This window comes from Oenanthe melanoleuca, chromosome 4 (genome assembly GCF_029582105.1).
Source record: "Oenanthe melanoleuca isolate GR-GAL-2019-014 chromosome 4, OMel1.0, whole genome shotgun sequence".
In the NCBI taxonomy this organism is placed as follows: domain Eukaryota; kingdom Metazoa; phylum Chordata; class Aves; order Passeriformes; family Muscicapidae; genus Oenanthe; species Oenanthe melanoleuca.
This window is the reverse complement of record NC_079337.1, coordinates 42,885,350-44,038,782: the sequence shown is the minus strand read 5'-3', so window position 1 is coordinate 44,038,782 and position 1,153,433 is coordinate 42,885,350. Positions and strand designations below refer to the sequence as shown.

Below are 1,153,433 nucleotides of genomic sequence, written 5' to 3'. Positions count from 1 at the left end.
TCACAAGTGCTGTCTTGCTGTCATCCCCCAGCCAAAACAGGGAAGCCATGGTCTCTTTGTGGTCACCCTGTCTCACCAGTAAGGCCAGTGAAGTAGATGTGACCTTGTTATTTTCTTCTGCTCTTGCCATCGTGGAAAATAATCATAGCAGAATTGTGGCCACACTGAACCACTCCTCATTTCTGATTTCTCTTCTCTGAGCAGATAAGAATGACCTAGGGCCTCTTAGTGTGTTTTACATCAAAGACTGATGAAGAGTCCTGACAGCCTTGATGTCACTGCTGTAAATAAACCATTAATCACATTGCCATTCCAGGGAACAGCCTTCTCCCAGAGGGCATGAACCTCCTTCAGGTCACTAATATAAACCACATCTCCACTAATCCTGTGGGGTGGAGGTAATGTCAGGGCTTTCAAGGTGGGCTGGCTCTGTGTCAGGGGGACACTCCATTACTCTCCCTGTAGTGCATAGGTCATTGTTATGGTTCCAGTGAATTATAAGTGGTCAATGGATGGAGGAAAAGCTACAATTAATTGAATAAAGTGCACTGCAGAAGGAGTTACAGTAAGAAAGAACAGAAGGCTGAATGTACTGTTAAAACTTCTGCTTTGGAGTTGAATACTGCATAAAAACTCAATATAGAGGTGCAAGAGAAACAATAGGGCCAGTGATCTAGCAGACAACCAGGGCAGTGTGGTTCTAGTACATACTGCAGAGCCTAATATCATGAATAACAGAAATTATCAAAAATTGGCCACTCTCTTGCCAGCACTATTCTTCAGTAAGATTGTCAGTGAAAATAGCATATTTTATACATATAAACAAGCATTAAATGTATATAAAATGCATGTTATTATATCTAAGATTTTATAGGTATATATATTTACACACACACACGCATATATATCAAAATAGCATATTAGTGAGGTTTAAAAATAAACTAAAACCAAAGTCAGTCAAACCTGACTCTGCAGCTGAATTGTTCAGCCATCATGGGTGAACTGCAAACCTTTGGCATTCTGACAGTAGCTTTTGCAATGGGAACTGCCTCGTTAAGCATGTCCCAGTGAAAAAGCAGCATTAAAATAATGATATAACAGAGCTGATTGCTGCCTCCCTGCTTTAGAGACTCCTGAGGGCAGCCTGTGATTCCTCGAAGTTATTCAAAGTAGCCCTAAATCAGAGAGCTCAGGGCTACCCTAAACTACACTCATACATTTTTCATACAATAAATTATATTTCTAAAAGTGGTCCCAAGGGCATGTGAGCCAGATAGCACTGGCCACTTTCACACACTCCCTCCACACCACAGCCTGGCACAAAGACTGCTAACACAGCTTTCTGTGGCCAGAAGAAACCCCCACACTTTCCCTCTGGAGGCTGACCCAAGCTTTAGGGCTGTGCACTGTGGTTTACATGTTCAGTCCAGACAGCACAGTTTTGAAGCCACACTCAGAAACCCTCTGCAGAGCAGTGGTGGCAGTGAGTGGCTGCAGGAAGCTCGGGCACATCCCTCCCCTCCTCTTGAAGGAGCTCTGTGGTACAGCAAACAGGGGTTCACTCCATCCCCCAGACCTCCCCAAGCTCCACCAGCTGTGCTGGCTTTAGGACTCCCAAATGAAATGCAATATCTCACAACTTGACTTCTCTAAATACTTTCAAACCTGACACTTGCTAACCCAGGTGGACATAAAGCTGGATCTTCACAACCCAGGCTACTCTCCAAAGGCAGATTCCTTACAAGAAAACCCCACTGGTCTGCTCTGCATGGCAGATGAGGTGCAACAAAGCCCAAGCTCTCATCAGCACCACAAATACAGCTAATAAACTATTAACACCTCAGATAACCAAATCACAACTCTGCTGGGCTCCATCTATCTAAAACACAGTCAGTGCCAGGACTAAAACTGTGAACTTCCCCTGCTAAAATCTGGGTGACCCTCACTTGCCTTGTAACAAAACAAACCAGGATGTGTAGGGGTGTCTGTGTTAGCACAAGCCTGACTGCAAAAGCCTGACTTCCTTGCTTGATGCCTTAACCAGGACCAGAAGGTGAGATTGCTGACTTGGAATGGAGTTTCTTAAGAGAAAAATGAACTGAAGAAATGTTTTACTCTGCTGAAGCACAGATTGTCTTTGGAGTCCAAAACACTGCTATTTAAAAATGCCTTTGCAAAGCAAGGGTCATGAGCTTCCTGTCAGAAGAATCCCTGTCATTCTAACCACACATAGGTCAGGATCCAGCACTGTCCAACACTGAGATTCCTGGGCTGGGCCTCCCACAAGCACCCTTGGGGAGCTGAGCACAAGGTAAATCTCCTTCCACTTCTGTCCACAGAAGCTCAGCTGTGTTCTCCTCAGCCCCACGTCACAGTCTTCAATACAATATTCATTTCACTTTGAACTTGTACATTTCTTTACATACCTATTTTGAGTCTTCTCCATGCACCTCCAGCATAATCTTCTGCATTTAGGTTACAGGCCTGAATCCCTCTTCAGCAACAATTTTGTTTTAAGCAACAACAGCAAAATGAAGGTATGAAATTTTGAATTTTACCTTTTTGTATTTTCTTAAAGAATATTTTTATGAAGAATACAGTTTATAAAATAAGGAATGAAAATATGTGTTTAAACCATGTTTCATCTATTTAAGGAGACTAATTAAGGAGAAGTCAATTTGTTAAAAATAGAAACACCTGGCTGATCTGCCCAATACATAGATTTAAAGCTATTCTGACAGCCTGGGACAATAAAAGAGTATTAGCTTTATTACCACCTAGATTTGACTGAAATAAGGTTTCAGATTGTACCAGTGAGCTGGACAGAAGACACCCATGAAGTCCTGAGATGCAGAGATAAGCACATATTAGTGTTTCTTCTGACAGACTGATGACTGTGTGTGCATTTCTGGAGCTGCCAATGAGCACCTTGGTAAAAATGAACCCAGAAAATACACACATGGTCCATACACAAAAGTCCTCAATCCCTGCCTGGAGTGAGACCCTCTGTGTCTCACCACATCTGTCAGTGCAGTGGGCAAAAAATGGTCTGCAGCTAAGGGGAGGCTGGGTTTGCTGCACATCCCTCCCTATTGCTGGGCCCAGACACAAGTCACTGCTCCCCTTTTACCTCTTCCCTTTCCTGAAGAAAACACAACAGGTCAGCATGGGAAAAACAGCAGCAGGAGCTACTGGTGACCCTGAGCTGCTGCCAGCAGCCTGATGCTCTCTACAGCCTGGCTGACCTTGCGTGGTGCCCAAACTGGTCCCAGCACACTTGGCTTTCCTCTCCAAGCTATCAAATACAGTTTACAGCCCTGAAGTAGCCTGAGATTTAAGAAGCTGTTTCAGATGATGATCCATGGTCACCAAGAAGGCTCCACAGTTCCCTTCAAGCCCAGGGAAGAACAATTTCTTTTAAACAAATGAATAATGTTTAACATCAAGAAAGAATGCCTCAGTCGATGTGTATTCTACAGTGTATCAGCAAAGATTTTTCTTCTAAACAAAAGGGAAACTAGGTATAACCAATAAATTTCAATACCTTTAAAATGTAACACTGCTTCATGATGGCTAAAGGCACAGTCAGCATTAGAGATGAACATTTCCTTATGAACAGGATTTCTTATGTGATATGCAAGGAAACATATATTTCTCAAAATTATAATTTACTTCCAATCTGCATTCTGCATAATGTAGGAAAATGCTGCATTTAAGGCATAGGGGTAAGGGGAAACCCTCTGTGGAAGTACGCAGGACTGAAGCCTAAGTGCAAAATTTCAGACACAAAAGCAGCACATATTGACTTCTTTTTTTTCTGATGTTTGCAAGTGTAATAGATCTTGAGCTTTACTGATGAGCAAAGCTGTATACAGACACTTGAAACTGTTTCAGAATTATTGTTAATTACAAAGCCCTTGAAAATGCCAGTGAGCAAATCAGGTCCTTTTATTTATTTTGCTTTTGTCATACAATGTATGTTATCAGTAATTGTTCCCCCAAAAGAGAATTTCTGCTAGTTGAAATACACAGCCTCCCTTTCCAACCTACAATTTGTATTAAAGAATGGACATATTTAAAATCAATCAGGCCACTTCTTGCATCTATTTCTGTAAGTGCTGCTGGCTATTGCATTGCTGTAACACATCATCAAGGAAATGGCCAGTGGGAACAAGAGTTCTGCAGATTGACAAGACAAGCAACATTTATTAAATGCAAACTGTCAGCTTTTGTACTTTAGATAAACACTTTGATTTAGGAGGGTCAGAGACAGGCAGGAGGTGTCAGCAGACAGATTGGAGGGTCTCTGGGACTTTTCAAGAGATTTATAAGTTGACTTTTGTTTAACTGCTTGGTTTTTAAGCATTTTGGTTTCTTTGAGGTATGCAAACCCAAGCTGACATACATCCTAATTTTGCTGTGTGCTGACTATGAAAGTTTAATAAAAGCACTGCAAATTTTCACTGTTCTCAGTGATTTAGCAGGAAATCTCAATAATCTTATAGGTAAAATGACCTAGAAATAACCTTTGATCTGCAGCCTATGTATGCATCATAAAAACACAGAAACACAGTCAGCACAAAATGCTGCAACAAAGATCTGGGGGTTTTTGAGTCAGCAGGCTGCAGTACATTTTGTGTGTGATGAAATGGTCACTGCTTTCCACATCAATAAAGCACTTGGATCAAACTTATCCTCAGCTGTGGGTAGGGGGAGAGGCTGCTGCTCTCTACTCAAACACATTTACACTGCCAGCCCCAGAACAGGTTCTAGCTCTAGGGAGAGCCTGTGGCAGCAAAGCAGTGTCACTGTCACTCGTGTGAGAGATGTGGGGAACCCACAGCTGCTGAGGGAAGGGCAGACACATGGGGTGCAGAAACATCTCTGCCTGTCCACACTCAGTTTTCCTCATCCTTCCTCCTGGACAGGGCTCATCCTGAGGCAGGGAAGGTCATCTCTCCTTGTGTTGCCCAGAAGCCTCAGGGCAGTGTGGGGACACTGCTGCCAAACAGCCTCTTACAAACAGGGGCCAGGCTCCAGCCTTTCCTGCATTTCATGGAGGATCTGCTGGGAAGGAAGGAGCCTGTTCCCAAGGGCACCATCAGCACCTCTGCTCTGGGCTCTGTGCATGTCCCCAGCACTGCTGTTAGACCACTTGTGATGGAAGAGTCAAGGTGGAACTTTCTCTTGAAAGCTCACTTTTAAAAACAGCAGCATGGAAAGTAGTTCTTTGCCTTGACTTATTATGGAAAACACATATGAGTAGAAGGTAGTGGGACCCACCTCCTAGGATATCATGCCCAGTGCAATATCCTATCCTTTGCTGTTGGAAGTCATTTAAAAGAACATTTTCAACTTTTCCAAACTGCTAGCCAGCTTAAAAAGGAGGTTGCTGGTGGTGTTATAATAGCTGCTCACTTTTATTCATGATATCTGCCTTGCTGTATGTGTTTTCCTCCTGTTTTTGCAGAAGAGGTTATTTCCTTGACCTTCACATGGTTTGGGAAAAAGGCTTGCATTTTAGATTTTCATTTTAATTTTGTTCTAGTGTTTAAAGAACAAAAATGAGATTGTAAGCTCCCTGGAGGATGTTCAAGGTACAAGCTGTGAGCCAGATGCAAGCTGTAAAACTCCTGTTGAGACTCCTTGCAGGCAGCTGTAGTCACCTATCTTTGGAGAATTATTCAGGTTCCAGGCATTGAAGCCAAGCCCCTGGGATCAAGGGAGAATATTTAATGCTCTGACCCAGGACCTCCTTGGTGGTCATTCTTATCTTAAAAGCACTGACTGTTATCCATTTAATTTTTATGCAAGTTAATTTTTCCCTCCAGAACTCCTGGCCAGAGAAGACTTTCATGAGATACCATAGACTTCTACAAATAAAATAATTATGATCAATTCTTTCTTCAAATAAAAGCAGCAAAGACATGAATATGCAGATTTACTAATATTGTTGCTTTCCATCTTGCACAGACTGCAAGATGGTCTTTTATGCTCTTTTACAGCATTAATCCCATGATCTATGAAAGAGATAAACCTGCTGCAATATTGCTGGAAAATTCCCAGCCATCCCAATATATCCAAACCACAGACAAATCCAGCAAGATCTCCATTGCAAAGTTAACACTGCTGGGTAAATTGTACCCAACCCTGCCTCAGGAACAGCAAACAAATTGGCCCAAAATGCAAATCTTCACTGGGCTCACACATATCATTAACTGTGCAACACACACACTAGAAGAATTATGATCTTGGTGTGCTCACTACTGTGAACCAGCTTGACTGAGAGCCTGAGTTACAAACAGCCACATCCAGAGCTCTCAATGTGCAAGAATTCATCCCCACCCCAATCAAAGGTGAGTTACACATCTCACATCTGCCCAGGAATGTATGAGAAGCACGATGGGGCCCTGATATGTTTTGTGTGAGGGTAGGTGTTTAAGAAAACAAGAAAAAGAAGCAGCAGGAAATGTAAAGAGGAACACAAAAAGAGACAGGAGACTCTCAGATCCAAAAAAGCATTGATAGGACAGTCCTTGAGTTTTGGGTCAGCTGCTGGGTCAACATAGTTTGGGCTGTTTCATCCCATGTGTGTCTGCAGGACTTTTGTGAATGCTTTGGAAATCAAAAGGATTGTGATTAAGACATCCATGTCCACCATCACCACCATCACAGTTTTGGTTACTGAGATTGAAAGTAACTCCATGGCAAGACAAAAAGTTAATTTATGATGGGTCCTTGTCATAGTTCCAGAAGTCTGCAATAACTGCTAGCTACATTAAAAAATTATTTCTTCATTCAGGATCCTTTTGTACATGTTATAGTGTGTAACTTAAGTGTTACAAGGAGTCATGACTTGCATTTTAAATTGAAGCATGGAAGTTATCTCAGCTCACAATTATTTTCAAAGATTATTGGAATAAAATAACATCTTCAGTTAGTCCATAGGTCATTTCAAAGCACTGTGCTGTATAGAAATAGAAATGTGTGGGCTTTGGATGTCTAATTCATTTCAATGCTTTTCTTGCAAATCTGTTGGTTTTAGTCCTGTTGGGCCTATTGCTGAGGAAGAATTATCTGTGTTCATTTAAATATTGAGAGGCTCAGTGCTGAAAACTGCTTAACTGCATTAGACAGATGATACCAATTAGAATTTATACATCAATCAGAGGCACAGTTAAATTCAAAAGTTAACAGATTTTGTTTAGATGGCTGGGACCATGTTTCTGCTTACTACAAAAAGAGGGTATTTGTCCTTATATAATTTTATTTGTTTGTACTGGCACAATGTGCTCAGCACAGGATCTATCACTATGTCCAAGTCATCTGTTAACTTCATCCACTTTTTCAGATGTTTATAGTTCCCCATCCTATACTGAGTGAAAAATGGACACCAAAGCCACATGTTGACCTGAGCAGACCTGATATTTGATTGCCTCCATCCCAATTAGTGGGTGAGAGCTGGTGTTGACTTCCAAAGTTTTATGTGCAGCTTGTAATTGATTTCCATTTGACCTGCTGTGTTTAATTTTGTTCATCAATGAGTTTCTGGATCATCTTTTTTGTTTGTTTGTGAAGGGGTGAGGTCAGTGCACCATATGCAGACCTGGGTCCACAGTAGATCACTGGCAACTGTCACCTACTGAGGGACCACCAAGGTCCATTTTAGATGCAGAAACAGCCCTTTCATCTATGAGCACTGGGAAAAATCACAAAATTGAGAAGATACCAAAATGAAAAAAAAAAATCCTAATAAAAACTAACAAATTTGTCTTCACTAATTTATTTGACAAGTATTTTTCAACATGCAGAGACTTTGGTTTTCAGAGAGAAATTTGGGAAGACATCATGCTGGTGATATAGCAGCTCTGGTGTCCATATGTGTCCTTAAATAATGGCAGAAACATAGTGTTATCAACAGATATGATTATGCCTTTAGTAAGTACCCCAGGAATAAAAGATTTATGAGCAAGAACAACAGTGTGTTCCCAGGAGCCTGTTCTATCACCTACATTGTCCTCCCCTGCACATAACATTCATAAGGGCAAGGTAATTAATATCAAGGTGAAATTATCTCAATCCATCAAGGCAAAACAAAGGTATGACAATATCAGTAAGTCAAAGAAATTCCCTACACTCCACTTCAGAACTCACCTTTGTGTATGTGTGTGTGTGCAAACATGGCCATCTCATATGTTGTTTAATCCTGTTAATAGAAGAAATACTTCTATTTCCAAACAAGTATTTCAAAGCTGGTTGCATCCTGCAGGAAGATGTAGTTACTGGATGCTGTGGAGCATCACCCTTATTTACATGAAAGTGCTTCCTGTTAGCATGGTATCCTCCATTCCCTGGCCTCATATTTTGTCTGGTGCATGTGGCTAATCACTCTATAAACAGGAAGGACACTTGAAAGATCATCTAAATAAACCCTGGTGTGTATAATTCTCTGGTAGGTTAATGAGGAAGAAGTTGGCCAAAAAAAAGAAAATTGTTATATGCAAGACAGCATTTCTTATGAAAGTAAAAATGTCTTTGCATATGAGGCCTCCATGCTGACTAAAACCACTCTATAAGTAAACTTAAACTTGGCTGTTATGTGTGTTTTCTCACAAGTAAAGGCACACAGACATGTTCAGTCCCATGTGGCCCCAGGTGAAGCCAGAGGAGCTACACAGAGGGATTATCTTGCAATCCATTTGCAGTTAAGTGCTGTGCCACCTCTGCTCCCTTGTCAGCTGGTTTTATATCTCCTTCTGTGAGCTTTGCACCTCCAAGATGCCCAAGGCAGGCAGTGGGGTCTGGCACTGGGCACATTTAACATTAGCAAATGTTAAAAAACTACCTAGTTTAAATGGACAGTAAAGCTGCTGAAAACTCTGCACCATTTGTCAATTTTTGTCCCTCTTCCAAAAACTCCCAGAGACTCTTGTTCTTCATATTAACTTCTATTTTCTAACATTGAAATTGTTCAAATAAGCAATGCTATTTTACTTTAGTTCTCAGATTGGTCTTTATTCCATCCAGATGTTACTGCTCACACTCCTGTCTTCATTTAGAGCAACACTTTGTAGAATACCTAATCTTTAAGTCACTTTTACTTTAATTCACCACTATATTTTTTAAATGACTGTGTTTGACATAAACCACTGGCTGGTTTCACAACTGTGGTGTCTCCAACTTTGGCAAACTGTTCACTTGGTTGTTCCATCCACCTTTAATGGAATTGCTGGAACCACTTAAAATCCACTAATATACTACAAATTACAAGCACAAATCATATCTGGTGAATTAGTGCAGTTGAGAAGACTGAATAACTTCTACTCATAAGAAATTAAGTCTATTGCAAATGTGTAACTACAGTTTCTAAAAATGTTAAAGATTTTCCACAAATATTCAGAATTAAATCCATATTTTGAACTATTTATCCACTTTTGAGTCTTCTTTTCTTTTTAGTTTTCATTTGCTAGCACATTCTATGGCCTTTATGCATTGAATTTGTTGTCACTAACTCTCAGCTACAAATGCATCTTTACACACTGTATTAAGAAATTATATTGCTTTTTTGAGTACACTTGTATATGTATTATTCCCATCCATTCCACATAATAAAACATTCCTCAGGCACTAGATTGTCTGCTTGCCCCTTATTGAATTCCATGTTGATGTGCCAGACAAGAACCATTTCTTGGCTTTAGCCAGCCAAAGAAAAATTAACATCACCTCACAGCCAACACCAAAAGTCCAGCTGTTCAAAATAAAACTCACTTGGAACAACCTCAAAGTTTTCAGTCAGTGTCCTCAAGTGCATTTTTTTTTCACAACTTAAAGGATTTAAGAATGTAAATTCCTGAATTAGACTAAGTCAATAAATTTAAGTAGTGAGGAAGGTTTGGACTAAAATGCTTTGGAAGCCAATCTTAAATCTATAGAAATCGTAATCTTATCATGAAAACACATCATAATTTTCAAAAATAACACAAGCACTTAAAGAGAAGGTAAATAGTTGGTACCCCTGCTTATGGAGCCAAGTCATGGTGGGGTTTTATCCACGCTAAGCAAGGGCTGCCCTGGTGTGGCATTAAATGAGCTGCAGCAGTCTCTTAATGCACTCCACAGCTCTGGCCAAAATCTGACCCTGATTATACTAGGAGGGCTGTTCTGGAGTTTCTCCCAAGTAGACAAGACAGAAATTTATTCTGGTGTATTCAGTTCTCTCAGTTTTGTTGTTGGTTTTGGAGGAGGTGAAGGAAAAAGCAGTATGATCTGCCTCAATCATATAACCACCCTGCATCACTGAGACTTTCCATCCCATCCCAACACCCTCAACACATTTGCACATCTTCCACTCATCCTTTGTTCCCAATGCTGAAACCAAATATGACAGCTGTTGCTACCTCAAAAATACACTCTGCCTTGAATGTTCCATTTCTTTCCTCCTCCCAAAACACAGACTGCAGAGAATTTTGCTATTGAAACACTTTGTACTTGTATTATCTTTGCTCATTTTCTCCTCCATTTTCCCTTTCTCTTGTGCCTCTTTCCTAGGAGAAAGTTACTTGCTGGAAAGATGAATGTCTTTGGACTTGTGCTGGAAAGAAGTCAACTGCTGCAGGTGGCCAAACTTGCCAGAACCTGACACTTCCTTACAGGCCAGGGTGGGGAAGGAGTTTCATATTTCACCTTTTCTGCTATTGCAATGCACTCATGCAAATGGTGTCTGTTTGCAACACAGAAAGGATCCAGAGAACTCCCAGCATCTCTTGCTACTCTTTGGTTTGTGCTAAGAAGCTTCAGACTCCTTGAATCAGCTGCAGCATAAATAGAGAGTAATACTATGACTTTCCTCCCTCCAGAAGCACAAACTCCTTCCTGGAGCTTGCTCCCTGCTCCTCTCAGCCATCACTGCAGAGCCACACCATGCAACTCTCACGTCCCAAGCCATAAAAAGTCCATGCAGATCTTATCCTGTTCCAATTAATTCTACTGCTCAGGCTCTCAATCAGTCTTTGAGACTTTTTCTTTCTTTGGAGACTTATGGGACTAGAAAGAAGCCAAATATTCAGACCTCAGGGCTCCCCTAAGAAGGATCCAGTTTCCAGAGAGGAATATTGATTACAAGCAGCACTTAGGCAACAATGTGTTTTAGGTGTGTGCTCTCAGGCCAGCATGGAATAGAAACAACAGCCCCAGCTTTGTCTCAGCAGCTTTATAGCATCTTGGCTTCTCCAGTGAGCTTTCCTGACTGATGCTGACATGAAAGAGAGAGAGGAGAAAAAGAGAGATATGTACAGGGTTTTGTAGTTGACACAGCCAAGAAGCAAGAACTAAGAAATCTTTCAAAAATCTTCAAAATGCAGCATAAGACTGAGTAAGGGATTTGATGGCACTGATTTACTGTCAGGGAAAGAGACAAGTATGCACCAGTAGAAACATCTATTTTCACTGCTGTTCTGATAGGCAAGATTCAGTTTCAATGATTGGCCCAGACCTTCAACAGTTCTGGTTTGTCCCATGTCATGTTCAGCTCATCTGTCAGAGGGTGGCAGGCAGTTTTGTCTTTATCAAAAGAAAGAAAAATCACACCAAGAATTCAAACTGAAAGATGTGATCTGCCATAATAAGAAAACAATTAATTTTTTTCCTCTGACTTTTCCCAAAAATGTGAAAGCTGTGCTGTCTCCAAATAAAAAAGATAAATGAGACTCAAATCTGCATTATGTTAGCAGAAACCACCTGGAGTTAATTACAACTAGATAAAGGGATGACTTGTCTTTTTGTCCAAATCTTCTGTCTTTGAGGCCCATGTCTGTTGCAAACCACACAAAAGAAAGATTTCAGCACTGATTTATTCTGTGATAGGCAATGGAGGGCACTCGTGCCCCTTCCACTCCTCCTGTGTGTTCCCATAGCTGCAGCCCTTGGCACTACATGATTTGCCTTGCCTTCAGGATTTAATGGATTTTGGTGAGGGTGAACTGCACGACTTAATTGAAATATTTCCAGCAACAAATTGTGTGTGCATGCTCAGGTATCCATTTGTACTTGTTTTCATTCTTCAAGGCCTTCTTTTCTGTAGGAAATATTTTTTTTTAAATCAAAATCAAAAACACACTTTTCCCCTTGGCACCTAGTGTCAGTATTAGTTGCATATTAAAGTTTTATAGGAGTCCAGAAATTATGTTTTTTCTATATCAAACTCATCCTTGGAGATCTTGCCTTTCAGACAAATCTACTGCTCTGATTCATGTTAGAGTTGGGACAACACGAAGAATGATCTGACAGCACATTTTGAAAGGAAATTACTTTTTTAGGGTGGCAGAAATCTTTGGGGTTTTATATCTGATGTACCCTGGTTTGTTGGCAAATTTTGTGTGCACACCAGGCCTGATGGCATTACTTGCCAGAAACATGTTACCCAACTAAAGCAAAGTGTATCAGATGGATTGTGCACTATCTCCTAATGGTTTCTAAGCAGTGACTTCATCAAGGCTCTGACACACAGTTAGCGGTTCATGCAGACTAAATAACATTGTGCAGAACTTCCTTTGTTCTAAAGCCTGTTTTTCATGTAGAGAAGGGATCCAAGGCTTATCCCAGACTAGGTCCCTTTGATTAAACACAATGTAATTCTATTTTTCTGCTGTGTGCCAACAACAATCACCGTATCTATCAGTTCAGCCACATAGCTGTCAAATTTCGATGCTGCATTTACTTTTCTAAAGCCATTATCAACGGGATTTGTTCACCTAATTTCAGTGTGGTTACAAGGCAGGGCCATACTATGGACTTCTTGTGCTACTGTCACATCTAATTTAATCATTTTCTGCTAAGTTAAAGTCTAACCTGCCAGACTTTTGACAAATCAGAAAACCATTCCACTCTTTCTTTAACATCTCATCTCACACAAGGGTTTGTGAACAGACAGGTTCTCTGAGTGATCCACTCCATTACTGCTGTAACAGAGGGGGGAAAAATATGAGCCAGACAGCAGTGTGAGAGCTGTGACCACATGCAAAGAGCCAAAAAACTGAATCCAAATGCTACCAAACCATGTAAGTATTTGAACAGGCTGGTTTTACTCATAATCAAGTCCTTCCCTTTTCACTGGTGCGTCTCCACAGCCTGAGGCAGAGAGCTGCCAGGAAGTTTTCCTGGGGGGCATAGCACCCCACAGAAGAGCTTTGTTGCCAAGAACAGTTTCTTTACTTTACTGTTTAAGTGTTGCTTAACAGTTTTGTGCTAACGTGCCTGAAAGTCTGAAACTGGCATGTACCCAGCCATGTAGCCATAGACTTTGTTCACTTTAGCTCTCCAAAGCTCTGTTCTCCCTGTTTGCCATTATTTGTCTCTTGCTCCTACATCCCTTTGCTGCAGTTTCCTGGCCAGTGCAGCAGTAAGGTCATGGTATGGCTCCAGGGTCCCAGCAACCACAATAAAGAGAGGCAGAACAGCATCCCTGTAGCATGTGCTGGCAATCCACTGCTGCTCCAAAGAGCATGGGGAGCCAAGCAAAGATAGGGGGAGGTGGTAGCTGGGAAAACGCTCTGAGCATCAACCCTGAGTGAACATGAAACCCAGCAATCTTCACAGCTTGATGAATATCTGCCATTTTGACAGGAAATGCCAAATACCTTGAATTAATTATGTCTCCAACCTTTTCCTGCTGAAGAGAGTGCATTGGCCCATTTGAAATAATGAAGCCTGGACAAACAAACAAGAACTGAAAAGGGTAAAGTCATTACTGTTAATCAATCTTTGGTGAAATTAATGGATATTTCCACTCCTTCTTCCCCTTTACCCCTGTTCCAGTTTACTTCCACAGAGCAGAGCCCATATTTCAAATAATTTTGCAGCAGCCTCACCACATATAAGCCTCAGAAAATAAAATAAATAGGAATTCAGCAGCAATAGTCAATACTGCTGAATATTGTGAAGAGGTAGATTTAAGGTGCCTTAGAAAGCTGCACCAGATAAGGAAGCAAGCTGCTGCTGGGGAAGTGCTGTCAAAGTGGACAAGCAAATCATAGTTATAATCCCAAAGTGGCCTCTAAGGGGCAGTAATGTTGGAGTGAATCAGAGCAGCCAAATGGAAAATTAATAAATAAATATGTTTTTAGGTAGAGAGAGGCTTACATGGGAATGCCATGAAAGCCCAGGAAAAGCACAGAAGAAAACTAGTAGCAAAAGTCCAAATGATTCGTTGCCATTCAGAAAGACTGGGAAAAAGTCATCAGAAATTATTGTCCTCAGGTTCCCTGAAGGGAAAGAATATCTAGATTAGACATGGTTCATGTAGGAATTATCACATGAACCTTCAAATCAAGTGCTGATATGTTCTTTACAGGCAGAACCACCAGTGCACAGACTGAGCATTGGCTCTTTTATAGACAGCAGGGAGAAAATAGCATTGCTGAAACCCTCAACTATTATTTAGAAAAACAGCTTAGCAGTGCAGAATGATCAGGAAAGCTTGAAAAGATTTAGAAATTTAGTGAGAGAATGAACTAATGCCAAGTCCACTGAGAGATACTACTCCCTCCCAAATTACAGCTGATTTATAGAAGTTTGTTATAAGAAGTAGTTTTGTCTGAGACAAAGTACCTACCACTATGCTACTGGGCAAACTAGAAGAGTTTTAAAGGATTACCCTTTGAAAATCCATCCAAATATAAATCAAATTCTAAACTGAATAAATCTTTTGTTGAGGTAGTTATCTGAAGCACAGTTTTGACTGTGTTCTTGATAACTGTATTTTCGTTTTTTTCAATTATTTTTCTTTTTTTTCAGAATCCTTTTCAAAGTTTGGCTTGGACTAAGTTTAGTATTTAAAAGCCTGTTTACATGAATACAAGTAAATATACAGAATGTTTTACATTTAACAGTTATTTGCAGAGAGCCATAAATTCCAGGGCAAGACTGCTCTTCATTTAAGTAAGGATATATATTCCCAGATTTAAATTTCTTTGCAAGCTTTCAGTCAATATTCACTTCTCCAGCAAACTGGAAAAGTGACATTGAATAAAGGACCAACTGGTAAATCCCCCTTTCTTTTATATGTCCCCAGCTTCACAGGAGAATCTGAGGAAATTGTATTCACACTGGGACCTGTTGGGGCAGTGAAGAAAAGTAGAGTGATGCCTGCCTGTGCTGAAAATTACTTTGTGATATAGGAAAGCTTCCTGTGATGTTTCCCAGAAAAATCTAACCCGAATTGCTCTTCTGAAAGATGCTTTCAGCACACAAACTGACATTTGGGCAAAGCTGGGCTTTGCCCAGGAGACTCTCTGTCCCCATTCTATCAAAATAGCAGGTAGGTTTTCAAAACCTATATTGTAGAAGCACAGACATATGTTTAAACATGCTTAGTTTATTTATTCATCTGTATCCACAGATGTCACCAGCCAGGCAACCACTGGTGGTTATGTCAGTGTTGCTGCCTGATTTAAAAGCACTGATCACCAACTTGCACAGGACACAAGCACACTGAGACAGGTCCACAGTATGGACTTCATTTTGATATCTGACAAGGATGCTAATGCTCGTTAATTAATGCCAGAGTTCAGAAGAAAAGTTATTCAGTGCAGATATTTACTTTTAGGTTGTTTCCTAAAACTATATATCAGAGCAGAAGGAAGGTGAAAAGTCCAAAGTGAATAAAAAAAGTTCAAGTTACTTTTTCCCAGGAAAAAAAACTAATCATGTCTTTGGGATATTGAACAGTTGTTTGTGCAATCAGTGAAGAAATAGCTATCAATATTGACATCATTAGAGATCTGGTCTAACACTCTTAAACAAGCAGATTTCCAGAGTTCAGAGAATCCTTTGTGGGTGACATTCATTCACAGGCTCAAGATTTGTTTTGCAATTAGATTTATACTTCTGCTTTGGAGAAAGAAAGCTGGGATCTTTCAGAAACAGAGGGCTGACAAACTGTATTAATTATTGAGTCTCTCAGATCAAGCCCTGCCAAAGGCCAGTAAGTGGGTAAAATACTCCAGAAGCATAAAATAACATTTTCTGCAGCAAATCACTGCCCTTTCATCATAAATCTCAAAGATCTTTTGACCTTTGGGATATATTACTTCCACAAAAAATAGGAATAAAGTTGCTTACTTCTCAGACAATGAAGAGTGAGTATGGAGACAATTTTTTCCAAGAACTTCATGCAAAATATTTTATGGATTATTTTTCCTAATTCCTATTCCTAAACTATTGCAAATGCAGCAGCCTGTCAATTGTAATTACTGAGAGTGAGAGATGACCAGTAGGTCACTGTTCCCAGATATCCTAAACATGTCAGCTTTCATTATTGTATCATAATATCATCCCTTCTCCAACTGCTATTTGCCTTCTACCACACACTGGAGCCTGTTGCTTTTTGGGTGAAATTCCTAGTTATTGAGAAGGACTAATTTATAGCCAGGCAGGAAAGCACATTCTTGAAAGCAGTAGGGTGACTGGTAAAAGTTATTGTTTGGGTTAAAGCATAATTGAATGTCTGAGCTATATTGGATTTGTCCCTTATTTCTCAAAGCCTTGATCTCCCCAGTCCCCCTCAGCACTCCCATGATTTGGGATCCAGTGCCAAAGCCTGATGTTACATTGCTGAGTTGTCACAAGCTGGTACAGAAAGCAGAAGTACTTTGGCCCCTGATTTTGGTCAAGTTTCCACAAAGAGATTATTCTTTCAGGAAGTGTGAATCCATGTGCCCAGTGCTGACCTCTCAGTGCAGCTGCCGTGTGTCTGAGGGAGAAGAGGAGTCAAACAAGGCAAACTCCTGTCCCAGCTCCTTCTCCCTGCCTTGGCAGTCTGCCAGGATCCACAGCTCAGGTCAGAGAGGGAGAGCAACTGAGGTCCAAGGTCAGGCTGCAGGGCTAGTGGGAGATGTTTGCTGGGGCCTGGAGGGGAGAGGAGATGGGGAATGTAATGAGCTCAGAGAAGGGGGATCTTGACAGAAAAATGCACTGAGGGCAAGGAGATGAATGTACATGGGTGCTCAAAGAGCAGGGGAGTTTTCTTTTTTCTGCAGAAGCCAGACCCATTTCTCTATCAAGCTATGCAAACATATGCTAGAAGTAGAATGAAAATACATTTACTGAGTGTAAGTAATTGTATTGGAGAATACAATGGAAATTAATTCACTGGCAGCTGTCCTAAAATCACCAGAAGTCAGTTTATCTTTGCCACAGGCCATCACATGGGAAAAACTTCCTGTTTGGTTTCTAAAATGTTGTACTATGGGGGAAAAAAAAAAAAAGATTAATCCACTGGGTTTTTGTAGTTTCTGATGTTTTATACCAGACAAGCTGTGACTACACCCAGAGTCTGCATTTCCCATTAGCCAGCTTTGAGGGAATGCAGGTAAGTTGTTCCTTTCCTACCTCAGGATGGGAAAGCTGGCCAAATCAGGCTCTGAACTGGGGAGAAAACTTCAGATATCTTCTGTGGCAGGAAAAGCATCATGCTAGCATGGGTAGGAGCTATTGCTAATAAAAAATGTACCAGGAAGCGTAAACAGAAAGGTCCTTTGGATTACTGCAAGACTTTAATTGATAACACAGTTAACAAAGAGACAGCTCCACAGGGATGCTCAGATGCAGTCAAGATGGGCTTCTCACAAAGTTAAGTCAACATGGCACAGCAAAAAGCAGTCCCCAAGCCCTGGGGCCGAGGCCATTCCAGGCCACCGCACTCTCCACAGGGAATCTCCTTGCAGTGGCATTTTGCCATGTGTCAGCCCTTTGTTCCACCACCTTCCAGCAGCCCCTGTGCTCCTCAGTTGCTCTGGACATCTACCTACAGCAGTGCTTGCAAAGCAAAGGTCAATGGTGAGAATGGCAGCCACGATGTGGGCAGGGAGAAAAGAGAAAGTGTGGATGCAGGGAAAGAGGCTGGGAGCTAAGGGAGGTGCTGTGGTCAAAAACCAGAGAAACCAAAGGAAAGGCAGGCTCACTGCAAGAAAAAACTTGAGATAAGGTGGCATCTTTAAATGGGACCTGACCAGAAGAAAAAAAGACTGAAGGACAGGAGGCAGGGAAGGGGACATGTGAGCACAAGACTCAGCAGCACACACTGGCAAGGCATCACCTCTACACCTGCACTAATTACTAATAAATTACTAATAAATTAATATTTTAATAATTTGATATTTAAATAAATATTTAAATAAAATAATAAAATAAATTGAGGTAGCTGCTTACCCTTGGCCAGAGTGGGGTGCAGGGCACTACTGCATGCAGTGTCCCAGGACACAGCTTGGTGGCCACCTGCACCTGGATTGCCTGAGGGAGCCAAGAGGGGAGAACTGCACCCTAGACACCTTTCTGGGAAGTGCATTTGCTGTTATGAAATATAGCAGTTCTTTTAGGAGAGCAGTATAATCCCCTGTTTTCTACAAGGCATGAGAGGCACTGTGCTTAGCACCACTCCCTGCTTAGCTTTGAGATAACAGTGAAAAAGAAAGAATTCTCAAAAAGCAGCTCTGAATCCTGCTTTTATTCCACCTCTGGCCCCATATGGAGCAGTTCTGCATGTGCTGGGCAGTTGCAAGTGTGCCCTTCATTTGCACAGCTGTGAGCCCTGCAGTTTAGTGCTCCCACAGAAAGATTTGCCTCACACAAACAAACAACATACCTTTGGTGTGTTATTAAGGAAGAAAGGCACTTCTGTTTGGTATACAGAAGTGAGTCAGGTTTCTTTACTACTTTCTTCTTATGTGATTAGATAGACAAGTTGATAAAAATAATTTTCCAGCAAAAAAAAAATCCCAGTTTCTCCAATTGTTTTGCAATTATTTTCTTTCAGGCAATCTCTCCCGTATTAACAGTTTCCCTTTTGTGTCTACAGCTGCTGCCCCCAGCCCACACCTCTCCCTCTTTGAGTTTTGTAATGACTCAACCCCAGGAGGTGGCTCAGGCATGACCATAAGCTCAGTTGATATCTGAGCCGTGTTACTGAAAGCTGCTCCAGAAAGAGGAGGCTCAGAGGAGCAGATCCTCTGAGCCCTTACGTCACAGGGGAAATTACACATTCTGCTCTCCTAAAAGCACAGGGGAGATGAGACTCTCAGATGTGTCAAAACAACCAGCCTAGCCATCAGTCTTTTCCTGCAAGGCTTGTACAACAGCCCGTTTGCCACACATCCCTAAAGTGTGACTCTCCTGGAATTGTAAAACCATCTGAGCTAAAATAAGGGAAAGCCAGACAAAATGCTACAGATAACAACATCTCTTATTTTTTGCAAAATGAAAATGTTTTTGGATGTGGATATTTTACAGTGGTACAAGGGAAGCTGCAACTCACCATCTGCACTAGGCACTTGGAGCTTCTGGAATGCTTTCCCAGGAAAAGCAAGTTAATAACACACTATGAAGGACAATACTGTGGTTGAGTAAGAAAATACTTTGAATTTGGAATTAAATGAAACCTGAGGCAAAACCAGCATTCAAGACACATCCTGAACCATTCACTCTGCTGTCTTTATGACTGAGGAGACCAGCAGAAAGCCAGCCCCATGAGTGGCTTCACCAGGTCCTTTGGTACAGCCCACATGCACAAGGCCAGCTCTGTTGCTCAGTGTTGGGGGAGGTTATAGCCCCCCTGCCTGTTCCTGCAGAGGTCCTGGTGTTGTTCTTAGCTAAGACCTTCCAGGAGGCTGTTAGTCTGTTCAGCCTTTTTGCCTGAGCCTATAAACTCCTTGTGTTTTCTTTTCCCTGTATAATACTGCCTTACTGCATCTGAACTGGGCTGGCTCCCTGGCAAGTCTCCTCTCCAGATACACACCATAGGCATTTCAGTAAACCTCTGTGCACTGATAGCTCCTTTCCTTTGATATACTGAGCTTTACAATATCAAAAAGCACAGCACAGAACTTCCTGCACTGCGTAAACAGTCACATGGACAAATTTGGGCAGAGGAGGGAAAATGCAAACAGCAAAAACCTGTCCCAGTTTAACGAAGAGAGCACCATGATTCTATTTTGTACATGCAGGAAGTGCAAATGGTAGCACAGGTCCTTGTCTGCAGCTCTGCACCCCTCCTAGTGCAAAATCACCTGGAAAACTCTGTGAGCCTAAGAACTGACAAAGCCTGAAGGAATGGGAAGAGGAATGCCCTCCATCAGGTGTTCTGGTTGGTGCTTGCACAGTGGAAAACTCAGAGGTGGAAAATATCCATTCACACCACATGGGACTGATCCAGGACTAACAAATCCCAGCCCAAGCATGTCTGCTCTCCCCTGCTGGCCGCTTTGGGGTCTGGTTCACCAGTGCACCCCTGACCAGGCCTTGTACCCATGGATGAAGGCTCTTTGAGAGCCCAGTGCAGTGAGGCCCCTGCACACAAGCAGGTCCTGCACATGCCCTGGGACTGCAGCAGGGAAGGGGACTGGGGTACATCTATTCCCCACTGCACCTTCCATGTCCCACAGCACCTCCACACCACACTGGACTCTTCCTTTGGAAAAGGGATGTCATTGTAATGTTAACTCTTACAAGATGGTGCAGAATTTGGTATTTGCCAAAACCAACTACAGCAGTCTTATTTGTCCTATTTCTTTGCTTGCACCCCAGGACACACCAGACACATCCCTTTGGTGCATCATCCTGCAGGTGAGAACACCCCAAAATAACAGTTGTCCCTGCTGTGGGATTTGCTGGCATGTGTGAGGGCTAGCCCCAGATTGGCACAGGGAATGCATGCAGGAAACAGAGCAGCCCTAGGACTGTGGGGGGAAAACAGGGCCTGTGTTTAACAGGATGCAGAGAAGCATGACAAATCACTGAGTGTGGTTTTATGGGCTTGTGTGCTTTATTGTGCTGTTTTTCCCTAAGCTCCTGTCTGATGTTGGCAGCAGGTGACAAGCTCTCTAGCCAGCTATAGAGAGACAACTGTGTGAGCACCACCATGCAGGGTGAAACTAACCTCTTGCTCATCTTTAAACTGAAATGACAAGGAAGCTGAGATAAGGGGCAGAAAGCTCCAGGGTGGAAGGGCCAACATAAGAAATAAGAAATGGCAGTGGTTCAGTGGAGGATGCTAACAATTTGGAGTGTTTTCCTTTGGAAGCAGTGAAATGAAGAAGTGATGACAAACAGAGATAAGGGTAACCTATCAGCATTCCTTGTAAAGCACATGGCCCTGTAAATGAGAGTTCACTGCCTGATAGCATCCATTATTGTACATTCTGTATGCTGTGGGACTTTTCAGCAGATGAAGCTGAATCTGCCTCTCCTGCTCTGTGTTTTATTATATGGATTACAGCCTTCAAAGTTGTGAGCTGGCTTTCTTTAGATTTAAAAAAAAAAAAAAAAAGAAAAAAAGAAATAAAAAGTGATTGTCTGAGCTGTTTTCGAGTTGACTTATAACTAGCGTGACCCTGAGATCTTCAGACAAAGCATCCTGCCATTTATTTACTTCTGAACTTCTCCCCAGGTTTAAGACCAAACAAGTAGGGAAAAACTGAAAAAGCACTACAGCGGAAATCAACATCATGATAGTTTGAAACCTGTGCAACATTTCCAGAAAATTCCTTTGCTATTAGCCATGGTTTGCTGGAAAATGCACAGCAAAGCCTGGCAGGGGCTGGGGGTCTCCATCTCACAGAGTCCTTTCCCCAGAGTTTTCTGGCTGTTGACACTAAATTTAAAGCCAAGTCTCTGGAGACCTATTTGTCAGATGGGGTGGGTGTTGCTGGGAGATGTGGCTGGTAACTGGTGTGTTGGACCCATGCACAGCATCATGGAGTGTCCTGAAAAGGGACAGCAGCCATGTACCCATTTATTTACACAGCAGCTCATGGAGATTTAAATGAGGAAAGAAAGCTTTGGGAGCCCAGAGCACAATGCCACCAAAAGTGTTCTGGTGCCAAAAATGACTGAGTAGCTAAGCCTGTCAGATTCTGGATTTCTGTGTGCAGGTCAGCTAAAAGTGTTTCTTTTTTTCCAGTTTTTAACGTAGGCATCTGTTCTAGCTTTGTTATTATTTTTCACTTGATTTACCAGCAAGCTACCCAAGTGTCAAAGCCTACACAAAACAGTAGCCAGCAGTTTGACAAGGCCACCTTCAACATGCAAGGTGTCACTTTCAAAATAAATACCATAGTTCTGAAGCAAAACCGAGTTTCCTGGGTGTAAGTCACATTTCCCAGCCATCTCTTGCTCTTCCCAGGAGGTAGCAATTGAGGTTTAGAGCAGCCATGCCCTGCTGGGGCTGAGATGCAGCCAGTCAGAGGGGAAGGACTGGGGAGAAAGGACAGGCAGAAGGGGTCCAGGAGGAATCCATCTCCCCAAATCAGCTCTAGTAGGTATGGCTTACAGCAGCACACACCATCACTGAGGGGAGGGAAATGCATCCCATTTCAGATGAAGATTTGCTTCTTCCTTGGAGGACCTAGCTCATTAAATTAACCAGGCTGTTTTCTGCAATTTATTTCTAGTCTGCTATAGAACATATCTCCATCATGTTACAGCCTGCTTAAGATATACAACAAAATTTTGAGGCCTTAATTAGAGAAAATCAAATTAGCTTGCTTCTAGGAACTTTTGAAAATGAGCATATTAAGAATTCACCACTATTTTTTTACAAGGCTGAAGCGTTTTCCTTTCTAGGAAAGACTTGCTTTTGCAACCTCTGCATACTCTGTGCTTGCTAAAGTAAGACTTTTTCTCTTAACATACATATGGTTTCCCAAGTTGTACTTCTCTGTCTCTGATCAGTAGAAGAGTCTGCAAAACACTTAAAATCAAGGTAACAATACTCCCCAAGTTATTCGAAAACATTTTGAAAGTGCCATCAAAAAATGTGTGATGTTATGATGAAAAGACTGAATGAAATATAAAATATGCAGAAAAAATCCCATTGAAGTAACAAGAAATCTGAAATTGCTAACTTTTTAAATAAGGTGATTAAATTAGCTCTCCATTGAATCATTAGCTTTTTGTTTAAGTGAAATGTTTCTTTAAGAAGAGCAAGAAACCAAGCTGGGTGGAAGATCTGTTTTCCCTCTTTAATTAATCCCTGTCTCAAACTCTGAAGACCTTTCTGCCCACTGTTTTAAAGCAACATAATTTATCTTGAGTACTAGGGATCCATTTAGTGGTGTCCACAGTCATTCAACTCTTTCTACAAAGTCAGTATCCCCCCACCCTTGATAAGACTGGCAGATTTCAGTCCAAACTATCACTGCTAAATGTCTTCACAAACATCAGTCTGGCCTTGAGTGAAGGGAAAGCTGTAGGAAATTTTGGGTAGGACAGCATGGAGCTTAAGGAAATACTGGAGGCAGATTTACACACTGCTTTGTTTCTATCATCTTGCAGGGCAGAATTTGCAAAGCTGTTGCAATGCTGCAATTGCTTTGTCATCTCAGATGAATTATCAAAAGCACTTGGCTCCTCCTAAGGCATAAAAATGATTCTCTGCAAAGTTGTCAGATGCAAGCTTGTAAGAAAGTTATCTATTTATTTCAGTAGGGAAAAAAAAAACTGACTGAAGTCATAAAACTGGTGAAGCAGTTAATCATGGTATTAAATCTCAAGTGAGAACGTGTTTCATAAAAGAAAACATATTCCAAATACAGCAAAATGGACAGTTTAGAAGGAGTACTGTATCATTTAGAAGCCCTCTTAGTAAGGCCATTTTCCCATTAAATGAATGATTTTGATTGGAAAACCAAGCACACAAAGCTTGACTTTACAAGGTATGGCACAAATTAAATGGAGCATTTAACACTGAACATGCAATTTTTATTACAGTGGTGCCCAGAAAGTCACATTTCATATATACAGGATTGTTAGAACTACCTTGGAAAAGTGACACTTCATAAGATATTTGCTTCTAGCTTTCCACAGTAATTAACAATTAACAGCTCAATAGCTGCTGTTAAAACATCTTTTCCTTGGATTTACACCACAACTGGATTAATCCCAGCTGACCTGACTCAGAAAGTGAGGGTTAAAGAGATTTTTATTTTTACCCAGAATAATGAAGTTTTACTGGTGACTAAAACTGATGAGAAAAAATATAATCAAAGCCAATCTTTGCTGAATATTTCATAGATATCATGAAAGACATATCTCCCACTGTGTTTTAAAGGACTTATTTCAGAAGTAGCATTTCAGTGCTTTATCAAAAACAGTTGGATGTTTCATTAGTTTTGATTTCATTTTTTTCAACTGGGTGCTGAATGCCAACACTTTCTACTCTGTTTTTTCCTAGCATTTGTATTAAATTGATACAAAGCAGAAAACTACAGATAAACCCTCAGTTCAATGTAATTTAACACCGGTTTCTCTCTGGTTTTAGCCTGATGCTTTTACATTGCAACAAACTGGCCAAAACCTACAATGGACAAGAGAGGGAGCTCTTCTGCTGCATCTTCTCTGCAGAAGTGAGCTTGCTTTCCTTAAAATTCAAAACTGTTTCCAGGATTTCATAACACAGGAAACAGAAGTTATTTGTTCTGCAGAAGATTAAATATTGAGCAACGCTGTTAAAAAAAAATAATAAAAAAGTCAAATAAAAAATCCTCACAACAACCAAAACCTAAACAAAAGCAAACAAGCAAGTTCCATTTGCCTTCGCTTCCAAACATTTGCTCTTTTTAAAAGTAATTTTTTCATATTGAGTTGGAGGTCCTTCCCTCCCCGTTTCTAAAGTGTGGAGACTCGGGGAAAAAAAATAATCTTTTTTAAGGCTTCATTACAAAAAAACAAGAAACCTGGAGGCTCTTCTTTCCCCTGAACGTCCCTGGATCTCCCAGCTGAAAGGTTAGCATGTTTGACTACAGCTGCCAAGCTTTACCTTGCCTGGTCTCAGAGCAGCAGCTCTGCTGCCCCAGTAAAGATCAAATTGCAAGCAGAGCAGCTTGATGTGCCCGAGCCCAGGTGCTTCAGCAGCTCTGTCACAGGGGACTCAGATGCTCCACGTGCTCCCTAAGGCAGCCACGTCAGCACATCCCTGCTCAGACAGCCAGCCTGGATCACAGCTCAGGCATCCACAGCATCCCACGGGGATAGGGCGAGCTCAGGCTGCTCAGCATCACTGCTGTGCCAGACCTTGGTACTTCTGGCAAGTGTTGCTGCTGCCTGCCTTGGGGAGGGCACAACACCACTGCTGGGACCCAAGAGAGGGGGAGCAGGAGCAGGGATACCCCACACCTCCTCCCAGTGCCTCTTCAGCTCTGGGAATGATGTTAATAGATGTAAAGAATACAACAAACAAAGGACAGGCAAGGGCTGGAGAGCAAGTAGAGAGTTGGGAAGGGTCAGAGGGATGGCACACTGGGCTTTCCAAAACCCTGCCAAATCATCCAATAGCAAACACAGAATCCCCTCCCTCCCAGCAAGATTTCAGGATGGATTGGAGTGAGGAAAGGACCAGGCTCTTGAAGAGACACATGCAAAGCCAGCATTTTGCTGATGTTCAGTACAGCCAGCAGGCCATTTGAACATGAACCTCATGCTAGGTTTTGAGATGTGCTTGCCTAACAGAGACAGGACAGCAAACCCCAAGTTCTGAGGGTGGATAGGAATTTTAAAAACATCATTCTGCAGCAGTTTCCTCACTCATGTCTGTGCTACTTGAGCTCCCTCCTCCAAAACAACCCCACCCAGAGATGGCTGCTATCCCGGGAAGTGTTTTACCTCAGCACAGCTTGTATTTTGAAGAGGCAGACTGCAAGCTGTACTCGCATTTTCTGGTTTTCTGTTTCTCCTTTCTTTCCTAAGGGTACTCTTTGACTCAAAACCAAGAGACACCTATTCCCTAGGAATGAAAAACATGGGGCTGTGCTGTAAACAAACTAGATCTTTGCTGGACTCTAACCATGCCTCTTTTACGCCTATGCAGCACAAGTGGACTGGTGACCATACTCTACTCTGTTTTTCTTCCTGTGACATAAATAATGCTCAGATCCCATAAATACTGATCTCTCTCCACTCTCTGACTAGAACTTGATAGTTCTATTCCTGTGGAGCAAAGTCAGAGCCAGAAGAGCCCTGAGCAGCTCATGCTTGCAGGGTTACAGTGTTCACCTGGGGACTGCTCCACGGCCCAGCCTCAGGCTCACTCTTCTGGGGAATCTCTGCAGCAACAAGAGATGGAGAGAGAGAGCAGCACTTAGCTTAGCATTTAACCACCCTTTTGCATCAGGATTCTTGCAGGGTGGCAAGGGGCAAGAAAGTAGATGTTTCCTCAGTAAGCAGACCACAGGATGAAGAATTAAGAAGAAGGCAGTACAATAAAAGCAAGTCTTCCAAGGTGTTGGAATACTGAAGCTGTTGTTTTCACCTAATCAAGATGCAATGGATACATTCACCATGGTCCTGATCTGCCCAGTACCAGAGCTTCAGTTCCAGCAATTTGTAGGACGTGTGTAATGCTATTTGGACATAGCAAGCACACGGGAACATCCAAAATTCGCTGCTCAGGAAAGAAAGCCTCTCCCAAAGAGCTGCTTTGGGCAAAATAGAAGAAAATTCCAGAGGCCTGGCAAAACCACATATGTGTCCAGAGAGGTGAGCCCAAACCAAACAACCAGGGATCATGAGCACCAATACAAAGGATATGTATCTCATCACTGCTATTCCCAAAGAGAGATTTTCCTGTTCCTATTCGAGGTCAGTATGCTCACAAAAACAAACTGACAGATGTAACCAATTACAACAAACACAAGGGAAGGGTGTGGGCAGCTACCAAAAGCCAAGAAGTGTAGTATGTCACAAGCAAATGTACAGCCTGGTGGGCCCACAGTGCTCTTCCAGGCAGAGGTAAAAACTTTCCTGTGCAGAGACAATGGTAATCTTGGACCCTTCCTTAATGTTAGTCAAAGAACTTGGCATTGCATGAAACAAGTGAAGTTCCTGCTCCCACAGGCTGAACTCCTGAGTCCTGTGACATGTTTAGGAGGTCAATACAATACAACACAGATTGGCTATTTATCCAGAATTCCACGACTAGCTAGGAGCAAAGCTAAATGCAGAGCTGAATCCAATAAAATTCTTGACTGACTGCAGACTTGGCCCAACTGACTTTGTTATGCAGATTTTAATCACAGTAGTGCAAAGTGTTCCATTCAGATGCAAACAGCACTGTCCTTGGGATGGGGGAATAGGAGGTGAGGGACCATGGGCACTTGAGGCTGAGGACATATCTGGACAAATTCTCTGATCATTAGATCTGTACATAACAACTGCCACCTCTTCCTCAGGCTCGTTCTCAAAGACAAATGACTAGGTGGACAGGATTCATACACTGAACACAGAAAAGGAATTTTGAATTCTTGCCTCTTCTGGCAATTCCTCCCATCACCATTTTTTGCCACTTCTTATTCCCAGCTGTTTTATTTTAAGCTAAGTCATTCTTGTTCTCCACAAGGACAAACCCTAAGAAATGACAAAGCATTTGAATCCCAAGAAATGCATAGGTTGGTAATGAACACATTATCCTCCCTTTGTACCATCAGTTGGTGCAAGGCAAAGCAGGTCAAAGGACAAGGCTTTTTCCACCTCCTTCTTGGACTACTACTCTGTGTAAGGGACCATCTTCCACTGCCATGGAGGGAGGAAGATGAAAAAGAGACCCAGTCCTGTATGTTGCTGTCTGTACAGCTCCTGTTCAGTACAGGACACAGAACATTCTTCAAGATGTTTGGAGTCTGTAGGTGCTTTATTTTTAATTATTTTTATCAACATTGAAACCAAAAGTCTGGTATATTTACTTGTGCTTTGTGACTAGTTAAAGCTTATTTAATTCTTGTATTCTTTACAAATTCTTTCTGCATAGATTTTCTGATGCCTAAAAACTAGTGCTGCAGTCAGAGCACTTAGAGAAAATAGTCCTTTTCCTCTTCCACTAACCTATTTTGGTGAAACTTCAAAAACATTGTTCTCTTCAAGATCCCTGTGTCTGTCAGGTACATGAGGAGCTGGTAAATGGCCCAAAACACAGAGAGGCAGACTCAGGCAGAGGCTACTCTGCATCTCCCTGAAAGGACTACAAGAGCACGACACATCTTTGTAAAGAAAAACATTTCATAAAAACCGCTTCTCCCATCTCTGTTTCTCTCTGTGTCTTCAAAATCAGTTGCAACAAAGGCACTCACTATTGCCCATGAGGTTTCTCATAATCAGGTTTCTGTCTCTGGAAGGCATCACTTTTCCACAGAGCACTGGATGAAATCCAAAGCACAAATTATGAGATCCATATGAGCGAAACAGATGTTTCCAGGCAATGTTTATGGGGAACAGCAAATCTTTGGGGAGACATTGAATTACATTTTCTTTAAAGCAAATACTTAAACTGTACAATAAATATCCAAAATGTAAAGCATAAGAATAGGGAGATAGACATAGAGGTGTAGGTATCTTTGTAAGAAAAAATAAATAAATAAATAAATAAAAAGGGCTTGCATAAATCATGTGCACTTAGTGACTCAATACATTGGACACGTGGAGCTCAGGAAGGCTCTTTGGTCAGAGAGACTGCAGTGGGAACCACAGAGTCTTCAGCCCTCCTGGAGTTGCACTAGGCTGCCCCAAGCTGATCACACAGACCTCACCATCTCATCCTTTCAGTCACTGACCAGTGATTCCAAGGCCAGAAGGGAAGAAACCTCTTACAAGCAGAGCAGCTTATTACCATTTCAGGGAAGGATTTCTTTCTTTGCAGCACTGGTTTGGTGCAGTCACAAGCTACATCTCAGACAGCCTTTGAAAAACCATCAGGCAGGGTATATCCTGAAATCCATCAGGATGGCTTTTTTTCTTGCAGTGCAATGCCTGAGGATAGGAACTGAGCCAAGTGAAAGAAAGACTTCCTTGGACGGTTTTGTAGTTCCCATTATTCTTCTCGTTGTTTAAAAATCAAACTTCATCACATCAGTATTTTCTGCCAGGGAAGAAATTAACTGCATGGGAAGAACATCCAGCTTCTGAAACACAGTCAACATTTGCCAGCTGAGTAGCAGATGGATGGCACCCATTTGCACAGTAGCCCTGTAGACTCATTTGAGAGGTCATGTTGGCTTATGAAGCCATTTCTGCCTTGGAGAACCTACTCTTGTATGTAGATACTGGGCCCACACTTCAAATCCTGTATTCATCCTTCTCCACTCAAAAAGATCATGTGAAGCACTGGCACAGCTTAATGGAAGCAAAGTCTTTGATGTGTTGCACTTGAGTCTTCATTTTCTACACTATTAACTGAATGCTACTGTACTGGCCTCAGTCTCCTCCTAAGCCTTCTCAAAATAAATAGATGTCATTGCAGACTTGGTTAACTTCACAAATGATAGAGAAGAAATGACTCAGAAATTATCAACTTTTCTGCTCCACATGCTGGAAAATATCTGTATCATATGGGTATTGGAAAGGGACTCAAAGCTGCCAGCTGACTACACAGGACACTCTGGTCCATGCAGGCTTAGAAGCCCAAAAGCAGGGTTGCTCATGCTGGGCATGTGTTGATCTCTGGCACAATGGCTTCAGTGTCTCACTATCATTTCCTTCTGTGCAAAGAGATGTGATAATGCCTGAGGCTGGCTCTGAGGCAACTGTGTCCAAACCAGGCACAAGAGTGAACCCACAACCTGGATGAAATGCTGACAGTCACATCTATGCTGAGTGGTTCTTAAATAAAGTGAGAGAATGACACACCTTCAAACTGGTTTGCTTTTTCCTAGACTCAAAATGCTTCTTTTAGTAATTGGTGTGCTCCAAAATCATTCATAGCTGCTCCAAAATGAAAGTGCAGAGGTGTTTATGGCATCTCAGATGGAAGACTAGTTAATAGGTCAGTGTGTCAGGTAATGTATTACATGTTAATAAGTCAAGACTGCCAAAATCAGGCAAACTGTTAATCAGAGTTATTCAGAATTCAAACAACCCAGATACTCTCAGAGACTATGGTAAAAATCTTTCACAGAATAATCACTTCTCTCTTCTTTAAGCCCAGGTCAGAAATCTTATTGCCAGAAATTTGTAATGAAGCAGGATCTTTCTTGACCAGTGTATTTAGCATTATTTCAAGCTCTTTCTTAAAACTGATATTATATATAATCTTTCTACTCTGGTTTAGGAGAGCTTCACCAATGCCTCATGAGATTTTGCTGGTGAAATATTCTGATATTGTCCAGTGTCAGCACATTCTTTGCAAGTAGTTTTTATATTAGTGTTGCTTAAGGCTCAGCTGACACAGGAAGGTAGTACCTGCTATTTTGTACAGAGAGCTGTAAATGAAAGGGAGTATAAGGCATGAAAGAAACTGAACTTATCTTGTAATGTACTATTTTACTGTACAAAACAGCTATCTTTATTGTACTTAGGGCTAGAAGTATTTTCAAAAGAGTGTACAAATTCTGCTGATTTGTTTGACAGATTCTGAAAGAGGAAGATGTAACCCACTGCCTTTTCACTTGCTTTCCTCACCCACCACTGCTCCATCTGCCTTTACACACAGCATTAGGAAGCAATCAATCTGTTCCTTGCATTATAAAAAGCAAATAATCTTTTCCCTACCATCACAGAAGTCACCTGTTAACTCAGACTCCTATGTCTTTCCATTCCTTATTGGTATGTCTTCCTTAACCCTCTAAACCCTGCTAGGATAGCAGCACCTCTACACCCCCTTCCTCCTTTGCTTCACTTCACTGTTCCCTAGAGTGCCACCAATTTGCTTTTAAAATTATTCAGAAGGATTTACCTTTGGATGTCCAGGCCTAGATTCTTACTCTGGGCACCATCTCAAAGGAGTGCTGTGGAATTTAATTTAACATCACACCTGCAAAGCTGCAGCACACAGACACAGAATCAACTAAAACTTCTGGGCTACAATTGCATTTTATATTCTTCTAGAAATCAGCTACCAGGGAAGCTGCTGTAAACCCATGCTATCCCAGTAAATACTGTGTTTCTTAGTAAGCATAGTTCCTGGTTAAGAATAATTATAAAATTAAAGTTTTATATGGCTTTTTTGGTAATTTTTTTTTTTTTTTTTTTTTTTAGAGAATTTTTTTTTTTTTTTTTTTTTTATTTTTTTTTTTTTTTTTTAGTTCTCACATGTTAGGGATTCCCTTTAACCTAAAAAAAAAAAATTCCAATTTTCATGGGGAACTTCTAGTCTTCTTGGATGCCAAGATATTTATATTAGAGACCAAGATATTTATATTAGATTAAAATATTTATATTAAATATTTAATATATATACTAATATATTTATATTAAAAATATAAATCAGGACAGCTGAGATTCAGTGAATATCATCTACAAGAGATGATATCCTTTGCCCTGAGGACTAGAAAAGGGTCTGATATTTTTAAACCAGTTTTTAGATAAATTCGCTCCAACTGGTACTTTTGAGAACAGTAAAAAATATGCAACATTTTTATCTTTGGCTCCCTGTGATGTTTAGGGAGGGTTTTCAGTGAGGTCCAACAGCAAGAACAAGTGGGCCAAGGCAAAGAGAAGAGATTCACAAACAGAAGTCCACTGAACAAAAATGAACTGCAGAGTCATTAACTGAGAAACGAACACAAAGGTGCGGCAAGAAATAGGTTGTTATTCGTGGAGTGGAACTGGAAGCTACGGGGGGAGATGGAGTTAACCAGCTGCCATTCACAAGTGGGCATCACCCTTTTCTCCAGGCCCCTGGTAGCAGCAAAGGATTATTTCCACCATCAGCAAATCCTTCCTTTGAACAAAAGTTGGTTTTCAGGCGCCGAGAGAGGTCGGAAAGGACGCGTGTGAGTTGAGGTGCATTGCAGCTCACACCCAAATCTGCTCAGCAGCATCCGAGAGCAGCAGGACAGGCTGCCCCGAAAGCTGCTGCAGCAATGCTCCAGCTTGCAGAGAGCTGGAACAGGGTCCCCAGCAGGGATGACACACAGGGACACGGCAGGAGCTGGGAGCGGCTGACAGTCACTGTGCCCTGCTCCCGGCTCTGCCTGCAGAGCGTTTGCCTCCTGCTAGACTGCTGTAAACCCATCCTGCTCAAGGACATCTTGCTTGTGTTAATCCTGCCGATTAAGCACGCAGCTTTGCAGTTGCGGCTTTGTGGCTATTGTTACCAGTAAAGCCCTTACAAGGCTTGTGGGCCAAGGCACATTAACTTCAGGGCTGTCACTGAGATAGCCCGAGCAAGGAAGAGCCCCCAAGAACCGTGAGAGCTGACTCTCACACCAAATACTGTGCTTCACAGACAAAGTTTGGAAGAGGATCTCCTCCTGTGATCTCTGCGTTGAAGGGTCTCAGCTGCTACGGGCAATAGGAGACGCCAAAGCCGCCGAGCTTGTGCTAGTGCAGTGACCCAGCACACCCTGCAAGAGCAGCTCAGCCTCCAGGGACCCTGAGCCGAGCCTGTTGCTCGGGCTCACAGAACACTCCAAATGGGCTGGTCACACCGGCTGAGGCAGAAAAGTCAGGATTCCCAATAGCATAGGCATTATTGCACAATCTCCCCTCCTGCACTTGGCTCGGTCACGCCAGCTCTTGGACAAGCTTGCATTTGTACATTAAGTCATCACTCAAGCACCAGGCAGTTGTTGGCTTGCTGTTAATTGTGAATGGTGTTACCTGTAAGACATTCACAGAAAGTGAATGTTTTCTACTCACTACCAGGTGGGTAGAAAAGCATAAATAACTATATATTAAAGGCTAATTTTATTTTTACAAATATACAGGAAATTAAGAGCAGCTGGACCATAAAATACTTCTTTGTGTAGAGTGTTTTTAATATGAGTTCCACCAAATCCCTGGACTTCTCTGGTACTGAGGCTTTGCTGAACAAAGAACTGACTTTTAGGTGGTGTTTTCTTGGAATCAAAGCTAGCTAAAGCATTCAACAAGGTTTTTGCAGGCTTTGCTCATTTTACTTTTCTTAGGTAATTCACCTTACAAATTGTGTGTTACATTTTCAAAAGAGCAATAAACCATGCAGCAGATACATGCAGGAACTTGATTTTTATCCTTAATGTTTATCCTGTAGCTTGGGCTTTTGTTGAACAAGATGCAGAAGGGTCTCACTTTAAATACAGCTAGTCTCAGGCTAACAAATAGAACCTGGAATTGTGTTAGCTCAGAACCTCACATTTACTGATCTCAGAGGAAATGTGAGCATCTTTAACATGTCAGAGCACCCTGCCAGCTGGATGCACCTTTAGCAAACACTGCACAGAAACATGCAAAATGATCAAGCATTGTGTCTGGTGCAAAGGGGCTTGCTTCAGTTATGGCACTGGGGCATTGCAGTTTCAGCAAGATCACATTGTGCCCTTGGAGAGAACTTCCTTTGTGTGTTTCAGATTAAAGAGACTCCTGCAAATATTTCTGGACTTTAAGACAGTGAAGTCCATGTTTTCCTCACAGAAAAAGACAAACTTCGCCTAAAGAGGACTTAATAGTACAGATGCCATTCAAACAGAATCTTCAAACCAAGATCTGGCCACACTCCAAAAATTTTTTGGGAAAAAAAATGCTTGGATGCCATCAACCCAGAAATGTTTTGGATTGTGCTAGTATTTCCCAGCAGAAAGTGGCCAGGTTTGGCTCCTGGTGACTAATGAAGCTGTCATACACCATTCCTTCCTGCTGTTTAATAATGCTTTCAAAAAAGCTCTTTATGGAGATGAATAGTATAGCAGTGCTGCAGCTGAGAATCTGGCGTGCTGTCAAAGAAAACAGAGGCCAGTTTACTATGCATGGCACTGTATTTTTCATTATACTTCACAAAGACTTGTTATTAACTGAAAATGAATTCATCATTAGGGAATAGATATTATTTAGTACATAGTTCAGTATAATTTTGAGACTTGATTCCAACAGTCAGATTTCATTGTACCAGCAAAATTACCAGTTACTCTAAATGTTGATAAAATAGTCACTGTTTTTTAGATCCTGAATTTCAGGGGGTAATATCAATCCTACCAGAAAAATTAATTGCAATGAAATGCAGTTCATTCTTTCCACTTTCTCCTCAGTAACGTGCACATGCACACAAGCTGCATATCACATACACTTAATAAAGGTGGCAATCCAGCCACGTCAGTGGTGTAACTAACACTGACATGACAGTTCCTACATTGAGATCCAGATCTCAGCTTCTGCTCTGTTGGTGGAGTGATATAATCAAGACACACATGGGATTTTTATACTCTAATTGACTTGTCAGTCACCTCAGGTAATTTTGGGGCACAGCAGTATTACTGCTGTGCAGAACACTCATCTGAAACGTGAGTCCCAACCTGTAAAAACCTACACAAATCCACAATATTTCTACCTCAGTGCTGTGTCCAGGGCTGTCTCACCTATTTATGGCCTCTTGGGGGCCTTTGGCAGCAGAGCTGAGAAGGTGTGAAACACCTCTACACCCTTTGACTCTTGCAGTGAAGCACCAGGGAAAATCAAATGCTCTTCATAGCCATGCAAGCACTCCTTACCACATGTTTCTTTCAGATGTAAAGCAGGGAGGCAAGAGACTGACATATCTTATCAATTCTCCACACAGAGCTCCATCAACATCAGCCAGATGAGCTCAAACTGATTTGCAGTGCCTTTGTTTGGACACAGTTGGCTTTCAGAAGCTGCAATCAGAGATCACAAACCTTATCTGCACAGGGAATTTAGATAAATAGTACAGTCAGCTAGCTATAAAGAACCTTGGGTTTGAAAAAATCTAATTTAACTATTTTGAACGTTTGCAAGTATCTGCAATAGATAGATAGTACTGCATAGATCTAGCTTGTCCTTTATTCTGATGGAGGAAAACACCTCTGACCACTTTCAATCAGTAAAACCCACGGATTTGGAGAGTTAATTATGGAGAAATACAGAGAATAAACCCCTCCTACACAAAGCTTCACTGGACAACCTTTCTCATGCATTCCCTTGTCTGTATTAAAAGTGCAGAGTTAAAGGACTAAAGTCAGTTAGAAGGCCCATTATTCTCTTGCAACATACTCATTTTGTCAGTGCTGTTTTTAAACTCCTGGCTTCAATGTCCCAGTGTCAGGCACCAGACAGCTGCATGTATTTGGAGTCACACAGGCAGATAAATTTGGCCTGGCATCTTCATACTTCTTTTGATGCTGAAACCAGTGAATTGCAGAGAACTGAAATCAGTCAGTTACTTCTGTGAAGCATCTTTCCAGCAACTTCACTCAACAAAGTGTTATTTCTGGCTTCCATCAAATGGCAAATGGCAATTTAGATAGTGGCAATTTAAACGACCTGGCCAACCATTCAAAAAACTGTAGAGTGCTCACACTAGAACTAACACATTAAAAAACCTTCAAAGGCTACACCTCTTCTTCCAAAAAGCAGAAACCTGAAGCCAGGCATAAGGGATCTCTGAACCTGCTAGAAAGGGCCAGGTCTGTGTTTTCCTCTTTAAAGTGGGCTTGAATCAAAACACAGGACAATTTTGCAACTTGCAGCATGTGCTGCAGTCTTCATGATTTACAAAAGCCCAGAAAACAGAAAAATACAAATGTATTGTTTATTGTAAGAAGGCAAAATGCATTGTGCATTAGGGAAAACATTGGCAGAAGTAGCATTTTTAATCAAGAGGGCATTTGAGAAGTTCTGTAACTGGGTGGATCATAAAACTCAGTGAGAACCAGTAACAGCAAACACCAATGGCCAAACAACACAATCTAGATATTATTCACCACCATTCCTGCACTACAGTCCATTTAGCCCAGTTTATAATATGGCTACTCCCCAACATTACATATTGTATAAACACCATCTCCATTAAGAAAACCTGTTTTATAGAATTCTCACATCCCATTTGCACATCTCTATTTATGCATGGTCCCAGTAGATAGCTTTGGCAACCAGAACCATGTCTTACACGGATAAGCAATATTTGGAAGGCATCTGTAAATTTTCAATTGCTTCTAATACAACTAACATCTGGAAATATGCAGAGGAGCCAGCTCAAGAGAGACCACCAGCAAGTGCTGCCCACCAGAATTCCAGGGCTGTTGACACAATGATCTCAGCCCCCACAAACTGAACAGACTGCTGCAGGCTTGTGGGCACTGCCAAACACCACATTTCCCTAAATGAGCATCATTCCCCTGGTACTAGCACCAAGACACCCAATATAATGCCTTATGGCACTGCTGTTGAAGGTGCTGCCTTTGGACTGAAAATAACCCTTTGGTTGCTGGAGGCTGTGATTCTCCAGTCCTTAGGGCACTGAGCTAGGTTCTGTTCTGGCTGAATTTCAATTTCAATAATATGATTTAAAGGGAAAATTTTATGTTAGCAGTATCACAACTGCTCATGCAATATTCTGATGCACTGCAGAAAGCTCTATTCTGTAACAAACCTTCACAGCAGGTGAAGCCAATAATTTTTATCTCAGTTTTCTCTTATGGCTGTCATACCCAACTGATACCAAAATATTTGAATTTCACCTAGGGAAAGCACACTGAGGAATCACAGCATTGCACGTGTTTTAAGGGGATAGACTAGAAAACATAATGGATAAAAGAAAATTTGTTCTAATGAAGCTTGGCTAAGATATTTGAAACAAGATCCATGAACTTTAGAGCATTTGGATTTTTCAGTTCCTCCAAGAGCTTGATAGAAGAAAATGGAAAGAAGCACTCAAAAAAGGTGAATTTCAACTTCACATTTGAGCCAATTTAGGGCAGAATTACAAGCAGAGTTCAAAAGTTATCTGAGCAATGGGAGGAGGCAATAAATCCCTTGCTTCAGGAGGAACAAGTCACTACCCCCTTTCCTATCCAAGAATGGGTAATGCTGTCTTTCAGTCTCTCATCAAATGAGGATCTAGTGAGCAAGGGCAGCCTGGTACAGTGCTATTAGAAAGCCCAGCCCATGCCAGACCCACATTTTCAGTAGGCCATGGACTGTGCCTTGAGGTGCAGCATGGAAGCCCAGAGGGTGCCCCAAGGGTGACTCATTCAGCACAAGGGCGCAGTGTGCACAGCCACACTCAGCCATGCACGCCTTCTGCTAAGAGGATGCTTGTTATGTTTTCCTACAAGATCATTGCTTTCAACTTTAGACCTTCCTAATCCCCTGACAGATGCTTTAACCACAAGTTTGCTTTCATGCCTCAAGACATGCAAGTGACCACCAAATTCAGTTTCATCCCCAGAGTTTACATTATGGGCTGTTTGCCCATGTTGGAAAGAGTGCCTGACATCAGGATTAAATCAACTTCAAGGACTTCAGTAGCTGGCAAGTCAGCTATGCTTCCTTTCTCCACAGTTTTTCAGATCTGGCTGATATCCATCCCTCTTCCCCCTAGGAATCATATCCTGCGCACAGGTGTGCTTACAAGGTGTTTGTGTTTATTTTTTAAATCTTGAGTACCAGTTAGTTTAATATCAAGATAGTTCTTAATTTCCAAAGGACAGAACTGTGTTCCCACTGAACAGCCCCAGGGCTAACAGCATTGCTTTACTGATTTCAGGTACCACAAACTAAATCTTACAACAGCACTGAACACCACCCTACACATCACACTTAGAGAAGAGCAATAAATGGATAAAAGTGCAAGCATCAAAGAGCTGATAAAAGAATAAACACTGAGGAGCAGTTCATCACATGGTTTCCATCCCAGTGATCCAAGATTACTTAAAGCAACAGTTTAGCCATGTACAGACCTAAGAATGCAGCTGTTATGCTGCAGCTCTGGAGATAAACTGGATTCACATATAACTTTCCAAAGGTTACCAGCCCAAGGGATAATGCAGCTTCAGTGCAAAAGAATGTAGTTAGATTTAGAGAGAAACATAAAAGCTAGATGGACAGGGATGTGTAAATATGTTTTTCAAATAAATTGTAATTTCTTCACTTAGAAGTCGTGTTTGTGCCTGTGAGTTAAAACTAAAGTAGGAAAACTGCTTTTTTAATGAAAATATTTACTTTGGAAGAAATTTTGTAGTCAGGATTAGCCACTTAACACCCATAAGTAAAGGACTGATTCCATGGAACATCAATTCTAGAATGGCTAAATTCAGAGTATTGAGCCTTTCTAAAAAATACCTCCCCATAACTTATTGTCTAGACATATTAAAGCATTAAGCATTAAGCTAATTAGCCCCCCTAAGCCCCTTTTTAAGCTCCTCCTACTTCACTTGGGTGCTTCAGGCCAATGCTGGCACAAGAAATATGTCACAGCACAGAGTGCTCAAAGCCACTGTGGGCATTGGCATTAACTTCCATTGCAGACTAAAAAAGATGAATTCTCCCAGGGGTGGCTGAGGATGTTCAGCCTCACAGAGGAGAGACCAAAAACTTCAGCAAGACACTAAGTCAAATGTCACCCAGAAAACTCAACACCTCATTGATATGCTCTTTAGTTTAAATCCCAGGTTGACAAGATGACTGGGACAGATGAAAATCCAGAATCCAGAAGGGATCACTGTTCATCACTGCTTGCAGATTAAAGTTTGTGGGAATATTCAGCTGTATTGAAACAGCTATTCTTCCATACAATCCTCCATACATAACTCCTTAGAAGTGTTTTGATTGCAAACTACTGCACAAGAATTTCTCTGCAGCAGATAATCTTTACATTTGTTCCCAAAAAATCCATCCTGATTCTACATAAACTACATCATCAACTAAGAACAGTTACTTGAATCAAATTAGGAAACTGTAAGAAATGGGTCTGGGGAAAAGCAAATGCTGTCTGCCATATTACCTCCTTTTTCAGTGGAGCTGACAGGACAGCTGCCTGTTATTACAGTGCACCCCAGGAAATGTTTAGCTGCCAAAAATGTCCAGAGCCAGCAAGGGATTAGCAGACAAACAGAATTCATGCACCTGGAAGTCATGCAGCTAGATATGCCATCTTTGTAAGATGCACTTCAATCTCATTTGCAAAGAACCAAGAACAAACAGAAATTATTAATGTCATCATAATTATGATAAATCTAAGAATTAATATACAGTTTTGTGACTAGATTAAATTGCAGTAGTTTTCATTTAACTGCAGTAATCTGTTGAAGGATTTATATAACTGTCATAAATACAATGCTCTCCATTTTATATTTAAGCTATTCCTTATTAATGCAGCATTAATACCTTGTTAAGTGACCAGAACCCTGATGGCTCTAGGGATGAATAATGCAGATGGTGCATAGGACTTAATGATGTCATGTAACCTGTGTAAAAAAAACTTTCATTTCCTTCACTAATATCTTTCTAACAGCAGAAGTTCTGCTAGACAGCCCTTTCCTCCTCCCACCACTGCATTTGTCCTTCACAGGCATGCTCTCACAAGCTGCTGGATCTGTGTGCTGGGTCAGGTAATGCCTAGGGTCACCCATGTGCCCAGCCTGTGTGGGAAGGACTGCACAGCAGCTGCCACATGAGGCTGAGCTGTGCTCCAAGCACCTCCTTCACTGCACTCCCATGGACCCTCATGCTCACTGCCATAAGTTTTGAGTGGAATCAGCTTGTATCCTTACCTCCACAAAAACAAGAGCAGCAATACTGACAGCCTAAAGTGTCTTTTCTGGCATCAAGATGGGTAACACATATCCAGCTCAGTGTCAATGAACTTCTAGCAAAGCTGCTGCATAATACTTGTATAATACTGAGAAGTATTATACAAGCCTCAGTGTGCACTGGGGGTCAGACAGCTCAGGACAGCTCAGATGGGGACTGTTCCTTATAGTTATGCACATACTTATCATGCCAACAGAAACAAGTCAGTAGAACAGTCACTGAAATATTTATTTAAGTAGTCAATAAATTAATTCTGCCCTTATTTTAGAAATACCTTCAAGTGAGAAATGCTTTAAGAAGTTTCAGGAATCAAAATTCAGAAGAGCTGGATGGTTTTGAGAACAGTGTCTGTGCAACCACAGTAATAGCTCAAGGTCTGGAAATGGAAGTTAACGAAAAACTCCTCTATTTTTCTGTAAGTATAAGTTAGCTTTAAAAGTCCTCTTGTATAATTTCAAGCTTGTTGTTATAAACTGAGAACTGGATGTACTGGATCTGAGAGGGAACTAACTCCCTCTCAGATGGGGGTGGGAGACCCTGAGGTCATATGTGCAGAAGGGGTAACAGCAGTGGAGAGCTGCAGCCGATTAACAGTGCATTCACATCTATTGACCTTCCCTGGAAGCTCAAACAAGTAAAATGAGTGATAGCAATTCACAAACTTCATCAGTCCCATGAGGATGTTACAAGCAGCCTCTTCTCTTCATGAATCCCTAGTGTTCAATTTGTTTCCAGCTTTCTTGCCCAGACAAAATGTTGAAAAAACAGAAAACTTGAGTCTAAAAATAACTTTCCCAGTTCCTTAATTCCACTAAGCAATCTCCCAACTGCAGCTTCCTCTTCCTTATGCAGTAGCATGACTAATGTAAATGCACTCCAATCTTCACAGAAAAAAAAACCAACCCCTAGCTTTATTCCTAAACCAAACTTAGTTTTGATGTAATATAGTTGCAATAAACTTTCTCAAGGTGCCTATTGCTACACTCTTTGAAACCAGAAATGACCACAAATCAGTGAAAATAATACTTGCCTGAATGTTCCATATTAACAATTTTTTTCCTAGCAAAATAATACCAAAAAGTCAAAGTTGATGACTGTTCTGGATGCAGACCATGTAACACAATCACTATATCAGCTTTTCTTGTCACCATTTTCCAAGTATAATCACAAGCAATACCATTAATCAGTAGATAAAAGCCCTCACACATGTGGGCTTTTGGTGGTGATTTCTGCCCTGCCCTCCTCCCTCGGTTTCACTTTGTAAAGTCTCTCTCTGGAAACCTTGTAGAAGCAGAAGATTGACAAAAACACATCAGAAATCAGCTCAAACAGTGATTACAGGGTCTGATCTGCCCACTAGCTTTCTACTCATTTTTCCATTTCCAGCAACCAGCCTCCTGCATGATGCCTGCAGGAAAGAGTTCCAGACTGCATCAGTCACTCTGTTTGCATACAGAGTGCTGATGAAGCAAAGATGTACCTCTTCTGAACCCATCACTCCTCTGCACTATTCTGACATAGAAATAATCTGGAGTAAAAACCCTTTCTGTGACAAAAAAAAAAAAAAAAAAAAAAAAAAAGCTACATAGGCTTCTTTGTTAGGCAGTAAACCCAATGGTAAACAAAAGATCATCTTCCTCAAATGGTTCATGTAACAAAATACAGAAGTAGTCATAAAAGTAGGCATGAAACATAAGCCTTTTGACATTCCAGGACAAATGTATGGCTCCATATCTTGTTGCCTCATGTACTTTACCCATATTGCCTGAGGAACTCAGAATTATTGTAAAATGTTGTCAAGTGAATACACAGGGGTGGTGTATAGACAGGCATCTGTAGCACTCTCTGTGCAATTGGAATACCCCAATTTCAACCTGTACTATACATACAAGGTTTCAGCCTCGGCTTCCAGACCTTATTCTAGCTTGTAAAATGAAATTGGAAAACTGGGATATTAACAGCAGTCCAGAAGAAACAAAAGTGGCCCCAGGAGAAAAAAAGTAATCTACAAAGGGGAGCCATTATCCACAAGAAAAACATGTAGCCACAGAAGAGGCCACAGCTGCCTTGCATTTTGGAGAAACAGGAGGCCTTTGCTATATTTGCATACACACCCCCACCCCCTTATCTTCTTTTATTGTTTCTGTGGCCATAAAATGCCTTGGTCTGGATTTTCGAGGGCTCTCAGCATGCCTGGGATCAGGGAGAGACATGAAGGCAGCCTACAGTAACTTCACCTGGGTCCTGGCAGCTGATAAACCACCCCAACTCAGCATCCCTGAGCCCAAGCCACCAGCTGGGCACCCCGAGGGACTGACACTGAGACCAAAACCTCCACGTTCTCAGTCACTCATTGCTGATTCCTGACCTAGCAATCCTGCTCTCCCTCCCACATTCTGCTTTTTGCAATTGCATCTACAGGGGATGCTGGCCCCCTCCCCTAAAGCTGCTGAAAATCCAAATCTTTAGTCCTGAAGCTGCTTGGAGAGAATATCATAGCAACTGCAATCCTGGATGTCTGTCCAACACACTAACTCACTTCATGCTACTAGGCAGGAAACATCTGTTTCTCTTTGCTCAACCAAGTTTTCCTTATAAAGTGGTCCTGAATGTGCAATTCTGGGTCAGTTTGGACATATACTAGCAGATGAGATATTTTTACTCTATTATATAAGTTGGAAGTGAATTATACTGGAATAGCTTTAGGAGGTCCACCTAGAAATGGTAGAACACACATGGAAGCAATTTATTTCAAAAATAGGAGAGGCTGAGTAAATTTACACAGTTCATAGGGTTTTTTTGAAAGGCCTTTTTCTGCACTATTCCCAAGTAGGCATTTACCTAAAAATTACTTGGTAGACTGATGCACACTGTGCTTGAGAGTACATCTACTGATGTTTTGGTATTGCCCTTTAATTCCCTTTTCTCCCCAGTAGTGAATTTGCATGTGTCTGGAGAAAGAGAACCTTTTACTTCAAGCAGAGTGATTCACACAGATGCATGGACAGTAGGTGACAAGTTGTGCTAGATATCCTTATGAATTTACTTTACCCCGTGCGTATAGGTAAGACTAATATATAATCATTACTTTTTCATAATATTGACACTCATTAGGTAAAGTTTCAGCTTTACACTTCAACTAGTGTAGAACTCAACTGTTGAAGCATAGTTTGAAAAGTAACTTTTAAGACCCTAAAGTAGCTGGAATTTTTAAAAATAATCAAATACAAGGGAAATTTGGGCACTAAATTATGCTGTGACCTAGATTTTTTACATATCTATAAAAAGAAAATTCAATTTTTTTGCACGAAATTATACACATAAATTACCAAGTTACTTTTAAATTACCTAGAATTTAAAGTAATTTTTCATAGATTTATTTCACAGAACACACCCATTCATCTTCTGTAGAATTCCTTTTCCTTTATCTGTTAAAATATCCCAAAGCAGCAAGCTCACAGACAGAGACAAAGACACTACCAGATTATGCTCCCAGCTACTGCAGGGATCAAAGAACACCATGAGGGATGTGGAAAACACACCATCCTATAACCAGACAGTATATAATTGTTTTTTCCCCTCAAATAATACAGGGTAAGGCACCTGCCCAAAATGCTAGTCAGGCCATCTCTAGATCAATATTAAAAAATCACGTAATTGCTATCATTTCCAGAAATGCTTAAGCTTACACAAGCATGGTTCCTGGAAAACCTTCCAGTACAAAAATGAACCAATGAATCAGTGCAAAAAATATCAGGAGTTCAATATCAATTTTGTGTTCTATTGTGAAAAGACAACAAAATTGCACAGTCAAAAGTCACAAGTAAAGGATCTGCAGAGAGTATTCCTTTCTAAGACCATTAAAATACATGCATTGAAAATTGATAATAATAATTTCAAGTCAATAGAGGTACTTAAGATAAATTACATGCACAAACATGCATTTTACCCTTCTGTTTTCCAAGGCAGACAAATCAATACACAGAGCTATTAAGAGGGGGAAAAGAGATCACAAGGCAAAAGACTTAGGAATTTTAAAAGAAAAAAAATCCCACCTTCTCTCATCAAAATTTCTCATTAAACTCACTGCACTTCTCTATCAGGGTTTATTTCTCAAACTGGTAGACTCAGCAGTCAGATGATTCTGTTGTGATATTTAAACTCATGCACACCTTCATCCTGTCAGTGCCATAAAAACTGAGTATTTCAGTTAACACACAAAAGGGGCAAGCAGGTCTTCAATGCACCTTTCTGCCTTCCTCTGGGCCTTTGCATTTGTGACTGAGAATGGCATATCAGTTTTCTCCAAAACCATCCATGGTAACTCTTTATTTTAGCATTCAACCTCAAACTATTTCTCAGGGCAAGTTTCCCTTAGAGTTAACACCAACAATAAAACATGCCTTTTTTTTTCTTCTTTTTTTAATAATGAGGACAGAAAAAAGCCAGAACTGAAATCACAAAGGTACACAGGTAATCCTCCCTGTGTTAGACAGTGAGCCAAGGGAGGGAGGATGGCTCTTCATGGTTCTCCCACTTCCCAGCCCCAAGGCAGGCAGACACCAGGCTGTACCTATTTTGTCAGTTCCACTGGCAGGCAGGTCTAATAGCACTGTGACTGCACTGTGTGACCCCCCAAAAGCTCTGACTGTGGCTCTTTCACTGTGACATCCCTGGCCACTAGACTTCAAAAGTGAAAGACTCAGAGGATGTCTTTCATGTCTCATCCCTTGTCCCAGCTAAGATTTCTTCTGAGCAAGGATACAGAGGCATACAGCAGATCTGCCCATACTCTAAATCAGCAGAGCACAAGCCATTTCTAATACAGAATCATTTAGCAGCTTTAATCTTCCTGCTGCAGTCAATCTACATTTGCAATCTTTATTTTTAATCCACAGGACCCTGCCCTTCCTGTAGTGCATGGGATGCACTTTCTAGCAGTGCCACAGAATCCCATGGTAAAACAGCTCTTAGAAGCAAGGTAAGTGCAAGAGAAAAGATGGTCATACAGTTAAAGTTACTGAATGTTTCTGAGAAGAGCAGATTTTTTTCTCTAAAGTTCTGACATGAAACAAGATTTTATGCTATACAGACTAAAGTATTTTTCAGAGTGTACTGAGCAAGGATGAAGAAAAAAAAAATAAACAGTATGTAAGAATAAATCACTAGAGAGCACCAGAACAAGTACACACTTAGAAGCCTAATTATGCAATTTTAGGTCAATCTTTGGATTGCTTGGTATTGCACTTTTGATGTAATTTTTTCTGTGTATTTTATGCAACTTAAACCACACAGTATATATTGATAATCAGAGAGCAATTTCCCCAGTGTTATTCAGGTAAAGTTTGATTGCTTCTTCTGTTTCCAGATGGTGACCACAAGCCTGCTTAAACACTTGCAAGTAAACCTGCTGAAGAAACATGGCATGTGTGTCTGATTATAGGTTAGCATATGCACCTCACAATAAAGCCTTAACCTGTACCTTTTCTGTTGCAGATGTGATGAATCCTTTCCTGCTTTGTGAAAAATCTTGCTTAGGACCAAAGCACTTTCACATCATCAGTGAGGGGCTCCTTGCTTTGCCAGTAGATATCAGTGTACAAGGTCAGAAACTAAGCACAAGGGAAAAAGAAAAACCACACCAGCCACTTTAAACCTCACCCCATCCCTGAAGCAGCTGTGGAAATGCTGGCAATTACCTCAGAAACAAGAAGCAGCTGGGTTCAGTTCCTGATCTTAACAAAGCAAACAAGGAGAGGGAGGGTCTTACATAATGAAATGGGGTGGGAGTGGTGGGAGAACAAGTGATACTTGGGGAAAGTGTAGGGTTAGCAGCCTGGTAGTGTACAGTTGGACAAGCTGTCTAAAGCTTGTGGTTAGTTACTGATAGTGTTGGGGAGAGTATAGCCTCAATTTAAAAAAAAAAAAAAAGTGTGTTATCCAAGTAGAGATACTGAATGTGGATGTGTGGGTTAATCACGGTTTCTTTGGGAAACAGCAGTAAGAGCCTGGTAGTAGTAATGACTGAGGAAAGACAGTCTGGAGGTAGATCTGAATATTTTGTTTATTTTCATCTGCTTCTTCTAGGGTACTGTGCAGATGGAGGGAAAAAAAGATCAGAGGAATTTTTTTTTACCTGCCCTTTATCTTCCTAGCACACGGTCATATATCTCTAGTTGCCATGTGTATGGCTAAAAATGGAGCTTTGAAAAAAAGAAAGGGGTTAAGATGAAAAGAATAATTTAGCAAAGTATTATCTATGTTCATTTTGTGTTTCTTTGTTATTTGCAGGGACTGAGCTTGCCTGTATAATGATATATTTGCAAGTTTGTCACTGGAAATACAGTTTGTACAGAGAACACCTACATTTACATGAGTAGGGTGGAAACCAGGTAGCTGTAAAACCACTGTGAGCTCTCAGCACTGTGAGAGATTCAGGACCACATGATACATGCAGGTAGATGGGATTCCCCTTTAAAAAGTGAGAGGCATTTTTACCTTTGTTTCAAATATGACTATTCTGCATGATCCTTATTCTCTGTGAATGGTAACTGTGAATTCAGCATCTATACATCCTACACTTTCATGAGGAGAATTGTGGCAAGCTGGGGTGCATCAGGAAGAACATTGCCAGCAGGTCAGTTCCTTGTAGGAGCTCAGATGCTCTAGAGGTAACTCTATCCTTTCTGGTATACATTAGTTTCACAACAGGTAAGCAGGAAGCAATGTAACACTCCTCATTGCTGGATGGGCTACATGGTCTTGACTTGAATAAAAATATTCTACCCCTCTGTCCTAAATTTTTTATAAAATGTTGTAAATGTACACTTGCAAGAGGTTAAGAAGACAACTGCATAATGAGTTTCAAACAGCTTGTAGTAGTACTTCCTAAGAATAGAATGCTAAAGATTTTGTGAGTTGTTGTGGGTAGTTTCCCCATTTTTTTATTTCTATAGAGCATTCCTCATTTCCACTAGGCAAGTTTAAAATATTTATCTGCTAATACATGCTGCAGATTCACACCACAGTTGATGCTCTTTAACTATAATCAGCTGCATAGCACATTTTAGAAAGAAACAGGGATTGTATAGGCAAATAAAAACACCAAGAGTCTTCATTTAAAATAACACTGTCAACCCCAGGTCATTTGGTCTTTTATTGAAGAAGAGGAACTTGGGAGATCTATTTTCCATTCTCTGGCTTGATACAGCTGTTAGTGCTGTGGCTAAAAGCTGGCATTCATCTTTGGAGATAAGCTGCCCACATGTGTCTCTGGGGTTAGCCAGATGGAGGGAGCATGCTGCTGGTGCACAACTGCACTGCTAGCACAGCCTGAGTGGAACTAATGGGCAGGAGCGTGGGTGGCATGCTCAATGACTTAAACATTTGTTTCTTTTGCCTCCTTTAGATGATACTGGTGGTCCATGCAGCCTAGCAAACCTTAGCTTCACTTAAAGTTGGAGGTGTAGGTTTCACACTTCTTTCTACAGAGGCAAGCTCTCTGTACTCACACATCACCATCAGATATGCTGTACTCTCAACTACCTAAAGCACATGTAAATTTACATTTTGTACTTCATACAAACATAAAACAGGGCTAAGACTTCTCATACATTTAATGTTTTTAATACACCCTTTAGATAGTACATATGCAAAATGTCATTTAGCAAGGATATACTGAATATTTATCAAAACAGCCCTGCATTTAAAAATTAAAATCTATATTTTTTATCTTATTGGTTAGCTTGGCACTGCAGTTAGACAAGAACCCTGCACTGCACACTACAAAATTGATGTGATTTTTTCTGCAATTGGTGCTTCACTGCTTTTATCTAAACCATGTTATGGCATTTAAGGATGCTACCAAAACTCTGAGACAGTAATAGGAAGGAGAACAAGAAATCTCCCAGGAGGACAAGAGCATAGAAACCCAGAACTGAAGTAAGCAAACAAGAGCCCAAACAATCTGGTGGCTTTCTGTTGGAAGATGACTAAAATTGACTTCTGAAGAAAACAAACCACACCTTTCTGTTCCTCCAGCATTCTGCCTCATCTATCCAGAATCTGCTCACATTACACAAAGCCTCTTGAAGAGAAAGAAAGTTTTCTTAATCACCAAAGTCCATTAATTCTAGGGAAAAAACCTTTCCTTCTGGGTGTTGTTTAGACTTCTATAAATCACTTTTTTAAGCACTTTACAACTTAGCACTTCAAGATGGCATCCTACAAACTATCAGCTTAAATACAGGAATACTTACTTAGGAGGTACTTCACAATCATTCAGATTTCATCTATTATACTAAAAATTAACCTATAACTGAAATCATATGCCCTTCACTTTGCTAGATATTTTATATTTTTCCACAATTTCCCTTTTCAAAACTAAGAAAACATGAAAAGAGTTAGAACTGTTTCTTAGGAAAATGAACTGTCTACAGTCACAGCAGATCTACATCAGCCTGAACCACAAAACTTACATTCTTCATTGTCACTCATAACTTTCAGCTTATGTTTTCCAGAGTCAAATTCCTGAGTTAGACACCATAGTCCCAGCAGAAAATAATGTAATACATTGTAAAGGCAGAATTAGGAGTACCTGAATGAGATTTGTAACTTTGAGCAGACTGACTGGAGAGAAGCTGAACACAACACCCTGGGAACACCAGAGAGAGAAGTGTGGCTGTAATTCAGCCATCTCTGAGACAGACTCTTCCTTGCAGCTTGAGTTAATCTCCTCTCTCTGAGGCTGTTTCACAACCTAGAAATTCTTCCCAAGACACTGGTCCCTGGGCAACATTTCTCATTTCAAGTTTGGCAGAAGGAGAGCAGTGGGTTGTGGTTCTTCTTTCCTCCCCAAGGACACAGATACAGTCTCATGGCTTAAGCCGATTTCTGAAAAGTATTTTTCTACTTTGATTCTACTCTTTCAGCATACATGCCTGCCTCCTGCATACAAAACCTGCTTTATCACATCTGAGACTATCTCCTAGACCTCCTTTTGCCTTCCCACTACCCAAATACATGGGGAACAGAATGAACACATTTGCCTTGGCTACTTTTTCTTTTCTAGGGCCCAAAAAGAAACCCCATAAGGTGTGTTGTCACCTTTGACTACTGCAGCAATGGCAGCATTTATTTCTGTACTCTCCATAAGTAAATCTCCAGAACTGTTAGTCTTCTATCCTCACACTCTTTTATTAAACATGAAGAATGGGGCAAAAGCCTGTCATATTTACATGAGCTGCAATAACTTTTTACTCTTTGTTTTTCTATCACAGACAAAATATCTTCCAAACCATTCCTAACATTGACAGGAGGAGGAAAGTAAGTCATTAAACATTCAAAGCCCAGTATTCTTCTAAAGTTTCCAGTTTCAGTTAAATAGCATGGAAATGCTTGGTATATATCAAAGCAATCAAAAACCACAAAGACCATCAGTTTTGAAAACAAAAATTGTCTGTATGATATGTTTTTGTCTTAGTTTGGATAATGAAAAATTTCCCCAAGCCATTGCAGGGAAGCACTGATTTTTCAAATTCTCTGTAGGCTGCCAATATGGTAGAATACAGAAATCAAGGTGTCACCATAAATCAGGAATCCATCTGCCCCTGCCTCCTCCTGGTAGAAAGTTTTTCAATGACAATGAAGGGTGGCAGGCCTGCTCCTGAAGGTGATGGCCTCAGAAGATATAGACCCTGTAGAGAGTAAAAAATCTGAGATACAGCAGTAGCTTTTTACATAGTTTCATACTATACTAGATATCAGTAGAATTTTCCAAGTTTTCTTCTAAAACTTTCAGCAAACTCATCCTTCTGGAGTCACGCTGATGTCAGAGCTTAGAGTCATACAGCTAGGTTAGAGCCTTACTCATAATTACATCTGTAACCAACAGTGATTGGTTGTTACATGAGACTTATTTGTAGTCTGTTAAAACAAGCAAAATCTGATGCCTATAAAGACCAACCAACATTATATGATGTTTCCAAGATGGGTAATTTATGATAAACAGCAGCTGTGAAAGTGAAGTCCCTCCAAGTAAATGCAGAAGGCATCTTTCTTGGCAATTTGTCAGACAGGACTCTGGAGTCAGCAGAGGCTTGAATGCAAATGATGAACTGCACAGCAGCCCACTGTGTGTCTGTAGCCTCGGGAAGGGCAGGCACAGCCCTGACTTTTAAACAAGGACACATAAACAGAGCCAAAATGCTGAAAGCCATCATTATAAAGCCTGAGACAAAATGTAACAACAACAACAAACAGTTGGGTAACCTTTTTGAAGTGGATATACTCCTCTTTCTGTGTTTTCTGAATCTCCTTAAATTTTGATTGGCTTTAGATTTGAAAGCAGTTGGCAGACAGTCAAAATTTTAAATTGATGAAGTACAATTGGTCTGTTCATGGGATGCTTGGAAAAAAAAATAATGATCTTTCAGACAAAAATGTTCTGAGGAAGCTAAGCCTCCATGTCAACAGATAAGAAAGCAAACAGTGGTATTGGAATGACTGGAACAAACAGTATTTAAAAGAAGGTTTTGTCCTGGAAGAATTATAGCAAATTCAGAGGGCTCTGTACTTGGTGATCTTTAGGATATTCTTTAATGCTTCCAGGACATGCTGGCAGTATAAAAAAGTCCAAGGGTCATACTTAATTTGTATAAATTGCATTAGTCCAGAGGGGAAACCTGAAAATCTGCAGCTCATTGCATAGAAGAATGATACACCCTGTATTGATCCAAAAATTTTTAATGTCAGACCTAATTAGTACAGTCTTTTAGACCTCAAAAAGGAAAAAGACCCAACACTGAAACACCAAAAGCCACCAAACCATTGTTGAGGTGGCTTTGACTTGTGGACAAACTCAAGAAGGCATATAAAATAGAGGTAAGTTAGCCTCCCCTTGGCAAGATGTGGGGCAGTGCTGAATCACTGTGTGCCTATTACTTACTCTCCTCCCTGAATGAAAAGCTGTGAACTTAATGGGATGGCTGCTGGGTTCTGGCTCAGCAAAGTGCTTGGCTTCCTAATCTCCCCTGGGTCCTTGAGATGCTAAGAGATTGAAGAAGCTCATAGCTTCTGCAGTACTGGGGCTTGAATTTGTAGATCAGATTCGATCTCCTTTTGCATCTTGATGACATGTCATTGTTGATGTTAGAGCAAAGTGTCAGAGAAAAACTAGACGTGTGTAACAACGCCATTCAAACTCTCAGCTACCTGAGGATTCAGAAGATTTGTCCTGTCTTCAATAAGAAGGCCAACAAGATTTGGTGATCAGTGGGACCAGTGTGAAAGAAGGTAAATATAAGGAAGAATTTGTTTTGTGAGAGTGGTGAGACCCTGGAACACGTTGCCCAAAGAAACTCTGAATGCTCCATCATTGGAACTGTGCAATGTCATTTCACAGGGCTTTGAGCAATCTGATCTAGTGAAATATGTTCCTACCCATCCTGTAGAAGGGATGGATTTTTGAAGGTCCATTACAACCTAAACCATTCTGTGATTTTTCTGTGCTGGAGGATGAACTCTGTGGTACCTTATGGTGAAGGATTTGTGACATGGTATTACACCTCTTCAGCAAATCCAGACCACTTATTGGCATCTGTCAGACAGCAAAGGAGTAGTTCTTAGAGTAAAAATGGCAATAATAGCTTCCTTTCCCTTTCCTGACAATACATGATATTAAAAAAAAGGACTTCAATTTATAAGCCTAGTCCAGGTGAATCAATGTCCCTTTTGATCAGCCAAGTTAACAGCTCGCAGGGGCACCAGCCAGTATGCTGAGCCAAAGGCTGGCTTTTCTTCAGCAGGAATGGAGGAGCAGGGACAGGATTAAGTGAAGGATCTATTCTTATGGGTTTAGTGGTTGTCTGCTGGAGTCATTTGAACAGGTTGGGGCAGTAAAGGGAGGGCAGCAGGCAGTGTGTGTAGTGTGTAGGGAGCTGGGGAGTGGATGGAAAATCTGTAATTAATAGGCATCTTTTCATCTTTCTCACTCTGTTTTCTTTCCAGATAGGGGACAAATCTTCCCATAAACAGTAATCCTTTAGAAAGTGCTCAAGTATGGCTGTTACTTAACTTCCTGATTAGTAGCAATCACCACCTGCTACTTCTGCTCCACATTGTCCAGCATAATGGAAGTGTTCATTTCCCCGGCTGTGAAAAAGTAACAGGAGGGGAGTCCCTCTTCCCTGTTTAGGAAAAAAGAGCAACAGTCCCTCCTTTTCTTCTGTAACTAATCCCAAACCACATTTATCCAAGAAAATAAAATTTTATTTCTGATGACAAATAGCTAGATAAGACAGATTATGATCACTTAAGAAAAAAAACCCAAACAAACCAAAACCAAAACAACAAAAAAACTAAATCACAAAAACAATAATTTCTTTGAACTAATTAAGGGTTCCTGCTGCAGGGCTTTTTATTGCCTATAGCTTTGAGATCCCAGAAAGCACCAAACAACGAAAATATATTTAATATTTTTGACAATTCAAAGATGCAAAAACTTTGCAAATACTTCTGACTTCTGATTCTTCTAAACCTACAAGCTGAAGCTGCCAATAGAGTTGCACATGTTGCCTTGAAACACAGCTGTTAAAACAGTCTCCTTTGATCAAAATTCTTCCATGTTTATAGCTAGAGCAAGAGAAAGTATTATAGGATTTTCTTAGCACAGACTGAAAATCATAAAAAGAATGCAAACCTGAAAAGTGCATTTGTCATGAGCGGGCATAACTTTTGAAATGTCAGTTAAAAGGAGACAACCCATGAATAGACTATGAGGATTTTCAGACTTTCTATTTCCCTAAAGTCCTCCTTTGTTTTACACTGGGAGTGGTGGTGTCCCTTCCTAGAGAAGCACAGGCAGGCAGTAGATTAGTCCTTATTTAGATGGTAAGTTCCAGCCTATTTGAATTGTATTAAGCATTCTCCTTACTTCTGTGGGATTTGTCATAAATCTTGAGTAAATATACTTAGCACAATCTCAAAGAACCAAAGTTTTGATTTCTCAGAGGGCTCAAATCTTTCAGCCTTAAAACTTCTCTTGTTTAAGAGAGATAAAGCAAAAGAATCTACTTGTCAAAACAAACACGGGGTAAAAAACCCTCAGTACAACCCTAGACTTTATCTCAATGGGAAGTGGCACTCATTCGGGGCTATTCCATAGCATTCTTTGCCCAGGAGTGAAATCTATTATAGGAATTAGTACTGCCCCTTAAAATGGTAGCATCACTAAGAAGCAAATGAATCCTACTCTCTTTCCCTCTCTTTTGCTATCCATTCTCCTCCTTCTAAACAGTATTCAAAGGTTTGTTCAAAGGTCTTCATCCTATCTTTGTTGCCATGGTCTCTCACAGAGTTGAAACAACATTTTCAAAACTAATGCCTGCTCTAAATGCATTGTTGTTGGGATGCTGAGTCAGTTCTCTGCTGGCTAGGGTGAAAGAAAGAGAATCTTTGAAAATCAGTTTTAACATTCAACTAACCTGAATGGGGAAAAGCAAGATATCTATATGCTACTAGACAGAAGCAAAATTTTTCAGGGGTGAGATACTTTGTATTTTGGAAAGAAACCTAAACTGTCTCTAGGGTTTTTTTTGTGTCAGCTATGCTGATTTTACTTTCTTTTTATTCATACCAGACCTGAGAAAGACAATTGCTCCTCAGAAGAGAAAAAACCCCCAAAAACATTGAAGAATCTTGTTGGTTAACACACACCTCCCCCCCAACTAAATCCTTGCTGTGGGGGTGACAGAGGATGCCTGGTATGCAGTTGTGACAGACAGGGCTAGTTTTGGCATGGCTGAAATGAGTAGGGGGAATGATGAAGAAGCACCATTATTTCTAAGGGAACTAACAAGATATTTTGCTTGTATTCAGCTTCTCTGTTTGCCTCTCTTGTTTAACTACTTGCACATTCTTTGAAATAAGGTCCACGTCTAGCACACATATTTGTACAGCACAAAGGGAAACAAGCTTACTTTTCTAATTCACTTTTAAGCTTTATGATATAAATAACATCTATTTGCTATGTAAATTAAGGCACTGCACATTCTGTACACATATTTCAAAGAAAGACAATCTTTGTCACAGACTTGCTTACATCAACTTTAAATTGTTTTTATATGCCTGGCTTCAATTTTCTGGAGATCTTTTGAACATCTGTCCTTAGCCCATGGTCTGGCATGGCATGCTAAATTCTGTATATTTGTTCATTATTCCCAGGAGAGGAATTTACATGAAAATTCTGTTGGTCTAATTATATGCCTCAGCTAGAAATACTATTCATCTGTCCACAGCAAATTTCACCTTTATGAAACAGATGATGACTTTGCCAGAAACTTTCTGGACATTGTAACAACTGGAAGTTTTACAGCCTACATTTGTAGTATGGGTCATAAACTGAATTGAAGTGGAAAAAAAAACCCTTAGATCATTACAATGCTTCTGAAAACAACCCTTCATCCTCAGGAAAAAAAAAAATAAAAAAAAAAATCACAGTTTAAAGGATAAAGATATTTGCAGCAGCATATTAGGGGTAAAATGTAGCCTCCCCTGCTACTTGTATCTCCTGGAGCCAGGGAAAAGCTCTGCAAAGATCTGAAAACAGCATGTTGTGGGTCTCAGTCTCTGAGATACATGTGGGACTGAATACTGTAAGTGTTTCAGGGTGACAGTATGCAGAAAGAATAAATGGGGTGAGAGTTCTTCCTTAAGAAAATTAAAAAATGAGTGGGAAAGTGCATTCACAAAATGGGAATGGTAAAGATCTTCCCAATTTTTCAACCTAGGATGAAGATGGATACACCAAAGAAGAGCTGGAGATCATGGGGTTTGCAGTTTTCAAAGCTGTCCACACTTTGGAAGGTTTAAAGGTATTTCTAAAGAGATGAACACAGACTGTGCATTGTGTGTACACTTCTTATGCTCCTTTCCCCCCACTTTTCTCTGTGACCACGCCACTTTTTCCCCCACTATTTTAATTCACATAACTCTCCCCTTGTCACTCCCAAAATCTGGACTTTCAAATTTATTCTTTTTCTTTCTGTGCTCCTGGCTCATAATTTTCTAATTTTCACTAAACTTTGCTTTTCCATGTTCTCCCAAATTCCATACCTCCAAAAGTTTCACATTCCCTTTTCTAGTCTGTTCTTGGCTTTACAGTCTTTTAAAACACTGTTTATATACTGTTGCTGGGGTTTCCATTGCCTTTTTAAGGCTTCCTCTATATATTTACATTCTCCAATCTGCCGTATCAATCCATCAATCCTGTAGTCTATCACACACTCTTCTTCCTAATCAGTATCGTGACTTGAAATCCATTTCACCAACTAATTTTCCTTTTGGATACCAGTGCTACACAACTGCATTAATCTTTTCACTTTCCATGGCTTCCCAATAAGCTCCTCTTCTAATGAATACATTCTCTGAGCTCCTCAGTATGTATTTCATCATCCTTATCTTCTTCCTAAATGGACTGCTCTTTTTATTTCCCCCCTAACTTAACTAAAATATGCCCCCTTTTAGTACCCATCAGAGTGGCATCAGAGAGCCTAAAGACACGAATGAACGAGAGAGCACTCTCTGCTTTGCCAGCCTGGGCTTCCCCTGCCATGTTATCTCCTCATGGCTTGGGACTTTCCATAGAAATTGTATTTTCCCTAGCGATGCATCAGTGGGATTCACAGAGCCACAGGCAGAGGGAACAGTGCCTCTTGCACCGCCTGCTCAATGCGCCTCAGCTGCAGGCTTTCACTCCTGATGGGCTGCACCAGAAGAGTTATCCTCCTCCTCATCCTTACAGCACAGCTGGATCTCTCCTCTTCCTCAGGCAGATTCACTGACTGCCGCGGCACAACCTGTGGCAAAAAGCGAGGCAGGATTTGGCCCCAAACCAAAGATCTCACCAATGTGTCATAGGAGTTAGGATGAGTGTCTGTCTGTGCTGGGGAAGGGCTAAGAGCTAGAATAGCAGGGGTATTTCAGGTCAGGCCTGAGGCGAATTAGCAGACAAGTTGTGAAGCTTACACAACATGTGGCCACATTATGTGTGGCTCCAGTCAGCGCTAATAGCCTGTCATTGAGCTCCACGTTTAAACAATTTGAGCAAACAGCAAACACAGAGGATGGGAGGAGGGAAAAAGACCTTCGAGGAATAAGAAAGATCAGGCTACTTAGTATACTTGACAAGCCAATATTGCAGCGGTGAGGACCACGGAGTATCTATTAGGTAGAGACCCGACCCAGTTCCTACCATGCAAAAATAACACGACACAAAACCAAAAATATGCCATTTGCCCAGTTTTAAAATTCACTTGGCCAGCAGTTTTTCAAGCTACATTAGAAACCATTTCTTGGTATGTGATCACGCGCATTATGAGAAAAAAAATAAAACATCTACGGTTTTGGTTTAGCAGTAAGGAAACCAAAAAAAGGGGAGAACAGAAGGAAAAAGCAAAAAAAACAAACAAACAAAAAAAAAAAAAAAACCAAAAAACAAAAACAAACAGTTTTAGTAACAACGAAGGGTAAAGTTCAACCACATCCATATAAATAACATCGATATTAGTGCTGGGAAGTAAATATAAAGCATTTTATAATAGAATTTAGAAACCATACTGCACTGTTTAATATGAAAATAATAGCCTTTCTAGCCAGTACTGTTAGAGTACTTATTTAATCCAGGGCAGAATTGGCTAAGAAACCATCCACTCTACCATGGGAATGCTTAGCTCAGTATCTGGTAGGTTGCCAGCCATTTAAAATGTTTTTGTGTTGGTTTAATGATTGTTCCCATGAGCACTGACAGTAAGGGTTGACATTAATTAAAATACTAAGTCATCAGAGTTTGCATTGTGAGGAGAGAAAGAATGGGCTGGATCCAATTGTCTTCAAGGTTTCTTCAGCCTTCCACGTTTTTCTCTTAGCTGGCATCATACATGCCAAGTATCCTTTTAGCTGAGGTGTAACAATGTAAACAGGCTGTCTCCACATATACAATCTTTTCAAGTTTTTCACATACTTCCATTTAACTGATTAGAGGATAGTCATTAAAATCAGCTAATCATGTAGTGTGGCTGTGTTCTGAATGCTAAACAAAATGCCTAAATTAAAGAGGATTTTAAAACAGTGTCTGCTTCTCAATTTATTTCGTCTATATACTCAATGGCACATAATACAGTATGAATTCTGGGCTTTATCCTCATTAACCTCAAAACTCACTATCTCATATAAAAACAGGCTATCTCCATAGAGTGTGTTGCAAAAGCTATGAAAAAAAACAAACTAGAGATATATTCTGGCATTCTGGAAACATGATTAAGTATTTCACTTAGAACTGTGAAATTAAACCAGAATGACATAAAATCCTAAGACCCACTGCTAAAATTATTTTTGCATCATTCAGGTAGAATAGCTATCCTTATTAATTCCTCTCATTTTATTAAACAATTACTCAAGTTCCAGATCTTCAAAGGTACACAAACAGGAAGTCACTTAACACCTGGAGTCCTCAAAAGGTCCCCTCAAAAATAAGTAAAGAGGCTGAGTTCTACTCCCATCCATTCAGCAAGCCTCTGTTTCCAACCTCCTAGCAGGGGCTTAATACTGCAAAGAGCAAAAATGCAAGACAAAGTTTATTCTACATATAACATGATCAATACACTAAGGAAATAGACTTCTGGCTTGACCAATATAAAGAAGCAAGCTGAGCCTACACAAATGCAATGGGATATTTTCACAATAAGCAAAATATATCATAAAGGAGACTGGCTGGTCCTGATGCAAAAGATGGAGCAACCCTTTCTATATATGAACCACTTCTGCTCCTCTTGATCAGAAGTCATGTGAATCTGCAACTTTGGGTCACCTCTATCTTGGCAAAGACTTAAATCTAAATGAGGTGCCTGAAACCAGTTACCACCCCAGCTCATTCACCAGCACACAGCTCACACCATTACAGCAGCGGGCTGCGTGAGAGAAATCCTCATCTCTGAATATGTGCAACCACCACTGTGCTTTGCACAAACTCTGCTCCTTCACCTTCTTCGTGGACAGACGGACCTGCTCTGCCGTCCTGACATCAAACAGGAGCAGGGGTTTTAGACCACCCCAGGCAGATTTCTCTGACGGCAAACCCTGGAATATGGGAATGCTCCTTAGCTTTTTGGTGTACATGTTCTCCGAATAATCTCGTATAAATAAACTACCTGTACTTTGAGTCACTTAGGAGCTTATCTATGTAATGTAGAAGAGCCAGAGAAGGCAGTGGAGGTCCTTGTTGTTGTATGTGAGTGCAGGAGGTTTACGTCCTCCTGAGACTTGCCTTCAGCCATTTGTGGACACAAGGTTAAAAGATTTTGGATGGTTTAAAATTAATCTTTTTATTCAAATTCTTGGACTTAGTTGGGGGGTTTTAAGATTTGTTTTTCTGGCGGAGTTGCTTTTTCAGGGTGGTGGTGTTTCTCTGTTTGTTTCCTTTTGAAGGACAGGCAGGCTCGCAGGGATGTGGCAGTGCCCGGAGAGCCCCACCGGCCCCTCGCTAAGGGCGCCACAAAGGCAGAGTGCCCGAGTGCAGACTCAGCTCGGCCTGGCCGCGGCGGTGCATCGCTAAACCGGGTCCCGCTGCTCCTCGGTGCTCCCTCCGAGAGCCGGGGCACCGCGCCCGGGGTGCGGCCCGGAGGGCACGGGGAAGACGGGCGGCGAGGAATCGCTGCGGAGGTTTGGGCGCGCTGCTGCAGCTCCCCGGAGCTCGCTGTCCCGCCGGCGCCCCGCGGCCCGGGGAGCCGGGAGGGGCCCGCCGTGCCCGGGCGGCGGGCGGTCGGAAGCGCTCGGTAATCCCGGGGCCGGGGCGCGGCGAGTGGGTGGTCCGGGCGGCCGGAGGCGCGGGCTGTCCCCCTGCCCCGGCGCCGGGCGCGGCCCGCTCCCGCTCCCGCAGCTGGGCCGGAGGCGGCCCGCAGACCGCTCTCGGCACATTTCTTCATTTCTCACTTGAGTGCCCTTCTTTAGTTCCTTTTCAACTGCCCACTTTATATCGGCTTCATTACACCACCGCTCCATTTGTGATGTAAATCGGGAAACTCAGGGAAGTTTTTCTTTTGGCCTTGTCTACGGAAGAATACCGAGAGGTATTCAAAACGTATTAACACAAATCAATGGCACCAATAAAAGCAAAATCTCCTTAGCAACATAATCTTGATTGCAAAAGGAGAACTGAGAGCATTTAGCAGAACAGTGGCCCACATGGAATACGCATTTGTCTAGAAGAATGCAGCACAAAGCCTAAAAGAGAGATGCTGAAAAAATCCAAAATTAACTCACACTGAACAGTTACTCTTTTTTTCAAAAGTACACAATTGGCTACATTAAATCTATCGTGCGCTTTTCTGCTCAGCAACATTGTATCTACCGCTTTCCAAGCCCACATTACAACACCCGGAATGCTTCACAGCGCCGGGCAGCAGCACCCCTCCCCACCCGCACGTCGGGACATGAGCATGTCTAACACACCCTCTCATATATGTTAGAGACATTATGCACATGCACATTAAAAAGAGCCTGTGAAGGCTTCTACACTAGAGTAACCAAAGAGCTTAAACTGTTTCACGCAAGGAAAAGCTGCCTGTTGATGAGAACCAAGGCCATCCTCGGCATGGCAGAGAACGCAGGCTTAGTTTTTGTTCATAAGGTTCAGGTTAACCAGCATTTCATATCGATTGGTCTGAAAAACACGTGAATTGCATGGATGGGAATGATTCCCTTCTGAATAGGTGGTGTCTGCTTTAACTAGATGGAAACCCTATCTTGTTTGAGAGCACACATGAATAAAACATAAAAGCGTAGACACAGCTTCAAAATCACCATTCAACCATAATGATAGTACATTTAATAAATCCTACTGTCATTAGGGCTTGAAAAGCAAAGAACTCCAAATGTGGACATAATGAAAAACCAGTTTGAAACACTTAAGGCAAGCAATGCCTGTAATTTGGTAACTCCAGTCCTAGAGTCGCCTAAATTATGTAAAATAATTTTCTCTCCCCTCTCAGCCATGCCCCCCATTTAGACTAAAAGTATCAACTGGAAGCAAGATGTGACCATTGCACAATACAGCAGTTTCTCAAGTTTTTCCTTTTCTTCCTCTCCCTACCACCCCCTCCCCCAACACAGATGGAAAACGGTAAGGCTCAGAAGATAGGTTAACCATTATTTTATTAGTTTATAGTACATACAACTTAAGAAATGCTTTTAAAAAAGTTTATTGGAGTCCATTCCAATTCTGGGTCAGGTCAGGAAAAAAATAATGTCGATGTATTAAATAATATTTTATAATTCAACAATAGCTTAGCCTCAGTAATTTAGCACACATGGTTAAATATTCTTAAATATGCGTATATACAATTGTGCAGCCTTTAAAAAGTCCTTTGATTCCTATCGTCTCCTCCCAAAGCTGTGCACCCTGTAAACACAGAACCGGCTTCTAAGCTTTGAGTCTCTCACCCAAACTTAGGATACTTGAAGAGGAATGTTAAAATAGTGGAAATCACAGCAGCCCTAGCTTTCTAAACTCTCTGAGAGAGGAGAGATGTCCAATAGGCAAAATTAACATCAAGTCTATCTATAAGTAGCAGCTTCTTTAATTTCCAGTTTTAGGTTAATTTATTGCTTACACATTTTCTGCTTGAAATGGATTTTAACATACTTCTGGGTTTTAAGGATTCCCTCTTGATGGCAACATCTTTTCATCTTATTTACCATTACTGCTTCATACATTTAAGGTCTTTCCTAAGCACACACAGTCCCATGCAATTCTCTGCAAATTCTTTTAAAGCAACGTGAGTTACACAAGTCTAATTTAGCACACAATATTTAGGCACTGTTTTGTAGTTTACTATTCTCTTCCAAATTTATGTTTGGAATGAGTTCATATTCTGATTGCCATACTCTATCCTTTATGAAAACAAAAATCTGGATTACACTTTTCAAATCAGGACCTACTTTGCATTCCTTGTTATCTCACTGAACCAAACTGTTCATTGACAATATTAACCAGTAGGTACCCCACATATTCCAACAACTTAGAAAGCCTATTGCCAGCATAAAAGGATCAGAGATAAACATTTGGAGTGGATGAGTTAGATATTTATATCAGCACAATGAAACCAGTTTAAACATATAGCTACTAAAAGTATCATTTACATTGCATCAGGATGACTTTTTGAAACATTTCTAAACATAACTTAAACAATGTATTCATAAACCTAAAATACTGTAACAAAAAAAAGTCTTCAGCTGACTACTAAGTCTAGTTTTCAACACGAGGCAAAATAACTTTCTATTATTAAGCTATAAATGAGGAGCAAAAAACAACAAAAAAGCACGTTTCAATAAACATTATAAAAATCTATTTGTTCTCTAAAAATGAGCACTTGTCAACAGTTCCCTTCTCCGTAAAAAACTACAATTAACTACAAAAGTCTTACTTACCTGAACTTAAATTGTACTAACCAGATCCTACTTGTGGGCCTTAGATATACTGTCACATGACAGGAGATGTCTGGACAGGTCAAGAATTTTCTTTGGAAACAATTAGCCATGCATTACAGGCTCCAGCTTAGGAAAAGACTGTTCTGCACTTAGTGCAGGTCTCATCAGCAATTCCATTTTGGTCTGGCTATTTTAAATGAAGAGATGCTGAGTTTAGAAGAAAGCTTACCTTCTGCATTATTATTCTGCATGACAGCAGAATTGTCTATCCACTAGAGCATAACCAAAATAAATTAGTAACACAGCAAAATAAAAAAGTGAACAGAAGTTAACACATAATTACATAATTACTGAAATGGACTGCTAGCTTTTGCTGGACTTGCATCATTCAATACCATTTCATTAAGTTCAAAACTATTTTCTGTCATACTCACAGAACTCTAAACCTAATCCCCAAATCCAATCTTTTGAGTGTTGTTTCCCTTAACTCCTATGTTTTATCTTTTGCCTCACTAAATTGTTCCTACTGGTCTGTTGAATTTTGAGGAGCCAAGCATTTATGAATCCTTTTTCAATAAAATTAATCCTAATGACATATTAATGAGCTGAACAAACCAGAAGACTTTTTTTAAAGGACAACTTTCATGAAACCAGTAAGATGCAGTTTTATAAAAGATGTATATTACCCAGTGTTATGTGGTAGGGATACATACATGCACCAGCACAAGTGTCAACATAGGAAGTTTCATGCAAGGAAATCAGGGGGTTTTCATTTTTCAAACATGGTTTCTAATTAGCCTACACTGACTGAAATATCAATGTGCAGAAAGATGAAAGTTCAAAAATGAATGAAATGCAAAATACTGTTACCAACAAAACAATACAATGGATATCTAATGAAGAATAAATGCATGTTTCAGTAGTGAACCTTTTTCACTTCTGGAGTACTTCTCCCCTTGAAATTATTCTACTTCCTTAAAAAGAATGATACTGTTTTTTTAGTACACCAGTATCCCCTGATTCACCCAGCCTACAGAGAGAACTTTACAAAGAATAAACACAGGAATTAAGAAGGTAGCACCATTAGAAATAATCACTCCATCCAAGTCAGAAAAAACCCCCTTCATTTATCCTTATCCAACATACTTTGACATTCAGCAGCCTAGTAATACAGGGTAAAAGAAGCTCTCTTAACTTTATATTGGTAACATTCATAATGGTCATGCATATTACAATCAAGTTTCTAGGGTGACCTTTGCAAAGTAAGCCTTCATGCAGATAGGCATTCAACTGTTTAATTCCATGTTCGTATTTCCTATTAGTCCCTGAGAAGTTAATACTTCTACCTACAATATGGCTATTAAAGGCAATATAATGATCATACACTTAGCTGTTTGTCATGGAAATGCAATGTGGCTATAGGGAGAAGCACAGAAATTACAGCAAATTAGCAGTGATGAATACAGATTTCTGAAATGCTTTCTTTTCATAAGCAAGGTTGCAGAAGAGCAACATAAATTATTTTAGTCACAGATACAAAACTAGCCAGCAGCACTTACCCTTAATAAGTCACTACTATGAATCCAAGACATTTGAGGCTCTGAGACCTCTCTAATTGAGTGTTTCCTTTACACAAAATCATATGGATTTTGACCTAATGTAGGGTCATCATGATCCTTCTTTTAATTACTCAACAGCAGTGCTGGGAGAACTTAAAAGAGTCATGGATTTTCTCTGCTTAACAAGTCTTTCACTTCTTCAATTAAAGTGATCCCTTTAAACTGTTCAGAATTCAAATGGGGTTATTGGTGGACAATTTGCATTATTGCCAGCTGCTCAAAACCCATAAACTAGGGCTCCAAAACAAGGGGATCAATTTAAAATTAAGACTTCGGGATGGAGGGGTGGAGGGAAGGGAATAAAGACAAGTTCTTTTTCCTTGGCTCCTGGCTTCTAAGCAGTTACAGATTGTGTTTAAAGCTCTTCCTACAACCTTTGGGGATAAATGATGACTTTCAGAAAAAAATAAAAAAATTAAAACTGACTTTTAAGTAAGCCTGCATCTGAGAGATAGCATATTAGACTTAAACATCGTGGTCTTGAGATTACAAAAACATATCATTTAACAAATTCATTTAGAGATTATAATTTACCTGTAAGTACTGTAAAAAGTTTTTATAAATTATTCTACTTGGGTATTGTGGGAAATTTTGGAATTGCATAAATAGTTTATTAAAATTACTCTTACTGACCTATTACAAAAATTTACTGACTCCCTGTAACCTATCTCCATAAATATTTTCATTTCTGGTGAAGTTTGTCATCCCAATATAAACTTCAAGTCACAGCTATTTAACAACAGATGAGCTCTTCAGAATTCTTCATGTAGGGTCAGAGAAAAAGTCCTTCTCCCTCAGAACTTACTTCCACCTATAACTAAAAAATTTAAAAGAATTTGTTTCTACTATATTACAGTAAGAAAGAAATCTTTATTCACTAGTTAAAGGTGACTATATCTAAAAATAATAATTAGCTCACACAGGGATTCATTGATGCCTTCACCATTAGTTTAGCAGGCTAAATATGAACAGGCATAATTAGTATCACTTGCTAAATGATTAATATCAACTTGATACCTAACTGTTCAAGGAAATTTGAAATAGATAAGATAATTTGTAGGAATTGCTGAGTTGAAAGAAGTTAAGCAAGTTAGTATAATGTAATAGTTACTTTAGCAAAGAGAAGGCTGTATCCTGGAAGTCCTACTATAGCTTCTGGTCTGCTCAAACTACGATTTCATTCTTTGCCAAGTGACAAAAAAGGTAATATGTCTTCTTACTAGCAATCAAAATAAATAGATTTAGTATTTCAGAAGCAACATCAAAAGAAAATCCTGACAACTGCTGCAGGCATTGAACAGTTGATTAAAGCTCCTGCCATCTTCAATTTCCACCATTGCAATTAATGAATTGAAAGGGATTGTACGAAAATGTTTTGTAACATTCTTACCAGGTGAGTATACTACTACTTCAGGAAAGTGCCACTTCTGAGATAAAACTCATCTCTATATAGAGACAGTTTCTCAAGGTTCTTGATTATATTCTACGCCAGAGATATTGTTTTAATAAAATATCCGAAATACCTTTTGAGAGAGCAAGTCGGGCCTCCTTAGAAAGGGATTTAACTTTTTAATTGCTCAGAGCTCTACGTTGGATGTCAATACTATTTCTTAAAGAAAAAGTCACAGCTAAAATACAGAAATGCCTGCTAACCAAGCCTATGACTGCTGATGCACCTAGAAGTAGACAAGTTCTCAAGCATCACTACCATTAATGTGGAAGTTTGGCTAAAGGGATATTCTGTAAGCCACACTCTGCTCTGCTCTGGTCTCAGCACACATCACACCCAAAGCACCTCTACTGTCACTGGGTTTGGGTGCTGCTGGCAAGGTAGCTGTGAACGTGGACAGAACATCCTATAGGAAGTTTGAGTAGTAAACTAAGGCAAATAGCTCCTATGAACATATCACAAGCCATATCCTCCACTAGAGTGGAGGGATGAGTTTCCACGAGTGGAAAACTGAATCCATGACACAAATTATCTCTATAGTCAAATGAAAATTTTTATAAAATCTAGGCCTCATATGATCCAATATTCATTTTATTGAAAACTGACACTTAAAGAAATCAATATATATTTCTGGTCATAAGTATTTATCACCAGTTATCACTTCTGTTCAATTCCAACCTCCCCAGTTTCCACTGCCATCAGTGTTAGATTTCTGTCCTTCTGCAGGCTGAAACTAGTACGAGGTTATAATTAATACTTCTGGGTGAGAGGAGTGCAACAGACCCATATTTGTACTGAAGAAGAGATTGAAATTGATTTCTAGAAAATTATAAACAGTTACTTCGTAGAGAAACCAAGGGTGGCACTCAGAAGACCAAGGCCAGCACAAAACTGGGATTTGTTAATTAAAAATCATACTCTGTTAAGTCAAAGAAACACCCTTGTAGGCTTGTATGAAAAGCATAGCTGAGCTATTTTCTAAGTGAACAGTAGTAATCCACAGATGAATGCTGAGCAAAGGATGAATTTTGGGAACAGATACAGAAGGCTTAGATTTAAGAAAACTTAAAACTTTCTAGACCACTCCCACAATGAACAGTTTAGGAATATAATACTCACTAAGGAATATTTTACAGAGAATAAATATTTTGAAGACATAGAAAAATAGTTCACAGCATCAAGGTACCTGTAATACATTACCTTGAAATAAAACTTGTATTTAAAAGATTAAAAAGAGAAGACTATTCTTGTAGTGGTATCAACTTTTCATTCATACAAATATTAAGCAGAGTATATCTGGTTTTTTTTATATATTCACATTATTGCTTGCTAACATAACTGTACAAAGAACATGTTCTTAACTTACATCAATTTCATGTAATTTCAGTAACTGTAGATACCTAAAGCAAATTTTACAATATGAGAGTTGCAATTAAAAAAAACCCCCAAAAGCTATGTGTGAAGATATGTACAACTAAAGTATTACCAGAAGAAATGAAATATAACTGGCCTGACCCAAACATACATCATAAATCCAGTTTAAAAAAAGTCTTATACTTGTGCAGAAAATAACCTTTGTAAACCGAAATGAGCAGAAGAAAGGGTGCAATAAATAACTGCCTAACACATCTAAATTTACACTGTTGCCCAGTATACCCTGCTTTGATGACTTTTAATACATGGCATTTGCATCTGGAACTACACTGTTAAAGAACTCTTCAATAACTTCTTTCTGCTTATGTGGCTTTAAAATAAACAAAAAAACCCCATGAAAGGTCCTCTTGGGCAATTAAGTTTTAGTAAAACAAGTCCTTCTGCACCCCTGTGTACAGGATCTGGTAAACAGTATGAATAAAGCTGGCACAAGGCAACTGACTGAATTAAAACAGCTACATTATAAAATGTAATAATAATATACTTCTGTGATCTTGAGTTCTACTAACCAGATGCATGCAATGCTCTCAGTGATTCTTCTAGTCTGAGTAAAATAATTCCACTTGGCTGCCTTTTTTTTTTTTTTTTTTTTTTTTAATTTTTTAAAGCCAAATTTTTTCAGAACCAGTTGACAAGACTTCTTCGTGAAAAGCATGGAGATTTCTACTAACAACATCCAGGTTCCAAAAATCACAGTTTCAGAAAGAATTTTGTCTCCTCCTTTTGCTGGAAGGGATAGTCAATATCCCAAAAGAAATAAAAGTATTTACAATTGACTAGTCACTGACAGAAGTTTCCAAACATCTTAGAAGGAACTTCAGCATGAAGTTCAAATGAATGACTAAAGGGATTTACACAAAGTACATCAATCAGTTGTATCATGTTAGGATAAAAAAATACCTGTTCACTTGTATATAATTTTCAGCTGTGTATTTATAGTAATATATATATGTACACACGCGCGCACACACATATAAAAGACTCTTTTGAAAATCAAGATACATTAATAAACAGAAGTAGCAAAAGTAAAAATAACTTAAGTAGTAATTAACATTTGTGTGAAATTACTTTGCAGATTTTGACCAAATGCACTTAGAACATACTCTTATTTAAAAAAAAAAAACAAAAAAAACCAACAAAAGCACAAAAAATAACTAACCAACCAAATATAAACCAAAACAAACAAAAAAAACCAAAACAAACAAAAAACAAATGAAACCACCACAAGATTCTGTAGAACCAATGTTATGTCACTACCAGGAGAGCACCAAGCAAGGCACCATTGGAAAGACAACATACTTGAATAAGTCTCTATAAATAAATCAAATGCTAATCTGGTCGAAAAATCGGTGTCTTTGGTAAAAATTCTATAAGGATGACCTGTATAAAAAGAAAACAAATATGTATTAAAGATGGTAGCAATCCTATTATCTATCACAATGATAATTCACATGGTTTAAGCTTTGGTGGTTTTTTTTTTAGTATATCAAGTGATGAAAAGCAGAAATCATGGCATATGTCTCAGGTAGGAGACATTAGAAAAGTCATGTATGATAATTGGTTTGGGATTGAAGACCAATACTCAAAGAATCAAATTCACCTGGAAAAGTTTGCCTACTGACATGAAACACATAAACAAACTGAAGTAAGCTAATTATGTTAAAGAATTAATATGCAGTAATTTATTTATTGGGAAAAAATTATGAAAGAGATAAATGCATTCATTAAAAAAATAAACAAACCTCCTGAATGCACAATGCATGAAAAGTTAATTTTCAATTACAATTTCACTTACTTCAGAATTGTTGCCACTTAATACAGGATTCTAAATCATGTTTATAGTTCAATACCTGTATAAAAAAGTGTATCAACTTTTGCAAAGCTCCCATATCTACAAGTGATCAAGTAGTTAACAAGAACTTCACTAATGGTTTTCCATGATTATTCTTATGGTCTCAATTCAAATTTAAACTATGTTTTTCTGAGCTAAGTACACTATGGGGTCCACTCCAGAACACAATCCAAGTATTCATCCTCTTCAAAAAGGAAGCTTAAAGAAAATGTTGACTTGTGCATGTTCTTTCTTTAGAGATAGTCATAGCACAGCAGCACGATATGATTTATAAACAAATAAATGCATCTGGTAACACAAATAAGGATTTTATTTACTTGTAAGGGAAACTTGCATTTTTAAGAAGTTAAAAATTATTTCTCAATGTTTTTGATTGTAAAGCAGAATACAACTTAGAGAATAAAGACTTCTATCTCTGCAAGCATACCAATCCTCAGAAAATAAAAGTAAGTCTCCAATTTTATTTTTAAGGCAAGTACTTTTGGATTAAAAAACACTGAAATCAAGCATACATGTTTATTGCTTGAGATATTCTGAAGTGACTTATTTTCAGAAGTGATACAAACTTCTCAAACTCCACTGAACACTGACCTGAGTCAACCACTGGACTCTGTAGAGATACCAGGGCTTCTGATATTCAGGCAAATTTTCAAAAAGGGAGCAAGAAGTAAAGCTGGAGCACTGTGTTTATGCCAAAGGTATAAGATTATGTTGTCTTTATTTATTTATTTATTTATTTAACATCTATTACAGTAAATTTCAAATCTCAATTTCATGAAGCAACAAGTTTTGGGTACAGGAATCTTATTTAACACATCTCTTTTGTGAAAAGTTGAGGACAGGTGTTCATTATTTAAAATTAAATCACAATAATATTAGGGGCAGATTTTAAAGACACTAGTAAATCAGTTCACTGAAAGTGACAAAATGTCACAGTCAGGTACTGTAAAACTTTTCTTATTAAGTATACCCAAAGACAGTATCAGATGTTTCACTCATTGAAAATAACATCTTTGAGCTTTATCCTATAAAATTATATGCACATGAATATATTATCATAGTAAGCAGGTCAACTGATTTCAAATTATATTTAACAGAATGAATATTCATCTGTAAATGTTGCTGGGCCATAGTATTTACAAACTCACATTATGTTTCTTACAATTTAATCTGCAGAACATTGAGTTTGACAATATTTCCTGCAGAAAAAGTTTTCAGCAAAATATAAATGCTTTACTTAGGCAAAGCTTAAGTCTACTTTTTGAAATTTGATTTATTCCATTCTCAGTCATATCCATATATCTAACCTAAAAAATTTAGCAGGATAAATTTTACAAAAAAGTACTTATTCAGTGAACTGAACAGAGACATTCTGTAAAAAGTGCTTTTTGAAAACCTTTCATTTCAGGCAAGAGATAAGATCTAGTGGAGGGACAGGGAAAAGGAGAAGACTAAAAGATAAAGATCATTTAAATATAATTTTATTTTGTTGAATCACATTTAAAATTTTCATATGCATTTTAGCTTTGTTATTTTAAAGAACATAGTGCTGCATAATGAAAGATCACAAGTAAGTTAGAACTAATGCAGTAGGTATTTCTCCAAAGCTAATCTTTATTTTTAAAAAGTTAACCTTCCTACAGCCTACTTACTAAAGCATTAGAAAAAATTATGGAAATTCTAATGTTTCTTACATTTTACTAGCTTAATTTCTTCCCATCCCATGGACTTCCATATTGAAAATGGAAATAAGAACAGCACTAAAAAAGAACAAGTTGCAAGCTAAACAAACTGAAATCCTACACAGGACATCATTAATTTTAAACCACACATAACTTCTCACTGTAGGGTTTATGGAATCTCAGCCAAAGACTGAAGTAGATTAAAACTCCAGAGACTGACTTAAAAATATTTTAGTGAAACCAATTGGAGATAAAGATACTTTAAAGATAGTTGAGGAAAGGGGCAGTTAAAATCTAAAAAGGCTAAAGGTTTCTTAAGCTCCAACAGCTTAGTTGAAAGGTCTTCTTCCATACTTTTGGACTTGATTAGCATTATATAAAATAGCCATATCTGACTTGCTGCGTAACCAAAGTTGTGGTTATTCTTTATACAGCATCTAAAATTTCACACTCCATCAGCACATGTTCAACCTATTTTATCTTGGCAATTAATTTATTATTTTTCAGAACACAGTGAAGCCTTGTTTTCAAGTCATTCATAACTTTATAAATCAGTCCTGCACATGAAACCATGCATCTGTGAACCGTAGAAAATCCTTGCACTCAGGCGATTAAGCTCCTGACACCTTTACTGATTAATAATCATGAAAAGAATAAGATCAGAAGCAAAATAAATGATCATTTAATAGAGAAACTCACAAAACAGCCCTTTAACTTACATATTCCATCATGTTATTCGTTTCACATTTCCTTTTGCTTAGTCTCCAATGCAAGCACAGCTAGACAAGGAGGAAAGAAAAAGAAGAAAAATGAGCTGTATTTTATTGCAGCACACAGACTAGCCCATTTGTTCACCTTTCATATTTTTCGTTCAACAAAAGCATCTGTTTCCATACTGTGCAATTCAAACTCCAACAGTACGAAGCTGCTCCCTGCGGCACTCACCTTGTGGTATAACCTATTGTTTTCCCATTCTAATAACTTCTCAATCGATCTTCGTGTCTGGAAGACAAATGAGAAAGAATTTTACTCTTGACTGGTTTTAGAAAAACTTTGTTTTGCAGCTGCTTTAGTGTGAAAAGGAGAGAGGTACAGGACAGTGACTGAGTACAAGGTGGTCTGCAGTACTATCAAAACTTGTCTGGTATTAAATAGTATCTAGAACAGAAACAACTTTTTATGATAGCCAAGTAAGTACTTCCAACCACTTTGGAACAAAAACTGTTGATATGTGTGCTGTCTCATTCTTAGGGCAGTTTTAAGTTTAAAAATCACAGAAATTTCAACACGATCTAAGTATAAAAAGCAGGAACACTGGCCCCCCAGGATCAGTGATCTAAATGTACTGCTTCTAAGGTCAACGTATAAATTCACAAATGTTGCAAACTATTTTTCTATGCTGTAGGTCAAGTGCAAATACACAATAGTCTAAATTAATGAGGAGATATATCCAGATTTTAGAGAGTGAAAAAGAAAATGCAGAAAGTTACAGTAAATTCCCCAAATAAGCATTACTAGTTTGTGATCTGTATAGAGAGCAAACCCAATATTTAGGATTCTAAAGGAAAGGTGTACTGCCTGTGTCATCCACCCTTGACATTTCAGATAGAGAATCCTGAAAGCTGTTCTGCACAACTTTAAGATTATGCATGCTAAAATCAAAGAACATTCTGTGCTGCAAAGTTTCACTGCTTTTTGAATATAATTATTCAGTTATATTTACATTTGAGAAATACATACTGACATTTATGGTCATTTGACTGCCAGAATATATATTGCTTAGCCCTAAATGGGATTTGCTACAGACAGTGAATAAAAAGAGGATAATTCATGGTGCCAGGTGTTAAGATGAGACCAACAGAGCTGCAGGTGCAAAAGGACGGAGCAATGACAAGGATCAAATACAACTTAGTGCAGCTGCAGCTTCCTTACAAGGCAGAGAGGGGTGAGGGGAAAGGATGAGAAAGCATTACTACAAAATACTAACAAAATACTAATACTGTAAATGAACCTTAACAAACCAAACTAAATGCTGCCATGAGAAACAAAAATGTCTGAGTAAAATAAAAATTAGACAACAAATTATTCATTTCCCCCAAATATTAACATCTTAGTTTTCAAAAATCCTCTAGTTTAATACTGAAGCAGTTGTGGGGAAACACAGCTAAGCATGTACTGTGGTCACATGATTAAAAATTAGATCACTGCTACCTATCAGTATTCATTACAACAAATTTTTATTATGTTTTATTTTAAAATTGCAAGCCAAGGAATTATCAAAAAGTGGACATACCAGTGACTAATTTATCACATCAATTAGAAATTGAGTATTTTTGGGGTTATTCTTATTATTATGTTTTTAAAGACAGTGCCCTTTAACAATAATCAGTAGACCTCACTTGTTTCTTTGTAAAGATAGCCTTTTAGAGTCTGCTCTCCTTTTAAATGAAAATAGGGCAGCAGTTATGGTCACACTTTTGTTAATTTAGTTGCCAGTCAGCCCCAAATCAAAAGAAAATAAGGCTGCAGAGTGTAATTAACATTCAGTTCAGTCGTTTTGTCCCTTGTCTAGCCCCCAAGCTTTGTTAAAATTGCCATCTGAATGCTGAAGGCTGTAGGGAAATCGATTTGATTCTAATCGCACCATGAAAAGAACATGATCTAACTGCTTTCAGCCCTCCGTAAATCTGTACTAGGTCTTTAGCACAATGCAACTTCCAATTTAAAAAGCACTGAATGTCTCGTCAATGACTTTGTGAAGAAAAAAGAACAAGGAGCAGACATAAAAATTCCAATAGTTGTTTAAGCATTAAAGTTCATTTGCATCACAGCAAACCTGAAAAGGGCTGACCTCTCAAACCGCCTCTCAGGTCTATGAAGTTGTAGCCTTGACAAGCTCACATTGACAGAGCTCATTGACTCTGAAAGGCTACTCTATCAATGGTGAAAAATGGCAATAGGTTCTACTCTGAGCAGGCATCTGCCTGCCCACCCGCTGCTAAACCAATGGCAAAACTGATTCAAAACCTGAATCTACCTTGTAATCTTCCTTTCCAGGACCTTTTAATAATAGATTAAGATCACTATACAATTTAATTTCATTGTTTGCCCCAAAGACTGTGAAAATCATCCAAGCTTTTCAAATTCCAATAAAATTACATCTATATTACGATATATAAATATAAATAAGAAATTGATAGGTACTATTAATTGGTTTATTCAAACAAGAGGACAGTTTAAAATCATTTGATTAGCATGAGATAAAAATACATGCAGCCTCGAGACCATGATTCTTTATCTTCCCAGAGTCTTAAACTACCCACCCTTCCCATGGTATAATCTGGAATAGCCATAGCTCTCAAGCACACCATATTATTAATATAGAAATGTTAATGAAAATTAGACTGTAAAATATTTCTGCAAACCTCAGAGCTTGGAATAAAAAGAAATTAATTAAACAGCATCACACAATTCACTATAGTAAGTTTTCTTCCTACTTGACAGGTGAAAAAAAGCACTTGCACGTGCAGCTTAATTAATCACTGCTCTTGACATCTCAATGATTTACAGTGAGGAGCAGGTGAGGATATACAAAACCAGAAAGGAACACTTGATTTGAGTGTAGCATTTCCAGCACACTAGGATGACAAGCTTGTATATTCTATCAATGGTGTACAGAAAAACCCATACAGCAAATTATTTGTTAGCCACAACAAAAGCACAAATTAAGTGGAAGAGAGACTTGCTTATTAGGAAGATTTAATACTATCCAGCTTTTAATTTTTTTTTTCTTAAAAAACCCAGTCCAATATTTGAGCAAAGAAAAAAAAACCCAGCAATTTGAGTACAATTTTCAGCATACCAATGATAAAAAAGTATGTTTTGTAACATATTTCATGAAAAAAAGCAAATAGCCTTCAACACCATCCACAGAATTTTGTTGAAATAGACCTGTTCAACTGTCTAGATGCAATGCTTAATGAAACGTTTCTGTAAAATAATTGATTCTTTAAAGATATTAATGCCTAACAGTGTCTTTTGAAAAATCAGACTCAAAAACCCCAGCGCAGAATACATTCACACTAATCTTACCACTCCTGATTCAGTAAAATAAAGTTTTTCCCTCAAACATGGAAGAAAAAAAAAATCTAAGCCTAAATATGAACTTTGCAAGCAGAAAGAAGGATAGTTCTGAATATACTACCAACTGCAAGACATTCCTGCTACATCTTTGCAGTGTCTATCCAGTTAGCTTCAGATGGAATTATGATCTGGACAGGAAGGCTGTGCAGTAACAGGGCCCCTCTGGCAGTGCATGACCAGGAACACACACGCTGCACTAAACTGCACTAGCAAAAGGGCCAAGTCCCCACCAAGTCCTGCTGCAAATCAGTGAATCACTGGTACAGTATTAAACAAAAGGGTCCTATATGACTCCCAAAATGGTGCTAATTTGACTACCTCCCTTTGTCTTTATTATGTGGGGAAACAACATGGATAGCCCTTCACTAACAATTGCATTCGTAGTTGTTTGGGAAAAATCAAAGAATCTCCTACTATGTGCATTTGATCATAGACTTCTCATCTGAAAACATACGTATACCTAGTGCACTATTAGTCCAATAAATAGCATGAGATTTTCAAATTCCTTCATACAAAACTTTACCACAATCAATTGGTTTTGAATATTGCCCTAATTTATCCTTAAATTTCAAAATACAAAGAGACAATGCTACACAGACTTTTGTTAGTTTCTCACATGGCCAGAATTTATATTATACAGCACAGAAAAAAGTCAAAGGATCCTGCCAGAGGTCAGAACTATGGTATCTCTGCTCACTCAAAGAGAGAAGCGACAGAAGCAGGAATTTCTATTCATTCTGACTACAAAATTTATACCCAAGTAATTTAGCTATCAGCACAAATGATGAAATAGTTAGAAGATAACTGAGTCACATAATGCTCACTTTCAACACGCCAGAATATCCCTCAAGCCAATTTTGAGGCCCATACTGGTACCACAAAAATGCCAAAGCTGTACTCAAAACACACATAACTGAATGATGTACATCTGTGCTGAGAATATTCTCATCTTGAACACTATTCCTTCAAGTAAACCAGCATCAGCTGCAAATTGGCAAGTTTCCCCTCTTGCTACGGAATTCTCCATTTGTGAAGGGAGAAGGTCACAAGGGTGAAACCTGAGTTGATTTCAGATCCTGACATCCTGGACTATCTGCTTTACTGCACAGTAGTTTGAAAAGAGATCTGTCCTACTACATAGGTAACATGGAGATCTTGCATACATTAGTAGCTAGGATATTTCTTATTTTAGACCATGGTAAGGATGCTCATCCCAGAAGCCACTTCAGCATCCATGCAAGAAAGTAAGTGAAATCTATACTAAACAGAATGAAGAATATCTGGAAATAAATGCAGCAGTCTCGTGCTTTTTATATGACCTTGAAATAACTGCCTTGTCCAACAAGATTGTTATTGCTGCACCTGGCCTAACTATATCGACTACTTTGTGTAGAAAGTGAGTCCAGCCTAAAGCACAAGATCACAGCTGAGATCACACAGAAAGAAATACAATCAACAGAATTCTGAAGCAGGAGAACTGATGACATCAAGTTGACTTCCCATTCTGGAAGACAGCCCTGAGGATATTGGCTCACACAATCTATAAACTTAACCTCATTTGTACAGGTCTCAACCCTGGGTTGGTACACCGCAAAGACATGAATTTAAAGCTTAGTGAATCCAATCACACCAATTACTTTCTGGTAAGGTCTCTTCCACCAACTATTTGCTGATATAAAGAGAAGCTCAGTGTCAAATGACACTACTGCATGTAACACTTTCTAATATCTAAACTCAAGATGATTCCTCAGTTACTCCAATTGCCTTGACTGTCAAATTCCTAGAGTATTTAAGAAAGCAGTAAAGCCATTAAACATGAGCAGGATAGAGAACATGTATAGAAACATAGACCCCATGTATATAATCTAAGAGTAAAATGGAGGGATGTGGTATTATCACCAATGGACTGATTGACAGACACCGAATGAGTATTTTCCAAAGGCACTTTGGTCAGCAGTAGAGACACTTAACAGAGAGAGAAACTATCAAAGAAAGTTCCTAGAAGTTGATTAAAGTCTTCTGTAAGTTTCCTCTCAAATATACAAAATCCAAAAGATTCAAGATGCTAACTGATGCTTTAGCCACTGGATATTTTAGCTGTCTTGTATGAGCTAAGTCACCAACTAAGTGTTGCTAGCTACTTTCTATAAAGAGGTATCACTGACTAGAGGCAACCATCTGTGAAAATTTCACACTATGGAGAAACCATGTAGTGGAAATAGTCTTGACCACAGCAAAATTAACACACTTCCCTTAAGAAGGCCTTGAAATGTGGTCAAAAACATATTTTGCAGGCAGACAGGTGTTGAACTGATTCATGAAGCATCATGACTACACTTAATGTTGTTACTTGAACTTTTAAATAAGGATTTGTAACTCATTCATCCTAGGATTAAATTCTAGCTCTGATTCTGTCATCATATGGAAACAAAACCCATAAAGCTCTGATCCCTCCAAGCAAATGATTCAAATCTAGCCATGACAATCTAAAGCATCCACCTCCTGCTGAAGGACACTCTCACAGAAAAGGACACAGAAAATGAACACATAAAATGGAATTGATTGTAACACGGATGGAAATAGGATCAAATCTCCACCAAAATACTCATTTGGTGTCCTTCTCTGTGGGAAATTTTACACTGGACATGAATGAAAATTCCATCCCCTCTTTTAAGGTTACAGAGATGTTAATTTTGGTCATTGTCATTTATTTCCAAAATATCCCAGGAGTATGCTATGGAAAATAGTTCAGGGCCAATGTAGGTTGAGAAGCTAAGAGATCTCTGGTTACATCTCTATTAAGAAATGAAACCGTGCCCAGAAACCTTCCCATTCATTTCAAGCCAGCTGGCAGGGGACAGCTTACATCTCTATCAGTAAATTTTCATAACCTCCAAACCACTCATAGTGCCTGAAGCATTCTGATAATGCCTAAGAATTGTTACACAATACAGACCCAGAGCCTGCCAGGGAGCTTTCTAAAAGTACAAATTATAAAGCACCAATTCCTAGGAACACTCCCAGGTTTAGTTTATCACTACATAAGAATGCTTTGACTCCAGCTGTAGGAGTGTCCAAGGGCAGTGGCCAAGAACAGGAGAGAAGCTACGTGGCCAGAAAGACTGAAAGGCAGCACAACTTGACAAAACTCCATAAAAGACTGTAAAATCCATCACTTCATTAGTCTGCATGCTGAAGAGAATAATCCCTCTCAAAGGGACAGCCTCTACAGTCCCTTGTACATCTGAGACCTGTATCAGAAAAACACTGGTTGATCCTGCAGCTACTTTACAAATTTGGAAAAAATAAATCTGGCAACTTAGCATTTCCCACCATTGTTCCAGATCGAGTAATTTATTCCAAAATTCAGCAATAAATATTTTTATGAACTACAAAATTAGAAGTACCTGGCTACTTCATATTTTACATGTGTTTGGTATGGTACAACTTTTATTAACTCCTTCACTCTTCTCTTTTTTAGAACTCCCCCCTCATCCTCCCAACTGTTTTGTCAGCAGGAATGGTTCTTAAACTAGTTTTTTCTTCATTAAATAACTTTCTTTATATATACTGCTTGAGTTACTAAGAATGCTACACTCCAGCAGAATATTTTACTGTAATTTCTTTTAATAAAGTGGAAAAGTGAATACTTTCCAGATCTAGGGTACTTTAAAAAAATCAAGAGAAGAGGCACAGAAGTGTGTCACTGCTTCACACTTGCCAGAACTTCATTCTGGTTTTCTGTTTTACAGTAACAGTCTAACAAGCTATTGTTCACTCAAGCGCTTCCTACTTAGTTTAATTTTATCATATAAATTTCAGGTAATTTTGCCTTCTAATTCCTTCCTCAACAGTGTTTGCATATGTTCCTTATTTGGGATTATCTTTAAATTGCTAAAGACAGAATCTTAAAAATGTTCCTTTCTAAACCAATTTCCAAATCTGACAACTAACTAGACAATTTTTAGCATGCTCTTTCAAAATAGCTCTATGCAAATTTCACCCAACTCACACTTGTAAGTTTCAGGAACACATCAACCTGGACAGGAAGAGCAATATAAAAAGCAACACTAAACCCAAACCACTGAATAATCCCTTTACATACCTTAGCCATCACAATGTAAATGAGGCAGTAACATGGAAATGTTAATTCTACCCAGATTGTTTTGATTAATATGAAAATGTTCAGAGACATAATTCTAGTTACAAATACATTCAATTTTTAAATAGCAGTTAGAATATTCACTATACAGCCCAGAGATACACTAAACTTAGGATTTACATAAAAATCAAGAAAAAATAAATCACGAACTTAACTTCAGAATACATATTTTGGAAGTACTAAAGGGTTTGCATTTGATCTATAAAGAAACAAACTAGTATTCTGTGATCTACTTTTATCTCTAAGTATTCTTCATGTCAATCGTATTGCCCTGTCCTCCACCAAGCAAGTGTGCAACTTAAAAGACATGGTAAAACTAGCTGCTCTCACACCCAAAAACAGTGTGAGTTGTGCACCAACTCACTACTATAACCTTTTAGGAAAGCACATGAAAACCTGGTAAGCTTTTGTAGGTTGCTGTGAAGGAAATGAAATCTGATTTCAGATACAGGGAAAAAACAAAAACAACAAAACACATGATGATTTCACATTTATTAGTTCTACAAGCTTAGGTACTTGAGTATATGGACAACTTAGTGACTCTTCTGAGTTATATATTATAGTGAACAATATCTAAAGCAAAATATACCAGGCCTGAATATTTTGACTTTTTAAAAAGTTTCATTTCATAGTTAATATTAAATTTTAAAAAAACCCCTCTGAACACATTTGAAAACAATGGTCATAAATGCATATTTGATACATACAGGTTCTGCTTCAGAAAAAGTTATACTAAGTTGACTAGAGCCAACATAGAGATATGTGGTCTGATTGGGATAACCATAATAAATACATTACAATTTCAAAGATTATTCCAAACGGAAGTACAATGTAAACTGTCATAACAGACACTTCAAAAACAAGGCACCTTTGGTCTTAAGTAATTGCCTTGTGGAACTCCTCAGAAAAGCATCATGCTTTTATAAGTACCTCCAGTGCAAAGTCCCTAGCAAATGGGCATAGGAGAAAAACATACATTTTCTTCAGTTTTGAAAATAAATGTAATGTATTCATAAATTCAATCAACTGATCTAATATATTTTAATATTAGTATCATCCACTGACAAACAACACTATTGAATTTAAGAAAATTCATTCCAGTTTCTCCACCATATATTTAATTTATACTTTGGAAGTTTTAATTAGCTATGTTTATACAGCACTCTGAAGATGTGAACTGCTATGAAAGTGACAACTAATGATGAGGCATAAGCAGCATTCATCAGCTTTGTGTGAATTCACAAACAAACAAATCACTCTTGACAGTATTAGTACAGATCACACTGTTAAATATCTAATTCTATTCATTTTAAGAGATTGCCCATGAAGCATTTGAAACATGCAATTTACTTGTACAATACCAGCTTTTAAAAAATCTAGCAGTACTGCAATTCTATCATAGCTTTCATTGTTACTGTTTCCGTTGAAATTATATATCCTATTTACCCATCAGGAACTACAGCATTTAGTTAATACTGAAAATGAGTGCCAATTTATTTGAAAAAGTCGTTTCAAATGGGCACCTCAGCCTGCAGTGCTTTTTGAATTATAATTCACTATGCCATTCTTTCTATTTGAAGAACAACAGCTTAAAGACCTAATGTTCATTTGTACAGCCTGGAATTTGTCCCAGAAAAGATGGTGCATTCCATTAATAAAACTGTTCAAGATCATTTATGATCTAGATCTGCAAATGAGGGGTTGTACTTCCCGCAACCTTCTTGCGGCTTTTATTCATTAAAATCGAATCAAGACCATATGAAAGGAGAGAAGCAATAAGATACTGAATCAAATAAAACACTTATTTTACTGCTGAGAGTAGCAGGCTTTTTCCAAATATCTCAGTGTAAAATAAGAAAGGAAACAACACTATACAAAGAATCCAAAACCAGCACTGAAAAGAAAAATTCAGTGAAGGGAAAGCTTTCACTGCATGGAAACACTAAAATTACATAATTAACAGTTAAACTTACAAACACCTGTGACTTAATAAATTCCTAGTTTGAAGCACCTGCTGATTTAAGGAGACAAACCATTACCTTAATTTTCACTCCATAAAAAGAAGTGTGTATTCCAATTATATACAAACTTTCAATAATTGTAATTTCAGAAATTGTACTTACATTTGTGATAACTTTCCTGAGTAATAATTTAAAAAGTCAATGAAAGGCAGTAAGAATACAGAATGTAGAGATCCACTAAGAAAATTATTCTAACTCTGAAGCAGCAATTGACATTTTGTCTGTATGAACCATTAAAAAAAAAAAAAAAAAAAAAAAAAAAAAAAAAATCTTTCTCTGGAAAAAAAAGAGTTGCAAACTATACCAGCAATTCAAGACCAGGGTAGAATGATTCAGACTCATTAAAACAAATAGTTCTTAATTGGTCATTCTGAGAAAAATTCCTCTTCTACATTAAAAATAAGCAATTCTGTAGTTGAAACTTGTTTCATTCAAGAAAATCCTTGAGAAATCCTCCCACTTGTTAGCTTACTATATCTGTAGTTCAACAAAACAAAATGTTAGTCTTTCATTTCAGTAGAAAAGGGCAAATATGAAGACTTGTATACTTTTTTTCTGCAATTAAAACATGATCTGCACAAATTTCAGGATGGGAACACTCCCATCATGCTTTCAGAAATCAAACTCTCTCATTATAAAGTCTTGGGAGTCTTTTGTAATCACTGCAGCAAAAGATATAATACATGTCAGTTCCAAGTAACTGTCCTATCACTGGCAATCACTTAGAACAGGGCTGAGCTAGCAAAGCTCTCTGGGTAACACTTCTCAGACAAGTGTAAATAATGTAAAAGAAGCAACCTTTTATTTATTGATCATTTGTTCTACAGTATGAGTACAAGTGGGAAATAATTCATTGTATCTCAAAATCAAAGGGAAGAAACAAGCATATATCATCATGGACCCCCATTTCCTCAAGAATCCTGGCTGTTGTGTCTATACTTATAGCTGAGTACAGCCAGGGAAAGAATAGCTCAAGAAGTCAAAGCACAGAAGATAATTTGATCAACACAACCCTCTTCCAAGACACAGGTAAAGTCAAACACAAACAGTTTAAGAGTTCAAATATGAGTAGTTCACACTGAATACCTCAGCCTTATGTATCAGCAAAACCATGGCACCAGCAGCAAATCAAGAGAGTAATGAATTATTTTTTTTTTTTTTTAATGGGAGAATACAAAGTTGCTTCTTGCCACAGTTCTATTGTAATCTACAGAATAAATAACAGACTGGAACCTAGATGAACCAGGTATTATTTACAACTGCTGCTTTTGCTGAGCAGCTCCCAATGCACTGTCCCTTACATCCCACACTTCTAGGAAAGTACATACTGTTAGTTTCCTGCACTTGTCACAGCACTTTGACACAAACTGATGGAAAGTCCTAAGATTCTTCTTTTATGCAGAAGCTTGTGGATACAATTCAGTACTGAGATCTTACAGAGTTCAAGCCCCGTAATTCCACGTAACAGGGATTTAAGGGATTTATATCACTTCATATTTTCCTGCTCTGGGTCTACCAAGACAAAGTTAAATCCACCCATATCTATAAAAGCAACCCAAGTGGCAGTAACTTTTCACCATTTTTCTGTAAGTAAAAGTAGTAGCCCTGACTAGAATGATTAAAAATTCTTGTGCTTGTTTCCTACACTAGAATTTCCAAACATGTCCTTGAAAAATATGTCACAGCTTTACCCTTTAACTCCTCTACCAAAGAAAAATATTCTTTCCCAGCTATTTCCAGGATTAAGAGTTCAGAGTCTGGGAAAGCAGTCTCTTCCCTTTCACTCTGTCTTTAAGAACACAAGTTAATTCATTTTCTATATATACTCTCCAGATGCCCAACAGACACCAAATTCTGAGTTTTCTGTCTGACAAACAACCCTGTAAGCACACTTTCTTTTGGTGAGCTGCTGACATGGACAAGTGGTGCTGATCTGAAATCTCCAGAATGATTTAAATTACTTTTACTCTGGAAGAATAATGAAACTGTCATCAGTGTCTAGTGCCATTGTGCCATCGATGGTGGCACGAGATACTTTGTTTAGGCAGCTGAGTCCTAAGTTGCACTAATGCTGGACATCCAAGTGCAGAAAAAGATGCAAAGGTCTATAAATGTCTTCTGAAACCAACTTTAACAGGAAAAATGCAACATTTACTGATATTCTGGGCCACACACTAGGATGGCTTACACAAGTTCAGTCACAAATCTGTGTCCACATTCCTGCTGTTCATACTCTTTCCAGAACTCTTCTCTCCACACACATTCCATATTACGGCAACAACGGCACCACAATCCTCTCTCCAGCCTCCTCTAAACAAAGTATCTGTGGTTGGGTTGTTTTTTTTTTCCAGATTTATCCTTTTGGAAGGAGCTTACCTTTTTACCTCATCCCACACAACTCCTCTAACTGTTGCTTCACCAGGTTCCCACACAGAATCTCTCTTCTCAGCTTTGAACTATTTTCTGACCCCAGATGCTGGAAGCCCTTGTATTTTTTTCTGACACTGTTTAACAATGCATAAGAACTTGATTAGAGGGCTCTGTCTAGAAGATGAGAGCTTTTGACATCAGCCCCTACCAAGTTACATCCTGTTATCATTTCCTGCTATAACACATTATGTGAGAAAACTGGGTCAAACTTCATAACACCAGAAGCATTCTCATTTAGAAGCTAAACATGCACAGTAACAATGGACACTTCCCTTGTGCTAGTCACCTACAGTGTTAGGACTTGAACAGTAAAGGTCTTCTCTGCAAGCTAGTTAAGTCACCTGCTTATCTGTTGAAGCAATCACTGGATTCTAATTTCTGCTAGCAGATTTTTGGGCTATGGATATACAATCATGCTGCAGGACACTTACTAGTTTGCAACAGCTTGAAGACAAAAAACTTAGAGGTTGATATAATTCACACTGACACCAATATTTTTGTTTTGGTTAGTTTCTCCACAAACTCCAACATTATCAGGAAGCTTTTCTACTTGATTTTGTATACAATTAAAACTACCCTTAAGTAATCCATTAAAGGAGCTAAGCATTAAGATCTTAACACAGATAGTTAGATAATACAAAAATGCATACAGGTTTTGTTAAATTCAATGCTCATCCTATAAATATTTTTTTAGAATTCCTTTATTTATTAACACTAAAAAATGAGGATTTTGATAAAATCATGATAATGTTCAGTGTACTGAATTGCATACAAGTTGTAGCATTAAGAGGTATTACATGAGAGAACATATACAAGGCACGACATGAAATGGAAAGATGAACAATACTAAACAGTGAGAAGATGATGAGGAGGCACAGAGACTTCTTGCAAAGTAGTGAAATAGAACTAGTCAAATACAATTTTGACACACACACAGAAACATAATAGGTGGTAGGGTAGCCTAATTAACCACACTGAAAGAAAGGAAGTGAAAACCAGGCTCATGCAATGAGCTTCTGTTGTGAACAATGCTCTAAGTGCAAAGTGTACATAGACAAAAGGCTACTTTCAAGTTCTTCATTTTAAAAAAAGCATCTTACTCATCTACAGCTTGGAAGAAAAATTCAAAAACAAAAATCAATTATTCTTTTTAAAAACTGCCTTTCTAACAAAAAACATGTGTTTGCCTGGGGCCACAGTGTAATGAGAAGCTCCTCAAAAACAAACTGCCACTCATTCACTGCCAAATTCTGATAATCTCAAGTAGTGTATCACAGAAAAGATGCAACTATTAAAGAGTATGTTGAAAGTTGGTTCAACAACAATAATGGTTTACAATACCATTCAGCTATACTACCTCTCATTGAGTTACAAGCTCGAAGTCCTGACCGGTGTCTCCTGTAACTTTAACCAGTATAGCTGGCAACTGATACCAAAATGTACAAAATAAAAGTGATTTAAGTAAGTTTTAGCAACAGTTTTTTTATGATGAAGGAGGGAGAAAAAAGAAAAAATACCAAACCAAAATGAGAACAAAACCAGTACAATTCTAACTCTCAAAAATTCTATTAATAATTCAACTTACTCTTTTACTGAGGCAGATAACTGGCCACATACTACAACCTAAAGTGCAGCAGCAGCAAAGGCATCCACATAGTAGCCATCGTACATTAACTGGAAGATTCTTCTTAAGACAACTGTTAACTCTACTGATGCTGGCTTTGAATTCTTCAGGTGCAACCTACATGGGAAACGAAAAAAGAAGAAACAAACTAATACTACAGCAGCACAATTTATTACTTTTACAATACTCTATACTTGGAACACCTGTTTTTGTAATAAAACCTGAACTCCAATTCCAACTTCAGACATACTCACCTTTCCAGTTAAAGATGAAGGAAATTCTGCTTCAAATTTGTTGCTTAGTCCAAACCTGCAAAAACAAAGTTTAGATTGTACCAAAATTATAAATAACCCTAGTCCATGCCATAAATTACAAGCATCTCATAATACTCTCAGGGTCTGTATCAGTAACAGCATTAATTTCAGGAAAACACTACTTGTTATTAAGAGTAAGTCTTAAAATTATACTAACAAACAAAAATACACCATTGCATAGATTGAAAACCATCAAGCCCATAGTCTCTTTTCACAGTTCTCTTGATACTATTGACTCTTCCCCAAAGTCAGCAAAACCTATAAGCAATAGTGGCAAGTGAGGTAAGTGAAGTACTTAAGGGGAAAGGGAAGCAACTTAAGGCCACACTTTGAACTACCTCTCTCCTGCACCAGTACAGATGTATCTTGAAGAAAAGCTCATCCAGTGCTAAATAATGTTCTAAGCATAAAAATGGAATAAACACTAGCTTAATTTTCAGCATTTTGTGTTTTGAAACCTATTATGTAAGTAACAAAATATGACTTAAACAATAACCAATTCTACACGTAAAGTTGTGAAACAATTTGAAATGAACTAGAGTTATTGAATCTACTGGGTTTCACAAGATCTAAAGATCTGAAGAGCGTCAGATTATCTATTAAAAACAGGCTTACTACCTTACAGTTGTTTGGTTGGGTTCATGACCAGATGAACCTCAAAGAGAATCTGAATATTATCTGGAATCTGGGCTGTGCAATAACTTTTAGTAGAGACTATACAGACTATAAAATCATTAATAACACTACATAACTGGCTACTAATTTGGTATACAGCAGTAGGTAAAATTTAAGCAGTAATTAAAAAAATTCTAAATATAAACCAGAGCAGTCTGTCAGATACTACAAACAAAAATCAGAAACTAAACTGCTCAAGATTATATTGGCAGCAACACCTATCACACATTGCTGAGTTGTATGCAGAAATGTTTACCTGAGCCTTGAGAGGCTGAAGATTTTAAACACATAATCTGCTTTTGCAATATGCTCTTGAGCAGCTAGGTACTCCCCAGAGTTTCGGTGTTTCATTTTTTTTTTTTTTTCCTTACTGAACTGAATGATCTGCATGCCAATAGAGAACTTTGTCCAAGTAATCAAATAGGCAGTTACCTGTAAAGCTACTGTGAAAACCTCATAAAACCCAGTGAACAAAGCAGCAGATGAGTTTCTTTGTAGATAAGTAAAAGGTGGTGAATTTTGGGATTCCTCAACTATTCTGATGTGACAGTCAACTAAAGTTTGACAGGTACAACTCACAGGACAGATCTTTTAATCACCACTCATGATTCTCTTAAACATCAGCTCAGTGCAAGTAGCAGCTACCAGAAAGTGCAATAAAATACTGGGCACCACTGGAAAAGTGATTATCATCATTTTAACTATGGATAAAACCCTCACACACCCACATATTCAGTACTGGGTGCAGCTCTGGCATCCACATTTCATGAGTTAGAAAAAGACAGAAAGAAGGAAGGCTAGTATAATAAAGGGAATAAAGCAGCTGCCTCAATAGATTAAGGCTGGCATTAAGCTGGAAAAAAAGAAGGCTGAGGGGGACATGATTAAAGTGCAAAGTTTCAGGAAGGGTAAGGGGAGTGTTCATCACCACAGACAGCACTGACTGAAACTAGACAGAAATTGGTTTAAAACAGTCAAAAGAAAGTGCAACTAAAAATAAGGTGCAAGTAGCTAACTTCTGGGTCTGTTTCCACTTGACTTTACTGATGCCAACAGATTCAAAGCAAGATGACACAAGGTCCCTGACAAACATACTACAGCAAAGACAGTGCTGAAGTTTACATTACTCACATAGCTGCAGATGCCAGAGAGTACAAGAAGAATGGACACCAGGAACAGCCAGACTTACATGGAATCCACACGAAGCAATGCCTGTTGCCAAAGTTTGCAGCACACACTGGGCTACTTAGTTTAAGGCTGTAGGTGACTTTTTCTTTGGGTCTTAAGGCAGAATAAGCAGGTAATTTTCCTATCATTGCTTACAAGCAGTAGAATCATAAAATTATTTGGGTTGGAAAGAACCAAAAGCCATCTAATCTGATCTTCCTGTCACTAGATCAGGTTGCTCAAAGCTGCATCCAACCAACACTTTCAATGAGCCAAGCATTCCATTGAACACGTCCAATGACAGTGCATCCACACCTCCTCTGAACAGCCTGCTCCAGTGTCTCATCACCTTCATCCTTATATCCAAACTAAACTTATGCTCTTTCTGTTTAAAACTATTCCCCACAGTCCTGTCACTATAGGCCCAAGCAAAAAGTCTTACTCCACCTCTCTTATAAACTTCCTTTGTACTTTGAAAAGCTGCAATAAGATCTTACAGGGGATCTTATTGACACAGATATTATCTATCATATTTCAGTATTTGTAACTAGAATAGTAGCACTGCAAGATTAAGTCTCTCAAAACTGGTGAAATAAATGAGAACTGTTACACAGAAACACATATGACAAGTTTACTACTTCAACACAGAACAAAGGAAACAACTTACTGGAAACATGCTACCATTAAAAATCCTGCTGAATATTTCATGACAGGAGGACCATCCACCCTTTCTTCAAACTGCTGAGTGAAACTAAGTGCTGAGGCAAAAGTTATGTAAACATCAGAATCATGCCCAATCACTTAAGTGTCATGCCCTACTTAAAATTGCCAGTAAGTTCAAGTGGAAACCAAAGTTTGAAAGAACCCCTTGGATTCACATACATTTTAGAAGCAGCCAAGCTTGGAGAATGACTCCAAGCTCAAGAGACACAGCTGCCATCTCAAGTCTCAAAACTAAAAGGTAACACCACTTAACTACATAATTAGTTTATTAAATCAGTATTTGTGAAGTATTCAAATGTTGACAGCTCCAACAAATACAAACAAATATTCATAAAACACAAAAAAAAGCAACCCCCACTGGAAAAGCTCTACAGCTATCTGAAATTACAAACACTGAGGCAGTGTGAGGCACAGAAACTTCTAACAATGCAGTTACACTCGGTTGAAGTTATAAGCAAAGAGACTGAGAGCCTGTACTCAAGGTTTGTGATAATGTTTAATACATGGTGGGGTAGCGAAGTTGAAGCTAACTCAAACAGCTACCAGCATAATTTTGAGCTTGACACATCAGTGTTGTCACCATATGCAGGTAGTAAAAAAGGGTGACTCCACATATTAAAAGCATACCATACATTGCAAGTAATTATGTGATCACAGAATTGTCACTCTCGACTGCAAGCTGAAATTTGGAAATTCAAGAAACTTCACAGAACATTACTACATGTTCAATGTAAATACATAACTGCTCTGGCCAAAAAAAACCAAACAAAAAAATCCCAAAAAAACCCCCCAAAAAAAGGCTTAAAATAAAACATTGGGAATCAATATTTTGGAGATGCATTTCCTCAGACAGCTGTCCTACTATAGCACTAGATTTCTTTAGTACAACACTGCATCCCCAGTGACACAGACCCTTCTCTGCTTGCTCTATGCCTTTACCACTTTGATCACATTTTCAACAGATCCATGCTCACCTCACGCATGAGTACATTCTTTACCCTTCCTGGACCTGAACAAGTATTTCTGGAACATAACTCCATTTGAAAGGTACAGATAAATTTCTGCCCTTGTGTACAGTGGAGAAAGAAATGGAGAGAGGTGGTAACTTTAAAATACAGAAGTTCGCAGTACAGGACACAGACAATTTGGAACCTTTCCCAGTATGCAAGTCAGATCATCCTAACACAAAAAATTGACACATGCTATCCTCTTCCCCTTTATCTTCTCTTATGGGGACTCTAAACCATTTTGTCACTGCCCTTAACCCTACTCTTTAGGTCCACATGTTCCCAACCCTTAAAAAATAAATATATATTTCACAAATCTTAACATGCTCCATGATTCTCACACAGCCCTGTTTTCACTCATATGTCTTTGATGCGGAGTAAGGTTGAATAACATATTAGAAGACTTCAGTTTAATAAGAAAGAAAGTTTCTTGGGCAAATACATCTTTTGTAAGCTGTTTTCACCCCTACAAAAAGTTATCTTGCATTAAAATATAAAGTGCTGTAACAACAGCACAGAAAAGCATTCATCAGCACATCCCAATGGCTCTCCATCATTCCAGTACTGCAAGAATCAATCCAGTATTACTAGTTAATACAGTCTGCTATATATATATGGTACATGTCTCAACTAGTCTAGGAACAGGAAAACAATCACTGGAAAACACTTCCAGACACGTATCATAAATATTCTCTTCATGATTTCAAACACATCATGTACCTCCATTCCCACCATAATGATTTTAGAAACAAGTATGAAACACCTTGGACTTTCAGTTCAGTTTTAAGTAAGGATCTATTTTCACATCGCTTTCAAGTTTTTCACCATTACAAGAGAACCCCAAATTTTCAGCAACCAGGTGATATTACTCCTGTTACCAAACTATCAAAACTCTGCTGTGTGAAAACAGTTTAATTGAATATTTAAAAAACAATGTTAAAAATGTTAGCATTGCCTGCAGCATGCTTCAAACAGTGATTTTAAGGAGAAAACTTAGTGTTAACCAAAAGCTCCACATCCTCAAAAGGCAAAGACTTAATATGTTTTATTTGGATAATATTTAACTGCTTTCCTTTAATTGTTTTTAATTACTCAGCTTAGAAGACTCACACACTTCCATTATCTGTTGGATGAAATCAAGTACTGGTAAACATCTCTCTGATGCTAATATGTAGTCATGGAATTGACATATTTCAAATTCCAGATTATGACTTCTATGTAAGATCAGGATATGACAACAGACTATGAAAAGAGAGCTTCTGTTTAAATATACACACAGCAGGAGCAGTCAGCAACTCTTTAAACTGCAGAGCCAGGGACAGATCAATCCAGTATTTGCTTAACTGCTGATCATTTTTGTCAGACCTTCAAAATGCACACATGCTTTTATACTGGCAAGACTAATTTATCACGTACACAGGACTTGACCTACTCCTTACATCCACCAAATGAATGTTCTAAAAGGGATCTATCTAACTTTTAATAATAAGCTTCTGGATCCATGACAAGAAAAGTTATAGGCTGTACAAAGGTATAAGTGGCTGATGCTATGTAGTTAACTGTTAACACCTAGCACAATAAAGAATGTAGATGAAGATCAACTGCCTAATTTTGGAGACACACATTGGTATTTCATTGCTCATTCAAAACCTAAAGAACAAGTACTTTAAGGAAGATCTTAAAGTAATAATGAGCTAGTAACTATTAATGAACAATTAACAAGGCAGCCATCCTTCAACCACAAGGCCCTTACTAGTCACAGCCAATGCTTCACAAGCTTCCCCAACATTCCACTAACGGGCCTTCATCTTGTCTTGCATAACCTACCTTCAAGTATTGGAGGAGAAACCAGTGTTTGCCTCTGTTTCAGTTATTTGTACTTTTCATCTGCTAATATGAAAACTACCTAATTGTGGTTTTTCTCCGCTCTTCATAAACAGACTAAAGCTACTGGCTTATTTTCAGTGAATCACTGGTACAGCCTCAGTTCACAATAAACAGTCATAAGTTGAACACACTGACTACATGCTTCTATTCTTTCACAGGGCCTCCCTGACCTCTGGCCCCATCTATGTCCTTCTAAGTTTCCAAATCTCTCTCGGCCTATCCATACCTTACTTCCTGTTTTTAACTGGACACCTAACTGCACTGCCCAGCTATTAGTATTTGTGTCAACCAGATGATACAGCAGCAATGTACTCAAGTGCCAAAAAACTTGTCAGGTCAGTATCTGAAAATCAGTAGAGTTTATGAGACCCAGAGCAACAGACCACAGTATCTTCAGCTTTTATGTACTACAAACCTAGTTCTGCTGAACACTGAATACAAAAACCCAAAAGTCTGTACTACTGTCTCTTGTCTCCAGGTTTGTATTTCAGCTTTTGACACTATACATTGTAACTGACAACTACCACACTTCAACAGAGTGAGCCTGACAGAACTGATGGAAGGAATGATACCCTCATCTCTTACATTACTGAGAGTACTACACAAGCTCCTAGTCACTTGCTGCTAGATACCAAACACACAAAACAAAGCTGCTTCTATGTCAAACACAGTGAAACAACACACACCAATCACAACATAATTTTACACGTAGCTATCTGACTAACTGATGCCTTTTCTTTGTTAAAGTCCTCAGAGCTATATTAGCAGCCACGAGTTAAATGGGAGTGGGTAACAGGAACATAAACAACCTTGTTCAATAGTCCAGCCGGTCATGTGCTGGCACATACCTGTTATACAAAGGGACACAGGCACCTTACTTCCTGACAGCTCATCATTTTGGACGAATACTTCACATTCCTCTGCCAGTCACAGCCCAAGCCAGTCTTGTTTCCTCAGCACCTAGCTGGAGGCTCGCACCCGCCTGCGAGTTTCCCCAGGTGCCCGGTGGGGCCGAGAAGAGCCCTCTCGCAGCCCCACAGACGCAGGGGAAGGGCAGCAGTCCCGGCCCGGAGCTCCCCACGCCCACCCCGACTTGCCCCAAGTTGCAGCCAGGGCTCGGCGCCGCCGGCCGCCCCCGTCCCGCCGCCCGGCCTCCTCACCGCCCGCCCGGCCGCGCAGGCCCCGCCGCGGCCCTTACACGGTGACATGGCCGGAGCCGCGCACCACCACCGGGTCGGGCGAGTACTTCAGCAGCTGCTCCTCCAGCGCCCGTTCCTCGTCCTCCTCCTCCTCGTAGATCTCATCGAAGTCCGCCATGGCCGGGCCGGGGCGTCCGATGAGCCAGAGGAGCCGGGGCGACGCGACGGGAGCCGGCCAGGGAGGCAGGCGGGAGGGGGCCGGCGGGGCGCCCCGGGGCCGGGCCGGGCCGGGCGGCAGCGGGGCCGCGGCGGCGGCAGCGGCTGGAGCGGCGGCGGCGGCTCCGGGCGGGGAAGCGCCCGTCACCCTCCGCGGGGGGAGGGGGCGAGGGCGGGGCAGGAACAACAACAACAACATCCGGCCCCGGCCCCGCCCCGCCCCGGACCGCCCGGAGCGGCGCGGGCCGAGCCGGGGCGTGAGGGGCCGTGGGGGGCCCGGAGACACGGAGCGGGCCGCGCTGGGAGCGGGCGCAGCGCTCATCCCGTCCTGCTCATTCCCAGAGCACACGGCACAGCGCTGTGTCCAGGCGGCTCCTGAGTGTCTCCAGTGAAGGACACTCCACGCCCCTCTGGACAGTCTGTTCTGGAGTGTGGTCACCTGCACAGTAAAGTTCTTCCTCACACTGCAGTGGAACTTCTGTGCACCCGTTTCTCCCCATTTTCCCTTTTGTTATTGCTTGCCACCCCGAGAAGAGCCTGGCTCCATCCTCTGACATCCTCCCGGCAGATTCTGATAGATATTCATAGGTCCCCTCTCAGACATCTCAATGCTGAACAGGCCCAGCTCCCTCAACCTTTCTTCATAAGAGAGCTGCTCCAATCCCTTTCTCATCTCTGTTGCCCTGCACTGGACCTGCTCCAGGAGCTCCATGTCTCTCTTGTCCCGAGGAGCCCAGAACTGGACACAGCACTCCTGATGTGGCCCCACCAGGGCTGAGCACAGATCACCTCCCCCAGCCTGCTGGCAATGCTCTTCCCAATTGAGAAGAGGGGTTGCCCACTGGACCCTCTGCCTTCATGCAGTGAGATGTGGGGAAGGTGGCCTCTGGCCAAGGCTGACTTGCTCACATGAAGGCTGAGACCAGGTGTCTGCATGTCCCTTGCTGCTGTCAGTTTCTGGATCTGCCATCAACCTTGAATCCTCCATGGAAAGCATCATGTTAAGGCCACTGTTTGCAGAACAGATGAACTATGAATTTGCAGAGGAACAGCCCCTTTAGGACTACATTCATGAATGCTCAGCAGAAAACCCTAAAAATGGCAGGGATTCTTCTTCTCTCTTGGCAGTTTTGCTATTTGTCATAACCAAAACTTAAAGACTGGAAAGTGCCAGTGTGAGCATAATGGCCTTAACAACAGGTAGACTGTCAGCTGTTGTGATGACAGTGGAAGGTAGTGTAACATAGGATGAGATAAAGCAGCAGGATGACATCTTAAAAGTGCGAGAAGACCTTTTTTTATTTGACAGAGTGGACTGGTGGATTATGTACTTGCAGCAGTATCTTATATAAATTTCAGAGGGTTCAGCCTGAAACAGTAAAAAAAATTTAAAAAAAAGACAAATCTGCTTTATCATAGAATCATAGAATGCCTTGGGTTAGACAGGACATTAAAGATTATCAAGTTCAACCCTGCCCTGCTGTGGGCAGAGACTCCTTCCACTAGACCAGGTTGCTCAAGGCCTTATCCAACCTGACCTTGGACACTTCCAAGGATGACATTTCCACAGCTACTCCAGGCAACCTGTTCCAACGTCTCACCCCCACAGTAAATGTGAAAAAATGTGTCTTTACCCTCAGAGTAAATAATTTTTTGCTAATGTCTAATACATGTCCTTGTAGAAAGTCCCTCTTCATCTTTCTTGTAAGTTCTCCTTCAAGTACTACAAGGTCTCACTCAGTTCACCTGAAAGCTTTCACTTCTCCAGGATGAACAGCCCCAGTTCTCACAGAATCTCCTCCTAGCAAAGACTCTCCACCCAGCCAATCCACTTGGTGGCTCTTGTCTGGACTCATTCCAGCAGGTCCATGTCCTTCCTGTGTTGGGTTCCCCAGAGCTTGATGCAGTGTTCCAGCTGGAGTCTCACCAGAGAGAGGGGCAGAATCCCCTCCCTCCCCTGCTGCCCACACTGCTTTGGATGCAGCCCAGGACACATTTGGCTTTCTGGGCTGTGAATGCACATGGCTGGGTCATGTCCAGCTTCTTACAGCACCCCCAAGTCCTTCTTGGCAGGGCTGCTCTGGATCTGTTCATCCCTAGCCTGAGTTGATGCTGGGGATTGCTCCAACCCAGGTGCAGCACCTTGTACTTAGTCTTGTTAAACCTCAGGAGATTCCCATGTGCCCACTTCTCGTGCTTGTCCAAGTCCCTCTGGATGGCATCCCATCTTCCAGGTGTGTTGACCACACTTCTCAGTTTAGTGTCATCTGCAAATTCACTGAAGGTGCACTAGATCCCTTTGTCTCAGTCACTAACGAGGGCATTAAGTAGTGCTGGTCCCAGTATGGACCCTTGATATCATTTACCACTGATGTCCATCGGGAGCTGTTGCCCTCTACCCTCTGGATGCAACAATCTAACCACTTTCTTACCCATCTCACAGCCCACCCTGTAAATCCATCTCTCTCCAGTTAAGAGAAAAGAATGTTGTGGGCTTTTGCAGGCTTTACAGAAGTCCAGATAAATGGCATCTGTAACACTGCCCTTGTCCACTTTCATGAGTGTGAAGGGATTTCTGCATTCCCCTTTACTTTCCTAGTACTTTATGTATCTTATTTACAATAGCCTCCTTTTCACATTAGATATTTTTTCCTTTGAAACCTGCAGTTCTTTTTTCCTGGCTTGTTTCAGTATATCACGGAATCATAGAGTGGTTGAGTCAAAAGGGACCTTAAAGATCATCCAATTCTCCTGCCATGTGCAGGGAACCTTCCACTAGACCAGATCACTCACAGACTCATCCAAACTGCCCTTGAACAAAGAGAGTATCCACAACTTCCCGAGGCAACACATTCCAGTACTTCATCACCCTCACAGGTAAGAATTTCTCCCTGACATCTAATTTAAACCTATCATCTAATATAAACCTTCAACTGGAGGCAATTTCCCCTTCTCCTATCACTACAGGCCCTGTAAAAACTTCCTCTCCAGCCTTTTGCAGGCTCCCTTTAGGTATTGGAAAGCTGCTGTAAGATCTCCATAGGCCTTCTACAGGCTGAACAACCTGAGCTCTTCCAACCTATTTTCAATGGAGAGGTGCTCCATCCCTCCAGTCATTTTTGTGGCCCTCCCCTGGACTTGTTATACCAATCTGTTTATTTTCTGAAAGAATACGTTGCCACTTATTCTCAATTCCTCATGAAGATCCTCATGGTGTATTTCTCAGGTGTAGAGTGTATAAAAAAAAGTGATGATGCTGACTGCTCTGTGTAAAATCAGGGTAGAAACTGGGGTTGTGAGAAAGTCCGTGACACTGTCTTTGCTGCAAAGGATAAAGCAGCATTTTGTGCTGTCACACTAGATGACAAGTATGACAGTATTTCTATCATGAGCTACTTGTAACAGGTTTCATTTCCTAAATAACAGAATTCTACAGAATAACACCAAATTTGCCTGAGTAATAATGTACTTTCATACTGGTATACTTAACTCATGGGGTTTTTACTTTGTTACTCTACTTACATGACTCACAGAGAAATCAGGTTGAGCAGGGTTGATGGTTCATTAGTCCTGTCTAACAGTCCTGAAATTGAGAAGATGGACTAAATGTAATACTGGCAAAAGCAAAAGAAAACCCAGTGGTTTCAGTGAAGCTGTGCCTCCGTGTTCTACCTCACTCAACAGTTTGTTTTCAAATACCTGTTTCACAGTAGCTGATGGGTAATCAGGATTAATGCTGTGCAGCACAGCACCATGCTGGAAGTCTTTGAAATGACATTGAAGGGATGGGCTAGCCTACATCACACTTAAGCCCTTGGAGTAGTGCTGCAGGGACCAGCAAATGTTTGAGGTCCAAGATCCCTGTGCTGTGTGGCATGACAGGCTTGGTGGATTTGAGACAAGACAAAAAGAAGGAAAGTCTCAAGCCTGTTGATCAGTTCATCACTTTAGGTGTACATTACTTGCCTAACAAATGCCAGTTCCACAGTCCACAGTTTCCAGGTGATGAAGAGCTGTGGCAGGTATGATGTGAAGTTCTAAGTTTCTAGGCTGAGGTGCCCATGATGCTTCAGCATGTGTTCACAGCACCTGGTGTGCTCAAAGCCTTCAGCACTGGACTCGGCAGTACTAGACTGCCCTCAGAGGCTGCAAGGAAACTACTCATTTTGTGCAGGTTGTTCTACCACACACACTGAAAAAGGCAGACCTCTCCTTTGTTTCAAGAACTATCAGTGAGTTGTCACTTCTTCTCCACAGGTGTCCCTGCTATGTGCCACCAGCCACGAATTTCCAAGTCCATGCCTTTACATCACAGAGTTTGCTTGTAACTGTTCTGGTGTCTACTCTGTTCCAACATTGTGGAACTCCCATTTACAGTCCATTGTCCTTTCTCTGGGAGCAGTGAGAGTAATGCCAGGCTGGTACTGATTGCATTTTAAACAACTTAACTCTCATTATATCTAAATAAAGATGGTAGGCTTAAAGTCCAAATTGAGAGGCATTGTGCTGTTTCTCCAGGTAGAAATAACCTCCCTTCCCAGTGACTTTCCTTACTGCACTAGGGGAGAACTGATACCATGTACAGATCTCTCTAACAGAGGTACTAACTGTCCTTAGAGCTGCTTTATAAGAATTGCATACTGTAATCTAGAGGAGACTTTAAATAATTTCTTTCTATGAAAATCTCTATTCCAGTTCCCTTTGTCGTTTGATTTCTGCTTTTTTTTTTTTACTTTCCTCCTCTCTTTTATTGTTTTTCCCTCTCCTTTTTTCTGTGTTTCTATCCCAGTTCCCCCTTTGTAACTGCTTCTTTCCCCTGCTTTCCTCTGACATCTTCTCAGTTGTTACTCACCTCATTCCTCCCACAGTCTTTGTCTTGTTTCTCCCTGTCTTTTCCTTTGTTAATTAGTACATTGTTGGAACTTCTGAAGGAAATCGTTTCACGCAACAGGGCATCAAAGAACAAGCAGCAGGTGCAGGCATAACCTTGTTCTTTGAACTCCTACCACTACTCAATAGCAAAGCAAAGCTGGCAGGAACAGCTTCTCTTTCCCTGATTAATTAAGAGAAGAGAGGTAGCAGAAGGAAAACAAAAGTGGATGGTGATCACAAGGGAAGGGGGCAAGAAGGGATGGTACAGAAGCCAGAGAAGAGAAGATAGAAATAAGATACACTGCAGAGGGAGTTTAACAAAGCTGCAGAACTGTAGCAAACCTCCAAGGGCATTCACATCAGGCTGTGCTTTTCTTGGTCTGCTCTGAGACTTGATCATCAGTCCCTTCCCTTGACACAGAGCTCTTCACCTCTGGGTTGGCTCCTCTGTCCTACTTAAATGTCCCATTGCTCTTGACAAATCTGGATAAAGTGTATCTGATGTACACATTTCTGCTAATGGCATCTGTGGCCACCATGCCCTGAGGTTTAACAAAATTAAATTAAATGAAAAAAAAAATTATTTACCTATTGCAGAAACATGGAAAGGCAAAGTAAGGAACAGGTACATAGCTAAAAATAGTTACTGTTAGAACTTACTGTAGAATTTACTGTTAGCCACAGCATTGTATTTGTTTGTCTGACCAATTTCATTATGTCATTTCATGCTGATTGACTGATTATTTTTCAAAATCCCTGTAAACCCCAAATAAATTAACGAAGATTTTCTATGCAAAAATCAAAGGGAATTCTTGACACTAAACCATTATGATAAGTCATATTTCTGTTTCTGACTTTATGATGCAGGATTAAGTGAGCTCTTAGAGTAAAAAAGTATGTTGAATAGCTCCACTTTATGTCCATTTTTATTAGTCTTTTTCCCTTCTGTCAAGCAATTTATTTTTTTTTTGGTTCAGCTTCCTATATTGCATGAGGTTAATGAGACGAGTTCAAAAGATACCTCTATGTAGAATTTAGTATTTCTGTAAGAGACTCTTTAAAAGTCATAAATAAAGTACAGAAAACATAGACTACATGTAAAGAGAAAAGCAGATGCTTCCTTTCCAGAATTCCCTTAACATATAACAAAATGAAGAGGAGAGTCCTTGTAGTACCACGTCTGTAAAAACTGTAGATGGGTGGAGTTGCATACTCTGGATCTTTCAAGGACCAAATGACTACACATTACTGAAGGCAGAATCTCCTAATCCATAAAGAATTTGTGATATGCTTAACTTAAAGATCTACTTGTGTTTCACATAACCTACAGACAGAATAAACTCTTGTCTGGTTTTAGGCATTACACTGAGTTTTGTTTTCTTCTTGTAGGACTCATTGACATGAAATATACATGGCAACTTGCTTCTTCTCTTCCTATCAATATTATAATCTAATACAACATGCTGCTTAGCTTTTCAGTTGTGTTGCTTTTTTTTTTTTTTTTTTTTTTTACTATAATCACATCAATTAAACAGAAACAGACAAACTGCTTTAAATTTTATGTAAGATTAATTAAGCATTGAAACTAATGGGGTTTTATTCAGTGCTGGGAGACCAAAAGCATAAAGTCCACTAAAGCAAAATGTGAACAAAACTATATAAACATAAAAATGGAACAACAAGTTCTGTGTTTTAAAGACATTCTTAAAATAGCAGATGTACAATATCAATCCTTTCTTCAGAAAGTCAACTTTAAGAACAGTATCTGCTGGAGGTGCTGAAAACAAGTATAGAGGAGTAATGTGGGCTAAGTCCTCTGCTGTATATATTAGAGATACAGATACTGTAACTTGGGTAAAGCTGTGGTCAACTTCTGTTCTAAAAAAAATGAACCAAGACATTCCCATACTAGTATGCTCAATGACAAATGCAGGCCTCCTCCAGCTGCTACTGGAGTGAACAATTCCACCTCCCTGAATACCAGCACAGATTTTAAATTAATGTCTTTATTTTTTCTTGTTTCTTTGTTTTTCCATCCTTACAATGCCTTTTTGTAGCTTATATTTATTCTGAGGACAGCTATTCCCCTCTTAGTAAATGTGACTGAATGACTACATTTTTTACTCACTGTCTTAAAGAAATAGTGGGTGACTACTTAACCACTGCAACAGAACTATAAATCTCAAAGTCACTGTTAAAAGAAGTAGCTTTTATATGATGAAATTGTTAAAATAAGATTTACTAATCTGTATTAAGGTGAAATGCCTTCATGTAGCATATTTTAGAGAATTAGACTATGCCTTTGTCCATTTTTGCTTGAGAATAGAAAGTGCAAAAGTTTTTATCCTGCTTAAAGACAAATACCCTCTGCTATGCCACCCACATGTACCCAATCTGTTGGAAAGCTAGAACTATGTAGTCCTTTAGGATTGAGAACATAATTCTTTCCCTGTCAGATTATTCTGACAAATTACATTATAATTACTTCCTCATTAGTTACTGTGACAAATGTTGATCTTAAGAGAACGGGGAAGGATGTCTTTCATATAAAATCATTAAAACATGAACAACTGAGATTTCCTCTGAATACTTTCAAGTTCATTACTATTTGGGAATGCTAACACGCTCATTCCTATTGCATATAAGCAAAGAGAGATTTCTAGCACCAATTTCTTTCAAAAATGTCAACTTTTATTTCCTTTTGAATATCTTTAAAATAACATCCTTTCTGCTTCCAAGTAGATATTTTTTCTCTCTGATAGTAATGGGCACGATCCTTAAATAATGAAAAAATATATTTTCTTATTATGAGTTTTTTAAATTTTGAAAAATTGATGTATAGTGGAATATTACATTTCTAGAGCATGATTTCCTCAAGGAAGGTAGAGAAAAAATAACAATTCCAGCCTCTGGTAAAGCATGAGAGAAGAGAATAATTTTCAAACTCAAAATAAACTTATTTTTCTTTCAAACCAAGAGAGACATTGGAAAAGAATTGCCTTTCTGCAGGATCATTTATTCAAGTTCATCTTTGACTGCTAGCAGTCTCACCCTAAGCATCACCTGAGGCAGCTCAGTGAAAATCTCTGCTTTATCCCATCACTATGAGAGTGTGACAGTGTCTTGATGAGCATGTGAAGAAGCAGCAGAGGAAAAAGTTGCACATCTGATTCAAGAGCACTTTGTGACCAGATACACTGCAGTTCCTTTAAGACATTGGAGCAGAGTTTTGCTCCCCTCAAAAGGTGTCAATTCCAGCCTGCAGCAGATAATTAAATCAGTGACACCTGGGTAACTGCTCTGTTTGGCCAGCTTGTACCAGAATGTTCTTGCAAGGAGAATAAACTATGTAATTTCTTACCCACAAAGGAATGGGAAAGCTGCACTAGGCTTCCTCTGCCCAATGAGTTATTAAAGTGCAATCAGTTTCAGCAGACTCTCTGCAATTCTTCAAAGTGCCTTATGAAGCACTGAGAAATACTTCAAGATGCTGAAAAACAGGAGATTTTGTGTCAAATCTCAGTTCTGCAACTGTCTTGCTCTGGCACCTTGGACACCTCTCACACAATGGGTGAATTACTGGCAGGGCTCTATTAATTGGGATGCTCCCAGAGGTTTTTCCACTAGGTAATATCTTAACATACAAGTGTTGTTTCTATGTATGCATCTAGGAAGTGTGATCATGGCTTTTATTTTTATTTCTTTGGTATCCTTGAAAGACCTTTTGTAGCTCTGGAGAATGACCTGACCTCTTTTGTTCCACTAGCCTGAAAAAGGTCATATTTTGTTTAACTAACCTTTGAAAACACCAGGCCAAATTCTACTCCCACTGCACCATTCAGAATAGTTGCAGAGTTATTCTGTCTTACAGCTCTGAACTGAGAGTAGTATTTAACCCAAAGCTTTCCATCTTCTGACCTAAACTAGTCTGTTTTAGTATGTCTGAGAGTGCAGACAGCCACACCTCTGTAGTGTTACTTGTATTCTATTAAAACGTACATGTTTTAATAAGAATATTCGTTCCTTGGCTCAGCTGAAGTGTAAGAGAGAGAACACAGACTACTAATGTGGACATAGTCTGAGCTCTTCTTAAAACTTTGGACTCCTTTTTGGCTGTTTCTTTTTTCATCTGGTCAATGTATCATAGTAATTTTTTTGCACAATAAATTTGTTACTTATACCTTCACAGTTACATCTTCTACCAGTTTAGATTCCAATGCTTCTTCCTTCTTCAGAGAGCTTCATACTGTTTTAGATTTGGTTGGTTTTGGGGGAGTTTCTTCCATTTTAATGTATTTTTTTTTCCTAGAAGAGTGGTCTGAACTTTATAAAATTATTTTCAAGAACTTCTATCATTCTCTTTACATTATATTTTGACATAGCTTCAATATCATAGCATATAAAATAAGCTTTGAACTAATATACTTACACAAGTAAGCTTCAAGTACTTATAAGCAAAATTGAAGAATACATGATGGCATGCTATAGGTCATTATATTACATTATATTACATGTTATGTCACATTATATTACATTATATTACATCATATATAGTAGCTCCTTCAAGGTATGTTTCCTGTTGTAAGATCTCAGAAATATAAGCAAGTTCCACAGAATTTAAAAAAAAACAAAACTAAAAAGTTAAATGATGCTTTGCCTTTTGTTCTTGTGACACTTTTCTATACTTTACTCTCATTTTTTGCACAATAAAACATGTGAAATTATATTGTTTCCATGATTTTTCAAACCAAAAGCTTCAAATACAAACTTGGACAATGTTTTCATGAGAAATAAGAGGCAGCAGATTATGCAAAACTTTTTTTAATATTTTTTAAATAAAAACTTTCATTTTGGTTTCCTTTTGATGTGCTCATACTGTGTCCTTCTTCAATATGTTGCTTTCTTCATAGGAAAGCAGAAGCAGGATGCCTCTAGCCTGTATTTCACTCAGACTCTGTTTCCTGAAACTTCTGGTTTTGTTCCTATGTTTTAAATTGATGATTTAAAATTGATTTTAAATACATGTAAAAAGATGAATGTGATAGAGGGCTGCTTCCAGCAGGCCTTAGATATTTATTTTCACATAACAGCTGCTCAGGCAATGCTAAGACTATATTGTGAAAATGGAACCAAAGAAGCAAGAGGATTGGTTTATTTCTTGTAGAGTTTTACAGATTGTATCAAAATCAGATCAAAGTTTATTCTGACAGATGAAAAAAACCTGACCATTTTGGTACATACTGTTTTTGTTACACACCATAACAGCAAATGTACAAACAGGGAAAACCCAAACAAAAGCAACAGCTCCTGTTGGAGCAGAGGCAGATCACTAAATAGGCAATGAACAGGGATGGTATAGGGTAGAGAACAGGACGGATGCAGCAGAGCACTACTTCCACACTTGCTCTAGGTGTTCTGTGGACCTTACATTTTAGGAGTACAAATCCAGATTATTTTTAAGACAACACATTCCCTAAAGTAATCAACAACTAAAAATTAAGTCAGTATTGTTTCAAAGTGGATGTTAAGCAGAGTTTGTATGTGTCTTCAGAAAAAAAATCCCATAACATCAGGGACTGTTACATAACAGTCAGTAATGTGTCAAGTTTTCTCTTAAAACTACTTATATTTCATAGTCCTATTGGTAAATCCCACAATGTGTTCCAGAACCTTATTTTGCTCAAAGTTAGAAGGGGTTTTTTGCTTTTCTTCCATGCTAAATTTCTACATAGCCGGAGTATATCCACCTGTTTTTATGATGATATTCTTCTTTAGATGGAGTAGCTCTTTTGTGGATATTTATCTCACTGGTATAAACAAAATAATGTCTCTTCTCTCTGAGTCTTCTCTTCTCATGGGGCTCCATGTTCCTCTGATACTATGTTTCTAAAGCTGTTCACTGGATGTGCTGTGATTTAATTTTTTCTGAGATGGACATGGAAAACTGTCTGCCATCACTGATGAGGTTTCTCCGCACACAGGTTCATGGGCTTTGACCATCTCCATGGGTTTCTCCATGTGTGATTGGTGTGCTCCAGAGTCCACATGCACAGTATTTCTGTCACCTTAGTGCAATGGCCTTGCCTGTTCTGTTCTGCCATGCCTCACCTCAGCCATGCTTTGTAAACACAGATTAATGTGTGCACAGGTACCCACTTCACCTATTTCCTGTGAATAGTGAAGTCCTATTGGCTGTGACAAGAAAACAAAATTGAACAAAGTAGTTCAACTGCTTCTGAGACTTATCCTTGAGGAGCTCAATCATAACTGTACTCCTCTGTGCTTTCTGAATTTGGAAGAGTGGTATCATCTCTCCATAGGTAATTCCTTCATCATTCTGCAGCTCTTAATATCCCAAATCCATACTTTCATTACAGGAAAAAGGAAGGAATTATAACCATTTTATTTGTTTAAGTTGTGTGAATTGAACTCAAAATTTAGTTTTCTGACTGGGAAATAGCTCCTACAATATTATATGTTTGATGACGTCTTCATTTTTCTCACAAACAGCATTGAATGTTAATTAAATGTTGAATTGAATGTTAATTGAATGTTAACTTGACATAAAATGTGGTATTTCCTCTGGTTGAAAATTCAGAAGACTGCTTCTTGGTCACCATTAGGCAAAATGCTTCAACCTAACCGTGACACCTAAGGATCAAACTTCATGACGTCTGAATTTCAAGGAGAGAAATGGAGTGGGATGTTTAGTGTTACACAGAATCTCATGTTCTTTTTTGGATTAGGGCTGTATCACTACAACGAATCACTCTTGTGTTGATTTGTGGTACATCCCTGTAAAATCAAAACAGATTGTGATTGGTGTGTTCTAGAGCTCACAGCACCATTTTGAATCCTTGTTCTGATTCACATGACCTCAATTCACATCTCCATCTCCCAACATAAAACTTCACTGAGGCTGCTGCAGGGGTTTAACTTCATTCCCTTTAAAGAGAGACCATCACAGCTTTCTCTCACACATATCATGTGTAACAGCCAGCAATTTTAGCTGTTAGAGCTGTAAACAACAGCCAGTAATGAAACTAGAGCCCAGACTGCCTGTTGTGTCTGGCCTGATGCTGCCCCATACCTGAAGAGTGCTAGAAAAATGGCAGACTCAGAGAAATACCAGACAAGACTGTGATCTCACTGGGCATTTTCTTATCCAGTCTTCTTCACACAATCTCTTATAGAAGGCTGCTATGGTGAGGAGACATAGGCAAAAGATTTTTGCTTCCAGACACTGAAGGGAACCCATCAAAGTGCTAACACTTTTTAAGAGGGTTGGAGAGGGAGAGAATTAAGGCAAGTATATGAGCAGACCTCACTGACTTAGGAAGACCCTTGCAAATTTCACACTCCAAATAAAATATATAACAGAATTAAGCCTTCTGGCTGCTCTTTGCATGAAAGTTGTCACTGTAGACCTGCAGGTGAAAGCAAAAGGACTGAACTGGGCTGTGAAAGGAGAGAGCCGATGAAAGCTGCTACTGGAGCTCTTTGGAAGCACTCACGTAGAAATTTGCTGCCAATCGTGTGAATGAGTAACTTTGTGCATAGCACCAACAACGTGGAGTAGCATCCTCTCTCCAAAGGCTGGAAGGGGTTGAAAGAGGTAGCAGGTTTCTCCCTATAGCGAGGTGGCCGCCCCCGCTCCAGCTGGAGCTCCGTGTCCCTCCATCCGCCACCATCCCCACTCCACGAGGTGCGAGAGGGCAAGAGGGGCTCATCCCGGGCAGGGCAGCCGGGGCCTGTCCTTCCTGAGCGCAGGAGTGCCACTTATTCCCTCGGAAACGGCCCCGTTCCCTGGAGGGGTAATTTATGACCGGGGATGGGGACTAAGGAAATCTCTCACGGAAGGGAAGGGCACCGGGGGTCTGCATTGCGGGGAAAGGGGAGAAGCTGCCTTCCCTCTCCTCGGTCCGCGGTCAGCCCGCAAACCCGTGGGTGAGCCCGCTGGCCGCTGCCTGGCTGCCAGCCGCCCTCGGTAAGAGCTTCGCGCCCCTGCCTCGGGGGCCGAGCAGGGAAAGGCGGATGCCCGAGGATGGGCAGAGTTCGAGGAGTGCTGGGGTCTCGGCCTCCACTCTGCCCTGTTCCCCCAGGCAGCGAGGAGCTGTGCAGGCAGCACGGAGCGCTCACATCCCCGGGGCACGGTTCCCGTTCCCGGCTTGGCCGCCTCCGGCCCCTGACCTTAATGAGATTCTTTGAAATCCAAAAAAGCGAGATTTAATGTTACATCCTTATCTTTGGAGGAGCGCGGTTTTCTTGCCGCGGCGACGTCACTTGTTAAACAATCCGCGGCTGAGCCCCTGAAAAGAGAGGCATTGCACCCTTCGTGCTGAATACGCTTCTCAGTGCACATAACGCCAGGGCCTTTTGATGTCTCACAATGCGTGTTACGCCCAAAGATTGTCTCTTTGGACAGATCTACAACGCTTGGCTTCATGTTTGGAAGTTAAATGGACAGCGAGGTTGTAGAAACTCCCACGCTTGAAGCTGGCGCAGACACTCAGTACTTTCGCCTGTTACTTTCCATGAGTGAAAGCGGCAGGGGTGGAGGGAAGGGGCTGCTGGTTTAATCCGTGCTCTGAGGCAAAGGGAGGGGGGAAAGCAATCCAGACTTTTCCTCTCTTTTCTTTTCTTCAGTTTATTCTTTGGCAGCCTTAAAATAAGAGCTATGTGCAAAGCGTGCGCCCTGCCTAGGTAGCTTGTGTCTGGAAGTCGCTGGCAATGTTGCTGCTCCATGAAATCAAAATTTATGATTATTCAAATGTTGGGGACTGTGAAAAGAGAGGAAGAAAGAGAGAAAATTAATATTGCAGCTGTTCTTCTGATTAATGAGAGATAATTGCTCATGAAAAGTCACCCCTGTGGCATTTTGTTGTCTCCTGGATCTTTGTTCTTTTCCACTATTATTGAGGACTTTCTTGAAGACTAAGCGGTTCTTTTCAATTTTTGGTATTCAGAAAGTGTTGCTTGGTTACAGATAATGGAGAAATCTCGGGCTATATTGGGTAAGATGTGCCACAGACAGCAATATCACAATGCCACTTTCAGAAAAGGATGGATACAAGTTAACGATGCGCTTTCAATAAAACATTAATAGACTTGTTCACGCTTTTATAATGACCTCCTTAATGGGAGCTGGGGGCAAGTCCTGTCTTTAGATTGCGTTCACTTCAGAAAGGCCAGCTTCGGGATTGCTGATCACTTTGGAAACTAATAGGAAATCGATGTTAGAGTAGCGAATAAATGCGATTATAGCGCAGGAACCCGCGGCCCCTCGCTTACCCACGCACGGCTTTGTTTTGAGCGGGACTTTCCCGCAGGGGAACTGCCCCAGCCCGGGGCGCAGGCTGCCCAGCGCCACCGCATGTCACCCCGGTGTCATGTTTGCGACCACGGCTGCTCCTCAGGTGTTGTTTGGGGTTGTTTCGGTTTTGGATGTTTATTTGGAGTTTTTTTGTTGGTTTGTTTGGTTGTTGGGTTTTTTTCTGCTCGAAACGTGTCCCCGGGCTGCGGCGCTTTCCGCTGGGGCAGCTCCTCCCGTGAACTCGGCGGAGATGCGCGCTTGAAAGCCGGCGCTTTCTCCGGGCGGGCAGGGCTTTTTCTTCTGCCGGGAGCTGCCGGGGTTGGGGGAGGGAAGGGAAAGAGTTGCTTTTGTCATTTAAGCCGTGAATCTCTTCTACATAAAGGTGTTAGAGACATCTGGAAGAAAAGAGGGACCAGCACCCAGTCCTGCGCTCGGCGGACCAGGGGAGCGGCTCTGATGTTCTTTTTGAACTGCTCCACTTTCAAAAGGGGGCAATTTCGTTACATTCTCATTTGTTACACTGTCTTGAACTAAAGGCAGACAAAGCTATACTCTGTCACCCCGAGCAGAATGAAGGGAATCAAAGGATTTTCCCTTAAAAGGACTAATTTTCTCCTTGAATTATGAAAGTAATGGCTAGGTAACAGCCTGTGCTCTGTACCCAACTGCTTAATACCTTCTAAATCCTTCCACGTGGCTCTCCCAGTCGTAGCAATTAGAGCTCATTATAGGCTCATAAGAGCTCTCATTTTGGGGATTACTTAATGGACAATGAAATTTTATCGGACAGAATTATTGAAAAATAAAATTGTAACGAGGCCGATGTGATGTGGGCGCACGCCTTGCATCATTCCGCCTGGTTTGGGATGTCTTTGCTTTCAAATGACTTCTTTTCTTGCTCTGGCTTTCAGGGGTAGGTTTTTCTTAGTGATTTTTTTCTCTCTCTCTCTTTTATCACTGCATTTGGTTTATTATAACAATTACAAATTGCAATTTTGATCCGACTCTTGTTCTGTCTGCCTTCCCTTACGACAGCCCCCTCCCCAGATCCACTCTATCACTGCAGACAGCTTTTGCCACTGAGGTTTGGGGCTGTGTTATATTTTCATCTTCCAGAATAACCCCTCTTAAAGGGGAAAAAAAAATAAAAATTAGAATAAAATGCAGATACTAGTTCAAATATTCTCCAGATGTACTTTGCTTTAAACGGGGAGAGCCGAACCAGAAAACACCACGCTTGTGCACGGCGAGCGCGACTAGAATCTCACGGGCCGCACCGGAGCTGAGGAGGCGAAGCCCCCGGGGATCCCCGGGGCCGCGGCGGCTGCGGGGCCTCGGCTGAGCCCTGGGCAGCACTTTGGGGAAAAGTAGGTGAGGTTGGAGCCGACCCGCCTAAACCCCGCGAGCCCCTAATTGTTGTCACAAGACGCGGGATTAGCGCATTGCTGGAATAGCTGTCTGTTTACACTCAGGAGCCCCCGCCGGCCGGTAAACACTTTCTAATTGAATTCTAATCACATTCAAATAGCCACATAACAGGCCTCAGCTGCAATTCATAAAACTTTAATTGCTATCCATAAATCCTCAGATCACCGAGCGCGGAGTGTCCCTAAAAACGCTCTTGTATCGTGCCTGCCCGGGGAGGTGTGGGGGAAAAAGGGGAGCAGGGCTAGGGGACAGCCGGCCCCTGCACAGGGAAACTGTACAGCGGCACTGCCCGCGGCAGCTGAGGATGGGGACCAGGACGGGACAGCACAGCCGGCCGCGACCTGGCCCCAACTCTTGCTCGAGTTATACCGCCGAGCCTTGCTGGTGCCAGGGGTGAGGAAATGCCGGCTCCATCAGAAGGCGGTTTTATTTTGCTGGGTTTAACAGCGGGAGACTCTGTGTGCGGGACGGATGGTAGAATGTCCGCGGCCCGGTCCTTGCGCATGATAACCGCTTCTAAACACGTTTCGGCTATTGCTGCACTCCCGAATCTGTTCAGCCTCTGGTAATCAGGCGTAGTCTGTGTTTTCTGCTTTAAAGCACAATTGTCACTTCCCTTTCCCAGTGTCAAGTGGGATGGGATCCGCAGTCTGTTTTAAACGCCGCTTCGCATCTGCTAAACAAGAACGCGATAGCCCTTCTATTAACGATAAGTCTCTTCTTAAACTCCCATAAAACAGGTCATTGGAAAATCGCGTAATATGCTGCGAATACCTTGGCTTTGTAATGCACTCTGAAATGCTTCGGAGCCACCGACCGTATTTAGCTGTTTATCCAATTTTACTTTGAATGATTGCTTCAGCAAATTTGGTGGAGATCAAAGAATCCCTCCCTGACATGTTCGCTTTTCATTAGCACTGCGGTCCTGGAGCGGCCGGGGAAGTTCGCTTGGAAGTTTTCCGTTTTGATACCGTTTGGCTGAGAAGTGTCCAGATATTTGAAGGCTTTGTCCGTTGCAGTAATTGCCAATTTGGCAAGATTCACTTGAGGTGAAAAGGGCGAGGAGAAAAAAAAAGGCACCCAACCCACCCTACGTGCATATGTATGCGCAGACGCACAAACACGCTCCATCCCTAACTTTATATCCCTGTCTGCATCTGTGTACCTGGCTCCTCTGATGCAGAAAGTGCCTCCTGAAGGAATCCTGAGTGCAGGGAGTGGACCAGATTGGGGAAAGGTGTTGGCCGCAGGCTTCCGTGGGATCTACGGCCCTTTGGATGTTCTTTTACTAGGGGTGAGGGGGGCGGAGTTGAACCGCTTGTTTCAGGGCATTACCTGCTCTCACCTCTCGTTCCCTCCCGGCGAGGGAAAGGAGCGCTCTCCTCGGGGAAAACCCCCGAGCAGAAACTCCTTCCGATTAATTTCACCCCCTGCATCCCGGGTGTGTTGACAGAGGGACATGCCTGCGAGCGCGACGTGTGACGGGGCCGCGGGGCAGCTGCCCCCTCCCTGCTTTCTCTGCTCCTATAATTTATTTGAGGCGGAGGCAAAGGAGTGAAGTCATCGGGCAACGAGCAAGCACGCACACTTTGCCCCCCTCCCCTGCCCCGCTTTGGTCCCCCCCGGCAGCCTCTCCTGCCGGCCTGGGAAGCCGGGGAGATTTAGATCTGCGAGGCTTTCAGCCATCACGTGTTTAAATACTTGATATAAAACCCCGGCGCAGGGGATCCAGGCGGGGGGACTTTAAGACCAGCCCTCTCCAGGGACCCTTTTGTTCAGCTCTCAAACATAAGCACCTTCTCGACTCGCCAGGACTTCAGTGGCAACTTGGCCAAGCAGGAAAAACACGACTCGGGACAGCCGCCCCCGGCCTCGCAACCCTCCGCAATGTCACGCTCCTTCTATGTCGACTCTTTAATCATCAAAGACTCCTCGAGGCCGGCTCCGTCCCTTCCTGAGCATCATCACGGCCAGGACTTCTTCATCCCTCTCAGCATGCCTTCCCCCCTCGTCATGTCGGTGTCGGGCCCGGGCTGCCCGTCCCGAAAGAGCGGCGCCTTCTGCGTCTGCCCGCTCTGTGTCACCTCGCACCTGCACTCGTCCCGCGGCGGCGGCGCCGGCGGGGCCATCCCTCTGCTCAAGAGCCAGTTCCCCAGCGCCGCGGGCGAGGCCCAGTGCTGCCCGCGGACCGGCCACGCTCACCATCCTCCGCAGCACCCGCCGCCCGCCGCCTCGGTGCCCGCGGCCGCCGCCCTGGGACACCCAGCGCATCACCCACCTGCCTGCGCCGCCACCACCTACAGCGTCAGCGACCCCCGGAGGTTCCACTGCCTCGGCATGGGTAGGAGCCCTGCGGCCGCGGGGGAAGGGGGGCAGCTGGAAAGGGGGTGCCCCCAAGGGAGAGCGGCTGTCCCGGGTCGGAAAGCTGCTGGGCAATGTCTTCTCTCTCTTTCTGCCTGCCTGTCTGTCTGTCTCTAGCCACCCTCCCCAACTTTCCTCTATCCCGCTGAAGTTCGCATTTCTCTCCCTCCAGGAGGGTCCGAATCCAGCCAAATTCAAAACGGGAAACGGATGAGGACTGCATTTACTAGCACCCAGCTCTTGGAGCTGGAGAGGGAATTCTCCTCCAACATGTACCTGTCCCGGCTGCGGAGGATCGAGATAGCCACGTACCTGAACCTGTCCGAGAAGCAAGTGAAAATCTGGTTCCAAAACAGGAGGGTGAAGCACAAGAAAGAAGGCAAAGGCACCCAGCGAAACTCGCACGGCGGCTGTAAGTGCAGCACCAGCCAGGGGCATTACCCCCGGTCGGAGGATGAAGAGTCTCTATCCCCCTCATCGGCTACCGAGGATAAAGAGATCTCCCCGTTATGAGCGCGGCTCGGAGCTCCGCTCCTGCCGGCGGGTGCCAGCCCGGAGCGAGGTGGCGGCACGGCAGCTCACCTGGCACCGCTGCCCACCGACGGCAGCCCGCTAACCTGCAGCGGGCTGGCCCTCGCCGCCGAGGAGGTTTAATTGTCATCCATTCGCAGTAATAGAAAGATATATATATATATAAAAATATATTTTCGGAATGTAAATGTTTCCGAAACGTTATTTATGTAACCCCAGGAAAGGGCACCTGCTTTTTCTAAAATGTAACATGGGACAAGGCTCGCATGGCCCAGGGTGCCTGCCTCTGTATCCCCACAGACAATTTAAAGGAAAATAAAGAAACGTATTTGAAACCGAAAGGCGAGGCATAAACTCCCATAAACAAACCTGAAAAGCAAATTAAAACCTTAGAGAACCTTCTGGACGGACTTCTTAACAAATATAAGAAAAGACATAAAGATCGCCCGTTTGGGTTTGGGACGGCTGTTTGTCTGTGAATAGTTTTATATAAAAATTATATTTATATTTATTTAAATAAATGAGATCAGACAAGAATTTAATTTTTTTCTTCTTATCCCCCTCCCCCCGACCCTTCCTCGCATCAAGTGCCAGCCCAGTCGCAGCAGCGAGGGTGGACTGGCTGGGCAAGGTGCAGTCCTTGTCCTTCGGTGAAAGCATCGCTGTGTATGTGTCAGATCTGCGTAAAGAGTGAAAATAAAAGCCATCGGCTACTAACACGAACATGTTTTCTGTTCCCCTGTGACTCGGGACGGCTGGGGGGCGGAGGAGGGGGGGACTCCGCTCCGGCCGGAGCGCAAATACAGCCGGTCCTCTGAGCCCAGCAGCCTTGTGTTTCTTCCCAGCCGGAGCCAGCACACGCCCTCCTGGCGACTGACAGCTTTCTCCCGTCTGCTGGCCCGGCCACACCGCATTGGGGACACGCGGCTGCCGCTGGCCCAGGGCCGCTGGTCACGGCACGGGGCCGGAGCGAAGGGATGCTGCACATCCCCCGCCTTACCGGCCTGGCAGCCGCGGCTCTTCCCCCACCGAGGGGGCTGGCTGCACACCTCGGCCCCTCACCAGGCTGAAACTCCTCTTTAAGCTTTTATACGGGACGATGTTAAGCAGAGATCAGCGGATTTTTTTTTTTTTTTTTTTTTTTTTTTCCCCAACCCCTCAGGCGGCAGAACAGCATTAGCTCTTTTCGATGTTGATTTTATTAGGAGCCCTGGCCAGGCTTAGGGAGATCTGAGTGCAAACCCGTTAGGCTGAGACATGGCTGAAGTTCTTCACAATCTGTGTCGGCCAGTGCCCAGCCACGGGTCCCATCCTGCCTCTGCTTTGGGCAGCCCATCCTCAGCTCCTTGCAGGGGTGTTACAGGTGGCTGGTGGGAGTGGGATGGATCCCGAATGAGCCCCTTTATAACTTTTTTCCTAGCTCCTGCAGTACTGGCAGACAGCAAGTCTATATACAGCAAGAAATATAAGCAAATTAGAGGTGCCTTTTACACATTATGCTATTTCTCTCATCTTTTCCTTGGATGGCCTTTCCACAAATCCGATTTACACTTTTGACTTCAACCTCCGAAACTGCGCCAAAACATTTTTCATAAATAACTCCCTCAACAATCCCTATACCTATCGTGTTTGATCCGTAACTTCAGAGCTACTACCTGAGCTGACTACAGAGGCCAGCAGCCCACATGCCAGCTGAGTGCCTGGGGATGTTGGTTACCCCCGTGGCTGTTCTCTCACTTGCCAGGCTGGGGAGACCAAAGAGCCAAAGGCTTGAGGTCCTTGGACTCCTTCCCAGGGGGACTTCATGAAGGGTGTGGCTGAGGTGGTTGGCCCCTCTTCCCCAAAAATCTGCTGATGTGGAATCTGGAAACTGTTGATTCTCTGCTTCAGTTCATCTGTGTCTAATTTGCTTCTATAATCACAGTGGGTCTTTTCCAACCTTGAAGCTCTGTGAGGAGGCATTAGTTTGAGAGAAAGTACTGCCCATCCTCTCAGCAATGTCATCCCATACTGTTACAGGAGGGATCAACAGGCCTGCAGCAGCCTGGGAAAGCAGAACTTTGCTGGGTGAGAAAAAGCACCTGTCTCTGAAATATAAAACTGCAAAACTCAAAGGTATTTTAAAATTGGAAAGATTCACTTGATAGAGTGTATATGTTCTCAGTGGAACTCTGTGGAAACATGCACCTCAGTGAATAAATTGGTATTTCCCTCTGTTTCTGGAGATAAACAGTGATACTTCTCTTCATTTCAGTATTTAGCAATTTCTTAATAATAACAGGAAAATGAAGTTAGTTGATCTTGTAGTAATCAATGCTTGCATGTATTTTTCAAGGTTTGGGGTGTAATTGTGGTATATCATCATCATCATCATCACCATCATCATCATCACATACAATTGTCATTGGGTCAGTTGAGACAACATTTTATTTCAAAGTAAATATTTAATGTAAAAAATTTGGAAAAGAGGAATGATGCAATGGTTTTCCCTGAGACATCTCAGAAGGCTGACAAAACCAGCTTGACCTGAACCTGGCAGCGTGAGTGAAGCACCACTGGAAGTTGAATATACCATAATTTGTAGGAAATGTTTTGTAAATTTCCCACATCCAGCATTCAATATTTTGAAATGTAGGCAAATTCACATTAAAATGTGTTGGGTTTTTCCTTCTTCACCCCATCCTCCCTTCTTTCTACCCTTTTTTTCCCTCCCACAAAGTGTGAAGTGTGACTTTTCCCCTCACTCATCCAGTGCAGAAGACAGGCAGTGTTCAGCTCCTGACATAACTCGATGTCAGAGGGGTTGCCTGTGTCCTGTGTAGATTTCAAGTGTGGAACAGTCCCTAATGGCCCTCTGGGTCACTTGGCCCCCCAGCTGCTGCACTGGACCCCCTACAAGCAAGGACCCACAAGGGGAATATCACACAGCTAAAGCCTGATTGTTTGCACAAGAGATGCAAGTCGTGTTTGTGTGAGTGACCTGCTACTGGCCTTCTGTGACCTGTTGGGTTGGCATCCCTCCAGAGCTTTCCCCTTGAGATATTTATTTTCTAACTGTAATTCTACTTAAATAAATGAAAAAAAAAAAAAAAAAAAAAAAAATCGGAAGAAGAAAACATCCATCTTGAGGAGTTTCCTTGACCTTGGTCTGCATGGTTGAGGTCAGACTCATGACACTGGCTTCTCTGGTTGTGGATCCCCTGGTTGAACCCCCTCCCATGTCCTGATCAGATGTGTTAGCCCACAGGCAGCAGTGCCCGTGGGCTGCTGGAACATTGCAGTACCAAAGGCACTGTGCTCCCTCGGCTGCTCTTTCGAGCCTTGTCTTGAAGTCTCCGTAAGTGCTGCTGAAACCTTTCCCCGTTGTCTGAGCTCTTGCCACAATACCCACTGCCAGCATCTTGCACCTCTACCCCAGTCTCGGGGAGTGGAGGCCCTTGGGTCAGCTCCTTGCTTCCATCCGCGGTGTAGCTGGGATGCAGTGGCAGGTACCCTCCAGAGACTCCCAGACCGAAGAGCTCAGTGTTCTGGCTGGAGAACAGAGCCCCTCCCTGGGGTGTATGGGGCAGGCTCGGCCTCATCAGTGAAACCCCAAGCACTCACAGAGAGGAGGGCTCACAGTGCAGGGATCCGGGCCAGGGGACTGCGGGAAACTCTACTTCTTCAGGTTGGAGTTGGGGCAGAGAGGGGACAATCTACCTAATCCCGCTGCATTCACCTCTAGTTTGTCCTAATTTCCTGCTCCCGCGCCTCCCACTGACCGAACCCCCGTGGGACACGGCCTCGGGTGCGGCTCCCCGGTGCATCTGCTGCCCTTGCGGGCAGGAGCAGCCCAATCGGCGGCTCAGCTCCTGCCCGGGGCTCCTTTTCCCTCTTGCGTGATTCAGTCTACGGCACAGCCGCAGGACGAGGCCACGGCCAGAAAGGATCACTCGGGAGTTTCTGTGGTGCCCATGGGGATAAATAAGATGGTCGGGAAGGAGCAAGTCCTGTAACCATCGCCCGGGGACCACAGCGAGCGTCCTGACACAAGCTCGGTGGGTAGGGGGGTAGCACTCCCATCCTGGATCCGGAGCCGAAGGAAACCGGGCCAAAAAAGTATTTCTGTTTTGTGGGTGGCTTTGTTTTTCCTCTCTTTTCCTTTTTTTTTTTTTTTTTTTTTTTTTTTTTTTTTTTCATTTTTCTTTTCCCGCTGTTGCTGTTGCACACGATTTCGCGGCTGCTCGAAAAGCGCGTTAAGTACGGGAGTTGGAAGCGCATCCCGCAGCCTCCGCGCACCTCCGTCGGCCGAACCGGGTTTCGGTCAGGGCGAGAGAGCCCGGGCAGGGTCGGCAGCCGGGCCGGGGGGTCCTGGGTGGGACCCCTGCCCTGGGAAGGCTCCCTCGCTCCGCCGGGGCCCCGCCCGTGGCGGAGAGCCGTGCCGGGCAGCTGCCGGGGAGTCCCGCATGACAGCGGAATAACAAACAGCCCGAGCCCACTGTGCCACTCGGAAAAGCTCGGGGCGTGTGTCCGCGCTGCAGCGCGCTCAGCCTCGCCGTGAAAGGGCCGATTTCACGCAGGTTCTGCTCCGCGCCCCTCTCCGCCCCCCTGCGCGCTTCCCAGCCGGCCCCGCTCAGGGCTGTGCGCCCCCTCCGCGCCTCCCCCTGCCCGACCCCGGCCGCCGTGTCCGGGGGGATTTCACATCTTGGAAGCGAACGAAAAAAGATCGGAAGCGTGTGCTGTGTGCTCTGGAAAAATAACTAGTTTCAGATTAATGAAGGAGTGACAATTTCAAGGCTAACGTTGGCACTGCCCAAGCCAGAGCGTGGGGAGCTCGCCAGGCTTTGCTTTATATTGTCTGCTTTTCTGAAGAGCAGACAAAGATGGATAGAGAGACATTGAAAAGCAGGAGGCGTATTTCAAACAGTTCAATAAAGAGGGTTGTCACTTAAAGACAAGAACCATAGTGCTTTGATGACTTTGTATTAGCCTTACCGTTTCAAATAAGTGACTCTACTCTCTTTGCGGAATTCACCGAGTTTTAGTAGATGACACTTCAGTGAAGCCGCTTTAGACAGAAATGAGAGCTCGTAACTGCGGGGCAAATCTTCTCTTCGGGAGGGTTTTACATAGAATACTGCCGAACCGGTGCCTTTTTCTTCCCGTCCTTAAATTAAGGAACCTCGGTAAAACCGAAGTTTACAATTTACGTGGGACCGCTGTATGAAATAGGGAAAAACGCTCCGCCTCCGTGTGAATGTAAAGAAAGCGAAAGGGACGGCGAGAAACGCTGCCTCCCGGCAGAGCCCAGCAGCACAGGGGCGGTCTTTCCAAACCACTTTCTACACCCTCGGAGGAAGCACTGACACAGGGTGCTGGAAATAGAGTTGTGTGGAGTTCCCCAGGCAGCCCAGGCGTGTTCCCCGGCACGCCGGGACACGGTCCCGCGTGGGCCCACAGTGTCCCCACGGCCGTGTCCCCTCAGCTTTTCCTGCCGAGCTCTGGTGGGACGATCCCTCCCCTCTGCCCCGGGCAGCCGGGGTGCCGCAGCCCCCGGAGTGCGAGCCGTGCGAAGGAAGAGATGTCGCAGCCCTGCCGGGGGAGATTTTGCTGCCAAACCCGATAATTATTTTATATATACATATATATATATGTATGTAAAATCTTTTTTAAGATGAGGACCCCCGACCGCTGCAGCCCCCCAGGCTTTGAAGGCACAGCGAAAGGGCTTCACTGTGGGTTTGAGAGAACCATTTAGTCACTGTTTCATTAGGCACTATTTGAACCTTGCAACATGTGGTAATTTCTGGGGCAAGCTGAAAAGGGGGGATTATGTAGGAGGGACACAAGGAAATTAGCTAACGGTTAATTTAACTCGTTTTCTGGTAGAATTTTCGATACATTCCTAATTGACTGAGGAGGCAGGTGAAGTCTTCAGTTCCAGGCAGACTCATTCACGGTGAGAATAAATGGCTCTTTTTCAACTCTCACTGCTCACAATATATCATCAGGGAAAAGACATGCAATGAATATGTTGATTTAGGGTTTTTTTTATCATTATTATTAATGGAATTACACCCTGCTACGCAGGTGTGAGGGTAAAACCTGTACTGCGATGAAATCAGATTAACAATGAAATGAGAATTTTATTAGCTTTCTATGTCATATAGACCTGGATTTAAACTGTCAAAACAAGAAACAAGAGGGGGGGAAAGATAAGTCTGAAGAAAACAATGTCAATCAATGGGCAGAAATAGTAGCTTGGGTTCCAAATGGTAATTAGCTATAATTCACGGTGAATATTGACACTCCGCACTCTACACCATCTATATCAAATAGAGAATATATGATTAGCCCATAATGGCAATTGTTTTTTGGGTCCGGGGTTTGCCAATTAATCCTCACCACACCAATTTACTACGAAACCGGAACACTTGGTTGTAAGGTCCGAGTTTCAATAAAAGGTCGTGTTGAAAATAAACTGTCTGACATTCTCGCCGTGTTTGCAAAGGAAAAGGGATCCGGCCGGATCGTCCCAGGATGGTTTGGGAGCAGCGGAAAAGCAGCTGTGATCCTGCACCGGGCAGCTTCGGACAGCGGTGGGCTGGAGGTGACCCTGTGCTGGGGGCGGTGGGCTGGAGGTGACCCTGTGCTGGGGGCAGTGGGCTGGAGGTGACTCTGTTCTGGGGGTGGTGGGCTGGAGGTGACCCTGTTCTGGGGGTGGTGGGCTGGAGGTGACCCTGTGCTGGGGGCTGTGGGTTGGAGGTGACTCTGTTCTGGGGGCTGTGGGTTGGAGGTGACCCTGTTCTGGGGGTGGTGGGCTGGAGGTGACCCTGTTCTGGGGGTGGTGGGCTGGAGGTGACCCTGTTCTGGGGGCTGTGGGCTGGAGGTGACCCTGTTCTGGGGGCTGTGGGCTGGAGGTGACCCTGTTCTGGGGGTGGTGGGTTGGAGGTGACCCTGTGCTGGGGGCGGTGGGCTCGAGGGGACCCTGTTCTGGGGGTATGGGCTGGAGGTGGCCCTGCGCCGGGGGTGGTGGCGGAGGCGCTACCTGCGCGGTGTGCGGAGGTGTTGGGCGCAGCCAGGCAGGACCCGCCGTCGCCAGAGGAGCCCGCCACGTCTGCCAAGGGCCCCTTTGTAACCTGCTATAGAAAATGGAGGTATTCTGCATGACAAAGCCCAATTAAGCTCGCTATTCAGGACTTCTGCAGCTGGTAGCCCATTGGGAGAGTGGGAGGAAACGCGAATATATTCATTATGCGAAGGGGCGGTGAAAAGTACCAACAACGGCGGGTCTGGGTTGGGTGTTGGGTATGTTTGTTTGGTGTTTTATGTGTCATTCCCGTTATCTATATATGTAATTTGGTAGGAGGAGGGGCGGGGTGGGCGCTGCCGGGGGGCACAAGTCCCGGCGCACGGAGTTCCCGGCGGGCCGGGTCTCGCTCACAGCTGAAGGAGCATTCTCTTGCGAAGGGAGCAAGGAAAGCTGCCTGCCAGGCTGCAGGACAGCGCTGGGAAACTGTCCATTAATATACTAGCAAAGCTGTGGGTTTTCTGTAAGAATACTCTCTTTCTTAATTGTCACTCAACAGGGGTCAGCTGTGAACTGCCAAGGGGCTTTTACAGGCTGAGGGGCATGAAACCCCAGGGTGGACTGAAGGCCATCCAGACAAAATATTGGAGACCTAATACTAAGATTGACCCAGATAGTTAATTTATTCGTTTGCTTTCCAGTTCTACCTTCCTGAGCCAACAGGCCATAATATATGCATAGCTGTAGTTGGTATGTAAAACACAATTTCCCAAAGTGTCTGAGAAATAGCTGACATATTGTAGTCATCTTACCCTAAATAATCTGACTCCTATAATAGCAGAGGATTTTTAGCTCAGGCCTATGTGCCACTGCACACAGAACTGTGTTTGGGACCGCAGAGTCTTCAGCACTGACCACCAATGCATACATGTGAGCACAGATCATTCCCTTTTCTTCTGTAGAAGTATAACATGACAGAGAAAATTCCATTTCTATGTGCTCCCAGTCTTCTCAAAATGCCATGAAGTTTAAGCCAGAATGTGGTCAACCACACATGCAGAAGATGAAAATAGCATTAAGCCAAGGAGCATAAGACATGTAAAATGCATTTGAGCAAAATTTGGTATTCCATTTTTTCTCCAGTATGTTTATATTTTAACTAACCTACCACCCTTGTTGTATTCTTCTAGAACAGTTTTTAGAGTAGTCATGGCCTCATATCCTCAGTGCTGCTACAGAAAAGAAAGTAGACTTCTCCAGTTTAGGTACTGTGAAGGAAGGAGACTTTTGTTTGTTTGTTTGTTTTTGGTTTTTTTGTTGGTTTTTTTTTTTTTTTTTTGTTTCCATTCCCTTGAAAGACCAGTCTTGGCTTTTGATACATCTTCTGGAGTGGATAGACAGGGATCCCATGACAACTTGGTTTGAACTAGTGATCATAAACAGACTACATTGCGTCTTAGACATTTTTCACAATTAGACGTGATTCCCTCAACCAAATATGGGAGAACAGTGTAGGTGAGTCAATCTTGCTTGTCGAAAATCTGTAAGAACCCTGAGGGGAGCTAGAAGAGTAACAGAAAAAAATTGCTGCTTGATGCCATTAAGATCAATTTTGATTTTGCTGTCATCATTTTCATCTACTTTCATAGTTTTGTTTTGAAATTGCACTTTTTGACAGTCAAATGAAAAGCCATAAGGAGGGATGGTTTTCTGTTTGCTTGTGGTGGTGTTTTTCAGTATGACCTGCCAATTTCATGTTGCCAGTTTAAAATCTTTATGGAAATGCTGCTGCCATTAAGAGAAGGTCACAAGAGTTTTTGGGCGTTTTGGTATTGCCTATTTTCTCTTGCTAAAACATTTTTCAAGATCTGGTTTGTCTTTTGTAATTAATGCAGGACAGAGTGGGTTTAGGCAAAGTACAATTTAATAGATTGTGGCAGTTCAATGCACTGAATTTTTAGAAAAAGTTGTCAAATTGCAGTAAAGCTGTCAAATTTTTTCTCTTTTCCAATTTCTATTAAATATGAGCAAGTGGTTGTATGCACAGAAAGTAGATCTCAAGCTTTTTTATTTTTTTCTTTCTTAGGCAAAGGTAAAATTTATTGAGTTCCAAATGCATGCTACACCCCACTAGTCTGCCTCAGCAATGGATTACTTCTTGAGACAGTCTCCCTGTCTGTGAGAAAATGAGCAGACCTTTTTATCTTCAGAACTAATTATTGGAAAGAGTTTAAGCTAGAAATTTGATTTAGGAATGAAATTCAGAACTGTACAGGTGAGCTGCCATTGTAGAGGAGCCTGAGAAGAAACCCCCAGCTAAAAATCTTTTCCAAAACAGGCACTGAGTCCTTCAAACACCTTGATTTGGAACTTGATGCTTTTGGAAACACTCAGGAACAGGACTGAGATCATCACCTTTATACCTGGAGGGTTTCTTTATTGTCTGTACCATCAGCACTGGTAATAGGGACAGCAGTTACTGGAGGTCTCCATGGGGTGGGAGGACGTGTCCCCTGCCATGGTCCTGGCCTGAACCACTTGATGCTGCTGAGATTGGAGCAGCAGGGCTGGAGCTCACCATCCTGGGGGTACAGGCATTGTGCCCATCAGACAAGCAGAGCGGGTAATGCTGCTTTTTGCATTGAGGGAAACCCTGCACAAGTAAATGAAAGGGAATCCTGAGAAGTGCAGGCTGCCAGAATGATGTGTGTCAGCCTTGTTTATGCTGGAATCTCATGACAGAGGACAGTGTTGTTGCTGATAAAGATGGCCTTTGCCTCTGGTCATTCACAGTTCTCTGGACTGTCCCATGTTTTGCTCTTTTTTCTTTTCTATGGAAACTTCTGCCCTTGCCTTCATTCCATTTCTTGAGAAATATACAAAATCAGAGGATGTGATCAGGTCATCCTGTTTACAGCCCTGCACCTACATGGGAGGAGAGAGCATCAGTACATCTCTATGACTTCTACACTTTTCTAATTGACATTGGCCAATAGATACCAAAATTACAGGGGAGCTGAGTGGGTGGGACAAGCTTGAGAAACACACAGATGAAGGTTCAGACAGATTGCTATCATAATTTTACTCTTTTTAGAATATGAGACTTGCAGTATCATCTGCTGGCAGAACCTTCACTCCCATAGCTGCTAGGTCAAAGTTGAGATGGTTTAAATAAAACCTTCAGTGTAAATGCAGGCTTTGAAAGAGTTTGTCCAGAGGAAGACCTCTGCTGTGCTTGAGATATAGGAATGTCAGCAGGAACCACTGTCTGCCTGAAGCCATAAAGATGACATACTTTGGTGATCCTTTGCCTATAAGAACTAGGGTGTTTTGACTTAAAAAGAAAAGACTTGCATAAAATTACAGGAAGAGGAGAGAGTAAACATAGTGCATATTTAGAGCAAAGGACAGCACTGATCTGTTGTTGTTTTCATAACTGTTTTTTACCCCTTGCTAGTCTTGTGTTTAATTCTTCCCATACTCTAAAGAGAAATGGAAGAGATTCACTATTTTTTTCCTTATGTTTGTGTTCTCCCTGATGCCCTTTCCAAGGCAAACTCTTGGGCATTTGAAGAAATTTGACATTTGAAATTAAAGACTATTTTTTGTGTAAAAGGTAAACAGGAGATATAGATGTTTGAAAACTATTTCTGTCTTACCCTAATTTAGGAGGGCCAGCTTCAACTTCCCCAGCCTGTGCAGCAAGCTGCAGTCCTCAGACAGCATGCATCTTCACCTTGGCTTTTCCATTTCATCTTATTCAGGTTTCAGCTTATCTTGAGGGAACCTGTGAATCTTCTAGGTCACATTTTGCAGTAATAATTAAAAAAAATATGTATAGGAAAGCAGGGTATATTATACCCCAGCCTGTCTATGATATAATGCTGTCTTTCACAGAAGTAACAACACAGAAACAACTGGTTTTCTTTTTTGGAGGCTATTTAGGGATGAGATAAGGAAATATTTCTCTTTCACCTTTTAAGATGTATACTCTTTGGAAACAAGGGGAATAATGTTGGGCAATGGTTTATTGTTCTTTTGTTGGTTTTATACACATATGTTCTATTACACATATGCATGCACAGTTCTTTCTACACACTGAAAGGAACTAGAGAAACTAACAGAAAATTTTGTATTTGAAAAGATTATTTACTAATCGAAATGGTATACATTTGCAAAGACATTTTTTGGCAGGGGACGCTGGAAAACCTAGAGAATTAACAGCTCTACAGATGGGCAACATCCAGGTGTGAAACAAAGAGTGAAAGAAGTGGTCCAGCCAACTTGGAGAGGGACTTTAATGGGAAACTGCGCTTGGACCGATTTGCTCCGAGATAGAATTTGAACTAATGCCACCTAATGGAGAGCGGGAATCACTGCGGCAGGAGAAAAGGTTGAAGTTTAGGGTCGGTTCAGGGGAGCTGCGTGGTGGTTCCCCCCTGGGCTCTCTTTGGAAGGTATGGAGAAAGCAAAAGGTGAAAGTTGAAAAAAAAAAAAAAAGTGGAGAACAAAAGTTTTCCCTAAGAAAAGGAGTATTTTGATTCATTGGTGATTTTACTGTTCAGGCTGCCAGACTGTATAAAAGAGGGAACAGGAATGACCATCAAATCAAAGAGGGGATGGGGATTTGAAAACTTCATTGTTATTGTAGCTGGAAGAGAAAATGGCACAACATGAATCCATTCTAGGGGCAATGATTGTAAATGAGAAAGGGAATGGCACAAAGGTAACCCTTTCCAGTCCTAACAAGGTACACTTGTGTGGTCCTAACACCCTTTGGCTCTCTATTTTGTGTAATTTGCTGGTTTCTTTGCTAGAATGACTGCATGCTTGTAGCCCTGGAGCAGTGAATTAACAAATATATTTTCATCTTTGGAAAACAGAATTTTCCATCATAATTACATTAATGCTAACCAATAAATACATTTTAACTTTTCTATAGCATCATGAAAGAGATTTTAGAGTGACTAAAGCAATTCCATCCACTCAGAGCACTCCAATGTTTTTGCTAAGATGAACTGTATTCTCAGCAAAAAAGGTCAAGGAGAAAACATTTCAAACCCTGTGCCTGGCTCAGATATGTGCAAACACAACTGGAGGTACAAACAAACCTTGAAGTGTCCATGCAAACATAAGTTTGCAGAAGCAAAGCAGGATGTACATGAAAATGGGAGTTTGCTCACACACACTAACTAGCTGGAGCAGAAAGTAGCAGGAGAGTTTTACCTTAATTATTTTAGAAAGTGAAGCAGGATGGTGATATTTGCCTGGGCCACTTCACACTGTTGGTCATTTCCCACCCTCCTGGGAAAATGCTGAGAGGGCTTTGCTGGTTTGTAGGCACAGCTTGGTGGGTTTGTATACAGCTACAAGAAAAGTGGGGCAGGAATTCAGAGTGAATTACAGCAAGGGTCAAACAGATCCTCGTGGAAAACCTCCTGGGGACTGTAAGAGAGCTGTTGACTGTTAGAGAGCTGCTAAATCTTAAAGCCAGATTTGGAGTAGGGCTGCAGCAGGACTGAGAGTTAAGTGTGGGCCTAGGTGAAAGCCAAGTCTAGGTGATTCTCTAACTCTTATGTATATTTTTTGTAGACCATTTGAATTTGTTAACAGAATTTGTTAAAAACTGATTAAAAGATTTTGTGAGTACTACGGTTATCTATGTATCTCTCAATATATCCCTCTACATGGAATATTGTCAGAAAGCTCAGAAATCCCAGCATTATACATCTTTTAGAAAATAAATGACAATTTTAAGGGCTATTTAAGGGGGAAATATACCTAGGTTAAGTTTATAATATAAATTACATTTTTAAAAAACGATACGTACTACAGATAAGGAGATGGGATGGGTGATGACTTCACTTTTAGGCCTCAATTAGGTCTTCCATTAACACCAAAATTATTCTTATACTTTTGTTTTAATGATCCGTGCCAGAGGAATTAGCTATTTTTCCCAATTCCCATTTTTCAACAGTTTCTGCTACTTAATAATCCAAAAATGCTCCTTTTTTTTTAGGACCCTATTGCCCTTCTGCTATTGTGGTATTTGGAACTTACCCACCATGTATGTTAAATTTATTATCAATATTCTGAGTCAAAGGAATAAGTTTAGAAGCACAAGAGAAGACTGGAAGTACTGTGCACTGAAATAAGTGCAAGTCTTTATTTGAATGGATCACAGATGCGTTTTTGCATCTCAGCAACATGAGGGAAAATAATTTCCCAGATATGTAGATTATGAAATAGCAGGAGGTGCCAATGTGTTGTCTAAATGAAATGTGTTCTCTCTGAAGGTTTATATTCAAATGCCAACCTGAAGAGACTGATGCTTGTATTGTAGGTATCCACAGGAAAAAGAGCTAATGCTTTTATGCAGCAATGGCATCATCAACAACTCTGTGGGCAAGCCAGAAATAACAGCAGAGCAGGAGAATTTCTATCAGCTTTCTTTTTCTACTCTTCTAAGATTTCATTAGTTCAATATTAAGCCTCAAGGAACCAAACCACTTTGCTGCATTTGCTATACAGAGCAAACTGTCCCTTCATTCAAAAAAGATCTCTGCTAAAATCAAATGGAAAACTGTCACTGTTTTTACACTGCTGTAGCTGATTTTATTTATTTATTTAGGTTTCTCAGTTTCTTGCAGAAAGTATTGTTTGCTGGGGCTTCCCCTGCTCTGTTTCTTAGAGAACAGCTACTGATTAGAGAACAACTACTGATATTTCTTGTCTTATATTGAGTGAGGAGGATGAAAGTAATGCACCACCAAGGACAAATGTGAGAGACAAGACCAAACACCAAATTTTGCAAATGCTGCTCTCTGTGTTACTCACCACTCAAGATCAGCCCAGTATGAAGGAGTGCTGGTGAATTGCTGATGCATTTGTTTGTACCCTGGAGCCACCTGCCCTTTTTTACCCATTCAACAGATTGTTATTCTAGTATTCTATGTCTTCCTATAGGTTGCCTAAAACTTTTGGAGTAAGGAAGTGTTTCACTTTGAGGAAAGCCTACTCTTTAGAGTATGTTCCTCTGAAATCAGTGACAAAGTACTCTTGGATTCCATTGTCTGCAGGGTCAGTTTCCAAGATAATATTGACTGATGTAAGAACTTTGAGAACTTTGAGCATTCCAACCCTAGATTGTAATGTCACACAGGACAGCTATTCCTATGATATTCTTGTATGCATTGTCAGGCATTACTCCTGATACACCTACATTTTCAAACAACAACAAAAACAAAAAAGAATGTGCCTTACTAAATGCTCAGGGAGATAATATTATTGTGCACCCTAGATTTTACTATTATTTTGTTGGCAACAAACTGTTGGCTTTGAGATCCAGGTATCCTACTAAAGCTTTACTGCAAATTTTGGGAGATATATGTATTTCTGGCATTCAGTGTGAAAACTTGCAGCCTTTGCTCTGAAAATGGTGAGGCACTATAAGAAGTGCCCATCCATTCAAACAAACCCCAAAAAAATTTACATTCAGTATGGCATCTTTGGTGGAAATACAATTTTTTTCTGGTCTTGTTTTTTCCTTTCAAGTAGAAATGTGTACACAGGTTATTTTCTATTAATACTGAATGGCAACAAGTACACGCATGAGAATAATTTTATTTTAAGCACAACAACCCAAGAAAAAATAAAGTAACATGTAAAAAGCACAGTTTTGGCCCATTTCAGCATACCTATTTTCCTTCATGGACTGTATTCAATAATTCAAGTCTGCTTGAATAAACTCTTGGACTGGATGCCCGAAGTGAGACAAAATGAACTCTGACTGGCAGGAAGGAAAAACCAAAGTACAAGGATTGGTGATGCTATATATTTTACAGGGTGTCAGAGCTGCCAATTATTCTGCTTTTCCCCAGACTGCAAAAATGTGAGAACTGTCAAAACCAAGACAACTACCCACTCTCTGCTGTAAGTAATGATCATAAAATGTTTTAAGTATGCATTTGCACACATGATTCCTTTTTTTTTTTTTTTTTTTTTAATGGACTAGAGTATACAACATTGCCAAGGGAATATTTTTACTTCTAATGTGCCTTAAATATTCAGCAGTGTGCTCAAATTCTTTGGAAAACAGTCATTACTGCATAGAGGATTTCAGCTTGAAATACTCAAAGAGCATCAGAGAGTGAGACACACACTTTACTGTAAGCAAACATTTAATTTGCTTTGAACACAAAAGCTGTCTTGTTTATAGTGTTTCAAGTGAACCATTTTAGAGGTACTGCAGTGGATTTACAAGATGAGTTGACAGTGTTGTTGTTAATCCCACTCATCAGTGTAAGTGCACAGGGATTTCCCCTTGGGAACCAAGTCCAACAGGCCTTTGAATCAGAAGACTTTCTTATTTGATTTCTTTACTGACCTGGTCCTGCTTCTACTTCTGCAGTAGGTCAGCTGAAGGCATGGGCTCTAAAGAGAAATCTTGAGAGCAGTTTCTAACTAGAGGGAGCAGGGGATGGATGCTCTCAGTATTTCGTGTCCATTGCATTTGTCATCACTATGGCTTTACACTGGAAATGCTCCCTTTTAATTAGAGAATTCAGTATTGTCTGAGCACACTTCAGAGGTTAAGTATGTGATTAAGTGCTTTCCTGAATCACTCTCTGGAGACACCTCTCTCTTTCCATGAATCCAGAGGCAGCCAGCTCAGCTTGAGTACCTTCATATGGAAGGCTGGATAGAGCTGGCTACTCTAAGTTCCTCCTTGGTGGCTATGACTGCAAAAGGATGCTAGACAATTTTTCATTTCCAGATTACATATATCAAGCTGCATTAGCTAGTGTCTTCCTCTCAAGGTCTGTCTGGCAGTATAAAAACCTCATTCAAACTGGCTTTACAGTCTCTTGGGCAAATTCTGCTGCTCATTATGCTGTAGCTCTGAAGGCTGCAGCAGTGGATGTCTTCTACTCACAAGTTTGTCTGACAGTCCCACTGACTTTCTTACTACTAAATATTAACCCTTAATGTTTGGGAGAAAAGTATTTGTGGATGTGTTCCCTGCCAGCTCCTAAATTGTTATGAGATTTTCCTACATTTTCCCATTTTTTTGTGAGCACAAGGGAGTGATGTAGAAAGAACTGGGAGGATTTTTCAGGTGTGGATAATTTTTATGTGGGTGGTAGGTCTATTTTCCTGCCCTGACCACATTCCATATATTCATCTTCACCTCTGTGAACTTTTTCTGGATTTTCTGGGGAAAGGTTGCTCCTCAGAGAGAGTAGTAGCATCTCAAAGGGGTTTTGTTTTGGATCAGGTGATCTACCAGAAGAAATATGGAATAAATTGACTTAGGAATAGCAGTGATGGCTAGATGCATAGTCAGTCTGGTGTATAATTAGACATGAGTCATTTGGTAAGCAAGAAATTAAACCCACTGGCCAGAAAATGTGGAGGAAGTGAGGTCAAGCCCCGTGCTCCTCCCTATTCCTCCATCCCCATCCAACCTGTACAATGACTGTCAGAGTGTGGGGTGGCTTCACAGTGAACTCCTCACAGCAGCTCACACTTGGTTGCTCTATGGCATGTATGTCAGGAAATAATAGGAGTTGGGATTTTCTGCTCTCACTGCCATGAAGTCAAGAGCTATTGAGTGAACACTGCTCATGCAGGGTTGGCAAGATGGGACAAAGATTGGGCAAAAGCCTAAGAGGCCTGGCTGGTATCTACTGTGCTATTTTGACAACTTTATGAGAAAAAAAAGAGAGGATAGTACCATATTTATCTAATACATTAACTTCTGTGAAGATTTAGTTAGAAGCACCTTTGCACATGAAGTAGATTAGTTATAGATGGAGAAAGCATGTACAGGATAAAATATTGCATACAATTTTATTAATGACATTGCTTCTTCATTTTGATGTTGACCTCACTTTCAGATCATCTTTATAAGTTTCTGTATTGGGCCCCAGATTTACAGTGCATGTATATTGTCCAAACTGGGAGGATTTCTTGGTATTCCTTTCTTCCTTTTCTTTAACACTGCTAATTAATGAAGCACTTCTACAGTACCACAAATCTGGGAAACTCATGCTGTACACCAGTAATTGGATCTGGCATGTTGAAAGAAACTTTCTTGTGATGGGCAATAAAGAATGACACCTTTTTAATGGAAAAGAATCTATATTTTAAAATGCAAACACACACATATGAATATTTCTTTTTCAACTACACATAATACAGATGAATAACAATTTTAACAGGTGCTTAGTTTGACAAGTCTCAAGTGATTTCCTGGAGTAGTTTATATCAAATGGCAGGTAACATACAACAACCTGTTTATTCTCTTAACTGATTCTCCTTTTGTATATCTGGGGTGCAGAGATGGTGTTAATTCAGTGGGATTCATCCTGATTTGGACCATGTAGGCAAGAGTGGGATCTCTTCATGCTGAGTTGATGAACATTTTGTTACACTGCTCAGGAAAATATTTTGACTGATGAGAGAAAATGCCTGTAATACGGCACTCAATGTGTTTAGATGGAGTTGTTGTCATTTAAAATAGTGGGCTGAGTTTTGACAACATAAATGTTTGTCATCTTTACCCAGGAAACAAAAAATCTTTATTTATTTCAGTGGTGCAAAAACTGGCTTATCAAGAAAGCATTGTAATTTCCAGAGGACTTAGAGGATGTTCAGATTTGTGGGGCTAAGTCCCTTACAGATGGATTTAAAATACAGTTATAATAAGCTGTGTGAAGGTTTCAAATGATGCATTAGAGCAATATTGCTTTTTGCAGTAAAATGACCAACAGTTATTTCCATTCCTCTAGAGTTCATAAGAGTTATAGCCTCTTCCTGGAATTTAGAAAACACTGTGATTCACTCCACTTTAAAAGCAACATTAAAGCATGGTGGGAAAATATTGCATGCCACAACTCTTTTGAGCAAAATTGCCACTGCTGCCTTTTTGATATTTAGAAAGTGCAGTTCTAGTGAGAAACTTGCAGTCATAGACTTTCTTCTTGCACAGAAACTGAACCAACAGCCTCAAGAAGGAATAAGACTTGACAAAAGCAAAGCTGGGGAAAATATTACCCACCCATATTGGTGTTGGTGTGTTTAGGATGACAGGGATTTCTGCTTAGAAACCCATAGCAGATGGAGCAATATCATTCTCCATTTACACTTGCCTTCTCTCCTGTAAGAGCTGAAATGTGACAAAAAAAGTCAGTAAAGGATTTTTCCAATTTTATTTGTAATTGCTCTACTAGCATTTGATGTTTTTTGTCAACATGAAGTTGAATCCCAAATTCCTGACTGCAAGCTGAGCTACAGCTTTGCTTAAGAACAAAACAGTTCTACCAGTGTAGAAGGCTGCAAGCATTGCCTGGGGTAAGATATTTAGGACTTGGAGCACTGTTTTTAAGGGAGAAAAAGACACAGACACTTTTAGATGACAGACCAAGGCAACATTTCTGGGGTAAACTCCTTGGTGGCAGCTGGGTGACAGATGTTCTGACACAGCTGTTTGTCATTACACTCCCAGCAGCTCCACACCACTTGTATCTGCCCATGGAGCACCTCCCATAAAGCCATTCTTTGTTTTTATTTTTATTTTTTTTTTAATAGTCAACATAGATGAACCATGTTAACTTAATTGCCTTAACAAGGTGATTTTGGCTGACCTGAGCCATTTTAGGAGAAATACATCAGCAATCCTAAGAGCAGGTGTGTGGATAGGGCAGAATTGGTGGAGTTTCCATGTGGGGATGGATGCAAGGAGCAGAGGGGCTGGGAAGCTCCAAAACCCAAGCTGCTGTGATGTTAACAAACTATGTTGCTCAGCAGGTCTTATTAGCCTGGGCATGGTGCCATGCAGCTGAGGGGACAATGTGCAGCCAGCAGTGGCTCTGGGGTCTCTGCAGAGTGCCCTGCTGTGCAGTGTAGACATCTACTTTGTGTTCTCTCCAGACCATTCATGCTACAGCTGTTTTTAAGAGGTTAAAAAGGCCTCAGACTTGACAAGATGCATGCAGTTGAAGCTCAAAATGAAATTATTAGTTTGTCTAATGTGGGCTCACATATATCTCAGGTTATTAAATTTCACCTACTTCTTTTTCGGAGTCTGGAACTGATCCAAAGCCAACTGCAGCCTCTGGAATTACTCCAGAAAGTTCAATGGGTTGTGATTCAGGCTTTGAGTCAAGCCTTAACTTTATACATTTTTGATTATTGAAAGGACTCTAATCCCCTTCTGCCTCCATGTGTGCTGACACAGAGACCTCATTTTCCACTGGTTAATGCTGGAATTTGTCACTTTTTTTTTAGGAAACATGCAGCATTTTTATCCAATGCAGTCAAACAATGTATTTTTCTGATAGATTTTGTGGGAATGTTAATGGAGTTGTGGCACAGACTTAGGATGTGGCTGACACAAATTATTTCTAAAACTCAGTGAGTTGTGAGCATAGAAACAGAAGTATTGTCTTTCAGCTTCAAATTACAGCTTTCTGTCCCTGAGTTGCAGGTGCTGTCCCCAGAGGTGAAGGGTGAGCCACACCCACAGAGGTATACCAGCATCCCTGCTCAGGTAAGTATTCCCAAAGCTTTGAGGAAAAAAAAAATCTAGCTGGTCGGTAGAGTAATGAAAAGCAGGCATTTGACTCACACCAGCCACAAAAATAGCAAGTGGAATGCAGAAAATATTTTTGCTTCTGGAAGCAGGAGAGAAGAAGGGGAGATAGAGAAATGACAAGGAAACTCACAAAGCAAGGTTGGCATTTACCAAGTGAGCCTGAGCAAGCAGAACAAAAGATTTCTCTCCACCTTGGGAAAATCTTTGTTTTCTGTCTGTCAGCAGCAAAGAGGCAACAAGTGTATGCAAATGAGAAGAGTTTGGGACAGCACCAGCCCATATATAAAATTATTTGAAGAAACTTAGATGCTGAGTGCTGAAAAGGAGAGAGAAATCCCTGAGACCACACTGATAGACCACACAGTTACTTAAGAAATACCCGCAAACTTAATTCCCTTTATCATTTCACAAAGATAGAATGGAGTGTTGTAAGAAGAGTGCAAGAGCTGATTGTTTTACAGATATAAATAACATGAGGTCCAGGCCATTCTGCAAATATGACTTGTGTTGTAATTCAGCACTAACTCTCAGCATGAACAAATATCTGCCTTTTCTTAGAGCTCTGGAAAGTCAGAATGCAGTTACTAAGAGGACAAAATGGAAGCAGTTTATTTATCATCCTAAATACATGCATCATCGATATTTATTACACTACTGATATTTAATTTACTGATATATTTTAGCCCTTTTTTCTTCTTTTGCTTTTTTTTTTTAATTTTTTTAAAGGGTTTTCTCCCTTCTGATATTCATTCTGTTGATAAATTTCCAAGACATTTATATTTCTTCAGTGTTCAGTTTGACAGACTGAGGTAGCCAGGCTCTCCAGGTGTCCTCCCACTTTCAAGGTAGCTCTTCTCCTGTTCCTAGGATTTCCTTCTCATGGGTATTCTTGAATACAGCTGAACAAGGTCAATCCAGTGCCTTGTAGAATGGCATTTGCTATTCCATCTCTCTGGTGTTAATTTCCATCCTCATATATCCTGTTATCTGTTTGATTTTTAAATTCATTTATTTTGACCATTGTGTCTGTAGGAGATCAAAGTTATCCCATCAGTCTACAAGTCTTTGTTATATCCACAGCAAGAACTGTTGACATCCCATTGGGAGATGATCTTGCACTTTCTCACACCAGATTTCATCTTACTTCTCTTGCTTCAGTAATTAACTTAATTTTTCCCACTGTCCTGGTCCTTTTGCCTACCAATGACTTCCCAGCTTGATGCCAATAGACCATGTTATCAGACTCTTCCTTGCTCTAGAAAGGTTCTTGAAGAGCAGCTGTGCCCTTTGCAGTCCTTTGGCATCCTGGAAGAGTCACCATAGATAATGTATGTTGTTACTGGCTGCTCAGCAAATCCAGTTTCATCACAGACTTTGCAGCATATATACATCTGGAACTGGAAACTTAGTGCACTGTGAATTCTGACTTTTTCATCTACAAGATGGCCTGATGGTTCTTAAAGGAAGTGACCAACTTCAGTGCAGACACCTTTCCATATTTCAGATGATAAATATAAATGAAAGGAATTCACCTAGCTTCTTAGCAGCTATTTCTATTTTAGGTTTTTCCTTATGACCCAGAAAATGCCATATTCTTTCTTTAAGATCTTCTTTCTGATACAGGTAAAAAATACTTTGCTGTTTGCTTCCAACTTTTTTGTGCTTCTCTTTATGTAATGTATTTGAACCTTTCTATTAATTTTCTGCCTAATATTTGCTGGCTGCAATTTATCTGATTTCATGTTTTGATTTTGAGTCTTTCCAACCCTGCCAAATCCTGTACTGTTGTGTGGTACTCATCTCTCCTGAGCCTCTAATGATGCTTCTCTCCAAGGAACTCCTTGATGCTGGATGTGCAGGGGCTAAGAATCTGCTAGGCTAAAAAGTACAACTGGAAAAATTAATGGACATTGGAAATTATTAAACATAAAATATTAAATGTCTCCTTCTGCATTTGCCTCTATTTCTGTGTTACTACTGATTACAATATTAAATTGCTTCTGTATATGGTTTATTCATATGGTTCCCTATGTTATATTTTTCCAGTTCTTTACTCTAGACAGCAATGAAGCTGTTTTTAGCAGTTTCTGTATTAGAATATGAAATAATAGATTATTGTAACCTTACTCTGGAAGAGGTGATTTATGAATTTATCTACATTGATCCAGAAATGGTGCAATATCCGTCTCTTCTGAAAATTACAGATCTGTGCTAAGAGATGAAAGCACAGGAGAAGAATTGCACAACTTTGCTAGTTTATGGGAATATGTCAAGTCATGTAAATAAAACAGCATTCTTGAAATCAAAAAGTAAGGTAACACTACCAACTTGAAATTATGCCCATGTCTTCATATTGGGTAACTATCAAAGTGGCAAGTAATATGCAATATACTCAGCAAACTTGGCATATCTTTTTCTCTTATGAGGGAGCTATTAATTTTTTTTTATAAAAGGTTCCTTGTGAAAATATAAAACTCAAAGATTAGAAAAACAAACTAGTATGAGCAAATAATGTGACAAAAATATTTCAAAGGAATTTCAGAAGAGATGCTTGAGATAGCATTTCAAAACTGTGCTAGTGGGACTTGATTTTTTCAAAGGGTTTCTCCAATAAGAATCATAACAACCCAATAGTGATCAAAGTTTGTAATGAAGCAAATTTAATGCCATGATATAACCTTTTGATCTATGTCACCACACCCTTCAAAAAATATGAGTGACCTTTGCACCTTAAAATCCTTTTAATATGAGTATAGGAAATGAAAAAAATCTTTCTAAAATGCTAATTTCTGTTCAAAGCAGTTGTCAAATAATGCAAAAATTAGGCTGAATTTTATATGCAGTCATATTCTCCTAATTTTTCTTGTATTAATATTATCTGCATTGCTGAAAGTGCTGCATATCTCATTTTCATGAGGCAGCATACAACTTATCAATATTTTCATAAAACTATGTATTTTTTCAAAATTTCCTGTCTTTTAGGATTGCAATTATCACCCTTCCTGTTCAAGCCATAGTGAGCCACAGCAGATGATACTGGAGGCAGAAGAGTCTGGAAAAGAACTGTGTGCATTTTTTTGATCCTGTTCTTATTTTACACCACTGTCTGTTCTCAAAATTGTTTAGAGAAGCCTAGCATGCCCAGGTTGGCCAAATCCATCAGAATCTCCATCCCTCTCAGGTATCTGCCTGCTGACTGAGTCCAGAGCTGCAGCAAGCATCTCCTCTGCCACAGGCACAGCTGAAAGCCTTGGGGCTGGCTTTGCCACCAAGGAGCGAGCACCGACCTGTCTTTCTCTTGACCCAGTTTTTCTCTGTCCCTGGTGCAATAAACGGGAATGTGCTACAGCCTGAAGACAGACAGATGGAGGAAGAGTCTCAGGATGTGACTGTTGCAACAGCTTGAATGTGAGCCAGCACAACTTCATCATTGCACAAAGGAGTAAACAAGCTCAACTGGAGTATGGAGTTGAGATAACCCCAATGCTCAGTGTCAGCTTAAGCTGGGGAGAGTCACCATGCCACAGGGATGTTTCCCATTCTTGTCTCTCTCTCTCTTTTTTTTTTTCCTATATTCTTTGAGGAAGATAAAAAGAAAAAAATAAACTCTAAGAAATGTGGAAGATCGAAACCTAGTAGTGTTTTAAATGGGTTTCCCCCCCCACAGTTTGGATCTTCTTAATTTTGTCTAAAAGGAAGAGATTTCTTGGAGAAAAAGAGAAAACTTCCACAAGAGTCTGTTAAAAATTTTCAGCAAAAGCAGTGATCTGTTTTGGCTTATTGAAGCTTTTTAATTTATGTTAACAACTGCCAGAAGCCCATTTGAAGCAGTAATTTTTGCAAGAGAGGGAGATGGGATGGGAGATATCCTGTTTGATGTTAGGACAAGCTACATTCAGTGTCCTGAGTTTCTTCCATAGTGATGCTGAAAAAGAACCCCTGACATAAGGAGATGTACATATTGGTATAGCTTGTGCTTTTTAACCACCTTACAGTGAATTTTAAGAATCCTGATCTTAACTCAGGCTGCAGGTAGTATGGTCAAGCAAAAAGACTTTTTAAATACAAAAGTATGGGTTTTGTCCAAGTGCTTATGGAGTCCCTGATTAATTTTTATGTAGTTAATACAAAAATTATTTTTTTATATTCGGGAAAGAGCGGTGCTTGCAAAAATATTCTGTTGTATCTAATTAATTATATTTCAAGATGAAAAGCTACTATACTACCTCTGAGTAATGTTGCTCACCACTTAAATCCCTTGGCAACTTCAGCAAATATTTAGTAAAATATTTAGTAAGCTACAGCACATTTTTTATTTTTTTTTTTTTAACCAGAGTGGGCACTACTAGGTGAGAGGAGAGGGAAGCAGGAGGGCGATGGTTTACCAGTCTATAGCAGGCACAGGCATCCCTACAAATTTAAGACTCTTATTGACCCTGTTGTCCTCTAAATTTTAATAGCTGTCTGGTGGCTACAGAAGCCTCTTTATCTGCATCCTTCCTCTACATGATAGCAGCAATTGCAGTGACTCCACCAGATGCAGTGCACAGCCTCTTTGAAGAGTGTCAGATGTTGCTAGCACGATGCACTTCAAACTCAGAGAGCATCAGCCCAGCTGATCTGCAGGGAGTGAAAGACTGGCTTGGTAATATCTGCCAGTTCAGAATCCAGAGCCAGAGAATTTCTGCACATTTTTGGGAGTATGTCTGCAAAGCAAGTAGGATGCCTGCTGCCTGTGAGCAGAAAGTAGAATGATGAAAGATACTATAAAGAGGAAGGAAAGAAGCAAAATCTGAAGGCAGCCCTTACAGGGCTATGGAAGGATTTCATAAAGCTCTGGGTGTACTCTGTGGAATCTTCTCCCCTGTAGGGTTGTGAGCTGTTAGTCTGGCTTCAGGCAGGAATGGATCTCCTGGCCCCATCACTCCATGCACTGCCACCAAGGGGGCTTGGGGCAGTTCTGTCCCACCAGCTCTGCACACACTGCAATCCCCTTGTGTTGCTTCCAGAGGTGCCTGTGGATCTCCAGGGGCAGGAGTCAGTTGTGGATGGCAAGCAAGGGCACTTGAATGCCTGCCTAGAGCCTGCTCCTCTGCTGAGAGAGCCTCAGGAATTTAAGTGAACGGTCAACTTGTTGAGATTTAGGAAACAGTCTGGTATTTAGGCTAGAGTAAAAACAAATGTTGCCTGCAAGAGCAGATGAGGATGCTGTGTCTCACTTCCTGGAATTTAGAGCTGGCAAAGGCAAAATCCTTTTAATTCATATCATATCAAGGTCTTCTGCACATTCTTTCTGAATGGGAGATGCTGGAAGTGGAAAGTTGGCTCTGGTTTTTATTGTTTCCAAAACAAAGTCCTTTTGGTGGTATTCCTAACAGAAACACTAAAAACTTTTCTTAGAACTCCACCTTCAGTATACTGATTTTTCTGAGAGACATCTAACAGATCCCTGTAGGTACAGCTTGTTCATATAATGTTGTCCTTACAGATTTTCTGATTTACCATTTCAGTTTTCTAAAAGTGAAAACCATCATGGATGATCACTATGAGTTCAAAGAAAAAAGACATCCTCTTGGTCCAGTTCTTTGCTCACTGTAACTTTGTGGATTTCAACCATTATCCCTCATTTACATTAGTGAAGTTACTGTAATCATTGTGAAATGATTGGTCTTTCTCCCTGTACAATTAGCACTAAATATGAGTTGATCCATTTCATTTACTTGGTTGAACCCAGTCTCCTGGACCATAACTCCAAAGGGTATTTAATGTGTTGGTAAAGACGGGCCCAAAGTTTTCCAAGCTAATATGAACAGAAATAGTAGGTGATCTGAACTTTCACCTTGCAGCCTTGTAGCTGCTTTAGGGAATGCTAAGTGCATAATTAACATGAATGCCAGCATGAGGGCACAGGCCTCTGCCTATGCTTTCTCCACAGGCTCAGCTGCTCTGTCTACCCTGGGCTTTCCTTGCCAAACTTGCACCCCTAATGTGGACCTGATCATATAATCATCAGCAAAACCACTCTCCATCCAAAGGGAGGGTTTGAGGACTAGCACCAATGTGCTAGCACCATTTAAATGTGCCTGGAGATCTGTCACCATCACCTTAGAGATGCAAAAGGACGCTGCCTGCACCCTCTGCATGTGGCATTTCTTGCACTGTGGTCCTGCTCTGATTCCAGGTCTCAGCATAGTCCCTGACCTCAGGAGACAGCAGACTGCATCCAGGTCTTTTCCAACAGAAAGCCTGTCCTCCAGTGTGTTACTCTCCTGTCCCTCTGGCCATATCTATGGGCTCAGATGTGCTGGGACTGATCCTTGGGCATCCCCAGGAGGTGGTAGAGACACAAGTCCACAAGAGTTAGTCATTACATTGCCATACCAATGTGACACATTCAAACTGACATCAGGATGGTATCATATTTCTCAGCACTGACTCCTTACCAAAGCCACAGTGCTGCTGTATTTTGGATTCATTACTTGCTCTCATAATGAAAGGGTTATTTTTTTACCAGAATGGATTAAAAACCATCACCCCTGACACTTTTTAACCTCTGTAGAGATCTGAAATCTTTTCTCCCTGAAGGGCATCTCAGCACAGACTACTTTGGGTCTGACTTTTGTGGTGTCTTTCTGGCTTCTGGAGATGCTGCAGAAGTTGCAGAGCTGGAGAAGCCATGGAGTTGGGTGGAGGGAGCCCATGGTGCCTGTGCTCATAGACTATGCTCTTTTTATTTTTGTTTCTGGGTGGGAAGCTAGCAGTTGGTTTTAATCCCAATTTGAATGTGTCTTTCTCAGAGTCTGGCTCTCTTCTTGAGTAACACTGTGACGCTGAGATATTCTGGGACACTTTTACTAACCATGGCAGAGATGCATTCCTGGAGACTGGAGCGAGGGTGTTTGTCAGTGCAGGGCCACATGTTTGAGTGATTCCAGCTGGGAAACCCACTCTCTCTGGTGGTCTGATGGAGCTGAGGTTTGCTGACCTTCATAAAACTGTGCCACCCACTGCAGTAGGACTGCCTCCCCCGTCACACACATTCCCCTCACACTGCATATCCCTGTGACCTGGGGCTTCACCCTTGCTTCTCCTGGGTATGGGCAGGCTGAGCAGCTTGGAAACAATGATGGCAGAGAGAAGGGAGGAAACAAAGCTACCCAAGAATGACAGCAGGCTTTACTCAGGCTCCAGTGGATGCCTAGAGGGATCCAACATGGTTTTTTGAAAGACAGTTTGTTACATCCTTAATTCCAAATAATCCTCACTGCTGAAATGGGAGGCAAACATCCTCCACTGTGATCCTGCTTCTCTCTGGCTCTTCAAAATAATTGAGGAGTGATACATACACAAGGTGACTGCCTACTCTAGCTCTTCTAGTCCCTTTATCTTCATTCAGATGCTAATGATGGTTTAAACCAATGTTTGTGATTCACAGGCCTAAAGCAAAGCCAGGCAGAAGGTCTGAAGACAGTAGGGGAGCCAGTTATTTTTAACTCTCCTCCTTTCCTAAGTCAATATTAGGATAAGCAGCAATGAAAAAGGCCAGCATACGGAGAAGGAATTTGAAGCCAGGAGAGCTGCAGAAGCCGTCAGAACAAGCAGCCTGACAGGGCAAAGGGCAGCAGAGAGACACTGGCAGGTGCTAAGTGGGCTGGGGACCATTTGTCTCCCACAAAAAAAGCTAGACTCCTCAGATATTTACAATGGCTTCTGTCCATTCAAACTGTCTAACTACCCATATATTTTAACCTCCCCTAAAAAGAGCTGTGTGCCTCCAACATCCCTGTTTATGGCAGAGGCTATGGTTATACTTCTGAGCCCTGTTTTGATCAGCCCCCAGCTGTACAGCTGCTATTGTTTCTGGAGCAAAGCATTTCCTCAACCCTTCATCTTGTCAAGTTGACTAAATCCTGCAATGTTTTGGAAAAGGATAATCTGAGCAGGCTTCACAGATTCATTCAGACTACCAGAGATTCTGCTTGCAGCTTGCTTAGCAAGAGATTCCCAACAGTTTCATAGAGGTGTGGATTTCAATAACACCTTTTTCCTACAGTAGTATATAGTGCATTGGGAAAAAAAATAACTAAGGAAAGAAAAATATAAGTTTAGTGATGAAAATGATGGATAGGAATTGCAAGAATTTATTTGGATTTATGTTGGCTTTACAAATGTTTTCTCCCATTGCACAGAGAGGGAAAGAATATTCTCTACTCTCTTGACAATTAGGAAAGAACACTTGTATTTCCTTTGACTATGGATTAAAAACCAGAAATTAAGTGACCTGTGCCTATTCCTTCTCGGAGGTGTTCATGACTGATGGACAAAGAGAACAGTTCTGAATTGGGCATTTTTTGGTATCCTTACTGTTATTCCTTCAGCACTTAGCCTGTTAATGAGGGACAAAGGAAGCAAAACATGGATGAGAATAGGGGCCAGGTTGGTGAGGGATTACACCACAGGACCCTTTCTCTGAAAGAAATCTCAAATGTGTAAAATCAGAATGGGCTCCATCGTCCTGGCTCTTGCAGTACATCTTCTTTCAAAGCTGCAGTCTGGGTTCTCCTCCCATGTTTGCTTCCTGCAACCTCCCAAGGCACTCATACAGAACAGAAAAAGGGTGGTGGATAAGCTCATTGCAACAGAAGGGGGTGTGATGTGTGTTGTGGTGCTTCCTAATTCTACAAACCTGTTCAACAGAGAGATTAAAAGGTTGCTCTGTGAAAGCTTCACCATGGTGTCTTTGTTCACTGATTCAGCAAGGAGTCCTCTACCAAAAAAAGGCTGACAAGACTTGATACTCATGTACTTTTGGAACAACAAAATAGATTTGACTCCTCCTTCATACCAACCCCACTTAAAAAGAGCAAAATATATTTTCCAAATACATATTCTTCATACACCACAAGAAATCAAAGATAAATTGCTCTTTACCCTTCACCTCTTCTTCTCCTATACACCCTAAAGAGAGATCTGACTATTCCATTGTTAAAATCTGGGGCTAGCCAAGAGAATGTCCTTGTGATTTCATTGGGGCTGAAAGCCAGACCTAACAAAAATTGATCAGCATCTTCTCACCAATTGCAATCAAATTATGGTAACACATTTTCTATGATGGGCATGGGCCTAACAAATACAGTGATAGTGGACACAGAAACTGTTAAATGACATTCCATTTTCTTATAGAAAACTGTGTAGTAATTTATAGTATTTCAGTGTTCCTCTAGGAATTCACTGCAGAGATACTTTCTGGGGATAATAAGGAACTTGACAATTGCTCCTTCTCCATGTGTTGAGTTTAGCAGTCAGGTAAAAAAGTTTGCACCATGAAAAAAGCCCATGTTGAATAAAGTATAAATTCAAAATTATTTCAGTGCTTGTGTTGTGGCCAGAGCAGTGAAATTTGTGATTTCACCAGCAAGCAGAAGCTTACAAAAGGAATTTGTTTTTTGTTTGGACAATGTCCTGCAAAATTACAAGTTTCTGTACATAACATTTTAAGCACAGTTGGTTGTCAAGGGTTAACTTGGTTAGTGGAACCTAAGTGAAAGTTTTAAAATACTGTTGTCATAGAGAACAAATGCCTTCAAAGCTTCTATAGCATATGTTATTTGAAAGAGCACTGAAATAAAGTCCTGGTTCTAATTATTTTTCTTTGCAGAACTTCTCTAACTTTATTGCCAAAGAAAAGACTTCCAGAGCCAATTTTTAATCTTAATTATACCAGATTCAATCTGGAATATTTCCCTTGAAGTCAGAGTTACACCAGGTTTACACAAAGCAGAATCTGGCCCAGTCTCCACATTAGACTCTTTCTCAAAAGATAATTTAAATTAAAAAGCAAAATATCTAACTAAAAAAAAAAAGCCAGCAGTCTAAGGATCATAATGTAAGTAAGTGCTGCTGTATCCTCTGGTCTTGAGCCACATCAGAGCTTTCCTATCAAAGCCTGAATTGTAGCTTCACATACACGGCTACAGGAACCTTTACCTGCATTTTCCTCTCACCTCACTCTCTCATTTATCTCTCCTCAACCACTTTGCTCAAGAGGAGTGCATATAACTGAGCTCTCTAAAGGATTGTCAACAACAAGCAGGCAAATGGCCATGTAACTGAGGGAGAAAGTGCTCTCTGCAGAATTAGATGAGGTGCAGGCTAAAACAAGGTGATCTCAGAGAAAAAGGCCAAATAGTCTTTTGAAGATGTAACAAAAGAAGAGAGAAACAGTTTTCCCTGACAATTCAGGGTTTCAGTCTCTCCTGTCTCTGGACCAAAGAAAGAAAAGTGAGGACAGGGGCATTCCTTGGAATGGCTTGAGGTGTGATTGGCACCACTTGATTTCTTCCATCACTGATTAGGGCCATAGAACCTTGAGTACAGGAGACACACAGTGCTGCAAGAAGGATGACAACATGAGTAATGCTTCCTGCTGACATACCTCCAGCATAATCTTGGTAAATATGAGTAAAACGAGTGAGCAAATCCAATGACTAAGAGGAATGGCTACAATCATTTCCAAGTCTGGAGCTTTTTGCTGACTGTGACAACGTGGATGCTGATTCTTGAAACTCCTAGTGGTGGCTCTGCACAAAACCAATTCTGCAAGCTCTTAGGAAGCATTTATGGCTTTCCATCTTCTTAATCCTTAGGATGGGGCAGATCCATGTTCAGAAGCAGTCCATGCCGAGAAACAGAGGGTCAGTGTTTTGTTCGTGTGGGTATTTTGGAGCAAAGATCCAGTGAGGAGAGGGATCCTTTTAGAAACCTAATTACAGTTCATAAACCTTGGCTGTAGCTCCAGCGTTTCCAGAGCAAATCACCCAAAATGTATGTGTTAATTACTAAGCGTCAGAAGAAAACTTCTTGCGGGATGAAGTAGGAAAATGACATTTCTTGCCTGGAGCATGGGTACTCTGGATATGTTTCTCCTGAGCCTGACATTTTATGATGCTCAGCCCATCTTGGCTCTTCTGTGCCCCTGGTAGGAATGTACAGTGGATGTGATCAGCCCAGGCATATGTGGGGACCGACACTGACACAGATGTTGGCACATGCCCACCGTGTCACGGTGACCACGGCATCCAGGGTGGCCTCCACACCATCCAGCTCCCCCGTGCAGAAATCAGGGCTGGGCTCCCAAGCACAGTAGCCCGAGGGGAGCAAAGCTGGTACTAATAGCAAATAGCTGCAGAACGAAAGCAGGCTTGGTCTGGCTGTGGTTTTGTCCTGCTGTAATCCATTAATTGCTGCAGCTCGAAAGAACAAAGGCAGAGATAATGGTCTCGGGAGTTATGAACCCAAGTCAAACCTGGGCTGAATCAGCAGAGGATCCTTTGATTTCAGAGGGAAAACTTTTCATTTGTGGCACGGGAGGAATTTGTCTTTGCTTTACTTGCAACATGCTGCATTCCCCAGGCTGGACCTGGGGGGGCTGGAGCCATTGGATTCCCGGGACGGCCCCTCTTCTCCGTATTCCCCGGGGCCGGTCGGTCGCTAGCGGAGCGGTGCCCTGCGGGCTCTGCGGCCGCTCCCGCGGGCTCCGCTGCCCTCTAGTGTCGCACCGGGCGGCGGTGGCACCGCTCGGCCGGCGGGGAAGGCTCCAGCAGCCGCCCCGGGGGCGCTGCCCGCCCGTCCGTCGGTGCGGGGCGCGGAGCCGGGGGGAACAACCCCTTTTCCCCTTGCTTCGCCTCGCCCCTAAGCTCCTTCAGCCTGCTGCTGGACCAGGGCTGGCTGCTTGTTCTGTCGCAGTCAAAAAAGTCATAAGGAAAAACAAAGTCTGTTTTTCAAAGAATGAGGCTTCCACGGCTGTTTTGGCGCCTTTTAATGTCAAGAGCCAAGCGCAACAATGGAAGCAAAACAGCTCGACGTCGTGGCAGCAGAGGTCTCGGTGGGGAAGGAAAACGACGGGTGCGGGGAACTACCTCAAAGAGCCTTGTGAGGAATAAAAATAAAAAAATAAAAATAAAGGCTAGGGAGGGCAGGCTGGGCAAAGTTAATTTCTTTTGTCTGGCTCCCTGTCCTCGCAGTGACACGGGATCCCTGCCATTCAGAGCCAAATTCTGTTGAACAAACAAAATGAGGGAATCTGTACTTGTGGAAAGATTGAAAGAAAAAAAAAAAAACCCTAAAAATCTGGTAGGACAGTAAATGTACACAAGACCCTCCTGCAGCCAGAACACATTTCCCGGAGGGGCTCGGGCCCCCGGTGGTCTCCTGCTTAGCTCTCCATCCTAGGCGAGGCAGCCCTCACCGCTGTGTTCTCCTCCCTGGGCTACAGAAGTGCACACAGACGGGAGGCCCCTCTGCTTTCTCCCTCTCTCAGGGTTTGAGGGGTCTCTGCTCCAGGCTGTAGCTGCTCTTCACGCAGGGGCTCCCGCTCTGAAAGGTAAAAAGGGTGACTGCTGCTCCCTGCATCGCTAATCAAACCCAGACACGCCTTCCCATCCAGTGCAAAGGCTGCGGCCCCTCAGCGGGGGTTCCCGGGGAGCCCGGATCGGGGCATCCCCTCTATCCTGGCCAGTCCCGACGGTGGCCACGCTAGCCACCTCTTGGGCTGTTCCATGGGCTTATCCAGTTAACCGCTCCGGCTCACCCTCGGGAGAGAGCCGCAGGAAAGGATTTATTACTTGAAACAAATTGTGGTTTCCCCAGGGAGGGGGATGCTGAGCGGGGGAGGGGGAAAGGGGCCTCGAAGGCTCCCTGGAAGCGTCCGAGAGTGGAGAGAGCCGCCCCGCAATAACCCGAGCCGTCGGTGCTCCCGCTGCCCGGACTCGGCGCCGCGGGCCCGGGGAGGGGACACAGACACACACCCCCGCACATCCCGGGGGGCAGCTCGGGAGTGTAAACAGGCCAGCGCGGCTCCAGCCCGGCCGCCGCACTTTCTTTGAGACGTGCAGCTTCCATCTGTTACCGCATAAACACACGCTAACGGGATGCTTTATGCTCCAGCCCTTCAGCGAAGGGGAAGGCGGGAGGACAGGGGAGAGGGAGAGGTAAAAAATCCCCCCACCCCCAGCCTGTCCTCTCTCTAACCCCACGTCCCCCTCGCCTCCCTGGACGGGACCCCCTGCACCACACGGGGCGGGAGGCAGAGCTCAGCAGCCGTCCTGGAGGGTTTATTTTTTTTTTATTTTTTAACTACCACCTCTCTGCGGGGGCCAATCCATAGGCACGGCCGGCACTGCGGAGCGGGATCGGCCCAGGGGCAGAGCCCGGCTCCCGCCTGCTCGGTGCTGCTCGGGGGGCACGGCACGGCCGGGCCCTTACTGTGGGGAAGGGAAAGCTACGTCGGGGAAAGTGCCACTGTCCCCCAGAATGGTCCCTGGGAGACGGAACACTTCTGTCCCTGTCTGCACAGAGCCGTCGGGCCCCCACCCGAGGAGCCAGACTGGCCTAGCAGGCAGCCTTGCCAGTCCCTCAGTTTACAATTTTTATTTTCGCTGGGTCTTGTGAGATCCCACGTGGAAGCCGTTAACGACCTCTCGATAATGATCATGACAAAAGCATTATTCAAATGAGGCAGGTAATTGCAACCAGAAGGCGCCTCCTCCTCTTTCCTTTTGCCCCTTTCTTTTCGAAAGAGTAACTCTCGCATTACATCCCATATTTCACCAGAAATCACCCCGCACGTTAAACCAGGTACTCTCACGCCGGTACATCGTCGCCCGAGCCCTGCAGGATCGCCCCGGCGCATAGGCAATTGACACTCATCTTCGAGGGACTTAAATTTGCGAGAGCCCGCAGCTCTGATCCAAGTCATGATAAAGCATTTCCCTCCACAAATTAAGGGGTTCAGGATGCTGAGTGCTCTCACCCTCCCAGATGGAGAGTTCCAGGGTGCGGTGTGGTTTTTTCCTCCTGTGTTGTTTGTTTGTTTGGCTTTTTTTTTTTTTTTTTTTTTTTTTTTCTCCTTCGTTCTTTTTTGACTCATTGGGAGCCTGTTGTTTATTCACAAGCATTACGGTATCCTGTTAGCATTCCGACCAGGGGCTGCTCATAGATCTGACTCCGATGATTTCCTGCAGGAACATGTGGAAGCAATAGCGGGGTTGTGCACTCACCCGAGCCGAGGATGCACTAGTGGAGGGCGTGCAAAGAGCCGGGAGCGCTGCCGGGAGCCCTGAGAGCCAGACAGGGGTACCTCAGCCCGAGAGCGCATCCTTGGGAGTTGGTTCTCCTTTCTGCCTCTGCTCTCCTCGGGGCATCTTCATTTCAGAGACATAACTCTCCCTCGCTTAGGAAGGAGAAAAAACACTGGCTCTTGACTTCGAGAACAAACTTTTGTTTATAACAATAAATGGGTGAAAGAGGTGCGAGCGGTGGTGGTGCTGGACTGGGGAGGGAAGAAAAGGAGAGAAGCCCGGGCCCCAGCTGTGGGCCGGTGCCGTGCCCAGAAGGGAGCAGGGACCCGCTCCGCTCCGTTCCTGGGGCTGCACTGCCCCCTCTCCGCGGCCGCCGCATCGCCGCGCCCCGCTCGCCGCGCTCCGCACGAAGCCTGCAGCGAAAGGGCGGCGGGGGCAGCTCCCCGGCAGCTCCCCCGGCCACCCTTTATCGCCAGCGATAGCGACGGCCAACAGAGCAGAGATACCCAGCGCTGGCTCCCCGGCGGGGATCAAAGCTCCGTCTGGAGCTGTTCAAACAGGACGGGCTCGGACGTGCGCTGCCCGCGCCTCCGCCGGCACCTCCGGCCCTTGCTGTCCCTGGCTGGTTATTACTGGGGGCTGTTTGCGCCGGGCAAAGCGAAGGCAGAGACGAAAAGCAGAGTGTTCTTCGTCCCGTCGGAGCTGCGGGCTTTGGGGGGGCTGGCTCCTGGCGAAGGTTACCTTTCGTTGTGTCTTTCATTCATAAATGTTAGTGATTCGTCTCTCCCCCCGTCTCTCTGCGCCTCCCGGTCCTGGCTGGCTCACGGCCGTCCATCCAGCTTTCTAGCCCAAACCCGAGCGCAGCGGTGTACAAAGCACACGAGGAAGCCGCGAATTCGTTTCCAAATCAAACTCCCCATCCATAAACTCCACTGTAAGCGTGGACATCGAGCCCGGCGCCCGTCCTAGAGGGTCTGAGGAGGGAAGGCTCATTCATGAAATTTGGGAGCACTCTGAGTTTTCATGAAAGTTTTTTGGGTCTCTCTTTCTTTTTTTTTTTTTTTTTTTTTTTTTACATTTTCTCCCCCTGCAGTGCAAAACTCCCCGCTTCCCCCCTTTCCTCCCCCTCGCCCCTGCCATATGGCCAACCTCCCCCTCCCCTGCAAGGCTGCTGAAATCTGGAGGCAGAGACTGGCCCCCCTGCCTGCGTAAGAGCCTCCCGCCGGCGCGCCCGCCTCCGGCCGCGGGGCTGGGGGCGCCGGGCGAGCCAGCCCGCTCTTATTCTGAAGGGGCCTGAGGGGGGCTTCATTTCCTGACAGCTATTTACTTAAAGCAAATGATTAGTTTTGGAAGGATGGTCTATAACATTGAATCAATTACGGGACGCGGTTTGTGAGACCATTACAGTCGGATCGGGAGGGAGGGCGAGCGGGAGGGAAAGAGCGCGGCTGAGCAGGGAAAGTCACAAAAGACGTGGACATATTTTGGATGTTTTACAATCTGCAGGATTGGGGCTGCGGGTTGTAAAGGAGAAGGTAAGAGGTGCGGGGCATTTTCCTCACCTTTTTCTTTTTTTTACACCTTTTCTCCCGCGTTTTTTCCCTCGTTTATTTTATTAGTTTTTATTTATTTATTTGTTGAGGATTTTCTTCTATTTGGTTTTTTTTTTTCTTTTTCCTTTTATTTTTTTTTTCCTTCTGCCCCGATGCTCTGAGCAGAGCGGAGGGCTTCTTTCCGCGGGGCGCAGGCGGCGGGCGCTGGCGACCCCTCGTTGGGGAGTGGGGGTGCAGCGCTGCGCCGCACCGGCCGTCGGGGTGCGGCGGCGAGCAGCGCGGGCAGCGCTAATGACAAACACATTGGGACGGCGGGGCCACCGCGCCGCATTCCTGCCGCGGGGGCGGGAGCGACCCGCCGGGGCTCCGCGGGCAGCGGCGGTGCCCGCCCCAGGGGGGACAGCGGGGACGCGCACCCACCAAGTAAGCGGCTCCCTCTCTTCTCGCATCCCTCGCTCCCTTCGCCCCGCTGCTCTCCCGTCCCTTCCCCCACCCTTTGTTTTTCACCACCTTCCCTCCTTTAGATCCCCTTTCTCACCTCGCTCCCCCTGACCCGGTAGCCTAAAATGCCCCGAGATTCCGAGCGGAGGCACGCACACAACCCCCGAAATGAGACCCGATCCATCTCCATCCCTGCGCGCCCCGTCTTGTTTTAAAAGTGTCTCGGTGAAAGGGAAGATGCTGAATTTAGACAGGGCTGGTACCTGGAGCCTTTCCAGCCTGCAGCCCCTCTCTCAACGGGAATGCCAGCCTTGCCGTATGCCCTGCCGGACTGTTGGACCCTACTGCTTCCTACCCCGGGAATGGCAAAGTCTTCGCGGCCACCTTTTGGATTTTGTCAAACGCGCAGTTGCGAACTGGCCAGCCTCCGCCGGGCTGGAGTCCCCTGGAGAAGTCCTAGGAGCAAGTAGGAAATGGCTTTTTGGCTGTCCGCGGCATTGCTCAACATTTTTGGACGCGGATCCCGTAGCTCAGGAACCGTTCCAGAGAACAGGACTTGGACAGCTTTTTCTGGAGCCAGCAGCGACAGATCTAGCAAGGCAGCAGCGGTCCCAGGGCACAGCCGCCAGCCCCCGGGGCCCGTCCGCACCCCGTCGGGGAGGCGGCTGCGGACCAGAGGCGGGAGCGATGCCCTGGCCCCGCCAGTGCCGAGGGCACGTTTCCAGCGCCCCTCGACGGTATTTTCGGCGCGTCTTTTGCCAGTGCTCGAGCTCCCTAGGGCTCCTTCGGGGCCTAAGTCTGCACGCCCCGAGAGGGCAGCGCATCTCCTCGGCCCTTATGGCATCCTACGAACCCGTTCCCGGGGCTGCGGGCGCATCGCTCCCTCTTGGTCCCGCAGCTCCCAGGCGGGCACGATCTCTGTCCCCCGCCGGGACTGCTGCCCCTCTCCAGACCCCGAGCCCTGGGGCTTCGTGCTTTGCCTGACGGAGAGGGCTGGAGAAGCGTCGACAGTAGGGAAACACGTCTGTGCTCTGCTCCCCTCCGTCTCCCCTACCCCGCTTTTTCTTTTTCTCGGCTACCTCGCATTAAGGAAAAAAAAAAAAAAAAAAAAAAAAGTCGTCTCTCCAGCTTGGCAAAGGCTTTCCTATTGTTTCCCAGACAAACAGCGAAGTGGCTGGGAGCTGCCATCTCTGCTAGGTTTGCTCGGCGTCCCGGGCAGCCTTTGATCTGCGGCGGCCGCAGCCGTCGGGCTGCGCCGAGGGCGGGCGTGCGAGGGGGAGCCGCTGTGCCGCTCCCCGGGGCTGCGGCCGGGCTCCCCACGGGCCCAGGGTCTGTCAGGAGCCTGCAGCCTGATGGGGGCTGGAGAGTGTGAACGGAACTTCCCAACACCATCCACACCCCACGGGCTGCAGGCGGCCGCTGTCTCCCCGACGGGACGCACCGGGGGAAGCGGGATGGCTTGTTGTGCTTCGGCATCTCCCAGGGCTGGAGTCCCAGCTGGAGTCCCAGCTCGGCTGACTAAGCTCTGTGTCCTTAGACGGGACAAGACACAGGATCAAAGCAAGGAGACAGGCATCAAAGATTCCTCTGTCATCGTCTCACCAAAATCTGAGCGGTGGAGATCCGACTTTTAACTCTGTGTGTCGAAACGCTAGGGGAAGATCTCCCAGCAAGGGACTTCGGGTTTGGCTTCTAGTTAACAATGAGTATTTTAGAACGGCCCTCAGCGAAACAGTGGTTTAGCCAACCTCAAAGCTTGGGGGAAAAAAGTTTGCAGAAAAATGAGACCTCACAAAACACTGGGATTTCGGAGTCCACAAGCAAACCAGCTCTCTCAGCCTGCAGGCACTCTCCTGCTGCTTTTAAGTGAGATCCCTTGTTCTGGTACTCCTCTCCAGGCACTGAGGGGCAGGAGGTGTGCTAGCCCAGCTGCCATGGGGCACTGGGGCCATTTTTGCTGTTACTAGTTTTTTGATGTATGGGAAATCTTCATGTGGCTCTGAGCATAATATATAGGTATTAGGTTTCAAGAAAGCAGGAAGTAATAAATATTTTAATAAAATACCTCTCTTCTGTACTATTGGGCTAGAATTGAAGGAAAGTATACATAGAGAGAAAAATCTTGCATAGCCCAGACCTCTCAGATTATCTCCAGCTATACCAGTTGGTCTAAAAAGGAGGCTGAAATGTATAGCTTTATAAGCCATGACTTGCTTGCTTCTTTATTTCATCATGACTACAATAGTACCTACTTTTGCATGAGAACTCTAAAATTTTTAATGGAAGAGGTTTCCTTTTTTTTTACTTTTGAAGACTTAAAGACAAAGGAATGGCTTCTGAGAGGTGATTTTTCCTGATGGTGGTGAGAATTGCTGATAATTAAAAAAAAAACAAGCAAGAAAGCAAGCGATCCTTTCTCTCCCTCTTGCCTTGCTCCCCTGCTTGACTCATTGCTTCCAAGCCTATAAAGCTTTGCTTGGGCACCCAGGGGAAAAGTTTGCAATAGCTAGGCTTCCTAGCTCTTGTGGTCAAGAGAGATGGATATTTTTTTTCTGCACAATGTTTCTCAGCATTTGAGTTGGGATCTGAAGTGTTCTTTGATTTGATTCTGAGAACCTAAGGAAGATGTGTTACTTGGAAATGCCAGCTGGATTTTTTTTTCTCTTTTCTCCCCTGTTTTCTGGGACAGTCTGGAAAACCCGCCTTGGGTCAAGTTGGACAATTTAGGCTTTGCAATTCGCCCACCACCTTTAGCTCCTAGACTGAAGGACTCTGTCCTGAAGAATTGGGACTAGAAGGCCCGTTGGGAGGCAGCCTTACTGTGTGTCCAGAAGAGCCCAAAGTACTCAGCAGGAGCCCAGCACTGGGCTATCCTTGATGCATGGTTTTCCTTGGGCTCTTCTTGATGCACAGTTTTTCTATTCAAGTATTTGTAAAGGGACATGGAACACGCCTCATTTTGGGAGAATATTTATGCCAGTCTTTTTCATTGAAGAGCTTTGAGCCTTTCCCCAGCAAAACCCTCAGACCCACATGTTAGTGCTGCAGGGCAGCTCTCCTCTTGTGGAGAGTTGAGTTTGCAGTTTGGGAACTGAGAACCAAGAAACGTTTAAAGAGATCCTGTCCGAACATTTACATTCAGCTGGTGACATATACCACAAGAAAGAAATGTCTTTAATGTCTTTTCTTGGGCTGGCCTTAGCTCTTCCTGGAAAAGATCAGCTTTCCCAGAAGGACAGAGTGCCACTCTGACAAAATCACGACTGAAATTACCCAGCCCTCTCATAACAAGGATAATCATATCATTACGTGCCAAGATTTACAATCCAAATACTGTCCTATCACTTATGTAAATACAGAGAAAATGGGACCAGGGTTGGTGTGTTATTGGTTGGGATTTTTTTGTTGTTGTTTCTGGGGGTATTTTTGTTGTTTTTTTGGGGTTGCTTTTTGTTTATTTGTTTGTTTGAGGTTTTCCTAGGGGTTTTGGTTGGCTTTGTTTATTTTTGTTTATTTTTTGTTTTGTTTTGCTTTGTTTTTTTTTTTTTTTTTTTTTTTTTAATCACCTGAAATTAAAAATGTAGGAATTGTGACTTTTAAGCTGATCCATTTTAGGACCCAGTTTAGGCTGCTGTGCTGCAGACCCAGTTTAGGCTGCTGTGCTGGAGACCACCGCTGCCTTTTGCAGGACAGAGCTGTGGCTCGTTAACACGGATCAACATTGCCATCCCGTGGCGGCGAGTACGAGCTGCAGTGCCTGGCAGGAACTCAGCCCAGCAGCCTCCAGGGTTAGGGAGATGGGCTGGTTTTCTGTCTTGAAAAAGCTCTTTGGTTGATTCCCAGCGGTATGAAAATGACTTATACCCTTGGCGCTTCTCTGTTCCCCTCGGGTCTTTCTCTTTAGGTCACTTAGAGCACTCACCTAGGAATATCATAATTTTCTAAACATATATTTCCATTGAGTTTCTGAACTCGATGATTTTAACTTGTCTTTTGTGGCACGGTCAATGAAACCCTTGGTTGGTGTTTGGAAAGTTGACTCCTGACTGATAACAGTTCTTCAGAACAGTTTTCTGATTTTATTTTTTTTAACTACTAAAACGCACAAGAGAGGTACCAGGATTTCAGTCTGAACCTTTCATAATCTATGTAAATTCAATGACTGTTCAACCCTGGGAAAATCCCTGCAAAGAGTCTGGCCAATCTCCTAGAGCATTACCTAGCTTTTACTATACACACCCATGTTTCTATTTTAGCTAGCAATATCCTAAGAGTGCAAGAAATTAAGGTTTGCTCAAACTCGCATTGTATGTGTCATGTTAATACTGGGTGTCAGCTTGCATAAACCTACTGGCTTCTGCAAGGCTACACCAAGTTATGGATTGATAGACCAGGGTTAGGAACTGAATCTGATGTATTTATCCAGGGCTGAGATTTGGATAGTTGGGGACCAAGACAACTGATCTGCCATAAGGAAGGTAAAGGAGCTAAAAAGGTGCATACAAAGGTGTATGTGACTGTAAATAAAGAAAACCAGGATAGGTGTACCTGCTTGGCGTTGGGGGAATGAGAAAACTCTCTTCCCCATAAGTGTGAAATTGTGCCTGTGTTAAACCTTGAGTCTGGTATGGGTGTGTAAGGACATGCTGGTGATGGCACCAACATTCATAAGTCAGATGTGTGATGCAACTAAATTCAGTTCAAATAAGTTTTGAACAGGAGTGATGGTAAATCCTTAGTACATTATTCTGTCTTTCACAGTGAAGAAGTGTTGCTTTGGGTCTTGATGAGATTAACGGGTCATTGAGGAAAGATCAAAGCTCTGGGTTGTGAAAGAAGAGCCAGATGGAGAAAGCAAATTTAGTTAAGTCCTTGTGTTTTTTGACTGCAATGCTATGTTGAGACACTCCTTGATTTCAGTGTCAGCCCAACCAAGACAGCAAGTTTAAAGTGGCACTTTGGAAATGCCATCATCTGTATTTACATCATTGGGCTTCAGTCTTCAATTACACACACAGCTCTGCAATAACCCAAGCCCACTGCAGCAGAGCTTCTGGTGTGCAAGAGATGAGCTAGCTCTGTGTTTTCTCGTCCTGTGGTGCATCACTTGCCCTGGGTAGTCGGGCAGAACAACACAAGATGGGGAGAGCTGCACTTTTAGTCAGAAAAAGGAGGAAACTTGGCAGAAGTGGGGTGACATTGTCATGTGTATCTTTGGAGATTAGGAGTCAGATCAATAACATAGACCAGGGTAAATCTTTAAAGAGTTACAGAGGGTTACTTTATAGAAAACAATGCAGGGTCTAAATGTGATTAAAAATGAGTAAAGAGCTTGAAACTGAGGGAGCAATTTGATATCCAAGAGTCTGTTGTCCATGGGAGACAGATACATAAACACATGGCAATTATTGCTAATTGAAGAATCAGGCAAGATGTCTTGTCTCTGCTGGAGCGCTGTTAGCTGAATTTCTGAAGGTGTTTGTACGTGTTTTTGAGGCAGGTAATCTTCTAATCCTTCTTCTGAGACCTTTATGTTTGAATATGAAATTCTTCTGCTCTTGCAAATTGGTGCTGTCTGCTCCACCCATTGCAGGAGGAAAGCAGGACTGGATCAGAAACACTCTTTGGCATGTTGTAAGCATTTAGTTCCCTTATGGCACTGCCACAGTTGTAATAACTTGACACCCCTACGTGCTTTCATATCTCAGCATTAGAAACTGAATAGCAGAGAATTAATAGAAACTCTCCAGAACTTTGAAAAGTAGTCCCTGTCTTGGCACATCATCCTTTTTTTACTCCTTGGTCAGTGTTTCAAATTAGGGGCTCTTCTGCGCAGTGTTTTTTAAATCTCTATTGGATTTAGGCCAAATTCAGTTGCTATTAGAAGTCACCAACACAGCATCTGTTGGTTTCAATAGGAGCAGGGATTGCAGGATCTTCTCCTTTAGAAATTACCTAGCATGCTACTTGAGGGTTTTATGTACAAATGTCATTACATGGCACAAAAATTACATAGAAACTGATTACTATTGTTGCCTCTACAAGACAAATGCTTTAGGATTATATGCTTGAAAGCTGAAATAATTGCATGTGATCTATGACTCTCTGCACTGTTGGGGAGAATAGATGCTCTATGAATGGCACTGCTGGCCTACAGTCTGTCATGGATTTATTTCATTAGAAAATTTCAGCATGTGTTTTAAATAGCATGTCTCTCGATCAAGGGAATTCTTGCTCAATAAGCAATAAGCACTATTGTATTACATTGTATTCTGTAAACTATATATACACATATGTACAATGGCAGAACAAAAATATCACTCAGGGTTGTACTATTTGTAAGAAGAGTAGCTTCAAAATGTACTTTTTCTCCCATAAAAGCTGCTTGCAGCTGAAAGGTCAGAACTTACTGTGTTGAAGATGTTGCATCTTTGATGCTTGTGAGGGTGCTGCCTCTGTGCAGGGGCATTTCTGTAGGCTCAGTCCCAGAGGCTACAGTGGGAGCAGAGCTGCCTGCAGGCTGTTGGAGAGGGGATGCACCAGGACTTGGTTCCTAAGACCAGGACCTGGCTCCTTATGTTGCCAGTGGAGACAAGGTACCACAGTGTCTTCTCTGCCTGTGACCTGCCTGTGGCCACATGAGCCTTGTGGCATGAGTCTTCTTGGGCTGTGCCTGTGAATTGGGGTCCTTGGGCCGTGATGGGAAGCTGCACTTGGGCACTGTAGAAGAGGGGTCCTCCTAAGTCTTATACAGTTGCCAGTCCATTAACCATCTCTTGTCTTCTCCTTTCTATTTCAGTTGTTGGTAGCTATGGGTACTTCCCCATGGACGTTCCTGATTCTGGGATGTTTTCTCTCAGGTAATGTTCCTCAGTCCTCTAAGCCTCTCCACCCCTAATTCTTCATAAATCTGTATTTAAACTGGCTTTCATTCTGCTCACAATAACAAACGACACATGGTTGCCAGCTGGTCACAGACCTGGTTTTTCTACTTTTCCCTCTGGCAGGCTGTGACCAGCCCTACTGAGAGGGCAGCACTTTTGCTGGCCCATATGGGCCACTTTGGCTCTCCTGTGCTGCTATAAGCTCCCACCCACCTTGTGTGAGCGTGCAGGGAGGGTGATCTGCCCAGCCCCAGCTGTGCCAGGGCAGAGCAGTGCGGGTCAGGCTGCCTGTGTGGGCTCCCCCATCCTCCCACGCCGCACCGCGCTCACCGGGGCTCCCAACATCTGCTCAGCTAATTCATGCTGATGGGAGGGCAGGGCAGGCTGTGCCACAGGCTGCCTGATATAGAAAGGGCCCATAGACCAAGGTAACTCTGGGCAGGAGTGGAAAATTATTTCAAAGACAGTCTGGATTCCTGGTGCCGGTTTATTGCAGAGTGCCAATTTCACTCAGTGGCCTAGGTGCTTGTTTATTGTACAGGTCATGTGGTAGGCTGAAACCACAAACATATTTCCTTGGTGAGCTCCTCATTTTATAGGGTTTGGATCCTCTAATTTTCTGTCTGAGAGCTGGACCTGCACCAACCCACCTGCAAACTACCTAGACTTGCAGATCTGTAACTGGAGATTGCATCTGAAAACCAGTGCCATCTACAACATCTCGCTCAGTGAATTGCAGTTATACTTGGCTAGAGGTAGACGTGATGTACAAGCTCCTGCTCTGGCCCTTTGCAGAAATTGAAGTCAGATGTAAAATGCAAGTTTTAGTCTTGGGAAGTGGTTTCCAAATTTCAGCTGTAAACTTACTTGAAGGCTGACAAGGCTGCTGGTTTCCTGACCATGGCTGTAAGAAGTTGTGAGATGTCTGTGACCCAGCAGCCAGGGTGTGGAATTCAGTGGTCTGCAGTAGAGCTGTGTTTGCCTTTGGGGCTGGAAAGCTGTGGTGTGGATTGGGAGCTATCTCTAACTTCACCTCTGTCTGTCTTTCACCTCTTGATTTGACAAACAGAAGTCAGCAAGCAAACACTTAACATTTCAAAGGAAAGCCATTTGCTATTCCTCAGGCAAAGCTTTGGCTTTTAACAAGGGCAAATTTCCTGGGACATCAGCAGGTCTGAAATAGAAAAGAAAGCTGCTCTGGATCCTCTCTGCTTCCTCTCCCATCCCAGTGCTGAGGCTGTTTTGTGTATTCACATGCTATTTATTTGTGTCTTTTTGCAGGACCATTCCTAACATTTTGCCAGCTTCCTCTGCCAACTATTGTTCCCAATAGGAACGAAATGGTGGTCCAGCTCTATTCCAATTTCACACTCAAATGCTCTGGGGACAGTGAAGTGAGCTGGCAGTACCCAGTGACCGAGGGAAACCACAGGATAGACATTAGACATGAGGAAAACAACAGTGGCCTCTTCGTGACAGTGCTCGAAGTCGGAAACGCCTCTGCTGCTCATACGGGCTTGTATGTTTGCTACTATAACCACACACAGGTGGAGGATGGGGAAGTGGAAGGGAAGGACATCTACATCTATGTGCCTGGTGAGTGGGGCATGCCTCCATGCCTGGAGCTTTGGGTGGGAGAGGTGAACCATGGATGTTCAGAAGAGGTGTGTTGCTGGTGGCAATTTACTGTCCAAGGAGGAGAAATAACCCCAGGGCCATTTCCTCATGTGTAAATCAAGACCAACCCCTGTAAATCTACGGATATGCTTTCCCTTCTTCCTATTGGTGTTCACATTTGGTAAGAGTTCTAGTTCTCAAGAAGAGTGAGGAACTCAGAACTTCAGAGATGAGGTCTACCAGGGGCTGGAGAGCAGACCTTGGTGGCCAGGTCAGCTCATCTGTGGAAGGTTTGCCTGGCTCCCAGGTGGGGATGAACAGAAATGCCAGTCTTCTCAGGGGGCACTTGGGGGGATATTCTGGGATGTGTACCACCAAACCAGTGCTGTGTATGATACTAAAGTTTCTGTTGATGAGGAAGGCAATATCTTGTTCTTAACCTGAATTAGGCTTGAATTGAGGACTGGAAAGAGCTCATGTGTGAACAGGGCCTGGGAAGTGTGAAGCAGTGGAGATGTCTTGGGAGTGGCTCTGAGGAGAGGAAAGAAGTGTTCCTGCTGGCCAGTCCGACACAAGATTAAACACATGGTGCTACTGTGCAGTGCCCTGTAATTTTCAAGGCAAACACAGACTTCCCAGGCCTTGTGTTGCATTTCTCTTTAGTGGTGGAAAACTGTTGGACTCAGAAAAAATGACATCCCTTCTTTTTGGAAGTACCTATTTACAGCTTTGCCCTCCCATCCCCTTGTTCTGACTGGAAATCTGCTTAAAGGCTTTCCCCAATCTCTATGGGATGAAAATCTTTATTGTCATAGCTGAGATAGGCACCAAAGGCTGAGCCACGACTGACTGCTTCTGTAAAGCCCTGTCTGGATATTTCCTCAGCTTTGGCTGGGCTTCAGGGTATGAGGGTCACAACTGCAGGGCCAGAAGAGATCAAGCCACTGGATTTGCAGTAAATATTTTGAACAGGGAGCAAAAGAGAGAAGAAGAGATTGCAAATCATCCTGCAAAAACTGCAGCATGTTCTGAAGGAGATGATGCCTGCAATGGCAAGGAAGATTCTGGAAGGGCAAAAAGCCAGGAAGCAATAACAGGATGTGTTTTTTAAGGCTATTTTGCAGCTGCATTAAGTTTTTGCTGTTGACAGTGTGTGATTCAAGGACAGTGATTCTTCTCAGACTTTCTCTCCATGTGCCACAACAAATGCGAAGTGTTTGCGTTCGTTCTTGAAGCAAGATGTTTCAGCAGAGGCTGCCAGCTTTGGCACATACATCTCAATATCCAGGCAGCTCTAACCAAATTACCAGAAGATGTTTATGTTAAGCAGTCTTGCAACTCACTCAGGAGAGGAATATAAAGGCAAGAGATGGAAGATTTCTTCAAGAGGACTTTTTGGTTTGGTTTTCGAAATTCTCTAGACATCAGCCTACCAGATTTGCAGGGCAGAGACACCCTGTAATTTTTTCCACTTGTTAACCATCAAGATGTCATAAATGCAGAAATATATCCTTTCCTCCAAATTATAGAGAATGTCTCTGTTTCCACTATAAACTTTGTCTTTACAATTGTTTTTCCTGCAATGAATTAGGAGGGCAATGGGTGGCAGCAACCCACTTTAGCCAGGGAGGATTACTTTGGGATTTTATACAATATCCTATTTTCACTAACAGTACATAGAAAACCAAACTAGGTGAATCTTGTTTCTGCTTTAAATTACAGTGGGAAAATGAATACATGGAGTTGGCAGCATTTTTGGGATGGAGTGCTGTGTTTGGAATATTGCTACAAAGAGCCTGCCAGTGCAGCAGAAAGTCTATTGTTGGAGGGATTTGGATTGCTATTTATTAAATTTTATTATAAAGCTTTGCACAGAAGCTTCAGGCTAGCAGGGATTATTTGTTTATTCTGAATGGCCAAATGGAGACGATTTGAGGGCTATGTTTTTATGTGTAATGTTATGCAATTATGTTTTAAACTCAGACTTTGGATTGGCTGGGGAGGAAAGTTGGCATGTATTTTGTTGACTTTAAAAGAAATAAAACTACTAGGTCCTTGTTTGCTTTTTTTCCTAGTTGAATACCATATTTTGAAAACCACATGCAGTGACCATAATTAACTATGTCTCATAACTGTTATGTTGGACATGTTAGAAATACATGAAGATAAGTACCTTGAACTATTTTTGATGAAATGTGGCTTTAGTGGTGTTCAACATAAACAACATGAAACTGACTTCTGCTTTTTTTTCTTACTTGGAAAGTGTTTGGATTTTTTTTATATTTTTACTTCCCTCCCTGCTTATGTGCTGGTTAGGAGACAGCTACTGATAAAAAAAAGGGAAAAACATGTAACTTGAAATCATGTGAGTTGTGATTAATAACATAACATTTTGGGGGGAGGATCTTTTGTCTTTATTATTTTGCACTCTGAATTGTCACAAAGGAACCTAAGCTCTTTCCTGTTTTGTGCTTAGATGTCACATCAAATAGCTAAAATGAGATACCACATGAAATTAGCAAACCATACCTGCAATATCTGAAACACTGGGGGAATGAACATAAGTTTCACTTATGACCTATAAGTGATCATTGAGATGCAATTCTTGTGCATGGACTTGCTACAAACCAGACAGTGTAAGATTACCTCTTGTTTTTTTACAGACCCAGACCTGCCTTTTGTTCCTTCCATACCAGAAGACCAGTTCATCCTAGTAGAAGAAGGTGACCCTGCAGTTATCCCTTGTCGGACAAGTGACCCAGATGCTCAAGTGACTTTAGTGAACAGTTTAGACAAGTCTGTGCATGCTTTATATGACACCAAGCAAGGCTTCATAGGCAATTTTCCTGCTGGCTCATACACATGCAAAACAATGGTTAAAGGCGTGGAGTTCAAGTCTGATGAGTTCCTCATCTATATTATAAGAGGTATTTATTTCTGTTCATTTAAAAAAGCAGAAAAAGTGATTGTGTTCTTTCTTCACACTGTGAGAGCACCAGCATCACAGGTTTATATCAGATATTTCTCCAATGATGAGCTCCTTGCTCCTCTGGCAGTACTGCCAGTTACTTAGTTGTAAGTTTACTTACAAATATGATGAGAATAATGTGTCCCTAACTTTGTCCTCTCTCCAAAATTATTGCAAGAAAAAGGTTTTGTAGTCCATGTATTTTCATCCTATTTGCTGAAACACAAATTAAAAGGCTGGTGTTTCCCAGTAGCTTTGAGCTGACAAACTCATGATAGTCTGAAAACATAATGATTTAATTATTTTGAAAACATTTTTCCTGGCCATCAAGGAATTCTCAAACACAGTCACTGATCAGCAATGGCTTTTTTACCCAATGCCTTTACCTAGAAGGATTTGAGATAGGAGCCTGGAATTAAAATTTTATTTGTGGATCATTTCTTTGTGGAATTGAACTCAATGCCTGTGCATTCATGCTTTAAATACAAATTGTTTATATTAGTATAGATCAGCAGTACTTTTAATGAATTTTCAAGGTGATTCCCCAGTGAAGGAAATGAAATGGAAATCTTCCTCTGAAACTGCACCATGTGAAAATTGTAATCTTTTAAAAGCTAAATGAGATCTCTCTCTCTCTTCTCTTAGCTACTTCACAGCTGCCTGTTGAAATTGAGGCTCTTAAAACCGTCTACAAAACTGGCGAGACCATTGTAGTAACTTGTGTGGTCTTTGACAATGAGGTGGTTAATTTACAGTGGAATTATCCTGGCAAAGTGGTAAATATCTCTCTCTTTTTTCTTTTTTTTCCACAATGTTTGTAGTTACTCATTAGGCAAGCAAGTGGGGCTGTAAAATATTATTCTCTTATCTGAATGAAGACAACTGAGGAGAGAAAACCAAGTAAGTTCTTTTAATTTTAGGTTATCATAAAAGAAAGTCAGCCACAAAAGGTAAATTTGCTGTTAGTGACTAAGCAAAGCATGGGAAGAAGGTGAGATATGACTGAGGAAGGAATGCTGTATCTCAGGTCTTGTGCTTGTGCAAAAAAATAAATGTGAAAATAGAAAGATGTATGTTGGACATCTGAGTAGAGCTCTACTGCTGAAGGCTCTTTCAAATCCAGGTTCTTGGGGATAATAAAGAACAACGAAGAATCAAGTCTGTAATCTTAAGTGTTCTTAATTATGCAGATATAAATGGAAATTATTCTTACAGTCTCTGAATTTACTAATGAGAAACATCTAGTAAGAAAATTTAAAAAGTTTTGTAGAACACTGAATATTTTAATTTTTTTTTTTTTTTTTTTTTTTTGGCTGGTTAAGTAACACTGGTTTAACATCCTTTGGCAGTGAAAACTTTTATTCAGTGAAACTTGGCTAGGGCCAGTCTCAGGCAATTTCAGAGTATCCCATGCAAAAAGTCTGGTTGCTGAAGGAATGATATAATTGAGGTGTACCTAGTTGTTACTCCAAATACCCTCTTTTATTTAAGTAACTTAAGATCCTAAGAGGAAAAATTATTTGAGCAAGTTTTGGTTTGTTTTCCATCTTACTCATCAGTATAGTTTCTGCTATATGCTACCTTTCAAAACTAGCCCTAGATATTTTTGTTCCAGCCCCTCATGATAACATGGTCTGTCATTTTCACCATCCTTTGACTCTCAGGAGTTTTGTCCTTGTCAATAAATTATTCTTGTTTTGAGGCAGAACATAGCATCTATTAACTGGTTACTTTTTGTCTGGTGAAGGGGATAAAAGTTCATCTTACTTCATGGACATTGAACAAAGGGGACTCAAGTGGCTTTTACATCTGAGGAAAAGCTAGTGCATAAAGAGTGAATTGCTCTGTAAAGTTGCTTATCCAAATTTTCAAAGGTATTTGTTTCTTGTGAGCAAAATAAGAACTTTCAACCTCAACCTTCTATGCCTGCCTCCAAAAGGGTGTATTTTTATAGGCACAGCTTTTCTGTTGTGGCTGAAAGAGGCATTCTTAACTGAATAAACAAGTCTTCTGCCATACAGGATTTAGATGTTTGCTCTCACTTCAGGGGTATCAGAGATCCTCAATGATGTGCTTTCGGCTCAGTTACTTAAGCAAGGTTTTTTTTTCCTTCTCCAAACTACAGAAAGAAAAAGGTCTGATAAAACTTGATGATATCAAAGTCCCATCACAGAAGCTGGTTTACACCTTGACCATCCCTGAGGCATCAGTGAAAGACACAGGGGATTATGAATGCACTGCTCGCCATGCAACCAAGGAGGTTAAGGAAAATAAGAAAGTAGTCATTACAGTTCATGGTACAGTCTGATTTTAGTGTCCAAAATTATTAACACATTGGAAAACAACATTCTTGAAAAATGTTGCATAGTGTTGTTTACACACGGCTTTTTCATTTACAGACAAGGGCTTTGTTCACCTGGAGCCTCAGTTTAGCCCTCTGGAAGCTGTCAACCTGCATGAAGTCAAGAACTTTGTTGTTGATGTGCAGGCTTACCCAGCACCAAAAATGTACTGGTTGAAGGATAATGTGACTCTGATTGAAAATCTTACAGAGATTGTTACTACTTCAGGAAGAGTCCAGGAAACGAGGTAAAAAACCTTTTGACCATTACTTTGCTGTGCTGACCTGAGTTCCTCCCCCAGAAACCTGGGCACTGCTCACTCTTTATACCTCAGTTGCTTCTTCCTCAGTGGGATTTAAAAATAATTGGTTTGTTTTCTATTCTAAACGGCAACCTATTGTCTTCATAACATCAACCTCTTCAAGGTTCTTGAGCAAGAAACACCTCTGCTCCCTTTAACATGTTTCCACACCAATAATTTCCAGCTCTTTCCAGTAAAATCAGGCTTTGTCAGGTCCTTGCAGAAAGTAGCTAAGGCCACTTCTTTCTCAGTTGTATGTTGATAGTTATTTACCACTTCAAGGCATGCTAGAAATGCTGAATGTCACTATGTTATAACTGCAGCATACCCAGATTACATGTTTCACCAAAATGATCTTTTTATGCCTGCTTTAAAAATACAAACAAAAACTTGCATTTCTGCAGGTTTCAGAGCATTTTAAAATTGATACGGGCCAAGGAGGAAGACAGTGGATACTATACCTTGGTTGCTGAAAATGAAGATGAGATTAAAAGATACACCTTCTCATTGCTTATACAAGGTAAGCAGCCCCAAAGCCTTGCCCACCAGAACTCATGGCACGCAGCAAAGGCTTGATCCAGTTACACTGCATTGCCTGGAGCAGGGATTCATGAAAGGCACAAGCAGGGTGAGCAGAGGAGTGCGTGCGTGTTAGTCTCTGGAGCTTTCCTAGCCTCATCCTGGCTTTCACTTCTGCACTGGCCTTCAGCCAAAAAGAAACTTTATCCACCCAGCTAAATCATTCCAGCTGACAGTAGGATGATAGCTCATTTAGCATGACATGAAGACGTGGCACAACTGAGCACTTCCTTCTCATTGCTCTAGCCTAGGATCCACTCTGTGCTCAGGAGACAAGCACCTCCTCGTTGGGTCTGCTCTGTAGCTCTAAGGTGTTGGCCAAACAACACCTGCCCTTCTTTGAAATTTGAAGCTGTTTTTTTTGTAGGCACTGACAAGTATTTTAACAACCTCCTGACTCCTTCCCAGTTCCAGCTCTGATCTCAGCCCTCGTGGATGATCACCATGGCTCTGCAGGTGGGCAGACAGTGAGATGCTTGGCAGAGGGGACCCCACTTCCTGATGTGGAATGGCTGGTTTGCAAGGACATTAAAAAGTAAGAGGAGTGGGTGGCTTCTTACCTGAAATATGACTTGTGTCCTCAATTATCTTAACATAATTAGTTACTCTACTATGTTTTCCTCAAGAGCCAGTAAGTTTCAGATAATTCTTACTTCTTTTCAGAGGCATGTTGCTTATATTTCAAGAGAGGTTGTCAGTGCCCTTCTTTTTACATCCTACAGGACATAAAACAATGCATCAATTCAGGTTTCTCTCATAAAAGCTTTCTGTTCAGTAAGCCAATACCAAGGATTTCACAGTCCAGGTTTGAGTAAGGATTTTGAGAAGTAGCTATCCCTCCATTCAGGGATTATTTTTATCTTGAAGGAAGAAAGGTGCAGGTTTTTCAGAGATGCAATCTAAAGACCCTTCTGGCCCTTAAATGTGTTGTTGTCAGAAGAAATTTGCAGAAAAAGGTAACTCTTGTTCTGTTCACTCTTATTTATCCATACCTACACCCAACGCCCATTTCCCCCATTATTCTTCTCTGCAGGTGCAGCAATGACACCTCATGGACCCTTTTGACTAACAATATCTCTGATATACACATGGAAGCCCACCTGGATGAGAAAAACATGGTGGAAAGCCAGGTGACCTTCCAGAAGGTAGAGGAAACCCTGGCTGTGCGATGTGTGGCAAGGAATGACCTTGGTGCTGTTACTCGAGAGCTGAAGCTTGTGGCTCCCAGTGAGTTTGCTCTGTCCTTCTATGCAATTACAACAGCCAGTTTGACCCTGCTCTAACTCACTCCAGTTGAGTCCTAATGGATAAAAATATGAATTGTTGTAGATAATTAATTAAAGTGGATTTTTTTCCACCCTGGTATTTCTGAGGATGAGGCAATTTACAGGTCTTTATGATGCATCTGCTTTTTGCTCATGATGTGGTTCCATAATTCATTTTACCATGCTAGTAGTGGCTATGGGACATTCTTCTAGACAATCTGCATTTGGTTTGGAAACAAGATGGCGGAGCAGCTCTGGGCTTGGAAAGACTTTATAGTCACCAGCCTCAGGAGCTGCTCCTGCCGCTTCTGCAGGACACAGGAACTGCAGAGGTGGATGTGTGGGGAGGTGGGTGTCTTCTGTGTGGGATGCTCCTCATGGCTCATGAGGAAAATAATGTCTATCTTTTTGCTCCACAGCCTTGAGATCCGAGCTAACAGTGGCTGCTGCTGTCCTAGTGCTGTTAGTGATTGTGATAATCTCCCTGATTGTCCTGGTCATCATATGGAAACAGGTATGTAGAAAAGTGTTTCAGTTTGGGTGCTGAGCCCCGCTGGGTTTTGATCTGCTCTAAAGTCAGGTCCAGGACTAATGCTTGGTTTTGCATTCAATGTGCTCTGCAGAAGCCAAGGTATGAGATTAGATGGAGAGTCATTGAGTCTATCAGCCCTGATGGCCACGAGTACATTTATGTGGACCCAATGCAACTGCCTTACGACTCCAGATGGGAGTTCCCTCGAGATGGGTTAGTGCTTGGTAAGTTTTCTGTAAGGGACTAGCCTCTCCCTTCTTTGGGGAGAAAGATATTCAGTGACCATTCTGAGGTCTCTGAAGGATTTGCAATGGAAGTTATGGCCACAAAGTCCAGAGTCCTGCTGTGTCTGTCTGTTCTCCTCAGTTCTCCTTCCTGATCCTCTTCTACAGTGGCATCAGCCCTGAGGTCCTTGTATTAGTGTCTCCTGTGCCTCTGTTCCAGTTCTCCTCCACATGCCCTGTGTGCGGTGTCCAACCCTATGAGGCTTAAACACCCTTTTAAACCCTCACTTCTGCTAAGGCATCCATAAGAAGGATGTCAGTACTTTTAATCTGCAAGACATTTATATACTTATGTGCAGATGCCAAGAAAATCTGCAACTAGTTATGTAGTTTTATTAAAAATATTTTTAAAATTATTAATCCATGCCATGCACGTATCAGTGCTGAGTAACTGCATATTTTTGTGGCTACTGTCCTTCTTTCTTTTTCCTTCCCCTTCTGCTTTCTTGCTTTGCTATTCCTCATTGGAATTCACACAGAACTCAGTCATAATTAATTCCTCAAGGCTGGCCCAATCTCTCATTTTTATCATTGAAAGTGTAATGACTATAGAAAATTTTAATGTTCCATCCAGTTAGTGGTTAAACATACAAGGCTTCCCTCTCTTGGAGATATCTGTGCACCAAACTGTATTGCAAAACACAGGAGAAGAAGAAGAAATGTGTCTTTTGTTTGATATATTTCTAGAAATATACTCCCCTGGTATAATTCTTCACCATCACAGAGAAAGAGTTAATTCTTGAAAGAAGCAGGAGAAAAATTTCCGGTTCAGGAACAATATCCTTTAATTAAATTCATGTTGCTAATTGAAGACTAGAGGAAGATGAATGTTTTATGGAATTATTTTATTACAACCCAGACTTTAATTATATGCTTAAACAGGATTTGTCAGATCTGAGTTGTTGAAGACCACCATTGTGACTTTGTCTCCCTCTGACTCATGAGCACCAGCCTGCTTCAACGCCTTCTTGTTTGCAAGTGTATGCAGAATAGTCAGTAACTTTAAACCCAGTGCCCCAAATCCTTTTGGCAATCTGGATTGCACAACTGCTTTACTTGACATGCTTACCCACCAGCACTTTTGCCATATTAAATGCTCAATGGTGAGGGGGGGCCCCTCTTGTGTTTCTGGGGCTGACAATTCTGGTTTGTGTGGATTGTCTCTTATCTAAGTGGGAGATGACAGCAAAGCAATTACACCTTTAGTTCAGGGAGCCTCTGAAGCAGGTTACAAACCCATTTTGGCTCTGCCAGATGAGTGTTTCCCATCCTAGCTGTGGAAGCCAGCTGGCATTTATTTGTTTTTTTTCTAGCCAGTAGTGCCTGGAGTGCAGTGTTGTGTTAAACACCAACTCTGAATGCTGGCTGGATTGACAAATTTGGGCTACACTACAAATTTCCTTTTGCAATCACTGATCCACAGTGTGTGCAGTGCACTGCTGTTTAAAGGGCTCATGAACCAGTGCAAATCCAGGAGATGTGTAGCAGAAGGAACAGCACATAATGCCATGAGCTGTTTGAACACCACTGCCTTCTGCTGGCTCTGCTGAGAATTAGTGAGGTCCCAGCAGGACCTGGACCTCCTCATCTGGCTGACAGAGCTGAGAGCAGCACCTTTTGAGGGATGGGGTCAGAGTGCTGCTGCTCAGGATACCAGGGTGGCTGTACAGACAGCAGAATTGCTCTCATCACTTCCCAGCAAGGCATTTATTTGTCCTGGTGACCTTAATAAAATGAAATGGTGGTCTGACACAGAATCTGACCTGTGCCCATTTGAATAAGACAAGTTAAGATTCAAGTCACACAACAGTCAGAGACACTGATCAGTGGTACCTCATTTCATGAGTCTTGAAACTGGGTGTAGATTATAAAGCTTGACACTTTTTTGGCTTTTAATATAGACTAAGAGACTTATGGTTTCATTTGGGGTAGGTTAATTACCCCAGGCCAATTTTAGCAGAAGAAACATCCACCTGAGATGGTTGCATCTGGAACAAATTCACACACTTCACCCTTGTGTCCTCTGAGCAGAAAAGCAGCACCTCTCTGGCAGGCACAGCAAATAAGCTCTGTGGATGGGTCCAGAGGCTGAATTAGCTGCTGTTCCTCCACTAGTTTGAGGGGTCTTGAGCTGCTGCTGTGTCTGCACTGTCCCTCTGTGGTGGTGAAGCAGCACTGCTCCCTCAGCGAGCAGATCTCAGCAGTGCCTCTGTACTGAAAAATAAACTCACACTATAATTCTGAGCTTCAATGAAACTCTTATCAAGAACATAATGGTATTACAGATGCTTCCAGTTCTTGGGCAGTTAGCTCCCACCTGGCTCCAAATTGCAAATGCAAAAGACATGGGGCTTTGGGCTACATCTGCAGAGAGGGTTGAAAAGGGGAAATAGCAATGATGGCTCCCTGCCATTCTGGAAGTGCTCTCACTGTCTCCACATGCACCCCAGCCCAGCAGAGGTGATAGAGAGGGAGATGTGTGCCTCTTGCTCAGCTGACAATATGGTTTTGGGGAGGAATTGGCTTGTGAAGACAAGAAGATCAAGGAGCATCAGCAAATGCCATCACATTCTGAAGGGCTGCATCCTGCCATATGGCTCCCAGACCTTCAGTCTGAAAAGTTTCAGGGGCCAAATTTCAAACTCAGGTTGTTTGAATTAGTCTGAAATTTAGTGTGAAGCTTTCTCACATCCTGATTGGGAAGGGTAACCTTTGGAGCACGGGAATCTTGAAAAGAAATCACACAGTTTCTGTGGGCATGACAAACTATGCTGTCATAATCTTGGAGAGGTTCACCAGTGTTAACCTAGCTAAGCATTCTTTAACCATTTCTTGTGCTTGTTAATGATGTAGATATTGTTTGGCTGGAAATTTTCTTTCAAAAGCATGTGTGCAATAAAAGTGGGGGCAGTAGCTAGAGGATAACAGAAACATATGGCATTGCATGCCAGATAACACCTTCAGAAGTGTAAGAGGTGACAAGTTCAAACTGCAAACGAACGTCAAAGGCAAAATGCTGTATATCTCCATAGTGAAATCCACTACTTATTTTTTTCTGTGCTTAAAAAATAACATAAAATCAAAGTGACAGCTTGTCAGGCATGTGATTACATTCTGGCATCTGGACATCCTATACAGGTTTGTTCACTAAGTGCTCCCTCAATGGACTTGGTTTTCAATGCAGAAGCTATGAAATACAGTATTTTGGAGTATGTTTGAGCAGTTCATGTTTCTCTAAAATCTCCCTCAATCTGTACAAAATTCTTCTGGAGACTGTATCCAAATTAGAAGACAGGATATATTAATCCCAAACTTTTTCTAAATTGATTGTGGGAAGAGTAAAGGGTCTATAAACATTAGCTGTTTCATTACAGCACTTGGAAATTTGCAATACAATTTCTTCCAGCAGATGAAACACACTTGTACATTAAACTTCAGAGAAGTTTCCCCTCATATGTGATCAACATGTATTTCAGCTTCTTGCAGATCTGAAATGCTGCTGCCTGTCTACTTCTGTATGTGCTATTGATGTGCTTTAGTCCATTTTACTGTTGGACGTATCCAGCTTTATATAATAGACCAAAACTACAGCTGAGGGACCCAATTCAGTTTTGTAAGTCAGGAACACACCTGTATTGTAATCAGGTGATGGCTCAGGCAAGGAGGTCAGCTCAAACCTAGGACAATCCATGATGTGAGAGGATAAAGTGAAGATGGCAGAGCACAGGAAGGGATGAATTTGAAAGAGCTGAGCTTCCAGGTGCAGGTGTGCTCTTGATGTTTGCTTGCACCTTTTTAAGAATTATACTTAATGACAGCATTTCACATCTGCTTTTTCTGCCTTAAAAACAGCAATAATAGCAATAATACTGGTAGTCTGTCTAAGGGAATGTGTCCTTTCCACACAAGGATCAACTTGGAGACAGGAAAGGAGCTGAATTGTTGTCACCTTCTGAAACTAATAATGCTCTCCCTTGTGTTCAGGTCGGATCCTTGGTTCAGGTGCATTTGGAAAAGTAGTTGAAGGGACTGCATATGGATTGAGTCGCTCTCAGCCAGTGATGAAAGTGGCTGTGAAAATGCTGAAACGTAAGTTGTCATGGTTCCATTTCCCAAGCTAGCTAGAAATCAATTCTTCGTATCTAAAGTAAAAAATGAATGGTGAAATGACAGGATTAAAAAAATTACATGTTAGATTGCTTTATGGCATTTCAAGCCCGAAGGTACCCAGGCTTTTGGAAACATCCAATGTTTAGGTTTAGCTGAACAGCTACAATAACTCAACAAATATTGGGAAAGATAAAGTAACCATGAGTGCCTGTGAAAAAATAAGGGCTATGCCACAAGGAAAATAGGCAGGTCATGCAAAAGAGCCTTAAGTTCACTGAAGATTTCTGGTTCATGAGAACTGAGAATCTGAGGCAGTGAGTCTATAGGAACCATGGGGAGCTTGCTTGTGTTGAATGAGCAGCTTGTAGAGTGCTTCTGTGCCACATGGGCAATCCACTACATCCCTGGAGAGGGACAAACACACTGGGTCAGCTACTGAGCTGCATCAAGTGAGTCCTTTATTAATCATTTGTGGTTCTTCTCTAAGGCTTAAGAAAGACATGTATCAAGTAAAGGATATGGTGGCAGCAATGCTCCAATGAGGCAAGCAAGGAGAAATCTTTTGTTCATATGAAAATGGTGACTTCTCCCTCTGAGTCTCTAATGTGTTTCTTCTACAGCTACAGCTAGATCCAGTGAAAAACAGGCACTCATGTCTGAACTGAAGATAATGACACATCTTGGCCCCCACCTGAATATTGTGAATCTGCTTGGAGCATGTACAAAATCAGGTGAGTTTGGCTGACAAAGTAAAGGACTGCTATGGGGTCATCATTCAGAATTTAACAAGCACATTGATGCCTAAAGATTTTTAGCTTTTTATGTAATCTTAATATATTTGTAGCTTTGTAGACTGTTAAATGCCTAGATATAACTTCTAGTACTTTTCCAGCTTTCTTTCCCACAGTGAACAAATGCTTATTGATGCCTTCCTTAAATTTTATCTAGTCTTGCCTGTTAGTTTACTAAGGATTTTTATTTTGCACCATGTAACTATAGACACAATAAAGGTAGGATAGGACATCAGAGGGAGAGCTCCAATGGGACAGAACCTGGGGGGAGATTATCTCATCAACTGCTCCTCTAATTGGACAATATTGACTAGATATTCTAATTGTCCTATTTTATAAAACTATACTATTTGAATTTGGGACACACTTTTTTTTTTTTTCTTTTTCCATATTGTGTACCTGAAGGTTTTTATATTACCATTCTAACTTTGTTTGGAAAAGTTTGTGTTATATTTCCAGGCATCAACACAGGTTTCAAGTAGAGGATTTACCAATAAATATAAACAAATATAAGTTTCACAAAACCTCTTGATATTTTATAGTAATTGCAGTCATAACTTAGTAGATAGAAATGTGTTAACTCACTATTCTATTTTCTACTAGTTTTGGAGTATTTTTGTATTTGTTTCTGTTTTTCAAAAACTGCACTCATCAATGCATAATTTTGCTTTATTTTAACAGGTCCTATTTACATCATCACTGAATACTGTTTTTATGGTGATTTGGTGAACTACCTGCATAAGAATAGGGATAATTTCCTGAACCGACACCCAGAAAAGCCTAAAAAAGATTTGGATATCTTTGGGATGAACCCTGCTGATGAAAGCACAAGAAGGTGGGAGAAAAATGAAAAAAAAAAGAAATACATGATCTGCAACTTAATGACTTAAGTCCTTATTAACCCTTGTTGCATTCATAGGTTCAAACTCCTCCCTACATTTTCTTGTTAGACTTTTATTTGTCAGATTTCGTAGGTCTGGGAAGATTTCAACAGTTTTTATTCAATCTCTCTGACATGTATCCTAGATTTGTGTTGCCTGCATGTAGACATGCCTGCAGTCTGAGGACCCCTGTGGTTTCTCCACAGATATCCTTATGTCCCAAAGACTTAATAATAAATCACAGCCCAGTGTTTCTTCTTCTTCTTCTTCTTTAAAACAACAACAACACCAACCAAACAAAAAAACAACAACAAAAATATCCTTTTGGCTCTACATGCCAAAAACTTTTAAAAGTAAAGTGCATCTACCTGTCTCCTTGTTACCATGCTTGGGGAATTTCCACTGTCTAAAATTCTCTTCCTTCAACAACCTGGCAGAACTTGTTCTCCAATCTCAAGTATTCTTCTTTATCCACCAACGGCTTAACCAGTCTCAACAGTGTCCTAATGGTTAATGTCCATCCCAGAACTTTTTCCAGATGATGGTTGAGGAAATTTGTCATGGTACATTCAGCAATAATGTAATGCCATAAAATGAGCCAGGATTTAAAAGGTGAACAGAGATTCATTCAAAAAATCACTTAGACAAATAGATTAACTGACTTGGTAGCTGAATAAAGCCAGTGTAATTTATCTGGGAGTAGGTTTGCTCAGCAGGACTGGATTTGGTGCAAACTGTCTGGGTGAAAAAATTACACCTATCATTTGGAATACCTTGGGCTAAAAGCCCTAGGTAGTGATGCTTGAGTTCAGTGGGATTTTTGGAAATAGGGCATGGTTACATACCTGACTATTGGCAAAAGCCTAAGTTTGAAACCCTTGTATCTGACTACAGTAATACATATGATATGTGGTAATGATCTTTATATATATAGATAGATATATTCCCTAACAAGAAGCCTGCTGTTGAATTTCCCACCAGTACAATGCATTCACCTTAAGTGAATGGTTAGATATGCATATGCTGCAACAGGGAAGCCACTAGCTGACACACTTGTATTTTTTTTCCAATTTCAGTTATGTGATACTATCATTTGAAAACACTGGAGAATACATGGACATGAAACAAGCTGATACCACTCAGTATGTGCCAATGCTGGAAAGGAAGGAGGGCTCTAAATATTCTGATATTCAGAGATCTGTGTATGATCGGCCAGCTTCATATAAGAAGAAATCCCTGTCAGGTAATGTAGAACTGTCCCTTCTGCATGTATATCATTAATACAAATTACTCTGGTGTAAACACATACCTTATTTTTGTCCTCTAAATGCACACAAACTGCTGCACAAGCTGTGTTCAGCAAGAGTGTGAGCATAAGCTGTAAGCTAAAAGCTTGTGGTTGTGTTCTTCCTTTCTGCTCCTTTCTGCTTCCTTCCTGGGGTGGGAATGCATGTTGCTGGTGCAGAAGGGGTCCTGTTGTGTATTTATTTCTGTGCTGAAGCACTGTGTTGTTCTGCTCTGCAATGGAGCTGTAGGCACTCTTTGGAGGCAGTGATTTTATCAGTCTTGTAGTTTGAAGGATTTTGAGCAATAGCAACGACCAATAATAATAATAGTTTAAATTGCACTATTTCCACTTACATTTTGCATTAAGTGACACTTACCAAATGCAGAACACTCCCAAATACTTTCCTGGATTATGTAATGAAGATAATGCATACATCCTATTCCCTGTTCCTGTTCTCAGAAACCAGATATGCTTTTCTTTAAAAACAGACACCATCACTTCTGCCCCCAGGCCTCAGAAACTGAACCATATCCAGTCCCAGATTTACATGGCAGACTTATGTACTCATGCTCTAGGACTGTCACAGAAAATGAATCACTGAATTCTGACTGGCTTTTTTCTGGCATTTTTCATAAAAGAAACAAGAACTGTTGCCATAGACTTACTGACCCTTTTTGCTGGTATTGGATTAGTCCCAGTGGATACTTCCTGGGAAACAACAGTGTTCAGCAAAAGTAAAAGGATAAGAATGTACATGCATGCAAAAAACCCTAATGAAGGCATCACCTCTAAACAAATATTTTTGCACCACACACTGAGTAAACAACCTGTGTGACAGTCCAGTAATGTCCATTAACACTCTTTTTTCACTTTGCTTTTTCCTACACTTCTCAGGGAGAAAAATTACAGACAGGAGAAAACTCAAACCTGCTATTTAATACTGGCTGTTTTTAAAAACCCAGTATGTGCCAGTGGCTGATGCAGACATTAGAAGTGGTAATAGTTACTATGAAAAGACTGTTTTGGTCATGGTTCTCTGCTAAAATTACCAGCTCAGAATCATGGTAGGTAGAGGAAGATGGATTCTACTTTCACATTCTACAGCAAAACCACATTTTTCTTCTTTTTTCAATAGAATCAGAAGTCAAAAACCTTCTTTCAGATGACAGTTCAGAGGGTCTCAGCCTGCTGGATTTGCTGAGCTTCACCTACCAGGTTGCAAGGGGAATGGAATTCTTGGCTTCTAAAAATGTAAGTAAATAAAAAAGTAATCAAAATGGAATAAGGTGTAAAAATGTCTTCTGCAGCTATGGTTTTAAATTTAGATTTTGAACATATGAGACAACATAGTATTCTTTTTTGAGACATAGACAGCTTTTTCACTAACCTGGAAATAGAGTGGGATTTGATTTTTTCCATGGTGGGGGGAAAATCAAAGCAGCAGTCACTTGTCTTTCCCTGCTGCATCCTGTGACATTGCTGGAGTCAGGGTGCCAGAGGTGGTGGAAGATCAAAGCAGGGTCTGGGTGATGGGTCCATGTAGTCACTAACCAGCATGGTCAGAAGCACAGACATAGCATTAGTACATGATGGGTAGAATGGAAAGGGTGACCTCACTTTTGCCTCCTCCCTCCTAAAATGCATTTGTGTGAGACCTCACTGGTCCTGGAGCCTGCTGCCTCCCTGCCCCTGTTAGCAGGTGCTTGTTTAGTAGAAGGTCTTGTTAGTTCTGTGCCTAGAAAGTCAAGCCTTTTGTAAGGGCAGAGGCCCTCATGGAAGAAGCATGTCCTTGAACAACTTCATTTGTCTCCATACAGTGTGTGCACCGTGACCTGGCTGCTCGTAATGTCCTCCTGGCTCAAGGAAAAATCGTAAAGATCTGTGACTTTGGGCTGGCTAGAGACATCATGCATGATTCCAACTATGTCTCCAAGGGCAGTGTATGTACTTAATCTCTGGAGCTCTGCTTTAACTGAAATGAAAACTGTCAGTTTTAAATGCTATTTCATGTTCTTGCCATTCAGGGTTGGTTTCAGTAATTGACCATTGGGATGAATGTGTTTCAGAACAATTTATTTTCAGATCATTAATTCCTGTAACTTTTCTAACTCTGTTTTAAAGCCAAAAAATACACATTTAGGACTTCACAGTCTGATATTTTTAACTGGCAGGTTTTGTGACTGGATAAATTATTAGGGAACTGTCAAACAATGACATATCAGACCTAGTTCACCACTGCCAGATTTTGCATCATGCATTCAATCATTTGCTACCTGGTCATTTGGTAGTAATGAAATGAATACTCTTATGGTTTAACTAGTTTTTATGCAGGGCAACAAGTAGCATTGCTTATAACCCTGATACCTCTGTATTAAATTGAATTAAAAACAAACACTACCAAGGTTAACATTATTTTTCTTATAGAGAGATGTTATTCCTGGCTATCAAACAACAATTGCAGTGGTAAGCATTTATTTAATGACTAATCTCTTGTGTTTGGGCTTTATTTATTTTTATTACAGACTTTTCTCCCAGTAAAATGGATGGCACCTGAAAGTATTTTTGACAACCTGTACACAACATTGAGTGATGTCTGGTCTTATGGCATTCTGCTGTGGGAAATATTTTCTCTTGGTATGTACTGTGAATATTTTCCTATGTGTAGTGATTAAGTTGTTTCAATTCAAACTGTTCTACATATGTATTTCAAATTCTGCATATAAAAATATGTGTGTGAAATCCATTGTTAGTTGTTCTTCTACTGTTCTAAGATTTCAGATTCCAGTGTTAGGTGTGAAGTGAAATGTCCATACTTTCCCAAAGTTCTCTTTAGTTTTGATATGGATTTTTTTGTTTGTTTGTTTGGGGGTTTTGTTTTTCATTTATCTGTTTGATTGTTTTAGCAATATACTTTTTTTCTGTAAAACTAAAGGAACTGAGTGAAAATCTTTTGTGGAAAAGTATTGGTGTGCCACAACAGGATTGATTTTCTGTCTAATATGAGAAGGAACATATTTCTCCCTTGCAATGGGATGCCTGGGGCTGCAGCCCAGCTCAGCAGCTGCTTTGGAACAGCCTCTTCATACAGATTTCAAAAGAGCCTGTCTTAGTCCCATTACAGAATGAAAATAAATGTCAATCTTCTGGGACACCGATTTCTCATTTCCAGGTCAACACTGTTCACACAGTTGGTTTATGGCAGTGTAAAGTGGTTATGACAGTATATAGCAGTTGCAGACAATGTACAGCTCCCAGCTGGGAACAGCCTGGCTCTCTCCTCAGCCTCATTAATTAGCCTCCTGGATGGGTGGATGGCCAGCTTCAGCGAGCATGCATTGCCCAGATTTACTGCCAGCAGGATTACTCATGCCTGTGTGGCATCTACTGCTGCCCCACGGCAGCCCCCAGCCTAATGTTATTTGCTAGAATAAGTTGTCACATAACTGCTTCTCAGAAAACAACAGTTGCACCACTATTTATGGTATTGATTCCTGTAAACTCTGGGCATCATAGGATCCTGTAAATAGCCATTTCCCCATATCCCTGGGAGGCATTGGTCAGTGCAGGAACTGAGGCACTGCACTTTACTGCTCCACCTGTAATGGAGGTTCTGGAGCTCAGTTTCAGGTGAAAATCCTGCTTTTGAAAGGGCAGAGGTTTCTGAAGTAATATCATAGCATGGCTCCTCCATCTGAGAAAACAGTTGCTTTTTGGAAAGCAAAACATATCCTCAGCAGTGCTTGTTAAGAAGGCAAATTTTTGCATCTTGCTACCATGTGACTTCAGCTAGTGACCTCAGCCATGCCAAATGCAGACTGATGACCTGATCCAGGTATCACCCAGTCTCTGTCCCCAATGCATTCTATAAACACTGTAAAGGTTTTTTTTCCTAACTAACACCTACTTCAATCTTTACTAGCCAGCGTTTCACGTTAGGGCTTAATGTCACCAAGACAAAAGCTCTGATGTGAAACACTGTCTAGGAAAGAATCGTTCTGATGTCATGTTTAATTATAGTGTTAACAGCTCATGGCATGGACAGGAAGACAGTATTTGGGAATTCTTCATGGATGGTCAAGTACAGAGTAGCACTTTTGCTTCTCTTTTATCTGCAGGTGGCACACCATATCCTGGCATGATGGTTGATTCTACTTTCTACAATAAGATCAAGAGTGGATATCGAATGGCCAAACCTGACCATGCTACCAATGAAGTGTATGTGTGCATTTGGCTTTTTCACACCTGCCCAGCCTCCAGAGAATTTTGGCTTTTGTTTCTGTTTGATCAGTTATGTTCCTCTACCAGCTGGTTGAACTGGTTTCCTTCTTATCTGCAGGTATGAGATAATGGTGAAGTGCTGGAACAGTGAACCAGAGAAAAGACCTTCTTTCTACCATTTGAGTGAAATTGTGGAGAGCTTGTTGCCTGGAGAATACAAAAAGGTTTGCTCCTTGTAATTTTATCTGTGTTTTCTGTATACTGCTTTGGAGGGAATTATAAGCATTGTTCCAGCCATGAGAGCCATGAGCACTGAGCTGGCACATTCTAACCTATCTGAATGATGTGATTGGCACAGGGATTCATGTTCAGTTTCTTCATTCTCTCTTGCTGAGAGAAACCATTCTGCAGTATTAACTGGGAAGCAGAACTCTTCATGTCTAATTAAATCCTAACAATTCATTTTTTTTCTACTGGAGACCTAGTTCTATATATTTTCATGGGATTTTGTAGGTTGTGAAATAGTTCTATAAAAGGGACTTCTTGCCTCATGTGTATAATCTCCCTGCTTCCCTCTTTGGACCCTGAAACCAGCAAGTTTTCCCCTCACACTTCTGACAGCTCTGAACAAGTTGTGCTTGCCCCATCACTCAGTGTTTCATTTTTCCCACCTACCTTAACTCCCTTCTCCCTACCCTTCCTTCACATCTATTTGTCTGCTTTGTGCTGCCACAAAACTTTGCTCCTGCATAATCTAAAACTTATGTGTCACTTCTCACTTCAAAGCAATTGAAGATTCCGGACTTCTCTATCCAGTGTTGCTGGCTCATAGGGCAGATTATTTGCTAGGCTAATGAATCACAGCTGCCCGTCTGAAGGAAGGCAGCCTTACTGAATAGCACCTAATGAGGGGGTTGAAATTAACATTTTCAGAGCTACGAGAAGATCCATCTGGACTTCCTGAAAAGTGATCACCCAGCTGTCACACGCATGAGAGGGGACTGTGACAATGCTTACATTGGTGTGACCTACAAGAATGAAGACAAGCTAAAGGACAGGGAGAGTGGATTTGATGAGCAGAGGCTGAGTGCTGACAGTGGATACATCATTCCCCTGCCTGACATTGACCCTGTTTCTGAAGATGAGCTTGGCAAAAGAAACAGACACAGGTAGGTGCAGTTTACAGACAGATCCCTTAGCCCACAGTCACCATTTGGGGTCATTTGGCAATGTCCATTTACACTTCCCAGCATCATACTCTGCAAATGGTTTCCTTAGCTCTGTTGAAACTACTTATTGGGGGAGCCACATATAAATATGGTAGTATGACTGGCCACAGTGTATTCAATGGGAAAAATTCTATTTTGCCTGTTTTGTGGTTGCCAAAGTAATGAGACAGCCGGTAGGGTGCTTCTGTGCATTTTTGGGATTCCTTTAACAGCTTGGTCAAGTCACAGTGGTTGTCTGGTGGATCTGTGGGCACATTTTGCAACATATCTTGCCTCCTTGGAGCTTCATATGAGACCTCAAAGGATTCATTTGTTTATATGAGACAAGTTCCAAAATCTGGGAGAAGTTGTTGATAATATGGTATAGTTTTCTATGAAAGCAGGGTGTCCAGAACTTTCATTTTTACTTCTCTCTTGTCAATTTGCATGACCAATGCCACTACAGCACAACAGCACAGCACAGCACAACACAACACAACACAACACAACACAACACAACACAACACAACACAACACAACACAACACAACACTGTGTGACCCTAACTGTGAATGGTGCAGAATTAATTCAGCACTTAATTCATCATATATAGATTCAGCAACCTAAAATGTCTTTTTTTTTTTTTGTTTTGTTTGTATATTTCTGTGCTTTATTCAAGGGAGGAAATAAAGAAGTCCCTAAAAGTACTATCAAAATTAAGACACAATCTTGTTATCCTTATCTTACTGTTGGTATTGCTATCTTATTTTCACCTGACCTCTTTAGATTTATCTAAGTGACCTATTGTCACAGTAGTGTCATAAAAGTATTTCTCCAACAAGTGTCTGGCTAAGAGTGCTTGGAGGAACATAAGAACAGCATGCTCCTTTGAATTTCAAGGTGGTTTATTACTTTTGATTTACAAGATTTGTCATGTCCTAGGAAACCTAAGGGTGCACCATGGGTCAGAAAGCATCTGGGGAGGTAGCATTCAGCTCTGCTAGAGACTGGAGTATTTACCCAGCCACAGGATCTCTGAGATATTTGTCTCTTCCAGTTCACAGACATCTGAAGAAAGTGCCATTGAGACAGGTTCCAGTAGCTCCACCTTCATCAAGAGAGAGGACGAGACCATTGAGGACATTGACATGATGGACGACATTGGGATCGACCCCTCAGACCTGGTGGAGGACAGCTTCCTGTAGCCCCACTGGCAGCTGCCAGCTCTGCACACAGGGAAGCTCCCCGTGCTGCCCACAGACTCCTGCTCCAAGAGAAAACCACTTTATTGCAACGTCGAGGGTGTGAAGAAAAGGCGGATTTGTAGAAAGGAACTCCCAGAAATGGGCACAGGAATCAACCTGAGTGTAAATGAAAGAGACATGTTGAAGATGGATTTTTTTAGTGTTGCTTCTTGCAGTACTTCAGTAGCATCTCAGTGTTGTTTGCCATTCCAGCTGGTAGGAGGATGAAGGGAAAAGCCACAAACCGACCAGTTTTGTGTTTCAAGGGCATTCATATGACTTTGATGGATCAATTTTCCACTGCAGCAATACTTCACCATTGTAATTATGTAAATAACTGTCTGCTCAAGGATCTTTTGAGGTGCACATTGAACGTATGCCATGGATTTTAGAAGAGGTCATTCATGAATTCTGTGTACTTCCTCCCTCAATCTCAATGTCAGCTGCTGTTGAACTATCATGTGAATTGAAGAACATGCAAAAACCACTTTTGGACCAAAAAAGGTCTAAAACCACAAGGGACTGACTGGTACTATAAAACATGTTACTTTCTACCATTAATGCAATTAAAGGGGAATAATAATGATAATAATAATGATAATTAAAAGTCAGTCTATAATAGGTGTTAGAAACCTAGTAAGTCTTTATTAACTATAGAAGGTAGCTGTTTTCAAAATAATACTACTACTGTTTTCAGTAACACTAAATGTATATTTTACAATCCATTGTCCTTCAGTAAAAGCACAGCATCAAAACACTTTTTTAAGTGCAGGGGAGAAATTTCCACCCCCAAAAATTTTTTTGAAATTTTTTTTTTTTATCTACACAGAATGCTAATTGTTCTGGTTAGCTAAAACTACTTTAACATGGAGAAAAAATTTACGATTTTTTCTTTCATGATCTGAGTAGCTTTTCTAGTCAGATATACTAGAAGAAATTCATTTTCCTCTTTTAAGTGAGGTTCTAAAAATTTAAATTAAAAAAAATTTTATGCCAAATTTCTAAGATGCTGGAGGATGGAAGATTATGATAAACCACCAGCAATACCCCATTATTAGTGTTTCATGAATACTCAAAACAAATCTTATCCTGATGTTAGCTGTGAAAAATTGATTTGATATTTGAACTGTTCAAGGAATAAAGACATTTCTCCTAGCCTGAAATGAAAGTTCAAATAAGCAGAAATAAATAAACAGAAAATATTCTTGTCTTAGTTTTCAAGTTTAAGCAGGAGCAGAAAACTCTACTATCTTTGCAGACTGTAACTACAGAAGGTAAATGCTTCTAGGAGTGTTGTTTGAAAGAAGGTGCATGAAAATGAATCTGCTCTCAGCCTGCAATTGTTGGTTTTTACACCACTTATACAAACAAAGTATTATGATTACTGCTATCACTGTACAATGTCTAATTGAGATATGATGCTTTGGAAGACTTACATGTGAAAAAAAGTACATCATTGCCAAGGGCCCCATCCTTTCTGGTACTCAACTTTCAAACTTTGCCTTAATTCAGTGCAATGAGCACCTGGTAGGATATGGCCAGCCTCTGTTATGACACAACCAATGCAAACGAAGTGTAAACTCGTTCCTGTGTTGCAGTATTATCCTAGGAAGTGTGAAAGAGTGACTGACAGAACATGCTGCCATGTTAAACTACAGTTTACCTTCAAATGGCCCTACAAAAAGCTTCCTAAGTCCCCTTGACTTCACTTGTGGACAGTTACAGATCAAATAAAAGCAAACGTTGGCAGTGTCACAGCGTGGGATGCTGCACAGGCAAATAATTCTGGGTCTGGGTTTCCAGCTGTCACCTGGCTGAGGCCACACACAAGATCACAGCAAATGTGAAAACAGGACCTGAAGTGAGGAGCCCCCACATTTTCAACCCTGATGGAAGCTGACAATCAGAAGGAATGGTGAATGATGGTGCATCTCTACTTGTACTCGACAGATCAAGAACAAGTGTCTTCCTGGGACCATGCTTTTGCCAAACATGTCACTGAGCTTTGTATGGGAACAACTGTGAAACACAGACTCTTGATATAGCCAGGACAGATGAGATGGTGTGAAATCTCCCTCCAGTTATGAACTATGAATTGAGGAAACACAAATTATCTATGGATATCCCAGATATCTGAATGGCCACTTGAGATGACACGTGCTTGAATTTGCATGTGTAGTCTTTACAACTACACATTCAAATTAGGCAAGCAATTTCACCTGCATTTTTGCACATGGCCTAGTGTTCTTCAGGGTTTGAAAATCAGCCCCAGCATGTTTTATTATATCGGTTACTGGAATCTAAAGACATTTTCATGCAGATTTGCCTTCCCCTTACCAGCCTTGTTCTATATCTCACAGTGCATCTCAGGCTAGACTCAAATGGTGGATCAGATCTGGCTCACTTTCTGGTACACAGTAATGTAAATTCTCCATCTTGTCATGAGTATTGTGCAGATCAATTGTATCTGTGGCAGGGGTCTAGCCAAACCCAGCTCTCTGCAGGCTTGGAATCAGACAAGCTGGCCTGGAAACTGGAATGAGGAGAGGAAGAGAGAGGATTTACTAGAGAGAGAAGTGTGAGAGGATGAATTGTTTAGTTTCACAATATTATCAGTATTACAGACTTTTTTTTTTTTTTTTATGGCTTACTTTTTGAGAAGCCACTGGAAGAGATATTCCCAAACCTTTTGCTACAGTAATTGTATAATGACAATCAGTGTTATCCTACAAAATGCAGCTTTTGATTTGGAATGGCCAACCAATTCCTTACAGCGTGGTCTGCAACTTGTACAAAATGGTCCTATTACATGATGAAGGACGTGAGATATGATGATGTTATACATCAATATGTATATAAGTATTTTTATATAGACTTCTAGAATACTGCCAAAACATTTATGACAGCTATATCACTGCCTTTGTTTATATTTTTTTTACTGTGATATATTCCACAGGCACGGTAACTGTTGCACTTTGAATGTCCAAAAGTTATATTTTAGAATAATAAAAAAGGAAGTGTTTCCAAAATGATGGCTGTTGTGAAATGTTTGAAGAAGGGCAAACTGGCCTGAGTGATGGTAGGCACAAAATGTATTTCAAAAATGCCCCTGTTGATATTTTGTCTTTGAAAAAAATCTTGTAAATTAAGATCTCTATATTTCAATAAATGATATATAATTTAAGGATATGTGAGGGGTCTATACTCACTTATTGAAAGATGGTTATAAAGAATCAGTCTTGCTCAGGGATTTTTTGCCTCAAGAGGTCTTTGAGTTCTCTGCACAGCCATCAGGCAGTAATGCACATCTCCGAGCCCTTCCAGTGGGCATAGTGAGGAAGTGCTGGCAGCAAATGACCAGGATACCAAGTGACAGCTGTGGGGAGTCACATTATCTCCCAAAACAGAGCAGGTGAGGTGCTCCAGCAGTGGGTGGGTGGGCACTGGGGTCTCTGCACAAGATGAAGCCCTTGACCTTGGCACTGTGTGTGCTGGGGGTTGATGCCTGCTGATCTGCACACACTCAGGAGAGGCCCCTGGCCACAGGGTTTTTAGAACTTGTGCTGAACTCATCTCCTTTGTGAATCAAACCAGATTTTTAATGTGGTTCTGTGCTCCCACAGTAGTCATTTTTACACAGTGTATGTAACTGAATGTGAATTAGAGGAGACTTGCAAGATTTCAGCCTGAAATCAGAGCTAAACTTGACAGCTGCTCTTCCTGCACAAAAGCCTGTCTTGGTTCCCAGTGGGAATGCCCTGTGAATGGCTAGGTTAGCAACTTTCTGTCCTTGGGTGATCACTCTTCTTGCTGGGAACTCGCTGGGAGATGAACTCTCCATCTACCCTCTCCCCCTCCTTATTGAGATGGGGTGCAGCATCCTGGGCTCTCGCCTCAGATACGAGAGACAGGAGGTTGTCTCTTCTTTGTGTGTCCTTGCTGAAAGGAGCCTTTATCCTGTAACCCTGCACAGACACACAACACTTCCTGTCATCAGGGGGACAGGAAAGAGCCCTGGAAGTGCTTGTGCCCTCACATCCTGCTCAGCTGTGCACCTGCTCTCTGGAAGCTCAGCAGCTGTGTGAGACATAAGGACTAATGGGCTCCTTATTTCTCTCTGTGGGGAGAAGGGTGGGGGTACCAAAATCTCTCTCTATGCAAGAGCCTGGGTGCAGAGCATTCTCCCAAGCACAGGGCATGGCTGTGTGTGCCTGTGAGCATATCTGTCCATGCTGGGCAGCGTGGACAGTGAGTTTCTCACCTTCTGGCTGAGGTAGACCCATTTTGGGCAAAGTTCTAGCCCCTTGCTACACCAGACTCGGGGAGTTGGGCATGAGCTCCACACATCATCTGCTCCCTGTCTCAAGGCCTCAGCAAGGACTTGTCTGGAAATGTGCTGAGGGCATGCAATGGCACATGGCAGAGGCAGTCTGCCCAGGAAACAGGAGCTGTGGGAGAGCAGCACTGTGCCAGGACCAGGAAAGGGCAGGCTTCTGGCCAGGAGGATAGGAAGAGAATGGCTTTAGGTTATGCAGGTAAAAAGATTTTTGGCTAAGCTTCTGTATTGCTATGGGTGGTGCAAAAAGCAGCAGGTTCACAAGCCAGAAAGAAGTTATCCAGCACCTTGAGATGCTCCCCATGGCTCTAGAAACCTGGGGCATGGTGCCTTTGTCTCAGCAAGATTGCTGTGTCCCATCAACTTATTCCCATTGTGAGAGGTTGTGTGGTATGGGAGCTGTGTGCTGGCATAATCCCCAGGAAAAATGAAAGGGAAATGGAGAAAAGGTCTTTGTAGGCTCAAAAACAAAGAAGAGGGAAAGTCACCTCCTGGATCTGGGCTAGCTCATGAAGCCAGCAGCTGAAGCAGAGTCTGTACTCTGTCAGAGTCCCATCACTGCTGCCTACAGCAAGGTGAGGGCTTGGGATCAGCACTCATGGGCTTGTCCTCCTGACCCCATCTCTGTCCTGCACCTCTTGGCCCAGCAGCTCACATGAGACCAAAACAGATTGTGTGCAGAGGAGGCACCAGAGCCACCAGCCTCTTGCTCTTCCAGCATTGATGTTCAACGCTTTTCAAAGGGGAAACCTAACTTCCAACCCCAATTCATTCCCATCCAAACAACTAGAGGTAAGGATTAGAACCACTCCTAAAAATTCCAGCATTTCCTTTGTTTGTTAATAATAACTTTACTGAAATAAAGACCCAATTTTTTCTTTTCCAAGTTGGCCACAAGATGGAAGCAACAGACAAAAATATGTGAAATGGTTTTTTTCCTCATCCTTTCTCTGGTTTTGCTTGTGCAGCAACAGAGATGTACTGCCAGTGCAGAGGCAGAGCAGCTGGAGCTCTTAAAGCAATAGGAAGGACACACAGTGTCCACCAGCTCCAGCTGTTTTGTTTGGAAGAACGTTGAACCTGTTGTGATAACCGTAGTGTTTTACAGGATGAGACTGGCAACTGCCTTGCTACCCCTGAAAGTGCTGAAGGGTGCTCTGCCTTTTGCCTCAAAAAACTTGTCTCTTGTGGAGAGAGAAGGAGGGACTTTAAATAAAATATGATTTAAAATAAGGCAAGAAGTGAGACCTTAGATATCAGCTGAGATGATGTCTGTTTCTCTGCACTCATTGTTTTGTCACTTTAGTGTTGTGCTGGTGCTAGATGGGAGCTAAAAGCACTCCTGAGCTGAGGGCCAGGTTCATGTGCCTTCATGAGATTCAAAAAAATAGTTGGGACCAGCCCACTGTATGTACCAAGATCCCCAAAATATAGCCCCCAGAAGGCATGGGGGTTGGAGGTTAGCTTGAGTTTGCAAGCTATTCCCTGCAGCAATCTGGTGTATCAGATTTCGCTGTATCCACCCTGCCACTAGCTCTGCTGTGCTCTGCCATCATCTGCTTCATCATTTCTCCACAAAAGTGATGCAAGCTTTGAAAGAAGGAGGATGTAATTTATTAGACCACCTGATAAATCTGAAAAAAATGAGAAGAATCTCACATCAGGTACTCAGGCTCTTGAGATAGGGCTTGGGTTGTGTTTTCTAGCTCTGCTAATTGGCCTCATAAAAGCTGTCTTTTGCATATTACTCCTGGGTGGCTGAGACAACAGCCCTTGTGCTGCCAGCAGAAGCATGTGCCAGCTGATACCCAAGTCTAAGAAAAGCCTATTTAAAGGCAGCTCTAAGCTTTGAAACTGCAGCCACCTTGTCTAAGGTAAGCCAAGCATGTGTGGATTCCCAGAGACAGCTCCAAGAGTGGCTCCTGCCAGCAAGCACATTTAGGTGTGATTGTATTTGTACCAAGTGCATTTGTGATCTCGTTGATTGAGTACTTTTAAAGGTAGAGTTCTACTTTTTTCACAATCTATCCAACATGCAAAATGATGGGTGCTTTGGTAGGTAAAAATGCTACTATATTGATGTGGGAACTGTGTCAATGCTCTAAAGCTAATCTTCAATTATACAGAAAATAGAGTCAATTCTAGTCATTTAACCTGGCATGCTGTATGATACAAACCAGAGGGTTTTCCCAAATTAATTCCCATTTGAACCAGAGCCTGCCATCTAGGAAAAAAAAAAGCAGGCTTTTCTCATCTCTGTGAATCCTTGTGTAAATATCAGGTTTTGCAGCTGCTTACATATGAGACAAGTGTTATTAGTTCAGCACTCTGGGCATGCACCAAACCAAGACTTATATTTTCACACTGTTTGCTCAGAGGAGCTCAGTAACCCCATCATTTCTAGTCTGATGGGCTGGATGAGCAGGGAAGTGGGATCTCATCAGCATATTTTAATTGTTTTTAGTGTGTTTCCTGGTGTTCACCTGTGGCAGTTCTGGTTATGTGTGTGCAACACTCTCATGCTCTGTACGTGAGGCAGGAACTCCTTTGGCCAGAAGTTAGTGGAGGTGGACTGGCCTGAAGGAGAAAAGATGCCTGTAGGAAAAAAAAAAAAAAGGCATAACACTTCTATTCAGTAAAAACATGCAGGTGAATTTAGTTAAATGTGTTTTCCCACTCTGTCACAAGACCTTCCCATGCTTCTTTGGGCTGTGTCTCCCTGTTGGTTGGCCCAGAGAGATTGCTCTGTGAAGAGCAGGAGGAGCATCACTGCCAACCCCTCCTGGGCTGGGTCAGAGCTGCTTGCACTTGGTTTTTATGTATGCAAAAGCAGGAGTGTATAGAGGAGCCTCCATAGCATTTCCAACTACAGTGCAATGGAGCACCATGGAGGCTTTGACACTGCCTTTGGCTGCAAGTATAGGTGTTCTCTTACATCTGTGGGCAGGTCAGGAGATGCTCTCTCCTGACTGCAAGGCTTGCCACAAGTAGTGAGACAATGCTGGGGCATGGCACAGTCTGTTTTTTCTGCTGTCTTGCAAAGACTGCAGCATTTGATCAAAGGTGCATTTGACTTGGCTCTTTTCTCCTGTGCTTATCCTTTCCAGCTTCCTCCCAGAGGTGGCCTGGGAGCTCTGCTGCATCTCTGGCCTGCTTCAAACTTGGACAGCACCAGCTGCTGCCAGGGACCAGAGCTGAAGGGGTCCAGTGCCACTTGAAGCTGCTATTGAGAGCTGGCATAGCTAATGCATTTCCACAGCTCCTCCCTGGATCCTTGGCTGTTCCCTGGCAGTGAGAAGCCCTGAGAATTAAATACCGTGAAAAAGCGTTGTTGAAAATGTTCAAGAGAAACTGCATTTCCAGAGAAAATGCATTTGAAAATGTCAGCATACTGCAGAAGAAGACGAAAAAAATGGTGCGAATATATGTTGCTTTACTGTCAAAAACTGAGCAGCCCAAATCTGTCCTGAGCTGCCAGAAATTAAAAACTTTATTTTTTGGCTTGAATATTTTGGTTTTCAGTTTTTTTCCTGAAAATTCAATTTTTGCTATCAAGCTATTGGGTTTTTTGACCCGGTGAAATCCACTTTTACCTCCTCCCTCCTGAGGTTCCAAATAAATGCTGGGAGAGGATGGGGCACTGGGTTTGCCAACCATGTGGTCAGGGCTCGTAAAAGACATTGCCAACCTGCCACATATTAATCCTGAGACCATCTCAGCCAGGGCAGACCTGCTGTGCCAGCACTGAATTTTGTCACAATACTGCTCAGGTTATCTTCTCCCTCACCAGGGAGTGAGCAGGAGGCTTGTGAGAGTACTGAGTCAGTAGAAAAGAAGAATTTTCTTAGATGACTGCTGAGCAGAGGTGATGGAGCTCATGGCAAACCTGCCTTCCTGTCCTCTCCTCTCTCCAATACTGTATATCTGATTCCAGCAGCCTGTCTGTCATGCTGTCCCCTGGCTCCTGATGAGGTCCCTCAGCCACACAGATACTGCTGTCCCTACTGCTGACACCTGGCTGACTCTGTGGGGGGAACAGTAGCTCTGTTCCAGGAGACCTCTCCAATAACAGGATCTGCTCTGGTGAGGAAGGTAGAAGGACCCCTGTACAGTTGTACGTGGCAGGAGAGGGAGTCATACCATGTAAGCACTAGACAGGTTAAATATCAATGGCACTTATCAGTGGCACTTGCTAGAGTGCTAGCAGGGATTAAACTCTGTCACCTTGCCCAGAGTGACACTCTGTTCTCACTCCCACAGGAGCATTGGGCAAGACTCGGTCAAGACCAGTAAGTCAAAAGTGTGACAGTCCTGCATCACCAGGAGGGACAATTAAGGATTTAGCCTTGAGGTTATCACCAGGACACCTTCACAAAAACTTCAGAAGAAGCTACTGCAGTGAAGGAGGCTCCTTTATGACTCAGAGGATGTTGTGATTCTGGCTTGAAGTTTCTTATTTCTAGATGTACTTTCCAACACTCGAGACATCCTCACCAGGTTTTGTGCATTGACACCTCTCTTCTGGGGAGTAGTCTGAGAGCTGTTTTGGCCCTGTCTAGAGAACAGAGGGATGAGTAACCTAAAACAAGGGTAGTAGGCCAGTGTCTCATTTTACTGCAGTCAAACAGCTGCCAGAAGGTAATGGCAGTGATAGTTCCATTACTACCCCTACTGCTGTTGGCAGCCTGGGCTAGATTTGAGCAGCTGACAACTGATCACAGAATCACAGAATCACTAGGCTGGAAGAGACCTTCAAGATCATCTAGTCCAACCCATACCCTAACACCTCAACTAAACCATGGCCCCCAGTGCCACATCCAGTCTTTCTTTAAACACATCCAGGGATGGTGACTGCACCACCTCCCTGGGAAGACCATTCCAGTGCTTTTAAGCTGTTGACCACTGCCACCAGGTCCCTTTCTGCCTGGTCCAGCTACACTGTCCCCAGCCTGTGACACTGCAGGGTTATTGTGGCCAAAACTGCGGACTCAGCACTTGGATTTATTAAACTTCATCCCATTGGACTCTGCCCATCCATCCAACTGTTCCAGGTCCCTCTGCAGAGCCCTCCTTCCTTCCAACAGATCAACACACACTCCCAGCTTAGTGACATCTGCAAATTTACTAATGAATGACTCAACACCCTCATCCATGTCATCAATGAAAATATTGAACAGCACAGGCCCCCAAGGGACACCACTGGTGACTCCTGTCAACTTCCCAAATCACTCATTCTTCATTTTACCTAGAGTTTTAAATCAAGTAGTCATGCAGCAGATAAAATACTGTCAGATTATTATTTTTATATCATTTTATTGTTGAACCTGATGTGATGTAATGAGATTGGATTGTCTATATATATTCAATTGTACCTTCTCTCTTTTTTAATAGACAAGTACTCCAAATATTGGAAATGTTTGCAAGCTCCTAATTTTTTAATGAATCTGGAAAAAAAGAAGATAGTAAAAAAGAAAAAAAAGTTAAAAATATATAAACAATTCTAAAATAGCAATAAATAAAATAAATAATTAAATAAATTATTTTCTATCTCACATGACCCACAGCCTTGGCTGATATCAGATCTTTTTAGTACAGCAGGCACATCTTGAAGACATACCATTTTTGCTAACTATCTGAATTCTTCTGGCTTTAGTAGCTCTGTGATTGGAAGCACTCAAAGTCTAGACACAAGTACTAATACTTCAGAACAAAAGTGACTATTCATTTATTACAGAAATTGTACATCTTTCAAACTTCTCATTACATTGTCATGACTACATAAAAATTGGTTTGTTGAAATGCAGTTTTAGCTTATCAACCTTTGCATGTGATCTTATTTGTCAGTAATTCTGTACAATAAATTCTGCACAATAAATTCTGCTAAATATGTGAATGTACATCTATATATCTACTTAAAAGGGCCACAGTTTCTCAGCAGAGAACATTTTGCATGAAAATGCAGTTATTGTTTTGGACAGAGTAATGAAAGCAAAGGATGTTAGGTAATGAGAAGGTCCTGGAGGAGCTGGAGAAGCAGGGGCTACCTGGGCAGTGACTGGGCTTGCCCATGTCCTGTCTCATTATAATGTCCTCACTTTAGGTTTCAGTAAGCCCTTTTAGTAAAGAAATTGGCAGAAATATTCCTTAGCACACAACAAGCACAAAGTGGCAACTGATAAATACTTGTCTTTCCTGCTTCCCTCCCTCCCTCCTAAGTCTGCAAACATATAATTATGGAAGTCACAAACTAACAACACTGTTGTCCTTTCCTGTCTCTCCTTTCCCTTAAGGCCACCATCACCCCCATGATATGTCCAGGGTCAGTACTTTGGAAAATCAGTTTGACTCCTTCTTGCCTCCCTGCAGGTGCTGTGAGTCATTTGCCTGAGCATTGCTCTGGAGGACGCAAATGCTTTGCTCAGCGCTCACTGAGGTACTTTGCTCCATGCTCACTGCAATACTTTGAATCACATATTGGCCTTGGGTTTAAAACCTACAGATTTTGAAGTATATGTGAGTAACTGTGCAGGAACTCAGTGGGATTGTATCTTTAAAAATATGTACTTTGATGCAAGATGTGCTAATTGGAGAAGAGACAAACAAAGCAGAGAAATAGCAGATAAAAGGAAAATATGCAACAGTGTCCCAATATCCTCCCCGGTTCCTTAATTCATTACTCCAATCCTTTGCAAATGAAGGCACATTTTCATCTCTGCTTCCAAAATATTATCAAAGGGTTATTAAAAGAATCCTCATATGCTGCTTTATCCCTATTCATCTTCTAGTACAAGTCTGGAAATATTTCTACTGGCATAGAAAGATTTTCACTCAAAGTCTGTCTTGCTTACATAGTGGGCAATCTGCTTCTTGCTGGCTGACCTTATTAACCCTGTTGGTGCCTAGGAGGCAAGATGATTATGGTGCTCAGGAGAAAACCTGAAGCACTGCTGTACTAAATAACAGGAGTCACAAGCTGATCCTCCAAGGCAAGATTTAAAATCAAGACAGAACATGATGGGTTCTTTCAGTTCCACTTGATGGACTTTCAAGTTTGTGCTTGTTTCACATGATGTTGTTTATCTTTAATGATGAGCGTTAGCAATGCACAAATGAAAGTGAACAATCTTTGATTCCAGTAGCTGGGACTTCAGCATCCATCACAAAGACAAGGCAAAGGAATCTGCTACAGCCCATCACCAGTCCTACTCTCCTGCCAGAAGTCCACAGGAACTCACAGATTACAGGGTTTCTCCAGAAATTCACTCTGTGGGAAAACCACCAGCATCCAGCTGATTGAGTAGAGCTCTGTACTCGGTTACAGGCTTTGGCAGGGAAAAAAAAAATCCTTTCTCTTGTCTTTTTCAATTTGCAGATAACTGTTAAAAAATAAGAATCCCAGAATCTGTTACTAAATAGTTCTAGAATTTGCCTGTTGAGCTTTAATGACTAGCAGCAATCTGAATAAAACTGAAATGAAGTTCAGGAGCTATACAGAATACGATATCCAGGCACTGCCTTCAGTCTCAGATATTCACACCCATAAAGCAGAACTTCAAGAAAGCCATGAATTATTTCAATTTATCTCTCCCCCTTCCAAAAAGTCAGGTTTATACTCTGCCCTATGTGCAGTCATCAGCATGTAATAACATAAATAGCTATATTCCCTTATCAAATTGAGTTGTTCATCTGCTTTTCATCCTTGCAGGTTAGCTGGCTGTGTGTACACAGTCACAGGTGTACGTGCAGGGTCTGGGTTGGATTTGACACTTCCTCTTTCATCTCGCCCATTCCCAGCGCGGCAGTGATGAGCGTTCTGTATCTCTGAAGTCCATTTCCTTTGGCTGCTCCTTGTCATTTCCTAGCAGGATTTGTCTGTGTATGTGAAGGCACAGCTGGAGAGGGGTGATGTTTGTCCTTTTTTCCCCTGCAGCTGCTCTGTGTGTGTGTTGAAGCTGTTGAGGAGGTTTCTTGGTCACAGTGAGGAGCAGTAGAGAACGGTGACCTTGGAGCCTCCTCAGGACACAAATCAGCTCCCTGGTTTTAATTTGGTACTTCCTGGGGTTTTCGATGTATAATTATTTTCACTTTTTCCTTCTTGGAAAATAAATTAATGAGAAATGGGGAACTGAGAAGAAAAGCTGAGTGTCTTGGGCTAATGAGAAGAGGCATGAAAAGAGCAGAGACAAGTCCACAGCTAGGGAAGGTGCTAGAGATTAAATGAATCAAAGTTTAACCTGGCTCAAAGTTTGCAGCAAAGGAGCAGCTATAGATGAGGAAAGGCCAATATCAGAGGCAAAGGTGGTGTTTATACAGAGGCTGTGAAACCAAGGGCAGGTACTAATAGACTTCCTTCAATATATATCACACCATAGCTGTCATTGAAAAACAACATTAAAAGGCACTGAAAGCTGAATTTAAAATGTCTTTTCCTAGACTGATTTCACAAAAACTCACATCCCAGCTATGACTGGCAGTCAATTTACCAACAGAGAGGGCTAGGTCCTCTATGAAGAGCACATCTTACCACGTAAATGTCTACCTTTATTTGTTAAAAGCGTGCTGTCAAAATGATACCTGCGCATTTCCTAAAACGAGCTAAATGTAGCTTGAGGATTACACCTGTCTTTGCCAATTTCTATCATTAAACAATTTCCTGTCTCCAGTTTTGTGCTTTATTTCCTGCTGATGTCTAAAGGATGCACACTGACAGCTGAAGAAGGCGGCTGTTGTGAAACACTGGCGCTGCCTGTGGGGCCGTGATCCGCGGCGAGGCTGACTGGTGAGCCTGGCTGAGATGTTTGCTTTTGTTTTGATCCATCGTTTAGCGTGAGAAAAACGTGGCTTTGGCAGATCTGGCACTATTCACTAATTGGGCTGAATGTACAGATTGACTAAAGCACATGCTTATGGTTTGGGTGATCCAAGTTCAACTCTGCCATCTGCTTCAAGCCTCGTCTTCCTGCAGCCCTTGCTGAGCAGGCTCTGGGCTGAGCAGAGCTGGCAGGTGCAGAGTCTCTCTCAATGAAGCTGTTACACTTTGCATGCAAAGATTAAATATTTATTAGTGCTGATGGCCCTCTGTGTCCCAGCTCCCACCTGGCTGCCCCAGTCACTGCACTGTAATGCTCCCTCTGGAGCAATTCATGTTCAATGTAATGTGCAAAGTGAGACCACACCAAGGGGAGAGGGGCTAAAGCCTTCCAGTGCTGTGTAACAAGGATAAGACAGCCTCCTGGGGAAGGGATGCAGCCATGAATCTTCCTGCACAGAGGAAAGCAGGGCAGAATTGGGTTTTCCTTCACTCTGAATACATGCCAAGCCTGAGGCTCTGTGGAGTTCCCCTTTGGGTGTGGAAACTTCTTGTCTCTGAGCTGTGCAAAGGATCATGAAAAGTGCCTGAGCCTGCAGGGGACATTTTAAATCCTTTGTACTAGCATCCTCACCTGGCAACTTTGGGCAAATTCAGTTAATCAGAAGAGCTGGAAACAAGTGGAGAGATGCTGGGGTAATGGGCTGCTGTCCACTCTGTAGAAGAATTAAAACTAAGACTAACTGCATTCTTCTTTGGCTTTTATCAGTTCAGGTGAGATGCATTCAAGTATTTTTGAGGGCTAAAGATTGCCCAATCAACAACACAACTGCAGAACTGATTCTTTCCTTCAAAATTTCACAGGCCATTATAGGTAAATATAGTTCAGACACAAATATGTTTTTAGACGAAGAGTGTTCTTTTAAATCTTTTCCTTTCTCTTCTGAGAGTGCCAAGTAGCACCAGTTTGGAAGTAATTTCTGAAATATGGACATCTGTCTTCTAGGATCTGCACTGAAAACACCATCTTTTTTCATATGGCTTACCAAACAAGTCATTCATTAGTAACTAGTTTCAATTTTAATGACTTTGGGTCTGATTATTGATTGCAACTTGAACTTCATGCCACTGTCAGTGGGGTTTGCTTGAGCATACATCTGAGTGCAGAATTGAATCTGTTCCCCTTTCTGGTCAGAGTGGTTATTTCCATGTGACATTTCATAGGTCTTCATTGATCCCCAGAGCACTTCTAACGTCTGAGAAAAAAAAAGTGTCAGGAGAACAAATATGCAATAAAATTACTCTAAAAGTAACAGTGAATCTAGTATTCGAGATGTTAATTTATAGAAGGAAATGCTTTGGAATATACCCTGAATCTTGTAATTAAGTGACTGGCTTTTTTCTTGAGGTGCTTAAGCAATCTTCTTAGCTGAGCAAGTACATGTTATACACTCAGACCTTTGTGCAGTAGTTGAAAGGTATTTCACATGTAAGAAAAAGTATTTCATCAGTCTGAAGTGAGGTATAAACAACCTCAGGAAGTTTGGAATATGTTATTAAAACTGTTCTCTAGTATCCTTGTTACAGGGTGTTTTGGCATCTCATCCTTTAATGTAAACTTATTATGTAAGTCCCTTGTTGGCTCACCTCTGGTCTGTCCCATGATGGGGAGGAGAGTGGGTGGCTGCAGTGGCCAGGAGGGAGGGCAGCAGCCTGCAGCACTGTGGCAAGTGGAGAAAGCCTGAGATGAGCTTGCAGAGGGAGAGAATACACAGCAGCTGCTTACCTAGTCTGTCTTCATGGCAAGCTGAAGCCCATCAGTAAAGCTGCTATGGTTGTTATACACTATAGTTATGATATAAAACAATAGCTACACACTACTGTCCCTCAGGAATTAATAATGTGTTAATGATACCTTATCTATTAATAAGTAATAATAATAATAAGTGCTATAATTTAGGTACATTTTACTCTACATTTTACTCCTCCTGAAAAAGGCAGGTCTGTATCTACTTATTTGCCTATCTGAATTGCTTTTGCTGCTTTTGCTACCACAGCTATAAATTTCCTAGGAAACCACCCTGCAAAGCCACGGTAGGAATTCAAAATTTCTTCAAGGTCACTCATATCAGAGGTGTTGTTCAAAGCTTTTAAAATAGCTAGCCTGGTGCTGAGTCAAACATATTTTTCTTGACTTGGTTTGTGTTAAAGGCCTGAGCTACAAACTTTACTCAGGCAAAACTTTATTTTAACCAGGGCTTTGGCTCCTGTTGCATCCTGGCTTTGCTTGCTTTAGTAGAAATCAACTTGCATGACACCCTGTTCCTACATATAGAGTTTGACACTAATATTCTTTGACCAAGGCATCCTTGCTCATCCTGTGCAGGCAGATATGGTTATCACAACAGATAAGGATGTAATAGAGAGGGAGGGTTTGGACAAACCACTGGGACACAGCCATTTCCTGAACCTCAGGCACAGCTGGGTAAGGTCATGGTGAAGACCAGTCCATTCTTCTGGGACAGCAATCAGATCTTTGCAAAATATCCCCCCTCAACTCCAGCACCACTATCCAGCTACCTTGATGCTAATAAATCTTTCAAGGCTCCAATTTTTTCTCACTAGAGGAGAAATAGACTTACTAGCTTGAAATGTTATTTTAGGGAGCAGGAGAGTGAGGTGAGGCAGTAGTAACTGAGCAGAAAATGAAGGCGGCCCGTTCATGCAGCACAGATGTTCCCAGGAGGTCCACTAGCTCCTGGAACTGCTCTGGCCGTGGGGCTGGGCTCTGTGACTGCATGGAAAGAGCTGAGTATCTGGCTTGACTCTCACATTGGTGTTTACAAGGCAGGCAGAGGAAAAATGGATGTTTTACTTGAAATGTTATGGAAATTGTTCAGAAATAATGCCTGCAGAAGGCAGTTCTCAGAGTCTATTTCTGTTCGTGAAAGGCGTGCACCAGAATCAAAAATTCTGCAAATCCATTTCCTTTTGTTTTATCACTGCTAAGTTCATGAACTAAAAGAGGAGTCTGAGCAATTTGACTCAGTTTCCAAGGGGAATTATTAGGTTTAACTTTTTAAAATATAGATATACTCAAACCTATTGTTTTTTTTAAGATAAGCTCAGATTTTTCCCTCTTTATAACAATAGTTAAATCTGATACTCAGTTGCTTGGCTAAGAGACTGATAGGATTAAAACCTAAAAATACAAAAGATAGAAACCAGATTGTGTTATCTAAAATATACATCCTCTTCTGTCGTGCTGGTAACTTAAGTTCACACAGTGTAAACAGAGAACTAACAAGCTCTGGTATTGTCATTTGGGCTAGGGATTTTTTTTTTAACATAAGCTAGCTCCAAGCAGCTCACAGAGCTCTCTGAGAGAGCAGGTACATAGGTTTCAATGTGTCTTCAGTCCACAAGTGTTTGATTGATATAGTACAGGACTCCTGTTCATATAAATATTTGAAGTTTGAAAAACCTTCTGGTTTTAATTCTGCTAGAAAAACCCAACAGTTTAAGCTAATTTCCCATGGCAGAACAGTACTTTCATACACACACACACATATCTGTGCAGCTCTGTTTCTTGTGTGTAGATCCCCCCCAAGAATGAAGGGTTTCTTGGCCCTCCTTGTTTCTTACAAACCAACAGGTACCAGGGGCCTGATCCAAAGCCAGCTGATTTTTCATATTCCTCACTGACTTTGGAGAACACTGGATTAAACAGTGTTGTATCACTACTTGCTTTCTGGGTTTCACATGTTTCTAGGGATTCCAGTTGTTCTCCTGACCCCTTGTGCAGTCCCAGCAGAGCAGTTGCAGAGGTAACTGTCCTCACAATAAAAGGCTTGGAGACCTCATGGAATCTGCTGGTCTGGATCTTCAAATGATGTGGAAGCCTTTGTGTTGCACTCACGGCTTTCTGAAAATATAATGCTACATTTTAATCTTGCTGTTATGAGAAAAAATGTTGCCAACTAGATAGATCCCTCATAAATGAGTATCTGAGAGAAGGGAAATGAGAGCACTGCAGATTCTTGTCGTCCTGGGGCATGGGCAAAAGCAGTGAGTAAGGAAACCCAGAAGAGAATGGTCAACAAAGAAGAAATTGCAACTGACATTAAAAAAGATTTCTGAGATGCTTTGCTTGACAAGTTCAGAACTGGAAACCATGTGTGAGAAGCCTCAAAAAAGGAAAATAACAGCTAAATGTCAGAAAAATCAACAGGCTGATTCCATAATCAATGAAGGCAAAAGACACAGCAAAGTCAGAGGCACAAGACAAAACCAGACTCCTGCGCTCTGGGATTTGCCTGTTCTCAAGTTTTTATTTTCTTTTCTTCTAGCTTCTCAGTTTCTCTACTAGGACTTCTCCTTGCCTACAGTCTAACTCTGAAAATGCCACTCTCCTGGATCCAGTGTGGATCAGGGTACTGATGAGCTCAGTTATCACAGATGGGGAGGAGATGTCTGACACACTCCACTTCCAGCCTTGGAAGGACTTTCAATCCAACACTAATAAACCCCAGCTCCAGCAGAAGTCAGAAGCAATCTTTCAGATGCTGCTCATGTGTGGCTGGTGTCTGCAGCAGCTGGTGACAAGTGTGATTCACTGAGCACAGTGCTGCTCCCAGCACAGCAGGGGAAGGCTCAGAGGTGCCTCCATCACGTGAGGCACATCCTCCAGATTCTGCCAAGTGTGCTGGGAGACACAGTTTGGCTCCCAGGGAGGAGGGAGCTTTGCCACTTCACTAGCCTAGTTCCCCCATGTCTTGGTGTGGCTTTGTCCATAGTTTTTTCAGGGAATTAGAGATTGCATTGCAATGGCAGTTTTTTTAGTTTTAGGTGAGATTGTTAACTTTTTTTGCACTATCTACCCACCTGGGAAGCAGGAGCCTCCAAGCACAGACAAAATATTGAGAGCCATCTGCACTGGTTTCATTGTCAGGGGGCCTTTGTCCTTCATCTTGCATAGAATCATGGAATAGTTTGGTTTGGAAGGGACCATAAATCACCTAGTCCAACTCCCTGCTGTGGACAGGAACACCTTCCACAAGAGCAGGTTGCTCAAAGCCCCATTCAGCCTGGCCTTGAACACTTACAGGGATAGGGCATCCACAATTTTTCTGGGCAATTTACTCCAGTGTCCCACTACCCTCATTGCCAAATTTTCTTCCTTACATCCAATCAAAACTTACCCTCTTTTTGTTTAAAACTGTTGTCCCTTGTCCTGTGACTACAGACTCTGGCAAAAAGTTTTTCTCTGCCTCCTTATCTGCATGTGCCTACACAAAGTGTGTGATGTGTGGAGTAGATAACAAATGTGTGTTAGCAGGGGAAGAGGTAAAACCACCTCTTGTGAACACTGGGGTGAAGCAAGGTCACTTGTAGTGTTTATTCAAAGCTGCCCAGACCAGGACAGCTCTATATTCCTGCATGCTGCTTCCCTAGAGCAGCTGCCTGGTAACCTGCAATTAGCAGCTTCCCTCAGCCCTGTACCCTTGTGAGAGACACCACTTTTCCAGGAAAACTTATTTCAGACTCAGGAAGCCTGTGGAAGGAATAAAAGGCTGCCTCTAGTAAGGTGTGAGCTCAAAAGCCTATACAGTGTATTGTCTTGTGCTGGCTGATTTAACTTCACCTTTGTAACTACTTTTAATTTCTTTGCTTTTTTTTTTATTTTATTTTTTTTTTTTTAATTCTGGCTTATACAGGTGGAGCCAATCTATGCATTAGCTTGTTCCTGTCTTCCTGTGGCTTAGCCATGTATTTTAAGACTGTTTTCCTTTACAGGAAATGGGAAGCTGTGGAATGCAAAGTATCATTTTAGTAAAAATAATACTGCCTAACAAACCCCAAATGATTTAGTGTATGCAAAAAAGCCAGATATACCAGAGACTCACTTGGAAAGTGTATTTGGTGTTTAACTTTTTTTCCAGACTGCACTTTTTAAAGTTAGTTGGATACATCTAGAGAGGCTGACTTGAGTAGGTGGTTTGTTATTCGTCACTTATTTTTCAACCATTTCTCTGAGCACACACAAAATACAAACATTCATTCTGCACCAGTGTCCCCAGCAACACTTCTGCCTCTAACACAGTCAATCTGAAGCCAGTATCCTATGCAATACAGAATTGTCACTGACAACATGAAGTCCAAGGAAAGTGGGCAGCTAGTTATCCTTTGGGATGAGTTACTGGTTAAGAAGCAAATATGAATGTATCAAAGATTCCTTTTTCACTGGTGAAAAATCTTCTTAAAATAATGGAATGCTACTACTTTTAGTGTTATACTGAGACTGAGAACTTAATCAAAAAGGTGACAGTGAGTGTTTCTAATTACCTAGAAGACAGATTAGTGCTGAGGTGGTCAGTGGCCTGCAGTAAATGACTGTGGTCTGCAAGTGCAGAGCCTTGCAGGGACAAATTTGCTTCCAATAATTTCACCTCCTCAGTGGTCTGGCTGCCATTCCTTTCCTCCCTGTCTCCCCACACGTGCACAGGTGAGGCAGATCAAGTAGAAGATGAGCCAATTTGTGAATCTTTTCCATGGGCAGAGGTGAAAACTGGGACAGTCCCTTCAGTTTGACCTTGGGTGTGGGACACAGGTATAGCCCCTGATCCTTTGCACTTGCAGGTGCTGAAGGTTCATGATTGTGATTGCAGTTTGCCATTTGCAGCTTTCACACTGCAGGCAGCACAGCTGAGGTGCTGGTAGCTTGGCAGAGCTGGTGGGTGTTGGAAGGGGTCTGTGGCTTAGCTGCCCTCCAGGCAAGACATGTCCAGCAAATCCTTGTGGGCCAGGATGTCTTCAAGAAAAGCAGGGAATCTGTTTGCAAGCTATTAATTTATTTAATAGCAAATGGAATTTGTTGCACACATTAGATTTATTTGCACAGAATAATTCCATCCTCACCAGTGAACAGTTAGTTTTGTTTGTGGACAGTCTGCAGGAATGAACAAACACTTTTCAGTGTCTGTAACTCAGTTTTGACCATGAGAACATTTGAAGAAAATATATTAAATAAAGTATCTTTAGCTTGCATGTTGCAGAGGCTTCCCTTGGCAGATCCAATTACTTTCAAATGAAGTGATAGGGTGGCATTGCTCTGGCAGAAACTCTCCACAGCAATGTTATCAGAACAACCTTCAGCCAGCACACATGGACAAGAAAGTCAGCCCAGGTTCCATGGAACTGGGACCATCCCTAAGAGCCCTAAGGCTCTGTTTTGCTTGCCAGGGAAATGAGAGAGGATGTGCATGGTGCCACAGCAGAAAACAAATTAAAAAGAAGCTGTGAATCCACTGACAAGCAAGGTAACCATACCAAGCATATCTCTGCCATGCAGCTGTGTCAATTTGGTTAAAATATTTACATTTTATACATGTCAAAAATACAGAGCATGCTACTGTGTCTTTCTTAGAAAAAGATAGTAAGTTTATTAGTGTAAGTAAGAGAGACAAGCCTTATTTTATCAAAAATTTTGCTACAGGAATTTTTCTTCTTTTATGTGACTGCTTATGATAAAACATCAGTGGGAAAACATAAGCCATTGCTACAGCAGGTTATCCTTCATGCTGACCACAGCATCAGGCAAGAACAGCTTCCTGAGGCACCATTTGGCACCATGAGTTGGTTTCTCCTGGACATCATCCTTTTGTTTTGAATGAGGAGAGAAGAAAACAACATTCACCTGCTGTTGTCTCATGGATGCCTCATGCCTATTCATTTCATTTAGTTGTTTTTCATATTCCAAAGTAAACACATTCTTCCTCACAGTGTTTGGTGTTTGCCATGTGCTGGAAAATAGATTACTGCTGTCTGGTACCTTCTCTTCTGTTGAAAAGGAGTCCACCTGTGAGTAATACTTAATCAAATAAATGGGACACTGTATAGAAATTACTAACCTGAGCAAAGATTGAAAAGTCAGTTTTGGTCTTATGAAAACACTCCTGAACATGAAGAGAAAAAGGCAGAAATGCAAGCTGAGAGAAGGAAAATAAACAATAGCAACAAAAAAAGCAAAAACCTGAAGGCCAGATTTTCAAGTCCTAGAATACACCTTCTGCACAGTATTTGCAGGTAAAAAAGCTGCAGGCAAAAACATTATGTCCACAGTTAAGTATTAGGGAGTTAATTCCATTTAGGTCCTTCATTGCTTGATATGTGGGTACCACCAGGTGATTGATGGTTACTTATATCAATCACACCTGGTCAAAAATACTGGCTGTGAAAATTATAGCTCAGTGCTTAAAATCACCAAAGCAAATCAGGTGCTAACATCAGGGCAGCCCAAATAACATGCCTCCTTTCTTTCAAAGAATTACAAGTGAGAAAAACCCCATCAGTGCCAGTGTTTCTTGCTTGTAGTGGATTTGGGTCAAATCATCACCAAAAAGAGTAAACGCTGTAAATGGAACCATCCCTATGTGAACTGGAGTTTTAGAGAGGTATCTGCTGCCAAAAACATCACATAAAGCCTGACACTTCCCCTGTGATGTGGTTAAAACTCACACCCAGGTCACTGAGGGAAGGATCAGGTCCAAAAAATGTGGTCACAGGTAGTGATGGCAATTTGAATGTTGGAAAGAGTGAGCTCTTAGATCTCAGGATGCTCTCCAAATCCTCCAAGTGCCCTCACTCCCAGCTGAGAGCATTGCCCTTGTTTGGGAAGGCTGGCTCTGATTACCAGGGAAGCTTTGCTCATCTGCTGGGCTAGCTCTGTTTTTATGAGACTGCTTGTACAATACTAGTTTGAATTACTGCCTTTTCATTTTACTCACAAACAAAATGAGGCTTTGTAAAAACAAGAACCTCAGGAGTAGATATAGGCTTTCCAGTAGACTGTATCAGCACTACCAAACTATTCAGATTTGATTCCCATCGTTCTGCAATGTCTTTTTGGTTATTAAATGCAAAATCTTTGTTTAAGAAAAAATGAGAAAAACAAAAATTAGCTTTTGCCCTTTTGTTCTTCAGCTATTAGGCCATGGTACCATTTCAGTGGTTCAGTGTGTTGGAAATAGGTGAAGATAAGGCCATTTAGTAAATCTGGGCTCCTCACACCCTGTCAACTCATTGTGAAATTGGTGAAAGTTTTTTTACTAAGTTGGTGTAGGTCCAGCAGTAAGATGTATTTCTGAGTTGTGCTGCTGGGCCTAGCTGTCTCCAGAACAGAGAAATGGGGAATGCTTTTTGTTAGCTGGAAAAGCCCTTCAATAGACATTTTATTCGGTGCAGGTCAGTCTAGCTTTGATATCCCAACTTTCAGTGTACTTTTATCATGATGTTTTTTCTTTTGTAATAATGTCACACTTGCAATTGGTCTTATTTATTCTTACTCTTGAAGGGACAAGTTTTCTGCTTTATTTGTGCAGTTCAGTTGTAACAATATAATACTAAGATTATAGTGCAAAGGGACAGGATTTTTCTTTCTATGTGTTCAGTTTCACTTCTTGAAGTCTCTATATCTAATATGTATGTATGAAAAGTGCTGCTATGGAAAATTCAATTTGTTGAGAAGCATAGCCATTGATTTGTGACTCTTCTGCTGTAGTCTCATCTATTGCATTGATGCTAATAGAATCACTTTCTTTGTGAAACAATAGCTTTTATATACGTGTACAGCATTTTTATTACAGCTCCAGGTCACAAAAGGTATAGATTTACCTTAAAAATTCAACTTCTAGGCTTCTGCAATTTTTGTTTTTGTTTTTAACTTTAATTTTTATTTTTATTTTTTAGTAATGAAGAGTTAGCCCCAAATAAATATTTTTTCAGACCATGCTAGTTATGCCTGAATAGTACTTAAGTTGCTTAAGTGTTAGGTATTAGAAAAATTCAGTCCATGAGAACCCTTTTGCCAGTACTGGTCCAGGTCTCCATTATTGCAATACTCTAAGGAAAGATGTCAGTGTATGAGCTTGTGTTTGTGCTGGGTGCTGCTCAAAAGAGACTTGTTTCTCCATCTTCGTGGAAGTCTAAAATTTGGAAGCCTTTGTTTTCAGAAAATATCCTTTGCACTATTTAATGACTGCCAGCCTCTGAATGGCTTTTCTTCAGCCTGACTCCAAAGTTTCCATGACACCGGATTAGGGAACCATAAGAAGCATGCCTTACAGATTCAATTACAGCCTGAGAGAAGAAAGGTGAATAAGATGGAAACTTGCAGCCAGAGCAGAAAGCTTCTCTCTAAAGAGAATCCAGAGTAATACACTTAGGAAAGGAGGGGGTTTACCTTAAATACTGTGAAAAAATGGAACAGCAGATTCCTGGAAATAAAATGAGGCTGATGTGTATTCTCTTGTGTGTGTCATTCTTGTAAAGTGTATCCTTTTCACAAGCTGGTTGGAGTTGAGATGATAATTTGCATGTCAAGCAAACTGTCTTAATTTCCTTGTTCTAGCTTCCCTCCTAGGATGACACTGCCTGATATGTGTTCTAACAAACATGTTTGTCAATGAAGAAATCACAGCAAATGCACAAGTTAATGACAGTGTTAGCTGCTAGTCTGGCATCCCTCTCTGATTTCATTGTCAAATCTTTGGTAAAGATAGCCAGCAACACACTCAGGTACACACAGACCGGCTCAGGGAATCTGTACAATACATTATAGTCCAATATTTCTCCTCACAGTCAAATTAACTTAGAATTTAAAGTGTTTTAGCAGTTATTTTGGGGCTCTGTACCTGCATACACTCCTGGTCTGAAATGCATAAAAAGCCCAGTCATACAGCTCTAATTCAAATTAACTTTATCCTTTGTAGCATTAGCATTAATTCTGTGAAACTAAATGCACTGTAATTACAATAAATCCGTTGGGTTTTCTAGTCCATTAAAAACACAAATGAGAAAAAAGTTCCTCCCTTTTTTCCCTCCCCAGAAGGCAGCAGTTTTGAACCTGGAGACAAACAGATATTTCAGGAAGTCCAGGTGTTAATGTGAATGACTTTATCATTTCTGCTTCAAAGCATCCTATTGTGGCAATTGTAAAAAATATGAATGCAGACATTTAAAATCAATAATTCCACATGGATAAGGAAATACCTTTGTCAAGTATGGTGTTAATTACTGGCACAATGATATTACTAAAATGAGAAAAAACCTTGGGGGGAGAAAAGGAAAAAGAAAAAGAAATTAAAAAGAAAAGGGAAAGTGTTATAAGAGAAAGCCATGCTACCATCTCAGAAAGAGATTGTAAACTAGGTAATATCTTCTCATTTCAGGGTTCACTGGAGTTAATAATCTTGAATGTTCTGCTCATTCCTGAATCTTCATGGTCAAGTAGCAAATATCTAGCCAAGGCTCTTTGATGTGAAGCAATATTAGAATGCATTCTACGCACCAATAATAATAATAATAATAATTCCACCTCTCACTTATGGCCAGGGAGTCTTGGTCACGTTTTCACACTGGACACTGCAATAAGAGCCTTTGTCTACGCTGGCTGAACTGCTGCACTCTTTCAGCACAAAGCTCCTGCCTTGTCAGAAGATAATCTTTACAGTTCAGCTTTTGTGTTAAGCAAAACAAATGAAACATTTGTGACTTTTGAGTGCTTGTCTTGACAAAGTCACTGTTCTGATATACCTCTTTATTAACATTGCTCAGATTTGAAAAAGTAGCAAGGCTGAGTGTATGCTCTTGGAGTACAGGAGGCACTTTGTGTTCACTTCCACTCAGCCTAGAGGTGTATTGCAGCAGGCTTATTTCAGACAAAAACGTGGAGGTTTTTTGTTTGTTTGTTTGTTTGTTTTTATTTGTTTTTGGTGTTATTGTTGTTGTGGCTTTTCAGTTCCAGAAACTAGCACTGGCATTTACAGCAAACACTCCTGCTATTGGGTTGCTGAGCTGCTTCTCTGCATCTCATCCAACTGCATCTACTCTTTCCACAGCAGGTTCTGCCTAACCTGGTGTAGTCAGCAGTGTGATCCAAGAAGAGCTGGTGGTGCCCACATCTCTGCAGCAGGGGGTCTCTCTGCTCAGCCAAAAACCTCCCTCCTGTGTCCCTGGGCAGGACACACAGCAGGTCCCTGCAGAGGGTGGGAGGCCAGGACCTTGCCCTCTTGGCAGGGCTGGGGAGGCTGGCTACCAGCAGCTGTGTATCCTCTCCTTTCTGAGCTACACCAGAAAGCACCTCTTTGCAGGGATGCACCACAGGGCACGAGCTACCATCAAACTGTGCACAGTAACAGCTCTGGTGGTTCATGCAGCATTCACCTCCTGGCAAAGCTTTCCCTTTGTGAGCAGAAGCCAAAGGATTTTGGATGTCGTGTCATGTTGCACGTGGCAAACACTCAATGTGAGTGTTGATGCTACTTCACAGGATCCTAGCCTCAGCAGGCATCCACTAGAATACACCACGTCCTGGATGAATAGTCAATGCCACTGAAAAGAGAGGTGTACCTTGAGTACACCTTTTGAGGAAGAGCTTGAAAAGGCCACACTTACATAGGAAAACAGTAAAGGCTGGTTGTCACTGTCAGACTAGGAATAATGCAGCAACACACACAACTTCAAAGCAGCAGGAAGAAGCAATTTATTGAAAAGCCATGGCATTTATATAAGGTAGATGGTACAAAACAAAACAGAAAAGACTCATTGGTCCAAGAAGGCAACACCTCTTTGAAAACATGCTTTCTGCAAAACATCCCAAGACACTCACACGGCTCTGTGGTCAACACCAGGTGTTAATCTGTGTTACTCACTCTCCCTTCTCTTGTTTGTCTCTGAGAAAAGTCCCCAGCCTGGGAAAGATCCGGGCTGGATTTTTCCATGAGCCTTCAGCAATGTCCACAGCTGGCATTCATGTATAGATGGCCTACACACTTAGTTTAAAATCATTCCTGCACTGGTAAAACTAACTCCTGCTTCCATGAAAACCACCCAGCTTAACTAAGCATCCAGGTCTACAGACAGCATACAGACAGGGCTTCTCAAAAATGAAAGGCATTAAAGGAATCAATTAGAGAGGAAAATGATATATACATATAGTACTGAGTGCTAAGCAAATCAGCTATGTTTTTTATTTACTTAAAATAGGAAGATCCTATGTTCCTGAGATTGATAATATTTTATCACACACACTTTAGGTAAAATTGAAATACTCTGATTGAAAGTCTCTTTATTGAAAATTCACCTTCCAAGAGAGTATCAGTGGCTTTTCATGGCGTCAGAATGCAATTTTGTAATTTTATAATCCCAACAGTTACCTATTAAAAAAAACTTGTCCTGCAGACAGTCACCACCAAAATCTTAATATTCTATACATCTGTGTTAGTGAAAAGGTACCTTAGCAATTACAGTCATTTGCAGATGTGCGTTTTATAGTGTGTTGCAAAGATTTTTTTTTCCTGAGCATCCTTTTGCTCTGCAGCATGTGTCAACTGCACTGAATGAATTTCTCAGCGTTTTACTGGGCTCAGCCATTGAGAGCAAAGGCTCTTCCTCTGTCTCCGCTGATGCTTGTGCATTGAGCATTGTTGCTGCATTTCTATCGTTCACAGATGGATTGCTAGGAAATGTGTGAAACTGCCTTGGGCACCAAGAAAGCAGGGGCATCAAGCCAGGACGTTAAAAGACTATTTCCAACAACTGCAGCTGCAGTGTGCCTTACTCCACACTGAGCTCCACTCTCCTACCCTGGCTGGTTGGCTTCCTCTTTATGTAAAATGAGGGCATGTTTCAAGTGCAAGCAAGTTGGGGAATTGCATTAAAAAATGAAAAGAAAATCTCCTTTAAAGCATGTGTAAATTCCTTCTTTGGGCCTCTAAACCTACACATTCCCACACATGAGATGAGTTATGAAAGTGCTTAGACCTGAGCATCTTTGATCAGACCCCTCCCTGTTTGTGCAAAAGTGCAGAGAATGCAAAGAGCACCACATAAACACCAACAATTAAACAGTGATGTGATTTAAAAAATTTATTTTAAACCCTATTTTTTTCACTTTTTATTCATTTCATTTCATTTGATGAGAGCGATGGTCCCCAAAACAATTTGAGAGGAGAAACTGGGAGCAGGAGGGAAGATGAGCCGGCTTAGCATCAAGCTGTAAGGAAAAGATAGGAATTACTGTGCCATCTGAGTGCCCAGCAGACCTGAGGCACATTGCAAGCAGAAGAAAGCAGCTCAAATTCGCCTGTAAATTAGAAGTGTGGGAGGCTGCAAAATCAGCTAGTAACAGGCTCTAAGAAGTGTACCTGTCCCTGGAGAAAAACAGAACTCAGGGACAAAAGAAATCTTGCAAAAATTTGGCTAAGTGACAAAATTGCAGACACTACTCAAGCTTTTAAGAAGTGTCTAAGAAAAAAAAAAAAAAAAAAAGAGAGGAAAAGAAAGGATATATTTGATAGCAATAAAAAAGATATAAATGTAATCTACATCAGTATAAATTATACTATAGCAAGCCCAGGGCATCATTTGTCTGTCTCACAATATCATCATAAGTGTATTCTCTGCATATTGCAGTTCATTTCATCATTCTGCATCTGGAATGCAAAAAACCCAAGGATACCAAACTGAAAATAGATGGCATTCCCTCCACCTAGATTAGTATTTCCATTTCTAGACATTTAATCTCAAAGACACACCAGAAATGGAAGGGACATAGGAAAGTGGAAAAAATGAGAAGAGTAGAGGGAAAACTTCCCAGTAGAGAGAGCTAGACTGTAGAGGAAGGGGGAAAAAAAAAAGACAATAAACTGGTAAATCCTGTTTCATGTTACAAGGACAAGAGAGGGAGCCAATGGAACTGGAAATCAGTAATCAGAAAGCTAATTAAATCACCACGTTTTGTCTTTACACAATGCATAATTAATCTATGTCACAGATGTTCTAGAGTCAGGAGAGATTAGATGATTGTATACATAATATGAACATCTGCAACTATGTGATATAGGATGTGCAGTACAACCCAGCAGAACCCAGGTACTTACTGATGGAGTTTTGGTTTAAATTTTTCTTACTAACAGGCTGTTTTCTAGCTCCTCTGCACTGGGCTTGCATTATATTTAAAGCAAATGGTAAGAGAGCTGATACACTGAGTTCCTGATGTGTTAAACTATCTGGCCTTTTCTAACCTGTGTCATTTATCCCACTTTGAATTAAAGACAAATATGTCTGTCTATCTATCTATCTATCTATCTATCTATCTATCTATCTATCTATCCATCTATCTATCTCAATCTCACATAATAAAAGTCTCTCCAGAAAGAAAAACAAATACAACTTATTTCTTCACGTCTTAAAGCAAAGATTGCATCTTAGACACTTTGATTATAAAAATATATATGAATTCTGCATATATTATACAGAATTAATCATATGGATGCAGATCTCTTCCATCAGAAGGCTGGCTGCCTTTAAGCAGCTTTTCCCTTTGAAAGCCCTGAACTCTGGATGTGACAAAATCATTAGTATTTAAAAGGAATTACAATGAATGCTAAAGAGAGACCCCCACTTCCCACATACAAACTTTCTGGCAATAAAGAGTCTTTTCACACTGTATAATCCTATTTACTGTTCTTAATTGGAGAACTGTGTTTGTCAAAAAGTACAGAAGTCTTCAGTTGTTTGGAAGTGAGTCTGGCTCATCAGCTCCTAAGGGAAGAAAAGAACTATTTATTTTAACTGTTAAGCCTAAATGCAAACCACACAATAAATTTGTCTATCCAAACACTGACCTATTTCATGTAATGTCAGGATGAGGCTGGCCTTGCTCTATGAGGCTATTGTGGCACATAAAAAAAAAAAAGCAAACCCCATTACTGAGTCCTGGAACCAGCTTCTAGAAGGTGGCAGGGTGAATGCCTGCCAACCCCACTGCCTCCCCCAGCTCCCCCAGCCTGCCAGGAGGCTGGGAATGAACCTCAATTCCCCAGCTCCATCTAGTGTTTGGGAAACAGATTACTCCCTGAAACCCTGCCCTGTGCCACTGGGTTTCCTAGGGAAGGAAGGGTTCTGCAGAGCGGGCAGAGTGGCAGGGCTATGATGGATAGGGGTGCTCACATATGGAATATCATGGCCAGAACCACCATGCTCCTGTGCCCAGGAGCTTATTTTATAGCAGAGGGTCTTGCTGGGATCTGTGAGCTGCAGGGTATTGGTAAATCCTTCTAACATGAGCAGGCAAAAGAACAAACTCTACCGGGTATGCATGGGATCTGAATTTCCCCAAGAAGATTTACCAGAAAACCACTGTTCCACATCCAAAAGTGGTGGCCAGGAGGAGATGGCTTGGAAGCTCCTCAGAAGTGCACCAAGGTGTGGCATTCAGAAGGAAAATGCCTCTGGATTTCTAGACAGAAGCAAAAGCATCCAAGCCAAACTTACCTCCCTAGATTGCCCTAACAAAGGCAAGCCTGTAGAAAGCAGAACCCAAAGAAATTGCAAGAGAAAAGGTTGTCTTTGGGCCTTCCAAAGATCTCCTTTTTGAAACTGCTGACAATTGCCCTCTGCTCACTTTCTCTGGCTCACAGGTGACTTCTCTTTTGCAACCACTAACAGAGCTCCTAGAAAACATGCAACAGCTCAGCTGCCAGTCACATTTCTCAAGTCTGACATGTTTCAACTATATTTCCTTAAGAAGGAAATAAATTTACAGCTCTGGAAATAGGAAACCATGGCACTTTGCTTCCAGTACTTCAGTCTGAGCATTTTGAATAGTGCTGAGATAGAGCAGTTTAAATAAACAACATGACAGTGTTTTCAAGACTGAACCCACTGTAAGGACTTTCCAGGAAATACTTGTAAAATTTCATTAAAGATCTCCATTTAAAGCCAGCTGGTTTTCTTTCTGGTCAGCTCAGAATCAAAGTTAATAATTTTATGTAGTTTGATTGGCAATGCACTCTAGCCAAATTTCCTGGGTGATTCACAGTTTTGTCCAGCAGAATGGGGACCATTCCTGCTCTGGCTCTGCAGATCAGAAAGCTATCAAGCTGCTTCTTCTGGACAGGCTGAATTATAGGCTTCAATCAAGCCTTGCCCTCATACTGCAATGGAGTGGCTTCACTGAACGTGGAGAAGGCTCTTTTCCTGAGTGGTAACAATAGCTGTAACTCCACAGCAGCAGTGATGTACTCTCTGCTTCAGGGTATCTGATTTGCATAATAACTAGAGAGATGGTTATTGTGGAAAAACATGGGCCAGATGCAAATTCTTATGCTGTGGGAGGATGGCAGCCTTGGGAACCAGTTACAGAGAAGAGATTTGAGTAACTCCTTCACATCTGTTTTTGTAGGGGTGTGTTATTTTGAGGTGGTGCAGCTAGAGGCCACCAATTCCCCAGCCCTCTGCTGCTTCACAGGCTGCCTTGCTGGCCCTAGCCCCCAGTGTTTAGGGAACACCAGGGAATCTCAGACTGCTCCCCAAGGCACAGCTGGCTCTTGCACTAGGTGAGCCTGGGAGTCTCCTTGCCCCATGGAAATGTCTCAGCTGCAATCCCCAAACCCAAGCAGTGCCAATGCCCAGCCCCACCTCCAGCTCTCCACACAGCACTGCAGCATTATTAATGCACAAGCCTTTTGCCACAGCAATGTGTTGCTCAGCCCTCCTGCAGCACGACTGGATCTGCAGCACCTCCTCCCCTACCTCATTCCAGCCCCTGTTGCCTCCTTCTCTACAGTCTGCTTTAATCAGCCTGAAGCTAATCCCATCCATGACTAAATAAATGAAAGGTAGTATAAGCTTCTTAGATTTACTTAATGACCCATACCTCCTCCTCCCAGCTTCCTTCAGACTCTCTGAGCTAAAATATAATTCTCTTCACAGTAATCCATAAAACAAAGCACATTTGCAGTTCTTTAGCAGCCCATTTTACTGATTTCCAGAGTGAACACTTTGAAGAGTGACAATCAAAAGTGAACACACTTTAAAAACCATAATTTTGCACTCCTTTTCTGCTTCTCTCTAGGACTAAAGCAGCAGACAATATTTGTTCTGATTAGAAAGTAGCATGGGACATTTTATACAGAATTTTTTTGGGGCAGAGAATGCTGAACAAATTGCACATATTGGTGACTGGACTTGAATTCAGCTTTAAACTGACCTGCAATAAGCTTAAGCAATGCAGAACTGAAGAACAGTCAGCATTGCTAATACTTTCTACTATTATATCTTTCTGCAGACATTAGCATCTGTATATTGCTTTATCTAGTGAGTTACTGTAGATACCATGAGACCTATTGACTCATGATTATTAGTAAAGTCATAAACCCACAGTTACATTTATCTACAGTAAAACATTTTGCCATCAATGCTATCAAAATAGAGCAGAAGTCAAAAGAAAAAATGTAATTCTTTATCAGGATTTAAAATGTTTTGGAGTAATTACAGCTCAGTGAAATCCACATTGGAAAACAGCTCACACATCCTTAGGGTTTTGGGATTTAATTTGCTTACACAGAAGACATCAGTGCATCATTTTAACATGGCATCTGATAATTTTTGAGAATAAGTTTTCTTGAGGACAAGTTTCTGCAAATTTGTAAATCACACCAAAAAACTAAATGAAGGAATAAATCTGAACCACTGATGAGAATGTACCCAGAACAAGTTCACCTTTCACTGTCCTCACACTGCCATTTTCTCATTTCTACACTTCTTGGGAAGAGAAGTGGGTTTTTTGGTAATTTGCTCAGAACAGACAGGAAGTATCAGAATTCTAGATTTTAACAAAAATAATAGTCTGAATATACGAGATTTCCAGACAGATTTGTCAAGCTCAAAGTTTCAGATGTGTGTGGCTAACCTTAAGATAAATATTTCAGCTTATCTTAAAACTTCCCTACCTGTACCCTTTAAAATTTAAGGAAGTGTTTTGGTGTTCTGGATTGGATTCTAGACTGGAAAAAAATCTCTTTGTTGTATAAATAATCATGAAGGGGACATTTGTTGCTATTATACAAATATTTCCTAAGATCTCTGCTTTTTCATAGAAGAATGTTGAAATAATTAAATTAGTTTAAAATGAAATGTTTGAACAGAGCATAATATTCTCCTGTTAATGAGAGAAGTAAGATCACATTGTGGCTGCTGAGGTGTCAGCTGGTCTCCTGGGGGGCTGCTGATCCCACCTGTCCCTGTGAGCCCCCAAGGCAGAGGCACAGCATCCCTGCTGAAACAGGGGCAGCTGCCCCAGCCCCAGACTACCCAACACCTCAAGCACAGATCTCAAAGTACAGCAGCTTTTGCAACATTTAAAAGAAAACTGAGGTGTTTCTAGACACCCTGAGGGGCTTAGTCACACTCCCAGAATCCTTCAGGGAAATCCTTCCAATTCTGGCATATGGCACCATTTCCCAGGGTATTTCTTTAAGCAGAGAGGAGGGGAGTGCTCTGCTCTTCTTTTCTCCTTGGCAGGATTGGTCATAGCTAGAGATGAGGAAAAGCATCTCCAAACCATGGGAAACAGAACTGCAGTAACATCTGGAGAGCATGGCCATAAAGGAAAGAGCAATTGAAATCATGCAAGAAGTAGGGGCAGCCACTGAATAACATTTCACTTCTGACACCTAAAAGCTCTGGCTGCAGGTCTGATTACTGACATCCTCTGGGTGGGTACCAGAAGCACCTGATGGGGTGAAGTTTTCTGCCATGCCAGTGAGAAGGATCAGCAGTTGATGCCAAAAAGCAGGAAGAGAGGTTAGCACATTCCCAGAGGGCTCAGCCCAGACCTTGTGGTGTTGCACTCTCCCTCTCCTAGCATGCTGTTCCCCTGGCTACTCTAGGAAATTATTGAAGCAGCATGTGGTGTGGAAATCAACGAATGCTGTGCTGGCATCATCCAGCAGCAAAAGCACTGCAGTTTTAGCTACCACCACTCCTAAGCTCTGTCAGAACAAAACCCTTCAGTGGAATTTGTGGGTGGTCTCTGTGTTTTCACATTGCCAGCAAGTCTAGGAGATACTTGGCACAGTACAGACTTTCCAATACAAGACTGATTTCCACTAGACTGGCTGAATTGCACTGGCCAGGAGAGGATGTTTTTCTGTAAGCAATAATTTCAACCTATGCAAGGCTCCTGTAATTTCTCCTCATATGCAGATGGCAAAGGGTCAAAATAAACCCCTGTGCACTTGAGGATCAACAGAAGTTTTCCACTGTAGTGTTGTACCATGTTCATTTTGTCCTGGTTCTTCATACCCACACTGAGATGCTGAATGAAACACTTGAGAACATCCAGAGCAGCAGCAGAATATGACTTTGAGAAGCTACAAGGAAATTGGAGGAGTCTGCTCCATGACTAATGTGTCATTATAATATCTGCCTGCTGAATTTTGCATAATACATGGGAGAGAACTACAGAAAAGGAAGTCAATAAGCTTGGACCACTTTGCATGCAAACATCTCAGTGATCTGCTGTGCTGAACTCAGAATTGGTCAAGATCAGGGAGCTGGGCTGGTTCTCTGCAAGTGTTTTCAGATCAGTGCTGGGAAACTGGAAATAGATGAGTGAAATTGAGGTTATATTTGGTTTAAATGTAATTATATGTTGCTGGCTTGATCTGTACTTTACAAATGTGCGTTTATGAATTTTTTCTCATGATTAGCAATTTCTGTTTGAAAGGGTGAGGAAGTGCTTGGAAGAGTGAATTACTGCTCACCGCTGCTGCCAAGTCTCATGTTTTAATTTCAAGATTTTGATGCATTTCTTAAAACTTAACATTCTTGGAATAAAGATTCTATAACATTTCCAGCTTTTTTAAAATGTAAAACTTGAAGAGATTTTACCTAGGAGATCAGATCTAAAAGGCAAATAGAAAGAATCCAAAATGTGTTACTTTAAGCATGCTTCATGATGTTAGGTTAATCTGGTGGGACCTGGGAGGCCTGATTCCTGAGGGTTTAAGCAAATTCAATGTTTTATTTCTGTGAAAAATAATATGTCAATGATACAATTATATTTTTTCAAAATCAGTTGCAATAGCCAAATGAAGAGAAACACTTGCATGTACAATGGAGATGTTGTTTGTTTCACGTTTTCATACAGTCCATTCCAGTTAGCTCTCAGTTTTTCTTCTCTTTAATATGGTAACTATCAGAAGAAAAGGACATGAGATTTTCAGAGAGCAGCAGCTCAAAAAGTATACAGTTCTGTACTTGAGGTGTCCTTACACTTGAGGTGTAAGACCTGTTGAGAGAAGTTTTGTTTTCCATTTAAAATACCTTTGGTATTCCGGAATTTTTGATTCTGGAAGCCTTTCTTAGCTGGTTCCCTCTATTCCATCTCAAGCTTTGTGCACTTGCAAAAGTGGCTTATTCAGAGAAATACCTTTGATCTGAGCTCAGGTTCATCCTGTCAGTGCATAGACAGAAATCAGGCTTTTATATTTTCCTGGGATTTGAGATTTCTATTCTCCTCCTGCCACAGATCCAATTTGCCTCCTCCAACCAAGTCTATTTGTCAGTGATTACTACAATGCATCAGCCGTTACCATGAAACTGAGGAAATTAATGCAGATTAAAGAGTACATTGCCATAGGAATATTCCATTCAGTCCTGGAAAGACTAAAACAGTGTAACTAAAACAGCATCTTTAGGCCAGTCCCAGTTTCTTGCAGCTTTCTTTCCCATTTCATTAAAGCTGGAAGCTCATTTAATGTGGAATATGCAAGAGTGCTAGAGAGGTTTGCAAAAAACAGGATGAAAGGAATGAATTAAAAGGAAGAAGCAGGATGGGGGAGACTGCTCTTATCTGGGCTGATTTTGTGAACACAGCATGGTGCGTTGTAAGAGTCAAATGACTGTAAGTGTTGCAAATTTCTGCATGGCGTGTCAGATCGAGGTCAAATCCTCGCCTTCTAGCAGATGGTTTACTCTTGATCAGCATTGATTCTTCATGCAAACCAGCTCAGATTTTTTTTTCCTATTCATAAAGGTCAAACATAGATTCTGTAAGCTTTGCTTCCCTTTGTCCTTAGCACAAAAAGAGGCTCTTCTGAACTTCTCCCCTGCCATATCTGTTTCAGTGATCTTTTCCTCTGACTTCACAACATTTTTTTCCATAGCAATACTGTGCTAGCCCTCAGCTGGATGCAGTACAAACATGTGATCTAACAGGATTCTTGTTCCCAAGAGACTTACAGTGGAGGTAAAGCAGAATTATGATACAAGAAATACACTTGGAGAGCAGTTATAAAAAGCAAAATTCAAGTCCTCCTTCAGCGAGGTATGACTGAAGTGAAAAGAACACTATGTGGACAGATTTGGCCCCTGAAATACATCTGTCCCTTTTTTGCTGTCTCTCTTCTCAGAAGAGAGGTCACTCATTAGTAACTGGTCTCTATTTTGTCATGTGGCTGGGCATGTCCTGGAGGCTGCAGCTTTAAAGCTTTTCTTATGAAACCTTTCTGACCTTTGAAATTTAGGACCTGAAAGAAAGGAGATATGGGTGCAATAAGGAAATTATGGTGAAATACTGTAAATGTTTGGATTAGGACATGTAAGGTTCAAGATCACACAAGAAGATGATTCCACTTGAATTTGGTGCAATGGTTTCTGCCCTGTTTATAGTGAGAAACAGGGCAGAAAACCAAATCATGGCTCTTATCTTGGAAAAAAATGTCCTCAATTCTACTCTTATTTAAAGATCTGTGTCATGAAAGCAGTAGGGAGATTAAAACAAACAGATTTTAAGATCATTAGCTTCTAACCTCCTTTTGAACTCTGTTAAATTATGAGGCTCTGTATTTTCCTTTCTTTAAAGTTTCTTTTCAGCTGCCTTTTCTCTTCTGTGAAAGTCCCACACAGAGCAACTGGGGAAAACATGCTAGATAAGGGATATACAAATAACACTATCTGATGCACAGACATAAAAAATTATCTTTGGTATCATTTCTCAGAATAACCTAAGCTTCATGCAGCAGAATGAGGTTTCTTAGAGGTCCCAGGAGGTGCTTTGAAGGCAGCCAGAGGAGTAGAGCTGCTTCTCCTCTTGTCCTCTTGCCATCAGAGTAGGAAAGAGGATGTTTGAGCTCCCAAATCCTTCCCCTAATTTCTCAGCTCCAGCAGCAACAGAACAATGACAGGCAAAGGAAAGGGCCATAATGTGGTTTGATGGTCTCAATAGACAGCTTTTACAGCCAGTGAGAAAACATATCATGAGCAGAGGAATAAAAAGAAATTAAAGCTTCACACCTGTCTCTTTGAACACTATATTCTGTGACCTTGGGCTGCTGCTTTTTTCATTCCCAGCATAACTTTCCAGACTATAACTTACCCTGTTAAGTGTATAATTACTACAGTGACCACAAATAAAATTTTTTGATGCATTTAATCTGGAACTGAGGACCTTCTTTTTCATCTTTGGTGGCTATGTGTGCTGGGGTATGAATTGAGCTTTTGAGGCAGGGAAGGGAGATCACAGTTCCTACATAGCAGGATTGTCTGTCATGTTTACACTGATATTCTTGTCTGCAGTTTGCTTTACTCTGGGGTGCAATAGCAACAGTTAAATTTAAAGGTCACTCTGCCCAAAAAAAAAAGAGAAATACAACAGAAAAAAATCAACTCTACTTGAGAATCCTGGGGTCCAAATGCACAAGAGAATTGGGAGGAAGAAAGCATCCTTGTTACTCATGACATATGCAAATATTTCTGAAGAATGCATTTTTAAATCAGTGAAATGTCTGAACATTTTCTTGTTCTAAGATATATTGGACCCATATTTTGCAAAATGGTTGGAAATGTAGGTGTTTCTCCTCTCAGTCTCTCTTGATCAATGTATCAATGGAGTGGCACATTAAGTAAAAGTGGTTTTCATAAGGTAGCAATGCTCAGAGTAGCTTAAATAAATCTCCAGGTGAGCATTTGGAGTAGGTCAGCTTGTCCCACCAGCATTTTGATGTCTACCAACTCTGAGTGTATTTCTCCCATGGCTGTTGATATTTACAGTATTAATATTTTACTGGCCTGGGCAAAGTTCACCTTGTTTGGTCTAAACTGCACTTGCAAGCTGTCAATAATGTGAAAAAAAATTCCTATCCTAACTTAGGAATATTGCTGAAAACGCTACAGTACATATAAGTCCACATTAAAGCAGTTATTTTGCTAGTGCAGTTTATTTTAATTGGCAAAATAGTATGACCTAGACTGATAAAAAGACTGTTCTTGGAACATAAGCTGACCTACAGCAAGGAAGATGTCCTGCTTTTATAAAACAAAATTAAACATTTTCTAACATAAACTTGCTCTGGAGGGCAAATGCATGAAGATGTCCAGGTACTCAACTCCACAGAAATTAGGTGGGAAAATTGTTTAGCTGAGTTTCTATCTGCAATCTGAAGAAGGCATGCCAAAGGTTATTTCTCCAGCCAGAAACTACTGGTAAAATAAAAATTGCAGCACACATACAAGTTTAAGGACATTCATTAGACCTTAAATCTTCTAGCAACATCTATTCTTTAAACTTGCAATATGCTTGCAGGATCCATGTGTGTTTCTTTGCACCCTATTAAAGCATCACAGACTGAGCCTGCCTGATGGAAATAATATTGTGGGTATCTGTGTAATCCTACTATAGCCCTATTGTTTTCTCTGCCTGTTCCTGTTCCTGCCCTAAGAAACATTTACCCTTCTCTGTAGCTGCAAGTCATGCCTCCTTCAGGGATGGATTTCAGGCAAAAACCCCCACAATGAGGGGTCCAAAGCAGCACAAACCAGCACACAGGGTAAGAAGAGGCAGTGCTTGCATCCTTTAAGTCCAGCTCCACAAGGATTAGTGGGCTGAGTGGAAGTGCCACATCTGCTGATTTCTGAATGCAGACCAGCATTTCCTCAGACTGGGCTCCTGCAGCCGCCTCTGATTTGTCAGCTGCTTCACCAAAATTGCCTGGACACCTCAAGAGACAATAAACTCTAAGCTGAGCAGGAAGGACTGAAGCAGAGAAATGAGAGTAATCACACTGTGGCTAGGAAATCCTGGCTGAAGTTAGAGCTGAGTTTATCTGATGACTCTCTGTTTTCAGTGCTCCAATGTGATTTAAATGGGGAAATGCAGGTACCTAAACATAATGCTTTTGGAGATGGCAGGAGCTGCTGGAGTCATGTAATGTGTTGGCAGCTTTGACACAGGATTTATGGCAGGATTTTTGCCCTGCTGGAGCAGCAGCTGCAAGCCAGACGGGCTTCTTGGAGCATCTAAAATGACATTAGACAGCTCTTCTTATATTTAGGCACCTGAATCTCTTTAAATGTTCCCTTCTTGGAAGTAAGTGTTTTAGCATCCATTCAATGCTACCTCTAAATTACAGGAATGGTACAGTTGTGTAATCAAATACAGAGCAGAAAATTACTGAAAGAAGGGGCCTCAGGCAGTCTCAACATGTCTTCTTGCAAGTACACATCTTGACAGAGTCTGTAGGATATTGGATTTTTTTTTTTCTGTAAAACCCACATTGCATTCAGTTTTTGGAAGGTCAATACTTATGCAAAACTTTCCACCTTTTAATTACTGTGTACCTTTCAGACTCCGAAGTGAATATGAAATTATTAATTTCCTCATGGCAAACTATTAATGAATACTAATGAATACAACTTTACAGTGCCTTTCCCTGAAGAAAAAATTACCTCAATTCCCAATTTACTGTGGTAGAAATTATGTCAAAATGTTAAAGTGAGAAAGGGGACAGGCAGTGTGGGTGAAACACCTCGATGCTCCACCTGTGTTGTGTCCACATGGGTCTCACTCAGAGTACTATGAACTGGGGTTCATAGATCAATACAAGGCTTGCCCAGTTAACATGATTCACAGTTGTATGCCACATGCTGTTACAACCTAACAGTGGTTTCAAAAGGTGTGTTTTGTCACCTTATCCTAGAGAGGGGTACTGGTGAGAGGGGATGATAAAGCCCAAGTCATTACATTTACACTTGAGGTAAGCAAATTAGGAGTGAGGAGACAAAATAGTGGGATGTAAGAGTAAAGAGGGGGATAAGTGATTCAGATGAGAGAAGGTAGGTAGGGAAAGGGGAGGACAGCAGATGAATTGCTGAGGGAATGCTTACTGCCCATCTCTGCAGCCTGGGCACAGTGCAGGACTTTGTGGTGAACACACTGATATGGGACAGAGAGAATATTCTTAAGTGTAGAACAGTGCTCTGTTTAACCTCTGATTGGAATCTCTGTTTCCAATATTAAAATGATTAGTCCTAAAAGCCTAGCCTTAGGTCCAAAATGTGAGCTACACTTAATAGGCAGGATGAGCCCCAGGGAAACTGGAGATGTTGAGCTGCTATCTCACAGCAATGAATCAGCAGAGAGGGAACCTCAAGTGCCCACTCCTGGCCAAACAGGAAATCCTGCCTAGGATGGATGTTCCTGTGTTGTCCTTGCTGCCACCAGCATGAGGTTGGAGATGTTCTGCAAGGCCCTGGGTGAACCCCAAGACTCCCCAAACACAGAGTCCAAGGACAACAGACAAGCTTAGTACACACAGGTCTTAAATCCTTTGTAGACTCAGTCCCTGTCCTCTAGGGTCATATTCAAGTGCCTCAACTCTAAGCCTGTCCTATTTGCCTCTAAACCACTGTCTCCTTCATATTACATCTTTACAGTATCTTTAGAGAATGAAATGGGCCCCAAGGGATTAAAAGAAAGTGTTAAAGAGAGTGAGCAATAAAATATGTGTGTAAAGGAAATCAAATGAAGGCTGAACAGGAACTCTTAATTTTCCCATTTCCTAATTTCTTCACTTTTTTCATTATGCGGTATTTGAAAGAAAAAAAATCCATCTCCTACTGTCACTCAAAAACAAATCCAGACAAACCACAGCAAAAAAAAAAAAAAATCCATGACATGACTCAGGCTTTACTCTTACCAGTGTGGTTGGGACATTTTTAGGGCCATAGCAAGTCCTCTTCTGATTTCACATTAGGGTAAAGGGTTTTGTCTGCCATCTGCACACCTCAGAGGCAGGAGGGCTGGAGGCTTTGCAAGGTGTCAGGGCCATTTACACCACCTGTAACTGTGCAGACAGAGAGGTCACAAATTGATCCTGGGAATGCTCGTGCTGCTTCCTGCTTTTCAAAAAGGGCAGTGCTGGAGATGTATTTCCTGATGGCTTTTATCAGACTCCTCTTTAGAAGCTCAAAGAGCAAACGAGTTCTTTAAAGGCACTGTGCAGTGTTTGACACCTGCCTTAGCAATTCTTCCCTTGGCCACGTACTCCAGTGATTGCTGAGCACCTCCAGGGCTACTGCCAAGAGGACCTAGGAGCTAAACCACCTCCCAGTGCTTGCCTCAGCATCACAGAGTACATGAAATGATAGCTGCAGCTGCAAGGCTTGGCACACACACCCCTGAGCAGTTGTGGGAACCCTTGATGCTAGGACCTGAGCCAGCTTCCCCAGCAGAGGCTGCAGCCTCACCATGGGGCTGCTGCACATCCCTCTGTACCAAATCTCAGTCCTTCTGGTGGAGGGGGCTGAGCAAAGCCTGCTCCAGCCACCTCTGCTCATGGTTAGTGTGGACAGGGGGATGTACATTTCTCACCCAAAACAGGAGAGGGGGGTCTGAAAACAGACCCACTGACCCATGGTGCAAATAAAACTCCATTCCTTGCTGTCAGTTATGGATCAATTAAATCTAAAAGACAAGGTAGGAGAGGATCTGTAGAAACTTTGTTTGGGCCTTTCCTGTGAACTAGGGTTATAGGCAGTTTCTGGAAATTTATACATCACCACTGGGAAATTTTGCACTGGCAAAAGCTGAATGTGGCTTTTGACATTTAATGTAGTAGATAAATAGGTAACTGGTAAATCTCAAAATGTGTAAATTTTTAAAGGTGAAACTGATTAATCACTAGAAAACCTTGTCAGAGGGTTGGTGAAACTAAGCATAAGATTTTTAATTTCATTCTTAGTCAAGACTACCTGTTTTCTGAGAGAGATCCTCTAGTTCAAACTAAAAAATACTTGAAAAAATCTGGTAGTTTGCTCTGGTAGGTTCCACAGGACACCAAATCAGGTGATCAGAACTGATCTTTGTTACCCTATGATTATTTCAGCAATGTACACTTCATACTTTAAAATCTCTGGTAGGTTACAGACTAGCTGTTCTTTGCACCTTAAATGTTTTTGTGTGAACTCAGAGAGTGATTTGAATATAAGTATGCAAAACTGTGCTTGTATTTTCCTGGAAATTCTTTAGCACTTCCTTTTGAATGTCCTTCCCTTACGGCAAAAGGCTATCAGCTGTCACCTATTACCTGTAAATTCCATTCAGTTCTTGATATTCAAAGTCCATCTCAATAAATGACAATATACAAGAATTACTTCCTCTAAAAGAAAGTCACAAAAACTAATACTGGAGAGCTCATGACTTCAGGTAAAAAAAATCTGAGCAGACAGATTTCTAAATCTGATATGTTCCCCAACTTTGTAATTCTTCCTTAGATTGCAAAACTGAAATATCTCTGAGAGCAAAGATGAATGTGTAATAGCTGAATTTGCTACAGATCAACTGATCAGACATCCATGTGTCATCATGTGAACCCATGAGGAATTTCCTGAGTATGAAAGATACCATATCAGCCCACATTTATTATTTTGGTGAAATATAAGTGTGATATATTTAGATACAATTTTTTTTTTCCAGTAATGTAGTCCTGAAGTTTGTTATATGAAATGTCATTTTTATTTGCAAGTGAACAGATAAATTTTTATTTTCCTTTTCTCCTTCAGTTCAACTAATGGGTTACTGCACATGCACAATCTCTGCTACTTAACAAAATTGTACTGTATAATATTTGTAGTTCCATCTATAAAATTAAAGCAAAACCCCATAACTTTGTGAGATATTTTTCATATCACTTATTAACAGCTGCACCATACCTGTTAATATGTTAAATTCCCCAGACCACACCTTGTCTCACATTAGAAACTGTCCTACTTATTTTCAGTCAGCCAGGTTTTCTTATCTACCTCCAGTACAGTTCCAGCCCATGTCATAATTTCCATAGAGGTCTGTGCAACATCTTTTTTTTTGTAGGACTGCTGTTTACCCGAACCAAATGGTTAAACCCCAAATTCTAGCACATATTAAAGCACAGTTTAGGACACAGATGCTATCCACTGACCCCCTGGCTAATAGGTGGCCATCATGGCTTATTCCCAGCAGGCAGTACTAGCACAATCAGCTGATCACACTGGTTCTATCTGCTGCTGATGTACACCCCAATGCAGGGCACACAGTAGAAAGGAATGTCTGAACCATTTGATCAGTTTTCCTGCAATCACAAAATTGTATTCAGAAATGTACAAAGTTCCATCTTAAAAATTTTCTCTTTCATATCAACTGAGTTACTGGTAGAGGCTGTTGGAGAACTTGTCTCTGCCAATGATCAGCTTTCCTCAGTTCCTTTAGCATCTCCATGGGCCAGGTTTGCCTTAGTGGCTTGGTCTGAATACTCTGATTGTTCCCATCAACTTTGTGTCACTTTGGTTCCTCAAAGGAACCAAAGCATGAGGAGGAAGTGATACCTGAGAAGGAACTTGAAGGACAAACTCTATTACAAATGTATTGCAACACACATCATTGGTCCAAGGTGCAAATATGAATACACAGCCCCATGACATCCTCTAGGAGGTAAGTCTTTGCAGATTCCTGTGACAGCAGACACCCCAAGGACCAGCAGCCACAGGCAGTCTGCATGCTGCTGACAGCCAGACATCAACTGGGCTCTCTCCTCACATTCCAAACAAACATTGCACCCAAGACAATGCCTATTCTGCACCAAGTCACATTGCTCTGTGGGGCAAAATGGCACATAGGCATATTTTAAATCAACAAATTCCACCTGGTTGTCCAGTAATGGGGCAGGCTGTTGTGCAAGGTGAGATGTTGTTACCATTCCCAGCAACACAGCATGGGTGAGATGCACAGCAGGTACTAGAGGGATGCCCCTGCTGTGTTCAGACTCCATCCACTTCACTGCAGCAGGAGAAGCAACAGGAGATTCTTGACTTCTTTGTAAGTGCAAAAGAAAAGGATCAATATTGCCAAGGAGCATCTCTCTATCCTCCCTATGTAGCCTCAGATCTCCCCTTTCCTTCCTTACCTGACAACCCTGAACAACCCTTCCTTCCACATTGCACCCTGAATTCCCTGCCAAGCAGAAGAGCTTGCAGAACACAGTTTTGTCATCATTATACAGAAAGAGTGTACAATTCCTAGAGAATTGCCCTCTTTACAGCTGGACTTTTCCCCACTCTTGACAAAAAGATATTTTCCTAGTAATCCTACAGAAAACTCTGACCACCTGGAGATATAAAGGGGGTGGCCACTGGCAAAGACATCACACAGGGACAGGGCTGCTGAGTTTGCCTGTCTGTCCTCTATGATGAAGAGCAGGCTGCAAAACCTCTTCTGCCCCTCTGTGCCCCATCCTGCAGCAGGCATGATGCAGCTACATCAGAAGTCCATCCTGGAGGGAGCACTGCTGGAGTGAGAGGTGTTTTAGAGCAGGAGAAGCTAGAGGAGAGAGGCTAGGGAAATGGGGTGGGAAAGAATCCTGTTTCTGTAGCTGATGGCACCTCCTGCCTGCCTGTGACAGACCAGGCAAAGCCTGGAGAGGAGGTGCAAGGAGCAGCTCTTCCCCTGCTTCTCAGTTTATAGCCTATGCTGCCCTCTCAAATTGTCTCCCTGACCTCAGGAGCTACAGTGGTGCCCAGGATATTGAGTTTTTCTATTTAAGCATTCATGAATGTAATGGAAATTGGATGAGAAGGCCTCTCTCACTTCTTGACAGTCTTCTGTTTTTGCATGTGGGATGAGTGCACAGATAGTGTTCTAGTCAATTTTGGGACGACAGTTCTTGATGTTTACTGTTATAGTTTTCTTCCATACATGTTCCTCTTTCTTTCATGCAGCTAGGAAATCTTCTGCTGTGTCTTTTAATATCCTTTGCAAGTCTGACTCAGCTTAACTTTTGGCAATATTCTTTTATTGAACACAGATTTCTTTGCTGATCAAATGCTTTTGCAATACTTCTGAGCTCTCTGCTACCCTTAATGTGACTTCTCAGATGCTGACTCAGTTTGCTTAGTCTGGAGACCTTTCTGACAGATTTTCTGCTTCTGCTTGGGATATAAGTTGAAGATACTATGGCACTTTTGGCTTTAATTCATTTATTTCTGTTCCTGTCTTCTATTCCTTCAGCTGTTGGAATTCATTTCATTACACAAAATTGCTCTTTAGAAATTGAAAAATTTTAAAGTCTTCCAGTGAATTTAAGCAGAACCAGGTCGTAATAACAAACACTTTCCTAACCAGAGAATACAGAGGATCCTCTTTTTTTTTTTTTTTTCTGAGAGATTCTGTATTATGTAAGTACCTTTTCTGAGAAAAATACTCCACAGTCCCTTTCCTTCCTTCCTTGTGCCATTGCAAGTGATCCAGGCTCCCCTGCGTTTCACTCCCCAAGGATGTCCCTGATTCTTTGCTTTCCACAGAAAATCCTGCCCCAACACTTGATCACAAATCCTGTTTAAAAACACAGCTGTCCTTCCCCTGGCTGTAAACTGAGATCTCTCATCTGTATGATGTCTCTTCACAGCACATTTCCCAGTTGCAAGCACCAGCTGCAATCCATACTTGCCTGCAGACCTGAGCCCCTTGGTCCTGGAGCACTGAGCTACAGGAACTGCCTTGCTCCTCCCTGCAGGTCTCCAACCCAAGCTTACCCTTACCCTGGCTTTTTCTGCTTGTTTACTGTGGTCCAGTCCAGTATGGCTAGGTACAGCTCTGAGGCAGGACTGGAGCCAGGGCTGGAAAGAATTGAGGACAAGCACTCCAGCTGCAAGACAATGCTGGGGCTCAGGACATTTTTATCTTATTTCCTGATGCATTCGCTAAGTCCTGATGGATGATTGTGATTCTGAGGATGATGTCTCATCATTAGCAAATTAGATGCTGTAATCTGCTTCTAAATGAATCTTCTTAGGGGGTATTACTCAGGGTCAGATTAAAATTAAGTGAGAGAAAGGCTGATTAAAATGTAAGGTGAGCTTCCGTTTTCTGCTTCTGGCGGGTGCAACACGAAACGCTTGAAAGGGCAGAAGTATTCTTAAACCATTTTTTTTTTTTTTTTTTCTGGTGGCCTACCCTGGAACTGTCTCTAAATCCTGATGGCTCACAGATCTCCTGAATGGGTGCCAGACCAGGTCTGTAGGAGGCCAGGTCTTCACTGCTGAATGGGTACTTTAACAGCTGCAGTGAACACTTGTCCTGGGGGTGCAGTCAGCAGGAGGAGTCCTTCCCATACCTGTCTAGCCCCTCTAGCATGCAGGGTTGTGGCAACTTGGGCTAGCAAAGGGGTGTGGCTACACAAAATACAGGATCCTGAGTTATCTGCTAAGGAGGAATAGCTCCAAATGTCTTCTTGCCCTAGTTGCTCATTTGTTCAGTCCAGCTCTGGTTTCTGACCAAAGCCAGCAAACAAGAGTCTGCAAGAGATCAGTTGCACTTTACCAGGGACCCAGATTATCTGGTGGTGTTTCATGGCCATTTTTTTGCTCTTTGGTTACATCAACCTTTATTTACCTTTTGTCATCTCAGGTTAATTCTGTCCAGATTCAGATGTCATGCTGATGCCACTAGGGTAATATGGAGATCTGCAAATGGGCCAATATAATGTCTTTGGTTTTAATTTTTACTGAAATAAATGACTTAGCAAGCTACTATATATCAAAGCTTTGCTATGGCAGATCAAAACTGTCCTGTTAATTAGCTGCCATGTTAATTAATTGGACGTGTGTGAGCTGATGTTAGGTGCAGTCAAATAGCAGCATATTTATTTTTTTATGGTGTATAAATGGCATCAGCATTTCTAGTTTCTTGTTTCTCAGAACTGCTGCCTAATTTAATGACTGAACATGAAGGCTGTTTATGATGAATAGTGCTTTAAACTTTTCTGACATGCTCTCCTTTCTTCTTGTTTTCCATCCAGTGGCACCAGGTGCATGGGCTTCTTCTGCTCCATGTCCACTGCCTGCCTGGATGCTCTCACTGAGTGTACCAAAGGAGAGCATCTCCAAAAGCCTGAATGCAGCTCCTTTTCCCAAGGCACTGACTCCCACCAGTGAACAGCTTCATGTCCTGTGTTCCAGCTGCTAAAGCTCATTGTAGTCTTGGTAACCACAGGGGACATTGCCTTTGCTCACTGGTCTGCACTGGGCTCTCCCAGCTGGTTAACACTGTCTTATTCAAAGCCCTCCTAATCTAATTAGGTGTCTCTTGCTAACATACTAACAACAAAGGCCACACATCCACTACTATTATTTGATGCACAGAACAAAGTCCATTTGGCAATTTTTTTGTCAGGGCTTCTAATAGCCAAGCTCCATGTTTACTGCATAATATATTTTAGGTTTTCATGCATGAGCCAATTCCTACTGGCATCCAGAAAAAGGCCCCTGCTGACATTTGGCTGGGGCTCAAGACCTATATCTCTATCAGAAGGCTTTGTTGTCTGCCAGCATTTTTGAGCCTAATGCATAAATACAGCCAAAAGCAGGGACAGCTGTGAGAACCATGCTAGTGAATCCAGACAGGTACATCCATAACCCAGCTTCAGTCTGTTTACCTGAATATCTGACACAACAGATTTTAGCCTTTTCTTTGAAATAGCTGAAAAACAGATTTAAAATCTGAGCAATTTTCTAGATATCATGACAAAACTATCATTTATTTTCAGGCCAGAGACTAATGTTGTTGCACTTAAGACAAATTCTTAAAAAACTTGTGTGTTGTCACTTGGTCTGAAGTGAGCTGTTAGAAAACAAAAGCAAGATCTTGCCAAGAAATGGTGATAGCTATTCAGGATGCAGTGTTTTCTTCTCAGTTTGGTGGAAGTATTTATCCCCCTGGGAAGTGCCAAACAGCTTCTGACATTTCTGTTGCCTTTATTTTTGAATGATATTAAAAGTTTACTGTATCATAATCATGCACACATATACATAAAGTGCCCATAAGATGGGATCAAATATGAAACTAGCAGATGTAGGGTATGTGTGTGTAAGGGTGTGCTAGTGTGGGCTGGACATCAGTCTCTCTACAGCTTATTCTGAACTAAGAAAAAACACACCACAGGGATATCAACTATCAGGGTAGGATGAGAACAGTTTCAAATGAACCTGCCCATGAAAGCTCACAGTAAATGGAGAGGGACAAGAGGCTGAACTCAAAAAGGAGGAAAGTAGCACTTGTTATATAATTTTAAACACACAAAGACCACTAAAAGCATAGCCACCAAACAAGTAGCTAGATAATAAGGGTCCCATCTATTGTTAAAAGGTAGATAAAGAGGAAAGATAAAAACTACTAGGCAGACACATTCAAAATCTCAAGAGACAGTAGGAAATAAAGACTTTTGAAGGACACACTTTATGAGAGCAGCAAATTAAATCCAGAGTGGGCAGTTATGTCCTGCCAGCTCTATGCAAAATGAATGTAGCTTTGATAAAAGCTTGTTTCAGGTATTTTTTTTAATCCTAAATTTTTGTGAGTATATTGAATGAGGCATTTGAAGAAAACATGCATGAAGCTTTCATGATCAGGTAATAAATGGTCCAGGATGAATTAATGCTGGTGAATGACTGGAAGAAGTTATGGATTAGCTCATCTCTGATTTCCACTGTTACAAAGTAAGAGTTACTGCACAAATGTCAGCGGGATACATTAGTGAGAAAGGGAGAATTAACACCTCAAAAATGTTTTTCAGTTCCAGCATCCTACTACATTTCAGCAGTACTTTGGGATCCAGTGAGATAAAACGTGCTGTACAAATGTAGATGTGTCTTATTAAGTGTCTGCTAATTTTATTCAGGGAAATAACCCTTGCTGCTCTGAGTTCAGCAGAGATTTGCATAATCTCAGGTAAGTGAATCAAAAATGTCTTTTAAAAAGGAGGCTCAACCCTAAAGAATTTAAAACTAGAAAGGACATTTTTCAAACTCATCTGAATTTTTAGGTGATTTTCTTTATATTTTATCTTTCCAGGGACATCTAAATCTAGCTGAAGGAAATGGAGGGGTGGGGAAGGTAAAAGACATAAACAAAACCCTGAACATTTGAAGGAGAAGTAGCATAAATGAAGATTGAAGAACTACAAAGTAAAAAAACACCTACAAGAAAAAGCATTGCTCAGTGAGGGTTTTAGTCTGTCACAGGGAAATCACATTTACAGTGTCACGGATAGATGGAAAATTTTTTTTTAGAGGCTAAAAATACAATCCTTGAGCTCCATTCTAATGTCATCATTTTTGCTTTGGAATGTTTTACATTTTTTAGAGCATAAAATATGCCTTGACCATCCTTCCAGGTTGTGTCTCCTTCTCTGAAGTGCGTTGATTAACAACAAGCATGAACGCATAAAAGTCAGAACACTGGGAAAAAATCTTGAAATCAAGGATAGTACTCACCTTCACTGAAGCCAAGATTTCATCCAGAGTGTAAGATTCTTCAACACAGCACAATCCTTCATGCACCCTAAGTGTTTCTGCCATCAACTAATAGTTTTGTATTGGCTTTTGCAAATTTTACAAATGACAAATATGAGCCATGAGAAGCCAGAAAAGAACTGTCTGGCTTCACGTTTTTCTTCAATGGTCTTTGAGCCACAAAAACCTCCAGAATAAGGTAAAGAAAGGTGTCCCTGTCTTGATGCTCTTTTGGGTTAGTTTTTCCATCATTAACAAAGATCTTCTTGTCAACAAAATTTTGAGCTTTCCTTTTGACCATATCATTTTAAAAGCAAATGCAGGATACACTGGGAAGATGACTACTGTCAGTCACAACAAGTTAATTTTAAAAACTTTAGCCAATTTGCTTCCTTACTCCAATCAGATAGGGCATTGGAGGATGAGAACTTACTTTGAATTCCCATTCCATGTTATTCATTGTCACTTTCCTCCCATTTGTCCTTGTGGCAGTGTTGTCATCCTACTTAAATAACTTTTAATTCTTTAATGACTACCTGGTGATTAGCCATTTAACAGATACATACAGAGTGATCATAACTCTGTGCTCTAGTCTAAACCACCCACGCTTTTCTTCTTCTGTTCTTGAGAAATGAAAGCTCCTCTTCTCCTTTCTTTTCAGTGACCCTTTTTTGCCCTTCTTCCACCTGAAATCCACATTTTTGAGTATGAGCTTGTACAGAGCAGATGGGATTCCAACAGTCCCTTTACAATGGCATGCCCACACCTCCCAACTACAGGAAGAACCAAGATGATGTACCTCACAATCATGTCTTTATTTTCATGACTGCATTACAGTGATTGATTGATTTCATCCTGTGACTGCCTAAATACCCAGGACCTTTCTTCTCAGTCTCTTTACCCTGAAAGTTGTGTTTTTCCATGCCCAGCCATTTAATCAGGAATGACAGGAGGTGTAACACAGTGAGTTAGATCCTTTCACACACATCACCTGCCAAGTCTTGAGAGTTGAACCCAGCCTCAGAAGAAGCTCACCATGGAATATGGTGCTTCCATATTGTGGCTTCATCTCTCACAAAGATCAAACTCAGCTCCCTTTCCTGAAGCTGTACATGGAGGAATCATACAACAGAAGAAAGTTTCTATGATGGTTACTCCAATTCTTCTTCCAGCAAGTGCAGTGGTGTCTCCTGATGCTTTTTTTTTTTATTGTTCAGCAAGTGTTGTCTGGGGGGCTTCTCTGCAAGTGTTCCTTGATTATTTTGGTCCCTACTGTGCTAGAAATGTAGCTCAGAAGAACATCCATCTCCTGCACTTGCAAGCATCCTGCCCCAGTGAAAACCTCCTGTCCATCTAGCTTTGAGTAGCCTTGTTCCTCACCTGTGTTTGTGGCTTTGGGTCCTAATGTAACTCCAAGAGGAATTTCTTTTTATGACTGAAAAATACCTGTTATGGGAAACTGTAGAGGTCAACCAGGTTTCACTTAACTTTCTCAAGGGGAATTGCAAACTCCTGGGAAGAACCAGAATGCCTTTACTCAGAATGTCAAGCCACATGTACCTAGACAGGTTTCAACACAAGCCCATGAAGAACTGAACAGGGTGTAATATCAGGGTCTGCTGGTTATTTTGTGGAAGCTTGTGGGGGACTTTTGGGATGAATTCCATCCTTAGACTAAGAAATAGGAGGAGGTTCTTGACTGTAAGACACTAGCAAGGATGACACTGTTCATATGGATATCTCTATATCTATAAAAACAACCTGCTGCCTGTTCATAGAGGTTGATCAAGTGCCTCATTTACTTTGGGAGTGTTCACATTGTTTAAAAAACCCCATGCATGCAATGCCTGCATGCTGTGCCTGTTAAAATCCCATGGCAATGCCCCTGGGGCTGCAAGTGATAGATACTTGGTTGCTCAAATATGTTTGAGAAGATTTCCTGTTATCATCCTCCCTTGCTCCTGCTGTTTTGCTACCATGTTCTCAAGACACAAGAGGTTTCAGTTCTTAAAAAATTAAGGAAACCGTTATTAAACTTTGGAAAATGTCCAGCATTGCTCCTATGAATGTTATTTAGAGCCTCAGGAATCCAGTCCAATCCTAGTGTAAGTCAAGGGAAAGCCAGATCTAGCTGATGTACCAATGCAAAAACATGACAGTTACTTGTAGTTCACAGCACACATGGTGAAGGTTGCAAAACACTGATGAACAAGATAAGCTCGAGTTTCTTTAGCATAAATCTCAGTAAATGACAACCTAAGCATCTACAGTCCAAAGCACAGATCTCAAAGGAATAGCTGCTGTTTTTTATAATGTATTTTATTTATCCAGCCATTATATGGACAGTAATGACACAACAGAAATGACAATGCCTTCCACCTGAAGCAATGCCAAGCACGAGTTAATGATAATGAATTTGATGGGAAGGCCATTTTGAAAACACCTAGAAGGCATCTAGAGTAACTTTGATGCCTGGAGAGGCTACCTAGAGCAGAGGCTAGGCAGTGTTAAAGGAATAGAGTGTGTTTTTATTAAAAGGCTTTCAAAGGATACACCTCAAGCAGCACAAGAGCCTGGCCATGGTTGCACCCAAGATGGACGGTGTGTCACAAGTTTTCACACTTTTATAAGTTTTGGTCCTTTTACATATTGATGTTAATTGTCCAGTTACAGCTTCAGGTCATGAAGTCCCATCTTCCCAGGTTGCTCTCCTCAATTTGCTGTTGTTTACACTTTTTGGGGCTCAAAGCTGCAGCGGTGTCCTTGGTTCTCAGGCTGGAAAAGGATTGTTTTGCCTAACTAAACTGTGAAGAGGACTTGCTAACACTTTATATGAAGTTCAGAGTTATATACTAAAGCAGTACAGAATCTGGAAAATATGAAGGCTAAAACTTAAGGCATCACCTTCCAGAAATGAGTGTGGGTTTTATGTGATCAGATGTAGCTGGCTACAATGAAAACACCTATGGCTGAGCTGGTTTTTGGAAGAAAATAATCACTTTGGGTATATTATTTTTTTAATATTTTAGCAGATGTATTCAATGATTCTGATTACTCACTCCTAAAAATACCTGGTTCTCCTAGTCAACTCTTGGGGGTTCCTGAACTGGTGGCCAGAAGGAACAAACACATCTGTACTGTAGATATAAAGATACATGAGATCAGCTCACCCTGGTGCCTGCAGCTCAATAAATAGAATAGTTATTGCTGTTCTACAGGTAATCTGCACTGTCTGCTTAGTGAATAGTGTGACCATAGGTTGTGTGCCAGCTCCTTCCCTGTTTCTGCTTCTCCTGCCAAGGGACTGATGAGCCACAAGCCATCAGATACCATGACCTAATTTACTAGTGCATTGCATCCAACACATCTTTCCATCACTCATTAAGACAGTAATGTAAATTTTGCATTGGGGCAAAAGCAACAGACAATATGGGAAAGGCAAAAAGGAGTTTAAGCTGCTTGAAATTAAACCAGATCAACAGGATTTTGCATTTAAGATGTGCATTTTTTCAAAGGATCTCATGCTTTTTGAAACAGCATATTAGGTGTAATTTAATTTAAGGAAACTGAGGTTAAAGATGTGATTCCACAGTGTACCAGGTTGAGTACTGCATGGAGAGGAAGGGCTGCACTGGGGTCACAGAAGAATGCTCCTGGGTTGTGGTGTAAGTGCAAATTAGCCATAAAACTTGCAGGGAAAGATCAAGTTACTGTCCTGCAGCAGAAATCACAGAAATAGTTATATTCTTCTGCAGGCCACAGTCAATGTTACATTGAAGTCCAAGAACACAGGTATCACAGGTATTGCAACTGCCTGGAATTTGTAGTGCCTCTCTCCATAAAGGAGCAGAGGGAAAAGAACACACTTGTCCTACCAAAAGCAATTTCATTAAGTGCTAATGGGAAAAGCAATTCACCCCAAGAGAAATCCATTCCAAAAAAATACTACAGCTAAACAAGGGTGCAAATGGCACCTACAGGGTAAAGGAAGCTACTATACTGTAAATAAACCTAGGAGAAAACAAAACATTTTTGTTTCTCATTTGTTGCAGACACAGCAAGTAATGAAAGATACTTGTCTTTGAGCATGTTGTTTCCTTCTTGTCCCTCATTTTCCTTCTTCCCTGGATTTCCACCACAGTTCAGGGTATATTTCTTCAAAACATAGCAATACTGGAGAAGTGCCCCTTGAAACTTTAAGCATAGAAAGAGAAGTGGGATTTTTTGTACAGGTGGGATGGCACCATTTGAAAGTCAGACCATCAGTTAGAAAAGAGATGCTGCCCTTGCAAGAACAACATTGTGGGGGAGTCTTGGCAAAACTCACTTCAGATGGTGAACAAACAGGTCTCCTATCAGCTTAACACCACTCACTTACTTGTCAGGAATGGACCAGCAGCAGAAGTAGGTGCTTGCATATAGTAAGCTTGCATATAGTAAATCTTACCACAAAAAAAAAAAAAAGGAAAAAAAAAAAGGAAAAAATTATAAAAACCCATATACTGAGAGAAAAAACAGTTGTTATAAAGAAAAAGAAGAGATACTGAGAGGATGCTATCTTTGAGTCCCCAGTACCAGCCAAGTACTGCCATGTTTTTGACCAGTGGTGTGCTAGGTTACAAACATTACCTATTTATTCCCAAGTGCAAAGGAGACATGAGGACCAAACTGACTCCACCAGACTTTGCCCCAGAAGGGGTTCACTCAGCCCATAGGCAGGACTGAGGCCCCACCAGGGGTACTTCTCCAGTTGTTCCATCAACTCCAGAAGGTGAGAATGGCCTCATTTTCTGTGCTGGATGTGCTGAGGAAGCGACCCCCAAATTGAGGGATCACAAATAATCAGCTAAAATATGACAAGCAAACACTGATCTACCAGGAGCTATAAAATTAGGGCTCCTGTTTGTTATCCTCTTCTTTTCTACTCTTTGAGGATTACTGTATATGCACAGCCCATATTGAGCTTTTATCTACAGCCATTAGGATTGGAACTTTTCTTTTTTAATGAATGCTGAGATTCTCACATAATGACAAGAGCTGTGCAAAGCATCAAATATCATGAGACATGTGAAAAACATCTTAAGTTGGCAGTGCTGCACATAAAAAGAAATAGCTCTTGTTTTACAGAGCTATAGTCTAAACACAAGACAAAGAGTAGTAGAAAGTAGCACTACCACAATTTTACAGATACAGCAACATTAAGGAAAAATGTGTCAAAGGGGAAACAAGAAAAATCTGATATGGCTGTTTTTAGAGCCCTAGTTATAGGGATACATTTCTTCTTCAACATACAGCTTTAATTTTCATGGAGAAAATAAAATATTTTGCATGTTGCCAGAGGATTATGTTTTCCTTCCTAAAACAGGCAAATTAGGCTATTGTTGTGACAAATCATACTAACATATTGCTTCAGCAGGCTATAAGCTTTGCAAATAGAATTTGCTGTGCTATGGCAAATTTGTATTTTTCATTGAAATGAATGAAAACAATGTTATGGCACCCAGAGAAAGCAATTTTGAAATATATTCAGTGAGGATTTCTCAGATTATTTGTGCAAGTGTATGTATGTGTGCAAAAGCAAAAATCCCATCCCCTGCAACTGCTCAAAGCATCAGGAAAGTGACAGACTGTGACACCTCTCCTTGCATTGCTCTGCAGAATATTATCACAGCACTGACCACAGAATTTCATATGGTAAACAAATTTTACCCATCAGTGTGACAGCATCAGTTTTACTGCAGGGTTAATTTGCTTCTGTTTGACAGATTATTTTAATCAGAAACCTAGCCAGTTCTCAGTTGTAGCTTATTTTGACAGTCCATGCCAACAGAGTGTTCCTTCAAGTTGTGGGCACATTGATTATGGTGGTTATGAGATGAGCTAAAGCTATATACACTTGTTCTCTATTATTTAATGAGTCATTGAAATTAATAACTGCCATCTTCTTATCTTGCATTACAGTTGAGAAACACACTGCTTGTAGCCAAAAATAAGTTGAAAAACTGGTTGTTTTGTTAATGGATCTGCTGTACTTGTGCACTGTGTAGCTGTCACTCATTTCCCAGAATTTTACCATCTTTGTGTTCTTTAAAAATTTCCCAGTATCCAGAGGCTATTTCATAAGTACTAGATCATACCTTGTTTCAAGTTAATGGAAGTGTATGCATCTGTGCTAGTATTAACATAATTCAATTAATCATATTTAAATCTATTTGCTGGTATTTGCATGAAATAATGAATTGATTAACATGGCACTGTATGCCTTATTCCTAAATTATTGACTTAAAAAATAAAACCAAAACTGACATGAGACTTAGAAGCTTTAATTCAGTAAAAATGTCTGAGCATTTTATTGAACAATGATCTTACAATAAAACTATTGAATAAAATACAACTTAACACCAATCATGTAGCCCATCATGGCACTTATCATTCTGGCTTTTGTTGCATTCTGACCCTCTTCCACTTAAGCTTTTATTTTAAACATCAAATGATGAGTGTGTGAACTAAAACTCCATAATTACTTTGTGCTGCTTACCTTGTTCACATTGAAAAATTGCCTCTTAGAGTATGGGGTGACTGTGTCAGAGCCTGTGCTGTGGTGTATGAAATGCAGGAAATCTCCACTCCACCAGAAGCTTGGCCTGGGTGACACTAAGTCTGCTTTGATGGCTTAATTCAGGGGAATTTGATATTTTGAAACAGTCCACTGCCATATCTTTCCTTCAAGCACTATCCTGCATGAGCAGGACTCATGGCTCCACTCTAGAGTCTCTGATAAAAGCATTCAAAGACTTTCAAAAAGGATGGAGCACTTTTAAGTCCTTACTGAAGCTGGCTTTGTCTTTCTTTTTTATATTTACTGGGTAAGTACTTCTGAAAATTGTCTCCTCAGTTGCCATTGAAAAGTACCGTAAAAAATGCCCCACAGGTAAAGATAAGTTCATACCAGTGTTCACTTGCCTCCCAATTTGTGCAGCCCATAGCTATTCCCTCCTCCCTGTCCCCTGTACACACAGCAATACTCTGCTCAGCCAGAAAATCTCATTGCTACAAGTAGGCCAAAGAACTCACTTCCCTCAAGTTATCAAACTGATTGATTTTCCTTTCAGTGTCTACTGGTAAACCTTGAAGAACATTGCTCAAGTTGCCTCAACAAGCAAAGATGTAAGAGACAAGTAATAACAGTCCTCAGATAAGAGAGAAGTAGGTGGGAAGAGGGGAGAGCAAACTCTCCCTCTCCTCCCAGGTGGACAGAGCAAGAGTCTAGGGCTTAAATAGAAACAACAGTGATTCATGTTGGGCAGTAGGAAAACTATTCTCAGTGATGAAGCATTAGAATACATTGCTGAAGGAGGCAAGGGATCCCTAAAAATTCACTTGGACAAACTCCGCTGGTAAATTGTTCAGGGAATAAGCGTCTCAGGACAGAAGAATGCTATAAATGACCTTTCAGCTTTTTTCCAAGCACTGGTGTCAAGTGGAAGACAGATTTCATTCTTAGACTTTCCTGAGGTTGCACTACAAGTCAATGTCAAAATCGACACGACTTACCTTCATCAGCTGCAATGAAATTAATTTTGCTGAGGTGCCACTACTGATGGTTACAGCAAGCAGCAGCACTGGTGGCAGTCAGAGAGCATGACATGGGCAAGGAGGTGACTGCAAAAATTTTTACAGGCCTTCAGGTTCTCCTTTCCTGCAGACAACCTGCTCCTTCCACAACAGCTCTGCACTCTATCCCACCTCCTGCACACCCAAGGGCAGGATCATGACCACTGCCCTTGCTCTAGACCTTCAATGCAGCCACTCTGCCTCCCATTTTGGTGGGCACTCTGGTACTTTGTCACTGTCTTGGCTTGCAAAGCAGGATGTAACCAAAAGTATGTAATCTATCACCATCTGTTAAAACCAGGTGGGACAGTGTTCTTTATCTTTTCCACAACCCATCCTTCCTCCAGAAGATATCTTCTGTTAATGGGCCATTGAGTCCCACTGCATGACTGATAAAATTACATCACCCCATTGGGAGATGCTCCACCCAGAGGGAGGAGCCAAACATTTCCTACCTAGATAAAAACTGAGATTTGGAACACCAAAACAGCCTTTTTCCACTGGATTCCAGAGGAAAAATAACTTTTCCACATCATCTCTGGACTTTTGGAGGAAGGCTGCACCCTTCTACAGGAGCACTGCTTCAGCTGAACCACATCTGCCAGTGCAGGAGGATGCAGCCACCATTTAATGGGACTGCTACCAACACTAACTGACTGACAGGGTGTCAGGTTGTATTCTGACTCTCTCAGTGCTTTGGGTTTGTTTTTTTTTATTACTGTATTTTTAATTTTTTTCCTAGTAAAGAACTGTTATTCCTATTCCCATATCTTTGCCTGAGAGCTCCTTAATTTCAAAATTATAATAATTTGGAGGCAGGGGGTTTACCCTGCCCATTTCAAAAGAGGCTTCTGCCTTTCTTAAGAAATACCTGTCTTTCAAACTGAGACAAATTTTGAATTCCATAGACACTGGACAAGGAATCTAGTGGACATCATTACGTCTGTGGTCTGGAAGACAGAGAAATGTTGCTTTCTGCAGTGGACCATCCCAGTCCTCTGAGGCAGCATGTATGGCACCAGAACTCACTCTGAATTTTTCGCTCCACTTTACAGCTGGGGAGACCTCAGCACTTCTGCAGCTGATGGCATTGGCACAGCCTCATGGACAACATCAGCTGGCAGCCAGGCACCCTCTCCTTCTCTGACTGAGTGCAGTACTTCCCCACACCTGCAGCATCTATGCTAACATTTTTCATGTTAGACTGCAGGTTGGATGTTTTCATCTTCAAAGCGTCCTGGTTCTGGCAGTGAAAGCAGCTGAGGCTGGGCTGGTGTAGTGGCTGTTGTCAGATGTCTCCACGCTGTGTGCTGAAATGACATCTCGTCATCACAGGCAGACAGGAAGCAGCAAGCAGGCGAGAAAGAAAACACAACAGAAAGTATTTCTCTGCCTGCCAAGGGAACAGTCCATGCACAAAATCCTGGCTGCTGAAAAGGTAGACAGCAGTGTCAGTAAATGATAGGTTTGGATTTTTAGTGCCATCTTCTTACCTGAATTTTTATTCCATATCTATTAACTAATTAACTAATAATAATTAGTTAATAATATTATTAACTAATAATAATGTCATTGAATGCAAATGTCACATGAATATTTTTATATCAGTTATATATGAGTAGTTATGAATAGTTTTAGATGTTTGTTTTTCTAAACATTGTAATATTTCTCCTTCTATTTGTGCATCTAAGTTTTAGTTACCTCTATCACACTGGAAGTGCATCATAGCTTTTCTCTGTTTTTCAACAGATATATTTTTTAAAAAATAGGTACATTAAAATTACTCCTTTTTTACTTTACAAGTGAAATAAAAATTCTCCTTCATTTTTGTTTCACCCCTGGATCTAAATTCACACATTCCTCTTTTGCTCTTAAAAAACCCATAAATTTATTTTGTGGCAGTTGTAGTAAACTGTAGCACTTTAGAGAAGCCCTTCTGTGTTTTCTTTTAACATGGATCTTGTTCCCAGTAAGATTTATGCAGAGGCTAAAAAGAAAATCACACTAGTTTTTACAGTTAAAATTTCCCTCAGATTTTAAGCACTAAAGTGTTCATAGCCTGGAAACTTCTGAAAAATGAAAATCTCATGAGTTTTATCCAATTTACAGCCTTCCAAAAAATGTTGGCATTTTTTTAAAGCAGCTACTTTCAGAACAAAAAAAAAAAATCTACATAAAACTCCATTTTCCTGATGAGAAAGACTTGGAAGTTATGTTTTCACATGCTTACCAAGCTCCTCAGGCACATTAGAAAATTATTCCCTTTAGAGAGAAACACTGAGGGTTTGGGACAGGAATAAGCAATCCCATTGTAGAACACACTTAATGTGCTGGGGCTCAAGACTTTTCTCTGAGGAACATTTTGTGGTGTTATGTTGCTGTCTTCTCTATCTTCTCTGTATCTCCCTCATTTTATTTCAAGATTTATTTGAAGAGGATGTTTTAGTCCCAAATAGATTTAATTAGATTTTTTTTCTTTTTTCTTTTGGTAATGTGAGCATGCATCTCTTTCAGTTCCAGCTGGAAAACAGAAAATGCCATTTTGTTTAACACAGAGACATTCAGACATTATGTACACCCTAAGCTGCTGTTTGGCCAGGGAGTGTATCTGCAGCAGCAGCTGGGCAGCCCAGCAAGAGTGAGCTGCAAAGCAAATCAGTTCTGGTGCAGGGGACCTGATGTTTGTGATATGCAAGTTTTTGAAGGTTCTACTTCAGGCTAGCTGCATCCTTTTGTGGATGGAACAGCATTCCTGATCTGCAGTGCCCGGTTTAGGTTAATCCCAGAAGAACCTAGTTTGTGTTTTCCAGCAGTGCTTTACAAAGCATGCAGTTGAAAAGAACACTCCTGATCCAAACAGAAACAGTAGTGACGATCCATCCTGTGCTGCCCTGGGTTACACCTCAATGCAGAACCACTGGGAACACCAGAGGAGTCATTTGAGTGATCCTGGAAAAAAGCACTTTCCCTTCCAAATTAAGCTGTGCCTCTCTTCCTGGAGTTCATTAATACACATGTCCTGGATGTACAGCTCTGTTAGTGGCCACTTTCTTATGTAAGGAAAGACCCTCAGCAAACAGTGGTTTGTCTCCATCTCCAATCTCCAGGGATACCCATGGGAAGCTGATATGAGGCAGGTGCCCAAGTACCCTTGTAGATCTCAGACATACACCCTTTGGCTGGTGTTAGGTGGTAGCAGGCAGTGGTTAGAGAACTAGAGATGTAACCACCCTAAACCTGGGATTTTCAGACCCATGAAAACTAAAATAAACTTCACATCTCCCACCTTCATGGTGGCTACTCTGAGTCAAGGAGCAGTGACTTTTTAGACTGTGATTACTTGATCCTTTGTGTTCATTTGACTGTGGTTGTATTTCATGGAGTCATCCACAACAGGAAAAAAAGGTATCAGCTAGTAAAAACTCTCAGCTGAGACTGAGGGGTGATTGCTACACCCACCAGTGAATTAAGTACAAATGCAATAATACCAATAATTTCATTCCACATGGGAAAGTCTATACAGGATGAACTAGAATTCATCTACTTCTCTCAATTTACAGGTCTAGTGAGTTTGGATCAATGTAAACCCAACATCTCTGTGAATGCATGCACAAGGCTTTCTCCAACCCTCTTCAGTGAGAGTGTGTTCATGCTAATTTCCTCTGCTTTCTCTGGCAGTGGGGAAATGCAGCCATTCTGCCACAAATTAAATGAATCCTTCACAGAGAAGATAGTCATTGCAGCTTCCTGCACAGAGCCCAAAATTTTCATCCTGTTTAATAATCAGACACTGTAAAATGGCATTTTAAATGTATTCACAGCTTTCAAACATCTGGTGCCTACTGCTGGTGTGCAGCAGACAACTAACTTGTATTTATTTTGGAGCATAATGCTATGGACTATTTAAGAGAGAATATATGAGAAAAACATCCCAAAGAAAGGCTTGTTGGTGAACTTACCTGCCACTGCCCTTTGCCAATTTGTTGGAACAGTATTTGTATATTTGCATGACTTGAGCTGCTCAGCAGCAATCAAAGCCATCACTATCCTGCTATCATTAGTTTTTGCATCATTTATGCAAATATCCACTTGCATGTGTGAGCAATATGGGTCTTACCTTTTCCTGTGTTTCAAAATTATTAGCAGAGGACAGAAGGTTTTGTCAAAAGTGTTTAGTCTTTTTGGAACCCTTTCTATAGGTTTTGGCTAAGCATTTTGAATATTTCTTTAAGTTTTAGTCTCAATCTAAACATGAAATTTCTGATGATGTAGAGTTTCTGCAAAAGTAGTAGTACCATGTCATCTCCCTTTACTTTAATAACTTGTCTCCAGCAATGGTCAGTCTCATTACAAAAATGTATTTTAGTTTGACAAGGTTTGTTTTCCATAAACCAATTTTGATTTGAAACAGCTTTCTTTCTATCCTTAAAATCAAGTCCTAAACTCACAATTCAACATTTTGTTTTGCTTCCAAATAGTTCTGATACACTTGTAATATCCAAGGTTCCTTCTATGGGTTTTTAAAATACTGACAATGTCATTGGCTTTCTTCCAGTCTTCTGGACACTGCTGGAAGTTTTCCAGTATGCTGAAAATCACCATGTTTGCTTCTTGGTTGGTTATCTTAAAAATCACAGGTGCAGGTTATCCATACCTGCTGATTTAATGTTTAATCTTTGTAGCTGCTGTTTAACATCATCTAGATCCATGCTTGGAATGACAGTCTACAGAGGGAGCTGTGATATAATCAGACTTTAAGTAGCACAGATTTGCACACACACTGGCCCAAAGGGCTTTACCAGAGGCAGCCCAGTTTCAGGAAAAAAGGCTTAGTGGTATTTCTGAAAGCTTAGACTGGGCTAGTACACTAACTTACAGAATACATATATATATATATATATATATATATACATCTCAAAATCTAGCTGGCCTTTAATTTTTATAAATAAGTAAGGTTTCACTGTAACAGCTGAAAAAAAAATACTGTGAACATGAAATGGTTGTGTGCTTGAAGATAAAGGAAGACTTGGACAACTACTTGAAGAAGCCAGAGATATTCTTCTGTCATAAAATGTGAACTATGATGGTGAGGGACACTAATCTTTATCTCAGCATGTATAATGAACTTGCTTTGGAAGAGGAAAGCCTACTTGACTTCTGTCAGAGTATTATTAAGAACTTTCTTGGCAGTACTTTCCATGAAGAAGGAAAGAGTTATGTCCCCATGTAAGAGTTATGTCACAAAGCCCTGTCTCCCCTGGCACATTCTCCAGCTGCCTACCAGCCAAGCAGTGACTTTGAGCAGGCAGAGCTGAACAATTTCAAATGTCTTGATTTGGAGAGGATACCTCACTGTCATAAGCTATATTTGATGGTGGTCTGTTTTCACCCTCTCTTCCCGAATGCCTTGGCAGGTTGTCCTAATTCTGGCCAGGACAGTGCTAATTTTTGCAGTATGTAGGAGGTTATTCTATATTACCTCACTCATTTTTCTGGGGACAGGGGATGGGGGAGCCTGGTGGAAGGAGCAGTCAGTTATTGTGGGAGGTGAGAACTCACGTGCAAACCGTTCATTTCTTCTACGCTCTTCTATTAGTATTTATTTTCTTATCTCATTGCCATTTCCAGCAAAATTTTCTTATCTCAATGCAAGACCTTTATCTTTTGTGCCTCCAATTCCCCTTTTCATCCCAGCACAGGAGGCAGGGAGAAGGGAGTGAGTGAGCAGAGCACGGTTTGGAGTGTGTCAGTGGGAACACTAAACTGGGGAGTGCCATCCCTAAATCAGGATGCAGGTATATTTACCTACATGAGAATGTAGAAAATAGCACATGGCTGTCTTTGCCTCTCCAGGGGCCAACATAACACGAGAATTGGCACATGACAAGACACATCCAGGTTTCTGGACTGAGATAAACACACTGACAATCCAGCATGACAACAGCAAATACCCGATCTCCATCACACACACACACACAGAATTTTATTTGCAAGCAAATACAGGGAGTTTTGTAAGTTTATGGGTTTAAACTACTCTAGACAGTCAAGACTTTGATGACACCACAGTTTATGGTAAGAAAAAAAGATGGCCCTGGGTCACAGCTCTGGCAGTGCTAGATCTTACATACTGTGGATGCTTTTCTAGTTTAATGTGGTTTACCTCAAATATTTAATGCTGGGCATTATGTGCTGTGTAAAACTCCCCCCCAGAATGAGTCCTTTTAGCATTTGAGACAAGACATCTGACTTAGAAACTTCCCAGCATGCAGGTCTTTGGCACAGTGTTTGCCTTTGAAGGGAAAGAAAACTGCAGCTGAAAGGGAATGCTTTGATGATACAGTTTCTCATGAGAAAATGTGGATTCATAAACATGGAAAATTTTCATGGAAACATATGAGGCAAGAAGATAGCTTAGAGTGAGGATACATTCTGGGGTACAGGGAGACTCCCACAATGGTTGCAGTGTTGACTGGGATGGGAGGGAAGAGTGATGTTCAGGTAGTACTCTCTAGTGTATCTCAGGCAGTAAACACACCCAGGCAGAGCCAGTGCAGTCAAGTGTTCATTCAGTGCTTGAAAATGGTAGTTAAAGCACCAGAAGGAAAGTTTTTCAGCACAGAATTGGCTTTAGGTGCTGCTGATCAGCAGTGGATAAATTTGTGGGTCTCAGAGCTGAAATCTAGTGAGGGTATTATTGAGCATTTCCCATGGATAAGTTGTTCCCATGCTGTCTAGAGAAATTTGCCACGTCAAGGAATGTTTGTCACCTGCAACAAAGCAGCAATGCATTTCTTGTCCATGTTTGCAAGTCATTCCATCACACACCATATCAAAAAGGCTGCATATTATGGAACTGAAGACCATCAACCAGAATCAGTGGAGCATGATTAAGGTGTTCATGGAAAGACCTACAAATTAACAGCACTAAAGATGTTGTGGAAAGCAAGGTGGTAAGAAGTGTCTTTGGATTTTGTCTTGCCCATTTTGTCCTCCAGCCAGGCTACTGCCATACATGCTGGCTCAGCCCATGAGCTCTTACTTGTAGCCATAGAGGTGACAGCCCCAGAGGCACAGCCAGGACTGCACCAGAACAAATTAGACTATTTGAAAGTCTAGCAGAAAGCTGAATGACCTCTCTAGCTGAGTTTGGTTCTGTCCTGCCAGCCCTGGGTGCAGACACAGCTAATGTGTGACTGCCCTCAGCAAGCTGGCAAGCCCACAGGCATCTGTGTGATGAGATCCCTCTGATAAATGCTAGAGCCATTGAAAAGTCCATCTGCAAAGCTCTCCTCCAAGCCTTGCTATCAATGACAGTCAAAATAGGAAGCACCCAAGGCTGCACATTTGTGGAATCTTGGTTAGAACAATTCTTAGACTTCATAAAACAGGCATGAAGCATGTTGGTAATTTTTCTCATGATTAGCTTTTATTCACATGAGATCTCACTGCTGAACAAACTTCAAACAGGGGTAATAATAAATGTCTGTCCACATTTGAAAATCCATTGGTCACGGCAAACTCTAATTTCCTGAGACATGTCTATTCCCTGAGATGTTCCTGAGCAACATCCCTAATCTAAGCAGCCTGAGCTGGCTCACAGTGAGGTTCCAGGTGGGCAGAAGGGGTGAGTGCAGCTTCATGTCCAGCCCCACCAAACTTGTCTTATATCTTAATGATGGGCTCTCAGATAAGCTTAAAAAACTGAGCTGCTTCTGGAGGTCAAAAAGGCAGTCCCCAGACTCAGGAAGAGGTGACCCTTTTGGTCTCTGGGCCTTACAATCCAAGGGCAAAAGTCTTGTCCTCCTGACAGCTTCCTTTCCGCTTTTTTTTTCTAAGAAGATGCTTGTTTAAGAACACAAGTTGTTTTCTTGCTTCCCAAGACAAGGCAATTAGCCCTCTCTAGGTAAAGCCTCTTTAGCTGGAAGCAGTTAATGCCAATCATTGTAATTCTGTTAGAAGCCTCCTTGCCTTTATACTGGGAATGTCTGTCCTGTTACAGCCTGTCCCAGACTGCAGTGCTCACAGTCCATATAACCTCTTGCCTTACTTATTTACTACATAATAATTCTGAAAACATTTCAAAAATGAGGAATATCCCTTTTATTTGCTTAAGTTGTGACTACTGTGCTGCAATGTATCACTGCCCAAAATAATGACACCTGAAAATACATATCTAATTTGACATATGCTCATACTAAAGTGTATTTAACTGCAAAGATATATATGACTGAGGTATACTTGCTACTGGAAGAACATCTGAGCCTTACTGCCACAGGCTCTAGAAATGCAGAAAATTATCAACAGTCCAGTGACATAATATTGATTAATAATACCTTCATTTCTAAAGTACCTTTAACATATTTCAAAAGGGGTTGCTGCAAAGGCCCTTCCTTTGAAAATTAGGGCTCCTCTTCCATTATGCAGGCTGGAATAGAGGGGAGCATGTCTAAACACGTGGCACCCTATGCATAAAACATATTTATTTATGTATACTAAATATAAATGGTATAAAAAATAATTCTATGCAATTAAAACAGGATCAAGCAAAGGAATCTGATGTAGCAGATTTTGAAGCAACAAGGAAAATTGATGAAAAAAAAGCTGTGTATCTGTCAGAGAGCTGACACTCCAAATAACAGAATCCTGGCAAGCCTAGAACTCCCAAGGGGTCAGGCAATATTGATCTGGCCAAATTTCATCATATAAGAAACTTTACTGTGCTGTATGTCTTGAACAGTTACATAGACTATAATATTTTCTAAGAAGACTTGAGTTCTCATGTCTGGACCACAGCTCTATGAACAAAGATTTACTGTGTTTTGGAAAGTTTTTCCCATGGAGGAGGAAAGGCTTTTTGGTTGTGAAAACTTTATAGATGTCCAGTTTGGTTATGCTTAAGGCTCACATTTTTCAAATTGCACAGCAATTTTTATGGCCAAGCTATTATAAATTAATTTTAAGAGCAAGGCTTTTCAAGGCACTGTATCAAATGTTGTTGCTGGTTTTAATTTAAATTACCCCTACCATGTTTTTTTCAGCTGCTAATTTATCAAAAGAATTAAGAGCCAACAAAGAAAAGCTATCAGGTTTCTCAAGTAAGATTTGATCTTTATGAGAAAATGCATGCACAAGTTTCATTCTTATTAAACACTTGTGAGCATCCAAAGATAATGAAAATTAGGCTCTGTCTTCCTGATTTCAAATGTGTAACTCAGAGGCAAAAGGCCCTTTGAGGCTGCACCACAGAGAGCCCAGATCTGTGAGCTTGACATTAATCGTATTTTTCATGTCATGCTTCACGCCTGCTCTATTGCTACATTATTTGCATTATGCAGTAAGCCTCAGTCACAAACAAATATATCTGAAAATCTGCATTGTGAAGGTTCAAAAACTGCTTGAAGACATAGTTCATACTGCAACACTCAGTACATTCAAAACTGCTGGTAATTGCAGGAAACGTTTCACTTCCCCCTCCTTTATCTTGATAATCCCTTCTCTTGGATTGAAACTTAATATTTTAAAAGTGCCTGCAAGAAGCATTCTGCAAAACTGTATTATAAAGTTTTCCTACCAAACTAGGTTTGCAGGAGACATGCCACATATGCAGAGGGAAAGTTAAATTACAATCTGAATCCAAACACAACAGATAGTGCCTGAAGAAGCTGGGAATGCCAGCAGGGTCTCCCCCAGCACGTTATGATGCTGGACATGCTTGAATCAGTAGTTCAGTGCCTTTTCCACTCCAGTGGAGGAGAAAAGTAACTTTAAGTTGCTTTAGGAATATTTCTGGAGGAATTAGATGCTGCAGAATCAAGCTGCCCCAGATGTATGTCAGGATTGCCTTAATTGGCAGAAAAATACAGGAATTGGGAAGCCAACCAAGCTTTTTCTCAGGTCCTGTGTAATGCTGGACTTGGGCTTGCTACCTTGCTGACAAGACCCAGGGAGCCAGAGGTCAGCCCTGAACAGCATCACATGCATCTGCCACAGCTGAAGCTCCAAGGGCTTTTGGAGAGTCCCTCCTCACTTTTTTTCTGTCTAGGAATTATGAAAAGTCTTTCAAAACATGGCCTTTTTTTTGGTGCAGGAGTTATTAGAAAAATGAGGGAAGACCCCACATGGTTCAAATGTACAAAGTATTGCCAGATTCCCATAAATGCATCTCTATCACCAGCAGCAGCCACTGGCCCATCTCGTTAAAGAGACCATAAAACTTAAATCAATTTGAGCAATGGACGTGCAAGCAAAGTGCCTGCCCACAGGCTCCACCAGCACATCTGGAGAGAAAGATGCAATTATTAGCTTCCTTTATTCCAACCTTTCACCAGGGGTATCAAAGGCCAGGACAAATGACAAGCAAGTCATCTACAGGCAGTGCTGCTTTCCAAGCTCCAGTGAGCTCCTTGCAGGGTCACCAAACCTGGCAGAAACTCAGCTGTTTATGCTGATATTTGGGGTTGCAGCAGGATTCCCACGGGGAAGCTCCCTCTGCTCTGTCATATGATAGTAACAATGAAACAAAAGCTGCTGTGGTGCATCAGCAAGAATGGCAGCTGCTAGAATAGTGATTTCTATAATCTGACATCAGTTTTAGTAAACTTTGTCTGTCTAATGTGCCCAGTGGGATTTGACAGGGGTTATACCCTTCTCACACAGAACTACAGCCTTGGGTTTTGCTTGCAATTAAAAAAAAAAAAAAAATGGGACTAATGTAATATTTTTCTAATCAACAGCCTTGTGAGCAGAAATTGCAGATACAGGTCTGTATTAGTATGACTTTAATTTATACTATGTTAATAAATTTGTTTTGGTTCCTTTCATCCAATTTTTGTGTTAGCATATTTAAAATGTGTGTTATTAGTATGCAACTTAATCTTTAGCACATTATCCATAAGATTTAAACACAATGCATGCTCTCTTAAGTTGGGCTATATCTTCTGTGACATTTACATTTACTTTCCCTTTTTCCTATGCTGATAAGTTAAAGATGCCCTCAAGCATTTTCAGTTTATATCTGTGTATTTGTTTCCATGGAATTACACATTTCATGTTGCACAGAAATATGCTTATCTGGAGACTGGGTTTTGTTTCTTTTTATCTTGCAGATATCAATAAAACCAAACCTCTCCGTCTCTTTTCTGGGTTAATAAAAAAAAAAGTAATTCTCTTCCTGTTAATGAACATTATTAGTGATGTTTTCAGTTTCCCAATTTAATAGTCACCTCCTGTGTTGACAACTCTTTCTTTCTTCACAGAACAAGGGCACAAAGCATCTCATATAGGGAGAGCCTGTGACAGATTGCCCCTTCACTAATGGGGGCTCCAGATATATGACTGAAACATTTACATCAGAAATGGATTGCCTAGACCTAAGTTTTTCCCACTTCAAAGCCTGAGGGTGACCAGATCAGCTCACAAATACATCTTTCTTCTTTCATTTCCTTACTGTGTCATCATCATGTGAAAGTCCTAAAGGGTTAGATCAGAAATAATTAGGAAATTTTTATTTATAATGGAGTATAGAAGCCAAAGGAAAAAAAAAAAAAAAAAAAAAAAAAAAAAGAAAAGGAAAGATGAAAGAGACTAAAAGGAAACTGGGGGAAGTTCCAGTAAGTCCACTTAATAGATAGGAAACAGGTCAAACAAAGAAGGCAATTTGTGTGTGTCTGGGAGAGATTTCCTAGGGTTAGCAGAGATGCAGATTTCCTTGGCATATTAGAAAAAGTGGGATTTACTTTCTCCTACTTGGATGTTCATAGTCTGGATGGGGACCAGTATTTCACATTCAGCTCAGTGGAGCATCCCATCCTGAACACCTGCAGAGACGTTCCTAATTACCAAAAGTTGAAATAACTACTCACCACTTTCAGCTTTCAAAAGTCATTACTGTCAGTGAGGCAGTGTGACAGGAGAAGGGGCTGGAGAGGTGGATGGGAGGGTAGGAATAAGAAAGGATAGGCTGGAAACAAAAAAAAAAATCACGATAACATGAGGCAGTGGGTGAAGGAGGGGAATTCTTAGCTCCTAATCATCAGCGATATGAAAGTCATGCCCCACCATGGAGCATCATCTCTCCATGATGTGGGAAAAGACATCTTCCTGCAGCAGGAGCTGTGGAGACCCAGTGCAATGCAAGAGAGAGCTGAATGACCTTGTGAGTCTCCCCATGAGTCATGAAGAGCACTAAAGGTAGAGATCTAAGACTGCAGTTTTAGGCTTTGAATATTTTACACTTTCTACAGCTAACCAAGCACACTCTCATACCTCTCATTTAGCTCAAAGCCAAACTTTAATCAACACTGACATCAAAGTTCCAGAAACTACAGCCTTCCCCTCGGTCACAGGTAATGCTCCAGTTCTTTATTACCATCTGGGAGAGGAATTTTACACTTATTCTTCTTGGACACTGAGGACTAAGTATCATTCTGAAGACAGTACATCTCTAGGGGCTGCAATTCTGTCCTGAGCCATCAGTGGCTAAGAAATCTGCACAATTTCTTGAGGACTTCAGCTCAGACTAACCTTTCTGTGCCAGCTGAGTGTAAAAACTGCAGTGCTGGTGACAGCAAGAGCCACTGGTCATACACTATTTCTATGTCTAGAAAACAAAAAAAAATTTGCTTTTAAAACCTTCATATTTTGCCATGGGCTTTATTCTCAGAGAACAAAGATACGTTTGAAGAAATGGCAAAGGTATATGTGTATATATATATATATAAATATATATATGCAGTGTGTGTCTCTTTAAAAGTACACTGCAATGGAATTTAGGCCCAGGACATAGTTGGAGCTTTTACAAACTATGGTCTATTTACAAACTTTATATTCTATAAGGAACAAATACTTGTTGCATATTTTCTGCATACTGTTTCCATGTGTAAAACTGAATGCCACTTCTGTGCTAATTCTCTTAGTTCATACTCCTGATCACAGCATTAGCTGTGATTTTTGCTGAAACAGTGATGTCAAGGGGGAGTCAACATTACACAGCTCTCAGAAACACAGTTGTGCTTGCAAATGCTGCCGGGACAGCAAAATTGTTTTTGGTATTGCTGCTTCTGTTCAGAAAACTGGAATGAGCTCTGGTGGGAAATCACTTTATTTTGGTCCAAGTAGTGATTCTTCATGAGGGCTTGCCAGGATTTCTTTAGAAATAAAAGTCCTCTTCTAGAGTAGACAAAGACTTTGCAGATGATTTTTTTTCTTTTTTGGCAGAAATGTCTTACAATTCCACGTTGTATTTGCATGTCTTGACTCTAATGCCATTCCAGTTAAAAGTAAAAAACATTTCTTGTTGCCTGGTTTGATTTAGCACAGAAATTAGATACAGTTTGTTTTAAAATGAACTTTTAATTGTAGCTCAAAATAGAGTGAAATGGCATAAAAACTGATGTCACGGTCCAAAAATACCATTCTATTTTGAACATCTAAGTGATGTCTGGTCTTATAAATGTTCAGATTATCATAAAAGTAAAAGAGAATCAGAAGAAAACTGAAAGTGCTCTTTTATAGATCGGGCAAAATCTATGATTTGTGTAACAAAAAGATGCCCTCTAAAGATATGCTTGCTGTCAAAACTAAGATACTGTTGCATGCTTGTCTAAAAAGGAGTTAGCAAATATTTTCCTTTTTATCCAGCTGCAGTCAATCAAACAGGGCAATGAGGCTAGGAATGAATATGAACTAAAGTTGTTTGTGGGAAATGTAACATGTAAGTTGAGCATTTTCAGAAACATTATACACGAGAATGTACTCAGGTCTACCAGCAACTTGTGCACAAATAGTTTGTTTCCATGGTCCTTTCAACACAGATATACATCTGCCAATGCTTTTAGTGTAGTGGCATCAGTGATACAACATTTATGTCACAAACTGGGGGTATCAGCTTTCTGGTAGCACCTCTTGCAAAGGGGATCATATGGACAAGACACAAGTAGCCCAAATCCTCTGCTCCCAGTGAGCTGATACAGGTGACAGAGCTTTAAGCCTGAGCTAGAGTGCACACAAGAGCTAGAGCCAGGAGGAAATCCCTTTTTGAGATGTAATAGTGCAGAGCTTCCCAAGTTCAGACCCTTGTTGCCACTGCAGGAAAGGTAATCCCACACTGTCTCTGACTGCTTGGGGAGCATCTCCATCCCTCACCTTCTCTTGCCCCTAAGTGCATACTGCTTGATGAGGCTCCACAGCTGCACAGCAGGTTCAGTGCAGATAAACTTAGAAGGGCACTCCTTGTCTGCTCTTTAGTTTGTCTGTGAAAAAGGAGCTGCAATTTATCTCATTTTCTGTAGAAGGAAATCAAATCTATATGAAACCACAGCCTAGCTAAAGGAACTGAAAACAGAGGCAGTGGCCAGGATTTGCCAGAGCCAGGAAACAACAAAGACCTAGAATACAACTGCTGGGGCTGCAGTTCACAGTGTTCCTCACTGACAGTGATGCAAATTTAATCAACCCTGTTCTCTACCTCCCTTTGTGTATTACAGCAATACTTCAGCTCAGCCAGTTCCCTGCCTAGATCCACAGTGTGGCCCTATAGAGCTCTGCCCAGCACAATGGAGGGGACACAGCCAAGTAAGTCACAGAAGGTAGCAGCAGCCTACTGACACCCAGCTACACCCTGTCTCAGTGAGTTACAAACACCCCTTGAGAACTCTGGCAGTGTGCACCAGGGGAGGAATTTACCTTCAAATAGTTTCTAGGCTTGCTGCCTCCATCAGGACATTCTATGCAATCCACACCACTGTTAATGGAACTGCTCTGACAAGGTACTTTGGGAAGTACAGTGGGATGTTTCAGCGGGAGAGGGCACCTGCATCCCAGAGTCTTTGTGCTAGGTTGGTTTTGATGCACAGCAAGCAGAGCAGCTTCAGAGAGCAGTATTTCACTGGAAATGAATGTAGCACACTGGAGATGCTCAAAAACTGTTCTGGGAGGCTAACACCTAGCTCTACACTGCCCTCAGTAACCACAGAACACAAAGGTCAGTACACTTATAGCTGGACACAGAGTGGCACACAGAAACTTCACCAAATTTCTCCAGTGGGGTAGGGCAAGTGGGGTCCAAAATCCCACTGTCATGTGGCAGTTGCAGGTTCCTTTTTTTTTTTCCTACTGAGAAGGAGACTTGTAGACCTCTTTAAGACTGTGCTGGTCACAGCTGAAAACAGCAAAGGGGTATGAAACATAGCTGGTGGTGATAAAGATGTGCACAGATCTGGACTTGCAACTGAGTCTCCATATCCAAATATTTGGTTAGTTTTGTTTTGGATTTATTTACAGGGAAAATTCATTTACTGTATTTGTCCACCTTATTGTTTTTTATACACTTAAAGGAAATGCCTATTAACCTTTGAGACTAAACAGCATATGCAACTTTCACATAATTTCAGCCACCTAAAAGTGAGATATCTGTTTAAACCAGTTGTCTGCATTCCCTTTGAGAAGGAAAAAGACATCTCCAGAGGACAGGTCATCCCACCTGCAACAGGTTGGGTGACTGTCACTCCAGAGGTGCCTGCATTCCTGCACTAGATATAGACAGCAACTAGCTGTCTAGCTTAGACACAGGTGAATCTTACCCTCAGCTGGCTCATTTCAATAGAGATCCTGCCTTCATTAAGTAACTAAGAGAAGCAATATTCAATGAGCTTTCAATCAATAACATTTTATCCACTATAGCTGACCACAAAGCAATATGACATGAATACAAAACTAATGTGATGCCAAATTGATTTTTGCCTTTTTTCTTTTATATATTTTCTATATTCTTTACACATATCTGTAGCTCTGTAGCCTATCATAGTATTCACAGCTAGTATTTTACCTGTTCTATTAGACAGAAAGACAAGACAAATTCCCCAGTGGCTCCAAGCTGGGGGTCCAAGGTTAGATTCTCAGGGAAGCCAAGGTTGAAACTAGCTCTCTGAGACTGAGATTAGCTCCTATCTAAGAGGGGGAATGCAAAGAGGGATGAACTGGGGAGAATTCTCTCACCACTTATATCTCTAATTGGAGATTTTTGTCAGATACACTAATGTGCTAAATATAAAAATTGATATGCATTAATGCTACGGGTGAATCTTTGGCATTTTCCATCTGGTGAGCTGTGCACTGAAGGATGCTTATAAAGCCCTTTCTATCACCAAATTGTGTCTGGCACATGATTTTAGGACCAGAAAAAAGGCATCAAATGGAGAGTTGATTTGCTGATGTGGGACCCTGTTATTGCTTTGAACATATGCTGCAGTTTTCTCTTGTATCAGTGACTGATAGTATAATTTTGGTTAGTTACCCAAACTAACCCAAGGACTCTGATGTGTTGCTAGTTCTGGATAAACCCAGAACCCTGTTTGTTTGCAGGATTTCTGAAGTGATTGAAAAGGAACTTGACATGCTCATACTCTTCCATGCTTTTAAGGGTCAAAATGACACATTCTTGATCATATGATTATGTTAAACTGCAAATCATCTGTTAAAGAAGATGAAAGAAAACTTCTAAACATTGTTTACATTTTGTGCGTGTTTCTGCTTATCAGCTGAACAGTGGCTGTGCAGTGAGGATTATTAACATGGCATCAAAGTTCTATAGATAAAAATGCCCCAAGACTTAACCACAGGTTGAGACTCTGACTCAGATTCAGCTAACAGCACCTCCTAAATTTGCCTTTGAAAGGAGCTACCCTACCGTGTTATTCTGATTTCTTGTCACTGTCATAAATCCAGTGCATGTTGTCATAGATTATTGAGTGGACATTTGCCACAGCCACATCCTAATTGCTATACTAATTTCACCTCCAAAGCCCCAAACCAAATGATCCACTTCTTACACAGGAACTTGGGCAAAATCTGGGAGGGAATTGCTGCCTGCTCTCTGAGGCGTAGCAAGAAAAGCAAGCTGTTCCTGGGCTGACATCTGTGTTAACAATGGGCCATATGCAGGCTGTACAGAGAGCTGGTAACACACCCAAGATCATGCATCTCACAGATTGCACCTATTGCTGACATCTTGTATAACATTTAATAAAAGGACAAACAGGGGCAGCAGCCACTCGGACTGGGCACAAAACCATCAGCCAGCCAAGCAGAGGCAAGGGAAACAGCTGCAAGATCACCAAAATAACCACTCCTAGGAGGAGCTGACTGCTGCCTTCCATTGTTTCAGCCATCCTGGCTACTGAGGTGTGCACCTACAATGGGGAAATCACCTGCAAGTACCTTCACACCTGGCTTCAGATAGAGGCATTATGGCATCTACTCTGGTATTATGGCTCCTGGAGAAAAAAGGGTTTGCTTTTATGAGATGCTGCCTTTAGCACCAAGCCAGTGTAATTTCCTTCTTACTGCTTTTCCTCCCTCAGTTTGGCAGTAGACCTGCTCACAAAGCCACACAGTAAACCAGATCACAAACTAGATTAGAGTGAAAAGTAGCCTTTTCTGTGGTTCCTCAAAACGTCTGTGACAGCAAATAAAAGAGCTAGCAAGTTAAAGTGCCTCAAAAGGGGACAGAAATAGGGCAAGGAGGTCAGGAACTTTCTAACCCTATTTCATGGCCAGTGTCCCACAAACCAATGTAGCAAACACAGGCCTGAATGACACAGGAGCAGCTTGGGATGGACACAGACACAGAAACCATGCTACCAGCTGTGAAAACCCAGTCCCAGTGGATGCACCTCCCCTCAGCAAGAAAGGCCCAGAGGGGTAATGGGCTCACAGGATGCAAAGCTGACATTTACATTTGTATTATTTCCAACAAGGAGCAGATGGCAAAGGGATGCTCTGTAATTTCCATCTGAACCCTAAAGAATCCACAGTCTCCATTTCAGTTGGGCACTTCTGGGTCCTAAATCAGTGCTGTGTGCTGCCAGGTGACAATAGCTCCCTCCTCAAAGCAGCTGCCTTTCAGCAGGGGATGGCTGTGCAGGCAGTTAAATGGGGACCCTGACTTGTCTGGGAGATTATAACAGGCAAAAGCAAAAAGTGGCTTTTCCACAGCAGGTACAAAAAGCTGGTGAGCTCTGAAAATGCAGCTTGGTACAGATGCTGGAGGTCACCTCCTACCAGCTGAGTGTGGGAACCTGCACACAATTTGTAGCCTGGCATGGAGTTCTCAGCTGGGATCAGGGGTTTTCCAGCAGTGCTCTCAAATTCAGAAGCAGAAACAACACACAAGAAGCAACCAACTTAGCATACCATGACAAAAACAGATACGGTCTTTAGAACTTTTTTTACACAAATGCAGTTGTTTATATTGCTTATCAGATAGATTTGTAGGGAAAAATGTTTAGAAACATCTAGATAGATTGCACACCTAAGTAATCATCATTTTTATATCAACTCCCTAAAAGAACTGAGATAAAATAGGAAAAGCATCACAGAACACATATCCTGAAACTGTTTTGTCTGAATTTGAGCATACTGAATTGATATGATCCTAGTAAATACCCTTAAACTCAGAAGAGGAGGAGAAAAAGTGATGAGTAGCCATCTTACTTAATAGATTATCCAAATTCACAAGTCTTCTAAATCTAAATTATTTCATTAGTACCAGCAGGCTTTACAATACCTGTCTCACAGGGACAAGTACTATTTTTAATGTTGAGCGTTTTCACTAATGTTTTTTTTCCCCTTCTGGTTATCCAGACAAACTAAGTCATCAAAATGCAAATATAACAAGGTGCAGTCCCTTGGTGCAGATCTTTCCAGGTGCTGGGCAGCAAGCATTCATTGTGGAGGAAAATATCTGCAAAAGCTCACTTATGCTATGCAATGGACTGCTGACTGAAATTTCCATCTCATTGCACCATCCCATTTTGAAAACTCTTAAAAGGACTACAGGACTACCTTCTACAGGTTAAAAAAGAGAGGACTGGATGATAAATGTGATGGGCATGACCTTCTTAATGAGGAGGCATTTTTGACAACCCTCAACTCTTCCACTGTTGTGTATGTCTACCAACACTGTGGGCATGGGGTTTTTAATATATACTGCATTCACAAATACACAGAGTTGGGAAAAAAAAAGTACCTTAAAGCGTCTGGCACTACAAGATAGCTGTAGGAAAATGGAATAAGACTGATAGCAAAATAATCTCTTAGAAACTTTTGGTTACCAAGAACTGTGAAGCCAGATAGTAATGAAAGCCTAAGTACACACATACCTGCTGTGTGGTCCCCTAAGGCACCCCAGCACTACCTTGGAGAGGTCACTTACTCCAGAGAGAAGGGCAACAACATTTACAGCATTTAATTTACCAGGATTACTCAAAGAGATTGCAGGGGCAAGAAGCAGAGACAAAGTTAGCTCTGTGGACACTTCATCCATCTGTAGCAAGTTGCAAGGCTAGCTTTCCCAGTGATGGGAGTTGCCCTCTCACACTAATAAGGTCTTCTCTCTAATTAGTTCAGCTGCCCGTGGTCATCCCGGGAGCAGGAACTGAGACAAGCTTTGTGGAGAGGCAGCCAAGAAGACCAGGCTTCTGTGTCTTTCTATGAGAAATAGTAAATGGGTCATGTGCAGTCTGTTTACTATTCCAAGAACTGTGTTCTCTCAAAGAAATACCGGCTGCTTTTAAGGCAAAACACTGAAATCCTTGTTCCAGACAAGGTGGCAGCGTTGTGACAAATCTCCCTTGCCTTGTGCAAGGAGACAGGCAGAGCAGGCACTGCAGATGGGACAAGGATAGAGCAGGAGGTTCATATGATGCTCTTCTGACAAAGGCTGAAGGCTCCACAACAGGCATGTGAGAGCAGCACTAACAGAGGGAGACAAACAGGCTGCTTGCCCATAAAGTACAACCCAAGTTAGTGGCAAACTTTAAAGCAGAATATGGGGGAGCTGACACAATTCATCAAACTACAGAAAGCTATAAACAAAATGGTACCAAAAGAGCTTTGAAGGTACCTTGCAAAGCTAAAATGGAACTGAGCAATTTATGATACATTTAAAGAATGCTAAATTAAAAGAGGTTAAAGAAAAGATACTTTGAGAGGCAAGGTGACAAAACATGACAAAAAAATCCAAGTTTTTTTAGTTCAACTACTCAAGGGACACAGGCAAGAGAGACACCCTCTTCTCCACATCATGCTTTAATATATATTATCTCAAGGCAACTTCTTTGCTTTTGTTTTAGTTTTCTTCTTATTTGACCCCCAGATTTATAAGCAAAATAGTGCAATTTAGCAAATATGTCAACTGGATCTCATGTGGCTTTAATCAACTCAGAGAAAAACGCCTGACAAGCCCCTCTCTAGCCCTTTATTTAGACTGCAGATATGGCAAAACACTGTAAGAAAACACAGAAGGACTCTTTGTAAACAGCAAAGCAAAGTTAGTTCTTGTCACAAGATTCAGAGCCTGGATATGGTTTCAGCAACTGAGGCATTAATATCCAGTGGGGAGCAGGCAGTGAGGGCAAGGACAAGGCTCTCTGGGTCTGCAGCCCAAAGCTGCTGGATATGTGAAAGCCAGGGAAGAATGGATAGGGCAGCAAGCTGGGAAAGGAGAATGCATTTGAGAAAGCCACATTAGATGTTTCTCCACAATTATTCTTATATGCTCAGCTCAGGAAAAAAATCCCAACAATAACCCAGCAACAAAATTAAGTAAGATAAAACAACACTTGAAAAGCCCTAGGTTGCTGCATGGAGTCAATTCTCAACAGTGGCCTGTGCAAATAAAGCTGCAAGAGATAAAGGCATGAACTACACTTGGCAGTTCATAAAGACAAATCTCTTCTCTTAGCAAGATTGCAGGCTATAAACTAACAAAAATGCTATCAAGAAGATTAGAGCCTTTATTTTCCACTTAAGCTTAGACTGATAAAACAGTTTTTACAATAGTGTGCTATGCATGTGATAATACAAGATGTCTTCAAAACCAAGCTTCAGTGACGACTGTATCTAGGCTCTTGACATTCAGTGCTGGAAAAATCTTTAATTAACTAGGATGGCAATGCTGGTTTAAGATCACAGGCACAATGGGATTATTGAGTATTCTCCTCAATTGGATTAAAAGGGAATAAGACACCTCTCACTTTAGTAATACTGAATGGATTCAGTTTGAAGATTCATGTTCCAGGGGGAATGAGATAAAGGTGTCCACTTTATCTGAATTTATTTTAGTGTCATCCCTCTAAAAATAGCAGATGCATCAGTTAAACTGCATGAAGACATAATAACTCTGCCATCTACAGATGAAGTCTTAAGACACATGCCTATCAAATGCTACCAGTTTTCTCCACTTACCCACCCTAACAGGTCAGCATGAAAAGCAGAAGACTAGAGACTAATAAAAAAAAATGCAATGGGACATCCCAAAATCTCAAGGTTTCTAGAAAACAGGTCTAGCTGGATTATACCTTCCTGTACCAATAGTTTAGACCAGCAGACTTCACACTTCTTTCCCCCCTGGTTTTTTTTTTTTAATTAATAAAAGAAGAGGCTGAGAAAATTTACAGCTAGAGTTTTGTCGATTAGGATGAAGATACAGCAGAGTGCTGAGTATATATTTTTGCATAGTGGTCATATGACATTCCTAACAGCCACTCTTCAGAAATGCATTTTAGATGAATGCAAAAGGCAGAAATTTAACTACTTTTTACTTTTAAAAAGCTTAACAAACTTTTATGCTTGTAATGAGACAGCTTTTACAGCAACATTGGTAAATCAATATGTGTTTCAAACTCTCATAATTTCTCAAAGGCTTCAGGAATCACAGAGAAGTTAATTCTGGAGCTGTCTGGCTTGCTGGGGCTGCCAGTTAATATGAAAAAGCCATGCTCCAGCCTAAAGTCTGCCAATCTGCAACTTAGAAAAAAGAAAGTACAACCTTATAGAAGAAGTTGTTATCGTGGGTTATCAGGAAGGATTCTAGCCAGCATTGATTGGCTGTATCAGAAGAGTATTTTCCTCTCTTCTCAACAGATATATTTCGTCACAGATAAAATAGATTCTAAGATTATTTATGCTGTAAAAAAGGTTTTCATGGCTCTGACAAATAAATTATTTGAAACCGTCAAACTTGTTAATTTCCAAATGCATTTCCATTCAGACACAAAATGACAAGTCCTTTATTAGAGCACCAGTTTTTTGATGACATTAGCTTAATCTTACCAATATTATTGATCTATTCAATGTTTACTTCAGCAAGCAGTCCTATGCATGTCTAAAAGCAATCTTTTGAATTGACTTTTCAAAGGAGCTTGTCCACTAATTTTAAATCACTTTCGAGCTGAAGTGAACTTTTCAAATATAATTTCACTTATTTTTCCAAGCTTAACATTCTTATCTCCAATCTGTATCGTGTTCAAAGTCTGTAGATCTCTCATCTCTCTCTTCATTCCACACTCCCCCAAATGTCAACCCACTGCAAGTTGTCTCCAGCAGATGATGAGGAGAGATGGCATTACCTGTCCTGACATACAGCCACAGCACCACGGCGACAGCTGAAGAGAGGAACACGTGAGGCTGGCTGCAAAGCCAAAGAAGAACCTTTCTGGTTTATGCTCACATATTTTAGACAAAGGTAGGTGAAAGACCTAAGAGAAACCCCCACTGCCTAAGAAACTTCCTTTTGCTTCTATAACACAAACAGAATTTAGACAAGAGAACTTAAAGCATTTAGTGCAACACACTGGAAAGGGCAACTGCGTTTATCATTATAATTATTAAACATAAATGAAGGGGAAAGGTTAAAAGCAATTCACCTTTGTTTCCCACTTACTGTTGCTATTTATAGTCAGTCGAAGCACGTGGAGAATACTGTTGCCACTTTGATTTTGAGATCTAACATTGAGCTAATGCTCGTGAAAACGAGGCATATGATGCAGAGCCACGCGGAGCTGGGCTGCATGTGATCAGGGATGTGCAGGACCTAAAGGCAGGCCACTAACTGAAAGAGCACTAATCAAGGAGAACAGGGAAAAACCTGCCACAATAACAACGTCACATGTTCCTTGATAATGCTTTAGTGAAAACCTCTTAGAGTATACTGTGCCCTGCCTTTGCGTCTTTAAGAAATTAAACATTCCAAGTGTTTACATAAAAAAATTTCAGCTCACTTTTTTTCTCCTATAGAAAAAAAATTCAGAGACACCTGAGAAATGGGGGGGACACTAATAAATGAAGTATTTCAGTTATTTTTTTCCTTCCTAGGATTAATTTGATGAAAATATGATTTTAAAATATTATTTGATTTTGAAATTGTTGGTGTGCTAACAAAAAAAGTGTTCCATTTTGCAGCAGAGGAAGGATTCACCTATCAAAAGATACTGGCTGTCAGAGATGAAAGAGTAAAGAAATGGAGAGAGCCATTTTAAACATATAAGACAAGACTTTCATCTCATGCTGGACCATGTGGGACAGCGCTATTAACCTTGGGGAAAAATCTGACAGGAGTGAAAAAGAAAGGAAGATGCAGGAAAAAAAGGGAATATTTTACCTTCAATAATTTTTCTGATCTCTACTGGCACATTTCAAGAAGTCTACATTTATGCTTTTCTAGGGGTGAAGGTTTTGCCGTATATCCTCTATATCTTTCTGTACATCCAGAAGTGTTGTTATGGGTGTGCTGACAGTCTGTGTGTCCTTTGCTCATCTGCCTGTTCAGGTGCTGCCTGTGGATACCTTGTGCAGAGAGCGTGGCTGGTGAGTGCATGCATGACTCCTTTGCCTGGGCCACCTGTGTACCTTTCTTCCTTACCTCAGCAGTGTGTGACACTGACTGCCCAAGCAGTGTTAACGCTAGACATTCGTGTGGTTTGTGTTATTTCTGCCTGCAGAGCAGCCCCACTCCAGTTCTGCACCTACAGAAGCCAGTGCTCCCAGATCCTCGTCAGTGGTCTCATCGGCGCTTAAAAAACTCCCTCCGTGGGATTCCACAACCCCTTCTCACAATGCATTTGTACTCTAAAACCTCCTTGCTCTTTGTAATTGCCTTCCTTACATTTAAGCGATTTTTTCCCCTCCTGATAACTAAATGGACAACTTTTTATCTTGCTCTTGAGGGACATGAAAAACAATTGCTCACAGTCCCTTTCTTAAGGACCCTTTCCACGTTTAAGCTCCTGTCGGTTTTCTCTTTTCCATACAAAACCAACCACTTCTTTCAAGTCTTCGCTTTGTGCCACAGCACACACTTTCAAGTCTCACTCGAGGTGCTCTGGCCCTTATTGGGTGGTGGCCCACAGCGGGCTCAGCCGATCTCAGCAGGGCGAGCCAGGGAGGAGGCGATACCTTTGGCACCTCCAGAATCTGCTGTGACACCTCCAGGAGCGATCAGCGAGGATTTCAAAGCTAGGCAAATGGCTTTGTAGCTGCCCTTTAAGGGATGCTCTCTGCGTTTCCAGCTCCCGTGCCCAGCCCCGCCGCTCCCTCCCCACCTCTCTCCGCTCCGCGCTGCGCTCGGGCTCACGCAGCCCCGATCCCTGGGGTGCCCGTGAGGAGGGCGAGCTCGCCCCCACGACAGCACCGTGCGCACATTCCGCCACCGAGCTCTGTCTTTTTCCCGTTTAGGGCTGGAGGAGCCCGGCGGTCCCGCGGGGCGCTGCCCTCCCGGGGGCGGGGGAGCTGCTCACCTGCGCCCATCCCCGCGGCGGGGCGGGGGCGCGGGGCGGGGCCGGCTCTACTCCGCTCCGCTCCCTCCCGCGGGGCTCGGGCATCTCCGCGCCGGGCGCTGCTCAGCGAGCGGCACCGCGCCGGGATGGAGGGCGCGATCCCCGCCCGGGACCTGGCGCACCCCGCGCTGCCGCCGCCGCTGCTGCTGCCGCTGCTGCTGCTGCTGAGCCTCTTCCCCGCAGGTGGGAGCCGCGGGCGGGCGCGGAGCCCCGCGGGGCCGGGGTGGGCGCGGGCGGCGGCGGGGAAAACTTCGGCGCTGGCGGCTCTTTGCACGGGGTCGGGCGGCATCGCCCGCGCTGTGCCCGGCATCGCCCCGCGCTGCCCTTGCGGGACGCCCCGCCGGGGAAATAAAGTCCTTTGTTTGCCGTGCGCGGCTCTCCGGGGCTGGGAGAGGGGCCGGCAGGGATCCCCGCCACCCGCCTCCACCTCCTCGGCCGGGCTGTTTTGACAATAAACTATGCGGGGATCGGTACAAAATGTCCCCGCGGTTCAGTGCTCACTGAACAATGGGCAGGAACGAGCGGCCGGCGGCAGGTGTGCAGCGCTGTGCGGCGGGGGGCAGGGGGCTCGGGGGGCTCGGTGCCCCGGGTGCGGGCTCGCCGCGGGACAGGGCAGCAGGGCTGGGCTGCTCCCGCACCTTCGCGGTGAAGGGCAGGGCGGTGGGTGCCTTTCAGGCCCTCGGGGGGTCAGCTGGTGCTAAAACTTTGGGGTGTTGTAGGTTCCTTTCCACCCCTTTCTAAAAAGGGGGTTTACTTGCTTGACCTCGCAGCCCTGGAGTGCGGGTCTAATGTTTTTAAATACCGCATCTGGCTGCGGAGCTGGGTAACTTCGCACATGGCTTTCGGAGCCGCCGTGCATCTCCTTGCGTGGTTCGTGCTTACGAGGCGTTTGGCGGTGTCCGGGGAAGGTGCTGGAAGGAGGTCGCTGCTAGACCTGGGGAAGAATTTGGCCCTGGGCACGGAAGTCTGAAAGGAGATAACGTGAAAGGTTCTTTCGGTGCTTATCTGAGGAGCCGAGGATCCAGGGAAGCGATGCACAGCGATAGGTGTTGAACGTCTGCTGCCACCTCCAGAGAGCAGCCTGGCAGAGCACTCTGAGTGACACGGACGGGGAGGGCTCTGCCAGCACCTGCCCATGGGAGCAAACACCCCTAAAACACCAGAAACCAGCAACAGTGACAGTTTACACTTCTTCATTGTAAAACACTTCACTTTAAGACTCGTTTATGGTTTGTTTAGGTAACTTGCTGCCTTTGTTTACTGGTAATCTGAGTAAGCACGGTGTCTGGCGATTTGGGCTTTCCTATTTAGAAGTACTCTCATAAGGCTGGAAAATGCTGTGGCCACAAGACTGAGAAAGTCTCCTACCAATGAGTTACTCCTAGAAAGAAATTATAAAATGATGAAATGATTAATAGCTGCCAGCTTTCTTTACTTTGTGTATTTCTTGCCTGCACTTTTAGGCTATCCTTCATCATTGTTGTAGTTGTCCTTAAGGAAAGCTTGGGACTCAGGTCACACTGGCAGCATGTTCTGGAAGACAGAGGTGCAGTTTCCAGAGTGCTGGAGAAGCAAGGAGGGAGCCTTTCTCATGATCCTTCTTCTCCGTCTGGGTTTTTACACTTACTTGTGGGAGACTTCAGGGACACATCAGACAAAAACTTGTGTGAACAAAAACCACGCCGTGTTGTAAGAAATAACTTGCTGCTGCAGAAGACAGCTGTCCTTGGGTATGCATGTGCATCATCTGTGTATGACACAGATGTAGGAGTATTCTGGGCTAGTTTTGTGCTGCTGGGGGAGGTATCAGCGTGACGGTTCGAGTCCTGGCAGCAGCACAGGAACATCCGAAGTGACAGGCAGGACAGAGCTGACGTGCTGCTCTGGATTGCTCCGGAGCTGGTTTGGAGCTGTGCTACTTTTGGTTTTGCCTCTGTGTAGACACTTGGCTGGGATGATCTCCCACAGTCCCTGTTGAGACCTATCCTGTTTATCAGTATACAGATTTATAATAAGTATCTTTTTTTGGCTGTTGTCAAGAGCTTCTTCCTTTGGTTGCATCCAGGGAAGGAGGATGTAGAAAACAGCTTATTGTAGCTTCTCAAAGGGTAAACCATTCATCTTTTCTGTCCGTAGTCTCTTCCTACTTTTTGTTTTCCTTGCAAACTAACATGCTTGCATACTTCCTTCCATTTGGAACTTGCCTTGTCCTCAATTTGATGCCGTATTCTGGAACGACCTTTTCTCTCTGCTTCTCCTCTCCTCCCTCAAGGCTTGCTTTTGTCCCCTATCAGCCAGTACTCTGCCAGAGTCTCTTGCATTTCCATCCTGTGGTCATGGAAGACTGGACATGGTTCCTTTCAGCATCCATCCATCAATACAAGCTCTTTTTTCCCCCCAGTCAGCTGCAGAGTAATGGGAGACTCTCCCTGTGCCTAGAGGGAAGAATGTCTGTTTTCATGATGCTCCCTGCTACCTGTCAGCCATGAGGGAGGAAGCTTGAAGGAGGAAGATTGAATTTGATGAGGGTTCTGATTGCTGTCATTCAGTCACTGCCTTGACCCCCCTCAAGCCATCTGAGTATCCTGCCCTCCCTACTCCCATTTCCATCTCTGCTCTTTCCTTCTCCTTTTCCTCCCTCCCCTGTGGCAGTGCAGAGTCTCCTGTGCAGAAATGTGCCCTAAGGCCACTGCCAGAAGCAGAATGGAAATGTCAAAGATTGCTCAGTATTCAGCTCTTTTCCTCATGCTGCCACTGGGAACCCTCTCCCTGCAAGTGCGTAAGTGATTTTTGTTCGGGCTTTGTAATAAAGAATGTGACAAATTTGGCAAGAAGTGAGACTCCCATTTACATCCTGTTTAAATGCCATTCATAGAGACTGAAGGCATTTCCATGTGCTTATTTTGCCAGAGAGAGCCTCTTGTCAACAGATGACTGCAGCTGTAGTGCTGTTGGGTTGTATTGGCTCTCTGTGGGTTTTCCATCTCTTCAGCTCACCCAGTGATTGTCCAAACAGCTTCTTCGCAGGTGCCTGAATTAAGCTAAGGGTCCTGAGTCACCTCCAGAAGGGACATGCTGCACCAGGATACAGGTGGAATTGGAAGGGATATGTCTTTAGCACATGTAAACATGTGCTAGGACAGGTCTTGGGAGACACATCTGAGTCATAGTCCAGTCAGTAGGAGGTTCTCCTAGTGAACCTTGTCCTTTTCACTCTCTGGTCTCTTCTGAGAGACTAATGATATCTCTATGGTATTTGGATTTCTGTCTGAACTATAATTTGTTACTGCAAGCTATTAGAATGATTTCTAAGGCATATGTGGAGCTGCAAAACTAAATACCAAATAATAGGCATTTGTAGTTTGAAGGAAAACTGCTTTCTTATCTGAACAGTAAACAGTCTGGTGGAATCTGAAGGTAAGGAGCAACAAATTCTGGATAAAACAAGAACCACACAGCATCAAAGAGTTTCAACAACATATATGTTTATCTACAATACACAATGACTGATATAATCTGATATCAGTCTTGTAGAAGAGAGGCAGTAATTGCTCAAGGTTAAGCCACTTTTCAGCATTTTTTTCTGTCCAGCAAGATGAATGCCATTGCAGAGATCAAGTGTTACACATTGTCTTGCTCTATGGATGTGACACATAATTTTACAGATGTTGTTTTCTTTTTCATCTAGTACAAACATCTTCCAGGATTTTGACTCATTTCCTTAAGTCTCTTTCAGCTGTTCAGAGAATGGCTGGAGGAAATGAGGTCTGATATCCTAATGCATTGCATTTACTGTAAGTACCCTCTCACTTTAAGTACAAAAGTTTACCTTTTTAAAATTTCTAAATGCCTTTCTGACTGTTCCCGTGCACAAGAAACAATTTGCAGATGTTTCTGTTCCTTAGAAACTCAGCTTCCCTAGCTGGGGTTTCTCAGCTGTAGCAAGAGTTCATTGTAACTTTAGGCTGGAGAGAGGAGCTGATGCTGCTGCATCAAAGGAGAGTGTGTCACACCTTTTGGTCATTTATTTGTAAAAATCTGAAGAGGATGCACACAGAAATTAGGAGAATTTGGCATAAAATGAATTTTAAGATTACTAAGATTCTTCTATATTAGTGTGTTCTGTAGCACTGTGCTTGGCTTTTTCAGTGACTTTTAGGAAACCAGAAATTTTGTTTTTTTCCCCCAATAAGACCCTGTTTGACAATGAATCCTGCAAACAGTCATAAATGAATGTAATTTTACGTGTGTGAGCAGCCTCCTTGGCTGGCTGCCAGAGCTGATGACAACTGAAGTGTGTTGTTTGTCCACTGGCCAAGATTGCTGCCGTTGGTGATAAAAGCATAAGGAGAGTGTAAACATCTGTGTTTGAGGGGAGAATGTGACTCCTGTTTTCTAGGGGATACCAATTAGAAAGCTCAGTAAATGTTATTCTCCCAGTGGATTTCCTCTTGGGCATTATATTGATTTATTCTGAAAACACAGGTTTTCAGATTTAATGGATTTTTAATGATATTTTCATGTTGCAATTTTTTTTTATTTTTTTTTTTTACAGCATGTAAGGCTCTTGACTTTAACAGAAAAGAGGCATTTAAATAACACAAAAGTTTCTAATGTTGCTGCCATGCTATGCAGCTTCTGGGCTGCTCCATAGGGATCATTTCTGGAAATGGAGCTAAAATGAGGCATCACTGGGTAACATTAGGAGCTACAGGGTTTTTTGTCACTGGGGGGGCTGAGTGCATTAAATGTCTGTAATTTTAAATGTCATCTTGGCAGTTGAATCTCTCATCACGTAACACAGTCAAATATCTGATACAGAGAATTCTCTGGTCAGCTAGGCACTGGCAGTTGTAAATCTAAGTGATAAAGAGGATGCATGGGCTGATTTATGTTAAGAAGAGATGAAAACTGTGGCAGGCAAATGTGAAAATCAGAGAGCTGCATCTCTTACAGGTTCTTTGGAGGCATGACAAATGCCAGGTTAGTCCTGCATCTCCTGTCTTTATCTACCAGTTGTTGTGTGAAGCTGGGCAGTGCTCCTCAGGAGGGACCAGAGGGCTGGAGCAAGTTTGATGTGAAGACAGGCTGAGAGAGCTGGGATTATTCAGTCTGGAGAAGAGAAGGCTGGAGTGGATTTGTTTTACAGAAAGGTGTTGTGCAAAAGCCACACAGAAAAAAGAAATCAAGCTTGTTGGTTATAACCTGTCATTCAGAGCCTGCATGCTTTGAAGGGGTGGAAAATCCCAGTGAGCTGTGTAATAGAAATGTTTTGGGTGTTCACACACCTAGGCCATTCAGAACTAACTAGATTCCTGCTGACAGGTTTGAGATTTAAAGCTTGCACTTGGCTCTCTCACTTAATCTGGTCTTTGTTCAGGAGTTAATGGCTGCACTGGATGTCACATGTTGAAGGTTTTGTCTGCAGCCTCAGGACTGGAAACTTCATCCTGTATGAAATCTGACTTTCTTATGTATTCATCTTCTTCCTGCAGCTGGGTTTCTAAGAGACACAGCAACTTTTAGGAAGCTCCCATAGAACTCTAAGGCTGGAGGAGACCTGCAGAGACCTGGTCTGTCCCCAGCTCTTCCTAGTCAGATGGAGCAGATCTCCCTACACAGACTTTTGTTCTAACCTGCTCTAAGGCAGATTTGTGCTGCAGTCTTACCACCTGTTTTTTTCCTGTAAATAGTTATTAAAGGTCAAAAGCTTCTTCTGATACCTAATCTCCCTTGCTGGTTGCTTAATTCCATCCTTTTATTCTCCTGGTCTTTTGGGTATAATGAACTACTATACTACAACATCACCATCCCTTTTATAATCATATTTTACATGTTGGCAATAGAAACCCTTCAGCTTCTCTTTTCTATGATAAAGCTTTTCCAACGCTTCCTTTTGGAGTGTCTTCTGTAACTCCTTCTCCTCCTGCTCTTCTCAGCCCTCTCAGTCTTGTTTGCATTTCCTCCAGATATGATGTGTAAAATTGATGTCTGACTGCAGATGAGAAATGCAGGTTCAATAAAATGGTTACCTCCCCCTGTACTGTGTGCTTCAATTTGATTCAAAGCATTGTAAATCTGATTTTAATCACGATTTAAATCAGCCAACAGTAAGCCTCATTTTAACTGTTTTGCATTTGTACTTAATCATTTTGCAAAGAAAGGTTTAACCTCTTTTATTACCATTGAGATAGAGTTTTAATTAAATATAGCCTTTGCAGTTAATGTTATACTTACTTTGATTAATCACTGTGCCTGTATTTAAGCAATTATGTACCTTGTTATATATACACTGATCCTGATTCTTCATGTGTATGTTTTAGTATGAAAATAGAAAATGTTGACACTTCTAGTATTAGATAATTGATTTTTACTGATGATTTACATCGATTACAATGAAGGAAACAAGAATTCTGAAATGTTCTTCCGTTAGATAAAAAATAGCACCACATAGAAGCCAGCCAATTCAGAAGAAAAAACTCATTGAGAAATGTTTTGAAATAAAGAATTAATGCCTGAAAGGCCTATCTGTAGTCAAAACTGATGGCTTCTAATCACTGTGCTGCAAAAATTTTAGTGTTAGTCCATGTCATTCTCTCCTTATTCTTGGAATAGTTTATTCTTGGAATAGCAATGGAAAGAAACATTTATGGGTTTTTTTTCAGCTCCAGATCAGTAGTTCTTCTTTGAATGGACTAGTTGCTTAATTGAGTTGTACTGAATGAGCAGAAATAAAGAAAATATTTTCTCTGCACCTGCTAGAAAACTCCAGATGCCAAAGGCTGGTTTATTGCTGCAGCACAACATGCCTAAAGGTGCTCAGGCACTGACTTTGATGGATCCAGTAGTTATCTTCAAAATGTTGACAGCAGATGTACAGCTTGAATAAATTTTTGCTTTTATTTTTTTAATGATTAGAGGATCTGTAAGTTTAAATTTACATTGTTGTATTCTCAAAATCACTGTTGAGTATTTTTACCCTTTAAAAGGAAAATGTGCATTATAAAAATGCCGTGGTTTTACTTTCCATGTAATATTAAATTAAATATACAGCTTAATGGGGCATTTTTACCTGAAATGGTTCTGTTTATATGCCTTATATACAATTCTGTGCTAGAACCTGATCCTGAGGCATTCATTTTCTGCTGCTCAGTAGCTGGCTGATTCTCTTCTGCACTTCTGATGCTTGTTTGGTGTTGTCAATATCATGGAAGTGCTTTCTGGATGAGCATAACTTTTGTACTTTGAAAAGAAATCATGTTATCTTCCACAAAATAAAAGCTTCCTCCCAGTAGTGTTCATTTTAACTCAAGCTGTTAAAAAGTTTCCTATTCCATAGCATGGTCTGACTTCCAGGTATTATACATAAAGTTGCTGACTTTGCAGTAGTGTTAATGTTATCATACCTAGGATTTGAGGTATGCAGCACAATAAAAGAGGTCACATGGAAGGAGCAGAAGTAAGCCCTGTGTTTCTGGTCTCCTCCTGTAAGCTAAATATATTCAGAAGAGATGCTGAAATGGGATTCCCTGTTTAAGCAGGCACTCACATTAAGTAGTCCTCTGTGTCTCTCTCCTGGAGCAGGAGAGAGGACTACTTGCCTATATATATGCAATTTTTGATAAGGCTTATAAGTAAACTAGAAAACAAAGTACAATTTAAAAGCAATAACTACAAGCAAAGATGAAGTTCAACAGCCATTATTTATTGGCAGAAGACTGAGGAAATGAAGCTGAATTGTCAGAAATAAATTTAAGTCTCTGTATTCAAAGCTCTTCTATCTAAGACATCTGTGACAGATGTTGGTGTGACTGTCTGAGGTGACATTTTGCACCTGAGTGTGTTCTGAAAAATGTCCCAATGACTCCCCCAGAAACTGTCCTAGTCATAGTTTAAGCAGGCATATGCAAAGATACTTACCTAAAACACTGGCTACCTCACTAAAAAGCAACTTACTAGATTTGGTATTGTGTGTAAAACAATGATTGTGCAAGAATTTTTTGCCAACATCTTAATAGAAAAGTTGAAGTGTTAGGAAATCTAACTTCTTCCAGGCTTATCAAAAATCTCTGCATAGATACACTTAATTTATATGAACAAATGTGGAAATATTCTAAAACCTGCCTCTTAAATGGATCCTGTGCCATGTGCCTGCATGACATGATGCAATGACTTGTATTTTGGTAACACAGCTATATAAATACTCTATCTTATTACTAAACCCAGAATTTTTCTCATTAATCTGTCAGTTCTTTCTGTGAAGGAAAAGAGAACACAAAGTATTATGGACATAAAAGATAGCTGTGTCTTTTCTGCAAAATTTGGTGAACATGTTAATCTGAAAGTCTTGTTTATTGCTATAATCTTCTAGGAAAATGTACTGAACTAAATATCTAGAGAAAGTAAAAAGCACTGTTCCTCTTTGTGGTATTTAATGTGGTCCATCATACGAGCAGTGATAACATAATTATGCAATTATTGGTATATTTTCCCCTCTGGAGGCCTTATGTAGATGATTACCAGTGCACCTTTTAATGAAATTGCTACTATTTGATAAAATTACTGCCAAGACTTGAAATAATTAGAATTTGCATTGCCAAAAGTCTTACATCTCCTTCCTCAGCTGAGCCTTTTCCAAATAGGCATTAATTCAGATTGCAAAACGATTCACTGTTCTCCAGTTTTCTCATTTCTCTTCATTAAAATTACCTTTTCACTGAATTTCAGAAAACATGCTTTCAAGCCTGTGTTGCTCATTACAAGGAACATCCGTTCAGAATGGAAGTTGAAAGACACTGCACCTTTTAATGTAAATGTCAGCAAAGAGAAGTGAGAAGAAAGAGCCATTAAAGGAATAGATGGGGCACATGACAGCTGAATATGAATACACTATGCATTAGTGTGCTTTTTCATTCCTTCAGATCATTCTCCATACTTACTTCATATTTTGTTTATTTATGTGTCTTACAGCTGACAAAACTAACTATGGGGACAGCTGCTTAATAACTAATTTTGGAAATTAGAGGGAAGGAGGCAATAAATCAGTCTAAATGTATAAATCCCAATACTGACAAGTGCTGTGGCATACAGTTGCTCTTTTTTTTTTTTTTTTTTTAAATCTACTTGTCTGTGTACATAAATACATATTTAGCTGTACTCTGTATTTCTCTTTGAGTAAGAATTACCAGGTAGTTGTAAGCACAGGCCATTCTTCAAAAAAAAAACCCAACAAACCAACAGCCTGGCAGGTCAGTCATGCACTGTGTTTGGTTTTATTCATTAATACATTGCCTGTAGGTTCCTCCCGTGGTGGGAAGTATAGGAAGTTTAGGTGTAAGAAACCATGGTGCATCAATGTAATATAATGAAATGAATGAATCACCTCGTGTAGGCTGTCACACATAGTGCTTCAGGATAAGTGACTGGGCTACTGTAGTGCACATTGTACTCCTTCTAAAAAACAAACCTGAAACAACAGGTAAAAGCCCCAAAGCTGTGACTTCTCAAAAAAGGAGGATTCAGGGAGGTATGGTACTCGGTCTTGGAAGGAAACATGGTGTTTGATCCTGCTGTAGCCAATTAGTATGTGTGCTAAACTAGAATTCTATAAAGCTGCATGTCTGCCTTTGACAAATGGCTCTTTTTGCAGAGTGAGGGATGCCTGTCAGAAGGGGCAGGCTGCTCAGCAGGAGCAGCAGCCTGTGTGCACGGCTGGGTTTTCCTCACCCCAGCAAGGGAAGTGAAGCCAGTGGGGCAGGGGAAGGGCTGTCTGTCTCTGCATTGCTGCCCCCAGCCCCTGGCCTTGAGGGATGTTGCTCTGGTGTGTACAGGGCAGCTCTCACGTGTTTGTGGAGGTGATGTGAGGAATCTGCTCTGCTGAGCTGCTCTGGGGCACTGAAGCACAGTGCTGTTCGCTGCATCACTAATAGGTGTGACCAGACTGCTGCAGGGGGATCTGCTGCCTTCCACCCACGAGGCAGGATTGTCCCAGGTGCTCATGGTTATCCTGCCTGAAGGTTCTGTCAATGTTTCTCTTGGCCAGTGGGATATACAGGGTCTGTAGAGCTGGCTGGATTTGTCTTCGTGCTACCTGTCTCTGATTCTGGCTCTTCCTTATTCACCTGATTTGCTCTGAGGGGTGCACAACCTCTCTCCAGGTGTAGCTGGGTGTCCCCTCAGTCTCCTGAGCTCTTTTCTCTGCAGTGGTAAGCACCAAGTGCCTCTTACTTGTTCTGTGCCAGGCTGGTGTGGGTGCAGCCCCAGACTGTGGAGCTGAAAGGTTCCCATGGGGCCTGGCTGCAAAGGGGGTGCCTCACAGCCACAGCCTCTGTAGTTCCCCATGCCTCCACAGATGATAAAGACAACCTTTGTTCCAACCTCCTGCCACTTCCTCTCTTGGGTTTGCCATGAGTGGGAATCAGCTGGCTGGTTCCACACTTGCTCTTTGTGTGGGAGATCTTCGTTCCTCCTCGATGCTGCTGGCAGATGGAGTCTGTGCCCCTGCGTGCTGTGCTGGTGAGCTCCTGCCCTCCTGCTCTCACAGTGCCCTTCCTCTGCCCCTTCCCTTTGGGCTGGAGACAGGGGCTGCCCTCGTGCAGCTGGGTAAAAGTCAAAGCCCTCTTTAATCCTCTGCACTGAGTAACATATAGATTCCAAGAATCCAAAACTCCAGAGCGAGCACGAGCTCGTGAGCTCTTTGTTTTCTCTCTCTCTGGCATTGAGGAGTCTGTTGGTCAGCAGATAGCACCGACCCCAGGAGATGGGTTAGGAGCAAACTGCTAAGTTCTGCAGGGGAGCTAATCTGCCCTGACTTAAGTTTGTGTCCAGTGACAGATAATTTTTCAGTCTCTGAAAAGATATTGGGGCAGAGGAGAGGGGCCAGCAAGGATTTGTGTCATTCAGATATGCTGAGAGTCCATGACACTTGAAAGGACAATCATGTCCTGGGTATTTTTTGGTCTGTGTCTTTGAGGAAGACACTAGTGTGGGTGTTGGTGTGGATGGTTTCTTCTGTAGCCACCTTCTCCCAAACAGCCTGGCTGAAATAGGATCTCATGTAGGCTTTCAGATCAAATAATTTAAAACTGACATTTGCCATTGCTATACTTTTCATCTAGCATAAGGGAGAGTGTCTGTTTAGTGAAGTGGAACAAAACAAGTTAGCATATGATAGCATCTCTCCTTTTAAAAATCTGGGAGATCTTACACATCAGAGTAAATTCAAGTTGTTTCAATGCAATTAACATGCAAGTTTGACACTTTATATTCTTCCTTGGGGCATGAAATGGCAGGACAAAGAAAATGTAATTGAAAGGATCTTACATTCTTGTCCATCATAGCATATGTCAACTGTCATAGTGGATTTAAAAAATAAGAGACAGAGTTGGAAAGGTGATATTCCTCAATTAGACCTGTGTGTAAATACTCTAGAGAGGATTGAGCAGGCTTCTGGCTAGGACCTCTGCACTTGTGTGAAAGAAATGGTTTTGTTTCTGCTCTTCTTTCAGACCTGCAGGGGACTTGTGTGTCTGAAAACATGTTCCTTTTTTCCAGCAGCGCTGGGTTTGCTGCAAGAGGATATTATTTCCCTGCAAGCCATGTCTTGCTGATATCCCTGGACCATGACATCTACAGCAGTGCCACTACTTTAACTGATAAAGCATATCTCTTGTTTCTGCTCTGTTATGTTGTTATAGATGAAAAACCACGGTGAGTGAGGTCTGTGTGATAGCCCTTGAAATGAAGCCAGTGCCCAGAATGCACAGGCACTGGAAAAAAATAGTCTCTCCAATTGTACCCAATCACCACAGTCTTACTCAAAAGTTGTGGACATTCTGTCACTTGAAGTTTAGCTCCTCTGTGCATTAATGACAGAAAAACGTTAACTGCTTTGGGAATCATGGTCAGGATCAGGTCGTGGTCAGGTCGCTGTTTTCGTTGTGCAGTGTTTGTACAGCGTAAATGGTGATGACTAGGAAGGTTATGGACAGCTGCAAGGGGAAAAGCAGAAGCTCAGAGGAGGCTGCTGTGCCCTTCCAATGTGTCCCAGCCCTTGGGGAGGCAGGATGAGGATTTACCCCTGCTAAGCAGCAGTGAGCCTGTTGGCAGGGCAGTCCTGGCAGAGGCTGGTACTGGGTGTGAGCAGGTTGTGACTGTGCTGTGAAGCCACACTCTGCCTCTGCCCTGGGAGATGCTTTTCACAGCCTGAAAGTGGAAGGGCGTGGGATAAGGCACAGGGGGTTTTTTTTGTTTTTTTTTGTTTTGTTTTGTTTTGTTTTGTTTTTTTTTTGGAAGCAATCTGCTGTGTTATAGAGCTGCCACAAACTTCTTGTTCCTTTTAATGTTTAGATAAGAGTTGAAAGAGGAAGCGGCCAGAGAGAGACTAACCTGTTGGCCTAAGGTTGTGCAGGAAATCTGTGGCAGAGCTGGGACTAAAATCCACAGTGTTTGACTCTTCATCTTATTCCATGGCAGCCCCACATCCTTTGTTTTCTTGGCTGCTGGAGATGGTTTCTATTTGCTTGCAAGCTTGATGTGGACTTGCACCTGATGTGCTCTTCCGTGCTACAGCAGTGTTGTGCTGAGGCTGAAAAGCTCCAGTATTAACTGTATTTTTTTTTTGATGGTTCACTCCTTAGCCAGAGCTTTTGTTGTTTGCACATCCCTTAATTGTTGCAGGAACATTCTGCTGTCCTTAATCATATCCCTGCAATTTGACCTGCATTTCCTATCAGTATTATCTACAGCTGTTTGATTTTCTAATTCCTCCAGCTTTGTTTTCCAGATGTTCCTTCTGCATGCAGAATTCACAACTGCTGTACTCCTCCTCTTTCCTCCCTTTCCCTTCATTTTAATATATTCATATATTCTTCTTTCACTTCAAGTGATCCCAGCATTGTAGTTTTTAACTGAAGTTTGTTATATTACATGGAGAAGTTAGGGTTGTGGAAGTGAAGCTCTTCAGCTGTAGGACTCAAATTTAGTACATCCAAAATATAACCTGGACTGTCCAACTCTGAGCTTACTTGTTTATTTTAGTTTTTTTAAAATGTGACATATTTGCCATTATAAGTGTACTTTTGTTAGCATGCAGTAACTACACCCTCTAGTTGCCCTTGAGGACAACTCTGGAGAGTCATCCAGAATCCCAGTGTGGTACTCTGGGTGTGCAGTGTGTGGGGAATGTTGAATTTGTCATGGTGGGATGCACAGTTTGTGATCAACAGTGGGATCATCTGCCCCACTGGAGACCACAGGACTCTTCCTGTCCTGAGTTGTTCCTGTGGTCAGGTGGGCCTTGCTGAGATGGGGACACTCACCTGAATATTGAAGTAGTCCTCCACCTCCTTTTCAAAAGTGTGAAGAAGTGGAGAGAGGGTGGAGGCGTGCCCAGGTGTGGGGTAGGTAACAAAGTGAGGATGCATACCCACATCTGGAAAACCTCAGTGGGGAGACAACAGTGGGTTCCTCCATCCCATTGCTCAGACAGTTTACAGTCCTGCTAGTGACTGGTAAAGCCATGATCCACCTGGGCTGAACACAGAGCTCTGTAGGAGACATCAGACACTGTATTCCGTGGGGTTTGGCACTTGGAGATCCCTTGCTATCTCCAGCATATACACTGCCAACACAACTGATTCCTGAATTATGAGTCTTGGTGTCATGGCTGTGATTACATGATTGATGTTGCTGGAGCCCCCCAAAAGCAGCAGGGGGCTGGAAAGAGCCCCATCACTGGGGTGCCATACAAAGGCAGCAGTCTCAGACACGAGTCTGAGAAAAGATGAGGAGAGAGCAGATGGACACATGCTGTGGGGATTAGTGCACCAGATTACAAGTTGTTAGTTAAACTCTCAGATTTCTGTCACTTAATTATTCCTCCAAAAATAAGATACAAATTCATTCTCATCTTGCTAAACACCATCTTAATTCTCTTTTTAAAGACAGATGATATTTTGGTGCATAATGTGAAGCAAATCTAATAGTCATTGTGTTTACAACCGGTTGTCCCTACACTGTCATAGTTTTTCTGAAGAGACATTATTTTCCGAAGGCAAGAGAGAAAAAAAAAAAACCCTTTACACTCTGGGAATCCTTTGCACAAGGCATTATTGCATTTGTAAATTGGTTTGCTGAAAATTCATAGATGGCGTAAAAGGAACCACAGCAAAATAATCTCAAAATGAGTGATACTTCACCACATTGTGCTAGTTTCCTCATTTTTTTTTCCCAAGCTTTGCTACATAATGTATTTCTTGTGCCTCTGAGCAGGTCAGGCTCTGCTGTGTTGTTTACTACCTTTAAAAACTTTCCAATAACTTGCTAGATAGTCCTGCTGGTGTTACAAGAACTTGAACCCCTAATTGGAATGGATAGGACAAGACCTAGGGGAAGGAGTTGGTAAGAGTCATAAACGTTCCGTAAAAATATGAAATGATGTGTTCCTAATCTTTCTGGCAATTATTTTTGTGGGATACTTTTTAATCAGTCCTGAGTTTATGCAGTGGATTAGCGGAACTCATGGAAAATTTCTGGCGGTGCTGGAAAAACAGGCACTGGTGGACTTGTCTATTGGGTTTAGCAGGGATAAATCTTCATGAGGGGGAGATGGGGACAGAGCAAGGGCTTCCTCCAAAACCCAGACCACAAAGTAATTAGTCTCTGCAGGTGGTCTGACCATCCTTTGCTTCCTACTCTGGATTTATCAGGAAGAGGAGCAGTTACCTGACTTGGTCTTAATCTACTCTATACCTTAAGAAGAACTAAAGCTGTGAGATGAGTGAATTAAGTCTGGAGTGTATAACCTCATCCCAAGTAATTATCCAATTGTTTTTCCTGAACGTCTGTTGTTCTCTGTGTGGGTAGGGAAGTTCAGCCCCTGAATGGAGCTGCAGAATGTGTTTTTGCATGCAGGTGGTGCTGGGTTTGGAGAAGTGCTCCCCCCATCTCAGGCATGGCTGTTACACATCCAGTCCAGCTGTAAAAAGCTGTGCTGTGCCTCAGACATGGGGTATTTGTAGGACTATTGGGATGGCCTTCATAAGGGGGAGGGTTTGTTACTGCAGAACCTGTCAGCATTTACACACAACACAGTGATATGTATGGTTTGACAAATCCTTCCTCAGGTAGAAAGTCAATTGTGACATTAATCTTTACACTGCTGCCTCTAATAGGTCCCTTTTCCTCTGCACATCTGTTGGTGACACCCTATACTTGACCTTCCCCACCCCAGTGCCCTGGGGTTGGCTGCTGAGGTGGCTTTGGGAAGGAGGAGAAGCCTGGTGCCTGTGCCCAGGACTGCACAGGCTGGTTTTATCTGGGCACCTTGGAGCCTTCACTTACCTGTGTGTCATTATTGGTAAATACCCAGGGGGGAAGTGGAGGGAGCAGCTCAGCCAGCCAGGCTGGCTTGGCATTTCCTCAGGGACAAATAAATGGGTTTGTTCTCCCTGTAGCTCCGGACACTGGGAGTGAAGCACCTCCTGGTGCAGCTGGGGCTGCTGCCAAAGAGGGGGAGCAGAGCTGGGGCAGCAGGCTGGTGTGCTCACCCATCCCTGTGCCTGCATCCTGCCAGGCTGGGAGCTGAGGCCAGGCCATGCCTTTACCCTGCTCTCAGGCACCTCTTAGCCCAGGGCAAATAATTTTTCCAGCTTTTCTGTTTACCATGCCACTGCTGGCCAGGACTTCTTCTGAGACCTTGGACTTTCACTCTTCTTGTTTGTGCAGACACTCACCTGCCCTTTGAGGTAGCAGATTTGAAATTAACAGTTGTTTTTTTCTGCCTTTTTCTGGCAGTTTTTATTTCTAGGATGGTTGTCTATGCATTCTGTCATGGAAGCATATATGCAGGATTAGTGGATCTCATGTGGAAAATTGCGTGGTGACAGTGGAAGAATGAGTGCCAGTTGAGTTTAACACTGATAAATTATAATTCCAAGGAGGGCTCCTTTTAGACTGCAAACAAACAAAGTAATTAGTCTCTGCAGGTGGTCTGACCATCCTTTGCTTCCTACTCTGTGGTGGATTTATCAGGAAGAGGAGCAGTTACCTGACCTGGTCTTAATCTACTCTATACCTTAAGAAGAACTAAAGCTGTGAGATGAGTGAATTAAGTCTGGAGTGTATAACCTCATCCCAAGTAATTATCCAATTGTTTTTCCTGAACGTCTGTTGTTCTCTGTGTGGGTAGGGAAGTTCAGCCTCTGAATGGAGCTGCAGAGTGTGTTTTTGCATGCAAGTAGTATTTTCTCTGCCATGACTCTGCTACTACATGAATGTTGTACAGTCCTGTACACTCTGTTACATGAGCAAGCAGCACAGTTATTGTAAGCTAGGGATTACTGGTAGCACTGAAGAGCCGCTCTGAAAGGGGAAGGGTTTGTTACTGCAGAATCACCTCAATATTTGCATATGTGCAAGTAGGTCCTAAACAGTGAGAGTTTCTCTGGGTTTTTGACTCTGAACTCCATTTTTGCAGGCTCACTAAGGTTTTCAAATCATGGTATGCTAACTCAGCAACCAACCCCCAATTTGCTTGCCCTAAGACTAGAGCCTGAATGTGAGTCTTTCTCTGTGTAGACAGTTGGAAAGTGGTTGGGAGCTGTGAACTGGAGCTGCTAATTTTACAGAGGAAATATTTTGTGAGATTGTGTTAGGGCATGTTCCTTGACAAAGAAGCTAAATGATCAATTAGAGCAGCTTTGGGGACTGGGAGATTGGTGCCTCAGTGAAACTGATTTGGTAGCATTGGAATAGAAACTTGAATATTTTGCATGTTTTGTTTAGTTTTGTTTTTTTAATGTAAGAAATGTTGAATTGGCACTTCAGGTTAACAAACAAGCAAGTATGGAAAGTGTGTACTGATGCCTTCCTTTAACTGGACACTTCTAATTCAAGAGTATGACTGGAGCATCTGAATACATGAAAGAGCAGTTATAAAAAGATAACTGAGCAAGGAAACTTTAGTTCTTGGCAACATACTGAGTAAATGACAAAGAATGATTAAAAGTGCTGCCATGTAGGATCAGACTCATATGTTCTTGAATTTAATTTTTAAATAGCTTGGGTCTGTTCCCATTCAAAATCCAAAACATAACAGAAAGTGTTGCATCTGAAACCTTAGTTTCAAAAGGTTTTTTACAGACCAGTTTCCACCTGCACTGGTTATTTTCTCTGTGTGCCAAAGGTATTACAAGCCTAAAGGTGTCTGTAGAATTGCACACTGCCATTGCAGCTTAGTATTTTAAAGAAATAATTCCCAAAATAGGAGTTGCACATATACAGCTATAAAATAATAATTTTTCTGCAGAAAAAAAAGAGTGTGTTGTATTGACAGACATTCTAATTTGTGCTTTTTTTTTTTTCCAGGTGGTGCCCTGTCCCATGAAGAGTCTTTGTGGGTTTTGAATAAAGGGGAGGAATTAAGGCTGACGTGTGATGAGGAGGGACCTGTGACTTGGAACTTCCAGAACTCGGACCCATCAGCAAAAGCAAGGAGTTCCAGTGAGAAAGAGTGGTACACCAAAAATGCAACAGTCAAAGATATAGGCAGATACACATGCAGGAGCAAAGGGAGTATTGTCTCCTCTTACTATGTTTATGTTAAAGGTAAATATCAATTAAGACATTATTTTGGTTTCCCACCTCTCCCCTTCCCCCTACCCACCTCCCATCTCCACTCCCAAAATAATAGAGCAGTAAAGTTGGAGGACAGAATGAGTTTGAAGTACAGTGGGAGAATACAGTCTGGTAGAAGAAATCTTCTTTCCTGTCCAGTAGAAAGAAACTTCATTCTCTTCTTTGCTTGCAATGACCTTTGTCAGCAGCACAAAATTCTGGATGAGTTCCTCTTTACATCCCCATTAATTTTGTGGTGAAGTTTATTTGAGCTCCGTTTCTAGATGGGAGACTTTTCTAACTAAGTGACCAGATTCTGTTGTATGAGTCAGTTACACAGTGAAGAAGCAAGAAATATGTAGAAATGTCTTTTTAATTCTATGCCATCCATCAGTATGGAGTCATGTAAAGTTTGGTCCCAAGCTTTTAATTTACTGAGGCAGTCAGCCTAAAGGATTTGGTGTTTTGAGACTGTGCTCCCAGGCCTAAGCCAGCAAACAGCAATGATTCCTCTGCTTTTGGCTTCTGATCTACCTTAATGACTGATCAGAAATGGCTCAGACTGGAAAAAAAGTGCTTCTGCTCTGACACATTTCTCAATCCTTTATTACTCTTCTTTGTGCAGTGTTTTCTGCAGATTTCTTCTCTGCTGATGTATGTCTACGTCAGCTGCCCCCAAGCTCACAGTTTACCATGCCTGGCATTCCATTTATTTTCCAAGGAAAATGGTTATTTTGCTTCTCCTTCACATAGCTCTGGTGGTCTTCCTGACCTGTTGATTGAAAAAAGTCCTATGGCATCAACTTTCTTAAGAAAGCATTCCTTGACCAGCAGGGGTTGTCCCAAAGACCCCCATTGGAACCCTGCTTAATCCTTTGAGAATTACTGCAAGGCTGTTCTCCAGGACAGGGAGATAAAAGCACAGCACAGCAGCAAAGATTATTTTCTGGAGGGAAGGTATCTGGCATAGTAACCACACAATTTAAAGAGTGCCCCTTTAACTGCTCCTGAGTTCTCCAAATAGCCATGCAGCTGCCATGGATAAGTTTTCTTGACTTTCTGCTTTTCCCTGCGACTATGGCTAAAGGAAATCTGGCATGTGTTTTACCTATATGTGGTAAACAATCTTGACTTCACCTACCATGATGTTTTTCCTGAAGGTCATGGTGATTATCCCAGGCAGCTGTGATCATAGAGATATTTTGCCTTCCATTACATGAGTGACTCCTCCACTTCAGGATAGCAGGCAGCTCTCCTGACCATGCTTAGCAAAGCATCAGGGAAGTTGTGTGGCCTCATGCAACACTTTATTATCTTTTTTGTCTCAGTTGTGTGAAAAATGGGCAGCCTTAACTTTGACAAGTTCCTGGCAGTGAAATGTTTGTGAGGTTGACCATCATTTTGCATCAGGTGTGGTTTAATGACATCTTACATCACCTGTAAGGTGCTGCCATGTGCTCTGCTGCTTGTGGGGTTGCCACAAACATGCCATTATACTTTTCTCCTTCTAAAGGTGGGAGTGAAGAGAGAACAGGACCAAGAAACTTGATCCTGCATAGTGACACTAGAATGGTGGCTTCTGTTGAGATCTTGTGTTCTTCTGAACCTACTAAATCCAAATTTCTTCTGTTTCTGTGACCATGAATGACACAGTGTTGACAAACTGTGGATGTGTACCTGTTTCACCTTTCCTTTTTGGCAGAAAGTACCTGTGTTGTATCTATAAAAGCATTTTTCCCTGATCCAAGCAGGCCTAGTTCAGACTCTGCATAAGAGAGAAAAATCTCTTGATTTTGATATCAAGTCTTCTCAGATGGAAGCACTGATAAGCACTACAGTATCTTGTGTTGGAAACCTGCATTAGCCCAAAAGGCAAGTGCAATGCAAGATTCCCATGGGGCAGAATGCCATGAGAGGAGGAGCATGGCCATGAGCAGCCTTGTTTGTGTCTGGATTCTCTATAGGAAGTTCTTTCATGTCTTCTCACTGTGCTGCTTTCCAGACAGGGATTGAAGATGCAGGGGGAGCACCTCAGCAATTCTGCTTGCTCCAGTCAAGGCCTTACCTGCAATTTCAGCTGTTAGTGAAACAGGTCTTTGTTCCTGCTGTTTTCTTTTTTTTCTGTTGCAGGGAGCCCTATCTTCTGCCTAATGAAGATATCTTGGTTCTGTCCATACTGGAGAAAGGGGGACTGAGTGGAAAGCAATCAGTTATGTCTGTTAGCAGGGACATTTAGATGAGCACTTTTAATCCATCCTCTTCCTGCTCAGAAATAACAGCTAGTCATAGCATTTCTTTTAAGATCTCTGTGTGCAAAATACCACATTTTGGTTTTGTTCAGAAATTATTTACTTTTTGTTCTTAGTAATCTACATCCTTTTTAATTCTAGACTGATGCTTCAAAACCTGTAGTTTGTGGGGGCTTCTTGGGTGGTAATATCAAATTCAGCTAAAGCTGCACCTTCACTCTAAGCTAGAAACCAGCCAGTAACCTCTCTGTTCAGTGATGAGGAGCCCCTGATGTAGTGACTTGCTTACATAAACATCCCAGGCTTCGTTTTCAGCCTGGTACTTACTGTCTTAAACCAAATGCACATTGTCCATCATCTTAAATTCTCTCAGTCTTCCTTGGTAAGCCATGGTTTGTTGCTCTCTAATCATTCAAGTTGTAAACATGTTTGCAAAAAAGATGCTTGTTTGTTTTTCTAATACATTCTACTCTGTAGAGAGTGCAGATGGAATATGAAATAAACCTTTACAGAGGGTTTGTCATCACACATTCTTTTATTTTTGTGTTTGCCAGCTTCTTAGCATTTCAAGGTCATGACATATCATGGGCTTCAACTTTGGTTGTAGAAGTGTTTGAAGTACTATATGTTTGTGTGCTGTTGGTTGGCTGAGATGAAATGCTGTAGGAAAGTTACCTTGTGAAAGATTACATGATTATTTTTCAATCAGATATGCTGTTTGTGTGCCCAGTTTTTCTTCTAAGAAGCCTAAAAATAATCTCTGCTTTCAGGGAGCAGAGAGAAAGAGAGAAGTTGTTTGCTGCTTCCTCTGGTAGCAATGTGTGTTCATTTAGATTATGTATTTTACAGAAGTGAAAACCATAATTTAGGTGCTTTTCAACTTCCATTTGCTCATAAATTTCTTTCAAATCTTCCCGTGGGCATGAAACCTTACAGCCCTGCCACTAGCTAAAAGCAAATTACTTCTAGTGGTCTGTGAAAATCTGTTTACTGCTGTGGGGATATTTTGGACCTAAACAGGGAAAAAAGTGCCCTCCATCTCCAAGTAAAAAAAGCAGTAAGATTTTTTTTTAGTGCACATGATTCTTTAGTGTATCTGATATTGAATGCTCCTGCACGTCTCCTATCATGCTGCTCTTTTAGGAGAAAATGTAATGTCTCTTGGTAAACATGAATTAGACAATACTTAGTTTTACTGGGTGAAAGTAAAATTTTATTGACAAGTGCCCAATTGTAGAGTTGGGTAATCAGAAGTTCCCATGCCAGCTTGTCTGACAGATCCTTGTGTTCCTTCACAGATCCAAATGTGCTCTTCCTTGTTGATTCTCTGATCTATGGGAAAGAAGACACTGACATCCTGCTAGTGTGCCCACTAACAGATCCAAATGTTACAAATTTCACGCTGAAGAGATGCGATGGCAAACGTCTCCCCAGAAACATGACGTTCATTCCCAATCCCCAGAAAGGCATTGTGATAAAGAACGTGCAGAGGTCCTTCAGGGGCTGCTACCAGTGCTTGGCCAAGCACAATGGAGTTGAGAAGATATCAGAGAAGATTTTCCTGAATGTGAGACCAGGTAACAGAGGATTTTTGCCTTCTTGTAGAGAACCTGAATGCCAGGAGGTGTAGAGAAGGGCTGTGAAGCCTCCCTGCTGTCCAGAGGAAGGTGGTGAGCTTAGAGAGCTTTTTTGGGGCAGGTTGTGTCAGGGCACAGATTGATCTCATATGACACGCAGCTGTGTCAGGCTGTGCTCAGAAGGTTTGGCCATGATGAGTTTAATTTTCTGTTCCTGGTGATTTCCAGGCATTTTTTTCATCATTATAAGAAATGTGGGTTATGCTGTTAAATTCTGAGGGCAGACAAGCACTCAGGTTTGTACAGGTTCGTGCAGGCAAAATTATTTCAGTACCTGACTGCTGTGTCTGTTACCCACAAGTGACAGTAGAAGGAGCTGACTGATAGCATTGAAGAAGAGGGATTTGCTGGAGAGGCAGAGCTTGTGGAAGGAGAAGGTCTTTGTCTTCATTACTGAGTGAAGATGGTCACAACAGCAGCTGTGTGCACAGATGAGGATGGGGAATGCATTGGTGGCTGAGCTGCTACATGCAGCACTGCTCTTGGCAAGCCTGTTGGTGCCACCCTACCCTTGACCTTCCCCACCCCAGTGCCCTGGGGTTGGCTGCTGAGGTGGCTTTGGGAAGGAGGAGAAGCCTGGTATCTGTGCCCAGGACTGCACAGGCTGGTTTTGTCTGGGCACCTTGGAGCCTTCACTTACCTGTGTGTCATTATTGGTAAATACCCAGGGGGGAAGTGGAGGGAGCAGCTCAGCCAGCCAGGCTGGCTTGGCATTTCCTCAGGGACAAATAAATGGGTTTGTTCTCCCTGTAGCTCTGGACACTGGGAGTGAAGCACCTCCTGGTGCAGCTGGGGCTGCTGCCAAAGAGGGGGAGCAGAGCTGGGGCAGCAGGCTGGTGTGCTCACCCATCCCTGTGCCTGCATCCTGCCAGGGCTGGGAGCTGAGGCCAGGCATGGCAGCACCTTTCACCTTGTGCTGGGGTGGGGACACACACTGGGGTTTGCTTGTTCTGTGACCTGCCCTTTCTCCTTGGAGATGGGCCAAGATGTTGAGGAGTGAGGACCACCTCAAGTGTGGGGTTTGCTGTGGCAAGTCTTCTTTTCCTGATGATTTGGAAATTCAGCATTGTCAGTACTCTCAGTACTGTAATTACTATGCTCTGATGTTCAGTTCACCAGGTAAAACTCCCACTTTCTCCTTGGCTCAACATTTAAATGTGTTGGAGATGCTTTGATGGGTAATGTTTTTGTAGTTATAACCATGGCACTCAGATGTGAGCTTCTGGTGTAGAAAGACTGAAGAGGCATCTGTGAAATGGAGCTGTGCAGGAGTACTCAGGCACACAACAGCTATGATAGCACAGGGAGTGTTTATGTACAGCCCTTCTCAATACAATGAAGGGCTTTATGGACTTAGGGCTTTTTTTGGATGTCCAGAGATGTTTCTGGCAGATGAGAACACAGAATGCCTTCTGCACTGGCATCCTCCTGTCACTTGGGAAATGCTGAACGCTGAGGGGGATTTTTGTGTGAGCCTTTATGTCTGAAGAGAGCAAACATGTTTCTTTGTTCTCCTCTGTAGCTTCTTACATGAGGAAAAGATTATTGTTAAAGTATGAATGGCTGAGAAGCATGGGGTTTTCCTAAGTTTTGTACAATTTACCTAAGATAACTACAAAGGTCATGTCAGAGACAGAAAGAGAGTCTGGAAGACCTTATCTAATACATGCTGTGTTCACAGTGTGTCTTCCTGTGTAAAAGCCCTAGTGGGAAGTTAACTGGAGTATTATACAAGAGGAAAACTTGAAGAAAGGATGAAGAAAATAGAAAAAAAACCCACACAGGGAGCAGAGGAAGAGCTGAAGAGCTTTGCAGAGGCAGGAGACGCACAGTCCTCAGATACACCTGGCTGTTGACAAAAGACATGCTGAAGCAGAACAGGGTACAGCTGCCCCGCATCTGCAGGTCACCCCCTGCATCCAGGGTGACAAGCTGTGAGCCACCACAGTAAGCAGAGGTTGTGGTGCTTCAGGCACAGGTGTGCACAAGTCCTTGAGCTGTACCTGTCCTTCCTAGGCTGTCCATCAGAAGCTTTTCAGGGACCTGCAGACAGTACTTTCTGTTGGCTATAATGTTTTGTAATTAAAATCTGCAGTTAGTGCTGGGCTGCTGTTCTTCAGTGACTGATCTTTACTGTGTTTTCAGTTCCAGAGTGTTCCTTTTTAATCACTGTCACAAAGTTAATCATCTCATTCATGGTTCAACACTATTCAGATTTCTTCATGCAAGTTTCTATGCTCTAACAAGTATTATCTAACTTTTAAGTGTAATTTGAAGCAAGGTTGAAGCAGAAGTGTGCTTGTTGTAAAGGAACAACTGTGTAATATATTAAAAAATTTGAATATATCTCAGAGCCTTGATTTTATTGGAAAGTTAATTAATGACTGTTGATTTTTATCCCCCCCAGAAGAGCGGAGACTAATGAAAAGTAATAAACTTCTAAATTGTTTTCCAGTCCACAAAACTCTTCCTGTCATCACCTTATCAAAAAGCTATGAGCTCCTCAAAGAAGGGGAAGAGTTTGAAGTTACATGCATAATCACAGATGTGGATAGCAGTGTAGAATCTAGTTGGATTTCTCACGAAAAGGGGGTAAGTTCCTTTAACAGTATCATGTGTGCTGGGGCACAGTACACAAACTCTCTGCAGACATTCACATGCTTGTCTTGGGTACCTGATGCTGTTTTGATTTGGATTTGTTGCATTTACAAAGATTCAGTGTTCAGACTGGTGGAAAAGCATCTGCATGGGCTTCTCTTCCCAAAAAGAAACTAAAGTTAGGCTCTTCAATGTGAAGTTTAGGTGACCTCTGTTGGGCTTCCTAAATACGGAAGCGTGGAGTGCCTACACATCACACTGCAATCAATGGGAGCTGCAAATATCAACACATGGACTGCAAATTACATATTCTAGTTGTTATCATTAACAGTAAAATACCTGCTAATTAGCATGGGGCTGTGTGTGACAGGAATAGTAGTAAGCATTCGCAGGAATGATTAATTCATTTAAATTACATGGTGTGCCTCACTAACTGGAAAAGCTCTGAAAAATGAACCAGTGAACTGGCTTCTGTCTGCCAGTGATAGATGAAGTTTCTGACTGGCATCACCAAATTAAATTATTGAGAGGCTCAGTGCTCCAGGAGTTTGATGCTGGCAGCACAACTGTTCTGCAGAAAAGGGGCAGAGAGATCCCCCTTCCCTGGCAAGCCATGTGCTGCCAGCTGTGTCTTTGAAATGAGCAGCAGACACTGGGCTGTTTTTGAGAATGCTTCTTGATCTTCTGGGTATACCCCGAAGTTTAAATTAATTAAAAGCCCTTGAGAAGATCTTTTAGTAACTCCTACCATATACTCTCCCATGCTAATTGACTGATCTTTTACTGCTAATGGTGGTGACCAGAATACGTAATTCTCAGCCCATGTATATGGAAGATATTTGGATAAATCGCATCTCCTCGGGCACATAACAAACAGGAATCCTGTTCCCTGGGGCTGGGCATGCTGTGCTTAGCTAATCCACCAGCTCTGGCAAGGCTGCTCTTGCTAAGTGCTTGCTGCTCCAGAAATCCCACCCCACAGCTCTGAACGGGGAGAAAGTCTAAGTGACATGAAGGTGGCTTGGGACACGCAGATCTGCTTTTGTTCCTGTGCAGGACGTGCAACTGAGAATTTAATTTCTTCTCTCATTCCTCTCCCTTTCCTGTGTTACAGATTGATGAAATTGATGCCTTCCCTTCATTTTTTTTGTGCTTTATGACTTTTTATTTAATGTATAAAGGCCACAAGGAAAGTATTTTCCCAATAACGTTGGCTTTTGTGTCCTTTCTAGCAAATAGTAGGAGCTGCTGTCTTTGAAATTATGACTATCAAATTAAATTTTGTATTGAAAGAGAGCACGTAAACTTCATATTTAAGTATATTCAGAATTATATTTTGTCCTGAATAGATGAGAGAAAAAAAATCAAAATGCTTTTTCCACATATGACTGAAGTTATCACCACTTTTGAAAATTAGGAGACTGGCTATTAGCAAGCACATCCATACTAAATATATTTTTCCTGTGATTATCATAAGCCAGGAGGAATCAAAACTGCATTGAGAAGCTTTAATTTGTCTAGAAGCTCTTGGAAGATGCAAGAATTGCAATAATTCAATTAGAAAATCATAACAAGTCCAGGTCTGCATTTGGTTTAATCAGTGTAAATTCTGTCAGTCTTTCCAGCCACACTGAGCATTCTCACAGAGACTAAAGTCAGCATCTCAAAGCATTTATTTTTTTCTATGCATATGTATAGAATCATGACATATTTAAGAGAATGAAGTTTCCAGTTTCCTTTAAGATTAATAAATTGAGATTGCTATGGACTCAGAATCAGAGTGGGTACCAGAGGGAGGATGCTGTGTATAGCTGCTGCCAGCAGGGCTCTCTGCAGCATGCCTGCAAGCAGGAGATGCTGTGGCCTTGGAAAAAATAGAGCAGCACAACCCCAGGACCTTAAATTCTCTCTTGTCAATCACTGGAAAGCATTGCAACCATTAGAGAGTTGCTGAACTTCAGGCACCATTTGAGGACTGAACCACACTTCTGAGATGCAATGACTTCAAGCTTCAACTTCTGAGCATTAGGAAGGTCAGGACCCAGTGGTCATTTTGCATCAAGCCCTGCAGTTGGAAGTGTTTCTTGTGCAAATAAAACCTCCAGTTGGTTACTCACCCTCTCACCAATGCTCACCTTAGTATTGGAAAGCTAGTCAGAATGAGCTGGGTCTGACCTTGGGCACAACAGCCTTGTCATCAGGTAATGGGAACATTTGAAGAAGCTAGAGGTCTAGTTCTTTTGGCTTGAGCTGGTCTCCTCCATTTGGTTCTCTTGGGGCAGGTGAGCACAACCCTAAATTCACCCCATCCTCACCCCATGACCCTCCACATTCTTGCCTTAGAAGGGAGCTTGAGGAGGCAAAAAAAAAAAAAAAAAAAGAAAGGGAGGGGATAGAACTTAGGAGAGGACATTGTCTCCCAAAGGCAGCTGATCACACACTTGTTTTGCACGGAGAGATTCTAGTGATAGGTTTGTCTTGCTGGCTTACTATTCCGGTTTAAAGTTATGAATATTAATATGGCAAAGTTATAATTACTTCTATTTTTAATTTATCTAGGAAAGATGATGCATACACAGTGTTTTAGATGTTAATTGTTTTTTACCGACAGACTGTTACAAGCAAAAGCAGAAATTTGCGTGATTATGGATACGAAAGGAAATTAACATTGAACATCCGTTCAGTGGGAGTTAATGATTCTGGAGAATTCACATGCCAAGCAGAAAACCCTTTTGGAAAAACCAATGCCACAGTAACCTTGAAAGCTCTAGGTAAATACTTCTTGTAGAAATCTTAACATTTTTAAGAGCAGGAGATGAAAAGTGAGAACACTGGGGAGTCTTCCCTTCCTTCTCTCTCCTTTTCCCCAAACCTGGGTGAGTAAGGTTGGTTTTCTGTAAAGGTTGTTGCTGACTGGTGCCATATGGGATGGCTCGGGAAGTTGTGGTGTGTATGACTGCATTCATTTCTATAACCTCTTGCTTGTTATTGGAAAGTGATACTAGAACAACCACCAAACAGTTTTTTCTGTCCCTCTGGTTTGTCTCATCCTTCCTGGTTTAATCTAAAATTTAACAAAGCAACTAATTTACCTTCACTTGGTACTGTCCCAATGCTTAAGTAATTTGGCAGCCCAAGTGCAAAGCACATCTTCAATACTTGCCTTGCAAGCATGGGAAATTTCAGTGACAGTGTGTCAATGTTTTTTACATAGAAGCTGTATTTGTACCTCTATTTAAAATAATGCTGTGAGCAGCATCGTGGTGCACATAGACAGCATGAACTTGTTCCAGTGGTCACCCCCTTGTTAAACCCACTATCCATCACTTCTACATGTTTTGGATCGTGTCACTAAACAGTGAGCAAACTCCCTTCCTCCTCTTGTTTAATAACAGATGTGTTTAGAGTCTGCTATATATTAACTTGGGTGACACACAGTGCCTTTTGAATTTTAAAGCTGCTGAAACCTGCTTATTTGAAGAATTGAGTACAATTAAGGACATGTTGGTATAGTTAATAAGATCATTCTGGTCTGTGTGGTTGCTACAACCGTTTCAGTTCCATTCAGGGGTGTAGTAACTGAGGGAAGTGTAGCTCTGGATTCTTTTTTTCCTTTTCAAATCCGTTTTTCTGTAGCACAGACACGCACTCCAGCCACACTGCTTGTTTGGCTTTCCTTGGTAACGTAAAGAAAACAGAAGTGTTTGACCTGTCTGGGTCAGATCTGCAGCTAACAGGCAGAGGTTTGAGTGCCCTTGACCTTACTGTGCTGGTCGAGGGGGTAGGGCTTGAAATGACAGGGATGTTTTCCTCATTTTTTACAGCAGAGACTACATTCATATGTAAAAGAGTGAGACAGTGTGAAGCATGAAAGAAAATCTTTTCCCCAAGGGGATCAGTGTGAAAGCTTTTATTATAAGAGGAGGGAAGTTCTTCACTACAGAAATTCTTAGGACTACTACATATGCAAATGTAGCTTTAAAAAGGATTGACTTTGGAAAGTCTGGGGTTTAAAATAAAGCATGGCATTATAAAAAGTAGGAAATAAAATTTTTGTTTAGTAAAATACAAAGTTTATATTCATATAAAAATACCAGAGAAAAGATGGAATCTTTCCTTTCTGAGATAATTTTCTCTCTCCACCCTCTCAAATTTGACTCAAATAAGCTCCAGCTGTTGGATACCTTTCACCATTTGTTGTCAAACTGACTAGATTTACCTGAACTGTGCCAGCTCCCAGGGTTCTGGGAAGTGGTGTATGGTATGTCCATAGAGGGAGATCTGGGGTTGCAATAGATACTGAATCACTGTGACTTTGACATTAGCCAAAAGTTGTACAAGAAATAATGTGTATTTTTTGTAAAATTCCTAATTACTTTTTCTATCAGTTAATTTATCTAACTGTAGAAGGTACTAGAAATGCATTACAGGGACTGATAGCATTATAATAAATTTTATTTTAAGGGAATTGGGTATGATTTTGGATATAGCTTGCCTAGGGAATCCTGTGTTTATACATAAAACCGAAAAAAGCGCTGCAAAGGAACTGCAAACCTTCAGTTTCCAGATTTGAAATATTTTCCTCTTTCCTAATGATGGGGACCACTTTAGAGAACACCTGCGTGCTGTGAATTTACTTCATCCTTTCTTCTTCAAAGCATCTGTCAAGTGCTCTGGCAGATCCATATGCTTTCACCAAGCCCCACTGGCTCTGGCTTTCCCAAGCTCGGGTGCCCAGCTGGCCACAGCAGTTTGATTACTGAAAAGTTGGAAGAAGCAGGGATCTGAGATTGACTTTAGGTCTAAATTCAAGCTCTCAGTAAATGTGTTCCCTTGTAATTGCAATCTGCCTGTCAAACTGATAATTCCCTCGTGAATTTCTGTAATAGGACTGAAAAACTTGTCTTTTTAAAGTGAATCCTCAGTCTGATGAGTTTATTAATGAAATTAAAGTACTACAGCAAGGATGTTGTTAGACATGATATTTTGGAACGGAACTGCGCAGTGATAAATGGAATCTGCCAAATGAAGGATTAAGACCCAGCAGCAGATGTACAGAAATGCCTTAGTTTAAGATGATTGGTATCCAGGCCTGTGGACTTAGCACATTTTTTGTCTAATTACAGCTTTTAATAGCTTCATTTGTAATGTTGTTCTTAATTACTCTTGACAAAAACCCTTTAATGCTCTAGTATGCTGTAATAAATGATTTTAGTTTGCTTTTTTCCTAATGTTTCTTTCACGCCAGACAGTTAGCAAGTTGAATTTTTGGAAAAATAGAAATACTTGAGCAGAATCAAACACATGCTTGCATTTTTCCAAAAGCATATAGAAGGTATTTGTCACCAGAAGATGGATTATTTATGCTAAGGCACTCAAGGCTGCTTTGAGTCCTGTGCCTCATGCTATATGTAGCTAGTAGCTTGGTTTTGTCAGGTGAGGGTTTAAGTTCTGCTTTGCAGATAAGGTTTCCTGTTTCACAGCTGGATGTTTGGTCACTGGTCTTGAAGTTGTCTGAGTGTGGTTAGGATACTCACAATCTTCTAAATGGCCCTGACATTGTTTTTCTTCCCCTCCTACGACCATCAGCTAAAGGATTTGTCCGTTTGTTTGCAACAATGAATACCACAATAGATATAAATGCAGGACAAAATGGGAACTTAACAGTTGAATATGAGGCATATCCAAAACCAAAGGAGGAAGTCTGGATGTACATGAACGAAACATTACAGAATTCCTCAGACCATGACGTCAAGTTCAAGACTGTGGGCAATAACAGGTAATATGCATGGCTGTAGGTGTTGATTTCACTTTGGAACAGCAGGTTAGAATCTGCTCTGGATGGTGGAAAGTGGGGATGGTGAGAAGAATTGCCTATAAAAGAGGTAGTACGTGTGGCTTGCCACAGTAAGTGGTGTAAGGTCTGCCGACCTACATTTGGAATAGCGTCCAGCTAACCACACCATGTGAGCACAGCGTGCTGTTTACTCCCCACTCAGCTCCATTCCTGTCCTCTAAGCAAAAAAGAGAATTTAGGTTGGTTGTGTGCAGGAACTCCCTTCACTGCCACAGCAGTGCTCTGGATAAAAGCTTATGCTTTTATTTCTGCTGAGCGCTGTTTTCTGCCGATTCCTTGTCCTCCAAAAATCCAGGGAAGCACCTGGAACATGTGGCCTGGGTTGTGAATCTGGGTTCCTTCCTCAGTGAGAAGAGGAGCAGGTGGTGATGTGTGCACGGTCTGAGCTTGATGCTCAGCTGCCACCCAGGCACACATCTGGGTGTTAGAAATGGCAAAACTTCTGGATGTTGGAAGTGCAATGGCAGTCATAGTGTAAGATGAGAGTGTTTGCATGGATGATGTCTTCAGAAAATTCCCTCCTTGTTTTCCATGCAGCAACTGCCTGTTCAGAGCAAGTTGTGTGTCTTAGTAATGCTTAAATTTTTTTTTACAGTTACACAAGTGAACTTCACCTTACACGATTAAAAGGAACAGAAGGAGGCATTTACACATTTTTTGTGTCCAACTCTGATGCCAGCTCCTCTGTAACATTTAATGTCTATGTGAAAAGTAAGTAAAGTGATCTGTGTGAAAAATAAGTGAAGTGAACAGTCTGAAATATTTCATTATCACAGTCATTGTATTTTATACAACATAATGTATGCACAAGATGCCACAGCGTGGTTCAGCATATGAGAGGCTTTCTGAAGTGAAGCACATGCTGGAAAACTAAATGTCAAGATATAAAAGTGCAGAGTACTCACACAAATCCACCTACTATCCACCATGACCTTATATTCTAGCAAATGTATTCCAGAGATTACCAGAGAGCAGCTAGGTTGTTTATACAGAAAAAAACCTGTAGCACCTGGAAACATGATCTCAGAAATAAGTATGTATCATAAACCTTTTATAATTTGAGGTGGAGCAGGATACACAGGGATTATAATTTGCATTTTTGGCAACCACGTTAAGCTTTTAATTGTCCTTAATTTGTTTAAGTTGATGCAGAGTTTGAAAGCTTGTCAGGAGAATTACTCACATTTAGATGCCTTTTGGCATCTAAATACTTCTGTATAATAGTATAAATCACCATTGTTTCAAAGAAATCTGCATAGCTTTACAAATGTGTGTGTTGTCATCTTTGGGACATGCTTGTTAAGAAAGAGGCCTGGCCTCAGTTCCAAATAGCATTCTTCATGACAAAAGCTTCAAAATTAGTTTAATGAAACCTTCAGAAAACCCTGTCCTTAGCAGAGCCGTCCTCTTAGAGCATTTCATGCACTCAGCTGACAAATATTGGCTGCTGCTAAAGGCCAGGCTTAAGGAAATTAAACCAAGAGGGACTTTGAGCCCAGCAGGAGGAACCATCTCGAAAGTAAATGTGCTGCAAATGCAGTTTTGTGTTGCTGTTAGTTTAGCAGCAGTGTGTCCTTTTTCAGGCATAGTTCTATCCAGAGGACTGTCAGGACTTCCACAAATGCATCCAAGTCCTTGCTGTTAATTTCTGAAATCTTCTCAATTATCAGTGAAGATAAACATTTTTACCATCTCTATTAGCAATGACATAGTTTGGATCTAGAAATGTCACTTGGGCTCCTTTCAGAACAGGGTATTTCTTCCTTTGTCTGTGAAAGCTGACACTTGCATGTGCCTTCTGTGTTTCCTAGCTCTGATTTCTGAGATAAGGGTGCTGGTGATCTCAGATATCCTTCTTCTCAGTAAGTGAGCATGGGTCACAGTCATGAGGGATAATTCTAGTGTTTAAAAGATTAATGGGGCAAAATGTTGAACCAGAAGTTTAATTTCTTTGAAGGAATGGGAGAAATTACAGGTTGCCTGTAGTCTGGGCGCAAGAATTAAAAAACCGCTATCCCACAATTTTGGCATCATCAGGTGTCAGTTCCCAATGCAGATCTCCATGTTGCTGCTTTTGAGGCATGTGCTGCTTAATAAAAGCTGAAAATCCCTGTGGATCATGGTTAGGAAACCAGATCAGGAAGAGAACAGAGAAGCAGAATGGACAAGGCAAGAGGGAGCATTGACCCTTTTGTTCTTCTTAATGGTTTGTCCATACAACCAGCAGCATTCAAGTCTGTCTCCTTCTTTCTTCAACTAGTGGTCTTGTAAGTAGCAAGATCAGTCTTGGGATGCTGTGAGGACACTTAAGCAGACTCATAGAGCTCAGGTTATCATTCACTGTGGCCCTGGGTGGATTGCAGCCATTGCTAAAGCAATTGGATTTGATGCACTTGACTCAAAAAGTTTCTTTTGGCATTTTGGCTAAGATGCTGTAAATATTTTTTCTCTTTGAAAAAAAGAGACAAATAGATTGGCATTTCTAGGGGCTGTTTTTAACAAAAGCAACCCCTAGAAAAGGGGTTTTCACTGGCTTGTAAAATGTTCATCATTACCTGTGGAACATAAACTGCATGACACCACACCATATTATCCACCACAGCAGAGTACATGCCACAGGTGAGTCATGTGTGGGTGGGTCAGATCCTGATCTAATGGTGTGTCCTCACCTGACGTTGTCAGGGACTTTGCATAAATTGCTTAGATGTAGCTCCTGATGTTTATACGTCTGGCTTGGGCATGTAATCAGCAGAAAATAACCAAACAGGTAAAACAGGGTTCATAATCAGGAGAATGTCTTCATGTAAACAAATATCACATTGATTCATTTGCTGAAAGACATGAAAAACCCAGTGCACAAATACTTGCCTTGGATTTATACATATTTAGCAATTGCATATGCTAATTTGAAACAATACTAAATTGCTTTTCAAATAGTGTAGTAATTCATAATAAATGTGTAGAGGTAAGCAGCTCTAAAATTAGGAGCCAAAAAGAAAATTACAGCTTGACAAGCAGCATACTGTACTCAGTTACAATTAAGAAACTGTAGAAATCTCCAGAGTGGCAAGGTATGGTGTATCTAGCAATTATCAGAGGAATCTTCCAACTAGTAACTGAATTTAGTGCAAAATAATATCTCAGCTTAATTATAGTTACCAAAATATTATCTATGCAGTTGGGGCTCCTGCTGCAAAGAGAAAACTGGTGTTATAGATCCCATGAAGCCAAGCTCAGCTGTTTTCCTGTCATTGGACTATGCAGTGAACAATGAGGAATCACCATGATATTGTAAAAAGATCTGTTCCAATCCAGAAAATGTAGCTCCAGCAGGAAAAACTCTCTCTTTGTCTAGGATGACTGACAATACCTATTAAGTGTTGCTTTTTAGACATTTACTTCGTTAACAATGAAGAAAAGGAAACTGGCAATAGAAAGCAATTAAACACAGAATTTCATTATACAGAACATTGAATTAAAATAGGAGTGACCTCTTAAAAGTCATCTTTGATATATTCAGAATCAACATGAATAAAAGCTGAAAAGCAATTAATAAACTTAGTGAAATTAGACGTTTAAGACATTTAATGCCTGATTACAGAAGGTGGTATGTATATATGCTGAGCAATGCAATAAAATGTTAAATATTTAAGGGGTTAAAGTCAGAACAGTTAGCAACATCTAGTCATTAGGAGTCTGATGGCAGGAGGGGTAATTAGGCAGTGCAAGTCATAAAATCTAGCACAGTAAAACCCCTTTGTAAAAGAAGATGCACAGTGACAGCTTGGCATCTGTTTGTGGAAGCCAGTCCATCTTTGCTCCAGCATCCCCCTGAAGTACCCACACTGGTGGCTGGGGAAGGTGCTCTGGCTGCCAGGAAGGGGTGCAGGTGCTGAGAGGCATGCATGGCCTGAGCTGGCAGAGGAGCAGCAGTGGGGATTGCAGTAGCAGCTGTCTCAGTCCCCTGGGTACTGGCATGGGGGCTCTTTGCTGCCTCAAGGGAAATGCATCCCTTAATATCACTGGGCCAGGGGGGCTTGGGAGCCCTCAGTGCTGGTGGGGAGAGGCTGATGGTGCTAATTGCTAATCAAAGTGCTTCACCAGGCACAGGGCAGGCAGAGATGCTCTTAGGTCAGCACTTCTCAGAGGCTGCAGCAGCTCAGCTTCCCTTGGCACCATGGCTGGACCATTCTCAGAGGCTGCTGCAGCTCAGCTTCCCTTGGCACTGAGCTGGACCCTTCTCAGAGGCTGCAGCAGCTCAGCTTCCCTTGGCACCAAGGCTGGACCATTCTCAGAGGCTGCTGCAGCTCAGCTTCCCTTGGCACCAAGGCTGGACCATTCTCAGAGGCTGCTGCAGCTCAGCTTCCCTTGGCACCAAGGCTGGACCATTGTCAGAGGCTGCAGCAGCTCAGCTTCCCTTGGCACCAAGGCTGGACCATTGTCAGAGGCTGCAGCAGCTCAGCTTCCCCTGGCACCAAGGCTGGACCATTGTCAGAGGCTGCAGCAGCTCAGCTTCCCCTGGCACCAAGGCTGGACCATTGTCAGAGGCTGCTGCAGCTCAGCTTCCCTTGGCACCAAGGCTGGACCATTCTCAGAGGCTGCAGCAGCTCAGCTTCCCTGGGCACCAAGGCTGGACCACTCCTGGGCTGCATAGCCTGTCATCTCCTTCCACTCCTGCAGGATGAGTCCATGTGGGCTCGTGGCCACGTAGACAGGGTTTTGTTGCACTAGGTTTTTACAGTGGAAAGAGCCTAACTAATATGGGCATTTTGGTTTCCTTCACTCAGCTTTAGATGTTATGTGCAGACCAGCTCTGGCACAGTATATTTTCCAAGGCATAATGTACAGATGCCTCTTATATGTGACTTCTCAGTTCTCTTACTTCTCAAGCTACATTGTGCTGTGATGTTGCCTAAAACACAGCATATACCTAAACAAAAAGCACATGGGTTGTAGTTTAGCTAATTACAATTTCACAATCCAGCCATTTTGATTGGAATTTCAGAAATGTGAATTACATGTATTCTGTGAGTATCGAGGCTGGGTGAGATGCTGTGTGCTCTCAGAAAGTTCCTCACCATGTGAGTAATGCTCAAAATCAGTCTCAACATTTTGCAACAATGTTTGGTTCTTGGTGTTTTGCATAAAACACAACATGAGGATTTAGAAATGAAAGAACATTTGGTTCCTGTAACATGAGTCACGAGGAGGTGGTATGTGATTGAGGATATACGTGTGCTTTGTTGACTCTAATTTAATCAGTGAGTAGAATATTCATTATTAACTAACCCTGTGCAGTCTTTGTACATGGGTTTTATCTGAAATAAATCTATGTTTTCCCACTGCAGTCTATACAGCTTTATTACTTTCTAGAAGTAGGAGTTCCTCTTATATTTCTGTAAAGCTGTATTAGCTGATAATGGGCTCTTGTATCTATGGGGTGACAGCATCATTGCAATACAGTCTTTCATAGTTTCTTTCATTAGCTTCTGTTTAGGTGATTTTGCAAGGAAGCTAAGGTTGTTAAGGGAAATAAGGTCACTAATTCCAGTTTCATCAGGAAAAAGCCTTGCTGTGTTTGTGGTAGTCTTGGCTGAAGCCTGTGACATTGGAATAATGACTCTGAAATCCACCTGACTGCACTGGTGTCCTGCCCTACTTGAAACAGGGCCTCCTAAACCAACTCCAGGACTAGCTCCTGTGCAGGACCTGACAGAAAGCATTGGCTGGATGAATTGCTTTCTAAACTACCAGAGCAATCCCAAATTCTCATTTACATTCAGCCAAGTGTTGGCTTCCTCTACCAGCAGTGTTTCAGAGCATCAGGCATCTGGGCAGTTCAGTATCTTAGAGGGATGTATGTCCTCTGTCAGGAGGTCTGCACTGGTTGCCCTTCACTGTAGTTTCTTTCCTGGCTGCAGTGGTAATATTGAATACACAGGGCAGATGTAGGAGGGATATGGTTTGACGGATTTTAACTGGGAAGAAACTGTCCTTTTTGCAGATAGGTAAAGCCATGGTGTGCAGGAATGGGAACTTCACTGTTGTTCCAAGCACATGCTTCTTTGGGTTGTTTAAGCTCTTAGCTTTGCTGGTTTAGGATCTTTAATCAAATCAAATACTTTGGGGAGATGAGGTATTCTTCTAACATTCAGCACAAGCATTCAGTGTAGAACTAATATTTTCACAGATGTTCAGTTTCTGGAGGATACCAGTTCAGATGCAGACATCCTTGAGCACAAGGTCTTGCTCACCTGAGTGATTCCATGGATTATGAGGCACTCAGGTGTGAAGAGCAAGTAGTGTAAATTCAGTGTTCCCCTAATGGATGACTATTGCTTTTCTTTATTGCAGCAAAACCTGAGATACTCACTCTGGATATACTTAGCAATGGTGTTCTCCAGTGCGTAGCAGCTGGATTCCCAGCCCCTACCATATACTGGTACTTTTGCCCAGGAACTGAGCAGAGGTAAGTTCAGTAAACAGGAGTCTCCAAAGGTTATTTTAGGTGCAGCACATTAAATTGCTAATTATAAATTAAGAACATGAAATGACTTGGTAATAGTTACATTCAAATGTTGCATCATGGTTTTCGTCCTTTTTGGCATTTCATTATTTGCAGTAGTTTGTGAGAAGGCAGGGATACATTTCATTTTTCTCCCTTGTATCCTGTCCTTGAAAGGGGAATAACCAACACTTTCTGCTGTGTAAAAGACAGAATTTCTGCAGCAAGCTAGCTATGGCTTTTATCAGCTTACAAATGACAGATGTTCTATATGCAGTTTCACAGAATGGCAATCACAGAATCACTTGCAAATATGGCTGTTATAATTTGTTTTATTGTGTAATTAAGTAATTTTTCCAGACATAATGTAATTAGATTTCTGTTCACATGAAACATATGACAAGTAAACAAGTCCAGTGTTGTTGTGAATAAAGCCGAATGTTTTTAAAACTAGGTGTTTATAAGAAGATTGTTGAGTTCCACTGTGAAGTGAGTGAGCATTTGTGAAGCAAATTTTAAGGTTTTGCTTTGCTTCCCCCATGGTTATAGATATCATAGTAGCAGTAATGGATCCATAGTAATGGATCTCCTCCCCACTGCTATAATTTGTTATATGTCTAAAATAATTGTTATTTCCTTAATGGTTTTAAATAGTACCTTTTTAAAAATCTTAAGTGTGTGCTCATGTAGTAAATATGTGGCAGATGAAGGACAAGCAATATATTGAGAGAAAAGAACTGGCTATTTTCTGACTGCATATAAGTTTCATGGTGTTTCTGTATATAATGGACTTCTTTTGTGTTGTACTGTGATGGAGCTTGGGGAACATTTTCAAAAGTGGGTAGTAGACCACAACTGCTTGACAATGAAATTGAAAATTCTTGTTGAATGGTATAAAACCCATAGAGACCTGTAGGTATGTCTAATGAAAAGCAAATGCAAAGACATCATGGTCTCCAGCTGGGCCATGCTAGGTGCAGCTATCCATTTCTCCCCCTGCATACAAGACCATGAGACACCATGAGCAGGGTGTTCAGGGCTAGGATCTTCCTGAGCTGAATCCCTTTGTAGACCAGAGCTGTTCAGTTCTCTGTGTGTCTGTCACTTCAGGCAGCAGTCCATTGCAGGTGACTCAGTATTGTTTCTCCAGGTGTTTTGATTCACCAACAATATCCCCCATGGATGTCAAAATTGGTTACACAAATTCATCAGCGCCGTCATTTGAACGAATCCTGGTTGAAAGCACCATTAATGCCAGCATGTTCAGGAGCACTGGCACTGTGTGCTGTGAGGCCTCCAGCAATGGGGACAGGAGCTCTGCTTTCTTCAACTTTGCTATTAAAGGTAACATCCTCAAAGCATGGGTGGTGTTTGGCTCTTTCTGGAAAAGGATTTTAAGGGGTTTTGCTGTGAGAACGTTTAGGCTGCTGTGGCTGAGCACATGATAACATACTGCATGTTCTGCCTGTCAGTCTTGCTTTAATTTTTCATTGACTGTTGTGGTACTATCTTTTTTTGGCACCTGTTCTACAGTGCAGTGGGTAGGTGGGTTTCTTCTGTCTGTGCAGCACGGAGGAAAACCACCTACAGCATTACCCTGGCTTTCCCCCTCTCTCTCCCTTTTGTTTTCCTGTCATTGTCTGTTTTGACTATTTAGACCATCACTTCTTTTTTCAAAGAAAGATTGCATTTTAATATAGGTTTTTACAATGTCTCAGGAAAAATGCAGTCCCCAGCTTGCCTGGAGCCTAAGCAGTCCTACTGCTATAAAAGAAGTAACAACCCACTGCAAAATGGCTTATGAGTATTTGTAGTTTTGTGGGGGAGAAGAAAAACCCACTAGAACATAGATGGTTTGAAATGTGTTTGTGAAGCTGTGCTCTTCTCTGCAAAACCAAATGTTCTGCTTCTTTTTTTTTCCTGTTACACCCAGATATAACATACAAACAAATACGCCAGATTTGGGGCAGATGGGAGTAGAATGGTATTTGTTCACAATGGGATTTGGCACAACCTCTCCTTGTGAAGACTGTGCTGTAGTGATCACACTTAGGTGGGGGGCAAAGGGGAAGAGAAGAAATTGGGACTTCAGATAAAAGCTTCTTTCTTTAACCTAACTTGACTGAGATCATGCAAACCCCTTGCATTAACTGTTCTTAGTGCCAAACCTCCTGAATTAATGAAGCTGAGACTCTGAAGGCATCAAACTGCATGGTTTCTGTGCCAGCTCCATCTCCCAGAGCTCATTCAGGAAATACATTCTGATACACATGAAGCACATCTGGGAAAGTCAAAATCCCAAACTGTATTTCACAAAGAACCAAGGAAAAGTTTTCACCTGCATCTTTTTCATTTAGTTTTTCTTGTTCAATATTTTTAGGAGAATTTTCTGTTTCTTTCTAGAGCAAATCCGTACACATACCCTTTTCACCCCTTTACTAACTGCATTTGGAGTTGCTGCAGGACTGATGTGCATCATAGTCATGATCCTGGTGTACATATATTTGCAGGTAAAATCAGAAGCCCCTCTGCCTGAATTTAAAATGTGTGTGAGCTACTTGTGGAATCCTCAGTAGTAACAGCTGTTCTCTTTCTTTTCCAGAAACCCAAGTATGAAGTTCAGTGGAAAGTTGTTGAAGAAATAAATGGAAACAACTATGTTTACATAGATCCAACACAACTTCCTTATGATCACAAATGGGAATTTCCTAGAAACCGTTTGAGTTTTGGTTAGTTTAGATTTATTTAACTTCATCTGCAAGGTGGAGCCTCCAGGTCTCATATGAGACTTTGGTCAAACACAGCAGGGTTTTGTCACAAAGATGTGCAGTATTGCAGATAGTGAATATTGCTCATTCTTTCCTTGGGACAAAAGACAAGCAGGCGTGTCTGAAATAGTTTCCTTGATATAATAAAATAAAATGTTGAGCCCTTCTGGAGGAAGTACTCAAAGTCATTACAGAGTATTTTGTTTTCTTTATTAGGTAAGACCCTTGGCGCTGGAGCTTTTGGGAAAGTTGTCGAAGCCACTGCTTATGGTTTATTTAAGTCTGATGCTGCTATGACAGTAGCAGTAAAGATGTTGAAAAGTAAGTTGCAGTAGTGTACTATACAGTGTTTTCTCCCTTCCATCTGGTTGGTGTGTTGTGTACTGAGGGCTGTGCTTTGCCTTGCAGCAAGTGCCCATTTAACGGAGAGAGAAGCCTTGATGTCAGAGCTTAAAGTGCTGAGTTACCTTGGAAACCACATTAATATTGTGAATCTGCTTGGAGCTTGCACTATTGGAGGTGGGATTATCTGCAGATTATTGATTATTTCTGTTCTTTTGTTTATTGCCAGGAGGATGAACTTTGTGAAGAAGAATCCAGGGCACAGCTCTAAGTGTAGAAATCAGAAATTTCATCTTAAAATCTTACATTTCGTGCTTAGACAGGTTGCAGATCATCATGATTATCACCTGTGATCTACTGAATCTAGATTTTAGGCTCATTGTAAAAGCAGTAAGACCACTGTAGCTGCAGCTAAGCAGGAAGGCTGCTTTTATTCTGTTTCATGTGTATGGTATAAATTTTTACCTCCACCACACTGTTCCTCATTAATGAGAACTGGTTCCTTGTTGGTATCCAAGGTGAAGTCAACAAGCTTGTCTTGTCTAGTCTTCCAGCCTTCTGTTCAGACTGAAAATGCATCTGTTAAGGGAGCACTAAAGGTACAAATTCTAAACAGCAGGAAGTTGAAAAAAGTAATTCTCCAAACAAAGTATCGCACAACACTAATGTTTCACATTTAGCATTAACTTCATAAGTTTGTTTTCTTACATAATAAAAGCTACAAAATCTTCTGAAGTATCAATAGAGAGTGATAGAATCCTGTATTTTTTATTTGTATGCATTTTAATATGAAAGATGGTATTTCTTCTTACACATTTTTCAAAGAAAAGGAGCTTGTAAAAATTCGTAGTTTTAGACAAAGGCAAAACATGTCTCACAAGTAATGATTTAAAAATAGGATGAAACAATTTTGTTCAAGCAGCCAACTAAGTCGACTCATTGGCCCAAGTGCATGTCTCTCTCAGTAGAAGAGAGAGAAGTTTCTGTGAGAAAATCACACCACAAACAATTCTTTTGCTGTTGTGAAAGCTGTAATTTTTAACTGCAGAGAAATGGAAGTAAACCAGTGAGGTTAGGAAATGATGGTACAGAGTAAACTTGGAGATGAAATAACACACAGTGTTATTTCAAGGTCCATAGCTGGAGTCATTCACTCAAAAGACATATATTTGTTCTATAAACATCCATGCTGAAGATGATTTGATTCCCTTTTCTGATTTCATTTTAATATTCTAAGATGTTGTGCAGTGTAGTTTTGTGTCGCAGCAGGCTGTTCTGTTTGAATGATTTTTGCTATTATACTGCAGAATATAACACTCTACATCATTTCCAAAACATTACTGAAGGAGTGTGAAGCTCTACTGTAAACAGAAGTGAATCAAAAGGATTAATGTTTGAAGCTTGGGTTACTCTTAACGTTTGGAACAAATAACTTCCTTCAGGAAGTGAGCAAAATCAAACAGATGTGTCTGGCCAAAAACATTATCACATGAAGAAAGAAAAAAAGACTTATTTGTTTAATTTTTATACAATGCAATGCTATTGAGGGGCATAACATTAATTGGGACACAGCTTTAGCTGGACCATAGTTGTTCATCTGTGAAAGGGAAGATGCTGGGTTACTTTTCTGTAATTTTTCAAGTCTAGACAGTGCTAGTCAGTGTGATTTTTTTAATAGTCCAGCCTGTGTGCTTCACTGAATGCTAGCTTTATGTAGGCTTTTCTGCTTTAAAAACAATACTCACCAGCTTTCTAAACCTTACATGCATCCACAGGTCCCACTCTGGTCATTACAGAATATTGCTGTTATGGTGATCTTTTAAATTTTCTGAGACGGAAACGAGATTCATTTATTTGTCCAAAACATGAAGAACATGCAGATGCAGCTGTTTATGAGAACCTTTTGCATCAGTCAGAGCCCTCAGCGTAAGTATGACCTGCTGAAATGTACTTGTGTTTTTAGAAGGCTGGGAAGGAGGAGAAATCAAAGTTTATTAGGGATAAGAGGTGTGGAGGAACATTTAATGCAGCAGGCTTTGAAGATTCTCTGCTGCACAAGAAAACAATTTAATTAAGAGGCTGTTTGTTCAGGGGGTGGTTTATTCTAACAGTGTCATTATATACAGAGTAGATTGTATGCACTCTGTTTTACTTCTTTATCAAATTTTCTGCAGTTATTTCATGCACCTCCTTGGCTCCAATCTTTGTATATATTTGTGTTTATTGTTATTAAACTTTGGTCGTGCTTTTTTAGCAGCTTGAATGACAATTTCTCCCAAATTCCTGCCTTCAGAAATGACTTTTTACAAAATCAAACCAGTGTCTTAAAATGTCAGCAGCAGGCTGCCACTTACAGCTCACTGCATTTTGTGGTGAAACAACCTGTGTCATGACTCTGAAATTGCTCTTTTACTTAATTCATACATGTATTTTTAACTGCTGTGTTTTAAATATCATCCTGGAGTTCTTTCCAAGGGCGTTTCCAAGCAGATTTCCTTCCATTTGCAAAGTGAGAGACAGCTTACCAAAACCTAGGGGCTGTTACAATACCTGCTCATTCTAAATTCTAGTCTTTTTATTGCCCCAGCGGGCCCGTTACTTTGTGTTGGCAGTCAGGAAAGAAGCAGGCAGACCCAAGGAGTGGGAAAAGTTCTTTATCCCAGCAAGGCATAGTACTGGTGAAGCTGTTTGTGCCATGGCAATAAATGGGCAGCTGGTGATGCCCCAGAGAGGTTGGGACCACTGGGGTGATGAACATAAGGCTGTGATTTGCCATTGGAGGTGTGCCCTCTGTTCAGTGAAGGGATCTTGCTGTTTAAGCATGTTGAGTTACTGTAAATGGAGTTTACAAATTGCAAATTGAGTTATAAAGCAGAGTATTTGCAACATTCTCATGTTAGTATTTACTGCTGCTGCTGTGTCAGATGTGTTTTTGGTGGTAACTAAAGCTCTTGGTGATTTCATTGCTCCTTCCCATGTTATCTCTGTGGCTGCATTTATTGTTCTTAAACTAAGCAGATGTTTCAGGCTAAGGAAGTATATGAATTCTAATGGCAATGAAGTGAAAAATGCCAAAGTACATCCATCATTTCTAAAGGTGTCTAACTGTATATTTATAAACCAGATAGTATGAAAATCTGTACATTTGAATTATATATAGCAATAAGAAAATTTAAACTTAAAAGAATGTAGCAGATGGCTGTCCCAAGCCTCGGCTGATTTTTTGAAATACATCTGAATCCCCTGTGGAACTTGAGAATTTTTGAATTTAACATTTTTTACCATTTGTCTTCTGCATTTCAATTGCCAGTTGAGCTGCTGAAATATTCTGGTAGAAGTTGGCCTAAGCAGAAAAAGGAAGCACTAGCAGATCCTGTGAAACATCTGGCTGTTAATTTATAGAGAATGAAGTCTGTATAAACAGTATTCATGTGAATGGTTTTGTTTGGTCACCTGAGCCAAACTCCAAACTTTGAGCTGTACCATTAACTGTACCAACAAACCTCTCTTTCTGTACAGGCATTTCCTCATTTTTTTCACATACTCATGAATTTCCAATCAACTGATCATTTGTAAAGCAATTATTCAGAAGGTTGACCTGATGATGGCCTTTTGTTTGAGTAGCTTTTGAGACCTTTTTCACTAAACTGTTTCTTTTGTTCTGCTGCCTCTACAGTGATGTTGCCAATGAGTACATGGACATGAAACCAGGAGTGTCATATGCAGTCCCACCAAAGGCTGACAAAAAACGACCTGTGAAGTCTGGTGAGTTCAGTGACAAGGAATTCTGTTTGCTGATGGGAGTGCAGGAATATGGGCTTCACAGATTTGTTCAGTTTTAGCATATTTGTCTTTTGGGAATGGGGATACTTAAAACTCAGTAATTGATGTGAGAAGACTTGAAAAAGAACAATATGCTAAATGAGTGTCTTGTATTTCTTCACACTTAAATGGAGTATCAGGATTATTTTTTACTTTTTGGTGATGGGCTATTTATGTAATTCTAGACTGGTGCTTACTAAAATTACTGTTTTGTTTAATGTCAAAACAACTCTACATGATTTCTACATGATTGTACTTGCTTAACTCCAAAGCTGTTGTTGTTTATATTGTGTAGGATCCTACACTGATCAGGATGTTACCCTTTCCATGCCAGAGGATGATGAACTGGCTTTAGATGTGGAAGATCTGCTAAGCTTTTCTTACCAGGTGGCAAAGGGCATGAGCTTCCTTGCCTCCAAAAATGTAAGTTCAAAAATTTTCAGAGATTAACAGAATCAGTAGATTTTTTTTGTCACTTTCAGTGTTTTAATATGATCCATGTGATTAAATGCTGAATATTTCTATGTTCTGTTCAACAAGCACTACAAGCTGATAGGCTCCCTCTCATACCTGAAACTTTATCTGATGTTGGAGTTGTGTACTGTGCTTATTGGCCAAAAGTGATGTTTTATATCCTCTAAAACAGAAGTCAGTGCAAAGCAGTGCTATTGTGTATCCACTGTTGAGGATAGTAGAATCAGTGCAAAGGTATCTATTTGCATGAGTTCTAAACAACTTGCTCCTTCTTTCATGCAGAATAGTGCCTTAAGTGGGGGAGATACCACATTGTGTGCTGTTTCTTGTAAGCATGGCTTAATTCACAGGAGATGTCTTGATTTTTAATTTTCTGGAAAGATAAAATCAGCTGAGAGACCCACAAAAAAATCTGCATTGTCTACACTGAACATAATAGACATTCCTCTGGGTTTCATAGGCAATCTCTGGGTTTCAGGAGAGGTACTGCAAAACAGAAGGGGATTTATTTAAGTCTTAAGCACAGCATCTTCCTGTGGTTATTCTTATATTTCATTACAAAAATGCCATTTAACATATAAATATATAACTAAAGTAACACTACAGGTGCACCTTAAATAAAGTGCAAAACCAAACTTAGGCAATTCAAGGAAAGGAAGACAATCCTGGAGTCCTGTATTACTATTGGGAAATGTGTCTCAAACTCTGCTCTGAGGAAAGTGCACATTAAAACTTGCTTTTGCACTTGTTTGTTTTCTTCCACTGTTCCTTCTTCCAAACCAAACCGTAATTTTTTTCCCCTTCAGTTTATTTTTCATGTATCAACACATCCAAAACAGGCCTGACATGCAAACATATCATATTACAGATGATACACAGATTCACCACACTGCTGCATCCTTCTCTGTTGAGGACATCCAGTGCTTAGTACACTCATTCTGTATTTCTCTGTTTTCCTTAAGATTATCTCCCGGATCCACTGTGTATTATTCCTGGTGACTGTTTTTTTGTACTCCTTCCATTTTTGCAGACACAGTGGCATTAAATAGCAGTGAAGAATGTAGGATGGGAGGTAATGTGCAGTATTGCTTTGGCAGTGCCAGGTTAACACTTATATCACAGAATTAAATTGCAGTGCACTGATGTGTTACTGGTCCTCTTCAGTTGTTGTGTGTTGTTGTGTACTTACATTCTTTTGGCTCTGTCACAAGACAGAGCTTCCTCCCTTGGACAAAGTCTCTATTCAATGCAAAATGCACTAATTCTGGAGGAACAAGGCAGAGCATACTGACTCTTGGCTGTTCCTTTGCCTTATTGCTTCAGTGTTCTATGTCAGCTCTACATACACAATGCATCCTGCACTTTGCAAACAGAGGTGAATGACAGTCTGCCAGAACAGTGGAACTATTAAAAATCATTCCTTGTTCAAGCATGCTAAAGGGACAGAGATTAGGTTACTTGTGCAATCTGCAGTCACTTTCTCAGCTTGATTTTCATAATTTTTGATATAAAAGTTCTGTATTTCAAGAAAAAAGAAAAATTGAACTGTCTTCAGTTATTTTTTAGACAGCTATGGCCCACATGCTAAATACCATAGATAAAGCTGAAGCATAATACTCTCCTTTCGAGGTGAAAAAAAGAAATAATTTTGTGGGAGAGTCACCTCCATTCTCTAGCAAACGCACATGGGCTCCACAGTTTTATGTAAACAGCTGCTGGGAAATTCAGGCACCCTTCTGGAGCTGCAGTTACCAGCACATGACCACTTCTAAAGTAAAAACTGGAATATAAGGTGGTTAGGTCACTGTTGAAAGATACAGGCATGTGAGAATTTCCACTGCTTAAAAATACTTAAGTTCTCATAGGTACTTAATAATTCAGCTTTTCCAGAGGAGTATTTCTGGTATGGGATTCAGTTTCTGTGTTTGTGTGCTTTGAAGTTGTTATCATAATTTCCTCTATTTTCAGATTTTCAGCACTTTTCTATCAATGCCAATAGTTGCTTAATAGAATATTGGGAATATTTTGTAAACAAACCTGATTTTTCTTCTATTGGTCCTATATTAGAAAACAAGTGATAATTCTGATAAATCAGAAAAAAGTAATTAAATTTCAACTGAGAATATGAAATACTGGAAAATTCAATGACTGTGACTGGTATTTTCTAAAATAGATGCACAGACAACCTTATCAATGTGGATTGATGTAATTATTGTAAAGCTACAGCATCAGAATATTTATTCATCTGAGTAAGCTTATTAGCACATGGCTTCATTGTGATTTACAGCTTGCCTTAAAATGCATAGTACAGTAAGTTACATAGCTAAGTAAACATGTAACCAAGCAATAGCCTATTAGGGATATTATAAACTGGTTTTGTTTGTTTGTCTGTTATTTAGTGCATTCATAGGGATCTGGCTGCAAGAAATATTCTTCTAACTCATGGTCGAATTACAAAAATCTGTGACTTTGGCCTGGCAAGAGATATAAGGAATGACTCAAATTATGTGGTCAAAGGAAATGTAAGTATATATGATACTTTATACATCTGTTTTTAAAGTTAAGCAAGTTCCTATTGCCTTGATATACAAAGAAAAGTCTTTCTTAGTTAGGTGAAAATCTGGATTTTCCAGTTTGGGTGCATATATATCTATGTTGGCTAGGAGGGGAAATTTCTGGCATAGATGTGTGTGCTGACAAAATCCTTGGTTTATAATTTTTACACTGGAAAATATGTGCTCATACCTGAATGTATGTTGTAGTAGAAGAGATGTTTTTGCTGCACTAATATAATGTCCAGTCTTCTTCTTATACAATGAATGTACTCAAAGTTACTGCTCTGTAAGTAATTGCTAGTTTTGCTATGGAAATACTCTGGTATCCCAGTCCTAAATTTTGGAATTGCTTCTAAACTTTTTTCCTGGGCATTGCACTATTTGTCCATTATTTAAATAGTTTATTTTAAAAATATGTAAATAATCAGGGGTTTGCAGTTTATCCTTTCTGTAAGGGACCATTCAGACAATGAAAACTGAAGTGTGAATTTACTGATTAGAGCATCAATGGGAGGCAAAAACATGTTGGTTTTCTCTGATTCCATACAGGCATCCTAACCTCGTATGTGTAACAAACAGTTTTAGCTTGCAGCTATAATTCAAACCCTATATTTTGATAAGAAAAGTTTCAAACCTCCCATGTAGAAGAGCACCAATCTCAGGAGTACCTATTAAACCTCTGGAGGGGTACAAAGGAGCTTTGAAGTGGAGCAGATTACCTTGGCAGCACTTGCAGTGCTCTTTAAAGTGCCAGTGCAGTAAAAAGAGCCCTACTACAAAAGGAAATCGAATTTCTCTGTGGTTAAGCTGGAGAAATGTTTATGAAGCCTAGATGTTTTGCATCTCAAACTGATTAATGCTGCCTGGCTTAGTGTTTTAAGTCTGTGTCAGATAGGTGCAGCCAGGTGCTGCCTTCACAGTGTGTATGCTTGCACTCATGCTGTTTTTCAAAGGAGAAGGTCCCTGTTCAGCAAGGCAGCCCTTGTCCCCAGTTCAGCTGAGGGCTCCATGATCTTAGTGATGAGGGGCTGGTCATTACTAGGGCTTGCCAACACATGAACTGAAGCTTACCTCTCCTGGCTTTGGCATGATAAAGAGAGAAAATGCCACACCTGAGCATCTCTCACCAAAGGGGTTTGCCATTCAGTTTGTTCAGTATCTGACATAACTCTGCTGCTGTGCTGTCACTCAGCAGGCCTTGATGTCTCAGGTACTTACAGCATCCTTATTTTAGGCTGTGGGACAGACAGGTTTATTGGTTTTCTTCAAAACAATGTCAGTACCAGGCACTGTTGCCTAGAAGTTGAGGTTAGGGAGCAATAGGAGCTGAAATAATTCATGAATGGCTGCTTGACAAAACACTGAGTAGCGTTTAGTGTAACCAAACTGCTTTGAGACTCAGGGTCAGATCAAGATTGCCTGATCATAAAGGGTCCTAGGAGTAGGAAGTTTAGACCAGCAGCTTCCAAAGGGAAGTGTGCAACTGATTTTTTTTTCCCTGAGTTCACAGAATCCTAGAATGGTTTGGGTTGGAAGGGACCTTCTAAGATCAGCTAGTCCAACCCCCCTGCCACAGGCAAGGACATCTTTCATTAGATAGGTTGCTTAGAGTATTCAACCTAACCTTGAACATATCCAGTGATGGAAATGTTGCCCAGATGGAGTATCCACAACTTCTCTGGACTACCTGTTCCAGTGTCTCACCATCCTCATCATATTTTTTTAAATTTGTTTCCAGCCTAAATCCATGCCCTTTCAGTTTAAAACCACTGCTCCTTGTTCAGCCATCACAGGCCCCTGTAGAAGTCTCTTCCCATCTTTGTTATAAGTCCTCTTCATGTATTGAAAGGCCTCAATGAGGTGTCCCTTCTCCAAACAGAATAACTCCAGCTGTCACAAACTTTTTTTACATGAGACGTGTTCAAGCCCTCTGATCATTGGAAGAAAGAGGTCTGGTTTCTTCCAAAGCAGAACACAAGTTTGGGACATAGGCTTAACTGGCTCCTGCAATCAGACATGGAAAGGGCAAACCAGGGAGAGGAAGGTGGCAGCAAATGCAAAGGCTTCCTGTGTCCTTTCTTCTGCTCCAGTTAGCATTCATAAGGAATGTTTCTGTTCCCACACAAACTTATGAAAAATCACAGAATCATAGAGTTGTTCAGGTAGTAAAAGATCTTTGAGATCATTCACTCCAACTGCTAACCCAGCACTACCAAGTCCCCTAAACCATTGCTCTAAGCCATGCATCTACAGGTCTTTTAAATATGTCCAGGGATGGTGACTCCATCACTTCCCCAGGCAGCCTGTTCCAATGCTTGACAACCCTTTTGGTGAAGAATTTTTCGTAATATCCAATCCACATCTCCCCTGTCACAATTTAAGGCCATTTTCTGTGGTCCTATCACTGGATACTTCTTCATTTTAAAAGTATATAATGCACATAAAAAAGAGAACAAGTTGATTTTACCTTGTCAATTCTGTATGCCTTATGTCCACTGTCTTAATTCATTGCCTCCTTCCTGGAAAGGCTCGTCTTCCTGTGAAGTGGATGGCACCTGAAAGTATTTTCAATTGTGTCTACACCTTTGAGAGTGATGTCTGGTCTTATGGGATACTGCTTTGGGAGCTCTTTTCTTTAGGTAAGCTCCTTCAAGGTCTGTACTTCATATCTGTTTTGTTTTGGGGCTTACTGTAGATGCAGAAATCATGCTGCTTACCTGCTCTCTCGACAGGAAGCAGCCCTTATCCAGGGATACCCGTGGACTCAAAGTTCTATAAAATGATCAAAGAGGGATACAGGATGTTCAGCCCTGAGTGTGCACCACCTGAAATGTAAGTGAGCAGCCAGCACCTCCAATTATCCAAACATCAGTAAAGATCCAAAGGAAGGGAGTTTGTATTCTTGCACTAAGGCTCATTGCACTGCCCCATTGTCATTTTTTAAAGCTCTTTTCATGTTTTAAATAATTCATGTACTCTGACTAGCAGAATACACGCCTGTGTTGTTACAAGCAATGAAATACTCTCATGCCTTGTGCCATCTGATCACTTTGTCATGGCACCTGCTCTCTGTCAATAAATTATTGACAGATCACAGAACATAATTAAACATTTTTACTTCAGATAAAGAAGTCAGTGAGATGTATCACCAGACTGTAGAGCATCTGCATTTGTGCTGTACTTCTTGACAGCAAGAGGATTGGTTGCTGATCTTCTTTATGAGACATTCCTAATTCACTGTTTTGTAAATGGATTGGCATTTAACAAGCTGTCAAAGAATACTGTGTCCAGAGCCTTCTATTAGTAGTGAGTTCTCTGTTGTCACAAACACAGGTGTTAGCAGCACCATTCCTGTTCTTAAAGTGAATTAAAGAAGATGCAACACTTCCGTTTTCAAATAATAATGCAGGAGAGATAATAACTCTAAGGATTTCTTTATGAGCAGTACTTAATTTTGGTATCTTTACAGGTATGACATAATGAAGAGTTGCTGGGATGCTGATCCTTTACAGAGACCCACATTTAAACAAATTGTACAAATGATAGAGCAGCAGCTTTCAGATAATGCCCCCCGGGTAAGTCGTGGGTTAAGCAGTTTCAAGCAAGATGTTGCACTAGAGCAGTGAGATGCAAAGAGCCCAGGCACTGCATTTCTGGTATTACTGATGTAGCTTTGCAGCATCAGTCTGGGTAGTAGGAAAGATGTTTGGGCTATTCCATTAGACAGTGGTTATCTAAACCCATACCCAAAATTTACTAGCTCAAGAACATTTTTTGCATTACTGATGTTTCTCGCTCACAGTAGACCTGTCACAACTATTTTGGTGTTACCAAATGCAATGGTACTGCACAAAATTCATCTTATCCTAAACTATGAAAAATTCTGTTAACCAGGGAAACATTTCAGAAAGTAGGTATAATTAAATTTTATTAGGAAAGCTATTGGATGAAGGGGTAGAACCTTTGGTGCTCTTCTGTATCTTCTCACTTGCCTCTTCTAATACCATTTACATCACCTTGGAGTGTGTTGTGACAAATTGTATGTGCTGCTCTTTCAGTCATTCCATAGTGAAAGTTCATTCTGAGCAGGCAACTGGACAAAACAATCCAAAGGAAAACTGGAGGCACTTCCTAAACTTGGATTTTCTCTGTCTATAACTTTGTGTGTTACTAGGGTTTACAAAAATACGTTTAAACCTGATTTAAAAATAAAGCTTCCTTTTACATTCTGGGTGCCTTGTTTGGGCAGGGAGTACATGGCTTCCTGACAATTTGAGAAAAGAGGAAACTGAAAGCTGCTGGTGTTCAATTGCATCCTGTAGCATATTTTTGGCAGGTGCAGGCATTACTAAAACAAAAGCAAGAATCTGAAGGAATTATTAGTGAGGTTTCTGGGGGAGCTTAGTAATAACCTGAGCTATATGTATTTTTTTTTAGCTCAGCTGAAATTTTGCATGCATTTGGAAGCTACAGTGTTTTTAGTAACTGAGACTGAGCTTCATGGTTCTTTAGAATAGCAGTTAAGCCCAAGACCTTTTGAAACTGTTTTGATTTGCAAAGAAGCTCCTGAGCTGGAACCCTTCCACAGCAGTGTAGTACTCAGTGGGAAAAGGCTAAGAAAGGAATGCTCTCCAAGAATGTGTGAAGGGAGCAGTCTGCAAAGTACTGACACCAGTCTTTGGCTCCTGCAGGTTTATGCCAACTTCTCAAGCCCACCTTCCAGTCAAGGCAATGCTCCAGATCACTCGGTGAGGATCAACTCCGTGGGCAGCAGTGCTTCATCTACTCAGCCTCTCCTGGTACGCGAAGATGTTTGAGTGGCTTGTGGAGAAGAGATCACATGTGTTAGCTGTTTGTATTGTGCAGGGGCTGAGAGAGGGACCACTTCAATAATTTCTCTTTCTTTTACTCACTACTACCCACTGTGTAGCTGAAACGTTGTTGTAATACTGTCCTTTACCATGCACTGTTATACATAAACTTAATCTGCTGAGCACGGTTACAGGCATCATTGCAGTGTTAATTGAAGCTGTATATATTTTGCTATATTGTGTGTATTTGCAGTAGAGAGCCAGATGTGAAGGAAAAAAAAAGAAAACAACCGACAAAAGAAATCCTAAGCCAGGGTGTGGAATTAGATGACTGTAGATCAAACCAAATCTGCAGTGATTCTTCTCTGGATCTGTGCCTGGAATGCATACAGTCATTTTCTAGTTAATCTTGTTTTTCTGAATTTAGAAAGTAAGTATAAAGTTAATGGTTTTGTAAAGCCCTTTCCACATCCAGGCAAGCCTGAGTGGCTTTCCCAGGTTGGAAGCCAATGAGGGTCTGTATTTACCTGGGAAAAAGAGGTGAAGGAACCAAGACCCTTCCAAAGTTTCTCTGCACAGCTGGAAACCCTCCTGAGAGCTCTGGGGTTTAAACCAGAGAAGAAGGGAGGAAGAGCATGGATTTTCATTGTTATTTCCCACCTGTGCTGTCACCCTTGCAGAGCAGTTGCACGGTTTCCATGGATATATGCACTGCTTCTTCCCACCTGTGCATTCCCTGACAGGATGAAGCTGCCCATTGCTGGGTCTCACTCCAAAGCCTCTGACTTTGACATTTGTTTTGCTAATAGTTGCATCTAAAGGTGTTCACCAGAGATAGGTGGGCCCTGCCAAGCTGGTCAAAAAAGAGGAGGAAAGCTGCTTCCAGCAAACTGTGTCTGGAGAAGAGGCCGTTTAACAAGTCATCTTATCTAAGGGAGAGCAGAGAAAAATAATGCTCTTCTGGGGGCCCTTTCTTTATCTTGTCCTACCCAAGTGAATCTTTCCCACAGGCAGTCTTGGATAGTGCTAACTGGAAAGGGCTATTTTCCTTCACCCAAGTTGTTTCTGTGACAACAAAGAAGAGTCTAACTGAGAAGTGCCAAATTTATAAATGGCATAAAAGAAAGAATCCTTTCATTCTTCTTTGACAGATGTGAAGCTTTGGGGTCAGCATCTGTTGAGCCCAGGGTTGTGCTTAAAAGTGTTTTCTAACCCCTTTTCTTCCCACCAGGAGCACTGCTGGTTCTTTTCTTCCTTTGTTTCTGACCCCTAAAAATAAGTCAAGGCATTGAAAGAAGCATTTCTCAGAGGCAGAGTACTACTTGAGTACCTATTTATTTACAATGCACTTAAGCACTCTGTAACTTTTACTTCACCGGCATTTTGGTTGAGTTTACATGCAATTCAAATGTGTAACTAACTGCCCAAATACAAGGTAACTGTAAATACACACACTGGTAGTACATTTTGGGTTACATTGAATACCATGCTCCTTCCGTGACTGTGCATTTGGTTTATTGCTACAGGACTCCGCCTTTCAGAGTTAAATAAAAAATTAGCCATTTGCACTGAACTTACTTAGGCTGTTGCACCTTTCCAAAGTTAGCCATTTGTTTGGATGCACTCTAATGCATACTAGTTGTTGAGCATTTTCAGTTTAATGCTATAAAAGCTCTTTTGTAACGTGTTGGCTTTTGGAGCAACTGTAGACAAACTAGTTGTTATAGATGTCTCGGTACTTTACAGACACTTAGCTGAAAGAGGTTTGGGTTTTTTCGTTCTTGAAATTTATATTTTTATAATTTGGGGGGGGGTTGAAACTTATTTTGCCATGGCTTGGTGTTTTGAATGGGTTTATGCATTTGTTTTTGTAAATATGGAAATGTAGCAATAATGTCCTTTTGACTATTCTCAGTCCTTGAGTCTCAAAAATATTTTTTTATATATATATATGCAAAAACTATATGTATAAATATGTAAGTGTTTGAAAGTTTATGAAACACTTATGGATATGTTGCTCAGTTGTAGAATTGCAGTTAAGAAAAGTTCAAATAAATCTGTAAATATATATTCAAATGCTACCAATGTGTATTACATTAAGACAGAATATTTTAATGTAAGTTTCATTAATTTTATTAATTTCATGAATAGATTCCGTGGTGGAAGCAAAATCTCAGAGTCTGGCCACACACAGGTCAAGTCTGGCATCCTGAAACACTTCTGAAAATTCATGCTAAAAAATTCTATTTGCTGTTTAAGTTCTTTACCTGTGAATATGTGGAACAAAGACTGGAAAATTTCAGTGCAGCTTTGTTCTGGGAGAAAATTACAGTTAGAAGATAGATTTTGTAGACTGCTTGTGCAGTCTGTATGTCATGAATAGTATTTAAAATGAGGATGTCTCGGTATTGCTAAGGAAATGGTTGCAGAGGCAGTTGGAGCCACTCAAAGCTGCAGTGATGGTGAATATTCTCCCATCCTAAAAAAAATGTATGTGCTCTTGGCCCCTCTTTCAGGCTGGCACAGGAGCTTCTGATGGACTGGAGGAGTGCAGCCCTGCTGGGAGGCAGCAGCAGATACCTGGGGCTGCTGCATGGCAGGGGGGTCATGAAAGGAAAGCTGCCCTTGCTTGAGCAGAACTCTGTGTCTTAGTGGGACACCCTCTGATGTAGTTACTCCAGGTTTGAAATCTCTGACTCCCCTGCTCACTCTTGTTCTGTGCTGCCTAAGAGTTTGCCTGGTTGGTATGATTAAATGGTAGTTATAGAGCCTTATAAGTCTCTAGAATTACCCTACTAAAACCCCTACTAAATTCCAAGAGAGACAGACTCAACTGTTTTAGTCCTTAAACATTGCTGTTCTCTCAGCAGACCACCTTGAAAAGCTCCCCTCCTTCAGCTCCCTTTGTAAGACAGCTTCCTTTTTTTTGCTTTTTTCAAACACAGGTCTTCGGTTTGCCAGTTAAAACTAATTAAGGAAATTATAATCTAGTTTTGTCAGGAGCCACGAGGAACAAGCTTTGTTACAACTGGCCTTGTTACTGTTTTTAATAATACTTCAGAGGATACCAAGATGGTGTCTGACATTAAACCATTTTTTTCCTATCTTGTCCACCCCCACATTCAAGCAGAGTAGAGTTCATACTGAGGGATTTCTGCAGCTGAATTGTACAAATAATTTGATATCCTTATTTAGCATAGCCAAAGGAGCTATTTTATGTATTTATTTAGTTAGCACATCATTAATTTTATTTTCCTGAAGTGTTTCCCATTCTCAAACACCCTAGGATATTGCATCTCTGTTTTCTGGAAAAAATCTTGCTCCTATTCTCTTAGTACAAGGCTTGCAGTGATAACCACCTCCATTCCTGCCCATGGTCAAACAGCCCATTTCCTTCTGAATTATTTTATTGTGTCAGTTCTAAGCATTAGCTTTCATGGAAAAGAGCATATTGACATTTAATGTCTGTTTTGTCTGCCCTTCAAAGCATTATTGTATGCAGCTATAAAGAGCAACCAGCACCATGTTAGCAGCATGGACCAGCTGGTCTGTGGATCATCATGGACCAAGTTCTGAAGGGAGAGTGCAGAAGAGTGGCTCAGGCTCTTCACACTGGTGTCCAGTGTCAGGACCAGAGGCACTGGGCACAAATGGAAATATGTAACACCTTTTTTTATTGTAAGGGTGGCTAAACACTGGATTGTCCCAGAGATTGTGAGGTCTCTGTGCTTGGAGATAATCGAAACCCATGTGGACATGGCCTGGACAATGGGCTTTAGGGTCCCTCCTTAAGCAGGGGAGTTGGGCCTCATGACCTGCCCTCCAGCCTCAAACCTTCTGTGATTTTGCAGTCAGCCAAGGGCACTTTGGAGAATCTGAGCTGTAACAGGCACTTGGCCAGAAGCAGAAAAGAAAATCCCCTACCTTATGCTGAACATTAGAGTGACTTATCCTCTGTTCCCTTTACTAGCTAGAAATGAAAATACAGGCTCTGTGGGAGGGAAGAGATCATGGAAACACTAAGGGTATACATGGAGTTAGTGATCAGTATCATATGCATCACCACCACTTCTTTTTTTTTTTGTTTTGTTTTGTTTTGTTTTGTTTTGTTTTGTTTCTGGTTCTTTACATCTCTCCAAGGTCTTTGGGAAGGCAAATGGAGACACAGTGTTCCTGGGCCAAGTCACCAGGAAATGGGAATGACCATTCACACCCTGGACCAAAATGTTCACACTGATCATTGGAGAAGCTGGACAGCATCATCCTTAATTCTGGTGTGTTGTAGGCTGAAACCCAGAGAGTGAAATGTTTCCCTCTTCCTCTGTATGGATTAGGGAACTTCTATTTGTCCTGTAGGGAGGTCTGAGTCTCAATAGAGGAGAAGGAACAGTTGCACAGACTTTCTAGCTTCTGGTTTAGAATCTAAGTTGTAACAAAAATGTGATAATCTACTCTGTAGATTATCTGTGGCTTCCAGAAACTTCTGTAACTATGAGTAAAGGTTAAATATGACCTTCAATTGCCAAGTTTCCTGCACACTAATTTCTTAGAAGATTATGCTGTAACTAGTAATTTTGTGTCCAGAAATTGCTCTGAAGCTATGTTTCCTGAAAGATTGTCCATATTTCTTAAATTGATTATCATTCACTCTTCTGGTGAGGATCATTATCTGTCAGTTGCCAGCCAGGCAGCAGAGATTATTTACTAGCAGCAGTAGCTCCAGTCACTCAATTTTTCTGTCTGTGCCCAGAAATCATTCTAGCTAGGTTGTGACAGGCAGCAGAAGCCAGTGCACCCCAAAGGACCCCTGGCTCTGAGTGAGCTCCCCACTGAGCACTGTCAGCAATCAGATAGGGCTTTGCATGGCACATTTAGCCTTATCCACCCATCAGGTCCCCACATGGGAGGCACAGCATGTAGCTTCCCTTACAGACCAGCAAACACCAGTGTGTAGCACAAGTTACCACCAGGATTTTCTCCAGCTGCACAAAGTGCAAAATGTGTATGTTTTGAGATGTAGGAGTGCCAGTGGCTGGCTGCTCTTCTGTGAATTATACTGCACGTGTTTTTGACTGGGCAGGGGCCTTGCTCTTAATGTGTGGCTATGAGTGGAGCTGGTATTGCTAAGCTGGTGACCATCAGAATCCTTCTCTGTGGCCTAAAGGGTGCCAGCTCAGAGGGAGATGCTCTGCTCCCCTCCAGGGGTTACCCAGCAACAGAGCCTTCTGTGCATGTGCTGTCCCTGCCAAGGCATGTGTGCTTATGGTGCTTTTCCATTCCAGAATCAAATAGCAGATTCATAACCCACAGTTCAAGAAATGAAACTAAACAATGTTGAAGCATTAATAATTTAAAATTAAATCAGTTCCTCACAGCAGTGCAATAAAAAAGGGCAATTTCAACCTCACAGATGCTGTTTTTGGCATTTTCTCTTTTGAGTTAAAATAGCAAAGCTGATTCAAACTTATGAAATGGAAGCGTATTTGTATTTTCCCCTTTGGCCATTTTTCATTCAAAAGCTGTTTGCATTTTTCTTCTTTTGCTAGGACTGAACACTAGCTAGTTACTTCCAGAAATTAGCACTATTTGAGATTTCCCACATTCTTGTGTAACTTATTTTGGGTTTTAAGTCACTCTGGTCAATAGGATGTCTCTGAGCCAAAGGACCCAGGGAAGGACTTGGACTAGAAACAACAGATCAAAAGTGGCAAATGCTGTATCAAAAGCATTAAGTAGTTGTACAGTCCCTGCTGTCTGAGGTCAGCCTGGAGTTGCTGCATTGCTAAGAGAAGCAGAATCCTGTCAAGCCTCTTGGGCTGGGTACCAGCACATGGGCAAGCCTGGCTGCAGAGGAAGAAATATTGGCTTTATCCCTTCAGAAGTCAGCCTGGAAAGGTTTCCTCTCTAATCGTGGTGTTTGCAAAGCTTCTTTTTTGAGGGAAGAGGGAGAAATTCCTTGTGTAATACATTTCAGCTGTTTAATCTGAAAACACACATTAAAAAGGTAGTGGTGGGGAATTAAGTGTATTTCACAATACCTTCTCTTTTAATAATGAAAATAAATGTTTGTAGAACATGTTTGTCAGCATCCTTCGAACTATATTGATGAAATAAATTAAGCAGGATAAAATCAGCTAGCTTCACTACAAGTACTTATCTAAATTTTCAAGTTTTATTTTTTCCTTTCAGAGCTTCTAGCATTTTGGGGCATGGAGAAAATATTAAAATACAGGCAGTACTGATAACCCCTCCTTCTCCAGGAAATTAATAGAAAACAAGGACTATAATTACCTTTCAGAAATTTATTGTTAAACTGGAGACTTCAGAGGCCTGGGGCAATACCAGGGAGTACCTGAGCCTGGTGATGGGGAGTTGCCATTCAGAGCACTGGGTTACAGGGAGGCTCCTGCAGGAGCCAGAGGCCATGGCTGAGCAGTGCCTTGCTGCATCCCCTCCAGCCATTGACTGCCAGCTCCTGAGAGATTTCCTAGCATTCCTCACACCCCTTGGAATGGCAGCAGCTGCTTTGAGTTTCACATGTAAGGTTGCGGGAAAAAGAACCAAGCTGATTTGATTTTGGTCATTTGAGTGACCGAAAAAACAAAGCAATTTTTTTTAATCAAAAAAACATTCTTTCAAGGTTCCTCCACTGACTGCAAGTAGTGTTGCACTGCCTGCAGTCTGCTGTGTGGCTCCTTCTGGGAGGCACCAGCAGGACCAAGGCAGCAAGAGCAGTGGGGTTCCAAGGGGATGAGCATCCCCACCAGCACTCACCAGACAGCTTCTCTGTGGAGCCACATATGGCACCTCTAGGGTCAAGAACAACATCTGCACTGCATCTCATTTGGTGGCAAAGAAGCCACCAGCACTTGACAGGGGGCAGGAATTTCTCTGGCACTGAGAGGAGTTAACCCAGAGGATTTGCATCCCAGGTAGTCTCTGCTACTCTGTCAGTTAATCCCAGCAGGAAGCATATTATCTACTTCTTTACAGCCTCTGCACCAAAGAGCTGGAATGACAAAAACATATTTTAGGATCTCTTATCCTTATTTGGTTTTGGTGGTTTTCTTTGGTTTTGCTTGTTAGTTTGGGGGTTTTGTTGTTTTTCCTTTTGGTTGGTTGGTTGGTTGGTTGGTTTGGTTTGGCTTTTTATTGCTTCTTTATAAAGTTGTGTTGCCACCCTCAGCTCTTGCTGGGTTCAGTAGTTTTGATTTTTCTGTGAAGGAGTACAGTACTGGAGAAGACCCTGGGTTTAGGCAAGCTGCTCAAGGCCTCCCTGTAGCAGGAGGAGGCTGAGCCCTGTCTTTGGGATGTGTGAGCTGTGTGGGGCTGTGGCTGCAGGAGCACTGTCCCGTGGGCACATGCAGACAGCACTGCTTGACCCCAGCCCCTTGGCCTCTTCTTCAAATGACTTAGGAACAAATATCCTTTTAATCATCTTTGCAAGCTGTTGCAATCACGTGGGATCCTGAGGCTGTGTGATGGTCATGTGTGCTGATCAGCAGCCCTGCCCTTTCCCAATCACAAGCAATAGATTGATCCACCCCCTGGGACCAGAGCGGCGCTGCCAGCTCTGCCCCGAGCCACCGTGTGACTGACTGTGGTCTGGACCTGCTCTTGCCAATTGTTCAAAGCAAAGAGCATTCCCCTCTGAATGGAAGGAGGGGAGGGAAGGGAGGGCTGAAGAAGAACCATGTTTTATCATGTTTTTCATGGTAATAAAATAATTCAGATTGAAAACATACCTGCTTCGTTACACTTTGCCCTTAGTTCAGAGTTAGAGAAAGATGAGGACCTTGATAGAGGGTCAAAGTATTTTGCATTATACATTACAGGATCGTTAGTAATGTAGTTACAAATGATGAAGAAAATACCTGTTAACCAGTGGGAAAGTAAGAATTTCAATGCTTTCATTTACCACCTAGAACTGGACAGTCCAAGGACAGTCCACTTATAAGACAAGATAAATATTTTCAGAAATAAAACCAAGGATATTTTCTGGCCTGATGCCCACACATCTTGTAGAACAACACACACAGCTGGTGTTGCCAGCCCAGAGAGCACGTGCAGATTCATCATCTTTTCAAGATTTTTTCTTCTGATATCAAAAGCCTGTCGGAAGCAGAGCCTGATTTATGCCCAAGCCCATGGATAGGCACAAATTAAAACTGTGGGCAAGTACAGCACACCTTGCCTGCCTACCCAGGCCTTCTCCTTCCAGTCAAGAACAGATAGGAAGAAATTGCAGTTTTATACTTGTGTGCAGCCAGTTCTAGAGCAAAGATGGACCCCATTTGTGCTATGTTACGAGATCGTTACAGTCATATGATGAGCTATCTAGATTGTTTGGCACCCAAATTGTAATCTGTGGTTACATACAAGCCTAACCTCAACAATACCTACAAATATGGTTAAAGCTGATCTACAGCATATCAGCTGGGGAAGGAAATGTATCTGCTCCTTTGCACAAGGAACTTGAACAAAAAACTGGTTTGTTTTTCCTCCATGACAAAAAAAAAACAGCCTCTGGGGCTCAGTGGAAGTTTTAGAAAACAGGCTAAAACCAGCTTTCCTCCACTGAAGCATTATTATCCTCTGGGATGTCTTTTCCTCCAGTAAAAACTAAAGAGCTCAACCATCAAGTAAACAGTTATTTTAAATTAAAAAGATTAATTTTTCTGCTGGCAGATTAAATGTAAATTGCACACTAACATGCATTTTTCTAGGTTCAAATTGATATCAAAATATGAATTTGCTCAAAGCATCAAAAGGTGGGAAGGAGAAGAGGCAGAGAAGCCAAGCTTTGTGATGTCAGAGCTGACTGGCTGGGCTGGGCTGAGCTCTCAGGGGGCAGCTGAAATCCAGTGCAGCTGGAGGTCATTCCTTCAGTGGGGAAGCCAGGACAGACTTTCTGCAAACTCACATGAAATGGACAGGCAAGACAGCAGCAGTTTCCAGGAGGGAAGGAGCCCTGCAATAAGGCTGAGTTGGAAGAGCCATACTGAGAATGTGATGTCAAACACTAAACAATGACCCCAAACATGGGGAGATCCAACCTCAAAGCTGATCATCTACAGAGACTTCATTTGTTTCCCTGGAGAGTGAAGTCTTGGACAACAGCCCCATCAGCTGCTTCAGATGAGGCTGGAAACACATGGTACATCACCTGCACCTCGGGAACAGCTGCCTATGGCAGGGATGTATCTTCTCAGCCCAAAGCAGTGACCAGTATTTGGTACTCTGCACCACAAGGCTGGATATTTCTTCTAATTTTCCATCCTGCCCAGTGCCATGGTGAATATTTGTGATAATTAAATTCTCTTCCACTAAATTTCTTTTTTTAAGAGCCCAAGAGTAAGGAAAGCCTCCTTCAAAAGAAAATGAGTCTAATATTTTCCCTGAGCAGCGTTGTGCAGACTTGATGCAGTTGGTAATGAGGTTCCAGGTCATTTCTTATTTTGGGTACCATCTGCTGCAAAGGGAAATAACAACCAAGTGTATTTTATAAACACCATATGAATACAGTTACTTTTTTCTAATAGTGTCTAAAACCTCTCTCCTAAGTATATGCTGAACTCAAAAAGACCATTCCTGAACATCCGTAAAGATTCAGGAAGTCTGTCACTTCCAAGCAGACAGACTCAATATAATTCCTTCGAAATAGATGTTAGCATTTTACCCCAAGTGTAGAAAGTGGGCTCCACAGGGCTGCTGTGACAGCCAGCTCTACATCTATGCATCATGACTTATGCATATTATGCATATTATGACATGACTAACCATGGAGACTTTATAAGAAGAAGAAATACTTTGGAATTTGCATTATTATTTCACCTATCCTTTGTGCAGCATTTTTAGTCTTGCTGTCAAGAGGCCTTTTGTCGTTAAAAAAAGAAATAATCTGATTATTATCAACAAGTCTGTCAAGAAAACTGTTTCACCAAGTGCCTGCAGATGCAAGTGGCTAAACTAACTGTTTGCTTCTGAGGACACTTACTGTTACTAGGATAGCTCCTGCCAAAGCACATTCTTCATTTTGTCCTTACCAGTGCTTTCCAGCACCCACCTGCAGTCCTTGTGCAGCTGCTCTTCTCCTCCTTTCTGTGCCTGCCACAGAAGTCTGTGGGCAGAAGAACACAGAAAGGATAAAAGTAGATAGGCTGAATGTGTGGAAGGCATGGCTTCTGTGCTATTTTGTCCAAGCAATCTGAGCAGGCTCCTGAGTCAGTCTGGCACAGGCACCACTGTCAGACACAGCTCCCTTGGGAGGCACTCCACAGGGTTGATGGCACCCAGCTCCACTGCCTGCAGGAGTTGCTCCCAGGACAGGGAGAGAGAGCAATTTGGGGTAATTGCACTGGTAATTTTGGCTGGAAGGAAAAAAATTCTTCCTGCCAGAGAAATAGTTTAACTACTGGCAGCAGCATAGTATGTACCTTCCAGTTTTGTTTGTTCTTCAACTGTAATTAATTTACTCCTTTGTAAAATTCTACATCATGAATTATGAAATATATTAAATAAGCCCAGGTCTGACACTGATGCTTGTGCCATTCCATTAAGGGCTCTATTGAAACAGAGGTAGTTCCCACTGTGTTTTGTTTAAAGAAGGTTTCAGTTCATGCTTAGGCACCACGCACACCCAGCATCTGGTGCTTGAGCAGGTAGGATTTTGGTTTGCATGGCATGAAGAGACAGCTGAAATGAAGAAGTATCATAGCTCTTGCCACCCAGTTTGCTCCTTAATCTGCCTGTTGTTCAGGGAGCAGCGACCTGTGGCTGTGATTGGAGGCAGAGCACTCAAGGAAAATTTTTAACCATATTGATTGTATTCTAAGATTCAAAATCAGATAGATAATGACTGCAAAATTACCCCTTAAATGAGGTGGTTAATAACCACATAGATTGCCTCTACTTTTTTCTTTTATTTAAGTTTATCTCCCAAGCTTTAGCATTTTTATTGCAATCTTTGCCATGTCCTCAGTGGACTGGGCAGAGGCAGCAGAAGGAGGAGATGCCACCAGGCTGGGACAGATGGGAGTGTCTCCCCTTTGCTTGCTTCCCAGGTGAAATGTATGGAGTCATTTCTGAGCACTGACCTCTTCCACACTGAGCACAGATTCTCTTTTTGTTGCTCTTATCTTTAGTCTGCATGCCATGACCAGCCATACCTTATGGGACGTTTTCTTCTGCTTTTCCAGCCCAAGTTCCTGTTTAGAAGCAGATCTTGAGTAGTCTATCACTAACCAGATTGGCCACTTCTTTCTTCTACTTTCCCCTTCAGTGCATTTATTTCAATGTCTTATTTACAAAACTAACCATGGAAAAGATCATTCTCCCTCTTTTAGTCTCAGACATTACTTCATCTAATTGCAGCACCCTGAACAAGGGTCTGATATGCGGGATTGAGTAGCAGGGAGTCCATTTACAATCCTGGCTACATCTGGTCACAGCTTGCTTCCCAATTGCCTCCTACCTCAGGCCTGGCCATGGTGAAAATGTGAACAAGGGGGAAGACAAGGTACCCACATCTGTGTGAAAAATCACAGAGTCACAGATCCTCTGGGTTGGAAGAGACCTTCAAGGTCATTGAGTCCAACCCATGCCCTAACACCTCAATTGAACCATGTCACCCAGTGCCACATCCAATCCTTTTTTTAAACACATCCAGGGATGGTGACTCCACCATGTCCCTGCGCAGACCATTCCAATACTTTATCACTCTTTTGGTAAAAAACCTTTTCCTAATATCCAGCCTGCAATTCCCTTGGCACAGCTTAAGACTGTGTCCTCTGGTTCTGTCAGTTGCTGCCTGGAGAGAGACCAAACCCCACCTGACCACAACCACCTTTCAGGGAGTTGTAGAGAGTGAAATAAAGCAGTTTGATGTTTAACAAAAAATAGCTGGCACGACCAAGAACAGGAATTTTCAGAATTCAATAAAAAAATCAGCAGTCATGGTGAGATCTGATTTCCAAACAGCCTCCTCCTTGTGGCAGCAATGCCAGTAGTGGGAGGCTGAGCTTCACCAGGTGACACACACATGCTGTTGTCCCTTGGCAGAGAGAGGATGCTCTCTGTGTTCAGGCTTTGCCCACCAGCAGCATGCTCTCCTTGACTCTCTTGCTGCATGGCACCACAGCAGAGGTGGGAAAGCTCCTTCTGCAGAGAGCTTTGCTCTTGAATTTGAAGAGTAAAAGGATACCTATGCACTTAGTAAGAAAGCTGGTCTGCACAGACCGGTGAACTGGGACCTTCATGAAGCCTTCGTCATACTGGTACTGACAAAGGGCAACAAATTGTGAGAAACAATGCTCACCTTTTAAAATTTAAAAAGGTTTATTTATTAAATATTAAACCTTAATGAAATACAACAGAAAGACTGAATAAGGAAAGATTACAGCACTGGGAGTCCCCACGACTGGCAGCCACATGCTCACTACAAAATGGATGCTCTTGGCCCCTCCCAAAGTCTTGTCAGTCAACTCCTTTGTTGTCCATGGATGGAGATAACTTTCTTACAACTTGGTTGGAGGTCAGGTGTTGCCATGCCATGCCTCCTAGTAACAATCCTGCCCTTCCCTGAAGTGCCCCAACCACCAAAGCTGCCCAGTGGCAACAGTAGGAGGGGAAGGGGAAAGAGGACTATGGGGAGAACAAATCACAATAAAGTAACTCTACATCAATAAAACTTCTCTTAGCATATACATATTCATCCCTTAACTGTGAAAGCCAACCATCACATTTATAACAAAACCAAGATGGAAAAGTTAATAGGTTGAGATAAAGGATGACAAATTACCAAATGGGCAAAGAGGACTCGATGTGGAGATGTGGTTTAGTGGTGATCTTGACAGTGCTGGCTTAATGGTTGGACTAGATAGTCTTGAAGGTCTTTTTCCATCTAAGTTACTCTATGAGTCTAGGAAGTTTCATTTCTTCATAAGTTTTGTTGGTTTAGTATTTTTTTTACCATTTTGTGTCCCTAGATGCATTCTGGAGGGTGGGTTTTGCATAGTCTGTTACTGTCCAAAGCATTACCCACCCAAACAGGTTTTCAAATGGTTTTCTAGCCAAGATCACAGCTTTTATTTATTAATTTTTATTTAGTTATATATTCACTTATGTGTATTTATTTTCCTTTATATATACATTTATTTGTCTATCTTTATTTATTTAATGAAATAGATACCTACTTTAAAAACTTATATAAAATACTGTTATGTTGGGGCATAAAAGCAGAATCAGCACTTTAAAACCAGGTTTGAAAGACAGCACATGTTTGTGCATGTGTGCATGTGTGAATGAGTGCTCTCTGGATGTATATTTCGTCTGGTTTGGAAGGCTGTGATGCTAATTGCAGTGTGCTGAGTTCTTTGAACATGGGCTTTGTGTGTGGATTTCCCCCTCCTGAGTATAAGACTATTTAGGCTGCATGCATTTTTAAAGTAAAATTAGATATCTGTGGAAAGTTTACAGTAATTCACTTTCAATTTAGGGCTGTTTTTTGAACCAGAACAAACAGCTGAGCATCTGTTACCCTGAAAATGTTACAAAATGCAGTCACCAGGCAAAAATCAAGCATCTCTGAAAATGATTATTTTGGCTACATAATCAAGCAAGCAATTACTGCATTATCTACAAAGTATGATCATACATTATTAATACATTTTCAGAGAAAAAGGTTTCAGTAAATGCTGTTTTTCTGGCTTTTATGATACTCAAGACCCAGACGTAATTCTAGCTGATTGAAAATACTTCATGGCTTTTTCATTTCCCAGTTTAAGGTGCAGTGTGAGAGCCAGTAAGGAGGGAGCAGGAAGAACAGAAGGATATGGACATTCGTGTAAGTGATTACAGACATCCTTCCTATGTGTCATGCACATCCAAAGCCAGAGAGCCAATTTTCCAGTGGAAAAGGACTCAATAAATGCAAACAGTATAGTGTGCTGTGCTATATACAGGACTTTGTATTTACATGTTCAGATATACAACCGGGAAGGCATTTTTCACTGAGCACCAGAGTCTCATGTGATACAGAGAGAACATTTCCAGAGCTGGGAGAAGATCCCAAGAGAAATGCTCGCTGACCTCTGATGTTCTAGGCTGCCATGACTTTCCAAACTAATTCCCATCTTCAAAAGCATCTTAAGGCAGGATTAATTTCAGTTAATTTTGGCTGTCTGAATGATAGGCATCCTAGCCAAGCTCCCGCCCCAGTTTATTTCTGCAGCCAGCAGAGAGACTGTTTCACCTGTCTTGGATGCTTAGCCTGTGACAGGATGAATCACTCAGGCTTACAAAGAAAGCATTTATACTGCTGAGGCTGTGGGAGGTGAATTCGTTAAACATTAACAGTTTCAGTCAGTTTGTAAATGACTTTTGGAAATGGAAATTAGTTTTCCAATTGACTTGGGGGAGCGAGTGTTACCTCAGCCCTGACGTGACCGAGCAGTGCTTTCTTCTTGTTGAGCTGCTTGCCATAACCTAATGTCACCAGCTAGAACAGAAAGATTCACAACCTGGTTTTGGACAGATTCTCTCTGGATCCTGCTCTAGTTCCTTTTCTAAAAGATGGCTGAAAGTATATCCTAAAATGTCACCAGGAAATACGTTTGCCTTAGGGACAAATAGCCCAGGTTGCTTGGGAACTCGTTGCCAAGACTGCTTTAAAGATAAAACATAAGTGAGACCTAGCTGGGAAAGATCTGCTCAGAACTTGTGCTAGTGCCAAGAAGTCTTCTAGAAGGAAGTTGGTATAGTGGGGGGTGTGTGTGTTTGTGTATGTGTGAGAGAGAGAAAACATTGGCAGGCAGGCATCACAATAATTAGTTATACAAATTACCACTAATGGGTGGCAGCACCAAACTCCATGGGATAAATTTATCCTTGGCATGAAGAGGAGTAATTAATCCTAAATGCACCCTTGTGATATAGGTAAGTATTATTATTACCCCAGTTTGACAGACACAGAGGTGATGTTTGCCCTTGGCAATTCAGCTTTCCAGAAGACTAAGATAATTTATGGTGGAGGATTACGTTATGCTCTTTAGATGATATTCCCTGTAAGACTGCAGCACTATCCCATAAAGAAATGCACGGGGTAGGCAGAGATTTTGGAAGCTGATTTACAGCCAGAAAATTCAGCAAGCAGGTTCATGTTGGGGTGATCTGGAAAACCTCTAAATACACAACACGGCAGTGTTTATGCTGGCACACATGCGTCAGCCAGGAAAACTCGCTTTTCAGCAATGGAAACTTTCTGAGTGTCTTTTTTCCTTTGAAAATTCACACTTTCGTTGTGTAAACAGCAGCTCTTGCTCAGCTTTTGAGGTTTTCTATAAAACAGTCCCTGATTGGGCTGTAGGCTTTTCCCTGCAGCACGTAAATCATCCTAATGCAGTGCCTCAGCCTCTTCCCCTGCCCAGTTTATTTGCTGGAAAAGACTCGATGGCCACCAGCTCAGAGAGTTCTGCTGCACATTGGGAAGTCTCCCAAGCAAAGGAACATTTTAAAGTCACGCCTTCAAAGATGTGCTATCCATAGCATGAGGAGACTTAAACTGTGTACCATATGTTTAGCATATAAAGGTTTCAACACGTAGCAAGTTACAGCTGGACAGACAGATTGCATGCTGAATTTCCTCCATACTGATCTGTTAAAGCCCACGAGCCATTTGCATTTCTTGTATGTTTTCATTCAGTGCAAATAATTTTGACAATAAAAATCAAAATCTACTAGGACACAGAAATCTAGCTTTCTTGACTGAGAATGAAGCTTTGGAACAAACAACAGCAAGCAATCTAGATTGGCTGGAATATAAGCAATACTTTTGGTGTCTGTTTCTAATGCTAGGATGCTGGGGAAAAGAAAAGCATCTTATTACAAGACAAAAGCACAATCAGACTGAATTATGGCTTCATTACAAAGGAAAAAATTGAAAACATCTGTATTTCTTATGCCTAGTTCAGCTTTTAATGGTTCTGAGTCAATGAGCTTATCCCTTAAGTTTTGCACTTCCTTAATTTTTTTTTAAAAAGTAAAATGTTAAAGATAGAAGTTTCTGGTCTGTTTTCTCAGAGAATTGCTGCTTGGGACCATTCTGAAACTCTCATAGGAAAATAGTATTCGAACGCCTTCTTAATTTTGAAACTCCAGATACAGGACACCAGTTTTCTGAACTAATGTGCATTAGCAGAAAATGTCTTACCAAAAATTATTTGAGACACCCCAAGAGACAGCTCATCTAACACTCTCATGAGCACATTCCCTCCTGTGAAGTATATGATCACCTCCATGTACAATGCTGGGAATGAGGCTTTATGTGCCAGGAATGAACACCTGACAGAAGGCAGCCAGGCTTTCCCCATCTCCAGCTGGGGTGTCACTGCCAGCTGCTTTCCAGGGCAAGGGAAAAGAGAGCCTGAGCACAAAAAGGTATCCCAGCTTTGGCTTCTGTGATGTCCTCTCTGAGCTCCTCTAAATCACCTGGAATGGAGCCATTAGAGTGCCATTTCTGTCCCTTTCTGAGTCTCTGTGGTCTGTATGCGGGACATTTTGCAGCCTGCAATATCGAAGACTCCAAAAATGTTGGGTTTTCATCCATGCTCAGAAAAAGCCAGGATGCAAATCACTCAAATGTCTTCAGAAGCACTTGGGAGCAAAATGATACAGTTCTTGCTTCTCTCATGGAGGCAGTGGTTGCCACTCTGGTTAAAGTTTGAGCTGTGCTGTGCAGTGAGGAAACAATAAAGGTCTAAAATGTCTGGCTAAGAGAGTTATAAAAGAGTTCAAACTGAGAAAAACAGTGTAGAAATCGGGCTGTCTCTTCTCAAAATTTGATCCCACCACTGGGAAGATCACCGCCGCGCTCCTTGGAGCGTATTTGCGCACACACACACACGTGTACACAAGGAGAGAGGAAGAAGAGAAACCCCCCGGAGCAGGCGGTTTCAGTTTAGCCCCGTTGCAAAACGTAGGTGGTTGCTTGTATTTTTGTCCGGGTGGGAAGGAAGCGAACGGCCCCGGCTGGGCAGGCGGCGGGGCCGCGTGTGCGGCGGCCGCAGATGCTCAGGAAGCCGGAGCGGCTCTGCATAGGAAGCGCTGCCCTGCCCCAGCCCCAGCCCAGCCCCAGCCCAGCAGCCCCCCAGCCCCAGAGCTTATCTAAGGTACGGCCGCTTCCTCGCAGCCCCGGCTGTGTGGCAACCTGCCGCTGGGTGTTGCATAACGCGGCCGTTGCACAAGGGGATCTTAGGAAAGGATCAAACAATCAACAGCGAGTAACTGCCGCGGGGGTTCTGACCCTCCGAGCCCGGACAGTAGTTGGGGGGCAAAATAAAGCAGCGGGAGGGAACTGTTTCCTGGAACGGGGCACGGCTGATTTAAATCCAATGTCACTTTTTCCAGCTAAAGACTCAGCGTTAATTAGTCCAGACCAAGCCAGCTGGGGCTTAATCATTAGTCTATTTATCTAATGCTGGTCATCTTTCACAAGCCTAAGGGAAAACACAGATCCTTGCCCTTGTGAGCTCTTGCACATCCTCTGGGTTCTAGCCCAGCACCCTGATGTGTCCCAGTGTCATCCCTCACCACAGGACCAAAGTGATGCTTAGTTGGTCCACTGTGAATTATTGCACTAAAGGCACCCGACCGTGACTTGGTCAAGTACAACTTTCTACGAAGAAAGAGACACAGAAACTTGCCCAGAGATGGGATAAATGGCATCAGGAGGGTCTTCTCCCCCTGAAGTAGCTGCAGACAAGAGCTCCCCTGTAGCTGCCAAGAGCATGTATGAACACTGGGGATGTTTTGAAGAAAACCTGACTTAGCAGGGTGGATGAGCAAGCAAAGATTCTCTGGGAGTCTCCACCCAGATGACAGAACTGGAGACAATTTGTTTTATTTTGTTCGCTGCTGTATCACCATATCCTAAGAGAGAGAGAATAATATCCCCAAACTTTGTGAAATTAGGTAGGTGAACATGCAGGCAGTTACACAGCAGTTAGAAATTCTAGAATAGATGACAAGTTGGAAATAAGATACCTCATACATGGGCATTTGTAAGGGCTTGTTCATACCATGTTACAGCAACTTCTATTTGCAAACTGAAAAAAGATTTCTCATTGAAGAAAGTGGTCTAATTTATTGGAGTTACAGCTTTAGGTCACAGCTCCTGATGATCACTGCCAGATTACAGCACAAAGGGGAAACACTGTTTTCTGTGATGAATTCCAAGTCTTTGAATGAGATCTATAGATAGGAACCTGAAATGGCACTACCTGGGAATTCATGTATTAGTCAAGAGTCTCCTGCATCACCCATAACATTTATCACCTGAAGCTCTGGCAGAGGGTAAACACAGATTTGGGAACCTTCTTCAGCCTTTTGGCAAGGGTAGGAAGAACTCTATCAAAAACTAATGCAGGATACTGCCCTTGTCTCAGTGCAAAGTGGCAGACGTGTGCCAAGGTGCTGGGCAGGATGAGTATTCCTTCCTTGGTATCCTAAGGCAGTGCTCAGGCATATAAAGAAAGTTGTCTGTTATTATTCATCATCCATAATAAAATGGTATTAAGTCAGAATCTGCTATTAACTCTTCAGTGACTGGACTTCCAGCATGAGTTACACACTAATGCAAAATGCATTATGCTTTTATGGTAAAATCCCACTAACTGCACCAAGAGGTTAATTAAACTGGAGAGAAGAAAATAAAGAGGCTTTTAGAATGAATTATTCAGAAGGTCATTAAGAATCAGGCACACATGAGAGGCATGATACTTAGAAATCCTAAATGTAAACACACATTCCTGGATTAATGTGAGATTAAGAAGATAAAGAGAAGTTGTGCTGCTACTAAGTATTGTTAAACAGCAGAGTTAGCCTGCCTGCCATAAGAACCACTTAACTGAGAACATTTTGGTGCAGAGGACTAAGGAGGGTGAGATGAATGCTTTAGGGGGAGCAGTATCAGACCTCAGAAAGCTCCCTCATTCTGTGCTGGCCACTTGGGGCTCATTTTGTCATGGACCTCCTCATCCCTGCTTCAGGTAGCAGGAACAGAACCTTCAGGTTGGGAACAGTGACTGCAAATCCATCCTAACTCTAGTGACAGCAAATCCCCAAGTGCCATGATCCCTGCACCACCTGGCAGAGCTGTTGTGGGGTGTGAGGGGTGTAAGCAGTCACTGCCTGCCTTTGCTGATCTCTGACCCCCTGGATGTGCAGACTCAATGGCACTGGCTGCTCCTCAGTGGAGGAAATCAAAACACACAGAGCCCAGGTTTGCAAAAAACCTGGCAGTAGCCTTCCTGCTGCCTTGGCCCCAGCCAAGTGGGAGTCACTCTAACAAGGGGGCCATTCTTCTTTCTTCCCACTCATGTCTCTGCTCTCAGAGCTGATTTTGACCAAAGCTGGCCACCTTAACTCCACACCAGCCCCCATCCCACAGTGTGTGAGTCACCTCCTGAGCTGTCAGATGTATGAGAGGTCTCAAACACAGATGCTTTTTCTCTGAGAGGGCTTTGCTTGATGAATGCTGTGGTGATCAGCAGATTCACCAAGACAGGCCCTTGTGGTATTTTCTGAACTCTGAATGCTTTATTTGTCTCCCATTATGAAGCTACAGTGCAGCCACTGGTATTTTCAGCTACACAACTGCCATTTTACACTTTGAAGAAACAACAAATGCATGAATAAATGTGAGCTTTCTGGGCCTAAATCTCATAGTTAGCAAGTCTCCCCTGGGGCAATTAAAGGTGAGGTTATAGAATATATAAATTATACTTATGCTTTATTTGTTGTCTCTTTATACAGTCAGAAAGATATCAAAAAGTAAATGAACATAGGCTCCCAGTCTAGATTACATCTATTTAAGTCAAGGAGATCAAAGGAGTCTGCAGTGACAAAACATGATGCTTATCTCTGGCTCTGTGAGACCCTTTGTCTCAAGCTGTCTTGAGGTGCAGTCTGCAGATGATTTTAAGAGCTGTAATAGAGGGGGAATAGGAATAATGCTGTGTTACCATCCCTGCCTAGAGCTGTGCTCTGTTACTCTTCCCTCTCTATGCTTAATAGAAGGATTTGATAATGCAAACTCTTGAATGCAATTTCTTTTCATTGTTAACCAGCTGAAAACAATTTATTCCTTTACCTTCAAACTGACTCCCTTGTATTTCCATTGTGAAATAGCTACTGTGGAGATGAAAAGATCCTGCTTTCCCCAAGCAAGCCGAAATATTTGAAAATAAATACTGCAAAAAATTCTCTTGAATTCTTCTGAGCAATCTGGATTTCAGATTGAAGAGCAAATAGAGAACAAGCCTTGGAGATGCCATGTCCCAATGTGGTCATTCAAAACAACAAATATTTTGCAAGTTCAAGGATGTATGTCAGGTCTCAGCCACAGTGAAGGGGTGTTCTTGTAAGGTCAGCTGCTGTCATGAGATGTTTGCTGTGACCCTCCCTCTTAAATGGATTGACATGGACACCTCTTCAGCCTGGATTTTACCAGGATAAAGGGCCAGAAGGATAAATTTCTAGGGGAATCTTGAACCCTGTGTTTCATGATGTTCCACAAAATAAATATTCCACAGAAGAATAATTTCCTACAACAGAGAGACACCCTCTTCTCCATCAAGACAGAGACACGACCTTTAAATTTTGAGAAGCCTTTCTTTCTGATCACCTCTTCTGGTTTCATTTTTAACTTGCAAGATGAATGTTGTGTTTGAAGCTAGCTAATTCACAGCCCCTGATACCATAACCAACATTGTGACCTGAGAAGCAAACCACTGAGTGCCAAATAACAACCTTGGTACACAGGCTCCTTGCTGCTGAGCCTACTTTGCTAATGGTGCCCAGAGTGGCTGGGCAGCTGCTGCTCTGGAGCTGACAGGTCCTGCACAGGGCTGAGCATCCTGCACAGGGTCCAGCCACCACAGAAGCCAGCTGGGCAGGCTGAGCTGCACTGGGGGGTGTGCACGGGCATGCAGGGTGATGGGGGGTTTGCAGGAGGCATTTCAGTGCCTGCTGACTGGGCTTCTCCCAGGTGAGCTGGAGGAGGGGCAACAGGGCACTGCCAAGCACTTTCTAGATGTGCAAGAGAAAATGGTGGATGAGGCAAAAGGGGACTGAGGTGTGGGTGAGCTCCCCTAAAGCTACGACACCAGCCCACACTTTGCATGAACAACCCACCTGCACCTCAGAGCTATTTCTGAAAAGGAGCCTGTCTCCTCTGCCAGCCTCCCTGTGTGCTGCCCAACCACTCCTCCATCAGCTCTTGCTGCCTCCCACCTCTCCCCACAGATTGCCAAGTGCATCCCACTTTTACAGAGTTCCCCCCTCAAATTCTCTGGCAGGAAGAACTGCTGATTCACACACACCACCCTGGTCCTCAAAAGCATTTCCTCCATGCCATGAACAGCCAGGAAACTCATACAGCCAATTTTAGGAGCATTCAGACATCCCAGGTACCACTGGCTTTTACTCATCTTAATTTAGAAATCTTTTCCTAGTGTGGTGGACACCTTTAATCTGTGCTATGCTTCTGCCTTAATCCTTGTGATCATAGTCTTAAAACTTCATGGTCTAGTAAGGGCAGGGCACAAAGCCCTGGCACATGAAAATGTGTCTCAGGATTCATTTTTCTGAAGAGCAGAGTCAATTACATACCCTGCTATTGTGGCTTTAAGTGCAGATGTCTCACAAATGTGCAGAATTTTTTCACTCTTCCTCCAAAAGGAAAAAAAGAAAGTGACACGACATGTGCTGTGTGCCAGGGTTTGTTTTACAGGAGAGGATAGGATATGTGCCAGGACAAGGTGTCACCATTTAACTTACTTTCCTGAATATTCAGATGAAGCTGGTGGCACATCAGCTCCCTGCTTGCTCTTGGCATGGAGCTGTCCTGCTCGGGAGCTCCCATGTTCTGTAGTTGGCTGCCGAGTCGTTCTAAGCTCATTTGTCCCCTCAAGACGGTGTGAGCCACACTCTCACTGTTTTTTCTGTTGAGATGTGAAATCTTAAAATGAGATCTTAATAGAGTTAAAAAACCTGCTAGCTATTCTTTTTCACTTGTATCTACTGCTAGCATGGCACAGTAGTTACACTGAGGCTTCTATGCCTCTTTACACCACCAGCTATCTCAGTGGCTGTGGGGATGATGAGTGTGATGGAAGAAGTGCTGAAATTCAGCTCCTGAAGGAGAGTTTTGGTTGTTCTTATGGGAAGAGAATCAGTCCAGCTTGCAGCAAAGTGAGATGGACTTACCTCACTCTTCCAAAGTGATGAGCCAGTCATGTCATGCAGAGAGTGGATGCTGAATGCACTTGACCAGCTGAGTGTGGTGTAAGTGTCTCTGACTGTTTGGGTGTGCCACACAACAGCCACAGCTGCACAGGTGATGAAGGTGAAAGTTAATCAGGGAGAGGTGGAAGTGTTGGGTGAGTGTTGATCTGCTGGAGGGCAGGAATGATTTGCAGAGGGATCTGGGCAGGCTGGATTGATGGACTGAGGATAATGGTGTGAGGTTCAACAAGGCCAAATGTTGGGTCAGTCTTGGGGCAGAGTGGCTGGAAAGTGCCCATCAAAAAAGTACCTGTGGGTGCTGGTCCATGGAGGCTGAACATGAACCAGGTGGCCAGGAAGGCTCTTCTACACTCATATGGGATCTGCAATTCCTAATCTTTTTCTGGGAGATATTTTCTAATCTGTCCTTAAAATGCTCCAGGGTGGCATTTCCACAGCCTCCCACATTGATACTACAGTACTTCACTGCATGGGTAGAAAGTGAAGAAAAAACTTTCCTGTGTCCTTTGCTACTGTTTCTTGTTCTAACCACAAGGCATCTGGAAAATAGTAGTTTTTTGGTACCTTTTGCAATGATCCTTTATTTGGCTTTTTTTCTATTTAGCTCAGCAAAAAGCCCTCTGTGAAGGAACACAGTTAAAACCAGTGTGCACATGCAGTCCTCACAAGCTGGAGGCAGGGGGCTTGCAGCTTTTCAAAATCTGAGCTCTGGCTCTGAGTGAGGTTCCTGCCATTCCTGCATTAACTTGTCTGCTTTGGGTTTGCTTGCAGACTGGTGATCAGTCTGAGACTGCCCTTGGAGGAAAAAAACAGGCATGTGACCACTGAACCCCTCCTGTGCAGCAGCAATTCTTGCTCAGCTGACAGGTTGGTGGTGTGTTGGGAGTGCAGAGGAAGGGGAAAAAATCTGGCCACTGGTTGCAGCGCCTGTTCCTCGTCTAAAGAAGAAAATTGTGGAGAGCACACGAGGCAAAGAACCTCTGAAGATTTCAGGATGCCTTGAAGGAGCCTGTAGCCAAGGCTTGTCTCTCCCCAAACTATGACCAGTGTGAATCTAGAATAATTTTGAAAGACATTTTACTTACTTTGCTATGATCCAGGTCTTAAAATACTGAATGTCCTTATTGTTGTTAAATTGACATCTGTGATTTCACAATAAATGGGACACATGAAGATCTAATACTACTGTATATTCATAAGAATAATGAAAAGGGATGTCCAGTGCATTGCAGAAGAAAAGACAGAAGCTTCTCTTCCTCTATTCCTGTATTTATCACTAAATCAGATGTATTAGAGTCATGTGAAAGCAACTTGCTGGGCAAGATTTAGCATCTACAGAGAAATAGCACATGATCCTGTACATGGGGTCAACATCAAAACACACAAAGAACACCCCCAGAATATATGTTGATATAATTCTGGCATTTCTGACCTTTCACATGAGTGGCATGAGGTATGAGATTGTCATCTTTATAATGCCATTTAAACATGGCAGGGTTATGTGTGTGAAAGTAAGCTGTCATTTCAAAGCATGGGGGCAATAGGTTTTATTGAAGGACATCATCTTTTTGCAGTAAGGAAAGCAAACACTTCCTCTCTTCCTCCAGGCTGTTCAGGGAAAGTGACTCCCACATTGGAAAATAACATTCCCGAACTCATTGAAATTCTTTAAAGCTACTGAAAACAGATATTAAATATACAGTTCTTGAGTAGCCCCAGTAAAAGCTTGTGCTATGGGCTAAAATGAATTTAAAGACTAAAATCATGACTTTAAATTTTGGAAGAGTGGAAAAAAATCACCCTGAAAAATAAGTATTATGTTAATTGGTAATTATGGCATGAAGTCAATGTAGGTGGAACTGGAAAACATAAAAATGCACTAGTTAGTGAATTCACTAATGAGTTTCTTTTTCCCAGGAACTCCAACTCCAAGGGAAAAAAGTAACTAATGTACTAGGAGATTCACAATAAAGTTGGTGGGTTTTTTTTTACATTACTTATGAGTGGATATCTGCACTTTAGACTCCACTACACACTGGAGTAAATTGATTTTTAATAACCATCTCCTGTTTACCCCCCATTCCTTATGTACCCATGTGACAGGAGCATTAAAACAGCAATATCTTGTTCTATTCCAACCTCACACTCTGCTGAAGCAGAGCTTGCAGTTGTAGCTGTTTGGGAAGTGCTGCACAAAATTAAGCCTCTGGGCTGTTTGTTGTACCCAAGCCTCCCAAAGCTGATACAATAGTTCCAGGCTTGAGAGAGGGAGCCAAGAGGGATATGCAGTGTCTTAATAAATATTTCAGTTCATGTTTACATAGTATACAACCTTGCAAATTACACATAAAACATTTTTGAAAAATCTTTGAAATAGAAACCTTCAGATATTATGCACTGATGTTTTCTTCACGCCAACCTCCTCCTCCTTCTCCTCCCCTCTGCAGAGATCACTGATGTCAAATACAAGCTCTTAATACACTATTTACTTTCTTGTTTTTTTAGCACAGAAACACAGATTTTCCAGGCACTTTTCCTTAGCTTCCTGAGTCAGACAACCTGAACAAGAATCCTGTCCATGTCCTGGAGGACACTCTTCTATCCAGGGGCTGCAGGGCAGGACGTTCCAGGGGAGTTTTTGCTGGAGACTTGAGAATGCTGAATGAGCCAACAGCACAGGTGTCTGCATTGGAATTTTGCTAGGACAATTTAACTCCTTTGGGCCTTTTTTGAATTCCTGAAAGAAAGGAAAGAGAAAAAGTGAAAAGTTACTGTCTTGGCCCATCATCTGAACAACCACATTCAGGTTCATGTATGCCACAAGACTGGGTGAAGATCTATTAATGAGGTAGAAATACAGAAAAATCTGCTCTCAACCCTTCTGATCATGCGTAAGAAATTTAAATTGAAACCACACAGAAGTCCTGAGCCCTGTCCTGCATATTTCCACAGATTTTTTTCTGATGTGTAGATGCTATTATCTAAAAGAGGAGAAGGCACATTATAAGAGTAAGAAAAGGTCTGTTCTACTTGGGTTTGGGCATGTAGCAGAGATGGTGAATAAGCTGTGTACTACAAGAGAACTACTGAGCATTTTTGATTCCTGCTTTTCCTCTTCAGAGCATGCCTTGTATTTGGCTATCTTTATAAGACCCTGTTTTAAAAATAGCTGGTTTCCTTCCTGACCAGGACACATAAATGACATTTATTGGCAATCCTGTATGCTTTACATTTTGTTTCTCTAGTCACGTTATCATCAAGTAGATGTGTCTGTATAGGGTGGAAGGACAGTCACTTCCAGAGAGAGCATGTTTGTGTTTCTGAAAACCCATTTGTTCAGGTGTCAATACATTCACTTCTCTGTTAACAATACCTACTCACAAATAAAAGACTGTCCACAAATATCTATACAAACAGCTGCCTTAAGGTAGATGAAAAGAATGTAAGCATGGCTGATTGAATTGTGAATCCCTGGGAAAACAGTTTTCCATCAATTACCCAATTCTATCCACTCAGTACTTTGAGAAGCATGTAGCAATGGGCATGGCAGTGCTGCACAACTCACCCTCCTGTCACAGGCTGCAGTATCAGCACCTCTGACCACCATTCTCCAGCCTGGTTTAGCAGTATCCATGCAGCAGGCTATGAGCAAGCTCCAGCACAACCCTTCACCAGGTGTTAGCACCCACTGACCTTGTCCAGGACCATCCAGACCCATTTCATGGTCACAGGAGGATGCACTCACTGTGCCACTTACAGCATGGTGCTCAGCTTCACAGGGCAGGTTTGAAATAGGGGCTGCTCTCTGGTATGCCAGCTCCCTGTGGCACAACTCCATGTATCTGCTCAGGGTCACCAAAGCATTCAAGGTTTGATGCCTCTGTGCAGAACTGGAGCCATCCTTTCAGCATGGTACCAGCACCACCAGCTCTGGACCCAATGGGAACTCCTGCAGGGAGCTCCTGACTGTCCTGTTAGCAAGCTCTGTGTTTTCTCTAGACTGGAATTCTTGTTCAGTCTGAGCACATTTCAACCCCATTATTTCAGTTTCCCATACACTGGTCTCAGTCAGAGGTGATTATTAAAACCACTCATCTTGATTCTTCGTCACTGTGGTTACTTTGCACGTTTTGACCCTCAAATGAGGTGTGCACAGTATGCTTGTGTTCCTACCCAGCTGTTAGTTGTTGTATTACTTCAGGGATGGTAAGATGAGAAGGAGGATGAGCTGAATGATAGCATCAAGGTCGGTAGTGAGGTGGCACTTTGGTTTTGATTAACTTGCAGAGCAACAAAAGCTTGGTGCCCTGACCAATTCAAGTTCAGCCCAGACACAAACCGTGCTTAAAATTTGAGAGAAGGGGAAACAAAGCTTAGCTGTTCCTTAAACTTGTGTATGTACCTTTGACAGTTTCTAAAGTAAAATTACCATCACAGAATAGACTCTCTCTATCTGTGAAAAAGCAGCATCTACCCTTGGCAGAGCAGTGCAAATCTGCTCCATTCCAGGATCAGATTTCTCATTAAAAATCTGACACATACCAAGAAATTTAAGCAGCCACAATGGATATTGTTTACTTGTTTGTAGCATTTTAGGAGCAACAGGGAATTGTGATGGATTCAGTACAATTTGAATTAGAAAGCTAGATGAAGCCTCACAGGCCTTTCAGACTGATAGCTAATCCCTGTGAAAAGGGCTGTGAAATGAAATGATAGTTTCAGGGCTAGTTCCATTTGCTTACTTAGCCCAAAAACCTTGTTAATGCCTATTAAAATTAAATCCAGTGAACAACAGCCTCGCATGTTTATGGGCTGTCAAGTTAATTTCCATAGAGCTGCACTGTCTTCATTGTCATTGTTGACCAAGGGTTAATTCACTGCAGGAAAAAGTGCAGCAAAATGCATCTCTGTAATCCCTTTCTTCTTCAAAGATGAAGCAGTAGGAAAGGAAAAGTAACAACTGGGAAAACGTTAAGATCCGGAATTTTTTATATAAACTTGTCAGCCATTCCTGACGTCGTCTGTAATAAACACTCGACAATAAACAGTGAGGACTTTTCTTAAATCTCCATAACATAACAACTTTCAGAGGAAAAAAAAACCTGTTCAAAGACTTCTTCTGAATGCATTTGCATTTCCAGGCTTTGTTGTGTTATCTACGTAAAATGAAGCAGTGGCTCTTTCACCATTAACTCTTTACAGAATACTCCTCAGCACCAAAGCAGAATCCTGTGTGAATACCACAGTTCCCAAATTCTGGTGTGTTCAGAGTGCTGAGTGTATCAGAATGTGGAAACTGTGGTATGTAGACTGGTAAAATCCTGACTTTTTGGAAGATTTGTACCACTATCATCCCAAACTTTGAGAGTTTGGATTTTATTCATTTCTTTCACTCCTGCAGTCTTTTTCTCCAACATTCCTGTGCTTTTTACTGACCTAAAGCTCTCCATAAATCAGTATTTGCAAAACTCCTGGCATTCCTTATCCATTCCACAGTCCTAGCGTTACACACCCAGCCATCCTCCCCCATAACCAATCCCATCATACACCATATACCTCAGCCACTGAGTGTTTCTGTTTTCCAAGTCAATTTCCTACCAAATAAAAGGCAAAGAACCTCTACACCAACATTTACTTTTTTCTATTATTATCTGAGACAGGCTGCTAATGCTTGCCCAGCCTTTGCACCAAATAAACCAAATGAATGAACCAAACCTTCAGAGACACAGATGTTTTCAGAATAAGATGGGGCACTTGGTTCACACAATTGTTCTGCCTTTTTTCAATTTTTTTCTGTTTTCCTGCATGGTTGTTTCCTGTGGAGTGTAGGATATATTAACTTGCAGCCACAGAGTGCTTGAAACACATCTACTGGATCAGCCTAGTGCATCAGTGAGAGATGGCCAACAGTCTTCCTTTTCCTGTGCAGCTGTTGTTTGCAGAAAGGGATAATTTTTAAGTTGATTTATTTACCTTAGCCTTTTTCCCCCCACTTCTTTTCTTAATCAGTGATGATCAGCACGCTAATTGTTACTAGTAGCTTTGAAACAATGAGTAAACCTCATTGATACAATTAGGAATTCAGTAGAAAAACATCCTTGACATGCAGGTGGAAAGCTAAGGACTTTGTCTTCAGAAATGTTGATATCACAGAGTTCCCAGTTTAAAATAACAAAAAAAAAAAACCAAACAAACAAACAAAAAAAACCCCAACAACAAAAAACCCCCCAAAAAAACATAACAAAAACCAAAAAATAAACAAAGGTCCATATTTCAGTTAGAAAGAAAAAATCCTAGAAGTCCTCATTTTGGTCTTTTAATATAATGGACAAAATTTATGTATGGTTTTCATGGTTTTAGTAAATCCCTATTTGTTGTACATTCTTCCTGCTCTGATTTAACAGTTCTCTGTGCTAGGACAGAGTGGTCTCCAGCTGCAAGGTCCCTTGTTTTGCACAAGGTGGGCTCAGGAATCCTCTGAGGGGTTCAGAGAGGGCACAGGAACCATCAGGACAGGTACCACTGCTCTGGTCCTCAGAACCAGCAGCTGCAAAGGCAATGCTGTCATTTCACACCAGATAAAACTTTTTGCTTTCACAGGCAGGAATGCCTAACCTTGTATGTGAAACACCTCCCTCAAGTGCTGCACACAAAGCTCAGGGAGGTCAGGCACAGCCCCACATCCCTCCTCTATGGTCCCTATTTTCCATTTGCTGATGCTTCCTGCTTTCACATTCAATACTTTGGGTTTTAGGGTTGTTTTTTTTTTTTTTCTCTTTCTGTCTTACTGGTGGAGGCTGCCTCTCTGTGGCAAGAGCTTGCATGGAAGGTGGTTCTGCAAAATCCCCCTGGCTGTAGCTTGTGAAACATGCAAGGACATCAGTGCATTCTTGGGACAGTTTTCATGAGCTCCCAAAAAACCACTGAAAAGCACCTAGGAAACTCCTCATTGTGATTTGTGGAGCTGAGGGCTTGCACATTTCCTGGGTATTAACTGGACTGCCTTGCAGTGTCATAGAAGTCAGAGAATCAGAGAAAGTATCAGCTTGGAAGGGACCTTAAAGATCACTCAGTTCCAACCCTCGTACCATGGGGAATCTAAAATGTAAAAAAGGTTTTTTGGCAGCCTGAGATCACAAAACACATTTGTGCTCTGAGAAGGGATAGGGCCTCATTTCTTCACCCACACATGCTCATTTCACTAGCAGAAAATTTCAGAAGAAGTAGACCACCAAAGGCTCAACATTTTGTTATTCAATAGAAACCTTCTCCTCCAACTAAAGCATTTTTGGCTTTTAACATACATCTGCCTTACAGGATTGAATTTGGCTTTAAACAGATATGAACCAACTTTCCACTGAAGTGTCTTGCATGAGAAAGTGCCCAGACATCAAGATGAAAGGGCTTCTGAGGAAAGGCACGTGTTCTGACATCTTACTGTCTCAGTGCCACCCCACTTCTTCACCACTGGCCTCAGGGGATTCAGGGGAGAGCAGGGTACCATGACCCATGGCTCCCAGCCAGGCCATGCACTCTGTCTCTAGAGCACTAATTATCAAACTACAGACACTGATAATTATCAGAGGAGGGGGAGAGAGAAGGCTCAGACTAGAAAATTGTACTACTGCTGCTGATTTTTAATGCTGCTGCTTGACCATTATTGTCACAACACAACAACCAGAGTGTCAGCTTCTCCCACAACCCAGTTTTTATCATTCCAAAAGGAAAAATTAAATCGGAAAATAAGTTGATTCTCTTCTAATAATGAGTGACCACTGCTCTGTGGTACATCAAAGGCAGGGCTATCTGCAGCACAGCAGGCACAAGGACTTGGCAGGGGCCACCAGAGCCCTTTATCTGTTTTCCCCTTTCAGAAGAAGGAAAGCTGCTGTTTTTCCTTTTCCTGTTCCTTTGCTTGGGGGAATCTGTTACTTCCCTCAAGATTTACATCCTGGCCTATGTAAATCTTTGAACTGCTCTCTTTAGCATTTCCCTTAGGGAGGCTCCTTGCTGAGAAACAAGGCTTCAGGAGCATGGGACAGCATTATTTATACATCTGACATTAGTAACCTGTGAGGCAGTGTTCATCACAGAATTGCTTAGCTTTGTCTGTGCTACAGTCACACAGTGTTGCTCACAATGTGGGGTGATTTTCCTTAATTAAATCTCTTGCTACTCTTTAGAACAATAGCCTAAATATGCTAATGTCTGTCTGATTCCACTTGATTTTTAAAATAGGATTCATCCAGAATTGAATATTGGTTTGGGCATACTTCTCACTTAGACTTTTAGTAAGTGCAAGGAAGAGTGAGCTTCAATTAGTAAGGAATGAAGATTCCTAATCCTAATCAGTAAGCAGCGGATAAATAATCTCTTCCTGGAAATATTTTGCTTTGGCACTGTTTTGATTATTTCTAATAGCATCTTCTTAATTACTCTTGTAGCAGTTGTACCTGGTCATCTCGAGGAAGCATTAGCTATCTGGACCACATTAATCTTGGCCAACATTAGCCATCCACCACAGAATTGTTGCACTTAATGTCGAGGTGCCCATCCTGCCAGAGATTTTGTCAGCTGAGATGTCGTAATCCATCTGGGAAAGTCTAGTCAAGTACTTCAGGCAAGAGTAATTGCTTTCTACATTTCATTAACTCTGGTGACTCTAAAGGGTGCTTAGCTGCCAAGCTGGAATGTAGATGTGACTCAGAGGCACCTAAAGTCAGGACAAACCATCTCTTACTATGCCAGTGTATACAACAACCACATGATTGCTGACCCAAGCATTTTAAAATCTGAGCCTCTATTCTGCTGTATTTACTGAAGTTCATTTAAATGCTTGAGGATTGTTTGTTTGCTTAAAAAGTGCTGAAGGGCAGGGTAAAATTCACCAAACATCTCAAGCTTGCAGTGTAGGAGAGGCAGTGGTGTGCAGAGTGGAGGCAGAGTGCCTCACTGCCAGCTGCAGCAGTTCTATTTTAGATCTACAAAATATGCTGCAGCGTGGAGGAAGGCTGAGAGTCTCCTAGGGCTCTCAAGGTTTATCACCTTGCTGCAGAGTGGCAGCTGAAAAGCTCCAGAAGAATGGCAGAGAAACACACTTCCAATAATTCTTTATTAGTTCAGAGAGAATGGGGGTTCTGGTTACCCATGCTTATTCAGAAACAATCAGTTCAGTGTTTTGGTAGAAGGGAACTCTGTGTGGGGTTGTTGGCATTGCTTGAAAGACAAAAGACAGTGTTTCCCATGTGCTGGGCTTTTTACTAAAGATGAGCAATGATCTCTCACCATGTCCTCTCTCTTGCTATCAACCCTGCACCCTGCAGAGAACAAGGGCACAAGACTATAGCCCACCCATTGTTTCCTTTCCATGGGAAACAGGACTTTTCCATCAGCCAAACAGCATTTGAACATCTCACATGACCTGATCAGACTCCTTTGCATCATGTGGCTGTGATCCAACCTTCAGGTGCAGAGAAAAGAGAGCAATCTGTAGTTCAGGAACACATCCAGAGGAGCAAATTACCATCCTGCTTACACCAGCTCAGGTCTCTTTGCAGGGATGAATGACTCTGGAATGAAAATGTGCCTCTGTGAGAAGAGATGAAGAGAGATCACTCACTGCCACTAGTGGCTCTCTAAAGACCTCAAATGGACCAAACAGATTTTGCCTGCAAACCAAATGTGATTCCCAGGAAACTCTGGCACCCACCACAATGAGACCAGGCTCTTAGTGCCTGGTAGTAGCACAGACAGATCAAACACAACCTGACCTTTTGCAGAGGTAGGAGCTTGGCCCCAGATAGAGTGAATGGTGGTTATATTACCACTGTAATCTCAGTGTCTTCTTCCAGATACTGCTTGTTTTTACAGGTATCTTTACTACTAATTCCTGAAAAAATGTCAATAATTTCTTAATCTAAGCAGTGTTGCTGAAAAGAAAAATATTACACATGCCTCTTTACTGCACATGAATTGATGGGTTAGTCCAGCCAGAAATGGCAGTAAGACTCCTTAGTGCTCCCTGCCTCTCTTTTATAGACAAATCCTGTCCTTGTGTCAGGCTGTGATCCTGATGCAGATTTTTTGTGATGAATCAGCTCCTGTTTATGACCAAAGGTGCTAGTAATTACTGAGGAATATCCTAGATGAAAAAACCTGTTTTTTACAGGAGGGCTGGTGACTGGTACTGGCCTGGTCTGAATACAGGCATTTTACCCTCCTAAGATCTGCCACTTGGTAGGAGGTATTTGTGGAATAGCAGAGAAAGAAGTAGATATTTTATATACTGGAGAGGATCTAGTATCTTCCACTCACCAGCAATAATAAGTGTAACTCATACTCTATGAGTAAGAGCTCCCCTTTCCAGTGTCACCATCTGTTTCACACTTCCACTTTTCCCCTGGGACATCCCATTTTCTCCTAGCAGCTGCACACAATAGAGCCCCTAAAGACAGCAGGCAGTGCTCTGCTGTGCCTGGGTCTGCAGGGTGTGTGCATGTATTTATTTACATTCTGCTCTGTATCTACTCACTGGTAGTCCAAACTGTACCAAGAACAGCTGACTTCACTGGATGGCTTGTCTCTCTCCAGAGATCCTCATTCAGGTCTCTTTCCCTCTCCCAATGACTGATTTTCACAGAGCATACATAAATTTCATATCCTTAGACTCCCAGTCTTCCATCTAACCTGCCTAGCAGGTTCAGAAATTACTAGAGGGAGACTAGGATTGCTGGTGATTACTGGGTAGCAGCTTGTCTGCCATTTATTTCTTCATCACTTCCAAAGTAGACCACTGAAATCTGCTCTAGCTGGAGTTGAGTACAAAGGGCATCCCTTTGAGGTCCTGCCTTGTGTGGGATACAGCAGCCTATCTTTTGTGGGTCATATTGGGTCACATATACCACCACAAATACAAATGAAACACAGAATCAGTAGCCAAATCCTATACAGTCAAACCTAATTTTGAAATAAGGAAACTTTCTGGCCCCAAAGCTGTTGATTAATGGACCCAGAACAGACATCTACATTTTCTGCTGACTTAGAGAAATATTTTGGTCAAAAAGTAAAATAGTGCCTATGTACAGCAGACTTGTTCTTCAGCTAATCTGGCAAATTACAGTTTTATTCCACCTCTAAAATAGTCATTGTCTTGTACCCAGTGATCTGAAACTTTTAGTAGAAAATGTGCATATTTCTACACAGTTTACATGCACTACTCCTCCTGACCCAGAGGGCCACCTGTGTTCATAAGCAAATGGAACTGAAGATAATATTTCCCAACAAATCCTCTAGTTCTCTTCTTCTCAGCAGCCTGCACTCAGATGTCCCTTTCCTTGCTGTGCCCTGGGTTGTCTGCAGCCCTTCAGGCTGACTCTGCCCTGCCTGAGGTGGCCACCCAAGCCCAGCACCAGGTTTATCCTTTGTATGGCTCAGGCATCCCCTGTGCTGCCCTAGTGCTGCACTAACAGAGCCTTGCTGAAGCAGAATCCACTACTGCCACATCTCTGGGAGAAGGGGTAAGACAGGGAGACAGGTCAGGAGGAAGCAAGGAAGCATGGCAGAGAGGTCCCACAAACATCCCCAGACAGGAAAGTGTGAGAAAGACACTTGCTTTGCACAGAGGAAAAGCAGAAGAGGAAGCACACCCACCAACAGGCAAATGATACAACAAAGACAGCACTGGTCAAGTGTCTCCTTTTTTTTTTTTTTCTAACAAAGGACAAAAACAAGCCACCTAAACTTGCAAAAAACAGATTAAACCTAGACTTGAGAGCAAACTTCCCTAGTGAAAAGGGGAAAGGCTGGCCAGAGGATATGAAATTCCTGCCTTTGGAATAGGGATGTTCTGGATGTTTTTAGGGATGGGACAGACAAACATCTGCTAGGGCTAACTAAGTCACAATTAACCCTTAAGTATTGCAGAGGATTCAATAAAAGAATCTTTGGTGAGATCCATCCCTATATTCCCTTGGTTTGTGTTCCTTCATCTTTTCTATCCTAGGGAAGAAACAAATACAGAAAGTTGGATGTGCCATAATTTGTGTACACAGTTCTTTCATGCCAAATTTCTAAAGAATTAAAACAGAAGAGAAGAGATGAGAGGAGAAGAGAAGAGAAGAGAAGAGAAGAGAAGAGAAGAGAAGAGAAGAGAAGAGAAGAGAAGAGAAGAGAAGAGAAGAGAAGAGAAGAGAAGAGAAGAGAAGTAGATAATACAGAGAACAAAAAAAAAACCTCTGAGAAACAGTGATAAAATCTTTAAGATATGGAATGGACAATACATTCAAGGAATTAAGAGTAAATGGGAAGAAATTATGTTTGTGGTAACCTTGTTCTTCCAACACTAGATGGCTCTGCAGCCCCAAGGAAAGCTTGCCTTGCTGAGTAGCCCTCCTTTTACTTCTGAAAGTGAAGCAGCAAAGGGAAGCAAATATAACCCCTTTATAATAAACCAAATATAAACCCTTTATAATAAAGGGGAACTACATGGCAACTGCAGATCTTCCAGATTAAGGAGTTCAATTATGCCAATCTGTTTTTACTGTATATGCTTTGAGCTTCATGACAGCCTTTAAAATACTTTATTTAATGTTTTTAGATGCAGTGTGTAAAAGTATCCATGGCATTGCTGCATGAGCAATGTAAGATTGGATTATGTAAGATATGTGAGAAAACAGGGTTTCACTTCTTGGGCTCCTGACATAAGAAATCCTAGAGGAGGCCACAAAGACAAATAGAGAACAGGAGCTCCCCTCTGTTAAGGCAGGCTGAGAGAGTTGGGGTTATTCATCCTGGAGAGGACAAGACTCCAAAAACACCCAGTATCAGCCTTCCAGTGCTTAAAGGGAACCTGCAAGAAAAATGGAGAGGGACATTTGACAAGAACATGTAGGAATAAGACAAGGGGTAGTGGCTTCAAATAGAAAGAAGATAAACTTAGATTAGATATTGGAAAGAAATTCACTGTGAGGATGGTGATTCACTGGCATAGGTTGCCCTGAGAAGATGTGGATGCTGTATGGAACTGGAAGTGTTCAAGGTCAGGGCAGCCTGATCTAGAGGAAAATGTCTCTTCTCACAGCAAGGGAGTTGGAACCAGATGATTTTTAAAGTCCCTTCTAGTCCAAACAATTCTGTGATTCTGTGATTTTATAACCATTTGGATCTTATAGCAGGGTTCATTAAAGTACTGTCACATTGAAATATTTTAGTAAGAATCAGTAATTTAATATCAGGTATGGCAAATTTTACAGAAGGACAGTGAGGGAGCAGTGAGTAGTACAAGAACACCAGAAGATCTGAAAGCAGTTTGGGTTTAGGGAACTTAACAACCTGTCTTTGACACAAAACTTTTAAACAAAAACCAATGAGAAATAAACATCTTAATTACAAAAAATATATGCTTTTTTTAAAGTAAGCTTTTTACTTGTATCAAAGCTATAGAAGAAGATCCACTGAAGCCAGAGTTTCCTATAATATGCTATAAAGCATCAGTACTCAGAAAAAGCATTAGCAGGAAGGTAATTTAGTTTATAAGGATTTGGTTTCACTTGGCACAGAGTCTGTCCTTATTTTAGCATGCTAAAAATTCCTTAGATTTTTGTCACTTTGCACTTATCTTTCTGTATTTTTGTTGGTCTTCTAGCAGGGAACCTCTACTTTTATCAATCCATCCAAACCACTGTTTCTAGAGAAGGTCACCTCTCTTTTCCTCTATTCTTCCTTTATCACTTCCTCTGAAAGCTGCCACTGGCTTCCTGTCAATTGGTACATCATATAAATTCTTCATTTTCTAATTTCTAGGGGCTTATCTACTGTTTTCTCTATGCATCCAAGTTATGAAGAGAAATTACACAACCTTACATAAATGGCTTATTTTTTAGAAATTTATTAATGCAAATATTCGCTAATAATGAATTACACTCATGAGTGGCACCTGATTTTTTTTTACATTGTGATTTATGAATCAGAATTGTTTCATTGTACTCCTTAGACATCTGATTGAGAGAAACATTTCTTCAGACTGTGAGGTTTGAAATCTCTATGATAACCATATCCAAGTGGAGTTAATTTTAGTTTTATCCCCATTACCTGTTGAATTCTGCAATATCTGCAGCAACCCCAGAGGTTTAGTGTGAAGTCTGAAGGCATGTGCAAGGGAGAAGCAGCAGAGACCATCTTTTCCTGTTCAAGGCAGAGATGAGAGTAATGTACACATTTTTACATTTTATGAGAGATTGCAGTTCATGAGAAAAGTGCAGAAGAGGGAAGCAGTAAAAGAGGGAGAAGAAAAATGAAAGGTGGTTTGGTTATTCTGAATTTGCCTTGACATGGGAAAAAATGAAGGTCAGAGACAGAGCAAGTGCTGGCAGATGGAAGCCAAAGCCATACATGTCTGATCTCAGTTCTTGATCAAGAGCAATTCCCAGGTGAATTCTCCACCTTTTGACTTCATATGAGTGCTAGAGCTCTTCCAGAAACTGCTGAGGCAGAAGCACTCTCGATAGAAGAAACGGTCATGCAGAAAGAGTGGAGGTGAACATGCTTCATGACACATCCTTGTTTGCCATATCTCAACCTCACTCTGGTCATCCCCTGACTCCATCCAAACACCACCCAGTGAAACCTGAGGTTCCCATGCATGTATGGAATCATTATAGTGAAATAATTACCCTCTCTGGCTGAGTAGTAAAGCCAGGCTGTAACAAAAGGCTTGTGGAAGGTCCTTGAGGTGTGGTAGCCCCTGCCTCCCACACAGCAGGCAGGAGAGCCAGCTGGAAGGAGGTTTCCTGCCTGGCCAAGGGGCTGATCAGGTGTGTGTGGTGGTGGCTGGCCATCTCCAGGCTGCTGGCACAGTGCTCAGCTCCTCACTCCGAGTGGGAAGGAGCCTGCAGCCTAATGGGAATGGGAGCCTCTCCCACAGCCTGGTCTAGCTAGTCTAAAATTTCCTTTTGAGTATCTAGCAGCTGTTACTAACTGGGTTTTACCTCCTCTTGGGGTCTTTTTGGATAAAAACTCTGCAGCAGCTCTGCATTTGAGAGCTGAGCCAGCTGCAGGTCCAGCTGAAGGCAAACAGGGACAAACCTCATTCTGTGCTGAGCTGGGGGAAAAGAAACGCAGCAGGTTTGTTCTGAGTCAGGCTGTTCAAATAAAGCTGCATGAACTTTCACACTTTATACTATTTGTTGTGATGTTTTGCAAAATGAACCACAGATGTTTTACTTTGTTGAGTTTTTTTATCCTTGGTTGAGTCACCTATTTTCCAGGCCACATCTGGGCAGCTCAAACAGGAGTCTCAACCAAAAAGTCTCAGAAGGAAAGTCAATATTTTATTTGATTTTTAGATAATCCTCTGCACATACCTAGAAACGTAATGAAATAAACATAATTTCTACTAATGACATGGTGTAAAATGTTGGGAAACAATGGATCCTATTCAAACTGCTCGTGTTTCCCATCACTTAAATTGAATCAATGAGGATGAGTTAGGATTAAATTTTGTCTATAGCTTGGAGCTTGTCTTTAAATATCCTGCTCTGATTACAACATAGCAGTAGAGGAAATTGAAATGTTTCTGACAAACCTTAGATCTTAACTGTATATCTTCAGCCCTCTTGAGCAAATGGGATCCAATGGAGCATCAAACTGGAAATATTATGTAAAATGTTGATATGTTGGTAAATGGCCAAGGACATCTTCTGAAAAATGCCAAATGTCCCAGCAGGGCATGGAAAAAGACCTTACTTCTGCTTTTGGAAAAAAAAAAAATCATAATTTCACTAAAAAAATATGTCAACAGGTTGGCAATATCCTTTGAGGTTGATACTGATGTGCAGGAAAAAAAGACAAATTAGCCGGCAAGAATTAATGTAAATCTCAGTCAGTATTCTGCTGAGTCCTTCCTAGAAAGGAGAACAGAGACCTGGCTATAGAGAACAGTTTGGGAGTAGTAGATATCAGTCCATCCAACCATATCCCTGTGATTTTTTACTGAGTGCTTCATTTGGTTCATTGTTTTCAAAGAGTTGTGTAATAATACATTCATATCCTCAAAATACATGTTATAGTTTTAGCAGAGCATTGTCCTTGGAAAGTTTTCAAAGTGGTTCTGTATATTTGCAATATCTGTAGTTAGCACACTCAAGTCAGAGTGATTCATTTCCTGCACAGTGGCCACTTGTAGTTTCATGCTTCTTTTTTTTTTTTTTTTTTTTTTTTTTGGCTGTATTTTTACAAATATAATGGAAAAATCACTACTTGCAGATAATGAAAGTGAATAAATTAAAATTTAAGACATCCAGACAGAGAGAATGTCAGCCACAGAAACTCATTTGCAAAAGCCAGTGCAGACCAGTATTTTGCATTAAATAGCTGTGGTTAAATGCCTACTTGTTTGCAGTTAAAGAGTCAGTAATTTGAAATCTGCTAGAGCCTCGAGTTACTTCTATAGTATAAGTTCCTGAGGGGTGAAAAGAAAAAAAAATAAAAAAAAAAATTCAATTTTATTGCTTAATAATTGACATTTCAGTGTACTTTTGTTTGGAGTGAGTCTGTGTTAATCACGACCCTGAGAGCAGCTCAGTTGATTATGGTGCTAATAACACTGAGACCATAGGTTTGGTCATGGTACAAGGAGCTGGACTTGATGATCCCTGTGGGTCCCTTCCAGCTCTGAATATTCTGTGATTAATGCTTGGTATCTCCACTCATCAGTAACTCTTCTTAGAAGGTGCAGCCTCTCTAGAGATTTTCAGGTATTATTCAAGTAGGTGAGGTCTGAGGAAAAGAGCTTTACTTGTGTCATCTTTGGTGGATCACCAAATACAGAGTCTGCCAAAACCACGTCCATAATAATGAAGTAAACCTTATTATATATTGGATTACTTCCCTAAATTTGGTCTATTTTTACTGAAGAAAAATATAAAGAAGCATTCAACTCTTCTAGTCAGTCAGGTCAAAGCAGCTGCTGGCAAAAGAGGATTCCACAGAAGGCTTTAATGAAAGTATTTGTGTATTTCTATGGCTCACATCTTATGTTTGCCCTAGGAAGTGACCTTGCAATGCCAAGGGCATTGGGAGAAAAGGAGCAGAAAGGCAAGAGGTACTAATTAATACTAAAGATGCTCTAGCAGTAAACAGTGAAGTGTCACTGCCCTCAGAAGGAGCTGACTGGAAGAGTCATATACTTGTGGAAGGACTTTTGGGCACAAAATCTGATCTCTTTTCTGTTTGAATTCAGGAAAATCCAGAAAAAAGAGGCATTGTATCCCTGAGTGAATTCAGCATTATATCTGATCCCTGATTCTATGCCCTGATTTTATCTTCTTGGGAAGATCTGATCTTCAAATAGCATGAGCTAGTGTCAGGAACTATGTCTGGTTTAATGTGGAAAGAGAACTTTGTGATCCTCCTGAAACATAAATGAACAGATAGCAGAGGTTCTCACATATCTTAAATTTGGTTCATGATGCATGAATTTAAAAAATCTGCTTAGCACAGTTTCAAACAGAATTTAAGGCTTCACAAAAATAGCATATGAAAGGAATTTTGCCTGGCATGCATTTTTTTAAAGCAAGAATAAATCAACAACTCCTAGAGGAATGGGAAGTCCACCTTGCAGCTACTCACAGCTTGGGAAAACAAGGACAACAGCCTGCCTGACATGGGCTAGAAGTATGGAGGCACTAGGGAGCCCCTGCCCAACCTGGCTCTTGCTAGCAGAAAGCAGCTCCTACAAGAGCTCAAGAAACAAACACAAATATTTCCCAAAAGAAAACAGACACTTTGCAGGATATTGTTGAAGTCATCCACAACAATAACAGGTCAGATCAGTTTTTTTATCATTATGACTGATTTTTAATCTGTTTCTAACCATGGAAAGGGGAGAGACTGAATCATCCAGCTTCAGATACTGCAAAGACCAGAGAATCACAGGATGGGCAAGGCTGGCAGGAGCCTCTGGAGATCACCCAGTCTAACTCCTCTGCTCAGGCTGTTTTGTTCACAGCCATGCCCACTCAGGTTTTGAATATCTCCAAAGATGGAGACCCCCCAGCTTCTGAGGGCAACCTGTGCAAGTGCTCAGTCACTTCACAATAAAAAAAGTGTTTCCAGTGTTTCAGTTTGTGTTTTCTCCCCACTGGGTACCACTGAGAAATATCTGACTCCCTCTTCTTTACTCCTTCCCCTCAGGTATGTACACACATAGCCAAGATCCCCCAAGACTTCTCTTCTCCAGGCTGAATGAAGACTCTCAGCTCTCTCAGCCTTTCCTCATTTGAGAGATGTTCTAGTTCCCTAATTGTCTTTGTAGCCCTTTGGCAGACTCACTCCAGTATGTCCATGTGCTTTTTGAACTGGTGAGCCCAGAACTGGACCCAGCACACTACATCTGCCTCACCAATGCTGAGTAGAAGGTGGGGTTACTCTTCACAAAGTGAAGGGCTCTGCATTTTGCCTTGTTGAACTTTATGGAGATCCTGCCAGTCCATCCTTCTGGCCTGTCCAGGTCCCACTGCATGGCACAGTGATCTGGTGTATCAACCACTACTGGTTAGCACTGCCTTCCAGCTTGCTGAGTGTCCCATGATCCAGGTCATTACTGAAGTGGTTAAACCTCATATTCCCTATTCATTGTCTCTGGGAGATGAACAGAAGTAGCAGTGCCTGGTCTGCCCAGGGAGATGGTGCAGTCACCATCCCTGGATGTGTTTAGAAAAAGTCTGGATGTGGCACTGGGTGCATAGTTGAGATGTTAGGGCATGGGTTGGACTTGATGATCTTGAAGGTCTCTTCTAACCTCATCGTTATGTGAATTCTGTCAATTCCCTCACATGAATGGTGCTTCCCCCACGGTGTCACAGAACAGTCTGAGCCACCTGGATTGTGGACAGACCATCAGTGAATGGCTTGGAGACAGCCAGCAGCATGAACAGCCCAGGGAAACAGCTGAGAGTGAAGACAAAGGCGTGGGGGCTTAGGGCTGGGAGGGAAATGGATGAGCACCTGAGCTGCTGGAGGACCACCAAAGTCACGTATTCAAAGCGGATAAGAAAGCTACCAAGGATTTCCAGGATAAACTGGCAATGGACCAGCTCACAGGTCTTTCAGCTGGTCTTCAGTTTGTGGTCCAAGGTCAGTGGAGGGGTGCCAGATGACTGTGAGTGGCTCTGGAGTTTGCCATATTACTTACATTTTTTGTGTAGTAGTGCATCAGAAGGGGAAGCAGGTGCTAGCAAGGGAGATGGCTGCAGGTCACTGTGAGCCTAATGACTCCAGCTCAGTGTCCTGCTGAAAGCCAGAGCTCTGGTGTGACTCATGGCAAAGCAAGAAGGACCAGAAAACAATTTAACTCAGGTTGCAATGGCAGCAATTCTGTTTCAAAACTGTTGAAATGGTCAGACAGAAGAGGATGGAGCAACACAAATGCAGATCACTCTCTGAAGTGGACACTGAGGAAGCATCTGAGTGTATGAAATTCAGTTTTATGGTTATGAATGGGTGCATGAATAACACTTTCAGGCTTTTCAATATTGAGTACACATTGCATAAGATCAGCAAACAGTGTAGTCACAAGACAAAACTTTGACGATTTTCTGGAGACTGAGGATTCTGACTGGAGCTGAAAACCAGACATCTCATTCCTCAGTCAAGAGGTAAACTCAAACATCTATTTGGACACCATTACAGCTTCTGAATTTGCAGTAAAGAACTGGAGTAGTATAACACACGGGCAAATCTAAACATGCTTGTTTTTAAAAGTGGTCTGTCCAAAATTTGGGCATTTTCCAGCAGAAGCAGTTAACAGCTTTCAGGAAGTTACAGGATCCTCTCACTGAGAAAGGCACATTGCAAAGCAAAATCAGGGAACTATCAAGCTGCATCCTGACTCCAGCATCTTGACTGGCTTTACTGACTGAAGTTCTTGTCAAATTAAAACAAGAAATGTGATTTTCTCATAGATATTTGCTATCCAGCAAAGACAATCAGCTCCATCGCTGGATTTCCCTCCTAATTTGCAGGACCCCACGTGTTCTCTGACCATCTACATGAGCTCCTGCAGTACACATAGCTATGTAAATACATGCTTCTCCTTACTCCCCTGGCACCTCCAGACTGTGCTGCAGGTGCCAGAGATTGTGTCAAGCCTGCAGGAGTCTTACCTCACCCTCTGCCTGTTGCAGCAGACTGGACAAGAATTTGAAAAGGATGTTCTTGCTGTATTACAAGTTTCACCACCAGAGCAAATCTGGGCTGTGTTTACTCTGCTTTTTGCTGTGTGAAAAAAACATTGTTTATCACTGATCTCAGTTGGAGCCATTTGATGGTTCCTTTTTGAGCTCACTTTGCTTTCCAGTTCAATAAGAACTAAAAATAATAACATGGATAATCTAATTGCAGATCAGTAGATATCCTGGCTGCTCTCAGTCTCAGAACATGTATCCCACGTACACTGGATGCACACACAGTGCACGAGCTTTCTTCCACCTAGGACAAGGGTGACATTTGTGAACCATAAAGCCTATCAATGTTACCCTGCCCAGTTGATATAGTGCAGAGGTTTTCTTAAAATAAATAACAAATGTTGATGTCTCTCTGTGATTGCATACCACAGCCAAAGGGAGAAAAAAAATGTTTAAGCCCTTGAATTTCATACGCTCTGAAGAAATCTCAGATGAAAAAAAACAGGAAATCATTTGTAATATTAAAAATAGATTGCTTCCTGGAAGTAATAACCATGATGTTCTTGTTGATTTTTTTTTCATGTTAAATGCCACATACAAAAGTAGAGCCAGTCAGGTCCTACTTTTATTTAAAATTTTCCTGAAATACAAAATTTGTCTGGTAATTTTTAAACTTTGTTTTGATTCTTTTATATTAATTTTTATACAACACTTTTTTATTTAAAATATGTTATTATAGGCCATGATATGAAAGACTGACTTCAGAGCCCCCAGAGAAGCATCTTAACCTTAAATGTCATAAGAAAGTAGAATGAATATTCTGGACTGTAACCTCAGTTTTTGTAGGTGTTATTGTGGGTGAAAACTAAATAAGAGCAAAATAAATTGTCATAAATATTCTGAATAACATTAAGGATTCTACTGAAACCTTTGTCATAGGCATTCTGAATTTCAGTGGCCACTTGAAGCACAATGTACCTTGCTGCCCTGTTGATCCCTGAAATACAAACTAATTCCCCATGAAATTAACTGTTTATACACACTTCAGTTGTGTCCCTGTGTTTTGCCCTGGATAAACAATGGCCAAAGTGGTTTCTATGCTATGGTTGTTTTCCTTCTGAAAGGTGACTCCTAAAACAACTTCAATCAAAAGACATGCAAAGATGAATGATGATTTTCTTCTTCCAAGGCTTTCAACCCTTGTTTAAGGTGCTTTTCTTCAGTCAGGCTCAGGTTTACTATGACTGAGCCCCTGGTTTCTTACCATTAACTGCAATTTTTTATTCATCAAGCATCCTTGTTTTACTGTGCAAAAATCACACCTTAAGATTAGGTCATTGCCAGTCATCTTGTTAACCAAATAAACACAATGCCTTCTTTTAAAAGCCTGCAGCCAGGACAGATGAGTGTTGCTGACATCCAAACAATGACAGTAAAATTAGTCTATCTATGTGCAGCCCTTATCCTATAAGTGCTTGGGCATGGCTTGGTGTTAAAACCTTGTCCCTCCAAGCACATCTCACTTGGCTTGTCCCTGCTGGTTAGGATGTAGAGCCCTGACCAGCCAGAGTGAGCTCCATCGTGGCCACACTTCTCAGATAATTTGCTAAAAGTGCTATGTGGAAAAAGATAATAAAGGCAAAAGAAATTGAGGCTTCCAACCACCCAAACTGTCTGGAACAACAGAGGGTGAGAAGACACCCTCTTATACTTTTAATCTTTTCCCAGTCCTGATCTCTTCCCAAAATTTGACTATAACATGCAGCTTGGCCAACTCAACAAGTCATCCTTCACACCACTTATGTTTCACTCATTTTTGTTGCACTCCTCCAGTGTCTCTGGGTAGCAGGGCCAGTTGGGTAGAAACATATCTGCTACCCTGCCTAGTCATCTTTGCCTGTTCTCACTTCATTCAGGAGGTGAAGGACATCATTTTACCAGGCCAGTTGTCTTCATCCCTGAGCCCACAGCTGATGGCTTCTCATCTTACTCACCAGGGAGAGAAAAGGGAATGTTCAAGCACTAATTCAAACTCCATTATCTCCCTGCAAATGTGGGTTGGGTTTTTGCAAAACTTCTATCTTATGCTCCTTTGTAAAATCTTGAAACCTTCATCAAAATAAATTAAAATTACCACTAAGAGTAAAAACACAACAGGAACTTGACTTAGAAAAATAGAAACAAAATCAGATGATCAGATAAATGCAAGCTAATAAGAGCAGAAGGAGAAGAAATTGTGTTTTACCTAATGAGGAATGCAGTGTTTGGGGATACCTTAAACTGCCTACAAAGCACATCATTCCCTTTAAGAGTGGATTAATGGAACATCAATTGCTGATGTAAAAAGATTCTCTTTCTTTGGACAAACTCACCAAATGGTTTGAAAAGGGGCTGTAGCAGAGCCTCTAAACCATGAAGCAGAAAAGGACACAGGATGCCTTGGTTCTTTGTGGAAGGTTCCTGCTAGCTCTTTCCTCCACATCTCAGGATCTTGCTTGAGATGGCCTGGAATGGTATGACCTTCCACAGCACTTCTGTCCAACACATCCCTCCATCATAGAATGAATTCCCTGTCACACAACTATGTTTGAATGTACTGGTGAATTATGTGCCCTGTGATTATTTTTGGGAATCCAGAAATCAGGATGTCTTCCCAAAGTCAAAGCAGAGAAAAGTACTTATCATTAGAACAGAGGCCATCATTATTCAAGGTGATGGTGCTGCTAGGTGCCCCTCTGTCTCTTTTTGAAATGGTAGCTTTTTATGTTTTAGGACTGATTTAAGCTCATAATCCTAACTTTTTTTTTTTTTTTTTTTTTTTTTAAAGGAGGGAAATGCTATGTCTTTCAGCACAATTAGCTTGATACGATGCTGGTGAAATGACAACATTTCTGTTAATTTTTCTGTTAATTTTATTATCCTTGTTTGCTTTCAAATGATACACTACCTAAAGGATGAGCAGGAGGTTATAGAAAAGTAAGCAGGAGGAGTAATGGTTGTAATGGTAGCAATCAGAAGCCAATAAAACACATCAGATCCCGACCTCAATTAACACCAACATGCTCTCTCATTTTAGTAGTAATATCAGTAGTTAAAACCCAGAGCTCTGTTTTCAAGGGATGCTGGTGACAGTTCTGTTTTCAAAACAAACAATTAGAGGCCACAAATCAGGATACCAAGTTGAAACGAGGTCTCCTGAGGATCTCATGATCCTGAGCTTGAGCTGTCAGATAAACACAGTACTGCTACAGAGAGAGTCACATTGCTTTTCTCATTCCAGATGATAAACAGGTGTAACCTGCAATTTTAAAATCCTGACAGCAGTGGAGCAAACATCTACAGCTGGGATACACAGGCATTCTCCCAGTTTATAAAGGCAGATAATATGAGATACTCTCTGAGCAGCAGGCTTAACCTTTGAGGTTAGAAAGTTCAAACCAATTTGTTGAGAAAAGCTAAAGGCTTATATTAACAAGTTATGGGAAAGGTCTGGACAAGGAGAGGACCCTGAACTAACAGTGATATGGAAACTCCTAGAATCAAGACCAGTATTCAGGTGTACTGACTTTCTGTTCTTTTCTGAAGGAACATTTTGTGGGCAAATCCTCCACTCCTGCTCATAGCTGAATTCCTTGATACCATTATACCATGTGTAAACCAGGATCCCTTCAGATTATGCCAGACAAGAGGGTGAGATTGAGAAACACAACTGACATTTCCCAGCCACTTAAGGGCATTCAGGCTCCAAGTCAGATCAGAAATTATTCAAAGAAACCTCCTCTCCCCACACACAGTTTGTCACTGAGTCCTTGGCACCAGCTCATGAATCATGCTACAGAGTTCCACTGGTGCTAATGCTGATGGAGTTTTACAGACAATTCCTGTTGGCTGACAAATCCAAGAGTATCTATTTACAAGAAATTACCCAGGTACAATGGCAAAAAAAGAAGATATATTCTCCAGGATGACAAAAGGCTCAACCACCTTCCAATAGATTAAATTTGAGCCTGCACCTTTTTTATGCCTCACCAGAATTTGCAAGGGAGGATATTCCCCACACAACACAATTTTTGCTAACATGCCTATCCTTCCTAGGATAATATCTCACATGGCTGGAAAAAGGCTCCCAGAAAAATCTTGAGCCAAATAAACTGTGCATGCCTTTTCTATGGATCATAACTGCATGTGGAAGCCCTAGCACTTCTGAGGATCCAGACACATTTTCTGAACTTTCCAAAGAGCCACATGTGAAATTACATGTACTGGTCTCCTCCCAGTACCTGAAAGGCAATAGGGCCTGTGTAATGGGGTAATGTATGTGAGATGTGGCTCTGGCTGGAGTGGCTGCTGCTTTCTACACTGACTGCAGCAGAAAGCTCACAAAAGTTGGTGCAGAGTCCAAACTTTCCAGGCAGAAAATCCAAGAATGAAGAATCATTAGTGAGAGTGAGTGATGAATAATCCAGCATTAATTGCTAAAATGTTCCAGTCATCTATGGATGGAAAGAGCAGTTTGCCCCCAGGCCCCTGGTGTGACTCTTTGGGGTGGTTCTGCACATGGCCAGAGTCTGGACTCAGTGATCCTTGTGAATCAACTCAGCATATTCTGAGATTCTGTGATAGAGACATTTTACATTTGTGAATAGCTGTGCACCTCCTTCCCGAGGACATCCCACTTATTTCCTTATTCCTTATTTCCTTTATTCCTGCTGTAGCTATTCAGGCATATGTAAGCATATTTCCTGTTGTGTGGATTGAGGTATCTAGCTCTTTTTTAGGTTTTAGTATTGATATACTCTCTAAATGAAAGGATCATCTCTTTGACTCAACATATCACCTGGACAGGAGCAACAGAAACTTAAAGAGTCAGGTGTCATTTATAGATTGATCCTTTAAGATTGCTGTTTGACATCTATTAATAATAGCTAGAGCCTTTATTTCTCATCTAGTATCATATAGACATATTGAATAGAAAATAGACCAGAGCCCTGTGGTAGCCCCCAGATGATCTCACAGGGCTGAGGACAAACTACCTCAAAATATTTTCTTGGCTTTCTGGGGTTAAAGGATTGAAGTGCCTCTCCAGAAGTTGATCTTTGAAAAGTCAGTGAAACTGGGAGATGCCTCTCTCTAGTGACTGGAGAAAAGCAAATGTTACAAACACGGTCAAAAAGACCAAAAACAACAATCCAGGGCACTGCAGACAGTCAGTCTTGCTTTGAGCCCTGGGAAGATTTTGAAACAAGTACTCTTGGAAGACATTTTTTGGCACATAAGGAAATGAAGGGATTGGATTTAAGAGTGGTAAGTCATACCTGATCAACCTTATTTTCTCCTGTGATAAAATAACTGGCTTTGCAGGTGCCTTTGGTGAGGCTTTTGAGGCTGCCACTTACAATGATTTTGTATCTCATTTTAGAGTTCTCCAGTCTGGATGAGTGAATAGCTAGAGGGCTGAAAAATTGGTTGGATAATCTGACTTTAAGGGTTAATGTGTCATCCTTCACCCAGAAGCTGGTAACAAGTGGGGTACCACAGGTGTCCTTGCAAACTCTTGTGTTTGACATCTTTATCAATGTCTCAAAGAGGGTGGTGATGTCCACTTTCATCTAATGTCAGAGCTGGCCATGCTTCAGCAGGAGGTAGAGGAGACACCTTCTGTAGTCCCTTCAAACCTCAGTTATCCAAGATCCTGTGAGAAGGCTCTAAATGCAATTCATGCTGTTCTTTCAGAGACTATTAACATTTGAAATGTAGCATGCATCAGCATTCTTTGCACTTCAGCACAATGTCTGCAATTTCCCTTTCTGTTTTCCCATGTCGTGGGTATGTCCATCACAGAAGACCATGATGGGTCAAATGGTTTTGTTGCTTGCAGCTCAGATGCTGAAGCTGTGGTTTGGTTTTCTCTCAGTGAATTTCAGCATTTGGTTCTCACTTCACATATTCTAACTGTCACAATGGTTTCAAATCAGTACACTTAAAGAGTTAAAAAGAGAAGCAATATCCCAGCACTAATGAGTCAAATGCTATAGCTGAAAAGGGCTGTGTGTCCTGAAATAGATTGGAGAGGATCAGTGCTGGAACCAAGTTTCCGTGTGAACCTCTGACTTTTATAAATACCAGAGACTCTTTCCTTTCAGATCCCAAGTTTACCTTCCTCATCTGGCTTGTTGCTTCCTTTAGCTGCCCTGGGAGGGGACTGCTGTTTTGTAGGGAGAAGCCTGGGTTATTGTTGTCTAATTGGCCTTGTTTTTTTCCACAGACACTGTCCCATGGGCTTCAGAAACTATGAGGCCAGTGAAAGGTGATTTTTCTATGTACAATTCTTGCCAAGACAGCAACACTTATAATATTGGCTGGTTTAAAATCCAAGGTGAAACACTTTTGGGTTTCAATGAGGACAAAGTTTCACACAGTTCTTTCTGCAAGATGATGTTCCTCACAGGGAGGAGATTTATATGAGGGCAAAAATCCTGTGAGCTTCAGAGAAAACTGGTTCCCTGCACTCTCTAAAAATGTATTTTGTCATTGTGGTATAATATGTATGGCATTTAACTTTTTGCATAACATCACTCTGATGGTTCTTGCAGACCCTGGGCAGGAAATCACTCTAACAGGATCACACTGTCTGCCTGTCCTCCCTTCCCGCCCCCTGCAGTAACTTTTCAGTCAACTAACTACTTGAATCTATTAATTTTCCATTTTATTATTTTATATACTGTCTAGTGCTGGGGAAATGCTTCAGGTGGAGTTTGTGACAATAGGCACTACAAAATCTGACAATGAGAGCAGGAGCCACAGCTAGTTCAGCTTCCCTGATTCTAAGTTTAGAGGGTACACCTGTCTGCTTTCCCCTTTTATTTCAGTCTCAGGTAATATCAGTATATTTTTCCTCTAATGAGTTTTATTTTAGCATGCCCTTGTCTGCAGAGAGCTGAGTTGGGAGAAAACCAGGCATAACTTGAGTTTTCCCCACTGCTTTCCTAGCAGAACAGCAAATGTTTGCTCCCAGGGGCTGATCAGCTCCTGCTTTGACTGACAATACCAATCACATCCTTGCTTGCATCTCCATCTATTCCCAGCAAAAACTAAGGAAAGCTATGCCAGGTTTCTAGAGTCTTGCTCCAAAGAGAGCTGGGAGGATGACTGAAAGGTTAAGGTGTCAGAGTGTATGTGGAACATGGGAATAAGGAAGAAAAACCTATTTGAATAGTTAACACCTAGGGTCTAGTCCTAGAATTTTAAGGTAGAGTATTTTTAAGGGAGAGTAAAGTTATCTGTGTCTGAAATTTCCTGTGGCTCCACCCCACATTCACAGTGATATTTGCAAAAAACTTGTTTACAATCTCAAAACTCTCTCATGGGAGAAGACTTAGAGTGAGCCAGTGACTTGCTGGAAAATGACACAGATAGTAGTGAGGTGTCAGCTGAAACAGGGAGCTGGGTTTCCCAGAGGGCAGCTTTATCAGGCTGTCTATTCTGTTTCTTGCCTTCCTTCCCTTCCTCAGCCCTATGGGAAAGGCTTGGAAGAAGCCAGGCAGGATACCTGCTGTGTTACAGCCTCCTGAAGGCCCCTTACCTGTCCTGCATGGCATGGTTTGCACAACCCCTGGATCAGATCTCTCACATACCTGCAGTGCATGGGCTGGAGCTGCACTGCCAGACACTTGGTGCTTGCCTGCACCAAACACCAAGCTGCAAATCTGACAGGGTGTTTCTGCCCAGGGTCATATGCAGGGCAGTTATTGATTTGTTTGCAGAGAGGCTGTGGGTGCACGAGTCCCACCAGCTGTGGCACACAGCTCAGTGTATCTAGCTGTGTTTTGTCACCGAGGATTTTCCCAAGGGCAGAATATTGGCTGTCTCTTAAAGGCTGATGCCACAGGGCAACATCCAAGACACCAAAGTAAACAGCCTTTACATGTCATGGGTTTTTAGCAGCTGTTTAGAATTTCCATGCTTTAGCCTCGAGGAAATTTTTCCTTGTAAAATTACTGACTGCACAGGCATCCCAATGGTGTCACTGAGCTTCCCCTCTCTGTGCATTGCTGAGCATGGTCTTGTGTTGTGTTCAGTGAACTTTGAGCTAGAAGCATGGAGTGATAAGAAAAATGTCATTTAGTTTTTCCTTTATGAATTACCAATTTACATTCACCTTTTGTTTTTTTCCATCTTGAAAAAAAAATGGTAAACAGGTTGACTTCTTTACCAAGATTGTGTGGAAATACAGGATATATATATTTAGCCCCAGTCAATCTGTTCAGAATGAGTAGGAAACCCATCAGTTCCTGAGGCTGTAATAGATTTCCTCTGCACAACATGTCAGCAGCTTGATGGAGCTGAGGATATTCTGCCTGTGTACTTGAAATGTCAGGAATGCAGTGTTTATTTGCAGCAAAAAGGCTGAAAATCAGGGCCTAAAGTCTCTCACCCAGAGGTTGCATCTCTTCAACAAGCTGCTGAGAGAGACACAAGTACTTGGTGAAGCATCTCTGAAATCAAACTGCAGGCTGCAGCCACCCATGAGAGGTGCTGTGACAGTGTCTGGTCCACTGCCCTTCACCCTCTCTTTGGAGACACACACATTTTCCAAGGGCTTGGAAACACCTAGAGCAATTTTAGCAGAATTTATTTTACCAATGTATACAGTGCTCTTTGCAGAGCACTTCAGGTGTGTGTTGGAAAACACACATTTATCATCTTTTATGTGCAGCCCAAAAACTGTAACTCTTGCACAGAATTAGTGTCCAAGACAATGTTTTAGTTAACAACAAGAGCTTACAAGTTCACTCACAAAAGCTTCAGGGGGTCATATCACAATGCACAAAAGCACCCTACCAGGAGCTTGAGCAGTCAATAGTGGAAGCCAAAGTAACAGTAAAACAGCAGAATAAGCACACAGAAAACTTCTCCCAACACCCTGTCTCAGTTTCCCATGATTTGCAGCTCAGAGATTTCCTGAACTTGTGATATGATTTATGTATTTAGTACCTCTGAATGCTTTCTTCTTCCATTAATTTGCTTAACAGTTTGCTTAACTGATGACAATTTTTATAACCTGGAGAAAAGAATTTCACAAGTTTACTGAGCACAGATGAAAGCTATATTAATGTATTTGCAGCTGATGCTCACTAGTTCTTGTGCTGGAAGAGACAGAAGAACAGTTTTTCCCTACAACTCTATTTCTGTAAGACACAACCAATGTGAGGAGTGAGCAAAGTATTATCTATTCTCTGTAACACAAGTTAAAGGAATGAAGAGATCTCTTGATGAAGACTTTAACACATCTGAAGGAATATCTCCAAGTTTACTTGAAGTTCCTTCAGCTACTGAAGAAAAAACAAGAACATAGTGGACAGAGGAAAATGTCTTCCTTGCCATATCAGAAAATGCCCCAGATGGGAGCAGTGGGTGACTCTGCCCCATTTGCAGCTCACAGCCACATAGACACACTGTGCCACATCTGAAAAAGGTTGCAGTGGTTTTTTTTTTAGTTTCACAAGCAGTGTTAGCTGGAAGAAGGACTGAAGCTGTGTCTCTTGATTGCTGCCAGCATCCACAGCTTTCCCTCCTGCAGCTGCCACATTCCTTTTTATAGCTGTGATGCTCAGTAAGCCATATCCTGGGAGCTGAGTTCAAAACAACCTGAGAAAACCAACCAACCAACCAACCAACAAACCAACAAACCAACCAACCAACCAACCAACCAACCAACCAACCAACCAACCAACCAACCAACCAACCAACCAAATAACCCCACCCCAATTTTTTTTTCAGTCAGCTCAGTCCTTTGCTGGCATAAAAAACCCTACAGAACAGTGGTAAAGGTTAAGCCCAAGAGTCCTAAGCCAAAGTGAGGGAGTTTCTTTTGGTGAAGGAACTGCCCAGCTCTGGCACTTTATGTTAGAGTAAGTGTCAGAGAAATGCTGGGCTGAGCTATACTGAAAGTATATATATTGCAAGTACAGCTTGCCTGAGATATACCTTGAGTTTTTTTACCATGATATTTAAGCTCTGGTGAACTGTAATATGCCCAAACAGGAATATGCTCTTAAAAAGTAAAATGAATAATAATAAATAATGAAAAATAAAAAACACTTCATCAATTCACATAAGAAAGTCACAGACACTTATGTAGTAAAGAGTTCTCCACCTTTGGCTAGTGAATTTTTGGAGTAACTGACAAACGTTTATGGCATGGTGATTTGAATAAACATATTTATATGGATACATTTCTTTCCTTGAAAGCTATGTAGTGGTCAGGAATTGTAATGATGTTTAGGAGTCAGAAGGGGGAAATTTTTTTTAGACATACAGCAATGATTTTCTACAGTCTACTTGTAAAACTGTTAATTGAATGCAAAGATTTAAGACTGGGCACAGATTTTGCAACCTTTTCTTCAATGTCTAAGACATCTATCTCATCATGCAAAGCCCAGTTTCAGCAGAATTATAAAGATTCTTCCTTATTTGATTTCAAGGCTGGCCCCACAACAGACTCAACAAACTATAGCTATTAAGGGACTCTACATGATACAATATTGATTTCTCTAATAGCTATATAATTATACTGAGAAGCAAATTGCTAATAAAACTCAATAATCCTCTTGAAAAATTAGCAACATTAGCCCAGGAGCAGGCTTGAAATTACTAAAGCCATTGTTCTGATAGCATTACCAAACAGACATTAATAATTGTATTGCTTTAGCTGCACACTCCCTGCTGTTTTAGTACTTAACTATACTGAAAAGCTAAATAGTTGTTGCCAGTTTAAGAAGTTTATCAGACAATATAAAGATGTCTTTGTGATTGCAATACAAAACTACACATAAGTGCACCAAAAAAGTTCTGCTGGTGAAGTTATCTCCTAAGAGCTCCGTTTATGGGTATTACTCAGAGTTTAAATAGAGCTTTTATACCCCTGAGTCTTAGCTCAGTAAGCAACTGATAAGATAGGCCTGGCTTTCCCCCTGCTTGGCTGGCTCATGGTGGTAAATGGTGCTCCTGTTTGTGCTGCACTTCAGCCACCCAGCCCCTGCCTCCTGCCTCTTATCCCTCCCTGCAGCCAGCCAGGAGCCAGCACAAACAGCCTGGGAGCAGGGTGACACTGCACACAGGAGACATGTCCAGCCCCTGGAAACCTTTCACCAAAGCTTTCCAAAAATAGCAGTGTTGAGGAGATGCCAGCAAAGTGGGGTCTTGACCTTGAGTGATGGCGGGCAGCGGCGCGCTGCGTCCGTCACCAACGCTCTGTGACTGCCACAGCTCCTTCCTCCCCACGGAAGGGAAGGGGATCTCATGGAGACCTCCCTGGGAACCCTGCCAGGCAGATGTCACCTCCTCACCAACAGGCCCTGGTCACAGCTTTGGGGAGATGCAGACAGGAATACTCTGATTGAAAGGGAAACACTGGGGGATAGCTGGCTGTAAAACACGATGAAAGTGAGTAGGGAAAACTTGATCAATGTGCTGGAAAACAGCCATCAAATGGAAATCAGCATGCAAACAGCTCATGCTGTGGGATGTTGCAGATGTTAAGGGTTACGCACAAGTTCAAGAAGTGGAAAATCCAGCAAAGGATATTGAACATAAGGGTCCATTGCTGGTTCAGGTGCCTTGCCCAACTGATCAGCCCTTAAACCATAGCCTTAACATGGTGAACAAATCTACAAGTCTACAAGTGAAACCCTAGAAAACTTCAGGGATTATCCTTCCCAGGAATAAAGGGGCTCTACTTCTGCATGAAGTATGCACTATAAAGTGGCCTCTATATAACTAGCAGCAGGCAGTGCTGGTCTTCCAATCAAACAGTGCAACCTGAAGGTCTCTAACAAGCAAAACCCCTTTGTTCTTCCTTGTTCCTGGTGTTAAAGCACAGCTCTCCAGGATCTATGCATATTTGAAAAGGATGTACACAATTATTAAAACTTCCTTTCAGTCTTTGGCTCCTCTCTCCCGCTCCGTGCATTGCAGCACTGCCAAGTCTAGGCAGAGTGTCAGTCCCAAAACCAAGGCCACTGCTGCCTGCTGCAGAGTTAACCAGGGTCTGGTACAGTGGGAAAATGCAGCGGAAAACAACCTTCAGCCTCAAATGAGTCTGACAGAGGTGAAACATGACAGAGAACCCTTGCTGCTGCAGTATATGACACAACAGGGGAGTGGAATACACCAAGAAGTTCAAGAAACTCCAGCAACCACACAAGACTGGTTATTCCCAAATGTGGAGATGCTGCAGCTGAAGGTGTGACTTCAGCACATGCAGAGGTTACCCTGAGGCTGCCTTCCTGCTAGTGAGCCTGGTGCCAGCAGCACAGCCTTTCTGTGTGCCCCACTGTCATGGGGCATCACTGCAATGGGCAAGGCTGGGCCAAGCAGAGTCCAGGCTGCCAAACCCTCACTGGTGCTGCTGCTTATCTGGGCAGGATGAGTGAAAACTACCTCATAAACTACCTCATGTCTCTTAACAATGAGTAGCAGTCATGCTTCTGACTGTAGTGTGAAAACAGACCAAGAGAAATAGAACTAAACTCTCCTTGTGAAACCATTGCTAATCATGCCCCTTAACATGACTTTACTGAAAGAGCAGCATTGAGCCCAGGGAAACAGCTTTGTAGGGTGTTGAGCAGATTCAGCTCTCCTTGGAAAAGATAATTGAACTTAATTTCATATGTTCCACCTTTTTGAGAAAGTAATTTTTTTTTACCAGAACCTAGGAAAGCACATAGCACTGCCATTTTACCTGGCACCAGAGGCTGTGTCTGACATTACAGCTGGGTCTGGAAATTGAATCCATTTTCCCGCCTACTCCACCCCAAAACTTACAGAGCAGTCATCATTCACCATAACATGTCATCCTAACAAGCTGCAGGGCAGAGATACTTCACATCTGAACCAACTGGAGGCAGCCAGTGAACAATGTCTAGGTAACCAGAACACCCTTCATCATGAATCTGATATGTTTAACAGCTAATTAAACCTGTGTAGGGATTAGGCCTTACATTGTACAGTTTTATGGCAACAAAACCTGAGCTTCCTAAGATTACGTTGAGCAGCTCCTTATCTCTGATGCAGAGATGTTTATCAGCACCATATGTTACAAGCTCCTACTATGTTTCCCAATGACCTTCTGGGATTTAATCAGCCTGGATGTCAGGGGTTGAGGAGCTGAGGACATATATTACAACACAGAATGCAACACTCAGCCAGGCAGAATAAAAATACAGGGCTGGAGTCCAAAGAAAAGGTCTTTGTTGGTTAACTTCTGTCCCTAATAAATTTGTCAATTAGAAAGAACAAACGTTAACCTTGTTTTCCTTGCCCTTGCTGTTGCTCTGTGAGGTCCCATGCTGCGAGGTAACACAGGGTGTGTGCTCAAGTATCAGTGATGAGGGGAAACCTCAGATGATTCATGGTTTGGGAATGTTTCACATAAAAATAGCAAATTCCAGCTTTCTATCTGGAGGCTATCCATGCTACCCAGTTATGTTTTCCAGCCTTGGAACCATAAAAAAAAGGTGCCATGAAGAGGAAATTTTTGTCCCCAATGTCAGCAGCTCTGTGGTTGTAGTGATTTTAGTCACACACTGCTTTTAGAATTAATAAGCACTCTGTCCCAAAAGTATCCAGGCATGTTCCTTCAGGATGACCACATCAGAAGACATGCAGTATCATCCTAACACTTTTATTCTCGTGTGAAATGCACTTGTTTGCAACTGGAGGTGCATTAATAAGAACAGCTTAGGCAAGGACTGGATTTGCCAAGACATTTCCATGCAAATAATGAGATAAATTTTACAGTATGTCTTGCAGGAAGAAGGACCTATCTATCATTCTTGAACACCCCTGCATTCTCCAAGTGGGCTGTGTTTACATTGATAAGCGCTGACATCAGCCATCTCCAAGCCCTGAAACTGCTGATTTATGGCATGGCTGTGCTTGATTCCCCACATCCCAACCCACCAGCAATTACTGTTCCCTCTGTCTGCTCCTCTGAACAAGACCAGTCAATCCCATCACTGCTCCTCCTCACTCCAACCCAGCTGCTCACACTGATATGTTTGGATTCATAATTTCATAGGTGTCCCTTCTATTTATTGTAGCTCACTGGGCTCAGATCCAGGCTGAATTTCATGGATAAGGATGCTGATCCAAACGTTGACACTTTGCTTCATGGCTGCAGGATAGAGATAAAGCTGGGATTGGTTTGCAAGGCATTTGCAAATCTGTGCATTATGTCTGTTGTTTCACTGCAAATATAATTTCTGGAATTTAAATTATTTCAAAGACAGATGTGGCATGAACTAGGGTTTAGCTGAATGTGCTCTATTCAGAATATAACAAAAAGTCCAGGTGTTTTAAAGGCCATGGTTTAAGAAAAGAATTGTATTACTGGATGCCAAATATATGAACACATTTATAGAACCTTTGCTTGCTTCTGACAGTGAATATATGGTTTGGGTTGATTTTTTTTTAGAAACTAATTTCCTCTCCTAAAGCAGGTGTGTGCTAGCTGCCACTTTTTCCAGGCATATTTAAAACTATTTGGACCCAGAAGAGTGTTTAATTGGCTGACAAGGATTGTAAGTGTGAACTTAGTAACTGACATGGCCATGTCTTGAAACTTCCTTAGGCTGCATTGTTGTGGGAGACTGTTCTAGAGGCACTGTGAGCACACAGGGAAGCATCTGACTGTGTGTATGTGGCATATCATGTGTTACACCAAGCTGGAGAGGGAGAAAAACTACAACAGGAGATGTCTGAACTGAACATCCCACACCCGGAGGAAAGGAGGTCTAGGGCAGATGGATATCAATGACATCTCCATCTCCACCTCAGTGTCATGGCTCTCCAACATATGGCTCTTCAAGGTCCTGTCAGTATCAGTATTTCATGTCCTTTGTGTAACAAGATATAGAAGAGCACATTCATTAAAAAACTGAAAAATATTGCAGAAGGGGGATGTTAAAGGATGTAGCAATCTGTTGAGCACACTCTGCTGGCTTGATTCTTGCCTGGGAAGCAAGACAAATGTCAAATATATAAGTGAAAACAAAAGTCCTTCCTAGAAGCCCTTACCCATGATCTAGGAAGTCTCTCCCTTTTTTTTCTACCTGATCTCCCTGCTCCTGATTCCCTGGCTGTAAAATGCTTTAGATTTAGAGGGAGTCAAAAATTGGACAACAGAGTGAAAAGGTAGGAGCTTTAAGTACAGATTTAAAATAAAGGAAGTCTTCACTGCACAAGAGCAAGGACAACATTTAGTCTGTGAGAAGTGAGCTAGGAGAAGCAAAATTGGGATAAGATGAATAAGATTTTAAGGGAAAATGCCACTCCCCAGGCAAAAGCCACAATACAATTAGATCAACCATCCCCAAATGAGCATAATAAACTCTTCCAGAGGAGATTCAGCTAGTGCAAGCAGTCTCTTCCTCTGGCCATTTCTCTAAAGGTATTTATTGCCAACTGCTAAAAATCACTGAAGTTTCTTTACTACACATGCCTACTACACAGATTTGTAGACTTGAAACAAGTAGTATTTTAGAATCTTCCCTGTCAACAGAAAGGATGTAACAGAAGAGAAACCTGCTTGTAGTCCCCAGCTTCAAATTTCCAGTCCCTTTTAATAAAGTGAAAAATTTTAGCTATTAAAAAATGTTGTCACCTTTGCAATGCTACAGAACACTGATACAAAATGTGAATAGCAAAACATCTGTCATATAATATATATTTATATTTTAATATATTACATTTATTTCTACATAAAGAGGCTATAAATACTGTATATGCCTTATATTCATGGTTCCCAGCATTTGACATTATAGTAAGTACAAAAAAAAAATACTTATAAAAATACAAAAAGAACTCAGTAGAAATAGCTTTACATTTTAAAATCTTGTAGTCCTCATTGTGTCTATCAATAGAGTTCTGGGGCTACAAGAGCACAGGTAAGAAGTTGTCCAACAGTTAGGCACAATTTCATCACTCGGAGAAGATCGGAGCTGCCATGAAACCAGTCACGGATTCCCAAGGCTACACAAACTGAGATCTCTGCCACTGCAAACAGACTTTGAGTTCTCAAAGTGAAAGGGTCAGACCTAATCTGAGGGAGGGGGAATGAGATGAGAAGGCAAGGTATCCTCAGGATGCCCCACCTGAACCACAGTGCCTCCTGTGGTCCTAGAGAAATGGCATTGCCTTTTCTACCTGTTGCAGGGGCTGCCCAAGTGGGGATCTGGGGAGAGGGGAGTATTTTCTGCAGCAGTTTCAGGCAGCTCAGAGGCAGGTAGGCATCTGGCATGAGTGAGGGTGCTGGGGATGGAAGGGGAGCAGAGCCATCCTCAGAGGCCAGGCATGGCCCTGCTATTAGAGTCCCACCACTCGGCTCAATGCTCTGCCTTCTCCCTGCTAACCAACTTCACTGAGAAAATGCAACTCATGAGAACTTTTACAGCAGCCTTTTTCCTCTGCCAAGGACAGAGACCATCACCCACACCTATATTTAGCCCAGCCTATGTTTAGTCTCAGGCCATCAGAGTGCCAGAGCCTTGAGCTGGAGGTTCCTCTTTTTGTTTGTGAAGGTACAAGCAAGGAAAAACTCTGAGAAACAAGAAGCCAGTGTCATGCTGTTTCCTTCCTGGAGCCCAGCCATAAGGGGAAAAACAAACAAAAAAAACACAAAAACCAAACCCCACAAAAGCAGGGATCTGCCATTATTTCGTACAAGTAGAAACAGTTCAGTGGAACGCCGTGATGCTGCCTACATCAGACAGATGCTCGGCATCCCCAGGCTCAGCCTCTGCCACGGGCTGGCACAACCCACACAGGGCCAGCACTCTGCCCCCTCTGCAGCAAAGAAGCCCAGCCTGGCACGGCGCAGTGCTGCCTCAGGAAAAGCCGATGTGTTTTCTCAGTGCCCCTCAGCGCTCCGAGGCCCCGGCCGGCAGAGGCGGGCGGTGCAGCTCCGGGAGCCCTAGCGCGGCGCGGGGCTCTCGCGGGGCAGCCCGCGGGCGCGGCGCAGCAGCTCCGTCTCCTCGCTGCAGCACACCGCCGCGTCCGTGTCGTCTGAGTGGTATCCCGACTGGTACCCGCTCGTCTGGTTGGAGGCCTCCGACATGACGGATTCGTTGCTCTTGCTGGGCACCAGCGTGCTGCGAGAAACACAAACGGGGCTGAGAGAGCGGCTTCTGCAGGGCGGGCGGGCGGCTCCGCCTGGCAGCTGCTTTCCATCACAGCAGCAACCAAAGCAAAAGGCTGGACTTAAACCTGGCTTCCAGCCCTTTTACACATGCATTTGGTTATAAGGAGAGACCTTTTCACATGCTCTAACTTCACTAATGCATGAAAAAGATGTTTAATTCTATGAAGATCCAAGGAGTTAGATTGCGACCGCAGATGAAATGGAGAGAAAGCTTTTAGAGGCTTTACTTCAGCTGTGGTGCAGTTGGAACTGCATATATCTTCATCTGCACTGAAGTTGTCCAGAAAATAAATAATTCCTGAGAAGCTCTCAGAAAGCCTACGTGAGGTTTCTGCTCTGTGAATGCCACAGTGCCTCCTGTGATCTGCACAATGAAACCCCTGTACAATGCTCTGAAAATACACCCAGGTACCTCTTGAAAAACTGTCAGCTATTGAAAAAAAAAAAAAAGAAGAGAGAAAGAAAGAGAGAAAGAGAGAAAGAGAGAAAGAGAGAAAGAGAGAAAGAAAGAGAGAAAGAAAGAGAGAGAGAAAGAGAGAAAGAAAGAGAGAGAGAGAGAGAAAAAGAGAGAGAGAGAGAAAGAGAGAAAGAAAGAGAGAGAGAAAGAGAGAGAAAGAGAGAGAAAGAGAGAGAAAGAGAAAGAAAGAAAAGAAAGGAAAGAAAGGAAAGAAAGGAAGAAAGGAACCAAGAGCTGCTCATTGGTTCAGACAGGTTCTCATGTGCTCAGCTGTGTGCACCAGCTCAGTACCTTAGAGGGGTGGTTGATGCTATTGCAGCTGATAAGTACAAGTCCTTTCTGAGTGCTGACTGAGGCTTCCAAAAGCTGCAACACCTCCGCTTTCCTAATACCAATTGCAAATGACCAGGCACACCTGGCACAATTTTGCTTTCTGTTTTTGAAAATACTTTAAGCAAAGATTTTGTCTTCCAAACAATTTTACAGACCAATCAGTCTTCTTAAATATTGCAGTGAAAGGTCATATTCAGTCATATGGGCAACCCAAGCCTTACCTGAAGGGTATTTTCACTTGTTTTTCACTCTCTTCCAAAGCCTTCAGCTCTTCAGATGCAAGAACCATCCCACTATCTGTCTGGTTTTCCTGCAAAGGTGTTGGAAATGCATTACATGAAAAAATATAAATATCACCAAAAAAAACCAGTATCAACAGAAGGAAAGTATGTATAAACAGACCAACTCACCTCCTGAACAACTTTTACAGTGGTTACCAATGGGACATCTTCAAATGTTTTCACACTTGCAGGGCGGCTTTTTCTCTTGCTACCTTGTCGGTACTGACTGCAAAGAAAACAAAACAAAAAAATTTCATGTCCACCATCCACAGCTTGGCTGCAAACAGCACAATGATATCAGAATCCTTTTATCTCTCTTCAGAGAAATTAATCCTTTTGTAAAAACATATTATGCAAACTCCAAAATATCTATTTATTGAAGGGGATGAACAGCCTAGAAAGTGGCATGTTTCTGACCTTTTGCTCCTGACAATATTGATCTCTGAGTAAATTCTAAGAACTGGCTTTGAGAAAACAGCTTCTTTCCTCAGTTACACTGGAGGGCTTCACTTCCTGCAAGCTTTGCTTAGAACTATAATAAACAGAGAAGCCTGGAGCACAGACATGTGCCTCTTCCTTTGGACTGCACTTCTGAGACCCCTGGCTGGACCTAGGACAACAACAGCAGACTCAGCACACTGCTGCCCTTGAGCTGTGGGGATCAGGACAGGGAGTGCTAAATCTCTCTTGAAGGCTCTTCTCCAAAAGAAGCCCTCTGGTTCAGGATGACATCCACAAAAAATATTGGACAAAAAAATAAAATTGACTTTCATGGAGATACTAATACAGCAAACAAAGCAGCACCCTCAGCTTTCTGCCTAAGTGAATATGGAATTAAATGGATGGTGTCCCAGTTAAACAGGGCAAATTTATGTCCTTAACAGCTAATGAAGGAAAAGCCATGGAGTTAGTGGAGTAACCTGCATCCACTTGAAGTGCAAAGCTGGAGACTATTAAGAGCATCATTCACCCCTTTTCCCAGCTTTGAGTCTAGCTATGCTGCATCCTGCTTATCTCCAATAGACATTTATTTAAATTGGTGGAGATTTTACAAGTTCCTTGAGTAGCCTGCTCAGGTGCTCAATCACACTTTAGAATGTTTTTCAAATATTAAACCCAAGTATTTGCTCAAATAAAACTTGTCCTAATGCTGGGGACACAGAACATTTAACACCCTCTTTGGAGCAAATTTTCATATACTGAAAATTGTTACTATGTTCCCTCTCCATTTTCTCCTCCTAAACTTAACAAAATCATTCATTTCAAGTTCTCTGCACTGGCCACGTCTTCTGCTCCTCTGCAGTGGTATCTAATCTATTTCCCATCCAACACTTCCAGGACCAAAAACATCAAATGGGCAATCTAGTCCATGCATCCTCCTGGACAACCTGATCTTATACAACTAGAAGCTCATCCACAACCTGCTTCAATGTTTGGAAGCTCTCTGTCTGCCTGCATTAAACATCCATATAGGCACAGAACTGCATGGCCAGGGCTACAGTTTTCCAGGGTGGAGAGGGCTGAGAAGCCCAGCCTCTTGATCTGAGTGATCTCCCGAGTATGGGAGACCTGCCTCTGCTCAGCCCAGACAAGAGCCAGCCTACAAGGGCTGCTGTAGATGCATCAAAATGCATCTTCTCTGCCATCATCCAGGTCAATTATTCTCCCTAAAAATTAAACTTTCTATGCCTCACCTGACTGTTCTTAATGACAATCTTTCAAGGATCAGAAATCACATAACTATTTCCTAAGCCAAATATGGCAGATGTTAGGATGTCTTGCTGATTTTAATTTATATCAGCAATCTAAACATTTTTTAATATTCTCCATGTTTTTCTGTGCCTGATATCCTCCTCCAGCTTTGATTTGGAGATTATATTTTTTCATAGTTAGTACATTTGTGAAGATTGAACAAGACATCTCTGAACAGATCAATCTTTTCCACTACCTTTATAGCAAGATCCATGCCTACAAAATAATTTTCAGCTACCAGAACACAAATTTAAAACCCTTAAGCATGACTTAAGCTCCTCACTCTGTCTCTCCTAGCATGGTTGCCACAAGGGCTTTCACTTCACAATCCTATCACAATGTAAGATGAGAGAAAAGATATTCAAAGTCTCCTTAAAATGTTAACAGAATGCTTTTACTTCTGTTCATAACAGGAAATGGGACCAAGAAAAACCATATAGGAAGTATTAAAAGTGGAAAAAAAGTGTGATGTTTTCAGTGCTAAGTCATGCTTTTTAGTCTTTTAAACATGTATAGTCTGAATTGCCCCACTAGTAAAACATGAGGTTGAGAGTTCAGCTGCAGGACCATAAGTTCAACTGAGGTGTGAAATGCATTGTGCCAATGTAGTCTTTTCTAGGACCAGATAAAAATGTTATCCTGCTCTACCCCAAATCACTGAGACTCTGTCTGTGGTGGTTATGACACAAGCAGTGAGGCAGAGGGCTCTGCTTCATGGAAACCACATGAAAAGAGTGTCTCCACCCTGATGGCTGCACCCATCTCTTTCTACTCCTTCTCCTGAGACTGCATTGAACAATCCAGGGCTCCAGCATCTCTGTGAGATGAGAAAATGCCTTTCTCCCTTACATCCCATGCCAGAGGTCCTCAAAGGGTCCAACATAAGCCCCTGAAGTGCATTAGTACAAACTCCTGAGTGGAAAGTCACCTCTGCCATGATACAACACCATCTACCATTGTGGATGCCCTAAGAGCCCACCAGAAGCAAGCAGTGGACAAAAAACTGTGACTATTTATTAACACTATTTATGACATGTTCCTCCTGGCTATCAATTCATGAGCTATTTTACAATGTTTCACCTCAGGAGGAGAAATACCAGAGAAGTTATCTAGATAACTTCTAGATAGATCTATCATCATTAATATTCTTGGCAGTTGCAACACAAGAGAACACTGTGAACACAACTGAATTGGACCAGTAAAATCTTCTACGTGTTCTGGTTCTTAAAAAACAAACAACAGGTATTTTCATGGGTTTTGCTTTTTTTGTTTGTTTTTGAATGAGAATACCAAGTCTTGAAAGGGTAGCAACATTAAAAATAAATAAGAAAATCTAATTGGGAAGGTAAGAAACTAGCTTTTGCCTACAAAAGTTTTACAAATTCCTTCTTATCCCTATGGAGAAGGTTAAATATGGACCAGGCAGCTGAAGCCTCTTCCTTTCATTTTCCCTTCCCCCAGCATGAACAAAACCTTCCCAGAGGCCCCAGTAGGATGTCCACCATATAAAATACCTAATTCCTGCTGTGTTGTCATAATGGAATTTAGGATCACAGACTTCCTCTTCCTCCCTACAGGAAGCAGGTGAAGTTGGGAGAGAGAGACCTGAATCCTCTTCCATGTTCAATGATACTGACAAAGGAAGGACAACGTAGTCTTTACCATCCTGTAGAATGCAGTGAAAAAACACAAAAATTAAATAGGTTACAGAGACACACAGACATAAACAGATACATGCACATACATGGAGAATGCATCAACCCAACAGTGTGGCTGTTTTATTAAACTATGAACAACATACCACCTTTGAAGGAGCAGCTACATTAAAAGAAGAAAGATTAATAAGAACCACTTCCAAGTAGTTTCAAAATTATTTAAAATAGATTTTTATAAGATATACTGTAACATAATGTACAAACTGGACTTTTTATTGGTGTAGATTTTATTAATGTTTGAATCCCCATGCCACAAACAAAATGAACCTGGTAGTTTAGGTGGGTTAGTGTAATTCCCATCATGACCAAGAGGTTAGAAAGGGAAGAGTCTGTCTAATAGGGAGCTCACAGCCAAATCCATCCTCCTTCATTCAGTGGGCTCACAGCTATGGCCCTGGCCTTGCCCACTTCCATAGTAACTGAAGAGGAAGCCTCAAGATGGGGAGCTTGGAAGGGAGGCCCATGTCCCCAGCTGGTCACAGTGCAGTGCCTGCACTCAGCCATGCCCTAATGCATTCATCTGCATGGAGCTCTTGTATCCTTGTTTTCCAGGATAGCCATTGAAAGCACTGCAGCCCACCCCCTCCCTTACACTAAGATAACCATCTTTGGCACAGTAAGGTCAACAGGAGCTACCTGCTGGAATGCATCTGCAGCGTGCAGAGGAAGCAGCAGAGAGCAGGGAGCTGAGCCCCTGCCAACAGCTCCCCAGCACAGACAGAGCAGTGCCACGGGGAGCTCTGCTGGCAGGGCAGAGGGGCTTTGGGTCACCACCACACAACCTCTGGGATCTTTACACCACCAGTCACTCTGCTGGCCAGAGACCCAGCTGCTGTCAGTCATGGGCCAGCAGCAGAAGCCCAGGCTCCCTGACACTCCAGCAGACAGTACCCAGCTCTGGAATGCTGTGATGGCTGGCAGCACAGGGCACTTCAGCCAGTGTCCTGGTTTTTTTCAGTGTCTGGTTTTAGCAACCAGAGAACACAGGTCACGTACCTGACGGACATTGGCTTGCAGTAAGTTCCCCAGGTGCTCCACCAGCTCTGAAAAGGTTGGTCTCTGCTTAGGATCTCCATGCCAGCAATCCAACATTGTTTGGTACCTGGAATGACAAAACCAATTAAAATACCAGCATCAAGCAAACAGCACTTATTGCTTGCTCCTGCATCTGCTGGTGCTGTGGGGTAAATTGTGGGCAGATGGAAGAACAGTTTCTCACATTTCTGGTGTTGTATAGTCTGGTGCTCTCATTCTTGTTCCTTCCTTCAGTCTTCTGCAAAATTCCTCATCAATTTTCACTCCAGGGTACGGTGATGCACCTAAAATGAAAGCAACAGTAATTTTAATGCATTAGACTCTTACATTTTGGGATTAATTTTCAAGTAAATAACTTGCTATGGTTTGTGTTAATAAGACAATTTGGTATATTTGGATGTGTAAACAATTTATATTTATGATGGAAACAGCAACCAACTGAGTAAATGAGGCACATCATCACATACTGAAATTGTATGAAGAAGCATTTCAAGCCTATGTTCCTACATTTGCATTTTAAAGAAAATTTGAGTATTTTATTTTGATGGAGAAGATTTACAGGAATTTTTCAAGAAGTAAAAAGAAATTCTACAAAGGATCCAAGAACACTTTGTTTTCTTCAGACTTTTTTGCTTAGAGATGGCTCAGTAAAATAAAAGTGACTCACCTAATGAAAATATTTCCCACAGCAGCACTCCAAAGGACCATACATCACTCTGAATGGTATATACTCTATCAAAAATGGTTTCTGGTGCCATCCACTTCAGGGGTAGTCTGGCCTAAAAGCATTTTCACAAACAAAATATTATCACAGTTTAGCAAAACACTAAGTTTCCAAAAATCTCTTTATGAGAAAAAAAGAGAAAAGAAGTTCTGGTTTCATATCAATTCTCTATCAAACAGATAATCTGAAACTTACATCTCCTTTCCTGACGTAATCTGGGTCTTTGTAGATGTCTCGAGCCAAGCCAAAATCACAGATTTTGACCACGTTATTGTCTGACAAGAGGATATTACGAGCAGCCAGGTCCCTGTGGATGCACTGCAAAAAGAAGTAAACAACTTCATATGCTGCCTGTCGTCACAGCTCTGTCCACAGGGCTGATCTCTTTCACATATGTGCTCTCCTACCCTCAAAGGCCAGATAATTCTTAAAACCTTTTAAGAAAAAGAAACCTCAGCATCAACAGTTGCTGATTTTAAGTGTTTTTTTGATGGTCACAACTGATTTGGCTCACAGAGACTTGTGTTCCCAAGTCCAAACATACATCTGTTTATCCACTGTGCAGAGAGGGCCTTTGAAGTTAGCTAATTAATTATCCTAAGAAGCTGACACAAAACAGGTTCAGATCTGATTACCTTTAGATTTACTTAGGTTCACTCAAATCTGTGTACTCCAGTATTTCTCTGAAAAACACCACACTAAAATGCTGACTTGATTCCAACACAAATTAATCTTTACTACAGAGAAAGAAGGCCATATCTCTACCTATGCAGAGCAGTTAACAACCCAAGCACTTCAAAACTCAAGCCTCAATAGCCTGAAGTAAAAAAATCAGGCTCCGAAAGTGGCTACAGAACTGCTTCTACTATGGGTTGAAACTGCAGATTCTGGAAGCAGGTATTTTTACACATCAATTGGGATGTATATGAAAGGCAGACAAAAGTGTGTTTTTAGAAAAAGACTCTGAAGTCTGCCCTTGAACACCTAGTCTGCACTCTTGAGCAGTGTTGTTCTAATAGTGCTTCTATATTTTCCTCCATTTCTAAGTAGTTTTTGTTTCTATACAGCTGCAGACAATTCCTTGCTCTTGCTGGAATTGTCATCCTTTGAAACACATGCTCTACATATTTAGGCTCAAACTACAGAAAAATACTTCTAGAAGGCCAAAATGTGGGTGAGGTGCTGTTGACTGCCAGGGTGTCCTCAGCAAGAGATTCTCCAAGGAGTCATCCATGAAGTTTCATAGCTGAGTACTTCTCACATTGCCCTTCCAATCCCAGTGCACAAGGTGCAAGCAATCTCCTCAGAGCAAAATCCTTCACCCTTGTTTAGCTCCTGTTACCAGGGATTTGTCCCCAATTCCTTTAATTGTTCTTATAAGTCATTCCCCCCCTCCAACCACTCAACTGATGGCCCACAAACCCTACACAGATCACTAACATTTGTGTCAATAAATGCACGGGCTGTTTCCCTCTGTGGTATTAATGATTTGGGAATGTCTTAGAGCAAAAAGAAAATGTTGTGGATGACTGGCAGTCCAAAGATGAACATGCTGTTTCCTTCTATAGACCTACAGCACGACTTCCTGCAGTCAAATAAATAACATGCCACTCTTCCTGAGGAGTTCCTTACTTTGCGTGAAGCCAAGAACTCCATTCCCCTGGCCACCTGGAAGCTGTAACAGATGAGGTCCTCCATGGTCAAAGGGTTCTTGCAAAGGTCTTCAGGACCAGCTGCAAGGAATCAGACCACAGTCAAACATGCCCTTTGTCACTGATTTCACCAATAACTGCTTGCTGGTAAAAGGCCATCTGAACCTTATGCCACACTGGACTGGAAGAACAAATCAAGCATTTTTTTTAGCTATATAATTTTCACTAACAACCCATTTTACATCAAACTAGTCTTATGCAAAACAAACTTTGAGGCGATGGGTAATACCCTAGGCCTCCTTGCTTATTTCCAGAGGAAAGATCTGTGAAACAATCCCAAAAGAAAAACAACTGAAGCTAAATTCACAAGTTCCTAGGACAGTAAAGCTTTCTGTGGTTTCAGCAGATGAATTTAGAAACCAAGGACAGGGGAGGGCCCACCTCATCTTTATGAGGAAAGAATATGCCATAGGAAGAAAGACTTTGATTTGGCAAAAAGCCTGCTAATTTAATGTAGAAGAACCCTAACCTCATTGTCTAGTGACCTGGAGGAGCAATGCACTCAAATATGAAAAGACACCTAGGCATTTAGTTCCTGCTGAAATAAATAACTCCATGACTTTGCTCAGCTTTTGGTTTTAGGGAGACATCTACCAAGAACCACAATACTGGTGGCTAAAACCTTCACTGTAAGGGCTGCTCCAGGTCTACATACTTGTAACATCCCAGCTCAGAGGGTCAATGTTTACACCAGGGAGGGAAAAGGACCAATACCAGAAAGATGGTGTGCAAATGCATGAAGTGCATGTGTGGCATTACCTATTAGATCACACTGAAACTGCAAGATCATACTCCTGTTCACATTCTGATGTTTTCTCTGCACAAAATGAGTTTTAGTAGTAGTAGAGGTACAGGCAGCAGAGCTATGGCTTTCCTCCCAACTAGTCTGATCCCACCCATAGGTGAAATTAGCAGCCTCTGAAATGGCAGCACTAAACATTTTGTGCTGCATCTGCCAAAGGAGAACATGGCAAATGCATCAGTGAAACCACTGCAGAGGATATGTGCATCCTGGGGAGGCTTTGAATAAGTGGATAATTCAGGCTTCCTGTTCCTGACAGACCACCTGGGCAGAGGGAAGGCAAAACAAGCTCTCTGCTAATAACCAGTGAATCAAACAGCATTTCACAGTATTTAACTTCTGGTAAACATTAAGGAAATTTTGTTAGCATGCTGGTGCATCCCTCTCTGCAGTGCATTCAGAGTTTGTACTCTGCAGCTTTCCCTGAAAATATTGGGATGTTAAACAGATACACCTCGAAAACCTTCACATTAAACCAGACCCTTTTCATCCAGGACATTATCTGGGAGTGGGCTGAGGGGTTTGGGATGCTGATCTAGGTAACCCATAGCTCAGGAACTTTGGTCATCCAGAGAGTACCCTGCACACAGTTTGAGGAGCTTTGGAAATCACACATCCCCAGTGTCCCTCATCAGCCCCACCAATGACACATGCCCCAGCACCAGAAGATGTATCCTACCATCCTCCTCTTCCACATCACTCAGGGACCGCTCCTCCACAAAGCCAGAGCTTGCTGAGCTCTGGCTGCTGGTGATGCTGTCCAGCCGCCGCTTCAGGTCAGAAGAGACATCTCCAACGTAGTTCTCCTTCCCCTGCCGAAATCTGGCACATTTGCTCTAGGAATATGAGGGCAGGGTGAGAAAAGTCAGAAGCTGGAAGCATGCCATAAGCAAGGCAGTGATGCTCCCTATGGAGTGTGCTGAGGTCACCAGGGAAGGCAGGGAGAGCAGCCCAGGAAAGGTGTGATCAGCTGCTCTGCTCCAAGCCAGCTCTGGCTGGGGCACTGGGCTGGCGCACTGACAGCACCAGCAGAACCCAACCCATGGCCATGCAGGTTCACCCTCTGCCACTGCTTTCCCAACCTCCCAGCCAAACTCCAGCAACATCTCCACATGCTGGGGACTAAATGCACACTGTGGAGCTGGGGTCCTCAGCCCCTGGTGCTCCCCACTTGTGAAACACACGTGGATGGATGCTGCCAAATCCTCTCATACACTCCAGCCTCTCTGTGCTGCTATGGCTTCACCTCCTGCTGCTGCAAAGGCCCTTCTGCTAAACCTCTTCCCTGCCAAAAACCCTAACAGCCATCAAAATCTGACTTATTTCCTTCTTCCCCTAAGCCACTGCATGCCTCTAGGGAGGAATCCATCCCCACAGGTGTCCTCAAAAATATTTCCCTTTTCTCCTGCTTTGGTTTGGTGATTTCTTCCCTGGCAGGGTTGTTTTTTAACACAGCCAAATCCCATTCCCACTGCTTATATAAGCAAGGGTCAGCACTCTCATGAAACCCTGTCTCTTCCTTCAAGGCCTCTTAGATATTTGTTTATCCTTTTACCTCACAAGAAGATGCAGCAAGTTGCCTTTGCCAATATAAAATAGTAAATAACGTCTCCAAGGATAAAGAAAAATAACCCCCTGGAGAACCAAGCTCTCATCTAAACACAGCAGCTGCAGGAAGACTCAAGTCTACCAGCATGGCAGATTAGAGCCCAGGAGTCTCCCTCTTGGCTGTGGGTGGAAAAAGGTAGGGTCCCCAGGGTGACCCTGAGTGCTGGGTACACACAGCCAAGCTCTTCATACAGCAATCTGACCCTCAGAGGGCATGGATCCTCCAGATGGATGCTCTCCACAAATAAGACCCCTCTCAGATGTGCCCAGAAATGAGTTTGAAAATGCCAGTCCCCATCTTCCCACTTCTTTCAAATCAGGGTGCAGAAGGGGTGCTGTGATGGAGGCCCCTTTTGCAAAGGACTCAGGAGATGGAAAGCTGAATGCAAACTCATGAGCTACATCTATTATACAAAACTATTAAGAGCAGAAGAAATGTGTAGCCTCGTTCAGCAATGAGCCAAGGGGACAGTAGAACAGATAACCATGTGACAGCAGATGCCTATGGATATCTGACGGATATACACACTAAGCAAGGAGTGCAGTTATTTAAGGTGGTCTGGAGCTTAACTAAGAAAGGAAAAAATTCAGGCTGATAATCAGAAAAAACTTCCTGAAAGATACAGCCAAGTGTAGAATAGTCTGCCAAAGGAAATAGTGGAAGCCCAGTTCCTTTGCACATTTTAAGCTAACAATAACAAAACAGCTACATTGCAGGGGCCAGGGGAAAGACTAAATGACCTCTGATGTCTTTGCCATCTCTCATTCCCATGGGAAGTACTAAAACATTCAGTGTCCCCAGGGATTGCTGCTTCAGTCTGCACTAGAAAAAGAAATATTGTGTGTGGAAAAAAACCACCAAACCAAACATTTCACTGTTAACCTTGACTCCTTACCTTGTACGGGACAAATTCACTCCTCTTGCTCCGTAGGTAAGCTGACAGATTTCCAAATTTGCAATATTCCACAATCACCATGAGTGGGCCTGCACAACACATCAAGCAATTCATTAGACCATTTATATCCCACCTTATCTCACAGCATAAATTCTGGCTAGAAATACATACAGTTCAAAGAGCATTCCAATAGCCAAAGGCTTTTAAAAATATCAGTAACAAAAAGCACTGAAATTGCTCATTTTTCTGCTGTTTAAAGGGAGAAAACAAAGCATATAATTTTGAAAATCACGGACTTCATTTCATATGTCAAAAAGTATATTAGTGTGCTTATAGTTGAAGTGCCAATAACAGCCAAATTAATTGACATTGCAAGGATGCAATGTAAATATTTGAAAGAACTTCAGAGCAATTGACCTCTGCAATAAAATACACATGTGATTATCCATGAATTTTTCTACAGGTGATTAAAATACTAAAACGTTAAAACAGGAAACTTGGTTTCAAACATAGATGCCTTAATGTACAATCTAAATATGGTATTTCATCTTCAAATTTACTTCATTATAGGCATATGCTATGGTGATAAATTTTCATCCTAGGTTCCACATACTGGCCATCTCTATTTTATTATGGAATAAACAAGGAAACAAATATTTATGGATTATGTTTCCTTCGACTACTGACTTCTGCCATGGAACTTTACAAATTAAATTTTCATCCCACAGTAAGCCAACAAGTCAGCTTCCCTGAAAAATTATTACTGAGTTACTTTACATTGAATTTCTTCCAAATTAGTTTGTAGTGCTGGATTGCTAAACAAAACATCTGTCTCTGATTATAAAGTGAAATAGATTTATCCACCCAGAGCTGGACTCCAAATTGCAATCTCCCCTCCTACACACATACACATAGGCACCAACAGCCCATCCACAGACACAGAGGGGAAGTCCCAACTTGCTGTCACCCTGTAGCTGGTGACAAGAGTAAGACTAGCTTGTTAAATCCGGTATTAGACTCAGATCAGAAATCTGTTACATGTAGGCTGTCCACTATAAAGGTGGACCTCAAGTACAGAAAAGCAAAGTAATAAAACAACTAAGGGATGGAGCTGCAAGGCCCTTTTTCCACCTTTACTTCAGCTTTATTCCCCCTCTGGAAATGCTCGCTCCTATCAAACTTTTGTGTGTGTGTGTGTGTGTATTAGAAAGAACTACTCTTTCCTATCCTTAATTTTGAATTTCAATTGTCTATGCAGCAGAAATGGAAGAAATAGGGTTTTCATTAGCACCTTCTCACCCAATAAGAAGTTACTCACCTCCTGGCTTTGTGCAGGCTCCAAGTAAGTTGACAACGTTGAGATGATGGCCAATATGAATGAGTATCTTCAGCTCTGACATAAGTGCTCTGTGCTCACTGTGGGTTGCCCCTTCTGCAGATGCAAAGCAACACAGGTCAGGAGCATCACAGACAGAAAGGTTCTGCCCTCCTCCCCATTCTCTTCTGGTATTTATCCAGCCCATCAAGTGAGGAGCCTTGTTGGCTGGTAGGCTGTGTCAGCTATGCCAGTACAGCACAGGGTGGAATACAACCCCAGCTGCTGGCAGCCCCATTTTGCTGCCCCATTGCATCTTCTGTAGAAATAACGTGTCTGGGAACCACACATTTCAACCTTCCTGTGGCAAATGTGAGGCAGTATAATATGATTTAAAGTGAGGAGAAAGCTATTCCAAACTACAATTCAGTTTGGAGTGTGCCTCAGCCATTGTCTTGAGACTTGCAGAAAGCTTCCAATGAGGATGCATAAGGCAAATTGATTGCAGGAGCAACTTTACAGTTAAACTTCAGTAGAATTATAAAGCAGTGGCTAGGAAACCACAGCTGCATTGCTCCAATTGTCAATGAAGGAAAGGCATGTATTTTCTCTCATCACTGCTTCATGACAAGCCATTAAACTGAACTTTTACAACAATGGGTACAATGGTTATAGTGTTGACAAATATCCCTGCATTGAATATTCATGTTGAAGTTCTAGTCATTATTTTTACCTTTAAGCATTTTCACTGCCACTGTTTTGCAGGTAGCAGTTTTGTCAATCCCAAACGCATCTGCTTCTATGACCTGGCCAAAAGCTCCACGTCCAAGAGGTTTACCTTGAAGGGAGAACACAAACATGTGCTTGGCACAGCAGGCAAAAGTTGTAGAATGAACAAGCTACTCCAAAATGAGTTCATGAAGCAGAAATTAACAGAGGACTTAAAATGCAGACAGGATGCATCCTATCCCATGGGAACACAGAGCCCACCCAGGGATCATGCAGCAGAGCAGTTCTGTGGTAAGCAAGGACACAAAACACCCTCCAGCATCACTAAATGGCTCATGCAATGAAAACTCACCTAGCTTTAGCCGGTCCCTGGGAAACTCCCACTTGCTGGCATCATATGGGAGCCGCTCACAGTGCTCATCTATAGGGACTTCATCAGGATCCATGATGATTGACAAGTAGCCAGTCTTCATGTCCCCTCCATTGGCCTGGAAAATGGTATTAGTTGCAGTTGCACAGTTTTCTGCTGGCAACGTGCAGGCAAAATGCCATTTTCTCACTTTGGGGCATTTCATTAGTTCCCAGAAATGCCAAGCTACCATTTTGCTACACTGTGTCATCATGAGTGCGATCATTGTTAATTACTTGCACTTTTCTTTTCTCCCTGTCTCTTTTTTTCTTTTCTTTTTTTCTTTTCTTTTTTTTTTTTTTTTTTTTTTTTTTTTTAATAAACAGAACCAGAGGAAACATTTTTCTCTTGCAAGGGCACGTTCAATTAAAAACAAATTTCTGCACCCTCGGTTCCAGGCAAGAATGTTATGGCATGGAGAGAAAAAATGTGTCTGTTGATTTAAGAACAATGGAAAGAAGCAACACAAAAGGCCTCAAGTCAGCTCTCATTTGTCATGCAAGACCAGTGCTGATAGGACAGTATGAGAATTTTTTCATTACCCGCTTAACGGTCCGGAGGATGATTACAAGAAGCAACCAGAAGAACATGGCAATCACTGCAGTGCCAACGAGGATAATGAGCTCCAGATTTGTTTTCTCTTCAGCGCCTGGGAAGAAATAAATGAATATTTGAGTGATAGTTGGAAGCATATTTGTTTTGTTCATTCATTAAAGTAAAGAATGGAGGTCCTTGTTCTGAAGGTTCGTTTTAAAGTGCAACATGGAGCAAGGAAACGAAAGCAAAACAAAACAAAAAGCTTGGGGTTTATGTTGGAATATTACAGTTTCATGCTGTTTTACACACCATCCCAGCTTTGTTCCAACGACAGTGTCTGGACCTTTGGCAAATATAAAAAATTAAAATTCAAATTTTGGAAAGAAAGAATTGTTTCAGAATACCAAAAACTAATTACTCTTCCTTTAGAAACCAAAAAAACACCCCCATCATATAGAAAATAAAGAGCTGTGAGAATGACCCAGAGAACAATCTCTCTCTTGTCTCTTGACATCATTCAGCTGGGGCATGAAAAATGTGGTTCTACAAGAACACATGATAATAAGGTCTTATTTAGAGTGTTCCCCTTCCCGTAAAATAGTGGCCAGCAGATACCATCTGAACACCTTTTAGTTCACAGATGCAGCTCTCTTCTTCAGCCCCTGTTTGCCAGATCATGCTCTTGTGTTTCATCCCTTGCACCACAGAGGTTTTCCTACACAGCAGCACACTCCATTGCATGACCCCCATGAGCTGCACCATAAATTCCTTGGAGTGAAGTAGTGTGTCCTACACAGATTTCAAACTTCTACAGATGTGCCCCAGCCATATTTACCACATCAGCTGAAATCTACACCAATGCCATCTGCAGATAATTTCCACCCCATGTGAACATCTTGCCTGACATCTAAATACCCTAAAGGGACCTATAAGAATAAATTATATTGGTTTGATTACCTTAATGGCATGGATCAGACAACCACTCTGACTGTAAAGACAGAGATCTGCAAAGAGTTGAGTGACTAAAATATAAAAATGTACTAATATCAAGAGCAAGGAGATTTTAGTTTGAGGCTTCTTGTTGCAACCCTTTGGAAATGGAAATGGAAAGTCCCACACTGCAGACTAACCTCTTGCTACCATTTATTGTTTGCCATTGCAACTTGTATTTTGGTGTGCCACAATAGGACTGTAACAAGTGAGAGACAGTCTCATAAATGCTTCTTTCAGTGTGGCAGATCAAGGCTGGAGTCCTCTAACTTAAAATCACTACCTGTTTCACTGAAATGGGACAGCAATCACTCCAGACTGCAAAAAGTCATCACCATGTTTCCCTTAGATGCTGTGAAAGCAATGGCATAATTTAAAAAGTTCCATGTACTATGCTAAAAACATAGTATGACAATTATGTTACCTAGACAACAGAGATGCCCCAGAATATCTGCATGTTTACATAGCTCTGTTGTATGGGTTTGCACATAATACAGGTTGGCAGAGTTTTCTTTGCAACCACAACTAAGATAGATGCAGTTTTTGTTAAAAAGCTCTAAGCAGCATAGTGGAGAAGAAAGCATCAACCTCAACAGCTGGGGTATGGAGCTATGACAGCACCCACTTAGAGCTTGATAGGAATGGTCAGGACTTTTCACAAATTTCATAGTATGTTTTACATCTCCCATCAGTATAGCCAGTAGATCTTCCTTCTAGTTATTCTGAGGATTTTATGCCCAATCTGGAAAGAAGCTAACACCAACCTTCCACTGAAAAAAAAGCCATTGCTTTGCTGCACCCAAGGACATTGCATGCGAGGCAGGTGTACAGCCCTCCATCTTCTTTCCTCACTCGACGGATGGTCAGAGTTTTGTTCCTGTCTTTCAAAACAATACCTGGGGAAAAAATTACAATTCTTAGTTTTGCTATTTTTATGCCACTTTTTGTTAAAAATTCAAAATTAAACTTTTCACGGTGAAAATCAGCAGGCAGTCCTATGAAAGAAAGCCTTTTAATGATAATAGCAAATGAGCAATCCTCACCTGAATCTTCCACAAGTGTCTCATTGTTTTTAAACCACATGATGCTTGGAGGAGGAATGCCATTCACTGCACATGACACTTCTATAGTTTCACCGATATTTGTTGTTTGATTTTCCAGATTTCCAACAAGTGTGGGTGCCATGGGCTCTGTTGGTTTGAAAATACAGTAAAATTACTGACTATTGAAAAAAAGATCAATTTTCTTCAGTAGTAGAAATTCATGTCCCAGTAACAAAGTCTCAAATCCTTTTATCACACCAAGAGCCAGTGTTCATGTCAAGATTATAGTTCAACTTCCATTTGACATGGAAAACTTATAACAGCCAAGAAAATTTCAACAGTATTGAAATAACCTGCTTTAGCTGATTTAATTCGTAACTGCTCAGGGTGTTGAGGGAAGAGGGTGTAGTTGAGAAATTGTTTCCCTAGATTTCTGTGTCCACAGTCCTTATGAGGAGTTTGACACTCTTAGTCCATTAAATGTCCATTCAGGATAGGCTGAGAACATGCATAAGTGTTTTCCTGAATCTGCCTAATCAACCTAGAAATCTAGGTCCCAAAGCAAAGTCATCACTATTTGTGTGAAAAGTTAACTGATTATCAGCTTGCATTGCCTGTGCCTGAATACCAGCATCACTCATGGCAGTTTTAAATTATAGGCACTGCTCCAAACTCGAGAGTCAGCCACACAAAGTGACAGCATTAATGCTATGAATACACACGTGCACATACAGCTACAGAGAAAAGTGTGTTCTGACAAGTAAAGTTGAGAAGTTACTGAGCTAAAGACATTACTTTAGCAGAAGCCAAACACATCTCTTTGCTCAGTACAGTGGCTCAGTCAGTGTTCCCTTACTGATATTAATGAAACAGTCCCTGCTGCCTGGACAAGCCCCAGAAGTGTGTGTCACAACAACTGGTTTAAATCTATTTAACAGACTGAGCACACCATTAACCAAACACATGCAAAGCCTAACGTACCAAAACCTGCCACTACTGCAATTGCTTCATGCACAGCCACCCATTTTGCTTCAGAGTAGGAGATGTGTACCTTGCACAGTGAGGTGCTTCACCAGGCAGTGCTGTGTTTTAGCCTTTTTGTCCTGAGCAATGCAAACATAGTCCCCTCCATCCTGGAGGGAGATGTTGCGAAGGATGAGCTCCAGGGTGACGTTTTCAGCGTTGGTGTTTGGAACTGTCTCGTTGAGCTTCTGCAGAGCATTGAGGTTCTTGCACACAGGCATGGGCAGCCCTCCGAAGGGAGTCTGCGAAACCTGAGCGCTGAGCTTGTACCAGGACAGCTTCTCAAAGGTGAATTTGTCTGCTGTGCAGAGCAAGGACATGTTATCCTTCTCTGTCAGCTGGCTCTGAGGCTGGAGACTAATTTCAAGACCCTCTGAAAGTTAAAAAAATAAAAGAAATTCCTATTTGATTGTGCATTTTGTGGCTAACATTAACTTGAAAAAGTCATTTTGGAGACATGGATTTTGTCATCCTATCTGGTTGCAAATAAGGAAAAGAAACACTGAAAGAGATCGTTAAAATCAATCAGCCAGTCAACTAATCAATTATCTAAGGAGTACAATCTCATTAAAAGCAATACATTTCAAATGGAGGACAGTGTAATAAATACACTTATTTTTCCTGTAGAAACTTACAGCAACCCAAGATGATTCTTAGCACTATCTTATAGTTCATTTTTAGATTTGGATTAAAACAAAATTTGGGCATGTGAATATGGGGACTGATCATTAAGGAGACAAGCCCTTTGCCACTGGTTTTGATCATTTTACCCTTAGCTCTTACAGTATGTCTTTACTCATTTTGTGACAGTACCATAATTTCTCTGTTGCTCTTTTAAGTGACTGCAAAAGCTCAACAGTGGTCACTCTTGGGACAACAAATGCCCATCTTGCATCACTTTCACTGGCCTGCCACTCCACTGATGCAAGCAGAACTAATCACTTGGCTGAAATTAGTGGCAACTTTAAAAACTGCCTAAAGAAAACCTTAAGTAAACCTAATATCAGAAAAATATAAAGGATTTCATAAACGACAGGAATCAGGCAACATCACTGAAGTGCCCTTCATTAGCAAACAAACAAAATAACATCAATTTAACATGGCTGTCCTTGGCAGGGTGCACTTACTGGTCACATGGAAGGAGATCACTCTCTCACTTGACCCAGCCTTGTTGGCAGCCATACATTTGTACAAAGCAGACACATTTGCTGCTTGAATCACGAGGGTGCTCACAGTCTACAAAAGAACAATCAAGCAATTTCGTACCACATCAGTGCTAAAGTAATGCCAAACCACCTCAGCTGCTCAGCAAAGGGATCAGCAGATACCTGCACAACCAAAAATCCCTGCAAAGCACAAATCCATGGCATGGCAGGAGCACAGTCCCTCTCTAATGTTTACATTTTTGTCCCTAAGTGTGTAAAAATATGTAAAAGGAAATGGGAAGAAGCAGAAGGTGGACTTTGATATATGTGTTTAAAAATGCTGCACCCACAATTTTTTCTGCCTTTCGGGTTTCCAACTTCTATTACAGTTAATTGGCAATATTAACTCACCGAACTTTAGACCACTAAAAGGTAATTATTGAAATCTAAGTCAGTTTTATTCCTCAATGGAGATTCACTTTGGATCTATTTTCAAAGGACCTGCAAGTATGTATCTCTATATCTAGGCTTCAGCAGGAGCTTGCCTGCCTAGCTGAGAGTAGATCCCTGTGTTCAACAACAGCTGAAAAGAGTCTCATCTCTAGTGATGTATCTCCAGACAGTGGAACTGCTGGACAGGGTTATCATCCCCAGCCAAGAGAAGAGAAAATGTGCTCACCTTTGTTTTCCCAGCAATAGTAACGACCCGGTGCTTAATTTCAACCTGATTCCCACCCTTTCTCTCCGAGATCGCTTTCCATTTCTTGCATGCATACGGATTGGCTCCTGAGCGAACCTTCCTGAAATGTAATAGAGACATATGCAGTAGGTAAGAGGGATATTTGCCCTTCAAGAGAGACATTTTGGGTTCTCCTTATGCAGATCTTTGTAAGCTATCACTGGCCACAGCTTGCATCTGTGAGGGAAGCCTATGCTTCTGGAATATGTCTATTAAATTTCACCCTATAACCTCCTGAGACCTTCAAGTTCTTTAAAGTAAAGGACCCCCAAGCCTAAAGGTGAATTTCCTAATTAATCTGCCTGTGTCAGCTTAGTTGGGATGGTTGGAGGAAAGCAGCTATTCTGGGAACAAACCTCCATTCATAAATGGATGATTCAAGTAGATTTAGTTCAAAGGAAGACAGAGAGACATAAAAATCACTGAACTCCCTACAAGAATTTCTTGAGGACAGTAGCCATTGTGCAGGAAGCAACCAGGCACCAAAGGAAGAAACTAGTGGAATCATTTTAAAAACAACAACAGGAAAGAAGAATGCCTTTTTTTTTTTTTTTTTACCCTGGCCTTTTTTTCTTTAAAGGAAATCTGGGCTTATGGCAGGCCCAGATAAGGGAAGCTGCGTGAATCTCAGTCAGGCACTCTCTCTATCATTCCCCAACATCAATCAGTGCACTTCCTCTGAGATACACTTTCACACAGATAAAGAGCACCATCACACTCAGCACTTGAGCACAAGAAAAAAAACACCACAAGGACGCACAATTAGCATAAACAGCAAATTTCCTCTGTTTGGGATGGAGTTTTGGGCCTGCAGCCCAAACAACTGGGGGAATCTGAGGGAAGGGCATGCAAACAGCTGCATTTGAGACCCCTGTGCAAGGGGAGATGCCCTTCAGGAGAGCATGACAGCAACATGCCAGCACTGCTGGATCCTCTCTGCGGGTGGCCCTCGCTCTGCCAACAACAATGACCTTTGCAGAGCCTGCCTGCAGCAATCTGCAAATTAACCACAACCATCGTTTCCTTCGCTGGCCATTGGGCTCGCACTCACGGACGAGGGAGGCACCGAACGAAGCCCGGCCCAGCACAGATACCCCTCCGGAGGAACCCAGGGCGCAGCAGACGGGAGCAGTCACTCACTGGGGGCTGAAGGTGCACTCCTCCTCGAGCTGCCACTGCCACTGCACGGTGCTGGGCGGCGGCACGGCGTACACGGTGCAGGTCAGGGCCTGCGCCGAGCCGAACGCGTACGAGTCCACGGCGGCCAGCAGCGCGTTCTCGCCGATCTGCGGGGGCACTGCGGGACACAGGCAGCTCTCAGCCCTGCCCCAGCCCCAGAGCCGCCTCAGCAACCCACACCATGCAGCACAGAGCAGCTCTCAGCCCTGCCCCAGCCCCAGAGCCGCCCTCAGCAACCCACACCATGCAGCACAGAGCAGCTCTCAGCCCTGCCCCAGCCCCAGAGCCACCTCACCAACCCACACCATGCAGCACAGAGCAGCTCTCACCCCTGCTCCAGCCCCAGAGCCACCCTCACCAACCCACACCATGCAGCACAGAGCAGCTCACACCCCTGCTCCAGAGCCACCCTCACCAACCCACACCATGCAGCACAGGCAGCTCTCAGCCCTGCTCCAGCCCCAGAGCCACCCTCACCAACCCACACCATGCAGCACAGAGCAGCTCTCACCCCTGCTCCAGCGCCACCCTCACCAACCCACACCATGCAGCACAGAGCAGCTCTCACCCCTGCTCCAGAGCCACCCTCACCAACCCACACCATGCAGCACAGAGCAGCTCACACCCCTGCCCCAGCCCCAGAGCCGCCCTCACCAACCCACACCATGCAGCACAGAGCAGCTCTCATCCCTGCTCCAGAGCCACCCTCAGCAACCCACACCATGCAGCACTGAGCAGCTCTCAGCCCTGCCCCAGCCCCAGAGCTACCCTGAGCAACCCACACCATGCAGCACAGGCAGCTCACACCCCTGCTCCAGAGCCACCCTCACCAACCCACACCATGCAGCACAGAGCAGCTCTCAGCCCTGCTCCAGAGCCACCCTCACCAACCCACACCATGCAGCACAGAGCAGCTCTCAGCCCTGCCCCAGCCCCAGAGCCACCCTCACCAACCCACACCATGCAGCACAGAGCAGCTCTCACCCCTGCTCCAGCCCCAGAGCCGCCCTCACCAACCCACACCATGCAGCACAGAGCAGCTCTCACCCCTGCTCCAGCCCCAGAGCCACCCTCACCAACCCACACCATGCCCAGCATGCAGCACAGAGCATCTCCAAGGATCTCATATGGGCAAGCATGAACCCGCCAACACTTTGAGGATCAGGATACTCAGCATCTCCTACAAAAATCCCCCCATGGTTTAAAATGCAGCTCCTGGACTCTCACCACCTTTCCCAACCATTAAATGCACATCATTCCCCAGCCCTGACCCCACTGCACGTAGCCTTGCTGCCCTTTCCAAGACCTGCTGTCTTCAAAGCATAGGCTGTTTCCTGGGGAGCAGAAAGGAGGAGGCAGGGGAGGAGGAGGAGGGTTGCAGAGGGCAGGGCAGAAGAGGAGGGATAGCCTGTGTGGGGCAGGAAGGATGGGAGAGGCGGGACAGGGCCAGGATGGAGCAGGGTGGAGGAGGGCTCCAGCAGCACAGCCAGCAAGAAGGGCAGGAAAAGAGCAGGACACAGAGGCAAAGAACAATATACAGAAAAAACCCAAAACAAAACAAAAAACCCCACCCCACACAAAGTATCATCACAGCAGAGTCTGCAGCCTCTTGACTGACACATCCTGGAGCCAGGAGACACCAGACACCTCTGCCCTCCTAGGGCAAGGCTCAAGGACTGTTCTTCCTCAGTAGTTAAATTTTCATAGGTATGGGGTGAATTAAGCCTGAGGATGGCAATAAACCACATCTATACATGATGTTACCCCACTTACCATTTACCAGCAGGGTAAATGTGTGTCTTTTCTGCATCTTGTTAATGGGGTTTGTAAGGACAACTGTGTAATTCCCTGCATCCTTCTCAGTTGCTTCAGTGATCACTAATGTGTAGCCAAGTTTAACTGTATGATTTGCGTTGATGGCTTTTCCATTTTTATACCTGAAGAAAATACAGAATGCTTTGAATATTTAATGATTTGCTTTAACTAAGGATAGCTCATTTTTTTCAAACACATTATATCCCCATTCTTACCATTTAGCCTCTGGTGGAGGATAGCCTTTAAACTTAACAGGAATTTTGACTGTGTCACCCAGCTTTGTCTCAACGACATTCTCCATTTTCTCCAGGTGAATAAAAGGACTTTCTGGGGGGGGAAAAAAAAGGAAATAAACTAAATGGTCTTTTCTCATGGACCAAAGCAAAAGTGCTTTCCATTTGGGTTAGCACCCAACAAGATGACAAATAGAAGTTAGTGACAGGACTCTGGGTGATTGGTAAAGTACAGCTGGCTCCCAACTGGGCTCTGGAGAGATGCCACCAGAAAACCTAGTCCTTTCCTTCACACAGAGGAACAGACCAGTTCCCTCACCAAGGAGCTCTTGGAAAGCAGAGACAAGGCTCACTCAGGACAGTGTCAGACCTGTATATACATATATATATACATATCATAAAACTGTCTCAATATACTCATTCCAGGAAATTAGACTATTCAAAACTACAGTGTGATAAAGTTAAAAACCCTCAGACTATTCTCAAGTATGTATTTGAACCACTCAAGTTACAGAGTACTTTGAAATTATTTACATCACTTGTTATAAGTTATAAATTTGCATTCAGACATAAGACAGTGATTAGCCTTTTCACTAAATTAGCCTTTTTGACTAAGATTTAGGGTGGTTTAGACTTAGTATCTGCTATATTCAGTATAGCACATGATCTCATTTTGGCTCTTGAAGAGCAGAACAGAAAGAACCCCAGGAGAAAATTCAGTATATCTCAAATCACTATGCCTATAATAAGTGTGAAAGTTTTTTATTTTATTTTAAAAGTGCCATTAATATTCTGGCCCCTGAAATCAAACCTCAGGAAAATCAACCTCCTCCAAAATATAAACCTCTTTGTCTGACTCATTGATTAAAAATGAGCCGTTCTCATGCTGGTAATTTTTTTCTATAAGTAAGTTAGTGGAGCTGGGGCTGTGCCCAAGAGGAGGTTGAGAAAAGGCTGTAGGATGTGGCCTCGTACTTATCCATTCACTTAGCCAAAGCTGTTTCCCTTGCATCATTTCCGTACCAAAACTCCATTTGATTCATCCACTCCTACTGTGAAAGCTGAAAGTTTTATTTCCTTAGTTTCATTCATTCTGACCCAGACTCTTGTGTCACACAGCCACCAAGATCCAGCCTAAGTTCACCAAGAGTGAGAACAGGCAGCCCTTGTACAAAGCCACCTACACAAATTGAGTTTTACAGGACCTTGAGGGGGTCAATGCAGAAGAGGGTCAGAGGCTTAGATCAGTTTATTTTACTGCCCACTTTCTGGTGGGATTCTACAGCTTTCAGTAAAACACAACATCCATTAAAATCTTATTACTAACTAAGGCTGTGGTATGAAAATAATCCCACACTAGTTGCAAGAGAAATACTGTAGCTGCAGTTTGGTTCATTTCTGTCATTTGATTCATCACCGAGGTGCCTTCTGCATCCCAGTAATTAATCCCAAATCTGAAACAACCAACAAAACCAAAGTGGAAAATGTCATACCATGGATAACAAAGTAACTGCTGTTTTTCATGTTCATACGACCACTGGATGCTGCACAAGTATATCGACCTTTGTCACTTAAGGACACACTGTCAATGGTCAGGGTGCTCACAAACTTCTTTATTTCTCCTGCAGTGGTTTTTACATCCCTAATAGTGGCACGTTTTTCCTGTAATGGACAAAAGACAGAGATGTTTGGAAATGTTATTCCTTTTGTCACCCTTTGCACACTTGTATATACCAGAAACTTCATTGTGTATTATCATCTTCTTTCTCAATGTTTAAAGGGGGAAGTGATATTATACTTGAATAAATCAAATTGCTTTGTGATGGAGGCACCTGTAAGTCAGTACAACTTTACCTTGATGGAAGGATAGTCCCATTTGAAATCGATTCCCACATTCAGCTCTGTCCTCACAGTGCAATTGAGAACAAGTTTTTCTCCCACTGCCAGCTCTACTTCATCATGTGGGTTCATTGTTAGGTCATAAATTCGGTACCCTAGAGAAAGACAAATGCACACACAAAACATGGGAGTAAGAAGAGGTTTCTTTACAGCACCCAGTCCCAAATTTCCCAGGTGAATTCAGCAAGACTCCCACCAAAATCCCAGCTACAAAAAAGCCCCTTGATGCCCCAGTGCAGCACGATATGGGCGTACAAAGGAGCCTGGAGAGAAGTGATGTGCCTTTCCTGAGCACTTCCCAGCTGAGACCCATCAGACAGTGACACAGCAGGATGTGTGCATCTGATCAGAGCCCTTCCAGTGGTGGGGGCAAGCAAGAGACACTGACTCACACAGTTCCTCTGCCTTAGACACCTTCTTCTTATCCTTATGAGACCTTAAACTTACAGCAGTAAGCAGGAACTGTATCGAGAGTAATGGTGAGACATTACTAAATTATCCAAGTTTACTTTGTCGAGTAAAATATTTCAAAACAGAATATTCTGAATGCAATTCTTCAGATATTCTGAAATTCCTCCAAATCAGAGTGAGGACTTGTGACTTTGCTGGAGAAGTAAAAGCTCCCTGCAGAGTAAAGAGAGAAAGGCTGCTATGCCTTCATGGCAAGACAGGAGAGACTGCCTTGGTGCCATTTAGATACTTGAAATGGTCACTGTGTCCTCAGCTGAAAGAGAAAAAAACTTCAGCTCAGGCTTAACCCTCTATAGAATTATCACATTATTTGTGGGGTTTGATGAACAGCTGACAAAATACACCAGGAAAGCATAAAAACCTGTGAGAGTCAAGACATCTTGGGTCTTTAGGGAGACAAGACAACCCAGCTCATAGTGAGACCTTCAGATCCACCCTTCCCTTGGTACCCTCTCAGAGCAATTTCTTTTCATCTGCTGCTGATGGATGCTTGCCTCTCATTTCCTTCAACTGTGACTGATGTGGATTTTATGGAAAAGGTTTGCATTGTCAGAAGAAAAAAAATTTAAATCCTGGCATCAATGTAAAACACTAAAAATAGAAGCACTTATCCCAAAGATTAACCAGAAGGAACACAATACAATGCATTTAAAAGAAAAGTGATATAAATCTCAACATCCATTTTGCATTAGCTGCATTGTCAGTATTGAATAACCTAGTGTCCAACCAAATGTAATTGGTTCAGTATGATGTAGAAAGCAAAAGAACATCAGTTACAGAGAAATAAAAACCTTTGGCTTACCTACAACTGCAACTATGTATATCACAGACTGGTAGCTTTCATCATCTATTTTAGTTTCACAGAAGACCATGCCTGCATAGTTGATTAAATGACTGGGTATAGTGAAGCCTTTTTTATTATTCCACGAAATGGATTTACCATCAGGAACAAATATCTTCTCTGGATATTTCTGTTTGGAATATTGATAAAACACATAGTCAGATTTCAAAAATCAAACAACCCTGAATTGTCACCTCCTGCATCTTCCACAACTGCAGGGCCCCATTTTAACATCCTAGCTCTGGGAGTTAGCACATGCTTTGGGAGTGCAGTGCCATAGATGAGTACAGGTACAGCACTCATCTTTTAATCACAGGCTATAAAACTCACAAGGATGGAAAGGAGTTTTTAAGAAATGTATTTATACTTCAAACACATATTTATGCCACAGTGATTTCAACTAACTCTCAAAAAAAAAAAAATAGCAGGCTTTTTCCTTACCGCATGTAGAGATACATTGAGATTTGATACAGTTCCAAGGCACGGCACTACCACAGTTTTGTTCTTGGTGATGTATACAATGCCAAGCTGATCACCAACTGAAGTCACAAATGGTGATCTGTAATCTAGAATAATTCAGTTGATAATGGGTATTATTCATTACATGATTATGGAGAAAACTTTCGCAGTTTACTTCTTTCTCTATTTTTTCACAAGTCAGTTTTATTGTTTTCCATGTCATAAAGCACTGAAATAATGAGATTAAATAGGGAAGATACATATTTTTGTAGACATCCCACCTCCCAGATTTAGAATATCATTATTCTCAAAACAGTTAGCAGCAGCAGAGTGCTGCTTTGGAGAATGGCTTCCTGCTACAGCAGTCCTTTTGCTGACAAAAAACTAATTTACCCTAGTGTGACTTTCCTTGCATAAGTATTACAGGAAATACCAGTTAAAAGTTGTGACATGTTGCACTGACTCCCTTGATGGCAGCATCCTTTTCAAAGTCAGACCAAAATACCAAAAAAATAGATCCATGATATTATAAAACAAGCTAAGTCATGTACTTAATTACATCTCATTTCTCAAAATGGTAACTATAAGTTAACAATAAAGAGGAAACAGGATGCATATGGAAACAAGGGTGAAGCCATCAGTGCAAAAAGGCAGAGGCCTCAATGAATGCACTTATTGAAGCTGAGTGTATAACTGGAGACTTTGGAGTGTCTGTGACACCCAGCTGAAAACTGAGCTCTTACAGCCTACATAGATTTTACCACCAGAGTTAGCAAACGTACGGAAGATTACGTTTTGAGATTTGGGTGGTTTTTTGGATTTTTGTAATGGTATCAGTACAAATCATACATGGGATCAGACCTGTAATTTTTAACAAATATAAAATCTCTGTAATCCATATGAAACTCCTGCTGAGGTCAGTAATAGCTCTGCATTCATGAGGACAGGCTCAGAGCTCAGCAGAGATGTGTATGTTAAATTCTGGGTGGAGAACAGCAGACCATGTACTGCTTATGGCAGGTCAGTTCAGAATTATAGGTACAAAGGCTTTTGTGTTGATGGCAACTAGAATACCTAAATTTAATTACTCAACATGAAAAAAAAATTCATAGGATCAAAAATTCTAGGATTAATAAATTTTAGCATCAAAACCGTTTTGAGACACTTGATTTTCCTTTTTTCTCTTGACACTAGGGAAAGAGACACCTGAGATCTGTGTGGGCACTTACCTTGAACGTAAACATAAATGGTTGTAGCTGCCTGGCTGTCCCTGTAAAGGCACTTGTAGTCCCCTGTGTCATTGCCAATGACTTTGGTGAGAGTGAGTGTCTTGCAGTAGGGGCCATCACTGCAGTCTGTCACGGAGAAACGCCTCCCAGCATTGCTCTGCTTGCTGGGCCACGACCACTCCAGTGGTCTCTGACCGCTGGGAAAGCAAATGTTAGAGGAGCAGAACCTCTGATAGGAACCCCAGCCCCACCAGCCTCTGTGGCTATGGAGAGGGATGGGCTTCACCCCCTTACACAGAGAGAGTGCCAAACCATACAGGACAAATTCACATACACAGTCTACTGTTCACAGCTACAAGGAAGCTGCTTGAGATTTACTTCTGCTGAATCTAAGTGAGAAAGCACCCCAAAGAGAGCCTGCAGAGCACAGCTCACCAGCAGGATCCACAAGGGCACAGCCGACGCTTCCTCCTCCCAGCCACCCAACATTCCCCAGCCCTCTCTTGCTGCAACACTCCTACATAATTTTTGAAACTTTTCAGGGAAAAGTGAGGCAAAAGGCACAAAGGGAGTGGAGAGAAAACAGGAGGCATGACAGGAGAGAGATTACATCCCATGTGATTCTGTACAAAAGCTCACTACATAAATTATCAATCATCAAAATCATGCTGAACAGACTTGTCCTTACCTGCAAGTAATGTTTAGTGTGTTGTTTGCCATTATTGTGAGGACATCTTTTTGGATGCTAAGGGTTGGCTGATCCAGAGAAATAAATAAACCTGCAAAAACATGTACGAAACCCCTCAAATAAACCAAACAAACACTACTCAATCAGAAAAGTATTATATACAGGAATATGCAGCAGGTTTTAAGTCACTTTCACATCACCTATTTAGCAGCGAAGGGTAAATCACGATTTTTCACACATCCCAAAAAGTTCAAAAATTCTGTCATAACAGGAAGCAAAGGCAGATGGTCAGGAGCTAGCTGCAGAGCACTACAATTCAGCCAGCCAGGGTGGAGTTCCTGTTTTCTTGCATTGCCAACTTCAAGGTCTAACAAGAGGATGTGGGACATTGAAACGGAGTGAACCTTCATCTGATGATCTCACTCCCTTGGGGATTACCAACTTTTCTTATAATAAATTGAATATACTACTTTGAGACTACCAATCAATGAATTACGCAAAGAAACTATTTTGAGTTTGTCACAGATTTGAGATCCCATAAATTTATTTTACGCCATGATTTTTTAAGTTTATTTCTTTCTCTCTAAGCGGCTAGGCAAGGCTGTATTAGTCCCGGGTACGGGCACAGCGGCTCGCATCGCACCATGGGCGCTTGTGAGCGCTGCGCTCTGGGTGCCAGCGCTTGCTCTGGGGCACCAGCCCAGCTTCTGCCACGTTTGGGAGCGCCACAGGGAGAGATTTTCAGTCTTCCCTCGCTGCTGCCATCACCTTCAGGATCCCTCCTCAGCCCCAGCCGCGACGGCTCGGCCGGCTTCAATGGGCAACAGGACAGCGCTGCCAGACCGGGACATTCCCAGTGTCGCTAGCATTTCCCCGTGCTCTGATCACTTGGATTCCGAGCAGGCTCTCCGCTGATGACAGGTTTCCCGCGCTTGGCTCCAGGGACATTCTGCTCTCGGAAACGACAGCTGACGGAGCCAAGGAGCGAGCAGGACACCGTGCCACGGCAGGTCGGACAGGAGCGCCCGGGAGCGCCGGACAGGCGGGGCCAGCAGCGCTCCGTCCCGCCGGGGCTCGCACTGCCCCAGCCGCGCCAGCAGCCCCGGCAAACCCCCATCGCGGCACCGGGCACCCCCGCGCCCCCTCCCCGGGCCCCGCCGAGCCCCCGCACACCGCACCGGCTGCCGAGCGCTTACCGGGAGCCAGGCACAGCAGCACCGCCAGCAGCCGCGCCGCGCCGAGCTCCATCCCGCGGCCGCCGGGGCTGCGGGGCTGCGGGGCGAGCCCTCTGCCCGAAGGCACCGCGCCGGGTCCAGCCGAGCCGAGCCGGGCCGAGCCGAGCCGAGCCGAGCCGAGCCGAGCCGAGCCGAGCCCAGCCGAGCCGAGCCGAGCCGAGCCGAGTCCAGTCGCTCCGCACAGCCCGCACTGCCCGGCGGGGATGCGGGACCCCGGCGAGCGGCGCCGCCCCTCTTGTGCCCGGGGCGGGGCTCGGCACCGATCCCCCGCCCTCCCGGCACCATCCCCCGCCCTCCCGGCACCATCCCCGTCCCCCTCCCAGCACCGTCCCGTCCCCCATCCCGGCCCCATCCCGCCGGGATGCTCCCCTTCGGTCGGGCACCAGGAGCTGTCCCTCTTCCCTGCTCGGCGGCAGAAGAGCCTCAGCAGTAAAATTCAGCGTCGTTTGGCGCTTCATCGTGCTTTTTTGGGGTTTCTTAAAATCCCGAAGGCCAGCCATATGAGGCGCTGCCAGTGAGACGCAGCCACGCTCCTGCTGGCAGCGGCTGTGCCTGAAGTGTCTGGCAGCATCAATGCTGAGTTTACAAGGTGGAGTCCCCTAATTCTGCAGCATGAACCCAACCATCCCAACTGGCCACACTGATGGGATCCAATGCAAGTGCCTGCCCTTCCCACCCGCCAGCATTCACACCCTGCTCTCCGTGGGATGCTCCCCATGGCAGTAGCCATTGCCCTCTCACACCGGGTGCTGGATTTTTTCAACAAAAATGAGTCCCATCCCCAACCAGAACTATATATTTTAACCCAAATTATTGACTACTGACTGCTAAAGAGAAGGTTGTGAGGTAGTCCTTTGGGAAGAATAAGCACACTGTGGTCATTAATGCGTTATCCACACACACAACGTGCAGCCTCTGGGGAGACAGATCAGCAAAGAGAGGTGTGTAGATAAACAGGCAGATAATCAGATAGAAACACACAGCTCTGTACAAAACTCTGCATGCACATACATATGTGTACCTCTACATGCTACCTTTTCCTCTTTCCCTGCAAATCTGCATGGGAGCTTGTCCACAAATGACTAAGTTAATGAAGCAGTGATTTTATTTTGCATGCAATGCAATTCCAGCTGTTTTACTGTACTGGGGAAAGAGCGTAATTTCCTTTGAAATTACACCCCTGTTGCTCAGAGAAAGATAGAGGGAATGAGAGAAGCCAAAGTTTTCCTAGATATCAAATAAAATCCATGAAAAGTCAAATAAGACTCCTGTGATTCAAGTGGCAGCAAGTCAGCACCATTCAAATAAAAACTGCACTTGTTATTCTTATGAGCTCCTAAACCAGAATATTGGCAGCCCTCATTAATACCCCACCTCCATCATACTGAGGGTCAGGTCATCGGTATTGCTGAGTGATTTGGGGAGCTCTGTCAGTGAGTTCAACTACTGACCTTGCTGAAACTAGGCTGCATGGAAGGTTTCTGTGCCAGTGACAGATGCTTAGTGAAAACCAAAGGTACCTACTGCTAAAAAAGCCATTTGGCAACTTTATTTGTGGTGATGCTGGTTTTGTTGGGTTTGAATACAAAGTGAAAAAATTTGATACAGGTGAGATGACCTGCAAGAAGTTTGCCTCAAAAGCAATTTAGGTAGTTCAACAAAGGAAATTAAATTAGAGGGGTAAGTTAAAAACTATTTACATGAAATTGTTACAGGATCCATAGAAAACAGTAAAATCACTAGCAGCTCACTTTAGTGTCTTCTGCATTCCTACTTGAGCTTCCAAAATCCAGTTGTAGAAAATATGCCCCTATATTGATTTTAACAAGTGACTTTTCTGAAGTTTAGTCAATGATGTGCAGCTCCAGCTCACTGCAATACCACTTGGGCTCAGTTTTCATGTACAGTCATTGCTATTAAGTGTGTGGTTTGGAAGGGGGGGGGCTGCTATCATTGTTGAAAATTATTGTGGTGCCTGAGCTTTATGGAAATAAACACCTACTGTTTGCCCTAAGCACACCTAAGCCAGGAGAGATGAATGCTAGCCCTCTGCAGGCCCTTTGTCACTTGCCATGTCCCCTGCCTCCTTCTCCCTGAGACAGGGAATTCAAGAGAGGGGCTGACCCTTCAAACACAAACCTGGTGAGTGCACACATCAGACTGAGCAGCTGGCAGCAAGGAGCTTGCATGTTGTGGCTGTAGTTCATCCACAGGGAACTCTACATTTCAAATGCACAAATTGGTTTTATCTCCCTGAGTGATCCCAGTGAGGTCTCAGTTTTTACACTGTGCTTCCTAAATGGGGCACATCCTTCAGCACTTTGTCTGGCTCATAATCTTGGTAACTAGAATAATTCTGCAGGAACTGCTGCTTCAGTGCAGGAATTGCCATCCCTGTAGTACCAAGGACATTTGTGGCACCTATGAGAACAAGAAGGTGACTTCTTTGAATGGAGCCCTAACCCTGTAAACATTTAAGCACAAAAGTGACTTTATTCAACAAGAGCCATCCAGCAGATGCAGGACTTTTCATCCAATTCAAATTACTTCTATGGTGTTGGTGAGACTAATCCTTCAGGAAGATCAAATAAAAACTAGAGCCAAGTGTCACCAAAAATGGTAGATGTTTGGGGAAAGTGGGAATTGAAAAAGATGTGAGGTGACTTTACATGATGTATGATGTCATATGTATTTTGCTAAACTGATTTTTCTATTTTGAGCTTCAGTGGGGCTTTTGCAAGTGGATTTTCACTGGAAGATGCCATGTGGAATCTCTGAGAGAAAACTCAACCAGAGCACAGAAGAAAGACAGTCACCTAAAATCCAAATGAAAGATTCACATAAATATATTGCTGCTGTGATACCTATGGGACACAGATATCTGATTACAAAATCAAAACCCCTGTGGCTTAAGAGATGGCAGCTTTTTCATCCAGCCTTATAGTCTGTGATCTCTGCACAGCCTTTGTGGCATGTAGAGTATGTAGTGTAGCCCCAGCTGCACCAGAGTATCTATGCTGAGCCACAGGGATCTGGTGAGAGAAGCCAAACATATTAATGTAGTTCAGTGAGTACAGGATGGGATTTCCTCCCTCTCCAGAGGCAGTGTGAATATGGAAAACTTCCTGGGATCCAAATCCAGCCTTCAATGGCTTCAAAAGATACTCTACCCTCTGTCTCAGTATTCTCACCTGCCTAGAATAATAGAAAAACCCATCAAGACTTTTAAAATCTTGTTTTACTTCAAAAAAGTGCCTCTGCCTTGGCCAGAAAATAACAGCACAGAAACGTGGAGGTCCGTGAAACTTCAGCCATCCTGCCACAAGGAGCAGATCTCAGCAGAGCAGGAGACCAGCCCAGGGAGCTGTGGCAGAGCTGTGGCAGAGCTGGTGGCTGACAGACAGCATGCAGTCAAACCCTGTGCACCACTCCATGCTTCAACAGATTCGCTCCCAGTTCACACAGCATCTCCCTGAGCCCCTGGGAGAGCAGCTTCCCTTCTGAAATCGGTGTGTTCCCAGTCCCTGGCTCATCCTCCTCCTTCCCTGCAGCCCCTTAGAGTTGCAGCCCGTGAGTTCCTGTCCATGAGCGGTGCCTGGGAATGGTCTGAGCAGTGGGAGAGGCACCAAGCCTTGCCTTGGCCAAACAGGGCCGGCCAGCCTTGGCTTGTGATCTGCTCCTCTGGTCAGCAGCACTCATGGAAAACAAGGCACACAGAAGCAGCAGAGGAACCGGACAAGCCCCTCCCGTCTCCTCCCGGACCTGTCACGACTCCCCCAGGCTCACGGCTCTGCCAGCCCTGCCGAGCAGTCGGGAACAGCAGCAGCCAAGGGCCCTTTGTTTGCTTAATTATTCAAATAACAGCCTGGGGGGAGATAAGGGCTTATGTGCTTTCCTGCTCCTGTAGCTCAACAAGTTTGCAAGGGGCCAGCATCCCGTGCAGAACACATCTGGGATGCGGCAGCCAGCAGCTGTATCCCCTCCCGGCACACCTTGAGCATCCAATGCACGAGTGGGTGCTCCCTTCAGCTCTGTCTACACTGCACCACTGCAGCAGCCCTCAGCCTTGGCCCCAGTGTGGCTCCCACCAGGAATGCATCCCCAGCACACTGATAAACTCTGATGAAGCAGCCAGGGAAGTGCATGCGAGATGCTGCTTCAAAAAATGAGGTGGAATTCATGTAAATGGTATACAAGATCAGAAATACGTTTAGCACAACATATTCTTCGTGTGTAGACCCCACAAAACATGTTGGTTTGCTAGGGGCATTGCAAAGGACAAAATCTAACCTTCCAGCTAGGAATGAAATCATCATTGTCTCAGGTGAGAACGGATGTGGAAGTAGGAATGAGATGGCATAAACCCACTAATTTTCAGACAGAGTTGCCTAAAGGTAGAGATTTGAATGCTTCTATTTTCAGAGTATGCCAAAAACTTGGATACCTTTGCTGTCATCTAGGAATATGTCCATCTGCAAACAGGAGATGTGAGCTTGGTGTTCATGGACATCCCCAAAGCAGGTTTATTCTATATTGGCTGGATGCTGATGGTAACAAAATGGGAGGAGCAGGTTCATTGCAGTCAAGCCCCAAACTAGTCTAAAGTGGCTTGGATATGTCTCTTGACTCCTAGGCACATAATTACAGTTTGAGGCATTTTGAATTTTAGGGATACACCTTTGAAAAACTAATTTTATTTCATTGTTTATTTGCTTGTCCCTATTATGTCCTAAGCTCTGCATAATTACTCCTGCCAGGACAACAGAGTCCTACACACCCTTCATTCAAGGACTTGTTCATTTTTTTTTATCCTATCTAGCTGTTTTTTCCCACCAAACTTTTTGCAAGGCAAGGGTTTTGTGGAGAAGGGACAAATGCCTTTGTTGTTTATGTGGCTGAAGTCTATGGATCCTCTGTTGCTTGCAGCAGGAAGCAGTTCTGAAGCATCACTTTCTGAGCAGGAAGCAGAGGGTGTCTGGGGCCCCTGGTCAGTTTGGCTAATGGATGGGCAACTGGTGACAGGGATAAGCTACAGATTCTTACACAGAAGTGGCATGTAATAGTTTTTTCCTTGTTGTTTTGGGTTTTTTCATTCTTTTTTTCCCTTGACTTTTCTTTTTCCTTTTCGGGGCTCAAAGTTGAAAGTCTCTGAAAAAAGTCTCAAAGCCTAGGTTGAAAAACTGCTGGAGAAGGACAAAATATTTTTTCTATTAGTTGCCTGCTGCAGCATGTTTTCACTGCATCCCTTCCTGTGAAGAGATCTGCATTCACAAGAATATCCTCACCTCCATGCTGCAGGAATGGAAAGCAGCATCCTTAGGCACTTTGTCCAAATGGCTGTGTTTTTATGTGAATTCCCTTAATATTCACTGAAGGGAAACAAGGGAGCAAGTGTCACACTACTCACAGAGAAGGTCCTGGAGCAAAGACCTGGATTCTGCAGATATGGAAGGAGTTTGTTTGATGTGGAACAGCACCATCAGGAAACCTGAAATGGCCACCTGTCATGGCATGGTGTCTGAGGCTTTCTTGTGACACAAAGCCAGGCCTCCCACTGCTGAATTTCCATGGTAGCAGAAGTCTAACTTTGGGAAACAATCTCCCACAGATATATCTTACTGGTTTTTTTTTATGAAATAGGGAAAAATTATGAGTGTATCTGGCAGGGAACCAGCCAATCCAACATATTCCTACAATTCATTATTGTGTTGGGGTAAAAGCAATGCACCCCAGCTCCCAGGGTGTTTGTGTGTCACATCCTGCACAAGGAAAAATCTGAAAGGTTTTGTGTTGTTTGTAGCACTTTTCTGTTATGGAGATGCCTCAGTGTCTGCTAAGGATTTTGTCATGTTGCAGTCTATCAGTATCTCTCTAATCAGATGTCTCTCCTACACCTCAGCACTTCTTAAATGAAATAAATATGAACCTAATATCTTGGAGACATTTAACCACTGTCACATCTGCTTGAAACTGGCAGAAGTTAAAAAATTATGAGTCAAGTGGATAGAAAAAGTAAACAGACAGACATCAAATGTGATTAGTAAGTCCTATTTCCCTGGTGAACCAGCCTAAAATTTACTGGTCACAACAACTAGAAAAAACTGCCAGCACTTCATAGGACAGCATTAAGAGCTGAAACTGGAGGAAACTCAAAGGAGAGCAAAAGGCTGTCAGGAACTGTGGAAATTCAGCCTACAAGGAAAGGCTGACAGATCTGAAGCTGTTCAATCTTAAAGAAGAGGAGACCAGACAGACAGGGGTGATAACAACCTTCCAGTGGGGACAGGCTGGAGCTCCCTGATCAATTATCCTTGTAGTCACCAGAGGTGAAAGAGGAAATAATCAGTCTCATTTTCTGGACAGAGGGTTTATCTCAGATAATAGGGCACATTTTCTGATTTTCAGGGCAGTTAAGCACTGAGTAAGGTGGTCTGGAGAGTCTGGACTGACATCAATAGAGGTATTTCAGATCAGGTCTGTCAGGTCTTTGTAAGGGATGAAATTTTATTCTAATTTACAATTGAAGACGTTATTAAAGAGTCTTCTCAGGTTTATTCAAGTCACATGTATTCATAATTAATAGGAATACAATTTGTGGTTTCCCATTCTTTAATAAAACAGCCCAAAATTGAGTACTTCTTTATTGGGTCAAGTGTAATATTTCATCCAGGCTACAAAAATGTATCAGCATTCCTTTTCAGCTAGAAGAACTAATGTGAACAGTTTGAGTTGATACCTTTTCTACACCTTTTTCTTGGAAGGTATCTTGAAATGACTGGATTTCCTGTCATTTTTTGTGTGTTTGACAGGTCAACTGAAAAAAATCCAAACCCACCCAACCTCCAAACCATTATTGACATCGCCCCTCTTCTAGCTAAGAACTCCTGGGAGATGTCTGAGGGCAAAAATTGGTGAGGACTTTTGAAATGTGTCAACAGTTGCCAAAGTTTAAACAGAGTTTTATAGTTATGGCTCAAAATTACATCAAACGACCTTCCCAAATCAGAGCCAATGGCACAGAGCATTTCCCAACTAATATTCACTAGAACACTTAAACTACATTTGGGAAAACTTCCAAAAAAAACTGGCTCCTTCTAGATAGTTATTTTTCTTCCCAAATATTTTCACAGCCAGGATAACTAAATAGTAATTGTATTATGGGATATAATGTAGGGACTTTAGAACTCAAAGGACTTTGAGAACCACAAAAGACACAGCAAGGGCTCCTGCAGATATAGGAGGGATCTCCATCCCTCTACCATTCTTCTAGAGACTTTTTTGGGTACTAGCACACCTGGCTCTCACAGTCCCTCTGAAGAAAGGACTATTTTTATCTCAACATTGAGGAACCCTTGTTTTTACTGTCAAAATTTGCTTGCACAGCAGATATCTTAAATGTGATTAAACCCTTTAAAGTTGTAATACAGGAGTTGATTTTTAACCCCAATGTCTCAAAATACTTTTCTTACATGGTGTAAAAGTTCATCACAACTAATTGTCTTTTCCTGTTAGTATTTTTGTTTTACTTCATACTCATTTTCATGAGATAGTGGCCATCATTTGTTCCAGAGAAAAGATCTGTTCCACTAAGGGCAAGTTCAGCTTCTGTTCAGGCTTCCCTTCCAGGACACAAATCAGTCAGGTTTGAAAGGAATAGGGAGAATATCCCAGCTTCTTTGCTGATCAAACTACTCTCTTTACAGGGGTACAAATCATGTTTCAACAGTCTGGGGAAGCAGATTACCTCAATTCTCACAATTAAATTTTTTACTCCAAAGCTAGAAAACCTAACCTAGAGCTCTGTTTTCTATGTATTTTACCTTTGTGAACAGGTTGGCTGATTGATTACACTATTTTTAATCATCTGACTATTTTCTCACATCTCTCATCCAAGAAGAAAAATCATAGCAAATATTGTAGACCTCACTGTTTTCTGCTGTGGCTATAGCAAAATGAATCCTCTGAACATTTAGTAGCTGATGTGTGACAATATGGGACCAGAAGAAAAGCATCAACAGGAAAGGAAAGGAAGTGACCAGGCACTGACTGTATTCTTCACTGAGTTTGTTTCACCAAAGGTTGTCACCAACCAAAGGTTAAAAAATACATTCCACATTGTTTTCTGGAGGGGGGGACGCCCAAACCAGCCATGCACAAAATTCATAGCATAATCATTTAGGACAAAAGGAAATATTAGGACATGTAGTCTGACCTTTGAAATCCACAGGCAGTAAAGGAGCCCACTGGGACTCAATGCTTCATTATTGAAGTACAAATTCTACTAGAAGAGTAGAGGAATATTTATGAGAAGCTTGAGCCTGGCTGAAGTTAGAGCCAGACAATTAATAGCATTTGAAGGGCTTAGAGCCTGCATGTTATTCAGGAGGATTTTAAGATCATGTATAATAATATATAAAATATAATAAAATAAATAACAACCTTATCATTGTGTTGAGATTATTCTAAAAAGACAAACTATATAATCATATATATGGGGGCTATCATATATATGTGGGGGATATATATATATATATATATATATATATATATATATATATATATATATCTGTACTTTGTGAGAGGTCAGGAATATTTCTGGAATTCTACTAGCATTAAATTTATTAATTACACAGTAAACATAGCTGATAAGCATTCTGAAATGATTTCATTTCACTGAATTGCTGATTCAGTACTTGTAAAACATTACCATTCCCACCCTTTCAGCTGTGGGAGTCACCAAGGTGACCCTTCCTTGTAACACTCATAGCAAGCAATGAGGACACTTATTCCCTCCTGCCCAGACTCAGAAGGAGCTGATTAAGGCTAACAGTGCCAAGGAAACAATAAGGAAAGCACAGAATCTTGGGAGGGGCTGAAGGGTTTCCTAGAGAACCATGCTGCAGCTGAGGGAGCAGCCAGGGAAGGAGCCCAGCTGTGTTCCTTTCCACAGTCAGCATCACATTTTCCAGGCAAGCCCTGGATACAGAGCACTACACACTGGGAAAACTGACCCACAGGAGACTGCATGGTGGAGGCTGCCAGGCTGCCCTAGGGCTCTGCTTTCTCTGCAGAAGTTATAATTCAGTGGTAGCATTTTCAGCTGAGGCCAGCAGTGAAACCCTGGGCAAAGGAGAAGAGGTGAGCTGGGGATTGTGAGCCCAAGAACGACATGGTGTAAACTCCACAGGTGCTGATGTAGGCAGGGATGCCAGAGCTCCAGGCTTAAACTGGTGGGAAGGCTTTTTTCCTGCAGCCACAACTATCAGCATTAGAAATGAGTGGTGAGAGCAACCATTTGGGTGAAAAGAGTGAAAACCTTATGGCTGTGACATGGACCTCAGATTATCTGGTTTTGGACTTTTGTCCATAAAATAACACAGGATGTGAGTCAGCAGGAATTCTCCATAAGCCTGAAATTAGACCTTTATTGCAGGAAATACTATGCCAACATTGAAGTGTTGGCACCACACACAACACACCTCCTTATTCTTTGACATCTGCAGACTGTCATGTGCCAAGAAAAAGGTAACTGAGCAGTTCAAGGAAGGAAGACATTGAAATCAGGGTCACTGATATCACTTACTTTATGTCAGACTTAGAATTACAGGAATATTTGATTTATAAAGGGTGAGAATGTAAGCATAAAATTATCATTTCTAAATTCTTTTAAATCACAATTTTTTTAACCCAAGAAATATAGCAACAGGTGCCAGCAAAGAACAAATCTATCTGATGTCCACAGATGCATGAACAATCACTACATAGAATAAGCCTCTGTCTCTTCATTCCTTTCCCTCTGCCTTATTTATAATGTTATTTACTGTATTCACACAGTTGAACTGTGAATTTGCTATCCTCTTGTTATCATTTCAGTCACTAGATTTTTGTGTGTGTGTGTGTGTGTGTGTGAACCTGTGAAAATATTTTGATTGAAATGGTGCAAAAATATTTCAGGCAAATCCAAGGTATGGATGTCAAAACATGCTAAGAGAATAACACACCTACTGGTATGGAATAACATTATCCAGTTATTAAAGGAAACAAGTGGGAAAATATAGGTGTATGGTTTCTAGCTAGCAGGAAAAAAAAAAAAAAAAAGAAAAAAAAAAGAAAAATACAGATCTTGATTAAAAGTTGTGAAATGACTTTGAATGCTGCTTCCCTTCCTTAATCCACTGTGGCCCACAAAGCATGGCCCAGCTGGCCAGGGGAACACACAGAAGTGGGCAGCTTCACACTGGGGCAGTCAGTGAAAGTGTGTTTCTGCAGGCTCCAGCCTCCCCTTGGGTGTGAGTGTCACCAGGAAAGCCGAGTGCAGCTCCCCACTTTCTCTTCCTCCCCTTCAGCTCCACATGTTTCCTGACCCTTGGCTCCTCTGCTGCCACCTGCACCCGGCTCTGCAGCACAACCACATCCTGTGCCTTCCCAGGCCAGGGCTCGTGGTGCTCATCAGCCCAGAGGAGAGCTCTGTGATGGGAGTGACTGCACTTGGGTTCAAGCTGCCCTCCTGGATGGAACAAACCAGTGCTTCCATTGCAGCAGGGAGAGATGAGTGGGAAAAAGGATCCAAGACTGTGCAGCATCAGGCTGGTTGCCTCTGTGTAGGGTGGTGAATGCCTCGTGGGGATGGGGACCTGTGCCTGAGCAGGTTACAGCACAAAAAGCTGAGCTCTCTTCCTCCAAATATGTTTGCACTTTCTCCTATATTCCCAATCACATTCCTCCCCCCATTTTTTTTGCCTGGGAATCTTCCCAGGATAAGAATCTCTCCGTATGAGATGCTGTTTCTGAGGAAACAAGAGAATAGCCACATCTGGAGGGTGAGCAGGAGACATAATTTTCTTCAAAGTGAACATCAACACACAGTGATAGACAATGGAATTCCAACACAGAGAAAAAACATGTGTTAAGTTTTGGAGATGGTATTTAGGGACAGCCTTAACCTGGAAGAAACTTACTTTGGGAGATAACAACAAATCAGACTCTCCTCACTTTATCCATCACTTATCCTTTAACCACTGAAGGGTTTGTACATTGTCCTTTTCCAGATGTGAATGAAATTATCTCTTCTTTGGATCAACTTTAGTAATAGCCATATAACACTTTGGAATTGCAGCCTTTATGCCCTGGAGGACTAGTTATGGACTGGATAAGGAAAAACTTCCATTTGATATCAAATGCCAGGAAAGGCTCTGCAAAATGAACTTTTTTGAAGGCTGAAAGTGTCTGGGTTTGGTCTGTTTTGTGATAGAAAAATGCTTTAAGAGTGGAGGCTATAGTGGAAAAATAACACAGTATCTGAAGAGACCATCTTCTGAACATGTAAGTCAGGGGAGTATCTCAATAGCTCTCACCTAATTGATAAAGGCACAGAAATTTTTCCTTCTATGAAATGCTTCTCAAAACAACCACTGTCAGTCCTGAGGTCACAGTAAGTATTTAGGTTTTTCTTAGATTTTGTTAGGGCCTGACAGTCTTAATCCAGTGTTAGCAACTACAGTTTTGAGTCACCATTAACAAGAAAGAGCACAAACCCCAAGCCATCCATCCTTGGCTGTGCAAGTTGACTGCTTGTTGTATAACAAATGGGCTACCATGGTGGACTTTCCTAAAATAAAGGCCCTTTAGTCATATCATAGCCCAGTGGAGCCAGCACAGGAACAGAGGCCAGTTTGCCTAGTTCCTGAATCACAGTGGAGGAGAGGGAGCTGCTGCAGCCAGCATCACCCTGGCTATGGAGGAACACAACAAGCAGATAAATTTCCTGGCCCAACAGGAGCATCCAGCTCAGATGCTAGACTGGAATGGTCAATCGATGGAAGTACTTTAAATCTTTGGATGGAGAGTCCATGTAAATCCTGTTTGAGGTGAGTAAGTCCTTTTTGTGCTCCTGGCCCTTTGATGCACAAAGGATTTAAAGAGCAGCAGTGTATTTATTTTACAGCACATTCAGCGTGTATACTTCTGAATGATAAGATGGTTTATCTGTTGTTTGCTTAATCTTTTCCTGTCATTCATGGAGATTAAGCACCATTTTCATTGTAAACATTCTCTCTGCTCCCCTCATAATTCCCTAAGGATGCACTACTTCAGATATCCCTTCAAATAATGAACAGGCAAGGACTAATAAATATTTCACACATAAAAGGAATCCTGTAGCAAAAGGCTCTAGTAGCCACCTTCATTATGAGGGATATTTCCATCTGATTTTTACTCATTGAATCTTTTCTTATAACTCAGACACAAACATGGATTTCCAGTGAAAGTGGCAAGCACACCCAGATCTAGATAAAATGAAATAAAACGATGGAAAATGAACTGTCAGGAAGCAGAGCACTTATTTTGTGTGCCCATCCCACTTCCTATAATGCATTTTAAAGCAGGGGCTGTTCTATATCCCAGCCCAGTGAAGTTTACTATACATTTTTCCATCATCATCTAAAGCACACTGTGCTTTTAAGGCTAAAGATAAAGTAAGGGGAAATTGGAAACATGGAGAAGTTTCTGTACTTATCAAGTCCAAGGAAAAAAAAAGTAAAAAAAGAAAAATACCAGAAGGCTCATATAGTTTTCCCTCAGCTGGTTTTTAAGTTAGAGTTGGCAGTCTATTCCATTTCTAGTCATCAGAGAGTAATTAATTAGGTATTTTATTTCAATGGTTCTAATAAATCCCCAGTGCCCAGTCTGGGCAGAAATCATGCCATCTTTGGTGTTTTTCACACATCTTGAAGGTATTGCTTCCTTCATTTTTTTTTACTGCCCACTCACTCTCTGAGAAAACAACCCCAAACAACAAAACAGTAGAGGAAGCTGTGTGTGTCTAAACATCTAATTCCCTTTTACCAAGAATCAGTAACTTCACTTGGGGGAAGTAAGTCCACAGACCCCAAATTTTATGCATAGTTTCTTGTTTTAAAATAAATGTAAATGATTATGAAAACAGAAATTGTGGCTTTTCTTTGAAAAATGTCTGATTTATGAGCTGGAAAATCTCATGGTAATTTCTGTCACCCATTTCTCAGAAGCTGTTACTTTTGCTGTAGGACATCTCATTGGCCTCTGTGAATCCATGGGGTTTGCAATCCAGCAAAATCCCAGAATGAGTGCCTATTTTGTGAAAAGATTATAAGGTGCAACGGGTCAATAAGGGCAATATCCTTTAGGAAAGAAGAAGACTGAAGAGATAGGGGCCTGGACACCTAAATCTATCACATCTGCCAGGTATGTATCCTGCTCTCAGGTCTTCCACAACATGGACTGAGCTGGCCATGCAATACTCTGCCAGTCCCATGACACTTGCATCCAGACACCTCTGAAGGAAGGTGATGATTGAGCATCACTGAACACAAAAATGGCTTTGGAGCTTCCCCTTCCACTTTCTTACCAAGTCATGCCTACCATCTGCTAACCAGAAACACCCAGCAATCCATCACTGCCAACAGAGCTGTGCTGTTGGTGCCATGGCTTGAGCCCTCATCTTCCTTTCACTGGTGCTACTGTTCTCCCTGCCATGGTAAATGAAACCACGAGTAGGAAATTATCTCTTCTGGTGGCTAAATATGTTTTTGATCACATAGTTGTAGCAATAGCCAAATCTGCTGGATTTCAAAATCTTGAGCTTCAAACATTCACCATGACACATGTACTGATGTTAGTGAAAAACTTTAGGACTTCAGTTTTACTAGTAGTATTCATCTCAACCAGAGACAGAAAATTGAACTTGCACTACCCATAAACACAGCAGGTTTAGGCCCTGATGTTGTGCTTCACATCTGGGCTGAGCTGAGACTACTTCTGAGAAAGATGGTCCCAGCCTCTTGCCCAGACATCCCTGTGGATTTCTTAGGGTCAGCATTAGTGCTACAGTCCTAGAGAAAGCACAGATCCTTCCCACCTTCAACAGAGTGCTGGTTTTAGGGCTAATCTGAGTATTGCTGGCCATCTGGTGCCTCAGATATGGCATCTGAAAATGAAGCTGAATATTTCACCTTTTCCAGCCTGATCCAGGGGCGCTGGAAGGGATCCCATGCTACACCTCCAGGCATAAGTTGTCTCTTCTCTCTTTTGACATAATCATACAGCTACAGTGAGTTGGTCAATTGAGTTCATCTGGCAGAAGACAGACCCAATTCCAAGAAACAGCTTTCCATCAGGTCTGATTTGGTAAATCATGAAATTCCACCAGAATGCTGCTCCCTCACTGAGTCTAGTGGATCATGTTCCCTGCAAAGCTTCCTGTTTTCCAAAAAATCATCTTCAGGACTGGCATAAGCAGCAGTGTCACTTGCCTTTGCACACTGAATTCTCGATTCCCTCTTTGTATTCTCCTGTTCCTTTCTGAGGGCACAGAGTCTGGATGATTTCCCTGGAGTTTTCACTACCCTCAACTTCATACAAATATTGCTTTTATTTCTCCCTTTTGGAAGCTGTTGACTGAAAAAAGCTGATACCTACTAAAAAGGAAAGTCCTGATCTGATACAGTCACATTTCAGGACTGTTCTGAGAACTTGTGAGCACCTTGCTGCAGTGACCTTGTTCAGAATGCCAGCAGGCTTTCAAACACATGGAAACCTTCCCAGCAGGCTCTCAGCGAGGTGTGCAGGGAAAGCAAGAGCAGATGGGCAAAGAAACAGCTCTGGGGCTCTGGCCTGTTTGATGGAAATGAAAAAACATCAGCAAATTTGTAAGAGCTGACTTAGGCCTTTTTCAAAGAAGCACAACAGCTGCAGGGCTGACTTTGAGGCTGTCATCCTGTGCTGTGCAGTGCACTTTGACCACAATCTCACAAACACCATCTTCCAGTTGCAGGCAGGCTCAGGCACTTTGCTGGAAAAAAATGTGGGGTGGAGTGATACACCAGCACTGCAAGACATATAGCAGTGAGCAGCAAGCAGATCCACAGTAAGGGTAAAAACAATGAGGTTGTTCATAATTAATAAAAGCAGCAGCATCACAGCTCAGGGGAAGAGGTGGGAGGAGGCATAAAATTGAAAAAGGTTCATTGACAAAACCCTATTTTTCAATATGCATATTTCTTTGCTAGAGAAGGTAATTTGATTTGGACATCACCTCTGACAACACTTGTGATTTAACTTCACATAGGTTCTGTTGCTTATGGCTTGTTTTAGTTCAATCTTGCAAGGTCCTGCCCTTGCCATTCCTGAAGAGATTTCAGCTTGTGTCCTCAGTTTTAAGCATACATGTGTCTCCCATGGCTTTCACAAACAGGAAGAGTGTTTTGAGGCTGACATGCACTGTGGGACTGCAGCTTGGACACTCATCTGCAGCAAGCTGTGAGATCAAGCTTTGCACGATTTAAAGCTGTGACTCAGCATGTTGTCCTTTAATATGCTCTCACTGGGCTCGAGGAGCTGACCCTAGGCTGTGTCATTTGGAGAAAAGTGACTTTTGCAGTGAGAGCAGGAATGTGTCTTAAGGTGAGTCATTTTGCTGCGTGCTGCAGTTTCCACCACAGTGCTTTACTTCAAGTGCTGCTCCTTGCCTCAGGGAATATTTTCCCACTCTCTGGTGTTTATAATAATGAAAAGGCAGGTCTTGATTTGGAAAGAGCAATGTGTGCAGATAAGATAAAATTGCTGCTGAGGAACTGAGAGCAGTCCTTTCTTCGCGTTACCGTTTGCCGAACGTCTCATAGCCAGCCTCCCTCTATCTCAGGAGCAAGCAGCAGAGCCCAGGGCTGTATCTGCTGTTCAGCCAGCTTCCCAGACACCAGGAAATGAACGTTTTGACAACTTAGCCAAAATAACAAAATAGCCAGAGTTAACAGGATAGCAGCTGTGAGGACTTATTTCTCACATGGGGCTTACCGACAACTGTTATTGCATGCTGAGGTGGAAGGACAGGACACCCAACTCCCCCCTAATTTTACATATTTATTAATAGAAATAGCTTTTGTAGCAGTGGATAGGCTCACACTCTTAAAGTTCGAGGTTTGAAGCCCTCTGATTGCTAACAGAGAAAAAACACAGGCAGTTCTCTGTTGCTACACTAGCATTTTCTGCCATGAATATGCCCAGTGAGCACATTCAGAAAAGGAAGATTAAATTTTGCTACAGTTTTGAGTCATACCTAAGTCTAAAGGTTTTAGCAACAGGTTTTTTATTTGCTGTTGGATTAGGTTTCTTGAGGAGAGGGGACAAACAGGAAACAGGGATCTCTCCTGCACGAAGCCGTGCTCCTGCTGAGCTGTTCCACCCCAGTGCACCAGGCAGGAGCAGCACTCCCCATTCCCACCTCCCTGTGGCAGCAGGATGAGTGATGAGGTCTCAAGGCTGTGGCTCAAAAAGCAGAGACCAGGAAAATCCTGCACCCCTGTGAATCATGAAGACAAGATAGGAGTGAAAAGGCTTTTGTTGAAGGGCTGGGAAAGTTGCTGTACATCAGGACTGTCTACACTAACACAGGACACCTGGTCTCCCAGCCTTACACAAAATGGGCCAACATGGTCTCTTACTAGGGCAGGAATCATAGCAGGATTTGTGGCCATCCATGCTGCTGCAACAGAAAGCAGATCCATGAACACATGGCATCACCATGAGTGACCATCATTCCCACACAGAAAAGCTGGAGAATGAACCAGTGGAGCAATGAGTTTTGCCCAGGAGTAGAAATTTAAATTGCTGGGAAACTGTGCAAGTGTTAGAGCTCTGGAATTAGGAGCCACAGTGGCAATTAGGGAGGACTCAGCTTCCTGAGGCTGTAAACTGGGAATATGCTGCAAAATGCCCCATGTTACCTCCAGATGAGCAGGACTGCATGCTCTGCCACTGGAGTCCTTCTAGCAGGAATCAAGGCATTCTCATTCCCAGGCTGGTCACACCTAGCCTGAGTATTTCTGTACTGGGCTCCAGAGCACAGCAAGCTCCTATAAGATTTTATGTCTGTCATAAAAAAATGAACACAGGTGCCTTCCTGAGGTAATAGTCTTACAAAGGGACAAGTTTTCACTTATAATGGAGGAAAAGAAGTGTCATGGGGTAAAGCTGGAGCTGGTATAAACTGGTGTTATTTATTCAAAGTCACTGAAACCATCTTCATTTATACCAACTGATTCAGCCTTTGGGGAGTGAGAGAAGAATTTAGCTGGTGGGCAGCTCAGTGAGAAGAACTGACAAGTGGAAGGCAGAGTATGAAGCTGTTTATGGGATGGCCTTTATGAAATTCTCCCAGCAATTCTCAGACTCTAATGAGAAACATATCATGAGGTGACAGTGTTGACAATTATTATCCTTGGTCCTGGTTATGCTATAATGCAGAGAGCAGAAGCAAAGGCAGTGTTTGTGATGCCACAGGGCTTTTGTAAAGCAAGAAGCATTTATGAAAGGTATGGCTTGTTCATTCCAGACTTGCAGAAGCTCTCACTGAGGTTTTGTGAGTATTTGGCATTGATAACCCTGGTTCTTTATGTGCCTTGTACCTCAGGCTTTCCATAATGTCCTTAAGACTAACTACAGCCTCCCTCAGATCAAGTTGTTGTTCTGGTAATTTTTTGTACCAGCTCCAGCAAAGAAAGTTGGATTTAATTCTGTGAAGAAATAGCTGCTGTGTGGCATGATCCTGCATCAAGAGAAGAAAAATCCCTGGAAAAGCTTTTTACAAACAGAGGGCTTTTATCACCATGGTGTGCCCTTTCCTTTAACTTGGTGTAAGGATGGAATTGTATCTCAAACATCTCAGAACTGTTCTGCTGAGACCCAGCCCATACTGACTGGGGGTGGAGATGGGGTGCAGAATTTTAGGAGTGATGGAGAAGGTGAAGAGACCTCAGGGCTGGGGGAGCACAGCCCCCCTGAGCCAGTGGGGTTTTGCTGCTGAGCAGGAAAATGGAATTGGCTGAGAGGGGTAGAGGTGCCACAAGCATGGGGCCAGGTCAGGAGCAAGACCAGCACTCTGGCATCATTTTAAGGACCAAGGAGGGACACCCATTCTTTCTTGATCATAAAATCTTTAAACAACTTCTATTGCTTTTTCTCTTACACACGCTCAAATTAACTTTGACTGGGCTTCTGGGGAACTAATCTTGTCCTTAAAGTTAAACACAGGTATAAGTGTCTTTTCTGGAGCAGACACAGTGTACAAAACCCCTGGCAGGATCAGCCATATACTACAAAGAATCTGCAGAATCCTTTTATATACTCAAGAATCTGCAGAAAATAAACATGCCTTTTATACTCACAAGAATTTCTACAAGAAACCTGATTCTAGGAGTTATATTCATGTAGCTAAGAGTGCAGAAATTTCTTATGTAGCCTAAAGCAAATAATCTCAAATGTCCAATATTAATTGCAAACTATTTGCAAATGGTCTGCAGCCAAAACTCATGTGCAGAAATTACACAGCTACAAATTTATGACAAATAAATCTGTTTACCAGTCATTTCTCTGGGAAATAATGGGCCAAGTCCAACAAATCTTTCAAATTATTTAATATAATTTTATTTCTAAACAAAGGTGCTTGCTGTCATGTTGAGAATGTCAGAGCAATGCCCAAACCAGGTGTGCAAACAGGACTATAAGCAGAAGCATGGGCTGGGCCAGAAGGAGATCCTCAGAATGTGAGGCAAGATTTATTCATAATTAAAATCACCAAGAACTGAGAAAAGTCATAATGAAAAGGCAACACTTGGATAATTAAAATAAATTTGGGTTTTCTTATTTTAACTACCCATCTTTTGTGGTTCCAAAATGTATTTTATTTAATTGATCTTGACTGATGTAACTGTATTTATTCTAGTTGGGCTCTTAGTCTAATGCATACTCTACTAATATCCTCTCTAGCAGTGCACAAACACAGGTTTGCCCAAATTCACCTCTGGCTACCCTTGAGAAACAAGTCACACCATAGCCCATAGGTCCTTTCCTTCTTGTGTCAGCTGAGCCTGCTGTGTGCTCCAGGCTTGCTTTATGAACTAGAGACAGGATGCTGCTGCCTGTCCCACGGTAACAGCCATAGCGCTCCTGCCTGGAGAGGCCTTCAAGAGCCAGCTGGGGCCCATCAGGCGTTTTACAGGACTGGATTCTCTGCTTGTGGTCCTAGAGAAACTTGTACTCATTTTACTGGTGAATGCAGCTGGTGCTTTCGCACTCATGATGCAGCTCATCTCTGGGAGGGTGACCATCAGTGAAGCCAGGGATGAGGATGTGGCTGAGAGGATGGCATGAGGAGGTGAACTGATGGCCAAGGAAGGGTCTGGATGAGCCACTTTTCTCCAGGAGTTCCCACAGCCTATGCAGAAGGCAACAGTTGTTTTTCCTGAACATAATTTGAAATGCAGGTGTGATGCAGCTGCCTGAGAGGCTTGGACCATATGGAAGCACATTTTATTGCCAAATAACCTTGACACACTTTACCAGCAGTTACTGTCTGGTGTTGGCCTATTAGACACCGTTCCCTTCTTGGAATATGGCAAGAAGTGCTAATGAAGAGTGCTAATTTCACCATCTTTGTCAGCAGCCATGCTAACTCCAGTGCATGGCCAGTGCAGATAGCCCTGCTCACTGTCTGCCTATTGAGTGCCTGTTTAGTCATCACTTTGCTGATACTTACAGGAAAGAGCCATTGTTCCTGGGCTTCCTTGTCGATAGCACAAGTTCCTGAATTCCTACTTGTAACTTAAAGAAAACACTTCTGAAGAAAGCCTTGGGTCTGATTCGTAACTGTCAACATTTTCTACTATAATCTGCATTAATTGGTTTGATTTTTTAATTCATGGCCTCTGAAACAGCAAGGGGAATTTAAGCAAACTTCTTTGGGCAAGATTATGGTGCAATTCATAAGAATTAAAATGCCAAAACAAAAGCAACCAGCAAACCTATGTGACTGCCTGGAGAATCCTTGAGTTTTGAAAGGTGCTCAGCCCTGCACAGCTGTTTGGAAGAGGAAAGCAAGGTGCTCTTCAAGGAGTATTTTCAATGTAGCCAACATGTTTATCAGGTTAGATCACAGGAAAAGAATATGGGCAAAAAGAAATCTTTTTAATTAATTGAGTTGATAAGCATAATAGCTGCCTGGTTCAACATAATAAGGGACACAAATTATTCAGTCATTTGCCAGTGCCCATCTGGTACATTTGACTGGTTTATAATGTTAGCATTGCTGTTTTTAGCTAGGAAAGGAAAGAAATTGCATCTTCTGGAAATTAGGAAGAAGAGAAACAAAGCATAGAAAATAGAAAGTTGGGGAGGCATCAATGTATCTTAAGAAAAAATCGCTAGGATAGATGGGAATCTAAAAAAGTTGGGTTAGGATGAGACTTTTTTTAATAAAGCAGAGACCCATATGGTACATTGCTTTTTCTGTAGGCTGTGTCCTGAATATGCAGTAGCCTTCTTTATCTAGCTAACATTGTAAGGAGATATGGAATTTACCTAGTTAAATGTGCTTAGGTAATAAGTTTTTCATGTAAGTGCTGCTCTGTAATAGACATGGCCTTCGCTGAGATAGTGAGTGATTTAGATAAAAGATGGGCATACTGTATCAACTTTGAAGATGTAATCTTCACTAGGAAATCCTGAAAAATGAAACTAAATTAGCATTCTAGTAATTGTACATGTCCAGGGACATTTCAGTAGATAAGTGCAACAACAGCAGCTGAAAGCTGTTAAACTCTTTGGCTGCTAAAAATGTGATGTACGTGACATTTACATAAATTACAGACTCATATCACTCATGCCAAGCAGAAAAAAAATCAAAAACCAAAACCAGTAATATTGTAAAACATTTTGACATTGCTTTGGGTGTTTGCATTAGTAAAGGTTAAGAGGTAAGTCTTTTATAGACTCCAGTCATGGTTCTGACTGTGTTTTCCTCTTAGACAGACACAATTGCATCTGTGCAGCCCAGATGAATGGCACAGCATGGGCACAGTAAGGCTGGTACATACAGTGTGATTTATCTCTAGGTGTGCAATAAACCCTTTTCCTGCCTCTGGAAGAGTGGGAGTGCAAAAATACAGGAAAAGATATATCCCACGTGCTTGCCATGGTGCATGGGAACTGGCCAGGAGTACAGGAAATCCTATGCAATGTGAGCAGTGCAGCAGCCCTGGCAGTCCCTAACATGCCTTGGGAGCTTGTCTGCAGGGAAGGGGGTGGCTGAAATTGGGTTGCAAACCCCCTGAGATCATACTTTGGGGTGGTACAGTCTCTGCCAGCTCGGGGTCCAGCTGCACCAGCACCTAAGCATCCTTCTCATGGAGCCAGCAGCTCACTCTGCTGCTCTCACTGACTTGAAGGAAGCTTCTCATATGCCAAAAATTAGTCCTGGAGCAGGGCCAGACTTCTCAGCACATTATGGGACAGAACTGTTGACAGATGATCTTAACTCTCTCACTTGTGAGAAGTTGCACACACGCTCAGAGGAGCTGCAGGACCAAGGTCTTGGCCTCACATTCTTGCTGAAAAGCCCATGGTGCTTGTCATGAGAATTAGAACACCAGGATCATCAGATGCTGATGCCAGGAAAACCCTCCTGCCCTATCCTCCCTGGGTATCTGTAAACATCTGTGGTGAACCAGTCTGCCAAACCTCAGCCCCAAGCAGTGAGACTTTGAAACATTTTGGTATTAGTTTGACTTTAATACTGAAAAGAAAGGAAATACTCAGAGGCTGATATTCCTGACTGCTATTTGTGTGCACGTGTTCTGTGTTTGTACAGAGACAGATCAGGGAGTACAGCTGAGGAATTCACAAAAAGCAAGGTGTTTCTGTGGTGGGATTATGCCAGCAAGCAAGCAGATGAGTAGAAAAGTTAAACTGGAGTAATATTTCATTGGGTTGCTTGGCAGATTTTTCTGCTGCTACTAGTTTGGGCAGAATAATCTGGTGAGGATGCTCTGCTCAAGAAAGAAGACCAAGGGAAGGAAGACAAAATGCTTGGCCCCAACAGGACAGCAGACTTTTGTCTTGCTAACCTGTATAAATGAGGCTGTCTGAACTAGCAGTATGGAGCATGTTACATTCCCTGGGCATCTTTTTTTCTTTATCTTACTTGGGTTTTTGATCTATGGATGAGTGAGCCAGGAAGTGGGCTGAAAACACCCCTTTAGCCTCATGCATGGAAATTTTGTAATTATAGGGCTACATCTACAGGCTCCCACTCCTGTCATGACACTTGGCATGGTTTATGTGGTTTAAACAAGAGAGGGAGAGAACTCACCTCCCCAAACCAGTGAAATAATGAGGAACAAAATGCACTCTTTTATCTTTTTGTCAAGTGAGGGAAGTCTATTATCTGCCCAAGCCTGTCTGCCCAGAGCAGCATTTTACAGGCTGATTAGTGTATAGCTTCCTGCAGTAAACTGCCTGCAGGGACCAGAGCACAGGAGGGGAAAGAGAAATTCAGGGATGAGATTTAAGCTCCAGCCTTAGTTTTTGTTGCCTATTCTGTCTGTTGACATCTTCTATGTCAATACATATTTAACTGATAATTCATGGATATTATATGACATGCAGGTACAAACAAGCATGTAAGAACAAAATAGCCTACATCAACCCCAGGAGTCACTGCTGACTCTGAGCCCTGGACAATGCCAAATCAGGAAGGAGTGAACCATCTGACTTTGGAAAAAGGCACCCCTGGAGCAGTAATGGTAGTTGGTAGTAATGTCAGACAAGTTTATAGTGCTGGAGTTCTGTAGAGCCATGGCCTCCAGATTTGAAAAGACCCAGAGTCAATGCAGATAAAGAGTTTCTGCTACACTAAAAAACTATTAGCTCTTCATATTTTATATTCTTGGAAAGTAACTACCCCATGTTGAATTTGTAAAGGATTTCCTTGCATAATCTTGTTATTATTCTGTTAGAGATGTCTGTTAAAAATGGCTAATTGTATAAATACTACCAGATAAATGTATTTGTGACAACAGGAAGAACCAACCACTCGTTAAGTGTCTAATTTGTATGGCAAAGTAGTGATATAACAGCAAGTTTCTTACACCTCCAAACTGCTAATGCTTTATTTCACTGTGTACAGCAGGACAAAGCTGGAAAGTCAACAGGATCTGTTGGTTTCAGTGACTAAGAATCTTTGAAAGACTTGGAAGCAGTATCTGCTGTCAGAGTATATGACTGTATGGAGCCACAAGCACTTTAACAGAAGAGCTGATACCAATGTTAAGCAAGAAAGTGGCATTATTCTTAAAAAAGCTTTCTGAAGGTGTCTCAGCCATGGAAAGAAGTGAATTGAAGGCCAACTGGGAGCTTGTAGCATGTTTCTTTGCATGAGCAATGCACAGCCCACTGAAATCAGCCCTGGCTCTGTGGAGCAGCTGCAGTGCAGGGTCAGCAGGAGGAGTTTCTCTTTGCTGAAACCAGAAAGATAATCAGCTTTTAGATCCTGAATGTGATTTGGTTAGGTGCATTGATCTTGATTTGGAGACACACTTCAAATGAGCCTTTGTAATAGAATTTGAAGAGCCCTGCTGCCTTCTATTTATTTATTATTAGCAACATTATGCACTTTATTTGCTTAGATGTAAATATTTATTCCAGGTAAATGGGATAACCTTAGAAAACCACAGTGATGGTACTGTGTGTATGAACTTTGTGCATTGTTCAAATCTGATTTACCTCAAATATGTCTGTATCATCTTTGCTGAGATTGTCACAAAAATTAACTGCTTTGGTTTCCTGGATGAAGGTGAGTTAACATAACTCAGTTACTCACATAACTCACCCACTATCCAGATAAATCCAGTGGGCTACCAGGATTACAGAGCAGACAGCTTGGGTTCAGCCCCTGATCTCAGCTCCCTGGGAGGTGTTGAGAGGTGCTGCCTCACAAAACAGAGATAAATGAAAAAAGAACAGAAAGATAATGAGAAAGACAAAATTGCACAAACCTTCTCCTTCACCCTCTCAAGAAGCTTTAACATCCAGTGAACTTGAGCTAGTCAGGCATGCAAACCTTTCACACATCCAGAAAAGATTTATAGACCATACAATCAGCAGTTGTGAGGAAGAGAAGCTGTCCTAGATCAACCATTCCAGGTGTTTCCACAAGGAAGAACTGTTGCAGATATTGCAGCTCTGGCAGGTGGCTGGACTGGGCATTCCCTTCCTGTTCAGTCATTTGGAACCAATCTTAAATTGCCATTAGCGTTTTCCACAAAGACCAAATTATTTTTAAGTCTATAATTTTCACCAGTAGATTTTCCCAATCCAGAAAATTCTCTAGACATCAGACTATTGTCAGAACCATACTGAGGGATTTGCACACTCCCAAGCAAGGTGTGATACAAAGAAAGCAAATTTAACTTTAGAAGTTTGCCAAGCCAGGGTTCTGATGTACCTCACCAGAGGATTGTGTTCTCTCCCAATGTCAGCTCTAAATGCTCCCTGCTCACTGCAGAGGCATAGCATGAGTGTCAGCAGCTCCTGCAGAGCAGCCAGCACGCTGCTCTCTTTGAGATAACCTGCCCTCACTCATCTTAAACCAGACAGAGCACACACAAGGAGAACAGTACTTTGTTTTTTTTTTTTTGCTTTTCATTTCCCCAAAGCAGGGTGAGGTAGCTTACAGCAGGATGGGGCAGCATGAGCAGTCAGGGCACAGGACTGCAGCCCAGGGATGTCACCTCCATCCATGCTTGGACGCACAATCACACAATCACATTCCCTAGGAACCATGGTGCTCACCCAGCTCTGTGAAAAAGGACCTTCAGACCTACACACCTGAATGGCAGCAGAAGTGCTGTGAGCTATTTCATAATTTTAACTTTTCTTACTTCAATATGAGATGAGATTATTAAAAAAAAAAACAAACTGCTGAGCAAGTACAGAAGCTGATGTGCAAAATCACAAAGATCCCTTCAACACATGAAGTGCCAGCTGAGATGAGAGGCGGATGATACACTTGGCACAGGTTGGTGGCAGTAGAAAGCACTCCTAAGAATTCCTAAAAGTTGTCAGCTCAGAAGGGGATAAAAGCCCAATTTTATTAGGGCAGAGGAGAAGGAAGAAACTGTAGAGAAGGGAATGTGTGAGAATCACAAGATGACAAAATCCAGCCCAACAAAAGACTCATGAATCCCAATGAATAGAAAATGGAAAACACTACTTTTTTATCCTCTCTCACATATGAAACACAACAGGAAAGAAGTTAAATATTAGACATATCAGTTTTAAAACATAACTTAATTTGCAAGCTCAATATATGAACTGAAAACTGCATCTGTTGTTCCTTTTTTCCAATGGACTGAAAAAATTATTTGTGATTTGACTGACAGTGAAATGGAGACTTTCAGAAAATGAAGAAAGTCTTTATCACTCATCAATCATGCACTTGCTACAGTACAGGACTAGAAAAAAGCATGTGGACAAAAGCTTGTCAGAAGCCATCAGAATGTGATGCTAAGAATCCAAAAAGACAACTGATGATGAGATTTTCCTTACCTAGCTCCTCCTAAACTGAAATGAGGTGGCAGCAAAGCTAGAAAGAGTTCCTTCAATTCACAAAGCCTCTCTGTGTCTTAACTGTACCTCAGATTTAAGGCATAGCATGGCATTGGGTGGGAGAAGACAGAAGTAGCAGGAAGCTTTGTTCAGTTAGATTCATTCATCATGGATCTGGTAAAATGAAGAGTCCATAGGATATAAATCAGTTTATATCTGCACATGAAAAAGGTCAGCACTCGCTGTGATAAGTTGTAATGGATAGTTACATTCTTAAATGAAGGCTTTATGACATTTTTCTTTGGGGAACAATTTACAGACATAACTAACTGGTTCGATACTTACTGTAGAGATCAGAAGAACATGCTTTTTGTTTTGTGACCTCCTGGTGCCAGAGCCCAGTGATGGGGGAGTATCCCATGAGGGCCACTGAGCCCACCACAGTAGCTGAGGCTGTGCCAGACCCCACACCTCAGCACAGGACTGGCAGCACTGAGTCTCAGACAGTGCTATATGATGAATAACAAAACAAACAAACAAGCAAGACCAACCCAAACCCTACCCAAATAATGAGAAGAATTAAAAAGTAAGGAGAGTTCTTGTTTCCCCTGGTTCCTGCAATTGCAACCCATCATCTTCCTCCCTCAATCTCCACTTGCTGGTTGCTCCTGAGGCTCTGTGAAGAGCTGTGTGCCTGCCAGCATTTTGCAGCTTGCAAAATATAGTTTGATGTCAAATCCACATTCAGAAATGCCTATTTTTTTCTACTCAGGTGCTTACATTGGCAACCTGGAAGGCTGCCTGCTTAACAATACAGCTTAATCTGTGTGATACTCAATTTGAATTAGAAACTGACAATGTTATCTCAAGAAAATGCTTCAACCTCCTTTGGGATTTCTGGTCTTCTGCATTTTCTGTAAACTGCACTTATGCTTGGATCTGGTGATGGGAAGTGTACAGGATCCTTCTCTTTTTAAAACTAAATTAATTTAAACCCAGCAGGAAGAGCTTAACTATGGAAGAGTCTATATTTAGATTATTTTCCTTTTGTGTACAGCTGAGTGTATTTCCAGATCCCTTGAGTGTCTGTCATGCTGTGGACAGCTACAAAACATATTCTACCCTTGTAAGTTATTCCAAAGGCAGAAGGAAAACGAGGAAGAATAACAAGCTGCAATGATCACAAAACTTAGGAAGAAGTCTCTTCCATCCTCAGAACACAAATTTATCTAGTTTGACAGCACCATTGTTGAACTATGCTCAATAGTTTGTCACAAGTGTTAAAACTCACCCACAAAAGCACAAAACAATTGAATAATTTAAGTTCAGAAGGATCTCTGGAGATCATCTCGTTCCCACTCAGAGCAGCTCATGGATTAGACCTAACATAAAATTGAGATCAGGTTCTCAGGGCCTTTTCTAGGCCAGTTTTTAATATCTTGGAGAACAGAAATTACATGGCCTTTCTGAACAGCTTATTCAAGTGCCTGGTTATCCACATAGTGAAAAATTGCTTGAAAAAAGTCTAACAAAGAAGGACTGATTTAAACACAAATAAACTATTTGGTGCTGTGTGAATACTAAGAGTCTTTAACTCCTCAAGAATGTATCAATTCCAAAGGTCTCAAATAGGAAATTTAGCATTGTCAGCAGCAGAGCCATAACTTTTGTAAATAATAAAAAAGTTAATTCAGCACATGCTTATGTTTCTGTTCCTGCTTACTGCTCTTTCTTTTAATCTAGTCAAGTACTTCTAGAGAACCAAATTTACAGTTTCCAGTAGCAACATTTCAGCATTTTTAGTAATATTTTAGTAATAATTTAGTGGCCGAAAGCACACACATTAACTTCCATAACATCTCCCTCTCTTAAACAGAAGAGAGCTTTAGGATATGACACTCCCAAAAGAAACCTCAAACCAAAACCAGTTTTTTGCTAAATGGAAATTAGTTTGGCTTTGATTTCTGATTTTCATTCTAGTTTTTGTGGGTTTAGTTTTTAGGTGGATTTTCCTTATATTTGTTGTATTATCACAATAATTTATTACAAATTGAAAATGTATTAATGTATTACAAAAATGTATTATTACAATATTTATCAGTGTTGTATTGAATAATACAAACTATATTTGCTTGTGCAACAAAAGACACAGCAGAATAAATTGAATCTTTAGACAGACTTTCAAAATTTTTCAAAATCTGTCAAGCATAGAGAAAGATAGTCAAAAAGGTGTGAAAATGTGAAATTTTGAGGTAAAAACAATCATGTACTGTATTTAGATGGGTCATGAATAGCCTCATTTAGAAACTCAAACAATCTTACAGTGGAGGTGATGTAAAATATGATTTCATATCTACTTCAAAGTGGCCTCATTGAGAGGTTAAACATCATCTTTCACACAATTTTATAGTTGAACTAGTGCTCCCTATTACTGTTTCGTGGTTATTTTTATTTGCACTTGCATAACACTCTGGTTTTCATATATCACATCAAAAGTTTGACCCTCAAGTTGCTTACAATCTTTGGAGACTTGCAGAAGAGAGCTTGCTGCTTCCTTTCCAAGAAGATGTGGATCATGGTACAGCTGAACAGGATCACAGAATCTTATCTCCATTGTTATGACAAAATAAACAGTCATTACTAGCTGCAAAGAAAATAAGCTCTTCTGTAAGCAGAGCAGATCCCTAGCCTACCAGTTCACAAATATAAAAACAATGCTTTGTGAAGGAAAAGTGTCACAAAAACCAGTTGGGCATTAATTGCTGAAGAAAGAAAAATCTTCACGTTGCAGAGAGATGCTGAAGGCTCTTGGTGGACCACTGGCACTGTTCATCAAAGGCAGTTTTGACTTGTTTCTAGAGCTCAGGATTTCAAGCAAACACTGGTGCTTGCTGTGCATGTGTAGGGGACACTGGCAACCACAGGTGATGTGCCTGCAGCTGTCAGAGGTGAACACAAAGCCCCATGCTTTGTGCCCACTGGGGTATACACTGCTGGGTGGAAAAGCAGTTTGACCTTGGCATTGCCACAGTTTTATCAGAAAGTCCACGTGCTAATCACACACTTAATGGTTGTAGCTAATAAGACTCAACAATGTCTGACAATTTGCACAAACAAGAACAAACTCAGGCTGAGTAAGCAACTGAAGCACTGCTCCGAGTAAGTGATAGTGCATAAAGGGTCCAAGCAGGGATTAAATCCTCCTTCAGCTAGGTACTGTGCAAACAAATAGCAGAAAGAGAATCCCCCACCCGAGTTCACCACCTTAAGCAGTGCACTGCCAACAGCAGTATCACTTACAGCTGAGACTTGGCCACGTTTTCTGAGCTAACAAGCAGGGAAGCAGTATTTGGTATTAGATGGATTCTCTGTGAAATCTGGAAGCTGGCACTTAAGAGGAAAGTACTGGCAAGCAAAATGCAAAGAAACATAATTCAGAATACAGCCATCACTTAAAAAGAAAAAATCATACAGTTAATTGTATGATGATCCAGGGAGAGCAAGTAATGCAAGAATAATCATGGAGTGACGAACAGTGTGGTATTCATGTAATCAAAAAAAAAATACTTGAGACAGGGTGTTTCTTTCAGAACAAAGACAGTATAATTAGTTTTTTCTTCCATTAAACCCTTAGATATTGCTGCAGAAAGGAGTGACAAGAGGAGGAAAAATACAGAAGTCTTTTCAGGACACACCTGCCTGTGCAGAGGGAGAGAAAAGAAAGGAGTCCAGTAGCACCCAGCCCTCCCAGCATGGCAGGGGCTTTCTCCTTGCTCATCCCTGCTCACTCCTCACCCTGCTGACTCCCCAGGCACCACAGGTGTTCCCCTTCTCCTCAGGACATGGCTCCATGCTGGTGAGTCCCTTTGCCTGAACTAGAGCTGCTGGAGCATCCTCCAGAGGAAACAACTATGCAACTATAGCTGGTACTGCTCCACCTGTGTCGTAGGTGATGCCACGCCGTGAGTGAAAAGCTGCAGAGGGGCTAGAACAAAGCTGGAGAATTAAACTTCAAATAAATGCCAATGCAATTACTTTGTTCTCTTGTCATTCTGTTACCCCTGTCCAGACCTTGTGCTCCACCAACTCCACCTCATTTTAAAGAGGCTACTGGACAGATCCCAATGTCAGTACTGCCAACCCCTAAAGTAGCTTTTCCTTTGGACCTGTGTGACTTGTGCTGCTTGGATCCCCAGCATCACAGAGAGCTGTCCTGGCCATTGAACCCAGCTCCATGCTCCATGTTCAGTATAGTATTTGCTGCCAGATGTCTTAGCATTACTGCAATTAAGTCATAAAGCAGATTCCAGTAAAAGTGAGCTGGGGTACTGGCACTTAAGTTCAATCAGAAAAGGGATGTGAGGGATCTCTCTCTTAATCCTGGTAAATAATATAAGTAAAGCCTCATGAAATCAGGGCATTTGAGATGCATCTTTATCCTAAACAGCAGATTTGCTCATTCTTGTAGTTCTACACCACATTCACTCTTCACTCATTATTTAACATTTCACTAAATATCTCCTGCTATGCAACCACACAAACACAGGCAGAGCATTATCCTCTAGCACCACAAACCCTTCAGCTAAACCCTTCATGAGATCCACGGAGCAGAGGCTCCATTAAGTGTCACAGGTTGTCTGGAGAGTGATTTTTGCACTTCTCAGCTTAATGGCAAGCAAAGGCTCTTAGATGCACTCCAGAAATTCTGCCTGCTCCTTGCGGGTCCCCACCGCGTGCGCGGACACGCGCCGAGGACTCGCCTGCTGAAATCCTGCCCTTCTGGGAAGGTGGAATCAATTAGCACGTAGGATGTGTGCTTAGGGCAATGAGCCTGGCTGGGAACACCCCACAAGAGGTATCAGCCAGGCTGTTTGCTCACATGGAGCCTGTTAGTTACACAAACACAAGGAAAGAAGATAGTATTACAGGTGAAATCCTGCAGTTCTCCTAATGAAAGTGAATTTGTTTCTCTTCCTGTTTTTCTGACTTATCCTTACTATTTGACCATTATTAGAGTGTGGCTTGTATGCTTGGTTGAATGACAGTTTTCTTCCTCCCATTCAACATTTTCTATCTCTCTCATCTCAAAGAAACTGCAAAAGAAGCACCTAGACTTTTCTTGGGAGCAACACCAAGGAAGTTGTCACTGATCCAGAAGGCTGTTTCAAAATACAGCTGGGAAAAATAAACCCTGAGAAACAGACCAAAAGTGGCAATTTCAGAAAAAAAAAAAGAATGCTTTTTCAATTTTTATGTTCCAATGATCTTTGACCTTCCCATTTACATTAATCTTCTTCAGTTGAAGAAGGAAGCAGTGCAACCAGTATGAAAAAGTAAAGCCCCAAGAACAGTAACATCTGGGGAGGGATGACTTGCATTATCAGAAACAGCATAGCCTGTACACTGATCACTCATTGCAAAGCTGAGGGATTAAATTCTCTTTTCTACTACTACTACTTTTCAAAAGATTCGTAAATTGGAAAAAAAAAAAAAAAAACCAGACTTTTTTCAGGACCAACACACAAATTTAATTCTTTATATTAAAAGTGATAGTTTTCCAAACAAACCCCACAATTTTAAGACTGGAAAGTAAATTATTATAATGATGATGAACATGATGATGATGATTATTATTATTACTATTATTGAAACAGACTACCAGCATGGGCAATATCAATTCAAAGGGCTGACATCTGCAACAAGAAATAACATTAATTAACAAATAGTAACATTAATAATAGCCATTACTACCAAGCAAATATTACTGTATTCTTCTTACTCTTAGAAGTCTGGGAGCAAGTAGGGTGAAGAATCCTGAAATGCTTCTCTCACCATAGAAATACAAAAACTAGTAATTTTCTTGCATCTTTTTATTCTGCAAAACTAGGCAAAGCCTGTCATTAAGCTGAAAAATCCAATGGATTTTTTTTCTTTGAGTTATCAGCATAAGTGGCATTGACCTCAATATCAATTCACATAAGCTTCAATTTTCAGGCAGCAAGAGGGAAGAGTGGGAGTGTCTTGAACAGAAAGCAAGAATTGAAAAATTCAGTGCAAAATATGAATACAATGAAGAACACATTAAATAGGGAATTATAACACAAGCTTTTTTCATTCCTTCAGCTCTGTAACACACAGATACACTGAGACTTGGGCAAAATCAAACTGAAGATGGGTGGCATAAGATGCACTCTCTTTAAATTTACAGAGTAAATTTATAAAACATTTTGGCTCTTGAAGAAACAAGATGGGTTAAAATAAGAAATTAGCTTTTTAAAAATAGGAGTTACCTATAAGGATTGGGCTTGAGCTCTGTGGTTACAGAGTCAGACCAAGAGCCGAAAAGAAGCAGAAAATGCTGAGATATTTTTATTCTGATTTGTTTGGGACAGTAGTGATGAGCTGCTTATGGTTAAATGGTAATTTTTAAAAAGTGATAGAAAGGAAGGACAGACTGAAAACACAACACAGAGTCAGGAGAGGTATCATTAATTATATATCATATTTTTCCCTGTAACTATGAGCATCTTCTGCCAATCTGAAAGCTCTTGTTGCTCTGCAGGATATGGACCTGAAAGAAAGGTCCATGGTAATTGGGCTTTTTATTTACTTTCCTGTAAAAAAATTTCAACTAATTACTTTATTATAAACATATTTGCTTTTTTTTCCGCATATTTGCAGATCACAGCTTTTGAAAAGTTTGGAAGAGACTTCCCTTCTTCCCAGAGCGCTGAATTTGTATTGTCCATTTGATGAAAATATGAAGTCATGTTCTTCATATGACAATACAGGAGGAAAAAAAAAAAGGAAATGAAAAAAATATTATCAACTCAGCACCATAATTTCAGAACATTTTGGCGTATTTTATTGTTTCCTCTTTACCACCCCCTCCTTCTTATCTCATGTACAGGCCCATCTACAGTAATGTTTTAAATGAAAAGCCTTTTACTGAGCCAACTACACCTTTCTCTAGGGAGTTCCCACTGAAATTCCTGATAACACCAAACAATGGAACTTTTTTCCAAGAGTTACAAAGCTCAATGAAAATGACATAAATTATAATTTAGAAATTTCATCCCTTTGAATACATTTTTCCTTCATTGTTCAGAGCATTTTTTCTAGAAAAAACAAGCCATGATAAATCTTTCCAGAGAGTAACTTAATGAAGCCAGAATATTAGCAGCAAGAGTGGGCTCTCTCAATTATTACCAGTCTGTATTTCTATTTTAGAATGCTTTTTATAAAACAAGCAGTTAGAGAGCTGGGGAGCTCAGGAGCCAAAGCTTTCCAAATATTTACAGCAACCAGTTAAAACCAAAGCAGAGGGGACACAGCTTAGTATATTGCAGGCTTACATATCTATTGCATTTAGATAGATTTGGATTTATGCATTCATGAAAATGTATGTCAATAACAAATTGACCTCCAGAAAAAAGAAATCCTAAGCCTCATTCATGCAGCTACATCAATGTGTTGAACAAACGTGCTACATTGAGGTAGATAAGTACATAGGAGTTGGAGAAGTGTAGTTGCTTCAGCCTGTTTCTAGTGTTCCCTCAAAGCCATGCTGCCAGGGATGAGAATGGAAGTCCAGGAGAAGGGGGTCACCTACACAGATCAGGGGACTCTGTGTGGAACACCCTCACCTGGTGGAAAAGACAGAGTCATTTCATGTTTTAGCTAATGAGCCAGTTTAGGTGGCTAATTTACCTACCTGCTGGTAGAGTTAAGTTCTCCAAATGTGGATAGTTACTTCAATTGTACATAGGAAGAAGAGGGTGAGTTAGCCCTCTGAAAGAAAGCTCTTCAATACTACAGAGCTGTCTCTGACAATCCACAGCAGCAGATCCCACCCAGCAAACTGGACTTTTCCCCCCATGGGGAGAGCATGCCTGCCCAAAGGGTGATCTGCTCGGGCCAGGTTTGGTGTTTGTGCCTCTCCTGGGTGCCCCTAAGAGGGGAAGGATGCCCCAGGGGATACCCCTGCCTGGAGGAAGGACATCCAGCCTTGAAGGGCAGCTGCAGGCTGCATTTGCCACAGCTGCTCAGCAAGTGGGTGGATGGAAGTTTATCCAGTTGAATGCATGTAGAGGGGCTCCTTCAGACTGGGACTCTGTTTTGGGGGGGATTACTAGCAATCTGATTATTGCCTAAAAGTGTGGGTGTGGGTTGCTAACACTGTGCTTATAATTCTGGCATCAGTAGAGAGATTAGCCAGTCCAGGAAAGTAGGATCAATGTGGGGTTTAGGCAGACTAATTCCTATCCTGGGTTTTATGCTACTTCAATTTCTTTAGTCTTCTGCCAGGCCAATACACAGATCTGCAGGAATCCCTCTTCTTTCAGCTTCACACAGGCTTACAAATGCCAAAATTAACAAATCAAGATTGCATTTAATTCCAGATGAGCACATCTGAATTTCTCCATCTTAAGATAATATTTTGCATTTTACCCAGAAGAAATGCTTACATACTTAAACAACTAAGCAAAACATTTCAAAAACCAACTTTTAGCTCACATCTCTGCTCCTGAGTCCGAGACTATGTATGAGTCTTCTCACTCTTCCCAGTCAGTGTTGTCTGGTGCAAGGGAGAATTAAGGAATTGGGCTCCAGCAGTGTCAGGCAATGAAAGGGAACAATTGCAGACCCCTTGTGGGTGAGACACAGCATCATGGCACTGCCAGGACTGTCCAGACACTTCCAGCTGTGGAAGCCAGTTTCCAGCTGTGGGAACTGGTGGAAGTGCAGGGGTGGAAGCAGGGGCTGGGGCTGGTGATCCCATCAAGCCATAGCATGCCCTGTCATTTACAAACTGCAGCCCAGGGGCCTGGCCACAGCTGCACGTGCAGCAGGGAAGTTTATTGCACATGCAGAGCCTGTGCTCAAGGAAAATTTCCTAACCACTGTACCTTCCTTTATTGTTTTCAGTTCTTCTTCAGCATGCAGATGTTTTATTTGCAGAGGCAGGTGCAGAATGGCAGGGTCTCCCTAGGGGTAACACGGGAAACTCCTGCTGGTGGTCAGACCTGACCTGCACTGGCTCTAAAATATTTCAGGTGAATCTGAGAAGAAGACTTGGCAATGATTCAAGAGGTTTGAGTTCTGGGTTGTGTAGTCTATAGAGCCACTCCTGAACATTTTGTTTAAACATCTGTTGCCCACACCAGCCTTCTCTTTCCAACCATTACAAAGCAATAGCAAAGCCTAAACTGCAGAATTTCTTAAAAATACTTCTCTTGTGTAGGAGACTGTGACAAATACTAGGCAAATCACCAAGAAATGGAGACCTAAATCCTTAAGACCTTATACATATGGATTAAAAAGAATGGTTTGAATGTCAAAATAAATAAATATAAATCTGATTTTACTCTACAGGATTATGCTTGGGAGGGAAGGTTTTCCTCCTGTCTTACACAACCAAACTTCAAAAGAAAACTCCCTGCTAAACACTACTGGGTTTCTGCAGTCATGTGGATGACTTGGTTGGGGAGGACAAAGCTTTTTTTTTGTTTGAGGGAAAAGCTCCATTTGGAAGGTTTGGAAGCAATTTCTGCTCTCAGTTTGCAAAGTGCAAATCAGGACAGTTTGTAACAACACAGAGCTATTGAGATGCAGGGAACTATTTACATAAGTAAGGTAAGCAGGATTTGACCCAGCTCCATGAGCTCTGCAGATAGCATTGTCCTGTCAATTTTCACTCCCTACAGCAATGAAGCCAGATAAATGGCTTCCTGCCATATGGCATCACCTTTTTACAAGAGATCATGAGGGCAATGCCATCAGATAGATGCTTTGGAAGGAAAATCCCATTTTGCTGCACACAACAATTTCCAGAATGTTTTCCAGATCTGACATGTACAATGAGTTCTGTGCTGAAATATATAAAGATGTCCTGGGTAATGGTACCAGGAAAAATTAGACTTATGTGTGCTACCTATGAGGTTTGATGTCTTCAGCCTTCACCACCTGGCAGGTTGGAGATCTGCCTGTGAATTTATGTGATCACTCAGGGTCACTATTGTCTGTTTTTGTTAGACATGATTCTGTATGATCCCCCCACGGGCCATTCTCGTAAGTGTTGGACTCCATGACCCATGTGGTCCCTTCCAACTCAGAATACTCTGTGATTCTATATTTTTATCCATTTCTGATGCCTTCAGGGAAAGCAGATACCAGCCTGAGTTTTGAACACAGCCTTTCAAAAGAAAGCTTAGACTGTCACATGAATGAAGTTTAATAGAAAAGTTTAGCCTGTTAGTTAGAGATCTTCCTCAGTATTTCCAGGCTGTGCTTTATCCATAGATGATGCCTCTCATCCTCTACCACTGTCAGCTATAGATTAGCTAGTTGTGATGTGTCTCATGATTGTGTTACATCACGGAAAATTAGAGAAAATATATTATGTTATTCAAATCTGACTTCAGAACAGAGCAAATCTCTCAGGAAAGCACTCCTCCGCTCTTATTTATGATATAAAACTCCAGAGTTCCACACCTCAGCAAGGAATTTCTTTATACTCTCACTCTATGTAAAACTTAGCCTGCCAAGAAGCAGCTGATAAACTCAAATCTCTTCTCACAGCATGAGTTTCTTAATGCCTCTGCCTCATTTGTTCATCAGCACTTTATGAGAAAATAAACAAAAACACTGTCTGTTTGCCCATTGTCATCAAGGGCATCTGAACACTTCCTGCCGGGAGAGGTGGTTGTACCACCCTTGGAGCAGAGGGGATCACATCTTTCTTCTGCCTCTGCATTTACAATGGCCCATCTACAAAGCTGGAATCCCAGGGAGCTTAATCAAAAGCCTGAAGACACCGCAGGGAACATGTTATTGTCTAATAAGAGCAAGCAGTGCACACTGTTAGCACCAGCATCAGGCTGGTGTCAGCATCTCTGCACACTTGGATATCCCTTGGAGGAATCCTACTGCTCTTATGGAGCAGAAATTTTGTTACACGTCTAAAAAGCACACCATGGCAGTCATACAATGATTTTCTATAAGGTAAAAAATCAAAATAGATCCTTGGTGTTCCCCTCTAGAAAGAGTTTTCTTTCCCACATCAGTTTGGAAGGGACATTTCTGGGTTTTTTTCAGTTCATCCTATCAGCTACCATTGTAAAGCAGTGCAGCAGTGGTCCAAAATATCCCAGAATCAAAGGTTTGTGTTAAAACCCACACGTCATCACAAGTTCACTGGCCAACATTTTCATGTTTTCTAAGGGGCAGTTCTGTGAGAAGCCCAATGCAGTTCTTAGCATCCATCCTTCAAGTTAGGCAGCAGTAAATGTGTAATTTCTAAATTATTTTTCTCCAAGAGAATTTTTTCTTCTTGTCAGCTTTTTGCAACCATTTCCCACAAATCCATTTCCCCCCCTCCCTTCTAAGAGTATTTTTCTTCCTTGTTTTTAGCTTAGCTGGATAGACATGATTATTTGATCCCACTTCTGCACCCCCACGTGCTGCTGCCAGAGGTGAGGGGCAGCAGATGTGCAGTTGGCAGAGTTGTTCATGCAGGCTTTGCTCAGCCAGCATCTCTCTGAAGAGAGAGAGGAACCTGGTTTGTATGAAAGACAACATTTGCCTCCAACCCTCATGTGAGGTGCAGCATGGAAAAGGTGCTGGGGAGGGCATTCACAGTCTACAGGGAGGCTCCTGTGCCCCAAGACACTGTACCCTGAAAGTGAGAGAGAGGCTGTGCATGTGCTATAATGAGGAAGGAATACTCTGTTAAATCCTAATTATACCGTTCTTAGGCAATTTTTGAAGAGTTTTGCAGTCTGCATCAGTGGGGAACTGGGACTCCCAGGCAGATTTCAAATGTCTCGCTTTTGAAGTTTTTATAATCTGCTAGCAAGTCTTTTTTACATGGGATTTTTGCATTTTAACATTACAATATTGCATAAATATACATAGAGACATACATACACACAAAGAAAGAAATATATAAAAAAGTAAAACAAAGTAGAACACTAAGAAAAGTAACCAAAGCCAGGAATTTCTCAACAATTCTCACTGATTTGGTTTCTTGTAGTGCCAGAGATCATTTTAAAAGTCAAATTCTCATCAGATATTGGGGAGGGAGGGAGGAAGGGGAAGGAAATTCATGACAGATTGTGCTGTGAATTCCTTAGCCTGGAGTTTTGTTTGTGATTTATCATTGCTAAGCCTTATCAAGCACTGATTGAGTCTTTCCTCTCTCAGCCCTTGAGGGTGCAGTCTGTGGTCTCCTGTGGCTCCCTCCCAGATGACCAGCTTCTCTAAATGCTAATCAGATGATACGGACCCTTCTGTGATCTTGTGAAGGGCTCTATCAGCAGTTTGGTAGAAACACCGTCATGTAAAAATGATACTCTCCTGTCATCTCTGAGAGGTGTCTGCCAGGAAGCAGGAACACAACATCAAATGGTTTGTGTATTGTCAGCTCCTGCAGTTCGCCCTCTGATGTGTGGAATTGTGGACAAACACTTACCTGACATGGCTTCTTACAGAACTTGGGCTTTTGTGTAGAAAATAGATGTTTTGTAACTCATTCATTTTGTTTCTTCATTTGCTAAGCTGCATTAAAATCAAACAGAAAACTACACTGTTCCAGATAGAATAAACTTGGGGCCAAGATCCTAGCAATTTTAGTTATTTCTCATGGAATATATCACGAACAGCTACAGGCAACAAGGCCAGGAATCTCCTAACACATAAGCAAACAATGAAGTAGTATCTCCTAACATAAGTAAGAAGGCAACTATGCCATCAAACCACTGCCATGCTAAGGGCAGGAGGAATTCTGCTTTTCCTCTTTGAGGGATCTGGCTGGTACAACGTGTATGTGATCCTTCCACTTGAATCAGAGGGGGGAAGAGCTGCCCCAGGAACTGTGTCTGCCCAGCACCTCCATTTGGTACATCCACCAAGGGCCACTCTGTGGTGTGTTATAGACTGGGATGCAGGCTCTCCAAGGACTTCTGCAGAGCTTGTGGGGTACTCCTCAGGTGCTTCCTTAAGCTCACAGGGTTGCAGGTCCAGGTCATGGGCAAAGTGCCCACCCAACCATATCAATGTAGCCCCATTTAACCAATAACCAAAATTTAACATAATATATACACTAATAAAAATGCTGGTTACCGCCTACCCTTCCCTTTCAGATGCCTTTCCCTATCCCACCAGGTGTCCAACCTAAGCAGAAAGGACAATGGTCTACTCCTCTCCTACCTCAGAGGAATATCTGGATTGCTCTCTGTGGACAATTGGGTTCCTGGGATGGTCCAGGGAGAGAGGAAGGCACCTTTTCAGGACGGGATTTCCCTCCAGGAACATTCAGAGGTTCCCACACAGAATTTGGCTAAGGACTACAAGGGAAATCCACTTCAGCTGTGCAACATTATTCCACTATCCAAATACAAAAACCATGCAAAATTCAATTAATTCCTTTTATCTAGTACCATTCAGGTTAAAGCTAACTCAGCTTCTGCCATTGAATATGCCTAAAAGTTTTAGCCTGGGACCAGTCCACAATCACTAATTGATTTCAGTTTGCTCAGAAGCAAAAAAAACTACCCCACCCTACACCCAAAAGTACCACAACAGCCTCTAAGGAAAAAGCCAACCACCTGAGTCACAATATGTTAGAAATCCTCTTCAATCAAGCCTATTGAATTTAAGCAATTCATAGAGACACTATGGCTAATAAAATGTGTCTTGGGAACACAGTGGCATCCCCAAACCAAAGGCCATGAGGAACTCATTTCCCAGCCCAAGAATTGCTTATGTGACAATTCTGGGAGCAGATCTGCTACCTGGCTCTCACACACCACCCACCCACAGACCATGCACAGGCCATTTCTTCTCTTGCAGCTCTCTGCCCCTGCAGCTACAGTCTCCAGGTGAGAAAAACCAGTGGGGTTCCAGGGGCAGCACCATGCCCCCAAGCTACCCACAACCACCACACATTATTGGACTGGGGGGGTAAACTCACTCCAGGGCTGTTTGGCTCAATTAGTGGCAAAGCAGTTTCAGATATTAATTACAGCTGGCACTGCAGGGCCAAGTTCAGTTCCCCAAGCTTTATCCAGAAGTGTAGGAGACTATGGAGATACAACCTGATATGTTTATCTTTGTGAAGCACGCTCTCTGCCTCAGTCGTGTGCCAGATGTAGCCACAGCTGCAGGAAGTTGTTTATCTGCCCTCCTGACCTTGCAGAAGTGTCGGGTGATGGTAAAATCATGTTTTTATTGAGCATCTCTTCTCTTCAACTGGAAATTCTTCACCATCAGTTAAAATGTTTTTTAAATTCTATAAGGAAGCCAAGCACTGATATGCAGAGCTCTGTAATCCAAATATATCCTTTACTGTGTGCTCACTAAAAGAGTTTATTTTGGTGAGCTAGCTTGAATATGTTCACCTTAGGGAAAAAAAAAAAAATTTGCCATGTTTGAACACCTGTGGTAGCTACTGTTATTAGCAGCCTTTCTAAATCTCATAAATCTGTATATTTATTGCTCTTTACATATCCACATTTTCTAGAAACTTCATCTATCCCATTAGTTTTACTGTGACATTATTCTGGAGCATAAGGAAGATGCTACGAACCTTTGGCTGCATTGTCCAGGACTACTGGGGTACACAGGCACTTGGTACCCCTAGGAATTCCCTTAGAGTTGGAAACCAAATCAAACTAAGGTGCCTCTGAAAATTTTATTCTTTACAGTTCTCCAAAGGAGAAAAAGGATACCTTGCGTCAGATAATTCTGTCAAAATAAATTCACAGCTGCAAACGACAGAGCAAGAGCATTTGTCTGTAGAGCTAGATACTAATATACATTGATTGATCAACACTATGGTGTAAGTGATAGTCCTGAGCATGGGAGAAAAAGGATTAAGCAAAATACAAATGGTATGTATCCATCAACCTTATCACTCAGGAGAAAAAATAACAGTGTCATTAGCTAAGTTTCCAAAATAGCCCAGTTTCCTGCTTGAAAGTCAATCCTTCAGAAACAGGTTAAGCCTTCATTTTGTTATGACATGCTGGTAAAGTCACAAGGGTGCCTTTGGTCTTTTTCTGTCAACATTAACGAGCTAAGTGAAAATAATTGTTGCAATGGAAAATACTCACTTGGCGCATAATACATTATAATTATCAATATTTCTTTTTAGTTCAACAGAAAGATCTTGTTTACCAAAAAAAGTGAGTAAAAGGATTTGGTAATGTTTTGTTTTCATTTTTCCCTCTACCTTTAATCCCTTCATTTCAGTCAAATTAATATAGTAATTTTAGTAATTCTTTACCTTTTTCATTTTCAGAATAAGCAATGCAATTGATAGTAACATAGTCACTTGAATATTAAATCTTCCACATAACATTAAAATCAAGGCACATTCATTATGCCTGCTGGTGCTGTATTCAATTAGCTGCTTCTGCCTCCACTGGTAACTTCCAGACATTCACAGTAGCTATGTTTAGACACATTTACTATGTGCTCATGACAAAACCAGAGCCAAGGATGCTTTAAAGCTTGGAGTAGATCCCCATAAAGACGAGGCTGCTCTTGAAGGTTTGCATTGACTGGAGGTCAAATTTGAGAATTACATAATTCTTTGCTGCAATCTCATTTGTTAGGGCTCAGAGATAATCTGTTTACATTTGGATACAGACCTGATTTTTTTTAAAGTTAATTTAGTGTTCTTGAAAGAGCTGGGAGAAATATCTTATTTAGCCATAGGGAATGACAACTTGGCTAGGAGCAGCATAAATTCCCCACCTGTTCCTGATGAGGTGCCTCATTACTTTTTCTGATAAACATCCTGTTGGGGATGAATGGGTAGGTCTGTCTCTGCAGTCATTTTGGCCCTGGAACACTCAGTCCTTGGTAAATCTGCCTGCTAAGAACAGCCATGGTGGCAGTAGCATGGTGTGGCTACTTGTAGTTATAAGAACCAATAGTTCCTTTCACATGGGACACCCAGTAACCATTAAAGACCAGTAACTCACACTGGTGACATGAGGACAGACTAAACCACAAGTAAGTTCCTCATCCCAGATCATCAAGCTTCACAGTGGAAAGTAAATCTTAATTTATTTATCTGGGCAATTAGATGCTGAAATATATAAACTTAGAGCAACCATTTTTTTCATAATGCTAGCTTGGCTCTGTGTATTATATTAATCTCTACTTTCTATAACCTCCTTTTCCAAAGGCAAAAAGATCCACTCTAAGCAAAATAACCCTCAAAGTGGACTTAGAACATCATATAGTTATATGTGAACACAGTAGAAACCTGCTGACTTCACAAAATTATCCTCATGCATTTTCAGTGCCATAAGATTTTGACATGCAAAATCTTTGAGGTTTCAAACCTCAAAATTGGCAGACCAAATGACCACACTGTTATTCAAACTAAACTGTATTCAGGTATTTATGAAGTACTGATTGAACTCCTCTTGCAGTAGGATGCCCTGTGCAATTCTTGGTGATACAATATATACTGAGTAGGAAGGTTAGATTTCTTCATGTGTCATGGATTAAATTGCTGCCAGAGCAGGGGGATCCATTCTGGGGCTTGCAATCAAGGAGTGACCCTGCTCAACTGAAAGAGATTCAAAGAACAGCCATACAGGACATATGTCTTTCAAGGACAGATAACAGTGGTAGTTCTTATTAAAATTAACAAATCAGAAAAGAGATCATTTGATCACAGGTGCACTTGTTTTGAGCCTACAAGACGGATATTTTAATCTGTAGGAGACCAAGATATAATAAGTCCATAGAGTGAGAAATCAAAGCCACACAAATTCAGTTCAGAGATAAAAGTGCAAGCTCTTTGGCTGTAAGGACAACTAACCACTGGAAACATTTATCAAAATTTGTGGGAATTTTCCACCACTGAATATTTGTAAATCACGAGCAATTTTTTTTTTTTTCTTTTTTTTTCTTTTTTTTGGCTAAAAGGTGTTCTAGATCAAACTTTCATGGAAGTCTCATGTCTTTGCTGGGGAGGAAGACTTCCTATACGTCCACAGAGGCTTTGGAGTTTATGGCACTGTCAAAACTGAAGTCACAAAGACTCATTTTGATTAGAATTATTTAAATTGCCACATACAGGAAAAAATAAAAATAAAAACTAAATTAAATATCATGGCAATATACACATTTTCAGAAAACAGTCTATGAGAAATTAATCAAAAAAGTGCTCTTAAATGTACCATTGGGAAATTTTGGACAGTTCTTGTTTCAAAATACCCCATTAGCTCTGTCTGTGCCCGCTGGTGCTTTTTCTGTAAAATCCTCAAGTTGAGAGCAATACAGACTATGGTGCTATGAGAAACTCAGGGCTGCACTCTATAGGCAATTTCAACTCAGGCATAAAACAATAGAGGTGATATTTCATATCTGGCAGCAGTAATGTTCAACAGCTTCCTTAAACATAAACATTTTAAAAATTAGTGTTCTAATCTTCTCTGTTATTCTGTTTCATTAAGAGTTCTAAAAGAGTTCTAAAAGCTGAACAAACTCATTTATGTCTCCTCCAGAGATTTATCTTTTCATGTCTCTAGTGTCTATATTCCTTTTTCCTTCTGTTCAGACCATAAATCAAGGTTCCAAGTCAGATATTTGTAATAAGTCTATAAAGAAAACAGAAAGAGGTGTGGTGAGTTTATCAGCCTGAGCCACACATTTAAGTTTCTGGTATACATAAAAATTCCAGACTTAAGTCTCTTGACTCTCCCTTCCAAAACATTTCCTGTATAGTTAGGAGAAAAAAAAAAAATAAGAAAAAAGAAGGAAAAAAGAGGAAAAAGGAGACAGAGAGAGTGAAAGAGAGAGAGGGAGATTTCTGGAAGGACACAAAAAAAAAAAAACTATAGTAGCAAATTTTATTAGATCCTGAGCAGCAGCATGGCATGTTCAGACCACTGCAAGGTGCTCCCATGTAGGCCAGCCTGGCTGCAGAGCTCACCAACCACATTTGATTTCCAAAGCAGAGAATGGAGGTAAGAAGCAGTGCCATTACTTCCTGAGATGTAGCCTGTTCTTCATTTCCATCACAAAATGAAGAAAGAATCCTCTTTCGTGTTTGTGGGAGCGCACAAGAGCTTTGGTACAGGCCAGACTGGAGCTCCTGCAAGGTGGGAGCCAGCCCCCTCCATGGGCAAGGGCTGCAGGCTGCTGGTGGACAGCAGCAGGACAGCTCCATGTCAGCCCCAGAAACAGGAATCCAAAACCCCAGGCTGGAAACTTCGTGCTGCACAGAAATCCCTTTGTTTTTCCTTCCCTGGCATCTCAAAAATCCTGTACAATAACAGCTTAGTACTAGTCACAGAAAGGCTTGAGGAAGCAACAGAGCTGCATAGATTTACTTTCATTTCCTCCTAAGTAGTGTCTTCTAATTAATCAGATCACTTCCAAGTCTCTTTAGACCTAATTGGAAACAAATGCTGCATGCAAAAGAAAGGAACTGAGCAGAGAAAACCATCCACTGTCATTGCCTTTTCAGGTGTGACAAACAATGAAACTGCCTCTCCAGTACATCGCTCCAGCACGGGTCACTGGGAATTAATCTATGCTTTTCCTCAAGCCAGAAGGAAGCTGTTGATTCAATTTAGAGGTGAACTAGGGAATTTAACAGGCTAAAACTGTCAGTATTGGGGTGAAATGAAAAACTATGTTTCCGCAGCCAGGATGAATTTTCAAGGAACTTATGAGCAGATAAGGAGTTGAATTCAACCACAGGCAACCTTGGTAGTAAGTGCTCAGTCCAAACATTTCCAACAGACCCTCTGATCACTAAGAACTGGGAGGCAGTGAGACTCTGTTAAAACTGATATTTGCGGACGTGAGGAGGAAGCAAATGCTGCCATCTCCAGACACCTGGTCAGGCAGGGGCTGAGGGCAAGCAGAGGGACTCTGCATGACTGCTGCACTGGTGGTCCCAACAAAATGCAGGAGTGACAGGCTGGCCATTCAGTGGGCATTCACTGTTCTTATATACACTGCTCATGACAGTCAGACCTCTGACTACTGTGCTAATCAATATTAGGAAGGTCCTGAGCTTTACCCTATCCCTGTTCAGCAAAGCCACTGAAGTTGTGTTTAACCCCTTGCTGAACAGGGAGGGACTCCTGAACTAAAACCTAAGTCAGCTGCAAGTTGACTGAATTTAAAGGAAACAGGAAGAGTCTCTCTTGGCCAGCAGCATTTACTCACTTTCTCAGGCTAGCCCATCAAGGCTAGAGCCACCATTCAGGATGCCCAGTGCTTACATCCCTACATTCCTGCCAATGACAGGGCCACTCATAACCACTCATAACCCTCTGACATGGTGTAAATGAGTTAAGGAGAGGTGTTTATCACTTACTGTCCTGTCTATGCTGAGCAATGGCTCAGACAAGCCAGCCCAGAAGGTTTAATGATCTGGCTGTATTTCTCCTCACACCCATGGGCTGCACAGTTGGAAAGGAAAATCTAAATTGTTTACATAGTGGTACAAATTGCTGCGGTTTTTCACCTCTCTCTCTCTCTTCCTTGTTTAACTGCTTCAGGAATGATTTCAGCAGGAATAGTATTCTCTATGTAAAGCTCAGCAGAGCTATGGGTAAAGCACATTTCTCTGAGCTCCTGGCACATTGCTGTGTTCCTGGCACAAAGACCAGAAGCACATGCAAAGAATACCTCCCTATTGCTCTGACAGTCATCTTGTTGCTCTCAGTCCAAGGGGTTTGAAACCTGTCAGGATAAGATTTCATTAAACAGCCAAGAAAACAGCAGTCTGGAGAGCACAGCCTGCATCTCCCCCTAGGTAATGGTGCCAGCCCCGTGTGACCTCAGCTTTGTTTTGAATTGGGGCAATAAGAATGTTTATGAACTGCTGTCTCGGCTGCTGAATCACACAGTGAATCTGGCAAGCAAGTCGTGATGTTGGCCAAAGCTGCTTGCAGCATCTGAGCACAGGGCTGGGATTATGCAGGGCCAGAGACCCCCCATCCTCAATCATATCTACCCCCTCATAACTGTTTATTTTTCCAGCCCTTAGTTCAGAGAGCAGCAGAGCAGCATGTGTCAGTGCAAATACACAGGTAAGGCACTACAACTAATTAACTTGTGGATGACCTTACATTTGCTTTAACACTTCCAGGGTTATTTTTAATTTTTTTTTTTTTTTTCCAGCCATATACACAGATACCAATGAAGTGGACACAAACATGCTTGACTAGATGTATCACAAAAAGCCACTCTGGCTTCTCACATATCAAATCCAGCAGAATGTTTTCACTGGGAGAAGAGGCAGCATATTTTCAAAAGTGCTATAAAACCAATGCAAGCCCTCAGCTCTTCTGGTTTGCTGCTCTCATTTTAAATGATTTGCCTCTTAATTCTGTGCCCCCAGATCAGAAGCTAATCCTGTACCATCAAGTGTATGAGAGACCAGGTAGGTAAGGAAATCCCAGCTTTCCTACCTAAAAATCACCAGATATTTGTCACTGATTGGCTGCATCTGAATGTGCTTGCAGCATGCAGTGCTCTTCAGGCACTGCTTCTCCCTCAGCTGAAGCCAGTATTTATCACAATTCTACTGGCATTTGTAGTGTTAAGTTTCTAATAAACATTTATTGAGAAAATTACTAACATACCACTTTCTTGATAAATATTTACTAGAGATTTTCAGTCAGTACGCACATCAAGGAAAAAAAAATCCTTTAGAAATCTGTTACTGCAAAAAATGAATTAGAAAAGGAAGACAAGATAAAAATGAATCAAACAGCTGGCAAAAAGGAGTACAAAACTTAAGCACATGCCAGCAAGGGAAGAAGTACACAACCAAGGATTTGAGAGAGTAAAAGAAGATGTGTGAGATAAAATAGAACTGATTCAGCTTCTCACTCCAGATTTCATTCAGAATTAGACTGGGATTTGGAACAAGAACTACAGATAAAATTTATTTCCTTTGAATAAAATCCCATTCTCTTGCATCTTCACTTGAAAATACTGCAAAGCCAGCATTAGTTTGTCTCATTTATCACATTAGACTGAAAGGTTGAGCTTGGATGTATTTAGAATCAAGTCCTGCTAAGGTAACTCAGCAGTTTGAAGTACAAACCATATACTGTTGGCACAGACCTTGCATCTTTTTTGCCCTTTGTAGCAATGTGACAGTAATAAGAAAGCAAAGATCTTAAAATGTCTTTCCAATATTACACTAAATTAGTTAATCAGGAAGAGTTAATTTGCCCAGATTATATTTACACAATAAGGATAAATGAAAAAAATCTTTGAATATTCATCAACAGCTTTCATTTCCCTTGTGACATGTTTACCTTTAACAACACAAATTATTTTCTACAGCTGTTTTTACAGCTGTTAACTGTACTTAGCAGTTGAAAATCTGAATTTCTTTCTAGTCACAGGTCACAGACAGTAAGGGTTCATTGAGTGTCTGCATCTTTCCCAAGGCAGGATCACCAGTGAGTATGAGCACATGCATCAATTTAGCCTATGACTTCATGTTATGGCAGACCACTGATAACATAGGGAAAATTATACATCTGCATTCTGGAACAGGGCAGTAGCCTGGTATTTTCAAACCTAATGTTTGCCTTTTTACAGCAGGTGGCACCTCTGGGACACAGGCACTTTCTTTAGCTCCCATACAAAGGGAGAGGTACCACTCTAGATACTGCCCAGTTGAGAAGGTGCTTCTACAATTCAGTAAAATCATTCCCATAGTCCATGACAAATGCAGGTCCTGCTCCTGTCTATGATTTCATGTACAGACTGGAACATCAGCCACCCCAGAGAACAGAACCTATGTCCTAAAATTCCTTCTGAGATTATTTTTATTAATCAGGTACCAGCACTAAAATACTTATTATTCACAGTGCAGGAAAAGCCCACTAATGTCATCCATTTCCACGGAATGTATAAAGCAGCATAGAAATGATCTGTGCTTCCTTGAGGGAATTTTGATTCTTCCCAATTGTGAGCTATAAATGTTGCTATTACCTTTCTCATTGCCTGCCAAGCCTATTTAGAGCTTTCCCTCTTCAGCTAATATCCCTGAGAAAGTTAACTGCCCTCTATTACTTTTATCAGCCTTGGTCTTTCTCCTTTCGCAGGCAGTTAGTGCCCCCAAACTCTCAAATTTTGTGTTTGAGTCTGAAAGTTTCAAAAACAATCTCAGGCAGAAATGTTACTTTTGAACCCATGCCTGAATGCAATCTGTCTATTCCAGAAAACATCCCGATCATTTTGCAACCAAATATGTTATGGCAGATTTATAAATTTAAAAAAAAAATACTGAAGACAGAGACAGGTATGTCCTTTGAGGAGTTTTGTACCGAGTCAGACAATTATTTGCTACTCTTAGGGCCCGAATTTTGCCCTGTGGTTGTAGCATGGACCAGTGCCCTTTGACAAAGAAACTATTAAGGATTCATTCCTGAAAATTTTAAGTTATCTTCCCTGCTCTCATTTTAACCTTAACTCACTTATAATCTTAAGTAAAGGTGTATTTACTTTTCATTAAGATATATTGAAAATCAAAATAATTCAAGTGATAATTATGATAATTCAAGCTTTAGGTAGTTTTCTCCCTCACAAACTTCCTTAGATAATGATAGTTTCTCAAAAATCCAAATGCCAGTTCATAAAGCAAACAACAGCTTGCCCAGACCTAGCCTTTATAGCACATTATCAATCTGAGATCAATACCATATCATACAAACTGAATAATGCTGCTTTTATTCCCAGGGTGAAACTCCAAACTGTCTCAAATTCCAAGATGACTGTGTTGGCAGCATACTGGCTAGCTGTGCTTGGTGAAAACTCAGCAAATAAAGCAGCTGAATGGTGAATAAATCATGTATCTTAGTATCATGGCTCTAAGATGTGTAGAAGTCACACCTTGAAGTCTATGGACTCCTGTGCATAAATTATGAATGAAGATCTATGCAAATGTAACAGTGTTTATCCCAGGAGCACAGCACCAATCCTGAACAGGAGCTCTCATCTTATCAGAGACTGATTCCTGCTTTACATCAGCTAGTGAAAACACTCACATTTTATAACTTGAAAGCCAAGGGCACATAGGCCACATTCCCTTGAATGGTGGGAAGTGTGTTTCAGTGTAAGTTTCTCACATCTCTAAGTGTGGTTTTCTTGTGCTCTGCAATTTATGTTTTCTGGGCCACAGCATCTCAGTATATTCTGCCAGTGATCAAAACCAGCAGAGCACAGGCTAGCATTTTAGACTTCAAGATGCAGCAATCTGATGGCTTTCTTGGTTTGCTTGCCCACAAATTGCAGAAATGTATGACTTTACCCCATTGTGTTAATTAGTTTAATCAAAGAATGTTTTGACAACTAAGGTTTCCAGACCCAGTAGTACCAACCAACTAAACACAGATCATTACATCCTATAAACAAGTCTAGATTTTAAAACCCTCAGCCATCCTGGCTTTAAGCATTTTGACACCAGTCTGAAAGACTGTGGCCTCTAATTCTACTTTCATATTGTCTTTGTGCTAAATTCACATTGAATCCTGTCTCAGAGATTAATAAAAAACCTAACTGTAGCTATTTTGCTCACAAAGTTTTTGGGTTTCATTAGCAAAAAAAAAATATTTGTTGGAAAGAAAAGTCTGAACAAAGCAACCAGCAAAAAGTATCTGAGTTACTGAATCACTTCCCTGTTCTCCGTTATAAATGGAAAAAACAACCAACAGCAACAACAGCAAAAAAGCCCCAACAAAATCACTATATAATATAGGTGGGTAAGTCTATTAAGTCTAGAGTTGCAGTGAAATCTGCTGTGGGCTGGCCAGTAAATGATGCTGATTTTTGTCCCTCATGCAGACAAATTCCTTTGAATAATATGATGGCCTGAGTTGAAAACCTCCAAAGCAAAGCTTTCCTGTCCCACACCCTACAAGCATTTCATGAAGCTCTATCAGACATTATGGTCCACAGTGGCCCACACAAACCTAGCTTTGTGACACAGAAATTTGAGCTCTTGTCTGACCTCTCCTGCTTTTCCTGTATGCTTCAGCCAAGCCTTGATCCTCCTCTGCTTTTGCACACCATCTTTCCAGGCTCTGTCTCCATTCTCCATATACTAAAACCTAATAAGTTTTGTTATAAGTGATGTCTCATAGAAACCTATAAACTGTCTGGGTAGGTCTCCTTTAACAGGCAGGAAACACAATGCAGTTACATTTACAGATAACTCTCTTGCATGATCCAGGCTTTTGTGGAAAAATATTTTAGATTAGTGAAAACCTCTTCACATGACACTCATCAAACCAACACTAGATCCAGAAGCATAAACCCACTTTTATTCTGGATTCTCTAAGATTCTCTTTCTCTCAAGTATATCTTCAGCAGGGAGGACAATGCAGCTCAACAGCTGAGACATCTATGCTCAGGAAGAAAAAAAATTGGCACTCTGGAGATACCTGTCTCTATCAGTTATATCAGGAATCCTCACAGACAGTTTCATCTATTTACCTAATTTTCAGATGTTTAAAGTTAGGCTAAGTTGAACTCCACCCCTCAAGATGGAATAAGTGTCAAGAGCTGAGAACAAGTATTTGCCACAGAAAGCCAACAAGCAAGCACAAACGTCTGCAATTGTCAAAGTTCAAAGCCCATAAATGCAAAAATCAGCTGCTCCAGACAGGTGAGGCAGGGAGAGGCTGTGACGTGGGAGGATGCTAGAGGATGCTGGAGGATGCTGGAAGGATGTTGGGAGGATGCTGGAGGATGCTGGAAGATGCTGGAAGGATGCTGGAAGGATGCTGGAAGGACACTGGAGGACGCTGGAGGATCCTAGAGGACGCTGGGAGGATGCTGGAGGATTCTGGAGGATGCTGGAGGAATTCTCGGGGCACTCCCGGACAGCAGGAGCCGGAGCCCAGTGCAGGGCGGGCGGGTTTTGGGAAACCGAAGAGTGCTGGTGCCACCTAGAGGGAATTACTCGCCTGAAAAAGCAGATAAATCGTCACCGCACATGGCGTCACATAATTCACAATTGTATAGCACTGGGGAAAAAATCCTAGAAAGAAGGGCTCTCTTCTACTGCTGTGCAAACTATTTACACAATATGGGCAGTAGCAGTGTAAAACTTGCCTCTGCATCTCATTTTAACTTGAAATTATAAATGCAGACATAAATATGTAATTCAAGACAACCAACTACTGATTCCTCTTCCCTTGAAACAATTTCCCAACCACACAGCTGTACTCCTTCCCTTCTTCCTCCAATTATCTGAACTCAGAGGAAATAGCCAACAAGCTGATCACAGTGGGGGCTGGATCCTGCTTTCCTGTAGCAATAGCCATGGCTGGAGCCAGCTGGAGTGGAGGGTCCAGGAAGCACTGACTATGTGGTCAAGAAAGCCTCCGGGATGCAACTTCACAGCCCTCTGCAGACCACCAGCTTTTCCAAATGATCCATCTGGAGTCTAGCATCTTCCTGCGTAACTTAAATCTGCTCTGCTTTATAGCAGGAAAAGGGCCAGCATCCCCAAGCAAAGGAAGGATTCAAGCATAAACATAAATCATTGTAATTCCTTTATCATTAAATCTGCCACCTACAACCTGTAGGTTTTACCATGACAACAGCAGTGACAGTAACTTGTGAGGACACTATGGAGCTTAGGGAAGTGTTGCTGACAGGTAGACTCTGTGACCCTTTCATAGTAGGTTAAAGTAATTTCTGAGTAAATGTTGACCAAAACATTATGCACCACAGCACTTTCCTTTAATCTCCTGCACATGATCACTGCCATGGGTTGGTCCATGGGCACAGCATTCATGCTGTGGCTCTTATTTGCCCCGTAGGAAATCCCACATGGCAGCCATGCTGAAGCTGACTGTTAAGATATTAAGAGAGATCTGTTCTACCTGTTACAGCTGCAGTTTTCTCAAACACTAATTCTCTCCTTTCCCACCTTTGTGTCTGGTAGATTGCAGTACAAGTGTTAGGCCATGCCTACTAAATCCCTCTTTGCCAGACTTTGCTGCTAGTAACACTGCAGTCAACACATCACAGCTGCCAACACAGCTTGCCATGTAGAATTAGTGCCTCATACACTCGTACCCACACATAGAAGATTCCTGGTCTTCATTTCTTAAAGCTTAGTTCATGAAAGAGCTATCTGATATTAAATATTTGGTAGATCACTGATCTGTGAGAGCTGTACCTCTAAGAAGCTGGGTTAGATAAATTTGGAAGATCATTGAAGTGCCAAAAAGTTGAATATCTGTCACCCTAAACAAGAACATGGCAAGATGCACTGCATGTCTTTGGATATGTGGGACTGTCCTGCTGGAGTCCTGTTGTCATACACACATATGAATGCATACAGATGTATTGCCCAGCAGCACACCTGTAGTAGGCATTCTGACCTTCACTGTCTCATGGGCACTATAACAGCCACATTCCTTATCCTTCACTTTGCAAACATCCCCAAAGCCCAAACTCTACAGAAAAATGTGTCTTGAGTGCTGTGGAGCCAAGGATCCACTCAGACTGTTGCAGAGCCATGCCTACACCCAGCCAGGAGTCTTTAGACCATGACTTCATGAAAATGGCAACTGCACTGGCCACCAAAACTGCTAAGAAAAGCTGCTCCAAGTTTTAGAAGGTTGCTGCTCAGACAAAGGAAGGACTTACTTTATAGGCCAGGCCACTGTTGTCCCTTGTCTTCTGTCTTGTGGAAGCTGTAAAAGGAGCACACTGCAGAGACAAGGCTGCAAGACATCTCCTTTTTGTTTCAGAAAGGAGATAAAGCTGAAAAGAAAGAGGTACATCTGCTGTGTTTCAGAGAGACACACTGCAAGAGCAGACAACGTCCAGCTGAGGGGGATGTGCAGCACAAGAGGACAGGGTGCCTCAAGTCAGGACCTGCAGAAGCACATTGCAGCTGTCACCTGCAGGCTGTCACAGGCAGCTCCTGTGCCATCACTGCTTGCAAAGCAGGCATGGCTGCTCCCTGCTTACATGTGCCCTGCTCTGCCAGAGCCAGTCATCAGAGCAGCACTTTGGAAATGTGGCCGTGTGGAGCACAGAGATAAGCACAGCAAGGCAGCTGCTGAAGGAGCTCCCCAGCTGCCGGGCTGGGAAGCAGGGATGGTGACACCCCTACCTCCTGCCCAGCACAGCCTGGACATGTTCTCATGTTTCCTGGACAGCTCCTTCCTCTCACTCCCCAAAGATTTACACCCACCTGCCTGATGTATTCATCTCCTGCTAATTACCAGAACCATTTGGCCATGAAATCCTTGAACCAGATTTAGGTTTCAGTTATACAGAATTGACAAAAGAATTAGACTGAGTGCCAAGCATTGACATAAATGGTATTGAATTAAATGTATTTATTATAACCTGTCATGAAGATAGAACCAGAGTGCTGCCAGCACATTCTAGCAGGAAATGTGAACTTCAATGATTTTTTCCCCAAGCAATGTTGTTGCCATCATGAGTGCTTCAGCAGTGCATGTGCTGCTTTGAAGGATTCGCTGATGGGATTGATTAATGCAGCCATACCTCCAAATAATCTAGGCAGGGTTTATACCTCTGCTTAGTAAAGTACATTGGTAAAATACAAAATTTGCACCAAATGTCCTTCTTCTAGTAAGGGGCCCAGAACTGGACACAGCATTCAAGGTTTCACCAGTGCTGAGTGCAGGGGGACAATCCCTGCCCTGCTCCTGCTGGCCACACTATTGCAGACACAGGCCAGGGTGCCATTGGCCTTCTTGGCCTCCTGGGCACACTCTGGCTCATGCTCAGCTGCTGCTGACCAGCATCCCCAGGCTCTTTTCTGCTGGGCAGCTTTCAGCCACTCTTCTTCCAGACTGAAGTGCTGCAGGGGGTTCTTGTGACCCAAGTGCTGCACCCAGCCCTTGGTTTTGTTGAATCTCACGCTACTGGTCTTAGCCCATGTCCTAGGTTACAATGTAAAGATGTGCCCAAAAGTATGTGTTCTATCACCATCTGCTGAAACCAGGTGGGGCAGTGATTCTTACCTCTGTGGGAGATACCCTCTGCTAATGGGCCATCTGTTAAAAACCAGGTAGGGCAAGTTCTTTATCTTTCCCACGACCCACTCTCCCTCCAGGGAGATATCTTCTGTTAATGGGACATTGAGTCCCACTGCATGACTGATAAAATTGCATCATCCCATTGGGAGATGCTCCACACAGAGGGAGGAGTCAAACATTTCCTACCCAGATAAAAACTGAGATTTGAAACACCGAGGCAGCCCACTGGTTTTCAGAAGACAAGAGCTACTAGACCTTTCTACAGGATGACTACTTCAACAAAACCACTTCATCTAGACTGCTACCACCACCCTAACTAGTGGGGTGTCAGGTTGTATTCTGACTGTCAGTGGCTTTTCTTTTGTACTGTTGCATGTATTTTATTTTTCTTTTTTTTTCCTATTAAATTGTGTTTCTGACTTGGAGTCTCTCACTGATTTTGCTTTCAAACCAGTACAGCCCATGATCCAGCCAGTCCAGATCCCTCTGCAGAGCCTTCCTGCCTTCCAGCAGATCAACTCTTATCACCCACTTATTGTTATCCAAGAATTTACTGAGGGTACACTCGACTCTCTCATAGAGATCAACAGTAATGCTATTAAACGGGAGAGCACCTTACACTCATCCCTGGGGAACACCACTGGAGACCAGCTGCCAGCTGTATGCAGCACCATTCACCACCCCTTCCAGGGCCCGGCCACCCAGCCAGCTCTAAACCCAGCGAAGGATTGTGAAAAATGCATGTGTGATTTGTGTTTTGAGACAATAGTAAAAGTAAAACCACGAGAATGTTGTGTGATGAGTGAAGTAAGTGCTTGGGATGATTATAAAAATCAATTTTAAGAAAGTCAAATAAGGCGTGGAACAAAAGATAAATTGTAATTATGCTTTCTTAAGAGAAATGCTTGCTTGAGGAAGACGATGAGCCTTCATCCAAAAGGCCACCGAAAGAGGGCAAACGATGCCCTAGCAACAGCCAATGCCTGCGCAGAAGGCAACCATCGATGTGGAAGCAAGGAAACGAAAGAAGGCGGGGATACCGGGAAATCGAAACTCAGACTGAATAAAAAAGTGGAAATAATGCTGAGCAGCCTGAGCTGGAGCGGTGACTCCACGGCGCACCCAGCGCTGTTTGCTTGCTGCTTTTCCTATTGATAAATAATCATTGGAGAGATCATAATTTATAACAGGCTACATCTGTCCAAGCCGTAGGCTGCCAGATTCTCCAGGAGACTACTGAGGAAAGCGGGGAAGGCTCTGTGCAAGCCCGGGCAGAGAGCCTCTCCGGGAGAACGCTCTGTGCAGCCCGGGCAGACAGCCTCTCCGGGAGATCACCGAGGAGCGCGGGGAAGGCTCAGTGCAGCCCGGGCATACAATACAGCCTCTCCGGGAGATCACCGAGGAGCGCGGGGAAGGCTCAGTACAGCCCGGGCATACAATACAGCCTCTCCGGGAGATCACCGAGGAGCGCGGGGAAGGCTCAGTGCAGCCCGGGCATACAATACAGCCTCTCCGGGAGATCGCCGAGGAGCGCGGGGAAGGCTCAGTGCAGCCCGGGCAGACAGCATCTCCGGGAGATCGCCGAGGAGCGCGGGGAAGGCTCAGTGCAGCCCGGGCTGCCAGCACCGCCCGGCGCTCTCCGCCGCGGCTCCCGGGAGCGGGAAGCGGAAGGGACAGCGCCGGGGCGGAGCGGGTCGGAGCGGGTCGGAGCGGAGTGCGGCCGGGGCGATGTCCTGGTTCTTGGTGGAGGCTGCCTGGTCTCTGCTGGCCACCGCCTGGTCCCTGCTGGCCGCTGTCTGGTCGCTGCTGCTTGCCGTCTGGTCCCTGGTGGCCACGGCCTGGTCCCTGCTGGTCACCGCCTGGTCCCTGCTGGCCGCGACCTGGTCGGTGCTGGCCACGGCGTGGTCGCTGCTGGCCTCCGCCTTCCTGGGGGCGCTGGCGCTGCTGCAGCGGGGCCCTGAGACGCGGCGCGGCGGCGCCGACCTGGAGATCGCCGACCTGCTCCAGGACCTCCTGCGCTACGGGAAGACGAAGCGCAGGACCGAGCGGCTGCCGGCCTGGCTGCAGGTGCCCAAGAGGTGAGGGGCGGTGCTGCCGGGCCGGCCGCGCTTGTCCCGGTACCGCGGGTGAGGGGCGGTGCTGCGGGGCAGGCCGCGCGTGTCCCGGTACCGCGGGTGAGGGGCGGTGCTGCCGGGCAGGCCGCGCGTGTCCCGGTACCGCGGGTGAGGGCGGTGCTGCCGGGCCGGCCGCGCGTGTCCCGGTACCGCGGGTGAGGGGCGGTGCTGCGGGGCCGGCCGCGCGTGTCCCGGTACCGCGGGTGAGGGGCGGTGCTGCGGGGCCGGCCGCGCGTGTCCCGGTACCGCGGGTGAGGGGCGGTGCTGCCGGGCAGGCCGCGCGTGTCCCGGTACCGCGGGTGAGGGGCGGTGCTGCGGGGCAGGCCGCGCGTGTCCCGGTACCGCAGCCGGGCTGGGGGGCGGTGCTGCCGGGCAGGCCGCGCGTGTCCCGGTACCGCAGGGTACCGCAGCCGGGCTGGGGGGCGGTGCTGCGGGGCAGGCCGCGCGTGTCCCGGTACCGCAGCCGGGCTGGGGGGCGGTGCTGCGGGGCAGGCCCCGCGTGTCCCGGTACCGCGGGTGAGGGGCGGTGCTGCGGGGCCGGCCGCGCGTGTCCCGGTACCGCAGCCGGGGTGAGGGGCGGTGCTGCGGGGCCGGCCGCGCGTGTCCCGGTACCGCAGGTGAGGGGCGGTGCTGCCGGGCAGGCCCCGCGTGTCCCGGTACCGCGGGTGAGGGGCGGTGCTGCGGGGCAGGCCCCGCGTGTCCCGGTACCGCGGGTGAGGGCGGTGCTGCCGGGCAAGGCCGCGCGTGTCCCGGTACCGCGGGTGAGGGGCGGTGCTGCGGGGCAGGCCCCGCGTGTCGCGGTACCAAAGCCGGGGTCGCGGCAGCGAGCAGAGAGCACGGCAGGGTTTTATGGAGCTGGGCTCAGCTTGGCTGCAAACTGTTACCTGCAGATGGAAACGTACAGACTGCAGATCACACAGAACCCGTGTGTTCCAGATCGGAACAAAAGCCTAATCCCCTGAATCTCAGTCCTCCAGAACGAACCTCCCCGCAAGGCTCAGGCCAGGCACCTGGGAACGTGGAATCCTGAGTAACTGTGACAGCAGACATGCTGCAGCTTGTCTTACACCAATTCTCAGTTCTTGCTTTCTCCCTTCAAAGTTTCTTTTTGAAATGTGGCCAATAACAGCATGGGAACACAGCAGTCTAGGCATTGCATGAACAGACTCTGATCAGGCAAAAGAACAACTGTGTTATCCAAATCCATCTTAAAAGATGCTTAATGAAACAAAATTAAATATACGTATATGTTTAGGTGTTTAATGAAATGAAATAATGAAATTAAATAGATGGTTAGTGAAATCAAGAAAGGAGGCCGGTCTCTGCTCCCTTCCCCCCCACTCCCCTCACGTTTACAGCTTTTTATATGTTTCTTGTTCTGTATACTATGGGTTTTCTTATTTTTTAATCAGCTGAGATTCATGATCAGAACTAGTCTTTGACTTGAACATAGGCCAGACAGGATCTTGCAAGGCTGGCAGGACATGACTGGGAGGCCTAAAGATCTGATCTCCCCTATTGCAACAATCTCTGACACATTTTTAAATGTTTAAAAAGCTTTTTAAAAAAATGTTTTGTGACACAGTATGTTATTAATGCAAAAGTTGTAATGTAGTATCTTGGTTATCAGACCTCTTGATACAGAAGATACCCAGGGATGTGTTTAAAATGTGCAGTACCCTGAGTGAAAATAAGGATTCATAAAGGCTTTGTCTTAGTCACTGTGTACTGCAGGTTCTAGTCTGAGTTGAACTTTCTCCAACAGAAGTTTCCCAACACCCCTTCTTAGGGAGATTGGTGTCTGAAGAATGTACTTTTTCAGGGAATTGGTCTCAAGGTCTCAACATCTACAGAGCAATTCTGTTACTTAATCAGTGAATCCATAACACTTCTACCTGAAGGAATAGAGAGATCTTTCCTGAAGGTAGCTACTGAGGTGTTTTCTATTCTTTTCATCTGTTTCTTGTTTCCAGACAAGCATTGTATTTTCACTAGCCTGGACTTGTTTTTAACTTTGCTATTCTGTCTTGTAAAGTGCTGTGTTGCATTTCAGGTCGATTTGGGAAATAGTGAAAATTCCTCTTGTTGAGGAGGGATGCCACGTGCACTCACTGCAGTGCTGGTTTGATCTGTAGGTCAGATATATCCCCAGTGTAATTGGGATTGCTGAAAGCTCCAAGGGTGTGTCTCTTTTAAATTGCCAGGGCTTGTTTGTGTGCTGATAGCAAAAATCAGTGTGTGGAGAAAGTTCCCTGGCAAGTGACAAGATAGGAGTCAACTGACTAGCAGGACTGTAGGGAAAGAGCTTGAAACTTGGAGGTAATGGTGAGTTTTTATCAATACACAAATTCTGTTTGTCTTAATAACAGAAGGTGAGGGAGAGGGGTTAGTTCTGTTGGTGCAAATCAGCAGATGGAATGTTGCAGTTTCTGCTTGGTAGAAGAAGTCATAATCTATAGGAGAAGAAAGCTGCTAATGGGCAAGGTGCTCTGGAGCATGCAGGGATGCTTGGTACTGCTGTGATTCTGACTTGATCTCTTTTGGGCCCTTGAGAGATAGCTGAGCTGCTCTGGGAGGAGTCACTTCCATTGGTTTCACTAAGCAAGGGTGTTGTACCCCTTCACTGCCCCAAGAGAAGAGTTTGCATGTTCAACAGAAATATGGTCATCCCTTGACTGTACAGTTATATCCTAAGTTTTGTACTTACAGTTACCTTGTCAAATCAAGGTCATCAGCATCTTCCCATGGGATATATTTTATCTCTTTGCAGATGTTTCCAGAAGTCCTGATTTTTCTTCACTGCCAGAAGGACTTTTAATTCTAAAAACAAACGGAAATACTGGATCATCTCGTTTGGGCTGGATATTGTAAACAGCTGTAGGCTGTTTAACTCGGCCCAGTTACTTGCCTTGACTGTTATGTCTTGCATTTTGGTAATGCACAGTGTGCTTTTATAAGTGTATTACGGGGCTGGGAGATTCTTGTTATGTTATGTACATCACGATTATTCTTATGATGTTATGTACATCACGATTATTTGTAAGCCTTGAGGAATACTTTTGCAATGTGTGGATTACACTGTCTCCTCTTTAGTACAGTATGGTTAGAAGGTAAGCTAAATTAGAGGTTATTCCAGGCAGCATTTCACTGGGGTAAAATGCGTTAAGGTTATTCCTGCTTGGTACCACTGAAGTCCTGAATTCTTTACTTGGACATTTGATGTGGGCATCAAAATTGAATGTACTCACCATCAGACAAGCATGTCCTGCAGCTACATTTCCAAGGAATGATTAGAACATTAATGAAAACCTTTTTTTGTTCCCACAGGTGGTTTACTCACTTTTATGTGGTTTCTGTGCTCTGGAATGGTTTTCTGCTGATCTGTCTTTTCCGAGCTGAGTTCCTTGGAGAGTCACTCCCATCATGGATTCAGAACATGCACCATGCTCTTGGCAGAGATTCTCAGAGGAAGGACACAGGCAAGTATTCCAGATATTATAATGTAGCCATATAAATATTTTAAAATTGTATTACCAACACCGTGCTGAATTTGTATCCAAGTGCTATTTCATTGCTTGCTTTTCAACTACGTTCCAAATTACTTTCCTGGTACACCAAGTGCCTTTGTCATTATTGAAAATACAATACTTCTAATTTATGGATATGATGGCTTTCAGCAGCCCTTTTAACAGAAAAGGCTGTTAGCACCTTCTGGAAGAAATCTCAGCAGTGTCTCTCCTGTACAAATGTTTTTCACACTTAATTTAAAATGAGGGTAAAATTCTGTTGTGGGAAGAGGGAACAACAGTCTTTTTGAAGCAGTGTCAGGGTTAAATTGTTCCTGTCTGTTTCAAAGTTGCTGTTTTTTATCTGTAAGCAGATCGAGAGCACTTCTCTGCGCTCCTGGTTCTCTTGCTCCTTTGGCTGCATAGCTGTCGAAGACTTGCAGAATGCCTCTGGACCAGTGTGTTTTCCAGTGGTGTCATTCATATCGTGCAGTATTGCTTTGGACTTGGTTACTACATTGCTGTTGGTACAACTGTGCTGTGTCAAGTGCCTACTAATGGCAGGAATGGTAAGAGCCTGCTTAGTTATCATCAAAGATGCAGTTTTGCTCTCATTTGTTTCCATTGTGGCAAATGGTTTCGTAGAGGGCTGCTTGTTGGAGAAGTGTGTTAACTGATGAGACATAAAAGTACTTTCTGGCCTAGTTCAAAGTAATTACATTTCAGGATATCATACAATCAGCCAGCGTTATACACAGACAGGGACACACTTTCATGTTAACCATCACAGTTATTTGCTGAAAGGATACAGATCATATGCTTTGTGAAGGGCAGTAATAGGTACCAGTTCTCAAACTGAAGAGGAGGTTTTTTTGTTGTAAGCTTTCCTGGAGGCTGAGTCTGCGAGGCTGTCTTGGCCACCTCCTTTTTCTTCCATGGAGAACTTCCCATCGCTTTGCCTTGACTCAGGCAGTATCTTCTTTCCCTTGGTACTGTAATGTTTCTATTATTACATGAGAAATTTGTATTATATGACTTGTTTCTGCCAACACATTCCATTCAGTCTCACAACTGAGCTGCTAAATCCCCTGCATAGATGAACCATCAGCTGGCTGTAGCACTCCTCCACTGATTAACTTTTGTGAGGCAGTCAGTACCAAGTTTGGTGAAGTTTTTAAGCACTTTGAACCATGTCAGGCAGGGGATGGTGTGTAGGTGTGTGCATGTATGTGTATCACTGTGAGGAAGACAACTGTGTGCTTGCATGTTGACCTGAGCCATGACAACATGTTTAATTAGGATAATAATAGTTACAAACACTGTTGAATATTGAGGTCTTAGACTACCAACTATGTATCATTGTACATCACACTGTATTTCAAGCTGCTGGATTAATAATTAGGTATAGAGCAGTCAAGGGAAATCAGCTACTAGCTGGGCACTTCAATGATATAGTGATTTAAAAGCATCTTTCAAGGAATTAGAGGCTCCCTACTAGACTTTTGTAAGACAGTGACATTTGAAAAAATGTATGTAGTGTTTTGGGATGATGCTTGGGAAATTAATTCCTGGCCGTATACTAATAAAACATGTTTCATTCAGGAAAAAAGCTTTCTGTGCAGATCTGCTGGTATCACATTATAGGAGTTATGATGTACATTTGGGCCTCTCTTCACCAGCACAGATGCCTTGCAATTCTAGCTAATCTTAGGAAAAGCAGATCAGGTAAGACACTTCATTTCTGTCAACTGTTTACTTGCATTTTTTTTTTCTTGTTGTTTTGATAGGCTTTTATGGCTTCCAATACCTGAAATGTTTCTCACTTCCTATAGTGTGCAGATTAAACAAGGCTGCTTGGATGGCTAAATTGGGGAGAGAGGGTGTGGCATGTCTGTATCCATAGTTCTGTCAAACTTAAAATGAAGCTCTATCTTGTAACATCTTAAGGATAGACACGGTTTCTGCACTCTGTGTTTGCACAGCCAGAGGTGGCATCTTGTTTCATTAAGTGCAAAGCTGCCAGATCAGATGGAGGTGGAGATGATGATTAATAAGCACATTGTTCTGTAATTGTGAGAAGAAAAGTGTGTTTTAATGCATCTTCCCAATTAATTTCTTTCTGTTTGCTTGCAGGAAAGGTCGTAAGTCTGAGCCACAGTGTTCCTTTTGGAGACTGGTTCGAGAGCGTTTCTTGCCCTCATTATTTTGCAGAGCTCCTCATATATATTTCTATGGCCATCACACTTGGAATTCACAATGTCACATGGTGGTGTGTAGTGATGTATGTTCTTTTTAACCAGGCACTGGCTGCTGTTTTGTGTCATGAGTTTTATCAGAAAAACTTCAGCTCCTACCCAAAGCATCGAAAAGCATTTATACCACTCATTTTTTAGAGAAGTTTTTCTGAAGTATCTTCATGCAAACTGGGAATATAAGAGATTATTGGTTTATTAAAAACAAGGTAAGGTTGCACATTTTCTCTAATTCTAACTCAAAGCCTCCTAATTTTAATTATAATTTCTTCTATGTTACCAATTTGTGAGGAAATGTAAGGTCTCTGCATATCATGCAGGCTAAAAAAGGTTTACTGAAGACCTTAATTCAAAGTGGAGAGATGCTAATTGTGTCTTTTCTCTTTTATAATTATATCTTGTGCATAAAACACTTGCAGCAAGTCCAAATTCATATATGTGAAGGCTATTGAAAGGAGGGAATCATTTGAACTACTGAATTTCATGCCTTGACTAATATTTAAGCATATTTATTTCCAAGTCTGTTTCCTTTGAATCACTTCAGAGAGAGGCAAACTGTGCATCTTTCTGTGCTTTCCTGGTGACGATGAAAACCAGCCACTGCTTTACAATTGTAAGCACAAAAAGTGATGGAGAAAGCTGCGGTGGAGGAGTGACTCATGCTCAGCAGTGGAGATAAACAGACCCACTCGCTGCATTATCTCTTCTGCACCAAAGTGTTTTTGTTCATTGATGAGGACTGGGAAAACTGTGGAAGGTTCTCTGACTAAAAAGACAGTAGAAGAAAATTAGCAGAACATTCATGTTCTTTGTTGTGGTTCTATTGTCTTTATAGTGGGTTATTGGAGTCCCTCTGTGTTAGAGGGGACAGATGAGCAAGATGACCATGACCACGAGTACACTGGTTTTTGAACAGGTATAATGAACTGCCAAGGCAGAGCACACACAGAAAACAGTACCTGACAAGCATTGAAAAGAAATTCTTTACTTGAGAAAAGATGATGTCACTCAGCTCAGGCACTTTTTTTGCACTTAACTATTGAATATTTGAGTATTTCTCATTATACTTGTGTAAATGATCAGTTTATGTGATATTGATGATTGAGAGAGAGACAGGGACTACTGATTTGTGATCAGAATCTGAATTTTACTGTGAGCTACATGTGCTTATATACCATTACTAGCCTTCAGGAAGGGTAGTAATTTTTTACTACATTCATTGGGTTAAACATCACACAGATAAACTTCACATTTCTACTTAGCTAAATCTTCTTTCCTGTCAGCCAGTCTTGATCCAGTCTTCTTGTAATCTTCAAAGCTCTGTTTGCTCTTGCCAAGGCATCTTGATTATCAAACTGCATATGCTAATTAAATCTACAGTGCTATCAGTCTCAGTTACCACAGTGTGATGAAGTTACATAGGTACTGGTGTTTCAGCATGTTGTCTACTTACATGCATGTATTATTTTGTATATAAGAAATTTTTTTATATACTGTATAATTCATATCTTATTAATTGCCTAATTAAAAGCTTGTTACACTGTTTCCTTTTTGTATGGTTTTTCAAGATTGAGCTTAAGTATTTGAAAACCTGAGCAATCACTTTATACAAAATAATGTGCCTCTCTCCATCAACACTCCAGTTTCAGTTCACCATGGAACATCAGCAACCATGTCTTGGAACTGCATCGATCTGTGTAACTTTTTTAAGTGGTTCTCGAGAGGCTCCTTGAGCCTGTGTCCAAATGTCTTCTGTTTAAATGGTGTTCTTGTCCTGTTTCCTAAAGTGCTCCTCAGGAAGCACATTCCTGTCCTTGCTCTGGGGAGACCATCATGGCACACGGCTCTCCTGGGGTCCCCAGAGAGAGCTTCATCTGGAGTGCTGTGTCAGGTTCTGGGCTCCTCAGTACAGGAGAGACATGGAGCTCCTGGAGCAGGTCCAGCAAGGACAACAGAGATGATTATGGGACTGGAGCATCTCTTACACAAGAGAGGGGGGAGGGAGCTGGGCCTGTTCAGCCTCAAGAAGAGACTGAGAGGGAAACTGCTCAATTTCTTCAAGTATCTAAAGGAGGGTGATGCCAAGAGGATGGATTCAGGCTCTCCTTGGTGGTGTCAGCCAACGGGACAAGAGGCAATGGGCAGAAACTGGTGCACAGGAAGTTCCACCTGAACATGAGGAAGAACTTCTTTACTGTGTGTGTCTGAGCACTAGAACAGATTGTGCAGAGGGGTGTGTAGTGTCCCTCACCGGAGACACTCGGGAGCGGCCGGACACAGCGCTGTGCCCTGTGCTCTGGGATTGAGCCGGGGCTGGACGGGATGAGCGCTGCGCCCGCTCCCGGCCCGCTGCGGTTCTGTGCTCGGGATGAGCGCTGCACTCGCTCCCGGCCCGCTGCGGTTCGGTGCTCGGGATGAGCGCTGCGCCCGCTCCCGGCCCGGCCCGCTGCGGTTCTGTGATCGGGATGAGCGCTGCCCTCGCTCCCGGCCCGGCCCGCTGCGGTTCTGTGCTCGGGATGAGCGCTGCGCCCGCTCCCGGCCCGGCCCGCTGCGGTTCTGTGCTCGGGATGAGCGCTGCCCTCGCTCCCGGCCCGGCCCGCTGCGGTTCGGTGCTCGGGATGAGCGCTGCGCCCGCTCCCGGCCCGCTGCGGTTCGGTACTCGGGATGAGCGCTGCCCTCGCTCCCGGCCCGGCCCGCTGCGGTTCTGTGCTCGGGATGAGCGCTGCGCCCGCTCCCGGCCCGGCCCGCTGCGGTTCGGTGCTCGGGCGCCCGCTCCCGGCCCGGCCCGCTGCGGTTCTGTGCTCGGGATGAGCGCTGCGCCCGCTCCCGGCCCGGCCCGCTGCGGTTCGGTGCTCGGGATGAGCGCTGCCCTCGCTCCCGGCCCGGCCCGCTGCGGTTCGGTGCTCGGGGCGCACGCACACACCAAGCGCTGCTGCGCACTCGGTGCAACCAACCCGAGACGTGTCCGGGCCGTTCCTACGCGGATTTTTGCCGCCTTACGCAGCCGCTCCCCGTCCCTTCCGCTGCGCCCTTCCCCTGCCCGTCAGCAGCTCCGAACGGGGAAGGGACGCGCTTGGAGCCGGCCGCTCGCCGGGAAGGCCGCACAGCCACCGTCGGGAGCCGGGGCCCGGCGGGGCGGGGCGGGGCGTGCGCGGCAGGAAGCGGCGCGGGGCGGGGCGGGCGGCGGGGCCGCGCGCGGGCGGTGACGCGGCGGCCTGGAGCGGGGCTCGCGCCGCCCCCCAGCTCCGCGCCGGCCGCCATGGGGTCCGCGCCGCTGCCGCCGCCGCTCCCGCGGGCCGCCGCGCTGCTGCTGGCGGCCGCGCTGCTGCTGGCGGCCCCGGCGCGGCTCCGCGCCGCTCCCGAGGAAGAGCCCGGCAGGAAGAAGGAGCCGCCGCCGCCGCCGGCGGCGCAGGGAGCGGAGCCGCGGGCTGAGGTGAGGCGGGGACGGGCCGCGCCGTGCCCCGCGGCAGCGCTCCCGGCGCCGCGCCGCGCCTCCGGAGGCAGTCGGGCTCCGCAATTCCCCGCTTTTAGCTGAGAAAAGGAGGGCTGCAGGGCCGCCACATCCTCCCCTTTTTCTGCTCAAAGGGGGACATCCATGTCCGACATGGGAAAGCGGTCAGTGCTCTTTCCCCCGCAGAAGCAGCTGAAAGCAGGCTTTGTTGCTTTTCCGGAGGTGCCAGGTTTTGTTGCTTTTCTTTTCTCTCAACAGTTAGTATCAATTCCTTTGCGTTAAAACTTATTGAACAGTGTTTTCGGTGAGGGGATGCTAGTTCCACTGATCACACAGAAGGGTGGAGAAATTGCCGACATGTGGCTTGGTGTAGCACATGGGGCCAGGTGTCACATACCCGAACCAGAAAATATTAGAGTGCTGCGAAAGGTGCAGGAGCTCTGGGAAGTCGCAGTGTGTCTCACAGAGCCTGAGAGCTAAATATCAACCCCGGAAAACTTGGAGCCCTGCTGGAAGTGGAATGCTGGGAAGCCATCGTGTCAAAACACGCTGCGGGCTGTCTCTGCCGGCGGATGTGCTGGGACAGGCTCTGTCAGCCATCCCTGCTCAGGGAGCTGAACATCGGCATACAGACCTCGGGCCTTGCTTTTGATCATAGATACCTTACTGTGTGTAGGAGTGAGCACTGCGGTGGGTGAGTGGGAACTGGAGTGTGCTGGTCTGGTTTCACCAAGGGAGAGTCCTGAAGTTAGTTTCAACAAACACAGTGCAAGTGCAGAAGAAGCTGATGAAAACTGGCACAAAATTTGGCTTGGGCTCAAATGGAAAGAGGAGAAATATAGGCTAGATATTAAGAAGAAATTCTTTTACATGACAGGGCTTAGGCACTGGTACTGGTTGCCCAGAGAAATGGTGGGTGCCCCAACCCTGGAAGTCTTCAAGGTTGGATGGAGCTCTGAACAATCTGGTCTAGTGAAAAATGTTCCTGCTCATTGCAGAGGTCTTAAAATTAGATGAGTGCTACGGTCCTGTCCAACCCAACCCATTCTATGAATCTATAAAACTTAAATGTGTCTGAGATGCAAAGATTTTGCAAGGAAAGAAAATTATCCTGACCATTTTTGAATGGGCTGCTTCTTTTCCCCTAAGGTGTTACAGTTGCTCAGTTTTATTTTGAAGCACTTATTTATATCAGAAAACTGTTCAAGGTTAAGGTCATAAAATAGGTAGGGATTTTAAAGATGGCAGTATTAGATCTGAGCTGCCCGTGGTTTTTTGTAATGGTGGTTCTCATGTTCTGGTGATAGCGTGCAAGGTGAAGTAATGTTTTAATAATCAGCAAGATCTGATCCTCTCACAAGTCCCTAACTGGCAATTTGAGGTAGGTGGCAGCCAGGAACTGGTTAATAATCATTAATGAGCATGAGAGTTGTATCTGTTTAAAGTGTCACTCTACACAGGATGGTATGACAGGAGGAGTACAAGGCTTTGTATTTCTGTGTACTAATTCAAGCCTAATTGACGAGTGTTTAGGATTTGTTTTGTCTTTTTTTCTCCCCGTTTCTTGCAGAAAGGCTCCTCCCTAGTTGCTCCAGTCCACATTGTCAGTGAAGAGTCAGCTGACAAGACTAACCTGGGCTTTATTCATGCCTTTGTGGCTGCTATATCGGTCATCATCGTGTCGGAGCTGGGGGACAAGACCTTCTTCATCGCGGCCATCATGGCCATGCGCTACAACCGCCTGACGGTGCTGGCTGGGGCCATGCTCGCCCTGGGGCTGATGACGTGTTTGTCCGGTTAGCACTCTGCCTTTTTCTGTTCTGTTTTACCTCTTAAGTAGTGATTGCTGTGTGTTTATCAAAAAACCTTATGGGAATGCAGGTAGTACATCTATGCGGTTTGCTGTTTTGAGGAGAGTGTGAAGCTTTTCCTGCAAAGCATGGAATCTCAAATCAAGTATTTAGGCTCTTTCCTCCAATGAAGTCTTTGTGTTCCCTAGACTTGGACTGGAGTTTGAAGAAGGGGAATGAGATAGAGAGCCTAAGCACTTCCTTTGATTGTTTGGCTAATTTACTTTTTTTTTTTCTCCTATTAAATTAGTGTGCCTAAAGGGAATGTGGGAGTGGCTTCTGTTTTTCCTCCTAAGGCAAAAGATTCTTTGTATGATGACACATTTTCCTCATCTTATGTGTATTCCTCCACACATAAGCTGTTTGGACTTGTGCTGGGAGCTGTCTAAGTGGAAGATGGAGGGGAGGGAGCAGGAAGTAAGGTGTCAGGTGGCACCTGAGGAACCTGTGGCCGTGGGCACTTAGGTAGCTGTGATTGTGAAATGGAGCAGCCTTCAGGTACATCAGATGCAGCACAGAGTTTGTCTCCGTGCTCATTTCTAACCATGCCCGTTTCAGAAATACTTGAAATAGTGGTGCTTGGTTCATACATGCTGGAGAGAGCCAGTTCACTGGCACAGGCTGCTTGGCAAGTGTTTCTGTGAATGGTTTTTGGGTGTGTAGCTGTTACTGTGTACACTGCTGCAATTATTGCAGTTTAAGTTAGAGCAGTTTCCACTTGCATTGTGTGTAATTTCTCCTGCCCGTTATGGCTCTCTTTTTCTAGACAAATTCTTTCTTCAATTTTTTTTTTTTTTTAATGCTTTCTCATAAAAACTTCCTTTTCTGCTTTTATCCCCCAGTTTAGAGGTTCCCAATTATATCTTCCCTTTTCAGAAAGGAATTTGTTTTGTTGTTGGGTTCTTCCTCCTCCACACCCTTTCCTTCTCCTATCTCTTGCCCTTGTTTTATACAGTTTGACTTTGGAATTTCCTGGGGGGTTTCCCCACCTTGATTTCATGAAGACATGCTCACTTAAACTCATTAGTTCCAAGTAATGTACTTGGGATATTTTTTCAAGCTGTCTTACTTGACAATATAAGCTGTCTTATTTCACTGTGCCTATGCTTATATATGTAAGAAATGCTAAGAAAAAGATAGCTTTTCTTGTCTAGCTTTCTTGCATTGTTTTACTGCAGTATTTTCAGTCTTTTTAAAGATCCTTTGTTTAACTCCTGGTTTATTTAGCTTTGCAAATAGTACTGCTATTTGTGTATGTATGTGCTGTGTTTATGAGTAATAAGGCTGATTAATTCTGGTCTCATTCTTCTGGTAGTGGCAGTGCAGAATTATTTCTAGATCATGTAGTAACTTCTTAGTGCATTTTTCAACTATAAAGGTGTGTACAAAAAAAGCACACATGGTAATATGCTTCCTTTTAGCTAATTGATTGTGGAATAGAGTAGCAGAAACACTTGTATGGTCCAAGCAACCTTACATATAATGTGTAGATTTTTTTTTTTCTTCCCATTTATATAGGCCTTTTTCTGTCAAAAAATGCTAAGTGGTCTTACTTTATGAAAACTAAGTACTTTGTCCTGGATACACTTCTTATTTAAGAACTAGTTTTGGCTTAGTTTGATCAACTTCAGTAACTCTAAAAGATGCACTGTGAAGGTTGCTTTTCAGTCTGTAAGTGGGAACTGTCTTTGAGGAGGATCAAAGTTGGTCACATTGTGTGTATGTGGGGAATATGGGGGACAAGGGAATAGTAATGTGCACTTGGCAAAAGGAAGACAGGCATGGATTCACCCAGCTGGATGATTTGTAGATCTGCCTGGTAGATTTACCTAATTGAAAATCTTATTCTGACTTTATCTGATAAATGGAATTATTGGAAGAAGATGCTATCCACCATGTAAATGGAATTAACTGGGTACACTATGACTAATCTAACACAATTACAGATGGTAGTTTCATGGTGTGCATGGAGAAGGGCAGGACTTGCCTTTAGATAGACCTTGATGGGAAAGATAATATTGTTTGGACTGGCTCTCAGGAGCAGCACACCATGACATTAGCTGGAGTGCATTGTCTGTGTCACAGTGGACTTCAGTCTCTGGTATGACCAGTAATTCTTGGAGTTTCTAGGGTGTTATCTTCCAAAATTTAGAAAATTATACAAAACTAACAAAAGATGCAATATTTATTTATCAGTAGATCAGTAAATATTTGGATTGCAGACTTCGCTAGCAAGCATTTCTTAGAAGTGGGAAAAACAATTATGATCCTCATGCTTATTTTTTGAAATGGCACATTTGTTTTCTTTTCAGTTCTGTTTGGCTATGCCACCACAGTTATTCCTCGTGTGTACACATACTATGTGTCAACAGCACTGTTTGCAATCTTTGGCATCCGAATGCTTCGGGAAGGCTTGAAAATGAGTCCAGATGAGGGGCAGGAAGAGCTGGAGGAAGTTCAAGCAGAAATTAAAAAAAAAGATGAGGAAGTAAGTCATAAAATTGTTGTTAGTTACAGCTGATGGAAGAATTAAAGCTGTGAAGCTGCAGAGCAGCACTGTCATTCATGTTTGGGGTGATCAGCAGTGTCTGTGACTGAGAAACTGACACAGAAAATGTGTGGTAGATGGGATAGAAATGGCCCCTGGAGGCTCTTCCAGCAGGTGATTCCAGTCCTGTGGCAAGCCTGGCTTCTTAGGAGAGAACAGACCTGCTTAGTGTGGGTGTTTTTGACGTGTTTTTAATGCATTACTTGCAGAGAGGACACCAACAGTTTATTCTTGGCTCTGCTTTTATTTCTTTTTATGGTCAGACACTTTATTTGTAAGCAGTACAAGATGGATGATGATCAGAGGTTAGAGCTGATGACAGCTTTATATATGTGTGTATACTTCTAGACACATACATGTGTGCATATACTTAGCTATATTTTTGTAAGGGTGACTGTATAAATATGCTGATAATGTAGCAGGCAGTGGCTAATGACATTCTAGAAACTGATTGTCCAGCTTTATTGTTAGATGTTTCATTTGGGTTGTTTAGATGACATTTTTAATTTTATGGTTATTTCTTGTGGTTTTTTTCCCTTGTCCTCCACAGCTTCAGAGAACTAAACTGTTAAATGGACCAGGAGATGTGGAATCTGGGCCAGGCACCACTATACCTCAGAAGAAGTGGCTACACTTTATTTCACCAATCTTTGTTCAAGCTTTTACGTTAACATTTTTAGCAGAATGGGGCGATCGTTCCCAATTAACAACCATAGTCTTGGCTGCCAGAGAGGTGAGTGTTGCAGAATCCCTGCTGTTCTTTTGCCTTCTTTGGGTTGCTCATAGAGAGGTAAGAGACAAAATACTCTTATAGGAGTGCTTTGATGTGCCTTATGTAGGCACAAGACCTGACAGTAAATGCACTGAAGCTCTCTCTGGTATTAAAACTGCTGTTACATGATTGGAACTGCACTGGCATTTCTGGAAATGGCTGCTTTTTGTCATGCAGCTGAAATCAATTGGGTTTTGTTACAGTGTTGAGAGATGTTACAGAAGAGATGTTTCTTTGCTCTTTGTGGTAGTTCAGTTTTAACTGGGTAACTTAAAAAGATACTTCCATTCCATCAAGCTTTAAACTGTTAGAAAGATACCTCCTCAGATACCTCTTGTTAAAATATGAGTTAATATGGTAGGGTGTATAGAAGTACAATAAACTCTAAAGTGCTGGGCACTAAGTAATGCTGTAAATTAAATTATATGCATTGTGGTGATTAGAGTATATATAACTGTATTATACTTAAAGGGAAATGAAGGCTTGTAGTTAAGCTTTTAATAAACATAAGTAGCTTGCCTGTGCTCTTTCATGCATTGAGATAATTTACATTTTTTTCCCTAGGACTCATGCTTCTTTCAGGTGCACTTTCAGACGTTCCCTAGGGATAAATCAGGGCTGTTTAATGAAGGAGGCTGTAACCTGCAGGAACCTCTTATCTCTGTTACAGTGTAGGGAAGATGTTTAGAGCTAACAGCAGGAGAGGATGATCTCATTGTTCTTGGAAAAAAGGAAGCACTACAGCCTCTGCCCAATTTGCTAGGCAAGTTGCTTAAGCCCATCTTTTTATGGGGGATTGTTGACTTCTGGTTTGCATTTCCTAAGTGTCCCCTTAGGAAGTGTCTGTCAGACTCTTTAATCTTGTTTGTGAAGTGCTGAGCACTGTATTTAAAACCTGTGGGCTGTACCTGTAGAATATGAAATGTTCATAAGAGTGCTACCAAACAAAAAATGAATTGAAGGTATCAAAATCAATGAATAATTATGATGGAATGGGGGATGAGATCCACCTTCTGGCAGTGAGGGCTGTATAGGTAATTGCTGGCTGTAGGGATATCCAGGGACTCTGGGTCCTTATGCTGGGGGCCTGTTTGTTCTGCTGGCCCAGCCCTGCTTCTTCCTGCACTTCTAGGTGCTTTCCAGCCTGCCAACTGCTTAGTGCTCACCACCTTTTCTCACTGGCTGTGGTTTTGGTTCTTTTGGGCCAGTAAGCGTTGTCTTCAAACCACAGAATTTCTTAGACAGTTTTGCTGTTTGGCTTTTGAGATTTCATGCATTTCTTAAGTGATGGAAGAAGCTTTTTTTTTTTCCTCTTGGAACTAGAAGTGTCACATAGAGATGAGCAGGGAAGATATGCTGTCCTTAACTGTGTAATTTCTAAGGAGATCTGAGAAACCGCTTTTATGTGGTGCAGTTGTTCACACACTGAGGAGCTGCTTGTTATTCAATGATGTGAAAAGCTGTTGTTGACAGTAAATTATAAAATAATTTATTATCCTCTGGACTTCAGGTCTTTCACACTTCCATCTTTGAATGATAGAGCAGGGCAGAGTGTAGAGCACAAGTGGGTGAAGCAGGGCAAAAAACTTGGAATGTTGTAGCTGCTGAAAGCTTTCAATTGCCATTCAAGGGCTTTATAGATAGGTTAATGCTCTTCCAGGTGATGCATATTGTGTTTCTTGACAGCTGCCACCTTCCCTCTAGAGGTTGCTTATTGGTTTAACTACAGTGGAGCAATTTCTGGATCTATAATTATAAACTTAAAGATGCTGCTTGGCTGAAGCATGCTATATGCTCCTATCAGGCTGGATTTAAGTCTGTCTCTTCAGATGATGTTCACTATTGCTTGTCTTTAAGACAGTGTTGAACAGCAGAGCAGAGGAATCACCAGACAGTATCACACAGACTGTGCTTTGCAGTCTGCAAACAGGGAATTAAAGCACTGCTCTGAGGTTGTTGTAGGACTAGAGGGTTTTCAACAGTGATTTACCCCTTTGTGCTTTTTTTTTCCCCTTAGGACCCCTATGGTGTGGCAGTAGGAGGAACAGTGGGACATTGCCTATGCACTGGTTTAGCAGTTATTGGAGGAAGAATGATAGCACAAAAAATTTCTGTTAGGACTGGTAAGTGAAAACTCGCTCCAACCAAAAAAAACATAATGCTGGTGTAAAGAGCTGCATGCTCTTTGAGGAACAGTGTTTCTCAAAACTTTTGGAAAACCCATAAAAACTGGTGGTTTGTTTTGGATTATTTCGGGATTTTTTTTTGAGTCTGTCTTACATCCCACCTCGTTTTGCTTTACTATTAGCTACTCCTTTTAGGAGACCAGAGGAAGGAAATACACTATTTTAAATGGTCAGTATTTATTGTTTGACAGTGGATAATAGAAATTCTGTTGCAAATCTGAATCTGGTCAGGTGAGCAAGAGAACTACATCTTAATAACTTACACCAGCCATTTAAAAGCCATAAAAGCTACTCTGTGTGGCATAAATTATTTTTTATCATACCTGCTAACTGCAACAGGCAGGACCAGTGAGGTTACATTAGGTTGTTTGTTTTACCTTAGCTTAGGTTGCAGCTTGCTTCCACTGTCAGTCCTATGATGTGGTGAGATTTCTTCTTCCAAGAATAATCCTGTGAAGCTGTTTCCTATATATGTTCATTCAGAATATTTGTTCTTTAGCTGCAGTGGTAGTGAAAAACCAACTTTACTGCCAAAAGTGAAACATGCACTCTGTTGTGTTTTTTGCTGAGGAAATTTGAGACAAAATGCTAATTTGACAATGGTTTCATATGCTGCAAGCACAGTGTGGATCTTGAGCCACAGGAGTAGCCTTATATTAAACTAGAGGTCCTTCTAGCACATTAGTTTGTTTAAAGAGTTGGGGAACATAGTGATGCTTTCCCAGAATTCTGTCCCAGCCTCTAGCAGACTGTGGCCATTGTAAGCAGTTAATGTTTTTGATACTTTTTCTTCCAATACAGTTGCCTAAAATGTGCAAAAACCACTAATTGTATGTCAGTCCCAATTGATGGCTTGCTCTGGAATGAGAATATTCTATCCTATTTTCTGCTATAAAGTCAAATACTCAACAGCAGGTGTTAGCCTAGTTTTATACTGGCTCAAGTAGTGAGTAAAACAAAGCTTCTTTCAGTGTGCCAGAATATATTCTTGGAGATGCAGTTAGACAGTGGGTTGGCATATGGACATCCCAATACTGAGCTAGAAGCAACATCCACTGCTTGTAGCATGAATTTTTAAGTAAAGCTATTTGGAAATCAGACATTTTTAAAAAAAAAATTAAGTCTTTAATGTATCATGGAAGATAATTACTTTTTGTATCTAATTTCTTCTTGTTTTGTTTTCAGTGACAATCATAGGAGGAATTGTCTTCTTAGCATTTGCATTTTCTGCACTATTTATAAGTCCAGACTCTGGTTTTTAAAATTTTTCAGTGCTGTAAAAGAACAAGGATTGGAAGCATCAAGCAGTTATCCTTGTGCATTTTTGTATATAATGTACAGAATTAGTAGTTAAACAAGTGCTGGAGATGAGACACTGAACTTTTTATAGCAGATGATTCATGGGACTGATGCATTTATGGACAGCTTCTGCAGTGGAGATCTGCTTATTGTCTGGCTTGTTTGTGCTGTGGTGCCTGCTCCCATGGTGGGATTTGAGTGGTTTTCTCACTTGCTGGACCTGGCTCAGCTGAGTTCAAGGATCTACTCTCCGAAGTATTGAGAATTCCTCTTTTCTTCCTCTGATACACACAACCACATTTCTGTTTTTTCAAGAGCTGATTCTTCAGGCCTCTTGAAGCAGACTGTGTTAAGGAGAAAACTGCTGGCTCCCACCTCCAAAGATGGTTCCATGGTGCACCTGAGGCTGGATAATATAAGCAACAAGAAACCTGGGAGCAGTCCCTATGCCATCCAGTGGCTGAGCCAAGCAAGAGAATGTTATAAACTTAATTTAGAGGGAAAACTTCTTAATCAGGGATTTTTATCAGGAAACTAATGTGGGGTGATTAACAGCCTACTGTGTTCAATATGCAATCTGGCTGGAGCTAGTATTACCTGACCTTTTTTTTTTTTTTTTTTTTTTTAATATTAAGGTATACAGAAAGTAATGAAGTGGTCCAACTTAACCATGTTCTATTCCCAGGACTGAGCAGTAATGAAATTCTTAGGTTTAGATGTATTCCTGATTTTTCTTTTTAGGAATAGAAATGTAATCTGGAAGAGTATTAATAAAACATAGTGTCTCCATTTGTGTTATTTTCAGTTTGTTTTTGATGGTTGTTATGTTTGTTTGTTTTTGTGTTCTTTTGAACCAAACTTCATAGCCAAAACCTGTACCCTCTTCTTTCCCACAGTCTGAGGACCCACACTGTCCATGATGAGTTTCAGCTCCTGTAGGGAGTGCATTTGTAGCAGAGGTCATGTGAAAACAGGGCAGGAACAGGGATCTGCAGGGAGGAGCCTAAACTTCTAACTGTTCATGGGACAACTGCTCCTGTTAATCAGAAGTGGTGCTGCTGACATTCATACAGATCCATCCCAGGCAGGGTAACTGTGGTGCCACCTGATTTTTCTTCTTAGGAGTAGAAATGTAATCGGGAGGAGGCACAGAATTTTTTTCTCAAAATCCAGAAAGCCAACCCAGTTTGCCATGCTGTAATTGTAGAAGATTCCCAAAGTTTGTCTGCTGCTTAATGCTATTTTTGATACAAAAAGTTAGGATCACAGGATCAACAGAAGGAAGCTCTTCAAGAGTTGTTTGTAGAGGTGAGTGTTAAGATGCAGAACAACTCTCTGCAGCTTCCACATCTATATTTTACTATTACAAACTTACAGAGATACCAAATGCTGCTTTTGCCCAGTCATAGCAATGCATTTGGCTGCTCCTAAAGACCAGCTAGGCAGGTTGGTTTGAATAGTGCTGTTGAAGCAGCTTTTTGATTTTTTTTTTAAGCACAAACATTGACTTGTTGGAAGTTAGCATGAAATTACATAGTTCATGAAATTTTAGTAAAAGCTTTGAAAGGTGCTTTAGTAGTTGCTACTAGTTAGTGATTGTTGTTGAGTGCCTGTTGGAGTTCATGGTTGATGGGATTTTTTATCAGACTTGTTGTCATTGTAGCACATTGCCAGTGGAGAGGGATGTGCTGCTGTTCTGTCTGAGAATACCTGGATACTTGAGACACAGGCAATATAGAGTGTATGAACATTTGTATATAAGGTAACCAGCTGAAGCCTTGATTGCCACAATCCTGTGCACTTCCTTGTTCTTTTGTAGCTAGAGAATGTGAAATGCAGTGAATGAGAGCCCAAGTGTTGAAGGGAAGGCCATGCAAACCATTGTGTCTGCAACATGGGAAATGGGCAGCTGTCACCACAGGTCACCATCCATCCTGCAGCTCTCCCTGCTGGGGTGAGATGCAGCTGATTTCAGCTGCTGCCAAAGAACCCTGAAAGCAGAGTCTAAAGCAGGAATTTACAGCTCTGACTGCACAAAGCAGAGGTTTGCAAGTGCACACTGCCAGCAATTCCTCACTTCCAGGCAACAGAAGTAAAATGGAGATGACAGTCAGTTCTACTGGGATGGAAAATTCTTACATCAGCTTGTGATTGTTATTTTCAAAGATGCCTATTCCCAATCCTTGGGTAGAGCCTGTCATTACTCTGTATGTGGCAAAGCACAGTAAGCCAAGGCTGAGGCAAACTAATCTTCCATCCTGCCAGGACAAAGTTTTTCAAAGGAAACCTGTTGAAGTACAGGACCAGGTCACCAGCAAGCCTGATCTTCCTAGGGCAGTGCCAGCAGGTGTGTGTGTGCTGGGCTGGTGCCTGGGCTTGCTGTTGTGAGACCTATGAGTCAGACACCAAGTCTGAAAACCTGGAAGTGAGAGAGGGGCTGTGTTCCCTGCTGCCATGCAGGCTGTCCCTCACCTCAGCCACCCAGCTCAGGCTGGCTCTGGAATGCTGCCACCAGATTCACATGAACAGCTTTGTTTCTAGAAAGAGCTTGGTAGCTCAGTGTACTTCCATGTTTGTCCCAGATACTGTGTATTTAAAAAACAAAATCAGATCTAGAAGCAAGAGGATCAGACTGTTCCATCCTAATATAATCTGAGTTATCCTCTCTTTCCAGAGCCATGGAAATAATGATGTAATGGCACTTGCTGTACTGACATGGCATTTTTCTAGAGATGGCCTTGTATGGCCCCTGAAGTCAGCACTCTTGGCAAGTTACAGCTGCAGGCTTCTGCTAATGGAGATGCAGGGTCCATTTCTGTAGCTTTTCCCACTAACCTGGGCACGTAGGATAGCTGTGCTTTTCTTGGGCATTACTTCCATTACTTCCCAGGGGAGAATGCATTTGCCACGGTCTGACAGTGATAACCGTGCCACAAAGAATGCCAGTAAGCCTCTTGCTCTTGTATGTTACTCCCAAAAAGCTGAAATCTGGAATTTATATCACTAATGCCAGAGAGTCAGAAGTGCATCTAACCTTTGGATAACTAATCTTTACAAGTACTTAACAGCTTCATTCTCATATAAACATGAGTTTTGCTTTCAAGCTTGCATGGCAGCAAAATGCCATTTAACACAATTGCTTCAGGTGTGGCAGCAGTTGTAATTACCACTCTTCTTCATGATAAGTTTATGGAAAAATATACTGCTATTTCCAAAGTTCAATTGTAAGAAAACTGACAGTCTTGCTTACTCCATGCTTTCAGTCTTATGGGTGGTGACAGTTCTTAATTACAGCTACAGCACTTCTGCAGCTGATTGTTTCACTCCTGGGCCACAGGGGCCTCATGGCATATAGAAGTAATATACAACTTAGACAAGTATTAAATTCTCAAAGGCAAGAGATCAGTATCCTCCTCTGGGCATCCAGTGTGATATTACAGAAAAAAAAAAGTACTTCAGACTGTAAAAATGGCTAAGTGTATTTATCGTTTTCTCCAGGCATTCAGTTTCAATTACACAATTTTCTTCCCACCCTCCTTTCCCTGAACATTTAATTCATTTGGAATTATTAATGTTTACACTTTGATCAGTGAAAAGAGGGTCAGACCACCCTGACAGGTTACATATTATCACGCAGCTCTTCCAGGCAGGAGCTACAAGCTCTCAACAAGTTGTGCTTGCAGCTAAATGCAAGTCTCTGCTTCCTTGCTCAGTGGCACAGCCAGTATTTCAGACCATCTCTACTCCTTCAAAAATACTATTCTTTGACATTTCACCAGCAGAAGAAATACCCAGGGAGGGGAGTGGCACCAGTTTGAAGAGAGGGGTGTTTTTCCATGACAAAAAGCGAGGAAGGGCTCTGCCCATCCAAACCTGCTGCAGTGCTGCTCCATCCTTTGCCAAGAACAGGGACTGCAGACATGAAGGTACGAAAGCAGTTTTAAATTGTGCACACTCAATCTGCTGTGTGAGTAAATTCCAAGGCAGTAATGTAAATACACAAATCAGAGGTCTCTAGCCTTTAGAGTGGGGCATCAGTTTATAAAGAGATACAGAGAGAAGACAAGGAAAAAATACAGTATGCATTTTTACTGAAATCTCACAAGTCATTTGTCTGGGTAGGGGAGAGAAGAGAAAAGTGACATCAAGCAACTTCTCACAAGTCAGTTCTGTGGGTGGGGGAGAGAGAGTGCCTTTGGTACAGTCGTGGGAAGGGTAAGAGCGCTTCACTGTGAAACTTGGATAAAACTGACATCAAGCAACTCAGAAAAAAACTTCTAGAACCTTAGAAGCTACAGAAAACAAAATTTTAAACGAGTTACATTTATTCAGTTAAAAAATTGACAGTTAGTAATGGTCACATGAACACCAGGGAACTGTATCTACATTTCCTGACGTCAATATGAACGGCACTAGGGTTTTTGTTTGTTTTCTTTTACGTATATAAATCTAATGCCAGTTAAAAAAATACAAAACAAAACTGAAACCCAAGACACTGTGAAATCAACACTGCTTAAAAACTCAAAATTCAATCTGATATATTTGAAAATAAATATTTTTTACCTTTCTTGTTAGAAAAAGACAACTCACCAACTGCTTTCAAAGCAGTTACATCTTTAAGACCATTCCCAAAAGTGTTTCATAAATAATTACCCATTGATTGATTGTCTATTAATGCAGCATCTCTCAGTCATAGCTGGGGTCTCTGTTATTAGGCCATAAAGTATTTTTTTCAGACACAGTGTTTTGTTCCCCCCCCTTCCTTTTTATTTTAGATACACTTTCTTTGAATATAGCATATCATGCTGGCAAAATTCATGCAGATGGCATAGCATGAAGTATCACAGAGTTTAAAATCACCTGTTTAAAATAGACAAAAAAAGAAAAAGACAAGGAATGTAGTGTTAAAAATCATGGTAGTGAAAAAGCAACTACCCAGTCTCATAGACGACCAAGACGATTTCAAATATTCTCTCACAGTTGTCTCATCTACTCTGATTTGTTTAAATATGTCTTTTTTAATCCAAATTCATTTCATTCTCTTCAATTTTTTTTCCACCAGGGATAAGTAAAAAAATAAAAGGTTAATTATTAAAACTAGTCTCTTTTCCCTTTTAATCAAAATAACCATTTTCCAGCCCTCTGACTGTACATCTAATTTCAATAGTTATTTCAAATAGAGAAGCTTATGAATCTGACACGTTTGACATCTCCTGATGCCTTGACATTTAAAACACTCATAACAATACCTGGGTTAAATCTCTGAAAATATAAATGATTTTTGAATCAACTTTAACATTTGAAAAAGGCCACATCTTTAAACCTTCAGAATATTTTCACAAAATTTATAATCCTAAGGGACACTTAGAATTTTTGAGCAGGCAAATGAGCCTCCAGATGATTCTCTCTCATAGGCAACTGTGCAACTTAAAAAGCCTCCTTCCAAGGAAGCCCTCATCACTAATCTCTTCCCCTGGCCATATAAAACACAAAGGCAACCGGTTTTAGAAGCCTTTTTAATCCTGCACTTTAAACCTCAAAGGATCACCATAATAAAGAAACATTTTCCAGAAATGTCTCTCTTGACAGTTTTATGTGTTATTCCTTGATGTGCCCCCTTTTTAACAGTTTCACCGACTAAAGAAATAAACTGTTTTTCAAATAGTCTTTTCAGTAAAGTGCTTGTTATTACTCAAAAAAAAAAACCAAAAAAAAAACCAAAAAGAGAAAGTGCTATTTAAGTCTTAAGATAATTTCTTTTTCCTGTGAAAAAACTGTCTGATAAATCTTTACTTTATTTATTTTTACATAAAGCTGAAATGAAACCTATTTCTTGTAAGGATGCTTGGTTACTAATTTTGGTGTTTGGCAGTAGGCAAGATGCCCACAGAAGGTGGTGACACACTGGAACCGTAGTGCAGAAGGTAAACCTTCTAGATGAAGTGGAAGGCATATGGAGAGCTCCTACTAGAATCCTTTCATATTTATATACAAATATAATATATATTAAATATAATATAAAAATAACTATATTCTTTTTTCTCTCTGAAGTTATCCCAGACACTTTTCTTCAAAGCCTCACCCACTGCAGACATGTCTGTCTCCTAAACTCCGTGCAAATGCTGTCCTTTTCACTCCATTATGTATCACCAGCCCATTTCTTCACAAATACAATCCTCCCCTTAACAGACTCCTTCCCTTCTGTCAGAGTCATTCTGCAACATTTCTGCTCCAGAAGCTGCAGCATCTCAGCATTCACTGTCATTCTATTTATCAGGATGTTGCAAGTAAGCCTGTAGTAAATGAGTCAGGCAGAAGTAAAAGGCTGATTAAGAAAGAGGCAACAGCCTGGTCCTCTTCTCACTAAAACTCAAGGACAGTTCAGCAATTGATTCAGCAACAGGGGAAGCTGCAGACCTGTTAAATACACACTTTTTAGTCACTCCTTGTGAACAAAGCATCTCCATACTTGCACACAATCTGGACCAAGTTCTACACATTTGCCTTGGTAAACTCTCCCTGATTCAGGACAGGAATTCTTCAAATGTGTGCTGTATTTTTTCCAGTTCCTTAGAATTTCCCCATCTTCTATCCTTTCTCTACTGGCTGGTAGTTCTGTAATTGAATGACCTCTCTCTAAGGCTACAAAAAGCTTCTTGATCAAAGCATACACTTCTATATTTTCTTTCAGCAGCCACACTATGCCATCATCTAATTTCTCTCTCCTTGTTTAGCCTTTTTACTGACAGACCTATAGCAGCACACCAGAGTATATGGGGAGAGGAGAATGGGAAGTTGAAATGAAGCTTCATATAAAAAAGCTGCATTATTAACTGTCTGGCTGGTACCTCTAATTTCTATAATTGGCAGTATAATAGTTTAATACACCTATTTTACCAGTATTCAGTAGTTCTAACAGCACTATTAAAGCTCTCCCAGTTTTCTTTATTAGTGCTATATTTTTATTGTAATTGGTTAAAGAAATTTGTGTCTAACCTATTTTCCATTAGGCAAAGAAGTGATAGCACAGACCTCTAGTCAATGCAGCTTCATATGGAAACAGGTGGAATGGAGTGGTAAGGATAGCAGAGCAAGGCAGGATTGCTTTACATAGAACTTTACAGAAACAGGTCTCTGACAATTATCCCAGTCTGAAGAATGCCAGAAATCCCTTTAAAGAAGGGAAAGTGTTTCTTGCTATGTTTGGTATTGGCATCTGTTCCTTGCTCCAGGCTGCAATAGGCTTCTTGGAGCAGAGAGCAATCTCATTCTCTTTGGTACTGTGTTTCTCACACTCTCCTTCCTTGTTCACTGCTTGGCTTTTTGGTGCCAAACATTTGCTTTATGACAGGGGAATAACAAAGGTCTAATGCTGGGACACGTGCAGAGGCAAAGGCTTGCCCCAAAATGTAACCAACAGCATCCAAGGCTTGGCTAAACCGGTATTATCTCCTGCGGGTTTGGTTCATCCAGTAATACAATCAAACTGTTCCATAGTACAAAATAGACCATCACCATTTGGTTACATTCATTCAACTCCTCCTCAGTATTCAAGATTAATCCAGCTTTCTCTCCCTAGCACTAGTTTTAACTGCTTTTGCTGTTTTTTGTTTTTAATTAATTATCAGATCTACCAGCATTTATTAGTTTTCCTCTGAAGTTCTGGTTTCCACAAACTAGTACCATAAAAACCTACCAACCTTTACTTAAATAGCACATATCTGTTGGAACTTTTTATTTTCTTTATAAAGTGATGTTGCCTTCTGAAGTCTTAGTTCAGTGATAGCTCTTAAATCAATACCTGGTAGTGTTAAATGCAATCATGATCTCCCCCAAAACACACTTTAAATGCTTCCAAAAATGATTAAAAAAAAAAGATCAGCTTATTATTCTTCCTTCTGCAAAAGGAGTCCTGTCTTTTAAGGTTTGCTTTTTTTTTTTAATCTTTTTTTTTTTTTTTTTTGCTTTTTTTTTTGTTTTTTTTTTTTTTTTTTTTTTTGTTTAAGAATATTACCTTAAAGATCTGAGATTTTTGAGACTCCTGTATTTCTGGATACTGTCTGAGGGGGAGTACCAGTCAAAAATATTAATGGTCTCAATTCAGACCATTGTTAAAATTAACACAATACAGAAATATCTATGAAGTAGATACACAAGTTTGGTTGACAATGTGCTAAGACTTCAAAATTGAAAATGGTTACAGATTCAAGACATTGTAATTCAAGATGTTCAACATTATCACCTGAATTAAAATCAAGGCACTATGGGTTTTGTTGTTGTTGTTAAAATGACCCTGAATTAGTTCTGACTAATTTTTGAAGGAGAATAAAAAGATTCCAACATGGTTTAACAAGTTACAATTCTCACCACAGAGAAAGTGGTTAAAAAGTGCCCAAAAGGTTATTAAATGTAAATATATTTTTGTGCAAATTACTCCTATAACTGAAACATTCTTGAAAATTACTGTCATTTTTTTTAAACCTTTTACATAAATATTTCCAACTATGAACTATATCAAAAGATAGCTTTGGGGAATAAAATTCCAAACCATCCGCAAGAAAGCAGTGCAAATTCCTATTTTTCAAATAAAATGATGAATTAATTATGAAATGATGAGTGATATTTATGAATCTGAATGTCCTGAACCCTGATGCATGATCACCAGTTCAAACAGCTTCATCAATAATTTAACTTCAAGCAGTCAACTAACCAACACACTATACCTTACCGAACGAACCCTGACATCACGGACAAAGCACAAACAAGAGACTTGTGCCCACATTAAGGGTGAAAATAATGATGCATCATGTTGTAAACAAAAGGGTAGAACAGAGGAAAACATTAGTCTGAGTATGGCGTGAGAATTTAGGGAAACATATTCAAACCTACAAATAACAGATTACATTTTCATGCATCATATAAAATATTTTGCTCTTTCTCCTTTTATGCAGACATATACACAATATTTTACAGCATCTGTACAACAGAGAACTGGATTTCACACAACATTTTCAAAATATTTACTGTCCTGTAATCATCTGAAAAAAAATTAGATGGTTTTTGGACTATATTTCTGGCATTTTTTCCTGCTAATTCAAAACAATTGCTCCATGTCCGTTTTAATACTTTAAAAATGTACAGGATTGATAAAAATACCAATATTTTCAGCATCACTCTCATTTCAGTCACATTTGGAGATTTCACCTGGACAAATTACAACATGGCAGCAAATCCTTTAAAACACAGAAACTGGGGCAACTCTCAAAGTTGGCCATGTCCCCATCATCATCTTGTGGCTTTTCTTAACAAATTCCAGAAGTTAGAAGCAGATCTCAACACCATGGGGCTAGAAAGCCTTCGTACTGTTACCTCTGTAGCTTCAGTGCAACTGTTTGTGGGGCAGCCCCTGCTGGCAGTTTGCTTCAAAAGGAGGCAGCACCCACACTACTGTGGCTGAACTTTGGAAGGATCAGTCATCTTGTCAGTTCTGTGTCGTGACAGCTGCTGCTGCTGAGACTGATGCTGCTGGTGGTGGGACTGAGTGAAAGTGCTTTGTTGTAGTGGGAAAGCAGCAGAGAGAATAAGCTGAGCCGACTGATTTCCATGAAGTAACCTGGATGTCTAAAACACGAAAATAGAAAAAAAATTATTTTTCCTGATGCACTGAGAAACACGGGCCTAGCTGCTTTTTAAATTTTCCTAAGGGTTCTGTCAAACTAAACTTGGGATTTGGCCAGTGAAACTGAGCAAACAATGCAAAGATTTGTTCATACTAATACATTTAAGCAGTGCATCTGATCTATTAATAAAGCAGCTGTAATTGCTCTTTGTAATTTCTGTGGTAATAGGTAGGAACACATGGCAATTTGTCTTCACTTCAAACCACTAAAGCCTAGCAGGGCATAAGAAATCCATTTGAGTAAGTGTAGGTAACTGTCATTGCAGTCAAATGAAAAAATAGTGCATGATTTGGCACAGATCACATTCCCCCACAGATAAAATGCACAGTCAAGGAAAATGGTGCATTTGAGACCTAAACATCCCCTTTGAAGGAGATGTACTACTGGAAATGGTACTTAAACAGAATTCTTCTTAGAACAACAAAAAAAAAAGATTACTGAAGAAAAACAATGAAAGATGGGTACAAATGCACTAGGACATCTCAATCTTGAAATGTTCTGCAGCAGAGAGTAAAGCACATCAACTGCTCTACCTACAGAATCAGACTGTAAGATGCCCCAGTAAACAGAAGCAGAAAAAGCACTTTTGTCATTTTTAAAGAGAATTTGCTTCACTTCAAATTCTAGCACTTTAATAGTTTGTATTAAAAATACTAGACTTTTGCCTAAAATGAAATTCTAGAGTAGGAACAGACTTTTTGAGATCTTATTTCACATGTCTGTTTCACCAGAATTAAGTCAAAATTGTATCAACTTTTAAATTTAGAAACAGAGATACAGACACTACCAACCTACTAAACAGCCTCTCTAATATTTTAGCCACTACTACATCTCCTTCACCAACTCCAGATGCTGGACGACCCATGTACCAGTAATTAATTGGAATCAACAAATGGCAACAGATTTCCCCATCAATTCCTTTTATTTTCAGTTTTTTCTAGAGATTTCCTACTTCTAAACTCCTTGTGTTTTGTCTTCCTTCTCTTTTGACCCAAGCTCTCTTCTTTCTCCACTAAAACAAGGTTCTTCCCTACTCTCTGCTTACAAAGTTACTCGCTGCTCAGCCTCTGCTGTACCTAGACAGAATTTCATGCCTTGAAATGAACGCCTCCTATGTTATTGGGACATGTCTTGCTTTGGGCTGTGTGCTGCTTTCCAGACCAACCATCATCTCTCATACCTTACTGTATTAACATGTAAAGTTAATGAAAGAATATGTAAATGGTTTTAAAGGAAACATCTGGTTTTTGATTCCACAGTCAATTCAGAGCAGCAATTCAAAGGGAGAAAGATGTAAGATAGGACAATGCATGGAGTAACACTACAGGAAAGACTGCTTCTCCTTTAATTAGAAAACAGCTACAGAATAAACTTACCTCATGCATCGGGCTTATTCATAGGTTACTATTTAAAGTGTTTTGTTTTCAGGTAAAGCACCCCTGGATTACAGAGCAATGCTGAAAGAGCCAGGACTTGGAAAGATTTGTAGACAGCTCAACATTCATTACCTGTAGGAACTGCTGGGGGTGCTGGGTCAGCTGTGACTGAGCTGGTTGTTGCACTGTGGTGAGCTGCTGCTGATGGTCCTGCTGACTTTGCTGCTGCTGCTGTTGCTGCTGCTGTTGCTGTTGTTGCTGTGTTATTGACAAAGTCTGTGTCTGCTGCTGTTGAGCAGCAAAAGTGGGATAAGCTGTCACCACCTGTCCCATAAACATAGTACTTGGTACCATTACTGCTCCACACGCTACTGGGGCCGTGACAAGTTTTGTTACAAGCTGCTGACCTTGAGAAAATCTGTTAATAGAAAAAGACATTTAGAGTCCCTTCAGGAAAAAAAAATAAATATATGAAGCATCACATACATTTGAAAAAGGCAAATCTCTCAAAGTCATATTTTGCTATAGCAACATGGGTTTTGATAAGCCTGCAAATTTGTTACTTTGGGCAGTTTAGTTTCAAGGGTTGTATCCATACAGTTGAAACATAAAGCACATGATCTTTTAAATGCTACTTTAGTTCCCTTTGGATATGATGCAGCTGCATAAGCATACCATTATAAAAAGTCATCTAAATACAGGTCTTGAAGATTTACCTGATTTGTCTGTCCTGTGTAAAAGTGGTTACTGCAGCAGAATTCTGGCTGTTGTTCTGTGGTAAACTAGAGGGAACCTGCACCACATTTCCTGCTGTTGGCTGAGAAATCACCATAGTGTTGTACAAAGGTGCCGAGACTGTGTTCTGTGACTGACTGGCAAGAGAAGACTGTTGATTATGTCCACTAAGTACATTTTGTTGATTATGCTGAAAAGAAATTTTGAGATAGTAAGTTGAAGATAGCCAGATATTACAGCTGTTCTCCTCACTGTCATTGCCCACACTTCAAAACTGCCAGTGTTTCTTTTCTATTCAAATGAATTCTTAATTCAAAGTACACAGGTATTTCTACTGACTGCAGATTTAGAGGTGGGACTGCACCTTGGACATCTGAGTCTCTTACATTAACTTCTTTTCCTGTTCAGGTTATTTTTTTCCTTTAATTTTTCAGCTACTTGCATATTGTTTGTTCAAAATCATCTTTTTACTCCTTTAGCATCTCTGTGCCCAACTTAAGACTAAAATATGCACATAATGTCAAGAATTTCTTACTTGAAAGTTTGGAACTAGCCTACTGCTGAGATGGTAAAATGCATCACTAGTCTGCCTCTCCACAAAGTATGGAATGTGGAAAAAGGGTACAGAGAAGGATGACCACAGAGATCAGATGTGTACAGAGTCTCCATACACAAAATGGTCAAACCCACAGAAGTGTTCAGCATGAAGAACGAGGTTCTGTGGGGATACATGCTGTTGAATGTTATTCCTCTGCTAAATTGTTAAGGTTAAGTTTATAGTGTTAAGTTAAGAGCTGTTTCTTTGTTACATTATAAGGTTTAATGTGTAATTTGAGTGCTGTTAAGCTTTTAGGCCATGTTCCTTTTTATTTTTGCCCTTGCTGTCTTTTTTTCACATGCACTGAAACACAGACACTCCCCTAGATAGTTCTCAGTTCACTTCTGTTTTGATTGCCTGAATTTTGCTTGGTTTTGTTGTTGCTTGTTTTTTTTTGTTTTGTTTGTGCTTTAACTGTTCTGTAAGTAGTAGAGTGAATCTTGCCAACAAACTTTGTTGTGCTGCCACTTAATATTAAATGAGGCTTTTGCTGATGCCCTTGCTGATGATTTTTTAAGCAATCTCAAATACTCGTTCATAACAGGGGAATGTCAGGGAAGCTGTTGTATTTCAGTTGGGTATTTGAGCAAATATTCTGTCCAGCAAAATCAGCAATAGAATTTTACCTGTGTTGCAGTACTCTGCAAAGGCTGCTGCTGTATCATGTGTGGAGTACTTATGTGGCCTGTATTCATCCCACTTGGAGTCTGATTAGTCTGAACAACTTGACCTTGCATGTTTATTGGCGTAAGCTGCTGAACAGTTGAAGAATTTCCAGAAGGAAGCTGCACAGAACCAAAGTTGAGTCCAGAAGCTGACTGCTGCAAGAACATCTTAAAAAATTCCACAAGTTATAGGGTCAGTATTCAGAGACTCAGTTCTAACTGGTAAGAATCAGAATCCTGATTTCTAGACTTCTAAACATTAACATTCAACATTTTTTCTTAAAGAAAAAAGAGACTAACCAGTAATGCAGTCTACAGCAGTCTAAAGACAAAGCTTATTTGAGATGACACTTCTATTTGTAGGACCTTCCACAGTAACACTAAATCAGATGAAGAAAATCTCTGAATTAGTAGATCCCAGGAATAGCATTAAGAATGTAATCTTCCCTGACAATAAGGAAATCATGATGTTTATACTGAACTTTCCAATGTAATAAACAGAACTCAGCACAAAAATTATTAGGTTCTTTAGAAAAGGTTAGGCCCAAGCCTACAACAAGGCAGAATGTGGAGCACGGAAGTATTTTCTCTAGTTTTCACATTTCTGAACAAGGTCCCTCTGCACTACATGGGAAGGAGAGCTGTGAATCTCTCCTTTTGAGACATGAATAAGGCAAGTGCCTTATACTGCTGGCATGTTTACACTACACATCACACAACACTGAAAATGGCACACGCCAGAAACTCCTACTCTTCCAGCAGAACTTAAGCAACATACTCAATACTTCTAGGAAGTATTTTTCTACTCTCTAGTCACAGTGCAGAGGATCCAGTAACTCCTTCAAGTTTATCATGCAAAGTAGAGCCATTCAGCCTCATAGGACAGTTTAAGAAACAAAGAAACATGGACTTCAGAGCTAAAAGAGAAAAACAGATGTTCATCTTGCAGATTTTGGATTAATATTCTAGTGGCTGCAAAACTTTGCAAGAATTAACAACGAATCCATCCTTTTAACATTTAATTAGGTTAAGTCGTAAGCTAGGCTTGGCCTACTCAACACTGCGGCATTTCCAGATACATTCAGAAGCAGATCATCAAGTACCTCTGGAACAGCAGCTTCAGATACTATGGATTTTAGACATGTTAGGCCCAAATGGCAGCTGACAAGGAATATGGAGGATCATGTTGTGGAATTAGGTGCCCCAGACACATTTCAGATGCCTAAATTCTCTACAGATGAAACCTGTAAGCAATACACTAACTCACCTGGAGTCCTTGACCATGAACAATTTGAAGCTGCTCTTGAATCTTACGCAACTCTTCCTGCTGCCGATGAATATTGGCCTCTATCATGCGTGTTCTTTGCTCCAGCTGGTCCTTTAGATGTTGCATAGCTCCTAATTGAGCTGAAAACTGAAACACAGGCTGTAGTGCAATGAATAAATTAAAAGCTGTGCAAAAATGACATTTTATTTACAAGAGATAAGTACAGTCCTCTACAGAAGCAAAGAAATCAAGCACTGCTCTTTAAATTACTAATAAACCATAATCTGAGGAACAATTAATGAGTATGAAAATATCACAGAATCAACATTTAATTAATGCATGAGAAATGGTGAACTAAAAGATTTCACTGCACAAGAAATTGACTGGTGTCCAAATCACACATATAAATGTGTGTGTGGTGTGTGTAGCCTTAGTAATACACAGTACTGTGGATGTTAAAGCTCTCTCATATTAAAAATTAGAATCGTGCCAGTTTAGAAAAAGATTCACTCAGAACTAAAACATACAAATAACTTGGGAATACCCTCAGTCACAAAAAGCTGAAGGCTGAGCCCATAGAGAAACTATTTGCCAATTCTGTTCTTCCTCAGACATTTGTTACAGGCCCCAAGTCAGTATGACCTTCTGATACTTATATCCCATTCTTATTACACAGAAGCATTTCACAGACCAAGCCTTGTGTTAAGCATATGCCTGAAAGCTACTAGCAGAGTTGATGTATTTTTAAATTCATGCCCTAAAATATCTTAGCTTTAACTGGTTTTTAAATCTATGTTGCTAATGCACAAGCCTGAAAACTATATCCACACAAATAACAGGAAGAAAGAAATAAAGGAAAAGTGTCAAATGAGAGAATTTGCTTATTTCAAGAGAATAAATAATCTGGCACCAAGGACTCAATTTCTAAAAGAAAAATTAACATTATATTCAGAATATAGAAGCAGAGAATTGCTTAAGATGGAAAAGACATTTAAAATCATCAAGTATAACCACTAACCTAGCACTGCCAAGTCCAACACTAAACCATGTCCCTAAATGCCACATCTACACGACTTTTAAATAGCCTCAGGGATAGTGACTCCACCAACTCCCTGGTCAGCCTCTACCCAAATTTTTCCTAATATACAATCTAAGCCTTCCCTGCAGCAACTCAAGACCATTTCCTCTCACTCTGTCCCTGTTACCTGAGAGAAGAGACTGACACTCTCCTTGCTATAACCTCCTTGCAGGGGGTCTCCCCCGAGCCTTTTCTCCAGGCTAAAAGACCCTAGCTCCCTCAGTCACTCCTTGTCTGATGCACATTCCAGACCCTTCACCACTCCATAGCCCCTCTCTGGACTTGCTCCAGCACCTCAGTGTCTTTCTTGCAGTGAGGGGTTTAAAACTGGACACAGCACTTGAGGTGTGGCCTCCCCAGTGCTGAGCACAGGGGACAATCCCTGCCCTGCTCCTGCTGGCCACACTATTGCTGGTACAGGCCAGGTGCCATTGGCCTTCTTGGCCACCTGGGCACACCCTGGCTCATGCTCAGCTGCTGCTGACCAGAACCCCCAGGTCCTTTCCTGCTGGTGCAACTTTCCAGCCACTCTTCCCCAGCCTGAAATGCTGCAGGGGGCTGTTGTGACCCAAGAGCAGGACCTGACACTTGGCCTTGTTGAACCTTGGCCCATCAATCCAACCTGTCCAGATCCCTCTGCAGAGCTTTCCTCCCCTCTAGGACATCAACACTCTCACTCAACTGGTGTCATCTGCAAACTCATTGATGGGGACCTCGATCCCTTTGTCATCAGTATCAATAATGTATCATCAACAAACATACTAAACAGGACTGGCCCCAGTACTGAGCCCTGTGGAACCCCACCAGTGACCAGCTGCCAACTGGATGTAACTCGAATCACCATCACTCTCTGGGCCTGGCCATCCAAACTGTTTTTCACTCAGTGAACAGTGCATCCATCCAAGCCACAGGCAACCCATTACTCCAGGAGAATGCTGCTCTCTAGGAGAACAAAACTGTTTAAAAAATAATACACAATAAATTGAGTCAATCCATACCTGTGTCATTCCAGACTGGAGCTGTAGAGTTGCAGGTTGAGATATTGCTGGCTGTGTTACTGGTTGTCCAAGAGACTGTGAGCTTAAAGACTAGGACGAAAAAAATTATTCCATACTCATAAGAGAATGAACTTCATAGTTGATATGAAGTATTTCTTTAAAGTGTCAAATCCAAAATAGCATCATATTAATATATCATAGAAACTTGTAAATTGTTTCCTGAAATATCTAACCCTAATTATTAGAGAATTAAGAAAACAAGAGCAACTGATTATCTACATAATATATACATGACTTTTCCACTGCTAAAAATATATACAGGCAGTAGGTATAAAACAGAAATTACAACTACAAGTATTTTAGAAGTCTTAATTGTACTAGGGAAAAGAATTTTTCAACAAGTTTTGAAGTTGACACCTTTAATTTATTCTTAAACTAACGATTTTTAGAAATACGTATTTTAATAAGCATTCTGTTTATGAAGTGAATGTATTGGTTCAACAGGAAAATAAGCACCAAGTATATGAAACATGACAATTTCTCATACTACCAAGATTTTAGAAAGTATATGGAAGTATTCACTAATATTCTTAAGTCATAAACTTGTATGAGTTCTTTAGAGGGACACATACAGCAATACATTGGCAATTTTACATATATCTAGATAGGTGAGTGTATGTGTGTATTAAAAATCCAGAACTACAGAAAGAAGTACTGTGTAAGTGAAAGCAGACATTCATTCACATTCTTGCAAATCCTGACAAAACCTAAAGGCATATATGATTAATTATTGTATTCCTTTAAAATCTCCTATACCAAAGTTGCATACTGATGATGCAATTCTAAGAGACATATTCCAAGAGAAACTCTTACAGTTTAAATTCTGTCCTTAGAAGAAATAAAACAAAGCTTATATGGATTTAATAATAGCTTTTAAAGGTGAACTCCACTGTTTAAATACAACAGTTTTCTCTAGAGTTACCTGACTGCTCAGAGATGATCTTCTTTGTGCAGTCTTTTCATGACCTGGTAAGCCTTGCCTTGGAGGAGTGCTAGTGTCCACCGTCATTTTAGTTGGTGTTGCTGACAATGTGGAGAGTTAGAACAGAAAGAAACATGTTAATTGTTGTCTCAATTCTGTAATGCAATAATCTAATTACAGGAAGCTTTTAATGAATAAAAAAGCTGTTAAGGCTTGGACTCTTTTTTTCCCTCTATCCACCAATGTGATTGGTGATAGAGTGCAATCTGATGAATTGAAATAGGGTGTACCAGTGCTGATATCGTACTCCTAAAATTAAGTCTTTTTCAGAGTACTCTGCAGATCTCTGAACCATTGAAAAGGGTATTTTCACTTGCACACTTCTCATAAAACGATTATTAACTGCCACTTATGTATTTAATTAAATTAAGTAGGGAAAGCCTTCATTAGGAAGGCAATTCTATTTTCAACAGTTGGTGCTTACATGAATGATCCGATACTGCAGTATGTGAAGATTTTCTTGAACTCCTAGAGGAAGCAGAAGGTGTGGGACTGGTATCAAACCTTTCCAGTGCTTCTTTGAGACTCACTGTGTTTATGTGATTGTCAGACCCAGAGTCCTGACTCTGAAGAAACACACAAACAACAATTATTTATCTAATCCAGCACACAATGTCTATTTGTTAGAAAATATCTCAGACCTTTTTGTTTCTGATCAACCCCCTTACACAGGTAACCAGGCAGAAGTAGTGAGTGGCCTGTTTGATGGCTGTAAGCTGTTTCCATTTGAGGCTTTTATCCTTGGAAATTAAAGCTATGTAAGCCTAGAAACCAAAATGCATGCAGACTTAGGGCACACACTGACTACTGAGCTGCCCTCCTTTTGTAACCACTCAATTCACTCTGAACTATGTAATGAGTGAACTGCTTATTTTTTTGAGAAAAGAGGAGTTTATTCCACTAGGAACACCGACAGATGAAACTTGTGAAACTGCCAAAGGAAAACTTTTCTGAACTGTCAGACTAAAATATGACAGTTCATCTCCACAAGCTGATAAGACTCATTGAGCTTCTAAGGACATTAATTCAAAATGAATTTTGTATACTTTTAAGAAGTGGGACAGAGTCACACAATTAAACAGCTCCTACTTTCCTATTGTTAATTCCTTCTTGGTGTGTTGACTTTGGTTTTTCAGATTATGGGTACTTCCAGTAAGGGAGATCATTTATTTAGGAATCTAATGCTGCAGAAATCATATTAATAAAAATTTATGGGTGCTACCATGTTATAACTACTTGCACATTAATTCCTGAAAAGAGAAGGGTGTTATACGCAGAGTACAGTTAAACACTATCTAGACTTCTTTGATAATTTTCAATAGTCACATTATTTAGAGATCAAATAATTACCTTATTTGGGGATAAATGGGACAGAACACTTTTGCTGCTGTGTATTTGCTTGCGTATTATATTTAGTATGTGAAGATGTAAAATAAAATTATATAAAACACTCACTTTATCTGCTGTTATCTCTGGAAGAGATTCCTCAATACCAAGTTCTCGTCGTCTTTCTGCTCTAACTTCTGCATAACTAGAAGAACAAACCAAGGATGACTACTATATCACAGGATGATTTAAAAAGTAAACCTCAAAGACTAAACTCCTCAAACCCACCTTGCCTACAAACTATCCCAGAAGTTTGCCAGTGATTCTTCAACTGCTATAATTTCTCTACCTCCAAAATATCATCAAGACAGCTCCCATACCAGTAGGACCACTTTAAAAAGTAACCTACCTTACAACAGTGTGCGTACAGACAATAAACTCTGGCCTGGAATTCCACTGGTGATACGTGATATAGTAATGAGTTTGCAGCCAAATCCACTGTTGTCCCTTTGTAAGGAATCTGTAGTAACATGACTTCCCTTTCCCATATTGCATTACTATAAAGATGAAGAATGAAGTTCACTGCCTTGCCAGGTTGTAAAAACTTCAATCACATAGAAAGAACATTATTTCCCAGGTTCATATAGCCCAAACCCACGTCTAAATACAGTATTAAGTCAATGACCAAGAACAGGTTTGAAGATTTTCCAATTTTTGCACTTATTAAACATTATAAAGACTTTTACACGCCGTTGGGAGAACTGGAAAAGTATTAGTCATAGAATTATGCACTCCAATTTACCACAATGAAAGCCCAGAACTTTAAGTTAAGACTTTAAGATATAGATATATAATTTTAAGATAAAGTTATCTGTTTTGTAGTTTTGTATCAAAAGAAAAAAAATATATGGAACAGCAGTATAATAATGTCAAATGAATATGAGTAGACAATTCACTCAATATCACAAAATTTCACCAAAATGGTTGTACAATTAAACAAACATGCCAGTTTTAGTGATTTAGTTGTACTCACAATGCTCGTGACATTTTGCCAGATTATCCAGATCATCCACATGATAATAATCATAGCCTGATGTTCCCAAAACTTCAAATGGAAGATAACCTATTATCGGAGGTGCCCTAATTAATAAAAAAACCAATGTCATTTTATTTTCACACACATGAAAGAATCTCAAACAAACCAGAATTAATTATTTAAGCTTTCTTGTTTACAGTATGTGCTCCCCAAAAAATTAAAAAAAACTAAACCAAACACAAGCTATGAGTAGTTAATGCAGATTAGCGAACTCCAAATCCTACAGCCACCACTGTGATTCAGCTGCTATTGCTAACTACACAGAAGGAACTGCACCTGTGATCCAAGAATAGGAACTTCCATTCTAAGCTGTGCCTAGATGTGAACTCTTCGTTGGGTTCTTCAACAGTGCACATTTCCTAAAAAGGAAAAAATAAAAACCTCTTAAAACTGCTCTATTCTAGTACCTAAACTCTTTCAACCTAAAGTTAGTAGACAATTCCACAATAGTTATAATGTTATTTTTAAACAGCTTCATTGGTTTTGCTTGTACAATACTGACGTAGAATCTAATCTCAACTGTGCCAAGCCGATGCTCAGTTGATTTAAATGGACTAACCATGTCATGAGATTAAACTTAAACTCAGTATCTACAGACACAGTAGCACAAGCAGAAATCCATAGTTCCTGCAGTTATGCTTTTAAATTGTAACACACAAAAGAAGGGGTGAAACATTCCCACCAGATGGTCTCATTATAGTCTGTGTTTATAATGGTCAACATTAGTAAGATGGTCACTTGTTTAATCTGAGTTTAGGAATATGATTCTTCCCTTTAGTGAATACAAGCATTCTAAACCTCTTTTAGTGCACAGACACATATTGCAAATAACACACTATTCTTATGTTTAGAACACATGAAAAGTAAGAGAATGGCTGGATTTCCATTGCAACAAAACCTTAAGGTATTCTGCTCATAATTCTAAATGTATTCCACTCAAGTGTGTTCAGAGCATATCAGTCAACTTCTACTGTCCCCTTTGAGAAAGGTAGAGATGCCCCACTGAGTATTGTGCCTTGTGGAGAGACAGCCACAACACCACACACCCCAAATCAGCCAATTCTTTTGCAAACTCCTCCAGTACTGTCTTACAGGAAGGAAGATGGATGATGGAATACATGCATACAAATACACCCCTCAGAAAATTGCATTAAAATTAGAGATAAGTACAACTTTCTTTTTTGGACACCTACACACATTTGTCCTTTGCAGGAACTTGCAATGGTATTCCCACTTCCAGGAACACACCGGAATCTACTGCTGATCAGGTACAAGAGTTTCCTAAAGACTGCAGTGTAGAAGCTGCTGCAACACCAGCAGAATACTCATAACAAGTGTGGACAGACGAGCACACTGCTGCCCTGCAAACATCTGTAACTAAAGTAGTCCTGCAGAAAAATACAGTAGAAGACCAACAGAGGGACTGACCACCTTTCTTTTAATTTTTTCAGATTATAATCCAAAGAGTTTAACTGCATACTTTACAGTTTTTAAAACAGATCTAAGTTTTCCTTCTATGAAAGGAAAAAGTGACCATACCTAGGCAATGTTTTTTGTTCACCTTCATCACTGTAAAATCTAAAGACAATGACTTAGAAAATGATCAAATGATGGAAGAATCAGATGGAGGCAATGAACTAAACAACCCTGGGAACAAATTTATGACTCTTGATGTCAACTCCACTCAGTAAGACTTAAGTTTCAAACCCAAAACTACCCCTAGAACCCAAAGCTCATCTATTTTTCTAAAATTACACTATTTAATAAAGCACCACTCAAAGTAAGAGAAATGACAGAGCAAGAGTATATCCTTGAGATATACTTTTGGTTTGTTCTTTCTTTTGATCTAATCATTTTGGGACAAGTCAAAATGAAAGTAAAAATCACTGAACTGTAGGCAGTAAAATCACAGTAAATACTTCACAGCGAGAGAGGAAATGGCAGCAGTTAGTATCCAATTACTCAATGCACTTATATTAATGATTTGCAGATATTCCACTATAAAATACCCCTGGGCAGAAGCCAGCTTATTCAACAAGGTGTCTTGTTGAAGTTGTCAACAAAGCATCTAGAAAAGAAAGGACTTTCATTTGCAACAAAAAAGTATTCTGATAGAATCCTTTTGGTTGGATTGATCCTGCCTTCTTGATAGGATGCAATTATCCACTAGCCAAAATACAGGACAAATGTCTAAAATAAAAGAATGTGTACCAAATGTAATATAATTACAGAATGTAAAGAGCAGTATCTGTGTCATGCTTTGTTGTAAAAGTGGTAGGGTCATATGCATAAAATAAAACCATGAACATTAAAGGTGCAAAAAGCATTGCATATCCTGAGAAATTACATTTGAGGACAAAAAAAAAAAAAGAATCTGCAACTGTGTATCAACTGAAAGAGTTTAAGTGACAGATGAGCAGGAAGAGTCTACCTTAAATAAGGGAAGTACTAAAATACACATCTCCTTCTTTACTGGCTGCATCACACATTTGTTAGTGAAGTTACTGGGATGGTAAAATTCTTGACATACAATCATTTGCTGAAGTCTAGTCCATGCTACCCTCAATAACAAGAGAGCGTATTACAAGTATAAACATGTATTGCCAGATTAAGTCTTTACTATAATGTAACCTTCTTCAAAAGATTTCCCAAATAAATAGCATCAGTCAAAAGTCTTGGGAAGATCTTAAAATTTCTGTAACATGGAAGCTTCTGTGGGAGGAGGAGGAGTGAAATGCTGGCCTGAGTATAATCTGTAAGGCTTTGGCCTGCAGGAGACTGAGGCACCTGAAGATCATAAATAGATGTCTCTCAGCTTCCAGAAGTAGAAAACATAGAAGTTTTACCATGAACTGTCAGACTTTAAAAGACAAAAGCAATTGCAAATGTCAGGTTGGTCTTTTTTCCACAGTTATTTCAGGAAGCAAAAATCCCACATATAACATCTCTACCAACTGTAGGCACAACAGGAAGAATATTTTTTGGACTTGCATTGGAAGAAAAGTGTCAGATAAAAGCTTCGGAAAAAATAAACCTTCTCTGGCATGAAGTCTGGAGAGACAAAATTCCCATTCAGGCTGACAGAACTGAAGAAGTTTATGTGATTTCTCCACAGGCTCCCTATTATGCTTTTGAAGTAAAAAGTATATAAACCACATCTTCAGATACTACCACTAACAGTCTTCAGCTTAAGACATCAGTGCTTTAAACTTAAGAGGCAAAATGTTTACATGTTCAGAGTTCTTGTATTACAGACAACAGCTTAACATCGGGCCATATACATCTCATGGCATTACTTTACAGCTGAATTGCAAAAACAAATGTTAAACAGCAGACTATCCTGAACCTTGATTCATATATTTGTGTGAAATACATAATCAGAATCACAATCACGGACTATACTGTACTGTATCCTGAGAATTTATTTTGACTGGTTTTGGTGAAAAGGAAGATTATACTTGCTGAACTACGAGTAAAATATGCATTCAATTCTAAACTTGGAAAGGCACCTTTACATTGTACCTTAGCAGGTAAGCAAAATGTTAGATTTAAACCACTGAGTTCCTGAATAACTGCATTGAAACAGATTTCTATTACCTCAAACCCAACTCTTCATTACTGACAAGTCATGTAAACTTTCATTAAGCCCTCCAAGATTTACTTCTGTATCAAACTGAAGACCACCAGCACCAAAAAATTCGCATCCAAGTTTCAACTAGAATCAGTAACTTTTCCAGTGAAAGTAGAATTTCAATGTAATCCTTCATACTGTTTAACTTCATCATACTAAATTATACTCCTGTGGACTTCTTCAAAATTTATTACTTGCATATTTCTCCTTTATATTACTATTTTAAATTAGTGTTCACCATAACTTTGATACTTTGCATGAAACAGCCCATTTAAAGTATGAAACAGACACTTTCAGTTCAGTATCATAGAATTCCTTATGGTTTTCATTAATTTTTTAAATGTGTGCATTTTCTCTGAAGTCTTCCCATTCAAAGTCCATTTAAGAATGATATAAAAGTGATTTCATTTATACATACCTTGATAAATTGAGGTGTAGCTAATCTAACTGTGGCTACAAAGCAAATTTTCTCTTCATATGAAGGCCGGTGTGATCTCTGAATAGTTCCTTCAAAACCATTGTGCGCTGAGTTGGGAACTGAGGGCAGACAGAGGAGATGACAACACAGATGACAATATAAGCGTGGAGAAAAACTGCAGTAATATCAGAAGACAAGTAGCCCAATATTTATCTGTTGTTTGCTTGTAACTTAACAGGTATTAAGAAAAATGTTACATATCTACACTTACATGTGCAAAAATAGTACCACAGTAGTAGGAGTAGTTATACAGTACTTATGGGAACACAACCATCAAACAACTTTCTTAAAGAACTAAAACTACAGTTAATATATTATTACTGACAAAGCATTTTAAAAAAACTAGTAACAGTTCCAATCCTTGCTAACTGGTAAAAATGACTACATTGCACTTTATTCAAAAGTATCTTTAAATTTTATCTTTTGTATCAGGTTTTAGTAACTTTTTCTTTTAAACGCTGAGTTAAGTATTTACTTTCTAGACTTCCATCACATTTAAGCAACACACACTGAAGACATACAGAGTAACAGAAGAATCAAAGGCACAATTATGGAAGTGAAAGAATCAGGATACTGAGCTGAGAACAAATTCCACTTATTGAATCACAGAGATGGAATCAAAAGGAGGCAAAGGATGGACTAGACCTCAAAACAGATTAACTTTATCTTTCATTTCCAGCAGTTACCAAATGTAGTTTATATTTAGTAAGGTCAAGAGATGGTGATTTCAAAACACTTTGAGGCTTTCTGAAGCCTGACTGGTTTTAATTCAGCTCTAGATTAGAACTCCTACTGAAGTTTCTTCATGCAATTTCATCTTACAGCTCCTGGCTCTTTCCATCAGAAAGAAAACTGGCAGTTTCTTTTATTTTCATCTTAGCTCTTGTCCTTTGTTCTTCAAAGTTTATCTTACCTTGTAAGTTAGATTTATAAACTACTCATGCTTTTGTTGCTCTACTCTGAACTCTCCAAGTTCTCTACTTCTGACAAATAACTATCAAAAACTGGATGAGGACATGCAAGTACTACTAAGAAGTGCAGCAGTACTATTTCATGTGATTTAGACTAATTTTAGAAAGGCTTTTACATTTTTACCAGCTTGGTGGCTGGTCAAGGTGATTCGGTCTTGTTCAGTTTACACTCCACAGTAATTCCTTTTCCTAAAGGACTGCTATGTAGCTGGCTGTAACCATCCTTGTTCATATAGTTTAATATTCCTAAATGCAGTAGCTTACATTTTTTTTTCTTAGTCCTTTTTTCTGGGTTTTTAGCCTAAAATAACTTATTTTCTAAACTTGGGGATGAATTCTTCTCTTGTTTCTAGTGGATTATTTTATAACTGCAACCCATGTTCCATTGTTCATAACATTAATGAAAACACGGATCAAATCCAGAAGTTGTCCATTAAAATTGCACATTGATGGTCAACACTGATAAGCCTTCCAGTCAGTTTCTGCAGCTACTCTCCAGCAATTTCAATTAACATGTGCTTCCCCTACATGTTGGTGAGAACAGAATATGGTAACAAAAACATCTTTTAGAAGTCCGTAATTTATTTGTTGTTTATCCTCTTATCCACACAGTGTGTTACTTTTTGGTAGAGGAAGCTGAACTGATCTGATGCTATCTCTACCTGAAAAATCCACAATGCTCGCCATTCAATTCCCTGCTAGCTTTCTGAAGTTCATATATAGTTTAATTATCTGTTCCAGAGTATTTCCAAATATTGAATTGCAACCAGTAGGTTTGCAGTTTCCCAACTCCTCATTCCAAGACTAGAATGATATTTGACCTTTCCAGGACTGTATAGTGTCTTTCCTACAATATTACATCACAGCATTTGCGTTAAGACTCAACCTCTTCCCATTTTGAGAGCAATACTGATACCAGATAAAAAACCCACAATTTATTTACAACATACTGGATTTTTCATAACATTTTTGGCTGAGCTTTCTAAGAATCTACTACTGATCAAACTGCAGAACCCACTTGGACAAATAAACAGGTTTCTCAAGTAAATAGCACAGCCTGGTCAAACAGATTAGACATGCAGTACAGATGAAGAATATTACACATAACTAATAAAAATAATTTCAACAGAAGGGAGTAGGAATTCAGTGTGGAAAACTGTAAAGTCCCCACTCACCTGAGTGGTAACTCCTGTGAACTCCAGTAAAAGCACAAAACTGAAATGGGGGGGAAACCTACATTTTCCTTCCCAGTTGCGTGTGTAATGAGTATTGCAGGTACTCAATACCACTAATCTTCAAGTTAGTCACCTGCTTAAATATGGCTTATGCTGAACTAAATTCAAACTCTCTATTTTAAAGCATTCGCTTACATTTCTCTTACATTCTTTTAAACAATGTTTTACAATATACTAGTTGCAAAACTACTAGTTTAAAATAAAATACTAGTTTTCTTTAATTGAAAGCATAAAGCAAAATTACTACATTTTGCATTCAAATACACAGACATGCAATACCTGATGCTACATTTTCTTTTCCATTACACTAATATAGAAGTGATAAAACTGCTTCAAAATCTTCTTTTGAAAGCCTGATTTTAGTTCACCTACATTTTGCACCATGGTCCCAAGCCAGTTTAGCTGTGGAGCTGCCTACTTGTTCCATTCCAACACTGCTGAAATTACTTACCGTGATTCAAACACTTGAAATTTCCTATAAATTTTACGTATTCATACGTAGGTTGCTCTTTTGGATCTATTGTTCCTCGTAGCATATGGCAACAGAATTCTAGCTGATTTTTTGCTAGGAAAAAAAAATAAACAAAATAATATGCTATATGCTTGATGAAGTACACAGGTAACATGAAATGGAAAGCAAGTATAATGAAGCTGAATACATATTGAGGTACTGTAAGTGTAGTGATTACACTTGGCTAGTGATGCCATGGAGTGGCTACCTAGAACACAGGCTAGACAAGATCAAGAGAATAAACAAAGCATTTATTAAAGGCCTTCAAACAAGTACACAGTGGGCATTCAAAAGCCTTCCACCCGAGATGGACGATGGTCACAAGTTTTTCAGACAGATATGGTTGGTCCATTCACATATCAGGGGTTAATCCTCCAATTACAGCTTTGGGTAATGAAATCATATACCCCCAGTTTGCTTCCCCCCTGCCCCTCCATCCCAATTCACTTTTGTTTATACTTTTCAGGGCCTGATGCTGTAGGGTGTCCTGGAATCTCCTAGGCCTGCTAGGGGAATTGTTTTGTCTGACCAAAACGTGAAGACAGTTAACTAACACTTTAGATGGAGTTTAGAATTATGTACTAATGCAGTACAGGATTTGAAAAATATAAAGGTTAAAATCTTAAGGCATCAATAGCATCTGCTTTTAACCACCATGACCATAACTAACCCAAGAAATGCCTTTAGATTTTGTGCACAAAGGCTTGAATATCAGTGACACAAAAACCTCTGAGAACTAGAGTTGTGTTAAAGAAAATGCCCTGAACTTAAATTCACTAAAGCACATGCTCCCAAACTCCATTGGGCTGCTATGTATTTATACTTGCCAACTGCTAAAACTGTCTAAATAGAAGCTCTATAAACAATATGAACATTTCTAATACACAGGAAAGTTATAGACTGAAAGGCAATGTAACTTTGAAAACTCTACTCTAGAGAACGGTTAACACAAAGTAACACTTTCATTCTTCAGGGCTGAAGTATATGTGTCTGTTTAAATAATACTGGAAAAACTGATCATGTACAATTCCAAGTAGATAGTTTTAACACAACTACTGTACTGATTTTATCTGGGATAGGGCAATTTTCTCCACAGCAGGTCACATGGTGCTCTGTTTTGGATTTTGACTAGAACAGTGCTGCTAACACAGGGATGTGTCCATTATTGCTCAGCAGCACTTGCACAGCACAAAGGTCTTCTCTTTATCTCACTCTGCTCTGCTGGTGGGAAGGCTGGGGGTGCACAGGCAGCTGGGAGGGGGCATGGCAGGGAGAGCTGAACTAAGGGATATCCCATACTGTATGGCACTGTGCTCAGCAATAAAAGCTGGGGAAAGGAAGAACAGGGAGACATCTGGGTTAATGGAATTTGTCCTCCCAAGCAATCATCATACGTGACACAGCCCTACTTTCCTAGAGATGGTTGAATAACTGCCTACCAACCAGACAGAGCAAACTAATTCTTTATTTTACTTGTGCAGACAGCTTTTGATTTCACCTGTTAATCTGCCTTTATCACAACCCACAAGTTTGCTTACTTTTACTCTTCTGAGTCTTTGCCCATCCAGCTAAGAGGAGTGAGTGGCTGTGTGGGGCTGAGCTGCCTACAGGGGTTAGCCCAAAATAACTACTTACATTTTAAGTATTCAGGTGTCAAGGAATCACTTTCCAGCAGATGAGAAGACAATATTTTATAAATTTCTGAATGTTCCCCCTCTGGGATAAAATTAAATACACTCTGATCCACAAGATCAGACTGAAAGAAAAAGATTTAATAAGCATTAATTCAAGATGTACAATGTCACAAAGCCTACTATTTTAATGCAAAGCAATTCCACAGTTCATTACTGACTCAACAAAGCCACCTGCTGGAATATATATTAATATTTTGCAAGAAAAAAGTCTCACTCTGATATGCCTGCCCCACGGGGAGTGGTAAATGAATTCCTGGCTTTGATTCGCCTGCATACACGGCTTTTGCTTTACCTATCAAACTGTCCTTATCTCAACCCATGAGTTTTCTCACTTTCACCCTTTCAATTGCCTCCCCCATCCCACTGAGGGGTGATGAGGAAGCTGCTGGGTGAGGATGAGTTGCCAGTTACCATATTTTGTAATCAGTTCCATAGCTGTGTACACAAAACTGTGAACAACAGAAATGGATGCAGCAAAACTGAACAAGTGTTTATATGCATACATGCATTTGGTTAAGTATTCAATAAAGAGGAATCATAAAATATATGCTTAGAATTCATCAATCACACCTAAAAGCCAAGAACAAATGTGGCTCTGAGAACCTGGCAAATTCTACTAAAACAAAAAATAAAAAACCACAATTACCTGCACCTTTTTAAAAATTCTCAGACTGTTACCATGCATATCTTAAGAGAATTGATTTTGTCTCTTACCACAGTAAGACAACTAGCCTTTAAAGAGAATTTGTCCTTCTCTTCAAGAAAAGCACTCAATTTAACTCATCAATTGTTCACAGTAATTAATTTGCCTCACTTCAGAATAATATTATTCAAAGGCAACTTTAAAACCTAGATTTACATGTATCAGTGAGCAATGTCACCCAGATTAAAGATAAGTGAATATGATAAACCCAAAAATGTATACTGAGCTTCAAAAGCAGAACTAGCAGCAATGTATTTATCAGAATGCTTTGTCAAGAAAGAAGTAAAAAAGTAGTTTAAAAAATTTCAATTATTTAGATCTTTTTCTGACTCATGTAGAGGCTGTAACCTCTAAAGGGTCTCCTGCAAATAACTGTGTTGCTTCAGTTACATTGAAACTGATGCTAGGCACTTCATAATCCTTTCTAACAGTGCGCTGACTGCATTCTGCATTTCCAAAGGAAATGTTTAATATAGAAGACAGACCAGTAGGAAGCAGTTGTGCTGAAGAAAAAACAGAAACATTAAAACAAAGCATACATCTGCCCTACAATGTCAAAAGGCCAACAATTAATTAGGACTCATATCAGAACACCCATCAACCACAAACAAACCAATACGTTATTGAAAGCAAATTCATCACTTACTGGCAAATGTTCAAGTAAGGGAGTTATACTTTCAGACACATATATTATATTTCCATCTGTCATAATTGCTAAAAAAAAACCATCAAGAGCCTGAAATTAAACATAATGGGCAGTTAAATAAAAAAGAAACAGAGAATACTAAAAATGTTAAGCTATATTCAATACAGAAAATAATACAGACATATCTTAGTTAAGTGCATTATAGAAAAATCCTTAATCTTATTTTTACACTAGAAGCATTACAATTTCCATAGTGTTATGCTGTTAAATAATCTGTGGTTTCAGAAGAAAGTACATATATAGACAGTCACTGTTTTCTCCAACTCCCACTCTGCCTGCCTGTTATTTTTAATTCCGTCACCATTTTAGATGTCAGAAAGCTCATAAAAATGAGCCAGAGACAAAAGCAAGAAGATGTGGGAAAACTATGAGAAGAACAAGTAAAAGAGCCAGCAAAATCAATAAATTTCAGGCTTTAAAAATATCAGTATTCCCAGTCTCAAAGAAAGAAGCTTGCAGCCAGATTTTATTGAGACTTGAAACTTGTGAGATACAGTTCTGCCTGCCTTATCTTCTACTGATCTCAAATTTCTTTCCACTGAATACAACACAACGTTTCAGGTAAAAGCTACCAACAAAAGCATGACAGAACTTATTTCTAAATAGGAAATCTTAAAGCTCACATGTTCAAAAAAAGTCTTGTATCAGAGGATTTTTTAAGAAAAATTTTTAAATACCAAAACCTGAACTTTTTTTTGTATCTGTGCAACAAAGCAAAGGTTGAACTATGGAATGAAAATAAAAAAGTGTTTGATAATTTGTAATATTTTTCATTTAACTATTATTAAAAATTGTTTCAATAACAAGATATATATGACTCATGCTCATTTTCAATGAAATATCTTAAAGTTTCTTTCTGGAATTTTTGCAACTATTCATGTAATCTTCAGCAAAGTAATGCTCTCACACCAGTTTTGGAAAGCATAGCAAGTAAAGAAATTGAACACTTACTTATTGTTTACATGGATATGTAAGTTACATGGATATGTTATGCCTTTTTTATAGTTAGGATTTTAATTTACATATAATAATTCTTTCTAGCACCTTATATTGATAATTTAAAATATCCACTTGGGCAGTTTGGGCAGTAAATACATTAATTTACAGACTTGGTCTGTTACTAAGTTTATTTAATTGAAAATGTAGTTCAAAGAAAATCTGCTTTTCTGAAACAAAATTCTGAATACATAGGCTTTTTCATGGTTTATCTTCATGAAAACATAATAGCTACAACCCAAATATGAGAATAAAAGGTTATGTCAAACTGAAAAATTTCATAATAAATGAGAACTTATTCTACTCCCAGAAAAACAGAAATAATATACCTCTAACATTAACTGTGTGAACTCTTCATTACTAAGGAATGTCGGTTTCCAGTCCTGTCGAATTTCACTGGCATCTGATTGTGCAGTAATTTCTATAATTAAACACATACACAGTAAAAGGATTAATACTCCATTTTTTCCCCTAAGCTACATATACACAGTTAAGAAAAGCAGAAAGCTCTTCAGTCTCTTCTGTTGTTCATTCATTACCTATAGATATTGCTCCTTAAAAAGAAAATAACTGTCTTCTCCCGTCTCATAATTAAATTTATCTTCTCTTTCCTTCAACCAGTTTATGCTACAGTCCTGCCAGACTTCAAGGTAATACTGAAGTAATGGACTTTGATAATGAAAAAATACTACACTTTCCTCTGAGATTATAAAAAATGTTTCATGAAGAGTATTGTTTACAAAGATTTAGAAAGTCAAAATTCCTGATCTGTTTATGTCATTAAAATGGCTAACGCTCAAGTATCTTGGAAAATCCCTGTCATTCTAACCCTTGCAGAAAACATTGTCATTGTCCTTTTCCCTCTTCCTGCTCTCTTTTGGTTACACTTTAAAAAGAGTAATTTTTTAACAAAGATTGTTAAGTGCTGTATGACAGACTCCACTCTAGAATTCCTGCCTGTTACAAACACACAGATTAATTTGGACATAGATGATTCTTAAGTAGAGATTCCTGCAGGAGTTGAGAAATACATAGATTAACTTCCATACAGAGGTGAGAGAATCAACAGCTGCTAAGCAAAGCCTGACCTTGGGTTCTGAAAGTGGTGCTTCCTTATCAGCTGATAACTGAAACAAGTGAGACCTCATAGTGCCCCAGTTTTGATGAATAACACAGGTATGACAGAAGTGCTGGTTTTAAATATTTAGAGTATTTAGACAAATCAAAAGAACCAAACCAATTCTTTAAGGTTTTTGATTTTTAAAGGACATAACTGTACAAAGACCATAAGCTAGAGTCTTAGTTCAGATGGCTTAAAGAGCCAGAAAACCTGGAATTGAGTTAAATATGCAATGGGCTGGAGCAGTTTGCAATTTTGTTTACCACATTGAAGGGGGAAAACTTTACAAAAAAAGCTTTAGACTTAACTAAAAGAACAGCAAACAACAGCAACGTCATGCAAGAAACTGGCCAAAAGTGGAAAGCTGCAAGAAGAGGTGAAAAAAAAAAATCAACAAATAAGACTTTCCAATTGTCAGATCTCACAAAACATATAAATCCATCAGGCTCTTCCAATATGTTTCAGAATGATAGCACAAAGCAGAAAAGAGTGGGCTGGAGAATAAAGAAAACTGAAGTATAACCCAAATGTAGCTTTTCAGTCAGCAAAAAGATACTGAACACTGAGAGGCCAAGTCAAAGGAAAATGAAAAGCTCTGCCACCAAAGTGGAGGCAAAATTCCAGGAACTTAGTGCATTCATTCCACAGAACACAGATAATCTTCACTTTAAACTGGAAAAGTCCGATTCAGTGGCTCATTCTGGCCCTTATAACCATCCTACTTCAGAACTCAAAAGACTGTCTTTTTCCTTAGAATGGATTTATGCTAAATAAAAGCTGAAATTCATGCCTTTAACAAACCACACTGAAATACCACAAGCACAGGTGTTCTTTTACATTTTCCATCATTAGAGCAACTATGATAGAGGGAAACAGCCAAAGTAAGAGAAAGAACCTGTTTCACTTGGTACCTTCAGAAAATGCCTAGAAGGTTGCACTCATAGATAAATGGCAGTAAAGTAACATTTCTGGGCTAGTTAAAAGAAAGAGGAGCATAACCAAACTTTCACATTAAACTTCAGTCTTCAAGTTCTGTATCTGAAGTAACTACACCAGCACTGAGAATTCTCAAAAGAAATTGCTAGCCAAGCCAAGATCTGCATCATTTCTCTGTGGGTTGCTGGAGTACCTGCAATTATTCTACCCGCAGCTAAATTCCTCAGTATTTACTAATTCAAAAAAATTTCTTGTTTACAAATTCAAAGAAAGATGACAGTATTAGTCAAGGAGAAGTTCCCAGTGATACAATTCCAGTGTGTTTAGCCTCCTGTATTTTCCCAGTGAGAAACAGAATCCACACTGGCCAATAACCAACTCAGACAGTTCATCTGGAGCTGATGACAGAGTAACAAACTCAGATGATGTGGAAACAGTCCAGAAAAAAACAGAAGCAACACAGTTAAATTCTGGTGGCTGAACACAGTAGGATTTTAACAATAAAGCAGCTACTCAGTGCTGAACAATCCATTTATTGCTAGGTCATTCTGCTTTATTGTAACATATTCAAGCACTTCAGGAAATAAAATATTTTTCTGACTTTGCCAACATTTTGTCCAAAAGCATTTTAGTGTAAAACACTGCACAGCAATACTAGTAAGCACTGGCAGCCAGAGCTTTAGGGAACTTAATATGGTATGTGCAGTCACACAGATCTGCATACTGTCACACCAAGTGAAGGACAAAAGTGCCATGCCCTAAAAGGAAACCATCTCCAGAGCTATTTTTTGCCCCTTTGTTTAAAAAAAAAAAAAAAAAAAAAATCATCTCAGAAAGTACTTTGAAGAAAAAAATACAACCGGTTCTGCTGGCTGGCTGACAACATTTGTTCTGCATTCTATATTTTATGTCAGGAATCACCAATAAAAGATAAAACAATTTTGAAACAGAACCAATTTTCAAAGGCCTTATAACCTAAAGAACTGAATTTTACAGAAGAGGGGCCTTCATACTGCTTTTCTTTTTGTTATGAGACACATGTATCTCAGAAAATTAGAACAGCATAATCATTATTTAATTTGAAAGAAAACCCCCAAACCTATGAATTCTCATATGAATTATACCCCCCTCCTTTTTCATTTAAGTTATGCTTAAAATTTTAACAGCAAAAATTAGAACATATTTGGTGTTACTGGAAACATTAACACTCATGGAAGAGATGTGTTGGGCATAGAAAAGCATTTCTCATACCTTAAATCAACACACATATTGTTAATAATTACATAACTATTCATCCACTTAATAGCTTTACTTATTTTATAACTTTACAGCTACTTCTTTTGACCCTATTGCTCTCTAGTTAGTATGTATTCCAAGAAACCACCCAAGGAAATTATTTAATTAGCAAAAGAATCCATTTTCTTCAATTTTCATCTTATTTTTGGCAGTGCGAACCACAAGGTGCCAGATTAAGAACAAGTGTAGGAGCAGGAATAGGGATTTTTTTTTTTATATATATAATATCTAACAGCAGTAAACAAGCATACACTTGGTGGAAGAATTTTTTTCATGATGGAAGTGACAAACTGTAACAAACTTCAGTACAACATATCTGGGTATATCCCACCATCAGCTGTTGCAAACAGCCAAAGCATAGCAACAATGTTCAAGAATATTGACCATTCTGACATTTCACATGACTTTTAAAGAACAACACACACACATACATTCAATGGATTATATATCCATGGGTACATTTTAAAACTTTAATAGTTTAGCTGAAAGAATTTATAGATTTTTCTAGCTTCTTTTTCCACCAGTTAAAAGGAACAAAAGAAAAGGAAGCCAAATTGCCCTTACTCCTCGTCTCTAAGTCCCTGTACTTCACTTTCTCTAGTCAAGCAACCAGCCCAGAAACATTGCTGGAAACCACAATGCCCTATTGCCTTATTACTTTTGTTTAAGCAACCAGTTGTGTAGGCACTTGACATGACAAGAAGGAGCACTAACTTCTCTTGGACTAGTTTTTCAGTGATTTATCTTGCTTCATGTAGAACCCAGAGAGACAGATCAACTGTTCAATCAAGGCTTATCTAAATAACCAAGTAACTATTTCCAGCAAGTACTTTCACTGAAACGGATCAGCAGTTTTTCTATGAAGCAAAACTTTAACAACTTGCAACAATGTGTCCAGAACAAAAAACTTTGAGGTTATTTCAAAAACAGATTTTGTGTTTGTGAAACAGATTTCATTGACAACTATGGGACAAAAGAAATTCTACTGGCTTTTATTAAGTATTAGCAGAAACACAGTTACATCTCTGCTATCTAGATGATCTTAAGAATATCTTTCTCCAGGAGTGCTTCACATTTTTTTGACAAATTCCTTAAAGAAGCTGCAAAATTTATAATATTTTATGTAATAATTGAGGTACCACTTAAAAAACTAAGAATTCATAAATTATGTTTATTGTTACCTTTGTGCTTCCGTAAAAAGTCAATGCTCTTCTGCAGCACAGTGGATTTATCCATCTTCCGAGCATTACCTGGAAGCATGGAACCCAACTCTTTGATAAGTACATTAAACTGATCTCGACGCTTCTTTTCGGACTTGTTTCTGGACACCCTGAAAAGCAAATCAGAAAATATTTTATAAAAACTAGGAGACTGTCTTATAAGCTGCATATTACTGCCAGGTTCCCAATGCAAACAATCCCTTAAGAATTTCTGCTGTGATAATTATCACAAAAACACCTCCTCAGTATCTCAGACATTATTTTTGAAGAATGGCTTCCTCCTCGAGGAAGAGTGCAGCAAAGCCTTAGGAATAAAGTACCCTTTTCCAAAACACAAATAACTGAACCACAATTATAAATATACAATATATCTGAAAAATCACAGTAGAAGAAATGCTGTCAAGTAATATGCTTATTTGTAAGAGTTACCATTTTATTGTTTACAAATCCCACTAGTAATTTAAAGTGTACAAGTATAGGATATTTCTTAGCTTTAAATAACTTTGAAATTTACCTTTTTGCTTTATCTTTGTCATCTTCTTCCACCAGCCCATCAAAAATGCTTCCATCATTTCTGAAAGAAACAAAAAGAAATAAATGCTGGAGTGGAAATTCCTCTGCTCTGAAGTCCAATCACAAAAAAAGGAGGAAGGGGAAAGAGCTGACTATTCATCATCATCATCTCCATTACATCAAGAAAGCAAGGAATTGTTTATTGTGATGTCTCATGAGGATCATCAGTACCCTGAAGTTGTCTTGTGTGTTCTGCTTGCATTTACTAAAGAAAAAGCAAAAAAACCTTATACTTCTGACACAACTCAAAGGATTCTCAGACTGTTTCTCAAAAGAACTTACAGCCCTATACAAACACTTAATTGAACAATGCTTAAATTTGGTTTTCTATCTTCTTGATTACTTACATTACCATTCCCTTTTCAAAACATGGGTAAGGACATATGCAATTTATTTTTACTTACTGGCAATTTCTATTCCAACCACTGAAAAAGTACTTTTCATAAACTCTGAAATATTATTAGTGGAAGAGACCTAAGGAACACACTATACTTCATCCACACATGTAATTTCATAAATACACAATTATTATTAACGTTAAACAGTAACTATTCATTATATTTGCTTCCTCGGTAAGTATCACATAACTTTCTTAGCTTGACAACTGTCCATCTACTGCAAAAGAAGTGTTAAAATACCAAAATAAGAATGTGTCTTCCTTTGAAGACCCCTCAGTATCCATCATACAATTCCTTTGTTTCACTTCCTTTTGCTTTGAAAGTCAAATCAAAATTGTTCTGTTTTCCAAAACTGCTGTATAATGGACTTTCACATGTTATTTCTCTAACTTCTTCCCGATTTTAGTCTATTTAGTGTTGCCCACACTGACCTCTGAGTGTCTATTGTGGAATTCCTTATCCTAATGTTTCCTTCCCTTAAGCCAAATAACCTTTCTAAAATGCTTACCTCATTTCTCTGATTTATAAACCATCAGGCAATTGTACTGCACATTATTTTAAGCAGCGATGTTAGGGAGTTACTATTTTGTATGCTACTACATAAGCATCAAGCTTTTAGAAACAATTCATGTATTTAAAAGGCTGAAGCTTCAGCGAGATGCCACAAAATTTCACTAGGAGAACTGACAAGTCAGACAAGCATTACAGAAGTTTTACCCTTTGCTTTTATTCTTATATTTTTCAATTGTGTTTAACTTGACATAAATTAGATGGAAGTTTAATTTCCCCAAGTCTCAAAAATGGTAATATACAGGATATTAAGTACAGATCTTCACCTAAGCTGCTAAAAGAGTGCAGCTGAAGGAATCAAGTAGAAAACATACCTCAGCTATTACTTTTCCCTTGAAATAGGTTAGCAGGTCACTTTACTATCATCTACAGCAACACTAATCATTTAAGTGTATTTGCTTTTCTTAATCAAAAACTGAAGTACTAAAAAATTAAAAGTTCAAGTAAACATTAAAAACCAGCTCAACTCACACAGATGTTTTTCCACGGCTGAAAACAAGTAATGCATTTTAAGATTAACCTCAAGCAATTGAAATCACTATTTCCAGTGACTACAAAATGACACATCTAACAACTACCAAACTAACTTCGTCTAAAATAACCAAAATTCCACTCTAATTTTTGTATAAGTTAACATCTGAATGTATTCACTATAAAAAAAGGAACTATTTAAGAAAACTGAACAGTAATTATCCCCAAACTCTCCATGTCTATTGACATACCTGTCTGCAATGGAGCTCATTTTATGGGTGCTTATGGTAAAAAACATAACATATCACACTTTAGTCTTGTGGTAGACATTTGTACGCTTGCCTGTAAGAGAAGAAAAAATATCAAAACGCGACTGAGGGAAAAAAATATTCTTCATTAGAGCATACTGACATTTTCATTTACTCCTAATCCTCCTCTCTCTTCCAACCTTCTCTAAAGCAGTCTCCATTACCAGCATAACCTGGGCCTTAGTATCTCATTTTACACAACAGAGTTCAAGACAACATTATTAAACGCTACAGTAAATAAGTCTCTACTAAACCAATACAAACCTTTTTATTACTCTGAGTTCAGATATAGCTTTTAATTTTTATTTTCACTTTTTCATACAGAACCCTCTTAAGTTTGAAGGTTGAACAGATGTTAAATACACTTAGCAGTACATTCTATTTAGAAACAGTGCAAACAGAAAGCATTTGGGATATAGTACTTTACAACTCTAATTTATCACAGACATGTGAAAAGATACCTGTACTCTGTACTGTGAGAAATTTAATCTTCCAGATGTGCATTTTGACTTTGAGTTAAGAACGTGAACAAAATATTAACAGTGAGAAAAGGAATATAACACAGGTTAGGAAAAGGCTAAATTCAAACACAAAACAACAGAATTAAGCTTGTTTCTTTCATATGAAAAAGTCAGTTATCAGAGGACAGCATCATGGAGCAGCAAGATTGTAACACTGGCAGTAATTACGGAACAACTGCATGCAGCAAGTTTTATATGAGCTGAACTTGCCGACCTTCAAGAATTTTTAGTAGGCTACAAACTAATAGTAAAAAAGCTATTTGTTTCAAAGAAGATTATCTTAGTCCATGAAGTGACTCAGTATTTTCTGAGAAATATTTGTTTGTTTCTGAAAGTATTAAAACCAGTAGAACTTGCAGTGTCAATACCAGAATAATTATGGCAGCAAATGCCTGATGAGGAAACTGAGGAAGAAAGCTTGTGATTCAACCAAACTGTCTCTGCATCTACAACAGCCCCATACTGTGTGGATTTCCTTCACAAGAATAGCATTTTTCACCACAAAGTTTCATAACTTGAGTGCAACAGGAAAGTAGCTGGGAGAGCTACACTGCAGCAGAACCTCTTTCAAGGCACATCACAAAGTGTGCTGGTGTTTCTGTCGAAACACCCCACTTCTTCAATTAGTACAGACCACCTTTGTCTTGCCTTCACCCTCCAAAATCTAATGCTATGAAGACACTGGCAGCAACCACTTCTTCCTTCAAAATAACAACTGCACTGGACATAGTGGCAAAGTACATTCCCCAAATTAGTAGGCAAGTAACAGAGTTGTGCCATCTGAAAATCAGCCATAAATGGTACAAGAAAATTAAATTATGAAGAAATGTCTGATTTTTTGTCAAACATGGGCAACAAGAGACAGGCTGCTCAGCAGTAAAAGCTAACTATCATGACTGGCATGGAACGAAGTTAAAATCAAGACAAGAGCTATAAACTTGTTTATTTAGCTTACACGGTAAGCACTAATACAGCTATAAACTAATTACACTTCTAGCCCTATGTTAATTCTTATATATAAAAATGGTACCTAAAATTATAGGGACTGAGAGCAATATGAAATTCTATAAGATAAATTATACACTTACCCTAATCTGTAAAAGAAAAACACCTGTACAGCTAAATACAGAAAACTTTTATTTGTGACATAACTGACGTATTCATTATGCAGAATTCGAATTTAAAAGTATTTTTCACTTTAACAGAGCACTCAATTCCCAGAATTCAACAAAATCATTCACTACAATTTACAGATCCTACATCAGAACCAGCAACCTAGACCTGGTATCCAAGACAAATAGTTTAAAGTACTGAAAAGTACAGGAAATGCACCTCTGGCATACTGGTTTTTCATCTTTCAAGGTCTGACCCTTCTGTCTTTGCATCCAAATTTGCAAGACACTGAATACTCTCAGTGCTTATACATGCCAAGGATAAGACTGCAGAGATAATGGCACTAAAACCATTCAAGTTGAAAGTAAACACTAGGTAAATAAAGGACTATGTCTATTTCTAAGACTCAAATTCAGTCCTGTTCTGGAGAACAAAAGACACTACTTAACACTGCTACTCAGCCCGTCAGTGCTGATAACTGATAGCCAAGGGAACCTTATTAATTATAAGAACACAGTTTTACCTTTTACACTTTGGGACTTGTTAAAGTATGAGGTTTAGGGATGAAATCTGCTTCGAAATCTGAAGATCAGTGTGGAGTTAGACGTATCCTCTTCTGAAGAAAACAAATTCTGAAAAAACAACAATGGACAGCTTTAAAATCAGTGAGTTTAAAATTTATCTACTTTTTTAATAAAGAAAACAAAGCAATTTTAATAAAGAAACAAACCAATTGTTTAAATGAGAGTAATATCTAAATGCAATATTCTACTTATGAAAAATATCTCAAGTATTTCACTATCTGAATTAACATTGCTTTAAAGTTCTTCTTGATAAGCAGGATATTCTGACATAGTTTTACATTGGCTTTAAGCTATCACTTTATGCCTATCTTTAGTCTTGATGTCCTTTTCACTTTTGAATTTGATATCACTCATAACATCTACATCTTCACATCCACTTACTACCCAAAGTGTATTTACACAGCATTATTTAAACATCTTTTCACTCAAGTTGTTATTAGGGTCTCTTCTGGCTTTCTCCATTCCATCTTCTCCTCCAGCACACGTAGAATGCTGCTGCTGACAAATAGCAAAGTTGCCCCCATCTATTATTGCTTCTCCCTCAAACACAGCCATTAACATTTAGTTTCAAAACCTACTTTAAAATCAATTCCTAGAATGTATCACAAGCTTCACAAATGCACTTCTTCCAAATAAAAACTCAGCACTGAGTTCACATAAGTGATCACCTACTTCCAGTTTCTTTATACCATTCATTTCTAGTTTTTTCCCCTGAACTATGCTGCTTTCCAAATTTTTAAGCTACATGAAATCGTGTTTTTTTCCCTCATATCTGTTTCCATCTATCTTGTTTACTGGTCTTAAAATAAAACAAATTCACTGCAATATGTACTTCCATTGATGAAAAATTTTATTTTAAAGTATATGAAATTCTAAAAAGGAAGCTGGAGTCTATAAACTAAGGTTATGCTACTTATAAATTCATTGATGATTGTTATGGAAAACACCAGAATTATCACTTATTTGATTTGAAAAGTTAAGTGCCTTCTGCACCTAACAGAGGCTCTCAAGGGGTTAAAATACAGATGCAAATATTAACATCAGAAGTTAAAGCACTGCAGAACAATCTGCCAACAGGAGAGAAATAATTACAGCATGATTCAATGAAGCCACTTGCTCTTGTCTGGCCAAATAACCTGCTGGCCCATTGACCTACTTTTTTAGGTGCTTACAGCCTCCTCTCCTACTCTGTTTTGTTCCATTTGACAAGTGCAAACATTAATAGTGACAAAGAGTCCCATGGAAGTCTGCAACATGAAACCAGTGTTTTTGAACTGCTTGTAGTGCAACAACTCTGCCAGCTCTCACCCAGTGCCTAACAGAGTTCTAATGATGAAAATCTGAGACCACCTCTCTGCAGTATGTAGAGGTGCATTTCTTTTAAATCGCAATTACACACCTAAGATAAACATCACAGGTCTTAATCACAGAGCCATCCTCTATAATGTCAAAAAAGGGAGCTCTTCACATTTCAAAAAGGGATTTTAAGAAGAGCAGGAAAGGAATATGCTTTTATCATAAATGAACACAAGCAAGCTTAAGTCAGACCAAAAGAGAAGCTAATCACAGTGGAAACACTTTTGTTGCCAAAACCACATAGATCTCTAACTCAGCAGAAATGGCATGTGTGTGAAAGCCAGCAGAAAGGTTAAAACGCCTACATCCCAGCACTGGCAGCCACAAGTGTCCAAAGGTCATCATTCTGTCTCCACAACTCATTAATTTAAAAAAAAAAAAAAAATTATGCGTGTCTGTCACTCAATCCTGTGTGTTTTGAACACATTTAGACATGTTTTCCAACTTTTCTGTAACCAAGGCAGCTAGAAACTTACTATCTTAAAGGAAGCTGAGGTCCTTAATCAAAAATCAGCTGCTGCCATGGATGTGCAAACCATTACTGCACAAAATTGCTCAATCTGTAGAAAAATTGCAAAAACTAGCAATACTGTGAATTCTGCACTATGCTGACTTGCCACTCATGGAGAGGCAATAAGTTATTGGGTCCCAAGTCATTGCTTGGCCAAATAAAAAATGTTCTGAGCAAGTTACAAGGTAAAAAGCCATAATCCAACCTAAGGTAATAAAGTCCACACCATCTGATAAAAAATTCCATTTTTTAGACTGAAAGAATTTCAATGCCTTCAGTCCAATTTTATAATCAATATTAGAATGCACATTGATAATATTAAATATTGGAAACATATTCAAAGATTGGAAAAACTATGAAATTACAGTACAATCTTGCTAATGACAGATGTTCTGTCAGGACTGGACTGAAAAACGAGTGGAACAATGGTAAATGCATTGCCTGTATTTCATTTTGTGTAGAGCCAGTAACTGAAATCCCTACATCTTCAGCACTTCACTTTTTGAAGAAGTACTACCCTTATACTGTAAAAAATATTTTTACAAAAAAAGCCTTGATTTATGTCATGGCATACAAATAATACTTGCATGATTTTGCAGATTACAGCCCTCAGAAATAATGTGAGGTGGCTTGTATTATTACAGGAAATAATTTCACACCAGGAATATTACACAAAAAACATTTGAAGCAACAGAGTTTTCCAACCCTACAGTCTCTTCGAACAGAAAGATATAAACTTCTTTAATATAACCTGATTTCTGTGCTATAATCCAATTTTGCCAGGGGAGCAAACAAGTTATTAAAATCATCGAGGATTGGCTGTTTAAAGAACCAAAGCCACAGCACCCAGTGCCCTGCAGAGCTCTAACATTAGTCACCCACCACGGTAAGAAAGAGCAAGAGCAGAAACATCACATTGAGCAAACAGATGAGCAGAACCTGACCTCCAATATAAGCACAGCATCAGAAGCCCTGTTCACTATAGCAGTGCTGAAGATAATTACAAACCTTCCTGATACTTCTTTTCATGACCTTCTGATCATTTGGATTATGAATTTCTGAGGTTTTACTCTACTAGGACATTATACCATAATGAGGGCAAGCAGAGATCAAGCCATTATCTCCTGCCCAGAATAGCCCATCACTATCACTCATATTTTCCACTTTGCTGTTTGCTTCACTGGATTACCTCCAGCCCAGCCATTTTTCTCTTTACCTTTCTCTTTTTTGGTGGTGGGGTAGAGGGGAGGAGAATAGGAAGAATTTGCTCTGATTTATTTTCTCTCCAGGAATCACAGTATTTTGTAGAGCAAGAGATTTTTAGACAGGTAAACCATAACCACCTGCTCTCTCTAGTAACATATAGTTTGGTCTAATAGAAAAAGCAAGCAGGTTTCAAGGTAGTTGCTCCTTTACTCACAATGGTATATACACCAACAGAAAGCAAGTTAAGGTAACAACTGATTAATCTTTTCTTGTTAATCAAAGGCTGTCTGTGAAAATACTGTGTTTTTGAAACTGACATGTCTCCATTTTTACCTCAAAAAAAAAAAAAAAAAAAACCAAAAAAAAAAAAAAGGGCAATTGGAAAAAAAAATAATCAAAAGATAGGGCCAAAAGGAACTTCAAGGAACATGCTCAAACTTTGCAGCTGAACCGGTTATTCCAGCAGCTGGGAATAGTCACATATTGCAAGCTCTTCTCTACCACACCAACAAATCAGTTTTTGGTCTGTGCTTGTGCAGAAGCGATGACACATCCTAGAAATGTCATTTCCTGAGATAAAACACGCTATAGCAGCAGGTGTTCATCTTCCAGTGCTCCACAGGACAACCGATGAGAGGGCTGCTTCTAGCGTGGATGTATCCCAGATGGCTTTCAACAGGAAAATTTGTGAGTGGCCATGAGTAGTCTGCTGTGGATGAGCAGCTTCCTTAGGTTTATCACCCTTTCAGGGAGTACTCTAGGATATATAATGGAAAAAGTGCAGTAGAACAGAAGACTGGTGGTGTGAGTTGCCAGTACCTGAATGGCAGTCTCCTATCTGCTACTGAAGGACTTCTGGGAAGAGGGTAAGTCCAAGCAGTCTACAGGAGAGGTTAAATGCCTGTCAGAAGGCCTGTTATAGTAGTAGTTAGTGATATCACCAATTCAGCGGAGTTATAATGACATTCGAAAGAGTGCACACTATTTGTGTACCATCATACACAGTCCACAGCAGCTAGAAGAGGCTACAGATCACCCCGAGTAGCAGAAAACATGACAACAGAGGTAAAGAGAGGTTAAGTTCTTAGAAATGGTTTGTCACACAGATGTGCCCTGGTCTATTTACTCCCTGACAAGGTAATGGGCCTAAACAAGCTTCTCAAACAAATTTGCTCAAAAGACTGCAAATAATATCTTCATAGAAACATGAATTATGAGGAAAAAGGACTTCTGTCTTTCATGTTTCATGTATTAAACTGTTCCATCATCAGGAGAGAAATTTCTCTAGGACTTGGGACTGATGACAGTTTTGACTGACATTTGTAATTTCCATCTCATTAGCTCACAGAAAAAGAAAACTCCTTTGATCCAGATCATTTGGGCTGATCTCTGCTAGACCAGCTGCTCCGCAGCCACTCTTCCACCCTTCTCTGCAGTCTGTATCTCTTTCCCCTTACCCAACACAGAGATGGCCCCATAGCTCCCTCGCTGATACAGTCCATCTCCCTAGGCTTCGTCCAGACTGCAGTGAAGATGCAAGCAAGAAAGCTCTAATAAGCCTCAGACCTTCACCTGGGCCACAGTGACTACTGGTGGAGCTTGCAGTCCTGAAGGATGTGAAGTTAGGCCTCTGGAGCTAGCCAACATGAACCCCAGGGAAACTGACCTCAGGCACAAGGGAGAGCAACAGAGCTGGCAGATCTGTAAGGATGTCCTCCATAAAGCACAAGAGCTAATAATCTCCAGGCACAAGAAACTGGGAGCAAGAGTCTAGCAAGGATAAGAAGGCACTGCTGGTCAAACTAAAGGGCAAGACATAAATTCATCCCTCCACTCTGCCCCAGGACAGGTACCCTGGGAAGAGTAGAGGAATGCCGTCCAGTTGTGAAGGAATGGGATGATGAAGGCCATGGCGAAGATGGAACTGAACTTGACAAGGGATGCAAAGAAAAACAAGATCAACTTTTATAAGTATATTAATCAGAAAAGGAAGGTCAAAGAGGGTGACACCCACTAAACAAGGTTGGTAAACTAGTAACAACAGATGAGGAGAAGGCTAAGCTAACTCAACTTTTTTGCTTTGGTCTGTGTTGGAGTCTGTAAGTCAAGAGTCTCTCTGAATTAAGACCTACAGGTCTTAGCTTGCAACCTCTTCCCACACTTCTTGAATGGGTGGACTGCAGGACAGGAACTAGAGAAAAAGGTTCCTTCCACTGTAAGGGAAGATCAAATCCATGATCATCTGAGGAACCTGACAGCACTTAAGTCTATGACACCTGATAAGATGCATCCTGGAGTCCTGAGGAAATTGGCTGATGTATTTGCACAGCCATTCTCCATAATATTTGAAAAGTCGTGGCAATGAAGCTAAGTTCCAGCTGACTGGAAAAAGAGAAACATTGAAACCAGATGCTCTTTATGGTGCTTTCCAACCTAAACTATTTTATGATACATTCAAACATAGCCCACACTTGTCCATGTACCCCAATGATCTGGTCTCTGACTCACCAAACTGGCTTCTCAAAACATCCTCAGACCTGCCACCTCACCAGGAATTCGTGAGCAATCTGGGCTCTTTGCCTGAGCCTGGCTTCCCTCCAGTTCCCTGGGGGTGACCAGGAAAGCTCTCAGCAGGTTGCCAGGTGTCTAATAATTGGTCCTTGGCTGGCATGTGCTGAAGCACTTACCAGGCTTTTTCCCCTCCATCCCTTTCCAGGCTGCCTGTATCATCTTTGCCTTCCAAGATTCCAAGTAACTACACTTTTAAACACCTGAGGTGCTGCTTATGAGCCTCCATCAAATAACTAACAAAGATACTAAAAGAAAGTTATACAATACAAATTTTGGAGCCATCAGTGAACAAGCACCCCAAATCAGAAAAACAAAAAGGACAATAAAAATAGTACAAACCCAAGTTTATAAGATAAATTTGAAAGGCAGCATTTAATAATCTAGCTATAAGAAACAGCTGCTATTCTTCTGTAGTCTCATCTAAAATATCTTCTCCATTATTTGTATACACAGTTCCTTACAAGAGATTCCCTTCCTCCAGTAACAAAGCTGTAAGAATAAGTGGCAGAAATAATGTCTGCAGCTCATGTGCAAATAGTGTACAAAAAAGACAGTGGCTACATGTTATGATCCCACTTGTTCCCATTTTTTAAGGCTCCACCCTTCCTTGGCTTTCACTGGAAGTGCACACCCCTTTATCTCTGGCCACACACTGAAGCAGATTGTGAAATTATGTGTTTAAAAGAACGCACATATCACACAGTAATTTTAATAAGAATAATAAAGATTGTATTTTAAAAGTGTGGCTCCATTTACCTTTGAAAATTGGCACAGCTAAGAAACAGTACCCTCTGTACTGTTATCTAAATCTCTCAGCCACCTCTCCCACTCCTGGTTCTATAACAGGGTACCCTGGGTTAGACTTGAGTATGTGTTGTATTTGCACATCTAAAATACAATATATCTTTCATAATCAAGTCTGGCTTAAAAGTATACCTACTGTTTCTTTAAATGGTGCTTAAAAAAAAACCAGTACTTCACAACAGGAGTTCAGATCAAGAGAAGCTAATTACTAACCTGTTAGTCTTACACTCCAAAACTGAAAGCTTTCACATCCCTGTGTAAATCTCCATTTCCTTTAATGGAATTCTGGGAGATACAACCTGCAGTCAGCCAGCCAGCTGAAGAACAGATCCTAAATTAAAGTTCAGTGTGCTGAGGAAAAAAGTGCTATAGATGGTATAAAATCCACAGTCCGCTATTCTGTAGGACAAATGTAGGACTCACCTATATTTGGTACATTTTACAATGAACAAATAAAAACCAAGCTTCCTCCTTCCAGCCTCTTAGATATAACTGAGCAGGTAGATAACTGGCACTTTTTTTCAGGAGTTCAAAAGGTGAAAAAATTCCACATGCACATTCTAAAGTTTAAATTCCCAGTGAATATTAAAACTATCCCATGAAATTATTTACTACACACAAATCAATTTTTTTCTACAGAATAAAGTTACCAGACAATAAAAAAATCCTCACTTAATGATTTCTCAATATGAATAGAAATTCAAAGAAAAAAACTTTAAAATACAGTACCCAGATATCTATCCTAGAGTTAAAAACACTTGGAAATAATTAATCCAATTAAAAATCTACATATTTATGAAACTGAGCATTATAAATTTTAATGTTTTGTATCAGACACAAGCATTAGTTTAACAATAAGTTTTTCTAAAATTGTCACATTTTCATCAAAGCAAAAATACTACAAAGAATCCTAATAAATCAAACCAAAGAAGAAAAGTTTACTAAACATTTAATTCCTATATTGGAAAATAAACATGATAATTCATCAAGAAATGAGACAGATCAAGGAGTCAAACATTGGTTTTCCTCTGCCTTAATAATAAAAGGGAAGAATGACTAAATACAGAAAGTCAACTATTTTTTGCAAACTGTCCTGGAGAAAATTAATTATCAATTTCAACAGACATAATTATTACACATTCAAAGCAAGATAACACCAAGGACATTCTTCTTCTATTCCATGCAAAATTTCTGTCTGGTGTTGATATAAACAGGCAGGCTTAAGTTTAGAAAATGAGACTTTATCATAGTTTTTATTACTGCAACAACGTTCAGCTATCCACCTCAATTACTCTTCCTGAAATAACCTACAAACCTACACATGACGTGAGCACATCAATTGCCAGACTTCTAGTAGAGATATGTCTTAAAAGGTGGGAAAGGATGCTAAGAGATGATGAAATTCACACAAATGAATCTTCCTAAAATTCCATTCAGAAAAAAAACACCCAATGAAGATTTATTAGCTTTCACATTCAAATGAACACTTATACTTTCTACATAAAAAACTGACTAATCAAGAGAAAACTTCCGTCAAAATTTCCTGCTCTGTTCTCATTATACAATTCTAAAACTTTCCAAAATCAAGAAAGCCAACAGCTGGCCAAGAGGGTCTGCAAGAAATTACACAAATTATTTCTGCACCCAATGCCTTTATCACTGAATCACGGAATGGGTCAGGCTGGGAGGGACCAGAGTGGGTCATCCCATCCAACCTCCCTGCTCAAGCAGGGTCATCCTAAAGCAAAGGGCACAGGGTTATGTCCAGGCAGTTCCTGAGTATCTCCAGTGAAGGAGACTCTCTGGAAACCTGTTCCTGTGCCCATTCACCTGCACAGTAAAGAAGTTCTTCCTCTTCAGGTGGAACTTCCTGCACATCAGTATCTGCTCACTGCCTCTTGTGCTACTGCTAGGCAACACTGAGAAGAGCACGGATTCATCCTCTCAGCACTCTCCCTGCAGATATTTACATACATTTGTAAGATCCTCTCTTAGCTGTCCCTTCTCCAGGCCCAGTTCCCTCAGCCTTCCCATGTAAGAGAGCTGTTCCAATCCCTTTCTCATCTCTGTTGCCCTGCACTGGACCTGCTCCAGGAGCTCCATGTCTCTCTTGTCCCGAGGAGCCCAGAACTGGACACAGCACTCCTGATGTGGCCCCACCAGGGCTGAGCAGAGATCACCTCCCCCAGCCTGCTGGCACTGCTCTTCCCAATGCACCCCAGGACACCACTGCCCTTCTCATCCACATGGGCACATGGCTGGCTCATGGATGGCTGGCTCATGGACAGTTTGGTGTCCACCACAGCCCTGAGGTCCTTCCCTGTACAGCTGCTGTCCAGCAGGTCAGTCCCCAGCCTGTGCTGGTGCAGGGGGTTATTCCATCCCAGCTGTAGGACCTGCACCTGTTGCCTTCATTGAATTTCCTTTCTGTCCATCTCTGCAGCCTGCTGAGCCCCTTCTGAAGGGCTGCACAGGACTCCGGAGTACTGGCTGCTCCTCCAGCTTTGTGTCATCAGTGAACCTGATGAGGACGTCAATGCCCCTTCATCCAAGTCATAAATGAATAAGTTAAACAATTCCCAATATTCCCATCCACTCATCCAGACCACACTTCCTGAGTCTGCCTACAAGGATGTTGTGAGAGACTGTGCTCAAAGTCTTGCTGAAGTTGGGTTTAAACAACATCCTCTGCTTCCCCTCATTCCTCCAGGTAGTTGTTTCAACATAAAAGGCAATCAGGTTGGCCAAGGATGATTTGCCCTTAGTGAATCCATGCTCCTGATCACCTTCTTGTCACCCACATGGACAGAGATGGGCTCCAGAATGAGACATTCTATCACCTTTTCAGAGATTGGGATGAGGTTGGTGGACCAGTAGTTCTCTGGGTTCTCCTTTTTGCCATTTCTGAACACCAGTATGATATTTGCTTTTTTCCAGTCCTCGGGTACTTCTCCTGATTGCCCTGAATTCTCATAAGCAGCCTCATTACGGTGTCCACCAGCTCTCTCAGCACTTACTGATGCAATCCATCAGGGCTTATGGACTTGTGCATGTTCAGTTTACCAGGTGTTCTCTAACCCAATCCCCCTTGAAGGAAAGTCTTCCATCCAACATTCCTTTACCTTGGTCTCCCAAGTCAGATATTCAGGAGAGCTGGTCTTGTCAGTGAAGTCCAATGCAAAGAAGGCATTAAGTGTCTCCACCTTCTCTGCATCCTCTGTCATCAGGGTCCCCTTCCATTTAGTAAGAGGCTCTCATTATCTTAGGTTTTTGTTTTGTTATTTATGAATTTGAAGAAGCCCTTCTTGTTGTCCTTAACACTCTCAATCAGATTTAATTCCAGGTGGGTCTTGGTCTCTCCTGTCTTGTTTCTGTTTTGACAAGCACTCTACAGTGATTCCAAGCAATCTGCCCCTGCTTCCTCCTGTGTATTTCCTGGTTATACTTTAAAAATGACACCAGTTTTTTATTCATTCATGCAGGTCTCCTGCTCCCCCTTTGCCCAACTTCTTGCTCATTGTTCTTAAGCCTTGAGGGAGTCATGCTTGAATATCAACCAGCTCTCTGGGACTCCTGTTCCCACGGGATTTTTTTCAAGATCCCCGAGAGGCAAAATTAGCTCTCCTGAAGTCCATGGCTATAATCTTACTTGCTGCCCTACTTCATGCTCACCCTTTACAGTCCATAAAGGGTATAGCTTATGAGTCTCATCAATTTTAAGGGACATGAAATTATTTTATGTCATCAACTTACTCCTTTAAGTTACAATTATCTAGCACGTCCAGAAACATCTTACTGCTTCTCACTTATGCCCACATGAAAAAGTCGGAGAGGTCAGAGGGGAACGTGCCAGACAACTAAAAAAAAATGAACTCAAGGGATTTTTGTAGGTGGTTTTGTTTAGCTGGGGTTTTTTTTTGCTTATTTTGTTTCGCTCTTTTTCCTTGGGTTGGTTGGTTTTCTCAAAATAGAAGACAAAGACTTATTCCTAACTCGTGGTAAGCATATTTACCTAGAATGTGGGAGATTAAGACTAAGTACTTCCTCTGAATCTGTCCACAGATGAAGAATTACCACATGAAAGACAGCAAGAGCAATACACAGACCACACAGGTAACTACATGGCTACAGAGACCAGGCACTTGACACCCTAACAGCTACTTATGTTTGTAAGCACTTTTACCGATCTCCTTGATAAGCCAAAAGTTTGCATAATGTTAGCCTTAAATCATTACCCTGACCACTCATTTCCATGGCTACATGAAATTCCCTCTTTTCAGCCAGCATTAATATGTGATCAATCAACATAGCCAAAAACTGGTCAAGTCCCCAACTAACCCAAATGTTGTTTCATCCAGCTAAATCAACTACATTTCTTTCACCATATTACTGCTCAAAAGCTGTGCTGGCACAGGGAAAGAGGAAGCAGTAAATCACCAGGTTAGACATCTTTCGGCAACAGTGGCATTTCATGCTGACCTACGCCATTTGTTAAATCATAATCAGGGAGCAAAATTAGGAAAAACAAGATTCAAATTTGTGCTCAAAGAAATGAGCACTGTAGTTACTATTTGAGAAGCCTCCATCATATTTAAACGAAACATCTTTAATCTCTCATGTGCTGTTGCCTCTCACATGACAATCCATGACAAATTAAACTTCTGGGCAGAACATGATTCATTCTTACACACTGATCCAGACTCATGGATCCGGTTATGAAAACAAACTCAGAACTCAGAGTCAATGGGAATCTCAAGCAAAATGTAAATCTATACACCTGATGTGTTGCTTAGTTGTCAACCTATTTATCAAACAGCATATTAATTAGCATCAAGTTGGATGGTTTTAGGATGATCCTCAGTAAAGATACTTATACAAGGATATTCCTCTAAATTAGTAATCTGAAACTAAGAAAATCTGATGAATGTTTTACACCAACAGCAGCTACTTGTAACACTTACAATTGTACACGTATACCAAATGGACATAATTTTTAAAAAATTACAACAGTTGCTAACAGCAACATCCAAGAACATATGACAGGTGTTTCGCAAACCTATATTTCATTTGAAACTTAATTATCTCTATCACATACATGCATACGTGTAAATAAAACACTTCCAGAAATATTTAGTGCTACTCACTACTTTATTTTTTACAAGTTGATTGCACAATCCATGATTTGTGCAGCTGTAGAAGTGCTTCTGGTGCCTAAATTTCCCAGCATGGGTGACTCATGCACAGCTAAATTATTCTGTAAAGCTTTTGTGAAGAATGGACTGTTTGCCTGCCTGAAAAACGGAGTAGGCAGTGTACTTCACTGGAAAGCATCTTCAAAAAGAAAAAAGTGAGACTTCACATTTCCATAAAATGAGGAGCTGGAAAATTTTAAGCTACAACACTGAAGTGCAGTCCAAGGCAAAAATTACCAAACAAGCAGCTCCTCCTTCCTACCTCCACCTACCACTTTCCCCAGAACTCCTGCGTATCATTTTGAAGACCACAAAGTGGTAATGAAAGAAAAATGAATGAGGTAGCTGAAAAAAGAACAAAACATGGAAAGCACTAGGGGATGGTCAATTCATTGTTTTTCAACTGTAAGACAAGAGCAAGTTTGGAACCACTTGATGAACAGCCACAAGTCTATGGGGCTGACGAGATGATGTTGCCATGCCACTCTTTACTGTATTTGAAAAGCCATGGCAGTGAGACGAAAACCCCGTTGACTGGAAAAACAGAATAATCAGTCCTATTTTTTAAAAAAAGGAGAAATGAACATCCAGGCAACCTCAGAACAACGAACCTCACCTCTGTGTCTGAGAAGATCATGGAAGCAATTTTAAGGCACATACAGCCAGCACAGCTTTCCTACGTGTCTGACCAATCTGGTGGCCTTCAATGATGAAACTGACAAGGTTAAGAACAATCGAAGTCATCTAACTAGACTTCTGTAAGGCTTTTTATATTGTCCACGCAACATCCTTTTGACCAAATTGGAGAGACATATGTTTAAATGGTGGACTATGGGAGGGAAAACTAACTGGATGGATGGACACAGCTAGAAGACTTTGTAGTCAATGACTCTATGTCCAGATGAAGGCCAGTGACAAGAGGTGACGGCATCCAGCTCTCAGATCCTCAACACAAGAAAGACACAGACCTGTTAGAGCGGCCCAGGGGAGGCCACAAAGATGATCAGAAGACTGGAGCGCCTCTTCTATTGAAAACAGGCTGAGAGAGCTGAGGTGCTTCAGCCGAAGCAGAGAAGGCTCCACAGAAACTACACTGCAGCCTTCCCGTACTTGAAGGGGTCTTTAAAAAAGATGGAGAGAACTTTTTACACAAGCAGATAATTATAGAGCAAGGAGGAACAGTTTAAAAGAGCAAAGATTTAGATTAGATGTTAGGAAGAAACTCTCTATTCAGAGGGTGCTGAGGCACTGGAACAGGTTTTCCAGAGAAGTTGTGGATAGTCCATTCCTGGAAGTGTTTGAAGCCAGGTTGGATGTGACCCTGAGCAACCTGATCTAGTGAATGGCATTCCCTACTCATGGGGGAGGAGGATTAGAACTAGATGATCTTTAAGTTCTCTTCCAAACTAAGCCTATGATTCTATCAAAAAAATACGTGACAAAACACACCTCTGTATTAGCATGTTTACTATCATATTCCTATGGTTAACAAGTTTTAACAGAAGAACTTAATTTTCTAGAATTCTAGTGTCTGCCAGGTCCTTCAGCTTACCCCTCAATACAACTACTCTTATTAAAAAAACAAGCTTATACTCTAAACAAAAACTCAACACTATACTTAGAGAATTCCAGACTTTAATTTCACTAAAGCAAATATTGGAATTACTCTTCTGTCAGAACTTTCAACAGAAGAATCTGGGCTCAAGTGGAATTACAGTGATTGCAAGACTTGAGATAAAGGACAAGTACTTCATATTACAAAGGCAAGAAGTGCCTTAACAGGGAAAGGGGACATCCACCCCCCCCCCCTCCCCCCCGCAAAGGACAAATAAACAAACAAATCCAACAAACTAAACCAAAAAAGAAACCTCCCAAAATGCAACAAACCAGAAGAGTTTTGCAACCGACACAGAGAGGAAATAACTCTTGGCTAAAGAATGAATAATACTAAGACAAAACAAGTTCAGTTTTACTGTCCCTAGAAACTTTTGGCAAAACACTCAGTAACCACTTGGGGTATAGATGCTAAGTATCCTTTTGTCACCCTGCTACAAGAAGAATCTAAAGGAAATGGAATCATCCAGCATTTAGTCAGTCATTGAACTTGTTCAGGGAGAAAAGATGACACATTATTGTAACAGAAGAGATAGTGCTGCAAGAACTAAACAGAAACAGCAATGCAGCAATAGGAAAAAGTATATAAAGCCAACACCAAATTTAATTTAATTTTACTGTAGTCACTCTGCATATACTCTTACACAGAAATAAGAGTATCTTTACTTAATTCAAACATTAGAGCACTGAACACAAAAATTTCTGAATGTTCACGAAACAAAGCTCAAAGAAAAATTGTAGTTTAAAGTAACACTGTAACATTTAACATTTTCTTAACATTTTGTGCTTCTAAAACATCTATTTATGAAGACAACAAATTTTTTCACTTTTTCTTTATTCTCCTGTGCAGCAGAAGCATGCACTCCCTCCTCTGAAAGTTTCAGAGCTTGCGCTAAGCCCAGAAAACCTACTGAAATCACCTTTTTTGGGTCACCAGAGAAACAGCTAAAGACAAACAACAAATTCCTTCTTCTCATATACTAGCATCATCTTCAAAATATTGGCTCTAGTCAATTTAATTGTAAATTAAGTTGATTAATTATGATGAGAATATTACTCTTCATGCACTGGGAATTTTTATAATGAAGGCTTTCAATACCTTGCAGACTAATTCAATGCTCATAGTTAAATTCTATCATGTGTCTCCCATTCTTTCAAAAATATTCTAAGAGCATGATATTGACTGAAAGACAACACATAGCATGAAATTCCACACCAAGCTCTTATAAACTTTGCAGCTACATTATTTAAGACAATAATTTTCAAGATTAGATTAAGGGTAGGGAAAAGGTCACAAATTCAGCTCCTTTGTGTATTTTGGTAATTCAGATTCTATCCTGACATCCCATTTAAACCCTACAATGTTTCAAATTAGTCCTCAAAGTCATTTCTGTGAGAACTATTAGTCCTTTTTCTATCTGTAATACACAGCAAAAAATCATATCAACTACTTAGTACCACACTTGCTACATTTGCGTGACTTTAAACTCCCTTCCTCAGTTTTAAAATTTTTATCTTCTACAGTTCTCAAGCTTTCTTTTCACAGAACAACCAGACCACATTATTTCTATGTAATAAGACAGATGTTTCTGAGTGCTTATTTTCTGCTCCTCGAAGTCTTACCTGCACTCTTGAGATCCCAACGTTAAGGAAAGTTTCCTGTCTATCCGGTCACTCCCACCATCAGAGACTTTCACTGCTGGGACCAAGGCCCCTTCACAGTGAGTGCTTCTATCCCTCATAGGGCTCTTTTACCACTTAATTAACAAAATCTGACTTAGATCATCTAAGTGCCCAAAAGCAACACTAAAAATACTTATAGAAGTATTACAGCTATTTCCTTTCACAATTAATGCATGAGTTACCAAAAAACAGAATTACATCAGGTTTTATTTCATTCTCTTCTGCTCACCACATTGTGAGACTGGTTTCAAAGACCTAGGATCTTGCTAGTAGGCTATGAATCAATCGTATTGAGGAATGGGATACCAAAAGTTATCAATACTTACAGGAAATCCTGAAACTAACATAAATGTTACATTCAGGCCATATGCTAACAGGGTAATGAAAACAGCTGTATTGTATTTAAGCACACATTAAAGCTTGAAACAGTTTACTTACAGCAAACACATTAAAAAATAGCAATAAAATATTCTTAAGCCAAGAGTACTTAAAATAATGAGGAGTCTTCAGAACTTACTGGCTTACAACATTCATTTTGACTCTCAATATTTTTCTACATTTGAAATTGAGGCTTCTATCTCAATTTTGAAGAAATTAAATACTGCAAATAACTTTGTTATTTTGTTGTTTTTATTAAAGTCAATGATTTTTTTCAAACAGTTTCAAAATGCTGTTGCTGCTTATCCTGTTGCAAGCTTAATAGTTTCAGGTGGATTTTAATGATTATATTGAAAGACGGTAGGTTTGAACATTCCTGTCAACAGAAATCTTAACTGAATGTTGGAAATCTTTTGGAAAATATGCTGAAAGCCAAGGTCAAGTTTCTGTAAAGATCTAACAAACAAGAAACATAGCTGAATTTAGTCCTAATTACTGGCTTAGATATGTGGGATATTATACTGCAGTTAAGCAAGCAAAATTCTTGGGAAACTTGGAACTTTAAATTAAACAGGGCAGATGGAGAGTACTCTTTCAACTGCTATTTCAAGACAAAATGATTTAACACCAGCACCTAAATATTACTTAGATTTTCAACACCTTAACAACTGAGGAATTCATTCCAGACAGGGAAAAAAAAAAAAAAAAAAAAAAAAAAAAATCTGTTATGATTCATGACAGCTAAGGCAAGAAAAAGGGTAATAACTGCAAAAATCTGCAAAGACCATCTCTTTTTCATTTTTTGCCTTGCTCTTACTTAATGACTGCCATAAAACACTGGCCTTGGGGTTTTATCAAGCAGATAAGCAGCTCAAGCAAAACATTTAGAGTGGGAAGTATATGTATTTTCAAACTCTATACTAAAATTAAAAAATGAAAGAAATTAGAAAGAAATCCTCTCTTTAACAATTTAAAAATATAATCATGGAAAAAACCCAAACTAATTCATCAGAATTACAAAAGGCAGTTACTATTTAGCTGTTTAAACCACTGTCATTTAGAGTATTTATGTGCTTCATTGACAGTTTATATTACCAAAATTGGAAAAAAGTATTCCTGGCACTTCAACATTTTTCAAAATCAGCACCCAAACTTATGACTGGACATAGCATAGATATATATCTTAGAGGTTCACTGCCCTCATCTACTGACCTATAACCAAAGCAAACAACTATGGCTCTGTCCCCATTAGAAAGTAATCTGACACCGCAGAATTGGATCAGTGGACCAAAGCAGCTGGTGCTGACACTCCTATGCTAGCTCAAGAGGGTTTATTTTGGATCACATTTCATCTGGTATCCAGAAGCAAACATCACTATCACATGGACCATTCAAATTTTTCCAGGAATTTCATGATTGATGCAGAACTCCATGTCCCCAGCAGAGACAGAAGAGCACTCTACACCTGCAGCAGAACTCACAGACTAGTTTTCTGAAAAAGGAATGTAGTTCCAACACACTGAGCCAAGCAAGTGGTAAGGGGAGACAACAGTGAGATTTTTTCCAAAGTAGTTTTACTCATCCAAATCACAATTGTAATGCATACATCGGAGTTATACCCTACCTTTTCAAATCAGACTAATCAACAGAGATGTCATGTCACAAACAGAATACTTGATGGTACTGAAAGACTTAAAAAAAAAATCCTGTAAGCCTTGTTTATAATGCCTCACAATTGAGAAACAAAATCATGATAAAAGACCATCTACTGGCTTCCACAAAAGAAATAATTTCCTCTGTGCCAGAATTCAGCAGAAGACATAAATCTAGATATCCCTATTCCTAGGCTTCATTTCTCTTTTCTTTACTTATTTACTTCATCTTTTATGACCTGTTTTCTCACTTCAAATATTTTACTTCTTGTTTCTACCTTATTTCTTTCAGCCTTTCATTAATTTATTTATTGATTTCCTTCTATTACCTGTGCTATTAAAAACAGTAAGGGAAAATATTCTTGCATTTCTGAACTTTCAGAGGTGTTAGTACTGTTTTTTTCCCTGGAAATTCAGATAGTATAGTCTGAGACAGGTTTTTAAGCACTATTACTGTGATTAAACTTGCCCTAAATCAAACAAAATTTAAAAGGGGTAAAGATGATCAAAGATGGGTTTACTGCAATGACTCAAATCAATCTCTAAATCCCTAACCAACTGTGGGAATTGAGAAAAATCAGATTAATCACACAGGACATATCAGTCTACTGTAAAACTGAAATTAGCTTGGTTAAAAACATCATCTCAGAGAACAGCCACAGGAACAAAGAAATACTAAGGGAAGCTAATCAAGCAATTTATGGAATGCAAGAACTTCATTAAAGAAACACAAGATATTTGGTATATACACAGCATTTTACCTTAGATGTAAACCCAAGAACATATTGCTTAATCTCTGCTCTTTTTTTTCTAGGCTATGTAATTTATATAACAATTTAATCCTCTAGATTTTAGGTTATATGCCAAGTTTCTTCTAGAACTGTAAATTACAAATAGGATTTTTTAATTTTATTTTTTTTACATCCAATTAATTTGTAAGTTGCTTAAAACAACCAAACTATTCAGATTCACCTAGTTTCACTGACGTTCAGTATACAATATCCAAATAAACTTCCAGAAGATTTTGCAAATGAAAGAATGGGATTCTCTCTACATTTGCAAAATTTAGATAAAAACAAAAAAAAAAAAACAAAAAAAAAAAAAACAAAAAAAAATCAGATCTCTTTAGAGCAATTCCTAAAGAAAAATTGTCTTTTAAGAAAAATAACATTATACAAATTTTCACATGTACATAATTTGAAAATTTTAAGTATACTGCCTTTTCATTTCAGAAGAAGTATGGTCTTCATGTTCTAAAAATGTTACTTGAAAAGCAACATCAAAGATGCACAATACACAGAGGTTTTTAGGAGGCTCAAAAAGAAATATTTCATAACTTTTAATGACACACAGTCTGCAGAGTCCAAAAAGATCAATTTTATTACGATCTCTTGTGAACATTACAGTACCAATAAAGAAAAAAAGCAAAGAACAGAGAAAAATTGAAAGAAAAATGGAAAGAAAAATTCTTCTAAAGTAGAATTTGAAGGATCAAATCAACAGTAGATAGGTGATAAAGCTAAGGAAAAGCACAAAGAGTACAGAAGAAAATCTTCTTACTCAGTGCTTGTACCTGACACTACAATGGAGTCGAGGAGATTAGACCTGTTTACTTCTCATAGTCCAGCTAGAACATGCTCAGTAGCTCTGTCTGCTTATGACTAAAAGGATTTGGAAAATATCTACCTCATTTGATTTGGGCAGATGAAATGGATTTAGGAAATTCATTGAACTGGTACAAAACATATTTTCAGAAATCTATCATGCTGCCTAATGTAAGTGGGATAGCAGAGAAAAATACTGCATCTTAACAATTTGTTTCTCCTAAAACTTTGAGTGCTTGCTCCAGCATATGCAGGTGCTTTATTTTTCCAGTGCAAGATTTTCATTGCATTCTGCATCAAGAAAACAGTATGTTCCTCCCTCTCAACTCATTCTCAGACACAGGGTGATGTGTGGTCAAATTTTAGGTGGAGGAGACATATAACAGAGATTTACGTCTTAGTAAATTATAAGCAATCAAAACCAGGGCTCTGGAATAGAAAGTGTCAAGCATCATTAACTACAAGCACTGCTACCTGTAATTCCATTCATGACCAAACCTCATGCATGACCAAGCATCTCCAATACATTATAGGCCACTAGGAATACAGGAAGGCTTTCTGCCAGCAAGACAAATAATCCCATTTCAGCAAGATTGGCACAATGCCTGGTCTACATAAATAGATCAATTTCTTGGGCTTTTTCTGACCCAGTATAAAAGTGTATGTTTTGACCCAGTCAAAAAAAAAAAAAAAAAAAACAAAACAAGAAAACATCTGAACAATAACACCTACTTAGAAAGATAAAACATAAAAACACATACATGAAGTCTATAGAGGGCCATGGACATGATCCTCATGAGACATTGAATCAAAATCCCTTTGTTGCTCAAAAGATGAACCATAAATAAACTACCCTGATGTTTTGTGCTTCTCTCTGAGTGATGTACAAAGCAATCAGCAAACCTACTGCAAGATACAACACAGACAAATCTTGCAAAGATGAAAACCTGCACCTCCTGGTGCATCCTCAGCTGGACAGTACACAGTGTCCAATCAAGGAAGCAGGGAGAAGCAACCCTTTCATAAATAAGGTGACACATCACACAAAAAAAACCCAAATAAACAAACAGAAAGCCACTCAGAATAGCAGTAAGCGTGGCAGTACACTCATTCACTGCAACACACCCCTGGGAGAGGTATTAGTTTAGTCTCCAGAAACCACAGGGCCACATTAGCACGCTGCATTGCTCAGGACAGTGCCCTTCATAAGGTCTGGGCTTTTTCTTCCTTCTAGCTTCCAAGGCAGCTCAGGTACAATTCAGTTGTTTCATTCCATGCTCCAGTGTACAGGATAAATGTTAATAAAAACCCTATTTGAAGTTTATTCTTGCCCACACACACCATTAATTTGAATCTCAAATTGAAGTGGAATGTCTATCTTGCCTGAGGTTGAAAAAGAGATGGTTCTGTTTAAAGCATTACTGTTCTTATAGCAATAAAATCTACATACTTACTTAAGTTACCTAGAAATACATTGTGCCTTGTAGAGTGGGTGGGTAGCATTAGTAGTCCAAACGTGATGTCATCTGAGTTAAAGTCTTTGGCACAGTCTTCTGGAAAACAACAAAAAAACCCACTGTTTAATGAAAAATAATCTGTTTGAAAAAACTTTGGGGATGAGCTCTTGATTACTTCTGTTTTCTCTCCTGCCATTTCATTCATTTTATATGCATCCTTAAATTGTACACAATTTCACTTTCCAGTTTTTCTATTCAACAGAATAATGTAAATACTCATGAAGAACTTCAGCATTGCACATCACCTTTTATGTAGCTCTGGCACTGTCTAAAATCCAAACCTGAGAGCCAAATGCAATAGCCCCACGGTAACATGAAATTTACAGATGCAACGTCTACAGAACATTAATATTACAATTATTGCATTACAATTGGTTTTGATTGTATTATGACCTTGCAGAACATCAGTAATACACTAAATTTATATATAAAACACAAAAGAAAATGCATCAATAAAATCTTAACTGTGTACACTATGGTTCAAACAGGACACATGAACTACCTCAGAATACAACTTGGAACTCTCAGAGAACATGGTATGCAACAGCACAAGACTCCCCTCTCTAATCAAACTCCCTTCACTAACAAAAAATCAGTTTCAGTAAGATGTGATGAACAAAAGCTAACTATACAACAGAGATATCTATACACAAATACTCTACTAATTCAATGAAGAAATAGCTCTTCACCTGCTACAGATCATAAATACTGTATTCCTACATATCATCTAACTTATGATAACACTGCTGGAAAAATCTACTTCTAGTTACCCACTGCTGATATTTTCTATTCAGCACTCCCATGTGGCAAAGCATATCCTTTAAGGCACACATAAATCTATTCCCTTCCATTGTATGCAAGGACAGGCGGATTTCCTTTGACATAAAATAACCAAAACAAAGTAACTTCTAAACCCCCGTTCTTTACCACCTTGTCCCTCAGTACATATAACATAGAAAGAAGCAGCTGTCAGCCTGGGGAAGAAGAATGCCCATGTCTGAGGAAGATCTACTGCCAAGTATAATGGGGTAAGAAATGCAGACTGTTATCACCTACATACCTATTTTCCTAAGTGGTCAAATGAAATATTCTAGTTTTAGAAATCAATAAATTGAATCAAATATCACTATGTAGGTAAGAAATGGCAAACTATATTCTACAGGGCAGGAAGTTTAGGTGCATTTTCTTAAAAATCTATGCCAGCTTATGAAAGATTATTTTTCACTTCTTATGTTGGCAACAAAGTTTAATGTAACTCAATCTAAATCAACCATAAATCTAATTGTCTCTATAAAGGAAGTACAAATTTAACTAAAATAATTTGGAAAAGCAATTTCAGATATTTTAGGGAAAAAAGTTTGTGGTCCTTTTGACTTAGATAGTATGGTAGGTAGTATGTCAATCACCATTGACGTTAAAAACTTCTACAGTCCCACTCTCAATCGTACTGAAGTCCTCCAGCTTGTAGAAAAATTGTGTGTAATACAAGGTGGCAACAGAGCAACAGGAATGCCTGAGATGAAATTTTCAGGCACCACTGCCTGTTGCTTTGCCACTCCCTTTAAAAGCAAATTCAAGAAACAGCTAAATTTCTTAAAAAATTAAAAAAATATATCTTAGTACTAGAATTTGTGTCCTAACCAAACTGAACAAAACAGCATATTCTCAAATCCTTTTCCTGTCTCTATTTTTTCCTTCAGAAGAGCTAAACCCATCAACATAATTTTTAAGTTCCTATAGATAATTTTCCTGTTCTATTTCATAAAACCTTCTAGCTATTCTTCCTCTTGATTCAGACTACTTTTCTGATTTCATTATGCTTTCCAGATCCTGTAAAATATTTTGCTTCTTTTCCTTCAAATCTGTATATTATTTGGACTTGCTTTATGCTGACTTTTGCTTCTATATTGTCATATTACTTGTTGCTGATCTATCTATCATGTTCTTAGAAATGAGAACTTGCTTAATTCACTCACTATGACACGCTTATTAATATGAATCCTTGTCCCCCTTTCTGAGGTCACTGTCATCATTTTCTATGTCAGTGAAATTCAGATCACAAGCTTCTCAAGGCTGAAACTCTATCTTATTATCTATGAAACATCATGAAAAGCTCTAGGGCAGCACAAATGTTTAGCTAAAGCTTCTGAGCTGGAAAAAAAGACTATATATAAAAATGAAGTAGAACATTTTAACAACAAAAACACCTCCAGAAAAAAATATTACATGTAAAATTGCTGAGATGTTAAGAGAACTATCAGTGGAACTACCATACTAGCTCTGAACTGTAGTTCTCAAACACACAACTGCTAGTAGTAGCTTGATTACACATAATGGATGTTGCTGCTGTGGATGGTAAGAAAACTTAATTAAATCACATTGCTACATTCAAACTGACAGAAAAGCGTGTGTGTGTATGAGAGAGAATCTGCATTCCTATTCTGACAGTTCTTGGAAGCTGTGATTCATGCTGCTAGTTTCTTTTCTACTCACAGTAGAGGAAAATCCTGTTTTCTTTAGAGTATTTGTTGTTATTATGAAAACTACTTTAAAATAAGCACAAGTCAGAAACACCTATTTTGCAGTCTGCTATGATATTTTAAAAATGAAATATTTTAATACTTGAAATCAATAAATTAAAACTTGTAAAGATTATGGTGGTTACTGAAGGTTTGATAAGCATATTTCATATTATACAACAGAGAATTCTCTAGAAACAAAAGCAGCACAAGCTAATAAAAGTTTTATTCACTTTTACCATTACTAAGTTTTTCAGTTTTTATAAACCAACCAGCAGGATACCCTACATTTCTCTACTGAGACTTGATAAAAATCTTCAAGTTGAATATAATGAGGTAGATTTCAGTCTGAGGTTGATTATGATAATTAGGTAGTGCAAATACATGCCAGACAGAAAAAAAGGCAAGAAATGCAATTCCAGACATAAATTCAGCTCCTGCTTTTCAACAAGTAACTCCATGTTACAAGACAAGGAGTGGGCTTACTGGAGATCTTATTTGGGAAATACTGTCTTTTGTTCTTACGTTTACAGAAAAATATTGTTTTTATTATTATTTTGCTATAATGTCACACTGTGATATCGTTGGTCCCCGCCCTTTCCAAAACAGCCCAATATACTCCCTGTCTCCTCAAGTCCTGATGACACATACAACTCCTGTTCTCCTATCCAACACAGACCCAGTGCATGCAGAAAAAAACAGGTCAGTACCAAAATCCCATTGCATTATCTCTCTCTCAAGAGAGGGCAGTGACACATTTCTCTCTATACAGCTTGCCAATTTTTCCAAAACCTGTGGTAACATTACAGTCTGTGATTTCCATCCCTCCTACAAACACAGCTACAACTGATCAACAATTTCAAAAGCTACTGGTGAATATGTAAGGAAAGAATGAGAGAAAACAAGGAAAAAGCATAAATCACATTTTCTTAGGAAATCAGTCTTATAAAAAGGCAACTCCCTACAGCTTTTAATCGAGGAACATTTCCTAGTTGTTTACTGAGCCAAGGAAGTAAGCAGATTTTGACAAAATATTTTTTATCTTTCTACAACTTCACATGAAGGTTTCAAATTAAGCTTTGGGGGATCTAAGGTCTGGGAAAGTTACCATATGAAACCAGACAGGTTTTTTTCTCCTAATGTATCTTGAGGCTTTTGGATGACTGGGGAAAATCCACAAGCATCTAACTATTCTCTAGCAAGAGTAATCTGAAAAAAATTACATACCTTCTACTCTCTGTATCCACAACCATCTTCTGAAAAGCAACCTCTAAACTCTTGGAACATTGCTCTGCCAGGGTCCACGTCAGTAATAGCCAAAACTCAAGAGGTAGTCACTGACATTACATTTAAGATGTAATGAAATAGCCACCAAACACTTCAAATGCTCTTAAATGCCAGAAACTATTATTAACTAATTCATTGAAAACTTAAACATAAAAATGGTGACTTATGTTTTATGTATAACAGCAGCAAGATTCTCAGAATTTGAAGTATTAAATTACCTGTATTAAGGTGTTTTGAAGTATCTTTTTTATTAGGCAGCTTAGTATCTAATATTCTCATTAAGATCATAATTTAAGATGTAAAAATATGTATTTCCTCAGTGTTTCTAATGTACATTAGGAAACTCCCACATTAATCTCCCACAAGAGCCACTTCTTACAGGCCAGCCTGGCTCCTCTATGTTCACAAATATTTGCCCCAGTGAAGAAAGTGCTGAAACTTTCAGGAGATCTACCAGTTCAGCAGAAAATGAATGACATGCTTATGGGATCTGGGATCACTCTTCTGCAAGCAATGGAGATACACTCTCAAACTTGTGGTGCTGTAAGCTAAACTCTTGCAGATGAAGTTGCTAGCAATACTACTCCCCACTATAAAGCACTTAAAATTCTGACATCATGCTGGCTGATCAGCCCATTCCCAGGTATTCATCCTTTTCTAAGTGTCCCACAGCAAGACCACTACTATGCAACATGGTTAGTAAGTTCTGCAGCCTCTCTGGCTGTGATAGACAGCAGAACCCCAAAGTAGCAGTCTTCACTAAAACAGGGCACAAAAAGGGGATTCCATACAAAAGGAACTACAATTCTTAAGTACCAAAGTCAGGGAGAGTTGCATCATTCAGCAGGACTTTTTCAAAAGTTAATAGAGATGAAAACTATGTAAGTAACCAGTGAACACAGTATTTTGCCTTCACCTGCTTCTGAAGCCTAGGACACAGGTAAAGCTAGTACTCACAATCCTGGTCACTGTCCTTACCATACACACAGCTAAACTTTTCCCATCAAAGCAGGAGTAATATATACTTTTAACATGCCAACAGGGGAAAAAAAAATGTGCTCACATTTTGTCCAGCAGCAAAGGGTTACAGCACAGTAACCTGGAACACAGGACCTGGAAAGCTAATCTCTAGTCTGCCAAACAGGGTTCAAACCATAATCTCTCAGCAGGCTCTCGATCTCACTGGGAAGACGCATCAACTCACAACTTTTCATTTCAGTGGCAATTTTCAGAATACAGAATCAAAACTAAAAAGTAAAGCTTTACTGGACAGAGCAGCACCAGAAGTATGCATGCCTCACTAAGGAGAAGGGCAGCAAACAAGAGACATAAGTCACGGATTCCAGTTCCTAATGGCATTCAAAATTTTAAACAGAACATAGGCCAGAATATATATATATATATATATATATATATATATATAATCTCCTTTTCCTCTAAGAAAACAACTGGGCTAGTATGTGTAGCCCAATCAGACTTTAATCATCTTGTCTGCAAGGAAAAGTGAGGTTCTAGGCTTTGGAGTTTTGTTGGTTTGTTGTTTAATTTGGGCATTTCTTTCTTTAAAGGAAACATGAATAAAACCTCTTCCTCCTCACTCCTTTGTGCTTCTGAACAAAAGGGAGAGTCACCACAGGCTTTTGGTCCAAGTCCAATTCCATAGGTGTGCCTAAGGTGTGGTTTGAACATGCCTTTGAACAAGTGAAGGCCTAATTTACAGATTGCCTAATTTATGAATAGTAAACAGATTTAGATGCCAAGATGCTTGGTTGTGATAAGATTCTGGAAGACGTGAATGAGAACAAAACTTCAGTGTTCAACTTTGGAAAACTTTACTAGTGAAAACCTAGAAACCTCTAACAAGGATATAAATTTTATTTGGGGCTGGACACACAAAATCCATCTAAATCAATTTTGACTTCTCCACATTATTTTACGGGATCTGGCCATATACCAAAATAACATACATCAAAAACTATCTCAGAGGTACCTGCAAATATCCTTTTTAGAGGAATTCTAGAAGGACCTCTGTAGAATAATTATGTCACATATTTATTTTAAAAATCCACTTTAATTGGGTCTGTCTTACTCCAGTTAAGTGTTTTCTTCTGTTTTAACAAAAGGATAATAGCCTAATATCATTTATCTTGTGGTACCAGGCTGTCATTAGTGGTAAAACGACATCAGCTTCAAAACTGAAGCCTTCTCATATACTCTGAGATTATCAAACACAGTTTTAAGAACAAAGCATTGAAGTAGCCACATTTATGCCTAATTTGGCACTTTTTATCATGAATATGAGGAATGCCTATATTATCTATTAAGCTTCAAAAGAACCATACTCTAAATAAGTCGTTATCAGTCTTGAATCTCATATATATATCTAATTTTTAAGGATCTATATTTAATAAAATATTTATTCTATTAATGATATTTTCATAATAGACTCAGAACATCAGTACAGGGTAAGGAAAATTACTCACTGATTTTAATGACAAAATGTAACAGTTGGAAAGAGTCCAAAGTGTGCAGCTCTAAACTGCTAAAAGAATCTGTGAAGCCTTGTTATTTCCACATAATATTAACTATATGACAACCACAGAGGACCAAAACATTTTATGTATATGATTATATATTCTAAAAGTGGCTATAATAAAGAATTCATAACATACACAAAAGGTATGGTAAGAAAACACTAAGACTATAAATTTAAACACTCAGGAGTGAGGTATGCCAAAATTAAAGTGGCTTTTACATGACAAAGGAATTTTGTGGCAGCAGCAGGGATAGAGAATGTAATCCTTCAGGGCAGCTGCATTAACCCTGAGTCTCTTTTCCGTGATTTTGCATTTCACATCTTTAATAAGCCCTACAACAAACGAACAGCATAATGTCTGTCAGAGTTTCAAATTATTACAGATTCCCATTGAGTTAACAAAATAACCAACTATACTAGTAAGTTCCTTTCCCCAGGTGCACCACCCACAGAAGTGGTGGCCCATTATTCATTGCAGTGGTACATATCCATTTATCCTTCCTAATGGATATAGCCAAATTTGCTTGCACCAGTTACAAAGAGACACTGAGACCTTTCACTTCAGAATCTGGTCAGGAACTGAAGGTGTGCTTCCAACACGTCTTTTTATTCTAAAAGACCACTAAATCCAAAATAACAATAATTCAGGATTAGCTTAAGATGAGAGAAACATTTGAATGGCTTAGCCATTCTGTAGTCTCACACTTTTTTTCTCCTCTAAAGTTCCTGTAAAACACCTACTTTTCTCCCAACAGCCAGGTGACTCTCCTGATCTTATGCCACCCCTTCAGTGGTGAACCAGTTCATTAACACTGAAAGGTTAAAAATACTTTGCAAACTAAAATAAACAGAAAGAATGGCAGGAACAATCACTACTGAATTTACCTACTAGTATCACCAAATTCTCAGAGACTGTTCTACATCTGTTTTCTCATTTGACCTTCACAGTTTGCAGTGTTCATAGGGAAGCTAGTGCTTTTAAAAGGCTGAAACACTAAAACGAACTTTTCTTTACTTCAGAGATCTACCAAAGTCTTTGCCTCAAGAAAAACAAACTCATTACAATGTGATGAAAAGACACCTTTCAGATGTAATTCCACTTCCTCTATATTGTATTTTGTATTAAAAACTGTAATAGGATACTAATTTTTTATCCTAAGAGGAGAGCTATCCATAGTCTTCATCTACAAAACTAAGCTGAGGCACTGACAACTTGTTGCAGGAAATTTAAAATACAGGTGGAGAAGAAAAGCAAAAGCTCAAAGCTCTTAAAAGCAGCAATTTCTTTTGCAAGACCAATCCAACCCACGAAGATTCATGACTTCTGTGAAATTCTATACTAAGAAGCTAATTAACCAGCACTACAAATTAAATTTAAGGTAATTACCACTCAGTTTTTAAACTGCTTAGTACAAAGAGAGTAAAGTTACCTACAGCAGAGATTTTGGGGTCCTTAGAAGAGCAGTAGTAATGAAAACACTCTGCTTTGCTCACATTCTTTTATTTTGCCGATATGTGTTAAACTTTTCCATGTAAGAACATGAAGCGGAAGAAATAAAAACCAAGACATGGCTGAATGGCACCTTACACTATTAAATATCAACCCGGAAGTTTGGAGGTTTTTTCCCTGTTTGAATTGTTTGTTAAGAAGCAGTAACCCTTGCCTTACCAACAAAATTCTCAGACAAAGTTGCCATATGCTACAAAAAGAACCTAAATCAAATACATTATGTCTGGTAATCTGAAAGCAGTGTCTGTAATGAATTTGAGGAATTAATAAGTGGATACATAGGAAAACTAATACTTTAATTTAAAAAAAATTAAAAAGCAGAGTTACTTTCAAATAGAATCCCTCTATTACAACAATCAAATGCTCTCCAACTTCAAGCAACAGGCCGAAACCCCACAGACATTTATAAACAAAGTCAATATTATTTCTGTAAAACTGAACATTGTGAAACAACTGCAACTATTCATACTGAACTTTGCCAGGACTACCACAGTCGAGGTGTATTTCTCAAGTACTTCTTTCACTAGGGTATTTGCTTAAACAATCCTCTTGCCTCCTGACACACCTGTTAGCCAGAAAAATTATATAGGTTAAATATAACCACATTAAAAAGAAAAAACAAAAACACAAAACCAAGGTAGTTAATTTTAACCTGGATCATTTCCTCAAGCTACGGGACACAATTCCACAAACCATTGTGCTGGTACAACTGGAACAAGGAAGAGGCAGGCCAGGTCAAGTCAATACTGCCACCAAAAGCACTGCTTGTCAACCAGTCATTTAAGAAAAAATAAGTACTTTAAGGATTTAGACTCTACATGCAGTTTCATATTCCAGTCAAAGCCATATCTGATTTTCCCTGTGCCTCTTGGTAGGTTAACTGTTACCAACAACGGCCTTATAAAAATCGCACTGCAAATATGTTTGACTACTCCACAAGCACTCCTCCTCATAAAAAAAAATAAAAATCCAAATTATATCGAAGCCTAAAGTAGCTGGAATTTGAAAGCGAAACCAACCAGAAATCCTGAACCACCTTAACCCAAACACAAAATTGAAGTATCACGATTTCCAGTCCCTCGCTGGTCGTATTTAACACACCGACTTTAAGGCCGCAATAACTCGAAAAAGGACAGGGGACTACTGAGAATCCCTCAGGTTTTACGAGAGTGAACACGCTACATTTATCGCAATAAAGTTGTGGGAACCAGAAGAAAAAAGAGGGGGGGGGAAAAAAAAAAAAAGCCCACGAGGCGCATACGCAAGCCCGCAGCTGCAGCCCACCCGCGGCAGGGAGAGCGCGGAGCCCGAGGCCCCGCAGAGCTGTCCCGCCGCGGGGAGGGCCCGGGGCCGAGCGGGCACCGACCGCCGCCCGCCCGCCGTGTAAACACCGCGCTCCGCAGCGCCGCCGCGGAAACCTCCCCCGCGCCCGGGGCGGCGGGGCCGGCGGCGCACCCGGCACCCGCGGGACGAGCCGCCCTCGGAGCGGCGGCGGAGGGGCCCCGGGGAGGTGCCGCCCGCAGCTCCGCTCGGCCCGGCGCGGCCCGGCCCGGGGGATGCCGGGGAGTCCCGCACCGCCCTGCCCGGTCGGCGGGCGCGGGGCCAGGCGGGCAGCGCTCCCGACGCGCCCGGGAGTTGTGACAGGAGCAAAGTGGGTCACCGGGCCTAGTGGGTGCCCCGCGAGCGCCCCCCGCCCCCGGCCGCGGCCGTGCCCGCCCAAGGGCAGCCGCTGCACTCCCGCCCCCCGCTCCGCGGCGGGAGACACGCCGGCGCTGTCAAACTTCTGCCGCTGCCCCTCCGTGCCGTGCCCCCGCCTTCCCCTCGCCACCGCACACCGGGGCCCGGCGGGTCCGCCCGCGCCGCCCCGCGCCGCGCTCGCCGCTCACCTGGCCCCGCGCTGCCGCTGCCCGCCCGCGTTGCCCCGGGAGCGTCGCTCCCCGCGCGCGGCACCGCGCCCGCCGCCCGCCGGCACTGCCCGGCTGAACCTCGTCCTGCTGCTGCTCCTCCGGCGGCGGCACGGCAGCACCCGGGCCCGGGAGTCCCCCCGCCAGCACCGCGCCTGCGCCGCCGAGCCCCCACCGCCGCCGGCCGCCGCGGCGCCTCGCGCCACCGCGCGTGCGCCGGCGCGCACTGCAACCCGCGGCACCCCGGGGCCGCCGCCGCCGCCGCGCGTGCGCGGGAACGGCGCACCGGGGAGGTGATCCCCGCTCTGCGCGAGCGCCCCGCCACGCGCGCGCAGGGCGGCCGGAGAGGGGCGCGCGCGCTGCGCAGGCGCGGTGGGCGCGCGCCTCCCTGACCTCGCCTCACCTCGCCTCACCTCACCCCGCGGCCGAGGAAATGGCGGCGGCGCCGAGCCGCAGGGCCGCCGGGCCGGACAGCCAGGGCGCCGCTGAACGGAGGCGCTTACCCCCCGCACGGTGAACCCGGCACAGAACGCGGTCACATGCGCATTCTCAAAGCGGAAAAAGCGACATCCCGGGTCCTCTCCGGGAAATGCGTCCCGAGATATTTAGGGGGTCAATAAACCCGTCCCTTTCTTCTTTCCTGTGCGTACACCGGTGAAATTCCCAGAGCGGCAGAGACCAGTCGTGTTTGCCTCAACCCTTTTGTGGGTACGAGGCTTTTAATACATTTCCATAAATAGTCGGCCACCATTTAAACATTAACCTGTTACACATGCAGCAAAACACTGCAGTGAACCGTCTTCTGTAAAATAAAAACGCTTATGAGTAATATTGTATAAGTAATCCAAATTTTTTTTTCTCAGTTAAAAGGATTTTGTTTTTCAGTTGTTACATGAGTAGCAATGTATCTAAAGGTATCTATAAAAGCTTAAATCGTGGTTGTGTCTAGAACAAAGTAAAGACTGCAAGTTGTCATGGATTTCCTTTCTAGGTCACTTTTCAGGTAGTTCAGTTTTTCCCATTTCATTCACGATTGTGACCAAAGTCTTGTGCAACGACTTCTTTGCATAAGGGACGGGAGCTTCTTTACCAGTAATGCTCCCAAAGAGCTAACCATGAGTTTTTCCACTGGAAGAATTCTGGAAATCATTAGTAAATACACTTATTTTGTTTACTGATTCATAATACTCTAATTCTAGCTTTCAGTTGAGAAAAATGTGACATAAGGAAAAGAAGTAATATTATCACTTACACAAAGGATAACACTGTTACGATGAAATGTGTTAGAGATAATAGGGTACAGCAGGAATGGAACATCCAGGAGAAAATGTGGGAATATTTTCAACAAAAATGCATAATTATCAGGGCTAGAATATGGCAAAGAAACCAGGAGGCTACAAATAACATCAGGCTGTTTCTATGGAATTTGCCAGAAGATCTCTAGTAACCAGTGATCATTCTTCAGAAGATGTAGGGACGCTGCTCCATCTCTTCACACCTTGCATGAATGGGAACATAACACCTACTTACTGCAAGTTATTCTTTGGCCAGGTCAAAACAGGTAACACAACTGTGGAGATGATACACATTTGCATTTTCTGCCAAAGCAGTGGCCTAATCAAGGTCGTTTTTTTAATGCTACTTCTCTTAAACAATGCCTAATTAGGAGCAGCAGATCTTTTGTGAATTGGTGAATGATGGGGCTGCATTGGAACAGAAATGCAGAAATTTGCAGTGCACTTCCCTTAACTATAGCCATGTTTCCTAGAGAAATGCCTTTGCCATCCTGCATGATGTATTTCAGAGCTGCAGAACGACCACCTGCTTAGCGTGTTCTTTTTTGATCCAGTCTGGCCTGCTCAAAAGAGGATCTGTTTGAGGAACTGGTTTTGAAATTAGTTTCACCTTACTCCAAAATACTAAAGTAAGTGGATGTTGATTTGAAAGCTTGTGACCATCCACATAATCCTTGCAAAGCAAAGTTGTCTAACATTCCTGGAGCCTTTTCTTCCAAAGAGTGTAACTGACTCAGCACCAGAAACACCTGTTTTTAACCTGCAGATTATCTTGGATTTCGCTGCTGCTTTGTCACATCTGATGGCTTTAATTACAGCCGTGTGGTCGCTTGGCTTGGACAAAGGCAGGGTCATCAGCAAAGGGAGCTTTGGCTCTTCTCCTGTCCCTGGCAGCAGCCGCAGCAGTGGGAGGGGAGGAAGGCTCGCTGCTGGGAGGAAGCAATGCTACTTTTATAGCAGCCAGCTTTGATACTTGAAGGGACTGCGCAATCGTATCTAAAGTCCCCGATGACCTATTTACATATAAAACTACTAGCTTGCGTTCTAGTTCGAAGTGGCAGATAATGGCAGATAAGCCGTTGTCTCTGAAATGCATCTACTAGTTATCTCTTTGAATCTGCAAAATAATACTGGTATCTGCCAGTAGGTATCTGCCAATAGGCTTACCAAAGGAGTAGAAAACCATATTTTAACTAACTCATGTCAGAACACATGATCCTAATTAAAATTTTTTCAAGCAATACATGTTTTTATCACATCACTGGTTTTTGTCCAACTTCTGCTGTAGTAACAAGTAATAATTTATTCTGATACTGCAGTAAATTCTCACAAGAGAAAAGGGAATTGACTCTTTATAAAGACGAAGATACATATCAACAACAAAAATTAGAGCCAGCCCAGCTTTATCTCAGTAAAATATCTAACCGTGAAATTGCAAAATACCCGTGCTTAGGCAATATTCTTACTACAGAATTACATCAATTCTATCCAAATTCTTTGCTTTTTTTCACATCTTTTTGTCCCTTCCCTTTTCAACATGTAAGTGGTCTTTAGATCTAATAATTACAAACAACATAAATTTCCATAATGTGAATTATTTAGAAATATATCTAGTACCTTCTGCTTTCAGATATATTCCCCCATGTTTAGCTATTCCAATGAACCTGCCCTGTATTTCACCAGTTTATATATACACCCAATATTGTGGGTAAACACCTGTCCTGGTAATTCTGAATGCAGCAGTTTACAATGGCTTTGAGAAACTTGCCTTCTGGAAACTTTCAGGCCAGCAGGTTGAGGTGTTCATTAACCAGTAAACACATTGGGATACTAGAAAGGAATAAGGAAATATAATGACACTTCTGGTGTAAAACATCTGTAAAATAACTGAAGTTAAAACATTTGAAGAGTACATGTACCTTTTTCTATAGTCTGCTTCTACTTTAATTTGTTAAGAGAATTGCAGGACAAATTTTATTTAGCTTCTTCCAAAAACATTGGGATTTAAAGAGCTGTTAAAGTAAAATACATAGGCACAGTCTGTAAAATATGTTAGTAAAGCTACCAGACACTTCAAGCACTGTGCCCCAGTTCTATTCCTCACAAAGTTTTTAAAACTGATTTTGTCCATCGTAGAGTTTAAATGAGATTTTTGAAGCTGCAACATACATTTTACTTTAATTTATTTTAACTAGATTTCAGTTTAACATTTAAATACTTCTCCGTTCCTTAAGTAACATCAGGGAAACCTTTGTATACTTTTATCACAGCTTGCCATGTTCATAGTTACTATTTAAAATATAATCACTATATAAGCCCCAAAATCCAACCAACCAAGCAAGCAATGAAGAAAACAGATGCAAAAAACACCAAAAGCAACAAGATTTTTCTTGTTCCTCTCCAGCCCAATAACCTTTGAGCAGTTAGGATCTTTTGTATCTGACAGAAGTTGAATCAGCTGGTGTGGCCTGTGCACCTTGGAGGTCACAGCAGGTGAGCCAGTTTTGTTAATAGGGATGAGAGACACTGGGGATACTCATACTCCTTCCTAAGGGATTACAAGTTTCCTCAGGGGTTCTTATTTATGCAATGGTAAATTGCAGAATTGATTCTCCATTATACAAATCAAACGAAAATCAGGGAATGCTGTTATTTTCTTTCTTCAGATCTTGAAATTTAAATTACTGTAATTCTAACAATTTCATTTGGTTGTCCTATTCCTTTGCTCCTAGAAAAAAAATACTTGTTTCCTGACAATTGAGAAGAAACTGCCTCCCAAAAAAACTTTAAAAGAAGGAAAAGAGAAAACTGGTCTGAATCTAAAAAATGATTCAGCATTCTGTACTAATTCTCAATGGTTTTCAAAAACATCTAATAGAGTTGCTAACATACACAGAACAAAAAATGGGAGTCCTCTGACATTTCTGCTGCATCCTGTCACAACTTCTGCTATCATCAGATAATTTACAGGGCAATCAATAAAATAAAAGTCCCCCAGCTTTCCTCAGCTTGCATACCTGAGGGTTTTCCTGATAGGCTTTTGATTTGTTCAAGTCAAGGGGAAAATAGAGGTATAATAAACCTGTTAGACCACTCCCTCTGAGAAAAGGAACTGCAAACACGGCACCACTTTCTTAGTGAAATTCAGATCTCAGTAAAGTTACATACATGGTGATAAGCATGCACAGAAAAATAAATCTTCCATGTATTTGAACAAAAGTGAACGATTAACTCTCAGAAAGTGAATTAACAAATCGAGTAGATCAGATACTCTATGATGCTATTGCTTCCAAAAAAATTGCTATTTCATTAGTTTCCTTTATTTAATTTTTTTAAATTGCCATTTCAATTATTTGTATTGAAGTATTCTACATCTTAGGCAAGAATGTAATTTCCTTGACCAATAAAGATTAATTGTAACCCAAACATCCTCTGGAACATTTGTAAACTTCTTTTGCATAGTGCTTTCCACAACTTTCTCTTAGCTTCACATACTTTTTCTTCCTCTGAAGACATTTCCATTTCTGCAAATGTTGCTGCCTAATTAGAAAGTGAAAATAATAAGCATCTTTGGAATATTTAACATGCATTTTAAAATAATATCTAGTGCATCTCAATTACTTAAATAATTTGAGTAAGTCTTGACCATGCAGTCTCAAAATTTTAGAGCTAGAAAGACTTCTATGTAAATATTTATTCAATAATATAACATTAAGATAAGTTTTCTTAATTTATTAGTATCAGATTTGGGAAACTTGAGAAACAAACAGATTGTATAAGCATTTCTCATTTGAGATGAAGCAAGAGACATTAGAGCAGGTGTATTTGTGTGATTCTGCATATGAAATTAGTTTAAGGAGGAATTCAGTACTTATACTAATATTTACCAGACAGTTTTAAAATAATTCATGAAAACTGAAATGTAAAATCAGTAGATGGCAGTCTTCATCTATAAAAATACTTGCAAGGTAGAAAAGGAAAATGCTTTACTGAAACTTGTTGAACTAAAAGCAGCTATTAATTACAGTACCTGAGAGGTACTGTGGAATTACTTTTCACACACAAAAAAAGAAATGATAAACATACAGTGTTATTATATTCTAGCAACAATACATTATAGTTTTGGTTCACAACTTCCACGTGTCTGTGAATTATTTTCTTTCTCTGAGTATTACCAGATACACTGTGCTAGTCTTAGATTATTTTAGTCATTTTAACAATTCAACAGCAGAAGTACAAGTAGAATCTAGACAGAAGAAATGTTTTGATCGCATTAGCTTTTTATTTTGTGTAAACTGCATGTCTCAGTTTTCTCAGTTACAATAGAATGTAACTGGGCACAACTCCAAAGTCCCCACAACTGGGCAAAGCACCTTGTAAAATACATACAGAAAAATGCATGTGAATGTCTGATATAGCAACAATTGCTGAAGTTAATACAAGGTGCCAAAATTTTCTGAACCCAAACTCATAAACACATTGACTCTGTATGGTACTGTAAGTAAAATGACTAGTGCAGTCCTATTAAATAGTTGAATAAGGTAAACTGTGTCACAGTTATGCCTAAGAACGATGTGCTGTGTATCACAGAATTCCAAAATTGCAGCATGTCTGGGCTTGGAATGGAGGTCACTTGAGTCAACCCTCCAGCTCAAATAGCATCAGCCTTGGGCAGGCTGTCCAGAGCCACATCCAGCCAGCTTCTGAACATCACCATGGAAGAAAACCATGCAACAGTTCAGTTTGTCATCCTCACAGTAAACAGTGTTTCCAGATATTTAGAGGCAACCTCGAGCATTTCCATTTGTGCCCACATCCTCTGATCCTGTCATGGGGCACCACTGGAAACACCTTGGCTCTGTTTGCTTTATACCCTCCATTCAGGTATTTATTGACATTGATTTAGTCTCCCCTGAGCCTTCCTTCAATATAAACATCAAATGAACACTTTCCTGAAGTAAGAAATATAAAAGTCATTAAAATCTACCTTGAATAAGACACAAACCAAACATAGCACTTGTTTATTAGAGATCCACAGCTGGCTTTTAAAGCCACACGAGCATCTCTCTTATGAGAAAATGTAGCAATTATGTTGACACAGACTGGACTGACACTATCATCAGTCCTCTATTAAAAACTTTTTGTGCTTTCTCTCACTGAACTTCTATCAAGCAACTCCACACAGCACTGACTCTTTGCCTTCTTCTCTCTGCAAGTTCCCTTCTCCCTCCTGCATGACTGGCTAACCCCAAGCTGTCCTTTACCCTGTCTATCCCTCACACAGCATTTTCTTACTTGTCTGTGCCTTACACAACCATATGTCCCTTCCTCCTCACAGCACAGCCTGCAGACTCCATCCCAAACTCCAGCAGACTCTGAGTCTCAACTAACTCCAACTAACTCTTGACTAGCTAACCCACTCTTCTATAACAGCCATCTTCATTGGCAAGGCTGTCTCCACTTCTCAGCAATCAGTACAGCTGTAATATAGTACAGTATTTTCAGTATTTTCAATATTTTATAGTGCAGTAATTCATTGAGGAAAATTGCCTTCTGCACTATCCTTACAAACTATCTTCCCACAAGAAAAGGCTGAGGGAATGGGTCTGTTCAGCCTCAAGAGGAGAAAACTGAGAGGGAACCTGTTGACTGGACCTCATTAATGTCTATGAGTATCTGCAGGGAGGGTGTCAGAGGATGGAGCCAAGAGGATGGAGCCTGCTGGAGCAGGAGTGTTGGACCCAATGACCCACTGTTCTCCCTCCCAGCCTGACCCATTCTGTGATTCTGTGGTTCTGCAGCTACACCATTGCAACACAGAAATTGTAATGCATGATATAGTGAAACTATAGTAATTATTATAGTAATTAATAATAAATTGTTTTTTTATTACAGTAATATATGTATAAACCATATTGTGCCAGAAATGACTGCTATGCTAGAAGAAATGTATTTTGCTCATAATAGTAAAATTAATTACTTGATCAATTAAAAACTCTGGACAGTTTTATTCCAGCACTAAAATAGAGTTTTCTTCTTTAATGGCATGACATCCTCATATAGGTGGCGTGAGCCCCATATGCAAACTAGAGTCATGTATGATGAGATCTTGGTTTTCCTATTTATATTTTTTTTTTTTGTGCACATGAGAGAAAAGGGATACCTACAACCAGTGGTCCATTCTTTCTGCCTTGAAATGCACAGAAAACTCTAGCCAAAACAGAAGGGAGAGAATGGGACTTGGGACTTCTTTCTTTGAACATTTATCATCATTGCACAAAGTCCTAAAGACTAGCAGAAGGTGTCTTTAGTGTGGCAGAATTGAGACTATCAACATTTGTCTAGCACTTCAAACAGAACACCTCCAAACCCAATGTATCTTCAGCTCAACTGAGGATGTGTAACAGTGGTTGCCACTGTGGCCTGCTCAACACTTTCTTTTAAATATCCAGCTTTCAGAGTAAATAATTTTATTCTAACAGAACGCCAAAGCAAATTATGGTGTAAACTGTTTCTTTGTAAGTTGGCAATCAGGAAGAAGTAGGACAGTAATGTGGGTGCTGTCTGAAGTCAAAAGTGTAGAAAGTGGAAAAAGGCAGTTGTATCAGTCAGCAGACACTGCTATTCAGAAGATTCTGAGTTTATTTTTAGGACCATGTACATGTATAATAGTGACATGTGCACTGCTAATCTGGGTAGATATCTCTCACTACACCTGTACATATCAATAGCTTTCCTATCAGTCTCATCAAAGCCATCTTCAGCTTCCTTTAGTTCTTCAAGATTCATTCATATGGTTTCACTATAAACACAAAAACCCCAAACCAAAATAAGCAAATAAACAAATAAAAGAAGTCCACCTTTTGTTCTCTAGAGTCACCAAACATTTTAAATATATGAAAAGTAATAAGCAGATGTGAAACTAATTAAAGAAAAGTATGTATTTGTTTCAGAAATTAGTTAACTTTGCCATAACTCTGGGTAAGAGAGGGGGGAAAAAGAAAAAAATACAGAAATACAGGAGTGGATTGCTACCAATAATTCAGAAAGGTAATATTCCTTACACTGACTGGCTCCCTCATGAAATTATGTTAGTTATTTGTACATCTTAGATGTCATACTGCTTGTCACTATCTGCACTGTATGTTTAATTTAGAATCCTTCTTAAAATAATCAAGTGAAAATCATTAAAATTAAACCATAAATATTGAACAATTTTTTTAATAAGAAGTGTTAATTATTGAAATGCAGAACAAAAACAAGTGGGCAAGAAGAGGAAAAGGTTTTCTCAATCTGTCTTCCTCTGAGGCTGTAATTTTTTCAACTACCTTGTGAAGTTTCATTGCTCATTCAAAAGTTCAGAAGCAAGAGCAGTAATGCTGAGGGCAATTCAAACCATGACCTACCAAGAGAATGTTTAAAACTTTAGCCCACCTCTAAACTGAATCATAGAAGCACAGAATGGTTTAGGTTGGGAGGGACTTAAAGATCATCTAGTTCTGAGTGATTAGTTACTTTCAATATAATTACAATTTCAACAACATATTTTAATACAATTTTGATGTGAAAATAAACTCGTAGGAGAAGCTGGGAAGATTGTCGAGCTAACTTGAGTTTCTCAGTAGAGAAACTACTTTCAGTCTCCATCAAAAGCACTTGAGTTTTCAAGTGAATTGTGATCCCAGTTGCAATTGAGTCTTCTCCTAAATGAGAACCATAGTGCATCAGTGATCTTAATAACTAAAAAAGGATGCCTTTATATTTTAGTTGAATTAAAGTAATAATATTTCTTCAAAACATGCAACTTGTTCAGGTTCCTTTTATTAAGGGAAAAGGGATTCTCATCTTTTTTTTTTTTCTCAGATAATGTAACACACAAAAAATCACAATGTATTCTGGAAAAAACATAGTAGTCTTGATTGCAAACATTCTCATTAAAACAACTGTCTGGCTGAGGGCCTTTATTTAGAAGGGAAAATTTGCTTAACAGGGTTGTTAGAGGCAATGTCTGTTGCATGCAAACACTGACTCTCTTACAGTTGAATTACATGTGGTTGTAAACATCATAACACTAGGAAACAAATAATTTTAATATGCTTTTAATATAATCGAGATAGGAAAGACCTTCTTAACTGAATCTGGTTTAGGAATATTTACATTCAAGTGATTTCTAATTGTACATTAATAACAAATAATTATTGTAAGGAAAACAGGATGTCCATGTACTCAGTATTTCTGCAGGTTTAGTTCTAAGTCAGGAATCTATAAGCCTGAAAAATAAGATAGAGCATTAGCTGTTGATATAACACTAAGTTGGAGATAACATTTTAAAATGATGGCAGCATAAAATTAATTAGAAAAGAGAGCATTATAGTATTGGTCTACATTTTTACATCTCTCCAAATAGTTGCAAACACTGAAATTAAATCCTGAAGTTTGCACTCAGCTTCAGTGTGAGTTTTTTATCTTCATAAGATTAGGGAATTACCTTCAGGATTTCAGTTTACTTCTCAGCATTCATTTGACAGGAAGTAGACTCAGTTCTTTTAGATTTACTTACCATCATCAGTACATTCCAAATTGTCTACAAATGTGGGATATTTTACATTTCTTGCTACTTAAAACACCTCTATGCTCTCTTAGTTCTGGGAACTGAATATCTAGAGCTTATCTGAAGATAAGTGTATTTAACACACCTAAGTGTATTTAACACATCTGAGAAAAGTTTGTGGGTGGAAATCTAAACCAATTACACAATTCAAGGCTTTCTGAGACAACTTCTTAACAAAAATATTGTGGTCTATTGCGATAAAAATGAACTAATTTACATGTAGATAATGATTAAAAGCATTAAATAAGTACCTCCTTAACGAAAATCCACTGATCTCCTTCCATTACGTGGCTGAAAGACAAATACTCAGTAAGTTTATATTCTATAAAACTGACAGAATTTAGTAACAAACCCCCAAACAACTTGGTGTGTGTAGAAATTGGTGAATTTCTCAGTAGTGTCATTGTGATTATTGTCAAAGATAGACCTAAGATAAGTTATTGTTTAATTTATATTTACCTCTGGGGGAGAATTATACACTAAAATTTACTGCATATTGATTGAAGAATGAATAGTCTATCTTGTATGATTTTAGAAAGGGGAGAAAGCTGTAAGAAGCCACTTCAAGAGATCATTAATCCTTATTCTTTTTGCATTTTCTTAAAATGTGCTCTCTGATTGTTGTTATTATTGCATTATAAATGTTTGTTTCTATTAACAAACAAATGCATGTCACTCTCAATGATTTTCTTTTTAGACTGTATCCTTTGATATAGGCAAGGACTTCCTTTTCACTGTTGGGTTTTTCAGAAATATTTTACTCTAGTGAGGGACTTGATACAGCTTCTACTAAAGCTGATAGAATATTTTTTCCTGGGCTTAGTAAGGATTTGTTGTTTTCTCTGGAAGCGTGAATGAACCAATGTTAATATTACCCACAACTTTAGCCTGTCATAACAACTCTAAGGATCCAAGCCTGATACATAAGAAATGTAATTGTACAAATCTGTGGTCTTTTCATTAGAATTACAGAATAATTTAAGTTGCAGAAAGACCTTTAAGACCATCAAGTACTACCTTAGCCACATTTATATTTAAGGCCATTCGCCACTTTCTTATTTAAGTAGAAATAGAAACCAAAATCAAGATAACTATTCAAACATCTGATTTGGCACCTTCTCAATTTTGTTAAAATGAAGTTAAAAGGCTCTATGGCATAAAAGATGAACACAGAAGATTCAGTCTCAGAATTTCTGTGTCCTGTTTCTTACCTTACTGGTCAAAACAGAAGTAAAATAGCAATGTGTAAGCATGGAATCATATTTATATAATGTGCAAAGATATCCTGTTGAACAATGCTTTATGATAATTTTTCTAAGATGCCATATTTTCTAGAACTTTCTCTGACAAATAGATATGAAATAACCAATGACTTCTTAAGGCATAGAATGGTATAATAGACACACAAATCTAGGAATATGACTTTTTTTTAAACTCCTACAATGCCTTTATTTGAATACAAGGAAATATCAAGAGCAGACCTGTATTATGTCCTGTAGGGTGGAATGCTCTTACTGAAAAAGTCCTCAATGACAGTAATTCTTTCTGCAATTCAATTATTTCTCTACTCTTTTTTTTTTTTTTTTTTTTTTTTTTTTTTTGTAGCTCTCAGCGCAAGACAAAAAGAAAAAATCAAGTAAACCGTATACCCTGTAGAAAAAGTAGCCTCTGCTTTGAATCACTCCAGGTCCTTGAAGTTCTTCCTGAAAAAAGTATTTAAAATTATATCTACAGCTGTAAATTAATACATACACAGGTTGTTTACATATATTTAAAAATATTTCTTTAGTACTGCATACAGTCTTACTCCTTAAATGCTTTATGTGCATTTCTCCACATCAGTAACACAAAGTTGAAGTTACCATGTAGAAATAGAGAATATATGAATGGAGCCCAATTGCACCTGCAGTTTTAGATCAGCTCAGATTGCTTTTGAGTGGAAATAGAAATGATGAACAGCCTTTGCCTCTGATTTCCCAGGGCTCACTACCCAGGCACAAGAAGATTGTCTTCATGATAGCAGTCTCTACAGATAAAGTAGATCTGCTTTTGGCATCTTGCAGGAGGACAAAAATATGAGGTTTAAATATCAGAAATACTTGGGCTGCTCCCAGGAATGAGACCCCAGACTGTTCCCAAAGATGTACCATAACCACCTCTCACATTAACTCTCAAAGAGCAGTGCTTGTGGTAGTTTATCCTGCCCATGCTGCCCACAGGGTGAAACAGCTGCCTAGTGGTCCACACAGCAAGGAGGGTAACAAATGATGAAGACAATAGAAATTCCATTTAAATGCAGCAAGTACAAAGCATGAAGTATCCAGTTGCTTTAATGAGACCTTCATGGTTGGAGAACATATAAGCTTAATCACAGTGTTTTATTTGCTTCTCTTGGTATCAGATGGGAGTGGGGAGACAGTAAATTTGAGAAACAAAATAGTCTCAGTGTTATGCTTATGAGAACATAAAATAAAAATAGCTTTTATTTAGCAATGAGGGTATTTCTCAACTGAAAACTGGGATGCTGTGATCTCTTGAGTAAGTATCATAAGGTGAAGTGTCATAGAAAGGAATCACATCATACTCTATTCTAATGCTGTGAGAATTGTGTAAAACAGGATGGCTCCCATAATTTCCAAACTACAGAAGTAGATTCAATCCAGAGAAGCTTTCAAAGGAAGTATAGTTTAAACTACACATAATTTTTTGGGTCTTGATTTTAATTCTGACTTCAGTTCATCACATATAACATTATATTCAGTTTCTTGCTGTACATAAAACATCTATATTATTTTTATTCCTACTGTTCTTCTCATTCTCTGTGTTTGAAACACCCATCTTGGGTTTATAATATAATATAATCATGATTATAATTTTTTATATTTCAAAAGGGTAAATTTTTTTCTATACATTGCCATTTGAGTCTTATGGTATTCTTATGCATTTTTTTCTACTTTTTCTATTCAACGTGTGAACAAAACTGAAAACAGGAACAAAACAGGCAGCTTTTGCAAGATCAAGAAATTCATCCAGAACAGAAAAGGAATCAAGAGTAAAATAAATAGTGAGAAATTGTGAATTGTGTTAATGTCATTTTCCTCTTACAACCAGAAACTTCTGAAAGATTACATGTTCTTGTTTGAGTTCATGTCAGAAGTTTGGTATTAGAAAACAGCTGAAGCTAACAATTTTTGTAAACCCACCTTCTAAACTTCTAAGGGTTTGGAGATGTTAAAACAAGAAAAAAATACCTGCTGTAATAAATATGCAAGTTTATCCACAAACCTGCATGTATATATGTACATAGAAAAATATGTGTTCATGAAGATGTATAATTACTTAGAGTTTTATTTTAATGCCTGCCTTCTAGAAGGTATTTTGCCCAGTCTCTTAAATTGACTAGCCAAGAAAATGCTTGAATCTTCTCTCTTAAGTTTATATCCTACCAGTCAGGCTGTAGCTCAAATAGGAATCAAAGCCATGAAAAAATCTGGTATTGTTTCAAACTGGGGAGAAAGAATGAATTTAATATTAATTCACCCATCCACCTTTTTAATTCCTTGTGTAGTCAGGGAAATGTGCATGTGTTTATGTATAGCAGGCTCTGTTTTTCTTCCCAATATGAGGAAGAAAAAAGATGAACAGCAAGATAACCCTCCCTGAAGTACATTCTATGATATCAAGGTTTGGGTAGCCCAACCAAATTATAAAAGCAGAAAGGTCTACAAGGGCATTTTTAGAAGAGCTAATGAATCACAAAGTGTGAGAACATAAGCATACAGAGTTGAAGGTTACATACGTCCACTTTGTATCTCTTCATTCTTCTCTCATTAAGCTGGGGAACGAGTTGCAGTAAGGGATGCAGGACAGACGACTGAGAGGACACGAACACACACACATGAGCAACAGTGAAATTTGGCACTTATGATGCAAAAAAAAGTCTCTTTATGCACTACTGGCTTGTGGACCAAACATGCACCAAAATAGGACTGAAGACTGAGAAACATATTAAGTGAAAAACTTTTTTTTTTTAAATATTTTGACTTGACAACAAACAGGCATTAACATTTATATTTACACTACACAGTGATGGAGGGAAAAGCTATGTATCTTCACCTTTACTAATTGAAAGTTCAGAACCATTTACAGACTCCTGGAATTATTCAAACTTTGACCAGCCTCTATGAGTGGTACTGAGAATATTTCCACACAGTGTTCCTAATAACACTTTCTACAATTTTCTACTATGCAAGTTAGCAGCTTCAACCTCTGTTGTACCAAAAAGTTCATTTTACTTCAAAATAAATGGCAACAAAAAGAATTGGATTTTTTGCTAAAGAGCAGCATACAGTAGAAATCCATTCTCAAGGAACGTTTGTAACCATGGCACTGGTCACTCTATCTAAGCTCCAATCATGAAATTCCTTGTGTTCCACAAGACTTTAATCCTGCAGACAGCCTAATTATACACAGTGGCATTGTGTGCAGTCTAAGTGCTTACCCTGGAAAAACACAACTATATGGGATTTTGGAGAGGGGTCCACAGAAAGAAATAAAGTATTAAAAACCTGTATTTAAGCCTTCAACTCATACAAATGTAATTTTAAAAACAATGCATTTTTGCTACAATACTTCATAGAAAAGTAATGCAATTAAGAGCATTGTAATATATGGAGTAACCAGAGTTACTGAAGTGTTATTGTACTTAATAGGTAAAAAGAACTTGCTTATTTGTGGCCAATTTTTTCTACCTGCCCGAGGTAGGCAATATGGGATCATAATACCTAAAAAAAAGTAGAAGTCTGATGTGATTGAAGTAGTTAATGAACATCCCAGCTGTCCACTTGGGCTCTGTCTTGCAGCCAGTGGAGAGACCTTATAAGGCCAAGGAATGATGGATGTCACCTAAGCTAGTATCTCTGAGACTGGCTAGAAAATAATCATCTGAACAGCTAAACCAAAAGAAGTGAGATCGCAGTAATCTCTGGGGGCAGTGGCAAAGATACTCAGAATCACGGTGCCTTGGGATACAGTAACTTTTAAGCAGGAGCAGCAGCAGAAATATCTCATTTCATTGTGCCTTAATTACCATAAAAGCCCCAAAGCAGCTATAGCACAAAAACATTGACACCAATACGAGCAATATCACTTCCTAGGAAATACACCACATATTTGTGGAGACATGTAAACAACAAGGCAAAAATGGACATTGGCATGCAAGAATGATTGTTAAGAAACAAGAAAATATGAATATGTTTAACTCTTGAAATCCTGTGGTGCATAGATGCACGTGGATAACAGAGTATGTTTGCACTTCAAAAGCAAGAATGGATCACGTACTTGTCTTGTTGGTTTATGAGAATACTTTTAGAGCAACAATTCTTGGCCATGATTTAAGCTATATTTTTCATTCAAAATATAATCCAAAGTCCATATGAGACTTAAATACTATTTTGCCTGACACATATTTATGACATGCAAATGCATTAATACAGTTAAATTAATAGTTAATAAAAATGCTTCAAGACTATCTATTATGGTCTTGTTCTCAGGTCCTGTAAATCCATATTGTTTCACTGCACATGCTATGTTCCAATACCCAAAAAAAGCATTTGATCTCATTCTTAAAATTTGACACTGCAAGATTAAGATTCTATTGGGATTCCATGAAAGTTTGGTTAAGTTTTTAGACATTTTTTTGTCCACACCTGTACAGTACTGATCATCTCTCCCATATTATTAAAACACCTTCTGTTCTGCAAACATGCAACTCCCAGTCCTGAGCTTGCTATACAGGTGAAGAAACTACTGCAAGAAGGAATATTGGTTTTATATACAAGCACACACATACTCACTCACACCACTTACCATGATGTCTGAGTTGCCCGAGTCATGAGTCTTAGAATAATGAAATAAGAACTGTTCAAAAAAAAATAAAAGTGGATATTACTACAAAACAAGGCAAGAGTTTTATTATTTTCTTGCCTTTTTTTTTTTAGTGTGATTGTAGGACATATATAGACATCTTACCCTTTTGGTGTTGTCTTTCTCATCTAAACCCTGTGGGAATAATAGTTGGTAGAAAGGCTTTTATTCATTAAAATAAAAAGAGCAATGGATAATTTTGATAAAATACATGATCTTTTCAGCACTGGGTTGAAATATCCTTCTTTCTTGGCAGATGTATTAGATGTCTTTGCTTATCAATCTAACTGAGCACTTCAGACTCTGTAGAGAGCATTGATTACTCTTCCCAAGAAGAGTTAAATGTGTTTAGCAGATGTTCCCTTGTTCTTCCCCAGACTCTCCTAAGTCAATTTCTTTGTCTGTTGAGAATTCATAACTTTTCTAATCTAGAGCAATAAAAACACCTAATACCTTGTACCCAGCCAGAGGTAATTTTGCAAACATTGATGTATCCCTATTGTCTTTACAAGGAGTCACATTCTGGCACATGGCATTTCAGAGTAACAACTGATAAAAGTATTTCCAGTGCTGAATGACTCTTTGCATACTGGGTCCTCAGAATTCATTGCAGACCATGGCACAGTGAGAGATCAGGCTTCAAAAATGCTAAGCAGTCTTTTGTGCGGGTTACCTGTGCTTTCTGGAGAAATCCCATGACCAAAAAACAAAGTTCTTCTAGTGTACTGGGCACCTAATGCAAAGAAAACAGGAACTCGGGTATCACATTTCCAATTATACTACAAATAACAAACAGTATCAAAATAGCAGAGTTAGCTCTATCTGACTCACCTGAGGCTGAGAATCTGTGGACAGGTAAGCAGAACATGCATCATCTATCTGTAAGAGTTCACACAGTTTTTTTTAGGAAGTCAGAGTAATGAAAACAAGTGAAATATGCATATGTTTAGAAAAAGAAAAGTGCAGCTAATGGCATGGCAAGCCTGCTGACTGTAAGGCATCCTTTTAGGTCCATTCATTAAATATTTTGAATTCAAAGGGGAAAAAGGTTTTAACCACATAAAAACAACAACAAATTTATACTTGCTTGAACAAACATACATATCTGCAACCTTTTTTCCATACCCACCACATACCCTTCTTAACTGCAAACTTCTCAGACTAAGTCATATTTTAATGATTGCAAGGATCTGGGGCATGAACTACAAACTTGAATCTCTCTGCAATATCTTTGAATTATACAGAAGTGAAGAAAATGACAAAACTAAAGCAAGTTCTGTCTCTTTTGCAAGATGAAAGAATAATGTAATTCTGACTCATTTTTAGTGGAGTTATTAATAGAGAAGGAATAAGAAATGGAATAAAAGGTATTTGAGTTCAGAGAAATAATAATACCAGCACTGAAAGCTCTGAGTATCCTGGAAGGAAAAGTCTCCAGCATTGCAACTTAAGTTGCACAATTTAATAATAATGACAAAAAGAAACTTCAAAGTTGTAAAGTTGTATCAGTAGTAACCTCAATCAGTATATGCTATTTTTTTTTCCATGTAATTTTTGGTAGTGTTAGATGAAAAAAAAAAAAATCGTTACCACTCATATTGTTCACAGACTGCATATAGTGGGTCTTGGTTTTTGGTGGGGTTTTTTTGGGGTTTTTTTTGGTTTTTTTTTTTTTTACAGAACAGTCAATGCAATTTTTCTTGCAATTTTTTATAGATCAGAAGCTCTAAGTGACATGCATTAGCAATGGAAACATTAAAGGAAAAAAAGAAATTAAAAAATATAATGCTTCACTTCAGGACAGGAGATGATTCATTTCTCCAGAGACAATCTGTGAGAAAGCATTAGCAGACATGGTGGGAAAACTAATAGCTCACAGAATTCCCTTTTCAAATAGATTTTATTGGTAACAGATCCTCTCCATTCTCTTTTTCCTTCACCTTGCATGTGTTTGAGAGTATTAGTTCAGCTTTGCTACTTTCAGAGTAAGAAAGTATAGAGGAAGAAGTCAGCAATGAATGAAATAAAACCAAGCTGAAGTAATTTTGGAAGCTTATGTTTAAAAAGGGGCTGTTTTCTCTTGGAGATTGTTTGTGTTTGGGTTTGTTTTATTTACTTGATGCAGAGAACTACCATCATTCAGTAGCAGAACAAGCCAGAGACTGTTTCATGCTCAACACAATGATATCTTTCAGCTAAAACTTCACAGGCAAAGATGGGGAAAACCCACAATTCCTCTTAATTCCTTTTAAAAAAATTAATAGTTTCTATCTGTTATGCATCTTCTCCTGTCTCAGAAACATGGCCTGAGGGTAGAAGGCTGCAAGTTGCTTGGGGTTGGTTAAACAACTTAAAGAAACAAAAGCAAGTAAGAGACAAGTAAAGAAACAAAATACTTAGTTACAAAGCTCTTAAATTTATAAACTCAGAGACATTCCTGGAACATGCTAGGTTTATTTAGAGTCAGGGTTTCTCCTGAATGACCCACTAGAAAAGTAGCAAAGAGGGAAGTATTATTATTTGCACTTTATGAAACTCTGGTGAACTAGTGTGAGTGAGTAATTAGGTTGATTTAGTGTATATAACTATATATCTAATTCTCTTTCTTTAGACCCTTTCCAGTTCAGCATAATTCTAGTTCTAATGGTAACTTTTATTTTGCTTCTATTACAAAATTTTACAAAATTTTACAAAATTTTACCATCTTATGCATACAGTTTTCTTCATTGAAATCAACAGGACCTTTGTCATGATTTCCAGTCATGACAGGGACAAAACTCACAGATAGAAAACCTTACCAAGATATGCAGTAATGTATAAAACAGCTTCTAAAATCCAGAATATAAATAACTCATTTTCAAAAACTCCTTATAGTTTTCAGGACCTTACTTCCCAAGAGACCATTCTTTCCTGGGTGATAAACTCCAGTAGGGCCCATTCAAGTCCCAGTCTGGAATAGGTTAGGTTTTGAGTCACTATGTCCAATATGGACAGTGGGGAGATGACAGCAAGCAGAATGTCTAATGCTCTCAATCAGAAGAAATTTACTTCTCTGCATCTGCCCCCTTGATGAGTCACTTATTTTCCAATGTTATCAAAAGCTACTAAATTAAATGTCAACACAACAGCTGACAGTTGCAGCAACACCAGGGTGTGCAAGTTGCAGGATAAACCCTCTGCACATGTTGTGCCCTGCCACCCCATCTGTTCCCAAAGGGCAGGGACGAGCCTGTGTTAACACAAGTGTCACACTCCAGAGTCAAAACAAAGGCTCATTTCAGAGATGAGAGTGGAGGTTATGATACCAATCAGTAGCCAAATGTTAGAGGGGCTAATTGACACAGTACATTGTCATTTACCTAGTAAATTGAGAGGATTAAACAGTCCCAGCCTTGTGTGCAGCAGAGCAGAGGATGCAAGAAGCAGGACTGGATCAGTTGAAACAACTCAGATTATAGTACAGATTATAAAACTACAGATCATAAAACTATAAAATGGGAGGACACTGTGATGCTTCCAGGGATGGTGTCTGCCTCATCATTGACAGTTACCAAACACAACTCTCCACTGAGGCAAGACAATCTCTTCTCAGAATGACATCTCAATGCTTTGTCCAAACATCCTCCCAAAGCAACTGTTCAGAATATCTGGAAAATTAGATATTTCACCTCTTTGCTGATGCCAGGATAGGAGACATACAGGAAGTCATACTAGAAAAAAACACAGGCTGAACTCTGTGCAAGAGAAATACTGGATAGTGAGGTGGGACTGTAGCAAGGAAAGGCACAGAATAAATGGGAGGGTACCACAAGGCAGATGATGCTTACCTCTTTCAATAGCTGCAAATCCTCATCTGATACAAGTGCTTGGGATGGCATTGGTGCACCTGGAAGCACAGACTGTGTTTAGCAATGCTGTACAGCAAAGATCATTTGTATAAGTGTCCCATGTCAGACATACCCAGCACAACTATTAACTGCAAAGTCCAAGATCTGCTTGGTCCAAGGAAGTTTGTGACCCTGGGTGCTCTGTGGTTTGTCCAGTAGTTTTTGCCTGCTTTATTTCAGCAGCACAGCAGGACACTTTTTCACAAATTTACAGCAGGTATGGACACTCACATGTTCGAGCAGTGGAAGTCTAAACAGTGTGGAAGTTACTTAGGTCTCACTGAGACCTGCTCAGAAAATCACATTCAATTTCCTACAGCTTTGAGCTTTCTGAGAACTCTGCTCACCTCCAGTGCACACACTGTGAGTTGAGGACCTGGACCCTAATTCTTGCATTCCTGTAAGCTACAGCTGCAGAACTGAACATACACTATGCAATGTACTATTGCATATAAATTGTGCTCATTATGTGAACCTGTTGTTTTGAGAAGCTGATAGACAGTACATGTGTAACTGGATTTGTTTGCTCTGTCTCACATGTGTGATGTGGAAAAGCTTGTCCCTCAGTAGATTAGATGTGTTCTTAATTGCATAATGATGCAGTGAAGCTGTGCTTAACTTGGGGCAGCTCCTTTCTCTATCTATACCCATCCAGGCTGCAGGCATGGAAGTCACTGTCCCATGGTCCTTTCCAGCTCAGTGTCCAGGATATCCCTCTTACCACATTGTTATCTTACCTGGCAGTGTATTTCTGATAGCAGTGTGTTGTTAGAGTCTCTATAAATCACAGAAATGAGCATCACTGAACTGTGAGTACGTCAGGCACCACACAATGGTATCAGTGAGGGGATGACCTGGAACTCCCATGGGAGGGAAACTGGTGCTACACCTCCAGACCTAGCTAGAATGTCCAGTGAGCAGGGAAGAATCCTCCATCATGTTATTTGTTTTACATTTACCCCTAATAACAATTATCACAACAGGAGTTAGTTCCAGGCATTAATGGAATGGGATGGATTTCAAAACCACATTTTTGTACTGGCATGGATTTAGAGTCACTAACTATTATGGATGCTTGCTTTGCCCCAAAAATTAATTAGAGGGGATCTTAATTTCACACTATATAGAAGTGGGATTATTTTTTAAATCTCTGAGTTGTTCACATAACAAGGAAACTGATTTCCAATTATTTGTTTCATTTCAAAGAAAAATGCCAAATAAATTAAAGGTGGTACAGTTGTCTTACATTGTCTTCTGCTCATAAATTAGTGCATTCAAACTGGAGTACTACCTGGGATTAGTATCCTAGTTAAAAGAGTGGAACACTTCAAATTAGCACACCTTCCCCATCAAAGCATTACCTGCCTATCTCTGAACACTGCTTCTGCCATTGACTGGTTCCCAAGGGTTTTCAGGGAGAGCTAAAGAAATTCATTAACATGAATTAGTAAACCTTAGGGCAATAAGCAGGAAAGCCTGAATATTATAACTTTCAATTTTTTTTTTTTTTTTTGGCCTGTAGCATAAATTTCTGGAGAGAGATAATAAATTATTTCATCCACTCCTCACTTTCCTTTCTCTACATATTCAGAAATTTTTATTTCATGTGCAATCCCATCTGTTTTGTGCACCTAGGACTGTGTTCCTCCAAAGACTGAGCAGTGTTCTTCCATCACCCTGTCCACAACAGGGCTGCAGTACCTATGGGACTTCATTCACTTAACAACAGCACACACAGTGAAGCATTAAGGTTTTTTGTAATGTACACAAAATAACCATAGGGGGAAGGGAAAAAAAAAAAAAAAAAAAAGGCAAAGGAGAGGAGGGAGAGGAGGGAGAGAAAGAGAAGCATGTGCTGTTGAAGTAAAGAGTCTTGTTTAATGGGAACATGGAGGAGAAAATTATTCTACAAAATCAACACTGTCCACAGCACATATGCTCTCCTGTCCTTCAATTCTTCCATCTTGAAGAAATTAAACTTCTTTCAAGGCAGTAGAATGCCAGATGCACAGCCTGGGATTCACTTCTTACATCTTCTCTTCTCTGTACTGCATCCCTAAATAAGCTCCTGGCAATCATTTGTGTAAGAACAGTGATCAAACACCGTGTGCCACTGCTCTCCATTGCACTCCTCTTCCTTCCCTCCCCTCTTCCACATCTTCAGAACTTATTCTTAACATAATATTAAGTGTGCTGCAATTAGATTTCTTTGGTTATTGATGTTAAAAAAACCAACATAACAAAGCAGAACAAAAACATTACAAATAAAGCAAAATACACAAATACAAATCACAAATATAATACAAACAAAATAGAAATAGTCCTTGCATGACATTTTGTAGAGTTTCTTTACAAGGTGTAAGCAGCTAATCTATGTGAGGTGGGAGAGTAGAAAAGAGAGTCTGGTTTGTTAAACAGTCCGCTAGATGTTTCACGAGAGCCCCCTGCTACAAAAATAGCATCTTTCAGGATTCCTCACCTGATAAATATTGGCCAGAGGGTCCTAATTTGTCCTGCAATTTTGTGACGCGTGTTGTTTCACGTCTTTTAAAAATCAGAGTAAATGATACTCAAAACAAAATCTCTTTTAACAAAAGCCCGTTCCCCAAGTCGCTGGCGTGTTTTCCAGGACAGAGCCATCCCAGCGGGTCACGGGAAGAAGCCCCCAGCCCATTCCCCGGCGCCGGAGGGGATGGTCTCACCTTGTCCAGCAGGCAGGGCGGCAGCGAGGAGGAGGAGGAGGATGAGGATGAGGAGGAGGAGCGGCGGGGCGGCGGGCAGCTCGGGGCTGGCGGCGGGGCGCTGCGGCTGCCACCGCTGTCCCATGGCCGGCGGCTCTGCCTCTGCCAGCCGCTCTGCTGCCCATGGCCCCGATCCTCAACAAGGTTTTAAACGCCCCCGACACGTGGCCGAGCCCCGGCGCGGCTCGGGAGCGCTGCCCGCTCGCCCCGGGGTGACTCAGCCCGCTCCGCCCCGCCCGGGGCCGCTGGAGCGGGGCTGCACTGGGGAGAGGCTCCAGCCCTTTACTGAACCCCCTCCTGAAAAACAAAATACATAAAAAATAAAACATCCGCGCTGGAATCCCCCGGAGCCCCGCAGGAGCCGCGGTGGCTGGCGCGGCAGGCGCTCGCTGCTCCTGCTGCTCGCAGGGATGAGACCCGGGTGGTGCGCAGACACCATCCCAGCCCGGTGTGCCGGGACGAGAGCCGTGATTTAAAGTGGTGAATCGGACCCACGAGCTGATTTGTCCCCAGCTAGCTGAAAGTGGGAGTAAATTTCTTGGAGCTTGCATGCTGGAGAAGCGAGGGTAGCTCTGGGGATGCGGGGCTCTGGGGATGCGGGGCTCTGGGGATGGGCACCCCTCTGCCTTGGCAACCGACTGGTCACTGAATTTTTGGTCTCTGAAGAGCTGTGACTGCCTCCTGACTTTTCCTGAGCCTTAAATACACGCACGGTGCCACACCACAAAACGGAACTCAGCGACATGGTAATATTTAGTGGTTAAAATCCTAACACTGTGCTTAGCAAGGTATTTTGCTTATAATACAGCTGCAGGCCTTGGTCCCAGTTATTATTTATGCCTGTATATAATGAAAACAACTACAGCCAAAAGTACACAGACTCCAGATTTGTTAAGGCACTTGGGCAGTTTGGTCCAGCCGTCCCCAGCAAGGTCTGCCTTATCAGAGTGGTACCCAGGTCTGCCATTCCTCCTGCTATCAGGTCCAACAAATGATGATCAGCTGCTGCTGACCTGCTCCTCACACCGAGCCCAGCTGCAAGGTCTGACTTTGAGGCATGGTGCATGTCTGACTGTCTCTGCTTTCTCACCATTTGCTCCAGGAAGATCCTGAGGTGCTGCTCCAATGCTACAGAGATGGTTTCAGGACAGGAGATCCCAGTTTGTAGTCTATCTTTATGATTTGTTTCCCCTTCTGTTTCAATTCACTCATATTTTTTGGCATGGTTGCTTTTTTTCTCTCAAAGGAAATTAGTACATCACAGTCCAGCAACAAGACAATGTAGAGATTGTAATTTTCCAAAACAATTTGCAGTTCTTTTCTACCATTTCAGTGGGTTTTGGCTGGGGGCTAAGTAGTATGTGGTGGAGTAAATCTGCCTGACAAGAGCAGTGGCTTTTACTGTGAAACCAAACAAAACTTTGATTTATAGCCATAGTGTTGATGTCTGCTCTTTGCCTTCACCTTTATCAGGTGTATGTGAAACAAAGTGGGCTCTGCCACCCTGGACACTTTGATAGGCCATCAAAACTGCAAAAGCTTTGCCAAAGCAGCATGCTATAAAATCCTTTTAGTAATAGAAGCATCTTCTCTATCAGATACAGTAGCAAAGCTTTCCTTTTTGTGTCTGGGGACAGAGCTAATCCTCATGTCAATGGAGAGCCAGTTGTCAGACCAGTACATAAATTGAAGAAGCCTGTATTTTGTACATATGACTGTATTTATATCTACCTAATTAAAAGAGTTTTTAAAAAACAATCTTAATCGAGGGATTGCATTTATTTCTGGTTTTTCATTAATTAAAGCAGAACACATTTATTTGAAGAAATTATCATAAATGGAGAGTCATCATTGCTGAAAGGTATCTTCCTAATCTATCTTGATTCAACTGCATGAATCAGTGTCCCAAGCTTTAGCCTAAAGAAAGATTTGATTTGTTATGCATTTTAATTATTACAGTCTTGTAATATTAAATATTTAATAGATTGGGAACTAAAATTAATTTCAGCCTATTATGATTTAAGCACAAGACACCTGTAAATATTCTGCACCTGTTAAGTCTTTTAAGAATAATGAAAAAGAGGTACATCTTGAATTAAACTTTAGTTTCTAGTGAAAGGGTTCTGATTAGCCCAGAAGTTGCATTTTTGCATGGTGTGTTTTAGTACTGCAAACTGAAAAACTTTGCTGAGCCCACTTGCACAAAAACATATGAGGAGGTTTTGAAGATGATGAGCAAAAAAATTCCAGATAGAAAATTTCCATTTACCATTAAAAAAAAAATCAAATATTTCTCTCTTGCTTGAATTTGTATTGCTTGATAATCCTTCATCTGAAATGTGAATTTTGTTGTCAGCGGATTCCTACTAATGGGCAAGAGCAGTAGCCATTACACATTCAATCCTATTGGTGCCACGAGTTACAGTGTCTGAATCCTAACAGGCTACACTCCTCCAGTATTTCCAACCCAGTTCTGAACTCTATTTGGTTTTAGACCATGCCTTTTTACTAAAAACATCAGTGTAGCTTTGCACTTCGTGATACATGAGTAAGAGAAACTAATTTGGGCATAGATATAATCCTCCTTGTAACATACTAGGAAAAACAATATAACTTCTAACAAAAATGTATATTTGCATTAAGCTCAGACTATATATTATACCAAGATTATATTTCTACTGAAATTGGTGCAGATTTTGACAGAGTAAGTTCAACCAAGTTTGTATCTGAGTTTATAGGAAGCTTGTATGGTTTATGGCAGTCATCTTTATTCAAGGAACTCACTGAAATTCAAGTAAGCCTTCTTGTAAACAGGAGAAAAAATATGTCTTTCTCTATTGTATCTGGTTTTGTTTTGTTTAATTGCTTGATGAAATTAATGTTACACTATTGCAGGAACAAAACACATCCTCATTAAACGAATAGCTTGGAGGATGTTTTGGATGCTGTAATTAGCTTCTTTGAAATATTTATGTTCTTCCTAATGCTGCTTGAATAAATGTTAATTATGGCTAGTGGAAAGGAAATCAAAGAGCTGAGTATGTGAGACATCATCTTCTCTGTCTCTGCAAGGGCAGGGTCAGGAGGGACGTCACTGAACCCGCTCGCCGCACGCAGCCTGCAAAGAGGTTCATGCATGCTGGTTTTCCTATGACTTTAATTTAATAAAAGTTATGAGAAGTCATTCCTCCTACATCTGCACTAGGAGTGCTTCTATCCATACTTCAGTTTCTCCACCAATATATTCCAAACTTACTGGAGAGTGCTTGAAATGGCTCACTGTGCAAGAGTGCAGATGTTTCTCACAACTTCAGATGGGACCATTAATAACTTGTTAATCCTTCTGTACTATGTGCAAGTTGTGTGCATGGGTTTTGTTCTTACTTGTTTATGTTCTAGGGAATTACATTTTGAGTAGGGAAGTCTCAAAAATGAATTAATGGCTATTCAGATGCAGTGCTCCTTCAAGGTATTCTCTCCTTTTATTACTAATAATGAATAGAGAACAGAAAAAAGACCTGTAAAGAGAAGTCACTGGAGTCTCAGTTCAAGAATAAGCATCTCTAAATAGGCTTTTATTACAGTGTTGACCTAACAGAAAGAGATAATCAGTCAGTAGTAGTCTTCAGGGATGTCTCCCTATAAATAGAAAGCAAACAACAAAATCCAAGTCATATTGAGCATGAGAGACCCTGTCTTTTCACAAAAAAAAATTCCTCTTTTATTTTTATCTAAGATGATGCCTCAGCTCTTCCATTATGAATAAGTAAAACATAAATGACCCTCTAATGAATTAGATCTTGCATGAAGTACTGGAAATGAGGACAGAAAACCCAGCCCCTGTGCTAAGAGAGACTCCACCAGGGAACAGTGATGGTACAGATTACAGCAAGTGTTCAGGGCTCTCTTCAAAAGTTACAGAATGTTTTGCATAAAAAATTCCTTGTGTAAAGGAGAGATGACTGAACCCTTTAATGACTAAAGAAAATTTGATAATAGTAACTAAAAAAAAAAACAGTGTAACAGGAAAAACAGTGTAATCTTTCCAAAGTGGTGGCTACCTGTGAATACCCAGAAGAAATGTGTAATTTTTATGGACTTGAGTTTGTTTTAGCAGTGGAACAGGTCACAGATGACAAACCTTTCTCCACCAAACTCACACCATTTTCTATATTGCCCACCAGCATTCACCATTTGTACTATACATACATGGGACTGGAAACGGAACAGATTATTGTTTTATGAAGTCCTGATGATTGTCAAAAAATATATATAAATTTCTTTTCAAAGGAAAGTGATAATTATCTACTATAACTACTATTTAAGAGGTGTGGTTGCACACATTTTTCTGAAATAGGCTGATCTTCAAGACACTCTCATCTCACTTTTCTCTCCTCTACATTGCTTTCAGAATCTACAGGCTTTATTAACTGAAAAGACCTTAAACAAGAACATAGAGGAGTGAAGGTAGGTGAGTAATGACACTTCGAAAATGTCATTTTCTTTTCCACACCCCTGTGAGGTGAGTTGGTTTTACAATGGGATCATTTCTCTTATAAAGAGAGACAAACCCATATCACAACCTCACAATGGCTTTGTGTAATTTTTTCACAATATGAACATAAATCCAGCAGAAAGGAAGGAAGGAATCCTGAAAATTTGATTTATAAAGTTAGTATTTTTCCAAAAGTTTTAAATTCTCATTGTCTTCAGTAAAAAACAAACACAATCCAGGGCTGAATTTGATACACTGTCTGAACTCTAGTAATTCACCTGAAGTTTTCTCCCAGCTTCCTAGTGAGGTACAACTAATGCCAACTGCAGGAAATTTCTTTGCATGTATGCAATATCTAAGAACTTTCTTGGGAGTCTGAAGGAGAAGATCATAAGGAAATAATTTGGAAGGATGGACTAAAATCCTCTGAGTATCTTTCTGCTTGAATCATTCAGAGATTCTCTGCCCAAACTGTGAAGCAATGGGATCCCAGTGCCTTGTTTGTCCTGTTCATCTGCTCAGTGTCTGCCTAAGACCAGAGCACTTGGCTCATGTCAGATTTACTTAATAAATTGCATTTATTAAGAGAGCAGAAAACTGAAGAATAATTAATAGATTTTTGTTATGTCAAAATAATCATAAACAAAAACCCAATTCTACCAATCCCTTCCTTCTCTTCCCAGCACCACAAAGCTGCTTTTACCATGGGTTAATCACCATGCAGGATATTATTTCTGTACAGAGCCTGCAACTATTTTTTTTTTTAATACTTCCAACTATTGATTGCAGAAGAATGCCAAAACCTAATAGAGCATTTGCCCTCAAAACTCAAGAAATTTCTCTTTTCTTAGTTTTGGGTTTTTTGAAGTCTCTCATAAGGAGGGTTTTGTAAGGTGTCTAATCTGAGACATGATCAGACATGTGAACTTTTCAACAGCTTTACAATAATAAACTGCAACTTAGGAATTACTAAACCCTTTTACACACACCACATTCTTTATATCTTAAAAAGGGAACAGTTTTCTGTGCAGATTGATCCAATCTATTACTGATGGTCAGTTCAGCATCCTTCCCCTCTCCTTCCAGGTTTTGTTTAAAACCCTCTCATTATAAATCTCACTGCTCACAGTACATGATGGATCACACAGTTATTTCCAGGAAAAAAGGAAGGTGACTTTCCTTATAAAAATGCTACTTAGCAGGAAGAAACATTGCAAATGATGAATAATACAGATTATTACTACTGCTATGAGTGGCAGCTCTCCCCATAACTGCAAATAAAACCCAACTGTCTGCACCCCTCTTGCATTCTCCATCTCAAATGACAGCCCTGGAGTGAGTAGGATCATTATTTCTTATTCTTATCGTGGAAATGAGCCCACAAGGGCTATAAAAAGTGCAGTAACTTAATATTTTAACATATTTTAATAGGTTAAAAATGGATTAATGCTAGGAGAAAGACATGGAGGTCTTTTAAACACACTTAGAAATTTAGGACAAGCTAGTTTTAATTGTTTTTAAGGAGGAGCATGACACTGTCATCTTCTTCAGGGAAATATCACTCTACAGCAATGAGATTTTAATTTTTAATTCTAGTTTCATACTTCTGTCTTCCCAGACAAAAAAACTCCTCAAATATACACATCATCTGTGAAAAAACTCCAGTTTTATTGATGGCATGAGATTTTTAAAAATGAATTATTTTTTTTGCTTGGTGAATATGATCAATGAATGCTGCAGAAATCAGGTATGACAGAACAACTCCAATAAAATAATGAAGTTGGGAGATCCAATAAAAATAATAAATCAATTACAGAAGTTCATGCTTAAAAATACAGATTTTTTTTTTTTCAAATGCGTTGAAAACTGACAGCAACTTATGAAAAGAAAAATTATCAGCCTTAAGCACAGCCCCTAAAATGGAAGAAGGCTGAAATACATACTAATCCATAATAGGCAAAAATATATTCTTGGTCAAATTGAGTCTTTTCTTGAGGAGATGTGATGAAATTACCAGAAATTGTTATTTAACAACTATTATACTGAAAAGAGGTTGTGTTGAAAGCACTACAGCACACTTTTCTCTACAGTTTAGCATTTCTCCATGCATTGGCACAAAGGGGACATGTAAAGGTTATTTTCAGTCTCGCCCTGGGCAGAGCAGGTTTTTGTTGAATAATGTAGTGTAGTCCTTCTCAGGTTAAAAGAGAATGCAAAGCACTGTTAAATCAAAATGTATGCAACTTTTCTGCAACAAAACTGGGGCAGAAAACAACAAACTTTTCCAGCCAGGACAAAATCTACTTTTGATTTGCATTCTGGAGATGCCAGCATCAAAGGGACTTCACTTCGAGATTGAATTCCTCAGTGCTGTGCTCCTGAGTAACAACCACCATAAAAAAGTCTAAGAATTTCAGCCAGGAAACTTCAAACTAACATATGCAGTCTGAAATCTATTTATACTCATCAAGGACCCAAAATTTTTGACATTTGCAGTTAACATCATTTGAGGTTTAAACAAATCAAAGTTTGCCTGAGCTTGAATCACTATGCAAATTAATGGGATGCTTGAAAACAGAGGTAAAAATAACAACAGCACTCAGTGACACATAATCCTGGGGTTTCTGTCCTTTCTGGGCAGGCTTGTAATGACACAGAGAACACAGCAGCCATCAGCTCCATCAGGAGTGGCCATGCCTTGATGCCTCTGAGCTCTGCTTTAGCCAGGCTTGTTTTCACTGTGCAGGTTTTTACTGGCAGATCAGCTGAATCTCATTACTCCAAGGAGTCATGCTTCAGGAAGTGAACGCCTTGAAATGTCACGACCTTTCCCTGACAAGAAAAAATGTCACCAAGGAAAACACATTAGAAGTGAAAGACAGAGAATGGGGATCACAACTAATGAAAACACATTTACTGCACTCTAGTAAAATAACAGACTTTAAAATGGAAATACAATTTGCACTTGAATGGCAGCTATAGAGTATGTACAGTGGTTTGTGTGTTGGTCAGTCCCTTGTGAAAGAGCATCTACTGCTCTGTTAGTCTGTTTGTCACAGGTGAGGCAGAGAACTAATGGAGCTACACTAACTTTAAACTGAGACCAAGCCAATCATTAACATATTCTGCTCTGGAAATTTTTATTCTAAAGCTACAGCTGCAGTGCATGTCAGGGTTGGAGAGCAAACATTTCACTGGACATTTTGCTAGACATACATGACCTGACAGCTCTTGGTGTTAGCTCCTTGTGACAAATGCTCTGAACCTAGAGACAACTTCTGATTTTCAAAAATATTAAAAGGAAAAAAAAAAATTCAAATACTCTGTTGGCATGAACCACACAGTTATGCTAAGGACAGGTAAACTTATATCAGTTTACACTAGCTGAAGTTTAGCTCCAGATAATCTTAATGCCTGGTGGCTTAGGGCTGAGCTCTATATACAATAATATATGCAGAGTTTTTCTATATATACATGTGCAATATTTTATGCTGCATGTAGAAATTTCGTTTTTCTTTTTTTTTGGTAGAATAGATATTTTGTAGAATTTTGTACTTAGAATATTGCATATACAATATTCTATGTTGCATATAGAAGTTCTTCTCTATCCTCCTCCTGAATGTCAGCAGAAATTCTGGAGCTGATGCCACAAGGTAATGAAGCACCAGCACTGGCTTTCCTTAGTGGCCAGCACCAGCTCTGACATCTTAAACTGGAATTTACAGCATTTGTTTCAATGCTGAACAAAATCCTGGGCAGGTGTGTGAGGGCAAGGGCAGCTACAGGGTGAACTGCCCTGTATTATCAAATCAGCTTTTCATTAAGCAGTCATCACCATGTGCAGAATCATGCAACATGAGAATCCAAACTTGAAAAGCTCAAATGAAAAGTATTATTTTTCACTGATGAAAGTGAAATCCCATAGAAGTTATATGGAAACGAAATATTTCCCGGTCTAATTGCCCAGATGAGTTCTGTCATCATTGAAGAACACAATGCCATACTCTGCTTCCTTTCTGGACTTCATTTTTCTGAAAGTTCTGTGTGTTTTCCAGTGCCATGGACAAAAACATTTGTGCAGGATAGCACTTCTACAGGAACAGATAATTAAAGGGATTAACCACTCCTGGTGTCCCCCAAGAAGGAAGGTCAAACAGAGAATGTGTTACCTCTTTCTCAAAAACAGAACATAGCTAGAAATTATTCAACAGAGGCCAGCAAGGACAGCCAGTAAGGTTTGGATGCCTTGTCTTGGTTGGAAGCATGGAAGCACATACCCTTCCCCTAGCCAACTGAAAGAGCAGACCACAAAGCACCACACACACTCTATGTTGCTTAGATACAACAGGCAGGCTAAAAAAGAAACAAGGGATCAAAAACTCCTTCATTCCACTGGGACAAGGCTCTGTACAAATTCAGGAGGCTCCTACATGGGCAAGGGGAGCAGACCTCTCTTTTTGCTGTATCCAAGAAGGTTTGGAGGGCAGGAGCTCTGAGGACAAACTCCCTGCAGCAGATGTCCTGGTTGCCTCTGCAGAATGACTGATCACCAGTGTTTGCAATTTCCCCTTTTCAGATGGCATGATTTCATGACTTTCTGTCTTAATCTTTGGGCCTGTTTTGGGATCACAGTGGTAATTTTTCTGTCTTTTTGAAGTTTGATTCGGAAGTGGGAGTTGGGATATCATCTTCCACAAAAATTAACACTCTCCAGATATTTTTAATTGATTCAAATCACGCTGGACATTTCCAGATTAAAGACCTGAAAAATTGCAAATGGTTCTGTGTATTAGACAGACTTAGAATCTTTCCTAGCTGAAGAACACTTGGCCTTAAGGTTCATATAGGCTTAATTCTGTGTGGGTTACCCAATCTTTACTCCTTTTTAAAAATCTGAGTTGGCAACTGCATAAAGCAGCTGTAATATATATGTTATATATGTAATATATATGTTATATATGTAATATATATGGTATATACGTTATATATGTTATATATGTTACATATGTTATATATGTTATATATGTAACATATATGTTATACCTGTGCAATGAGTACCTAAAACTAAGAATACTGTTTTCTAATACATTTACTGTTTGAAAATAAAGGCTCTTTACTTTAATTCCACCCCATTTTCCCCTGTTTTGGCATTAACCCTTTCTGCAGCCCCAAACATACAAGTCTTTGGGATTCCTTGGTCTGTCTCCAGCTATGGATGATTCTTTGACATATCTACAACTACAGCCTCCTGTACCTGCAAACTATTTCACTTACATGGTAGGTAGAAGATTAAAGAGATTTTTGCAGCCCCTATATCTCTTTCAGTTTACCAGTCCTGATTCATCCTGAATGACAATAACCTGAACTGTCTAGGAAAAGGTCTTTAAGACTGAGACCAACTGTTAGCCCAGCACTAAACCATGTCCCTAAGTGCCACATCTACATGGCTTTTAAATACCTGCAGGAATTGTGACTCCACCACTTCTCTGGGCAGCCTGTTCCAGTGCTCAGAAACCCTTTCAGTGAAAAACTCTCTCTGATATGCAGTCTAAACCTCCCCAATGGGCATTACATAAAGATTTTCACCATCTGAGCATAGACTTTGTTTAGAAAAAGAACAGTTTTAGAATTAAGTGTAGTCAGGAAGCACAAAAAAATTTGTTAAAATCTCCAACAAATGTATCACTTTCTCACTATCTGTAATTACTCGTAAGTATTTCTTAATCTTGCAGTAAAAATGTAAAAGCATATTTTTCTTCCTTTACTGCTGCAGACATAAGGGGTGATCAGGTTACTTGTACATCTTCTCCATCCCAGGAAAAAAAAAGTTGAAAAATAATGTTCCTGAATTCAAATTATTCTAAAAGTCAGGCAGAAGTTGATGTCTCTTCTCTGGGCAGATCTAAGTCTTTGAAATGCCTTTTACAAGGGCTGCAACCTTTGCCACTGTGGCTCTCCTTTTCTGAATTGCCTGATGTTCCTTGTGTTGTCAAGGAGACAGTGGGATGATTGCAGTCCAAACCCAAGGAACTCGAACATAATGCTGTGTTCCAGCCATTTAAAAAGCAGTGGGCTTGTGATGTGGGAGTTTAGAATGAGCTTTTATACTTCAGTTGTTTTTTCAGATGTGTAATACCTGCTGGGAATGATGGTTAGAAATTGGGTAGAATTCAAATACTGTTAAAGAAGTGTGAGCTCTTCATTTCAATCTAGAGAATAACCACACACACCTATTACTGGCCACAGTTCTTTTCTTTCACATTCCCAAGATACTCCTAAGGAAGCAAGTCAGTGAGCTTTTAAAAAAAATTGTCTGATGATTTTTTTTATTGTTAATACCTTAAAAAGAGATTTTTTTTTTTTTTACACTAAAATCAAATGTATTTTAAGAAAGGTAAATCACTTTTGGGAAGGAGAAACGTGAGAAAAGTATTCTTGGGTTTTTTGCCAAACTTGTGATTTTGAATTTATTTGACCCATTTCCTTGCTGCTTCCTCAAATCATCCCATCTAATCAGGTGGATGTAGGAAAACCTCAGCAATTTGTTCATCTTTACTGGTGAAGTAATAGATAAATGTTAAGAAAAGAAAGAAAGGAGGTTTTAGGTAAGGATGTTTAGAGCAGCAGGGTGTGAAAATATCTGACTTCAAGGAGGCTGCATTATTATTGAAAAGAAAAAAATTGTAATAAAAAGATCCTGAGCCATTAGTCTAAATTTATTAATGGAGTAACTGTGGTTACCCCAAAATCTGTTTTTCTGTCTTTATACCAGATCCAAATGTAGTCCAGTGTCAAAGATAAAGTGGGTTTTTTTTAATACTGCCAAGTAATCTTGCACTTTCACACCAGATCATTTTCAAGGACATCCACTGATGTGATGCCAGCTACATGAGACAGTGCTCTGGGCTGCAGAAAATCGATTTTTAAAAATGGAACTCAATTGCATAGGTACCTGGACTGCTGGCACTAGAAATTAAACATAGTGAGAGATGAAGCATTCTGATAAAAAGAGTAAATTTGTTGTTAAATGACCAATGGAGTCCAAAATCAGCTACTGTTTTCTGCATTAGAACACAGTGGCAGTGAAGGTACACAGTAATCCCCCTCCTCTCACTGCTGAAGAACTGACTGGTCACCAGGACAAGTCCAACATGTGCTGCAGGGATTGGGTCACCACACTGCTGCCCTGGTACCTCAGTACTGTGGAATTAGTTTTTATCTTCCTTTTCCCTCTGTCTTCAGTCAGAGTCTGGATTGAAAGCACGAGAGACGGATTTTCGTGTTCAGACTCAGTTGTTTATTAATTCTTATCCATAGTGCAGTGAGTGCTACAGCATTTATAGCTAACAAGCTAAAAGTGATAAAATGGAGCTGTATCTCTCTCATTACAAGGTCTTTTAAAGCCAAACAGTCCAATTAAAAACTAACACCTAAATTACTTTTACTTTTGACCCAATGACCAAACACCTGTGACCCACAGTGCTGCATCCTCCATCCAACCATAAAAATACCACCTAAAACCAAGAAGAGGAAGGAACAAGAAGGAAGAAAAACCAAAGCCCCAAAACACCCACCCTGTCCCATACCCATTACTACATTCAAACCCCCAAATTCCCAGCCCTTCACCATGTGATATTACACACCAGTGACTCCAACTCCATCACCCAAATTTGGAAAGTCTCTCCAAGGCCCCAAGCCAAAAGCAGTGTTCCTCTGAGGATCAGTGCCTGACAGCACAGAAGGTTCAAAACTCCCAAGCTTCAGGGTTCCAATGCTGTGGGAGATATTTCATGTTCATCAGTGTGTAAATGGGGACACTGGAGGACACCAACATCCCCTGCCTCTCTCATGCAGAGAGAAAATTCTTTAAAAATTAATAACCCTGTGTTGCCTGGACAACTTTTTATAACCTTTATAATATCCTGCAAGCAAGAATTATCCATTACCAGGCTTCATGCTGGCTTACAGCTAACTTCCAAGGAAAGGAAAGTTTACCTTGATTAGTTAGGAGAAGATTTATAAAGCAGGTATGGCAGTACAAGCACTGAAGTGATTGTCAATATGCCTGTCTGTAGGATTTAGCAGTACTAATAGTGGATCTAAATAGAAATAATAACAAATTGCAGCCTTTGAATTTGTTTACTTCATGATATCAACAACATTGAAATTTTAGTAATAACCTATTTACATTTTTAATGATTTAAGTTCTTGGTGCTGGAACTGCAGAACACTAAAGAACAGCTCAAAACTATAATTACGAGTCCTCAGACTGCTGTTAAATATTTAATGGTGCAGTAAGTAGGAGTGTAGAACAGGCCAATTTAAACCCTCTTTACTTGCTAAGATGGCTCTTTTGTTATCCTGTGCATGTGGCATTAGCAGTGTGTGTCATTAACCAGAACAGTAGGTAACAAGTTCATCTGCACACTACTCCAACAGCCCATTTTCCTACAGCTCTAAATGCCAAGTTTCTTTCAGATATTTTCCTCAAGTGGAGAGCAAATGTCAGGTTGACTTGAGAACTGTTATTTTCTTAATTTTCTTTGTGATGACTTTTCTTCCCTAGCTAGTTATAGGACTTTTCTCCTAGCTAGACAAATACAATCCATCCTGGAAGATAACTACTATAAACTACCTCCCTGCAAGTCGCTGTGCCTCAACTTCTCACACACAGGTTTTTAAACTTTGCTTTCTTCACTGGTGCAAATGGTTGAATGTACTAATCCAGTACTCCAAGCAGCCTAAATATTATATATATGAAGTGGTGACTCTACAAGTGAGGCTCAGTGCCTTAAGCATCCCAAGATACTTTTAGAATCAGCAATCCCTTTGGACCAGCTCTGCTGTAGTTTATCATCCAGCATGTGTCATTTAGCCTCATATTCCTCTTTCCAAGAGAGAAAGGAAGTTAATGCACTCACCCACAAATTATGCAAAGGTAACACAGCTGTGTACAGCCACAAAATGTTTGATCCTAAGGTGATAAGGGGCTCTGACATACCTGGAGGCATGATGCTCCTGAACTGATTCTGACAGGCTTCTCTCTCACACTACTCCCCTTTGCCCTGGAGATGGTCAGCAGTTAGAAAAGGAATAGAAACTGAGCACCATCTAATTTATGAGAGGAACATAAGGAATTTTTCATCCTTCAGATATAATCCCACACTGAAAACTATAGATGAATCCTGCCATATTCACTTGCTTTCAATGATGACAAGAATACTCTAAATTAGATAGATAGATAGATAGATTAGATAGATAGATAGATAGATAGATAGATAGATAGATAGATAGATAGATATACTATAAATTATAGAAATCAACTGCAGATTTACACAGAGACAAAAGTGTAATAAAGTCTCATTCATTCCCCTAAAGATCCAGGGAGAATTTGATATACTATGTGAGAAGGTGTTTCAGGGGCAAACTGTTCATTGAACATCCTGAGATGCTCTAAAAGGCCTCATCAATTCTATACTTAATATTTTCACCAGTGGAAATCTGCAATAGACATTCATTCCCACGGAAACTTCATGCTTTTGGTCATTATCAGACTGTAGAAGTAATCACAAAACTGCAATGATGAATCCTAAAACTGCACTTATAACTTACCAGACTGCCTGGAAAAAAATAAAAAAAAAGTTTTTGGGAAGGACCCTGTAGGCAGAGAGCAGAGGGCTCTCCTGGGGCAGAGCACTAGACCAGGTCTAGGCTGCTAGGGTCAGGACAGCCCTGCAAACTGGGGAGATTGTCTCTCATGATGCACAGCTAAACACATCTGCAGGGCTGATGCCTCTTAGAGAGCTTTGGGCTCAGGCTCCCTGGAAAAGCAACTGAGTTTGGAGAATTTAGCAGAGGCTGTAATACAATTAGGTATATGTATATATGTATATATGTATATATGTATATATGTATATATGTATATATGTATATATGTATATATGTATATATGTATATATGTATATATGTATATATGTATATATGTATATATGTATACAGTGGTATATGACCTGACCAGGGATGCAACTCGGGGGATAATCCTGAAGTGTCCCAGGATTATCAGGCTGAGGCCATCCCCACACACCCCTGGTATAGATAATGTGTGACAGTTCTCTCTGAACAAGTGCCTTGACTGGGAAACAGTGTCTTGGATAACAAAATACAAAAAGCCACTTTCTGCTGAATTACACCTGAACATTGAGCCTAACCACAGCATGAAGAATCCAGAGTAAATCATCTGCCTCCAGTTTACCCCACGCTTGGTTTGGTAATTTATTCTTTTTTTGTCTTGCTACAGCTCAGAGCAGAACGTGGCCCCCAGCCTGATGAATAATAAAAATCAGAAAGATGACAAGGGTGAAAACAGTTTGGTTCATACCAGAGCAGGAAAGTTGTCCTGAATTATTTGCCCTACAGCTTTCCCTTCACTGTTGTTGCTGCACTCCTGAGTTCACACTGTGACACTTCCAATAAATTTACCTCCAGTAAACAAGTGAAACACAAAAGATCTATACTGTGTGGAACCAGCAGTAAAATGTTTGAGTCTAGAAAGCTTTCTGCCAAAATCTGTATTTCAGCACTCTCCAGCCACCTACCTGCTGTTCAGAGGTCCCAGAGGATCTGTTTTAGTGCTGGCTTTCCACTGCCCAGCCTGGGAGAGCTGCTTCCCTGCTTTTCCTTACACTGTCCTGCACTGGGGGGACACACTGGGGGCTGGAAGTGTCTCACTGAGCACCACTACAAGGACATCCCAAAAGGTTCCTTTGTGGCAGGAACCCAGGCACAGGAGCAGTGTCCCAGCAGCTGCCCACAAACTCTTCACAAGGGAATTGCTGCCACTCCTGTCACTGCTCACCCCTCATCACACCTCACACTTCAGAGCTCTTTGGGCACAGGCTTCTACTCATTGCATCCATACTAATTACAGCATTATGTGCAAAATAATTGAAGTTGCTGTAATACTTCCCCATTCTTCCAGCTTTGCCCTGGAGCTTAGAAAGCCTCATCATGACAACTCCCATATCTGCCTGCTCAGTGTCTTTCTGGCCCAGGGTAAAATTGGTTTATAATAATGAATGCACTCAAGCACAGCCATGGAGCTGTTAGCTTTATTCAGCACTGGGTTTTAATATTTTTTAAAATGAACTGCTATTGTAATCACTATCCTAAGGTCGAGTCCTAGAGCTCTTATTAATATTGTTTGAGTAAAAGGGTAGAGGCAGCTGTTGGGAGAGTTCCCCCAAGTACATCTTGGGATTTTGACATCTAAACTGTGTCAGGATGTGTTTATCCCATGAAGAACTAAAATTTCCCATCCTGGCTGTGGGAGCCTGACTTCTGTGCTAGTGTGGCCAGGTTTCACTTAGGTCACACCTTTCAGGCAGCAGAAATGAAGAATCAGTGCAGGTTTAATCTTCCTTGTGGATTCAAGACAGAGCTGAGGTACATACCTAATTTCTGGAGCCAGGAAGGACTGAAGTAATGAACTTAAAGTACTTAAAATACTCCACAGCTTGGCAGTGCAAGTCCCCAGCTGAAGAGAGGACAAGGGTTGGCATGGGCTGGGACTACAGGAGGATGCAGTGCAACAGATGCAGCAAAACTCCACAAGAGACAGCTCATACCTTCCCAGAGCACAGGTCCACAGGAGGCACAGATACACACCAGAACCACCAGGCAGGCTGGATATGTTGGTGTGGTTTATCCAGGGTCATCTTCTCTATGGACAGCTGCAGCCCTTACACACACAGCAAGTGTAGTAACTCTAGCCCTAGCCACTCAGTCTCTCCTAATTGCTATTCCAGACATCCTGTGGGATACATTAATAGTAAGAATGATTTTTCAAATTACACAAATCTCTCAAGATGCACCTTCTATTTCCAGGGGCACGTTGGTAACAGACTCCTTAAGCCTGTTCCTTCAAGAGACTCTTTAAAGGTCTCATCAGGCAAGAACAGTATTTGACTTTATTTAGTTCTCTCTTTTTCAGTGGTACTGTTATCTTTCAGGGCATGTTAACAGTCTTGAATGTAGCTTTTCTCTTGACCACGTTCTGGTAGTGGTTTTGCCTAAAAACCCCCTGAAATTTTAACTCAGTGTTCTTTGGGTGAGAATCATGAGGCAAAGGGGTGCATTTCCAACATCAGTAGCTCTCATTTCATAATGTAAATAAGACAATAAAGGAACTGTCAATGGCAACACATTGTTAAGAGGTTCACTTACCTTGCTCATGGGAAAATCATCTTTATAGACTGATTCTCAGTGGGAAAAAAAAATAAAAATTCTAGGCTCTGTCCTGCCTCTCATAAAAAAACCTTTGGATTTACTTGATTCCTATCTCTGGGAAAGCAATTTATCTCACTTTTTATGAGGACACTGTAAAACAGAAAGCTGTGTGTATCTTCCTAGTACAAGCAGGATCTTTATGTACAGACCTTTCAGGGTGAAGCCATAACTCTTGAGGCCATTTTTTATTAAGAGTGTAATCATGCCTACAACCTACAAATATTATGTCAGCACATGCATCCAAATCATATGTTGGCTTAAAATTAATAATTGGTAAAAAAATAAAACTGTTGTCTTTAGGTCCTAAAGGAGGCTGTTCAGAGTTGTGTGCCAAGTTTTAAGATAAATATGATGGTCTTTGTTTAGAATAAATTGTATTTCATAAACATGGGCCTATAGGAGTTCACTAGATCTGCAAAATTAAGATTTTATAAAAGGCATATGGTATTCAAGCAGTGTATAGAGGACATACATACATACATGTTTTAAAAAATAAAACATTATGCAAAACTTATTAGAAGAACAATACAGCTTCTTTTCTGAAGATTCATGAGGCTATATTTTAACCTTACTATAAATATAATCAACATATTGCATTGATTATTTATGCATAGACTACTGCCAAGTATGGGATTTTTATAGTCTAGTTCAAACTGCTGATGAAAGGTAAAATAAAAAAATCTGCCAAGCTGCTGATGGTTTGCTCAAAGAAGGCAGCAAAGCAAACAAAAAAGCCCACACCAACATATATAGCCCACAGAAACAGACAGTGAAATAGGAGCATGCACAAATTTCTAGTGTACCTACACTATAAGACACATTCTAATTACAGTACTGCTTCATTTGTAGGACAACAAATTTTAATACAAAGCTTTGATTTCTTGCTTTGGAAAAAGAAGTGATACCTTTGATTCATTACATTTCCACATTTCCCAAGTCCTTCAAATAAAAAAAAAACCCAGTTTGTTCTTTGGGGCATAACTAAAATAAAAATAGCATACTGGAAATCTCTACCTGAGGCTAAATAGTTCTTTGCCAAGTCCTCCAAATTTACAACTAGAGCATGCATTTAACTTTTGTTCATTTCTCTTATTGCAAGTTTAACCTGTCTCATTATATTCTTCCCAGATATAATGCACTTAAAAACATGCATCTCTGTCCTTAGAGGAGCCTATGGCCATAGGTTCAAAATTGTTAGAAAACAGGCACTCTGCAGAGTGGTGCATGAACTTCTTGGTTGGATTTCATCTCTTTCAATGTGTATTTCTAGTGCTTAATGCAGCCAAAGTGTAAAAAAAAAAAACAAAAAAAACCAAAAAAACCAAAACCAGAACACTTTTCTGCCTTGAAAAAGAAAAGTCAGCATCTGTACCCAAGTAAAACACCTCAAAGGCCAACTCTGCCCTGAAACTGGCAGTCATTTATTACCAGGCCTTCACAAGTCCCCTTGGTCACTCCCTACAATCCATGTCCCACTTGGTTGCTCCATGATAGTCCAGTCCAGTGTGCAAACATCAGTGGGGACATTCCTGTTCTGCCTTTGCTCCCATGCTCAAGTGCAGAAAGATCTTGGATTAGCTCTTGGGAGATCTCCTGCCTAACCTGCAAGGCACAGGATGGTGTGGTTGAGCTTGCCAGCTCTAAACATGTTTCCTTACAAATATTAACCTTTCCATTTTCATTGTACTATTATTGGGACTGACAATATTAGTGACATTTAATTCTTCTCCAAGCCCTTCTGGTTTTCTGTTCTCCCAGAAAAACAACACAAATCTGTGTGGTTCAGAAATACTCACTTCGTACATTGGAAGAAATTACTTCTATTTCCAGTTATTGGTATTTTTTGTCTATTTTCACATAACACAGGTATTCTGGTAAAAAAAAAAAATCCACTGTTTTCCCTATAGTTCATATATAAATGTCAGAATTTACAACTTCTACTCTTACACAGCTACATTTACAGTAACTTTGCAAACTGCTTCTAGTCAAATGCTGATCCAACTCAAATATAGCAGAGCTCCACAAGCCACCCCCAATTCCAGTGACAATTTGCTGTGGCAGGGTGGGAGTGCTATGATTGCCTGAGGCAGATTCCCACAGCACTGCTTTGAAATAAATCAATAATGCAGAAACTGAACCTAAGGATACAATCTGAGGAGAGTCAGTGAAGACAGAGTCTAAAATACACTATAAAACTATTAAACATCATTTTCTGCTTTATCTCTGATGGCACATAATAGCATCAAGGATATAATTGCAAACTCATTTTTACCTACCAAGTAGCAAATAACTCAGAACTCCAGCACATGTCATTACAGAAATCTCAAGCTGCATGTGGAACATCTGAGATGTTAAACCAGCACTGAAAGGTACTTTAAGTAAGTGTTGTGGTTAGGAAAGTGTTATGACTCCCTACAGAGATAGGTTAAGCTAATGCTAGATGGAGTGGAAACAAAGAAAGTGTTGTTTTGAAGCAGAATGGTTCCTAATTTCCCTTTCCACAGTAATTTGCCATGCAAACCTGCCACGGTGCAGAGGAGGGAAAATGAGCCCTGGAAGGTGCAGAGAGGTGTGGACTGTACAACAGGAACCAGAGGCCATGGTTCAGTTTGTGGCTGCTGGGCTGTGCAGAGCTCCAGAAAAGCTCCCTTGGGTACTTATGGGCTAAGCAAGAGGCCAGGGCAGCCATCCAGCCACACCTTACAACTCTTACAACTCACCTCCAATGTAAATACTGCTAAAGCAGTAGCATTGTGCTGGGAATCACTGGTTTCAGGAATGTGCTTTTTTTTCTGCTTGTTGCAGCTGTGAATCCCCAGGGAGCCCCAGGACACGATGGTTCTTAATGGAAAAAAAAAAAAAAGTGCCTTTTCAAGAAACAAACCTGCTGTTCAAGCCCTACCCTCAGCCATGCTGCAAGCTCTGAGAAATACAAACTCTGTCTGAGATGGTCTCCTTTGCCTTGAGACATGTATGCACAGCTCTCATCTATCACCTCTAATGGTCAACCATCTTTCTCCTTTGTTTTACTGCCCACAAGGTGTTTATAACATGAATATGAAGTAATTCAGTATTAGTTTCACTAATAAATAATTTGTTGTTAATTTAACAGCTAACTTTCTAGACAAAATCTGTATTTCAACCACTATTAAACTTATTCTAATAAGTATTTTTAAATGGTAATGTGCTAATGCCTGCCTCATTTTGAATCTTGGGAAGGTTGAATATTAACTCACATCTTGAACAGTACAACATGGAGCATCATCTACTGATAAAACTGGTAGAAAAGCTATGGTGAGCAATGGAAGGAATCACTCCACAGCCTGTGCAGGAGGACCTAGGAAAGTGTCTCAATGCACTATTATTATTTTCTATCCTGCAGTAATTTTTGTAAATGAGGCATCAGTCATGCAAGACCTAGTACATGCAGCAAACAAGCAAGAGCCAGAGTTCAAATATATGCAATAAGAAAGACAGCAATAGTTTTGGGGTTTTTGTTTTGTTTGGGGTTTTTTTTTGTTTTGGTTTGGGTTTTTTGTCAGAATATTTATTTGATTGGGAAGGGCTCATTTGTTGCAAGCAAAACATTTACACTTTAGAAGTTAAAAGTTTCAAAAAAAACCCTGAACCAAACCAAACCAAACCAAACCAAACCAAGACTTGGGGAGAACAAGGAAGGTAGGAGAGGATACTGGTGAGCATGGCAATCATATAATTAATAGAAGCCTGGCACCAAGCTGGTTTTTAGACTTGCAGACATGCAGTGTCAATAATCTAATGAATATTACTTTTGTTGCAGCTGTCCACTATTCTGCACTTATTAAAAGAAGGAATATATTATTAGCTTTTATGGCAGTCTTTGTTCATTGGGCATATTGTGTGTGTGTGCACAAACACTGTGAAGAGCCTAGATATTTTCTCCAACAAACAGCAAGATCTCAGTCTCTTTTCCTCCTTTCCCAGAGAAGTATTAATCTCTGAAGCAGGATGCAGTGTCCACAGCATCAGCTTTACCAAAGAGACAGATTTCCATTTAAACCCGCAGGAGACTCTACATTAACAGTATCTCTAAAAATCCTGTTCATCAAGCCTGTATTTGTTTTTGTGAAAGCAGTCAGGATGACATGAAAACAAAACATTCCCCAGATTAATGAAATGCTGAGCACTTTAAAACAATTTTCCCATTCCAATAAGGACCCAAGAAGTTTCCAAACTAATTTTCCTAAATGTATATTGCTTCACAAGTGAAAGCATTTTATTATTTTATTCCTCAATAAAACAAAATTGCTTTCAATTTAAAAATCCCCACAAATCTGGCTGACAGCAGTCTTGGTAACATTCTAGAGGCTTACTAAATGCAGTAGAATAGAGGCCACTGCTTTCAGAGACCAGCAATTGGTGCAGAAACAGCACCTTGTGATCCTCTTTGTAGCTCAGGCAGCAGCAGCAGCAGAGCTCGAGTGCTGCAGCTGAAGCCCCAGTTCTACCAGGGCACTGGTGAGATGCCTCTGCCTGTGTGCCAAGCACTGGAAGGCTCTCAGGAGAGCACAGGAGCAGCATCACTGTCAGGTCAAAGCCTGGAGGTCTCTCTTGGCTTTGTAAGACATTGTCTTGACTTCTTGATTTAGAGCATTAGAAGCCAGCTACAACTCTGACTGTAATTTCTAGGTTTATCTGGCAAGGCACATTGAGAAGTGCCAGCTTACTTTGACTTGCCAGATGTTTCCATGCCTCAGTCATATGGCACAAAAACTGAAGTGGCTTTAGATCCCCTTTGCTGTATTTGTTGTATTTTATGATCATGAGAGTACACCTCCCCTGTTGTACCATTAACCTGCTTCCTCCAAGGCTTTCTTTATAAGGTAATGGCCAAATTTTCTGATTTTTGGTATGTAATAGTTACACTATTTTTAAAAATTATTTTCTTGATTCTGAAAAGACTCTCATTCCCTCTATTAAGTATTAAGCCATCCACTCAAAAATCCTCTTCACTGTACCTTCACACATATGTACCAAAATTTACAATGAGATCTCCACCAGATAAAAAGCATTACAGCTGGTGTTGATGAAGATACTGGGACTAAAAACCTGAAGGTGTCAGCAAAGAAAAGGTGTATAGAATAGAAATATTCTATAATCTCAGCTATTCTGGGTACATAAAACATTATAAGGAATATCTGCAAGTTGACCATCAGATTTAAATTAGTATTCAAGCCTTATTTTTAAATGGTTCAGGAAGCAAAATGCAATTCCTGTAAGGGTGAGGAAAGAGGGTTTGGATGATTTATTTCAATTTATTCTTTTTGAGGGGGAAAAATAAGCAAAGAAGGAGAAGAAGGGAAAATAGTGGCACGTGCTTTTAAATAGAAATGTAGAAATGCAATAAAAGGGAAGCCTGCCTGGCTTAGTAGCTGCCTTATTTCTAAAAGACTGCAGTACAAAACTGGATATGACAACTTGCTAGACACTCACATTTTTCTGCTTTTTTAAGAGTATAAATTCTTGTGAAAATAATGACAGAGAGAGGCCCTCAGGTTAAAATCTTCATCTACACTGCCAACAAAACATCTCAAGAGAGGTGGTGCAGTTTCACAGGTAAAAGAAATAGGTGGTCGAAGAGCACAAGGCTGGGCACAGCAGAGGAACTTATTTGAAAACATGGCTTTTGAAATTGTTGCTGGCAGCACAACAAATCCTCTAGCAAGAACATTTTAAATATTTAAGGGGGAAGACAAGGCTTTTACTATTTCCTTAGCTTTGTAATTGCATTTCAGTTGGTAGTAGAGTCATGATGTGTCTCTGGCTTCAGCCATCTGCTGCTGCTGGGGAAGATCTGCCCTCACTGAGAAGTTCTGCTCTCAGCCTTTGGCTTCCCAACAGAGCTGTCACTTCCCAGAAATGCTGCCTGCTGTTTGATCTGCCTGCAGTGCCTCGTTACCTCTCCCTCCTGGGTCTCTGAAGGCACCTCTGGCCAGCAGAGGATGACACGGTGCTGCCATTGTCTATTAAACCAATTGAGTAAGATGTTAAAAGAATAAAGTGTTTAAAATATTAATTAGTTTTTAGAAGCACATATATCTTCTTAATTAGCTTTGTCACTGGATCAAATTAACAAGGTTTTAATGACAGTAAGTGATACATTCATTAATTTAGGAAATGATTCATTTTCTCTGACTTTTTAAATTACCTTCTAATAAGATAAATTCTGGCATGAGTTTTTCAATTAGGCATGATGTCCTTATTTCACACGGTGTAATACTGCAGTTTGAACATCAGGATAGGGTGAGTTCATTCAAGCACAAAAAGTGAATAATTCCAAATAATTGTGTGACCTCTGAAGTCAAGTTTTTTATTGAAAAAAAAACAAAAACATTGTTCCTTTTTGTTAAAGATTTATCTGCACATTTACTGTACTTACAATTCTTCCATACCAACCTAAAATATGCTTATGTATCACTTGATTAATATTATTTCTTAGACATTTTTTGTATGAACAACATCAGCACTATACAAAGAAAGAAAGAAAGAAAGAAAGAAAAAAGAAGTATTAGTCATAATAAAGAGCCATTATTTCATCATTACCTGGCTTGACCAGCTTCCTGTCCAAATCAGTCAAACTGCTCACTTTAGTATCAGGCTAAAGCTCAGTAAAACCCGTTTACTATGTTTATTTTGTCAGTATTTATGCAGAAACATGCAAGAAGGTCAAGCTAGCATTCTTCTAGCAATTTTTAAAACACAAGATTTTCTGTTAAAAAGTCTCCAGCCTAAGAAATTGCATAAGACAGTCTGGTGTGTGAGGTGTAGGAACTGCAGGAGTCCATACAGCTTTGCTTTAAGGAATACAGATTTTTATTTTATCAGATTATATGAAGAAAAAAAAGTACAGTATCATTTATGATATTAACAAGTAAATATCAGCCCTATATATTAAGGTTGCTCTGATTACCCAGAAAATCCATGCTTGCAAAAGATGCTCTCCAGTTCAAATGCTGTGGGGCCTTCCATCAGCCTTTAATGAAAATGTAAAACCTTATTCATAATTCTTGGCTCCAGAAATTCACAGTGCTTCCTAGATGGCTCTTCAGGTAACATCTTTCCATCCTTGAGAAACCCTCTTTAGTTAAAGGATCAGTAATGATCGATTACTGAGATGTTAGAACTGCTGTCAGTGACTGGCTCAAGTCTCAGCAGACAGATGTAGCCATGTGACACTTTTCTCTGTGCTTTTGCTTTTTGACAGATGACCAAAATCCTGCATTCCCACTGCACAAAGCTGTGCAGAGGCTGCTTTACAGGAAAACCCTAGCATGGAAATGTGGGAGATCCTGTCAGCCTGAGAACCTTTAAACCTGCCAGACTTTCATGTCTGTCAGACTTTGCATTAGCACTGTCACAGTGGGACTTTGCATCAGCACTGACACAGAAACCCTCAGAACTGTGCCTTACAGTGGCTTTAAAGGCACCTTCTGGAAAGTAGGTGTATTTAATACACTCACTGACATGACAGTGACCATTAGAGCTTCCTGAGATAATGCTTGTTCCTGTCCTAGAGACGGCAAAAATACCCAGAAATTCTTGGGAGCAAAGCAATCTCCAAAATTACTTAGGGCAATTTCATGCCATAGAAGTGAAAGAAAAATGTGCTTTGCAAACTGCAAAAAGGTGACTTGAAAGTAAATTTTTTTAACATATTTTTCAGTTCATGAAAAAATTTGAAGCCTTGTGAGTAGAAACAAAGTGTTCATGTAGCTTGTTAGGAGCCATATGGTACACATTTTTGCTATAGGTCAAGTTTAACTGGATACATTTGCATCTAGTTATTACACAATTCTCCTTACTGTTTCAAGAAAAGGGATTATTTCTTATTATTTGATTATGTTACATTTCAGTAGCAAGATCTGTAATATCTCTACAGGGAGCAGTGTACTGGAGAGACTTTATTTTTCTGAAAAAGGCACTGCAAATCTGTTTAAAAATGAAACACAGTTTTATGCTTGTTAATAAACCTCCTACTTTCCTCCAAAGCATTGGGATGAGATTTCATTTTTACATAAGTTGAAGTGAATTGCACTTTTAACTTGGGATCTTCAGACCTTTCTGTAATACATAAGGCAAACAATTATGAAAAGTGAGCCTGAAGTGCAGAGGCAGTGCCTGTGCCCACACCTTTGGTTGGCTTTTGCTCAGCACTGAGAGGTGTTTGCAGAGACCACCAGACCCCCAAGCTTTGTCTAACTCTGATCTCCTTTGTTTTAGGTTTTTCTTAGCTTTGTAGTAGTGTGTGGTACAAGGTATATATGACTGCATTTTCTAAACCTATCTAGTTTAGCATAATTAAAGATTTACAGAGGTGCCACAATAAAATCCTCTATGTTAATAATTTTATCTATCCCAGTTTTCTCTGTGATCTACCCTTTTCCAACCGAGCAGCAGTATCTGGAAATTATGCTGTCATATGGCAAATTTAAGGAGATCTGCAAAGGAAGGACCAATGTACTCATAAGGTGCTTGATTCAATTCTTTTTAATATCCAGAAGCCAAAAAAATTTAATTTTGGGGGGCTTCTGTCCTGCAAAATCCAGACTATTTTTTTTTTCTAAATTAAATTGGATCCAGGGAAAGGAAGAAAATCTCCCTGTAAAGATTAGACAAATACAAAATAACATTAGAAACGACCTACTAAATACTTTATGACGTCCAATTTCATGGTACATCTGCTGCTTAACTAAAACTGCATTGCACTGCAAAGGAATGGCAACTCTATCTGACAATTTTCCTAGTGTTATTCTTTATAAATTACTTGGGGCAGTATATTAGGGACTTTAAAGCAATAGGGTATCAGTAGAGATTGGTGTCAAGGCAATCCTTTTCCCATATATATGGTATAAAAGGGAGACTCTGGGTGCAGTAGTGGCCACTAGAGAAGTGGCATCTTCTGCACTGAAGTAATTTTGTGTTTTGACTTTCATGGCCAACTTGGTGGCAAGAGGAGCAGATGAATTTGAAGTGTCTGCTGTGGAAAAACAGCTCAAGGCATAGACTCACTGCAAAATTAATTTTGGTTCTTACATTTTGTTTCTCACACACAAACTATCACATACACTAACCCACAGCTTCTTCTGTAATACAGGAATTAAACAGCACCCATTTTATTCAATTAGGTGTGTCATTTCTTCTATTTGGACTTTTGCACATCTTCAATAATCCAGCCATCAGGTTATCATACAAAAGCCTCCCACCTTCCAAGAAGACAACAGTGTGCTCAGAGCTGTGTTTGATCATGCAGCAGCAAGGCTGTGATTTTGTAGTGGCTTAGGATGAAAATTAACTCTGTCCTAGCCACAACCAGAACAGATGAATATTGGTGCCATCAAAAATTCCGAGGCTTTTTCTTCACTGTATTTGAACCCACTGACCTTGTCTAAGCCACAGGAACAAATTCTGTAAGACAAAAGAGGGTGTCATTTCCATTGCTGAGATCAGGAGGCAATATCATACAATTTCAGGTAAACCAGTTTCATGTGAATTGTAGCAGAGCTGTATGTTGTGTTGGCTTGGCCACACCAGCTGCTGCCAGAAGGCAGCTCTGCTCCCTCCCTCCTCGTTCCTCCCAGATGGATGCAGTGGCTGAGCCCTGCCCCTGCTCCAGCAGCTGCCTGCAAGCCGTGGGCCAGAGCCACATAACTGCATTAGCACAGACTGTGCCGTGGGGGACACAGCTCTGAGCCCAGGAGGGGCTGGCAGCAGCAGCTCCTGCCCTCCTGAGACAGTCAGACATGTCAGAGCAGTGGGGATGGTGTGCTGGGCTGAATGCCCTGCGCCTTGTGTCAGCTCCTGAAGAAAAGCTCGTTTACTGCTGAAGCCTAAATGTGCCCCAAGCTGTAATTTTCTCATAAATACAGCTCTCACCAACAGTTCAAAGTGCTCCACAGTGCATACAAGTGTTGCTGCTGGGCCAGGGGAGTGGCAAAAAGGATGCAGCAACACTCCTTCCTTCACGCAGAAGAGAAGTAAAAAGCCCTTTATTGAAGAATCAAATCACACTTGTATAGAGCAGATCGTGGAAATAAGGATAGAAGCAGTTTCACTGGGGCAAGGCAGCAAACACCCCTGGCAAACCTGCTTTCACCAAAACATCACATCTCTCATGCATCCAGCAGCTGTCTAATCATTGTTATAATTCTTTCTCTTATGTTTTCCTTGAGCAGCCTGAGAAAATCCAACTGCTGCTTTCCCTGGCTTTCACCACTATCCACACACAAGTGTTTAGATTCTGCCCTGCAAGGACAGGGCTAAGTTTCTGCAGTGAAGGGGCAGAGTCTGGAGCTGTGTGGACATGTCCAAGACATTGTGCTGTTCTTTTCCATTCCATATGTCATGGCTGGGGAGTGGGCAAAAGGGACTTTCCCTCTTCCCAGGGGAGCAAGCAGCAAATGGAGCAATGGGGTAACACTGATCCCAGCTGGAGGGTCCGTCCATCCTGTGTTCATTGCCCTGATCTGTGAGCAATTTTTTGCCCATAAATCATCCTCTTTTTGTATATTTTTATTTGCTGCTCACTGTTTTCTTATCTCAGTAAATTGCTTTTATCTCAAGCTGTAACCTCTGCCTCTGGTGTCTCCCATCAGAGGGGGGAGTAGAATGACTGTGGGAGGGATGGGGCACTAAATTAGGGAGTGCTGATCCTAAACCTCGACAGATTCTTTGCAGATTAAATGTATTTGATGCCTGTGCATCTACCAGGGAGCAGGTTTGCCTTGACCAGCTTTAGGTCAATTTCTCCCTATGGATTTTAAGCATTTCTACCCTTATTCCATAATTTTAAGTGATATATATCACCTTGTCTAAATTACCTACAATTACTCATAATGACAGCATAGAACAATCTTATGAGATATTGGTTTCTCAGTAAACTATTTCATAAAATTGTCAAATATGTTGTTATGTGAAGCATTACAACCTATTATATGCAAATAAAGTAGTCAAATGAAGATAAACATCTTAGCACAAACACAGTAGAATAAATTTAATGACAAATGTTGAGAATAAAATTGCCTACTTTTTGTACTTTTTAGTTATATCTAGAAAAACAGCTGTCATACTGATATTTTTGAAAGCAAAACTCTTTTCATTTAGAAACTTATTACAGTGCAAATATTTTAAATTTTCAAAAAACTACTTGAAGTGCTTTTATTGTTTTTCAAAATGAATGAATGAGAAACCAGACAGAATTAGCTCCAGCCTCAGGTAAGGCTTATTTAAGGAGAAAAACACACATCTGCTACAAGTATTTCCACTGGCAGAGAAACGAGCTCCAGGAGACAGTTTTCATGGTCAGCTGCAGTCACTTTTTAGAAATTAATCTTATTTTCACTTGAATTTGTCTAGTTTCAGTTTCTGGTCACTGTGATGTTTCCATGGGCAGCTCACCTGTGCCAGTCACTGTTTAGCCCAGGTGCAGATTGGCTGTGACGTGGATGCCAAGGGCACAAACCTGGCTCTGCTGGAAGCCAGCCCAAGCAGCCTAAGCCAGCCCAAACCAGCCCAAACCAGCCCAAGCCAGCCCAAGCCAGCCCAAACCAGCCCAAGGCCAGCCCAAACCAGCCCAAGCCAGCCCAAGCAGCCTAAGCCAGCCCAAACCAGCCCAAGCCAGCCCAAGCAGCCTAAGCCAGCCCAAGCCAGCCCAAACCCGCCCAAGCCAGCCCAAGCAGCCTAAGCCACCCAAACCAGCCCAAGCCAGCCCAAGCCAGCCCAAACCAGCCCAAGCAGCCCAAGCCAGCCCAAACCAGCCCAAGCCAGCCCAAGCCAGCCCAAGTCAGCCCAAACCAGCCCAAACCAGCCCAAGCAGCCCAAGCCAGCCCAAGCCAGCCCAAACCAGCCCAAACCAGCCCAAACCAGCCCAAGGCAGCCCAAGCAGCCCCCTGACTCAGGGCACAGCTATAGGGCTCACCTCATTCCTCCACATCCCTGGGGAATCCCACTCTCCCACTATTTGAGACAGCAGCAGGCAGACCAGGTTTTCCTGTTCTTTAACCATTCCTACAGCTTCTTTCAATCTATCAGAATTTTCAGTGTTACTCCTTAACTCAGGTTTTAATTGATATTCCTCTGTTTTATACATTTGCAGAGCAATATTGGCTTTTCTGGCTGCATGTGCAGTAGTTTGCAATGGGATTTCATGGTCAGTTGGCTTTCTATCATAAAGCTGCAGCACTCCCAAGTTTCCTATTTTGTATGATGCTATGCAACAGCCTGTAAAAATGCCCTGTCTACTCTCATATCTATTTGTGTAACTATATAAAAAAAATAAAAAAAAATTTAAAAAATCAGTTACTCAGTGTTTTTTTCCAACATCTTTAGATTTGGTTGGTCTCCTAACTTTTGCTCAACAATACTAAAACCTCAGATGTGAGAATACAATACCATGTTCTTATTAAAATTACTCCTCATTACTCCAAGAATTAAAACTATTTCTGCATTATCACAGAAAATATTATCTCCCTTATATGAACTACTCCCCCGAAGTGAAATGAAATATGTAATAAACAATTTTTCCCTTGGCAGATTAAAATTAAGAATTCAAGCAATTGCACCTGAAGGGCTCCAGTATCATCACCAGACAATTCAGGTAAGTAGAATTCCTTTTGGTCTTCCCAAATTTGTTCACTTTTACTTTTATCTTTCAAAAAATGTTCTCTGTTTTTTCTGACTGTTCCTTAATTCTTGCTTTATGATCTTAAACAATACCTCTAAAGTAAATATTTATTTTTTAAAAAATACCTGGATTGTAGGTTCAGTATCTTGTAAAATGCGCTTGAGAGACTGTTAGTGGTTATTTTCATTGTTCTGTTCAAATCTTCACTCCACCTGATTTTGCTAACACTTATTTTTGAGCTTTTGGAAACCATTCCTTGTAAACCACCATGACTGCTCTTTAGAATGTTTATCACACAGATCACATCAATATAACACACATATAGCAGACACATAGCAGCTAATTATGCACCTTGAGTTTTCCTTATAACTTTGTCCCAAGAGTACTCCAGACCATTTGCAACAAAAAAGCAGACTGAAGACTTAGGGTTCACCAGCTAACAATTTTGTGCTGAGACTGAAGTCAAACAGCATCATTCTTAGCTAGGAAATATTACAAAAATAGAGTGAGCAATGCTGATGCCTAGTGGTGAAGAATGAAATAGAGACACAGAATCGTAGAATTGTTCAGGTTGGAAAAGATCTCTGAGATCATTGTGTCCAACCCTTAACCCCAAACCTGCCAGTACACTGCTGAAACATGCAGTCCTTTTATTTGGCAGGGAAGGAAGGAGGTAATTGGTGAATTAATCAGGACAAAGATTATTATTGTCCAATTTTTTCTTTTTTCTCTTTGTGTGTTTGCATGTGTGTATATGTTGAAAAAAATGGAAAATGTCAATTGGAAGAAAATTGCTGGTGGAAGTAGACAAGGATACAAAAAAGTCTGAGGGTTGAACAATGGGATTTGAGAAAAGGCCAAAGATTGTTATCACAAAATGAAAACATCTCTCCTCATGAGAAACACTAGTGTCAAGCAGATGAATTGAAAAGTCAGGGACAAATAGATATAGGATTTTCAGCCAGAGAAACTGCTTGGGAATGAAAGAAAAAAAAAAAAAAAAAAAAAGAAATTTTGCCAAAAGATGGAGGATTTTATTGGAGAAAGGAAAATATTTTGAAAAATCAATTTTGCCTGTCCAAGTCTCAGACTGAAAAGGACACTGACCCAACTTCTTTGGAACAGCAACAAAATATGATCCATGAGCCTGCAAATTTCTGATCTTCTTACTGCCAAGAGATCACAAGATCTCACCACTCCTTCATGAAAGTTTCATCTACAAACAATGCAAAGGGGAAAAATGCAAAACGTGGCTTTTGGTGGGATGCATAAGGCCCCCTAAGCCCAGCTTTTCAAATGGAACCTTCACAAAATCATTAAATCACTGTCTGCTTGAAGCACATGGACATGGATTAGTATGAGTTGAAACCCAAAAGGAATGAGTGCATAGAAAACACTCTCAGACAACTTTTAAATTAATATCCTTATAGGTTTATTGTAGCACATGCCCCACGAGTCAGCATCATTCATCTATCGAGAGCTGAGGCAGGTACAGAATGCAACATTAAATGTTTCATGCTGAGGTTGTATAGTACACCAGATTTCCTTCAGGAACAGCAGTGGTTTCTGCTATCCACATAAATATCTGTATTTAAGTACAAAATCAACAGGATTTGACAAGTCCAAACTAGGTGATGAAGTGGTTAACAGCTAAATCCTATGGGAAATTTATACAAACTTGTATAAGAAACATTTTTGTGAAAGAAACTGTTGCCTACTGAAGAATGAGTATGAAACTACAGTTCTTAGATGTAATCATGAATACAGATTTTTGTGTGCTTATATAATGTGTAAATATTTTTAAAATACATTACTCAATAGAGCTGCAATTTTTGCTTGAAGTATTTAATTCTGTAGAGTTGTCATTTTTGTTTGCATCTACTTTCAATAGACATAGGACAATAGAGAAAAAACAAAGAGAGTTGAAATACTTGCATATAGAACACCACATCAATTCTAAGGAAAAAAAAAAGTCATGTCAGTGATTGTTCCAGCTCCTGCTCCAATGACAGGACTACTGTCTCATCATCATTCTTTTAGGAGACCTCAAACAAGGGAATTTTGCTTCTCCCTGCCCAGGCTGGGTCCATGAGCAATCAGGCAGCACCATCTGCCGGGCATTTTTTCCTCCCTATGACATCTGATTTCCTTTTTTCTGACATAATTTGGCAAGCAGGTGAAGGCAGAGCAGATAAGCCAAGGTCTGTGCAAAATTATGGTTCTCATGGGCTCTAATCTGCTCCCCCTGTGTGTCTTGGGTAGAAACTTGTATGTCAATTAACATGTTCAAGATTTATTAACTAAAAGCTAATTTTTGTTCAGTTTCATTATTTAAAAATCATTAAGGTGACCTAAAATAATAGGATTTTCCCTGCTTTCTACAAAGCTGTGTGATCACACAGGGTGGTATTTAAAATTTTATTGCTGTTACAGATGGAGGGAAAAATCAGATATTGCCTCCTATAGGTTACAAGCTTTTGTGTCTCAAAGCTAGCCATGCAAATAAAAAATTAGCAGAGAACTTCCCAGCAGGGCATGCATATGTTTTGTAACATGTGAGCCTAATCCCAGGCATAAACCTATTTCCACCCTCTCCTTGTTATGAAAGCAGCACCAGCTTTCATCTGCCACGGGAATCCTGTCTGTAATCTTGGCACCAGATGTCACCAGCTACATAATTAAAAATTGCAACTGTGTGGAAAGAAACCACTCTTCTGCTGGGAACCCCACACACATTTAGTAGTAAAGAGCCTGGCCTCTACTAAATGTGGTTTTGCTGCTCACAAAGGAATATGTTTGGTGAGCACCTACTCCCTTTACAATGATTTAAAACTTTCATCAATATTAAGGAGAATAGGCCTAATGTAGTCTAGAAGGGAATAGGATGGGACACACAGGCACATATCAGAAAAATGGTTAAAAATACTAAGCCAGCAAAACATGTAATCTGCTTGCATTAATGAGGATGTAAAATGTTTCTGTTTGTTCATGCAAACCAACAAGGAAGATTTTGTCCACAAACACACATTTCTAGGATCTTGGCTGCTCAACACAGGTTACTTTAAGATCAAATAAGCCAGAAGTTATTTCACCTCCTGCTGCTGCTGCTCATTCCTACATCTACATCAATCTCTCCTGCTGGCAAAAGAAATTAGGAGGCCAAACTGGTCTGGGGAGATTATTGCTTCCTGCTGCTGTTGGATTGTTTTCAACTTGGATTAAGCCCTCGGTTCAATTTCTGCACAGCCAACACAAACTTGTGCTCTCACAAGGGAGGTTGCAGAGACAGGACAAGCAAATCTCTGCACATGGATAATATGCTGGTTACACACAAGCCAACACAAGAAATTTGGATAGGATGTCATATATCAGTAACAGCAGCAATGGAGCATCTCTCCCTCTCTGGCCCCTCCTAATCTTCTTCATCTGTTGCACCAGAAAACCCCACATCTATTCCAAGAAGGAAAGTTTAAAGCTCTTACTTCAAAATATTACTTCTAGTACAATATATGTATTTTTATTTTATCACATGCATGGAGAAAAAAAAATCATTTGATTAAATCTTTTGCCTTTACAAAAATTATATTAACAAGTCCAGTTACAAATTGCTGCCAGAAATGCCTGACATATCCCAGTCTTCTTAAGAAAGAGTGATGCATTTTAGCAAAATAAAATAGAAAAATGCTAAAGGCAGGTTTAAACATGTAACATTTCTAAAAATAATGCTGGGAACAAACCCTCTCACCTCAGCCAAGTTTGCTAAGTTACTGTAAAAAAAAAAAGGCCACATCACACTGGGATTCAAACTGCAAGTATACATCAGTAATGTATCTAAATGCAAAACTAAACAGCAAATGTGGTAATGGAACATTAAGCATTAGGGATGGACATGATTTATGCTGCTTACCAGATATGTTTCTATCTGAGGCTGCCAAAAGTAACCCCAGAACATGTTTTGGACTTCAAGAAGGCTGAAAGAAGTCATATAAAAAAGAGATGGGAGATTCAGAAGAAAAACCCAAACTATTGCCAGGAATTAGCTCCAGAACAATGTTTTGAATGGTCTCTGAGATTAGATCCCTTTTCTTCAATTTACAACTTTTCTCTAGGAGATGGAAACATCCTGAGATCCTCATAGGGCAGCTCCATAGGTGGAGGGGGATGCTCAGGGACCAAACAGGAAGAGCAACCACCTGTGTGAGCTGAAGGCTGGAGCAAGAATTTGGATTGTGGGAGCTGTTCAGAAAATACTTTCCCTTCAAAGTCATTAACTTGATTCCTTGTTTCTGATCAGGCTTTAGAGATATCATCATCAGACTCAAGGTTTTACAAAGGGAAAAACCTGGTTTGTGTCCAGACCCTTTGCCACCTCTGGCAGCTACTACACAAACCAGGGAAGTCTATGAGAACACAGAATGAAATAACTGAAGAGATGGAAAAAAATGTAGGAGTACATAATGAATACATCAGCAAATTGAAAGAATAATTATTAATAATTAGAGCAGCCATACTACTCTAGAGTAGCCATGCTATCTCATTTTGAGCTACATTGTTTTTTCTGTGTAGATTTGGGGTCAATGTATTTTTTGCAATTTAAAACCCATGCTCATTGGTACCAAATTTTTGTGGGTATCTCTGGGTAATGGGACCATCCTTTATGCACTCAAAGAAAAAAAAGAGGGGGAAGTCCTAGGTAGGGCTCTGTGTATGATGTCCTGAATTGTTTAAGATGTTATGGTAAAAACACTGACCCAGTTAGAGGACTGGAGCATGTGGTGGCCTATATCCAGAAAGCAGGGAAAAAATATTATTTCCAAAATTATTACAGAAATAAGATGTGCCGTTATGAATTTAGAGTCTCCCACAAAATCAGTGGAAGATACCAGAGACTCATGTGGCAGCAGAAGTCAGAAATGAGAAAATGGCAGGCTTAATATTAATACAGCCAGTTTTAAAGACTTCTGAATGCAGACCAGTGCAGAACACACAGCTGTCATTTTGTGCTCTAAAGTGAACTAAAATTCGGATTTTTATCTGACAAAAATATGAAAAGGTTGACAACTTTCATTCAGTTTAAAGATGACTGCATCTCTTTTGGTAACTTAAGAGGCATAAGAACATTTTAAAATCAATAAAAGTTTCTCTTCTAATAGTTTGTACCAGTTTAATCAAAGATCAATTAAACCAAATTTTAATTCTGTTTGATGTGACTGATATTTGTAAATTTGTAAATTGAGTGTAATATATCCATTTTCACTTATTTGCAACCAGCCAGTAGTGCAGTGCAGTTTATTATTATCAATACTTTATAATTATAAATTACTAAGAAAATGTGCCTGGATGTCATGCATTAAGCTTCTCATCATGTCTATTGTGTGCTTTTACTTATATTAGAAATGTAACTATGGTGATATTAACACAAAGGAGTTTTAAAACCCCTAATTGATACAAGAAATAGACATTCCAAGCATAGCACAAAATTAAGATGCTTTAAAAACATCTGTTATTTTCCCTGTATGCTTCTCTTTCATGTTTCTATTATGCTGCTCCTTCAATTGATGCATGTTCTGCTATGTTGCCTTTTATCTTCAATTTCCAAATCAGATACCTCACATGAAATCAATGCTGGTTTTAGTGCCACAAGTGATTTTATTAGCAGCATCTCTTTGGAAGGGACACAGTTAAACTAGGGATGGATTTGGCTCACTGCACAGGAATAGTTATCAGCACTCTGCAGTTGCCTATTCATTATGACCTGATTCAAACCCCAGCAGTCAACTAGAAGACTCCAGTTATTATCAGTGGGTTTAGACCTGACTGTCAATGAAGCTAAATAAAATCCAAAGAAAATTAAGAAAGACAAATAGATCATCTTATCTATAATACCTGAAAGTATTATAACCAGGTCCAACTGTCTGATTGAAATCAGATTTTTAAAGAAAATTTTACCTTGGAAAGTGCAGCGTTTTTCATACAGCAAATATGCAAGAATATGGTTGAGAGATATGCTGAGATTAGCTCAGTATGCTGAGATTAGCTTGGCTGGTGAGAGCATGGTGCTAATAACACCAAGTTTGAGGTTCAACCCCCTTCCAGGCCATCTATTTTGGAGTTGGACTCAACGACCTTTGTGTCTGCCTTCAAACCCAGAATATTCTGCGCTGCTGTGAACCTGCAAGAAAAAAAATTAAAGTGATCTGTGTAGAGCAAGAAACGAAATATCAGTAAACCTCATGATAGAAAATCTGGTGTAAGGCTCCTGGGATGTGTTAATTAGTTTTATTGGTGGTTGTTCAAAGATTATTACAAGAAACAATATAACTGATATTTTAACATGAAAATAACATTTAAATTTAAAGATTTAAATTGTGTGAGGCTGATATCCACACTACATAAGAAGAATGAGAAAGGTTGGGATCATTTGTGCAGTCACCCATGGCATAAATCAAGATCCTTCTGTTCAAACTTCTCTAAGCTCATCACTGGGATCAGAGTGGCCACTTACAATGTGTCACTTGCCCTCCAGGTGATGCAGTACCAAGGAGACCAGCCACCACCTGCAGAGCAGATGTACCCATGGAGGGTTTGAAAATTAACAGTTTTCAGAAGAAAAAAAACATAATTGCTTTATTTTATAGAACAGAAGAAAGATGTACAGTATGAAAAGGCTTATTAAAAAGGAGAGTACAATGCCAGGATTAAATTTTGGAAGTTCCTGAATGTCCAGACCCTTTTCAATCTATTTTGCTGATCTTCTGCCTTATTTAGTTCATGATTATTGTTCTTTTAATGTTTGTAAATTTAGAACAAAATTACACTGACGTCTGACTGAGCTCACACAATAAATTACATGTGTAACTACATTTCCCCTTGTAATTTTTATTTAAAAAGTAATCTAGATTTTGTTCATGAGGGTACTCCAATCAAATCACAGAACCCAGTTTGAGCCTTGCTTGTGAAAACTCATGTGTGGTTGCTCATTTATGTGTGGTTGCTCAGAGAATTTATTCCAGACAGGATGGTGTGTCCATCCTGACCAGGAGACCACCTTACATTGGGGAGTGAGTGACCCACACTGACTTACTAACCTGAGCTGGCAGCCATGGGAATACCCCTCTGGGGTCTCTCTGGTGCTGAAAACAATGCTCTGTGCTCAGAATCTGAAGGGAATTTACTCATCACCTATAACCCTTTTTTATGATATCTTATTAAAGAGCTATTTCATAAAATCATTTGTTATTAGTAATTTCTTCAGAAAGAGCACTGCTCCATCTCTCTCTCATCTCTGCTGCTGGTGAAGAATTAAATATGAATTTGCACTTATTTAAGCAAAATTATAAATTAATGTATAAATTCAGTTTCAACTTTTGCCAGGAATTCTTTAACTCAAAGTTTACCTCTAAATTTAGTACGAGTGAACCTTTCACCGCCATTTTTTTTTTTTTTAAATCTCAGGAAAGGAACACCCAGCTACCTTCCTAAAAAAGCACTGTTTTAAAAAGATGGGCACAAAACATTGTGAAAACATTGAGAATTCTTGGGGAGCATACATCAATCTGGAAGCTGCTGTTCAATAACTCTGTGAATCCATACTAGAGCTTCGTGCTGCCTTCTGGAGGAACTTCATGGGCTTGGAAAGAACCCTCAAGCCCTCCATGCTTGGTTTGCTCCTCCAATTACAAACTCCTCCCAATAAAAACTTCTTCAAAGACAACCTAGCCTAGAGGTGACAGCCACACAGTGAGTAATTAAAGAACAAAACTTGAGAAGCAAAGCTTTAATTTGAAGAGCAGGGGGGAGCTCCACGTTTCCCTCTGCCAGTGTGCCCAGCAGCAGGGCATGCCTTCAGTAAGAGAGAACCTCTCCTTTAAAAATGTGCCATCAGGTCTATTAGGGAAAGCATCAATAATTAAAGTTAATGCCTGGAAACTGGCATCAGCTACGGGCATGATGACTCAAGCTCTTGGAGACCCATTCATTACATTCAACTACAAAAGCTAGAAGTTATGAAAAATGCATGAATAAATTCTTTAAGTATTAACACGTTACTTCTTTAAATGTTTGCTCTGACCCAGGTGGCGCTGCTCTGACTTTTTCTGCAGGTTCTTTTCACTTAAATGGCCTTAGATTATTGTAGCTGTCTCCCAGGATTAAACAAATTACCCTCTTTAAAATATATTATTGAAGGATCCTACTTAGTAAGAAATAGGAAATGGTGTCTGGCATCCTCTCCTCCAACTCATTATAAAATGTCAGATTTCACAGCAAAATTTATAATAGTGAATTTAAGTATTTTGAGCTAAATAATGTCATTTGCTAAATTCCCCTCTGAGCTTGCAAAAAAAAATTAAGCTAAATACTACAGGAGAGATCCCTGTTTTGAATTTCTGAAACTCACCAAGGTAAAGCAGTAGACACTGTCACACTAAAACTTTTGGTCAGAGGTGGTAGCACTCAAGTGTCTTCCACATTAAATCAACAGCAATAACAAAAAAAACAACTTTGTGGAAGTTTGGACATTTCTGATATGGTAGAGTGAAAACTTTTTGTTCTGCAATTTTTGGGTTTAAGTTTCTAGATGGAGTTCCTTTCCTGTTTTGATTCAGCTTTCTTTTAGGGTAGTATTTCAAGATTCCTCATTGATGGGTTGATTTTTGTGGTTTTTTTTAATCCCTGGTAGGGCTTGGCTGAAGTTTCTAAATGCACAGATTCACAGAGTGCTTTCCAACTCTTTCTGGACTTGAATTCTTATTTTCAGGGCAAGAGGAGTTCAGTAGCATTTTCCAGATGAAAGAAGAGCCAGGTGTTTCAAAGAAAGAGAGTTTGAACCTTTCTGTTTCTGGCTCTGCAGCCAAATATGCAGAAGTTGCAAACTACCCATCATTCTCTTTCAAAAATGTAAACTAAAAAGAATCAAAAATTCCAAAGGGATTTGGATGGGCCCAGAAATGTCTTTACAGATGAGATTAAAAACATGAGAGTTGTAATACTTTTGTAAAGTATAATTACATTTTAACTCAGCATGATAATTTTGCTTTACTGGATCTCATAAGACATCTGAATTTTTTTCATTGAATTCCTGAAGAATTCACATCAGCAATCTACACATTGAATAATAAACTCTAGAACATTTGCTGCAGTAACTAACTGTTTACTAAATCTATTTATTCTGCATATCTTATTTGTTTAAAAGCAATAGAAATTATAAACCAAGTAAAATTAAAGAAGATTGGCATTTAACATTAAAAATATGCACTGTCTGATCTTTACATGATTAATTATAGGAAAAAGCCTGTACTAGGCCCATAATTTCTTTAAAAAATATTTGGAGTTGAAAACAGATTAAGATATATCCCATTTTGACTTCAAATACATTTTATATGTGGTTTGAAATCCCTTTAATTGACTATCCTGCACTCTTAGTGCCTGCTTTGTCCAGGAGTAAAAGGGCTGACTTTGGGAGTGGGTGGGTCTGTCAGGATTTAGGGACCAGTACTTTGGTCTCTAGAATCAGGAAAGATACAGCATTTCTGGGTTTTGGCCCAGAGGCCAGAAAATTATCCCATTGCCAAAATGTGGTCAGTATCACAACTCCAAGAACTAATTAGCCGCCTATTCTATCTGTTTTGTCTTATCTCTTCTGAAAAAATATCCAATTAAAGTGGTTCTAAAAAGCAAATTTTCTCCTCAACAATTTGATTTTCTAAAGCTCTGATGATGGTTTTGTGCACTCTTGGTATTTCTCTTTCCTGTGATCTCAGAATGGTGTGCTTCAGCCGCCAGTAATCTCCAGGAATGTGTTCAGGATTTGAATACCACCACAACTGTGGAAAAGATGGTGGTAGAAAATGAGCCAGAAGTGTGTCCTTGCTGCAGAGGAGGTAAGTGGCAAATGCTAAGGAAAGCAGTGCCTGCAGATCAAGGGGGGCAATTCCTTACCTCTGCTGAGCACTGGGGAGGATACCTGTGTGCTGTGTCCTGTACTGGCATGTTCAGGACAAAAGAGATAAGGACATGCTGGAGAGAGTCCAGGGAAGATGGTTGAGAGACTGGAGCATTTATTCTATTAGAAAAAAACTATTTAGCTCACAAAGAGAAAGCTCAGGGACACCTTACCAACATGTATAAATGTCTGAAAGGAGGCTGCAAAGAGGACAGAACCCTTCAGGGGTGCCCAGTGACAGGACCAGAGGCAGTGAAATGCAGGACTGAATGTCAGAAAACACTTTTTACTGTGAGGGTGACCAAGCACTAGAACAGGTGCCCAGGGTGCTGTGAGCTTCCATCTCTGAAGGTGCTCAGAAGGTGTCTGGGCATGGGGAGCTGGCTCTCAGTGGCTGTGGTTGAGCAGGGCTTGGACCAGAGGTGCCCCCCATCCTCAACCATTCTGTGATTCTGTGATAACAATCTTGATGTGCTTCGTGGGACTTACTATAAAGGAAACCAAATTTGATCTTTGCCTGAATGTGATAGAATCTTCATTGCAATTTCCATTAGCTTTTACTGGACAGTGCTGTCCACTGTGTAGCAATATTGTAAAAAGGGGAATTTACAGCAGATGCTGCTGCTTTGAGATCTCTCCAATACATCTGCTGACTGTAATTGCCATTGCTAAAGTGCTGAAGGAGTTTGTCCATGCTTTAAATTTCTTCTAAGTCAGTTTATTCATGCAAGAGGTGAAAACCTCCATACTGTACCTTCAAATCCCAGGAGGTGAGGAGGCTTTTAAACTCTTTTTCTATACTCCATTACCCAGTTCACCTGAAGTAGACAAATTCTTACAGTGTTTAAACTTCAATCTCTTTCCCTATAAAACAAAGAACCACAAGCCCTTGCTGGCTCTATGACATTAATAATGCATAAAGATATAGATGGACATCTACCATGTGAGTGGAAGACACTCTCTCAGTTTTAGAGGGTATTTCCCCATCAAAACATGCACAATGAAATTCATTAGGAGCAAAGAAAAACAGAAGTATTTCTTTAAAATGGCTTGAGTACCATTCTTGAGATATGGATATATTAAACATATGCAAATGCAACAAAAAAGTAATTGTAAAGACTTACAATTTTCTCAATGCCACTTTAACTTATAAAATGTATCTATCATCATTAAGAGTCACAAAGAAGCTGGAGGGTTAGGCAGTTCTGGAAGATGGTCACTGCCCCTGTACGGATGACTGAAAGCACAGATGCCTTTTAGTGGCTGGGTGGCAGCAGATGGAAGAGATGGGTTTTCCTCCTGGATGTATCAAGATCAGAGATCTTGAACAGAGATCTGCAGACATGAAACTATACCTGTCTTCCACATACATAGACTTAGTTTGTCCTTTGTGGAAAGTGATTTACAATACTGTGTGGGGCAACACCTGGCTTTTGAGCTATTCTGAGGCTTTCAAAGCAGCCAAAGCAGCTTCCCTCTGGAAGCTACAGTATTACAAGACTGGAGAAAGACTGAGGTTGCCTGGAGGAGAAGATGAGCCACTAGGCAATTTCAGTCTTGACTGTGGTACATTGAGACTAGACCCATCTTATCTGCAGAGGAAAGCTGTGCAAGTACTGTCTTGATTAACTTCTCCTTTACTACCCATTCTTCCAAGATGCTTCTTTCAGTACACAAAGATTTTGGCATTCACCTTGTAGAATCAGAAAAGTTATCTATCTTGGAAAGAGTTAAGGTAATTCACTAAGGTAGTGAATTATTAAAAATATGATCTTTTTGTCTCAGGGCACAGGCTGGTCTCCTGCACTCCTTCCTATCTCAGAATGAAATGGGATGATTCTCATCCTCTGCTTCTTTGAGCACCTCTGTCTCAAACAGCACTTTCAAATCTAAAATTAATCCAAAAACTTTGAATCTTAGAGGAAAATACCAAAATATTTAATCTGGTTTAGTAAATATGACACTCTCTAAAATTAAATTAACATTATTTAAAAAAAAAAAAAAAAAACAACAAGAGAGGGAAGGAAAAGATATTTTGCTTGTTCTGTGCCTCAAGGGCTCCACTGATCTCTTTTGGGTTTTCCTTAAGCTCTTCCAATTCCTGGATGCAGCTTACTCTTCAGGCTTCCCGGGGATGTGGTCACATCACCAAACCTTACAGAGGTCAAGAAGTGTTTGAAAAGTGCTCTCAGGCACATGGTGTGACTCCTGGGGTGTCCTGTGCAGGGCCAGGAGTTGGACTCGATGATCCTGATGGGTCCCTTCCAGCTCAAGATACTCTATGATTCTTTCTCCTTTCCTCTTTACAGTATTTACATATGGAACAATATCATTTCTTCAACAGTATATTCTGCAGCACAGGAGATTGTTATAAATCATGTACTACCTTGCCAGTTTTTTGAAGAACAAGAAACTAGTTTTTGATATTTTGGTTAAATTATTTTTTTAAAAAGTCCACAAGACCATGACCCTCATGAACCAATACATTTTGCTAAAACTTAAACAGTGTTGCTGTTGACATTCTCAGATTGAGTTACATTATTGTAGAGTAGTTTGAGCATTATTCAAAGCCAGATTTATCTCTGAGATTATTAAATATTGACTTTTATTTGCTTAGCATTGACAAAAGAGTCTGATTAAAAATACGTAACCTTTTATACCCATCTAGAACCATTATTTGATTCCATTAAATAACTCTGTGAAGTCTCTCCTTGCCTTCCTGTGTATGTCATTAAACACACCAATAACCAAAAGCACTTTTAGGCTATCACTGGAGACCACAAAGTATCCTACAGATACACAGCACTGTTCTAATAGGGCCAGTAAGTTCCCCCATTTCTCCATTCTCAATGGAGATAAATCAAGTTTCTTACTTCAAAGTTTCCTACAGAGAATATAATCAATTAACTCCAGTACCTGGCATGTCTTGATATAAAACCTACTGCTTTCATTAGAACAGGGATACACTGGGTAAATAGCATTAGAAAACTACTTAGAGACAATTCTAACCTCAGGAACCCATCATTTGAATAACAACTAGGACACTTGAAAATGCCTTTGGTAAATAGATTAGAAATACAAAAAAGAATCCTGGGCAACAAAACCTTTTGCTTATTTGTAATCTTAAAAAGAAAAAGAAATCTTCAGCCTTATATCTAAAATGACTTCTATATTAAATTGTAGGACAAAGTTTCCCCCAGCTTGCCCTTTCTTCCTGTACAGATGTTCTTTCTGTAGAGGTAGAACAAATATTGCTGTCCAAGGGGCTGCAATGCCATCTACTTGAATTTTCCCATTCACCCATATAAATGAAGCTGTTCACAGCAAAATTATCAGATACCACTCATCAATATGCATTCATGAGTTCAAAAGTGCAGATGTCACTATTTTAACACTGCTAATATTATTCAATTATTAATAAAAAAGACAGCAAGTAGTTGTTAAAGCACTGACTGACCTTCTTTGCCTTTGAAAGTAAAACCTTAAAGATTTTAAGGACTTTTAAATTAATTCTTTTAAAATCTGTAAGTGCATACATAAAATCTCCCTCTTCAGCTTTCAGAGGCAAAAGTCTGAGCTTTGAAATTTTACCTGAATTTTACCAGAATTTCCTGAACAGTATTAAATAGCATTCACCTGGTGCAAAGTCCTTGTCTTATAATAATGGTTCCAACCTCACAGATAAAGGACACATACACAAAGCCAAAAAATGAAACATGCTGAAACATCATCAGTAAATGAGTATAAAATACTGGCAGCAAAATGTAGACATTGGAACATTTTTTAGAAAGCCAAGCATAAGATTCCTTCACTGAGACTTTATTAAGGTCTGCATTGTGAGCAAGACTATGTCATACCAGGGTCAGAACAGTCCACAAAGTCACTGGTATATGCACCTCTCCTGCACAATTACTACCAAATAAAACAACACCAAAATACTTGATTAGTAACTTGCAGTCACACTTACTTCAGCTGTTCTCCAACATATCAATCACTTTTACATTAAACACATAAATACCAATTTTCACATAAAGCCTTAGCACACAGCGTTCTAAAAGACTGATTTTTATTTTCTTTTTCCTGAGATATTGGTCTTCAAGGTCTTTCAAAGACCTAAAAAAAGGAAATAGCGAAAATTCAGTTATGCTGTCTTGAGACATGTCACACATGCAGACCATCCTTTCAGAAATGTTTACAAAGGAGGAAATTTTCCAGTGTAGTGGGTCCCCCAAACTACAGAGGAAGGCATAGGATAGGATAGGATAGGATAGGATAGGATAGGATAGGATAGGATAGGATAGGATAGGATAGGATAGGAAACTAAGAAATCTCTGGAATAGTTTGAAGGATTTTAAATTTAAATGGTCATCTTTAACATTTTAAAGAGTGTTCTATATGGCACACTGGTTTTGCTATGCAGCATAGCATCAATTTTGCTACACTGGACATTTATTTCTTAACTACTATGGACACAGTTTGATGGCACTGTGGTTTAATAGCCAAAATATCAGAAAGATACTCACCAACATTTTACTTTGCAAGGTCGAGAGCCTGAGATATAATCAATATTTTTTGATTAGACTTCAGGTATGGTTTTATTTGAAAAAACTGCCTGTTTGGAGAGTGGTGCAATTTCCTTTCCTTTAACTTTCAATAAATTATAGCTTGGAGGTGTGTTTTGCCAGATAAACATGGAAATATTCTTCTCTTCTTTGGAATTATTTGTTAAAAAAAACCACAACAATAATGTTTTTATTGTAAAAGGGCTCTTTGAAACATAAGAAATATTAATAAATATTTGGTAGAACAGAACACTGATTATACTGCAAATTCTGTGAACTGACATAAAAACTCCCAGCTTGCTGTAGCTTGGAACTGTAAGTTTAACAGTCACCTTCATGGTAAGTGAGACAGCTGATGTTGCAGCCTCTAAAAGGAGGCAATATTTGTCAATATTTGCCAAATGCTATACAACAATTTTCATGCTTACAGAGAAGGTTTATCCTATTCATGTAACTAAATAAAAATCTATTATCTCTAAAAAGCCTGTTTATTTTGTATCCACTAAAAAATTGGAATCAAAATTTCTTTGCTCTTTATTTTAATAAAAGAGGATTACTCTATTTACATAAATGCATTAAAACTTAAAGTGCAGAAAAATATCTTGTCCTTCTTTCTCTATTGTCTTGCTTAATAGTGAGGAAAAAAATCTTGGTAATGCTGTAGAGGGTGTCTTTGAACTAGTCTGAAAGTCTAAAATAATCAGATATAAATCTCTCATCTTGAATATTCATTGCCTTCATATCAAAAAACTGTTTTCAGGCATCCTTAACTATCTCATTTCATTCTTGTTCTCTCTCTTTACCCTCTGTAGAATGTAAAATAACAGCAAAGACTCAAACCAAATTGCTGCTTCAATCTGAGAAATAGCCACAGTTCTCTTTAAGTACTGACATATTTTAGTACTCTAGTATTTATGTCAAATAATATATACTGAAGGGCCAAATTTCCCCAGAGTATACACACTGCCAGTGCTCAATACTGTCATCTACTCTTCTTTCATACCACAGCAAAGGCTGCCAAGGGCAGCTCCCTCAAGGCTGGGAAGCTGATATCAGCTAGGTTAGCACTCTCGTACTCAAGGCAGGAATGACAGCTCCAATGGAAAGAGTCTGAAGCATCAGAACTGTCAATAATGTTACACACTCCAAGCAAATGCTCTTTCTCCTTCTAAATTATATTTGCATAAATACAGTGGTAATATGTATGGGGCAGCAGCATTATTGGATTAATTATTTATCTGCAGAAATCTATTTTCCCTACCTGCACTCTTGCTGGCCTCTTTGCTTGGAGCAGCTATTCAGTAAATACTTAAGCTTTTCAAAATCTGTGAGACAAAGAGAATATGCAAACCTTGGGCTCTGCAAATATGTGGGTTGTATCCCACCTTCTCCACTTAAATATTTTAATTATAGAAGTTTCTACAGTAGTGATGGGGAAGTATCTGACAAACAAATTTGTCTTTTCTTCAGAAAAACTCCTGAGGTACACCTTAATCTATAAAACAGATTATGTACAAAATACAATAATATACAGGTTGTGAAATACTTAATATTTGAATGCTTTCTACTACACAAATAAAAACTCGACCAACAGCTACAACCTTCTGAGTTTCAGCTTTTATACAGTAGCTGATTTTTTACCTGCTCTATCTACTACAGAGTCTGTGTCCAAAATATGTTGAACTTTCTGATGTGATTTATTTTCTTACTACTGCTTCAAGAATATAGGAAAAAGTGGAAAGAATTTGTTGTGATCTGTCCAGGCAGACCTCTACACCTGGCCACATCTCCTGTAAATGAAGGAGCCTTTATATACATTCAGGGTCAACTAGATGGGCAGACTACAGCAAAGTTGGGTACTGAATGGGTAAAAGGAGGAATAAATCTCCTTAAGTAGACAACATTTGACAACATTTTGTATCTGACATTACATACCACAAAAATGGGTAGAAACTATATTATTTCACAGGATGAAAAGTAACTTGTGAAACAACATATCACAGAAGAAACCATATGCTTTGTAGAGATAAGTCACAGCTGTACATGTTTTAAACTGTCCAAAAAAGCAGACAATGCTATGGTCACATTGTCCATACACCCAGGCTTTTGAGACATTTCTCTGAAGAGAACTAGAAATAGAGACTGACATAGGTAAGGTTGCCATGGGGTAAAAAGGAAATTCCTCCCATGAGCCCATGAAAACAGAGGAAAACAAAAGGCAGAAACAAGTGGCTAGTTTTCACCAAAAAACAACTTACTTCTGGTCTCTCATGGACCATTGGAACTGAAACTGTCCAATAAATAGACATGCAAACTGGGAGAAAAAAGGTAGCAAATAATTAGGTAACACAATTTATTGAGACTACAAACTTTTCCAGGTTGGCCAAATACAGAGCAGACAGCAAGTGACAAATAGCTGGCATTTTGATGGACTGCTACATTCAGCTGAGAAATACTCTTCAACAATAGAAAAAGAAAAAGCTTCAGGCAAATGTAGAAAGACTGACCAGAGATATAAGGAGACTGCAAAAAACTTACAGTCTTTCAGTTTGCAAATTAAATAACTAAGGGCAAGCATATAGTATAAGCTACAAAATCAAAACCTTTTGAAAACAAAAAGTAACCCTTCACTTCTTAGAACATAAGCATGAGGAAATGTTCAAAGACATTTTCAGATAGCAGGTTTAAAATGGAAAAAAAAAAGGAATACTTTTTAATCCAACATATTAACAGAATTATGGAACTCACTGCCAAAGGATGCTAAGGAGGACAAAAGTATAAATTATTTAAAAATTAAATTAGATAATTTCATGTAAGATAAGTCTACTGGTGATTACTAAACATAATGTACTGAACACAATCTCAGGGTTAGAATGTCCCTAAGGCATTGATTACCAGGACCTAGCTAATTTCAGCAAAGACCACTTGCATGGGCCCAACTTGGATTCTTTCTGTACTGATACTCCACTCTCTGTACCACTACTCCAGAGTCAAGGCAGGATGCTGAGAAGCAGGGAAAACTCTCCCTTTTGGCTTAATACGACTGTTTTATCTTCTTGGTATCAGAGCTACTCTTCCTGTGTGCTTTTACTGTGAAGAAAAAATAGACAACAAGGTTAACCAGGTTTTCCATAAAATAATCACTGGCTTTGGGTAACAGAGCTCTTCCAATATGAGACAGTCCTAAACTGAACATTGCCCAGGGCACTTGTGTCAGTGTATCTACTAAAAAGAAAACCAATACAAAAAGTTATTACTTGAATGAAAGAAAAATACTTCAAAACATATTTATGTATGCACTTTGTTTTAAATGAGAACAGTTAATCCAATGGGATTATTCCTTTGCTTCAAGGGTAAGCAGCTGGAGAGAAGAGGAGCAAAGCAAAGCAATGAAAAAAATATGCATCAAGGAAAACAGTGGCATACTTGTTGCTATGTGTTCATTATTTAAAATATACATTTATAATTTAAACCATCATAATCATCTGCAACATTCTAGTCTAGAAAACATTTTTACAAAAGGCAATTGCACAAAAGGCAATTGCACAAAAGGCACACATGCAAGTACATGCAATCATTATTTCCACACACCCAATTCCCCCACCTCTTGGATTATGTTATATAGACATTCAAAAAGGATGTTAATGTTGAGAGATGCTCAAAAAGCCACACAAGAGAGAGCACACCCAGAGCAGTACATGCTTCAGCAGGAGGCCATGCTCAGTCAGGGCACCCACCCCAGGAGAAACTGAAACTGGGGTGATGTGGATTCTCTGGTGTCCAATAAGACATTTATTATGAACAAAACTTCTTGTGTGGCTAGGGATTCACAGCAGCCCTCACCAGCTTTGCCTGATGGCCAAGCAGGGAGTAGGTCCCCCCCAGCCATAATGCAACTCTGCTACAAAATCAAACACCCAGTAGGCAGAAATTCTTTGGAAAGCAGGTTTAATTAGTTGCAGAATAAATTAATTATGTAATTAGTTCAGTAAAAGGGCTTGATTCTGAAATGTTTTTATGTTTGGCAGACATAATGAAAATTGATTAACCTGTTGCAATGTGCTTGAATCCTTGGGGTGGGAGGATAGATGTATTTGATATTTTTATTCAGTATTGCTTCCAGATTATTGGAAAAAATTACCAAAATATGACAACAAAATCAGCAGTCTCTAGCTTGGATCCACTAAATACTGCAATTGAATGAATCTTCTCATTATGCAACCTTCTCTAGTTCTAACTCAAATTTCAGACAAGGAAAAGTTATGAAGCACCCCGTAGTTTTATTTTATTGATCTTACACCAAAATGTAATTCTAGTTTTTTATTTTCACTTCTGTATTGAAATATATGAAGACCAAGAAAAATGCCATAATGAAATCAAGTTTTCTACATCAAATTTTAAGTAGTTCTCAAGTCATAAAAAGCAGAAGTTTGGCCTGGACACCTGCTCTGTTTTTCAAAAACCCTGAAAATAAAATCTTCCTCCGTTTTTGCACTCAGAGAGTTCCAAGAACATCTACTGGGTAAAGCAAACAGAGGGTTAGAAATTTTTAGGTGCTGAAGTTCGGTAGGCAAGAAATTAGACTTTATGACCACGACAGAAGTTGTGTTTCTCATTAGGAGCAGACCAGATCAATGAGCTAGATCAAGTTGATCCTGCCATGAGAAAGGCAAATGATCTACCAGTCCTGTGAATAGTTTCATCTTTGAGTAGTTTCTTCCATGTGCAGGACTCCACTGGACAATGCAGAATGGCCATTTGTCTTCATTTCAACACTCCAGGAAGAGGAACTAGAATCTTGTTTAAATTCAGATCACACAATTTGCAAATTTGCATACATTTGCATTAATGTAATTACATCTGCTTAATTATCCTTGTACTGAACTCTGTACTTTATAATTGAACAATTGACCTCTTTGACAATGGCAGCCACCTCTGAAAGCATTTGGAGACGTGTCCACCATTGCCTTATCAGTATTTCCCTGTGACAAATCAAATTTACTCTCAACATTTTTGTATTTTATTTCTTCTCTTAATGTATTTGACGTTAACATTTTTGAGTAACTGACCGGATAAGAACTTATAAAGATCTATATAGAATAAAACATATTTTAAACCACACAACTATGTCAACTATGCACTGATGGCCTAAATACAATATCCATACAAATTATGCAGTTGTATAGATTCCCGACTCTATGAATTTTTAAAAAATGGATTAGATTTCCATCAGAAGTTTGTAGTGTTTTAAGAGTGCTTTGCATCACGTTGATGTATTGATTTAAAATATAAATCCACATTAATCTGAAGTAATTGACTATCTACATTAATAATAATGTTCAATTTTCATGAGGGAAGAGAACGGCTCTTGTGCCAAGACAAATGAAATTTATTACTTGCAACTACAGAGGTAGAGATGAAAATCATTATTAAAAAGTATAAAGAGGCTTTTGACAGAATATCTGTTACAGTTGCTCTGGGTAACTCTGGAAGAAAAAATCCATTTATTAAAAAATTTACAAGAAAATGAGAACATAAAAGAGCACTTTGATTGGCATCACAATCTAATTTAGTTCTAATGTATTACCAAGATACTTCTTGACTTCTTGATCAATGTAACTCTTTACTATGTGTCCTCCTCTGTATTTTTATAAAATGTGCCACAGCTCTCAAAATCCTGAACTAAAATTTCAAAAGCTTTCAGCTGTCAGAAGATTAATGGTCATAAACTCCTAAGTTTTGCTTTAACTTTTTATTTCCCTTTTTTTTTTTTTCGTTCTTTACTCTTATCTTTATGGTTTACCTCCACAAAGAAAACTGCATGATATGAAATGAGTTATATCTGAATAACAGAGTGCTGAATCCATCACGCCAGGATTTCACACTGTTAATTAAATGTGGCTGCAATTCATCAAAGTGTTATTAGGTGCTCTGCTGAACAGGAACTGAAAGTTTTATTATTTAAGTTAATTTGCTTACAGCCCTATTTTTTAGTTCATATATGTGTAAAAGTCAATATGTAAATTCTTCATAGAAGAGTAGGATACTTCATACTTTTGTGTTATATTTCAAAATATGCTTTCAAACTCCATCCATAAAACAGCTTCTTGTTACTATTCCTTGAAGGACATGTTTATTTTCTATTGAATGGAAAATTTTGGATAGGATGTTGGCATGGTGTAGGACTATTTATCCCAATGACTCTCATGATTACATTTTGAAAATGATAAACCAGTATAAAGCAAATGTAAACTTGAGGAATTTGAGCTTCAGTTGAATAAAATGAAGAATAAACTCTTTTACCTCCTTTCTTCCAAGAAAAGAGTACAATACTGCTTTTTAAAACCAAGTAATTACATCATACCATTAGAGTCACCAGTCATATTTAGGGTTTAATGTTCTTTACTAGAACTGATAAAATCTTGAGTCATTGTCTGTTTGAGCACCCAAATATCCTGGCATTGGTGCGAGACTCTTTTAATGGGCTCCTCAAAACATTCAGGAGAAAAGCATTTCTGCAAGAACATTTTAACCAACTGATGTCTTCTACTTCTTGTATTTCTATGCTTCTATTTTAAAACTGAGTGTCTCGAGCTGCTGCTTACTGAATAGCATTTCTGCATGAAACCCTACTATCTCTGCTGCTTCAAAGAGTTTTCAGGACAACACATCAACAACACAGCAAGGTTTATGTTTCACTGCACAGAGATCTAAGTTTATTGGTATAGCTACAAAAACATGGGAATAACTAGCCATAACTAGGAGCCAGATCCTCTGTAAATGCCAGTGGGGAAAGAGACCTGAGAAAAAATCATTGGTAAATCACAGGGAAAAAATGATGGTCGTTTAGAACTAGTTTTCTGGAGTCAGATTTGGAAACTGCTCTGTACAACTAGGTCACTGTAGAATGTCATCCATAAATTCTGGTTTACACTCTAAAATCTCGACTGTGATGTTAAAAAAGTGGTCTGGAGACTCAAAGCTGTGAAGAATATTTACAGATAATAAACTAATTTTTAACAGAAAAAACTGTACCTGGCTGAAAGCTCAAACAGAAATAGAAGCTATTGGAAAGTAAAGCCTATTATAAATTATATTTTTCAGTCTATAGGGATTCTTTGAAGTTCTGAGAAATTATTCTTCACGTTGCATTTTCCTTCCCATTATTTCATGACATTGTCAAACAAGGAGCAATGGGAAAGATGCTTCCAGCAAGCACTACCTGGTAAGGTGTGCCAGGAACTGAGAGAAAAATCAAATGTACATCTTCTGGGGGCTTCAACACGCAGATCACAGCGAAGTCCCACCTAAACACAGTAGATATTCTACTGTGCCTGTAATGACTATTCTGAAGCCCACCAGAATCAAAGACAATTTTGCTACTGACTTAATGCACTGTGGATCAAGCCTCAAATAAGCATGCCACGTGCATATACTAATGGTAGATCCAAAGTAGAGGGACCCATCACAAATGTTGTTTCTAAAGCTGGTGAACAGATTTTTACCATAACAGTGTTAATAACTGAGAAATGATGAAGATTAAAGAGGTTTATCCTTTTAGAATCTGCTGCTACATCTGTTAAAGTTAATATCCTGGGTACAGTAAAGAAAACTGTATCGGGTCATGGTAAGAAATTGCAAGGGAAAAACAGGGGGGAAAAAAGGTACAGAAGTAATTAATGTTTAGCAGAAGGGTCTAAGACACTTCCCTGCTGACTACTTCTCCCTTTGTTTACTACTGTGAGCCTGGGTTAGGGGTTGTGTGGCTTTCACAATCATGTGCAATTCATCTCTTTGGACAGTTACATGGAAATCCCAGTTAAATTTGGATGTAAATTCCTTTGTAGTCCTTGCAACAATTAGTTTAGTTTGTTCTGATTTATGTCAATAAGACTCTCATTCAGGGGCACTATTATCTGAGGTGGGGATGGCTGGCTGGGATGTTGGGGTCAGATAAGATGTTCCTGGTCCATAGTTAGTGTATCCTTGCTGGCTGGGAGAGTTACAGCTCAACTGCAACTGGTGCCTGTTAGGATTTGGGCTTATATTAAGGTGGATCTGAGATCTGCTACATAACAGAGGATGGGTGAATAAAGAAATTGAAAGGATCAAGCAATACTGGATTACAAGTTTCTATGTCTCCTATTAAAGCATTGCCCCTTAAAATCATCATTGCACCTTTCTACCTATATACTCAGAGGGGTTGCTTAATGCAGCATTTGAGAATAAAATAAAGGACACAGCAGAAGAATATTAATATTTCAAACCTCAAAACAATCTTGTGGAAACTCAGTATGATCAAACTGAGAAAAAATGAAAATCTGAGTTAAGAGAGATCAGACCTATGCACTACTTTTTTCTTAGCTCCATCATGTCTCCAAGATGCCAGTGATGCTTCACTTGCTCTCTAGTAGTTTCTCTGGTACCAGCTGAATCTTTAACAAGGGAAAAACTGATTGAAAATTATTCCAGAGCTGCAAGAATTTTTCTGAAGGTATTTTTCTCTGTACTTTTGTTGCTTCAGAACATAAAAAAAAAATAGAAGAATCTGAGATGCAACATGAGCTACAGACTGGCAGAGCCAAAATCAGCTTCCTAATGAGGAGTCTGGCACTGAGTATGAGCACTGAAACCTCCAGCCATGGCACTATTAACACTGATGGTGAGGAACTGAAGCCTGGGGTATCAGCCTTGACAATTCTGCCAATGTCTGGCCAACAGAGAGGGACAGTGAAATGCAAGCCAATTTGCACAGCAGTCTCATATTCAAGGCATGGCCAAGTCATAAAAATTGTGGGCAGGAACCTGGGCATCCCTGTGCCTCAGATATCCTCTGGAAAGTCACCATAAGAAGTCATTTTCCTGATATGCTGATTTCTTGGAAGAGAGTATCTTGCTCTTTTCCTAATTAAATTTATCCCTAAGCCCCATACTTACAAAACCTGAAGCTTATAGTAACTTTACTCTCCCAAATCAGAGATGGAAATTAATCTATATATCTAAAAATCACAATTATATTTCCAAACACAGTTTGGGACTAAAAGAAAGCATAATAAACCAACACATGATTTCTTTTAAATCCTTTCCCACCTGTCAACCCAATATGCTTAGTATCTATAGCAGATGATGATTCTCCTTAATTTTACATCCTTTTAACTTTATTCTATTTTGCTTCACATAATCAAAGCACCATGTAGATCTATGTCAGTAAATAATTCTAATATTGCCATTTTTAAAAAATCCTTAGATTCTAAATCTTGCCTTCACTTTAGCACTCATTTTCATTCCAAGGTAACATTTCTTTCTGTGTTGCATTGAGATCACAGGAATTAAATACTCAGTAAGATATTCAGATATACTAAGCTTGAAGATAAGAATTAGAAGAGAGTATCCAAACTTTTGTAAGCAGCCAGCAACTACTCCAAAGGGCAAAACTCTAACACAGGCTTCCATGGACACCAGAATTAGAAGAACACCCACACACCTGCAGAATGGCAGAAACAACCAAATTTTCTGCAAATACATTTAAGTCTGATATGAAAGATCCCTCACATATCCAAACATTCTGGGGATGGTGCCCAGGCTCCACCTGCCTTCTGGCAACTCCTCTGGACGTGAGTTAACTTTGTTTATAAGGAGTTGCATAGGGTAATTTTCTCCTTAACGCTATTAATAGCCAAAAAGCTATTACTGGAGGAACACTGGTGACAGCCATAAAGCCATCTAATTCCTTTATAAATTCTCAGCGCTTTCATCTACTGATAAAAAGAATTGCTTTAGCAGCTTTTTTGGTAAGTCGCTTCCAGTGTGATTGCTTTGAGTCCAGGACGAAGAGGGACAGCTCGGGCGGGGAGCCCGACGGCACCGCCGGGACTTGGCGGGGCTGGCGGCGGGGCCGGTACCGGGCGGGGCGGGGCGGGGAGATCCGGCCCGGCCTCTCCCGGCGCCGCGGGCCGAGTTTTATCGCCGGCGGCCCGGGGGCGGAGGGGAAGAGCCGGGAGGAGCGGTGTGCGCCGGCCATGCCTCCCCCGCGCGGCCGGAGCGCTCCCTCCGCCCTGCTGCCCCGCGGCGGCTGCGGGGCGCGGGGCGCCGCTGCCCGGCGCTGAGCCGCGCCAGGGCTGCCATGTCCTCGCTGGTGAAGGAGGACCTGGCCAAGAGGCTGTTCGGGCCCCGGCGGAGGAGGCTGCACGAGTTCATCGAGGTGGAGGGCGCGGGCGCACAGCGCTACTACCTGTGCGCCGCAGGTACGGGGCAGCCGGCAGGTACGGGAGGGGCCGGCTCCAGCGGCTCTGCGAGGGAAGGGGGAGCGGGGGAATGCGGGGGAGCGGGGCCGGGGCTCAGCGCCTCTCCCGTCCCCGGAGGGTGCACGGAGAGCGGGGCACGGAGCGCGCACGGCTCGCTGCTCCCGCACCGCCAGCAGCCCCCGAGACCGTTCCTTCCGATTCCTGATTCACACCGGCTCCAATTCTGATGCCGTTCTCTCCGATTCCTGATTCACACCGGCTCCGATTCTGACGCCGTTCTCTCCGATTCCTGATTCACACCGGCTCCGGTTTTGACACCGGCGGAGAAACACGGCATCTGCCCCGCAGCTGCTCTGGCCGTGGCAGCGCTGTGAGCGCCTGAGCTGCTCTGAAAAGAGCAAACCCTTACTAGAGTTTTAATCAGGTTTTCTACAGCAAAGCGTTACAATGCATTAACATTGCAGGAAATACTTGTAGATTTTTTGCACTATCCTTAGTCTTGGTCTAATGTCTCGCATGTTTTCCCTATTAAACTTTGAACAAGGAATTTGACTTGTGATTTAAATAAATACTCATTGGAGTTAGTAACTAGCACAAACTTCGAGTAAATGGTAATTAATTATCTGGCTACTTTCTAAATTTCTTTTCAAGTGAATCATCTGTTTCATAGAGGTTTCAGAAAAGCTGATTTCTGTGGTTTTTTTTCTTTGTGTGTGGTTTTCCAGTTATTATTTCAAACCATTGAAAAATACTAAAAGGAGAAATGTCATCTGTAAGTAGTTAGGTTGAAGTGAATGATTCTTTCAGTCTGTTTTCTCTTCAGGTTCTGAATACATATAAATAGGTAGAAATAATCTGTGTGCTTGAGACATAGGTGGGGGTAGCATCCAGTATTCTATGTTCATTATCTTTTTAAACACCTGAAGTCCTTAGAATACATGAGGTGTTTTACAGATTTTTGGAAACCCTGAGCCAGCTATGTTCCCTATACTCCTTTAATTTTGGTAGAACAGACTTTGTATGTTATAACTGTAAAGACAGTTTTAAGGAATTAATTCCTGAATATCATAGGGCTTCTAAACATACAGAAATACCAATCTCATTCATAGTTTATGAAAGGATCAGTAGAGTATGATTAGTTATGTGTTGGAGATCTGTAAGTAGTTCACTGTTGTGAAACATCCAAAAAAGAGAAATAAAACATTATACAACTTTAAAATCTTTACTAAAAATTTCCTTTTAAGGTAGAGGAGAACAAACCATTAAAGAAAACCTCTAATCAGATTTACTGATTGGAAGTCTCTAAAGACATAAAGGAAAATTCATGTAGAGTATTAAGAGTAGGATCCCTCCACTATCTAATATTACACTCTCTTAATATATTCAGGCACAGTCAAGTAAGTGGTGAGTAGAGTGGAAATCTGATTCTGAAAGATGGATTGCATTTAGCTGCCAGCAACTACTGTGTTCTGCTGTGGTTCTGTAGGAGCAAAGCATATTATCTAAAATCTTATCCCTGCAATGCAACCTCTGTGTTTCAAATTACCATTTAAAAGAATCAGTCAAACTATAGGCAAAACTTCAGAGGTCTGTGCTTTTTGAAATGTGTTTTACAACAAAATTCTGGTCTGGGTAACTGAAAAATCTTTTTTCATACCATTTGGCCAACACTATTTCCTTTCTTTTTCACAATAGCAAGTCCCAGTTCTTGCACCAAGGTGACAGTATCTTTTCATGAAACAGTTTATAAATCCCGGAAGAATGTAGAACTGCAATTCCATTCAGGGGTTTTCACAACCCAGTATTGGCACACCCAAGAAAGAATAGTGGGGATAATATTTTATTGTCCTACAGAGACACTGCAAAAGGTGTTTAGTCCATGAAAGGCTTTAAGACATACTTTGTCTTCTATGAAGGTATTACTATAGCTGTGCCCTCCTCTAGCAAAGTTTTTAGAGCTTAATAGAATGACATGGTAGGTCTCAGCTCATGCTCTCTATAAAAAAAATCTTTGACTCTTAACTGAGTGCAAGATCAAGCAGTATGTAAAATGCAGGAAAATGAATTTTTTTTTCTTAACTGAAGATAGCACACCAAGTTTCACCACTGGGTTCATTATGCATAACATCTGTGCTCTGCCCTTATAGGATTCCTGAGGACTAGAGCAGTGGCAATGTGGGGATCTGAGGGCCTCTAGCATATTCCTTTGTATTTTTGAGGCTTGCTTCCTCTAGTTTTAACTCTGAGATGTAGGTGACTTCTTCACCATAACTTGGTCTACCAGATAGCTTGGGAATGTGGCCTTCCCTGCAGCCATCAGCAGCTGGATGTGCAGGAGATTGCTCAGGCTCTGGTGCTTCTCACACTCATAATGGTCTGTTACAGAAATCCAGTCTTCTCTTCAGCACTCAAGGTAATCAATTAATAATGGTAGTTATTGCAAAGAGCATCTTCATGCTCTTTTTAATCTCATTTCCCGTATAGGTTGGAAAATAGTAATTTCTATACATTTAGAATGGAAGTTTTAAGAAAAAAATATTCAGTGTTAATTTCATTTGCATACTATATAGGGAAATAAGAGTTTTGTTTAAAAAAGTAATGGCTTCATAAGAGAACTTCCTTCACAGGATGGAAAGTATAGCACAAGTCATGTGAACACAGAACATTGGTAGAGGTTTTGCGGTTTTTTAACTGTAGCACCCCAAAAAGTCTCCCTCTTGAAGTAAGCAGGATAATACAGACCCAGTGCCAGAATGAGGATTTCGTTGCAGTGCTAGTGAATTCACGTGGAAGGCTTTTGAACAGACAAGACTCTTTCTTCACAGGGCGGGTAAGGTAAGTCCTAAATCTACTAAAATCTGACAGGTTTCACAGACTGGCAACATGGCATATTCCTACTACCTGGGCAAAATAAAGCTATCAAGTCCAGTATACCCTATAGAGCCCTGCCTGTCATGGTTTAATTACTGTAACTTTGGAAATTACTTGCTTGCATATCTAAACTATTGGTTTTTTTGCAGTAACTAAAAGTAAAGAAGTAGAAATATGTATGGTTAAACACTGGCGAGTGGACCGAGAGGAGAAATATGAAATAGTTGAAAAGTGGTTTTTGAAAGATCTGGAGATGATTGATGGAAAAGAAGCAGATACAGTAAGTGTTACATTATGTTTTATGTGCATGGAGAATAATTTTCTTGTTTTGCAATTTTGGATACAAGTATTAAGATTCATTATCTGAAAAATGAAGTTATGTTACCAAGGGGTTTTGGCTTTATTGCATGTGACAGGCTCCACATCACATTTGCACTATTGGAGGGGAAGAGGAAGGTGAGATTTTTTTTGTTAGCTTATTATAATATCATCATAACAGGTAATAAAAGTTCTCCATCTGCAACTTCCAGTGTAAACTGCAGTTAATGTAATAGATTTGTTTTCAAATATACTCTAAAATCTATAAAATTTCATTAAAAATTTTTACAGAGGCTTTCTTCAGAAGTGTTGTGCTAAAATATTCTTCAGAAATGATTCAGCCTTTCACAACAATGATCAAAATCTGTTTCATTTTTGATTAAAGAAAAGCCTAAATGAATGCCAGACTCATGGGGTAATTAACACTGCTATAAATATTCATAACAGGTATTCATATCCATAGAATTTAAAAGATTTTACCTGCTGCTAGGATTAATTGTTTCAAAGAGCCAGAAAGCACAAAGAAATACAACTGAGGCAGGAAGGGTAATCAATATTCTTCTTCTCCCACAGATATAGACAGTTATAGTCCAAGGCAAGTACTTTTCATATACTGTGTTTGGGAAACATAATAAATTGATTCAGTTCAATACAAGACTCTGCAATCCCAATAAAGCACAGTGTATTGCTTGAGCAAACTTAGAAAGTTTTACTCAGAAAAAATTCCCAATGACAAAGAATTACAGCTGCTACTTTTTAAAGTTTTATAAAGACCATATAAGATGAATAGCAGAAGTCCTTTAGAGCCCATCATTCTGAGAAAAAGCCCTGCAGACAGCTGGGCAGAGAACAACAGATTGCAAGTCTAACACTGTTATGTGTATAGTAATTTCATTCTCTCTCTTTTTTTTTTTTTTTTTTTTTTTTTTTTTTTTTTTTTAGGATAATCCATATTTTGATATGCATTTCCACAAAGTCTACCATATGGAAGCATATAGTTGTGCATCTAAATATACCTTTGCTCGAACACTAAACAAACTGAATGCGACGTATCTTAAGAAGGACTTCAAGATTGTGAACTTTGATGACACCTATCTAAATGATGATTCAATCTGGTCATCCAGCAATAGAGATTTCTTAGTAGTTATGAGGGTTTGCTTCTACGCTTCCAACCTTTTATGCCTATCCCTCTGTCGTTTTTCCTAAAGATGTATTTTCTAACATTAGGGAAACTGGCTGACTTTCACTGACCAGCATTTCATAAACCATCTGATCAAAAAGTTAGTTAATAATACACAGTGTCTCCTTTTTAATTTTACATGTAAGTAAAAAGTGGAACATAGTTTTTACATAAATAGTTGATAAGTCATTTATATATATTAAGAGGTTCTCTCTCTAACAAATACTGATACATAAAAGAGACTGGAAACATAGAACCAGTAATTACCATGGTCAATGGTGATTGCTTATGTAAGCAGAACTCAGCATTTGCTTCTATGCTCATGGAGGTATAAATTATCTTTCATTAATAGCTTGAAATACTGCTGCAGCATTAAGAGCATTAACAGTTAATTTATATCTTGGAAGTAGGAAAAAAAAATGTAATCAGCTGAGTTCTGTATGAGAATGATACACATTTCCATTTCCAACTGTGTTGAAACACAGAACTGCATTAAAGAGATCACACCTACCCCTCTACAAGAATCCAGTTCTCATCCTGATGAATAGGAGCACTGCATTCAGGTGCCATGGGACCAACTATTCACCGCTATTTCCCACAGAACATTTAGTACTCCCTCTGGCCTTGACATTGTTTGTGATACTGTCTTAGAAAACAAATGTTCTTAAGCAGCACTGCTTTATTTGTCAGGCCTCTCAGAACTTCCGTATCATTAATGTCTCCTTTCTTGCCCTTCATTGCTTATGAACAGGTGTGTTTAGGGAACAGAAATTGTCTTTATCTCTGAATCAAAAGATAAGAAAGTACTATGTAAGCAGTATTGTTGGCTGCTACAGTTACTTTGTAGGCAAGTGATAAAGTTTTCAAATTTCATAGAACTATGAGATTTATTTTCACCAGTTTCTAGCTAAGTGTAACCATATTCAGTGCACTACTTACAGCTACATTTACCATAGGGTAGAGTCTACTCGAGAGGTTGGGAACAGCTCACAAGATGTAAGAGCTGGACTTGTAGTATATTATGGTAGAAGCAGAGGATAAGTGGCAGCTCTGTTGAACAGAAGTGGAACAGTGTTAATGATAAGAAGCAGTGTCAGCTGGGTTAGCTGGCTGTTCATCCCATAGTAAATAAAAAATGCCAACCCAAAAGAAGCTCCATTTTGAGAGGCTTTGTGTCAGAATGTCCTGCAGGAGAAAATTAGCTTTCTCCTTTGACAGCCAAGGGAGTTCAGGAAGGCAGGCTGTGGACTAAACCAGGTATGGACCTGGAGCTGAGTGATGCCAGCTCCCAGTAAACCAGAGGTTGGTTCATGTCCTCTCTCAGCACCTGCCATCTCTAAAATGGGACAGCTGTGCAAGGGTACTGTGCTGTACTGTGGCTTGTACCTTGCTTTTGTCTTTCATGTGAACTCCCATCTTTGAAAACATTTGTGTAAATATACTTTGGATTCAAAATTGAAATAACATCAAGTAAATGAGAATATATTTGCAAATCTGTAAAATGTTCAGCTTTCTACTTTTTAAATGTTATCCTACTGCGTGTATGTAGGAAAGCCCATACCTTTGATTAGTTAATATTCTGAAGTCAGATATTTATTCTAGGCATATATTGTAAATTACATTGGTTCTAACACAGATCTTAGTAACTGATACTGCACAGTAAGACAGCTGTGAGTGCAGTTTATGTGAGTAACACAAATTCCCTGGAATTTGTAAGGACTTACACCTTAAATTTGCCACCTAAATAATACAGTTAGAGAGAAGGATTGTAATTTTAGGGATTGCTTCAATATAGTTGTTCTTTTGAGAATGTCTTTAGGATAATCCAGTGCAAGTAGGTGTGTGGTGACATTTGATTATTAGCTAAAAGAAGCATTTGCCCACTATCCAAGTTCCACAAAACCATCTTATACAGAAAGTATAATTCATGCTACCACTATCTATGATACATTGTCTTGTTTGAATTGTGTATTGATTGTTGAGGTCACAATGTTTTCCACAATATTTACAAATTCTTTTCTTAATAGGCACAAGGAAATGTTTTCCGGGTGGAAAAGCTTTCATCTTGTAATTGTAGTAAAAAACATAGAACTCTAAAAATGAGCACTTCAGAGCATTCTTTTGAAATAAAGTACATATATTCTGAATTCTTGCCCAATAATTGTCTGTATCATTTTAGAAGCTGATGATAGTTGAAAAGTTACTATAACGTTCACCCACATTTAATGGACTTTCATCGGTAGTTTACACATTTTTGTTCTTGTACTATATAAACACGTAATGGACTATATTGGAAGACACAAACCTGTATTTTATGTGGAAGAATATGCACTTAAAATCTCTCTGACATTTCTTCTGTCTGATAACGTATTTCAGTCATTCTTAACTGAGCAGTCAGGCTGAGCAAAGGGAATGGAAAAATCAGGGACATTGTCCATGTCAATTACTTCAGTTACTATCAAAAGGAAGAGTACTTTTAAAGATCTTTGTGCACCTAATCTCCTTACATTCACACAGTTCTCTATAAGAGAGCTACCCAGACACTGTAATTGCCTGATTGTGGTATGGGAAGTGTGAGGGACACTGTCACTTTGTGGTAAGTATAGCACAGCTGCACCACAGGACAAAGAGAATATGTTAAATTATGAATGGAAAAGACCTAACAGGCTAAATAGCCCATCTTTCACTTAATGCAGAATTATTTCCTACATCACATTTCCTGACCTTAGATAAATGGAATGTAATTTGAATACCTGGGGAGTCATCTTGTTATCCTGGAAGAATTCTCCAAAATTGAATAGGAAGAAACAGGAGTAAAGGATTAAAACGAATGTATCTGTAGCATTCCTATAAAAGGTTTCAACTACATGATGGAATGAATACGTGAGATTGTGGATGTAATGCAGATTTTCTTCAGAAAACAGGAATAGCTATTAGCCAAGTCTGTTCCAGAGAGAAGAAAATACATGGCAGCCTGAAAATGAAGGAGAGTGATCATAAGCAATCAGAAATTCATGCTTACATAACAGGCAGAAAGGGAACAGAGGCTGTCTTAAAAGAGCTGATTGTATATATGTGTGTGTGTGTGTGTATGTGTACATATATATATATATATATACATAAACCAGAATCAGAATTAAGAATACAGGGAAAGTTATGACAATAGAATTTATTTAAATTTTATTTATTTAAAGCAGAAATACTCCTCTCCTGTGAGTTTATTTTTCATGGATAACTAATCTTTTCTTGCATCCTAAATTAAGCAAATACAGATCACTGCAGAATTTAAAAAAAGTTTTGGAAGTGAAACAGAGCAGGGAGCCTGTTCTGGACTGTGCCTTCTAGGTTATTTCTCATGCTTTTCTCCTTTGTGTTTTGGAGTCATACATACACTAATGTACCTATTTCCAATAAGCCTATATTTCTTTCCCTGTCATCTACCTATTTCCCAATACTATCAGTCACTTTCAGCATATAAATATTTTTCTAGTAAATTGAGTGACTGTATTATGTAATTTTTAATATGTAATTTAAGAATATTTTGTCATGACTTAAAGTCAGTACTGGAAGATCAAACACCCTTTCTAAAAAGTTGTGGATGGCTGAAGTGGGAGGGGAGAGGATTGCACTGTTCATCTTGGTAGATGATCTCACATCAATTTTAATGTGTAAACACATTCTAGCAGTAAAAAGTGCATTTTTGTGTGGTTTCTTTCTTCTTTTAGCCTAATTAAAGCTGAAAGATAGGAAATGAGAGGGTTCTGCCTAATAACAACAGCTTTATAAAACCTTGTCCAGCATTTTTTGGCTGCCTTGTCCAGTCTTTATAGATTTAGACAGAGACAGTTACATTTTGTGGCTGAACTGAGAAATTACCAAACTATAACTTCTATTTTAACCATGGCCCTCATGAATGATATATTATAGAATTATGCAGCATAATGTTTTGTAAGTCAGAAAATAAAAGTACATTCAGCAAGACTTAATTGGTCATATATTATCACAGAATATTCTGGGAAGGGACATGCAAGGATTATCAAACACAGCTCTTAAGAGAATTGCCCATATGGGGCTCAACCCACAATATTGGTGCTGTTAGCACCACGTTATAATCAGCTGAGTTCATCTCAATTAAAGCTTTTGATCAAGTGGAAATATGATACAGGAATTACAGAATCACAGTTCTACATGTAAAAGTCTATATACTAGCAATTTAGAAAAATCCCTTGAAAATGAAGTTTTCTGTTGTTCCTTATTGGTCATGGCCTCACAAATACATTTTATCCGCTACATGCTAACGTGAATAAGTCATATATAATTCAAGAAATCTGAAATAATTTCAGTCTATCCTTAACTCTGCACTCCATTATATTAACAATGCTAAAAATTAGGTAAGTGTATTGATAATGTGGAAAACCCCTGTCACAGTGAAGGTAGTTTCAGTTTTCACAGAATTCACCAGTGGCTACAGGTAGCTAAAGCCAATTTGGACGTCAGTTCTCATGGTTAGATGCCAAATCCTGAATCTAGTCCCAGCATAATCTTCCCATCTGGATTATCACTGACATCAAAGGCTGTCAATTAGTCCAGATTCTTCTACCTATGAGAAACAAAAATCTGAGTGCTGTTCACAGATTATGAATATGAACTGAGCATGAGCCAGGGTGTGCCCAGGAGGCCAAGAAGGCCAATGGCACCTGGCCTGTACCAGCAATAGTGTGGCCAGCAGCAGCAGGGCAGGGATTGTCCCCTGTGCTCAGCACTGGGGAGGCCTCACCTCCAGTACTGTGTCCAGTTTTGGGCCCCTCACTTTCAAAGGGAAATTGAGTCCAGTGAAGTACAGCAAGGCTCTGGAAGGGTCTAGGAAACATGTCCTGTGAGGAGCAGCTGAGGGAGCTGGGTCTGTTTACCCTGGAAAAGGCTCAGGAGGGATCCCTGCCCTCCCCATCTCCCTGGAGGGAGGCTGCAGTGAGGAGGGGTTTGGTCTCTCCTGCTGTGCCTGCAGTGAGAGGACAGGAGGAGATGGCCCAAAGCTCACACAGGGGAGATTCAGATTAGATCTCAGAATTTCTTTTTTACTGTCAGTGTTGCCAGGTGTTGGAGTGGGTTGCCTGGGTGGTGGAGTTACCATCCCCGGAGGTGGTCAAAAGGTGTCTGGATCTGGTACTGGGCAATAAATAAATTAATGATTTAGGGATTGCAGTGATAGCGCCTGGTGGATGGTTGGACTTGATGACCTTAAAGGTCTCTTCCAACCTTGCTGGTTCTATGAAGTGACGTTGGTCCTGATGCTGTGGCCAAATGGAATTACTGCAGCCAGAGCCGGGCATTGTGATTCGAAATTGAGACTGTGCGACACGGTAATGCACTGTATGCATCTTTCAACACCAGCTTTACCCGCATTTCCTTTGTGGATGCGTTTGTTCCCTAACAGACCGAAAGCCCCTCAGTGCCTCAGCCGTGACGTCACTGCAAACCGCTGACGTCACTTTTGTTCCGGCCGCCTTGCCCCGGGCCCGCCGCGCCTCGCTCCGCCCCGCCAGGGGGCGCTGCGCGGGCATGCCGGCTCGAGCCGGTCACGGGGCCGGAAGCTGCGGCGGGCGGAGCCGCGTCCGTGCGCGGCGCTTCCCTTCCCGGCAATTCCCGACCATTCCCGGCAATTCCCGGCAATTCCCGGCAATTCCCGGCAATTCCCGGCCCTGTCCCGGCCCCGGCACCCTCCGCCCCTTCCCCCGTCCGGGCGCGGGGCTGCCGCGGTGCTCCGCGGGCCGGCTCGGCCGTGGCCGTGCCGCCGGGCTCGGAGCGGGTCGGGGCCGCTTGTGCGGGACTCGCAGGTGGGAGGAGGTGAGGCGGCGTCATACAGGCCCTCGGGAGGCCCCGCTGCTCCAGGTAGCTCTTCTGAGTTTTTCTGTTGAATTACTGATGTTCTGGCTGGTTGCCGGGGATGCTGTGGTTGGGCTGCGCCCTTGTGCTACGTTCTGAGTCGATAGGACGCGTCTTTTCCTGTTCGCAGTGTTATAAATGAGAAACAAAAAGTCTCGATATTTGGCAAAATTTAGCGCTCTATGCTCCACCGAGCTTTGGTTTGCTGCTCCCTTTTGTAGCATGGTTTCCTTGTAGTCATCAATAATTTTTTTTTTTTGTTGTCATCATTCTGCCAGGTAAGCAGTGGTGGTCCGTGGGATCGCTGGACGACGTGAGTCTCTAGACAATTTGTCAAGTCCCATAGATAACTATCTGGTCTTAGTAGATAAGGAAATGGCAGAAGTCAGGAAGTCTGGTCTTAGGGATAGGCTGCAATTGATTACACAAAGGCAGGAAACCTGATTTTGCAGAATCTGTTGGGCTGTGTGAAAGCCTTGTTTTGCAAGCTGTCAATAGATACAACTTATTTAGAAACATAATATTCATAACAGGAGGACTTAAAACAAAACGATTTAATAATATATTTTCTTAGTGTCATGCTTCATTTCAGACCTAAGTATTCTGGTTTATACAAACCCCAATACTTTCATAATTAACACAAATCTGTGTTTTCATAAAGTTCTTGAGTTACTAATCTTCAAAATTACTGTAGTGCCCAAGATTTTGTCTTGTGTGAGTTTATCAGAGAAAGCAACTCAGCCATCTTCATGAGAACAAGCCAGCCTGAAATTTAACTCCACATATTGTCTGGGCATCAAGCAGTGTAGCACGTCATGTGTACTAATCATGTTTTTAATGCACTGCAGAATTTTAAGGCACAGATAATATTGAAACCTCTGTATTTAAATAAAACCACTGGAATGTGATGTCTAATGTGTTTCTATGTTCAATCTAGATAAAACATCTAGTGTGAGGAGCTGTTCTGAATTAAGAGAATATTGCTAATTCCTTAATTTTCTGTGCTTGAGGGGTTTTTGGTTTTGTTTGCTGTTTTTTGTGCTTTCTTATGTGATTGAATTCTACAAGCTTGAGCATTGGAGGGTCTTTTTTTCTTGATTCCAGTTTTAACTTTTTTATGTTAATGCCTTGTATTTCCCTCTACTACAAGGCAGCTTTTTGTACTCCATTAAATTAAGCTGAAGGATCATCCAGGTGTTAATAAATAACAGTTTTCTAATTGAGATGAGTAAGCTTTTTTTTAAATTTTTTCCTAAAGTGGTCTGGTCTTCTACCCAAGTCATGCCTGACTGGATTACAAGTCATTAAGTTACCTGTAAAATTGAATTTTAAAGTCCTGTAATTACTGTAAGTATATAACTGGTTCTTTTTTTTTGTGTGTGTCTCTTAAATGTGCTCGAGTTTATTTTTATCTCCTAAAATCTTTCAGCTGAGAGAAAATGACTGCAATCAAGCATGCTTTGCAGAGGGATATTTTCACTCCCAATGATGAACGTTTACTGAGCATTGTGAACGTGTGCAAAGCAGGCAAAAAGAAGAGGAACTGCTTTTTGTGTGCCACAGGTACATTGGAATATCACACTGTATTTCTTGTCTTCATCTTTGAATTTTACCTGGTTGCATTTGTTTTAGCTTTATGTGCAATCTTTATTCTTGACTTGTGTAAAACAGGTGCTTTCCATTCCTAACGGAGAAGATTAGTTATAGCTTGTACTTTCATAATTGTTTCTACTAAAAAAGAAACAAAGCCCACTACTTTTATTCACAGATGTCATTTTAATTTGAAAGGAAATAATAAAAAATTATTCTTTTGGGAATGGTGGGCTTTTGAAACAGGCTTTAGGTAGTGCTTAAAGCAGGGTTTACTAATCATCTAAGCTGATAAGCCTAAATAAAATGCTTTAAAGAATATTGGTTAGAGTCCAAGGAAAAGCAGAGCAACTGAATTGAATTCTAATGTTCCTTTAAGTGTATGTTTATTACATTATATCTCTTAAAAACTAGGTGCTTTGGCTTGATCTGTCAGTAAATTAGTGTGCTAGAATATTTTTTTAACTGAAAAATGTCTGAAAATGTTCTTAGTCTGACTGTATTCTCCAGTTATGCCAGTTGCATGGTCATGGTCCAAGATCTGCTGTATCAAAGAAACAGCTGTAAATTGGGGTCATTACCTCACAAGTTGCACAGAGGTGTGTGCCTCTTTGGTTGAGACTTAAGCTGAGCTGTGGTTATTGTGGATGAAAATGTTTCAAAGGGTCTCTTTTAATCAAATAAATATTACAAAATCTCCCCCACAGATAATTTGTTTGAGAAGTTGAAGTACAGCAGAGACAGATGTGAAAGTAGTATGTGTGTTTTGAAATTACTCTCTTGCTTCATTTAATAGTGACAACGGAACGACCAGTCCAAGTAAACGTGGTAAAAGTGAAAAAATCTGACAAGGGAGATTTTTACAAAAGGCAGACTGCATGGGCACTTCGAGACCTTGCTATTGTTGATGCCAAAGATGCTGTTAAAGTATGTGTCACTTTTTTGTTGATCCTCTGTTCACAACATCCTCCTTATTCCAAGTTAGACTTAACTTCCTTGATACTGGCTGCTTTAAAAATTAGATTGATAACAGGTTAATTAAGATTACACATTCCCATGCTGCCTGTGCCTGTGTTTTCTTTCAGCCTTTGCAAGAACATAACCCTGGTAAATTGAGTAAGAGTAGTTTAGATATGCTTGATTAGCAGTAGTCTCAATATCTGCCCTATTAGTTGTAGTGATCTCTCAGTGACTGTAGAGAGCATCTGCTAAGGACCAGCAGTACTTTTTTTGTTTTAAGTCTTACGTAATTTTTTTCACCCAAGCTTAATTTCCAGTATGAAAATTTAAGATTGTTCTGCTACTGACAGTCATAAATTTGTCAAAATGTCCAAAATTTTCCACTACATGTAATGTTTTTTTGCTGGGACACTTAAAATGTTCTTAATAAGCAGTATATAAGCTTGAGGGTGAGCTGGAAGCATACAGTCCTGATATGGTGGACTTTTCCACAGAACAACAGGAGCAACCTATTTTTGATCATTTAATTTCATTTGTTGTGATAAGCTTTGTTGAAAATCTTACACATCTCTGTATTGTGTTATTTTTGTCTTACCTGCCTTGACAAAATACTGCTGTCATAGCATGGATTCTGGTTTTTCGCTATCACCTTTATTAAGGTGCATGAGGGCCCTAAAGTTGCTGTATGAGCTTAAGGTTGAAATCTGTGCAATTTAATTTTTATACTGTCATCTCAATAATTAAATGTGTGGACAGTATCTGCTTCTTGGAGAATGATTTAACTTTGGAGCCTATAACATATTTAATCTTTTGCAGGAGAGTCCTGAATTTGATTTGCATTTTGACAAAGTGTACAAATGGGTTGCAAGCAGCACAGTGGAGAAGAACACCTTCATTTCATGTATCTGGAAACTTAATCAGAGATACCTTAGAAAGAAAATTGACTTTATTAATGTTAGTTCACAGCTGTTGGAAGGTAAATTTCTACAACTGTATTTGAAGTATAAAGCTTAGTAATTACTGATGTAAAACAGATATACTAAAAAAAATACTCGCAATCCTGATGGGTTTTCTTATTCTTATTTCTTTTCAATTTTATATTTTCTAAGTCTTCAGATAAGCAAGATGACTATATAACAGATATTCTGTTAGAAAACTGACAGCGAAGACAAAATACTTCATTAACAAAATGCTAAATATTGATAAACTTACTGTATTTCTAAGACATACAGTTTCTTGAACAAAAGAAAGTCTGCCTCTAAGAACTGGTAAATGCGTAACAAATCTGCTTTTCTTCTCATTTACATTTCTCCTGCATTAAAAAAATGCTTTAAAAAGTGAGCATCTGTAGCATTCTAGAAGGTAATGGGGTTTTATATGAGGTTTCTAGTTCATTGACTGTGAGGCATGTGCTAAATTCTGCTGGACTCTATTAAATTTATATGACTGGTTGCTAGGAAGGCTTTGTATCTTGATTGCTTATCCTGTAGTAAATATTTTTACGGTATTATCTTTTAATAGTTAACATTTTATAGTAAAGCTTAGCAAGTAAAAGTATATTGCATGGAGTGTTTCAGAAGTGGTGAAACTCCTGGTATTAGATAGCAGACTGGCATGTGCAGAAAAATTTGAATTAAAAATGTGAAACAGGAAGGATAACGTCTGTATTTTGGTGTTGACCAGAATTTGTTTTAAACCAACATCTAACATTTCAAATTTGTGCAATAATAAAAACACTCAAACTTACTGTCACTTAAATGTATACTCACTGTTCGTGCTTTGTCTAGCTAACATTCTCTGCTTCCTTTCCTCTGCTTTTCCATACCTTTTAATTCTTCAGAACTTCCTAAAGTTGCAGAAGGTGCGTAACACCTTTTTCCTTTATTTTGCCTTTTAGTCAATTTTCTTAAATAATATGCTTTTTGTTTGTTTTTTAGTGCTTTGATTAGCTTATCAAGTTGCTAGAGATGAGAGAGATGTTTCAAATGTCCTAAACACTTTCTGGCTGGACTATGTTAATATTAATTTGTCAGCCTCTGAGTGGCTTGTAAAATTCATTAAACACTCCTGTGAGAAATCATAGTTGATGAAACCATTGTTTATTTTATTTTCACTTAACTCAGAACTGATTTTCCTGCTCATCTTGAGTGTCAAGATAACTATTATTTATTCAGTGGCATATATCTTAATCAACTTTAATGTGTTTCCCTTACTCTCTGTCAATCAAAAGAGAGAATCTAACTTGTACTAATTTTCCACTAACAAATCGAGTGAAATACTATAATATATTCTGATGCTGATTACCAGTATAAGAGGTGAATAAACTCAGACTAAGTTTGTTCCTTGGAATAAAGGAAGGTGGATATTTGTATTTTACTCATGTTACATAATTTGGAAAACTTTATTGTTGGGAATAAGTTCTGGAAGTTGTAATGAGGCGTGTGGAAGACTGAGACTTGAAAAATGTGTTCATAGGCAGCAGGTGCTTTTTAGGAGATTTGTTTAATGGATTAATATACTTACAGATAGTTAAACATAAGTACTCTTAAAATGCTTGTGACTTTCTGGACTTGATAACATATTTTATTTTCTTTCTCTGCCTAAGAATCTGTTCCAAGTGGAGAGAATCAAAGTGTAGCAGGAGGTGATGAAGAAGCTGTGGATGAATACCAAGAGTTAAATGCAAGAGAGGAACAGGATATTGAAATAATGATGGAAGGGTGTGAGTACGCTATTGCTAATGCTGAAGCCTTTGCAGAGAAGTTGTCAAGAGAGCTGCAAGTGCTAGATGGGGTAAGCATTCCTTCCAATCTATGGTGTGCCAGCATGTTGAACTGTTCTCTTTGATGCTGACCACATAGAATTCTCTGAAAAGGTAGCTAACCTGACCTGTCACATACTTAAATGTAAACGTTTTTTAGACAAGCCAGCGTTCTAGAGGTCACTTGGAAAACTTAGGAGAGGCAGGGGATACAGACTTGAGGGAGCCATCAACAACGTCCTCAAACTGACAAGTTGTGTGTTTCTTACATATTTTGGAAATTGCTGCTTTCATGTCTGATCTTGCAACAGAAAATCTGACCTTATCACCTATGCTCTTTTTTTTGGAACTAAAAATGTTCTGCTACAGTAAGGATTACTGTTTGGCTTCTTGCTTTTCTGCAGACTAATACTTTAGCTCCAAGAACTTGAGCAAAGTTTTGGCTTTATATTTTAATCTTTTTGAAACAAGAAAGTGTCATAGATTGAGGAATTTCTGTGTTCAGTAACACTATGGCTTATATTATTTTATTTTGTTGATTTCATCAAGAATTTTGGGAAGTATTTGACAGTAATAGAAGGAAAAGGAGATATCAGAATGCTTTTGAGATATTAAAATGTCTTCTAAAATGTGACTTTATTTTCCATACAGGCAAATATTCAGTCCATTATGGCCTCAGAGAAGCAGGTGAATATCTTGATGAAGTTGTTGGATGAAGCTCTAAAGGAAGTTGACCAAATCGAGCTAAAGCTGAGCAGTTATGAAGAAATGCTTCAGAGTGTAAAGGAGCAAATGGATCAAATTTCAGAAAGCAACCACCTAATTCATCTCAGCAACACAAATAATGTTAAACTGCTGTCAGAGATAGAGTTCCTCGTGGTAAGCGTTTTTGTTATGTTTACCATGGTTGTTCATGTCAGGTATAAAATTCTTTTAGGTTGCTCCCCTCTTTAGCGTGAGATTCCTTTATAACAATGACCTTATTTTTCTATTTCATTGTTGCACTATTTTCATTAGTCAGAATGATGAAATTGTATTTATCCTTCTTGGTTCACTGGCATAGAAAACTAATTTGCTTTCAACTTATGGACAATACTATCCATTATTTTGTAGAATCACATGGATCTGGCTAAGGGCCATATAAAGGCCCTTCAGGAGGGAGATCTGACATCATCTCGAGGCATTGAGGCCTGCACTAATGCAGCAGATGCCCTTCTGCAATGTATGAATGTAGCTCTTCGTCCAGGTAATGTTTTTGTTAGACTACTGTCTAACAGACCAAATGTATTGTGGTAGTGCCTTGCCAGCTAGTCTCAGATTTTGTTCTGTTGATTGAAGGAATTGTGACTCCTGGGCCTCTTGGTTGCCTTATACAATATATTAGTCTGTATTTTGTACACTCTAAAGTCCTTTTTGGTTGTAGGACATGATATGCTTCATGCAGTGAAGCAGCAGCAGCAGCGGTTTAGTGACCTGCGCGAGCAGTTTGCACGGAGACTTGCCAGTCATTTGAACAGCGTATTTGTTCAGCAGGTATGATTGCTTACTATGGAATATGAAATCTTTGGGCACAAACTTTTCTAGAGAAGAAAAACAATCTGTCTAAAATTGAACATACTCTGTGCTCTAATCAGTAAATGCTAAAAGGTCTTCAGGCAGAGATATTGCTAAGCACACCAAACTATAACTGCCTGCAGAAGTCTCTTACATTTAAAAAAGCCCCCAAACATCTCTTTTTAATGGGCTTGCTATCTGAATTCAATGCATTATGTGAAAAATAAGGATTTATTTTAATTGTAGAGCTTGATTATTGAGGAGTAAAAGCACTGACGTTTTTTAAGGATGTTAGCTGAAAATACAGAAGGTCTTGCTGTCTGAACCTCAAAGACCATAAAAAAGCCCCCCAAACACAAGCAAATATACAAAATAAAACATCTGAACCTTGGTTTTGTTTCTTAACTTGAATTATACATAAAACACTGTCCTGATTCTTATTACCTAAAGTCTGGGTGGTTTTTTAAGCCTCAGCTTTTTAATTTGTGTTTTTTATCTTCAATTAGTTTACTCAGACCCTCCTTCAACTCTATAACAGGTCCTCCTATCATTCAGTTCCAGTGAGTACATTGAGTTTGATACAAGGTTTTCTAACTAATTTTTTTCCTGAGCTTGAATTATCTAACTAGCAGCTGCATTTTTGACTTTGCAAAAAGGAATTTGTCCTTGCTGATTACAGAACATCAGACTTACGTCCTTTTTCACTTCTATTATTTTTGTCAGCCCTTAAGCTTTATCTGTTTATGAGCTAATATTCCTCTGATCTCATCCCTGAAAGATGCTGAGAGACAGACTGACATGCATGGAGGAAAAATATTTTCAGGAAATAGTAATAAATGTACAGCAGTAAAGGTACTGCAATTGTGTGAAATTGCAGTATTTGTAAATAAAAAATGTTAATTCCGGTTTAAAGGTCTAAATTTTATGTTTTAGAATGTGTGAAGAAAATGGAGTAGAGTAATTTTGGAAAATTGTATAGAAAGTTGCATTTAGAGCCTAGATTTTTATGGCAAAGATAACTGTTTCTTACATTTTCTTCACTTTGCAGAAGAATTCCAGTTCCACAGCATATTAATTTTTTGCCTTTAGCTTCTGTTCTGAAGAAGGTATTTTTCCACTGTCACTTTCCATGTTTTAAAAGCCTGGGCATAGACTGTGTCCCAGCTCTTAAATGAGCAAGTAGGAGTATGTTATGTAAGTCCTCTGTAAATTTATCCACAAAATTTGAATATTGGACTTGTGTATGGAAGTGGCTGTGTAACAAAATTATTTCTGATGTTCTCTTCTGAGAATTTTATTTTTTAAAAATTTGTTAGAGATTATTATTAGTGTGATATATTATGGGTATTAGATGAAATTATTATTCTTAAGACACTTTCCAGTGCTGTTGAGAATGCTAATACCAACTGACAGTTTGCTTTTTTAAAATTCTGATACTAGTCGTGGCCTCACATTGTTTTTCATATACAAACTTGCCCTCTGAAAAGTTTTGGCTTGCTCTTAGCTGTGAAGTATTAATCAACAGATAAAAATTATGAGTTTGTTGTTAAGTTTAAGCAGGAAGAGTTCATTAACTGCAGGAGATGAGACTCTGCAAAGTTTTTTCTTTGTTGTAAAAGAGGAAAAAAAAGGGCTTGTCCTTCATTTTGAGATACAGATTCAAGTGCTGGAGGTATCACAGATTTTTGTATAAGCTTTCTAAAATGAACTTGATAGTTTGAGGAATATAGCAATTTCTTAATCTCATGTTCTTGGAAACCTCAACTCCAATGCTTTGTTACCTTTAACATCTGACGAGTTGCATTTTTTGTTTAGAATGTTTCTTTAAAAAGTAATTTAAAGCACTTCAGAAAAAAATAAGATAAAGGTAAATTCTGTATTAAAAAGATAAATGAAAACACGATGATGTCTAGGCAGCTGTTAATATAAGCAAGACATTCTGATTTATAAGTCATTAGATGGAAAAACATAGTTATATTGACATTTGAGCCTAAATATATTTCCTTGGAAGTATGAAATTGCTCTTTAATTTTTGAAAAGCAAAGTAATTCAATGCTTGATTCAAACTACTATTTTAAGATACTGAGGTTCTTCACCTCCTTTACATTAAAAGGAGAATAAATATTAAAAATTTTAAACAGAAATGCGACTTCAAATTGCAATTTGTGTTTACTAACAGTTAATATAGTTGTCTTTATCGTGTAATACTAATAATAGATTAACCTATTACTTCAAAGATTTTTTTAACAACCAGGTTCAGCATTCAATTTAAAGGCAACTCTGAGCTTTCTGCCTTTGAAATATGAAGCAGGTTGAAGCTTTAAAACTATGAATAGTTGAATAACAAATTTGGGATGTCATTTGGTAATGGTATAAATTTATGTGTAATGAGAGAAGATCTGTTAATGAGATGGGAAAGGTATCTCTAGAAACTCTAATGTTTTCGAGGCAGTCTTGGACAGGGCGTAATTTACTGTAACCGGAATGATTAGTCCTGTGGAAAAGTTGGCCTGGAGAGAGAAATTTACCTTGTCAGGGAATTTGTCATCTAGCTTTATAAGGAATGCAACTACTAACCAGAAAAGTTGTGTGTAATAAAGAGACATGAATAAAATAGTTACATGGAAGAAGAAGTAAAAACTTGGATAGCTGAGTATTTCCTAGCAGTAATATGAATGAGCATTTGGACTGATGCAGTTGATGAAAGCTGTGAAAGCCACCAGGTAAATTATGTTAAACTATTATGAACTTGAACATTAAAAATGCATGGTGTAGGATTGTAACAAATGAGGGGTTAGAGGGAGTTTCTCTAATCTGTTTTCACAGAAGCATATTTAAGATTTGTTGAAAAGATTTGCTATATGTATGCCCAGAAGTTTACCCACAGTATCGAGTATGACCTCGGTAATCACAACAGCAGCTGTGTTGGCCAGATTCCAATTCCAAATTATCCAAATTTATTTTACAAATTAAATTTTGGATCTTTTTTTTAAACAAGTCTGTGAATGTATTGTAGAAGAGCTTTCTCCAATGAAAGGCTTGAATTAATTAGTATCCAGTACAAGAGAAAAAGGAGAAGACAAAGTTGCTTTAGTTTTGTTGCAAACTGGCTTTTGTTCCAACTTAGAAACAGGGAAAGGCAGTTTTTCAATGTTGTATTTATTCTGCTGACTTGTCGTGTCCAAGATGTCAGGAATGCTTCCTCCCTCAAGGATGGACATTGACATTGACTAACCTGCACAAACCACCTGCATAAGTTCTGTTGCTGTATTTACTGCAAGCCCAGTAAAAAAGGACTTTACAGAAAATGTTAAAGCCATGTGGAAATTAAGTTTCATCCTCCATTCTTTTAACCCAGGGATAGTGATTGTGTGTTCTGCTGTACGGCTGCACAGAGGTGTCACCTTACTTGCTCTTCCTGAATTGCTCAGGAAGCTTATTCAAGCAAGTAAAAGCTTAGAAAGCTAAATCATACTGTTCTAGCAATATGATGGGATCTTTGTGTAAAGGAGGAACATGAAATTAGTAGCTTGTGTTAAATGGATTGGTTTATGCTGCATGTTGTAAACATTCACTGACAGTGTGTTGTGTGTGTCTGTCTATGTGGAGGGAGAGGAAATGTGGGTGGTGTGTGCACTGATGTTTAAGATTTGATCAAGGAAGGCTTGGCCAAAGTGGATTAAAGTATGTTGAATTGGAGCAGACATTCAGAGGAGAGGTGTAAAGCTTATCATTAACACCCAGGCCACTCATCAGCTGGGGACTTGAAAATTATATATGGGAAAAATAACTTCAAACAGAAGCTATTTTTTTTTAAGAGGAATAATGTGATAATTTTTTAAAATGTTTGAGGAACAACTGAATACTTGTCATTAAAGTTTCATTCAGGTGTACATTGCATTCTTTTACAAAAAGTGCCAGTGACTCACCCTGAAAGCAAAAACGTTTAAAATGAACAAGCTTATTGAGATGCACTACCTGCAATGGCTGTAATAACTCGTTGTCTGTATTAAGTTAGGTGTCAATTTTTCAGTCTGCATCTCTAGACCTTGCTTCTGTGCAAGGTATTTTGATGCCTTTCTGTTTGTCTGAATGAGATGCTGTCTCCATATTAAATTTTTCAGGAAACTTCTGGTACATCTGTGTAGTGATTCCAGATTTACTTTAATACTTTTTCTTACCAAGGGTCACGATCAGAGTTCCACTCTTGCCCAGCACTCTGCTGAATTGACATTGCCCAATCATCATCCATTTCACAGAGATTTACTTCGATATGCTAAACTGATGGAGTGGCTCAAGAACACAGATTATGGAAAATATGAAGGGCTAACAAAGGTATGTGAAATGATGCTAGAGAATATACATGATAGACTAGGCTTGAGAGTCAAAAGAATTGCCTGTGGATATGTACATGTCATTTTAATATTGGTGCATATTAAGTGTAACTCACTGCTCCTGTTTTTTATTCCTTTCTAGAATAGGAAACTTCATTTTATACTATTTGTGGTCTCCTGCTCTGTTAGTTTTTTCCCTCAAGCATTCTGTGCTGAAGTATTATAAGATACTTATCTTAATATTTATGTAAAATAAATTTGCCATTATACAGCCTAGTAAGAAAAATAATTAAGCTAATTTAAAATCGATGTGCTTATTGCCTGTTTAACATCTCTATTTCAACAGACCTTCATTTCACTTGGGAGTGTCAAAAATTTCAGAGGTCTCTTGTACAGATTAAATAGAAATGTATTCCCCTTGTATGTATGTAATTTTTAACTACCTTGTTTAAAACTAACATGGAGTAAAAGTATTACTACAGAAGTATACAAAATGTTCAGGTAGAAGTCAAGGAAAAGTTAGTCCTTATGAAATGAGTATTTTTTAAATTAAAGTACTGTAATTCTTAAATGGAAGATTCAAATTAGACTTTGAAAATAGCTTTGGAATAGTTATTCCTTTGCCTTCAGTGTAAAGCAGATAGTGAATGGTTGGCATCTTGGTGATCTTCTGATAAAAAAAAGTGAGAATTACATATTTACATGTGCTTTTGGGGGCACAGTAAGAGTCTGATAGAAGAAGGAGAATGGTGCTGAATTCTCTCTTTTCTACCCTTGTATTGAATTCTGTGATACTCTACCCTATCAGTATCTACTGTGTTGCATATTTTCCCTTATGAAGGAAGTTTCTGATTAATTTTCAGTGAACTCACTACGAAAATGAATATAAGTTGTTTAAATATCATTAATATATTTTTGTGCATGCTGCATAAATATATATACTTACATAGTCCAAACCAGTTTATTATTTAGTGGGATTTGAAAATGTGGAGAGTTCTAAGAGTTATTTACCTATAATAGAAGAAAATCAGTATGAATACCTGTTAACTAAATGTCCATTTTTCTTTTAAGAATTATATGGATTATTTATCACGACTTTATGAAAGGGAAATAAAAGATTTCTTTGAAGTTGCCAAGATCAAGATGACAGGCACAACCAGAGAAGGAAAGAAGTTTGGTAAGCTTCTAGAAGGCACATATCTTGTGTTGAATCTTATTATTTGCATCTAAAACACTCACTATGACACCTAGGGCTAATTCTGTAATGGTTTAAAATTCTTTACTTTTGGCAAGATGGAAGAAGTTCAGTGTAAAATATGATTGGTAAAACTTCTGACTTCTACAGGGCTAAAGTAGCACAACTGAAATCTTGTGAAATTGGTCAAAATAAAAGTATAAAATACAGTATCTCTCTGTTCTCAAATCTACATTCACTTTTTATTACTTGAATTATCCCACTTTATTACCTGAACAAATTTGAAAAATCAACTCCTGTAATTAAAGGGAGTTTCAGCAGCATTGTGTTCCTTCTGCTGTTATTTCTGCTTTTAATAAATCTTGGGTGGATTTTTAAGAAGTTTGTTTTAATGCTAATTCTACCTAGTAAAATTTACATACTTTAATTTTTTGCAGTGGGATTTGTGTAGCCTGAGATTAGAAATCATAATTTCTTAACGTGTAGGTATTTATGTTTAAGGGAGTATTCCTGCTTGGATTAGTCTAACATGAATATGGAAGTAAAGGTTAAAAAAAACAACTTGAATACTTAAAAAGCAACAGTGGTATAGGTGAATTTATGTATTATGTATGTCAGTTCTCTATTCAGTTCTCTATTTTGAGGTGCAGTGTTTCAAAGCTTGTATGAAATATTTCTATTTGCCATGGTTTACCAGTTTGCAAATTCTGAATTCCAAAATTATGTGCCGCTGTAAGTAGTAAGTTCTGTCTTCTTTTGGGTCCTGAATTTATGCTTTGAAGTTTGATGGTAGAAACCAGAAAAATGTAATAAAAGGAAGAAAGCAGGAAGGTGGTAAGGCTTTTTTGAGAGAAGGAAAACTTGAAAGATAAGTCTTGGCAAGCTGTTGGACATGAAAAGCAAGAGGCACCATGAGATGTCATTGTCAGAACATTTTAATTTATAAATCTTGAAAAGCAATCTTGCTGCAGGAAAAAAAATACCTTTAGTCTAATACAAATTGATTTCTGAAACATTCTAAACACCTTGTCTTGGCACTTGTTTTGTGATTTGTATTTGTGAAGAGACAGCTTTTGTAGTGGTTCCCAAACTTGTGTAAATGTTATGGAGCAGTAAGGCATTTTGGAGAAAGAGATCCTTCAATTCCATAGTAAAATTTGCACCTTGAAAAGACTTCTGTCACATATTTGTGCAAATTTATTTATGTTGCAACACCTCCTAAGGGTGTGTAATTTCAAAGGCTTCTCTGTTCACTGTAGTGATTGTACTACTACTAATTGCACATTTATTCAAAAAACATCACTTCTTCATAGTAAACTTGTTTAAGGAGTAGTGTAGGTGCATAATGCTCCAGTTGTACTCAAATACTAAAGATGATCTGTTTCCAAGTTGTGTTGGTGTGTGTTCTTGCCTCTTTTTTGTGCTTTGGGAATAGCACTGCTATTTGAATGCCTCAAATGCAGAGGGGATGCTGGGAGAATTCTGGCATTCTGTGCTAGCGCAAGGTTCTTTGTCTGCATTTTTATGGCAAAAAAAGCCAGCCTGGGTCATGAGCATTCACACTCGTCTTAAGTAGTCCTTTTTTCTTTTTTTCTTTTTCTTTTCTGATGAAGCCAAGACTTTGATACTTAAATACCATAAAGTCAGTGTTGGAAAGAGTGCTACTACTGTCATATGTTTATATGATACAGCTTGTCAAAAACCACTAAGGTTCCCCTGATCATCCAAGGTCTGATTTTTGTAGCTCATCACATTCTGTAATAAGTCCCATGTGTTTAGAAATTGAGGATGATGAAGAAGTGGGACCAATGCATGACAGTTGTACATGCCAAATATATCATGCCTAAACCTTTTTTATTCAAAATCTGCCAAAAGCCCCAAGATCTAAAAACTAGGCTGGAATTAAATTTGAATTTGATTACAGTTACAATTATTAGTAGTGTTGCCTGCTTGAGAACATCTGGTATTTAAGACATGTTTGTGGCATTTAGAAATACCTACTCATTCTATTACTGTAGGTTCTGCTTGCCTGCTCCATTTTGGGGCGCTTGTAGCATCCATCTTCATCAAGATCTTTTTAAAACCACATATTGCTTTTAGTGTATGTATGCAAATGCCTTTTACTCTAGGGATTCTATATTTTCTACAAATGCCCATTTGCTTTAAATTTCATATTGAAGTCCACTTGAGGAAACTTCAATTCTGAAAAAACCCAGGGAAAATATAAAAACCTCTTTGTAATTTTTTTTTTTTTTACTTTATTTTTCTTATTTTTTATCCTATTTAAATTTGCAATCATCTGTTTTTGTGCAGCATGAATGCAAAAGATGTATTCTGTATATAAACATCCTGATTTGCATCAACTAAGAAAAGGTTAGCCAGTCTTAATATAAATTATTTTGCAGTAATTTTATGTGTGCTTTAAATTGAAAAGGTGGACAATATCTCCGACTCAGTAAAAAAATTCCTTAAGTACATTTTAATTTTTACATTTCAATTTTTTATAAGATTTATATGATGGAAACTGAGTCTGACAAATAATTTAATGGACTTCTCGATTTGGAGAACTTAAATATGTGTTACCAAAAGCATTCTTCGAACATACTATACAAGAAAAATCAAATTTTAATACCTAGAAATTTCCTCTGTTTTCCATATAGTTTAGATACTGAATTTCTAGAATAGTACCTTTCCAACTAAATGTGTTTGCAATGTAGTTACTTGCTGCTTATAGTTCTCTGCATGTTTCTTTCCAGTTAGAGCTTAACTTGCATCTTGTGCATGGTTTGTGCAAACTGCATTTTAACTTGTCTTTGTCTTTGATGCTTGCAACCTAATCCATCCCAGCTACACTGCCTCGAAAAGAAAGTGCTGTCAAACAGGAAACTGAGAGTGAGTATAACTAGTTGCATTAGTTGGTGTTGTCAATGCATGTGTGTCAATGTTACAATGTAGTGCTGCATCGGGGAGAATCGACCTAACACTGTAGCACTCTGTTCAGAATGAAATAAACGTTAGCAGAACCATTGGGCTTGCAAGGCTAAAAGGAAGCACAGCTTTAAGTCCCAACATAGAATTTGAGAAGATCTTTTGATTTTTCCCATGCTACTATTTGATAGTAAAAATATGTTTGTGCCTGAGCTTGACATAGTTCTCCATTCCTCCAGTAGGTTGAAGTGATGATTTAGATTAGATCTATAGAATGGATACCAACACAGCAGTTAAGTGAAGCTTGCAGGATTGCTTTTAAGTTTCTTTGTGGCTTAGATGTGAGAAGTATACTTGGAGATCAAATAATAATTTTTTGGTCTTTTTTTTGTTATTAGCTTTCTCTGTCCTGGTCCAACATTTCTGAAAAAATTGTGAGGAAAAGAAATAAAAAAGAAAACACATGCTCCTAGGAGAAGGCCCAGCAATATCATGAAGAAATGACTGAATGTTAATTATGATCAAAAGGAGGGGAGAGCATTAGCAGCAGAGTTACTATGGGGTTGTAGATCCAGGAAAATAGCTGGAACAAACTGTGTAGATAAAAGGATGTTAACAGCAGAAAGATCAAGTTCAAGATGAAAAAGTGCCTGTGTGTATATAAAACTTTTCAATTTTTTTCCTTCCTGTGGTTCAGTTATTCTGCTTATGGCAGCCTTTGCCCAAAATACATCCACAAATACAATAACTGGTCTTAGCTTTCAAGTCTTCAATCCCTGTGTTCCTTTTATACCTTTTTGCCAGGCTTTACTAAGAGAATTTAAATAGTTATATTGTACTTTGAAAATTGCTGAAGAATCTCAGTTACTTTATAACAAGGAAAGAATACATTTACAGCAAAAGCATTTATAGCTTCAACAAAAGTTGTTTGATTTTAATATAAGACTACTACCAACTCTTGATCTCCTATGTTCTGTAACAAACCTATTCTTCTAGTATTTTATTCTGCCTTCACTTTCCTCCTTCATAGTGTCTTTATTTCACAGGTCTTCATGGAAGTTCTGGAAAATTAACTGGGTCTACTTCTAGTCTAAATAAACTCTCTGTTCAGAGTTCAGGAAACCGTAGATCTCAGTCATCCTCACTGTTAGACATGGGAAACATGTCTGCCTCTGACCTGGATGTGGCTGACAGAACAAAATTTGATAAGGTAAAGCCAAAATATTGCATAGGATTTCTGCTTAGTTTTGTGTTAGAAGTATCTTACATATCCTTCTTGAATAGCTCAAAAATCTCTATGCTTTAAATCCTAAAACATCCCAGTTTCAAAGTTTGTATGTACTACACATCTAATAAAGGCAATTCCTAAGAAATATGTCAATCACAGTATTATTCTCAGATTATAAGGTTCTATTTAAATCCATTATATGCTGTGTGTGGTCCTTAAAGAATGCTAAGCATAAAAATGGTCTTTAAGCCAAATATATGTTTTTAAGCAAATAGGACTGGAACTGATGGATTCTCCACTAGTTTTATTTTTTTCAACTCATTCAATGTTCTGTGACATTTCCACTTTTGCTTGCATACTGGCAAGATAAGAAAGATAAGAATTTTAGCCAGAACTTGAGCATGACCCTAAAATTTTATTTATACTGGTTTTACATTAGTTATAATCAGTTTTCAACTTAAACCAATAGCACTAAGTTTTTATTAGAGTGTCCTCATCCTGTTTTAAAACCTGCTGTCCTCAGCATCTGCTGACTTTTTTTTCCTGAACCATTAAAATGACAGTGCTCACCATTTCTTGCAGAATTAATTCCTCAGTGCTGTGTAAGGAAAATGAGTAGTTATCAGTCGGAGATAATTTTGTTGTTCTTTATTGAATTTTTTGATGGAGATGAATGTTTTCCTTTTGACCTGTTCAAATCATTGCTCAGTCTTTTTCTGGGAGGAAATATAAGCCTGAAACAATATTAAGCTATTATAAACTTGTAGCAGCAACTTGTCTAGAATTAAAAAGCTAACTTGTCGAAACAGATTTATACAATTACTGTGCTATTTTTTTCAATTTCTTACTTGTATATCACACCCATTGGGGATATGTGAATGTGATTTTGGATACATAGAGTTGTAAGCAATTGAGCTGACCTACTAGGTTGTTGGTTTGGGTTTTTTTTCCTGTGGAAATTTTCATCAGCATGGATTTCCTATGTGGCTAGATTGGTTTAGTTTATGTAAATTATTGCATGCCTTAATTTTTAAATACTTTCAGAGAAAACTCTAAGAGAAATATATTTAACATTTGGCTTAGAATTTCCTTCTTTTGTATTAATAAAATTAAATTATTGTAATTACTTATTGCCAAAATGATGTTTCATTTTAGTTTAAATCTAAAAATTGTGTTGCATACTTCAGTACAAAACCTACTTATTTGTTCCTGTAGCAGCTACGTAGAAACTTTTTCTGCTTTTTCTACAGAGCAGTTAACTTTGACATACATGTTTTTCTTCCCTGAGGCTTTTAATTTTGTCTTCGCTCAGCAATCCAGGCAGAAAAGATGGTGGCAGAACCCCAGACCTAAAATTAAAATGCAAGAGTTCCCATTATAGCACAAAAGTGTTTCCTCAGGCTGCAACTAGAAAACTTCTAGTCATGGAAAAACATAGATTGTTCTTTTCTTCACAGTAGTGCATGGAAGATGCAGCTGTTACTTTTAGAGATCTAAGTACAAGCAGTTTCCATTTCTGTTGAGTAGCAAGCATTCTAAAGCTTAGTGAAGATAGAAAGTATATGCAACGAGCAATTAAAATTAGTATTGCTAACTGTCCAGAGTATTTGGTGTGTTGATAACATATTTTGACTTTCTTTAGATTTTTGAGCAAGTATTAAGTGAACTAGAGCCTCTGTGTCTGGCAGAACAGGACTTCATTAGTAAATTTTTCAAGCTACAGCAACATCAGAGCACCTCTGGAACAACAACGGTATGACTTACATTCTCTGTCACTGAAGTAAAAAGTATTGCCCAGGCCTCAAAAGAGACCTGTTTGAAAGAGAATTTTGGAATTTATTGGCGTTTATGTGATCCAGATGATAAGTAATTCATTTTTCTTCATGAACTGGAAGGATCTTTATTTTTGGCTGACCAATACAAAATTTATGAAAGAAGGACTAAAAATGTTTCCCTTGCCATGGCTTTGTCTCCTCATAAGATGACAACAAATACTCCATCATGCTATGTAGGAAGACAGTGGGCAGTAGTTATGGATAATATTGAAATCAGTGGAACGTGACTGGAAAATTACCAGAACCTCGCAAACTGATCTCTGTTCTGCTCTGGAGGCAGGGGGTGCTGGGGGTATGGAGCTGCTACTTATATTAGTTCTGTCAGATACAGTAACTGCTTTGATATAGAGTGGGAGACGCGTCTTATCTTTACATGCATTCCTTGTTCTCACAGAGTGAAGTGGAGGAAGTGGATGGAGTAGCTTTATCTCGTTCATACAGTTCTGGTGTTCCACAAACAGTATCATCTGAGTATGTGCTGCTATTTTTTATTATTGATTCTTATGCTTATGTTGGAGTTTATTTGACACATAAAACTTTTTCCTCTAAAATCAGAAGTTCCCTTTCAGTGAAAGGGAATTTAATTTTTACCTAGACATTGAGTGTGTCAGTGAAAAGAATATTTTTTATATATGGGATGGGTGTTTCTGTATATAGTTGTTTAATTCTCTTAATAGTTTGCAAATCGAAATTAGGTACTATAGTATAACAAATATGCTTAGCAAAGTTCTGAGAGTGTGTGGCAGCTTCCACAGAGAAAATACTTTTTGAAATATTCTGTGTCTGTGACTGTTGATTTTTACTGTGTGGTACTAACTTTCTGAAAGTCATGAAACTTGTTGAATGGAAATGAAACTACTATATCAAATAAATATATCAAAAAACGTGTAAAATAGCCGAGTAAACTGTCAGAGTAATATTTTCCTCTTATGCATTTTTAATAGGAAGGACATGATCCGACAAATGATGACAAAAATATTTCGTTGTATTGAACCTGAGCTGAATAACCTTATAGCACTGGGAGACAAGATTGATAGCTTTAATTCCCTTTATATGTTAGTTAAGATGAGCCATCATGTATGGACAGCACAAAATGTGGACCCTGCGTCCTTTCTCAGCACAACTCTTGGAAATGTTTTGGTGACTGTCAAAAGGAACTTTGATAAGTGCATTGTAAGTTCTTCAGTTATTCTGATTAAGCTAACTGTAATAGTATATAGGAAGCCCACTCCTATCCAGTTCGATTTTACATTTCTGTATACTTAAATTCTTGCTTTAAATTGGAAGGGAAAATTTGTAATTTATTGCTTTTCTACTGGCCAAGCCTTCAAATAAATGGTGGTTGTGTTTCTTTTTTCTTCTCCATTCCAGTTTTCCTCATTAAGTAGCTTTTTGTAACAAGACCACTCATTCACAGTTCTGAGTTAGTTAACATTCTTAGTTGTTTGTTTAAACTTGTATTGCTACTGAGATTACTGAAGTCCATTAAGTAAAATTTTTTACTGTCTTTTTTTACTTGCCAAAACCAAATCTTGTGTACTTATGAGGGTGTGAGTTCTTTTGACCATAGCAGAGGCAGCCTCTATTGTCTGAAAATTCCTTTTGCTAATGCAGTTTATTATATACTTATAATACATATATATTATATATATATATGTATAATATAACTATTATCATTATATTAAATATAGCAGGTTTACTGAAAACAGAGTTGTTGGTATAACTATGTTTTATTGTCATAAATATAATTTGACTCTAGGCAAACATAAAACTGACCATTCTTGGTCAGTTTAATACTTAAAATATTTGGAAACTGATTTTTTTATTACACTCAGAAATAAAATTTCTTCAGAAGAAGACTAAAGAAACTTCCAGCAGCAAAAGGAATCGTTAGCTAGGCTGTATCAGAAAAGTGAAGTTCCTTGTCAGATTATAAAATGAAAATTGTTAATTGCTTCTGGTACATAAATTTGGGGTGGGTGTTTGTTTTCATAATATTGAGTAAATAAAGGAGAATAAAAGACCATCATTCCTTTTTCTTTCCAATTAGTTTACTTAAAAAACTTCTAAGGCTAAAAAGGGTGAAAGACTAAATAGATGTACTAATATAATGAGTTATTCTCTCTTTGGTGGATAAATGTCAATTTTTCAGTATGTCTGCTTTTTTCTTTTAATAATTGTTAAACAATCTGGAGCCTAACACTTGTTCTTGTTTTAAATAAAAGAGTAATCAGATGAAGCAGATGGATGAAGTAAAAATCTCAAAGAAGAGTAAAGTTGGGATCCTTCCATTTGTTGCTGAATTTGAAGAGTTTGCAGCCCTTGCTGAATCGATTTTCAAAAATGCAGAACGACGAGGAGATCTAGATAAAGCCTACATAAAACTTATTAGAGCTGTCTTTGACAGTGGTAGGTCTTCTGAAGCTGTCACAGTTATTAAAATAATTGTTTCCACCTGTTTATATATAATTTTGCCCATATAAACAGTGAATTTTAAGACTGTGCTGAAATTTTGGTTGTCACTGTTATTGTAAGTGAGCAAATGTAATCCTTTTTGACTGTAATGTATTTATAGATACTTCCCTTTGTACATCCTGTGAAGTAACTTTGAGTTGTGACAGAGGGAAGTGGTAATTACCATACAAATGGTAATCAGTTACATGAAATTCAAAATTCCTTTTTTGATAGTATTATGGTTATTGGTTATGTTTTTGTGAATTTGGTTGTCCTTTTGGTATTCTGAGTATTTTGCTTCTCATTTCTTTTAGTTGAGAAAGTAGCTAATGAAAGCCAGAAGACACCCAGGGATGTCGTCATGATGGAGAACTTCCATCATATTTTTGCAACACTTTCTCGCTTGAAAATTTCTTGTCTGGAGGCTGAGAAAAAAGAAGCCAAACAAAAGTACACTGATCATCTTCAGTCTTACGTAATCTACTCACTTGGACAGCCTCTTGAGAAATTAAATGTGAGTATATTTCAGTATTCTTTTAAATGGTACCAGATAGTTTTTGAGTGTATTACTTCCACTATTTGATCCCTTTATCACTGCATCTATTATAATATCTTATTTTATTATTTTGTACTGGAGCATGTCTGGCAAGAGTACTCATGAGGGTTACAGTCTTGCATGAAAATAACCAAATTTTTCATGGCAATTAATAGTATGACTAAACATCAGTGTCTTAAGCAAACAGTTTTAGGAAGAAAGTGAGGGGGAAAGTCATCAGGATTTTTGGGATAATCTTCCTCACCTCAACTGCAGAAAAATTGCTGTAGTTTCTGAGCTGTTCAACAAGAAGAAAAATTATAGGAAAATTCTGTGAAGTTAAACTAAATGTTGAACTGATTAGTGACAGGCTCAGACTCAGTTCTGTCCCTTTGAATGTCTTACGGCTTTTTTCTATGAACAGGATTTCAGGCATCCATTTGCAAAGACATTTAAGATGTATTCCCTTTTTGAAAATTAATATGCTTTATTGCTGTTTCCTCCTTGTGCATTGACTCTAATCAACACCTAAGCTGCCACGTAGCTAACTGCTGCTCAGTCCTCCCTCTCCAGAGGAGACAATAGGAAGAGAAAAAGTGAAAAAACTTGGGGGCAGGGATAAAGACAGTTTAATCAGAGAAGGGGAGAGAGTAAGAAGAAAAAAAAAAAAGTGATGCAAAAGCAGTCATTGACTACCTCTCACAAGCAGACTGATGCCCAAGCAGTTTCTAAGCAACAGCCACCTTGAAGCCAAACACCAGCCCTGCTTCCTCCAACCTTAATTTTTACAGCTGAGCATGATGTTATTTGCTATGATTTGGTCAGGTTTGACCTGTTCAGCAGTAACCAAAACGTCGTGTTAGCAGCCCAGTTTTAGGCACAAATCCAAAACACAGCACCATAGAGGCTGCTGTGAAAAAAGTTAACTAGACTTACCTCTGTCATATCCTGACCTGATGCACTGTTGAGCTCAACCTGCATGTTCACAGAAGTGCTTCCCTCTATTTTAGTAAAACTTTTATATTTACCATGTTGAGAAAACTGGTCAATGGCAGTGAGAAGAGAAGGCAGTTGTGAACAAATATGCTGTTGTGTAATGTGGTTTAAAAGATGCCCAGGCAGTTAGGGAGTTCATCCAGAAGATCCAGTATTTGGATCCCTGGCTATGAGCTCATTAATTGAGGATTTTGATGCTGATTGGTTAGTAGTTACAAGGTTGCAAAGAAAGGCTCCACTCCTTCTAGTAATAATTGGGTTTAGTTTTATGCCAGTACTTAGACTGTTGTATAGTTGGGCTGTTTTAATGTTTATGCCTGAGCAGTACTTCATGCCCAATTAACAAACAAAAATTGGGAGAACAGACCAGTCATGAAGCAGAATCAAGACTTAACCACACATATCCTTTTAAAATTAAGTTAATTAGCTCAGATTGTGATAGTGACTAATCTATTACTTGCTGTTAGCATTTTTTTGAAGGTGTTGAAGCTCGTGTGGCACAAGGTATACGAGAAGAGGAAGTAAGCTATCAGCTGGCTTTTAATAAACAAGAGCTTCGTAAAGTTATAAAGGAATATCCTGGTAAAGAAGTGAAGAAGGGATTAGATAATCTCTACAAGAAGGTAGATAAACATCTCTGTGAAGAAGAAAACTTACTTCAGGTAAACTAAATCATGTCTTAAAAGCCCTATAATGTTAAACAGAGGCTTTTTGTTACTGCTTTTGCATTCTGTGAGAATGTTCAGCATAACTCTAAAAACATAAATTTTGAGTACAGCTTTTGGTTTTTTTATAATCCTATACTGTTTCTATTTGTTTAATACTGGTTTGGACCAGAGTGAAAGAAAGTTTTATTTTCAGAAAGAAGCTTCCTTTATGATTCCCTAGCTGCTCTGCAAAATCTGTTGGAAGTAGAGAGTAGATTTAAATGAATGGGTGATTAACCCTGATGTGAAACTTAGCTGGTGCACTATAGCAGAATACTTTCAATTATATGTTTTTCTCATAGTTGTATTATCTGATGTTTTTTACACTCTGTAAACTTTTGCTGGAGTGATAAGTAGGCTTGAATTAAGCTTGTTTAAACAGCTTTTTAAAGTCTGAAACATGAATTATAGCACTCTTCTGGTTCAGGGTGTTTTCCTGAAAGAGAAAAGCAATACCTCTATTAGGAAAACTTCCCCATCTTCTTTACTATTTTCTGCTTCGCACATTTATTACAAGTCATGTCAGCATTACTGATCTTAATGGGTAAAAAGCATCAATCTTTTTTTTAATGCAGTAGCTCCAAATATTGAACTTTATTAGTAATCTTTAACTGTAAAATGACACCAACTGAGAATCAATGAATGAGCCAATGTTTTGTAGTTCACCTATGTAGTGTACTGTGCCAGCTGACTTTTCCTTAAGTTGTCTTTCTTTGGCAGGTTGTGTGGCATTCCATGCAAGATGAATTCATACGACAATACAAGCACTTTGAAGGGCTGATAGCTCGCTGCTACCCTGGATCAGGAATTACCATGGAATTCACTATACAGGATATTTTGGACTATTGCTCCAGTATTGCACAGTCTCATTAAGTTCTAGAAGGGGAAAGAGAAGCTAGGAAAGTGTATGCCTGTGTATAAAGGAATCAAACACTATAAATGTTACTGGGTTTTAAAAGGTGGATTTCCATGTGTGTGTAGGTAACTGCCATATATGTTGAGTAACACTCCTGCTTCAAATGCCTTTCAGGACAAAACAAAACCTTCGGGGATTTGTTGTGCTTCTACTCGGCTGAAGTACTGTTTGAAAGCATTAATTCTGTGAGACACTTTGGATACAGTTTTTCCCTTCCCCTAATATTAAAATATTTTTATTTATAATACCTTCTCTTGCCAAAAGCTGTAAGCACTACCTTCATAGTATGCCAAAAGAATACTACTGTTTTCACTAATATTTTGCATTGTAGAATTATGTAAGCATTGAAGACTACCAGGTATTTTCCCTTCCTTGTTCCAGAAAGTATGGATGTAGAACTTTGTGCAGTGGGAATTCATGTTCTGAGATGTAATGTGTCTATGGCTGTAATTCTTAATTAAACTGTTAATCATATTCTTTATTTCTGTGGAATTATTTCAAAAAGGTGAATATATCCGAAGGAGTTAACGCCATTGTTTTGCTGCTGGCTACTGAAGAGTTGTTCCATTTCTGCACCCACGTTGCTTTTCTTCCTTTTAGTAAATATTATGTAGGATCAGTATACTCTAACCTCATGTAAACCCTTCCTCCTCCTGGAGCTTTAGCTGCCAGGGATTCAGGACCTAGATTTTCTGTACAGCTTGGTGAAATTGCCAAGTTGTTGGGTAAAGGTGGGGTGTATGTGGGATAGAAAAAGGTACAATCAACATGCAGACAGAGGTAAAATGGTTTTTTCAGACGCTGATGCAAGAATAAAAAAAACCAAACCAGTATGCATATGAGTTTTGTAACAAAACTGCTAGGTGGTACTCAGGAACATTGCAACACCTGGATTTCATAGATTCATCGAATTGCTTGTGTGCAAAGGACTTTAAAAGATCCTCTAGCTCCAACCACCTCGATGGGCAGGTACACCTCCCAGTACAGCAGGATGCTCAAAACCCCATTTAGCTTGGCCTCGAACACTTTCAGGAGTGGGGCATCCACAACTTCTCTGGGCAACTTGTTCAGTGAAGAGCTTCCTCCTATCCAGTCTAAACCTGCTTCTCTCTCACTCCTAATCCTTCGCCCCTTCTCCTGTCACCACACGCCCGTGGAAAACGTCCCTCTCCGTATTCCTCGCAGGCTCTCGGGCCGAGCTCTCGGCACGGGCCGCTCGTCCCGGCTCTACCGGGGCCCTGGCAGCAGGAAGAGTTCTGCCCGCCGCGCGAGGCCTGCCGGGCCGGGAAGGGGCGGGCAGGGAAGAGAAGGGAAAGGGCGGTCGGGCCAGGCCGGGAAGGGGCGGTCAGGGAAGGGAAGGGGCGGTCGGGGCAGGCCGGGCCGGGCCGGGAAGGGAAGGGAAGGGGCGGTCGGGGCGGGCCGGGAAGGGGCGGGCAGGGAAGGGAAGGGGCGGTCGGGGCGGGCCGGGAAGGGGCGGGCAGGGAAGGGAAGGGGCGGTCGGGGCAGGCCGGGCCGGGCCGGGAAGGGAAGGGAAGGGGCGGGCCGGGAAGGGGCGGGCCGGGAAGGGGCGGTCGGGGCAGGCCGGGCCCCGGCGGGCGCTGGGCGGGGCAGGCGCGTCCCCCCGTTGCCGCGGTGACGGGCCGGAAGCGGCCGCTGCTCCGCGCGCCATTTTCAAAGGGTTTCAAACGCTGGGACCGCTCCGCAGCCGCCCGCCCGCCGGCCCCTGCTTTTAGTGGTAAGTGTGGGGGAAAGTGGCTGCAGCTGTTCGGAAGGGGACAGCCGCCCCTCTGTAGGTGTAGATCGGGGTTGCTGGAAGGTCTGCAAAGCTTCCAGTTTAGGCAGACGGGTGATGAGCAAGCTCGTAATCGAAAGAGTTTTCGTGTGCTGCAGTGGGAACTCAGAGCATATGGTGACAGGCTGCCCAGGGAGGTGGCGGGGTCCTGCTCTCTGGAGACATTCCAAACCCACCTGCACGCCTTCCTGTCACCTGCTCCAGGTGGCCCTGCCTTGGTGGATGATCTCCAGAGCTGCCTTCCAGCCCTAACCATTCTGGCATTCCATGACACTTTAGCGAAGAAATCTGGTTTTGTCCATTGTAATTTCTGTGTTCAACTGTTAGCAGTGTTGTTTTGTCATCCACATTGCTAAGTGACTGCATTGTTTTTTCCGTGGCCAAGATCCACCTTTACTCTGCTTTTTTACTATTAAATTTTCTTATTGATAACACAGCTATTGCATCTGCAGCAGTTCTTAACCTGTAGTCACCATCAATTTTGTTCCGTTGTTCTCCGAATAAAAGGAGGAGTTCAATCTGTTAATCTAATACCTATAAACATCACTTCTTTCACATAATTTTATGCCAGTTGATTGTCTACTTAAAGCCTAGAGCAGCTGGATATAAGGTTCCACTATTGCCCATCTTTCAGATCAAGGTTCAGTTTTAGACATCGATGACTTAAAACAGTAGGGAACAGTTCTTAGGTGCTGCATTTATGTATTACATAATCATTTGTACCTTCAAAAGACTGCTCACAGCCATCCTGGCTTGTCATAAAATGAAGCATGTGAATGTTGTCACCTTCAGCGGTCTTCATTAGCAAAGGGGGAGCAACAAATGAGGCTGTTGGCTCTGAATACTCTTCAGCAAGCAACTGAGAGATGCAATAATTTAGACATATTAATTAATCCTGTTTAGTAAATGGCAGATTTAAAGTACTGTTCGATTCTCTCTTTTCTATATTTCATCGAAAATGGAAATATGATTTTCTTCTCACAACACTAAATTACAATAAATATTTAGATGATAAATGATGTGAACTATTTATGCAGCTAATGTAGCTTATCTCATGTGTAGTACCATGGGTAGTAATTTGCAGACTTACAGATATCTAGTAGGTGTGACATGCCTTTCATCAGGACTCAGTTGTGATTCACAAGGTTATTAAGCTTCTTTAAAGAAAAGCATATTCTGAATTGAATTGACTGGGTGCAAATAATGGAGAAAACTTGGTTTTCTAAAAAGCTTTTTGAGAAGGTTCTTTACCAAATGCTTTTAAGAAAGCAGGTCTCTGTCAGAAATGGAAAAAAGAAGCTAGTGGTTAAAAGAGAGAGTAGAAAGTACTATGTTAAAGATTGTCTGCTGTTTAGTGGCCTGAAACAATAGGTTGAACAGCACGGGACAACACTTGCTCATTTTATAGACATGTTAAGTGCAATCTCAAGGATTGCAGAATAGTTTCAATGGGCTGAATAATAAAGTATTAACACTAATTAAAGAATGATGTTAATAAAGGCAAAGTGATACATGCTGTGGTCTAAAATGGCAGTAAGTGCTCAGAAAGATGTGTCACTGTGAGTGCACCTAATCTGTGCATTAGAGCAAACAAACACCAAATGCCCTGGTTTCAGCTGGAATAAAGTTTGTTTCCTTCCTAGTAGCTGGTGCAATGTTGTGTTTTGGATTCAGCATGACAATAATGTTGATAACACTCTGGTGTTTTGGTGGTTGCTAAGTAGTGCTTGCTCTCAGCAGAGGACTTCTCAGTGCCAGTGAGGAGCTGCATGGAAAGCCAGGAGGGAACATGGCCAGGGGAGATGATCTGAGGTGGCCAAAGGGGTGTTCCACACCCTAGAACTTCGTGCCCAATATATAAACTGGGGGAGTTACCCAGAGCAGGGCTGACTGTGGTTCAGGGACAGGCTGGGCAGCAGTCATCAGGTGGTGAGCAATTGCACTGTGCATCTCAGGGGTTTTATCAATCTCTCTCACTCTTTTTTTTATTCCTATTATTATTATTATTATTATTATTATTATTATTATTATTATTATTATTATTATTAGATTTTGTTTCAAGTATTAAACTGTTCCTATGGCAATCCACAAGTTTTACCTTTTTTCCTCTGATTCTCGCCTTCATCCCTATGGGAATGGGGGGAGTAAGCAAACCAATTGTGTGGTGCTGGGATTAAGCCATGACAAACACTGAACAATGTGAAAGAATGGGTTAAAGAGCAGGAGACAAAATTTGTTCATTATGTGGACTTGTTAAGTGCAATCCAAGGGTGTCAGAAGAATTTCACTGGACTGAGTAATGATGCCAGAGTTAAGGAGCAGTATTAGTAAAGGCAAAGTGATACATGCTGTGGTCTCTAAGTGGTAGCAGCCACTCAGTGAGATGTGCCACTGTGAATGCATCTAATGATGCTTTGGAGTGATCAAAAATGCAAATGGTAAGTTAGGAACCAATGTGAATAGTGAAGGCTACAGCCAATTATCTCTATAGCTGCTCAGAGAAAGGTCTATCAGGTATTATTATAATGATTTCAGTCCAACTTTAAGCTCTTCAAGGCTCTGCATTATAGGCTTATATGAAGAAAATGTATGTAGGAGTAAGATTTGACTCGTGTTTTTTAGGTTTTTATACTCCTCCTGTGGCAACTGTCAAGAGACAGAGGATGTTGTGTCAGACAGGTCTTGGATTCAACTGAATCAGTCCATTTCATATATTGATTTTATATTCCCAGAAAAACAAATTTCTCTCATGTAGAAGTTTTTACCATGACTTTTTCATGTCATGGTAAGATTAGTGACAGAATAAGTTTATGATATAAGATTTAAATTATGGTAGTCTGTAATGGCAGAGATCTGGAATTGCTGGCACATAATTTCTTTCCAATAAAAGGTGTATGACAATTATTGTCTTTGAATACTTTAATATCTATGTTAAGCTCTCTAGGATGCCTTTTGGACTTGTACTACATCTATTAATTTCCTGGGCTTATTGTGCCTCAGATGTGGCTCTAGGGAATATAGGATACTCTTTCTGGATTGATTCTGGTGGTAATAATGAGTTAAATTAAAAATTTCAGTTTTTAGGAAGGAGAGGGATTTAACCAGCAATTTGTCAGTACTTCCCAATATTGGATTATGTTTAGGTTACTATACCTTAAATGCCCATTGCAGGGATTTAGTAAGATTATATATATTCCTAGCCAGAGTTACTGAAGTGCTAACATATGTCCATTTATTTTTCTTTGCAGTTACTGCAGAAAAACTCTGTTCCTGCACAAGCTGTGGCATGGTTTTGTTCGTGATATTTCTTCTGTAAAACTTTCTCAATTTGATTACTAAAAAAATCTTTGCCCTTTCTAAAACACAAGCTTTTAAACAAATCTGATGAACTATTTTAAGGTAATATAATATTTTTAACTGATACAAGTCTTTTTAAGGAGAAGATGGGCTCAGGAGTTACCAGTTTTCTTCTGTAGTAATATAAAATATATTCCTGAGACTCAGTCGAGACACAGTAACACAATCACACTCTCCTGAATTCAACACAGAATCTTCAACTTTAATGCAGAAATACCAAGAACTTGTTACTTTAATCTTTGGCTGCCAGAGGAGTATGAAGAGCATTTACTACACACCAGGACCTTGACTTCCACTGAGCACACTGGTGGAAAGAAAATGCACCGCCACCTACTTCAGCCATCCCAGCACAGTGTGTAAGGGATTGTTGGCCATGCCATTGCTTAGTTAATATCCCAACAACCTGAACCTTTTCAAGCAAATTTTTTTGTTAGTACCCAGAACAGATGTTGTGCTTATAAGACTGGTGATTCTCCTCTACAGAGCAGTACCCAGCAACCACAGGTTCGTTGCTAGACGTCTTTATAGTGTTTCAATAAAATGAGATGAAATCTTAACTTTCCAGCATTAGATATGAGAGAAACATGCACACTTTATTATAAATAATTAATTTTATTTTCAAATAACTGCATGTATTTGTTTAATATCTTTTTTAAATCTGTAAGATTGTGGTCATAGTTTGGCTGATCTCTATATTCTGTTTCTTTTATATGAGATGCAAACTGCACCTCCTTGAATTGGTAGTTTGGCTGCTGAGGTCTTTGAAGCCAATAGGTTAATAATTAAACTTCTGAAAAAAAGTGAGGGAAGATGCTTTCAGAAATAACTACTTTTCAAAAATATTTCTAACTATTGAGCAGATGTTTTCACAGATTAAGAAACATAAGCTTTAGTACTTGATTTGTCTTCTCATTCTATGTCTAAATTCAGAAGGACATAGTGATGTAAAAGTTCTTCTTACCTCAAATGTACTTGGAAAAAACAAAATTATCATTTGGATTCAGACACAGTAATGCTGATCCAGTCCCCTTTAGATCAATTTAGTAATAAAAAGGCAACTAATCAGTCAACTGAAAAAACCTCAGCTCTCTGATGCTTGAGCTGTAATGCAAGTATGACTACAGTACACCAGTATTTTTTATCTTCCCTATTTTCTATCACAGAATATAGATGTTGAAAGTTAATCTGTCTTTAACATTTTACATATTTTATGCAATTTTAGAAATGGTTGGCATAAGTTATATTAAGTACCGGCTTGTAAACTTTGGAAGTAAGATTTATATAGGAAAGAAAACAGTATGTGTTTTTCAGAGTAATCTGTCAATTTCTATTATGTGAGATACAATGATTCAAAACAGAATATAATGAGGAAGCTAACTGCCAAGGCAAATATTTATTTTTAAAGGCATATCTAAATATGTTTAAAGCTTTTCAGTTGCATTGATCCTCTTTTGATTTACTTAAATTATAATGCTTATGCACTGTATTTCCTACAGAATAAAAACGTTTTTTCTATTACTTTTTTTTCTATATTTTTCCTTCTCTAAAGGACAGATGCTGTAGCCAACAGCCCTTTTCAAGGGTCCTGTTTTTCTTGACTGTGACAAAGCAGCTTTGGAGGTGTGTTTACAATGAGTGCCAATGCAGAGCGAAGGTTCGTTAATCTCAGGAAACGCCTGGATCAGCTGGGCTATCGGCAGTCTCTGGGAGTGGACACTTTGCCTCTGGTGGAAAAGCTTTTCAGGTATTCAAAAGGAGATTCATTAAAAAATAGTAATCATGTAATAGATATTGTTTGATTTTTGACATGTAAGGAAAAAGGCTTAATCTGAGGATTATTTTCTAGCAGTGTTATTTCAGAGCTAACATTAAGTTCCAGTGTCTGATGAAGTCAAATGGGTTTGCTTAAATGATGGGAACATCTTGAGATTGAATTTAATTCACTAAAATTGCTTCTAAGGATCTATGGCATAGGAAAATTCAACTTTTCTAACCTTGAAAGAGAGCCAAGAATAGTCACTATTGATATGTACTTAAGAGGGCACATGCTTACAACTGGTTGTATAAAAAATAATCCCTACTGCCTGTTCTGCAAGTTAAAATAAAATATTCACATCTCCATTTATTATGACCTCATTTAGAGAATTTTAAATTTGTTATCTCTGCCCTTTTTACAAGACACATAGCAGAAAAAACCCAAAAATTTTTAGATTTACTTCTACTACATCTGCCAATTTTTGGCTTTGATATTATTAAGAACATAGTAATCCAGTTATATTTGACTAAACATGCAAATGTAGCTATTGTGGTTCTGTTGCTCTCTCTAGTATGCAGTACAGATGGCAGAACCATAGGTAGGCAAATATGGAGTAATCTGTTTTCAACATTTGGTCTCATTCATGTGTCTACCAGGTCTCTCCATCACTAACTTTGATACTTATCAGATGTAAACTCCTGATATGCTTTGTAACTATTTTGTTTTCTTTTTTTGGTCCTTTTGCGTTGTCCTATTCTTTCTTATTTACTGTTTTTTTAAATAGATGGTTCCTATCTTTCAGTTTTTTCTTACATGCCATGAATTTTTGTTGCCTTTGTTTGAACTCATTTGTTCCCCCTCTTGGGGAAAGAGTTTTGTTTCTCAGGTCATAATAAACACTTGCATCTGTAGTGTGAAGGCTGATAGCATTGCTAACACATCTGATGCTTCTCTATCCTAGTGACTTAGTTCATACAACTGAGAGCTTGCGCAGAGCAAAGTTATCTTCTGGAAAAACTGAGAAAGATTGCAGCAATTATGATACTATTTTGGAACCTTATAAAATAGAGAATGCTAGACTTACCAGGGAAAATAATGATCTACATTTAGAAATATTAAAACTGAAAGAGCAGTCTGATCGTCGTTTTAAAGGTAATATACAAATGATGATTTTTTTTTTTTTTTAATCCTTCCATGCCAAAATAAGATTGTGGCTAAATCCTTGATCTGCAGATTCTTTTACCTGTACTTTTAAGTGAACGTGAGTGGTCATGGAGTTTGGTACCTTTAATGAATTAAGATTCATGCTCAGACATTTCTTCTGCAGTCAAAAAACTTTGGAAGTTCTGCAAATAATTGTTTTGCTTAGATATGAGAATGTTAGGTATCTTAACATATACTTTTGTACCTTGAAATGGTACTTTTTAATTGAAAATTAAATACTGCTGTTAAATGTGCCCGTGTTTAACAATGAGTGTTTATTTGTAAAACATATATAAATATGTATTTTTGTGTGTTTGTAGAGGTTTGCACAAATGTATGTGTATTTGATAATTTTATGCTATGGAAAAAGAATATAGGATTTTCTTTATGCTTATTTTGGTGCTGCTAGGAAAAATAATAGTGAATAAGAGAGATAATACTGCTTTTCTCTCTCTTAAAGATTTGAAAGCTTCCTTAAGGAGGGTTGAACATGAAACATCTGACTTGAAATTTTTGAATAACCAGTATATGCATAAAATTAAAATTCTGGAAAAGGAGACCAAAGCCAAGACTGAAAAAATTCAGCAGCTTCAGGAGAAGAATCTGCAAGCAGTGGTGCAAACACCTGGTGAGTGTAAATAAACACAGATATTTCAACTTTTTTCTGAGCTGTTCTGGATCTTCAGGACATAATATCTTTTCCTTTACTAAGAGAAGTTACTGTAGTAAAATATGCAGTAGAGTAACATAACCCTTTGAAAGCTTGGGCTCTGAATTCTGTCATTTCTCTGTATGAAGTTTCATTGGGTTATCACTTGTGTTAGGGACAAATTTGCATTCAAACTTAGATTCAACAGAAGACTATTAAGTTAAAATGTGACTAGAAAGCACTATTAATCGACTATTAATCAGGCTATTTCTTTTATTGCTGTACCTAATTAAGAGGCAGATTGTTTGACACTTGCATATTTTTGACAGGTAATATATGTGTAAGTGACAAATTCAGGTTTTTGGAACCAAGATCTAAACATAGCAAAATGCAAAATATGTCTAAAAGTATTCCAATCCTAGGATTTTTCTATACTACATTATCCAATATTGTATGTTCTTATTTAATCATATGATGAAGAGGAAATGTTCTATCTGAAAATAATACTGTGTTTTTGCTTTTTCCTAACTATGTTGTCATTCAAGATAATAGCATGGTCTGCTTGGTAAGCAGTAGGATATGAAGGATATTGAAGAAGATGACTCCCTTGCTTTAGCTCCAAGTAATGTCTGTGGGTTTGGGCTTTTAGGTGGCAGGAAGAAAAGCATTCCCTTCAGGCGTCAGCGCATGCAGATTGACCAGCTTGTGCCCCCATCAGGTGTCAGTGCCTACCCAGTGCCTCAGCCAGAGGACCCTTACATTGCAGACCTGCTCCAGGTGGCTGACAATCGGTGAGCCAAGGGTTGGTTAACTTTGCAGTGTAGGTGTGTCTTTGATTCTCACTGGCTGACTGATAAGTTACATTAATCTTCCCCTGCTTGAGTCTGTCATGGTGACAGCAGTTGGTAGATGGTTCCCCTGTCTTTATCTTGACCCATGAGCTTTTTCATCTTTTCTCCCCCATCCTGTTGAAGAAGGGAAATAAGTGAGCATCTGGGTGGAGGACTGGCAGCCAGACAAAGTCAACCTTTTACAGTATCTCAAACAAGAGCTTCTGCATTAATATTTTGCGTGAGCAAAACTATTTCTTTCTGAAATATTTGGGTTCAGGAACAAAGGTAAAATGCTAGTACTGAATTGTGTACATACAATTCTTCCACGAATTCACATAAAAAATATAGTGCTGCATTTCAGAATTCAGGAGCTGCAGTCAGAAGTAAGAGAGCTACAGGAAAAACTGGAGACATCTGAAAGGGAAATAAAAAATTATAGCAAACAGGTATGTTTATATCTTCAGTAGTAGTGTTATTGTTGTTTTATTACTAATTTTAATATTACTGCTATTACTTGGGTGTCATAGCCATGGCAATGGCCTTGGTTTCTTAAAAACGTTGGGAATGCATTGTAGGGCTTGTAAAATATAATTATTCTAACTTGTCTATGTCGAGTAGTTTCCCTCCTTTGCTTTTGGAGACAGCAGCAGTAGTGACATAACACTTGCTCGGTGGTTTTGCTGATAAATTTTGTCTATTGAAATTACATTAAATAAGCTAAACTTGAACATCATAAATAGAATTTGTCCATTTTTTAGTGTGTAAGCGTTAACTTGTCCAAAATAGTAATTTGATATACATTTATCTTAGGATAATTTTTTCACTGCTTGTATTGGTTATTTTTTTTAAATTTTTGATAGTTAATTTATGAACAACAGATTTTACGATGTTTTAATGAGAGTGGATTGATAAGATATGTACAAGCTTTAAGTAATGGAATTGCATCAAATGTTCATACGTTACGTCTTTCAAAATCTAGGGATTGGTGGGCACTGTTGTCTTTCTTTTTCCTTCACATCTTGGTTTTCCTCTTCCAATATTTCCTTTTTTCCAGTGACTGGAATAGTTACTGAGTTAGCTTACTTAGAAATTTTTTTCCCTAACTTTTAAGTCCTAGTATCAGTTAAGTCGTAGCATTCATTATCTTCACTTTAAATTAAAATTCCTTGGTTTTCTTCAAGAATGTAATCTAATAGGAACTATTTCAGCTTTTCCTTACAAATTGTGCTTGATTAATTTCTCTTTCAAAGATGTAACTTTTTTCAGAAGAACTGAAAATTTAGGAAAAAAAACCAGGGTAGAAATTGCATTTTTAGTTGCATATGTTTTTACTGAAAGTTATGTGTGTATTTATTTAAATGAAGGGTCTATTAATGGTGCATAAGGATACCAGAGCATTTTTTTTTGTTCCTCAAAGGTTGAGATAAGAGACAAAGAAATCGAGCGCTTAACGCTGGCACTGGATGGTGGGCGTTCTCATGAGGTTCTTTCTCTGGAATCAAGAACTAAAAGTAGTGAGAAGCTTGTTTCCCACTTGAATTTGCAGGTAATTAATTTATTACAACTGTTTAGTCAAACCTAAAAACATAGCAATCTAAAAATAACCCCACAAAACTTCTATCTCTTAAAAAAATCACTACAGATATCAAATCAATCAATGGAACTTGCCTTTGTTTTTAGATGGCAGTATTTCTTGTCTAAGAAAATTTCATTTCCTGTTTTAAAAGTCAGTCTGAAAGGTTTTGGTAAAGAATTCAATGAACTCATATTAATCTGAAAGTATTCAGCAAATTTTTTATGACACACTGTTTTCAGCAAGTTTGAAAATCCTTTTTATTTAGTTAGAAAGTTATTGCATACATGCCATTTATGCTTTAGAAAGTAACAATGGTAAATGTAGTTATGATAAGGAGTAACCCTGTAGATATTCTCATGAGAGAGTGAGGAATACTCAAATTGAGGATTTCAAATTGTCCCCACCTTCACTCCAACACATACTTGTGAGGGAAGGATAATCTTAGGATAAAGGTGTTTGTGTTTACTGTGTGTATTAGCATGCATTCAATACTGGTCTCCAGATGAGAATTTAAACATGGGCTGGAGTACAAATCAAGGAAAGCCCATCTCTGGATTTATACCATCAATTCTCAGGTTTTTCTCATGTGAGTTGGACGTTTTGTGTACTGTTTGTGCTTGATGTACAGTGGCATGGGAGCCACGTTGAAGAGTTTGTTAGCTTAGGTTCAGTGCTGCAAAGATACAGAATGAGCTATGACTTGGAAGCAGGACAGCTGTGCTCAGTGATCCTGAATCAGTAAGCCATGATGAATACAAATTGATTGTACAGGGAGCGAGCCCAGAGCTGCGTGAAGCTGGTTTTGCACCATCAAGACTATTTGCTCAGGCTTGGTCCCAATATACCACTTTTATTTGACAAGAAATGAATGTATGGTTCTCTTTAGATAGCAGTATTCATGCCTCTGAGAGAGCTCATAACACTGTGTTTCTTTTTCAGATTGATAAGCATTAAGTTCTAAAAATAGAGAATTTTGCCATTTTTAGCAGGATATCACTTTTTTACTTTGGATATAGAGATACTGTATTTCAGAAGATTGGGAGGAACTTTTGCTACCTAATTCAACAATGCATATTAATATTTTAATGAAAAATGTCTTTCAGGTTGAGTATCTTCAGCAAAGAAACAAAGAACTCGAAAATCGCATTCAAGATCTCTTGGACACTAAAAAAAATGTGACTAGTGAGGTAGTGGATTTAAGCAATAAAAATGAAGAACTGTGTCAAGAACTGAATGAAATAGATCACTTGGCACAGCAGTTGGAAAGACACAAAGAAATAGTGCTTGAGACTGCAGATAAGGAAATAGGAGAAGCAAAGGTAATCACTAACGTGTCACAGAGTTAAGGATCTGCTCCATTTTACTTGGCTTTATATCTTCTAATTGCAATGAAAGACTTATTGGCTTGGGAAAGGAAGATGAAAAATATTTTTTTTTTCCCAGTTTTCTTAACATTACACTGAATTTCTCACTTAAGGTGGATTAATCGCAACAATTTTTTCTCTCCTGCATTAGGTTGAGATGATTTTAGTTAAGGGGAATATTTCTTTTTTCTACTGTTGACTTAGTATGAAATGAAATGCTGTGATACTTAAAGCTATTGCTAGACAATGCATATTTGCAACAGCAGTGCATGTATTTGGAGGGTTTTGTTCTGTGAGTCATGCAGTGATTCATTTAGTCATCGTGCTCCAAAAGAGCATGGGTTTTTATACCACAGATTTTTTTTTGCTTTCAATTCATAGGAGCTTTACTACTTTATTACAAGGAACTAACTATACTTAATTTCTTACCAAAATAGTCTGCTTTTTTTTTTTTTTTTTTTTTTTGTAACAAAGGGATTTTTGTCATTTTGAATATATAACTCTTAACATATAGGTTAATTTTGGTTGATAGAAAGAAATTGAAAGAAAAGTCAGTGAAATACAGGATCTACAGGAAACAATAACAAGGCTTAAATCAGTAAGTAAAAATATTTTCAGTTCTTGTTTGTACCATTTTCATCATGCTATTATCCATGTGATTGTTTCATTTATTATTAAAAAAAATCAATTTAACAATTAACAAGTACCCTGAACCCTTGATGTAAAAATTACTAATTAATAAATGAAAGAACTAGAGAAGCTACATCATATAGTTGCAAAAATAAGTTCTCTGTAGACAGTATGGTTGATTATGTCTTTATTGTACATTTCCTTATTTCTGCTATCTGAAGTTATAATTTCCATGTGGCATAATCATTTTTACTACAAATGAGTTATAGCATCCTAGAGGATTTTTGTTGCTTAGAAACTACTTTGTCTCTCAATTGGGATGTGGAAAATTATCCAATACTTGGCTCACTCAGAAACAAAGCATAGAGCCCAGATAAAAACATCAGTATTATCAAATCTTTGGTGATCAAACTCTTTCCAGGATATATAGCAACTTGTATATTAGCTGAGTACAGTGTTATGTTTAATTCTATCTAGGAAACCTGCAAATATGAAAATACTTCATTTTCAGGACATCAGGTTATAGGAAAGGTGTACCAAATAGGATTTGAATGGCTTCAGGGTTGTATTGACTGAGATGCTGTACTGGAATGTTCTTTAACACCAACAGTGTTACCAAATGCAGCTGAAATTATTTCTTGCTTTAGTCATTAATTTTTTCTCCATGTTTGTATCCCACTATCCTACTGGTTGGTTTGGTTTTCTTGTTAGTGATTGCAAATCGTGTAAAAAGTGATGCTTACTTTAATTTAATAAAATGTAGTACAAATACAACGATGGCCTGCAACAAATGTTGCAGTATAAAGCATTCAGGTCAACCAGAAGTAAACAGTGTTGTGTATTAAAAGTTGAACAAAGTGGTATTTTTTTTTCCCCCAAGTGTCTCTATTGGCATTTCTAATTTTTATGATGTTACTTGTTACATCAGGAGTTGTGCTCATGTCAAAAGGAGAATGAAAGACTGAATGAAGAACTGTTTGGGAAAACCAGTGAAAAAGCAAATCTTGAGCTGTTGTTAAACCAGCTTCAACAAGAGAAGCAAAGGCTGACAGAGAAAACAGAGAACTTAGAAAGAAAAGGTAAATCGTCAAATAAAGATTCTTGGAAACTACCTTTCTGTGATTTTTGAAATACAATACTTACCTAGTTAGCATACAGTTAATAGTACTAAAAGATTTTTTATATATGTAAATTAAAAGTCTGCAGTCGTAGTTGAAGTGAAAACTGTTATAGAAAGATAATGTTGTTCTGTATGTGAGAAATGAAAGTTGAGGTTTTTACTGTGGTTCTACAGGACATCCATATCCTAGTTCTGCGGCAGTTTCATACAAAGTAATTTCCAAAACTCTTCAGACTCTGTTTCTTGAAAGATTTATCCATTTAGATTTTGAAAACCTCCAGGGATGAAGATTCCACAACATCTCTAATGTTCTTCAGTTCTCAGACTAGAACATTTTTCCTCATACTGTTTGTAATTACAATTGCAAAAAGTGCAATTAATTGTCACTATTCCTTATTTTTCTACTGTGCACCTATGAGGAAACTGGCTCCATGTTATCTGCAAGTCCCTCCTGGTACTGTCAGCCTGCACTTGGCTCTCCAGCTGCTCTCCGGGCTGAATCCACCCAATTCTCTCAGCTGCTCCTCACAGAGCAAGTATTCTGCTCTCTGACCAGCTTGCAGGGGTTGCCTTGGATTTAATTTATCCACATCTTTCTTCTTGTATGAAGGGTAAACCTTAGAATAGTATTTGAAGTGCAATCTCAGGAGTGCTAAATAAAGGGGAATAATCACATCCCTCAGTCTCTGTTGATACAGCCCAAGGTACTGTGAGGCCTCTGTTGGTCTTAGGCTACTCACTTGTATTTACCCTGCTTTAGCCTTTAGAACTCTTACATCATTTTCAGCAGGATTGCTGCCTGAATGGTTGGTGGGAGTTAATCCATCCCAAATGCCAAGGATGTTTGAGGAAATTCATGACTTCTCTATGGAGTTATTTTTCTTTCTTATTTTTTTTTCTTCCAGAACGAGAATTTGTCCTAGAAATTGAAAGAATGAGATTGGACTATGGTATTGCCCTAGGAGACAAATCTCCATCTCGCCTTGATGCATTTGTAAGGACCTTAGAAGATGACAGAGACTACTATAAGCGAGAATTAGACTATCTTCAGAAAATTATGAAGCTAAGGCCTAGCCCAAGCCGCAGGGCTACAGAGAAGGTAAAGTTCTTGCTGCCAAGATAAGTGAAAAAAATACTGTAGAAACATTTAAGAAGCCATTTTCAAATTCAGTGGCATTAAATGACTGTAGTAGTTTTCTAAATTGCATTCTTATTGCAAAAAATCAACTGAGAGAAACTCCAATGAGCTTGCCTTTTTCTTCCTTGCTTTTTCTTTCCTGATTAATGATCAGTTTATTTGAAATTAATCAGAAAAGGGCTGAAATCCTATTGCTAGCTCCTTTGGTTTTTCTTTTTAACAGCTGGTTCTTGTTGTTTAGATTACACCACCAGTGCCAGGCTTTTTCTTGTGATTAAAATTATTTCAAATATGTTTTTTATGTATTACTAATAGGAGGAGTTCTTTTCTGGTATTATTTTTTTCAGATGTTTTAATTAGCAAATTTTAACATAAATTTATTGATCACTTTTCAGAGCGAAGAGCTTAAATCAGTCACCAGAGAAAGGGATGAGCTGCGGTCTGTGTTAGACAGATTTGAAAAACACATGATAGAAATTCAGTCCAATGTCAAATTATTGACTGCAGAAAGAGATAGATTAAATGTTCTTTATGAGCAGGTAAGAAGAAATTGTTTATATTAATATAGAGATAACCAATTAATACTTGTTGTACTGTTGGTTATTTAAAATGAAAAACCTAGTAGAACTCAACTAAGACTAATAAAATACATACCTATTTTTATTACTTGTACATAAAATATGTGTTCTAGTTAGTTTATTAACTTGAAAGCTATTAAAAGAACTTGTACTTGGATCTGGAAATTATAAACATCAGGAAAAAGTCAGTAGAATGTATGAGAAAGATGTGTAAAGATACAGCAAAGAAGCAAGAAAAGAGTAGTTAACTGATAAGAGAATGGTGAAGTTAGGCTATACTTGGGACAGTAAAATAGTGATAATGATTTTGACAGTGTAAGTTGTCATGCCAGTGAGGGACATAGGAAATATTTTTTAGTTATCTAGGGAAAAATAAAACTATAATGGGACTTCTGTTGTAATCACAGTATTTTGTTAGTGTGTACACTGTATTGCAGTCCATGTATGCTCACAAACTAATCTTTTAAAGGCCCAGAGTGAATTAAACAGATTGAGAAGAGAAGCAAAACACAATTTAGTTTCTCAAAGTCAGATAGAAGAAGAAAGAGACATTGCGCTGACTGACTTTAAAATATTAATGGCAGAAAAAGAAAGTCTTGGAGAAAAATTAAAGGTGAGCTTTTATAGCTTCATTGCTTGAAGAGCTCCCTTGAGAGCTCAATGAATTTATATTGTTATTGAATATCTATTATTATTATTATTGCTGTTGTGGTTGTCATAGTATTGTTACTGTTATTGTTATAAATTACCAAGTTTTCCTGTAAACACAGTCCCAAGCTGGGAGCAGAAGAGGAGCATGCTTTAAATTGTTTAAGGGCAAACATATCATCACCTTATGTGAGAGACCTAGATATGGAGGCCCAGCCACAGAATACTTTTTCCATATGCACTACTTTGAAGATGCTTGGGTGTCATTGTTGTGGAAGAAATCATGCCCTTCACTCAGAAGAGAGAAGCAGCAATATATTTTAATCACTTAAGGCAATGAGTTTCAAAAATTCACTGGTAAATACAATGGTGGCTTAACAAGATTTGATGGTAAGGTACATTTGAGTATTTGCTGCAGAGAAGCCAAGGTCAGACAAAACTGTCAGGGAGACCCTCCCATTGTGTCATGAGGTTCAGAAGGATCTTTTTGCCTTCCAAACTTCAGAGGAGTGTGACTGGATCCATACTTGGTCAGTAGTTTGTGTCTGAAGGATTCTAGCAATCAATCATTTATATCACTTAACTAACATTTCAAAATTTCAGTGCTCTCATTCCCAACTCATTTGCTGAGTGTGAGGTGCAATCAGGATTCTCTTTGCCTTAACAAGTAACTTTCAGAAGCTTCCCAGCTCAAAGGCAAATCCTAGTGTGCAGCCTGCTGTCATGTAGGAGAGCTCAGTGGACCTTGGGCCATCCACTATTCATGGACTAAGATGATTGACGTACATTGCATACCAGCAGTATTTCAGTAGCTACATGCTCAACTACCCCCCAGCTGCTGCTTAGCAAGACTTGGCTATAAGCTGAGCCCTTAGCTATATGCTACTAGCTCTCATCCCAGAGTCCTCCATAAGCTGGATGCTTAACCAAAAAAAAGGAGGGGGGCTGGGGTGGAGCATGTTGCCACAGTCACATATGGTTCTTATACTAAAAATTTGGGACTGTATAGGCTTTTTCATTTTTGCTGATCTTTAGTTGCTATTGCATTTTGTAGCAGAGTATATTTTAAATGACACATAACTGAACCATGAAACATTAAATTCATTGCAATCTAAGTTTCAGTATTTTTTACCTTTAAAAAAATATTTGTTAATGCAATGATTTTCCTGTTATTCTGACCTTCACAGGCAGCCCAGGAATGTGTTGGAATCACCAACCCTGGAAATGTTCAAAAAGCATGTGGATATGGCAGTTGGGGACATGGTTTAGTGTTGAACATGGCAGTGCTAGGTTAATACTTGGACTTAATTAGAAGTCTTTTCCAACTTTAATGGTTCTATGACCATGTGATGTCTGGTATTAATGTGCATTAATGTCTTACTTGGTTGTAGTCAAGAGTGTATGATTTCAGGGGATTTGTTTCCCTGGCTTCCTTATTGGTCATTAATATGATGTTTTAAAACTTGTTGAAAATTCAGAAATTTAAATTATCATTTTAATGAACTTATCCCAAGACAACAAACATCAATAGTGACTGTATGATGAATGCTTCCATAGTCTGATTTTACTACCACAGAAAATAGACCTGTTGTGTATCTGAATGCAGTGGCAGTAAATCTGAACTCTTTGCTTAAAACATGTGCATGCAGTAGTAAAGATGTGTTTGCAGCTCCATCCTTTCTTCTTGTAGATGACTACCAATGTTTTCTATGTGTGCCATTTTGAAATACCTTTACAAACACACTAATCTAAGGCATGTCTAGGAAGTTTGAAAGTTTGTTTCACTGCAGTGTTGCACAGAAATCAGGGAACAGATAAGTAATCTTTAAAAGTTTCTTCATAGATTTAGGAAAATGCCAGTTAGTTTTGGAGTGTGCCTTACATGTTGTAATTAATAATATTTGAGTAAATTTATTTAAGATGTCTTAGGCACTTAAGTTGTACATGCATGCAACCTCATGTAGCTCACTAAACTCTACAACGACTCACAAATATTAATTTAGTTGGGATCAAATATAAATATACTATTTACAAAAATCTAAACCAAGAACCAAACCCAAAATCAGTGGTTATATTAAACTAATTAAACTACAGTAATGTATTTTCAGCGAATATTCTGTAGTCTTACAGACAGAGCTTTGCATTTGGTCATTCATCTAAGAATGTAAAGTAGTATTTTTTGAAACATGAAGCTTAAATTTTTCTTCTTAAATCTAAAAATATCTGTCTTGTTACATATAATTTTATATTTCTCAGATGCATCAAGAAGCAGCAAACCATGAAAAATCAAAGCTGCAGCATGATATTACAGAATTGGAGAATAATATTCAAGGAGTAAGTGCTTTTTTAGGAAGTAAGCTTTTATTATTTCTGAAATAGGATAGACTGTTCCAGAAATGAATTTTATATCTGTTTTCAACTCATATTTAAAATCCAAATTGTGATAGCTTTCTGCAATAATAACATTTTGTTATTTATTTTAAATTGCAGCTTCAGATTGAAAAATGTGAACTAAGAAGTACAGTCTCTATCCTGAAAGAAAGAATAAACTATTTGGAAAATGAATTAAAACTGAAGTCAAGTAAACTTGCCCAGACTTCTGATGATTCGTCTCAATTTAAAACTGAGATTTGCTCACTTCAGTAAGTCTGATACAAAATGTGTTGATCTTTTACAGATGCTAGAATAATTTTGTTTATTCTGTGACTGTATAGCAGAGTTGAGTTCCTGGGGAAGACTATAATTATAAATATTTTAAAAATCACTTGGTACAGCTTGTATGTTACAGAAAAGTAGGTCTAAGTAAGGAAAGTGCGGTAGTAGCTTTTCACAGCAAGCTTCTCCTGGACTTACTTGATGACCAGATATGATTTTTATGGCTTATTCTAGAATTGTTTCCTCTAATAACCACATTTTCTGCTTATGAAAGTAGCAGAACTGAAAATTTCTAAAAGGATTCCCAAATGCTGTTTGTTAAAAAGAAGACGATGCCTTTGCAAACTGCAGCATTAGGACCTACAGTTTTGAGAACTGATATTTTATGATCTATAGACACAGTCTGTAGGGATAGCTTGCTTAGAACTGGAGGATTCAAGTATCCTCATGTATTTGGCAGGCCTATTTAGACTTGCAGGATCATTGTGGTTCTTTAAACTTGTTTTAGTAAAGAGCTCCCATCAGCTGTCTAAATGTCATAGAACAAGAGAAAGGCTTAGAGAAAGTGAAAACAGTATTGAATAAATTTGGGTAGAAATTTGAAAATAGAGGTGGAAATGAGAACTGTTGATGTAACACATCATTGCAGGATAGGTAATGCTGTGGATTACATCTTCTGGATGTTTTACAAGGGAAACCAGAGTCTGTGTGGTATCCTCCCACATTCCCCACCTGAGCAGTACCACATTGCACTCTGTATCAGCTCAGCACCTGGGAGATTACTAGGAAGAAATGAAGCTGAGCAGCAGGCCTTGCAGTTCATCTAATGCTCTCAATTGCACAAAGAGGACTCTTGATAAAACAATTAGTGTTTTTGTTGGTAAAATTGTGGCAACAATCATAAAAATCAAAAATCTTGTTAGGTTCTTATAATTTCAGTGTAAAGCATTGTAGGGCTTACAGTCATTTTAGCATTTGGTTTTATTTTGTGCATGGTTGAAATGCTGTGTTTGTCTCCCTGCCCTTTTTTTTCCCCCTCTAAAGTTTCACTTTGAACTGGATGAAAGCGATCTTTGAGAGACATGCTGTATTCTGCATTGGTGAGGTTTTTAGGAATGAAAAGCTTCTCTAGCTTTTGTGGGATCCCACTTGAGAGGGATTTTTTCTTGACCTGTTTCATAAATAATCCATTTAGTTACTTTGGAATTTTGTTTTGTTTTGTTTTTTCCCCTAATTCACGTTGACATTTCTTTCCAAGAAAAACAACTATGTAGGTAGATGATTTCAAATATCTTCCAGGCTCTTTATTTTTTAAAAGTAGGATCAAAACTGTAGTTGTCAATTTGCTTGCTTATTAAAATGTGGTGTGGCTGATAATCAATGGTAAGAGTTACATATCAAAAACTTTATAAAGCAAGAGTCAAGATACAAATAACATTATGAAGAGTAACAGAAATCAGAGGAGGTGAATGTTTCAGGTTAACATGATTGCTCCACCAAGGTTCCATCACTCCATTTTGAATTGATGTTGAGGTGGACTTGCAGCCACCTCAAGAGTGCAGAGCAACCAAGTGGTGCTGGCCTCAGCAATCCTTAAGTCCTTCCTCACCTCAAAACCCAGAATAGGTCCCAAAACTCTTTCAATTGAATTTTCCAGGCTCTTAAATGACCAGCTCCAGAAGTCTGTTGAAGATTTACAGCACAGATTGTCTGGCAAAAAGGATGAACTGCAGACAGCTCACGAAGAAATTAAAAAGCAGAAGGAGATAATAGGTAACCTGTTAACTGTTTTTGTTCTTATGTCCTGCTTTTAAAACAGAAAGCACTTACTCTTTTGTTTTTAGATAGGTTAAACCAGAGGAGCACTTCACAGGATGAAGCAGTCAGTGTGCTGAGAAGTACAATTAGTGTTTTGGACAAAGAAAAGGACAGTCTTCAAGAAACCGTAGATGAAAAAACAGAGAGAATTGCATGCTTAGATGACAACTTAGCTAACAGGGTATGTCCAGTAAAAGTACTACTTTGCATTCCTCCTGGGGATTTTTAAAGCAGTAATGTTTTAGGGAGACATTTTGCTTTGATGACAATGTCTGTGCAGAGCACATAAATACTATGCTTGGACCCAATGCAGAGTCATTTGCCAACTCAATAGAACTTTAATTATGAATGTGACTCTACTCCCCAAATACTCCAAGAAAATAAGGAATCATTTGTTTGCATTTTGCATGTGGATGTATTTATTGAGATATAAAGTACTATCCTGAGGTGACAAAATCTCTAGCTGACTTCCATCTGTTTCAATGATAACACAATCCTTTCTCAGGAAAGGAAAGAAACTTGGAAATCACTTATTGGTGAAGAATTAAAATAAAGATTTATTTAAAAAGTTCTTTAACTTGAAGTATCCTCTTATGTTGCAATATAATAATACCTGATACAACTTTTGATATTTTTTTTTTCCGTAGGAAAAAACAATTGCTCATTTACGTTTAACTCTATCTGAGCTGGAGTCCTCAACAGAGTAAGTAAAGAGTAGGATACCTTCTTTGGAGGTTTTGGTTTATTTAGTAGTTTCAAAGTGAAAGTAGATGACTATTTTAGTTATTTTGATGAAATTGAGTTAATTCTGTTTGAGTCAAGTAGAGAAGTGTATTGTAGAGGAAGATGTACACAACTTTCGAGGACAATTCTGCAATTATATTGCAGGCTGCTAAGAAACTGTTACAATGATCATTAATAATTGCTTGTCTGTATTCATTTCCCTAAACTGATAATGTTTCCTAACTCTTGGACAAGAAGTCATTTTCTAGCACTCCACTAGGTATTAGATTGACCTGGGTAAGATTCTTAATGATTGGCAATCTAATTTTTCTACCTTAAGACACCAGTACAGTCTTAATTAAAATGTATTTATGTATTTTTTAGCTGGGCTTCCTCTGGTCTTTCATTCTTTCCTCTTTTTAAGCATGATTTTTTAAACTATAGCATCTTAAAAGAAAAAATTTAAGCACCAATATTTAAATATTTGAAGACCAATGTAACTGAATATTTGCTACATTGACAAACGAACTATATGTGGCAAAAAATAATGCAAAAGTTTATTTAAATTTGCAAATATTTGTATTTCTAATTTTTTGTTTAATTTTTCATTACTCTTTTGATAATTGTCCTTCAAGTGTAAATTATTTGTCTTCTTTCTTTATGGCTTATAAAATATGCAATTACCGTAATCACTACCAAACACAGATAAATATAGATGTCTGTAATTGCTCTTTGTCTAATAAGATACATCTTACCAGATACATCTTCAAAACTGAAGATTAAGTCCATCTTATTTCTGCATATTGACATTTTACATCCTTATTTTAGATTATATTTCGACAATTCAGGCATTATTTTCAGCAGTACATGGTATAGTACAAGAAGGGACAACTTTAATAATATTTTCACTTGATAGCCAGATGCAGGACATGCTGAGCAACAGAGACCGTGAGATATCCAGCTTACATCGGCAGCTTGATACATCCCAGGTGGAGCTTGCAGAAATGGGAAGAGTAAAGGAAATGGCTCTGAAAGAAAACAGACGACTGCAAGATGATCTGGCTACAATAGCCAGAGAAAACCAGGTATTAAACAGTTTGTTGCTTGCTTGCATCAAAACTACATCCTCAGTTTTGGTTGATGTGTTTAATTATTGGTATTTCTTGAGCACTGGGATATTGAAAATCACGGGCAGAAATTGGGTTTTATTATCTGTGAAAATTATTATTGAGAGAAAGAAACTCCAAAAGCAGACATCAGATTATCAGGTGAAAGCGAGAGGGAGAGAAAGGGATTGGTAGCACATCTGAATTTGTTCTGGTGCAGTGATTCATTAATTTTCATCCATCTAGTTTCGATGAAGCATTGGGTTTATTGAGTGAGGTATGCTGTATTTGAGATTAGGGTGTTTTGGAGATTAGGGTGTTGGGGAAATGAGTTGGTTTTGTGCACCAGCTGGATATTGCTGACCAAAAGCCTCCCAGCTCCAAGTGCATGACATGGATATCCCTGTAGTATAGAATGTCTGTATGGACAATATATAACACAAATGTCCAGTGTTTTATGGGATAAGTAACATCTTTTATTGGGCTGAGCGTTAGAAAGTCTATGTATAGGGTATGTGACAGTTATTTTAAGAGTGAACCTGGAATTTTGTTGCAACTTATTTCATTCAATTTGTATTGCAGCTCCTCATGAGACTCAAATGCCTTTCACAGTTTTGATCCTGAGATACAAATGTTTGCTTGAATTCACTGTAAGCGCCAACACTAAAAACAATGAGGACACTGTTAACTAAACCATTTATTTCAATTCCCCTCAGTCAACCCGGCTGAGTCTGATGCTAGAAAGTGTAATATAGCAACATGTTTCAAGGAAGTAATGTAGGACCCTGAGCAGTTCCTGCAAAACCTATAGTGCAATATATAAATATGTAGATGTATTATTGAAATTAGACCTGCTCTTCACTGGTGTCTAATGAGATGAAATGTTGAATATTATCATAACATGATGGTGGAAGTTTTCCCAGTTTGGGAAGGCTACCACAGAGACAAGCAGACTGATTTTAGCATATGTTAACTAAGGCATACAGTAAAAAGGCTAATGAATAGTAATGTACCACAAAAAGAAGAAGGGGAAGAAATAAGGCAGCATCCTTTACTTTCCCCACATTTGATCATGGAGATTGAAAAAGATACTTGCAGTTTTAGCTCTTTGGGCTAGAGGACTTGGAGGGAGATGAGAACTGAACCTTAGAGGAACAGAATTAGCAGTTCAAATATCTCAAACAAATTCTATGGTACATTTTTGATGTTTAAATATTATCTTAGTAGTGCAATTAGTTATTTTAACTTATTTAACTTTAAAATAAATGTTATTTTGTTATAAAGTTGGCTCTCTATTGATCTAAAACTTTCCTTTACTCAGGGATAGTGAATCTTAAGGCTATAAAAATTCCAGCTCCCAAACATCAGTATTTCAAATTTTCCAAAGATCAGTAGGGTGTGTCATCAGGGAAGCTGCATGTTTTATGAACTGGTGAGATATTCATTGTATTTGTGATTATTCTTGCCTGGAAACTCTTTGGTGTATCTAAGGTAACAGGATATTTCTGAACCCTGCAAATCCCAAAGAGCTTTGTATGGAGAATAGAAAAAAATCTGGGGCATATGCAATTACTTTTAGTTAATCTGATAGAGTATTATATAGTGCTTAATTTCTGCAATCACAGTTTTGCCTTTATGCAATCTCTTTAGGCAATCAGTACCGAGCTTGAAGATGCAATACGTGAAAAAGAAGAAATGAAAACCAGGGTTCATAGTTATATAACTGAAGTCTCCAGATTTGAGACCTTGATAGCTTCAAAGGTAAAAATATCTGTAGGCAGTCATTACTCCATTCAATAAAACAAAGCAAGAATTGCATGGTTTGGATGCTGTTCTCCCTGCCCGTCCCGTTTCCTTCTTTAATGTTTCCTTCTTTTCTCTGCACTGTTTCTAGCTGCTAGTTGGGGATTCATATAACACCTTATTAGATCTGAAGCACTGATTAATTCTAGCACATCACAATTTCATTGACTGTGTTTCAGTTGGCCATAATGCTGAAGAATGACAAACATGTCGTTTGAATATTGTTTTGCTTTTTGTGTTTTTGACCAGGCTGTCAGTAAAATAATGGGTACTGTTTCATGATTGTAGGCACCAAGCAGTTTATACAATGATTTTAAGTATTTTACCCTTTTGGAAAAGAAAAAAATTTATCTGTTGTTCTGCATGAAAATGTAAAAATAGTACTGTTAAAATAGTGCTCCAGTTGAATGTCCTTTATCCTGATTCTTGGATTCAAAAGCATGATATATGTGAGTTAAAACTTAAAATCATTTAAAACAAATAGGATTTGTGTCAAGACAACCTGAACTGGCAAATTTATTATGTAACTTTGAATTGGGAATAATGACTTTTGATCTGATTTCAATTTACATGTCTAGATGAATGTATGTAAATTCAGGCACATTTTACAAGTAGAAACTGAAGCATGGATCAAAAAATAAGGTCAGTAGTAGATTAGTTTAGAACTATCAATCTAAAATACTTGAAGTTTATTTTTTAAGAATTTTACAATAGATCAATTTACAATGTGTCCAAAGTACTTCAGCTACAGACGTGGCTACATCTTTGGCAAATGATAATTCAGTTATTCAAGTCAGGTACCAGGGAGCTATAGAATACACAGCCAGCAACCAATAATGAATGCTTGATTTCAGGGATTTTTCTAGTATTATACCTGGCTAATGCCTGTGGAGATGAGGATATACGTTTCTTCACAGTGTTCACTTGCTAAATCACAAGTTTCTGTTTCCTAATGCTCTACCTGGTCTTGTCTGCACTTTCCAAGTTCTGCAGGATACAAAGAAGGAATTTCAGAAACAGTAGCCTTCATCATTAGATAAATCTCATTTATACTATAGCATGCATATCCCACTACACATGTGAGCAGGGAATGGAGGTAAATAAGAAAAATTTATCACTGCCTTAGCCAAAGTAAAATTCACAAGCAGCATTTGTTCTGTCACTGCATAAATGGTGAGCACCATAGCTTGCATTTTTGTACACTGGTGATCGACTCCTTAGGTGCATATGCTCTAGTAGATTGCCAGTGTTTCAGCACTGCTGTAGTAAAAGAGCTGAAAATGGAAATTCTTGGGAAGGGCAGCACAGTGTATCTCAGTAATGTGACCCTTGAAGTGCAGAGAGATCCAAAATGACTCCTCTCCTGGAAGCCTTAAAACGCATTAACAACTTCTAAGTGTAAGTACCTCCATTTTAATAAAATTGAGTGCCATCAGTGTATTTATTTGCTATTTGGACTTGGAAAAGGGATGATGCCCTTTAGTAGTTGCCAGATAGTGGGACTAAGAAAATGAAGGATGTTCTACTTTCTGGAGGAAGAAAAAAGATATTGTAAGTAGTAGGCATGAAATGAGATCAAACAACCTGAGTGTATGTTGATCATTGCAGAACAATGTACTGTTTCACTAGGAAAAAGAAAACCAAGAATTGTTGGAGAAGTTCCGGATGCTCCATACACAAGCTGAAGATTGGGAGTTGAAGGCTCATCAAGCAGAAGGAGAAAGCAGCTCAATACGACTGGAACTCCTTTCAGTAGACACAGATCGGAGACATCTGAGAGAGAGAGTAGAATTTCTGGAAAAAGAGATTCAAGGGGTAAGAACTTGTGCGATGAAATTCCATCTAGGAAAGCGGGATACATCCAAGTACTTTTTAATAAAATCAATGTACGATTTTTAGCACCATAATGGAAAATAATTTCTGTATGTGAATGTTTCAGATATGAACACTGGAGTTTTTGAAACAGTAACTGATTTTGTTTAGATATGCTTTCCTTCACCCCTGCTTGCCCAAAATTAGAATCATGGCATGTATTTTCATAGTTGTAGATCTCTTCTGTTGGGTCATCACTGTTATTATGACGTTGTAAGAACTTTTGTTTAGTTGCTTCATAATATTTACATATAGCTTTATGAGTATTTTGAAAGCTTAGAACTTGCAATTTCTTTGAAGTTTCAATGAAGTATTTGAAGCATTGGTGGTTGGAGTCAAGGTAAAAGTCTGGTAGACATCCATATTCAGAATCAGTCTTCCATAATACTGAATCCTAGACCAATATTATAGAACATAATAAAGTTAATATTTTAGAAGCAATAACTTCATAGAGATCAGAGAAGTTCTAGAGCATAATTGTGGTGGATTGACTGCATTTTGTCCCATGCTTTTAGTTAGCCAGAAAGAGTTAGAGACTATATTAAAAATAAGTTGTATGTTTGGGGTTTAAGCTTTTTAATTCTTGTTCCACCCTTTTATAGTACTTGTGTAATTATTCAAGTTATAAATTTGTAAAGATAGTTTATTAATTGCTCTTAACTATGTGTTAGGGAGAGGGAAGGAATATTAATTTTATGGGGAAAATTAAATTTGAAGGGAAAATAAAGTGTTAAAAACCCCATTTTATTCAAGAGGAAACTGAAAAATGTATCCATATTTGGTTTTGTTTAGCATATTGTTGCACATCAAGTGTATGAATCTCAAATCTCCTCCATAACGAAAAATATGTCCAGATTGGAAGAGGATCTTAAACGTGAAAATCAGGATAAGGCTTGTGTGTTGGCAGACCTCACTTCTGTGAGAGAACTCTGTGTGAAACTTGAGGCTGGCAAAGACCTTGTAGCTCGACAGCTGACATCCAAAAGCATGGATTATGAAAGGGTAAGTAGCTATAATTTAATCTGCTATAACTTTCTTTGCTTTTAATAGTTGTTTAAGAAAAGAATTACTTCTGAGAGCAAGGTAAGTTAATTTACTTCACTAGTTTTGTGTTTTTATATAAATTATAAATTTTACAATATACAGATCTGTAGCTGTGGGTTTTGTACAAAGAGAGGGAATTTCTTTGATTCATTATCACTGCAGGTGTAGTTTTAGCTGTACCACAGACAGATTAACAGATTATATATATATGTATATATATATATATATATATATATATATATATATAATCTTTTTTGTTTTTAATTTACTCAAACTTTATAAAAAGCAAATAGTGCACTTCTTATTGAGATCATAAAGACGTTACCCTAAGGGCTTATTTTCAATTAAGAAATTTAGATATGGCTGGAATTCATTGAATATTTTGAAATAGTTTAAACAGTTCTAAATATATATATTTTCTGAACCTTTTTCTTTACAGCTAATTTTGTCTTCATTTAGCGACTTGGTCAGCCTTTCTGGAAATGTGTTATTCAAGACTTTGAGGACAGTAAAATTTGTTTATATTCACAGAACTGAAGAGGAAAACAAATATTCTTGCATTTTCAGCAAAAGCCAAGAGGCTAATTGTGAGCTGACCTAGTCAAATAGAATGAAATATAGTCAATACTATTTTTGTACTTGTGCAAAGTTCTACTGTTAAAAGCCAATTCATGTTCCAGGTACTTACCTAAACATTCCCAGCACTCAGTAATGCAGCTCCCAGTAAAACAATTGATAGATGTACAGATTGAATAATTTTAAATTAAATATAGTTTAAAATAACTGTAGGATTTACATTATTTTGTGAGCTATTTTTGTGAGCTACAGTTTCCTATTCTTTTTTATGAAACTTTTGATCATTTCAGTTTTTGTAACAGCTCTTCACAAAATAAAATTCTCTGTGTTTGTAAATTAGTGTATTATTAACATATAAAATTTGTTCCTTAGGTTCTAGGAGAATTAGAAGATATGAAATCAGAAGTAGAGTTGCTGAAAAAGCAGCTATCCAGTGAGAGACTTACAGTTCAGAATCTTGAAACGTTATTGTCTACTAGTAGAGACAAAGAATTTCAGAATCAATTAACATCCCAAGACAAAGATACCGAAATTCAGTTACTGAAAGACAAGCTGACACTGGCTGAGAGCAAACTGTAAGTTTTAACAAATGTGTGAGTGTTATGTGGTTTGCAAAAGAACTATGTGACAATACTTCTTCATAAAATCTGGTTGTTTGGTATGGCTGAGCAGACTTTTGCAGCAATGTCTTTTGGCTTTTCATGGCATCATTTACTTAAAGTTTCTTTACAGGTCTTTCATGTTGGTTTCAACTAATCAGCTCTTTGGTGGACATCAGTTTAGTGCAAGCAGTAAACTTAAACAGGAGTTCCAAAGGAAACATCCTCTACATAAAATTTTAACATGTGTTTACTGCCGAAAAAATCCTCATAGTATATTAAATTCATGACAAATGGGAATGTCTTACCTACTGAAGATGCCTGTTGTCCTTGCTTTGATTAAAGAATCACTTACATAATAAATAGTGAAGTCATAGTGCTTAAAAAAAACAAAAGTACTATTGCTGCTGTCGATATTAAGGAAAAAGTCCTGTATCACTTATTATTCCATTGAAAAATGAACAGAACTAAACCTGACACCTGCACTAAATGTGGCCAGCAACTTCAGCTGTGGATCTTCCTAAAGAAGCAATAACTTTTGGCAACACTTGTATAAGAAAGACTAATCTGTTTGGACCAATGAAGTTAAGAGAGGTGGTATTTTGTGTCTGTGAAATTCAAGTACAAGAGAATTGGGAGATTTAAAAATTTCTCTTCATGTTATAGAGCAGGGAATTTGAAGTTTCCATGATGTGTCAACTTAGAATTATTTGGGTTGAAAAAGACCTTTAAGATAATCAAATCAAGCTGCTAAACAAAACCTGCAAGTATCATGACATGATAGTTCTTCTAAGGGTACATCAGCAGGGACTAGTGGTAGCTCTGCATTAAATAGCAAGAAAGAGGAGTAGCAGCTGTAGGCAGATGGTGGTGAAGAGTAAAGACAAAGCAGAATTTCAGATGTAGATATGCACCTGTTTAATAAACACTAACATAGGCAGAGAAAGGAAACATATGGAAGTTAATGAAACAGGTAGTACTCCTTATGAGATGCAGAATATTGCCCACTTAAACTGTCTGGAACTTGGTGACACAAATGTGCAAGAAATATGCTTTTGGTTGATTTATGTAGAGGCTACTACTTGTGGCTTATGATGGTCCACCTCAAGTAGCAGTGATCTCAGTGAATCCGAAGATGATGACATTATTAATTGCCCCGTGCAACTAATTCCTTCATGTTTTAGTATTGTTGATTTTTGTTTACTTAGGGAAAAAATGTTAATTGCATACAATAAATATAAGCTAATAGAATGTCTTAATTATGAAGTTAGATGTGAAAGTTAGAAAAAACACAAACCAACAAAATCCCAAAAAACAAAAAAATGAAAGGAGTTTTTAAATTTGAATTTTTTTTAAATTAAATTGAATAATAAGACATTATAAAACTCTGTTTAACTATTTATATAGTAATTTTTTCACTATTTTTCTTTTGCACACATTGTAGGGTTCATTTGTTTTTTTTGTAAATGTCAATAATTTCAGTGTTAATAGGGTGGGATATTGCTGGAAGAAGGAAAATGGTCTCTTGGAGGAAGAGTGGCCATTCTGTTGAATTGCTTTCCACTGCTTATCTCAAAGGTTCTGCATGTTGCTAGGCAAGTGCTCAGGTGTGAGAAGTAGTTGTACATACCTTATTTTCTACTATTTGGTTTGTGGTAGTTGCAGTCTAAAGAGCAGGAACTTTAAATGCTCACAGCTGTGACTGAAGTATGTGACAATTATGTTTGTGTCTTGCAAAATACAGAAATTCATGTGGCTTGGCAGAATTTCAGCTCTAACTGACAAAAATCATGTGCCAATATTTTTGAACATTATTTAAAGTTTTGGCTTTATAGTGCCTGTCCTTCCACTTTATTTAGAAAATAGCACTGCTACAACCTCTGACTTTAGAAGGATTTCAGAATTAAGTTTAACTTGTAAAGTTCTCCAGTGGTGTAATTATGAGTTGTGTAAAGAGTGAGTAGTTGTGTTACTGTGAGTACTACATAGGTGATAGTGCAGTAAATGAGATCTGAATGCTCTAGAGTGATTAAATAAGCATTATTAAAATTAAATATATTAAATACAGTATTAAAATTACATAAATAAACAGAGAATATGGAATATCTAAATTACTTGTTGAGACCTATCTGTGTCTACTGTGAAAGAGACAGATGTCCTCTGAAAATTGTGTATTATCATGTAAACTTACATGATGATTACTGTGCATAAAGGGTTTCAAAATATTTCTGAACTTTGGAGTGATTTACATAATGCTCTTAATTTTGTTTAAATGTCATTGAAATGGAATAACCTCAGAACTCACAAACTGTTTGCTTTCTTTCCTTATTTTACAATAATGATATTGGGCCATGAATTCTTACCTCCATCCTGAAAGAATATGCCTGTCTTTGAAGGACTTGTAAAATATCATCAAGATGTCTTCTGCATCTGTTCTCAACATACTGGATCAAGATACCATTCTAGGAATTTTACTGATGAATAGGGAACACGGGAAAAAATATTCTGCGGTTCTATGTGGAACAAATCTCTTGAGTAGTTTTCGTCTTCCTGGAGTCAAAGACCAGCGGGTGCCAGACAGGAAGTCTGTGACTGAGCTAGGAGTGGAACTCATTTTTCAGAATTCCAATCAGTGCTTTAGCAATAAACTAGTAGAACTTTGCTTCTCCAGAAGTGAGGTTTGAGCACTCCACCTCTCAGTGGCTTTGAAGACTGTATGGAATGACACAGCTGTCTAGATTCTTGTTTAAACAACTTATTTTACATGCAATGATTTATTTTTCTTCCTTTATAATGTAACTGATGGTACTTTGCAACCAAGCAGTGAATTGGCCAAGGTGATGATTTACTAAGAAGTATATTAATCATGTTTTTTAAAGTTTTCAAGGCTCCTTTTAATTTTGATTCTTGCAATTGGCACAGTTGGGCCCAAATATCAAGGGTGTAGTTAACAAGCTTTCAGATTCTGGGTTTTGCTGGTCTGGTATTTGCTTTAATACAATTTTTACTTAGATTTGATTCAGTTGTGTTCATGGCTCTCCAGATAGTTCCAGCCTACTTGATAAAATTTTTACTGAAGCCATACCTGTTAAGTTTGTACTTTCTTTGGATATTCACTGCTTTTTTTCTTCTTTTTCTGCATAAAGACCATCTCAAATTGCATCAGAGGGAGTAAAGCAATAAACTAATGTTTTAATTGTTTTGTGTGTTTTTATGGAACATATTTGTGTTTGCATTTGTCTGGAAAAGAGCATGATGTAGTCAGGATGTAGTGAGAGGCTTGCCAGCTTCTTGCTTCATTCTCACCTTAGGTTCTTCCAGAAACATTCTGTTGCATTCATTTGGTTCTTGCTGCTTCTGATTTGTCTTTAATTTAGTCTGTGAAGCAAAGTGTTCAGTGTCTGGTTTTGTTTTGTCTTGCTCTAACTTCTCTGAGCTCCTAGCATACATTGTTCAAAGAAAACTTTGTTGCTTCTCCTGATTTTTTTTAGAAGCAGCAATAATAGAGAGGTTTCCATGCTTCGAAGTAAAGTTGCACAGATGCAGACTGACTGTGATGTTTTAAAAAGGAAACTGACAACTGAGAGATTTGAACGGTAAGATGCCTATTTTTCAGTGAGTTGACTCTCCCTCCTTATTTCTTCTTTCTCATTTTTAAAACTGTTGCTTTTTTCAATAGTGAGGAACTCTTATGGAAAACTCTGTTCCTCTTGTGCAAAATCTAATATTTTCATCTTAGAGTGCTTAATTTAAAAAATAAAAAAATCTTATAGTTTCTGAATATCTCCGTAAGTTTTGTGAGTTTACCACTGCCTCTAAAAATAAAAAACCACCTTCTCATGAAAATAGAAACAGACCTGAGTGACCTTACCAGCAGGTGAGAGTGTTCTGAATTTGGGAGCTGGGTTTGTCCCGTCAGCGTGGTGCGCGCCAGGGCGCTGCGTGACCGCGTGTTGCTGTTTGCCGCAGGGAGCGCGCCATTCAGGAGATGCGGCGCCACGGCCTCGCCACCTCCTCGCTCCGGGCGTCTCCTCCCCTCACCTCCACGCTGAGGTCTCCCTCCCATTCTCCAGAGCGCAGCGCTGGCAGGGCAGCTGAGCAAACAGCAGCTGAAAGGTAAGGGGTTTGGTTTGAGCAGGTCATTGCTGTTCAAGGGTTAGGTTTAAACTGTTTCTAAATAACACCTTTGTGATTGTACAAAATTGTTACACACTTCAGATGTTCTGCTTTTGCTGTCTCTCCTACTATAAAATATTGATTGCAACCAAAGTGCTCTCCAAAGACGATATAATATAATGGATTCTCATTCCTCTTTTTCTTAATGGTCTTGCACCACCTGACGACTTTCAAATATATGTTGCTTGCATATTACTACCATTAATTATATCCAGATATACTTTACCAGTTTTATTATTGTTAATAGTTATCTCCGAACAATGAATGGTTAGTATTAAGAGGAATGCCATGAAATTCTCCTGAGTACAGCAATAAAAACGCTCCACAGAAGAGTAGACTAAAATGCATTTGAACTCTGCACTAGATGAAACTATCTCCAAAACAAGTGCATAAAAATAATTAATATATTTTTCATTTTTAGTGCTTGAATCTACGAATGTCTAAGATCATGTTCATTATAGTCCATAAAAAAGAAATCAAAATCAGCCTCCTAGCTTTTCATTTTCACTGTCATTTTTGTTCTTTTAGAGATCATTGTTGTTTTAGATTATACCAGTTATGTGTTACAGGCCTTACTATTGACTGTATATCCCACCTGCTCTATACTGAATAAGAAATTGTAGTCAAAAGGGAAAGGACAGGGAGAGACAAAGAGTGATTGTTGTAGGAAATACGTGTGCTGTGACAGCTCATGAGTCTAACAGATTTTAAAGTTTATTTTTGCTGGTAAATACATATGGCTTGTTCTAAGCTTACTTTTGTTAATAAAAACACAGGTTTCTTGAGAACTGAACTCAGCCTGGCATGAGCCAATATTGTCAGCAATTTTTCTCTTCTGGGAATTTTTGGGCAAAGCAAAAAGTGGAAACTGTAGCAAATAAGATACTGACAGTGGGGATGAAACAGCAGATATGACTTTTGCTTTGCTGGTGAGCCCCTAGGCATACCCTGTTATGTTGCAGAACAACTTTTTGGCTGAGATGATGACTGAGAATGAGTATCATCAGTAGAGAATTGGCTTTAGTCTTCCTTGCTTTGCAGTGAGAGAGCAATAAAAAGTCCAGTTGCTATGCTTGGAGGCTACTATGTAGTGCACTATTTTTATCTAATATTTGTATCCCTAGTTTTAACAATGTCAACTCTGTACCATATCTTACCAGAAAATACCCCATTTTCATGAAGTATGTATTTTTAAAGAGGGTGGTTTTTAACAACTGAATTCACATGCAGTTGTTATGCATATCTTGCCTTTTAAACATATCAATTACAGTAGAGTGATCTCAGCAGTACTGTTACCATCTTTCATCCTTGTTTATTCCTCCTTGGGAGCTCACCAGAATAAAGTGTACTCTGTAATTACTGTTCTGTGGTGTTACAGCTGTCTCTCTCTAAAGTGATGTAATCTTCTCAAGAATTTTTTCTTCCTCCTCACTTTTCCTTTTGTAAATAATTTTAGCAATAGTCAATGGTACAGAGTTTTAAGTAATATGCTAATAGTTGATATTTGGGAATAACAGAAGAACATCTGAGAAGGCCAAAGCTAATTGCTACTTTTTATCCTAATATTAATTAGTAAAAAATATAATAGTTACCTTTATTTTGACATCTTTTCTTTCTCCACAGAAGTGTGACCTTCAAGGAGTAACCAGTAGTTGAGTAGCTGAAGAACTACCTTGTTACAAGGACTATTTTTATAAATTATTATAAATGTCTTGTATTTTACCTCTGTTTTCTACAAATCACTGATTATCTTTGAAACCTCTGAGAACGGGTAAAGTGATCAACTTTGCAAAATTCTGCTTTCCCAATTGGCAGGAGTGATTGACTCTTTGCTGGCTGTTTGACAGGTTTTATATCAAGCCTGGCTAAGTTTTGTTACTACTTTGGAAACATAGTAATTATAAGAAGGAAATGAATACTTGATTTGACAATCTCTCATTTTTATTTTACTATTTTATTTGTTTTCTTATCTCATATGATTGGAGAAGTTTATTCATCTTAATTTGAGCTAACATAGAATAACATCCCCCACTGTGTTAAAAATGCTGAGCCAGTGTATGTTTTCTACTCATAATGATTTGCTATCTTTGTGCTTCTAATAAGTGTTTTCTGTTTTCAGGTTATTCTTTATGGTATTTAAAAGTACTGATTATCTATTTTGTGAATGCATTTTGTTTACCTTTTTTTTAATAAAAAATACACATCAGTTATTCTTAATTACTGTTTCGGTCAATCTCCTTTTGTTTAACTTTTGTGTGAAATTGCATTTTAAATATCTCCATATTTAATAAAAATTGAAGAGAAAAAATTTTAAAGATGTATTGAAATACTTTAAATATTTAAAAAGTCTCAAAGCATTTTATATTCAAACTTTTGAATCATATCTGGAGACGTTTTCCAAATTTTGGTTTTAAAAGTTCAGAGCAACACCTGGAATCATTCATGCAGTTAAGCTCAAGCTTTTGGAGAGGTGACACAGGACTTTATGTTGTGATGTACATATTAGGTAAATGAAGTGAGAACTAATAGGTAAATGAAGTGAGAACTAATCTTGAAAGTAGCTAGTGTATTTAGCAGAGAAACATTTCAAACTTAGGCTTTGAAGTAAGATGCAGTTAGGAGCATAAAGTTTTCTAATAGTTACATGCCACAACGATGACATGATGTGTGTATTTGTAAGAATTATACAGAGCACTAGAAATGGGAGGGTGCATTGCTGCACATCCTTGCACTGGCCAAAAGGTCCTGTTCTGCTTGCCTAACATCCAGTAAAAAACAGATTACCAGCTAACATTACAATCATCTCTAAGGTGCATGCAACATATTAAATAACATGGGGAAAAAAATCTTTTTTTGCTCTTAGATTTTATCTAGTTTGCCACAAGATGTTCCAGTAAAAAAATATAAAGAATATTGTGTTAACTGGAAATATTATATGTAAGTATTATATATTAAATTTTACTGATTAAAACCAGCTCAGAACATCTGTTCAGAAGTACCTGAAAATACCTGTGTCACTTTAGGTTTCTCAGCCATGTGGGGAACTGTGTATTCATGGTGGGTGCATCTTATACATTTTACTTTCTAGGTGCTTCATTTGCCAGTTACAGGAATGAGGAGGTTGTTGTCTCTAACTGCTATTTGCCTATTAATACTGTTTGTAATTAAGTCAGTAGTTTCCACTGATTCTAATTGGTGTTAATTATTCAGGTTGATTTAGTAAGAAGGAGAAAACCCATGTCCTGCTTTTGATGTCTTCAGTGGTGACTTTTAAACATCCTATTTTGTAAATAAGCTCTTTTAAATTAGAATTGCTTTTTTAAAAGCTACTGTTCCACTTCATTGAAAAGTGTATTTAATCTTACTGAAATTGGTATTGAATTGGTATTACAATTAAAACTGTAACACTTCAATTAATAGCAATTCCTACATGGATATATCAATTACAAAGAATTAGGACCTCACTGAACACAGGTGTTATAATAAATTGTATTATTTCAGTGACCAAAGCCTGTGAAGATTTCCAGTGTGAAAACAGTACTAATATTTAAACTGTAGTATAGCTGTCAATTTGCCTTCTTGTTACTATCATTTTATATACATTTTTATAAGCAACTAGAGCAAAACAAAAGTAATTTTTAAACAACTTTGTTTTTAAATGGAATATTTCAATTAATGGAGTAGAAAACAAGCACAAATTTGTGGAAGATTTGAATCTGTGGAGTACTGCATATACCATGTAGGAAACAAGCCTAATGTGGGCAGGATGCTCACCTGGACTCTGCTCCAAGAGGCTTCCATGCTGTTCTTGCCTTCTGGGAGATCAAAAGCACCCTTGGCTGCTGTGTGTAGTCCTCAGCTGGGGTGAGTTGCAGGGGGAGTGTGGCAGACATGAAATTGTGATAAAACTCCATGTACTCAAGTTGTCTTATTATTTGCAGTTGGGGGGGGAATAGCTTTAGAGAAATAATAAAGGAGAAGCAATAATCATTGGGGCTGTTTTTCTATAAAGCGGTGAAAATCTTGCATCAGAAGCAAGGGAATCTAGAGATAATAAAAGGACAGATGTTTTCAGTTTATTAAAGCCTAAATTTCTCAAATATAATATGCTTTTGAGAAATTCTTAGGATTAGTTGGTTTTGGGATTTATGTGTCTTACTTATGTCCCTAAAATTTAGATAATTAACCTAAAGATAAGTAAGTAATTCTAGATGGAAAGCCCAGTTTGTTCTTTTTTTTTTGTTACCCTCAATCTGTGAAACACTGATATGTGATGCTAATTAAAAAAAAAAAAAAATATGAGAGATTCAGTCTTCCAATTTAAAATACTTTATATAGAAATTGATGTATATATAGCAGCCTGACCTAGGCAAATGCTGTTATTCCCTAATGAAACCTGCAAATTTTGGGGGTATTTAAATCATTTATTGGGAGAGAACTTTGTCTTTGCTAGCAGTGTAATAAGCCAGGGGTGTGTGGTTTTGGAACCCTAGTCTTGCAACTTTGTATAGAAAGATATTCCAGTTTCATTTCATCCTGCCCCACCAGTGCTGTCAGTGGTGTGTCCTTACCATTTCAAGGTGATGGCACAGTAATTAAACTCAATGGAATGGCATGATAGCAAATGGAGGGAAGGGAAAAAAATGACATTATCAGTAGCTTCTTCTCAGTTTAAATACTCCTGAGCAGGGATGGCTGTATTTTCATTAATGCAAACACTGAAAGGAATTTCAGCATGATTACTCAGCTATGAGTCAGTCAAGGTCTGCAGGAGCAGATACTGCTCTTTGGGGAGATTTTCACTGAGCTTCTAGTCCAAAGGAGCATGTTGACATCTGAACTTGGTTTTATTTGAAAAGACATGTGTGGGCTGCTGGACTATAGCTGTGCCTGCAATTTATCTGTACCCATTTGCTTTGCATAAATACATAAAGATGTGTATGGAAAGCACTCTAGGCTTGCTGCTGGCTTTTGCATGGCATCTTTGTGCCATCTAGTGGACCTGGGTCTTTTTCCAGCAACCATGGCACACCCTGTAAAGGTTCAGATTTCTGCACAGAAATTCTAGATTTTTAATATTTCTGGAATAAGATATAGTGAACTCAAAGTACAAGACTTGCTAATAAAGCTACACATGCCTGAAGCCCGTTCATCATTTTGCTGCTGAGATCTGTGATTGCATTGCTTTCCAGAAATTATCAGTTCTTGAGAAAAAAAAAAAAAATAAAAAAAAAAAAAAAAAAAAAAAAAAAAAAAATTTACTTATTTCCTGCTCCAGGAAAGTGAAAATTTGTCGTTTGCCAACAAAGGTCTGATATGATTGAGCAATTTGACTGATCTGAAGGAACTGACAAAAGCTGGATTCACCTCTTTCCTGGTGGCTGCTTTTGAAGTTTTCAATCTCTGCCACTCAATTTTACCTCTTAAAAATATGTAAGTGCTGCAGAGAGCAGTAAAGCCAAACAGCAAAACCCCTGAATCTTTTGGAAGATTGCTACAAAATTCAGCTCTGGTAATCAAGGTGCTTTGTATCTATATACTTTGGATATAAATTCATATATGCAATACCTAATGTTAAAGGTAGCAGTCAATGTACTTAACCCACCTAAATAGACCTGGTGATGAGCTTAAACTTCTGAATTATTGGTGCCCTGTAGACTGTGGCTTTAGCTGTGGTGGGACTGAACAGGGAACAGATTGTGGCTGCCAGGGCTGGTATGACTAGCCATCTCTAGAAGATGGCAGGTGAAAAAGGGATTTATAGCAATTAATGTTTATTTCAGAGTCATAGACTAGGTGTTTTCACAAATATCGCTTTGATGCATGAATTCACTGAGCAACGGCTCACTGAGGAGTAGGAGAACATCTGTTAATGCCCACCTAAACTTATATTCTTCCTTTAAAACCTCTGGTATCAGGCACAGTTCAGAGACAAAAAAAAAAAAAAAAAAGGTAAGATAGCTCTTTGGTCCAGCTCAGCATGGGTCTTACAGATCCATTTCCTTTTTAAGAATATCAGAAGGACCACTTCTGACTGGGCCAAAAAATTAAGGAGCAGACAAAAGCTAAACTGCAAGGCCTGTTTCTGCAGGGACCATCTGAATCTGTAGAGCTGGCTGACAAAACACATCTTTGTCAGTTGTGGAGGATCATGAACTAAGTGATCAGTTTTGGTTCCAAAAGTGGAAAAATCTGGGTGGGACTAAGTGCAGCATGTGCTTTTATGGTGTTCTGCCTGGGAAACTCAGGAAACATGTCCAGCACTGCTAAAATCTTGCAGTAGAGAGCTGAATTGGAAGAGTGGGACCCCAGAAGAGCTGAAACAAATACTGGATTTAAGGCTGTGAGAAAGAAGGGAAGCTGATATCTGCACTTCTGTCTTGGGGGACAGTTGGTTTTGGTTTTGTTTCTTGCAGTTCCTCCTATTTTTCACTCTTTGGGCAGTGCAAAGGTGCTGGGTCCTGATGAGTGCAGGTAAACCCAGCTTTACCCCATCCTTGCCAACTCCAGTGGCTGAGTGCCACTCGCCATGGGGCATGGGCAGCGATGGGGGCAAGGACGGGGGCAGGGAAATGGGCAGGGGTGCGGGCAGGGATACAGGACAGGGATGCGGGCAGGGATGAGGATAGGGATACAGGACAGGGATGCGGGCAGGGGTGCGGGCAGGGATGAGGGCACAAGTGCAGGCAGGAATGCGGGCAGGAATGAGGGCAGGGATGAGGATAGGGATACAGGACAGGGATGTGGGCAGGGATGAGGATAGGGATACAGGACAGGGGTGCGGGCAGGGATGAGGGCACAGGTGCAGGCAGGAATGAGGGCAGGTATGCAGGGCATGGATGCAGGCAGGGATGCGGGTAGGAATGAGGGCACAGGTGCGAGCAGGGTTAGAGGCAGGGATGCGGGCAGGAATGAGGGCAGGGATGCGGGCAGGGATGAGGGCACAGGTGCGGGCAGGGTTAGGGGCAGGGATGCGGGCAGGGATACAGGCAGGGATGCGGGCAGGGATACAGGCAGGGATGCGGACAGGGATACAGGCAGGGATGCGGACAGGGATGCGTACGCGGCGCTGCGGGGCGCCCGTGAGCGGCGGCGGCCGCGCTGCCGTGGGGCGGCATCCGACGGGCTGGGCTGGGCGGCACCGCGCCCGCAGCAGCCACCGGCGCTTCCTTCTGGCAGCAGGGAGAGGGAGCGCAGGTAGGACCCTGCGCCGCGCCCCTTCCCCGCGCCAGGGCCGCTGCGGTGCCGGCAGAGGCGGGCGCCTCGCCGCAGACCGGGCTGCGCATCCCGGCCTCGGCGCTCCGGGAGCGCTCGCAGACCGGAGCCGCCCGCTGCCTGCGGGGTGTCCCCGCCGCTTTGCGCCGCCCGGGCTGTGCTACATGTGCCCTGCGGCTCGGCAGCCAGCAGCCCAGGGGCCGGAGCTGCGCCGGGAGGACGGCCAGAAAACCCCCCGTAAGTAGCTGCCTGCCGCTGCCGGGCTGCCTTTGTTCGGTGGAAGGTGTAAGGAGGCGTGCGGGTGATTTTCAGGAGGTGTCACTTCGCTGCTGCCGCGGAATTCAATGGCTGGGCTGGTTCTCTCCGATTCCTTCTGCTTCCCCTTTGTTAGCGTTCTCCCGGGGAGTCCTGTATTGTTTCAGCTTCACTGAAAGACGAGCAGGAGCTGTCAAAGAGATGACTTTGTTCGCTGCGGTGCTTGTCTCGAGCAGCATCGCTTTGTTCAGGCTCCCGTGAGCCATTTGTCACCCGAGTGCCGCCGTAAGGAGCGGGCTGCGCTCCGTTCCCAGCCCTTCCCAGCCGCGGGAGCAGGTAAGCCAGAGGGAACACCATTCCACACGGGAAATACATCTCCTCAGCCAGAAAACGCCCGGTTCGGCCACAGAAATGCGTGGAACGCGCATCTTTTCTATGTCACTGCGAGATTTTTAACGAATGACGATTTGGGGGGTTTTAAATTAATTTTTCTGGTATTGCCGTCAGTCAGTCACAAATCCGGCTCTTCGTAGCTGTAGTATATAAAACGTTATTGTGGCTCTGCTCTGTCATTTGAAGTGTAAAAATGCCCAGTTAAAACACAGTTCAAGGAGTAAAAAGAGACCTGGAAACCACAACTGTGCATCCTGAAAATTTAATATGCTTGACAATAATGGCACTGAAAATGATCTGCTGTTGGGGGGATGGGACCATGGAGAAAGGGAAGAGTAATTTACAACCACAGGCCTAATAATAGATATTCTGTCGATAATAGATACATAGATAATATAATTTGTTACCCTTCCAAGCACATTTTCTGTACATACCTTAAACGGCATTATATGAAAAGAGCTCTTTTCTTAGACTCCGGGTTATTTAAGATAGCTGATAGCAGCAGCATGTTTTAACAGATGAAAGATGATAAATTAGTGCCAGAACTGACTTTTATTTGGTATTTAGTAATTCATGCTCAGTAATTCCCATCACTGAAATAAATCTAATTGCACCTTGCATAGACAGTCAAGTCTTGTAACTACACCAAAACATTAATCAATGGGCGTAAATGTTATCATGAGTTTCTTTAAAAAAGCCGTTGATACTACAGTAGTTAGCAGTTCTTACTTACTTTGGCTGGTTTGAATCCAGGTCAGAAATTCATCAAACAGACAAATTCAACTCATACTTGGCTGCCAGCAGTTTATCAGATTAGAGGCTGTGTTTGCATTCAAATATTTCATTGCAACAATTAGCTTGAACACTATGAAGCACATAGAAATTTTTTATGAAAGTGATTTGTATATTTATTTTTACTCCAGTTGGATAATTGCAAGAATTACCTTGGAAATAATTATTGGTAAATACAGTATGTAGTAAAGAGGTTTCTGCTGGTTGGTATAAATCTATTTCTCTCCAATGATAAAATTTGTCTTGGTGCACCCTGTCTAAAATTAAGGGCCATTTTCAAATACCCACTTGGACCACCCTGCTTTTTAGAGAGAATTGCTTCACACAAGCAAATATTATTTTTTATTTATATACTGTATAACAGTATTTTTAGAAGTGCACTGGTAGCAAACACAGTTGGTCTGAAGTATGAATAGCTTGCTGGGTCCTGTGCTAAGACATTAACTTTTTTCCTTCTTTTTTTTGCCCTTAGTTTGTTCCTTATTTTGGGCTGTTGTTTTGCGAGGTTATGCAGGTAGTAGGATATGTGAAATGGAAAGACATTTGGTAAACTTTTTTCTTTTTTTTTTTTAACATATAGGTCCTTAAACCTTAACAAAATTTATTGGTTGCTAAAAATATCGCTTGGTAAAAATATTCCACTTTTTTTTTTATTTAACTTTAAATACAGATACTAAAAAACAGCCGTTTCACACTTCTGATTACAGCAATAAAAATAACTTTTGCAGATTCTTCTGCTTTGGCTCTTAGTCACTCTGAATAGTGTTTTGCCAGGTATCTCAGTCACTGGAAATGGATTTGTCTGTGACTAATGTAGTTTAGGGTTATTTCAAGATTCCTGTTATAGATGTGTCAGGTAAGCTCTTTTTAAATAAGAAATGCATGGCATAATAAGTGTTGAATGAAAGGTGATGATGAATTCATGAATATGAATATGTGGTTGTTGTTTTAGAAAGAAATCTGACACAAACAGAATTCTTCATAGACAGTGTAAGGTTGAATGACTATGTTTTGACTTTTTGTCCTCACAAGCCAAGAGACAAGATTTTATTTTCATATTCTGAATTATTCATATTTGAAAATTGCTGACTCTGATTGAGAGGGATTTTTTTCCCTTTCCATAAAATCAATACAGTCTTTATTCCATAAAGCCCAAATAAGAGAATCATGGCAAAAATTGTTAAGCCTACTATTGGCATGTTGGAAAAGTACAGTCAATTTCTTTGGAACCAGCAAACTCAGGGCAATGCAGTTGCTTAATAGCTGCCATCAGCATGATGTAAACATTGAGATGTTGAGATGCTCTAAACACCTGCATATTGTCATCGAGCCAATTATTTGAATTGATATAATAAGTTGACAAGTATAATAAAGTTGTATAAAATGTGCTGTAAAATAGAATTAATTTGTGTTAAGTAGCATGATGGAAGGCAAAAAGGTTAACTTCAATTACATTACTGCTTCTACTGGAGGGGCCAAATTTTTTTATGTGTTATTTAGATTAGCTAGCAATATATAAAAATTGTGTTTGTTTCCGTGGAGACTCCATGAGTTCTGCCTTTAGGGAGCAATCATTTGTATTGTAGATCTTACACTTACTGTTTCCCATCATTTCCTGAAGGAGCTTTCACTCCTTTTGATTCTCTGCATCACATAACTTCTCTCTTTAAGAGCTAAAACATATTTTGTCAGAAGCATACAGCATTTACCCTTTCTTCACATTAATCATTTTTGTTTGTATTGGTGAAGCCTTACAAAGAAATAAAATTTACATGTAAGAAATATGTTTTAATTAATACTCTTCAAGACTGGTGCATTACATGAACCAAATCACAGTGATTTGGTAATTAAGTTTGGTGGGAAGAAAAATTTAGAGATCTTGCTGCATATTATCCTGGGTAAGTGTCTTAGAGTGCTGTTTTGCCACACATTGAGTGAAGCTGATTCAGATGCCACTACAAATGTGTAAAGTACACCAATATGTTCTTAAATATAGTTCAGTTTGTTCTTTGTATGTGAATGCTGTGTACCAAATTACAGGAGCAAAAGTTTGATGCCTCTAACAAGGCCATTTAGGAAATTTCTGTCACATTCAGATGATTTTAGTTCATTTAATTCACATCCCAACAGTGCTTTGAAATGGCTTATTATTTTAATGCTAGCACATGTGAAAGCTTTATTTTATCCTCTATTATTGCCTTAAGGGATGCAGTAAGGAAATGATTGAAATAAGTAAAAACTTTCCTCACACTTTAGTGTTTGGGAGTGCATTTTGCTGGCATGCTTGACCAGCTCTTTCATTACTCAGCATGTTTTGAACATCAGCTGTCAGACTTGGGCAGCTTCATAAAGTAGCTCAGCCTGGTGATTTGTGGTAAGGCTTCTGTAGGAGGATGCTGCACGTTAAAGATTATGTTTACTGTTAAGCTGAGATGTGGAGGGAGTGTGGTGAAAAGAATTGAAGTGAAATGAACCGCACAAAATTCTGACTTTCATGTTGCTCTTCAAAGAAAGTTGATTTTCTTCAAAGTAACATGCTGTCTTTCTCTGTGGCTTTTAAGAAAGACTCATTTGAAACTTCAGCACAGGAAAAAGGAAAAAAAAAAAAAGAAAAAGGTACAATTACAGTGATCTGTGGAACAGTTTGAGCCAGAAGAGAAAAACCAGTGATGGGGAGCCCTGTGAATCCGTATGATCTTTGGGTATCTGTTGGCACATATGTGAGAGACTTGGGTTGAGTGGATTCATCTGCCAACAAAACTGAACTGCCTTCCATGCTGTAGGACCTCTTTCCTGTTGCTTATAACTCTGGCAAATTTTAGCCATGTGGTCTGTAATTCATCACACTTATTTGTCACTCATGTTAATTTTTATTTTAATTAATTCATTAATTAGTTGAGAATTAGACTAGTTGTTTTGCCTTGCTAAAACATCCTGAGATAGTTCAGAAACATGGTTATGTTCTGCTTCTTAGCTAGGCTCCAGGTCCTGCTAAGGCAGTGTTCTTTTGTCCAATCTTCATTTTTACTGTTATGACAGTCTGCCCAAATTTTCTGTCCTAAATCTACAAAATACTAGTCTACAAGTAAAGTTAAAATACTAAGTCTACAAAATATTTGACTTTCAACATTGTAGTTTTCACATACCTGTGAGAATTTTAGCAAATAAAATGAGAGATTACATGTTTATTCAATACCCAGTGCTACAGAGTATTTTTAAGAGTGACCTCAGTGGTACTTGCTGTATCTGCAGTAGCAACTGAAGTGGGACTCTGACTGGAGACAGAACTAAAATTAAGGTTTTCAACAAGACAAAGATGTTGTAGTTATAAACTGTATAAGGAAGCAGTTGGGCAATAATTCTTTGGAAGAGAGGTGGTTTATGGTAGATTACTCAAGTTGCTGCTGCAATTAAAAAAAACATTGTATGGTGATACATAAGACAAGACAACAGCATGGAAGACACAAGAAGTCCTCCTCAACTGAAACACCATGTCCAGGTAGGCTACACACTTCAGCAAAAATGTGTGTGAACTGGAGAGTATCCAGAGAAGAGGAATGAAAATAATTAAAAGTTTTAGAATATTTGGCTTATGAATGAATGATCCCAGCTGACATAGGGAAGAACAGGTTTGGAGAGCAAGGGTACAGATTTCACAAGGAACTGGGCTAGATAATACATGGACATGGGACATGATGAATTTGAAGGGGATGGCTGGGACCTGAGAAAGAGTAGGATACAGAGTGAACTGAGAGGTGGGAATTTGGGTTACTGGCAGAGACTCCAGTATACCAGATCCTTGGCAATTGCAAAGTGGGATTGACAAAGTAAGAAGACAACAAAGAGCCAAAGGAGATGAAATTAATGACTGGGAAAGTTATGTGGCAGACTATGGGACAGAAGTAGTTAAAAGCTGGAAGAAAATTGCAGTCTTTCTTCTTAAGATTATGTGGTCTTCTACATCTTAGCTGGGAGGCCACAATTCTATCTTAGCATTTGTGCTTTAGGAGACCCATCATAAATGATTTCTTCATCTTTTCAAATGGGGAATGGCCACCTGTTACTCCAAAGAGCAGTTTGTATGTAGAGGCTATTCTGTATCAACTGGTCTTATGTGGGTGAGCAAAATAAAAGATGCAAAAGAAGCATTTTTCAATTTATTTTGATTTTCTGGGTTTTTTGTTTGTTGGGGCTTTTTTGAGATTGACAAGCGTGCAAGTGAAAGAAAGGAAGTGCTAGAACTTCACAGAGCTGTCAGAGTTGTAAGTTGCTAAGAAAGAAAAGAAAACAGCAAGCTGAATTTTGTCCTTTCCGTATCCTGCTCCGAGCTGGTGGATATTTTGCAGCAGCCCACGCTGGCCCATCTGGGGGCTGTGGTGATGAGCAGTGCCATGCTGCTCTCAGCCCTGAAGCTTTGGCACTCACTGCTTCATCTGCTGCCCATGTTGGGAGGAAGGACATTCACCCTCAGCTCGTACATGTGGGTTTTGGTGTTCTTCCCAAGCACCCTGTTCCAACATCCCCTGTTGACAGCACAAGGGTGGGCTGTACTGAAGAGCCCTGCTGTGTTTTTTCTGGCAAGTAGATTAATCTTTCAGCCACCCACACAGCCTGCTGAACACTGTCACGAGTTCCTGGGAGCTGGTAGCCTGATACCAACACCTGATATCTGACAAACTGTGTGCTTTGGGTTATTGTGTTTCCTTGGAGAGGAGACCAGGGAAAAAAACAGTGTAGGTGAGCTCTGGAGCACTTCAGATGTGAAATGAAGGCTCCATGTGGCCCAAGGTTACATCCCTCACACACCTGCCTGCTGGAACCCCCTTTCCAGCAGCTAAAGGATAGATTCCAATGCCTTAAAGGTCCCCATTCCTGGCACTCTTCAGGAGCCCTTCCAGACAGAGCTGCATCAGTAAGAGGCAGATGGGCTGTGAGCCAGAAGGTCACTGGAGTAATTCTTCCCCAGCTCAGGTGTTTTTGTGGGACTATTCTACACTGTCAGAGTGAAAGAAGCTGAAGACCCTTTTGTGACTTTGGCACAGTGTTGAATCCTTCTGTTTGTCAAGCAGAGCTGTGACAGTGGCATTAGCTGCTAGACTGCATTTTGCCTCATTTTATCTGCAGCTCATTTTATCTTATTTACAAATTACAGCTTGTCTGGTTTGAGGAATCCCCTTTCTAATGCCCTGGTCCACTCAGCAGGTTTAGTGGAAGATAATTTGATTCACTCTGGGTGATACATGGGAGAAAGAACAAAATTCCCGGGGAATTTCACAACAAAATTTTACTTGCAAATTTTAGAATTTTGGGTGGAATAACGTGCTTGGCAAATTTTAAAACAGCCAGACAAAGAAAGGCACTTCACACACTTAGCAAACTTTAACTTGGTGAACTATGACTTACCGAGACATAACAAGGCACTTACCAAGGCATTGACTGGAATTTTTTAGCCTGTTTTCCAATATATTTTGGGAAGGGAAAGGGAAAGGGAAAGGGAAAGGGAAAGGGAAAGGGAAAGGGAAAGGGAAAGGGAAAGGGAAAGGGAAAGGACAGGAAAAGGAAGGAAGGAAGGAAGGAAGGAAGGAAGGAAGGAAGGAAGGAAGGAAGGAAGGAAGGAAGGAAGGAAGGAAGGAAGGAAGGAAGGAAGGAAGGAAGGAAGGAAGGAAGGAAAGAAGGAAGGAAGGAAGGAGGAAATGGACTTCTGTAAGTCCTTTGACATGATCCCTCACAACATCTAGACTTTGAAGAGATGGATTTGATGGGGGGAGTGCTAGATGAATCAGGAATGTGTTGGACTACTTCATCCAGAGTCCTGATGGACAGCAGTGACCAGTGGTGACCCTCAGTGGTCCCTATTGGAACCCATGCTATTTATTATCTTCATTAATGATATAGACAATAGGATTGAATGCAGTCAAAAAATTAGCAGAGGACACCAAGCTGTTGACACACCTGGAGGACAGGATGCCATCCAAAGGCACCAGGGCATTCCAAGGGGCCCATGGGAATCTCATGCAATTTAACACAGCCAAGTGCAAGGTGCTGCAGCTGGGTCAGCCACACCCCTGGATATCAACACAGGCTGTGGATGAACAGACAGGGACTCAGGGGTTGTTGGTGGGTGAGAGGCTGGACATGACCCAGCCATGTGCATTCACAGCCCAGAAAGCCAAATGTGTCCTGGGCTGCATCCAAAGCAGTGTGGGCAGCAGGGGAGGGAGGGGATTCTGCCCCTCTCTCTGGTGAGACTCCAGCTGGAACACTGCATCCAGCTCTGGGGAACCCAACACAGGAAGGACATGGACCTGTTTTAGAGGAGGGCTGAGAGAATTGGGATTGTTCATCCTGGAGAAGAGGAGGCTTTGGGGAGACCTAATTGTGGCTTTCCAGCACCCGAAGGAAGCCTACAAGAAAGATAGAGAGGGATTTCTTACAAGAGCATGTAGTGACAGGAAAAAGAGGAATAGCTTCAAACTGGGTGTAGTTTTAAATTAGACATTAGGAAAAAATCTTTACTGTGAGGGTGAAGAGCCACAGGAACAGGTTGCCTAGAGAATTTGTGGATGCTCCATCCCTGTCCAGGATCAGTTTGGATGGGACTCTAAACAACCTGGTGTAGTGAAAGATGCTCCTGCCCACAGCAGAGGGGTTGGAACTAGGTGATCTGGAAGGTTCTTTTCGACCCAAGCCATTCTATGGGTCTCTGATATGCACATGAATGTGCATATAAGGCTATACACCTTGAAGAAACTCCAGTTGTTGCTGGAGTGACTTTCCATCTCTGTAGATTTTCTGTGTACCTATGGATTCCTTGAGCTAACCTGTTCATGTGGTCCTAAATTCCATGTCCTTCACTTTGTATGTGCCTCATTTAGAAGCTGTAGCTAATTTTAATAATTTTAAACAAATCCAATTAATAGAAGTGCTGAACATCATAACTGACTGCAGTTAACAGTTGTGTTTTAAATGTGTCAATAACTACATAGCATTAAGTAGTCTTAAAAAAGCAAGCATAGATATTTTTAATTGGAAACTAAATATTAGTGACCATGATTTTGCTATAATCTCCTATGTGGCTTTATTCCTGTCAGGGGGGTCAAAAACATCCTTCTTGTCTCCAGTGTGCTCTGCAATGTTAAACCTCCCCTTTGAGTTTTTTTTGGTCCCATGTCCAGTCTGTCTCACTGACCAATTTTGAACTTTGGGAACCTTTGACTCTCTGAGATTTGCACTCTTTTGTGTTGTTACTCATTTGTGGCATGGGCACACCTGACCACAGGTGCCTAACCCCATTTCTCCCTGGGGCCAGACTCAGTTTTGTCCAGGCACACAACTAAACTGCATATCAAATTTGTCATGTGCATCTGTTTATGCAAAACTTTATTGCCCATGGCAAGAAGAGCAGGACTCTGTAATGTGTGACAGTCCCATGTGTCCAGCAGTAAACCCACCAAAGCCCAAGAAACAGCTCTCTGTTATGTGTTTGCAATCAGTTCTTTACAGATGCTGCTATGACTCTGCTGTTGATTATGATTGTGATTATTGTGTGGTTTTTACAAATTTTCATTCATTACTTTTACCACGTGTAAACTACTAATGCAAGTTCCCTACACTAGTAGCACTGTTGCCTTTTCATGGTATGTAACTGCTAGGAAGTGTTATTCTCAAGTTTGACCCTGCTTTAGTTGTAGAGCTGTAATAATTAGCATAATTTAATATTTGTTTTCTATAGAGAGAAAGATGTGTTCCATAAATTCAAAGTATTTTTATACTGTAGAGCTGTGACTAGATCTGCATGGCCAGAGCCTGCATGTGGCATTCTGATGATGCAGTACTGACTGCACCAGAAAGGTTTGTGAGGAAATGAATCATTTGGTCTGCAGAGCAGAGCATGGCTGCTGTGTCCTAAATCAAGCCTTTGCTCCTAAACAAGAAGAAAAAATGTTGCCTAACTGCCCATTAAGTCAGCTTCAGTTTTTCAGTTCTCTAACCATTAATTCTTATCTCATGAGTAATAATAATAATAATAATAATAATAAAATAATAATAATAACAATTTAAGCAATGTTTTGACTGCAATATTGTGTATGTTTGCATGCCATTGGATACATTTGTGCAGTGTTTGGCTTTTTTTGGGCAGAGCATGCCAAGAAGATGTCTTATAGCTGCTGCCTATAATTCACTTTACTCTTCTTCTAACACATTTGCTTTATTTGGGCCATAGAATCATGAAATTAATGAAGCTGGAAATGACCTTGAGTCCAGTCTTTGGCTGAACACCCTGGCTAACTGACTGGCTTGTCAACTAGATCGTGCCACTAAGTGTCACATCCAGTAGTCTCTTGAACACTTCCAGGGACAGTGACTCCACTACCTCCCTGGGCACCCCATTCTAATCCTTGATGACTGGGAGGAAAAATTCTTCCTGATATTCCAGCCTCACATGGCTTGAGGATGTGTCCTCTTGTCTTGTCAAAAGGCTTCAAACCTCAGAATGAGTTAGCCAAATAATGAATACTCTTACTTTTGAAAGGCAGTTGATGTTCTAAATACCTAAACTGAGACATTTAGGATTTTTCTTAAAAAATAATATTAAAATAAGGTTTTTTTAAAAAGAAAATTTAGATAACTTGAAGTGAATATGCAGGAAATAGGACTGACTGGGCTTGTAAAAAAAAAAAGTATTTCTTAAAGCAGCCCCCAAATCTAAGCCTTTCTAGTAGGAAGAGAAGAAAATCAGACCAAAAAGCTGTTGACAAGTCTTTTGTTTTTTATCTTCATTTCACCTTTGCAGTGCTGTATGGTTTAGTATAAAATATTGAGTTCATAATTGAAAGCTTTAGAATATTGTAAATTCAGCATTTTCAGACAATGAAGTTGCTTGATTCACAATGAAACAGAAGGAAAATGGGAATAATAGGGGAAACACCTTAGGAAGTGCTTTGGCTTGGCTTTGTTTTTTGTCATTTTGTGAATCATCTTAATTCTCTTCAATCCTCCCTTCCAAATGAACAACAACTCCCACTCCACAGGAATCCTGATTTTTTTTTTAAATTAAAAAAGATACAAGTGCAGAAAGAATTCTGGCACTAAAAGTAGTTTTGTAAAAGTTGGTTTTACATCTGTGGTTCTAATTATTAGGAGATCTTGAATTATAGAATTACATATTAATTGCAATATAACACAGTGAAGGTGTGCGTATATATAAATTCACAAGTATGTTGTTGAATGTAATATAACACATAATAAAATTAATTTTTATCCCAAATAACAAATTAGGGAAACTACTTAATGCATCACAATTTTACAGACCAGCACTAGCCTGCCTAATCTCATTTCTGCAGCCCTTGTGTAAATATCAGCCTTTCAGCACCTGCTTAAAGAGCAACCTCACTGCACTGCCATGCCAAAGTGCCAGTGCTGGGAGAAGGGATTTCAGCAGGAGAAATGCATTCCAGCATGGGAGCAGAGGCAGTGCCTGCAAGGCTTCACTAGGTGCTCACTGGAGAGGTGCAGAGCAAAGAGGCAGGAGGAGTGTGTGTGTGTCTATCACACACTTCAAAAGTGAGCCTGTGGGGAGCATGAGTTACTCTTGTGTGTACTTGTTGTGTCTTGAAGAGCAGCAGTGGTTCCACATCTGAGAGATTTAATCTGGTGGGGAAGGCTGGTGTCCAAATGTAAAGGAATAACCAGCACTACCATCCCAAGCAAACCTAGGGACGGTGGCAAGACAAGGCTGCCTGGGGACTGGTGCTGGGCAGGGCTCTAGCTGTGTTTAACCACTCAGGCTGTTATCTGGTGACCTTCACGGGTGCTGCTGTGTGTTTGCTTTGGTCTCTGCTCCATGGCTGGAGCTCCTGCTGAATTCTGCCTCTGCTCCTCACGCCTGCAGGGGCTGCGCTGCCAGCTTCGCTCTCCTCACAGTTAATTGCAATTATTCTTGTTCTCTTGTCACTTAACAAGTTTCAGCTCTCTCCTGTGATTTTTAAGCTCAGAAGTTTTTGCTAACCTATCAGTCTGCAAACAAAGATGACATTTGGACACCTGTTTTATGCCCTTTCCTGAGTGCAACCGTGGTGTTTTTTTAAAGCTCCATTTGTAGGACCTTGCATTCTTGGTCTCAGTCAGCAGGAAAAAGGCAGCTTGGTCTTTTTTTCTAAACTAAATTATAAAATTGCAGGAAAAACTTGTTATAATGAATTATCAAATTTCAATAAGCAACCTATAAAATGTCAATAAGTAAGCCATAAACTTGCAATAATTTATAATATTAAAAATAAACCAACAATACTTAGTAGTGCTGCATGGTAAGTAATAAGCTACATTGATTAGGATCATGTAGTGGTTACCATGATATGAGAAAGATTACTGATGTCAGACTTTTCCTAGAGAGATAAGAAGCTGAAGACATTAAATTCTTCAAGAAACTTCTATTTTTTAAATCTCTTGGTATATGGGGATGGGAAGCAATCTTGTGTTTCAGTAAAAAAGGAGAGGAATTAAAACCTCAATAGCTGTTCCCAGGCTTCTCACAGAGTCATTTAAATCAGGAAAATATGGACTGATTATGCACGTGTTGGCACTCTGTAATCTTCTGGAATTGGTAACCAAAGAAAATGAGTTATTTTCTTCTTTTGCTGTTCAAAGATTGCCCTCAAAACATTCCAGTGATGTTTACCTTTGGTGTTTCTGTTAAACACTGCCAGAGATCCCCTGTGAAGTGGGAAGCAGATACAGATAGCTGCAAACAGCTGCAGGTGTGTGGCAGTCAGCTCTTGACTTCTGATGAAGGTTTTTAGAACAGGAACGAAATGCCACCAAGATGCTGGAATACTTATGTGGTGGATCCATAGGTTTATGTAGCTGCATTTTGTGAGTTTTTGGATTTAGTAGAAGAATTAATATCTTATGGCTTTGAGCTTCAGGAAAGTGTGTTTTAACCATTGCTACTTTTGCATAAATCTTCTACCAGGGCTGTGAAGTACAATAGCTTCCATTTATGGATCCTAGACATGGGTGAAGGTGGCAGCTACTTCATCCTTTCATTTTGCTCCTTGTCAAGAACCTCATGAACTAGTTAGAGAGGCATTTTGTGCTTGGACAGAGGTCTGGCTCCTTGGTATTTTTTGTTGGGCTTTTTTAACCTTTGCCAGGATCTGGAAGGCTGTTTGATCAGTGATATTAAAATAATGTCAGAAGTAAATAGATTAACTTGCAGCTGCTTAGTAGGTTTAAAAAGTAGGGAGGACAACCTCACTTGCACAAGGTGATGTACAAGAAAGAGACTATGAATTTTGTGTAGTCTGTTTGGTCCTTCATCATTCCCACAGATAAAGAAGAATGCTGGCTTTTCATGCAGTTGATAGCCATATAATTTGGTGTGTGTGGTCAGACTGGGGAGAAAGCAGCATGAAAGCACAGAGACTGGGCTTTAAAACAGCAGTTTGCCACTTCAGGTAATTTTTGAGGTAAGCTCTTGGTCTGTGCTGCTGAAACTGGATCCCCCTGATAAATGGTATGCCACTGTAAGGCTAGGAAGCAGTGAAAGAATATAGTAACATGACTTTTTTGTTAAGTAGCAAGAAGGAGAGATTTATTGAAAAGTCATGGCATTGATACAAGGGAGATCGTGAAAAACAAAGTAGAAAAGACTCATTGGTCAGAGAAGGCAACACTTCTTTGAAAACATGCTTTGTGCAAAATCATAGACACTCACACTGCTCGGTGGTCAACACCAGGTGTTTTCTTTCTACCTTCCCTTGTTTTGTCTCTGAGAAAGATCCCCAGCCTGGGAAAGTCAGCAGCCTGGGAAAAAACTAGATTAGGTTTCTCCACGAGCCTTCAGCAGTGCCCACAATGGTGTATTTCTCCTACGTATAGCCAAAATGATAAAGTGAACAATAAATGACACAACATCTTTCTTACTTAAATGGCAACAGTTCTGCTATAAATGCAAAGTAGGGGACACCAGTGTGTCCTTGCAGAGCCCAGTCCTGCACAGGCAGCTGCTGGCCCAGTGTCCTGTCCCTGCTGGTGGGAGGGCGGTGAAGCGCTGCCGAGCGTGAGGAATGCTCTGCTGGGATGGCCCCACAGGTCAGTGGCTTTTATCCTCCCACAAAACACTCTGCTAAGTTTGTAAAAGATTAAAAGGAGAAGCAGCTCTGTGCTGCACACAGATTTGCTTTCTTGTCAGCCAGACTTGTTGTCTCCAGCTGACCGGCCTTGGCACTTTTGCTCTTTTTCTGAGCTGCTGTTATTCTTGTAACTTGTGCCTACTTTATTCTTTTCCCTTTTTCTGATGAGGAAATGCCTAAGATCTTGCCAGTGTGCTATATGTATGTCCCCATTCTTTAAGTTTTCATGCAGTTTAGTCTTATTTGACATGGACTTTTCCCAAAAAATAATTGGTGTTCTTGTTTTTCTTTTATCCCCTACAAGCTGCACTAATATTTTGCATCTCCCCTGGGATTCCAGTGTCATAATATTCAACTTTTTTTTTTTTTTAATTTAAGAAGAGACAAATAAATATCCATCATTTGCCTTGCAAAATATTCCTTATTTTCTAAGTATTTAAAGAACTGATGTTCATCAACAGTCATTAATTCTGCCATACAAACTTATTCATTAGTATTTTCTATTTTCAATGTGTACATCTGTTCTGTGCCTGGGGAGATGGGTTGGTCTAAACCCAAATTATTTTCTAATGGAGGAAACCCTGGGACTGACAGTGAAACTCAGGTTCTTCCCAGTGTTTTAGAGTGTAAATAAACACTGTGCCTCACAGCAGCCTTCACAGTAACTAGCAAGGCCAATAGAAACACACATCTGTTTACAAAGGGGATATTTTCTCTCTGTTTTGTATGTAGCATTTCTAGAGGAGGAATGCAAAACTGGTTCACAGTATGAAATGTTCTCACTATGTAAGTTATTTGTTCTTTTGTGTCACGTGAAAACACTTTGAAAGAGGATGTGATAAAGTAGTGCCTAAGGCAAATCTAACTCATTGATTTTCTCTCTACTGCCTGTATTTTTGCTCAGATATTGCTTAATGCATGAATACCATACTTAATAACACTGGACTTTTAATATTCTAATGAATTAAGTATGTTAAAGGACTACTAAATTCTCATCTTAATATTTCTTAATATGCTGTTACAGATCCATTCATAAAGCCATTTACAATGAGTTCTTTACAGATTGTTTTCATATCTGAAGGACATAAACAGCATTCTCAGGTCACATATGGTATTTAGGACACAGGCTTGGCTTTAGTAGTCTTAGACAATTGTCAAGATAAGGTATAATAGACCTGTCCCAGAGAGGCACTAGTTAACATTGCTTTCTGCAAATGCTTTCCTGATCACCTACATAATAACTGTGTCTTGTAAAAGACATGGGTGTGTATATACATAAATATATATATACACATCTATTTAGGTGCATCTGTTGCTTAAAGCTCTCTTTTTGTGTAATACAGGAAAACCTTTTCTGACAAGGTTGATTAACTTCATTAAAAAATCAAGTAGACTGTACCTAATCAGATTTTACCCCTTTTTTCTCAAAAGTAGCAGATGGTTTTTTGCTTTGTGCATCTTCTTCCTACATCTGTGTCTGTTTTTAATGATGAACAGTTGAATATAGCAATAATGTCATGCCAGTTATTGTCATAATTAAAAATAAGAAACCATATAGAAATATTTCCCCCCACAATGTAAACTATGTTTTCACTGCTAGCAAAGGGAACAAGATAAATACTTAGGGATGCTAATCATCAGAAATGTTGGGTCCATTGAGAAACTGCCAGTGAAGGAATTTGGACCTGTCATTCACACTGTCCAATTAAAATATTTCTGATTGAAGATCTTTATTCTGCAGAGGAAGTACAGCAAACACAATGGGCTGTCCTGGTCTATCCAAAAAAGAGAATCTTTCTTGTCTGATGCCTGGACAGGGCAGCTGGGGCAGTGGGAGGGATGCTCTGTGTCCTGTAGCCAGGCCCTCCAACTTCCTGGTCTCAATCTCTTCTCATTTGCTGGTCCTCTCTGAGTTATTTGAGCTGGCTTTGATGTTGGTATGCAGGTTCATATCCATTGCAAAATGGCATCCTTTCCTCTTGTGTGGGAAGTTTAACCCAGCCATTTGCTTTTAGGAGCACAAGTGTTCTTTTTGCCCCTAGCCCTGCCTGGACTGAAAGCCATGAGCATCTCACAGGTGCTGGGATCTGTGTGCCCAATGCCTGGAAGGCATGCTCCTCTTCTTGCTTACTTTTGTAAGGCAGTGCTCTGCTCTCTCTCAGCTGGCAGATCTCCCATGGACAAGAGCATGGGAATGAGGTACTTGAGTAAGGAAGAGTAATTGTGGAGGCTGTTGACATTTGGAATGGAGGAAAGAGGTTTCCAATGCATTAGAAAGCACAGAATGATATAGAACTCTAGGATTCACCATATACAGAAGTGTGTGTGTGCTGTTTTCTAAACATTACCCTTTTTCCTCATTATTAATGTAACCAGGAAGACTATTTTGATTTTTTTTCATTAGTGGGATAGCAGTGGGCTTTTTGGAAAAGCCAAACTCTTATTTAAAAAAAAAGGAAAAGTGAAATGGTTTTCACATGAAATAGGTCTGCTCTTTCAGGCAAGTGGTGCATTTTTTTCCTGCACCTACTAATTGGTGAAGAATAATGCTCATTCAGATCTATCTTCTCCTGCTTTACAAAAAAGCTTTCAGAAAAACGGGTGACAGTTTGATCTGAGAATATATTTTAAAGCTGATTAAATTGAAAAGTATGATGAATATTTTTTTATTTCTGTTTTTTTATGGTTGTTGTTTAGTAACTGATCTAGACTGCATAAAATTTAAAGTACATACACTGTTTATCTTACTTTTTCCTTTTCTTGCAGACAAAGCTTATCTATGTGTACATTCAAGAAAAGCAATACAAGTGATTTAATGCCCAGTGGGGGATGGCAAATGACTCATGATATTAAGTCAACAGATGAGGAATATCACGCAGGTCATGGCCAAGCACTGACAAATGCAGAACCAGGCTAAAGACTTTTTTGTAGTTTTAGCTTTTATGCACATGTTGTTTTAGACCAAGCAGTTAACAATTGCTCTTCTGCTTGATTATCTGTGAAAATATATGCAGCAACATCTGTACTACTTCATCTGGTAACTCAACAATTTGATTACATTTTTTAATGACTTTGTGCTTCTCAGCTTCTCAAAGAGATCTGTTGGTGGTGTATAACAAGTTGAATTTCTCTTGAGGACATACATGAAAGCAGAGAGGATCCTGGAGATGTTCTTCATCTTAGGCTGTACATCTGTGTGTGTCTGTGCATGCCCATGTTTTATATGCATGACATATTTGTTCTGGCAGTGTCCAGTCTGCCAGCACAGCCACTGATGGCAGGGAGGCTGGACCTGCATTGGGCCAGACCAGTAAAAAACCAGCCTTTTCTGGTCAGGGGATAACAAGGCTTGACTCAGACAACAATTCTGGGTTTGTAGATGAAGAGGGATCTGCTTCTTGCTAGCACTTGCAAGAAGTGATGTCTTAGTTATGACAGTCCAAACCACATGTTAAATTTATTGTCTAAAACTAAAAAGAGATCTCAGTGATATGCCTGGGAGCAAGAAATCCTCTGAGCTATGCTGACTTTAAGCTGACTTTGTCTCTGTGAAGAGGAAGCAAAAAAAGAAACCAAATTCCTAGAAACTGTTCTCTTGTCTTGCCAAAAGATGAAAGAGTTGACCAAGCAAATATAGATTAAGGCAGAAAACTTGGAGAATCAGCTTTAAGCCTTAAACTCAGAAGAGCATCAGAATTTTTGAAAGTCAATCCCTAGCCCTCTCAGTAATTTCTGTGCAGAAAGTGGCATCCCATCTTCCTATCTTCATAGAAAATATATTTTCCTGCCAATGCAGTATCATGGCATATGTTAAGAGTCAGTGAGCTTTTGCATTGAATTCTTATAGATAATAACAGTGATTTATTTATTTATTTAGTTAGTTAGTTATTTTTCACTCAAAGATTTTCTGGTATTCAAAGATTCATAGAAATATCTGTGCTTTAGGTTGATTTCTGAAGATCTCTTTCTACTCTGAAAAGGTTTGGAATGGTTCAATGGATTAGTGATGGTGCCTCCTATAAGGAGTGAGTTTTCACAGATATCCAGCATTGCTGGTCTCCTGAAACACTCCATTTCTACTTTTTAATGCCTGAGACAACCATCTAAAATGTGTAATGAATAAGACAAAGGTGCAAAAAGAAAATGGTGCTAGATGACAAATGAGTCACATGAAAATCTTTCACAACTGTGGGGATAACCAGCACAATTTGTAACTTGCATCATGAGCCATTACAGGTTTTATATGACATTTTTTGTGTTTAAGTGATTTGCTATGCACACTACAAATTAAATGTGACACACTACAAAATTCGGAGTGCATGTGTAACCCAGCTCTCAAAGGAAAGTTTGCTCTCAAGCAGACCCAGTTTGCCCTGTGTGCTTTCCATCCACAGCAATCATTTCAAGTTGGCTCTTTGCAAACCAAGTTAACAAAATATAATGTCAGAAAGCAGTTTTGTTGTTGAAAGCAGCTATTGTGCTGTGCTAGAAAACTAAATCAAGGCATTCTGGGGCACGAGACTGTGCTGTAGGACAAGACAGAATCTAAATAAATGCATTCTGTCACCCCAAGGACAAAGTCACAATGCCACTTGTATGGACTGCAGGCTTGGGTAGCATATCAGTACAGGCATATAAAATGTGCCCCATAAAAATGATTTTTTTGTTCTTGGTGAGCAACTAGGTTGTTCAAACACCTTTTGTTTGCCTGAGCTTTCTAAAAGATTATCAACAATTTATCAACATCATTAGTTTTCAATCTCAATAAATGAGAGATGATTTTTATTTTTTTGTAAAATGCTACATTTAAAGTGCAGACTAACAGGCTGCTTTTCCACAAAAGAACTTTTGAAAAAGAAAGCATGTTGTCTGTTTTGCAGTGAACATGGTGTCTCAGAATTCAGTAGAAAATGCATGCTTATGTGACAGAGAATAGGGAATTGTCATAATTGTCACCTTGTATGAAACACAAGTAATTTATCATGAACCAGATATATGTTTCTGGGCTTTTTGCTGGCTTGATTTCATCATGGCAAATGTTCATGAACTTTTCTTCTATCAGGGAAAATCCTTCTAATAAGTCTTTCTGTGAATTTAAAGGAATAGGATAGAAATCTTCAGAAGGTTCAGAGAAACAAATATTTAGTTAGGTTTTTCTGTACATTTCAAATTTTCTAGTGATTTTTTAAGCTCAGAAAGCAGAAGATATGAACCTAGTGTGTGGATACACTTTTGGTTAAACTGGGAGAATCTTCACCTATAGTTATTTAGAGCATTAGGTTCTAAACTTTAATTTTAAAGATGTGATTTTTTCTTTTCTGCATATTGTGATGTAAAATCTAATTCTATCATTCACATTATGTGTATCACAAGGTTTGTAGTACCTGCTAAAGAGAAATGATGTGTGGAAGTAAAGAAGGAAATGTAGAGTTGCTGGAGAAGATGAAAGAGAAAGACTTTGTGTGTGAATTTTTAATATCCCATACATTTCAGCTCAGTTCCTATATGTGAGTCTTTTTGAAAACATCACCTTAACATGACACTACTTTCTTTTAAATATGTATTTTAATCCTGTCTCAGCTGCCATTATTCAGCCCTTAATAAACCATTTGTTCCTTACACATTGAAACCCTTTCAGTGATTATTTTGGCCATGGGTCTCCTGCAGAACTCTCACACAGGAGTGCAGTCTTGCAGGTGCAGCTGCAAGAATTTGTGGGAAAAAATTTGCAGCTGATGGCAATATAGGGTCGGGACATTTTCAGTGAGTGTAACAAGGATGTTCCCACTTTTCACCAAGCTGATGAACCTCCTCCTGCTGCCTGGGTGGGGAAGTTCACAGGGCTGCCACCCCTGTGCTCTCTGACTGCACCAGCCTGTTGTCAAGGTCTGGATGGTGCCAGAAGTTGGAAAGGTTGTTTCTGCTGCAGGAGCATAGACAGCACAGATGAGGGCAGGAGGAGCTGTCTCTGTGTCCAAGGTACAGCTGGCATAGCCTGGTAACAGAGTAAGGTCCCACTTTGCACAGAGTGCAGGACACTCCTTCTGATGAGGAGGTGCCTGGCAGTGTTTGGGTTTTTTTGTAGATTGGGAAAATCTGATATTCTTGTCATTGCTGTCTAGTCTGGAATTCATGATTGAAGACAATGTCAAGGCTCCAGTGGTCTGTCTACACTAGCACTACAACTGATGCTCCTGTTTGAGGGCATGGGGGTCAGCAACAGTGGATGCCTTTAGGGGAAAAGTAGTTCATAAAAGAATATATAGGTCAGATTTATTAGAATTTTTTCTTCTAAAAGTTTACATTTTGTGGATTCTTATACCAGTCTGCTAATACATCTCCCCATTTATGTTGCTTAGTGTTTGTTGTTTTAGGCAGTATGTGTAAACAAGAAGTGTTCAGAGCACTGAAGCAGCTAATGTAAAAAAAGAGGTTGTAAAACAAGTAAATCTGGATAAAGGGGAAAAAAAATCAATGGGTGTGTTTGGGGGGAGGATCTCCAGATACAAATATGTACTGTCTTGTATAATAGAGTTCTCTTCACATGGAGCACTATTTACATTATGAATAGCCTTTTCAAAAAAATATGGCTTTCTGGCATGAGCACTGAGAATTGCTATGGCTGTCAGCATCTGTTCTTTTGTTCTCAGAACAATTTTTCCATGTAACATTAGAGGCCAAAAGGATTTTAAACTCTGGTGTAACATTACATTGTAATTTTCTTACTACAGTCAGTCTGGCAATAAAACTTCTTTCAGTGAGAAAGTGAAGAAAGTAATGTTATTTGTATGAATGCAATGCAACAAATATCTTCCTCCACAGCACTGTTAGCAGAGAAAGCATTCATTTTGTAGAATGACACACAGATTTTATGTAAATAAGGGGCAGTTCCTTCAAAACAGATGCTTAATACTTAATGAAACTATTTTCATTTATCACCCAGAAAAAAATACATTTTATTCTAAATAATTGCCTGATTGTGATTGACTTTTAAAATACAGAAGTCTATGAGCAACATTTGAAAGAAAAAGCCCTCTTTGTGTGAGCTTTTTAAACAAGTGCAGGCATCATTTGTGCTTTGTTTCTAGCACAGTCTCTGCCAGCATCTGTGTGAGCTTCACCAAGGAAGCATCACTGGAAGCTATTCTGCTCTGATCCTCTGTAAAGACTTGTGGAGACTGCTTGTAGCACCCCATGCAAGAGGCAAATTTTGCAGCTGAAGCTAGCATAGCCCTGAGCAATTAGGTCCAGGATCTAGTTTTACTATTTCAGTAGGATGACCAGGAGCAAGGAGGGGAAAATCCTGTAGGGTGTAACTGGTGCACTTTTCCTCCTCCCCAGTGGTGGGAGGCTGGATCTGGTCCCTGTGTTCCCTGTGAGGCAGGTGAGATGCAGGGGCTGATGGAGACAAGTGGGTTTGCTCTATCCCAGGTAGGGCTCCTGCTACTGCCAGGAATCTCTGCTGGTGAAGGGATTGTTGGCAGGAGCCTCCTGCCTTCCTTTTGGTCTGGTGTGGATTACACCTGCCTCCAGCTTTGTCTCCAAACCATAGATATTTCTGGTGTCTGTCGCCAAGGCATCCTAGCAACTGTGACAAAAATAAAGGTGGGTGAGCGCAAAGCTTTTGCTAGAAAGTGGAAGAATTCAGAGAGGTTATAAAGCCTTGTTCACTGTAATGCTCTCTGTCAGCTGAGATTGCTGAAATTCCAGCAAGCCATGGGCACAGGGCTGCCACTGCCCCAGCAGAGAGGAAGGATGTTGAAATAACCACCCACAACCTGATGGGAGAGGTAAATTTATATTTTTTTATTAACCAAACTGCATTTCCACAGCAAAATATTGAGCGACATCAATGGCAGTTCAAAAGACCCTAACAGCTTAAATGTTTCATTGATTTATTATTATTCATGTAATTTAAACATTTATTAGCAGAGCAAGTAGATTATATAGGAATTGCCTTGTGTACTTTCCTTTAGTCCCATTTTGCTCAGTGCTGTGTTAAAATGACATATAATGGTACTTCAGGCAGAAGGAGCATTTGGTCAGTCTGCCTCTAACTGCTGTTGGTCTGCATGTACTTTGTGTTTTGAAGAATGGTAATCCTTCATATTACACAATCCTCTTTTGAAAAAAATAATCCTGGTGTTATGTAAGTGATAAGTAATGTGTCCTTAATGTATTATCGTGGGCAGGAATATTTCATCACGAATACTTTTATCCGCACAACCATCAGTGAAAATGAGGGGGAATAACATAAAAATGAGAGTCACGCAATGCCATTAGGCAGCCAGTGGTTCAATCAGGCTATGAGAGTCCTTCTCCAGACCACACTCTTCATACACTTTCAGATCCCCTTGCTAAATATTGCTGCATATTGCTGTGTCTCTCTTTCCATAAGCAGTGGTGTTTTCATCAGAGTTCACATCTCTGCTGTGGAAGAATTTTCAGTAAAGTGTTCAGTAAGTTTTAATAATTAAGAGGCAGTATCTGCACTTAGATTATGTTTATTTCCAAATCTGGAACTGCCCTTGAAACAACGTTTTGCTTTTACTTATGCTTGCTAGGTTGTACTAACTCTGGATAGCACCATCTGTGCATATAGAAGATTTTTGAAAGCATGATAGAACAACCTCAACAAATCCTTAAAGGAGTATTTTGGGGTTTTTATAATCTTATAAATCAAAGCAAATTATCAATCATAATGATGCTCTTCCAGCATAGTAAGCCACTGAAAATTTATAAAAGCTTTAAAACCTGCTTAAAGAAAACAAACATGCAGCAGAAGGATTGTATCTTATTCTTGGCTCTCCTTTGCCTTTTATTATTGCACACATAAACAGTCCCAAGTAGGAAATCCTTTATTTAAACAAATGTTGTGTTGTACTTTTGTCTGTTGGATTAGAAAAAGAAGATTTCTTTCTGTTCATTAGGGAAATTTGTCTTTGTAAGAATTATGAATTCATTGTCATCTCATAATAAGTAATATCTAATTTTTCACCCAGATGTCAAATGTCTTTACTAGAGTGATGGTTCTACACCAAAATAATAAATATATACAGGATGTCATGCTACATGATGTTATCAGGCTGTTAGTTTCAATTAACAACAGCAACTGGGAAAGCAATCATTATTTCTGTCTACACTGGAAACTCATGGGTTAAGTGATTCAGAGGTGCTCTTAGACTGGATGGATGGGAATCTGTTTATACTTTGAAATGCTTTGGAGTTGCAGTGTTGTTCCCCTTTTCTGAGAGCAGAGCCTCAGAACAGTAATGATTATATGAAGATCAGTTGACTGATTCAGCTTAAAGAAATTATTTTTTGTTTTTAGAAAATGGAGAATATGAACAAAGCAACCTATTACCATAATAGAAAGTCCAAATTTGAAAGCTGTTTGCATGCTCACCAACAGTTAACATTGCTTTTTCTTTTTCAAATGTCTGCCTTTGGTTAAAGAACGAGGACTGAAAGGGGAGATGCAGTTTGTGCAGCTGACCAAGTTGTGCAGTCGGGCTATCCAAATGTCTTCTCTAATCAAATTGTGATACATTGTTGGGAGACTAATTGAAGAGCCCAGAAAAGCTCATCTGCAAATCCTGCTTGGTACCAGTGCTTGGATGGTATCATAATGCTGCTTGCAGGGTCCAAGTTATGCACTTCTCTGGAAATCATGCCTGGGACGCCATTCTTCCTATGCTCCCCTCACTTCCTTTTCCATCCCAAAGCAGGAGGAACCCTCACCTGCTGCTGGCTCCCACTGGTCATAGAGGGACAGGTCCAGGCTGACACAGCAGCTGTAACCCACAAAGTCCTGCACAAGTCTGCAGACACAGCTCTGGGGACAGGGATACAGAGATCCTTACAGCCAGCCAGCTGCCAGCATGTACTTTGGAGACTGGAGAGCTTCTGTGGATTTTATTTGGGGCTGGTGGTTCCAACGCCTACTGACAGCTAAAGTCAAAAAATGTCTGTGCTCTGGTGATGATAAGATCTCATAGGTCTTCAGATTTCTGTAATATGTGGTCTTACAGTCTCTTTGTAGGTCAGGTGAGCAGGCTCTGGTTTTAGAAATTTATCTGTCTGTTTGGGATGCTACATGGAAGGAAAAAGTCTTAAGATCTCAGTGACTTGAAAACACACAGGAAAAAGCAATACTTGCCTTAGTAGTTTCTCTGATAAGGAAAGGGAAATCCTTTGTGGAACAGAATGATCTGGTGTGGTTGCACATTCTTGGGTGTCCGGGGCCAATAATCCCACTCTGAACTTTTCTCTAGATCTGACATTCCACGGAGATGCTTCAGTGTGCTTTTCTGTCTCTTTTTGAGTTCACTTTGATTAAATGTTATTATTTTATCAATGTCTTCCCTCCCATCTACTAGACTAGCCTTTATTTTTAACACATAGAATAGTTTATTTATTATAGCTTGAATAGCTGTCACTTCTAGAAAGTGTTGCTGTTCTAGAAAGTGCTGTTGGAAGCAGCACAAGGTCTTTACTTGCTTTTTGCCATGAGAAAGCTGTGCCTGCTGGGGAGTTCTGTCACTGAGAGAACTGGCAATATCCCACACCTTGGGATCATAATGGCTTAATGTGAATGTCTTTTGCTGGTGGCTGTCTGTCATCCTCAATATGTGAAGGCTTCCTCTTTCCTGTCAGCCATTCAGCTCCTGGAATACAGGCCAAAGCAATGGATCCACTCTGCATTTGCCCTTGACTCTGGATGAAGTGAACTGTCAAATGTTCATCCTTGTTCATTTTGACCCACAGCTGGACATCTCTAAGAGGCAGCCTACAAAATGTGCCACAAATACCTGCAGGTGCCCTTTCCCAATCCTGTGTTTCCAGGGCACACCATGCTGTTCTTGTTCACAGTTTCTCAGCTTGGTGCACTGCCTCGTGTTCTGGGACACTGTTGGGAGCTGCATGCTGAGAGCACAGCTCCTCACAAAAACCTGGGAGGATCATCCAGACTTGACCTATAAATTGAAACACATTTTTCCATTCAAGTGCAAGAGGATATTCTGTCTTCAGGTGCCTCCATTGCTTCTCCCATGGTGGGTTGACCCTGGCTGGACACTTGGTGCCCACAAAAGCTGCTCTGCAACTCCCCTCCTCATATGGACAGGGATGAGAAAATATAAGGCTTGTGGGTCAAGAAAAGGGCAGAGAGAGATCACTCACCAATGACTGTCATGGGCAAAACAGACCTTGACTTTGTGAAAATTAATTTAATTTATTTCAAATCAAATCTGAGCAAGATAGTGAGAAAAATGAAAACTAAGTGTTTAAACATCTTCCTCTCACCCCTCCATTCTTCTGAGGCTTAGTTTATCTCTTCTCCCAAATTCTCTTACTCCATCCCTCCAGAGGGGCACAGGAACACATGGAATGGGGTCTCAGGTCAGTTCATCACTTGTTCACTTTGCCACTTGTTCATCCCTTTGTCTCCAGGAATAGGACTCCTCACACTCCTTATCTCAAATTCCTTGTGCCCCACACTGGGTCCAAAAAAGGACTCTGGTGGGTTGACCTTGCTGGTTGCCATGTGCCCACCAAAGAGCTCTATCAGTGTCCTGCTCAGCAGCACAAGGGAAAGGAGAAAGTAACATGGAAAAAAATCACCTGGCCAGTTTAATAAAGCAAAGGCCATGTGTGGAAGCAAAAAAATAAACCAAGATACTTATTCCCTACTTCCCACCAAAAGGAGGTGTTCAGCCACTTCCCAGGAAGCAGGGCTCCAGTACCTACAGTGGTTGCTCCAAAAGACAAACTTTTTTTTTTTTTTTTTTAAATAACAATGCCTCCAGTCCCTTAGCTTTTGCACCTGAGCAGGCACCATTTGGTGTGGGATGTCCCTGCAGCCAGTTTGGGTCAGTGTACCAGCATGGCTGGGGAGCCCAGGAGAGCATGGGGTGCCATGCCAGCCATGTACATAGGCATTGAGCTGACCAAAACACTAGGCAGAGAACAATCTCCTCTTGAGAAGTACTACTTCTGTCAGTCTGGGTAGGAAAAGCTTGAATTTCCATAGCATCTTCCTCTGAGTTTTTGCTATTAACTTTGTTGTTTTAGTTAAGCTGTCAGGCAGCCTGGGAGTTAAGTAATTAAATTGCATTTAGCTGTTCAGGTAAACTTTTGGAAGCTTAGTGTTCTTTAATGGAGCTTTTTGATTGTGGGACCTTTGGAACTGAAAGGCTGGAGTCAAAAGGCTCTTCTCCTCTTCTTGGGAAAGATTTCTTATATTGGAGGATTGCATCCAAGACTTGTACTTTTGAGCATCTTATGGGAGGGTGTCCCTCTCCATCTGTCATAATGTCATTCTGTGAGGGTAAGACAGACCATTAAGGACTTGCTTTGCAAAGTCCCAAAATGTATTAATCTTTAGAGTATTCCTAAGACCACCTCTTTAAATAAAAGGCAGCATAGGTTTTGAAGAATTTAGCAGTTAAATATTAGGTGTCAAAAAAGACACACCTGGACGTAGAATTAATTTCTGTTCAGGCTCTGTGTGAAGTGTATTAGGACAATAGCAGTTGAAGACAATGAGGTACCAGTTCTACTGCTCCAGGTAGAATGGTTAGTGAAATTCTGACTTAGAAACAGCTACTGGTTTTGTCTTTCAGGCATAAAAATTATATGGAGATGCTTTGTTTTTTGGGAAGAAAAAGATGAAATGTGGGAAAAAATACCAGTTCACACTCTCTGGGAGGGCAGCCATGCAGGTAATAGATTTGGCATTAGAGGTGGGAGGTGAAAATTAAAAACTCTCTCAGCTCTCTTTTACTTGCATAGAACTGACAGAGTTTTGGTCTTTTATTTTCAGCAGCACTGATAAAATTTATGAAAGCTTGGAATAGGCAAATGTACCAGCTCAAATAGCTAAAAAATATATTTTTACCTGTAATTTGTAGTAAACATGAGAATGCATCTGGTTTGTAGCCAATAAACATGGAGTAATTACTGCATTAAAGATAGGTTTATCTTCTTATGCTGCAGGTTCCTTCTTCAATTACATTGGCTTAATTTAATAGACAACAAGTTAGTATTTGCAAATGAAAGCATTTAAGATGTAGGAAGCATTTATTTAATACTTTCCCCTCCATTAAAGGCTTTTCTAAGCTTTTAGGATCTCAATATATTTTCATTTAAGCCACTTGTGGAATCCTTCCCACATCTGTTTGTCAGGATATTTTTAACAATTTTACAAACTATTAGGAATGCACAATGTGACTTTCACAAAGTTCTCGTGGCAAGCAGAGGGGAAGACCGTGGTGCTCCCACTAGGTGGGGCAGCATCCTGTCACGTTTTTAAGAGCTGGCACACTCATGTTTTCTTCTGTGACAAAGGACAATTTTCCAGAAGCCTGTGGGAACCTGTTGAGAGCCAGCCCATCTGGAGCAGATGAGCTTAGGAGATGCCACCTCTTACAGCTCCTCCTGGATTGTTACCTCAGCAGCTGACACAGGAGCCTGTTCTTGGGGAACATTGATTTTTTTGGGATTTTTTTTGCCTTGAGGTTGAAGGGATCAGTGGCTGCAGAGCTGGAAGCACAGGAACACCCCTGTGATATGGCCCAGCCCAATGCCTCCACTCCATCAGCACAGTTTGGTTCTGCCACTCAGAGACAGGATTTCAGTGGAGTGGCAGTCCAGGCTAAGTGTTTGGGAATATTTAGTGCTGAAATGCTTAAAAATACGTAGTCTGAAAATAGTTACAAGTGACCTTTGCTCCTGCTTGTATGGGATTTTTCCCATCATTCTGGAACTGCTTTTGGAGCAGTAACCCTGCCCTTGCCCAGGTGTGTTGGTGCCTGGATGGAAAGGATGTGTTGTGTCCCTTTGCTGTTGAGCTGCCACCATGTGCAGGTGCTGTTGGTGCAGGGCTCTGTTCTGAACTTGTGTTTCACTGAGTGCCCTGGCAGGAGTAATGAGCCAGAGCCACAGCTCTGGTTTTTGGGAACCTTCCCATCCTAGAAGTGTAATGGATACAGAGAACACTAGAATGTGCTGCAGGAAGATTCAGACCTATGTGGCATCTGTAATGCTTCCTTTCTGTACATTTCTCCTTTTCTGGGTGTTTCTTTAACATGTCTCCATTGACTGTCAACAGATGTGTATGAAGGGATTTGTTGCCTTTTTTTCTACAAGAAGTGTGGTGATTCAATGATAGAAAGGCTTATTATAATAATATAATTGGTTCTGAAGGTTGTCTGAACCTTGCCTTGTCCCAATGCTTGCCCAGTTTCTCATCCTGAAGTTGAACTTTAATGTTCCTTTAATGTCAGATTCTTACTCTTCTAAGAGTTCCTTTTCAAAACAAACTGTTCATAATTCAGGGTACTCTGTCAGCACTTCTGGGAATAAATTTGTCACTTTTTAAAAAAGCCAGTGTCAATATTTTTTCTTTTTCCTTTTAAAGCTGTAATTAAATCTTTCACTTAATAGCCATTTATTTATGATTATTCTAGTTTATTGCCTAACTTTTTTGAATTATAGATATCAGCCTATGAAGGGCAGGAGAGTGATAAAAACGCTGGATTATTTTTAAACAAATCCTTATTAGATAATAAATAATAAAGGTGATTCTTTATGTACTGGTGGTTCTGCATGTGGTGTTAGAACAAGGGGAATGGCTTTGAAAGGAGAGTGGGCTTAGATTGGATATGGAGCAGAAATTCTTTACTGTGAGGGTGATGAGGCACTGGAACAGGTTGCCAGAGAAGTTGTGGATGCCTCATCCCTGTCCAAGGCCAGGTTGAGCAAGGTTTTGAACAACTTGGTCTAGAGGAAGATGTCCCTGCCCAGAGAAAAAGATGGGTTTGAAGGTGACAGCATTTCAAAATTACTTCCTTTAAATCCCTTCCTTTAAAATTGCTCTTGTCTTTTTGGGGTCTGAACATTTTTGGGTGGGAGGATGATGGGATATTGACTTTCAATAAACTACTTCTAATAAATTATTATTCACCGTAAATTAGTTCACAGATTGCTATTAAAAGTGTAATGCAATCCCAAATTGATAATATTTAACATACTAATGATCTCCAGTTATGAAAAAGAGTGACAGTAGATGGAAGATAACCTAGAAACTGAGATTTAAGTGAAAAGCATGAGATGGAAGGAATACTGTGCAATACTGTAATAAGAAAAACATTAATTTAAATATGTCCTGATTTTCCTGCCACTCTGTAATTTCAGGCTAGAGTTATCAGTATCTTTCTAACATGACTGGACCATTACTAAAGGTTGCTCTTACTTTAAAACTCTGAGAGAATTATGTTTTTCTGGGAATAATCATAAAATGCCTGTGCAGTTTCCTCTCTCCTCTCTCCCTCAAATTGCTTGTATGTAGCCTAAATAAAATTCAGGATCCACTAAAAATACTTTTTTTTAAATTTCGAAGAGGGGGAGAGATATTCTTTGTATTTTCCTCTGGCAGATATTTAGATATCAAAGAGAGTGAAGCATTTGAGCCTTTTTAAATTATTCAGGACTGCCATATATTTTACATGAGAAGATATTCTTGTATATCTTGATTAAGCATAGGAAACTGGTCTAACACAGTGTGCATCTATTTGCAGAATTCCTGTTCCTAAGAAAGGAGTGTGGTATATATAGACACACATATAAACATCAATATATAAATTTATATAGGTAATAAATTAATATGATTTTTATTTATATGATGTAATTAATTGAGGGGGATCTGGAAACCATTAGTTTCCATGATTGATCACAGGCTGAATTTTCTAGTATCATAAACATCAGCTAAAGGATATGAACTGGGCCAGGAGCTGGACTCAATGATCCCTTCCAACTCAGCAAGTTCTCTGATTCTGTATGACAACTGTCTGCAGGGAAATAAGATGTTGTTCAAGGGTAAAACCAGCAGGAAAAATAACTGTTGTCTATTTTAATTTTTCAAAATTGATGGAAGTATCTCTGTTTTACTCTGTTTCAACTTTTTTCCTCGAGGAAAACAACTTGAGTCACTCTTTCTATCTTGTTGAGGAAAATTCACTTGGTTTTAATCTTTAGCAATGAAGTAAAAATTACAATAAATGTTTAATCCTAGTGCATAAAAGCCCTGCTTTCAAAGATATAAAATGTGGTAACAGAAAACAAATATAATTAATTTATGTGTTTGTTGATTATATACAGATGTTCTACATATGTACTTGCTAGGCAGCAGTGGGCATATTCATTATGAGACACTTCACCAATGCCTATAGACTCATGACAAAATTCCAAATATCTTTGGAATTTTGGACTTGTAGCAGGAATAGAAATATTTATTTAAAAAAAAAAAAAGAAAAGTACTGTAAAGAAAAGTCAGATTATTCCTTAAGATTCAGGGGTGGATTTTGTTTTTATTTTGGTTGATTGTTTTTTTTTCTCTTTTCTTTTTAATCTTTGAAGGAAATTCAGTAATTTTTTAATGTATAAAGAGCTGGTATTTATTTTTCTCTTTTCTGAAAAACTCCCAGATCTGATTTTTTACAAATCATCAGTGTCAAAAAGGTGCACTTGTACAAATAAGCTCTTTCACATCATACCTCTGCAATAGATGTGGAATCCTCTGGCTAAAGTTTTAGCCCCTCCACTTCCCCCAGAATATGACTGAAGTATCATTATCTGGTAAGCTTACTAAAATCTGACTGCTATTACCACTCATCATGGGTGCACTCTAATGTCTGTCCCCAGAATAAAGCAGAATAAAATAGGTGGCATCCCACTGCTATGAAAAAGAAGGGTTTCATTATGAATCATTCTCGAATCACCAAGTTAAATTTAGCGTCTTTGGATTCCATCAATGTCAGAAATTTAATCCTACTGGTGGAGTGGAAAATAGAATTGATTTGCATCTAAAAATATTCAGAGCAACCTTATTTACAAAGCAATCCAGCTTGTGTAGATATACTCCTAAATGTGTGTGTGTGTTGCTGCTTATATACATCTAAGCTGCTGCTCCCTTATTCCCAGTAAAATAGATAACCTTTAAATAGTTATATTTGGGTAACAAACCACAACTGAATGTGCAAATCACAGGTCACTGTCTTTGTGTGTTTATTGTGATTCCACAAAATATGTTTGTGCCAGCATGGCTGCCTGACTTTGTCCCATGGCTGTGAAGTATGGGATAAAGCCTCTGGAAATGGTGCTACTCTATGAAAAACTCACTTAGCCTTTTTGCTATCTAGTTACAGCATTTTCTCTGTAAATAAGGTAAAGCCAGAACTAAATTACATTAAACAGCTGCAGGTATTACTCCTTAGCAGAGTATTTCTTGTGAAAATATCACTGCCTTACTCCAGAATTTATGATTTTCTTTCATAAACTGTGGTATTTTGGTGAGATGTGGGTCTCTCTGTGTGCATTTTAAAAGAAGTATATTACCAGAAGTGTGGTACAATAGTTGTCCAGTCCAGGAAACCTGGAATCCAAACACTGCTGGCAGTCAGTAGGTACTGTATTACACCAGGAAAATAGATTTCTCAGTGTTTTGTCAATACTTTGAACTTGACAAAAACAGAGAAATGTGTGTTCCTTTCCCTGTACCTTCAGGGGAATAACCCTCCTTCTCCTGCTATTCAAATACCAGCAAGAAAACATGCTGCTTTGCTAGTGTTTGCTTCTGGCCACCTTGAATATTTCTTCACAAATTGATTTTATTGTTTCTGTGGAGAGAAAAAAAACATAAAAAATCTCGCCCAACCAACACAGTTGTAGCCAGTACAAAATCTGTGCGTGGTCCAGAAAAGCAAAATGTTCTCACTAGGACATGCTGGAAGAAATCCTGGTTTTATATAAATTAGTGGGCGTTGTGCCACTTCCTTCAGTTGGAGCAGGCTTTTTCTCAGCATGTGCCATTTAAAGAATACTGAACATTTCTGACCAGTTTTGGTGGACCAGATGGTTGTGTTTCAACCTCTGATGGTACAAAAGTAATTCATTTAACTTTTTGGCACAAGGGCTGCATCTTTTCAAACTCAAAACTGATGTTTGGAATGAAAAGTTGAATTATTATGATAAAATGAGAGAACTGGACTAATATGGCAACATAATGATGTTAAATTGGAAATTATTACACACTTCAGAAAACAACAACAATTCATTGTGACAGTCAGGTTTTCTTCCCTAGTGACATTTTATTTGCAGTTGATGTAAAAAATCAAATCAGAAAATTGTTTCATGGTGTAATTTCTTTAGTATTTCCAACACTCATTAAAAAAAAATAAAAATATGTGGATAGTAAAATGATCCCAGTTGTTTGACTGCACTTGATTTAGAAAATTACATTTGCTACTAAAACAACACATAAGAACTTTAGGTCAGTATTGAGGAATGCTCAGAACACACCTAAACACTTTTTAAAGCATGTGACAGCTTTTAATTAAATTACTTTTTCAGCATTTATTTTTAATTTCATTGCTGCAGAAGGGCTGGTATTCTAATCTAATATATTGTACAAGGGTTGTTGATTTTAACTGTAATCTTCCTGTGAAAATAAGACATATCCAACACTTGTTTCAGATTCCTTGCCAAGTGCCAGAAATATAACCTTAGGAAATGACTGTGAGGCTGTCATTGAATTGCTCTTTCCCACAGGAAAAAAAGAAGTAATTAATTTAATGCAATTAAACTTAATTAAATATTAAAAAGTTTTATGTAGTGCTGGAGCACAGAGTGAGTTATAAAGGTGATTTCCAGATGCCCAGGGAAAGAGAGCCCCTTCCATGGAGATGTGCTGCTGGGAGTGCTGGGGTCAGAAGTCAGTGAAATACTTAAAAGGGAAATTGGGTAGTTTCATCAAAAGAACTCCACAGGACTATGTAGAAATCTTCCTGTTTAGGTTAGATTTCATGCCTTTGATGTTTAGTTAAAATGAATGTAAACATGTCCTTTCTTTGTGCAAGGACAGGCTAGCTCGAAAACAATGTAGAATGTGCCCTGTGCTCTGCTCAATATGTAAAAATCATAAAGGAACTGAGCTGATGGTGATGTACATCACTTAACTGGGGCATGCTTAATAAGAAAATCTGCTTAATTGGGCTGTCTTCCAGAGAAGCTGTTTAGGCTAAAACCAAATGGAAATGACTGCTGCTTAAAAGGAACATCATGAACAACAACAAAAATTTCATCTAAATGAAGGTGCATTTGGCTAGGGATGTTATATCGAAATAATTAACTGGGTATTTAAATAGATATGAAATATAGGTACCTTTTTCTTAAATAGAAGAGGACAAATAAAGATTATGCCTCCATGCAACTCTGCCCTTACAATCTGTGGGGTTATATAAAAGGCATCATAAACCAATCATGGCCAGCAATTAAATGAATCCTAAACATTCCCTGTTTCTATTTTGTTTTTGTGGCCTGTATTTGTTTGCTCACAAGGCTACACTAGCAGATGATTTTAGACAAGTGACAGTCATTGCATCTCTACATGTGATGCTTTGATCCTTGTTGTTATGTCCTAGAATGCCTTAGAGCTTTCATCCTGTTCTGCTCTGGTGGAGGCTTAGCAATTTGTTTCAGTAGCAACAAATATAAAATTATACACAGATGAGTGAACAAGTCTCACTTCAAGTCTTGTGTTGGGTTTCTGTTCAGATCTGACACTTTTGGTTCAAATTGGATATTTTCTATCTACATAAATCTTTCTCCTGAGATGTATTTTCTAAATGCATCTTATAAATGCATCTGTCTTGGTGACAGGTTCCTTTCCAACTTCTTGGGGTACTTTTTAAAAACTTTATCCTCTGTATCTGCTGTATCCTCTGTGTGGAACATTGAGTATCTTTTGTGTGTTATGATTTTCCCCAAAGCACTGATGTCTCTGAGCAGCAGCATACATCTGTGTTTCTTATTTGGGAATGTAATTCTATGGGCCTCATCCTCATACTGGGACAGAGGATTTTGATGTCATTCTTGTTTGATTTCATTCTCATCAAATGTAGTACAGACTTCCAAAAATTAGAGAAGGGGCTGTTTATATATGTTAGCTGGCATGAGAGGTTTCTTTAGGCAGAAAAGCAAAGTGTGATCTGTGCCACAGCTGATTTGGGAAACACAGCACAGAGGTTCAGTGGAAGGGAGGCAGGGCAGCAGCACTGATGTTCTGTATTGGTTTTGCCCAGAATGTGGCCCAGCTCTGCCACAGTGAAGAATTCCACCTGTATCCATGATACTCTCTTAAATTTGGCTGCAAAAATTATGAGATTAGAGACTAGGTTTCTTTCCTTGAAGGAGAGATTGATTTGTTGTATGAAATTTTAGCATGCTTTTTGGATTTAACTTTTCATTCAAATAACAAGCCCCAGATTTTCTTGATTTATAGAAGGAAAGAATTATGAAGAAGTAGTGTTAGAACTAAGTTTAGATGCTTCTCCATATAAGTTTTACAGCATGTTTTGGGTGCTTGCAGCTGTGGCCAGGGAGAACCTGCAGCTGTTTGCCACTGGACCTACAGAAAGAAAAGAACACATGGACTGAGTCTGTGCACAGAGTGGAAAGAAACAGGCTGGAGGATTTAATGTCCTTTTGCTCCTCTGCTACTCAACAGCCAGATGAGCTGCTTTTTGCACTTGCAGGAGCCTAAGGCTCTTGGAGGGAGTGGGAAACAGTGAGTGGGACAGACTGCCATGTGTGGGTGCTTCCAGGGCTTTCCAAGCCCTCCCCTTTGGAGCTGGCTCCACTGGACAGCACCATTGTATGAAGGCAGGATAGCAACAGCTGTGGAGGAACATGTATTTTCCATAGACTGCCTCAAGAACCACATTTTTACTTACATTTCAATGTGATAAATTAACTGTCTTTTAAAATTATGTTTAGCCAGGGTGTCTTTCTAAATGTGTCATGGTTCAGAAGGAAGTTGGAAGTTGGACTTGGTAAATTAGGAGAAAAAATGGTCTGACCTTTCACTCAGAGAAAAGGAAAATGGTGGTACATCTATTCCTAAGCAACATTGGTATTGAAATCTTACCCACTTCCAAAAAATTAAGGAAAATGAAGAGGATATGGGATGACAGCTCAGCTTTTTAACAGCTGATATTGTAGTTTGCTTATGTTTTAACTGATACTTACTTCTATTTCCAATCCTTGTTTTGTAATCATAAGAAATGTTAAGACCTGCTTCACTCTGGATGTGAAAATCTCTGTTTTGTTTGCTTCTGACCAGCACTTTCAAGTAAATTTGAGACAGAGAAAACAGAAAACACCTGATATTCTTCTTACCTGAAGTGTAGGGACCTCAATGGCATCAAATGACTGAGCTCTATGAAGTGAGCATGCAAAAACTGGTTTGTGCCCATCAATAAATTTCTAGAAAGAAAAGTTTTAGTTAAGGGTTATTGCCCTCAGTACTAGTCAGTAAAATTAGGGTCTGGTTTCATCTGGATGATCTGAAATCTATAAATGTTTCTGTCAGGATTTTATTTTTTGGGCCAGTGTAGCTGTCAGAGAATTGTGTTTTCCTGCTCCAAATGTATGTGGGTGTATGGGAATATGTAATGCAATTAATTACCCAGAGTGGATGACATTTCTTTTCTTTACAGGGCTGAAATAGAAGTCAATTATCACTTTAAAACAGCTTGCCTTTCTAGCCTTCAAACAAATAGAGAAGAATATAGAATTTGCATGTGATGACTGCACCTTATGAAATTCTTTTCCCTGCATGCATTTGCTCTATTTCATGTTATTACTGGAAATAACAGAGTGTTATAGGGAATGATATACTGGCTTGATATAGAGCCCTAGGAGATGGGAAGAGCCTGCTTTTGCCTGAGCCAGTTCTGCAGGAGGAGTTAAGAATCCTGTTGCTTAGCCTAGATGGTAATGGAAGAACAGAAAAACTGTCTGAATAAATTACTTCAAGGCTCAAAATAAGTGTCAGAACAAGACTAAACCTTAAAAGTTCTACAGTGTAGCAATTACCTGCAGAATATGAATTTAGTGTTAAGCAGTAAATGGCAAAAGAATGAAGACAGACAGGTCAGCTGCAGAAGGGTTTCTCTTCCTGCTCAGAAAGGTGTTTGGCTGCTGCATACACAGAAGTTTCAGCCTTTTGCCTTACTAAAATACTGCCATCATGAGCCACTGCTTTGCCAGGCTTGGAGTTTTTGCCAAGAAAATAACACGTTTATTCAATGTAGTGGGAATTACCAGTGGCTGATTTGGAATGCTGCTCAAATTCCAGCTTTGCTAAAGAGAGTTTATACTTATATTTTCTGGCTGGTTCCTTGGTTTGTTTTTTTTTGGGTGGTGTTTTTTGTTTGTTTGTTTTTGTTTTTGTTTTTTTTTTACTTTTCATATGTTTTCAGTATACAACTTTCATGATGCTGTGTAGAAGTAATTTGACATTTTACCTTCCTTAACCTTTGAGTTGCAGTCCACTTCTGTGATGGGCAATTATGACATGCATTTTTTTCATGAATTCATCTCACTCCAGTTTTGGAACTGGTTACAAATATTTTGCCTCCATATATTGTGCCTTTTTCTACCCCATATTCTTACAGTTTTATATCTTGGGGAGGTGTGGGTGGAGGGCAAGAAGTTTTGGGGATTTGACCTTTCCCCCATGACCAGTGGATATATACTAGTTCTCATTCAAGCTGCCCATTATCTTAAATGAACTTTTCTCCTACAGCTTCTCCCTCTCTGATGTGTTTTTAGAGCCTCCTGCCATTCCCTGTTTGCTTTAGTTTTACAGGATCTGCTGTACTTTACAGAGTCTGGGGTTTCTGTGCCATTATCCCACTGTAGTGTAGAACAGACACATACACAAAGATTTTGGCTGGCAGGGAGGTATCCTGCTCCAGAAGCCAAAGCAGCAGCTCTGTTTCTCAGCTGACAAGCCTTCCCCAAAACATATGGTCATGCTAATGTATCTCCTTGTAGGATGGCAGAGGGTGTCTCCATGTAGGAGACACAGCAGCAGCATAAGGATGTGTTCTCCTAAAAATAATTAGGCTGCTAATGTGAGGATTAGATTTGCTTCCTTTCTTGCTGCCTCACCTTTTAAATGCTTAGACACATCATGGCTAGTAATCCTTTCCTGCAATTTAAGGATTAGTGGTGTGGCCAGTTTGGAGTTTCATAACTGACTCTGGACTGCTGCTAACCTGGGTGATGTGCTCAGCAGATGTGTTTAGAACTGGGAGAGCATGGCAGCAGAAGTGCCACCAAAATCTGAAGATAAATCCTGTATGTTCCTGCTGCTCATGACAACATATGTAAGCAGAACATCTTTAGCTGCCACAAGATCACTCTGTTCCCTTCCAAGGCAGTGGCTTGTGCTGCTTGTGTGCTGCCACCCACTCGACAAGGAATCTGTTCCTCTGGCATTTGGTTTTATTTCTTTCTCTTTTAAAATATAGTGTCTGTCACTTGGGAAGGTGTCCTGTCAATGGCTGTTTCAACACAGATTAACAAATAAAACTCTCTGAAATAAAAGGACTGCTTAAATGAGAGATGAAGTTTTATCCAGAGTTTTAGTTCATCCCCAATTTCTGGATCCTAGTTTTTCAGTTTCCCCTCTCTCCTTGGGTTGTTCAGCCTCTTTCCATAGTAAATGTAGCTGTATAGCTGAAAATATCCTGTAATTTATTCATAGGGATGGCAGAAATATATCAAATATGCTAACCTCACAATATTTAGAATCCTGAGATTAAATGAAAATACCTTATTCATTTAAAGGGCTGTTCCAGACATGGTTTCAGCTTGGTTTGCTCAGAGACTTTAAAGATACCACAGGTAAAGTACAAAGTGTACTTGCTCAAGAGTGCAAATGAGAATGGAATTGGATGCACAGAAAACAAATAGAGCTGCATAACCAGCTCAGTGCTTGAAAAACTGCACAGGTTTTCCTCTGAATTTTAATGTAGAGTTCCATTGCTGCTATTTGCCCAGCTGTGATATAGCAACCTCTCAGACCTCAAAAGGCTTGAGTAGCCCAGAAAAGTCTGACTTGTTTTTCCTCTGCAGCACAGTAGATTGCTTTATGCAGAAAAGCACAAATCTGTCACATCAGAGTTACATGCTGTTATATGAAGACCTACCATGGAAATATTTTTAAAAGAATTTTAGAAAGTGACAGAGCTGCAATAGAGTATTTTAAGGTACTGTTATTGAAGGGTAAATAATATGTCCCTGTGTCCAGCAGGCTGTGATGAGGCAGGTAATCAGGACAGTAATGGGATTTCATTTTTCAAATTGTTCGTGCAGGAGACAATTGGTGTTATTATGAAAAAACAACTATTTCATTGAAAAGTCTGAAGTGCTGACACACTTAAAAAGTGCTGTGGTTCACTGGCTCATAAGCAAAGCAGCTCAGTATTGCTAAACATGCTTTATATTCCTTTACTTGCTGTCATCAATGTTCTTTGGCCACAGATACCATCATAATCCTACTGCTCAGGGACCACTATTTGGGAACACTGTTCTATCTTTACAAAGGAGATATTAGTAAGTTACTCAAGATGAAGGTTTGTGAGTACTGACCTTTGGTAGGTGTTGGTATAGAAAAAAAATATTGTATAAAAAAATGACGCCTAAAATATATTCTTCTCCTTAATGTCTGCAGAAAGTGATGTGATAGATTTCAATTTTAATGAGTCAGTCAAACTAGTAGTTTACCAAAAAAGCATTATCATCATTCTAAAGTGTGAAGATGGAGGTGTAGTTTCTTCTGATGTCTTCTGGTCAAGCAGTTAAGAACCTGCTCAACATTCCTAAAAGACCTTGCTGGTTTGGAATTTTATTTTCCTGATCTTCAAACTGTTCATTTTTTGATGTTAGTCTTCAGGGTACTTTAAAGTCCTCTTTCAGAGGAATAGATAACTGCATTTATTTTCCTAACATCAAGCCATATGTGGATGATTGAAAATATTGGGTGAAATTCTTGGGGAATACAGTTTTTGCCCCACTCTCATTCCAAAATTAATACTGCCATGAGACAAGGCTTTAGCTGGATGGTTTCACAGCCTAGAGAATAGATGTTATTCATTTTTTTGTAGAACTGGAAAACTTCATAGCGTACAGATAATCAAAAATTCAGCACCTTGATGAAAAATATTATTTTCTCTGTTATGCATTGAAATGGAGCCATTAGTGATACCTGTTCTGGTTTTATTTGCATGATGCTCTGCCAGAATTACAGCTTTCTGACTCATAAAAAAATATTTTATTTTACCTAGGAGGAGGTCCTGAGTCTTTGGTGATAGTTATTATGGCAGAAGAAAATATGGATGCCCTAGAAATTGTTTATTGTTGAAATGTGCAGGCTTTCTTGTGCAAAATAATCTATTTATAGCATTGAAGGCATCTAAGGTGGCATTCTAGTACCCTTTTAATATTTAATGTTAAAGGGTCAAGTTTATTGGTCTAATTCTGTCTTGATAATGGATCCTGCAGACAGCAGAGGGTCAGAGGGTGCCTGAAGTATAGAAGAGAAATAACAGGCTGAAGTCCATCCCCATCAGAAGTCTAGCAACTTCACTGTGAGGCAGCAAAGCATCTAGTGGAGGCCAATATCCATCTTGTAATTGTATCTAAATTGTAATTAGGTTTGAACAATTATTTGTGATGTTTTAGATATTGTTTAGATACTTTAGTTGGTCAGATAAGCTCATCTGAAACAAATTTCCTGAACTTTTATGACCTCAAGAAAGTTTTGGGATGGTACTTAAGTTCTTTATATATTTAGCTGGATATTGAGGACCACAATAATTTTATCTTTTTTGCTTTTTGTGCTGCCTTGGCTGCTGTCCTGCCTTCCTGCCTCTGTCATGTTACACACCCTGATCCCCCCAGGTCCTGCCATGTCCTGCTCTTACCATTCAGCATCTCACACTAGCAGTGTTATGCCACAGCAATGAACCCCAAGGAGCCCCACAGAGGTGCATAAGGTTGGTCTCTGTTCTCACAGGCAGTTTCCAGGTGATTTTATCACTTATTAAACCATGTTTAGCAGCAGATGCCAATGTCACATCTCAGGATCTAGGGAGAATTCTTGGCCATGACCTTAGGAAATCAAGCAAGGGAAAGCATGCCAGTGTCTTGTAGTGTCCCAAAGCTTGGTGAGCCCCCTGCTAGGCTCCCTGGAAGCTGAGAGCAGCTGGATCCTCCCTACATCTGGCACAGCACACAAGTCAGCTTGGCACAAAGATGTTTTTGTGTCATATTTCCTGCAGTGTTATCTCAGATGTGATGGAATAAGAACCCTGTTCTTATCCCAGCTGTGCAAGATCACATCAGGAATGAAGACAGTAGGACAGTTTATTTCAGTTGCAGAGAGAACTGACTTTATCATAAGCAAGGTTTAGAGGAACCCACAAATGCTCTCTTAACCATTTACCTGCTATCTTTTCCACTTTGGTAATTCCAATTACAGGTAATTTGACAAGTATATGGCATGCAGTTTAAAACAGTTTTAAAGGTAGCAGGCACTTAGGGCTCTCCTTATCTGATCTAGCTCAGTCCAAATCCTTTCTGGAGTGGCACAGCCCACGCTGCACTGCAGTGAGAGAGGCAGGCTGGAGCTGCTGTGAGAGCAGATGGTTCAGTGGGCCGAAACTCATTTGTAGCTCATGGGAGCATGAAGTATTTATTGCACTCAGGAGCTATTCTTGTTTAAATACCCTTACATATTGTCTTTAAGTGCTGCTATTCCTATTTTGTTTCCAGTAAAGAAGATGAACGTGCTTGTGCTAAATCCTTCCCATTGTAAATACATTTGGGGATTTCTGCCTGAAGAGCTGTTTCCAGGTACCCCTGTCATGACAGCTAAAATTAATTCAGGATGAGGTGACAGAAGTATCTTGCTACTGGCCTAAATAAGGAACATTGATATCTCCAGCCTGCCAAGATGAGCTTGGAACCTCTGGAGATGAAGGCAACAGAAACTCTTGGGAAAGGTTTAGAATGAAAACTTTAATTAATCTTTCTTAAAACTGAAATAAGCCAAAATTAAAACATGAAAATAGTTGAATGGTAGGTATTTCAGTACCAGTGTTTAGGGAAAGACTTGGCTCAGGAAGCAGAGAAGGGTTCATCTATTATGAACAGATACAGAAACTTTTACCTCTAATGTCCTGTTTCTTGCCCTTGACCTTTCCTTCCCATCAGTTTTCAGTAGTCAGTTTTCAGAATGAAATAGACATCAAAGTTGGACTGTTTAAAAACAAACAAACAAAAACCCACATACAAAATAAAAACCTATCCTAACATTAGTTTTTTTTTAATCTCGGAATAAAGAAGGACCAGAGCAGAACTCAGTTATTGTAACTGACCTGTGTCTGAACACTGGGTGCAAGTCTCAAACAGGTTTTGTTTCCTCCTGCAAGTCTGGCTGTTTCTGTCCTGATAAGTTCTGTGGTTAATTTTTGCACAAATTTTCTTGACAAGAAGGTTTTGTACAACTTTGCTTGTCCTGGTTGACTTTTTCACTCAACCTGTTCTGTCCTGAGGATTATTTTGAGCTGCTGCAGAAGAAACTGGTTTATCACTCATGGGGAATTAAATCTGGGCAAGAGGAAGGAGGTTTCTCCCTTTTTTAAATGCTGGAGAAATTGAAAGTCTACTTGCTCTAAAGTCCAGATTTCAAGTGTAAGAGGCATGACATGATGTCATGGCTCTTTCTACTGCCTTCACAAGAGAACTATCTTTCCATATCTGGAGACCACAGTTTGTGAACATTCCTTTAGGATTTACTAGATACTGCTTGTGATATTCTCCAGAGGGAGCATCAACAGTTGCCTCCTCAAACCTGTCTTAATGTGTAAGTGGATCTGTGCATGGGCTGCACTGGAGAAGAGAGATCTCCACAGAACTTTCTCCCAATATTGCTTTATGCTCTGGCATTCAGATGTGCTTCCTACACCATCCAGACCTTATTCAGACTGCAGTTAATATCCAAAATATTTTACTGGTGTTTTGCTACCAAGACCATCATCAAAATGTTGTTCTCATCCAACTGTTCAAGAATAATGGTTTTTGTGAGGACAGCTCTGCAGGCAAACAAACATCCAGAACAAGCAGATCTGGAAAATGTAATAATTGTCTCCAGAGTGGATTCTGTGTAGTGAGTGATGCATGAGTAGCATGCTGAATAATGAGGCAAAAATGGACACTGTTAAAACGAGTACTCTTGATGCTAGAGCCTTCTTTACTCAGGTCACTAGGAATTTGTGTGATGTAGCTCTGGAAATACTGTTCTTCCACAGAGATTTTCACTGCCTGTAAGATGTAAGATGTAAGGCTCCTTTCTGTTCTTTTCAAACCCAACTCCCGACCTGCACATCCTTGTTGTGTTCCCTTCACCAAGTCCATGGGACAACTCATTTCTTTGCCTCACTTTTCTGTTAAGAAATAGCAGTTCAAGTCCATCACAAAATAAGGGGGTTTTATTTGCTTTGTGTGCTCCATGATTTCTGGTTTGGAGGTAAGGCAGGAAAACATTTAAAAAAGTAGCATGTTCTTGGTTTCCTCTCTGGGCTTCACCCTTCTTGTCCCATGGCTTGTTGCCATCTCTGTGCTGAAGGCTGCCTACCCTTTGGATCATACTCCAGTGAAGGGGAGGCATGGAGTCTGCCAGGTTTGAAGTGAGCAGCTGGTGAGGGAGAAGAGAATGGAACTCAATCAGTGAAGGAAAGAAGATTGAATCACCATTTGTCAAAATAGGCAATAATTGGCTTATGCTATAATGACTTAGGTGTAGGAGTCACAACTATTTGCTTGTGTGTTACTACCCTTGATCACAGTAATTTCATTGCAATCCAGGAGGCATCTAAAATTTGTATTTTAGCAAGGTAAAGCAACAAAAAATATCTAACAACACTAGTCTTGGAGAAGAAAAGCCATTTCCTTGCAGCTTGCCGACATCCAAGATTTGCTCAGGGTTTCATGGATTTACAATTCTAAATCCTGCTTGCCATAGGATCCAAATAGCTGCTTCCAAATTAAAATCATGTGCAAAGCTACAGTAAGTTGGTGAGAAAGGATCTATCACAGCCTGTTATTGTTTAATAGAGGTGATAACACCTCCTTTGCAGTTTCACACATTCCCTTTGTTTGCGTGGTGAACTTTCCAAAATTAGTTGCCTAATTCTGGCAAGGAGACAAAGCTTTTCTGGCACAATGACTTGAGCTAAAATAATCTGGCTGCAACTGAATTCTTTGGAAATATGCAGGTTGCATTTGGAAAGTACTTGACTGCTTCCTTAATGCATTTGGTTGGTGTAATCCCTCGGGACAAGTCTCCAGGGGCAAGAAAGCTTTCTAAAGCACTTCTTCAAAGTTCTGTCTCCATTAATAACTTCATGCCTAGAGAAGATATTCCATACAACCAGGAGGGTGCAATTTATAAATTAAAGACACCTAAGGGAACAGTTTCTCATTCAGTTAAAAGCTACAACTGTGAACCTTGCTTATGTGAACATTTTGATTGATTTCTCTTTTATAACAATTTCTGGAAGCATTTGAGAGGTTGTTTTTTAGTTTCTTTAACCAACAAAAGGCTTAAACTAATCACTCATGCTATTAAGTCATAAATATAGCTTTCACAAATTAACTACTGTAATGGACTTGCTCAACCCATCCCCTGCCTGGACTATGTGAGTACATTAACACCAGTGCATACATCTTTGCATTTCTTCTTTGCATTTCTTCCTCTTCTCTTTTGATGCAGGTTGAGTTATTAGTGAAAAACCTTGTAATTTATGTACAGACCCTGAGCATATTGGAAAGGGATTGTTTTATCTACTGTTATAATTAGCAAGGTCCAGCTCTCAGGGCTGCAGGGTGGAGGGTAGGATTTGTCACCTGAGGATCTGCCTGTCACCAGAATTCATGCTATTTCACCATTTTTCTTCAAATCAGAAGTCTTATATACTCCTGGTTCAACTTTTGTGACTTTTGCCTTTGTGTGCTACCAATAAATCTCTCTTTTCATACTTAAACCATAGCAGGCTCTCTCCCTGTGGGGAATTTAAAACCTTAATCAAGTACTGAAGATAAATTTAGAGCAAAGTGTTCATTGAGTGATGATTGGCTTTGACTGAAATAAAACACTTGACCTCTGTAGGAAGAAACTTCACTCATAAAATCACAGAATGGATCAGGTTGGAAGGAACCACCACAGTGAGTTTTGTGGTCCAACACTCTGCTCAAGCAGGGTCATCCTAGAGCACAGGGCACAGGATTAAATCCAGACAGTTCCTGAGTATCTCCAGTGAGGGAGACTTCACAACCTCTCTGGACAGTCTGTTCCAGTGCTTGGTCACCAACACTGTAAAGTTCTTTCTCTTCAGGTGGAACTTCCTGTGCATCAGTTTCTGCCCATTGCCTCTTTCCTATTGCTTGGCATCACTGGGAAAAGCCTGGATCCAACCTCTGATTCCCTCCCTTCAGACACTTATAGACATTGATGAATTCCCCTCTCACTGTCTCTTCTCCAGGCTGAACAGACCCAGCTCCCTCAGCCTTCCCATGTAAGAGAGCAGCTCCAATCCCTTTCTCATCTTTGTTGCCCTGCACTGGACCTGCTCCAGGAGCTCCATGTCTCTCTTGTCCCAAGGAGCCCAGAACTGGCTTTTGCCTTTTGTAATATGATTGGAAAACCTGTCAATTTCTTGATCAAAATGCAATTAAGTGAAGTGTCCTCTTTTTCTAGGAAAATAAATCTATTAATTTGATAACATGACACTGATGTCTGTACCAAACTTCTGTACCAGTTACTCTAAGAGCTGCTGGTTTGTTGGTTATGTTTGGATCTTGGAAGACAAGTGTTGACATATCATAGCTTTTGGAGTACTCACAAGGATGTCCAGAATGAAGGTCACCTAAGAATTTTGAAACAAATTGCTGTAACAATGGAGAAGTCCCAGATGTAGTTCAGTGTAGGGCAGATCCTGATGTCATTATCTGTGTCATGCTCATTTTGTGAAAAAAGAGTTTTCAAGCCTTCTAGATGTGTCTTTTCTAATAACATGGGGAAGGTTAGTACTGCCAGGTTGGATAGAGGGAACTGTGATGGTTTTGGTTCAATTGAGTAAGCCAGGAGCACCTTTCCTACCCATGACTGAAGCAAACTCACTGGTTCCACTCAAACCAAACCAGGGAAATATTTTTTACAAATTTACAGAATGTAGCACAATTTAATGGGAAGTATTTTGGCTCCAAAGAAAATCAATAGCAGTAGAATATGTTGATGAATACAATTCTGTAATCTAGTTATGGTGTGACCCAGGCTATAGTATTTGTCAGCAGGAATATATAAAACTTTTTATATAAGAATTTATATAATTTATATAAGAATTTGACTTTCTTTTCTGCTTATTTCCTTTCTTATTTTCTGTTTTTTTTCCTTTTTCAAACACTATTATCTGGTTTAGTGTACAGTAAGCTCTGGACCAATTCTTAGGCTTTTACTTCTAAGTGGTAAATGGACACACTGATGGCAAAAAAACATATTTTTGTTAATTGTGATCTAATCTATTCTTTGGGTTGCCTCTGTTGCTATTGAAACTTAGAATTTTTCAGCTTTGTTTGTTTGTTTGCTTGTTTGTTTCATACAAATGAACTTTTGTCCCTCTCAAGCTATCTTCTGGTAACATTTTGAGTATTTTCCAACATTCACTCCTTCTAGTGTAGCGAATAATTTTTTTTAATATCAAGGGCAGATGGACTTATCAAAGATTTGAAGTTGTATTTGCCTTAGGCATGCATGCTAGACTGGTTATTTAGGCTCATTGAACCTAGACCAAAGATGGAACAAGATAGAAACATTCACTCCATGCTTTTATGGAAATTTTCATTCTATTCTGAGATCCTGGCAGCAGTATTTTGGGACCAAAATTTCTGGTAATATTTTGGTACATGTTGGAAACTGAAATAGAGCGTGCAAAATCTTGTGAAAGCATCTTAGACATTTTATTTTAAAATAGCTGTTGAAAAGAGCATTCCCAATTATAGCCACATGATTCATCTGCTGGCAGTGGGGTATCAGCACTGGTGCTCTATCTGCTCACCTGCTTTTGTTGCCATAGCAGATCCCCTTCTTCCCTGCTCTTGGTACATACAGGCAGCTTCTGGAGCTGGCATTCAGGTCACTTTAGTTTTCCCTGCCAGCTCACTGGTTTGTGCTTCCTATAGAGTTCTCTCCAATCTACCTACTCACAGCAGCTGGATTTCTTAATTCCTAGTGGGTGTCATGATCATTCCAGCACCATTGAGAAATTATTTATTTACCACTGGGCAATATTTGAAATACTCTAGTGAAAGAATGCAGTAATTGAAATAGCTTTTAATTTCTGATGTTACAACACACTGCTATCACAAATACCAAATTTTCTAAACATCTGGAAAATTGGTTTGTAATTGGGTCCTTTTTAGTGCTCAATACCACTTTCATTTGGCCATATTTACCTAGCTCTCAGAAAAGGGGGGAAATGAAGGGAAAAAAATACAAGGTCAGTGCACTGAGTCTTATGAGAGTTGGGATTTCTGGGTTTAAAAGGGCACAGCTAAAAATGAGTCTACACTTGTAATAATTCCTTGGTGGTGAAGAACCTTTTGCCTGTCAATAACAAACTGTGGAGGGGTTGACCTCGACCAGGTGCCCACCCAGCTGCTCTCTCCCTCCCTCTCAACAGGACAGAGGGAGACAACAGCATTTCCCAGCCCAGCCCCTTCTTCCCAGGCTCATCTCATACACAAACAGACATCAAATACACATTTCAAAACACTCACTTTTTTTTTTTTTTTTTTTTTGCTTGGTAGCTTATTACACAAAAATCATCCTGATTTAACAATGAAATTTGTTGCACAGCATGCTCTGCAGAACGTGCCCCAACTATGCAATGGTGCACCTGAGCTGAAGGTGGGATTTTCCAGGTTCCCTGAGCTCTTCCAGCAGAACCTGCTCCTCCAGAGAAACTGTGGTCTTGGTTTGTTGTGTTGCTGGAAATGCCTGGTAGAGCACACGTGTCCATGGAATACCACAGCAGTCTTAGTTTCCACCTCCTTTCCTTTCCCTTCAGGGAATGCTACTTGAATGGGCTTTCTTTCAGATTTCTGCCCATTTTCCTACTCTCAACACTTCCTCATGAAGAGAAAGGGAGCAGATTTAAGTGTCTCTGCTACTGGCAGTTGACATATTTACCTTCTACCATCTCCTTGGTAGAGGTGCCCTTTTAAGGATGTTGATGAAAAGGATGAAAACATAACACTGATCCACAGGCTTCTTACTGCTGGGAGAGCAGCTCCAAAAACATGTTGGATGCTTCTCAAACTCAGAAAAAGCCTTAATGCTTATCCAGAAGAGTATGCAAACCACACCATTAGAGCAACAACAGCCTAGAAAATTAAAAGCATTGGAAACTTCCCAATCCATACATCTTTTCACATGGAGAGAGAAGGTTTCCAGGTGAGTGAAAATATATGCAGGAGTGAACCCTTATTCAGTGTGCCAAAAATGCAAGAGACAAAGACAAATGCTGTTGTTGTGCTGTACTTTCACAGCTACTTTTCTTTCATTTCATGCACTTTCTGTCTGTCACACTGGAGGTGCTGATGGGGATGTCTGAGCTGCTTTATAATGTCACTGAGTCGACAGAATCTGTGGTGCTCATAGAAAACTTAATCCAGGTGGTTTTCCTAATAATTTGTGACTAGAAAAAGCATAGAATAAGAATCCTTTAAATTCTGTGATATAGATCCTATCAATAAGTTCCTATTAAAATAAAAAGCTCATTTTACAATTGATTGCTTTTTAAAAGCTCTAAAGGTTTCTTTTTTACATCTAATATTTATGTAATAATTGCTTCTGCAAAAAATGCATTTTCCAATTTGAAAATAAGCAGAGTAAATCTTGCCTTGCTTTACTGGGAGACAGAATTATTTAAGTGAAGGAACAGCATGATATTGAATAACAAGCAGCACACATTCATCTCTTCTAGGAACTGAAGTTGTATCTCACTACAATGCTCAAAATATGATTTTTTAAATAACAATATAAAATTCTACATGCATTTTCCTGAGACCAAAAAAAGGTGTAGCAGGAAGACCTTACAGTTTGGGGAGAAGGAAGACTCTTTAAAATTATTTCTTATTTATTCTGTTTTTTAATTCAACAAAACCACAAATGTCAAACTGGCATTTTTCAAATGTGTTCCAATATATGTCCCTGAATAGAAGATGTAGGAAAAAAATAGACAGAATTTCTAGCAGACCTGCCATTTCTTTCAAGTCAATATTTGATATTTAAATAGATATTAATTAGTTTTAAGCTGTGTAAAAGGTCTCTTGCCCTATTAACTGTTTTATTTTATTCTGCTGACTAAAGTTGGGGAGTTTTTATTTATATTCTGGTAAAATTGCATTGTGAAATGCAAGTAAAAAAATTATTTGATCTTTGGAGCTTTCTTTAATGTGTTGTAAAAACCTGAAGACTGGTTGTGTGTATATGCCTGAGGAGGTGAATAGGTGTATTTTTGGATGCATGTAAGTTTTATGGTGGGTAATACTAGTGGGTAATGGTGGGTAGCAGTAAAAGGTTTAGGAATTTTGCTGCTGATAAGGGGCAGTTCTCATTGTCAAGTGGAGAGATATTAATGTTCTTTCTGGAAAAGTTATATATTTTATTCATGGGAGTGTCATGGAATTGAAAGAAATATTGTTCCATGGTATTTCATGTGGGTCATTTCAAGAAGAGGATAAACTAGAGAGTAATGATTTCAGTGATTTTTTTTTTTTTTTACCTCCTTTAAATCTTTTGATTTTGTTATAGTTTTACAGAACTGTTTTTTCACAAACACCTATGCAATTTCTCTTTCACTACATGCAGTGCTTTATTAAATGAACGCAACAAACACTGAAAGTCCTAAGCAAAAAATGATATATCCTTGTATTTCATAAAAGACTGTCAAACTTTAGTACAGCAAATTATTTCTTCTCCATATCCCTTCACATCTCTTGAAACTAGTACATCTCATATTTTATGTCTTTAGCATAACCAGAAACAATTAGGGAAACTATTGGTCCTTACCGCTTTATTTTCTACCTTCTCCCTTTTCAAATGTGAGGGAGAAAATGTAGAAGGTTACAAGCTCTTCAGGAATGAACTATTGACTCATCACTAAGTGATATTAATCTCATCTAGACAACTTAGCTTTTTGTATATAGATTATTACAAGGAAAGAGTGCCAAGTGTCTGTGCAATCTCACTCCTTGATTTCCAGACAACAGGACTACAAGAGAGGAGAGGGGCACAGACCTTCTGTGCCTGAGCAATGATACGTCAGTATGAGAGAAGTGGATGTGAGCTTTGTGACAACAACTGAAACACCTGTCAGGATGAGATACTGGGCTGCCAGGAACCATCAACCACAGTTCCAGAGGCAAATTGTCACATTAGACAGACTGAAAAACTAGCTGAACAAGCTGGAAAGATACAATACTTCAGTTGCTTGTATAGCTAGCTGGAAAACAAGTTACTACACATACAGTAAAGGTATCTTAGTCCATTTGTCAGGTGAAATCATTGCATGCAGCTGGAATGACACTCAGCTGAGTTCTTTTGCTTTGGGAGCACAATGAAGACAACAGTGAAATGCTCTCTCTGTAATTTCTCTCTACAGAGAGGAAAAGGTGCAGCTTATCAGTCACAGAACTGCTGGCCCCAAAGAATTGTCAAGCATGGGTTCATTTGTCCAACTTTGCCAGACACAACATGTCTTCAGCTCTGCCTGAGGACAAACCTCATTGTTTTCCCACACAGAAAACTTTGCCTTTGGGTTTTTTTCCCACAGAGGTGATGTTTATATGTTGAACAACCTCATTGGGACATCTTGCAGTCACCATCCTGTCTCATCTAAATCCTCTTTAAAGGACTGCTGTCCCCATGAGGACATTATGATACCTGGAGTTACCAGAAAATTTTGGAGTGACTGAATTTTTTGTTCTAGTCTCTGTCTTGATCTCACAGGACTTGGGTCTGGTACTTTGGATGTGTGATCCTTATTTCATGTAGCAGCAGCTTCACCCCTGTGCAAGAGGCATTTTCCTTGCCTGACCTCATGCCAGCAGCTGCCCTTTTTTCCTGGCTTTTGCTGGCAGCCTTTGCCTCCTGTGTTTGGCTGGAGCAGCTGCAGCCATAGGTGGTGGTAGGGGAGGGATCTGGGCTGGAAAGACAGAGCCCCCAAAAGCTGCCATGGCATGGTGTGGGTGGCAGTGTCCATCCCTTTGGGCTGGGGGATCTGGGTCTTACTGAAGCAGATTCTGTCTGTATGTTTGGCCCCATCTTGCCCAGGATGGTGCTGCATGCCACAGGCTGGACCTTGGTGGTCTTTATTAACAGCTCTGCATCATTTATCAGCTTAGACACAATTACTATTTTTGTGTTCCTAAAGTTAGCAAGATGTTTTTTGCTTCTGTTTAATGCTTCACTTCACAGGATGAAACAAAGAGATCAGGCAGGGTTCCTGCTCTTAATTATTGAACTGTGACCTCATTTGTCCTCAGAAGCTTCTGCTTTTTGCCACCCATGACCTGTAGTGCTTGAGATAAAAACACAAAGCCTGTCAGGAGGAATCTGCAATGACATCAGGATGGATACTCTTGTGTTTACTGCCCACTGGTGCGTGGCACTGCTGCCTGGGAGACTTTCTACCTCTACAGCACGTTGGGTTTCAGCTTCTTTAGTTACCCAAAGATGAGGTCACTTGGTTCATTAATGATTTATGATTATATAGTGCCTTTCTTCAGAGAGCTTCCAAGGCAGCTGGCAAGTTTATGTCTGCATGAGTGAGTGCCTGACACAAACTCTTAGTGATTTCTCCACAGACTCAGGACCTGGTACAAGAAAATTCCTTTTTCTCTATATTCTTGGATATACACTAGGGTTAGGCATCATTACTGCAGGAGGCATTTGCTGTGTGCACTTTGTGATATGACATTCCTCAAACAGGAATCACTTAGGCTTTTTCATTCCCTTTTTCTTGCAAGTTCATTTGACTAAGGTTTTTTGTTTTTACCTTTTAAAAAACTTTTGCTATAGTAGAGCAGGATCCTATTCCACAAACAAGTTTAGAGCCTCATTTAAGTCAGCCTGTAGCACAGAATTCAATTTGTATCAAATAAAGGGAGTGGAAACTGGACACATAATACTGCAAATAATTTTTCTAGCCATGTCTGGAAATAGTGTGCTTATACAGTCAGGAATGACATAACCATAAAACAGTGTTTTGAATTACGCATTTTGTGGACAAAGGTAACCAGAGGATTTTGCCATCATAAATTAATCTTGCAGTGTTTGGTGACCTGTATTATCATTTAAGGCACTGAAAAGAAAAAGGCAATGTATTTTTTCCCCTAAGACTTAGAGGTTGTACTTGGTACAATAAACAGAGAAGGAAAATCATAGCTCTTGTTAGTGAAATAAAGACATGGTAATATTTGATGGTTTTGTCTTTCAGAGTGTATTAGGAGCATTTCTAATTAAAAGTGTTTGTGGTACTTGAGAAAAAGCATGATATATTGTTTTAAAAAAACATGGTCTATTGTGTTTATTGTTTTTAAAAATACAAACCTATGTCTTCTTAAGGCAGTGTTGCATATAAAGTGTGGGGAAAATAAACCAAGGAACAGGGAGAGGCTGGGTTTCCATTTATTCCTTGGCAATTTGCTCTTCAATTCTGTGTAAGTCTAACCATCACTGCAATAAAGTGTACTTTGATTCACACTTGTGCAAGCTCCCAGGTTGAGGTTAGCCAGGCACAAGCAGAGAGCAGGATAGGATGGTCTGATAGGGAAATTCTGTCTAATACCCTACACCACAGGCAAAGCTACAGTTTTAATTTGTTTAGTTGTTTTTCAGCATCAGAGAAGGGAAAATTACAGTGTGCCCTGGCTGTGCTGCATTAGTCATTGCAGGGATGCACTCCCCTTCCTGCTGCAGTGCCACGAGGCTCCCTAAGCCCAAGAGAGTTTTCCCTTTTCCATGCCTTATCAGCAGTGGTACCATGCAGGTCAAACAGTCTCATTTACCCATCTGGATGTCTCCCAGTGTCTTTGATGCAGCTTTGAGGCTGACCTGTGCAAATATAATTAACCTTCCCTGCCCCTGGCTGTGCAGGAGAGAAGAGAGGGAGCACAGAGGTGAACAGGGCACACAAGCCCTGCAAAACCTGCATTTTTCATGTTAAGATCTGTCAGGTTTTTCTGACAAGGCTGTTCCTACCCTGTAGTTTGGGAGATCAAAGCTTCCTTTATACTCAGCCTTTTGCTTGCATTTAGATTTTATCTCTATAACATTGACTGGATATATGACTTTTTAATGGTGTCAGCATGACCCAGGGAAATTACAATGTCAACAGCAATTGTTCTGCAGATCTGTTAATCCAGTTTCATCCTATTTACTTGTGTTGTTGTTTGGTTTGTGATAGATAGGGTTGTACTTTAAAAAAAAAAAAGAGAAAGTTTTCAATTATTTGTTTCCTAATCGTGGGAATTGCTCCCCTGGTTTCTCCCCTTCCATTTTCCAGAATTACAGATTGTCTGAGTTTGCCAGGCACCCCTGGAATCCATCTGGTCCAACCCACCTGCTCAAGCAGGGTCAGCTGGAGCTGGTCGCCCAGGACTCTGTCCCCTTGGGTTTTGAGTATCTCCAAAGGATGGAGATTGCACAACCTCCCTGGGCTACCTGTGTCAGTGCTTGGCCTCTCTGACAGTTAAGAATTGTTTCCTGATGTTCAGAGGCACCTCCTGTGTTTCAGTTTCTCCCCAGTGTCTCTTGTGCTGTCACTGGGAAGAGCAAGGTCTTCCTTGCATCCTTTACATCTTTCTGCCTTATTGTCCTTGCATGTATTGTTCAGACACAGACTTGCAGAACACTGCTGATAGTCAGCTTAGATCTTTTTCAGATGTTTTTGGTCATTTTTTTTCTTCCTAATTTTCTGTCTTGGGTTTGCAGCTCAGAAGAGGATTCCTTGCAATACATGGCTGAAAATAATGGTGTAAGGGGATCTGGGAAAATTTTCCACTCCCACTTCTGCCACTCCTACCTCTATTGAAAACTGGGAGAAGAACATTTTTGCTGCTTGTTTTTCCATCAAGCAGCTGTATGAATTAAATGACATTTTGTGATACCCTGAAGTTTGAGAACACAATACATGTCAATCATAATAGGTGTGTTAAGTTACCAAAGCTGCTTTTATCCCAGAACTCATGTGCTCCTTTTTGATATATTGTTTATTAAACATGATATTTATATTTTCTGCTATTTTCAGCCCTTTTAATTACTAGTCCTGAATGTTTAGCTTCTTACTTATCTCTCATGAATACATATGAATTTAATTTTGGCTGAGAAGTGAGCACACATTTTGCCCACCATGTTTGGGAACTTCTTTCTGCATATAGAGTAAAAACATAATTTGTTACTGTATTTGGAGGGATGGATAGGAAAGGTACACTTGATGGTGTCCTGGTAGCTCCTTTTGACTCCTACATATATATTGGTTTAGAAATGTGCAACTTGCAGAAACCTAGGAAAGGGCATGCCAGATCATAACTGTTGGAATATTTTTTTTTTCCTTTAATGAGTTTTGCTACTTGCAATGAAGGGATTCATTGCCCTTGAATAGTCCAAACCTCTGATTTTGGGAAGGAGGTAACAATGTAAGTAATAAACTCACTCTGCCATTCTAAAGCTCTCTGTGTGTGTACACAAGTGTTTGGAATTCTGCAGGGGCTGGTGAGTCAAACCCAAGTTTGGCACCATAATAAAATGTTAATCTGATCTAATGTGATTTTCTCAGCTTTGAGCAGTTATGGATACTAATGATGCATTATCAGAGACAACAATCCCAAGTAATGGATTTGTACCTTGTGTAACACAGAACAAGCTCAGTGTTTGGTACAGAGAAATCAGGGTTTTAGTGGCCTCCAAAGGAGTGCATGAGCATTCTTTTGGTTTTGGGTTTAATTTAAAGCTAAACCTTGATGTCAAAAGATACTATAACTTGCTAGTTAAAACAGCTTGTAGTACTAACTTCTTTCCTAAGCCTGACCATGCTGGAAGTGTTTTATTGAATTGTACTAGTTTTCCTACTTCATAGGAGCACCACTCCTATGAGGATAGGCTGAGGCAGTTGAGGCTGGAAGGAGAAGGCTCCAGAGAGACTTTAGAACATCTTCCAGTGCCTAAAGGGGGCCTACAAGAGAGCTGGAGAGGGACTTTTTGCAAGGGCATGTAGTGACAGGACAAGGGAGGATGGCTTTAAGGAAAGGAGGGAGGTTTAGATTGGGCATTAGAAAGAAAGCCTTCACTGTGAAGGTCATGGGGCACAGAAAGAAGTTGTCCAAAGTGTGGATGTCCCATCCCTGGGAGTGTTCATGTCCAGGTTGGATGGGGCTCTGAGCAACCTGGCCCAGTGGAAGGTGTCCCTGCCCATGGCAGGGGGCTGGAACTCAATCATCTTGGGTCCCTTCCAATCCAAACCATAAATGATATGGTTTTAGGATTCACAGCTAACTACTCACTGTAAGCTTTTATCAGTAAGTAGCCTGGAAAAGATGTATATTTTAACTGATATGCCATATATTTTTAACTGTGTACTAAAAGCATTAATTTTAGGTGTTATTAAAATTAATTTGAGGATATGAAATTTTAAAATGTGCCAACTCTGTTTCTAATGCAGGGTGATCTGCCATGTTCTAAAGAAACCATTTAAGTCATAGAGGGTTCCTATTTTTCATTATATGAAACACTGAGTTGTAGTTTTCAGTATTTTAACAGGCAGGTATCTCTACACTCTTCTGCTATTTTCAGGAGTTGGTGTTGGTTTTCTCTTTCTGATGATAATTTTTATTCTTTAAATCAGAAGTTTCCTTTGGATTAAAATAAATATTCTGTGAGTAATGTTGATTGTATTCACCTGTGGTATACTGAATATACTTCCTTTTGGACTGTTACTCAGTTATCCTGAGAAGTTGAAATATGTTTTTAGAAGAATGGGGACTTAATCAGCAGAGAGAAAAGATATAGTGGGGTCCTTTAGTGGACAAATAATTGATGGTTTGCCATGCTAAACTGTCTACTAGTCTTCTGTAGTGTGGCAAAATAACAACTGTGTGGACTAGGTACAAGAACAACTATTGTCTGAGATGCTGAAAATAGACCAGTTGATCAATTTACCTCTTGTAACTCTAGCCTTACAGTAGGTATTTTCAGGGATTTGCTTTATAATGGCCTTTCTCTGTTCTAAAGTTTTGTGCTATTATTATGTGTTGAGGTAAAGGATAGATTGTGAAAAGATAAAATGCACAATGGAGAGGTCTGTGTTCTCAAACAAAATCTGAGGGTACTTCTTATTTCCTGATTTCTATTCTGCTCAGAATTTCATGGGTCTGGCATCATTGCTTCTATCAGCTGCTTATTACTGTGGGATATAGTAATTTTCCCTAAGTGCATGCAGAATGTGCATCTGCTTTTTCTGTGCTGGAAATATGTATTTCTAATTCTGCATTCAATTTTATGGCTGTGTAAGAAAAGGACCATACAGAACAGTTTCCTGAAATACTCTTTCAGGATCCAAATATTCCATGCTGGCCTGTCTTCAGGAGTTTCCCTTTTCACTGAAATGTTTCCCAATCCATCTGTCTTCATGTGTTCCCCTGAGAATTAAAGGTGTTAGTAAATGGAAGGAAGACTTTTTCTGTTTGTCTGTTACTGCCAGGACATCTCCTTGTACACATCTTGGGCTTGATGGTTTGCACTGACTGTGCTTTAAGTTTCTTTTCCTTGCACCTTGAACAATGAAGGTTTGTTTCACACCCAGGAGTTCAAAGTGCTTTGAACTCTGATTCAAACAATAAACTAATTCAGAAGCTGTCCCATTGCTCCCATGCTTCCAAACCTTACCCAGAAGAATGGAAAATTGACTCTGTATAAAGGGCTGGTGGATTTCATTTGGGATGCAGGCAAGGTGACAGACCCAAAGCCTCTCAGCCACAGCAGGCTCCTTATTGCAGGTGCACTGAACTCCTGGTTCCTGAATTGCCATAAGTCACTGAGGAGCAGAAGGGGCAGGGAAATGTGAAATTAGCACTGAGAGATGTTCTCTGCTCTGCCAGTTAACAGCACTTCGTCTGCAGGGCAGGGATGCCAGAGAGGCATTTGGATGTGTGCAGGATTTAATGCTGTGAACTAACAGAGGTCTTTGCACTGGCAGGTGATTCCTGGGAGGTGCTTTCTGGTGGCAAAGGAAATACATTCCCACCTGTTTTGCCAGAACCACACTGACCTGCTGCAGGCCACAAACTTTCCATGCTCAGACCATTGCACTTGCTGCTGTCAGTGCTGCCTCTTGTGTCCACAAACAAGAGGGTAGTCATCTGAAAGGTTTTTTTTGTGGGGTTGGTTTTTTTTTTTTTTTTTTTAGAATTGGCCTGACAAGCTCAGGATTTTTTCATATTGCTTCTTCATCTCTCATTCACACCTTCAAGACATTCTGAATATTATGAGCACTGCAGAGTCAACTGAGTGCTAATTTCTCATTTCTTGGCTTAAACAAAGTGTCTTGTTCAGGTGCCTTGCTAAAAGTACAGTTCTAGATCATCTGTCCTGGAAGCCTGAGAGCACCCACCAACATTTAGTCCTTGAACTTCAGCAGCAATAATGTAATTCTTGCAAGCAGCTCAATTTGATTGCCAAGAACCAAATGTACACCTATCCTTGTCTCATCAAATGGAGCATGATTTAACCTATACATCAATTACATTGTTACAACAAAATATTCTTTTTTGTGGCTGCCTAAGGATAGAAGGATGAATTAATATAGCAAATATTATTTAATAGCTGATAGAGTATAAGAATAGGATATAGGATACAAAATCCCTGTCTGATCCTTCTAGCCACATGTAAAAGGAAGCATAAAAATCCCTGAAAAGAGTCAAAAACTTTTGAGGAATTTTTTTTTAATAATACCAGGGCAAAAATCAGAAAATTAAAGTTCAATTTTTCAAAGTAAAACTTGGAACTAATGCACCAGAATAAAAAAATCTGTTTAAAAAGTAGCTGCTCTGTTCAATTTTGCAGGTTGTTTTCACCTGTTTAATTTTTTTCTGTTTTGCAGTATACTCAAATAGATTAAGTTTTTTGCAGTAGATATGTTTTTAATTTAAAAAGGTAATTAGTTATTTTTGCCAGAAAAATAGTTAAAACTTATTTCTCCATACTCTAGTAGAGGGAAAACCAAAGATATTATAAGCTCAAATTTTAATTTTTAGAAGTTATCAATTTTTCCTTTTAAGAAATTTGAGTTGTATACAGTATTATTTCAACCAAACTACAGTTAAACCAGTGACATATTTTGCTTGAGATATAATTGATTTAGAACTCCAGGATGTGACTGCAAGGAAAAATAAAAAAGTGCTGCCATTTCACTCATTAGAAAGAGGAAAGAAAGACCATTTTGTAGGAAAGTCTCAGAGGGAAATTCAAAGCTAGTGAAAAATTTCTCAGGTTGCAATATCTTTTTTTTTTTTTCTTCTTTCTCTTTTGTTGTTTCTTTAGACTGCAGACTTTTCAAACCATTTACAAGAGATGTCGCAGGCAGGAATTGCCCAACTTATAAGCAGGGTTCCAAAAAGTGAAAACAAAAAAAAGCTCACTCTTAGGTTTGCCTCAAAAAGTTGAACTAAATTTCTTTCTTTTCCACTTTTACCTAGGCAGTCTGGGAGGAGAATATTACCCACTGGACCCTAGCAGCATATCCTGACTTCTGCTCACTTACATTGAAGAAAAAAAACCCTTTCAGAGAGAGTGCAAGACTGTGTGAAACTAGGAAATCCCACACCCCACATTAAAAAAGGTAAGAAAGGTTTTTCTGCTGATCCTTTAACAATGGAAGCAATATCTTCATTTAGCAATTCATTATGTTAAAGGCAGAACTGAAAATTTAGGTAATTGAACACTAAGATATTTATTTAACCTTCATATTCTAACTTAGGAAAAAGTATTATTTTTGTTTAAAAGGAAGAATGTAATGCATGTGTTCCTGAGCTGAAAACTATTTGTTTTGTAACTTTTGTGTGTATTGTGGGGGGAAAAAAAGCACTGTGAAAACCAGCAAATATTATCTTTCATGTCAAGTACAGAAGTTTTTCTTAGCCATGCAAAGTGTTATGTGGCTTTCAGTGTACCCTGCAGCTCTCACTTTGCCAAGACATGCACAGTGTGCTTGTAGAATGCTGCTGCTGGGAATCAGTGCTAAGGAGTAAATCTGAAATTTTTGCTTTTATCAGGACAAATCTGCACCACGTCCCTTTCTGCTTGGTTTTGGATTGACTGGTTATCTGCAAAATAGCTAAAACTCCACTTGCTTAGATGGTTCAGTTCTAAAAAGTACTGGAAAAAGCTGAAAACAGTTAAAACAGACTGTACCCTGCATGTTTCCTCTGAAAGTGGAGTGACAGCAGTGGAGGATTTTTTCCATTCAGATTTTCTTTCACCCCACCCCCCTTTTTTTCTTTTTTTGTTCTGTATAGAATGTTGAAAATCTGAATGATAGTTTATAATTTCTTTCTATAGCAGCCATTCTATAACATGGTTCCAGGATGAATGTGTTCATCACATTTGAGACCACCCTATTCTACATGACATATAAATCAAAATTTATATTTTAAAAATATATATTATATAAATATAATATATATATATATAATAAATATAAATATACTGCAAAATTTATATTATAAATTTTGATTTGGGGTCTATCTAATGTGGAAATGCTGTCTTTGCTTTTGCACAAAACAGTATGATTCAGCTCTTTGAAGTTGTCATTTTGGTTTTAGAGAATCTGTTCTGTCTAACCCATATCAACTTGTAAATTCAAAAGACCATTGGTTACCTAAAAGTCCTGACTTGTGGCTGTCTTGCCAAAATGTATGTTTGGCTGGTGTTTTATGTGGCAAGAGAATAAATAACAAGCAGATCTCTTTGACAGCTCTTCTGAAATGATCAGCTGAAATTTGTTGGCTTGCTACTGAGAACCAAATGTTCTGTTTTCTTGAGATAGTTACTGTAATTATTACGTTTTTCTACCATAAAAACCTTCTACACCTCAGCTGAGGGTACAGACATGTTTGTGACACACCTGTTTGTGAGATGGGGTCTGTTAGTGCATTATGGGCAGGGCATGTTCTTATTTCTTCAAAGCAGAAGGGTAAGAAGTGTGCCAGCACCAATGGAAAATGCTCTGTGAGTGCAGGATGTTTCCTACCTGCCCTCTCTAACCTCATATTTCTGTGCCATTTGTATGCAAGGATTACAGATTCTGAACTACCCTCTGTTTCCTTTGAATAGACTTCATTTTTGCAAGCAGTACAGCCTTTTTCAAATAGCATGCTTTATATTTTGCCCAGAAAGATACAATACCCATTGGCTTAAATTAAAGATGTTCAAAGACCAGTCTGTGAGGGTGGTCAGGTAAAATATCAGGTCCAGATTGACTAATACAAATTTCAAAACTAAAATATGCAAGATGTATGTTTCTGTATAGAATTTGCATATAATATTTCTTCCAAGAGAATTAAAGCTGTGTTATTTTTCTGACAGTGTACCCAGTGTTCTTTCATAACCCACCCACATATCCTGTTGTTAGAATATTCTGCTTTTTACTGCAGAAAAAGTCCAAACCTTTTTGGAAAATAATTTGCAGTTAGCAGAGATTTTGCTTAATCCATGTGATTCTCTGCAAATCATTTGTGAATGTAGTCTTAGTCAATTTTTGAACAAGTTTATTAAATCTAATATTTTGGTTTTTTCCTAATGCAGACAATTTTTTTCCTAGTTCATCCCACCATTTCACATTTTCTAAGCTAAAATGTTTGTCAGACTCACATTTACTGGTGATCCTAGTCAGCTTCTCCAGAGATTTCAGTTTCCCTTTAAGGTATTTTCCATTAAAGAGTTTTTGCATTTCTTTCCCCATTCTTTGAAAAAGTGGAAGAACAGGAAATCCTTGTTCTTTTATATTCTATTATTTTTTTTTTTATTTCATTTGTATCATCCAAAGTTTTCCCCCCTTTATTCTGCAATTTCTTGTTCTCCTGATTTTGCTTCTCCTATTCTTTACGCTTGCCCAATTTAAATTTCTTTGTTACAATACCTGATGACTATGGATTCATTTGGCTGTGTCCTTTCAGTCACTTCAGAGGAAGTAAAAATAACAAAAATTTTCTGAAAAGAGTCACTGTTCAGTAACTAGCTATGCAAATAATCTATTTCCTATTTTAATGAAGAAGAGGTCCTGCCAAGAAGAAAGACCCTGGTTTAGCCAATGTTATGTTGTAGCATTTGTTCATTATTCACTTTCTAGATTTTTGGACTTCTCCTGTGTTATTCTTGCAACGAATTTTAGTGATAAACCTCAACATGAAAAGTCCCTTGATTTGTGAAACCTCTACATATTAATGTGAACAAATTGGTTGTCTTCTCAAATTTAAAATCACAAACCCAGCTGGGAAGTCTTTCACTGTAAATGGATTCTGACTTCCTGCTTTTCTGCAATTCAACCATCACTTGTTTTTGTGCAGAAGTGTCACATCCTCATTCTAGCCCAGCAAGGGAGTGACCCCACACACCTGAGAAATTTGCTTATTCAGTCCATGTTTTGTTCACCTGGTGCCTCTGTGCAGGACTGGGACCTGGGGCAGTGGAGCTCAGCTGGATAGCTTCATCCTTACATTATGTGGAAAACTCTAAAAACTCACCTGTGTTACAGTAGCCACACCTGTGTGCCTTGTGGCCCTCCCTGTGCTGTACTTAGAAAGGATCAATGCCTTTGTTGGCTCCATCACCTGAGAAGAACAGTGAAGAGGATGGCTGGGAGTTGCAGCAATCTGAAAAGAAGGTTGTTCACAGTTCCATGGGAAGTAATTTCTGCTATGCAATTAATTAGTAAGTTCAGCATATCACACCATCTGCAGAACATTGCAGCAGGAGCTGAAAACTGGGATGGTTTCATCCATCTGCTAATTGTCATAGGGCAATAAGTGCTGTGAAAATGCTAAAGATTTTGATGATCTGAAACCTATAGTGTAAATATCCAATAATTGTTCCTTATACCATTTGGGGAATCTCTTGTTTGGGTGTATTTCTCTCTGTGTCCATCACACACAGCATTGGAGGTTACCAGTTTCTCAGTCTAGACACCTAGTCCTTCTCTTGATAAGAGTTGTGAGATCCATGCCTGATATTTACCAAGCTGGCAGCCAGTAAGGTTTTGGAGATTCAGAGATTTTGTTTTTTAACTATTACTGGCAGGAAAGTGGGAGGGCAGTAAGTAGATTTGTTATAATATGCAAGCTACACCTGAAAATTTTGGGATCTTCCAGAGAGCCTGGACAGAATGAAGCAAAAGGCTCCAGCTCCTTCTGCAGAAATTTCCTCTGAAAGCTAATACCAGAGCAGGTTATTGTTGATCTACTCCCTTTGAAATAATGGTATGACAACTCTAAACAAAACAACAATGAGCAAAAGAAGTTGTCATGGCACATTTTTCATGTTCCTTTATCTTCCCAATATATAACATCTGCATCTGCTCTGTTCCTTGAGGAAGGTGCCCAATATGCAAGAACTTGTCTTGATAATTTGCAATAGTTTTTTCTGCTTTTGCTTCCTTTGGATTAGATGGATGGTATATTTATGTTAAAATCAGAGGAGTATTTATATTCAGCCTCTAAATACCTGTATGTTTTTGAATGTTTGTACTTAATACAGAACAGGAACTTTAGGAAAATTAAATATATAATATGTTCTAAGGCAGAGCTAATTCTTGTAAAGTGGTTTGATTGCAATAGTATAGCTTGATTCTAATTAAATATTTTTCTTTCTTTTGGTCACCAAGTTATAATTGGAATTGAAATTATTTTTTCCTAATTAGATTGACTCATTCTAAGCAATATTTCCATGCTCACAGGAAGTATTTTGGATCAGTTTATATCTTAAATTGGGGACCAAACTCTGAAACTTGATGATTCTTGAGTTTTTTTTGACAAGGCAATATTTTCACAAGGCCAGAAACCATGTTTGCAAAATTAGGATTAGCTTCTGTTTTGGTTGTTATTTTTGTCATCTTCCTGACAACAATGGATTCAGGCTTAGTTATTCTCTAGACTACATTGTTTTAATTTCTTCTGTGCTGAGTTCTGAGAGAATATCATTGAAAAGTACTGTAGGAAAAATTATCTGAGGGCAAAAGGTGATTTATGCTTCCTCTACTACTTTTAGAACTGGGTCAATTAAAGCATTCCCTATGGTAATACTTTTTTCATTGCTGCTCCTACATTACAGTTTCAAAGTTCAAATTTGCATCTTAAGAGTACTTAGGAATTCAGGTTCATAGGATTAAGACAGGAAAAATTGACACAAATCCTGATTTGACTTTGCTAATGTGATATGTGTGTTTGTGTTGTTCTGCCTTAGGCATCTGACAGTGGTTAATAATCTTAGAAAAGTCAGGAAAAGACACTCACGTGCTTAATTTTAATATGACTTAGTTTTCTTGAGTTGAAGGCTCACTATAACCCTGGGCTTCAGTGGCTGACTAGGATGGAGAGAAATAAAGTTCTCTAGGAAGTAGAAAACAGAAAAGTATTTACAGAGCTAATCACAAAATGTCATGTTAAATGTTGTTTTGGCAGCAGTCTGACTATCTGGTCTGTATTCAAGGACCTAAAATTCCCTGTGACCTTCCTCCACTACATCCAAATGAATTTCTCAGCTGAAATGCAGCTCATAGACTTAGGCAGCTTTTAAAAAGCTTCTTGGAGATCTGCAGTGCTGTGAGCTGAGAGCAGGCAGGGGTGTCTCCAAGACAAGGTCTTTCTTCAGCTCCATTGTCCTTATCCTTAGGTCAGAAGGGGAGCTGAACTCTCCTGTACTATCCTGTTGGATAATTCATCCCACTGCAGGATCCTACTGAGGTGATTGATTTTTATTGATAAACTCAGGCTAAAACAATATCATATAGTGCTGGTTTGTGTCTTCTGTAATTTCTATATTGCATGTATTGTGCAAAAGTGGGACTTCTTCCCAAAATCAAAGATTGGTTCTGTAGATGAAGCAAGAGTACAAAAGATGTATAAACCAAAGGCAAATTTTCCTAGAAAAACTCTTCAAGGATTTTAAACTGCTATTTTAATCTATGTTTTAAAGAGGACAAATGCTGTAATTATTAATGGCTGTTGTATTTTCAGATCTAGAAGATACAATGTGACATTATAATGCTCCTATGTAACATAGGTAATAAAAGTGTATTTTATTGAGCCTATTAAAGTAGTTCTTTATTCTTTGGTGAAATTTAGAATGTGGAAAACATGAAACTAGATAATGTAATCTGAAGAAAATAAGCTCTTGTGCTTCTGCAGCATTCAGGTAATTAATACAGTGCTTATACTATGAAACTGTTTAATACTATTAAGCTATCTAGTGCTCATGTATGGCACTATTTGTTTGTTGTGTTAAATAGAAATGTTATTTATAATTAAAGTATTTATTAAATAAACATTTAATGTTATTAGTTTCCATTAGTGATCAGAGGAAGGAATGCAGACAGTATGAAGAAAAACATGTCCTGTACAATGTGACTTTCTTATTACAGAGTTCTGCAATTCCTTGGAGGTTTTACTTACTGGTCCTTGTTATGAAGTGCAGCTGTAATTCTCACATTGTTAAAGAGCTCTAATGAAATGTAATGACTGTTGTACCCTTTCAATGCTGCTACTGCATCGTTCCAAATCAGCCTAAAATACAAGACACTTTAGTGCATGGTTTAAAGATAAGGGAGAATTTACATTGTGCTTGATTTCAAAATCTCAATGGTGATATAAATGTGTTGTGCTATATTCCTTGTTTCAGTAACATTTAAAAAAAGAAACCAAACAACAAACCCAAACCACAACCACCCACAAAATACAATGGCTGCAGCTGAAAGAGAGACTAACCAAAATGTTCAGTCTGAGGTACTGGGTACTGATGGTTTAGGTACTGTAAAAATGAACCAGGTTTTCAGTTGTAAATTAAAGAGACAGAACACATTTTCAGTTTATTTACAGAGGAAACCTCTTCCTTCCTCATAAATTACTGCAAGGGATCTGCTTGTGTCTGAATCTGCTTGTGTCTAAAAAAATGTAGATCTGACCAGGCTGGTCTTGCAGCTCTTTCTCACTGCAAGTGGGTCACCCAGTGTCTTACATAATCTGGAGCATATCTGAACACTTGAGATAACAAGACCCAAGTATTTGTGTAGGAATTCTAAGTTAAGGGCTTTTACTGCAGGGATTGACTTAGTGCTTTCTTCCTTACTTGCTTTTCTTTCTTTCTTTTTTTTTTTTTTTTTTTTTTGTTTTCTTTCCCATTATTTCAAGCTGTAGCAATGATCAGCTTAATTCTAGTATTTGAACCACAGAGTCCTAGAAATTGTCTCTAAGAAGCAATATGGTATTCAAGTTATCTTGTCTTCCTCTTTTGAGAGCAAAATTGTTAATTTAATTGTATTTCTGAGTACCTTGTTAAGGTGAATGTATCTGCACTTCATGTATGTGTCCAGTTATTTAATATACTCTGTTTGGAAACTTATCCTGATACTGAATCTAAACTTTGCCTAGCCACATTTTTTTTAGCCACTCAGAGACTCCTAAACAACCTACTCATTTCATTCTTCTATAGCCTCACTTCAAAAATTAAAGTTTAGTACTGAAAGACAAACTTGTCTTTAAGGATTCCATATGTAATCTTTTCTGCTCCCAAATTTATTGGAATTCCTTTGCTAAGGTATAAAACAAAGCTGCACTAAGGAAATCTCCAGTGATAGAAATGTAGGAAGGAATTATGGAAAACCAGATCATGAACAAAATAACTCTTTTAGATTTCAGTTCAGGAAGTTGCTTGAGGGTAAATTAAACTGAATCCTTCAGCTGGGTTTTGGGTGTGTCAGCTTCAGAAATTGTTAGTGAATATAATACCAACTATATATTTCACTTCTGCTGAAATGATTAAATAGGCTGCCCTCATGGATACTTGGACTTTTCCAAGGAAACCGGCCCAGCAACTTTAGAGGTTACAGGCCTGATAATACATTTTGAAAGACTGTCATATGAAAATGAAAGGCAATCCTTATCCTCAATAGCTTAGTTACTTGCAATTCATATTAGGTGCATAAGGGAAATTTATATTGCCTTTGTGATGTCTATATGAAGTTGTAAATGGAAAAGCCTACAATTCATTCTATTGAGGGATTTGACAGAATATGTGTGAATGAAGAGATACTGAACATTCTTATGGAAACCTTAATGCTGAAAAGGTTAAAACATTTCCTAAGAAGACTGAAATGCCTCTTAATCTGCAAAGAAATCTGACCTGTGTTGAGAACTAGTTACAGAAGCAGAAGTTAACAATGCTTTCTCTAGCTTTAAAGATTTGTAATTTATATTCAACTAACTAAAATCTAGATGAACATGATCTTCCTAGATCCTTCCACCAGTGATATTTATCCCATGAGTGCAACAGAAAAGACCTGGACTATTCACCTTCCTTAGGAGTGCTTGATTGTGTTGGAGCCAGCAGGATGTATTAACAGTAGAAATTGGGGAAAGACTTTTTGTTTATATTAGAACAGATAGTTGAGTTAATCATGAAATGGGAGTGGTGATTTTTAGATGCTTCCACTAAATGCCAGTTTCTCCTTATGTTTTTAAGAAGCTTGGAAGAACTATGCAATGGTAGCTCTCAAAAGTTAAACACTGCTGAAAGTTTTCCTCATAAAAGTCATCTTAAATGGTGAACTGCCAGCTTTCTGTTAACTTCATGACCATGATTTCAGAAGTCCCAAAATCCACCAGGCAGTGATTTTAATCTTTATTTAGGATTCACTTGTAGCTAATATTGTTTAAATTCTCTATGCTTCCTTATTTTCCTCTCCCCTCTCTTCCTTCTGTCAGCCCTTCATCCATTTGCCTTAAAGGCCCAGGGTGGATGAGTCAGTGATTCCAATCTGTGTTTGCTTAGATACCAGCTCCCTTTTAGGGATAGCACTGTCATGCTTTATCTCAGTAGGTAGTGATGCTTTTTGAACAATTTTTGACATCTAGAAATTTCTTTTATTAGATGGAGACTGCTGTACTCCTCTCTCTATTAAAAAAAAAAAAAAAAAAAAAAAAAAAAAAAAAAAAAAGGCATGGTCTCTGGGTCTGCTTTTTTAATAAATCCAAAACACAAACAACCCAGTTCTTGGCTGCACAGATATCACCAATCTGGTGAAGAGTCAAACTGGTTTAAGCTTGTGTGGATCCCTCACTTACTTGACCACTTCTTGGTTGTTCATTCCTGTTTGGTTACTTGAACATAGGTCTCTCCTTGCCTTCCTGCCTCTCCCTGGTCCTCACCTCCCTGAACAGCCAGGAATCCTTAACACTGGCACTGCCAGACCTTGTGGCTCTTAATTTTACCTTGTGTGACTTGACAGTTTGGAGGGAAGCTAATAGTATATCTCTCCCTTGCTAAATAAAGATCAAACTGCAGATTTCTGGCATAAGAAAGGCTGTAAATCCAGAACACCTGATGAGAAGCAGACCTTTCATGCTGCCACCACAGCAACACCTGGGTGCTTGAGCAGGCACAAGATGTTTCTGAGGCACCCTAAATGCCCATGATTGCTTGATGCTCTGGAGCTGCAACCACATGCCCAGATTTAGGGGTGTCTCACTTGGAGGACACTGGGAGAGAGAAACATTTTTCACCCTTTTTGGTTCTCTCTTCATCTGTCAAGCCAGAAGAAACCTGGAAGGGGAACACATGATGGTAATATTCTGTGTAAATTATTGTCTAATTAGCTAAAGCATTAAAAATGCTCCTGTCTCTTTAAATTGGTGTGGTATTTTGTGGCTACTACCAAATGTGAAGTTATGTGAGTGAACAGAATAACTTCATGTGTGTTGAGGTGTGGGGTGACCTCATTATTCCTAAATTTGTTCCTGTTTTGTAGAGCTCCTTATTCAGCTCTACTCTTTCAGCTGCTCAAGTGTTTTTATTTCTGCTCTGGTTGTGTAAGATTTTTTTTTTGAAATGTCAGAATCACAGCAATGTAAGTTGGTTAGTTGAACCAACCTGGCAGAAATTTAGCTGCTCATAGATAAGACAATAATAGAGCAATATTAAACAGGGTTTGTGGCTTAAAAAGATAAGCAATACTTATCAGGCTTCATTTTGATGGAAGGATGCTGATTAATGCAAGACATGCCTCACTCCAACTGAGACTTCTGGTAAAGACATTAAAAAATTATCATTTTGCCTTTGCCTGCACAAAGTCAGCACTTCAGAGAAGTATTGTGTGGAAAACTCTGACAAATTGCATTCCTTGTCTGCCTTCAGAAGGGCATGTCATGGGCTGTGTTAGCATGCACTCTGCAGTCTGTGCTTGCTCCAGGGCACAGGTGCACACCTGCAGGGAGATGCTGCTCCCTTCAGCCCTTTATGTTTCTGTTTTTGCTGAGGACTGTGCTGCTGGGACTGTCTGCTGAAAGGGGGGCACCTGTCCACTCTCAAGGAAACAAAATAAGTCTTCCTCAAAGCTCACTCAGCAGGCTCCAGCCTTGCTGGTCACACTTAGTAGAGTTGGTTTGAAGAAGGAGATTAGGTAACTACATTGCAAATGCCATATATTGACAGGTTTTTTATGCTAAATTGAAAGTTTTTCCATTTGGACCTCCAGCATTTCAGGGGCACATGAGAAATAAGATTCCAACTACTTTGCCTGAGAACTGTCACCTCCTGAGTAGTTCCTGTGGGAAATGTTTCTCTAAATAATAAATCCCATCTTTTGTACCATTAACCGCTCATCTGAAACTTCCTGGCTCCAGTGGTTTTTGCCTGGTTTCATTCTCTCCACTCTCCCTTGACTTCTTTTACTAGCTTCATTATTGTCCTCTGTCTGCATGTAGCTTTGGAGCACTTGAGTGAGTTGGTGATCTGTGGGGTTTTTAACAACCAGGTAAGTTTTCTGACCAAGTGTGCTTCCTGAGTTAAAGGTTTAGTTCCTATGCCAAATCTATGCTTGCATTAATAACCTCCATATCTACAATTATATACAACAAGCTTTTTAAGTCCCACTGCCTCCATTTCCTGTTGCATTGAAAATAAATCAAGATGAAAATTGAAGTAAATTAAGCTGGCAAGATGAGGCAAAAATTTCAGTTTGGCATCATGCATTACATTGCTACCAATTCAGTGATGTAAATTATTTAATTGCTGTCTGCATAAGATGATGTAAAAGTGAAACACACTATGTGCCTAAATTTTTTACAGGATTTACATGAACTGGAGTTGTCTGGGGGAAAACTAAGACCTTTAAATGTCTATTGCATTACACTTTCAACTATTAAAACCTATTTGCATGTAAGAAAATGGAAGGAAAATACTTTTTAGATTTTGAACTGTTTGGTTTTGTCACTTCACCTTTTAATCCTGTTTCATTTAATGTTTTGATGTGTAACAAAAGCCTATGTGTCAATTTTCCTCCCTGCTTAAACAGAGAAAGGCTGTGACACTGTGAGCAGGCAGTTTGGGTGTGACAGAGATAAAGCTGATATTAGGAAATTATGGGGAGAGTGGCTTCTGCCTCTTCATTACCAGATTGTCCACCACTTATCTTCATGCCTGCTATCTGTGTGATGCTGCTTCTCTTCTGCTGGCACAAAAAGTCCTTTGCTAACCTTGTGTGATGATTAAACACTGCTAATTGCCCTCAGCTAGCAGGCTGTTTGTGGTCACTCATGCACCTCCAACTTTGGTGCTAGATGAGGCAGTGCCTCTGAGAGAGGCACCAGTGCTTCTCAGTAATGTAATATTCACCAGGTGAATCTTAGTCATGGGGCTTGAAGTGCAAAAGACCTGAACAGCTGCAGAATGTGCTCAGGGCAGTGACCACACCAGAGAGTGTTTGCTCAGGTACCTGTGTAGCCTGTAATGGTCCCAAGTCCTGTTGTAAACTCTCATGGTCCTAATTAATCCTGGTTTGCTGGTTATTAGGAGGGATGCTAGATCCAGCATTGTGCTGTGGGAGGAAGACTTGAGGGAGCTGGGTGAAGTGGTTTATATTCTGAAGAGAATCTTGATCATGCATTTTGTCAGACCAGAGCAATTTCATCTTTCTATTCTCCTTTTTCTTTTTTTTTAAGCTCTTTTTAATTAAAAGTTAAATTGTGTGAAAGTCATTCTCTTGGGTCCTGAGAATATACTGTTAGTGAAATAAAATGTGTCCCTAAAGAAAGAAGTTGGTGAAGTCATAATTACACATAAATCTTGGTATATCTGCCAAAACAAATCTGCATGAGATACCTCAGAGGAGAAAGCAACAGGGGGGTATTACTCTCAAGCTCTTTATTTTATCTTCTCTCATTTCCAGTTCAATCCCATTTGTCTGTGTTTAAGGGAATTATTCTGTATGTCTGTATTTACAGTGCTTAGAAAAAAAAGGGACTGCTGAGCAGCCTGGGATTCTTCAGTGTTTCTCCACATACACTATTTTTAATTGACACAGAGGGAGATTTGAAAAATCAGATACTATTAAATACACTGTGTACAATAGATTAATTAAAACTCCTCTCTGTTGAAGGCTTTATCTTGCTTCAAGAGTCTCTGCAATTGATATGAAAATGCCAAGGACTACTGCTGAAACTAGATGACAACCATAAACTTTGGTTTCACATTGAGAAACCATGATTTTGTCTAAATCCTACATTTTATGAGAAACTTTTTGGTCTAAACACCTCTGGGATATGAAGGCCCAAGCTTAGGAACTTTTTGCTGGTCTTTGGATAGAACTTGTAAGACATGATTTTGAACAAACACCAAGCAAGATTCTAAAAGGCATCACTAAAACATTAATTTCCTGTAGAGGATTTTACTGCATGATAAGCTACCTGGTTCCCAGGAGATTTGAAAATTAGATCTCCCATTTCTCTGCCAAACTGGGATTTGGGAGCCTAGCTTTACTGGGTATGTTTTCCCTTAAGTCCTGGTTGCTTAGATCTGTTTGTGGAAGACTGGAACTCTGCAAAAGGAGCTACTGGAGCCATGGGAAGATCTATCCAGGGCACAGAGTGGTACTGCAGTAGGATTTGGCTCAGCCTGTGCTGTCTGAGAACTGCATAATGAAGCCCTTTTAGGATTTATTCAAAACTTTATTGCTTTCTAAGAGGAATTTGCATCATTGTTACTTCTTTCATGATGAATAATATAGATTGTTTATGATTGTCTCCCTTTCATGGTGCTGTAGGATGCTTCAGGAAATACTGGTGTCTAGCACAAATTTTCTTGGAAAACCCAGCCTTGAGATGTCATGGTAGTTATTGACATTAAGCTGTTCTTGCAAAGATAAAAACATGGATAATATAATATCAGGATTTTTCTTACTTTTTAAAAAACCACTGCATCTATTTATAGCACCCATAAAGAGTTGCCTAGTAGTCCCAGTATACCACATTGCAATTGTGGGAAAGGTAAGCTATTTTTGGCTTTGTGGTTGGGGAAGACTGAGCAAAAAGCAGTTCTATAAACTAATATACCAAAACAAAGATCAGCTGGGAAGTCTAATCTATCAATCTGAAATCATCTTGGCTGTTGTTAGTTGAAACCTCCCTTAGCATTTTCCACAGGGAAAGTGCTAAATAAGAACAGAGTGCTGAAATACACGCCCAGCTTAATTTATAAGGCTGTTCCTACAATATGTTCTGACAATATTATAATATATCCTTCAGAATTCTCTTTAAAATCACAACAAAAATAGCCAAACAAGTCCTTCTCTTTGGTGATTTCATGGCTTCTGTTTCTTCCTCAGAGAAAATCAAGTCTGAAGTTTCTCTGACTTCGTCTGAAATTGTAGGCATGATCAATTTGTTTAAGAAACCTTGTAAGTACTTGGCTGATGGAGCACATGATGTCCTGTCATTCCAAAGCTCACTGTTAAGTTGTTGTGGCTTAGTCTGGAACACTTTCAGCGGGGAGCTGGCTGAGGGGGGAATGTGCTGTGCTTCTTGTTTTTGAGTAGGAGCTGCTGCTAATGTCTGTGCTGCTTTTGTCCATTTTGGTGGCAGGTAGAATAAACAGTGTGTGTGTGAAGCACAGGCAAATTCGAACCAGAGAAGTTATTCTGGTTAATGTTTTTGCAGGTAATTCCCTGAGGCATCACTTGGGGGTTTCTGCTCCACTGTGGGAAACTTTACTCCTCCTTTTGTGTTATGTCAGATGCTGTGCTTTTACCATACCTTTTGAAATGTTCCTTTTAACTGATGAATGTTTGGAGTTTATGGATGTAAATTTTTAAGTAAATAGAAAAATATGTGCTTTTTTATGGTCATCTGGATTATTTTTCCAAGTTGTCAAAAAGCTTGTAATTTTAAAGCTTACTAGTGTAGTTTTAATTTTGATAGGTTTTGTTTTGTCAGTTCTCAAATATCTTTCAGATCTCTGATACTGACTTAACATAATTTCATTTTTATTTTTTGCATTGGATTTGCAGGGATTCTTGGACAAATTCAGGATTTATTGGAGTTAAATGTGAATGGACTGAAGCAGTGTTAAGTTTGTACTTATGTGTAAATAGCAAGCATGCTGTCAAGCAATGGTGTTGGATTCATGTAGTGGTGTCCTGCTTGGGTCTTTGTTTGGGGCAGGGGGTGTTGGGGAGGGGGAGTTTGGGGAAGAGGGGACATCAAAAGTGTTTGTAATGAACAAGACTTGCTTTTACCAGGAGGTGATGGTTAACACTGTAATATGACTAAATCTTTAGTCTGTTTTCAGATTTCCCCATTATATGTCTATTCCAGCTCAGAAGTAAATGGTGTCTCTGTTTCCACTGGATTACATGATGTTCTGCATGAGCTTGTGGTACTGAAAAGGCATTAAGAGGGGAAAAGACTCTCACTTGATCACCAAGTGCCCTTCAGAAGCCCCCCTGTCACTGACAGTCAGGTCGAATGCTCTCCCAGGGAAAGAAAGGAGAAGGAAAGGAATGTAAAAAAAGCCTTTACTTCTCAATTAGTTATTTAATCAGCTCCAATTACAGAGTTAAATTATGGTAGTAGTAATAAGACTTACTTTGCATGAACCGTTGAGGAATTCATGTAGGAAGAAGAGACACAAGTGTTTGAAATACCTGGCTAGCTCTCTGTTGTCATCTGTTAATAATTCACATGGCTCTTTCATTTCTATTTTGTGGAGAAAAAGAGAGTAGGCTTGACACAAAGAAGCTCTTAACTTCCTTTGTGAAGGAGTGGGAGTACAGCATGTCCATTCAGTACAAAGAAAAGAATTTACTTTTGTGAAGTTTTCAGACTTTTATCGTTTTCTTTTTGTGGGCAGTTTCACCAGTGGACTGTGGGAAGGAAACTCTGTTTCTCATGTGGCTTTTGCACTTGTATTGGCTGTTATTAGTTAAGCCATAAATGAGCTGCAAATTCCAGGCCCAGACTTTCCCAGAATTTGGTGTCTGCTTTTATAGGGAATCATTTGCTCTACAGTTAGCACCAGGCAAAATGGTGCATTGCTGTCTTGCCTTGCCTTACACTGGGTTTGTGGTGGATCTCTGTAAAGTAGAGGCTTAAAAAGCCCTGGCACACAGCTGTAGGGATGAGTCTGATTCAATGTCATTGTGATACTTGTCTGAAAGTTGCAGTTCTGGGATATCTTTGCTTATAACATTGCCTTGTGTAATTGAAAAAGGATTAGCTGAATGACAAATGGTTTCTCTCAGGGTACTTGTGTTTCATGGATGGTATAAAAGCAGAAAGGCAGAGAATACCTACAGCTTGCCAGCCTTCCAGCTGGAATGAGTGATGACATTTCTGCATGCTTTGGAGGTCTTGTTCACAGAACCTGCTTCCCTGCTAGGGCTTTATCCTGTCTTTGTTTTAAGTCCCTTTTCTATCCTAGTATGTGCAATGGTTTCTGAACTCCCTCCTGCTCAACAAACTTATCCTGGATAAAAAGCAGGTTTTGAAAACATTATGCAATTAAAATCTTGCCTGTAATATCTTACCTGGGATGTTTGTTTGTTTCTATTTCCCTAAGAAGGATACATTTTATAGAGAGGTAAGTATGACTTACCTTACTCCTGCATAAGTATTAGCAGAAATCTGAAAGATGTGAATGTGAACACAGCTGATTTATATATTCAAAATCTCTCTACTTAGGATAATGATGCTTTTATAGATGGAACATGAAGTTTTAATAGCTCATGTGTGGAGACAAACACCACTTGTCTCACCTGGTCATTTGTAGTGAAGGCATTCATTATTTTTGTCTTTTAATGTTTCTTTCAGAAAAGCTGGAATGCATGGTCTGCCTGCCTGTCCCCATGGGTCAGGACTGAATTGCAAATTACTTCTCTGCTGCTTGAGCAGACTGGCTGCTGTTGGAAATGTAACACTCAGCTATGTGGAATCCTTGTCTGTACCAACCTTGCTATGTCTGCATTCATTTTTCCTAAATTACTAAACAACTTAATGAGTTTCAACTAATTAGTACCTCTTGCTTTGCTATACCTCTAAAATTATACTTCCAGTAAAATGCTTCATGAACTAATTAGACATCTCAAGCCAGTTGACTTTTGTCCTCCTGTTTACTTTTTCTTGCTATATAGTGAGATTAAAATCTCACTGTTTTACTCCAAAGATGCAATCTCTTAATGTTCTTCTCCCATGACAGACTACCTTAAATTCTTATTCTGGAATGCTGCTTCCCTAAATGAGGTGTCCTCTTTATCCTGTGGAGCAGAGTGCCTGTCCCATTTCAGAGCAGAGCCTGGGGCAGGGCTGACCAGCTGCCCTGGCTGCCCTTGCCCCAGCTGGTGGCTGGGTGCTGGAGGATAATGAGAGGCTGACACTGCCAAGGGTGCTCAGGCATCCCAAGGAGCAGGTAAAACAAACCTTACTGGTCTGGTGGCATGGCCCAGGAGGGCAGGGCAGGGACACACAGCTGCTCACACTGAGGTCAGGTCCTCAGCACCTACAGGCTATGGCATGGGGCCCATTCCAGCAGAGGAGAGCAAGCCCTGGTTTGGCAAGGCTGCCTTGGAGGCTGTGCCCTTGACTGTAACACTTTACAGCCACTTTGTTTTTCCCTGCTGTGGATTATGGGACAAAAACTGTTTTCACTAAAAGAAACAAAGCAAAGTAAGCCCTCTTCCCCCTCCAGTTTGGGCTGGCTCTGGTAGAGGCCAAGTGATGCTGGTGGTGCCTCTGTGAGTGCTCCCCAGAGGTCTTCAGAGCTGCTGCTTGGGATCCTGCTGTGCTGTGGGAGCTGTTTCCACCATGGCTGCAAAGGGGGTGTCTGTCAGAGAGTTTGTTTCTTGGGGGATCTGAGGACTTTTCTACAGAAAGTTTTGTAGCAGACAGTTTAAGTAAGCATTTGCTAGGAAGCAACACAGAATGCTGTATCTTCTGATCCTTCATGGGACCTTGCATGCATTTTAACAGCCGTTCTTTCTTCCCTCTTTCTTGGTCCCAGCTAATTTCAAATCCTTTGGTTAAGGGGCTTTTGGCCTCCTTCACAGTGATGTGAAGCAGTGGACTGCCTTAAGTGCTGAAACACAGGCCAGCTGGCAGGGCTTGCAGCTGGCTATGAATTGCATGGATGTGCAGATCCCCAAGGCACCTTGAGGAGGAGCAGACACAGGTAGATAGCCCCTTTCAGCTTCTATCCAGTGTCCCCTTGCACTTTGGTTTGAATGCTTCAAATCAAACTGGTGAAAACACTTCCCTGTGCCTTTAGAAGAGCTTAGTAAGAATATTACAGTATTTTAAAAAGCCATTCAAATAGCTGTTTATTACAAAGTAGTGGGGGCTGTAGCTGTGTTGGAGTGGGTCTCTTCTCCCAGGTAAGCAGTGACAGGACAAGAGGATGGTCTAACTGAGTCAGGGGAGGTTTAAGCTGGACATTAGGAAGAAGTTCTTCACAGAAGGGTTGATTGGGCATTGGAATGGGCTGTCCAGGAAGGTGGTGGAGTCACCATCCCTGAAGGTGTTAAGGAAAAGACTGAATATGGCACTCAGTGCCATGGTGTAGTTGATAAGGTGGTGTTAGGTCATAGGCTAGACTTGATGATCTCAAAATTCCTCTCCAACCTAAATGATTCTATGATTCTGCAAAATGTCTCTGCTCTCTTATTTTCTCTTGTTTGATTAAGTGGCTATCCACATACTCTCTGGACTGCCTTACCATTAGTGAAGCTTTGGATACAATGTGGGTGATGCCCTTGCAGGAATCTGTTTACCAAACCCAAGTACAGATAATTTAACACTTTTTAGTCACATATTTGACTGTGATTTCCAAAGTTACACCTTAAAAGTAGCAGCTGCCCCCCTGTTAATGAATATACATATATATGCATACATATAATGCCAGGTATGCATTCTTCCAGAAGTCTTTTAGTTTTTCATTCCAAATTCATCAGTGATCTGCTGTATGCAACTACAAGACAACTTTGTTTATGTGTAAGTGACTGCACTCATTTTAATTCAGCATTTGTTGGAACATCAATAACAGTGATTTCTCAGGTGATTCAGCAGATCAGTTGCCATTAGCTAATTTTCAGTTTAGTCTGAAACACTTAAACTCAAACTGTTGGTGCAAGTCCATCAGCCAGGGAGCAGATATGTGTAGTGTTAACTGTGACTAAAGCAGAACAAATTGCATTTGTTAGGAATAATGTTTTCTGCAAACACATTATGAACAATCCACATCCTGAGGTATGCATCATCTCTCTACCATCAGATAGAGACAGACCTGATAAATCCAGGTGAACTGAAAACCAGAATATTTGGAGAGTGTCCTGTTTGTTCTGATGAGGTATGTTCATTAATTTTAGAGTTTGTCATCAAACAATCTACAGTGTAAGAGCAGGGAAAAAAAAAGGAGGGAATGTGTTTTTTCTTGTGATTGAGACATATCCTCTGGTGGAAAAGTCCTGGAGGAGATGATATTTTGCATTGGCATTACAATGTATTCCTGCCCCACAACTGGCATTTTTCTTTCTTCCATATTATATCCAGAACTTAGTCAGAAAAAGTCAAAAAGAGGGGTGAAGGGGTGGGAGAAGCCTAAGCTTAACTTGTACACTATGTAAAGTTGCCTTCCTACTGTTGACAGTGCTGTCATTTCATGTCTCTAAATTAAATGGTTCTTTCCTGACTGTCCTGGGTGGGTGTTGCTGCACATATGGCTTTTGGGCTTTAGCTCTGCTCTTTAAAAGAATGATCAAGATTAGCACAGTCATTTAGAGCATCAGGATTTTTCTGAAAATGCAGTAGAAAAGTTGGCATGAGGATCTGGAGGTCTAATCTAGGGCCAACACAGAGCACTGGAATGACTGTTCTCTTCACCCAGGACTTTTAGATGTGTTACTTTTCCTCTTCTCTAAGCACACAGGAGAAAGCAACATCTATGGTTGTTTCCATACTCATATTTGACAAATCTTTCAGAAATATTTATGTGAACAAAGTTTCAATTTGGATTTATTTTGAGATGCTTTGCATTGTCTCAGTGTCAAAATAGGTCACAGAGATGTGAGCATCTCTTGAGGATGGTTGGTCACATAATGAAAACTGATTACATTTAAACACTTTCATCTTATTTATTATATTTGTACTGTCAGAATTCTTTTCAAACCTTCATGTGTTACTGTAACCAGAGGTGATGCTTTACAGAGATGGAGTAACACTGACTCAGCTAGAGAGTGCTCATAGTCTAGGAAGTTAAGAATAGACACAAAGCAAGTAAAAAGGGTTAAAACTCAGTAGGTGTTCCTTGCTCTCCTCTGGCCCCAGCCCTTTCCCAAACCTGCTCTCTGATATTTTTTACAGTGAGTGGTCATGGACCTTGAGTTTTACCAGTAGAGCAGGAGTATCAGGTGTAAGGGTGTTTATGCAGGGTGTAAAGAAGTGTGTGATGTCAGAGAAGTTAAGGAAGGGAGATAAATGCAGTTTGGTCAAAGTGGGCTTCCTCTGACTCTCATTGTGAACTTCCCTTAACTGGACAGTCAGGGCACCCAGTCCTGTACCCAGATCCCTGCTGTAGGGATCCAAATTTTCCTCAGCAGGCAGGAAACAAGTGTTCAGAGCTGCTGAAATGGACCCAGCTCCCATCCACACTAGACAGACAGACCCTGGCAGTAGTCAGATCCAGGACAGGATTTCTGTTCCTTGGTCTTGCCATTGGACTGGAACACCTGGAAGATATCTAATGTGACAAAAAACACCCTGCACAAGAAACATTTTCTGGAATGATGTTGCATCATGAGACACAGCACTTGGCTGGTCCCTGGGGCTGTCACAGCTGCTGCAGCCCCTCAGATTATGACAGACACAACCTGCACTCCCAGTGTCTTTCCAAGGCTACACACTGCATGTTTGAACAGTTTCCACTCAAGGGCCCATCTTGATGTCATATCCTGCAATCTACAGTGCATTAAATTCCCTTGGCTGTTATGTTTAACCATCCTCACTAGCACATGGGGCCCTGAGATGTGCCTGGCCACCTGAGTCCCCTCCATTCTTTGTTCTGGCATGTAGTAAATGGTAGATAAATTCCAATGTGGGTAAGTGATGTTTCAGTGAAAGTGCTGTCTCCTTTCTCAGTGAAGTTTAATCTTGTTCACCTTGTGTGGCTAAATTTGATGTTTTTCACCAGTGTAATGATGATAATGCTTTGTATTCTCAGCACAGTGAGACGATGTGTGATTAGTGTGATCAGTCACATCCTGGCTGGAAAATCCTCGCCTGGAACCAAAACAGCATTAAAATAGGAAACAATATTTTCTCTTTGCTCTCGCTACCTAAAGGCAAAATGTTTTAAAAGGAAATGTCTTAGTTCAGGAATAGAGAAAGTTATGCTTTTGTGCAAAGGTCATTTTGGGTGTGAATTACTTTAGATGTTTTTAAATGCTTGAGTATCGTCTCTTCATGGCTGCTTCTCTTTTCCTCTTTAATTTTGCTTCTTCATGAGTAATTAATTTTATTCTAGCCTCATAAAATAGAGCAGAGGGGGAGATTTCATTTAGCAGCACTGTAGTATGATGGGTGTTTTTTTTCATTTTGATGTTTCAGAATTTATAAAGAACCCTTTCTTGATATTTCTATTTGGAGTTGAAATCTCACTTGGCTGACATTTAAAATAACACTGTTCCTACTTATTAGTGTTATATGTTAATATACACAGTGTTAGCCAAATAACTGATGGCAAAATACATCCTAGTGTTCTATGAAATGAATATTGTAACTTTTGCAAATATCAGAAGAAAACTATTCAAGATGCTTTATCTTTTACATATTTTTAGGTAGGTCTAAAAGGTAAAATTTCATCAGGTTTCTCTGTTTTCCAGTCAGTAAGCCCTTCAAGTGATGTCTTGCTCCTCTAGTTTTAATTCTGGAAAGCAATGGCAAACCAATCACCTCCCTCTCATTATTCTGTATATTCTGGTACATTGATGAAAAGACAAGGAATTGAGTCAATTAAAACTCCTTTTCTAAAGCAGATCTAGTGTTTGAGAAAGTTGCCAGAACTTCAACCTGAAGATTTCCAGTCCTCTTCCTATCACAAAAATATCTTACTTTCATCTTTTGTCTGTGCTTGGCCTGGGTGGTGAAGACAACCCAGGCTGAGAGCTCTGGTGTGGATGTGGATGTTCCTGCTCCTGTCTTTAATCTTCTCCTTCTGTGTAAAAGTTGTTTGAGATTTGTGCCTCAGCCTGCTGCCTGCTCACTGCATGGGAACAGGTGATGGATAAGGAGCAGCTAGGTTAGGTGTGTTCACTGCTAGTATAATTAGTGATTGATACTTATGATCAGTTTTATCTCCATGGTCTGTTTAACTCTCAAAATCTTGTTTCTGAAATTGCTGGTAACAATGCTGGTTAAGTGCTGGCTCAGGTGGAGCTATTTTTGGATAGCATTCCTGTCAATATTAAGACACCAATTTCATCCTTCGGATAGTGGCCTATGTTATGAAAATGGGCAATTTCTGAAAAACTGGAAATGGCCATCTCACCCTGGTCCTCAAAAGGGAGATCCAGTGCAGACTGGAATGATGGAGTGTCATCAGGAGAGGTGGAAGTGCAGCGTGGTGGTGTTCTCTGAGCACTGCCAGGCTGAGACTGTGATGCTGGAGATGCAAGAGGGACAGGAGGAGCTGCAGGCAGCACACAAATAGCTGACTGTCCTCTCCTGCTGATATACCCAGCAGGCAAATCTTGTCCCTGAACAACACAGAGAGCTCTCAGTGGAGTGCTGCTCTTCCTGAGGAGGATGATAATCTGGGCTTGTGTATGCAGTGAAAGCTGCTCACACAATGGGAATCCTGATGTTTGGTAAATAGGCAATTTCCCTGACTCAAGATTGATGCCCCAAACCTTAATCCATCCACATTTTGTGTCAATATCAGAGGATTTGTTTGTCAGAAGGATAAGTGTGGCTGGCAGGGTGGCTGGGAAAGGGAAGCCTGCAGCAGGAGGGGAGCAGTGGGGAGCCAAAGGTGTCCTCCTGCCACAGCTCTGCACAGCTCCAGCAGCAGAGATGGCTCCCTGTGACAGCACTCCCTTCCAGACTTGGGAGTGGAGCTCAGAGCAGGATCTTCAGCCCCTCTGCTGCTGACTGGAGTTATTTCTGTGATATTTTGGGGATATGCCAGTCTGGGGAATGAGTGCCACGCTTCCTTCTGTCTACCTTGCCCAACAGAATAAGGGAGGTTTGTCTTCCTCCAGAAGTTAAAGAAACCTCAAACACAACAAAACAGAACTGTTCCCAGCTCCATGTTTCTCCCCACTGTGGTTTTCACCATTGACTTTGGTCTTTGTTTTTTACCAAAGCTTGCTGGAGAATTTGTGATTGCTACAGTTTATGCGGCCCTTTTCTTAAGATATGGTTTATTATCTTTATTTTGCCACACAGCTAAAAACCACAACAGCATGATCTAATTCTGTGAAATCAGAGATCAGCACAAGCTGTTTCAGTTCTTTTAGACTCATTCAGCCTGAGGTCAGATTTATCTTGGCTTTCAGGTTGCTCAAATAAGGGGGTCGTGTGATTCATTGCAAAAATTGGAGATGATCCTGACATTTTAGTTCCTTAAAGCTGGGGAGGGGAGGTGGATTTACTGCCTTCTGTTCAGCTTGACCCTTATAAAATTTAATGACAAGCTTATTAATTAATATGTGCACTGGAATAGTTCCTAATTTGCTTAGAATAAGACTTGTTTTACTCCTGTGTTTTCTATATCACTTTATAATTCAGAGCTTTGAAAGAAAGCACACAGGCATAAAGTAATTGTTGGGGTTTCCCTTTCTCCTGATCTCCCTCCCCTTCATTTAGAGCTACATGTAGAACTATGTTGGAATTTTTTAAAATATATTTTTACTTCATAGTGGAGCTGCCCTAACTCAAAAGGTGCATTGATAATTTCAAGAAAACCTGCTAACATCTCTTATGATAGGGGAGTAGGTAAACTCATAAAATAAAAATCTGACTCTCACCATTTAATCTGACCTATTTAAAATATTCTAGCAGCTTGTCTGTGCTGCAAATTTAAAATTCATATATTTTTTTCATTGTAAAATATGTTATACTAAAACTGTGCGAAAAGGAAAAAAAATACTCTGAGTATCTCTGTCTGTACTGGTCTCTGTTTGTGTTAGACACAAAAAGCAGAAATAATGCATTTGTTTAATACACCATGACATGAAATTTTTATCCAATAATATTGCCTTTATGTGACATTGAAGAGAGAATTTATTTTGTGTCACAGTGATTCAGTAATGCATTAGTTTGTTGTTTCCCCTAAAAAAAAAAAAAGGAAAAATTCCAAATCCCAATCTAAAATATATTGGAAGTGTCTCCTTTCTTAAAGCCTTGCTTTACTAGTGGTTTATTAGTCAGTGGCTCTCCAGCCCCTTGCTTGGTCAGTAACCCCTGCCACTCCTCAGAGCCCTTTCCAAAGGAGGACATTTCACTTTTGCAGCAACATTACAGTGCTGGCTTATAATTATCCTGTGATCAGCTGGAGTGGTACATCTCTCTTCTCACCCATTTCTAGCTGATCTGGGACATCTCAGCAGTAGGCCCTAAAGGAATGAGCTTGTACATAATACTTCAGCTCATTTCTATCCCAGTTATCCCAGTCCTCCAGCCATCCAGACTTTCTGGCATAGCACTCTGAACTGTCCTTCTTTGGCTTTTTCTTATTGGTAGAACTCAGCAGCATGCTGGTAGCACTTCTGCCTTATCACTGAAGAGGTTTGGTCTGTGAGTTTCATGCTCTCCTCATGAAAATTAACATTTTCTGTCAGTAGTTTCTGTGATGGTGAAATGCTCCTCCTCTCACCAATGGAAAACTGGAGGTGGTATGGATCTAAAAATGCTGACTGGATTTATTTAGAGATGGAGGGGCATGAAAAACTGTTCATGTAACACAATCCCTTGCAAGAATGATCTTAGAAATTGTGGTTTGTGGGATCCTGGTCTGTCAGCAGCCTGTGCCAGCCTTGAGGAGGTATAAATGACCTCTGGCAGCTGGGGAGGGGCAGTGGGAGCTGTTTGTCCAGTGCACGTGGTACTCCCTGGACTTTGCACTGCTCTGACATGGGGCCTCAGAGAAGTAGCTTTGCCTTGGGGAGGTTTATCTTTTCACATGCAGCATGGCCAGGACTCCTTTCAAACAGGAATTTTCCCACCCAAGAAATAACGTACTGAAGGAATCCCATGTTCTACCTTTTTTTGTTGTTGTTGTTCTTTTCTCTGAGATTGAAATGATGATCCAACATCTCTTCATTGCATTGGCATCAAGTGTTTAAAGCAGCTCTGGAAACCTCAGATAAAGCCCAGCACACCAAAAGGGTTTCCCATCATTAATAACTGGAGTTAGAAAGCCTTGCACCAGTAAAACAAAGCTTTCTCCCTTCTGTTACATAATATTTTGTTGGTGAATCAGAAGGTCTCACACGCATCACTGCATCCAGAGCTATAATAAGCAGGTTTTATCTTATTGGGTATGTCCTGCAGTGCAGCCCAGCATCTCAGTAAACCTATTGCATTTACTTAACCCTTTCTCAAATGTCCTCATAGGTATGAACTCCACTACCTATTCTTACTGTCCTCAGTAAATCCAACTTTTTTTACACCCCCTGGCAACTCACTGTGTAGACTGTAACTGGTGCTTTCCCCTGGAAGAAGGAAACCCCTTGACCACAGTAGTTTGCTCCTGAAGTTCTCATACTGTCTTCCCTGCTGGGAGTCTCTGCTATCCCCAGCCTACCTCACACATTCCCAAAGTGAACTACCTGCTCCAAGTCTGGTTGTGTTTTTTGGAGGGCAGAGTCTTCTCTGTCCTAAAGGTGCTGCCCAAGGATGGCAGTGGGATGGATTAAGAAGGCAGAATGTGAGTATTAAAACTAAGGGTTGGATGAGTGAGGGTTTCTGACCTTTAGGACCACTCATTGTGATGCTTGATGAAAATAGAAGGCACAGAAATACAAAGACTGGCTGGGAAGATTTTAATTAAGAGATAGGGGAAAAGAGGAGAACAGGAGCTCAGAAGTGAAAGGAGACTTTTGCTATAGTAAATGAGACTGAAGAAGTGGATATTTACTTAGCTGTAGTCCTTCTTCTTAATGTCATGCAAACATTTAAAAAATTTTATTTACTCCTCCTCTTCATTTATATCTCTTTGCTGCTTGTAAAGACCACTGTGCCAAGCCTCATGCAGTGGAGGTTAAGTCCTTTTATCCTCAAGAGTGTATTTCATTGAGGTATCAAGAGAAGTGTTGAAATAGCTCTTTCCTTGCTCTGGATGATAAAGCATATTACATGGTGCTTGAACATTAGTAGACTCTATTATGATTTATAAGTGTCTCCTAACAGCTGACTGTCTCAGCTATGTATGGTTGCTCTGGAAAATAGTCTTTGGGAGGAAGAAAAATCACAAAATGGGCTGTTTTTTGTGGAAATGTTTTTACTTCTGCAGATGGCAAGGGAAAAAAGATGTTTCTGGAAAGTAAGATTCACTCTTGCTTCGTTGTGGATACTTTAGGTAGTATTACTAGTTTATATCAGGTAATCCAAGAATACCCCACCCTCTCTGGGACAAGGTTTGCAGGAAATAGTATCTGTTGTAAGATCACCTGATACTCTTGGAAAAAGAGGCAAGTAATGGCCCACTATCTTTCCTTTACTTTGCCTAGGTGTTTCATTAGACCACTGTGGCTACACCAATTTGACGCCTTTGATACCTCTCAGTCTTGTTTTCATTAATGTTTCTCAGGTATTGATGTTATGTCAGTTGATATTATCTTAGTCAGCATAGGACTATTGCATACTGTCAGCTTTATGAGTGTTGTGTGCTATCACTAAATGTCTCACAGAGGTGAAACCATTTCTCAGAAGTTACTTTATTGAATCTGAGCATCAGTCTTTTTTTTTTTTTTTTATGTCAATCTTTATTCCCTGTATGTTCTCTTAAATGTTTCCTTGGGTTCTTTGGTGTTTATGCCTGTTTTGTATATTTAGATTGTGTTCATTTATCAACCCCAGCTACCTGTGGAAGAGAGGGCAATGGATTGAGGGCAGGTCATGACAGCAGAAAATGTCCGAAGCCAATTTTCACTGTGGAATCATATGAGCTACCACAGGTACAGGAGCTCACAACTATTTTAAAACATAGGAACATGGTTAGGCAGAGCAAAGCTTGCTCTTTTCCTCCTTGATTACAAACAATTTATTTTCCTTTTCTGGAGGAGTGAAAACACCTCTCCAGGGAGCGCTGAAAATTTATCAGCAAAAACAAGGGTCTCTGGCATCTCACAGGAATGGATGTACTGAGATGTGGAGTGAGTGGGAAAGCTGCAAGCCAGTGCCAATCCTAGTTTGCCCAGAGAAGCTCAGTCCCATAAGAACAGACAGAAGGCAGCTTTTTTGGTGGGCACCTGAAAAGCAAAGAAGTTTTTGCAGATGCACAGCCAACCCAAGGCTCAACAGGGCAGAGCTTATTGTAGTGGATACATCCTGAGTTATTGTAAAAAGTGCATCAATAAGCATACCATTAGCTTGAAACAGGGTCTTTTTTAATAGTGGTACCAGGAATGTGTACTATAGCAGCCTTTTTCTGTTGTAGAGATGCAATGAGAAATATTACCTTCTTAACAATATCTTTTAGTCCCCTTTTCCACCTTGGCTGCTTATCGTGCCTATAGCCCAGTAACCCACATGTCCTCTCTCTGCCACAGAGTTCTTAATGCTACATTGATACGGATTTCCATTCCCTAAATTCATTGAAATGTCTATTCAATTAAATAATTCATATTCTCATTAATCTAGTTTATTACAGAATATTTTATAGTCATTAAATTCACTAACAAAGAGCATCATTTTGGAGACAGGTCCTGTGCAATATCTCATACTAGGAGAAGTGTCATAGACAGGTGCTGCATTTCATACAGTGAGCAAAAAAATTCTGTGAAATCTTTGCAAATCCCATTTCAAAACTGGGGCTTGTAAAATCTTGGTCATAATAACTTAAAATTCAAATCAACACTATGGATCCTGGTTCTAGTTCTTTTTCCCTCAAGAATCATCTTTCTACCCACCAGCTGATGTAAGTGCTTGGGCAGCTCTGCTCAGAGATGACCTGCCCCCCAGCTTTTCCCACCCACACTGCTGTGAGTGCCCCCAGCACTGCAGCAAATAGGAAAAGCTGCAAGGAATCAACACCTAGGTGTCTCTTCTATGATTATGTGAGTCTTTCTGTTTCTCATGTTAAGTTCTCTTTGCTTGGAAACTGGTTTTCAGATATTTCTGGGAGCATTGACCTCTCCTCTATCCCTCCAGTGGCCTAACCTCACCTTTGCATGTGGTCTGGGATGCACTGCTCACTGCCTTCCCAATAATTTAAATATCTTCCCTCTATAATCACAGTAGTTAAGGCTTTGTTTGGCCTGTGCTTGTGTTGAGGATTCTGTGCTGTTTTTGAAAGGTGTCACAGCCTGGGAATCCCAATGGAATTGAGCAATTTCACTCCAAGCTATTTTATGGGGAATTTTCAGCTGGCATGTCAATAAGGCTTTGCCAGCTGGAGTCCAAAGGCTGTGCCTGATTTCCTGGCAATAAAGGCCATTGCACCCACCTTCATCTTTCTTGGAGAGCACAAAAGAGAGACTGTGAGAGCAGAAGCTGCTTCCCTCACTGGGAATGAAGGCACCATGTGCTGCCTGCATGATGCTCTCTGCCTTAACTGGCTCTGTGTTACACACTGCATGTCTTTGTGCATCTGACAAATTATATGACAAGTTACAGATTATTCTAATCTGCCCTGCTACTCTTCTGGTAGCTGAGAAGGGAGTGCCTACCATATGTGCTGTGTTATCCTAGCTGGTGTATCCAACCTTGTTTATCTGTCGCCTTCACACCTTATGTTATTCTGTGATTCAAAACTGGTTTACTGTTAACTGTTTACAGTGATTTCAACAAGATAGACATGTCAAACCGACAGGAAAAAAGGTTTAATTGCTTATTTCCCCTGGTCTCCTGGGGCTGGATCTCTAGGATTCCATTAAAATGATTAAGGAGAGGAGCAAATGACACATGTAAGCTGACTTGTTTCCTGGCTCTCCCAGCAATTGTCCTTGTTGCAAGTTGACACCACTGAATGTCCCAACTTTCATCCTTCCCTATCCCATTTTTTTCTTTCAGCAGTAGAGATTGACAGAAGGGATGCGTTGTGTTTGAGAATTACAGATGCAAAAGGCTTTTGTGGAGAGAATTGTCTGCTGCATTGCTGGTGTTTGGAATACTGTTTGTACTTGTTTTACTCTTACAGGAAGCATTTCACCCTTCAGTATCATCCCACGTCTTCCTCCATAAGATCTTGTGAAAAATGTACATAAACAGACTTTGTCTCAGTGGTCAGGCATTCCTTCCTTGGAAACCTGGCAGGATGGAGAACAGCACATGCAGCCTGTGCAGGGCAGGGTGTTCTTTGGCTTTGGAATGAGTCACAAAGCCTGATTTAAAGAATTCATGCTTAGTAATGTGACAGCTGTGATGATGGGTCTGCAGCAAGGAAACAGCTAAGGGACATGTTAAATCACATGGGGAAAAGAAGATCTTGGCTGCAAATAAGTGTGTTGGTTTTCACTCATTTTGATGAGATGAAAGCTGTGTTGACCTGTTACATTTCCACAACACTAGACTCACAGTTGGTGAATCAGTACTGTAGATTTAGAGTCAATGAGGCAATTCACAGTTATATCTGAAGATTTTGAAAAGAGGAGGGGACAAGAGTAATGTGGATGAATGACATGGTGAGAATCTTTTTTAAAAAATGCTGTAGTTGAATTGATTTATGCAGTAGATTAAATTAACCAGTGAAACTGGCATCATGCAGCTTTCCCTTTCAAAGAAAGCTGAGGAAACAAGCAAGGTGAGAACTCTGAACAAATAACTCTTCTACCCAGCCTTGTGTCTGGCACTGATGCTTTCTGTCCTGTATGCTCTACCATTTGATTTATGGTGTTTTGCAGTCAGCTTCTGAAGTGTGTAAAGGGCCAGAGCAGATGTGGCCAAGAGCAATAATTTCTCTCTTTCTCTGCATGATTGCCTGCTGTCTTTTTCATATAGGAATATATTGTATTATATATAAATACATTCTACATATATCTAAAGTCAGAATTGAGCAGCAAGCAATTGGTCTGGCTGGAGATGCACGTGGATCTGCTTATGGAAAGCAGGGCTGGGAGACTGGTAATCTTCCATATCCCATTTTTTACACTGGTAAAACTGCTGTTCCAGGTGTTGTTTTCCTCATCTGCTTATTGTGATTCTAGACTGGAAAATTCTGATGCTGGGCCTGAATTTGAAGTTCATAATTTCATGTTTTTATTTTTATGCTGCTATTCAGATACCCTGATGTTTTATACAAATGCTGTGTATCCTGACTGCCCAAGTAGAATTATGTTTGTGTGAACTTCTTATGGATCTGTAAAGGAAGAATTACCTTCTCTTGTTCTTTGACTTTGTAGTTTCAATGTAGATTTCTTCATCCATAATCAGATACAGATAGATGAACTGTGTGTAGGTTTGATGCCAAGCTGGGTTCAACTTTGGCTCTCTGGCACTATGCTAGTTTGGAAACTACCTACCACTGGAAGCAGGCAGGTCAAAATACGCTTGGGCACATTTTCTCCCTCTGAAAACCCTGCAGATATTCCTCCAGTGACTACAAAGGCGTCTTACCCAGATGTGGCCTTACCCTGTTTAGGTATAGCAGAGTAGAGTGTAAAACCTGAGAAGGAGCTAAAGAATGCTATTGCACTACAGAAGATATTTTGAGTTTCTTGGCCAAAAGTTCCTATGGAGCCTGCATGTGCTTTGCAACCAGACTGGGGCTTTCTGCTGAGCCCCAGCCCACAGGAGGAGTAGAGCACGCTGAGGCAGTGTGTGCACACAGCCTGAGAGAAAAGCACATGTCATGTAATTAAAGGAATGTAATTAGCTCATGAAAATATTGGTCATCAGCACAACATGATGCTTCTCAAACTAGACTATGACAGGAGGCTGAATGCTGGGGTTTAAAAAAAAAAAACAACAACAAACAAAGAAAAAACCCAACTAGCTTGTTTTAAGTAGATTTACAGCAAAATTAAGGTAAAGCCTAAAGGAGTAAAGTGCTTTAACAGTTATTATGTTTTATGTATTCTTTGATTCATCCCAGCCCCTAGGAATTAGCCCATTCATGAAAGTCATGGTACTTCTTTTTAATAGACGGGGGACAGTAGATTGAAGCCACATTTATTTTTTTCCAGTCATTGGTGGAAGTAAAAATGTTACCTTTTTTTCCTGGTTAACTTTTTTATTTCTTGTTCCTGTCTTCATGTGTGTTTTGTGGTTTTGCTGTGCTTTTTTTCGTGTAGCTTTGAAAATTTCAGTGTCTCGAGGAAGAAATGCTTGGTCAAATTCGGTCCTCAGTTTTTAGGGGAAGAAAGCCAGAGAAATGTGTTGACTTTGCTGATATAAAGCTGGGGTAACCCATTGAAGTAACCCAGTACAAACCAACAGAAATTCATCCTGTTCTCTTTGTTCATTTGTAAATTGACTGGTTTAGTTATGATGCCTCATAACTAAACCACAGCTGTTTGTTTTCAACTGCTTTCAATCCAAGGCAGGGGATCCATCTCTTCCAAAGCGGGGTGACCAAAGCTGTGTTTGCCTTTTGGTAAACGCTCAAAACCGTGGTATAAAACCAAAAACCACTGCAGCGTTACGCTCTGGCTTTGCAAAACTATCCTTTCCGTTGATCCAAAAGTTTGGCTGCCTATCCTTAAACTCGGGGAGAGGAGATGTTTGTCGCTGGTGGCTTGACGCGCTCCCAGCGAGGCGCAGCGCGGCGTTCGCTCCATGGCGAGCTGGGCGCTGCTCGGGGCTACCGCGGGCTCGGGGCTGCTCGGGGCTAGTCCGAGCTGCGGGCTCGGTGCTGCTCGGGGCTGCTCGGGGCTGCTCGGGGCTAGTGCGAGCTGCGGGCTCGGGGCTGCTCGGTGCTGCTCGGGGCTGCTCGGGGCTAGTGCGAGCTGCGGGCTCGGTGCTGCTCGGTGCTGCTCGGGGCTGCTCGGGGCCAGTGCGAGCTGCGGGCTCGGGGCTGCTCGGTGCTGCTCGGTGCTGCTCGGGGCTGCTCGGGGCTGCTCGGTGCTGCTCGGGGCCAGTGCGAGCTGCGGGCTCGGTGCTGCTCGGTGCTGCTCGGTGCTGCTCGGGGCTGCTCGGGGCTGCTCGGGGCCAGTGCGAGCTGCGGGCTGCGGGCCGGGCGCCGCTCGGGGCTGCGCTCGCCCTTTGACCCGCTCCGCGCTCCCTCCTCCGAGCCGCCAGCTCAGCCCCGCGCCGCTCTGTCCTCCCGTCCGCAGACAAGAAAAAGGCAGGCAAGTTCCAGCCCTTCAAGAAGCTCTTCGGCAGGAGGAAGAAAAGAGAGCCCGCCTCGGAGTGCGAGGAGCCCAAGCTGAAGCCCAGCCACTCGTTCGGCAACATCTGCAGCGGAGCCTCCTCCTCGGATGAGGAGCCGAGCGGCGGGCTGAGGTGAGTGAGCGCTGCTCGTCCCCCTGCCCCTCACCGAACCACAGTTACATTCTCCCTCTGCTGAATGGCAGCAATGCCTACATTTGTGCACCCCTCCTTCCCCTGAGCGTGACACCTGCTGCTTTACACCTCAAAGTCTCACTGCTTCCACGCGTGCTGCTCTGCAAATAAGAAATCCCAGGGGGAAACTGAAATGGATTTGAATCCAGCTCTGTGATTTAACCTGAGCAGAGGTATTAATGGCATCCCCCTGCTTTTAAAACGGGGAAAAGAGAAACTTGAGCTGGCTGCTATAGATGCTTTATTGGACACATCTCCCTGCAAGGTGGTGTATTTTGGTTGAGACAGACACATCCAGGCAGCAGCTGACAGAACCAGAGGACACAGTCTCAAGCTGCACCAGGCTGGATTTTAGGAAAAAGGTTTTTACTGAAAGAGTGATAAAGCACTGGAATGGTCTTCCCGGGGAGGTGGTGCAGTCACCATCCCTGGATGTGTTTAAAAAAAGGCTGGATGTGGCACTGGGTGTCATGGTTCAACTGAGGTGTTAGGGCATGGGTTGGACTTGATGATCTTGAAGGTCTCATCCAACCTAGTCATTCTGTGAATTTTATGAATCCTTTTTCACTCTGTCCCAAATAATTTTTGCATTGTAATTGGGGTCAACAGACAGGCTGCTTTTATTTTGAACCTATTTGAATGTAGAGTAGAAGAAGGAAGAGAGGGGAGAGAGGCATCTGAAAATCAGATCATATTCCAGTGACAACAGAGGATGACAGAAGGACAGCATGAGAATTTTCTGTGGGGGTGGTGGGAGTAAGAAACTGTACAGAGTAAATAAGTCAGCAATCTCTAACTAGGAACAGGAGAAAAAACCCCAAACCAAACACACCCAAGCAAACAAAACCCAAAGAAACACTTACCCCAATAACAACAAAGTCCCAAAACCAGATGCACAAACTGCTAGAGCCAGTAATACTTATTTCACTTTCCAACTGGTTGTCTCAGAGAGGTTAGCTGACACCTGATCAAAGCCTGCTGTTTTGGAAGAAAAGAGCTGTTTGCACTGGGGAGTGTACCTGAAAGTGTAACAGAAAACCCTGAAAGGCTAAAAACACAATTCCAAATCCTTCTGCTCAAGAATGAAATGTGTATCACAAGTGTCACCCTGAACACTATTTTTAATAGTGCCTATGAAAATACGATTTTTAAAATTATTTATTTGTGGGTTTTTTTTATTTTCTGGGGTTTTATTCATTCTGTGAAATTCCTTGAGTACTAGGTTTCCTTTGGTTTCTGTGGTATAATATTGTACACCTCTTTTGCTCATCCCAACTTTTTCAGAAAATCAGTACTGAGCATGGCCACACTGTAGCTGGAGGTGTGCCTGACCACTGCTGCAATGCATTACCTGAGTGCACTGTGCCAAGCCACTGAAGGAGGTTTTAGTGCCTTTTCCTTCACAAGCAAACCAAACAGTATCGCCTCACTATCAGGGAATTCCCATTTGGCACAACTGAAATTGCAGTGCTGCACCCAGAAACAAACAGTGATATGGGAACTTGTCCTGGTCCTCAACAGGTGTGGCAGACCTTGCTTGAGACTGTTAAATGTTTGCATTTTTAGACCTTTTAATTTTTCTAGTTAACAAAAGCCTTAGAAGTTAGCCTCTGGTGGCTAAAAATCAGAGAGTACAATTTAAATCAGAGGGGATTAGTAAATGTGAAGGGTCCCATGTCTCATCTCAAGTGGAACATTTCTTTCCTGATTCCTGAGAGGTTTTAACTTGCTAGAAATAGTCAAAGCTCTGTTTTTCCTGTCAGGCTTCATGGTGCAAATGTGGGTGGGATTTGATGATAATTTTCAGTTTGCAGGTAGTTTTTGACACGTTACTCATTTTGCAAGCATGAATGTTCAGTGCAGTGCATTCAATTGCTTTGGAAACTTAGTTTTGTCATTTTTGTCACTCAAGTCTCTTTTCAACATGTCTTCCATCCACTATATATTAGCCTTTACTGCAATTTCAAACATTTATGAATTGAATGCAGAGAGAGACTAACTAAAACAATGCACATAGTTGTTTACAAGTTGTCTGAGAGTAAATGCATTGCCATATTTTCCACTATCCATGCAGAAATAGACTAGAGCAAGTACAAATAACTAGTAGTATATTTACATAAGCAAAATCCTGAGAAGTTTTGTAAAACCATTTGCTTCAAATTATTTAAGGATGTGCAACAACTGTATATTAAAAAAGCTTAATAGAAGTTCCAATTTTGCAATAAAAGCTCAGGGATGTCCCCATTCCTTTAATAATCTATATTTCTTCCTCAGCCTGCAGGGTACCTGAATTTGTTATCTACAGATGTGTCCTGTGAATGTTTAGCTTTGTTCTGGGGAGAGGACATGGTTGGTTTGAAAATATATTAAGGGAGGAAGCTGCTTCAGGAAGGTAGAAACAAGCAAATGAATGAGTGTAGGCCAAAGAAGACATCTGTATTGCTTCCAAGACCTGAGCTAGTATTTCACTGAGTGCTGTATTGGCTTACAAGCCTGCTCACAGCTAACACCTGAATCTCTAATGGAGACTGTGCTGCTGGGTGATGCAGACATGCCTGGAGCAATTTAGGTAATCTGCATGTGGTGTAGATTGACTAGCTGAGTTGGAAGCAGCCTGAGAGATCTGCCTGTCCATCCTTTCTTACATCCTGGATTCATCAGATGCAAATAACTTGCTTGGTATCCTGATATATGCACACTTCAACCTCTTTACTCATCTATGTTGTTTTGCAATACCCAGGTGGGACATTTCCTGCTGCAGTTTGTCTTGCTGGAATTTCTTTTCCTATTTCTATATTGCCCTTCTTGAGTTTACAGAGTTAAAACTGTATTCCTTAACTTTCTGCCCAGACCATAAGGGCTGGGAGGTAGAAGTACTGACTACAAGAGAGCTCCACAAGTTTGTGGAGCTTCACTGAAGCTTCTGTTCTGAGGCTATGGTTTGGCACATTAAAAGATTTTATATTTGTCTTTTTTGTCACAGTTGACAGATACCAAACTTCTGAGCAAGCATTGTGAGGACACACCTGAAAGGGAACCTGTGCAGTGCCCTACTAAAGTTTATCATTCTGGCTTGATGTGCAGAGGCAGTGGGGAACTAAATTTCTCTTATTGGGGGTACAGTAGAGTACCTTTCCTTAGGCTGGATGCACTATTTCAGAGAACCTGGAATTAGACCTGTCAGCTGTTTAGGGCTCAAGTGTGACAGCACTGACCTTCCAGGAGAAAGTCTCTGAGCTCACTTCAGTGTCTTCACAGTCCTCCAAAAAATGGGAACCCCTTACTTGCAGCACTGGGCAGTTCTGTTGGAATCAATCTAGATCAATCAAAAAATCAAGTTTGGATTTTCCTTACTTGTGTCAGCTGGTATGCATGCACCTGGAAAAAGTTTCTTATTTCTTGGTTATGAGGTGTGCTGAGGATGTTCCAGGACAGAAAATGTTGTGGCTGCTGTTTTCTTTTTGCATGGATTTTTAAAAATAAATTTATTACAGGTTTTGGTGAAATTAGAGTTGTTTCTCCCTTTTTGTCATTTATATTGCAGCTGAGTAGCATAGAAATAGGAGCCACAACCACCCTATGAATGGCCATTTCTGATGTGTACTCAGTAGCACATGGCCAGAGCCTTCCTGAAGTGCTTCCTGGTGTCTTGAGAGAAGATAAAGCTAACATCACATTCAGCATTTCTGCTGACCTTAGCTTTTCTTGGAACCTCAACTCTTGACTTCCTCCTTCTATTACGAGCTTGCTGAAGTCTTTGTGTTACAGAAGCTTTCTCTCAGGTGTTTGATCTAGGACTTTTTACTACTTGCTTTAATTTTATCACTCAGTGGAAATTTGCAATAAATGCCATTAGCTTGCCTTTTGTTTTTCCAGCTCCTACTTGAGTGCTGAGGCACCTGCAGTTTGTATATGATCCTGAGAGCCCTTCAGTAGAGAGTATTTCTGCAAACCCTGACATTTTATATCATTATATCAGCTCTGTTTCACATTTTTAACTTACCTTTTGTCCTCAGCCCTGACTGTGATCAGCTTCATTTTCACCTCAGTATTCCCAGAACTGTTTTCACTCTAGTTTTCACTACTATCATATAGACTGTCTTCCTGTATTCTCCCTGGAAGGTCTGGCTGTCTCACTGCCTACTTGTCCTCTCCCTTGCCTCCCTTTTGGATGTTTTTGTTGCACTCCCCCTCCTAAACATCATGTGTTTAATTTCCTTCCAGATTCTGGAAGATTACAACTCTAATATTCACCAGCTGGTGAGGTCTAGGGCTGGGCTCTGAACTAAACAGATTTGTCACCTGTCATATAATGTACTGTCTTATTTCCTCTTCCTTTCCTTCCTTATCAGCTCAATGCAGTTCCTATATAACATTATTCCTGCCAAGGCTACTGTAGACTTCTCACTTTCTTTTCTATATATTTTGCCATATTTCAGGGCAAAACATGTGCTGCTATTTGACAAAATAGTGTCACATGCAGTGGATTGTCAGGTCAATTGTGAAAGCTGGACCATTTAGAGCCCTGTTCCTTTTACTAGTCTGCATATTTTTATGTTAACTGGTGAATTACATCCTCAAGCTGCATTAGGATTCACCTGCAGAATTACTGTAAACCAGGGTGACGCTTTCCTTTGCACATGCTGACACTTTCTGAGATTAGACAATTTACTGAATAATTACATAAAATGCATGAGTTGAGAACTATGCAGTCCCACCTCATTACCTTCTTGTCAGACAGCAGCAAGGGCAGGGCCACTCCCTCAAGGAAGGCAGACAGGACACCAAGGGGACCCCACAGCAGGAGGGGTCCATGAGCTGCTGCAGGTCCATAGCTGAGAAGGAAGGGCTAAGGCAAGCCAGGAGATGGTCTGCAAACTCCTCCTGTGATCCTCCTGGATCAAAGACCTTCATGGCCAGGCACAGTTTTGGAGACCAGCACTTCTCCAGCATGGCTCAGGCAGGGACCAAAGCCTCAAGTGTGACCTTAAACAGAACTCCTGGACCTGTGTGTGTGGGTGGAGGCTCCAGATGAAGCTGATCAGGGACATCAGAGCTTGTTAGTGCACTCAGGGCCTTGATACTTCCCATGGGTAATTTTTATGTCCCTAATTATAATAATTTTAGTTATATTATTAGCATGATGCATAAGCTACTTAAAGCTAGGCTTGATCTCTACTTCTAAGAAAAATACAATTATGATGAGTTCATAGTCCCTTGATGACAGCAGCCTGGAACTTTGTATTAAGACAATGCTGTGTGATATCTTTGAAGAGAGCAGGGCTACTCTGAGTTTGTCTGCTCAGCTGATCCTTGGCATCAGTGGGACTCAGATGGATCATAACGGGGCACTGTGCAGTTTTCCCAGAGTTAGTGCCCTGAAATTCAGTGGTTCCTGAATGTGATATGAATATATATTTAGAATGAATGCAGAAATGATCTCTAAGTTTACTCTATGAAATAGCTTCCCTGCTGAAAAAGTCTCTCTCTGTCTGTTGAGATTGTGAGGCCCATGTTTGTGGGTTTGTTAATGCAATGAAGTCACGTGCTGTCTGAGCACAGCTCTAACTCAGAATCATGTTACAGCATGAACAGTATTCCCCATCCAGGCATGAGTTAGAACCAAAACTCTCCTTCCAGCAGATGAAAAAGAGGACACTAAAAATATACTCAGAATTGCAATCCATTTTCCTCTATTACAGTATTAATGCATCCCTGGAATGACTAGAAAATGCAATTTATGTTTCTCATCTCTAGCTGCCCTGCAGACATTCATGGGAGATGCAAAATGTTGTTCTTTTTTAAAACAAAACATCAAGTAGAGGCAACCTACCACTGCACTTGTCATTCCCCTCGGGCAATATTCTGGGAAGTGGTTCTCTGTTTCCTTTGAAGAGATTATATGCAGGGTCAATAGCTGGCTGAACCAAATTCTTTCTTGCTTTGCATGCTTTTTAAATTTTTTATTGTTTCAAAATGGCTTTATGTTAAAAAGTTGACTTTGATCTTTAACGATTACAGAATTGGTTTCTAATGGAAATTTAAAAGAGTGAAAGTCATGAGACTCTGGGCTTTTTGGAGTCAGTCTCTACAAACATAAAAGAACAGAACAACTCATTCTTTCTCTTTATTTTCCAGTTTCTATTTCTAACTCCTTAATATGAGAGTGGGAGGAACATTTATGACACACCAAAGAGGCAACTGGTGGTGTGAGATTTCTGTACTTCAGTAATGCACCAGCATGGGATTATATAAGAGCTGAGGTCTCAGTATTCCCTTCTGGAAAAGCTTCCCCATTTTAAAGGATCATACATTTGTCTTTAAGAGGAGAAAAATGGGCTCTAAAAACATCATAGCCACCAGTGTCAATACAATAATGTTGTACTCTGTGCAAAAGTGTCCCTGCACATGCTCTGATGTAGTTAAGGGTGCAGTCCCAGACCTGTAAATGTTGATTGATGCCTGACTCGGTCCAACAGCTCAACAGCTCTCTAGATATGCAGCTAGCATGGAAACTTGTGTCAGGATTTGTTCAGCTGAACCAGGAACTGATGGAAAATCACATCTAAATAGATTCATAGCAGTGGATGGCTGAGGGAGGGTCCAAAGAGGGTCTCTGCTGCATTTCATGGGAGAGGAACAAGACTTTTCCTGCAGGCTCAGGGTGGTCCCATTTTACTGTGGGAGATTTGTTTCACATTTCCTACTTTCTTAGCACATACATACCCCTCAGAAAAATGAGTAATGGATAAAAAGCAAATGGAATTTAACTTAGCTCTCAGTGTGAAAAAATTAGATTTGAAAATTTGTGTATTGCAATTGAATCTGGAACATGATATTTGGGTTGCAACACATCTTCACAGAGAGGGCATGTTAAGGATTTATTAAAAGTGCTTTGTATTTTGATATAGCACATCCATAATTCATGTAATTTAGTCAGGTTTCTGAAAGTGAGTCAGATGATGATTCAACTATTTTCAGCACAAACAGCCTCTGAAGTGTCATCACTGGAATTATCAACAGAAGTGCTCATAAACTGATGCCCCTGTTTTCCCACTTTCCTTGGAAGTGATGTGGAAGTTTGAAACTGTAATACCTTCAGCCATGGCTATGACTGTAGCCCATATCTCTGTCATGCTGGCAATTTGCTGAAATCCACTCCTGATATTGACATGCCTTCTAATTGAAGTGAGAACAGCCTGTAAATGTGGACTGTGAGGATGTTATTGTATAAAGACTTCTGAGAAAAACTTCAGAGATGGGTAGCAGCAAAGGAAACTCAATTATTCATACTGTATTATGACTTAAAAGAAATTCAGTCTTTCCAAAAGTAGAGCATGAGCAAAGTGAAAAAAAGCAGTGGAAAAAAGACCTTTGTGATATAATCTGTCAAATTCACAACTGGGAAAATCTGAAAGGATTGTGGGCTCCAAGGGAGTAAAATAAGAGACCTTTCAGAATGTACAGTTAGCTTGGAAATCACCTTAACTGCTATTTAAACTTGGTTGTAAAAGAAACTAGGTTACTACAACATGTGAATATCTTTTTTCCAATGTTCTTTAGCCTACATAGATATTTAAACAAAATTCTTAAACTATTTTTACCAGCTGTTGGACATGTGGCTAGCAGAATTGCTCATTCACCCACTTCTGAAATATTCAGCATATTTGCAAAGCATTTTGAAGGGGTAGAGTAGAGAGCAGTCTGGCAATAATTCACTGTGGTGTGGGGCTGCCTGTGACTGTTTCATGTGTTCTGACAATTTGTAATATGTTTATAATCAAATCAACAAGAAAACAAAAATAGAAACAAAACCTTTCAGATATGCTTGTCCTCAGCTCCATGAAACAAAAACATGTGGTGCCTTGTAACAAGGAGAGAGAGCAGTTGGTGCCTGGGAGAACATTGGAGATGCTGTAAATGCTTAGCATGGTCCTAACTTGCCACTGGTACCACTGGGGACACTTGTCAAAGACAGGGCTGGATTTTCAGTGGTGAAGTACTTATGGCTGCAGGTCACATGGAGCTGCAAAGCTGCTTCATGTGATCTGGTGTCCCCAAAGGAAGCTTTACATGAAATTTTGGCAAGTTTGCAGGCAGAGGGAGAGACCAGATTCCTACAAGTGTCCTCAGGTCGGAAGCAGGATGGGGAAGATTCACTCACAGGCAGTCCACCAGAACTGAGCTCAGCAGTTGCTCTTTTCTTCCATTTCAGAGATTCAGGTTCTATCAGGCAATTCCTTCAGTCAGAGGATTCCTGCTGTTGGTCAACTGCAGCTTAGGGCAAATTCTCTTCAGCTTCAAAGCTGCAGGTTGGCTGTCCCCAACTTCAGTATTAACAATTCAACAGTAAGGTCAAGAACAGCTTCCAAACAGGTCACTGAACTCTTTGGTGCCTGAATTGCAACCCTTGCCTACTAATTAGTTGTAACAAACAGCACAAATATACATGAGGTGTCTGATTTAAGTATGAGAAGTCCAACCCACTAGGCAGCAGAAGGGGTGAATAGTGCTGTATGAACAAACCACAAGTATCTGAGCACAGCATAGCTGGAAAAGTGTTTGAGAAAGGATCCTGTCTGGAGAGCAGCATGACCTGGACTGTGCATTCTCAGCAGATCTCTCATCTCAAAGGTAAATAACAAACAACCAGTTCCCACTGGCCTTGCCTTCTGCACCTGCAGCAGGCTCACACACTGAGCAGTGCAAATGCAGGAGGGGTTCCTGTGGGCTGGTTTGTCAAATTTTGCATGTGTCCTTCCCACCTTGTGGAACTTTCAGTTCAAACAGACCTGCACAATTATATGAGAAAAGCTGACTTTCATTCAGTTTCATGTCAAACCATTCATTTCCAGGCCTGGTAGGAATTTGTCTTTGTGTAAGAGACAAATCTCAAGTTGTGGTTCACTGGTTGACTCCTGGCTGGCCAAGCAAGGTAGAGATATTTCAGTGCCATGCAATTTTCCCACAGCTCTGTGTATAGACTGAGTCATGGTGATTTGGCACAGAAACCTTTTTAGAAGAGGGTTTAAAAATATAATTTTATGGCTTCTCTAATAACAGGTTTCTAAAAGAAACTTTAAAGGTGTAATACTTTTAACAGCCAGAGGCAATTGGATTGTGGGTTTTATACAAAAAAAAAAAAATCTAACATAGAATATAGCATTAATTAAATGTTCCTCTTCTTCTGTGGCTAGAAATGTTGTGGAATATTGACCAGCTCTTTGCCTGATTGTGTGTTGGTTTGTTTCAAATTAAGCATGTTGCTCAAATATTAATCTGGATGAAGAGTAGCTTTTCAGTTAGTCTGTGATTGTATGGAAGATTAAATGATTCAGAGAACTGTGTGTGTTCTCCCCCCAGAATCTGACTGATTATTTTGTGAGTGCTAAACTATTTTACGTATAAACAAGCAAGAAGGGAGAGGGTTTGGGGGACCTTTTTATTCTGTTATTTTCAGGTTACCTCTAAGAAATTCTGTTATAAAAGTCGAGAATAGTCTATCATCTAATCAGTTTCAACAGGGTTATGTAACCCTATATGACACTCTTCCTTGGTAAGAAAAGATTATTGTTTTAATTAAAATACCTCAGGGAAAAAGGAGATGAAAATGTAATAAATACATTCCCGACTTATTTGTTTCCAAAGTATGAATAGAAATATCTTGAACACTTCATGAAAAATTAGCACATTTTAAAAGGTAGGAAAGATAATATCTTGATCTTCCTAAATTTGTGAAACTTAATTTTTCTTGTTCTTTTACTTACATCTCTCTCTGGAAGTATCATCTTCCCTGCTTTTGCTGAAATATTTATTTATAATGCTTAACATAAGTAGAAGGTTACATTGGATAGACCTGTATCAAAACCATATTTTTTTTTCCCAGCAAATTGTTTTTTGAAACTATAAATGCGTTTTATAGGGTTGCCAATAGATTATTAAAAGGAGAGATTTGGGCCCTTTCAGTTGTTCTGTTTGTTTTTTGTTTTTTTAATTGTGGTTTTTACCATGATTGTAGATTATTGGCTTTTCACTTACATTGGAATATTCCAGGTGAGACAAAACATGACTTTCAAATGGATACATTTTTCCCTCAGTATGCCCCCAAAACCACAAGTCTTTAAAAAAAAAAATTCTAACTTTTCTTATAATTAAATTCATTAGAATGATTTCTGGTAAATGAAGCCCCTTTTTGTTTCATTCCTTTTCCCGTGGACTTCAGCCAGAGCCATATAACTGGTTCATTCACGACACACCCTCCTCCTGGGCACTGGTGTTCAGTTTAGCAGCAGCACACGGGCATTTCTCACTCTGTGTGGCTGATCAAGGACACCCAGCCTGGTGCAATGAGCTTTTTAGCAGTCTGGGGGTTTGGTGATAACCTTTTATTGCCAGTGTGATTGTGCTTATGGCCCCAGGAAGGGCTGAGTAATCAGCTGAAGGAGGTGGCTCCATAACAGTGGCTTACTGCACTGTAACACCTCTTTTTGTGTTACACAGCTCCCTTTGCTTGGCACCTGCTGTTCTCTTTGACCAGTGTGTCCCAGGCAGTGGCACCAAGCATGAATGCACTTCCTTTAATCTGCAGTCTGGCAACATGTACATCATCACCATCTAGCCTGTATCCTGAAAGTAACACTTAGATTTGAGACACAAGAAAAATCAATTGAACTTCTCTATTAAAAACACCCAACTCTAGGTCCTTCCAAGGAGGAAGACTGTATATAAAGGAAACATGCACCTCCGTTAAACTTGTGAAAACCAAAAGTGTTTGGATACATCTACTCTGGGAATGTACAAAGGCTTTATGTAGAAGGCAACAGGGGGGGAATCTCTAGAAGCAGGACAGAAGAGTCACTCTCATAAATTAATTGCAGTACTTACTTACTTGTGGGCTGTGTTTTTTTTTTTTAACAGATCCTCCCATTTTTCTATGGGCAGTCGAGCTTTTTCCCATGACAGTATTTTCATACCTGATGGGAGAACAGAGAGTGAACAGGCCATTCAAGCAATGTCACAGGAGAACGTTTTAGGAAAAGTCAAAATTCTTCAGGTAAGAAATTGTAAGTGGGAAAAATATTGAAGATGTGGTGGAAAATGGTCTCCAGAACATGCTAAATGTGCATAAAGATGGGTTGCTTTTCCAATAGCCTTGGGACAGTTTCTCAGTCATGTTAAGTTCTCTGGCCAAAAACCATTGCAAATAATTCAGACAGTCTACAGAAGTTCCAGGTTTTGGTCTTGAGGGATACAGCAGTGATGCTGCAAACATATCTGCATAAATGTCTGTGCCTGTGGAACTCATCTGAATTGAACTCATGGTTTTGACATGTCCTGATCTGTATGCCTAAGTGCTACAAATGTGGTAATGAGAGAAAAAAATGAAGTCTGTGTTGAGGGCAGGGAATGGCATGCAGAGTGAGAATTCTTTGTGAAGCCAATTTAATTATATGTTTATATGTATCACAGTTCTTTCCTCCTTTTTCTCACTACACTTTCAATGGTCTTCATGGAAGGTGGATTTGTTTAATCTCTCCAAAGCATAAACAACATATTTGGGTATTTGCTTCTAAAGAGCTTTATATGATCCACTTTCTCTTCTTTTCCAGAACTCTTTCCCCTTAGTGCTCAAATTAATTTTGTGCTTTACTCTCTGTGTATCTGTAAGATTCCCAGCTTTACAGCTTCCTAGACCTCGAGAGAGCTGTCCTCCAGAAACACATTGCACTTTATTGTTAGGATGCTGACATATCCTGTCAAAATGCTGATACATTTTTTATGCTGTGCAAGTGCTTCTTTGCCCTGAAGATGCCTGTAAAATACCATTGATTTCTTTTACCTCTGAAGTCTACCCACTATCCATCTTTTCTGGTGAGTGAGAGATCGTGCACATTAGACCTTCAGGATGGAATTGTTCCTGCCTCCTGCCTGGTGCTGTCAGCAGACAGAGCACCTGCACAGGGCTAGCTGTGCTGACTGTGGATGAGCTTTGAAGCAGAAACCACACTAGGACGTCTCCAATTCCTCTGTGCTGGTTTTTCAGCTTAAATTTCCCTGGCTCAGGTAGATTCAGTGCATGCTATTTTCCAGGCTGGAAACCATTACATGTGAAATGATTGCTGACTCCAGGCAAAGACCTGAGGTATGTGTGCCCTACAAAGCCCACTGACTCTTTCAGGCAGCTGTGCCCTCCCTATCTTGGATTTGTTTTCTTGGCTTCTGAATACTAGCTTTTCTCTGAATAACTTTTCACTTCCAGAGGTGCTCTCTCTCATTTCAAAACTCAGCTTAAAATGACCAATTTAAATTCCCAATGGAAATTATTGCCATTGCTAAACTAAGACACCTGAGAAAAAGTACAGTTAATGCAGTTGGTAACAACTGTGTTCACTAAGCAAATGCTAAATCAAGAAAATGTCACCCTTGAAAGTCACGAAATAAAAAGCCAGTGGTACTCTCTTGCTCATATTAACTTTGCTTAAGCTTTTTTTTTAGTGTGATTAATTGCATATATTTTAGGGGACAATATTGTTTCAGCTGCTTGATGTAAAAAATGTGCTTGCCTTTTTATTTAAAATTGAAGGATGATAGTTAATTTTTGTCATATTAGTGTAGCTGGAATTTTGAATCACGGCACTGGAACCCAGACTGTAACACACCAGATTAATTTTTCAACTCTGATGATGATGGTGAGAGCCACTTATTCATTCAGAAAAGAAATGCATGATAAATTGCAATGACACTTTTAAGTATTTACATGCTTACACAGAAGTTATACATTCATCTACATGTCCGTGGATTTTTTTGTAAAGCCATGGAAAGACTCCCTATAATAAGCACAGGGGCCACTTCTTGTATCTTAAAAAATCCCCATGTTACTTTTACCATTTCTCTAGCCACAATTTCTGCAACTGTTCCCTGAGTTTAAGGACAAAATCATGCCAAGATCCTATTGCACATTTTAAATTGACCTTAGAGTTGAGTCTCAAGTCTGGTGAGTTATTTGGACTATCATTCCTGTTTGAAGGTTTTATTCATCCCATCCTTTTCCTGCTATTCCATCAACCAGTGTTTGCTATGTAGTTTTGCAGTCACAGAAAACGTTGATACTCTGTCTTCTGATACCAGAAGCTTCTACCTACTTTGAAATCTCTTTCTGCAAGCTAACTCAAACTGGGAACATCTGTACTTCTTAAAGCAGTGGATTAAGAGGAGACAGTCCTCTTTTCTGAAGAGCACTCTTGGAAGGCAATTCTGTGGCCAGCCCCAAGTCACTGCTGTGCCACCAGCATTATTTGGTTTTGCCATGCTTGTATGTCAGGGAGGAAGCACAGCACTTCCAGTTTCCATTTACCTGGCAAGGTACTCCTCAGGGAAGAATTGTTGCCAGGAGTCCATGACCTGTGCAGACTGTAAACTTGCTGCATTCCAAAATGGAGATCAAAATCTCTGCAGATTTTAACCCTTTTCCAGATACTTATTTTTGGAGACAGTACAGTAAATGTTCCTGGAAAACTTAAATCTTTTTTTTGGAAAAGTCACCGTGCTAACACACCGAAGAGACAGCATGGTGAAAAGGGTTTGAAGTCAAAATAGCAATGCAAGGCATTTAATAGTGATGCTGCTGCATCTCATTCTGGGGATCACCAAAGTGTTTCTCCCTTCTTGCCTTGCATTTCTGCTGACTTTGGAGTGTTGATGAACCCACAAAAAAATGTGTAATGGTGCAAACTCCGTAGTAGTCTGGGCAGCTGGCCAGCCTGTGCACTGGTTCAGCTGCTTATTGTGGGAATTCTCTCTTTCTAATTATGCATGAAAGGTAAATTAGTTCTTCCTGGAATTGCTCTCATTTGGTTTTATTGGTTTTCAGATTGGCAGTATTCATCTTATCGTGCTTTCTGTAAATGGTTCTGGTCATGTTCAAAGGTTTCACTGTGTGCTAGGAGTCAGATGAGAAAAGCCTGACCTCTCATAAACCTCCACTAGCCCTTTTGTATCCTGAAGTTATTTTGTGTTGCTCAAGCCATCTGGTATTGTTGTAAAAGCAGTCTCTTCCTTGCCCTTTGGAACTACTGAGATTTATTATTACCTAATTTTTAAGATCCAGTGTGGAAAGCCATAGTGAACCTGCTCCCAGCAAAAGGTGGTACACAGGCACTGGTACTCTTAATGAGCAACACATGAGCAACAGCTGAAACTAGTAACACTTCCAAATCAAAACAAGTATTTATTTAAGCAAAGTTGGACTGTATAAAAATTCCTCAGATGCCACAAATGATTGAAGCATTTACAAATAACATCTCAGTATGAGCTCACCCTGTTCTTATGTATTCCTATGTATTATTTGATTTTTGGGTCATTCTGAGAGACTGTAAAGGACCAACTGGAATTTCAACATTGTGCCTCTTTTTAGGACAAGTATTAATTAAGTCATTATTTTCTATTTATATATATCTAGAAAACTTAATTTCAATTAAGTTTTGTTACGTTTAGGCATTGCAAACAGATAAGAAGAGTAGACATTTGAGTTGAAGGGAAAGTACGACCAGCACTTCGTGTAAGCCTTATTTGAATGGAATCAGCTGAAGTAGTACACTCTGTTTTAATGAATTTTAGCTGAAGAGAGCAAGCAGCTCAGCAGATCCAGTTTGGATTCACTCCAGGCATGAAGCCCTGAGAACGATGTTGTTCAGGGGCCTGAATCCAACACACATGCAAGTAGGCACAGACACAGAAGAGGAGCCAAATGGGAGTGAGAGAGGAGATGTACAGCCTGATCTGGGCTCTTTGCCAATTAATATGGAAAACTTGTTCTGTGGCATTTCCTATGCAAATGCAAACTGTGCTTTGAAAGTCCAGGCTTCTTTTACCAGCTGCAGGTGCCAGACAACACAGAACAATTTTACTTAGGAGCTTTATTCCTTGAGTTATTAATGGGAAGCTGGTGTCAGTTAAATAGTATCACATTTTAGCAAATTATTTTGTATAAAGTAGAAGTGGGCCTGTGTCATGGTCCAGTTACCAAGGAAGATTTAAAAAATTGGATGACTGCAAACTTATAATTTTTTTTCTGATTCCTAGTATTTTTTTGCCTGTATTAGATGTGCAGACCTGCCCCTTACCTCACTAATCACACTGACAGCCACCCAGGTTGTGTGTGGATAGAAGAACTATCAGGAATCATGTAGAAACCTCATGGATCTTACAGCAAAAAAATGTGGATGAGGTTAACCTGGCTTGGATCTCATCCTCAAGCTCCCCTGAGTGTGGTGTCTCCAGCCCCTGCTTTATGGTATGGTATGGTGGGGTAGCTGTGCTGTTTTGGTGCTGACAAGGTTTGTAAGTCCTGTGCAAACCTTTGTCCTCTGGCTGCAAATTGAGGGACCAGGAATGCCCACTGGAGCTGATAAGGCTGGAAGTGGGAGGTGCACAAAAAGTTCATCTCTTCTGCTTCTCGTTGGCAGATTTCAGAGCAAGATAGTGGTTTTCTTAACTATTTATAAAGTGACAGTACAGAACTCTATTGGCCTTTAAGAAATAGTGATTGGATTTCCCTGTGATTACTGACTATATTTGGAGCCAGGCAGCCTTTAGCAACTACACATATAATATACAAGTATTTGGGGGTAACAAGACTGAGTTGGGCTTCCCATGGTTAGAAGAGCATTTAGGACAGAAGACCAGCCCAGGACATGTTTAAATGGAAGTTGCTGAGTCCTCCTCTAAGGACATTAAAAAACACCCACAACTGAAGGTGGTGTATTTCAAAATTGCACTTGTGCCTTGTACAACAGGAACTGACAAGAGTATGGGACTTTTAAAATAGATGTTTAAATTTGAAATAATTCTATTTAAAAGCATAGTATTTAAAATAAGTAGCTTTTCAAAGTGTCCATCTACAGAAATTGCTGCTGCTACTGTTCATTTACTTGCAGATAAAAATATATGATTAAGGATGCACTAAAAAGAAAAATAGAATTTTTTTTTACATCCATGCAATTTTAAAGCTTCTACACAATTTTAAAGCTTTTATACACATTCAAAACATCAAAACGAAATGAAACTAAAAGTAATTGGGAATCTGAACATTTAACAACAAAAAAATTCTTAACTTTAGAGGATTTATAGTTATGTGTTCAGAAATATATGTCTAACTGAAACTTTTGAGAAATTTAAAGAAGATGCTCCTTTTCAGGTATTATGGCCTCTTTTCAAAGGTCTTGCATTTTAAACTGATACATCTCTCCATCTCTGGGCTAGACTACCTGAGTGTTCTCCAAAGTAAATTTTGTAGGTTTTTAGTTTTCTTTCATGCATGATGCATTTTTAGAATTTTTATGATTGACCAGGTAGAAAATGCATTACTGTGGAATTTTTCTGAGAGAGTAATTGCATTGTAGTTACATTATTAGCACATTCTAAAAAAGACCAAGAAGCAGGTTTAGCATTACTCTTTAAAAGCAATAAGAATAAATTTGCTCAGTAGTTGTAATGAGCTATTTGAGATTTTGACGTTTGGTCATTTGGTATTTAGTGTCAGCTTTAGATATTAGAATGCACCAAAAGAAACTGGCCAGTGGAGCTTTTGGTTTTTGTTAGATAAATTTGTTCAAAAAAGGTCAATAAATAAATAATACAGAGAAGCACTTTCTGTTCTGGAAGGGTGAGGGTTACTGGAGTTTATTCCTCAATCTTCAAACTAATTTATGCCAGTCTGAGCAAGCAAACTTTTAAAGCTTTGAAACAATTTTAAAAACCCCACAAACAAAAAACATTGATGACTGTGTGCAGTCCATAAATATTGAGGATAGCGTATTTCTTGGAAATATCAGGAATAACATTATAAATTTTTATATAAAACACATTGTTATTGTAGAGCCTTCAAGCACCCTTGATGGTAATTAAAAATTCTTTTTCAAGCACAGACCTTTCTCCACAGCAGCTCCATCACTGAACTCCCACCCAGTGCTGCACACACACTTAAATCAAGAACTTGTCAGAGGATCAGAAGGGTAACACACCATCCCTTCCTCCAAAACACACTGCAAGCAATATGTTAATGTGTGCATGTTCTCACCATGGAACAGATGCACAGATCCTTGGTTTCCTAGGGGGTTGCTCAGTAATGCTGATAGTTCTGCCTGGGAGAATTATTTGTCTAAGGATATGACTTTTAGGAAGAAGAAAGGAGCAATCTCAACTTTTAAAACACATTACCAAATTAAGACTTTTTTCTGAAATAATTTTATTCTGGCATCAGAAGGCCTGCAGGAATAGGGCAGAATTAAAGGCCTCACATGATCTCATACAGACCATTTTGCCCTCTCCAGCTCCCATGAACACCATGGAAGCATGTGAGATTTCAAGTCATAGACTTGCACTGCTTACATAAATGCCTGCAAGGGCTTGGTGAAACCCCTGCCTTTAGACTATACCAGTAATCCAGGTGGGAATAAAAATTTGCCATTCAGAACTGCCCACTATGCCAAAATGCTTTATGTTATGAATTTCACTACTTTCTGCCAAAATTCAAATGGGCGTAAATAACTAACTAACTCAGTAAGGAGACTGAGAAAAGCTGTTCTAGTTTAATAACGTGATTATGAGGAGTTTCTGCACATCATTTTTGTTTTAATGGTTCAATACAGAAATTTCTTAATGTTTTTGGGATAATATGGATAAACTTGATATAAGACTCCAGCCCACTGGGAACTATGGCAAGAAAGACTAAACTGAGCTGAATTCCTTTAGAGGATATCTTTCCTTAACAACTCCTCATGTGTGCACTGTGTTACTGATTCTATGCTATAGGGGGAAAAAAAAAAATCTTTGTTTTACCTCCTGTCTACTCCAATCTTCCACAGCTCTCAGCAGCAAACTTCTGTCAGGGTACTGTGTAAGCACCTGACACTTCCACTGAATAGAAGCTTCACAGTTGAATTACTTGTTCATAGTATGACAAGACAAAAATGAGAGATTGCCTTTGGAGAATTTTCTGTTCTTGAAAAACAGTGAAGAAGGAAAATAACTCTATGGTCCCTTCTTTCCCAATTGAGAATGATTCCCTGAAATATTTCAGGAAAATAATATATTCATAAATATTCCTTGCTCCATTTTCTCCTTCTAGAGAATTTCTTCTCTTTCCAAAAAGTTCACATTCAAAGTCTGTATGGCACATGTCTCTGCAGTAGCCAGGGCTGACATTTCTGTAACTCACCCTGCTAGAGGACACATAGTATATGCTTCTTATTTTATTCATCTTATGCTTGATGTAATTAGAGAATACTTCCTTGTAACCCCTGAGAGAAGATTGCTTCAACATGGAAAATAAATGGTGGGAAAGCTCTTTTATCCATTAGTCTCTTGCATGTCCCCTGCCCAAACTTCTTTGTGCAACAGCAGTGAGTGGCAGTGCTCGTGAGCATGAGTAGACATGAGTTTGTCTATTCTTCCTATGAGATCAAGCATTTAAAACAGCTGGGTTTCCCCTGCTTTGAGAATTTGCCTCTCTAAGGCAGTGTAGTGCCAAGCCCTTAACATATTTAAAACTTATGATTAAACATTACAATAAGGATACCCTTTAGAAATACAAATGCATGAGAAGCAGGGTTTGGGGGCTAGAAAAGTAAAAGGTTGCCTTTTGGGGCAGGTTTAGTTTCTCAGTGTACACTTTTCTCATAAGCTTATTTCTTCACAGGAATAAGGCTTCATAATTAGCTTTTATAAACAAAGTCTTAACCTAGAACATAGATTTTACAAAGAGATTGAGCGTTTCAAAACTCACAGTAAATTTTCAAAAGTTGGCAATGCTGTCAAGAGCTTGATCATCCAAAATTAGATATCATGTAGTAAATTCCTCACTTTAGTCACCTTGTGGGCAGAAAGAAGAGAGGGTGCCCACCATGTTGCAAAAATGTGAGCTTCAGGTTGGTCTTTTTTTTTTTTGTCCAGAGTCAGAAGTTGTTCAGAATATTTCTGATCAGCTTTCAGGCAGAGAAGGGGCACTTGCTGGACTTGGCTTGTTTTGCTTGTAATGTAAATACTTGCTTTGTTTGTTTTATTTTTCTTGTCTTTCAGCAACAGTTGGCCAAAAATATAAAATTTGGGCAGCCTCCACAAATGACAGTCTCTGCGAGGAGCATGGGGGAAGCAAACTCCAGCACAGAGGATGATGCCTTGCTCAGCAGCCCCATGGAGACTGAGACCCAGCAGGACACTGTGATCTCAGACTGCAGCAATAAAGTAAGCACTTTAAATTGACATATCCATGGCACTGGAGCAGTGCTAAAGCAGCAGAGTTCACTGAGGTGTAGCAGATGTTTCCAGCCAGGCATAGCACAGCTCAGTGGGCTGTTTTATGGGGGAGGATCTCTCAGCTTGTGCTGCTTGGCCTGGTGGGAAGCATGCTCTTGGCATCCTGAGCCAGGTCACACACAATTACTGGTTTGAGTGTTTGCTCTGAGCTTCCAGCAGTGCAGACATTACTTCCAGTGCTGCTAGAACACAGTACATTTTTCTAATACAGAAAAAATTTTAAAATATGAACTTCCCAGCAAGGAAAGTTGTTCACAGCATCAAATACCAAAAAGGAAAATTTTAAAATGAGAGGTGTGTGAAGTCTAAATCTGTAATCCTAGGTTTTAGAGTAAGTATGCATATTTCTCATGGGTAAGAACCAAAGGTGAAGAAGGGAGAGAAGCATTTTAAATGCTCCCTAAAATAAAATTTCCAGTATAATTCAAATAATTATTCAAATTATTCATGGATATTTTAGTGCTGTGGGCATTTAGGTGTCCAGAAGGGTCTTGTTCAGACAGTGAAGAAACACGGTGAGTGAGGAAAGGTTTCTGGAAATCCTCTAAGGCAAGACTGGCTCACTGTGTTGCTGTAATGGCAGAGAGGAGTAGAGTGACAGCCTTCCATGCCTGGAGGAGGCTGACTTTGTGCCTGGGAACCCTTGGGAAAGGCATCCAGCATGCCAGTATGTACACACAGCCCTTAGGATGCTGGGGCACCAGGGCATGAGCCTCTGCTCGTGTTCACCAACACTAGTGCTGGCTGTGTGAAATGCAGAGGCAGCAAGGGCCCTGTGCAGTTCTTGCCTGTGCTCAGCCAAACACACAGAAGGGAGATTTATGGCTGAGCTGGCCCAAATTCTTCATCAGTCTTTAAGGGACAACACAGTTCCTCTGTGACCCCTTCTTTCATGGCTGTGGTTCAATCTGCCAGGGAGCAGGCAGGACCTGCACACCTCTCCCTTGGAAAGATAAAAATTATACCAAATTAAGGTGTATTTTTTTGCCTCACAAGTACTTCTTCTGGTGCAATAAATTAAGGTGAATCAAGAGCATCTCGTGTGCCTCAGAGCACAAGGTGTGCAGTGGGACTGTGGACAGGTTTTGGTGATGCACTGTCTCTACCCTGATGCTAGGTGAGTCTGTGCTTGAGATAAACACAGATTCTCTGCAGACAGCCTTCTTCTTGGGTCCTGCAGGAGACCCTAGTGTCATCTTTTTTTCCTTATGTGTAAGTAAGGAGAAAATAAAATCATTAAGACCTGATCAAAATCCTACAATGCTGTGCTCTTTTGTTTTGGAACCTGATTATCTTGCTAAGGAAGCCTGAGTGTTTTGCCTTTTGTACTGCTTCATAGACAGCAGTGCTTCAAGGAGCAGGGAAGACAAGCTCAGAGCATGTAGGAACAAGAATTGCCTATCCATCAGTCCTGAAGTGACAGGAAAGAGGGAAAAATCCTACTGTAATATACATGGTTTCAAAACTCCTTTGAATCATATTTACTAGATCCTTTACATTTTAATACTTGTCTGTGGTAATCTTTTCTAGTCTACTGACACACCAGATTTCTTGAGAAAAATGAATTTTCTTGGACCGGGACATGAAATGGAAGAAAAGGTAAAAAAACTTCTACACTTGGTTTGCACTGAGTTACATTCAAATTTTAGATATTAGAAGCCAGTTTTTGTTTTCATACACTATTTGATTGATCATCCAATATTTTGTGAATGCTGTGCAGTTTTGGAGCTATAAGTTTTGGAGTAAATAAGCAATAACTGAGATTGAGAAATCTTACGAGCTGATTGCAGGAAACAGCAGAACCCAGTCTCTGCCAGTCTTACAGCATTCCTCTATTTGATGTATTAATCACAGAGTCATAATTTTCATAAGTACTTCTACTACTTTGTTATGCCTGCATGTAATTCAATAAGCATATGCAAAATGTTCCCTCAGCTTTTAAGTAATTGGTTCCCTGATTAGCATATGTTTAACCTCAGAAGATTACAGAGCTGTCTTGAAAACAATGTATGTGATTTCTTTCCTTACAGAAGATGTTTTCTTTTTTTATTTTTTTCCCCTCTGTCTTCTTTTTCCATTTGTGTTATGCCAAATGCAAGTCTTGGGATGATAGCTTGATGACTTATGGAAGAGACGGATGACAGGCTCATTCTTACATGCCCAGACATACAGTTCCACTATTTATTCACAAAAGAAGTCTCACTGAATCACTTTGCTTGTATTTGCACTTTCTGAACCCAAGTATTTGAAGGGCATGAAAAATAAAGAAATAAAGCAGCCATCAAAGCCAGTGTTGTCTTACTTTAGTTTTTTGCTGTTTGGTGCTGTTTTGGACATCTCCACATGACTCTGGAGGGAAGCTTTTCCACAGGCACCGTGCCAGTCTGAGATCCAATGCTGCAGTCATCTCCCATGCAGAGAGTACAGCTCTGTAGCTGTTCTATTATGATGCTTAGATAAGTCAATCTGATTTGCTTCTGCCTAAAGTGTATAATCTAAATTATTTAAAGATGTAGATCTTATTTCACAGTAAGCAAAATTTAAAATTTCCCAGTGTTTGATGTTGCTTAAAACCCTGCCTGTGCCTTTTCCATTCCCAACAAGTTCAGAGTGGAGCTAAACTGTGAAAAAATTTCAATAGAATGGTCTAAGTAATTTTTATGAGGAAACTATAAAAATATGTAATACTGAAAATGGGAAAATATTAGAGCTGCAACTTATAATGTAAAAGTTTGTGATTTGTATAATGGAAAGCCAGGGCTTCAAATCTTTTCTGCTAATGATTCCTTTGAATTCAAACCTGCAAAGATGTGTGTGTAATTTATTTATTTATGTATTTATTTATTTAATGGAACAAATAGCTTAATAATGGTTTCTTGTGTTTGTGATACAAACAGGTCACTCCAGTTAAATCAGCTCGGCCAAAAAGACAGTTTTCCTGTTCTGGCACAATTGAAACAATCAATTTGGATTCAGTTCCTCAGGCTCTTGCTCGTCTAGACAACAGTGCAGCTAAGCACAAACTGTCGGTGAAGCCAAAAAAGCAGAGGATGTCAAGACAGCACAAGAGATTGACAAAGGTATTAAATGACTGGCCAAACAGCAAGAGGAGTGTGATTACTTTTGGATACAAAATAACCATAAATGAGTCTACCAGGATCTATAGACAGAGGACTTAAGATCTGACATTGTTATTTATCTGAAAGCCTAGCTACAGAGAAGATGCAAGAAAGTTTTAATATTGCCTGTTGAGACAAATACTACTTAAACCTGAAGTACTTCCACTAGGATTTTATATTGGGAGAGCTTTCTGATTCTAGTTTTTCTAGTAAAAGCTTTAGGTCATAATGGCCTGAAATTATGTGCTGCTGTTAATGCTGCTCTGATATAAGCAATGAGATGGTGCAAAATTTGGTTGGGAAAAAATCAGATTCTCTTAATTGGGCATGGGTTCTGACAGGGGTAATATCTTTGCCTTATAAGAAGGAATAAGACTTAAGTAATGTAGCTCTTGCAACAGCTATAGAGAGAAATATAAAATTGTAGCTTTGTACACTCACTGCACATCTCTCTTGGTTTTTATCCTGACATCTTATTAGTTCTGGTAAATGGGACAAGACTACTCAACTACACAGGGCCCAGGAGAGGCCACTGCCCTTCTGCACCACTGTACTTGGATTTATCACTCTTGCAATGAAGAAATTAAATTTAAACCTCTTGTTTATACAATGGTTAACTGGAGCTAAATGATGGCTTGACAAATGATAGCTAGACAGAGCATTAGCTGAGCTGTTTTCCTGAAGGGAAGCACTCTCCAGGTACAGAACAGAGCAGTATTCCTGGGAAGCTCTGCCTGTGCTGTCCATAAATGTTCCCACGGTTCCTACAATAGCACTGGAGTCTTAGCACAGATAATAAGGAAGATATCCTGGCTCAGGATTTGTGAAAAGAAAGCAAATTGTGTTTCCCTGGGGAGTGTTCTTTCCTGTTCACTGCAGAGCTTTTTTTCTGCAGGCAACAGCTCTGTCTCTGCAAGTACCAGATTTGCCATGAAAGAACTGGCAAAACAATGCCCCTAAGCAGGCATTAATTATTTCAGGCTTAAAGGATGGAGTTTTAAGTAGTAGTAGAGGAATGGGCATATGAAACTTATGCTCTGTTCCTTGGGCTTCTGCAAATTTGAAATGGCAGGTCTCTGTATACCAAATGGTAATTCAATATTTGGCATTATACTGCTATCACTCTTGGGATGTTTTCTTTCTTTTAAAGGCTATCATCCAAATAGGTGAGAGACATGGGATCTATGATGATGTAATCCATAAATTGGGAAGGGATGTGTTGGCTCAACTAAATAATGTTTAAAATTTATTTTTTTGTATTTGCAACTCTTTGTTCACTGTAAAGCCAACAGGCAATGTTCAGTAACTCCAAGCTTGTTTCCAATTTTAGGGATCACAAAGTTTGACAATAACAGAATTTGAGCCAGAGGACCTAGAAACTCAGCTGTTTGAGGACATATACCCCGGTTATAATGCACGCTTCACAGCAGACAAGCTAATCCAGGAGAGAGAGGAGCAGAAGCAGCTTCAGCTGGCAGAGGAAAAAAGAATTGAAGATCACTGGGGTATCCTTGAAGCTGAAAGGATAAGACAGATTGTAGAAATGGAAGAACAAAGAGAAATGGAAGAAAAAAGGTGCCAAGAACTTGAGGAGATGCGGAAAGAACAGGAAAAAAGGCGCTGTGAAGAAGAGAGGAGGCAATACCTCCTTGAAGGAGAGACATCTTTGAAAGCAGAAGAGCAAACATGCCATAAAGAGGAAAGAAGACTGATGAAGGCTGAAAAAAGACAAGACCTGGAGGAACAGATGCAGAAGGAGTTGGAGGATCAACAAAGACAAGACCTGGAGAAGAAGAGGCACTGGGAAGCGGAGGAACAAAAGAGACAAGAGCTGGAGGAGCAGAAGCTCAAGGAACAGGAGGAGCAAAAGAGACGAGAGCTGGAGGAGCAGAAGCTCAAGGAACAGGAGGAACAACAGAGACAAGAGCTGGAAGTGCAAAAGCTCAAGGAAGGAGAAACAACAGAGACAGGAGTTAGAGAAGCAGAGGCTCAAGGACCAGGAGGAAAAACAGAGACGAGAGCTGGAAGTGCAAAAGCTGAAGGAACAGGAGGAACAACAGAGACAAGAGTTAGAGAAGCAGAAGCTCAAGGAACAGGAGGAACAACAGAGACAAGAGTTAGAGAAGCAGAAGCTGAAGGAACAGGAGGAACAACAGAGACAAGAGTTAGAGAAACAGAAGCTCAAGGAACAGGAGGAACAACAGAGACAAGAGTTAGAGAAGCAGAAGCTCAAGGAACAGGAGGAAAAACAGAGACGAGAGCTGGAAGTGCAAAAGCTCAAGGAACAGGAGGAACAACAGAGACAAGAGTTAGAGAAGCAGAAGCTCAAGGAACAGGCAGAGCAACTGAGACAAGAGCTGGAAGTGCAAAAGCTGAAGGAACAGGAGGAACAACAGAGACAAGCGCTGGAGGAGCAGAAGCACCAGCAACAGGAAGAGCAGAGACACCAGGAATTGGAAGAGGAGAAGCACAAGGATCTGGAGGAGAAACAGAGCCAAGAGCTGGAGGAGCAGAAGAAGGTAGCACTGGAAGAATTAAGGCAACATAGGACTGAAAAAGACAGTCAAAAGGAAGAAGAAAGAAACAGGCTAAAGGAACAAAAAGAGCTCAAGAAACAAAATAAGGAGGAAATACAACGACAAGAACTAGAAGAGAAAGAGCTTGAAGAAGCTGAAATAAAACTGAAGCAGGAGAAAGAGCCTGACAGCCTCAAACAAGAGAAGAAACAGGAGGAACAACAACAGTATTTGAAGGAGAATGAAGAGACAGAGAAGAAACAACCCCAGCAAATGATGGATAAGAAAAAGAAACGGGAAGAGCAGAGGAAACACAAACTCACAAAACAAATGCACATGGAAAGTTCAGACTATATTCTACAAGATGAACTGAAGCAGCAAAAGGAACAAAATGGACGTGAATGGAACAAGCTGAAAGAGCAGAAGGTAGACACAGAAGGACAAAATCCTCAGCCAAAACAAGAAAATTCCTTGGAACAGCCAGAGGAAAAAGATCAGTTGTGTTCCGCTGGAGGGGTTGCTAGGCATCCAGCAGAGGAAAAGCTCCAAGAAGAATCAAGTTCCCAAAAAGTCAAACAGCCAGAAAAAGGGACTAAAACAGCAGAAGAAATGCTAGCCCAGAAACTAAAGAGAGAAGTTGAGGCTCAGGAGCAAAAGCGCATAGGGGAAGAACTTCGATGGCAAGAGGTAGATGAAAGACAAACAGCATCCAGACCCTTCACATTTCAAGTGTCTTCTGGAGATAAACAGATCATATTTCAGAAAGTAAATCTGAGCCCTGTTATGCCCATCAAAGGAGCAGGACTCTCTTCTCCATCTGTCAAAGACTGCAGGGTGCACACTACCAGTAAGGGCTCTCACTCCCTCCCATCATCTGTGTGTGTACCCCACACAGCTATTTTGGTTACTGGAGCACAGCTGTGTGGCACAGCAGTGAACTTGAACCAGATTAAGGACACGGCTTGCAAATCATTACTCGGCTTGACAGAAGAGAGGAAAAATGTGGATATTCCCTCTCCAGAGAAGTCTGAGAGAAAAAAACAGGATCCCAAACCCAGCAGCAGCAAAATGAAACACGCTCAAGAGGCATTGAACAACCAGGCTGTACTGGCTGAGTGGGCCTCTATCCGCTCCAGAATCCTGAAGAATGCAGAAAACAACAAATACAATGAGAGAGACCGGGTAGCTGTCTGCAGGCACAGCGATGACTGGACACCCCGAGGACGCGGCGCTCCCCACGGCAACTTGAGGAAAACCCTCTCTGCAAATGCAAAGTTCTCCATTACACCAGCATGGCAGAAATTTTCAGACGTCTCAAAAACCAGTTCAGATGCTGAGAATGCAAATGTGGCAAAAGGCAACGAAACAGTGGCTGTGGGGAGAACCACTGGCTCATCTGCTGATTCAAAGGAGGATGTGGTTTCCACTTTTAAGGATAACTTAGCTGAAAAGCCCAAGGAGAAAATGGAAACCCATAGGGAAGTGACAGACAACACTGAAGGCTGTAAATTTGCTAAGGATCTTCCATCATTTCTTGTTCCAAGTTTTCCACATTCTATGGGGAAGGAATTACCCCAGCCAGAACTTCCCAATGCTCATGAAAACCAGCAGAATAACAGCACAAAAAAAGCAGATAAAACACCACCAAATGGAGAAGAAAATGTTTCGCCTTTTGGGATAAAGTTACGAAGAACAAACTACTCTTTACGTTTTCATTATGATCAACAGGCAGAGCAAAAGAAAAAGAAAAGATACAGTGCAGGAGACAGTTTTGATGGTGTGCCTGACCCACTCACCTCAACAGAAGGTGAGAAAGAATCCTCTGTTTTCACTCCACAAGAAAGTACTTCTCCTGGCACTGGGAGAGCAAACACTCCTGGTAATTTAAAAGACTCTTCAGTTACTGTGGTGGAGTATTCACCACCTGTGGGCACATCAGTGGTCTCACCAGCCACCAGCCAGAGTGCTCAACATGCTCATGAGAAACCAGCATGCAAGTCACTGGTCCCACAGAAACCTGCTTTAGCTCCAAAGCCCACCAGCCAGACCCCACCACCATCTCCTCTCTCTAAAATGAACAGATCAAACCTGTCTGAAATGCTGGGGCAAAGGGTGGTTAAAGCTGAATCAGATGGTGGCTGGAGAAAAGAAGACAGAGCAAATGCAGCCCAACCCATACCATCCAATGACTGCAAAAATGAAGAGGAAGAAATCAAAGAAAAGAAGTCATTTTTCCCATCTCTAAGTATTCCATGGAGAGAAAAAAATGACAAAAAGCCTGAACCATTGAAGAAAGGTATGTATTTTTCAAAGCAAATTTAGCTATTGTCTGCATTTCCAAAATGAGATACTTGAGGTCCAGAGAAAGACATTTGGTCTTAAACTGTAACTTTTACCTAGCATGTTACCTGTGGAGGACTGCTGCTGTGCTTAGGGTTGTGTGAATAAGTGTGGATTCCCATGCCCACAATTTAATTCAGAAGCCCATAAATTCAGTGTGACCAGTGCAACCTATATAAGAAAGTTAATTTCAAGGAGGTAACAGAAGTGTATGTGTGTGTGTGTTTTTCTTTGGCAGAGATGCCTCTAGTGAGTCAGGTGATGGGCTCTGTGGTCCATGGATAATGGTGTTATCAGAGCAGATGGTGTAATTTTTAAAATCTACATTCTGCTGCTTCTCTTTTTAAAGAAATGTTAATCTAGCTTCAAAATTACTAAGATCTAGGTCCCCTTATCCTGGGGAAATTCTTTATTTAAACAATGCAGCTGGGCACAGCAGTCTGTGCTTGAGGCAGTCTTCAGTGATGAAAACAATTAGAGTAGCCATAATGTCTCTTCAGAGGAGAGCTGAAAGCCCCTGTGTCCTGAAATGGTACTCTGTACAAGAGGGAAAATTACCCTCTCAGAGTAAGGACACTCAAAAGACTGAGGCAGGAATTCAGCATTTCATTGGGAAATCCCAATTTTTTCATTCTTGAATTTTTCAAACATCAGGACACTTCTAAAACAGTATCTCAGTGGAGCTGCTGATTTATTTATTTTTTTCCCCACACATAAAAAAAAGGGATACATTTGGACAGCTGGGTGAGTGTGTCGAATTAGGTCTTATTCCTGAGGCATAAAATCTGCTTCAGGATTTGTCATGCAGTCAGCCAAGGGCTGTGACTGACATGGCATTCAATGGGCTTAGCTCCAGCATTTTCACCAGGCAGAGAAGTTGTAGGGGTTTTCTCAAGACAAGAGATGTGCATTACTCAATCAATTCTTGTCATGTTTTCTTTCAGAAAAGCCTGTCCTTCAGAGCAGACACTCTTTAGATGGCTCAAAATTGTTGGAAAAAGTGGAAACTTCACAGCCACTTTGGATTACATTAGCACTGCAAAAGCAAAAGGGATTTCGTGAGCAGCAAGCTACGAGGGAGGAGAGAAGACAAGCCAGAGAGGCAAAGCAAGCGGAGAAACTGGCTAAAGAAAATGTAAGCAATCTTTAAAAACCTGCCCATTAGAAATGCTGACACCATAATTATAACTGTTAGATAATTTTGTTATGTGGGCATATTTTTTTTATGTTTGGTAAAACTTCAAAAAAGCTAAAATGACAAGGAGCAAAAAGTATTCTGAAAGTCTGGAGTTCCCTCTTGCAAAACTCAGACCTTCAGGAGAAAATATGGTGCAATAGTTTAGTGTAAACTCTGATGAAATCAGGTGGTAGTTAATAACAATCATAAGCAGAACTACTGTGCAGGGGATGGAACAGAAAAATTGTGTGCAATGAGATGTTAACCTTTAATTCTTAGGGAATAACAGCTGGAATATGCAATTACAGATGAATATTAATAAGTCTGGATTTATTTTTATTGCAGCTCATAATATTTGGGTAAAATAGAGATGAACAAAAGAAATGAACAGTCATGATACATCCAAATGCCTAAAGTAGGCACTGAATTCAATCACTTCTTTCCTGTTCTCTAAATAGCTATTTACTCTCCATGGCTTTCTATTAGTAAGGAAACACTTCTACTTACATTACCAAAGTGATGCTGGAGAAACAGTGATGTTGTATATAGATATCACAGATGGGAAAAAGGGAGAATATGTGGGTAACTAAATATATTTTGCTGTTTGTTAGGAGGATCAAATTTCTGATGGATACATGCATAACCTGAGACACAGACATCTGATGGAAGAAAACAGCAGTGGGTGTGAAGTTGCCCACAGATGCACACTATGTTCCATTGCTGTATTTAACAGGGAGGGCTGGCTCAAACTCTTCAATATTTCGACTTAAATGACAACATGACAAATTAAACTTTGTGGTGGGCTTTTTTACAGTCTTTAATAACTCTTGGTTTTAGAAGTATCAGTGTTGTGATCCTTTGCCAAAAAGGAAGGTTAAGGAAAGGACAGGCAATGAATGAAAGCATCAAGTGTGTCATCTCTAACTTGTAGCCATTACATGACAGACTTTCTCATTTAGCAGTTTTCCTTCTCTGTTCTAGGCTGCTGTAAGTAATCAGTCAGATAATAAAAGCAGCAGCAGCAGCAAAACAAGCACACTGCAGAAATCTACAACTCAAGAAGGAGAGAAGAAAATTGAGACTGCTGTGTCAAGACTAGAAAGAAGAGAGCATCTAAAAAAGTCGAACACCCTTCCAACTTCTGTGACAGGTACACTTGAGAGATTCAGATTCACTCTAGGAATAATGCACTTCAGAAATGGTATTGCATGTTTTTGAAAGGGAATGAGGAGGTTTCCTTTCCCTCATATACTACTGCTAGAATTACAAATGCATTCCATAGAATAACACAACTTATTCCCACCTCATGGGCTGGCCATTGTGATGGAAATACATAATTTTAACAGGCTTTTACCAGTCTCCCCAAGTTATTAAGGCTGCACTGCTGCAATTCCTTAGAATTGCCCCAGTTCAAGTTAACAAAATTAGGCTGTCTCCCCAAGCCATATCCAAAGGTATTTTTGGAACATGACTAATGCACATTAGAGGGATCTGATTTACCATAAATTGCAATTGCAGTACTGCTTTGCCTTTAGGTTGGGGGTTATAGCAGACAGGGAGTTATATTTAACTTCTACAAAGTATATTTGTGCAGGAAATGAAGCATGTTGTGTTCTCACACCTCCCAGTTTGTCAAGGAGAAATATTCACCCCCTCCAATACTGGGAACTAATATTCTCATTTGAAAAAAGCAGAAAATAATAATTCAATTGAAGGTAGTCTGTTGCTTTGAATCTAGGACTTCTCCCTCCCAGTCAAATATTTGGCATAGTAGGTTGGAACCAGAACTTACTGCTTTATCTCTCACTTCATTCAAGCTGAAACTATCCCACATTCAAAAGGCAGGCAAATTAAAATTAATACTTCCTTAAAGGGCATATTTGGGGTGGCATGAGGTGATTGTTGAAATACGGACTTTCCTGTATTTTTCTAGCTAACATTAGTCCTAGGGAAAAGGTCTTGGAGTAGATAGGTGCTGAAGAAACCTTTTTAAAGTTGTGAAAGTAAATAGCATTTTTGAAAGCAAATACATGCGTCAGCTGCATCTATTCAGTACCACTCTATGCCAAGAATGGTGAAATGAAACTATTGAAAGCCATGAGGTCACTCAACTGATTTATTAAAGGCTGAACCAGTGCTACTCCTGCATTACAGACTGTCCAAACTGAAAACCCCCTGCACCTGCCTATATTCAGTCAATTCAGCAGCTGGATCTGCACACTGCAGCTGCACACCACAGAGATGGCCCTGAGAACTTCACTTGGAACATCTTGGGTTGGCCAAATGACCTCTAAAGGTCCTTTCCAACCAAACCATTCTAAGATTTTACATAAATTGCCCAAAACATTCATGCTGTACAGCATTCCTGTCGAACTCTAAAGGGGCCCTACCCTCAAAGACTCAGCATGGTGTTGCTGTGCTGTGCATGGTCAGTTCTAGCAGAAATCAAACTCCATCACAACAGATGATGCCAAATTAGATCAAAGGGCCAAAACCCAATTATCCAAGGTCATTCTGTCTGCACTAGAGTGACAGTTCAGAAGGAAATTGAAGAGAAATTATCAATTTTGAAATATCTAAAGTGAAAGCACAGAATTCCATTGGCCCTTAAGAAATAGTGATTGGATTTCCCTGTGATTACTGACTGTATTTGGAGCAAGGCAGCCTTTAGCAACTGCACATATATACAAGTATTTGTGGGAAATAAGACTGATTTGGGCTTCCCAAATCAGTTAGAAGAGCATTTAAGACAGAAGACCAGCCCAGGATATGTTTAAAATGGAAGTTGCTGAGTCCTACTCTAAAGACATTAAAAAACACCCACAACTGAAGGTGGTGTATTTCAAAATTGCACTTGTGCCTTGTACAACAGGAACTGATAAGAGTGTGGAACTTTTAAAATAGACTTTTAAATTTGAAATAATTCTATTTAAAAGCATAGTATTTAAAATAATTAGCTTTTCAAAGTGTCCATCTACAGAAATTGCTGCTGCTACTGTTCATTTACTTGCAGATAAAAATATATGATTAAAGATGCACTAAAAAAGAAAAATAGAACATTTTTTTGCATCCATGCAATTTTAAAGCTTCTACACAATTTTAAAGCTTTTATACACATTCAAAACCTCAAAATGAAATGCAACTAAAAGTAATTGGGAATCTGAACATTTAACAAACAATAAAAACAACTTGCCTCCTAAAAAAGAAAATGTGTAATTGGGGGGAGGGGATTGAGTGAGGAGTTATTTTGTAACTAAGATTTTTAGAGTTACTCCATATGTTTAAGACAGGATTCATTGCTATTCAGGTTGCCTTCGAGGGCATTCCCTGTCTCAGAATTTATTTTCCCATTTGACTTCTACAATGCTTACATGGTTCTGCTCTGTGAAGTTGTTTCTAAGAAATCATTTGTTTATTAAACACATTTTCTTGTGCAGACAGCTGTTTGTCTTACACTGCTCAGAAGAAAATGTGGCAAACAGCTAGTGGGGAAATCAGATTTCTTTCTTTTTCTTCTTGGGCAGGGTTAACTGAGGCAGGAAGCTATAAGACCACCTTCATCTCTGTAAAGGGAATCTAAATACTACTGAATACAGGTTTACAGGTGTGCAGCAGCTGCATTATCAAAGAGTAAAAAAAAAGCCCTAGCTTTATTTCCCATTGTATTCTATGGTGCAGACGTAATTAAAATAGTTTATTTAATAAGGAAGACTAGCAAATTGGAAATGTTTTCTTTGGATGTCACAAAGACTGAAAATTTTGTCCCTATTTTTGTGAGTTAGACTACTTGGAATAACCTCTGAAAAAGGAAACTCAGCTCCTCCTAACTTGATTATTTTGATTATTTGATTATTTTGCAAATACAGTAAGATTTAACGGAAAGTGTTGGAAATAAATATCTAGTGTTAGAACATCTTCACATAAAAGTGAAATCTCTAGAAACCTGCAACAAAGCACAGGATTCAACTAATGTTGGTTTTTTTTTAACTTCTCCCTATCCCATAAAAAAAGTGGAAATTTCAGATTCTGTTCCATCAACCCCAGTGACAAAGGAGGTGGCCAAGAGATTCTCTACGCCTGATGCTAACCCAGTGTCAACAGAACCAGCCTGGCTTGCATTAGCCAAGAGGAAAGCAAAAGCCTGGAGTGACTGTCCACAGATCATAAAGTAAACTGTGAAGTTACATCTCTATTGCTGACTATTAATTGCTTTCTTTTATTTATTCTGCTTTTTACACATGACAAAACTGAAAATGCATGTATTGGAAGGACTGAAAACTGAACTGATTACCATTTTGCTCTAGTTCACTGTAAAGCCTACTCAAGTCATATACTCCATTGCTTCAACAAAAAGCTAAAGGAGGTCATGGCAAAAATCTCACAGCCAGACTCTCTCAAAAACTTGAGTGCTCAGATACTGGATGTAAATTTTAGCAGGTAACATAATAAGGGCCAGAACAGAATAAGGGTTCAGAAGCTTCTTAAATTCTGTTGGTATTCAGTTCTGAAATTTTAGATCTCTATGTTTGAGATCTCAGAATTTTTTTCAGAACTTCATTGTTGAAATTAAGGAAAGATGCATGTTTCTTTCTCTTAAGTCATAATTTATTTAAACATGTTAAACTGTATGAACTGCCAGTTCTGCCTGCTATTGGAAAGCTTTTTCATTACAGAAGAGCTTCAGGATATACTCTTCCACATGCAAATGATAAATAGATGGTACCATCCAAATGCTGAGGTAATTTTTTTCGTCATAGGATTAATACACTACATTTATAAACCCTCACTTCTAAGAAGAAAACAATTAATCCTACCTACTTAAAAAGCCACAATTTTTTAAAACAAATATCATTAAGTTCTCAAAAAGAAGTCAGGGATTCACTGCTTATTCTAGTCATTTAAGTGTATCACTGTTTGTGCTTGGCCATATTTATGCTGCATAGAGACAGTGATTGTGGATTACAACTTTAAATCAATCGACTGGAATTAAACTGTTCCTGTGCGAATGCAAATTCCTGTAGAATTTGTCTCAGCAAGTTCCCACAGGAGTAGGGCTGGCAGAACTGAGCTAACTCAGAACTGAAAGCTAAATCAATGAGAGCTTTAGGAGTTCTAACTCTGCATTCTAACTGATTTTAGTCCACATGCAACTTCAGGCAGTTCAGGTAACTTTCTGTACTTTGATCAATATAGCCAGAACACTTCAAAAAGAGGTTTACTTACCCCATCTCAGGTATCTGGTGTGGCAATTGAACACTTTATTACTTCATGTAACTAAAACAGAAATGTTCACCCCCCTCCCTCTTAGAAAAAAAGGATAAAGTCCATAAATGTAATAAAAATGTCACTATCCTCAACATCCCACAGGAGTCTCTAGGTCTGCATTTTAAAGTGTCATCCTATTCAATAAATCAACTGAGTTTGTTTTACAAGGAAGACTAAAAAATTTGAAAGTCTCCTTCTTACAACCATAAGGCTCAAAGGAACTTTTAAGCCTACAACATGATAAAGGGAGACATTTTTCTGAAAAGAAATCACATCATTATACAGTGATACAACATATGCTTCATGGAAGTGTTTCAGCCAAACTGCTGTAAGCAGCATGAGAAACAGCATTTTAAACTATGCAGAAAACAGAATGAAACCTGTTATACACTCTGTTCCCAGAATCAAAAAGGAGTTTCAGCAAAAGTCATTGTCAAGTACTGCCTTTCCCACCGAACAGAAAAAAGGGGCTCAGTGTCATGGTTACAGTAGCACAAACACAGTGGGTGTGTTAGAACCAGTACATGTGCAGCAGCAAGATGGGCTTTCTTGGGTGTCTTGAACCATCAGTTTTCCTTGGTTTTGTATTAAAAACCAGAATCTCTAAAGTAACCTTTACCATGAATATAAATAATTCATGTTTTAAGCAGAAATGAGACAATGCTGCTCTCAAATGCTTGGGAAAAAAATTTAATGTCTTCAATATCTGAAGAAAGAACTGGCCCTGTAATTACTTTTGCTCTGCTAGCACCAGGAATTAATGCATCTTAAAGTTAAATTTACATTTTTTTCAAGTTTATTTGCCTGCAGTATGGATATATAATAACTAAACTGCCTGAAATCCATTTTTACAATTATGTCTTGGGAGGGGGAGCCAGGTTGAAATACAGAGAAGGTGAAATAAATCCAGTAAAGATACTGGTATTTTGAAAAGCATAGCAAAATTAGGTGCTATTGTGCATGACATAATGATGCAATTTACCAATACAATCCATTTACAGCACATAGAATAGAGCTTTCATTAAGGATGGTCCTAAGCTAAAGCTTCAAAGCAGAGTTTTTTTTTCAACCATAAAGGTATCTAGTGTAACAATGGAAACTGTATTATGTACAGTACTTGATGGAAACATTTCTGAAGTGTACATGTGCAACAGTGACATTTCATGTTAAAACAAAGATTTGCACTAAATACCAATGAAGTGAAGTGTTACTTTGCTTTAGCTTTGTTGCAACCATTTCTGATAAAGTACTGGAAATCTGTAAAAATAAATCCAAAACACTACTACCCAGTTTAAAACAACAGCAAAAACGTTTTAAGAACTGAATAAACCACTATGTAGTATATTGTCTCAATTTTTTGTAACTTATACACAAAATACCATTTCTTTTGACAAGGTTATATATGATTAACCTCTATGTTCATATAGTAATGTATAAAAAACTACAAGATGTATAATTGTGGGGTATTTGTTGTGTACTTTTTTAATTTTTCAAATGTTTTAAAGTGCAATTGTTTATTATACTGTCATTTTAATTCTTATTAAACTATAACCTGGTCAAAATTATCTAATCATTGATATATGTCCTCTGTGTCTCATTTTGCTAATCATGTAATTCAGGTTTGCCTTACAAATAGAATTTTTATAGTGCTGCAAATCTACTATGTGCTACAGGATTCAAAGTAGATGGCTCATGAGAGAAAGTAAGATAACAGTTTCTACTATACTTCTTTTAGAAGACTCTTAGGAAATGCTCTCAGTGAAGTGTACTTTTGCCACTCCAAGTACTTGATTTGCATTACCAGGACCCCTTTCTAAGGTGTTAAAGAACACAAAACCCAATTTACACAACCTTTTATTAACAGTTCTTGTGAAGACAATGTAAACAGCATTCTTTAAAATATCTTAAAAATTATTTGACAGTGGTTGATTTGAACAGGGCACACTTCAGATTGGAACTCATACTGTTCCTTCATTGAAATTTAACAAATATTTACAGTGTTATTTCCACTTTATAATACAAGAGGCAACTCCTACTGACTTCAATGGAGTCTAAATTTATGCTAGATTAATTAATCCATGATGGCCCTAGGTTCACAAAAGATTAACTACTCTGTTTGTACAAACTGTAGTAAACAGGTTGCTCCTTCCAGTTATATGAAGTTCAGGCTATGCCCCCAGAAACCAAGTTAAAAGTTAGATTCAAAAAAGGACTTGGGCTAGCCTGCCTGGCACAGAAATCTTGACAGACAGACGAACACTAGTCTGGTGCAAGGAAGAGCCAGGCACAGGCGAGGACGGACTCAGAGAAAGCAAGACACTCCTCCCTTGGAGACAACCTGCTATCCAAGTGTGGAATATGGCACCTTACACATTTTGTCCCCTCTCTGGCAAGGGGCTGAGCAGCCAACTTCCCTCCACCACAGGATCCTGCCTGATGCAAAATCCTACCTGATGAGCCTGCAGGCAGCATCTCTTGCCTGCAGCAAAATAGGCAGAGGGGTAGAGAGCACCTGTAATCTCCTAGTTTACAAACATAAACAATAAGAATGAAACAGCCTAGCATCTTAGCTGTTATTTTTTCCTGCTATATACAGATCTAGACAATAAACATAATCATTTCTACAGCCAACAACAAGCTTTGTTCCCCATACTACGGGCGAAGAGAAAACCTCGCCTGGGAGCTTATCTGCTCCTTCTGCTGTTCCACTCTTGGCATTCAGGATCCACACTTTGCCATCTGTAGATACTGCTGCCAAGAGAATTTTGTTATTTAAGTCATCACTTTGGAAAATGAATGGTGTTCCATATACACTTGAAGTGGCTTCAAATTTCCACAGTAAATTACCCTCCATGTTACAGCAGTAGATAAAGCAGTCGTGAGAGCCAAAAAATATTTCTTGCTTAGTTAAACTTGAGAGGCATGGAGATGAAAACACTGGCCCATTAGTGGAAAATTGCCAAACCTACAGAAAGAACACAACCATCCATTATCAAAGGTTTTTTACATTATCAGTTTTACTGCAACTGTGATTTTTTAATAGACTTGCTGTTGATAGAAGACCATTTCATTTCAAAAGTATATTAGATTTCAGTGAGGGCTGGTAAATTCTTGACAAATCATAAGTTAGGTTTTACACAGAGAGTAAGCAATAAAAGTCTCATAAAATAGGTGTAGAAGAGGGAAGAGTTACTACCTTCAGTGAGAAGGTAAAAATGGCCAGTTTGGGAAAAGAATATTCTTGGGCTGTTGTACAATTAGTAACGAACATCAAGAATCCTGTTAATATGCCATTCTTTGCCAGAAAGGCAGATATTTGTTTTGTAATACATATTTCTTCTGCTTATGCTAACAATGTGCAGATCCCTCCTCAAGAGAGTTATCAGTTCTGCAACACTGCTGCAAGCAGAGAGCAGTGCACGGATGGACTACGTATTTTATAATCAGAAAAGGCTCAAAAATAGCCATGTATACTGCATTTAAGGCAAACAAATAAATGGTGTCAGTTGTTTTAACACCAGATACAAACTACATTTATCTCTGAGGAGATAAAAAGAAATACTCTCATTTAATTCAATGTGAAGGCTGGCACATATTTTACCAGAAGTATGATTTGGCAGTTTTTTGATAAATGCATAAAAATTCTAAGAAACCTTTACTTCTGAATAACCAACATATTACAGAAGAGATACCTTAAACATGATTGAAAAGCTTCAAATGAAATAATTCCATTTGCTGGCACTACACCTGACAATTTACTTTGGGTATAAGGTCTAAATTAAAAATTCCCTTACTGCATCAGGCAACTTGAGCTTGTGATTTTGCAATGAACTGTATGGACTACCCTAGGCAAACAGTTTTTCTACTTTATAACAACAGGCACTTCTATTTGGTTCACAAAAAGGTATATGTCAATTATTAAGCCTCAGAACACAGTTCTAATAAATTTATTCAGGAGTTTGTGATGGACATAAAAAAACCAACACTTTTACCTTTTCTCCAGAATGAGTGTAACAGTATAAGTTTCCATCCACACACCCAACACAGACGCAGTTCTCATTGCAGTGAGGAGAGGAGAAGAGTGGTTTTCCAAGGTTGCTTTTCCAAATCTTAGTCCCCGTCACCTGTAAGTGGCAGCATGGAATATCTGATGCTTAACACAACTGTAAAAAACAGCACAAAATAGCCCTTCCATCACTGCCTGACCCAGCCCTCCTGTAGTGTGGGAAAAAAAAGCCAAATCCCCAAACCAAACCACCACCACCACCAACAAAACCCACACAAAACAAAAATGTAATCAAAAACTAATTTTCTTCCTCAACCTAAGCAAAGTAATAATGATAATTAGTAGTGTACTATCAGTAGTTCTAATAAATGCCAGATTCAGTTTTCTGTTTCATTCCCAGCTGCTCAGTATGTGACAAAACCCAATGAAGCAGAGACACCTTGGAATCAAGTTATACTGATACTCTAGGACATGTTGCAACTCACTATGACTGCCACAATGCATTCCTACTGTATCCTGCACATTCCCCATGAATTAGGATTATTCATAAAAATAGAAAGGTGCAGACTCACTTGTAGGTGGGATCCACAAAGAATCCACTGTTACTGTGGATTACAGAATAAAAAAATATCTTTCTTAAGCACCCTTGCTGCAAAACCACACACTGGTTTTCTAATGGTAGACTGGTTATTACTGAGCACAGTTGTAATGGGTGGAAGGTAAAGGTGATTAGGATTGATGCCCTGTGTTGTGTGAGTAGAAAAACATTAACAGCTGCTTCAAATCCCTGTTCCTTTTATCAGGCAGGACCAGCTTTAAGCTAACAATGCCTCAGAAAACCATGAAATTGCTCCACATCTATCAAGAATGCCATTTCCCCAGTGCAAAGAACAGAACTGCATACTGAGATTAAAAGGACAGCTCTTAAATATGGGGAGGAAAACAGTAAGAAGAATGAAGGGGCTTCTTTCTGCATTCTTTTCTGATTTCTGTGTATTTTTTTTCCAATCATACTGTCAAAGGAGGAGGGAGCAGGAAATAAATCTATAGACTTGCTCTCTCTCACTCACTGGTTTTACTGATATGGGAGTTACAAGAAACTGACTGCAACTGTGGCCTATGGTCAGCATGTGAATTCAAGCAAGTCACTTCAGTTCTCTTTATCACCAGACAGATTTATGAAGTATGGGAAGTATTATGGTAACCTTGTATATCATTATAATACCCTCAAGTCAAAAAATATTTAATGGTAACATATGATCATCTTCCCTTTCATTAGAACAGCAATCTTAACTTCAGAAATACATTTAGTCTCATTTAAACTTGAGATCAGGATGAAAGACATGTAAGCAAAGGTACATACTGGGTTAACAGCCAGAAATAGTCCTCCTAGTGTAGCAACATAGAGATGATGTGGAAAAGAACTTAGACAAGGAGATGAAAACACAGCTCCACCTTCGCAATGTAACTTCCATATACACACTTTTTTCTGGAAATACAAGAAAAAATAGTAATAAATAATTTTTCAATTGGAGTTAGAGCTCATTGTGTTTACAAAGACCTCTGAATATCAAACATTATCAAATACTGTGTTTGCTCAGCAAATACTAGTTAAGAAGTGAAGATGATCTACGTCATGACAGCAACACGTCTCATTGGCTTTCTCTTCCAGTAAATATAATAAATACAGCTAATGAAAAGGCAGCATCTTGCCCCTTTTATTTTCCATCTCCCTCCATCTTCTTGTTTAGAATGTAAGATTCTTTCCCCACCAGAAAACCACAGTTAAATTTCTAGCTAGGCAGCCTGTTCTGAAACACCCATGGAGAATTTAGTAACTAAGAAACTTAAGATTTGGTATCAACCAGGACTAGTAACACAAGAACCACAACTGAGAGCACCATTAAAACTGTTTATTGTCACATAATCCTGACCTCCCTTACTACAGGCCTAACTTTCAAAAGTGTGACTGTGGACTCCTAAGTACAATAACACCAGTGGAGCTTCCTCTGGTGCACTATAAATGGAGTCTAAATTGGATATTTATTGTTCTACATGTAAAAGTTAGTCAGTGTTCTTACATAAATATCCAAAGCATACACATGTTGGTCATGTGATCCAATGTAGACCAGTCCACTGGAAGGGTCTACAACTGCAGAGCTTTTCACAGTGTCTTCTGTGGCAAAAGTCCAGTGTATTTCTCCATCTCTGCTTTGAAGCACATACACTAAGCCATCATAACAACCTATGTGGAATAAAACATGACGGGGGAAAAAAAGAATAATGATTATTTGCATTTATGGTGTGACTTCTGCTGTTAGTTGCATCACTGCTGGAAAGAAGCAAGATTATTCATAAGGCAGAGTTTCAAAATAATTTCAAAAGCTTCTCTTGTTTTTAGCTCAAAGGTTTTGCTGTTACAGTCAAAGATGACAGTTCTGTGTGTTTTTTCTATAAAGTACATTTAGAATATACTTACTTCACTACCTTTCTATCAATTTTTTTAGTAACAATATTAGAAAACATAACAAGTTGCTGAAAAGAAAGAATACAAATTTTTTAAATTAACTCTTTGTCTAGGTTTTGTTTCTGAAAACAAAGGTGTTAAAACAATAAAGTTTGTAAGTTTTCTAATGAAAACCAAACTGTCATCATAGAAACTCCTTCATGTTAATGAAATATTCAATTTTATTATCAAGAGTGAACAGCAATCAAAATACAAACAAAAAGATGGCAACATTGCATTTGCAATCCACTTGGACATAGGTGCTAACCAGTGATGTAGATGTACTAGCTAAAAAGATGACACTAAGATAAATAATGGCAACTCTGCTGACAACAGATATGACAAAACCAAAAAATATCCAAACAAGTTCTTTACATTTCCAAAAAGCAGAGTCAAATGGGATAATTAAACTCCATGGAAAATAATATGAGGTACCATGTACTAATTTCTAACTCAATCTACAAAGATATTTTAAGACTGCATTACCTTTCCATACTTTCAAAAACTTTAAAAAACCCCCCAAAACAACAATTTAAATGTCACACCTTAATCTATCACTAAAACAGAAACTGTAGCCATTGATTATTCCTTATTAAAAAACAAGAACTCAATAAACCACAAATGTTTATGTTAGATAAGCTCCATTGCTAGTTATCATGAAACTTAAATTACTTCTGTTTCTATTTTACAACAAATTAGTTCTGAGGCAGATATGGAAGTTGATGGATGGAGGACAACCAGAGATAAGAAATATAATTCTCTGTCATTTATCTTGCATGTAGCAGAAAAAGGAATTTAGAATGAAGGCTGAAACAAAATACATACCAACAACAATGAAATTTCCACACTTGGATACACAGGCAGAAGATTCAATACGATCTCCAAGGGTCTTCTCCCATTTTATTTCTCCCAATTCTAGATCAATTGCCTGCATTGCATGGGAGTGAGAGCCAACATACACAGATGCAGATACTTCTTCCTTAGCTGGTATAATAACCAGTGGTGATGCATCAACACATTTTCTCGTGTTTGACTTCCACCTCATGCACAATGCCACCTCTGCCACTGATGAATGACTACCTTCTGCATGGATTTCCTGAACAGAGGAATGGTCATTTTTATTTGCCTTGTCTTCAAGTGTTAAAATTCTGTTTTCCAGTTCAGACCCTTGCACATGGCTTTTCATTGCACCTGAAGTCTTGGAATGCAGAAAGGATGGCTGCTGTAATGGTTCCACTACTACCTGTACTGTATTTTTGGGCTGCAAAGAAGACTTGGTAAAATTCCTAGGGAAAAAATGATTTCCTCTATTCAGTGCAATAAATGGAATGAATCCTGAAGCAACCTCAAGATTTCTTTCAGCTGCCAGTTTAATATATTTTCCAAGGAATTCCTCTCCACTGTTCCCTCTCAATTTTCTTTTCACAACATTGTCAGGATTCATTAATTGCTCTTCATCTGGAAACAGCATTTTAAGAATATGTCTGTAAACCTCTTCAATTGAGTGGCTGAGAATAACTTCAAGGAGTCCAGGCACAGCTTTGCCTACTAACATCTCAATTTCTTCATAAAATCGTAGGGCCTTGAGGGAGTCTCCACCACTGTAGAGAAACACTGCATCTTTAGAAATTCCAGTGGAATCACACGGAAGACCGAGGGTAGACTAGAGAAGAAAGGAGGAAGAGAGGTACTAGTCCATAAGAGTTACATCATGTCACACACATAAAACCTCAGGTGGGGTAGAATCCACCTGAACACCTAGGAATTATGCTAAAAATCAACAAGTGAGAAAATTCACTACTCTGCAAAAAATCATTGAAAAATGTTAGTGCCAACAGAGGGACTGATAGAACAAGAACCAGGGAGGAATGGAGAAATAGGGAGATACTAATTCTCTACTACAAAATGTCTTGCTCAATTCCAATTCTGCAGTCTAAGGAATTAAAGGGAATTGAATTATATATTGATTGGCCATTTTCAATACCATTTGTCAATGACAACTTTGCAGATAAAACACGCCTTTTGACAATATCAGTTTAGGTGTTTTATTTTAATAATAAAGCTTATATAAACTGTTCTTTTTTCTTCTGAATTATTTAAGTAACCTACTTACCTACCTACTTTTGAAGTTATAAGTCCTTCAGTTCATGAAAGATTTTGCATTTGGCATTGTAACTACAGTTACAGCAGTAACTGTGTCACCTCTCATTGCACTTCCGTGTTAAGTCTGGCTGTCAAGCCCATACCCTTTGGTTTTGGAGGCCAACTTCTGCTGGCCATAATGGATCCAGAGCACATCCAATCCCCTGGGTTATCACTTCATAATCATCAATGTGAAAAGGACCAGCACAGACAAATAAATACTCTACATTTACTTGTTCAAGTCCTGGGCCACAGCTAATCCCACTTTCAGGTAAAACTTGTAACACCACATTTGAAAAACAAAGTAATACTGTTTGGCATCATATTTCAATCCCTTGAAAAACAAGTCGTTAGCACAGAAATTTAGAAACAATGCAAACAGGCAGTCCAAGAAGTCCAGGCAGTTGTGCAACTGTGCCATCTATTTAAAATAAGGACTCTTCAATGTATAATTATCTTGAGAAATAAGAAACTCAACTAACACAGCAGTTATTTTTTTATAAAGTTTCCACATCCCAGTTCCTTGTTTTCTTTAGTGATACCTTCTTTTGGCATGTGAAACAGCATTCAAAAAGCTACTGACAGATTACATTCTTTCCATGCTAATTGCTTACACCTCATAGCCTGCAGTTTTATCTGATAGAGAAATATAAATTACTCCCTCTTGGCCACTGCAGAGCAGCTATATTTAAGTATTAACTGAACAGAAAAGAACTGTACTGCTTAAATCTATAGGCAGCTAGAAAGTTCTGGTTGCATTAGTCATACTTCTTAAAACTGTTTAATTCCTGTCACATGTATAATGATCCACTTGCAAAGATAAAAAGGCAGCTCAAAATACTACCTTCCATAAATACAGCAATCTTTCCCACAATTCCTCTGCGCCACTCAGCTTACTGTCACGCCTTCTGGAGTTTAGATGGCTCTGGTAAATCTTGTTCAGTTCAGATATATCAACTTTGCCTTTGTAGAAAATAAAGGACGATTTTTTTCATTGCTCTCTTAGTATCAGCACTTTCAAAACTTGCTCTGCCCAAATAGTCATTGTATTCTTGTATGTATTTCCTTACTCATACTCTATTGCATCTGCCTTTTTTTTACACAGTTGGTCAATTGCAAGAAGCCCAGTAAGGCTTTTGAAAATTTTCCCCTCCCACATAATCCCACCTTCAAGGCCTGGCTTTTCCTCAGCATAAGTCAGGGTTCTGTTGCAGACTGCAACAGGAGCAACTGAGGTAAGAAATGTGCAGTGTTAAAACTAAATTGATTTTTCCACTATTCTTTGATTCCCCAACAAAATATCATCAAGAAAACATAATAATACATGGCCATTATTTCCTGTTAGGTATCACTTATCTAATGTACATGTTCTAAAAGCATGAATCAGATACTGGACTTTGGTCAATTAAAAAATAATTTTAAAAGGCAATGGATACCATTAAAACAAGTGGCAAGGCTTCTAAATGGCTTCATTTACCATGAGATGTTAAAGGTAAAGCTTTAATCACTACAATCTCATCAGGGACTGCATAAGCTGGTAGATGCTTCTGGAGTTCCTTAAGTGTTTCTCCCTCTTCAAAATCATCTTTGGGTAAAACAAACAGGATAAGTTTTTCCTGTTGATACCAGGTAACTGCACAAGCTTCTACCTGGCAAAGATCTTCAGCAACCTGTAATTAAAAAACATTAGTCTTGCTTTGAAATGCAGTTCATCAATAGAGTAAAAGAAGCAAAAAAAATGCAAATAGTGCACATCTTTAAAAACTGTATTTTTCTCACATTCCTACATCCTATGAAATACCTTTTTTTGTAGCTGAAGCTTGCACTTCACATAAAAACAAACTCAGAGATATATGTATTATTTGCCAAAATGCCATGAATGAGATATAATCCAGGAGTCTGACACTCAATCTTGTAGAACAATCACTATACCCAGTACTTTTCAGATGTTTATACAGTTCTCAATTCTCCTAGAAGAAACTACACAATAAAACAGATTCCCAAAAACTCAGAATAAACTCCTCTCTAAATTACATGACTAGATTTTTTACAATACATCCTCCAAATTCCTTGAGACTCTTAAAATCATCTGAAACCAAGCAAATACCCATTTCTGATGATAACAATGTGTTCCTTAAATCAGCCTTTTCATAGTGGCATACTCCACTCTGTGGATGTGAGCACTTACCTGCTGCAGATATTCAATATTAAAACGTTTGCCATGACGTTTAATCTGATTGTCTTTCCGACCCAAGAAGAACAACTTTGCATTCTTCACTCTTACAAAATCCCCTGTTTCTCTCATTGTGCCCAGTGGCACAGTTATTTCATCATCAAGAAAGCAGATTCGTTCTTCACCACCTACACAAAAAAAAGATTGTGGTCATATATATTAAATAGCTAACTGTAAATGAAAATGACAGAGTGTTTTATGAAATTCTCTTAAACTTTACTATGCATTATAAGAAATATTGAAATATTATTATCAACGTTCAAATTTCTGCAATGTACAATTTTGGCCATGCAGTCAATTCAGCTAATACATAGAATTTTAGGTTGTTGGAATGATGAACAGGAAATTACCATCATTTTATCTGCAGACTCTGCCTTAATTATATTGATTTCTTTTTCCCTTCTTTCATTTTGACATTCTCAGCTGAAGTAATTTCTATCAGAAGATTCCCAGCCCAATCAGAACTTAAAATGCTAATTAATCTGTATATCACAGGCAAATATCAAGTAGAAGAATCAATAAATTATTAAAACTCAATCAATTAAGAACAGTATCTTAGAAGAATTAGAAACATAAAATAACCTATAAATATTTGTCCCTCGCCTTCAAGAACTGCAGATCCATTGGCATCTCTGACCTCAAGTTTTGTTCCAAGGAGTGGTGATCCCAAAGGTACAGGAAAATCTGTTCTAAATATATTAGAGAGAAACAGTAGAAATCTTTGTCTTCTGAACACAAAACAACTGTCCAAGAAACCAGGTATCATGTTGTTTTTTAAAGGACTGGCATTAGAGCAAAGGCAGATACTTGGGACTTCTTTCTGCAAATGCTTCTTCTTTAAAAACATATCCATTTATTAAAAATTAAAAATCTCATCAGTGTGCTTGGCTATCACTAATATATACCAGAAAACCCCAAGGAATTACAGAAAATAAGGCCTGAATAGACCCTGAAATACCCTGAGAGAACCCCAAGCACTTCAGTTAACTTTCCCAGACTGAAACATCCATCAAGTCAACCAATTAAAGCACGTGAAACTGCTTTCTAACTCATTTTTCCCTGCCTAATTTGAGCTTTTACTCTATTTTAATAAGTACAGTTAAGAAAACTTCAGAAAAAGATTTAGAAAATGTTCAGTTCAGGAAAGACTGAAATACAAGAAACTGTCATTTCAATGTCATGCATCTGTTATAGACTTCTCTTGAACTACTGACCAACTCTTTTTTTACCTTCATTCTCCAGCCTCTTCAAGCAGTTGCAGGACCTCATTTATTGAATATAGAAACTATTTCAAAGTGGGAGCATAGAATAATATATTTTCTTCAGTAAAGCAAAACTTAAAACAACTTAAAATAACTTCGGCATGGATTCCAACTCAATTTCTATTTTAAAGTATTACATTTTATGTTTGAACTCAGAGAAAATTAGTTTTACATGAGAATTTAGTAACACTTCATGACCATCCACCATTTCTAGTCTTCAAGGGTTTAAGCACCAGGTTAATATATCACATAATTTGTGCAAACCATCCCATTTTGTAGGACACACTTAACTCAAACTGCATGTATAATTATTATGCCATGGAATAATCACACATTTCAGAGAGAAAATGAGACAGTGAGATAACAGGAAGTACCTTTCATGACTCTATAAAATAATATGAATAAAAAATGTCAAACAACCAAACACGTCAGAAACAGAGTGAAATATGACAGAGTGATAAAAAGAAAGTACTTCTTGAAGTTTAAGTAAAATTATATGAAACCTTGAGTGAGACACTTTGGACAAATATCTGTCATCCACACTACCAAAATAGGGAAGGGGGGGGGCTGTACTGGCTCATGAGATAATAGTTTACTTAGTTTCTACATAAAACCCAAATGTGACTCCTACCATTATGAACACTCATGAGGACTTAGTAGCCCTGGTAACAGGAGACTGAGGTTCTATTTCTGGTGATTTTCATAATTCACATGCTAAGCCATTAAGAATGGTGAATTTTCCTACCTAAAATCTGCACTAAAAACCTCCTCAGGAATCTTGTAGCAAGTGGCCCAGCTTGACACTTCAGTAATACCATAGAGATTAAAAATACTTGTTTTGTTTTCCTTGTGCTTCCAACTTTTCAAGAGACTCAGTACAGGAAATGCTTCACCACCAAGGGCTAAGACACGAAGTGAAGTATTTGCAGACAAAACTCTTGATTTAATAATGTGAGCTCCAAACCTCCTGAGAAGCGTTGGTGTTGCCTGAATGATACATATTTTTAAAAAAGAGAAAGACCTGTTACATTTTATCAGTGTATGTGTACCTCTCTTCCTGCTCTACCTATCTGCTGCATACCTATATTATGGCTGTGCTTTAAAACATCTACATATCAACCATCACAATGGTGTTTTGTGAGATTTTGTTGCTCAGAAGGCCTTTAATGAGTACTATCAGCAACAACCCATGTTCTTCTGCAAAGCTTCTTCTTTACTCAGGTTTGTTATGGGCTGCCTTTTGTCTCACCTTTACCTCAAATGCATATACATTAGTTCTTATGTTAATTACTTGGAAACAGAAAATGACACAATATTCTCTTCATATTATTGTCTGAGCCTTTTCCCCCTTTATTCCAGAATGCTACAGCAAAAATATAACCTAAACATCTGAATAATCTGCAGATAGAACATTTAAAGACTTTACATAACACTAAAAATTCTTAGGATGTCAGATTCTGGGTTGTCCTTGATTTACATAAATAGAAATTCCTGTCTTATTAGCATTAGATTCTAGGCTGATGAAAATGTAGTACATATTTGCAAAGGTGAGGAGAAGACACTGGAGACACTTAGATTTTGCCTACCTGCAACACTGTCACGTGGTGGTGGTGAAACAGAGCAGCAGAGAGCTCCACAGGCATCATTTTAATGGTGTTGGGTACAACAAGAATAGAGGCTCCACTTGTCAGAGCCATGAACAATTCAACCACAGACGGGTCAAATGTGAGAGGAGAAGCCAGGAACAGCACATCATCCTGCGTGATCTCAAATATGGACCTAAAATAAGAAAGCTAGGATTTGCAAATCTGATGCACACAGTCAAAAAACCCTTCTCAACTACAAGAATGAAAGCATGAAAGAAATGCATCAGCAAAGCTCAGATCTAAAGGGCTCTGAATATGTAGACAGGCAATTTGAGCAAGAGCTCCCAGACTGTAACTGCTGATTTCACTAATGATGTGTTTTATGAAGATACCCACTATATTACACATCAATAGAATTCACTGAGAGGCATATTTCAAATAAGAGATGCTCATTAAAAAAGGAAAAATATAAAGAAAGAAAAAGCAAATAAGAAGAAAGGAAGAGAGAAGAAAGAAAATATATTGTACTTTCCATAACAGATTTGTTTTAATATTAAATGAAACAGAAAGAAACCTTGTAGCCTAAAAAGGAATTATGACTTAAGAACTACAGAACACAGTAAATACAACTGTAAACAAATGATTAATTTTGTTGTCTATTTCTTTTAAGCCACAAGCCAGATGAGAGTGCAAAACTTAAAGCAAAAGTGTACGATTTGAAGCACAGCCCTCAAAAAGGAAGGCAATGCACCATTTAAGTGTAATACTGATAGAGAAACAAAATGTTGTATGATTCTACTTGGAAATAAAAGCAAAAAAACTGCAAAGGTGGATAAGGAGGAAGAAGTGAAACAGTGTCAACAAAAACTCTATGTATATGAAAGCATCAAATCTTTAAAAGCATTTGAAAGGAAAACTGAAAACCACACTTACTTAAGATGCTGAATATTAGGCACTATACATTTATGAGGCACTCTGACTATTTTGGGGATTCCTGTAGTTCCTGATGTATGCAAGACATACGCTAAAGTGCCTTTCTGGCCAGCGTCCATGTATCCTGCTTCTGATGATTTTACTTCGGTTTGCTCTGGGCAAACAGTATATCCTGACTGTGAGTTATCCACAGCTTTGGAAGGTTCACATTTACTTTTTATATTGTCTACTTCTGAAATGAAATCAGTGCTGCTTGAGCTCATTTGGAAGAGAGTTAAACCAATATGTTCTATGGCGGACGAATTGTGGGTAAAATAACCAGCATGGGACATCCGGAATTTCTGCAAGAGGAAATGAACAATTCAAACAGTGGAACTCAGGAGGCACTGTTGTTGTTCTACTGCAATGAAATAGAAAACAGCATTTCATACAAACAAGCTGTGATTTTTCATACCTCTATTTTTGGATGACACACATCAGACAGTTATAAGCTCATGTACTTCTATAAATTAAATATGAATGAACATAGACTTCATAAATGCAATATAAACAGTTATCTGAGCAATGGAAAAAAAGAAAGGGAAAATATACAAAAGGATGCTGCAGAAGACCAAGGAATCTGAATTGCAACTTGTCTATTTCCTTTGCAATGAGTGTAGGTACAAGATTTGGGATGAGTTAGACAAAGAGAAATTCAAGTATTAAATGCAGGAGCTTTTTTAACTACTGCAGATTTCCAACTCTTAGGATTGACATACAAAGAAACAAGTCTAGAAAAGTCTTTCAATATCAGTGCCCAACAAGTTGCCTGAGCAGCAGTGTAACAGGAAAGAAGGCAATTATTTTGAAGAAGAGAGAAGCATTTTGTACTTATGATTTAAAAAATGTTCTTTTCTGAATAAGAAAGACAACCTTTAACCATGAAAAAACAAAAGCACTCCATCCAAGCCTATTAAAACAGAATTCAATCTACACACATTGAAATTGCCCTTTAAGGCTTCCTAGATAAGCTTGAACACTTACATTTACTTTGTCATTCTCAACAAGAATATACTGAAGATTGCTTTTCTTCATGAAGTATGTGGATATGGTTGGTGGTGCATCTGGATCAATAGGTGAATAGGCAGCTGGAACTTGAAGGATTCTAATAAAACAAAAATATTTTAAACAATTTAAAAAAACCCAAGAAAATCCTTTTTGATTTAGCTAAAATTTCTTTTATACTTTTATAGTTGCCTGAGCTAGAAAATGTTGTTATAACATGACTTTGAAAGATCTTGTTGGTAACAAAGTGGGAGGGCAATCAGTGTTGCCTTTTAGTCTTCTACAGCAAAGGAAAAGATTAAAGCCAGATGAAAACATTCGTTATTATTTCAAGCCAAGCAAGTCAGTGATTACAAAAGGCAATTGACATCAACAGCATCACGTTTTTAAAACCTTCTAGTATTGACTAGAAACAGAATGCACGTACAACACGTATAAACGTATTCTAAAAAGCACCCAAAGCCTGCACGCCGAAAACACCTTCCCACGAGTGCAAAGAACGTAAGGAAATCTAAGCCGGCACTGGGATTCTTTCCTGCACTGGGATTCTTTCCCGCAAGGCAGGCGGCGCTCCCAGTGCCTGCGCTCCCGCTCCCGGCCCCGCAGCGGCGCTCCGGGATAACCACCAGCGCTGGAACTCGCTACCGCCCCGAGAAACAACGCGGTAAGCGGCGACTGAAGTACGAACCGACCCCAAAAACCCTCACGTTTGCTCTGCTGTTGGGTTCTGTACCGTACGGACAATTTATTTATTATATCTCCTCTCTGTGCAAGTGCTTTGTCACTGCAGTGAGTCCTGAACGGAGAGGTGGGAACGGCAGCATCCCCCATGTTCCTACAGCCACTTGTGCCAGTAAGCACCTAAGCCTGCTTGCATCAAATGACAGCTGTAAGAGTCAGAGCCCCAGCAGATCCCCCTCACACAGCAAATGAAACCTGTGACCACCAGTAATACCACTAGTATACCCAGTATACCACTGGGATACAGGACAAACCAGGCAGCAAGGGACCTCAGTAAACTGAGCTCAACCTCCTGCTCAGGCAGAGCCAGCTGTGATACCAGACCAGCTCAGGTCTTTGTCCAGTCAGGCTTTGCACACCTCCAGGGATTGTGCCTGCACAGCATCCCACAGCAACCTGCTGCACGAGGCCAAAAGCATTGCCTGAGTGCTGAGAAAGCTCCTCAGTGCTTGTGGGAGGTTTATGATTACAGTGCTTGCTCACTCCACTGAAATCCTTATAGTCCACTGTGGTACCTCTTCTGGTGCCACTGTGTATTTTATATGTGGTGTGAACATGCCCACGAAGCATAATTGATGCTGTACTCCTCAGCTGGAAAAAAACACACTTGTGATCCTGTGATTGTCTATTCCATCATAAATGCTAGGAATACAAAAGCTACCTATATAAAAGATACAAACATTAGAATTCATCAGCAGAAGCAGGACTTTAAAAATTCCTGGATTACCATGAGTGTTGAGATCACAAGCATTTAAACTTGTTAGCCATTAGTTAATCAATATCACTTTAGTGAAACACAGCTCATTATTTCTTTCCATAATATTTCTAATGGAACATTAAATGTATGTTCTTTAAACATGGAATGTTTGTTCTTAGCTTAAAACATGAAATTTGCATTCAGAGCATCTTTATTTTTCTTTTCTGCCAGGAAGACAATACATAAAAAAACCTGCAAAGTCCTTTTCTCCATAGAATTTTTTTGTCAGATCACTTCCAGTTTTATACAAGCAGAACAAGGATACTAGTCATTAATTTTTTTGTATTTCTATAAACATGCTAAATCACTTTTAATGAAGGGATGCAGCTGTAGACAGTTTACAGCTTTAAGACTTAAGATTTAGAAATATTTTAACAATGGCTTTTCAAAAGATTGTCATATTGTCATCTTTTTCGCTAAATGATGTAAGACTCCAGCACCTTCACTGCACTACTATGCTATTACTACATAAACAAACTGGAAAATTTGTTTTAACAGAGATGACCCTTAAAAAACCAACACAGAGTGCAAGCATTCACACCATTACCCTAAGATCCAAGACGGCAGGTTTATTCCCGGATAGCAGTAAAGGCCTATTTCGCATTTGCCTTGGTGGTCGCAGTGCTTCTGAAGGAAAGCTGTCAGCTCCCGGGCCAGCTGGAGCACCGCGCTGTAGGTGCGGCAGGCCGGAGGTCTCCCGGCGCACTCGTGCACCCAGACCGCGGCTCGGTGCGGGTGCCGGCCGGCGGCGCGGGCCACCAGCTCCTGCAGCAGCACACCGCGCCGTGCCGGTGACCGGACGGATCCGGGCTGTGGCCCCGCTCCCCTCATTCAGGTTACCCCGTTTCCACACGGGACGGGCTCGGCCCGGCGGCTCCCGGCGCTCCTGGGGATCCCCGCCCGCGGCACCTCCCGGTGCCCTACTGGCCCCGCCCCAGCGGCAGTGGCGGCGCCTCCGATTGGCGGGACGCGGGAATGCCGCGCTCTCATTGGCCAGCGGCCGCCGCGCCCTTCGGGTGTCCACGAGCAGCGCCTGCTCCGCCAGAGCCCTGCGCCATTGCTTCCTGAGGGAAGCAGAGAGGGAGAGAGGAACAGCGAGTGCGCCAAAGGCTTCTCCGCTCTCCCCGGCAGACATGGGGAAGGGGCTAAAACAAATGCAGATGGCTCGGGCGAAGGGCAGGTTCCCTCCCCACACGCTCACAGTTCACTCGTGTCCGTCGCCGTGTGCCCGTCCCCCTCCGGCCCAGAAGGTGGTACGGCCCTTCCTGCCGCCGGTACCGCCTTGGGCGTCACGTCCGGCCTGTGGGGCGGGAGCTCTGCCCTTCCGTGTGCTGGGAGCGGGGGATCCTTGGAGCGGCCCGGGAGCGGCCCTGGAGCAATCCCTGGACTGTCCCCTGGCTGGGCTCCCCCCGGTGCGATTCAAGGCCGCCAGCGGGGAGTGCGGGTGAGGGTAGCGGGAGCCCTGCTGGGAAGGAGGCACCGGCACCGCCCTGGGGGCCGTGTGCGTGATTTAATGACACAAAGTCAGTAGAACCACGGAATGTTAAGGTTTGGAAGCGACCTTAAAAATCCTCTAGTTCCAACACACTGTGAGCCGGGACACCTTTCACTAGGCTAGGGCTGCTCAGAGGCCCATCCAGCCTGACTGAATGCTTCCCAGGGATGGGGCATCCACGCCTTCTCTGGAATCTGTGTCAGTGCCTCACCACCCTCACAGCAGATGATTTGCTTTGGGTCCGAGGCTCGTTCAAGGTGTCTTTATTAAATAAGTCTCTTTCTCACAGGAAAGAACAAGAAGACCAGTTCACAACCATTTTTAATATTTGCATGGGAGAAGTTAGACATCAGCTTTCTACTGTTTGTCACATTCTCTAAGTGATAGTTTGGCACGGTTGCACGTTGGTAATACAGCAGAAACGGTTTCACAGTAAAACATTAATGCAAATAGCGACACCTAAAGCCAGAGTTTTCTCCTTCTGCACACTCTGATGTGTGTGTTGGCTATATGTGATAAAGAGAGTCTAGTAACCTGAAGCATAAATCCAGCTGTCAGAATAAAATTACACTTGAAAAGTGTCTCCTTTTTAACGTAGGATTTTGAAAAATACATAATAAAGATTCAGCGTTGCAGTGCATTCAAAAATTACAGCGCTTAGAGCAGCAAACAGAATTTCATTTGCATAATGTGGAGGGGAGGGGAAAGGCAATGGGACTCATTTTTTTAAAATTAGAATTATGCCACTCAATGCTCAAATCACATTAAAGCAATGATTAGTGGACTTCAAAAACAGCATTTTGCTGAAAGCATATTAAAAGAGAATTTGCACAAGTTTCATTTCCAGTCTGTCCTGTTGACAATTACAGACAGGTAGACTTGTTATATATCATGTGCATCTGAATGTTTATCTCACTCCTCACATGTATTTGTAATCTAAGAGCTCAACTTAGCCCTTCTAAAAATTACTTTCTTTTGAGGGTGGGAAAGAAGAACAGAGAAAAATATTCACAACATTTTTTCTGGTTTCTTTTCATATTCCTTCCTGGTTAACCTGGAAGAGGGAGTGGTTAGTGTCCACCTTGTTCTGGTTTTGTTCAATTTACTGTCCAGATGAATTGTTATGGTTGTTAAAACCAAACCTGCTAATTAGAAGAGATCCACATACATCTCCCAATATGCAGATCTGGGTGCTGGTGAAGCAGCTGGATGAGCCCCACGCTCATCACATCTAGGTTCTCCCACAGGTTTGGCTGCAGGTAGGTTCTGATTCCACTGCAGAAGTCACAGTCTTGACTTCATTAAAGCATGTGTATTTACATGCTTTTTCAAACTAGGACTTTTGTGTTGTGATTGTCAATCAGGCACAATTGCTACAAATCCCACATAAAACTCCCTTTTGAATTTAATTAACAATCCTGTAGTTCTCAACTATATGGAAGATGATGGGGAAGGAAGAAGCTCTTAAAATTTTCTGTTTATTTTTTCAACAGTGTCACAAACAATTATAAGGCCAAAATACACAATATTAAATAGACAATCTAAAGTTGCTGGTATTCAGTGAGAAAGACTGAGGTATACAAAACATTTTTTAAATTGTGCGGAAATTTGCAATAGTTTTGAAAAGGTGCTTTTCCATTTTCAGCTAGTGGTTAATTGTCCAAGTGATCTTCCAGTAACTGTGTAATTGTGACCAACTGAACACAATGCATTTAACAGCTACTGGTTTTTACAGAACACTTGAGTTTTTTAAACATTACATTTATTCTAAAAGCAGTAATGTAGTAAAATAAGACTATATCCAAAACAACTCATGACCTTCATTTGATACATCATTTTTACTGTTAAGTGTGGAAAGTTGGGATTTTTTTTAGTTTACTTTGGATGTGACAAATGAAAAGGACACTTCAGAAATTGTCAGATTTATCCCAGAGAAAACAAGGCATAAACCAAAAGAGAATGGCAGTGCCAAGTATTTTTATCTTCTTCCACACTGTATTGGCAAATGATAGAAGCACACAAAGATAATGTAATTACATAACTTCTAAAACAGAATTTTAAAGTTACAAAACTAGAGAGCTTTTGGCTGAGCACTTCCCTGAGTCTTCATTTTTAAAAATCATGTTAGACATCATGTGCATAGAATCTGTTACAAATGTCTCAATTAAAAAAGGCTGTATGCAAAAGTTAGATACTTCTATTCTTAAAAAGCCTAAGCAACGACTGCTGAGGAAGCAGTTTCATTCTTCAGAATCTGGTATTTTTCCTAAGGAGAAAAGCAAACTTCAGATACTTTTGCATTAGGACTTTGATAATTTGAAATTATATCATCACATGATTTGTGCTTTGTGAACAAGTCTAATGGGGAAGCTTTTAGGGCAGGACCAAAACAACAAACTTTGGGACTTCTACATAATTAAAAAAACTTTGGTATTTATAGCATTTTGTGAGAAAATAGAAGGCACAAGTGTGCATCAAAACTATATGATTTTGTATTTTAATCTACTTACATTGTTTTCATCAGCACATTAGACTTTCTGTAAGTCTTTACTTAAAGATGTGTTTTAGTAACAGTAATTAGTTAGCTGTCATAAGGCTTCTGTTTGACCTAAATGCAAGGCTGTTTTAGCAAGAAGGCATCACTGATAAAGGTACATTCAACAACATATGAACTGATGTCCATCCACTAAAAGTTCACCATTCCAGCTCAACGGGATAGTCTCCAGTAAGACATGCTGTGCAATGACCAAGCTTTCCCATAAGTGACTTGTGGGTTTTAGGGTTGTTTTCTTGTCTTGCTTTGATACTTTCTTGCACAGATGATACCAGCCCTTCCACAGAAAGATAGACAACACTGTCTGCTCCTAGAGGAAATAAAGGGTCATCAGTTAAAGCTGCAATATTGTACCAAATCCAATGTACTTTGAAAATGTAGTCACATCATCATATGGATTATGAAAGGGAATTAAAAATTTTAAGACTGCAACATGTCTTGCCCTTCTTAAATTCTTTGTGCAGGGAGCAGACTCACTGAAATCTAGACAGAAGGTTCTGTTTGGAACAAATATGTAACACATTACTGCAAAAACAGAAGCAAAGTCCAGAGTGTGTACTAAGACTCCCTGAACTCCTTGTACTCTTCTCAGAGTTAACCTTAGTTCAGGTCTGGAAGTAGATATGTGTGTGGCTAGTGCTTTCCAAATCTGAGTACCAAGGACTACCAAGCCTATCTGGGACCAGGAGGAGGGGAAGACCATCATGTTAAAAAAAAAAAATGCAATTTATGAAAATTTTCTAGTAGTAGAAATGTTTGATAGCCTTCCATATCATTACTTTTCTATCCTTTGCATTCATGTGGTGAATAACATTTAAAAACGAGATCCTACAAACTTGAAATATTTCCATACCCCTTCACAATAACTTTTGGAAAAAAGATTTCATTGCAGTACTAGACACTGAAAGTAGGTGTTTTAACACATGAAATCAGAGTTTACAGTGGAACATAACCGTTGATCTTTCTTTTGTTCTGCTGCAAACACAACTCAAAATTTCAGAAGGTTGTCAACATTCTTTGATTGGTTTCAAATGTAATTTTTTTCAAAGTGAAATATATAATGCAGTTAAAATTATTTACGTAAATGTCAATTTGTAGAAAATTCAGTGGCTGTTTAAAAATTATAAATATATTTTTATGAATATCTCAAGAAAGTGAAACTACACCCACTTTTCATTATAGGACAGATTTTCACTACTTATTCCTGGTATTTTGACTGCAGTAGCTCCTTTTTGTGAAGTTTCTCAGAAGGAGCTTTAAGTATTGGAAAGCTTTGTTGTCATACTTTATTTGCAACTTATGCAATTATTCTAATAGTTTCTATTGTTTTGACAAACACAGCTCCATAACTGTGTTAAAAAAAGTTATGTAGCTGAATTAGTTTGAGCCATAGAGTACTCACACTGCAGAAACCTAGCTTATCAACCTTATAGTTATTTTTTCAGTTTTGCCACTGGTGCCTTGATATGTTCTGTTTAATTTTGAAGCAGACTATAAAATACAGTGGACAACTCTTACAAAAAAATAAAAAGAGAGTAGGATTTACCTATATAGTTTGCAAGATCATGAAATTCAGGTCTGTTGGCAATGAGTTCTTCTTTAGTTGGAATGTTTATTCCCATGTAACAAGGAAATCTTATGGGAGGTGAAGCTACACGGATGTGCACCTGAACAAAAATAGTTTCAAAACAGGCTGATATTAGTTGACAGTCAGCAGATCATAACATAATAGCAAAGTCTGAATTCTGCACAGTGATAATGAACAGAACACAGCACTGCACAGAAATCATTGAAGGGTTAAAATAAGATAAAGTTTTTCAGATGCCAACACAGAAGAAGGTAAGATGGTTTTAGAACTTATTTTTTACACTATTTCCTACTGTTCTTAGAAAGTTCCATCCTAATTTTACTTCTCTTCAGTGATGTTCAGTTCTTGATAAATAAGTTTCAGCTTACAAAATCAAACATTATACAGGACATTTTTGCTCCAGTGTGCTGATTTGCACACTGTTTTGTTTAAAAAATCTTTATCAATTGAAAAAATGGTGCTCTGGTGACCTAAGACATGTGGTATTTACGGCAGCATATGGTTGTACTTTCTGCACTTCCACAGGTCCCACATCAGGAATACTTAGTTTTCTGATCTTAACTAATTTGTATTCCATTCTATTTGCCAGATAGTGCTTTGTAAGTGGAGACCTGTTTCTGTCACCTCAATCACCCAAAAGTCACACTCATACAAAAGAACCTTCTTAACCTATCTTCACAATAAACACACACTAGCCATTGGGTTTTTTTTTTTTTCAAATTTGCCCTTTTAAATAAGGCAACAATGTACAGTACACACGAAGACAAGCCCCTGTGCTTTAACCCATCATTCTATTTACATCTGTATTGTACTGACTTAAAATTAACTTACCTCTTTGGCTCCTGATTCTCTCAGTAGTTTTATTATAGGTGAAATGGTATTGCCTCTCACAATTGAATCATCAATGATAACAACTCGTTTGCCTTTAAAATTATCAGACAGAACACCAAACTTCTTTGCAACACCAAGCTGCCGTAATCTCATATTTGGCTGGATAAATGTTCTCCCAACATATCGATTTTTACAGAGTACTTCAACATATGGTAGTCCACACTGCAAACAGGAGAGAGTTAAACAGAATTAATATAGAAGGACTTGATAGTCTCACTTACTGTTTTTTAAAGTGACCTTAATACTTAGTATGACTTTACAGTTATCAAAAAATGTTTAAATGCATTAATATAGAGGAATAAAGACAGAAAAAACAACACAGGGGATTTAATAGGAATAGCCTATGTACTGAAGATATAGTGCTTTATCAATAGGCAGCTCTAACAGCCCACATCATTATAGTCCATTACAAAAAGAGATGTGTATATATATGCTTGGGGGAGAAAAAGAGCAAGGTAATGTATACCTTTTGAGCATAACCAAGAGCTGCTGGAGTTGCAGACTCTGGAACTGTGCTGACCAGGTCTGCTTCCACAGGTGCTTCAATAGCAAGCTGCTGCCCACATCTTCTGCGGACTGAATACACCATCTGACCTAAGAATAGAAAGAAGTGTTTTTCTTGGTATGCATGATTCACATTTCCTCTCAATTTTCTGTATGAATTTGTGTGTCAAGTTGTAGGCATAGAAGTCAGTGAGAAAAATTCCATAACTAAGGTCATAAGGTCATTTTTTATTTCCTTCCATTATGTCACATTCTAACATTGACATTTGTATCACTACATGGAGAATTAAAATCCAGTTTGCCCTAACTGGGTAACTAACTAAAGGTCCTGTGGATGTTACAAAATCTGTCTGCAGGAGGAAAGAAATAGAAATTATGCCTGCCTGTTCATAATGTGCATATTCTATTTTTAAACTGTTTTTTCCACCAGACAAAATTTATGCAATCCTTCTGTCTCCTTCTGTCCACTTACTGACTTTGAATCAGTTGGCAAGATTCACCCTGAATTTAGTAAGGGGATAAGGGGACTCAGAAACTTTTAAGGCCCTAAAAACTTTGCAATGTGGGAAAGAACTGGAAGTATTGTGATGTGATGAGACACAGCAAAAGCTACAGCAGCAGTACCAAGGAATGTGAGAAGTGAGGATACTGAAGGGTAAGGTGATCATGAAAGAAAAGGAATTTGGGGTGAAACTGGCTTTATAAGGGTGGGGAGTTGTACTGGATCAATGGATAGCATGTCCCTAGAAAGCAATGAAGAGATTGTTTGCCATATATGGGTGTCCTGGCTAGGATTTTAGGGCTTCTGTTGAAATAATAATAAAAGCATTACACTCACAATGCATAGATTTACGAGTTAAATGACAAGCATCTTCCTGAAATTACACTTACTGCAAAGAAAATTATCAGAATAAAGTTATATTGTAAATCCTATTTCACAAGCCTAATTTTTAAAATATTTCCCAAGAACAAATAAAGTTCATTTCTTCAGTCTCTCACTTGTAAAAGATATTTCATCTACCTTAATCATGTTCATGGCCCTTTTCATCCCTCCTGCAGGAGTATGCAGGCAGCCTATCTGAGGCTGTATCCACATCCAGAATCAGGAAGGTGATGTTACATGCTCCTCCTGATGAGCTTTATATCAAAAGCTTTGCCAGCCCATTTTGTCCCAGCTGTGCTCTGTAAGCGTATATTAAGTGATACTTGACTGTGATCCCAGAATCATTGTTGTCCAGGATAACATCTTGCAGTATTTTAGGGAAGAGCTCTGTATGTAACATTTTTGTACCTTCAAAAATACTGTCTGGTCTTGCAAAATAAACGTATTCAAAGATGCAGAATGCTGACGGATCTCCTTCAGATCTTCGTACAACATCCAGTGTCTGGACATCATGTCTGGATATTTTCACAATCTCTCCAGGAAGGACCTCCCGATAGTACCTTGAAAAAAAACATACAGAGAAGTGGAAAATGTCCTGAAACTGGATGACAATTCTGAAGTACAAACAAGAGGCAACTGAAGATATAATTGTTTTTGAACATCCTAACATGACAACTCACTTCCATCTTAGGGTTTGACCTGAAGCATTTTAAGACCAACATGCTAAGACATTATTTAATAAATGCCTTACTAAAACAGTCTGAATTAATATCCAAAAGCAATAAACTAAATAAAATATTAAACTTAGTACCAGAGAATTATGGTATTTGTCCTATGTATGAGACATACTATACAGACTTAATTGAGGTTGAATATATTTTAATAATATAGTTCTCTATCAATACTAGAGAACTTTTCTATGAAAGCTAATGAACCTTACAGTGCAATATGAGAAATATAATCAGAATAGAGGTGGCAGCAAAAACAATCCTGCCTCACAAGCCAAATCTAGAGAAATATCTGTCTAGAGATGACAGATAGCTACCCCCAAATGACATAAAGCTGACTAGAAATGTACCTTCTATTTCTCAGTATGGAATGTTAGGTTTAAGTATCGAATAGTTTAGCTATATTATGTTTAAGTGTTTAACCTTATTAAACATTTTTCTAGATCCTTTAGTGAATCCTCAGCTGGTTATTCTAACATCTATCTCAAAATATTGAAATATTCTGGAGATATGAATCAGAGGTGAGCAAATCTGTATTTATTCACTGGTCAGATACTAGCAGTAGCAGGTAGCAGAAGTTTAGAAAAAATTGCTTTATTGAAAACACACAGGATTCAGCTGATTGTCCTACATAGTGAGCTTTTCTTAACAGAAACTTGGAAGAAGTTTCAGAAAACATTTGAGATTTTCTAACAAGGAGGCCAGCTCACCAGAAAGCATATGCTACAACTCAAGTTATTTCAGCCTGTAAGCTACCAGTGTAACTTTTCTGTAGGTGAAGAGTTATTTTGTAATACAACTATCCTAATGAAAATGAGGGCAAAATGAATAAGTTATATGGGTAACCAGGTATAATGCAACAAGTAAGAGGCATTTACTTTGTGACAGCACACATAATTCTGTTTTTTACAATCATCAGTTTGAGAAAATAAACTGGCAAAAAACAGGACTAGTAAAAAACATCCTCCACAGCAAAACTAAACCTTAGTGTCTTTCATGTTGTTATAATTATGATATTTGCAAACTTGTGATTTAATGTTTAATCACTGCCTAAGGGAGAGCTTTCAGATAAAGTGAGAATCAGGCCACTTACTCTGCACCAATAGACAAAAAGCTACAGGATTCAGAAGAGACAACCCATCCTTCTGTTTCAGTGTTATCTTTTCCTGAAAGAAAAGATTTCAGTTAGAGTCCCCAGTTTTTGCTACCATGACCCCGCACAATCGCATTTTTGCTGCATTGTCTGGCTTGCTATGGTTGCCAAGTGCAATTAAAGACAATTGTAATTTCTAACTAAAAGATATATATATAGCATTCCACTGTTTCCACCTATTATTTAAAAAAATCCCAAACATATCCACAAAATAGACATCAAAAACCTGTTCTAGGCAGAAGTGGAATTAACAGCATCACATTCACAGCTCATGAAGAGAGACAGCTCAGGTAACTACCTTTGTTATCCCTGCACTATTTCAAACTTTTCAAATTCTAGTTCAGTGATCTTAGATAGACATGTCCTGGGTTGGTGTTTTGTCTGCTCCTCTCCCGCTCCCACACCTCGCTGTCTGCATGGAGCTGCCGCCGGTGCCCTTTCTCCCCCCTGGGGGGGTGGTGCCCCGGGCTGTGCTTGCTTGGTTTGCGCTGCTGCTGCTGCTGCTGCTGCTGCTGCTGCTTGCTGCTGCTTGCTGCTACCCCAGCCCTGCTGCTTTTGCCCTATTGCTTCTGCCTGCTGCTGCTGCCCCGGCTCTGCCCCGGCTGCTGCTGCGTTTCCCCTCCCCCTTCTCTCCTTCAGCTCCAAGATCTGTACCGGCTCCGGACGGGACCTGAGCATCAGAGACTGCCTCCGGAGCCTGCCCAAGAAGCTTCTCGCCCTTCCCAGCAGCGACCGTCTCTCACTTCGGTGAAAACAGTTCTTTTGTCATCTGGGATTGTACTTTCCTGTTGCTGGGAAGTGTTTTTTTCCTTGTGTTTGTTAATAAACAAGTTTTTTCCACTTTTCCCCCCGAGTAAAATTCTCTCCGAGCCCAGTGGGGGGAGGAATTGTGAGGGGGGTTTAGTCTGGGGGGCTCCTTTGGAGGCTTTTCCCCAGTTTTGTCCTAAACTTGGACAGACATAATTACTTTTGTTCACACAAGAAACTCTTTGCTTTTCCTATGCTAAATAGGTTGATAGATAGATGCTTTTGATTACAATGGGTGCTGGATAGAATTCTAATGAGAGTTTTGAGACTCAACCACAGGAAAGATCTAATTGTGTCACATAGGGTAGCAATGACTGTATGCTTTAAAAAATCTTGGTATTTTTTCTTGTGGTTAAAACTACTCAGTTTTCTGAAGATATGGAAGCATTTACTGCTTTGCCTTTGAATTATTATAGTTTTAAACAAGTGAAGATATTTTAATCTCACTTAATGGAAAATTTGTGATTTGCAGGCTGAACAGGAACACAAGGAATTTTTCCCCTGAACTGGTCATGTAATGGTCCAGTCACTGCATCTGACTGGGTTGCTGGGAATTCAGAGATACATTGCAAGTAATTCAGCACTTTTTGCCTGCCTTGCTACAGGAGAAATAAGGAAGAAACCAGACTTTCTAGACATTGTCCTGTGCAACTGGTTTTAAGTGGCCTAGCTTGAGCAGAGGATTTGGACCAATGATCTTCAGAGCTCCCTTCCAACCTCAACTCCTCCGGGATTCTATTCATCCCTGCCTTCCTGTTTAAGCAATGGGAATTATTTAAATTGTATTACAGTTGGGGTTGCCTAATTGTGGCCATTAGGCCACTAAGATTCCCTGTATCTGGGAATGTAGTGATTTTTGCATCCCATATTCCTACTTATACCTCAGGGTATAAGTAGGGCTTTAATTACTTATATCAGTGATTTCATGCACACACCATGTAGAGGCAGATTCATATATATATATATATGTGTGTATATATATATATATATATATATGTATATATATATATATATATAGTTTACCTTTTCCATTCATGTCCCCGACTGGAATAAGGCGACCAATGCAGAGTGGGCGATTCCCATATGGATCACGTACTGCATAGATTATGTCTTTATGCATGATTAGCAATGAATACGAGGTTGGAGTTTCCTTCATTAAGTTTTTTATTCTGGAATGAGACATAGGTGAACATAACTGTGTGCCACAGGAGCAGCTGTGTGCATTTACAGCTGCAAATCATGCTGAGGTTTAAGGGCTGGTGCTGACTGTGAAGCCCGCGCTCCTCACCTTGCCACCCAGTCGGCTGTATCATCATTTTCCAGTGGAGGTGTGAAAGCCAGCAGCTGGGTGATCAGCTCACTGTCAGAACTGGTTGACAGGCCCACACCGTGCCGCATAAGCTTTTCAAGAAACAAGCCAAAAGTGTTACCAGCATTAAAAAAAAAATTCTCACGTCACACTGCTCAGATTTGAACCTAACAACACCTTGGTGCAATGAACAAATGCTTTACAGTGCTTCATGTGATCACAGTAGTAATGCCAAGTTTCTTCCAATAAACCAACTATGTAAAATGAGGTTGGACAATTTTCTACACTAGTACTATATTTTTTCTCTTTCATCTCATTCCTTTGCTGTGCATGCAACCAAAATTAACGCCACCAATATTCATGGCATAAATTCATGTTTGGGCCATTTAATTAGCTTCGTGCATACTCTGGGAAAAGAGTTAAAATATAGAAGATAAAATATGAAATTGCCTTTAACAGACCCAGAAAGAGAGATCAAGGCAGAATCCCCTTCACAGGATTTTTTGCCCCCTAAATTATCTATTTTGATTAGGGAGCTCTTTCATAACCCCAAATAGTTTGGTATTAAGGAAAAGTCACAGCAACCATATTTCTCATTTCTGCCTCACACTTAGAAAGAAACAATGCCAGAGCCCCCAAAGGAGGTACTAACCTTCCTTCTGAGTTGTGCAGCATTTGTTAGCTCCCCATTGTGTGCCACAGCGATTTTCCCATGAAGAGTCTCTACAACAAAAGGCTGGCAGTTCTGCAGCTCAGAAATTCCTGAGGTGGAGTACCTCGTGTGCCCAATACCAAGGTTTGAAGGGTACAGCTTCTTCAGGCTGTCTGCACTGAAGACATGATTTATAAGACCCATTCCCTTTGGGAGAAAAAGAAAAAAAAGGTTCTGTTTAGTTTTATTTTCCTGGTGACTTTCTAAATTCTTCTTCTGCTTAATGCTGATAGAGTATTAATGGAACTTTAGGAAAAAGGCAAATAACCTGAAAGATAAGGGAAAGAAAGAAGCTGAGTAGGTGTCACAGTGGTATATCAGATCCCTTTAGTCCTGTTTTTAAATAAAGCAATCTATATTTTTGTGCTGAGGATTTTCATGGAACAATCTATTCCCTGACTAAAAATAGATACTTTCAAGGCTGTAGTCACAATGTGTCTTGTAACAGCCCCCATGATTCTCTCAGCTTGAGAAAGTCTGTGTGACCTTCTCAAACCTCCATTCTGTCTTAGATTCTGTTTATTGCTACTTATGGGTAAAGTAGTTGTCACTTCCTTGAGTCTCACTAATGATTTAGTCATCCATTTCCTTGTGCATAGTCTGTAACAGTATTTTTTTTCTTTCTGAGATCAAGAGGAGCATCAGTGCTCTTTCAAATCCGCAGAGTTAACACCTGAGGTGGAGGGTGGCTTTGGTAAAAAGTTTTTGTGACATCACTAGCATGCTCTGGGTAACTTCTGTGTGTCTGCCACTGTGTGCACAGAAACACCTATCAGGACAACGCTGGCAGGTTTGTTTTAAGCATACACTCAAGACAGGTAATAAAATGAGATTCACTGACAAAATTGGAAACAGCCCATCAAATGTTACTTTTTCTCTAACTACACTGTTTCTTAACTAACTTACATGCATTTCACTTAAGAATACAAAATATTTATTTTCATTTTACCTTGTGCACTTTGAATGCCTGGGATGACTCTCCATCACTTGTCACAATTCCAGCACTCTCTTGGCCCCTACGGACAAAATAAAATTAACATGAAGCACTGACATGATTATGAAACATTATTGTGAAACTTTAACATACAATGGATAGGTGGTTTTTTTAAATGGAATTTTAATGTAGGCTCCCTTGTTTTATTTTAGGGACTTATAACTGCTGTGTTAATTCCAAGTATCTTGCCTGTGTTATGCTTTATTTCAAGACAGTCGCATAAGGTTTGCGCCTAAGTCCACTAAATTCAGTGGAAATCTTTCCAGTAATAAGCACGGCCTCAGGCTCTTATTGGACTTCAGTTTCAGTATGAGCATAACATAAAAACAGTTGCTTAATCAGAAAATTAATTTTTAGAGGCACAGAGATTTAGGCAATAGTACTAGGTTCTATAGTGCTATTCTGTTTCTGCTTTGGATTGTGAGATGTTGCTAAAAACTGATGGAGTTGCTGAGGGGAATGGATTGTCTTTTCCACTGATGACCTATGCAGAAGCTTTTGCATTTTTGCACTTAGGCAGACAAGATAGCATTTACAGCTCTAAAAGCTACCCAGATCCTCTGATAAAAGCACCTGAGTGCATAAACCTAATGTTGGGCATCTCAGCTTCTGAACTCAGGCAAAACAACTCTGATGTACAAGTGTCTGCAAATGGAAATACTTCTTTTACAGCACATCAGCCTTGGGCTGGCAGTTGTGCTTTGTTGAGCAGAGATGATTCAGCTGAAATACATTTATTTTCCCTGTCCTGCTGCCTGTCCTCCCCAGCCCTTCCCCCCGATGGGTCCCCTGATGCTGCCCTGCCCAATGCAGGCAGAACACTGTGCACCTGCCCACATTTTGTAATCCAGTCCTTATCCATTGAAAAAGTTTGCTTTGCCACCTGGTTTGTTTTTTTTTTGTTGTTTGTTTGCTTTTTGTTTTTTTATGTGGATAACAGTGCAGGCTGCTCCATCTCCCTTTAAAAGATTTCCTGAAATAAGGCAGTGTTGCCTATAACAAAACTGCTGCTATGTGCCTGCCTGTGCCTGTAATACTCATCAGGACTTTGGTGGATGAGTGATCTCCTGCCCACTCTCACATATAATAATGTCTGAATAGGAAAGATATTTTCCTTAAAAAGAGAAAGACAGCTAATGCCCTGTTTGTCCTTCAACTGGTCCAACGCAGTTGAAGTCACTGGAATTATTTATTATAGGCAACAATAAAATTGGGCACAAGAATCCATAGAATGGATGCAAATCTACAATTGACATGCTCTCACTACCAATTTTCCCCAGTTCATAAAATCCCTTTATTTGTTACAGTCCCAGCTGGATGTAAAGCAAAAATTTTAAATAACACTTGCTTACAGAAAGCAAAACAACCCAAACTTCCCACATATCTGAACAAATTCACCCTGTTAATGACACAGTTCTTCACAGAAAATAATCAGAGATGAGGACATTCTTAAAGCCACTCACTTTAACATTGGAAGATGTTCCATCTATAAACACGAAGACTAGTAGTAAGATGTAAGGACTGATGCACTGCATTCAGCAACTTGCAATTGCAATGTTAGTATTACAGGAATTTTCCATTTTAGTATTGTCATGGTCTCTTTAAATAGTAACTGAATCACTAGCAAGAGGGAAGCAGACACCCCAAGGAAGGCCCTGGTCAAGGCGTTGGATTACATCTTTCACTTAGCGCTGACAAAAGGCACGGGATCTCAGCGTCATTATACAATGCTTGCACCACTTTACCAGCTGGGCCAGACTTTATTAAAACATCACTAATATTAAAGCGTGTCTGTGAGGCCCGCAGTTGAGAGGCAAACAGCGCAGAGATGTGCGGCTGTAGGGCAGGACGATCCTAAACGCGACCCTTGTGGGTTCGGCTCGGTGCCGCGGCCTGGCCCCTCCGCAGCAGCGGCTGCCGGGGCCTCCGGCGCAGGCCAGGCCACAAGGGGTGTGCGTGATGTTGCTCGGTTTTGCTGGGTTTGTTTTTTTAAAAAAGAACAAAACAGCCTCTTTTCGCCTCTCTTCTCACACCGTGGTGCCCGCAGTGACTCCCGAATTAGAGTCACAGCAGATCAGATCGGCCCGGCCCGGCCCTTCCCGCCGGCGGAGCCGCTTCCCTCGCCGCGCTCCAGCGCCGAGCCTGCTTATCTGGCAGCGTCTCAAGTTACTCCCCTCAGGCAGCTTGAGCCAGTAAAACTAGATCCTTTCATCTCGGCGGAGCTTACTGACAACCAGCCGTCTGGTTTCCTAGGAAACAAAATCTTGGCTAGAAATAGTGAATCATTTCCAGGTCACTTTCAACATGGAGAGTGGAGCAGGGAAGCATTGGACTGAGGAGGAGGTTAAAGCCTTGTTAAGCGTCTGGTCAGAAAAAAATATCAGAAAGCAACTGCACGGCACCCTGAGGAATAAAGGAATATTTATCTACATTGCTAAAAGGTTACAGGAGTTGGGAGTGTGCAGGGACTGGAAACAGTGCCGTGCAAAGTACAAAAACCTGAAGTACGAATACAGAACGGTTAAATATGCCCACAACTCTGGGGATGTCACTAAAACCATGAAGTTTTTCCATGATCTGGATGCCATATTGCGATATGAGCCTGTCACACAATTAGCAGCAGAAGAAAACGGCAGGTGTTCTGCGACTGAGACGCAGCTGAACACAAGCCCCACAACAGACAGCACGCAAGGTAAAAAATAATATTTTTGCTTCTCTTTTTCTCTCTTTGCTTAAAACCCAAAGGGAAGAGAACCGAAGCCCGCAGTGGCTGGCGCTGGAGCGGAGGCTGCTCAGCCCCGGCAGCGCTGATAGAAGTGACTGGATGCACGCCTCGCGCAGGGGAATAAAATGTTAGCACCCACCAGTGTCGAAGTCTGTAAATACAGCGTAATTCCAGCAAAATTATGCTAACTGCCTGTATTGCAGCCTCGGTGAGTACTTGCTAGTGTCCAGGCTCCTGCACTGGGTGGAAATGCTAAATTAAAAAAAAAAAAAAAAATCTGCTTTCTTTCCCTTTGCCTTTCATTTGTAGTATTTTGGAAGCAGATTTTGTAGAGCTCCAATTCAGATGTAAACGTAAAATAAAAGAAAATAAAAGGTTGGAACTGTCAGGGTATTGTAAAAATACTTATTTTTTTCAATACAAGTGAAATTTAGGATTTTTATTCTTATTTCTCATACATACAGCAGCTTGATACTTAGGTGTGAAGACTTAAGGTAAATTATTTTACAAGCAGTTTTACTTAGATAAAGAAACAGATGCTTAATAATCTCTCATTAAAAATTCTAGTTTAGCAGTGAAAGTAAAAATTACTGTATTTATCAGACTATTTTGCAGCAGACCAAGTGAATACAGCTGCCTTTATTCTGAAGTGGGTTTTACTAAATTATTTGCATCTCTTGTTTTATTCAACCTTCTCTATATATGCATTTAAGCTCTGCTTAACATTTCATTAGGGTCAATCTGCTGTTTGACATCACTCAAATCTCCTTGTCACATCCTAAATGTCACTGAAGCATAAGCCCCAATGATAGTTACAAGTACCAAAATAAGATGACTAAAAAGAGAAATTAAAAGGCTAATTTGTTCCCATGGTATGTAGCAATTTAATTAAGATTGTGAATATTTTTTTAAGAAAACAAGAAACTCAACATTATTGCCAGAGGATATTGTCAAAAGCATAGAAAGGAGCTGGACATCGAGCTTGTCCTTGTACCATTCCACGTCTCCCTCTACAATGCTGTTTTACAGATCTGAGGAAAAGAAATTGCCATTTTTCATTGTCATTGTTTACCTTAGCAAAAAGCTTGACCTTAATTTGTCATCACTATCAGAAAGTCTAATCTGTCAAAGTCACTTCAAATTAAAATGGCAATTTTATAATATTGTGCTCTCTGCACTGTGAATTGCAATCCATTTTTATCTTTAAACTTACAGAACTGAGGCTAATACAAGCTGATTCACTTTGGGGACTATGTGAAATTAAGATAGCGTCCTACATCTGAGGATCTGCTTAGATTATACTCTGTGTTTTGATGTAGTTTGCACCTGGTAATCCTAATTCTCATCTGCTTTAGACCTCTAGCAAATTTAAATCAGCAGAAGTTAATTTCAATGGTGAATCCCAAACTATAGTATCTATAAAATTAATTACTCCTGGGTGAGACATGCCTTGTTTTAAAGCACTAGGACAGTCAGGTTTTAAAGGTGGTATAATTAAATATATCTCTTGATTGCACAAGCACTTCTGTTCCTCCATCCAGAAAAATAAAAGCAAACAAGTTTTATGGATAAACAGAAATTAAATGCAGCTAACTGTAATAATGCAACATCAATGCAAAAACTGAGATGCAAAGATTTTCACAACCACCACAACTGAGCCGCAGCGAAAGCACACTAAGATATAAATGTGTCCTGCAGCTATGCAGAATGCATGCATGCATCCACAACAAGGGGCTGAGGGAACAGCTGTCAGATCACCAACTTTCTTATTTAAGAATGCAAGTCAAGCAACTAACACTGTACTAGAGGCCCAGTCCTATTCTACCTGCAGTCAGAGGATGATGCTTGCCCAGCCCAGTACTCTGAAGAGCACTTTTAAGACAAAACTGCACCAGTGCCTCTGCAGCTGATGCTTTCAAGTCCTTTTGCAGGGACAGAGCTGCCGGTGTGGCTCCCACAGATGGAAAGGTGATTCCCAGCACAGGCAAAGGCAGCCCCCTGCTCCTGCCCCAGCAGCAACTGCAGGCCCCCTCCTGGGCTTCTCCCTTTCAACCACCGTGTGCTTCTGGAGAGGAAAGGAGAGAAAAATGGTCCCTTGCCTCTTAAAAGAGGCAGAGACATCTCATTCTGAGGGGGCTGGAGGAATCAAGGAAGCCTAGGCTTACAGCTTGAGGAGCAAGAACAAAATGCTATCTGCAAATTAAAACCTGTGAGTGGTAATACGTGTCCACCATGAACATCTTATTTTAAGAAATTGGTAGCCGTACTGACTTTTCTTCTTAAAAGCATGACAGGGGACAGGGCATGTTCCCAAAAATTCACTGTATATTTACCATTCTGCTTAGCCTCAATCTCAATATTCCTATGCATGCTTAATGTAAAGATGCAAAGCATGTCTTCACCTCAGCTACTGGGAGATTGCTGGGGAGGGGTAGCAACAGCAAGGGAGGAAAAGAGACTATTTTTTTATATGGGACTGAATGGTATTTCAATAGTGCTCCCCTGAGGATTTTTCATACGTGGTAGAATCAGTTTTCTTTTGAAAGTGTATTTGAAGAAATTATTACTGAAAATCTCAATCAAATCTGAGAGAGGTGTCTCAGGACAAACCTGCTAGTGACATATACCAGTTCCCAGCTTGTTCATGAAAAGATAACACTTTATGCATAAGCACATGCAAAAATGTAAGCAGAGAGCTTCATGCTGTCCTCCCAAAACATGTGTCACAGGCAGAGTTGTAGCTTAAATAATAATTTTAAAAGATACATGTCAACACATTCACTTCTCCTCAAGTATAGTTTGTGTATTATCACACTAATCAACAACCAAGAAAATCTACGTGAAGTGAGGGTGTGCTATGAAAAATGGTAGCTTTCATTAGAGTTCAAATGAATGACCTTTCCATTTTGTTAATCAAGGTAAATCAGGTATTAATAAATTAAATACATTATTTACAAAATTCTTGCCTAGTAATTCAAGTTATTTACGCTTTTTATATTTCTTTCTTTATGTTTATATATTAAGCCATTTGTCACCTTGCTTGACCTTCACTTTACCTCAGCAAATGCAGAAAGATTATGGCTGAGCAGAAATGCATCAGCAATGACTGGCAGAAAACTCAGCTACTAAAATGCAGGAAGATCCTTCAGAAATGCTGACATAGAAGTGCCACTTACACATAGTTTTCCACATCTGCACTTTCAACATATTGACAGTGTTTTTATATATATATATTTTAAACAAGCGTGCAATACTTTTGAGTAGCTTTTCTGTTACAGTAATATATTTTGTGGTAACTATTCTTACTTTAAAAAAAGTTTCTCTTTTACTATAACAATGTAATTAACCTTACTCATGTTATGGCACACTCAGAGAATTTATTCTCCTCTCCCTGGTTTGCTTTGCTGCTCTTAATCAGATGAAACGTCAGTCCTGTCGCTGGGGGTGGAGGCATGAGCAGCAGCTCCTGCCAGGGAAGCCAGGCAGACAGCTGGGAGCAGTCAGAGATCAGGCCACTGCATCTATGAGTCATCGTGAGCCTTGCTGAAAGTCAGGAGGATTTAGGATAATGTTTTCAAACGCAGTTTTCAGTTTCACCGACGTCAGGGGTAGCAGATTGCATCCTAACCGCACCTCATTACTGCTCCCCGTGACGAAGTGCCCTGCCTGGCTGGAGCTCACAGCAGCTCAGCTCCCGTGCAAGGAACCAACATTTCAAACCTCCTGACAACATGGTATGCTGAAAACAGCACACTACCACAGGACAACTTACAAGTCTGTACTCTGTGAAAATCTAGCTGTTTCTGAACCTGATGTACATATGCTGCTTTTTAAACTTACATAGCAATTGCTATAATGTTCCTTTTTAAACAAATGTAGAAAAGCTATGCTGGAAAAAGCTAGCTTTAATCCTGTCAGCTACAAATACGTCTGTTGTCCAAGTCACAATGAATATTTTGGTTCCCTCCCCATACTGTTAATGAATTCCATTGATTTCCAGAGTTCTTTGCAGAACATCCTCGTTTTCTTCATACTCTTCTAGGAATTTATTTTTGTTACATAAATGGATTTGTGATTTAATGAATCTGTGTGAGAAGTCTGCCTTTATTTGTATGCCTCTTACATTATCTACTTTACCCTGAATACTGAGTCAGGAGAGCACACAAATCACTAGAATCAAGTCAGTTTCAACCAGAATTTTAAAAAGCACTTCAAATATGATTCATATACAAGACATAAAATGATTTGCCTCCTATAACTCATGTCCACCTTATGGGACAGGCTAAATTAATTTAGAATTTAATTTAACTCCAAATTAAGTGCCAAGATTTCCAAGTTAAAGATCTTCTCATGGTGTATGGACACTTTAATTTAAACTAATTTAGTACATACCTATTTTTCATCTAAAAACTCTTTCCTTCCCAGGTGAAATACCAGTCTCTTTAGAAGATGATGGGGATGCTCCAGGAGATCCACTACTTTTTATATCTCATGCCAGACCAGTTCAACTAGGTATAGTATGATGGTACAGAGAGATGAAAAACTAAAAAGCAGTATGGGTGTCAGAGTACTTCCCAATAGCTTGAAAACATTGTCATTCTGTTTCTGATCAGCATAGCTTTAATAGAGCCATACTCCTGCACCATCTCCTTGCAGGTGTTAGCACTCAGTGGTGCTGTGCATCACTAGACACTGACCACTGTATATGATGTAACACCTGCATGACCCCATTTGCATGCAGAACACATCCCATGCTATAGCTTAATCATGTTAACTGCATTAAACACAGTAATTTTGTTAAATGTCAGTGGAAAGTATGCCAAATACTAGCATGGATACCCATGTCAGCTTGTGACTTTCCCCTTGCTATTTTCTTAAATTATGGATGCTAAAAGCAGCATGAGTGAGTTTCCTGAGCCAGGAGAGAGATGCAGAGCAATCCAGACTCACAGTGGTCTCCAGCATAACTTCAAAGTCTCCTCTCCAAGCAAGGAGTGGTCATCAATGCTTTAGTCTAACCACCCACAGAACTCATTTGGAAAATGTCCTACTCTAGTAGTAGTTTTGCTCAGCAAAGTTACAAAGCAAAGGCATAAATCTGGCAGAAGACAGAAAGAGGAAGAGCATCCTAGGTGTGAGCCCCTTCAAGGGGCAGCTACAGGAAACGGAGAAACATAAACACAATTTAGGTAGATTTAAATAACGGATGTGCTGATTGGTTGTCTGGATGAACAGCACCTCTCCTGAATTTCCTACATGCTCTTTCTGTTTTTGATATACCCTCTATGTCTTAGTATACATTCCAGTCCAGTTACAACAACTTTCATTACAAAGTCTGTAAGGTGCCATATTCAGGAAGAAAACATGGCACAGGATAAGCCTATGGCTATTACGTTACACATGACAACCCTCTTGCCTGGCAAAGAAAGAAATTAAGGAAGAGACCAGAATGTCAGGTGGAATTTATGCACATGTAAAACACTTCAAGCACATAAACAAAACGTGCAGAAAGTATCTGAATCAAATTTTACAGGAACGTCCTTTTATTTCTCAGTGCTCAACACACTGCCAAACAGAAAAGTCTTCAATTCTGAGGAAGCTGCTTTCTACAAAGTCAGCAAAAGAACTTCAATTGCATGGGCTCTCAAGTATGTACTAGTACTAAAATGCCCTCCCCAGTACCTCTTCTAGTCTGTAAGTTTCAGGCACTATCAGAGAAACCACTGAAAGAAAAATGTTGACCCCTTTGTATTTATAATGCCTAATATTTTGGTTTCATTTCAGCAGATTTGTCAGGTTTGAGGAAAGTTAGAAAAAGATTAAATATGGCATAAATGCATGTTTCAAATAAAAAATGTATATTCTGTATATTTAAAAAAAAAATTAGGACTAAAATGCGTTCAAGATATAAAGAAAATTTTTGGACTGACCATAACAACTTTGTTTCAAAGCAGTACTAGTAGGCAGGATATTTTGAATCAGCTTGTTTTTTAAAGGGAATGAGGAACAAACAAACCCACCATTTTCCACTCTGCACACAGCAGAATAAGCGAGCAATGTACCAAGTCACCAGAACTCATTTGAACTAATATCCACAACCAAAAGTGAGCTCAGCTGGAAATGAACTGACTAGTGAGAAATACTGGTCTATTTACAAAGAGTAAAGAAACTTTATTCCTCCCAGATGCCCCTATGCTCTATGGCTTTGACTGGGAAGTGTAGAGAGCACCTCCTTGCATTCTTTGTCCTCTCTTGTCATCTTCCCTAGGCCTTTCCTCTCTGGCCTATGTGATGTTGGCAATTATAATCTGTGGCAGTTCCTATGTTTGATTCATCAGTATCGTCTTTCAGGAAGAAATAGAGAAAGCATAACTAATGTGCTCCCTGAAAATTACCCTTTTCAACTACGCAGACTATGAGCTGGCTGCTGCAGAGTCCTGATTAATCCAGGACTATAAGGGAAAAAAACAATGTTAGAGCAATTTATTGACAACTAGAATGAATTATGGAGACTAGCAAAGAATGGCTTTACCTAAGACAAGTTTGTCCCCAGAGAGGTTATTATAAATATGCTCCACTGAAGCTCTGTGCACAATCAAGGGTCTGATACTATTGCCATCACACACATCTCAGTGGCTATAAAGTATCGAAACCCCGTAATCTGGTTTGCTCTTCCAGAAAAAGACACTGACAGGGTCATTTATCACTGCAGTATGACTGCAAAAACCTGTCAGTTACTGTGCATTTTCATGGTGCTTTATTTGATCATGCCCTGGAATTGGTTTAGTGTTTGTTTATTTGGGGTTTTTTTAGTTATTTTTGCAAGGCTTTAGAAAATGCATGAGAAATCACTTTCCAAACTAATCTGATAACCAAAACAAAGTCTTAAAGCAAATTCATAAATAGAAACAAGGAAACATTAAAAAACCAAAATATATAATATTTCAGTGTTTTAAGTTATTGCATGGGTGGCAACCTTTACCTCACAATGTTAAAAAATAAAATTGTAGACTGGAGAAACTGAAAAAATATCTTAGTTTTGCAGAGTAAGACAACTCACACTGATTTTCACTAAAAAAACCCCAAATACTTTTTACTGATCTGCCCTGAGAAAGGTGAAAGTTCTGTGCCATGAGAACTGGGTTCTATCACACAAATGTTTGACTTAAGCAAAAGTCTCCATTCCTCAACTGGGGTGCTTTGTTAAGAAAGAAGGATGAAATTCTTTAGATCCTTACCCAGGTTATAGCTCTACATGTGTGTGAAAACTGAACTATGGCATGAATGCATAGTTCAGGGGCCAATTTATTATTGTGCTTATGCAGCACATCCCATCTTCCCAACAATACTCTTCTTTCTGATGTCTGAAGGACAAAGCAGCTCATCAGTTGTTCCCAAAGGTCTTACAGGTAAAAATTTAGTGTATTAGGAAACAGAAGAAAGAAATGTTCCTCTTAGATTAATTAAATGTACATATGCTATCTTAATGTCTATCTTGAACTGAAAGCAAAAATTATATCAGAATTAACGAAACTGCTGACAAATTAATAACTAATAGCTTGATTTTAATGTCACCTCTGCTCTGTCTTTCTCTGGGGAAACAGTGTCCTTCATTCCCATTCTCTCTGTCCTTTCCCCACCCCAACCATCCAATGCAGGTAACAAATATTTGTGTCTCTCCCCTACCCCACACAATGCAGGTAATCCAGCACCAGCAGTAGAGGCTTCCAAACCACTGGCTTTTATTCCTACAGTAGCAAATGAAGGAGGAAAACACTGGACTGTTAATGAAGTCAGAGCTTTGATACGCATATGGTCAGACAAAAACATCCAGCAACAACTGGAGGGGACAGTGAGAAATAAAAGAATATTTGAACAGGTTGCTGCTAGACTGCAAAAGTTTGGAATTGACAGGGACTGGAAGCAGTGCAGGACAAAATACAAAAATCTGAAACATGAATACAAGAGTATAAAAAGTGCCCAAGACTCAGGGAGTACAAGTAAAAGTATGAAATTTTTTAACGAACTGGATGCTATTCTGGGGCACTGCACCATGGAACAAGCAACTAAATCAGATAATGATGAAAGTGAGAGGCCTCCAGAATGGACAGAAGCAAAATCGGAAAAGGATTCTGTAGGTAAGTACTTCAACTACCCACATATCATTTAAAATTTTTAGTTTTCCAGCACTAGAAAAATCTTAAAAAACCTCAAAAAGCACAAACAGAGAGATTAACCAATTGGCTGGAGTGGAAAAACACTGAATGGGAATTTACTATTTTGTCCAGTAGTTTTGTACTTTTTTATAAGGTAATATTTCAGATTGAGTGATTGCCCTGTACTTTTTTTTTAATAGAACTGAGAAGCAAAAGGAGGAAAAAAAGATGAAGATATAGGATAAAATTATACAGAGAGACAATTCCAGTCAAAATTATGTCAAAAGAGACTGCTTTCAGTTTAGATAACAGAAATGGATCTGAGAGATAGTCAGACTATGTTACTGGAAAAATTAAGACATTGAGCAAAAGCAATCTGTAGTAAAAAAATTAACATCTAAATTGTCTTTCTCTTATGGTCCCAAATAGCTCATTTTGATTGGCCTTTGAGCAGGACTCCCAAACTGGTGAGACAACAGTGAAAATAGTGAAAGGGACAGCACTAAGAATGCTGGCAGAGCTTGCCTTTGGTTTTGGGTGGTTATTGACAATTAATGGTAGTGGATGCCCAATGCAGAATGAGAGTAGACTGATGAACCTACACTACCCAAGAGTTACAACATTTTTATTGGTATCTACAACCAGAAACATAATTGTTGTTTAAGAACAGAATTAAACATGAAACTTTTTAGCTGAAGTGAAAGGATGATACTATGTTGGCAAAATGTAAGACTAGAAGTTAATAAAGTAATGGGAGAACTCAAGAAAAATATTACATGAAGATAGTCTGGCTGAAAATGTTAGAACATTCTGGGGGAAGATTCATTCTTCAGTTGCCATTTCTAGACATTTTGCTAATGCATGTACTTTGCCTGCTGGCATAAAGAGCATCTGAGGCTGGATGGACTTTTGAATTTGATACACCATAGCTGTTCTTATAAAGTATAAAAATTTGGTGCCCTAATTAATTTAACATTATTTACACAGAAATGCCTGGAGACACAGGTGAAGAGGACTCTGTTAGTAATATGTCAGAAGACCTACAGATTGCAGATATAAAGAAAGTTTCTGATTCAGGTAATCTGAAAAGTCTTTTATTTTATATAAATACCTAAATTTAGTAATTTCAGATTAATTTCTAAAATAAGCCAAATTTGTAATTATGGGTAGAAAATTCAGAGACCTAGAAAACTTAAAAGCAAGAGATAACATCATAGAGATAACCATCACATACTTATGTACACATTTACAATGTCCTGCTAGATTTGATAAAATCAGTCCAGTAAGTAATTATTTCAGACACTTGTGACGCAGAATGTAGACAAGAAACTACTGGTTTAAGCAAGTTGAGTGCAATGTCCTACTGCATTTACATTTACTTAAACTATGTATCCCAAGGATTAGAATTGTTCAGTCTCCTGTGAAAGAACTAATAGAGCATCTCTTTTTCATAATAAGTGATCAGGATATAATTGTATAAAAGCTCATGTCAGGGGATGAAAACTTCATTTAAGAATCTCACTGAATATGAAGGTCATATGCTCTGCTCTTTACACAGAAAGATTATGATTTACATCTGAAAACATAGATTTCAAGGGAAGCAGAAGTTTAACATTCAGCCAGAGACACATGAAAGTCTCTCAGGCTGACAGGTTTTATTGTCCACAACAGAGCACCTCATATTCTCTTTCAGTAGTTTGAGGCAGAGCATGGTCTAAATTAAGCATTAAGGAGTAGTCTTACAGAATTTAAAACAGTCTAATGTGAACTTGAAAGGCTTTAATATCAAATTAAAAATCTTCTGACAGATAATGTTACTGTAGATACTACTCCAGAGAATTGGGCAGCTATGCATATAACGAAAGAAACAGCTATGACAAGTAAGTAAAGGGATGGTTGATCATAAGAGGTAAATAAAGGTATACTAGACAGAAACATCTTTGTTTTTTTCATTCAATAGAAATTACATTAATAAATTTAAATTTACTAACAAATTTTAAAAAGCGACCTTTTACCAGCTCACCATAGGCACTTGATGCATTTCATGGAGAAAAACAGGTTGTCATGAAAAGTGCATTGCCTATAGGGATCTCATTTTCAGAGAGACAAATATGAAAGAAACAAATGGCATTTTGTGTGATCCAGTTAAGACTGCTTAAAAAATATATTAAACTCCATTTCTCCCCATCAACGAGTAAAATTACTACATACACATGGACAGTAGTAAGACACTGTAATAATACAAAGATTTAGCAGCACTCCTTAACTGTCATCTGGCAGTTTTCAACTGCCTGGTGCTACACAATATTGTAACTTCTTGGACTGCACTCTTCCAGACAAGCTATTTAAGATGAAGTTAAATGAATATTTCTAGTAAAGCTCTGAGTACACATTTCTGTCATTTAAGGTAAGTGTAGGTAAGTGTAGTTTAAATTGGTTACCATCTCCCTTTTCAAATATGTGTATTTTAACTGCATACTTTGTTTCTGGGTAATTGTTAATGCAATATGATTTTGTGGGGAAAAATTAAAATAGGAAGTGGTTCAAAAGTGTCTGTGGCTCAGCCTATCCACTCTTAAGAAACTTCTGTGGGGGAAAAAGACAAAACCACATTCCAAGGCAAAACCAACAAACAAGTTCAGTTTGCAGAATTCTTTCCCTCTTTCCAAAACAATACACACTCAAATAATTTTTTGCAGGTGGTAAAAGATATCTAGTCTTCAGTTTTATTAATGGTGACATAATAAGGTATTGCATAAAGCAGAGAAAAGATGCACACTTTTTATGTTACAATATCATGGAGACCCTTTGTTCTCTAATTGTGGTACATGCCTTTTCTAGACAGTCCAAATAATTTTGAACTGAGAAACTGGTAAGTAAAAAGATTGTATGTACCTCTGTACTCATAAATATACATGCTGGTAAATAGCAAAAAAGGCAAACAGGCAGTGATACATTACATTGGTTGTTTGATAGGAGTAATGTCTCACAATCATTGTTATTTAGAATGTGACTTTTTTAAAAAGCTCCTGCATATTCAACAGAACTTATGTAGAAAAACCTATGTTTCTCAATAGGCATGGAATTAATAAATTTATAGTTATTTGCGCCTTGAAAAAAAAATTGTAGAAAACTCCCATCTGACAAAAATGAGAATTTAGAAATTCTGTTAAACTCATATCTGAGTATCTTCCTTATCAGTATATGTAGTTAATGTACTCTGCAGCCAGGGCTGTATATACACCTGCTCATATATATATATATATACATATATATGAGTGAAAATGCACAGAATGTGCACGGGCTGCTTCAGAGTGCATGTGCTTTTCATGATCTTACAGTGAATTTAAATTATGAGCCACAGTACCACTGTCACCACTGCCAGTCTTTATAAACAACCCATTTGGGTTTGCCATACCCTAGTAAGAAAAATACTAAGATGGTGTCAGTCAAAAGACAAATACACCAGTTTCAGGAGAACACCTAGTTATTTGATGTGCCATGGTATTGTTTTTCTCCTCTGCCCATATGAACTTGCTACTCAAAGCGCAGCAAATGCCCACGTGAGAAGACAAAGATAGATCCTCCCAGCTCCTTGCACAGCCTGTCCTAGTTCCTGACATGTTGCTGTCAGCACTGCCCAGCTGGGGGAGCAGAAGGACCACAACAGTCCCCAGCTCGTGGGTTTTCAGCTGAAGTGTCCTGTGATAGGCTGGGGACACTGTGGGTTGCTCTCTCTTTTGGCAAAACATACCCCACGTTGAATTGATCTGCAAATAAAACCTTATTTAGTCATTTTCACTGATGTTTTCAATTTCGTGGGATCACTTTGATCTGTTAGAGAAATCTATTCAGAAGAGCCAATTACTTCAGTCTGTCAATGCAAACTCCAGGTACATTCCACGTGTGTCAGACTTAGCAGTATGACCACAAATTGTATGTATAGGTTTGATTAAATTTGACGTGCCAGGGAACAACAATGGAGATGAAAATAGGTTTCCAAGAAATACCTATTGATGTTCTTAAAAATACCTACAGCAAGTATTTTACTTCAAACAAATTCCTTTCCTTGCCATTATTTCCTTAGGATTTTTGGTACCCCATACACTTTACTATATGTCCCTCTCAGAAAAAAATTGGAGTAAGTAGTGACACTTCCAAGATACATTCTTAAGCAAGGGCTTTATAAAAATCTGTTGTTTCAAGTTAAGATCTTAAGTTGGTACACACTCAAGCACTTAACATTGGCTTGAACACTTGCTGCTGTGTGCACAGAATTTTAAAATCCACAGATATCAAGTCAAAAGATAATGATTTCATACATATACCCCAGGCTAGTGTTAAGCAGTGTTTCAGAGAAGTGCAAACTCCAAAGTTCTTGATTATTCACTGCCTTAGCCTAGGAATATTTGGGTTGTAGATATAAACTCTTAACTGTGCATCCACAGTTTTCTGCATCCACTCTTACATATCTGTATGATAGAGATGGCAGCAACTTTCCAAGTTGTTGGAGCATAAACATAAGCCTGAAAATTTTCCTTGGCTTTAACATATCCTGCTTCCCTTTTATACTATACAAGACACACATGAGAGTAAGGATTAGGAGACAAATTACTAATCTTGTCTCATGAGCCAGAAAACAAGATAATTAGTGATAGTGACAGAGTGCCAAAAGAGAACAGAGCTTGTATCAGTCTGAGCGGGTGAAAGGAAAGACTGTGACAGCATTGCTCGGGTGGCCTTGTGAGCAGTGCCTCAAACACAAAGTAGAGATTAAGCATATTTGCTGGCAACTGTCTATAGCTTCACTAACAATGCAGATGGAGCCACTGTGTTTTATCCATGCCAAAAACTGTTGATGGCTTATTCTGTTTGGCTCACTCTTCTTGTGCCCTCTGTCCAAAACTCTGAAAGGTGCCTTAGAAAAAAAGCCAGTCTCCCTACCCACATTCTTGGCTCACCAAAAAAAAAAGGCACATGATGCTAGTCACATCATAAAGAACATCTGATGCAAACAAAGCTGTATTGATCTGGGGGTAATTTTTAATAAAATGGCTCTAGATTAAACTTTATTGCTCAATGTTTAGGGCAATATTCTTGAATTGACTGAGAACAGGCTGGGAGCCAAAAAACTGCTGTCATTGATCCATGATGTGGCCTTCACCATTTAATCTCTGTAGAGCAGTGTCCTCACTGGGAAACGAGGATCAGCAAGACCACTTGCATCATCCACCTGCCCATACCTCTGTCCCAGGGCAGAGGGGTGGAATTCTCCCTTAACTCCAGCAGGCCAATGGCAGAGGAGTGGAGATCTCCTCCCCATGGAGGGGAGCCCAGGGACACCTCTGTCACCCAGCTGTGTGATGTAAACCCTGCAAGCTGCAGAAGCAGATGTGCTCTCAGGACAGGCTTTAGTACATTGTCTCCATCAGGCAGGCAGCCTTACAGATCAATTGTCCAAGCACCCTGATGTGTCAGTGTCCTTGCTCCTTTTGAGGCTAATTCAAACAGTCTTGGCATCAGTCATTTTCAATAATTTCAGTATATATTGCACCCTTTACGCAAGTCACTGTCTTGCCTGTTCTGCTGCACCAACATTTGTCAGTAACTACATATCTTACACCCACCATCAGTGAACCATTCCACAAATCCTGATCCAGGTTAAAATAACATGTAACCCATAAACTTATAATATTGCAGCTGTTATGTGATGTTCTGGATTTACTTTGTAAGCAGGTACATTCTGCTCTTAAGCCTATTACTGCAGATAAATAGCAGCTTAATGTATTAAGAGAGGAAATCTTTAACAGTAGTTATCATCAGTGGCATTCTGAAGTAGGTGATTCTCAAAACATCACTCGAGACATGTTTAGTTATTAAGAACTCTGTAAATGATTATTTTTCACAGAAATCCTTGAAGATGACAGGGACTTTGCCAACTCCACCCCAGCAGCTCTGGAAGCCACACAAATAAAGAAGGAGACGATTGATATAGGTAGGTCAGGACTTTGTCATGATAGTTTTAACAGGACATTCTACTTTACTGGGCATTGCAGATTCCAAAGCTTCATATGTTATTCCAGCAAATTGCACTTGTTTTACTTCTACATTATGGTAAATTATGGGTTTTGTTTGATTTCACAGTGCAAAAAATGTATGAACACTCACTTCTCCTTCCCATAATGGTAACAAAATCTTATGTTCCCAGACGTGCTCCTTTTAATATGATTATATGATTAGTCTGCATTTGATTGTGACACGAATACGGTTTTTCTTACACAGTTGCTAGAGAGGATGAAACAGAAAGGTAAATAGCTGTCTCAGAAACTCAGAACATTTTATACCTTGTCTGTATTTTCAAACTACTTCATGACTGCATTTAATACCAGATGAGTTACCATCAAGCAATTTCCATATATATATTCTGAACTATTTTAAATCTAAAACTGAAATCAGCACCTCAGCAATATGAAGAAGTCATATATTCAATGGTAAGTGATCAGAAGAGGATTTGTTTTGTTTAAAATGTGAAAATTTAACATTGGAACACAGTAGGGATATTAATATTCTGGAATAAATGAGCATAAAAACCATAGAAGATCATGAAGAAAAGACATCAGAGGAAATAATGGATGGCATTGAAATATTGTGACCTGACATCCAGGATCAAAATATTTTGTACAGTAATACTGTTTGTATGCAGAACTTAATAGAAAAAAAATCAATTTTAGTGATTCTGTGAACAGCAATTCTTTGGCCTTTTACACTGAAAGTTTCTGAGATAAGAATATTTCTATTGTATCAGGCATATTCCAGGCAAGAGCTTCCTTTTCAGCAATTATGATATTTGTAATTTGGATGTTGAGACACCCTATGCAACACACCTTTTACAACTGTTTGCATTGGCTGATCTTGATTATGAAAGACAACTGTAGTGACTGTGACACTGAGGACAACATCAGAGCAATGCCATCACAACAATGACACACAGAAACACACTGTGACACTGAGGATAAAGTAAATCTGTGACCCTGAAAGTTGAGACATAGCGAGGTCACATGAATCCAAAGTGAAGAATAAAATGTCATGCAGCTCAACTGACTGCCTCAAACACACAAATTCCCTATAATGTAATATCCAATTGAACACAGTAATCATGCAAGTCAGCACTACAGAAGTGCCATTGCCAAAGACAGAATAGATCAGAGAGCCAGTATAGTTGAGAGAATGAGCACAGAAATGGAAGCCAAGGGGAGGTTGGTAACAGTTTTTAAAACAAAAGGAATCTCTTACAAGCCTAGGAGTAGACCTACAGCTCTGTTTTGGCCCATTTCCAACAGCTGCAAGTGTTAATAAAGATGAAGACAAGTGTCAAGGAAGGACAGACTGTGGGGATGCTATGTTAGAGAATGTTTTGGTTGTCTAGAGCTCATGATGGTGACAGTAGTGTTGAGTATGTATGGGTAAGAATCAAGACAAGGCAACAAAGCAGGTATCCTGGTGGGAGTCTGTTTTTGGCCACCCAACCAGGGCAAAGAGGCACCTGAAGTGTTTTATAAGCAGCTGGGAGAAGTCTGACACTCTGTGGCCCTTGGGGGAGACTTCAGCTTTCCAGATGTCTGCTGGAAATACAACACAGCAGAGGACACAGCCTAGGAGGTTCCTGGAGTGTGGCAGACACAGCTGGTGAAGGGGCCAGCTGGGGAAAGTACCCTCTGGAGCTGGTGTTCGTGAATAGAGGACTGGTGGTGTTTAGAGGCTTCTTGGGCACAGTGGTCACAAAATGTCAGTGTTTCCAGTTCTTGGTGAAGGAGGGACATCAGCAGAACTGTCACCTTGGACTTGGGCAGTGGTGGAGTCACTGTCCCTGGAGGGATTTAAATGACATGTAGATGTGGCACTTAGGGATGTGGTTTACTGGTGGACTTGGCAATGCTAAGTCCATCCCAAGTGATTAGTGTTTCCATCCTAAATGACTCCATGATTCTGTGATTCTTCAAGTCTGTAACTGAGGGCTTAGGACACTTTTAGGTGGAAATAGGTGTTTCCTACAGGGGATGACAATAATAATAGCAATTTATTTGTCTAAATCCAAATCTATTTAAAACTATGTGTTTCCATAGATGATGATTCTATAAGCACTACCTCAGAAGACAGATCTTGTACACCAGTAGCAAAACGGATGGTTGGTACAGGTGAGGATTAATTTCCATGCATTTATTATGAAATAAATCACATTGTAATTTCAGTACCAAAGCTGGAGCAATCAGATCTCTACTGTAAACACAGCTCTACTTTTCTACTCCTGATTCCATTCTAGCTTTGTTAGTAAACTTAAAAATTAGTTTCATAACTCTTTTCCTTTAATGAGCAAAACTTGTATTAATACTGTAGTTCAACTTAGCCTTCTATACACATCTAATGAGCAGCATCTGCCTACATCTGTTTTCGAGTCTGAAGATTTTTTTTCTTCTGTTGAATCCCAAGTACCCTTTTCATTTGCACGTTGCCATTTTAATTTGAAACCACACTTCTCACCAATGCTGAGATCTTTAAAGCTTAAGGATTACTGTTTTGCTACATGTAACAGTTGGATGCATCTGTCTTTAATTTCACAACAACAGTGGCACAATTATAGTGACAAAATGTTGAATTTTAGATGCCTTGGAGAAACAAGAGATTCCACTTGCACATATTTTGCATACTTAAGAGAAAAAAATTGTGTATAGATACTAAAATTATAAAGTTAAAATATTAATCATTAATTGCAATTATGTTTACATATATATATTTAGCATGTATTTATAACACCTTTAATTAGTTGTTTTTTTTATTTATATTTTCAGACAATCACATTCCCTTGGAAGAAGCACAAAATCACTTTAAAGTTATTACAGTTAATGATACAGGAGCAGGAAAACACTGGAGTGATAATGAAGTTAGGGCTCTGATAAACATATGGTCAGATGAGAAGATACAACAAATGCTTGAAGGGGCCACAAGAAATAAGGAAATATTTGAAGAAATTGCCAGAAGGTTAATGAAATGTGGCATAGACAGAGACTGGAAACAATGTCGTACGAAGTACAAGAACCTAAAATACGAATACCGTGCACTGCAGAAAGAAAATGAACATCTTGGAAATCCCAGGAGAAAAATGAGATTTTATGATGAAGTTGACTGTATCTTAAGAAGACAGCCTCTGGGAACCTCAGGCTGGGGATGTGAAAGCTCAAGTCTCCTATCAGGTACTAAAAACTTCAGTGATGAGATAAAGTGCTTCAAGTGAACTTTCTAAGTTGCTTGTTGGAGCCAAGCTGTAGGTGTGAAATGTGTGGCCAGAAATGGGGAGGGAAAATAACTGGGGAAGCTGTATCTGCATGGTCACATAGGGAACACTCAAGGAACTCAAGTGGTCTATGGAGGCATGTAGAAATGAGAATATTAGCAAGAAGTGAAAGCACTGAAGCATTCAGTGTTATTGGAGAATCTTTGCTCTTGAAAGCAAAGATTCTGTATGTCACTAAGTGACATACAGTGAAATGGTGCTAGAACACATTTTAGAAGGTTTTAGAAGTCATAGAGCAGGCATGTCAAGTCTGATGGATAGAGAGCTGCAAGCTCATACCATTTGGAACTGCAGAAATCAGTAGCAATCAAGCCAAGAGCAAGGACTCCAAAAACCCCAAACTATATTAATCCAATACGCACTGGAGTCAAGAGAGAAAAATCCAGGACAGTGATGTTTATTTGAACACTTGTAATAACTGTATTAATTTTGCTAAAGCAGATTCAGTTTTCAAAGTAGAGTTTGCCTCTATCCTAGTATCAAAAACCCTCTGATCTAGGAACCACACAGCTAATCTTGTGTCTGCTGTAAGGGTTCTCATGACTGCCCAACTGCTTCAGAACTCAGGGGCACCTGCCCCTGCTCCAGGAAGATTAGGTGCTCTTGCAGAAGTAACTGAACCTCTGCAACTTAGGGTTAAGTGACTTAAGGTAAAGTAGAACTAATTGTGATTGTTCTTGATATGTTAGATAATAGTTTGCAACAGCACAAATATTAGCTGAGGACTTGAACCATTTCTGGCCAGATGGATGGCTTGAGCAGAAACTGCTGGAACCAGCCTTAAGCCAGCTGTCCTCAGTCTTGAATCAGAGCCCTAGTGTGGTGTCCAAGGGCACCATCCAGTACTGCATTAGTTATGGCTGGAATGACATCCATAGAGCTGTGGGATGACAGTTCTCCCCTGCCTCAGTCTTGTGCTCCATCATATTCTCAAGACATGTATTTTCTTCCAAATACAGAAGCCAAATACATTACTGCTCGTTTCTACTCTCCATGAATGGAGAGATATGGGATATGAGATAAGGGATATGTCCACACCAAGAATGTTGTCAACACCACCAACCAACCTGGCTATTTTATATTTTAGCATGCTGGAAAAGGACCATGTGGAGTGACCATCACTCCATCTGTGAATACTAATGGAGTGGCCAGTAAAGCAATAACTTTTCTGAAAAGAAGTTTCAGTTATTAATCTGAGGCATCTGCCAAATAAATGTGTCTTGTCCTAAGGTATTTGCTTTTGTAGTATAAAACTTCTTGGTATGTGACTGACTGTGCCTTGAGAATCTCGACAAAACACTAAGTCACCTTGTTTTTTTCTTCTAAGTTTCAGTGGGAGATGCTACAGACACAGGATCTTTGAGTATCAAGAGAAAAACATGGAATGATGGTAAGATCCTCTGACTTTTAAAAGCACCTATACACTGCTGTTGAATTGGATGACAGATTCTTATATCCAGTATTGAAACAGTTAAAAAAAACAACATAATCCTAGAACTGAACACCAAGCTCCAAACCAACATTCTTGTCTCACCCACAACAATTGGCAAAAGAATTCTGATAGAAGTGTAGGCATAAGGAAAACTGCAATTTATATATTTCAGTCCTCATCCTTGGTATAAACGAGGTAAACATCAGGAAAAACTTACTTGATTTATAAGGATCATATGCAAAGAAAATACAATATTTAAAAAACAAGATGTCTCAATTGTGTTGCTTAAGGGAAAGCAGGGACAGGCACAGTCGTGGGTGTGATTTCCTCACATTACACTACTGTGTCTGTAAGCATGTCTAATGTGTAGTACAAAAGAAAACAAGCTGTGTCAAAGACAAGATAGACTAGAGAATCATGGAGAGAGAAAAATTATGTGAATAATAGAAATATGTGCTATGTGATCTGATATGGGAAAGGTCAGCAGCTTATTTTTCTTTCTGCAAAACTGACAGGCCATAAATAAAAAGAAAATCAAACAATGAGGAACAAAAGACTTAGCTTTAAGGAGAGCACCACTATTTTTAATACTAAAATGATATCTAGAGATAGATGAAGAGAAATGATCTGAACATTACATTTTTTAATTCAACCTTTTTAGTTCACCACCACAAACTATACTAACACAATTTAATTACTCTGTGTGATTAAATAGACTTTCATTTATTGCCTATTATGTAAGTAACTCTTGGAGAGTGCTGTAGCTGGGCAAAACGGGAAGTTTGAGATATAAGTGATTTTTACAGGGTCTGCTGCATTCCTGCTCTCCATTATACAATGATCCCTTATACAACACCAAGCAATGCCTGCCAAAAGAGCAGATCAGAAGAACAGCTTTAGGAAAATCTAGCATGAGCTGAATTTCAGTGTCAGCAGTTCATTGACTTGTGCACTCTAACCACGTACTTTGCTTTTGTCCACAGAGGTGTCACCTGTTCCACTTAAGAAAAGTGCTTCTGAAAACACCACACTCCACTTTCAAAAACTATTAACAGAGAGAGTGCACACGGTAACAGAAGGCAAAAAATTACTATTTGAAAGGCTCTGTAAGCAGGAAGAAATGCAAGAGCTCAACAGAACACAGCTGTATGCTGATCCATCAGCCATACAACAGGTTGGTTTCATGAACTTTCTATGAAATTAAAATGCAAATAGATTCTATCAGGTAGTATGAAATGAAATACTTAAGAGTGTATGTTATCCACATGAGTACATGAGCTTGCTTACCTTTAATACAGCCACCTTCAGTCATTAAACTAAAACAAGGTGTGAGTTTCCATCATAATCCTTAACTAGCAGCTTTTAGTAGTGATGTCATCAGTTAGTCAAATAAAAAATATGACCTCTGCCTATTTATCTTGGTTCACCTACATGCCACAATTAACAGTCTTAATTGGAAGAAAATAATACTTTAACTGATCAAAGAAAACATGTACATTTAAAATTTCATCCCATCATTTCCAATTACCATTTCCACAGTCTTCCTAACAAGTTAGTCCTCTGCAATTAACCAATGAGTTGAAGCCATAGGAGAACGTTTTGGTTAGGCAGGGCTGATGGGGAAACCACAACTCTTAACTCCTTAACCAGCATTTACACTCCTCCTAGCCTCTGCCCCTGCTTATGCTTGTGTGGGGGAATGTCCCCCTCTGCCTGCTGAAGGCTTGCAGCAATGTGCAGCACTGAACTGGAGAATTCAATGAGCCAGAAAGAAAGTACACAGAATTGATGCCTGCAAAGAAGGGGTAGGCATGAGTTATGGTCCTTGTTCTGTACTAGGCAAGGGGTCTGTTGTGTCCAGTAACTCACTGAAAACATAGAAACAGTGCAAGGAACAATGACATGCTAAGATACAAATGCTGTATCATGACTGTTATGCTACAAAAATCCTACTAGCCACTACTTCATTTAGTGGCTGTGTAAGTACCTTATGGTCTGTATTACATTTGCAGGGATTTTCTTTCAGTGTATTCCAGCAAAACAACTTTCTGGATCTCAGTCATGTTTGGGCATAGACTTACACAGCCCAGCCAAAGCCAGGTCAGTTCTGAGCACATACAAAGGCACAACTCAAGTCCAACAGTCAAGTCCGTATTGCAGCAGCAACAGCCACCAGGTTTATTTACACACAGAGGCCTAAATTCCATCCAAGTCCTTCTTCATAAAACTTTACATAAAAATATTACTGGATATAATGTGTTATTTCCTGCTCTATGCTTAATCATTTCCTTGTAAATTCTTTTATGAGAGAGATTGTGAAAGCAAGCTGGACTTAATCTGTCTTTTGACTAGAATTTTAAAAACAATTCAGGGAAGTCAGGAGAGAGATCCCTAGAAAATAATGGTTTTTTGATCATGTTAATTTATGTGACATGGATACACAGTTCTTTATGTTTATCTACCACTTTTCACATTTCACACTGATTTCTCAGTATAAAAATTCTTTGGTTTGTAATACTGTCACTGAAACTATCATTTCCAACAATACTAGTATCATCACTGGTTTCTTCTCTCTCTCTTTACAATGAGTTGGTTCAAAGGTACAGCCTTGAACTTGCATTGTATTGCTTGCATACAGAAGTGTTGTCTTTGGAAGGAGGACAAGGTTTGCCCCTGCCATCACAGCAGTCAGGTATCCCTATAGAACATGCTGAGTCAGCTGAAGACCTCCCATTCCCACTCTACTAAAATCACAGTCCTTCCACAAGGGAACCAGAAAAACATTTGACCCAACTCTAATTCAACCAGTACATTTAAGTTTAGTTCAATTATGATTTAAATTATTTGAAGTAACTGTACTGAAAATAGAATGGGTAACTTACATGTTTTGCTCTACCTTCTCTGTTTCATGAGTGCAAGGCTGAAATTGACTTGATAACTCATTTCAACAAGAAAATTCCCCTTTTCCCCATGCTACTCTAAGTAATCCAATTCTTGCTGGATGCCCTATAAGCCAGTTCATCTCACTAACCTCACACAAGACTAGCCCATCTAGTAAGAAAAAACCCTAAATGGTTTTTCTGTGTGAGTTGAGGTAGCTCAGCAAGTTCCCAGATGTGCCAGGATTAGCTCTGAACAGCTGAAAAGTTATTTTTGTTGCAGTGTGCCTGTCCTTTTAGAAGAAATACTAACCTGATGGAAGTAGCTAGCACTGCAGAGATAACAAACTTAATTTTAAATTATGCCTGATGCACAAGGATCCAAATCTTTCCAAACCTTGCTGTCAATTCAGCACAATGGTCCCCAAACCCCTCTTTACCTAGTTCCAGAAAATAAAAAACAAAGACTTTGAATTAATTGAAATCAGCAGACCTTTCAAGAACATGTATCTGTCTTTAAATGCTGATACTCAGGTGAGAATGACACAAAAGCACTGAGGCAAACGATTTGCTGAATTCTTAGCAGGTCAGAGCAGAGAACTGCAGAGCACACTTGCAGTCTTTACTTGGAAATTTTTCATATCAACACTAGGTGGTAGACATGAAGCAAGAACTGACAGAAATAAAAAAGAACACAAGTGTCTTTACTTTCCAAGTAAAGAGTTTTTCCTTCAGTAAACTTTTCAGAGAGCAGGATTTATCTGACAAACAAATGTCCAAAGAAGATGGACTTCCCTTTGTGTGGGATTCCTCTTCTATTTTGCTTTGTGACTGCAAAGTTAGCTTGCTTTTTGTAAATGCTTTGTCAGGAAGCTGTCTTCTGTCCTGCTGTTCATTTATTGTAGATTAAAGATGGTAAGAGATGCCAGGTGCAAGATGGGGTATTTGGCATCATCTGATATTTGTGTGTTACTCCCATTTATACAGATAAAAATTAATTTACTTGAGACAGATGAAGTGATATCAAGACAACCTTTCTTCACTGTGGTTGTAGTTACAATTTCACATTAACTTTTTGCTTAGAGACAAAATTACCAGTAATGTTGCACATGTGCCTGAAGGTGGGACATCATCTGACGTGCTAAATGGTTATTTGTAGGGAACTACCACAGGACTGCAATGGTTTGGAAGAGAACCTTTCTTAGACATAGATCCTCAACAGAAAGGCCACACCAAGTCACCATGTCCATGTAACTGATCCTGGGAATTTCAATATAAATTAGATCATGAAAACGCTCCAGCTTAATAATCAAAACCAAATAATGATGGCAAGAGCATAAATCCTATAAATAACAGATTTTTGGTATTCTCCCTCCTCAAATAGCTGCATTATTGCCAGAGGGCCATTAAGATTAGTGTGAGGGCAAATCTGTCTCCTCTCCAGTTTGCAAATGGCAATACTGAGATTTTTGACTTGCATCATATAAATGAAACTATTACTATGCTGACCTACATTAAAAACTTTAATTCTTCTCTAAAGCACTCTCATTCACTAAGATGAATGGATCACTGTACACATCTTTGATAGGGTTGTTATTTTGGAAAGTTCTCTGAAAGCCCTTTATTTGAAAAGCTGTTTGGGCCAAAGGCTCTGAGAATGAGCTTCAGGAAGCAGAAATGCTTGCACTGATGGTGGATCCACAAGCACTATCTGCATGATTGGCTTTAAAGACTCTGCATTCAGAGTCAGCCTTTGTTTCTTATGCAGCTATGTATCCTTTGTGTTGGCACAAGCATCCATATGGCCAAGTGGCTACCCAACTGACAGAACTGATTTAAATTAAAACTAACCTAATAAAAAGCCCCTCCAAACAACCCTGTTTTTTTGCTTTTTTGCTTTTTTTAATGGGAATGGTAATGTAAGACATGGCAGATAGTGAAGCCAGGAGAGTTTATATGAACTAACTACCCAGTGATAACACAGGTTGCTGCATACAACCCTCCCTCCATGCATGAGGCTCAAATTTACGGTATGGGCAGACAAGCCAACCGAGCAATCCTGTGAAAATTACTGGAGAGTTGTATAATGCCTACATGGATGACTTATCTACAGTCAAAGTGAAGAAAAATGAACAGTCTCACCCCAGTTCTCTAGCTAGGTTAATGTAATGGGAAGTCTATTGGCCACAATAAATGTAACAGAATGTCCTCTTGTATCTCTTGTTTGGCACCATTTCCCTCCTGTTTCTTCCACTCCTTCTTACATGATCTCATTCCACCTTATTCCACATTCAGAGATAAGAGCTTAGACTGAACTACATTTTGTGACATGTACATTGAAAAGACCTCAGCTTGGTTAGAATGAAATCTGGCTTCTCTTCACTTTCCCAAAAATGAGTGTGCAGGAACCTGAGTCCTGCAGGACAACCTAGCATATAGAAGAGCTCACCACTGCAGGAGCAAGCTTTGCTGAATGTAATTAAGCCAGGCTGTCACCACCTGCAGCACACAATGGCCTAAAACTTGAACCAAGACAGAACTAAAAGGAGGGTTTTTACACCTTCATTCTGTAACTGAAAGTACTCAGGAATGTTTTACCAGCACATAGAGCACAAATGTTCTCATAAAATTGCATACAGGCTCAATAACTAGCTAGGCAAACATCTTACCCTGTATATTCCATAGGGAATTTACATAGAAATATGACTAGTAACAAAATCTGGTATTTAGACAATTAAGATATTTGACACTGCACTTCTTGTACCTGGGAATGAGGGATATGTTGAACTCATATGTGTTCTTGAGATGAAACAAAAAAAAAAAAAAAAAAAAAAAAAAAAAAAAAAAGATAAATACCTTACACACCAAATTATCAGGATCATTATCTGTAGTATATCTGAGTTTCTCAGAAAAATTCCTTCCCATCCAAATACTATTGCAATTTTAAGCTTTTTGATTTAAAGATTCACAGTGTAAGTCACAATAACAATGGCTTGATAAAATAGCCTTTAAAAAAAGCCCTATCTTGTAGTCAAGATGTGTATAGATAAACACTTTCATTATGCTATATTGCATGCAGGTATTTAGAAGGATGGCTAATGAGAAGCAACGAGTGACTTTACCAGATTGAAAGAGAAATCAAGTGTCTTAACTTACTTTGGTCATTATCTGGGTTCTGTTATATGGGTTTTAATAATGGATAGCAATAGGAAAGTTATCAAGAAGCACACTGGCCAAGCCTCCACTGATAAGAAGTTCCATACACAGGCCCAGCTGAGACAAGGAATATTTCCTGACATAATGGGACCTCCACCTTCATGGAAGAGGGCTTTTAAAGACATCTTCTAAAGATAGTAGAGAGTAAAATGCTGGTACACTCAGGTTTCAGTACACAGTATTACTGCCAAAAATATTTTCCAGAGAATTTTGCAAAAAGTTAACAGAAATCAGACTTCCTCGAAGATTAACTTTGCAAATTTGTCCTGGTCAAGGACTCAAATGACGTCTAATAGATTTGTAATTCAGACTAACTCCTCCTCCCTCCCTCACCGCCCCCAAGAAAATCCTCTCCTTACCAATATCCTCTGATTTTGTTTTGGCATGCTGTCAGTGGATTTTGCAGTGACTTTGTTCCCTGGCTTACAAAATGCAGAGATTATTAAGACCATCCACTTTTAAGCCTTTTTAATGGTGATGCCAGAGTAACATGATTTGCTTGAGCAGAATTAAAAGTTTCAAACATAATGAGCTTCACTGCTAGCATAGCTGTAAAATGTTACCATGGTGTCAAGTTAAATTGATAAAATGTTCTTAGTGTGTGGAAGGCCTTGATTAAACTGTGAGTAGGAATATATTCGTTTTCATTTTAATTCACACTTCACCATTATAAAGCAAATAAAAAGCTGTGTTCTAGCTTCTGCTACAAAGAAGTGAGAAATTAAGCCTCAACAACTAGCAGTTGCTTTTTAATTATTTTAAAAAAATGCAACCCCAAACAACATTTAAAGTTGTTTTGCTAATTTAGCAATAGTGAAATTACAAGTTCATCTTTTGTCTTTGATGATAAGCCTACTTGTGGGCTCCCAAACTCCACTTACATATACACATTAATTTTTCATGCAGAACAGTTTCAGTGAGTGAAGCAGTGAGCACCACTCACACACACCACTGAACACATGCCTAAATATTTTGGTGGTTTGATCCAGCCTTCAGAGTTTAAAGTTTTTAAAGAAAAAATGAAGAAAATCTCCTCAGTGCCACAGTAATAAAAATGATCATCTCATTCTTGGCCATTTATCAGAAACAGCAAAGTCCTTCACCTTGCTGCAACCAGATGTATCAGAACACAAAGCACAGAGAATTTATGCTGCATGTTTTTGTGGCATCTAACAAATAATCTGGATTTTTACATATACAGGTAAGATGTCGTAGATTGGAAATTATAACATGTTCTCCTCTTTGTGGCCCAGGCATCTCAGAAATGCAGCTTGATACAATGCCATGCTTTAATATTCTGAATGTTAAAATCTAAGACAAATTAAGCGCCAAATTCTGTAATTTGATTTATTGCACAGGACTAATTTGCATATAGAAGAACATGCTTATATCAAAGATAATCATTACATAAGTATCCTTACTAATTTGAAGGTGATGTCTAAGGACTGTATTTTTTAGTGGCCAGTCAAACTTCTGTTAGTCAGTCCAGCCTGACATGGACGGCCCATCAATATTTACTATAGTTTTCTTTCAGATTTACTTATTTTTAAAGGCCTACAGGTAAGAGACATGTCTTAGTTTTTAACTTTAAAACCATGGGCCTAATGCACTTTACTGATTCAGCTAATGCTAAACTTCTGGTTTTCAAGAGACATTCCAAAAAGTAGAAAGAAAAATGGCTATTATCCTATTACTTCCTGATCAGAATGCCAGCTCTTCTACCCATTGTAATAGGAAAAATGCAAAGAGAGAAACATTAGCAAAGAAAATAGAAACATTAACATCTCAGCTATTTAACAGAATTTTATTGAGTGCTTGCAAAGGTATGACTAATGGAACAGACTGTTTCACTTTTACAGGTGCAATATTTATGCCTTTAGGAAAGCATCCCTTAAAAATTTTGACCATTACTGAGTCAGAATCAGAAGAAGTGCATATATGCCTCTAGGTGTGTAGCTTCCTGTAGAATTTGTGAATGAATAATGAATTTCAATCATATTGTAAGTATTGCTGTGTACAGCTGTGTCCTCCACAGGGGATATGTGATATTCAAAAGCTCAAGCAAATTAAATATATTTGTCAAGTGCCCATCAAAGAAAAAAAACCAAACAAAGCATATTGAAAAGTTGAAATAAGTATACAGTGAAAATTGAGATAATAAAATGCAAAGTAATGGAAATACATCACTAATTTTATTTCCACCCAAGATATTCCAGGTCCACCAGTGTAACTGTAAGCACCAACAAGGTAAGATCTTTTCCAGCCTCTTTCCAGAAAAACAATGCAAGCTAAAATGAGACTATTGTTTCATCTTACGTGAAAGCCATGGCTTTGTTCCTGGGATTTTGGCTGTATTACTCCCAATAAAAACATTTTTGGTGGACACTGGCAAATATATATACTTGCAGCAGAAAGAGAATTATTAGCATATGAGTCACTAGGGATGCAGCATCTTACCAGGAAAAGTATGAATATGAAATATATGAAAGTATATGAAGCTCTACTGTAATAAACAGAAAATATCACGTAAACGATTTTCTGTTGTTGGTCCAAAACCAATTTCTGAGCAACATGTAAATGTCTGTGACCTCAGAAATACAAAGAATATATTTTATCTATTTCAGTGTATGTGTACTTACCCGTGCCCAGGTTACCTAGGCAGCCTACCTACCTAGACTGTCAGGAATGTGTTTATTTAGCACACTTTGTAGCTATGAAGTCAAGCACACTAAACAAGCTGATGCCACACAGCAGTACTACTAAACGAGCTTGTGCGTGTCTGGCTGTGCACGTGTTCACATTAGGAGGATATCCCTTTCAGCATCACTGAAAAAATGACTGGTATATGTCAGTCCATAGCATTATTATTTTGAGTACCAACCAAATTGAAGCAGAACCCAAACTTCATTCTGTAGGTCTGCATCCATACGGGTGACAGTGAAACAGGTCTGTCGTACATTGCCTGAACATGTCAGGTAGAAGTTTTATTGTATCATGATGATGAACCTAAACCACTACCGCTAGTAGGAGCCTAAAAACGCTTAAGAACTGCTCCGTTTCGGTAGTCTCGGACTGTGTGGCTTAGACTTTAAGGTGAGCACCTGGAGAATTTCGGGCGGGCCTCGCCGCGAGTGCGGCAGGAGGTCACGCTCGGCGTGGCTGGGACGGGGCGGCGGGCGCATCCCGCTGCGCGGGGCTCATCCCCTGCCGCCAGGGGCTCATCCCCGCTGCCCAGGGCTCATCCCCGCTGCCCAGGGCGCATCCCCCCTGCCCGGGACGCGGCCACGCCGCGGGCTCCGCGCAGGGACGAGCGAACGCCCGGGCCGGTGGCGCGGCCCCGGCAGCGAGAGCGGATGCGGCTCAGGCGAGATGCAGCCGAGGTCCAAAGGCGTTCTATTGCTCTCCTTCGGCGGGACCGGCTCGGGAGGCAGGAGGCGGAGAGGTGTTCCTTGCACTTCGCCTCCGGGATGCTGCCGGGGCTCCCCGCCGGGGCGGAGCGGAAGGGACCGGTCGGGACGCTCCGCTCCGCTCCCGGAGCGCTCCCGCCGCGCAGAGCCGAGGCCCTCCCGGCTGCACGTGCCGCCGCAGGGCCCGAGCAGCCGCCGCGGCCCGGCCGACACCGAGCCGCATCCGGGCGGCGCCGTGCGGGCACCGCAAGCCCCCGCGCCCCTCTTACCTGTGCTGCAGCCCCACCAGCCCCAGCGTGAGCACGTGGGGCACGTCCAGCTCCGTGGGCCAGGCGCCGGAGGCGATGCAGCCGAACACGCCGCACTCCTCCCGGATGCCCAGCTCCTCCAGCTCCATGGCGCGGGCAGCACGTGGCGGCGCGGCTCCCGCTCCCGCTCCCGCTCCCGCTCCCGCTCCCGGCCCCGGCCCCGCTCCGGCGGCTCCCGCGCGCTGCTGCCGGCGGCGCGCTCAGCCCACACCGCCGCTCCGCCCGGGGATCCCGGTGGCCCGCCGGGCGCCTCCCGCCCTCATTTACATACGGGGGGGCGACACCGCAGCCCCGGCCCGCTCCGCCGCCTCGCCCGGCCCCGCCTCCCGCGGATTCCGCTCTGCCCGCGACCCCGCGGGGCGCTCCAGGCCGGGGGGATGTTTGCCCGCGGGGTGAGGGCGCGGGGGGGCGGGGGCCGGGCGCGGCGCGGCGCCGGCATTGGCCGGGCGGAGGGCCGGGGCTGTTTGCACGGGACGGGGGGGGATGCTGCCGTCCGGGGCTCGCCCGGGGGGCTCGGCGGGGCCGCCCCGCGGCGTAGGGCGGCGATTGGCGGGCGGCGTCGCTGCCCGCTGCCCGGGCTGCCCGCCCCTTCCGCCGGCCCCTTCTTACCCCGGCGGCCGAGCCCCGCGGCGTGAGCTCAGGCTCTCTCCTGTGCCCTAGGTGCCCGCGCCCGCTCCCGCCGCAGCCATGGCCCCCGCAGCATCAGGTAACCGGGCGGCCGTCGGGGGTGGGTCGGTCGGTCGGAGCTGCCGCTCTCGGTTTGGGGTGTAAGTGCTTGGGAACCAACTTTTTCCCAGCGTAATTTTAATTTTTTGGGGGTTTTATTACTTTTTTTCCCGCGGGTAGTTGCTCGTGCGGGAGGGTGGGCAGGGCTGCAGGAGCGGCGGCGGGGGCCGCTCCGTGCGCAAGATGCTGGGCCCCGCGGAGCGCCGGGATCGCCCCGAAAGTGGAAGGGAAAAAAGAAACACAACAGAAAGCGGCGGGGAGCTGCTGCCTGAGCGGGGCTGTCGGCCTCGCTGTTCGGGAAACGTGGCCGAATCATCCCGTGGGCCGGGCTCGGGGAGCTCCTCGTGGTCAGGGAGCGCTGGGTCCCCACGGACTCCAAGGTGGTGGCTCTGCGTGCGGAAGTAAACAAGTCTTTGCGGTGCAAAAATGACTTTTTTTCTCTCTCTTTTTTTTTTTTTCCCCGTGTGTGTGTGTGTTTTGTTTTGGGTTTTTTTGGTTTTTTGTTTTTGTTCCTGTAGACCTGAAACTTGGCAAAAAAGTTAACGAAGGTAAAACGAAAGAAGTGTACGAGCTGCCAGATATCCCGGGATGTGTTCTCATGCAGTCCAAAGACCAAATAACGGCGGGAAATGCGGCCAGGAAGGACCGAATGGAAGGGAAGGCTGCCATTTCCAACACAACGACAAGTTGTGTGTTTCAGCTGCTTCAGGAGGCTGGTAAGTATTTTGAAGTTAAGAGTGTGTATGCTTGTATCTTACAGGCATTATTACAAAACACTGCTGTTTTATAGAAGAGTTTAACCTGCCTTCAGGCTCTCGTGGTTTTTTAGTTTCTTTTCTGTTAGCTTTTAATTATGCTTTTCTCTCGGGTACTTTAGAGCTGGTGAGTGACTTTTTCGTTTGGAGAGTATCTGCAGTAATCTAGTGTTGGAGATAACTGAAATAGTTTCTCGTGCTTGTTTGGACACGCCCCTAATCCCCTCCCCTCTCCTTTTGTCAGTTCTTCCATACCCTACGCCTACCTCCTTACATGTAACTCTGGCCTGGATGCATCTGCCTTGCTTTACTACATCTGCATGCATAGAGCACACTTCTAGGTAGTGGCACTACCACACTTTGTCTAGGCTGTGTGAAATCTGTGTATGTAAGCTGAAACATAAAATCTGAGTGTCTTTTCTCCCCTTTGTTGTGTGTTATAGCAGCATAAACTTCCTGTAAGCTTTGCACATAACAAAATATATTTATCGGTCTGGATTGAATGTATCAGGACCTTAATCTTTATTTTAAGATTCAAAGTATTTCTGATGCTAGCAGTGAGTTTTCACAGAGTGCAAAACTTAAGTCACTCAAGTGAGTTTTGCACCACACTTCCAAAAGTGGAGCCAGTAGCTTTGCTTTGAGAAAGCATTTTGAAGTGTCTTTGAATAGTTTGCAAGTTGCAAAGAGGAAGTATTCCTGCTGGTGGGGAGTCTGCTAACAGTACTAGAATACAGGCACTAGTAAGCTTAGGATTCCTTATAGCTGTGTGCTCCCTATGCTTTGAAACATTTGCACAAAGACAGCTTCAGGCACCAGCTGAGGTACTCTAGAATTTGTATTATCTGTTGTAAGGTGTGGTGATAGCTCTGTAGCTCTCAAACTGTGAAGTCCTAGCATGTTTCATATGGGGAGGAGAAAGATGGATTCTCTAGAGCTATATCCTTGTCTCAGCCTGTATTTTAAGAACTACTTACACAAAAATATATATGAAGTAATTCAGTGTAATCTTGAGTCACTGGCTTTTTGGGAAGCCTGTTGTGCATACAGTACTAAGAAGCCTCAAAGGTATCTAATTGTATTAGCAGTTGATTAAAACTTCTAATTTTCATTTAGGAGCATTAGTGAGATGTTTTGCCTAGTTCTTGAACAGCAGTATTTAAAATAACAATCAAAATACTTCATACCCTACAGAGGTGCAGTTTTAACGTGAAGAAGCCATTCTGTTGCCCTCTCAAAAATCCATGAGTGTGTTGTACTCACGACTTCCACAGGTGCCATGGAAAAACGTGCAGAGTAAACTGCAGCTGTGTTTTAAAGCAACAGAAGAGCTTTCAGGGTTCTTCTCTAGTTTCCTGATTTGAGGGGTGTAAATGCAGATAGAGGGAATGCCTTTATTGTAAAGGGTGTTTGTTTGCTTTGCGCAACTCTTCTTTACCTGCCCTTTCAGAGGTGATGATTTACGAGGTTCTGTTAAAGTTTCTCTCCCTTTTATAGTAGAGCTAATGGCAGCCAAGCAAAAGCACACATCTGCACTGATGGAAAATGTGGTAGTGAACCAGACAGGGGCCTTAGTGTGCATTTGGTTATTTAAATAATTCTGCCCTTGAAGGAAATGCACCAAGCTTTGAAGAGTCGGTGTTCATATTTTAACACTTTTTGTTTCTTCCTTTATGTTTCTGGAAGTGGAATGGAATAGAACTGCATAGTTCTTGCAGCTCCTTTGCCTTGTGTTTCTGGCAGGTGCTGATTGGGCTTGGCACTTGTCTTGCCCTGGGTGAGTGAAGCAAAGTGACCTAGAGTCCCTAGGCAGTGCAAAGGAGAACAGCTTCATTGCAAAAACCAGGCCTTTTTAAGCAGTTAGCCCATTATCAGCTACATAGTTTTGAATCATAACAAACATAGTTTAACCAACCACCATGCACCACGATGTGAACACATAATGGTTATATAACTTGTTTTTCTACTTCTAATTCAGCCCAGTCTCTTTCCCATAGTCCTCTTCTGCTTAGCTGAAGTAACAGGTCTGAGCCATGATTTTACAAGGCCTTCCTTTTGTAAGGTTTTAACTATATGCAACAGTCAGGGAGAAAGGTGGGACTTTCCTCAAGACTGAAATTGAAAATAGAGCCATTTTGCACTTAGAGTGCTGATCTGCATGTTGGCTGTCCCTGTTTAAAATGGAGTCCATCATCTTACAGTTACATAAGAAGGTTGACTTGTTGCAGCAGGTTTGAGTGCATATGCTTCTGAATCTGTCTTTTGCCTAATAAATCACCAAGATCTAGTGTCCTACATAACTTAGTTTGTGATGAAAGGGAGGACAAAGCCATTCTCTCTGCCCCATCTGCTTTTATTAAGCAAAGTAGTAAAGACTGCTGTGCTCTGTTATTCCTTTGAAAGGCTCCAATTACTGTTCGATCTATAATGAATCTTTCACCAGAGAACATGGCTGGGTACTTGATTGCTATTAATTTACATTTTTTAAACAAACAAAAACATTGTGAGGGATAGATTTAACTTTGTATGAACAAAATTATTTTCAGGAATAGGATTTCTGAGTGAGTGTTGTATGATAAAATTGGCAAAACTAACGACTTGTGGAAGATACTTGTCTTTTGCAAGGCTGGAGTGGGCTTAAAGTATCCTGAAGAGTTTCAGTGTGTCCCCTAAGTCCAGGAAGAAAAAGATTCAGATGTATTTTGTGACTACTGTTTTAACAGTGGAGTGTGTCTACCAATAGAACTAAGCTGCCATCTTTTTATTTAGGAATCAAAACAGCTTTTGTCAGGAAACAGAGTGACACAGCGTTCATAGCAGCTCACTGTGAAATGATCCCAATTGAATGGGTGTGCAGAAGAATTGCTACTGGCTCCTTCCTCAAGAGAAACCCTGGTGTCAAAGAAGGGTATAAGTTTTACCCACCCAAAATTGAGATGTTTTACAAGGTAAGTTTCCTTTCCTGTGGTGTTAATCAAACTTAAGCAGAGCTAGAATTCTGCATTATCTCCTTTAAAATGCTGACATAAGATAAAGCAAGCAGTGCTGGTGGCTGACCAATCCTCTCACTATCAGTAGTTTTGCCATTCTAATGTTTCTTGCATTCTTGTCCAAAAGCTGTTTTGTCCAAAGTCATTACAGTAGTGGCTTACAGTGTAATCAAAGAATAACAAGCCAAACTGTACTTAAAACTAGAAAAATGAAGGTATAAGTGCTTTTTAGCCATAAGCTTAATGCATCAGTTGAAACAGATGTGTTGATGTATTTGAAGAAATTAAAATAAACAGTACTTGCATGGTGAGGTTAAGTAGCTAGCTAGTCATATAGGATTCTGAGCTCCTTTGGGATGTCTGCTGAAAGATGCATCTAGTGAACTGTAGTCTAAAGTGTGGTGTACCCTGTTACTCTAATGGTGGTCAGGTGTTACAGCAACTGTTTTCAATGTTACTGTCATTTTTTTTAATGCTAATCATAAAATACTAGTTTGAAGCCTGTGTTTGTTACTTGATAACAAAACAACACACAAAACCTTGTATCTTTTAATGGTTATTTAAGCAAGCTTAAATTAATGTATTTATTCTGATTTTCTTAACAGGATGATGCTAATAATGATCCACAGTGGTCTGAAGAGCAAATAATTGAAGCAAAATTCTGTTTTGCTGGACTTACTATTGGCCAGACTGAAGTGGATATTATGTCTCGTTCTACTCAAGCCATTTTTGAGATCCTAGAAAAAGCATGGCAGCCCCAAAACTGCACTCTTGTAGACCTGAAGGTATAAGAATCTAATTTCTCATGATTCTGGTTTTGACAAGAAAAATGTCTCTGTATAATCACTAAAATAGGATTCTTACTGTCTTTTTAGATTGAATTTGGTGTTAATGTCCTGACAAAAGAAATTGTTCTTGCCGATGTTATTGACAATGATTCATGGAGACTGTGGCCAGCAGGAGACAGAAGCCAGCAAAAGGACAAACAGGTGGTGCTTTAATCTTTACTTTCTAAGTGAGCAGGGCAGAAGAATGAAGAAAGTAAAGCCTACAGTTTAACATCTGCTTTCAGAGTGGCTTTTTCTACATGGTCTTATCTTCTTATGGAGTAATTTGCATAGTACCTCTGTCCAAGCCTGTTCTCATTAAATAGTTTATCTCATTTATGGTAGAAGAAAATTCCTCTGTCTGTGTATCTTCAGCAGGAATACCCAACAGCACTATTGACTGGAGCTGTCATGATGAAGTGTGGGGTTTCCAGGAATGATAAGGATTTCTAACTTGCACAGATAATAATGAAATAGCTGGGTAACAGATCTGTGGAAAGAAGCTTTGGTTCCCAGGTCTGCCTCCAAGTTCCTCAGTTTATTCAAAGGGGTATCCTCTACTAGTAGAGATCTGGTGATACTTAGGAAGGAACTGCAGTGAGGATGCTTTTCTTTGTTATTTATTTTGGTTAACCATGAATTCAGTAATATTGCCTCCAAAGGTGTTACTAATAGACTGTGCCCACATATGAGGCCTGCAAACAAGTTTGAAACAGAACTTGTCCTATATTCAAACTTACAGTATTTATACTTCTCAAATATCTCTGGATTATCAGATGACTAGTTATGAAGGAACTGCTTTGGCAATGCTGCTGCCAGGAGTTTGTCGTGGGTGTTGAGACCTGGTGAAAGTGTTGTAAGCCACAGGGGAAGATTCCAAAGTGTATGTGGGAGGAAGGGCATTAAATTTAAATTGGGTAGCAAAACTGCTCTGTTGTTTACTTGACCTGGATTATGTAGTAGCATGCTTGTGTGAATTGCTCTGACAGTCCCATAAAATAAGGTACATGTTGGTACAGTGCTACTGTAGGCAGTCATGTCATTACAAATCCAATTTTAAAGAAGTTGTATGTTTTTCCTTAAATTTTCCCTCTGGAAAGCTTCCAGAACCTTGATACTCTTGTGGCTGAAAGTCTTTTGTGTTGTAATTGGCCATAAATTGCAATGCAGAAGGTTGTTTATACCTGGAATTGCTAGAAACTGTGTAAATATGTCATTTGAGAAATAATAATAATTCTTATCAATTATGGTCTTTGGTGTTCCCAAACCACATTAACTTTATCTGCTAGTTTTGGCTGGGGTAGGGTTATTTTTCCTGACAATGGCTAGTATGGAGCTGTATTTTGGATTTGTGCTGAACACAAGGTTGATAATAAAATGTTTGTTATTGCTGAGCAGGGCTTACACAGACCCCAAGGCCTTTTCTGCTTTTGGTACAGCCACTCTGGCAAAGAATTTGGGGTGCATGGGAAGTTGGGAGGAGCCACAGTTGGGGCAGCTGACCCCAATGGACTAAAGGGATATTCCAGGCCACGTGGCATCATGTTCAGTATATAAAGTGTGGGGGAGGGAGGAAGGGGTTGTGGGGAAACTTTTGGAGTTGATGTTTTGTCTTTCCAAGTCATGGTTATTGTGATGGTGCCCTGCTGTCCTGGAGATTCCTGAACACCTGCCTGCCTGTGGGAAGCAGTGAATGAGTTCCTTGTTTTGTTTTGCTTGTGTGTGCAGCTTCTGCTTTGCCTGTTAAACTGTCTTTATTGCAACCCATGATTTTTCCAAATTCTACCTTTCAGATTCTCTCTGTGATCTCTGGTGGGGGAGTGAGTGAAAGGCTGTGTGGGGCTGGGGTTAAACCACAACACTTCAATGCTTTTATTTTCCTTTTTTCAGTCCTATCGGGACCTGAAGGAGGTGACTCCTGAAGCACTGCAGATGGTTAAGAGAAACTTTGAATGGGTTTCAGAAAGAGTGGAGGTACCTGTTTTTATGAGAACAACACATCTAGACTTTGATAATTGTGTGCCTTCAATCCTGTTGACTGCTCTTATATCTCTCCTTCCTCTCAACTCTTTTCTCTAGTTGCTTCTAAAAACCAAGAGCCAGGGTAGAGTTGTGGTGTTAATGGGATCTCCTTCTGACCTCAGTCACTGTGAAAAAATAAAAAAGGCATGTTCAACCTTTGGAATTCCTTGTGAATTAAGAGTGACCTCTGCTCACAAAGGGCCAGATGAAACCCTGAGGATCAAAGCAGAATATGAAGGTAAATGCCAAGAAATACTGATTTGGATTGAAACAGCATCATTTTCAGAATGACCTGACAACTTCAAAGATTTGTGAGGTTTTTCCATTTTTTGTTAAACAGAGCACCAAACTTTTTCACACTTGATAGTAGCATGACTGCTCTAAGTAATTTTGGAGTAATGTATCGTTTTACTGCCCTGCCACAACTTCCATTACTCAAAGTCTAACCTCTGCTTTTATCCCAATATCAGAATTGCTTTGCCCAAGCCTTGATCATGTTAATAGATTTATTGTAGCATCTTGCTGCTGATGCCAGCATTTCTGAAACAAGGAAGAACAGTCTCTCTAGCTGACTGAATAGCCTTATGAGTTACTTTAGGCAGATGTTGCTCCCACCATGTTTTTCTGTTGGATGAAAATATTCTTGCTTATTACTTTAGGTGTCATGAGAAAATACCATGAGAAAAAATACTTGCTTTAAATTACTCTGTTTGCCAAGAAGACTTAACATCTCTTCAGAAGTGTTTATAGCCTAGCAGAGGAGATACAGGAGATATTTATTTTTGTGGGAGTATACACATTCTATGCATACCATTCTTCTTGGTGAAACTACACATGTGGTAACCATAGTTAAAACACTCACCTTGAGGTAAACTGTTACAGATTTAAGGAGAGGAACACTTAGAGATGGCAGAGGTTTAATGGCTATGTTCTCTACAAAACTAAGCAGCACCTCTTCCTGTGATACTGAGACTTCCCCTCAGAGGCAGAGTAAGAAATGCTAGTTTTAGCTGTGGTAAACAGTAGCTGGGATTTAAGGATGTAAGATTTCTTAGAAGATATTTCTGTAAAGGAGGAAGTTGGGCACAAAATGTTAGTGCCATGTAATGGAATTTAAAGGATAGCTGCAGACACAATTGTGAACTTGGACAAAGTTTCCATGAAAACAAGTGGTAGAGAGTAAGGTGGATTGCTTATCTCTGTCTTCCTCCCCACCAGGAGATGGAATCCCAACAGTGTTTGTTGCAGTGGCTGGCAGAAGCAATGGTTTGGGGCCAGTAATGTCTGGTAACACTGCTTACCCAGTTGTCAACTGCCCTCCACTCTCAGCTGACTGGGGCACTCAGGATGTGTGGTCCTCTCTTAGACTGCCCAGTGGTAAGATACTCTTCAGCTTATGCTCTTGTTCTGATGTATCTCTATTTTTGTTGTTGTTCTCCTGTACACACACAGGGCAAAATGTTGGAAAAGCAGCTGAATCAGCACCAAGCAAAGTCTGTGGAAATGTCACTTAGAGGCTTTGACTTCTTAATGGCAAAAAGCCCAATAACAGAGCAAAGATTATGTAGAAGTAATCTTTAAAAAAGTAAACTTTGTCTTATCCTTGCTAAACATTTCATTTTGAAATTGAAAATAATATTAATGGGAATTTAATAAATTAAATTTTGATGCATTTTCCTTATGATAAAAGATCAAGTAGTATCTTTCTCAACAATCAGTGTAGGTAAACCTCAAGTCTTAACTACTAATTCAGTGCATTTTTACCTGTATGATTTTTAACTTTGTTAGTAACTTGAGTGGAGGCCCAGAAGTTTATTACCTCTGTAAAAGGGAGTCATTTGCTTGATGGCTTTTGGAGTAACGTGCCACAAAGCAGTCATATTAAAAGTAATACTTGCTTTAAAAACTGGATCATCTGGCTTCTGGAGGCTGAAACAAGCCTTGTCTTAAATTGTTTTTCAGAGCAAATGTTTTGTTTGACTATAAGCTATGCTTTAGTAAATAGCATTCTCTTCTCTGCAGGTCTTAGCTGTCCTACTACTCTGTCACCTGAAGGAGCTGCCCAGTTTGCTGCCCAGATATTTGGGTTAAACAACCATTTAGTGTGGGCCAAGCTGCGATCCAACATGTTAAACACCTGGATCTCCTTGAAGCAGGCTGACAAAAAACTTAGAGAGTGCTCCTTGTAAGTCACACTGACAAGTAACTGTTATTAGTTACACAAAGATAATGGCGTGTGCATATTCATTCATGTTAGGATTTACCCTTGGATGAGCCCAAAAGTCCTGCATCATTTCTTGCAGAAGAAAGCATTATTAGAGCAGAATAGGAAGTCTGTGTCCTTCCCTTGTGTATTTTTTATGTAACAACTAAGTAGAGATGGGGAAGTAGTATTTTAGGTATCTCTTTCTGTTGCTCCAGAATGGGGCTGTTCTGCTTTTCAGTCTATACTATACTGTTAACTACAGACTATGTCAAGAGAATGATTTGGTGCAAACTAAATAGAATTCAACTAGTCTTCTGCATTTCTGTAACAGTAACATTCTTCCATAGTATCAATGTATGTCTTGAACCTTATTAAATGAACTGGACTGCTGACTAAAGCCAGTGTTGATGCTGCTTGCAATGATTATATGTTTTCTACAGCAATAAAATGGCAACATATGCTATATTAATAGGAAAAGAGTGTGGAAAAATGTTATAAGAGCCTGAAATAAATACATGCCTTATTTAAAAATATATATATACATACATGCATCTTTTTTAAAAATGTGTGTGTATATTTACCCCATTGATACCTTTTGGAGTGATGTGATGAAGTTAATACCAGTTTGCTTGTTCTTAACAAGCTATAAATACAAATGGCTTGAGTCACCTGTAACTTGGCTTGTTGCCTGTTTGCTCTAATTCTTGCCTAGTCCAAGCTTTGTCCTTTTAAATACTGGGCATATCTACCTTCAGTAGTTCTATAGGGCCTAAGTGATGATGTTGGACTGTCTTAATATACTTCAATAGCTGTAGCTATTCTATGTCTATATTTCCTCACTCTTTCCGTGGAAATTTTACTGAACTGAACAGGGAGCAAATACTAAAGCAACAAACTTCTGGGGGGGAAAAATCTAAGCATGACTTTCTTGTCTTTGCACACACCAGTCTTCTGAGTAGTTAAGATTTTAACAAATATGCAATTACTCAAAGTATGTAACATCTGTGCTTTTACAATTATAAATAAACTATTGAATGCAAATCTGCTTCATGGAGATTTATTGAATAAGTGCACTCAAAAGTAGCTATCAGCTGTGGTATGTAACTTCAGGACCTGAAAATAGGTAATAATGTTGTAAGAAGCTTGTGCATGAAAACCTGGATGGAACACTATTTGGTGACAGCCTTCTGAAAGATATTCTGCTACTTGATTGTCTCAGGAGTGCTGCTTTGTTCCTGAAGAACTCTGGGATGGTGTGGTAGTTCAGGCCTGGCCTGTAGTGTGAGTAACTGGATAAAATGTTGCTGCTGGCCTTCTTCACAGGCACTGACCACACCTCCTGTGTCTGTACAGAAGAGCTCTAAGCAGTGTTCTCTTGAATGCAAGGATTTAAAATTGGTGAAAGCTTACCTAAAGTAAAAGAACTATAACTCTTTTCTTAAGGGCAGTTGCTTTTCTAATGACTCTCTAAATAAAATATCAATAATAGTGAGGATTAGTGAAGAACAAGAAGGCTGAAATTCATTTGTGGTATGATCTGGATGAGGGCATTTAGTCTATCATTAGCAAATTTGCAGATAACAGCAGGCTGGGTTGTCATTGATCTGCTGGAGGGTAGGAGGGCTCTGCAGAGGGCTCTGGTGGCTGGATTGATGGGCTAGCTAGGGCCTGTGATAGGAGGTTCAGCAGGACCAAGTGCTGGGTCCTGTTCTTAGGTCACACTAACCCAGGGCAGCACTACAGGCTGGGGGCTGAGTGGCTGGAAAGCTGTCAGAAAAGGACCTGGAGGTGCTGGTGACAGCAGCTGAACGTGAGCCAGTGTGTGCCCAGGTGGCCAAGAAGGCTGATGGCATTCTGGCCTGTATCAGCACTAGTGTAACCAGTTAGACTGGGGAAGTGATGATCCTCCTGCACTGGCACAGCTGCAGCTTGATTGCTGTGTCCAGTTCTGGGCTCTCACTTTAAAAAGGACATGGAGATACTGGCACATGTCCAGTGAAGAACAGCGAGGCTCTGGAAGGGTCTAGGAAACATGTCCTGTGAGGAGCAGCTGAGGGAGCTGGGTCTGTTTACCCTGGAGAGGGCTCAGGAGGGATCCCTGCCCTCCCCAGCTCCCTGGAGGGAGGCTGCAGTGAGGAGGGGTTTGCTCTCTCCTGCTGTGCCTGCAGTGAGAGAACAGGAGGAGATGGCCCAAAGCTCACACAGGGGAGATTCAGGTTAGATATCAGAATTTCTTTTTTACTGTCAGTGTTGCCAGGTGTTGGAGTGGGTTGCCTGGGTGGTGGAGTCGCCATCCCCGGAGGTGGTCAAAAGGTGTCTGGACCTGGTACTGGGGGATAAGGTTTAGTGGTTTAGGGGGTTACAGTGATAGTGCTGGGGGAATGATCTTAAGGGTCTCTTCCAACCTAGATGATTCTATACTGTATTTTTGGAAACACTGACCTTGAAGTAAAGATCCTCAGGACTGGGATTTTTTTTAGCAAGCAAACTATTTACCAAGTTAGTACTTGCCGAGGCACATCTGAAAGCATGCTGACAGCTCTCCTGACAAGACACTGATGTTAACTTCAACTAGCAGAAGAAGTAACGGGTGAAGAGTCCATGCTCTTTGTTGGCTTGGGTGAGTGAATTGGATCATCTTATCTTGTAATCAGACAAGCCCCAGAGCCAACAACTGTAAAGGAGGTGGCAGCTGTTTCTTTCTCCTGGTGGCAGCAGTCTGCTCACGCATCTGCATAGCAATATTCAGCCTGAGGGTGAAGTTACACAGTAGGAGTAGGTGAAGGTGTCATTTCCTATTTGGCCCTACCCAGCACTGCACTGGGTGTTGGCTCTGATGGGTAGTCAGCCTGACAAGGTTACTAGCCATTGTAGCACCATGCTGGATTTAAAACTACAGCCAGCCACTGGTGTCTCTTCAGCCCAGCTGCTGTGCTGTCTGTAGTCTTCCTCTATGCAATAACAATTAGTAACAGATGACGACTTGAATGTTAACACCTGAAATACTCTTGTTTGGTCTCTAGTTACTTTTCCCAAATTACTTTCACCCCACTGTGCCAATTTACGTAAGGCATGAGCATGCTAAGTGCTTTAGTTGCCATAGAGATGGTCATTCTTCAGCTTTTGGATGGGATGGGTTGTCTGGAGGGGTTTTGTGCAGTCTGTATTGAACTCTCTAGTTGCAAATCCTTGCTTGAGCAGTTGCCTTGCAAACAAGCACCAGGACACAGCAGCTGACATTAACAGTGTGCTGCTGTGATCAGCAGACAAAATCTGCAAGGATTTTCTGTAGCTGCCCTAAAGGTCAGCTGGTTAGTTTAGCTGAAACTTCTTCACAAAGATTTTGCTGTGAAATGAAAATACTTCCCCTTGATTCAGCATTTCAGCTATTATGTGGATGCAATAAACTGAAAATTGCTCCAGTCAGAAATTGCTCTTGTAGCACTTTGTGCTTTTTCAGTCCAATTTAAAAAACAATCCTAACAAATTCTTGAATAAAAGAGTGCTTTTATCTTCACAGAAATCATTACACAGAGCAGTTAATGAAGTTTATTTATATTTGGTAAACTGAGTTGGAATACCTGTAATAAAAGTCTTTTAAGCATCTGCTGTGGAACCTAGGACCCTGAATTAGATCATGTCCTAGTTAGCAGTTACCTGCTTAACAGTAAATGTTATTTAAAGATATCAGCAAAGAACTGTTTGGACTTAGAGGGAAGTGCTGAGGGCAGAACTTCTTTTACATCCTATACTGCTTCAGATACAGGTGAGTGGCAGCTGGTGCTCAGCCCTTGCTCACATAATTTCATTTCCACTAAAAAGCCACACCCAAAACCTCCCCATTTTGTAAAAATTAGGGGAAAATCAGTCATAGCTTCCACAGGTTTGTTCTCCATCCACAGCTCAAAGGTTAAAGCATCTATCCAGAACAGTGAAGGTAAGTTTTTAATATCTACTGCCTGTGAAGAGCTGTAAAAGTGAATTGAAGGCCTAGGAGAGAATGTGCTTTAGACTTCTTGGGGATGGTGTTAAGGCAGCCCCTGTTTTAGAGTAATTCATACCCCAAAAAAAATCATGATTGTTCCCCCACTGCAGTGGGCATCTGGACCTTTTCTTACAGCTTCAGAGATTTCTTTATCATTGCAACTTAATTGTGAAATATGGTGGAAATTCTGAGCCATATTTTAAAATAAAATCAGAGGTGCCAGTTGCACTGTATTTGGATTGTGTTGTAGTTGGCATGGCCTATGCATTTTCAGATGACACTTTCTGTTCAAAATTTCCAAAGGCTTATACATGAGAATGATCACTTTTTGGGCTCAGGCAAAAATAAAGTGTAAATGTTGTTGGGATATTCAAGACTTGTTTCAAAGTATGCACTAGAGGAGAAAGTTATAAAAGTTTCATAGAGGTTTAATTAAAAAAACAAAAACAAAACAACAACAAAAAAACCCCAATACAAACTCAGAATCTCCTGCAGAGCTGAAGTGCCTCTAGAGTTGTACTGCAGTCCCAGTTCCCAGATCCCTGCTCCACTTGTGATACAATTGTGTGCATTCAAAGCTCCTCACTGTTGCTGTGCAATGGCTACCTGGGTGAGAGGGACCTAAAGCTGGTTAGGGATTTCCTCTTGCACTTTTGGAGAAGCATTTTAGATCTTAACAGGGCAAACCAGCCTCTTACTAGTCAGCTTTATCAGATACACAAAGTTAATGTTCCAGTTGGGACCTCAAAGCACATCTATCCACACAAAGCCTAACATGCACTACTCTGCATGTTGGAACAGCCTCCCTGGTTAGAAACAATTTGATCCCCTTGCTTCTGGAGGAAAGGACAAAACATAACCTTTCCCTCAGTTCTTAGAAGAGTGTTTTAACCACCGCAGGCATGCAGAGATCTGTGGGAAGGGAAGATCACGATCTCCCCTTTTCCCCCACGCTGTCTCAGTTTGTTTCCTTAAGTAGCTGCAAGCGAGCTTACCTCCAGAGCTTTGGGTGTCTGCCTTGGGAATTCTCCTAGCAAGCCTCAGACAGGTCCTGTTGTCTTTCTTCTGTATGATGACTCAGTTCAGCTACAGTGGGGAGCTCTCCACAGGACAGGATTTACTTCCTGAAGGGTATTCCCTGAGTGCAAAGGTCATCTTAGACAGACTTGTTCCCTGTGGGAGGTAAAATTCAAAACGTCTTCAGGAAGGAATGAAGAAGCATTTGCACAGAAGTTGGTAAAAGAATGAACTGTAACAGCTTTTCTCTCTTTCCCCTCCCGATGACAGATGTCATCACCAGTAGGAGGATATTTTCACAGAAAAATAGTGCAGCAAACAAGCTGCCAGAAGCTCAACAGATGCTTGTGAATATCAAGCATTAAGTTCAAGTCTTTTTTAACGACAGAGCTTTTCAAAGAAAAGAATGGGCTGTCGTTCACTTGGTGCTTCCCAGACCCCAGGATTTCATCCAACAGACACCTAAAGCATCTGTGCTGGTGAAGCATCAGATCTGGGTCTGATATGCTGGCAGAGGAAAGAGGATGGACTGTGGCCCCTGCAAGGAACCCTCAGTCAGAACCAAGTAAGGTCTGATGCAAGAGGGGAAAATAAGGAGGAAAAAAAAAAAGAAAAAAAAAAAAAAAAAAAAAAAAAGAAAAAAAAAAAAAAAAGAAACATTACCCCTCCCCTTTCAGCACTGTCAAGGAAAGAAGCTGGTACCCCACTCTGCCAAGCCCCTCCTATAGCCCTTTATGCTGATAAACCATTCTGAGCTGACAGACCAGAAAGCTCTTGAGCACAAGGAACCAACACTCACTTAAATAGGTAATATAATTAAGATGCCAAGCTCCAGAGAATTTGTTTAGATTGGAAAGTGACTGTATTTGTCTCAATATGGCACAGCCTTTGGTTTCCCATTACATCATTTCCTTTTTCTAACACTAAACATCTACTAAATGGCTAGTTTTATAGCTAGTACAGGTTCCTATTCAGTCTGCTTTAGAAGTTATTTCCAATATAGGACATCCTTCCAACTTATTTACCTAACAACACCAAACCCCTCAACTGGAATTGTGAAGACTTTAGGAACTGCTTTCCCTCTAACACCCAAACCATTTTGTCCTTGAGAGCCAGTCACATATTCATAGGCATTTCTGACTCCAATTTAACTACATCACTGCTAAAATCAAGAGATGTTCTTTATAAAATCCATGGTAAAATCCTGCTATATGTCTTTGCTTGTAAAAGCAGTTGCAGTCATGAGCAGACAGGAAAGCATAACTTCACAAAAATCAAGGCTCAATGGACTATATTTTGTTTTGTTTTGGTAAAGGCCTTAGAATATGTTAAATCCTATGATTAAACATTTTACAGCTTTAGGTTTTTTAATTGTAGAAAAGCACATAAATGAAAGGATAATGGACAGATTGCAGTGTGATACCATGGATACTATCTTCCTTAAACAGGTATTTCTTCTACAGAGTGGAAAACCTTCCCATTATAAACCCAGTTGGAGATAGCCAGGTCTTTACAGTCAAAGTCAGTACTGAAAAAACAACATCTCAGCCTTGGTGAGGTGCAGGCCAGGCAGATGTGGTTTGTCTACTGCTCCTGACAGTAGTCAAAGACAACCATTGTCTCTGGGAACTGTCCCTGCCCCAGTGTCAAGTGAGCAGCCCTGGTACTGTGGGGCTCCCTCGTGCTGTTCTCCAGGACTCAGCTGTGCAGGTAACTCTACCCTGTCTCACCTGTCATTGATGCAAGTGAGTCTAAAGCACAATTTGAGTATCCAGCAGATTTACCCCACCCCACACATACTGATGCAGAGCTCCAAGGAATGGGTTAGATCACCTAAAAAAAAACAAAAAGATGACCAAGTTTTGTAAAGCATTTAGTAATGTTTGAATCTGGCCTCATCTTTCATGGGGTTCAGAGCAAACACCTTTCTACTAATGTTCTAAGATCACTTCAAGTTTCACTACCATCAACATATCTTACAGTCATCTTTGCACATTGTCCTTAAAGAAACCTAGGGCCAGTAAAAGGCCCACAAAGAAATAATTTGCTAGAACAAATGTGACAGATATTTGCCAATTGCCAAAAGAAAAATCAAGTTAGATACAGAAATACAAAGTTGCCATTTCATACCAAGAAAACTGAAGTTTCTAAACCTAATGTTCATCAGTGTTCATCCAGGGCAGCAAGCTGTTAAAGGAAATGATGTTTGGTAAAAGGCTGGAGGTAAGTATAAATCATAAATTAGGAATTTCAGTGAGATCTCTGGCCATAATTTAACAAAACTGGGAAGAAGTCCTTGCCAAAATACAAATCACTTCCAGGCAGATATTTCTGAGTATGGTGACTCCACCCCATCACATTGAAGTTTGTGGGCTCTCTCATATTAACATACATACACATCCAATTCACTGTACAGCTATTTATGGATCACCAATCTTTTGAGACACATCCAGTTTTGCTCTCATGCTTACACAAAGGCACATTCCTACATCAAGTTGTCAATCTTATGACTGTACAAAGAAGGCACAATCTCATGAATAAGATGCCCCAACAATAATTTCGGGCAGCTCTTGTAGGCTGATCCAGGAACACTGCCCAGCAAAGTAGACTCCCCTAACTCTGACAGAAAATGAGAAGTTGACTCTTTAGTTGACTGTTGCTCATCATCAGGTAAGACTGATCATTAATGGTGTTGTACCTTGCCTACATAGGAAGTGAGCTTTCCTCTTTTCCCTTTTGCTCAAGTCTAGACTACTTGCATTCCATTCAGGTTTAATGACACTGATTTTGAACCTTACTATAACAATACAAGGTGATCAAACTTTGTCCTTAGCCAGCTTGTTTTATTGTTCAATAGCTGAAGAATCCATGCTGTGTGATGGGGGAGGGGAAGAAAATTTTAAAAGTAACTGTAAGAAAGTACTCCCCAAATTCAAAATACAATGTACAAAGTACAGCATGGTACTCTTTCCAACCTATTTACTGAAAGGGCTTTGCAAACATTCATTTGAGTGTTGTTCTGCCCCACTGTAACTGCACAAAATGACACAATCTGGTACACAAAATACTCACTTTAAAAAAATTTGAGAAACCTCTTAAAAATCTTTCATCTCCAATCTCAATTTTCTATTGCTCCCAAGAGCACCTATAATAATCATGTCTGTGGAATGGTTACTGAAGTGTGGTACTTATAATTAGACTTAATGCAGCATTTGTTAAACACAGTAAATTTGCTTTTTACACTGTTGTTATTTGTCTTCAATAAAGCTTTTCCTTACATGGTTTATACAATTCCAGAAGTAAATCTCCTTTATCACAGGGCAGTGCAACCCAATTGACACCTTGCATTGTTACTGTATTAAGAAGTCATGGGAGCTTATAAAGACACTTAAAAGCCACATCTTTCACCAGATTAAGGAATAATCTGAGTTTCAAAAATTGAGTTTCAAACTCAAGCTCTTGGCAAGAATTAAAAAAAAGAATTACCACTAGTTTATTTGGGTATTTCAAACCTGGCTACAGGGACTTTTCACTGCTAAGGAAAAAAAATCCTGCCACTTGCATTCTTACAAAGATCATGGTGATACAAAGATTATATTTCTAGGATTATAGCATATGGAAGTGTAAAAATAGAGGATCCCCTTTCCTTTTTTATTATGCAAATAAAGCTTTCAAAATATTCACCCAGGACTTTAGTCATACCCTAAAGGGGAAACTTACCTTAGATAGAAACTGATATTGCAAGATGATCCAGCAGATTTCAGGCTGCCTGTAGTATCTCCAGCCTTGAACTCCAGAAGATAACATGGCCAGAGTATCTGACTAGCAAGTCAGTGAAATACTGCTCTGCAAGGACAATAGTTTCCTACAACTTTTAAATTTTGCAAAATGCAGATTCATACCTCATTTAAACAAAGTAGAAAGAAAAGCAGGACACCAGGAAAAAACTTGTCTGGCCAATAATCAGTCTGAGACAGGTACTATAATCAGATTATGAACATACCAGTTATGTCATGAAGTGCTCACAACCTGAATGTAGGTTAAACAGCAGCTTCTGGATTTACTTAAGATCCCAAAATAGAAGCATACGGAAAAGGAAAGTGATTTTAAGTTTCTGACAAAGTTAAAAATATTACAAACTTTTAGCTTTTATTGAAAATTAAATATATTAGCAAAAGCAAGATTTAAGAAATATTTTACAAATGATTTACATACAAGAAAGCCAGTATCAGACATATTCACAAATATGCAAACCTTTAATTACAAAAAGTACCTATTGGCAGCATGATGCTAACCTTGCCACTGCAGTGTGCTCTACTATTTATATGAATAAGGCATAGAACTCACATTTGCACCAACTTAAAAAGTTCAAATAAAACTTTAAGCTTTTGAATCCTGGATGCACAATCCCTGATAGACACACGCACGCACACTCTAAGATCTCTTCTTCTAAGCTCTACAAACTAAGTGTGTGCTCTGGAAGAACAGCCTGAAAAGCCCAGTAGAAATGTAACTGGTACTAGCATTTAGATTTCAGTTTCCTCTTTAAAATGTACAGGCCTAGGTATGTAAACCATATTCACAGTTTAAGTATTTTTAGACAGAAGTACCTTTTTTTTTCTGCATTTGTTCCTTAAAGTTGGCTCTCCGTTCAGCATACAGTTCATGTCACCAGTTTCGTGATGCATACATTTACAAGATAGCTTTAAAAAATCTGTGCCATATTCATGGTCAAGAGAGATAAACAAGAGTAGTAATATCCAACTTTGACATTCAATACTATATTTCAAATATTTGTGCAAACAGCAAAAAACCAGTTGTTTGAGGCAAACATTTGCAAAACCTTTATTACCTCCTCAATGTTGTAAACTTGGACTGTCAGCCTTAAGTCCTGCACTTCCACAGCTTAGAAAAGTCAATTGCTAAAATGATCAAGTCTCAAAAAGTTCTTTTCTACATAGTGCAAATTTTAATGTAGATAACGTGAAAAACATATCTAGCTGGATTGACTTTGTGCAATTGTCAGTGGTCTTCTCTCATAGCTGAAGAAAGTGTGCATCCAATGAACCATGTGGTTCAGGAAGCCAGGAGGGTGGAGAGAAAAAACAGTTCCATTACACTTCTCAAACCAGTGCTAGATGTGCAAAGGCAGCAAAAATTCCAGCTGCTACTACAACCAGAACAGAGTAACTTTTCAGGAAGACGCAGGCGGTTAGTCACTTGGACTGGTCTCTGGAAAAATAGGTGAGTATATGCTGGATCTTTATCAGACGGTCTTTTAAAGACATCATGGAGAGAACTGACAGCTGGTATCTGGGGTCTACTGGGAGAACAGCTAGAAGCCACCAACACCAAGCAGGACCATTGGGCATTGCCTAGAAATAAAACATAAGTTGGTTACCAATAACCAGTGTTGTATAGTTGACTACCATGAAGACATCAAAAGACAAAGTCATCAATGACCAAGACTACTTTAAAGTTTGATACTACTAGAGAATTCCAGATCCATGAGATTAGAAGAGTGCTGAAAAGATCTCTTCAATTGAGAAGTCAAACAAAGTACACTTAAACTAAGCTTTAGAAAGCAATGTTTTAAAGACAACATAGGAAGCTCCTAAGTTCTTTGGCAAAAGATGGCTAAGCACAGGACAGTCACCCAATGACAAACCTCCTTGATAATAATTGAATCTAATACTTGTCATGCTGTTCTTAAGACCTGAATACTCTTGAAGCCTCATGTTTTCATTATAATTACCTTTATTTGATGGAATCCTCTGTCACATCCCAATTCCACTCCCCTTCTCATTACCTTCCAGACAGAGCAGGACTATTTAGTAAGTTTCTTCTAAGCAGTTAAAACTCTAACTTTTTCCTGTATTAATTACCAACACCAACCATTAGATGTCAGACCTTGAACTGGACTTAATACTCCTCAGTAGAGGTCCTACCGCTGCAGAGAATAATAAGTATCTCAAATGATTTGCAAAATTATTACTGGTAGTGGTACACTCCAGGATAACATTTCCTCACTTGCAGCTGTTGCTACACAGCTGACACATTTGTGTTCTATTAAAAATCTCAGGTACATACTCATAGTATTCCTATCCTGCTAATTATTCTGGTTTTGCACACGTATTCCTCTTTCCTAGTATGCTGTTTTAAATCTATTTTTATAAAATTGTTCTAGAATCACATCTGACTTCATGCACTGGCTTCTACAGCATCTACAGTCCCCCAAGATAGGCTAATATAGTTTCACAGAAGTATGTAGCAGATGGGTGAGGGACAAGCTTCCCTAAGATCCCAATTCACGTAAAACTCCACTTTCAAAACCAAGTCTTACATGTTTTTAAATGTTACTTTTCTAAAGCCTGCACTCCCTCATTAATTGTTTAAAATAACCATCAAAAGAGACTGCTGCAGCTAGTCAAACATTTGTCAAATCCTAGCAGCTGCAGCAGTTTATGGCATTAGCCAGAAAGGAGGAAAGTGTTATTTGTGATTTCCTTTGCCAAATGTAACTGCCTGCACATGGCAGATTCAGTTTCTTTACTTTCCTAGGGAAAAAACAGAGAGTTTTTCCACTATGAATCCTAACACAAACTAACAGTTTAACTGTTACTTGAACTTAAAGTGTTTTCAGTTTACTAGTTATTTTTCCACCTCAGCATGTCATCCTTTCCTGGAGAAACTGCTGACCAGTGACAGAATTGCTTTTTGTTGCTCATTGTAAGAGACACAAGGTGCAAGCCTTATTGTTTTTTGAACCTGGAGAAAAATGTGAGCTTTTCTTTTAATACTTAGCAGTTGGTAATAAGGTTTTTATTTTTAGAGATAAACATCTAGTAATGAATATTAAGTATGTCTCACCTGTATATTTTCCTCCCTGTCAGGCATTGGTCCGAAGTGCTGAAGAATTTGAGTACGAAATTTGTTTCTTAAGTTTTGGAACCAACTGCAGGCCTGATTGTAAACAAAATTGTGAAGCTCTCTCAATTTCTTTAGTTCTTCTTCATCAGCAACCTGTAGGAGGAAAGTTATGAAAGAGTTATGATTAGTGATAAAAAAAACAATTAAGGGGTTTAAACTAAAATAAAAAACACTCAATTTCAACTATATATAGATACATTTGTTGTGTTCCCCATAACCTTGACTGCTAATCACTGAATGGTAATGAAGTATTGTGATTTTTCAAAGTTACAACTTTAAGCGACTGTTGAAACAAGAACTGTTGTTTTCTTATTTGTTCTGTACTAAAAGTTTAATAAAAAATTAGGCTAACTTCTAGGGACCTGAAAATTTGAAAGAGACCTTTCAAGAATAAATCAAGCAAAAATCTTGATATATTAATACTAGCAAGTATTTAGACAGCGTTCTGGATACCTTAGCATCTTCCAAATATTCAATGTCTGCAGTGCAATAACCATCTTTCATCCCTCTCCGTAGAACTCTAAATCTCTTTCCACCAATTGTATCAACAACAGACCGTCCATCAGGTAGAAAATGAACGTTCCTAATTTGCAGCATGCAACCATAATCTGCAAAACTAAAAAGAGACCTTGTCAGTAATGCAATGATACACTTCTGAAAAGATGCTTTTTGTAATGAAAAATTACAAAAGAGATAGAATTAGAATGAGGATGTTAACCTACCCATTTTGAGAATCACTTATGCACATCCCAAACTGTTTAGTTCCAGTTTCCATACTCCTGCGAATCATAAGTCGGTATCTTGGCTCAAATACATGTAGAGGGCAAGGCACAGTAGGATATGCCATAGTGCAAACAAACATTGGAACATTCTTGGTCAAGCTTCAAGAGAAAATAAAAAGAAATATATGCCTTCAAAATCTAAACATTGAGCTGAGCCAAGACAATATATTTTTTCAGTATGTCTGCTATGTTTGAGATCATAAAGAACTCTTTTTCAGTTAGAATATATTGTAGAAACTTTCATGAATGATAAACACACATACTGGTAACAGTGGCTGAATACCTATGTACTGATTTGCATATATACTAGACAGAGGATTCACTGTTATCTAGGTAGTGAGTGAATGAAGGGCTCTGTTTTGGGGATTGAGGTATCAGCTACTTTTTCATTTGTGCTTTAGTTTGTGCTATAAAAGCAATTAAGCCCTCAGAGACAGAGTTTTCCTGTAAGTAAAAAGACCATTTAGACTATTTTCAAGGAGACTCCAGATCACAGGATGCAACCCAGTGTATAACCTGCACCTTGCAATATGCCTCAGCAGGTGTAACTGAAAAACAAAGTACTTTTTTCATCCTATTTTATCAAGTATGTATAGTTGATAGTAGATACAATCAAATTATCATTAAAACATTACTAGGCACTTTATTTTAATGCCTTTCAGACCATAAAACATAATTCTACTGGATGGATTGTGCTAAATAAGTTGCATGAGCTGTAGTTATAGTTTCCAGCACTCATATCTACAATACATGATGCTCTATGTATTTGAAGAACTCTCTAACACGTTTACAAAAAATCCCAACAATTTTTTTGATCACATCTATCTGTATATGATCAATGTCAATCATGAATCGCTTTGCAAGAAATTCAAGTCTCTTGAGACTCTGCAGTCAATTGAAGACAATTTTATTAACAGCAGCAAAGCTAAAACCAAAGCTCCCTGACAGTGCATGCAGAAAGAGCAACTGAAGGGGAAACAAGTTTCACAGAACCATAGAACAGCCTAGGTTGAAAGGGACCTTGAAGATCATCTAGTTCCAACCCTTCTGCTGTGGGCAGGGACACCTTCCACTAGATCAGGTTACTCAGAGCCTCATCCAACCTGGCCTGACCAACCTAGTGACCTTCTATGATGGAGTGACAATGGAAGGACTCCAAATATTATTTATCTGTAATTCCAGGCACCTGGACAAACTTCATACTCCTTCTTGTACACATAATAAATCACAATTAATGACTACAAAAATAATAAAACATTTCTAAAAAGGAATTCTATACTAATTTCTCTATTTTTTCAAGACAGGAAGCTTACTTGGAGTGTTCAGCAGTTTCTTCAGCATGAATTCTTTTTCTCTCAAATAATTCATCAGACAAATATTTCATTATTAATTCCTCCAGCAGTTCTGTGATACTGTATTTTCTGCTTGCAAGGTACTGTAAATAATTTAAAAAAAAAAAAATCTTTTCATGTATCTTAACAAAAAGCTCGAGAAAGTGCAGCTTTTTTATAAAAATATGATCTATGAAATGTGACAAACTCATGAAAACACACAGCTCTGAAGTTTTTATGTTTCATTAATTAAAACCTAATGATACTCTAATATTTGAAAATTAGATTCTCTGTGTAAGTTCTTTGTGTCTGACAATTTGAATGTCTAAGTTTGTATTTCTATGCTTACCAGAGACAGAACTGATTTCCCAGGGTATACCAATACCAATAAGAAATACCAATAAGAAAAGTGTATAGAAATCACAGAGGGGTTTAACTGAATAGTTACCAAAGTTTACAAATATGCAGGATTGAATTACATCACTGAAGTAAACGGTCACAGAAACATAAAACCTCTAAGACCCTGAGACCCTTTTCCATTCTAGCAGTAATCCATAGCCCAAGTAAATCCAAATTGTTGGGTTCAAGTGAAACAGCCTTTAAAATTATGCAGCATTTGTATTTGTGAGCTTTGCTGAGAAACAATACCTCTTTCAAGCTTTCCTTACAGAGTGGACACTGTGGAGCATGATCTAAACACCGTTCCAAACAACCTTTGCAAAAAGTATGTCCACAAGGGGTTGTTACGGGCTCAAAGAATAGCCTGAAACAAAATTATCAGAAGTTAGATGGCATGGCCAGCATGTATTTTTCTAAAAATGTCAGTGATTAATGTCATGAATTTTTCAGACTAGTTATACTAAACAAAGTAGAAACAATTAGTCCCAAGTCTCCTTATTCTACTTTTTCCTCTATACTGCAGTTTGTTTCCATTCACTGCAACACTCACAGTTTTGTTTTCTGATGAAGCTAGACATATTCCAAAACCCTAGGTAACTGAACATTTACTCTAATATACAAAGATTTTGGTCTGCCTACACAGAGATTCAGAATACACAAAATTAGGTGATTCTTTGAGAAACTGGGTTGTTTTAAAAGCAGTATTATATACTAATAACATAACTATGAATAGTTTAGTATACACCATATGTTTTATGCTACTTATTCTGAAAATCAAAATTATTCAGTAAGAGTTTTCAAATACAACATCAGCTACATTTAAGTAGATTAACATGCTGAAGCATCTATGCTTCCCAGACAAATACAAGGTTGACAGGCTATGTTTCTAAGCACTAACCTTCCCAAAATAAGTTTTATCAACTGAAGAACCCCTAACATTTAATCACAAAGGATCCTGTCCTTTGACGGTTACCAGTTAATACTGCCAAGTTTAACTAAAAGGGCAACTTGATTAAAATAGTTCTACAATATACATCATTGTAGCAAGTGACATTTAAATACACATTTAAGTGCAGGGATAGCAAAAAGCTGCAAATTATTGACTGATATCAGAATTCATAACAACTTACAAGTACCTCAGTTTGTACATGTAACAGATAGGCAGCCAAGCATCTGTAACAAATACCAAATCAAGAACAAGCTCTTACCTCATACATAGAGAGCACTCAAAATCTGATACATCAATCAAATCCTCTGGGATTGTTCCACAAGCCAGTGTCATGTCCCTTTTTGTACTTTCTAAGGAAAAGCAGGACAAGATACTTCTTCAACCAAAAGACACAAGGCAGTAAATATTTTAAATTTCATAATAAGTGAGTGTTTACCTCCTTGCTTTTTGTGTTTGTTTCTTCCATCTTCACATACAACTGTATCCTGTTCTGAAAAGGAAAGCTTTCTTTTTAACAAAGCACCTTTTCCTTGGCCAGAGAGAAGGGGTTCAGAAGACACTCTCTTTAAGCCATCTTCCTTGGCAAGGTCTTTTGCTGAGTTAAGAGCATGGGCAGACTGTGCACGATTTAAGCCTCCACTCACAGGCTCCAGTACATCTGATCCTCCTAAACTCTGTAACAGTAAGATAAACCAAACTGTAATCTAAGAGTGACACAAATCTAAGTATGTGAGACATGACTTTGCAAAGATATATAAGCCAAACTGATACCTACAGTTAGTGGGTACCCATCAGTTAACTAGAAAAATTTCTAAGTCAAGACAGTACACAAATTTGCTTAGCATTAACAATTTAAAAATTTTCACCCACTTCAAACAAAACAAAAATTGTATTTTATCTGCTTCAAAAAGAAAAAAAAAGGAAATTTGTATTTCTCATTATTTTGAAGTCCCTAATATGAAACTCTAGTACCTTCTAATACTGTATTTATTACTCATTCTAGTGAACTAGAATGAGTAGTCTTAACACTACAAATGAAAATAAATTACTCCCAAACCATGCTTCTGTTCCTCCAATTTAGCCAACCACATAAAATCAGTATTTATGCTGGAAAATGTGACAAATCAAGGCGTCAATACATCTGATGCATACACAACAGTCAAAGACAGAAGTTCCTGTAGAGTTTTTATTACCTGCAGAGGACAAAGCTGTAAGTTGCTGTAAGATGCAGTCACTTCAGAGCCAAGTATAAAAGGTTTATTTCTAATATGGGGTGAATTCCAAGCAGATTCCTTCAGGCTCTCACCTAACTTCTCTGGTGACAAAACATCACACAATATCTAGAAAAGAACAGTGAAATGAATGAAAAAGAATCCAGATATACCTTTGTTATACATTTACATATCAAAAACTAAGAAGGTAATCTACATGAAGTTATCCTCAGGAACAGATCTTTATTCAAGCAGTAACCGTGAAGGCAGAGTGGAGAACAAACAGAAACCTACATACCTACATTGCTAAAAAAGAAATTTACCTAGAAATCTTTTCTACTACAAGTCAAACAGAGCTAGACACTATCGATTCAGTATTGTGCAGCTTTTCAATGTAAATTTTTATCATCACAGAAAAAACGGTCATGGTCTGGGCACAGAGGGTTTCAATTTGGAAAATTTCACTGGTTGCCTGCTTCCAAGTTCTCTACATATTCATTTAGTAACTTCAAATCCACATGTATTTTTCAATATGTATCTAAAATGTGCACATTGGGACTAACTCTTTAACATGATTTAAGAAATATCTTAAAAGGAATCTGCCACCTGAACATTTACTATATGTAATGAAGATTTTAGATGCTCAAAGTCTATCATAATGGGAATTTCACAAAGGAATCAAGTCAGAGATGGGAATCCAGTATCATAAATAAAACTACCTTTTCTACTTCTAGCTTGGCTGGAAGAAAGTCCTCATCAAGAGCTAAGCACTGTAAAAACAGCTGTAAGGCATCACCAACAAAGCCAGAGTCTTGTAGCACTTTTCCTTTCTGGAAGTAGACCTGAAAAAGGGATACCACAAAGACATTTGTAGAGAATAGGGAGAACTGCAGTATCTATCTTGCAGCATTGCAACAATGTTAGAATTAGAACCATCTATGACAGAAAGAATGTAGCTTTAACACATTTGAACTGTGCACAATGTGTGTGATCCATATCCCTTGTCTAACACACATCCACTAGGTGTTTGAAAAGAGTCATGGGACAGGCTGGTGTGAATCTTCTTCCAGTTAACTTTTTTTCTTATATAAAGGGTAAAAAAATCTCACTAGTGCTGAATTCATAGCCCTTAATCTCCCTCTTCTGTGAGCTTTTGGAGAGGAAGAAGGGGGCATGAAATGCAAATTATTACATTACCTCACATAACATCTTACAGGATGCTTATTATTGCCCTCTCTTTCATTAAAAGCCTTATGGCTCCAGCCTTCAGAAGAGTGAATACAAATAAAACAACGCACACAACTGTTCATCTGTTACATGCATCTCAACCTATGTTGTCAAAACAAAACAATGCACTCTCAGAATTAATTGCTTCTTCCAACTACATTCTATGCTTGAACACTGGACACCAGCTAGGGCAAAAAAAAAATTGTGTATTGTTTTCCTTGAAAGAAAAAAAAGAGGGAGGAAGAACTACTAGATTTTGCTGAACTTACTCAGAAGTAGATGACATTGGAATAAGAACTTAACTTTTAAAATTGCATAACAGTAATAGAAATAGTTAAAGTTAGATAAAACCAACAGTTATAAAAAAAAAAGTTAAAACAACAATATCTATTCACATATAGGAATTTGGGTAATAGGCCAGAAACTACACTTAAAAAAACAAACAAACAAAACAGAACAACAACAAAAAAAACCAAACAAAAAACCCCCCAACCAATCAAACAACCAAAAAAACCCAAAAAAGACTGTACCAAACCCCAGAATGCAGTTTCTTCAGAATGACTGACAGTATGAACAGTAACATCTGTTCAACAAGACTGTCAGATGAGGACACACATCCTCTTTGATGGGTTTGGGCAGTTTCCTTTAAGATGAATTCTGAAGAAGGGAAGTTTGCTAGTCCTCCTCTTACAGTTTATTTTCCTACAGAGGTAACGATTGTTACAGGAATCCATCCATCAAACCAAGCTCAGTTAAGTGAAGTGACACTTCCAAACATACAGAAAAAGTAGACAGTACTACCAACACTGGGAGGTGAAAAGCAGGAGGCTTTATGAATTTGCAGTAGCCATGGAACTGCTGAACACAGGGGAAACCAAGACAACTGCAGCTATCTCCCCTTGTGTGGCACAACCTTGCTGCTCCTGCTGTGTTCAGAGTTTAGACAGTGTGACAAAATGCATTCTGAAGACCACAGACTCCCCAGCTGCTTGTACTATTTGCAAAACTTAGTTCCTGCTGAGTTTATTTGGGCTTTTAGAAGATAAACTTTCCAAACTAAAACAGCAAAGTGTCCCTCTGTTAACAAAAATTAACAACTAAACAAAACAATCCTCAAACCCCAGCTGTTACAGGTTACATCACCATGAACTATTCCAACTCTTAGTGTATTTGTCAACCAGCCCTAACCTGTCCTGCTCATCAGGAGCCTGTCTCATACGAGTTAACTATTTTAAAGATGACTTTCAGCATTTTGCATATCTTAAGAGACAATATTTAAAGCAGCTGACTTAGGTTTTTAAATTGAGGCAAGTATAATTTGGAATTTATTAATTCTACACACACAGTATTGAAAAATGATGAGTTCATACCAACTTACCTCTGGCCAATTTGGCATTTTAGAAATAACAAAATTTAGATCTTCTATGGCTGTTTTATATTCTCGGAGGCCAACATATGACTCAGCTCTGTAAATCCTTAGCATCAAGTCACTGGAATCTGCAGACAGAAATTAGGTAAAATCTTTTAAAAATTAGAATTTTGTAACTTGTAATTATATTTGCTTTCACAGTGATATGCCATAATTACAATTTTTTGTACAATACTTCCAAAATTAGCAGAATACCTTCTCCCTCACTCCCTAGTGTTTGGGTAACAAAAGCAGCAGCAATTCCCAGTTCACGTCTTGTAAGCTAAGGAACAAATTTTTGATCTTAATGTATCTTGCAGCAGTAAGAAAATGTATTTTCAAATATTGAACACAGAGGCATACAAAGCACTGCTCAGTCCTGCTGGGACAACAAAAATTGAGGACTAAGTAAACTATCTTTACAGTATATCCAAGCAAAACCACAGAAACCTGGGAATTCACCACACTTGTATTAAAAGTCTAAGGATTAGAAAGTTTGCTTTCAAATACCCAAGTTTTTTTTTCTGCAGACTGCAATTTGTTTTTATAGTGCCCGACCCCTTCTGACTATGGCTGGAGATGCCACTTTCACAGTGGCATCTGTCTCCGAGGCACCAGAACCAGGCTTTATCACTATGTGACAAAAACAGACAGCCAATTCCAGAAAGCCTTTAGCACCAGCTGGCAGCTCTGTTGTAAGGAGTTGCAGTGGTGGAAATTCTGGAGTGGGAAAAAAGCAAAGTGTGTTCAGTAAGAACAAATTCCCATGTTCAACATACAGCATTTTGCACTTTCAGTACTTCTAAACTTCTAAATAGGAAAGATACCCATCTCCTTGCCACTAAAACTACAGTTTTGTAACACAGTAAATTGCAGTTGCTGCTTGGAAAAAATGCCAGAACATTGTTTTGATCTTAACTGTTCTTAAAAATAGATCTGTTTTCACTGAATGAGATTAACTAGTCAAAGGTTGGTCTACTGTAAACAATACTAAAATCAAATAGTTCTTTGTTTCAAAAAAAAAGGCTTTCTTGGAGGCTATAATTTCAATTTAATATTCTTAGTTTATTTTAAATGTCTAGTATAAATTCTCATAAATTTCCAACATTAGCCTGTTCTACAGTTAGAAGGCATACTGACCAATGTTTATATAGATGGCAACACATTGCTTCGTTTTTAAACTCACAATGCTACCTATAAAAAGATCTTAATGGAAAAGAAAGGGTTAAGAAAAAAATCAGAGATTAATTCATTTAGCTGAAACTAGAGTGTCCTGATTTCTCTCTCTTTTGAGTTAACAGTTTCCCTTCAAACATAAATATTGCCAAAGCTGGTTTGTTTCACTTTCATATTCGACATAATAAAACGTTTGTTTTAGCCGAAGTCTGGGAAACTCTTTGTCTGAGTAAAACACTAATTCTGCAAGCAGAACAACTCTGAAGCCTAATTTCCTGTGGTTGTTTTTTGTGACTGCTATAGCCTAGCAAGGTGAGAGCTCAGATTAAACTCCTCAGATAGCTTTTCATGTTGTATTTGATTCTTTGGTGTCCAGCAGAGTTAGTAGCAAACCTAACTCCTTTGTTCAGTGGCAGCAGTAAGTGCAGGTCTTTGTTCTCTGATAAGCTGCCTATTCGCACAGAATCAGAGGAACCTCATCTGTTTCAGACTTTCAAGTGCAAAAAATGACCTGAGGAAATTTTCCTAGGGGGAAAATTATGGGTAGTTTGAAGATAAAAATGTGAGTTCAAGTCCACAGCAGGTGGACATTTTATCCACTTTTTTTTTCCAAGAGAAATGCATGATTCCAACTGAACTAGTACAAAACAAAGAATTTAGCTGAGATCCCAAATGTGCTGCTGAACATACAAACATTGTCGCTGACTGATCAATAGATATGACAAACTGAGTCTGAATATTCAGAAGACTGAAGGTAGATGATTTCTAATAGTGCTCCTCAAGGCTTAGTACTGGGGCCAGTCCTTTTAATACCTTCATCCACGATCAGGAAAAGTGCATCAAGTGCACCAAAAGTTCACAAATGACATAAGCTGGGGGGGAGTGTTAATCTGCTGGAGGGCAGGAAGCCTCTGCAGGGGGATCTGGACAGGCTGGATTGATGGGCCAAGGCTATTGGTATGAGGTTCAGTAAGGCCAAGTGACAGGTCCTGCACATTGGTCACAACAACCCCATGCAGTCCTACAGGCTGGGGTAAAAGTGTCTGGAAAGCTGCTCAGTGGCAAAAGATCTGGGAAAGCTGGCTGACAGCAGCTGAACATGGAGTCAGTGTGTGCCCAGCTGGACAAGAAAGCCTAAGACACTCTGGCCTGTATAAGGATCAGTGTGGCCAGCAGGACCAGGACAGTGATCATCCCCCTGTGCTCAGCACTGGTGAGGCCACACCTTGAATCCTGTGTCCCGGTCTGGGTCCCTCGCATCAAGAAGGAATAGAGGTGCTGGAGTGGGTCCAAAGAAGGGCAATGGAGCTGGTGAAGGCTCTGGAGCACAAGTCTGATGAAGAAAGATGGGAGTTTAGCCTGGAGTAAAGAGGCCTCCAGTTGGAGCTTTACAAACACTTGAAAGGAGATTGCAGACAGGCAGGGGTTGGCTTGTCTCTTCTCCCAGGTAACAAGCTACATAATGAGAGGAAATGGTGTCAAGGGAGGTTTATATGGGTATCAGGGAATATTTTTTACTGAAAGGTTGTCAAGCATGGGAACAGATTGTCCACAGCAGTGGTGGAGACACCATCCCTGGAGAGATTTAAAAGATATGTAGATATGGCACTTAGGAACATGATCTAGTCATAGACTCAGCAGTACTGGCCTAACAGTTGGACTTAATGATCTGAGAGGTTTTTTCCAACCTAAACAATCCTCTGTTTCTATCTAAATTTATGTATCCAATTATTTAACCACAATTTAATTTCTCGTCTTTGTTACAATGAAAAAACAATTTTGCAATGTTTCAGCATATATTTTAATGCTTTTCAGCTAAAGAGAGGATGCAAGCTAATTTTGAATCTTTGGATCAAAGACAGCAGAAACAATGAGTTCTAGAACTTTCAATTTCAGTACCCAAATATATTATAAATTCAGAAATCACTCATTTCTAGTATCCCAAAGACAAATGATTTTAACAAAAAAACACACCAAGTAGTTGCAGCATAGAGCTGTGTGCATCAGTTGCTATTATTACATTAATAGGAAAGTATACAAAGGTGTACGCACAAAAACATATTCAATATGCATTCTTGAGTTTTATATTACTTCCAAAGAGTATCCTCTTACTGTAAGTAAAAACACACCAATAAATGGACCACCTCTCATCTGAGTCTGCATGCTTTTTATATGGCACTTAATATAGCAAATTCTTCAAATTAAAAAACATGCACATCAAATACACTATGCAGAAATACTTTAGGACAAAGTATGTATTAACACAGTACTAGAGGGCCACCCTAATAAGAGTTGGAACACACAACCCTTAAGAAAGTGCTGAAAGAACTGGGCTGGTTTAGCAGAAAATAATTCCTGAAGGCCTTGGGAGAACAAAACAGCACTTCAGAATCCAAAAGTGGGTTACCTAGAAGACTCTACTGAAATACGCAGTGAAAAAACAAGAGACAATGGTTATAAAACAAAACAATGGCAGTTAAGACTTGAAATAAGGGAAAGATGTCTCACTAAGAGGATAATTAACCTTTGAGCAGGTTGCTTAGAGAGGCTGTGGAATCGTCAGCCTGTAGGTTTTCATGATCCAGCTGTACAAAACCTTAAGCAAACTGGTCTGATCACAGTATTTGCTCTGCTTAAACAGGAGACTGATTGCTCAACAGATCTCCTGAGGTCCACTCCAGCAGGAATGAATGAGATTCAGACCAAATTCACCCCATCGGTGGTGTGTTTCAGGACACTTGATTAAAGGCAAGCTGCGCTTGGATTTTAATTCAAGAGACTTCTTTTAGCTAAGCTATTTCATTTCAACTCTGCAAGGAATACACTAACTAAATGAATGTTAACATTCCTTATGGCCTTTTTAAAGTCACTTTTGCACAAACTCTTTCAAATATTTCAGAAATGGAAGAAAGTTATGAAAAGATGCCATTTGAGTAGAGGTTTAGCATCAATGCCTTATTTAGGACATCAGATTTATGTTTATGGCAACTCAACTATGAGCATTAAAAAGAGATGAAGCAGCAGTAAGGAAACACTGAAATGGAACATGAATGATTTTAAACATTAATGCATTTTTTATGCTACATCTTTTCCATCTCTAAGTGTCTTCAAAATTCATGGTCTGAAAGAAGATGGAAAGTATACCAGCAGCTATTAATTTATCTATTGGCCTGGAATCACCTTCAATTTGTAGTTGTGAATCCACAGCTCTAAATTCACATTTAATATACGTTTGCACTCTGACTCACAAAGTTCTTCAGTCTCTTTTTCAGAATATGTGATATGTTGATAATTCTCAGGATTGGAGACACAGGAAATAACTGTACCTTAATGGACCTTAAACTGAGCTTCTAATACTTAATTCTAACATATGTACTGAATTTGAATAATAAAATTTTGAATAAGCACCACACCTGGTAAGTATACTCAAATTTTAAACCCATTTTGAAATCAAAATGAAGGATGTAGATTCACATAAAAAAGAATCAAAATTCTTTCCCCATAAATATCTAAATAATATTCCTAAATCCATAAAAGAAAGATTAACAAAAATTGTGCAATTAATTCACTGTTTTATTCTTTCAAAGCAGTCTTGAAACATGAAACAGGAACCCTGTAAACATATGTGATGAGTACTGGATTTATCAGGTTTACCCTGGAAACTACTGAGATTTCTTTGTGACCTGTATGAGTCAATGCTGTACTTCAGGAAGAAGTCTGCTACTTATAGTTTCAAGATTTAAAATCCATCCTGTATCCTACACTTTGGAAACACCCTGGTAAATAAAGTAGAATTGATAGCAAAACTGAACCCCTTAAAATTAGGTTGCCAAAAAGCATATAAAATAGATCTCCAACTTAATCCCACCTACGTTGAGAACAGTTTATTCTGGAACTAGACCTAATGTATGTCCCCAGAACAGATCAGAAGGATTAGACTTATGCAAGCTTTTGGTTTTTTTCCTCCATTGTAGACAACTGTATAAACATAATACACTCAATCTGTAAACATATTAATTTCTAAATCATTGAACAGAAAAAAAAAAAAATACTGGTATAATTCATAACAGAACCTCCCATGTCACCAGGCGTTAAAATCCAAATTAAAACAACAAAGGAATCTCTCGCTGGATCCATCTAGGTGTATCCAGCACACAAATTTGACTCTCTCTACAAAGAGTAAACTTTGAAATACTGAGTGTATCTAAAGAGGTCATGGTACCAGCCAGACACATATATCACGACGGATACAGGACAGCCTAAAAGCGTGCCTCTACCTCCCCTCTTTGCACCCTCTTCTACACTATATAAAACTCCAACCACACCCACCTATGATGTCACTGCCATTACACAACCTGTCCCCCTCCGTGCCTGTCTGCTTATGCAACTGGGCCCGGCCTGCTGGGAATTGTCTTGGTGACACTTACGACTGAAAATAGGTCTCTCTCTCTCAGGAAACAAGGTTAAACACACCACCGGAATTTCTCTTTGCCCGCGCGCAGCGATTACCAAACACAAACCGGAGCGGAGCCCGCAGGCTCCTCTGTAAACAAGTCGGACAGAAGCGTGCGGGGGGAGGCACGACGGAGCCCAAGTGGGGCGCTGCCCCACGGCGCTGGAGCGAGCAGAGGCAGGTGGACCCCACCACCAGGCTGGGCGCACGACCACGGGCCGGGCAGCTGCGCGTCCCCTCCACTCCGCTCTCCCAGCGGAGAGGTTCCTCGAACCCCTTCAAACTCGAGAAAACTTCAGACGCTCCTCACCGGCCCGTGTCGATCGCTGACGGTCCCGCACTAAGGGGCGCGATAGGGGCACAGCCACCTGCCCAGCACACCCCCGCCGTCCCGAGCCTGCCGCCCCGGCTAACAGCCCGTGCCGGTCCCGCCGGGACACGGGCGGCAGCGGCGGGGACCGCGCGGCTCGGCGGGCGCAGGAAGGCAGCGCTGCCCCAGCCTTACCTGCTCGCAGAGCCTGGCTGACGGCGCCCAGCGCCTCTCGGAAGCGGCCCTGGGCCAGCAGCTCCTCCAGTCGAGTCCCGGCCCTCGCCCTCTCGCACTCGCCCGGGAACCACTTCTCGGCCAGCCGGTTGAGGACAACGCTGGTGCGCAGCGGAGCCGCGGCCGTGCTGGTGCCCCCCGCCGGCAGCAGCCAGTCCCGGCAGCGGCGGCAGCGGGCCCGCAGCTCCCTGCGGAGGCAGCGGCGGCAGTAGGTGTGCCCGCACGGGACGGTCACCGGCTCGCCCAGGAACCTCCCGCAGCCGCAGCAGCGCAGCGGCCCCTCGGCCCCGCGCTCCCGGCCCCGGCCCGGGCCCTGCCGCAGGCGGTAGTTCAGCACCAGGCAGTCCACGAGGGTCCCGAGGCGCTGGGCTCCGCCGAGGGGGCCGAGGCACAGCGACGCCAGGGACGCGCCCACCGCTTCCTTCAGGCGGCTCGCGGGCACCAGCCGCGCCAGCAGCAGCTCCCGCTGTTCGTCCGCCCTCTCGCCGGGGCCGCCGCTGCCGCCCGGCTCCGGCGGCAGCTCCGAGCCCACGGTGGCGGCGTGAGAGGACGCTGCCATCGGCTGCGCGGCTGCGGCGGAGGGGGTGTGGCGCTCCCGCTCCGGCCGCCGGGACGGGCTCCGGGCTGGGCGCGGGCGGGGGGCGGGAGGAGGCGGGGGGAGGTTACAAAACACCGCTCCACGCGCGCGCCGCCAACGGCGCGGGGTCACGTGAGGGGCCGGGGCGGGACCGTCCGGGAACGCCGGGGCGGCGGTGCCGGAACCCCCCGCAGCCCGCCCGGCACCGGCCAGGGGGCAGGGCACCGGCAGGGCTGGGCCCGTCCGGGAACGCCCGTGCGCCGGGGCGGCGGAGCCCGGAACCCCCCGCAGCCCGCCCGGCACCGGCCAGGGGGCAGGGCACCGGCAGGGCTGGGCCCGTCCGGGAACGCCCGTGCGCCGGGGCGGCGGAGCCCGGAACCCCCCCGCAGCCCGCCCGGCACCGGCTAGGGGCAGCGCCCCGCCCGAGCCGGGCGTGGCTGGCAGGGGAAGAGGGACAGCCCTGCGGGCTCCCGGCTGACTCCTGGGAGCGGCTGCCGTGGTGAGGGTCGGGCGCTAGCAGGGCTGTGGGGGCGGCAGGGACAGAGGGACAGAGCCGTCGGGGCGGGAGAGGGCTCTCCAGGAGCGGGGAACGGGGCTCCGTAGTGCCGCGGCCCCTCAGGCATCACCCGGCGGGTGCCCGCTGCCCTCCCTGCCTCTGCCACTCGCACTCCGCTTGGGCCGCTTGGGCTGGCGCCTTTTCCTTCTGTGTTACTCTTTTGATGGAGAACGCGATAAAAGTTGCAAGGGTAGGGAAAAGCTCTTTGTCCCCGCCGTTTCGCCGAGTGTCCCAGCGCTGGCAGACGGTCGGACGCGCTCGCTCCGCTCCCGCTGTGCCCTCACACCGCCCCGTGCGACACCGGCGGGCTCCGTGGGGAAACACTCATCCCCTCTGCCCAAATAGTCACACTGGGGAAACGCTCAGCCTTTCCAGGTGTATGCCAGCCTCTAATGAAAGCTTGAAGCCTCTTGCATAAGTGCTATGCTTTTTTTTTTTTTTTTTTTTTTTTTTAAACATTAGAAGGCTGTCGTAAATCCAGACGTTTCAGATAAATATAGCAGTACGTTTAAAACCTCCCAAGCAAAGCTTGCACATCAGGAAAATTAATATATGGCCTTATGAAGGGAAAGAAGCTATATTTGTCTTCAGCCATATTCTGTATGTGGCAGGCTGGAGGATGATGCTAAAGGTTGTTAAGAGAGCTGTAGGCAAAGATGGCATGATTGGAAATAACCAGATACATCCAGGTGTTTTGTCTGACCTCAACTACTCTAAGCTTCAGCCTCCACAGTGTCTTTCAAGTTCCTAAAAGCAAAGAAAAGAGCTGTTACAGTAATTGAAGCATGAGGGGACCATGGGTATATTTTAAACATGGGTAGGAAAGATAGTCTCTTACAGTAATTAATTAAAAAATTGAGTGAGTTAGGAAATGACAGTCTTAAAGATCAAAGTAAAATAGATACCTGTAGTGTGAACTTGATTTGTGGTGGCATGTTGTAAATTGCTTTGAATTATTATGAATGGTTTTAATGGAATATGGATTCTGGTGTGGATTTGTCAAGCGCGAGTTGACCCCTCAGAAAGTCTTGGACTTAGCCAATTTGGAAAAAAGTACAACTCTGAAAGAAGTACTGTTAAAGAGAACAGTAGTTTATTTTGCATTTCAGATTAGATAACTCGCGGAAATACAGAGGAAAAATAAAACAGGACAAAACCCGATTTGAATTAGGGTAGTAAGGCAGTCCTTTGATGGAACAATTTAAAACAATAGAAATGAAAACCTGTTTCCAACCACTGCCATTTCCAATAATTCCTATAAAAGTTCATACATTTAGTGTTTCTACTAAAAGTTTATACATTAGTGATTCAAGCAATCATGAGTGCAATCAATGCACTCAGCTATTTTACATAATCTCCAGTGTAAAGGAACAAGATACTCATGGCTTTGCCAGCATTAGTGTCTTGGAGCAGAAGAGTGGAGGTTTTTCCCACAATCTTTCTCTTCAATACTGGAACAGTGAAACCAGGGGTTTTGGAGTAGGATGGATGAATAGATGGGTAGGGAGCCTGACATTCTGTATTGCTCCCACCAGTTGTAGAAATGTCTGATGTCTGGGAGATTATTTACAAGAAAGCTAGACTATATATTCACCTCGTCCTTATTCTCCAGACATTATTATTTATCCCCATTGGAAATTATACTGGACCTAGTTAGACCATGATATTACCCAGTGTTGACATTTTTATGTCTTTGAACTACAGTTGATTGTTTGAGCCTTAGTTTTGGTGTATTATTGCACCTTTGGCATATTTAACTAAACAAGGAAAAACCCCTCAACTTTCAAGTTTTTCACTGTGTTACCATCAGAATGTGATAGTTATGTAAGACAGGAAAAAAAGACATTTTCAAGATTAGATAACAGACAGCTCTACCACTACTCCATTAAAATAGCACACTCAAAAATACTTTTTTTTTCCCCTCTGCTCATAGGGTCAATAAATGATATTTTAAAACAACAAATCCTTGCCATTGCACAGTTCATGTGGGCCATTCTAAGAAAGACTTCAGAGGCTGTCCTTTTCCTTCCTGCTGTAGAGCAGTATTGTACTGCTGGTTATGGAAGTTGGTTGTTCTCATTCAGAAAGGTACCTGCAAAGCACTGTGCCTTCAGTAGAGTGAAGTAGAAGTAATTCCTTTCTTACAAATTTTAAGGTATTGATTATTTTTTTTCCAAGCAATTCCTTATATGAGTAGTATGTGCAACCCAATTAGACATGGGATAACAATAAAACTGGTTTAAGTTGTATTTGACCCCAAATTAAGCACAATGATTCTGATTCAGGGTCTTCAGAAATCAACAGCAGTATAAATAAAGCAAGACCAAACCCAGGCTAAGGGAACAGGCAGTGGACCTAAAAATTAATATCTACATACTGTAAATCTGGAGCCAAGCCCCATTTTTACAGACCTGTGGTATATACCCCAAGAAAAAGTAGTTAACCCAAAGAATGTAGTTGTATTCTAAGAGGAACAATGGCTTTCTGGCTGTTTCTTCTCTTTTTCTTTGAAGGTAGATGCTTGTTACTCAGCTATTGTAACTTTTTGCGAGGATATGCGTAGCAAAGACAAAATAAAATGAATTGGAGAAAGATCAGATTTGGCAAATAAGAGTCATACTTAAAAAAAGAAAAGCATAATATTCCTGAAAACTATTTGCTCTACCAAGAAATACTTAAATATTATTTCTTCTAGGTGAAATAAAAACCCAACCAAAAAGAAATATCAAGCCATGTTTAAAATTCTTGAATGGCTTTCGAAGACTTTAACTGGTAATGTTTGGGTTCCTTCATCCCTCATTAAGAAAAAATGCTCAGAACCAACTATGATTTGTTTTGTTTCAGTTTTTTATTGTTTAGTAGGCTTTTGGGGCTTTAGTGAGAGTGTTCTGGCAGAGATATTTTTAAATGGAAAAATCCTCAACATCACTACAGTAAAACAGACACTAATACTTGTTTGTGCAATGCAGTGGTGGGCAGAAGTTGGTTTTCAATAATTTTTTTTTTAGGTAGGAGTGGTCAAAAAACTTCATTTGCAGCTTGGTCTCAAAAGTTAGTTATGGTGACCTGAACAGAACTAGACTGTCAGCAATAGTGTGGCCAGGAGCACCAGGGCAGTCAGTGATTGTCCTGTGCTTGGCACTGCTGTGGCCACACCTCAAGTCCTGTGTCCAGTTCTGGGCCCCTCACTCCAAGGACATTGAGGTCCTGGAGCAAACCCAGAGAAGAACAACAGAGCTGGTGAAGGGTCAGGAGCAAAAGTCCTACAAGGAGCAGCTGAGGGTACTGGAGTTCATCCCAGAGACTAGTCTTTCCAAAAAGAGAAGAATTTTAAATGAAAAAACTTTATTTTAGATTTTTTTCTTTTGGCAAAGGCAAGAATTCTAGCATTTTTATGAAATGTGTTAAATGCAGTGACTTCTACAGCACAAAACCAGTTTTTAGCTGTCTAAATAAACTGCTAATTAACAAACAGTCAAGTGCTTGTTGGGATTTCCCTTCAGCATAAAATCTGAATTCTGCTTCATAGCATAATAATATGCCAATTGCCAGTGGATGAGGGGAAGATGGTTGATCTGGTCTGCCTAGACTTTAGTAAAGCCTTTGACACTGTTTGCCACAGCCTTCTCCTGGAGAAACATGGCTTGGACAGGTGCACTGTTCTTGCTGAAGAGCATGACCAGGCCCAGAGAGTGGTGGTGAATAGAGTGACATCCCCTTGGCAGCCAGTCCCTGGGGGGGTTCCACAGGGCTCAGTACTGGGACAAGTTTGGTTTCACATTTTGATCAATGCTCTGTGGGTAGGGATCAGTCCCTTCTCCAAGAAACAAGCAATAGGATGAGAAAATGGCCTCAAGTTGCCCAAGGGAAGGTATAAATTTGCTACAGGGAAAACTTCCCTCAATGAAGAGGTGGTCAAGCATTGGAACAGGCTGCCCCAAGCAGTGGAGGACTCCATCTATGGAGGGATCTAAACAACACGTAGATGTGCCAGTTAGGGACGTGGTTTAGAGGTAATCTTGTCAGAGCTGGGTTAACAGTTGGACTTGATCTCAAAAGTCTTTTCCAACCTTAATGATTCTCTGGTTCTCTGTCCTCATTTTTGGTTCAATTACAGTTTTGGAGGTGTCTGCCCACTTTGTCAAGAGACCCCTAAGGAGTTTACTCCTGCTGGGTGATTTTGGACTTGGGTAATGATGCCTAGAACCCAGGAGATGCTAGTCTCCATTCCTCCTTCCCAGTTACCAGAATGCTAGTTTGCCTCTGATGCTGGGAAATCTCATCTCCAAAAACAACTGTTTTCAGTCTTAACATACCAATGTTATGGACTGATGGGTTTACTTTTCCTCCAACCAGAGACTACTTGTTTTCAGTACATCCAATGACACTTTAGAGATTTGTCTGAATGAGGTTCCTCTCAGTTTGATGATGATGATGGTAGCAACACTTGTCTTTAAAATACAAATGAAGGTTGACCTCTGGGGTTAAAGGTAGAATATATGAAAGGAATGCAAGTTTAGAACAGATTTTGTCTAAAGAGATAAAATCTCAGCTAGGGGAGGTTGAGCTGACTAAGTTTCCAAATGTGACAGAACTGACAGCCAACACTGTCAGATGTTAAATAAATCTGGGACACTGCCTGTAGATCAGCAAGCATAGTGTTGCTTACAATAAGAAAGAAGAAGGTGATCACCAGGAATAGACAATTAAGCAACCTCAGTAATACATTAGGGATGTAGAAACATTTTCTAGTGAAAAACTAATGAGACACATGAAGCTAACATGAATACCATAACCCTTGAATTTACTTAACATAGACTAAAGTCAACCTAACTCTGCTTTTGTTCTTGTAATGGAAATTACATTCTGCAGACAGGCAGTGCTCAGGCTCTCATCTCTTTGGACTTGAGTGAAGCAGGTGATATAATGAGGCACATGGAGAATTTTGACTGAAACACAGTAAGATGCAATTTATAAAAAGTTGTCAGGTCCAAAAGATCCTGTTAAAAGCCTATGGAAATGGGTCAGGAGATAGGAAGAGCTTCCTGTCTGGTAACACACTTCATATGCATTTTTTGAGGATCAGCTTTGGTACTAATTTTACTTGATATTTTCATCAGTGACCCTGGCACTAAAAGGCAGGAAACTGATCTTTTGGTTTGGCAGCAAGTGAGAAAGTGATGTCAAGAAACTGAGGAGAAAAATGTTAGACAGAAAGAAACCGACCTGTGTGACTACTGGGATAGTAGAAGTGGGAGAATTGTAGTCATGCAAGTGTCAAACCATGTACATCTATTGAGAAAAAATATTGCTAGATCTTGAGAGTTTATTAATGGGAAACGATAGAAGATGAGAAAGAGCAGGAAGCTATAAAAAAACCTGATATAAACCTAGACTTTTTTTTTTTTTTACTGTTGAGATAAGGAATTACTTGTGCTGTATGTGACTATGGTGAACAGAGTCACACAACAGACAGTTCTGGTCAGGTTATTTGTAAAAAAGGAGGAAGCATAACTAACTGAAGAAACAGATTTACCATACAACAGGAATTGGAGAAATGCTCACTCCCCCACTGTTTTGGCAAAATGAGGATGGAGAGGGGACATGATTGCCCTATGTAAGTGATTTATGAGAACAGATAGCAAGTGACACAAGAAAAAAGATTAAGAAAATGACTAAAATTTAGATTAGAGATTAGGAGGATACTTCTGAGAATCTGAAGTGAGATTATGGGATGGTTTCTGAGAAACAGTGGGAGGATTTACATGCTGTCAAACAGTGCTTGTTAATGCTGGGACAGGGATTACCTGACACACTTAACTGTTGCAGCAAGGGACTGGTTTCAATCTGAAGAACAGAAAACAGTTAATCAGTAGGAAACAAGTTAGTAAATAGAATAATTGACAAACTGCTACCTAAACTTTTCATCTATTGAGTTCACCCCTTAGTCTCAGTCATTGTTACACAGTGAATGCTTCAGCCTGTCTCATCTCAGCAGGGCAATGAAGGAATGGTTGTGAAGTCAGGAGGACCACAATTGAAATGTCCCCCAGGTCCTTGGAAAAGAATACAAACTCTCTTAGGGAAGAAAACGTTGGAGAAGTGTGAGGGAAGAAGAAGGAACCTTTTGCTTTGAAAGACAGCAGGAATGAGGCATTTATCTAACCCTGTGCCAGGTTAGGATACCCAACACACTGGCAGGGCTGACAGAGAAGGTAGCTGCTGTCAGTGCAGAAAAATACCCATGCCCACCTCGTGTAGCCATGGAGAGGCACGTTAGCCACTACTTCCATGGTTGCCAAAATTGGGTGGGGAGAAAAAGCAGCAAAATCCAAGTTTAGCCACCTTGAGCTTCCTCTAGTAGAACTCCAGAGAGTAAATGCTCATGGCTGCTGCCCTGCCTCTGCAAACCATGCATGGCACTGGGGAATTCCCAGAGGTTGTGTCTATTTAAACCATTACCTTTTGCCTTTCACTCTTGAATGGCTGTTCTGCCACTCTCACTGCTTTAGCAGTGATGGTGATGGATCTAGATGGGAAAAGACCAGTTGAGCTGAAGCTGAACCCTCTCATGGGAAATAAGCTTATGACTACTTCTAAAAGTTTTGGTCAGTACCATTTTATTGTTTTTTAAAAATCCACACACAAGAAGCTGGCAAAACCCCAGTATAAACAGCCCTGTGAAATGGCCATGACAAATATTTCTCTGAGACATTTGGCATCTCTCTAATAATATTTTTTGTAATTGTTTCAGAAGGAAAGTGTGCAACATAACAACCTGCAAATGATTCATGCATAGTCATGCCTTCCATGTCTTAACTACTGGGCAATGGCTTCAGATTGCTTCACATTATAAATTTTTACTTATTTACTATGCCAGTTGGTGACCAAGGTAGCATATGTGAAAGGAATTTGCAGTTTCTATTACTGTTAGTTGAAATTTTCCAGTGAAACATTTTCTCAAATTAAAAGAGAAAAGCAAAAGTTGCCCTTATCCATCAATCAGGAAGGCAATGCTTTGTAGAAGAGTATTTATTGAGATAATCTGACATAACATGGGTGAGTTTTCATGAGAAGCATTTTCCAAATATCCAGGAAGATAGCAGTTGTGATTTCTGTATATTTCCAGAATAGCTCTACCATGAGACTAGTCCCCACATGCCTCTATTCTGGTAAAATCCCTGTTGTGGAACAAGAAACTGACTTTGGGAAATCCATTTCTTGTTAAAGGTCAGTTTCTGGCTCTATAGCAATAGCCTCCTGCCATGTAGCTACAGTTAAAAAACTTCCAAATTCGTATTGAATGAGCAACCAGGACCTTGCAGTTCTGGCTTCCAGCCCTTCTCACATAAAAACACGATATGCAAAATTAATAATGATATATATGTATTAGAGAAAATCAAGTTTTTCTTGAGAATCCACAGCAGTTTCCAACTATAAAAGCAGATCTGTTTAGAAAAACTTTTTTACTTTTTCAGCCATGAATAAAAACATTTTGCCTCAGCTTTATGGTATTTATTTTGTCCTAAAGTAGTTAAAAGTCATTAAAATTGATGCTTGTTATTTGAGTCACTTCAGCTCTGGCTAAGAAATAATGCTCAAAACCAACTTGGTTTTGTTTTGTTTCAGTTTGTTCTGTGTTGCTTAGTAGACTTTTGGGGCTTTAGTGAGATAGTTCCAGCAGAGAGATTTTTAAATGGAAAAATGCTCAGCATCACTAAAGTTAAACAAACACTAACCCTTGTTCCTGCAACGCAGTGTTAGGCAGAAGTTGGATTTGAGTAATTTTTAGTTATGAGTGGCCACAGAACTGCATTTGCAGCTCAAGAGTTAATTTGAGATGAACAAAGCTAAACTGCTACCACTGTCTATAGCATTTCTGTACAGCACTGGAGTGTGAATTTTCCAAGGGACTTTAATTCTCTTTGAGAAAACTTGAGCTATCGGTTCTCAGTACTTTTGAAAGAAACCAGCCCCACAGTAAGTTATTTACTTACGCAGTTATTATATATGCACTAGTATGAGAAAAAATGACCATGCACAGGATAAATAGTTAACTACATGTTAGAAGGATAAAGATCTCATTAAAAATAAAAAAGGAGGCAAAACATAATAGGATCTAAAATACTTAGGTAAAGACAGAGAAGGAGTTTATTGGCTTGATCCAATAAGGGACTTAAGGCAAGGTTTATGGAGAGTTCAGGTACCTGAGTCAAAAAATGCGATCACGGCTCACGCAGCTGCTGCCTAACCCAGGAATGCCTAAAATCACAAGGCTCTTGCTTGATTGTAATCTTTGTCTTTAGTGTGTCTTGGATTTTACTTTTGTGCACAGTGTGCAGCAGCTAGAGCAGTTTAGGCACTTACTTCACATTCAGCCATTTACAGTCTTCAGCTGAAAAGTTCAAGGACACTATTTTGTCAGTGTACTCAGGCCACACCAGGCACAGATTCACATTCTGAAATTCTTAGTTTGTTGTAGTTGCTTGCTTTTAACATGAAGGATGGAGAGGCGGAATAGCCTTTTATTTAACAATCTCTCTGTTAGATTATTGATACAAAGATAATTCTTGTGCATAATTTCTGTTCCTAGAGACAACAGAATTCTTTGCTTCATTGTGGCATGACTTCTAACAGGAACAGGACAGAATCATCTTTGTTTTCAATAGCCCTCTTGCTGGGTAGGATCACTTTCCTGCCCTATGTTGATTTGCATCTTTTTTGTTTATTGGGGAAACACAACAATGGGTTGCTGTATAGGAAGCACTTGTTTTCTCATTTCCTTCTGTTATCCTGGCTGTGATTTAACAGAATACTGTAAGCCTTGCTCCTCTTTTTTTTTTTTTTTAACAGAATGGTAATTGGATCTTACAGTTAGGAGGACTCTAAATGGTGTATTTTAAGCACGCTGTGTTGTCCATGTTGTGGCCTGACTTCAGTTTCTAAGGAATTGCAGTAATGCTGCTGCATTTCTGGGGTTTGGTAAGTCTGGTAATTATACTTTGAAACTGTGAAACTGACTATCCTGGAAGCACTAAGGAGTGAACTCACTCATTTCCCTGTTTCCATGTTCATTGTACTTTTTCTTTTCCCATATGTGATAATCTGTGGCTGTAGAGTCTGAAGTATAGCTGAAAGTTGCTACATTTGCAAGGCAACAAACTTAAAAATGTGGTTAAGAAGGTTTTATTAAAAATTATTCCAGTTTTAAAAAGTAACTTAGCTCCAGATATGACATGAATCATATTTGATTTTCCTTCAAGAAGAGAAACTTTGAATGGATCAGATTGTTTCCTTCAGCCATTGTTGCTTGGTAGGAGAGATGCATATAATTTAAAGATTTATAAAATAACTAAATATTCACTAGAAAATGTGCTCCTATTAATATAAATGTAATTATTCAAAGAGCAGTGCATTTACAGTGGGAAGTACTAAAGTTAAAGAGATAAAGTGCAGGAGCTCTTAGTGCAGAACTGTAACTGAATAATGAACAAAAACTGAAATAAAAGCAAAAGAAGTACTAGAAAGACTTCCATTAAAGAAGGCTTTTTTTAAAATAAAAATTGCTCACTAAGGAGGTGTGTAAAAAAAAAAAAAAAGTCAGCATTTTTAATGTTTATCAGTATGTTTTCCTTTAGCTGAAAGTTGTTAGCTAACAGTTATGTGGAATATCTTACAATTTTTTTCTGAGTTTTTATGTATTCACTTTACAGAAGAAGTACAGGGTGATTGCTTTAATAATAATGCATAGCAAAAGCAAAGGTAATGATTTTGGACATGTTCTATATTCTAACTTGGTATTGAAAGAACAATTTATGTTGGTATATTCTCTAATATTTTCTAACCTAATTATATATATATATTCTCTAATATATTCCTTACTATCAACCTGGATGTTATACATCTCTTTATGATCATCCTCTGAGATAAATAATATTGAGCTACATTTGGTGTTGAATATAGTTTGCTAAATAGGAGCAGTCTCTTTGATTTTTTAATAATGATTGCTCTTCATTCTTATACAAGTAGAAAGTAGGGGGAAATTACAGTTATTGCATTAGAAGTATGCCTGTATTGTAAAATCAAATCTTACACCAAAGTAGAAGGAAGGAAAAAAGCTTATTATGCTGATATCTAGCCTCTTGGAAAAAAACTTTAATTTCTGGGTGGCCAGTGATAAATGCAGAATTAAATTCAGAATTTCAGTCAATTAAAATGCATTTTAAGAAATGCGTGTAGAAATCTAAATACTTGGCAGCCTACTTGCTGTGGTAACTGGAGCAAAAAACCTCTTATTTGTTATTACTGGATTGGACTGCTGTTAGTATTAGATAAATTGCTGAGTCTAAATAAATCTAGATAATGATAAAATTGCTAGCAATCTTTTAAAATTCTGCAGGAATTGTTAAAGTTACAAAATTTGTGTTTACTTGTTCTTCTTATGTTAGTTCTTTGGGATCAGAGGAGCAACTGCTCCTTGTGTTGTAGATATTTCCCATTCACAGAATTGCATAGCGTTTTTGCTTATATATCCAGTTATTCCTTGTCTAATGAGTGTCCTTTCTTCAGCAGTTTTAGAGCACTGGGCAAATACTTTGTATCAAAGAGAACAGGAAATTCATCATTTTTCTTCAAAACTCTCTGATTAGTACTCTTTACTGAATAAAGTGTTATGTGAAGAACATGAGCTGAACAACAAGCAGTTGCTGTGATCAAAGTGACAGGAGACATCTAATTAAATCATCTTTTTGGCAGTAGTTTACCTTTTAGCAGCCTAATGAGTGTTACTGTTTATTCTGACTATTCAATATTCTTTTTCTACTTTGGCTTGTACCTGCTACTGTAACCTGTGTCCTGTTTGCTTCCTGAACATTAGTTGCACCACCCAGCAGCACATTGTGTGCTGTAGGCTCAGATATGACAGCCACATCTTCTTCTTCAAATGTTCTACAGGGAAGGTACACCTTTATTTTACTTCTGCCAGAGGCACCAGATGACAGGGTTTAACTGGGAGAACATTAGTCTCTATTAGACCAGTGTTTTTCAATGGAGCATGGGATCATACAGGAAGAAGTGAGCACTCAAATTCTTCCTTTCAGCATGATTGTGTGAAGAACATTGTGTTTCAGTCTTTCTCCCACCTATATTTCTCCTTCACTGTGTTTACAGAAGAGATAAAGTAGATGAGTATCTGTCTTTGGCTGTTGTCTACAAATACTCTATGTACAGACAAAATAAGACATCTAATTTTTTTTCCGTTCTGAAAATGCAATGCAATTATTTTTTTTTAAGCTCACACATATATTGAGCATAATTTGTCCATGGAGTTGCAACAAGTTTCAGTCATACTGAGTCTAGACTGACTGCACTTACTCATAGGAGTCTCTGTGGTAAGCAGCCCATCCCAAAAGGATTCTATGTGATATGTTCTGTCCTGTCATACTATATATAACCATTACATTTTAGGGATCTTTTTTATTGATTTACATCCCTCCATTTCCCTTGTCCAGGAAGATTTCACGAGGGCTGAAAGACTGTGAGAAGCTCATGCATGTGAGAGTATTTTTACAATCACATAATGTATTTTATTTATCTTCATATTTCTACCTCTAGAAAAAAAAAATCAAACATTTTTAAGGTGAACAGCTTATCCTGCTGTTTTTCGTGGGTTTGCTGACATGCTGGATCTGTTTTACATTTGTGTTTGGCTGTGCAAGTATTGGTAGATCACCTGAGAGCCCTGCCTCACTCTCAGTTCATGCTTGCCCTTCACTGGAGAGCTGCAAACCTGACAAGCTGTTGCCATAATTTTTCTTTGTGACATACTGTAGAGCCTTCTTGTTACAAAGTACTTGGTTTGCTTCCTGGGGCTCTCAGCTGTGGAGTTCTGATGTATGGCTCACTCTGTGAAGTTTCGTGGTTCCTGTAATATTTCATCCTCCCGCTGGTGCTGATTTAACACCTCAATTCCCAGCCATAAATTTATTTAGCCAAAAGTTATCTGTGTAAACTAGATGTAGATATTTATTATTAATTGTATTTCTTTATTGTTTTTAAACATTGAAATGGGCTGCTGAGGGAGGCAGTGAAATCACCATCCATGGAAGTGTTCAACAAATGATTGGATGTGGCACTTAGTGCCATGATAGAGTTGACAAGGTGGTAATCAGTCAAAGGTTGGACTTGATAATCTCAGAGGTCTTTTCCAACTAGAATGATTCTGTGATTAATTTTAAAAAATGTTGTCAGAGGTTCTTTTTCTTGGTACTGGACCACCTTAATAAAAGCAGCTAGTGGAAAACTCTGGTTTACTGGACTAATTCTTGAGGGGTGACAGTCTTCTGCAACACCATTACCAAAAGTAATAGTTAGGTCAGTAATTGATTTTGGGCTTAAAAGCAGGTTATAATGATTGTAGGGCTGAGTCATATCTTAGGCATAGTAGGTAAGTAAGCTGTTCTGGTAAAATAAACAGTAATAGATCAGAATGAAAAGTTTCTGAATAAGCTATTTGCTGATAAATTATAGCATAGCAAAGCTTGCCTGTCAAGAATGAGAAGCAAAGATAACGTCAGCCTATAGTCTTGTTTTATCCAGATGTATTTCTCATTGTAAAAGATTTGCATTGCAAGAAAAATACCAGGTATTTGTAGAGGGAAGTTATTGGGAAGGAAGAAGCAAAATGGAAGGTATGTTTCTCAAAGACATCCTACGTGTATGTTTGTGTAATGGGACTGAATATATTTACACTAATGGGACTGAACTGTCCCTTTTTTCCTTGAAATCACCTCTTTGCCAATGGTGTAAAGTTGGCAAGTCAGGGATGTAGCTGCTTTCCTACTTTCTAGCATCACTTAGAGAAAAATATAGATGGTGTTCAGATTCTACCATTGCTCAGATTTCTGCAGCCTTTTTAGGAGCACAGTATTAACTGTAAGAAACCTCTGTTCCTTTCCTGGCCGAAACAGAAGCATATGATTGATAATATGCAAACAGAATAATATGCAAACAGAAGCATATGAGTGATAATATTCAAATTCAGTAAATTTGAAACAAGTCTTCAGCCTTGGTACTGCTTCATTTTGCAACGATGACCTCCTTTCTGTAGATCTTGATAGAAAGATGTAATACCTTTATCAATTCTTGCTGCAAATAACAGTTTCTCCATTGAATGACTATATTAAGAAATCTCGCTTTGAAATTATAAATTTGAGGTGATTTACATAAGAAATAATAATGCCTATAGTTGGATTGATTGTTGTTTTGAAGTGAGGACTTTTACAACGTTGTTGTCATAGCATATTAGAGGTTATAGAAAAGGAAAGGATCTTCTGAACTTTTATAAAGTGCATGAGCTTCCCTGCAAAGCAGCCAGTGCTAGTGTCATTAGTATTACCTGTGCTTGCCTACATTCCTGATTTAAATGCTTTGAGAAGACACTGATATTTCTCCTGCGTGGAGATACTATCTTGTAGTTCTACTGCTTGGCTCCTGGAGTTGGGATCAGGTGTTACCAAAAAAGTCTGTGAAGATACTTACAGGCAATTAAAAATTGTGAAGCAAAGTCATGATGATTATTAGAAATTCCATTGTTACCATGGAAGGTGTTAGTGCTGAATGAGATTAAGAGGCTCTTTTTCTAAGGCAGCATCCAATTTCTGTTTTTCTTTCATTTCATAGAACAAAAGTTATTTTTTAAATTTTTGCCCACTCAGTCAAGATACAGGCAGACAAACAAATACACATCTTGGATTACTAAAAATTTGGAATTATTTTTATTTCTTTAGCTAACATGATACGCTTTATTTCATATAAATTCAATTATCAGTGTTTTGTATTTTAGGATGGGAATTTTGGAAGGGTTTGATATGCCTGTTGTGCTTTACAAGCTCAATTCTCTGGCCAGAATGTGTTTCTCATAATGAAGAAGAAAATTCACGTATCTCCAGGCAGTTGTTTTCCTGCAGGCTTGGCCCTTAGAAGAAAGAAATTTTGAATTCCTGCTTAACTTGGTAAATGTGCTGGGTTTGAGATATATCTATTCAGCATTTATTAAACTAGTTGAGAACAATATTTCAGATGAGATGGAGGGGAAAAAAATCGTAGTTTGAATTGATGTTTAGTTTTCCCACTAGAAAATTGGCAGTTAAAAACTACATTATTTGTCAAAAAATCTTTCAAGCAAGAAGCTAAAGTCAGCTCTATTTGCACAAAACTAATGGGCTAACATTGTAAACAATTTTTAATTACTTCTGTCGTGCATCCCAGAAGCAACATATATTTGAATGAAAAAGAAATGCACTTTTAGGAAAGTGAAGATAAAAGACAAAACCAGAGATTTCTGCCAAGCTTTCAAGTAATGATTTAGTATGAGAAGTTTGACCATAAAGCTTTAAAAACTGCATTTTGCATTGAGGTTTTCAGTGGAAGAGTACAGTTATTGAACACAACAAAAAGGTTAAACAATTTTTCAGTAAGAGGGAGCAACAGATTATTTTTAAACCGTTTTCCTTCTATTATGCATAACTGTTTCAGTTAGGTAGGAATTTTACTAAATAACTGCAACTTTATATTTACTTTATTTTGGTCTGTCATTAGTATTTCATGAGTCCCACAGGACAGTTCCCATTCTTGATCTACATAATCCCCATGGAAGGCAGCTGTGTTCTGGGCCACCAAAGCTTTGATCATATTAGAGGTAGTGGATGTTTCAGGTCCTGGGTAAGAATGTGGACTCACTTCTGCTCACACAGAGAAGTATTCCTGCACTTGTACATGCTTTTAGGCAACTGACTCCTAGCCTGACATACTCTGGCTCTTGAAGAATGGAATGCACTCAGTGCCAGTAGCTCCGTGTGCAGCTGCGGTGCCAGCTCCTGGTTCAGCTCTGGTGCTTTGACTGTGAGGGTAGAAAACCCCAGTTTTTTCTTTGTTTGGAGTCCATTCTTGGCAGCACCAGCTCAAGCTGTTATTCTGTTGTTGCACCATGATTAAAATATTTGAAGGATCCAGATGTGTGAGGCTCTGCTGTGGGAAACCTGGAGTTGAGCCACTGGGGAAAGCTGGTCTGACTGTGTGAGAGTGGCATGTGTAGCTGCACAGGGACCTCAATGCCAGCTTGGGTGGGGCTAGAGTAACTGGTGGAGTGGCTTCTGAATGGTCAGACAGGAAAGTTTCCTTAACACATCCTTTGGTGGCCTCCAGTTGTGTTGTGGCAGAGCAGAATGGATCAAAGTGCAATGGAGTCCGTGTGCACTGTTTTGTGCCTTTTGCTCTTGTCTTAACCAGTGAATCTGCACCAGTGCTAGGGCAGTGAAATGCCTGGTTTAGCCACAAACTACCAGTTCATTTTGCACCAGAAAAACTTCCACAGAGGTCTGTCTGTAGATGTAGACAAAGGAAGCAGATGCCTGTGGCTGCTTGGAGCAGTCACTTTCTGTTCTATCTGTGCCAGAGCTGCAGCACAGTGTACAGCCTGTGGTACCTTCTTTTTGCTGCTTTGCTGATATTGAGGAGGAAAGTGTTGGGAAATCACAGAATGGCAGTTTCTGCAGTGCTGTCAGTGGTTCTTCCCAGCCATTGATTACATGCTCCCCTCCATTTCTTCCTGCTTTTTGTATGAAATAGCTATAGAAGTAATACTTGCTTTCTAAGAATTTTGTCTTTCTAGGCACAACTTATTTCATCACACACCCTCCACCCCTTTTGTATGGCAAGCCCTTTCTGGTTTCTGGAATCTCAGACAGTATAGAAGTGTTATAAGAGATGCTTTTTAGGGGAAAAAACAGTTGCAGGAATAATAGTAGGAAGTGGAGTATGGTGGTAATTTAAACTTGCTTTGACACACTAGTTGTTGACAGTGAATGATGTTTTGAGTGACCTTTTGTACAGCAGAAGTGGAGTTGTGCTGGTGGTTTTGCAATGGTGGACATTTCCAAATATTCCACCAATACATGTACAACTTCAAGGTGGCACCATTTGCAAGAATTAACAGAACAAGAGACAATGAGCACAAACTTAAATAAAAAATAAGAATAATATTTTTAACCATGGGTGTGGTCAAGCTCTGGAACAGGTTGCCCAAAGAGCTTGTGAAGTCTTCATCCTTGGAAATACTAAAAACCTGAGTAGATATAGCCTGTAAAATTTGCTCTAGTTCAATCTCCTTTGATCAGAAGGTGTACCAAAGACCTCCAGCAGTCAAATCTCAACCAGTCTGTTACTCTGTTGAAAGAAAAGCATGCAATAATCCTTTTTAAAATGAAGGTAATTCACTGGAGTATTATTCTGACTTCCCACAATTTGTGGTTCACATGCTTCTTAATACATTCAGTTGTCACTTTAAAACATTTAATTATTACAAAGGATGTAAGTGTAAATTACACATGCAAAAAAAAACAGACACCAAAATCATTGCTAATGAATAGCTCCAGTTTTGTAGTCACTAGTCAGAAATATTTTAAACAATAAAGAGACAGATTTTGGTGTCTTTGAAGTCTGCCTTTAAAACTTTCATTGGCTTAATGGGACAAGGAACTTTATTTATCACGTTTTATATCTAATAGAAAATAGAAAGTAAAGCAAAATGAATAGGTTAGTTATGTATTTAAACAGTCTGTAAAACCAAAACCTCTGCTAATAGGAAGTTCAGTCCACATGTGCCTCCAGCCATCAAACAGCTATCTCTGGTCTGCTCTTTGCACAGTGCTCTAATTGCTGCTCACCCATCCTGTGTACGGTTACTTGCTGACATCGTGCTCCGGCTGCTTGGCAGAAGGGAAGAGCTGGGACACTTCATTATTCTGTAGAAAGGCTTTAAAATGTGTAGAAGCAGCTTGGGAGTGCACAGTTGAGGAATGGGCCCTTCTGTTTGACAAGACACATTTTGTACTGTGCTGTACAAAGAAATCTCTTGGTTTCTCATGTTTGTAAGTGGGAAATATTATTGTCCTATTTGATAAATGAAACTGTTTGTCTGCAAAGCAAGTGTATAAGGAATAGAACAAACGTATTTTCTCACTGAAAGGATAGTTTCAGGAAAAGAGGATTAAAATTCTTGGAAAATCAGTGAGGCAGCTACAAGTGTCAGGTGATTATATGGCCTTATGTAAGTACAGTGGTTGGTGTCTAGCCAAGTATTTCTAAAACTTATAGGGTAACTTCTGTTCACATTTAGGCAAGCATAAATCTGAAAGCACTTCAAAACTCAGCGGCTTTTGCTTCTATGTTAGAGCTTTTTTTAAAGAAGAAAATAAAAACATGTTTTATTTTTTTTTTTTAAGTCAGGGAATTCTTAAAGGGGATGGTGTGTTAAAACAGGAGCTTCCAAGAATTGAATTTTATTACTACCTTTCTTATAGATCCTCTGTGCTGTAATGGGCAAGCCATTTTTGTAGCTTGATTTCTGGCATAATCATAGCAAAAGTATTTGTGTATATGACATTGAAAAAATATAGTGTGTGTTGGTGGGTGTGGTTGGTAGGTGTGTTATCTAGTTGAATGGCAGTGTACTAAAATAATTTTGTTACTGTTTTTGTTTAATGAAAAAACAAGTCCTAATTGGAGCTAACTGAGAGAAAGAAGTGTTATTTTTAAAAGAAATTTTACTCCCATTTAGTATAGTAGTGCAGGTCATAATAACCTGCTTCTGAAGGCAACCTATCTTAAATGAGTAATTTATTTGTTTGGTTTGGTAGGTTTTTTTAACATGTAACAATCTTTCAGAGTCTCTTTTTTTCCCCAAAGTAGCATTCAGAATGCAAATCATTTCCCATAATGTTATTTTGCTTACACATCCACTCTTTTTTTATATCATGCATGGTTTTTGTGCAGTTTATATCACATCACTTTTCCACTTCAGGTTTGATTTATCTTTAAACTTGTTGAGAGACATAATGGCACTGAATAATTCTCTGAGACTCAGGCAAATCTCAGGTATTTAGAAGGAGAGAAGGAAGACCTTACACTGGCAGAATGTTGCATGAAAAGCTGAAGATGACTGGCTAAATCTAGTAAGTACTATTTAGGTAGAATTTTTCAGTCTGTCAGTCAGTCTTACAGATTTTCTTGATCACATAATGAAAGTACACAAAGCAAGAGAGTAGATGCAGTGGATTCAAGAAATGTCTTCAGAATTATGCTTCTTTTGAAAAAGATTTATGAACTGATAACAGAAGCATAACATGCTTCCATATGACAACAGGATGAAAGATGTCAGAGAAATCTCAGAAAAGGAAGTTCGAAGAGACAAGAATGCATTTGGAAATGTGTTAGCTTTTACTGGAAGTGTGAATTTGGACATCAGAGAACTCCTGTAATGCCTGCCAGGCTGTGTTCTCTGTCCACACAGGGCTTTTAACACTAGAGTTGCCCACCAGGCAGCATCAGATGAATCATCATGAAAACCAAACAAGACAACTTTGCTTGAGAAAGAGAGAGAATATAGAATATGAACAATCCAACTGCCATCTGTGTGTTTTCCTGATGAATGGCATTATCACATCTTTTTGTGCCAAATGAGTAAACTGTTTTCACCACACAAATACTGTCTATTCCAGCACATATTACATGTAAACTACCAGCACAAATTTCAGGATGATGTTTGCAATGAGAATTTGTTCTGCCAGTTGGAATCCTATCCAACAAATTCTGGTTAGAAAAGTAGTGCCAAATAAGTGTGGGTTTGTGATGAGTGTTAGGTCATGAAAACTCCACAGCTTTCCAGGGGCTTATAAAATGCAACTGAGTCCATTGCTGTCACACACCAGCTGACTCAATTATAGAGAGATGTACAAGCTGAAAATGTATATGAAAGAAAAGACTAATGGCATATAGGAGACTTGTATGCAAGAACATTTCAGTGAACTAGAAGAGAATAAAAAGACAAATTAAGATGTGGTATTCTCTAGGGCTTCACAGGAACCTTCCAGCACATCTAACCTGGTTTCAGAAAGAAAGTAACATTTTTGGTTTACTGTCTGCCTAAATAATATAAATATGTATTTATATTAATTTATTTATATGTTCTATGCTTCTAGAAAAAACTATTTTTATCATTACCCAACCTTTATAAAACAAACTTTTTTTTCCCCAGAATGAAATAGTTGTCATAGCTAAACTATCCCTCAAGTAAGGTTTTCATATCAAGAAAACCTAGAGGTCTAGATTCTCAAAAAGCATTTGCTAGCTTAAATGTAGCAACTTTTAAGATCTTAAGTCTTGGCTTATTGAGTGGTGTTTCTTTGTGCAGTCTGTCTTACATACAATAAAGCCTACTCAGAGATTTCCCAAAGCCTCTGTGCAAATCCACAATTTCTGGCAGCTCATGCTTACTCAATGATAATGTGCTTTCAGTGGAATAATGTCAGTAGTGGACCAATGGCTGCCTGAGTAAAACTCTGTGGAAAGAGAAAAGTCATAAAAAAACTTCAACTTTTCATATTGATTAGAGAAAACTAATTTGCAACAACAGAATATAAATACAATCAGAATTCACATTGTGAGGGCAACAGTGTGACATGTTTGACTGTTTCCTTCCTGGTCATGGTGCTATTTAGTGTTTCTCATACAGCACTGTTTGGTACTAAATATTTTCAAACCTAGATATGTGTTACTACTGGTAAGGGCAACATTGAAAAGTGCTGCTATTACAGAGCAATAAAAGTAAGATTTACCATGAAGAGTATTTCCATTGCACAGCTTTCAGGAGTAGTGCAAAAGAACTTCCTGGAATTATGGTTGTGACAATGACCTCAGTCTTTGAAGATCCAACTAGGATTGGATTATACATGTAAACAGTACATATTGCAAGCTGTTGACAAAAAAACTACACTTTTCTTTATTATCCATTAAGATGTGTATTTATCTTGCATTCTGTGTGTACCTTTCACCTTAAGACATATTTACTAAATATTTTATGACGCACTTGAGATTCCACCCCCTGCTCTTTGTGACAGAACTGCTACATGTCAGTGACATGTCTTGTTACTAAAAGAAGCACAATGCCTAGTTGATAATGCAGTGCAAAGATTTGAGAGATGAGAAATGCACCTTTACATGAGATCCTTGACATTGAAATGGACATCTCTACAAAGAAGTCATTAGACTTTCTGAAGTTGCTAGGACAGCAATCTCAGTCTCACCTTAAGAGTTCTGGTTTCTGAAATATTCTTTTTAGTAGAAATATCTGACCCTGATAGAGTAGAAGATCAGAGGTTACCTAATGAACTACTTACATCATTTCCTGCTGTACCTTGCATTTATATGCCAGCTCCTGAAGTTGGGTATGTGATCAACTATGTAACTCTGGGAAAAATAATTAAGAAAACAAGAATAATAGAAGATATAAAGTTAAAATCTAAAAAAAACCTTTTAGAAACTTAAAACTAAATCAAATTTGTAATAGTTCTTCTTTATAATAAATAAAGCTACCATGAAGAATTTTTTAGTACCTCATATTCAGTGATTTGGGTCTTGAAGGGGAGAGACTTTTTTAAGCATTTCCTGATACTATTTGCCAAACTCTGTTAAATTATTTACTGAGTGGTTTCAGGGCTCAGTTATTGTACAATTCTTCAGTGTTAATATATCACTCTTTCATCTGGAATGGAATTACCAAGGAAATTATTTCTCTTGATATTTTCTTGGAAACAGTAATAATTCTGGTGTCTCACGACATTTGAATTCCATGATGTTTATTTTAAAGTGTTTAATTTTTAAAAAACATCTTTAATCATTTCCACATCATTTCTTTGTTTGTCTTTCACAAGAATGTATAAAATTACCAGTAGCAGTTCTGTTTCTCTGTGTCATTCTTTGCCATATTAATTACCTCATTAGCTCTCCTTTCCCATAGGGGAATCACATTTTTCTTTCAAGTTGTGCAATTTAAAAAAATAAGTAAAATTAACTGGGATCCATTTGTTCAAATCTTTATTCATACTTTCAGAGCAGAACAAATAATGGTGTGCCCTAAACTTGTCTTTTTTTCCCCCAATTGTGTCAGGTGGTGATGTAGAAGATAATAATTGTCCCACCAAGCTTGCCTTACTTCCCTGTTGAGCGCTCTGCATTCACCAAGATCTGGTGTTGGCTGAAGGAGGAATGTATCTAAAGAGCTGAGGGTTCTGTAACACGGGATTCCAATTCTTTGTTAGACCTGGGAGATGAGCAGGAGCTCACATCCAGTGACTCTGTGCTCTCCAGCCATGGAACACAGAATGGGTCTTGGGGCCCTGCAGCTCCCCTCTCTGCCGTACGGCTGTGCTCTGCTGTAACTCAGCTTTTGAGCTGTAAACATCCTAGGATGAGAGGTGCGGTTGTGTTCCTTGAGGAACTCTCCCTTAGCAGAAGTCCAAACATGAGAATTTTTTTCCTATTCTTTTGGCTAAGAATTTTCTATCTTAATTTTAATTGAATTCTACTTTTTTACTGCCTGTAGCTCTAAATACTATATCTGCAAGCATGTATGACCCTGATAGTTGTTGCTTAGCCAGTTGCCTTGTGACAGCATATTCAATGTCCAAAAAAGCCAGAGGAAAAAGTATATTTCATTAGTTACTCTGGTTTTGTAAGTCATTTTCTGAAATAGTGGAAAAAAACTGAAACAGAACCTTTCCATAAAGTATAAAATGCAATAGTAAGAATTAATGTTTTTAGTTTGTTGTGACTTCTCCAAAATGTCTCCTGTGTTGTTGAGTCAGAATAACTTTCAAAGTAGGAGAACCAGATCTCAGCCATCATACTTGCAAAATAAAAATAAAATTAAACAAAAAATAAAATAAATTTGTTGATCCTCTGTGTTCTGACAATGTAGATTATGCACAGGATAACCTTTGTAATCTTTGATTTAAAAGTGCTATACATAAGAAAGTCTACATGTTAACAAAGCTTAGTTTACTTGTGCTTGAAATTTAGAATGTGACTGCTTTTCAAACCAGAATAGTTAATTGTGTTAGAGCACTGTGAAGGTTGATAAATAAAAGGAAAGAAAAGCCAAACAAATACATAAATAAGAAATTTTGAAATATAGGTTTATTGATTTATGATACATGGTAGTGTTGTTAATTCATCAGGAAAGAATGTTTGGATTTTTTTAACTTAATGAGCACATGAGTCTGTTTATAACATGCCTCTATAAATAAGTGTCTTTGCAGCTGTTTTCTCTTTATTGAAAATACTTTTTCTCTCCTAAGGGCCAGCTGCACTATTAAATTAAACTATGAATTTACTTGCTTATTACAGAAGACACTGAGAGCACTATGGCAAGCATAGCACTGGCATAACATTTTAATACCAATTTTAAGAATTATTTACAGATTAGTACTGTAGCACCTATATATTTTATCTGACAAAACTTTTTAACATCAATTCTAAAAGCTGTTTGCACATTATTGTAGTATTTCATTGATGTAATGTCTGGTTAATCAGAAATGGTCGGCTAATTTCATTGAGAGTGATATCTCTGTGATAAATACCATTAAATTCTCTGACTGCTAAATGGTCTGGGTCACTTTGGATAATTTTATTATCCTAATTAATTATTGATCATCTGTCTGGCCTATTCATACTTCCTGTATTTGCAATGACATTTCTTTCACAGAGAGGTTCAAACTTATTGTTTATTCTCTAGTGTAAAATGTCACTTTGTCAGTGTTAACCCAACAAACCCAGCTGTTAATGACTGGACAGTTTCTTCAGCAGACAGAATAAACACAATCACAAAAATGTTTCTGAAGAGGCTTTATAAAACTCTAGAGAGGAAGGGATGAAAGAAGAATAAAGAGTTACTGTTTTAGTTTAGGAATTTTGAATTACAAAATACTCTGATATACTCCTGTTTATGTTACATTTCAACCTGAGGTAATTCACTATTCATGTCTTTTACAGTAAAATCCTGAAGTCATTTAGAAATGGAATAATTTGTAAGAAATAATGATATCTTTTATTTGCATACCCTGAATAAATGTGGTACCTGCTGACTTCTTAGCAGTTAAATTCCTCCCCCCACCCTTTATTTAAAAACTTGAAATGTTCAAATCTGGGTCTACTGACTAAGCTGTTACTTAGAGAGGTAAATATTACAAACCTAGAATGTTTTTGCCTTCTAGTCCAGGTTGGCCTGTACTGATACTTGCAAAGTTAAGCAGTTGTCACATTCTTTAAATACAGCAATCTTGCCTGGGCATAAGAAACATTCAGTACAGTTTGCACACACCATAAATTACTTCAAGGTCTTCCTAGGAGAATTTTCTTGGCGTAATTTCTATTATGCATGCTTCCCTCATTAGAAGAATAACTTAAAGAAATAGAATATGAAACTACAAGAGATGTCAAAGAGCTGAAAAATTAGCTTTTTATTTTGTGATAAAGTCTGTGAAATCCTTCCTTGTATGATACAAAGTGGACATGATATACAAAACACATTGTGGACAGAACTATAACACAAGTCCTGACAGGGCACTGTTCTGGCACTCCATTGTAAAGCAGCCAAGGATGTAGACCTCTCTTGCAGAGAAAGAACCCAAGTTAGTGTGCTGTGTCATCATATAACATTCAGTCCCAGTTGCTTGCCTTAGTTTGAATCAGTCACCAGGAGAGGAGGGGGAAGGAATGTTGGGCATGTGTATAGTTGTGATAAGTTATTAGTGTTCATGCAACACTACCATCCATCAGATTCTGAGGGAATGGAATGCGGTGTGTCTGCAGTGGGGATATGTTTATGTTGGATTAGCCTGTGCTAATGCAGTGTGTGATTTACACCATTTTACTCATGCCACTATTGTATCTCTTGTAGACAAGCCCCATTACAGCCTTAGTGCAGTGGGCTGTGGCTTGAGCGCTTTTCAGATGTGGAAATGGTTTGCTTTGTGTATCTATAGTAACCAACTGCTGGCATTTTCACTAAGTGCTGTGCATAGGCTGAGGGTGTGTGACTGTTATTATTATCTGCTTTATAACTTATCCCAGAAGGCAATGTGGAAGCTAAATTATCTTGAAATAAAACAGTTCATGATCTGAAGTACTTCAGCTCTGGCAGCAAAGATGCTCATGAAGTTTAATTGACCCTGCCAAAAATAACCTTTAGTATGTATAGAGAGACCTTTGGATATTATTTATAATTTACCTTTCTTGATCTGAGAACAGGTAAAGTATGGTGGCTGCGTGGGCTGTAATGCTCTCAGCTCCTACCAGTTCCCTCTATGGTAGACATGCCTTTTAGTTAGTGGTACAGCAATCAGCAGGTAAATTTGTTTTATCTAAAACATCACTTATGTCTCATCTTCTCAGTGGTCCATAGTTCTGCAGAACTGTTTTTACTCAATAAATAATAATAATTATTAAACATTATTAAATATTAAATAATAATAAATAATAAGCATTCCTTTGCACGTTTCAAATAGCAGTAAGTGGAGTGGCAGTTACATATGGTGAAGGATTACTCAATGACAGCATCTTATCTTACCTATGTGTGAAAGGCAAGAGGTTTTATGATTGTGAAATTACCCACTGAGCAAACTTTCTTAATAATTCACTTAAGAAATTAGTCTGAAACAAAGCTAAGGGTAAAGAAATAATCAGAAACCAAAATAATAACATCATTTTTCCAAATAGAACACTTTAAAACTTGTCAAGCTGCCACTGCTTGACTTGTGCTACTATGCCCCTTCCCTACCACTTAGCCATGTGTGCTTAGGAGCTGTTGATTTCCTCCTCATATGTTTTTTACTACCATCTTCTTTGGGTTGTGATGGTAAAACATGAATGGACTTGGGAATAAAAATCAGGAGGGAATCACAATCACAGAATCATAGAAGGTTTGAGCTGGAAGGGACCTTAGGTATTATCTATTTCCAACCTCCCTGCAATGAGCAGGGACACTCCACACTAGACCAGGTTGCTCAAAGCCACATTCAGTCTGGTCTTGAACACTTCCAGGGATGGGACATCCACAACTTCTCTGGGCAAACGAATAGTGATATTGTGGTATAACTGAATTAGTGATATTGCAGTCAATATTACTTGGTTGATGTCTTTGCATGTTCCCCAGTGTAAGTAATTTTGAAGAAATTCTGTCTCTCACTCCTTGTTTCTTGTCACCATTTTACAACAGGTATATTGCCACTAAAGCCTATTTCTCTGCTGGTAACATATTGCAGAACATGAAGTAGCATGTTAAAGAACTTGGAGCATATAAGTTTTATATAAGTTTTATGTTTCTAGGATGTATTGTGTGTGTAGAAAACTATCATAACCTAAAAATGTTTCATTGCCTTTAAGGCAGAAAATATAAGAAGTTTTCCTGTAAATTGTGAATCTGAACTCAGGTGGAATTCATATTACATCACTCTGTAAATTACATGATTTTAAAACTGTGGTTAGCAGCTTGTTCTGATATTAGCATTCCATAAAAAAGTTAAATGAGTTTTTGGGAACAGGGCAGTATGTTCTCTGCCATGTCAAAAGTGAAAAGTGCAGCTTCAGATACTGGAAGTTCCTTCCAGATGACACAGTTTGTATTAAATGATCCAACCCTTATGTTGAAACTTTGCTGTGCTGTTCTGTTCTGCCTTGTGCAAAGATGGTTAAAAAAGATTTGTCCATGCAAGAGAGGGTAAGTAGGCTAAGCACAGTCATCCTGCTTTATTGATGTAACATCAAGGCACTATAAATTCTGCAAACAAAGCAGTTGGGAGAAGAATCTACAACTTTCCTAATTAATTTATATAATCTTTAGCTTTTCAGCTCAATTTTTATGTACAAAGATAGTATCTCATCATTTGTTTCTACAATCTCTTACCTTTCCCATGCACATTATTTTAGAATTTTTGAAGTGTCAGGATTCCTTCACATCTTTAAATATTTTAATTATGAGATCCTTTTTAATTGGTTGAAATTAACCTCCTCCTAAACATCCTCAAGATGGTTGCTGGTGAATTTTTATACCATTGCTGATAAAAATGCAGATGATGAGTGATCTGACAAGTATTGCAACATTCTGGCAGCAATTATTCATTTAATTAAATTCTACATTATAATGTAGGGTATGGGCTCTGCTATGACGCCTGCCTGTATGGGTAAGTTTCAGTTTATATTCCCTTACTGGGTGTAAAATTCCTTATATTCAGTGAACTATTGGGTAAGAGTTGCATAACGTGTAACAGCTGGCCTTTTTAAAATTCATGCTCTAGATTATGCAGAGATAACATTTTTGAGTTAAAATATCAAGTGTTTTCTTGGGTTTTTTCAATCTTGCTAGAACCCACATTATCAAACCCATAGTTCTCAAAGGCATGTAAAAGAAGTTGGGTATGAGTTTTAAAACCTGCTGCCTTGCTGACAGGGCATTAAGCATAAAGAAATGCCGTAACACCAGTCAGCAAATCATCAGCTTCTGGCTCCTCCCTAGTTTCAGCTGACTTCCTACCAGACCTGTGAAGCAAGCTGTAAGAATTATCTTCCTCTAGGCAGCAGTTTCCAAGTCAGCTTGCTCCACAATGCCTGTAGAAACTTGGTGGAAACAGCAGATTTTATCTTGCCTGGGGATTATAGTCTGCTGCCTGAAAAGATGGTGTTGACAGTATGTTCCCTATTAAAAATGCAGTAGTACAGTATACAACTTACATAATCATCCACTCAGTAATAGAACTCTTCAAAGCACATCCTTACCAATCTCCTTTGAACATAAGCAGGGACAATAGCCCTGGGGTTTGTCTGAGGAACAAATTCTGCTTTTAGGATATACTGGACTCTTCACTTACTCATTCATATCTGTATGTCAGATAAGAAGGTTGGAATCATCTAGACTAATCCCTATGCTCAAGTTAGAGCCAGTTGCCCATGACCATGGCTGTCACATTTTTAATACCTCCACAAGTGGAGATTCCAGAGCCTCTCTGGGCAGCCTATGCCAGTGTTTGGCCACACTCAGCAGTAAAGAAATGTCTTGTGTTCACATGGGCTTTCCTGGGTTTTCATTGTGCCCATTGCCACTTGACCTATTGGTGGGCACTACTGCAACATCTCTCTCATTCTTGTTTCCTTGCATCAAGTATTTATTGAATGATAGAATAATTTGGGTTGAAAGGGACCTTTATAGGTCATCTAGTCAAACTCCTCCTGTGATGAATATGTATGAAGCTCTGAGATACACCCTTCCCCAATCTATTGCACCTATTAATGTGCCTGAGCTTTCTCTTCTCCAGGCTGAATAGTCTCAGCCTCTCCTCATACACAGGTCCCTTTATCACTTCTGTGCTTGACTCACTCCATTTAGTCCATGTCTCTGTTGTACTGGGCAGTGCAGTCCTGGTTGTACAGTGCACCAAGCTATGGTCACACAAGCGCTGAATGGAGAGGGAGGATCACTTGCTTTGACCTATGGTCATTGCACTTCACATTATCCAGGATGATGTTGGCCTTCTTTTTTGTGAAAGTGCACTACTGGTTTGTGATTAGCTTGTTGTCCACCAGGACCCCAATGGCCTTCTCTACAGAGCTTCTTTCCAGCAGGTTGGTCCCTGGTGTATATGGTGCCTGCATTTATTATTCTCCACAGTTCTTTTCAGAACTTTGTATTCCCCCTTATTAAAATTCATGAGGTTGCTCTTGAACCAATTCTCCAGCTTGTCAAGGTCCCACATGGTAGCACAACTATGTGGTGTTTCAGATGCTCCTCCCAGCTTTGCATCATCTGTGAATTTGCTGAGGTACACTCTGTCACATCATTTCAGGTCATGAGTGAAGCTGTTAAACAGTATTAACCCCAGCAATGATCCCTGGATTACACCACTTGTGACTTGCCTCCAACTGGACTTTGTGCTGCTGGTCACCATCCACCAAGCCTGGACATACAGTTAATTTTCAAGCTGTGTAGTTATCTAGCCTTTAATTTGTCAGCTTATCTCTGAGGATGTTAGAGGGTCTACCTTAACTCAAGCTGAGGTAAATAGCTTTAGCTGCTCTCTTACTCATCCAACAGGCTGCTCACTTTGTAGAAGGTTATCAGATTGCTGAAGCATGATTTCCTTTCTGCAAGCTTACAGTGATTGCTCCAATTTCCTTTATTCCCTTCATGTGTTTGGTTTACAGCATGATTTTCTCCATCATCTTTCCATGGATATAGATTGCTGCTATATTGTTTGCCTGTGGTTGCAAAGCCCAGATAATAGATTTTATAAGAAAACTGTCCTATTAATTTTATTTTAGAGACACTTAAATGATGAAATCTCTAGATCCTGAATTTTCTAGAAAATCAGAAAATTTTACCTCAGTTATCTAACAGAGATCAAATTGAAGTTTGTCTTGTGGCCAGTGAATGGGAGGAAGCATGGAAAAGGAGCATGTAGAAATCCTGTAGAGCATTGCAGGCAGTGAGGCTTCAGGGACTCAGAGGAGTGTTTGGGATGCACAAAATATTGTGTTTGCAATGAATTCAAAAATATATATTTTTCCTGTTTTCATAGTCTACTCTTATTAGAGCAATGCTACATTGCAATTGACTTTATCAAAAAGAAGTCTAATATTCCCAGTTGATGCCTGTATTTATTTTATAAGTGAAACCCTGAAGAGTGATACAAAATCAGTGGCCTTGCAAAGATTTGGGAATATTGCTTAAAGCTTTGTCCATCAAGATTATTTAGTTCTATTTTGGCTTTTCAAGACTGTGGATAGACCAACAGGATGTGTGAGGCCAACTCCCTTATTCCATTCAGTTGGATATCACCTTACCAGAAGTGATTTATACTAGGTGGGTTTGTGTGGTGAAGTGAGATACTACCTACCAAACTAACCAGAGCAGAGAGGGAGAAAAATCGGAAATCTGTCAGAATATGCCTCAAAACAATGCATATTCTGATAGCTAATTTTCATTTCCTTGCTAATGAAGGAGGACAAAGTCATTCCTGCTACTCAGACATTTATTTTTTTGGGTTTTTTTAAGTCTTTCTCTTGAACATAAATATTTCTTCTCTTTTTAGGTGTGGGTAAATCAGACAAGTATCTAGGTGGAAAGGCAATCAGACAATGAAATTATGAGGCTTTATAAATAATCCTGTTTTGAATATACTAAATATACTCAGAGAAGTTGTGTGATTGGATGTGGTGTATGTAAAATCAAGGTCTAAGAGAAGAATTGAAGACAACTGTCAGAAGCTTTTTGCTCTTGTGATTGAAGGCTAGGAAAAATGAGTTTCATATCAGCACCACATTGTCAACAGTGTTGAATGGCCCATTAATAAGGGAATTAAAAACATTATAATGAAAATCAGCTGTGCTGGCCAGATAGAGAAAAGAAAATTTTAATTATTACTATGGCTTGTTTGTGAAAATGATAGTAAGAATTCATTACACTTACTCTTGAGAGAGAAAAGCCACCAAGCCTCCAAATTCTTTCTTACCATTTCTAGCTTTTATGTCCCTCCTTGAAGTTTAGAATTTTGCCAAGGAATTGGCCCATGTATTTTCAGAAGAGGATCTGAATTTTTTTCATCCTATTCTGATCATTATCTTTGTCCTGCTTTCTTTTGCAGTAGTTTACAATTTAGCTCAGTATTCCATCTGCTTTTCCTGTAGTACCAAAATAATATAAATAACACATTTGTCATGTCTTCATGAATAATTCTATTCTATTCCATCTCTTGCAAGGTGAGTGCAGGCACAGAAGTGGGGAGTTTATCACCATGATGAGGTTATTTGGTACAATAAGCAGCTGGGAGATGGAAGCTCATCTTAAGAAAATGTTTTATCTCATGTTGTGAGACATTTTGAATAACCATAGCTGGTAGTTTAAGGTCAGTCTCTATATGAAAATCAGTGCCTGCCGGGAAGTGCATGAAATGTGCAAGGCTAGTTCAACTCCTTTTTCTCCTTGTGCTCAGAGCTGCTCTGTTTCAAAGAGTGCTGTTTAGAAATGCTACTGGATGTTCTCACGCTAGAAGATTATATTACAAAGTTTGTAGTGTAAAGAATTGGCTGAAATTCTGCAATTGCACTGGAGGATTATTTTTAATAAGTGCTAAGCTGATATAATGGGCAAGCATTGCTTTACATTTCTGAAAGGCTATCTACCTTTGATTCAATACCATCCTGAATCTTACAATTTGCTGTTGTGACTGCTACCATGCTTGCAAATCCCTAATTTAAATTACCACTTAAGAAACTTGATTTATCTGTTCTGTGTGGCTAATTTCTATTTTCACTCTAGCAGAAGAAGAAAGAACAGGAAAGTGGAAAAGAAGAAAGTAATTGTTTTGTGATGACAGGAAAAGAGATGTTTCTTTAATTCTTCCTTGGCAGACCTAAGAGGAGTTTTGGAAATATTCCCCTTTTAAGAGTTATCTCCACTGATTGTCTCCTTGTAATAGTGCTTAGCATTTTGTATGTTCAGCATTCAAGTAAAGAATAGTACATATGGATCTCTTGGGATAGCATGTTCTAGCTGTAGAACATCCAGATTTGTAATTTCAAAATTAATGGATAGAGTGGCAGTTTTATGATCTGCTTTGTCTTGGTGCTTCTTTTCCTGTGCAAAGATTCTGATCGCAAAGCTCTACAATCAGTTTTGCTTTGGCATCTAGTTTATGTTTTCCCCAGAGGCATAGTTAATTCTTGCTGATCACCTCTCATGGCTGAAGGAAAATGCAATGTACATTTTAAGAGTTTTTCTTGAAAAGTAGCTTCTCTTACATAAGCAGACTGCAGTGATTGTTGAAGGCCTTTCTGGTACAGTGGACAAACACATTACCTGTCACTGTTTGTAATACTGTTGGGGTTGGGTTTCTTAATTCTTTTATTTATTTTCTTTATTACATGCTACAGTGTCCTTTCTGGATCCTTTTGTACTGGTTTAGGAAGATATTGATTCTAGACATTTTGCAATATTTTTTCTCTTGCATCTGAGCATCCTCTAAAGATTTTTTTTTTTAATAGAGGGACTTTGAAAACCATGGTCCTAGTTATCCCTAATTTACTACATTATCTGGGATTTTTCTAATAATTGCTTATGTTTTAGCCCCATATGCTATTTTGTTTCTCTTAATACCTTTTTCATCTCCCATATTCACAGTGCAGGATTAAACCATTGTCTCGGCTTGAAACAACCATATAGTCCTGTTTTAAAATTATTTGCTTGTTCATCTCTATTTTGATGCATGAAATTGTGCATTCTCAAAAATCACACTGTGGTGTGGCATAGAACTAATATTTTATTGAATAATTTTATGTAAGCAGGTGTAAGACTTCTGAAGTAGATGTCGTGTCATGCAAAGCCCATTAGACACATCAGGGGATTCCTTTGTCTCTTGTTGGTCTAAACTAGATGTAATCCCTATGATCACATGATAATCTTTCAAAAGAGAGATTAGCTAACATGTGGCCATTTCACTGTTGCTGCCCTTGGCCAAATTGGTGTCACTCTTTAAGGAATTGGACTGATGCCTATTGCTGAGTCTGGCCTTGATAATATGTCCATATTCATTGCTTGTTTTGTCCTGAATTCACTGCAATGCTCTTTCTTTGATCTTTCTGTGCTTTTAGACCTGTTGTGCTTCTTTTGCTGTTTAAATTTTAGGGCTCTTCTAGCTACATTAGAGTTCTGGCTTGCCTGATTTTTCTCGCATTTCCTTTTGTTTGGAATCTTGTGTATCTTGCATCCTTACCCAATCTAATTTCTAACAAACAAAGATCAAAAGTTCAAGGCTAAAGGCTCAGTTAGAGTGAATATAGGAACTTTTCCCCCACTTTAATGCTCTGCGATGTTCACCCTGGACAATGCATTCTTCACAATTTATGTATTCAATTTTTCTGTAGAAGTCTGATTGGTAAAAAATACTTGGATTAAAAACATATATGATAGAAGAAAGGCAAATGCATAGCCGTATTGGTATTCCCACTCCCATCCTGGTTTTTTTTTGTCTCACTTAAAACATGAGGACACTATTTATGTACAGCTCCTAAGGAACCAGGACCTTGCAAAGTGAAAGTGAAGATGATGGAAAATATATATGTTTCACTGACATCATACCCATGTTCAGAGGCTGCTTCTTTTCATCTCTCCACTTAATCTACCTTTGAATCCATCAATCTGCCATGTCCATTGCTATTGTTTTTTGTCAAGGAAGCTGTGCCTTTGATAATGACAGATTTAGATTCTATTCCATAGATTTCAGAAATACATGCCCACTAAGTGCATTTTGCCTTACTGTTTGATTATTTCTTTGAAAACGCTTCCATTTAAATGGAGAGAGTAATAATTTGTCCAGCTGCTCAACCTTGCCATCAGGGACATGTTCCAGGGATAAGCAGGATTTAGCAGAGGTTAAGGGGGTACATCTGTACAAGAGCTACTTGTTAATATATTAGTGACGTGTCACAGAAGGATTCACTTTGGGCAGGAGCTAAGTGTAGGCTTGGTACATCAGCTGATCTCTGACAGTAAGCTCCATTCTAAATTAGATTGCTTGATCTTTTGAGGCTCCTCAATTCCTAGTATTCCTAGTATTTATTGGTTTTTGAAATGTTCAGGTAAATACTTAATCTGATAAAGATTTAATGGAGGATTCATAGTAATTTTTTTGATCTCAAGCAAAGTGCAGTGGAACTACTATGTTAGCTTTTAGTACTTTGACAGCTTCTTCAGAAATATGCTTTCTTTGGCATAAGCTCTTACACACAACCTGTGCCAGTTATGTCTTGTGTATTAACTGCAAACATGGGATGTGATATAATGAAACTCAGAGCGTATCAGAATTAAATTTGGCATTGCTGCAGGAAAGAGCCAGTTAATGTCCTTGTGTAATGCTTATGTAATAGATTAGATTCTCTGCCTGACTGTTCTAGTTGTCTGTGGTGGTATATAAAAAGCTTGCCAGCTTGCTAGTACTCAATTAGCTCATTCACGACAAGTAAACTAGTTTTCTAGCTTATAGGAGCAAAGCGCTTCCAATCCTCTAATTGGTTTATGCATATAATCTTTTCCACACACCAACAAGTGCAAAAGTTGACTTGCTAATTGAATCAGAGAATAATGTGAGAGAGGGGAATAAATTCAGAAAGATCTAGTTTCTTTGTCAAGTATGGATCTGTATGGACCATTGTTTATTGATAGCACCATTTGTTACTCCTTCAGTTCTTTTTGGTTAGTTGAGACAACAGATAAATCTTACTAGAGAAGAAAAGGGATCATAGTCACCTATTGCATAAAAATGTTTGGTTTTCAAGATATACAGTTGCTATCAAGCTCTCAAACTTAATTTGTTTTATATAATTTTAACTTTCTGCATATTTTCTTTTTAATGTTTTTAGAGGATACAAGTAAGTTTTAGTCATTGCCTGTTAAAAGTTTTTAACAGGAAGTTGTATATTTTATAAAACTTACAAAACTGGTAAAAGAGGAAATTCTCTCTTTAGAAAGCATATTTGGAAATCCATGTCAATGCTAGTTCAGGGTCTTTGAAAAATAATGCCTTATAGCCTATTTTATGGCATAGAAGATGACCTTTTAGGGCTTCTAACTGAAAGGTATATTATATAAATAATCTCATGATAGTATATTTAGTGGTCCTTCAAGGAATTTCTTCAAAACTTTAACTTTGAATATTGTCAGAACAAAGACAGTGTTGGGCTTTTGTCATTTTCTGGTTCCTCCCAGGGCAGAAGCACTGTGTCTGATGAGAGGTGTCATCCTGACATGGGACATGTACCTTCTGGGCTTCAGCTGCTTCTCCAGCCTTTCTGACTTGTCTTTGTCTTTGGGACATCAAGAAATGCAGTAATACCTCTTCTAGAGTTTTTGGTGAGTTATGGTGAGGCTCCACTTTAAATTTTGTTATTTCAGCCTCCTGTCTGACTTCTCATCCATGCAGAGTCTTACCATGAATTAAATGTGGGAAATTCTTGCTTCAAAGTATGAAACTTTAAATGCTAAGGAAAACGTGAATGTTTTGTAAAGCTGTTGGTAACATTTACTTCATGTTCTGCTTTATTTAAGCTCTTTTTAAAGCTGCATAATTTTCTTCTGAGATGCTGTTATTGATATTTTTATCCAAATTTTTATATTCTAGCTTGCTCATCTCATAGCTAATGTGTGTTAGAAATTTTTATATATGAACATAGCCAAGGTATTAGCTCATTTATATATGAACATAGCTACTTTTTGGTTTAAAAATCAGTCAAAGAGTAAATATTAACTGAAAGCTTAATTTTTGTAATAGAGTTTAAGCAGATCCTTGCTATATGCAGAAGAAAAAATAATTTTCCTAAAGACCTTTAAGTCTTTAACAATTCAAATTTGAAAAATCACATAAAGTTGCAATTGAAAAGCTTTATGTAGGAAATCAGGGCCATGGTTTTACTTCACCTATGGTTTTAGCTCCTTTTAAACTTCAAGAGAAAAGCTCAAAAAATAGGTTATATTATTAAAAAAATGTCCTGAGCAAAGAAAATACATATGTTCCTGTTGCAGCATGACCAGGAACACTTCATTCTGCCAAAAGCTTTTCTCTGTGCCAGTGAGCTCCTCTGTTCATTGGGCAATATCTTCCACACAGACAATTTATGTAACTGATTTCCAAGATACCTGGTGTAGCTCTCTGAAACAGCTGCACCTTCTGGGCATTCTCAGGAGGGATACTTAGTTCTGGCTGTTACTTGATAAGAATAAAATGTCTTATGGTTTGCCTTTTCCTCTGAGCCTGCTTGAGCCCTTATAGTCCTAGAAACATTTCTCAAAGGAGCTGGATGTGTTGATTCTCCCAAAGCACACTGCGTCTCAGAGAAAAACCAATGACACCTTGGAGAGGAGAGGGCTCCTGGGAGACCTCACTGCAGCCTTCTTTACTTAAAGGGGTTTTATGAAAAAGAGGGAGAGTGGCTTTTTATCTGGGCACATAGTGACAGGGCAAGGGAGAACAATTTTAAACTACAAGATAGGAGATTTAGATTAGATGTTAGGAAAAAATTCTCTGTGGTGAGGGGGGTGAGGGACCTGAAGCAGGTTACTCAGAGAAGTTGTGGATGCCCCATCCCTGGAGGTGTTCAGGGCTTGGTTGAATGGTCTGAGCAACCTGATTTCATGGATGGCATCCCTGCCCATGGGCAGTGGTTGGAACTAGATCATCTTTAAGGTCCCTTCCGACTCAAGCCCTTCTGTGATTCTTGAAGGGTTTCCTGGTACTGGCCTGGTCAAGGAAAAAAAATGTGTGCAAGTTCATGATGCAGACACTTCTGTGACGCTTTCTTGTGGTACAGGAAAGGATAACAAGCTTTCTGATTTTGGGCTCTCCTTTGTTTAGTGTCTGTGCCCTGAAAAAAGGGATTGGCATCCATTAAATTTTTCAGAGACTCTGAGAAGTCCCTTTATAAAGAGAAGACAGAAGTGCTAATTGTGGGAATATTTCTTGTTTATGACAGCGATTTTCCTGAGATTCTTTTTTGACTCGTAAGCAAAGTCCTACACATCACAAATACAAAGCAATAGAAATTTAAGTTATGATAGATCTTATAAAAAGGTGCTCTTCCTCTAAATAGTACATATTTTAAAACTATTTTCTTTGAAGAAAGGTTTCCCAGTAGCTATAAAAAGCTATCATCAAACTAGACAAAGAAATATAATAAATCTTTGCTCGACACTCAGTGGTTGAAATTGCCCCCTGATGAAAAGGAAGCTTACTAATTAATTACTTACATCTGCTCTTGCACTTCCTCTATATCCTTCTGTCCATGTATTATGATGTGCAAATGCTAGGAAATGTGGCACAGAATGACTGGATGGGTATGGGAAATGAGCAGTGGGCCAGTCTCATGTGAGTTTCAAAATCTTGTCTTAACTTGCTACAGGGCTTGTCATTATTGGACTTGTGGCAAGAGAGGTAGGAAAGATCAAGGTGAGGATTTCCTGTGTATCCTTAAATATCATAAAAACCTGTGTCCTTTTTTCCCCACGTTCTTGATAGTTGGTTCTTGAGAAGATAATGCATCTGCCAGTACCAGCATGTACAGGGATTTGTGGATTAACATTTTTGAAATTATATTTTTATCCTTAGAAGCCAGAACTATAAGAACTAGAAATTAGTATTCAAAAAAGACTTTTTAACAGTTCTCTGCTTTTCTCAGGAAAAAAAAAAAGGCTGCATTTCACCCAAACTGAAGTAATTTTTACTCCTTTTTATTACAATGGATTTGAGCTTCAGTGATACATTTTGAATATATTGTCACATCTTTCAGAATCTTTGGACCAGCAGTGTCCATTTCATTGCATGTGCATTTTTGTTTCTTCGTGTGTCAAAAACTTGATTTTGAAAGATATGATTGACTTTCAGCCAAATCCTTTTCATCACACCTACATTTAGGGGAGCTCATTACTATCAGCTATGAATATCTGATTCTTTTCCCTCTCCTCTTTTAGTTGTTAATGTTTTTATCCATTTCCTATCTGTTTACTTAGATATTTGTAGACCTGTAAGTCCCTGTGCAGACTTGGTGTACTGCAGCTAAAGGATCAAATCAAATGGATTACATTTCTAATGTAAATAGTTGAATTGTTTCCAGTTCAACACATATTTATGGTTTATAATAGTTAACAAAAAATCCAGAATTACCAGCAGATTATAACTATGGCAACAGGAACAGAGAAGATGGAAAAATTTCTTTTTGGGGTGTAATAGGCAAATGAGTCCTAGGTTTTGTTTCCATGCTGATACTCTGTTCACAAGTCAGAACCATTAATGTGTGATATCAGAAACACTTGGCAGTCTCACTTCTATGAAATAAATACAATGTGAAATCATAGCATGAATAACAGTAGCTGTTAAACAAGCTTGTGATTTGGAGAAATACTCTACAAAAGATTTGGTAAAATTTGTGAAATCACAGAGAATGGCTCCTTGTTCTGTATGTGACTGAAAAACAATGGAAACAATTTAATCAGTGCCAGATTAAGCTGTTACAACATGAAACTAATTATACTTTTCATAGCAATTAACAATTAAATATTCACTAATTCAAAGTTATTTTAATGATTATTATAACAATGTGTATACACTTTCCACTGCATACAATACAGAGGTCCTCTTCAAAAATAAAAAACCTATTTTGTAGTTAAATTGCTCTAGTGAGCCTGATGAAGCTTTCTTCTCAAAGTGAAAAGCTGTGTCAGTGATTATTGTCATTATTAATCATGGCTTCAGTTCCCTCTTTTAAAGAGATTTTTTCTCTACTGAAATGTTCTTTACAACCTGGGTCTCTCTCTCATTGCATGCCCTCCATCTCCATCTCAATAGGTTCTCTTGGAAGTCTGTGGATGAGTTCTCCACCTGCAATTCCAGGTTCAAAGGTGACTGTTCAGTGAGCTGGCATGGAGGAGAAAGAACGTACAGTTCTGCCTGCTGGTCATGAACACTTGAAATCCTCTGGTGCTTCATCACATTCGTGTCACTCTCGAACAAAATACTTCCATTCACTTTTCTGTGACTATTATTGTTCTTTCCTTATCACTGAGAAAATGAAAGTCTCAGTCTAGTGCCTGACAGCTTTTCTGTAGCCACTGCCTGTGGCATTCTATGTTTACCAACTTATTATGATTATTTAACAAAGTCATAAGAATCAGGCCAGAGTCCAAGTCAGACTGAATGCATCCTCCCACTGGGGGAGAGAAAGCTCAATGTGTGGAGCAGAGAGATTCCACTGTCTCATAACTGCTACCTCTGATTGCTCTCTGTGCAATCAGCCCTTGCCAGCTCAACAGCAAGAGTGTGAGCCTGAGCTCTACCCAGGGCTCAGGGAAAAGTAGGACAATTGAAGGGTTTTCATTCACAGCTGGTGCTGCGATGGAATGGCTCCTCTAACAGCTTTACTGCAGGCAGCAGAGAAGGGCTCTCCACCTCTACTACCAGCAAGCATTTGATTCATCTGCTGAGCAGCACCAAGGGTTAACAATATGATTATTGTGATGAGTCATCCTCATTCAGCTGAAGACGATCGTGGCAACCCTGTGGGAAACTAACTTTTTTAAAGAGAATAAATCAGCTCTTTTTAGCAACTGATCTTTTGTTTAAATTGTTCATGGTGTTGGAGGATAAGCTGATCATCAGTAAGCACCAAGTGGTGGGACAGAAGGACAGTGTAACTTCAACAGTTTGTTGGAGGAGGGGTGCAGGAGGCAAGGAGAGACCTGCAGACAGATTTAGAGGCGAAGCTCATTTGGCATCTCTACAGAACTGGTAGCTGAGAAGGTGGGGGAAGCAGATCTCCCAAGGCAATCCCATTGTTGGAAGCAGTAGCTTTCCTTATGCCATGTATCTTTAGGTTTTTTGCAACCTCTGTTGACAGGATTTGTGATGTGAAAGTGCAATCCCATCATGACCTGGTGAGCAGGACATCGTAATGATAATGGTTTTGCCAAATTGAAATTTCCTGGCCAATGTACCAATTATATCACAGATTTGGCTTTGGCCAAATCGCCAGTGCACCCACCAGAATTATTTACTCATTTCCTGTGGTGAGGTAGGATTAGGAGCAAGGCAAAACAAAGGCTCAAACTTTAAAGGGTACAAAGAAAAACTTTATTATTAGAAAGTACAAGAAAAAAAAATACTAAAAGAATAAAACTTTCAGAAAAAATCCCTTCCTCAACTAGGAGTCTTCCCACAACTTATGGGGCACACTTTAAGGATTATAACAGTTCAAACAAAAGCTCTCTTTGTCTTTGAAAATAGAGTTCTTTCTTCTTCTCTTTCCTCGGGGACAGCAGGGATCTTCATCTCTCCTCTTTATTCAGATTTCTCATAAGATCACAGCCACTTCAACATCTACTTACTTTAGCACAAATGCCTCTGCTCATGTCTACAGTTAGAACATTTCATCCATGCCATAATGCATTTCTATGAGTTATAGGGAAACAAGAGTCTTTTCTCCACAGCTTGAGAAACAGAAATTTCAGTTTGAGAGTGAGGTATCACCATCAATCCCTTCCATCTGGGACCTGACTTCATCCTTTTGTCTGACCTTGGTGTTTTCACGCTGTTTCTGTGCATGTCTTCATCTCAGTCCTTTCTTTCACTCAGGAGAGAGAGCAAAGTGTCTGCAAGTCTCATTCTGGGCAGTGAAAGAGTTAATACTTTTCCCGTGCAGCATCTGGGGCAACTGGGGTGGAATATTTGAGGCCATGCTGGGGGCTGGGCCAACATTGCAGGGCCCCAGTGAGAAACAAGGGCTGCTCTGGCCCAGCCCGGGCTGGTGTTATCTTCTGAGAGCCAGAAATGAAAGAGAGATTCCCGGGTTTTTTCACAAAGATGCATGAACTTTCTCATTGGTGTAACAATTGTGTCAGTGTTGTTACCAATACTGATTACAGACACTGATTAGTCCTTTCCAGATCCTGATAGGGAGCTATTTCAGAAAATTTATACAAACCACCATGAACATACACAGCAGTCAGGTGGATGGGTGAGTATTTCTTCGCTTATCTCCAAACACAAAGTGTCCAAAGGATAGCCAGTTGTCCTGGTTTGAAAGACAGGTGTCTGCCAATAAAGTCAGGTGCTTCTCTTTGAAATGGAGAATGTAATCCCTCTTCCTCCAAATTATTATAATTTTGAAATTAAGGGGCTCCCAGCTGGTTTTAAAGATGGCTCATTATCAGATAATACTGCCATGGAGATAAGGATCACTGCCCCATGCAGCTTCAACAGACGGTGATAGAATACACATTTCTGGTCACATCCTGTATTGCAACCCAAGACACCAGTCAAGGTGACCCTCTCTTTCTTTTCAGGCTGTTCTTCCAAGTGATGAGTGCCATAAAGCCCAGGAACATTCTATCCACATTTCGTGCTGTGTCTCTTTGCATTCACCTAGGTCTCAAATTCCTGCCCTGTCTTCCAACAGTGTATGTAGTCTTTATGTTCTTCTGTGTCCCACCATGTTTCATCACTGTAATTAAGGACCTTATCCAGGTTTAAAGTCAAAAGCCTGGATGTACTGAATAGAAGAGGACTGTCGCTTTTGTACTTTTGGGTGAGCCCCATTTCTGTTTTGAGGACTCCTTGCTGGGAGCCTTTTTGACTGGGAAGGTTTGGTTAAGAATTAGGAGAATGAGTCAAAACACTGTTTGTGTACAGGATCAATAGCTGACACAAAGTAGGAATAAATGTACCCAAGTGTGGGTGAGGAAGCTTGGCATTTGGGCTTTTATTGTTTTGCCAGGCTTGTTAGTAGGGGTAAGGTCTTAGCTGTGACTTCAGCATACATTTAAATAAATAAGGAAAATTCAATTTTTTTTATATAATCACACAATTTTGTAGTTTGTTGCAATTAATCTGAAGTGCATGTATAAGGAAATAGCTTTAATCATATATCGAAAATTAATCAGTTTTAGATTCATAAATTTGTGTGTTTATAAGAAGGGCCAAGACAGGTTTGCAGTGCAAAAGAAGTTTCTGGTAAAGTTTTTTACTTTGATAGTGATTAAAGGATTACAAATGTGTAGAAATGTGTACAGATGACACACATTTCCTGTTTCAAAATTAGTCTAAGTAAATCTATGTATATATAGGTACTTCCTGGAATTTTAACAACAAAATTCTTAATTTTGTGAGTTTATGTATCTGTACTGAAAGGAGATAGCTTATGCATTTAATTAATAGATTTAAATTAAGGAATAATAGCTAACAAATCTGCTGAATCTCCTGACAAATCTCTATGTGGATCCAGCTTCCCTCTCAGCTGGAGGTTGCCCTCCCACCACATCTCTTGTGGAGAAGTCCTGGCTTCTGTATTTTGTTTGCAGAAGAAGTAGTGACCTAAAAGCTTTTTTGTGGAGTTGTGTCCCTTGTCTCAGAAGATGTTGCCATGTAATTGAAAAGGTATTCTTTTCAGTGGTACCCCACGTACTGGTGCTTCATGTTTGTGCCTAACCATTTCAAGGTTAGGTTTCTCAATCGAAGAAAAAAAAAAATAAAGGTGTTAATTAATCCACCTGCAAACTTATGCATGTTATACATTTCCCATTGGAACCGAAACCAAAACCAAACGAAATTAGATGGAAGGAGGGAGAGTTGAAGTGAGCTTTACCAGGGTTGGGAGTGCTGATCAGCGATAAGCAGGAGCAGCGCCTCTGCTGCGGTGTCTGGGTGGCTGCTGCCACCCGCTGGCGCCGGGCTGGAGGAAAAGCCAAGTGATTGAGATGCAGGTGGTACATCCTGGAATCGTGCAGGAAATAGGTATTGTTTGTCTGAAGAACACTGAGACTCTTGAACATCGACAGGCTTGTCTGACAACTGCCACGTTAATACAGACCTAATAATTTTTTTGATTCCTCTTTCCATTTAGTTTTTTAATGTTTTTGTTCTTTTTGTTGTTCTGTAATTGTGACTGTTCTGTGACTGTAATTGTGAGGATAATATATATTAGGCTGGTGATATTTCATTCACAAAAAGCTCTTTGCTGGAAACTGCCCCTTTTAGTAATGCCTAAATATAAAATAACACTTCTGTATAAAAAGACTCCCAGTTAATACCTGTTTAGACAGTAACAAGAAATCCACCCCAGAGCAAAGCAATGCCAGTGAGACCTGAGAGGGTTATCTGAGCTGTAACAGAGATCTCTCCCTTTCAGTTTACCCAGATGGCTCAATCTCTCTAAATTCCAGAGCAAACACATAAGATTGAAAGGAAGTTTTGAAGGTCAACGTGTTTTGAACCTTTCTGGTGAAAGTATTGCAAAATCACTATCGAGCATTCTGCCAGTATCTCATTATTTGTAGATTGAGTTTGATTTTTCTGGGCACTGGCCTTGTTGCAGCACAATATCACTTATGAACATTTTAGGCCTTAATTGCCCTTTAAAAATGTTTTTTGGATATCTGTGGTTTAATACAAAGATGCACATCTATTTAACCTCAGCTTGTATGTGAGCTTTGTGACTCTACTCCTTGTTATCTAACCCATTTTAAGGTACTGCTTTTATAAGGAAAGATTTGCTAAGTTAGGACAGATATTACACAAATGAGAGTTACTATAATGATTAACTGCCAGGCTTTGATTAGCAACCTTAATCTCTCTTCTCCTTTATTGCATTAAATGTTTTAGCTTTCTCAGTTTTCTTGGTCTCAGTGTCTGCCTCAAATCACACAGTTGTGTCCTCTATCCCAGACATGGCTTATGTTACAATACAATCCAGGACTCCATTACTCTCTTTTTATTAGTTGTTATACATATTCTACATATATATATATATATATATATATATATATTCTCGAAGGACCTTACTGTAAGACTGAGGTTACTCTTCTTTATTTCTGTTTCTGGAAGCTAATTAAAGCAGAGGTAAAGGATATTGGACAAATAATTGAATTCCTCATGTAATGGGAGTACCATTTTATATTTCTGCTGACATGGTCTCTCTGGCATCCTTTCAGTATGATATAGACAGGGGGAGTTAAAAATTTTCTTAGCATATGAGTAGGAGTGTTCAAGGTAGAATTGGGATGAGAGTTGATTTATTACTCTCCAAAATAAATAGATCAGATTCTGGGTGTGGTAGCCTGTTACATCTCAGGATAAAAGATTTGATCTTTTGCACCTATACTGAATGCTACTGACAACTGTGAGATTTCTTACATCATTTTACAGTATGTTTGGACCTGACTGGTGGAGAGAGGTGGTAGGAAGTGGTACAGGAGGGCTTGGCAGCCTCCCAGCCCTCACATATGGGGTGATGTGCCAATGGAGGGGAAAAGGAAAGTCAAGGTGCCCCCTGTGTGTTTGGGTGTGTTTCTGGGATGAGTCTCCTGATCCCCATGGTGCATGTAACAGGCTGTGGCTGGAAGGCAGACATTGGTGAGGAACGTGTTTTGAATCAATACATTTTGGAGAAATGTAACTTTTTTGGTTATGGTTTAAGAAGCTCTTCACGAGGAAGTAAGAAGATGCAAACAAGTGGAAGAAGTGCAGGTGAACAGTCGCATGCTGTTGCCGGTGGAAAGGTGCAGTGCTGCATTTCTCCCACGGTGTGGTGCTGAAGGAGGCTGCGGGTGTGCAGCAGAAACCAGGACTGCCTGCACTGCCCTGAGTTTCTGAGCCTCCAACAGGCTTCACAAGAGCAGAGGCATCATCTCCTTCTGACAGAAGAGCAGTTCAAGGTCATTTCTGTGTTAGTGTCTTAATATCTTGTTAATAATATGCTTCAGTATAGGCAGTAAGTCAGTAATTCTAGACTCACGAGAGTTACTTTTACTCAAGTCTTTCTGATAGTTTTGTCACTTTATAATCCTATTTTTTCTGGTTTGTTTTCTTTCTTTCAGTGACTGATCTCTGTTGTTTGTTTGCTTGTTTTATGTTTGTCTGTCTGAGACTGTAGCTTTACAAATTATTTTACTAGTGGCTGATCCAGGTGCAGACCCTGCCCCCCCCCTTAGCTGTGCACTGTCACCTTGACTGTTTATTCTGCTGTAACAGTGGTTTACTTGATTGCTCTATCTACTAAAGTTTTGTAGTAAAAAATTCTCTTTTATAATGGGGATTTTACCCCACATATGTACCTTATGCTACTCTTCTGTTTTTAAATTTATGATAATATCACAGGTCTGTTTAAGAGAGTGGTGAAACAAATACTAATATTGAGCAGAACTGAGATAATATTGACTTCAGCAGCTGGCTGGTTAATTATGTGATAACTGGAGGCAAAAGGACATTTCTGTTTCCTATACACTCCTTACATGGGATTTTTTTTTTGTTGTTTGTTTTCAGGAATATGATGTTCTAGTTCAAGGCTAAATTTTGGCAAAGGAACCTTGCAGCTCTTCACAGGAATTTGCTCTGTCAGAAACATTTACTCATTTTCAGAAGCTGCCATCCACTTGGGACACTCTGTGGTGTTGGTCATGTCTTGTAAGCCTCGTTGGGTGAGTATTTGAATTACTTCTGTACCTGCAGACAGGAGACAGTCTGAGCACACTGTATTGCTCATGCACTTATACTGGTTTTCAGGAATGATGAGATGACATTAGAACTTTTACAAGCTGAAACTCTGTGTTAGCAATCAGAAGGTAGAAATATTGTAAATGCTTTGTGAGTTTAATAATAATTTGAAAATAATTCCACTTGGTCTTTTGGCACTTGAATTGCTTTGGGACCCAGCCAGTATTTCAGAGCTTCAATGTCTGAAACAATTCAGTGCTGCAGGCCATTTTTAGGATGTAAAAATTACTGTGGCTCATCTTTATGTGCATATTCAAAGGATATGCCATGTCCTGATAATTTTCCTTCAGAATCATAAAAATAAGAAACATCAATATCAACTTTTTAACATTGATTAAAATCAATGTGAATAGTTATGAGGTCTTTCAGAAAGGAAGATTTTCATTGCTAGTTTAGGACCACTACAAAAACATTCCCAGGACAGTCTGTCTTACCATATTAAAGATTAGGTTTTATCAGTTATTATGTTGATTTTTTTACCCACTATTTGTGTTGTCCTCAAACAAATTTGGCAGCCTCTCTATCTTGAAGGCTATTTGGAATTACATGTTGGATCAGAGCACAGTGAGTTTAACCCAGTCAACAAATTTAATATATCCAATGGGAAATAGAATGTGATAAAGCAAAAACACTTGTTTATTGTAGATTTTATTGGTCTTCCACCAAAAAGAGACTCTTTTGTGACAGGAACACTGATTTTATTGGTACATGATTATTTCCTGTTTCAATTAAAATCAATTTTTGATAATGACAGGAGCCATCCCTTTTGTAGCTGAACACATTTCCTGATACATCTCACTATTGATTTACATGAAGATTATTCTAAGGTATTTATACAAAGGCCTAATAATGCTAGCATTGTTGAGAATAAAAATATTATATTTATGTAGTCCTTTCAGAAAGCTGTGTCAAGAGACACTGTAAGAGAAAATAATCCTTTGGATTTCATTTACCTTCACCTGGGTAGGCACTTGTCTGCTAATAGCCAAGTGAATATTCATTTAGAGTGAATGAATATGCTGTGGCTGTGAATAATGGCTGTGTTGAAGTTGGAACTACATATAATATCTGTCATATAATTTTTCTAGTTCTGGTATTGCAAATATAGCTTCAGTTCAAATGTTGGCACTATGCTTCTATATTTTACATATTTACATAGAACTAAACCACCTGAGGAGCATATATATACAAAATTTGGACCTAACTAGAAAAAACAGAGATGCTCCTCATATTCTATTTGAAATTATCTATAAAAGAAGTTTTTGTATTTTTTAGTGTATAGCTTTACTGTTTATACCCTGTGTGAAGTTGTTTTACAAAATATGCTGAAAATTGTAATCAGCAAATGATTTATTAAAGATGATACATAACTGCTTTTGTACTAATGAAATGATGAAAGTCATTTCTTAGAGCACTCTTACAGTCCACTTAGGTATAGGTTCTAATTCATAAAATTATACTGTGAGACAGAATTCCTGTATTATATTTTGGTATGGAAAAGCAAGAAAATAAAAGGCTTATGAACGAAACAGTGTCTGCTGTTACAGTATTTTGAAGCAAAATTCAGGTCCATGCAGGTTATCTCTGTCAGAAGAAGCTTGAAATTATGTCTCTTAAGGGCAATTCCCCCATTCATTGACAAATAATTAAAAGTACCCCAAAGAACCAAACCACAATTTTTTCTTTAATCACAAAAAGGTAGTTAATTTCTTAGGATTTCAAGAATTCCAGTCAAAACTTATAATAAATGAAATATATTTCATATGGTAATCCTGTGAGATCACAGTATTACAGGATGATTGGTGGAAAGTCCTTTCAAACCTTCTTGCACTTGTGTACAATTTCCCACCCTCTCAAACTGTGTTTTTGATGCCAGGCTATATGACAAAGCCAGTGTATATAACAAAGATGCAGATAGGAATGAGCAGCTGGGGGCAGCAGAAACAAAGCAGGATTGCTCTTCGTTTGAAAGTAGTGTCTTAATGTTTTTATAGCTGCATTTTGATGTTACCTTTCGTGAGTTTTGTTCATGTTTTTCTACCTCTGTCTCATTGAAACAATATCCAGAAGAACCCCCTTATTTTAATGATGTTTAACACAACCTACCTGTACTTTTCTATACAAGACTCATTTCTGTCTGTTAATGTTAGAATTGCCATTGCCCTTTGTAAACAATGCCCTATTTTCCAGCAGGGACTGCAGCCCTCTAGTAGCTACTGTTCACTCTTGATATTCAGAACAGATCATTGCTCATTTCAACTGTACCTGTAAAGTCAAACTCTTCATGTCAGAGATTAACATGATGACAGCTGAGTGAAGGTTAATGTCTCTGGAAGAAACCCCATGGCCTTCCAAGCTGTAGAGTATGTTGTTAATGGTGATTTCCATGAGACAGGACTGACTACCTCTATGTAGAATATTCACTGAATATTCTATGTCCCCTCTGGGAGCATACATTTTAAGTTGTGCTTTTTCTGCTGAAAATGTCTGCAGTCAGGTAAGGGTTGTCTCAGGGCTGCTGTGACATTTCTGTAAGATGTTAACAGGATTATATGCTGCATACATGGAGCATGCTTATGTGAGTATATTGAGTTTGTGTAGCAAGATTTTGGTAGTCAGGGGCCTACAGGGGTGGCTTCTGTGGGAAGCTGCCAGAGGTTTCCTACATGTCTAACAGAGGCAATGACTGCAGGCTCCAAGTTGGACCCACTGCTGGCCAAGGCTGAGCCCATCAGTGACAGTGGTAGCACCTCTGGAATAACACTTTAAAGAAAGGGTGGAAAACACCTGTGTAACAGTACCTGGAGAAAAAAGGAGTCAGAATATGTGAAGAAACAGCCTTTCAGGCACCAGGGTCTCTGCCTCAGGCACTGTAGCAGGGATTGCCCTGCAGCCTGTGGGAAGGACATGTTGGAGAAGTTCACAGAGAACTGTCTGCAATGGGCGGGATCCCACACTGGAGCAGGGGAAGAATGTGGGGAATCCTGCAGCTGGTGGGGAAGGAGTGACAGACACAATGTGTAATGGGCTGGCTGCAGCCCCCATTGCCCATCTCTTTTGCTCTTGGGAGGTAGAGAATTCAGGAGTGAAACTGGGCCAAGGAAGAAGAGAGGAGTGGGGCAGAAGATATTTTAAGATTTGGTTTTCCTCTCATTACCCTGCTCTGATTTGATTGGTTATAAATTAAACTAATTTTCCCAAGTTCAGTCTATTTTGCCTGTCATGATAGTTGCTGAGTGATCTCTCCCTCCTTGCCTTGACACACAAGCTTGTTGTCATAGCAGAGACACAGCAGCTTTGGTGGGCACCTGTCAACCAGACAGGGGTCACCCACCACAGCCAAGGGTGTTCCAAATGTCAGGAAAATTAATTCACAAACACCAGAGGTTTATGTCCAAAAAGGAGACAGAGGAGTCCTTTTTGCTTTATTCGAATAAAGGGAGAGCCATGGGGCATTCCCCTGGGATCTCTCAAATTTTTTGAGGATGCAGCCTCCTTTTATCCTAATTTCCTGGCTGCATTTCCCTCTGTCTTCCCCATTGGCTGAGGTACTTGAAAGGCACAGACTTCCTGGAATGCCTGACACCTGACATTCCCCTCTAATGTATAACCCTCCCTTTTAATTTTTATTCTTATAAAATTCATGGGTTTTCCCCATTGCTTCTTTCATCTTCCAATATCCAGTTTCATTTATCAGCAAACCTACAGTTTGTTTGTAAAGGCAAATATCTTTTTCTATTCATCAATCAGTGGAATCCATCCCATTGTTTCTTTTATCTCTCTCAGTGCTAGCCTTATCTACCAGCAGATCCACAGCTGGTTTGTAAAGACAAATCTGCCATTCCTCTCACAAAGGTGTGAGAGTACTCTTCTACTGAGAATGGGTCTGTTGAAATGGTGTTGGGGGACTGTATCAGGAGGAAGGAGCCAGTCATAGTAATGTTTAGTCCATAGGAAATTTAGGCTGAAGTCCTCGCAAGAAATGACCTCTGGCCCTCACCCAAGCTTTATTCTGTTGAGAAATACACTCAGTGCTGGTGGCTCCATGAGCAGCTGGAGTGCCAGCTCCTGGCTGAGCTGTGGGTTGTGAAGAGGCCATGAACTGGAACCAACCTCTGCACAACAAAGGGCACAGGGACCTGTGGTGCCAGCCAGGGAACTGGACACTCAGAGACATGGCAGGAGCTGAGGATCAGCTGGAACACCCCAGACTTCCCTGAGGGTATAAAAGCCCAGGGGTTCCTTTGCTGGGGTCCCTTCCCAGAGGCACCAGCCCGACTGTTATTCTGTTGTTGCACCATGATTAAATTACTGAAAGGATCCAGAGGTCTGAGACCTGATAAAAAACCTGATCTGACTTTGTGAGTGTGTAGCTGTGAAGCTTGGCCTCTGTCCAAGTGAGACTGCCAGAGTGGTTCATGGATGGTCAGACAGACAGTCTTTAACAGTTTTAGGAGAAGTATTTTGTTCCAAATGAGAGCCTGAGCAGAACTCAGATGTGTGCAGTATGAATCTTGGGGAGAGCTGAGAGCTTGCATCATTTGATAACATAAATTAAGTCTGTGTACACCTCTGTCTCTGATTATCCATTATGCATATATTTCACCTATGAGAAATATGTCTAGTCTTTATCTGTGAGTGCAAGGGCTGATTAATAAAGAGCATTCGACAAAGTAACAAATATTTTTATGAAGAAAAGGATATTCAGAACAAAATGTGTCTAGAGAAAATTCAGAAAGATCAAAAGATTGTTTTCTTCATTATGCTACTAGGAAGGAAAGGAAAACAATTCATCAAAGTACCACACTGTCTCATTGTAGCACAAATAAAAACCAATCTAGTTTATAGCAAAGTTACTGAACTGCTGGCCTGTGAACTGTATGAGCTGAAGGATGAATTTGTCTCAGGTCTGTAAAATTTTCTTACTGTTACACTGAGCATCTAGTTCCTCAAACTACTGCTGAGCCTGTCCATCTCCAGAAAATGATAAATTTGATTTCTGTGAGGCTGTAAACCCATACCAAACCACAGTTCTTAAAATGCTAGGCAGCCCTGATTGAAAAATAAGTGATTTTATTATAAACAATCTGGCAACTTCTTTTGCTTTTAAAAGAAAAGAATATAAAAATAATATAAAAAACAGAATACCAGACTATATCATATGTTGTGATATAGTATGATGACTTGATAATATAAATAATGCTGTGCATTGACAACATCCAATAACATATATATAGCATGTACCTGTAATAGAATAAGATAAAAATAATAATTATAAGCATGAAAAATAAACCAGTTTTAACACAGCATTTTTAATTCTATTTCAAAGGAAATATTGAGAGTACTTGCATTTATTCTGAATTGAAATGAGGTCAGATTTTGAAATGCCTTTGTTTCCTGTGAAGTGGAAATTTGAAGTGCTGATCAGTTCTATTTCTAGAGGAACTTTGTAACTGATTAGATGTCAGACTAATTACTAGTTCTTGTTTTCAAGAATCCAAAGGAGGAAGCTGTCACTTTGAGTTCCCAAATTATTTTCTGTAGTTTTGCAATTTGTAAATCTTTTGTAGTCAATCTAGTCTTCACTCAATCATCTGTATGCATTTGGAAATTTCTCTTTGTTAATTACCTTTTTTCCCCAATCATCAATAATAAATATAACAAACATTGCTTTCATCATTGCTTTTCCATCTACCATCCATACAGGAGAATCCATGGGAAAACATGATCTTTGAGAGCTCAGCATCCTACATTAGGCTGTAGTTATTTTGCATGTCCATGTACTGCACAAGAGTAAACATGATTAACTCATGAGTAAACATAATTAACTCCATGAACTTAGAGGTCTTTTCCATCCTAAATGATTCAATGATTGTATGAGTAACTGAAGATTATGCTACTAAAATCTTTTGTTCTGACCTATTTACCTGATTAGCCTGCACACAGTTTTCAAGCTTGGCCTTTCAGCTTCATCTTAGATAATTACATTGACAAAGATTGTTAAAGCTGCTTCTGTGCAGTTTCCTTATTATAGACAATGTCACAATTAGTTAGGAGATTCCTGTTTACATGCATTCAAATTCTTGATTAAATGAAATGTAAACCTCAAAACTTGCAACTAGTATTTCAAGTTGTAATTTATCTTTGCCTATATTATGAGAAAATAACACACCTCAGTCTAGTGAAGTACAGACATCTTGTGGGCATTTTTACATTATTTCATCAACATGTCTCCACTGATCTTTTTATTGCTGTTACACTGAAAGAGCAACAAGAGCCCCCAAAGAGACTCTGAATGAAATATAGCCAATGGGATTTACTTTGAAAATACTTGCACAGTATTTAATGAAAAAATGCCAGTGTACTGAGGATTCATTAACTTGTATGTTGCCAACAAAGGAATCATAGCTTTTCCTTTCCTCCAGGCCACAAAAGCCAATGCTATGTCTTTACCTGACAAAACAATGTGTTCAGACTGTGAAATAACCTGTGGTAAACTGTTATATTCAACAAATCTGCTAGTTTTTTGACCTGAACTTCCACACTCTATCTTTGTCCTTTTAAATCTTTTAAAGAATTGTAAAGAACATGCCACTTAACAATTTGGAAGTGCATCACATACATCCATTTTTCATACAGAGTAAACTCTTGCCAAGAAAAATTTAATAAAGTAATTTGCTGAAGCAGAAGGCTGTTGATAATGCACTCAGCATATCTAGCCAGCATACAACACTGACAGCTAGTTCTTCTTCTAGATAAACAGAGGATTTTAGATATAAATGTCTAAGTAAAACCCAACATCTAGGATATCATCACCTGGCAGTAAAAAAGAAATGGATTCCCATTATATCTTACATGGTATCTTAGAAGATTTTCTGCTTGCATTCTCATTCCAGATTTTCATCTGAAATGGCAAAACAGTGTTATAGAAGCTTCCCATCAGATAGAATTCTGTGGCAAATACCTTATCATGAGGTAATATTCATTCATAAGAACCAAAGGGTTTTTCTGAAAAATGATGGTTTTGCTGAGCTGTTTCCTTGACTTGTTTAATTTTCAGTTTCTTTACAATATTGCTTTTTGGACAGTGGTTTTTTAAAATTAGAATTAGAAATGGTAGAGACTCAGAAGAACTGATAAAATTTTTAGTTTAAAATTCTGACTGAACTAATCCAATTACTTGTCTGGGACACTTGGAAAAAGAGGAAAGAGAGATGGATTTCTAAATTTTTTTCCCCTTTACTTTCAGATATTTCATCCCATCATAGTCAAGCCATGACTGGCTTGAGGTTTCCAAATGATCTGACAGCTCTATCTATGGAGCTTTCTGGCCACCAAAACTCTGAGGGAAATGGTTTTTTTTCTGTTTTGATCATTATTCTAGCACCTGTACAGGGGTGAGCTGATTGAGGAATGGCATATGTGAATGTTTTGCATGAAACCTTCTTGTGCTGGTCCAGTGGAATCATAGCACATGTAAGAGCCATGAGCAATGAAGAAGCATAAGTTTAGATCTACTGGACTTTCATAACTGATGTAAGGTCTAGATCTTCAGATGATATTAAAGAACAGCTGTAATGACTTGGAATTGTGTCAGCACTGTACTGGCAGCTTGTATAGATCTCAGAGGATAATGGTATATTAAAATCCCTGATAAACAGCTTTTTTCTTCTCTAAAGTCATTTTAGTAAGGATACTGGATCAAAACTGATATCAGATTTTTAAATAATACTAGAGTATGTCATTATACTTCTATGGGTGGAATTGGAAATGAAGATTAAGAAGTTATATAACTATACATGCATTGTGGTTACAAGATACAAATATGAAAACATACAAGATTATGAGAGTTTCCATGTATTTGTTTTTCTACCATATGGCTGTGGTAAACACCTATGCCACAATAAGTACAAATGTTGATTTAATATTTTCCCTCTTGTGCAGTGTAAATTAGACTTAGCTGATTATGCTGTATCCAGATTTGCCTAACATGTGTATTCATAATGAGTATTTTCATAGAGCTATTTGTTTAGAAAATCTGTTTTCTTAATAACTTGACTCTGGTCTTTCAGGTAATTTGATTTATTTTTATGACCTCTCCTTTTTTTTTTTTTTTTTTTTTTTTTTGTAGGTGATGCTCTCTCAAGTGAGTTTCTGTATTAATACTTGAAATTCTATCCATTGAGGTACATTTAAATTTTATTGTGTAAATTATCTATACGATCATGACATGTTTTATGTTGTAATCTTTTACATGCTAGGATAGCTGACCACCAAGTAGAAATGTTTTTTAAGGCAGGAAGATGTGAAAGGTACCCAGTCAAGCAAAAGGAAGAGAAATTACCTTAGAGAAAAATCCCTGAGAGAAGCTGCTAAGTCTCTGCTTTGGTCTTTGTAACCCTTCTGTTTTGCTAGACTGTAGGTACAGTGGATTTATATGTATTTGCATAGTGAAATTGTGTCAGGTTAATGGTCACAAGAGCTTTATTTTAGCCTTTTACATTTGTAATCTTCTGATTTATGTTGGATAGTAATTTGGTGAAATGCCTAGTACTTGGGAAGGTTAGTGACTTAGGTGCTGGCTTGGTTATATCCAGACCAAGACCAAGATTTTAATATATATTATTAAAATCATTATTTCCAGTGATGAAATAACCTTGATAGATTTAAATAACCTTGAAAAGAGTTTGCCAAATTGGCAACTGTAATTGTTCATCAAGTAGTTGGATTGCTATGGAAGCACACTCTGCAAGGTTTCAGAGGAGGCTGATTTCATTGACATAATTTCTCACTCCTTCAATTGCTGGGATATTGTGAGCACAGTGAGGTGAGTACTTGTTTGAGCAGCTGCTGCCAATAATGTGCCTGTCTGAAGGCTGTGCTAGCTGCTGGAAATTCTGTAATCATATTACCACAGTATGTGCTTCTCTTTGGAGGCAAGGAAGCTGTAAAGCCTTCAACATTGGATCAGCTAGTATTCTATTTGCTCTTGTGAACAGACTTTGGCCAGGCTGAATTTGTTGTTTAAAAAGCAAAACCTGGCATGATCTTTTCACCACATCCTATGTGGCAATACATTCACCACATAGGCTCAGAAATGGGTCTCAGTGGTGGTAGTAGTTTTCTGTACAACAGAAATTCAGAGTTGCCTGTTACATCACTCACACTGTGAGTGACTAATCCATTATAAGGTGTTTAAATCTGGCTCTTGCCAGATTTCTCTTCACCCTTCTGAAACTATAGCACATTATCTGACCAAGACCTTTTGCCTAACACTCTTCTTGGGGAACAAACAGTGCAAAGTCCTTGGAGCAGGGTTTTAATCCTTTCCAGCCTGAGGAAAACTGGTCTCATTTATGGTCTTTCAAAGTTCAGTGTAGAAGTAAATTAAGGTAGCTTGTCAGCTACAGCTGCTTTCCTCTCTTAAGGACTGGAAAATCTCAAAAGAAAAGGAATTTCCAGTCTGATAACAGTTATTTTATATCTGTCTGCAGATTTTTCATCATTTCCCTAATGGGAATTATATAAAACTTAATTGACTTGTTTAGTGGAAAAACCACACAGTGGATTCATATTCTCCCTTTTCTTACAGAAGTAGCATTAGTTTGTGTAACAGCAACCAGTTAGTCCAGGTACAGTGTTATACTAAAGTGCTGCTTTTAAACTCACCAGGTGTCTCTGCTCTGCTGTGCTGTGCACACATACCCTGGCAGGAATGCTAGAAAGCAAAGGCCTGTGAGGTTGACTGCAAACTGTGCTGCATTCAGAGTAAGAAAAAGAATTACTGTTTCAGATTTCTTATTTGCATAGTCCTGTTGTTTCACAGGCTTGTGAGAGGAGAGGAAATGGCTGAGCTGCTCGCATTCCATGCAAATTAATTTGTAGTTGTGCCAGTAGGCTCCAGCTGAAACTGAGCTATGCTGTCGTAAGGCTTGTATTAAATCACCTCTGCCTTCAAACAGTCTTAGCATTCAGATCAGAAAATCTAACAGGGTTGGAAGGAACTAGCCTTAGTGAGGTGAAATTGCTATGACTTTTCTTAATTTCTGTATCCAGATTCTCCCATTTAATTAAACACTTCTTTCAGGACAGTAACTATGTCTGTTCTCTCTCTCTCTTTTTTTTTTTTTTTCTCCCAGCCACCATATGTTCCTTAGGTAATTAAGACTAAACAAAGTCAGAGGGTGAAGTTTTTAGGTATCTTTGGAAAAAGTGTCATTACAGAGACCTGATTATGCAAGGAAGAAAATATTTTTTTCCACTTGGCAAATGCCAATTAGCTTTTTCAGTGGCTTAGTGTAGGAGTTCAGCATGATTTCCATATTTTGAAAATAAGAATTGTTGAGAGATTAGAACAATATGGATTTCAAAAAAGCAGGTATCATATTCTAAAAATTATTATCTTCACAGTTTTGAGTTAACAGGATATATAAGAAATGGTGTTATATGAGCATTTCGTTGAAGAAAACAGAACTGCAAAATAAAGCTTCTTTTTTCTCAGTTTCAAAACTTGCTCATTTTTCAGTTTTTTGGTGATTTAAATATTTTTCTTCAGGAGCTGTCAGATGGAATTAAACTAATCACCAGCACAATGCACTTCACTTAATTTCGTGACCACTGCATCTCAAGTGAAATCCACTGAACAATTATTACCATTCACTTGCAAAAACTGCTACAGTCATAATTTATATTTCCTAAAATGTAGCCAGTGAAAGTGTGAAATGCTTCTGTGCTGAATTGAAAACATGAAATGAACTCAGAATTTTTGTCTTAGATTGAATTTAAATATAACTCAGCATTGATTGAAAATCTCGGTGTCCTAGATTTGTACTTTTAGGTTTCAATTTATACTAGGCATGAGTAAGTGTTGTTAGCTGCATGAATAATGCATTATTTTCTTCAGCTCAGCTCATTCCCTTCACATATTTATGCATATATGCTGCTTAAATGAACCTGAATGTTGTATTGGTAGGTATTCACTGGTGTTCCTGCAAGCATCAGGATAGACCAGTTTCCTCAGGCTTAAAACAATTACAGAACTACTTACCCAGAGACCACCTTTTCAAATGATCATTGATACTTAGTTGTCATCTGCATTTAATGACAGAAGCCCCTTTCATACTTCTATATCATTATCTTGAATTGAAATTGAAGTTATTGTAAATTTAGATGCATTTTTGTAATGTATTTCTGGTGTCAGGAATACTAATTTGTGGAAATGAGAAGTAGCTTTTATGACAGAACACAAATACACCCGGGGTTTGGGGCCTGAGGATGTGTTTTTCCCTTAGACACAGGATACCATAATCAATCCACACCTTTTCAGAGCTCAGGGAGTCTGTGAACAAGGGACTGGATAAACAGAAGGAGGAAGTAGCTCTGAATTTGTCAGGTTTCATTGTTATAGGCACTGCACAGTTCTGTTCATGTCAGTTCACAGAAATGAATTTTGTCAGAAAAGAAAGACTAATATTATCTAATCTTAGATGAATGGCAACTAATTTTGTCACTTCATTGGCAATTTATGTTTTATCATTCTACAGTTTGAATGTTGCAAACTTAGTTTTTATATTATATCAGTTATTCAGACTTGTATGGATCCTGTATGCCTGTATGCAGATAATATTTCCTTTATATAGTAAGGTTTAGTAACAATTGTTAAGGTAGCACATTATTATTGCGCTCAAAGCACAATAATAAATAAAGAAATAATAAATAATAAATTTAATCTGCAAAAGAAGCTTTTAAAGATGTTAGTGATAGGTGTATGCCACACAACCATCACTTTCTATACGGGTTTTTCCTCAGTTTCTTACCATGGATAATAAATTTTCTTCATCCCAGTGTTTGTGTTGTTTGTTACACATAAGGTACTGAGAAATGCAAATAACATGCACTCAGTCAAAGTAAAGTTTGCAACAGAAATAGAACCTAATTTGTGCTTCTTGAGTCCATGTTATTGCCTGGATGCTATAGTACTGCCCATCTTTTTTATACTACAGTTGTATCTTTGAAGATGATCTCTAAATAAGGACTTACTTGAGTTATTCCAATTAAAAAGATGAAAAGAATCTTCTTGTTATTATATCTCATTCTCAATTCCTTCTTTCTGTAATTGGTAGTCCATTAAGAATGCTTAAAAAAAAAAAAAAAGGAGAAAAATAATTAAGTGAAGTTTATTTGTGGTGCTAGGTAGAATTATATTTTCTGTATTATGGAAAATGTAAATGCATGTGTTACAGAAACATTGCAAAATTTTGCTATTATGAAATGAGATAAAACCTAGAATGTGTAAAAATTTAAACCAGATTGAAAATGTGAATAATTCCTTTAATTTCTGAAGCAGAATTTCTTTGAAATGGCACAAGTCGCTTATGCTGGTATGGGACAATTTTTCCAAAGAAAAATTCCTGATTATTTTATATTAACATTCTATCTTCCTGAGATCCATGTAGAATTCTTTAATAAAATCTAGAAACAAGCACCTATTCTATATTTATGAAATAGCAAGACTCCATGAAATAGTAAGGCAATGAGAGTTTTGAGATGTGAGCTGTTGGCAGCTGTTACTTAATAAGACTTTCTCAGAAATGAGCAGCCTTTTCCAGTGCAGAATACAGTTTCTGTCAGCCCAGTACAAGTAGAAGTACCAGTCATTTTCAGAGAAAATTGTATTCCACATGAAAAATGAAATAACAAAATGGTCATTAAGGCCCATGTAAAATCCAGTGAAATGACACAAGGAATGATAGATCCACAAGGTAGAATCCCAGAAGAATTTTCGCGTTCATGTCTTAGCTCTATTGTGTCAGTCAGCTTAGACCTTAAAACACATTTCTGCTCCTTGTCCTATTTCTTTTCAGAGATGGCCCAAAAGGGCCAGTGTATTGGGTTTGCATGGCCAGGTTTTGGTGGCAGGGCAGGGCTACAGGGGTGGCTTTTGTGAGAAGCTGCTGGAAGCTTCCCTGTGCCTGACAGAGCCAGTGCCAATGAGCTCCAGGATGGATCCACCTCTGGCCAAGGCTGAGCTCACAAGTGATGGCAGTAATGCCTCTGGGATAACATATCAAAGAAGGGAAAAAACGTTATTGCAGAGAAGTAATTGTGGCCAGAGAAGAGAGGAGTGAGAATATGTGAGATAAGTCCTGCAGATGCCTAGCTCAGTGAAGAAGGAGGAGAAGTTCTGCTCCAGGGGATCCCCCTGCAGCCTGTGGTGAAGGGCATGGTGAAGCAGCCGTGTCCCTGCAGCCCATGGAAGGCCACAGGGGTGCAGAGATTCACCTGCAGCCTGTGGAGGTGTCCCACACCTTCTTGAGTACTGTACCCTGTGGAAAGGAACCCACACTGGAGCAGGCTGTGAAGAACTGAAGACCATGGGAAGGAGGGCTCACATTGGAGAAGTTCATGGAGGACTGGCTCCAGAGGAAGGACCCCACAGTGGAGCAGGGGAAGGACTCCTCTCTCTCAGGAGGAAGCAATGGCAGAAACGTGTGATGAACTGACCATAACCCCCATTCTCCATCTCCCTGTGCTGAGATGGAGGAGGTAGAGAATTGGGAGTAAAGTTAAGCCCAGGAAGGAGTGGGAGGTCAGGTTAAGGGAAGCTTCTGTTTTACCTTTCATTATCTATCTCTGATTTTGATGGGTAGTAAATTCAATTAATTTCCCCAAGTGGAGGATTTCTGATCCTTAGTGGTAACTGATGAGTATTCTTTCCCTGTCCTTATGTCAAGGCACGAGCCTTTGATTGTATTTTCTCTCCCCTGTCCACCTGAGGACAGAATAGACAGAGCAGTCCTGGTGGGCACCTGGCATCCAGCCAGGGTCAAACCACCACAGCTGGTAGACCAGTGTGGCAGCATTCTCCATGACTGGCATCCCAGCACTTTGGAAATAACTCACCTGAACTCTATGCCTTTCAGTATCTGGCTAACAAAAGAGCCATTGGGTGGCAATTACTTCTAATTGCTCTTAGCAAAGGTTGGATCCAAAGCAAATGGTTTTACAGAAGTGTGCTCCACTAAGCTGCCTACATAAACTATGCTGTTTGTTAGTCTCATTAGCAGTCCCAGACGTTTAATGATTAGTTTCCTTCTTCCTCCACACATGTGCTTCCTTTTCATCAGCGTTAGCACACACTGCACAGACTGTGGGGAAATGCAGATGTTTGAGATAACTGGCAGTATAATAAATGGAATGAACTGACACTAAAATGGGAATGCTGGACAAGGAGATCCATGAAAACAAAGGAAGACTGGCCTTCATGAAATAATAACAGTATGAAAGTAGAACTTCTTTTTAGCAAAATAATTTTCATTACTATTTCCTTTGATGGAAACTTACTGGAATAGAATTTATTTCTGGTAAATGAGATGTGCAACTACCCTGTTCTGTAGGGATATAGCCTTTTCAGTGCTTTTAAGGCCCAGTTTCCCAGCTCTCCAAAGGTTTTAGTCATGTGAACACCTCTAATTTTTCCATGAGAGCACTCACTTCGTGTTCCTTCAAGTGTATCTAGTTGTTAATGTGCCTTTTGGGGTCCATATATGCATGGTACTGATGATCTGCCTTATAATTCACTCTATCTAGAATGACTGAGTCTTTGAGCATCTATCAGTGGTCTGCACAGCAGAGCCAAAGACATCATTACATGCACCAGTGCCCAGACTATCCTACCACTGCTGCTTCTTTGGTACTGGGAAAGGACAGGGACATGCAGCAGTGACATCCAGCAAGGAAAGTGACTGTCTGTGCACTATATAGGTGATGGTTTTTAACAGCTTATGTAGACTGTAACATGCCAGCATGAGAACTCAAGCATGGCAGTAGATGTGGTTATGTCTTAGCAATTTTTAACTATACAGTACATAAGGGAGAAGAGATGAGAGAACTGCAAGATAACTTTGTGGTGGCATTGAATGATAATGAGTATTAATGGGATAAACGTGAAAATGGCAGTGGATAGCTATAGTAGACATTAGCAACATTACTCTATGAACCATGGTTATGGCAGCAAATTCCTGAATTGTTCCAATCCAGTAAGTCCTCAATGCCCCTCTCTTGGCATTCCAGGACAACACTCCTGGCACCTGGTATGTTGAGAGGCCCTAGGTGGCTGTTTAGCAGTGTAACCAACAATTCTTAAATGCTGGGATCTTCAACACTGATCCTCTTCTGCTCATCCTACCTTTGTAGTCTTTAAGTTGTGTTTTCTTCAAGGTGCTGTGACCTAGGACCTTCTGTACTTCTTAGTATGTACTTTTGTAATCTCTCAGAGAGATTATTCATTGCTTCTGTTGAGTCAGTTCAATATAAAGACAACTGGTCATTGTTGGTCACCATGCCCTCACCTGTTGAGGTGAGCCCTGCAGCTGTTTTCCAGGAGTGACAATTCCATAAAACTTTCTCTGTGTTCATGGCACGGTGGTCTTAATGTCACTTTCATTGCAATATTTTCCTATATTTCATTAATGACCTTCAATCAGAAATGTTAAATTACTTTATTTTAGTTCAGCATTTCCTATACCAAGGTCTTGCATTTGTGATCAGCTGTTTGGTTAGTCCTTATGTTGCCACAGTGCCAAATATGTTTTCAGGGTTAGTGAAATTATGTCCAAGCCAATCTTGACCTTGCAGCTCCTTGTACTTTGCTGTGATGATTTACAGCATTATACTGAAGCCTTTTTTGGCTCAGAGAGGCCTGGCTCAGCTTGGTTATTCTCAGCTCTCTGACACATACCCAAGACCCACTTTTTGAGATACTCCTCTGCAGGTGAGGAACTTTCCATTGTCTTTGTTGAGCTCCATGAAGCCAGACCCCTTCTCCAGCCTCTCATGATCCCTCTGAAAAGCAGCCATAACTTCCAGCATACTGATTCCTCTCCTTATTTTTTCTTTCTGCTGCTTTGCTTTTTTCTCATTTGTCCATTTTCTACATTTTTGTAGGGGTTGAGACCTAAGTGAGAGATGCCAGTTGGCCTTCATGGCAGGAAAGAGTCAAGGGTCCCTTTAATGTATTGGCAGTGCAGGATGGTAACTGTGCTCTGGAAAAGCACAGGTGTGGTGCTGGGTACCACCTTCACCATGGGAGCTGAGCTGCTGAGGAAGCACTCCTGTGCTGGGGGCATGCCCACTAGTAAGACCACCACATTTTTTTTGTTATTTTATCAATGAATAGTATGTGATTAATAATTATTAATTATAAAATATTAATTTTGCCACTTATTGTTACACACACGTAAATACACAAAATGTTGATTGTTTTAATGATGAAATCTTAAAAATATTATTATTTTAAAGTAAAATAATTTCAGGTTTAGTAATCAAGAAAAAAATGGAAATTTCTGGCTTATTCCAGTAAATAAGAATAGTTTAGAAACGACTAAATAATTCCTTTGAGGAATTTCTTATTCATTAAACATTATTAAAAGCTGTATTTCACCTTCTGAGTGCCTAAAAAAAGTGAAAGTGATGTTTAGATAATACAGAAACTAGAAATCTACTATGGATTAAAATTCTTAATCTTGCAGCCATTAGGAGTGATTACTGAGGAAGTGTTTATGTACTGCTATCAGTATATTGTATATAATACAGATTCATAAATCTGTTAAAGAATGTAATTCATCATAACGCTTACTTTACATAATACAGGTGAGCTGACCAAAGTAAAAAATACCCCTACAGGTAAAAAAAACCTGAACTATTCAAACCTGGAGTAGTTAATTGATCAGATTTGTCACCTCAGCCCAAAAAAAACTGTCAGGTATTATGTTCTGCATAATTCAGGGTCACCTTAAGTTTGCACTAATGGAAGGAAAAAAGTATATGGAACTAGCTGGCATTTGTGGATTAATTAGTTAATTTATTAACATAATACAATTATGATCCTGATTCAGCAAAGTATTTTTTTCAGCAAAACACGTCTTACCTTTCCCCCTTGTCAGAAAGTAATCAGTACAGGTTCATTGCACTTTTATGTATATAAACATCTTCCCAGAGGACTCTATTTTTGGTGAAAATGTCTTAAAGAAAGTAATTTTTCTGCTGTCATGCTTTAGACAGAATAGCATTATGCCAAAGCAAAAACGAGATTAAACAATTTATATTTTTCAATCAAAATGACAAAAACCAAATGAACAATTATTACATAGGACAAGAAACAAGTTTGGTTGTCAAACCAGTAATGATTTGTAAATATTGCACTTTCCTGTTTCAACCCTCATTGAGCATCTCTCATTTTTCAGCTTATACATTCTTCAGAGCAGGGTATGTTTGCTCAGTGTCTAGAACAAAAGGGCTCTTCATCTTAATTGGGGCCTGTGGCTTCTATGGTAATCTAAGCTATTAGGGAAAAACAGCCTACAAGACTTAGCAGTATCAGCAAGGACATTTCAAATGCCATTAATGCCAGTTAATGTTTATGTATCACATGAGAGGCTGCTTTAACTATGGAGTTAAAAATGGCAGTAGCAAGATGTTATTGAGCTTATAAAATTCACTTTACTTTTGTGGGCTAGGATTTTAATAACATTAAATTACTAGTTTACGATCTGAATCCTCTGATAATAGATCAGATAGTAATATAAATAAATTGGTAGAAGTGTGTAGGTGTCTATTGTCACTTCTATTTATCCTTTCCATCACCAGTGACCTGCAAACTCCAAGCATAGAATCCTTTAGGGCATTCACATTTCAGAATGAAATGATTCTTGATATATGGAATCACTCTCTGCTCTTTAAGGCTGTATCTAGTGGTTTAGGAACTGTCATTCAGGCCAAAGCAAAATGTTGTCCTTCCTGCAAAAAGAACAGACAAAGGTAGGGTTGTTAGAATTTCATCCCATGTGCTCTGTTTCTTCTTTAGTTACAGGAAATATCTAAAATCACAGGCACTGTGATGGGAAATTCAATTTAGGATGGATAATACAGTGTACATAAAGATTAGAAAAAGGAAGCCAATATAAATTAATTCAAATGTAATGATAATAAATAAGTAATAATGGTAAAATGATTTTCTATAAATAACAGTTAATCAAATACTATTGTATATGCATATGTCATTTCATGTCCTTACTGTCACAAGCTGTTGATTCTGTAACTGTGTCCCTTCTATAAGTTCTTCTCTACATGAAAAGTCTCCTCCTGGGCTACATCAAATACATTGTTAGCTCAGGTTAAAGCATGCTCACACTGTCTAAAAATTTTAAAACCTTCCAACAGCCTTCTTCATCATTTTTCCAGGTAGGTAAATAAGTTCTCATGTTGATATAACTCACTTAATGTCCCCATAGAGAGGACACAGGGAGATTGCAACTGTGCTGGAACTCAGGTGCTCTGTGATACACACATCATCCCTGCTCTAATCACATAGGACTGAATTTCTTCATAGTTAGTGGGCTTATTTTATCTACTTCTTTTAGCAATCCTGGGGTTTTTATCTCCTGGCATGCTGTCTTTGATCCTTAGAAGATTTTTCCTCCTTTCTTCCTTTCCAAGATTTACTTCCATCTCTTAAGTCCCCTTTGATGTACCACCTGCCCAGAAATCATGCCTTGTTGGGAGAATTCATTTTGAGCTCTTTTTGGTAGATAATATCATGGTTATTTTTTAAAGCAATAACTTTTTTTACCCCACCCCTGACTTTACTTTTTTTTTTCTGTAAGGAGAATATGTAATTACTTGAAGAACACAACAAAAATATCTGGCACTACAGACAGGCTGGGATTTATGAGAAAACTCAGCTTCTAGATGATGTGACAACATGTGATTTTGCAGCCCTGAATTCATCCCCTCTACTCCCTGTTTTGCCCTCAGTAATTTGTCACCATGCCCTCTGTCCTCATAACTGCTTTTCTGTGATAATTGTATCCTGTTGAAGTTAGAGCAGTAGTAGCAGATAGGAAGAAACTTCCAGATTTAGACCTCTTCAGAGACAGCAAGCTAATAGGATGAAGGCTGAATTTATGGCTAGGAACCTATTTTCCAGTTTTAAAGGGCACTGTCTTGTGCAATGTAGCTCATCTGGGTACTTGATATATTCAACTTACTTAATGAGGAATGTCCTGTGAAGAATGATGCCATATATCTTGTCCTTGTCTTGTTAAATGTGTCACCCAGAGGCCTGTTCAGAAGTCATGTAAGTTTGATGAGGAGGAATTGGCTCCTTTTTTCTCCTCAGTGCTCCAGATAAAACAGCTGGGAGCATAGGGATGTTATTACTAATAAAGGAATTGAAGAAGAATTTTGTCTTCATGATAAGCTAGCATAAAAGAAATGAAATATTATTTAGCTAGAGGTTTATGCAAAACTCATAACTGCAGTATCTGAATATCTGTTTAACAGTGAAGGCTGTCTTGAAAATGGAAAGTCCTCTTATAATGATTTACAAGGTAGTAAATGAGTTGTTTCTTGCTAAAATTTGTGCCCAGAAATATGAGCCTGCACATAGCACAGCAGGCTAGCTTGGATATTGTATTCACAGGCTGAGTTCCTGTTGGAGGAATATTAACCCTGACAGTAAATAACTGAAAGTGTTAACTCAGAGAATAAGTCATTAAAAATGCCATTGCATGAGATAGCCTCTTGTTGGTGTACTCCAGGGTGGTCCACATGGAAGAGTTACCACAGAATGGTGAACTAGGCTATGAAAGTTGTTTAGGACACCCTAAAGTGTTTTCTGTCTTTTCTCTCATAGTCTGAAATTCATCCAGCTTCCTCAATTTTTCTTCTTTAAGATCAAATTAAGAGAGTAGATAATTAATTTCAGAAATAGCTATAAGCATTGGAAGTATTGGTGTGATATCCTCAGATATAATTCATAAAAATCGGACATGATTTTAAAATATGTGTCACTAAGGCTTACTCAATATTGTTTTACAAACAAGGCATTTGTATTTTCACAAATAAGTATCATCCTTTCAAGTTCATGTTTCAGATATCATATTAATAAGATAAATTATAAAAGAGATTAATTTTATGCATATTAGAGATATTGATGGTTGTGAAGCCTGAGTAGCAGGAAAGTGAAATGATTTCTATCCAACTATTAAAGGTCATTGAGCAATTAGATTTAAAAAAAAAAGAAAAAAATAATTTTTCCAGGTTCAGCTTCTGTTTTCTTGGGTAAGGAGAGGGAAAACAGAAAAAACTCAGAGAGCACTGATTTGTATATTAAGTATATGAGTAAAAGTCCATCTTTTGCTATGATTATGTAATGGGTTTACATGAGATATTTTCACACATTCAGTGGAAGTTTTTAAACTGGAAGCCTGACATTATTCATATAATTTTTTACTCTGAAACAGAGAGCCAGTAACTGCCAGGTGAATTTCACTTCACAGTGAATTTCAGCTTACACAGGATGGTCCAAGTGCAATGACAATAAGATTCCTGAACATTTACTTTTCTCAGTTGGGTGTTGAAAGGAGCAATTTGTGAAACTCACTTAGATGAGGAAAAAAATGCCACCTAAGGCTGATATTTCCCATGATTGGAATTTTCTTGTCAAAAGTACTTCTTTAGCACCTTTTGTTCTGGCTTACAGAAATAATGTATTTCTCCTGTCTGTATTCTTAGAAAAAAAAAATGATGGTGTTCTCTTTCTTTGGTACTGATACTGGATAATATTGTGTATTGAGCAAGTGTAATGAGTTCTTTTGAGGCAGTGTAACAAGAAGCAAGGTCACAAGGCTGCTGGATTTCATCACTGAATAGCACTGTCAATTTTTAAGGCACAAAATGACATTGCTGCTCAAGATTAACAGAAGATCCTTCCAGGAGAGAAATAAAGAGAAGAAAAATACTAAGCTTTTGGATGTCTATAACAAATGAACTGGAGTTCCTGGAGTCTGAAGGGTTTTTTTGTCAGTGGAGCTCACACTGACTGCCAATATGTCTGAGGAATGATTTTCTATTATGCACACCAAAGTCTGTGAACCAGAGGTGTCCTTTTAATATTTATACAGAAATTATTTTATTGTTAACAAGACAATTTCCTCTAATGTTCAGTCTTTAGGATTATGCCCTGTAAGATGCTTGGAAAATGCTAAGAGCAAGTAAAATTTCTTAGTCAGAGAAATTCTTTCTTGGGGGAAATATGTCCTGGTTTAAAAGAAGACCTAATGCCCTCCTTTAGGTCTGTACAATATAGGAAAAAAAGAAAGACACAGATGTTTTGGAATACAGGAGTAGTTCATTAAAATTTCTTGAGACAAAGATAAGCAATGTCTTTGCACAGAATTAAATTAGAGAGGTAATATTATTTGCCTTGGAAGACAAATGAACCATTGTGGATGAGGTAATTGAGAGGTGAGTTGGCAATAATTATATGCCTGCTGAAAACTAAATAAATAATGTATAAACATGCAATTTCAAAAATCCCTCCTGATTTGGGGCTATTGCTCTTGCAAAGCTAATAGAATAAGTATCCAGGGAAGAGCACCAATAAAGAAAAGTCTGGTGAGTAGCCAGCTGATGAATACATGTAATGCTTGTAGTGTTTGTGCTGAAAGACAAACTATCTTTTGGGTATTAATCCTAAAGCAGCTGTTGCCTTGACAACTGCAGGTAAGGAATGGTTGCAGTGTTCATTTCTCCAGATTCATTTTTAACTACTAATAAAATATTAGACCAGCTTGTCTTTTTAAAGGCTTCACGTGGCTTTCCAAAGATTTGGATTGATCTGTTCCTGAATGGCAGTTTTGCATATAGAATTGAATTTGGGGAACCTGACACATAGGAAAGACAAGCAGTAATTTATGAGGTCATCTAACTTTGTGGCTGCCTTAGTGGGAAGACTATTATGGAAATAAAGCACATTCTGTTTCTGTGCTGTATTTTCAGTGCAGGTCCCTCAGGCTGTGTCTGAGCTCAGGCTCACCTCATTGTGTCACTGGAACACAGGCTGAGCTGTGCTGAGCTCCTGGCCTGGGTGGGCTCAGAGGTGTCTGTCTGTGTGTGAGCACATTCTGTCCATGCCTGCCTGCTCAGGCATTCCACTGCACCCCCATACTGCGTGGTGACAATGTTCCCTGCCATGCTGCCTGGGGCTCCTGGTGAAAGGAAGCAACCTCAGGTGGCAGTGCAGCAGAAAATACCTCTTGCAGCATAGTCATGTGAAAAATGCATCCAGAAATAAGTCATATTTTAAACTATACTCAGCAGTGGCTCTCTCAAGCCACTATTCTAGGTCAGAATATTGTGGTTGGTGAGTACTCAGAAGGGACAGGGAAGGGCCATTTTGGCATTTCATGCTACCCTGACAACTGACTGCTTCCTCCTGCTCCTGCTCATAGCCCCACAATTAGAATACAAGCCTGTGCATGTTTCTAAGCCTGCTTCTGTGGAAGTGCAGCCTCATTCAGATCTGAATAATGTCTTTGTGTACTATGTTGGGAGTGTCTTACTTGGAATTTGGGTGATCCTCATAATATGCACTAACCAAGTAACAATGTCTGTACCTTGATTGTTCTTGATAACTCTGTTAAGGGAAATATAATATTAAAGCTTCAGATTCTCTGTTTGCAAACTGATCCTTGAAACTGATCCTCAAAGCTGTTCAAAGTGCTCCAAATTGGATTCCCAAGAAATTAATCAAGGTTAGCAAGACTGCAATTTCCTACTTACATTGCAGACTAATATTCTTTGATATGCTAAAGTTTATAGTCAATATGTAGACCCTCTAAAAATTATTGTTCTTTCAAAGATCCTCAGGATGTGCTTGTGTTTTGTCTGTTCATTTATTTACTGAAAAAGAAAAGAAAGTTCAGCAATGGAGATTGGAATTTGATAGTGAACCTGTGACAAGTTACACAAATAACTTTCTGTGTCTTTTTGTGGATTTTCCTCTATGGAAAATACTTGTTAAATCATATACTTAATTCTATCACACTCTGATATGTATTTTGATGTTTATCTTCTCTAGCACTGAGGCATTATGTTTTCAGTGATGTACATCCAGTTACTTAGCAATAGAATTTAATGTCTTCTATATTAATAGGATTGTTGGAAAGTGTGAACGGTCCTTTGACAGAGCTATTAAGTCAGCCCTGGAAGCTAAAGCTATTTTTGCTACTTGAGAGATAAACAGAGAGAAGTGTAATATTGATACTGAAAATTTTATTCTGATTTGTAGCACCTTGTGATCTATGGCATAGCCTTGGGGTGTGAGCTCAACAAGCTGATCTCAGAAAATTGGGTAACTGCTTGCTCAGTTCAGGCTTTTGCCCATATTTTAACTTCTTACAGTTTTATGCATTTTGTACATGTGTGTAAGTGTACCAATGTTTTAAGTTTTTGTTGCAGAAAAGGTTTTTCAATTCCCCTCTTTTTAACAACAGAAGAAAAATATTCAAGGTGCAGGACTGAGTCCTGCAAGTCTTATTCTTGGCAATGAAATGAAATTATAAGTAAAGATTACTGATATATTAATAAGTTTGATTTGTTCTATAAAACTTTATAGAGCAGCAGAAAGGTTTCAACAGCATTTGCCTACTTAATACTGCAGCTGCTTCTGGTTTGGAGAGTTATGAAAAATGACCAACCAAGAATTGAGACATGTTCCAAACCATGGTCAGGAGAATTGATGGGGATGACTTCCACTTTCTGCCCTTGTCTCCTGGGATCATCTGTCTGTCATCATCATCAGTTTTATCTGGCCTTCTAGGTCTACTAGACATTGAATGTGGTTTGTTACCAATGTATTGGAGATTCTGGTCAGTAGGGTGATGACAACATCTGTGGGTACTGAATAGAGAAATCCTGGACATACACTGAATGCCAGTTTGAACTAAGTGGGATAACAGCAAGGCTCATCTTGTGTTGTAGCAGGTGTTAGCAAGATTAATACAATTAGGAATATGTACAATTAAACATATTACATTCTGTCATTTGATACAGAGCCAGAGCAAGAGATCTTCCTCCCTGTTACAATACAGAAGAAACTGTGTAACACTTTCAGCAATTCCTTTGCAAGAAAAAAAATGGAAGAAGTAGTTACAGTATTTCCACTGGACTTAATTCAAGATGGAAATAAAGAAAATTAGTATAATTTCCTCTGCTGGGTCACTGCAGAATGCTTTTTGGCATTCTAGCAAGAGCAGTTTGGTTGCCAGGAGACAATAAGTTAATTTTGAAAGGTAATGTCCTCCAAGCAAGTAATGCCAACATTCTAGATCGGAGTAAAATCTAATGCTCTGTAGCCAGATTTCCTTTTAAAAGGATTTACCTCTCTGTCTTACTGATAATAAACAAACTGTGCTACTGCATTGTCTGTTGCTGGCAGAACAAAATCCTAAACAGTAAAATCTTAGGGTGCTCTTAGGTAATCAACATAAAAATAATGCTGCAGCAGGCTCATCTAGGTGAAGCCATCTGCTAGCTATGCTGGTACATATGTCAAATGACAGACTGCCAAAACTATTTTTCGTGATCTTAAAATACAAGGGAGACCAATGAAACGTTACAAGGAGAAATTCAAAACAAGTCCACAATCAATGTGTGGCATTAATTTCACCATATGGGACATGGCAACTTTGGGACACTAAACATTTACTGATGCTGTTAAAGTCTATACACAAAACCATACTGACACCTCAGAACAGAAAGAGCAGCAGGCCAACATACGAGACACAAGAAGCTGTATCTCTGATGGTGGTGCCAACTATGGCAGTACAGAAGCATTTCTCTTCAATCTACCTGCAAAACTGAATCTTCATGTACTCAAGATTTGCAGAGTTATGGAGAACTCATGGAAGATGAATATTTGAGACAGGAACCACTCATGAAATCCTTTGAGCTTTTCTGAGTGGAGATGGGATTTTTAATCGTAGGGATTTGTCTGAACCGAAAATCTTTTGATTATTTGGGAGAATGAGTAAATAGGCAAATGGATTGCAATGGTCAGCACATACTGAGCTCTGACATTGAACAGTTTTGACATAGTTCAGGAGAGTTTTGCAATCAGTGACTCATGCAGTACCTGAGAAAGTTCAAGTAAGTTAAGTCAATAAAAACTACCTGACTGCAAAAATGATTGTAAACTGACAGTGGAATTACAGTATTTGCAGAGGAAAGGATAGTGAGTCCTCAGAGAAGAACTGCAACAGTTATTTGAACATTAGAGAAAATGTCTTATAATGGCATAATTAAAGATTAGAAGATAATGGAGAGGTGACTTGATTATGGTACATAAGTTCCAGGAAAATATCATCAGGTAGTAATATTCTCTTTCAGTCTAAAATATTACACCACAAACCCCAGCATCTGGGAATAAAAACCAAGCAAACCTGTAATCAGATGTAGAGTCAGATTTTTATCAGTGTGGGTGATAAACTTTTGCAGTGAAGTGGGTGCTTTATGAAGTATGATATTTTGTGAAACACATGTAATAGGGCTTGTTAGAGAAGTAATAGGGCTTGTTAGAGATGTAGATGAAATGGATTAGCCTGTCCAGAAGGGTATGATCAGATTACTTGTGGTCTCTGAACACTTTGCCATAAAATATTTTTAAAGGTGTTTGAGCTTCCGTTGGAAAATTATAATGGTCGACACATCCAGAAAGATTGAAAACTATCTGACAGAATGCTAAACTAAAGAAAGCCAAATTCACAGTGAGGTAATATCTTTTATTAAAAACAGGAAAGCACACTTGTATCTATGTATCATCATTTTAATGTATAGTTTAAAATACTTATTTTGACTTCAAAAATCTTGAAGTCTGAATCTAGTAATTACATTTTCATTCTTAAAATTATTGAAATTTTCACAAACAATGTGGCAATTTTCAATATTAATTACAACATAGTATTTTAAGCTTCTGTTCTACGGTACATCTTGTGTTTCAAACACATTAAAATAAATAAGAAAACATTAAATTTATATTTGTAATAGACTTGTGAGTTTTTGATTTCTCATTTTTGAACTAGTGTAGCCATGGTGGCTATTCCTACATGAAAAGGAATTAATTTATGATTCTTATTATTAAAATGCCTTATTCCAGCTAAGGCTTTTAGCCTAGAAATTACCAGTTTAAGACAAAGATTGCCACAGCAGCCAAATTGACAGCTTTGATGGAAGAGATGGAGTTTGATAGGTAGCAATGAGGTTATGCAGTAATGTCTTTGGTCTGCCTGATGAAACAGGACATAAAACTGTCCTGAATTACTTCCTGTATGAACTGGGGATGAGGGGATTGTGAGACCAGTTAAGAAGGTGAAGTACAGCCTACAAGAAATACAGTGTGACTACTCTCCAGCATTTCTTTATGCTGTGTGCATAACCATTTTTGGGCTCAGAAAGATGAATTATTTAACCTCAGGCACCCAAGCAGAGTGTTGCTGTGTCAGATGTTGCAGAGCCTGCTCACAAGCATTGTTTTGATCATGAATGTACGTGTTATTTGACCACTTACACAAGAGTTGGAAGCTCACAAGGTTTTTAGGAGGAATAAAGAGTCTAATGCCCTTTATTTTTCCTATCAAACTGAAACCAGTTTCCTTACTTCAGCTGTGGAGTCTCCCCACAGTGAAACCTAGGTACAAATCATTACTGAATATACAAGCACCTATTGTTTTCATTCTTCCAGAAGAGAGAAAACTTAGGAGAGCTGACAGAAGTGGCTAAGCTTACTTGTGAAACTCTTCTATTAGAGCAGCAGTTTATGGTGGACATCAGGGCAGCTTGCAAAGGATTATGTTTTGAAATTGAGCTTGCCCTTATTTAAATGGGGGGCTTATTCAAGTAAAAGAATTTATTCTTTTCAAAGTGCAAGTAGAAAATTTAAGCGACAAATCAGCTTGTCTTTGGCTTCCACAGAAAGCTGTTTATTTTGCCTGATGCAGTGCAGATGCAGTTTGCTTTTGCCAGATAATGCCAAGCAAAAAAAAAAAAAAAAAAAAAAAAAAAAAAAAAAAAAAAAAAATAGTTCTTATTTGAATTTGATACAATTTCCAGCGTTGTTAAAGACACATTTAGAAATATTGCTGACCCCAGTGTAAGACTTGTACAACCTGAGAGTACTTTGATCCAAATGTAAACTTGTGCAGAGAAGTTTTGTAAGCCTGAGTGTAGGGAAATTGCTGATCCCCAAACTCCAGCCTGATTATGGAACCATTAGTTTTGTGACAACTGAGGAGCTACAATAGCAATGAATGATTTATACCAGAGTTTTCTGCCAGTGGTTGCAGCATTTGGAAATATTATGTTCATTAAATTTCTCTGACGTCTCTGTGGAAGTCTATTGAAAATGAACTCATTCTTTAAGCTTTAAGCAAAAATTATACTTTACTCTAGATTCTACTTGATTTTTGTATTTAGGGGTATCACCAAAATTTTAATGTATAAAAAATAAGAATAGAGAAGCCATGAGGGTTTCAAGGAGTTATGATAATGATTGGAGGTCCTTATATACATAAACAAAATAAGTGACTAAGTTTAGCAGAGGAACTGAAGACAATGTGCTGTCAGCTGCAGTATATCAAAACTGGTGGGCAGTGGATAGCTCATTTGACAATTTTTTTTTGTCATGGAACTGTGCAGCAGGTCAGAAACAGAAATACTTACTTGTCTACAGCACAAAACATATTTGTAAATTGTGTTAGGTATTATGACAAAGGCAAAATGCTGTCAATCACACAAACACACACATATATTTATCCCACTGTTCTCAGAGCAGTTCTCTCAGGTTTACAGTGGGATAGGTAGGGATACAGGTGCTGTATAAGCAGGATGAACTCACAGGAATATCAGACATTAGGCCTTATTTCTTCTCATTACTTGTGTGCCTAAGGGAACCATGATGGTATAATGAGAGCAAAGACACCAGATGATTTTAATGTGCTTAAGTATCTCCATTCCAGAAGAATCTATTTGGTTTTATTGTGGGTATAGTATGCAATTTAGTTGATAATAGCAGCATTGAGCCTTGAAATTAAGCAACACAGCTAAGGAAGGGCTGTGTGGCAAAACGTGTTTCATGTCTGTAATTACAGACTTCAAAAACCCTCTCTTCCCTTGAAATCTCTTAAAGATTGCTATCTAAAGGAAAAATTCTGTGACTGAGTTGAATACTGGATATTTTCAAAAATTAATGTGGGAGAATCATAGTAACTCTAAGACTGTTGTAGTTATAATTATTTGCAAGAATCACCTTTTTCCCCAGGAAGGCAACAGTGATCGTGATGCATCCTCTAGAAAGATATCCAAATGTTTCTCAGTGCATATCACCTGCATCTCAAGGTTTAATTACTCATTTTCACTGTCTTCTTATAATAGCATTACTGCTTTGCAGAAGGCTGAAGATGATTCATGGAGGAATTGTCTTCCAATCATGTTAGCATCCATTCACACAGCTGTTTTAGAGGGTTTTAACAGGGGATGCTTATTCACTAGGATGCCTCAAAAAATTGGATCCTGCAAATTGTACCCATATGAAAATCATCTTGCACGTGAGCAGCTTCACTTGAACAGTGATTATCATTCAGCACTTACAGAGCTAATTTCATGACTCTGAAACTTTTTAGTCCTATAAAGTTGATAGTTATTTCTCTGGTGTTGGTAGTTATGACTTCAGGGTGGTTGAAGAGAAGCAGAGCATAAATCTAGGCTTTCAAAGCTCAATTCTACAGCTCCTTAATTCTCTCAAACGCAAAAATCAGCAAAATATTTCCTGATGTGTTTTGATGTAGGAATATTGTATTTTCCTCTGGTCAATACATGTGGCCTTGTGCCCATACTGTAGGACTGCAGTACATTAATCAGGAGTGTAGTGTGACATCTTGGAGGAGCAGTTGGAAGGAATCTGCTGCCTCCTGCCCCCTTCTTCAGTGAAGATGTTTTAAAGCCCAGTATAGTATTTAATTTCTATTTTTTTATTCCCTCACTTTGACTGGGAAGTCACTCTTAGATCTGTGGGAGGAAATAGACATTTTATGCCATACACATATTTGAGAAAAGTCATAAGACTCAATTATTTCTGTATAGGGAGTACAGACACAACCAGAAAAGGGACTTAAATCCCATAATGTAGCCTCAGGCCAGTTCTTTTTAGGGATGTATATGTCAGAAATGTGACAATAGGGAGTTGAGATGAATGCTGTGTTACAGTTGTCTCTATTATTCACTGCTAGTTTGGCTTGCAGTGTGTCTGTGCAGGCACTTTAGTTGAGATGAGAGTTATGGGAGTACAGCTGTTCTGCTTTGAGGGACAGCTCATCTGGAGTAGACAGATGCTCTGAGATGGAGCAGAGTCTCTACTGTGAGCACAGCTGGATGCTGGCTGGCTTCTTGCTGGTCAAACATCTTCTCAAATCAGACATACTGGGAGGTGCAGCACAGAGACACAGACGTCTGAATAAGCTCAGCCAGGTCCAGCTTGGAGTATTAGCTGGAGTTCAGGGCTGGCCTTGCAGACCTCCCAGCAGAGCATTCAGTAGTGGCAAACATGAAGCTCAAAGAACAAAGTTTCCTTGAGGGAAAAGAGATGACCATTTCTTTTTGGGTACTTTGCTTTTTAGCTTAACAGGGATGTGTTAATGCTTGGAACGGGCTTGAGGCAGCACTGTGGCCCCAGTGAGTGCCACAGAAATAAAAAGCCATGGTGTCCAAGTGACTCTGACATATCTGGGCTTGAGTGTTATTCATGCACATCTGCCCTATGTCCTAAATTCCTGAACTCCCTGGCAACCCCATATGTAGCTAAAAGGATTCTTAAGGGGACAAGAATTCTACAGAAAATGAGGGAAAGAGTTTTCTGGTTATATTGGTTGTGGATGAGGATGGAAGGTAGAGTGTTTCTAGTAACTGAAATATTTTAGAATAAATGTGCTTGTTCTTTTTAAGCACAGTATACTGTCTGAAAAAGCCAAGTTGGCTCCTGTGTAGAGGTTGTGTGGGAGACCTTTTCATTTGCCCACTGATATTTAATGGCATTAGACAGCATTCAGACACAATTGTCATTTATTTGCTTATGTATTCTGGAGAAAGTACCACATGAGCAGTGAGGCCCTGTGGTATGTAGCTATTATGTATTTGCCTTGCTGCTTAGCTTGAGCACTGCCAAAGTTTCTTTCAGGACTTTCAATAAATCCCTAGGGTATGTTATAAAAAACTTCTATATGAACATATTAATAATTCCCAGACAATGTCCAATGTGGGAGAATCCTAGGATTTCTTAAAAATGAAATACTGCACAGAGGATTGGATGAAATATTGTAAAAAACATTTGGAATACTATCAAGAACTTTATGATACAGACCACTTAATGATATATATTACTGACATCTTTCTTTTTTTTCTATGAAAAAAACATTTCCTATTTTCATGTAATAATTGAATACAATATGTAAATTGGGTCCTTTTTTGTATGTTTAGAAGTGACTGTGTAGTCTCCATCACTAGCAGGACTCCAGCAGATCCTTACCTCCCAGAAACAAAAACATACTGCTCATACCTGAGGTATGGTTTAGAAACTGGGACATATTTCCCTGTAAAGTTCATTTTTTTTTCCCATGAGTTAGCTACAGCTTCCTCATTATCTCCTGTTTTTATAACCTTTTTTACCTCTTTACTCTGTGTCTGTTCCAGAGGATTTTTTGAGTATAACCTGTTGAGACCCTTTCCTCAGGTTCAGAAACAGCTGCTTCACAAATTAGCAATTTTCACAATTCTTACTAAGAAGTTCTTGGCCATTAAGAAAAGGCTGTCCACTCATTCTTGACATGCAAACCATAGCATATTGCAATTAAAAACTTCCTTACTGCTTCTCTCCCGTGGGAAATGCTATGTGTGTAGCAGGTAGGCTATCAAGGAAAATTAGGCATGCCAGGAATTTTACCTGCTTTAGTTGAGACTGGGCAAAGAAAATTTTGGCTTGAATAGCAAAAGATGTGTAAGATATGATTTCTTCTTTTGTTTAAGGAAAAATAAATCCCAATAGCCCATCAGTGTCAGAAAAAAGGTCTATGGACTTTCATGTCTTCTGCAGTGAATTACATATTTATGTTCAAATCGATTGGACATTAAGAAATAAAACAACGAACCAAAACCATTTGTCAGAAATGCCAGTTTCTATTTAAGAAAGCTTCATCACAGTTGTTACAATTCTATTACTCCCCTGCATGCCAAATCAATCAGGAGAGCTTGAAGAAAACAAACAGGCATTCTTGAAAGATTGTTCTTGTTTGAATTAGTCTCTAAGATCTTTCAGATGGCAAAGCCACATAAGGATTTTTCTAAATTTCTGGTTATGAGGCTCTCTTGTGTTAGTAGGCTACATACAATAGCTTTTTATTTTTGTAAAATACTATGAAGCCAGTCAGAGCCAGACAATATAATTAGTATTTCTTATTCCCTGGACAGTCCCAGTAAGGCTCTTACTACCTTTGATAACATCATGGAGAGTGACTCAGATACACTTCCAGATAATTTTCCATTGAAATTGGATGCATAATTTCTATTATAAAAAGGGCAGATAATTAATGGCTCTTATTTTATTTAAAATATTTAAGCCTTGTTAACTCTTTCAGATAACTTTACAGAAATAATAAAATGAAACTGAAGCGCAGAACTCTAATTGCAGGATATCAATTATAAAATGATTAATTTTTCACTAAATTGATCACTAATTGATGTGAGCTTTAAGAAGCACCTTAGGAGGCAAGATATCAAATTTGATCAATACTCTGGCAGAGAACAGTGTGAAGACATAAGGCAGTGTCCCTTAGCAAAGGGATTGTGGCTAGGAATGCAGATGGGTTTCTTCTTTGAGACAGATCCAGTGCTCATCATTGAAAGCTCTGCTCTTTAGGACATTTGCCTGTCTCATGGCACTAACAGTTTGGCAACTGCCATTTTGTAGTGGAGGGCTCACGTGGGCTCCCCAGTGCTGAGCACAGGGGACAATCCCTGCCCTGCTCCTGCTGGCCACACTATTGCTGACACAGGCCAGGGGCCATTGGCTTTCTCATGTTCAGCTGTCAACCCCAAAGTCCTTTTCCACTGCAGCTTTCAGCCACTCTTCTCCAAAGCTGTAACACTGCATGGGGTTGTTGTGACCCAGGGCAGGACCTGGCACTTGGCCTTGCTGAACCTCATACCACTGTCAATCCAGCCTGTCCAGATTCCCCTGCAGAGCCTTCCTGCCCTCCAGCAGATCAACACTCCCGTGCAGTTTACTGTCATCTGTGAACTGCCTGAGGCTGCACTTGATTACCTTGTCCAGATCATCAATAAAGATTTTAACAGGACTGGCCCTGAGCCCTGGGAGCTGACTGGGGGCTGGCCACCAGCTGGATGTAACTCCATTCACCAGCACTCTCTGGGCATGCCCATCCCAGCAGTTTTTCACACAGTGAAGTGTACACCTGGAAGCTCCACTGGAGCAGCCAGTTTATCCAGGAGACTTCTGTGGGAGAGAGTATCAAAGGATTTACTGAATTCCAGATAGACAAACATCCTCAGCTCTCCTCTCATCTACTAGGCAGGTCACCCTCTGATAGAAGGAGATCAGGTTTGCCAAGCAGGACCTGCCTTTCCTAATCCCATGTTGTCTGAGCCTGATTTCCTGGTTGTGATGTATGTGCAATGTGATGGCAGTCAAGATGATCTCTTTCACTGCCTTCCCTGGTACCAAGGTCAGGCTGATAGCCCTGTAGCTCCTTGGCTTCTCCTTCTGAACCATCTTGTAGATGGGTGTCCCATTTAAATTCCAGAAAATCTCAGTTAGCCAGGACTGCTGGTTAATTATGTAAAGTGGCCCAATGAGCACTTCCAGCAGCTCCCTCAGTACCTTTGGGTGGATCCTATCCCTCCCCATGGGCTTGTGTGGGTCTAAGTGGTGTAGCAGGTTGTTGACCAGTTCCCTTTGGATTATGGATTATGGATTATGGATTATGGGGACTTCATTGTGCTTCCTCTCCCTGTTTCTAGCTCTGGGGGCTGAGTAGCCCAAGGACACCTGGTTCTACTGAAGGAAAGAAAACATTATGTACATCAGCCATTTTATCATCCTTTGTCACTGTGTTTCTCTCTGCATCCAATAAAGTCTGGGAAGTCTCCTTAGCCCTCCTTGTGTTTCTGATTCATAGAAACATTTTTTGTTGACTTTTGTGTCAGTAGACAAAGTTCTAGCTGACCTGTGGTCCTTCTATTTTTTTTCCCTGCATAACATCACAACATCCTTGAAGTCCTTCCAAGTTGCCTGCCCCTTCTTCTGAAAGGTGTGATACAAATGAATATTCCAACAAAAGAATAGACCAAACTTGCCACATCAACTATAATGCAAAGTCACTTCTTTAGGTCAGGCAGAAGTATCCTTCTTATAGCCAAGGAAAACAACTTCCTCTGCCTAGCCTTTATGGATGTTTTATTTTCTTTTTTGAGACAGTCCTTTCTAATAAGTATATATGTACCACTTCCCCTTCCTTCTTTGCTGGTAAGCCTATGTAAATGTTTGTTATACAGCAGAGCCAGCTCTTCAGGATCTATAAAGAGGCATATTTTAAAAAGGGATATGTTACCTTATCAAAGTTCTGAAAGGATTTTTGTTGATCTGAGGGACAGATTGGTTGGAGATGGCCAAGAATGCCTTCATGTGTTCCTGTAAATGATTTATGAACCCTGGGTTTTCATGGCATGTTAAAAATTCATACGAACATGAGATTTAAAATGTAATTATCTGAACTAGCGGAAGCACGTCTTCAGGCTTGTAACTGGGCAGATATATAGCATTATACACAGCAGGGGAGACTTGGGACTTGGGTCCAGATCATCAGAGGTATTGTGTAGCCTACTCTCACTGACAGAGTCTAAATTTGGTACTTGAATAGCTTGGTATCTCCATTTTATCATCCAAATATAGAATATGCCAATAATTTATGTTTACCATCAGCCTGATTTTGCTAAATTTCTTTAGACATATTGGGATTAGTAGATAGTAACAACTTACTTAACTGGGAAGCACTACTAAATGTGAGTGGTGATAGTGAAATCTGACCCTGCATCTGCTCTTTGCTATCTTTCCAGTTTTGGAAAATTTATAAAACAGTTGCCTTGCACTTAATTGTCTTTTTTATTCAAATCACATAACTTTGTGGAGGCTGTATTCCTCCTACTTGACCAGAGTCATCTGAGCACATTGTTGAAGCACACTAAACGTGCTCCAATTTAAACTGTTGAACTGGCTTTTTACAGACAGTATGAGGGACCACTGGAAGGCAGATCATCCCACCTTTTTAGGAGTGTCACAAACTGCCTTGTGCAGCTGCCTGTCTCTCTCCCCCTGCTATCCATGCAGGAGTATGGACTGTTAGGTAGGTAAATAAACCTGGTCAGACAGGGAGTTTTAGGTGCCAAGTTACCAGAGATGAATCCAACAGAGATTTTTTTTTTTTTTTAATTGAGAAATCAAACATACCTATAAGGTCCCTTTTTTTGTACAATAGCAAAATATTGGGAAAGAAACTGCTAAGGAAAGTTTCTGTTAGTATTCTCTTAAATTGCTAACAAGATAAAATTATTAACAATGTAAGTAAACAGAGAGATCCAATCATCATTTAAAACTTTAACCAAGATGGTAGATAAAATAATTTTTGTGTATGTGCTTATGGGATTTAATTTGCTAAAATAACTTCTCTGAGATTCCTGGAGGTGTTATAGCTTTGAAAGAGCTGAGATAAAGGAAAATTAAACTATTTATAAATAAAGCTGTCTTGCTTAAAAGAGAGAAAGCAATAACTGATATGGGTAATGTAAATGTTTAGATTTCAAATATTCTCTGCGAGAATATGTACAAAATATCAAATATGTAAAGACATTTCAACTTACTGTTTATCTTTCTCCAGATGGTAAAAAATTGCTCCTTATTGCAGAAGTGAGCATGACAATCACAAGTATGCACCTAACTAAAAAGGAATGTACTCAGTTCTGTAATACAAATTTAAGTCATTTAAGGCATCTCAGAAGGGGCTGCTTGTGTAAGAGGAAGCTGCAGGTAAATGGAGGTATCAGATACTGCACCTTAGTTGTCAGAGGGGATACTTTGGCTGTCACAGCACTGGCAGTTCTCATCCCCTTGGCTGATGATCTTGTGATTTTTGATGTTGTCTCCTTCTCCATGGAGCCTTGTTATCTCTGAAAGGAAAGGTAACCAGCTATGAGCCTGTGCACTTGCATGTCCTTTGAGGAAATAAGGGCAATCAGTGAAGCAGCACAGCACTGGCGTGTACTGACCAACCTCTCTGGCAGCAGGAATCAGCCTGCTAGGTGTAGCTTCCTTTGTGAAGACATTATATAGCTTACAGTGTTGATTAGAAGGGCCTCACTGTAGGTGAGACTCTTGTCCCTGTCTCTCCTTATCTTTCAGTGTCCTAGTGGCAGCCTTGGACTAGGAATGTACAGTCTGCTCTCTGGAGATCAGGGATCTCCTGTCATGATAATGCTCACTAAGAGTGGAGAATGTTACTTGAAGAACATGCCTGCCACTGACCAACAAATAGTTTGTGTTTCAGACCACTAATTTTTCTCTGATTGACATAATTTCTTTCAAAACTTGACACCTCTTCTCCTCAGGGTAGACAAACAGATAACTATTGCTGCAATTTATATTTTTATTTCTTTAGATCCCTGAAAATTCTCAGTAGTAAAAGAATAATAACAATAAACTTGTGAGGCTTGAGGTATAACACAGAAATAGGTTTCCTTTTCACTGTGTAAGTCACTTCAGAAACACCTGCTGCCTGCACTGGGACTGCCAGACAGTCCTTTTTGAGTTAGACCTATGCAGAGCAGAATATTCACTCAAATGAAGGCAGTAAGCTTCAGTTCAGTGCCATTTTGTATGCTCCAAGGCATCCTACCAGGCTTCCATTCTTCTGCAGGAAAGCACATTGTATTTTCTGGTCTTGTGGGGGTATTTCAGATGTGCAGTCCCCTCTCTGTGGCCATCTAAGCTGAGATATCTTCATCTGTGAGGAAGTACTTGTAACTTAGGTTATATAACTAAACATACTTTCAAACAGATGGCTCAGCAGCATCCATTTGTCTGATTTAGTGGGAACCGTATATGTTGTCCAAGTGCAGATATGTGGTTTGCAAGCTCTTTGCTGTGGATGCAGAGCTGGTGCACAGCTATGTGACAAGTGTGATTGGTGATGGTTAAACTGGTAGAAGCCAAACAGCTCACTGTGCAAGCATTTCCAGAGAGGGTAAAGAAGTTCCCTGCTCCCTGTCCCTCTGAATGCAATAACATTCAGCATCCTGGCCCTTACCAGACATTTCCCTTCAGGTCTTTGTTGCAATTCCTGTCAAAATACAGAGATGCTAACCTAAAGTCAGCTCATGCTCAAGAACATTTTACACAGTTTATCTTTTTAAAGATTTTAGGAGTACTGCATTTCAACTTTATCTTTTTATTCCTTATGCCAGGTGCTTTTCCTGACACTGGTCATTCTCTTGAGGCCTAAATGCTCCAAGTAAGATCAATGGAAGAACATGCTAATTTCTCCCTGCTGGTGACAACAGTATGGTTCCAAAGGAGAAATCTGAATGTTCTTGGAAAGTAAGCTCTGTGGGTAAGTCTAAAATTGCTAACCATTTCAAAGTCTGCTAAAGTTCTGTTGTGTATTTTGGGTGATCTTACTTGGTATTAGGATCCTAAGGTAATAGGATCCTTCAGAGGCACAAGAAAAGTGAACCTGCACCTTTAGTGAACTAAAGACATATTTTAAAGATGAGAAGTGAAATTAAGAGAGACAGTTTGTTATAAAAAATGAAAAAAAAAAAAAAAAAAAGCTTTGCAAACAATTAAGTGAAAACCTTTATTAAAGACCCGCTGGAAGTTACAGGCAATTCCCTTCAAAATGGGAATACTTCCATAATGTACAACCAGGGGGGCAACTCAGTACTTACTGCCCCTGTGAGTGCAGTGAATCCCCCTGCTCACCCTGGGTCTTTTTGGGAAATAAAGTTGAGGGAGCTAATGCTGGAACAAGGATGAGAAATTTCCAAGTTTTTTTCACCAAAAGTTTTCTCCTTTCTGGAGAAGGAAAAGGAAAGTTATTAAAAAAGTTTTAGATATGGAAAGAGAGTAAGATTCTCAAGACCTAATAATTAACTTAATTCCTATCCAGAGCATAGCCTAGGGGTGCTTTCACAACACCTGCACAGCTGCAATTCTGTGGCCTGGGGAGGGGTCACAGGGATTTAGGAGAGTAGATTGTGGGTAGTATATGATCTACAGTCTTTTCTTCAGCCCCACAAAGCCAAATTGTGAGAACTTGCAGATCTTTTAATCAAATATCTATCACAGCACTGGCTGAAGACCCTCTTTTGTGAACAACTTATTATCTGAAGTTAGAGATGGTCTTTGAGAAAGGTGTGGTCTCCAGAATGCCACATCATTGTTCTTCAGCACTCACTTCCATTTGTGTTTCTGAGTCTGAGTTTTCTCTTGCTCATAGGAGGGTGCAGGAAGATAGATTCTGGAATGAAGTGGTTGAGGTCAAAGTTTTTGGTGAAACTATGGTGAACATGCATAGAGATTTGCCCATACCATCCCCCCTGTGTGGAGACCCATAACAATAATAGGAGTTCTTCCCAGATCTTAAGAAGCTCCTGGTTATTATTGAGTTAATTGTTATGAGATTGAGAAAAAGACAGATTTCTTACTAAGTCTGTTCTTCTGGACCAAGAGGGCTCTGCAACTCTTCACATGTTCTTTGCTTGGATTTATTTTTACTAATTTTCTCTTAGTTTTTTGGTTTTTTTTTTGTTTTTTTTTTTTCCCCAAACATCTTTTTATAAAACTCCATTAAACTAAAAAAGAAGGGAGAGAAAATCAGTATTCAATGAAGCATAAGATACTTCACTTTGTTACCTTAACATAAAAATGGGCAAAGGCAAAGGTCCTGGAATATAATGGATCTATGAGCCATCTCTAAGAGCTGCTTTCCAAAAAAATTCCTTTCCATCAATCCATTTTTAAATACAAAGGAATAGAAGAAATATTTTCAGCATTTCACTGGATTGAGTATGCAAAAGGAATACCACGGGAATAAGTTTAGAAATACTGAGAACTCAAATTCAGACTCTTTGATGTTAACAGCTTTTCTTGCCAAGACAGAATATTTTTCTCTACTTAGGATAGAAACTCTCACTGTTACACATACGCAGCTAAAGTGAGAATTTTCCTAGTTCTGATGCAGGTTAGACAAGAAGATCTTACTGGAGCACATCACGTATTTTTTCTGCTTTTTGGTGGTCAGAAGAATTAAATTAGACTAATCTCCTGCCACCTCCTCTTCCCCCCATGAAATAGGCTGGTTGACAAGAAAAGAGCTCTGTGCTTTGGGTCAAAATGAGCACTTTGGGCTATTTGGTCCTGAGAGTTATAGGATATGAGTGTGTATAGGAAGAACAGGAGCCCCAGGCACTATGGAGAAAAGTCAAAGGACTTTGCAGCTCTGGATAAACAATTTCTGCTCGGAGCTTGGGTTCCAGAGAATCTGACATATTCACACTAGTTTGGGTAGCTAGTTCAGCAGAGAAAGACAATATTTAAAGTCCTATTCTAAGCTCATCTTCCAGCTGAAGAAAGGAAAAGATAAGAAAGACGCACATGGTCTTGCTGTGATGGATCTTGGTCTGCTGTCAATAGGAGAAGACTGTGGACATGCCATCTTTCAAAACTGCCATGGGATACTAACCATTATATTTCTTTCTGTCTGGTACAATAGAGAGTGGCTTCAGCAACATTTGAAAAGATCTGCTTATAGTTCTGTTTTTGCAGTGTTTCTTGTTCAATACACGAAGATCACATGGGAACTGAATCACATTCACCCATTTCCAAACTGTGTGTGACAATCTGCACAGTATGAGAAATTTATAGCAGTCATTGTATCTTCCAGGCTCAGTAACTCCGGCATTAGAAGAGCCAACTGTGTTTTTTTCAAATTCCAGTTAGATTTGTAATGCACCTGGTAAATGTCTGCCCTTTCAGAAGCACAATTTCACTTCTGCAGAAATAAGCATTAAGGATACTAATGCAGGTCAAGTAGTTTGTTGTTGTTATGAGCAACACCATAAGTAACCCATAATGAATCTAAAATGGATAATGAATAGCTGCCATTGTATGCTTTAAGATTCTTTAAACAAAAGAGAGGGCAGTAAGAAAATCAAAGAAAAAGGTTCCTGAAAAGACAAAAGAAAAGAATGTTACAACTGAGTTGCTTTTTTTTGCTTTTGCTGTGACACTGTGGTGGGATGTGTAGATGTAAGTGGAGCCTCAGCTAAAGGCTTGGAAAAGCTCTAAAATGTGTTGAGAGCAAAGAAACCCTGAATCTCTGCAAGAATGCTTTTGAGCTTAAAGAGCCAAATCTGAAGGAAGAGTACTGCCTCCAGTTTCCCACATCTCCTGGCAGTGCTGGTCAAAAGCCTGGTAAAACCCTGTTAACAGAGTGCTCTGAGTCAAATTTGCCACCACACACAAATGTTTTCACTGACAATGTGCACCACACTGTCCTAGTCTGTTTGAAGCTGTTTCTAAATTGAATAACTAAAGCACTCTGGGACAGGATCAGTGTCTAGCAAACTAAGTTGAGCTCTGGCTTATTCATGGACTTAATTTGTGTTTCTGAAGAAAAAATTTGATCTTCTGTGACACAATGATTGTTATTAACTTGATAGAGGAAGCAAAGTTTATGATTTCTGAAGAGAAGTAGAAGCATTAGGGGCCTGTAGCTTCCTTGACCCAGGAATGGACAAGAATTTCTGTTGTGCAAGTACACTATTCACTTTCTGTTTTCCCTCTTTTACCTTTACTTATCTCTAAAGCTGAATTTCAGGTCATACTGGAGACAGTCAGTGAATTGAATTTTTTATTATATGCTTCAGTTGAGACCAAAATGTCAAAACACTATAGAAAAGTAATCTTTATTTTTAGCCACAGCATATACTTGAAAAGTCTGTCCTTGTGAAATATCTGCAGCACTTTTGCAGAGGCAAGAAATGCAAGTACTAAGTGCTTTGTCCTAAAAAGACACTTCCATTGAATAATAATTAGTCCTTGTAAGGTAAATAAACCCAGCCTTCCTTCTCTGCATGCCAAATAATGCAGAGTGCTTTGGGATGCAGCTCAGGGTCCAACAATGTGCCACCTTAACCTCTATATTATGTGCCTGTCAGCAGTCCTGAAACACTTGGGTTCCTCTATCTCCAGCATACTTAGGTGCAAAATTATGTCATTGTCCTGTTTTGCATTTTTACTTTATTAACAAATACTTTGTCCCTTTGCTACCACAAAAAATCCCAATTACTTCCTGTTGCTGAAAACTGACATTACAAAACAACAAAAGGGAAGGTTTATATCAAAAGGAAGCCCAGCAAAGCAATTGTATCAGAGCAAGGTGTTCCCAATCTGATCAATAAAGACAACAGTCTGTATTCATCTTTCTTCCACAATTTCGACTTAAATAAGCTAAAATATGTATGAAGTACAACTTAACAATGTACAGATTTTGCCCATTTTTTTGTCTACTGTCACTTGGCAGCATTTTCTGCTGATAAATTTGGTGCATCTGTAGGTCTGGGATTTAGACTTCTACTTCCTGGAGAATAGTCTGTGAATCAACTTGGGCAAAATAGGACATAGTAAAAATGACAGTAGTGGCACATTAAGGAGCCGTGCATTTTTATGTGTATTTCTGTCATTGCATTTCATGATAATTATTTTTTCAACTAATTCTTCTGCAATACCACTACAGTTATATCTCACCTTACTCTCTGATAGTGAAGCAAGAATGGTCAGTTCTGCTTGCAACTCTTGCAAGAACTGTACTGAAGTCACAAAGAAATCACAAAGATTTTTTCTAGTGAAGTGAACATGAGTTGTCCTGTAAAGCTTGGTTGTACTTAAGTATTAAATAATAGTGCTTAGCACTTGTGCAACTTAATGCCTTATAATCTTCAAAGCACTTTACAAATCTTAACTAGTTAATCCCCACAGGAGCTCTGCATGGTAGGCTGTGAAGGTCACACTTTAAAAATCTCCCATGATACAAGCTTGACTGCATAGTAAGCCTAAGGGAAAAAATATCTGCACAGATATGTTCCTGAAGTCATGAGTGCTTCATTTTACTGGACTAACATGGCTTACTTTCAGTAAATTTGTTCTGCTTTCTTATCCCACTCAAAGTAAATCCATTATACCCTGCAGCACACAGTATTATCAACATTTTGAGGATTTTCTTTTACTATTAAAACTTATGGAATCAAATGAGAAGCAGAGGATATGAATTTTATTTAAGAAATCAAGTTTCCATTGCCAGTGATTGCAAGGACCATGTATGGAAAAGGGTCAGAAAGTCCCTAAAGACTGAAGCACTCAGGACAGTAACTAACACTTTTAGCAACTTATTTTGAAAATTTGACTTTTTTGATATTGAGATTGCCAGGCAAACAAAATATGCTTATACTCAATTTCACTGGAAAACTTAAGTCTTTAGAGACCCTGTTTCATTTGGCAAATAGCATGGTTTTTCTAGATTGAATTTTCTTTGGATTTTTATGTTCCTGAAAAAAAAGAATCAAATAGTTACTGCTAAAGAATATTATTTCTTTAGCCCTTTCAGGTCTAAAATTCCCCACAAAATGGAACTACTGCTTTTAGTTCACTGTAATACTCTCACAAACACTGCTGCTTCCATCTGTTGTTATTTTGAGTGGAAAACTTTTTAAAAGAACGTTACAGTTTGACAGTAACATTACAATTCTATGTGAAGACCAAATTCATCAACCAAAGATGTAAGCCATTAATTAGCTCATGACTACCTCTCAAGCATAGAAAATAAGCCACTCAAATGTGTTTATTCTTTATAATACTTATTGTAAAGAGGCAACAAAGTCTTTGGCTGATGAGGCCTTCTTCCAATGGAAGCAGACACAAAGTAGAGTATTTGTCACAAGTTAAAAAACAATAATCACATTTCCAGAATGTCTACTGAGACACTGCAACCTTATTTATAAATACAGCATGATCCTTCCCCTCCAAGGCACCAGGCAACTTAATGCCTCCTTTTGCTTTCAAGTACAACTGCCTCTCTGTGAAGCTTGTAATTTGAGAGCTGATCCTTTGTAATAAGGAAGCTCTATGATATCATGAAGGCTGACCTTGATTCCTTATTTTCTTACTGCTTTAACCTGGAAACTTTTATTTCCATGAGTTTCTCTTTTTTTCCCCTTTATTTTGCTTTTATTCCTTTTTTTTTTTTTTTTTTTCTTTTCCCTCACCTTTGGAGAAAAATCACAAATAACCTTTGAAGGAATAATTAGCAATTGCTGTAACCCTATGATAAAAATCTTTACCTGATTGACTGCAAAAGGTTATCTAAGGGTAAGGGTTTCAGACAGACCAGGGAAAAAACAATCTCCAGATGAGAGATGGTAACAAAATGATGATTTTGATGAGCACAAAAGATGATGCTAGAAAGCAAAGGAATAAATGAATGGGAACACAAGAGGCAACATACCACTACATAATTTCAAATGTTCCAAATGGAGCCTGGTATTTTGCAGACAAACACATAATTAAGTACAGGGTTGCAATGCACAGGCACAAGAGGTCTGAATTAAGGTTTCATGGGCAGCCTTCTGGCTTTCCCAACATTTGGTCACTTAATTTAGTGACCTAAATCCTTTTTAATATAGAAAAAAGAAGAGATTTTAATGAGATCTTTTAATTGTTTAGGGAGGAGGGGTTGCTACAGACTGCAGTTTATTATGTAATTGTAGATGCATAGTACTCCAAAGGAAAAGGTATTGTATTTTCCTTCTGCCTAAATGTATATGATGAGACCATGATGAGACCTTAATAAATGTGGTGTTTGGTTTAACTTTAATAAAACCTTAATAAAAATGAGGTTTCTTTTCCCTCTAAAGTGTATTAAGCTACATGGCTGAATTATCTGCATCTATTTTAAATGCATCAGAAGCAGGAAGTCTGGAGAGAATCTATAGGACTGATACATAATCATAGTTTTAAGGAACATCTAGGGAAGAAAAGGCTGTGTGAATTCCCCACAGTAGAGTTTTATCAGTTTACATCTGAATCTTTTTCTAACAAGGTTGAATTTGAGGCAGTTACTTCAAACTTAAGAGTTTTTAAAATAACTAAATATTTATGTCAATAAATAACATAAAATGGTATTAACACTTGAGGAATTTTACCTGAAGGAAGAATGAGGCATATATGGCATCATCTTCCAAAAAATGTATCTGAAAGAGTCTGGGAATGGCAGACCCTAGTTGTCTGTACCAATTTAGCTGACACTACATTACAGAATTAAATTAGCAAAATGTACATGGAAGTATGGCATAACAGGGACAAACACTGTTTGCAAAGGACATTCATGTCTTACACATTAGTTGAAGCTCTTTGAAGGTGTTAAGAAGGTCAGTTATTATCTAGCTGTTGGATTCCTTCATAATGGAGACCAAGAGTTTCATCATTACTTGGTGACTTTGGTACATTTAATAGAATATTAGAGGTTTATGTGTTTTCAGTATGCTTATTCTCATCTTGTTCTTATAATCTTCCCCTGAATCTTTTCATTCAGATGGGACTGTCAAAATAAAGGGAATGCATGTTCTTGAGTAATTTTGTCAGTCTTGAAAATCCCATCAATACACAGTCATGTTCCTCATAATCCTGTCTTCAGGTACCTTAAAACTGATTTGAGCAAAAGACTATCTGTTACAGTAAATAATAAATACATTCAGTACTCTGTACAATGTTGTGCTGAGTTCCCTGCCTGTCATGCTGGCTAGTGTTGTTTCATTGCATTCTTCTTTATCTGTAATCTCTTATACATAATTTATAAGTTCTTGGGACAGGACTGTGCCTTTATCTCATGTTTATAGTGCTAATTGTATCGGGGTCCTGGTGCATGGCTGGGTTTTATGTACTTGTCTAACAAACACCCGTAAGTATATGAAAGTATAGAAACAATCTGCCATTTCCAGAGCGCTTTAATAGCATCACTGCGGGAGTACGGGGAAAAATTATTCACTCTCAAGAGTCACGGGGTGGGAAGACTTGCAGACAGGACCGAGTCACAAAGGTTAGCTTTGCGCTTAACCTTTAAATGAGCAAGGGCTAATCTCCCTGACCGCTTTTGCCATCAGCAGACAGCACGGCTCCCATCAACCTCGGTTTAGAGGAGCTCGGGGACCCTGCTGCTCGCCCCGCAGCATCCCACAGCACCGCAAGGAGAAGAGTTAACAGGGAATTGATAACCCGGCCCTTTTTTTGTCTTACCCCGCCTCCTCCCGCTTGCGGGGAAGTGAGGGATCAGGACGCGCCGAGCGGGGGTGGCCCCGGCGGAGAGGTGCGGGGAGGGCTCCCCTCCGCGCCGCTCCGCCGGGGGCCCCGCGGCACGGCCCGGTACAGCCCGGTACAGCCCGGTACGGCACGGCACAGCTCGGTACAGCCCGGTACAGCACGGCACAGCACGGCACAGCTCGGTACAGCCCGGCCCGGCCGAGCGCCGCCCCCGGCGCGGGGATGGAGCCGCCGCCCCGCGGGAGCAGGTGAGCGCGGCGCGGGCAGCGGGGCGGTGGGCGCGGGGTGCGGAGGGCAGCCCGCTCCGCCCCGGGCTGGCCCCGCCGGCAAGGAGAAACCCAGCGCTGCGGAAAGCGCTGAAAACCCCACCCCAGCCTCTCGCCAGCCAAAAAAAAAAAAAAAAAAAAAAAAAAAAAAAAAAAAAAAAAAAAAAAAACAAAAAAAGGGCGTCGCGGTACGTTTTTGCAGATCGTTTTAAAAACGCTGCCCGCAGAGCCGGGAGTCGCCCCTCTGGCGCTGACCCAGCCCGGGAGGGAAGGATTTGGAGATTTAACTAATTTATTTTACACACGTGCGGTGTCCCCCCCGCTCCCCCCATGGCACATTTTAATTGAACGGAGCTGCGGGTTGCAGGGCTGGGAACTAGCGTGGATGCTGGAGCTGAATTTGGTGTAGCAGTAGGGGAGGGGAGATTTTACAAAACCTGGGGGGAATTTACCACAGCACTAGTAAGTTTCTCTGTGGTCGCCTGATGAGTTAAAAATTAAGTAATCGCTGTGCCTTGGCAGACAGTCCTAAGCAATGACCTGGAGCAATCCTAAGCCATAATAGTAGATAATATTTTTTTCTTTTCCTAGAGGATTCTATTGCCTCCACATAGAGCTCTCAGCGCTGCAGAGTGTTCGCTGCTTAATGAATGTTTGCAAAGGGATTTTCATTCCCACTGAGCATCAGTGGGAGCAGCCAGAGCTCAGGGAGTCAGCTCACCCGTGCCTTTTCTTTTGCAAAGAATTCCTGGCAGAATTCAGCATCCCTGCTGTGTTGACGTGGTGCACAGGATGACATTTCTTGCTGGTACAGTTGCTCAGGTGAAGCGTGCTGCTGGAGTTTGTGATTTTGTGCATGAAACTCAAGTGAGAGATAAAAACATTCAGCAGCAGTTCTCCGTGAGAACTGATCCTTTCAGGACTTTCTTGTGCCCCGGAGGATTGGCTTCATTTTAGTAATTTGTTTTCGGTCTAGTACATAAATATGTTTATTTCAGTAAAATATGCTATTTATAGACCATGTCTTTGAACAGAGTTTGAAATCATCCCTACATCAAGAGATAAACACTTCTCATGCAAACTCTCAGATTGGCAGGTATTCTGCCATCCATTCTGGATGGATGAATCAGAATATGGGACAGTAGAAACAGTCTAAGGCTCAGTCTTGAAATACATGATTTGCAAATTCCTGCCTTCAGTTATTATTAATAGGTTACCTGAGGTCAGTAAGACGACTTACATCATAAAGTTAAGCAGATGTCCATGTCTTTGCAATACATGGGCAAGTTTATAGGTGGTAATAGTGACAGAATACTCCTGTGTGACAAAAAACCATGGCTTGGGGGCCACATGTCTCCTAAATTTATGATGATTAAAGATTAAAGAGATTGAAAAACTATTTCAGACTTCTATATGCTTATGAAATAATTTTTAAATAAAAAAAGAAGAGTAAAGACACTGGTACTTTATGTATGTGTATGTACTTTTAGGTATGTGTCCTCATAAATGGACATAGAAATATCAATGACTGACTGGGAGAAAAAGAGTCTAGCTGTTGAAAAATAAGATAAATACTTGTGTCATAGCCAGGCTTTATATAACTGAATTACACTCATGTGACACAGAATCTTGGCTGATTTTTTTTCCTCAGAAAAGTTTAAGTGGAACACAGTTGTGGAAAAGGCACAGAATAACTTGGTTTTGCTGTTGAATAATATTCCATTTTGAAGAAAACTTTACATTCATATCAACATGTAATAATTTTAGAGAAGATAATTACTTATAAACCAGATATCTTCTAAACTAATAATTCTTTTGATGCTCCAGATATTGATGTTTGTAGGTATCAACTTTTTTCCCTGTCATACAATAATTTCTTGATTTTTAAGAAAAAAAAAAATGCCTAAAAAGGCCATGGGATTAAAATATTTTCTAAATAGAGAATTTTAGTAGTGTTTATATGAAATTTCAGCTCTCCCAGGGACCCTTTCCTTTCCACGCTGATTAGACCTTTCTTGTCTTTAAAATAAAGGGCTTAGAAATAACAAGTTACATAAAAAGGTATGGCTCAAACTATAATGCATTTAAAATGAAATAATCTTTGAGTGAGGGTCTGGTGATTTATGGAAATGAAGGATCTTTTCTAGGGATTTTGACTACAGTGCCACTGGGCCTTCACACTGCTCCATCTATTACAGCTGGAAGAAGCTGTCAGTGACTTCACAGAGGGTTATGCCTCAACCTTTTAGTAACAACATCATGCATTTTTTCTGTGTCTAGGTCTAAGTCTGAACTCTGATAGGATTACTGGTGTATCTCCAAGAGTCTTTGTCAGCTGCATAAGCACCCAATTACTATCAGAGAGTACTTAAGACACTTTGGAGCACTAGCCTCAAAGACATATGAGCTACCTTTTGTTTTTTGAGAAAGTAGATATAAGTACATTACTTCCTATAACTAAAACTTATCAAAAAAAAAAAAAAAAAAAGTATGAGATTTTTAGTTTTATAGGATTAATAAAAAAAAAAGTCACACTGGCTTTAATTTCATTCAAGTGGTCATCTACTGAGGTAACTTAGTACCTAGTACTGTCTACCACAAGATCTGATCTTTTAAAACTGTATTTGGTGAGTATGCTGAACACTGAATACATTTCTATATTAATATTTTAAGATAGGAAATTATATGTTTAGTTGTAATAAACACGATAATCAAGAGTAGTTTATAAAATGTATCAACAGAAACCACTTAGTAGTTCTGTAATTACTGTAATTGATTTTACAACATTTTATATCTCGAGATCAAAGGTAACCACTGGCAGCCTCCATTTGAGATCCTACTTCATAATGTGGTACTTATCTTTCTGTCTCTGAGATTTCATCAGAAGATATGTTTTCAAGCAATTGAATGTCTTAAGTCAGTTTGTAAATCAGTTTAAATGGGGAGATTTTGTGTATTACACTAAGTACCATGTAAGCACCAACAGTGATGGCTGAAAAAAGGAAGAATTACACTACATAAATTAAAACTAATCCAACTGAAAATAATACTCTAAATGCAAACCCAGAGTGTGAGGAAACAAAAGAAATTAAAAAAAAACAACTTAGTTCCAGAACTGTAGAATTACATTTGGGAATCAAATATTTCTGTAAATATCCCTTGGCCTAAGGAATCCAGACATGTGGAGAGGATACTTAGCATGACAACAATACTTGTTGAAAAGACCACCTTGACTGATTCATCAGGGAAGATGAAAAGTACTGAATATTTAATGCTTGCTTAACTGCTGGAAAATGAGGAGATATGATAATTGTATATAAATGTTTGAGACGTGCAGTGACCAAGGAGAAAAAATTGCTGCATTTAAAGATTGTGGGTAGATTGGCATGGCCAGGGGCTTTGAGATACTAATATAGGGCACAGAGTATTTCCTGTGAGGTGCTTAACTGACTTAGATTTTTAAGTCCCCATTGGTGAAGGTTCCATGTCCTACCCAGTCCACAGTAATTTCTTTCCTCAGGATTTACGTGATTTCTAATCTCTTAGATATATACAATATTTCATAATTGTTGTATCATTTGTTATTCTTGCTTGAAGTTGAACATAATGCTCAACCTGATCCAGCAGTGCTGAATGTAGAAGGAAAATTTTATGTAACTCAGAGGTATCTGCCCTGTTTCTGTGTGCTGATCCTGATTTATTTTTTCTTTTCTTATTTTTTTGGCAACAGTATATTGCTAAAACCACCATAACAACACAGCATGTATGGTGTTAAATCTGTGAAATGTTATACAGCCCAGATCCACTCCTGGAGAGCTGCTGCCAGTCATCCCATCCTGCCTCCTTCAGTCTTTCTTTGTGCAGTTGGTTATTCTTATCAAAAAGTAATGCTTTGCTTTTGTCTTTTTAGATCTGTTTAAACATTTGAATTCTGATGCCATTATCCAGTTCATTTGAACGATGATGATTGGGTCTGTCTACTGGTATCATACAAAGAAATTATTGAGTGTCCAAAGCATATTTCTGGACAGGTTTGCTCAGGCTATGCTTTCCATGTGATAGTGATTTTTGATAACTACACTCTAAATATCCTCTTCAAAATGGTACCAACTGTACCATTCTACTGTAACTTCTAAAATCTAACACAACTGTCCCTAATTTTTTTTACTAGACTACAAGGAGGCCAGGGATCATGTTGCCCACAGTTTCTCAAAACTAATTTCCTGTGGCTCTGAGACTGTCTAATCCGAGACCAGTGCAATCACTTTCCTATGCATGGCTTATTAGGCTAGTTGTTTAGAAAACACTGAAATTAAAAGCCTCAGCCTATTCTCTCCCTATTTTCTTAGCCCTTTGTCACTGATGTATCAACATCTGGTAGCAATTATTATGAACAGTGGAGAAGAAAAACCTAAATACTTTGCCCTTCTCAGCACTACTTATTATTAGACTTTCCTTCCTGCTTAGTAGGCCAGATTTTTCCTCTGGTGTCTGTACAGAGTGTTTCTGTGCAGGATCTGAAGACCCACATCAATGCCCATTATCATGGGTTTTTGACTGTATCAGACTTCAGTAGGAAGGAACTCTCTGCTGGGAGGTGATTTATGAGTTTTGATGTGATAGTAAGGTGAACAGACACTTAAAGGGACTGTGAAGCTTCTGCATGAGTATGTTCCTCCTCTCAAGGGTTTTTAATGGCCAAGGGTCCATGTTTGTGCATTTTCATTTAGCAGAATGTTACCTATCTACAGAATAGAGTTTATGTACTTAGTGAAAATAAATCTGTTTACAGTGCAACGTTTCAGGTACATAGACTATGACCCTAAATGTGAAACAGCAAGGGGAATATTAAATGATTAACTGATCCAAGAATGTGCAGTGAATAGTAGTAGGTTTTGACTGAACTCGAAAATAAATCTAACAAAATTAATGTGCCAGTGAATGGCTGTCATTTTGAGTTACTACAGCTTGAACTATAAGCTTATTTTTTCCAAGGTCTTGTAAGAGCAGTCTCAGTCCTTTTAATGTTTTGCTGGGACAAAGTTCTATGTATTTTAGTAAGAAAAAATACAACGATAGTGACTTCATTTCAATCAAGTTGTTAGTGTTTCAGGTAACTGTGGTTCCTGTCAAATGTGTCCCAGCTCTTTATTTCTCGTTTCAGAATTTCCCAGATTTCACTGGAGGAAGGGTTTTGAATCAGGATTTCAGCTCAGAAAGGTTTTAGTAATGCTGCATGGAGCTCCCCTTGCTCTGATTTCAGGCTGTGCATTTTTGTGGGATTATAATGGTTTATGCGTGGTTGAAATTAATTACTGGAGCTGTTAGCCTTATGTAAGCAAATCATCTCCTATTGTATCCTCTTGCTGAACTTTCATTGCAGCTAGTTCAAGTGTTCATGACAGCATTCCTATTATTTTGTTTCATTATCATTTGTTTGCTAATACAGCTGCTTTGCTTAATGACTCATATCTGGAAGCCTTTTGGTATGTCAGCATAGACCAGTTTGTTGTCTGCATTATTGAAATGAGAAATCACTGTCAATCAGAATGGAACTCACTGCCATGATTTATAAATTCAATCCAAGGGTGAGCAAAGTTCTGATAAAGAAATCTTAGGTTTGCTTTTGGGAAGGGCTGCAGTGACATTTTGCTGTTGGAGATGGGTTGGATTTTTGTCTTTGCATGGGAAAAAATATTGTGGTTTATAATCCACTAGGGCTGTACACTTCGTTTTCCATGGCTACCTGAATTTGAATGAAAAGACTGGTAAGTTTTGGAAGTAAACTGGAAACATTTCTCCCTGAATAGGTGATTTCCCCTATTCTAGAGGTGAAGGGAGAAAGAAATACAGATTGGACTGCCCCACCTTTTACTTAGGTGTTAGTAACAGCTACAAGTGCATGTATTATTGCTGGAGAGCAGGGTATTGAGGATGTAGACCTAGCCCTTGTGGTTTATCCTGTTCCATTTAAACAATTAATTGGGTTATTGCATCCATAGCTGGAGTTGCATGTGTAATCAAGATTTATGTTGCTGTGGCAACAAAGAGAGACACAACTGTGCTGAATTTCCTAGGTCTTTGAAGCTTTCCTTCTTAACCAAAATGATACTGAGAGTTCCCATCAGCATGTGAAAAAGAGTGCATCTAAGAGGGGCCCTCATTAATAGGCTGAAATCTTGCACTGAATTGAGTGAATTCATGCTGCTCATCAAATGGTTAGAGAAAATAGGCAGTTGCAAGAGAGGAGACAAGGAAGGCCTGTGGCTCAAATTAATCAAGAGCAATTGATTTCAACTCAAATAGGAGCAATGCAGGAAAATTACAGGGTGGTTCCAAGAGGCCATTGACAAAAGCTTTGTGACTTATATCAGGTATTGTGTTTGGCCTGGATATAAAGGCAAGGAGGAGCTGGACATGAGCCAGGTCAAGACTTCACAGTATTATACAGTATTATATCAAGTTAAATAGTTGTGCTGACAAAGCACATGCTAAAGAACATTGAGGAAGGTGTAAGAAATGAAAAGAAGAATCTCAGGTGACTGGGAGGAGATAACTTGAGGTAGGTGAGGAAGCCTGCAAGGGATTCAGGACTGCAGGTAAGTGTGAAAAGCTTTTGGTAGACTGTGTAGAATTAGTGTTTTTGGACTGAACACTGCCTCCTGTACTTCACTTTCAGGAAATCCCAGGCATCTGGGAGCCAGCAAGTACTTTGTCCACTTGAGGATGAGGTATTTAATACCATTAGTCAACATTATAAATTAAATGCTTTCAAAACCAGCAACAAAAACTGAAGCATGCTCCCCTCCCAAAGACCCCCAAAAAACTCAAACATGATTTTTTTAAAATGTTGGAAATAGGGGTTGTTCATTTTGTTTGTTTTCATTTGAAGGTCACTCTCTGAAATGTTTTTCTTACTTCAGCAGCGATAAAAAAATATCCAAGCAATATGGATTTTATTAAAGCAGTATCCTTGAAAAGTTAATTATCTAAAAGGTTGCAGAATATTAATGGAAGGGAAGAAATTAGATTACCTTAGAGTCAGAGAACTCTTAGTGAGATATATAGCTGTGAAAATATATACTGTGTTTGTACAATTCCTTTTACCTTTTTGGAAGGTGTAATATTTTAGATTTTGTTTGTTTTTTTTTTAACAAAGAGGGAAAAGAGCAGTGTAGGAAAAAGTCAATGGACTAAAACTTACTTACTTTCAAACAGTTTGTTCATGTACCACAATAATATGTGATGGACTGGTGATCCATTTCCCTACAAATTCAGCAGAAGTGAAAATACAATTTTCATCCAGTTTCCTCACTTAATAGATCAGCTGCAACAAGGGCATGTTGTAGTGTCATGGACAAATCACCAGGAGGATGCTCAGGAAGCACTGAAAGGGAAGAAGACATTCCTGCCCACTCCTGCTCTTCAGTTTTTGTCCAAGCTGCTTGTTTGCAGGAGGTGGATGTTTGTTGAGCTGCATTCACATTCTGGGGACTTGGCAGCACTTGCTGCAGAGTGACTGGACAGCTCAGAGCCAATTTACTGCACACTCCCTCTCTGCTCCAAGCCTCTGCATGAGCCCTTTAACAGGAGCATCAGCACAAGAGAAGAATTGAGCCTGGGAAAAATATCCATAATTATCACCTCCTGCTTCTCTTCTCTTTGCTGGTCTTACCAGACAGCTTCTGGGTAGCATAAATGAGAGCTGGAGCAGATGCTGAAGCAGTGGGATTTCTGGGCAGATTTTCATTACCTGCTTTGCAAAACAAACTTTCCAATTATCCAGGAAGTTAAATCCAGAAGTTGGATGACATGAACCTTTTCTACAATTCACGTCCAACAGAGGCACTGACTGTTGCTTTCAAAGCAAAGTTGTTATAATGGTTATTTTTGTTTAGAAAGAGAAATAGGGACATTGAGTTTGGCTTGTAAAGTTACATAGGTCTGAGTTTCTGTGTTTTTTTGGTGGCAGTATACTTTTGTGAAGGTGGTAGGGCTGCAGGTCTGGGCAGACTCCACAGGTTCCTTGTGTTTTGTAAATATTGCAATGGAGAGGTTAATTGCTGGGACATTTCCTGCCGTGCTGCAAAGTAAAACCTGATACTATCATGGATCTTGACTGGAAAGTCAAATTGGCAAGTTTGATTTCATCAGGTGTGTTAATTATTTGCAAAATATAAGCAATCAACAGGAATGGAAATTATTAAAAATGGTGCATGAAATAATTTTTCTTTTAGTATACTACTGTTATTCTATGATAATGAAATTATTTTCTTGACTATACTTATTAAGAATATCTAAAAATAATCACCTGTAATGCTGTGTTGTAATACCTGGAAGTCTCCAGCATGTCCCATGTAGCTGAAGACTCAGTACCAGTTCCAGTGAATGAGAAAGTTAAAGGATGGTCCTGGATTCGACAGGAAACTAAGCCAGATCTCAGTCTGCATTGGAGTTCAATGTAGACATTTTAGGCAAACAGAGGAAAAAAGACAGCATTTGGAATTCAGTATGAATGGTTGAAAACATTCTGCCTAAGAGGTTCAAGTGGAAAGATAAAAGAAAGCACTTGGATACATTGAACCACATAGTAACTAAACATGAAATATAAATTACAGCAAGAAGGTTATCAGGCAACAAAATAAAAGAAATGGTTGTTAGTCTTTGGAATTACTACTTATAAATATAGAACTCCTAGGCAGTTGAACAACCAAACAGAGTATGTTTTGAGGCAAAGAAAAAAGACTGGAGACATGAAACTTGTAATTTATTTTATCTAAGGGTCAAATAAAAACAAAGGGTTGGTCTTTTGACTCTAAGGAATACTTATTTGAAATTACTGCAACTAACCCATTCTGTGTGACAACATAACTTGAAATGGATTCTGAGAAAAGTTCTGACTGAGTAACTTCTGGTACATGTAATATAATTTCAAGTCTTTGTTTCTTCTCTTGTTCAATGTTACAGCTTTTCACTCTTCAGTGAAACTGAAAATGTGCCTATTATCAATGTGCCACACTGTTTCTGAATTTAATTTTTATATATATGTGTATATTCACTTTGTAAAAGGTGAGCTAATGCAGGATAAAAGAAAATTGTGGATTATAGATAAAAGATAAAGTAAATATTGTGAAAATACTGAACATAAATGTTTAGAAGAGAGATATTCATAGATACTACAGTCAGAATAGACTGTGAAGATTGTTAACAATTTGTCCCTACCTCTTATACAGTACCAGTGAAATGGATCAAGCCTTACATACTATTCTGTAAACATACATAATTGTTTTTTTCAGAAGTACGTTTTTTTTTTCAGTCACTGGGATTAACTCCCATTTTTTAAATTAAAAAGATTGTATTTGTAGGACAGGTGTAGGACAGATTGTGTCTGTTGAACAGCTGCAGTGACAGCTCACATTATTTATTACACATACAATAAAAAAATAATTAAAATGTTTTTTCTCATAGATATCATAATTTCTCATATTCTCATAATTTTTTCTCATACTAATGTATTTCAATACTAAAAGTGACAGGAAGAAGAAATTTTTATTATGGTTCCTAAATATATATTACTTGAAAATCAAGGAAAGTAAATTAAAGTCTTTGCTTCTGACCTTTTCAAATGCAGTCAAAGGAGTCACTTTTATAATTTTATCTTGATAATACATTGCTTAGTCTTTTGGATGTTAGGAAACAGGCTTTAATCTGTGTTGAGCTCTTGGACAGTTGAATAAGTTTTGTTTTAATAATGGGAAGAAATATTTCCCAAATAAACAGGCAGTTTAAATTAGTTTGAGGAGTGCCTTAACACTGAAATGTAATCTCATCAGCCTTCATCAGCTATTCAAACCTGGCCTGGTTGGTCCTTGGATGAGAGGATAAATGAAGGAAGATGTAAGATTCTGTGAAGGGATTCAGTGTCTGCATCCACTTGGTGTTCTACATGATCTTAGGGTAATACTTAAAGAATATACAGCTTCCCAAATCACTAAACTTAAATACTGTGCTAAGACATGAAGATAGTGAAGTAGAGAAATTGAGGTTTTGTTGCTGAAAATTGTAGCAAACTAATCACTTCTAGAGGGCTGATGAACCACAAATCACTTATGCATGATTTAGGGGCTTAGGTTTCAGGGACCAGGCTATATTTCAATTAACCTATTAGTAGTTTGCCTATTCACATTAACAAAAACAGGAAAGTTGGTTCTTAAAGTGGTTGGTTCTTATTCACAGCTGGTTGGACTGATGACCATAAAGGTCTTGCCAAGTTAAATTATTCTATGTTTCTATAAACATTCTGCATTTTCACTGAGTATGAGCTCTCTTTTGCACCAGATAAGCTTTTACTATATCAGTGAACTTGGGAATGTGCCTATTATTGCATAGGCATGTACAGTTGCATAATGCTTCACAGGGCAGGTGATGCATTCACATTTTTTCTTGACTTTCATGAAATAAAAGCAGATCCTTTGAGTAAAGACTATATTATAAATATGGCTGTTAGATGGATGTAATAATTTTATAAATATAAATGTACAAGGTCCTGAATTATGCATGCCTATAAAATGTAAAGTGTATGCTGCAACAGTTTGTATTCTGTTATACATAATCTTCATTATATTTTCAGGATGGAACATGAGGCTACCCAGCTAGAAAAGCAGCATGTGCACAGTGTGTATGAAAACACAGCTGCCTACTTCAGTGATCTGCAGACCAAAGCATGGCCTCGTGTTCGGAACTTTCTGCTGGAACAAAAGCCTGGCAGTCTCGTTGTTGATATAGGTAAGCCATTCTTTGAGGTGCAAGATTATTTATAAGCTTTGTTAGTTTACCTGTTAATCATATTTACCCTTCAGAGCAACTGTTTTTTTAACTTGTTTAAATCTGTTTTTAAATTGCTTTTAAGCCCCAGTGCTAGATGCCATATACCACTTCTTTAATTCTTTGGCAGTGTATCACATAGACAGTAAATAAATTTTTTCCCTTATTTTTGTTGAGCTAAGTCTTAATCTATCCATCTCCCCACTGGCTGGTCTGTCATTCCCCTGGAGTCCTTCTGAAAAAATTCTCTTAATAGCCCAATTATTTAATATTTCAGTTTCTTTAGATCACTTGCTTGATGTAATATCAATCTGCAATTTATTGGTTTTCATTTGTTATAAAGCTCCTCCTAGCAAGGCTTTTTATTAGGAGAAATCTTCTGATGTGATTGCCATTAAAAATATTTTAAAAAATAAATCTGAGAATCTCCCTGTGATCCTAAATATGGACACCAGAACCTCGTTTTCCTGCTGTGGCATTTTCTTCCCTACAGGTAGTATTTATACCTGGATTTTCTGTTGCTCCTGCAGACTTTCTGGGGGTTTCCAGGTGCTGACACGTTTCCTTTGCTTGCATGATGACTTCAGTCCTGTGCAGCACATCATTGCAAAACAAATGCTCGTTCACACCATTGTGTTTTCTGTACTGTTTCAACTAATAAAATATTTTTACACAGCATGTTTTAACAAATATGCACCTTAAATTATGTATCTGCTTTATCCTATAAGAGAAAAACATTATTTGAATATGCTGTAGGCCGTAATCAGAAGATTATTTGTAGTTCCTGCTGCTGTTGAGCACTACACCAAAAATACATGATGTTATTTTGACCATGTAACTATTTTTATGTATATGCACCACTGTCACTAATAATCTCAGGAAATACCTATGGCATACACTCACTCTCCTGAGGGTTAGATTGCTATTTCTCAGCCAAAATTGTTGCCACCTCAATAGAAGTCATTTGAATCTTAGCTGAAGTTCTTTGAGGCTTTATCAGCAGTGGTTGCTGAAAGCTTAAGCTCACCCTGTTGCAGTCTCATCTGGAGAGAAGATCAATCCTTACAGTTGCCAATAAGAATACTCCCATTAAGCCACACAAGGTATCTTCTTTTATGAGATTTAATAAGATCTAAAGGAATCTGACTATAGTGTTTACTTTTGGCATACATTTAAGGAGGAGTCACGCTAAAGTGGCACTAGTGCCTAGTGGCACTAAAATTTTCAAAATGAGATCTTTAATTGTTAATTTTCAGTTTAATAATACTCTTTATTAAAATATCATTTTGTGTATTTTTCATTGATCAAAACACATGAAAATAGCTTGGCCATTGTTAGGTTCATGAAGGAATTCACCTTCCTGATGACTCATTTAAAAGGGAATCTCTGACAAATGTCGATTTTTATAATGCTGGGATTATTGACACTATTCAGCTTCATTCCAGAGAGGACCCTATACTACCAGAGACTTACAGTAATTAAAAAGCACTTCACCAAAGCCACCTATTAAGCAACTGAATCTTGCAAATTAATGATGGTTGAATAAATGTGTTCCTCTGCAAATACAATAATAAATAATAATTTATGCAAATTTTTAAAATTTGTGGTTTTCTAACATTCAGAGCTTCATGCACTATTGCATATATTCCTTGAACTGCATTAGCAGTGTTGGTATTTTCCATTTCTCTCAAGTGTTACTTCAAAGAATAGGGCTTGCTTTTAGCTGAGAAATACACTCTTTTTCAGCACTGAAGTGTTGTTCTGTTCTGCAATAGTTCCTGTGCTGTCTCTCTAGATAATGGTGCACATTAACATCACTGAGAGCAGCAGTGCTGCAAGAAGCAGTGATGTTTCTAAAGATAACTCCAGGCCTTTAAATTGAATTACCAGTACTGAGATGATTCTCTTTGCCAAGCTGCTACCCCGTTGCTTGGCTGTCAACTTTCAGAAATTATTCCTCACTAGTGACCCAGAGCTGTAGTGAGCAGCTCCCAGTATAATTTTGATAAGTGCTTGTTATGCATAAGGCATTGAGGGAGCCTCTGAAAGATTTCAGTTTAGTACAGCACAGTCCTTGAGAAGACAGACTTTTAGGTGGAAGACATTCTGGAACAGTTCATTACATTTACATAGGTTATAATGCATTGGCACAAAGACAAAAAGAGGACGTGCCATCAATATGGAAAGTACTTTTATGATTTATGGTTATCTTTGCATCTGTATCTAAAGTAAAAATTTTCCACTCTGACTTGTGTTAGTGACATTTATGGTTTAGGGCTTCTTGGAGAGAAATGGGATGCACTGGAGAAGTACTGCATGGGGTTAAGGAAAAGAAAGAGATCTGTTGCAGATCACTGAAAAGACATAACACACTGGCTTCAGGAAATGCCCTGAACAGAAAGCAGTTGGAAGCTGGACCAGTACTGGGGAAAGGGGCCTTAATACTAATCCTTTTCTTACCCTCTCCTGGGCACCCATTTATGCTCATTGTTTGTCATGGGTTACCAGGCTATATAAAGGCTTAGTATGAAGCAGCATGGTTGGGTTTTTATTCTCAAAGATGTACTCTAGTGGCTACAGAGGGCCATTCCTTCCTCTTCCCACCTGCTCTTATCCTTGTTCCTCACAGAAATACACATAACCTGCTATTACACAGGGCTGTGTAATGAATATTTTTGTTGGTGATGTTGGTAGTTTGTCCTAGTTTGAAGGACAGGTATCTGCCAATAAAAGCAGAAGCTTCTCTTTTAAATGGAGAACGTAAACCCCCTCCCTCCAAATTATTATAATTTTGAAATTAAGGGGCTCTCAGGCAAAGATATGGAAATTAGGAATAACAGTTCTTTACTAGGAAAATTAAAATAGAAATGCAGTATTACAAAGAACAATCCCAACCCTGACAGAGTCAGAATACAACCTGACACCCTGTCAATCAGGGTGTTGGTAGCAGTCCCATTAAATGGTGGCTGCATCCTCCTGCAGTGGCAGATGTGGTTCAGCTGAAGCTGTGCTCCTGTAGAAGGTGCAGTTTTCCTCTGAAGGTCCAGAGATGATGTGGAAAGGTCTGGCTTTTCGTCAGGAATCCAGTGGAAAGAAGGCATCTTGCTGTCCAAAATATCAGTTTTTATCTAGGTAGCAAATGTCTGGCTCCTCCCCCTGGCTGGAGCATCTCCCAAGGGGATGATGTAATTTTATCAGTCACACAGTGGGACTGAATGGGCCAGCAGCAGATGATATCTTCCTGGAGGGAGGATGGGTTGTGGAAAAGATAAAGATGATTGTTGCCCTACCTGGTTTTAAAGATGGCCCATTAGCAGATGGTGTGTGCCATGGAGATAAGGGTCACTGCCCCACCCAGCTTCAACAGATGGTGATAGAATACACATTTCTGGTCACATCCTGTATTGCAGCCCTGTTACAATCCTAATAGTGTGAACATACAATTTCAACAGTCTGAACAAACCCTGCAGCAGTTAGTGTAGTCAGCACAAACCCTCCTTTTGTTTTCCAGGAAGATTTAGGATTAGGAAAGCCCTCATGTTATTTTCACTGCTTTGGGAGGGAGAGCAAATGTTTGGAATAAATGGCTTCTGACCTAGTATCCTTTTCTTTAGGTTGTGGAACTGGCAAGTACCTCAGTGTCAACAGTCAGGTGTATAATCTGGGCTGTGACTACTGTGAAGGACTGGTAGAAATTGCAAGGAAGAAAGGTGATGAAGTTCTGGTGTGTGACAACCTTAACCTTCCCTTTAGGGATCAGTGCTTCAATGCAGTCATTTCAATTGGAGGTAAGACAACATACCTGCATCCTGGCCCTAACAAATGAGAATTTCTGAGTGTTCTTTTCTTTCCATCTGGCTTAATTTCAGTTGTTTTGAAACAGTTCCTTAGAATCACTGGAGATATAACTGAAATGAATGTAGTCAACATGAGAAAACAAAACTCCCATTACTCAAGAGGCACTGTTGACCAAGGAAATATGCATATCACTTGTTTGTTTATATGTGGTAGAGAAAAGATTTCCTTCCAGCATGCATTTTAAACAAGCGAAAACTGACCTAAACATGGCTGCTCTAAGCTTAAACAGATGAGATGCTCAAGACAAACTCCTGATTTCTTATAGGATCTGTTTTGATCAGCAAATGCATTGAAATGAAAACTTTATAGCATAACTTGGAGCTCACATTAACTATTATGTGTTATGAATTCAGAGTTCTCTTAGTCATAAGAACTCAGAGTCAATACAAGCACTGGTCTAAAATGACCAGAGCGTCTTAGCACCTTAACTCTTCTGACCTCTCTTTTTGAAAAAAACTAATAGTAATTTGAGAAGTATAATTTGTGAAGTGTAGAAAAAAAAGAGTACCCATTTACAGTCCACATTTTTAGGTCTAGTCTTGATTGATCTTCTTTCAGGGCTTTTAATTGCATCAGCAAAAGTACAAAAGTACAAAGCATGATATTATTGATAGCAATCAACAAACTACTTGAAATGTGATAGAAATTAATTTTAAAATGTATCTTTCACATAAACAGGTGGAAGGAAATGGTGACTAATACACAAGCGGTAATATATTACTTTCTTTCATGTTGACTAGTTAACCAGTGAGCCCTACCCACATTTTAGGTCTTGTAGCATAATTTCAGTGCTTATCAGATCAGCTGACTCTGAAGGATAGCATACCTATCTACTGTTTATATCAATTATAAGCCTGGCAAGTTTAAAAGTTCACATGCTATTTCAGTACATTTAACAATAATGGATTTTAATTCCTCTTGAATAGAGCTGTGGTATGCTTGTGTCCATCTAATTCTAAATAAAGTGGTTTTCATCCTATTACAGAGAAAAACAAGTATTTATGTACTTAGTCAAGTACTCTTCTTGGATTTGCTGGTATAATCATGTTTATAGGATTGATTTTTCTGCAGAACCACCGGAGTGATTCTAACCAGAAGGAATTCTTAACCCATTGAAGAGTATGCACAGATTCTGTTGGTTGATTGATATTTCTTTCTGATAAACTAAGGTTGTACATGTATTCTGTCTCTGTCAGTTTTGATAAAATTTTACAGTATGTTGTGTGGTGATACATGGCCTAATGCCAATGTAAGAAAATATCAGTTCCCTTCTCCCTATCCTGTGGAAAAAAAAAAAAAAAAGAAAAAAAGAAAAAAAAAAAAAAAAAGAAAAGATTTTTCAAATTATTATTTTTTTTCCAAATCTTGAGAAAAGATTCTTTGGGTCAGGAGAACCTGGAAACAAACACTGACTAGATGGGAAACTCTTCTCAGAGTTGTCTATCCTGTATTCTCAGCAGCTTGTGAGAGCCTCATTAACTGCCAAGAATGTTTTTCTTGGGTTGTGGGGTTGTGATAATAAAGCTACATTTTTTCCCCCTTGGTAATTTAATCATTGTTTTGAATAAAGACAGGGCTAGTTGGATGCACTTTTCATAACTGCAGTGTTGAATTAACACTGTTTCTACAGCTGGAATAGGCTACTGTCAAGCAGCACATATAATCAAATTTTTCTGAACTTGTACAGAAATATCTTCAGCTAAGAACATACTCTATTATCTGCTGTTCCATAGGTAGACTGAATGTTTTTCATGTAGAAATGACTGGCTCCAAGTCCACTTGAAACAAGTTATGGAATCAGTCCTCTCTTCATCACTGAATCAAATCTAGTACTAATGACATATAGTACAACATGACCAATGTGTCCAAGCTCAGTACAAGTTAATACCTCGAGAGTTTAGAGAGAAAACAGTTCTCTTAGCTATTCTCTGACTGTTAATATTGGCTCATTCATACTCCAGGTGACTAGAAAGGTAGAAACAGTATAGAAATCTTGAAATGTAGTGTCCTTTCATATTGGAGTGACATTTGAAAATGTAGACGTTGTCCTGGAAAGAAAACCCAAATATAGTGATCGAGTTTTATTTTAAATTTGACATTATTTTTTGCTAGCATAATGTAATGTAAAAAAATAATAAAAAAAAAAGTCGAGACATGCAATATAGACATTCTTTTTTACAAAAATTAAATTTAATTTGACAAAATTAAAGCAGTGGTGAATATTTGTCTAAATTTTCCCACTAGATCTTTTGCAAGTGTGCTGATGTAAAAGTTCAAAGTATCTTTTTACTGATATTACATTTTGCTGTATTTGTTACATGTTGAAAAGATTTTCTGTTTTCACTAAGATAAGTCTGAAATTTGTGCCAAAAACTAAAGTCAACTTGATACTCCCTAACTCACCTAAAAGCCAGGCATTTAAGTGAAACCTTGCCACGTGTTATAATGTGTTGTGGGTTGTGCAGAGAAACAGAAATCTCCAGCCTATATGCCTGACTATTCTCAAATCTTGTTTTGGGATGAGATTAATTTCCTTCTTCCAGATTTTCCTATTTTTATCCATTGAACATAATCATAAAAGAGTGCATTCTGAGGTGAACTTCCATTGTGGTACCATAAATTCAGCACTGTTGCTGACTTGCAGCAAGTGATAATTTGGAATGAGGCAACTGAAATGATTGAACACGTGGAATAGGTTGAAGATGGAAATGCTTTGTCCTTACTAATATTCAATGCATAATACCTTTCTTTTTTCACAGTGATACATCATTTCTCAACTAAACAAAGAAGAATCAAAGCAATAAAGGAAATGGCAAGGATATTGACACCTGGAGGCCAAATAATGATTTATGTTTGGGCTATGGAACAAAAGAACCGTCGCTTTGAGAAACAAGATGTGTTTGTTCCGTGGAACAAGGCCTTGTGCTCACGCCATTTTTCAGAATCAAATCAATCTGGAGATAAGGGTGAGTTTATCCCTACTGCAAAAGGCCAAGACATACACCCTGCACAGCTTGTCATCTCTGAGTGCAGCTACCAAAACAATCTGCAGCCAGAAACTGATTCAAAACATTCCCGTACTATGGACCATTGCTTACCCAGGGCCTGCTGCATGAAGATTTCTGAGGAAGAGAACAGATTTTACAGTGCTCTAGGAAGATCTTTCCGCTCATGGTTTTCCTCCAGATCCCTGGATGAATCAGCTCTGAGAAAGCCAAGTGACAAAATGAAGCAGCTGAAACATGAAGGAGTGTGGGCAAACACTGCTGTGCCCATCCAGCACTCTCGACACTGCAGTTTGGATTTAGGGCACCACGGGGCACTGCTAAATGAACAAAGTTTAGATGACTATGATGATGTGTTTGTGGAAAGCCTGTCTCTCAAAAACCCACAGTGGTCCCCAGGCACAGGTGCACTGAAGGATTTGAGTGTGAATGGGGGACACCAAAGTGCAGTTCAGAGCAAGGGGGACAAAGCTGCGTTCGTGAATGGCCCAGTGGGAGACAGGGACTGCATCTGTGGCTGTAGTAAAGATGGTGCTGGTAAGTCTGATGCCAGCAAGTTTTTCAAAAGAACTTCAACAACTGACTCCACGGACTCAGCTTTGGATTCAGCAGTGTCTGTTGGGGACCAGACTGATGCCATGTTGGACCCAAAGGCCTTCATGCGTTATTACCACGTTTTTCGGGAAGGGGAGCTGTGTTCTCTGGTAGAAGAGAATGTGCCTGAGCTTCAGATAATTTCTTCCTGCTATGACCATGGGAACTGGTGCATTATTGCAGAGAGAAGAGGAACATAGCTATAAAGAGAACAAAGCAGAATCCAGTGACTGAGGATTTTAAGCTCTTCCTTGCATTGCTGTGATTGTGCAGTGTGACATGGAATTTGAATCTTGTAGTTGTCTGTCATTCATTTTTGAGTTATTATCTCTCAACTATTTAACTAGCTAATGCAAGGTCTGTATATAGGAATGTAAGTGGTAGACAATATTTATGTTTTGTTAAACTTTTATGAAGTTAAAACTGTAGAGTTTTATATTGCTGTTAGCAAATAAATGTGTTTTAAAATGTACTTTTCTATTGAGAAATAAACCTTTTTATAAAACAAGGATCAGGGCATCTTTTATGAGAAATATCCTATCAGTAAAAAGTCTAGTTTTGTTCTTTAGATGCCAGAAGTTTGTCATATTGCTCCCTATTCTTGAAGTCCTAGAAATGACACATAAACACTATGTCTAAAATTGTACTTGACTGTACACTGGTAGAGTGCATGCTGCAGATCTGGGGGCAAGCATGGTCCCAGTGCTCCTTAGCTGGGAGTAGATTTATTAATGGGCAAAAAACTGTCTACTAAATAAGCTCTGCATATACTGTCATTTGATGTTTGTATTTGGGAGCAAATGACAGCACAAATTTTGGACAGTGTTTTTTATTTTTGTTTTAAAAATAATTTAATTTGTTTCTCAGGTGCAGATGAAGTTTTATGTGTTAGCTCTCACAAATACTTTATCTTAATTTCCTTTGCTGTAGTTTTTCATTGGTTATGTGTATATAAAAATCAGAGGGATTTGTGAGAGTGTGAGTATTATTTAAAGTTCAAAAATATCAAATCCTTGAAATACATATATCTTTTGGACAAGCCTGGGAAGCTAAGATTAAATTAATAAAAATCCAGTGCATATGTGGTCAGCTGCCATATTTACTTTTCTTGTTCACAGACATGAGAATATATATTAATGGATAGACAGGAAGAGGATAAGCCCAGTTTGCACATAAAATACAAATTCTTGTCTTGTGAAGTTTGAATGAATATTTTGAGACCTAAGTGATAATAGCTTGTTTACACAACTTTCCTTTTCCCTCCAAGGCATACCATCACTATCCATCTGTCGTAGGTTGTAGCAGGATAAAAAGCACCTGCTTCAGAAGATCAGTAGTGGAACTGCCAACAGAAGCAGGGCTAGGAGAGGCTAATTGCCTCATTAGCACAGAGTTACTCCATTCCTGGGCTTAATTCATAGTCAGTGGTTGCAGTGCAGGGCACATCTTCAGCTGGTGTGATTTTGTGACCTTTAATGGAGCTGCACAGATTTCCCCCCCTCCAAGAAAAAAAGAACAAAAGGGGTTTCCTTTTGTTAGAGCAGTTTTAAAGAGCTGTATAATTAGGATGTCTGCCCTATTGTTGAGTGAGTAGCTTTGAATACCAGGCAATAGGAGTGAAATGCCAAGCTTTCCCAGTTTATGCTGCATGAGTTGGTGAATTTGGGATTGTTCAGTAGAAAGCCTTGTGGTGCAGAGTATTTTTGATGTAGCTTCCCAGCTGTTAATTGCCACATGGTAATGTATTATAGATTTATTTACTGGAGCAATGTCCTCAAGCAATCATTTTTGTTTTCCTCATAGCTTGGGATCCCTATACTTTATCCTTCCTGGGTCTGTACCACTGGCTCTCCCCACAGGCCTTTGAAAATAAAAGTGTGGCCAAAGAGCCATGCATTTGAGACTTCTGAAATAGCATCCCACTTTTATCTGAATGTTACTTTTAATACAGCCTGGGGCTGTGCCTTTCAGTTGCTGTGTCTGAGCCATACTTCAGAAAATGGGCAATATTCCCTGCCTCACTGGGTCCAGCTGCTCCTGGCTGAGGGGGCTGCACCTGCTGCATCCTGAGGCTCCAAATTTAGACAATTAGTGCCAAAGTACCCATATGGCAGAGCCAGCAAGGATATTGCTGAGCTCCCCATCTCTTTGCCATGTGGTTGTGTCAGACAGGGGAGGCCTGCCTCTTAATTGGGAATTTCTGGATGAGCTTGAGAATTTCAGAAGAGAAGTCAATTCTTTTCAGATAAAGTATGCCAGTGGATATTCAGCAATCCTGGAATTTGGGCTGCATTCAAGAAAAAGGTAGATTATTATCATCCTATATCCAATAACAAAACTTCACCCCTAAATGCCAGCATGCAGAAATTTTATTTCACACATATAAAAAATTTTATTAAGTTTTATTAATCTTAACTGACAGCTGGATTTAATTATTTGGGAGAAAGAACATCACAATTTTGTTATAGGAACTTCTACAGTCTGGCTGTGGCATGCTCGGTGTGTAGATAAATGGACTGATGAAATTTGGGGTAAACTGAGAAAGGAAATGTGTCTATTCTTTTTAGAATATAGGCTTCTTATCCCTGCAAGAGACTGAGTCTGTGCCAGGCTCCAGTTAAAACTTCTTTCTCTGTTTGAATAACAGCTGTCCCCTCAAAGCTGCTGAACTGCTTTGAACCACTTTTGTGTTTGTAGACTTTCCGTGCTTTATTTGGTTTGAGGTTCTTGCCTGGGGATGCTTTTTACAAATACTTCTTTCTGTAATGAATTTTCTCATGTTTTCAGTTGATGCTGAGTTTGGATTGTATTTTTATAAATTCCTGGGAGAAGGAGAGAAGGAGAGGGAAGGTTTGGTAAGCAGCTTTTTTTTTTCTTCCCCAAATATTCAGTTGCCCTCTGATGATGTATCATCACCATGTAATATAATTTTTATGGAATGGGGTCAGTCAGCTGAGGTTGTGACTGTGGAGTCTTCACAGCAAACCTTTGTTCTTGTAGGCAGTCTCCCATCTAGTAATGGAGGCTGCCTGGATCTGTAATAGCTTTATCATCTCATAATTCAGATTACCTCACTCAGAGCATGGTGAAGGTCTCTCTTGAGTGGTTTTTCTTTTGAGGAGGCCCACCTTAAGCTAAAGGTAATTTCCATCAGAATCCATGTGATCCCAGACAAAAATTTATGTGCTTAGAGAAGTGGACATACCACTAAAAATGAATGAATGAGTAAATAAAACCCAGCTGTCCTTCAATGCTTAAACTTTTGGCTATGTCAAGACTGAAAGGTCTGACTGTTACAAGGCAAAAAGGCAAATGTGTTTTTATATTGCTTGTCTGACAATTTGGCAATAATCTCATCTCAATTCTGCTGTTACAAAACTTGCTCCTAGCTTTAGTGGGCTTGGATTGCTCCTGAGGTGCTTATGTAGCACTAAGTGGCACATGGAGAAGTTTTGATGACATGAGTAAGATGCCCTGGTTTCTTACAAAATTAATTCAGGTGGAACTTCTGTGTATCATATTCTGCCCATTGCCTCTTGTCCTATTGCTTGGCACCACAACTGCAATAAACAATACATTGAACAGACTTTTTTTTTGCAGGACTAATACAGTTGATAAATGTTTCTATTAGAATTAATGTGTCATTTTTGTGGTACTAACAGTGGCTAATTTACTTTCTTCCAAGCTCATCGTGTAGGAATTTTAAAAGCACAGTTGAGAAATGAAAGCTAAGAACATTCTAGCAGACTTTTCTGGTACTTATTTTTATACAGGTAACTTATGAGCACAGTTCAAAATGCTGAGTGAAGAGTTGTGTATGTTCCACCAGCAAAATATTGCTGGTGAGCCTCTTGGGTAGGTTCTGAGTGGAAATAATAGCTCTGATGCTGCATCCTCTCTGCTGTGTCATGTGTCCATCAGACTGCATTCCTACCCCTGTTGGGCTGTATCAGTATTGACAGTGGTTAAATCTGCTGCACTACCTGCTTTCTTGCTCAGCACTTTTATGGGATTTGGGACTACTTCAGTACTCCAGCAAAATAAAGTGTGTCACTGCTAAATATATAAGGACTTGTATAAGCACTTATATAAATATAAAAGTGCTTCTCTCTTTTGTGAGTTCAGCATTTCTTACCCTTACAGCATATGAATCCTGGCAGTTAGCCATGATTTTATCTTCCAGTCTGCTGGTGAAAACCATGCTTAGGTACTGTAGTCAATTCTGTGTCCATACATGGAATCTATTCTTAAATATTCAACAGAAATAAATCCTCCTTGGTTAAAATACAATTTTCTCCAAAATTTGTGTGCTTTCACATTAGCTAATAAATATATTAACCCCTGAAAATCTGTGTCTTGGAAAGCTCTTAATGAATGTTAAATTTGAGAAGACTGTGTTAGTGCTGTTTCCTCAGTAAGTTAGACCACATGGACACAGTACAGAACAGGAAAGCAGAGTGATTTGCTGTGGACTGGAGAATCTCTGCCTTTGTACTGTTCAAGCTATCTCTACATCTTCCAAGAGCTTGGGGTGCTTGAGGACAGCAGATGCCTCTGCTAATTTTGTGGCAATTCAGTATCTGCACCTGCTTCTTCTCCCAGTGCTCAACAGAGATAAGTTTTCTTAAAAAGAGTGTGAATTGTCCTATTTTTAAAAAAAGCACACAACCAATTCCCCACCCAGCTCCCACTACCACTACTAAAAAAAACCTAGTAGGGGTATTTCAGAAATCATGCACATATCTAAGAAATAAAAATGTGGAGGGGGGGAAAGAAAAGGAAGACACTATGTGTGACATTCCTAGCTTTGAAAAGATTCCTGGATATAAATTCTCCATCCCCTTTAGCCTTGTTGACAAGGTGCTATGCTCTGCTTTGATAAGGGGTTTGTGGATAGGACAGTGGATGCAGGAACAGTGAGATGGTATAAGGTTGCCCTCTTCAGTTGTGATAAAGTAGGTTGACTTTGCAAAATGTTGTTTGTTGTTGCTTTTTGTACAGCATCTCAAATTCTTTTTTCTGAATGAAGAAAGTATTTCTTGTCATTTTGAAACTGTCACAAATAAAACAGACAAAATGTATAGCTGAAGACATCTCCTCTTATATGTGATAACAAAGAAATCTCTGTGTGTGCACAACCATTGAAATCTGATGCTCTTGCACAGGATAAAAATTAGTCATTTGTGAGAGGCATTTTGGTGAGGCAGTATCATGTTCTTCTCTGTGTCTCTTCTGCATGTTTGCAGAAGACACTATACTACCTGTCAGAATTACTGGGAATAAATTGACCCTTCACATCTCTGCTTCCTACCACAGAACTGACAGGATAGTCAGGTTTAATTCTGAACAAGGTGCTTCTTGTGAAAGGAGGAATTGCCCATTTGGGCAGAACAAATGCTGTAGTGCAGAGAAAGGACACATACTCCAGACAAGGTTAAACCTCTCTACTGAAAAAGAGAAAAGCAGAATGTTTGTGGTTTACTGGCCAAAGCTGTATTCCAATGTGTCCAAGAGAATGCAAGAGATGAGACTAAAAAAGAGATGAGATTAAAAAATTAATAGAAAGCAAGTTGCACACAGCATTTCCAGGCTGGTTTGAATTAATATTTTATTCCATGGTGTAGCCTGATGAAGGTCATTGCCTGTACTGAGCACTAGCAGCAGCTATCAACATCAATAACCATCAAAAGTCTCACTGCTTCTTGGGATCTGACTCTCTCCTCTTTACAAGGACTGGACTTCTAACATTGACTACTGGAGCATTAAAAATGTTTGTCCTAACTCCTGAGTAATAGGTTTAAAAATGAGCAGATACAAATATATCTTGGTATGCATATATTATATAAGTAATTATTTTTTTAATGCAGCCTGTTGTTTTTTTTTCCCCCTGCATGTGTTAAATGCTTTAGTTACATAACAATGCAATGGTAAGTAGCTCTTGGTGCAATTTCAGAAAGGGAAGCAAACAATTTGACAGTAAGGAAGAAAGGACTAAGGCATGACTACAACTGAGATGCCAGCCAGAGCATGTTTGTTTGGATGGAGGTAGTAGGAAAGAATGGGAAGGTGCTAGGAGAATCATATTAAAGAAAATGACAGAAAGTTGCTCAAGATTGTGAAACCTGACCTAATTCAGGGAAAAAATACCTCAAAATCTGATTAAAAATGTTCCATTGACTTTCCTGGTCTTTGCATTGGTTGTTCTCAGAAATGCCTGTTTACCCTGGGATTTTCCTGTCTGTGATTCAGAGGAGAAACAAAGATCCCTGGGAGGTTTAATTTATGTTTAAAATAGAGCAGTCAGTTTAATAATGGAACAAATGTCTGGCCAGAGTTTCACAGGAGTGTTTCCATAGTCCCTAAAAGAGTGAGCCACAGGCACACCCAACTATTTTTCTCCCTACCTGATATTCACAAGGAAATAAAAGTAAAAAAAAAAAAATAAATCTCAGCATGAAGGGCAGAGTGAGGCTGTGACATGTTCTCACCTGCTCCTTGAGCTGTGTATTCAAAGCACCAAAACTTTCCATGTTTATTTTTATTTGCCATGAAAAATACCTAAGGCATGTCTGGAGAGACCAAATTCTGAAGTGAAAGGAAACTTTTAAAACTTACCTGTGAAAACCAGTGATTCTGTACCTGAATTTGCTCTGAGTTACAGCCACTGATTTTTCTAGTGTTTGGGTCAACCTCCTAAATGGGAATTTTGCCACACAGAGTGGAAACCTGCTGTATGCACCCCAATGTGTCCTCAGGTGCAGCTTTGCCTTTCAGTTCTCCTAAGGACCTTACAGGAGATGTCATGTAGTGCTGTGCAAAGCAGCCTTTCAACTATGATCTGAATTTGTAATTGAGATATCTACGAAATATTAAACAAACCATCAGTTTTGAGCAGGTTAACCACCAGCAGGTATCAAAAAGCTCATGCTTAAGTGGATAAATAGAAAAAAACAGATTCAATACAGCAACTACATAAACAGTTTCAACATTCTTACATTGAACTTTGAAATAAAGAATAAGTCATGTGCAGTGGTAGCCATTTGGTGATAATAAATACAGAGATTTCAGGGGAGGGGAGGAAAGGGAAAGGGAAAGGAAAGGGAAAGGGAAAGGAAAGGGAAAGGAAAGATGTGAACACGAAATATAAGGCATTGTTTTTCTCATGTAAACCAGCCAAGAGTCTATTCAAAGGACCACAGGAACTTTCTAAATGTATTTTTTAATTGAGAAATAGAAAAATTTAAAAATAAGACCTGATCACCATATAATTGGACTGCAGAAGCTGCTATGGGACCATTAGTCTGGGATTTTTGTAGGAAAATTAGATTTTGGGTAACAGTGCCTTAAACAGACTTGGCTTATAAATAACTTTTCAGGACCTAGATGTATATTAAGGTCACTTCAGATCAAGTTATGTAATCACTATCAAACCTAGAATTCAGATATTCGGGTGTGAATTGCACTGATGGTAGTACCAAATTTTATTCTAAGCTACTTATTATATAATTTTTCATTGAAAAAAAACCAACAAACATCAGATTATCTTTCAGGACCCACATGCCACTCATTTGAGATAGAGGAACAAGGCAGAAGAATATGGAATATGGATCTGAGTGTTTAGATAACATACTTTGGAAAAGCACAGAGAGAGGCACTGGGAGGACAGAAGTGCTGTCCTAAGGGAGTGAATGCAAAAGCCCATTGCTACCAGGAAACTGTATTTGGAGATTTTTGCCTGCAAGAGTACCCCCCTGCTTAATTCTTCCCAGCTGGACCTTCTGAAGTGATTTCTCAGCAAGGCTGGCAAAGCACAGCATTGCACCAGTCACATCTCTGGGGAGCTCTGCAGGCAGCTCAGGTGGGTTTGGCATTTGTCTGGCATTGCAGAATCCCTTCCCAGGCTGAACTGAGACAAGAGTCTGAAACACCTATGAATCCTAATGAGACAGCAAAAGTGTCTTCACATTTTTGTTGTTAGATTAATGATCCTAAATGATGAACTTTTCTAATAAGGTCATTAGAAATAAAAATTTAGGAAAAAATGTACTTTTCAGTTTCTAAATATTTACACAGGAATTATTAATAAGGGAATCAATGATTCTGTTTTGGTAGAAAAAACAACTCCATAGGACTGTTAGTTTTGAGAATAAATTTATGTTTATGGGCTTCCAGAACGATGTGTTACTGATATCCTCAATGTTAGGAAGGGATGTACTTGGCCTGGTTTAATACCAGGTTCCTTCATTAACCAATGAACATGTATGTATTTAAAATAAATTCCTGTTGATTACCCTGTCTGTGCTTCTGTTGAATATTTGAATACACTAATGAAATAAAGATAAAACAAAAGTGATCCAATAATAATATTGTTTTATACAGCAATAGTAATGTGTACAAAGTTAATTTGAATGCTGTCTGAAGTGTTTCACTCTACTAAATAAGATGAAGAAAATCTTCAGCTTTCCACTAGGTGTCAGTCAATCTATTTATTTGTTTAAATAGGCTCTGCAGAAGAAATTTGAGAGCAAAAGGCTGATGCCAAGCTGCTGTAAAAATAGTTACATTTTTTGTGAATACCAAATGGAGGTATTTTTAAAGAATGAGACCAAATGGATGACTTTCTAATTTTAATTTTGCCTCTATTTTTTTTTTTTCATTGGCTTTACATTTTCCATTTAACAGCAGTCAAGAAAACTCCCACAAACTCCAACCATGATACTGCTCCAGGGAAGCAGAGGAGAAGGGAGGAAGAAAAGAAGCAGTCTGGCCTTGGCTATGGAGACTCTGCTTGGTTATTTCATGTTGGTCCTGAGCAGCAGCAGCAGGATTTGAACCTTTCAAGGGGAGGGTGCCCAAGACAGCAGAATGCAACAACTTTTGAGAAAGCTCCAAAGCATCAAGCCTTTGAACTGCCATTGTGCTAAAAGGAAATGGCACTTCTTCCAGTGCAAGGCATGATAAGGCCCTTGGGAAAGGTCTTGAGAGGGCAGGAATTGTGCAGGAACAACTGTGCAGCACAACTGTGCAGGAAGAGAGAAAAGATAGACACAGGGAGAGGATTGTGCCAATACAGATTTGAAGAGGGAAACCAGACATAAATTTGCTAGTGGTAGCCTTGAATAGCAATTGAAGTTTGCCAGCCTCTTCTTCTGCCAGGCCTGGCTGGACCAGAGCTGCTGTGGGAAGGCAGCACCCAAAGAACATACAGGAAAGGAAAGGATGGTGCAGAGCAAGACACTTGCCAGCTGGACAAAGTGAGCCAGATGCTGCTACTTAAAGAGGAAAGAAGGCAAGCATCTTCAGCCTGGCTTCATACAAACACAGAGCCCATGTCTTGTGTGTTCCTGTGTCCCAGCTGCAGCTTTCAGTGCAGTGCTTCACATACACACCTGCTCTGGACAGGCTGCACTCACAGGCTGTGGCTTCTGAGTCTACTGGCTCCTGGGTAGGCATGTGAAGCTGGATTGATAATCCCTGAGGCTCTGTAAAACCTTTCCTGAGAGCTGCAAGGGTCCCTCTCTACCCCAGCCAGGTAAGGACTGCAGGATACCTGTGGGAACAGTGATCTGAGATCAGACCAAGGGGCTGTGGTGCAGATGTCTGAGGTATCTGTTAAAAGAGAGCAGCACCTTTCTGACACCAATTCATTTTATATCCCTTGTCCACCAGAGAAAGAGCTAAAGACCAATGGTGCTTGTGTAAGATGAAGCTGTCACTGGAGGGATTGGTAAGCAGTGTCCATAGGGATGACAGGGGAGCAGGGCTCTCTCCAGTCTGCCCAGAGAGCTGGTTGCTTTTGCTTTGGGTCTGTGGCTGCTGTGATCTGGGAATTCAGAAACTTCCAGTGTAGAGTTTTATTGCCCAGCCTGTATTTTCTGCACTGACACCAGAGTGTCCTGTCATCTGTGTGGTATTTTTGCAAGTTTCTGCTCTTGTGTGCTGGGCTGCCTCATTTCTCTGCAGTGCAGTTTTCCCAGTCACCCAGCCATTAGCCCATTAATGTCATGGAAATGTTACTGAAATAATCTGGGAGAGGAATTATGAAATATTTTAACAGAGCTACACCCCGAAATCTAAAAACTATTTTACTGTGTTTATTATTGCATTGCTCTTCTTTGTGGCTTAAGTATTGGTTATGGTACAACACAGAGAGAGAACTGAATCTTTTCATGGGTCTGTTTGTGCAATTTTACAAGACACACAGAGTGGGCAGACTCAATGGCAGCTACAGAAATCCTTCAGGCTTCCTGGTTTGCTCTTCTTCCCTCTGAAATATCCAGAGCTGTATCCTACTTTGCATAACAAAAGATGAATGAGTCCACTGTGCCTGAGGTGGTTAGAGGAAAACCAGCACCACTCCATTCCATGTTCCTCCTGTCAGCTGGCAGAGCAGCCAGAAGCAGCCTGGGAGCCCAGGAGGCACTTGTGTCACCTGGAAGAAGCAGCAGCAAGGCTTTGCAGGAAGAACTGGGAGCCAGCTGTCCAATGTCTCTGTGCTGTCCTGCAGCAACCCTCTTCAGCCCTCCTCCTTCAGCTCAGCTTCCCTGCTTGGAGGATGAAAATAAAACCAGCTCATATCTTCACAATGTGCTTTCAAGCTCCAGCACAGCAGCCTCATGGTGTAACTCCAGGCACTTGAAAAAAATGTTAAAATTTTCTCATATTGCCTATGGTTAGAAGTAAAGGGTAAGTTTCTGTATTGGATCAGACATGGAAAGCATTCCAAAGTGATTTGGAAGGTGTGTACCAGTGCTTGCCAAGAAATATATTCAGGTACTCCTACTAATAACAGACCTACACTAACAATTCTTAAAGTCATGTATCTAATATAGGCTGTGCTTTGGAGGTCACTGGAATTGCCCTCTGCCATCCTTCCACTAAGCTGCAAGCCAAAAGGAGGCACTTTTTCCTGGCATGGTAAATTTGGGGGGTTTAGGACCTGAATGTTACCTGTGTCTTAGGGAAGGCACTTCCAGATGAGCTGGAGGCTGCAGCTTAGTGCTGCCTTTCCCTCCATCCCCCAGATATTTAACTAAGTTGTTTAGCTCTTGCATACTTTTAATTTAAGTCTCATCCTTTTCTTTCTTTAGCCTGATGAGTTTCAAATCCAGCTCATACAGATCTTCCAGCCAAAAGGTTCTTAGAACTTAATGTGTGCAGGGGTGTTGGTTTGTGACAGTGCAGGGCAGGGGGAAGGAGCCAAGTCCCAGGGTGAGCCAGGAGTGCCCATGGGAGACTTCACCACTGCCTTGCCATGAGTGCCTTGGCTGTAACAAACCTACAGGAGCCAAAACCCAACAACATGAGCTGATCCTGATAAAATTGCATGTCTACTCCAGACTGTCTTTGGTGCTGGAATCGGTGCTGCTATTACACTGTGTTCTCTCCCTGCTATTCACAAACATTTCTAGCTCAGCTGTGTTTTCCTCCCAGTTGGCAGAAGCCTTGGCTGTGAAGTGTGGGAATAAAATTTGGGATCTGCTGCAGCCAATTTTTATTTCACTGTTGAAATTCTCACCTCTGTGAAATCACTACAGAAAAATGTTTTTATTTATGATGCTGTATTTATTTTCTATTTCTATGACACGTACTTCAGAAATGCAAGAACCCTCCTTTGTTTTGCTGTGTGTATCCAGCTGGTTCCCAAGGAACAGTGTGGCTGTGTGCTCGTTTGGGGTGGAGGCATGGGGGAAGTGCTGGCTCCCAGCTCTGCCTCTCCATGTGTGCCTCTGCAGATACCTGTGTCCCTAAGAGGTCTCCAGGACAGTGCTTTCTCCTGCTGAGATGCTGGAATGGAAATACCTGCTGGCTGTTTTCCTTTGAGGCTGGTGCTCTGTCCTTGCACAGCACAGTTTTCCAATAGCTGATTTTCAGTGAAACTCTGAAATGTTGAGTAGCTGAAAGCCCATCATGAGCCTCTCACTGTAGGAACTATTGGCCACTGGACAGAATTCCTGATCCTTAATTACAGTGTCTGTGCAGATAATGATTGGCCTGGAGCCATAATCAGATATGAAAAGGCTCTGAAACAAATCTATAGGCCAAGTTCTATATTTATGTAAAGCCTTGACAATTGGGAAGGCATGCCAACACCAGTTATTAATGCCATCATATTTTTATCATGCAAACGTGGCTGTGTAGTCAGTGATGATCAGGATTTCTGGATCTGGCATTGCAGCCACACACAGAAGTTATTTCAGCATTTGAGGGTGAGTTTCACACTGACAGTTCTGTAGTGAAAGGAACTTACTATACTTGAGGAAACCAAGAAAGAAGCAGCTTTTCTCAGATTTTTTTTGGAACAACTGCACTGACTTGGAGACTGTAATTCCCTGAGGAAGCTATGTTCAGCTATAAATATCCCCTGAGCCAGCTCAGTGGGTTTATCTGGACTGGGGCTAATTTATAGGCATTGCATTGGACTCTTAGAGGGGGCATGTTTCTTATACTCTGTAGAGTAGTGGTAGGTAACAATGGCCAAGGGAAAGCCTGAGATACCTCTTAATAAAAAGTTTCCTCCATCACTATTCTGAATGTGAACCTCTCAGCCATTCCAGAGAGAACACCTAGGGGACAACTGGCATCTTGAGGCAGAGTTTGCCTGCAGGGAAAGCAGAAGATGAAACAAGATGCTTCTCTGTCACAGTATGTGTCTGGTGCCAAATAGTAAATTTTCTCAGAAGTTAAACCTAAGTAAAGCTGCCCATGATAGCCACCCCCACTCCTGTGATGCTGGGTAGCAGGAGGAGAGACCTGCTAGTGGTAGATGTGCTTTTAGCAGGAGCCAGGCACCTGCCCCACCTGCAGGCAAGCTTGCTACACCAGGAGGGAGGGGAGCAGGGCAGTGAAGCAAATTGTGGAATTGGGCTGTGTAGATATCAGTCTGAATAAAGAAAGTTAAAAATATTGCAGTGAGAAGAATGCTACATGTACCTGTTTAAAAAGCCTGATGAGGAGATCAGTATTGTCACGTTCTTCTGAGGTCACTGCATGACCTTGAGGAAATTGATAGGTGACTACCCAAAGCACAGGATGAGGCAATTTGGAAAGAGTTACCACAATGGAGAGTGCCATCCATGGAGCAATAGGCTTGGCTTATTCATGTTTGCCAAGAAAGAAAGTAGGTTTTCCACCCATCACAGCTGCATCACAGGAAACATGGCAGCCAAAGAGATGAATGAAAGCCAAATTAATTTTTACTAGGCCTAGAAATACCATGTTGAATAGTGGCTGGTTCTTCCTTGGGAAGCATCCATGTCTGAATCTCAAACACTTGGATAAATGTTATCAGAGGCAGCAGCTCCAGGGAGAGGCTGTGCTCTCACAGTTTGGTCTCTGTCCTGATGAAAAGTGACTGGTGCAATTCTTGCCACCAGAAGCAATACAGATTGAGGTAGCTGATTTCCCTGAAGGCACCAACTTTAGCCACAATTTGCAGTGACTTCTTTTCCAGGCTGGCAGAAGAGTGTGTTCAGCCAGTTCAATGCCAGAGTGGGTCTCAGCTCACCAGGAGCAGGTGGGTTGTGGTATAGGACACGTGAGAAGCTAAAGATTTCTTGCTCTTGGACAAAAATAGTCAAATATCTTAAAACAGATCAAGGTCTGATCAAGCTCTCCTGTTATCCCAGCCAGGGAATCTTTTAGACAGCCCCTCCTCTTATGTAAACACTTGCAGTTTAGGGGAAAGGCTGAGTGTTCAGAGCTGGAGCTCCCCAAGAGGGTGGTGACAGCCCCTTGCCTTGGAGCATTGCTAAACAAGATGCAATCTATAAGCACCTGGTCTGAGCTGTGCATATGCCTGTGAGAGGTTTTGGATCAGATCAGGGCAGGCAAAGGGAGAAGGAAATGAGAGACCAGGATCTGAGCCTGACCTGTCTGCAGTGCTGGGCCTGGCAGGATGGAGAAAATGTCACAGGCAGGCAAAACACACGAGCAGTGTGGAACTGATTGTAAAAGAGAGCTTGCAGGGTTTGAGAGGAGGTTTGCAGAGCAGAAAATGTCCATAGAGAAAAGAGAAGGATTGCAGCAGCAGTGAGTGATCTCAGAAGCTGCTGTTGCTCAGCCTCAACTTTTCCTGCAGTGTTCAACAGAGAGAAACCAGAATATTTTATCTGATTGGGATGCATTTGGGGGTTGTTGGTGCTTTTGTGAAGTGTGACTCTTTAAATCACATAGAGTATGCTTGTTTAATAATCAAGATAGAGAAGGAAATCAGTGTTTTTCAGCTGCTCCCTAGGAAATGTATCCTTACAGAGGGAATCTCCTAGGCTATTCTCTGTTTCATGGCTTGAAACAACTGCAAACTATATATATATATATATATATATATATATACTCTTATCCCAGTCTATGATCCCCTGGAGCACGATAATGGGTACACAACATTAATCTGATTTGTTTAGAAATATTAATCCTATTTTTTGTTTAATGGTACAAATCTGGGCACAACTGATAACAAAAACGTACAGCATCTTATCTCTTTCAGGAGATAGCTGGATGCAGTGCCATTCATCACAGTGATAAGTAGTTCCTGAGGCACAAATAAGCACATATTGCAGTCTGTGTGTGATGTCCACCAGACACAGCTCTGTTTTCTGTCTGCTCTGCGTGGAGCTATCCACAAAGAGCTCCAAGCAAGGGCAAAGCAGCACTCCTGGCAAATCCCTCATAAATGGTGGGGTTTGCTGTCCTGTGAACTTCTCTGGCATATTTTAAACAGAATCTAAGAGTCTGTTTTAGCAGGAGAGTAGGCTGCAAATAAGACTTCAGTCTTGCAATCAGCCCAGCATTTTGTTTGCAATTGGATTTCTGGTCTTTCAGTCAGGCCAGAGCTGATGTCTGGGCAGAAGCAGCCCCAAGGTTTGCTGTGTTGAGAAGAGCCCTGCAGAGCAGAGATGATCACCTGTGGGGGTGATGCAGGGTTTGTGCTGTGTCATGATCCTTGCAGCAGGACTTGTCTTTGGTACCCAGATTCTGAAACCACCTTAGGGTTGCTGCTACAAAGGTATGTTACCAGGGAAATGTGGAACTACTCAAAAAATCTTACTAGTAATCTTTTAATGACAGTGTTTTCTGTTTTTCTTTTACCCTTGAGTTTATCTAAGCATTCTTTTAATGAAGTCTGTCAGCTCTGAGATGTCAAAACTTGTTTCTGTGATTAGCATGCAGCATCAAGATTCCAATATTTTATTTGCATCTCTAGTTCAAAATCCTTTATACTCTAGCTCCCCATCACAAAATGTAGTTAACAGCACATGGGTTTCACCTCTTGTCTACCAAAAGTAATTTGATTTAGAAATCCTCTGGAGTTGTGTATAGACAAGAAACAGCTCAAAGGAAAGTTTGTGCTCAGCTTGGCCTACAGAAATTTTTGTTTCAGTTCCTTGCAAAACTTGCACTTTCAATTTATGATTACTGAAGCAAAATAAAAAAAATATTTTCCTCTTGGTGCTCTGTGGAAGTCTATCTGGGGAAGGCAAGGCACAGAGGGCATGAAGTTCATGTAGGAAAGCTGACTGAGGGACAGGCTTAAATCATTCAAAGGGCCTGGGCTGAGTTCCTATTTATACCAAAGGTTTTTGGATTATTCAGTGGTCTCTGAGGCTGGGGAAAACCTGGCAGGGCAGTGGAACGTGGTGGGTGGGTAACCAAGTTCCTACACAACATGGAAAATGCTCATGCCCCAAATACTACTACTGGGACCAGTTTCTGTAAGCATTAGGCAGAAGAGAAGGGCAGAGCAGAGCCAGCTTGTTTGTTTAGACACACAATGTTTGCCTTTATTTCTCTCTATCTGTTCTAAGGGCTGTGACAGCACTTCCTTCCTCCTTCATTTGTGTGGCTGCCTGAAAGGGATATGCCTAAATAGGGGTCAGAGCGACTGCAGGGCACTTTGCTTGTTTGTTAAACAATATGGGAAGAAAACAGAGGCCATGAAGAATACCTCCCTCCCCTCTGTGCCCCAGGGAACATTCTTTATAAAATTTGGCAGCAGCTCTGTCATCACAAACCAACAAAACCACTACATGGAGCGGCTGGCTCTGGAAACTGTTTTAGTCATTTAACAGGATAGGAAGAGGAGGCAAAGGAAAGAAGCTTTAAAAAAAAATTGTATAAAGACTCAGAGAAAATCTCTACATCAGTAAGGCAGAATGTTCAAACAGTAAAAAGTTTGTGGTGGTTTTCAAGGAATTAAAGAGTATGATAAGCTCAACTTGTTACATAGTGCATTATAAAAAAAGAGCATGGTAAACATCATGTCATGTCCCAGATTGTGCTGCTGATCAATTTAAACAAATGCTCTCTCTCACAAGGCTATTTGCACACCAGCACAAGAAATTTCTTGCAGGGTCTTGTGAAAAATAAGTCCAGAAGTAAGTCCAGGTGCCTAGTGCAGAAATGAAAATAACAGGAACTTCAGTACTTACATTTTTCTCTAAGCTCTGCAAAAAACTAGTAGTGAATTCCAAATAGAGATTTTCAAATTATGAAATTCCCAATTATGAAAAGAATTACTTTTATAATAGGGTGGATGGTGCCAGAAAACAGCTCATTTTGCCTTCTTTTGTCAGACCACTTGGTGAGATTTTGAATCAGTGTCTCGAGCCTCTTTTCTAGCAGCAAACTGGGGAAATGATTCTCTGCAAGTCTAAATCTTTAGATACTTGGAGCTTACCAGGGTCTGCTAGCTGCTTAGGTTTTTGTCAAATACATGCCCCAAGTGTGTGAGTGTGCTAGCCATGCTTGAACCTCTGTGCCCTCAGCAGCAGGACCCTGAGCTCTGTCACACTCTTGATGTGCCATTCATCCCCTCACTGATCTTGCTGGGGGATGCCTGGGACAGAGCCTCCCCTCCTTCTCCAGTCCCATATACCTGCTGGATTGAACCAGGTTCGGTAGCTACCCTGCCTGATCTTGTTCACAACTGAGGTTATGTGATAATTTTATACATAACCATTTATTCTTGTCTTAGGGCAGAGAATTCACAGCAAATGTGAAGGTAATTTCTTTTGGACTGTGCTTCAGATGTTAGCTAGAAAATCTTGACTTTTCTGCTTGCTCAAGGTCATTCTTAAAAGGCCTCAAATGCAATTTAATGTGTTTTCAGAGGTCTCCAAAGCCAAGTAAGGGAGCTTGCAGACCAAGCACAATGTAGTGCTAGTGCTGCTGTGGGTGCAGTTCTGGAATTACAGTTCTGGAATTCATGAGCAGTTGTGACCCCATCTAAATGTTTCTGCTTTATTGAACCCTTGCCCAGCATTATGAGGAGTCTGTGTTCTATGCTACACACCCCTGTACTTGGCACTGGTGAAGCTGCACCTCAAATCCTGTTTTCAGTTGTGGGCCTGTCTCTGCAAGACAGTCATTGGGGTGCTGGAGGGAGTCCAGAGAAGGGAACAGAGCTGGTGAGGGGTCTGGAGCACAGCTCTGGTGAGCAGTGGGGAGGGAGCTGTGGTGGGTACCTGGACAAAAGGAGGCTCAGAAGGAAACTTGTTGCTCTCCTGAAAGGAGAGTGAGGTGAGGTCAGTCTTTTCTCCTAGGGAAAAAGTGAGAGGAAATCCTCTGGGGAGGATTGGATTGGATATTAGGAAAAATCTTTTTGTGGGAAGGGTTGTCAAGCATTGGAACAGGCAGGGTCACCATGCCCCTTTTAAGAGTTACTGAAAAGATGTGTGGTTGGGGCACTTGGGGCACAGTGTTTAATGGAGGGCTTGGCAGTGCTGAATTAATGGTTGGACTCAACCATCTCAGAGGTCTTTCCTGCCCAGGTGGATCTGTGGTTTTGTGCATGCTTGGAATCGATGAGGAGCACAGCACAGAGATGGATGCCCTTAGGGGAAGAGAATTACCATCAGTTCTCACCGTGGAAGACATGAATCATCCTCCTGCTTTCCCCCTCACTGAGAGGTAGGTGCTTCACCCAGGAGGCACCACCAGAGTTTTTCATTTTCAATAATTTGTATGTACTTCTCCCAGTCCTAGATAATGAAGTAAAAGCACGTAAGTAGAGGGAGGGCAGGTTCCATTCTCCAGACACATTACCTTAATGAATCTCCCTCTCTTTTTAAGAAAGTCTAGAAGGCCTTCAAAGCTGCTTTTCTATGCATCTTAAAGCAGTTTCCATTGTTATCTGCTGAATTAAATTGTTTGTAGGCAGCAAAGTTTTACCATTTTCTTCCTTTTAATTAGATACTGATTTTAATGTTGTTCTAGCTTTGTAGGCTATAGGTGAGGTCAGGTATCAGTGAGGTGTGATATTCAAATTCAGTTTGGATTACTGCTTGCATTATTGTATGATTTATGCTTGTTTTATGCCTTGGAAGCTCTTGTTGATAAATTATGTGGGTGACAAAGGCTTCAATAGGAAGTGAAAAAGCCCATTTGTGTTCTTCAGACATTCTGTTGAGAGAGAGAAATGAAAAGAGTGCTGACTACTAGAGATTATATGATTGAATTAAAACAAATATTTTACTATCTTTGCATTCCTTTTCATATGTTTAAATAGGCTACTTAGAATATGCTCTATTGTACAACTTTCCCCAGATATTTGGGTAAAAATGTAGCCTATTAAAAACTTCACTAGCCATACTGTCAGTGTTTCTATGAACTTGAATTATAGCCTAGCTGAAGGTGACGTGTTCAACCAGCTTGTTACAGGGCCTTGGCTGAAATTTATTTTCTTTTAGTTGTTTTTGAAAAAAAGGCAAATACTTACCAGATGACCTGCTTGTTTTGAACAGCCCTGTCAGGCTGCTGTCACTAAACATGTTGGAAGTGTTTGGCCAAAACTGTGTTTTAATTGATGCCACCCTTTCCTAAAGTTCCCTTTTCATTTGCTAATGTAATCTTCCATCTTCCTCTGTCTCTAATAAATGACGGTATAAGCTCCCTCAAATCAGAGCCATCTTGGCTATTATCACCCTGTCTACCAGCTTATGCTTATATCATCATATCATGAAAAAAGCTGTTTAATTTCCTTCCCTGGAAAGCATACATAACTGCACTTTTAACACTCTACCTTTTAAATATTTGATTTTTTGAATAGTAGTATTCTTTCATTCACTGAGAATTTTGTTCCTAAGGGGCTTTTCCATTTTTAGTGTTATAAAGCCTTAAGAAATGTCTGTGTGGGTTAGGAGCAACTGTGATATTGAGACCACCACATCACCCTTTTATTGCTTGAGCTAATGAAGTGACTAGTAGAACACTGGTACCTGGAAATGCATGCACAGCACACTTGCTGTAGGTCTTTTTCTTCCTGCAGTAAGGAAAAACCCCCAAGCCTATGGAAGAATGGATTTGATTGTCTCTATGATGGGGAAATCACGCTAATCAGTTATAGATCTTTCTGGATGTTGAGTAAAACTTAGGGAAGCAAAGAGTTGTCTCCCCATGCTGATCTTCATGCTCTTGGCCCAAGGTGGGAAGACACTGCATCTTCTTATTTAAGTGAATGTCCCCTTCTATAAGATGTAAGTAAATTGCACTCCACAACCTCCAATGGAATTCTTAGATAAAAACTTCCAAAATAATTGAGATATTTTATTTTTAACACCAGATTTTTTCTTGCTCAGCAAGGCAGTGCTATCTGCAGTGCTTAAAGGTCATAATTGGAAGCCTGTAAGTCCTGTAATCATGGCAAATAATGAAGAGAGACCTTTTTTTGTGATGGAAGCTGGGGAGGAATGATTCTAGGGTTTAAGCATGTGCAGTTTTAAATTCCTTATGCTCTTGCTGCTTCTCAGGGAGAGATTGTCCCACAGTCTCAAAGACCTCTTGCTGTGTGGAAAATGTTTTTTCCTTTCCTTCTGTCTCAAATTTTCCATTAACAAATTTTTATCCCATCTTGTACACCCACTCAGCTAATGTGAACTCTTCTTCTGGGTTTTTATGACCTTCCAGTGCTAGCAGACATTTACTACACCCCTCTTGTCTGGTGGCCAGACTGTGTCTTGAATCCTTCTCTATAAATGTGCCCCTTCAGTGCCTTAATCTCTTTTGATGGAATTTTTTCTTCTTTGAATTCTTTCCCATACTTCACTGCATTTTACTGTCCTGGATTCAGCTTGCAAGTTCACTTCTTGGAAGCAATCTCAACACCTCAGAATATACAGGAAAATACAGTAGGATGGTGCAGAAGAGAGGAGTAATTTAGCAAGTCTCAAGAGCTCAATGCAGAAGACACATGGGTGCAAGCATTGCATATTAGCATCAGATTTTCACCCTAATCTCTGGTGCTACGAAATAATTGTTTTAGAATTTGACACCTTTCCTTGTGAGAGAAATAAAACATTCTGGGTTGACAGATAAGAAATAGATGAAAGTAACTTTTCAGTGAAGGGTTGTATTGAGAAGTTATGGTGTAACAGAGATGAAGGAATTATTCTTAATGCATTGCTCTGTTAAAACAGTATCATGTTTTCAATCCTTATGACTGTAGGACACTGCTTCCAGCACCTGGCAGATTTGTGTAAAACAGTTAATTATCTTATGCTTTAAGTGAAAATACCCACCTTTTATAATGTAGCCCAAGTCATGGATACTGTTTTCATAATAACTTTTAGCTTCATAAATATCTAATAGTGGAGTGCATTACTTGAGGAATGACAGTGAAACATGACTTTTTCTGTTTGAATTTATCAGAAAGAAGTTCTGAAATTCAGCATTACTAAAGGACAGGGCAGACTGTATTTCACCAGGGATGTGATGCACACAGTTATTCACACCAACACCAGGACAGAGTGGGGCAGGGGCTCAGCCTGCACTTCCTCTGTGGCAGCTTCTGCTGAAAGCAGGAGAACATCCCAAGAGGAGCTTGAGTGACAGCTGACAAAAAACCCACAGACATGGAAGATTGAATTCTGCTGTTCTGCAACATCATGGACATCTGCAAATGAATGGGCCAAGACCACAAACATTCAGGAGGCTGAGGCTACTTAGAAGATTCAAAACTAATTAATACTGTAGAAATATTTAAGAAATTGATAATTTGAAAGTAACCTAAATGCATTTTAAACAAAATGCAGTATAAATCTTTAAGTTGCCAGAGGAGCGTCATGAGTCAGTGTGCTTAAAGATCCAAACAAAACCATCATTACAGGAAAAAAAAATCGTTCTAATTCTGCTTTTTCCAAGGGCCCCAAAACTGTGAAAAAATCTGCTTGTTTTACTTATTTTTTTAAATGTTCAGTTAAGTATTGACTTAGGAAGAAAAAAGGTTCTGTAACAGCCAAACAAATGACAGTCCCTTATCAGAAAGGTTCTCTAAAACTCTTTGGTGTGTGAGAACTAATACCATGGCAACAAGAGGTTTGGTTTTTCCAGGCTCTGAAGCAACATCCTTCCGTGCTCCCTGGGGAATGAAGAGGGAAGTGATAGTGATCAGGACTTTGGGATGCTGGGCAGAGAAAGAATAGGATGATGTTAGTAACTGAAAGGCAGCAGGCCTTTTCACAGCTGCTGTGTCAGACAAGCCTCACAAATCAAAACCCTCCTTCAGATGCCCAAATTATATTTCTGTTGGCTAAGACTTTAAAAACTTTGAAAAGCTGCTTGAATTAACAGCTGTCTTTGGCTTGGTTTTTCACCTTAGTCAGTTGTTTGTATATCTTCCTGGCCTCCTGTTTGGCTTCATTTAATTGCTGTGCATGCTTTAACTTTCTCCAATTACTTTTACACTTGTGTTTTTTGAAGCAAACCTCTGACTCCACAACTCATCGTGCTTTCATTCTCTCTTTAGAAAATAGGAAAGCAATGAATTATTTTCCAGCATTGTATAGTGCTGCTTTCCACCCTGTAAATTCAAGCATACCCTTCTATAGGACCACAGCAAACCAGAGGTTTCTTCTCACTATTATAAAAGTATGATTGACCAGGGAATGCTTCTGTCCAGCTCTCTGCCATTGCAATGTCCTGTCTTCCAAGAACTTTGAAGTGGCTTTGGTACCTGCCTTTAACAATACTATAAATATCAGCCTAGGAGAGGGCAGGCGTGGCTCTGCTGTTGGGATGTAAAGAATCAAAAGTAAGAAAAACACCTCCCCCTCTTGGTTTGAGAGTGGAAGTGAGAATGCAGAATAAAATAAAACTCATTATGAATATCCAATTTTAAACATTTAATAGTGCACTTATTGAGTATATTCTGTACAGACATCTATAGCAAGTTAAACATTTTCCTTTCTCTGGCATAGGTCATACTCATGTAAAGCACATTTACAATAGAAAACATACTTGAGGTACAAAAACCCAAAAAGAATATCTGAGGTATAAATACAAGTATATTTTAAATAATCTTTATCATGCTTAATCTATGTTTGACAGTACACTGTGGGCAAGTATACATGTTTACAATAGAATGGTATGTACAACATACAATTTTACAAATTCAAAAGTGTTTGATGTAGAAGAATATACAAGATTTTCCTACTCATGAGGAATATTGTTACAGGAAGTACTACATTATTTGCCATTATAAAAAAAAATCTTCATCAAAAAGCTTATAATAATACTGACAATGGTAAAAAAGTCTCAGTCAAGATTCCATCTTGCAACTCATTCATACCCTAGCCACAAAATACATTTATCACTTAATACTGCACCTTGAAAGCAAATCTTTACCTTTACAGTAAAACCTACAGAAAGACACCTTTCCAGAGGACCTCAGGACATCCTGCAGTTCATATAAGTTGACTCTCAAAAAGGGGAAAATATCCCAAAGGGTCTAAAACACAACAAAATTGCATCCTCCTTTCTGCCCCCAAATACAACCCTCCAAACTGCTTACATGCAGGTTCTGTTCATGTTAACATGCAGCTTTTAGGAAAAGAGGCAAAGGGGGGTGAGTAAGGGACAGAGTTTGTGTGACTCTCCCTAGCCAAGTCACCCCAGCTGCTACTGCAAGAGTCCTGCCACCTCCTGGCACCACAACTCCAGTGTTGACTTTTTTCCTCTTGAGCCATAGAATATAATAAAATATATAAAAGCTCATTAAAACACCTATAGATAACGCAGGTAGTAAAAGCAATGGACATTTTTACTTTTTAACAACTGATGTTATTGGCTCTCCTCATCGCTGCAGACATTTCATTTCTAAGCTGCTACATTGCTCAAAAGTGTATTTACTTAAATTTGCTATAGAATTGCTCATCACTCCTGAAAGATCATCTGGATAAGGAGTGGACAGTAGCTGAAGCAAGCCTCTTGTAACATCTGCTTAGGGTTTTCAACAAGTTTAGAGCTGAGCAAAAGGCAGTACTAGCACATTCGAAGGATGGCTACTCCTGGTCCACAGGGGAGTCCCATTCTAGGTTGAACTGTATCCAGCATACTAAAATCCATTCTGGTTGCCTATCAGTGTACCAGACACATTTCAAATTCAACTTCTTCTACCCTTTCAACCATTAACACACTCATTCACACTTTAATCTCTGTGCAAACCTTTCTCTGCTTATCTCAGTGAGAACACATTGAAGAGTACCAACTATTCCAGTGGATACACCAGTCCCTCAATGCACTACAAATAAAATGACATGAGTATGTACATAAAGCTAAGTATTTCACATGGGAATGATGAGCCTTCACCATATTTCATAATATATTTTGCATTTAAAGAAATTTGCTTCTCAGAAGCAATTCAAAACAGCTAACAGTAATTTTTTTTTTAATTTTTATTTTTTGCACAGTTCTCCTATGTATTCCAGTCGAGGCCTACACTATAGACCTTACACAGACAGGAAGCAGCTTTAAAGTGTATGGTATGGCCACAGTCCTATAGTAATGCTCACAGTCAAGTTCTCATGCTGTCACCCTTCATGACACGACTTGCAGGTGGAACAGAGGTCTGGTCTGCAGCGTGCAAGTCTCAGTTTTGGGTAATATCCATGCTGAGGTGGGAAGCACATGGCTGTTCCTCTTCAGTAGTCACCTGGATTTTACTTCCTTGCTCTCAGGACTCTGCTGACTAAAAGAGTCTCGTATCTTAACAACCTCTGATGCACACAAGTGTCCAAAAGACTTGGTGTACCAGTCTGGCATGTGGCCCCTGTTGTGTGGAGGAAAAAGTGATGATGAAGAAGGTATCAGTGACTTTGTACATATTTTCTTAGTCACAATCAAATTTATATCTAGCTGGTTAAATGCCTGACTAGGAAATCTCCTAAGTACTGCTTACTGCACAGCTCAACCCTACTAATATATAGATATGCTCAAAAACATTAGTTTGCTCACAGTAAGGAAAAGTTATGGAAAGTTTTGTGACAACCTGGTCCTCTTTACTAGCTTGGTATTAAAATTAATTATTGTCCTTGCATCCAATATGGTTGTTACAGGAAAGGGTGGGGCTGTATACCAATAGTGATGGTGGAGCACATACTGGAGGCTTCTAATGCAACAAACTACACCTGCTGCCAGATGTGCACTGAAGCCAACTTTCTGTGACATCTTAGAGACCTGTGTGCTTGCCTTTGGGAAGGATGTGCTACTGGCCAAGCTAAAGTCTGTGGAACCCTCTAAGTTTTCCACTGACCACACTGAAACTCTACAAGAAAAGTTACTGCCTCCAAAGGACAAAATGGAATTTCCTACCTTAAATCAATTCTGCACATGTAGGTAAGTTTTGATTTTCCTGACCCGCAGGGCTCAATCAGATACCTCGACAGGAGCACATTGACTCTGACACCTGCCACAGGAGCCCGGTCATGGTCCACTGAGGTTGCCAGAAGCACACAGGCTCCTTTGGGGAAGTTTGTCCTCCATGTTCTAAGAAAATAAGAAGAAAACCAAAAATATTTTATTTGACAAACAGTAATTCAAACATCTAATAAGAATTCAAATTAGGCACAAATAAGATATTTACCAATATAGCTGATATTATAAAGAAATAAGCAAGGTTGCCATATGTGTAGGATATAAACATCATTGCACATGAAGTCTTACCTTAAGACCACAAAGTCCCTCGCTGGGTGAGGTGCCATGCTGTTCTGGACATACTGGTATATATCTGTCTGGCTATCCAAAGGCTCAATTACTTTTGACTCTATAAGATCTTCATCCCAAAGATGCTGCTCTTTAAGTAAACGATTTAAAACATCCTCTGGTGCAGCTGAAATTTCAATGGTAGTTTTCCATAATCGGAGTGGGGGACCTTCACACACCTGGAGATAATAAGCAGAGTCCTTAATTTTCCCCTTTCTTACACCTTCTTTTTCAAGTTTATTTTTAAAGAATCTTATTGAAACATTTTTCCATCTGCTAGTTCTGAACTGTAAAAGATCAGAGATGAGAAATTTCTTTCTTACTGCCTGCACAGTGACTCAGCTTGTTGAGGCTTTGCATGAGTGAGTGAAGGTGTGTAAATTCAATAAATTCCTGGGCTGGATACACAGAACACATATCAGTGTGCTGGCAAACTACTGCTGAAAGACATGGTGTTTTCACATGGTGTGCAACTGCATCAAAAGATCAAGATTTTTTTTTTCTAGTATCTGTCTGCAAAGTAAAGATGTGTACTGAACCTTCTGTAACATCCTATGTCACAAGTGAGCTAAAACCCAGAGCTGTGGTGTGAGTGACAGGGTGCATACCTTCTTGTATGCCAGCTCTGCTTGCTCTGATGTGGAGCAGCTGACCCAGCCTTTGAACTTCTCCTTCATCTCCTTGAGCAAGTCATCCACACAGTCCTGGAGGTAGCAGTGGTAGTCAGAGGGCTCAGTGTTGCTGCTGCTGCCCCGGAGCTCCTCCAGGCTGAGGGGACGCAGGTCCTGCTCCGTGTATGAGTTCCGACCCCTGCTCATTTCTTCTGGTATCTGAGGGGAGACAAGGGTGAAATCATCCTCTTGCTGCTCTCTCCCCAGATCACTGCATTAGTCTGGCAGCTCAATACCCACAGGGACATGTGTCTGTTAGTTTTGTAAGTGATGGTATGTATGTGTCAGTGTCAGGTTAAGCGCTCAATAAGAAGAAATGCCAAAATTAAGTTTGATGTAACTCAAATTAGTCTCTCTTTTATGGGGTGTCTTATTTTATTCTGTAGAGTATCTCCCTTTACTACACAAGTAGATTCATTCCCATAGCACAGTTTATCCTGCAAACCGAAGAAAGAGGGCAACATTGTCAGCTGCAGCAAAAGAGACAGGCATGTCTTCAGTTGAGGGCTCTGAAAAGATTTGCTGACAGTGAGGAAAACCAGGACTCGACTTGTCTGGTTCTCCATCGCAGGCCCTAGAGGGAGCATGCTTGAGTTCCTACAGATCCTTCAACCTATGGTTTGACAGTGTTATGTTCCAGGATGCTTTTGTGGCCTGTCTTGCTAACTCTCGGGAATTTAAGTATAAAATGAGCACTGAAATTCCTGAAAATAGCTTCTTGCTTTGTAATTAGAGCTGAGGTTCAAAGACCCTCATGGCTGCACAATAAAAATTTGAAAATATATTCCAAATGCAACTTGGATGCAACAAAAATGTGCCAAATCCCACAACTGCCTCCTGACTTTAGAGCACCAGAGCCAACTGAACAACTCTCTTTCTCTTTTGGCACCACTTCTAATTCATATGCACAAAGATAAGGATGCAAAGGTTTTTAAAAAGTTATTTATCATGTGTTAAACTTCATTAAAATAAAGAGACATTCCTAGCTTTTCATTATACAGCAGATCTAAGACATCTTAATCATTATTCCATCCATCAGTTTTGTAAACAGTTGTTTTACCTGAAAGAGTTTCTTGCATTCAGCAATCATATGAGCTAGACCTTGGGTTGCAGCCAGATTTTCATTTAGGTCCTTTTGATCAGGTTTGCCCAGGCTTGGTTTTCTTTGCATCACCCTTCACAGGGGAAAAGAGCACACACAAATCCAGTTATTTGTTGCAGAGCAAGAGACATATTTGGGAAAAAAACAGTAGGATTCCCAAATCTGCTGGTGATTTAGAGCAGTACTGCCTGGTACCAAATATTGGCATGGTGTTGCCAACTTCTCTTGTTACTCTTTCTAAGCCTTTTCTTTGGAAGCCCCTTCCCCCACCCACGTTTTTTTCCCTTCATGTGAGCTTGTTTATGTCTTAACAAATCTCCAACAAAAGGTAAGATCCCATAACCATTCTGCAGCTGGTGCTCTCTGAGTGTGTGAGGTGATCACAGCTGGCAGCATCAGTCCTAGACTGTGCCTGTTGCATATCACTGCCAGCTGTGCTATGGGACCAGCAGCAGGGAGCCCTGCTCCCAAAAACGTACCTTGGAGAAGAATTCTCTCTTTTGAGAGTGTTCAAGTGGAAGAGGGAAGGTGCTAAGCAGACAGCCAGGTTTGTTGGTGTCATCTGGTTTTCCTTCACTGCAGCTGTGACATCACTCAGGAAATAGAGAAGAATCTGGAGGACCTCCCTGTTCTCATCAGGTAAAAGCATAATGGCAGCCTTGATAGCCTGGAGACGCTGGTCCTTTGGCACATCTGCATAATATTAGTAATTCTCTCATCAGCCCATTGATTTTCCACACACACAGCATGAATACATCCCAAAGCAAACTCCAGCTTCAAATATTTGACTCGAGTTTGAAGTGATTTCCTTCAGGATGCATACCATTCGTAGGAAACATGAAGGAATTTTTTTTAACCCACTAGTTTAACTACCCTCAGCTATTTCCTGCCTCACAAGAAATGCAAGCAAGGAGCTGTGCCTAGGCCAGAGTTAATTTTAGATTTAGCTTCAACAGCTACATGCTCCTGCAGATGCACTAAAAGGACAGAAGCCTGGATTCAGGCAGGGAATAAGCAAACATAGTCCAGCCAATTTAGAAGTTCTTTGGCTTGCAAAGAAATTTAGAACATGTATGCATTTTAGAATAGGTAAATTAATTAAGTAAATCAGCTAGCAAGGATGCCACAAAACATCTAGAAAGTGCTTTACTAAACAGAGAGGGTTACTTTATTGAACAGATCATTCAAAGTCATGCAGTGGAAAAAGAAAGTTAACGCTGTGAAGCCCCATACCATTAAACAGCTCCTTGGTTACCAACAACAAACAGCCATTGGAAAAATTTGATGTGTCTTTATATAAAGCTTTCTCTTCCAAACTTGAAATGACCAAAAAATGAAATAACCCAGACCAGATCTGCTTCTTATAAAGGGATTTTCAATAAGCCATCTCTGAAGACAACATCAGAGTCTGAATACTGGAGCATTTATATCATCATTAGCAGCCTACCACACTCACTGCATGTCTCCTAATACACACAGTGCTACCCAGATACTTAATTGGTATTTGCTTTGGGCTTCAGAAACTTTATAAGGCTAGCAGGTGAGTTTAGAAAGCAGTTTTAAGCAAAAATCCACTGTTTTCCATGCTTTCCTTTCAATCAGCTCAAAGCACATTTAAGCCACATGCATTCCAGTGTGCAGCCTGGTGCATAGCACCAAAGCAAAGGGAAATTTTGCCCTTTGCAAGGGAGCAAAATTTACAGCTGTTTAAGGCTCTTTGCTTTGCACAGAGATAATACTTCCCGACCATCTCTGGGAATTCCTCAGACCTACCGCCTGCAAAAGGAAAGGAACAGAAACTCCTGCAATGCTCTGTCAAACTTTTTTTGGCTCTAAACCCACAGAGCTGCTGTTTAATATGCATGGAAGTGGAGAGTCTGATTAGTTTTCTCCATAAACCTGCTTGGGAATCCAAACACACACAAAAAAATGCCTGCACTGAAAAAATGTTCTGTACAATATTTTAAAACATCATCTCCACCTAGTGGAGCTCTGAAGGAAACTCCCGTAACATTTTGTAATTATTTCTTCTCCCAAGCATTGATAAACTCAATTTTTTAATGTGATTTACTCTGAACACTTTATGGTACTTATCTGTAAAGTAGCTAGAAGTCAGTAACAGAAAAGCTTACCACTTAGAGGTTGTTTTTAAACAGTTGAGGTGAATGATAGCAGAAAATAAAAAATTTTGGCAGTCTTTCCAATTCCCTCAAAAGCCCTGAACTCTGTTCATATAGTATTTGCTCTGCTTATCTACTTAGCCACATTAGACGTGGCTTATTTTCAAACCATGATATCAAGTACACTCGAAGAGAAGAACATTTAGAGCAAGTGATGAAGGATTTATATTTGTTCTTGAACTAGAGAGAAAGGTGAAATTAGAAGAACTTGTACTATAAATTGTTATAAATCTACAATACCCCCAAAAAAGTATTCCTTAGAGGCAGCCTGAACAGTAACAGTGACTGGAGAAAGGCAAAGACCGACATAAGAAACACGCGTAGGGCCCAGAGCAGCAGTGCTACAGAGTTACTTTGCTACACAAATGACCATTTGTTATCAGCTGCAGAACCTCACCACTTACACTGGTATATCTGTAAGAAGGTCTCGGAGAGTTTGTTGGTCATGAGAGGCTCGGGGAGATCACGGAAGAATTGCTTTAGCATGTCTGCTACATCATAGGCAGACTGGCCTTCGTAGTTGACGCTGTCTGTGGAACTCTCATTCATTTGACGCAAAGCCTGAATTCTTGATTTGACTCCAGATTTCCTAAACAGTCCAACCTAAACATACGTATAAAAGGAAATACATTTATAATGAATCTAGAAAACCTCAAATGTAAGCATGTCCTTTAGTTTCTTAAGTACGGGCTCTGATTCTGCGTGGAAAACTTTCCAAGCATTAATTATCTATTTTGTCCTGTTTTGAGCCTATTTTTTTCAGTTTGACCCAAAAACTGATGGAAAGCTGGGCTGTGGGTGGTGCATGTGGAATAAGAGAATAACAGAACACACCTGATCCAGACAGTGGTTGCGGAGGTACCGCATGGCTTGCTGAATGCTCTGGGGAAGAGGCTGCCCCGTGCGCTGCACGTTCACTTGCAGTGGTACTCCAAAGACATTCCGGTCTTTATAATCTGGCACCTTTATTCTTTTCATAAATTTTGGTACTGCCCTATTTAAGCAAAGAGAATGACACATTATATTAAACCTCTGTTGATTCTTTATCTTCTGTATTTCCAGTAATTTGGGAAGTAAGTAAAAATAAGTGACAGTATAAATTCGTTAATCCACTCAGGGCTGGAAAGGGTGAGAGGAAAGAAAACAAGAGTTTCTCTAAGAGAAAGGCTTGACATTTGGGGCAGTATGCTGCCTCTAAGTATTAATGTGGTGCTATTCCATCAATATTAGGAGGATGAAAGCTACAGGGTAAAACTGCAGGGGCCAGATTGAATTGCAAAAGAGTCAAAATAAATCTTGCGGTCAGTGACCCCTTATAACACTGCTGCTTTAAGTTTCAGGAAAGATGGGCATTTGAACAATGAGCTTTTGTATGGCAACTACTTGTTCTGCAAAGTCCTCAAACTGGGTCCACCACCCACCAGTGTGCAGAACAGCAGGAAACTGATGTAATACATTTGAGTTTGTCAGCTAAAAACTTCAGCTCTATAAACAACCCCTTTGAAGGACCCCCCTCCTTGTCAGCCAGTGACTTTTGTTACCCCCACCTCCCACTCCAGTTTCATTGAGAGGCCTTTTCCATCTGCTTATGACTCCAAGGAAAAAGTTACTAAACACAAAGGAATGATTTACCCCTGTGTCCCCAAGAGTATTGGTTTTATAAAGGGGAAAAAAAAAGGCACTAAAATGTGAAAATATTGAGGTCATTTTCCTAAGCAGGGAGGAAAGCTAATGTCCAGTGTAGCAACTAATAGGACACAGAAGCACTGAAAACAGGGAGACATTTAACATTTCAACATACAGTACAGCTATACAAACAGTGCATTGGATTTACAGCTGACTAATCTGTTACATAGTAAACCAGAACCGATTTGTATTGCCATATAGTCAAGTTTAGGGCATTATTGATACATGGATGAATAATACTTGCTTTGTCAAAAAACATGCCAACTGGAATGTGAAAAAACACATTGCGATCTCCACTGAGAATCTGAAGCATGCAGGGATAACTGGTCAATACTTATTTCTGTCTTTCAGAACAAACAACTTCTGTATTTAGAAAGACTGACATAATAACAGCCTTTGAACAGGAGGTACTTTGATGCCGAAGCTAAATACTCTCTGTGACTCCTGGGGAAGGGAGGAGGCTGGCCTGTGGTATGGACAAGGAAAATTTTATTTGCGTCCTTTGCATCCTGAAGGTTACAGGCTGTACTGCAGATACAATAATAAAAGAGCTTTCTATTCCATTCTTCTGACAAAAAATATTCAACTGGGTTACAAACACCTGGCCACAGCAAAAACTGCTGCCTACAAAAAAACTCCACGGTTCTCCCAACCTTTTTTCTTCTCTCCATCTCTATTGCAAGCTAACTGATTTATAGTGCCTTGAAAATGGAAAACAAAATTTTGGCTAGTGAGATACTACAATTAAGAGAAACTTACATTATTTAATTACATAATTATGTAAAGGAAATAACGCAAATACTTAAGAATAACTGAAGAAAAGAAAGCCTATTAAGATTGGCTGCAATTTGTGCCACTGCTTGCTAACTGCCTCAATAAACAAGTAGTCCTTCTTTTGCTATAGATACTGAACATTTTCCTCTTCAGAAAGCTGGTCTGTACTTCATTGCTTTGGTTCCCTCACATGTCCCCATAAACACATCTCTGAAGCCTAACAGGATTACACTTACGTAAAGGGTTAGTGATTTTAGCCCCGTCTTAGGAAAACACAAATCACTGTCAGCAAAGGCTGGAGGAAGAAGTGCAAATATGGAAAAAGAGGGACTGGACAGATGCATTACATCTTTCCAAATGCTGCCTGGGATAAGCAGAACTGTCATGCTTGCATAGTCAGGCTCTTATACACAGTGCTGTGTCCTTACCAGCTGAAACCATGCTTGTTGGAAGGTGTGTACTTCTCCAGGAGAGCAGTCAGCTTCAGGAGAGAGTACTTCTGCAGCAGGTTCATCTGTGCCACAGACTGGCAGTTGATCTGCAGTGATGCCGAGCTGAGGCTGGGCCGATGGGAACTCTGGAAGCTGTGCCACCTTAGCTTGTGCCTGTGGAGAAGATGGGAGACAGAAAGGGCAGATGACTGAAATGTCTCTGCAAAACTGAGCAGGAATTACTGTAAATGTACTGCTGAGATCCCTGCCCTTGGCGGCTGCATTCCTCTGAGATTTCACAGGTATCAGCCAGCAGCATCTCTGCCTCACCTGGTGTCATGCAGCTTGGGCAGGTGCTTCACATGGGAATGTGCACTCTAAGCTGACCCACAGCTCAGTCCTAGCTACACAAACTTGCCCTATCAGATATCCTCCAAGGGCACAAACACCCTTCACCCAAAGTCCTTTCAGTATTTGGCAGTGGGAATAAAAAAATCTCCATTAAGAAAAAATGGCATGAATTTTTAAGACATATCAAATAGGAACTCTGCACTTCTAAAAGTCCCACTAAGTTTAAACAAGCAGCTGTAGATGTCTAAATGATTTGCACCACTTTTAAGGGAAAACTGGAAACAAAGCTAGAAAGAATTAAAATCCTTGCTCTATTCACAATACAAAATACAGTCATGGTAAAACTCCCAGCAGAATCTGGAGGCCACTGGAATTCCTCTAGTGTCCCACTGTGCTACACTGATCAAGAGAAAGTAATCAACCCTCATTTTCCCCACAGATTTAGTGCCCCTAGCATGCTATTAGAAACAGCCTGCTACTGAAAAATGCAATTTTTTGAAACAGTCTAAAAGTCAAGGCTTTTACTACACACTGACACAAACCAGAACATACTTATTCTTGGCTCTCCTAGCCAACTTAAAAAGTGATTAATCCTACTTGATGGCCCTCCCCTCCCATGCACCATTTTAGTTTGAAGAATTATTGTGCCCCAAAACTGCATTAACATTGCTTTTTCAGCAATGACTCAGACTGAGCATACAAATATACAGCTATGAATTGTAGGAACTGTAAAGTCTTGCCCAAATACTTCTCTTGCCCATAATAGTTTTGGGAAGCAATGGAACAGCACATGTGTGCTTGAATGGCCACAGCTTCTACTGCACCTTAACTAAGTGTGGTGCAGCTACTTCAGAGCTGCTTGGGCTGAGAGGACCTCTCCAGGCCACCCCAAGTGCTAACACTCATGATCTCACCTGCTGGAACGTGTCAGCGATGCACCAACCCCAGAGTCTCTCCTGTCCTGGATCCCTGTGGGCTCTTCCGTTTCATTCAGCGAATTCCCTGTACTGTCAAGGTCACTCGGTGTTCTTCGATCGTTATCTACATCAAGGTGAATCTGCTTTGGTGAGGAAGGACATGGGGAGATGGAGTCGAGTGCTGAGTCAGAGTCCCCTTCATCTGAGAACTTCTCTGACCACTGGTTCACTATTCTCTGCATCCCTTTGACATGGTATAGGATGTCGTCTAGTTCTGGGAATATGTCTTCATTTTCGAGGTCGGCCAGGTCGCTTGTACTGGAATACAGGATCGAACCTGGCACATTGTCGTAAATACTCAGGCGGCTGCTCATTGAACTGGAGGAGTTGCGCCTTTTCCCCGTGCCCAGCTCTTTGGAGCTGTCGCCACTGTTCTCCCTCTGGAGGGTGAGGTGGCCGTGTCCATGGAAACTCCCTGTCCTCCAGTTCACGGAGGTGTTGCCTTCTGTAGGGGAGAAGTTGCCATTGGATAGTGCTTTGGGAAAAGTGCCAGGCTTATGATCCTCAGGGATAAAAAACACGGTGTCTTCTGCAAAACTGCCCCGGTTCTTGAAGTTCTGCTCCATCACATCGCTGAATGTTGACTGATTGAAGGGGTCAAAGCCTTCCAGGTACATTCCCACCCTTTTATTGTAGGCACTGAGGCTGCGTGTTCGTGTCACAGGGCTGGGGGTGCTGACAGCACTGCTCGTCTCAGACTGACTGCTGCTGCTGCTGGTCTGGGTGGAATTGGAGACGCTCCTCTTTCGTACCATAGGGAAGTTAATGTGATTGCCGTTCAGGGTGGAAATCTCCACGCAGTTAAGTTGTTTCAGTTTATCTTCATCCATGCCCTCCTGCAGGATTGGCCCACTAATAATCAGGCCAAGCTTTGAAGGAGCCTTGCTCTTGCCATGGTGAGAACTCTTGATTTTAAGACTCTCCATTCTCTTGAGCAGGCTCTTTGTTTTGGACTTGGCGTTCTTCTCGTTGGCTTTTGTGTTGAAGCTGAAGCTATTCAGCTCCCTGGGCGAGGGCAGGCTGCTGAATGAGTCATCGTTGGCTACAAAATTGCTCGATGAACAAACGCTCACCACCGAGTTTGTCCTGGTGGTAGATGCCTCGCTCTGCAGGGTTGGCTGGTGGCTGCTGGTGCTGCTGATGCTCAGAATAGAAGCCACCTCCTGGCGTTCACTGAGGTCTGTGAGCACACTCTCCCGGCTTGCTGCGTTCGTCAGGTGAGGAGCTTCTGGGGACGGGATAGTCAAGTCTGGTTTTGGAGGGAAGACATCAAACTCTTCGAGCCTTGACCACCTCTTACTGTCCCTCTGAAAAGTCCATTTGCCACTTATTGCACAAGGTTCATCTTCATCTGAATCTTCACTCTGCAAAGAAGAACCCTGAAAGTATTGCAAACTGCTCAAACAGCAAAGGCAGTTGAATTTAAATACAATGTCCACTAAACTGCTTTAAGCATGACCTTGCTCTCACTGAATTTAAAGTGAAAACAGTCTTTTACTTCAGGGAGAGGAAGATTAGGCCATAAAGGCTGTCACAGGAAAAGATAACATGGTACAGGCAACATATTTTAACTGTTGTTAAATACAAAAGATATACTGTTCATAAAAAGAAACAAACAATACAATCTACTTTAAATTGTTCTATTTTAAAAACCCTAGTATCCATAGACTTTTAATTAATTGGTCACAGTGGATAGCCCTCACATCAATGGAAATTCCTGGCATGCATAACATTTTAAACTGGAGTCAGTCAGGGGTTGGGGTCCCTCTGGACTCTCTCCAAAGCTACACTTTGTTGATAGTGGCTATATGTTTATACTCCTCTTTGCAATTACGAGATGTTTCTCATACATTTTGAATTTTAGTGGCTTAATTCCTTACCCATTTGGGAATTCTGAACAGCCTCCTCACTGTGACTAATGAGACAGCAAAAGAAGCTCTTGCACTGCTAGAGTGTGATGGCTCCAGGCTCTTACCTGGTCCACTCTTCCTCCCACAGGCTAGCAACTAACATTTTAAGAATGTTCTGTGAATTCTCTACTTCAGTCTAGCTTCAGGCAAACTTTAACACTTGTAGATAGTGAGCAGCAAGAGCTCACTGACAGTGTAGCACGTAAGTAAATTGTAAATAACATGTTTGATGTATGAGTAATGCTCAGAGTACAATTACACATACATCCATTACGCCTACAATCTTTTCATCTAAATACTGAAAAGGAACAATCCTGACATATTTGGTCTTTCAAATATATGGAAAGTTTCACACTGGAGGAATAAAACCAATGAAGGTATTTTAATGTGACACCATGAAACCACAAAATAATCTTTGGTGTTTAGAGTAAGAAACACTAATTGCCACCCAGCTCCATGAATTTCACTTCTTTTGTTTAATTTGCTCTAACTGAAAAAAAACACATATGCATCCCCAAACTGTAACTATTTGTGTGCCAAGAATATGAACACTTATTCTTTGAAAAACAAGTAAATTATTCATATTTCAAGTATTTTATGTATGCATACTTCAGATCTTGATCATCTCCTAGTTTTTCTTTTTTCTTTTTATAGGACATTTCATCAGCTCAAGAAAATAAGTGAAATACTGTATTTATTTCTTATGACCAAATACACATGAGACACAGAGCAAGCATCGTTCTCTTTGTCTCCCAACTACTGCAAACTACTTTTGTCCATAACTCAGATGAAAACCCAAGAATTCTGGCTTGCTTATTAAAATTTTCAGCAGGAAAAAAAAAGTAATCCGAAACTACCAGTGGATAATAATGATGGTTTGGGGGTGAATGATATTGATTGAAAGAAAAAAAAAGGAGCAGTAAAGTGATTTTAATTTGTCAGTGGAAACATAAAGAAATGTGTTTCTGTCAGCAGAATTTTTCCCTAGTGTTAAAAAGCTTTAAAAGCTAACTATTGATTTTATTGACATCCATAATGAAAGGGAATAGGCTCCAAGTCCATCTGCCAGAACATGGGTGGTGAATGAAATTCAGGAAGGACTGAAACAAAAGGTAACATCCAGACTCTGGAAGATCTGAGGTTTGGACCTGAAGTCAGGTCTGGTCTGACCTCTAATATCAACACTGATCATTCCACTGTTAACAACGTTCAGGAAAAAGGATGAGAAATCTTCTGGTGGTCATAAATGGCAATCCAGCTGTCTACCCCTACTTTTAAGGAGTTCCTACATATACTGCCTCAGAGTGTTATCTTCTGGAGCTTGGATGCTCTTTCCAACATACTTCAAACAGATAGGGAAAGAGGGGATTAATTCCTGGTAAACAACCTCAGAGCATTTGTATGCATTCTTGTTAGGGGTAGGGCAGCATTGTATTGCCTTAACTCAGTCATCTTTATCTGCAGTTGTCATATCCCAGGGGACGGTATCAATTACTGATCCCTCCTAGGACACACACATAGTTTTAAGACAGCTATTGAGTGGCACCTTATTAGCAAGTTGGTACTACCTTACTGAAATTACAGTACATGCTCTCTTATTTCTCACCCTGCTCCACAGGAATCCTGAAGATTCAGGAAACACTTTTAATTCCTGCTGAGCTCCCTGGAAACATGCTAACTTTCTGAAAAGGTAGCTGTTGTATCCTGAAAATATACTGGAAAGGAAGCAATGTTCCTAATCCTTTCCTTTGCAGGCCAAGCACAGTCTAACTGATCCTGTCTACATCATAATAAAATAAAATAAAATAAAACTCTAACGAGATGGCAGAGAATCAAAACTGAAGATGACATCAAAAATGGTGGTCTAACTTTCAGGTTAGCTCACTGTGGCCATCAAGCCTACTCTATAAAATCCTGTCTGAGTGCAGGCAACAGGCTACAACATCAACAACCTCACTGGCAGAGAAGTGCCTTTCACACTGGAAGCAGCATTCCAGGGAAAAGTTTGCTAGACAACCTTTACCCACTGCCAAGCCTTGCACTTTTCACTCAGTGAGAACACAGAAATGTAAGCAGATTTTTTACTTTTTTACTGTGTCCTTGCCAGGTTCTACTCAGGTGTAATCTTAAACTGAAGCTAAACAATCTGCTAGATGTTTTTTTTTTTCAGTTTTATAAACACATAATGCTGTAACAGGAGAATTAAATGAACTTACCCTTTTCCTGTGGGGACTAATTTCTAGCTTCATCACTGCACATTTGTTTAAAGTATTTAAGCGCCTGCAAAGAGCAAAAGAAACCGTGTTAAGAGAATACTGCAGTGTTTTGACATAGGGTATTCCAGTTCAAAGCTTTTTTGAAGGCTGTCCCCAAACTGCTCTGCATTCAAATAGCCACAAGCAGAGTTTCAATTAGAGCCCTAATTTACTTAACTATTAACCCATTACATTTGGCTGTACTCTAACTTCAGAGGGAGCGATGGATGACTATTTGTCACAATTACCTGAACCAAAGTAAAGAGAAGTTAATGGAAACTTGGACTAAATTGAGAAGTACATCACATCCTACAAATTGTAATAGTTACTTTTGTTCTAAATAGCAGACATCCGAACCCTGAAACACTCAACCTTGACAGACTAAAAATAACAGAAAAGCCTTCCAATTTGACACTAGACATGTGACTATATTAAAAAAAGTATGCTTTAAGATCGTACTTCATAAGCTGAAGCTTCCCAGAGAAAAACTTATTTTCCACTCACTAGATGCCTATCTTGTTTTTGAACAATGATTATTTTCAATACAGTCCGGGGACAAGACAACTCATCAGTTTAAAAAAAAAACAACCAGAACATAGACCCAATTTCTGCTTCCTAAACTGAAAGTTTCTTCCATATATAAAAACATTTTTCTGAAAGACTAAAATTTAAACAAAAATAAATTGCTGCAGCAGCAATAGCTAACCAGCCTCTTTCTTCGTGAAATGTGACAGCAGCCTGGATACATATCTTGAAGTACATATGAATACAGATGAGCATTCCTCTATTCCTCAGTGAGCTAATCTGGTAGGTATCTCTAAACAATCAAAATTATCTTTCTTCTTTGCTCTTCCCCAGTCACTCATTGTGCAGGGCTGAGCACAGGCAACTTAAAACTCTGCAAAAGTCAGTGCTATTTGTGACACAGCTGCAAGGAAGGTTAGGCTCAGCTAAGTGCAGGCTGCCATGGTCTCCTGCCCTTCTCCATGTCCTTGTCTTCCCAGGAACTGCTCCAAAGACACATTCAACTAAAATCTGTACTGGCAAAGTGTGGTTAGAGAACTGCCAGTGCTATGGCAAGGCAAAAGGAAGAAACAGGCTGGGCATGATGCAGAAGGCAGAAAAACTGAAGCAGCAGCTTCATGGAAAAGTGATAGTTTAGTCCTATGTCAATACTTCTGCTCATGAAACTGTACTGTGGGCTGGATGAGGAGACTAACTGAGCTGCAAACCAATCTTTCAATGTTTCTTGGAGTTTAATTTCCCCTGGGTCAGTACCCTGAGCTGTGTGAAGAGTTGTGTGTGCAGGGAGGAAGCACAGGAGTAGGGCCACCCCTTTCCTTCAACTGGACCACAGCCCAAATTCAACAGTGGCAAAGCTGAGCTTTAAAAAGCCTAATTCATTCCAAAGGAAGTTATGTAATTTTCACATAAAAAATCGTTTGAGCAAAGTGAAAAGAAGAGCCTGTATCTGCAGTTTTGAAAAACTAAAAAATTAAAAAAATGCTGACATGCCCTATTGCTTCATATGAATTTTCTCAGCCTCATGAAACTTGTACTTGAATGTAGAAAATGTGTGCACAGGGAGAATTACTAGTTTCTTCTCTTCTCCCTTGCCTTTTATGCACAGGATTGGCTACAGATGGTATTTACACAGGGCTTGATCCTGAAGCCATCAAAGAAAATGGGAAAGCTGCTACTGATGCTTTTGCTGCAAGTCATGAAGTAAAAAAGAAATGGCAGTTTGATCTATAATTAGACCCAGTCACAACACAGCAGAGAAGAAGAGAAACAGGAAGAATTGCCATGGATCAAACAGCAGGGCAGTGGCAGGTTAGAAAAGTTATCCAGATCTCTCTTTTTTAATTCAGATTTCATCTTTGCTCTGAATTTAGAAGGCAAAATGCTCAGTCCTGCTGGCCACAGCTGGTGGGTACATGCACAAGTCCAGTGAATTCAGAGGAATTGAATTTATGGTGTGGGTGAAGGGTGAATGTCCCATCTACATGCTACACACAAAACTGTTTGGTTTTTTTCAAGAGGCCACACAAGCATCAGAAAGCTCTGCTATAAACACATTCTCCTCTCAAAGTCCTGGACCTCAAGACCAGGAAATATTAAACTGGTTTCAGTTCCATATTGTGTAATAATTTACAAATTTCACAGTGTTGCAACCTTTGACTTATGCAGAGAGAAGTTACCACAATCCCTGGATCAGGCTTTATCTAGCTCCAGCCTGTCTGACCACTAATAAAGACAATCTCTGATTTCACAAAGATTACATCCCCAGACTTCTCTCCTACTCAACTAAAACCCCTGAAATAGCTGAAAAAGGGTAGAGCAAAGACCTTTATTTTTACAGAGGGTATTTAAAAAAAAAAAAAATCTCCTGGCACACACATCACAAAAATTAGTACAAAGGTGAGATAAGATAACCCCTAATGAATGAGGTTAAATTCAATAGCAGTGAGGCAAATAAAGTCTCTGTTACATATTTGACATGGATGCATCTCAAAAGCAGTTTCCCTTTTAAAATCTAAATGCTCTGTAGTTATTGTATCAGGTCTGCAACTTCCATTACATACATCACACATCCTGCTTCAACTTCTGCTCAAATTCAGGAGTGTCAAAGTCCATGAATTACACACCACTGAAAATACAGTACAATATGCAAAATTGCTTTCCAAACACATTAGTGTGTCTTAAAATCTAAGCTTACAGTTTGGGTTGTCAGTATGAGATTTACCTATAGAACTGTAATTAACCTTCACATATGCTTAGCAATACTTTTAAAGCCTATAAGCACATATTCATTTTCTACAGATCTTCTCAGCAAATTGATGCTAGTTAATAGCCACGATTTTCTCTTCTGGGTCTGGACCTTCTCCTTTGTTAACTCCACTCCCAGGTATAAGTTCACTTATCATTTCCTTACTGACAGTCAGCAGACCTGCCTCATTCTTCCCAAACCAGTCTCAGTGACACCTTCCTGAAGACAAGATGGGAAGATGGAGGGACAGGGCAGGATTGCTGCAGAGAGCAGCTACAGCCCCTCACACTGCCTGGCTGTCTCAGGCTCAGTTTTGACTATACCTCCCACCTTGGCCACTCTCTGGATGACTGTCTGGATGACAAGACAATATTCTTTCCCATCATTTAGAGAAATGTCTTTGAGTCAACCTTCTCTATACATCTTCACATTCAGAGGTAATCTTACTCCCATGGAGCATTCTATTTCCAAGACATCACTTTTCCTCACTCTCCATGGATTCCTACCTCGGCTCTCATTCTCTTTCACCTCAGCTCTGCAAACCCCTTCCTCCCCAGGGTGACCAAGGCAGCAGGACCTTCCTCTCCATCCTAGACAGCAAGTCAGCACATATCAGCCCTGAGTGGCCATTACCCAGCCTGAACCTGCTGCACCCAAAACATGAGGCACTGGAGCTCCTCTCAGAAATGAGCAAGCGATGCATTTTTATTAGTCTTCTCAGAAATGGCCAAACTAGTTTAGCCTGAACTTTGTTTAAGAGAGGCAGCCTGAACAAGACATTCACCACAAAAACCTGCAGTGTGAACAGCTAACTTCTAAATTAAAATGTGGGTTTATGACGTGAAGTCTTTTTTAAACTAGTTACCAACTATGTTGGGTATAACACCAGGTAATTAATTTTGTTCTCATTAACAGTTCTCCCCCCATGCACCCAAATAAAACAGTAACAATGCAGAATACAAGATTTATGCATTTTAAATTACAATTTTGAATTTGAGGAACTGTGTGTTCTAGCTTTAAAGTTTAAAATATTTTCTTGATGGACTTCATAATTCCACTTATAGAGCAAAGTCCAGGTCCATTATACATGTAACTAACTGTTATACAAGGGCCTTCTTATCTCAGTGGACAGCCTCTGCTTTGGCTCCTGGGGTTCATCTGCATGTTCTTCTGCAAAGGAGGTCAGCTCTCCACAGACCAAATGATACAAACAGTGAGTACATTACAACCAATTTCTCGGATGAGAAGTCCCGGTGATAAAAGATTAAAAAATCTCTTTCATATATAGTGTAACAGATTCCTAGCTATGCATAAGGAGATTTAAAAGGATTTCTATCTATGGCTTGCTGTGTATTTTGTATTTAGCAACAACCTCTAGGATAAGCACGTTTCAGTACTTAGTTTCAGCAGCACATGATGCATCCAGTTATCCTCTGGAGATAAATTCCCAGTCATTAATCTACATAAAGTTTTATGAAATCAAGGCCAGCATTGGTTTGCACATACACTAAAGAAAACATCCCAGAAAATTAAAATACAGTCATCACTCTTACATTTTTAACCTTACATTTCACAGTAATATCACTAAATGACATCTCATAACCATCTCTTGCTGACTGCTACATACTGTCTATGTAGTTCAAGTCTCAACCCACTTTTCAGATGAAAATTTTCCTTAAAAAACATAATGGGAGTTAATTTTCCTACGTACATTAATAAAGTTATTAAATAATAACAATACTGTTCAAATGTAAGCTATCATTTAAAATGCTTCAAACTTAAAAAAGAAATCCCTGTCACTGTGATTTGTACAGTCTTTTTACTACAATTCTTTCACATACAGTTATCAGAACATGGAAATTAGAATTTCTGGGAAACACTGGCTGTTACACAGAAAAGCAGATTCTCAGCACAGACCTCTTACTATTTTGTTACCATCCACTGTGTATGTTCACTTTGCTCTGTGTTGAAAGTGTAAATAACTCGCAAAGTATTCTGATTTTCAGTTAAGAAGCAGTGATAGACTTACAGTTGTGAAACTGTTCACAGCCTTTACTGAGTAAACCCCTTTACTGTTTACACACTGACCGTGGCATGAGTCAAAATAAACTCAGGCTGCAGGCAGGAAGGCAGCATTCCAAACTATGTGCTTCTCCACAGTTTTTAAAGAGCTTTGCAAAATTAAACACAGAGGTGTGGAAAAAAAAAATCTAGAGGTGGAAATGTGATAATATACTGCTTTTGTCTAACACACATGGTAAAAGGCCAGATTCAGACATCTGAGATGGTTAACTGAATTACTTCCATTCCGTTTTGAGGTGGGATCTGAATGTTTCTGGATATACTGCAGCGTCAGTTTTAAACTTATTTTGTAAAGGATAATTCTGATGTATAAGCCACAGGCTTCAGAATGATACAGTTCAACCTTTAAAATCTTTGTCTCACAGAGATACAGAGCACACATTGCTATTTTCATCAGTGAGAATTAATTAATCCTAGGTTAAAAGGTATTCTTGGAGGAGAACACCAAAAGCAAAATATGCTGGCCTGACTGTATTTAGTTTTGCTGGTGAGGGAAGACCATGCTTCTGGGAATCAGCATTTATTTGCATTGCTGTACCTTCTGTTCAAGGACTTCACAAGTTCCAGAGCACACAAATAAGGAGACCAACACCTCATATTTGAATATCGATGGAATAGGGGATCCACACTTGAGTAAGGCACATCTCACATGAATTTTACATTAATGAGATTTTTCCCCTCCTAATGACTGGACAACAAATATGTTTTCTTAGATTGAAAATCTTGAAAATATTTCTGAAGAACTTTAAATTCCAGTCCCTCTCTTTCCCTTCCAAGTATGGCAAGTGATGGCATAAGAACACTATAAACTTAAAGCTGTTCTTAAAAGGGTTTTGTAATTCATTAGAATTACTGACATTTAGAGTTGCAGACACCATGTAGGATCCAAAAGCATTCATTTTGCAGGCAGTTTGGAAAGCTGCCGTACTGAAGGACAGAGCCATAAAACTGCACTTATTTCTAGGTAAGAGGAGATATGAGAAGTTAAAGCTTTTTTTCTTTTGCCATTTAAGATTGTGAACTTGCACTAGAGGAGGTAACTGACAGATGGATTAATGTTAGATAATGCCAGATGGGGCCATTGTGATTGCTTTTATGACCAAATTGGTAATGCTGAGGCTGTAGCTCTGTAAAAAACACCCTGCCACACACCAGCAAGACTTGCTCCCTCTTTTTTTCTACCTATCCCTTCTCCTGCTTCTGCATCTGGCTGTGGGGTCCTGCCCCATTCTTCACACTTACTGTATGGTTTTCCACCAATTTAATTTATTAACCCAGAAAAGGACTAGCAAGACCCTTTTTGAGGGGGTAGCCAGCTAAACTGGTTTGTGGAAGGAGCCCATAAACAAGAAAGATGAGTTAATGTGAGCATGTAGCTGAGGGAAGAGCTGTCTTTGGAGTAGTAATAAACTATTAGATTACCTTACATTATCCCTTTCAGTCATACCCACGTTACACAGGGCAATGCACTGAGGCCAGCATGAGGGTTTGCACAGAGAGCACTTTGTTTATACACACAGCATTTTGTTTGCATACACAGCTGTCCACCAAGGTAAGAAAGGAGAGTGATGGAGTGCACCAGCATTGCTTTGCTGATACTGCTTCCAAAACCCAATTCCTGTGTGGGAATTGCTGCTGCAGTTGTACGTGCAGATTGCTATAGCCAGCACAGCTCTGCTTTCACATGCCTAACTAATTTGGGAATTAGGAAAGAAAGCAAACAAAGACAAATAATAAAAAATATGCCTATGAAATCTCTTTCACAAAGATTCCTGCCACTCTCCTCCCAACTTTCTTTTAAATAACATCCCCAAACATTACTTACCCCAATAAAGTATTTTAATGAATACCACGTGCTTTTTCTGTTGTGCTTTTCCCAGGTACTTTCTATTACATAGGAAGGGTTTTGTTTCCAAATGCAGTGTGATTTTTATTCACCTACCTGCATAATGCCTCAATAGCATCCCTGTCCAGAAAGTCATGCTCTCGCTTGACTAGAGCAATGTCAATTGGAAAAAGGAGATCTGCAGGAAAAGAAACAGATGGAATCAAAGTGACGCTTATTCCCAGTGATGCCTTATTTCAAACAACCAGCTGCCTACAGTTGAGCTCATCAAGATGCCAGTGATTGGTACTTAGGTAAACACATGCTATCACCTCAATGCCTTTTCATCTACAGATTTTTGACATGCAGCCTTGATAACTGAAAGTTCCTACACAGAATAGAGGAAAAATGATTAAAGCAGAGATGAAACAGTGGGAGATGGAAAAAGGCAAATGCAAGCTTCCCCATCAGACATCAGAAGTGTAAACTAATTCAGGCTAGCTTTATTTAAAATAAATATGCAACCTCCATCAAAGTACTAATATCTCACATGAAAGAAAAAAGGCCAATAAATGCCAAAACTCTATGAAAGAATGAAAAAAAAAGCCTTGGATCTCCTTAGCTGTTAATTAAGATTTGACAATTTCATTAATGAGATATGGCTTGAAAAAAAAGCAGGCCAAGCTGCGTGGAGACCATACTGCCTCCTTTCCTTAGGAGATTATTTAGGTAAACAACTGGGAGACTGAGGGGGAGGAAACAATGTTGGCAGAGAGCTAAAAATTTATTACAGTTCTGAAGCAGCAAACACATATATATATTATTTACTGTACTCCACAGATTCCTGACTGTCATACAGGTCCTGATCTGGCATTCCTTGCGCAGCTAAAACTCCCACCCAAAGCTGCTGGTTCTTCAGGGCATACAGAAATACAAGGTCAATCTGTGAACAGATTGCTGCAGTTGCACACAATTTTCCTGATCCAAGTAATTGTCTCTGATTTTTAAAATTTCAATAGACTGGGAAGAATAAGTTGAAATGAGGAAGATAATTAAGACATATTAATTTCTGGAAAGGTATTTTTTATACTAGCAGAAAATGAACTCTATGAATTCAGTGAAGTGAATTCATTTTCTATGAATTCTATGAATGAATGAATTCTATGTCCTCATTTTCATAGCATTATAGAATGGTTTGGGTTGGAAGTACCTTAAATTTTATCTAGTTCCAAGCCCCCTGCTACAGACAGGGACACTTTCCAGTAGACAAGGTCACCTGTTGCTGCTGCCAGGGGACTTGCAAAGGACAGTGGTATAGTGTTTTTCAGAAAGGATAGCTGTCCTTTCAATAGGTATGGCTGGCCTTGCTCTCACTGCTTCTCTCTCACCTCTGTGGTCCTTTTGATGTTAGGCAGGACATGCTGTTACAATAGAAACTTCATGTAAGTTTAGAACCTCTAGGTAGGGCAATGGTAACACAGGTAGGACATGATTTCTGAATGCAAGTAATTTATTAGGGGATTGATGTCTCAGCATTATAAGAAACCCACAAACCCACATATTCATAGCTGAGAGTTTTGTCTCAGTTGTAACAAAGACTGGAAGTACAGTTCCAGCTCCATATCCCAAGAAAATCTTGGCATCTCCATTAGTATAGGAAAAAAAGAAGGAAAGGAAAAAAGAAAAAATAAAAGGAAATTTGATTTCTGAACAGGCAAAGAAAAGTTTTGCCAAGTACAGCTTTTGAAAGTGCTATTATCATCTCATATTGCCAATGCAGCTGCAAATCAAAGCTAAACAAGATAATTTTTCAAGAAGGTCAGCTCAGCATTTGCTGTAATTTTCAGCAGTTATTCACTAAATAAATGAACTTTCTATGCTCCTTCTTACAAACAGCAGCTGGAGTTTTCTTTGTAAAAATGAAGAGGCAGTAAAGGGAGCATAATAATTTCACTACAATGAAAGTAACTTTAAGTGGTGTGGGGGCAAATTATGAACAATAATATAGATATATAAAAAGGATGTCCCACTCTAAAACAAACTTCTACCCTGCATCAGAGTGTAAGAGCTGTATGCCAAACTCACAGGTTTCTAGTAGGTTGGAGAGGCAATGAAGAAAACAGTTCTAATTGAACAAAACCGTGTAAAAGCAGACACACAAAATGAATTCATCCCAGAGAAGGACAACTGACTGCAGGACTTGGGAATCATGAGGCATACAGATGTAGCCATGCATATGCAGAATTTTCTACTACTGTTACTGCTAAGAGAACACTAGCCGGTGGAGCTGTACACTGCTTTTGTATCTCTCCAAAACTGGGCTTGTAGCAGTGGATGACTAGGTTCCTTTTATTTTAACCAGAGGGAACATACAACAGTACTAAGCTTTGCATTTGCTTTATGATGATGTTTGGAAGATTCAGACTAAAACAGAAACCTGAAACAAATTCAAGACTCCTGCGTGCTTCAGAGTCTCATTGGGTTTGGTACATGTTTGTGTGCAGTGTGCAGCAGAGAGCAGCCCAGTCCCTAAAAGTCATCTTATATACTGGAACTTCAGTGGTGCTCCTGAGTCTCATTTATTGGTGAATACTACATCTCAGTGCCCAAAGGTTGCTGGGGGAGGACTGAGTCCAGGTGCCTACCTTCGTAAAGCTGCGCATACTGCGGGAACCCAGCAGCCCGCAGCCAGTCACAAGCTTCCTTGGCCTCGATTTCTGAAAGAGGACAGAAACAAACCACCTTCTGATTAGTGATCTGCAGAGAAAAAAACCTCCTCTCCCCCATTCTACTATCCCCACTGCCAAATAAGCACAAAGGTTTCCAAAAACTTTGAACTGAGACACACGTTTGCTTATCCCAGTTTGCTTTTCTTCTCACTATCAACATCTTAGATTCTGGAAAATCACTAACACTCAGCTGCTATTTATCAACAGCTCATCATTTTAATAGTGAGAGAAATAGGCACAAACAAAAACTGCAGCAGTTATGAATTATCCTGTACAGTATTTGTTAATACTAGAAAAAAACAATCTGCAATCAACATGAGTAGCGTTTGTTCAGCAAATCTTATGGTCCTCTTAGCACAACTACTTGGTCTTGACAGAAATTCCTTGCAGAGCCTGCATTAGTGTGCACTTCAACACCTTGTAGACAGTACTGACAGACTCAAGCCCAAGAACAACTGATGCACTGTACTGCAGCTCCTTGAAGCACATATTTACTACCCAACAAGAACCTGGTTTCATTGCAAGTCTACAAGCTATTTATGAGTGACTTGGTGTTTTACAGGAAGGTTTCCCTCACGCTGCCCAAAACAGCATGCCACAGAATGAAATTATTCACACACATATATGTTACACTGAAAGAAAGGAGTATTAGTCTGTGAATAAATAACATATAAATTCATTTGTTACTTAATTCAAGTAGAGAAAAAGAATACATTGTCCTATTAGCTCAAACTAGGAAAACATAAAAGGTACTTAGGGTATTCTTCAAGTGTTGAAGAAATGGATTGGGCTAATTATGTTCTTCAAAAAATTCAATAAAGTGCTACTGGGAATTTAACTCCCTGCTTAGAACTGATCAAACAAACAATGAGAAATCAGAAACTATTAAAGTTTGTCTGGCTTTGATTATATTCACTGTTCCTGACGGACCAGGAAACAAAAGCTTCATTATGCACAACTCGGTACACAATTTTGCCACCTACTTGGAGAGGATACTGTGGCTACCTGCTGCAGAAACCACGCACAAAGGGGCTGCTCAGAATTGCTCCAAATACAGGTTACTGCACACAGGGCATTGAAAAGCACAGTGCAAGTAAAATACCACAAGATTTTGTCACACTATGAAATATTCCCAATGAGGTGTAAGTACACAAAAATTGGATGAAATGGCAGGCACATTCTAGTGTCTCCAAAATGATGGCAACTTCCCCTCTCATTTTCCAAATTTCTACAATAGCGTTAAAGTATTTGTGCTTTGCCAGACTACTTTGCTAAGACACATATCCAAACCAAGGGGTTAAGGTGAGCCAAAACACAACATTCCAGATAAATAAACACCTAAAAATCCACTCCTGTTGAAGTCAAGACAAGCAAGCATTTATGCAACTTGTGTTTGCTTCACCTTTGGGTTATGGGACCACATGAGAACAAGCACGTACAGACATATTGACTTAGCTACTGATTAAGAAAAAGCATTCCTCAATTCCAATTGAAAACGATTACAAAGTTTTGCTTAAAGTAGTATTTCAGTTTCAGTATGCTAAGGAAATATGTGGGAAATTTAATAAAGAATAAAAAAAATCTAAGATGTATTTGAAACTTGTATGGCTAAAGCAAGAACAAACAAGACAATAGATTAATACTTCAGAAGCAATCAAAGTAGCAAAGCAAAAAATCTGCAATAAATTTTTAAAAGTACTTAAAATAAAATGCAGTATCTTATAGGTCCCATTCTGCAGAAGTGTCTGGATTGAATGAGATTTTTACTTGATTTAAAATCAGGGAAAAAAATTATCCTAGATAACAAGCATTTGTCAAAAAATGCAGGGAGATGCTTGCAGTGCAATTGAAAAAAGTGCCAGATTCCTTACTACTACAGCCACTCTTCCATGTGTTTAAATATTTGCTCACAGGTCCTTTACTGAGCACCCCAGGTGTATGACCTGCAAATTATTTCAAGAGCTAGAAAATTATGAAAATACATTCACTGGATTTTTTTCACCATTCTCTATAGAGGCTTTGTGTATCTTTTCTGCAAAGGTATATGCCAGTTATGTGCAAGTTATATTTTACTGGTACCCAGCTGTCATGTGCCTTTGGAATTTTCAGAGCATACTTGCTTTCAAAACACCTTTGGGAATCCCCCAAAAAGTTTTTCCTATCTGTCCACAAGAATTGCAGAGAACAGTAAAACAGAAGTGCACTTGTCCATCGATTAGACTATGTGAATGCCTAGGGTTGGATACAAAACAGTGCTAAGTGTTTAAAAGCCATATTTGCCCCATTTTCATAGGGCAAGCTGCAAGTCCTGTTGCAAGTCCTGGAAGGGAAAGGGTTGCAAGTTCTGTTGCAAGCCCTTGAAAGGGTGAAGGGTTTGGAGTACTATCCTGAAAAAGGGGGAGGGAGTACCCTGAGGTCAGGGTCTCTCCATGCCATCTCCACCCACACAAAGCATGGGTAAGAGAGGGACATGACAGGTACTGGTGACGTGTAGGTGTGTGGAGGTGGGACCTAAAAGAAATGCTCCTTTTGTTCAACTCCAGTTGGCCAAACTCAGGATTCCTCCTAGATTGTACTCCTACATGTTGTGACCAAAGGTAAAGATAATTTTTAACCCATCTTCTCTATCTCAAACTTGTTGGCTACTGAGGAGCCAGACAAGGAACAAAACTATGTATGTGCATGAAATTCAGGCAGATCAAAACATAGTCAGAGGGAGAATCCGGCCCAAGGTACACTGAATAAGCTGCACAGAAAGTTAAGTACGCTGACCAAGCTTCCTCACAATAAGAGATACAAATTTAAACAGCTGAGAGCTTGTCTAGTTAAAAAGTTCATTACCGCAGCTTAACTGGAATCTCTGTTTGAGAGTAAAACACACTGGTTAAACCTGAGGTTCTGGCCAGATCATTTAAACTACCCTAGAGGTAGAAGCTCATTCCCACAATTTCCAAATTCCAGCTTCCAACTCAGCAGCATTAGCCTTGGGACTCTTGGTTTGCTAGCTGTCAGTCTGATATCCAAGTGGACATGAGAATATTTATGTGCAAGTCCTTGTCATCCTGATCAATGGCAATCAACATAATAAGAGACAAAAGAAAGAACAGGTCTTCCAAAATCAGACTTCCAACTACTTCTAAAAACATTTAGAAGGAACAGAGCATTCAATAGCCTTTGTTCAGTATCCCAGGGGACATAGGTTACAGATGATTATCTGAGCTAGGAACTCGCTGTCAAGCACAGCATTTGCTTGGTTGGGGCCAGCTGATAGCCACAGGGAGGAGAGGAAACTTGCAGAGGAACTCTACACTGCTTTCCAACCTATTTTAGGAAAGTCCTACTTCAGCCACAATTTGCAAAGCAATTTCTGATGAACCCCTGGCAGCTGAACTGATAAGCTGCTGCAGGCAAAAGATTGGTCTCACTCCCTCCTTCCCACTCCATCCCTGCACTGCCCCTTCCTTTCTGAATCAAACATCCTTGCCAGTTAAAACCTTTACAATAAACTACCATTCAGCATACATTCCAAGCAAGAAATGTATGTGCAGCTTTTCAGACATGCATCCTGTGCCCTCCCCCAGCAGCAGGAGGTTCTTGTACAAAAAACCGCTGGCAAGAAAGAAATTGTGCTATTATTTCTAAATGTCCCGATACATAAAAAAGAACAAAACCAAAAAACCGAAAAGACTCTTAGAAAGTAAAACAAACCAAATTAAAAAAACCCCACCCAAATTCCCAAAAAAACCAAAAAGAAGTACAATGAAGTCTTTATTCTTGGTGTCGTGTAAGCAAACAAGAGGCAAATGTGTTAAAAAGGAAACAGGAAATTTTTATTGGAAACAGCTTTATTTGTTAGTCTGTTTTAAAAAGCAGTCCTCCATGCTCAAATCAAGGGTAGGAGTTCCTTTTGTGTGTGGTTGGGAACCATTAGTCCTTATTTACCCTCTTCCAGAGGGATTAGGAGAACTCAGTTCTTCCCCAGAGTAATAAATGAAAATGGGAAAGGAAATGGGAAATTCCTTTTTTGTTAAAAAACCCAAAGTTTGTTAACTTTGGTTAATCTTGGTTCTTGGCCTTGTAAGTTTGCAAATTTAGACCTTCAGAGTACGAATATCTCAATTAACACCTTGTTTGAAACTGCAGTTGCAGAAGGGAGAACTGTAAGATATCTATATTCTTTTGTTTAATGATACTTTCTCTCCCATTGAAAAACCACAGTGATGCTGCAATAACGTTCTTTCAGAAAAAAAATCATTGTAGCAGTCCAGTTAAGACAGTAACAACATTTACTTTCATTCTTCTTCTTTGCTTCCATGAAATAACATGCAATATAAACACTAGCTCTTTCAGGGTCTTCAGGACAAGGTGCAAAGCAGATGTATCTTTGTACAGTCATGCATTGACTCAATTTTCACCTAAGTGCTAAACATCTTATGAACAGTTTTTCCAAGCAGATGGTTTCCTCTTGCCTCAGCTCAGACACCTTTACAATCATATTAGCACCTCCACACCTCAGTTCTACTCATCTCACCTTTTGGCTCTGTTAAGAGAGCAGCTTGTAAAAATCTGTAGAGACTGGTAAAATCAGCACTATCAAAATCAAATTTCATATTTCATAGAAAAAAATGGGCTTCACTTCTTAAGTGTCATACATAACAGTTCTTTTTTGAGCTTCTTAATTTCATCTTGATCTTAATTTTTAAGTAAGTTATTCTAGTTGAAATTCATTATTTGACTTTTCTTTCAGAAGAGAAACAAAAACTTGTAGAAATTGAATAAAAATCACCTTCTTGAATAAGCTGGCAGGAGAGGCTCTCCCATACAGGGCAGAGAATGATTCCAGATTTTCATGAAAGCTGGAGATGAACACACTATCTCCTTACTTTAATGCCTAAAACTCCACAGACTATCTGCATGTTTGCTAAGGCACAGAGGAGCACATGGAGCACACAGAGCACAAAGGATTTGTCCTCATCCAGGACTGATGGTCCATTTTAATGGCTGCAAACAGCTGGCACTCTCTTTTTCTGTCTGTATCAGAAATTACCCCTCCCTACATGTCATGCCTCTCTGAAACTTCTGGTGCTTTGTAAAATTTTTGTTCCACTCAAAAACACTGTTCTAAGCTATTAAGAAACTTGAGATCATTCAGGACCATTTTTTTTTAACACCAGCTGTGGTATATGTGAGAAATATTCTTCTTTGGATAGAATTCCACTGCACAAGTACAAGCAATCATTTTTCCTAGTGCTTGAATTGCACCCCTGACATGTGAATTGTGGTCCCAACACTAGACTTGATCACACTATCCAACCACTCAGTCTATAGACACATGAACACAGATGTGAAATCTGAGACAAACCGGGGAAATAACTGCATTGTGGCAGCTGTCTACAAATGAGCAGCCCAGGCATTAAAAATGATAAATCAGTTCTGTGTAATGTCATATGCCTGCAGCCCTTTAAAGTTGGGACAGTATGACTGACTTCCTAAGAGTAAGCCTGTTATGTGTCCATGGCCTCAGATAGTTTTCACTTTGAAGATATGTGACTGTTGGTTGAAAATAATTAAATTCCTTCTCATAAGTCTGTTTTTCATCAACCTCATATTGTTAAATATTCCTTAGGCAGTATCATTAACTTAGTACTCCACACCTTTCAAGAAAGCAGCACACAGAAAAGATTAAAGAAAGCAAAAATATAATTAGTGAAGAACAGCATTTTATAGGGATAATGGTCTGAAACACAAACCTGGGAAGTTTGTCAATAAATATTTGACCCCTAAAAACTACAGCATTCTGAAAAGCCCATTAAAAGCTCTTGCCAAATTTCTAACACATTTGGAATTTATTCTACTTCTAGGAGAACAATCTAATCTTATACAACTGTTCTAGAGTAACAGTCTGACACATTCAGTCTATGAAGGATGCATTTCTAGAAGAACCAGTGAGATCAAGAGAACATAAAGCACAGCTTTTGAACTGCTTATGAGCTTGCAGGTTTTGAAGTGAAAGCTAACAACCTTCCCAAGAGAGTAACTTTCCTCCTTTCACCTTCAAAGTGCAAGTTACATTTTGCAATTGCAGCTGCCTTTTTTGATGTGCTCCTGTATTTCACTGTGCTTCAATTTACCTTCTACAGTCAAATGATACATGCTGTGACCTCCACTTACTGCTGCCTGCCTCAGCAATCAATTTAAGCCAGTCAATTTAATTAATGAATGTGCAACTTTAGGAAAATACCTCTTATTAAAAACTTTCAGAGGGATGGGGAGAAGGGAACTCACAAATTCCTGAGGGAAACCATGTATGACACCAAATACATATAGTGCTTTCTAGTCATAAAACCCCTAGAAACTCAGATATTCCACAACTATACGATGCCGACTAAAAAAAATACTCTCTTTGTGTTGTCTCCTGCTGGCTTTGGGTTAAACATGGGACTGGCTGGCTTTTTCAAGTTACAGAGCCTTGAAGCAAGACAGTAACTATGCAGTTGATGTTATGTATAAACCACAGGACACTGGGAGAAGAAACAGAGTATGTTTGGAATTTGTGTGGGAACAGATGAAGAAGTAAGGAAACAGATGTTTAAGATCATATATTGATGTTTTCTCTGAAAAAAAAAAAAAGCAGGAAGCTTGAACACCATTTTTTTTTCAGTCAGCAGAACTTTTGAAAAAAGCAAATGGCTTACTTCCACTGATAGGATTTAGGCTTGTTTATTTCCTTATTGATGAAAGCTAAATAAAAATAAAAATAAAAAATAAAATTTTAAAAAAGTGTAAATGTGACTGGTTTCCAAAATATCTACAGAGTTGTATGTTGGCTGTATGTACTTTCCCTCCTTCCCAACTAGACGAAATTACAGATTAGAGTACTTTTAATTCCTCACTAATACTCTTGCTAGCACAGCAAGCACAATACTGCTTTTGTGGACCAAAATTTAATTATTAGACTTCAACTTTTTCACCGTCTTTAGCATATCAAAATCACTTAAGAACTTTTTCAGCTCAAAACATAAAAAGAAAAACAGCAATTGTTGAAAATATTTCAACCTTTTAGAAATTGAGCCAACACTTGTTAAAATCAATGGGAGTCTCCATAAATTTCAGAGGACTTAACTAGGACTTTCCCAGTGTGGATCTGTGAGTCTCTAAAACCCAACAAAACTTTTGCAGGAATAAATGGGGTCAGTTTCATTATTCTTAGCATGGGGAGAAACCCAGGTTTTCATCAGAGCACAAGGAAGGACAGTGCCTGATGGCAGGAGGTCAGAGAGGGCATAACCACCACCTCTTGAGCATGCCCTGACTGGCAAGACATCCTTCCCTCTGCCACGAGGAACAAGCACAACTGATAGGCTCCAAAAAACACCAAATCAACATAATTTTGGGATCTAATACAGGGTTACTGAAATGAAGGATATCCCCCATGTGTCTGTCAAGCCCTTTCCCTACACACTCTGTAATAGATTACAAATATTGCTTATTTATTTAACCATTAAATATGCTTCTAGCTGCCCAAAGTCAGCTGCATTACTTCCTAACTTGTTGAAGACTTTGGGAAAGCATATTCTAGGATACAAAAGAATCATTACAACTCCTGGTTTACACTGCAAGTCAATAATTTATTTCCAAATAGGTTTTTGTTTTGTTGATGTTTTGGGTTGTTTTTTTTTTTTTTTTTGTTTTTTTTTTTTTTTTTTTGCATTTTGAACATATACAGGAGAATTGGGAAAGAAATTTAAAAACTAATGTGATCTGAGGATAAAAACAAACTTTGTTAGATCAGAAAACTATGACTTGATGTGGCAGCTTTCCTGTCAAATAAAACTCTTTTTAGATTAAAGATGGTCCTCTCCCATCTTGTTTTTAAGAAGGTTCACAGATAAAGAGGAACAAGATGTCAAGAGACTTGAAAAACCCTCAAGAAATAATTGGGCACGTGGGTTATTTATCTGGCCTGCTTAACACAGGGTGGTCTTGGAGGAGGATTATTTGGGGCAGAGAAAGCAGTTAGTCAAATCCTCTGATGGAGGTCATGTTGACAGATTCCAGAGTGAGAAATCAACCCCTCCTCCAAAGAGTGGGAAATAGAAGATGACTTTAACCTTCTCTTCTCCTAGAAATCACTTGGTTAGCATGACCTTTGAGAACACATTGAAGGGCAATCATTAACCATTGCTACTCCCAAGCCCAGCATGAGCATCCTCCAATTGTCCCCTGTGTGTTGTGGTATGCAAGCTCACACAGAGTGCAAAGCTCAGCTCAAAGGCTCATTTAGCTCCAGAGGGAGGCAAAAGTGAGTAGGCCCAGCATAACAGATACTTCATCTAAAAAAGGCACAAAATGTGGGGCTACCTGTTCAGATCTAGGAAATAACAATGCTGTATAAACTGATCTGAACTGGCCCAATGGTTCATACAAAAGAAAACACATTTTCTAGAGAGTTACTTCTTTGAGCTTGTTAAGCCTCAACCTCAAAAGTATCCACGCATGTAGGGAGAACTGTATGGCAGAATGACTACCTTTACATCACAACCATTTACAGCCAACCTCATTGATGATCCAGTCCCAAACTACATCCTTGTGGATGATACAACACTAGATACAAAATACCAGCAGCACTGAACTGCCCAGCAGAAAGCTAATTGCATCACAGACAAATGCCTTCTTCCATGATGCAGAATTAAAGATGCAAACATGGATTTTTCCAAAGCAAATATTACTATGAACATCATCTTTTCAGATATTAGAGACAGTTACAGTATTGTCTGAGACACTGCATACTTGAAAATGCTTCTCTCAGTACAAGGTCTCATGGTCACATTTTGTATGGATGGAAGAAGAAGGAAAGTTAAAACAGATCATGAAGCTTTTCACTGGAAAATTTCTTGTAGCTGATATCTTAGGAAATCTGTTCTTAGAACTCATGGAGAACAGAGGGAAGGGTGGTCAGCAGAGCATCCAATTCCATAAGTCCACACAGTCACAGAGAGAACATCCCCAAAATACAAAAATGCAATGGGGGAGGAGGGGTGGGGGGGCTTGTATTTTTGTTAATCCTGAAACATCAGCACATTATAAGAACAGGTTTGGGGAGGTCAAACTGTGTCCACCACTGGCTTCAGCAAATGTCTTTCATGCATCTCCTTAGGAATCATTCTTAGTACAGACTACTGCACTTGAATAGAAAGATTTAGACAACTGTAAAATAAATACATTTAAACTGAAGTCTACAGAACTCTGCACCCTTTTAGACTTTAAAAAATGCCCCACTAGAACTAAGTGAGCCATCCTATTGTGTCTTCATTAGGAGAGAGACCAGATAAACTTTTTCCTTATCTTGTCTCACCTACCATCGTCCTTTCCAATGGAAACAAATACTAGACAATATTTGAAAGAATTTTCATTCTAAGAAATAAAAATGCTTGTCATGCTCTTCTAAATGCACCAGAGTAGTTCCAAATGGTCTGTGGTATTACCTGTAACTTTCTGATAATGCAACTTAGTGAATTACAGCTAGCTGGCTAAGTAATTCTCAACTCTCTTTTGATTCTGACAGTTCTGCCAATGTTATATTGTACTGGTAGATCTACGGATTTCAAAGATATGCTGAGTGGGATAGGGTAGCACCGTCAGCATGAATGGCAGAGTAAGTGTAAAAAGAACCAGAAAGTTCCAATCACAGCCCAATCCTGTGTCTCTTTCATGAGAACTGCTCATCATTGAAGACAGAATTTGGGTTTTCCTTCAAACAGGAGAAGGGAAAGTAGACAAGAAAAAAAAAAGGAAAAACTTGCCAAGAAACTTTGGCAATCAAAAAACATGCAAGACAATCAAGATACCCTGCACCATGCAGAAATACTGATTGCTTAGGTACAAGCAAGAAATATGCCTGGAATTGCTGAAATTATCAAAATCACTGTTTATCTACACTCACTGCATTACTGTAGAGAATACAGAATTTTGCAATTAATTCACCTTGAAACACTGAGATTCAAACTATAAGCTGAATAATATGATATCCAAAGAATATGTATAAATTATACAGGGCATAATTTTTTTATGTAGCGGAGATCAAACAAGCAAAATTTCTGTGAACTGTAGATCATTTGATTGCTGTATTTCTATAACATGCACAAGAAGGAAGGGGAAACATCTGAAGTTATTTTTATTTCCCCAAGTCTTCTGGCCATACTGTATGAATGCTAGGGTGGGTCTGGCATTGTCTGAAATGTGTCAGGGTCCTTTTGCATAGCCTCATTTCCTTCTTCCTGTCGCTAGGAAGGATAGTTAAGCATGAAAAGTGCTTGTTTACAGTACAGGACCATCCTGTTAAGCACATGAGTTCTCTTCCTCTGTCTCCTTTTAACCAGCCAAGGGTGCATTGTATTTATGCTCAAGCCAGTAGCACAACTCCCATCAGAGGAGAACTGGGAGAGAAGTCTGAATCTCTCAAGAAGCACAAACATAACATAGTGTGCTATCCTGCCTAGGAAAAAACCCAACTTTATAGTGCAAACTGCATCTCCAAATATTTGTGGAACTCATAAATTCACATGCCTCAAACAAACCACTGCCTAGAATGTAATGGATCAGAAGGACCAGAAAAGTAAAACCAAGCCACCTCATCTCCTTTTTCTAGGAATCTTAATATAAACATTCCAGATTAGTGCATGAGTACAACTACAGTACCTTATTTCCACCCCCTACCAGAGACAAAATACACTGGGAGCTTGTGAATTTCCATGAGTACCATGAGTACCTCTCTGGCCCAGCAAGGGCAGCTGCAGAAGTGGCTGGGAAGACACTGACTCAAGAGTTAAAAATCAGACTGAATCTACACTACTGAGAAATAAAACCAAATAAAACCACCAGATATGTTCTTCCTGTTAACTACCAACCACTCAGAAATGACATTTTATGACATGTAGGATGCTTAGGCCTTATAGTGTTTAAAACAATGTATCAGCACTTCCTTTTGATTAAAAAAAGTATCAATTAACAACCCGAGTTATTTTAAAAGAAGATGGGATCAGGAAGTCCTAGAGGCCACAAAAGGTAGCTCCAAATGCTCTGATTTCTATGAACTTGTAGGTGAAAGGAATCTTGTCAAAACAATATCTACATCTTCTCTTGCATATACTGTATTCTATAATCAAAGAATCTCAGTCCTAATTATGACCCCATCAGCAAACTGAAGTAGTAACCCAAACCCATTAATTTGAGAGACATCCATCCCACTTCCTGGCCATCCCAGCCTTTTTATTTTTGTTTTTGTTGCTTCTACTGGAGATGCAGAGCAGGATGCCTAGAGGACAGGAGTAATAATACCTGATAGATACACGATAGCAGCCTACAGCTGTGGAATCAACAGACACACCTAATACCAACTCCATGTGCTGTCAGCCAGCAATGGCCTGCTTGCCAGACAGATGCTGAATCAGCCTGGCACTGAGCTGTTGACAGATTCATACTCAGAGGCTCATAAGAAATCTGCCTTTTATCTTCCTTAAATTCACTACAAAACAGCCTTAAAGCATGACCTGACTCAGAGAATTGTTACTAAACTGCTGTTAGGAATTTCTTGATCAGGGCAGGGCAATTCAAACAGATCACACTTACTCCTGTAAAAAAATTAAAAACATCTATAATTGATGGCTAAGATAAAATTGCATTCTTCAGTCTTTCAAATCAGATGTGTTAAGTACTATGACACATAAGGCAAAACCTTCTGACTTAGTTAAATACATTGTTTAAACATAGTTATTTCTTCAAATTTTCCCAAAGAGAATATGAGGGGGCAAAAACCCGAAAGAAATCTGTTGTAGCAAAAGTAAGTGCCTTGACTGGCAACAGAGCTCATTAGGTTCGTGGCAACACATCGCTCAACAACTTCACAGTTTTGGTGGAACTAAGTCATTGCAGTGGTTTGCAAAGAAAAGGAGACGTAAAACTGACAGACTGGAAAACGGCATCGGCTTTCTGTTTTCCTCGAGAAGGGAAAAAGGAAGAGGGGGGTAGGGGTGAGCCCGTCTGGCAGGAGGTGCTGCTCCTCCACCGGGATCAAAGCTGCCGGGGGTGACATCAGGGCTGGCCACCGCCGCACGGGGGGAGCCACCGGGCTCCTGGAGGCCATCGGGCTAATTACGGAAAACTTCAAAAGGAACTCGACGGTTCCCGTCTCGCAAGGGCTCCCAGAAAAGAAAAAAAAAAAAAAAAAAAAAAAAAACAAAAAAACAAAAAAACAAAAAAACAAAAAAACAAACAAAAAAAAAACCAAACCACCCAAAACAGAGAGAGACGAAAATTACGGGGGGAAAAAAGGAAACGGGAAAAAAAACCCCAAAAAACCAAAAACAAACAAAAACACCAAACACACAAACAAAGCAAAACAAAACAAAAAAACAGCAAAAAAAAGAGAGAGAGATGACGCCACGGTGATCTTCAGGGAGCGGCCGCATCCCGAGCGGCGCTCCGCGCCCGCGGCACCCCCGCGTGTTAACCCTTTCGGCCGCGCTTCCCGGACACAGCGGCAATCCCGGGCTGGCGCAGCGGCAATCCCGGGCTGGCACTGCGGTAATCCCGGGCTGGCACAGCGCAAATCTCGGGCTGGCACTGCGTAATCCCGGGCTCTGCAGCGCTCCCGTCTCACCTGGGGCTGCCGCCCCGACGGCGCTTCCCACCGCGCACACGGGGCCGGGACCCGCGGCTGGGGGCACCGCACGGCGGGACGGGGCAGCCGCCCCCTGCCAGCGCCCTTCCCGGGAGCTGCGGGATAACACCAGCGGATCCCGACCCCCGCTGCCCCCCGCTGCCCCCACGGCGCTTCCCGGCAACGCCGGCCGCGATGCGCGGAGCCCGCGCCCCCCGGCGCGCAGCCGCCACCCCCCAGAACGGGCCGGGAGGGGATCCCCGAGCTTACGTGTGAGGATCATGGTCTCCGCCGGCCGCGGGGGCTCCGCGGGGCTGCCTGCGGGGCCGGCTGGCTGCGTCCCTGCCCGCCTGCCCGCCTGCCTGCGCGGCGGCGGCGGCTCGCAAGTGACACCGGCCGCGGAGCAGCGCCGCGCCCGCCCGGCCCCTCACGGCCCCCGCCCCCGGGGCCGCCCCGCCCCCGGCCCGCTGCGCGCCCCCGCCGAGACCCCCGGGCGCGGGCACCCGGCCTGGGCACGGGCCTGCTGCGGCTGAGGGAGCGGGGACACGGGCGGGCACTGGGCACACTGGGCACACACTGGGCACACACTGGGCACACACTGGGCACACACTGGGCACGCACTGGGCACGCACTGGGCACACTCTCACTCACACACTGGGCACACACTGGGCACACTCTCACTCACACACTGGGCACACGCTTACAGACACAGTCGTGCACGCCCCCGTGCACACGCACACACTCACACGAACGCGCACACACACATACCCTCTCCTCTCCCCCTCCACAGCACGTCTGGGCAGTCCAGGGGAATTGCACAAACCTAAGGTAATGCGGTCAAAGACGACAAAAAGGCTTCTGTGCCTTTTGTTCCTTCGGTTTTTAGTGGCTGTCAGCTCTTGCGGCGGCCAGGTTTATCAAAAGCAAAGCTCTCAGTACTTTTTCCGGGAAACACAGAGAAAAGAGTTGACTGAAAAGTCATCGTGGCTCCTTGGAGAGGTTTGGAATGGCCTGAGCAGCCCAAGGCATGGGGGATGCTGAGCCTTCAGCCAGCAGCAATCCGTGCAGGGCATGGCAGTCCCTCCCTCTCCACACAGCCTGCTGAAGAGTGCTGTGGAATTGTAGAATTCCTGAGCACCGTCAAATTCTCATTCTGAACCTGGATGGAAAGCAAAGCGTTTATCCTATGGGGACCACAGCACAGTGATAGGCAAGTCTTGGAGGTATCGTCTTCATAGCTGTGTGTCTGGGAGTTGCTACCTACAGCACTTATTCCCCTTTATATTTCACAAATTTTTTTTGAATGCTTGTTGCTTGGTTGACGCATTCAGGATTGTAAAATGGCACAAAACAGGTACTGCCAAACTATAAGCATGGAAAAAGTATTGTGAAAATCTGAAAATATCTGGACCCTGTCAAAGATTATGATTGGTTCATTTTCTTCCAAGCCAACATCATTTTTTATACTCACCGATGTTATTCTAACGTTCAGTTGTCATTTCTGCACTATGAATACAGATATAAAGTATACATAATGAGATGCTTGAGCTGGCAATTTCCTGAAGAATAAACATCTCCCCCTTCTAGAGGCTGCAAATTGTGGCCAGTTGGCCATTGTAGTGTTGTTTCTGGAAACCCCTACACAGCTCTAGGTCATTAATTTACTTTAATAGCTTAGAAGAGGATGGAAATGCACTATATCTTTGAGCTTAACTTTGCATATGTTACCTGCTTAATCAATTATTTCTTAGTATCTAACCTGGCTCATGCACTTTTTGGCATAGCCACATTTACCTTCATTTTTGAATGTTTCTTGTAAGGTCAGGATATATGTTTATTAGGTAGGTCAGGCACATAAAATGTTAATTCCTAACTCTAGCGTGGGGAAGACAGACATATGCTATGCCCCAGCTGTTGTACAGCCAAAGTAATCCCAATCTAATTGGCTTTCTGCATATATTGTCTTTTGTTTTATGCAGTTGGTAGACTAGTAAGTGTCAGAGTAGTCCTGATGAGATGAAGTATACTGGTTGCATATTGTGTGTGATTTTCAGTCTGAATTCCAGGGGAAAAAAAAAAAAAAGAAAAATAAATTTCTCCAGTAAATATCCTCAAAAGGAAGGGGTGGGGGGAAAGGAAAAAAAAGTACCAAGAACGTGTAGGGAAACATGCTGGCCCAAAGGCATTTCTAGCACAATAATAATGCTGGAACCTGGAGACCACCAAGTGTCAAGTTAATACCCTCTGTAAAAATCAGGGTTTGTTCCTGTAAACACAGACTGCCTAAGCTGCTTCCTGGACCAAGCCTTCATTTTGTATAGGAAGCTTTTGTATAGGACCCACAGGAAGCTTTTGAAGGAGGAGAGAATGGACTTCACAGAAAAAATGGGAAAGGTTGGGAGAACTTGGCATTGTGAAAGGGAACTGAAAAATATAAAAATGAGACATGCACAATAGGGAAGCAAAAATCCAAATTGAGAGGGTTGTGTGATACTTGCAAATCAATAATTTGAAATCAGTTTCATTTGAGGATTCTGAGAGGGTGAGTGATAAGATTGGTGAATACTTGACAAATGTGTCCCAGACACAGAAGATGGGAAACTCTCAGTAATTAAATCAAGGGTTATCATTCTCCCCTCTACCACTTTTTTAAATAGCAAATGAATGCTATATAATGAGGATGCTGACAATGAAACACTATGCTTGTGCTTTTGTTCAGCACGCCTGTTCTACTTGCAAATCTAATTAGCTTCCAGAGTAAAGGAGGAATGTCCATCCTCATTCAGTCTCTGCAGACATGTCAGAAACAGTGACTTTTGTGATGGAGCAGTCTGTCTGTTGGGATCATTGCTAAATAGATGCTGGAGGATTATCACTGACCTGGATTAGATTATTGCTGGTAATCTAAAAGAGAAAGGCTTTGATTGTAGTTCGTTATCAACTGTGAAGACACACAGTCACTCGGCTTGCATTTTAACTCGGAATTCTATAGGGCTGCCTAAGCAGGCGTACTTTTGGAGCTGAAGCAAGGCACCAGTCTCACATTTGCTGTAAAACGTGCTCAGAGGAGCATTCCACCTGAGGCATGGGTGTTTAACAGGCTACAGCCACCCTAATCACTCATCCGGCTTTAAAGAGGGTTGTGAAATCAGGAGAGCTTTGGCCTTTAATATTTTTATTTCTTTATCTCTCTGGCTATTCAAAGAGCAGGCAGCTGCCTGACAGAGACACAGGATTTTGGAAGTAGCCTGCCTAAGAGGATTGCTTCTGTGGAGTACTGTTATCCTTAATGCAATCAATGAGCTCTAGCTGGATGGTAAAGTAATTGTAAAGAGTTGCCCGACAGGCACAATTACTCAGTTTAAAAGGTGAATTCTCCTTCTGTTGTAACTGCATAAGGGAGTGATTTGCAGGAAGGCATCTAATAATAAGGACTTGATTGTCCTCTGCTTTCCCTCCCAGGCCCAAATGCCTTAATGGTTAACTGTACCCCTGTCATCCTTTTTCTTCTACATTGTGCAGTACACAGAGAAGTTCCAATTCACAATTAGTCAACTGACCTGCTGGTACAAACACAGGATTGTCAGACACATGACTGCAATTCTAAATGCTGTATTAATATCCTCTTAGCAACAGCATGATAGATTATGGAGCAGTTTCAAACTGAGTTTCCAGGCCTCTGGTTCTGGCCTTGGATTCCTTCTCCACCAGGGTATATTTGTATTTAGTATTTCCACAGCCCAAAGGACTTTCACGTTCCAACCATTGTCAGTGAAATAATTAAGTCTGAATTTTCTAGCACTTGACTTTACTGAAAGTAATTACTTCAAGAAGTCTGTAATTGTTCAGACCTCTTGATGAAGAGTGTTTACACTATCACTTTGCAGAGATAAGTGATACTAACAGTGCCTTGCTTCCCGAGAAGGAAATACATGGTTTCACCTACTCCAGAAACACAAAATGAAAGCATCTACCCAAAATACTTTTTAACAAGATATATAGTAAATTCACTAAATTGCACAAACAGAGGTGCTGCTCTGCAGAGTGTAATTTATGGGCTCTCTGCCCTAGAAATCTTCCTATAAAAATGAGCACTATCAGAAATGTTACCAGCTTGTCATGTATATTAGACTGTTGTATCTGATCCCAGGCAACATTCAGTTGGGTGTCTTCCCCCTTTTTTTAAGCAGTAAAAACAATAAAGAAAATTAACCTTGCCTTATTCTTTGTGGTCCATAAAAGAAGCTATTTTAAAACAAGAGGTAAGGGCTATGTTTTTGCCTACTTTTGAATGCCATCAAACATCAAACTGAGAGTTCAACAGTTCAGGCTGGAAATGAAATAACCAAGTTCACACTGTATTTAAGAAAGACTCTATTCTATAAAGACACAACAGGATAAGAAACAAAAAAGAAAAAGAAAGCAGGGAAAGTAGGTAAGCTAAACCTTATCTAGAAGTGCTTAGAGAAGCATAGTTATAATTTCCAGCCTGTGATGGGAGCTCAAAAATGATCCAGATGATCCAGTTTTGCTTCACAAAAAGGAATCTGAACCTGAAATTATCAGGATGAAAACCTCTACATGTGTGTGGTAAAAATGGTTGTGTAAGGGAGATCTAGTGGATATGCAAGTTAAGGGGGACTGAGTGTTACACTGCATTAGAGAAAGCTGTGATGAAAGTTGTCTTGGGCAAAGCACCATCCCTAGGTGTAGTGGTGGCAATTGCCTTGGTGGCTGTGTGGCAGCAGAGCTCCATGGCACCAGGAGTCATCTCCTAGCCCTCTCCTTTATTTGTGGATCATTTAAAAAGGTGACATCGGTGCCCGAGTCTCATCCAAGTTCTCTTCCTCTGTGCTTACAAAACAGAGTGTACAATCCAATGTGAGAAGAAGACAGCACAAAGAATGCTTTTACTCAAAATATGTATTACAAAATGATCAAAAGATGAGCAACCTGATCATGGTGTAAAATGGTGGCAGGGAATAAAGCTTAACTTTTTGTTACCTGGGAAATTAATTTTTTTTTCAGAACAGTGCTCTTGTTTTCACTCTGTGTTCTTGTGACAGCAGCTATATCATTACTGAGTCAACCTGCTCTTCACTTCATTTTTAAAGCAAGTAGATTTTAGTTTTCACATTTAAAACTACCAGTTTCCAAGGCATTCCAATATTAGGATGCATTTCTTTAAACCTCATTCTCTTCATGACCTCCAGTCTGATGAAGAAAAAAGGTCAGTGTATACAGACAGCAGTAACCTTTCATTAAACAAGATGTAAGATGTAAATTGGCCACTAGAGTAGATGAAAACTGAAAGACTGATGTCTTAAACATGTCAAAGCAGTGGTTAATAATTGGTTTATGAAGCAGCTGTGCTGTTATATTGCACATGAAATACTAGACTTTTCAGCATGAGATGCTGGGATGGTAGTGTCCAGGTAGAATTAAAAGGCTTAAAGGGAGAGGAAATAAAGGTATAAAGGTTCTGAGGTGGGCTTTTTTTTTTTTTTTTTTTTTTTTTTTTTTTTTTTTTGGTTGATTGGGGGTATTTTTAATTATATTGAGTAAAAAAAAACCATGAGCAACGAAAAAATTAGTTTCAAAAGCAATTTTTTTCTTAATTCTATCTTCCATCTTGTGAGATCCAAGGCTTTTTACCTAAATGAACTCTATATTCATTAAACTTATTTCCTCTAGAGGAAATAAGCACATGTACCCACATAGACCAATTGACCCGTTGTGTGAGAGACTGTTTCTGTTTTAGCCTTGGGGAAATCTCCAGGACTCAGGAAATAATTTTGAACCCAAGACTCAGTAAAGCATGATAACTGTGGCAACTGGAATACATACATGGTGATGGCTAATTTCACGTCAGCATTCATCAGAGGTGGTACCACAGCATGGATAGTAGCTATTGTTAATGTCACGTGAAGCTACAGACACAGGGAAGAAGGCAAGCACATATTAATAAGCCCAGTGAGGAAAGTGAGGTCTGGTGTAAGTTATAATAGATTCATAATCCTTGATCCTGTTCTTGACAGCGTAGTAGACTGAGACCCAAAATATCTATCTGCAGTCTAGTTTGAACTTATCAGGCAGCCATGGTCTATCTATTCCCCTTTTCATATTTCATTTTTCCTTAGATAAATTAGGAAGAATAGTACATGCTTTTTTTTTTTTTTTTTTTTTTTTTTTGGCCAAGAGTAGAAAGTACTGCATGAAATTATTTTTATTTATGTCTAATAAAAATCCTCGTATAGATTGCTAATTCAGCTGCTTCTTTCATTGTCCATGCTTATGCTCTTGCTTATTGTAACTGAAACCCAGCTTATAGCAGCAATTACCTTGCCTTTTACTGGGAGATGTGTACATGCAGACAGTTATTTAAGAGCACCTTAAATAACTTGCTAGAGTGTCAACACCCATAATGATGTCTGAGGAAAGACAAGAGAAGTGGAGGGGGAAGCTTGCTGTCGTGCCAGCAAGAACAAACCGAGTTGGGGAAGATTTATTAGGTGTATATTGCTCAGATAAATGTGATCCTGACTTGAATGGGAGCCAGCAATAGCAAGGGGAGGGGATCAGGCAGAAAGAAGTGGCTGTTTGGTCTTCGTCAACAGAGTCAAGACCTGACGAGGATTAGGAGGAGTAACAGAATTATTGGGGTGCTCATTCATCACCTTAAAATTTAGGATTATGAATTCTAAATGGATGGTCAGTTTAGCTGAAAAATGCATCCTCCTCCTTCTTGCTACATTTCTTTTTTTATGCCAGTAAGTCAGAGAGTGAAAGTATTGCATGATGTTATTTGTGAACATGATACAATGCACAGAAGTGACTGACATGTTAATAGGTGCTTTCGTGTTTTAAAAACAAAGTCTCATATTCTGTTACACGACCACAAGAAAAAGAAACATGGAAAGTGGTTAGTATGCTTTCATATTTCAACACTGTCACATTATGAAGGGCTACCTTTTTTACTCTCCTTGTTTCTGAGCTTTTACTTTTGTCTTCATATCATTTTACAAAGACATATGGTAAATTAGTTAATTCTTGAGAGAGGTAAATCTCTTATATCTAATCTTAGCCCAGAGCAGTTTTTGAGTACCTAGATTCTGAATCAAAAAAAAACCAAACTCCTATTTGTTATGACTGGATATATATGAAAAAGCATTATTTTTGTTAAAGAAAAAAAATCAGGATTCTGTCATATTCTGAATTTTTTTAAATTTAACTTGAAAATGTAGATTTTCAAGTAGATAGTAGTGATTGGAGAATGCTTTAAGCTAAACCTCTTTGCCCAGTACACCTGATAAACAGGTAACCATGCTGTTGTATAAAATTTTACAGTTTGTTGCTAGACCAACAAAGTCTACACTTGCTTTCTGTTATTTTAAATCAAACATGCTATGAAACAGATTCTTTCCTGTTGTAGTTGGTCTTTTAAAAAGCCTGTGGTTGCACAGTAATTTGCAAGAGCTATGCATTTTGTTACTGTTAGACACAAGAAATTGATAACAGGCAACATTTATCTTATTTTGTTCTATAGCAAATGTTTCACATTTCTGTGTGACACCTTTAGTATAGCAGCAAATGTATTCTGAAGAAGCCCTTTCATTTTCCATGACCACCAAGTGGCCAGCTGCACCAGTAATATGATGCCCTCTGTGGGTGTCTGAAAAGTTACATACGTGGAACAAATCCGCTGATGTTTTTAAAATGCTTTTGCCATTGGATTTTCTGGGTCTTTTGTTTCTGTTGATTTTACTGAAGATTCAGTAATACATAGGATGGGTGGTAAAAAATAATAAGCCTTAAGAGGATATAGAACCTGATTCTTTCTTCATAGAAAAGGAAGTTAAAACTATGAACAACATTATTTATTGGATGCAGTACTAACAAGGGTTTGGATAATTTCTGGTCTCATATTTTAAAATGGTAAGGAACCATTTTGACAGAAGCAATATGGGGAAAAAAAATTTCTTAGAGCTAACCTGCTTTTTGTTTGATCATTTCAGAGTGATCAGAGGCTTCAGAGAGTTCAAGGCAGCCAGGGACAGACCTGTGCTAGGATCAATGGGGCAAGTGATTAACAGTAATAGCACATACTTAACCTTTCATGCTCAAACCAGAACTTTCCCTCCTTTGAAGCAAGAGCCTTTACATCACTCAGTACAATTGTATTTCTCATGAGCAGCACTAGAATACAGAAATATTCTCAATTTTCTTCACTGAGGAATCATTATTTTTCCATCTACAGATTAACACTGCTCCTAGCCTCTGATTTCTAGTTGGGAAGTATAAACAATGACTTGAAAGGTGTACAGCCAGAACTTTCCATCTGATTTACCAGTAGATTTTTATAATCTGTCGTGCATGTCATATTGACTTTACAAACTTAATTACCTAAGACCTAAGAAACTAAGATTGCCTCTTAGCTCCTTAATGAAAATCAGTGTTAGCATTAAGAAAAATCTCTAAAAATATCCTGCAAATTTAGATGCTAACAAGTTAGACTATGGAATTTCTGAGCTGATGAAGTGAACTGAATTATTAGGGAAATATTTGGAAATAAAAGCCACATATCACCTGGCCTAGGGTGCAAGAATCCAACTTGTCAAAAAATTATGAGCCAAATATCCCAAAATCATATACTGTTTTGAATGTAGTTTTATATCAAAGAAGAGAAGATTATGTGACTGCTAATATGTAAAAAATGAACCAAATCACCAAACTGGTGTTCACCTTTATGTTAGACAGGTATCTGAAATGCTCAGTAGCTTATTTCCTGTGCTATTTCTGTTGCACTTCACAAAGTTAGCTTAGTTCATGATGAGGTTTGAGCCATGAGGGAAACTTCCTGGTTAGTATACAGGGTGAGAACAGCAGCAGGTCATCTTTAGTTTTGCTTTTGAGGTAAGGAGTTACTGCCCACCAAGGTAAACTCTGAACTAACCTAGGATTCTTAGGTGCTCCATCTTTTTATAATGGGCAGAGTAACTTTCTGCATTGCCTTATGATAAGACCCTTTCCCCCCTAAGCCATATAAAAAGGTTTATACCTTGAATAAAAATTTCTCATCTTCATGTCTGTGGCACCTGTGCTGGGTATTCAGTACACCTACTGCCAGCTTCTCCACCTCTTTTTTTTTTTTTTCATTTCCTTTCCTTCCATTTCTGTCTTTGCCTTCTTTTCCCTTTTATAGATAGTTTCTACTAATAGCAGTTGCAAGGGGCAGAAGTGCCTTCCTTAGATCTTTTCCTTATCTTCTCTTCTTTTGCCAACCCAGGTAATGGTCAGGCAGAACATTAGATCCAGAGTAGTTGGATAGTGACCCCCAAAGAGGGAAAAGCATACAGACCAAAAGGAGGAACTGAGAGGTGAGTTTATAGATTCTCTAGAAGGAACTGAGAATCTAGAATGCAAAATGTAAATATTGGGAGACTGAGAGATGAGAACGTTGCCAGACTGAGTGATTTGTGACCAAGTAGACTGTATCTGCAATTGTAGTAGTACAAATCTAGCAATTATTTTATTCTTCCATGGAGCCAGTTGATATCCAGTGCTCAGAACCCTTGGATATGAACAAATATATTAAATGAAGGAGGAAGGAGAATGGTCTTCAAGTATCCTGATGAATTTCTGCTAGAATTGTTTTATATAGCAATTAGTTATGTTATCAGAGTATACTGAGTACAATCTAAACCAATGAAATACTGCCTAACACTTTGTAGCAACTCTATAATGTATTGCTGAGCATTATGGTAAGCCCAGACAATTGTGATGGGTTGATCTATTTGGCATTAAATAGTATTTGTCAGCTTACTAGTTCTGCTTCCTTGCTTAGGAAAGACTGTTTATTTCAGAATGGAAAGGAATTTAAACCTCATTTGTACAAATTCATATATGTAATTCTATTTGGTTTGAAGGGTGTATTGAAATTGAGTGCATAAATGCCTGCAGGATCATGTGCTTAGTTTTTTTTGGTGATGGATATCCAGGATCTTTAACACACCATTTCTATTTTCTCAGCCACACTTCATCTGAAACTCTTAAACTCATTCCATTAAGCATATCTCCTCAAGAATGAAAAGCTGATGCTTTATGCTCTGGCCACTTGTACCCACTATTTCTGATCTGACTGATAATGCCAGAAATCGAAGTACAGATTATCAGAACAGCAAGGCTTTTCATAATGGTCTCTCTGCATGAAAAGTCCATGTGTCAGCTAAGAAAATGAATTTTTAATAATACTTGGCACTGAATGAGTGGTTTGTCTCAACGGAGTGCATCAAGCACTGCTTATCTGATCTTTGTAACTCTGAAATAGGTTTCATCTATTTGAATGATCTTTTTCTTAGCCATCTTTATATCAAGAAGCTTAGTCAGGATATGATATCCTAAATTTCAACACAGGGATTTATTTTTTTAATAAGGAAATAAAAATACAGTAGGGATATTTACATTGGTGTGCTCAATAACATTTTTCTATTGGACAGGGAACAAAATTTTCTGTGCATGTTTAAATTTTTGGAGAAATTTATGCCATCTTTTTAAGCAAGGCAAATATTATGAAGTTTATGCACGAGTTCAATATATCTTTCAAAGATGCTATCAACGAGCGTGATGTCCTTTTCATTCTGTACATAATTACTAAGTATAATTTTGAGTACATGGTACTATGCAAACTCGATGTAATGTCACAGAATGCAGCTCTGCAATTTGCAGTGTTGGCAAATAAAGGCTCTTAGTCAGTTTTCTTTGTAGCAGTTTGACATAGACTGTTGTCCTGGGTTTGCCTTAATTGAATTTTTGATGAGGAGGACAAAGGGCCAGCAGTCAACATACTACAACTGTGTATGCATATACTGAGAAGAAATAAATATGGTCTCTAAAACTAATTTAGAGACAAATGCCTCTTCTTTGCTTTAGATTTGAAATAGTAATCTGAAAAAAATAAATATATACATAGAAAAGCAAACTAGTTATTCTTGGTTCATACAGCAGCAGCAGCTTTAAAAAACAAGCATTCCTTCATAGACTAAAGATGAATCTAAGTTCTCCAATTCCTGTAAAAATGTGTGTATCTACAGTCATAGTTTGTTCTGGATCAATTCCAGTGCATTGTGACTATAGGAACTAGAAAGGAAAACTCAAAAGGGTATTTTTAATCACTTTTACCTCTATTAACAATGTGATGCTATTTCCATTGTTCCTGTTATAAAAATAAGTAGCTGACATGTTCCCCAGAATTGATTATTGTGTTTTAGTCAACAGGACAGCCATCAAGATATTTCAACCTATCAGGAAAGGGAGTGGAAAAGAGCTGACAGAGAAACCTCAAAGGAAGGACAAGACACTGTGTCTTTTGTCCTTTGTTCCAAGATGGAAATAAACTGTCTCCACTTTTGATAAGCTTTTCTTTTGATCTTTGTTTGCAATAATTAGGGTTAGACACTAAGTTATTTTATGAACCCTTTCAGGTTTAGCCCCCTCTTAGTTAATATGAATATGAGTTATTTGACCTCAGCAAGCAACCACATTTATTAAGTTTTTATTTTTTGCTTTAATTTATGGAGATTTTGCCTAATATGCAAGGGAACTAGATAATGATATATTTGGGGGAGATGAGAAGTATTGTTTTCTGCAGATATAATTTTACTTCATATTTTATAATAGTGAATGAGAACATAAAATACATAAAAAGATCTATTTTCTGTCTGTCTGTGTCTATTGAATAAATACATATATACATATATATACATATATAATTTCTAACAATTTAGGAATGCTTATTACACTACGCTTGCCTCTAGTTTCGATGTTTTGGAAAGTCTGCACTCTGCATAAAGCTAGTGCTAAGATTAGTGCTCTCATTTATGAGTATTGGTAAATATGTCAGGCTGTGGAAAGAAGCAGCCTTTTACTCTAATTCATGCTGAAAGACAAATTGGATCGAGGCACCAAGGGTAGTACTGGGAAATAAGAATTTGAGATTCAGCTAGACGAAGTTAGAAGCATAACTGGAGTATTACCTGCTTGTAGTGCAAACATAACAAGAAATTCAGGTGTTAGTTTAAGAACAAATGTGTTTTTCTTTCTTTGCAAAGCTAGACTTTGTCCTAGGCAAAAAAGCCCCAACAATCCAAACCCAAAATAACAAACAAACCCAAAAAACCAAACAAACAAAACCTATGAACTCCAAAACCAGCAAACTGAAAACTATCTCCACAAAAATGTAAAACAAAGTAATCTGAGTACTTAAATACATTGTAAATCTAGGCAGTTTTCACATATATACCAGAATTCAGGATACTAGATAATACAGAAGATAGACAAACATAATACTCAAAGAATGTAGGCACCATAATTTCAGAAAACAGTCCAGAATTGTGTATATATATTTTACATCACTGATCACAGATTTTAAAGATCATTGTAACAATCTGACCCACAAGTCTTGCTTAGGTTTCCTGCTTCAAGTTGAATCTCTGGCATTTTAAAATGCCTCCTTTAGGAATTCACCTTGATTCTAAGATTTCAAATGACAACTTCAAAGTTTAAAACATGACAAATTACTTCCAAATTTAAAATGTGTGTCTTAGTATAAATTTTTATACTCATAGCATCAGTACCTAGAATTTCACCAGTGTTCTTTTGTATTGTCCTGAAGATCCCACTCAAGCTGTGGGATTGCACTGAGAACAAAATGATGCAAAGCTGTAACATCCCTCCTAATGTCAAGGATAAAAAATATTATGTGTGCTTTGCTGAGACACATCATTGCATTAGTATACTGTTTCATGTCTGCAGATTTAAAAAATGCTATAATTTTCAGTAGCTTCCTGAAACATGTAATATAGTCATTTACTGGAAAATATAGAATGCTCTTTAAGGGATCTAATTGCTGAATCTCTGTCTCTTCAGTGGAATAGTCTACTCTTATCAGCTGAATAAGTGATACAGTCTAAACAAAGGGTAATAATGTTCAACTGGAATTCCAGGAAAGGAAGCTTAATGCGAACTTCCTGGTTTAATCTTACAAAAATAGAAAGGTTGATAGGATAAATGAATCACTCAGAAGAGCAGGTTTTGCTTCATTTAATTAAAACAGACCATAAAAATGTCAAAGTACTCCTTTGTAATGTTCACTGCAAAACTTAAATGCAAAACTTTTTAGGTATCATTTTCATGCATGAGACTGAGAAAAGTTTCCTCAGAGAAGCAACTCAATTTTCTCAAAATTTCTTCTCATTTTCCAGCCTGGAAAACATGGTGACAGCTACATGGACATTTCTTACACAACTTCCTGTGTCTTCTGCTTTTGGTGGGTCAGGAAAAGTCTTCTCAGAGGTAAATTTGGAACTTCTGCTTCTGGGAGGTAATTAGCAAGACGGAGATGCATTAATATTGAAGAAAAACAAAAGAACTATTTTGAGCCTCAAGAAGAGGTTTTGTTAGGTCCAGTTTGGGTTCACTTTGACTTCCTGGCAATAGTGGTCACTCAAGTGACTAAACTCACAAAGAAAGTGGAATGAGCAATTTTTTGAACAAGATACCAGGTAAGTTGCTGGGAAATGAGTTAAGTGAAGTGGTGCTTTATTTCTGGTGGAATGGAAATGACAATGTAGTAGGCCCTCTCAATCTCTTAATTGTGCAAATTTGTAACCTGTCAACACCTTTATATATATATATATAAATATATATATATATATATACACCTTTATATATAGCCAATATGAAAATGTAAGTCAGGCAAGTGACAAACTGTAATTACAACTGTCTTCTTGCCCTCTACAAAACCAGCAGGAAAAGGTGCAAAAAATATGTGTGTACTGCTATAACCCTCTCAACAAAAACAAGCAGGATATCCACAGGACAGCCAGAGGCCATCCATATCAGAGGAACGTGCATCCCATTTCCTGAGTCTTGCATGTGTTCAACCCACCATCAATGCTTGCCTCAGGTGGAAAGTTTTTACTTAACATTTGAGCCTGAAAATTTCATCTTCTTAGAAATGGCTTTTTTGCCCAATAATTTTCAGTTTCTAAACTCTTCCAGGATCATGCTCTGCTTAATGGCAAGCTGATGGATGAGAATCTTTTTGTGCTCTTAGGCAGAACCTTGCCACTGCTGGCTTTTTTTTCCTGATTAGGTTTTCATCCCAGATTGTTTTTTTGGTTTTTTGTTTTTTTTTGTTACCAGTTTTTATTGCCTTCCAGCTTGTTACTTTCTTTTATTTTGTTTTTGTGGTTGTATGTTTTTTCCTTATTAACAAATAAAATTGCCCAGAATGGGAGACACTTCATGTGAGAGGGCTGCTGTGTGCATTTATGGCTGAGTGCTGCCACAAGAAAACAAGAAGAGCCAGACCTGATGTAACATCACATCTGTGCATGTGAAAAATCTTCAGAAACCTGCTGAGGGTACATATGGATGACTGATAGCATTTGCAATTGGAAGAGGTGCAGCTCCAAGTTAATACTGAATTCTATTTTACTAGATGACTCTGACATCTATTTTACTCATTCCTGATCCCTCAGTCAATTCAAGGACAGGATTAACCGAGCCTGATATAACTTTGATTTTTGTTTTTTAAGCCAAGATGTGAAGAAAGTGAGGAATGACTTCTACAGAAAATCACGTGGGAAGAGAAAGAAGGAAGAGGGAAAAGAGTGACACAAAAATCCTAAGCTATGTGGACTCCCTTGCCTAGTGATTGACTCCACAGTGAAAGTTGGGGATTATCTCCCACTAGAGATTTAAAAATGGGAAAATCCTGAACAATGCTAGACATCAGGTCAATATTATACGAAGGTAGAAAGCAGATATCAAAAAAAACCAAGTTCATACTGACCAAAAAGCAATGCAATCTCCTCACTCCCTGATGGGCCTGAGATATCTGGGTGTATCAGACAGCTGTGACTGATGAGGCACCCATCTGTGATGAGCTAAGGATGGGATATGAGCCTTGGAGTCCAAATGGAATTGCCTACTTTTGACCAAAATGTACTTTATAGGCGGCTGTGCTTTGACTGCCAACTATCTGTTTTCTTTTGGCACTAGAAATAACAATCTTGGATAACCTCCCTTTGGAGGTTTAGTTCCAGTTACAGATATTGCAGAAGATTCTTCCATTTCATAGAAAAAAATGATGTAAATTAGAAGGAACATGCTCATCTTTTGCCAGACTTGCAAGATATATTTTTCCTCTACATATTTAGTGGTTTGGGTAATTATTTTCTTAATTAGGAGACTTGTCAAAACACATTATGGTGACTGATTTCACATCACCACTGTTTTTCCTAGCAGTTTCTGATTACTGATTATATGTTACAGAAAAACATTCATTTATAATTACTGACAGTAATTTCTTGGAGATCATTAACAGCCTAAGTGCTATTGCCTACCTAAGTATTTTACAGCTTCCCTAGAGAAAATTAAATTAAAAAAAAAAAACAATTTTTTTTTTTTATTTACAGTTAAAACTCGAGTTCAGAGAATTGAGCTGTTCTGTGTTTGATTGTACATTAGGAACCTAAAGGCAAAAGATGATGAAACATGCATGTCTATCTGTGCTATTCCTGGATGATGGTGCCTACAGTACTAACTAAAAAACACACATTTACACAACTGTGACACTTTCAACTGAGGTTTGCAAAGCATGCTGCAAACAATGTTTTAGTCTCAAAGGAATTTTAATGCATAAGTTCTCACTCTACAGTTAGAGAGACTGAAGCACACAAGAAGATATGGACATTTTCCACAGCTACATTCTGAACTGGCTGAGAAAATGGTGAACAAAGTCTGCCAGTCTTTTCCTCTTTTCTGGACCTTACCCTTAGGGACCACTCATAGCATCCCATGCACTCCAAGATATGACTGGCTTGTGCCTTACTTTTGCACCACTTGTAGCAAGAAGGAAAAGGCTACTGGCTTTTAAGGCCCAAAATTGCTTGAAGTTTTTGTGCTCACTCTGCTTCTGATGGTTCCAGGGCTACCAGAGTTCAGGAAAAGGAGCATCTTCTTTACCTCAGAGAGGAGAGCTCACATGGGTGACTGCACATTGTTTCTAATGCAAGCCAGTGTCATGAGGATGCAATTAAATATAATGGTTTTGTATAGGATGTAATGAAAAATTCAAGGTCTGTGTTTTTTAGAGAACATACAGAATGAATGTGATGTATGGACTAGTATCTGATGCAAGGTATGTATTCAAGTATTAATCTCACCAGTTTTCTTTTACCTGATCAATAACATTTATAGTTTTCTTGTCTAGGAATAACCTCAATGTTTATTCTATGTTAGTTGGAATCCTTGATGCAAGACAGAATCTTGCCAGTGTAGCTATTCTGTACCAGTTTACCAAAGTAACTTTAACTATCCAAGGATATCTATTTCTTGGTCATTTTAATACCACAATTATCTGCAGCTCCCATTCTCTGCTAACAGATGTTTGGTTATTAGTGTTCAACATTATGCAATAAGACAGTGAGTCCCCAGAACTCCCTGTCAGGAACACAAAGTACTCTAAGATCACTTTCATATTTTCTGGCATTCAGAGATGGCTAAATCTCCAAAAGGCTTGTGCGTCCATTTAGTTTAAACTTAATATCCAGAACTCAGATTCCTAGAGCTAAGTTTTCTCAAACTCAGAACCAGACTAGTTATATAATGAGCTGCATTAATGAGCTGCATCTCTTTAGGATAACTATATGCAGACTCTGGTGCCAAGGACTGGTTTTGAAATAAAATAAGGATTGTCTGACACAATCAAATTTACCTTGACTGTAATATTTCTCAGGAAGACAACTGAACAGAAAGAACCTCACTTGAGGCATGTCTGAAGAAGACTTTAAAGAGTTGAAAATCTTCCTGTTACATACTAGTCACCCATGTCAACTGGGAAGAGCACAGGCTGCAAAAGTAGATTTTTTAGTAACAACTTCAGTGATATCAAGTATTAGGAAAACGTGAATTGCTCCATTTTGCAAGAGTAGGACAGCAAAACAATTTGATATGTTTTGACTGATTTTATCTTCTTTGCACACACTGTAGAGTATATTATCTTGAATGATTAAACATAGATAAATCAGTTCTTCATCACAGGCCTACAAATACATAATTGACATTTTGACACTTCCACAAAATGAAAAAATACTGAGGCAATTACATTTGAATGCTGTGTAGCACATATTTTATTTCTTCTAATGGAAGGTAATTAAACATAATTAAATTAGAATTTCTTCATGGTTTTGCAATAATAACATTTAAAGTCTGTGTCATTCCCTTTTTGCAGCTGTTATTTTGTTCAAGGAGTTAGTGTATTACTTGACTTTTCTGTAAGATTTCCAAGTAGAACCACTTTTACTTCCTTTAATGTTACAGTATTTGGTTGGGTTGTTCTTTTGTGAATAAGTGAGTGAAGACTTGCAAAAAATTTTGCAAAAATTTTAATGAAAGTGCAAATAATTGTGTTTTCTCAGAGCTGGACTTGTGAAAGAAAGCATCAAGCAGCCTGTGGTAACAGACAAAATTACCATTTCATGTAGTACCAAAACAGAGTAAAAATAATACTGCAGAAACTCTGTAAGGATGATGGAAACAAAAGAGAGAATTCTAGATGACAGCTTAAAGGACACGAGGAAGCACACTGAAAGCATTTCCTGTAGCACAAACAGAGGAAAAGGCTTTCACAATTCATTTCACAGTTCATTGCCTATAGAGACTCTGCGTGAGGGTCATCCATGGCAGGAGGCACACACACTGCACGCACAACATTTTCTGGGGATGGACACATGCACTGAGTAGACAAACGAATTAATAATTTGAATTATGCAGGGAGCCACAAGCTCTGTGTCTTTTGCCCTCATGATCTACCATGGACTGAAGATCTTGGCTTTTGATTTGCTCCAAACTCAAGTGCCCTCCTCCAGCCACGTTTGCTGTCATGCTTGCATAGAGTCTTCTCACAGCCTAATTGCTGGAAAAATCTTCTCTGTTTCTGGACCTCTCTGTTGTCAGAAGGGAAGTGGCTTATTTGTACTCTGCTTTGTTTTCCAAGCAAACTTTGTTGACAGCCTGCAATTCCCTCAGAGCCCTTGCAGGAGCCTGAAATTTTGCCCAGGGTCCTCTCACCCACAGAACTGGCTGAGAGCTCTGGGCTCTTCTTCAGCCAGAAGGTTTGCGTAGAAAGGAGGGAGGGATATTGCACAGCAGACTGATTTACTGATCCTGGACCGTGGATTTGTACCTCCAGCCTTCACTCTCCACCCTCCCAAAACTTGGATTGCAAGAGGAATGCCTTTCTCCCTTACTGTGTATGTGCTCAGGGTTACAGTGAAGCCACGCCATTTCCATGAAGTCATCTCATGGCACCTAGCTAAATGTTTTTTAAGATACTGCCTTCTGCATGAAGAGAGGAGAAAATTAAGAGTCTCTGTTGGGGCTGATGCATGAAAATTGATGCAAATATGTCTGTTCTCCAACTGGATGCAACAGGAGAGGACATATACATAAAAGAGTGGGAAGAAGCAGAGTAAATAAAATAGATGCAGGTATTATTCTGCTGTTCAGGGCAACATGCTGGGTTTCAACATCTGAATTGTCTATTGCTTATCCAAAACAATTTAGATTAAAAGTGAGATTTCTTAAGTAAAGGACACATTCATTAAACCCTTGCCACAGGCCAAGAGATGGCCACAGTTTAGAAACTAAATGGTAATAGTTCAGGGAAAGAGAAGAAATCACTTTTTTTTCCCTGAATCACAAAGATGTGAGCTTCTGAGGGCTACAGCAAAGTGAACATGTGTTTACCAATAGCTAATAATCCTAATAATGTCCACAAGTAACGAATAATTTAAACTCCTTATTATGTCCCACTGGCTTGGGAGAAGATCTAGCTTATGCTATTTGTCATATCTCAAAAACAATGAATACACTTGCTAATAGGAAAGCTTGATCTTAACATTATTATGTAGCTTGTGCTCAGTTTTTGTGTTTTCGTAAGGGCAAACAGAAATGTTTAAAAAGAACAGATGAATGAACAAAAAATTATTTCTCTAGAATAATGATCCTGGAAAAGCAACAAGGAAATGGTTTAAATGTAAATGTGAGATGGGAAATGCTTCAGCATGTATCCTCTTTCCTCAGCTCTCTTCTCTTATGAAAGAGACGACTGGAAAAAGCAAACAGAAAGTGACTTATTAAAGAGTTGTGCCAGTCCATTCCTTGCTGATATATCTGTTAAGTGCTTTAGAGGAAGCAGAATCTGATTCTCCTACATTTCCAGAAAACCCAGGAACTCACTGCTTTTAAATGTTAGCAAAAATAAGTAGACTATGAGTATTTTTTCTTAGAAGCTTAAGTCATCAAAGCATGTAATTTAGAGAAGCTGAAAAAAGTATATTTGCAACCACGTATGCAAGATGTCAATATACCCTCTGGAAAATCTGCTGCAGCTGGCTGATAGTCTTACAATATTATTAGATGTAGGGTTATTATTTCACCATGTTTAGGTCACTTTTGGATACAACATAAGGAGAGGGAAATGTTGGCCCTGTTGTACTAGACAATGAGCTTTCCATATGTTGGAAACAGCATCAAGAAAAAAAACTGCCCAGCGAAAAAACCCTTGGTATCAATGAGAGGGAGTACTCAGTACATCACCAATGATCCCATCCACCAGATATTCTCAGACTCTGCCTGCAACCATGCTGTCTGATCTCAAAAAAGGAGAGGGATGTTATTTGTCTTTTAAAAAAAAGTAAAAATAGTTAAGCCATCCGTCAACTAAAACCAAGACAAGTGTTCTGTTCTCACTGTTGAAATGGGATATTATTATTCTCATGGGGATTAATAAGTCTAGCTGGAGGAGTCTGGCCCTTCAGGAGGTCAATAGTGGAATGCTTATGATTAATGTTTTGGTCCATGGTCTATCTCTATGCTAAGTTATTAAAGCTATGTTGTCTTTAACATCCCCTACTAACACAACGTTAACTTTCTGCTGCAGTTGATGTTGCAGACTGCCCTCGGCTCCATGGAGTAAAATAATACTTTGTGGAAAAGATCTCACTGTACAAATAAGCAGATTTAACATCCCAGTTTTTCCCAGCTCTCAGATGTCAGCATTGCCTGTACTTAGCTGTGAGCTGGAATGTGGGTTGCCATGCAGAAACCACACCAAGCATCTTTTCTCACGTCTTGATTTCCCATTTCAAATATCCCTGTTGAGTTTGGAAAATGAATTGTGGAAGCAAAAGAGAGCAAAGGAGAGGAGACTAGAATCAGCCTACTAAAAATTTTTTGTTTTTTAAATTTGCTAGTCTTCACAAAAAATGCAAAACATTGTCAGAAAGCATTGCTTGAGAAAGTAGATGCCTTGAATGAAATAATCACATATATTCAGCAGTTAAGCATATAATTCAAAGGGCAGTTTCCACTGCAAAATTCAAAACTCTCACTATGAATGACTGGGGATAACAGTTATGTATTCCCAGGTGCTTTTATTTTTATAATTTGACTAAGGGTGAAAGGTGTATGCTTGCAAATTCTGCACAAAGTCTTGTTTCTTCACCTGACAGATCTGTGAAGGCTGTGTGAACCTCCCCAGAAATCCTAGTCCTAATCACTTGCTATCATGAGGCTGCTTCTCCTATTTGAAATAAATTTAGTTTTCTGACTGCCATCATTCTCCTGACTTTCATAGAAGTGCTCCATATTTGCACTGAAACTCTGGAGCAGAACCAGCCTCCCTTAGATGTTGTGATACTGGCAATAAAAATGTCAGCTATGGCTGTCAGTGAAGGTGAGAGAGCTGTTGATTAATGTCCCAATTTTATTCTGCCACGTGCAAACAGACTTGACAAATGCATGATTTTGCTGCCTATACACAAATGTAAACAACATTGTAATATTACCTTTTTTTTTTTTTTTTCCCAGTGAAAAAGAAAGATATATCATGAATTTTAACTAGTCCAGAGAACGGCTCTCCTTGCCGTACTTGTTGAACTCGAGGCTTTAATTGTAAGGACACTGGATATCCCAAACATTAGCACTTCAGATAGACACAACTGCTACTTTTAGAAATAATTAAGGCAGTGACACTAATAGCAGTTGTATTTAACCACTTGGGAGCTAGCTGTAGGGAAAGCTTTCAATAAAGGCATCTTTTTCTCAGCTGCTCTTTGCTTTGAGGTATTTCTATGAGGCCTATGAGTTCTTCTAAACATTGCAAAAAAAGAGGGAAGGGGACAGAAGGCAGATATTGTCTGAACTTTTCAGCTTACAAGTATGTTCCTCAGATGACTAAAGGGCATCTTTTTTTTAAACAAAAATAACTTGCAGAGTAAAATCCTTACTATCTCCGTGTCCTGTAACACACATCATTTGGGTAAGAAAAGGTAAACAGGGAACTGCCAGCAAGATGACAAATTTGGTGATTTTGACAATGCACCGGGTAACAGAGGCCATGTTAAATACCAGAGTGAGCGTGGACAACCTCCAATAGAAATGGCAACAATGTCCAAAATGTGTTGGAAAAGGCATGTGTTTTTCAAAACCAGTTAAGAGTCACAGGCCAAGCATTCAGCAACTTTCTCAGGAAAAATGGCCATCTGAGGGGCTGCTGCTTTTGCAATCACAATAAACCTCCCAATCCACAAGAGCTGTTAGCGGTGGAGTGACTAAACTCGGGATGTAAATCATTCTCCAGCTTTCATACAGAGCACTGCTAATCTCTCTGGAATATCATGTTAAAGCCATATTCTGCATTTCCATGAAGATTGGACTGCCTGACAGCGATGGTTTGTCCCAAAGCAGCGATGGAGCTGGGTTAGCCCTGTGTTAAGGAGTTGGAGTGGGGCCAGCATTTCTCCTCAGCTTCTCAGAGAATGAGTCAACACACCTGCTCTAAAAATCTGGATGCAGTCAGCAGCCAACGATGTAATCCTTGGCACAGTCACCAGAACTCCATCTGAATTATGTTCTTTAATTCAGTTTTTAACGCTTTTAATATTGGAATTTTTCAGGACCTCAAGATTTTTTTCCCAAAAGATGTTCAATTAGAAAGTAAAGCTGCTGCTTGTTTTAGCTAAAATTTTAATGTTTCTTGTGAAAGCTATAATAAATGTTACTTTAAAAAATGCAAATAAACTCTTTGTTTTTTTGGCAAAAAGCAGTCTTTTAATCTTTTTAAAATTATTTATATTTTCTTAGTGGTAGTAGGACTGCATACTGCAAAAGAAGTGTTCCTATGAGTAATTCCATAAAGTTAAGGAATTAACTCATGTGAATAATGGCTTGCAGTGCTAGATCCATGTTTTGGTATAATTCTTGAATATACATAAAGCAAAAAAGAGAATTTTAACTGAGGAATTAATTTTAACCCTACAACAAAGAAAAATGAAATAATTTTGGTTATCTGACCTTAAAATATTATCTGCCAGTCTCTGCAGAAGGAAAATGGTGCAAATTGTGGTACAATAACACAAGCCCAGTTAGCATAGAGGTAATATAAATACCACTGAAAACCCTGTTGTTAGGGTGTGTAGCAGTGGGTAGCATGATGTGTGTGGTGCAAATAAGCACAGCACATTCCACAGCTCAGATTTAGCTATTACCAGCAGATAGCTCCATTTTCAGGGTGGTTTAAAAATGCTGAGCTACCTGTCCCTCTGCAGCCAGCCATGAATAGAAGCAGCCACTAAAATTTTCTTTGTTTATTGGCATGTGGTTGACAATAAAGTTTTGCAACTTTCTCCTAGTACAGAAGGTGTTGCCAAATGAGCTCTGACCAACATATGGAGGAAACCACTCAAATGACCTCTATCTCTTCCCACTGTTGTATCCTCCCATTTAATTGATCACTGTGGGAGCAAGACCAATATGCTGATGAAGCTCTCCATGTTTCAAAACCAGTGGAAGATCTTGAGTTCTTTTTGAATGTTACCTATAATCTAATGTTGCAAAACAGAATTAATTAAAAAGCAGAGAGTTAATACCACGAGCACAGAGAGGAATCCCTTACTTATTAAAAATAATTCAATGTTACTGCTTTGAAGATAAATATGTGGCTTTATTTTATATTTTTTTAGAAAAACAAACAAAAGATTCTGCAGAGTTTCCTTAGATGCAATATTGGCTGTGTTACTTCCTAAGAAATATTGCAACCAAAGTGGTAGAGATACCTAATTCTCTAAGACTAATACCCATCTGATGTTAATGTACAAAATGCAGACATTTGCACTGTGGAAGACCTGAAATATATTATCAGTTAGAATCATGGAATGGTTTGGGTTGGAAGGGACCTCAAAGATCATCTAGTTCCAAATCCTCTGCCATGGGCAGGGATGATGTTCACTAAACCAGGCTGCTCAAAGCTCAGTCCAGCCTGGCCTTAAACTCTTCTCTGTCAACCTGTTCCAGAGCCTCACCACCCTCATGGTGAAGACGACTTGAGTTCAATACACAAAGAGGAATATGGAGTCCCTGGTACTGTAGGAGTGATTCTAGCTAGAACAATACTTAAATATATAACATGTCAGCATAGATGGCTGTAAATGCTGTAGTAACTGTGACTCAAGCAGACAATCTTCAGAGAGCTTTAATCCAGCAAGCTCAGGCATGAGCAGTTTAGGAGCTGTGTAATATTGCAGCACCCAAAGAGAGCTGTACCATTTCTGAAGAGAAGTCCTGTTCAGAAGGAGGCCAAATGTGTTTTCCTTCTTTGCTTGGTGGATACCACATAAGGGGAAAGGAAAATGAAGAAGAGAGAAAAATCTAGATAGGAGACTGAAGCAAGGTCTTGTCAGACTAAAAAAAGGGAGGAGAGAGGGAAAAAGAGAGAGAGAAAAAAAAAATGTGTACAGAGAACCAGGAGGCTCAGTTATCTTTGAAACAGGAATAATTTCTTAATGTTTCTAAATAACCTACCAGGATGGGCTATCATTTTTACTGGGGGACGCACAAGGAGTTGGAGGATTACATAAAGAGAGGACCTGAGAGTATGACTTAAATATTGTATTCTTAAATACAGAAAACAATGAATATACAAATTGCATGTAAGCTCAGAGATTGATATCCAGTTGGAGAAATGGTTGGATGAAGGACCAATTTTCTCCCATAAGCCACATCTCTTCAGAAAATTGTGTTGAAAAATTATACCCTTAATATTTTTGTTGACAACCAAAGCCTTCTGCCCAAATGATGTTGATTAAAGCTTACTGCTACTCTTACTGCTATGACCTATTGGACAATTCATATTCATTTCTGTATCTGTCCAGACTAACTAGTTACATTTAAGTATATTTTGTAAAAGTAGAATTTAGAAAAAGCTTAAAAATACTTCATGATTGCTATTACTGGTGGAAAAGGATGTTATTTGGTATTTAAATCCATGTAATTGAGACAAAACCTTTAAAATTTTCTTCTCAGATTTTTAAGCCATATAATAAACTAGTAAATAAATTGAACATAACACTCAACCACCTGTCTTTATTTAATATGTATTAGCAGCTGGCTTGGGCTTTTGTCATGACTGTGGGAATGAGTTAACATGTTTAAGTCAAGTATTCCTCAGCTGATTTGCAGTTCAAGTTGTCTTCCACATAGCTGAGCCACATCAACAAAACTAATGCTAGGAAACAGCACTAGAAAATACACTCCTCTCAAGTTGCTGGAGCAGGGAGTCCTCAGGTCAAGGGTTCTATGAGAAATGTGGCCCAACTTAATGGTGCTTCCAAGTGAATCGTTCCACAAGCCACCTGTGTGTTCATCACTGAACAGAAAATGAAGCTTTCCTGTGAGAATGAAAGCCTCAAATATAGTAATTTCCTTGGTTCACAAAGAACTGTATCATCATGGTTCAATAGGAGTTAAAACAGGAAGAAAAGAATGTTAAATAAACAGGTTGTTTAGAAATTTCAAGCTTTCCTCCACACCTTCAAAGTTCTACCATCTACTTAGGTATTGAATCTTCTATCTTCTAAATTGTTTCTCAGTCAGTCATTTTAGTATTTGTTGTTTTGGCTGGGACACAAGATGACTTGTGCATCTAGGAATAGCATAGAGATGTCAGGCATTGTGCACTGTCGTCAGCTCCTCATGCTAGCTAGGAGATTGATGTAATGAGTGAGGGTTATGGGAAATTATGGATGATTAGAAACATGAAAATGCACTCTTAAAATGGGGTGAACTGGAATGCAGAAAAATTGTCTATGCTGCCAAGAGGCTTATGGAAATGTCAATGGGGCTATGGAAAAGAACTGAAATAACTAGAAATATTCAATGTGTCATTAATTTGTGGCATGGTTATTGCCTATGAAGATGCACTGAGTGTGGTGCCAAATTTCTGTTTTATTTGGCTGTCAAAAGATTTTTCTTGTTTTAAAGAAAAAAGATATTTTCCTTCTTTTCTCAGCCTACATTTTCTTTTTTAGTTCTGGCACTTTTAGGTTTTGCTAATGATTGAACATACTAAATTGGAACTGACCTTTTGCTAGAAAAATGCTCACAAAAAGAATCAGTAAGCTGAAGATATTTCTTGTATAAAGAAGCAGTCCTACAGTCCTTGCTAAGTTGTGCCCCACTGCTGGAACTCTTACTCCTTTGCCCAGTTGCACAATGCCTGCATACTCCCTCCAGTTTATTCTTTACCAAGGTAACTGCCCTTTTCAGTCCTGAGGGTTTTATTCTTCCTGTCCTTACTTGACTTTGGCAGCCAATCTAGACTGAGTATCTTGAGCAGCAACACTGGGATCAAGGAGAGTTTTGTATGCTTAAGTTTTGTATGCTGGGTTGGGTGCTGGCTCTTTCTCCCAGTACATGAACCCAAATATTCAACATCAATAGCTCGTGGGATCAGTCAATATATCAGCAGGAGAAGCAGAGGCACAGTGTATCTAGCATTCAGATTTTAAGGAGTACATGAGTCTAGGATGTCAAAATTCTGCAGTTTTCACTCATTTTGAACACTCCTCTTTTTTTAATGCATAATGTAATGAAGAAGCTCCTGCAGAAACTAACTTGATGCAGGGCTCATTGCTGAATGACTGGTCTATTAATTAGACATCTTTAGATAAAAGGCTCTTCTGTGCTCAATGGATTAAACTGAGCCCTTGAGATATTTGAAGTTTGTTTTGTGACTATCAGATAAACACAACAGAACATGCCAGCCTGCAGAGGTTCATGACTAAACTGTTTGCAAGGTTAAAAAGAAAGGGAGAGGAAAAGCCTTGCTAATCTTCTCTGTTCCTAATTTTTTTAAAAAAAGTAAATATTTTTGCAAAAACATTTCAAAGGCTTCCACTTTCAGCTATGTGGCAGGTCGAGATTAGGGAAAACCCAAGCACCTCCTAAGGTTAAACACACTATTTGTCTCTGTCTTTCAAACTACATCTAAGTATATTTTGCAGATGAGTTTAGATAGGTTAGAGCTCAAACTCCTTTCCTTTGACTTTTTACCTAGAAATATATAGCCAGAGATGGAGTAAGTTCAGAGCAATATTTTTCTCTCATTACAGATACCCTACGCAGTTCCTAGAACTAATAAAAAAAAATATATTACATGAAAAGTATAATGATTTGAAGCTCCTATTACATTAGAGATAGAATACTTTATGAGTAAAATAAAATCTCAGGCAAATGGCATTTTAGACAATTGGAAAGCTTTTAAAGGGCTGTTAGATATGCTTTGTTTACCACATTCAGTCACTCAGATTATTAAATTATTTACTAGTCTCACAGAAGACTGGAATAGTTTCTGGTAGATAATTTGCCCACTGTACTTTTTTTCTAAGGTAGGGAAATTACTATGATGATTTACATAAATTAATTAATTTGCATTATATTGTAGAAATTAAGCTTTGGTTTCAAACATGAAATCGGGTTGGATGGGGGCAAATGAACTTCTAAAAAGACCAAAGAAACTGTTTTCACTTCACTGTGTCTTTGCTTGGATGGTCCCCCTGATGTGAGTGTGGTGGTAATGGAATTAAATTTCATTTTCATTTACTGCATTACAGTTATCTATTGTGCAGGAAAATTCCCTACCTCCACATAGCAAAAATTGTATTTTCAACTGTTACAGAGAAATCTCTCCAGCCAACACAAGAAAAATGCTCTGCAGTTCCTTTCTCAGGCTCGGGCTTGATAATATATTAATATATTCAGAATAATTTTATATTTTACTTATATTTATTTATATTTTAAAATTTTAACTTGGGAATAGACTGTGTAAACATTTATATCTGTCTTGAATAGTAGGCACAGATCTTAGCTGCTGTTAAGTGGCAAAGTGCCAGCATCACAAAAGAAAACACATTTATTTATAATGACTGAACTTTCTGAGCCAGGAAATCTCTTTGATTTCCTTCAGGGGCAAGAGAGCCTTAAGTCCAGGTGAGGGTAGACAGACAGACAGATAGAAAAATATTCCTTATAGCAGTAATGAGAGGTTTGCTGAGGGTGAGAAGACCCCAGCAAGGGATTCTTCTGCATAGAGTCACAGGGCTGATGCCCAGATGCCTCCTCTTGCTGTGGGCCCCCGAGAGCCACCCAGCCAGGGACACTGCCTGTGTGGTTACCCCTAAAACCACATCAGAGTAGGGTCTGCACCACAAAACGGAAAACAACAAAAGCTACAGAGGCCATATTTCCCTGTGGTGGGAAGGGTGGAGTTATTTCATCCAGCCTCCCAGCTAGAGGAAGCCCAGCAGCAGCAGCAGCAGCAGCAGCAGCAGCAGCAGCAGCAGCACTCCCTTCCTTTTGCTCCCGTTCATGGAGCTCAGGAGATGATCTGGCCATATAGCCTTGGAATGTGGGTAGCAGATGCTGGGGAGCCCAGTGCCCTACAGATGGCTCACACATGGATTTCTCTTCCACACCCCAGTGCTGTGTTGTGGCTGTCTTGCCACTGCATTGTCTCAGCAAATTAGATGGGTGGGGGTTTAAGAGAAGAAACAAAGAAGGAAATCTGGCACTCTACAGGTGCAAACCCTCCAGCAAGGGTAAGATTTTAGGGGATTACTACAGAAATCGTGTCAGTTAATTCAGACAGAATATACATTGTCACTGAGACCATTTTCTGCAAGGCTTGTTGACTGGCCCTGCAATCAATCCAAGGTTTGAAAAAGCAGTTCCTTCCCTTGAACATCTATCCTGTGAAATGTTCCCACTGACAGTATCTTAGCCTGGAGTTTTCTTGTGAAGAAAACATTTGCTTTTACTAGCTTCTGACTAAGACAGCCCTGCCTTACTCCTAATCTTTGTATAAATCTTAATTTTTATTCCTTTTGGCTTTCTACTCAGAGATGGAAATGACAGAAATGTTTGGAAGAGCAGTTGATCCCCTGTGTAGGAGGAAGCAGTGTCCATGGTTTTAGGAAAGCTGACCTTAAGAGTATCTCTTGTCTGAAGGTTTTGGTAAAATGTTGTGTTCAGTTACCTACAGATACTGTACGTGGTTTGTAACTCATAGGATGCAGTGAGTTTTGTCCTGCCACAGTGTGGTCAGGAAAGATGCCTGTTCCTTTAATCCAAAAGTTTAAAATTAAAAGCTATTTGTCACCAACATGACAGCTGTGTTTCTTTCTGAATGGAAAATAAAAGTTGAGTCTGCATTTTTTTCAGGTTTCATATAAATCTATATGAACCCCTGGGAGGGAAAATAATCCTCTGTGTGTCAGCATTCCACAGCAGGGTTTTAACAAAGATCACATGTTACACGTTCAAAAAGCAAAGCACAGAAACACTGCAGCTGAAAACAAAACCCCTGCATATCTAAATAACCCAGCCTCAAAACCATTAATCTGAACAGCTGCCCTGTGCATGATAGGCAATAAAGGACTAATTCACTCAAACAAAGCACAAAAAAACCCCAAACAAACCCCAACCAAAAAACAAACCAAAAAAAATATTTCTACAAAAATATGCTTAACAACTCCAAATTTCATCAATGTTTTTGCACAAAATATTCTTTCATTACATTAACCGGATTCTTCCATAACTTTTCCTATTTTGCTTTCTTAAGGTGACTGTAAAAAGATTTTTATACAGTGCACTCTTAATGTTAATCAGAATTAATTGTTAAGGAAAATGGGAAATAAAAAGCAAAATTAACTATTGTAATTGAGCTATGGAGAGTTTTGGCCTAGTCATTATTTGATTCAGATTCATACTTTCCAGAACATGTAGTTGTGTGATGTGCTCTCATATTACATGAATAAGAAATAATATTGTTGATTCATGGTCCTAAGAAAATTTCCTTTTTCAGAGATGGGAATATGTGTTATTGTGATGCATGGACAGAAGCATAATTAAATCATGGTTATTAGATTTTTATTTTTATTAGATTTTTAGTTGGGAAATTTATTGAGCTTTGGTATTTGAATTTCTGCATTTGTTGACAGGAGAGGAAAAACAGAGGCTGTACAAGTTTGTTCAAAATGCCCTCCAAATAGTCTTTTACCCTGTTTTGATGTGCTTTGGCAGTAATTTAATCTAGTGATCCATACTCTTCAGCCAACTAGTGCCTTTCTAGCAGTAGGGTTGATGTTGCAATGTGCATACTGAAGTGTTAGGATGGGAAATGACAGCAGAGATATTAAGAAAGACAAAATTGACTGTTATGATCTAAATATAATTAATTCCATATTCCAGTTTTTGATTACCACACATTTACTTGTAAAACACAGTAAGTTGAAAAATGGTGAAAATACTTATTCTCTGCCCTCTTCAGGATAAGAAATACAAATTTGTTCATACACTGAATGGTCTGGCAAAACAAGTGACCCACATACTAGGATCTGGCACATTTATCCCTTGCAGCAGCAAATTTCAAGTTAGTCAAAAGCTCCTGGCTTCAATTTCATGGCTTTTAGGAGACAGTTTATAGTTTGTGAGTTTGCTGGTGCAATGCTGTATGAAGGTATCAGATTAAAAAGTCTAATTTAAAAAAAAAAATGCAATTATGTAAGGAGATGGTTAAATTCCGAAAGCTTTACTCATTGCTTAGCCTCAATTAATTAAGAGCAAGTTCTGACTGAATAAAATCTGTGTAAGGACTGTTGGATTTAGGTTCTGAGTTCTTTCCCACAAATTTCTCTGAATATTTTATTCATGTTTGGATACTTAGTGAACATCTGTGTTTGGAGGTTTGTTTTGATTTGGTGAAAAGAAGAAGATTTTTTAAAGTGGGCTTAAACATAAGTAATTTGGGGATAAATAACTTCCTGCTCAGTTAAAATACTCTTCTACTTGCTTCTGTACGTGACTTGGCCCAGGGCAGCTTATTATTCTCCCTGCATCACAGAAGTGTGTAGCACATATTTTATGGTTGCTTAGAACTGGGAAAAAAGGCAGAGGGTGGGGAAGGAAAGAAAAACATCTTCTGGTGACTTGGCCCTTGAGGGTTCGTCCAGAGGATGAAGACAAGTTTGGAAGATCTTTGAAGGGGTCCACACACTTATGTTCATATGGTTAAACCCTGTGGTGGTTAATCATTTAGCAGAATTGGAGCTACACTTAAGCCATGAATAAAAGTATGCCATTCAAAGGAACAGGGGCTTTGTTGGGAGCTAAATTTGGGATGAGACTTTTATTAAACAGATTTTGAAAATGTTGAGTTGATGATAAAGTTTAGCACAGAACTAGATACTACATGTGCCTGTTTTCAAGCTGCAAATTGAACCTGGAGTTTGTTGCTTGCCACTTGCCTGATACCCATTTTCAAAGGAAAATTGTCAACCTCAGCATAAAATAGGAAGGTCAAGTCAGTCCCAGTGGAATTTTATTTCGTTCTTGTGATTAATGCCTCATATGAAACTTTTACAAGCATGGTTAGAAATGTCTATGGTAGAAACAAACCATTTTCTGATTCAAAGGGAAGGAAGTCTTTCTGTTTTAGCATAAACCAGACATTTCTCCCCAAACTGTTATTTTTTTTTTAATTCAAAATCCATCCTCCTGCTGCTTTGCTTTGATGGTTAAAAACCATTTGAGTCTGCAAGATTGTGGGAAACCCTGAAAAGCATAGTGGGGGATGATTTTAGGCAAGGCATGGGAAGAGTGGTGTGGGGAAAAAGGCTTCACAATGGCTTATGCCACTGTTTAGAAAGAGTTAGCAGTTATTTGGGGGTAGAACAAAATACTTCAATGGATACAGGATGAATTCCCCCTTGGTGTCATTCCCCTACTTGGAAGAAATTAAGTTGAGAAACTTGGACTGCAATATCTTTTCTACCCCTCTGAGTCAGAGCTTCATTTCTAGCCAGAGCATGCAGCTGACATTCTCATCTGAAATCAATTTATACTCCTGAATGTTAGCTAGTAATCAGAGAACAAAACCAAATGCTGACATTTTATTTTAGCTCATCTTTTCAGGTGCTCAGACCTCAGTGTAGCAGCACTTATTATAACAGAATATTTGTTTAATTAAACTTTTCCTATCAAAGGAAAAGAAAAAGGAGCATAAACATTCATTGCTGACTTCTCCTGGAAATATGTTGGAATAAATTGGTAAAAGCAGAAATTAGTTTTCTAATAAAAAATCTTGGTTCTGTTTCTAGACAGCTAAAAGAGTCTTAAAGAATAAAGGGACACTGCAATCTAAACGCACCAGTTCCCCTTTTCTTGAAATATATAAAGCAGCTCTGTGGCTTGGTAGCATCTTGTAGCCAAAAATATCTTGATACAGTAGCTATCCATAGGGCAACAGGGTTGTAAATACATACTTGACAGGCAAACAAAACCAGAGATTGTCATTGATGAGTCTTTTATACTTCAGCTTCTGCAATGAATCCTGTTTCTTAGTTTCATTATTTGCTTCACTGAGCTTTAAAGGACATATTCACTTTGAGTCATCCTCTTTATAGTAATTTTCTTATTTCATGCCTGACTATTACTTCCTAACCAAGAAGTAAAGAGTGGCTGTGAAGGAATTTCTTCACAGAGAACAGAAGGCATGAGGAAAAATTCTATCCTAACTTCAAAGTATTCAACCAGGGTTTTGAAGGCTACAAACCTGGCCAGATTTTTTTTATTCCCTACCAAACTTGGAGTTTGACTACATTTGCCTAAGATCTCTTCAGAGCAGGGAAACAAAGCAGCCATTCATGGCCAGAAAGCCTTTTGTCCAGGTCCCAGGAAAAGACAGACAACCCATACAGACAAATGATGGAGGCACAATTTGAGCTTGCATGACAGCAGTAAAACAGCCAAAGTTTAGAGAAAAACAGAAGCCTGCAGAAGGAAAATGGTTTGCACCAGATTTAACAGAAATGTGTGGAAGTCCCTTGCTACTCCCTTTGTGACAGGTGAGATGATTTCTCCTGGTACTTCTGTGCCCACCTAACACATCCAAGGAGCCAGCAGCTGCACAGAAATTGCATTTGGCCACAAAAATTCAAATCAGTGTTTCCAGGAGTGGGAACACCAACGCAAACACAAGCACACAATACTGTCCCTGGGCCTTTTTTATTCTCTGGTGTGGAATATGGGGTACAGCTTTCTCCTGATAGCACTTACTACCACTTCCAGTGACCCAATCACTTATTAGCTGAATCTGTCCCAGAGAAAATGCCTGCAAGCACATTCAGCTGCAGGAGATGGGGAGAATAAATTGTTTCAGAGGGAGCCTCTGTGGTCTCAGTGGAGGGGCTGATAAACAAACCCTGTTCCATTCAGCAGCCTGGTGTACAGACATACTTTGTGCACGCCTCGGGCTATGGGATGCATTGTTAATAATCACTTCAAAGTACTCCATCGGCATTTAGAGCTGCTCTCTGTTTGCAACAGTTTCTTTGGTCTTTTGGACACTTTTGAAGTTCTGGCCAGTGGTATGCCAGCGCTGCCAGCAGTACAAACTGCACTATTGTTGCGTGGTGCTGCCGCCCTGTCTCAAATACCCCAAGCCTCCTGTCTTGGCATATCAAGCGTGTTCATGTGTGCATGTTTATTAAAATTGAAGAGCCCTGTACTTCAGTGCACACTGGAGGAACTTTGACAATATTTTCTCTAATGCAAGGACAACATGTTTGTGTAGCACATGATTAAGGACCACTTTTGGGGGTGGGGATTGCAATGATGAACATCTCATTTTCTATCTACTTATATTACCCTTTTTACCTGGCAAAGTATCTTAAAAATGACTTATGAATAATATCAAAAGAAAAGTAATTATTTGGTTTGTTATTTGATTTAGAATATTCTAAAAAGAAGCCATACAAAATACCTCCAACCCCAGGCTCCTATGGCAGGAGCTCATGGCAGGTCTCATACATTGCATTACATCACAAAATCCATTTCAAAGATATTTCCAACAGGACTACCAACATCTACTTTAAATGCTGTAGCTGCAAGGCAGGGTAACTGTGGATCCTCTTGTAGCACAGATTGTATCCTGTGTAATGGTTGCTTTGAGTAATGCTTATATATGGATAACACGAAGAATGAAGAGGATGACATGGGGTACAGAGATCCTGACTCCTAGTAACAAATGCTGATACTGATCTTTAGCTAGTTGTGAGACCAGGGATGGGAAGAATTACTTAGTTTGCACTTCTGACAAATGTTGTAACATCTCATCAGTGGTTCTCATGTCCTGGACTTTTTTTTTTTTACATCTGTAAAGGTGGTTGTAGTTTCAAAGTAATTTAAAGCTGATATAAATGAAAGCTAGAATTAAAATGTTGCTTCCTTCCTTTGCTTTCCATCCCCACCTGTGTACTCCAATTCTTGCCTTTGCTCTACCACAAAAACTCACAAAACCAAACAATGGCATGGATCAGGAATTACCATGGCTAAAAACTAACCTGACAGCAAACAAAAAACCAAAGAAAACAAATCAACCCCACATCTAATAACCCTCTAGTTGTTTTGAGCTAACTTAGTTTCATCTTAGCAGCTGACAACACTAACACTTACAGCAGTGCAGTGTATGATCAACCTTTGATTGATTGCTTCACTGAATTTCATGCACAGCACTGTCTGCCAGTGCATCACAAGCAGATCATCAGGGCTGGGATGTGTGAGAAGGCAGCTGCTGACTGACATGCAAGTGACTGCAAGGAAGGTGTGTCAGGAGTGTCAGCAAGACCAGAGGGAAACTGAGTGATGAAACACAGAAACAAGGCAAGGTGATAGCTGATTGTTATGTAAGCCTAACAGAGAGCCTTATGTTGGGGGGGAAACATCACAGAGGAAAGTGTAGAGAGCGTCCTTTGGTTTTTTTCTGTCCTGCTTGTGCACCACTCTAACAGTAGAAGGTATTTCAAAATAGGTTAAACTTTCAGTAGCCTTACCATGGGGGACATAAAGAAGGCTCCTTAAAAAAAGATGTCTAAAAAGCCATTTGTTCTTAGTATAAGGGTTTCTGAAAAAAAATTAAAAATTCATATCTTGTAAATGCCATGATGATGCAGGGAGGATTAGATGTGCTCAAGAGTGCAGTGGGGACCTGCTTCATGCAGTTACATCCAAGGAGTGCACTGTCACTTACTTCAGATTAAATTAACCTCAATCTGAGATACAATCCCCAATACAATGACAGCTAAACAGATGACCAGAATGACTAGATCAGGCTCAGCTTCCATTCCAAAAAAAATGCATGAAAATTGCTGGAAAATCGAATTTTCTAAACAGTAATTTCAGAAAAATCATACACTAATAATCTCTTAGAACTGCCATAGAACAGTGCAGTTGTCTGTGAGAAAGAAAGCCAAAACCCTGTTATTAGTCAGGGATTTTAAATGAGCCCACCTGACTGTGTATGAAACCTTCTAGAAAATGCAGACCAAAATCATGCCCAAAATCATGCCCTCAGGCCAAGGTTCCACTGACTTGTTTAGAGAGAAGTTAAGCACTCTTCCTTGTGGTCTGTAGCCACAGAAAGCTCACTCACACTAGAAACTGGTTATTCTGCAGACCTAAGATGAATTGTATCCACAAGGAGGTCTTCAGACCTGTTGTTTGTTTAACAACGGGAACAATTATGATACAGGTTTAAACTTGGTTCTTATTCTCCTAATCAAAACTGAAAAACATTATGCAGCCTCAATGCTTGACTCTTAGCTGAGATATTAAGAGGACAATGGAATATGCTGTTTGCTTTTGTGCTGTCCATTATCACTGCATCACTCTTGCTGTTCTCTGAATCATGTTCTTGTTTGTATCTTGAATTTCTTTTGTATTTCTGTAATATTTTTATATGTGAGAGAAGAATGAGAAGCCCAGATTATAAATTCTGCATACCTGCTTTTCAATAAAGGAGTATTCTCCTTTATCTTATTGGTAATATTTTACCCTTATCCTTCTGTACTTAATTTCAGGATGAATATCTAATATAATTTCTCTTTACCTGCCTTTTGCATGCTGTACCAAGTTTCAGGCTGTATCTAAGCTGTTTTGTTTGTATAATTTACTTTTAATTTCAGAGATGAGCATCATTAGGATCATAAGCAGTTCTGTAGGAACTTCTTGTTCTCTTTCAGCCAAAGTTGCATATATGTGCAAACTTAGAACATAATTTTGCCACTCTCTTAAATTGTAGGTCAGTGTAAATAAGATCAGTGATTTCAGTGACTCTTTGAGCCAGATATTACATGATATGGAAGCTGGGATGCCATTATGTGGTGGGTTTCTGAAGACATTGCACCTTTTTTTACCACTAAAGATCTTTTTTTACCACTAAAACCACTAAGACTGCAACCATTTGAAGACATAAGTTATAAAACTTTACTGATATCAAGAACTTGAAGAACTAATGAAACATTTACTTTCAGTAATGCACTAACCATAATAAAACAAAACATACTGAATTGAAGTTTAGTTTATGTGACTCAGAACTCTAGTTCTAGATACCTACATAAACTGATACCTTGAGTCTCCATTATGTTCTTTTAGAGCTATTAGTAAGTCACCCTATAGAAATTATTTTATTCTTTCCATAAAAATGTAAAGTACTGAAAATTATGTAATAAACTTGATGGTTTCAATATCAAATGATGATATTGAATATTTAGTAAGTCTTTGATTCTCAATATGTAGGCTGTGGAAATAGTTTAAGATTTCTAATAATTTCTTGCTCTTTCAGACTACATCTGTTCTTTGTTATGTAGTGAAACAGACAGAAAATGAAAAGATTTCCTATTAAATGTTGAGACTGTCTAGAGAAACCATCCCTGCTAAATAGATGCTCCATGTGGTGTGATCAAGACACAGTTTTTGATTGTCTCTTTTTTGCTTTAAATTTCTATGATCTGATTAGGCACTGCTTTTGGAGAGGCTTCAGTTAGTGAGACCTCTGAATTATTTGAAACATGAAAACTATTTTATGATTGTGAAATCATACCATCAAAAGAGATCAAAGAAAAGAATACTGTCCAGAAATTAAGTAAACTTAATTCTTACACAAATACATTTTTTATAGAAGAGAGATAAAGAAGCTAGAAGAGTTATTGACTTAGAAGATGTGAAGCTAACTATGTGAATCAATTTTGCTCACTGTGGTTTGGCTTTTATGCCTTGATATTCTCCTCATGTTCAGAAAAAAAAAATCCATGAATGAGTCATTACAATTCTAAGTATATAAAATATTTTTTTCTTGTTGAGGAGTGTAACATTCTTTGCAAAGTAGAAACAAATGGTGCAGATTTATAAGGGTTGGCAATCTGAAGAGTGTCTGAGAATGCCTTGAGTGCCAGTGCATTTTAGAAATATCCTTTTGGTGCAGTCTGAGGCATGGTCCCCCTGTGTTTTGATGTGGAATGTTGGTAGTATGATGGCATTTGGTCTAGGTTAGCACTGTACTTGGATTTTTTTGGATTTGCTTTCCGCATTCCCTTGCTTCCTTCCTCAGTGAAGTTATTTCCTTCCAAACTGTTTAAATTGGTATGGAGCAGCCAGAGCACAGTCTGGGCTGGTTATCAGCAGGCCTCACAACTGGAAAGAGTGTCTCTAGATTTCCTTATCCACCTCCCCAGCAGTTACTGTCATCAAAGCAATTGGATGGGACACAGATGAATAGCTGCTCCTAGAATAGAAATCTGCAGCAAGGTCAATGCTGTTCAAAACAATCTGACCAGCAGCAGGAAATTCCCTCCAAGATTTCTAAATCTTGTTTACAAAAGATGTCGTTCTGCAGGATACAGCCTACCCAATCTGTGCTGGGAATGTCATGTGATGTAGCACATTTTCTTGGGTAGTCTCAGAAAGCAGATAGGATGAAATCCTGGCAAAATTCCCACTTCCTTCAGTGCAACAGAGTTTTAAATGAAATGTTTTATTAGAGAAAGAGTGGAAATTTTTAGCATCTAAAATCAATGCTGTCAGGCAATATCTAGACTTGTGGAAGTAGAAGATGACATATGGAGATTCCCTTGCTGGGAATGGGTTGCAGCTAAACCACACTGATAGATACAAAATAAATCCTGAACTAGACTACTTTGGAATAATATTTCCCAGAGAAGACTGAAGACTGGGAGTCTGTTCTCTTAAGATCCTAAGAAAAAAGGAAATCTCTAAGGAAAAAGTACTCAAGTTGTGTCCTAAGTACCACTACTGGAACACAAGCTACTTTCTAGCAATACCCCAATGCACTAAAAATCTTTGTGTTTTCTTTCTTACATATTATTACATTGATATTGAAGACAGATTGCTAATCTGTTATGGGGATTAGCCTAAACTGGGTAAAAAACATTACATAAAAAGGCTCATGAAAATAATGTCTTGCTATTTGTTAATCTGCTATAATGACACCTACCCATTAGCACCATCACTTAGGTATAAATAAGAATGGTCAGTTCTGAAACGAAAAAGCAGATTACAGAAATTTTATGGATTTGAATTAACAGTCATGATATGGCTGAAAAGAAATGCTCTTTACTGGATAATTCAGATTGATAAATGTGTGCTTTCAACACATCAATAATCAGTTTACTGACTTTTAGGTTCTGGCCTAATTCCTCTGACAAATTAAATGCACTGCTTGAGAGCAGTTTGATATATGTACGGCATGCTCAAATATTTTGTAGGATATGCTTTGTGCTTTTTAAACACCTAAGGCACAGGAGCAGGCAATTTCCAAATGTCCTAGTCAAGCAGACAAGGCAGAAGGTCAGCTTGGCTGAATAGGGATGTTCTCTTGGAAAGGTGTACACCCAGTGGAAGCAAGGTCAGGTGACATAGGAGTAAGAATAAGAGATGCTGCTTGCCACTGTAGGGAGAAAATTCATATGGCCAAAGCTTGACTGGATTTGAAACTAGCCAGAAGTGTGAGGGACAATAATAAGAGTTTTTTTTCAAATATATTAATGGCAAAAGCCAGTTAGAAATAACATCAGTTTGTTAGAGGATGTGGATGGTCACCTCACAAACAGGGACAAGGAAAAGCAGAGAAGTTTAATGGATTTTTTTGTCTCTGTCTTCAACACAGATGATGGACCAAGGGGGTCTCAGTGCCCTGAGCTGGAAGACCATGGCTGCAAAAAAAGATCAAATCCCAGACCCTGAACTTTTGTGGGATCTACTTCTCCAACTGGATCTCTAGAAATCCATGGGGTCTTATGGGATTCATCTTGGAATCCTCAATGAGCTAACTGATGTTGTCATAGAACCTCTCTTGATGACTTTTGGGTGGTCTTGGGAGACAAAAAGGTCCCAGCTGACTGGAAACTGGCAAACATCATCCCAGTTTTTAATAAGGGCATGAAGAAGGATGCTAAAAACTACAGACCTGTCATCTCACTTCAGTGCCAGGTAAAGTGATGGAAAATATTATTCTGGGAAGTATTGAAAAACACCTGGAGGACAACACAGTCATTGGTCCCAGCCAGTACAGCTTCATGAGATGAAAGTCTCCTTCTACAACACAGTAACCCACCTAGATGATGTAGGAAAAAAAAAGATGTAAGGTTTTTGGACTTCAGTAAGGCTTTTAAAAGTGTCTTTCACAGTATCCTTCTGGACAAAATGTCCAGCATTTGGCTGAATAAACACAACTGCAACTTCGTTGTGAGGGGAAGTGGAGGGGCAGGTACTGATCACTTATGACCAGTGACAGGACTTGAGGAAATGGCATGAAACAGAGTTTGGGGAGATTTAGGGTAGATATCAGAAAAACATTCTTCAACCAGAGGGTGACTGGGCACTGGAACAGACTCCCTAGAGAAGTGGTCACAGCACCAAGCCTGGCAGAGTCCAAGATGTGTTTGGACACGCTCGTTATCTTCCATTCTTGGTTCATAGTGTGAAGAATAAATCTTGTAAGAGCTCAGTTTTTCATTAGGATAATCTTTGGCTGTAATTTCCATCTTTGGGGAGGATAATTCAGCTTTATATAAACATATTTGCTCTGCTATCTAAAGTAAGAATCAAACCACTGCATAATTTTAAACAAATACTAAGTGATCTGTGAACAAAAGAAACCTAAATAAGCAAACAAATAAACGTTCTTCATACATCCATTTTCCTTGAACCCTTTTATAAATGCTTATGCTGTTTCTATTTTGTACTGAGGGCATATGAAATGCAATATTTCCTCTTGGTCTAAAACCCTGGTTAACCTGCCATGGATAAGTGCATTGGATAACCTAACCTTCATAAATAAGAATGAATAAGGATATCACTCAAAAAAGGATAGGGTGGAGAGCACTTTGGAGAGTGATATGAACAAGAGGAAACAAGTAGACCTATTTAAAGTCTCTGCTTGTCTCCTTTTGCTGAAGAAATATGTTAGGTTGCAAATAGAAACACTAGAATTAAAATTGTCTGTTTTCCTTCCTGAGTAGAGAGAAGGGTTTCTTGACATATTATACACGAGATTTGCTTTTTTCAGATTGTTCAGATTATTTCTGCATTCTAACAAATAAACAGGATGGTGGTTTTTTTTTTTTTTTTGTTTGTTTGTTTTGTATTTTATTTTTTGTGAGTAATGCAATCACCCTGATTATGGATACTGTTTCACCTGTCTGCCAAAGCAGCAGGAAGGAGTCAACTGCACTGGAATGGGCATTGGGTCACACCAGCATCAGGCACTGAGCAGTGCCTTTAATCACACATCTGTGGTACCACACAAAAATATGTGGCATTTTTTGTTTTCTTTGATGAACTTCCTCAGTTCTGCATGCCAGATGGAAGGGAACAATTTAAAGGACTCCTATTACTGTGTCTCAGAGAAAATTTTGTAAAGGACATTACTAGATTAGCCTTTCCCTCACTTTTTTTTGTCCCTGTTCATTATACAGTTCATCACAATCAGATTAGTGTTTTATAATTTCAATGGGATGCTAGCTACATATATGTATGTATACACATATATATACACATGACCACTTTCACCACTAAAACATTTGTTCACCAAGTAGTTTCTAGTACATTTTCCAATTACCAGTATAACATCATGGGATAGTCTGTGCTTATGGGGTGTAGGTGCTTTTCAATAAGAATGGCCTACTGCAAAATTTTTTGTAGAAAAATATACCAAAGAAAGTAAGGATGGATTTGTGTAGGCAGTGTTTTAATTTGATAGTGTTAAGTTTTTTCTATTTGATAAAAAGTAGAAAAGAAAGTATTTCTTAGAGTTTACTATTAAAAACGTATTTTGAAATTTTGTGTTCAGTATTTAAACAGGTTCTCTCCTATTTAAAAAAAAAAAAAAAGGAAACCAGTTTGATTTTTTTCTACTAATACTCAGCTCTTCAAATTTGATCCCAGTTAAATATTTTCTTACAAAATAATGGTTTTATTTTGGTTTTTCTTAAACTATGCAGAGGTGATATGACTTTTATCTCTTTTTCAAAAGCAAGAGCACACACTTACTGATAGAATAGCAGATCCAGTTCTGGGCTTGTTAGCAGCTGGATGTAGATGCAAAAAGTACCAGCATTTGGTGTTATTTTGAAGGAAACTTAACTCCAGCAAAGTGCCATCTAATCTTTTTATGTACATGAGCCAGATGAGGGGCATCACATCTCTTCTAACACTGTAGCTAAACTTAGACACAGCTTATATCAATCAGACCCATAATTTCATGTTAAAACGCTTGAGTATTTATAGAAAAAGATGGGCTGAAAACTGAAGTCAGCATATATTAGAAAAACAGTAATAGCAAAAAGCTTTGTTGTTGTCAACCAGAAAGCCTAACCACATACTTGATCTAACAAAAACAGATGTGCAGGCACTACTGAAGGAAGTGGGGCAGCTTTGATCTGCTGGCTTCTGCTGCTCACTTACAAAGGACAGTTGATTCCATTAATGAGGCTTTTCTGGTTTATTGGGTTCACTGATTTTATGCACCCAGAGCAGAAGGGAAATTGCACTGCTCTCTAAGAAACCACTTTGATATCTTGTAAATACAGAGCTATAAAGCACCCTTGTCATGGCCTGAAGAGTGATACCTTTGTAAACAGCTGCTATGATTTCTTGATGATATTGAAAGAGTGTGAATGGTGAGGACAGAGGTAATGCTCTGCTAGATGAGCTGATCTTTGCTTATCTGTAAGGAATGAACTCAGGTGGGAAAAGAAAGAAATAATTCTTCAGAATGAGTCAGAATACTTGATAATCATTTTTGCAGAAAGCTAAAGTGAATGTAATTTCTGGCATACTGGGAAATGCCCACTCAAATCAGAACAGATGGCTGAATAAACTAATGGTGCCTTATTTGCATAAGTCGAGGGGGTCCCATTTACTCCTGCTAATTACACTTATCAGTATAGTATACTGCACGTAGTTAGCTCACCTAGTCACAGGATTTAGTGAGACCTATAAGACCACACACGGTGTCTCAAATTCATGACAGACCTGACATACATACATACAAAATACTTTTTGAAGACAGTCTGCCAATTTTAAAGTTCAGAATTTTAAAGACACTTGCAGAGCCTCAAAGGTCATTCTCTCAGGAGGGCTCTTTAATGTAGCAGCTGCTAAGAAACTGTGAACAGCCATGCCAAAGACAGATAAAATAAGATTCATCCACGTTGCTGTTTGTTTAGTTTACTAGCTGTTGCTGAAATAGATGGGTTATTTAGGTTCTTGGTTTCATTGCTGTTTCACAAGGTTTTACAGAAAGTAATAAATTAAATAGCGAGCTCCTTTCATTTTCCTCCGGTGAATGCCAATGCTGGATGATTTTTTTTTTGTGTCTTGTGTTGTGCATGTCATTTTGAGCTTTGCTCTTGAATTTCTCCTTTCACCCTTAATTAACAAAACTGACTAATAAGTATGTCTCAGCAGAGTTTGTTTTTCTTTAATTTTACCTATTGTGACATTCCAATTTACTGCAAATTATTGAACACTAACATAATATTTAAAATGTGCTTTGGGTTGAAATTAAGGTACAACTGGCAAACACACAGAAAATTACAACTCAGAAAACAGATTGATTCTCCTGGAAGTCTATTTTGTTGCCACATAGTGGAATTATATTATATATTATATATATCAAATTTGATTTTGAACCCTATTGTATTTTTTTTATGCAAGGCTATTCCCATCCAAGTTCTCATACCCAGTGAAGAGTGGATGAGTTCATTTGCCTACAAGAAATTCAGTGGCAAACCCATCAGCTCACCCTGAGTTTGTGGGGAAAAAAGCAGAAAACCCACCTTCATGCTTTGCTTGTGGGCCAAGGGATCAGAGTTTGATTAATCTGTCCCCACAGGGGGAAGAACGAGGCAAGACTGAGGCAGAGTCGCTACCAGCTGAGCATGTCTGTGACTGGCTGTAAAGACTCAGCAGTTTTATTTTCTTCTTAAAAGGAGTTACTCTGCCTAAAAAGATGCAGTTCCAGCCACTGCTACCACTGCTCATCCTCACCTTGAGTAAAGAGAAGGATGGTTTCCAAAGCTGCATGGAGTTTCACTGCTCTTTCTATCAACCTGTTGAGTTTTAAGGGACTTCAGTTTAGCAGAGTATTAAGCACTGTAAAAAGGGCTCAAATGTGCATGAGAATAAAGTTTGAATCCTTTTACCATTATGCACATAAAAATGTTTCTGAATTAATTTGTGTAACAGACAGTAACTGAAGGACAGAACTACACACAAGCATTACAGAATTTCCTCTACCCTCATGTGAGAAGATGAGCTCTCTGGAGCCGTGGCTGTACTCATATCCTGCACACCTACACTGGGAGCAGACTGAGCCAGGGGAATTTTTATGGGATGATGTCACTACATGTGCACGTTGCAGGGAAAGCAATAAGAAAGGAGGTCCTGCTGAACAGCATGGAATTTGCAAGGAGCACTCTTGTGGAGAGGGTGGGCTCATGATAGCTTTAAAAGGTAGAAACTGCTGAATGTGCAGATTTTTCTTCCTTGTCTTTTCTTGGACAATTTCATTTCAAGTGTTAATCCTGTGTACATATGGAATGGCAGCAGAGCTATACATGGGGCTTCCAACATGAAGGGACTTTATTGGTTCTGGACAAGAGAAAAGGAAGACTTGCTCATGTATTTGGGTCTCCAGTCTTACTATCACTTTGCTATTGAGTATTTGTTATAACTCCATTAAAATTAACAATGCTCTCTGTGACAAGAAAACCAGTTCAACCACAGTATGGTGCATAACATGCTTCAGATTGAGTCTGTAGGAAAAGAAAAAATATTTTGAGTAGGACTTCTCTATTCAACACAACATACTGGATCATATGATGTTCCCCACCTCAGTTAAACTGTGAATTATATTAAAAATCCCTTAATGGTGAAGAAAATTAAAATATGATTGAAACTGGTGTCTTGCTAATGAAAAGGCAAAATTTATTTCTGCTTACCCCAGTTCACCAGTTCTGAGTACTAATTATTCTGTACCCATAAAATAAGGTCTGTTACATAATGTACTGGGCTTTTTAGTAGAATGATTTCACCTAGTAAACAAATTAAACATCAGAGGAGGGGAGAAGTGGGATTTTTTTTCTCATTATATATTAGTTCTGGTGTACTGATTTGTTTGTGTTAGTCATAAGCACAAGAAGTGTTTTCAGGATGATGACACAAATTCCTCTGAGACTAGTTTTTTGGACAGGTTGCAGATGTTTCATGAGAACTTTTTTGAAAAGTATTAGGCAAATGGGAGAGCAAGTCTCAGGCAGATAAGATTCAGTGTCAGTACAGGAATTTTATTTCCATTTCCTCTTTTGAAAATGAGTTATCAGTCTTCTGTTGCTCTAGCTTTCTTCCAAAAGCTATTCTGGGGCACCTTTCTGCTAAAAGCACCATGGTTTTGCCCTGTTCCAGGAGGAGTCTGCTGTCTGATGGCAATTAAGAACCTGAAGTCAAATCCAGTTTTATGGGATTACTCATAAGAGTGATGATGACCCTGCTTGCTTTTCTGCTTCAAGACCAAGTGCCTGTTTTCACACAATGAAATTTAATTTAATGAAATTAAATTAAACATGCCAACATTCACACAAATAGGAAGAAACAGAGAACAAATCCATGTGGAGACTTAAGTTATGTTGCTGAATGTACAGGAGAAGGGGTTTCTACTGCTCTCATGACAATTTAGAAACATGCAGATGATTGAAACAAAATATATAAAATCCCACACTTGCTGGTTATAAAATGCAGTCTGCTTTTCAAGAATAACTATAAATTAATTTTTGTCCTGTGGAGCTATTCCTCTTTTTCCTAAATTCCTCTTATACTTCTGAATAACATATTATTTCTCATGCTTTCTTTTAAGCATTAATGGTAAAACATTTGGGTGTGCAATCTAACCTTATCTACTTCGAGAATACAGGAAAATATCAATGGAAGTTCTGGTATATTCCTATGAGTAGCTAAACATCTGTACTGTTCCTTATTTCCACTCATTTCCCTTTAATTTATTGTTTTCTGACCAGCAAAATAAATAACAACAACAACAACAAAAAGATATAGATGTACAGAACAGTAGATTTTAGTAATATTTTATATTTGATGCCATTTTTGTAATAAAAGTCATTGCATGTATTTCTAGCACTAAGAAACTGTACTGTAGTCATCTGTGGGGTTTTTTTGCTATGACTTTTTTGGTACTGGACTTAACATTTTAACGGAACTGTCTTTGAAATATTAAAAAAAAAAAAATCATAGTTTCTAATATTTTTAATGAAATAATGTCTTCAAATACTCTTACTTATTTAAGATAAATTTTCCTGGTGGTCCAATTCTGATTTCTTTCTTGTAACACATTATACAGTATGCAAGCTTTCTACCATTCAGAAAAAAAGTCGGGTTTGCTCATTGCTATGAACCCTCTGTCCTAGATCAAAATTTCATCTACAGCACTGTCACTCTATGGAGAGATGTATGAGTTTGAGTGTGCCCAGCACCTGTTCCAGGCATTGCATGAACATGTGGTCTGGTTATATCCTTGTCACAAGCAATCTTCTACTTCATATTGTGAACTGGCCCCTGGCAGAAAACTGAAATGGTGGGAATTAAATGGTTGGATGCACTGAAGACAAAGGAAGAACCAAAGTAAAGGATCTCAAAGTGGACTGAGAAGAGTTAAATCCCTGTGAGGATTTCCCCAGGTGGTAAATACTGAAACCTCATGTTTGAAATTACATCTTGCTGTGGTAGCTCCAAAGAAATGGAACCAGATGTGCTCATCATTATCCATCAGGCCACCATGGCAAGCTAATTTTGCCAAATAGCCCAAATATACACAAAGCTGTAATGACCTTTAATTCCTAACAGCTTCAGTAGATCTTATTAAAAGCAGTGGTGGGCTCTCAGGGATCAGAAACTACTGGTTTCAGCTTTCAAATGGGCTGTGTGAGGATGCTAACCCCAATGACATTACACTATAAGATGTCTTATGAGCAAAAGAAGTATTATAAATAGGACTAATTAAAACATGGAAGAAGAAGATGAACTTGTGAAAGAAGTAAGACAAGTTTCTTTGCAATCATTTGCTTCCTGCAGTCTGAGAAAAAAATAAAGAAAGGAGATTGTCATTATTTCTGTTCTTAAACATGTAGATCTGATGGATGATAGAACAATATAAGAATTCAGATAGTGGGATAATGGGAAAGGAATTAGGTTTTATGGTCATCCATAAAAGTTGCAATGGCAGTAAAATGTAAGTGTACATGTTATGAGCATTTTTACTTAGGTTTGCTAAATCATTTCTGCTTCTCATGGTAGTGGGAAAGATTGAGAAATGTGGACTATCTTTTTATTGGTCTTTGAAATCTCATCAAAATACCTATCTTCAATACACAGATATTCTGTTGGACTACATTCTTTCCTCAGTGAAGTTATTGTTGCTTTCACATCAGCAAAATTCATTACTCCTAGTAAGTAAAAAACTATCTAAATTTTCTGTAAGGAGAAAGAATTTCCATTTGAGATTATATAATTTTATTGCATCACATTCAAGATACTTATGAAATTTCCCAAGTTAAGTGTCATTAGCAATACCTAAAATTTGTTTGACCAACAAATTGAGATGTTTAATTTCTAACCTAAGATCTCATTTTTTCCACTTTCACTGAGTGTCCATTGTTTTAACTGTTCTGCATATTCAGCTGAAGAAATAACACAGATGTACACCAGTCAGCTTCAGTAAGGTTAACATCCCATGGAACATAACCATGCATATACTTCACTGCACTATGACATTTCTAAGGGTACAGAAGGAGGTTGCTTTTGAAATTATATGAAGTGGACATATGTAATATTTTACTATGTCAGGTTGCAGGCCAAACCCTCAAAGCCTGTAGATGATGATATATGCCCATAAGAAATGGAACAGATTTTATCAAGTGCTTTCAAAGGACAGACTCAAACTGAAAAGTGGCTTCTTGAAAAAAAGTTATCTTAAAAGCTGCCATGGCTGGGAAATAAGCCAAGGAATCTGTGTTTCTACAATACTTGTGCTGATGCCAGTGATAAATATTTGTGCAGTCATTTTCCCTCCTGCTTGAAATATCTGAGTGCTTGCTTGAGAGTCCGAAAAGACTACAGATAATTTCATCTTCCAGTGAACAAATGACTCAAAATCAAATTATAGAGGTTACTACTAGAGTATGAAAATTCAGAAAAGAGATATCTGTACTCATAAATTAAAATAGAAACCTCAGACACAGAGAATAGAGAAAATATAGAGAATTCTCATATGAAGAAATATGAGAAAACATAGAGAATTCTCAAATGTGCAAGTTACTGTATGAGATTTTATGGGATTTATAATGTAGAAGGTTAGAGCTGCTGGTCATAGTGGTTTTTTGGTCTCAGAAAAGGAACTGTGGCTATTCCATATGATCTGAGACACAAAAATATGAACTCAGAGTCAACTTGTAAAGAGCTCTCAGGGAATTCTGGATTGACCCCAGCATTAGATTTAAAGCCAAGGAACAGTCTCATTAGAGAACCTTAAAATTCTGACTATGAGATTATTCTTGCTTAAGGATTCTTCCTATCTCATTCACTTTATTGCAGAAATCCAGGAGATTAATCAACACAGCAAGAAGCATGTATATATATATATGTGTGTGTGTGTGTGTGTGTGTGTATGTATGTATGCAATCTATGTATGAATATATACTAGATTGAAAAAAATCATTTGGAAACATCATCTTCCTTTTCTTTGTTGATACATCTGTTAAAAACCTCACTCTAATTCTGGCTAAAAGATTGAATGTCAGGATTTTATCAATACTGTAAGCCTCATTAGGTTCTCAGGCTTCTAAAATATGTGTGGTGCATGGTGCATAGGAGAATATGGTCAGCACTGCTGTATTAGAAGTTGGAGTTGTGGATATGCCCATTCAGCAAATTCTTGCAGCAGGAAAACAAACAAATTCATCAACATAAAGGTCTGAAAAATCCTGTTTGTCTTGGTTCAGCACAAGGAGAGATTTTTAGGCAGCACCTTCTCGTGTTAGGAAAAAGACAAGAGTTTTTATTCTTTGGGTCCATTACATGAAATTCTTTCACTGTGTCATCAATTAAAAGCAGAAGGAAACAAAATCAGTGTTCTTGATTTCAGCAACTGTCTGCAAAATTATTAACCAAGGTTTCTTAGCTTCTTGAAACCATCAAACTTTCAGTTTAGTCTGAACTGTCTTGTAGCAGGATCAGTCAAATTTGTATCTCTGATCAGAGGAAACACCATGGCATACTAATCTCATGTGCTTGAAGTTTTAATTTACCATCTTTAAATGAATGTGTTTGGGATGAAGAGAAGAGCATCAAAGAGCTAATCATAAGACCTAATGCATCAAGGTAAGCACAACACACAAGCTGTGTACCTCACTGAGGGAAAAATAGAGATGTCTGGACAAGTAGAAGATATGGAGAGAAAATGTAAGATTGAGGTCAGGTTTCTTTTGCAGCAGCCTTCAGGGAACACTTCACAGTCATGTCTCTGTCCCTCAGCTCTGAATAATGACTGCAAGGATGGACAAATGATATTGCAAAGCACAAGATGCTATACAAGAATCTTGGATGGAAGTGAACTGCTTACTTAGCCTTTCAAAGTCATGCTTTCTTTTATATATTTCACAGATAGCTACCTGGAAGGCTATCAGAGTAATGAACAAAGAAAAAGAAAAAAACTACCATTTGTACATTCAATGATATATAAACTATACATGAGACAATAAAGAATTCTGTTTTCCTCAATCTTATGGACCAGCATTGGTTTAAAACCTTGACATTTTTTGCTGGCAGTGACAGGCAGTTATCCACCAATCCCTTCTTGCCCTTCATCTGGGCAGGCCAGTTGTGCCCTCAGCTCACATGGCAGATACTTTGCTACTGCAGGATGGCTGCCAAAACAGAACTTCATCATCGAGTAGCTCTTGCAGAAACTCTGAAAGAATGCTGTGAAATTTGAGCAGAATACTGATAAAGACTAAGAGCTTTTTGGAGCATCAGCAAAAAGGTCATCTAAAGCTGAACAGCCTTGTATTGGTTCTGTCTTATCTCTCTGCCAAAATGTAAGAAAGACTTCAAAATATGAAGAAGAGAAAAGCAGAATGTGGATTTCCTTTTTCCTTATGCCTTTTCAGCAATCACTTTCTATAAGTTCAGATCTCTCAGAAAAACGTGCCAAACTCTCGTCCCTATTTGCAAGGAACTGCACAACATAAGCCACTCTAATTTCTAATGCAGTATATGGATGAGTTCTATTCTATTTTCACATAAGAGAACACGAGAAATTAAAGATGCATCTGAAGTCAAATCACAAGAGACATGGATGTGAAGTAGGATGAAGTAAAAAAAAAAATCTAATCTTGTAACATCTTTGCACATCTGGTCACAACTTTTTAATAGATTGCTTTGAAAATAGCTTCTCAGATCTTCTTACCTACTTCTGCTACTGTATTTTTTTCTGCCACCCAACATACTGACTGACTGGTTAGCTGTTATCAATTTCTCTAGTTCTTTTCTTTTTTTTGGTACATTTAATTTACCACTTGTAAGTAGAATCTAAACATTTCTCTCCTCTTATTTTTATTAGCTGCCTCTGTATAAGATTAACACAGATATGTGCACCCTCAGACAAACACATCCATAGCTCCAAAAATAAACTATACTGCTAATTGACCTTCTAACAGTCTGAAAATCCTGATATCAATGAGCAAACTCCAGTACAGGGAGATACTTCCTCCACTGGGATAATTTGGCCCATTTTTTGTTTTGCCATATTCCTGCAAGCTGGTGAACATGGCAGTGCAGGAGGAAGTTCAGTGAATTGATAAGTTCTCTGTCTGTACTGGTCTAGGTAGCCACTGCATATTTTGGGTACATAATACATACTTATCTGGATTCTGATTTTACCTCCTCCTACTGAGCACTGACAGTGATTGTTTAATAGATTATAATCTCTTCAAAACAGGATTTTCTTGATCTCAAGATCAAGATCTTGATTTCACAGTGCTGCAGCATTTAGTGAATAAGGGTATTGATCAGTCAGGCAATCAAAGTACTGTGATCTTTCTCTCTCTTTCACCCCCCTCAAAAATTTTAAGTGCATGGCCACATAAAATGCAAATGCAAGTTTAGTCAGTTTTTGAATATTCACTTCAACTTCTTAATAGGATGTACATTGCAAGGAAAGCTGTTCTGCCAGCACTAGTTCTATTTTCATAAAAAGCTGAAGGAACTAGTCTTCGGAAATAGTTTAAATTCTTAAAAAAGCAATCCTATAATATGTAGAGAATAATAATTTTTATAATTATCAAATACAAGGCACTTGTTGCCACAGAGACACTATACAACTTCTTGGATATGTTGGGGGTTTTTCCTTCTTTTTTTAACTCTGTTGCCAAAGAATTATTCAGTGAGTTCCTAATGTGCAGCACAATATAAGTAGGCTCCCTCCTGTGTCTGCTCCAATAGTGGCATTCCCTCAGAGTAATAAATATTCTCTATATGGCAATTAGGTTTAGGCATGATTTTAAATGCAAAGTTCACAAGGTTGTCATTAATGTTATCTTACATCCTCATTTCCTGTTGTCTTCATAGCTTAACATGCTTACTTTTAAATTAGAACATAATTAGCAAATCATATAGCTCGTTTTTACTGAAAATAGCAGTTTGGTGAAATGTTTCTTATCATTTGGGGCTGACCTTCCCACAGACTGCATATCCTGGAACAGAGTATTGTAATAAGAGAAATCAGTTCTTTTGGATCTGGGCCAAAGACTAATTTAATTTCTCTGGCTGCCCCCCTCCTTTCCAGCTCTTTTCCCCCCTCTCCCCAGTAACACTCACATATGTGAGTTGGAGTTCAGAAGTTGCAGTTGGTAAACAAAACAAAGACAAAACTGCTAAGAACTTAATGAAAACATCAGTAAGTCATAGCATCTGGATCTCATCATCCAGCTCTGACGTAAGGAAGATGTCCAGATGTTAGCAGAACTGCAGCAGTTGAAATATTTTGTGAGCGAGACTCCTTCCAAGCAATCAGATGCAAAGCAGTTCAGCACTTTCAGCAGTTTTAAGGAATGTTTCACATATATAGTGGTCTTTTAGATGTGCAAAATGTGCTCAGTGCCGGAAGAATATACAGGAGCTGGCTCTGGGAATTGTGAGCCTCTGCTTTTGGTGAGTGCACATGAATGTTCAAAGAGCTGGAGAAGATGAGGCTCCTCCTTGTCTGCCATTAGCACTGACTTCTAGCAGAGACACAGAGCTGCTTATCTGGTGGTATCCAGTGTTTAAGACTAGAGTTTAACAGCATCCACCAATGATGAATTACAAAACTGGGCCTGGAGAGAGCAGACCATAATTTTCATCTTTCTCACTCATTTTTAATCCCCATTTGACAACATGTACGGCATGCAAGCCTTGCATGCTGAAAAGTATAAATGATGAGGCTGCTTTCCTAACAGGTGGTTGCCAGGTGTATTGCATTTTTCCTTCCACTCCTCTCCGAGCTGCCTGACAGAACAGTGATATTTTTCTCATTTGGGTGCTCATTCTCCACGTGCAGAGTGACACTGTTGCTCAGTTCCTCTTGGACATGATTTGTGGATGGCTTTGGGTGTGCCCTCTTCCTCCTTGACCCATTCTAATAGAGAATCAGTTTGGAGTCCCCAAGAAAATAGTGAAGTTGTTTCTAAGAATTCCTAATTGCTGAAGTGTCCAGGCACTGCATCCTTCTGCACATCCCTAAAATCTCAAGTAGGACAGGACATGGGCTTGCTGGTTGGCTTCTGCAGTCCTAGAATTGGTTACAATGACTGCAGAAAAAGCCAGAGCACTGAAAAAAAGGTGTATTTCCATAATCCTCTCCAGCTGCTGTAATTTGAATGCAGGAGGATTTTGCAGCAACCCCTTTTCCAATATGCTTAGTATACCGTATTCTTCTTACTGTAAACTTGGACTAAACAGTGCCATTGTTGTTGCCTGATTACAGAAATGATGGAGGAGCTCCATGAGATAAATGTTTAAAATTTCACTAATGGAGGAAAATGGGAAAGTCACATATAAAACTTTCCAATTGTCAGTCTCCCAACAGTGCAATTTAGCTCTGTTGTATGAAAATATCTATTACAAATAGACAAGGTGACAGAATATGCACATGTTCTCTTCCCTTTGAGAGCTCCAACCTTTTTTGGTGTTAAACTTCAAATAGAAGCAGGAGAGGGCTGGAAACAAGACATTCCAGTAGCTGAAAATAAAATCCAGTTTCACACTACAAGCACTTACAACCTTGCTGGCACTTTTCTACATTTTCATATAGAGAATAAGAAATTAAGAAACAGAATATGGGATAAGAACCCAATTACGCATTTAATTCCCAATGCCATTTTGAGTGAGTATTTTGACTGAAGGACTTTGCCTTGAATGAATTACAGTCATTCCATGATAAAAACACCAGTGCTAAAAAAGGCATGCAATACTTCAGATATCTTATTGGAATTTAGTGTAGCAATATTTTCAAAAATTAGACAAGCATATGCTATTTATGAAATGTATTATTTCTGGTTGCATTTGATATCTGAATTTGAAAGATGTGAAGAGTAATAAACCACAGGAATGAAACTGATCTTTGCTCAAAAAACATGCTCAGGCTATAAGCTTGATTAGTAAATGTACAGATAACAGCAAAGCACTCTCAAAGGGAGGAACCTGTACATGATAATGATATTTAACCATTCAACCAAAATTAATTATTCATATGTTTTGCACTGGATGTGCTACACTTGTTTTATTATACATACAGCTTCTTTAGTTATCAGAAAATTGTTATTTACTGTTTTCCTGTTTTTTTTTCCATAAATTATGAGCTATTTACAAATATGTATCAAATCAATAGCTGATTATCTCTACATTATGGTAGGTGGCTATGCTTAGTATTTATACCACTGAGTGCCTGAGTAAAGCACCAAACCAGTAGGAGATTGTCTCCAGATTGGGGGTCAGTAATTTCCTAAAAATGCTGATAGAGACAAACAGTGATATATCTGAAGCTATATATCAAGTGGTCTTGGGTTCTGCAACATATCCATTTCCTAAGACCTTATTTCACCTACACACACTGTAAATCTTTCTCCAATCTCAGAACAAAGCAAACACTTCAAGAAGTAATTTCTCTTCTGCATGAGCATAAATTTTGGGGACAGTTGAAATGTGGTGCAAAATTCTTCAGTTTAACTTGAGGCTTAAAAAAATTTGAGAGGATAAAAATTCATTTCTTTCCTTCCTTTACTTGCTATAGACAGCTACAGACATGCTTAGAAGTATAAGCAATATCTTGGAAATGTTTAAGAATTATTAGATATATATACTCACAGACTTCACAATCTGTACATGGATATGCTTTAAGGCATTGGCAATGAGAGGAAAATATAAGAGAAAGCAGCAATTGTAAATCCTTTGGAAATACAGGGATGTTGATAATGAGAACAAATTAAGCATCAACAAGAACAGAGAGTATGTAGCAGATGCACACAGTGTTCTCTGACATATCCTGCAAATTGATAATGGCCAGGAGAAAGAAAAACTTAAATAATGATATAATTCATCATAAATTAAAGAATAAAAGGTCTACCCAAAGGGTCCTGCAAAAAAAACCATTTCATTAGGAGACTCAAAAATAACCCAAAACTAAAACCGTGAAAAGAAGATGAAAGTTGACTGATAGTCCTCTAAAAGTAATCTAAATGGAAATTAATTGTTTGATGGGATTACTTTTTTACCAACCCCAGAGTTCTCTCTCTGGCTATATCTTTAGCAATAACTTAGAAGGGCATATATCATTTTTCTGGATGATCCAAGTAGTAGCAAAATAAGCATAATGAGAATTGGTCTGAAACAGATCTTAGAAATTGAGTAATTTTACTTTTTTTGGCAATGAGCAGAAAACAAAACCAAGAAAAACAATGATGGCAAAAGCCCACTTAAGTAGGCTAAAAGGGACAAATTAAATTTATTCCTGGGGTAAATACAATATTGAGAAATTTTAGTGAACTTTAAATTAGAAAAAAAGACAATTGAATATGAGAAATGGCAAGTAGGCAAATAAACAATATAATTTCAACTAGAATAGCTGAAGGTTTATTTTTAAAATACCAAATAAGAAATTTTTTACTTCAGACTTTCAATGCCTAAGCTACTGCAGCAAAACTGTCAGTAATTCACCAGCCTTGGACTACCTACACATTCTTTTTTTTGTCTATTGCACCAGAATTTCAGAAGACAACCTAACTTTTGCACCATAAAAAAACCACCTTAATTTAAAAGAGAGGCACATTTGTAGTCAGTTGTACTCAGTGTCTGATCACACATTCCAAAAAGTGCTGGTGAAAATGAAGAAGCCAGGATCTTCAGTCATGCTGAATGGGGCACACAATGGCTGTACATTATTATACATTATACATTATACATTATTGTATCTGTACAATGCAGATAAATGCTACATTGGGTGATGTAAATTCAGACAACAGTGAAAGCACTAGGAGAAATCTGTCTAAAATGTTTTGAGGGTGTGTGCATTTGAGAGCTGAGAATGATGCTTCCTGTTGTGTGAAAGCTCATCCTGTGCTGCTGCCCTTCTTGTGCTTGAAATCCTGGTCTCTTTGGGAGGTCTGCCCACTGAAGAAGCCAGAATGCTCTTCTCTTCCCAGCTGAGGATGTGGTCTGACATTAGGAAGGGGGATTAGCTGGGAACTCCAAAGGAAATACATCTATTTCTTGTGAATGAAGTAACAGGAAAAGTAACAATTTTCATATTGGCTATTTAGAGGCTGTGTCAACTTAAGTCTTCTTCTCTCCTTGGTCCTTATTTTTTGCTGTTCATTCCATTACCTGTTACCCAAATTTTTTCTCACCTCTAGTAGGCATTTTAGATGTCCCAGAAATTGAAAATATTTAATGATTTACCTAGTGAATGATTTTCCACATTTTAAGATCACCAGATATGACTATATACACATGTTTAGATGTTCTTTTTCTATGTAAATCAAGAAGGGGAAAAAAAGACAGTGGAAAACCATGACTTGTGCTGCTATGATGTGACTATGATGAGCTGCAGCTCACTGCTCCTCAGGATAGGTATTTTATAAAAACATTCCATATTTATATGCTTTACCAAATTTATACAACAGACCATAATATAGTATCATAATACATAATATACTATTTTTATATGAGTGTGCTGCACCCCAGCTGGCTGAACCACAAGGGCAGGCAATAGCTCAGGCCTGGGTTGGGGTTTGAAAGGAACATGAGAATGCTGCTCTGCAGTGCCCAGCAAAGGAGAGCACACAGAGGTGACCTGAGAGGGCAGTTCACATTCATTTGCATTCTTTTACTGCATCCACTCAAAATCAAAGTGTTTTTAGCCACAGTCATTTAATCCCATACAATTTTAGCAGCATCTCAAATATATTTGATACCTTTTGTACAGGACTATTCTCCCTTTCTTTTGTGTCATAAGACTACATGCTCATAGAATCCTAGAATGATAGGGTGGTTCAGGTTGGAAGGGATCTTAAAGATGATCCAGTTCCAACCCCCTGCCATGGGCAGGGACCCCTTCCTTAGAGCAAAACCCCATCCAGCCCTGTCTCAAGCACCACCAGGGACAGGGAGTCCACAGCCTCTCTGGGCAACCTGTGCTGTGCCTCACTACCCTTATAGTACAGAATTTCTTGCTAACATCTAGTGTAAACCTACTGTCTTTCAGCTCAAGACTTTGTTCTTTCCCTACATGCCCTTGTGGAAAGCTCCTCTCCAGCTTTCTTGTAAGCCCCTTTTAGATACCAGAAAGCCTTCCCAAAGTCTTCTCTTCTCCAGCGACTCTTATCTAATGGAAAAAAACGTTTTCCATTATATATTTCCTACTTTGGAAGCAGATAGTTTGATGATTATATCAAATTGCATTTCATGAAGTGCTATTTCTTTGTGCAGGCTAGAAGGATTTTTTGAAGGCAAAACATTTACTTTGTCTTGAATATGCCATGAATGCATATTTCAGATTTTCTTCTTTCTTTTGCAAATAATGTTTTTTTAAAGGCGTGTCCTGATAGCACAAATTGCTGATCTAAGAGGATTTCTTCTTTCAGTGTCATGACCCTTCTTGACCATTTTCAGGTAGTCAGCAATTTAAACTGCTGATATCCCAGAGAACAAACAGAACAGCAACATAACTTGCTGTTTTGTTTGTCTTCCTGAATCTCTGTTAATCATGAAGTATTTTCTGGAATACACCCTGATACCTACTCCAACTACATTTTGCACTTCTTATTGGGGGTTTAGCCTGATGATTTTTAGATTTCCTGACTGACAGCAGCTCAAATATACTAGTGGACTGACAAGTCTGCATCACCAGCACAGCCTGGAGAATGGAACTGTCACTGTTTTTAAGGGTCCTCTAACATCTAAGCCTTGTATTGATAAAAACTGTGATGGCTCATAACCAGCTGCCAAGCAGAATGAAAACATGCCGACCCTTATCAGTGCAGCTAAAGGGGCTAAAGGGTTCACGTTCACTCCCCGTTTCTAGGAATGTGACACAGTCTCCAGAAATATAATTAGCAGTTGTTTAGCCTCCAAATATTTGATAATTGTATGCAAGGTTAAATATATACATTTATCAAGTTCTCTCTGTATCCTGATAAAATCTGCATACTTTCATATGTAGGTCACATTCTGAAGGTATAAATTACATATCATTATGTGCTTTCCTGTGTCAGCTGATCAGAGGGAAACAATTTTATAGAGGACAGTTGGTAGCAGTTGTTGTATGTGGACACAGGCCAGAGGTACTTGGAATCTGTTGATGCAAATGCCATTCTGAACTCAATGATAAATTAAAAAGCTTACTTCAAAGCATTCATATAAACATTTCCAGCAGGTAGAATGGCAACGAATGTCAGGGTAAACAAATGTCCAGCTGACCAGGCAACACTCTGATTAAACAAAGGCTGACTTGGCTCCACTGGCTTCCCTTTTATAGATTTGTGCAACATCCATGCCTTTTCCCTCAGAATTTCTTTCCTCTCAGTGCTTCTTCCAGTGGAGTTTCAGCAATGTCCTAAGCATCATGTTGTGGCTGCTGCTCCATGTCCTGCAGTGGTTAAGGCTACCAAAGAATCCCAGTTTTGTAACACACATTTGAGAGATGAAGTGGATTGTCTGCCCAGTTCTGTTTGCTATGAAGAGAGGTTAATGTCCTGTGCTCTTTTGACACTGCTATATTTGTGACCACCTACAGAACACTAAAGTAAATATGGTGCCCCCATCTCCTGTGACCACGAGCTTTTACTGTAAAACAGTGTAAAGCTGAGCTCCTCTGCCTAGGAAACTCACTTTCCTCCAGTCACTTATACAAGTGGGCAGAACAAAGTTTTTATGAATAGGTCGACTCAGAGCAGCTTTTTGCCCACGTGTTTCTTTATAAACAATGGCCACTCACTGCCTGATTACCCGATGTAGTCAGTTTTGGAACCAATACTCAACCAAATGTCTGTCATGCACTTAGCTACTCTTAATTCTCCAAAACGTAAACGCAGGAGAGTGATGCAAAAGTTCAGTTTACATTAGTAAGTCATAAAGTCTGCCTATGGGTCATCTCATCCTTGATCTTATCATTATTCACATTTCTCCTCCCTCCTTCCCTCCCTCTGGAATAAACCACCCCCACTGTAAGTATACAAACAAACCAAAAAGATCCCTCTGGCAGTCACACCCATTGTGCATTTCTGCTGCCTTTTTTGAAATCTTTAAATGCTGAAAAATAAAAGTAACAACCCCAGCAGGGTGAATAAGAAGCATTCATCTAACAGACAATGATAGAAGAGAGAAATAAAGTGAGTTAAATTATCTTCTTCTCCAGCCCTCTATTATGGTCTGTCCCGAATCTTTGAATATTTGCAAGTCAAAATAAAAATTTGGACTGAAACTTTATAGATGGCTGGTAATTTATATCTCAGCAGCCTAGCTCTGGCATACCTGACACTCACTTGGAGCTCACAGCCCTGGAAGCCTTGCCAGAGGAAATACCAGTAATTGCTCAGAGCACAGCCCAGATATTCCGACTGACACACTCCTTGGCTACAAACCGCTCTGTAACGCCACTCACTGAAGCACATCACAGCTCTGACCTGACAGCACAACAAAATGCTTCAGCACACTTTCCTCTGAGGAGTTTGTGCCATTATGCCAGACCAAAATTCACTGCTGTTTCTCCTTTAACCAAAATTTGTCTCCCCGAGTTAGAGTAGCACATACAGTTCCACCCCAGGCGCAGCACAGATGCAACACGACACACACACAAAAGAAACACTCCGAGGCTGCATCCATACATATGCAAATGACGCCACTAATTGCTGTCACGGCTTTTGATCCCTTACCAATCGAAAAACATCTTCATGCAAGGTGCTCCTCACCTGCCAGCCGCCTGTCGCGGGTGTTTTTCCAGATAGCATCCAGGGCTCTGGCCGTGGAGTCCCTGATGTGGTCGCTGAGGGATCTCCTCAGAGGGGCTTTCAGCGGGCGATGCATGGTGCGCATCGGTCACACACCCAGCTCGCACGGCTGCAGCTCAGCCCCGGCCGAAAGGGCATTCTCTGCCCCCGGATCTCCTTGGCTTTCTCTTTGCCAGGCAGGCAGGTTGTTACTTTATATAATTTGTCATCAGCCTTGTGGAGCTTTTCCTTGAAGAGTCAGGCATTGCAGTTCTCACTGCGGATGCAGGAAAGCTCAGACTGCAGCCAGCCTACTGGAAAGCTGCCAAAATCTTACATCTGGAACAGTTTACAAATGAGCTAACGATACAGTCATTTAGATTTGGAGCTTTATTTGTGGATATCTATAGGATTCTAGCTTCCTGTTTAATCAAATAACTTACCAGGCACATACTTGCATGCTCATTTATTAGGATAATATTTCCTTGCTTAGCTGATATTTCAGGTAATCTTTCATGTTTGGACATGAAAAAGGTAAGGAATAGAAGAGAGATAAAGTAATTTTAAATATCAAGAGGTCAGGTATTTTATTTTGTTACCAAATTTTTTTTTGGCATTTTACCCTAGTTAAGGCAGAGGATAGGGCCCAATTCTGAGCTCCCTATATTTAGTACTTCATGACAATGCACTAATGAAAGGATGGAAATAAAAAAAATGAGAGGAAAAGGGGAGATAATAAAAAGGGAGAGGGAACTAAGCCTCCACATCTTTGCTGAGTGGAAAGACAAGTTCCCATATGAAAAATACTTACAAATGTAACTGAGATTAATAGTCATAGTAAATGAAGCCATTTGACCTTGCTTATTTTGACCTTTTAAATTGATTACTGTGTCCTGTGGCTTCCCTGAGGGAGAAAGGGAGAAATAAAAGAGTGCCTGAGACTCTCTTTTCCTTTTTAATATTATGTAGTAACGTGTGAAGAGATGAGAGATGTCAGTTTAAAAACCTAATAAGGAAGGAAAAACTGTCAAATAAAGTTGTCTTCATGTTCATTCTACAGGTAGTCATTTTTTTTTGCAGCAACTACAGCTATTAATATTAGATAACATTATTTTCTTTAGAAGTATTATCATTAAAATTGATTAACTTCTCACAAGATTGGCAGAGACCAAATTACAGAACTGTGTTTTAACCCTTAACAAAGGGATTTTCACTCCCTTTGAATTTCTTCCTAGAACAAGAGAGTTTTTATTTTCATAACATTAGATGATTTATTTCACACTTTCTTACTGGTTGTAATTTTTTTTCTAGTGTCTTCTCAGTTCCCTTCATTTTCACTAGTCCTCATTTCCTTTAAGACAAATCGTTATCTCATTCTGACAATGAAAAGAAATTTATGGGATTTGCAATAGTGTAACTGAGGGAATAACTGACTCACCATCTATTTGATGCAGATCATAATTTCTTCCCATCTAGGCCTTAATCTTTAGAAATCATCTGCAAACACTAATGTCCTGTCTGTGTCTTTGAACAAAACAACAGTGAGTGATCTCTATATTTTGCAGTTGCTTTCCTCATTACACCCCTCCTCCTTTCTGAGGCCGGATGGAGAAAGAAGCAGCCAACTCTCTAGAGAAATTCAACATGATAACACACTCCTGCGTGGTTGTGGTTTTTTTTTGGGGGGGGGGAAGGGGCAGAAGTTTTTTTTTGTTTTTGACTTTTTTTTTGTATGTGTTTTGTTTTTTTCTTAATTATTACTCTTGCAAAAATTCCTGCTAGAGCAAGTGCAATGCTTACCCAGGCATAGGCTTACCAGGCAAATGCTGACATGATGACCAGAGCACAATATATCTGTTTTGAAACACGTACACTCTGTTCAGATGAGATCTGCTGCTGTTGCTGTATTAGTGAACAGCTCAGAAGAGCATTATTCACTTTTAAATGAAGATGCAGTAAGCAATAACTTAATCAAGACCTGAATTTCTCTATTTTAGAAGGCAACAAGGGTGAAGACAGTCTCAAAAGGGTTTTAACTAACACTGGCTGTGCCTACGTTACCAACAACATAGCCCAGAAAGAATGGATTTGTACAGCAAAATAAATGGTACCAAAGTTTTGACACATCTCAAGGTAGAGTTGCTTTGAACTATGTCTACCCACATCTTGTGAACTGAATGAATCCTTGGGATTTCCTGAATGGGTTGGAGATCACTGGCACATTACCAGGGTGCATCTTCTGGCTTAGTTTCATTTGAAAACCATCCAATTCACATGCTCCAAGACTGCTTGGAGATATGAACCAAAGAGTATTATTGGGGGAACTTTTTCAAAACCCTAGTCCAGGCTACAGTGTCAATAAAAACATGCAGGCCATTATTCATTTTAGAAGCTAAAACAAGTTTTAAGAATTCAAAAATAAAGTCATCAACATAGATATATTTCTAATTAGGGTTTGATTCTTTGAGAGTTACTGCAGGTTATATTACATGTGTTATCATAAATATATTTAAAATATTGAAAACAGTTCTTACAACCTGTTCAACAAAATGGTCTGGAAAATAGCAAAGGGCAAAATAGGAATAAACTGTAGTGAAGCAGAGAAATACTGCTAAAAGGATTTGTTTGTGTGATGCTACAATACAAATAAATAGGTAATCTAAGTAAGATTGTGTAAAGAATTAAATGTCAGAAAATTTTTAATGGGCCATGGGCAGATAAATAATTAGACATAGATAGGCAAGAAATATGGACAGAAAATAAAGGACATTAATTTTAGAGAAGTGTAGTCAGAGCTACAATGGGGAATACAGTTAAAAGCAAATGCATATGATCAGCAAAGGAAATCTGAGATGCATGACATCCAATACAGCCACAAAATGAGATAAGAATTGACCGTGCAATATGAAAGCACATGATTTTTAACAATTTAAAAAATAATGTTAAAAGGTGGTATCAGGGCAGAACTGTGCTGCAATCTCCATTCCTGCAATATTTAAAAAATGCCCCTTGAGGAACAATACACTCAGTTTTGGTCTGCACCTCTCAATACCCACAGGGTGCTGAAAAGGCATCCACGAGCCCAGTGCACGGGCAGCTGGAAGCAGGGCCAGGGTGACAGTGACCAGGGGTTCTGTGCTGGAAAACACCCATGTGCTCAGGGGAAAGCTGCTGAGCTGCCACCACCACTGGGCCATTATTCCCTTGCTGAGGGAATACTCTGCATGTCAGGCAAGCTGCTCCCAAATTCCCAGTTGCTACTGCCCAAATGATGTCTGCTTATGTGGGATATTTTCCATTTCAGCTCAGGTTTGCTCCTGCTCCCCTTGCAGGTGTAGCTGCTCTCACAAAGACATCACAGGCAATCTGCAGTTACTGGAAGATTGTTTTAGGGAAGAACTTCCTCCATTTCTCTGGTAAACTCATGCTTACAGTCTGAACTGGGAGAGGGGGCCCCTGGTACCAAGCACACACAGTACAGACCTCACCAAGTGAATCTTTGATGTTGATCAACATGAGATTAATTACTAGATTAATTTATTCTTAAAACAAACAGCTAAACTGGAGCACTGTGAATGACATTAGGGCAAAAGGCTTTAATGCTGAAATTTATGGGTTGGCAAGGAATATACTTTTAAAGAAATTGGCAAAATGTTTTGCTGCTCTATCTGACAATACTGGAAAATCTCCTGGAAAGAAGTATCCTTTCTAAAACTGGGAAAATGCACCCTTCTGTGTCTTACATTTACAATTCAATTAGTGTACAGATGTTACAGAAATTGCATGCACAAATAAGCAAAGTCCTAAACTACCAACCAGCCTCTAGGTAAAATTTATGATGCAGCTCTATCTTTTGGCTTCACTCTGTCTGGAAACTCAAGAATGACCACCATCAGACACAGGTTTTTGCATTTGAACAATTTTGTATTTGAATAATTTTGGTGTTGATCTCAGTCATAGTGCAGTCAATACTCCAACTATCTCCCAGAATAATCTCATTTTATTCAGGGTTTTCTGTTTCATAGCTGAGATGAAACCCCCCCCCAAAAAAGTAAATAATTAAAAATGGGATGGGTCAATAAAGATGTGTGCTGAATCAAATATAATCTGAGGGGAATCTGAAGGAGAGGGCTCTGTTGCTGCCAAGAGGGGCTTGCAGCAGCTGGTGTTAGGGGAGTGAGGTGATAGCACACCCTCAGGAGAGAGACAGCTGCCTGCCCCATGCAAGGGGAGCAGCATGCATGCCCAGCAAGAGTCTGTGTAATTCCAGAAGCAAATTTAGAGGGACTAGACCCTGCCTTCCCTGCCCTGCCAGCCCTCCACCAGCTCAGACCAGCTCCACCCCAATTCTCCCAGGGCTGTGTCTTTCCTGTCCCCCAGACCTGGCCTGCTTTGGGACTGCAACCACTGACTTCTCCCACTTCTTCTTCTGGAAATATTTTTAGAAACCTCTTGTTAGCATAAGCAAAGCTGTGCTTCTCCAGTCTTCCTTTCAGGGCTGAATCTACTTCTGAAGTGCTGCTCATTGTTCTTAAACACATAATTCTCAAACCAGCCAAGGGCAGGAGACAGAGGCTAATTCCCTATAACCTTACCCTTGCTCATCACTTCCAGCTGGGGGACCAACACTTGCCAACCCTGTTTTCTGTCCTTTACTGTTCCATCCATACATTGATCTGCAAAGATAATACCAAAGATCCTTTTTGCTCTTTAAGACAAAGACCAGACAGAATGCATTGGGTAGCAGGATGGCAGGAACAGTGATATTGTTTTTAGTCCTGGCAATTAAGTGTAGTTCTCAGGAAATAAACTAACAGTTGTGCAAGCCTCATGCTCTTCAAGCTTGCTCTAAAACAGCTCCACTTCCCCTCTGACTCTTCATGAATGTGCAAATCCTTATGTATATCTCTGGCTCTTCTGTGTGATTCTGGCCCCTTGGGTCTGGAAGGATGTATCTGTCCAAAATATGCACAGGCAGTCAGAAATACATAATTTTTTAAACTTGATGCCAGTCTGAGCTTTGCTGTGACTTCTCTGCAGACTGCAACAAATGGTGTGGCAAATCCAGATCATTTTTGCTGAGTGGTTTATGCAGTCTGCCTGACACAAAAGAATAATTCAGAATCAGAATTTTATTTCTAATTTAAAAAGGCTGCTGGGCACATGGCATGTGTCATTGTTTCATGTCTCAGGAGATATCTCCAAATGCTATCTAGGAGACCAGGCTGGGAAAGAAGCACTTTGAATTTTGGATTTTACATGTGCTGCTTTCCAAAAGAAAATATCCTTCTGCAGTATCTGCAGTATCTGAGTAATCTGACATGTATCAGGTTAAGAAGCAGCCACCAATCAGAGCAGACTGGAAAAATTTAGAGAAATTCCTATTGAAAGACAAGGAAATAAAACGTATTCTGTTAAAACATAAAAATTTCAACAGAAGCTTGACAAATCTCAACAAAATTCTTGATATGACAAAGCCATATTTTGATTCCTTTAGATTTGTTTTTTAAAAAAGGTGTGTGTTTTTCAATTAGGTAAAGTAAAAATATCCAGAAGTTTCATTTAGCACATAGGTATCCTTCTGTAACTGTGCAAAAAGCTGGGCAATTTATCAGTCCATGGACTCAACCCTATGTGTCCCACCATATTTTGCATTCAGAAAAGTGCCCATTTGACTCTGTCAACACCCTGGTGTTAACTTTGAACAGCCTAGGGGCTAAATGGGTGCAGCCTGGAGAAGGGATAGTAGATCATGAGGGAGTAGACCAACAGAGAAAGTCTCCAGAATCTCCTCCATGATGTCAAGAGTGCACTGCCAGGCATCTCTGTGTTCTGCTTCCCCTTGGAAGAAGAGGTGTGGAGAAGCCCCAAGGACAATCACTTTCTCTCCAGGTGACCATAATTGCCTCTGTACACACTGCTTTTGAAAGATGTACCTGCTTTTTACCCTCATGCCATGGTCCAGACCTGTATTTTTTAACAACAAGGGTGCATAATTTTAAGAAAGAAAATGCTCAAAATCCACCCACCCCTGCAGCAGTACATGATGTAAACTGCAGCTGCTGCTTTCATGAACTTTTCAATGGCTAAACTTGAAGCCTTCTTCTGGTGGAATACTGAGAAGCTCTTGTCAAAATATCTACCTTAATTAGCTTTTGTTGTGAGTTAAATACATACTAAAGGGTTTATATAAACTGAGTAGTGTAGCCTTCTAATATACATCCATGAGTCTCAAATTAAACATGATCTCAAATAAATATTAAAAATCTTCATGGTGTGATTGTGACCCTGCTTTGTAAACAGCCCCACAGCTTAATTAGATTTCTGTGCACTTCAAAGTGCAAGCTTATCTGGCTGTTTCTGAACTGCTGTCTCACTATCACTGTGTGCTCCAAGAATAATAAATAAACCAGCACAGGAACACAGAAAGCATTCCTAATCACAGCCATAAATACAAAATAATAATTAACTGAAAAACGTGAAAGAAGATGTGCTTCCAGTTTCATTTCCACATTTTAACTTGTTTTTAATGTAACTGGCTATAAAATATTTCTATTAAAATAAACAAAAACAAAAACAACCCCCAACTTCTGCCCCTGCAGCCAAATTATTTTCTGAAAAACTGCATATTGAAGAAAAAAAGAGACAGTAGTGCTGGTGACATAGTTTAAAATTCAAATGAGAAAGGAAGTGTTAAAGCTTCATTCTGTTTAGCCATATGTGAGGCACCTGCTTAGAGAAGTTTATGGGAATATTAATCTACAAGAGTGTCCAAACACTTCCAAATATCTAAAATTGAGCAACAGAACTTTCTTGGTTACAAAATAGTTGATGGCAACAAGCTGTGAATTGAGATTAGTTTTTAGCATTAGCCATGTGTTTCATGTGCTTCACCACACATTAAATAGTATTAAACAGCATTGTTTCTCCTTCCTTCAGGCAAATTGCCCATACATAGCTGTTTGTTTGCTGAGTAATACGTTATTACTACACTGCTCCCATCACTGGAATTAGGGCAGGATGAATAAAATTTCACAGAATAAATGGCATGTTAGAAGGTATTTCTTTCTTTCCAGTGGAAATGCAAATTAGGCTGTATGTGAAATTGCAGTAATAGAAAAGTGCAGAATACACCAAAAAATCCCCAAACCCCAAAAACAAACAGCCCAACACTTCCAAAAAATCCCCCAACTCACTATTGTTACTCCCTATTCAAAATCTTCTCTATAATCTTCTTTCATAATTGGAAAGTTTCCTTCCCTCTCTTCTGTTTTTTTCTCTTTTTCACTCTCTCTGCCTCTCCTGGTCCTACTAAGATGCTGTTTAAGATGGTAAGTTCCTTCAATTACAGGTCTTCCTCTTCAGACATCTCCCATACAAATGGCACACTAAGATATCAAAGAAATAAAGCCTTTGAGCTTGTCTGCAGTGACCAACATGACTGTGAATAGAGCAGATTGGATTCAAAGGGTTCTATATAATCTAATGGTGGCAGGCTGGTGTCTGTGCACAGAGCAGGGAGCAGGATGGGAGAGTGAGGGATGTTGTGTGAGCTGGACTCACTGAAGTCAGAGGGTGAGCAGGGAGATAATTCAGAGTACAGAGATCATTCTGAACAGAGAGATCAAAGAGCGGCAAGAAATTTTAAATCAAAGAGAAAGTCCAAGTGCTTGCAGGGAAAGATGGAAAATGCTTATTCCTGAGAAGATTTAGTGAGATTTAGGAGTCTCATGTAAGTCATCTTCAATTATCATTGCTCTGTGTAATGTGTGTTTTATTAAGTGATGCAGAGGCAGAGTTGTCTTCCTGCCTTCTCATCCCTGCTGCTGCCACTGCAGCACTGTGAAACACAATCTCTGCAGAAGGTTTTTTGCTGTGAAGACAAGCAGGATGTAATAACCATCCCTGGATTGCTGCTTTGTGGCCCCATTGGTAGAGAGAACAGCAGAAAAACCAGAATTTTCATAGGGAGCAATGACATAGAAAGAAAGATCCAAACTTTTGAAAAGGTATTGGATCAAACCTTCAACAGATTTCAAGATTTCATTAATTAACTGATGGAAAGTTTGTTAATGGTAACTTCTCCTTGTGGCATTTTTGTGCAAATGAATACTGAATGTACACAGCATACCATAAAAACCTACCAAAGAAATCTAAAACTCTAGCTAAAGTTATTATTAGATATTAACATTTCATATTTACTCCATGTAGTTAGCAACACCATTAAATGAGGTTTTAATAAGACATTCTGGTTTGCTGTTCTAGGAACTGGATTTCTCCATATCTTTATTTAATTTTATTTCACAGCTAATCATCCAAAATTGCTTCTGCATGAAATTTGCTGTTCCTGCTGGCCTCTGTTTTCAAGCCATGCCATATCTGCCCTCTGGAGTCCCACTGCAGTGCGTGGAAAATCTTCACTTAGAGGTCAGGCTATGACACTTGTATTTGAAGGCTGGCTGTGGAAAAATAGTGAGCTTGGACTAGATGGTTTGGGGAAAAGGAGATTGACAGGATACAGCAGTATTTAGTCTAACTTTTATGTCCTGACACTGTTTACTGTCTGGCAAGTTCTCCTAAGTTATTTTAGTAGTAGATTTTATGTTTATTAGAATATGTTTAGCAAACTGTACACTTCACAGTCTCAAAAGCCAGGTGAAAATGTGAACCTTGTGTTTGTAGGGCTGGCAGCCCTATCTGTGTTTTGCTACATCTGACCTAATATTTTTCTATTGTCAAGTAATTTTGAAAATAGACATATATGTTGGTATCCCCATATGAACATCTGCTTTGCTCTTCTTCAGTCTGAACATACTTTTGTCATTTCTTCTTAAAAAGATATCTATATGTTGAGGTGGGTTACATAGGAGAACCTAGAATTCTATTTTCCTTCTATAAAATGAAAGTTTTCAGAGACATCATTGCAATAATAAATTTATGAAGTTCTTAAATAAATAAGGAATATGAGTCTTGTACTCAGGTTCAATGAAAGATATTAATGGCTCTGAAAGAATCCAAATTAGGCCTTGAAAAGATGTATTTAAAATAGCAACTGCAATTCATACATGGAAAAACTACTTACAAATCTTGATGTGCACTACACTCAAGTAAATACAAGTGTTTCTTTAAGTGCTTCATAGCAGAAGGGGACAGGGAAGCTTGAAAGACCTGGTGAAATAGATAAGTTACTTCATATTTATGAGTAGGTGATGTAGAAATTGGAAAAATGTGATATTTGGAAGAAGGGAATAAAATACTCCCAAAGAAGTTGAGGAAGAAAACAGACAAGAAAATAAGGCTTACACCTGAGATTAATAGGTTAAACTAATGTTTTGAAGGCATATTTATTAAAAATAAGGTATTGAAGTAATGGTAAAAGGATAATGTCAAATGTTTGACTGAGAAGTGTGGCAAAACATATATAATTTTTTCTTTATTATTTCTGAAATTTTCATCATATTTTTTTATGCATCTATATTATTAAAAAAACCTAATATTTACTTTCTTGCTATTTCCATGAAGAACAATCAGACATGCTCTGGCACAAATGTAGTTTTAGTCTCTCCATTACACAAAGTCATCAACAAGTTTTGAAGGAATTCAGATAACAGCAAAAAAAAAATAAAAAAATTAAGGGGCTAGACAGTTTGATTTACAAGAAAAAGATGAAAACCTCTTCTGCTCAGCCAAATGATAGCTAATAATGCAAGGGAAGAGTAATGATATGAGCCAAAAAGTATTTGAAGCATGAGCACATCAAGGAAAGTGTGGACATGTTTTAAGGTGGTACAAGGTTTCAAAACACTGACTTAGTGTTGGGGAAAATATTGTGTTTGTGTTTGTTTTTCATCCAAACTAAGTCTAATAATCTCTGGAATTTATGTATGGACAAAAAAATTATGTGTCTGCAAAGGAAAAAACCCTGTGCAAATGTAAAACAGGATGATGCATCTATCAGCTGTAGTGCAAGTCCTCAATACAGTATATATTTCAACACTGGAGTTAGAAAGATCAAAATTGAAAAAAAAAGATTAAATATGAAAAATGAGTGGAATATAATATTAGAGAAAGCTTATATCAGTACCACAGTGCATAATTTCTTTAGAAAGAACCTCTCTGGAAAGTAGGTTTGCTTTGTTCAGAAAGTTTTGTAGTTCCTTGAGAACCTGCTACCCCTTCCCTGTGAAAAAGAACCTGCTATTCAGACATAAAAATTGTCATACCAAAACTTCACTCATAACTGAAAGTTTAATTACAATGTCATTGGATTTTTTTTTCATGGTTTAAATCAGCTCAGCCCTGTTTGCTGATACTGGCAGCTTTCTGAAGGCATATAGAATAAAGGTGCCTTTAGGAGATGTTTGAAAGATATCCAGGAGATTTTTCTGAATGTCATTGGTGCTCTGTAACACTTTTTGCATGAGGAACCAAAATAAGGAGAAATATTAAAATTCTTCAGAAGATGCAATGAAGTGATGGCATGTTTAGAAGTCAAAACTTAGATGTTGCTAAATTTTTTCAATCCAAACTTACCACCTTTTATTCAAGCACTAGAAAAATTGCATATGGAGGCATTAAATATTTCTTTGCATTCAATGAAAACTTCCACAATAAGTTATAGGAGAATATGTACTCTTGTACAAGCAAGTATACCCTTCTACTCTTGATGTACTTTTCCTAAAAGACTGATTATAGACTTTGAAATTTGAAGTAAGCAGCTGTCAGTGTACTGAAAAAAACCTGAGCTTGGATAACTGCCTATAAAAGTCAGGAATAAAACAAATATATGTCAAAGACTTATATCTACATTGTGCATCAAAATGCATAAGAAAAACCAAAGGAGCAACTAAACCCCTGGTTTTAATATTAGTTCTTCAATATTAAATTTTGAAAAGCTCTGTCCTTATCAAGTCATGACAGCTCTGAATTTTAATTAATAGGATTAGATTCAGTTACTAATTAACCTCATTTCAGCCTAATTAACCTAGTTATTTGATGCTGAAAACCTCATCCTCTATGTAAGAACTGTAAGATTTCAGCATCTGGACAACCAAATTACTAAAAAATAAATTCTAACACCTAAGATTAATAATAATGTATAATTTAAAATACACTTCATGAAAGCTCTTAAATACATCCTTGACAGATACTGATAATTCTTTTAGGTCAAAGATAAATTAGATTTTAGATTTTGGCCTTCAAAGTTTAAACACCTTTTATTAGTCTTCATCTAGAGGATGAAGGTAAAGTTTACCATGCCTTGGAGATGAAAAGCCTGCAGAAAAAGTGTTTTCGCTCTTATTACAACTGAAGACCTTCATATGTACATTGCCCATCCATGACCATGCACTTTGTACAATGTTTTCAGTGAAGTACTACTGATCATCAACCAAAACAAGGCCAGTATATAGCTACTTATGATGTATTAAACATGTATAGCTCACCAAAATCCACTGCATATTTCCATCCTCAGTAAAGTTTTTCTCTTTAAGAGGCAATACGAAGTAAATGTTAATATATCCAAAAGATATCTTTTCCATTTGAGCAAGGAAGTCTAGATTGCAGAAATTTTTTAAAACATTGTAATTTCTTCTATAAATGCCTTGCTCACTTGTCAGATCTAACTTTGTGCTAGTTGCAAAACTTCATAATCTGTCAAAGGTTAGATGTTTCCACACCCTTCTATGGAAAAATGGACTTAATCACATTGTTGTGCATGGTTTGTAAAGACATGAATGAATCTGTGGAACTCAGAAAAGGTCATGCAAAACTTTGCAGTTACTGTATTTATTTTATCGATGACAGCCCCATGAAAGGAGCTCTCAGAAAAATAAGCTGTTAACTCCTAAACATCTACCAAGCAAGGAAGCTCAAAAAAGGGCAGGTAACTGTGGGGCTGCAGCTTGGAACAAAGAACTGAACTGTGCACTAACAGCACAGCACACACTGACCTTATAGTCCTAATTCTTGGTCAGTTAGAATTGCATATCTTAGTATTTAAATACATCTTCTATACCTTATTCTCTGTCTCTCTAAGTCTTGTGCAGCCTCTTTAAGGCACTTATTTCTCAAGACACTAGCAGCAAAAGGCTGCTACAAGAAATATTTCATTCTTCAAATCTTTTTGCCTGTGTCCTTTATTGCACCAAACTGTCCTCTCATATGGTACTGGGACAACTGTTTGCACAGCTTGCTGAAAACCAGCTCATTCAAACAGCATAGGGTAAAAAATAGACCTAATTTGAATCATTTCAATGATCCAGTTTACTGCAAATGGTTGAATTCCTCAACTTAGAAGGCAGTGAAATAAATTTGGGGATGCAACACTGTGACTCACCTTCAAAACAAAGCTCTCTTTTAGGCAGTTACAACTTTCAATCTATTTGTGCTAAGGTGAATCACAGTCTGGCCCACTGAATACATGAAGAAGGATATATGTATTTTGCAAACATAGCAGATTCATGCATAATGAAACCCAGGAATTACTGCTTGAACTGTAAACCAGACTATAAATTCCATTTAAAAACTGGCAACATGCATTTGAACACAAATCCACATTGAGATGTAGCTGAACAATTAGTACAACTTTAGGGATTCACATGCCTATCTCATTTCAGGTAGATAGACTTCCTAGAGGTGACTGGCCATATACAGCTGATTGCTGTAACACCAATAGGTGAAAAATGAGCTGCAGACACTGCAAGAATGTGGAGAAAAGTATTCAACCTCCCTTGAAGAACTTCATGTTCTCCAGTTGGTAAGGTGTTCCATATGAAATATGAGATAATTAAGCATGTTGAATGAACACTCTAAAAGAGCCATGAAAAAATGCATACAGGAAAGGTAGATAAGGGATATAAGAAGACATACATTTATGAGAATCAATAGACCCTATTGGCTGCTCTACATGCTGACAGAGGTGTGTGCTTGTGAGCCTTTGTAGGTGCTACTGAATGAGGAAGTTTCATTCCAGGCTCTGGTTCAGACTCAAGAAAGCTTTCTGGTCAGCTCTTGCTGGATAGAGAGTTTATGACAAATAGCCCCAGGGGAGCTAGATTTCTTTCCTAGCTGTGAGGAAAAGGCTTGAAGGAGTGGAAACTTATCAAAGAGAAACTATGAATGAAATGAATTGTTGAATGGGTGTCAAGAAAACTTTAGCAGTAGATGGTAGAGACAAGCTCAGTTTGACAGTTTATCATAGATTGAGTCATTGCTTTCTGATGATTGTGCTAGTGAATTTGAAAATGCTCTGAAAAATGAGCTGGAAAGCCTCCCCCATTCAAGTGACACAACATGACCTACAGTAAGATCCTAAGCTATTCAAGATGACTGGAGTTAAGCCAGAAGTATGTATCACAAAAGTAAGGAAAGTGATTCAAGGAAAAAATGCTGGGTTTGTTATTTTTGTTTCTGTGTAAGCTAACTAAAAAGAATAAAATTAAAAAATACCTGACTCCCTATGCAAAACTGATCGTTTCACTTAAGAACTTTAGCTATCCTAGGAGAATTAACTGTCCCTTAGAAAGAAGATGTGAGTTCACAGTCAGAGGTCTGGAAAGCTAGCTGGGGTCAGCTTTGGAACTGGAGGCTGGGAGCAGCACAGCCCCTCCTTGGAAAAATCCATCAGGAGATGTTTGGGGTAAGGCAATGGAGACAGAAGGGCTTGGAGAGGAGCATAGAGTAGAAGGGCCTGTGGGCTGGAGTCCATCTCAATCCTGATTGTTGAAAGTGGGAACAAAGTCCCTATTTTTTATGAAATTCATTTGGGTGTTAAATCAAAAAAGCCCCAAAATGTCCAAAATAAATTAGAAGGGTGCATGGGAAATGTAATCAAGTCTCAATTAAAATGAATCAGTGACCTACAAGGTTTAGCACACTCCTTCATGAATTAATACTGCTCTCAACATGAAGCACTGCTGCCTAAGCTGCAGAGTAGTGTGTGTCCTTTCAGGGTTAGATGTAGAAGGATTTATTGATTTTGGACTGCAAGTTAGACACTGTGTTTCTCTCAGATCCAGAGCAGGCAAAGTAGGAAAAAAAAATACTGTATTGCCCTTTCAAAATCAGTTAAGGATAATCAGATATTACAGAAATGATGATAGTTTAATCATAATGGCATTTTCTAACATCACTGAAGAGCAGAAATATTCTTCTTTGATTTTCTTACCATAATCTATTTGGATGCTCTTCAGGAATAAGCCTTAATTTAAATTTTGGCAGCTTTTAAATTTCAGTTTGGTGATAAGTGCTTCTCTGAAATGATTTTATCCCTCAGTTACAGTTATATACAGCTCATGGTCTCTGTGTTAACCTAGGTATATTTCTAATGCCTGGGAATATAAATTAGCTTTTTCTTTCTTTCTATTGCTCCAAAATATTTACTGTTTACAGCATGAACCAGAGAGCACAGCACATTTTTCTTGTTTCTTTAAGGACTTTTCTATGAATGGGTGAGTGCTTCATTGCTGCAGGCTCAGGAAAGTAATATGCTTTTGAGTTCACTTGACAGTCACTTGACTGAATCAGTGAAATCTTCTACTTCTTATCAGTGAGATCTGCTGCTCAAAGGTCCATTAGGAATAAAAGCAAATTCCATCCTGACTCCTGCTGTGTGAGGACATTGGTAAGGCAATACTTACCCAGTGTTGATAGGGTGGGGATGTTAAAGTGAGATGATTTTCTACTGAATTAAGGTGGAGCCCTGTACCTAAGCTTCTTTATTCTCTGTCACACACATGTAAGTCTTTCTCAAGTTTCATCAGTTTGTTGTTAGGTTGCTGGCAGAGTGCATTCATGCAGATAACAATTTACATGCAGGCTGTAATTATAGCTACAGTGACTTCCACTTACCCCTTCTAACAACTCAGCATGGTTTGGGGTGATAGATGAGTAGCAAGTGCTAAACAGGGCTGAACATGGCTCTGCCCATTGAACAGGTTTGTCTCAGAGGAGGGGGAGTGAGGAGCAGCAATCTCTGGTACAAAATCTGCTCTACAGAGAGCATCAGCTGGGATAGCTGCTAATGCCTGCCAGCACTCTGTCAGCCACACCTTTCTCCACAGTTTTGCCAGGGATTACCTTGCCCTGCCATTTAGGGGAGCAGCTGAAAGTCATTTGTGACCCACTCTCTAGCTACTTGTAACAGAGCAGCAGTATAGCTAATTTTCTGGCTCACAGTTTTTACTTTTTTTTCTCTGCTGTACTAGTAACTGTTGCATCATAGGCAAATAATTAAAAGGCAAAACTGCAGTTATCAGATTAAAAAAAAAATTATTTCCTAAATCTCCTTTGCAGTAAAAGTTCAAAAATAAAAACCTTAAAGACAGTTTGTCAGAAGGAGGGAAAGTGGAGAGAGGAGGTAGGTGAAATCAATTGTTCAAATTCTTATGCTGGAATCTCACTGAGGAGTGTTTTCCATGCATTACAGGAGACTAAAGATCTTTCCACTGAGAGGAGGATTTGCTCATAAATTCTTATTTGAATCCTCTAAACATGGAGAAGTCTATGGTAGACAAAGGATGTCAGAATGAATTAATCTCTTTGACCTTTTTGATCAAGATCACTCAATGACAGTAAGTGTGAATCTCCCACCACTGCTGGTTTCAAACACTACCTGGATCTTCTTAACTTCTAAACATTTGTGGGTCTTTTCTAAAAAACTACCAGATGACATGGGCCAAAACTAGAGCAGGAAGCATAATAACTAAAGAACTGGGATAACTAAATGTCAGTGCTTGAGTCCTGGTCTTGCATAATTTACTTTTTCAGATGCTTCTGTGTGACTATGGTCTTGAATCAGGCCCCCTTTAAACCTTGGTGACTGATTACTGGATGTGTGCACTCCAAATTATTTTGTTATTTAGCCTATACCTTCTTCTGAACAAACCTTTGGGACTCAGCCACAGCTCCTTTAAGAGAGAAAAAAATCCCAATTTTGGAAGTACTTTGTGCTATTTTGTTTCTGTCATAATTATATTTCTAAATCTATGTCCTGGATTTCTAAATAGAGAGGCAAAGAGTATTTGTAAGCAATTGTGTAGCACTATGTAGGAAACAAACAGAAGGGAATACAGGAGGCAATTATTTTCTGGTTGTCTGCACTGTGTGCATTTGGCCAATGCTTAATTCAGATTTTAAGCAGTGCTGCTTGTGAATGGTTCATGCAAAGAGGGGATATTGGTGTGGAGTGTGTCTAAAATTACTTCTATTTGCTAAAAACAGCTAGAAGTCTACAATAAAAAGAAATTTAATTCTCTGTTATCTTTGAAAATTACAATTCTTGATCTCACTTCAATCTATTAAAATAATTGCCCATACTGCAACATGCTACAAAGATATATTGTCCTTTTTTTTTCTTAAAGTTCTTTATTTTTGAGGATTTATTTTGCTTTGTTTAGGGAAACAATTAAGGAAGCTTAAACATATCTCAGGAAACGAAATGATCACTATATCTTTAGGTGAATTGGAATTCTCTTAAAAAAATAAGAGAGAGGTTTAAGTTAGAGTCATGGGAACTGGTGAACATAGCACCAAAAAGCATGAAACCCCAACACAGATGCCACAAAGATTTTCCAGATGTGGAATTTTTTCTATGGATCAGAAGAGTTAGTTAAACTTACTTAAGCTATAATGATTATTTTGAGAAAAAAAAAAAAAAGCAAAAAAAAAAAAAAGCATGGCTCATTTCTTATCACTCAGTATTTTAATATAAACAAATGCAATTTACTTTGCTGAAGATTTTTATATAGATTTGCTTTATGAAAAGACGTCTGTTTCTTATTCATTTTAGTTTGTCTAGGGTGGCATACACTGCCTCTCTGGAAACGCCTTTAAAATGTATTGGAAAAGTTAAAACATGTAGCAATTTCTTAGATTGGAAACTTTCTTAGTAGTTTTCCAATGTCCATGTCCTCATTAAAGACAAAATGATGCCAAGTTTTGATCACAACTGTAATATATATACATATGTCTGTCTATCTATCTATCTATCTATCTATCTATCTATCTATCCATCCATCCATCCATCCATCTATAAAGTTTATAGTATGTTCTTTTTGTTATAGTATGTTCTTTTGTATTTTTATATTCTTATGAGACATGTTCATATTTTTTCACTTTGCTATTTATTATGCTGAGAAATTGAATTGACTTACTTTATTCTGATCATTGATTGGTTTTCTACGAATTTTAAGATCCCTCTAGCTTTTGATAGAAAGTTTTCTAACATGTCTAATGTGTCCTAACATTTCCCAACACATCTTTTGTTGTTGCTGTATAAGTTATATAGGATTCTTAATTTGATGGTGGATAATTGGTAATGTTTCTTGGGGGAAAACCGTGTCCTTTACAAAAGAAAGGAAACACCCATGCAATAAAAGTATATTCAGTGTACATATTAGGACTGAATATTTAGTATACTTTTACTGCAAAATGCTTGTTTTGACCCATTAAAATTGAACTCAAT

At 39.9% G+C, this 1,153,433-nt stretch overlaps 20 protein-coding genes across 52 annotated transcripts in view; 12 read left to right on the top strand and 8 right to left on the bottom strand.

Moving 5' to 3' along the window:
- Nucleotides 1-59,680: 59,680 nt before the first annotated feature.
- On the bottom strand, nucleotides 59,681-90,632 carry CHIC2 (cysteine rich hydrophobic domain 2). Its single transcript, XM_056490511.1, has 6 exons — nucleotides 90,361-90,632; nucleotides 83,644-83,698; nucleotides 83,351-83,506; nucleotides 69,955-70,011; nucleotides 69,729-69,788; nucleotides 59,681-66,855 (listed from the first exon to the last, which is right to left on the bottom strand). Exons 1-6 carry the CDS (start codon nucleotides 90,477-90,479, stop codon nucleotides 66,805-66,807), a joined length of 498 nt encoding a protein of 165 aa, XP_056346486.1. The 5' UTR covers nucleotides 90,480-90,632; the 3' UTR covers nucleotides 59,681-66,804.
- A 17,385-nt stretch (nucleotides 90,633-108,017) lies between these two features.
- On the top strand, nucleotides 108,018-109,004 carry GSX2 (GS homeobox 2). The gene is made up of 2 exons (XM_056490510.1): nucleotides 108,018-108,471; nucleotides 108,664-109,004. Exons 1-2 carry the CDS (start codon nucleotides 108,018-108,020, stop codon nucleotides 109,002-109,004), a joined length of 795 nt encoding a protein of 264 aa, XP_056346485.1.
- A 35,028-nt stretch (nucleotides 109,005-144,032) lies between these two features.
- Nucleotides 144,033-178,401, top strand: PDGFRA (platelet derived growth factor receptor alpha). The gene is made up of 23 exons (XM_056490499.1): nucleotides 144,033-144,242; nucleotides 151,501-151,561; nucleotides 152,867-153,181; nucleotides 155,866-156,129; nucleotides 156,816-156,946; nucleotides 158,296-158,467; nucleotides 158,570-158,759; nucleotides 159,218-159,333; nucleotides 159,801-159,927; nucleotides 160,426-160,619; nucleotides 161,077-161,171; nucleotides 161,281-161,413; nucleotides 165,458-165,562; nucleotides 166,204-166,314; nucleotides 167,056-167,209; nucleotides 168,332-168,498; nucleotides 169,679-169,794; nucleotides 170,361-170,483; nucleotides 171,066-171,177; nucleotides 172,659-172,758; nucleotides 172,880-172,985; nucleotides 173,695-173,930; nucleotides 175,026-178,401. The coding sequence occupies exons 2-23, from the start codon at nucleotides 151,513-151,515 to the stop codon at nucleotides 175,171-175,173; spliced, it is 3,264 nt and encodes a 1,087-aa protein (XP_056346474.1). The 5' UTR covers nucleotides 144,033-144,242; nucleotides 151,501-151,512; the 3' UTR covers nucleotides 175,174-178,401.
- Nucleotides 178,402-255,929: 77,528 nt separating this feature from the next.
- On the top strand, nucleotides 255,930-313,344 carry KIT (KIT proto-oncogene, receptor tyrosine kinase). 2 transcript variants are annotated; one of them, XM_056490150.1, is made up of 22 exons: nucleotides 255,930-256,207; nucleotides 273,392-273,631; nucleotides 277,188-277,466; nucleotides 279,982-280,118; nucleotides 282,736-282,895; nucleotides 285,714-285,903; nucleotides 286,577-286,692; nucleotides 292,336-292,450; nucleotides 293,637-293,830; nucleotides 294,890-294,996; nucleotides 295,089-295,215; nucleotides 295,471-295,575; nucleotides 295,663-295,773; nucleotides 297,372-297,522; nucleotides 299,273-299,361; nucleotides 299,714-299,841; nucleotides 302,292-302,414; nucleotides 304,975-305,086; nucleotides 305,180-305,279; nucleotides 305,917-306,022; nucleotides 307,139-307,246; nucleotides 311,399-313,344. In XM_056490150.1, exons 1-22 carry the CDS (start codon nucleotides 256,111-256,113, stop codon nucleotides 311,459-311,461), a joined length of 2,958 nt encoding a protein of 985 aa, XP_056346125.1. In that variant the 5' UTR covers nucleotides 255,930-256,110; the 3' UTR covers nucleotides 311,462-313,344. The 2 variants fall into 2 exon arrangements, with proteins under 2 accessions (XP_056346125.1, XP_056346126.1); XM_056490151.1 differs by lacking the exon at nucleotides 311,399-313,344 and having other exon boundaries at nucleotides 307,139-309,328.
- Nucleotides 313,345-365,455: 52,111 nt separating this feature from the next.
- Nucleotides 365,456-396,454, bottom strand: KDR (kinase insert domain receptor). Its single transcript, XM_056490141.1, has 30 exons — nucleotides 396,196-396,454; nucleotides 395,000-395,090; nucleotides 394,312-394,508; nucleotides 393,065-393,189; nucleotides 392,585-392,753; nucleotides 391,267-391,406; nucleotides 390,906-391,074; nucleotides 389,395-389,506; nucleotides 389,138-389,301; nucleotides 387,326-387,482; nucleotides 386,126-386,246; nucleotides 385,429-385,537; nucleotides 384,330-384,674; nucleotides 383,279-383,425; nucleotides 383,000-383,131; nucleotides 381,251-381,357; nucleotides 380,652-380,787; nucleotides 380,304-380,408; nucleotides 379,574-379,687; nucleotides 378,256-378,344; nucleotides 376,431-376,587; nucleotides 374,870-374,970; nucleotides 373,433-373,555; nucleotides 373,181-373,292; nucleotides 372,698-372,797; nucleotides 372,475-372,580; nucleotides 371,278-371,429; nucleotides 368,141-368,237; nucleotides 367,952-368,040; nucleotides 365,456-366,890 (listed from the first exon to the last, which is right to left on the bottom strand). Exons 1-30 carry the CDS (start codon nucleotides 396,245-396,247, stop codon nucleotides 366,713-366,715), a joined length of 3,996 nt encoding a protein of 1,331 aa, XP_056346116.1. The 5' UTR covers nucleotides 396,248-396,454; the 3' UTR covers nucleotides 365,456-366,712.
- Nucleotides 396,455-450,088: 53,634 nt separating this feature from the next.
- SRD5A3 (steroid 5 alpha-reductase 3) lies at nucleotides 450,089-840,892 on the top strand. 2 transcript variants are annotated; one of them, XR_008840378.1, is made up of 6 exons: nucleotides 450,089-451,762; nucleotides 455,126-455,277; nucleotides 455,679-455,873; nucleotides 456,907-457,029; nucleotides 457,438-458,559; nucleotides 840,403-840,892. XR_008840378.1 is itself a non-coding variant. In XM_056490182.1 (5 exons), the coding sequence occupies exons 1-5, from the start codon at nucleotides 451,413-451,415 to the stop codon at nucleotides 457,695-457,697; spliced, it is 1,080 nt and encodes a 359-aa protein (XP_056346157.1). In that variant the 5' UTR covers nucleotides 450,089-451,412; the 3' UTR covers nucleotides 457,698-459,101. The 2 variants fall into 2 exon arrangements, 1 of the variants encoding a protein (XP_056346157.1); XM_056490182.1 differs by lacking the exon at nucleotides 840,403-840,892 and having other exon boundaries at nucleotides 457,438-459,101.
- On the top strand, nucleotides 460,773-475,392 carry TMEM165 (transmembrane protein 165). The gene is made up of 6 exons (XM_056490183.1): nucleotides 460,773-460,989; nucleotides 462,578-462,803; nucleotides 465,170-465,345; nucleotides 465,956-466,138; nucleotides 468,195-468,300; nucleotides 469,549-475,392. The coding sequence occupies exons 1-6, from the start codon at nucleotides 460,816-460,818 to the stop codon at nucleotides 469,623-469,625; spliced, it is 942 nt and encodes a 313-aa protein (XP_056346158.1). The 5' UTR covers nucleotides 460,773-460,815; the 3' UTR covers nucleotides 469,626-475,392.
- Nucleotides 470,266-539,594, bottom strand: CLOCK (clock circadian regulator). Of its 5 annotated transcripts, none has more exons than XM_056490162.1 (23): nucleotides 539,385-539,594; nucleotides 529,584-529,682; nucleotides 509,498-509,606; nucleotides 507,284-507,374; nucleotides 505,535-505,594; nucleotides 504,982-505,130; nucleotides 500,778-500,869; nucleotides 499,393-499,482; nucleotides 497,985-498,105; nucleotides 496,290-496,403; nucleotides 493,573-493,691; nucleotides 489,800-489,882; nucleotides 489,461-489,567; nucleotides 488,837-488,984; nucleotides 488,557-488,632; nucleotides 487,526-487,667; nucleotides 487,042-487,142; nucleotides 486,060-486,149; nucleotides 483,984-484,142; nucleotides 482,678-482,884; nucleotides 481,435-481,643; nucleotides 480,851-481,136; nucleotides 470,266-479,283 (listed from the first exon to the last, which is right to left on the bottom strand). In XM_056490162.1, the coding sequence occupies exons 4-23, from the start codon at nucleotides 507,328-507,330 to the stop codon at nucleotides 479,107-479,109; spliced, it is 2,577 nt and encodes an 858-aa protein (XP_056346137.1). In that variant the 5' UTR covers nucleotides 507,331-507,374; nucleotides 509,498-509,606; nucleotides 529,584-529,682; nucleotides 539,385-539,594; the 3' UTR covers nucleotides 470,266-479,106. The 5 variants fall into 5 exon arrangements, with proteins under 5 accessions (XP_056346137.1, XP_056346136.1, XP_056346133.1 ...); XM_056490161.1 differs by having other exon boundaries at nucleotides 483,984-484,130; XM_056490158.1 differs by having other exon boundaries at nucleotides 529,584-529,679; nucleotides 539,385-539,593.
- NMU (neuromedin U) lies at nucleotides 547,429-561,978 on the bottom strand. Its single transcript, XM_056490184.1, has 10 exons — nucleotides 561,823-561,978; nucleotides 559,061-559,119; nucleotides 556,065-556,112; nucleotides 555,907-555,966; nucleotides 555,339-555,368; nucleotides 555,177-555,227; nucleotides 553,108-553,182; nucleotides 550,958-551,011; nucleotides 549,560-549,599; nucleotides 547,429-548,967 (listed from the first exon to the last, which is right to left on the bottom strand). Exons 1-9 carry the CDS (start codon nucleotides 561,944-561,946, stop codon nucleotides 549,564-549,566), a joined length of 537 nt encoding a protein of 178 aa, XP_056346159.1. The 5' UTR covers nucleotides 561,947-561,978; the 3' UTR covers nucleotides 547,429-548,967; nucleotides 549,560-549,563.
- On the top strand, nucleotides 615,797-622,561 carry EXOC1L (exocyst complex component 1 like). The gene is made up of 3 exons (XM_056490185.1): nucleotides 615,797-616,048; nucleotides 619,069-619,199; nucleotides 620,180-622,561. Exons 1-3 carry the CDS (start codon nucleotides 615,928-615,930, stop codon nucleotides 620,441-620,443), a joined length of 516 nt encoding a protein of 171 aa, XP_056346160.1. The 5' UTR covers nucleotides 615,797-615,927; the 3' UTR covers nucleotides 620,444-622,561.
- On the top strand, nucleotides 626,006-651,130 carry EXOC1 (exocyst complex component 1). 5 transcript variants are annotated; one of them, XM_056490153.1, is made up of 21 exons: nucleotides 626,020-626,306; nucleotides 627,559-627,647; nucleotides 627,730-627,863; nucleotides 628,687-628,817; nucleotides 629,667-629,826; nucleotides 631,456-631,643; nucleotides 632,263-632,490; nucleotides 632,725-632,857; nucleotides 633,035-633,144; nucleotides 633,672-633,725; nucleotides 637,351-637,500; nucleotides 638,571-638,676; nucleotides 641,542-641,586; nucleotides 642,669-642,832; nucleotides 644,493-644,603; nucleotides 645,080-645,156; nucleotides 645,630-645,858; nucleotides 646,911-647,094; nucleotides 647,454-647,653; nucleotides 649,138-649,332; nucleotides 650,098-651,058. In XM_056490153.1, exons 3-21 carry the CDS (start codon nucleotides 627,740-627,742, stop codon nucleotides 650,248-650,250), a joined length of 2,742 nt encoding a protein of 913 aa, XP_056346128.1. In that variant the 5' UTR covers nucleotides 626,020-626,306; nucleotides 627,559-627,647; nucleotides 627,730-627,739; the 3' UTR covers nucleotides 650,251-651,058. The 5 variants fall into 5 exon arrangements, with proteins under 5 accessions (XP_056346129.1, XP_056346131.1, XP_056346130.1 ...); XM_056490152.1 differs by lacking the exon at nucleotides 627,559-627,647 and having other exon boundaries at nucleotides 650,098-651,101; XM_056490154.1 differs by lacking the exons at nucleotides 627,559-627,647; nucleotides 641,542-641,586 and having other exon boundaries at nucleotides 626,006-626,306; nucleotides 650,098-651,101.
- On the top strand, nucleotides 651,920-685,556 carry CEP135 (centrosomal protein 135). Of its 3 annotated transcripts, none has more exons than XM_056490142.1 (27): nucleotides 651,920-652,028; nucleotides 655,334-655,946; nucleotides 656,992-657,186; nucleotides 658,160-658,350; nucleotides 658,862-659,029; nucleotides 659,700-659,841; nucleotides 660,245-660,329; nucleotides 661,301-661,429; nucleotides 662,563-662,778; nucleotides 663,356-663,421; nucleotides 664,382-664,532; nucleotides 665,479-665,672; nucleotides 666,107-666,250; nucleotides 666,759-666,902; nucleotides 669,194-669,271; nucleotides 669,428-669,579; nucleotides 671,250-671,365; nucleotides 671,437-671,591; nucleotides 672,058-672,113; nucleotides 673,050-673,218; nucleotides 674,890-675,000; nucleotides 676,672-676,857; nucleotides 677,707-677,916; nucleotides 678,907-679,109; nucleotides 682,625-682,729; nucleotides 683,103-683,249; nucleotides 684,933-685,556. In XM_056490142.1, the coding sequence occupies exons 3-27, from the start codon at nucleotides 657,074-657,076 to the stop codon at nucleotides 684,952-684,954; spliced, it is 3,453 nt and encodes a 1,150-aa protein (XP_056346117.1). In that variant the 5' UTR covers nucleotides 651,920-652,028; nucleotides 655,334-655,946; nucleotides 656,992-657,073; the 3' UTR covers nucleotides 684,955-685,556. The 3 variants fall into 3 exon arrangements, with proteins under 3 accessions (XP_056346117.1, XP_056346118.1, XP_056346119.1); XM_056490143.1 differs by having other exon boundaries at nucleotides 651,944-652,028; nucleotides 656,997-657,186; XM_056490144.1 differs by lacking the exons at nucleotides 683,103-683,249; nucleotides 684,933-685,556 and having other exon boundaries at nucleotides 651,944-652,028; nucleotides 681,511-682,713.
- Nucleotides 690,394-814,613, top strand: CRACD (capping protein inhibiting regulator of actin dynamics). Its single transcript, XM_056490186.1, has 13 exons — nucleotides 690,394-691,115; nucleotides 747,821-747,963; nucleotides 760,990-761,061; nucleotides 779,080-779,248; nucleotides 790,226-790,361; nucleotides 798,386-798,550; nucleotides 800,153-800,221; nucleotides 801,520-801,702; nucleotides 803,072-803,499; nucleotides 803,690-806,553; nucleotides 807,542-807,732; nucleotides 808,756-808,924; nucleotides 811,786-814,613. The coding sequence occupies exons 3-13, from the start codon at nucleotides 761,037-761,039 to the stop codon at nucleotides 811,944-811,946; spliced, it is 4,560 nt and encodes a 1,519-aa protein (XP_056346161.1). The 5' UTR covers nucleotides 690,394-691,115; nucleotides 747,821-747,963; nucleotides 760,990-761,036; the 3' UTR covers nucleotides 811,947-814,613.
- Nucleotides 814,878-831,506, bottom strand: AASDH (aminoadipate-semialdehyde dehydrogenase). Of its 4 annotated transcripts, none has more exons than XM_056490146.1 (14): nucleotides 831,451-831,506; nucleotides 828,731-828,851; nucleotides 827,708-828,048; nucleotides 826,775-826,967; nucleotides 825,934-826,175; nucleotides 824,509-824,615; nucleotides 823,882-824,054; nucleotides 823,171-823,363; nucleotides 822,538-822,656; nucleotides 820,377-821,214; nucleotides 819,127-819,290; nucleotides 818,409-818,534; nucleotides 817,032-817,163; nucleotides 814,878-816,004 (listed from the first exon to the last, which is right to left on the bottom strand). In XM_056490146.1, exons 2-14 carry the CDS (start codon nucleotides 828,779-828,781, stop codon nucleotides 815,606-815,608), a joined length of 3,078 nt encoding a protein of 1,025 aa, XP_056346121.1. In that variant the 5' UTR covers nucleotides 828,782-828,851; nucleotides 831,451-831,506; the 3' UTR covers nucleotides 814,878-815,605. The 4 variants fall into 4 exon arrangements, with proteins under 4 accessions (XP_056346121.1, XP_056346123.1, XP_056346120.1 ...); XM_056490148.1 differs by lacking the exon at nucleotides 831,451-831,506 and adding an exon at nucleotides 831,090-831,420; XM_056490145.1 differs by lacking the exon at nucleotides 831,451-831,506 and adding an exon at nucleotides 830,797-831,155.
- On the bottom strand, nucleotides 833,207-875,616 carry PPAT (phosphoribosyl pyrophosphate amidotransferase). The gene is made up of 11 exons (XM_056490167.1): nucleotides 875,301-875,616; nucleotides 843,823-843,889; nucleotides 842,814-843,020; nucleotides 842,141-842,253; nucleotides 841,876-842,021; nucleotides 839,986-840,058; nucleotides 838,573-838,724; nucleotides 837,244-837,371; nucleotides 836,718-836,939; nucleotides 835,845-835,965; nucleotides 833,207-834,608 (listed from the first exon to the last, which is right to left on the bottom strand). The coding sequence occupies exons 1-11, from the start codon at nucleotides 875,426-875,428 to the stop codon at nucleotides 834,439-834,441; spliced, it is 1,527 nt and encodes a 508-aa protein (XP_056346142.1). The 5' UTR covers nucleotides 875,429-875,616; the 3' UTR covers nucleotides 833,207-834,438.
- LOC130252536 (uncharacterized) lies at nucleotides 843,896-869,672 on the top strand. Of its 2 annotated transcripts, none has more exons than XM_056490164.1 (10): nucleotides 843,896-846,559; nucleotides 851,018-851,104; nucleotides 854,293-854,730; nucleotides 855,736-855,825; nucleotides 860,657-860,743; nucleotides 862,872-862,943; nucleotides 863,595-863,996; nucleotides 865,431-865,487; nucleotides 866,513-866,703; nucleotides 869,568-869,672. In XM_056490164.1, exons 1-10 carry the CDS (start codon nucleotides 846,172-846,174, stop codon nucleotides 869,664-869,666), a joined length of 1,911 nt encoding a protein of 636 aa, XP_056346139.1. In that variant the 5' UTR covers nucleotides 843,896-846,171; the 3' UTR covers nucleotides 869,667-869,672. The 2 variants fall into 2 exon arrangements, with proteins under 2 accessions (XP_056346139.1, XP_056346140.1); XM_056490165.1 differs by having other exon boundaries at nucleotides 865,425-865,487; nucleotides 868,692-869,672.
- Nucleotides 875,617-875,827: 211 nt separating the features above from the next.
- Nucleotides 875,828-885,906, top strand: LOC130252539 (multifunctional protein ADE2). Its single transcript, XM_056490181.1, has 9 exons — nucleotides 875,828-876,045; nucleotides 876,584-876,781; nucleotides 879,590-879,768; nucleotides 880,416-880,595; nucleotides 880,686-880,799; nucleotides 882,528-882,611; nucleotides 882,717-882,897; nucleotides 883,878-884,036; nucleotides 884,682-885,906. Exons 1-9 carry the CDS (start codon nucleotides 876,027-876,029, stop codon nucleotides 884,846-884,848), a joined length of 1,281 nt encoding a protein of 426 aa, XP_056346156.1. The 5' UTR covers nucleotides 875,828-876,026; the 3' UTR covers nucleotides 884,849-885,906.
- Nucleotides 885,907-893,995: 8,089 nt separating this feature from the next.
- On the bottom strand, nucleotides 893,996-910,891 carry LONRF1 (LON peptidase N-terminal domain and ring finger 1). Its single transcript, XM_056490163.1, has 12 exons — nucleotides 910,239-910,891; nucleotides 904,075-904,193; nucleotides 902,189-902,311; nucleotides 901,452-901,598; nucleotides 900,695-900,932; nucleotides 900,518-900,608; nucleotides 899,559-899,673; nucleotides 898,893-899,014; nucleotides 897,520-897,678; nucleotides 897,251-897,413; nucleotides 896,738-896,890; nucleotides 893,996-895,242 (listed from the first exon to the last, which is right to left on the bottom strand). Exons 1-12 carry the CDS (start codon nucleotides 910,834-910,836, stop codon nucleotides 895,084-895,086), a joined length of 2,187 nt encoding a protein of 728 aa, XP_056346138.1. The 5' UTR covers nucleotides 910,837-910,891; the 3' UTR covers nucleotides 893,996-895,083.
- Nucleotides 910,892-911,260: 369 nt separating this feature from the next.
- On the top strand, nucleotides 911,261-1,018,764 carry TRMT9B (tRNA methyltransferase 9B (putative)). 12 transcript variants are annotated; one of them, XM_056490168.1, is made up of 11 exons: nucleotides 911,261-911,353; nucleotides 920,264-920,392; nucleotides 945,057-945,200; nucleotides 951,177-951,290; nucleotides 955,150-955,304; nucleotides 962,277-962,355; nucleotides 963,512-963,566; nucleotides 991,798-991,943; nucleotides 1,010,603-1,010,757; nucleotides 1,014,411-1,014,584; nucleotides 1,017,414-1,018,764. In XM_056490168.1, exons 8-11 carry the CDS (start codon nucleotides 991,918-991,920, stop codon nucleotides 1,018,451-1,018,453), a joined length of 1,395 nt encoding a protein of 464 aa, XP_056346143.1. In that variant the 5' UTR covers nucleotides 911,261-911,353; nucleotides 920,264-920,392; nucleotides 945,057-945,200; nucleotides 951,177-951,290; nucleotides 955,150-955,304; nucleotides 962,277-962,355; nucleotides 963,512-963,566; nucleotides 991,798-991,917; the 3' UTR covers nucleotides 1,018,454-1,018,764. The 12 variants fall into 12 exon arrangements, with proteins under 12 accessions (XP_056346143.1, XP_056346148.1, XP_056346149.1 ...); XM_056490173.1 differs by lacking the exon at nucleotides 951,177-951,290 and adding an exon at nucleotides 950,768-950,848; XM_056490174.1 differs by lacking the exon at nucleotides 963,512-963,566 and adding an exon at nucleotides 950,768-950,848.
- Nucleotides 1,018,765-1,040,353: 21,589 nt separating this feature from the next.
- DLC1 (DLC1 Rho GTPase activating protein) overlaps nucleotides 1,040,354-1,153,433 on the bottom strand; it is a 237,986-nt gene continuing 124,906 nt past the window's right edge. For 4 of the 6 annotated variants that reach the window (XM_056489192.1, XM_056489195.1, XM_056489193.1 and 1 more), the window contains exons 6-18: nucleotides 1,064,885-1,064,956; nucleotides 1,062,357-1,062,438; nucleotides 1,055,524-1,055,587; nucleotides 1,051,335-1,052,761; nucleotides 1,050,067-1,050,243; nucleotides 1,048,013-1,048,172; nucleotides 1,047,583-1,047,781; nucleotides 1,045,478-1,045,691; nucleotides 1,044,957-1,045,071; nucleotides 1,043,834-1,044,055; nucleotides 1,043,187-1,043,404; nucleotides 1,042,836-1,043,009; nucleotides 1,040,354-1,042,293 (exon numbers count right to left, since the gene is read on the bottom strand). In XM_056489192.1, the coding sequence (XP_056345167.1) occupies nucleotides 1,042,173-1,042,293; nucleotides 1,042,836-1,043,009; nucleotides 1,043,187-1,043,404; nucleotides 1,043,834-1,044,055; nucleotides 1,044,957-1,045,071; nucleotides 1,045,478-1,045,691; nucleotides 1,047,583-1,047,781; nucleotides 1,048,013-1,048,172; nucleotides 1,050,067-1,050,243; nucleotides 1,051,335-1,052,761; nucleotides 1,055,524-1,055,587; nucleotides 1,062,357-1,062,438; nucleotides 1,064,885-1,064,956 (3,245 nt within the window). In that variant the 3' untranslated portion in view covers nucleotides 1,040,354-1,042,172. Of the gene's footprint in view, nucleotides 1,042,294-1,042,835; nucleotides 1,043,010-1,043,186; nucleotides 1,043,405-1,043,833; nucleotides 1,044,056-1,044,956; nucleotides 1,045,072-1,045,477; nucleotides 1,045,692-1,047,582; nucleotides 1,047,782-1,048,012; nucleotides 1,048,173-1,050,066; nucleotides 1,050,244-1,051,334; nucleotides 1,052,762-1,055,523; nucleotides 1,055,588-1,062,356; nucleotides 1,062,439-1,064,884; nucleotides 1,064,957-1,077,896; nucleotides 1,078,014-1,135,951; nucleotides 1,136,278-1,153,433 lie in introns of those variants that run through there. The other 2 variants (XM_056489196.1, XM_056489197.1) reach the window with 2 other exon arrangements.

Bases quoted from the DNA above. Each gene is read 5' to 3' on its own strand.
- KIT (XM_056490150.1), top strand. From the start codon at position 256,111: ATGGAGGGCGCGATCCCCGCCCGGGACCTGGCGCACCCCGCGCTGCCG. The intron at 294,997-295,088 runs GTAAAATCAGAA...TTTCTTTTCCAG, and splicing joins TGGTGTACATATATTTGCAG to AAACCCAAGTATGAAGTTCA. The intron at 305,280-305,916 runs GTAAGTGAGCAG...GTATCTTTACAG, and splicing joins GAGTGTGCACCACCTGAAAT to GTATGACATAATGAAGAGTT.
- EXOC1L (XM_056490185.1), top strand. From the start codon at position 615,928: ATGTCCTCGCTGGTGAAGGAGGACCTGGCCAAGAGGCTGTTCGGGCCC. The intron at 616,049-619,068 runs GTACGGGGCAGC...GTTTTTTTGCAG, and splicing joins CTACTACCTGTGCGCCGCAG to TAACTAAAAGTAAAGAAGTA. The intron at 619,200-620,179 runs GTAAGTGTTACA...TTTTTTTTTTAG, and splicing joins ATGGAAAAGAAGCAGATACA to GATAATCCATATTTTGATAT.
- LONRF1 (XM_056490163.1), bottom strand. From the start codon at position 910,836: ATGGCAGCGTCCTCTCACGCCGCCACCGTGGGCTCGGAGCTGCCGCCG. The intron at 900,609-900,694 runs GTAAACACTCAC...GCTTTTCCTTAG, and splicing joins CAAACACAAAAAGCAAGGAG to AAAGTACAAAAAGGGACATG. The intron at 897,679-898,892 runs GTAAGCTTCCTG...TTTCTCTTGAAG, and splicing joins GAAACTGCTGAACACTCCAA to CTTGACCAAGAATGTTCCAA.
- EXOC1 (XM_056490152.1), top strand. From the start codon at position 627,740: ATGACTGCAATCAAGCATGCTTTGCAGAGGGATATTTTCACTCCCAAT. The intron at 633,145-633,671 runs GTATGATTGCTT...ATCTTCAATTAG, and splicing joins ACAGCGTATTTGTTCAGCAG to TTTACTCAGACCCTCCTTCA. The intron at 649,333-650,097 runs GTAAACTAAATC...TTTCTTTGGCAG, and splicing joins AAGAAGAAAACTTACTTCAG to GTTGTGTGGCATTCCATGCA.
- GSX2 (XM_056490510.1), top strand. From the start codon at position 108,018: ATGTCACGCTCCTTCTATGTCGACTCTTTAATCATCAAAGACTCCTCG. The intron at 108,472-108,663 runs GTAGGAGCCCTG...CTCTCCCTCCAG, and splicing joins GTTCCACTGCCTCGGCATGG to GAGGGTCCGAATCCAGCCAA.
- AASDH (XM_056490145.1), bottom strand. From the start codon at position 831,080: ATGAGGGGAGCGGGGCCACAGCCCGGATCCGTCCGGTCACCGGCACGG. The intron at 824,616-825,933 runs GTAGGAAAATTC...TAATATATTTAG, and splicing joins GTTTTTAGTGCAGATTTTAG to AACAGATTTTCCTGTACCTT. The intron at 822,657-823,170 runs GTAAATGAAGCC...TTTTCTACAAAG, and splicing joins TTTACCTTTAACATCTCATG to GCAAAGTTGATATATCTGAA.
- LOC130252539 (XM_056490181.1), top strand. The intron at 882,612-882,716 runs GTACCTGTTTTT...TCTTTTCTCTAG, and splicing joins GGGTTTCAGAAAGAGTGGAG to TTGCTTCTAAAAACCAAGAG. The intron at 882,898-883,877 runs GTAAATGCCAAG...CCTCCCCACCAG, and splicing joins GATCAAAGCAGAATATGAAG to GAGATGGAATCCCAACAGTG.
- PPAT (XM_056490167.1), bottom strand. From the start codon at position 875,428: ATGGAGCTGGAGGAGCTGGGCATCCGGGAGGAGTGCGGCGTGTTCGGC. The intron at 842,022-842,140 runs GTGAGGAGCGCG...GTCTCATTCCAG, and splicing joins ACAGCCGACTGGGTGGCAAG to AATAAAAAACTTAATGAAGG. The intron at 835,966-836,717 runs GTAAGTTAATTT...ATTTTTGTTCAG, and splicing joins GAGAATCAGGAGCCAAAGAG to GTGCACATCCGTGTAGCTTC.
- LOC130252536 (XM_056490164.1), top strand. From the start codon at position 846,172: ATGGAGAGTGGAGCAGGGAAGCATTGGACTGAGGAGGAGGTTAAAGCC. The intron at 855,826-860,656 runs GTAATCTGAAAA...TATTTTTCACAG, and splicing joins AAAGAAAGTTTCTGATTCAG to AAATCCTTGAAGATGACAGG. The intron at 865,488-866,512 runs GTAAGATCCTCT...TTTTGTCCACAG, and splicing joins GAGAAAAACATGGAATGATG to AGGTGTCACCTGTTCCACTT.
- CEP135 (XM_056490142.1), top strand. From the start codon at position 657,074: ATGAGTGCCAATGCAGAGCGAAGGTTCGTTAATCTCAGGAAACGCCTG. The intron at 669,272-669,427 runs GTAAGTGCTTTT...TTTAAATTGCAG, and splicing joins TGGAGAATAATATTCAAGGA to CTTCAGATTGAAAAATGTGA. The intron at 672,114-673,049 runs GTAAGTAAAGAG...TTCACTTGATAG, and splicing joins GAGCTGGAGTCCTCAACAGA to CCAGATGCAGGACATGCTGA.
- KDR (XM_056490141.1), bottom strand. From the start codon at position 396,247: ATGGAGCTCGGCGCGGCGCGGCTGCTGGCGGTGCTGCTGTGCCTGGCT. The intron at 392,754-393,064 runs GTAAGGAAAAAG...TATTCCAAACAG, and splicing joins TCAATGTATCTCTACATGCG to AAATATCCAGAGAAGATATT. The intron at 373,293-373,432 runs GTAAGTTTCAGA...AAATGCTTTTAG, and splicing joins ATTACGTCAGGAAAGGAGAT to GCCAGACTACCCCTGAAGTG.
- SRD5A3 (XM_056490182.1), top strand. From the start codon at position 451,413: ATGTCCTGGTTCTTGGTGGAGGCTGCCTGGTCTCTGCTGGCCACCGCC. The intron at 455,278-455,678 runs GCAAGTATTCCA...ATCTGTAAGCAG, and splicing joins TTCTCAGAGGAAGGACACAG to ATCGAGAGCACTTCTCTGCG. The intron at 457,030-457,437 runs GTAAGACACTTC...GTTTGCTTGCAG, and splicing joins TCTTAGGAAAAGCAGATCAG to GAAAGGTCGTAAGTCTGAGC.
- CRACD (XM_056490186.1), top strand. From the start codon at position 761,037: ATGATCAATTTGTTTAAGAAACCTT. The intron at 800,222-801,519 runs GTAAAAAAACTT...TGATACAAACAG, and splicing joins GACATGAAATGGAAGAAAAG to GTCACTCCAGTTAAATCAGC. The intron at 808,925-811,785 runs GTACACTTGAGA...CCATAAAAAAAG, and splicing joins CCTTCCAACTTCTGTGACAG to TGGAAATTTCAGATTCTGTT.
- NMU (XM_056490184.1), bottom strand. From the start codon at position 561,946: ATGGGACAGCGGTGGCAGCCGCAGCGCCCCGCCGCCAGCCCCGAGCTG. The intron at 556,113-559,060 runs GTAAGCATCATC...GAACTCTTACAG, and splicing joins ATTTGCAGCTATTGAAAGAG to ATAGATGATGCATGTTCTGC. The intron at 555,967-556,064 runs GTGAGTCAGATA...TCTTTGCATTAG, and splicing joins CCACAGATTCTCAGCCTCAG to GTGCCCAGTACACTAGAAGA.
- CHIC2 (XM_056490511.1), bottom strand. From the start codon at position 90,479: ATGGCGGACTTCGATGAGATCTACGAGGAGGAGGAGGACGAGGAACGG. The intron at 83,507-83,643 runs GTGAGTATGTCT...TTTCCCATGTAG, and splicing joins CTTCATCTTTAACTGGAAAG to GTTGCACCTGAAGAATTCAA. The intron at 66,856-69,728 runs GTAAGTTAAAGG...CTTTTTATACAG, and splicing joins CGAATAACATGATGGAATAT to GTCATCCTTATAGAATTTTT.
- CLOCK (XM_056490162.1), bottom strand. From the start codon at position 507,330: ATGTTTTTTACCATAAGCACCCATAAAATGAGCTCCATTGCAGACAG. The intron at 489,568-489,799 runs GTGCAGTTCCTT...TTTATTAATTAG, and splicing joins TTCCTATTCTTGGATCACAG to GGCACCTCCGATAATAGGTT. The intron at 481,137-481,434 runs GTAAATCTTCAA...TTCTATTAACAG, and splicing joins ACACAGGACAGACAAATCAG to ATTTTCTCAAGGTCAGCAGC.
- TMEM165 (XM_056490183.1), top strand. From the start codon at position 460,816: ATGGGGTCCGCGCCGCTGCCGCCGCCGCTCCCGCGGGCCGCCGCGCTG. The intron at 460,990-462,577 runs GTGAGGCGGGGA...CGTTTCTTGCAG, and splicing joins GAGCGGAGCCGCGGGCTGAG to AAAGGCTCCTCCCTAGTTGC. The intron at 468,301-469,548 runs GTAAGTGAAAAC...TTTTGTTTTCAG, and splicing joins AAAAATTTCTGTTAGGACTG to TGACAATCATAGGAGGAATT.
- TRMT9B (XM_056490171.1), top strand. From the start codon at position 991,918: ATGTTCTTGGAAAGTAAGCTCTGTGG. The intron at 1,010,758-1,014,410 runs GTAAGCCATTCT...CCTTTTCTTTAG, and splicing joins CAGTCTCGTTGTTGATATAG to GTTGTGGAACTGGCAAGTAC. The intron at 1,014,585-1,017,413 runs GTAAGACAACAT...CTTTTTTCACAG, and splicing joins TGCAGTCATTTCAATTGGAG to TGATACATCATTTCTCAACT.
- PDGFRA (XM_056490499.1), top strand. From the start codon at position 151,513: ATGGGTACTTCCCCATGGACGTTCCTGATTCTGGGATGTTTTCTCTCA. The intron at 156,947-158,295 runs GTAAATATCTCT...TCCAAACTACAG, and splicing joins GGAATTATCCTGGCAAAGTG to AAAGAAAAAGGTCTGATAAA. The intron at 158,760-159,217 runs GTAAAAAACCTT...GCATTTCTGCAG, and splicing joins GGAAGAGTCCAGGAAACGAG to GTTTCAGAGCATTTTAAAAT.